General features: G+C 45.3%; 14 protein-coding genes and 1 long non-coding RNA gene across 51 annotated transcripts in view; 9 read left to right on the top strand and 6 right to left on the bottom strand.

Moving 5' to 3' along the window:
- The first annotated feature begins 296601 nt into the window (after nt 1-296601).
- HELLS (helicase, lymphoid specific) lies at nt 296602-326730 on the top strand. The gene is made up of 22 exons (XM_081911722.1): nt 296602-296704; nt 298203-298324; nt 301224-301346; nt 302799-302855; nt 303854-303884; nt 303974-304038; nt 306878-306919; nt 307701-307925; nt 309792-309974; nt 311217-311360; nt 312879-313075; nt 314361-314457; nt 316150-316311; nt 316746-316891; nt 317917-318055; nt 319884-319967; nt 320046-320165; nt 321337-321453; nt 322505-322664; nt 325140-325236; nt 325434-325510; nt 326241-326730. The coding sequence occupies exons 1-22, from the start codon at nt 296659-296661 to the stop codon at nt 326333-326335; spliced, it is 2529 nt and encodes an 842-aa protein (XP_081767848.1). The 5' UTR covers nt 296602-296658; the 3' UTR covers nt 326336-326730.
- Nucleotides 326731-327546: 816 nt separating this feature from the next.
- PDLIM1 (PDZ and LIM domain 1) lies at nt 327547-371824 on the bottom strand. Of its 2 annotated transcripts, XM_081911827.1 has the most exons (8): nt 371668-371824; nt 352377-352528; nt 340705-340789; nt 336443-336513; nt 333865-334170; nt 330064-330218; nt 328717-328831; nt 327547-327984 (listed from the first exon to the last, which is right to left on the bottom strand). In XM_081911827.1, exons 1-8 carry the CDS (start codon nt 371764-371766, stop codon nt 327798-327800), a joined length of 1170 nt encoding a protein of 389 aa, XP_081767953.1. In that variant the 5' UTR covers nt 371767-371824; the 3' UTR covers nt 327547-327797. The 2 variants fall into 2 exon arrangements, with proteins under 2 accessions (XP_081767953.1, XP_081767954.1); XM_081911828.1 differs by lacking the exons at nt 333865-334170; nt 336443-336513 and adding an exon at nt 336731-336930.
- Nucleotides 371825-402902: 31078 nt separating this feature from the next.
- Nucleotides 402903-587770, top strand: SORBS1 (sorbin and SH3 domain containing 1). Of its 32 annotated transcripts, none has more exons than XM_081911683.1 (35): nt 402903-403018; nt 479427-479482; nt 484960-485031; nt 489163-489258; nt 494688-494810; nt 501646-501672; nt 501794-501906; nt 509101-509499; nt 513467-513614; nt 515721-515750; nt 518951-519114; nt 521185-521248; nt 522999-523073; nt 523384-523446; nt 527839-527886; nt 528116-528245; nt 528638-528752; nt 535605-535688; nt 542036-542101; nt 542595-542690; nt 545133-545182; nt 548706-548881; nt 551912-553351; nt 554062-554147; nt 557442-557609; nt 559839-559885; nt 561701-561815; nt 562689-562814; nt 565008-565202; nt 570772-571488; nt 574408-574524; nt 579663-579722; nt 581344-581534; nt 582711-582823; nt 585102-587770. In XM_081911683.1, exons 2-35 carry the CDS (start codon nt 479473-479475, stop codon nt 585167-585169), a joined length of 5592 nt encoding a protein of 1863 aa, XP_081767809.1. In that variant the 5' UTR covers nt 402903-403018; nt 479427-479472; the 3' UTR covers nt 585170-587770. The 32 variants fall into 32 exon arrangements, with proteins under 32 accessions (XP_081767809.1, XP_081767789.1, XP_081767810.1 ...); XM_081911684.1 differs by lacking the exon at nt 402903-403018 and adding an exon at nt 448594-448759; XM_081911653.1 differs by lacking the exon at nt 402903-403018 and adding an exon at nt 474779-475172.
- A 1031-nt stretch (nt 587771-588801) lies between these two features.
- COG3 (component of oligomeric golgi complex 3) lies at nt 588802-635437 on the bottom strand. Its single transcript, XM_081911726.1, has 23 exons — nt 635242-635437; nt 626585-626731; nt 625888-625949; nt 624210-624375; nt 623108-623182; nt 621057-621149; nt 620184-620309; nt 618523-618603; nt 617698-617741; nt 616474-616600; nt 615880-615971; nt 613713-613852; nt 611160-611320; nt 609660-609765; nt 607307-607431; nt 605344-605433; nt 604078-604198; nt 599234-599322; nt 598992-599126; nt 596568-596643; nt 594290-594417; nt 591786-591884; nt 588802-590564 (listed from the first exon to the last, which is right to left on the bottom strand). The coding sequence occupies exons 1-23, from the start codon at nt 635386-635388 to the stop codon at nt 590535-590537; spliced, it is 2460 nt and encodes an 819-aa protein (XP_081767852.1). The 5' UTR covers nt 635389-635437; the 3' UTR covers nt 588802-590534.
- Nucleotides 635438-637885: 2448 nt separating this feature from the next.
- CBY2 (chibby family member 2) lies at nt 637886-641782 on the bottom strand. 2 transcript variants are annotated; one of them, XM_081911869.1, is made up of 2 exons: nt 641652-641782; nt 637886-639020 (listed from the first exon to the last, which is right to left on the bottom strand). In XM_081911869.1, the coding sequence occupies exon 2, from the start codon at nt 638954-638956 to the stop codon at nt 638003-638005; it is 954 nt and encodes a 317-aa protein (XP_081767995.1). In that variant the 5' UTR covers nt 638957-639020; nt 641652-641782; the 3' UTR covers nt 637886-638002. The 2 variants fall into 2 exon arrangements, with proteins under 2 accessions (XP_081767995.1, XP_081767996.1); XM_081911870.1 differs by having other exon boundaries at nt 641648-641772.
- Nucleotides 641783-641829: 47 nt separating this feature from the next.
- Nucleotides 641830-676965, top strand: ERICH6B (glutamate rich 6B). Of its 3 annotated transcripts, none has more exons than XM_081911753.1 (18): nt 641830-641891; nt 642562-642640; nt 644318-644416; nt 645065-645157; nt 647185-647598; nt 649454-649526; nt 650674-650744; nt 652816-652881; nt 653946-654002; nt 655520-655551; nt 657754-657867; nt 663848-664005; nt 667652-667719; nt 668920-669041; nt 669590-669678; nt 671636-671788; nt 674762-674990; nt 676652-676965. In XM_081911753.1, the coding sequence occupies exons 5-18, from the start codon at nt 647214-647216 to the stop codon at nt 676880-676882; spliced, it is 1848 nt and encodes a 615-aa protein (XP_081767879.1). In that variant the 5' UTR covers nt 641830-641891; nt 642562-642640; nt 644318-644416; nt 645065-645157; nt 647185-647213; the 3' UTR covers nt 676883-676965. The 3 variants fall into 3 exon arrangements, with proteins under 3 accessions (XP_081767879.1, XP_081767881.1, XP_081767880.1); XM_081911755.1 differs by having other exon boundaries at nt 647185-647577; XM_081911754.1 differs by lacking the exons at nt 644318-644416; nt 645065-645157 and having other exon boundaries at nt 641835-641891.
- Nucleotides 676966-677376: 411 nt separating this feature from the next.
- Nucleotides 677377-718908, bottom strand: CHUK (component of inhibitor of nuclear factor kappa B kinase complex). Its single transcript, XM_081911738.1, has 21 exons — nt 718748-718908; nt 717448-717542; nt 716458-716572; nt 715596-715665; nt 712070-712158; nt 710036-710125; nt 709620-709744; nt 708486-708593; nt 706566-706701; nt 704958-705152; nt 703523-703625; nt 701773-701896; nt 701037-701188; nt 700202-700263; nt 699897-700006; nt 697687-697736; nt 690449-690545; nt 686787-686934; nt 685562-685698; nt 684918-685017; nt 677377-678250 (listed from the first exon to the last, which is right to left on the bottom strand). The coding sequence occupies exons 1-21, from the start codon at nt 718865-718867 to the stop codon at nt 678224-678226; spliced, it is 2253 nt and encodes a 750-aa protein (XP_081767864.1). The 5' UTR covers nt 718868-718908; the 3' UTR covers nt 677377-678223.
- A 6471-nt stretch (nt 718909-725379) lies between these two features.
- On the top strand, nt 725380-725784 carry SPRN (shadow of prion protein; the record flags this gene model as incomplete). The annotated part of the gene is made up of 1 exon (XM_081912562.1): nt 725380-725784. One exon carries the CDS (start codon nt 725380-725382, stop codon nt 725782-725784), a length of 405 nt encoding a protein of 134 aa, XP_081768688.1.
- Nucleotides 725785-728467: 2683 nt separating this feature from the next.
- On the bottom strand, nt 728468-742373 carry MTG1 (mitochondrial ribosome associated GTPase 1). The gene is made up of 11 exons (XM_081911868.1): nt 742241-742373; nt 739802-739868; nt 738263-738365; nt 737578-737658; nt 737264-737320; nt 735022-735112; nt 734782-734843; nt 732772-732868; nt 731090-731171; nt 730871-730983; nt 728468-730119 (listed from the first exon to the last, which is right to left on the bottom strand). Exons 1-11 carry the CDS (start codon nt 742344-742346, stop codon nt 730022-730024), a joined length of 957 nt encoding a protein of 318 aa, XP_081767994.1. The 5' UTR covers nt 742347-742373; the 3' UTR covers nt 728468-730021.
- An 81-nt stretch (nt 742374-742454) lies between these two features.
- Nucleotides 742455-974764, top strand: LOC309370296. Its single transcript, XR_014168495.1, has 3 exons — nt 742455-742591; nt 744420-747051; nt 974743-974764. It is a non-coding gene; the product is annotated as an uncharacterized lncRNA (long non-coding RNA).
- PAOX (polyamine oxidase) lies at nt 748378-763991 on the bottom strand. The gene is made up of 7 exons (XM_081911788.1): nt 763799-763991; nt 758857-759346; nt 756819-757018; nt 754375-754630; nt 751641-751753; nt 749452-749609; nt 748378-748593 (listed from the first exon to the last, which is right to left on the bottom strand). The coding sequence occupies exons 1-7, from the start codon at nt 763974-763976 to the stop codon at nt 748450-748452; spliced, it is 1539 nt and encodes a 512-aa protein (XP_081767914.1). The 5' UTR covers nt 763977-763991; the 3' UTR covers nt 748378-748449.
- On the top strand, nt 768262-779915 carry TMEM72 (transmembrane protein 72; the record flags this gene model as incomplete). The annotated part of the gene is made up of 5 exons (XM_081911880.1): nt 768262-768897; nt 775512-775578; nt 776973-777044; nt 777210-777349; nt 779515-779915. The coding sequence occupies exons 1-5, from the start codon at nt 768702-768704 to the stop codon at nt 779913-779915; spliced, it is 876 nt and encodes a 291-aa protein (XP_081768006.1). The 5' UTR covers nt 768262-768701.
- On the top strand, nt 817839-838777 carry CXCL12 (C-X-C motif chemokine ligand 12). 2 transcript variants are annotated; one of them, XM_081911916.1, is made up of 4 exons: nt 817839-818045; nt 823663-823780; nt 829308-829394; nt 835211-838777. In XM_081911916.1, the coding sequence occupies exons 1-4, from the start codon at nt 817982-817984 to the stop codon at nt 835224-835226; spliced, it is 285 nt and encodes a 94-aa protein (XP_081768042.1). In that variant the 5' UTR covers nt 817839-817981; the 3' UTR covers nt 835227-838777. The 2 variants fall into 2 exon arrangements, with proteins under 2 accessions (XP_081768042.1, XP_081768043.1); XM_081911917.1 differs by lacking the exon at nt 835211-838777 and having other exon boundaries at nt 817845-818045; nt 829308-831031.
- A 64312-nt stretch (nt 974765-1039076) lies between the features above and the next one.
- ERCC6 (ERCC excision repair 6, chromatin remodeling factor) lies at nt 1039077-1094881 on the top strand. Its single transcript, XM_081911919.1, has 21 exons — nt 1039077-1039151; nt 1042073-1042491; nt 1043828-1043948; nt 1046049-1046154; nt 1049306-1050014; nt 1064446-1064574; nt 1068025-1068187; nt 1069708-1069836; nt 1076578-1076748; nt 1076930-1077106; nt 1079131-1079247; nt 1079942-1080037; nt 1081587-1081805; nt 1083375-1083485; nt 1084542-1084661; nt 1085107-1085201; nt 1087035-1087180; nt 1087265-1087942; nt 1090381-1090549; nt 1092062-1092140; nt 1093205-1094881. Exons 2-21 carry the CDS (start codon nt 1042076-1042078, stop codon nt 1093637-1093639), a joined length of 4386 nt encoding a protein of 1461 aa, XP_081768045.1. The 5' UTR covers nt 1039077-1039151; nt 1042073-1042075; the 3' UTR covers nt 1093640-1094881.
- An 18459-nt stretch (nt 1094882-1113340) lies between these two features.
- Nucleotides 1113341-1118539, top strand: part of DRGX (dorsal root ganglia homeobox) — a 44399-nt gene continuing 39200 nt past the window's right edge. The window contains exons 1-4 of the mRNA XM_081911888.1: nt 1113341-1113443; nt 1113997-1114054; nt 1117831-1117928; nt 1118266-1118367. Of these exons, the coding sequence (XP_081768014.1) occupies nt 1114021-1114054; nt 1117831-1117928; nt 1118266-1118367 (234 nt within the window). The 5' untranslated portion in view covers nt 1113341-1113443; nt 1113997-1114020. The remainder of the gene's footprint in view (nt 1113444-1113996; nt 1114055-1117830; nt 1117929-1118265; nt 1118368-1118539) is intronic.

Below are 1118539 nucleotides of genomic sequence, written 5' to 3' on the forward strand. Positions count from 1 at the left end.
TTTTCTGCCGGTGAAGTTGTCGGGCGCTGATTTCTTGTCCTGTGATAAAAAGCCTTCTGTTTCGACCGCCAAACCTCTCAGGGGAGCATGTGCAACCGCCTGGCACCATTTTTGAGTGAATTACCAAAAGTCCCATTTTTGATGAAATTGTGACCCCGGGGCTTAGGGATTTTTTCAAAAAAATATTTTTCTGCCGGTGAAGTTGTCGAGGGCTGATTTCTTGTCCTGTGATAAAAAGCCTTCTGTTTCGAACGCCAAACCTCTCAGGTAAGAATTTGCAACCGCCTGGTACCATTTTTGAGTGGAATGCCAAAAGCCAGACTTTTGATGAAATTGTGACCCCGGGGCTTAGGGATTTTTTCAAAAAAATCTTTTTCTGCCGGTGAAGTTGTCGAGGGCTGATTTCTTGTCCTGTGATAAAAAGCCTTCTGTTTCGACCGCCAAACCTCTCAGGGGAGCATTTGCAACCGCTTGGCACCATTTTTGAGTGAATTCCCAAAAGTCCCATTTTTGATGAAATTGTGACCCCGGGGCTTAGGGATTTTTTCAAAAAAATATTGTTCTGCTGGTGAAGTTGTCGGGCGCTGATTTCTTGTCCTGTGAAAAGAAGCCTTCTGTTTCGACCGCCAAACCTCTCAGGGGAGCATTTGCAACCGCCTGGCACCATTTTTGAGTGGAATGCCAAAAGTCAGATTTTTGATGAAGTTGTGACCCCGGGGCTTAGGTATTTTTTTGAAAAAAAAAAATTTCTGCCGGTGAAGTTGACGAGGGCTGATTTCCTGTCCTGTGATAAAAAGCCTTCTGTTTCAACCGCCAAACCTCTCAGGGGAGCATTTGCAACCGCCTGGCACCATTTTTGAGTGGAATGCCAAAAGTCAGATTTTTGATGAAGTTGTGACCTTAGGGATTTTTTCAAAAAAATATTTTTCTGCCGGTGAAGTTGTCGAGGGCTGATTTCTTGTCCTGTGATAAAAAGCCTTCTGTTTCGACCGCCAAACCTCTCAGGGGAGCATTTGCAACTGTCTGGCACCATTTTTGAGCGAATTCCCAAAAGTCCCATTTTTGATGAAATTGTGACCCCGGGCCTTGGGGATTTTTTCAAAAAAATGTTTTTCTGCCGGTGAAGTTGTCAAGGGCTGATTTCTTGTCCTGTGATAAAAAGCCTTCTGTTTCGACCGCCAAACCTCTCAGGGGAGCATTTGCAACCGCCTGGCACCATTTTTGAGTGAATTCCCAAAAGTCCCATTTTTGATGAAATTGTGACCCCGGGGCTTAGGGATTTTTTTTATAAAAAAAATTTCTGCCGGTGAAGTTGTCGGGGGCTAATTTCTTGTCCTGTGATAAAAAGCCTTCTGTTTCGACCGCCAAAACTCTCAGGGGAGCATTTGCAACCGTCTGGCACCATTTTTGAGTGAATTCCCAAAAGTCCCATTTTTGATGAAATTGTGAACCCCGGGGCTTAGGGATTTTTTTTATAAAAAAAATTTCTGCCGGTGAAGTTGTCGGGGGCTGATTTCTTGTCCTGTGATAAAAAGCCTTCTGTTTCGACCGCCAAAACTCTCAGGGGAGCATTTGCAACCGTCTGGCACCATTTTTGAGTGAATTCCCAAAAGTCCCATTTTTGATGAAATTGTGAACCCGGGCCTTGGGGATTTTTTCAAAAAAATGTTTTTCTGCCGGTGAAGTTGTCGAGGGCTGATTTCTTGTCCTGTGATAAAAAGCCTTCTGTTTCGACCGCCAAACCTCTCAGGGGAGCATTTGCAACCGCCTGGCACCATTTTTGAGTTAATTCCCAAAAGTCCCATTTTTGATGAAATTGTGACCCCGGGGCTTAGGGATTTTTTTTATAAAAAAAATTTCTGCCGGTGAAGTTGTCGGGGGCTGATTTCTTGTCCTGTGATAAAAAGCCTTCTGTTTTGACCGCCAAAACTCTCAGGGGAGCATTTGCAACCGTCTGACACCATTTTGAGTCAATTCCCAAAAGCCAGGTTTTTGCTGAAATTGTGACCCCGGGGCTTAGGGATTTTTTCAAAAAAATCTTTTTCTACCGGTGAAGTAGTCGAGGGCTGATTTCTTGTCCTGTGATAACAATCCTTCTGTTTCGACCGCCAAACCTCTCAGGGGAGCATTTTCAGCCGTCTGGCACCACTTTTGAGTGAATTTCCAAAAGTCCCATTTTTCATGAAATTGTGACCCCGGGCCTTGCGGATTTTTTCAAAAAAAACTTTTTCTGCCGGTGAAGTTGTCGAGGGCTGATTTGTTGTCCTGTGATAAAAAGCCTTCTGTTTCGACCGCCAAACCTCTCAGGGGAGCATTTGCAACCGCCTGGCACCATTTTTGAGTGAATTCCCAAAAGTCCCATTTTTGATGAAATTGTGACCCCGGGGCTTAGGGATTTTTTCAAAAAAATATTTTTCTGCCGGTGAAGTTGTCGAGGGCTGATTTCTTGTCCTGTGATAAAAAGCCTTCTGTTTCGACCGCCAAACCTCTCAGGGGAGCATTTGCAACCGCCTGGCACCATTTTTGAGTGAATTCCCAAAAGTCCCATTTTTGATGAAATTGTGACCCCGGGGCTTAGGGATTTTTTTTATAAAAAAAATTTCTACCGGTGAAGTTGTCGGGGGCTGATTTCTTGTCCTGTGATAAAAAGCCTTCTGTTTCGACCGCCAAAACTCTCAGGAGAGCATTTGCAACCGTCTGACACCATTTTTGAGTCAATTCCCAAAAGTCAGATTTTTGCTGAAATTGTGACCCCGGGGCTTACGGATTTTTTCAAAAAAATCTTTTTCTACCGGTGAAGTAGTCGAGGGCTGATTTCTTGTCCTGTGATAAAAATCCTTCTGTTTCGACCGCCAAACCTCTCAGGGGAGCATTTTCAGCCGTCTGGCACCACTTTTGAGTGAATTTCCAAAAGTCCCATTTTTCATGAAATTGTGACCCCGGGCCTTGGGGATTTTTTCAAAAAAAACTTTTTCTGCCGGTGAAGTTGTCGAGGGCTGATTTCTTGTCCTGTGATAAAAAGCATTCTGTTTCGACCGCCAAACCTCTCAGGGGAGCATTTGCAACCGCCTGGCACCATTTTTGAGTGGAATGCCAAAAGTCAGATTTTTGATGAAATTGTGACCTTAGGGATTTTTTCAAAGAAATCTTTGTCTGCCGGTGAAGATGTCGAGGGCTGATTTCTTGTCCTGTGATAAAAAGCCTTCTGTTTCGACCGCCAAACCTCTCAGGGGAGCATTTGCAACTGTCTGGCACCATTTTTGAGCGAATTCCCAAAAGTCCCATTTTTTATGAAATTGTGACCCCGGGCCTTGGGGATTTTTTCAAAAAAATGTTTTTCTGCCGGTGAAGTTGTTGAGGGCTGATTTCTTGTCCTGTGATAAAAAGCCTTCTGTTTCGACCGCCAAACCTCTCAGGGGAGCATTTGGAACCGTCTGGCACCATTTTTGAGTGAATTCCCAAAAGTCCCATTTTTGATGAAATTGTGACCCCGGGCCTTGGGGATTTTTCCAAAAAAATGTTTTTCAGCCGGTGAAGTTGTCGAGGGCTGATTTCTTGTCCTGTGATAAAAAGCCTTCTGTTTCGACCGCCAAACCTCTCAGGGGAGCATTTGCAACCGTCTGACACCATTTTTGAGTCAATTCCCAAAAGTCAGATTTTTGATGAAATTGTGACCCCGGGGCTTAGGGAATTTTTTTATAAAAAAAATTTCTGCCGGTGAAGTTGTTGGGGGCTGATTTCTTGTCCTGTGATAAAAAGCCTTCTGTTTCGACCGCCAAAACTCTCAGGGGAGCATTTGCAACCGTCTGACAGCATTTTTGAGTCAATTCCCAAAAGTCAGATTTTTGCTGAAATTGTGACCCCGGGGCTTAGGGATTTTTTCAAAAAAATCTTTTTCTGCCGGTGAAGTTGTCGAGGGCTGATTTCTTGTCCTGTGATAAAAAGCCTTCTGTTTCGACCGCCAAACCTCTCAGGGGAGCATTTTCAGCCGTCTGGCACGACTTTTGAGTGAATTTCCAAAAGTCCCATTTTTCATGAAATTGTGACCCCGGGCCTTGGGGATTTTTTCAAAAAAATATTTTTCTGCCGGTGAAGTTGTCGAGGGCTGATTTCTTGTCCTGTGATAAAAAGCCTTCTGTTTCGACCGCCAAACCTCTCAGGGGAGCATTTGCAACCGCCTGGCACCATTTTTGAGTGAATTCCCAAAAGTCCCATTTTTGATGAAATTGTGACCCCCGGGCTCAGGGATTTTTTTTATAAAAAAAATTTCTACCGGTGAAATTGTCGGGGGCTGATTTCTTGTCCTGTGATAAAAAGCCTTCTGTTTCGACCGCCAAAACTCTCAGGAAAGCATTTGCAACCGTCTAACACCATTTTTGAGTCAATTCCCAAAAGTCAGATTTTTGCTGAAATTGTGACCCCGGGGCTTAGGGATTTTTTCAAAGAAATCTTTTTCTGCCGGTGAAGTTGTCGAGGGCTGATTTCTTGTCCTGTGATAAAAAGCCTTCTGTTTCGACCGCCAAACCTCTCAGGGGAGCATGTGCAACCCTCTGGCACCATTTTTGAGTGAATTCCCAAAAGTCCCATTTTTGATGAAATTGTGACCCCGGGGCTTAGGGATTTTTTTTATAAAAAAAATTTCTGCCGGTGAAGTTGTCGGGGGCTGATTTCTTGTCCTGTGATAAAAAGCCTTCTGTTTCGACCGCCAAAACTCTCAGGGGAGCATTTGCAACCGTCTGGCACCATTTTTGAGTGAATTCCCAAAAGTCCCATTTTTGATGAAATTGTGAACCCGGGCCTTGGGGATTTTTTCAAAAAAATGTTTTTCTGCCGGTGAAGTTGTCGAGGGCTGATTTCTTGTCCTGTGATAAAAAGCCTTCTGTTTCGACCGCCAAACCTCTCAGGGGAGCATTTGCAACCGCCTGGCACCATTTTTGAGTGAATTCCCAAAAGTCCCATTTTTGATGAAATTGTGACCCCGGGGCTTAGGGATTTTTTCAAAAAAATATTTTTCTGCCGGTGAAGTTGTAGAGGGCTGATTTCTTGTCCTGTGATAAAAAGCCTTCTGTTTCGACCGCCAAACCTCTCAGGAGAGCATTTGCAACCGTCTGACACCATTTTTGAGTCAATTCCCAAAAGTCAAATTTTTGCTGAAATTGTGACCCCGGGGCTTACGGATTTTTTCAAAAAAATCTTTTTCTACCGGTGAAGTAGTCGAGGGCTGATTTCTTGTCCTGTGATAAAAATCCTTCTGTTTCGACCGCCAAACCTCTCAGGGGAGCATTTTCAGCCGTCTGGCACCACTTTTGAGTGAATTTCCAAAAGCCCAATTTTCATGAAATTGTGACCCCGGGCCTTGGGGATTTTTTCAAAAAAAACTTTTTCTGCCGGTGAAGTTGTCGAGGGCTGATTTCTTGTCCTGTGATAAAAAGCCTTCTGTTTCGACCGCCAAACCTCTCAGGGGAGCATTTGCAACCGCCTGGCACCATTTTTGAGTGGAATGCCAAAAGTCAGATTTTTGATGAAATTGTGACCTTAGGGATTTTTTCAAAGAAATCTTTTTCTGCCGGTGAAGATGTCGAGGGCTGATTTCTTGTCCTGTGATAAAAAGCCTTCTGTTTCGACCGCCAAACCTCTCAGGGGAGCATTTGCAACTGTCTGGCACCATTTTTGAGCGAATTCCCAAAAGTCCCATTTTTTATGAAATTGTGACCCCGGGCCTTGGGGATTTTTTCAAAAAAATGTTTTTCTGCCGGTGAAGTTGTTGAGGGCTGATTTCTTGTCCTGTGATAAAAAGCCTTCTGTTTCGACCGCCAAACCTCTCAGGGGAGCATTTGGAACCGTCTGGCACCATTTTTGAGTGAATTCCCAAAAGTCCCATTTTTGATGAAATTGTGAACCCGGGCCTTGGGGATTTTTCCAAAAAAATGTTTTTCTGCCGGTGAAGTTGTCGAGGGCTGATTTCTTGTCCTGTGATAAAAAGCCTTCTGTTTCGACCGCCAAACCTCTCAGGGGAGCATTTGCAACCGCCTGGCACCATTTTTGAGTGGAATGCCAAAAGTCAGATTTTTGATGAAATTGTGACCCCGGGGCTTAGGGAATTTTTTTATAAAAAAAATTTCTGCCGGTGAAGTTGTCGGGGGCTGATTTCTTGTCCTGTGATAAAAAGCCTTCTGTTTCGACCGCCAAAACTCTCAGGGGAGCATTTGCAACCGTCTGACAGCATTTTTGAGTCAATTCCCAAAAGTCAGATTTTTGCTGAAATTGTGACCCCCGGGGCTTAGGGATTTTTTCAAAAAAATCTTTTTCTGCCGGTGAAGTTGTCGAGGGCTGATTTCTTGTCCTGTGATAAAAAGCCTTCTGTTTCGACCGCCAAACCTCTCAGGGGAGCATTTGCAACCGCCTGGCACCATTTTTGAGTGAATTCCCAAAAGTCCCATTTTTGATGAAATTGTGACCCCCGGGCTTAGGGATTTTTTTTATAAAAAAAATTTCTACCGGTGAAATTGTCGGGGGCTGATTTCTTGTCCTGTGATAAAAAGCCTTCTGTTTCGACCGCCAAAACTCTCAGGAAAGCATTTGCAACCGTCTAACACCATTTTTGAGTCAATTCCCAAAAGTCAGATTTTTGCTGAAATTGTGACCCCGGGGCTTACGGATTTTTTCAAAAAAATCTTTTTCTACCGGTGTTGTAGTCGAGGGCTGATTTCTTCTCCTGTGATAAAAATCCTTCTGTTTCGACCGCCAAACCTCTCAGGGGAGCATTTTCAGCCGTCTGGCACCACTTTTGAGTGAATTTCCAAAAGTCCCATTTTTCATGAAATTGTGACCCCGGGCCTTGGGGATTTTTTCAAAAAAAACTTTTTCTGCCGGTGAAGTTGTCGAGGGCTGATTTGTTGTCCTGTGATAAAAAGCCTTCTGTTTCGACCGCCAAACCTCTCAGGGGAGCATTTGCAACCGCCTGGCACCTTTTTTGAGTGGAATGCCAAAAGTCAGATTTTTGCTGAAATTGTGACCCCGGGGCTTAGGGATTTTTTCAAAGAAATCTTTTTCTGCCGGTGAAGTTGTCGAGGGCTGATTTCTTGTCCTGTGATAAAAAGCCTTCTGTTTCGACCTCCAAACCTCTCAGGGGAGCATTTGCAACAGCCTGGCACCATTTTTGAGTGGAATGCCAAAAGTCAGATTTTTGATGAAATTGTGACCTTAGGGATTTTTTCAAAGAAATCTTTTTCTGCCGGTGAAGGTGTTGAGGGCTGATTTCTTGTCCTGCGATAAAAAGCCTTCTGTTTCGACCGCCAAACCTCTCAGGGGAGCATTTGCAACTGTCTGGCACCATTTTTGAGCGAATTCCCAAAAGTCCCATTTTTGATGAAATTGTGACCCCGGGCCTTGGGGATTTTTTCAAAAAAATGTTTTTCTGCCGGTGAAGTTGTCGAGGGCTGATTTCTTGTCCTGTGATAAAAAGCCTTCTGTTTCGACCGCCAAACCTCTCAGGGGAGCATTTGGAACCGTCTGGCACCATTTTTGAATGAATTCCCAAAAGTCCCATTTTTGATGAAATTGTGAACCCGGGCCTTGGGGATTTTTTCAAAAAAATCTTTTTCTGCCGGTGAAGTTGTCGAGGGCTGATTTCTTGTCCTGTGATAAAAAGCCTTCTGTTTCGACCGCCAAACCTCTCAGGGGAGCATTTGCAACCGCCTGGCACCATTTTTGAGTGGAATGCCAAAAGTCAGATTTTTGATGAAATTGTGACCCCGGGGCTTAGGGAATTTTTTTATAAAAAAAATTTCTGCCGGTGAAGTTGTCGGGGGCTGATTTCTTGTCCTGTGATAAAAAGCCTTCTGTTTCGACCGCCAAAACTCTCAGGGGAGCATTTGCAACCGTCTGACAGCATTTTTGAGTCAATTCCCAAAAGTCAGATTTTTGCTGAAATTGTGACCCCGGGGCTTAGGGATTTTTTCAAAAAAATCTTTTTCTGCCGGTGAAGTTGTCGAGGGCTGATTTCTTGTCCTGTGATAAAAAGCCTTCTGTTTCGACCGCCAAACCTCTCAGGGGAGCATTTTCAGACGTCTGGCACGACTTTTGAGTGAATTTCCAAAAGTCCCATTTTTCATGAAATTGTGACCCCGGGCCGTGGGGATTTTTTCAAAAAAATCTTTTTCTGCCGGTGAAGTTGTCGAGGGCTGATTTCCTGTCCTGTGATAAAAAGCCTTCTGTTTCGACCGCCAAACCTCTCAGGGGAGCATTTGCAACCGCCTGGCACCATTTTTGAGTGCAATGCCAAAAGTCAGATTTTTGATGAAATTGTGACCTTAGGGATTTTTTCAAAGAAATCTTTTTCTGCCGGTGAAGTTGTCGGGGGCTGATTTCTTGTCCTGTGATAAAAAGCCTTCTGTTTCGACCGCCAAACCTCTCAGGGGAGCATTTGCAACCGCCTGGCACCATTTTTGAGTGAATTCCCAAAAGTCCCATTTTTGATGAAATTGTGACCCCGGGGCTTAGGGATTTTTTCAAAAAAAAAAATTTCTGCCGGTGAAGTTGTCGAGGGCTGATTTCTTGTCCTGTGATAAAAAGCCTTCTGTTTCGACCGCCAAACCTCTCAGGGGAGCATTTTCAGCCGTCTGGCACGACTTTTGAGTGCAATGCCAAAAGTCAGATTTTTCATGAAATTGTGACCCCGGGTCTTGGGGATTTTTTCAAAAAAATCTTTTTCTGCCGGTGAAGTTGTCGAGGGCTGATTTCCTGTCCTGTGATAAAAAGCCTTCTGTTTCGACCGCCAAACCTCTCAGAGGAGCATTTGCAACCGCCTGGCACCATTTTTGAGTGCAATGCCAAAAGTCAGATTTTTGATGAAATTGTGAACTTAGGGATTTTTTCAAAGAAATCTTTTTCTGCCGGTGAAGTTGTCGGGGGCTGATTTCTTGTCCTGTGATAAAAAGCCTTCTGTTTCAACCGCCAAACCTCTCAGGGGAGCATTTGCAACCGCCTGGCACCATTTTTGAGTGAATTCCCAAAAGTCCCATTTTTGATGAAATTGTGACCCCGGGGCGTAGGGATTTTTTTTAAAAAAAAAAATTCTGCCGGTGAAGTTGTCGGGGGCTGATTTCTTGTCCTGTGATCAAAAGCCTTCTGTTTCGACCGCCAAACCTCTCAGGGGAGCATTTGCAACCACCTGGCACCATTTTTGAGTGCAATGCCAAAAGTCAGATTTTTGATGAAATTGTGACCTTAGGGATTTTTTCAAAGAAATCTTTTTCTGCCGGTGAAGTTGTCGGGGGCTGATTTCTTTTCCTGTGATAAAAAGCCTTCTGTTTCGACCGCCAAACCTCTCAGGGGAGCATTTGCAACCGCCTGGCACCTTTTTTGAGTGGAATGCCAAAAAATCAGATTTTTGATGAAATTGTGACCCCGGGGCTTAGGGATTTTTTGAAAAAAAATTTTTTCAGCCGGTGAAGTTGTCGGGGGCTGATTTCTTGTCCTGTGATAAAAAGCCTTCTGTTTCGACCGCCAAACCTCTCAGGGGAGCATTTGCAACCGCCTGGCACCATTTTTGAGTGAATTCCCAAAAGTCCCATTTTTGATGAAATTGTGACCCCGGGGCTTAGGGATTTTTTCAAAAAAAAAAAATTCTGCCGGTGAAGTTGTCGGGGGCTGATTTCTTGTCCTGTGATCAAAAGCCTTCTGTTTCTACCGCCAAAACTCTCAGGGGAGCATTTGCAACCGTCTGACACCATTTTTGAGTCAATTCCCAAAAGTCAGATTTTTGCTGAAATTGTGACCCCGGGGCTTAGGGATTTTTTCAAAAAAATCTTTTTTGCCGGTGGAGTTGTCGAGGGCTGATTTCTTGTCCTGTGATAAAAAGCCTTCTGTTTCGACCGCCAAACCTCTCAGGGGAGCATTTTCAGCCGTCTGGCACGACTTTTGAGTGAATTTCCAAAAGTCCCATTTTTCATTAAATTGTGACCCTGGGCCTTGGGGATTTTTTCAAAAAAATCTTTTTCTTCCGGTGAAGTTGTCGAGGGCTGATTTCCTGTCCTGTGATAAAAAGCCTTCTGTTTCGACCGCCAAACCTCTCAGGGGAGCATTTGCAACCGCCTGGCACCATTTTTGAGTGAATTCCCAAAAGTCCCATTTTTGATGAAATTGTGACCCCGGGGCTTAGGGATTTTTTCAAAAAAAAAAATTTCTGCCGGTGAAGTTGTCGGGGGCTGATTTCTTGTCCTGTGATCAAAAGCCTTCTGTTTCCACCGCCAAAACTCTCAGGGGAGCATTTGCAACCGTCTGACACCATTTTTGAGTCAATTCCCAAAAGTCAGAATTTTGCTGAAATTGTGACCCCGGGGCTTAGGGATTTTTTCAAAAAAATCTTTTTCTGCCGGTGAAGTTGTCGAGGGCTGATTTCCTGTCCTGTGATAAAAAGCCTTCTGTATCGACCGCCAAACCTCTTAGGGGAGCATTTGCAACCGCCTGGCACCATTTTTGAGTGCAATGCCAAAAGTCAGATTTTTGTTGAAATTGTGACCTTAGGGATTTTTTCAAAAAAATGTTTTTCTTCCGGTGAAGTTGTCGAGGGCTGATTTCTTGTCCTGTGATAAAAAGCCTTCTGTTTCGACCGCCAAACCTCTCAGGGGAGCATTTTCAGACGTCTGGCACGACTTTTGAGTGAATTTCCAAAAGTCCCATTTTTCATGAAATTGTGACCCCGGGCCTTGGGGATTTTTTCAAAAAAATCTTTTTCTGCCGGTGAAGTTGTCGAGGGCTGATTTCCTGTCCTGTGATAAAAAGCCTTCTGTATCGACCGCCAAACCTCTCAGGGGAGCATTTGCAACCGCCTGGCACCATTTTTGAGTGCAATGCCAAAAGTCAGATTTTTGTTGAAATTGTGACCTTAGGGATTTTTTCAAAAAAATGTTTTTCTGCCGGTGAAGTTGTCGAGGGCTGATTTCTTGTCCTGTGATAAAAAGCCTTCTGTTTCGACCGCCAAACCTCTCAGGGGAGCATTTGCAACCGCCTGGCACCATTTTTGAGTGGAATGCCAAAAGTCAGATTTTTGATGAAATTGTGACCCCGGGGCTTAGGGATTTTTTCAAAAAAAATATTTAATGCCGGTGAAGTTGTCGGGCGCTGATTTCTTGTCCTGTGATAAAAAGCCTTCTGTTTCGACCGCCAAACCTCTCAGGGGAGCATTTACAAGCGTCTGGCACCATTTTTGAGTGAATTCCCAAAAGTCCCATTTTTGATGAAATTGTGAACCCGGGCCTTGGGGATTTTTTCAAAAAAATGTTTTTCTGCCGGTGAAGTTGTCGAGGGCTGATTTCTTGTCCTGTGATAAAAAGCCTTCTGTTTCGACCGCCAAAGCTCTCAGGGGAGCATTTTCAGCCGTCTGGCACCACTTTTGAGTGAATTTCCAAAAGTCCCATTTTTCATGAAATTGTGACCCCGGGCCTTGGGGATTTTTTCAAAAAAATCTTTTTCTGCCGGTGAAGTTGTCGAGGGCTGATTTCCTGTCCTGTAATAAAAAGCCTTCAGTATAGACCGCCAAACCTCTCAGGGGAGCATTTGCAACCGCCTGGCACCATTTTTGAGTGCAATGCCAAAAGTCAGATTTTTGTTGAAATTGTGACCTTAGGGATTGTTTCAAAAAAATGTTTTTCTGCCGTTGAAGTTGTCGAGGGCTGATTTCTTGTCCTGTGATAAAAAGCCTTCTGTTTCGACCGCCAAACCTCTCAGGGGAGCATTTAAAACCGCCTGGCACCATTTTTGAATGGAATGCCAAAAGTCAGATTTTTGATGAAATTGTGACCCCGGGGCTTAGGGATTTTTTCAAAAAAAATATTTAATGCCGGTGAAGTTGTCGGGCGCTGATTTCTTGTCCTGTGATAAAAAGCCTTCTGTTTCGACCGCCAAACCTCTCAGGGGAGCATTTGCAAGCGTCTGGCACCATTTTTGAGTGAATTCCCAAAAGTCCCATTTTTGATGAAATTGTGAACCCGGGCCTTGGGGATTTTTTCAAAAAAATGTTTTTCTGCCGGTGAAGTTGTCGAGGGCTGATTTCTTGTCCTGTGATAAAAAGCCTTCTGTTTCGACCGCCAAACCTCTCAGGGGAGCATTTGCAACCGCCTGGCACCATTTTTGAGTGGAATGCCAAAAGTCAGATTTTTGATGAAGTTGTTACCCCGGGGCTTAGGTATTTTTTTGAAAAAAAATTTTTTCTGCCGGTGAAGTTGACGAGGGCTGATTTCTTGCCCTGTGATAAAAAGCCTTCTGTTTCGACCGCCAAACCTCTCAGGGGAGCATGTACAACCGTCTGGCACCATTTATGAGTCAATTCCCAAAAGTCAGAATTTTGCTGAAATTGTGACCCCGGGGCTTAGGGATTTTTTCAAAAAAATCTTTTTCTGCCGCTGAAGTTGTCGAGGGCTGATTTCTTGTCCTGTGATAAAAAGCCTGCTGTTTCTACCGCCAAAACTCTCAGGGGAGCATTTGCAACCGTCTGACACCATTTTTGAGTCAATTCCCAAAAGTCAGAATTTTGCTGAAATTGTGACCCCGGGGCTTAGGGATTTTTTCAAAAAAATCTTTTTCTGCCGCTGAAGTTGTCGAGGGCTGATTTCTTGTCCTGTGATAAAAAGCCTGCTGTTTCGACCGCCAAACCTCTCAGGGGAGCATTTTCAGCCGTCTGGCACGACTTTTGAGTGAATTTCCAAAAGTCCCATTTTTCATGAAATTGTGACCCCGGGCCTTGGGGATTTTTTCAAAAAAATCTTTTTCTGCCGGTGAAGTTGTCGAGGGCTGATTTCCTGTCCTGTGATAAAAAGCTTTCTGTTTCGACCGCCAAACCTCTCAGGGGAGCATTTGCAACCGCCTGGCACCATTTTTGAGTGCAATGCCAAAAGTCAGATTTTTGATGAAATTGTGAACTTAGGGATTTTTTCAAAGAAATCTTTTTCTGCCGGTGAAGTTGTCGGGGGCTGATTTCTTGTCCTGTGATAAAAAGCCTTCTGTTTCAAATGCCAAACCTCTCAGGGGAGCATTTGCAACCGCCTGGCACCATTTTTGAGTGAATTCCCAAAAGTCCCATTTTTGATGAAATTGTGACCCCGGGGCTTAGGGATTTTTTCAAAAAAAAAAAAAATTCTGCCGGTGAAGTTGTTGGGGGCTGATTTCTTGTCCTGTGATCAAAAGCCTTCTGTTTCGACCGCCAAACCTCTCAGGGGAGCATTTTCAGCCGTCTGGCACCACTTTTGAGTGAATTCCCAAAAGTCCCATTTTTCATGAAATTGTGACCCCGGGCCTTGGGGATTTTTTCAAAAAAATCTTTTTCTGCCGGTGAAGTTGTCGGGGGCTGATTTCTTGTCCTGTGATAAAAAGCCTTCTGTTTCGACCGCCAAACCTCTCAGGGGAGCATTTGCAACCGCCTGGCACCATTTTTGAGTGAATTCCCAAAAGTCCCATTTTTGATGAAATTGTGACCCCGGGGCTTAGGGATTTTTTCAAAAAAAAAAAATTTCTGCCGGTGAAGTTGTCGGGGGCTGATTTCTTGTCCTGTGATCAAAAGCCTTCTGTTTCTACCGCCAAAACTCTCAGGGGAGCATTTGCAACCGTCTGACACCATTTTTGAGTCAATTCCCAAAAGTCAGAATTTTGCTGAAATTGTGACCCCGGGGCTTAGGGATTTTTTGAAAAAAATCTTTTCCTGCCGGTGAAGTTGTCGGGCGCTGATTTCTTGTCCTGTGATCAAAAGCCTTCTGTTTCGACCGCCAAACCTCTCAGGGGAGCATTTGCAACCGCCTGGCACCATTTTTGAGTGAATTCCCAAAAGTCCCATTTTTCATGAAATTGTGACCCGGGCCTTGGGGATTTTTTCAAAAAAATCTTTTTCTGCCGGTGAAGTTGTCGAGGGCTGATTTCCTGTCCTGTGATAAAAAGCCTTCTGTTTCGACCGCCAAACCTCTCAGGGGAGCATTTGCAACCCCCTGGCACCTTTTTTGAGTGGAATGCCAAAAGTCAGATTTTTGATGAAATTGTGATCCCGGGGCTTAGGGATTTTTTGAAAAAAAAATTTTTCAGCCGGTGAAGTTGTCGGGGGCTGATTTCTTGTCCTGTGATAAAAAGCCTTCTGTTTCGACCGCCAAACCTCTCAGGGGAGCATTTGCAACCGCCTGGCACCATTTTTGAGTGCAATGCCAAAAGTCAGATTTTTGATGAAATTGTGACCCCGGGGCTTAGGGATTTTTTGAAAAAAAAAATTTTCAGCCGGTGAAGTTGTCGGGGGCTGATTTCTTGTCCTGTGATAAAAAGCCTTCTGTTTCGACCGCCAAACCTCTCAGGGGAGCATTTGCAACCGCCTGGCACCATTTTTGAGTGAATTCCCAAAAGTCCCATTTTTGATGAAATTGTGACCCCGGGGCTTAGGGATTTTTTCAAAAAAAAAAAATTCTGCCGGTGAAGTTGTTGGGGGCTGATTTCTTGTCCTGTGATCAAAAGCCTTCTGTTTCTACCGCCAAAACTCTCAGGGGAGCATTTGCAACCGTCTGACACCATTTTTGAGTCAATTCCCAAAAGTCAGAATTTTGCTGAAATTGTGACCCCGGGGCTTAGGGATTTTTTCAAAAAAATCTTTTTCTGCCGCTGAAGTTGTCGAGGGCTGATTTCTTGTCCTGTGATAAAAAGCCTTCTGTTTCGACCGCCAAACCTCTCAGGGGAGCATTTTCAGCCGTCTGGCACGACTTTTGCGTGAATTTCCAAAAGTCCCATTTTTCATGAAATTGTGACCCCGGGGCTTAGGGATTTTTTCCAAAAAAAAAAATTCTGCCGGTGAAGTTGTCGAGGGCTGATTTCCTGTCCTGTGATAAAAAGCCTTCTGTTTTGACCGCCAAACCTCTCAGGGGAGCATTTGCAACCGCCTGGCACCATTTTTGAGTGCAATGCCAAAAGTCAGATTTTTGATGAAATTGTGACCTTAGGGATTTTTTCAAAGAAATCTTTTTCTGCCGGTGAAGTTGTCGGGGGCTGATTTCTTGTCCTGTGATAAAAAGCCTTCTGTTTCGACCGCCAAACCTCTCAGGGGAGCATTTGCAACCGCCTGGCACCATTTTTGAGTGAATTCCCAAAAGTCCCATTTTTCATGAAATAGTGACCCCGGGCCTTGGGGATTTTTTCAAAAAAATCTTTTTCTGCCGCTGAAGTTGTGGGGGGCCGATTTCTTGTCCTGTGATAAAAAGCCTTCTGTTTCGACCGCCAAACCACTCAGGGGAGCATTTGCAACCGTCTGGCACCATTTTTGAGTGAATTCCCAAAAGCCCAATTTTTGATGAAATTGTGAACCCGGGCCTTGGGGATTTTTTCAAAAAAATGTTTTTCTGCCGGTGAAGTTGTCGAGGGCTGATTTCTTGTCCTGTGATAAAAAGCCTTCTGTTTCGACCGCCAAACCTCTCAGGGGAGCATTTCCACCCGTCTGGCACCATTTTTGAGTGAATTCCCAAAAGTCCCATTTTTGATGAAATTGTGACCCCGGGGCTTAGGGATTTTTTCAAAAAAATATTTTTCTGCCGGTGAAGTTGTCGAGGGCTGATTTCTTGTCCTGTGATAAAAAGCCTTCTGTTTCGACCGCCAAACCTCTCAGGGGAGCATTTGCAACCGCCTGGCACCATTTTTGAGTGAATTCCCAAAAGTGCCATTTTTCATGAAATTGTGACCCCGGGGCTTAGGGATTTTTTTTATTAAAAAAATTTCTGCCGGTGAAGTTGTCGAGGGCTGATTTCTTGTCCTGTGATAAAAAGCCTTCTGTTTCGACCGCCAAACCTCTCAGGGGAGCATTTTCAGCCGTCTGGCACCACTTTTGAGTGAATTTCCAAAAGTCCCATTTTTCATGAAATTGTGACCCCGGGCCTTGGGGATTTTTTCAAAAAAATCTTTTTCTGCCGGTGAAGTTGTCGAGGGCTGATTTCCTGTCCTGTGATAAAAAGCCTTCTGTTTCGACCGCCAAACCTCTCAGGGGAGCATTTGCAACCGCCTGGCACCATTTTTGAGTGGAATGCCAAAAGTCAGATTTTTGATGAAATTGTGACCTTAGGGATTTTTTCAAAAAAATATTTTTCTGCCGGTGAAGTTGTCGAGGGCTGATTTCTTGTCCTGTGATAAAAAGCCTTCTGTTTCGACCGCCAAACCTCTCAGGGGAGCATTTGCAACCGTCTGGCACCATTTTTGAGTGAATTCCCAAAAGCCCAATTTTTGATGAAATTGTGAACCCGGGCCTTGGGGATTTTTTCAAAAAAATGTTTTTCTGCCGGTGAAGTTGTCGAGGGCTGATTTCTTGTCCTGTGATAAAAAGCCTTCTGTTTCGACCGCCAAACCTCTCAGGGGAGCATTTCCACCCGTCTGGCACCATTTTTGAGTGAATTCCCAAAAGTCCCATTTTTGATGAAATTGTGACCCCGGGGCTTAGGGATTTTTTCAAAAAAATATTTTTCTGCCGGTGAAGTTGTCGGGCGCTGATTTCTTGTCCTGTGATAAAAAGCCTTCTGTTTCGACCGCCAAACCTCTCAGGGGAGCATGTGCAACCGCCTGGCACCATTTTTGAGTGAATTCCCAAAAGTCCCATTTTTGATGAAATTGCGACCCCGGGGCTTAGGGATTTTTTCAAAAAAATATTTTTCTGCCGGTGAAGTTGTCGAGGGCTGATTTCTTGTCCTGTAATAAAAAGCCTTCTGTTTCGACCGCCAAACCTCTCAGGGGAGCATTTGCAACAGCCTGGCAACATTTTTGAGTGGAATGCCAAAAGTCAGATTTTTGATGAAATTGTGACCCCGGGGCTTAGGGATTTTTACAAAAAAAAAAATTTCTGCCGGTGAAGTTGTCGGACGCTGATTTCTTCTCCTGTGATAAAAAGCCTTCTGTTTCGACCGCCAAACCTCTCAGGGGAGCATTTGCAACCGACTGGCACCATTTCTGAGTGGAATGCCAAAAGTCAGATTTTTGATGAAGTTGTGACCCCGGGGCTTAGGGATTTTTTTTAAAAAAAAATTTTCTGCCGGTGAAGTTGTCGGGCGCTGATTTCTTGTCCTGTGATAAAAAGCCTTCTGTTTCGACCGCCAAACCTCTCAGGGGAGCATTTGCAACCGTCTGGCACCATTTTTGAGTGAATTCCCAAAAGCCCAATTTTTGATGAAATTGTGAACCCGGGCCTTGGGGATTTTTTCAAAAAAATGTTTTTCTGCCGGTGAAGTTGTCGAGGGCTGATTTCTTGTCCTGTGATAAAAAGCCTTCTGTTTCGACCGCCAAACCTCTCAGGGGAGCATTTGCAACCGCCTGGCACCATTTTTGAGTTAATTCCCAAAAGCCCCATTTTTGATGAAATTGTGACCCCGGGGCTTAGGGATTTTTTCAAAAAAATATTTTTCTGCCGGTGAAGTTGTCGAGGGCTGATTTCTTGTCCTGTGATAAAAAGCCTTCTGTTTCGACCGCCAAACCTCTCAGGGGAGCATTTTCAGCCGTCTGGCACCACTTTTGAGTGAATTTCCAAAAGCCCAATTTTCATGAAATTGTGACCCCGGGCCTTGGGGATTTTTTCAAAAAAAACTTTTTCTGCCGGTGAAGTTGTCGAGGGCTGATTTCTTGTCCTGTGATAAAAAGCCTTCTGTTTCGACCGCCAAACCTCTCAGGGGAGCATTTGCAACCGCCTGGCACCATTTTTGAGTGGAATGCCAAAAGTCAGATTTTTGATGAAATTGTGACCTTAGGGATTTTTTCAAAGAAATCTTTTTCTGCCGGTGAAGATGTCGAGGGCTGATTTCTTGTCCTGTGATAAAAAGCCTTCTGTTTCGACCGCCAAACCTCTCAGGGGAGCATTTGCAACTGTCTGGCACCATTTTTGAGCGAATTCCCAAAAGTCCCATTTTTGATGAAATTGTGACCCCGGGCCTTGGGGATTTTTTCAAAAAAATGTTTTTCTGCCGGTGAAGTTGTTGAGGGCTGATTTCTTGTCCTGTGATAAAAAGCCTTCTGTTTCGACCGCCAAACCTCTCAGGGGAGCATTTGGAACCGTCTGGCACCATTTTTGAGTGAATTCCCAAAAGTCCCATTTTTGATGAAATTGTGAACCCGGGCCTTGGGGATTTTTCCAAAAAAATGTTTTTCTGCCGGTGAAGTTGTCGAGGGCTGATTTCTTGTCCTGTGATAAAAAGCCTTCTGTTTCGACCGCCAAACCTCTCAGGGGAGCATTTGCAACCGCCTGGCACCATTTTTGAGTGGAATGCCAAAAGTCAGATTTTTGATGAAATTGTGACCCCGGGGCTTAGGGAATTTTTTTATAAAAAAAATTTCTGCCGGTGAAGTTGTCGGGGGCTGATTTCTTGTCCTGTGATAAAAAGCCTTCTGTTTCGACCGCCAAAACTCTCAGGGGAGCATTTGCAACCGTCTGACAGCATTTTTGAGTCAATTCCCAAAAGTCAGATTTTTGCTGAAATTGTGACCCCCGGGGCTTAGGGATTTTTTCAAAAAAATCTTTTTCTGCCGGTGAAGTTGTCGAGGGCTGATTTCTTGTCCTGTGATAAAAAGCCTTCTGTTTCGACCGCCAAACCTCTCAGGGGAGCATTTGCAACCGCCTGGCACCATTTTTGAGTGAATTCCCAAAAGTCCCATTTTTGATGAAATTGTGACCCCCGGGCTTAGGGATTTTTTTTATAAAAAAAATTTCTACCGGTGAAATTGTCGGGGGCTGATTTCTTGTCCTGTGATAAAAAGCCTTCTGTTTCGACCGCCAAAACTCTCAGGAAAGCATTTGCAACCGTCTAACACCATTTTTGAGTCAATTCCCAAAAGTCAGATTTTTGCTGAAATTGTGACCCCGGGGCTTACGGATTTTTTCAAAAAAATCTTTTTCTACCGGTGTTGTAGTCGAGGGCTGATTTCTTCTCCTGTGATAAAAATCCTTCTGTTTCGACCGCCAAACCTCTCAGGGGAGCATTTTCAGCCGTCTGGCACCACTTTTGAGTGAATTTCCAAAAGTCCCATTTTTCATGAAATTGTGACCCCGGGCCTTGGGGATTTTTTCAAAAAAAACTTTTTCTGCCGGTGAAGTTGTCGAGGGCTGATTTGTTGTCCTGTGATAAAAAGCCTTCTGTTTCGACCGCCAAACCTCTCAGGGGAGCATTTGCAACCGCCTGGCACCTTTTTTGAGTGGAATGCCAAAAGTCAGATTTTTGCTGAAATTGTGACCCCGGGGCTTAGGGATTTTTTCAAAGAAATCTTTTTCTGCCGGTGAAGTTGTCGAGGGCTGATTTCTTGTCCTGTGATAAAAAGCCTTCTGTTTCGACCTCCAAACCTCTCAGGGGAGCATTTGCAACAGCCTGGCACCATTTTTGAGTGGAATGCCAAAAGTCAGATTTTTGATGAAATTGTGACCTTAGGGATTTTTTCAAAGAAATCTTTTTCTGCCGGTGAAGGTGTTGAGGGCTGATTTCTTGTCCTGCGATAAAAAGCCTTCTGTTTCGACCGCCAAACCTCTCAGGGGAGCATTTGCAACTGTCTGGCACCATTTTTGAGCGAATTCCCAAAAGTCCCATTTTTGATGAAATTGTGACCCCGGGCCTTGGGGATTTTTTCAAAAAAATGTTTTTCTGCCGGTGAAGTTGTCGAGGGCTGATTTCTTGTCCTGTGATAAAAAGCCTTCTGTTTCGACCGCCAAACCTCTCAGGGGAGCATTTGGAACCGTCTGGCACCATTTTTGAGTGAATTCCCAAAAGTCCCATTTTTGATGAAATTGTGAACCCGGGCCTTGGGGATTTTTTCAAAAAAATCTTTTTCTGCCGGTGAAGTTGTCGAGGGCTGATTTCTTGTCCTGTGATAAAAAGCCTTCTGTTTCGACCGCCAAACCTCTCAGGGGAGCATTTGCAACCGCCTGGCACCATTTTTGAGTGGAATGCCAAAAGTCAGATTTTTGATGAAATTGTGACCCCGGGGCTTAGGGAATTTTTTTATAAAAAAAATTTCTGCCGGTGAAGTTGTCGGGGGCTGATTTCTTGTCCTGTGATAAAAAGCCTTCTGTTTCGACCGCCAAAACTCTCAGGGGAGCATTTGCAACCGTCTGACAGCATTTTTGAGTCAATTCCCAAAAGTCAGATTTTTGCTGAAATTGTGACCCCGGGGCTTAGGGATTTTTTCAAAAAAATCTTTTTCTGCCGGTGAAGTTGTCGAGGGCTGATTTCTTGTCCTGTGATAAAAAGCCTTCTGTTTCGACCGCCAAACCTCTCAGGGGAGCATTTTCAGACGTCTGGCACGACTTTTGAGTGAATTTCCAAAAGTCCCATTTTTCATGAAATTGTGACCCCGGGCCTTGGGGATTTTTTCAAAAAAATCTTTTTCTGCCGGTGAAGTTGTCGAGGGCTGATTTCCTGTCCTGTGATAAAAAGCCTTCTGTTTCGACCGCCAAACCTCTCAGGGGAGCATTTGCAACCGCCTGGCACCATTTTTGAGTGCAATGCCAAAAGTCAGATTTTTGATGAAATTGTGACCTTAGGGATTTTTTCAAAGAAATCTTTTTCTGCCGGTGAAGTTGTCGGGGGCTGATTTCTTGTCCTGTGATAAAAAGCCTTCTGTTTCGACCGCCAAACCTCTCAGGGGAGCATTTGCAACCGCCTGGCACCATTTTTGAGTGAATTCCCAAAAGTCCCATTTTTGATGAAATTGTGACCCCGGGACTTAGGGATTTTTTCAAAAAAAAAAATTTCTGCCGGTGAAGTTGTCGAGGGCTGATTTCTTGTCCTGTGATAAAAAGCCTTCTGTTTCGACCGCCAAACCTCTCAGGGGAGCATTTTCAGCCGTCTGGCACGACTTTTGAGTGAATTTCCAAAAGTCCCATTTTTCATGAAATTGTGACCCCGGGCCTTGGGGGTTTTTTCAAAAAAATATTTTTCTGCCGGTGAAGTTGTCGAAGGCTGATTTCCTGTCCTGTGATAAAAAGCCTTCTGTTTCGACCGCCAAACCTCTCAGGGGAGCATTTTCAGCCGTCTGGCACGACTTTTGAGTGCAATGCCAAAAGTCAGATTTTTCATGAAATTGTGACCCCGGGTCTTGGGGATTTTTTCAAAAAAATCTTTTTCTGCCGGTGAAGTTGTCGAGGGCTGATTTCCTGTCCTGTGATAAAAAGCCTTCTGTTTCGACCGCCAAACCTCTCAGAGGAGCATTTGCAACCGCCTGGCACCATTTTTGAGTGCAATGCCAAAAGTCAGATTTTTGATGAAATTGTGAACTTAGGGATTTTTTCAAAGAAATCTTTTTCTGCCGGTGAAGTTGTCGGGGGCTGATTTCTTGTCCTGTGATAAAAAGCCTTCTGTTTCAACCGCCAAACCTCTCAGGGGAGCATTTGCAACCGCCTGGCACCATTTTTGAGTGAATTCCCAAAAGTCCCATTTTTGATGAAATTGTGACCCCGGGGCGTAGGGATTTTTTTAAAAAAAAAAAATTCTGCCGGTGAAGTTGTCGGGGGCTGATTTCTTGTCCTGTGATCAAAAGCCTTCTGTTTCGACCGCCAAACCTCTCAGGGGAGCATTTGCAACCACCTGGCACCATTTTTGAGTGCAATGCCAAAAGTCAGATTTTTGATGAAATTGTGACCTTAGGGATTTTTTCAAAGAAATCTTTTTCTGCCGGTGAAGTTGTCGGGGGCTGATTTCTTTTCCTGTGATAAAAAGCCTTCTGTTTCGACCGCCAAACCTCTCAGGGGAGCATTTGCAACCGCCTGGCACCTTTTTTGAGTGGAATGCCAAAAAATCAGATTTTTGATGAAATTGTGACCCCGGGGCTTAGGGATTTTTTGAAAAAAAATTTTTTCAGCCGGTGAAGTTGTCGGGGGCTGATTTCTTGTCCTGTGATAAAAAGCCTTCTGTTTCGACCGCCAAACCTCTCAGGGGAGCATTTGCAACCGCCTGGCACCATTTTTGAGTGAATTCCCAAAAGTCCCATTTTTGATGAAATTGTGACCCCGGGGCTTAGGGATTTTTTCAAAAAAAAAAAATTCTGCCGGTGAAGTTGTCGGGGGCTGATTTCTTGTCCTGTGATCAAAAGCCTTCTGTTTCTACCGCCAAAACTCTCAGGGGAGCATTTGCAACCGTCTGACACCATTTTTGAGTCAATTCCCAAAAGTCAGATTTTTGCTGAAATTGTGACCCCGGGGCTTAGGGATTTTTTCAAAAAAATCTTTTTTGCCGGTGGAGTTGTCGAGGGCTGATTTCTTGTCCTGTGATAAAAAGCCTTCTGTTTCGACCGCCAAACCTCTCAGGGGAGCATTTTCAGCCGTCTGGCACGACTTTTGAGTGAATTTCCAAAAGTCCCATTTTTCATTAAATTGTGACCCTGGGCCTTGGGGATTTTTTCAAAAAAATCTTTTTCTTCCGGTGAAGTTGTCGAGGGCTGATTTCCTGTCCTGTGATAAAAAGCCTTCTGTTTCGACCGCCAAACCTCTCAGGGGAGCATTTGCAACCGCCTGGCACCATTTTTGAGTGAATTCCCAAAAGTCCCATTTTTGATGAAATTGTGACCCCGGGGCTTAGGGATTTTTTCAAAAAAAAAAATTTCTGCCGGTGAAGTTGTCGGGGGCTGATTTCTTGTCCTGTGATCAAAAGCCTTCTGTTTCCACCGCCAAAACTCTCAGGGGAGCATTTGCAACCGTCTGACACCATTTTTGAGTCAATTCCCAAAAGTCAGAATTTTGCTGAAATTGTGACCCCGGGGCTTAGGGATTTTTTCAAAAAAATCTTTTTCTGCCGGTGAAGTTGTCGAGGGCTGATTTCCTGTCCTGTGATAAAAAGCCTTCTGTATCGACCGCCAAACCTCTCAGGGGAGCATTTGCAACCGCCTGGCACCATTTTTGAGTGCAATGCCAAAAGTCAGATTTTTGTTGAAATTGTGACCTTAGGGATTTTTTCAAAAAAATGTTTTTCTGCCGGTGAAGTTGTCGAGGGCTGATTTCTTGTCCTGTGATAAAAAGCCTTCTGTTTCGACCGCCAAACCTCTCAGGGGAGCATTTGCAACCGCCTGGCACCATTTTTGAGTGGAATGCCAAAAGTCAGATTTTTGATGAAATTGTGACCCCGGGGCTTAGGGATTTTTTCAAAAAAAATATTTAATGCCGGTGAAGTTGTCGGGCGCTGATTTCTTGTCCTGTGATAAAAAGCCTTCTGTTTCGACCGCCAAACCTCTCAGGGGAGCATTTACAAGCGTCTGGCACCATTTTTGAGTGAATTCCCAAAAGTCCCATTTTTGATGAAATTGTGAACCCGGGCCTTGGGGATTTTTTCAAAAAAATGTTTTTCTGCCGGTGAAGTTGTCGAGGGCTGATTTCTTGTCCTGTGATAAAAAGCCTTCTGTTTCGACCGCCAAAGCTCTCAGGGGAGCATTTTCAGCCGTCTGGCACCACTTTTGAGTGAATTTCCAAAAGTCCCATTTTTCATGAAATTGTGACCCCGGGCCTTGGGGATTTTTTCAAAAAAATCTTTTTCTGCCGGTGAAGTTGTCGAGGGCTGATTTCCTGTCCTGTAATAAAAAGCCTTCAGTATAGACCGCCAAACCTCTCAGGGGAGCATTTGCAACCGCCTGGCACCATTTTTGAGTGCAATGCCAAAAGTCAGATTTTTGTTGAAATTGTGACCTTAGGGATTGTTTCAAAAAAATGTTTTTCTGCCGTTGAAGTTGTCGAGGGCTGATTTCTTGTCCTGTGATAAAAAGCCTTCTGTTTCGACCGCCAAACCTCTCAGGGGAGCATTTAAAACCGCCTGGCACCATTTTTGAATGGAATGCCAAAAGTCAGATTTTTGATGAAATTGTGACCCCGGGGCTTAGGGATTTTTTCAAAAAAAATATTTAATGCCGGTGAAGTTGTCGGGCGCTGATTTCTTGTCCTGTGATAAAAAGCCTTCTGTTTCGACCGCCAAACCTCTCAGGGGAGCATTTGCAAGCGTCTGGCACCATTTTTGAGTGAATTCCCAAAAGTCCCATTTTTGATGAAATTGTGAACCCGGGCCTTGGGGATTTTTTCAAAAAAATGTTTTTCTGCCGGTGAAGTTGTCGAGGGCTGATTTCTTGTCCTGTGATAAAAAGCCTTCTGTTTCGACCGCCAAACCTCTCAGGGGAGCATTTGCAACCGCCTGGCACCATTTTTGAGTGGAATGCCAAAAGTCAGATTTTTGATGAAGTTGTTACCCCGGGGCTTAGGTATTTTTTTGAAAATTTTTTTTTTCTGCCGGTGAAGTTGACGAGGGCTGATTTCTTGCCCTGTGATAAAAAGCCTTCTGTTTCGACCGCCAAACCTCTCAGGGGAGCATGTACAACCGTCTGGCACCATTTATGAGTCAATTCCCAAAAGTCAGAATTTTGCTGAAATTGTGACCCCGGGGCTTAGGGATTTTTTCAAAAAAATCTTTTTCTGCCGCTGAAGTTGTCGAGGGCTGATTTCTTGTCCTGTGATAAAAAGCCTGCTGTTTCTACCGCCAAAACTCTCAGGGGAGCATTTGCAACCGTCTGACACCATTTTTGAGTCAATTCCCAAAAGTCAGAATTTTGCTGAAATTGTGACCCCGGGGCTTAGGGATTTTTTCAAAAAAATCTTTTTCTGCCGCTGAAGTTGTCGAGGGCTGATTTCTTGTCCTGTGATAAAAAGCCTGCTGTTTCGACCGCCAAACCTCTCAGGGGAGCATTTTCAGCCGTCTGGCACGACTTTTGAGTGAATTTCCAAAAGTCCCATTTTTCATGAAATTGTGACCCCGGGCCTTGGGGATTTTTTCAAAAAAATCTTTTTCTGCCGGTGAAGTTGTCGAGGGCTGATTTCCTGTCCTGTGATAAAAAGCTTTCTGTTTCGACCGCCAAACCTCTCAGGGGAGCATTTGCAACCGCCTGGCACCATTTTTGAGTGCAATGCCAAAAGTCAGATTTTTGATGAAATTGTGAACTTAGGGATTTTTTCAAAGAAATCTTTTTCTGCCGGTGAAGTTGTCGGGGGCTGATTTCTTGTCCTGTGATAAAAAGCCTTCTGTTTCAAATGCCAAACCTCTCAGGGGAGCATTTGCAACCGCCTGGCACCATTTTTGAGTGAATTCCCAAAAGTCCCATTTTTGATGAAATTGTGACCCCGGGGCTTAGGGATTTTTTCAAAAAAAAAAAAATTCTGCCGGTGAAGTTGTTGGGGGCTGATTTCTTGTCCTGTGATCAAAAGCCTTCTGTTTCGACCGCCAAACCTCTCAGGGGAGCATTTTCAGCCGTCTGGCACCACTTTTGAGTGAATTCCCAAAAGTCCCATTTTTCATGAAATTGTGACCCCGGGCCTTGGGGATTTTTTCAAAAAAATCTTTTTCTGCCGGTGAAGTTGTCGGGGGCTGATTTCTTGTCCTGTGATAAAAAGCCTTCTGTTTCGACCGCCAAACCTCTCAGGGGAGCATTTGCAACCGCCTGGCACCATTTTTGAGTGAATTCCCAAAAGTCCCATTTTTGATGAAATTGTGACCCCGGGCCTTGGGGATTTTTTCAAAAAAATCTTTTTCTGCCGGTGAAGTTGTCGAGGGCTGATTTCCTGTCCTGTGATAAAAAGCTTTCTGTTTCGACCGCCAAACCTCTCAGGGGAGCATTTGCAACCGCCTGGCACCATTTTTGAGTGCAATGCCAAAAGTCAGATTTTTGATGAAATTGTGAACTTAGGGATTTTTTCAAAGAAATCTTTTTCTGCCGGTGAAGTTGTCGGGGGCTGATTTCTTGTCCTGTGATAAAAAGCCTTCTGTTTCAAATGCCAAACCTCTCAGGGGAGCATTTGCAACCGCCTGGCACCATTTTTGAGTGAATTCCCAAAAGTCCCATTTTTGATGAAATTGTGACCCCGGGGCTTAGGGATTTTTTCAAAAAAAAAAAAATTCTGCCGGTGAAGTTGTTGGGGGCTGATTTCTTGTCCTGTGATCAAAAGCCTTCTGTTTCGACCGCCAAACCTCTCAGGGGAGCATTTTCAGCCGTCTGGCACCACTTTTGAGTGAATTCCCAAAAGTCCCATTTTTCATGAAATTGTGACCCCGGGCCTTGGGGATTTTTTCAAAAAAATCTTTTTCTGCCGGTGAAGTTGTCGGGGGCTGATTTCTTGTCCTGTGATAAAAAGCCTTCTGTTTCGACCGCCAAACCTCTCAGGGGAGCATTTGCAACCGCCTGGCACCATTTTTGAGTGAATTCCCAAAAGTCCCATTTTTGATGAAATTGTGACCCCGGGGCTTAGGGATTTTTTCAAAAAAAAAAATTTCTGCCGGTGAAGTTGTCGGGGGCTGATTTCTTGTCCTGTGATCAAAAGCCTTCTGTTTCTACCGCCAAAACTCTCAGGGGAGCATTTGCAACCGTCTGACACCATTTTTGAGTCAATTCCCAAAAGTCAGAATTTTGCTGAAATTGTGACCCGGGCCTTGGGGATTTTTTCAAAAAAATCTTTTTCTGCCGGTGAAGTTGTCGAGGGCTGATTTCCTGTCCTGTGATAAAAAGCCTTCTGTTTCGACCGCCAAACCTCTCAGGGGAGCATTTGCAACCCCCTGGCACCTTTTTTGAGTGGAATGCCAAAAGTCAGATTTTTGATGAAATTGTGATCCCGGGGCTTAGGGATTTTTTGAAAAAAAAATTTTTCAGCCGGTGAAGTTGTCGGGGGCTGATTTCTTGTCCTGTGATAAAAAGCCTTCTGTTTCGACCGCCAAACCTCTCAGGGGAGCATTTGCAACCGCCTGGCACCATTTTTGAGTGCAATGCCAAAAGTCAGATTTTTGATGAAATTGTGACCCCGGGGCTTAGGGATTTTTTGAAAAAAAAAAATTTTCAGCCGGTGAAGTTGTCGGGGGCTGATTTCTTGTCCTGTGATAAAAAGCCTTCTGTTTCGACCGCCAAACCTCTCAGGGGAGCATTTGCAACCGCCTGGCACCATTTTTGAGTGAATTCCCAAAAGTCCCATTTTTGATGAAATTGTGACCCCGGGGCTTAGGGATTTTTTCAAAAAAAAAAAATTCTGCCGGTGAAGTTGTCGGGGGCTGATTTCTTGTCCTGTGATCAAAAGCCTTCTGTTTCTACCGCCAAAACTCTCAGGGGAGCATTTGCAACCGTCTGACACCATTTTTGAGTCAATTCCCAAAAGTCAGAATTTTGCTGAAATTGTGACCCCGGGGCTTAGGGATTTTTTCAAAAAAATCTTTTTCTGCCGCTGAAGTTGTCGAGGGCTGATTTCTTGTCCTGTGATAAAAAGCCTTCTGTTTCGACCGCCAAACCTCTCAGGGGAGCATTTTCAGCCGTCTGGCACGACTTTTGCGTGAATTTCCAAAAGTCCCATTTTTCATGAAATTGTGACCCCGGGGCTTAGGGATTTTTTCCAAAAAAAAAAATTCTGCCGGTGAAGTTGTCGAGGGCTGATTTCCTGTCCTGTGATAAAAAGCCTTCTGTTTTGACCGCCAAACCTCTCAGGGGAGCATTTGCAACCGCCTGGCACCATTTTTGAGTGCAATGCCAAAAGTCAGATTTTTGATGAAATTGTGACCTTAGGGATTTTTTCAAAGAAATCTTTTTCTGCCGGTGAAGTTGTCGGGGGCTGATTTCTTGTCCTGTGATAAAAAGCCTTCTGTTTCGACCGCCAAACCTCTCAGGGGAGCATTTGCAACCGCCTGGCACCATTTTTGAGTGAATTCCCAAAAGTCCCATTTTTCATGAAATAGTGACCCCGGGCCTTGGGGATTTTTTCAAAAAAATCTTTTTCTGCCGCTGAAGTTGTGGGGGGCCGATTTCTTGTCCTGTGATAAAAAGCCTTCTGTTTCGACCGCCAAACCTCTCAGGGGAGCATTTGCAACCGTCTGGCACCATTTTTGAGTGAATTCCCAAAAGCCCAATTTTTGATGAAATTGTGAACCTGGGCCTTGGGGATTTTTTCAAAAAAATGTTTTTCTGCCGGTGAAGTTGTCGAGGGCTGATTTCTTGTCCTGTGATAAAAAGCCTTCTGTTTCGACCGCCAAACCTCTCAGGGGAGCATTTCCACCCGTCTGGCACCATTTTTGAGTGAATTCCCAAAAGTCCCATTTTTGATGAAATTGTGACCCCGGGGCTTAGGGATTTTTTCAAAAAAATATTTTTCTGCCGGTGAAGTTGTCGAGGGCTGATTTCTTGTCCTGTGATAAAAAGCCTTCTGTTTCGACCGCCAAACCTCTCAGGGGAGCATTTGCAACCGCCTGGCACCATTTTTGAGTGAATTCCCAAAAGTGCCATTTTTCATGAAATTGTGACCCCGGGGCTTAGGGATTTTTTTTATTAAAAAAATTTCTGCCGGTGAAGTTGTCGAGGGCTGATTTCTTGTCCTGTGATAAAAAGCCTTCTGTTTCGACCGCCAAACCTCTCAGGGGAGCATTTTCAGCCGTCTGGCACCACTTTTGAGTGAATTTCCAAAAGTCCCATTTTTCATGAAATTGTGACCCCGGGCCTTGGGGATTTTTTCAAAAAAATCTTTTTCTGCCGGTGAAGTTGTCGAGGGCTGATTTCCTGTCCTGTGATAAAAAGCCTTCTGTTTCGACCGCCAAACCTCTCAGGGGAGCATTTGCAACCGCCTGGCACCATTTTTGAGTGGAATGCCAAAAGTCAGATTTTTGATGAAATTGTGACCTTAGGGATTTTTTCAAAAAAATATTTTTCTGCCGGTGAAGTTGTCGAGGGCTGATTTCTTGTCCTGTGATAAAAAGCCTTCTGTTTCGACCGCCAAACCTCTCAGGGGAGCATTTGCAACCGTCTGGCACCATTTTTGAGTGAATTCCCAAAAGCCCAATTTTTGATGAAATTGTGAACCCGGGCCTTGGGGATTTTTTCAAAAAAATGTTTTTCTGCCGGTGAAGTTGTCGAGGGCTGATTTCTTGTCCTGTGATAAAAAGCCTTCTGTTTCGACCGCCAAACCTCTCAGGGGAGCATTTCCACCCGTCTGGCACCATTTTTGAGTGAATTCCCAAAAGTCCCATTTTTGATGAAATTGTGACCCCGGGGCTTAGGGATTTTTTCAAAAAAATATTTTTCTGCCGGTGAAGTTGTCGGGCGCTGATTTCTTGTCCTGTGATAAAAAGCCTTCTGTTTCGACCGCCAAACCTCTCAGGGGAGCATGTGCAACCGCCTGGCACCATTTTTGAGTGAATTCCCAAAAGTCCCATTTTTGATGAAATTGCGACCCCGGGGCTTAGGGATTTTTTCAAAAAAATATTTTTCTGCCGGTGAAGTTGTCGAGGGCTGATTTCTTGTCCTGTAATAAAAAGCCTTCTGTTTCGACCGCCAAACCTCTCAGGGGAGCATTTGCAACAGCCTGGCAACATTTTTGAGTGGAATGCCAAAAGTCAGATTTTTGATGAAATTGTGACCCCGGGGCTTAGGGATTTTTACAAAAAAAAAAATTTCTGCCGGTGAAGTTGTCGGACGCTGATTTCTTCTCCTGTGATAAAAAGCCTTCTGTTTCGACCGCCAAACCTCTCAGGGGAGCATTTGCAACCGCCTGGCACCATTTCTGAGTGGAATGCCAAAAGTCAGATTTTTGATGAAGTTGTGACCCCGGGGCTTAGGGATTTTTTTTAAAAAAAAATTTTCTGCCGGTGAAGTTGTCGGGCGCTGATTTCTTGTCCTGTGATAAAAAGCCTTCTGTTTCGACCGCCAAACCTCTCAGGGGAGCATTTGCAACCGTCTGGCACCATTTTTGAGTGAATTCCCAAAAGCCCAATTTTTGATGAAATTGTGAACCCGGGCCTTGGGGATTTTTTCAAAAAAATGTTTTTCTGCCGGTGAAGTTGTCGAGGGCTGATTTCTTGTCCTGTGATAAAAAGCCTTCTGTTTCGACCGCCAAACCTCTCAGGGGAGCATTTGCAACCGCCTGGCACCATTTTTGAGTTAATTCCCAAAAGCCCCATTTTTGATGAAATTGTGACCCCGGGGCTTAGGGATTTTTTCAAAAAAATATTTTTCTGCCGGTGAAGTTGTCGAGGGCTGATTTCTTGTCCTGTGATAAAAAGCCTTCTGTTTCGACCGCCAAACCTCTCAGGGGAGCATTTGCAACCCTCTGGCACCATTTTTGAGTGAATTCCCAAAAGTCCCATTTTTGATGAAATTGTGACCCCGGGGCTTAGTGATTTTTTCAAAAAAATATTTTTCTGCCGGTGAAGTTGTCGAGGGCTGATTTCTTGTCCTGTGATAAAAAGCCTTCTGTTTCGACCGCCAAACCTCTCAGGGGAGCATTTGCAACCCTCTGGCACCATTTTTGAGTGAATTCCCAAAAGCCCAATTTTTGATGAAATTGTGAACCCGGGCCTTGGGGATTTTTTCAAAAAAATGTTTTTCTGCCGGTGAAGTTGTCGAGGGCTGATTTCTTGTCCTGTGATAAAAAGCCTTCTGTTTCGACCGCCAAACCTCTCAGGGGAGCATTTCCACCCGTCTGGCACCATTTTTGAGTGAATTCCCAAAAGTCCCATTTTTGATGAAATTGTGACCCCGGGGCTTAGGGATTTTTTCAAAAAAATATTTTTCTGCCGGTGAAGTTGTCGGGCGCTGATTTCTTGTCCTGTGATAAAAAGCCTTCTGTTTCGACCGCCAAACCTCTCAGGGGAGCATGTGCAACCGCCTGGCACCATTTTTGAGTGAATTCCCAAAAGTCCCATTTTTGATGAAATTGTGACCCCGGGGCTTAGGGATTTTTTCAAAAAAATATTTTTCTGCCGGTGAAGTTGTCGAGGGCTGATTTCTTGTCCTGTAATAAAAAGCCTTCTGTTTCGACCGCCAAACCTCTCAGGGGAGCATTTGCAACCCTCTGGCACCATTTTTGAGTGAATTCCCAAAAGTCCCATTTTTGATGAAATTGTGACCCCGGGGCTTAGGGATTTTTTTTATTAAAAAAATTTCTGCCGGTGAAGTTGTCGAGGGCTGATTTCTTGTCCTGTGATAAAAAGCCTTCTGTTTCGACCGCCAAACCTCTCAGGGGAGCATTTTCAGCCGTCTGGCACCACTTTTGAGTGAATTTCCAAAAGTCCCATTTTTCATGAAATTGTGACCCCGGGCCTTGAGGATTTTTTCAAAAAAATCTTTTTCTGCCGGTGAAGTTGTCGAGGGCTGATTTCCTGTTCTGTGATAAAAAGCCTTCTGTTTCGACCGCCAAACCTCTCAGGGGAGCATTTGCAACCGCCTGGCACCATTTTTGAGTGGAATGCCAAAAGTCAGATTTTTGATGAAGTTGTGACCCCGGGGCTTAGGGATTTTTTTTTAAAAAAAAATTTCTGCCGGTGAAGTTGTCGGGCGCTGATTTCTTGTCCTGTGATAAAAAGCCTTCTGTTTCGACCGCCAAACCTCTCAGGGGAGCATTTGCAACCGTCTGGCACCATTTTTGAGTGAATTCCCAAAAGCCCAATTTTTGATGAAATTGTGAACCCGGGCCTTGGGGATTTTTTAAAAAAAATGTTTTTCTGCCGGTGAAGTTGTCGAGGGCTGATTTCTTGTCCTGTGATAAAAAGCCTTCTGTTTCGACCGCCAAACCTCTCAGGGGAGCATTTGCAACCGCCTGGCACCATTTTTGAGTTAATTCCCAAAAGCCCCATTTTTGATGAAATTGTGACCCCGGGGCTTAGGGATTTTTTCAAAAAAATATTTTTCTGCCGGTGAAGTTGTCGAGGGCTGATTTCTTGTCCTGTGATAAAAAGCCTTCTGTTTCGACCGCCAAACCTCTCAGGGGAGCATTTGCAACCCTCTGGCACCATTTTTGAGTGAATTCCCAAAAGTCCCATTTTTGATGAAATTGTGACCCCGGGGCTTAGTGATTTTTTCAAAAAAATATTTTTCTGCCGGTGAAGTTGTCGAGGGCTGATTTCTTGTCCTGTGATAAAAAGCCTTCTGTTTCGACCGCCAAACCTCTCAGGGGAGCATTTGCAACCCTCTGGCACCATTTTTGAGTGAATTCCCAAAAGCCCAATTTTTGATGAAATTGTGAACCCGGGCCTTGGGGATTTTTTCAAAAAAATGTTTTTCTGCCGGTGAAGTTGTCGAGGGCTGATTTCTTGTCCTGTGATAAAAAGCCTTCTGTTTCGACCGCCAAACCTCTCAGGGGAGCATTTCCACCCGTCTGGCACCATTTTTGAGTGAATTCCCAAAAGTCCCATTTTTGATGAAATTGTGACCCCGGGGCTTAGGGATTTTTTCAAAAAAATATTTTTCTGCCGGTGAAGTTGTCGGGCGCTGATTTCTTGTCCTGTGATAAAAAGCCTTCTGTTTCGACCGCCAAACCTCTCAGGGGAGCATGTGCAACCGCCTGGCACCATTTTTGAGTGAATTCCCAAAAGTCCCATTTTTGATGAAATTGTGACCCCGGGGCTTAGGGATTTTTTCAAAAAAATATTTTTCTGCCGGTGAAGTTGTCGAGGGCTGATTTCTTGTCCTGTAATAAAAAGCCTTCTGTTTCGACCGCCAAACCTCTCAGGGGAGCATTTGCAACCCTCTGGCACCATTTTTGAGTGAATTCCCAAAAGTCCCATTTTTGATGAAATTGTGACCCCGGGGCTTAGGGATTTTTTTTATTAAAAAAATTTCTGCCGGTGAAGTTGTCGAGGGCTGATTTCTTGTCCTGTGATAAAAAGCCTTCTGTTTCGACCGCCAAACCTCTCAGGGGAGCATTTTCAGCCGTCTGGCACCACTTTTGAGTGAATTTCCAAAAGTCCCATTTTTCATGAAATTGTGACCCCGGGCCTTGAGGATTTTTTCAAAAAAATCTTTTTCTGCCGGTGAAGTTGTCGAGGGCTGATTTCCTGTTCTGTGATAAAAAGCCTTCTGTTTCGACCGCCAAACCTCTCAGGGGAGCATTTGCAACCGCCTGGCACCATTTTTGAGTGGAATGCCAAAAGTCAGATTTTTGATGAAGTTGTGACCCCGGGGCTTAGGGATTTTTTTTAAAAAAAAAATTTCTGCCGGTGAAGTTGTCGGGCGCTGATTTCTTGTCCTGTGATAAAAAGCCTTCTGTTTCGACCGCCAAACCTCTCAGGGGAGCATTTGCAACCGTCTGGCACCATTTTTGAATGAATTCCCAAAAGCCCAATTTTTGATGAAATTGTGAACCCGGGCCTTGGGGATTTTTTAAAAAAAATGTTTTTCTGCCGGTGAAGTTGTCGAGGGCTGATTTCTTGTCCTGTGATAAAAAGCCTTCTGTTTCGACCGCCAAACCTCTCAGGGGAGCATTTGCAACCACCTGGCACCATTTTTGAGTTAATTCCCAAAAGCCCCATTTTTGATGAAATTGTGACCCCGGGGCTTAGGGATTTTTTCAAAAAAATATTTTTCTGCCGGTGAAGTTGTCGAGGGCTGATTTCTTGTCCTGTGATAAAAAGCCTTCTGTTTCGACCGCCAAACCTCTCAGGGGAGCATTTGCAACCGCCTGGCACCATTTTTGAGTTAATTCCCAAAAGTCCCATGTTTGATGAAATTGTGACCCCGGGGCTTAGGGATTTTTTCAAAAAAATATTTTTCTGCCGGTGAAGTTGTCGAGGGCTGATTTCTTGTCCTGTGATAAAAAGCCTTCTGTTTCGACCGCCAAACCTCTCAGGGGAGCATTTGCAACCCTCTGGCACCATTTTTGAGTGAATTCCCAAAAGTCCCATTTTTGATGAAATTGTGACCCCGGGGCTTAGGGATTTTTTCAAAAAAATCTTTTTCTGCCGGTGAAGTTGTCGAGGGCTGATTTCTTGTCCTGTCATAAAAAGCCTTCTGTTTCGACCGCCAAACCTCTCAGGGGAGCATTTGCAACCACCTGGCACCTTTTTTGAGTGGAATGCCAAAAGTCAGATTTTTGCTGAAATTGTGACCCCGGGGCTTAGGGATTTTTTCAAAGAAATCTTTTTCTGCCGGTGAAGTTGTCGAGGGCTGATTTCTTGTCCTGTGATAAAAAGACTTCTGTTTCGACCGCCAAACCTCTCAGGGGAGCATTTGCAACCGCCTGGCACCATTTTTGAGTGGAATGCCAAAAGGCAGATTTTTGATGAAATTGTGACCTTAGGGATTTTTTCAAAGAAATCTTTTTCTGCCGGTGAAGTTGTCGAGGGCTGATTTCTTGTCCTGTGATAAAAAGACTTCTGTTTCGACCGCCAAACCTCTCAGGGGAGCATTTGCAACCGCCTGGCACCATTTTTGAGTGGAATGCCAAAAGTCAGATTTTTGATGAAGTTGTGACCCCGGGGCTTAGGGATTTTTTTTATAAAAAAAATTTCTGCCGGTGAAGTTGTCGGGGGCTGATTTCTTGTCCTGTGATAAAAAGCCTTCTGTTTCGACCGCCAAACCTCTCAGGGGAGCATTTGCAACCGCCTGACACCATTTTTGAGTGGAATGCCAAAAGTCAGATTTTTGATGAAATTGTGACCCCGGGGCTTAGGGATTTTTTGAAAAAAAATTTTTCAGCCGGTGAAGTTGTCGGGGGCTGATTTCTTGTCCTGTGATAAAAAGCCTTCTGTTTCGACCGCCAAACCTCTCAGGGGAGCATTTGCAACCGCCTGGCACCATTTTTGAGTGGAATGCCAAAAGTCAGATTTTTGATGAAATTGTGACCCCGGGGCTTAGGGGTTTTTTCAAAAAAAAAAAATTCTGCTGGTGAAGTTGTCGGGGGCTGATTTCTTGTCCTGTGATCAAAAGCCTTCTGTTTCTACCGCCAAAACTCTCAGGGGAGCATTTGCAAACGTCTGACACCATTTTTGAGTCAATTCCCAAAAGTCAGATTTTTGCTGAAATTGTGACCCCGGGGCTTAGGGATTTTTTCAAAAAAATCTTTTTCTGCCGGTGAAGTTGTCGAGGGCTGATTTCTTGTCCTGTGATAAAAAGCCTTCTGTTTCGACCGCCAAACCTCTCAGGGGAGCATTTTCAGCCGTCTGGCACGACTTTTGAGTGAATTTCCAAAAGTCCCATTTTTCATGAAATTGTGACCCCGGGCCTTGGGGATTTTTTCAAAAAAATCTTTTTCTGCCGGTGAAGTTGTCGAGGGCTGATTTCCTGTCCTGTGATAAAAAGCTTTCTGTTTCGACCGCCAAACCTCTCAGGGGAGCTTTTGCAACCGCCTGGCACCATTTTTGAGTGCAATGCCAAAAGTCAGATTTTTGATGAAATTGTGACCTTAGGGATTTTTTGAAAGAAATCTTTTTCTGCCGGTGAAGTTGTCGGGGGCTGATTTCTTGTCCTGTGATAAAAAGCCTTCTGTTTCGACCGCCAAACCTCTCAGGGGAGCATTTGCAACCGCCTGGCACCATTTTTGAGTGAATTCCCAAAAGTCCCATTTTTCATGAAATTGTGACCCCGGGCCTTGGGGATTTTTTCAAAAAAATCTTTCTCTGCCGGTGAAGTTGTCGAGGGCTGATTTCCTGTCCTGTGATAAAAAGCCTTCTGTTTCGACTGCCAAACCTCTCAGGGGAGCATTTGCAACGGCCTGGCACCTTTTTTGAGTGGAATGCCAAAAGTCAGATTTTTGATGAAATTGTGACCCCGGGGCTTAGGGATTTTTTCAAAAAAATCTTTTTCTGCCGGTGAAGTTGTCGAGGGCTGATTTCTTGTCCTGTGATAAAAAGCCTTCTGTTTCGACCGCCAAACCTCTCAGGGGAGCATTTTCAGCCGTCTGGCACGACTTTTGAGTGAATTTCCAAAAGTCCCATTTTTCATGTAATTGTGACCCCGGGCCTTGGGGATTTTTTCAAAAAAATCTTTTTCTGCCGGTGAAGTTGTCGAGGGCTGATTTCTTGTCCTGTGATAAAAAGCCTTCTGTTTCGACCGCCAAACCTCTCAGGGGAGCTTTTGCAACCGCCTGGCACCATTTTTGAGTGCAATGCCAAAAGTCAGATTTTTGATGAAATTGTGACCTTAGGGATTTTTTCAAAGAAATCTTTTTCTGCCGGTGCAGTTGTCGGGGGCTGATTTCTTGTCCTGTGATAAAAAGCCTTCTGTTTCGACCGCCAAACCTCTCAGGGGAGCATTTGCAACCGCCTGGCACCTTTTTTGAGTGGAATGCCAAAAGTCAGATTTTTGCTGAAATTGTGACCCCGGGGCTTAGGGATTTTTTCAAAGAAATCTTTTTCTGCCGGTGAAGTTGTCGAGGGCTGATTTCTTGTCCTGTGATAAAAAGACTTCTGTTTCGACCGCCAAACCTCTCAGGGGAGCATTTGCAACCGCCTGGCACCATTTTTGAGTGGAATGCCAAAAGGCAGAGTTTTGATGAAATTGTGACCTTAGGGATTTTTTCAAAGAAATCTTTTTCTGCCGGTGAAGTTGTCGAGGGCTGATTTCTTGTCCTGTGATAAAAAGCCTTCTGTTTCGACCGCCAAACCTCTCAGGGGAGCATTTGCAACCGCCTGGCACCATTTTTGAGTGGAATGCCAAAAGGCAGATTTTTGATGAAATTGTGACCTTAGGGATTTTTTCAAAGAAATCTTTTTCTGCCGGTGAAGTTGTCGAGGGCTGATTTCTTGTCCTGTGATCAAAAGCCTTCTGTTTCGACCGCCAAACCTCTCAGGGGAGCATTTGCAACCGCCTGGCACCATTTTTGAGTGAATTCCCAAAAGTCCCATATTTGATGAAATTGTGACCCCGGGGCTTAGGGATTTTTTCAAAATAAAAAAAATTCTGCCGGTGAAGTTGTCGGGGTCTGATTTCTTGTCCTGTGATCAAAAGCCTTCTGTTTCGACCGCCAAACCTCTCAGGGGAGCATTTGCAACCGCCTGGCACCATTTTTGAGTGAATTCCCAAAAGTCCCATTTTTGATGAAATTGTGACCCCGGGGTTTAGGGATTTTTTCAAAAAAAAAAATTCTGCCGGTGAAGTTGTCGGGGGCTGATTTCTTGTCCTGTGATCAAAAGCCTTCTGTTTCTACCGCCAAAACTCTCAGGGGAGCATTTGCAACCGTCTGACACCATTTTTGAGTCAATTCCCAAAAGTCAGATTTTTGCTGAAATTGTGACCCCGGGGCTTAGGGATTTTTTCAAAAAAATCTTTTTCTGCCGGTGAACTTGTCGAGGGCTGATTTCTTGTCCTGTGATCAAAAGCCTTCTGTTTCGACCGCCAAACCTCTCAGGGGAGCACTTGCAACCGCCTGGCACCATTTTTGAGTGAATTCCCAAAAGTCCCATTTATCATGAAATTGTGACCCCGGGCCTTGGGGATTTTTTCAAAAAAATCTTTTTCTGCCGGTGAAGTTGTCGGGGGCTGATTTCTTGTCCTGTGATAAAAAGCCTTCTGTTTCGACCGCCAAACCTCTCAGGGGAACATTTGCAACCGCCTGGCACCATTTTTGAGTGCAATGCCAAAAGTCAGATTTTTGATGAAATTGTGACCTTAGGGATTTTTTGAAAGAAATCTTTTTCTGCCGGTGAAGTTGTCGGGGGCTGATTTCTTGTCCTGTGATAAAAAGCCTTCTGTTTCGACCGCCAAACCTCTCAGGGGAGCATTTGCAACCGCCTGGCACCATTTTTGAGTGAATTCCCAAAAGTCCCATTTTTCATGAAATTGTGACCCCGGGCCTTGGGGATTATTTCAAAAAAATCTTTCTCTGCCGGTGAAGTTGTCGAGGGCTGATTTCCTGTCCTGTGATAAAAAGCCTTCTGTTTCGACTGCCAAACCTCTCAGGGGAGCATTTGCAACGGCCTGGCACCTTTTTTGAGTGGAATGCCAAAAGTCAGATTTTTGATGAAATTGTGACCCCGGGGCTTAGGGATTTTTTCAAAAAAATCTTTTTCTGCCGGTGAAGTTGTCGGGGGCTGATTTCTTGTCCTGTGATAAAAAGCCTTCTGTTTCGACCGCCAAACCTCTCAGGGGAACATTTGCAACCGCCTGGCACCATTTTTGAGTGCAATGCCAAAAGTCAGATGATGAAATTGTGACCTTAGGGATTTTTTGAAAGAAATCTTTTTCTGCCGGTGAAGTTGTCGGGGGCTGATTTCTTGTCCTGTGATAAAAAGCCTTCTGTTTCGACCGCCAAACCTCTCAGGGGAGCATTTGCAACCGCCTGGCACCATTTTTGAGTGAATTCCCAAAAGTCCCATTTTTCATGAAATTGTGACCCCGGGCCTTGGGGATTATTTCAAAAAAATCTTTCTCTGCCGGTGAAGTTGTCGAGGGCTGATTTCCTGTCCTGTGATAAAAAGCCTTCTGTTTCGACTGCCAAACCTCTCAGGGGAGCATTTGCAACGGCCTGGCACCTTTTTTGAGTGGAATGCCAAAAGTCAGATTTTTGATGAAATTGTGACCCCGGGGCTTAGGGATTTTTTCAAAAAAATCTTTTTCTGCCGGTGAAGTTGTCGAGGGCTGATTTCTTGTCCTGTGATAAAAAGCCTTCTGTTTCGACCGCCAAACCTCTCAGGGGAGCATTTTCAGCCGTCTGGCACGACTTTTGAGTGAATTTCCAAAAGTCCCATTTTTCATGTAATTGTGACCCCGGGCCTTGGGGATTTTTTCAAAAAAATCTTTTTCTGCCGGTGAAGTTGTCGAGGGCTGATTTCTTGTCCTGTGATAAAAAGCCTTCTGTTTCGACCGCCAAACCTCTCAGGGGAGCTTTTGCAACCGCCTGGCACCATTTTTGAGTGCAATGCCAAAAGTCAGATTTTTGATGAAATTGTGACCTTAGGGATTTTTTCAAAGAAATCTTTTTCTGCCGGTGCAGTTGTCGGGGGCTGATTTCTTGTCCTGTGATAAAAAGCCTTCTGTTTCGACCGCCAAACCTCTCAGGGGAGCATTTGCAACCGCCTGGCACCTTTTTTGAGTGGAATGCCAAAAGTCAGATTTTTGCTGAAATTGTGACCCCGGGGCTTAGGGATTTTTTCAAAGAAATCTTTTTCTGCCGGTGAAGTTGTCGAGGGCTGATTTCTTGTCCTGTGATAAAAAGACTTCTGTTTCGACCGCCAAACCTCTCAGGGGAGCATTTGCAACCGCCTGGCACCATTTTTGAGTGGAATGCCAAAAGGCAGATTTTTGATGAAATTGTGACCTTAGGGATTTTTTCAAAGAAATCTTTTTCTGCCGGTGAAGTTGTCGAGGGCTGATTTCTTGTCCTGTGATAAAAAGCCTTCTGTTTCGACCGCCAAACCTCTCAGGGGAGCATTTGCAACCGCCTGGCACCATTTTTGAGTGAATTCCCAAAAGTCCCATATTTGATGAAATTGTGACCCCGGGGCTTAGGGATTTTTTCAAAATAAAAAAAATTCTGCCGGTGAAGTTGTCGGGGTCTGATTTCTTGTCCTGTGATCAAAAGCCTTCTGTTTCGACCGCCAAACCTCTCAGGGGAGCATTTGCAACCGCCTGGCACCATTTTTGAGTGAATTCCCAAAAGTCCCATTTTTGATGAAATTGTGACCCCGGGGTTTAGGGATTTTTTCAAAAAAAAAAATTCTGCCGGTGAAGTTGTCGGGGGCTGATTTCTTGTCCTGTGATCAAAAGCCTTCTGTTTCTACCGGCAAAACTCTCAGGGGAGCATTTGCAACCGTCTGACACCATTTTTGAGTCAATTCCCAAAAGTCAGATTTTTGCTGAAATTGTGACCCCGGGGCTTAGGGATTTTTTCAAAAAAATCTTTTTCTGCCGGTGAACTTGTCGAGGGCTGATTTCTTGTCCTGTGATCAAAAGCCTTCTGTTTCGACCGCCAAACCTCTCAGGGGAGCACTTGCAACCGCCTGGCACCATTTTTGAGTGAATTCCCAAAAGTCCCATTTTTCATGAAATTGTGACCCCGGGCCTTGGGGATTTTTTCAAAAAAATCTTTTTCTGCCGGTGAAGTTGTCGGGGGCTGATTTCTTGTCCTGTGATAAAAAGCCTTCTGTTTCGACCGCCAAACCTCTCAGGGGAACATTTGCAACCGCCTGGCACCATTTTTGAGTGCAATGCCAAAAGTCAGATTTTTGATGAAATTGTGACCTTAGGGATTTTTTCAAAGAAATCTTTTTCTGCCGGTGAAGTTGTCGGGGGCTGATTTCTTGTCCTGTGATAAAAAGCCTTCTGTTTCGACTGCCAAACCTCTCAGGGGCGCATTTGCACCCGTCTGGCACCATTTTTGAGTGAATTCCCAAAAGTCCCATTTTTGATGAAATTGTGACCCCGGGGCTTAGGGATTTTTTCAAAAAAAGAATTTTCTGCCGGTGAAGTTGTCGGACGCTGATTTCCTGTGCTGTGATAAAAAGCCTTCTGTTTCGACCGCCAAACCTCTCAGGGGAGCATTTGCAACCGCCTGGCACCATTTTTGAGTGGAATGCCAAAAAGTCCCATTTTTGATGAAATTGTGACCCCGGGCCTTGGGGATTTTTTTTATAAAAAAAATTTCTGCCGGTGAAGTTGTCGGGGGCTGATTTCTTGTCCTGTGATAAAAAGACTTCTGTTTCGACCGCCAAAACTCTCAGGGGAGCATTTGCAACCGTCTGACAGCATTTTTGAGTCAATTCCCAAAAGTCAGATTTTTGCTGAAATTGTGACCCCGGGGCTTAGGGATTTTTTCAAAAAAATCTTTTTCTACCGGTGAAGTTGTCGAGGGCTGATTTCTTGTCCTGTGATAAAAAGCCTTCTGTTTCGACCGCCAAACCTCTCAGGGGAGCATTTGCAACCGCCTGGCACCATTTTTGAGTGAATTCCCAAAAGTCCCATTTTTCATGAAATTGTGACCCCGGGCCTTGGGGATTTTTTCAAAAAAATCTTTTTCTGCCGGTGAAGTTGTCGAGGGCTGATTTCCTGTCCTGTGATAAAAAGCCTTCTGTTTCGACCGCCAAACCTCTCAGGGGAGCATTTGCAACCGCCTGGCACCATTTTTGAGTGTAATGCCAAAAGTCAGATTTTTGTTGAAATTGTGACCTTAGGGATTTTTACAAAGAAATCTTTTTCTGCCGGTGAAGTTGTCGAGGGCTGATTTCATGTCCTGTGATAAAAAGCCTTCTGTTTCGACCGCCAAACCTCTCAGGGGAGCATTTGCAACCGTCTGGCACCATTTTTGAGCGAATTCCCAAAAGTCCCATTTTTGATGAAATTGTGACCCCGGGCCTTGGGGATTTTTTCAAAAAAATCTTTTTCTGCCGGTGAAGTTGTCGAGGGCTGATTTCTTGTCCTGTGATAAAAAGTCTTCTGTTTCGACCACCAAACCTCTCAGGGGAGCATTTGCACCCGTCTGGCACCATTTTTGAGTGAATTCCCAAAAGTCCCATTTTTGATGAAATTGTGACCCCGGGGCTTAGGGATTTTTTCAAAAAAATATTTTTCTGCCGGTGAAGTTGTCGAGGGCTGATTTCTTGTCCTGTGATAAAAAGCCTTCTGTTTCGACCACCAAACCTCTCAGGGGAGCATTTGTAACCGCCTGGCACCATTTTTGAGTGAATTCCCAAAAGTCCCATTTTTGAAGAAATTGTGACCCCGGGGATTAGGGATTTTTTTTATAAAAAAAATTTCTGCCGGTGAAGTTGTCGGGGGCTGATTTCTTGTCCTGTGATAAAAAGCCTTCTGTTTCGACCGCCAAACCTCTCAGGGGAGCATTTGCAACCGCCTGGCACCATTTTTGAGTGGAATGCCAAAAAGTCCCATTTTTGATGAAATTGTGACCCCGGGCCTTGGGGATTTTTTCAAAAAAATGTTTTTCTGCCGGTGAAGTTGTCGAGGGCTGATTTCTTGTCTTGTGATAAAAAGCCTTCTGTTTCGACCGCCAAACCTCTCAGGGGAGCATTTGCAACCGCCTGGCACCATTTTTGAGTGAATTCCCAAAAGTCCCATTTTTGATGAAATTGTGACCCCGGGGCTTAGGGATTTTTTCAAAAAAATATTTTTCTGCCGGTGAAGTTGTCGAGGGCTGATTTCTTGTCCTGTGATAAAAAGCCTTCTGTTTCGACCACCAAACCTCTCAGGGGAGCATTTGTAACCGCCTGGCACCATTTTTGAGTGAATTCCCAAAAGTCCCATTTTTGAAGAAATTGTGACCCCGGGGATTAGGGATTTTTTTTATAAAAAAAATTTCTGCCGGTGAAGTTGTCGGGGGCTGATTTCTTGTCCTGTGATCAAAAGCCTTCTGTTTTGACCGCCAAACCTCTCAGGGGAGCATTTTCAGCCGTCTGGCACGACTTTTGAGTGAATTTCCAAAAGTCCCATTTTTCATGAAATTGTGACCCCGGGCCTTGGGGATTTTTTCAAAAAAATCTTTCTCTGCCGGTGAAGTTGTCGAGGGCTGATTTCCTGTCCTGTGATAAAAAGCCTTCTGTTTCGACCGCCAAACCTCTCAGGGGAGCATTTGCAACCGCCTGGCACCATTTTTGAGTGTAATGCCAAAAGTCAGATTTTTGTTGAAATTGTGACCTTAGGGATTTTTACAAAGAAATCTTTTTCTGCCGGTGAAGTTGTCGAGGGCTGATTTCATGTCCTGTGATAAAAAGCCTTCTGTTTCGACCGCCAAACCTCTCAGGGGAGCATTTGCAACTGTCTGGCACCATTTTTGAGCGAATTCCACAAAGTCCCATTTTTGATGAAATTGTGACCCCGGGCCTTGGGGATTTTTTCAAAAAAATCTTTTTCTGCCGGTGAAGTTGTCGAGGGCTGATTTCTTGTCCTGTGATAAAAAGCCTTCTGTTTCGACCACCAAACCTCTCAGGGGAGCATTTGCACCCGTCTGGCACCATTTTTGAGTGAATTCCCAAAAGTCCCATTTTTGATGAAATTGTGACCCCGGGGCTTAGGGATTTTTTCAAAAAAATATTTTTCTGCCGGTGAAGTTGTCGAGGGCTGATTTCTTGTCCTGTGATAAAAAGCCTTCTGTTTCGACCGCCAAACCTCTCAGGGGAGCATTTGCACCCGTCTGGCACCATTTTTGAGTGAATTCCCAAAAGTCCCATTTTTGATGAAATTGTGACCCCGGGGCTTAGGGATTTTTTCAAAAAAAGAATTTTCTGCCGGTCAAGTTGTCGGACGCTGATTTCCTGTGCTGTGATAAAAAGCCTTCTGTTTCGACCGCCAAACCTCTCAGGGGAGCATTTGCAACCGCCTGGCACCATTTTTGAGTGGAATGCCAAAAAGTCCCATTTTTGATGAAATTGTGACCCCGGGCCTTGGGGATTTTTTCAAAAAAATGTTTTTCTGCCGGTGAAGTTGTCGGGGGCTGATTTCTTGTCTTGTGATAAAAAGCCTTCTGTTTCGACCGCCAAACCTCTCAGGGGAGCATTTGCAACCGCCTGGCACCATTTTTGAGTGAATTCCCAAAAGTCCCATTTTTGATGAAATTGTGACCCCCGGGGCTTAGGGATTTTTTAAAAAAAAAAAAATTCTGCCGGTGAAGTTGTCGGGGGCTGATTTCTTGTCCTGTGATAAAAAGCCTTCTGTTTCGACCGCCAAACCTCTCAGGGGAGCATTTGCAACCGCCTGGCACCATTTTTGAGTTAATTCCCCAAAGTCCCATTTTTGATGAAATTGTGACCCCGGGCCTTGGGGTTTTTTTCAAAGAAATCTTTTTCTGCCGGTGAAGTTGTCGAGGGCTGATTTCTTGTCCTGTGATAAAAAGCCTTCTGTTTCGACCGCCAAACCTCTCAGGGGAGCTTTTGCAACCGCCTGGCACCATTTTTGAGTGCAATGCCAAAAGTCAGATTTTTGATGAAATTGTGACCTTAGGGATTTTTTCAAAGAAATCTTTTTCTGCCGGTGAAGTTGTCGGGGGCTGATTTCTTGTCCTGTGATAAAAAGCCTTCTGTTTCGACCGCCAAACCTCTCAGGGGAGCATTTGCAACCGCCTGGCACCATTTTTGAGTGAATTCCCAAGAGTCCCATTTTTCATGAAATTGTGACCCCGGGCCTTGGGGATTTTTTCAAAAAAATCTTTTTCTGCCGGTGAAGTTGTCAAGGGCTGATTTCCTGTCCTGTGATAAAAAGCCTTCTGTTTCGACTGCCAAACCTCTCAGGGGAGCATTTGCAACGGCCTGGCACCTTTTTTGAGTGGAATGCCAAAAGTCAGATTTTTGATGAAATTGTGACCCCGGGGCTTAGGGATTTTTTCAAAAAAATCTTTTTCTGCCGGTGAAGTTGTCGAGGGCTGATTTCTTGTCCTGTGATAAAAAGCCTTCTGTTTCGACCGCCAAACCTCTCAGGGGAGCATTTTCAGCCGTCTGGCACTACTTTTGAGTGAATTTCCAAAAGTCCCATTTTTCATGAAATTGTGACCCCGGGCCTTGGGGATTTTTTCAAAAAAATCTTTCTCTGCCGGTGAAGTTGTCGAGGGCTGATTTCCTGTCCTGTGATAAAAAGCCTTCTGTTTCGACTGCCAAACCTCTCAGGGGAGCATTTGCAACGGCCTGGCACCTTTTTTGAGTGGAATGCCAAAAGTCAGATTTTTGATGAAATTGTGACCCCGGGGCTTAGGGATTTTTTCAAAAAAATCTTTTTCTGCCGGTGAAGTTGTCGAGGGCTGATTTCTTGTCCTGTGATAAAAAGCCTTCTGTTTCGACCGCCAAACCTCTCAGGGGAGCATTTTCAGCCGTCTGGCACGACTTTTGAGTGAATTTCCAAAAGTACCATTTTTCATGAAATTGTGACCCCGGGCCTTGGGGATTTTTTCAAAAAAATCTTTTTCTGCCGGTGAAGTTGTCGAGGGCTGATTTCCTGTCCTGTGATAAAAAGCCTTCTGTTTCGACCGCCAAACCTCTCAGGGGAGCTTTTGCAACCGCCTGGCACCATTTTTGAGTGCAATGCCAAAAGTCAGATTTTTGATGAAATTGTGACCTTAGGGATTTTTTCAAAGAAATCTTTTTCTGCCGGTGAAGTTTTCGGGGGCTGATTTCTTGTCCTGTGATAAAAAGCCTTCTGTTTCGACCGCCAAACCTCTCAGGGGAGCATTTGCAACCGCCTGGCACCATTTTTGAGTGAATTCCCAAGAGTCCCATTTTTCATGAAATTGTGACCCCGGGCCTTGGGGATTTTTTCAAAAAAATCTTTTTCTGCCGGTGAAGTTGTCGAGGGCTGATTTCCTGTCCTGTGATAAAAAGCCTTCTGTTTCGACTGCCAAACCTCTCAGGGGAGCATTTGCAACGGCCTGGCACCTTTTTTGAGTGGAATGCCAAAAGTCAGATTTTTGATGAAATTGTGACCCCGGGGCTTAGGGATTTTTTCAAAAAAATCTTTTTCTGCCGGTGAAGTTGTCGAGGGCTGATTTCTTGTCCTGTGATAAAAAGCCTTCTGTTTCGACCGCCAAACCTCTCAGGGGAGCATTTTCAGCCGTCTGGCACTACTTTTGAGTGAATTTCCAAAAGTCCCATTTTTCATGAAATTGTGACCCCGGGCCTTGGGGATTTTTTCAAAAAAATCTTTTTCTGCCGGTGAAGTTGTCGAGGGCTGATTTCCTGTCCTGTGATAAAAAGCCTTCTGTTTCGACCGCCAAACCTCTCAGGGGAGCATTTGCAACCGCCTGGCACCATTTTTGAGTGCAATGCCAAAACTCAGATTTTTGATGAAATTGTGACCTTAGGGATTTTTTCAAAGAAATCTTTTTCTGCCGGTGAAGTTGTCGGGGGCTGATTTCTTGTCCTGTGATAAAAAGCCTTCTGTTTCGACCGCCAAACCTCTCAGGGGAGCATTTGCAACCGCCTGGCACCATTTTTGAGTGAATTCCCAAAAGTCCCATTTTTGATGAAATTGTGACCCCGGGGCTTAGGGATTTTTTCAAAAAAAAAAAAATTCTGCCGGTGAAGTTGTCGGGGTCTGATTTCTTGTCCTGTGATCAAAAGCCTTCTGTTTCGACCGCCAAACCTCTCAGGGGAGCATTTGCAACCGCCTGGCACCATTTTTGAGTGCAATGCCAAAAGTCAGATTTTTGATGAAATTGTGACCTTAGGGATTTTTTCAAAGAAATCTTCTTCTGCCAGTGAAGTTTTCGGGGGCTGATTTCTTGTCCTGTGATAAAAAGCCTTCTGTTTCGACCGCCAAACCTCTCAGGGGAGCATTTGCAACCGCCTGGCACCATTTTTGAGTGAATTCCCAAAAGTCCCATTTTTGATGAAATTGTGACCCCGGGGCTTAGGGATTTTTTCAAAAAAAAAAATTCTGCCGGTGAAGTTGTCGAGGGCTGATTTCTTGTCCTGTGATAAAAAGCCTTCTGTTTCGACCGCCAAACCTCTCAGGGGAGCATTTGCAACCGCCTGGCACCATTTTTGAGTGGAATGCCAAAAGTCAGATTTTTGATGAAGTTGTGACCCCGGGGCTTTGGGATTTTTTTAAAAAAAAATTTTTCTGCCGGTGAAGTTGTCGGGGGCTGATTTCTTGTCCTGTGATAAAAAGCCTTCTGTTTCGACCGCCAAACCTCTCAGGGGCGCATTTGCACCTGTCTGGCACCATTTTTGAGTGAATTCCCAAAAGTCCCATTTTTGATGAAATTGTGACCCCGGGGCTTAGGGATTTTTTCAAAAAAAGAATTTTCTGCCGGTGAAGTTGTCGGACGCTGATTTCCTGTGCTGTGATAAAAAGCCTTCTGTTTCGACCGCCAAACCTCTCAGGGGAGCATTTGCAACCGCCTGGCACCATTTTTGAGTGGAATGCCAAAAAGTCCCATTTTTGATGAAATTGTGACCCCGGGCCTTGGGGATTTTTTCAAAAAAATGTTTTTCTGCCGGTGAAGTTGTCGGGGGCTGATTTCTTGTCTTGTGATAAAAAGCCTTCTGTTTCGACCGCCAAACCTCTCAGGGGAGCATTTGCAACCGCCTGGCACCATTTTTGAGTGAATTCCCAAAAGTCCCATTTTTGATGAAATTGTGACCCCCGGGGCTTAGGGATTTTTTTTAAAAAAAAAATTTCTGCCGGTGAAGTTGTCGGGGGCTGATTTCTTGTCCTGTGATAAAAAGCCTTCTGTTTCGACCGCCAAACCTCTCAGGGGAGCATTTGCAACCGCCTGGCACCATTTTTGAGTTAATTCCCCAAAGTCCCATTTTTGATGAAATTGTGACCCCGGGCCTTGGGGTTTTTTTCAAAGAAATCTTTTTCTGCCGGTGAAGTTGTCGAGGGCTGATTTCTTGTCCTATGATAAAAAGCCTTCTGTTTCGACCGCCAAACCTCTCAGGGGAGCATTTGCAACCGCCTGACACCATTTTTGAGTGGAATGCCAAAAGTCAGATTTTTGATGAAGTTGTGACCCCGGGGCTTAGGGATTTTTTGAAAAAAATTTTTTTCAGCCGGTGAAGTTGTCGGGGGCTGATTTCTTGTCCTGTGATAAAAAGCCTTCTGTTTCGACCGCCAAACCTCTCAGGGGAGCATTTGCAACCGCCTGGCACCATTTTTGAGTGGAATGCCAAAAGTCAGATTTTTGATGAAATTGTGACCCCGGGGCTTAGGGATTTTTTCAAAAAAATCTTTTTCTGCCGGTGAAGTTGTCGAGGGCTGATTTCCTGTCCTGTGATAAAAAGCCTTCTGTTTCGACCGCCAAACCTCTCAGGGGAGCTTTTGCAACCGCCTGGCACCATTTTTGAGTGCAATGCCAAAAGCCAGATTTTTGATGAAATTGTGACCTTAGGGATTTTTTCAAAGAAATCTTTTTCTGCCGGTGAAGTTGTCGGGGGCTGATTTCTTGTCCTGTGATAAAAAGCCTTCTGTTTCGACCGCCAAACCTCTCAGGGGAGCATTTGCAACCGCCTGGCACCATTTTTGAGTGAATTCCCAAGAGTCCCATTTTTCATGAAATTGTGACCCCGGGCCTTGGGGATTTTTTCAAAAAAATCTTTTTCTGCCAGTGACGTTGTCGAGGGCTGATTTCCTGTCCTGTGATAAAAAGCCTTCTGTTTCGACTGCCAAACCTCTCAGGGGAGCATTTGCAACGGCCTGGCACCTTTTTTGAGTGGAATGCCAAAAGTCAGATTTTTGATGAAATTGTGACCCCGGGGCTTAGGGATTTTTTCAAAAAAATCTTTTTCTGCCGGTGAAGTTGTCGAGGGCTGATTTCTTGTCCTGTGATAAAAAGCCTTCTGTTTCGACCGCCAAACCTCTCAGGGGAGCATTTTCAGCCGTCTGGCACTACTTTTGAGTGAATTTCCAAAAGTCCCATTTTTCATGAAATTGTGACCCCGGGCCTTGGGGATTTTTTCAAAAAAATCTTTCTCTGCCGGTGAAGTTGTCGAGGGCTGATTTCCTGTCCTGTGATAAAAAGCCTTCTGTTTCGACTGCCAAACCTCTCAGGGGAGCATTTGCAACGGCCTGGCACCTTTTTTGAGTGGAATGCCAAAAGTCAGATTTTTGATGAAATTGTGACCCCGGGGCTTAGGGATTTTTTCAAAAAAATCTTTTTCTGCCGGTGAAGTTGTCGAGGGCTGATTTCTTGTCCTGTGATAAAAAGCCTTCTGTTTCGACCGCCAAACCTCTCAGGGGAGCATTTTCAGCCGTCTGGCACGACTTTTGAGTGAATTTCCAAAAGTCCCATTTTTCATGAAATTGTGACCCCGGGCCTTGGGGATTTTTTTAAAAAAAATCTTTTTCTGCCGGTGAAGTTGTCGAGGGCTGATTTCCTGTCCTGTGATAAAAAGCCTTCTGTTTCGACCGCCAAACCTCTCAGGGGAGCTTTTGCAACCGCCTGGCACCATTTTTGAGTGCAATGCCAAAAGTCAGATTTTTGATGAAATTGTGACCTTAGGGATTTTTTCAAAGAAATCTTTTTCTGCCGGTGAAGTTGTCGGGGGCTGATTTCTTGTCCTGTGATAAAAAGCCTTCTGTTTCGACCGCCAAACCTCTCAGGGGAGCATTTGCAACCGCCTGGCACCATTTTTGAGTGAATTCCCAAGAGTCCCATTTTTCATGAAATTGTGACCCCGGGCCTTGGGGATTTTTTCAAAAAAATCTTTTTCTGCCGGTGAAGTTGTCGAGGGCTGATTTCCTGTCCTGTGATAAAAAGCCTTCTGTTTCGACTGCCAAACCTCTCAGGGGAGCATTTGCAACGGCCTGGCACCTTTTTTGAGTGGAATGCCAAAAGTCAGATTTTTGATGAAATTGTGACCTTAGGGATTTTTTCAAAGAAATCTTTTTCTGCCGGTGAAGTTGTCGGGGGCTGATTTCTTGTCCTGTGATCAAAAGCCTTCTGTTTCGACCGCCAAACCTCTCAGGGGAGCATTTGCAACCGCCTGGCACCATTTTTGAGTGAATTCCCAAAAGTCCCATTTTTCATGAAATTGTGACCCCGGGCCTTGGGGATTTTTTCAAAAAAATCTTTTTCTGCCGGTGAAGTTGTCGGGGGCTGATTTCTTGTCCTGTGATAAAAAGCCTTCTGTTTCGACCGCCAAACCTCTCAGGGGAACATTTGCAACCGCCTGGCACCATTTTTGAGTGCAATGCCAAAAGTCAGATTTTTGATGAAATTGTGACCTTAGGGATTTTTTCAAAGAAATCTTTTTCTGCCGGTGAAGTTGTCGGGGGCTGATTTCTTGTCCTGTGATAAAAAGCCTTCTGTTTCGACCGCCAAACCTCTCAGGGGAGCATTTGCAACCGCCTGGCACCATTTTTGATTGAATTCCCAAAGTCCCATTTTTGATGAAATTGTGACCCCGGGGCTTAGGGATTTTTTCAAAAAAAAAAAATTCTGCCGGTGAAGTTGTCGGGGGCTGATTTCTTGTCCTGTGATCAAAAGCCTTCTGTTTCGACCGCCAAACCTCTCAGGGGAGCATTTGCAACCGCCTGGCACCATTTTTGAGTGAATTCCCAAAAGTCCCATTTTTCATGAAATTGTGACCCCGGGCCTTGGGGATTTTTTCAAAAAAATCTTTTTCTGCCGGTGAAGTTGTCGGGGGCTGATTTCTTGTCCTGTGATAAAAAGCCTTCTGTTTCGACCGCCAAACCTCTCAGGGGAGCATTTTCAGCCGTCTGGCACTACTTTTGAGTGAATTTCCAAAAGTCCCATTTTTCATGAAATTGTGACCCCGGGCCTTGGGGATTTTTTCAAAAAAATCTTTTTCTGCCGGTGAAGTTGTCGAGGGCTGATTTCCTGTCCTGTGATAAAAAGCCTTCTGTTTCGACCGCCAAACCTCTCAGGGGAGCATTTGCAACCGACTGGCACCATTTTTGAGTGCAATGCCAAAAGTCAGATTTTTGATGAAATTGTGACCTTAGGGATTTTTTCAAAGAAATCTTTTTCTGCCGGTGAAGTTGTCGGGGGCTGATTTCTTGTCCTGTGATAAAAAGCCTTCTGTTTCGACCGCCAAACCTCTCAGGGGAGCATTTGCAACCGCCTGGCACCATTTTTGAGTGAATTCCCAAAAGTCCCATTTTTGATGAAATTGTGACCCCGGGGCTTAGGGATTTTTTCAAAAAAAAAAAAATTCTGCCGGTGAAGTTGTCGGGGTCTGATTTCTTGTCCTGTGATCAAAAGCCTTCTGTTTCGACCGCCAAACCTCTCAGGGGAGCATTTGCAACCGCCTGGCACCATTTTTGAGTGCAATGCCAAAAGTCAGATTTTTGATGAAATTGTGACCTTAGGGATTTTTTCAAAGAAATCTTCTTCTGCCAGTGAAGTTTTCGGGGGCTGATTTCTTGTCCTGTGATAAAAAGCCTTCTGTTTCGACCGCCAAACCTCTCAGGGGAGCATTTGCAACCGCCTGGCACCATTTTTGAGTGAATTCCCAAAAGTCCCATTTTTGATGAAATTGTGACCCCGGGGCTTAGGGATTTTTTCAAAAAAAAAAATTCTGCCGGTGAAGTTGTCGGGGGCTGATTTCTTGTCCTGTGATCAAAAGCCTTCTGTTTCTACCGCCAAAACTCTCAGGGGAGCATTTGCAACCGTCTGACACCATTTTTGAGTCAATTCCCAAAAGTCAGATTTTTGCTGAAATTGTGACCCCGGGGCTTAGGGATTTTTTCAAAAAAATCTTTTTCTGCCGGTGAAGTTGTCGAGGGCTGATTTCTTGTCCTGTGATAAAAAGCCTTCTGTTTCGACCGCCAAACCTCTCTGGGGAGCATTTTCAGCCGTCTGGCACGACTTTTGAGTGAATTTCCAAAAGTCCCATTTTTCATGAAATTGTGACCCCGGGCCTTGGGGATTTTTTCAAAAAAATCTTTTTCTGCCGGTGAAGTTGTCGAGGGCTGATTTCCTGTCCTGTGATAAAAAGCCTTCTGTTTCGACCGCCAAACCTCTCAGGGGAGCATTTGCAACCGCCTGGCACCATTTTTGAGTGCAATGCCAAAAGTCAGATTTTTGATGAAATTGTGACCTTAGGGATTTTTTCAAAGAAATCTTTTTCTGCCGGTGAAGTTGTCGGGGGCTGATTTCTTGTCCTGTGATAAAAAGCCTTCTGTTTCGACCGCCAAACCTCTCAGGGGAGCATTTGCAACTGTCTGGCACCATTTTTGAGCGAATTCCCAAAAGTCCCATTTTTGATGAAATTGTGACCCCGGGGCTTAGGGATTTTTTCAAAATAAAAAAAATTCTGCCGGTGAAGTTGTCGGGGTCTGATTTCTTGTCCTGTGATCAAAAGCCTTCTGTTTCGACCGCCAAACCTCTCAGGGGAGCATTTGCAACCGCCTGGCACCATTTTTGAGTGAATTCCCAAAAGTCCCATTTTTCATGAAATTGTGACCCCGGGCCTTGGGGATTTTTTCAAAAAAATCTTTTTCTGCCGGTGAAGTTGTCGGGGGCTGATTTCTTGTCCTGTGATAAAAAGCCTTCTGTTTCGACCGCCAAACCTCTCAGGGGAACATTTGCAACCGCCTGGCACCATTTTTGAGTGCAATGCCAAAAGTCAGATTTTTGATGAAATTGTGACCTTAGGGATTTTTTCAAAGAAATCTTTTTCTGCCGGTGAAGTTGTCGGGGGCTGATTTCTTGTCCTGTGATAAAAAGCCTTCTGTTTCGACCGCCAAACCTCTCAGGGGAGCATTTGCAACCGCCTGGCACCATTTTTGATTGAATTCCCAAAGTCCCATTTTTGATGAAATTGTGACCCCGGGGCTTAGGGATTTTTTCAAAAAAAAAAAATTCTGCCGGTGAAGTTGTCGGGGGCTGATTTCTTGTCCTGTGATCAAAAGCCTTCTGTTTCGACCGCCAAACCTCTCAGGGGAGCATTTGCAACCGCCTGGCACCATTTTTGAGTGAATTCCCAAAAGTCCCATTTTTCATGAAATTGTGACCCCGGGCCTTGGGGATTTTTTCAAAAAAATCTTTTTCTGCCGGTGAAGTTGTCGGGGGCTGATTTCTTGTCCTGTGATAAAAAGCCTTCTGTTTCGACCGCCAAACCTCTCAGGGGAACATTTGCAACCGCCTGGCACCATTTTTGAGTGCAATGCCAAAAGTCAGATTTTTGATGAAATTGTGACCTTAGGGATTTTTTCAAAGAAATCTTTTTCTGCCGGTGAAGTTGTCGGGGGCTGATTTCTTGTCCTGTGATAAAAAGCCTTCTGTTTCGACTGCCAAACCTCTCAGGGGAGCATTTGCAACCGCCTGGCACCATTTTTGAGTGAATTCCCAAAAGTCCCATTTTTGATGAAATTGTGACCCCGGGGCTTAGGGATTTTTTCAAAAAAATCTTTTTCTGCCGGTGAAGTTGTCGAGGGCTGATTTCTTGTCCTGTGATAAAAAGCCTTCTGTTTCGACCGCCAAACCTCTCAGGGGAGCATTTTCAGCCGTCTGGCACCATTTTTGAGTGTAATGCCAAAAGTCAGATTTTTGTTGAAATTGTGACCTTAGGCATTTTTACAAAGAAATCTTTTTCTGCCGGTGAAGTTGTCGAGGGCTGATTTCATGTCCTGTGATAAAAAAGCCTTCTGTTTCGACCGCCAAACCTCTCAGGGGAGCATTTGCAACTGTCTGGCACCATTTTTGAGCGAATTCCCAAAAGTCCCATTTTTGATGAAATTGTGACCCCGGGCCTTGGGGATTTTTTCAAAAAAATCTTTTTCTGCCGGTGAAGTTGTCGAGGGCTGATTTCTTGTCCTGTGATAAAAAGTCTTCTGTTTCGACCACCAAACCTCTCAGGGGAGCATTTGCACCCGTCTGGCACCATTTTTGAGTGAATTCCCAAAAGTCCCATTTTTGATGAAATTGTGACCCCGGGGCTTAGGAATTTTTTCAAAAAAATATTTTTCTGCCGGTGAAGTTGTCGAGGGCTGATTTCTTGTCCTGTGATAAAAAGCCTTCTGTTTCGACCGCCAAACCTCTCAGGGGAGCATTTGTAACCGCCTGGCACCATTTTTGAGTGAATTCCCAAAAGTCCCATTTTTGAAGAAATTGTGACCCCGGGGATTAGGGATTTTTTTTATAAAAAAAATTTCTGCCGGTGAAGTTGTCGGGGGCTGATTTCTTGTCCTGTGATAAAAAGCCTTCTGTTTCGACCGCCAAACCTCTCAGGGGAGCATTTGCAACCGCCTGGCACCATTTTTGAGTGAATTCCCAAAAGTCAGATTTTTGCTGAAATTGTGACCCCGGGGCTTAGGGATTTTTTCAAAAAAATCTTTTTCTACCGGTGAAGTTGTCGAGGGCTGATTTTTGTCCTGTTATAAAAAGCCTTCTGTTTCGACCACCAAACCTCTCAGGGGAGCATTTTCAGCCGTCTGGCACCACTTTTGAGTGAATTTCCAAAAGTCCCATTTTTCATGAAATTGTGACCCCGGGCCTTGGGGATTTTTTCAAAAAAATCTTTTTCTGCCGGTGAAGTTGTCGGGGGCTGATTTCTTGTCCTGTGATAAAAAGCCTTCTGTTTCGACTGCCAAACCTCTCAGGGGAGCATTTGCAACCGCCTGGCACCATTTTTGAGTGAATTCCCAAAAGTCCCATTTTTGATGAAATTGTGACCCCGGGGCTTAGGGATTTTTTCAAAAAAATCTTTTTCTGCCGGTGAAGTTGTCGAGAGCTGATTTCCTGTCCTGTGATAAAAAGCCTTCTGTTTCGACCGCCAAACCTCTCAGGGGAGCATTTGCAACCGCCTGGCACCATTTTTGAGTGTAATGCCAAAAGTCAGATTTTTGTTGAAATTGTGACCTTAGGGATTTTTACAAAGAAATCTTTTTCTGCCGGTGAAGTTGTCGAGGGCTGATTTCATGTCCTGTGATAAAAAGCCTTCTGTTTCGACCGCCAAACCTCTCAGGGGAGCATTTGCAACTGTCTGGCACCATTTTTGAGCGAATTCCCAAAAGTCCCATTTTTGATGAAATTGTGACCCCGGGCCTTGGGGATTTTTTCAAAAAAATCTTTTTCTGCCGGTGAAGTTGTCGAGGGCTGATTTCTTGTCCTGTGATAAAAAGTCTTCTGTTTCGACCACCAAACCTCTCAGGGGAGCATTTGCACCCGTCTGGCACCATTTTTGAGTGAATTCCCAAAAGTCCCATTTTTGATGAAATTGTGACCCCGGGGCTTAGGGATTTTTTCAAAAAAATATTTTTCTGCCGGTGAAGTTGTCGAGGACTGATTTCTTGTCCTGTGATAAAAAGCCTTCTGTTTCGACCGCCAAACCTCTCAGGGGAGCATTTGTAACCGCCTGGCACCATTTTTGAGTGAATTCCCAAAAGTCCCATTTTTGAAGAAATTGTGACCCCGGGGATTAGGGATTTTTTTTAAAAAAAAAATTTCTGCCGGTGAAGTTGTCGGGGGCTGATTTTTGTCCTGTTATAAAAAGCCTTCTGTTTCGACCACCAAACCTCTCAGGGGAGCATTTTCAGCCGTCTGGCACCAGTTTTGAGTGAATTTCCAAAAGTCCCATTTTTCATGAAATTGTGACCCCGGGCCTTGGGGATTTTTTCAAAAAAATCTTTTTCTGCCGGTGAAGTTGTCGAGGGCTGATTTCCTGTCCTGTGATAAAAAGCCTTCTGTTTCGACTGCCAAAACTTTCAGGGGAGCATTTGCAACCGCCTGGCACCTTTTTTGAGTGGAATGCCAAAAGTCAGATTTTTGATGAAATTGTGACCCCGGGGCTTAGGGATTTTTTCAAAGAAATCTTTTTCTGCCGGTGAAGTTGTCGAGGGCTGATTTCTTGTCCTGTGATAAAAAGCCTTCTGTTTCGACCGCCAAACCTCTCAGGGGAGCATTTGCAACCGCCTGGCACCATTTTTGAGTGAATTCCCAAAAGTCCCATTTTTGATGAAATTGTGACCCCGGGGCTTAGGGATTTTTTCAAAAAAATCTTTTTCTGCCGGTGAAGTTGTCGAGGGCTGATTTCTTGTCCTGTGATAAAAAGCCTTCTGTTTCGACCGCCAAACCTCTCAGGGGAGCATTTGCAACCGCCTGGCACCATTTTTGAGTGGAATGCCAAAAGTCAGATTTTTGATGAAATTGTGACCCCGGGGCTTAGGGATTTTTTAAAAAAAAAAATTTTCTGCCGGTGAAGTTGTCGGGCGCTGATTTCTTGTCCTGTGATAAAAAGCCTTCTGTTTCGACCGCCAAACCTCTCAGGGGCGCATTTGCACCCGTCTGGCACCATTTTTGAGTGAATTCCCAAAAGTCCCATTTTTGATGAAATTGTGACCCCGGGGCTTAGGGATTTTTTCAAAAAAAGAATTTTCTGCTGGTGAAGTTGTCGGACGCTGATTTCCTGTGCTGTGATAAAAAGCCTTCTGTTTCGACCGCCAAACCTCTCAGGGGAGCATTTGCAACCGCCTGGCACCATTTTTGAGTGGAATGCCAAAAAGTCCCATTTTTGATAAAATTGTGACCCCGGGCCTTGGGGATTTTTTCCAAAAAATGTTTTTCTGCCGGTGAAGTTGTCGAGGGCTGATTTCTTGTCTTGTGATAAAAAGCCTTCTGTTTCGACCGCCAAACCTCTCAGGGGAGCATTTGCAACCGCCTGGCACCATTTTTGAGTGAATTCCCAAAAGTCCCATTTTTGATGAAATTGTGACCCCCGGGGCTTAGGGATTTTTTTAAAAAAAAAAATTTCTGCCGGTGAAGTTGTCGGGGGCTGATTTCTTGTCCCGTGATCAAAAGCCTTCTGTTTCGACCGCCAAACCTCTCAGGGGAGCATTTTCAGCCGTCTGGCACCACTTTTGAGTGAATTTCCAAAAGTCCCATTTTTCATGAAATTGTGACCCCGGGCCTTGGGGTTTTTTTCAAAAAAATCTTTTTCTGCCGGTGAAGTTGTCGAGGGCTGATTTCTTGTCCTGTGATAAAAAGCCTTCTGTTTCGACCGCCAAACCTCTCAGGGGAGCATTTGCAACCGCCTGGCACCATTTTTGAGTGGAATGCCAAAAGTCAGATTTTTGATGAAGTTGTTACCCCGGGGCTTAGGGATTTTTTTTTTTGATTTTTTTTCTGCCGGTGAAGTTGTCGAGGGCTGATTTCTTGTCCTGTGATAAAAAGCCTTCTGTTTCGACCGCCAAACCTCTCAGGGGAGCATTTGCACCCGTCTGGCACCATTTTTGAGTGAATTCCCAAAAGTCCCATTTTTGATGAAATTGTGACCCCGGGCCTTGGGGATTTTTTCAAAAAAATATTTTTCTGCCGGTGAAGTTGTCGAGGGCTGATTTCTTGTCTTGTGATAAAAAGCCTTCTGTTTCGACCGCCAAACCTCTCAGGGGAGCATTTGCAACCGTCTGGCACCATTTTTGAGTGAATTCCCAAAAGTCCCATTTTTGATGAAATTGTGACCCCCGGGGCTTAGGGATTTTTTCAAAAAAATCTTTTTCTGCCGGTGAAGTTGTCGAGGGCTGATTTCTTGTCCTGTGATAAAAAGCCTTCTGTTTCGACCGCCAAACCTCTCAGGGGAGCATTTGCAACCGCCTGGCACCATTTTTGAGTGAATTCCCAAAAGTCCCATTTTTGATGAAATTGTGACCCCGGGCCTTAGGGATTTTTTTTTTTAAAAAAAATTCTGCCGGTGAAGTTGTCGGACGCTGATTTCTTGTCCTGTGATAAAAAGCCTTCTGTTTCGACCGCCAAACCTCTCAGGGGAGCATTTGCAACCGCCTGGCACCATTTTTGAGTAAATTCCGAAAAGTCCCATTTTTGATGAAATTGTGACCCCGGGCCTTGGGGATTTTTTCAAAAAAATCTTTTTCTGCCGGTGAAGTTGTCGAGGGCTGATTTCTTGTCCTGTGATAAAAACCCTTCTGTTTCGACCGCCAAACCTCTCAGGGGAGCATTTGCAACCGCCTGGCACCATTTTTGAGTGGAATGCCAAAAGTCAGATTTTTGATGAAATTGTGACCCCGGGGCTTAGGAATTTTTTCAAAAAAAATATTTTCTGCCGGTGAAGTTGTCGGGGGCTGATTTCTTGTCCTGTGATAAAAAGCCTTCTGTTTCGACCGCCAAACCTCTCAGGGGAGCATTTGCAAGCGTCTGGCACCATTTTTGAGTGGAATGCCAAAAGTCAGATTTTTGATGAAGTTGTTACCCCGGGGCTTAGGTATTTTTTTGAAAAAAATTTTTTTCTGCCGGTGAAGTTGACGAGGGCTGATTTCTTGTCCTGTGATAAAAAGCCTTCTGTTTCGACCGCCAAACCTCTCAGGGGAGCATTTGCAACCGCCTGGCACCATTTTTGAGTGGAATGCCAAAAGTCAGATTGTTGATGAAATTGTGACCCCGGGGCTTAGGGATTTTTACAAAAAAAAATTTTTCTGCCGGTGAAGTTGTCGGGCGCTGATTTCTTGCCCTGTGATAAAAAGCCTTCTGTTTCGACCGCCAAACCTCTCAGGGGAGCATGTACAACCGTCTGGCACCATTTATGAGTGAATTCCCAAAAGTCCCATTTTTGATGAAATTGTGACCCCGGGGCTTAGGGATTTTTTCAAAAAAATATTTTTCTGCCGGTGAAGTTGTCGAGGGCTGATTTCTTGTCCTGTGATAAAAAGCCTTCTGTTTCGACCGCCAAACCTCTCAGGGGAGCATTTGCAACCGCCTGGCACCATTTTTGAGTGGAATGCCAAAAGTCAGATTGTTGATGAAATTGTGACCCCGGGGCTTAGGGATTTTTTTTATTAAAAAAATTTCTGCCGGTGAAGTTGTCGGGGGCTGATTTCTTGTCCTGTGATAAAAAGCCTTCTGTTTCGACCGCCAAAACTCTCAGGGGAGCATTTGCAACCGTCTGACACCATTTTTGAGTCAATTCCCAAAAGTCAGATTTTTGCAGAACTTGTGACCCTGGGGCTTAGGGATTTTTTCAAAAAAATCTTTTTCTACCGGTGAAGTTGTCGAGGGCTGATTTCTTGTCCTGTTATAAAAAGCCTTCTGTTTCGACCACTAAACCTCTCAGGGGAGCATTTTCAGCCGTCTGGCACCACTTTTGAGTGAATTTCCAAAAGTCCCATTTTTAATGAAATTGTGACCCCGGGGCTTAGGAATTTTTTCAAAAAAAATATTTTCTGCCGGTGAAGTTGTCGGGGGCTGATTTCTTGTCCTGTGATAAAAAGCCTTCTGTTTCGACCGCCAAACCTCTCAGGGGAGAATTTGCACCCGTATGGCACCATTTTTGAGTGAATTCCCAAAAGTCCCATTTTTGATGAAATTGTGACCCCGGGGCTTAGGGATTTTTTCAAAAAAAGAATTTTCTCCCGGTGAAGTTGTCGAGGGCTGATTTCCTGTCCAGTGATTAAAAGCCTTCTGTTTCGACCGCCAAACCTCTCAGGGGAGCATTTGCAACCGCTTGGCACCATTTTTGAGTGGAATGCCAAAAGTCAGATTGTTGATGAAATTGTGACCCCGGGGCTTAGGGATTTTTACAAAAAAAATTTTTTCTGCCGGTGAAGTTGTCGGGCGCTGATTTCTTGCCCTGTAATAAAAAGCCTTCTGTTTCGACCGCCAAACCTCTCAGGGGAGCATGTACAACCGTCTGGCACCATTTATGAGTGAATTCCCAAAAGTCCCATTTTTGATGAAATTGTGACCCCGGGGCTTAGGGATTTTTTCAAAAAAATATTTTTCTGCCGGTGAAGTTGTCGAGGGCTGATTTCTTGTCCTGTGATAAAAAGCCTTCTGTTTCGACCGCCAAACCTCTCAGGGGAGCATTTGCAACCGCCTGGCACCATTTTTGAGTGAATTCCCAAAAGTCCCATTTTTGATGAAATTGTGACCCCGGGACTTAGGGATTTTTTTTATAAAAAAAATTTCTGCCGGTGAAGTTGTCGGGGGCTGATTTCTTGTCCTGTGATAAAAAGCCTTCTGTTTCGACCGCCAAAACTCTCAGGGGAGCATTTGCAACCGTCTGACACCATTTTTGAGTCAATTCCCAAAAGTCAGATTTTTGCAGAAATTGTGACCCCGGGGCTTAGGGATTTTTTCAAAAAAATCTTTTTCTACCGGTGAAGTTGTCGAGGGCTGATTTCTTGTCCTGTGATAAAAAGCCTTCTGTTTCGACCGCCAAACCTCTCAGGGGAGCATTTGCAACCGTCTGGCACCATTTTTGAGTGAATTCCCAAAAGTCCCATTTTTGATGAAATTGTGACCCCCGGGGCTTAGGGATTTTTTCAAAAAAATCTTTTTCTGCCGGTGAAGTTGTCGGACGCTGATTTCTTGTCCTGTGATAAAAAGCCTTCTGTTTCGACCGCCAAACCTCTCAGGGGAGCATTTGCAACCGCCTGGCACCATTTTTGAGTGAATTCCCAAATGTCCCATTTTTGATGAAATTGTGACCCCGGGCCTTAGGGATTTTTTTTAAAAAAAAAATTTCTGCCGGTGAAGTTGTCGGACGCTGATTTCTTGTCTTGTGATAAAAAGCCTTCTGTTTCGACCGCCAAACCTCTCAGGGGAGCATTTGCAACCGCCTGGCACCATTTTTGAGTGAATTCCGAAAAGTCCCATTTTTGATGAAATTGTGACCCCCGGGCCTTGGGGATTTTTTCAAAAAAATGTTTTTCTGCCGGTGAAGTTGTCGAGGGCTGATTTCTTGTCTTGTGATAAAAAGCCTTCTGTTTCGACCGCCAAACCTCTCAGGGGAGCATTTGCAACCGTCTGGCACCATTTTTGAGTGAATTCCCAAAAGTCCCATTTTTGATGAAATTGTGACCCCCGGGGCTTAGGGATTTTTTCAAAAAAATCTTTTTCTGCCGGTGAAGTTGTCGAGGGCTGATTTCTTGTCCTGTGATAAAAAGCCTTCTGTTTCGACCGCCAAACCGCTCAGGGGAGCATTTGCAACCGCCTGGCACCATTTTTGAGTGAATTCCCAAAAGTCCCATTTTTGATGAAATTGTGACCCCCGGGGCTTAGGGACTTTTTTTTAGAAAAAAAAATTCTGCCGGTGAAGTTGTCGGGGGCTGATTTCCTGTCCTGTGATAAAAAGCCTTCTGTTTCGACCGCCAAACTTCTCAGGGGAGCATTTGCAACCGCCTGGCACCATTTTTGAGTGGAATGCCAAAAGTTAGATTTTTGATGAAATTGTGACCTTAGGGATTTTTTCAAAGAAATCTTTTTCTGCCGGTGAAGTTGTCGAGGGCAGATTTCATGTCCTGTGATAAAAAGCCTTCTGTTTCGACCGCCAAACCTCTCAGGGGAGCATTTGCAACTGTCTGGCACCATTTTTGAGCGAATTCCCAAAAGTCCCATTTTTGATGAAATTGTGACCCCGGGGCTTAGGGATTTTTTCAAAAAAATATTTTTCTGCCGGTGAAGTTGTCGAGGGCTGATTTCTTGTCCTGTGATAAAAAGCCTTCTGTTTCGACCGCCAAACCTCTCAGGGGAGCATTTGAACCCGTTTGGCACCATTTTTGAGTGAATTCCCAAAAGTCCCATTTTTGATGAAATTGTGACCCCGGGGCTTAGGGATTTTTTCAAAAAAAGAATTTTCTGCCGGTGAAGTTGTCGAGGGCTGATTTCCTGTCCTGTGATAAAAAGCCTTCTGTTTCGACCGCCAAACCTCTCAGGGGAGCATTTGCACCCGTTTGGCACCATTTTTGAGTGAATTCCCAAAAGTCCCATTTTTGATGAAATTGTGACGCCGGGGCTTAGGGATTTTTTCAAAAAAAGAATTTTCTGCCGGTGAAGTTGTCGAGGGCTGATTTCCTGTCCAGTGATTAAAAGCCTTCTGTTTCGACCGCCAATCCTCTCAGGCGAGCATTTGCAACCGCCTGGCACCATTTTTGAGTGGAATGCCAAAAGTCAGATTGTTGATGAAATTGTGACCCCGGGGCTTAGGGATTTTTACAAAAAAATCTTTTTCTGCCGGTGAAGTTGTCGAGGGCTGATTTCTTGTCCTGTGATAAAAAGCCTTCTGTTTCGACCACCAAACCTCTCAGGGGAGCATTTTCAGCCGTCTGGCACCACTTTTGAGTGAATTTCCAAAAGTCCCATTTTTGATGAAATTGTGACCCCGGGGCTTAGGGATTTTTTCAAAAAAATATTTTTCTGCCGGTGAAGTTGTCGAGGGCTGATTTCTTGTCCTGTGATAAAAAGCCTTCTGTTTCGACCGCCAAACCTCTCAGGGGAGCATTTGCAACCGCCTGGCACCATTTTTGAGTGGAATGCCAAAAGTCAGATTTTTGATGAAATTGTGACCCCGGGGCTTAGGAATTTTTTCAAAAAAAATATTTTCTGCCGGTGAAGTTGTCGGGGGCTGATTTCTTGTCCTGTGATAAAAAGCCTTCTGTTTCGACCGCCAAACCTCTCAGGGGAGCATTTACAAGCGTCTGGCACCATTTTTGAGTGAATTCCCAAAAGTCCCATTTTTGATGAAATTGTGAACCCGGGCCTTGGGGATTTTTTCAAAAAAATGTTTTTCTGCCGGTGAAGTTGTCGAGGGCTGATTTCTTGTCCTGTGATAAAAAGCCTTCTGTTTCGACCGCCAAACCTCTCAGGGGAGCATTTGCAACCGCCTCGCACCATTTTTGAGTGGAATGCCAAAAGTCAGATTTTTGATGAAGTTGTTACCCCGGGGCTTAGGGATTTTTTCAAAAAAATATTTTTCTGCCGGTGAAGTTGTCGAGGGCTGATTTCTTGTCCTGTGATAAAAAGCCTTCTGTTTCGACCGCCAAACCTCTCAGGGGAGCATTTGCAACCGCCTGGCACCATTTTTGAGTGAATTCCCAAAAGTCCCATTTTTGATGAAATTGTGACCCCGGGGCTTAGGGATTTTTTTTATAAAAAAAATTTCTGCCGGTGAAGTTGTCGGGGGCTGATTTCTTGTCCTGTGATAAAAAGCCTTCTGTTTCGACCGCCAAAACTCTCAGGGGAGCATTTGCAACCGCCTGGCACCATTTTTGAGTCAATTCCCAAAAGTCAGATTTTTGATGAAATTGTGACCCCGGGGCTTAGGGATTTTTTCAAAAAAATCTTTTTCTACCGGTGAAGTTGTCGAGGGCTCATTTCTTGTCCTGTTATAAAAAGCCTTCTGTTTCGACCACCAAACCTCTCAGGGGAGCATTTTCAGCCGTCTGGCACCACTTTTGAGTGAATTTCCAAAAGTCCCATTTTTCATGAAATTGTGACCCCGGGCCTTGGGGATTTTTTCAAAAAAATCTTTTTCTGCCGGTGAAGTTGTCGAGGGCTGATTTCCTGTCCTGTGATAAAAAGCCTTCTGTTTCGACTGCCAAAACTTTCAGGGGAGCATTTGCAACCGCCTGGCACCTTTTTTGAGTGGAATGCCAAAAGTCAGATTTTTGATGAAATTGTGACCCCGGGGCTTAGGGATTTTTTCAAAAAAATCTTTTTCTGCCGGTGAAGTTGTCGAGGGCTGATTTCTTGTCCTGTGATAAAAAGCCTTCTGTTTCGACCGCCAAACCTCTCAGGGGAGCATTTGCAACCGCCTGGCACCATTTTTGAGTGGAATGCCAAAAGTCCCATTTTTGATGAAGTTGTGACCCCGGGGCTTAGGGATTTTTTAAAAAAAATGTTTTTCTGCCGGTGAAGTTGTCGGGCGCTGATTTCTTGTCCTGTGATAAAAAGCCTTCTGTTTCGACCGCCAAACCTCTCAGGGGCGCATTTGCAGCCGTCTGGCACCATTTTTGAGTGAATTCCCAAAAGTCCCATTTTTGATGAAATTGTGACCCCGGGGCTTAGGGATTTTTTCAAAAAAAGAATTTTCTGCCGGTGAAGTTGTCGGACGCTGATTTCCTGTGCTGTGATAAAAAGCCTTCTGTTTCGACCGCCAAACCTCTCAGGGGAGCATTTGCAACCGCCTGGCACCATTTTTGAGTGGAATGCCAAAAAGTCCCATTTTTGATGAAATTGTGACCCCGTGCCTTAGGGATTTTTTCAAAAAAATGTTTTTCTGCCGGTGAAGTTGTCGAGGGCTGATTTCTTGTCTTGTGATAAAAAGCCTTCTGTTTCGACCGCCAAACCTCTCAGGGGAGCATTTGCAACCGCCTGGCACCATTTTTGAGTGAATTCCCAAAAGTCCCATTTTTGATGAAATTGTGACCCCCGGGGCTTAGGGATTTTTTTTAAAAAAAAAATTTCTGCCGGTGAAGTTGTCGGGGGCTGATTTCTTGTCCTGTGATCAAAAGCCTTCTGTTTCGACCGCGAAACCTCTCAGGGGAGCATTTTCAGCCGTCTGGCACCACTTTTGAGTGAATTTCCAAAAGTCCCATTTTTCATGAAATTGTGACCCCGGGCCTTGGGGTTTTTTTCAAAAAAATCTTTTTCTGCCGGTGAAGTTGTCGAGGGCTGATTTCTTGTCCTGTGATAAAAAGCTTTCTGTTTCGACCGCCAAACCTCTCAGGGGAGCATTTGCACCCGTCTGGCACCATTTTTGAGTGAATTCCCAAAAGTCCCATTTTTGATGAAATTGTGACCCCGGGCCTTGGGGATTTTTTCAAAAAAAGAATTTTCTGCCGGTGAAGTTGTCGAGGGCTGATTTCCTGTCCTGTGATAAAAATCCTTCTGTTTCGACCGCCAAACCTCTCAGGGGAGCATTTGCAACCGCCTGGCACCATTTTTGAGTGAATTCCGAAAAGTCCCATTTTTGATGAAATTGTGACCCCGGGCCTTGGGGATTTTTTCAAAAAAATGTTTTTCTGCCGGTGAAGTTGCTGAGGGCTGATTTCTTGTCTTGTGATAAAAAGCCTTCTGTTTCGACCGCCAAACCTCTCAGGGGAGCATTTGCAACCGTCTGGCACCATTTTTGAGTGAATTCCCAAAAGTCCCATTTTTGATGAAATTGTGACCCCCGGGGCTTAGGGATTTTTTCAAAAAAATCTTTTTCTGCCGGTGAAGTTGTCGAGGGCTGATTTCTTGTCCTGTGATAAAAAGCCTTCTGTTTCGACCGCCAAACCTCTCAGGGGAGCATTTGCAACCGCCTGGCACCATTTTTGAGTGAATTCCCAAAAGTCCCATTTTTGATGAAATTGTGACCCCGGGCCTTAGGGATTTTTTTTTAAAAAAAAATTTCTGCCGGTGAAGTTGTCGGACGCTGATTTCTTGTCCTGTGATAAAAAGCCTTCTGTTTCGACCGCCAAACCTCTCAGGGGAGCATTTGCAACCGCCTGGCACCATTTTTGAGTGAATTCCGAAAAGTCCCATTTTTGATGAAATTGTGACCCCGGGCCTTGGGGATTTTTTCAAAAAAATGTTTTTCTGCCGGTGAAGTTGTCGAGGGCTGATTTCTTGTCTTGTGATAAAAAGCCTTCTGTTTCGACCGCCAAACCGCTCAGGGGAGCATTTGCAACCGCCTGGCACAATTTTTGAGTGAATTCCCAAAAGTCCCATTTTTGATGAAATTGTGACCCCCGGGGCTTAGGGATTTTTTTAAAAAAAAAATTTCTGCCGGTGAAGTTGTCGGGGGCTGATTTCCTGTCCTGTGATAAAAAGCCTTCTGTTTCGACCGCCAAACTTCTCAGGGGAGCATTTGCAACCGCCTGGCACCATTTTTGAGTGGAATGCCAAAAGTTAGATTTTTGATGAAATTGTGACCTTAGGGATTTTTTCAAAGAAATCTTTTTCTGCCGGTGAAGTTGTCGAGGGCTGATTTCATGTCCTGTGATAAAAAGCCTTCTGTTTCGACCGCCAAACCTCTCAGGGGAGCATTTGCAACTGTCTGGCACCATTTTTGAGCGAATTCCCAAAAGTCCCATTTTTGATGAAATTGTGACCCCGGGCCTTGGGGATTTTTTCAAAAAAATGTTTTTCTGCCGGTGAAGTTGTCGAGGGCTGATTTCTTGTCCTGTGATAAAAAGTCTTCTGTTTCGACCACCAAACCTCTCAGGGGAGCATTTGCCACCGCCTGGCACCATTTTTGAGTGGAATGCCAAAAGTCAGATTTTTGATGAAATTGTGACCCCGGGGCTTAGGAATTTTTTCAAAAAAAATATTTTCTGCCGGTGAAGTTGTCGGGGGCTGATTTCTTGTCCTGTGATAAAAAGCCTTCTGTTTCAACCGCCAAACCTCTCAGGGGAGCATTTGCAAGCGTCTGGCACCATTTTTGAGTGGAATGCCAAAAGTCAGATTTTTGATGAAGTTGTTACCCCGGGGCTTAGGTATTTTTTTGAAAAAAATTTTTTTCTGCCGGTGAAGTTGACGAGGGCTGATTTCTTGTCCTGTGATAAAAAGCCTTCTGTTTCGACCGCCAAACCTCTCAGGGGAGCATTTGCACCCGTTGGGCACCATTTTTGAGTGAATTCCCAAAAGTCCCATTTTTTATGAAATTGTGACCCCGGAGCTTAGGGATTTTTTCAAAAAAAGAATTTTCTGCCGGTGAAGTTGTCGAGGGCTGATTTCCTGTCCAGTGATTAAAAGCCTTCTGTTTCGACCGCCAAACCTCTCAGGGGAGTATTTGCAACCGCCTGGCACCATTTTTGAGTGGAATGCCAAAAGTCAGATTGTTGATGAAATTGTGACCCCGGGGCTTAGGGATTTTTACAAAAAAAAGTTTTTCTGCCGGTGAAGTTGTCGGGCGCTGATTTCTTGCCCTGTGATAAAAAGCCTTCTGTTTCGACCGCCAAACCTCTCAGGGGAGCATGTACAACCGTCTGGCACCATTTATGAGTGAATTCCCAAAAGTCCCATTTTTGATGAAATTGTGACCCCGGGGCTCAGGGATTTTTTCAAAAAAATATTTTTCTGCCGGTGAAGTTGTCGAGGGCTGATTTCTTGTCCTGTGATAAAAAGCCTTCTGTTTCGACCGCCAAACCTCTCAGGGGAGCATTTGCAACCGCCTGGCACCATTTTTGAGTGAATTCCCAAAAGTCCCATTTTTGATGAAATTGTGACCCCGGGGCTTAGGGATTTTTTTTATTAAAAAAATTTCTGCCGGTGAAGTTGTCGGGGGCTGATTTCTTGTCCTGTGATAAAAAGCCTTCTGTTTCGACCGCCAAAACTCTCAGGGGAGCATTTGCAACCGTCTGACACCATTTTTGAGTCAATACCCAAAAGTCAGATTTTTGCAGAACTTGTGACCCCGGGGCTTAGGAATTTTTTCAAAAAAATCTTTTTCTACCGGTGAAGTTGTCGAGGGCTGATTTCTTGTCCTGTTATAAAAAGCCTTCTGTTTCGACCACTAAACCTCTCAGGGGAGCATTTTCAGCCGTCTGGCACCACTTTTGAGTGAATTTCCAAAAGTCCCATTTTTGATGAAATTGTGACCCCGGGGCTTAGGGATTTTTTCAAAAAAATATTTTTCTGCCGGTGAAGTTGTCGAGGGCTGATTTCTTGTCCTGTGATAAAAAGCCTTCTGTTTCGACCGCCAAACCTCTCAGGGGAGCATTTGCAACCGCCTGGCACCATTTTTGAGTGGAATGCCAAAAGTCAGATTTTTGATGAAGTTGTGACCCCGGGGCTTAGGGATTTTTTCAAAAAAATGTTTTTCTGCCGGTGAAGTTGTCGAGGGCTGATTTCTTGTCTTGTGATAAAAAGCCTTCTGTTTCGACCGCCAAACCGCTCAGGGGAGCATTTGCAACCGCCTGGCACAATTTTTGAGTGAATTCCCAAAAGTCCCATTTTTGATGAAATTGTGACCCCCGGGGCTTAGGGATTTTTTTTAAAAAAAAATTTCTGCCGGTGAAGTTGTCGGGGGCTGATTTCCTGTCCTGTGATAAAAAGCCTTCTGTTTCGACCGCCAAACTTCTCAGGGGAGCATTTGCAACCGCCTGGCACCATTTTTGAGTGGAATGCCAAAAGTTAGATTTTTGATGAAATTGTGACCTTAGGGATTTTTTCAAAGAAATCTTTTTCTGCCGGTGAAGTTGTCGAGGGCTGATTTCATGTCCTGTGATAAAAAGCCTTCTGTTTCGACCGCCAAACCTCTCAGGGGAGCATTTGCAACTGTCTGGCACCATTTTTGAGCGAATTCCCAAAAGTCCCATTTTTGATGAAATTGTGACCCCGGGCCTTGGGGATTTTTTCAAAAAAATGTTTTTCTGCCGGTGAAGTTGTCGAGGGCTGATTTCTTGTCCTGTGATAAAAAGTCTTCTGTTTCGACCACCAAACCTCTCAGGGGAGCATTTGCCACCGCCTGGCACCATTTTTGAGTGGAATGCCAAAAGTCAGATTTTTGATGAAATTGTGACCCCGGGGCTTAGGAATTTTTTCAAAAAAAATATTTTCTGCCGGTGAAGTTGTCGGGGGCTGATTTCTTGTCCTGTGATAAAAAGCCTTCTGTTTCGACCGCCAAACCTCTCAGGGGAGCATTTGCAAGCGTCTGGCACCATTTTTGAGTGGAATGCCAAAAGTCAGATTTTTGATGAATTTGTTACCCCGGGGCTTAGGTATTTTTTTGAAAAAAAATTTTTTCTGCCGGTGAAGTTGACGAGGGCTGATTTCTTGTCCTGTGATAAAAAGCCTTCTGTTTCGACCGCCAAACCTCTCAGGGGAGCATTTGCACCCGTTTGGCACCATTTTTGAGTGAATTCCCAAAAGTCCCATTTTTTATGAAATTGTGACCCCGGGGCTTAGGGATTTTTTCAAAAAAAGAATTTTCTGCCGGTGAAGTTGTCGAGGGCTGATTTCCTGTCCAGTGATTAAAAGCCTTCTGTTTCGACCGCCAAACCTCTCAGGGGAGTATTTGCAACCGCCTGGCACCATTTTTGAGTGGAATGCCAAAAGTCAGATTGTTGATGAAATTGTGACCCCGGGGCTTAGGGATTTTTACAAAAAAAAGTTTTTCTGCCGGTGAAGTTGTCGGGCGCTGATTTCTTGCCCTGTGATAAAAAGCCTTCTGTTTCGACCGCCAAACCTCTCAGGGGAGCATGTACAACCGTCTGGCACCATTTATGAGTGAATTCCCAAAAGTCCCATTTTTGATGAAATTGTGACCCCGGGGCTCAGGGATTTTTTCAAAAAAATATTTTTCTGCCGGTGAAGTTGTCGAGGGCTGATTTCTTGTCCTGTGATAAAAAGCCTTCTGTTTCGACCGCCAAACCTCTCAGGGGAGCATTTGCAACCGCCTGGCACCATTTTTGAGTGAATTCCCAAAAGTCCCATTTTTGATGAAATTGTGACCCCGGGGCTTAGGGATTTTTTTTATTAAAAAAATTTCTGCCGGTGAAGTTGTCGGGGGCTGATTTCTTGTCCTGTGATAAAAAGCCTTCTGTTTCGACCGCCAAAACTCTCAGGGGAGCATTTGCAACCGTCTGACACCATTTTTGAGTCAATACCCAAAAGTCAGATTTTTGCAGAACTTGTGACCCCGGGGCTTAGGAATTTTTTCAAAAAAATCTTTTTCTACCGGTGAAGTTGTCGAGGGCTGATTTCTTGTCCTGTTATAAAAAGCCTTCTGTTTCGACCACTAAACCTCTCAGGGGAGCATTTTCAGCCGTCTGGCACCACTTTTGAGTGAATTTCCAAAAGTCCCATTTTTGATGAAATTGTGACCCCGGGGCTTAGGGATTTTTTCAAAAAAATATTTTTCTGCCGGTGAAGTTGTCGAGGGCTGATTTCTTGTCCTGTGATAAAAAGCCTTCTGTTTCGACCGCCAAACCTCTCAGGGGAGCATTTGCAACCGCCTGGCACCATTTTTGAGTGGAATGCCAAAAGTCAGATTTTTGATGAAGTTGTGACCCCGGGGCTTAGGGATTTTTTTAAAAAAAAAATTTTTCTGCCGGTGAAGTTGTCGGGCGCTGATTTCTTGTCCTGTGATAAAAAGCCTTCTGTTTCGACCGCCAAACCTCTCAGGGGAGCATTTGCACCCGTCTGGCACCATTTTTGAGTGAATTCCCAAAAGTCCCATTTTTGATGAAATTGTGACCCCGGGCCTTGGGGATTTTTTCAAAAAAAGAATTTTCTGCCGGTGAAGTTGTCGAGGGCTGATTTCCTGTCCTGTGATAAAAAGCCTTCTGTTTCGACCGCCAAACCTCTCAGGGGAGCATTTGCAACCGCCTGGCACCATTTTTGAGTGAATTCCGAAAAGTCCCATTTTTGATGAAATTGTGACCCCGGGCCTTGGGGATTTTTTCAAAAAAATGTTTTTCTGCCGGTGAAGTTGTTGAGGGCTGATTTCTTGTCTTGTGATAAAAAGCCTTCTGTTTCGACCGCCAAACCTCTCAGGGGAGCATTTGCAACCGTCTGGCACCATTTTTGAGTGAATTCCCAAAAGTCCCATTTTTGATGAAATTGTGACCCCGGGGCTTAGGGGTTTTTTCAAAAAAATCTTTTTCTGCCGGTGAAGTTGTCGAGGGCTGATTTCTTGTCCTGTGATAAAAAGCCTTCTGTTTCGACCGCCAAACCTCTCAGGGGAGCATTTGCAACCGCCTGGCACCATTTTTGAGTGAATTCCCAAAAGTCCCATTTTTGATGAAATTGTGACCCCGGGCCTTAGGGATTTTTTTTTTAAAAAAAAATTTCTGCCGGTGAAGTTGTCGGACGCTGATTTCTTGTCCTGTGATAAAAAGCCTTCTGTTTCGACCGCCAAACCTCTCAGGGGAGCATTTGCAACCGCCTGGCACCATTTTTGAGTGAATTCCGAAAAGTCCCATTTTTGATGAAATTGTGACCCCGGGCCTTGGGGATTTTTTCAAAAAAATGTTTTTCTGCCGGTGAAGTTGTCGAGGGCTGATTTCTTGTCTTGTGATAAAAAGCCTTCTGTTTCGACCGCCAAACCGCTCAGGGGAGCATTTGCAACCGCCTGGCACAATTTTTGAGTGAATTCCCAAAAGTCCCATTTTTGATGAAATTGTGACCCCCGGGGCTTAGGGATTTTTTTTAAAAAAAAATTTCTGCCGGTGAAGTTGTCGGGGGCTGATTTCCTGTCCTGTGATAAAAAGCCTTCTGTTTCGACCGCCAAACTTCTCAGGGGAGCATTTGCAACCGCCTGGCACCATTTTTGAGTGGAATGCCAAAAGTTAGATTTTTGATGAAATTGTGACCTTAGGGATTTTTTCAAAGAAATCTTTTTCTGCCGGTGAAGTTGTCGAGGGCTGATTTCATGTCCTGTGATAAAAAGCCTTCTGTTTCGACCGCCAAACCTCTCAGGGGAGCATTTGCAACTGTCTGGCACCATTTTTGAGCGAATTCCCAAAAGTCCCATTTTTGATGAAATTGTGACCCCGGGCCTTGGGGATTTTTTCAAAAAAATGTTTTTCTGCCGGTGAAGTTGTCGAGGGCTGATTTCTTGTCCTGTGATAAAAAGTCTTCTGTTTCGACCACCAAACCTCTCAGGGGAGCATTTGCCACCGCCTGGCACCATTTTTGAGTGGAATGCCAAAAGTCAGATTTTTGATGAAATTGTGACCCCGGGGCTTAGGAATTTTTTCAAAAAAAATATTTTCTGCCGGTGAAGTTGTCGGGGGCTGATTTCTTGTCCTGTGATAAAAAGCCTTCTGTTTCGACCGCCAAACCTCTCAGGGGAGCATTTGCAAGCGTCTGGCACCATTTTTGAGTGGAATGCCAAAAGTCAGATTTTTGATGAAGTTGTTACCCCGGGGCTTAGGTATTTTTTTGAAAAAAATTTTTTTCTGCCGGTGAAGTTGACGAGGGCTGATTTCTTGTCCTGTGATAAAAAGCCTTCTGTTTCGACCGCCAAACCTCTCAGGGGAGCATTTGCACCCGTTTGGCACCATTTTTGAGTGAATTCCCAAAAGTCCCATTTTTTATGAAATTGTGACCCCGGGGCTTAGGGATTTTTTCAAAAAAAGAATTTTCTGCCGGTGAAGTTGTCGAGGGCTGATTTCCTGTCCAGTGATTAAAAGCCTTCTGTTTCGACCGCCAAACCTCTCAGGGGAGCATTTGCAACCGCCTGGCACCATTTTTGAGTGGAATGCCAAAAGTCAGATTGTTGATGAAATTGTGACCCCGGGGCTTAGGGATTTTTACAAAAAAAAGTTTTTCTGCCGGTGAAGTTGTCGGGCGCTGATTTCTTGCCCTGTGATAAAAAGCCTTCTGTTTCGACCGCCAAACCTCTCAGGGGAGCATGTACAACCGTCTGGCACCATTTATGAGTGAATTCCCAAAAGTCCCATTTTTGATGAAATTGTGACCCCGGGGCTTAGGGATTTTTTCAAAAAAATATTTTTCTGACGGTGAAGTTGTCGAGGGCTGATTTCTTGTCCTGTGATAAAAAGCCTTCTGTTTCGACCGCCAAACCTCTCAGGGGAGCATTTGCAACCGCCTGGCACCATTTTTGAGTGAATTCCCAAAAGTCCCATTTTTGATGAAATTGTGACCCCGGGGCTTAGGGATTTTTTTTATTAAAAAAATTTCTGCCGGTGAAGTTGTCGGGGGCTGATTTCTTGTCCTGTGATAAAAAGCCTTCTGTTTCGACTGCCAAACCTCTCAGGGGAGCATTTGCAACCGTCTGACACCATTTTTGAGTCAATTCCCAAAAGTCAGATTTTTGCAGAACTTGTGACCCGGGGGCTTAGGGATTTTTTCAAAAAAATATTTTTCTGCCGGTGAAGTTGTCGAGGGCTGATTTCTTGTCCTGTGATAAAAAGCCTTCTGTTTCGACCGCCAAACCTCTCAGGGGAGCATTTGCAACCGCCTGGCACCATTTTTGAGTGGAATGCCAAAAGTCAGATTTTTGATGAAATCGTGACCCCGGGGCTTAGGAATTTTTTCAAAAAAAATATTTTCTGCCGGTGAAGTTGTCGGGGACTGATTTCTTGTCCTGTGATAAAAAGCCTTCTGTTTCGACCGCCAAACCTCTCAGGGGAGAATTTGCACCCGTTTGGCACCATTTTTGAGTGAATTCCCAAAAGTCCCATTTTTGATGAAATTGTGACCCCGGGGCTTAGGGATTTTTTCAAAAAAAGAATTTTCTGCCAGTGAAGTTGTCGAGGGCTGATTTCCTGTCCAGTGATAAAAAGCCTTCTGTTTCGACCGCCAAACCTCTCAGGCGAGCATTTGCAACCGCCTGGCACCATTTTTGAGTGAATTCCCAAAAGTCCCATTTTTGATGAAATTGTGACCCCGGGACTTAGGGATTTTTTTTATAAAAAAAATTTCTGCCGGTGAAGTTGTCGGGGGCTGATTTCTTGTCCTGTGATAAAAAGCCTTCTGTTTCGACTGCCAAACCTCTCAGGGGAGCATTTTCAGCCGTCTGGCACCACTTTTGAGTGAATTTCCAAAAGTCCCATTTTTCATGAAATTGTGACCCCGGGCCTTGGGGATTTTTTCAAAAAAATCTTTTTCTGCCGGTGAAGTTGTCGAGGGCTGATTTCCTGTCCTGTGATAAAAAGCCTTCTGTTTCGACTGCCAAAACTTTCAGGGGAGCATTTGCAACCTCCTGGCACCTTTTTTGAGTGGAATGCCAAAAGTCAGATTATTGATGAAATTGTGACCCCGGGGCTTAGGGATTTTTTCAAAGAAATCTTTTTCTGCCGGTGAAGTTGTCGAGGGCTGATTTCTTGTCCTGTGATAAAAAGCCTTCTGTTTCGACCGCCAAACCTCTCAGGGGAGCATTTGCAACCGTCTGGCACCATTTATGAGTGAATTCCCAAAAGTCCCATTTTTGATGAAATTGTGACCCCGGGGCTTAGGGATTTTTTCAAAAAAATATTTTTCTGACGGTGAAGTTGTCGAGGGCTGATTTCTTGTCCTGTGATAAAAAGCCTTCTGTTTCGACCGCCAAACCTCTCAGGGGAGCATTTGCAACCGCCTGGCACCATTTTTGAGTGAATTCCCAAAAGTCCCATTTTTGATGAAATTGTGACCCCGGGACTTAGGGATTTTTTTTATAAAAAAATTTCTGCCGGTGAAGTTGTCGGGGGCTGATTTCTTGTCCTGTGATAAAAAGCCTTCTGTTTCGACCGCCAAAACTCTCAGGGGAGCATTTGCAACCGTCTGACACCATTTTTGAGTCAATTCCCAAAAGTCAGATTTTTGCAGAAATTGTGACCCCGGGCCTTGGGGATTTTTTCAAAAAAATCTTTTTCTACCGGTGAAGTTGTCGAGGGCTGATTTCTTGTCCTGTTATAAAAAGCCTTCTGTTTCGACCACCAAACCTCTCTTTGGAGCATTTTCAGCCGTCTGGCACCACTTTTGAGTAAATTTCCAAAAGTCCCATTTTTCATGAAATTGTGACCCCGGGCCTTGGGGATTTTTTCAAAAAAATCTTTTTCTGCCGGTGAAGTTGTCGAGGGCTGATTTCTTGTCCTGTGATAAAAAGCCTTCTGTTTCGACCGCCAAACCTCTCAGGGGAGCATTTGCAACCGCCTGGCACCATTTTTGAGTGAATTCCCAAAAGTCCCATTTTTGATGAAATTGTGACCCCCGGGGCTTAGGGATTTTTTCAAAAAAATCTTTTTCTGCCGGTGAAGTTGTCGAGGGCTGATTTCTTGTCCTGTGATAAAAAGCTTTCTGTTTCGACCGCCAAACCGCTCAGGGGAGCATTTGCTACCGCCTGGCACCATTTTTGAGTGAATTCCCAAAATTCCCATTTTTGATGAAATTGTGACCCCCGGGGCTTAGGGATTTTTTATTAGAAAAAAAAATTCTGCCGGTGAAGTTGTCGGGGGCTGATTTCCTGTCTTGTGATAAAAAGCCTTCTGTTTCGACCGCCAAACTTCTCAGGGGAGCATTTGCAACCGCCTGGCACCATTTTTGAGTGGAATGCCAAAAGTTAGATTTTTGATGAAATTGTGACCTTAGGGATTTTTTCAAAGAAATCTTTTTCTGCCGGTGAAGTTGTCGAGGGCTGATTTCATGTCCTGTGATAAAAAGCCTTCTGTTTCGACCGCCAAACCTCTCAGGGGAGCATTTGCAACTGTCTGGCACCATTTTTGAGCGAATTCCCAAAAGTCCCATTTTTGATGAAATTGTGACCCCGGGGCTTAGGGATTTTTACAAAAAAAAAAAAAAATTCTGCCGGTGAAGTTGTTAGGGGCTGATTTCTTGTCCTGTGATAAAAAGCCTTCTGTTTCGACAGCCAAACGTCTCAGGGAAGCATTTGCAACCGTCTGGCACCATTTTTGAGCGAATTCCGAGAAGTCCCATTTTTGATGAAATTGTGGCCCCAGCGCTTAGGGATTTTTTCAAAGAAATCTTTTTCTGCCGGTGAAGTTGTCGAGGGCTGATTTCTTGTCCTGTGATAAAAAGCCTTCTGTTTTGACCGCCAAACCTCTCAGGGGAGCATTTGCAACCGCCTGGCACCATTTTTGAGTGGAATGCCAAAAGTCCCATTTTTGATGAAATTGTGAACCCGGGCCTTGGGGATCTTTTCAAAAAAATCTTTTTCTGCCGGTGAAGTTGTCGAGGGCTGATTTCTTGTCCTGTGATAAAAAGCCTTCTGTTTCGACCGCCAAACCTCTCAGGGGAGCATTTGCAACCGCCTGGCACCATTTTTGAGTGAATTCCCAAAAGTCAAATTTTTGATGAAATTGTGACCCCGGGGCTTAGGGATTTTTTGAAAAAAAAAATTTTTCAGCCGGTGAAGTTGTTGGGGGCTGATTTCTTGTCCTGTGATAAAAAGGCTTCTGTTTCGACCGCCAAACCTCTCAGGGGAACATTTGCAACCGTCTGGCACCATTTTTGAGCGAATTCCCAAAAGTCCCATTTTTGATGAAATTGTGACCCCGGCGCTTAGGGATTTTTTCAAAAAAAATTGTTTCAGCCGGTGACGTTGTCGGGGGCTGATTTCTTGTCCTGTGATAAAAAGCCTTCTGTTTCGACCGGCAAACCTCTCAGGGGAGTATTTGCAACCGTCTGGCACCATTTTTGAGTGAATTCCCAAAAGTCCCATTTTTGATGAAATTGTGACCCCGGGGCTTAGGGATTTTTTCAAAAAAAGAATTTTCTGCCGGTGAAGTTGTCGGGCGCTGATTTCTTGTCCTGTGATAAAAAGCCTTCTGTTTCAACCGCCAAACCTCTCAGGGGAGCATTTGCAACCGTCTTTCACCATTTTTGAGCGAATTCCCAAAAGTCCCATTTTTGATGAAATTGTGACCCCGGCGCTTAAGGATTTTTTTCAAAAAAAAATTGTTTCTGCCGGTGAAGTTGTTGGGGGCTGATTTCTTGTCCTGTGATAAAAAGCCTTCTGTTTCGAGCGCCAAACCTCTCAGGGAAGCATTTGCAACCGCCTGGCACCATTTTTGAGTGGAATGCCAAAAGTCCCATTTTTGATGAAATTGTGAACCCGGGCCTTGGGGATCTTTTCAAAAAAATGTTTTTCTGCCGGTGAAGTTGTCGAGGGCTGATTTCTTGTCCTGTGATAAAAAGCCTTCTGTTTCGACCGCCAAACCTCTCAGGGGAGCACTTGCATCCGTCTGGCACCATTTTTGAGTGAATTCCCAAAAGTCCCATTTTTGATGAAATTGTGACCCCGGGGCTTAGGGATTTCCCTCCCCCCCAAAAAAATGCTGCCGGTGAAGTTGTTGGGGGCTGATTTCTTGTCCTGTGATAATAAGGCTTCTGTTTCGACCGCCAAACCTCTCAGGGGAGCATTTGCAACCGTCTGGCACCATTTTTGAGTGAATTCCCAAAAGTCCCATTTTTGATGAAATTGTGACCCCGGGGCTTAGGGATTTTTTCAAAAAAATATTTTTCTGCCAGTGAAGTTGTCGAGGGCTGATTTCTTGTCCTGTGATAAAAAGCCTTCTGTTTCGACCGCCAAACCTCTCAGGGGAGCATTTGCAACCGTCTGGCACCATTTTTGAGTGAATTCCCAAAAGTCCAATTTTTGATGAAATTGTGACCCCGGGCTTTAGGGATTTTTTCAACAAAATTTTTTTCTGCCGGTGAAGTTGTCGAGGGCTGATTTCCTGTCCTGTGATAAAAAGCCTTCTGTTTCGACCGCCAATCCTCTCAGGGGAGTATTTGCAACCGCCTGACACCATTTTTGAGTGAATTCCCAAAAGTCAGATTTTTGATGAAATTGTGACCCCAGGGCTTAGGGATTTTTTTGAAGAAAAAAAAAATTTCAGCCGGTGAAATTGTTGGGGGCTGATTTCTTGTCCTGTGATAAAAAGCCTTCTGTTTCGACCGCCAAACCTCTCAGGGGAACATTTGCAACCGTCTGGCACCATTTTTGAGCGAATTCCCAAAAGTCCCATTTTTGAAGAAATTGTGACCCCGGCGCTTAGGGATTTTTTCAAAAAAAATTGTTTCAGCCGGTGACGTTGTCGGGGGCTGATTTCTTGTCCTGTGATAAAAAGCCTTCTGTTTCGACCGCCAAACCTCTCAGGGGAGCATTTGCAACCGCCTGGCACCATTTTTGAGTGGAATGCCAAAAGTCAGATTTTTGATGAAATTGTGACCTTAGGGAATTTTTCAAAGAAATCTTTTTCTGCCGGTGAAGTTGTCGAGGGCTGATTTCTTGTCCTGTGATAAAAAGCCTTCTGTTTCGACCGCCAAACCTCTCAGGGGAGCACTTGCATCCGTCTGGCACCATTTTTGAGTGAATTCCCAAAAGTCCCATTTTTGATGAAATTGTGACCCCGGGGCTTAGGGATTCCCCCCCCCAAAAAAAATTCTGCCGGTGAAGTTGTTGGGGGCTGATTTCTTGTCCTGTGATAAAAAGCCTTCTGTTTCGACCGCCAAACCTCTCAGGGGAGCATTTGTAACCGTCTGGCACCATTTTTGAGTGAATTCCCAAAAGTCCCATTTTTGATGAAATTGTGACCCCGGGGCTTAGGGATTTTTTCAAAAAAATCTTTTTCTGCCGGTGAAGTTGTCGAGGGCTGATTTCTTGTCCTGTGATAAAAAGCCTTCTGTTTCGACCAGCAAACCTCTCAGGGGAGCATTTTCAGCCGTCTGGCACCACTTTTGAGTGAATTTCCAAAAGTCCCATTTTTCATGAAATTGTGACCCCGGGCCTTGGGGATTTTTTCAAAAAAATCTTTTTCTGCCGGTGAAGTTGTCGAGGGCTGATTTCCTGTCCTGTGATAAAAAGCCTTCTGTTTCGACCGCCAAACCTCTCAGGGGAGCATTTGCAACCGCCTGGCACCATTTTTGAGTGGAATGCCAAAAGTCAGATTTTTGATGAAATTGTGACCTTAGGGAATTTTTCAAAGAAATCTTTTTCTGCCGGTGAAGTTGTCGAGGGCTGATTTCTTGTCCTGTGATAAAAAGCCTTCTGTTTCGACCGCCAAAACTCTCAGGGGAGCATTTGCAACCGTCTGACACCATTTTTGAGTCAATTCCCAAAAGTCAGATTTTTGCTGAAATTGTGACCCCGGGGCTTAGGGATTTTTTGAAAAAAAATCTTTTTCTACCGGTGAAGTTGTCGAGGGCTGATTTCTTGTCCTGTGATAAAAGCCTTCTGTTTTGACCGCCAAACCTCTCAGGGGAGCATTTTCAGCCGTGTGGCACCACTTTTGAGTGTATTTCCAAAAGTCCCATTTTTCATGAAATTGTGACCCCGGGCCTTGGGGATTTTTTCAAAAAAATCTTTTTCTGCCGGTGAAGTTGTCGAGGGCTGATTTCCTGTCCTGTGATAAAAAGCCTTCTGTTTCGACCGCCAAACCTCTCAGGGGAGCATTTGCAACCGCCTGGCACCTTTTTTGAGTGGAATGCCAAAAGTCAAATTTTTGATGAAATTGTGACCCCGGGGCTTAGGGATTTTTTCAAAAAAAAAAAAATTTCTGCCGGTGAAGTTGTTAGGGGCTGATTTCTTGTCCTGTGATAAAAAGCCTTCTGTTTCGACTGCCAAACGTCTCAGGGAAGCATTTGCAACCGTCTGGCACCATTTTTGAGCGAATTCCGAGAAGTCCCATTTTTGATGAAATTGTGGCCCCAGCGCTTAGGGATTTTTTCAAAGAAATCTTTTACTGCCGGTGAAGTTGTCGAGGGCTGATTTCTTGTCCTGTGATAAAAAGCCTTCTGTTTCGACCGCCAAACCTCTCAGGGGAGCATTTGCAACCGTCTGGCACCATTTTTGAGTGAATTCCCAAAAGTCCCATTTTTGATGAAATTGTGAACCCGGGCCTTGGGGATCTTTTCAAAAAAATGTTTTTCTGCCGGTGAAGTTGTCGAGGGCTGATTTCTTGTCCTGTGATAAAAAGCCTTCTGTTTCGACCGCCAAACCTCTCAGGGGAGCATTTGCAACCGCCTGGCACCATTTTTGAGTAGAATTCCAAAAGTCAGATTTTTGATGAAGTTGTGACCCTGGGGTTTAGGTATTTTTTTGAAAAAAAATTTTTTCTGCCGGTGAAGTTGACGAGGGCTGATTTCTTGTCCTGTGATAAAAAGCCTTCTGTTTCGACCGCCAAACCTCTCAGGGGAGCATTTGCAACCGTCTGGCACCATTTTTGAGTGAATTCCCAAAAGTCCCATTTTTGATGAAATTGTGACCCCGGGGCTTAGGGATTTTTTCAAAAAAATCTTTTTCTGCCGGTGAAGTTGTCGAGGGCTGATTTCTTGTCCTGTGATAAAAAGACTTCTGTTTCGACCGCCAAACCTCTCAGGGGAGCATTTGCAACCGTCTGGCACCATTTTTGAGTGAATTCCCAAAAGTCCCATTTTTGATGAAATTGTGAACCCGGGCCTTGGGGATCTTTTCAAAAAAATGTTTTTCTGCCGGTGAAGTTGTCGAGGGCTGATTTCTTGTCCTGTGATAAAAAGCCTTCTGTTTCGACCGCCAAACCTCTCAGGGGAGCATTTGCAACCGCCTGGCACCATTTTTGAGTAGAATTCCAAAAGTCAGATTTTTGATGAAGTTGTGACCCTGGGGTTTAGGTATTTTTTTGAAAAAAAATTTTTTCTGCCGGTGAAGTTGACGAGGGCTGATTTCTTGTCCTGTGATAAAAAGCCTTCTGTTTCGACCGCCAAACCTCTCAGGGGAGCATTTGCAACCGTCTGGCACCATTTTTGAGTGAATTCCCAAAAGTCCCATTTTTGATGAAATTGTGACCCCGGGGCTTAGGGATTTTTTCAAAAAAATCTTTTTCTGCCGGTGAAGTTGTCGAGGGCTGATTTCTTGTCCTGTGATAAAAAGACTTCTGTTTCGACCGCCAAACCTCTCAGGGGAGCATTTGCAACCGTCTGGCACTATTTTTGAGTGAATTCCCAAAAGTCTGATTTTTGATGAAATTGTGACCCCGGGGCTTAGGGATTTTTTGAAAAAAAAATTTTTTCAGCCGGTGAAGTTGTTGGGTGCTGATTTCTTGTCCTGTGATAAAAAGCCTTCTGTTTAGACCGCCAAACCTCTCAAGGGAGCATGTGCAACCGTCTGGCACCATTTTTGAGTGAATTCCCAAAAGTCCCATTTTTGATGAAATTGTGACCCCAGGGCTTAGGGATTTTTTCAAAAAAATCTTTTTCTGCCGGTGAAGTTGTCGAGGGCTGATTTCTTGTCCTGTGATAAAAAGCCTTCTGTTTCGACCGGCAAACCTCTCAGGGGAGCATTTTCAGCCGTCTGGCACCACTTTTGAGTGAATTTCCAAAAGTCCCATTTTTCATGAAATTGTGACCCCGGGCCTTGGGGATTTTTTCAAAAAAATCTTTTTCTGCCGGTGAAGTTGTCGAGGGCTGATTTCCTGTCCTGTGATAAAAAGCCTTCTGTTTCGACCGCCAAGCCTCTCAGGGGAGCATTTGCAACCGCCTGGCACCATTTTTGAGTGGAATGCCAAAAGTCAGATTTTTGATGAAATTGTGACCTTAGGGAATTTTTCAAAGAAATCTTTTTCTGCCGGTGAAGTTGTTGGGTGCTGATTTCTTGTCCTGTGATAAAAAGCCTTCTGTTTAGACCGCCAAACCTCTCAAGGGAGCATGTGCAACCGTCTGGCACCATTTTTGAGTGAATTCCCAAAAGTCCCATTTTTGATGAAATTGTGACCCCAGGGCTTAGGGATTTTTTCAAAAAAATCTTTTTCTGCCGGTGAAGTTGTCGAGGGCTGATTTCTTGTCCTGTGATCAAAAGCCTTCTGTTTCGACCGGCAAACCTCTCAGGGGAGCATTTTCAGCCGTCTGGCACCACTTTTGAGTGAATTTCCAAAAGTCCCATTTTTCATGAAATTGTGACCCCGGGCCTTGGGGATTTTTTCAAAAAAATCTTTTTCTGCCGGTGAAGTTGTCGAGGGCTGATTTCCTGTCCTGTGATAAAAAGCCTTCTGTTTCGACCGCCAAGCCTCTCAGGGGAGCATTTGCAACCGCCTGGCACCATTTTTGAGTGGAATGCCAAAAGTCAGATTTTTGATGAAATTGTGACCTTAGGGAATTTTTCAAAGAAATCTTTTTCTGCCGGTGAAGTTGTCGAGGGCTGATTTCTTGTCCTGTGATAAAAAGCCTTCTCTTTCGACCGCCAAACCTCTCAGGGGAGCATTTGCAACTGTCTGGCACCATTTTTGAGCGAATTCCCAAAAGTCCCATTTTTGATGAAATTGTGACCCCGGGGCTTAGGGATTTTTTCAAAAAAATCTTTTTCTGCCGGTGAAGTTGTCGAGGGCTGATTTCTTGTCCTGTGATAAAAAGCCTTCTGTTTTGACCGCCAAACCTCTCAGGGGAGCATTTGCAACCGTCTGGCACCATTTTTGAGTGAATTCCCAAAAGTCCCATTTTTGATGAAATTGTGAACCCGGGGCTTAGGGATTTTTTTAAAAAAAAAAAAATTTCTGCCGGTGAAGTTGTTAGGGGCTGATTTCTTGTCCTGTGATAAAAAGCCTTCTGTTTCGACTGCCAAACGTCTCAGGGAAGCATTTGCAACCGTCTGGCACCATTTTTGAGCGAATTCCGAGAAGTCCCATTTTTGATGAAATTGTGGCCCCAGCGCTTAGGGATTTTTTCAAAGAAATCTTTTTCTATCGGTGAAGTTGTCGAGGGCTGATTTCTTGTCCTGTGATAGAAAGCCTTCTGTTTTGACCGCCAAACCTCTCAGGGGAGCATTTGCAACCGCCTGGCACCATTTTTGAGTGGAATGCCAAAAGTCAGATTTTTAATGAAATTGTGACCCCGGGGTTTAGGGATTTTTTCAAAAAAAAATTTTCTGCCGGTGAAGTTGTCGGGCGCTGATTTCTTGTCCTGTGATAAAAAGCCTTCTGTTTCGACCGCCAAACCTCTCAGGGGAGCATTAGCAACCGTCTGGCACCATTTTTGAGTGAATTCCCAAAAGTCCCATTTTTGATGAAATTGTGAACTCGGGCCTTGGGGATCTTTTCAAAAAAATGTTTTTCTGCCGGTGAAGTTGTCGAGGGCTGATTTCTTGTCCTGTGATAAAAAGCCTTCTGTTTCGACCGCCAAACCTCTCAGGGGAGCACTTGCATCCGTCTGGCACCATTTTTGAGAGAATTCCCAAAAGTCCCATTTTTGATGAAATTGTGACCCTGGGGCTTAGGGATTCCCCCCCCCCAAAAAAAAATTCTGCCGGTGAAGTTGTTGGGGGCTGATTTCTTGTCCTGTGATAAAAAGCCTTCTGTTTCGACCGCCAAACCTCTCAGGGGAGCATTTGCAACCGTCTGGCACCATTTTTGAGCGAATTCCCAAAAGTCCCATTTTTGATGAAATTGTGACCCCGGGGCTTAGGGATTTTTTCAACAAAATTTTTTTCTGCCGGTGAAGTTGTCGAGGGCTGATTTCTTGTCCTGTGATAAAAAGCCTTCTGTTTCGACCGCCAAACCTCTCAGGGGAACATTTGCAACCGTCTGGCACCATTTTTGAGTGAATTCCCAAAAGTCCCATTTTTGATGAAATTGTGACCCCAGGGCTTAGGGATTTTTTCAAAAAAATCTTTTTCTGCCGGTGAAGTTGTCGAGGGCTGATTTCTTGTCCTGTGATAAAAAGCCTTCTGTTTCGACCGCCAAACCTCTCAGGGGAGCATTTTCAGCCGTCTGGCACCACTTTTGAGTGAATTTCCAAAAGTCCCATTTTTCATGAAATTGTGACCCCGGGCCTTGGGGATTTTTTCAAAAAAATCTTTTTCTGCCGGTGAAGTTGTCCAGGGCTGATTTCCTGTCCTGTGATAAAAAGCCTTCTGTTTCGACCGCCAAACCTCTCAGGGGAGCCGCCTGGCACCATTTTTGAGTGGAATGCCTGGCACCATATTTGAGTGGAATGCCAAAAGTCAGATTTTTGATGAAATTGTGACCTTAGGGAATTTTTCAAAGAAATCTTTTTCTGCCGGTGAAGTTGTCGAGGGCTGATTTCTTGTCCTGTGATAAAAAGCCTTCTGTTTCGACCGCCAAACCTCTCAGGGGAGCATTTGCAACTGTCTGGCACCATTTTTGAGCGAATTCCCAAAAGTCCCATTTTTGATGAAATTGTGACCCCGGGGCTTAGGGATTTTTTTTATAAAAAAAATTCTGCCGGTGAAGTTGTCGGGGGCTGATTTCTTGTCCTGTGATAAAAAGCCTTCTGTTTCGACCGCCAAAACTCTCAGGGGAGCATTTGCAACCGTCTGACACCATTTTTGAGTCAATTCCCAAAAGTCAGATTTTTGCTGAAATTGTGACCCCGGGGCTTAGGGATTTTTTGAAAAAAAATCTTTTTCTACCGGTGAAGTTGTCGAGGGTGATTTCTTGTCCTGTGATAAAAGCCTTCTGTTTTGACCGCCAAACCTCTCAGGGGAGCATTTTCAGCCGTGTGGCACCACTTTTGAGTGTATTTCCAAAAGTCCCATTTTTCATGAAATTGTGACCCCGGGCCTTGGGGATTTTTTCAAAAAAATCTTTTTCTGCCGGTGAAGTTGTCGAGGGCTGATTTCCTGTCCTGTGATAAAAAGCCTTCTGTTTTGACCGCCAAACCTCTCAGGGGAGCATTTGCAACCGCCTGGCTCCATTTTTGAGTGGAATGCCAAAAGTCAGATTTTTAATGAAATTGTGACCCCGGGGCTTAGGGATTTTTTCAAAAAAAAATTTTCTGCCGGTGAAGTTGTCGGGCGCTGATTTCTTGTCCTGTGATAAAAAGCCTTCTGTTTCGACCGCCAAACCTCTCAGGGGAGCATTAGCAACCGTCTGGCACCATTTTTGAGTGAATTCCCAAAAGTCCCATTTTTGATGAAATTGTGAACTCGGGCCTTGGGGATCTTTTCAAAAAAATGTTTTTCTGCCGGTGAAGTTGTCGAGGGCTGATTTCTTGTCCTGTGATAAAAAGCCTTCTGTTTCGACCGCCAAACCTCTCAGGGGAGCACTTGCATCCGTCTGGCACCATTTTTGAGAGAATTCCCAAAAGTCCCATTTTTGATGAAATTGTGACCCTGGGGCTTAGGGATTCCCCCCCCCAAAAAAAAATTCTGCCGGTGAAGTTGTTGGGGGCTGATTTCTTGTCCTGTGATAAAAAGCCTTCTGTTTCGACCGCCAAACCTCTCAGGGGAGCATTTGCAACCGTCTGGCACCATTTTTGAGCGAATTCCCAAAAGTCCCATTTTTGATGAAATTGTGACACCGGGGCTTAGGGATTTTTTCAACAAAATTTTTTTCTGCCGGTGAAGTTGTCGAGGGCTGATTTCTTGTCCTGTGATAAAAAGCCTTCTGTTTCGACCGCCAAACCTCTCAGGGGAACATTTGCAACCGTCTGGCACCATTTTTGAGTGAATTCCCAAAAGTCCCATTTTTGATGAAATTGTGACCCCAGGGCTTAGGGATTTTTTCAAAAAAATCTTTTTCTGCCGGTGAAGTTGTCGAGGGCTGATTTCTTGTCCTGTGATAAAAAGCCTTCTGTTTCGACCGCCAAACCTCTCAGGGGAGCATTTTCAGCCGTCTGGCACCACTTTTGAGTGAATTTCCAAAAGTCCCATTTTTCATGAAATTGTGACCCCGGGCCTTGGGGATTTTTTCAAAAAAATCTTTTTCTGCCGGTGAAGTTGTCCAGGGCTGATTTCCTGTCCTGTGATAAAAAGCCTTCTGTTTCGACCGCCAAACCTCTCAGGGGAGCCGCCTGGCACCATTTTTGAGTGGAATGCCTGGCACCATTTTTGAGTGGAATGCCAAAAGTCAGATTTTTGATGAAATTGTGACCTTAGGGAATTTTTCAAAGAAATCTTTTTCTGCCGGTGAAGTTGTCGAGGGCTGATTTCTTGTCCTGTGATAAAAAGCCTTCTGTTTCGACCGCCAAACCTCTCAGGGGAGCATGTGCAACTGTCTGGCACCATTTTTGAGCGAATTCCCAAAAGTCCCATTTTTGATGAAATTGTGACCCCGGGGCTTAGGGATTTTTTTTATAAAAAAAATTCTGCCGGTGAAGTTGTCGGGGGCTGATTTCTTGTCCTGTGATAAAAAGCCTTCTGTTTCGACCGCCAAAACTCTCAGGGGAGCATTTGCAACCGTCTGACACCATTTTTGAGTCAATTCCCAAAAGTCAGATTTTTGCTGAAATTGTGACCCCGGGGCTTAGGGATTTTTTGAAAAAAAATCTTTTTCTACCGGTGAAGTTGTCGAGGGCTGATTTCTTGTCCTGTGATAAAAGCCTTCTGTTTTGACCGCCAAACCTCTCAGGGGAGCATTTTCAGCCGTGTGGCACCACTTTTGAGTGTATTTCCAAAAGTCCCATTTTTCATGAAATTGTGACCCCGGGCCTTGGGGATTTTTTCAAAAAAATCTTTTTCTGCCGGTGAAGTTGTCGAGGGCTGATTTCCTGTCCTGTGATAAAAAGCCTTCTGTTTCGACCACCAAACCTCTCAGGGGAGCATTTGCAACCGCCTGGCACCTTTTTTGAGTGGAATGCCAAAAGTCAAATTTTTGATGAAATTGTGACCCCGGGGCTTAGGGATTTTTTCAAAAAAAAAAAAAAATTTCTGCCGGTGAAGTTTTTAGGGGCTGATTTCTTGTCCTGTGATAAAAAGCCTTCTGTTTCGACTGCCAAACGTCTCAGGGAAGCATTTGCAACCGTCTGGCACCATTTTTGAGCGAATTCCGAGAAGTCCCATTTTTGATGAAATTGTGGCCCCAGCGCTTAGGGATTTTTTCAAAGAAATCTTTTACTGCCGGTGAAGTTGTCGAGGGCTGATTTCTTGTCCTGTGATAAAAAGCCTTCTGTTTCGACCGCCAAACCTCTCAGGGGAGCATTTGCAACCGTCTGGCACCATTTTTGAGTGAATTCCCAAAAGTCCCATTTTTGATGAAATTGTGAACCCGGGCCTTGGGGATCTTTTCAAAAAAATGTTTTTCTGCCGGTGAAGTTGTCGAGGGCTGATTTCTTGTCCCGTGATAAAAAGCCTTCTGTTTCGACCGCCAAACCTCTCAGGGGAGCATTTGCAACCGCCTGGCACCATTTTTGAGTAGAATTCCAAAAGTCAGATTTTTGATGAAGTTGTGACCCTGGGGTTTAGGTATTTTTTTGAAAAAAAAATTTTTCTGCCGGTGAAGTTGACGAGGGCTGATTTCTTGTCCTGTGATAAAAAGCCTTCTGTTTCGACCGCCAAACCTCTCAGGGGAGCATTTGCAACCGTCTGGCACCATTTTTGAGTGAATTCCCAAAAGTCCCATTTTTGATGAAATTGTGACCCCGGGGCTTAGGGATTTTTTCAAAAAAATCTTTTTCTGCCGGTGAAGTTGTCGAGGGCTGATTTCTTGTCCTGTGATAAAAAGCCTTCTGTTTCGACCGCCAAACCTCTCAGGGGAGCATTTGCAACCGTCTGGCACTATTTTTGAGTGAATTCCCAAAAGTCTGATTTTTGATGAAATTGTGACCCCGGGGCTTAGGGATTTTTTGAAAAAAAAATTTTTTCAGCCGGTGAAGTTGTTGGGTGCTGATTTCTTGTCCTGTGATAAAAAGCCTTCTGTTTAGACCGCCAAACCTCTCAAGGGAGCATGTGCAACCGTCTGGCACCATTTTTGAGTGAATTCCCAAAAGTCCCATTTTTGATGAAATTGTGACCCCAGGGCTTAGGGATTTTTTCAAAAAAATCTTTTTCTGCCGGTGAAGTTGTCGAGGGCTGATTTCTTGTCCTGTGATAAAAAGCCTTCTGTTTCGACCGGCAAACCTCTCAGGGGAGCATTTTCAGCCGTCTGGCACCACTTTTGAGTGAATTTCCAAAAGTCCCATTTTTCATGAAATTGTGACCCCGGGCCTTGGGGATTTTTTCAAAAAAATCTTTTTCTGCCGGTGAAGTTGTCGAGGGCTGATTTCCTGTCCTGTGATAAAAAGCCTTCTGTTTCGACCGCCAAGCCTCTCAGGGGAGCATTTGCAACCGCCTGGCACCATTTTTGAGTGGAATGCCAAAAGTCAGATTTTTGATGAAATTGTGACCTTAGGGAATTTTTCAAAGAAATCTTTTTCTGCCGGTGAAGTTGTCGAGGGCTGATTTCTTGTCCTGTGATAAAAAGCCTTCTCTTTCGACCGCCAAACCTCTCAGGGGAGCATTTGCAACTGTCTGGCACCATTTTTGAGCGAATTCCCAAAAGTCCCATTTTTGATGAAATTGTGACCCCGGGGCTTAGGGATTTTTTCAAAAAAAGAATTTTCTGCCGGTGAAGTTGTCGAGGGCTGATTTCTTGTCCTGTGATAAAAAGCCTTCTGTTTTGACCGCCAAACCTCTCAGGGGAGCATTTGCAACCGTCTGGCACCATTTTTGAGTGAATTCCCAAAAGTCCCATTTTTGATGAAATTGTGAACCCGGGCCTTGGGGATCTCTTCAAAAAAATGTTTTTCTGCCGGTGAAGTTGTCGAGGGCTGATTTCTTGTCCTGTGATAAAAAGCCATCTGTTTCGACCGCCAAACTTCTCAGGGGAGCATTTGCAACCGCCTGGCACCATTTTTGAGTGGAATGCCAAAAGTCAGATTTTTGATGAAGTTGTGACCCTGGGGTTTAGGTATTTTTTTGAAAAAAATTTTTTTCTGCCGGTGAAGTTGTCGAGGGCTGATTTCATGTCCTGTGATAAAAAGCCTTCTGTTTCGACCGCCAAACCTCTCAGGGGAGCACTTGCATCCTTCTGGCACCATTTTTGAGTGAATTCCCAAAAGTCCTATTTTTGATGAAATTGTGACCCCGGGGCTTAGGGATTCCCCCCCCCCAAAAAAAATTCTGCCGGTGAAGTTGTTGGGGGCTGATTTCTTGTCCTGCGATAAAAAGCCTTCTGTTTCGACCGCCAAACCTCTCAGGGGAGCATTTGCAACCGTCTGGCACCATTTTTGAGTGAATTCCCAAAAGTCCCATTTTTGATGAAATTGTGACCCCGGGGCTTAGGGATTTTTTCAAAAAAATCTTTTTCTGCCGGTGAAGTTGTCGAGGGCTGATTTCTTGTCCTGTGATAAAAAGCGTTCTGTTTCGACCGCCAAACCTCTCAGGGGAGCATTTGCAACCGTCTGGCACCATTTTTGAGTGAATTCCCAAAAGTCCCATTTTTGATGAAATTGTGACCCCGGGGTTTAGGGATTTTTTCAACAAATTTTTTTTCTGCCGGTGAAGTTGTCGAGGGCTGTTTTCTTGTCCTGTGATAAAAAAGCCTTCTGTTTCGACCGCCAAACCTCTCAGGGGAGCATTTGCAACCGCCTGACACCATTTTTGAGTGAATTCCCAAAAGTCCCATTTTTGATGAAATTGTGACCCCGGCGCTTAGGGATTTTTTCAAAAAAAATTGTTTCAGCCGGTGACGTTGTCGGGGCCTGATTTCTTGTCCTGTGATAAAAAGGCTTCTGTTTCGACCGCCAAACCTCTCAGGGGAACATTTGCAACCGCCTGGCACCATTTTTGAGCGAATTCCCAAAAGTCCCATTTTTGATGAAATTGTGACCCCGGCGCTTAGGCATTTTTTCAAAAAAAATTGTTTCAGCCGGTGACGTTGTCGGGGGCTGATTTCTTGTCCTGTGATAAAAAGCCTTCTGTTTCGACCGCCAAACCTCTCAGGGGAGTATTTGCAACCGTCTGGCACCATTTTTGAGTGAATTCCCAGAAGTCCCATTTTTGATGAAATTGTGACCCCGGCGCTTAGGGATTTTTTTTAAAAAAATTGTTTCTGCCGGTGAAGTTGTTGGGGGCTGATTTCTTGTCGTGTGATAAAAAGCCTTCTGTTTCGACCGCCAAGCCTCTCAGGGGAGCATTTGCAACCGTCTGGCCCCATTTTTGAGTGAATTCCCAAAAGTTCCACTTTTGATGAAATTGTGACCCCAGGGCTTAGGGATTTTTTCAAAAAAATCTTTTTCTGCCGGTGAAGTTGTCGAGGGCTGATTTCTTGTCCTGTGATAAAAAGCCTTCTGTTTCGACCGCCAAACCTCTCAGAGGAGCATTTGCATCCGCCTGGCACCATTTTTGAGTGGAATGCCAAAAGTCGGATTTTTGATGAAATTGTGACCCCCGGGCTTAGGGATTTTTTTCCAAAAAAAAATTATCTGTCGGTGAAGATGTCGAGGGCTGATTTCCTGTCCTGTGATAAAAAGCCTTCTGTTTCGACCACCAAACCTCTCAGGGGAGCATTTGCAACCGCCTGGCACCATTTTTGAGTGAATTCCCAAAAGTCCCATTTTTGATGAAATTGTGACCCCGGGGCTTAGGGATTTTTTCAAAAAAATCTTTTTCTGCCGGTGAAGTTGTCGAGGGCTGATTTCTTGTCCTGTGATAAAAAGCCTTCTGTTTCGACCGCCAAACCTCTCAGGGGAGCATTTGCAACCGTCTGGCACTATTTTTGAGTGAATTCCCAAAAGTCTGATTTTTGATGAAATTGTGACCCCGGGGCTTAGGGATTTTTTGAAAAAAAAATTTTTTCAGCCGGTGAAGTTGTTGGGTGCTGATTTCTTGTCCTGTGATAAAAAGCCTTCTGTTTAGACCGCCAAACCTCTCAAGGGAGCATGTGCAACCGTCTGGCACCATTTTTGAGTGAATTCCCAAAAGTCCCATTTTTGATGAAATTGTGACCCCAGGGCTTAGGGATTTTTTCAAAAAAATCTTTTTCTGCCGGTGAAGTTGTCGAGGGCTGATTTCTTGTCCTGTGATAAAAAGCCTTCTGTTTCGACCGGCAAACCTCTCAGGGGAGCATTTTCAGCCGTCTGGCACCACTTTTGAGTGAATTTCCAAAAGTCCCATTTTTCATGAAATTGTGACCCCGGGCCTTGGGGATTTTTTCAAAAAAATCTTTTTCTGCCGGTGAAGTTGTCGAGGGCTGATTTCCTGTCCTGTGATAAAAAGCCTTCTGTTTCGACCGCCAAGCCTCTCAGGGGAGCATTTGCAACCGCCTGGCACCATTTTTGAGTGGAATGCCAAAAGTCAGATTTTTGATGAAATTGTGACCTTAGGGAATTTTTCAAAGAAATCTTTTTCTGCCGGTGAAGTTGTCGAGGGCTGATTTCTTGTCCTGTGATAAAAAGCCTTCTCTTTCGACCGCCAAACCTCTCAGGGGAGCATTTGCAACTGTCTGGCACCATTTTTGAGCGAATTCCCAAAAGTCCCATTTTTGATGAAATTGTGACCCCGGGGCTTAGGGATTTTTTCAAAAAAAGAATTTTCTGCCGGTGAAGTTGTCGAGGGCTGATTTCTTGTCCTGTGATAAAAAGCCTTCTGTTTTGACCGCCAAACCTCTCAGGGGAGCATTTGCAACCGTCTGGCACCATTTTTGAGTGAATTCCCAAAAGTCCCATTTTTGATGAAATTGTGAACCCGGGCCTTGGGGATCTCTTCAAAAAAATCTTTTTCTGCCGGTGAAGTTGTCGAGGGCTGATTTCATGTCCTGTGATAAAAAGCCTTCTGTTTCGACCGCCAAACCTCTCAGGGGAGCACTTGCATCCTTCTGGCACCATTTTTGAGTGAATTCCCAAAAGTCCTATTTTTGATGAAATTGTGACCCCGGGGCTTAGGGATTCCCCCCCCCAAAAAAAATTCTGCCGGTGAAGTTGTTGGGGGCTGATTTCTTGTCCTGCGATAAAAAGCCTTCTGTTTCGACCGCCAAACCTCTCAGGGGAGCATTTGCAACCGTCTGGCACCATTTTTGAGTGAATTCCCAAAAGTCCCATTTTTGATGAAATTGTGACCCCGGGGCTTAGGGATTTTTTCAAAAAAATCTTTTTCTGCCGGTGAAGTTGTCGAGGGCTGATTTCTTGTCCTGTGATAAAAAGCGTTCTGTTTCGACCGCCAAACCTCTCACGGGAGCATTTGCAACCGTCTGGCACCATTTTTGAGTGAATTCCCAAAAGTCCCATTTTTGATGAAATTGTGACCCCGGGGTTTAGGGATTTTTTCAACAAATTTTTTTTCTGCCGGTGAAGTTGTCGAGGGCTGTTTTCTTGTCCTGTGATAAAAAAGCCTTCTGTTTCGACCGCCAAACCTCTCAGGGGAGCATTTGCAACCGCCTGACACCATTTTTGAGTGAATTCCCAAAAGTCCCATTTTTGATGAAATTGTGACCCCGGCGCTTAGGGATTTTTTCAAAAAAAATTGTTTCAGCCGGTGACGTTGTCGGGGCCTGATTTCTTGTCCTGTGATAAAAAGGCTTCTGTTTCGACCGCCAAACCTCTCAGGGGAACATTTGCAACCGCCTGGCACCATTTTTGAGCGAATTCCCAAAAGTCCCATTTTTGATGAAATTGTGACCCCGGCGCTTAGGGATTTTTTCAAAAAAAATTGTTTCAGCCGGTGACGTTGTCGGGGGCTGATTTCTTGTCCTGTGATAAAAAGCCTTCTGTTTCGACCGCCAAACCTCTCAGGGGAGTATTTGCAACCGTCTGGCACCATTTTTGAGTGAATTCCCAGAAGTCCCATTTTTGATGAAATTGTGACCCCGGCGCTTAGGGATTTTTTTTTAAAAAATTGTTTCTGCCGGTGAAGTTGTTGGGGGCTGATTTCTTGTCGTGTGATAAAAAGCCTTCTGTTTCGACCGCCAAGCCTCTCAGGGGAGCATTTGCAACCGTCTGGCCCCATTTTTGAGTGAATTCCCAAAAGTTCCACTTTTGATGAAATTGTGACCCCAGGGCTTAGGGATTTTTTCAAAAAAATCTTTTTCTGCCGGTGAAGTTGTCGAGGGCTGATTTCTTGTCCTGTGATAAAAAGCCTTCTGTTTCGACCGCCAAACCTCTCAGAGGAGCATTTGCATCCGCCTGGCACCATTTTTGAGTGGAATGCCAAAAGTCGGATTTTTGATGAAATTGTGACCCCGGGGCTTAGGTATTTTTTCAAAAAAATCTTTTTCTGCCGGTGAAGTTGTCGAGGGCTGATTTCTTGTCCTGTGATAAAAAGCCTTCTGTTTCGACCGCCAAACCGCTCAGGGGAGCACTTGCAACCGTCTGGCACCATTTTTGAGTGACTTCCCAAAAGTCCCATTTTTGATGAAATTGCGACCCCGGGGCTTAGGGATTTTTTCAAAAAAATATTTTTCTGCCGGTGAAGTTGTCGAGGGCTGATTTCTTGTCCTGTGATAAAAAGCCTTCTGTTTCGACCGCCAATCCTCTCAGGGGAGCATTTGCAACCGTCTGACACCATTTTTGAGTGGAATGCCAAAAGTCAGATTTTTGATGAAATTGTGACCCCGGGGCTTAGGGATTTTTTCAAAAAAAGAATTTTCTGCCGGTGAAGTTGTCGAGGGCTGATTTCTTGTCCTGTGATAAAAAGCCTTCTGTTTCAACCGCCAAACCTCTCAGGGGAGCATTTGCAACCGTCTGACACCATTTTTGAGTGAATTCCCAAAAGTCAGATTTTTGATGAAATTGTTACCCCGGGGCTTAGGTATTTTTTCAAAAAAAGAATTTTCTGCCGGTGAAGTTGTCGAGGGCTGATTTCTTGTCCTGTGATAAAAAGCCTTCTGTTTCGACCGCCAAACCTCTCAGGGGAGCATTTGCAACCGTCTCGCACCATTTTTGAGCGAATTCCCAAAAGTCCCATTTTTGATGAAATTGTGACCCCGGCACTTAGGGATTTTTTCAAAAAAAGAATTTTCTGACGGTGATGTTGTCGAGGGCTGATTTCTTGTCCTGTGATAAAAAGCCTTCTGTTTCGACCGCCAAACCTCTCAGGGGAGCATTTGCAACCGTCTGGCACCATTTTTTAGCGAATTCCCAAAAGTCCCATTTTTGATGAAATTGTGACCCCGGGGCTTAGGGATTTTTTCAAAAAAATCTTTTTCTGCCGGTGAAGTTGTCGAGGGCTGATTTCTTGTCCTGTGATAAAAAGCCTTCTGTTTCGACCGCCAAACCTCTCAGGGGAGCATTTGCAACCGCCTGGCACCATTTTTGAGTGAATTCCCAAAAGTCCCATTTTTGATGAAATTGTGACCCCGGGGTTTAGGGATTTTTTCAACAAAATTTTTTTCTGCCGGTGAAGTTGTCGGGCGCTGATTTCTTGTCCTGTGATAAAAAGCCTTCTGTTTCGACCGCCAAACCTCTCAGGGGAGCATTTGCAACCGTCTGGCACCATTTTTGAGTAGAATTCCAAAAGTCAGATTTTTGATGAAGTTATGACCCTGGGGTTTAGGTATTTTTTTGAAAAAAAATTTTTTCTGCCGGTGAAGTTGACGAGGGCTGATTTCTTGTCCTGTGATAAAAAGCCTTCTGTTTCGACCGCCAAACCTCTCAGGGGAGCATTTGCAACCGTCTGGCACCATTTTTGAGTGAATTCCCAAAAGTCCCATTTTTGATGAAATTGTGACCCCGGGGCTTAGGGATTTTTTCAAAAAAATCTTTTTCTGCCGGTGAAGTTGTCGAGGGCTGATTTCTTGTCCTGTGATAAAAAGCCTTCTGTTTCGACCGCCAAACCTCTCAGGGGAACATTTGCAACCGTCTGGCACCATTTTTGAGCGAATTCCCAAAAGTCCCATTTTTGAAGAAATTGTGACCCCGGCGCTTAGGGATTTTTTCAAAAAAATCTTTTTCTGCCGGTGAAGTTGTCGAGGGCTGATTTCTTGTCCTGTGATAAAAAGCCTTCTGTTTCGACCGCCAAACCTCTCAGGGGAGCACTTGCATCCGTCTGGCACCATTTTTGAGTGAATTCCCAAAAGTCCCATTTTTGATGAAATTGTGACCCCGGGGCTTAGGGATTCCCCCCCCCCCCAAAAAAAAAATTCTGCCGGTGAAGTTGTTGGGGGCTGATTTCTTGTCCTGTGATAAAAAGCCTTCTGTTTCGACCGCCAAACCTCTCAGGGGAGCATTTGCAACCGTCTGGCACCATTTTTGAGTGAATTCCCAAAAGTCCCATTTTTGATGAAATTGTGACCCCGGGGCTTAGGGATTTTTTCAAAAAAATCTTTTTCTGCCGGTGAAGTTGTCGAGGGCTGATTTCTTGTCCTGTGATAAAAAGCCTTCTGTTTCGACCAGCAAACCTCTCAGGGGAGCATTTTCAGCCGTCTGGCACCACTTTTGAGTGAATTTCCAAAAGTCCCATTTTTCATGAAATTGTGACCCCGGGCCTTGGGGATTTTTTCAAAAAAATCTTTTTCTGCCGGTGAAGTTGTCGAGGGCTGATTTCCTGTCCTGTGATAAAAAGCCTTCTGTTTCGACCGCCAAACCTCTCAGGGGAGCATTTGCAACCGCCTGGCACCATTTTTGAGTGGAATGCCAAAAGTCAGATTTTTGATGAAATTGTGACCTTAGGGTATTTTTCAAAGAAATCTTTTTCTGCCGGTGAAGTTGTCGAGGGCTGATTTCTTGTCCTGTGATAAAAAGCCTTCTGTTTCGACCGCCAAACCTCTCAGGGGAGCATTTGCAACTGTCTGGCACCATTTTTGAGCGAATTCCCAAAAGTCCCATTTTTGATAAAATTGTGACCCCGGGGCTTAGGGATTTTTTTTATAAAAAAAATTCTGCCGGTGAAGTTGTCGGGGGCTGATTTCTTGTCCTGTGATAAAAAGCCTTCTGTTTCGACCGCCAAACCTCTCAGGGGAGTATTTGCAACCGTCTGGCACCATTTTTGAGTGAATTCCCAGAAGTCCCATTTTTGATGAAATTGTGACCCCGGCGCTTAGGGATTTTTTTTAAAAAAATTGTTTCTGCCGGTGAAGTTGTTGGGGGCTGATTTCTTGTCCTGTGATAAAAAGCCTTCTGTTTCGACTGCCAAAACTCTCAGGGGAGCATTTGCAACCGTCTTGCACCATTTTTGAGTGGAATGCCAAAAGTCAGATTTTTGTTGAAATTGTGACCCCGGGGCTTAGGTATTTTTTCAAAAAAATCTTTTTCTGCCGGTGAAGTTGTCGAGGGCTGATTTCTTGTCCTGTGATAAAAAGCCTTCTGTTTCGACCGCCAAACCGCTCAGGGGAGCACTTGCAACCGTCTGGCACCATTTTTGAGTGACTTCCCAAAAGTCCCATTTTTGATGAAATTGCGACCCCGGGGCTTAGGGATTTTTTCAAAAAAATATTTTTCTGCCGGTGAAGTTGTCGAGGGCTGATTTCTTGTCCTGTGATAAAAAGCCTTCTGTTTCGACCGCCAATCCTCTCAGGGGAGCATTTGCAACCGTCTGACACCATTTTTGAGTGGAATGCCAAAAGTCAGATTTTTGATAAAATGGTGACCCCGGGGCTTAGGGATTTTTTTTTAAAAAAAAATTTCTGCCGGTGAAGTTGTCGGGCGCTGATTTCTTGTCCTGTGATAAAAAGCCTTCTGTTTCGACCGCTAAACCTCTCAGGGGAGCATTTGCAACCGTCTGGCACCATTTTTGAGTGAATTCCCCAAAGTCCCATTTTTGATGAAATTGTGACCCCGGCGCTTAGGGATTTTTTCAAAAAAAAAATTTTCAGCCGGTGAAGTTGTTGGGGACGGATTTCTTGTCCTGTGATAAAAAGCCTTCTGTTTCGACCGCAAAACCTCTCAGGGGAGCATTTGCAACCGTCTGGCACCATTTTTGAGTGAATTCCCAAAAGTCCCATTTTTGATGAAATTGTGACCCCGGGGCTTAGGGATTTTTTCAAAAAAATCTTTTTCTGCCGGTGAAGTTGTCGAGGGCTGATGTCTTGTCCTGTGATAATAAGGCTTCTCTTTCGACCGCCAAACCTCTCAGGGGAGCATTTGCAACCGCCTGGCACCTTTTTTGAGTGGAATGCCAAAAGTCAAATTTTTGATGAAATTGTGACCCCGGGGCTTAGGGATTTTTTCAAAAAAAAAAAAAATTCTGCCGGTGAAGTTGTTAGGGGCTGATTTCTTGTCCTGTGATAAAAAGCCTTCTGTTTCGACTGCCAAACGTCTCAGGGAAGCATTTGCAACCGTCTGGCACCATTTTTGAGCGAATTCCGAGAAGTCCCATTTTTGATGAAATTGTGGCCCCAGCGCTTAGGGATTTTTTCAAAGAAATCTTTTACTGCCGGTGAAGTTGTCGAGGGCTGATTTCTTGTCCTGTGATAAAAAGCCTTCTGTTTCGACCGCCAAACCTCTCAGGGGAGCATTTGCAACCGTCTGGCACCATTTTTGAGTGAATTCCCAAAAGTCCCATTTTTGATGAAATTGTGAACCCGGGCCTTGGGGATCTTTTCAAAAAAATGTTTTTCTGCCGGTGAAGTTGTCGAGGGCTGATTTCTTGTCCTGTGATAAAAAGCCTTCTGTTTCGACCGCCAAACCTCTCAGGGGAGCATTTGCAACCGCCTGGCACCATTTTTGAGTAGAATTCCAAAAGTCAGATTTTTGATGAAGTTGTGACCCTGGGGTTTAGGTATTTTTTTGAAAAAAATTTTTTTCTGCCGGTGAAGTTGACGAGGGCTGATTTCTTGTCCTGTGATAAAAAGCCTTCTGTTTCGACCGCCAAACCTCTCAGGGGAGCATTTGCAACCGTCTGGCACCATTTTTGAGTGAATTCCCAAAAGTCCCATTTTTGATGAAATTGTGACCCCGGGGCTTAGGGATTTTTTCAAAAAAATCTTTTTCTGCCGGTGAAGTTGTCGAGGGCTGATTTCTTGTCCTGTGATAAAAAGCCTTCTGTTTCGACCGCCAAACCTCTCAGGGGAACATTTGCAACCGTCTGGCACCATTTTTGAGCGAATTCCCAAAAGTCCCATTTTTGAAGAAATTGTGACCCCGGCGCTTAGGGATTTTTTCAAAAAAATCTTTTTCTGCCGGTGAAGTTGTCGAGGGCTGATTTCTTGTCCTGTGATAAAAAGCCTTCTGTTTCGACCGCCAAACCTCTCAGGGGAGCACTTGCATCCGTCTGGCACCATTTTTGAGTGAATTCCCAAAAGTCCCATTTTTGATGAAATTGTGACCCCGGGGCTTAGGGATTCCCCCCCCCCCAAAAAAAAATTCTGCCGGTGAAGTTGTTGGGGGCTGATTTCTTGTCCTGTGATAAAAAGCCTTCTGTTTCGACCGCCAAACCTCTCAGGGGAGCATTTGCAACCGTCTGGCACCATTTTTGAGTGAATTCCCAAAAGTCCCATTTTTGATGAAATTGTGACCCCGGGGCTTAGGGATTTTTTCAAAAAAATCTTTTTCTGCCGGTGAAGTTGTCGAGGGCTGATTTCTTGTCCTGTGATAAAAAGCCTTCTGTTTCGACCAGCAAACCTCTCAGGGGAGCATTTTCAGCCGTCTGGCACCACTTTTGAGTGAATTTCCAAAAGTCCCATTTTTCATGAAATTGTGACCCCGGGCCTTGGGGATTTTTTCAAAAAAATCTTTTTCTGCCGGTGAAGTTGTCGAGGGCTGATTTCCTGTCCTGTGATAAAAAGCCTTCTGTTTCGACCGCCAAACCTCTCAGGGGAGCATTTGCAACCGCCTGGCACCATTTTTGAGTGGAATGCCAAAAGTCAGATTTTTGATGAAATTGTGACCTTAGGGTATTTTTCAAAGAAATCTTTTTCTGCCGGTGAAGTTGTCGAGGGCTGATTTCTTGTCCTGTGATAAAAAGCCTTCTGTTTCGACCGCCAAACCTCTCAGGGGAGCATTTGCAACTGTCTGGCACCATTTTTGAGCGAATTCCCAAAAGTCCCATTTTTGATAAAATTGTGACCCCGGGGCTTAGGGATTTTTTTTATAAAAAAAATTCTGCCGGTGAAGTTGTCGGGGGCTGATTTCTTGTCCTGTGATAAAAAGCCTTCTGTTTCGACCGCCAAAACTCTCAGGGGAGCATTTGCAACCGTCTGACACCATTTTTGAGTCAATTCCCAAAAGTCAGATTTTTGCTGAAATTGTGACCCCGGGCCTTGGGGATCTTTTCAAAAAAATCTTTTTCTGCCGGTGAAGTTGTCGAGGGCTGATTTCCTGTCCTGTGATAAAAAGCCTTCTGTTTCGACCGCCAAACCTCTCAGGGGAGCATTTGCAACCGCCTGGCACCTTTTTTGAGTGGAATGCCAAAAGTCAGATTTTTGATGAAATTGTGACCCCGGGGCTTAGGGATTTTTTTTTAAAAAAAAAAAAATTTCTGCCGGTGAAGTTGTTAGGGGCTGATTTCTTGTCCTGTGATAAAAAGCCTTCTGTTTCGACTGCCAAACGTCTCAGGGAAGCATTTGCAACCGTCTGGCACCATTTTTGAGCGAATTCCGAGAAGTCCCATTTTTGATGAAATTGTGGCCCCAGCGCTTAGGGATTTTTTCAAAGAAATCTTTTTCTACCGGTGAAGTTGTCGAGGGCTGATTTCTTGTCCTGTGATAGAAAGCCTTCTGTTTTGACCGCCAAACCTCTCAGGGGAGCATTTGCAACCGCCTGGCACCATTTTTGAGAGAATTCCCAAAAGTCCCATTTTTGATGAAATTGTGAACTCGGGCCTTGGGGATCTTTTCAAAAAAATGTTTTTCTGCCGGTGAAGTTGTCGAGGGCTGATTTCTTGTCCTGTGATAAAAAGCCTTCTGTTTCGACCGCCAAACCTCTCAGGGGAGCACTTGCATCCGTCTGGCACCATTTTTGAGAGAATTCCCAAAAGTCCCATTTTTGATGAAATTGTGACCCTGGGGCTTAGGGATTCCCCCCCCCCCAAAAAAATTCTGCCGGTGAAGTTGTTGGGGGCTGATTTCTTGTCCTGTGATAAAAAGCCTTCTGTTTCGACCGCCAAACCTCTCAGGGGAGCATTTGCAACCGTCTGGCACCATTTTTGAGCGAATTCCCAAAAGTCCCATTTTTGATGAAATTGTGACCCCGGGGCTTAGGGATTTTTTCAACAAAATTTTTTTCTGCCGGTGAAGTTGTCGAGGGCTGATTTCTTGTCCTGTGATAAAAAGCCTTCTGTTTCGACCGCCAAACCTCTCAGGGGAACATTTGCAACCGTCTGGCACCATTTTTGAGTGAATTCCCAAAAGTCCCATTTTTGATGAAATTGTGACCCCAGGGCTTAGGGATTTTTTCAAAAAAATCTTTTTCTGCCGGTGAAGTTGTCGAGGGCTGATTTCTTGTCCTGTGATAAAAAGCCTTCTGTTTCGACCGCCAAACCTCTCAGGGGAGCATTTTCAGCCGTCTGGCACCACTTTTGAGTGAATTTCCAAAAGTCCCATTTTTCATGAAATTGTGACCCCGGGCCTTGGGGATTTTTTCAAAAAAAGAATTTTCTGCCGGTGAAGTTGTCCAGGGCTGATTTCCTGTCCTGTGATAAAAAGCCTTCTGTTTCGACCGCCAAACCTCTCAGGGGAGCCGCCTGGCACCATTTTTGAGTGGAATGCCTGGCACCATTTTTGAGTGGAATGCCAAAAGTCAGATTTTTGATGAAATTGTGACCTTAGGGAATTTTTCAAAGAAATCTTTTTCTGCCGGTGAAGTTGTCGAGGGCTGATTTCTTGTCCTGTGATAAAAAGCCTTCTGTTTCGACCGCCAAACCTCTCAGGGGAGCATTTGCAACTGTCTGGCACCATTTTTGAGCGAATTCCCAAATTCCCATTTTTGATGAAATTGTGACCCCGGGGCTTAGGGATTTTTTTTATAAAAAAAATTCTGCCGGTGAAGTTGTCGGGGGCTGATTTCTTGTCCTGTGATAAAAAGCCTTCTGTTTCGACGGCCAAAACTCTCAGGGGAGCATTTGCAACCGTCTGACACCATTTTTGAGTCAATTCCCAAAAGTCAGATTTTTGCTGAAATTGTGACCCCGGGGCTTAGGGATTTTTTGAAAAAAAATCTTTTTCTACCGGTGAAGTTGTCGAGGGCTGATTTCTTGTCCTGTGATAAAAGCCTTCTGTTTCGACCGCCAAACCTCTCAGGGGAGCATTTGCAACCGCCTGGCACCTTTTTTGAGTGGAATGCCAAAAGTCAAATTTTTGATGAAATTGTGACCCCGGGGCTTAGGGATTTTTTCAAAAAAAAAAAATTTCTGCCGGTGAAGTTGTTAGGGGCTGATTTCTTGTCCTGTGATAAAAAGCCTTCTGTTTCGACTGCCAAACGTCTCAGGGAAGCATTTGCAACCGTCTGGCACCATTTTTGAGCGAATTCCGAGAAGTCCCATTTTTGATGAAATTGTGGCCCCAGCGCTTAGGGATTTTTTCAAAGAAATCTTTTACTGCCGGTGAAGTTGTCGAGGGCTGATTTCTTGTCCTGTGATAAAAAGCCTTCTGTTTCGACCGCCAAACCTCTCAGGGGAGCATTTGCAACCGTCTGGCACCATTTTTGAGTGAATTCCCAAAAGTCCCATTTTTGATGAAATTGTGAACCCGGGCCTTGGGGATCTTTTCAAAAAAATGTTTTTCTGCCGGTGAAGTTGTCGAGGGCTGATTTCTTGTCCTGTGATAAAAAGCCTTCTGTTTCGACCGCCAAACCTCTCAGGGGAGCATTTGCAACCGCCTGGCACCATTTTTGAGTAGAATTCCAAAAGTCAGATTTTTGATGAAGTTGTGACCCTGGGGTTTAGGTATTTTTTTGAAAAAAAATTTTTTCTGCCGGTGAAGTTGTTGGGGGCTGATTTCTTGTCCTGTGATAAAAAGCCTTCTGTTTCGACCGCCAAACCTCTCAGGGGAGCATTTGCAACCGTCTGTCACCATTTTTGAGTGAATTCCCAAAAGTCCCATTTTTGATGAAATTGTGACCCCGGGGCTTAGGGATTTTTTCAAAAAAATCTTTTTCTGCCGGTGAAGTTGTCGAGGGCTGATTTCTTGTCCTGTGATAAAAAGCCTTCTGTTTCGACCGCCAAACGTCTCAGGGGAGCATTTGCAACCGTCTGGCACCATTTTTGAGTGAATTCCCAAAAGTCAGATTTTTTATGAAATTGTGACCCCGGGGCTTAGGGATTTTTTGAAAAAAAAAATTTTTCAGCCGGTGAAGTTGTTGGGTGCTGATTTCTTGTCCTGTGATAAAAAGGCTTCTGTTTCGACCGCCAAACCTCTCAGGGGAACATTTGCAACCGTCTGGCACCATTTTTGAGTGAATTCCCAAAAGTCCCATTTTTGATGAAATTGTGACCCCGGCGCTTAGGGATTTTTTCAAAAAAAATTGTTTCAGCCGGTGACGTTGTTGGGGGCTGATTTCTTGTCCTGTGATAAAAAGCCTTCTGTTTCGACCGCCAAACCTCTCAGAGGAGCATTTGCATCCGCCTGGCACCATTTTTGAGTGGAATGCCAAAAGTCAGATTTTTGATGAAATTGTGACCCCCGGGCTTAGGGATTTTTTTCCAAAAAAAAATTTTCTGTCGGTGAAGATGTCGAGGGCTGATTTCCTGTCCTGTGATAAAAAGCCTTCTGTTTCGACCACCAAACCTCTCAGGGGAGCATTTGCAACCGTCTGGCACCATTTTTGAGTGAATTCCCAAAAGTCCCATTTTTGATGAAATTGTGACCCCGGGGCTTAGGGATTTTTTTTAAAAAAAAAAAATTCTGCCGGTGAAGTAGTAGGGGGCTGATTTCTTGTCCTGTGATAAAAAGCCTTCTGTTTCGACTGCCAAAACTCTCAGGGGAGCATTTGCAACCGTCTGGCACCATTTTTGAGTGGAATGCCAAAAGTCAGATTTTTGATGAAATTGCGACCCCGGGGCTTAGGGATTTTTTCAAAAAAATATTTTTCTGCCGGTGAAGTTGTCGAGGGCTGATTTCTTGTCCTGTGATAAAAAGCCTTCTGTTTCGACCGCCAATCCTCTCAGGGGAGCATTTGCAACCGTCTGACACCATTTTTGAGTGGAATGCCAAAAGTCAGATTTTTGATGAAATTGTGACCCCGGGGCTCAGGGATTTTTTGTAAAAAAAAAATTTCTGCCGGTGAAGTTGTCGGGCGCTGATTTCTTGTCCTGTGATAAAAAGCCTTCTGTTTCGACCGCTAAACCTCTCAGGGGAGCATTTGCAACCGTCTGGCACCATTTTTGAGTGAATTCCCAAAAGTCAGATTTTTGATGAAATTGTGACCCCGGCGCTTAGGGATTTTTTCAAAAAAAATTTTTTCAGCCGGTGAAGTTGTTGGGAAGGATTTCTTGTCCTGTGATAAAAAGCCTTCTGTTTCGACCGCCAAACCACTCAGGGGAGCATTTGCAACCGTCTGGCACCATTTTTGAGTGAATTCCCCAAAGTCCCATTTTTGATGAAATTGTGACCCCGGGGCTTAGGGATTTTTTCAAAAAAAGAATTTTCTGCCGGTGAAGTTGTCGAGGGCTGATTTCTTGTCCTGTGATAAAAAGCCTTCTGTTTCAACCGCCAAACCTCTCAGGGGAGCATTTGCAACCATCTGACACCATTTTTGAGTGAATTCCCAAAAGTCAGATTTTTGATGAAATTGTTACCCCGGGGCTTAGGTATTTTTTCAAAAAAAGAATTTTCTGCCGGTGAAGTTGTCGAGGGCTGATTTCTTGTCCTGTGATAAAAAGCCTTCTGTTTCGACCGCCAAACCTCTCAGGGGAGCATTTGCAACCGTCTCGCACCATTTTTGAGCGAATTCCCAAAATTCCCATTTTTGATGAAATTGTGACCCCGGCGCTTAGGGATTTTTTCAAAAAAAGAATTTTCTGCCGGTGATGTTGTCGAGGGCTGATTTCTTGTCCTGTGATAAAAAGCCTTCTGTTTCGACCGCCAAACCTCTCAGGGGAGCATTTGCAACCGTCTGGCACCATTTTTGAGCGAATTCCCAAAAGTCCCATTTTTGATGAAATTGTGACCCCGGGGCTTAGGGATTTTTTCAAAAAAATCTTTTTCTGCCGGTGAAGTTGTCGAGGGCTGATTTCTTGTCCTGTGATAAAAAGCCTTCTGTTTCGACCGCCAAACCTCTCAGCGGAGCATTTGCAACCGCCTGGCACCATTTTTGAGTGAATTCCCAAAAGTCCCATTTTTGATGAAATTGTGACCCCGGGGTTTAGGGATTTTTTCAACAAATTTTTTTTCTGCCGGTGAAGTTGTCGGGCGCTGATTTCTTGTCCTGTGATAAAAAGCCTTCTGTTTCAACCACCAAACCTCTCAGGGGAGCATTTGCAACCGCCTGACACCATTTTTGAGTGAATTCCCAAAAGTCCCATTTTTGATGAAATTGTGAACCCGGGCCTTGGGGATCTTTTCAAAAAAATGTTTTTCTGCCGGTGAAGTTGTCGAGGGCTGATTTATTGTCCTGTGATAAAAAGCCTTCTGTTTCGACCGCCAAACCTCTCAGGGGAGCATTTGCAACCGCCTGGCACCATTTTTGAGTGGAATGCCAATAGTCAGATTTTTGATGAAGTTGTGACCCTGGGGTTTAGGTATTTTTTTGAAAAAAATTTTTTTCTGCCGGTGAAGTTGACGAGGGCTGATTTCTTGTCCTGTGATAAAAAGCCTTCTGTTTCGACCGCCAAACCTCTCAGGGGAGCACTTGCATCCATCTGGCACCATTTTTGAGTGAATTCCCAAAAGTCCTATTGTTGATGAAATAGTGAGCCCGGGGCTTAGGGATTTCCCCCCCAAAAAAAAAAAATTCTGCCGGTGAAGTTGTTGGGGGCTGATTTCTTGTCCTGTGATAAAAAGCCTTCTGTTTCGACCGCCAAACCTCTCAGGGGAGCATTTGCAACCGTCTGGCACCATTTTTGAGTGAATTCCCAAAAGTCCCATTTTTGATGAAATTGTGACCCCGGGGCTTAGGGATTTTTTCAAAAAAATCTTTTTCTGCCGGTGAAGTTGTCGAGGGCTGATTTCTTGTCCTGTGATAAAAAGCCTTCTGTTTCGACCGCCAAACCTCTCAGGGGAGCATTTGCAACAGTCTGGCACCATTTTTGAGTGAATTCCCAAAAGTCCCATTTTTGATGAAATTGTGACCCCGGGGCTTAGGGATTTTTTGAAAAAAAATTTTTTTCAGCCGGTGAAGTTGTTGGGGGCTGATTTCTTGTCCTGTGATAAAAAGGCTTCTGTTTCGACCGCCAAACCTCTCAGGGGAACATTTGCAACCGCCTGGCACCATTTTTGAGTGAATTCCCAGAAGTCCCATTTTTGATGAAATTGTGACCCCGGGGCTTAGGGATTTTTTCAAAAAAAGAATTTTCTGCCGGTGAAGTTGTCGGGCGCTGATTTCTTGTCCTGTGATAAAAAGACTTCTGTTTCGACCGCCAAACCTCTCAGGGGAGCATTTGCAACCGTCTTTCACCATTTTTGAGCGAATTCCCAAAAGTCCCATTTTTGATGAAATTGTGACCCCGGCGCTTAGGGATTTTTTCAAAAAAAATTGTTTCTGCCGGTGAAGTTGTTGGGGGCTGATTTCTTGTCCTGTGATAAAAAGGCTTCTGTTTCGACCGCCAAACCTCTCAGGGGAGCATTTGCAACCGTCTGGCCCCATTTTTGAGTGAATTCCCAAAAGTTCCACTTTTGATGAAATTGTGACCCCGGGGCTTAGGGATTTTTTCAAAAAAATCTTTTTCTGCCGGTGAAGTTGTCGAGGGCTGATTTTTTGTCCTGTGATAAAAAGCCTTCTGTTTCGACCGCCAAACCTCTCAGAGGAGCATTTGCAACCGCCTGGCACCATTTTTGAGTGGAATGCCAAAAGTCAGATTTTTGATGAAATTGTGACCCCGGGGCTTAGGGATTTTTTTTTAAAAAAAAAATTTCTGCCGGTGAAGTTGTCGGGCGCTGATTTCTTGTCCTGTGATAAAAAGCCTTCTGTTTCGACCGCTAAACCTCTCAGGGGAGCATTTGCAACCGTCTGGCACCATTTTTGAGTGAATTCCCAAAAGTCAGATTTTTGATGAAATTGTGACCCCGGCGCTTAGGGATTTTTTCAAAAAAAATTTTTTCAGCCGGTGAAGTTGTTGGGGACGGATTTCTTGTCCTGTGATAAAAAGCCTTCTGTTTCGACCGCCAAACCTCTCAGGGGAGCATTTGCAACCGCCTGGCACCATTTTTGAGTGGAATGCCAAAAGTCCCATTTTTGATTAAATTGTGACCCCGGGGCTTAGGGATTTTTTCAAAAAAAGAATTTTCTGCCGGTGAAGTTGTCGGGCGCTGATTTCTTGTCCTGTGATAAAAAGACTTCTGTTTCGACCGCCAAACCTCTCAGGGGAGCATTTGCATCCGTCTTTCACCATTTTTGAGCGAATTCCCAAAAGTCCCATTTTTGATGAAATTGTGACCCCGGCGCTTAGGGATTTTTTCAAAAAAAATTGTTTCTGCCGGTGAAGTTGTTGGGGGCTGATTTCTTGTCCTGTGATAAAAAGGCTTCTGTTTCGACCGCCAAAGCTCTCAGGGGAGCATTTGCAACCGTCTGGCCCCATTTTTGAGTGAATTCCCAAAAGTTCCACTTTTGATGAAATTGTGACCCCGGGGCTTAGGGATTTTTTCAAAAAAATCTTTTTCTGCCGGTGAAGTTGTCGAGGGCTGATTTTTTGTCCTGTGATAAAAAGACTTCTGTTTCGACCGCTAAACCTCTCAGGGGAGCATTTGCAACCGTCTGGCACCATTTTTGAGTGAATTCCCAAAAGTCAGATTTTTGATGAAATTGTGACCCCGGCGCTTAGGGATATTTTCAAAAAATTTTTTTTCAGCCGGTGAAGTTGTTGGGGACGCATTTCTTGTCCTGTGATAAAAAGCCTTCTGTTTCGACCGCCAAACCTCTCAGGGGAGCATTTGCAACCGCCTGGCACCATTTTTGAGTGGAATGCCAAAAGTCCCATTTTTGATTAAATTGTGACCCCGGGGCTTAGGTATTTTTTCAAAAAAATCTTTTTCTGCCGGTGAAGTTGTCGAGGGCTGATTTGTTGTCCTGTGATAAAAAGCCTTCTGTTTCGACCGCTAAACCGCTCAGGGGAGCATTTGCAACCGTCTGGCACCATTTTTGAGTGAATTCCCCAAAGTCCCATTTTTGATGAAATTGTGACCCCAGGGCTTAGGGATTTTTTCAAAAAAAGAATTTTCTTCCGGTGAAGTTGTCGAGGGCTGATTTCTTGTCCTGTGATAAAAAGCCTTCTGTTTCAACCACCAAACCTCTCAGGGGAGCATTTGCAACCGTCTGACACCATTTTTGAGTGAATTCCCAAAAGTCAGATTTTTGATGAAATTGTTACCTTAGGTAACAACCGTCTGGCACCATTTTTGAGTGGAATGCCAAAAGTCAGATTTTTAATGAAATTGTGACCCCGGGGCTTAGGGATTTTTTGAAAAAAAAAATTGTTTCTGCCGGTGAAGTTGTTGGGGGCTGATTTCTTGTCCTGTGATAAAAAGCCTTCTGTTTCAACCGCCAAACCTCTCAGGGGAGCATTTGCAACCGTTTGGCACCATTTTTGAGTGGAATGCCAAAAGTCAGATTTTTGATGAAATCGTGACCCCGGGGCTTAGGGATTTTTTCAAAAAAAAAAAAATTCTGCCGGTGAAGATGTCGAGTGCTGATTTCTTGTCCTGTGATAAAAAGCCTTCTGTTTCGACCACCAAACCTCTCAGGGGAGCATTTGCAACCGTCTGGAACCCTTTTTGAGTGAAGTCCCAAAAGTCAGATTTTTGATGAAATTGTGACCCCGGGGCTTAGGGATTTTTTCAAAAAAAATTGTTTCTGCCGGTGAAGTTGTTGGGGGTCTGATTTCTTGTCCTGTGATAAAAAGCCTTCTGTTTCAACCGCCAAACCTCTCAGGGGAGCATTTGCAACCGTCTGGCACCATTTTTGAGTGGAATGCCAAAAGTCAGATTTTTGATGAAATTGTGACCCCGGGGCTTAGGGATTATTTTTTTAAAAAAAAATTCTGCCGGTGAAGATGTCGAGTGCTGATTTCTTGTCCTGTGATAAAAAGCCTTCTGTTTCGACCACCAAACCTCTCAGGGGAGCATTTGCAACCGCCTGGCACCATTTTTGAGTGGAATGCCAAAAGTCCCATTTTTGATGAAATTGTGACCCCGGGGCTTAGGGATTTTTTCAAAAAAAGAATTTTCTGCCGGTGAAGATGTCGAGGGCTGATTTCTTGTCCTGTGATAAAAAGCCTTCTGTTTCGACCGCCAAACCTCTCAGGGGAGCATTTGCAACCGTCTGGAACCCGTTTTGAGTGAAGTCCCAAAAGTCAGATTTTTGATGAAATTGTGACCCCGGCGATTAGGGATTTTTTCAAAAAAAGAATTTTCTGCCGGTGAAGATGTCGAGGGCTGATTTCTTGTCCTGTGATAAAAAGCCTTCTGTTTCAACCACCAAACCTCTCAGGGGAGCATTTGCAACCGCCTGGCACCATTTTTGAGTTTAATGCCAAAAGTCCCATTTTTGATGAAATTGTGACCCCGGGGCTTAGGGATTTTTTTTAAAAAAAAAAATTTCTGCCGGTGAAGTTGTCGGGCGCTGATTTGTTGTCCTGTGATAAAAAGCCTTCTGTTTCGACCGCCAAACCTCTCAGGGGAGCATTTGCAACCGTCTGGCACCATTTTTGAGTGAATTCCCAAAAGTTCCATTTTTGATGAAATTGTGACCCCCGCTTAGGGATTTTTTCAAAAAAATCTTTTTCTGCCGGTGAAGTTGTCGAGGGCTGATTTCTTGTCCTGTGATAAAAAGCCTTCTGTTTCGACCGCCAAACCACTCAGGGGAGCATTTGCAACCGTCTGGCACCATTTTTGAGTGGAATGCCAAAAGTCAGATTTTTGATGAAATTGTGACCCCGGGGCTTAGGGATTATTTTTTTTAAAAAAAATTCTGCCGGTGAAGATGTCGAGTGCTGATTTCTTGTCCTGTGATAAAAAGCCTTCTGTTTCGACCACCAAACCTCTCAGGGGAGCATTTGCAACCGCCTGGCACCATTTTTGAGTGGAATGCCAAAAGTCCCATTTTTGATGAAATTGTGACCCCGGGGCTTAGGGATTTTTTTAAAAAAAAAAAAAATTCTGCCGGTGAAGTTGTCGGGCGCTGATTTGTTGTCCTGTGATAAAAAGCCTTCTGTTTCGACCGCCAAACCTCTCAGGGGAGCATTTGCAACCGTCTGGAACCCTTTTTGAGTGAAGTCCCAAAAGTCAGATTTTTGATGAAATTGTGACCCCGGCGATTAGGGATTTTTTCAAAAAAAATTGTTTCTGCCGGTGAAGTTGTTGGGGGCTGATTTCTTGTCCTGTGATAAAAAGCCTTCTGTTTCGACCGCCAAACCTCTCAGGGGAGCATTTGCAACCGTATGGAACCCGTTTTGAGTGAAGTCCCAAAAGTCAGATTTTTGATGAAATTGTGACCCCGGGGCTTAGGGATTTTTTCAAAAAAAGAATTTTCTGCCGGTGAAGATGTCGAGGGCTGATTTCTTGTCCTGTGATAAAAAGCCTTCTGTTTCAACCACCAAACCTCTCAGGGGAGCATTTGCAACCGCCTGGCACCATTTTTGAGTTTAATGCCAAAAGTCCCATTTTTGATGAAATTGTGACCCCGGGGCTTAGGGATTTTTTTTTTTAAAAAAAATTTCTGCCGGTGAAGTTGTCGGGCGCTGATTTGTTGTCCTGTGATAAAAAGCCTTCTGTTTCGACCGCCAAACCTCTCAGGGGAGCATTTGCAACCGTCTGGCACCATTTTTGAGTGAATTCCCAAAAGTTCCATTTTTGATGAAATTGTGACCCCCGCTTAGGGATTTTTTCAAAAAAATCTTTTTCTGCCGGTGAAGTTGTCGAGGGCTGATTTCTTGTCCTGTGATAAAAAGCCTTCTGTTTCGACCGCCAAACCACTCAGGGGAGCATTTGCAACCGTCTGGCACCATTTTTGAGTGAATTCCCAAAAGTTCCATTTTTAATGAAATTGTGACCCCGGGGCTTAGGGATTTTTTCAAAAAAATCTTTTTCTGCCGGTGAAGTTGTCGAGGGCTGATTTCTTGTCCTGTGATAAAAAGCCTTCTGTTTCGACCGCCAAACCTCTCAGAGGAGCATTTGCAACCGCCTGGCACCATTTTTGAGTGGAATGCCAAAAGTCAGATTTTTGATGAAATTGTGACCCCGGGGCTTAGGGATTTTTTCAAAAAAATCTTTTTTTGCCGGTGAAGTTGTCGAGGGCTGATTTCTTGTCCTGTCATAAAAAGCCTTCTGTTTCGACCGCCAAACCTCTCAGGGGAGCATTTGCAACCGCCTGGCACCATTTTTGAGCGGAATGCCAAAAGTCCCATTTTTGATGAAATTGTGACCCCGGGGCTTAGGGATTTTTTCAAAAAAAAAAAAATTCTGCCAGTGAAGTTGTTAGGGGCTGATTTCTTGTCCTGTGATAAAAAGCCTTCTGTTTCGACCGCCAAACCTCTCACGGGAGCATTTGCAACCGTCTGAAACCATTTTTGAGTGAATTCCCAAAAGTCAGATTTTTGATTAAATTGTTACCCCGGGGCTTAGGTATTTTTTCAAAAAAAGAACTTTCTGCCGGTGAAGTTGTCGAGGGCTGATTTCTTGTCCTGTGATAAAAAGCCTTCTGTTTCGACCGCCAAAGCGCTCAGGGGAGCATTTGCAACCGTCTGGCACCATTTTTGAGTGAATTCCCAGAAGTCCCATTTTTGATGAAATTGTGACCCCGGGGCTTAGGGATTTTTTTCAAAAAAATCTTTTTCTGCCGGTGAAGTTGTCGAGTTCTGATTTCTTGTCCTGTGATAAAAAGCCTTCTGTTTCGACCGCCAAACCGCTCAGGGGAGCATTTCCACCCGTCTGGCACCATTTTTGAGTGAATTCCCAAAAGTCCCATTTTTGATGAAATTGTGACCCCGGCGCTTAGGGATTTTTTCAAAAAAAATTGTTTCTGCCGGTGAAGTTGTCGAGTTCTGATTTCTTGTCCTGTGATAAAAAGCCTTCTGTTTCGATCGCCAAACCGCTCAGGGGAGCATTTGCAACCGTCTGGCACCATTTTTGAGTGAATTCCCAGAAGTCCCATTTTTGATGAAATTGTGGCCCCAGCGCTTAGGTATTTTTTCAAAAAAAGAATTTTCTGCCGGTGAAGTTGTCGAGGGCTGATTTCTTGTCCTGTGATAAAAAGCCTTCTGTTTCGACCGCCAAACCTCTCAGGGGAGCATTTGCAACCGTCTGGCACCATTTTTGAGTGAATTCCCAAAAGTCCCATTTTTGATGAAATTGTGACCCCGGGGCTTAGGGATTTTTTCAAAAAAAATTGTTTGTGCCGGTGAAGTTGTTGAGGGCTGATTTCTTGTCCTGCGATAAAAAGACTTCTGTTTCGACCGCCAAACCTCTCAGGGGAGCATTTGCAACCGTCTGGCACCATTTTTGAGTGGAATGCCAAAAGTCAGATTTTTGATGAAATTGTGACCCCGGGGCTTAGGGATTTTTTCAAAAAAAAAAAAATTCTGCCGGTGAAGTTGTCGAGGGCTGATTTCTTGTCCTGTGATAAAAAGCCTTCTGTTTCGACCGCCAAACCTCTCAGGGGAGCATTTGCAACCGTCTGGCACCATTTTTGATTCAATTCCCAAAAGTCAGATTTTTGCTGAAATTGTGACCCCGGGGCTTAGGTATTTTTTTGAAAAAAGGATTTTCTGCCAGTGAAGTTGTCGAGGGCTGATTTCTTGTCCTGTGATAAAAAGAATTCTGTTTCGACCGCCAAACCTCTCAGGGGAGCATTTGCAACCGCCTGACACCATTTTTCAGTGAATTCCCAAAAGTCAGATTTTTGATGAAATTGTGACCCCGGGGGCTTAGGGATTTTTTGAAAAAAAAAATTTCAGCCGGTGAAGTTGTGGGGGGCTGATTTCTTGTCCTGTGATAAAAAGCCTTCTGTTTCGACCGCCAAACCTCTCAGGGGAGCATTTGCAACCGTCTGGCACCATTTTTGAGCGAATTCCCAAAAGTCCCATTTTTGATGAAATTGTGACCCCGGGGCTTAGGGATTTTTTTTAAAAAAAAAAAATTCTGCCGGTGAAGATGTCGAGTTCTGATTTCTTGTCCTGTGATAAAAAGCCTTCTGTTTCGACCGCCAAACCTCTCAGGGGAGCATTTGCAACCGTCTGGCACCATTTTTGAGTGAATTCCCAAAAGTCCCATTTTTGATGAAATTGTGACCCCGGGGCTTAGGGATTTTTTCAAAAAAAGAATTTTCTGCCGGTGAAGTTGTCGAGGGCTGATTTCTTGTCCTGTGATAAAAAGCCTTCTGTTTCGACCGCCAAACCTCTCAGGGGAGCATTTGCAACCGTCTGGCACCATTTTTGAGTGAATTCCCCAAAGTCCCATTTTTGATTAAATTGTGACCCCGGGGCTTAGGGATTTTTTCAAAAAAAATCTTTTTCTGCCGGTGAAGTTGTCGAGGGCTGATTTTGTGTCGTGTGATAAAAAGCCTTCTGTTTCGACCGCCAAACCTCTCAGAGGAGCATTTGCAACCGCCTGGCACCATTTTTGAGTCAATTCCCAAAAGTCCCATTATTGATGAAATTGTGACCCCGGGGCTTAGGGATTTTTTCAAAAAAAGAATTTTCTGCCGGTGAAGTTGTCGAGGGCTGATTTCTTGTCCTGTGATAAAAAGCCTTCTGTTTCAACCGCCAAACCTCTCAGGGGAGCATTTGCAACCGCCTGGCACCATTTTTGAGTGGAATGCCAAAAGTCAGATTTTTGATGAAGTTGTGACCCCGGGGCTTAGGGATTTTTTTTTAAAAAAAATTTTTCTGCCGGTGAAGTTGTCGGGCGCTGATTTCTTGTCCTGTGATAAAAAGCCTTCTGTTTCGACCGCCAAACCTCTCAGGGGAGCATTTGCACCCGTCTGGCACCATTTTTGAGTGAATTCCCAAAAGTCCCATTTTTGATGAAATTGTGACCCCGGGCCTTGGGGATTTTTTCAAAAAAAGAATTTTCTGCCGGTGAAGTTGTCGAGGGCTGATTTCCTGTCCTGTGATAAAAAGCCTTCTGTTTCGACCGCCAAACCTCTCAGGGGAGCATTTGCAACCGCCTGGCACCATTTTTGAGTGAATTCCGAAAAGTCCCATTTTTGATGAAATTGTGACCCCGGGGCTTAGGGATTTTTTCAAAAAAAATTGTTTCTGCCGGTGAAGTTGTCGAGTTCTGATTTCTTGTCCTTTGATAAAAAGCCTTCTGTTTCGATCGCCAAACAGCTCAGGGGAGCATTTGCAGCCGTCTGGCACCATTTTTGAGTGAATTCCCAGAAGTCCCATTTTTGATAAAATTGTGACCCCGGGGCTTAGGGATTTTTTTCAAAAAAATCTTTTTCTGCCGGTGAAGTTGTCGAGTTCTGATTTCTTGTCCTGTGATAAAAAGCCTACTGTTTCGACCGCCAAACTGCTCAGGGGAGCATTTGCAACCGTCTGGCACCATTTTTGAGTGAATTCCCAGAAGTCCCATTTTTGATGAAATTGTGACCCCGGGGTTTAGGGATTTTTTCAAAAAAAGAATTTTCTTCCGGTGAAGTTGTCGAGGGCTGATTTATTGTCCTGTGATAAAAAGCCTTCTGTTTCGACCGACAAACCTCTCAGGGGAGCATTTGCAACCGTCTGACACCATTTTTGAGTGAATTCCCAAAAGTCAGATTTTTGATGAAATTGTTACCCCGGGGCTTAGGTATTTTTTCAAAAAAAGCATTTTCTGCCGGTGAAGTTGTCGAGTTCTGATTTCTTGTCCTGTGATAAAAAGCCTTCTGTTTCGACCGCCAAACCTCTCAGGGGAGCATTTGCAACCGCCTGACACCATTTTTCAGTGAATTCCCAAAAGTCAGATTTTTGATGAAATTGTGACCCCGGGGCTTAGGGATTTTTTGAAAAAAAAAATTTCAGCCGGTGAAGTTGTGGGGGGCTGATTTCTTGTCCTGTGATAAAAAGCCTTCTCTTTCGACCGCCAAACCTCTCAGGGGAGCATTTGCAACCGTCTGGCACCATTTTTGAGCGAATTCCCAAAAGTCCCATTTTTGATGAAATTGTGACCCCGGGGCTTAGGGATTTTTTCAAACAAAGAATTTTCTGCCGGTGAAGTTGTCGAGGGCTGATTTCTTGTCCTGTGATAAAAAGCCTTCTGTTTCGACCGCCAAACCTCTCAGGGGAGCATTTGCAACCGTCTGGCACCATTTTTGAGTGAATTCCCCAAAGTCCCATTTTTGATTAAATTGTGACCCCGGGGCTTAGGGATTTTTTCAAAAAAAATCTTTTTCTGCCGGTGAAGTTGTCGAGGGCTGATTTTGTGTCCTGTGATAAAAAGCCTTCTGTTTCGACCGCCAAACCACTCAGAGGAGCATTTGCAACCGCCTGGCACAATTTTTGAGTCAATTCCCAAAAGTCCCATTTTTGATGAAATTGTGACCCCGGGGCTTAGGGATTTTTTTCAAAAAAATCTTTTTCTGCCGGTGAAGTTGTCGAGGGCTGATTTCTTGTCCTGTGATAAAAAGCCTTCTGTTTCGACCGCCAAACCTCTCAGCGGAACATATGCAACCGCCTGGCACCATTTTTGAGTGGAATGCCAAAAGTCCCATTTTTGATGAAATTGTGACCCCGGGGCTTAGGGATTTTTTTCAAAAAAATCTTTTTCTGCCGGTGAAGTTGTCGAGGGCTGATTTCTTGTCCTGTGATAAAAAGCCTTCTGTTTCGACCGCCAAACCTCTCAGCGGAACATTTGCAACCGCCTGGCACCATTTTTGAGTGGAATGCCAAAAGTCCCATTTTTGATGAAATTGTGACCCCGGGGCTTAGGGATTTTTTCAAAAAAAAAATTTTCTACCGGTGAAGTTGTCGGGCGCTGATTTCTTGTCCTGTGATAAAAAGCCTTCTGTTTCGACCGCCAAACCTCTCAGGGGAGCATTTGCAACCGTCTGGCACCATTTTTGAGTGAATTCCCAAAAGTCCCATTTTTGATGAAATTGTGACCCCGGGGCTTAGGGATTTTTTCAAACAAAGAATTTTCTGCCGGTGAAGTTGTCGAGGGCTGATTTCTTGTCCTGTGATAAAAAGCCTTCTGTTTCGACCGCCAAACCTCTCAGGGGAGCATTTGCAACCGTCTGGCACCATTTTTGAGTGAATTCCCCAAAGTCCCATTTTTGATTAAATTGTGACCCCGGGGCTTAGGGATTTTTTCAAAAAAAATCTTTTTCTGCCGGTGAAGTTGTCGAGGGCTGATTTTGTGTCCTGTGATAAAAAGCCTTCTGTTTCGACCGCCAAACCTCTCAGGGGCGCATTTGCACCCGTCTGGCACCATTTTTGAGTGAATTCCCAAAAGTCCCATTTTTGATGAAATTGTGACCCCGGGGCTTAGGGATTTTTTTCAAAAAAATCTTTTTCTGCCGGTGAAGTTGTCGAGGGCTGATTTCTTGTCCTGTGATAAAAAGCCTTCTGTTTCGACCGCCAAACCTCTCAGCGGAACATTTGCAACCGCCTGGCACCATTTTTGATTGGAATGCCAAAAGTCCCATTTTTGATGAAATTGTGACCCCGGGGCTTAGGGATTTTTTCAAAAAAAAAAATTTCTACCGGTGTAGTTGTCGGGCGCTGATTTCTTGTCCTGTGATAAAAAGCCTTCTGTTTCGACCGCCAAACCTCTCAGGGGAGCATTTGCAACCGTCTGGCACCATTTTTGAGTGAATTCCCAAAAGTCCCATTTTTGATGAAATTGTGACCCCGGGGCTTAGGGATTTTTTTCAAAAAAATCTTTTTCTGCCGGTGAAGTTGTCGAGTTTGATTTCTTGTCCTGTGATAAAAAGCCTTCTGTTTCGACCGCCAAACCACTCAGGGGAGCATTTGCAACCGTCTGGCACCATTTTTGAGTGAATTCCCAGAAGTCCCATTTTTGATGAAATTGTGACCCCGGGGCTTAGGGATTTTTTTCAAAAAAATCTTTTTCTGCCGCTGAAGTTGTCGAGTTCTGATTTCTTGTCCTGTGATAAAAAGCCTTCTGTTTCGACCGCCAAACCGCTCAGGGGAGCATTTGCAACCGTCTGGCACCATTTTTGAGTGAATTCCCAGAAGTCCCATTTTTGATGAAATTGTGACCCCGGGGCTTAGGGGTTTTTTCAAAAAAAATCTTTTTCTGCCGGTGAAGTTGTCGAGGGCTGATTTCTTGTCCTGTGATAAAAAGCCTTCTGTTTCGACCGCCAAACCTCTCAGCGGAACATTTGCAACCGCCTGGCACCATTTTTGAGTGGAATGCCAAAAGTCCCATTTTTGATGAAATTGTGACCCCGGGGCTTAGGGATTTTTTCAAAAAAAAAATTTTCTACCGGTGAAGTTGTCGGGCGCTGATTTCTTGTCCTGTGATAAAAAGCCTTCTGTTTCGACCGCCAAACCTCTCAGGGGAGCATTTGCAACCGTCTGGCACCATTTTTGAGTGAATTCCCAAAAGTCCCATTTTTGATGAAATTGTGACCCCGGGGCTTAGGGATTTTTTTAAAAAAAAAAAAAATTCTGCCGGTGAAGATGTCGAGTTCTGATTTCTTGTCCTGTGATAAAAAGCCTTCTGTTTCGACCGCCAAACCTCTCAGGGGAGCATTTGCCACCGTCTGGCACCATTTTTGAGTGAATTCCCAAAAGTCCCATTTTTGATGAAATTGTGACCCCGGGGCTTAGGGATTTTTTCAAACAAAGAATTTTCTGCCGGTGAAGTTGTCGAGGGCTGATTTCTTGTCCTGTGATAAAAAGCCTTCTGTTTCGACCGCCAAACCTCTCAGGGGAGCATTTGCAACCGTCTGGCACCATTTTTGAGTGAATTCCCCAAAGTCCCATTTTTGATTAAATTGTGACCCCGGGGCTTAGGGATTTTTTCAAAAAAAATCTTTTTCTGCCGGTGAAGTTGTCGAGGGCTGATTTTGTGTCCTGTGATAAAAAGCCTTCTGTTTCGACCGCCAAACCTCTCAGGGGCGCATTTGCACCCGTCTGGCACCATTTTTGAGTGAATTCCCAAAAGTCCCATTTTTGATGAAATTGTGACCCCGGGGCTTAGGGATTTTTTTCAAAAAAATCTTTTTCTGCCGGTGAAGTTGTCGAGGGCTGATTTCTTGTCCTGTGATAAAAAGCCTTCTGTTTCGACCGCCAAACCTCTCAGCGGAACATTTGCAACCGCCTGGCACCATTTTTGATTGGAATGCCAAAAGTCCCATTTTTGATGAAATTGTGACCCCGGGGCTTAGGGATTTTTTCAAAAAAAAAAATTTCTACCGGTGTAGTTGTCGGGCGCTGATTTCTTGTCCTGTGATAAAAAGCCTTCTGTTTCGACCGCCAAACCTCTCAGGGGAGCATTTGCAACCGTCTGGCACCATTTTTGAGTGAATTCCCAAAAGTCCCATTTTTGATGAAATTGTGACCCCGGGGCTTAGGGATTTTTTTCAAAAAAATCTTTTTCTGCCGGTGAAGTTGTCGAGTTTGATTTCTTGTCCTGTGATAAAAAGCCTTCTGTTTCGACCGCCAAACCACTCAGGGGAGCATTTGCAACCGTCTGGCACCATTTTTGAGTGAATTCCCAGAAGTCCCATTTTTGATGAAATTGTGACCCCGGGGCTTAGGGATTTTTTTCAAAAAAATCTTTTTCTGCCGCTGAAGTTGTCGAGTTCTGATTTCTTGTCCTGTGATAAAAAGCCTTCTGTTTCGACCGCCAAACCGCTCAGGGGAGCATTTGCAACCGTCTGGCACCATTTTTGAGTGAATTCCCAGAAGTCCCATTTTTGATGAAATTGTGACCCCGGGGCTTAGGGGTTTTTTCAAAAAAAATCTTTTTCTGCCGGTGAAGTTGTCGAGGGCTGATTTCTTGTCCTGTGATAAAAAGCCTTCTGTTTCGACCGCCAAACCTCTCAGCGGAACATTTGCAACCGCCTGGCACCATTTTTGAGTGGAATGCCAAAAGTCCCATTTTTGATGAAATTGTGACCCCGGGGCTTAGGGATTTTTTCAAAAAAAAAATTTTCTACCGGTGAAGTTGTCGGGCGCTGATTTCTTGTCCTGTGATAAAAAGCCTTCTGTTTCGACCGCCAAACCTCTCAGGGGAGCATTTGCAACCGTCTGGCACCATTTTTGAGTGAATTCCCAAAAGTCCCATTTTTGATGAAATTGTGACCCCGGGGCTTAGGGATTTTTTAAAAAAAAAAAAAAATTCTGCCGGTGAAGATGTCGAGTTCTGATTTCTTGTCCTGTGATAAAAAGCCTTCTGTTTCGACCGCCAAACCTCTCAGGGGAGCATTTGCCACCGTCTGGCACCATTTTTGAGTGAATTCCCAAAAGTCCCATTTTTGATGAAATTGTGACCCCGGGGCTTAGGGATTTTTTCAAACAAAGAATTTTCTGCCGGTGAAGTTGTCGAGGGCTGATTTCTTGTCCTGTGATAAAAAGCCTTCTGTTTCGACCGCCAAACCTCTCAGGGGAGCATTTGCAACCGTCTGGCACCATTTTTGAGTGAATTCCCCAAAGTCCCATTTTTGATTAAATTGTGACCCCGGGGCTTAGGGATTTTTTCAAAAAAAATCTTTTTTTGCCGGTGAAGTTGTCGAGGGCTGATTTCTTGTCCTGTGATAAAAAGCCTTCTGTTTCGACCGCCAAACCTCTCAGGGGAGCATTTGCAACCGTCTGGCACCATTTTTGATTCAATTCCCAAAAGTCAGATTTTTGCTGAAATTGTGACCCCGGGGCTTAGGTATTTTTTTGAAAAAAGGATTTTCTGCCAGTGAAGTTGTCGAGGGCTGATTTCTTGTCCTGTGATAAAAAGAATTCTGTTTCGACCGCCAAACCTCTCAGGGGAGCATTTGCAACCGCCTGACACCATTTTTCAGTGAATTCCCAAAAGTCAGATTTTTGATGAAATTGTGACCCCGGGGGCTTAGGGATTTTTTGAAAAAAAAAATTTCAGCCGGTGAAGTTGTGGGGGGCTGATTTCTTGTCCTGTGATAAAAAGCCTTCTGTTTCGACCGCCAAACCTCTCAGGGGAGCATTTGCAACCGTCTGGCACCATTTTTGAGCGAATTCCCAAAAGTCCCATTTTTGATGAAATTGTGACCCCGGGGCTTAGGGATTTTTTTTAAAAAAAGAAAAATTCTGCCGGTGAAGATGTCGAGTTCTGATTTCTTGTCCTGTGATAAAAAGCCTTCTGTTTCGACCGCCAAACCTCTCAGGGGAGCATTTGCAACCGTCTGGCACCATTTTTGAGTGAATTCCCCAAAGTCCCATTTTTGATGAAATTGTGACCCCGGGGCTTAGGGATTTTTTCAAAAAAAGAATTTTCTGCCGGTGAAGTTGTCGAGGGCTGATTTCTTGTCCTGTGATAAAAAGCCTTCTGTTTCGACCGCCAAACCTCTCAGGGGAGCATTTGCAACCGTCTGGCACCATTTTTGAGCGAATTCCCAAAAGTCCCATTTTTGATGAAATTGTGACCCCGGGGCTTAGGGATTTTTTCAAAAAAAATTGTGTCTGCCGGTGAAGTTGTCGAGTTCTGATTTCTTGTCCTTTGATAAAAAGCCTTCTGTTTCGATCGCCAACCAGCTCAGGGGAGCATTTGCAGCCGTCTGGCACCATTTTTGAGTGAATTCCCAGAAGTCCCATTTTTGATAAAATTGTGACCCCGGGGCTTAGGGATTTTTTTCAAAAAAATCTTTTTCTGCCGGTGAAGTTGTCGAGTTCTGATTTCTTGTCCTGTGATAAAAAGCCTACTGTTTCGACCGCCAAACTGCTCAGGGGAGCATTTGCAACCGTCTGGCACCATTTTTGAGTGAATTCCCAGAAGTCCCATTTTTGATGAAATTGTGACCCCGGGGTTTAGGGATTTTTTCAAAAAAAGAATTTTCTGCCGGTGAAGTTGTCGAGGGCTGATTTATTGTCCTGTGATAAAAAGCCTTCTGTTTCGACCGACAAACCTCTCAGGGGAGCATTTGCAACCGTCTGACACCATTTTTGAGTGAATTCCCAAAAGTCAGATTTTTGATGAAATTGTTACCCCGGGGCTTAGGTATTTTTTTCAAAAAAAGCATTTTCTGCCGGTGAAGTTGTCGAGTTCTGATTTCTTGTCCTGTGATAAAAAGCCTTCTGTTTCGACCGCCAAACCTCTCAGGGGAGCATTTGCAACCGCCTGACACCATTTTTCAGTGAATTCCCAAAAGTCAGATTTTTGATGAAATTGTGACCCCGGGGCTTAGGGATTTTTTGAAAAAAAAAATTTCAGCCGGTGAAGTTGTGGGGGGCTGATTTCTTGTCCTGTGATAAAAAGCCTTCTCTTTCGACCGCCAAACCTCTCAGGGGAGCATTTGCAACCGTCTGGCACCATTTTTGAGCGAATTCCCAAAAGTCCCATTTTTGATGAAATTGTGACCCCGGGGCTTAGGGATTTTTTCAAACAAAGAATTTTCTGCCGGTGAAGTTGTCGAGGGCTGATTTCTTGTCCTGTGATAAAAAGCCTTCTGTTTCGACCGCCAAACCTCTCAGGGGAGCATTTGCAACCGTCTGGCACCATTTTTGAGTGAATTCCCCAAAGTCCCATTTTTGATTAAATTGTGACCCCGGGGCTTAGGGATTTTTTCAAAAAAAATCTTTTTCTGCCGGTGAAGTTGTCGAGGGCTGATTTTGTGTCCTGTGATAAAAAGCCTTCTGTTTCGACCGCCAAACCTCTCAGAGGAGCATTTGCAACCGCCTGGCACAATTTTTGAGTCAATTCCCAAAAGTCCCATTTTTGATGAAATTGTGACCCCGGGGCTTAGGGATTTTTTTCAAAAAAATCTTTTTCTGCCGGTGAAGTTGTCGAGGGCTGATTTCTTGTCCTGTGATAAAAAGCCTTCTGTTTCGACCGCCAAACCTCTCAGCGGAACATTTGCAACCGCCTTGCACCATTTTTGAGTGGAATGCCAAAAGTCCCATTTTTGATGAAATTGTGACCCCGGGGCTTAGGGATTTTTTTCAAAAAAATCTTTTTCTGCCGGTGAAGTTGTCGAGGGCTGATTTCTTGTCCTGTGATAAAAAGCCTTCTGTTTCGACCGCCAAACCTCTCAGCGGAACATTTGCAACCGCCTGGCACCATTTTTGAGTGGAATGCCAAAAGTCCCATTTTTGATGAAATTGTGACCCCGGGGCTTAGGGATTTTTTCAAAAAAAAAATTTTCTACCGGTGAAGTTGTCGGGCGCTGATTTCTTGTCCTGTGATAAAAAGCCTTCTGTTTCGACCGCCAAACCTCTCAGGGGAGCATTTGCAACCGTCTGGCACCATTTTTGAGTGAATTCCCAAAAGTCCCATTTTTGATGAAATTGTGACCCCGGGGCTTAGGGATTTTTTTTTTTTAAAAAAAAAATTCTGCCGGTGAAGATGTCGAGTTCTGATTTCTTGTCCTGTGATAAAAAGCCTTCTGTTTCGACCGCCAAACCTCTCAGGGGAGCATTTGCAACCGTCTGGCACCATTTTTGAGTGAATTCCCAAAAGTCCCATTTTTGATGAAATTGTGACCCCGGGGCTTAGGGATTTTTTCAAAAAAAGAATTTTCTGCCGGTGAAGTTGTCGGGCGCTGATTTCTTGTCCTGTGATAAAAAGCCTTCTGTTTCGACCGCCAAACCTCTCAGGGGAGCATTTGCAACCGCCTGGCACCATTTTTGAGTGGAATGCCAAAAGTCCCATTTTTGATTAAATTGTGACCCCGGGGCTTAGGGATTTTTTTCAAAAAAATCTTTTTCTGCCGGTGAAGTTGTCGAGGGCTGATTTCTTGTCCTGTGATAAAAAGCCTTCTGTTTCGACCGCCAAACCTCTCAGCGGAACATTTGCAACCGCCTGGCACCATTTTTGAGTGGAATGCCAAAAGTCCCATTTTTCATGAAATTGTGACCCCGGGGCTTAGGGATTTTTTCAAAAAAAAAATTTTCTACCGGTGAAGTTGTCGGGCGCTGATTTCTTGTCCTGTGATAAAAAGCCTTCTGTTTCGACCGCCAAACCTCTCAGGGGAGCATTTGCAACCATCTGGCACCATTTTTGAGTGAATTCCCAAAAGTCCCATTTTTGATGAAATTGTGACCCCGGGGCTTAGGGATTTTTTTAAAAAAAAAAAAAATTCTGCCGGTGAAGTTGTCGAGGGCTGATTTTGTGTCCTGTGATAAAAAGCCTTCTGTTTCGACCGCCAAACCTCTCAGAGGAGCATTTGCAACCGCCTGGCACAATTTTTGAGTCAATTCCCAAAAGTCCCATTTTTGATGAAATTGTGACCCCGGGGCTTAGGGATTTTTTTCAAAAAAATCTTTTTCTGCCGGTGAAGTTGTCGAGGGCTGATTTCTTGTCCTGTGATAAAAAGCCTTCTGTTTCGACCGCCAAACCTCTCAGCGGAACATTTGCAACCGCCTTGCACCATTTTTGAGTGGAATGCCAAAAGTCCCATTTTTGATGAAATTGTGACCCCGGGGCTTAGGGATTTTTTTCAAAAAAATCTTTTTCTGCCGGTGAAGTTGTCGAGGGCTGATTTCTTGTCCTGTGATAAAAAGCCTTCTGTTTCGACCGCCAAACCTCTCAGCGGAACATTTGCAACCGCCTGGCACCATTTTTGAGTGGAATGCCAAAAGTCCCATTTTTGATGAAATTGTGACCCCGGGGCTTAGGGATTTTTTCAAAAAAAAAATTTTCTACCGGTGAAGTTGTCGGGCGCTGATTTCTTGTCCTGTGATAAAAAGCCTTCTGTTTCGACCGCCAAACCTCTCAGGGGAGCATTTGCAACCGTCTGGCACCATTTTTGAGTGAATTCCCAAAAGTCCCATTTTTGATGAAATTGTGACCCCGGGGCTTAGGGATTTTTTTTTTTTAAAAAAAAAATTCTGCCGGTGAAGATGTCGAGTTCTGATTTCTTGTCCTGTGATAAAAAGCCTTCTGTTTCGACCGCCAAACCTCTCAGGGGAGCATTTGCAACCGTCTGGCACCATTTTTGAGTGAATTCCCAAAAGTCCCATTTTTGATGAAATTGTGACCCCGGGGCTTAGGGATTTTTTCAAAAAAAGAATTTTCTGCCGGTGAAGTTGTCGGGCGCTGATTTCTTGTCCTGTGATAAAAAGCCTTCTGTTTCGACCGCCAAACCTCTCAGGGGAGCATTTGCAACCGCCTGGCACCATTTTTGAGTGGAATGCCAAAAGTCCCATTTTTGATTAAATTGTGACCCCGGGGCTTAGGGATTTTTTTCAAAAAAATCTTTTTCTGCCGGTGAAGTTGTCGAGGGCTGATTTCTTGTCCTGTGATAAAAAGCCTTCTGTTTCGACCGCCAAACCTCTCAGCGGAACATTTGCAACCGCCTGGCACCATTTTTGAGTGGAATGCCAAAAGTCCCATTTTTCATGAAATTGTGACCCCGGGGCTTAGGGATTTTTTCAAAAAAAAAATTTTCTACCGGTGAAGTTGTCGGGCGCTGATTTCTTGTCCTGTGATAAAAAGCCTTCTGTTTCGACCGCCAAACCTCTCAGGGGAGCATTTGCAACCATCTGGCACCATTTTTGAGTGAATTCCCAAAAGTCCCATTTTTGATGAAATTGTGACCCCGGGGCTTAGGGATTTTTTTAAAAAAAAAAAAAATTCTGCCGGTGAAGATGTCGAGTTCTGATTTCTTGTCCTGTGATAAAAAGCCTTCTGTTTCGACCGCCAAACCTCTCAGGGGAGCATTTGCAACCGTCTGGCACCATTTTTGAGTGAATTCCCAAAAGTCCCATTTTTGATGAAATTGTGACCCCGGGGCTTAGGGATTTTTTCAAACAAAGAATTTTCTGCCGGTGAAGTTGTCGAGGGCTGATTTCTTGTCCTGTGAAAAAAAGCCTTCTGTTTCGACCGCCAAACCTCTCAGGGGAGCATTTGCAACCGTCTGGCACCATTTTTGAGTGAATTCCCCAAAGTCCCATTTTTGATTAAATTGTGACCCCGGGGCTTAGGGATTTTTTCAAAAAAAATCTTTTTCTGCCGGTGAAGTTGTCGAGGGCTGATTTTGTGTCCTGTGATAAAAAGCCTTCTGTTTCGACCGCCAAACCTCTCAGAGGAGCATTTGCAACCGCCTGGCACCATTTTTGAGTGAATTCCCAAAAGTCCCATTTTTGATGAAATTGTGACCCCGGGGCTTAGGGATTTTTTTCAAAAAAATCTTTTTCTGCCGGTGAAGTTGTCGAGGGCTGATTTCTTGTCCTGTGATAAAAAGCCTTCTGTTTCGACCGCCAAACCTCTCAGCGGAACATTTGCAACCGCCTGGCACCATTTTTGATTGGAATGCCAAAAGTCCCATTTTTGATGAAATTGTGACCCCGGGGCTTAGGGATTTTTTCAAAAAAAAAAATTTCTACCGGTGTAGTTGTCGGGCGCTGATTTCTTGTCCTGTGATAAAAAGCCTTCTGTTTCGACCGCCAAACCTCTCAGGGGAGCATTTGCAACCGTCTGGCACCATTTTTGAGTGAATTCCCAAAAGTCCCATTTTTGATGAAACTGTGACCCCGGGGCTTAGGGATTTTTTTCAAAAAAATCTTTTTCTGCCGGTGAAGTTGTCGAGTTTGATTTCTTGTCCTGTGATAAAAAGCCTTCTGTTTCGACCGCCAAACCTCTCAGCGGAACATTTGCAACCGCCTGGCACCATTTTTGAGTGGAATGCCAAAAGTCCCATTTTTGATGAAATTGTGACCCCGGGGCTTAGGGATTTTTTCAAAAAAAAAATTTTCTACCGGTGAAGTTGTCGGGCGCTGATTTCTTGTCCTGTGATAAAAAGCCTTCTGTTTCGACCGCCAAACCTCTCAGGGGAGCATTTGCAACCGTCTGGCACCATTTTTGAGAGAATTCCCAAAAGTCCCATTTTTGATGAAATTGTGACCCCGGGGCTTAGGGATTTTTTTTTTTTAAAAAAAAAATTCTGCCGGTGAAGATGTCGAGTTCTGATTTCTTGTCCTGTGATAAAAAGCCTTCTGTTTCGACCGCCAAACCTCTCAGGGGAGCATTTGCAACCGTCTGGCACCATTTTTGAGTGAATTCCCAAAAGTCCCATTTTTGATGAAATTGTGACCCCGGGGCTTAGGGATTTTTTCAAAAAAAGAATTTTCTGCCGGTGAAGTTGTCGGGCGCTGATTTCTTGTCCTGTGATAAAAAGCCTTCTGTTTCGACCGCCAAACCTCTCAGGGGAGCATTTGCAACCGCCTGGCACCATTTTTGAGTGGAATGCCAAAAGTCCCATTTTTGATTAAATTGTGACCCCGGGGCTTAGGGATTTTTTTCAAAAAAATCTTTTTCTGCCGGTGAAGTTGTCGAGGGCTGATTTCTTGTCCTGTGATAAAAAGCCTTCTGTTTCGACCGCCAAACCTCTCAGCGGAACATTTGCAACCGCCTGGCACCATTTTTGAGTGGAATGCCAAAAGTCCCATTTTTCATGAAATTGTGACCCCGGGGCTTAGGGATTTTTTCAAAAAAAAAATTTTCTACCGGTGAAGTTGTCGGGCGCTGATTTCTTGTCCTGTGATAAAAAGCCTTCTGTTTCGACCGCCAAACCTCTCAGGGGAGCATTTGCAACCATCTGGCACCATTTTTGAGTGAATTCCCAAAAGTCCCATTTTTGATGAAATTGTGACCCCGGGGCTTAGGGATTTTTTTAAAAAAAAAAAAAATTCTGCCGGTGAAGATGTCGAGTTCTGATTTCTTGTCCTGTGATAAAAAGCCTTCTGTTTCGACCGCCAAACCTCTCAGGGGAGCATTTGCAACCGTCTGGCACCATTTTTGAGTGAATTCCCAAAAGTCCCATTTTTGATGAAATTGTGACCCCGGGGCTTAGGGATTTTTTCAAACAAAGAATTTTCTGCCGGTGAAGTTGTCGAGGGCTGATTTCTTGTCCTGTGAAAAAAAGCCTTCTGTTTCGACCGCCAAACCTCTCAGGGGAGCATTTGCAACCGTCTGGCACCATTTTTGAGTGAATTCCCCAAAGTCCCATTTTTGATTAAATTGTGACCCCGGGGCTTAGGGATTTTTTCAAAAAAAATCTTTTTCTGCCGGTGAAGTTGTCGAGGGCTGATTTTGTGTCCTGTGATAAAAAGCCTTCTGTTTCGACCGCCAAACCTCTCAGAGGAGCATTTGCAACCGCCTGGCACCATTTTTGAGTGAATTCCCAAAAGTCCCATTTTTGATGAAATTGTGACCCCGGGGCTTAGGGATTTTTTTCAAAAAAATCTTTTTCTGCCGGTGAAGTTGTCGAGGGCTGATTTCTTGTCCTGTGATAAAAAGCCTTCTGTTTCGACCGCCAAACCTCTCAGCGGAACATTTGCAACCGCCTGGCACCATTTTTGATTGGAATGCCAAAAGTCCCATTTTTGATGAAATTGTGACCCCGGGGCTTAGGGATTTTTTCAAAAAAAAAAATTTCTACCGGTGTAGTTGTCGGGCGCTGATTTCTTGTCCTGTGATAAAAAGCCTTCTGTTTCGACCGCCAAACCTCTCAGGGGAGCATTTGCAACCGTCTGGCACCATTTTTGAGTGAATTCCCAAAAGTCCCATTTTTGATGAAACTGTGACCCCGGGGCTTAGGGATTTTTTTCAAAAAAATCTTTTTCTGCCGGTGAAGTTGTCGAGTTTGATTTCTTGTCCTGTGATAAAAAGCCTTCTGTTTCGACCGCCAAACCACTCAGGGGAGCATTTGCAACCGTCTGGCACCATTTTTGAGTGAATTCCCAGAAGTCCCATTTTTGATGAAATTGTGACCCCGGGGCTTAGGGATTTTTTTCAAAAAAATCTTTTTCTGCCGCTGAAGTTGTCGAGTTCTGATTTCTTGTCCTGTGATAAAAAGCCTTCTGTTTCGACCGCCAAACCGCTCAGGGGAGCATTTGCAACCGTCTGGCACCATTTTTGAGTGAATTCCCAGAAGTCCCATTTTTGATGAAATTGTGACCCCGGGGCTTAGGGATTTTTTCAAAAAAAGAATTTTCTGCCGGTGAAGTTGTCGGGCGCTGATTTCTTGTCCTGTGATAAAAAGCCTTCTGTTTCGACCGCCAAACCTCTCAGGGGAGCATTTGCAACCGCCTGGCACCATTTTTGAGTGGAATGCCAAAAGTCCCATTTTTGATTAAATTGTGACCCCGGGGCTTAGGGATTTTTTTCAAAAAAATCTTTTTCTGCCGGTGAAGTTGTCGAGGGCTGATTTCTTGTCCTGTGATAAAAAGCCTTCTGTTTCGACCGCCAAACCTCTCAGCGGAACATTTGCAACCGCCTGGCACCATTTTTGAGTGGAATGCCAAAAGTCCCATTTTTGATGAAATTGTGACCCCGGGGCTTAGGGATTTTTTCAAAAAAAAAATTTTCTACCGGTGAAGTTGTCGGGCGCTGATTTCTTGTCCTGTGATAAAAAGCCTTCTGTTTCGACCGCCAAACCTCTCAGGGGAGCATTTGCAACCGTCTGGCACCATTTTTGAGTGAATTCCCAAAAGTCCCATTTTTGATGAAATTGTGACCCCGGGGCTTAGGGATTTTTTTTAAAAAAAAAAAAATTCTGCCGGTGAAGATGTCGAGTTCTGATTTCTTGTCCTGTGATAAAAAGCCTTCTGTTTCGACCGCCAAACCTCTCAGGGGAGCATTTGCAACCGTCTGGCACCATTTTTGAGTGAATTCCCAAAAGTCCCATTTTTGATGAAATTGTGACCCCGGGGCTTAGGGATTTTTTCAAACAAAGAATTTTCTGCCGGTGAAGTTGTCGAGGGCTGATTTCTTGTCCTGTGAAAAAAAGCCTTCTGTTTCGACCGCCAAACCTCTCAGGGGAGCATTTGCAACCGTCTGGCACCATTTTTGAGTGAATTCCCCAAAGTCCCATTTTTGATTAAATTGTGACCCCGGGGCTTAGGGATTTTTTCAAAAAAAATCTTTTTCTGCCGGTGAAGTTGTCGAGGGCTGATTTTGTGTCCTGTGATAAAAAGCCTTCTGTTTCGACCGCCAAACCTCTCAGAGGAGCATTTGCAACCGCCTGGCACCATTTTTGAGTGAATTCCCAAAAGTCCCATTTTTGATGAAATTGTGACCCCGGGGCTTAGGGATTTTTTTCAAAAAAATCTTTTTCTGCCGGTGAAGTTGTCGAGGGCTGATTTCTTGTCCTGTGATAAAAAGCCTTCTGTTTCGACCGCCAAACCTCTCAGCGGAACATTTGCAACCGCCTGGCACCATTTTTGATTGGAATGCCAAAAGTCCCATTTTTGATGATATTGTGACCCCGGGGCTTAGGGATTTTTTCAAAAAAAAAAATTTCTACCGGTGTAGTTGTCGGGCGCTGATTTCTTGTCCTGTGATAAAAAGCCTTCTGTTTCGACCGCCAAACCTCTCAGGGGAGCATTTGCAACCGTCTGGCACCATTTTTGAGTGAATTCCCAAAAGTCCCATTTTTGATGAAACTGTGACCCCGGGGCTTAGGGATTTTTTTCAAAAAAATCTTTTTCTGCCGGTGAAGTTGTCGAGTTTGATTTCTTGTCCTGTGATAAAAAGCCTTCTGTTTCGACCGCCAAACCACTCAGGGGAGCATTTGCAACCGTCTGGCACCATTTTTGAGTGAATTCCCAGAAGTCCCATTTTTGATGAAATTGTGACCCCGGGGCTTAGGGATTTTTTTCAAAAAAATCTTTTTCTGCCGCTGAAGTTGTCGAGTTCTGATTTCTTGTCCTGTGATAAAAAGCCTTCTGTTTCGACCGCCAAACCGCTCAGGGGAGCATTTGCAACCGTCTGGCACCATTTTTGAGTGAATTCCCAGAAGTCCCATTTTTGATGAAATTGTGACCCCGGGGCTTAGGGATTTTTTCAAAAAAAATCTTTTTCTGCCGGTGAAGTTGTCGAGGGCTGATTTTGTGTCCTGTGATAAAAAGCCTTCTGTTTCGACCGCCAAACCTCTCAGAGGAGCATTTGCAACCGCCTGGCACCATTTTTGAGTGAATTCCCAAAAGTCCCATTTTTGATGAAATTGTGACCCCGGGGCTTAGGGATTTTTTTCAAAAAAATCTTTTTCTGCCGGTGAAGTTGTCGAGGGCTGATTTCTTGTCCTGTGATAAAAAGCCTTCTGTTTCGACCGCCAAACCTCTCAGCGGAACATTTGCAACCGCCTGGCACCATTTTTGATTGGAATGCCAAAAGTCCCATTTTTGATGAAATTGTGACCCCGGGGCTTAGGGATTTTTTCAAAAAAAAAAATTTCTACCGGTGAAGTTGTCGGGCGCTGATTTCTTGTCCTGTGATAAAAAGCCTTCTGTTTCGACCGCCAAACCTCTCAGGGGAGCATTTGCAACCGTCTGGCACCATTTTTGAGTGAATTCCCAAAAGTCCCATTTTTGATGAAATTGTGACCCCGGGGCTTAGGGATTTTTTTCAAAAAAATCTTTTTCTGCCGGTGAATTTGTCGAGTTTGATTTCTTGTCCTGTGATAAAAAGCCTTCTGTTTCGACCGCCAAACCACTCAGGGGAGCATTTGCAACCGTCTGGCACCATTTTTGAGTGAATTCCCAGAAGTCCCATTTTTGATGAAATTGTGACCCCGGGGCTTAGGGATTTTTTTCAAAAAAATCTTTTTCTGCCGCTGAAGTTGTCGAGTTCTGATTTCTTGTCCTGTGATAAAAAGCCTTCTGTTTCGACCGCCAAACCGCTCAGGGGAGCATTTGCAACCGTCTGGCACCATTTTTGAGTGAATTCCCAGAAGTCCCATTTTTGATGAAATTGTGACCCCGGGGCTTAGGGATTTTTTCAAAAACAGAATTTTCTGCCGGTGAAGTTGTCGAGGGCTGATTTCTTGTCCTGTGATAAAAAGCCTTCTGTTTCGACCGCCAAACCTCTCAGGGGAGCATTTGCAACCGACTGGCACCATTTTTGAGCGAATTCCCAAAAGTCCCATTTTTGATTAAATTGTTACCCCGGGGCTTAGGGATTTTTTCAAAAAAAATTGTGTCTGCCGGTGAAGTTGTCGAGTTCTGATTTCTTGTCCTGTGATAAAAAGCCTTCTGTTTCGATCGCCAAACCGCTCAGGGGAGCATTTGCAGCCGTCTGGCACCATTTTTGAGTGAATTCCCAGAAGTCCCATTTTTGATAAAATTGTGACCCCGGGGCTTAGGGATTTTTTTCAAAAAAATCTTTTTCTGCCGGTGAAGTTGTCGAGTTCTGATTTCTTGTCCTGTGATAAAAAGCCTTCTGTTTCGACCGCCAAACCGCTCAGGGGAGCATTTGCAACCGTCTGGCACCATTTTTGAGTGAATTCCCAGAAGTCCCATTTTTGATGAAATTGTGACCCCGGGGTTTAGGGATTTTTTCAAAAAAAGAATTTTCTGCCGGTGAAGTTGTCGAGGGCTGATTTCTTGTCCTGTGATAAAAAGCCTTCTGTTTCGACCGACAAACCTCTCAGGGGAGCATTTGCAACCGTCTGACACCATTTTTGAGTGAATTCCCAAAAGTCAGATTTTTGATGAAATTGTTACCCCGGGGCTTAGGTATTTTTTCAAAAAAAGAATTTTCTGCCGGTGAAGTTGTCGAGGGCTGATTTCTTGTCCTGTGATAAAAAGCCTTCTGTTTCGACCGCCAAACCTCTCAGGGGAGCATTTGCAACCGTCTGGCACCATTTTTGAGCGAATTCCCAAAAGTCCCATTTTTGATGAAATTGTGACCCCGGCGCTTAGGGATTTTTTCAAAAAAAATTGTTTCTGCCGGTTAAGTTGTCGGGCGCTGATTTCTTGTCCTGTGATAAAAAGCCTTCTGTTTCGACCGCCAAACCTCTCAGGGGAGCATTTGCAACCGTCTGGCACCATTTTTGAGTGAATTCCCAAAAGTCCCATTTTTGATGAAATTGTGACCCCGGGGCTTAGGGATTTTTTTCAAAAAAATCTTTTTCTGCCGGTGAATTTGTCGAGTTTGATTTCTTGTCCTGTGATAAAAAGCCTTCTGTTTCGACCGCCAAACCACTCAGGGGAGCATTTGCAACCGTCTGGCACCATTTTTGAGTGAATTCCCAGAAGTACCATTTTTGATGAAATTGTGACCCCGGGGCTTAGGGATTTTTTTCAAAAAAATCTTTTTCTGCCGCTGAAGTTGTCGAGTTCTGATTTCTTGTCCTGTGATAAAAAGCCTTCTGTTTCGACCGCCAAACCGCTCAGGGGAGCATTTGCAACCGTCTGGCACCATTTTTGAGTGAATTCCCAGAAGTCCCATTTTTGATGAAATTGTGACCCCGGGGCTTAGGGATTTTTTCAAAAACAGAATTTTCTGCCGGTGAAGTTGTCGAGGGCTGATTTCTTGTCCTGTGATAAAAAGCCTTCTGTTTCGACCGCCAAACCTCTCAGGGGAGCATTTGCAACCGACTGGCACCATTTTTGAGCGAATTCCCAAAAGTCCCATTTTTGATTAAATTGTTACCCCGGCGCTTAGGGATTTTTTCAAAAAAAATTGTTTCTGCCGGTTAAGTTGTCGGGCGCTGATTTCTTGTCCTGTGATAAAAAGCCTTCTGTTTCGACCGCCAAACCTCTCAGGGGAGCATTTGCAACCGTCTGGCACCATTTTTGAGTGAATTCCCAAAAGTCCCATTTTTGATGAAATTGTGACCCCGGGGCTTAGGGATTTTTTTCAAAAAAATCTTTTTCTGCCGGTGAATTTGTCGAGTTTGATTTCTTGTCCTGTGATAAAAAGCCTTCTGTTTCGACCGCCAAACCACTCAGGGGAGCATTTGCAACCGTCTGGCACCATTTTTGAGTGAATTCCCAAAAGTACCATTTTTGATGAAATTGTGACCCCGGGGCTTAGGGATTTTTTTCAAAAAAATCTTTTTCTGCCGCTGAAGTTGTCGAGTTCTGATTTCTTGTCCTGTGATAAAAAGCCTTCTGTTTCGACCGCCAAACCGCTCAGGGGAGCATTTGCAACCGTCTGGCACCATTTTTGAGTGAATTCCCAGAAGTCCCATTTTTGATGAAATTGTGACCCCGGGGCTTAGGGATTTTTTCAAAAACAGAATTTTCTGCCGGTGAAGTTGTCGAGGGCTGATTTCTTGTCCTGTGATAAAAAGCCTTCTGTTTCGACCGCCAAACCTCTCAGGGGAGCATTTGCAACCGACTGGCACCATTTTTGAGCGAATTCCCAAAAGTCCCATTTTTGATTAAATTGTTACCCCGGGGCTTAGGGATTTTTTCAAAAAAAATTGTGTCTGCCGGTGAAGTTGTCGAGTTCTGATTTCTTGTCCTGTGATAAAAAGCCTTCTGTTTCGATCGCCAAACCGCTCAGGGGAGCATTTGCAGCCGTCTGGCACCATTTTTGAGTGAATTCCCAGAAGTCCCATTTTTGATAAAATTGTGACCCCGGGGCTTAGGGATTTTTTTCAAAAAAATCTTTTTCTGCCGGTGAAGTTGTCGAGTTCTGATTTCTTGTCCTGTGATAAAAAGCCTTCTGTTTCGACCGCCAAACCGCTCAGGGGAGCATTTGCAACCGTCTGGCACCATTTTTGAGTGAATTCCCAGAAGTCCCATTTTTGATGAAATTGTGACCCCGGGGTTTAGGGATTTTTTCAAAAAAAGAATTTTCTGCCGGTGAAGTTGTCGAGGGCTGATTTCTTGTCCTGTGATAAAAAGCCTTCTGTTTCGACCGACAAACCTCTCAGGGGAGCATTTGCAACCGTCTGACACCATTTTTGAGTGAATTCCCAAAAGTCAGATTTTTGATGAAATTGTTACCCCGGGGCTTAGGTATTTTTTCAAAAAAAGAATTTTCTGCCGGTGAAGTTGTCGAGGGCTGATTTCTTGTCCTGTGATAAAAAGCCTTCTGTTTCGACCGCCAAACCTCTCAGGGGAGCATTTGCAACCGTCTGGCACCATTTTTGAGCGAGTTCCCAAAAGTCCCATTTTTGATGAAATTGTGACCCCGGCGCTTAGGGATTTTTTCAAAAAAAATTGTTTCTGCCGGTTAAGTTGTTGGGGGCTGATTTCTTGTCCTGTGATAAAAAGCCTTCTGTTTCAACCGCCAAACTCTCAGGGGAGCATTTGCAACCGTCTGGCACCATTTTTGAGTGGAATGCCAAAAGTCCCATTTTTGATGAAATTGTGACCCCGGGGCTTAGGGATTTTTTTCAAAAAAATCTTTTTCTGCCGCTGAAGTTGTCGAGTTCTGATTTCTTGTCCTGTGATAAAAAGCCTTCTGTTTCGACCGCCAAACCGCTCAGGGGAGCATTTGCAACCGTCTGGCACCATTTTTGAGTGAATTCCCAGAAGTCCCATTTTTGATGAAATTGTGACCCCGGGGCTTAGGGATTTTTTCAAAAACAGAATTTTCTGCCGGTGAAGTTGTCGAGGGCTGATTTCTTGTCCTGTGATAAAAAGCCTTCTGTTTCGACCGCCAAACCTCTCAGGGGAGCATTTGCAACCGACTGGCACCATTTTTGAGCGAATTCCCAAAAGTCCCATTTTTGATTAAATTGTTACCCCGGGGCTTAGGGATTTTTTCAAAAAAAATTGTGTCTGCCGGTGAAGTTGTCGAGTTCTGATTTCTTGTCCTGTGATAAAAAGCCTTCTGTTTCGATCGCCAAACCGCTCAGGGGAGCATTTGCAGCCGTCTGGCACCATTTTTGAGTGAATTCCCAGAAGTCCCATTTTTGATAAAATTGTGACCCCGGGGCTTAGGGATTTTTTTCAAAAAAATCTTTTTCTGCCGCTGAAGTTGTCGAGTTCTGATTTCTTGTCCTGTGATAAAAAGCCTTCTGTTTCGACCGCCAAACCGCTCAGGGGAGCATTTGCAACCGTCTGGCACCATTTTTGAGTGAATTCCCAGAAGTCCCATTTTTGATGAAATTGTGACCCCGGGGTTTAGGGATTTTTTCAAAAAAAGAATTTTCTGCCGGTGAAGTTGTCGAGGGCTGATTTCTTGTCCTGTGATAAAAAGCCTTCTGTTTCGACCGACAAACCTCTCAGGGGAGCATTTGCAACCGTCTGACACCATTTTTGAGTGAATTCCCAAAAGTCAGATTTTTGATGAAATTGTTACCCCGGGGCTTAGGTATTTTTTCAAAAAAAGAATTTTCTGCCGGTGAAGTTGTCGAGGGCTGATTTCTTGTCCTGTGATAAAAAGCCTTCTGTTTCGACCGCCAAACCTCTCAGGGGAGCATTTGCAACCGTCTGGCACCATTTTTGAGCGAATTCCCAAAAGTCCCATTTTTGATGAAATTGTGACCCCGGCGCTTAGGGATTTTTTCAAAAAAAATTGTTTCTGCCGGTTAAGTTGTTGGGGGCTGATTTCTTGTCCTGTGATAAAAAGCCTTCTGTTTCAACCGCCAAACCTCTCAGGGGAGCATTTGCAACCGTCTGGCACCATTTTTGAGTGGAATGCCAAAAGTCAGATTTTTGATGAAATTGTGACCCCGGGGCTTAGGTATTTTTTCAAAAAAAAAAATTTCTGCCGATGAAGATGTCGAGGGCTGATTTCTTGTCCTGTGATAAAAAGCCTTCTGTTTCGACCGCCAAACCTCTCAGGGGAGCATTTGCAACCACCTGGCACCATTTTTGAGTGGAATGCCAAAAGTCAGATTTTTGATGAAATTGTGACCCTGGGGCTTAGGGATTTTTTTTAAAAAAAAAAATCTGCTGGTGAAGTTGTGGGGCGCTGATTTCTTGTCCTGTGATAAAAAGCCTTCTGTTTCGACCGCCAAACCTCTCAGGGGAGCATTTGCAACCGTCTGGCACCATTTTTGAGTGAATTCCCAAAAGTCCCATTTTTGATGAAATTGTGACCCCGGGGCTTAGGGATTTTTTCAAAAAAAATTATTTCTGCCGGTGAAGTTGTTGGGGGCTGATTTCTTGTCCTGTGATAAAAAGCCTTCTGTTTCAACCGCCAAACCTCTCAGGGGAGCATTTGCAACCGCCTGGCACCATTTTTGAGTGGAATGCCAAAAGTCAGATTTTTGATGAAATTGTGATCCCGGGGCTTAGGGATTTTTAAAAAAAAAAAAAATTTCTGCCGGTGAAGTTGTCGGGCGCTGATTTGTTGTCCTGTGATAAAAAGCCTTCTGTTTCGACCGCCAAACCTCTCAGGGGAGCATTTGCAACCGTCTGGCACCCTTTTTGAGTGAAGTCCCAAAAGTCAGATTTTTGCTGAAATTGTGACCCCGGGGCTTAGGGATTTTTTCAAAAAAACCTTTTTTTGCCGGTGAAGTTGTCGAGGGCTGATTTCTTGTCCTGTGATAAAAAGCCTTCTGTTTCGACCGCCAAACCTCTCAGGGGAGCATTTGCAACCGTCTGGCACCATTTTTGATTCAATTCCCAAAAGTCAGATTTTTGCTGAAATTGTGACCCCGGGGCTTAGGTATTTTTTTGAAAAAAGGATTTTCTGCCGGTGAAGTTGTCGAGGGCTGATTTCTTGTCCTGTGATAAAAAGAATTCTGTTTCGACCGCCAAACCTCTCAGGGGAGCATTTGCAACCGCCTGACACCATTTTTCAGTGAATTCCCAAAAGTCAGATTTTTGATGAAATTGTGACCCCGGGGCTATGGGATTTTTTGAAAAAAAAAATTTCAGCCGGTGAAGTTGTGGGGGGCTGATTTCTTGTCCTGTGATAAAAAGCCTTCTGTGTCGACCGCCAAACCTCTCAGGGGAGCATTTGCAACCGTCTGGCACCATTTTTGAGCGAATTCCCAAAAGTCCCATTTTTGATGAAATTGTGACCCCGGGGCTTAGGGATTTTTTCAAAAAAAAAAAAAAATTCTGCCGGTGAAGTTGTTGGGCGCTGATTTGTTGTCCTGTGATAAAAAGCCTTCTGTTTCGACCGCCAAACCTCTCAGGGGAGCATTTGCAACCACCTGGCAACATTTTTGAGTGGAATGCCAAAAGTCCCATTTTTTATGAAATTGTGACCCCGGGGCTTAGGGATTTTTTCAAAAAAAATATTTTCTACCGGTGAAGTTGTCGGGCGCTGATTTCTTGTCCTGTGATAAAAAGGCTTCTGTTTCGACCGCCAAACCTCTCAGGGGAGCATTTGCAACCGTCTGGCACCATTTTTGAGTGAATTCCCGAAAGTCCCATTTTTGATTAAAATGTGACCCCGGGGCTTAGGGATTTTTTTCAAAAAAATCTTTTTCTGCCGGTGAAGTTGTCGAGTTCTGATTTCTTGTCCTGTGATAAAAAGCCTTCTGTTTCGACCGCCAAACCGCTCAGGGGAGCATTTGCAACCGTCTGGCACCATTTTTGAGTGAATTCCCAGAAGTCCCATTTTTGATGAAATTGTGACCCCGGGGCTTAGGGATTTTTTTCAAAAAAATCTTTTTCTGCCGGTGAGGTTATCGAGTTCTGATTTCTTGTCCTGTGATAAAAAGCCTTCTGTTTCGACCGCCAAACCGCTCAGGGGAGCATTTGCAACCGTCTGGCACCATTTTTGAGTGAATTCCCAGAAGTCCCATTTTTGATGAAATTGTGACCCCGGGGCTTAGGGATTTTTTCAAAAAAAGATTTTTCTGCCGGTGAAGTTGTCGAGGGCTGATTTCTTGTCCTGTGATAAAAAGCCTTCTGTTTCGACCGCCAAACCTCTCAGGAGAGCATTTGCAACCGTCTGGCACCATTTTTGAGCGAATTCCCAAAAGTCCCATTTTTGATGAAATTGTGACCCCGGCGCTTAGGGATTTTTTCAAAAAAAATTGTTTCTGCCGGTGAAGTTGTCGAGTTCTGATTTCTTGTCCTGTGATAAAAAGCCTTCTGTTTCGATCGCCAAACCGCTCAGGGGAGCATTTGCAACCGTCTGGCACCATTTTTGAGTGAATTCCCAGAAGTCCCATTTTTGATGAAATTGTGACCCCGGGGCTTAGGGATTTTTTTCAAAAAAATCTTTTTCTGCCGGTGAAGTTGTCGAGTTCTGATTTCTTGTCCTGTGATAAAAAGCCTTCTGTTTCGACCGCCAAACCACTCAGGGGAGCATTTGCTACCGTCTGGCACCATTTTTGAGTGAATTCCCAGAAGTCCCATTTTTGATGAAATTGTGACCCCGGGGCTTAGGGATTTTTTCAAAAAAAGAATTTTCTGCCGGTGAAGTTGTCGAGGGCTGATTTCTTGTCCTGTGATAAAAAGCCTTCTGTTTCGACCGCCAAACCTCTCAGGGGAGCATTTGCAACCGTCTGACACCATTTTTGAGTGAATTCCCAAAAGTCAGATTTTTGATGAAATTGTTACCCCGGGGCTTAGGTATTTTTTCAAAAAAAGAATTTTCTGCCGGTGAAGTTGTCGAGGGCTGATTTCTTGTCCTGTGATAAAAAGCCTTCTGTTTCGACCGCCAAACCTCTCAGGGGAGCATTTGCAACCGTCTGACACCATTTTTGAGCGAATTCCCAAAAGTCCCATTTTTGATGAAATTGTGACCCCGGCGCTTAGGGATTTTTTCAAAAAAAAATTGTGATGGGACGATGAGCTGCTTGTGCGTAAAATGCAAGTCCCTCAGAGTTTGATCAGGCTTTCAAACCTCTGCCTGTGACGGAGCCCCTCCAGCATGGCTGCGTCAATCACTAGTAGAATCCGAAAGTGGCTGCTTTCGGAAACGTTTCCAACATAAAAGCTCCTTAACGGAAACACGTCGTCTGGCCTCTCGGCGTGACAGTTTCCGTCGAGGTGTGGGTGTCCCTATAGGAGGTCCTGAGACCTCCCCACTGGTTTCGCTTGAAGCGTCTCTGAGCCATCCCTCCGACTCACTTTCCCTTGGAGTTCTTGCTCGCCCTCTACTGGTTCCCTCTTCCGCTGCTACTGCTCTCTCACCCTCAGTGAGCCTTTGCGCCTCCGGCGCTTTAGATGTCAGTTCCCTGACATCCACCTCCCCTCCAGGGCCCCCTTCACCCCCTCCCGTCTCCTCTCCTACTGGCGGTGAGGAGGTAAAACCCTTGAAAGAACCTCCCTCATCTTCCGACGTCGCGAACACTTCCTTCCACTTGTTGCTGTTCCTACTCTCTAGGTACTCTTCGTCATCAGAGTCCACTCCCTCTTCCAACTCCGACTCCGCGAACCCTTCCATTTCCTCTTCCTCATCGGTGGTGCCGAAATACTCCCTCCTAAACCTTGCTATCGGCTGAGGTTTCCTCGGGAACCTTTGATGGAACGTTTCTGTTAAAACCTCGTCATTGACTTCCTGCGCACTTACCCAGGTGTTTTCTGACTCCGGTTCCCCTTCCCACGCCACTAAATACTCCACCTGATTTCCCTTCCACCTGGAATCGAGGATTTCCGCTACATGGTTGCGGCGTTCCCTCTCTTCCAAGGCTGGTCCCCTGACGTGCTCCCCTTCACCTCCTCCCCTGTATGGTGACAGTAACGACCTGTGGAACACTGGGTGCAATTTCATGTGATTGGGTAATCGGAGTTTGAAAGCTACCGGGTTGACCTGCTGAATCACCTCAAAGGGTCCCAATCTTCTGGGCCTCAGTTTCTTACAACCCCCTTTGAACGGCAACCCTTGGGTTGACAACCACACTTGATCCCCCACCCTTATGGTTTCACCTTCCCTTCTGTTCTTGTCTGCCTGCTTCTTATATTGTGCCTTAGCCCTTTCTAAGTTGAGCTGGAGCTGCTGATGGATGGCTTCCATCTCTTCTACAAAATGTTCAGCCGCTGGGACGCTCCATCTCTCCCCTCCTTCCCCTGGAAATGCCCTGGGGTGACACCCGTAATTAGCCAAAAAGGGACTCATCCCTTTGGACACATTCTCCGCATTATTGTAGGCAAATTCTGCCAACGCCAACTTTTCGACCCAATCGTTCTCTCTGTCATTGACATAACACCTAAGATATTGTTGAAGAATGCCATTTGCCCTTTCCGCCTGCCCGTTGGTTTCAGGGTGCCGGGCAGTTGAAAAATTGACTTCCACGTGTAACAAGCTCATGAGCTTCCTCCAGAACCTGGAAGTAAATTGTTTGCCTCGATCTGAGATCACCCTCGAGGGAGCCCCGTGCAACCTAAAGATATGTTCCACAAACAACTTCGCCGTTTCTTCCGCTGTGACTGCATGTGAGCATGCTACAAAGTGGCACATCTTAGTTAACAGGTCTACTACTACCATGATGGCTGTTTTCCCCTTGGACCTTGGCAGATCCGTCATAAAATCTATTGATATCGCTTCCCAAGGCCGTTCTGGTGTGGGTAAAGGTTCTAATAACCCTGCCGGCGCCCTTCTTTCCCCTTTGGCTCGCTGACATTGGTCACACCCTCTTACATACTCCCTTACATCTTCCCTCACCTTAGGCCACCAAAATTCCCTGGTAACCAACCACATGGTCTTGTGTTGCCCAAAATGTCCCGCCGTGGGGCTATCATGCAACTGCTTGAGTACTCTCCCCCTCAATTCACCTTCGGGTATATACAGTGCCCCTTTGTAATACAATGCCCCATTTCTTTCCTCAAAACCTCCGGGGCTCTCGCCCTCCCCCCTGAGACCTCTGAGCTTATCCTGGGCATATTCATCATTTTCCGTTTCCTCCACCAGTTCTCGTTGCCCCACCATCGCCGCCCCACACACCCAGCGGTCCTCCGGGATGACATGTCTCTCTTCGATCACCCCCTCCCCTTCCCAATATTCTGGTTTGCGTGAGAGCGCGTCCGCCCTGACGTTTTCTGGGCCTGGCACATAACAAATCTCAAAGTTAAATTTGGAGAATTCCTGTGCCCATCTCACTTGTCGTTGGTTGAGCACTCGAGCTGTTCTCCAATACTCTAAATTTTTGTGGTCGGTGCACACTTGCACCTTGTGTTGTGCCCCAATTAATAAATGTCTCCACCTCCGGAATGCTTCGTGAATGGCAAGTAGTTCCCTGTCATACACCGTGTAATTCCTCTCGGACTTATTCAGCTTCCGCGAGAAGAAGGCACACGGTCTCCACTCCGACGCACTCCTCCCCGGTTGAAGAAGGACCGCCCCTACCGCCCGGTCGGATGCATCTGTTTCCACTCTCATGGGTTTTCGTAAATCCACATGCAGAAGTTGTTCTTCCGAGGCGAAAGCCCTTTTCAGTTCTTCAAAGGCTCGATCCGCCTCTGCCGTCCAAACAAATTTCTTCTTGCTGCTGAGACAGTCGGTGATGGGCGCCGTCAAGTGGGCAAAGTTCTTGATGAACTTCCGATAAAAGTTCCCAAATCCCAAGAATCTTTGCACGTCCTTCTTGGTCTTCGGTGTCTTCCATTCCAGTACCGCTTGGACCTTGCCTGGATCCATGGCCAATCCCTTGTCTGACAAGCGGTACCCCAGGAATTCCACCTCCTTGGTATGAAACTGGCACTTCTCCAGTTTCACCCACAGCTGGTTGGCTTGCAGCCTGCCCAACACTTCTCGAACGTCCCTCACATGCTGTTCCTCATTTTCCGAATACACCAACACGTCGTCTAAAAAGGCCACACAATTCTTGTAGAGCAAAGGTCCCAGAACGTGGTTTATAAAAGCTTGAAAACACGCGGAGCCCCCTTGTAGACCGAAGGGCATAACGAGGTATTCAAAGGCTCCCAACGGGGTAAACATGGTGGTCTTCCATTCATCTCCCTTCCTTATGCGTATCAGATTGTACGCCCCCCGCAGGTCCAGTTTTGTAAAAATCTTTCCCTTCCTTACTCTGGTCAAAATGTCATCAATTCGGGGCATAGGGAAAGCCAGGGGCTCCGACACTGCATTGAGGGCCCTGAAGTCACACACCAGTCTCGGTTTGTCTGTGTTCTTTTTGTCCACAAAGAACACTGGGCTGCCCCCCACCGCTCGGGACTCTCTGATGAAACCTCGCTTCAAGTTTTTGTCAATGAACTCCCTCAGCTCCTGCATCTCCCTGTCTGACATGGCGTACAGCTTGCCTACTGGGAGTTGGGCCCCTGGGAGTAGGTTGATTTGACAGTCAAAGGGTCTATGCGGTGGCAGTTTGTCTGCTTCCCTTTCGCTGAATACGTTGCTCAGATCTGCGTATTGCGGGGGCACCTTCCCTTTGTCCATCACTTCCATCCCCGCTAGGGTGGCTCTGTCTCCTCCCGAAACCTTCCCCTCCTTGCAGTGTTCTAGGCAATGCGCTGACCCAAAGGAGACCACCCTCTGATGCCAGCCCACTAGCGGATCATGTAGCGCCAGCCAGCTCATCCCCAAAATGATGGGCGCTCCTCCCAGGATGGCCACATTAAACGCTATCTGTTCGGTGTGCCTTGCCACTCTCATTATCATCGGGACAGTCTGTTGGCTAACTTCTCCCCCCAACAGCTCTCTGCCGTCAATCGTAGTCACCTGCAAGGGGTTACTTAAAGGGATAGTCTGTATCTGGTGCTCAGCTGCAAACTCCTTACTCATGAAATTACAGGAGCTGCCTGAATCCAAAAGCGCCTTGACCTTTAGTGGGTGTCCGTTTGGCAGTTCTAGTAACACCTCTATCACTAAAGCGGGTCTGGGGGGTTCTGGCATGGGCACTTTCATTGCTCTTTGGCCTGGCTGCTGTGCCCCAACGGTGGCAGCCAGGCGTTGGCTTTTACTTGCTCCTTGCCTTCCTCTTCCTTTCCCCCAACAGCTCCTGCCATCCCTTGCCATTCCTTTCTTTGTGGGCAAACTCTGGCAAAGTGCCCTGGCTGTTGGCAGAGATAACATCTCTTGGCGCTCTTTCCCTCCTTTTTCCGCCCTTCACTGGGATTTGAAACTGCGCGCGCCCGCGCTGTTCCAACTTCCATCGGCTCTGCCGGCGGGAAAGGTGGCTCTGGAATGTCTGGAATGCGGAACTCCCTCCAACGGTCTCCTTTCCCTTCCCGCTTTTCCATAGCCCTCGCCTCCTGGCGCGCTCCTATGGCCAGCGCAGATTTGGTTAACTGGTCCATAGACTCCGCCCTGGGGCCCCGGGAAAGCTCATCTTTGACGGTTGAAGAAAGTCCCTCTTCGAAAAGCATTTGGATGGGCTCCGCCGATAGGTCCCACCCCAATTTGTGAATCAACATGGTAAATTCAGTCCAGTACTCACGGACAGATCTGCTTCCTTGCTGGCAAGCCATTAACTGCCTTCGCACCACCCCCTGCTCAATATCGCTGGAAAACATCAGGTCCATGGCACGAAAAAACTTCCTCGTGTCCTTTAAGATCTCATTATTCGCTGCCATCAGGGGTCTAACCCAATCTTTCGCCCCGGATTCGAGATGGCCAATCACATACGCCACTCGCGATTCCTCATCGGGGAAGTCATCAAACTGCAAGTTTAGAGCGTATTGCATCTCTGTTCTAAAGGCATGATAGTTCCTGGGATCCCCCCCGAATTTCTGCACCAATCCTGGCACCTTTCTGGCGAGCGGGGTGGTTTTCTCCTTTCCCTTTTCTGCATCCTGAGCCCTCCTCTCCTCAAGCCTCGCCGTTTGCAGCGCCAACTGGATCTCCAACGCCCTGTACCTTTCTTCCAGGCTTGGACCTCCTCCAGCTGCTCCTGCTCCCCCGGTTCCGGCTGGATTGCTCATGATGCTTCTCCCTGCACAAGCTGGCTTTCGGAGACTTTCGGATTGCTGTGATGGGACGATGAGCTGCTTGTGCGTAAAATGCAAGTCCCTCAGAGTTTGATCAGGCTTTCAAACCTCTGCCTGTGACGGAGCCCCTCCAGCATGGCTGCGTCAATCACTAGTAGAATCCGAAAGTGGCTGCTTTCGGAAACGTTTCCAACATAAAAGCTCCTTAACGGAAACACGTCGTCTGGCCTCTCGGCGTGACAGTTTCCGTCGAGGTGTGGGTGTCCCTATAGGAGGTCCTGAGACCTCCCCACTGGTTTCGCTTGAAGCGTCTCTGAGCCATCCCTCCGACTCACTTTCCCTTGGAGTTCTTGCTCGCCCTCTACTGGTTCCCTCTTCCGCTGCTACTGCTCTCTCACCCTCAGTGAGCCTTTGCGCCTCCGGCGCTTTAGATGTCAGTTCCCTGACAAAATTGTTTCTGCCGGTTAAGTTGTTGGGGGCTGATTTCTTGTCCTGTGATAAAAAGCCTTCTGTTTCAACCGCCAAACCTCTCAGGGGAGCATTTGCAACCGTCTGGCACCATTTTTGAGTGGAATGCCAAAAGTCAGATTTTTGATGAAATTGTGACCCCGGGCCTTAGGGATTTTTTCAAAAAAAAAAAATTCTGCCGGTGAAGATGTCGAGGGCTGATTTCTTGTCCTGTGATAAAAAGCCTTCTGTTTCGACCGCCAAACCTCTCAGGGGAGCATTTGCAACCGCCTGGCACCATTTTTGAGTGGAATGCCAAAAGTCCCATTTTTGATGAAATTGTGACCCTGGGGCTTAGGGATTTTTTTTAAAAAAAAAAAAAAATTTCTGCCGGTGAAGTTGTCGGGCGCTGATTTGTTGTCCTGTGGTAAAAAGCCTTCTGTTTCGACCGCCAAACCTCTCAGGGGAGCATTTGCAACCACCTGGCACCATTTTTGAGTGGAATGCCAAAAGTCCCATTTTTTATGAAATTGTGACCCTGGGGCTTAGGGATTTTTTTTAAAAAAAAAAATCTGCTGGTGAAGTTGTGGGGCGCTGATTTCTTGTCCTGTGATAAAAAGCCTTCTGTTTCGACCGCCAAACCTCTCAGGGGAGCATTTGCAACCGTCTGGCACCATTTTTGAGTGAATTCCCAAAAGTCCCATTTTTGATGAAATTGTGACCCCGGGGCTTAGGGATTTTTTCAAAAAAAATTATTTCTGCCGGTGAAGTTGTTGGGGGCTGATTTCTTGTCCTGTGATAAAAAGCCTTCTGTTTCAACCGCCAAACCTCTCAGGGGAGCATTTGCAACCGCCTGGCACCATTTTTGAGTGGAATGCCAAAAGTCAGATTTTTGATGAAATTGTGATCCCGGGGCTTAGGGATTTTTTTTTAAAAAAAAAATTTCTGCCGGTGAAGTTGTCGGGCGCTGATTTGTTGTCCTGTGATAAAAAGCCTTCTGTTTCGACCGCCAAACCTCTCAGGGGAGCATTTGCAACCGTCTGGCACCATTTTTGATTCAATTCCCAAAAGTCAGATTTTTGCTGAAATTGTGACCCCGGGGCTTAGGTATTTTTTTGAAAAAAGGATTTTCTGCCGGTGAAGTTGTCGAGGGCTGATTTCTTGTCCTGTGATAAAAAGAATTCTGTTTCGACCGCCAAACCTCTCAGGGGAGCATTTGCAACCGCCTGACACCATTTTTCAGTGAATTCACAAAAGTCAGATTTTTGATGAAATTGTGACCCCGGGGCTATGGGATTTTTTGAAAAAAAAAATTTCAGCCGGTGAAGTTGTGGGGGGCTGATTTCTTGTCCTGTGATAAAAAGCCTTCTGTGTCGACCGCCAAACCTCTCAGGGGAGCATTTGCAACCACCTGGCAACATTTTTGAGTGGAATGCCAAAAGTCCCATTTTTTATGAAATTGTGACCCTGGGGTTTTGGGATTTTTTCAAAAAATAAATAAATCTGCCGGTGAAGTTGTGGGGTGATGATTTCTTGTCCTGTGATAAAAAGCCTTCTGTTTCGACCGCCAAACCTCTCAGGGGAGCATTTGCAACCGTCTGGCACCATTTTTGAGTGAATTCCCAAAAGTCCCATTTTTGATGAAATTGTGACCCCGGGGCTTAGGGATTTTTTCAAAAAAAATATTTTCTACCGGTGAAGTTGTCGGGCGCTGATTTCTTGTCCTGTGATAAAAAGCCTTCTGTTTCGACCGCCAAACCTCTCAGGGGAGCATTTGCAACCGTCTGGCACCATTTTTGAGTGAATTCCCGAAAGTCCCATTTTTGATTAAAATGTGACCCCGGGGCTTAGGGATTTTTTTCAAAAAAATCTTTTTCTGCCGGTGAAGTTGTCGAGTTCTGATTTCTTGTCCTGTGATAAAAAGCCTTCTGTTTCGACCGCCAAACCGCTCAGGGGAGCATTTGCAACCGTCTGGCACCATTTTTGAGTGAATTCCCAGAAGTCCCATTTTTGATGAAATTGTGACCCCGGGGCTTAGGGATTTTTTTCAAAAAAATCTTTTTCTGCCGGTGAGGTTATCGAGTTCTGATTTCTTGTCCTGTGATAAAAAGCCTTCTGTTTCGACCGCCAAACTGCTCAGGGGAGCATTTGCAACCGTCTGGCACCATTTTTGAGTGAATTCCCAGAAGTCCCATTTTTGATGAAATTGTGACCCCGGGGCTTAGGGATTTTTTCAAAAAAAGAATTTTCTGCCGGTGAACTTGTCGAGGGCTGATTTCTTGTCCTGTGATAAAAAGCCTTCTGTTTCGACCGCCAAACCTCTCAGGGGAGCATTTGCAACCGTCTGGCACCATTTTTGAGCGAATTCCCAAAAGTCCCATTTTTGATGAAATTGTGACCCCGGCGCTTAGGGATTTTTTTCAAAAAAATCTTTTTCTGCCGGTGAAGTTGTCGAGTTCTGATTTCTTGTCCTGTGATAAAAAGCCTTCTGTTTCGACCGCCAAACCGCTCAGGGGAGCATTTGCAACCGTCTGGCACCATTTTTGAGTGAATTCCCAGAAGTCCCATTTTTGATGAAATTGTGACCCCGGGGCTTAGGGATTTTTTCAAAAAAAGAATTTTCTGCCGGTGAAGTTGTCGAGGGCTGATTTCTTGTCCTGTGATAAAAAGCCTTCTGTTTCGACCGCCAAACCTCTCAGGGGAGCATTTGCAACCGTCTGACACCATTTTTGAGTGAATTCCCAAAAGTCAGATTTTTGATGAAATTGTTACCCCGGGGCTTAGGTATTTTTTCAAAAAAAGAATTTTCTGCCGGTGAAGTTGTCGAGGGCTGATTTCTTGTCCTGTGATAAAAAGCCTTCTGTTTCGACCGCCAAACCTCTCAGGGGAGCATTTGCAACCGTCTGACACCATTTTTGAGCGAATTCCCAAAAGTCCCATTTTTGATGAAATTGTGACCCCGGCGCTTAGGGATTTTTTCAAAAAAAATTGTTTCTGCCGGTTAAGTTGTTGGGGGCTGATTTCTTGTCCTGTGATAAAAAGCCTTCTGTTTCAACCGCCAAACCTCTCAGGGGAGCATTTGCAACCGTCTGGCACCATTTGTGAGTGGAATGCCAAAAGTCAGATTTTTGATGAAATTGTGACCCCGGGCCTTAGGGATTTTTTCAAAAAAAAAAAATTCTGCCGGTGAAGATGTCGAGGGCTGATTTCTTGTCCTGTGATAAAAAGCCTTCTGTTTCGACCGCCAAACCTCTCAGGGGAGCATTTGCAACCGCCTGGCACCATTTTTGAGTGGAATGCCAAAAGTCCCATTTTTGATGAAATTGTGACCCTGGGGCTTAGGGATTTTTTTTTAAAAAAAAAAAAATTCTGCCGGTGAAGTTGTCGGGCGCTGATTTGTTGTCCTGTGGTAAAAAGCCTTCTGTTTCGACCGCCAAACCTCTCAGGGGAGCATTTGCAACCGTCTGGCACCCTCTTTGAGTGAAGTCCCAAAAGTTAGATTTTTGCTGAAATTGTGACCCCGGGGCTTAGGGATTTTTTCAAAAAAATCTTTTTTTGCCGGTGAAGTTGTCGAGGGCTGATTTCTTGTCCTGCGATAAAAAGACTTCTGTTTCGACCGCCAAACCTCTCAGGGGAGCATTTGCAACCACCTGGCACCATTTTTGAGTGGAATGCCAAAAGTCCCATTTTTTATGAAATTGTGACCCTGGGGCTTAGGGATTTTTTTTAAAAAAAAAAAATCTGCTGGTGAAGTTGTGGGGCGCTGATTTCTTGTCCTGTGATAAAAAGCCTTCTGTTTCGACCGCCAAACCTCTCAGGGGAGCATTTGCAACCGTCTGGCACCATTTTTGAGTGAATTCCCAAAAGTCCAATTTTAGATGAAATTGTGACCCCGGGGCTTAGGGATTTTTTCAAAAAAAATTGTTTCTGCCGGTGAAGTTGTTGGGGGCTGATTTCTTGTCCTGTGATAAAAAGCCTTCTGTTTCAACCGCCAAACCTCTCAGGGGAGCATTTGCAACCGCCTGGCACCATTTTTGAGTGGAATGCGAAAAGTCAGATTTTTGATGAAATTGTGACCCCGGGGCTTAGGGATTTTTTTAAAAAAAAAAAAATTCTGCCGGTGAAGTTGTCGGGCGCTGATTTGTTGTCCTGTGATAAAAAGCCTTCTGTTTCGACCGCCAAACCTCTCAGGGGAGCATTTGTAACCGTCTGGCACCCTTTTTGAGTGAAGTCCCAAAAGTCAGATTTTTGCTGAAATTGTGACCCCGGGGCTTAGGGATTTTTTCAAAAAAATCTTTTTTTGCCGGTGAAGTTGTCGAGGGCTGATTTCTTGTCCTGTGATAAAAAGCCTTCTGTTTCGACCGCCAAACCTCTCAGGGGAGCATTTGCAACCGTCTGACACCATTTTTGAGTGAATTCCCAAAAGTCAGATTTTTGATGAAATTGTTACCCCGGGGCTTAGGTATTTTTTCAAAAAAAGAATTTTCTGCCGGTGAAGTTGTCGAGGGCTGATTTCTTGTCCTGTGATAAAAAGCCTTCTGTTTCGACCACCAAACCTCTCAGGGGAGCATTTGCAACCGTCTCGCACCATTTTTGAGCGAATTCCCAAAAGTCCCATTTTTGATGAAATTGTGACCCCGGCGCTTAGGGATTTTTTCAAAAAAAATTGTTTCTGCCGGTTAAGTTGTTGGGGGCTGATTTCTTGTCCTGTGATAAAAAGCCTTCTGTTTCAACCGCCAAACCTCTCAGGGGAGCATTTGCAACCGTCTGGCACCATTTTTGAGTGGAATGCCAAAAGTCAGATTTTTGATGAAATTGTGACCCCGGGCCTTAGGGATTTTTTCAAAAAAAAAAAATTCTGCCGGTGAAGTTGTGGGACGCTGATTTCTTGTCCTGTGATAAAAAGCCTTCTGTTTCGACCGCCAAACCTCTCAGGGGAGCATTTGCAACCGCCTGGCACCAGTTTTGAGTGGAATGCCAAAAGTCAGATTTTTGATGAAATTGTGACCCTGGGGCTTAGGGATTTAAAAAAAAATAATTTTCTGCCGGTGAAGTTGTCGGGCGCTGATTTCTTGTCCTGTGATAAAAAGCCTTCTGTTTCGACCGCCAAACCTCTCAGGGGAGCATTTGCAACCGTCTGGCACCATTTTTGAGTGAATTCCCAAAAGTCCCTTTTTTGATGAAATTGTGACCCCGGGGCTTAGGGATTTTTTCAAAAAAATCCTTTTCAGCCGGTGAAGTTGTCGGTGGCTGATTTCTTGTCCGGTGATAAAAAGCCTTCTGTTTCGACCGCCAAACTTCTCAGGGGAGCATTTGCAACCGTCTGGCACCATTTTTGAGTGAATTCCCAAAAGTCCCATTTTTGATGAAATTGTGACCCCGGCGCTTAGGGATTTTTTAAAAAAAAAATTGTTTCAGCCGGTGAAGTTGTCGGGGGCTGATCTCTTGTCCTGTGATAAAAAGCCTTCTGTTTCAACCGCCAAACTTCTCAGGGGAGCATTTGCAACCGTCTGGCACCATTTTTGAGTGAATTCCCCAAAGTCCCTTTTTTGATGAAATTGTGACCCCGGGGCTTAGGGATTTTTTCAAAAAAATCTTTTTCTGCCGGTGAAGTTGTCGAGGGCTGATTTTTTGTCCTGTGATAAAAAGCCTTCTGTTTCGACCGCCAAACCTCTCAGGGGAGCATTTGCAACAGTCTGGCACCATTTTTGAGTGAATTCCCAAAAGTCAGATTTTTGATGAAATTGTGATCCCGGGGCTTAGGGATTTTTTCAAAAAAAAAAAATTTCTGCCGGTGAAGTTGTCGAGGGCTGATTTCTTGTCCTGTGATAAAAAGCCTTCTGTTTCGACCGCCAAACCTCTCAGGGGAGCATTTGCAACCGTCTGGCACCATTTTTGAGTGAATTCCGAAAAGTCAGATTTTTGATGAAATTGTGACCCCGGGGCTTAGGGATTTTTTTAAAAAAAAAATTTCTGCCCGTGAAGTTGTCGAGGGCTGATTTCTTGTCCTGTGATAAAAAGCCTTCTGTTTCGACCGCCTGGCACCATTTTTGAGTGAATTCCCAAAAGTCCCATTTTTGATGAAATTGTGACCCCGGCGCTTAGGGATTTTTTCAAAAAAAAATTGTTTCAGCCGGTGAAGTTGTCGGGGGCTGATCTCTTGTCCTGTGATAAAAAGCCTTCTGTTTCAACCGCCAAACTTCTCAGGGGAGCATTTGCAACCGTCTGGCACCATTTTTGAGTGAATTCCCCAAAGTCCCTTTTTTGATGAAATTGTGACCCCGGGGCTTAGGGATTTTTTCAAAAAAATCTTTTTCTGCCGGTGAAGTTGTCGAGGGCTGATTTTTTGTCCTGTGATAAAAAGCCTTCTGTTTCGACCGCCAAACCTCTCAGGGGAGCATTTGCAACAGTCTGGCACCATTTTTGAGTGAATTCCCAAAAGTCAGATTTTTGATGAAATTGTGATCCCGGGGCTTAGGGATTTTTTCAAAAAAAAAAAATTTCTGCCGGTGAAGTTGTCGAGGGCTGATTTCTTGTCCTGTGATAAAAAGCCTTCTGTTTCGACCGCCAAACCTCTCAGGGGAGCATTTGCAACCGTCTGGCACCATTTTTGAGTGAATTCCGAAAAGTCAGATTTTTGATGAAATTGTGACCCCGGGGCTTAGGGATTTTTTTAAAAAAAAAATTTCTGCCCGTGAAGTTGTCGAGGGCTGATTTCTTGTCCTGTGATAAAAAGCCTTCTGTTTCGACCGCCTGGCACCATTTTTGAGTGAATTCCCAAAAGTCCCATTTTTGATGAAATTGTGACCCCGGGGCTTAGGGATTTTTTCAAAAAAATCTTTTTCTGCCGGTGAAGTTGTCGAGGGCTGATTTCTTGTCCGGTGATCAAAAGCCTTCTGTTTCGACCGCCAAACCTCTCAGGGGAGCATTTACAACCGTCTGGCACCATTTTTGAGTGAATTCCCAAAAGTCAGATTTTTGATGAAATTGTGACCCCGGGGCTTAGGGATTTTTTCAAAAAAAAAATTTTTCTGTCGGTGAAGTTGTTGGGGGCTGATTTCTTGTCCTGTGATAAAAAGCCTTCTGTTTCGACCGCCAAACCTCTCAGGGGAGCATTTGCAACCGTCTGGCACCATTTTTGAGTGAATTCCGAAAAGTCAGATTTTTGATGAAATTGTGACCCCACGGCTTAGGGATTTTTTCAAAAAAACAAATTTCTGCCGGTGAAGTTGTCGAGGGCTGATTTCTTGTCCTGTGATAAAAAGCCTTCTGTTTCGACCGCCAAACCTCTCAGGGGAGCATTTGCAACCGTCTGGCACCATTTTTGAGTGAATCCCCAAAAGTCAGATTTTTGATGAAATTGTGACCCCGGGGCTCAGGGATTTTAAAAAAAAAAATTTCTGCCGGTGAAGTTGTCGAGGGCTGATTTCTTGTCCTGTGATAAAAAGCCTTCTGTTTCGACCGCCAAACCTCTCAGGGGATCATTTGCAAGCGTCTTGCACCATTTTTGAGTGAATTGCCAAAAGTCAGATTTTTGATGAAATTGTGTCCCCGGGGCTTAGGGATTTAAAAAAAAAAAAATTTCTGCCAGTGAAGTTGTCGGGCGCTGATTTCTTGTCCTGTAATAAAAAGCCTTCTGTTTCGACCGCCAAACCTCTCAGGGGAGCATTTGCAACCGTCTGGCACCATTTTTGAGTGAATTCCAAAAAGTCCCTTTTTTGATGAAATTGTGACCCCGGGGCTTAGGGATTTTTTCAAAAAAATCTTTTTCAGCCGGTGAAGTTGTCGGTGGCTGATTTCTTGTCCGGTGATAAAAAGCCTTCTGTTTCGACCGCCAAACCTCTCAGGGGAGCATTTGCAACCGTCTGGCACCATTTTTGAGTGAATTCCCAAAAGTCCCATTTTTGATGAAATTGTGACCCCGGGGCTTAGAGATTTTTTCAAAAAAATCTTTTTCAGCCGGTGAAGTTGTCGGGGGCTGATTTCTTGTCTGGTGATAAAAAGCCTTCTGTTTCGACCGCCAACCCTCTCAGGGGAGCATTTGCAACCGTCTGGCACCATTTTTGAGTGGAATGCCAAAAGTCAGATTTTTGATGAAATTGTGACCCCGGCGCTTAGGGAATTTTTCAAAAAAAAGTTTTTCTGCCGGTGAAGTTGTCGGGGGCTGATTTTTTGTCCTGTGATAAAAAGCCTTCTGTTTCAACCGCCAAACTTCTCAGGGGAGCATTTGCAACCGTCTGGCACCATTTTTGAGTGAATTCCTAAAAGTCCCATTTTTGATGAAATTGTGACCCCGGCGCTTAGGGATTTTTTCAAAAAAAAATTGTTTCAGCCGGTGAAGTTGTCGGGGGCTGATCTCTTGTCCTGTGATAAAAAGCCTTCTGTTTCAACCGCCAAACTTCTCAGGGGAGCATTTGCAACCGTCTGGCACCATTTTTGAGTGAATTCCCCAAAGTCCCTTTTTTGATGAAATTGTGACCCCGGGGCTTAGGGATTTTTTCAAAAAAATCTTTTTCTGCCGGTGAAGTTTTCGAGGGCTGATTTTTTGTCCTGTGATAAAAAGCCTTTTGTTTCGACCGCCAAACCTCTCAGGGGAGCATTTGCAACAGTCTGGCACCATTTTTGAGTGAATTCCCAAAAGTCAGATTTTTGATGAAATTGTGATCCCGGGGCTTAGGGATTTTTTCAAAAAAAAAAAAATTCTGCCGGTGAAGTTGTCGAGGGCTGATTTCTTGTCCTGTGATAAAAAGCCTTCTGTTTCGACCGCCAAACCTCTCAGGGGAGCATTTGCAACCGTCTGGCACCATTTTTGAGTGAATTCCGAAAAGTCAGATTTTTGATGAAATTGTGACCCCGGGGCTTAGGGATTTTTTTAAAAAAAAAAATTTCTGCCCGTGAAGTTTTCGAGGGCTGATTTCTTGTCCTGTGATAAAAAGCCTTCTGTTTCGACCGCCTGGCACCATTTTTGAGTGAATTCCCAAAAGTCCCATTTTTGATGAAATTGTGATCCCGGCGCTTAGGGATTTTTTCAAAAAAATCTTTTTCTGCCGGTGAAGTTGTCGAGGGCTGATTTCTTGTCCGGTGATCAAAAGCCTTCTGTTTCGACCGCCAAACCTCTCAGGGGAGCATTTGCAACCGTCTGGCACCATTTTTGAGTGAATTCCCAAAAGTCAGATTTTTTATGAAATTGTGACCCCGGGGCTTAGGGATTTTTTTAAAAAAAAAAAAATTCTGTCGGTGAAGTTGTCGAGGGCTGATTTCTTGTCCTGTGATAAAAAGCCTTCTGTTTCGACCGCCAGACCTCTCAGGGGAGCATTTGCAACCGTCTGGCACCATTTTTGAGTGAATTCCGAAAAGTCAGATTTTTGATGAAATTGTGACCCCACGGCTTAGGGATTTTTTCAAAAAAAAAAAATTTCTGTCGGTGAAGTTGTCGAGGGCTGATTTCTTGTCCTGTGATAAAAAGCCTTCTGTTTCGACCGCCAAACCTCTCAGGGGAGCATTTGCAACCGTCTGGCACCATTTTTGAGTGAATCCCCAAAAGTCAGATTTTTGATGAAATTGTGACCCCGGGGGCTCAGGGATTTTTTTTTTTAAAAAAAATTCTGCCGGTGAAGTTGTCGAGGGCTGATTTCTTGTCCTGTGATAAAAAGCCTTCTGTTTCGACCGCCAAACCTCTCAGGGGAGCATTTGCAACAGTCTGGCACCATTTTTGAGTGAATCCCCAAAAGTCAGATTTTTGATGAAATTGTGACCTCGGGGCTTAGGGATTTTTTCAAAAAAAAAATTTTTCTGTCGGTGAAGTTGTCGAGGGCTGATTTCTTGTCCTGTGATAAAAAGCCTTCTGTTTCGACCGCCAAACCTCTCAGGGGAGCATTTGCAACCGGCTGGCACCATTTTTGAATGAATTCCCAAAAGTCAGATTTTTGATGAGATTGTGACCCCGGGGCTTAGGGATTTTTTCAAAAAAACAAATTTCTGCCGGTGAAGTTGTCGGGTGCTGATTTCTTGTCCTGTGATAAAAAGCCTTCTGTTTCGACCACCAAACCTCTCAGGGGAGCATTTGCAACCGTCTGGCACCATTTTTGAGTGAATTCCCAAAAGTCAGATTTTTGATGAAATTGTGACCCCGGGGCTTAGGGATTTTTTCAAAAAAATCTTTTTCTTCCGGTGAAGTTGTCGAGGGCTGATTTCTTGTCCTGTGATAAAAAGCCTTCTGTTTCAACCGCCAAACCTCTCAGGGGAGCATTTGCAACCGTCTGGTACCATTTTTGAGTGAATTCCGAAAAGTCAGATTTTTGATGAAATTGTGACCCCGGGGCTTTGGGATTTTTTCAAAAAAACTTTTTCTGCCGGTGAAGTTGTCGAGGGCTGATTTCTTGTCCTGTGATAAAAAGCCTTCTGTTTCGACCGCCAAACCTCTCAGGGGAGCATTTGCAACCGTCTGGCACCATTTTTGAGTGAATCCCCAAAAGTCAGATTTTTGATGAAATTGTGACCCCGGGGCTCAGGGATTTTTTTTAAAAAAAATTCTGCCGGTGAAGTTGTCGAGGGCTGATTTCTTGTCCTGTGATAAAAAGCCTTCTGTTTCGACCGCCAAACCTCTCAGGGGAGCATTTGCAACAGTCTGGCACCATTTTTGAGTGAATTCCCAAAAGTCAGATTTTTGATGAAATTGTGACCCCGGGGCTTAGGGATTTTTTCAAAAAAATCTTTTTCTTCCGGTGAAGTTGTCGGGGGCTGATTTCTTGTCCTGTGATAAAAAGCCTTCTGTTTCGACCGCCAAACCTCTCAGGGGAGCATTTGCAACCGTCTGGCACCATTTTTGAGTGAATTCCCAAAAGTCCCATTTTTGATGAAATTGTGACCCCGGCGCTTAGGGTTTTTTTCAAAAAAAATTTTTTTCAGCCGGTGAAATTCTTGGGGGCTGATTTCTTGTCCTGTGATAAAAAGCCTTCTGTTTCCACTGCCAAACCTCTCAGGGGAGCATTTGCAACCGGCTGGCACCATTTTTGAATGAATTCCCAAAAGTCAGATTTTTGATGAGATTGTGACCCCGGGGCTTAGGGATTTTTTCAAAAAAACAAATTTCTGCCGGTGAAGTTGTCGGGCGCTGATTTCTTGTCCTGTGATAAAAAGCCTTCTGTTTCGACCGCCAAACCTCTCAGGGGAGCATTTGCAACCGTCTGGCACCATTTTTGAGTGAATTCCCAAAAGTCCCATTTTTGATGAAATTGTGACCCCGGCGCTTAGGGATTTTTTCAAAAAAAATTGTTTCAGCCGGTGACGTTGTCGGGGGCTGATTTCTTGTCCTGTGATAAAAAGGCTTCTGTTTCGACCGCCAAACCTCTCAGGGGAACATTTGCAACCGCCTGGCACCATTTTTGAGCGAATTCCCAAAAGTCCCATTTTTGATGAAATTGTGACCCCGGCGCTTAGGGATTTTTTCAAAAAAAATTGTTTCAGCCGGTGACGTTGTCGGGGGCTGATTTCTTGTCCTGTGATAAAAAGCCTTCTGTTTCGACCGCCAAACCTCTCAGGGGAGTATTTGCAACCGTCTGGCACCATTTTTGAGTGAATTCCCAGAAGTCCCATTTTTGATGAAATTGTGACCCCGGCGCTTAGGGATTTTTTTTAAAAAAATTGTTTCTGCCGGTGAAGTTGTTGGGGGCTGATTTCTTGTCGTGTGATAAAAAGCCTTCTGTTTCGACCGCCAAGCCTCTCAGGGGAGCATTTGCAACCGTCTGGCCCCATTTTTGAGTGAATTCCCAAAAGTTCCACTTTTGATGAAATTGTGACCCCAGGGCTTAGGGATTTTTTCAAAAAAATCTTTTTCTGCCGGTGAAGTTGTCGAGGGCTGATTTCTTGTCCTGTGATAAAAAGCCTTCTGTTTCGACCGCCAGACCTCTCAGGGGAGCATTTGCAACCGTCTGGCACCATTTTTGAGTGAATTCCGAAAAGTCAGATTTTTGATGAAATTGTGACCCCGGGGCTGAGGGATTTTTTCAAAAAAATCTTTTTCTGCCGGTGAAGTTGTCGAAGGCTGATTTCTTGTCCTGTGATAAAAAGCCTTCTGTTTCGACCGCCAAACCTCTCAGGGGAGCATTTGCAACCGTCTGGCACCATTTTTGAGTGAATCCCCAAAAGTCAGATTTTTGATGAAATTGTGACCCCGGGGGCTCAGGGATTTTTTTTAAAAAAAAAAATTCTGCCGGTGAAGTTGTCGAGGGCTGATTTCTTGTCCTGTGATAAAAAGCCTTCTGTTTCGACCGCCAAACCTCTCAGGGGAGCATTTGCAACAGTCTGGCACCATTTTTGAGTGAATCCCCAAAAGTCAGATTTTTGATGAAATTGTGACCTCGGGGCTTAGGGATTTTTTCAAAAAAAAAATTTTTCTGCCGGTGAAGTTGTCGGGGTCTGATTTCTTGTCCTGTGATAAAAAGCCTTCTGTTTCGACCGCCAAACCTCTCAGGGGAGCATTTGCAAATGCCTGACACCATTTTTGAGTGAATTCCCAAAAGTCCCATTTTTGATGAAATTGTGACCCCGGGGCTTAGGGATTTTTTTCAAAAAAAGAATTTTCCGCCGGTGAAGTTCTCGGGGGCTGATTTCTTGTCCTGTGATAAAAAGCCTTCTGTTTCGACCGCCAAACCTCTCAGGGGAGCATTTGCAACCGTCTGGCACCATTTTTGAGTGAATCCCCAAAAGTCAGATTTTTGATGAAATTGTGACCCCGGGGCTCAGGGATTTTTTTTAAAAAAAAAATTCTGCCGGTGAAGTTGTCAAGGGCTGATTTCTTGTCCTGTGATAAAAAGCCTTCTGTTTCGACCGCCAAACCTCTCAGGAGAGCATTTGCAACCGTCTGGCACCATTTTTGAGTGAATTCCCAAAAGTCAGATTTTTGATGAAATTGTGACCCCGGGGCTTAGGGATTTTTTCAAAAAAATCTTTTTCTTCCGGTGAAGTTGTCGAGGGCTGATTTCTTGTCCTGTGCTAAAAAGCCTTCTGTTTCGACCGCCAAACCTCTCAGGGGAGCATTTGCAACCGTCTGGCACCATTTTTGAGTGAATCCCCAAAAGTCAGATTTTTGATGAAATTGTGACCTCGGGGCTTAGGGATTTTTTCAAAAAAATCTTTTTCTGCCGGTGAAGTTGTCGAGGGCTGATTTCTTGTCCTGTGATAAAAAGCCTTCTGTTTCGACCGCCAAACCTTTCAGGGGAGCATTTGCAACCGTCTGGCACCATTTTTGTGTGAATTCCCAAAAGTCAGATTTTTGATGAAATTGTGACCCCGGGGCTTATGGGTTGTCTCAAAAAAATCTTTTTCTGCCGGTGAAGTTGTCGAGGGCTGATTTCTTGTCCTGTGATAAAAAGCCTTCTGTTTCGACCGCCAAACCTCTCAGGGGAGCATTTGCAACCGGCTGGCACCATTTTTGAATGAATTCCCAAAAGTCAGATTTTTGATGAGATTGTGACCCCGGGGCTTAGGGATTTTTTCAAAAAAACAAATTTCTGCCGGTGAAGTTGTCGGGTGCTGATTTCTTGTCCTGTGATAAAAAGCCTTCTGTTTCGACCACCAAACCTCTCAGGGGAGCATTTGCAACCGTCTGGCACCATTTTTGAGTGAATTCCCAAAAGTCAGATTTTTGATGAAATTGTGACCCCGGGGCTTAGGGATTTTTTCAAAAAAATCTTTTTCTTCCGGTGAAGTTGTCGAGGGCTGATTTCTTGTCCTGTGATAAAAAGCCTTCTGTTTCAACCGCCAAACCTCTCAGGGGAGCATTTGCAACCGTCTGGTACCATTTTTGAGTGAATTCCGAAAAGTCAGATTTTTGATGAAATTGTGACCCCGGGGCTTTGGGATTTTTTCAAAAAAACTTTTTCTGCCGGTGAAGTTGTCGAGGGCTGATTTCTTGTCCTGTGATAAAAAGCCTTCTGTTTCGACCGCCAAACCTCTCAGGGGAGCATTTGCAACCGTCTGGCACCATTTTTGAGTGAATCCCCAAAAGTCAGATTTTTGATGAAATTGTGACCCCGGGGCTCAGGGATTTTTTTTAAAAAAAATTCTGCCGGTGAAGTTGTCGAGGGCTGATTTCTTGTCCTGTGATAAAAAGCCTTCTGTTTCGACCGCCAAACCTCTCAGGGGAGCATTTGCAACAGTCTTGCACCATTTTTGAGTGAATTCCCAAAAGTCAGATTTTTGATGAAATTGTGACCCCGGGGCTTAGGGATTTTTTCAAAAAAATCTTTTTCTTCCGGTGAAGTTGTCGGGGGCTGATTTCTTGTCCTGTGATAAAAAGCCTTCTGTTTCGACCGCCAAACCTCTCAGGGGAGCATTTGCAACCGTCTGGCACCATTTATGAGTGAATTCCCAAAAGTCCCATTTTTGATGAAATTGTGACCCCGGCGCTTAGGGTTTTTTTCAAAAAAAATTTTTTTCAGCCGGTGAAATTCTTGGGGGCTGATTTCTTGTCCTGTGATAAAAAGCCTTCTGTTTCCACCGCCAAACCTCTCAGGGGAGCATTTGCAACCGGCTGGCACCATTTTTGAATGAATTCCCAAAAGTCAGATTTTTGATGAGATTGTGACCCCGGGGCTTAGGGATTTTTTCAAAAAAACAAATTTCTGCCGGTGAAGTTGTCGGGCGCTGATTTCTTGTCCTGTGATAAAAAGCCTTCTGTTTCGACCGCCAAACCTCTCAGGGGAGCATTTGCAACCGTCTGGCACCATTTTTGAGTGAATTCCCAAAAGTCCCATTTTTGATGAAATTGTGACCCCGGCGCTTAGGGATTTTTTCAAAAAAAATTGTTTCAGCCGGTGACGTTGTCGGGGGCTGATTTCTTGTCCTGTGATAAAAAGGCTTCTGTTTCGACCGCCAAACCTCTCAGGGGAACATTTGCAACCGCCTGGCACCATTTTTGAGCGAATTCCCAAAAGTCCCATTTTTGATGAAATTGTGACCCCGGCGCTTAGGGATTTTTTCAAAAAAAATTGTTTCAGCCGGTGACGTTGTCGGGGGCTGATTTCTTGTCCTGTGATAAAAAGCCTTCTGTTTCGACCGCCAAACCTCTCAGGGGAGTATTTGCAACCGTCTGGCACCATTTTTGAGTGAATTCCCAGAAGTCCCATTTTTGATGAAATTGTGACCCCGGCGCTTAGGGATTTTTTTTAAAAAAATTGTTTCTGCCGGTGAAGTTGTTGGGGGCTGATTTCTTGTCGTGTGATAAAAAGCCTTCTGTTTCGACCGCCAAGCCTCTCAGGGGAGCATTTGCAACCGTCTGGCCCCATTTTTGAGTGAATTCCCAAAAGTTCCACTTTTGATGAAATTGTGACCCCAGGGCTTAGGGATTTTTTCAAAAAAATCTTTTTCTGCCGGTGAAGTTGTCGAGGGCTGATTTCTTGTCCTGTGATAAAAAGCCTTCTGTTTCGACCGCCAAACCTCTCAGAGGAGCATTTGCAACCGTCTGGCACCATTTTTGAGTGGAATGCCAAAAGTCAGATTTTTGATGAAATTGTGACCCCGGGGCTTAGGTATTTTTTCAAAAAAATCTTTTTCTGCCGGTGAAGTTGTCGAGGGCTGATTTCTTGTCCTGTGATAAAAAGCCTTCTGTTTCGACCGCCAAACCGCTCAGGGGAGCACTTGCAACCGTCTGGCACCATTTTTGAGTGAATTCCCAAAAGTCCCATTTTTGATGAAATTGCGACCCCGGGGCTTAGGGATTTTTTCAAAAAAATATTTTTCTGCCGGTGAAGTTGTCGAGGGCTGATTTCTTGTCCTGTGATAAAAAGCCTTCTGTTTCGACCGCCAATCCTCTCAGGGGAGCATTTGCAACCGTCTGACACCATTTTTGAGTGGAATGCCAAAAGTCAGATTTTTGATGAAATTGTGACCCCGGGGCTTAGGGATTTTTTTTAAAAAAAAAATTTCTGCCGGTGAAGTTGTCGGGCGCTGATTTCTTGTCCTGTGATAAAAAGCCTTCTGTTTCGACCGCTAAACCTCTCAGGGGAGCATTTGCAACCGTCTGGCACCATTTTTGAGTGAATTCCCCAAAGTCCCATTTTTGATGAAATTGTGACCCCGGCGCTTAGGGATTTTTTCAAAAAAACAAATTTCTGCCGGTGAAGTTGTCGAGGGCTGATTTCTTGTCCTGCGATAAAAAGCCTTCTGTTTCGACCGCCAAACCTCTCAGGAGAGCATTTGCAACCGTCTGGCACCATTTATGAGTGAATTCCCAAAAGTCAGATTTTTGATGAAATTGTGACCCCGGGGCTTAGGGATTTTTTCAAAAAAATCTTTTTCTTCCGGTGAAGTTGTCGGGGGCTGATTTCTTGTCCTGTGATAAAAAGCCTTCTGTTTCGACCGCCAAACCTCTCAGGGGAGCATTTGCAACCGTCTGGCACCATTTTTGAGTGAATCCCCAAAAGTCAGATTTTTGATGAAATTGTGACCCCGGGGCTCAGGGATTTTTTTTTAAAAAAAGATTCTGCCGGTGAAGTTGTCGAGGGCTGATTTCTTGTCCTGTGATAAAAAGCCTTCTGTTTCGACCGCCAAACCTCTCAGGGGAGCATTTGCAACCGTCTGGCACCATTTTTGAGTGAATTCCCAAAAGTCAGATTTTTGATGAAATTGTGACCCCGGGGCTTAGGGATTTTTTCAAAAAAATCTTTTTCTTCCGGTGAAGTTGTCGAGGGCTGATTTCTTGTCCTGTGATAAAAAGCCTTCTGTTTCAACCGCCAAACCTCTCAGGGGAGCATTTGCAACCGTCTGGCACCATTTTTGAGTGAATTCCGAAAAGTCAGATTTTTGATGAAATTGTGACCCCGGGGCTTTGGGATTTTTTCAAAAAAATCTTTTTCTGCTGGTGAAGTTGTCGAGGGCTGATTTCTTGTCCTGTGATAAAAAGCCTTCTGTTTCAACCGCCAAACCTCTCAGGGGAGCATTTGCAAACGTCTGGCACCATTTTTGAGTGAATCCCCAAAAGTCAGATTTTTTATGAAATTGTGACCCCGGGGCTCAGGGATTTTTTTTAAAAAATAAATTCTGCCGGTGAAGTTGTCGAGGGCTGATTTCTTGTCCTGTGATAAAAAGCCTTCTGTTTCGACCGCCAAACCTCTCAGGAGAGCATTTGCAACCATCTGGCACCATTTATGAGTGAATTCCCAAAAGTCAGATTTTTGATGAAATTGTGACCCCGGGGATTAGGGATTTTTTCAAAAAAATCTTTTTCTTCCGGTGAAGTTCTTGGGGGCTGATTTCTTGTCCTGTGATAAAAAGCCTTCTGTTTCGACCGCCAAACCTCTCAGGGGAGCATTTGCAACAGGCTGGCACCATTTTTGAATGAATTCCCAAAAGTCAGATTTTTGATGAGATTGTGACCCCGGGGCTTAGGGATTTTTTCAAAAAAACAAATTTCTGCCAGTGAAGTTGTCGGGCGCTGATTTCTTGTCCTGTGATAAAAAGCCTTCTGTTTCGACCGCCAAACCTCTCAGGGGAGCATTTGCAACCGTCTGGCACCATTTTTGAGTGAATCCCCAAAAGTCAGATTTTTGATGAAATTGTGACCCCGGGGCTCAGGGATTTTTTCAAAAAAATCTTTTTCTGCCGGTGAAGTTGTCGAGGGCTGATTTCTTGTCCTGTGATAAAAAGCCTTCTGTTTCGACCGCCAAACCGCTCAGGGGAGCACTTGCAACCGTCTGGCACCATTTTTGAGTGAATCCCCAAAAGTCAGATTTTTGATGAAATTGTGACCCCGGGGCTCAGGGATTTTTTTAAAAAAAAAATTCTGCCGGTGAAGTTGTCGAGGGCTGATTTATTGTCCTGTGATAAAAAGCCTTCTGTTTCGACCGCCAAACCTCTCAGGGGAGCATTTGCAACCGTCTGGCACCATTTTTGAGTGAATCCCCAAAAGTCAGATTTTTGATGAAATTGTGACCCCGGGGCTCAGGGATTTTTTTAAAAAAATAAATTCTGCCGGGGAAGTTGTCGAGGGCTGATTTCTTGTCCTGTGATAAAAAGCCTTCTGTTTCGACCGCCAAGCCTCTCAGGGGAGCATTTGCAACCGTCTGGCACCATTTATGAGTGAATTCCCAAAAGTCAGATTTTTGATGAAATTGTGACCCCGGGGCTTAGGGATTTTTTCAAAAAAATCTTTTTCTTCCGGTGAAGTTGTCGAGGGCTGATTTCTTGTCCTGTGATAAAAAGCCTTCTGTTTCGACCGCCAAACCTCTCAGGGGAGCATTTGCAAACGTCTGGCACCATTTTTGAGTGAATCCCCAAAAGTCAGATTTTTGATGAAATTGTGACCCCGGGGCTCAGGGATTTTTTCAAAAAAATCTTTTTCTGCCGGTGAAGTTGTCGAGGGCTCATTTCTTGTCCTGTGATAAAAAGCCTTCTGTTTCGACCGCCAAACCTCTCAGGGGAGCATTTGCAACCGTCTGGAACCATTTTTGAGTGAATTCCCAAAAGTCAGATTTTTGATGAAATTGTGACCCCGGGGCTTAGGGATTTTTTCAAAAAAATCTTTTTCTGCCGGTGAAGTTGTCGAGGGCTGATTTCTTGTCCTGTGATAAAAAGCCTTCTGTTTCGACCGCCAAACCTCTCAGGGGAGCATTTGCAACATTCTGGCACCATTTTTGAGTGGAATGCCAAAAGTCAGATTTTTGATGAAATTGTGACCCCGGGGCTTAGGGATTTTTTCAAAAAAATCTTTTTCTGCCGGTGAAGTTGTCGAGGGCTGATTTCTTGTCCTGTGATAAAAAGCCTTCTGTTTCGACCGCCAAACCTCTCAGGGGAGCATTTGCAAACGTCTGGCACCATTTTTGAGTGAATCCCCAAAAGTCAGATTTTTGATGAAATTGTGACCCCGGGGCTCAGGGATTTTTTCAAAAAAATCTTTTTCTGCCGGTGAAGTTGTCGGGGGCTGATCTCTTGTCCTGTGATAAAAAGCCTTCTGTTTCAACCGCCAAACTTCTCAGGGGAGCATTTGCAACCGTCTGGCACCATTTTTGAGTGAATTCCCCAAAGTCCCTTTTTTGATGAAATTGTGACCCCGGGGCTTAGGGATTTTTTCAAAAAAATCTTTTTCTGCCGGTGAAGTTGTCGAGGGCTGATTTCTTGTCCTGTGATAAAAAGCCTTCTGTTTCGACCGCCAAACCTCTCAGGGGAGCATTTGCAACCGTCTGGCACCATTTTTGAGTGAATCCCCAAAAGTCAGATTTTTGATGAAATTGTGACCCCGGGGCTCAGGGATTTTAAAAAAAAAAATTTCTGCCGGTGAAGTTGTCGAGGGCTGATTTCTTGTCCTGTGATAAAAAGCCTTCTGTTTCGACCGCCAAACCTCTCAGGGGATCATTTGCAAGCGTCTTGCACCATTTTTGAGTGAATTGCCAAAAGTCAGATTTTTGATGAAATTGTGTCCCCGGGGCTTAGGGATTTAAAAAAAAAAAAATTTCTGCCAGTGAAGTTGTCGGGCGCTGATTTCTTGTCCTGTAATAAAAAGCCTTCTGTTTCGACCGCCAAACCTCTCAGGGGAGCATTTGCAACCGTCTGGCACCATTTTTGAGTGAATTCCAAAAAGTCCCTTTTTTGATGAAATTGTGACCCCGGGGCTTAGGGATTTTTTCAAAAAAATCTTTTTCAGCCGGTGAAGTTGTCGGTGGCTGATTTCTTGTCCGGTGATAAAAAGCCTTCTGTTTCGACCGCCAAACCTCTCAGGGGAGCATTTGCAACCGTCTGGCACCATTTTTGAGTGAATTCCCAAAAGTCCCATTTTTGATGAAATTGTGACCCCGGGGCTTAGAGATTTTTTCAAAAAAATCTTTTTCAGCCGGTGAAGTTGTCGGGGGCTGATTTCTTGTCTGGTGATAAAAAGCCTTCTGTTTCGACCGCCAACCCTCTCAGGGGAGCATTTGCAACCGTCTGGCACCATTTTTGAGTGGAATGCCAAAAGTCAGATTTTTGATGAAATTGTGACCCCGGCGCTTAGGGAATTTTTCAAAAAAAAGTTTTTCTGCCGGTGAAGTTGTCGGGGGCTGATTTTTTGTCCTGTGATAAAAAGCCTTCTGTTTCAACCGCCAAACTTCTCAGGGGAGCATTTGCAACCGTCTGGCACCATTTTTGAGTGAATTCCTAAAAGTCCCATTTTTGATGAAATTGTGACCTCGGGGCTTAGGGATTTTTTCAAAAAAAAATTTTTTCTGCCGGTGAAGTTGTCGGGGTCTGATTTCTTGTCCTGTGATAAAAAGCCTTCTGTTTCGACCGCCAAACCTCTCAGGGGAGCATTTGCAAATGCCTGACACCATTTTTGAGTGAATTCCCAAAAGTCCCATTTTTGATGAAATTGTGACCCCGGGGCTTAGGGATTTTTTTCAAAAAAAGAATTTTCCGCCGGTGAAGTTCTCGGGGGCTGATTTCTTGTCCTGTGATAAAAAGCCTTCTGTTTCGACCGCCAAACCTCTCAGGGGAGCATTTGCAACCGTCTGGCACCATTTTTGAGTGAATCCCCAAAAGTCAGATTTTTGATGAAATTGTGACCCCGGGGCTCAGGGATTTTAAAAAAAAAAAAATTCTGCCGGTGAAGTTGTCAAGGGCTGATTTCTTGTCCTGTGATAAAAAGCCTTCTGTTTCGACCGCCAAACCTCTCAGGAGAGCATTTGCAACCGTCTGGCACCATTTTTGAGTGAATTCCCAAAAGTCAGATTTTTGATGAAATTGTGACCCCGGGGCTTAGGGATTTTTTCAAAAAAATCTTTTTCTTCCGGTGAAGTTGTCGAGGGCTGATTTCTTGTCCTGTGCTAAAAAGCCTTCTGTTTCGACCGCCAAACCTCTCAGGGGAGCATTTGCAACCGTCTGGCACCATTTTTGAGTGAATCCCCAAAAGTCAGATTTTTGATGAAATTGTGACCTCGGGGCTTAGGGATTTTTTCAAAAAAAAAAATTTTCTGCCGGTGAAGTTGTCGGGGGCTCATTTCTTGTCCTGTGATAAAAAGCCTTCTGTTTCGACCACCAACCCTCTCAGGGGAGCATTTGCAACCGTCTGGCACCATTTTTGAGTGAATTCCCAAAAGTCAGATTTTTGATGAAATTGTGACCCCGGGGCTTAGGGATTTTTTCAAAAAAATCTTTTTCTGCCGGTGAAGTTGTCGAGGGCTGATTTCTTGTCCTGTGATAAAAAGCCTTCTGTTTCGACCGCCAAACCTTTCAGGGGAGCATTTGCAACCGTCTGGCACCATTTTTGTGTGAATTCCCAAAAGTCAGATTTTTGATGAAATTGTGACCCCGGGGCTTATGGGTTGTCTCAAAAAAATCTTTTTCTGCCGGTGAAGTTGTCGAGGGCTGATTTCTTGTCCTGTGATAAAAAGCCTTCTGTTTCGACCGCCAAACCTCTCAGGGGAGCATTTGCAACCGGCTGGCACAATTTTTGAATGAATTCCCAAAAGTCAGATTTTTGATGAGATTGTGACCCCGGGGCTTAGGGATTTTTTCAAAAAAACAAATTTCTGCCGGTGAAGTTGTCGGGTGCTGATTTCTTGTCCTGTGATAAAAAGCCTTCTGTTTCGACCACCAAACCTCTCAGGGGAGCATTTGCAACCGTCTGGCACCATTTTTGAGTGAATTCCCAAAAGTCAGATTTTTGATGAAATTGTGACCCCGGGGCTTAGGGATTTTTTCAAAAAAATCTTTTTCTTCCGGTGAAGTTGTCGAGGGCTGATTTCTTGTCCTGTGATAAAAAGCCTTCTGTTTCAACCGCCAAACCTCTCAGGGGAGCATTTGCAACCGTCTGGTACCATTTTTGAGTGAATTCCGAAAAGTCAGATTTTTGATGAAATTGTGACCCCGGGGCTTTGGGATTTTTTCAAAAAAACTTTTTCTGCCGGTGAAGTTGTCGAGGGCTGATTTCTTGTCCTGTGATAAAAAGCCTTCTGTTTCGACCGCCAAACCTCTCAGGGGAGCATTTGCAACCGTCTGGCACCATTTTTGAGTGAATCCCCAAAAGTCAGATTTTTGATGAAATTGTGACCCCGGGGCTCAGGGATTTTTTTAAAAAAAAATTCTGCCGGTGAAGTTGTCGAGGGCTGATTTCTTGTCCTGTGATAAAAAGCCTTCTGTTTCGACCGCCAAACCTCTCAGGGGAGCATTTGCAACAGTCTGGCACCATTTTTGAGTGAATTCCCAAAAGTCAGATTTTTGATGAAATTGTGACCCCGGGGCTTAGGGATTTTTTCAAAAAAATCTTTTTCTTCCGGTGAAGTTGTCGGGGGCTGATTTCTTGTCCTGTGATAAAAAGCCTTCTGTTTCGACCGCCAAACCTCTCAGGGGAGCATTTGCAACCGTCTGGCACCATTTTTGAGTGAATTCCCAAAAGTCCCATTTTTGATGAAATTGTGACCCCGGCGCTTAGGGTTTTTTTCAAAAAAAATTTTTTTCAGCCGGTGAAATTCTTGGGGGCTGATTTCTTGTCCTGTGATAAAAAGCCTTCTGTTTCCACCGCCAAACCTCTCAGGGGAGCATTTGCAACCGGCTGGCACCATTTTTGAATGAATTCCCAAAAGTCAGATTTTTGATGAGATTGTGACCCCGGGGCTTAGGGATTTTTTCAAAAAAACAAATTTCTGCCGGTGAAGTTGTCGGGCGCTGATTTCTTGTCCTGTGATAAAAAGCCTTCTGTTTCGACCGCCAAACCTCTCAGGGGAGCATTTGCAACCGTCTGGCACCATTTTTGAGTGAATTCCCAAAAGTCCCATTTTTGATGAAATTGTGACCCCGGCGCTTAGGGATTTTTTCAAAAAAAATTGTTTCAGCCGGTGACGTTGTCGGGGGCTGATTTCTTGTCCTGTGATAAAAAGGCTTCTGTTTCGACCGCCAAACCTCTCAGGGGAACATTTGCAACCGCCTGGCACCATTTTTGAGCGAATTCCCAAAAGTCCCATTTTTGATGAAATTGTGACCCCGGCGCTTAGGGATTTTTTCAAAAAAAATTGTTTCAGCCGGTGACGTTGTCGGGGGCTGATTTCTTGTCCTGTGATAAAAAGCCTTCTGTTTCGACCGCCAAACCTCTCAGGGGAGTATTTGCAACCGTCTGGCACCATTTTTGAGTGAATTCCCAGAAGTCCCATTTTTGATGAAATTGTGACCCCGGCGCTTAGGGATTTTTTTTAAAAAAATTGTTTCTGCCGGTGAAGTTGTTGGGGGCTGATTTCTTGTCGTGTGATAAAAAGCCTTCTGTTTCGACCGCCAAGCCTCTCAGGGGAGCATTTGCAACCGTCTGGCCCCATTTTTGAGTGAATTCCCAAAAGTTCCACTTTTGATGAAATTGTGACCCCAGGGCTTAGGGATTTTTTCAAAAAAATCTTTTTCTGCCGGTGAAGTTGTCGAGGGCTGATTTCTTGTCCTGTGATAAAAAGCCTTCTGTTTCGACCGCCAAACCTCTCAGAGGAGCATTTGCATCCGCCTGGCACCATTTTTGAGTGGAATGCCAAAAGTCGGATTTTTGATGAAATTGTGACCCCCGGGCTTAGGGATTTTTTTCCAAAAAAAAATTATCTGTCGGTGAAGATGTCGAGGGCTGATTTCCTGTCCTGTGATAAAAAGCCTTCTGTTTCGACCACCAAACCTCTCAGGGGAGCATTTGCAACCGTCTGGCACCATTTTTGAGTGGAATGCCAAAAGTCAGATTTTTGATGAAATTGTGACCCCGGGGCTTAGGTATTTTTTCAAAAAAATCTTTTTCTGCCGGTGAAGTTGTCGAGGGCTGATTTCTTGTCCTGTGATAAAAAGCCTTCTGTTTCGACCGCCAAACCGCTCAGGGGAGCACTTGCAACCGTCTGGCACCATTTTTGAGTGAATTCCCAAAAGTCCCATTTTTGATGAAATTGCGACCCCGGGGCTTAGGGATTTTTTCAAAAAAATATTTTTCTGCCGGTGAAGTTGTCGAGGGCTGATTTCTTGTCCTGTGATAAAAAGCCTTCTGTTTCGACCGCCAATCCTCTCAGGGGAGCATTTGCAACCGTCTGACACCATTTTTGAGTGGAATGCCAAAAGTCAGATTTTTGATGAAATTGTGACCCCGGGGCTTAGGGATTTTTTTTTAAAAAAAAATTTCTGCCGGTGAAGTTGTCGGGCGCTGATTTCTTGTCCTGTGATAAAAAGCCTTCTGTTTCGACCGCTAAACCTCTCAGGGGAGCATTTGCAACCGTCTGGCACCATTTTTGAGTGAATTCCCCAAAGTCCCATTTTTGATGAAATTGTGACCCCGGCGCTTAGGGATTTTTTCAAAAAAACAAATTTCTGCCGGTGAAGTTGTCGAGGGCTGATTTCTTGTCCTGCGATAAAAAGCCTTCTGTTTCGACCGCCAAACCTCTCAGGAGAGCATTTGCAACCGTCTGGCACCATTTATGAGTGAATTCCCAAAAGTCAGATTTTTGATGAAATTGTGACCCCGGGGCTTAGGGATTTTTTCAAAAAAATCTTTTTCTTCCGGTGAAGTTGTCGGGGGCTGATTTCTTGTCCTGTGATAAAAAGCCTTCTGTTTCGACCGCCAAACCTCTCAGGGGAGCATTTGCAACCGTCTGGCACCATTTTTGAGTGAATCCCCAAAAGTCAGATTTTTGATGAAATTGTGACCCCGGGGCTCAGGGATTTTTTTTAAAAAAAAGATTCTGCCGGTGAAGTTGTCGAGGGCTGATTTCTTGTCCTGTGGTAAAAAGCCTTCTGTTTCGACCGCCAAACCTCTCAGGGGAGCATTTGCAACCGTCTGGCACCATTTTTGAGTGAATTCCCAAAAGTCAGATTTTTGATGAAATTGTGACCCCGGGGCTTAGGGATTTTTTCAAAAAAATCTTTTTCTTCCGGTGAAGTTGTCGAGGGCTGATTTCTTGTCCTGTGATAAAAAGCCTTCTGTTTCAACCGCCAAACCTCTCAGGGGAGCATTTGCAACCGTCTGGCACCATTTTTGAGTGAATTCCGAAAAGTCAGATTTTTGATGAAATTGTGACCCCGGGGCTTTGGGATTTTTTCAAAAAAATCTTTTTCTGCTGGTGAAGTTGTCGAGGGCTGATTTCTTGTCCTGTGATAAAAAGCCTTCTGTTTCAACCGCCAAACCTCTCAGGGGAGCATTTGCAAACGTCTGGCACCATTTTTGAGTGAATCCCCAAAAGTCAGATTTTTTATGAAATTGTGACCCCGGGGCTCAGGGATTTTTTTTAAAAAATAAATTCTGCCGGTGAAGTTGTCGAGGGCTGATTTCTTGTCCTGTGATAAAAAGCCTTCTGTTTCGACCGCCAAACCTCTCAGGAGAGCATTTGCAACCATCTGGCACCATTTATGAGTGAATTCCCAAAAGTCAGATTTTTGATGAAATTGTGACCCCGGGGATTAGGGATTTTTTCAAAAAAATCTTTTTCTTCCGGTGAAGTTCTTGGGGGCTGATTTCTTGTCCTGTGATAAAAAGCCTTCTGTTTCAACCGCCAAACCTCTCAGGGGAGCATTTGCAACAGGCTGGCACCATTTTTGAATGAATTCCCAAAAGTCAGATTTTTGATGAGATTGTGACCCCGGGGCTTAGGGATTTTTTCAAAAAAACAAATTTCTGCCAGTGAAGTTGTCGGGCGCTGATTTCTTGTCCTGTGATAAAAAGCCTTCTGTTTCGACCGCCAAACCTCTCAGGGGAGCATTTGCAACCGTCTGGCACCATTTTTGAGTGAATCCCCAAAAGTCAGATTTTTGATGAAATTGTGACCCCGGGGCTCAGGGATTTTTTCAAAAAAATCTTTTTCTGCCGGTGAAGTTGTCGAGGGCTGATTTCTTGTCCTGTGATAAAAAGCCTTCTGTTTCGACCGCCAAACCGCTCAGGGGAGCACTTGCAACCGTCTGGCACCATTTTTGAGTGAATCCCCAAAAGTCAGATTTTTGATGAAATTGTGACCCCGGGGCTCAGGGATTTAAAAAAAAAAAATTTCTGCCGGTGAAGTTGTCGAGGGCTGATTTCTTGTCCTGTGATAAAAAGCCTTCTGTTTCGACCGCCAAACCTCTCAGGGGATCATTTGCAAGCGTCTTGCACCATTTTTGAGTGAATTGCCAAAAGTCAGATTTTTGATGAAATTGTGTCCCCGGGGCTTAGGGATTTAAAAAAAAAAAAATTTCTGCCAGTGAAGTTGTCGGGCGCTGATTTCTTGTCCTGTAATAAAAAGCCTTCTGTTTCGACCGCCAAACCTCTCAGGGGAGCATTTGCAACCGTCTGGCACCATTTTTGAGTGAATTCCAAAAAGTCCCTTTTTTGATGAAATTGTGACCCCGGGGCTTAGGGATTTTTTCAAAAAAATCTTTTTCAGCCGGTGAAGTTGTCGGTGGCTGATTTCTTGTCCGGTGATAAAAAGCCTTCTGTTTCGACCGCCAAACCTCTCAGGGGAGCATTTGCAACCGTCTGGCACCATTTTTGAGTGAATTCCCAAAAGTCCCATTTTTGATGAAATTGTGACCCCGGGGCTTAGAGATTTTTTCAAAAAAATCTTTTTCAGCCGGTGAAGTTGTCGGGGGCTGATTTCTTGTCTGGTGATAAAAAGCCTTCTGTTTCGACCGCCAACCCTCTCAGGGGAGCATTTGCAACCGTCTGGCACCATTTTTGAGTGGAATGCCAAAAGTCAGATTTTTGATGAAATTGTGACCCCGGCGCTTAGGGAATTTTTCAAAAAAAAGTTTTTCTGCCGGTGAAGTTGTCGGGGGCTGATTTTTTGTCCTGTGATAAAAAGCCTTCTGTTTCAACCGCCAAACTTCTCAGGGGAGCATTTGCAACCGTCTGGCACCATTTTTGAGTGAATTCCTAAAAGTCCCATTTTTGATGAAATTGTGACCTCGGGGCTTAGGGATTTTTTCAAAAAAAAATTTTTTCTGCCGGTGAAGTTGTCGGGGTCTGATTTCTTGTCCTGTGATAAAAAGCCTTCTGTTTCGACCGCCAAACCTCTCAGGGGAGCATTTGCAAATGCCTGACACCATTTTTGAGTGAATTCCCAAAAGTCCCATTTTTGATGAAATTGTGACCCCGGGGCTTAGGGATTTTTTTCAAAAAAAGAATTTTCCGCCGGTGAAGTTCTCGGGGGCTGATTTCTTGTCCTGTGATAAAAAGCCTTCTGTTTCGACCGCCAAACCTCTCAGGGGAGCATTTGCAACCGTCTGGCACCATTTTTGAGTGAATCCCCAAAAGTCAGATTTTTGATGAAATTGTGACCCCGGGGCTCAGGGATTTTAAAAAAAAAAAAATTCTGCCGGTGAAGTTGTCAAGGGCTGATTTCTTGTCCTGTGATAAAAAGCCTTCTGTTTCGACCGCCAAACCTCTCAGGAGAGCATTTGCAACCGTCTGGCACCATTTTTGAGTGAATTCCCAAAAGTCAGATTTTTGATGAAATTGTGACCCCGGGGCTTAGGGATTTTTTCAAAAAAATCTTTTTCTTCCGGTGAAGTTGTCGAGGGCTGATTTCTTGTCCTGTGCTAAAAAGCCTTCTGTTTCGACCGCCAAACCTCTCAGGGGAGCATTTGCAACCGGCTGGCACCATTTTTGAATGAATTCCCAAAAGTCAGATTTTTGATGAGATTGTGACCCCGGGGCTTAGGGATTTTTTCAAAAAAACAAATTTCTGCCGGTGAAGTTGTCGGGTGCTGATTTCTTGTCCTGTGATAAAAAGCCTTCTGTTTCGACCACCAAACCTCTCAGGGGAGCATTTGCAACCGTCTGGCACCATTTTTGAGTGAATTCCCAAAAGTCAGATTTTTGATGAAATTGTGACCCCGGGGCTTAGGGATTTTTTCAAAAAAATCTTTTTCTTCCGGTGAAGTTGTCGAGGGCTGATTTCTTGTCCTGTGATAAAAAGCCTTCTGTTTCAACCGCCAAACCTCTCAGGGGAGCATTTGCAACCGTCTGGTACCATTTTTGAGTGAATTCCGAAAAGTCAGATTTTTGATGAAATTGTGACCCCGGGGCTTTGGGATTTTTTCAAAAAAACTTTTTCTGCCGGTGAAGTTGTCGAGGGCTGATTTCTTGTCCTGTGATAAAAAGCCTTCTGTTTCGACCGCCAAACCTCTCAGGGGAGCATTTGCAACCGTCTGGCACCATTTTTGAGTGAATCCCCAAAAGTCAGATTTTTGATGAAATTGTGACCCCGGGGCTCAGGGATTTTTTTTAAAAAAAATTCTGCCGGTGAAGTTGTCGAGGGCTGATTTCTTGTCCTGTGATAAAAAGCCTTCTGTTTCGACCGCCAAACCTCTCAGGGGAGCATTTGCAACAGTCTGGCACCATTTTTGAGTGAATTCCCAAAAGTCAGATTTTTGATGAAATTGTGACCCCGGGGCTTAGGGATTTTTTCAAAAAAATCTTTTTCTTCCGGTGAAGTTGTCGGGGGCTGATTTCTTGTCCTGTGATAAAAAGCCTTCTGTTTCGACCGCCAAACCTCTCAGGGGAGCATTTGCAACCGTCTGGCACCATTTTTGAGTGAATTCCCAAAAGTCCCATTTTTGATGAAATTGTGACCCCGGCGCTTAGGGTTTTTTTCAAAAAAAATTTTTTTCAGCCGGTGAAATTCTTGGGGGCTGATTTCTTGTCCTGTGATAAAAAGCCTTCTGTTTCCACCGCCAAACCTCTCAGGGGAGCATTTGCAACCGGCTGGCACCATTTTTGAATGAATTCCCAAAAGTCAGATTTTTGATGAGATTGTGACCCCGGGGCTTAGGGATTTTTTCAAAAAAACAAATTTCTGCCGGTGAAGTTGTCGGGCGCTGATTTCTTGTCCTGTGATAAAAAGCCTTCTGTTTCGACCGCCAAACCTCTCAGGGGAGCATTTGCAACCGTCTGGCACCATTTTTGAGTGAATTCCCAAAAGTCCCATTTTTGATGAAATTGTGACCCCGGCGCTTAGGGATTTTTTCAAAAAAAATTGTTTCAGCCGGTGACGTTGTCGGGGGCTGATTTCTTGTCCTGTGATAAAAAGGCTTCTGTTTCGACCGCCAAACCTCTCAGGGGAACATTTGCAACCGCCTGGCACCATTTTTGAGCGAATTCCCAAAAGTCCCATTTTTGATGAAATTGTGACCCCGGCGCTTAGGGATTTTTTCAAAAAAAATTGTTTCAGCCGGTGACGTTGTCGGGGGCTGATTTCTTGTCCTGTGATAAAAAGCCTTCTGTTTCGACCGCCAAACCTCTCAGGGGAGTATTTGCAACCGTCTGGCACCATTTTTGAGTGAATTCCCAGAAGTCCCATTTTTGATGAAATTGTGACCCCGGCGCTTAGGGATTTTTTTAAAAAAAATTGTTTCTGCCGGTGAAGTTGTTGGGGGCTGATTTCTTGTCGTGTGATAAAAAGCCTTCTGTTTCGACCGCCAAGCCTCTCAGGGGAGCATTTGCAACCGTCTGGCCCCATTTTTGAGTGAATTCCCAAAAGTTCCACTTTTGATGAAATTGTGACCCCGGGGCTCAGGGATTTTTTTAAAAAAATAAATTCTGCCGGGGAAGTTGTCGAGGGCTGATTTCTTGTCCTGTGATAAAAAGCCTTCTGTTTCGACCGCCAAGCCTCTCAGGGGAGCATTTGCAACCGTCTGGCACCATTTATGAGTGAATTCCCAAAAGTCAGATTTTTGATGAAATTGTGACCCCGGGGCTTAGGGATTTTTTCAAAAAAATCTTTTTCTTCCGGTGAAGTTGTCGAGGGCTGATTTCTTGTCCTGTGATAAAAAGCCTTCTGTTTCGACCGCCAAACCTCTCAGGGGAGCATTTGCAAACGTCTGGCACCATTTTTGAGTGAATCCCCAAAAGTCAGATTTTTGATGAAATTGTGACCCCGGGGCTCAGGGATTTTTTCAAAAAAATCTTTTTCTGCCGGTGAAGTTGTCGAGGGCTGATTTCTTGTCCTGTGATAAAAAGCCTTCTGTTTCGACCGCCAAACCTCTCAGGGGAGCATTTGCAACATTCTGGCACCATTTTTGAGTGGAATGCCAAAAGTCAGATTTTTGATGAAATTGTGACCCCGGGGCTTAGGGATTTTTTCAAAAAAATCTTTTTCTGCCGGTGAAGTTGTCGAGGGCTGATTTCTTGTCCTGTGATAAAAAGCCTTCTGTTTCGACCGCCAAACCTCTCAGGGGAGCATTTGCAAACGTCTGGCACCATTTTTGAGTGAATCCCCAAAAGTCAGATTTTTGATGAAATTGTGACCCCGGGGCTCAGGGATTTTTTCAAAAAAATCTTTTTCTGCCGGTGAAGTTGTCGGGGGCTGATCTCTTGTCCTGTGATAAAAAGCCTTCTGTTTCAACCGCCAAACTTCTCAGGGGAGCATTTGCAACCGTCTGGCACCATTTTTGAGTGAATTCCCCAAAGTCCCTTTTTTGATGAAATTGTGACCCCGGGGCTTAGGGATTTTTTCAAAAAAATCTTTTTCTGCCGGTGAAGTTGTCGAGGGCTGATTTCTTGTCCTGTGATAAAAAGCCTTCTGTTTCGACCGCCAAACCTCTCAGGGGAGCATTTGCAACCGTCTGGCACCATTTTTGAGTGAATCCCCAAAAGTCAGATTTTTGATGAAATTGTGACCCCGGGGCTCAGGGATTTTAAAAAAAAAAATTTCTGCCGGTGAAGTTGTCGAGGGCTGATTTCTTGTCCTGTGATAAAAAGCCTTCTGTTTCGACCGCCAAACCTCTCAGGGGATCATTTGCAAGCGTCTTGCACCATTTTTGAGTGAATTGCCAAAAGTCAGATTTTTGATGAAATTGTGTCCCCGGGGCTTAGGGATTTAAAAAAAAAAAAATTTCTGCCAGTGAAGTTGTCGGGCGCTGATTTCTTGTCCTGTAATAAAAAGCCTTCTGTTTCGACCGCCAAACCTCTCAGGGGAGCATTTGCAACCGTCTGGCACCATTTTTGAGTGAATTCCAAAAAGTCCCTTTTTTGATGAAATTGTGACCCCGGGGCTTAGGGATTTTTTCAAAAAAATCTTTTTCAGCCGGTGAAGTTGTCGGTGGCTGATTTCTTGTCCGGTGATAAAAAGCCTTCTGTTTCGACCGCCAAACCTCTCAGGGGAGCATTTGCAACCGTCTGGCACCATTTTTGAGTGAATTCCCAAAAGTCCCATTTTTGATGAAATTGTGACCCCGGGGCTTAGAGATTTTTTCAAAAAAATCTTTTTCAGCCGGTGAAGTTGTCGGGGGCTGATTTCTTGTCTGGTGATAAAAAGCCTTCTGTTTCGACCGCCAACCCTCTCAGGGGAGCATTTGCAACCGTCTGGCACCATTTTTGAGTGGAATGCCAAAAGTCAGATTTTTGATGAAATTGTGACCCCGGCGCTTAGGGAATTTTTCAAAAAAAAGTTTTTCTGCCGGTGAAGTTGTCGGGGGCTGATTTTTTGTCCTGTGATAAAAAGCCTTCTGTTTCAACCGCCAAACTTCTCAGGGGAGCATTTGCAACCGTCTGGCACCATTTTTGAGTGAATTCCTAAAAGTCCCATTTTTGATGAAATTGTGACCTCGGGGCTTAGGGATTTTTTCAAAAAAAAATTTTTTCTGCCGGTGAAGTTGTCGGGGTCTGATTTCTTGTCCTGTGATAAAAAGCCTTCTGTTTCGACCGCCAAACCTCTCAGGGGAGCATTTGCAAATGCCTGACACCATTTTTGAGTGAATTCCCAAAAGTCCCATTTTTGATGAAATTGTGACCCCGGGGCTTAGGGATTTTTTTCAAAAAAAGAATTTTCCGCCGGTGAAGTTCTCGGGGGCTGATTTCTTGTCCTGTGATAAAAAGCCTTCTGTTTCGACCGCCAAACCTCTCAGGGGAGCATTTGCAACCGTCTGGCACCATTTTTGAGTGAATCCCCAAAAGTCAGATTTTTGATGAAATTGTGACCCCGGGGCTCAGGGATTTTAAAAAAAAAAAATTCTGCCGGTGAAATTGTCAAGGGCTGATTTCTTGTCCTGTGATAAAAAGCCTTCTGTTTCGACCGCCAAACCTCTCAGGAGAGCATTTGCAACCGTCTGGCACCATTTTTGAGTGAATTCCCAAAAGTCAGATTTTTGATGAAATTGTGACCCCGGGGCTTAGGGATTTTTTCAAAAAAATCTTTTTCTTCCGGTGAAGTTGTCGAGGGCTGATTTCTTGTCCTGTGCTAAAAAGCCTTCTGTTTCGACCGCCAAACCTCTCAGGGGAGCATTTGCAACCGTCTGGCACCATTTTTGAGTGAATCCCCAAAAGTCAGATTTTTGATGAAATTGTGACCTCGGGGCTTAGGGATTTTTTCAGAAAAAAAATTTTTCTGCCGGTGAAGTTGTCGGGGGCTCATTTCTTGTCCTGTGATAAAAAGCCTTCTGTTTCGACCACCAACCCTCTCAGGGGAGCATTTGCAACCGTCTGGCACCATTTTTGAGTGAATTCCCAAAAGTCAGATTTTTGATGAAATTGTGACCCCGGGGCTTAGGGATTTTTTCAAAAAAATCTTTTTCTGCCGGTGAAGTTGTCGAGGGCTGATTTCTTGTCCTGTGATAAAAAGCCTTCTGTTTCGACCGCCAAACCTTTCAGGGGAGCATTTGCAACCGTCTGGCACCATTTTTGTGTGAATTCCCAAAAGTCAGATTTTTGATGAAATTGTGACCCCGGGGCTTATGGGTTGTCTCAAAAAAATCTTTTTCTGCCGGTGAAGTTGTCGAGGGCTGATTTCTTGTCCTGTGATAAAAAGCCTTCTGTTTCGACCGCCAAACCTCTCAGGGGAGCATTTGCAACCGGCTGGCACCATTTTTGAATGAATTCCCAAAAGTCAGATTTTTGATGAGATTGTGACCCCGGGGCTTAGGGATTTTTTCAAAAAAACAAATTTCTGCCGGTGAAGTTGTCGGGTGCTGATTTCTTGTCCTGTGATAAAAAGCCTTCTGTTTCGACCACCAAACCTCTCAGGGGAGCATTTGCAACCGTCTGGCACCATTTTTGAGTGAATTCCCAAAAGTCAGATTTTTGATGAAATTGTGACCCCGGGGCTTAGGGATTTTTTCAAAAAAATCTTTTTCTTCCGGTGAAGTTGTCGAGGGCTGATTTCTTGTCCTGTGATAAAAAGCCTTCTGTTTCAACCGCCAAACCTCTCAGGGGAGCATTTGCAACCGTCTGGTACCATTTTTGAGTGAATTCCGAAAAGTCAGATTTTTGATGAAATTGTGACCCCGGGGCTTTGGGATTTTTTCAAAAAAACTTTTTCTGCCGGTGAAGTTGTCGAGGGCTGATTTCTTGTCCTGTGATAAAAAGCCTTCTGTTTCGACCGCCAAACCTCTCAGGGGAGCATTTGCAACCGTCTGGCACCATTTTTGAGTGAATCCCCAAAAGTCAGATTTTTGATGAAATTGTGACCCCGGGGCTCAGGGATTTTTTTTAAAAAAAATTCTGCCGGTGAAGTTGTCGAGGGCTGATTTCTTGTCCTGTGATAAAAAGCCTTCTGTTTCGACCGCCAAACCTCTCAGGGGAGCATTTGCAACAGTCTGGCACCATTTTTGAGTGAATTCCCAAAAGTCAGATTTTTGATGAAATTGTGACCCCGGGGCTTAGGGATTTTTTCAAAAAAATCTTTTTCTTCCGGTGAAGTTGTCGGGGGCTGATTTCTTGTCCTGTGATAAAAAGCCTTCTGTTTCGACCGCCAAACCTCTCAGGGGAGCATTTGCAACCGTCTGGCACCATTTTTGAGTGAATTCCCAAAAGTCCCATTTTTGATGAAATTGCGACCCCGGCGCTTAGGGTTTTTTTCAAAAAAAATTTTTTTCAGCCGGTGAAATTCTTGGGGGCTGATTTCTTGTCCTGTGATAAAAAGCCTTCTGTTTCCACCGCCAAACCTCTCAGGGGAGCATTTGCAACCGGCTGGCACCATTTTTGAATGAATTCCCAAAAGTCAGATTTTTGATGAGATTGTGACCCCGGGGCTTAGGGATTTTTTCAAAAAAATCTTTTTCTTCCGGTGAAGTTGTCGAGGGCTGATTTCTTGTCCTGTGATAAAAAGCCTTCTGTTTCAACCGCCAAACCTCTCAGGGGAGCATTTGCAACCGTCTGGCACCATTTTTGAGTGAATTCCGAAAAGTCAGATTTTTGATGAAATTGTGACCCCGGGGCTTTGGGATTTTTTCAAAAAAATCTTTTTCTGCTGGTGAAGTTGTCGAGGGCTGATTTCTTGTCCTGTGATAAAAAGCCTTCTGTTTCAACCGCCAAACCTCTCAGGGGAGCATTTGCAAACGTCTGGCACCATTTTTGAGTGAATCCCCAAAAGTCAGATTTTTTATGAAATTGTGACCCCGGGGCTCAGGGATTTTTTTTAAAAAATAAATTCTGCCGGTGAAGTTGTCGAGGGCTGATTTCTTGTCCTGTGATAAAAAGCCTTCTGTTTCGACCGCCAAACCTTTCAGGGGAGCATTTGCAACCGTCTGGCACCATTTATGAGTGAATTCCCAAAAGTCAGATTTTTGATGAAATTGTGACCCCGGGGCTTAGGGATTTTTTCAAAAAAATCTTTTTCTTCCGGTGAAGTTGTCGGGGGCTGATTTCTTGTCCTGTGATAAAAAGCCTTCTGTTTCGACCGCCAAACCTCTCAGGGGAGCATTTGCAACCGTCTGGCACCATTTTTGAGTGAATCCCCAAAAGTCAGATTTTTGATGAAATTGTGACCCCGGGGCTCAGGGATTTTTTTAAAAAAAAAGATTCTGCCGGTGAAGTTGTCGAGGGCTGATTTCTTGTCCTGTGATAAAAAGCCTTCTGTTTCGACCGCCAAACCTCTCAGGGGAGCATTTGCAACCGTCTGGCACCATTTTTGAGTGAATTCCCAAAAGTCAGATTTTTGATGAAATTGTGACCCCGGGGCTTAGGGATTTTTTCAAAAAAATCTTTTTCTTCCGGTGAAGTTGTCGAGGGCTGATTTCTTGTCCTGTGATAAAAAGCCTTCTGTTTCAACCGCCAAACCTCTCAGGGGAGCATTTGCAACCGTCTGGCACCATTTTTGAGTGAATTCCGAAAAGTCAGATTTTTGATGAAATTGTGACCCCGGGGCTTTGGGATTTTTTCAAAAAAATCTTTTTCTGCTGGTGAAGTTGTCGAGGGCTGATTTCTTGTCCTGTGATAAAAAGCCTTCTGTTTCAACCGCCAAACCTCTCAGGGGAGCATTTGCAAACGTCTGGCACCATTTTTGAGTGAATCCCCAAAAGTCAGATTTTTTATGAAATTGTGACCCCGGGGCTCAGGGATTTTTTTTAAAAAATAAATTCTGCCGGTGAAGTTGTCGAGGGCTGATTTCTTGTCCTGTGATAAAAAGCCTTCTGTTTCGACCGCCAAACCTCTCAGGAGAGCATTTGCAACCATCTGGCACCATTTATGAGTGAATTCCCAAAAGTCAGATTTTTGATGAAATTGTGACCCCGGGGCTTAGGGATTTTTTCAAAAAAATCTTTTTCTTCCGGTGAAGTTCTTGGGGGCTGATTTCTTGTCCTGTGTTAAAAAGCCTTCTGTTTCGACCGCCAAACCTCTCAGGGGAGCATTTGCAACAGGCTGGCACCATTTTTGAATGAATTCCCAAAAGTCAGATTTTTGATGAGATTGTGACCCCGGGGCTTAGGGATTTTTTCAAAAAAACAGATTTCTGCCGGTGAAGTTGTCGAGGGCTGATTTCTTGTCCTGTGATAAAAAGCCTTCTGTTTCGACCGCCAAACCTCTCAGGGGAGCATTTGCAACAGGCTGGCACCATTTTTGAATGAATTCCCAAAAGTCAGATTTTTGATGAGATTGTGACCCTGGAGCTTAGGGATTTTTTCAAAAAAAAAAAATTTCTGCCGGTGAAGTTGTCGGGCGCTGATTTCTTGTCCTGTGATAAAAAGCCTTCTGTTTCGGCCGCCAAACCTCTCAGGGGAGCATTTGCAACCGTCTGGCACCATTTTTGAGTGAATCCCCAAAAGTCAGATTTTTGATGAAATTGTGACCCCGGGGCTCAGGGATTTTTTTTAAAAAAAAATTCTGCCGGTGAAGTTGTCGAGGGCTGATTTCTTGTCCTGTGATAAAAAGCCTTCTGTTTCGACCGCCAAACCTCTCAGGGGAGCATTTGCAACCGTCTGGCACCATTTTTGAGTGAATCCCCAAAAGTCAGATTTTTGATGAAATTGTGACCCCGGGGCTCAGGGATTTTTTTAAAAAAATAAATTCTGCCGGGGAAGTTGTCGAGGGCTGATTTCTTGTCCTGTGATAAAAAGCCTTCTGTTTCGACCGCCAAGCCTCTCAGGGGAGCATTTGCAACCGTCTGGCACCATTTATGAGTGAATTCCCAAAAGTCAGATTTTTGATGAAATTGTGACCCCGGGGCTTAGGGATTTTTTCAAAAAAATCTTTTTCTTCCGGTGAAGTTGTCGAGGGCTGATTTCTTGTCCTGTGATAAAAAGCCTTCTGTTTCGACCGCCAAACCTCTCAGGGGAGCATTTGCAAACGTCTGGCACCATTTTTGAGTGAATCCCCAAAAGTCAGATTTTTGATGAAATTGTGACCCCGGGGCTCAGGGATTTTTTCAAAAAAATCTTTTTCTGCCGGTGAAGTTGTCGAGGGCTCATTTCTTGTCCTGTGATAAAAAGCCTTCTGTTTCGACCGCCAAACCTCTCAGGGGAGCATTTGCAACCGTCTGGAACCATTTTTGAGTGAATTCCCAAAAGTCAGATTTTTGATGAAATTGTGACCCCGGGGCTTAGGGATTTTTTCAAAAAAATCTTTTTCTGCCGGTGAAGTTGTCGAGGGCTGATTTCTTGTCCTGTGATAAAAAGCCTTCTGTTTCGACCGCCAAACCTCTCAGGGGAGCATTTGCAACATTCTGGCACCATTTTTGAGTGGAATGCCAAAAGTCAGATTTTTGATGAAATTGTGACCCCGGGGCTTAGGGATTTTTTCAAAAAAATCTTTTTCTGCCGGTGAAGTTGTCGAGGGCTGATTTCTTGTCCTGTGATAAAAAGCCTTCTGTTTCGACCGCCAAACCTCTCAGGGGAGCATTTGCAAACGTCTGGCACCATTTTTGAGTGAATCCCCAAAAGTCAGATTTTTGATGAAATTGTGACCCCGGGGCTCAGGGATTTTTTCAAAAAAATCTTTTTCTGCCGGTGAAGTTGTCGGGGGCTGATCTCTTGTCCTGTGATAAAAAGCCTTCTGTTTCAACCGCCAAACTTCTCAGGGGAGCATTTGCAACCGTCTGGCACCATTTTTGAGTGAATTCCCCAAAGTCCCTTTTTTGATGAAATTGTGACCCCGGGGCTTAGGGATTTTTTCAAAAAAATCTTTTTCTGCCGGTGAAGTTGTCGAGGGCTGATTTCTTGTCCTGTGATAAAAAGCCTTCTGTTTCGACCGCCAAACCTCTCAGGGGAGCATTTGCAACCGTCTGGCACCATTTTTGAGTGAATCCCCAAAAGTCAGATTTTTGATGAAATTGTGACCCCGGGGCTTTGGGATTTTTTCAAAAAAATCTTTTTCTGCCGGTGAAGTTGTCGAGGGCTGATTTCTTGTCCTGTGATAAAAAGCCTTCTGTTTCGACCGCCAAACCTCTCAGGGGATCATTTGCAAGCGTCTTGCACCATTTTTGAGTGAATTGCCAAAAGTCAGATTTTTGATGAAATTGTGTCCCCGGGGCTTAGGGATTTAAAAAAAAAAAAATTTCTGCCAGTGAAGTTGTCGGGCGCTGATTTCTTGTCCTGTAATAAAAAGCCTTCTGTTTCGACCGCCAAACCTCTCAGGGGAGCATTTGCAACCGTCTGGCACCATTTTTGAGTGAATTCCAAAAAGTCCCTTTTTTGATGAAATTGTGACCCCGGGGCTTAGGGATTTTTTCAAAAAAATCTTTTTCAGCCGGTGAAGTTGTCGGTGGCTGATTTCTTGTCCGGTGATAAAAAGCCTTCTGTTTCGACCGCCAAACCTCTCAGGGGAGCATTTGCAACCGTCTGGCACCATTTTTGAGTGAATTCCCAAAAGTCCCATTTTTGATGAAATTGTGACCCCGGGGCTTAGGGATTTTTTTCAAAAAAAGAATTTTCCGCCGGTGAAGTTCTCGGGGGCTGATTTCTTGTCCTGTGATAAAAAGCCTTCTGTTTCGACCGCCAAACCTCTCAGGGGAGCATTTGCAACCGTCTGGCACCATTTTTGAGTGAATCCCCAAAAGTCAGATTTTTGATGAAATTGTGACCCCGGGGCTCAGGGATTTTAAAAAAAAAAAAATTCTGCCGGTGAAGTTGTCAAGGGCTGATTTCTTGTCCTGTGATAAAAAGCCTTCTGTTTCGACCGCCAAACCTCTCAGGAGAGCATTTGCAACCGTCTGGCACCATTTTTGAGTGAATTCCCAAAAGTCAGATTTTTGATGAAATTGTGACCCCGGGGCTTAGGGATTTTTTCAAAAAAATCTTTTTCTTCCGGTGAAGTTGTCGAGGGCTGATTTCTTGTCCTGTGCTAAAAAGCCTTCTGTTTCGACCGCCAAACCTCTCAGGGGAGCATTTGCAACCGTCTGGCACCATTTTTGAGTGAATCCCCAAAAGTCAGATTTTTGATGAAATTGTGACCTCGGGGCTTAGGGATTTTTTCAAAAAAAAAATTTTTCTGCCGGTGAAGTTGTCGGGGGCTCATTTCTTGTCCTGTGATAAAAAGCCTTCTGTTTCGACCACCAACCCTCTCAGGGGAGCATTTGCAACCGTCTGGCACCATTTTTGAGTGAATTCCCAAAAGTCAGATTTTTGATGAAATTGTGACCCCGGGGCTTAGGGATTTTTTCAAAAAAATCTTTTTCTGCCGGTGAAGTTGTCGAGGGCTGATTTCTTGTCCTGTGATAAAAAGCCTTCTGTTTCGACCGCCAAACCTTTCAGGGGAGCATTTGCAACCGTCTGGCACCATTTTTGTGTGAATTCCCAAAAGTCAGATTTTTGATGAAATTGTGACCCCGGGGCTTATGGGTTGTCTCAAAAAAATCTTTTTCTGCCGGTGAAGTTGTCGAGGGCTGATTTCTTGTCCTGTGATAAAAAGCCTTCTGTTTCGACCGCCAAACCTCTCAGGGGAGCATTTGCAACCGGCTGGCACCATTTTTGAATGAATTCCCAAAAGTCAGATTTTTGATGAGATTGTGACCCCGGGGCTTAGGGATTTTTTCAAAAAAACAAATTTCTGCCGGTGAAGTTGTCGGGTGCTGATTTCTTGTCCTGTGATAAAAAGCCTTCTGTTTCGACCACCAAACCTCTCAGGGGAGCATTTGCAACCGTCTGGCACCATTTTTGAGTGAATTCCCAAAAGTCAGATTTTTGATGAAATTGTGACCCCGGGGCTTAGGGATTTTTTCAAAAAAATCTTTTTCTTCCGGTGAAGTTGTCGAGGGCTGATTTCTTGTCCTGTGATAAAAAGCCTTCTGTTTCAACCGCCAAACCTCTCAGGGGAGCATTTGCAACCGTCTGGTACCATTTTTGAGTGAATTCCGAAAAGTCAGATTTTTGATGAAATTGTGACCCCGGGGCTTTGGGATTTTTTCAAAAAAACTTTTTCTGCCGGTGAAGTTGTCGAGGGCTGATTTCTTGTCCTGTGATAAAAAGCCTTCTGTTTCGACCGCCAAACCTCTCAGGGGAGCATTTGCAACCGTCTGGCACCATTTTTGAGTGAATCCCCAAAAGTCAGATTTTTGATGAAATTGTGACCCCGGGGCTCAGGGATTTTTTTTTAAAAAAATTCTGCCGGTGAAGTTGTCGAGGGCTGATTTCTTGTCCTGTGATAAAAAGCCTTCTGTTTCGACCGCCAAACCTCTCAGGGGAGCATTTGCAACAGTCTGGCACCATTTTTGAGTGAATTCCCAAAAGTCAGATTTTTGATGAAATTGTGACCCCGGGGCTTAGGGATTTTTTCAAAAAAATCTTTTTCTTCCGGTGAAGTTGTCGGGGGCTGATTTCTTGTCCTGTGATAAAAAGCCTTCTGTTTCGACCGCCAAACCTCTCAGGGGAGCATTTGCAACCGTCTGGCACCATTTTTGAGTGAATTCCCAAAAGTCCCATTTTTTATGAAATTGCGACCCCGGCGCTTAGGGTTTTTTTCAAAAAAAATTTTTTTCAGCCGGTGAAATTCTTGGGGGCTGATTTCTTGTCCTGTGATAAAAAGCCTTCTGTTTCCACCGCCAAACCTCTCAGGGGAGCATTTGCAACCGGCTGGCACCATTTTTGAATGAATTCCCAAAAGTCAGATTTTTGATGAGATTGTGACCCCGGGGCTTAGGGATTTTTTCAAAAAAATCTTTTTCTTCCGGTGAAGTTGTCGAGGGCTGATTTCTTGTCCTGTGATAAAAAGCCTTCTGTTTCAACCGCCAAACCTCTCAGGGGAGCATTTGCAACCGTCTGGCACCATTTTTGAGTGAATTCCGAAAAGTCAGATTTTTGATGAAATTGTGACCCCGGGGCTTTGGGATTTTTTCAAAAAAATCTTTTTCTGCTGGTGAAGTTGTCGAGGGCTGATTTCTTGTCCTGTGATAAAAAGCCTTCTGTTTCAACCGCCAAACCTCTCAGGGGAGCATTTGCAAACGTCTGGCACCATTTTTGAGTGAATCCCCAAAAGTCAGATTTTTTATGAAATTGTGACCCCGGGGCTCAGGGATTTTTTTTAAAAAATAAATTCTGCCGGTGAAGTTGTCGAGGGCTGATTTCTTGTCCTGTGATAAAAAGCCTTCTGTTTCGACCGCCAAACCTTTCAGGGGAGCATTTGCAACCGTCTGGCACCATTTATGAGTGAATTCCCAAAAGTCAGATTTTTGATGAAATTGTGACCCCGGGGCTTAGGGATTTTTTCAAAAAAATCTTTTTCTTCCGGTGAAGTTGTCGGGGGCTGATTTCTTGTCCTGTGATAAAAAGCCTTCTGTTTCGACCGCCAAACCTCTCAGGGGAGCATTTGCAACCGTCTGGCACCATTTTTGAGTGAATCCCCAAAAGTCAGATTTTTGATGAAATTGTGACCCCGGGGCTCAGGGATTTTTTTAAAAAAAAAGATTCTGCCGGTGAAGTTGTCGAGGGCTGATTTCTTGTCCTGTGATAAAAAGCCTTCTGTTTCGACCGCCAAACCTCTCAGGGGAGCATTTGCAACCGTCTGGCACCATTTTTGAGTGAATTCCCAAAAGTCAGATTTTTGATGAAATTGTGACCCCGGGGCTTAGGGATTTTTTCAAAAAAATCTTTTTCTTCCGGTGAAGTTGTCGAGGGCTGATTTCTTGTCCTGTGATAAAAACCCTTCTGTTTCAACCGCCAAACCTCTCAGGGGAGCATTTGCAACCGTCTGGCACCATTTTTGAGTGAATTCCGAAAAGTCAGATTTTTGATGAAATTGTGACCCCGGGGCTTTGGGATTTTTTCAAAAAAATCTTTTTCTGCTGGTGAAGTTGTCGAGGGCTGATTTCTTGTCCTGTGATAAAAAGCCTTCTGTTTCAACCGCCAAACCTCTCAGGGGAGCATTTGCAAACGTCTGGCACCATTTTTGAGTGAATCCCCAAAAGTCAGATTTTTTATGAAATTGTGACCCCGGGGCTCAGGGATTTTTTTTAAAAAATAAATTCTGCCGGTGAAGTTGTCGAGGGCTGATTTCTTGTCCTGTGATAAAAAGCCTTCTGTTTCGACCGCCAAACCTCTCAGGAGAGCATTTGCAACCATCTGGCACCATTTTTGAGTGAATCCCCAAAAGTCAGATTTTTTATGAAATTGTGACCCCGGGGCTCAGGGATTTTTTTTAAAAAATAAATTCTGCCGGTGAAGTTGTCGAGGGCTGATTTCTTGTCCTGTGATAAAAAGCCTTCTGTTTCGACCGCCAAACCTCTCAGGAGAGCATTTGCAACCATCTGGCACCATTTATGAGTGAATTCCCAAAAGTCCCATTTTTGAAGAAATTGTGACCCCGGCGCTTAGGGATTTTTTCAAAAAAATCTTTTTCTGCCGGTGAAGTTGTCGAGGGCTGATTTCTTGTCCTGTGATAAAAAGCCTTCTGTTTCGACCGCCAAACCTCTCAGGGGAGCATTTGCAACAGTCTGGCACCATTTTTGAGTGAATTCCCAAAAGTCAGATTTTTGATGAAATTGTGACCCCGGGGCTTAGGGATTTTTTCAAAAAAATCTTTTTCTTCCGGTGAAGTTGTCGGGGGCTGATTTCTTGTCCTGTGATAAAAAGCCTTCTGTTTCGACCGCCAAACCTCTCAGGGGAGCATTTGCAACCGTCTGGCACCATTTTTGAGTGAATTCCCAAAAGTCCCATTTTTGATGAAATTGTGACCCCGGCGCTTAGGGTTTTTTTCAAAAAAAATTTTTTTCAGCCGGTGAAATTCTTGGGGGCTGATTTCTTGTCCTGTGATAAAAAGCCTTCTGTTTCCACCGCCAAACCTCTCAGGGGAGCATTTGCAACCGGCTGGCACCATTTTTGAATGAATTCCCAAAAGTCAGATTTTTGATGAGATTGTGACCCCGGGGCTTAGGGATTTTTTCAAAAAAACAAATTTCTGCCGGTGAAGTTGTCGGGCGCTGATTTCTTGTCCTGTGATAAAAAGCCTTCTGTTTCGACCGCCAAACCTCTCAGGGGAGCATTTGCAACCGTCTGGCACCATTTTTGAGTGAATTCCCAAAAGTCCCATTTTTGATGAAATTGTGACCCCGGCGCTTAGGGATTTTTTCAAAAAAAATTGTTTCAGCCGGTGACGTTGTCGGGGGCTGATTTCTTGTCCTGTGATAAAAAGGCTTCTGTTTCGACCGCCAAACCTCTCAGGGGAACATTTGCAACCGCCTGGCACCATTTTTGAGCGAATTCCCAAAAGTCCCATTTTTGATGAAATTGTGACCCCGGCGCTTAGGGATTTTTTCAAAAAAAATTGTTTCAGCCGGTGACGTTGTCGGGGGCTGATTTCTTGTCCTGTGATAAAAAGCCTTCTGTTTCGACCGCCAAACCTCTCAGGGGAGTATTTGCAACCGTCTGGCACCATTTTTGAGTGAATTCCCAGAAGTCCCATTTTTGATGAAATTGTGACCCCGGCGCTTAGGGATTTTTTTTAAAAAAATTGTTTCTGCCGGTGAAGTTGTTGGGGGCTGATTTCTTGTCGTGTGATAAAAAGCCTTCTGTTTCGACCGCCAAGCCTCTCAGGGGAGCATTTGCAACCGTCTGGCCCCATTTTTGAGTGAATTCCCAAAAGTTCCACTTTTGATGAAATTGTGACCCCAGGGCTTAGGGATTTTTTCAAAAAAATCTTTTTCTGCCGGTGAAGTTGTCGAGGGCTGATTTCTTGTCCTGTGATAAAAAGCCTTCTGTTTCGACCGCCAAACCTCTCAGAGGAGCATTTGCATCCGCCTGGCACCATTTTTGAGTGGAATGCCAAAAGTCGGATTTTTGATGAAATTGTGACCCCCGGGCTTAGGGATTTTTTTCCAAAAAAAAATTATCTGTCGGTGAAGATGTCGAGGGCTGATTTCCTGTCCTGTGATAAAAAGCCTTCTGTTTCGACCACCAAACCTCTCAGGGGAGCATTTGCAACCGTCTGGCACCATTTTTGAGTGGAATGCCAAAAGTCAGATTTTTGATGAAATTGTGACCCCGGGGCTTAGGGATTTTTTTTTAAAAAAAAATTTCTGCCGGTGAAGTTGTCGGGCGCTGATTTCTTGTCCTGTGATAAAAAGCCTTCTGTTTCGACCGCTAAACCTCTCAGGGGAGCATTTGCAACCGTCTGGCACCATTTTTGAGTGAATTCCCCAAAGTCCCATTTTTGATGAAATTGTGACCCCGGCGCTTAGGGATTTTTTCAAAAAAACAAATTTCTGCCGGTGAAGTTGTCGAGGGCTGATTTCTTGTCCTGCGATAAAAAGCCTTCTGTTTCGACCGCCAAACCTCTCAGGAGAGCATTTGCAACCGTCTGGCACCATTTATGAGTGAATTCCCAAAAGTCAGATTTTTGATGAAATTGTGACCCCGGGGCTTAGGGATTTTTTCAAAAAAATCTTTTTCTTCCGGTGAAGTTGTCGGGGGCTGATTTCTTGTCCTGTGATAAAAAGCCTTCTGTTTCGACCGCCAAACCTCTCAGGGGAGCATTTGCAACCGTCTGGCACCATTTTTGAGTGAATCCCCAAAAGTCAGATTTTTGATGAAATTGTGACCCCGGGGCTCAGGGATTTTTTTAAAAAAAAAGATTCTGCCGGTGAAGTTGTCGAGGGCTGATTTCTTGTCCTGTGATAAAAAGCCTTCTGTTTCGACCGCCAAACCTCTCAGGGGAGCATTTGCAACCGTCTGGCACCATTTTTGAGTGAATTCCCAAAAGTCAGATTTTTGATGAAATTGTGACCCCGGGGCTTAGGGATTTTTTCAAAAAAATCTTTTTCTTCCGGTGAAGTTGTCGAGGGCTGATTTCTTGTCCTGTGATAAAAAGCCTTCTGTTTCAACCGCCAAACCTCTCAGGGGAGCATTTGCAACCGTCTGGCACCATTTTTGAGTGAATTCCGAAAAGTCAGATTTTTGATGAAATTGTGACCCCGGGGCTTTGGGATTTTTTCAAAAAAATCTTTTTCTGCTGGTGAAGTTGTCGAGGGCTGATTTCTTGTCCTGTGATAAAAAGCCTTCTGTTTCAACCGCCAAACCTCTCAGGGGAGCATTTGCAAACGTCTGGCACCATTTTTGAGTGAATCCCCAAAAGTCAGATTTTTTATGAAATTGTGACCCCGGGGCTCAGGGATTTTTTTTAAAAAATAAATTCTGCCGGTGAAGTTGTCGAGGGCTGATTTCTTGTCCTGTGATAAAAAGCCTTCTGTTTCGACCGCCAAACCTCTCAGGAGAGCATTTGCAACCATCTGGCACCATTTATGAGTGAATTCCCAAAAGTCAGATTTTTGATGAAATTGTGACCCCGGGGCTTAGGGATTTTTTCAAAAAAATCTTTTTCTTCCGGTGAAGTTCTTGGGGGCTGATTTCTTGTCCTGTGTTAAAAAGCCTTCTGTTTCGACCGCCAAACCTCTCAGGGGAGCATTTGCAACAGGCTGGCACCATTTTTGAATGAATTCCCAAAAGTCAGATTTTTGATGAGATTGTGACCCCGGGGCTTAGGGATTTTTTCAAAAAAACAGATTTCTGCCGGTGAAGTTGTCGAGGGCTGATTTCTTGTCCTGTGATAAAAAGCCTTCTGTTTCGACCGCCAAACCTCTCAGGGGAGCATTTGCAACAGGCTGGCACCATTTTTGAATGAATTCCCAAAAGTCAGATTTTTGATGAGATTGTGACCCTGGAGCTTAGGGATTTCTTCAAAAAAAAAAAATTTCTGCCGGTGAAGTTGTCGGGCGCTGATTTCTTGTCCTGTGATAAAAAGCCTTCTGTTTCGGCCGCCAAACCTCTCAGGGGAGCATTTGCAACCGTCTGGCACCATTTTTGAGTGAATCCCCAAAAGTCAGATTTTTGATGAAATTGTGACCCCGGGGCTCAGGGATTTTTTTAAAAAAAAAATTCTGCCGGTGAAGTTGTCGAGGGCTGATTTCTTGTCCTGTGATAAAAAGCCTTCTGTTTCGACCGCCAAACCTCTCAGGGGAGCATTTGCAACCGTCTGGCACCATTTTTGAGTGAATCCCCAAAAGTCAGATTTTTGATGAAATTGTGACCCCGGGGCTCAGGGATTTTTTTAAAAAAATAAATTCTGCCGGGGAAGTTGTCGAGGGCTGATTTCTTGTCCTGTGATAAAAAGCCTTCTGTTTCGACCGCCAAGCCTCTCAGGGGAGCATTTGCAACCGTCTGGCACCATTTATGAGTGAATTCCCAAAAGTCAGATTTTTGATGAAATTGTGACCCCGGGGCTTAGGGATTTTTTCAAAAAAATCTTTTTCTTCCGGTGAAGTTGTCGAGGGCTGATTTCTTGTCCTGTGATAAAAAGCCTTCTGTTTCGACCGCCAAACCTCTCAGGGGAGCATTTGCAAACGTCTGGCACCATTTTTGAGTGAATCCCCAAAAGTCAGATTTTTGATGAAATTGTGACCCCGGGGCTCAGGGATTTTTTCAAAAAAATCTTTTTCTGCCGGTGAAGTTGTCGAGGGCTCATTTCTTGTCCTGTGATAAAAAGCCTTCTGTTTCGACCGCCAAACCTCTCAGGGGAGCATTTGCAACCGTCTGGAACCATTTTTGAGTGAATTCCCAAAAGTCAGATTTTTGATGAAATTGTGACCCCGGGGCTTAGGGATTTTTTCAAAAAAATCTTTTTCTGCCGGTGAAGTTGTCGAGGGCTGATTTCTTGTCCTGTGATAAAAAGCCTTCTGTTTCGACCGCCAAACCTCTCAGGGGAGCATTTGCAACATTCTGGCACCATTTTTGAGTGGAATGCCAAAAGTCAGATTTTTGATGAAATTGTGACCCCGGGGCTTAGGGATTTTTTCAAAAAAATCTTTTTCTGCCGGTGAAGTTGTCGAGGGCTGATTTCTTGTCCTGTGATAAAAAGCCTTCTGTTTCGACCGCCAAACCTCTCAGGGGAGCATTTGCAAACGTCTGGCACCATTTTTGAGTGAATCCCCAAAAGTCAGATTTTTGATGAAATTGTGACCCCGGGGCTTAGGGATTTTTTCAAAAAAATCTTTTTCTGCCGGTGAAGTTGTCGAGGGCTGATTTCTTGTCCTGTGATAAAAAGCCTTCTGTTTCGACCGCCAAACCTCTCAGGGGAGCATTTGCAACCGTCTGGCACCATTTTTGAGTGAATCCCCAAAAGTCAGATTTTTGATGAAATTGTGACCCCGGGGCTTTGGGATTTTTTCAAAAAAATCTTTTTCTGCCGGTGAAGTTGTCGAGGGCTGATTTCTTGTCCTGTGATAAAAAGCCTTCTGTTTCGACCGCCAAACCTCTCAGGGGATCATTTGCAAGCGTCTTGCACCATTTTTGAGTGAATTGCCAAAAGTCAGATTTTTGATGAAATTGTGTCCCCGGGGCTTAGGGATTTAAAAAAAAAAAAAATTCTGCCAGTGAAGTTGTCGGGCGCTGATTTCTTGTCCTGTAATAAAAAGCCTTCTGTTTCGACCGCCAAACCTCTCAGGGGAGCATTTGCAACCGTCTGGCACCATTTTTGAGTGAATTCCAAAAAGTCCCTTTTTTGATGAAATTGTGACCCCGGGGCTTAGGGATTTTTTCAAAAAAATCTTTTTCAGCCGGTGAAGTTGTCGGTGGCTGATTTCTTGTCCGGTGATAAAAAGCCTTCTGTTTCGACCGCCAAACCTCTCAGGGGAGCATTTGCAACCGTCTGGCACCATTTTTGAGTGAATTCCCAAAAGTCCCATTTTTGATGAAATTGTGACCCCGGGGCTTAGAGATTTTTTCAAAAAAATCTTTTTCAGCCGGTGAAGTTGTCGGGGGCTGATTTCTTGTCTGGTGATAAAAAGCCTTCTGTTTCGACCGCCAACCCTCTCAGGGGAGCATTTGCAACCGTCTGGCACCATTTTTGAGTGGAATGCCAAAAGTCAGATTTTTGATGAAATTGTGACCCCGGCGCTTAGGGAATTTTTCAAAAAAAAGTTTTTCTGCCGGTGAAGTTGTCGGGGGCTGATTTTTTGTCCTGTGATAAAAAGCCTTCTGTTTCAACCGCCAAACTTCTCAGGGGAGCATTTGCAACCGTCTGGCACCATTTTTGAGTGAATTCCTAAAAGTCCCATTTTTGATGAAATTGTGACCTCGGGGCTTAGGGATTTTTTCAAAAAAAAAATTTTTCTGCCGGTGAAGTTGTCGGGGTCTGATTTCTTGTCCTGTGATAAAAAGCCTTCTGTTTCGACCGCCAAACCTCTCAGGGGAGCATTTGCAAATGCCTGACACCATTTTTGAGTGAATTCCCAAAAGTCCCATTTTTGATGAAATTGTGACCCCGGGGCTTAGGGATTTTTTTCAAAAAAAGAATTTTCCGCCGGTGAAGTTCTCGGGGGCTGATTTCTTGTCCTGTGATAAAAAGCCTTCTGTTTCGACCGCCAAACCTCTCAGGGGAGCATTTGCAACCGTCTGGCACCATTTTTGAGTGAATCCCCAAAAGTCAGATTTTTGATGAAATTGTGACCCCGGGGCTCAGGGATTTTTAAAAAAAAAAAATTCTGCCGGTGAAGTTGTCAAGGGCTGATTTCTTGTCCTGTGATAAAAAGCCTTCTGTTTCGACCGCCAAACCTCTCAGGAGAGCATTTGCAACCGTCTGGCACCATTTTTGAGTGAATTCCCAAAAGTCAGATTTTTGATGAAATTGTGACCCCGGGGCTTAGGGATTTTTTCAAAAAAATCTTTTTCTTCCGGTGAAGTTGTCGAGGGCTGATTTCTTGTCCTGTGCTAAAAAGCCTTCTGTTTCGACCGCCAAACCTCTCAGGGGAGCATTTGCAACCGTCTGGCACCATTTTTGAGTGAATCCCCAAAAGTCAGATTTTTGATGAAATTGTGACCTCGGGGCTTAGGGATTTTTTCAAAAAAAAAATTTTTCTGCCGGTGAAGTTGTCGGGGGCTCATTTCTTGTCCTGTGATAAAAAGCCTTCTGTTTCGACCACCAACCCTCTCAGGGGAGCATTTGCAACCGTCTGGCACCATTTTTGAGTGAATTCCCAAAAGTCAGATTTTTGATGAAATTGTGACCCCGGGGCTTAGGGATTTTTTCAAAAAAATCTTTTTCTGCCGGTGAAGTTGTCGAGGGCTGATTTCTTGTCCTGTGATAAAAAGCCTTCTGTTTCGACCGCCAAACCGCTCAGGGGAGCACTTGCAACCGTCTGGCACCATTTTTGAGTGAATTCCCAAAAGTCCCATTTTTGATGAAATTGCGACCCCGGGGCTTAGGGATTTTTTCAAAAAAATATTTTTCTGCCGGTGAAGTTGTCGAGGGCTGATTTCTTGTCCTGTGATAAAAAGCCTTCTGTTTCGACCGCCAATCCTCTCAGGGGAGCATTTGCAACCGTCTGACACCATTTTTGAGTGGAATGCCAAAAGTCAGATTTTTGATGAAATTGTGACCCCGGGGCTTAGGGATTTTTTTTTAAAAAAAAATTTCTGCCGGTGAAGTTGTCGGGCGCTGATTTCTTGTCCTGTGATAAAAAGCCTTCTGTTTCGACCGCTAAACCTCTCAGGGGAGCATTTGCAACCGTCTGGCACCATTTTTGAGTGAATTCCCCAAAGTCCCATTTTTGATGAAATTGTGACCCCGGCGCTTAGGGATTTTTTCAAAAAAACAAATTTCTGCCGGTGAAGTTGTCGAGGGCTGATTTCTTGTCCTGCGATAAAAAGCCTTCTGTTTCGACCGCCAAACCTCTCAGGAGAGCATTTGCAACCGTCTGGCACCATTTATGAGTGAATTCCCAAAAGTCAGATTTTTGATGAAATTGTGACCCCGGGGCTTAGGGATTTTTTCAAAAAAATCTTTTTCTTCCGGTGAAGTTGTCGGGGGCTGATTTCTTGTCCTGTGATAAAAAGCCTTCTGTTTCGACCGCCAAACCTCTCAGGGGAGCATTTGCAACCGTCTGGCACCATTTTTGAGTGAATCCCCAAAAGTCAGATTTTTGATGAAATTGTGACCCCGGGGCTCAGGGATTTTTTTTAAAAAAAAGATTCTGCCGGTGAAGTTGTCGAGGGCTGATTTCTTGTCCTGTGATAAAAAGCCTTCTGTTTCGACCGCCAAACCTCTCAGGGGAGCATTTGCAACCGTCTGGCACCATTTTTGAGTGAATTCCCAAAAGTCAGATTTTTGATGAAATTGTGACCCCGGGGCTTAGGGATTTTTTCAAAAAAATCTTTTTCTTCCGGTGAAGTTGTCGAGGGCTGATTTCTTGTCCTGTGATAAAAAGCCTTCTGTTTCAACCGCCAAACCTCTCAGGGGAGCATTTGCAACCGTCTGGCACCATTTTTGAGTGAATTCCGAAAAGTCAGATTTTTGATGAAATTGTGACCCCGGGGCTTTGGGATTTTTTCAAAAAAATCTTTTTCTGCTGGTGAAGTTGTCGAGGGCTGATTTCTTGTCCTGTGATAAAAAGCCTTCTGTTTCAACCGCCAAACCTCTCAGGGGAGCATTTGCAAACGTCTGGCACCATTTTTGAGTGAATCCCCAAAAGTCAGATTTTTTATGAAATTGTGACCCCGGGGCTCAGGGATTTTTTTTAAAAAATAAATTCTGCCGGTGAAGTTGTCGAGGGCTGATTTCTTGTCCTGTGATAAAAAGCCTTCTGTTTCGACCGCCAAACCTCTCAGGAGAGCATTTGCAACCATCTGGCACCATTTTTGAGTGAATCCCCAAAAGTCAGATTTTTTATGAAATTGTGACCCCGGGGCTCAGGGATTTTTTTTAAAAAATAAATTCTGCCGGTGAAGTTGTCGAGGGCTGATTTCTTGTCCTGTGATAAAAAGCCTTCTGTTTCGACCGCCAAACCTCTCAGGAGAGCATTTGCAACCATCTGGCACCATTTATGAGTGAATTCCCAAAAGTCCCATTTTTGAAGAAATTGTGACCCCGGCGCTTAGGGATTTTTTCAAAAAAATCTTTTTCTGCCGGTGAAGTTGTCGAGGGCTGATTTCTTGTCCTGTGATAAAAAGCCTTCTGTTTCGACCGCCAAACCTCTCAGGGGAGCATTTGCAACAGTCTGGCACCATTTTTGAGTGAATTCCCAAAAGTCAGATTTTTGATGAAATTGTGACCCCGGGGCTTAGGGATTTTTTCAAAAAAATCTTTTTCTTCCGGTGAAGTTGTCGGGGGCTGATTTCTTGTCCTGTGATAAAAAGCCTTCTGTTTCGACCGCCAAACCTCTCAGGGGAGCATTTGCAACCGTCTGGCACCATTTTTGAGTGAATTCCCAAAAGTCCCATTTTTGATGAAATTGTGACCCCGGCGCTTAGGGTTTTTTTCAAAAAAAATTTTTTTCAGCCGGTGAAATTCTTGGGGGCTGATTTCTTGTCCTGTGATAAAAAGCCTTCTGTTTCCACCGCCAAACCTCTCAGGGGAGCATTTGCAACCGGCTGGCACCATTTTTGAATGAATTCCCAAAAGTCAGATTTTTGATGAGATTGTGACCCCGGGGCTTAGGGATTTTTTCAAAAAAACAAATTTCTGCCGGTGAAGTTGTCGGGCGCTGATTTCTTGTCCTGTGATAAAAAGCCTTCTGTTTCGACCGCCAAACCTCTCAGGGGAGCATTTGCAACCGTCTGGCACCATTTTTGAGTGAATTCCCAAAAGTCCCATTTTTGATGAAATTGTGACCCCGGCGCTTAGGGATTTTTTCAAAAAAAATTGTTTCAGCCGGTGACGTTGTCGGGGGCTGATTTCTTGTCCTGTGATAAAAAGGCTTCTGTTTCGACCGCCAAACCTCTCAGGGGAACATTTGCAACCGCCTGGCACCATTTTTGAGCGAATTCCCAAAAGTCCCATTTTTGATGAAATTGTGACCCCGGCGCTTAGGGATTTTTTCAAAAAAAATTGTTTCAGCCGGTGACGTTGTCGGGGGCTGATTTCTTGTCCTGTGATAAAAAGCCTTCTGTTTCGACCGCCAAACCTCTCAGGGGAGTATTTGCAACCGTCTGGCACCATTTTTGAGTGAATTCCCAGAAGTCCCATTTTTGATGAAATTGTGACCCCGGCGCTTAGGGATTTTTTTTAAAAAAATTGTTTCTGCCGGTGAAGTTGTTGGGGGCTGATTTCTTGTCGTGTGATAAAAAGCCTTCTGTTTCGACCGCCAAGCCTCTCAGGGGAGCATTTGCAACCGTCTGGCCCCATTTTTGAGTGAATTCCCAAAAGTTCCACTTTTGATGAAATTGTGACCCCAGGGCTTAGGGATTTTTTCAAAAAAATCTTTTTCTGCCGGTGAAGTTGTCGAGGGCTGATTTCTTGTCCTGTGATAAAAAGCCTTCTGTTTCGACCGCCAAACCTCTCAGAGGAGCATTTGCATCCGCCTGGCACCATTTTTGAGTGGAATGCCAAAAGTCAGATTTTTGATGAAATTGTGACCCCGGGGCTTAGGTATTTTTTCAAAAAAATCTTTTTCTGCCGGTGAAGTTGTCGAGGGCTGATTTCTTGTCCTGTGATAAAAAGCCTTCTGTTTCGACCGCCAAACCGCTCAGGGGAGCACTTGCAACCGTCTGGCACCATTTTTGAGTGAATTCCCAAAAGTCCCATTTTTGATGAAATTGCGACCCCGGGGCTTAGGGATTTTTTCAAAAAAATATTTTTCTGCCGGTGAAGTTGTCGAGGGCTGATTTCTTGTCCTGTGATAAAAAGCCTTCTGTTTCGACCGCCAATCCTCTCAGGGGAGCATTTGCAACCGTCTGACACCATTTTTGAGTGGAATGCCAAAAGTCAGATTTTTGATGAAATTGTGACCCCGGGGCTTAGGGATTTTTTTTAAAAAAAAAATTTCTGCCGGTGAAGTTGTCGGGCGCTGATTTCTTGTCCTGTGATAAAAAGCCTTCTGTTTCGACCGCTAAACCTCTCAGGGGAGCATTTGCAACCGTCTGGCACCATTTTTGAGTGAATTCCCCAAAGTCCCATTTTTGATGAAATTGTGACCCCGGCGCTTAGGGATTTTTTCAAAAAAACAAATTTCTGCCGGTGAAGTTGTCGAGGGCTGATTTCTTGTCCTGCGATAAAAAGCCTTCTGTTTCGACCGCCAAACCTCTCAGGAGAGCATTTGCAACCGTCTGGCACCATTTATGAGTGAATTCCCAAAAGTCAGATTTTTGATGAAATTGTGACCCCGGGGCTTAGGGATTTTTTCAAAAAAATCTTTTTCTTCCGGTGAAGTTGTCGGGGGCTGATTTCTTGTCCTGTGATAAAAAGCCTTCTGTTTCGACCGCCAAACCTCTCAGGGGAGCATTTGCAACCGTCTGGCACCATTTTTGAGTGAATCCCCAAAAGTCAGATTTTTGATGAAATTGTGACCCCGGGGCTCAGGGATTTTTTTAAAAAAAAAGATTCTGCCGGTGAAGTTGTCGAGGGCTGATTTCTTGTCCTGTGATAAAAAGCCTTCTGTTTCGACCGCCAAACCTCTCAGGGGAGCATTTGCAACCGTCTGGCACCATTTTTGAGTGAATTCCCAAAAGTCAGATTTTTGATGAAATTGTGACCCCGGGGCTTAGGGATTTTTTCAAAAAAATCTTTTTCTTCCGGTGAAGTTGTCGAGGGCTGATTTCTTGTCCTGTGATAAAAAGCCTTCTGTTTCAACCGCCAAACCTCTCAGGGGAGCATTTGCAACCGTCTGGCACCATTTTTGAGTGAATTCCGAAAAGTCAGATTTTTGATGAAATTGTGACCCCGGGGCTTTGGGATTTTTTCAAAAAAATCTTTTTCTGCTGGTGAAGTTGTCGAGGGCTGATTTCTTGTCCTGTGATAAAAAGCCTTCTGTTTCAACCGCCAAACCTCTCAGGGGAGCATTTGCAAACGTCTGGCACCATTTTTGAGTGAATCCCCAAAAGTCAGATTTTTTATGAAATTGTGACCCCGGGGCTCAGGGATTTTTTTAAAAAAATAAATTCTGCCGGTGAAGTTGTCGAGGGCTGATTTCTTGTCCTGTGATAAAAAGCCTTCTGTTTCGACCGCCAAACCTCTCAGGAGAGCATTTGCAACCATCTGGCACCATTTATGAGTGAATTCCCAAAAGTCAGATTTTTGATGAAATTGTGACCCCGGGGCTTAGGGATTTTTTCAAAAAAATCTTTTTCTTCCGGTGAAGTTCTTGGGGGCTGATTTCTTGTCCTGTGTTAAAAAGCCTTCTGTTTCGACCGCCAAACATCTCAGGGGAGCATTTGCAACAGGCTGGCACCATTTTTGAATGAATTCCCAAAAGTCAGATTTTTGATGAGATTGTGACCCCGGGGCTTAGGGATTTTTTCAAAAAAACAGATTTCTGCCGGTGAAGTTGTCGAGGGCTGATTTCTTGTCCTGTGATAAAAAGCCTTCTGTTTCGACCGCCAAACCTCTCAGGGGAGCATTTGCAACAGGCTGGCACCATTTTTGAATGAATTCCCAAAAGTCAGATTTTTGATGAGATTGTGACCCTGGAGCTTAGGGATTTTTTCAAAAAAACAAATTTCTGCCGGTGAAGTTGTCGGGCGCTGATTTCTTGTCCTGTGATAAAAAGCCTTCTGTTTCGGCCGCCAAACCTCTCAGGGGAGCATTTGCAACCGTCTGGCACCATTTTTGAGTGAATCCCCAAAAGTCAGATTTTTGATGAAATTGTGACCCCGGGGCTCAGGGATTTTTTTTAAAAAAAAATTCTGCCGGTGAAGTTGTCGAGGGCTGATTTCTTGTCCTGTGATAAAAAGCCTTCTGTTTCGACCGCCAAACCTCTCAGGGGAGCATTTGCAACCGTCTGGCACCATTTTTGAGTGAATCCCCAAAAGTCAGATTTTTGATGAAATTGTGACCCCGGGGCTCAGGGATTTTTTTAAAAAAATAAATTCTGCCGGGGAAGTTGTCGAGGGCTGATTTCTTGTCCTGTGATAAAAAGCCTTCTGTTTCGACCGCCAAGCCTCTCAGGGGAGCATTTGCAACCGTCTGGCACCATTTATGAGTGAATTCCCAAAAGTCAGATTTTTGATGAAATTGTGACCCCGGGGCTTAGGGATTTTTTCAAAAAAATCTTTTTCTTCCGGTGAAGTTGTCGAGGGCTGATTTCTTGTCCTGTGATAAAAAGCCTTCTGTTTCGACCGCCAAACCTCTCAGGGGAGCATTTGCAAACGTCTGGCACCATTTTTGAGTGAATCCCCAAAAGTCAGATTTTTGATGAAATTGTGACCCCGGGGCTCAGGGATTTTTTCAAAAAAATCTTTTTCTGCCGGTGAAGTTGTCGAGGGCTCATTTCTTGTCCTGTGATAAAAAGCCTTCTGTTTCGACCGCCAAACCTCTCAGGGGAGCATTTGCAACCGTCTGGAACCATTTTTGAGTGAATTCCCAAAAGTCAGATTTTTGATGAAATTGTGACCCCGGGGCTTAGGGATTTTTTCAAAAAAATCTTTTTCTGCCGGTGAAGTTGTCGAGGGCTGATTTCTTGTCCTGTGATAAAAAGCCTTCTGTTTCGACCGCCAAACCTCTCAGGGGAGCATTTGCAACATTCTGGCACCATTTTTGAGTGGAATGCCAAAAGTCAGATTTTTGATGAAATTGTGACCCCGGGGCTTAGGGATTTTTTCAAAAAAATCTTTTTCTGCCGGTGAAGTTGTCGAGGGCTGATTTCTTGTCCTGTGATAAAAAGCCTTCTGTTTCGACCGCCAAACCTCTCAGGGGAGCATTTGCAAACGTCTGGCACCATTTTTGAGTGAATCCCCAAAAGTCAGATTTTTGATGAAATTGTGACCCCGGGGCTCAGGGATTTTTTCAAAAAAATCTTTTTCTGCCGGTGAAGTTGTCGGGGGCTGATCTCTTGTCCTGTGATAAAAAGCCTTCTGTTTCAACCGCCAAACTTCTCAGGGGAGCATTTGCAACCGTCTGGCACCATTTTTGAGTGAATTCCCCAAAGTCCCTTTTTTGATGAAATTGTGACCCCGGGGCTTAGGGATTTTTTCAAAAAAATCTTTTTCTGCCGGTGAAGTTGTCGAGGGCTGATTTCTTGTCCTGTGATAAAAAGCCTTCTGTTTCGACCGCCAAACCTCTCAGGGGAGCATTTGCAACCGTCTGGCACCATTTTTGAGTGAATCCCCAAAAGTCAGATTTTTGATGAAATTGTGACCCCGGGGCTCAGGGATTTTTAAAAAAAAAATTTCTGCCGGTGAAGTTGTCGAGGGCTGATTTCTTGTCCTGTGATAAAAAGCCTTCTGTTTCGACCGCCAAACCTCTCAGGGGATCATTTGCAAGCGTCTTGCACCATTTTTGAGTGAATTGCCAAAAGTCAGATTTTTGATGAAATTGTGTCCCCGGGGCTTAGGGATTTAAAAAAAAAAAAATTTCTGCCAGTGAAGTTGTCGGGCGCTGATTTCTTGTCCTGTAATAAAAAGCCTTCTGTTTCGACCGCCAAACCTCTCAGGGGAGCATTTGCAACCGTCTGGCACCATTTTTGAGTGAATTCCAAAAAGTCCCTTTTTTGATGAAATTGTGACCCCGGGGCTTAGGGATTTTTTCAAAAAAATCTTTTTCAGCCGGTGAAGTTGTCGGTGGCTGATTTCTTGTCCGGTGATAAAAAGCCTTCTGTTTCGACCGCCAAACCTCTCAGGGGAGCATTTGCAACCGTCTGGCACCATTTTTGAGTGAATTCCCAAAAGTCCCATTTTTGATGAAATTGTGACCCCGGGGCTTAGAGATTTTTTCAAAAAAATCTTTTTCAGCCGGTGAAGTTGTCGGGGGCTGATTTCTTGTCTGGTGATAAAAAGCCTTCTGTTTCGACCGCCAACCCTCTCAGGGGAGCATTTGCAACCGTCTGGCACCATTTTTGAGTGGAATGCCAAAAGTCAGATTTTTGATGAAATTGTGACCCCGGCGCTTAGGGAATTTTTCAAAAAAAAGTTTTTCTGCCGGTGAAGTTGTCGGGGGCTGATTTTTTGTCCTGTGATAAAAAGCCTTCTGTTTCAACCGCCAAACTTCTCAGGGGAGCATTTGCAACCGTCTGGCACCATTTTTGAGTGAATTCCTAAAAGTCCCATTTTTGATGAAATTGTGACCTCGGGGCTTAGGGATTTTTTCAAAAAAAAAATTTTTCTGCCGGTGAAGTTGTCGGGGTCTGATTTCTTGTCCTGTGATAAAAAGCCTTCTGTTTCGACCGCCAAACCTCTCAGGGGAGCATTTGCAAATGCCTGACACCATTTTTGAGTGAATTCCCAAAAGTCCCATTTTTGATGAAATTGTGACCCCGGGGCTTAGGGATTTTTTTCAAAAAAAGAATTTTCCGCCGGTGAAGTTCTCGGGGGCTGATTTCTTGTCCTGTGATAAAAAGCCTTCTGTTTCGACCGCCAAACCTCTCAGGGGAGCATTTGCAACCGTCTGGCACCATTTTTGAGTGAATCCCCAAAAGTCAGATTTTTGATGAAATTGTGACCCCGGGGCTCAGGGATTTTTTAAAAAAAAAAATTCTGCCGGTGAAGTTGTCAAGGGCTGATTTCTTGTCCTGTGATAAAAAGCCTTCTGTTTCGACCGCCAAACCTCTCAGGAGAGCATTTGCAACCGTCTGGCACCATTTTTGAGTGAATTCCCAAAAGTCAGATTTTTGATGAAATTGTGACCCCGGGGCTTAGGGATTTTTTCAAAAAAATCTTTTTCTTCCGGTGAAGTTGTCGAGGGCTGATTTCTTGTCCTGTGCTAAAAAGCCTTCTGTTTCGACCGCCAAACCTCTCAGGGGAGCATTTGCAACCGTCTGGCACCATTTTTGAGTGAATCCCCAAAAGTCAGATTTTTGATGAAATTGTGACCTCGGGGCTTAGGGATTTTTTCAAAAAAAAAATTTTTCTGCCGGTGAAGTTGTCGGGGGCTCATTTCTTGTCCTGTGATAAAAAGCCTTCTGTTTCGACCACCAACCCTCTCAGGGGAGCATTTGCAACCGTCTGGCACCATTTTTGAGTGAATTCCCAAAAGTCAGATTTTTGATGAAATTGTGACCCCGGGGCTTAGGGATTTTTTCAAAAAAATCTTTTTCTGCCGGTGAAGTTGTCGAGGGCTGATTTCTTGTCCTGTGATAAAAAGCCTTCTGTTTCGACCGCCAAACCTTTCAGGGGAGCATTTGCAACCGTCTGGCACCATTTTTGTGTGAATTCCCAAAAGTCAGATTTTTGATGAAATTGTGACCCCGGGGCTTAGGGATTTTTTTGAAAAATTTTTTTTTCTGCCGGTGAAGTTGACGAGGGCTGATTTCTTGTCCTGTGATAAAAAGCCTTCTGTTTCGACCGCCAAACCTCTCAGGGGAGCATTTGCAACCGGCTGGCACCATTTTTGAATGAATTCCCAAAAGTCAGATTTTTGATGAGATTGTGACCCCGGGGCTTAGGGATTTTTTCAAAAAAACTTTTTCTGCCGGTGAAGTTGTCGAGGGCTGATTTCTTGTCCTGTGATAAAAAGCCTTCTGTTTCGACCGCCAAACCTCTCAGGGGAGCATTTGCAACCGTCTGGCACCATTTTTGAGTGAATCCCCAAAAGTCAGATTTTTGATGAAATTGTGACCCCGGGGCTCAGGGATTTTTTTTAAAAAAAATTCTGCCGGTGAAGTTGTCGAGGGCTGATTTCTTGTCCTGTGATAAAAAGCCTTCTGTTTCGACCGCCAAACCTCTCAGGGGAGCATTTGCAACAGTCTGGCACCATTTTTGAGTGAATTCCCAAAAGTCAGATTTTTGATGAAATTGTGACCCCGGGGCTTAGGGATTTTTTCAAAAAAATCTTTTTCTTCCGGTGAAGTTGTCGGGGGCTGATTTCTTGTCCTGTGATAAAAAGCCTTCTGTTTCGACCGCCAAACCTCTCAGGGGAGCATTTGCAACCGTCTGGCACTATTTTTGAGTGAATTCCCAAAAGTCCCATTTTTGATGAAATTGTGACCCCGGCGCTTAGGGTTTTTTTCAAAAAAAATTTTTTTCAGCCGGTGAAATTCTTGGGGGCTGATTTCTTGTCCTGTGATAAAAAGCCTTCTGTTTCCACCGCCAAACCTCTCAGGGGAGCATTTGCAACCGGCTGGCACCATTTTTGAATGAATTCCCAAAAGTCAGATTTTTGATGAGATTGTGACCCCGGGGCTTAGGGATTTTTTCAAAAAAACAAATTTCTGCCGGTGAAGTTGTCGGGCGCTGATTTCTTGTCCTGTGATAAAAAGCCTTCTGTTTCGACCGCCAAACCTCTCAGGGGAGCATTTGCAACCGTCTGGCACCATTTTTGAGCGAATTCCCAAAAGTCCCATTTTTGATGAAATTGTGACCCCGGCGCTTAGGGATTTTTTCAAAAAAAATTGTTTCAGCCGGTGACGTTGTCGGGGGCTGATTTCTTGTCCTGTGATAAAAAGCCTTCTGTTTCGACCGCCAAACCTCTCAGGGGAGTATTTGCAACCGTCTGGCACCATTTTTGAGTGAATTCCCAGAAGTCCCATTTTTGATGAAATTGTGACCCCGGCGCTTAGGGATTTTTTTTAAAAAAATTGTTTCTGCCGGTGAAGTTGTTGGGGGCTGATTTCTTGTCGTGTGATAAAAAGCCTTCTGTTTCGACCGCCAAGCCTCTCAGGGGAGCATTTGCAACCGTCTGGCCCCATTTTTGAGTGAATTCCCAAAAGTTCCACTTTTGATGAAATTGTGACCCCAGGGCTTAGGGATTTTTCCAAAAAAATGTTTTTCTGCCGGTGAAGTTGTCGAGGGCTGATTTCTTGTCCTGTGATAAAAAGCCTTCTGTTTCGACCGCCAAACCGCTCAGGGGAGCATTTGCAACCGTCTGGCACCATTTTTGAGTGGAATGCCAAAAGTCAGATTTTTGATGAAATTGTGACCCCGGGGCTTAGGTATTTTTTCAAAAAAATCTTTTTCTGCCGGTGAAGTTGTCGAGGGCTGATTTCTTGTCCTGTGATAAAAAGCCTTCTGTTTCGACCGCCAAACCGCTCAGGGGAGCACTTGCAACCGTCTGGCACCATTTTTGAGTGAATTCCCAAAAGTCCCATTTTTGATGAAATTGCGACCCCGGGGCTTAGGGATTTTTTCAAAAAAATATTTTTCTGCCGGTGAAGTTGTCGAGGGCTGATTTCTTGTCCTGTGATAAAAAGCCTTCTGTTTCGACCGCCAATCCTCTCAGGGGAGCATTTGCAACCGTCTGACACCATTTTTGAGTGGAATGCCAAAAGTCAGATTTTTGATGAAATTGTGACCCCGGGGCTTAGGGATTTTTTTTAAAAAAAAAATTTCTGCCGGTGAAGTTGTCGGGCGCTGATTTCTTGTCCTGTGATAAAAAGCCTTCTGTTTCGACCGCTAAACCTCTCAGGGGAGCATTTGCAACCGTCTGGCACCATTTTTGAGTGAATTCCCCAAAGTCCCATTTTTGATGAAATTGTGACCCCGGCGCTTAGGGATTTTTTCAAAAAAACAAATTTCTGCCGGTGAAGTTGTCGAGGGCTGATTTCTTGTCCTGCGATAAAAAGCCTTCTGTTTCGACCGCCAAACCTCTCAGGAGAGCATTTGCAACCGTCTGGCACCATTTATGAGTGAATTCCCAAAAGTCAGATTTTTGATGAAATTGTGACCCCGGGGCTTAGGGATTTTTTCAAAAAAATCTTTTTCTTCCGGTGAAGTTGTCGGGGGCTGATTTCTTGTCCTGTGATAAAAAGCCTTCTGTTTCGACCGCCAAACCTCTCAGGGGAGCATTTGCAACCGTCTGGCACCATTTTTGAGTGAATCCCCAAAAGTCAGATTTTTGATGAAATTGTGACCCCGGGGCTCAGGGATTTTTTTTAAAAAAAAGATTCTGCCGGTGAAGTTGTCGAGGGCTGATTTCTTGTCCTGTGATAAAAAGCCTTCTGTTTCGACCGCCAAACCTCTCAGGGGAGCATTTGCAACCGTCTGGCACCATTTTTGAGTGAATTCCCAAAAGTCAGATTTTTGATGAAATTGTGACCCCGGGGCTTAGGGATTTTTTCAAAAAAATCTTTTTCTGCCGGTGAAGTTGTCGAGGGCTGATTTCTTGTCCTGTGATAAAAAGCCTTCTGTTTCGACCGCCAATCCTCTCAGGGGAGCATTTGCAACCGTCTGACACCATTTTTGAGTGGAATGCCAAAAGTCAGATTTTTGATGAAATTGTGACCCCGGGGCTTAGGGATTTTTTCAAAAAAAATTGTTTCAGCCGGTGACGTTGTCGGGGGCTGATTTCTTGTCCTGTGATAAAAAGCCTTCTGTTTCGACCGCCAAACCTCTCAGGGGAGTATTTGCAACCGTCTGGCACCATTTTTGAGTGAATTCCCAGAAGTCCCATTTTTGATGAAATTGTGACCCCGGCGCTTAGGGATTTTTTTTAAAAAAATTGTTTCTGCCGGTGAAGTTGTTGGGGGCTGATTTCTTGTCGTGTGATAAAAAGCCTTCTGTTTCGACCGCCAAGCCTCTCAGGGGAGCATTTGCAACCGTCTGGCCCCATTTTTGAGTGAATTCCCAAAAGTTCCACTTTTGATGAAATTGTGACCCCAGGGCTTAGGGATTTTTCCAAAAAAATGTTTTTCTGCCGGTGAAGTTGTCGAGGGCTGATTTCTTGTCCTGTGATAAAAAGCCTTCTGTTTCGACCGCCAAACCGCTCAGGGGAGCATTTGCAACCGTCTGGCACCATTTTTGAGTGGAATGCCAAAAGTCAGATTTTTGATGAAATTGTGACCCCGGGGCTTAGGTATTTTTTCAAAAAAATCTTTTTCTGCCGGTGAAGTTGTCGAGGGCTGATTTCTTGTCCTGTGATAAAAAGCCTTCTGTTTCGACCGCCAAACCGCTCAGGGGAGCACTTGCAACCGTCTGGCACCATTTTTGAGTGAATTCCCAAAAGTCCCATTTTTGATGAAATTGCGACCCCGGGGCTTAGGGATTTTTTCAAAAAAATATTTTTCTGCCGGTGAAGTTGTCGAGGGCTGATTTCTTGTCCTGTGATAAAAAGCCTTCTGTTTCGACCGCCAATCCTCTCAGGGGAGCATTTGCAACCGTCTGACACCATTTTTGAGTGGAATGCCAAAAGTCAGATTTTTGATGAAATTGTGACCCCGGGGCTTAGGGATTTTTTTTAAAAAAAAAATTTCTGCCGGTGAAGTTGTCGGGCGCTGATTTCTTGTCCTGTGATAAAAAGCCTTCTGTTTCGACCGCTAAACCTCTCAGGGGAGCATTTGCAACCGTCTGGCACCATTTTTGAGTGAATTCCCCAAAGTCCCATTTTTGATGAAATTGTGACCCCGGCGCTTAGGGATTTTTTCAAAAAAACAAATTTCTGCCGGTGAAGTTGTCGAGGGCTGATTTCTTGTCCTGCGATAAAAAGCCTTCTGTTTCGACCGCCAAACCTCTCAGGAGAGCATTTGCAACCGTCTGGCACCATTTATGAGTGAATTCCCAAAAGTCAGATTTTTGATGAAATTGTGACCCCGGGGCTTAGGGATTTTTTCAAAAAAATCTTTTTCTTCCGGTGAAGTTGTCGGGGGCTGATTTCTTGTCCTGTGATAAAAAGCCTTCTGTTTCGACCGCCAAACCTCTCAGGGGAGCATTTGCAACCGTCTGGCACCATTTTTGAGTGAATCCCCAAAAGTCAGATTTTTGATGAAATTGTGACCCCGGGGCTCAGGGATTTTTTTTTAAAAAAAGATTCTGCCGGTGAAGTTGTCGAGGGCTGATTTCTTGTCCTGTGATAAAAAGCCTTCTGTTTCGACCGCCAAACCTCTCAGGGGAGCATTTGCAACCGTCTGGCACCATTTTTGAGTGAATTCCCAAAAGTCAGATTTTTGATGAAATTGTGACCCCGGGGCTTAGGGATTTTTTCAAAAAAATCTTTTTCTGCCGGTGAAGTTGTCGAGGGCTGATTTCTTGTCCTGTGATAAAAAGCCTTCTGTTTCGACCGCCAATCCTCTCAGGGGAGCATTTGCAACCGTCTGACACCATTTTTGAGTGGAATGCCAAAAGTCAGATTTTTGATGAAATTGTGACCCCGGGGCTTAGGGATTTTTTTTTTAAAAAAAATTTCTGCCGGTGAAGTTGTCGGGCGCTGATTTCTTGTCCTGTGATAAAAAGCCTTCTGTTTCGACCGCTAAACCTCTCAGGGGAGCATTTGCAACCGTCTGGCACCATTTTTGAGTGAATTCCCCAAAGTCCCATTTTTGATGAAATTGTGACCCCGGCGCTTAGGGATTTTTTCAAAAAAACAAATTTCTGCCGGTGAAGTTGTCGAGGGCTGATTTCTTGTCCTGCGATAAAAAGCCTTCTGTTTCGACCGCCAAACCTCTCAGGAGAGCATTTGCAACCGTCTGGCACCATTTATGAGTGAATTCCCAAAAGTCAGATTTTTGATGAAATTGTGACCCCGGGGCTTAGGGATTTTTTCAAAAAAATCTTTTTCTTCCGGTGAAGTTGTCGGGGGCTGATTTCTTGTCCTGTGATAAAAAGCCTTCTGTTTCGACCGCCAAACCTCTCAGGGGAGCATTTGCAACCGTCTGGCACCATTTTTGAGTGAATCCCCAAAAGTCAGATTTTTGATGAAATTGTGACCCCGGGGCTCAGGGATTTTTTTTAAAAAAAAGATTCTGCCGGTGAAGTTGTCGAGGGCTGATTTCTTGTCCTGTGATAAAAAGCCTTCTGTTTCGACCGCCAAACCTCTCAGGGGAGCATTTGCAACCGTCTGGCACCATTTTTGAGTGAATTCCCAAAAGTCAGATTTTTGATGAAATTGTGACCCCGGGGCTTAGGGATTTTTTCAAAAAAATCTTTTTCTGCCGGTGAAGTTGTCGAGGGCTGATTTCTTGTCCTGTGATAAAAAGCCTTCTGTTTCGACCGCCAAACCTTTCAGGGGAGCATTTGCAACCGTCTGGCACCATTTTTGTGTGAATTCCCAAAAGTCAGATTTTTGATGAAATTGTGACCCCGGGGCTTATGGGTTGTCTCAAAAAAATCTTTTTCTGCCGGTGAAGTTGTCGAGGGCTGATTTCTTGTCCTGTGATAAAAAGCCTTCTGTTTCGACCGCCAAACCTCTCAGGGGAGCATTTGCAACCGGCTGGCACCATTTTTGAATGAATTCCCAAAAGTCAGATTTTTGATGAGATTGTGACCCCGGGGCTTAGGGATTTTTTCAAAAAAACAAATTTCTGCCGGTGAAGTTGTCGGGTGCTGATTTCTTGTCCTGTGATAAAAAGCCTTCTGTTTCGACCACCAAACCTCTCAGGGGAGCATTTGCAACCGTCTGGCACCATTTTTGAGTGAATTCCCAAAAGTCAGATTTTTGATGAAATTGTGACCCCGGGGCTTAGGGATTTTTTCAAAAAAATCTTTTTCTTCCGGTGAAGTTGTCGAGGGCTGATTTCTTGTCCTGTGATAAAAAGCCTTCTGTTTCAACCGCCAAACCTCTCAGGGGAGCATTTGCAACCGTCTGGTACCATTTTTGAGTGAATTCCGAAAAGTCAGATTTTTGATGAAATTGTGACCCCGGGGCTTTGGGATTTTTTCAAAAAAACTTTTTCTGCCGGTGAAGTTGTCGAGGGCTGATTTCTTGTCCTGTGATAAAAAGCCTTCTGTTTCGACCGCCAAACCTCTCAGGGGAGCATTTGCAACCGTCTGGCACCATTTTTGAGTGAATCCCCAAAAGTCAGATTTTTGATGAAATTGTGACCCCGGGGCTCAGGGATTTTTTTTAAAAAAAATTCTGCCGGTGAAGTTGTCGAGGGCTGATTTCTTGTCCTGTGATAAAAAGCCTTCTGTTTCGACCGCCAAACCTCTCAGGGGAGCATTTGCAACAGTCTGGCACCATTTTTGAGTGAATTCCCAAAAGTCAGATTTTTGATGAAATTGTGACCCCGGGGCTTAGGGATTTTTTCAAAAAAATCTTTTTCTTCCGGTGAAGTTGTCGGGGGCTGATTTCTTGTCCTGTGATAAAAAGCCTTCTGTTTCGACCGCCAAACCTCTCAGGGGAGCATTTGCAACCGTCTGGCACCATTTTTGAGTGAATTCCCAAAAGTCCCATTTTTGATGAAATTGTGACCCCGGCGCTTAGGGTTTTTTTCAAAAAAAAATTTTTTCAGCCGGTGAAATTCTTGGGGGCTGATTTCTTGTCCTGTGATAAAAAGCCTTCTGTTTCCACCGCCAAACCTCTCAGGGGAGCATTTGCAACCGGCTGGCACCATTTTTGAATGAATTCCCAAAAGTCAGATTTTTGATGAGATTGTGACCCCGGGGCTTAGGGATTTTTTCAAAAAAACAAATTTCTGCCGGTGAAGTTGTCGGGCGCTGATTTCTTGTCCTGTGATAAAAAGCCTTCTGTTTCGACCGCCAAACCTCTCAGGGGAGCATTTGCAACCGTCTGGCACCATTTTTGAGCGAATTCCCAAAAGTCCCATTTTTGATGAAATTGTGACCCCGGCGCTTAGGGATTTTTTCAAAAAAAATTGTTTCAGCCGGTGACGTTGTCGGGGGCTGATTTCTTGTCCTGTGATAAAAAGCCTTCTGTTTCGACCGCCAAACCTCTCAGGGGAGTATTTGCAACCGTCTGGCACCATTTTTGAGTGAATTCCCAGAAGTCCCATTTTTGATGAAATTGTGACCCCGGCGCTTAGGGATTTTTTTTAAAAAAATTGTTTCTGCCGGTGAAGTTGTTGGGGGCTGATTTCTTGTCGTGTGATAAAAAGCCTTCTGTTTCGACCGCCAAGCCTCTCAGGGGAGCATTTGCAACCGTCTGGCCCCATTTTTGAGTGAATTCCCAAAAGTTCCACTTTTGATGAAATTGTGACCCCAGGGCTTAGGGATTTTTTCAAAAAAATCTTTTTCTGCCGGTGAAGTTGTCGAGGGCTGATTTCTTGTCCTGTGATAAAAAGCCTTCTGTTTCGACCGCCAAACCTCTCAGAGGAGCATTTGCATCCGCCTGGCACCATTTTTGAGTGGAATGCCAAAAGTCAGATTTTTGATGAAATTGTGACCCCGGGGCTTAGGTATTTTTTCAAAAAAATCTTTTTCTGCCGGTGAAGTTGTCGAGGGCTGATTTCTTGTCCTGTGATAAAAAGCCTTCTGTTTCGACCGCCAAACCGCTCAGGGGAGCACTTGCAACCGTCTGGCACCATTTTTGAGTGAATTCCCAAAAGTCCCATTTTTGATGAAATTGCGACCCCGGGGCTTAGGGATTTTTTCAAAAAAATATTTTTCTGCCGGTGAAGTTGTCGAGGGCTGATTTCTTGTCCTGTGATAAAAAGCCTTCTGTTTCGACCGCCAATCCTCTCAGGGGAGCATTTGCAACCGTCTGACACCATTTTTGAGTGGAATGCCAAAAGTCAGATTTTTGATGAAATTGTGACCCCGGGGCTTAGGGATTTTTTTTTAAAAAAAAATTTCTGCCGGTGAAGTTGTCGGGCGCTGATTTCTTGTCCTGTGATAAAAAGCCTTCTGTTTCGACCGCTAAACCTCTCAGGGGAGCATTTGCAACCGTCTGGCACCATTTTTGAGTGAATTCCCCAAAGTCCCATTTTTGATGAAATTGTGACCCCGGCGCTTAGGGATTTTTTCAAAAAAACAAATTTCTGCCGGTGAAGTTGTCGAGGGCTGATTTCTTGTCCTGCGATAAAAAGCCTTCTGTTTCGACCGCCAAACCTCTCAGGAGAGCATTTGCAACCGTCTGGCACCATTTATGAGTGAATTCCCAAAAGTCAGATTTTTGATGAAATTGTGACCCCGGGGCTTAGGGATTTTTTCAAAAAAATCTTTTTCTTCCGGTGAAGTTGTCGGGGGCTGATTTCTTGTCCTGTGATAAAAAGCCTTCTGTTTCGACCGCCAAACCTCTCAGGGGAGCATTTGCAACCGTCTGGCACCATTTTTGAGTGAATCCCCAAAAGTCAGATTTTTGATGAAATTGTGATCCCGGGGCTCAGGGATTTTTTTTAAAAAAAAGATTCTGCCGGTGAAGTTGTCGAGGGCTGATTTCTTGTCCTGTGATAAAAAGCCTTCTGTTTCGACCGCCAAACCTCTCAGGGGAGCATTTGCAACCGTCTGGCACCATTTTTGAGTGAATTCCCAAAAGTCAGATTTTTGATGAAATTGTGACCCCGGGGCTTAGGGATTTTTTCAAAAAAATCTTTTTCTTCCGGTGAAGTTGTCGAGGGCTGATTTCTTGTCCTGTGATAAAAAGCCTTCTGTTTCAACCGCCAAACCTCTCAGGGGAGCATTTGCAACCGTCTGGCACCATTTTTGAGTGAATTCCGAAAAGTCAGATTTTTGATGAAATTGTGACCCCGGGGCTTTGGGATTTTTTCAAAAAAATCTTTTTCTGCTGGTGAAGTTGTCGAGGGCTGATTTCTTGTCCTGTGATAAAAAGCCTTCTGTTTCGACCGCCAAACCTCTCAGGAGAGCATTTGCAACCATCTGGCACCATTTATGAGTGAATTCCCAAAAGTCAGATTTTTGATGAAATTGTGACCCCGGGGCTTAGGGATTTTTTCAAAAAAATCTTTTTCTTCCGGTGAAGTTCTTGGGGGCTGATTTCTTGTCCTGTGATAAAAAGCCTTCTGTTTCGACCGCCAAACCTCTCAGGGGAGCATTTGCAACAGGCTGGCACCATTTTTGAATGAATTCCCAAAAGTCAGATTTTTGATGAGATTGTGACCCCGGGGCTTAGGGATTTTTTCAAAAAAACAAATTTCTGCCGGTGAAGTTGTCGAGGGCTGATTTCTTGTCCTGTGATAAAAAGCCTTCTGTTTCGACCGCCAAACCTCTCAGGGGAGCATTTGCAACAGGCTGGCACCATTTTTGAATGAATTCCCAAAAGTCAGATTTTTGATGAGATTGTGACCCTGGAGCTTAGGGATTTTTTCAAAAAAACAAATTTCTGCCGGTGAAGTTGTCGGGCGCTGATTTCTTGTCCTGTGATAAAAAGCCTTCTGTTTCGGCCGCCAAACCTCTCAGGGGAGCATTTGCAACCGTCTGGCACCATTTTTGAGTGAATCCCCAAAAGTCAGATTTTTGATGAAATTGTGACCCCGGGGCTCAGGGATTTTTTTTAAAAAAAAATTCTGCCGGTGAAGTTGTCGAGGGCTGATTTCTTGTCCTGTGATAAAAAGCCTTCTGTTTCGACCGCCAAACCTCTCAGGGGAGCATTTGCAACCGTCTGGCACCATTTTTGAGTGAATCCCCAAAAGTCAGATTTTTGATGAAATTGTGACCCCGGGGCTCAGGGATTTTTTTAAAAAAATAAATTCTGCCGGGGAAGTTGTCGAGGGCTGATTTCTTGTCCTGTGATAAAAAGCCTTCTGTTTCGACCGCCAAGCCTCTCAGGGGAGCATTTGCAACCGTCTGGCACCATTTATGAGTGAATTCCCAAAAGTCAGATTTTTGATGAAATTGTGACCCCGGGGCTTAGGGATTTTTTCAAAAAAATCTTTTTCTTCCGGTGAAGTTGTCGAGGGCTGATTTCTTGTCCTGTGATAAAAAGCCTTCTGTTTCGACCGCCAAACCTCTCAGGGGAGCATTTGCAAACGTCTGGCACCATTTTTGAGTGAATCCCCAAAAGTCAGATTTTTGATGAAATTGTGACCCCGGGGCTCAGGGATTTTTTCAAAAAAATCTTTTTCTGCCGGTGAAGTTGTCGAGGGCTCATTTCTTGTCCTGTGATAAAAAGCCTTCTGTTTCGACCGCCAAACCTCTCAGGGGAGCATTTGCAACCGTCTGGAACCATTTTTGAGTGAATTCCCAAAAGTCAGATTTTTGATGAAATTGTGACCCCGGGGCTTAGGGATTTTTTCAAAAAAATCTTTTTCTGCCGGTGAAGTTGTCGAGGGCTGATTTCTTGTCCTGTGATAAAAAGCCTTCTGTTTCGACCGCCAAACCTCTCAGGGGAGCATTTGCAACATTCTGGCACCATTTTTGAGTGGAATGCCAAAAGTCAGATTTTTGATGAAATTGTGACCCCGGGGCTTAGGGATTTTTTCAAAAAAATCTTTTTCTGCCGGTGAAGTTGTCAAGGGCTGATTTCTTGTCCTGTGATAAAAAGCCTTCTGTTTCGACCGCCAAACCTCTCAGGGGAGCATTTGCAACCGTCTGGCACCATTTTTGAGTGAATCCCCAAAAGTCAGATTTTTGATGAAATTGTGACCCTGGGGCTTAGGGATTTTTTTTTTTAAAAAAATTCTGCCGGTGAAGTTGTCGAGGGCTCATTTCTTGTCCTGTGATAAAAAGCCTTCTGTTTCGACCGCCAAACCTCTCAGGGGAGCATTTGCAACCGTCTGGCACCATTTTTGAGTGAATTCCGAAAAGTCAGATTTTTGATGAAATTGTGACCCCGGGGCTTTGGGATTTTTTCAAAAAAATCTTTTTCTGCCGGTGAAGTTGTCGAGGGCTGATTTCTTGTCCTGTGATAAAAAGCCTTCTGTTTCGACCGCCAAACCTCTCAGGGGAGCATTTGCAACCGTCTGGCACCATTTTTGAGTGAATCCCCAAAAGTCAGATTTTTGATGAAATTGTGACCCCGGGGCTCAGGGATTTTTTTTAAAAAAAATTCTGCCGGTGAAGTTGTCGAGGGCTGATTTCTTGTCCTGTGATAAAAAGCCTTCTGTTTCGACCGCCAAACCTCTCAGGGGAGCATTTGCAACAGTCTGGCACCATTTTTGAGTGAATTCCCAAAAGTCAGATTTTTGATGAAATTGTGACCCCGGGGCTTAGGGATTTTTTCAAAAAAATCTTTTTCTTCCGGTGAAGTTGTCGGGGGCTGATTTCTTGTCCTGTGATAAAAAGCCTTCTGTTTCGACCGCCAAACCTCTCAGGGGAGCATTTGCAACCGTCTGGCACCATTTTTGAGTGAATTCCCAAAAGTCCCATTTTTGATGAAATTGTGACCCCGGCGCTTAGGGTTTTTTTCAAAAAAAAAATTTTTCAGCCGGTGAAGTTCTTGGGGGCTGATTTCTTGTCCTGTGATAAAAAGCCTTCTGTTTCCACCGCCAAACCTCTCAGGGGAGCATTTGCAACCGGCTGGCACCATTTTTGAATGAATTCCCAAAAGTCAGATTTTTGATGAGATTGTGACCCCGGGGCTTAGGGATTTTTTCAAAAAAACAAATTTCTGCCGGTGAAGTTGTCGGGCGCTGATTTCTTGTCCTGTGATAAAAAGCCTTCTGTTTCGACCGCCAAACCTCTCAGGGGAGCATTTGCAACCGTCTGGCACCATTTTTGAGTGAATCCCCAAAAGTCAGATTTTTGATGAAATTGTGACCCCGGGGCTCAGGGATTTTTTTTAAAAAAAAGATTCTGCCGGTGAAGTTGTCGAGGGCTGATTTCTTGTCCTGTGATAAAAAGCCTTCTGTTTCGACCGCCAAACCTCTCAGGGGAGCATTTGCAACCGTCTGGCACCATTTTTGAGTGAATTCCCAAAAGTCAGATTTTTGATGAAATTGTGACCCCGGGGCTTAGGGATTTTTTCAAAAAAATCTTTTTCTTCCGGTGAAGTTGTCGAGGGCTGATTTCTTGTCCTGTGATAAAAAGCCTTCTGTTTCAACCGCCAAACCTCTCAGGGGAGCATTTGCAACCGTCTGGCACCATTTTTGAGTGAATTCCGAAAAGTCAGATTTTTGATGAAATTGTGACCCCGGGGCTTTGGGATTTTTTCAAAAAAATCTTTTTCTGCTGGTGAAGTTGTCGAGGGCTGATTTCTTGTCCTGTGATAAAAAGCCTTCTGTTTCAACCGCCAAACCTCTCAGGGGAGCATTTGCAAACGTCTGGCACCATTTTTGAGTAAATCCCCAAAAGTCAGATTTTTTATGAAATTGTGACCCCGGGGCTCAGGGATTTTTTTAAAAAAATAAATTCTGCCGGTGAAGTTGTCGAGGGCTGATTTCTTGTCCTGTGATAAAAAGCCTTCTGTTTCAACCGCCAAACCTCTCAGGAGAGCATTTGCAACCATCTGGCACCATTTATGAGTGAATTCCCAAAAGTCAGATTTTTGATGAAATTGTGACCCCGGGGCTTAGGGATTTTTTCAAAAAAATCTTTTTCTTCCGGTGAAGTTCTTGGGGGCTGATTTCTTGTCCTGTGATAAAAAGCCTTCTGTTTCGACCGCCAAACCTCTCAGGGGAGCATTTGCAACAGGCTGGCACCATTTTTGAATGAATTCCCAAAAGTCAGATTTTTGATGAGATTGTGACCCCGGGGCTTAGGGATTTTTTCAAAAAAACAAATTTCTGCCGGTGAAGTTGTCGAGGGCTGATTTCTTGTCCTGTGATAAAAAGCCTTCTGTTTCGACCGCCAAACCTCTCAGGGGAGCATTTGCAACAGGCTGGCACCATTTTTGAATGAATTCCCAAAAGTCAGATTTTTGATGAGATTGTGACCCTGGAGCTTAGGGATTTTTTCAAAAAAACAAATTTCTGCCGGTGAAGTTGTCGGGCGCTGATTTCTTGTCCTGTGATAAAAAGCCTTCTGTTTCGACCGCCAAACCTCTCAGGGGAGCATTTGCAACCGTCTGGCACCATTTTTGAGTGAATCCCCAAAAGTCAGATTTTTGATGAAATTGTGACCCCGGGGCTCAGGGATTTTTTTAAAAAAAAAATTCTGCCGGTGAAGTTGTCGAGGGCTGATTTCTTGTCCTGTGATAAAAAGCCTTCTGTTTCGACCGCCAAACCTCTCAGGGGAGCATTTGCAACCGTCTGGCACCATTTTTGAGTGAATCCCCAAAAGTCAGATTTTTGATGAAATTGTGACCCCGGGGCTCAGGGATTTTTTTAAAAAAATAAATTCTGCCGGGGAAGTTGTCGAGGGCTGATTTCTTGTCCTGTGATAAAAAGCCTTCTGTTTCGACCGCCAAGCCTCTCAGGGGAGCATTTGCAACCGTCTGGCACCATTTATGAGTGAATTCCCAAAAGTCAGATTTTTGATGAAATTGTGACCCCGGGGCTTAGGGATTTTTTCAAAAAAATCTTTTTCTTCCGGTGAAGTTGTCGAGGGCTGATTTCTTGTCCTGTGATAAAAAGCCTTCTGTTTCGACCGCCAAACCTCTCAGGGGAGCATTTGCAAACGTCTGGCACCATTTTTGAGTGAATCCCCAAAAGTCAGATTTTTGATGAAATTGTGACCCCGGGGCTCAGGGATTTTTTCAAAAAAATCTTTTTCTGCCGGTGAAGTTGTCGAGGGCTCATTTCTTGTCCTGTGATAAAAAGCCTTCTGTTTCGACCGCCAAACCTCTCAGGGGAGCATTTGCAACCGTCTGGAACCATTTTTGAGTGAATTCCCAAAAGTCAGATTTTTGATGAAATTGTGACCCCGGGGCTTAGGGATTTTTTCAAAAAAATCTTTTTCTGCCGGTGAAGTTGTCGAGGGCTGATTTCTTGTCCTGTGATAAAAAGCCTTCTGTTTCGACCGCCAAACCTCTCAGGGGAGCATTTGCAACATTCTGGCACCATTTTTGAGTGGAATGCCAAAAGTCAGATTTTTGATGAAATTGTGACCCCGGGGCTTAGGGATTTTTTCAAAAAAATCTTTTTCTGCCGGTGAAGTTGTCGGGGGCTGATTTCTTGTCATGTGATAAAAAGCCTTCTGTTTCGACCGCCAAACCTCTCAGGGGAGCATTTGCAACCGTCTGGCACCATTTATGAGTGAATTCCCAAAAGTCAGATTTTTGATGAAATTGTGACGCCGGGGCTTAGGGATTTTTTCAAAAAAATCTTTTTCTTCCGGTGAAGTTCTTGGGGGCTGATTTCTTGTCCTGTGATAAAAAGCCTTCTGTTTCGACCGCCAAACCTCTCAGGGGAGCATTTGCAACAGGCTGGCACCATTTTTGAATGAATTCCCAAAAGTCAGATTTTTGATGAGATTGTGACCCTGGAGCTTAGGGATTTTTTCAAAAAAACAAATTTCTGCCGGTGAAGTTGTCGGGCGCTGATTTCTTGTCCTGTGATAAAAAGCCTTCTGTTTCGACCGCCAAACCTCTCAGGGGAGCATTTGCAACCGTCTGGCACCATTTTTGAGTGAATCCCCAAAAGTCAGATTTTTGATGAAATTGTGACCCCGGGGCTCAGGGATTTTTTTAAAAAAATAAATTCTGCCGGGGAAGTTGTCGAGGGCTGATTTCTTGTCCTGTGATAAAAAGCCTTCTGTTTCGACCGCCAAGCCTCTCAGGAGAGCATTTGCAACCGTCTGGCACCATTTATGAGTGAATTCCCAAAAGTCAGATTTTTGATGAAATTGTGACCCCGGGGCTTAGGGATTTTTTCAAAAAAATCTTTTTCTTCCGGTGAAGTTGTCGAGGGCTGATTTCTTGTCCTGTGATAAAAAGCCTTCTGTTTCGACCGCCAAACCTCTCAGGGGAGCATTTGCAACCGTCTGGCACCATTTTTGAGTGAATCCCCAAAAGTCAGATTTTTGATGAAATTGTGACCCCGGGGCACAGGGATTTAAAAAAAAAAAAATTTCTGCCGGTGAAGTTGTCGAGGGCTGATTTCTTGTCCTGTGATAAAAAGCCTTCTGTTTCGACCGCCAAACCTCTCAGGGGAGCATTTGCAACAGACTGGCACCATTTTTGAGTGAATTCCCAAAAGTCAGATTTTTGATGAAATTGTGACCCCGGGGCTTAGGGATTTTTTCAAAAAAATCTTTTTCTTCCGGTGAAGTTGTCGGGGGCTGATTTCTTGTCCTGTGATAAAAAGCCTTCTGTTTCGACCGCCAAACCTCTCAGGGGAGCATTTGCAACCGTCTGGAACCATTTTTGAGTGAATCCCCAAAAGTCAGATTTTTGATGAAATTGTGACCCCGGGGCTTAGGGATTTTTTCAAAAAAATCTTTTTCTTCCGGTGAAGTTGTCGAGGGCTGATTTCTTGTCCTGTGATAAAAAGCCTTCTGTTTCGACCGCCAAGCCTCTCAGGAGAGCATTTGCAACCGTCTGGCACCATTTATGAGTGAATTCCCAAAAGTCAGATTATTGATGAAATTGTGACCCCGGGGCTTAGGGATTTTTTCAAAAAAATCTTTTTCTTCCGGTGAAGTTGTCGAGGGCTGATTTCTTGTCCTGTGATAAAAAGCCTTCTGTTTCGACCGCCAAGCCTCTCAGGAGAGCATTTGCAACCGGCTGGCACCATTTTTGAATGAATTCCCAAAAGTCAGATTTTTGATGAGATTGTGACCCCGGGGCTTAGGGGTCTTTTTCAGAAAAAGAATTTTCCGCCGGTGAAGTTCTCGGGGGCTGATTTCTTGTCCTGTGATAAAAAGCCTTCTGTTTCGACCGCCAAACCTCTCACGGGAGCATTTGCAACCGGCTGGCACCATTTTTGAATGAATTCCCCAAAGTCAGATTTTTGATGAGATTGTGACCCCGGGGCTTAGGGATTTTTTCAAAAAAACAAATTTCTGCCGGTGAAGTTGTCGAGGGCTGATTTCTTGTCCTGTGATAAAAAGCCTTCTGTTTCGACCGCCAAACCTCTCAGGAGAGCATTTGCAACCGTCTGGCACCATTTTTGAGTGAATCCCCAAAAGTCAGATTTTTGATGAAATTGTGACCCCGGGGCTCAGGGATTTTTTCAAAAAGAAAAATTTTCTGCCAGTGAAGTTGTCGGGGGCTGATTTCTTGTCCTGTGATAAAAAGCCTTCTGTTTCGACCGCCAAACCTCTCAGGGGAGCATTTGCAACCGGCTGGCACCATTTTTGAATGAATTCCCAAAAGTCAGATTTTTGATGAGATTGTGACCCCGGGGCTTAGGGATTTTTTCAAAAAAACAAATTTCTGCCAGTGAAGTTGTCGGGCGCTGATTTCTTGTCCTGTGATAAAAAGCCTTCTGTTTCGACCGCCAAACCTCTCAGGGGAGCATTTGCAACTGCCTGACACCATTTTTGAGTGAATTCCCAAAAGTCCCATTTTTGATGAAATTGTTACCCCGGGGCTTAAGGATTTTTTCAAAAAGAAAAATTTTCTGCCGGTGAAGTTGTCGGGGGCTGATTTCTTGTCCTGTGATAAAAAGCCTTCTGTTTCGACCGCCAAACCTCTCAGGGGAGCATTTGCAACCGTCTGGCACCATTTTTGAGTGAATCCCCAAAAGTCAGATTTTTGATGAAATTGTGACCTCGGGGCTTAGGGATTTTTTCAAAAAAAAAATTTTTCTGCCGGTGAAGTTGTCGGGGGCTGATTTCTTGTCCTGTGATAAAAAGCCTTCTGTTTCGACCGCCAAACCTCTCAGGGGAGCATTTGCAACCGGCTGGCACCATTTTTGAATGAATTCCCAAAAGTCAGATTTTTGATGAGATTGTGACCCCGGGGCCTAGGGATTTTTTCAAAAAAACAAATTTCTGCCGGTGAAGTTGTCGGGGGCTGATTTCTTGTCCTGTGATAAAAAGCCTTCTGTTTCGACCGCCAAACCTCTCAGGGGAGCATTTGCAACCGTCTGGCACCATTTTTGTGTGAATTCCCAAAAGTCAGATTTTTGATGAAATTGTGACCCCGGGGCTTATGGGTTGTCTCAAAAAAATCTTTTTCTGCCGGTGAAGTTGTCGAGGGCTGATTTCTTGTCCTGTGATAAAAAGCCTTCTGTTTCGACCGCCAAACCTCTCAGGGGAGCATTTGCAACCGGCTGGCACCATTTTTGAATGAATTCCCAAAAGTCAGATTTTTGATGAGATTGTGACCCCGGGGCTTAGGGATTTTTTCAAAAAAACAAATTTCTGCCGGTGAAGTTGTCGGGTGCTGATTTCTTGTCCTGTGATAAAAAGCCTTCTGTTTCGACCACCAAACCTCTCAGGGGAGCATTTGCAACCGTCTGGCACCATTTTTGAGTGAATTCCCAAAAGTCAGATTTTTGATGAGATTGTGACCCTGGAGCTTAGGGATTTTTTCAAAAAAACAAATTTCTGCCGGTGAAGTTGTCGGGCGCTGATTTCTTGTCCTGTGATAAAAAGCCTTCTGTTTCGACCGCCAAACCTCTCAGGGGAGAATTTGAAACCGTCTGGCACCATTTTTGAGTGAATTCCCAAAAGTCCCATTTTTGATGAAATTGTGACCCCGGCGCTTAGGGTTTTTTTCAAAAAAATTTTTTTTCAGCCGGTGAAGTTCTTGGGGGCTGATTTCTTGTCCTGTGATAAAAAGCCTTCTGTTTCGACCGCCAAACCTCTCAGGGGAGCATTTGCAACCGTCTGGCACCATTTTTGAGTGAATCCCCAAAAGTCAGATTTTTGATGAAATTGTGACCCCGGGGCTCAGGGATATTTTTTTAAAAAAAGATTCTGCCGGTGAAGTTGTCGAGGGCTGATTTCTTGTCCTGTGATAAAAAGCCTTCTGTTTCGACCGCCAAACCTCTCAGGGGAGCATTTGCAACCGTCTGGCACCATTTTTGAGTGAATTCCCAAAAGTCAGATTTTTGATGAAATTGTGACCCCGGGGCTTAGGGATTTTTTCAAAAAAATCTTTTTCTTCCGGTGAAGTTGTCGAGGGCTGATTTCTTGTCCTGTGATAAAAAGCCTTCTGTTTCAACCGCCAAACCTCTCAGGGGAGCATTTGCAACCGTCTGGCACCATTTTTGAGTGAATTCCGAAAAGTCAGATTTTTGATGAAATTGTGACCCCGGGGCTTTGGGATTTTTTCAAAAAAATCTTTTTCTGCTGGTGAAGTTGTCGAGGGCTGATTTCTTGTCCTGTGATAAAAAGCCTTCTGTTTCAACCGCCAAACCTCTCAGGGGAGCATTTGCAAACGTCTGGCACCATTTTTGAGTGAATCCCCAAAAGTCAGATTTTTTATGAAATTGTGACCCCGGGGCTCAGGGTTTTTTTTAAAAAAATAAATTCTGCCGGTGAAGTTGTCGAGGGCTGATTTCTTGTCCTGTGATAAAAAGCCTTCTGTTTCGACCGCCAAACCTCTCAGGAGAGCATTTGCAACCATCTGGCACCATTTATGAGTGAATTCCCAAAAGTCAGATTTTTGATGAGATTGTGACCCTGGAGCTTAGGGATTTTTTCAAAAAAACAAATTTCTGCCGGTGAAGTTGTCGGGCGCTGATTTCTTGTCCTGTGATAAAAAGCCTTCTGTTTCGACCGCCAAACCTCTCAGGGGAGCATTTGCAACCGTCTGGCACCATTTTTGAGTGAATCCCCAAAAGTCAGATTTTTGATGAAATTGTGACCCCGGGGCTCAGGGATTTTTTTAAAAAAAAAATTCTGCCGGTGAAGTTGTCGAGGGCTGATTTCTTGTCCTGTGATAAAAAGCCTTCTGTTTCGACCGCCAAACCTCTCAGGGGAGCATTTGCAACCGTCTGGCACCATTTTTGAGTGAATCCCCAAAAGTCAGATTTTTGATGAAATTGTGACCCCGGGGCTCAGGGATTTTTTTAAAAAAATAAATTCTGCCGGGGAAGTTGTCGAGGGCTGATTTCTTGTCCTGTGATAAAAAGCCTTCTGTTTCGACCGCCAAGCCTCTCAGGGGAGCATTTGCAACCGTCTGGCACCATTTATGAGTGAATTCCCAAAAGTCAGATTTTTGATGAAATTGTGACCCCGGGGCTTAGGGATTTTTTCAAAAAAATCTTTTTCTGCCGGTGAAGTTGTCGAGGGCTCATTTCTTGTCCTGTGATAAAAAGCCTTCTGTTTCGACCGCCAAACCTCTCAGGGGAGCATTTGCAACCGTCTGGAACCATTTTTGAGTGAATTCCCAAAAGTCAGATTTTTGATGAAATTGTGACCCCGGGGCTTAGGGATTTTTTCAAAAAAATCTTTTTCTGCCGGTGAAGTTGTCGAGGGCTGATTTCTTGTCCTGTGATAAAAAGCCTTCTGTTTCGACCGCCAAACCTCTCAGGGGAGCATTTGCAACATTCTGGCACCATTTTTGAGTGGAATGCCAAAAGTCAGATTTTTGATGAAATTGTGACCCCGGGGCTTAGGGATTTTTTCAAAAAAATCTTTTTCTGCCGGTGAAGTTGTCGAGGGCTCATTTCTTGTCCTGTGATAAAAAGCCTTCTGTTTCGACCGCCAAACCTCTCAGGGGAGCATTTGCAACCGTCTGGAACCATTTTTGAGTGAATTCCCAAAAGTCAGATTTTTGATGAAATTGTGACCCCGGGGCTTAGGGATTTTTTCAAAAAAATCTTTTTCTGCCGGTGAAGTTGTCGAGGGCTGATTTCTTGTCCTGTGATAAAAAGCCTTCTGTTTCGACCGCCAAACCTCTCAGGGGAGCATTTGCAACAGTCTGGCACCATTTTTGAGTGAATTCCCAAAAGTCAGATTTTTGATGAAATTGTGACCCCGGGGCTTAGGGATTTTTTCAAAAAAATCTTTTTCTGCCGGTGAAGTTGTCGGGGGCTGATTTCTTGTCATGTGATAAAAAGCCTTCTGTTTCGACCGCCAAACCTCTCAGGGGAGCATTTGCAACCGTCTGGCACCATTTATGAGTGAATTCCCAAAAGTCAGATTTTTGATGAAATTGTGACCCCGGGGCTTAGGGATTTTTTCAAAAAAATCTTTTTCTTCCGGTGAAGTTCTTGGGGGCTGATTTCTTGTCCTGTGATAAAAAGCCTTCTGTTTCGACCGCCAAACCTCTCAGGGGAGCATTTGCAACAGGCTGGCAGCATTTTTGAATGAATTCCCAAAAGTCAGATTTTTGATGAGATTGTGACCCTGGAGCTTAGGGATTTTTTCAAAAAAATAAATTTCTGCCGGTGAAGTTGTCGGGCGCTGATTTCTTGTCCTGTGATAAAAAGCCTTCTGTTTCGACCGCCAAACCTCTCAGGGGAGCATTTGCAACCGTCTGGCACCATTTTTGAGTGAATCCCCAAAAGTCAGATTTTTGATGAAATTGTGACCCCGGGGCTCAGGGATTTTTTTAAAAAAATAAATTCTGCCGGGGAAGTTGTCGAGGGCTGATTTCTTGTCCTGTGATAAAAAGCCTTCTGTTTCGACCGCCAAGCCTCTCAGGAGAGCATTTGCAACCGTCTGGCACCATTTATGAGTGAATTCCCAAAAGTCAGATTTTTGATGAAATTGTGACCCCGGGGCTTAGGGATTTTTTCAAAAAAATCTTTTTCTTCCGGTGAAGTTGTCGAGGGCTGATTTCTTGTCCTGTGATAAAAAGCCTTCTGTTTCGACCGCCAAACCTCTCAGGGGAGCATTTGCAACCGTCTGGCACCATTTTTGAGTGAATCCCCAAAAGTCAGATTTTTGATGAAATTGTGACCCCGGGGCTGAGGGATTTAAAAAAAAAAAAAAATTTCTGCCGGTGAATTTGTCGAGGGCTGATTTCTTGTCCTGTGATAAAAAGCCTTCTGTTTCGACCGCCAAACCTCTCAGGGGAGCATTTGCAACAGTCTGGCACCATTTTTGAGTGAATTCCCAAAAGTCAGATTTTTGATGAAATTGTGACCCCGGGGCTTAGGGATTTTTTCAAAAAAATCTTTTTCTTCCGGTGAAGTTGTCGGGGGCTGATTTCTTGTCCTGTGATAAAAAGCCTTCTGTTTCGACCGCCAAACCTCTCAGGGGAGCATTTGCAACCGTCTGGAACCATTTTTGAGTAAATTCCCAAAAGTCCCATTTTTGATGAAATTGTGACCCCGGCGCTTAGGGTTTTTTTCAAAAAAAATTTTTTTCAGCCGGTGAAGTTCTTGGGGGCTGATTTCTTGTCCTGTGATAAAAAGCCTTCTGTTTCGACCGCCAAACCTCTCAGGGGAGCATTTGCAACCGTCTGGCACCATTTTTGAGTGAATCCCCAAAAGTCAGATTTTTGATGAAATTGTGACCCCGGGGCTCAGGGATTTTAAAAAAAAAAAATTTCTGCCGGTGAAGTTGTCGAGGGCTGATTTCTTGTCCTGTGATAAAAAGCCTTCTGTTTCGACCGCCAAACCTCTCAGGGGAGCATTTGCAACAGTCTGGCACCATTTTTGAGTGAATTCCCAAAAGTCAGATTTTTGATGAAATTGTGACCCCGGGGCTTAGGGATTTTTTCAAAAAAATCTTTTTCTTCCGGTGAAGTTGTCGGGGGCTGATTTCTTGTCCTGTGATAAAAAGCCTTCTGTTTCGACCGCCAAACCTCTCAGGGGAGCATTTGCAACCGTCTGGAACCATTTTTGAGTGAATTCCCAAAAGTCCCATTTTTGATGAAATTGTGACCCCGGCGCTTAGGGTTTTTTTCAAAAAAAAATTTTTTCAGCCGGTGAAGTTCTTGGGGGCTGATTTCTTGTCCTGTGATAAAAAGCCTTCTGTTTCGACCGCCAAACCTCTCAGGGGAGCATTTGCAACCGGCTGGCACCATTTTTGAATGAATTCCCAAAAGTCAGATTTTTGATGAAATTGTGACCCCGGGGCTTAGGGATTTTTTCAAAAAAACAAATTTCTGCCGGTGAAGTTGTCGGGCGCTGATTTCTTGTCCTGTGATAAAAAGCCTTCTGTTTCGACCGCCAAACCTCTCAGGGGAGCATTTGCAACCGTCTGGCACCATTTTTGAGTGAATCCCCAAAAGTCAGATTTTTGATGAAATTGTGACCCCGGGGCTTAGGGATTTTTTCAAAAAAATCTTTTTCTTCCGGTGAAGTTGTCGAGGGCTGATTTCTTGTCCTGTGATAAAAAGCCTTCTGTTTCGACCGCCAAGCCTCTCAGGAGAGCATTTGCAACCGTCTGGCACCATTTATGAGTGAATTCCCAAAAGTCAGATTTTTGATGAAATTGTGACCCCGGGGCTTAGGGATTTTTTCAAAAAAATCTTTTTCTTCCGGTGAAGTTGTCGAGGGCTGATTTCTTGTCCTGTGATAAAAAGACTTCTGTTTCGACCGCCAAACCTCTCAGGGGAGCATTTGCAACCGTCTGGCACCATTTTTGAGTGAATCCCCAAAAGTCAGATTTTTGATGAAATTGTGACCTCGGGGCTTAGGGATTTTTTCAAAAAAATCTTTTTCTGCCGGTGAAGTTGTCGAGGGCTGATTTCTTGTCCTGTGATAAAAAGCCTTCTGTTTCGACCGCCAAACCTCTCAGGGGAGCATTTGCAACATTCTGGCACCATTTTTGAGTGGAATGCCAAAAGTCAGATTTTTGATGAAATTGTGACCCCGGGGCTTAGGGATTTTTTCAAAAAAATCTTTTTCTGCCGGTGAAGTTGTCGAGGGCTGATTTCTTGTCCTGTGATAAAAAGCCTTCTGTTTCGACCGCCAAACCTCTCAGGGGAGCATTTGCAACAGTCTGGCACCATTTTTGAGTGAATCCCCAAAAGTCAGATTTTTGATGAAATTGTGACCCCGGGGCTTAGGGATTTTTTCAAAAAAATCTTTTTCTTCCGGTGAAGTTGTCGAGGGCTGATTTCTTGTCCTGTGATAAAAAGCCTTCTGTTTCGACCGCCAAGCCTCTCAGGAGAGCATTTGCAACCGTCTGGCACCATTTATGAGTGAATTCCCAAAAGTCAGATTTTTGATGAAATTGTGACCCCGGGGCTTAGGGATTTTTTCAAAAAAATCTTTTTCTTCCGGTGAAGTTGTCGAGGGCTGATTTCTTGTCCTGTGATAAAAAGACTTCTGTTTCGACCGCCAAACCTCTCAGGGGAGCATTTGCAACCGTCTGGCACCATTTTTGAGTGAATCCCCAAAAGTCAGATTTTTGATGAAATTGTGACCTCGGGGCTTAGGGATTTTTTCAAAAAAATCTTTTTCTGCCGGTGAAGTTGTCGAGGGCTGATTTCTTGTCCTGTGATAAAAAGCCTTCTGTTTCGACCGCCAAACCTCTCAGGGGAGCATTTGCAACATTCTGGCACCATTTTTGAGTGGAATGCCAAAAGTCAGATTTTTGATGAAATTGTGACCCCGGGGCTTAGGGATTTTTTCAAAAAAATCTTTTTCTGCCGGTGAAGTTGTCGAGGGCTGATTTCTTGTCCTGTGATAAAAAGCCTTCTGTTTCGACCGCCAAACCTCTCAGGGGAGCATTTGCAACAGTCTGGCACCATTTTTGAGTGAATTCCCAAAAGTCAGATTTTTGATGAAATTGTGACCCCGGGGCTTAGGGATTTTTTCAAAAAAATCTTTTTCTGCCGGTGAAGTTGTCGGGGGCTGATTTCTTGTCATGTGATAAAAAGCCTTCTGTTTCGACCGCCAAACCTCTCAGGGGAGCATTTGCAACCGTCTGGCACCATTTATGAGTGAATTCCCAAAAGTCCCATTTTTGATGAAATTGTGACCCCTGGGCTTAGAGATTTTTTCAAAAAAATCTTTTTCTTCCGGTGAAGTTCTTGGGGGCTGATTTCTTGTCCTGTGATAAAAAGCCTTCTGTTTCGACCGCCAAACCTCTCAGGGGAGCATTTGCAGCAGGCTGGCACCATTTTTGAATGAATTCCCAAAAGTCAGATTTTTGATGAGATTGTGACCCTGGAGCTTAGGGATTTTTTCAAAAAAACAAATTTCTGCCGGTGAAGTTGTCGGGCGCTGATTTCTTGTCCTGTGATAAAAAGCCTTCTGTTTCGACCGCCAAACCTCTCAGGGGAGCATTTGCAACCGTCTGGCACCATTTTTGAGTGAATTCCGAAAAGTCAGATTTTTGATGAAATTGTGACCCCGGGGCTTTGGGATTTTTTCAAAAAAATCTTTTTCTGCTGGTGAAGTTGTCGAGGGCTGATTTCTTGTCCTGTGATAAAAAGCCTTCTGTTTCAACCGCCAAACCTCTCAGGGGAGCATTTGCAAACGTCTGGCACCATTTTTGAGTGAATCCCCAAAAGTCAGATTTTTTATGAAATTGTGACCCCGGGGCTCAGGGTTTTTTTTTAAAAAATAAATTCTGCCGGTGAAGTTGTCGAGGGCTGATTTCTTGTCCTGTGATAAAAAGCCTTCTGTTTCGACCGCCAAACCTCTCAGGAGAGCATTTGCAACCATCTGGCACCATTTATGAGTGAATTCCCAAAAGTCAGATTTTTGATGAGATTGTGACCCTGGAGCTTAGGGATTTTTTCAAAAAAACAAATTTCTGCCGGTGAAGTTGTCGGGCGCTGATTTCTTGTCCTGTGATAAAAAGCCTTCTGTTTCGACCGCCAAACCTCTCAGGGGAGCATTTGCAACCGTCTGGCACCATTTTTGAGTGAATCCCCAAAAGTCAGATTTTTGATGAAATTGTGACCCCGGGGCTCAGGGATTTTTTAAAAAAAAAAATTCTGCCGGTGAAGTTGTCGAGGGCTGATTTCTTGTCCTGTGATAAAAAGCCTTCTGTTTCGACCGCCAAACCTCTCAGGGGAGCATTTGCAACCGTCTGGCACCATTTTTGAGTGAATCCCCAAAAGTCAGATTTTTGATGAAATTGTGACCCCGGGGCTCAGGGATTTTTTTAAAAAAATAAATTCTGCCGGGGAAGTTGTCGAGGGCTGATTTCTTGTCCTGTGATAAAAAGCCTTCTGTTTCGACCGCCAAGCCTCTCAGGGGAGCATTTGCAACCGTCTGGCACCATTTATGAGTGAATTCCCAAAAGTCAGATTTTTGATGAAATTGTGACCCCGGGGCTTAGGGATTTTTTCAAAAAAATCTTTTTCTGCCGGTGAAGTTGTCGAGGGCTCATTTCTTGTCCTGTGATAAAAAGCCTTCTGTTTCGACCGCCAAACCTCTCAGGGGAGCATTTGCAACCGTCTGGAACCATTTTTGAGTGAATTCCCAAAAGTCAGATTTTTGATGAAATTGTGACCCCGGGGCTTAGGGATTTTTTCAAAAAAATCTTTTTCTGCCGGTGAAGTTGTCGAGGGCTGATTTCTTGTCCTGTGATAAAAAGCCTTCTGTTTCGACCGCCAAACCTCTCAGGGGAGCATTTGCAACATTCTGGCACCATTTTTGAGTGGAATGCCAAAAGTCAGATTTTTGATGAAATTGTGACCCCGGGGCTTAGGGATTTTTTCAAAAAAATCTTTTTCTGCCGGTGAAGTTGTCGAGGGCTCATTTCTTGTCCTGTGATAAAAAGCCTTCTGTTTCGACCGCCAAACCTCTCAGGGGAGCATTTGCAACCGTCTGGAACCATTTTTGAGTGAATTCCCAAAAGTCAGATTTTTGATGAAATTGTGACCCCGGGGCTTAGGGATTTTTTCAAAAAAATCTTTTTCTGCCGGTGAAGTTGTCGAGGGCTGATTTCTTGTCCTGTGATAAAAAGCCTTCTGTTTCGACCGCCAAACCTCTCAGGGGAGCATTTGCAACAGTCTGGCACCATTTTTGAGTGAATTCCCAAAAGTCAGATTTTTGATGAAATTGTGACCCCGGGGCTTAGGGATTTTTTCAAAAAAATCTTTTTCTGCCGGTGAAGTTGTCGGGGGCTGATTTCTTGTCATGTGATAAAAAGCCTTCTGTTTCGACCGCCAAACCTCTCAGGGGAGCATTTGCAACCGTCTGGCACCATTTATGAGTGAATTCCCAAAAGTCAGATTTTTGATGAAATTGTGACCCCGGGGCTTAGGGATTTTTTCAAAAAAATCTTTTTCTTCCGGTGAAGTTCTTGGGGGCTGATTTCTTGTCCTGTGATAAAAAGCCTTCTGTTTCGACCGCCAAACCTCTCAGGGGAGCATTTGCAACAGGCTGGCAGCATTTTTGAATGAATTCCCAAAAGTCAGATTTTTGATGAGATTGTGACCCTGGAGCTTAGGGATTTTTTCAAAAAAATAAATTTCTGCCGGTGAAGTTGTCGGGCGCTGATTTCTTGTCCTGTGATAAAAAGCCTTCTGTTTCGACCGCCAAACCTCTCAGGGGAGCATTTGCAACCGTCTGGCACCATTTTTGAGTGAATCCCCAAAAGTCAGATTTTTGATGAAATTGTGACCCCGGGGCTCAGGGATTTTTTTAAAAAAATAAATTCTGCCGGGGAAGTTGTCGAGGGCTGATTTCTTGTCCTGTGATAAAAAGCCTTCTGTTTCGACCGCCAAGCCTCTCAGGAGAGCATTTGCAACCGTCTGGCACCATTTATGAGTGAATTCCCAAAAGTCAGATTTTTGATGAAATTGTGACCCCGGGGCTTAGGGATTTTTTCAAAAAAATCTTTTTCTTCCGGTGAAGTTGTCGAGGGCTGATTTCTTGTCCTGTGATAAAAAGCCTTCTGTTTCGACCGCCAAACCTCTCAGGGGAGCATTTGCAACCGTCTGGCACCATTTTTGAGTGAATCCCCAAAAGTCAGATTTTTGATGAAATTGTGACCCCGGGGCTGAGGGATTTAAAAAAAAAAAAAATTTCTGCCGGTGAATTTGTCGAGGGCTGATTTCTTGTCCTGTGATAAAAAGCCTTCTGTTTCGACCGCCAAACCTCTCAGGGGAGCATTTGCAACAGTCTGGCACCATTTTTGAGTGAATTCCCAAAAGTCAGATTTTTGATGAAATTGTGACCCCGGGGCTTAGGGATTTTTTCAAAAAAATCTTTTTCTTCCGGTGAAGTTGTCGGGGGCTGATTTCTTGTCCTGTGATAAAAAGCCTTCTGTTTCGACCGCCAAACCTCTCAGGGGAGCATTTGCAACCGTCTGGAACCATTTTTGAGTAAATTCCCAAAAGTCCCATTTTTGATGAAATTGTGACCCCGGCGCTTAGGGTTTTTTTCAAAAAAAATTTTTTTCAGCCGGTGAAGTTCTTGGGGGCTGATTTCTTGTCCTGTGATAAAAAGCCTTCTGTTTCGACCGCCAAACCTCTCAGGGGAGCATTTGCAACCGTCTGGCACCATTTTTGAGTGAATCCCCAAAAGTCAGATTTTTGATGAAATTGTGACCCCGGGGCTCAGGGATTTTAAAAAAAAAAAATTTCTGCCGGTGAAGTTGTCGAGGGCTGATTTCTTGTCCTGTGATAAAAAGCCTTCTGTTTCGACCGCCAAACCTCTCAGGGGAGCATTTGCAACAGTCTGGCACCATTTTTGAGTGAATTCCCAAAAGTCAGATTTTTGATGAAATTGTGACCCCGGGGCTTAGGGATTTTTTCAAAAAAATCTTTTTCTTCCGGTGAAGTTGTCGGGGGCTGATTTCTTGTCCTGTGATAAAAAGCCTTCTGTTTCGACCGCCAAACCTCTCAGGGGAGCATTTGCAACCGTCTGGAACCATTTTTGAGTGAATTCCCAAAAGTCCCATTTTTGATGAAATTGTGACCCCGGCGCTTAGGGTTTTTTTCAAAAAAAAATTTTTTCAGCCGGTGAAGTTCTTGGGGGCTGATTTCTTGTCCTGTGATAAAAAGCCTTCTGTTTCGACCGCCAAACCTCTCAGGGGAGCATTTGCAACCGGCTGGCACCATTTTTGAATGAATTCCCAAAAGTCAGATTTTTGATGAAATTGTGACCCCGGGGCTTAGGGATTTTTTCAAAAAAACAAATTTCTGCCGGTGAAGTTGTCGGGCGCTGATTTCTTGTCCTGTGATAAAAAGCCTTCTGTTTCGACCGCCAAACCTCTCAGGGGAGCATTTGCAACCGTCTGGCACCATTTTTGAGTGAATCCCCAAAAGTCAGATTTTTGATGAAATTGTGACCCCGGGGCTTAGGGATTTTTTCAAAAAAATCTTTTTCTTCCGGTGAAGTTGTCGAGGGCTGATTTCTTGTCCTGTGATAAAAAGCCTTCTGTTTCGACCGCCAAGCCTCTCAGGAGAGCATTTGCAACCGTCTGGCACCATTTATGAGTGAATTCCCAAAAGTCAGATTTTTGATGAAATTGTGACCCCGGGGCTTAGGGATTTTTTCAAAAAAATCTTTTTCTTCCGGTGAAGTTGTCGAGGGCTGATTTCTTGTCCTGTGATAAAAAGACTTCTGTTTCGACCGCCAAACCTCTCAGGGGAGCATTTGCAACCGTCTGGCACCATTTTTGAGTGAATCCCCAAAAGTCAGATTTTTGATGAAATTGTGACCTCGGGGCTTAGGGATTTTTTCAAAAAAATCTTTTTCTGCCGGTGAAGTTGTCGAGGGCTGATTTCTTGTCCTGTGATAAAAAGCCTTCTGTTTCGACCGCCAAACCTCTCAGGGGAGCATTTGCAACATTCTGGCACCATTTTTGAGTGGAATGCCAAAAGTCAGATTTTTGATGAAATTGTGACCCCGGGGCTTAGGGATTTTTTCAAAAAAATCTTTTTCTGCCGGTGAAGTTGTCGAGGGCTGATTTCTTGTCCTGTGATAAAAAGCCTTCTGTTTCGACCGCCAAACCTCTCAGGGGAGCATTTGCAACAGTCTGGCACCATTTTTGAGTGAATTCCCAAAAGTCAGATTTTTGATGAAATTGTGACCCCGGGGCTTAGGGATTTTTTCAAAAAAATCTTTTTCTGCCGGTGAAGTTGTCGGGGGCTGATTTCTTGTCATGTGATAAAAAGCCTTCTGTTTCGACCGCCAAACCTCTCAGGGGAGCATTTGCAACCGTCTGGCACCATTTATGAGTGAATTCCCAAAAGTCCCATTTTTGATGAAATTGTGACCCCTGGGCTTAGAGATTTTTTCAAAAAAATCTTTTTCTTCCGGTGAAGTTCTTGGGGGCTGATTTCTTGTCCTGTGATAAAAAGCCTTCTGTTTCGACCGCCAAACCTCTCAGGGGAGCATTTGCAACAGGCTGGCACCATTTTTGAATGAATTCCCAAAAGTCAGATTTTTGATGAGATTGTGACCCTGGAGCTTAGGGATTTTTTCAAAAAAACAAATTTCTGCCGGTGAAGTTGTCGGGCGCTGATTTCTTGTCCTGTGATAAAAAGCCTTCTGTTTCGACCGCCAAACCTCTCAGGGGAGCATTTGCAACCGTCTGGCACCATTTTTGAGTGAATCCCCAAAAGTCAGATTTTTGATGAAATTGTGACCCCGGGGCTTAGGGATTTTTTCAAAAAAATCTTTTTCTTCCGGTGAAGTTGTCGAGGGCTGATTTCTTGTCCTGTGATAAAAAGCCTTCTGTTTCGACCGCCAAGCCTCTCAGGAGAGCATTTGCAACCGTCTGGCACCATTTATGAGTGAATTCCCAAAAGTCAGATTTTTGATGAAATTGTGACCCCGGGGCTTAGGGATTTTTTCAAAAAAATCTTTTTCTTCCGGTGAAGTTGTCGAGGGCTGATTTCTTGTCCTGTGATAAAAAGACTTCTGTTTCGACCGCCAAACCTCTCAGGGGAGCATTTGCAACCGTCTGGCACCATTTTTGAGTGAATCCCCAAAAGTCAGATTTTTGATGAAATTGTGACCTCGGGGCTTAGGGATTTTTTCAAAAAAATCTTTTTCTGCCGGTGAAGTTGTCGAGGGCTGATTTCTTGTCCTGTGATAAAAAGCCTTCTGTTTCGACCGCCAAACCTCTCAGGGGAGCATTTGCAACATTCTGGCACCATTTTTGAGTGGAATGCCAAAAGTCAGATTTTTGATGAAATTGTGACCCCGGGGCTTAGGGATTTTTTCAAAAAAATCTTTTTCTGCCGGTGAAGTTGTCGAGGGCTGATTTCTTGTCCTGTGATAAAAAGCCTTCTGTTTCGACCGCCAAACCTCTCAGGGGAGCATTTGCAACAGTCTGGCACCATTTTTGAGTGAATTCCCAAAAGTCAGATTTTTGATGAAATTGTGACCCCGGGGCTTAGGGATTTTTTCAAAAAAATCTTTTTCTGCCGGTGAAGTTGTCGGGGGCTGATTTCTTGTCATGTGATAAAAAGCCTTCTGTTTCGACCGCCAAACCTCTCAGGGGAGCATTTGTAACCGTCTGGCACCATTTATGAGTGAATTCCCAAAAGTCCCATTTTTGATGAAATTGTGACCCCTGGGCTTAGAGATTTTTTCAAAAAAATCTTTTTCTTCCGGTGAAGTTCTTGAGGGCTGATTTCTTGTCCTGTGATAAAAAGCCTTCTGTTTCGACCGCCAAACCTCTCAGGGGAGCATTTGCAACAGGCTGGCACCATTTTTGAATGAATTCCCAAAAGTCAGATTTTTGATGAGATTGTGACCCTGGAGCTTAGGGATTTTTTCAAAAAAACAAATTTCTGCCAGTGAAGTTGTCGGGCGCTGATTTCTTGTCCTGTGATAAAAAGCCTTCTGTTTTGACCGCCAAACCTCTCAGGGGAGCATTTGCAACCGTCTGGCACCATTTTTGAGTGAATCCCCAAAAGTCAGATTTTTGATGAAATTGTGACCCCGGGGCTCAGGGATTTTTTTAAAAAAATAAATTCTGCCGGTGAAGTTGTCGAGGGCTGATTTCTTGTCCTGTGATAAAAAGCCTTCTGTTTTGACCGCCAAGCCTCTCAGGAGAGCATTTGCAACCGTCTGGCACCATTTATGAGTGAATTCCCAAAAGTCAGATTTTTGATGACATTGTGACCCCGGGGCTTAGGGATTTTTTCAAAAAAATCTTTTTCTTCCGGTGAAGTTGTCGAGGGCTGATTTCTTGTCCTGTGATAAAAAGCCTTCTGTTTCGACCGCCAAACCTCTCAGGGGAGCATTTGCAACCGTCTGGCACCATTTTTGAGTGAATCCCCAAAAGTCAGATTTTTGATGAAATTGTGACCCCGGGGCTCAGGGATTTTTTTAAAAAAATAAATTCTGCCGGTGAAGTTGTCGAGCGCTGATTTCTTGTCCTGTGATAAAAAGCCTTCTGTTTCGACCGCCAAGCCTCTCAGGAGAGCATTTGCAACCGTCTGGCACCATTTATGAGTGAATTCCCAAAAGTCAGATTTTTGATGAAATTGTGACCCCGGGGCTTAGGGATTTTTTCAAAAAAATCTTTTTCTTCCGGTGAAGTTGTCGAGGGCTGATTTCTTGTCCTGTGATAAAAAGCCTTCTGTTTCGACCGCCAAACCTCTCAGGGGAGCATTTGCAACCGTCTGGCACCATTTTTGAGTGAATCCCCAAAAGTCAGATTTTTGATGAAATTGTGACCTCGGGGCTTAGGGATTTTTTCAAAAAAATCTTTTTCTGCCGGTGAAGTTGTCGAGGGCTGATTTCTTGTCCTGTGATAAAAAGCCTTCTGTTTCGACCGCCAAACCTCTCAGGGGAGCATTTGCAACAGTCTGGCACCATTTTTGAGTGAATTCCCAAAAGTCAGATTTTTGATGAAATTGTGACCTCGGGGCTTAGGGATTTTTTCAAAAAGATCTTTTTCTGCCGGTGAAGTTGTCGGGGGCTGATTTCTTGTCATGTGATAAAAAGCCTTCTGTTTCGACCGCCAAACCTCTCAGGGGAGCATTTGCAACCGTCTGGCACCATTTATGAGTGAATTCCCAAAAGTCAGATTTTTGATGAAATTGTGACCCCGGGGCTTAGGGATTTTTTCAAAAAAATCTTTTTCTTCCGGTGAAGTTCTTGGGGGCTGATTTCTTGTCCTGTGATAAAAAGCCTTCTGTTTCGACCGCCAAACCTCTCAGGGGAGCATTTGCAACAGGCTGGCACCATTTTTGAATGAATTCCCAAAAGTCAGATTTTTGATGAGATTGTGACCCTGGAGCTTAGGGATTTTTTCAAAAAAACAAATTTCTGCCGGTGAAGTTGTCGGGCGCTGATTTCTTGTCCTGTGATAAAAAGCCTTCTGTTTCGACCGCCAAACCTCTCAGGGGAGCATTTGCAACCGTCTGGCACCATTTTTGAGTGAATCCCCAAAAGTCAGATTTTTGATGAAATTGTGACCCCGGGGCTCAGGGATTTTTTAAAAAAAATAAATTCTGCCGGTGAAGTTGTCGAGGGCTGATTTCTTGTCCTGTGATAAAAAGCCTTCTGTTTTGACCGCCAAGCCTCTCAGGAGAGCATTTGCAACCGTCTGGCACCATTTATGAGTGAATTCCCAAAAGTCAGATTTTTGATGACATTGTGACCCCGGGGCTTAGGGATTTTTTCAAAAAAATCTTTTTCTTCCGGTGAAGTTGTCGAGGGCTGATTTCTTGTCCTGTGATAAAAAGCCTTCTGTTTCGACCGCCAAACCTCTCAGGGGAGCATTTGCAACCGTCTGGCACCATTTTTGAGTGAATCCCCAAAAGTCAGATTTTTGATGAAATTGTGACCTCGGGGCTTAGGGATTTTTTCAAAAAAATCTTTTTCTGCCGGTGAAGTTGTCGAGGGCTGATTTCTTGTCCTGTGATAAAAAGCCTTCTGTTTCGACCGCCAAACCTCTCAGGGGAGCATTTGCAACAGTCTGGCACCATTTTTGAGTGAATTCCCAAAAGTCAGATTTTTGATGAAATTGTGACCTCGGGGCTTAGGGATTTTTTCAAAAAGATCTTTTTCTGCCGGTGAAGTTGTCGGGGGCTGATTTCTTGTCATGTGATAAAAAGCCTTCTGTTTCGACCGCCAAACCTCTCAGGGGAGCATTTGCAACCGTCTGGCACCATTTATGAGTGAATTCCCAAAAGTCAGATTTTTGATGAAATTGTGACCCTGGGGCTTAGGGATTTTTTCAAAAAAATCTTTTTCTTCCGGTGAAGTTCTTGGGGGCTGATTTCTTGTCCTGTGATAAAAAGCCTTCTGTTTCGACCGCCAAACCTCTCAGGGGAGCATTTGCAACAGGCTGGCACCATTTTTGAATGAATTCCCAAAAGTCAGATTTTTGATGAGATTGTGACCCTGGAGCTTAGGGATTTTTTCAAAAAAACAAATTTCTGCCGGTGAAGTTGTCGGGCGCTGATTTCTTGTCCTGTGATAAAAAGCCTTCTGTTTCGACCGCCAAACCTCTCAGGGGAGCATTTGCAACCGTCTGGCACCATTTTTGAGTGAATCCCCAAAAGTCAGATTTTTGATGAAATTGTGACCCCGGGGCTCAGGGATTTTTTAAAAAAAATAAATTCTGCCGGTGAAGTTGTCGAGGGCTGATTTCTTGTCCTGTGATAAAAAGCCTTCTGTTTCGACCGCCAAGCCTCTCAGGAGAGCATTTGCAACCGTCTGGCACCATTTATGAGTGAATTCCCAAAAGTCAGATTTTTGATGAAATTGTGACCCCGGGGCTTAGGGATTTTTTCAAAAAAATCTTTTTCTTCCGGTGAAGTTGTCGAGGGCTGATTTCTTGTCCTGTGATAAAAAGCCTTCTGTTTCGACCGCCAAACCTCTCAGGGGAGCATTTGCAACCGTCTGGCACCATTTTTGAGTGAATCCCCAAAAGTCAGATTTTTGATGAAATTGTGACCTCGGGGCTTAGGGATTTTTTCAAAAAAATCTTTTTCTGCCGGTGAAGTTGTCGAGGGCTGATTTCTTGTCCTGTGATAAAAAGCCTTCTGTTTCGACCGCCAAACCTCTCAGGGGAGCATTTACAACAGTCTGGCACCATTTTTGAGTGAATTCCCAAAAGTCAGATTTTTGATGAAATTGTGACCCCGGGGCTTAGGGATTTTTTCAAAAAAATCTTTTTCTTCCGGTGAAGTTGTCGGGGGCTGATTTCTTGTCCTGTGATAAAAAGCCTTCTGTTTCGACCGCCAAACCTCTCAGGGGAGCATTTGCAACCGTCTGGAACCATTTTTGAGTGAATTCCCAAAAGTCCCATTTTTGATGAAATTGTGACCCCGGCGCTTAGGGTTTTTTTCGAAAAAAATTTTTTTCAGCCGGTGAAGTTCTTGGGGGCTGATTTCTTGTCCTGTGATAAAACGCCTTCTGTTTCGACCGCCAAACCTCTCAGGGGAGCATTTGCAACCGGCTGGCACCATTTTTGAATGAATTCCCAAAAGTCAGATTTTTGATGAGATTGTGACCCCGGGGCTTAGGGATTTTTTCAAAAAAACAAATTTCTGCCGGTGAAGTTGTCGGGCGCTGATTTCTTGTCCTGTGATAAAAAGCCTTCTGTTTCGACCGCCAAACCTCTCAGGGGAGCATTTGCAACCGTCTGGCACCATTTTTGAGTGAATCCCCAAAAGTCAGATTTTTGATGAAATTGTGACCCCGGGGCTCAGGGATTTTTTAAAAAAAATAAATTCTGCCGGTGAAGTTGTCGAGCGCTGATTTCTTGTCCTGTGATAAAAAGCCTTCTGTTTCGACCGCCAAGCCTCTCAGGAGAGCATTTGCAACCGTCTGGCACCATTTATGAGTGAATTCCCAAAAGTCAGATTTTTGATGAAATTGTGACCCCGGGGCTTAGGGATTTTTTCAAAAAAATCTTTTTCTTCCGGTGAAGTTGTCGAGGGCTGATTTCTTGTCCTGTGATAAAAAGCCTTCTGTTTCGACCGCCAAACCTCTCAGGGGAGCATTTGCAACCGTCTGGAACCATTTTTGAGTGAATTCCCAAAAGTCCCATTTTTGATGAAATTGTGACCCCGGCGCTTAGGGTTTTTTTCGAAAAAAATTTTTTTCAGCCGGTGAAGTTCTTGGGGGCTGATTTCTTGTCCTGTGATAAAACGCCTTCTGTTTCGACCGCCAAACCTCTCAGGGGAGCATTTGCAACCGGCTGGCACCATTTTTGAATGAATTCCCAAAAGTCAGATTTTTGATGAGATTGTGACCCCGGGGCTTAGGGATTTTTTCAAAAAAACAAATTTCTGCCGGTGAAGTTGTCGGGCGCTGATTTCTTGTCCTGTGATAAAAAGCCTTCTGTTTCGACCGCCAAACCTCTCAGGGGAGCATTTGCAACCGTCTGGCACCATTTTTGAGTGAATCCCCAAAAGTCAGATTTTTGATGAAATTGTGACCCCGGGGCTCAGGGATTTTTTAAAAAAAATAAATTCTGCCGGTGAAGTTGTCGAGGGCTGATTTCTTGTCCTGTGATAAAAAGCCTTCTGTTTCGACCGCCAAGCCTCTCAGGAGAGCATTTGCAACCGTCTGGCACCATTTATGAGTGAATTCCCAAAAGTCAGATTTTTGATGAAATTGTGACCCCGGGGCTTAGGGATTTTTTCAAAAAAATCTTTTTCTTCCGGTGAAGTTGTCGAGGGCTGATTTCTTGTCCTGTGATAAAAAGCCTTCTGTTTCGACCGCCAAACCTCTCAGGGGAGCATTTGCAACCGTCTGGCACCATTTTTGAGTGAATCCCCAAAAGTCAGATTTTTGATGAAATTGTGACCTCGGGGCTTAGGGATTTTTTCAAAAAAATCTTTTTCTTCCGGTGAAGTTGTCGAGGGCTGATTTCTTGTCCTGTGATAAAAAGCCTTCTGTTTCGACCGCCAAACCTCTCAGGGGAGCATTTGCAACCGTCTGGCACCATTTTTGAGTGAATCCCCAAAAGTCAGATTTTTGATGAAATTGTGACCTCGGGGCTTAGGGATTTTTTCAAAAAAATCTTTTTCTGCCGGTGAAGTTGTCGAGGGCTGATTTCTTGTCCTGTGATAAAAAGCCTTCTGTTTCGACCGCCAAACCTCTCAGGAGAGCATTTGCAACCGTCTGGCACCATTTATGAGTGAATTCCCAAAAGTCAGATTTTTGATGAAATTGTGACCCCGGGGCTTAGGGATTTTTTCAAAAAAATCTTTTTCTGCCGGTGAAGTTGTCGGGGGCTGATTTCTTGTCCTGTGATAAAAAGCCTTCTGTTTCGACCGCCAAACCTCTCAGGGGAGCATTTGCAACCGTCTGGAACCATTTTTGAGTGAATTCCCAAAAGTCCCATTTTTGATGAAATTGTGACCCCGGCGCTTAGGGTTTTTTTCAAAAAAAAATTTTTTCAGCCGGTGAAGTTCTTGGGGGCTGATTTCTTGTCCTGTGATAAAAAGCCTTCTGTTTCGACCGCCAAACCTCTCAGGGGAGCATTTGCAACCGTCTGGCACCATTTTTGAGTGAATCCCCAAAAGTCAGATTTTTGATGAAATTGTGACCTCGGGGCTTAGGGATTTTTTCAAAAAAATCTTTTTCTGCCGGTGAAGTTGTCGAGGGCTGATTTCTTGTCCTGTGATAAAAAGCCTTCTGTTTCGACCGCCAAACCTCTCAGGGGAGCATTTGCAACAGTCTGGCACCATTTTTGAGTGAATTCCCAAAAGTCAGATTTTTGATGAAATTGTGACCCCGGGGCTTAGGGATTTTTTCAAAAAAATCTTTTTCTTCCGGTGAAGTTGTCGGGGGCTGATTTCTTGTCCTGTGATAAAAAGCCTTCTGTTTCGACCGCCAAACCTCTCAGGGGAGCATTTGCAACCGTCTGGAACCATTTTTGAGTGAATTCCCAAAAGTCCCATTTTTGATGAAATTGTGACCCCGGCGCTTAGGGTTTTTTTCAAAAAAAAAATTTTTCAGCCGGTGAAGTTCTTGGGGGCTGATTTCTTGTCCTGTGATAAAAAGCCTTGTTTCGACCGCCAAACCTCTCAGGGGAGCATTTGCAACCGGCTGGCACCATTTTTGAATGAATTCCCAAAAGTCAGATTTTTGATGAGATTGTGACCCCGGGGCTCAGGGATTTTTTAAAAAAAATAAATTCTGCCGGTGAAGTTGTCGAGGGCTGATTTCTTGTCCTGTGATAAAAAGCCTTCTGTTTCGACCGCCAAACCTCTCAGGAGAGCATTTGCAACCGTCTGGCACCATTTATGAGTGAATTCCCAAAAGTCAGATTTTTGATGAAATTGTGACCCCGGGGCTTAGGGATTTTTTCAAAAAAATCTTTTTCTTCCGGTGAAGTTGTCGAGGGCTGATTTCTTGTCCTGTGATAAAAAGCCTTCTGTTTCGACCGCCAAACCTCTCAGGGGAGCATTTGCAACCGTCTGGCACCATTTTTGAGTGAATCCCCAAAAGTCAGATTTTTGATGAAATTGTGACCTCGGGGCTTAGGGATTTTTTCAAAAAAATCTTTTTCTGCCGGTGAAGTTGTCGAGGGCTGATTTCTTGTCCTGTGATAAAAAGCCTTCTGTTTCGACCGCCAAACCTCTCAGGGGAGCATTTGCAACAGTCTGGCACCATTTTTGAGTGAATTCCCAAAAGTCAGATTTTTGATGAAATTGTGACCCCGGGGCTTAGGGATTTTTTCAAAAAAATCTTTTTCTTCCGGTGAAGTTGTCGGGGGCTGATTTCTTGTCCTGTGATAAAAAGCCTTCTGTTTCGACCGCCAAACCTCTCAGGGGAGCATTTGCAACCGTCTGGAACCATTTTTGAGTGAATTCCCAAAAGTCCCATTTTTGATGAAATTGTGACCCCGGCGCTTAGGGTTTTTTTCAAAAAAAAAATTTTTCAGCCGGTGAAGTTCTTGGGGGCTGATTTCTTGTCCTGTGATAAAAAGCCTTCTGTTTCGACCGCCAAACCTCTCAGGGGAGCATTTGCAACCGGCTGGCACCATTTTTGAATGAATTCCCAAAAGTCAGATTTTTGATGAGATTGTGACCCCGGGGCTTAGGGATTTTTTCAAAAAAACAAATTTCTGCCGGTGAAGTTGTCGGGCGCTGATTTCTTGTCCTGTGATAAAAAGCCTTCTGTTTCGACCACCAAACCTCTCAGGGGAGCATTTGCAACCGTCTGGCACCATTTTTTAGTGAATTCCCAAAAGTCAGATTTTTGATGAAATTGTGACCCCGGCGCTTAGGGATTTTTTCAAAAAAAAAAAAATTTCTGCCGGTGAAGTTGTCGAGGGCTGATTTCTTGTCCTGTGATAAAAAGCCTTCTGTTTCGACCGCCAAACCTCTCAGGGGAGCATTTGCAACCGTCTGGCACCATTTTTGAGTGAATTCCCAAAAGTCCCATTTTTGATGAAATTGTGACCCCAGCGCTTAGGAATTTTTTTAAAAAAAATGGTTTGAGCCGGTGAAGTTGTTGGGGGCTGATTTCTTGTCCTGTGATAAAAAGCCTTCTGTTTCGACCGCCAAACCTCTCAGGGGGGCATTTGCAACTGCCTGACACCATTTTTGAGTGAATTCCCAAAAGTCCCATTTTTGATGAAATTGTGACCCCGGGGCTTAGGGATTTTTTTCAAAAAAAGAATTTTCCGCCGGTGAAGTTCTCGGGGGCTGATTTCTTGTCCTGTGATAAAAAAGCCTTCTGTTTCGACCGCCAAACCTCTCAGGGGAGCATTTGCAAACGTCTGGCACCATTTTTGAGTGAATTCCCAAAAGTCAGATTTTTGATGAAATTGTGACCTCGGGGCTTAGGGATTTTTTCAAAAAAAATTTTTTTCTGCCGGTGAAGTTGTCGGGGGCTAATTTCTTGTCCTGTGATAAAAAGCCTTCTGTTTCGACCGCCAAACCTCTCAGGGGAGCATTTGCAAATGCCTGACACCATTTTTGAGTGAATTCCCAAAAGTCCCATTTTTGATGAAATTGTGACCCCGGGGCTTAGGGATTTTTTTCAAAAAAAGAATTTTCCGCCGGTAAAGTTCTCGGGGGCTGATTTCTTGTCCTGTGATAAAAAGCCTTCTGTTTCGACCGCCAAACCTCTCAGGGGAGAATTTGCAACCGTCTGGCACCATTTTTGAGTGAATCCCCAAAAGTCAGATTTTTGATGAAATTGTGACCCCGGGGCTCAGGGATTTAAAAAAAAAAAAAAAATTCTGCCGGTGAAGTTGTCAAGGGCTGATTTCTTGTCCTGTGATAAAAAGCCTTCTGTTTCGACCGCCAAACCTCTCAGGAGAGCATTTGCAACCGTCTGGCACCATTTTTGAGTGAATTCCCAAAAGTCAGATTTTTGATGAAATTGTGACCCCGGGGCTTAGGGATTTTTTCAAAAAAATCTTTTTCTTCCGGTGAAGTTGTCGAGGGCTGATTTCTTGTCCTGTGATAAAAAGCCTTCTGTTTCGACCGCCAAACCTCTTACGGGAGCATTTGCAACCGTCTGGCACCATTTTTGAGTGAATCCCCAAAAGTCAGATTTTTGATGAAATTGTGACCTCGGGGCTTAGGGATTTTTTCAAAAAAAAAATTTTTCTGCCGGTGAAGTTGTCGGGGGCTGATTTCTTGTCCTGTGATAAAAAGCCTTCTGTTTCGACCACCAACCCTCTCAGGGGAGCATTTGCAACCGTCTGGCACCATTTTTGAGTGAATTCCCAAAAGTCAGATTTTTGATGAAATTGTGACCCCGGGGCTTAGGGATTTTTTCAAAAAAATCTTTTTCTGCCGGTGAAGTTGTCGAGGGCTGATTTCTTGTCCTGTGATAAAAAGCCTTCTGTTTCGACCGCCAAACCTCTCAGGGGAGCATTTGCAACCGGCTGGCACCATTTTTGAATGAATTCCCAAAAGTCAGATTTTTGATGAGATTGTGACCCCGGGGCTTAGGGATTTTTTCAAAAAAACAAATTTCTGCCGGTGAAGTTGTCGGGCGCTGATTTCTTGTCCTGTGATAAAAAGCCTTCTGTTTCGACCACCAAACCTCTCAGGGGAGCATTTGCAACCGTCTGGCACCATTTTTTAGTGAATTCCCAAAAGTCAGATTTTTGATGAAATTGTGACCCCGGCGCTTAGGGATTTTTTCAAAAAAAAAAAAATTTCTGCCGGTGAAGTTGTCGAGGGCTGATTTCTTGTCCTGTGATAAAAAGCCTTCTGTTTCGACCGCCAAACCTCTCAGGGGAGCATTTGCAACCGTCTGGCACCATTTTTGAGTGAATTCCCAAAAGTCCCATTTTTGATGAAATTGTGACCCCAGCGCTTAGGAATTTTTTTAAAAAAAATGGTTTGAGCCGGTGAAGTTGTTGGGGGCTGATTTCTTGTCCTGTGATAAAAAGCCTTCTGTTTCGACCGCCAAACCTCTCAGGGGGGCATTTGCAACTGCCTGACACCATTTTTGAGTGAATTCCCAAAAGTCCCATTTTTGATGAAATTGTGACCCCGGGGCTTAGGGATTTTTTTCAAAAAAAGAATTTTCCGCCGGTGAAGTTCTCGGGGGCTGATTTCTTGTCCTGTGATAAAAAAGCCTTCTGTTTCGACCGCCAAACCTCTCAGGGGAGCATTTGCAAACGTCTGGCACCATTTTTGAGTGAATTCCCAAAAGTCAGATTTTTGATGAAATTGTGACCCCGGGGCTTAGGGATTTTTTCAAAAAAATCTTTTTCTGCCGGTGAAGTTGTCGAGGGCTGATTTCTTGTCCTGTGATAAAAAGCCTTCTGTTTCGACCGCCAAACCTCTCAGGGGAGCATTTGCAACCGTCTGGAACCATTTTTGAGTGAATCCCCAAAAGTCAGATTTTTGATGAAATTGTGACCTCGGGGCTTAGGGATTTTTTCAAAAAAAATTTTTTTCTGCCGGTGAAGTTGTCGGGGGCTAATTTCTTGTCCTGTGATAAAAAGCCTTCTGTTTCGACCGCCAAACCTCTCAGGGGAGCATTTGCAAATGCCTGACACCATTTTTGAGTGAATTCCCAAAAGTCCCATTTTTGATGAAATTGTGACCCCGGGGCTTAGGGATTTTTTTCAAAAAAAGAATTTTCCGCCGGTAAAGTTCTCGGGGGCTGATTTCTTGTCCTGTGATAAAAAGCCTTCTGTTTCAACCGCCAAACCTCTCAGGGGAGAATTTGCAACCGTCTGGCACCATTTTTGAGTGAATCCCCAAAAGTCAGATTTTTGATGAAATTGTGACCCCGGGGCTCAGGGATTTAAAAAAAAAAAAAAAAATTCTGCCGGTGAAGTTGTCAAGGGCTGATTTCTTGTCCTGTGATAAAAAGCCTTCTGTTTCGACCGCCAAACCTCTCAGGAGAGCATTTGCAACCGTCTGGCACCATTTTTGAGGGAATTCCCAAAAGTCAGATTTTTGATGAAATTGTGACCCCGGGGCTTAGGGATTTTTTCAAAAAAATCTTTTTCTTCCGGTGAAGTTGTCGAGGGCTGATTTCTTGTCCTGTGATAAAAAGCCTTCTGTTTCGACCGCCAAACCTCTTACGGGAGCATTTGCAACCGTCTGGCACCATTTTTGAGTGAATCCCCAAAAGTCAGATTTTTGATGAAATTGTGACCTCGGGGCTTAGGGATTTTTTCAAAAAAAAAATTTTTCTGCCGGTGAAGTTGTCGGGGGCTGATTTCTTGTCCTGTGATAAAAAGCCTTCTGTTTCGACCACCAACCCTCTCAGGGGAGCATTTGCAACCGTCTGGCACCATTTTTGAGTGAATTCCCAAAAGTCAGATTTTTGATGAAATTGTGACCCCGGGGCTTAGGGATTTTTTCAAAAAAATCTTTTTCTGCCGGTGAAGTTGTCGAGGGCTGATTTCTTGTCCTGTGATAAAAAGCCTTCTGTTTCGACCGCCAAACCTCTCAGGGGAGCATTTGCAACCGACTGGCACCATTTTTGAATGAATTCCCAAAAGTCAGATTTTTGATGAGATTGTGACCCCGGGGCTTAGGGATTTTTTCAAAAAAACAAATTTCTGCCGGTGAAGTTGTCGGGCGCTGATTTCTTGTCCTGTGATAAAAAGCCTTCTGTTTCGACCACCAAACCTCTCAGGGGAGCATTTGCAACCGTCTGGCACCATTTTTGAGTGAATTCCCAAAAGTCAGATTTTTGATGAAATTGTTACCCCGGGGCTTAGGGATTTTTTCAAAAAGAAAAATTTTCTGCCGGTGAAGTTGTCGGGGGCTGATTTCTTGTCCTGTGATAAAAAGCCTTCTGTTTCGACCGCCAAACCTCTCAGGGGAGCTTTTGCAACTGCCTGACACCATTTTTGAGTGAATTCCCAAAAGTCCCATTTTTGATGAAATTGTGACCCCGGGGCTTAGGGGTCTTTTTCAGAAAAAGAATTTTCCGCCGGTGAAGTTCTCGGGGGCTGATTTCTTGTCCCGTGATAAAAAGCCTTCTGTTTCGACCGCCAAACCTCTCACGGGAGCATTTGCAACCGGCTGGCACCATTTTTGAATGAATTCCCAAAAGTCAGATTTTTGATGAGATTGTGACCCCGGGGCTTAGGGATTTTTTCAAAAAAACAAATTTCTGCCGGTGAAGTTGTCGAGGGCTGATTTCTTGTCCTGTGATAAAAAGCCTTCTGTTTCGACCGCCAAACCTCTCAGGGGAGCATTTGCAACCGTCTGGCACCATTTTTGAGTGAATCCCCAAAAGTCAGATTTTTGATGAAATTGTGACCCCGGGGCTTAGGGTTTTTTTTCAGAAAAAGAATTTTCCACCGGTGAAGTTCTCGGGGGCTGATTTCTTGTCCTGTGATAAAAAGCCTTCTGTTTCGACCGCCAAACCTCTCACGGGAGCATTTGCAACCGTCTGGCACCATTTTTGAATGAATTCCCAAAAGTCAGATTTTTGATGAGATTGTGACCCCGGGGCTTAGGGATTTTTTCAAAAAAACAAATTTCTGCCGGTGAAGTTGTCGAGGGCTGATTTCTTGTCCTGTGATAAAAAGCCTTCTGTTTCGACCGCCAAACCTCTCAGGGGAGCATTTGCAACCGTCTGGCACCATTTTTGAGTGAATCCCCAAAAGTCAGATTTTTGATGAAATTGTGACCCCGGGGCTCAGGGATTTTTTTTTTAAAAAAAATTCTGCCGGTGAAGTTGTCGAGGGCTGATTTCTTGTCCTGTGATAAAAAGCCTTCTGTTTCGACCGCCAAACCTCTCAGGGGAGCATTTGCAACCGTCTGGCACCATTTTTGAGTGAATTCCCAAAAGTCAGATTTTTGATGAAATTGTGACCCCGGGGCTTAGGGATTTTTTCAAAAAAATCTTTTTCTTCCGGTGAAGTTGTCGAGGGCTGATTTCTTGTCCTGTGATAAAAAGCCTTCTGTTTCAACCGCCAAACCTCTCAGGGGAGCATTTGCAACCGTCTGGCACCATTTTTGAGTGAATTCCGAAAAGTCAGATTTTGGATGAAATTGTGACCCCGGGGCTTTAGGATTTTTTCAAAAAAATCTTTTTCTGCCGGTGAAGTTGTCGAGGGCTGATTTCTTGTCCTGTGATAAAAAGCCTTCTGTTTCGACCGCCAAACCTCTCAGGGGAGCATTTGCAAACGTCTGGCACCATTTTTGAGTGAATCCCCAAAAGTCAGATTTTTGATGAAATTGTGACCCCGGGGCTCAGGGATTTTTTTAAAAAAATAAATTCTGCCGGTGAAGTTGTCGAGGGCTGATTTCTTGTCCTGTGATAAAAAGCCTTCTGTTTCGACCGACAAAACCTCTCAGGGGAGCATTTGCAACCGTCTGGCACCATTTTTGAGTGAATCCCCAAAAGTCAGATTTTTGATGAAATTGTGACCCCGGGGCTCAGGGATTAAAAAAAAAAAAAAATTCTGCCGGTGAAGTTGTCGAGGGCTGATTTCTTGTCCTGTGATAAAAAGCCTTCTGTTTCGACCGCCAAACCTCTCAGGGGAGCATTTGCAACAGTCTGGCACCATTTTTGAGTGAATTCCCAAAAGTCAGATTTTTGATGAAATTGTTACCCCGGGGCTTAGGGATTTTTTCAAAAAGAAAAATTTTCTGCCGGTGAAGTTGTCGGGGGCTGATTTCTTGTCCTGTGATAAAAAGCCTTCTGTTTCGACCGCCAAACCTCTCAGGGGAGCATTTGCAACCGTCTGGCACCATTTTTGAGTGAATTCCCAAAAGTCCCATTTTTGATGAAATTATGACCCCGGCGCTTAGGGTTTTTTTTAAAAAAAATTTTTTTCAGCCGGTGAAGTTCTTGGGGGCTGATTTCTTGTCCTGTGATAAAAAGCCTTCTGTTTCGACCGCCAAACCTCTCAGGGGAGCATTTGCAACCGGCTGGCACCATTTTTGAATGAATTCCCAAAAGTCAGATTTTTGATGAGATTGTGAACCCGGGGCTTAGGGATTTTTTCAAAAAAACAAATTTCTGCCGGTGAAGTTGTCGAGGGCTGATTTCTTGTCCTGTGATAAAAAGCCTTCTGTTTCGACCGCCAAACCTCTCAGGGGAGCATTTGCAACAGGCTGGCACCATTTTTGAATGAATTCCCAAAAGTCAGATTTTTGATGAGATTGTGACCCTGGAGCTTAGGGATTTTTTCAAAAAAACAAATTTCTGCCGGTGAAGTTGTCGGGCGCTGATTTCTTGTCCTGTGATAAAAAGCCTTCTGTTTCGACCGCCAAACCTCTCAGGGGAGCATTTGCAACCGTCTGGCACTATTTTTGAGTGAATTCCCAAAAGTCAGATTTTTGATGAAATTGTGACCCCGGGGCTTAGGGATTTTTTCAAAAAAATCTTTTTCTTCCGGTGAAGTTGTCGAGGGCTGATTTCTTGTCCTGTGATAAAAAGCCTTCTGTTTCGACCGCCAAACCTCTCAGGGGAGCATTTGCAACCGTCTGGCACCATTTTTGAGTGAATTCCCAAAAGTCCCATTTTTGATGAGATTGTGACCCCGGGGCTTAGGGATTTTTTCAAAAAAACAAATTTCTGCCGGTGAAGTTGTCGGGCGCTGATTTCTTGTCCTGTGATAAAAAGCCTTCTGTTTCGACCACCAAACCTCTCAGGGGAGCATTTGCAACCGTCTGGCACCATTTTTGAGTGAATTCCCAAAAGTCAGATTTTTGATGAAATTGTTACCCCGGGGCTTAGGGATTTTTTCAAAAAGAAAAATTTTCTGCCGGTGAAGTTGTCGGGGGCTGATTTCTTGTCCTGTGATAAAAAGCCTTCTGTTTCGACCGCCAAACCTCTCAGGGGAGCTTTTGCAACTGCCTGACACCATTTTTGAGTGAATTCCCAAAAGTCCCATTTTTGATGAAATTGTGACCCCGGGGCTTAGGGGTCTTTTTCAGAAAAAGAATTTTCCGCCGGTGAAGTTCTCGGGGGCTGATTTCTTGTCCTGTGATAAAAAGCCTTCTGTTTCGACCGCCAAACCTCTCACGGGAGCATTTGCAACCGGCTGGCACCATTTTTGAATGAATTCCCAAAAGTCAGATTTTTGATGAGATTGTGACCCCGGGGCTTAGGGATTTTTTCAAAAAAACAAATTTCTGCCGGTGAAGTTGTCGAGGGCTGATTTCTTGTCCTGTGATAAAAAGCCTTCTGTTTCGACCGCCAAACCTCTCAGGGGAGCATTTGCAACCGTCTGGCACCATTTTTGAGTGAATCCCCAAAAGTCAGATTTTTGATGAAATTGTGACCCCGGGGCTTAGGGTTTTTTTTCAGAAAAAGAATTTTCCGCCGGTGAAGTTCTCGGGGGCTGATTTCTTGTCCTGTGATAAAAAGCCTTCTGTTTCGACCGCCAAACCTCTCACGGGAGCATTTGCAACCGTCTGGCACCATTTTTGAATGAATTCCCAAAAGTCAGATTTTTGATGAGATTGTGACCCCGGGGCTTAGGGATTTTTTCAAAAAAACAAATTTCTGCCGGTGAAGTTGTCGAGGGCTGATTTCTTGTCCTGTGATAAAAAGCCTTCTGTTTCGACCGCCAAACCTCTCAGGGGAGCATTTGCAACCGTCTGGCACCATTTTTGAGTGAATCCCCAAAAGTCAGATTTTTGATGAAATTGTGACCCCGGGGCTCAGGGATTTTTTTTAAAAAAAAAAATCTGCCGGTGAAGTTGTCGAGGGCTGATTTCTTGTCCTGTGATAAAAAGCCTTCTGTTTCGACCGCCAAACCTCTCAGGGGAGCATTTGCAACCGTCTGGCACCATTTTTGAGTGAATTCCCAAAAGTCAGATTTTTGATGAAATTGTGACCCCGGGGCTTAGGGATTTTTTCAAAAAAATCTTTTTCTTCCGGTGAAGTTGTCGAGGGCTGATTTCTTGTCCTGTGATAAAAAGCCTTCTGTTTCAACCGCCAAACCTCTCAGGGGAGCATTTGCAACCGTCTGGCACCATTTTTGAGTGAATTCCGAAAAGTCAGATTTTGGATGAAATTGTGACCCCGGGGCTTTGGGATTTTTTCAAAAAAATCTTTTTCTGCCGGTGAAGTTGTCGAGGGCTGATTTCTTGTCCTGTGATAAAAAGCCTTCTGTTTCGACCGCCAAACCTCTCAGGGGAGCATTTGCAAACGTCTGGCACCATTTTTGAGTGAATCCCCAAAAGTCAGATTTTTGATGAAATTGTGACCCCGGGGCTCAGGGATTTTTTTAAAAAAATAAATTCTGCCGGTGAAGTTGTCGAGGGCTGATTTCTTGTCCTGTGATAAAAAGCCTTCTGTTTCGACCGCCAAACCTCTCAGGGGAGCATTTGCAACCGTCTGGCACCATTTTTGAGTGAATCCCCAAAAGTCAGATTTTTGATGAAATTGTGACCCCGGGGCTTAGGGTTTTTTTTCAGAAAAAGAATTTTCCGCCGGTGAAGTTCTCGGGGGCTGATTTCTTGTCCTGTGATAAAAAGCCTTCTGTTTCGACCGCCAAACCTCTCACGGGAGCATTTGCAACCGTCTGGCACCATTTTTGAATGAATTCCCAAAAGTCAGATTTTTGATGAGATTGTGACCCCGGGGCTTAGGGATTTTTTCAAAAAAACAAATTTCTGCCGGTGAAGTTGTCGAGGGCTGATTTCTTGTCCTGTGATAAAAAGCCTTCTGTTTCGACCGCCAAACCTCTCAGGGGAGCATTTGCAACCGTCTGGCACCATTTTTGAGTGAATCCCCAAAAGTCAGATTTTTGATGAAATTGTGACCCCGGGGCTCAGGGATTTTTTTTTAAAAAAAAATTCTGCCGGTGAAGTTGTCGAGGGCTGATTTCTTGTCCTGTGATAAAAAGCCTTCTGTTTCGACCGCCAAACCTCTCAGGGGAGCATTTGCAACCGTCTGGCACCATTTTTGAGTGAATTCCCAAAAGTCAGATTTTTGATGAAATTGTGACCCCGGGGCTTAGGGATTTTTTCAAAAAAATCTTTTTCTTCCGGTGAAGTTGTCGAGGGCTGATTTCTTGTCCTGTGATAAAAAGCCTTCTGTTTCAACCGCCAAACCTCTCAGGGGAGCATTTGCAACCGTCTGGCACCATTTTTGAGTGAATTCCGAAAAGTCAGATTTTGGATGAAATTGTGACCCCGGGGCTTTGGGATTTTTTCAAAAAAATCTTTTTCTGCCGGTGAAGTTGTCGAGGGCTGATTTCTTGTCCTGTGATAAAAAGCCTTCTGTTTCGACCGCCAAACCTCTCAGGGGAGCATTTGCAAACGTCTGGCACCATTTTTGAGTGAATCCCCAAAAGTCAGATTTTTGATGAAATTGTGACCCCGGGGCTCAGGGATTTTTTTAAAAAAATAAATTCTGCCGGTGAAGTTGTCGAGGGCTGATTTCTTGTCCTGTGATAAAAAGCCTTCTGTTTCGACCGACCAAACCTCTCAGGGGAGCATTTGCAACCGTCTGGCACCATTTTTGAGTGAATCCCCAAAAGTCAGATTTTTGATGAAATTGTGACCCCGGGGCTCAGGGATTAAAAAAAAAAAAAAATTCTGCCGGTGAAGTTGTCGAGGGCTGATTTCTTGTCCTGTGATAAAAAGCCTTCTGTTTCGACCGCCAAACCTCTCAGGGGAGCATTTGCAGCAGTCTGGCACCATTTTTGAGTGAATTCCCAAAAGTCAGATTTTTGATGAAATTGTGACCCCGGGGCTTAGGGATTTTTTCAAAAAAATCTTTTTCTTCCGGTGAAGTTGTCGGGGGCTGATTTCTTGTCCTGTGATAAAAAGCCTTCTGTTTCGACCGCCAAACCTCTCAGGGGAGCATTTGCAACCGTCTGGCACCATTTTTGAGTGAATTCCCAAAAGTCCCATTTTTGATGAAATTGTGACCCCGGCGCTTAGGGTTTTTTTCAAAAAAAATTTTTTTCAGCCGGTGAAGTTCTTGGGGGCTGATTTCTTGTCCTGTGATAAAAAGCCTTCTGTTTCGACCGCCAAACCTCTCAGGGGAGCATTTGCAACCGGCTGGCACCATTTTTGAATGAATTCCCAAAAGTCAGATTTTTGATGAGATTGTGAACCCGGGGCTTAGGGATTTTTTCAAAAAAACAAATTTCTGCCGGTGAAGTTGTCGAGGGCTGATTTCTTGTCCTGTGATAAAAAGCCTTCTGTTTCGACCGCCAAACCTCTCAGGGGAGCATTTGCAACAGGCTGGCACCATTTTTGAATGAATTCCCAAAAGTCAGATTTTTGATGAGATTGTGACCCTGGAGCTTAGGGATTTTTTCAAAAAAACAAATTTCTGCCGGTGAAGTTGTCGGGCGCTGATTTCTTGTCCTGTGATAAAAAGCCTTCTGTTTCGACCGCCAAACCTCTCAGGGGAGCATTTGCAACCGTCTGGCACTATTTTTGAGTGAATTCCCAAAAGTCAGATTTTTGATGAAATTGTGACCCCGGGGCTTAGGGATTTTTTCAAAAAAATCTTTTTCTTCCGGTGAAGTTGTCGAGGGCTGATTTCTTGTCCTGTGATAAAAAGCCTTCTGTTTCGACCGCCAAACCTCTCAGGGGAGCATTTGCAACCGGCTGGCACCATTTTTGAGTGAATTCCCAAAAGTCCCATTTTTGATGAAATTGTGACCCCGGGGCTTAGGGATTTTTTCAAAAAAATCTTTTTCTGCCGGTGAAGTTGTCGAGGGCTGATTTCTTGTCCTGTGATAAAAAGCCTTCTGTTTCGACCGCCAAACATCTCAGGGGAGCATGTGCAAACGTCTGGCACCATTTTTGAGTGAATCCCCAAAAGTCAGATTTTTGATGAAATTGTGACCCCGGGGCTTTGGGATTTTTTCAAAAAAATCTTTTTCTGCCGGTGAAGTTGTCGAGGGCTGATTTCTTGTCCTGTGATAAAAAGCCTTCTGTTTCGACCGCCAAACCTCTCAGGAGAGCATTTGCAACCGTCTGGCACCATTTATGAGTGAATTCCCAAAAGTCCCATTTTTGATGAAATTGTGACCCCGGGGCTTAGGGGTCTTTTTCAGAAAAAGAATTTTCCGCCGGTGAAGTTCTCGGGGGCTGATTTCTTGTCCTGTGATAAAAAGCCTTCTGTTTCGACCGCCAAACCTCTCAGGGGAGCATTTGCAACCGTCTGGCACCATTTTTGAGTGAATTCCCAAAAGTCCCATTTTTGATGAAATTGTGACCCCGGCGCTTAGGGTTTTTTTCAAAAAAAATTTTTTTCAGCCGGTGAAGTTCTTGGGGGCTGATTTCTTGTCCTGTGATAAAAAGCCTTCTGTTTCGACCGCCAAACCTCTCAGGGGAGCATTTGCAACCGGCTGGCACCATTTTTGAATGAATTCCCAAAAGTCAGATTTTTGATGAGATTGTGACCCCGGGGCTTAGGGATTTTTTCAAAAAAACAAATTTCTGCCGGTGAAGTTGTCGAGGGCTGATTTCTTGTCCTGTGATAAAAAGCCTTCTGTTTCGACCGCCAAACCTCTCAGGAGAGCATTTGCAACCGTCTGGCACCATTTATGAGTGAATTCCCAAAAGTCAGATTTTTGATGAAATTGTGACCCCGGGGCTTAGGGATTTTTTCAAAAAAATCTTTTTCTTCCGGTGAAGTTGTCGGGGGCTGATTTCTTGTCCTGTGATAAAAAGCCTTCTGTTTCGACCGCCAAACCTCTCAGGGGAGCATTTGCAACCGTCTGGCACCATTTTTGAGTGAATTCCCAAAAGTCCCATTTTTGATGAAATTGTGACCCCGGCGCTTAGGGTTTTTTTCAAAAAGAAAATTTTTCAGCCGGTGAAGTTCTTGGGGGCTGATTTCTTGTCCTGTGATAAAAAGCCTTCTGTTTCGACCGCCAAACCTCTCAGGGGAGCATTTGCAACCGGCTGGCACCATTTTTGAATGAATTCCCAAAAGTCAGATTTTTGATGAGATTGTGACCCCGGGGCTTAGGGATTTTTTCAAAAAAACAAATTTCTGCCGGTGAAGTTCTCGGGGGCTGATTTCTTGTCCTGTGATAAAAAGCCTTCTGTTTCGACCGCCAAACCTCTCACGGGAGCATTTGCAACCGGCTGGCACCATTTTTGAATGAATTCCCAAAAGTCAGATTTTTGATGAGATTGTGACCCCGGGGCTTAGGGATTTTTTCAAAAAAACAAATTTCTGCCGGTGAAGTTGTCGAGGGCTGATTTCTTGTCCTGTGATAAAAAGCCTTCTGTTTCGACCGCCAAACCTCTCAGGGGAGCATTTGCAACCGTCTGGCACCATTTTTGAGTGAATCCCCAAAAGTCAGATTTTTGATGAAATTGTGACCCCGGGGCTTAGGGTTTTTTTTCAGAAAAAGAATTTTCCGCCGGTGAAGTTCTCGGGGGCTGATTTCTTGTCCTGTGATAAAAAGCCTTCTGTTTCGACCGCCAAACCTCTCACGGGAGCATTTGCAACCGTCTGGCACCATTTTTGAATGAATTCCCAAAAGTCAGATTTTTGATGAGATTGTGACCCCGGGGCTTAGGGATTTTTTCAAAAAAACAAATTTCTGCCGGTGAAGTTGTCGAGGGCTGATTTCTTGTCCTGTGATAAAAAGCCTTCTGTTTCGACCGCCAAACCTCTCAGGGGAGCATTTGCAACCGTCTGGCACCATTTTTGAGTGAATTCCCAAAAGTCAGATTTTTGATGAAATTGTGACCCCGGGGCTCAGGGATTTTTTTTTAAAAAAAAATTCTGCCGGTGAAGTTGTCGAGGGCTGATTTCTTGTCCTGTGATAAAAAGCCTTCTGTTTCGACCGCCAAACCTCTCACGGGAGCATTTGCAACCGTCTGGCACCATTTTTGAGTGAATTCCCAAAAGTCAGATTTTTGATGAAATTGTGACCCCGGGGCTTAGGGATTTTTTCAAAAAAATCTTTTTCTTCCGGTGAAGTTGTCGAGGGCTGATTTCTTGTCCTGTGATAAAAAGCCTTCTGTTTCAACCGCCAAACCTCTCAGGGGAGCATTTGCAACCGTCTGGCACCATTTTTGAGTGAATTCCGAAAAGTCAGATTTTGGATGAAATTGTGACCCCGGGGCTTTGGGATTTTTTCAAAAAAATCTTTTTCTGCCGGTGAAGTTGTCGAGGGCTGATTTCTTGTCCTGTGATAAAAAGCCTTCTGTTTCGACCGCCAAACCTCTCAGGGGAGCATTTGCAAACGTCTGGCACCATTTTTGAGTGAATCCCCAAAAGTCAGATTTTTGATGAAATTGTGACCCCGGGGCTCAGGGATTTTTTTAAAAAAATAAATTCTGCCGGTGAAGTTGTCGAGGGCTGATTTCTTGTCCTGTGATAAAAAGCCTTCTGTTTCGACCGACCAAACCTCTCAGGGGAGCATTTGCAACCGTCTGGCACCATTTTTGAGTGAATCCCCAAAAGTCAGATTTTTGATGAAATTGTGACCCCGGGGCTCAGGGATTAAAAAAAAAAAAAAATTCTGCCGGTGAAGTTGTCGAGGGCTGATTTCTTGTCCTGTGATAAAAAGCCTTCTGTTTCGACCGCCAAACCTCTCAGGGGAGCATTTGCAACAGTCTGGCACCATTTTTGAGTGAATTCCCAAAAGTCAGATTTTTGATGAAATTGTGACCCCGGGGCTTAGGGATTTTTTCAAAAAAATCTTTTTCTTCCGGTGAAGTTGTCGGGGGCTGATTTCTTGTCCTGTGATAAAAAGCCTTCTGTTTCGACCGCCAAACCTCTCAGGGGAGCATTTGCAACCGTCTGGCACCATTTTTGAGTGAATTCCCAAAAGTCCCATTTTTGATGAAATTGTGACCCCGGCGCTTAGGGTTTTTTTCAAAAAAAAATTTTTCAGCCGGTGAAGTTCTTGGGGTCTGATTTCTTGTCCTGTGATAAAAAGCCTTCTGTTTCGACCGCCAAACCTCTCAGGGGAGCATTTGCAACCGGCTGGCACCATTTTTGAATGAATTCCCAAAAGTCAGATTTTTTATGAGATTGTGAACCCGGGGCTTAGGGATTTTTTCAAAAAAACAAATTTCTGCCGGTGAAGTTGTCGAGGGCTGATTTCTTGTCCTGTGATAAAAAGCCTTCTGTTTCGACCGCCAAACCTCTCAGGGGAGCATTTGCAACAGGCTGGCACCATTTTTGAATGAATTCCCAAAAGTCAGATTTTTGATGAGATTGTGACCCTGGAGCTTAGGGATTTTTTCAAAAAAACAAATTTCTGCCGGTGAAGTTGTCGGGCGCTGATTTCTTGTCCTGTGATAAAAAGCCTTCTGTTTCGACCGCCAAACCTCTCAGGGGAGCATTTGCAACCGTCTGGCACTATTTTTGAGTGAATTCCCAAAAGTCAGATTTTTGATGAAATTGTGACCCCGGGGCTTAGGGATTTTTTCAAAAAAATCTTTTTCTTCCGGTGAAGTTGTCGAGGGCTGATTTCTTGTTCTGTGATAAAAAGCCTTCTGTTTCGACCGCCAAACCTCTCAGGGGAGCATTTGCAACCGTCTGGCACCATTTTTGAGTGAATTCCGAAAAGTCAGATTTTTGATGAAATTGTGACCCCGGGGCTTTGGGATTTTTTGAAAAAAATCTTTTTCTGCCGGTGAAGTTGTCGAGGGCTGATTTCTTGTCCTGTGATAAAAAGCCTTCTGTTTCGACCGCCAAACATCTCAGGGGAGCATTTGCAAACGTCTGGCACCATTTTTGAGTGAATTCCCAAATGTCAGATTTTTGATGAAATTGTGACCCCGGGGCTTAGGGATTTTTTCAAAAAAATCTTTTTCTTCCGGTGAAGTTGTCGGGGGCTGATTTCTTGTCCTGTGATAAAAAGCCTTCTGTTTCGACCGCCAAACCTCTCAGGGGAGCATTTGCAACCGTCTGGCACCATTTTTGAGTGAATTCCCAAAAGTCCCATTTTTGATGAAATTGTGACCCCGGCGCTTAGGGTTTTTTTCAAAAAAAAAAATTTTCAGCCGGTGAAGTTCTTGGGGGCTGATTTCTTGTCCTGTGATAAAAAGCCTTCTGTTTCGACCGCCAAACCTCTCAGGGGAGCATTTGCAACCGGCTGGCACCATTTTTGAATGAATTCCCAAAAGTCAGATTTTTGATGAGATTGTGACCCCGGGGCTTAGGGATTTTTTCAAAAAAACAAATTTCTGCCGGTGAAGTTGTCGAGGGCTGATTTCTTGTCCTGCGATAAAAAGCCTTCTGTTTCGACCGCCAAACCTCTCAGGAGAGCATTTGCAACCGTCTGGCACCATTTATGAGTGAATTCCCAAAAGTCAGATTTTTGATGAAATTGTGACCCCGGGGCTTAGGGATTTTTTCAAAAAAATCTTTTTCTTCCGGTGAAGTTGTCGGGGGCTGATTTCTTGTCCTGTGATAAAAAGCCTTCTGTTTCGACCGCCAAACCTCTCAGGGGAGCATTTGCAACCGTCTGGCACCATTTTTGAGTGAATTCCCAAAATTCCCATTTTTGATGAAATTGTGACCCCGGCGCTTAGGGTTTTTTTCAAAAAGAAAATTTTTCAGCCGGTGAAGTTCTTGGGGGCTGATTTCTTGTCCTGTGATAAAAAGCCTTCTGTTTCGACCGCCAAACCTCTCAGGGGAGCATTTGCAACCGGCTGGCACCATTTTTGAATGAATTCCCAAAAGTCAGATTTTTGATGAGATTGTGACCCCGGGGCTTAGGGATTTTTTCAAAAAAACAAATTTCTGCCGGTGAAGTTGTCGAGGGCTGATTTCTTGTCCTGTGATAAAAAGCCTTCTGTTTCGACCGCCAAACCTCTCAGGGGAGCATTTGCAACCGTCTGGCACCATTTTTGAGTGAATCCCCAAAAGTCAGATTTTTGATGAAATTGTGACCCCGGGGCTCAGGGATTTTTTTTTAAAAAAAAATTCTGCCGGTGAAGTTGTCGAGGGCTGATTTCTTGTCCTGTGATAAAAAGCCTTCTGTTTCGACCGCCAAACCTCTCAGGGGAGCATTTGCAACCGTCTGGCACCATTTTTGAGTGAATTCCCAAAAGTCAGATTTTTGATGAAATTGTGACCCCGGGGCTTAGGGATTTTTTCAAAAAAATCTTTTTCTTCCGGTGACGTTGTCGAGGGCTGATTTCTTGTCCTGTGATAAAAAGCCTTCTGTTTCAACCGCCAAACCTCTCAGGGGAGCATTTGCAACCGTCTGGCACCATTTTTGAGTGAATTCCGAAAAGTCAGATTTTTGATGAAATTGTGACCCCGGGGCTTTGGGATTTTTTCAAAAAAATCTTTTTCTGCCGGTGAAGTTGTCGAGTTCTGATTTCTTGTCCTGTGATAAAAAGCCTTCTGTTTCGACCGCCAAACCTCTCAGGGGAGCATTTGCAACCGTCTGGCACCATTTTTGAGTGAATTCCCAAAAGTCCCATTTTTGATGAAATTGTGACCCCGGGGCTTAGGGATTTTTTTCAAAAAAATCTTTTTCTGCCGGTGAAGTTGTCGAGTTCTGATTTCTTGTCCTGTGATAAAAAGCCTTCTGTTTCGACCGCCAAACCGCTCAGGGGAGCATTTGCAACCGTCTGGCACCATTTTTGAGTGAATTCCCAGAAGTCCCATTTTTGATGAAATTGTGACCCCGGGGCTTAGGGATTTTTTCAAAAACAGAATTTTCTGCCGGTGAAGTTGTCGAGGGCTGATTTCTTGTCCTGTGATAAAAAGCCTTCTGTTTCGACCGCCAAACCTCTCAGGGGAGCATTTGCAAACGTCTGGCACCATTTTTGAGTGAATCCCCAACAGTCAGATTTTTGATGAAATTGTGACCTCGGGGCTTAGGGATTTTTTCAAAAAAATCTTTTTCTGCCGGTGAAGTTGTCGAGGGCTGATTTCTTGTCCTGTGATAAAAAGCCTTCTGTTTCGACCGCCAAACCTCTCAGGGGAGCATTTGCAACTGCCTGGCACCATTTTTGAGTGAATTCCCAAAAGTCAGATTATTGATGAAATTGTGACCCCGGGGCTTAGGGATTTTTTTCAAAAAAAGAATTTTCCGCCGGTGAAGTTGTTGGGGGCTGATTTCTTGTCCTGTGATAAAAAGCCTTCTGTTTCGACCGCCAAACCTCTCAGGGGAGCATTTGCAACCGGCTGGCACCATTTTTGAATGAATTCCCAAAACTCAGAGTTTTGATGAGATTGTGACCCCGGGGCTTAGGGATTTTTTCAAAAAAACAAATTTCTGCCGGTGAAGTTGTCGGGCGCAGATTTCTTGTCCTGTGATAAAAAGCCTTCTGTTTCGACCGCCAAACCTCTCAGGGGAGCATTTGCAACCGGCTGGCACCATTTTTGAATGAATTCCCAAAAGTCAGATTTTTGATGAGATTGTGACCCCGGGGCTTAGGGATTTTTTCAAAAAAACAAATTTCTGCCGGTGAAGTTGTCGGGCGCTGATTTCTTGTCCTGTGATAAAAAGCCTTCTGTTTCGACCGCCAAACCTCTCAGGGGAGCATTTGCAACCGTCTGGCACCATTTTTGAGTGAATTCCCAAAAGTCAGATTTTTGATGAAATTGTGACCCCGGGGCTTAGGGATTTTTTCAAAAAAACAAATTTCTTCCGGTGACGTTGTCGAGGGCTGATTTCTTGTCCTGTGATAAAAAGCCTTCTGTTTCAACCGCCAAACCTCTCAGGGGAGCATTTGCAACCGTCTGGCACCATTTTTGAGTGAATTCCGAAAAGTCAGATTTTGGATGAAATTGTGACCCCGGGGCTTTGGGATTTTTTCAAAAAAATCTTTTTCTGCCGGTGAAGTTGTCGAGGGCTGATTTCTTGTCCTGTGATAAAAAGCCTTCTGTTTCGACCGCCAAACCTCTCAGGGGAGCATTTGCAAACGTCTGGCACCATTTTTGAGTGAATCCCCAAAAGTCAGATTTTTGATGAAATTGTGACCCCGGGGCTCAGGGATTTTTTTAAAAAAATAAATTCTGCCGGTGAAGTTGTCGAGGGCTGATTTCTTGTCCTGTGATAAAAAGCCTTCTGTTTCGACCGACCAAACCTCTCAGGGGAGCATTTGCAACCGTCTGGCACCATTTTTGAGTGAATCCCCAAAAGTCAGATTTTTGATGAAATTGTGACCCCGGGGCTCAGGGATTAAAAAAAAAAAAAATTCTGCCGGTGAAGTTGTCGAGGGCTGATTTCTTGTCCTGTGATAAAAAGCCTTCTGTTTCGACCGCCAAACCTCTCAGGGGAGCATTTGCAACAGTCTGGCACCATTTTTGAGTGAATTCCCAAAAGTCAGATTTTTGATGAAATTGTGACCCCGGGGCTTAGGGATTTTTTCAAAAAAATCTTTTTCTTCCGGTGAAGTTGTCGGGGGCTGATTTCTTGTCCTGTGATAAAAAGCCTTCTGTTTCGACCGCCAAACCTCTCAGGGGAGCATTTGCAACCGTCTGGCACCATTTTTGAGTGAATTCCCAAAAGTCCCATTTTTGATGAAATTGTGACCCCGGCGCTTAGGGTTTTTTTCAAAAAAAATTTTTTTCAGCCGGTGAAGTTCTTGGGGTCTGATTTCTTGTCCTGTGATAAAAAGCCTTCTGTTTCGACCGCCAAACCTCTCAGGGGAGCATTTGCAACCGGCTGGCACCATTTTTGAATGAATTCCCAAAAGTCAGATTTTTGATGAGATTGTGAACCCGGGGCTTAGGGATTTTTTCAAAAAAACAAATTTCTGCCGGTGAAGTTGTCGAGGGCTGATTTCTTGTCCTGTGATAAAAAGCCTTCTGTTTCGACCGCCAAACCTCTCAGGGGAGCATTTGCAACAGGCTGGCACCATTTTTGAATGAATTCCCAAAAGTCAGATTTTTGATGAGATTGTGACCCTGGAGCTTAGGGATTTTTTCAAAAAAACAAATTTCTGCCGGTGAAGTTGTCGGGCGCTGATTTCTTGTCCTGTGATAAAAAGCCTTCTGTTTCGACCGCCAAACCTCTCAGGGGAGCATTTGCAACCGTCTGGCACTATTTTTGAGTGAATTCCCAAAAGTCAGATTTTTGATGAAATTGTGACCCCGGGGCTTAGGGATTTTTTCAAAAAAATCTTTTTCTTCCGGTGAAGTTGTCGAGGGCTGATTTCTTGTTCTGTGATAAAAAGCCTTCTGTTTCGACCGCCAAACCTCTCAGGGGAGCATTTGCAACCGTCTGGCACCATTTTTGAGTGAATTCCGAAAAGTCAGATTTTTGATGAAATTGTGACCCCGGGGCTTAGGGATTTTTTGAAAAAAATCTTTTTCTGCCGGTGAAGTTGTCGAGGGCTGATTTCTTGTCCTGTGATAAAAAGCCTTCTGTTTCGACCGCCAAACATCTCAGGGGAGCATTTGCAAACGTCTGGCACCATTTTTGAGTGAATCCCCAAAAGTCAGATTTTTGATGAAATTGTGACCCCGGGGCTTTGGGATTTTTTCAAAAAAATCTTTTTCTGCCGGTGAAGTTGTCGAGGGCTGATTTCTTGTCCTGTGATAAAAAGCCTTCTGTTTCGACCGCCAAACCTCTCAGGAGAGCATTTGCAACCGTCTGGCACCATTTATGAGTGAATTCCCAAAAGTCAGATTTTTGATGAAATTGTGACCCCGGGGCTTAGGGATTTTTTCAAAAAAATCTTTTTCTTCCGGTGAAGTTGTCGGGGGCTGATTTCTTGTCCTGTGATAAAAAGCCTTCTGTTTCGACCGCCAAACCTCTCAGGGGAGCATTTGCAACCGTCTGGCACCATTTTTGAGTGAATTCCCAAAAGTCCCATTTTTGATGAAATTGTGACCCCGGCGCTTAGGGTTTTTTTCAAAAAAAAAATTTTTCAGCCGGTGAAGTTCTTGGGGGCTGATTTCTTGTCCTGTGATAAAAAGCCTTCTGTTTCGACCGCCAAACCTCTCAGGGGAGCATTTGCAACCGGCTGGCACCATTTTTGAGTGAATTCCCAAAAGTCCCATTTTTGATGAAATTGTGACCCCGGCGCTTAGGGTTTTTTTCAAAAAAAATTTTTTTCAGCCGGTGAAGTTGTCGAGGGCTGATTTCTTGTCCTGCGATAAAAAGCCTTCTGTTTCGACCGCCAAACCTCTCAGGAGAGCATTTGCAACCGTCTGGCACCATTTATGAGTGAATTCCCAAAAGTCAGATTTTTGATGAAATTGTGACCCCGGGGCTTAGGGTTTTTTTCAAAAAGAAAATTTTTCAGCCGGTGAAGTTCTTGGGGGCTGATTTCTTGTCCTGTGATAAAAAGCCTTCTGTTTCGACCGCCAAACCTCTCAGGGGAGCATTTGCAACCGGCTGGCACCATTTTTGAATGAATTCCCAAAAGTCAGATTTTTGATGAGATTGTGACCTCGGGGCTTAGGGATTTTTTCAAAAAAACAAATTTCTGCCGGTGAAGTTGTCGAGGGCTGATTTCTTGTCCTGTGATAAAAAGCCTTCTGTTTCGACCGCCAAACCTCTCAGGGGAGCATTTGCAACCGTCTGGCACCATTTTTGAGTGAATCCCCAAAAGTCAGATTTTTGATGAAATTGTGACCCCGGGGCTCAGGGATTTTTTTTAAAAAAAAAATTCTGCCGGTGAAGTTGTCGAGGGCTGATTTCTTGTCCTGTGATAAAAAGCCTTCTGTTTCGACGGCCAAACCTCTCAGGGGAGCATTTGCAACCGTCTGGCACCATTTTTGAGTGAATTCCCAAAAGTCAGATTTTTGATGAAATTGTGACCCCGGGGCTTAGGGATTTTTTCAAAAAAATCTTTTTCTTCCGGTGACGTTGTCGAGGGCTGATTTCTTGTCCTGTGATAAAAAGCCTTCTGTTTCAACCGCCAAACCTCTCAGGGGAGCATTTGCAACCGTCTGGCACCATTTTTGAGTGAATTCCGAAAAGTCAGATTTTTGATGAAATTGTGACCCCGGGGCTTTGGGATTTTTTCAAAAAAATCTTTTTCTGCCGGTGAAGTTGTCGAGTTCTGATTTCTTGTCCTGTGATAAAAAGCCTTCTGTTTCGACCGCCAAACCTCTCAGGGGAGCATTTGCAAACGTCTGGCACCATTTTTGAGTGAATCCCCAAAAGTCAGATTTTTGATGAAATTGTGACCCCGGGGCTCAGGGATTTTTTTAAAAAAATAAATTCTGCCGGTGAAGTTGTCGAGGGCTGATTTCTTGTCCTGTGATAAAAAGCCTTCTGTTTCGACCGCCAAACCTCTCAGGAGAGCATTTGCAACCGTCTGGCACCATTTATGAGTGAATTCCCAAAAGTCAGATTTTTGATGAAATTGTGACCCCGGGGCTTAGGGATTTTTTCAAAAAAATCTTTTTCTTCCGGTGAAGTTGTCGAGGGCTGATTTCTTGTCCTGTGATAAAAAGCCTTCTGTTTCGACCGCCAAACCTCTCAGGGGAGCATTTGCAAACCGTCTGGAACCATTTTTGAGTGAATTCCCAAAAGTCCCATTTTTGATGAAATTGTGACCCCGGCGCTTAGGGTTTTTTTCAAAAAAAATTTTTTTCAGCCGGTGAAGTTCTTGGGGGCTGATTTCTTGTCCTGTGAAAAAAAGCCTTCTGTTTCGACCGCCAAACCTCTCAGGGGAGCATTTGCAACCGGCTGGCACCATTTTTGAATGAATTCCCAAAAGTCAGATTTTTGATGAGATTGTGACCCTGGAGCTTAGGGATTTTTTCAAAAAAACAAATTTCTGCCGGTGAAGTTGTCGGGCGCTGATTTCTTGTCCTGTGATAAAAAGCCTTCTGTTTCGACCGCCAAACCTCTCAGGGGAGCATTTGCAACCGTCTGGCACCATTTTTGAGTGAATCCCCAAAAGTCAGATTTTTGATGAAATTGTGACCCCGGGGCTCAGGGATTTTTTTTAAAAAAAAAATTCTGCCGGTGAAGTTGTCGAGGGCTGATTTCTTGTCCTGTGATAAAAAGCCTTCTGTTTCGACCGCCAAACCTCTCAGGGGAGCATTTGCAACCGTCTGGCACCATTTTTGAGTGAATTCCCAAAAGTCAGATTTTTGATGAAATTGTGACCCCGGGGCTTAGGGATTTTTTCAAAAAAATCTTTTTCTTCCGGTGAAGTTGTCGAGGGCTGATTTCTTGTCCTGTGATAAAAAGCCTTCTGTTTCAACCGCCAAACCTCTCAGGGGAGCATTTGCAACCGTCTGGCACCATTTTTGAGTGAATTCCCAAAAGTCAGATTTTTGATGAAATTGTGACCCCGGGGCGTTGGGATTTTTTCAAAAAAATCTTTTTCTGCCGGTGAAGTTGTCGAGGGCTGATTTCTTGTCCTGTGATAAAAAGCCTTCTGTTTCGACCGCCAAACCTCTCAGCGGAACATTTGCAACCGCCTGGCACCATTTTTGAGTGGAATGCCAAAAGTCCCATTTTTGATGAAATTGTGACCCCGGGGCTTAGGGATTTTTTAAAAAAAAAATTTTTCTACCGGTGAAGTTGTCGGGCGCTGATTTCTTGTCCTGTGATAAAAAGCCTTCTGTTTCGACCGCCAAACCTCTCAGGGGAGCATTTGCAACCGTCTGGCACCATTTTTGAGTGAATTCCCAAAAGTCCCATTTTTGATGAAATTGTGACCCCGGGGCTTAGGGATTTTTTTCAAAAAAATCTTTTTCTGCCGGTGAAGTTGTCGAGTTCTGATTTCTTGTCCTGTGATAAAAAGCCTTCTGTTTCGACCGCCAAACCACTCAGGGGAGCATTTGCAACCGTCTGGCACCATTTTTGAGTGAATTCCCAGAAGTCCCATTTTTGATGAAATTGTGACCCCGGGGCTTAGGGATTTTTTTCAAAAAAATCTTTTTCTGCCGGTGAAGTTGTCGAGTTCTGATTTCTTGTCCTGTGATAAAAAGCCTTCTGTTTCGACCGCCAAACCGCTCAGGGGAGCATTTGCAACCGTCTGGCACCATTTTTGAGTGAATTCCCAGAAGTCCCATTTTTGATGAAATTGTGACCCCGGGGCTTAGGGATTTTTTCAAAAACAGAATTTTCTGCCGGTGAAGTTGTCGAGGGCTGATTTCTTGTCCTGTGATAAAAAGCCTTCTGTTTCGACCGCCAAACCTCTCAGGGGAGCATTTGCAAACGTCTGGCACCATTTTTGAGTGAATCCCCAACAGTCAGATTTTTGATGAAATTGTGACCTCGGGGCTTAGGGATTTTTTCAAAAAAATCATTTTCTGCCGGTGAAGTTGTCGAGGGCTGATTTCTTGTCCTGTGATAAAAAGCCTTCTGTTTCGACCGCCAAACCTCTCAGGGGAGCATTTGCAACCGTCTGGCACCATTTTTGAGTGAATTCCCAAAAGTCAGATTATTGATGAAATTGTGACCCCGGGGCTTAGGGATTTTTTTCAAAAAAACAAATTTCTGCCGGTGAAGTTGTCGAGGGCTGATTTCTTGTCCTGTGATAAAAAGCCTTCTGTTTCGACCGCCAAACCTCTCAGGGGAGCATTTGCAACTGCCTGACACCATTTTTGAGTGAATTCCCAAAAGTCCCATTTTTGATGAAATTGTGACCCCGGGGCTTAGGGATTTTTTTCAAAAAAAGAATTTTCCGCCGGTGAAGTTGTTGGGGGCTGATTTCTTGTCCTGTGATAAAAAGCCTTCTGTTTCGACCGCCAAACCTCTCAGGGGAGCATTTGCAACCGGCTGGCACCATTTTTGAATGAATTCCCAAAACTCAGAGTTTTGATGAGATTGTGACCCCGGGGCTTAGGGATTTTTTCAAAAAAACAAATTTCTGCCGGTGAAGTTGTCGGGCGCAGGTTTCTTGTCCTGTGATAAAAAGCCTTCTGTTTCGACCGCCAAACCTCTCAGGGGAGCATTTGCAACCGGCTGGCACCATTTTTGAATGAATTCCCAAAAGTCAGATTTTTGATGAGATTGTGACCCCGGGGCTTAGGGATTTTTTCAAAAAAACAAATTTCTGCCGGTGAAGTTGTCGGGCGCTGATTTCTTGTCCTGTGATAAAAAGCCTTCTGTTTCGACCGCCAAACCTCTCAGGGGAGCATTTGCAACCGTCTGGCACCATTTTTGAGTGAATTCCCAAAAGTCAGATTTTTGATGAAATTGTGACCCCGGGGCTTAGGGATTTTTTCAAAAAAACAAATTTCTGCCGGTGAAGTTGTCGAGGGCTGATTTCTTGTCCGGTGATAAAAAGCCTTCTGTTTCGACCGCCAAACCTCTCAGGGGAGCATTTGCAACCGTCTGGCACAATTTTTGAGTGAATCCCCAAAAGTCAGATTTTTGATGAAATTGTGACCTCGGGGCTTAGGGATTTTTTCAAAAAAATCTTTTTCTGCCGGTGAAGTTCTCGGGCGCTGATTTCTTGTCCTGTGATAAAAAGCCTTCTGTTTCGACTGCCAAATCTCTCAGGGGAGCATTTGCAACCGCTTGGCACCATTTTTGAGTAGAATGCCAAAAGTCAGATTTTTGATGAAATTGTGACCCCGGGGCTTAGGGATTTTTAAAAAAAAAAAAAAATTCAGCCGGTGAAGTTGTCGAGGGCTGATTTCTTGTCCGGTGATAAAAAGCCTTCTGTTTCGACCACCAAACCTCTCAGGAGCATTTGCAACCGTCTAGCACCATTTTTGAGTGAATTCCCTAAAGTCAGATTTTTGATGAAATTGTGACCCCGGGGCTTAGGGGTTTTTTTTCAAAAAAATTGTTTCAGCCGGTGAAGTTGTCTAGGGCTGATTTCTTGTCCTGTGATAGAAAGCCTTCTGTTTCGACCACCAAACCTCTCAGGAGCATTTGCAACCGTCTGGCACCATTTTTGAGTGGAATGCCAAAAGTCAGATTTTTGATGAAATTGTGACCCCGGGGGCTTAGGGATTTTTTCAAAAAAATCTTTTTCTGCCGGTGAAGTTGTCGGGGGCTGATTTCTTGTCATGTGATAAAAAGCCTTCTGTTTCGACCGCCAAACCTCTCAGGGGAGCATTTGCAACCGTCTGGCACCATTTTTGAGTGAATCCCCAAAAGTCAGATTTTTGATGAAATTGTGACCTCGGGGCTTAGGGATTTTTTCAAAAAAACAAATTTCTGCCGGTGAAGTTGTCGAGGGCTGATTTCTTGTCCTGTGATAAAAAGCCTTCTGTTTCGACCGCCAAACCTCTCAGGGGAGCATTTGCAACCGTCTGGCACCATTTTTGAGTGAATTCCCAAAAGTCAGATTTTTGATGAAATTGTGACCCCGGGGCTTAGGGATTTTTTCAAAAAAACAAATTTCTGCCGGTGAAGTTGTCGAGGGCTGATTTCTTGTCCTGTGATAAAAAGCCTTCTGTTTCGACCGCCAAACCTCTCAGGGGAGCATTTGCAACCGGCTGGCACCATTTTTGAATGAATTCCCAAAAGTCAGATTTTTGATGAGATTGTGACCCCGGGGCTTAGGGATTTTTTCAAAAAAACAAATTTCTGCCGGTGAAGTTGTCGGGCGCTGATTTCTTGTCCTGTGATAAAAAGCCTTCTGTTTCGACCGCCAAACCTCTCAGGGGAGCATTTGCAACCGTCTGGCACCATTTTTGAGTGAATTCCCAAAAGTCAGATTTTTGATGAAATTGTGACCCCGGGGCTTAGGGATTTTTTCAAAAAAACAAATTTCTGCCGGTGAAGTTGTCGAGGGCTGATTTCTTGTCCGGTGATAAAAAGCCTTCTGTTTCGACCGCCAAACCTCTCAGGGGAGCATTTGCAACCGTCTGGCACAATTTTTGAGTGAATCCCCAAAAGTCAGATTTTTGATGAAATTGTGACCTCGGGGCTTAGGGATTTTTTCAAAAAAATCTTTTTCTGCCGGTGAAGTTCTCGGGCGCTGATTTCTTGTCCTGTGATAAAAAGCCTTCTGTTTCGACTGCCAAATCTCTCAGGGGAGCATTTGCAACCGCTTGGCACCATTTTTGAGTAGAATGCCAAAAGTCAGATTTTTGATGAAATTGTGACCCCGGGGCTTAGGGATTTTTAAAAAAAAAAAAAATTCAGCCGGTGAAGTTGTCGAGGGCTGATTTCTTGTCCGGTGATAAAAAGCCTTCTGTTTCGACCACCAAACCTCTCAGGAGCATTTGCAACCGTCTAGCACCATTTTTGAGTGAATTCCCTAAAGTCAGATTTTTGATGAAATTGTGACCCCGGGGCTTAGGGGTTTTTTTTCAAAAAAATTGTTTCAGCCGGTGAAGTTGTCTAGGGCTGATTTCTTGTCCTGTGATAGAAAGCCTTCTGTTTCGACCACCAAACCTCTCAGGAGCATTTGCAACCGTCTGGCACCATTTTTGAGTGGAATGCCAAAAGTCAGATTTTTGATGAAATTGTGACCCCGGGGGCTTAGGGATTTTTTCAAAAAAATCTTTTTCTGCCGGTGAAGTTGTCGGGGGCTGATTTCTTGTCATGTGATAAAAAGCCTTCTGTTTCGACCGCCAAACCTCTCAGGGGAGCATTTGCAACCGTCTGGCACCATTTTTGAGTGAATCCCCAAAAGTCAGATTTTTGATGAAATTGTGACCTCGGGGCTTAGGGATTTTTTCAAAAAAACAAATTTCTGCCGGTGAAGTTGTCGAGGGCTGATTTCTTGTCCTGTGATAAAAAGCCTTCTGTTTCGACCGCCAAACCTCTCAGGGGAGCATTTGCAACCGTCTGGCACCATTTTTGAGTGAATTCCCAAAAGTCAGATTTTTGATGAAATTGTGACCCCGGGGCTTAGGGATTTTTTCAAAAAAACAAATTTCTGCCGGTGAAGTTGTCGAGGGCTGATTTCTTGTCCTGTGATAAAAAGCCTTCTGTTTCGACCGCCAAACATCTCAGGGGAGCATTTGCAACCGTCTGGCACCATTTTTGAATGACTCCCCAAAAGTCAGATTTTTGATGAAATTGTGACCTTGGGGCTTAGGGATTTTTTCAAAAAAAAAATTTTCTGCCGGTGAAGTTGTTGTGGGCTGATTTCTTGTCCTGTGATAAAAAGCCTTCTGTTTCGACCGCCAAACCTCTCAGGGGAGCATTTGCAACCGTCTGGCACCATTTTTGAGTGAATTCCCAAAAGTCCCATTTTTTATGAAAATGTGACCCCGGGGCTTACGGATTTTTTCAAAAAAACAAATTTCTGCCGGTGAAGTTGTCGAGGGCTGATTTCTTGTGCTGTGATAAAAAGCCTTCTGTTTCGACCGCCAAACCTCTCAGGGGAGCATTTGCAACCGTCTGGCACCATTTTTGAGTAAATTCCCAAAAGTCAGATTATTGATGAAATTGTGACCCCGGGGCTTAGGGATTTTTTTCAAAAAAACAAATTTCTGCCGGTGAAGTTCTCGGGGGCTGATTTCTTGTCCTGTGATAAAAAGCCTTCTGTTTCGACCACCAAACCTCTCAGGGGAGCATTTGCAACCGGGTGGCACCATTTTTGAGTGGAATGCCAAAAGTCAGATTTTTGATGAATTTGTGACCCCGGGGCTTAGGGATATTTTCAATAAAAAAAAAATCTGCCGGTGAAGTTGTCGGGCGCTGATTTCTTGTCCTGTGATAAAAAGCCTTCTGTTTCGACTGCCAAACCTCTCAGGGGAGCATTTGCAACCGCTTGGCACCATTTTTGAGTAGAATGCCAAAAGTCAGATTTTTGATGAAATTGTGACCCCGGGGCTTAGGGATTTTTTAAAAAAAAAAAAATTTCAGCCGGTGAAGTTGTCGAGGGCTGATTTCTTGTCCGGTGATAAAAAGCCTTCTGTTTCGACCACCAAACCTCTTAGGAGCATTTGCAACCGTCTGGCACCATTTTTGAGTGAATTCCCAAAAGTCAGATTTTTGATGAAATTGTGACCCCGGGGCTTAGGGATTTTTTCAAAAAAATCTTTTTCTGCCGGTGAAGTTGTCGGGGGCTGATTTCTTGTCCTGTGATAAAAAGCCTTCTGTTTCGATGCCAAACCTCTCAGGGGAGCATTTGCAACTGCCTGACACCATTTTTGAGTGAATTCCCAAAAGTCCCATTTTTGATGAAATTGTGACCCCTGGGCTTAGGGATTTTTTTCAAAAAAAGAATTTTCCGCCGGTGAAGTTGTTGGGGGCTGATTTCTTGTCCTGTGATAAAAAGCCTTCTGTTTCAACCGCCAAACCTCTCGGGGGAGCATATGCAACCGGCTGGCACCATTTTTGAATGAATTCCCAAAACTCAGAGTTTTAGTGAGATTGTGACCCCGGGGCTTAGGGATTTTTTCAAAAAAACAAATTTCTGCCAGTGAAGTTGTCGGGCGCAGATTTCTTGTCCTGTGATAAAAAGCCTTCTGTTTCGACCGCCAAACCTCTCAGGGGAGCATTTGCAACCGTCTGGCAACATTTTTGAGTGAATTCCCTAAAGACAGATTTTTGATGAAATTGTGACCCCGGGGTTTGGGGTTTTTTTTCAAAAAAATCTTTTTCTGCCGGTTAAGTTATCGAGGGCTGATTTCTTGTCCTGTGATAAAAAGCCTTCTGTTTCGACCACCAAACCTCTCAGGAGCATTTGCAACCGTCTGGCACCATTTTTGAGGGGAATGCCAAAAGTCAGATTTTTGATGAAATTGTGACCCCGGGGCTTAGGGATTTCTTCAAAAAAAATTGTTTCAGCCGGTGAAGTTGTCGAGGGCTGATTTCTTGTCCTGTGATAAAAAGCCTTCTGTTTCGACCGCCAAACCTCTCAGGAGCATTTGCAACCGCCTGGCACCATTTTTGAGTGAATTCCCAAAAGTCAGATTTTTGATGAAATTGTGACCCCGGGGCTTAGGGATTTTTTCAAAAAAACAAATTTCTGCCGGTGAAGTTGTCGAGGGCTGATTTCTTGTGCTGTGATAAAAAGCCTTCTGTTTCGACCGCCAAACCTCTCAGGGGAGCATTTGCAACCGTCTGGCACAATTTTTGAGTGAATCCCCAAAAGTCAGATTTTTGATGAAATTGTGACCTCGGGGCTTAGGGATTTTTTCAAAAAAAAAATTTTCTGCCGGTGAAGTTGTCGGGGGCTGATTTCTTGTCCTGTGATAAAAAGCCTTCTGTTTCGACCGCCAAACCTCTCAGGGGAGCATTTCCCACCTCCTGGCACCATTTCTGAGTGAATTCCCAAAAGTCCAATTTTTGATGAAATTGTGACCCCGGGGCTTAGGGATTTTTTCAAAAAAATCTTTTTCTGCCGGTGAAGTTGTCGGGGGCTGATTTCTTGTCCTGTGATAAAAAGCCTTCTGTTTCGACCGCCAAACCTCTCAGGGGAGCATTTGCAACTGCCTGACACCATTTTTGAGTGAATTCCCAAAAGTCCCATTTTTGATGAAATTGTGACCCCGGGGCTTAGGGATTTTTTTCAAAAAAAGAATTTTCCGCCGGTGAAGTTGTTGGGGGCTGATTTCTTGTCCTGTGATAAAAAGCCTTCTGTTTCGACCGCCAAATCTCTCAGGGGAGCATTTGCAACCGGCTGGCACCATTTTTGAATGAATTCCCAAAAGTCAGAGTTTTGATGAGATTGTGACCCCGGGGCTTAGGGATTTTTTCAAAAAAACAAATTTCTGCCAGTGAAGTTGTCGGGCGCTGATTTCTTTTCCTGTGATAAAAAGCCTTCTGTTTCGACCGCCAAACCTCTCAGGGGAGCATTTGCAACCGTCTGGCACCATTTTTGAGTGAATTCCCAAAAGTCAGATTATTGATGAAATTGTGACCCCGGGGCTTAGGGATTTTTTTCAAAAAAACAAATTTCTGCCGGTGAAGTTCTCGGGGGCTGATTTCTTGTCCTGTGATAAAAAGCCTTCTGTTTCGACCGCCAAACCTCTCAGGGGAGCATTTGCAACCGGCTGGCACCATTTTTGAGTGGAATGCCAAAAGTCAGATTTTTGATGAATTTGTGACCCCGGGGCTTAGGGATATTTTCAATAAAAAAAAAATCTGCCGGTGAAGTTGTCGGGCGCTGATTTCTTGTCCTGTGATAAAAAGCCTTCTGTTTCGACTGCCAAACCTCTCAGGGGAGCATTTGCAACCGCTTGGCACCATTTTTGAGTAGAATGCCAAAAGTCAGATTTTTGATGAAATTGTGACCCCGGGGCTTAGGGATTTTTTCAAAAAAATCTTTTTCTGCCGGTGAAGTTGTCAAGGGCTGATTTCTTGTCCTGTGATAAAAAGCCTTCTGTTTCGACCGCCAAACCTCTCAGGGGAGCATTTGCAACCGTCTGGCACAATTTTTGAGTGAATCCCCAATAGTCAGATTTTTGGTGAAATTGTGACCTCGGGGCTTAGGGTTTCTTTCAAAAAAAAAATTTTTCAGCCGGTGAAGTTGTTGGGGGCTGATTTCTTGTCCTGTGATAAAAAGCCTTCTGTTTCGACCGCCAAACCTCTCAGGGGAGCATTTGCAACCGTCTGGCACAATTTTTGAGTGAATCCCCAATAGTCAGATTTTTTGTGAAATTGTGACCTCGGGGCTTAGGGTTTCTTTCAAAAAAAATTTTTTTCAGCCGGTGAAGTTGTTGGGGGCTGATTTCTTGTCCTGTGATAAAAAGCCTTCTGTTTCGACCGCCAAACCTCTCAGGGGAGCATTTGCAACCGTCTGGCACAATTTTTGAGTGAATCCCCAAAAGTCCCATTTCTGATGAAATTGTGACCCCGGCGCTTAGGGATTTTTTTTAAAAAAAAATTGTTTCAGCCGGTGAAGTTGTTGGGGGCTGATTTCTTGTCCTGTGATAAAAAGCCATCTGTTTCGATTGCCAAACCTCTCAGGGGAGCATTTGCAACCGTCTGCAACCATTTTTGAGTGAATTCCCAAAAGTCCCATTTTTGATGAAATTGTGACACCGGGGCTTAGGGATTAAAAAAAAAAAAAAATTCTGCCGGTGAAGTTGTCGGGCGTTGATTGCTTGTCCTGTGATAAAAAGCTTTCTGTTTCGACCGCCAAACCTCTCAGGGGAGCATTTGCAACCGTCTGGCACAATTTTTGAGTGAATTCCGAAAAGTCAGATTTTTGATGAAATTGTGACCCCGGGGCTTAGGGATTTTTTCAAAAAAATCTTTTTCTGCCGGTGAAGTTGTCGGGGGCTGATTTCTTGTCCTGTGATAAAAAGCCTTCTGTTTCGACCGCCAAACCTCTCAGGGGAGCATTTGCAACTGCCTGACACCATTTTTGAGTGAATTCCCAAAAGTCCCATTTTTGATGAAATTGTGACCCCGGGGCTTAGGGATTTTTTTCAAAAAAAGAATTTTCCGCCGGTGAAGTTGTTGGGGGCTGATTTCTTGTCCTGTGATAAAAAGCCTTCTGTTTCGACCGCCAAACCTCTCAGGGGAGCATTTGCAACCGGCTGGCACCATTTTTGAATGAATTCCCAAAACTCAGAGTTTTGATGAGATTGTGACCCCGGGGCTTAGGGATTTTTTCAAAAAAACAAATTTCTGCCGGTGAAGTTGTCGGGCGCTGATTTCTTTTCCTGTGATAAAAAGCCTTCTGTTTCGACCGCCAAACCTCTCAGGGGAGCATTTGCAACCGTCTGGCACCATTTTTGAGTGAATTCCCAAAAGTCCCATTTTTTATGAAATTGTGACCCCGGGGCTTAGGGATTTTTTCAAAAAAACAAATTTCTGCCGGTGAAGTTGTCGAGGGCTGATTTCTTGTGCTGTGATAAAAAGCCTTCTGTTTCGACCGCCAAACCTCTCAGGGGAGCATTTGCAACCGTCTGGCACAATTTTTGAGTGAATCCCCAAAAGTCAGATTTTTGATGAAATTGTGACCTCGGGGCTTAGGGATTTTTTCAAAAAAAAAAATTTCTGCCGGTGAAGTTGTCGGGGGCTGATTTCTTGTCCTGTGATAAAAAGCCTTCTGTTTCGACCGCCAAACCTCTCAGGGGAGCATTTCCCACCTCCTGGCACCATTTCTGAGTGAATTCCCAAAAGTCCAATTTTTGATGAAATTGTGACCCCGGGGCTTAGGGATTTTTTCAAAAAAATCTTTTTCTGCCGGTGAAGTTGTCGGGGGCTGATTTCTTGTCCTGTGATAAAAAGCCTTCTGTTTCGACCGCCAAACCTCTCAGGGGAGCATTTGCAACTGCCTGACACCATTTTTGAGTGAATTCCCAAAAGTCCCATTTTTGATGAAATTGTGACCCCGGGGCTTAGGGATTTTTTTCAAAAAAAGAATTTTCCGCCGGTGAAGTTATTGGGGGCTGATTTCTTGTCCTGTGATAAAAAGCCTTCTGTTTCGACCGCCAAATCTCTCAGGGGAGCATTTGCAACCGGCTGGCACCATTTTTGAATGAATTCCCAAAAGTCAGAGTTTTGATGAGATTGTGACCCCGGGGCTTAGGGATTTTTTCAAAAAAACAAATTTCTGCCAGTGAAGTTGTCGGGCGCTGATTTCTTTTCCTGTGATAAAAAGCCTTCTGTTTCGACCGCCAAACCTCTCAGGGGAGCATTTGCAACCGTCTGGCACCATTTTTGAGTGAATTCCCAAAAGTCAGATTATTGATGAAATTGTGACCCCGGGGCTTAGGGATTTTTTTCAAAAAAACAAATTTCTGCCGGTGAAGTTCTCGGGGGCTGATTTCTTGTCCTGTGATAAAAAGCCTTCTGTTTCGACCGCCAAACCTCTCAGGGGAGCATTTGCAACCGGCTGGCACCATTTTTGAGTGGAATGCCAAAAGTCAGATTTTTGATGAATTTGTGACCCCGGGGCTTAGGGATATTTTCAATAAAAAAAAAATCTGCCGGTGAAGTTGTCGGGCGCTGATTTCTTGTCCTGTGATAAAAAGCCTTCTGTTTCGACTGCCAAACCTCTCAGGGGAGCATTTGCAACCGCTTGGCACCATTTTTGAGTAGAATGCCAAAAGTCAGATTTTTGATGAAATTGTGACCCCGGGGCTTAGGGATTTTTTCAAAAAAATCTTTTTCTGCCGGTGAAGTTGTCGAGGGCTGATTTCTTGTCCTGTGATAAAAAGCCTTCTGTTTCGACCGCCAAACCTCTCAGGGGAGCATTTGCAACCGTCTGGCACAATTTTTGAGTGAATCCCCAATAGTCAGATTTTTGGTGAAATTGTGACCTCGGGGCTTAGGGTTTCTTTCAAAAAAAAAATTTTTCAGCCGGTGAAGTTGTTGGGGGCTGATTTCTTGTCCTGTGATAAAAAGCCTTCTGTTTCGACCGCCAAACCTCTCAGGGGAGCATTTGCAACCGTCTGGCACAATTTTTGAGTGAATCCCCAATAGTCAGATTTTTTGTGAAATTGTGACCTCGGGGCTTAGGGTTTCTTTCAAAAAAAATTTTTTTCAGCCGGTGAAGTTGTTGGGGGCTGATTTCTTGTCCTGTGATAAAAAGCCTTCTGTTTCGACCGCCAAACCTCTCAGGGGAGCATTTGCAACCGTCTGGCACAATTTTTGAGTGAATCCCCAAAAGTCCCATTTCTGATGAAATTGTGACCCCGGCGCTTAGGGATTTTTTAAAAAAAAAAATTGTTTCAGCCGGTGAAGTTGTTGGGGGCTGATTTCTTGTCCTGTGATAAAAAGCCATCTGTTTCGATTGCCAAACCTCTCAGGGGAGCATTTGCAACCGTCTGCAACCATTTTTGAGTGAATTCCCAAAAGTCCCATTTTTGATGAAATTGTGACACCGGGGCTTAGGGATTAAAAAAAAAAAAAAATTCTGCCGGTGAAGTTGTCGGGCGTTGATTGCTTGTCCTGTGATAAAAAGCTTTCTGTTTCGACCGCCAAACCTCTCAGGGGAGCATTTGCAACCGTCTGGCACAATTTTTGAGTGAATTCCGAAAAGTCAGATTTTTGATGAAATTGTGACCCCGGGGCTTAGGGATTTTTTCAAAAAAATCTTTTTCTGCCGGTGAAGTTGTCGGGGGCTGATTTCTTGTCCTGTGATAAAAAGCCTTCTGTTTCGACCGCCAAACCTCTCAGGGGAGCATTTGCAACTGCCTGACACCATTTTTGAGTGAATTCCCAAAAGTCCCATTTTTGATGAAATTGTGACCCCGGGGCTTAGGGATTTTTTTCAAAAAAAGAATTTTCCGCCGGTGAAGTTGTTGGGGGCTGATTTCTTGTCCTGTGATAAAAAGCCTTCTGTTTCGACCGCCAAACCTCTCAGGGGAGCATTTGCAACCGGCTGGCACCATTTTTGAATGAATTCCCAAAACTCAGAGTTTTGATGAGATTGTGACCCCGGGGCTTAGGGATTTTTTCAAAAAAACAAATTTCTGCCGGTGAAGTTGTCGGGCGCTGATTTCTTTTCCTGTGATAAAAAGCCTTCTGTTTCGACCGCCAAACCTCTCAGGGGAGCATTTGCAACCGTCTGGCACCATTTTTGAGTGAATTCCCAAAAGTCCCATTTTTTATGAAATTGTGACCCCGGGGCTTAGGGATTTTTTCAAAAAAACAAATTTCTGCCGGTGAAGTTGTCGAGGGCTGATTTCTTGTGCTGTGATAAAAAGCCTTCTGTTTCGACCGCCAAACCTCTCAGGGGAGCATTTGCAACCGTCTGGCACAATTTTTGAGTGAATCCCCAAAAGTCAGATTTTTGATGAAATTGTGACCTCGGGGCTTAGGGATTTTTTCAAAAAAAAAAATTTCTGCCGGTGAAGTTGTCGGGGGCTGATTTCTTGTCCTGTGATAAAAAGCCTTCTGTTTCGACCGCCAAACCTCTCAGGGGAGCATTTCCCACCTCCTGGCACCATTTCTGAGTGAATTCCCAAAAGTCCAATTTTTGATGAAATTGTGACCCCGGGGCTTAGGGATTTTTTCAAAAAAATCTTTTTCTGCCGGTGAAGTTGTCGGGGGCTGATTTCTTGTCCTGTGATAAAAAGCCTTCTGTTTCGACCGCCAAACCTCTCAGGGGAGCATTTGCAACTGCCTGACACCATTTTTGAGTGAATTCCCAAAAGTCCCATTTTTGATGAAATTGTGACCCCGGGGCTTAGGGATTTTTTTCAAAAAAAGAATTTTCCGCCGGTGAAGTTATTGGGGGCTGATTTCTTGTCCTGTGATAAAAAGCCTTCTGTTTCGACCGCCAAATCTCTCAGGGGAGCATTTGCAACCGGCTGGCACCATTTTTGAATGAATTCCCAAAAGTCAGAGTTTTGATGAGATTGTGACCCCGGGGCTTAGGGATTTTTTCAAAAAAACAAATTTCTGCCAGTGAAGTTGTCGGGCGCTGATTTCTTTTCCTGTGATAAAAAGCCTTCTGTTTCGACCGCCAAACCTCTCAGGGGAGCATTTGCAACCGTCTGGCACCATTTTTGAGTGAATTCCCAAAAGTCAGATTATTGATGAAATTGTGACCCCGGGGCTTAGGGATTTTTTTCAAAAAAACAAATTTCTGCCGGTGAAGTTGTCGGGCGCTGATTTCTTTTCCTGTGATAAAAAGCTTTCTGTTTCGACCGCCAAACCTCTCAGGGGAGCATTTGCAACCGTCTGGCACAATTTTTGAGTGAATTCCGAAAAGTCAGATTTTTGATGAAATTGTGACCCCGGGGCTTAGGGATTTTTTCAAAAAAATCTTTTTCTGCCGGTGAAGTTGTCGGGGGCTGATTTCTTGTCCTGTGATAAAAAGCCTTCTGTTTCGACCGCCAAACCTCTCAGGGGAGCATTTGCAACTGCCTGACACCATTTTTGAGTGAATTCCCAAAAGTCCCATTTTTGATGAAATTGTGACCCCGGGGCTTAGGGATTTTTTTCAAAAAAAGAATTTTCCGCCGGTGAAGTTGTTGGGGGCTGATTTCTTGTCCTGTGATAAAAAGCCTTCTGTTTCGACCGCCAAACCTCTCAGGGGAGCATTTGCAACCGGCTGGCACCATTTTTGAATGAATTCCCAAAACTCAGAGTTTTGATGAGATTGTGACCCCGGGGCTTAGGGATTTTTTCAAAAAAACAAATTTCTGCCGGTGAAGTTGTCGGGCGCTGATTTCTTTTCCTGTGATAAAAAGCCTTCTGTTTCGACCGCCAAACCTCTCAGGGGAGCATTTGCAACCGTCTGGCACCATTTTTGAGTGAATTCCCAAAAGTCCCATTTTTTATGAAATTGTGACCCCGGGGCTTAGGGATTTTTTCAAAAAAACAAATTTCTGCCGGTGAAGTTGTCGAGGGCTGATTTCTTGTGCTGTGATAAAAAGCCTTCTGTTTCGACCGCCAAACCTCTCAGGGGAGCATTTGCAACCGTCTGGCACAATTTTTGAGTGAATCCCCAAAAGTCAGATTTTTGATGAAATTGTGACCTCGGGGCTTAGGGATTTTTTCAAAAAAAAAAATTTCTGCCGGTGAAGTTGTCGGGGGCTGATTTCTTGTCCTGTGATAAAAAGCCTTCTGTTTCGACCGCCAAACCTCTCAGGGGAGCATTTCCCACCTCCTGGCACCATTTCTGAGTGAATTCCCAAAAGTCCAATTTTTGATGAAATTGTGACCCCGGGGCTTAGGGATTTTTTCAAAAAAATCTTTTTCTGCCGGTGAAGTTGTCGGGGGCTGATTTCTTGTCCTGTGATAAAAAGCCTTCTGTTTCGACCGCCAAACCTCTCAGGGGAGCATTTGCAACTGCCTGACACCATTTTTGAGTGAATTCCCAAAAGTCCCATTTTTGATGAAATTGTGACCCCGGGGCTTAGGGATTTTTTTCAAAAAAAGAATTTTCCGCCGGTGAAGTTATTGGGGGCTGATTTCTTGTCCTGTGATAAAAAGCCTTCTGTTTCGACCGCCAAATCTCTCAGGGGAGCATTTGCAACCGGCTGGCACCATTTTTGAATGAATTCCCAAAAGTCAGAGTTTTGATGAGATTGTGACCCCGGGGCTTAGGGATTTTTTCAAAAAAACAAATTTCTGCCAGTGAAGTTGTCGGGCGCTGATTTCTTTTCCTGTGATAAAAAGCCTTCTGTTTCGACCGCCAAACCTCTCAGGGGAGCATTTGCAACCGTCTGGCACCATTTTTGAGTGAATTCCCAAAAGTCAGATTATTGATGAAATTGTGACCCCGGGGCTTAGGGATTTTTTTCAAAAAAACAAATTTCTGCCGGTGAAGTTCTCGGGGGCTGATTTCTTGTCCTGTGATAAAAAGCCTTCTGTTTCGACCGCCAAACCTCTCAGGGGAGCATTTGCAACCGGCTGGCACCATTTTTGAGTGGAATGCCAAAAGTCAGATTTTTGATGAATTTGTGACCCCGGGGCTTAGGGATATTTTCAATAAAAAAAAAATCTGCCGGTGAAGTTGTCTAGCGCTGATTTCTTGTCCTGTGATAAAAAGCCTTCTGTTTCGACTGCCAAACCTCTCAGGGGAGCATTTGCAACCGCTTGGCACCATTTTTGAGTAGAATGCCAAAAGTCAGATTTTTGATGAAATTGTGACCCCGGGGCTTAGGGATTTTTTCAAAAAAATCTTTTTCTGCCGGTGAAGTTGTCGAGGGCTGATTTCTTGTCCTGTGATAAAAAGCCTTCTGTTTCGACCGCCAAACCTCTCAGGGGAGCATTTGCAACCGTCTGGCACAATTTTTGAGTGAATCCCCAATAGTCAGATTTTTTGTGAAATTGTGACCTCGGGGCTTAGGGTTTCTTTCAAAAAAAATTTTTTTCAGCCGGTGAAGTTGTTGGGGGCTGATTTCTTGTCCTGTGATAAAAAGCCTTCTGTTTCGACCGCCAAACCTCTCAGGGGAGCATTTGCAACCGTCTGGCACAATTTTTGAGTGAATCCCCAAAAGTCCCATTTTTGATGAAATTGTGACCCCGGCGCTTAGGGATTTTTTAAAAAAAAAAATTGTTTCAGCCGGTGAAGTTGTTGGGGGCTGATTTCTTGTCCTGTGATAAAAAGCCATCTGTTTCGATTGCCAAACCTCTCAGGGGAGCATTTGCAACCGTCTGCAACCATTTTTGAGTGAATTCCCAAAAGTCCCATTTTTGATGAAATTGTGACACCGGGGCTTAGGGATTAAAAAAAAAAAAAAATTCTGCCGGTGAAGTTGTCGGGCGTTGATTGCTTGTCCTGTGATAAAAAGCTTTCTGTTTCGACCGCCAAACCTCTCAGGGGAGCATTTGCAACCGTCTGGCACCATTTTTGAGTGAATTCCGAAAAGTCAGATTTTTGATGAAATTGTGACCCCGGGGCTTAGGGATTTTTTCAAAAAAATCTTTTTCTGCCGGTGAAGTTGTCGGGGGCTGATTTCTTGTCCTGTGATAAAAAGCCTTCTGTTTCGACCGCCAAACCTCTCAGGGGAGCATTTGCAACTGCCTGACACCATTTTTGAGTGAATTCCCAAAAGTCCCATTTTTGATGAAATTGTGACCCCGGGGCTTAGGGATTTTTTTCAAAAAAAGAATTTTCCGCCGGTGAAGTTGTTGGGGGCTGATTTCTTGTCCTGTGATAAAAAGCCTTCTGTTTCGACCGCCAAACCTCTCAGGGGAGCATTTGCAACCGGCTGGCACCATTTTTGAATGAATTCCCAAAACTCAGAGTTTTGATGAGATTGTGACCCCGGGGCTTAGGGATTTTTTCAAAAAAACAAATTTCTGCCGGTGAAGTTGTCGGGCGCTGATTTCTTTTCCTGTGATAAAAAGCCTTCTGTTTCGACCGCCAAACCTCTCAGGGGAGCATTTGCAACCGTCTGGCACCATTTTTGAGTGAATTCCCAAAAGTCAGATTATTGATGAAATTGTGACCCCGGGGCTTAGGGATTTTTTTCAAAAAAACAAATTTCTGCCGGTGAAGTTCTCGGGGGCTGATGTCTTGTCCTGTGATAAAAAGCCTTCTGTTTCGACCGCCAAACCTCTCAGGGGAGCATTTGCAACCGGCTGGCACCATTTTTGAGTGGAATGCCAAAAGTCAGATTTTTGATGAATTTGTGAATTTTTGATGAATTTTATTTTCAATAAAAAAAAAATCTGCCGGTGAAGTTGTCGGGCGCTGATTTCTTGTCCTGTGATAAAAAGCCTTCTGTTTCGACTGCCAAACCTCTCAGGGGAGCATTTGCAACCGCTTGGCACCATTTTTGAGTAGAATGCCAAAAGTCAGATTTTTGATGAAATTGTGACCCCGGGGCTTAGGGATTTTTTCAAAAAAATCTTTTTCTGCCGGTGAAGTTGTCGAGGGCTGATTTCTTGTCCGGTGATAAAAAGCCTTCTGTTTCGACCACCAAACCTCTCAGGAGCATTTGCAACCGTCTGGCACCATTTTTGAGTGAATTCCCTAAAGTCAGATTTTTGATGAAATTGTGACCCCGGGGCTTAGGGGTTTTTTTTCAAAAAAATTGTTTCAGCCGGTGAAGTTGTCGAGGGCTGATTTCTTGTCCTGTGAGAAAAAGCCTTCTGTTTCGACCGCCAAACCTCTCAGGGGAGCATTTGCAACCTTCTGACACCATTTTTGAGTGGAATGCCAAAAGTCAGATTTTTGATGAAATTGTGACCCCGGGGCTTAGGGTTTTTTTTTTCAAAAAAATCTTTTTCTGCCGGTTAAGTTATCGAGGGCTGATTTCTTGTCCTGTGATAAAAATCCTTCTGTTTCGACCACCAAACCTCTCAGGAGCATTTGCAACCGCTTGGCACCATTTTTGAGTAGAATGCTAAAAGTCAGATTTTTGATGAAATTGTGACCCCGGGGCTTAGGGATTTTTTCAAAAAAACAAATTTCTGCCGGTGAAGTTGTCGGGCGCTGATTTCTTGTCCTGTGATAAAAAGCCTTCTGTTTCGACCGCCAAACCTCTCAGGGGAGCATTTGCAACCGTCTGGCACCATTTTTGAGTGAATTCCGAAAAGTCAGATTTTTGATGAAATTGTGACCCCGGGGCTTAGGGATTTTTTCAAAAAAATCTTTTTCTGCCGGTGAAGTTGTCGAGGGCTGATTTCTTTTCCTGTGATAAACAGCCTTCTGTTTCGACTGCCATACCTCTCAGGGGAGCATTTGCAACCGTCTGGCACCATTTTTGAGTGAATCCACAAAAGTCAGATTTTTGATGAAATTGTGACCCCGGGACTCAGGGGTTTAAAAAAAAAAAAAATTTCTGCCGGTGAAGTTGTCGGGCGTTGATTTCTTGTGTTGTGATCAAAAGCCTTCTGTTTCGACCGCCAAACCTCTCAGGGGAGCATTTGCAACCGTCTGGCACCATTTTTGAGTGAATTCCCAAAAGTCAGATTTTTGATGAAATTGTGACCCCGGGGCTTAGGGATTTTTTCAAAAAAACAAATTTCTGCCGGTGAAGTTGTCGGGCGCTGATTTCTTGTCCTGTGATAAAAAGCCTTCTGTTTCGACCGCCAAACCTCTCAGGGGAGCATTTGCAACCGGCTGGCACCATTTTTAAATGAAATCCCAAAAGTCAGATTTTTGATGAGATTGTGACCCCGGGGCTTAGGGATTTTTTCAAAAAAACAAATTTCTGCCGGTGAAGTTGTCGGGCGCTGATTTCTTGTCCTGTGATAAAAAGCCTTCTGTTTCGACCGCCAAACCTCTCAGGGGAGCATTTGCAACCGTCTGGCACCATTTTTGAGTGAATTCCCAAAAGTCAGATTTTTGATGAAATTGTGACCCCGGGGCTTAGGGATTTTTTCAAAAAAACAAATTTCTGCCAGTGAAGTTGTCGAGGGCTGATGTCTTGTCCTGTGATAAAAAGCCTTCTGTTTCGACCGCCAAACCTCTCAGGGGAGCATTTGCAACCGGCTGGCACCATTTTTGAGTGGAATGCCAAAAGTCAGATTTTTGATGAATTTGTGACCCCGGGGCTTAGGGATATTTTCAATAAAAAAAAAATCTGCCGGTGAAGTTGTCGGGCGCTGATTTCTTGTCCTGTGATAAAAAGCCTTCTGTTTCGACTGCCAAACCTCTCAGGGGAGCATTTGCAACCGCTTGGCACCATTTTTGAGTAGAATGCCAAAAGTCAGATTTTTGATGAAATTGTGACCCCGGGGCTTAGGGATTTTTTCAAAAAAATCTTTTTCTGCCGGTGAAGTTGTCGAGGGCTGATTTCTTGTCCGGTGATAAAAAGCCTTCTGTTTCGACCACCAAACCTCTCAGGAGCATTTGCAACCGTCTGGCACCATTTTTGAGTGAATTCCCTAAAGTCAGATTTTTGATGAAATTGTGACCCCGGGGCTTAGGGGTTTTTTTTCAAAAAAATTGTTTCAGCCGGTGAAGTTGTCGAGGGCTGATTTCTTGTCCTGTGAGAAAAAGCCTTCTGTTTCGACCGCCAAACCTCTCAGGGGAGCATTTGCAACCTTCTGACACCATTTTTGAGTGGAATGCCAAAAGTCAGATTTTTGATGAAATTGTGACCCCGGGGCTTAGGGTTTTTTTTTCAAAAAAATCTTTTTCTGCCGGTTAAGTTATCGAGGGCTGATTTCTTGTCCTGTGATAAAAATCCTTCTGTTTCGACCACCAAACCTCTCAGGAGCATTTGCAACCGCTTGGCACCATTTTTGAGTAGAATGCTAAAAGTCAGATTTTTGATGAAATTGTGACCCCGGGGCTTAGGGATTTTTTCAAAAAAACAAATTTCTGCCGGTGAAGTTGTCGGGCGCTGATTTCTTGTCCTGTGATAAAAAGCCTTCTGTTTCGACCGCCAAACCTCTCAGGGGAGCATTTGCAACCGTCTGGCACCATTTTTGAGTGAATTCCGAAAAGTCAGATTTTTGATGAAATTGTGACCCCGGGGCTTAGGGATTTTTTCAAAAAAATCTTTTTCTGCCGGTGAAGTTGTCGAGGGCTGATTTCTTTTCCTGTGATAAACAGCCTTCTGTTTCGACTGCCATACCTCTCAGGGGAGCATTTGCAACCGTCTGGCACCATTTTTGAGTGAATCCACAAAAGTCAGATTTTTGATGAAATTGTGACCCCGGGACTCAGGGGTTTAAAAAAAAAAAAAATTTCTGCCGGTGAAGTTGTCGGGCGTTGATTTCTTGTGTTGTGATCAAAAGCCTTCTGTTTCGACCGCCAAACCTCTCAGGGGAGCATTTGCAACCGTCTGGCACCATTTTTGAGTGAATTCCCAAAAGTCAGATTTTTGATGAAATTGTGACCCCGGGGCTTAGGGATTTTTTCAAAAAAACAAATTTCTGCCGGTGAAGTTGTCGGGCGCTGATTTCTTGTCCTGTGATAAAAAGCCTTCTGTTTCGACCGCCAAACCTCTCAGGGGAGCATTTGCAACCGGCTGGCACCATTTTTAAATGAAATCCCAAAAGTCAGATTTTTGATGAGATTGTGACCCCGGGGCTTAGGGATTTTTTCAAAAAAACAAATTTCTGCCGGTGAAGTTGTCGGGCGCTGATTTCTTGTCCTGTGATAAAAAGCCTTCTGTTTCGACCGCCAAACCTCTCAGGGGAGCAGTTGCAACCGTCTGGCACCATTTTTGAGTGAATTCCCAAAAGTCAGATTTTTGATGAAATTGTGACCCCGGGGCTTAGGGATTTTTTCAAAAAAACAAATTTCTGCCGGTGAAGTTGTCGGGGGCTGATTTCTTGTCCTGTGATAAAAAGCCTTCTGTTTCGACCGGCAAACCTCTCAGGGGAGCATTTCCCACCTCCTGACACCATTTTTGAGTGAATCCCCAAAAGTCCCATTTTTGATGAAATTGTGACTTAGGGATTTTTTTCAAAAAAATCTTTTTCTGCCGGTTAAGTTATCGAGGGCTGATTTCTTGTCCTGTGATAAAAATCCTTCTGTTTCGACCACCAAACCTCTCAGGAGCATTTGCAACCGCTTGGCACCATTTTTGAGTAGAATGCTAAAAGTCAGATTTTTGATGAAATTGTGACCCCGGGGCTTAGGGATTTTTTCAAAAAAACAAATTTCTGCCGGTGAAGTTGTCGGGCGCTGATTTCTTGTCCTGTGATAAAAAGCCTTCTGTTTCGACCGCCAAACCTCTCAGGGGAGCATTTGCAACCGTCTGGCACCATTTTTGAGTGAATTCCGAAAAGTCAGATTTTTGATGAAATTGTGACCCCGGGGCTTAGGGATTTTTTCAAAAAAATCTTTTTCTGCCGGTGAAGTTGTCGAGGGCTGATTTCTTTTCCTGTGATAAACAGCCTTCTGTTTCGACTGCCATACCTCTCAGGGGAGCATTTGCAACCGTCTGGCACCATTTTTGAGTGAATCCACAAAAGTCAGATTTTTGATGAAATTGTGACCCCGGGACTCAGGGGTTTAAAAAAAAAAAAAATTTCTGCCGGTGAAGTTGTCGGGCGTTGATTTCTTGTGTTGTGATCAAAAGCCTTCTGTTTCGACCGCCAAACCTCTCAGGGGAGCATTTGCAACCGTCTGGCACCATTTTTGAGTGAATTCCCAAAAGTCAGATTTTTGATGAAATTGTGACCCCGGGGCTTAGGGATTTTTTCAAAAAAACAAATTTCTGCCGGTGAAGTTGTCGGGCGCTGATTTCTTGTCCTGTGATAAAAAGCCTTCTGTTTCGACCGCCAAACCTCTCAGGGGAGCATTTGCAACCGGCTGGCACCATTTTTAAATGAAATCCCAAAAGTCAGATTTTTGATGAGATTGTGACCCCGGGGCTTAGGGATTTTTTCAAAAAAACAAATTTCTGCCGGTGAAGTTGTCGGGCGCTGATTTCTTGTCCTGTGATAAAAAGCCTTCTGTTTCGACCGCCAAACCTCTCAGGGGAGCAGTTGCAACCGTCTGGCACCATTTTTGAGTGAATTCCCAAAAGTCAGATTTTTGATGAAATTGTGACCCCGGGGCTTAGGGATTTTTTCAAAAAAACAAATTTCTGCCAGTGAAGTTGTCGAGGGCTGATTTCTTGTCCTGTGATAAAAAGCCTTCTGTTTCGACCGCCAAACCTCTCAGGGGAGCATTTGCAACCGTCTGGCACAATTTTTGAGTGAATCCCCAAAAGTCAGATTTTTGATGAAATTGTGACCCCGGGGCTTAGGGATTTTTTCAAAAAAAAAAATTTCTGCCGGTGAAGTTGTCGGGGGCTGATTTCTTGTCCTGTGATAAAAAGCCTTCTGTTTCGACCGGCAAACCTCTCAGGGGAGCATTTCCCACCTCCTGACACCATTTTTGAGTGAATTCCCAAAAGTCCCATTTTTGATGAAATTGTGACTTAGGGATTTTTTTCAAAAAAAGAATTTTAAGCCGGTGAAGTTGTTGGGGGCTGATTTCTTGTCCTGTGATAAAAAGCCTTCTGTTTCGACCGCCAAACCTCTCAGGGGAGCATTTGCAACCGTCTGGAACCATTTTTGAGTGAATTCCCAAAAGTCCCATTTTTGATGAAATTGTGACCCCGGGGCTTAGGGATTTTTTCAAAAAAATCTTTTTCTGCCGGTGAAGTTGTTGGGGGCTGATTTCTTGTCCTGTGATAAAAAGCCTTCTGTTTCGACCGCCAAACCTCTCAGGGGAGCATTTGCAACCGTCTGGCACAATTTTTGAGTGAATCCCCAATAGTCAGATTTTTGATGAAATTGTGACCCCGGGGCTTAGGGATTTTTTCAAAAAAATCTTTTTCTGCCGGTGAAGTTGTCGGGGGCTGATTTCTTGCCCTGTGATAAAAAGCCTTCTGTTTCTACCGCCAAACCTCTCAGGGGAGCATTTGCAACTGCCTGACACCATTTTTGAGTGAATTCCCAAAAGTCCCATTTTTGATGAAATTGTGACCCCGGGGCTTAGGGATTTTTTTCAAAAAAAGAATTTTCCGCCGGTGAAGTTGTTGGGGGCTGATTTCTTGTCCTGTGATAAAAAGCCTTCTGTTTCGACCGCCAAACCTCTCAGGGGAGCATTTGCAACCGTCTGGCACCATTTTTGAATGAATTCCCAAAACTCAGATTATTGATGAAATTGTGACCCCGGGGCTTAGGGATTTTTTTCAAAAAAACAAATTTCTGCCGGTGAAGTTCTCGGGGGCTGATTTCTTGTCCTGTGATAAAAAGCCTTCTGTTTCGACCGCCAAACCTCTCAGGGGAGCATTTGCAACCGCCTGGCACCATTTTTGAGTGGAATGCCAAAAGTCAGATTTTTGATGAATTTGTGACCCCGGGGCTTAGGGATATTTTCAAAAAAAAAAAAATCTGCCGGTGAAGTTGTCGGGGGCTGATTTCTTGTCCTGTGATAAAAAGCCTTCTGTTTCGACCGCCAAACCTCTCAGGGGAGCATTTGCAACCTTCTGACACCATTTTTGAGTGGAATGCCAAAAGTCAGATTTTTGATGAAATTGTGACCCCGGGGCTTAGGGTTTTTTTTTCAAAAAAATCTTTTTCTGCCGGTTAAGTTATCGAGGGCTGATTTCTTGTCCTGTGATAAAAAGCCTTCTGTTTCGACCACCAAACCTCTCAGGAGCATTTGCAACCGCTTGGCACCATTTTTGAGTAGAATGCTAAAAGTCAGATTTTTGATGAAATTGTGACCCCGGGGCTTAGGGAGTTTTTCAAAAAAAAAATTTTCAGCCGGTGAAGTTGTCGAGGGCTGATTTCTTGTCCGGTGATAAAAAGCCTTCTCTTTCGACCACCAAACTTCTCAGGAGCATTTGCAACCGTCTGGCACCATTTTTGAGTGAATTCCCTAAAGTCAAATTTTTGATGAAATTGTGACCCCGGGGCTTAGGGGTTTTTTTTCAAAAAAATTGTTTCAGCCGGTGAAGTTGTCGAGGGCTGATTTCTTGTCCTGTGATAAAAAGCCTTCTGTTTCGACCGCCAAACCTCTCAGGGGAGCATTTGCAACCTTCTGACACCATTTTTGAGTGGAATGCCGAAAGTCAGATTTTTGATGAAATTGTGACCCCGGGGCTTAGGGTTTTTTTTTCAAAAAAATCTTTTTCTGCCGGTGAAGTTGTCGGGGGCTGATTTCTTGTCCTGTGATAAAAAGCCTTCTGTTTCGACCACCAAACCTCTCAGGAGCATTTGCAACCGTCTGGCACCATTTTTGAGTGGAATGCCAAAAGTCAGATTTTTGATGAAATTGTGACCCCGGGGCTTAGGGATTTTTTTGAAAAAAGAATTTTCTGCCGGTGAAGTTGTCGGGGGATGATTTCTTGTCCTGTGATAAAAAGCCTTCTGTTTCGACCGCCAAACCTCTCAGGGGAGCATTTGCAACCGTCTGGCACAATTTTTGAGTGAATCCCCAAAAGTCAGATTTTTGATGAAATTGTGACCCCGGGGCTTAGGGATTTTTTCAAAAAAAAAAATTTCTGCCGGTGAAGTTGTCGGGGGCTGATTTCTTGTCCTGTGATAAAAAGCCTTCTGTTTCGACCGCCAAACCTCTCAGGGGAGCATTTCCCACCTCCTGACACCATTTTTGAGTGAATTCCCAAAAGTCCCATTTTTGATGAAATTGTGACTTAGGGATTTTTTTCAAAAAAAGAATTTTAAGCCGGTGAAGTTGTTGGGGGCTGATTTCTTGTCCTGTGATAAAAAGCCTTCTGTTTCGACCGCCAAACCTCTCAGGGGAGCATTTGCAACCGTCTGGAACCATTTTTGAGTGAATTCCCAAAAGTCCCATTTTTGATGAAATTGTGACCCCGGGGCTTAGGGATTTTTTCAAAAAAATCTTTTTCTGCCGGTGAAGTTGTCGAGGGCTGATTTCTTGTCCTGTGATAAAAAGCCTTCTGTTTCGACCGCCAAACCTCTCAGGGGAGCATTTGCAACCGTCTGGCACAATTTTTGAGTGAATCCCCAATAGTCAGATTTTTGGTGAAATTGTGACCTCGGGGCTTAGGGTTTCTTTCAAAAAAAAATTTTTTCAGCCGGTGAAGTTGTTGGGGGCTGATTTCTTGTCCTGTGATAAAAAGCCTTCTGTTTCGACCGCCAAACCTCTCAGGGGAGCATTTGCAACCGTCTGGCACAATTTTTGAGTGAATCCCCAATAGTCAGATTTTTGGTGAAATTGTGACCTCGGGGCTTAGGGTTTCTTTCAAAAAAAATTTTTTTCAGCCGGTGAAGTTGTTGGGGGCTGATTTCTTGTCCTGTGATAAAAAGCCTTCTGTTTCGACCGCCAAACCTCTCAGGGGAGCATTTGCAACCGTCTGGCACAATTTTTGAGTGAATCCCCAAAAGTCCCATTTTTGATGAAATTGTGACCCCGGCGCTTAGGGATTTTTTTAAAAAAAAAAATGTTTCAGCCGGTGAAGTTGTTGGGGGCTGATTTCTTGTCCTGTGATAAAAAGCCATCTGTTTCGATTGCCAAACCTCTCAGGGGAGCATTTGCAACCGTCTGGAACCATTTTTGAGTGAATTCCCAAAAGTCCCATTTTTGATGAAATTGTGACACCGGGGCTTAGGGATTAAAAAAAAAAAAATTTCTGCCGGTGAAGTTGTCGGGCGTTGATTGCTTGTCCTGTGATAAAAAGCTTTCTGTTTCGACCGCCAAACCTCTCAGGGGAGCATTTGCAACCGTCTGGCACCATTTTTGAGTGAATTCCGAAAAGTCAGATTTTTGATGAAATTGTGACCCCGGGGCTTAGGGATTTTTTCAAAAAAATCTTTTTCTGCCGGTGAAGTTGTCGGGGGCTGATTTCTTGTCCTGTGATAAAAAGCCTTCTGTTTCGACCGCCAAACCTCTCAGGGGAGCATTTGCAACTGCCTGACACCATTTTTGAGTGAATTCCCAAAAGTCCCATTTTTGATGAAATTGTGACCCCGGGGCTTAGGGATTTTTTTCAAAAAAAGAATTTTCCGCCGGTGAAGTTGTTGGGGGCTGATTTCTTGTCCTGTGATAAAAAGCCTTCTGTTTCGACCGCCAAACCTCTCAGGGGAGCATTTGCAACCGGCTGGCACCATTTTTGAATGAATTCCCAAAACTCAGAGTTTTGATGAGATTGTGACCCCGGGGCTTAGGGATTTTTTCAAAAAAACAAATTTCTGCCGGTGAAGTTGTCGGGCGCTGATTTCTTTTCCTGTGATAAAAAGCCTTCTGTTTCGACCGCCAAACCTCTCAGGGGAGCATTTGCAACCGTCTGGCACCATTTTTGAGTGAATTCCCAAAAGTCAGATTATTGATGAAATTGTGACCCCGGGGCTTAGGGATTTTTTTCAAAAAAACAAATTTCTGCCGGTGAAGTTCTCGGGGGCTGATTTCTTGTCCTGTGATAAAAAGCCTTCTGTTTCGACCGCCAAACCTCTCAGGGGAGCATTTGCAACCGCCTGGCACCATTTTTGAGTGGAATGCCAAAAGTCAGATTTTTGATGAATTTGTGACCCCGGGGCTTAGGGATATTTTCAAAAAAAAAAAAATCTGCCGGTGAAGTTGTCGGGGGCTGATTTCTTGTCCTGTGATAAAAAGCCTTCTGTTTCGACCGCCAAACCTCTCAGGGGAGCATTTGCAACCTTCTGACACCATTTTTGAGTGGAATGCCAAAAGTCAGATTTTTGATGAAATTGTGACCCCGGGGCTTAGGGTTTTTTTTTCAAAAAAATCTTTTTCTGCCGGTTAAGTTATCGAGGGCTGATTTCTTGTCCTGTGATAAAAAGCCTTCTGTTTCGACCACCAAACCTCTCAGGAGCATTTGCAACCGCTTGGCACCATTTTTGAGTAGAATGCTAAAAGTCAGATTTTTGATGAAATTGTGACCCCGGGGCTTAGGGAGTTTTTCAAAAAAAAAATTTTCAGCCGGTGAAGTTGTCGAGGGCTGATTTCTTGTCCGGTGATAAAAAGCCTTCTCTTTCGACCACCAAACTTCTCAGGAGCATTTGCAACCGTCTGGCACCATTTTTGAGTGAATTCCCTAAAGTCAGATTTTTGATGAAATTGTGACCCCGGGGCTTAGGGGTTTTTTTTCAAAAAAATTGTTTCAGCCGGTGAAGTTGTCGAGGGCTGATTTCTTGTCCTGTGATAAAAAGCCTTCTGTTTCGACCACCAAACCTCTCAGGAGCATTTGCAACCGCCTGGCACCATTTTTGAGTGGAATGCCAAAAGTCAGATTATTGATGAAATTGTGAATCTGGGGCTTAGGGATTTTTTCAAAAGAAGAATTTTCTGCCGGTGAAGTTGTCGGGGGCTGATTTCTTGTCCTGTGATAAAAGGCCTTCTGTTTCAACCGCCAAACCTCTCAGGGGAGCATTTGCAACCGCCTGGCACCATTTTTGAGTGGAATGCCAAAAGTCAGATTTTTGATGAAATTGTGACCCCGGGCCTTGGGGATTTTTTTTAAAAAAAACGTTTTTCTGCCGGTGAAGTTGTCAAGGGCTGATTTCTTGTCCTGTGATAAAAAGTCAATTCCCAAAAGTCAGATTTTTGATGAAATTGTGACCCCCCGCGGGGCTTACTGATTTTTTCAAAAAAATCTTTTTCTGCCGTTGAAGTTGTCGAGGTCTGATTTCTTGTCCTGTGATAAAAAGCCTTCTGTTTCGACCGCCAAACCTCTCAGGGGAGCATTTGCAACCGGCTGGCACCATTTTTGAGTGAATTCCCAAAAGTCAGATTTTTGATGAAATTGGGACCCCGGGGCTTAGGGATTTTTTCAAAAAAAAAAAAATCTGCCGTTGAAGTTGTCGAGGGCTGATTTCTTGTCCTGTGATAAAAAGCCTTCTGTTTCGACCGCCAAACCTCTCAGGGGAGCATTTGCAACCGTCTGGCACCACTTTTGAGTGAATTCCCAAAAGTCCCATTTTTGATGAAATTGTGACCCCGGGACATAGGGATTTTTTCAAAAAAAATTGTTTCAGCCGGTGAAGTTGTTGGGGGCTGATTTCTTGTCCTGTGATAAAAAGCCTTCTGTTTCGACCGCCAAACCTCGCAGGGGAGCATTTGCAACCGCCTGGCACCATTTTTGAGTGGAATGCCAAAAGTCAGATTTTTGATGAAATTGTGACCCCGGGTCTTGGGGATTTTTTCAAAAAAATCTTTTTCTGCCGGTTAAGTTGTCGAGGGCTGATTTCTTGTCCTGTGATAAAAACCCTTCTGTTTTGACCGCCAAACTTCTCAGGGGAGCATATGCAACCGTCTAAAACCATTTTTGAGTGAATCCCCCAAAGTCAGATTTTTGATGAAATTTTGAACCCGGGGCTTTGGGATTTTTTCAAAAAAAATCTTTTTCTGCGGGTGAAGTTGTCGGGGGCTGATTTCTTGTCCTGTGATAAAAAGCCTTCAGTTTCGACCGCCAAACCTCTCAGGGGAGCATTTGCAACCGCCTGGCACCACTTTTGAGTGAATTCCCAAAGTCCCATTTTAGATGAAATTTTGACCCCGGGGCTTATGGATTTTTTGGAAAAAATAAAATTTCAGCTGGAGAAGTTGTCGGGGGCTGATTTCTTGTCCTGTGATAAAAAGCCTTCTGTTTCGACCGCCAAACCTCTCAGGGGAGCATTTGCAACCGCCTGGCACCATTTTTGAGTGGAATGCCAAAAGTCAGATTTTTGATGAAATTTTGACCCCAGGGCTTAGGGATTTTTTTAAAAAAAATCTTTTTCTGCCGGTGAAGTTGTCGGGGGCTGATTTCTTGTCCTGTGATAAAAAGCCTTCTGTTTCAACCGCCAAACCTCTCATGGGAGCATTTACAACCGCCTGGCACCATTTTTGAGTCAATTCCCAAAAGTCCCATTTTAGATGAAATTGTGACCCCGGGCCTTGGGGATTTTTGCAAAAAAAACTTTTTCTGCCGGTGAAGTTGTCGGGGGCTGAGTTCTTGTCCTGTGATAAAAAGGCTTCTGTTTCGACCGCTCAACCTCTCAGGGGGGCATTTGAAACCGCCTGGCACCATTTTTGAGTGGAATGCCAAAAGTCAGATTTTTGATGAAATTGTGACCCCGGGGCTTAGGGATTTTTTCAAAAAAAAAAATTCTGCCGGTGAAGTTGTCGGGGGCTGATTTCTTGTCCTGTGATAAAAAGCCTTCTGTTTCGACAGCCAAACCTCTCAGGGGAGCATTTGCAACCGCCTGGCACCATTTTTGAGTGGAATGCCAAAAGTCAGATTTTTTATGAAATTGTGACCCCGGGGCTTATGGATTTTTTTAAAAAAAAAAAAATTCTGCAGGTTAAGTTGTCGAGGTCTGGTTTCTTTTCCTGAGAAAAAAATCCTTCTGTTTCGAACGCCAAACCTCTCAGGGGAGCATTTGCAACCGTTTGGTACCATTTTTGAGTAAATAGCCGAAAGTCAAATTTTTGATCAAATTGAGACCCCGGGGCTTTGGGATATTTTCAAAAAAATCTTTTTCTGCCGGTTACGTTGTCGAGGGCTGATTTCATTTCCTGAGATAAAAACCCCCCTGTTTCGACCGCCAAACATCTCAGGGGAGTATTTGCAACAGTTTGGCATCATTTTTGAGTGAATGGCTGAAAGTCAGATTTTTGATGAAATTGTGACCCCGGGGCTTAGGGATTTTTTCAAAAAAACAAATTTCTGCCGGTGAAGTTGTCGGGCGCTGATTTCTTGTCCTGTGATAAAAAGCCTTCTGTTTCGACCGCCAAACCTCTCAGGGGAGCATTTGCAACCGCCTGGAACCATTTTTGAGTGAATTCCCAAAAGTCCCATTTTTGATGAAATTGTGACCCCGGGCCTTGGGGATTTTTTCAAAAAAATGTTTTTCTGCCGGTGAAGTTGTCGAGGGCTGATTTCTTGTCTTGTGATAAAAAGCCTTCTGTTTCGACCGCCAAACCTCTCAGGGGAGCATTTGCAACCCTTTGGCACCATTTTTGAGTGAATTGCCGAAAGTCAGATTTTTTTATGAAATTGTGACCCCGAGGCTTATGGATTTTTAAAAAAAAAAAAATTCTGCAGGTTAAGTTGTTGAGGGCTGATTTCTTTTCCTGAGATAAAAAGCCTTCTGTTTCGACCGCCAAACCTCTCAGGGGAGCATTTGCAACCGTTTGCACCATTTTTGAGTGAATGGCCGAAAGTCGGATTTTTGAACAAATTGTGACCCCGGGGCTTAGGGATTTTTTCAAAAGAATCTTTTTCTGCTGGTTAAGTTGTCGAGGGTTGATTTCTTTTCCTGTGATAAGAACCCCTCTGTTTCGACCGCCAATCCTCTCAGGGGAGCATTTGCAACCGTATGGCAGCATTTTTGAGTGAATGGTCAAAAGTCAGATTTTTGATGAAACTGTGACCCCGGGGCTTAGGGATTTTTTCAAAAGTATCTTTTTCTGCCGGTTAAGTTGTCGAGGGTTAATTTCTTTTCCTGAGATATCTGTTTCGACCGCCAAACCTCTCAGGGGAGCATTTGCAACCGTTTGCATCATTTTTGAGTGAATGGCCCAAAGTCGGATTTTTGAACAAATTGTGACCCCGGGGCTTATGGATTTTTTCAAAAGAATCTTTTTCAGCCGGTTAAGTTGTCGAGGGTTAATTTCTTTTCCTGAGATATCTGTTTCGACCGCCAAACCTCTCAGGGGAGCATTTGCAACCGTTTGCATCATTTTTGAGTGAATGGCCCAAAGTCGGATTTTTGAACAAATTGTGACCCCGGGGCTTATGGATTTTTTCAAAAGAATCTTTTTCAGCCGGTTAAGTTGTCGAGGGTTAATTTCTTTTCCTGAGATATCTGTTTCGACCGCCAAACCTCTCAGGGGAGCATTTGCAACCGTTTGCATCATTTTTGAGTGAATGGCCCAACGTCGGATTTTTGATGAAATTGTGACCCCAGAGCTTTGGTATTTTTTCAAAAAAAGAATTTTCTGCCGGTTAAGTTGTCGAGGGCTGATTTCTTTTCCTGAAATAAAAAGCCTTCTGTTTCTACCGCCAAACCTGTCAGGGCAGAATTTGCAAACATTTGGCAACATTTTTGACTGAATGTCCGGAAGTCAGATTTTTGATGAAATTGTGACCCCAGAGCTTTGGTATTTTTTTCCAAAAAAAATAATTCTGCCGGTTAAGTTGTCGAGGGCTGATTTCTTTTCCTGAGATAAAAATCCTTCTGTTTCAAACGCCAAACCTCTCAGGGGAGTATTTGCAAACATTTGGCAACATTTTTGATTGTCCGAATGTCAGATTTTTCATGAAATTGTGATTCCGGGGCTTAGGGATTTTTTCAAAAGAATCTTTTTCTGCCGGTTAAGTTGTCGAGGGTTAATTTCTTTTCCTGAGATATCTGTTTCGACCGCCAAAACTCTCAGGGCAGCATTTGCAACCCTTTGGCACCATTTTTGAGTGAATTGCCGAAAGTCAGATTTTTTATGAAATTCTGACCCCGGGGCTTATGGATTTTTTCAAAAAATAAAAATTCTGCAGGTTAAGTTGTCGAGGGCTGATTTCTTTTCCTGAGATAAAAAGCCTTCTGTTTCTACCGCCAAGCCTCTCAGGGGAGCATTTGCAACAGTTTGCACCATTTTTGAGTGAATTGCCAAAAGTCGGATTTTTGAACAAATTGTGACTTAGGGATTTTTTCAAAAGAATCTTTTTCTGCTGGTTAAGTTGTCGAGGGTTAATTTCTTTTCCTGTGATAAAACCCTTCTGTTTCGACCACCAAACTTCTCAGGGGAGCATTTGGAACCGTTTTGCACCATTTCTGAGTGAATTGCCAAAAGTCAGATATTTGATGAAATTGTGAACCCTGGGCTTATGGATTTTTTCAAAAGAATCTTTTTCTGCCGGTTAAGTTGTCGAGGGTTACTTTCTTTTCCTGAGATAGAAACCCTTCTTTTTCGACCGCCAAACCTCTCAGGGGAGCATTTGCAACCATTAGGCACCATTTTTGAGTGAATGGCCGAAAGTCAGATTTTTTATGAAATTGTGACCCCGGGGCTTACGGATTTTTTTAAAAAAAAAAATTCTGCAGGTAAATTAGCCGAGGGCAGATTTATTTTCCTGTGATAAAAAACCTTCTGTTGCGACCGCCAAACCTCTCAGGGGAGCATTTGCAACCGTTTGGCACCATTTTTGAGTGAATGGCCCAAAAATCAGATTTTTAATCAAGTTGTGACCCCGGAGCTTAGGGATTTTTTCAAAAAAATCTTTTTCTGCCGGTTAAGTTGTCGAGTGCTGATTTCTTTTCCTGAGATAAAAAGCCTTCTGTTTCGACCGCCAATCCTCTTAGGGGAGCATTTGCAACCGTATGGCAGCATTTTGAGTTAATGAACAAAAGTCAGATTTTTGATGATATTCTGACCCTGGGGCTTAGGGATTTTTTCCCAAAAAAAAATCTGCAGCTTAAGTTGTCGAGGGTTAATTACATTTCCTAAGATATCTGTTTTGACCGCCAAACCTCTCAGGGCAGCATTTGCAACCCTTTGGCACCATTTTTGAGTGAATTGCCGAAAGTCAGATTTTTGATGAAATTGTGACCCCGGGCCTTAGGGATTTTTTCAAAAAAAAAATCTTCAATTTAAGTTGTCGAGGGCTCATTTCTTTTCCTGTGATAAAAAGCCTTCTGTTTCGACCGCCAAACCTCTCAGGGGAGCATTTGCTACCGTTTTGCACCATTTTTGAGTGAATAGCCGAAAGTCAGATTTTTGATGAAATTGTGACCCTGGGGCTTGGGGACTTTTCCAAAAAAATATTTTTCTGCCGGTTAACTTGTCGAGGGCTGATTTCTTTTCCTGAGATAAAAAGCCTTCTGTTTCGACCTCCAAACCTCTCAGGGGAGCATTTGCAACCGTTTGCACCATTTTTGAGTGAATGGCCGAAAGCCAGATTTTTGATGAAATTGTGAGCCCATGGCTTATGGGATTTTTTCAAAAAAATCTTTTTCTGCAGGTTAAGTTGTCGAGCGCAGATTTCTTTTCCTGTGATAAAAAACCTTCTGTTGCGACCGCCAAACCTCTCATGGGACATTTGCAACCGTTTGGCACCATTTTTGAGTGAATGGCCGAAAGTCAGATTTTTGATGAAATTGTGACCCCAAGGCTTATGGATTTTTTCAAAAAATAATAATTCTGCAGGTTAAGTTCTGTTTTTTGATGAAATTGTGACCCCGGGGCTTAGAGATTTTTTCAAAAGAATCTTTTTCTGCCGGTTAAGTTGTCGAGGGTTAATTTCTTTTCCTGTGATAAAAACCCTTCTGTTTCGACCGCCAAACTTCTCAGGGGAGCATTTGCATCCGTTTGGCACCATTTTTGAGTGTATGGCAAAAAGTCGGATTTTTGATGAAATTGTGACCCCGGGGCTTAGGGATTTTTTCAAAAAAAACTTTTTCTGCCGGTTAAGTTGCCGAGGAATAAAAGTTACTGCATGTAATGCTTTGCAAGAGAATGTGATGAAAATGATGTATAGATGCTATATAACAGCAGTGAAACTAGCTAAAATGTATAAAGTAAGCAACAAATGTTGGAAATGTAAGGATGAAGAACGTACCTTTTATCATATGTGGTGGGAATGTAAGAAAGTGAAAAGCTTCTGGGAAATGATATACAATTAACTTAAAAGGATGTTGAAATATACATTTGTTAAAAAACCAAAAGCATTTCTACTTGGAATTGTAGGTACCGAAATAAATAGACAAAAAATTATTTTTATATGCAACTACGGCTGCAAAAACATTATTAACACAGAAATGGAAACAAGAAGAATTGCTGACCAAAGAAGAATGGCAGATGAAATTGATGGATTATGCAGAACTGGGAAAAATGACAAGGAGAATCTGAGAACAGCGGGACCAGAAGTTCCTGAAAGACTGGAGTAAATTTGTAAATTATTTGAAAGACAATTGTAGTCAAATGACTAGGTTTGTAGAGTTACAAGAAGTTTTGTAATGATAATTATAAGAAATATTGTTGGTGAGATTTAACAGAATTGATTAGAGGATTTTGATGACTAAGCAATAGTTATGAGATAAAATGCAGGAATAGGAGATGAATTTTGAAAATCATTAGGAGGGATTGATGGAAGACATAGGCTAACAATAGCCACCAATGTATAAGAAGAGAAGGGGTGGTTGTTTTGTTTGGAAAGTATGTTAAAACTAATAAAAATAAATACCCACACTGGAAGAATGGCAGATGCAGCTGATGGACTATATGCAACTAGCTGAGATGACTGGCCGAATCCGAGACCTGGGAGAAGAGAGGGTTGAAGAAGACTGGAAGAAATTTAAGATTTATTTACAAAAACATTGTAACTTGGTTGAATGTTAAGAAGGATGTTAGATCATAAATAACTGTCCACCACTAAATTAGATTTGAATTTGACGACAAGTGAGATTAAGAAGATTATATATTTTTCTTTCTGGAGAACTGTTAGATTGTATTAAAATGAACGGATATAAGATTCTAAACAAGATGATAATTTGTTTGAAAAAAACTTATTTATGATGTAAGTGGGTGCGGGAGACGTGAGGGAGTCCAAATAAGTGATGAAAATATGTTATGCAAATGAAGTTGGATATTATTTATGCATTTGTATTTAAAAAACCTTAATAAATTTTCTTTAAAAAAAAATTAAACTAATAAAAATAAAATAAAATAAAATCTGCACCTTTTCAGAACCCAAACCTGCCTCTGACATGAGTCCGTCTTTGGTAGTCTATAGAGGCAGAGTAAGTTAGAAGTCATCTACCGAACAGAATGGAGAGCCAAAAACCACCTCTGCCCAAGACACACGATCAAATACAATAGGGTGACAAGCGATATACAAGCTACACACAAATTAAATACAGCCAAGTTGGCCAGTTTAGAAGGAAAATAAATCCAAATTAGGGCAACGGACTTATTAGGTCAACCAAAATGTGACAAGACAGCGTATAAGTTCTCCAGAAGACTAAATAAGCCAAGTGGAGTAAGGGTGGAATCCTTAAATGAAACAGGTTGTGAAGGAGGTAGCAAATATTCAGATGAGACTTGGTTGGGTGCTGTGCAGGTTTGGGAAGGCAAAACATATAATGGTTTATTACGCATCTTTAGAAAAAAACAAAATCTTATATGCATGTAATTACATTTCCATACCCTCCAACATTTCTCCGATGAAAATAGGGACATCCTTCCACCCCCCCCCCCAGAACAGCAAACTTGTAACTTTAAACATTTTCAAAGGATAAGCTTTTGTAGACTACATTCCACTTCATCAAACTGTTACCCGCAGCTGGCAGGGGGTAACAGTGGATTTTTGGAGGAATGGCACCAAACTGCAATGAAATGCAAAAAAGGCGGGGGGGGGGGTGATTGTGACAATTGATGTAAAACTCAAGATAAAGCAACTATTCACAGCTGCTGGTGATAAAGGCACCATCCTAAATTTGTTATGTTAATTAACACCTGCAATGAAACATCTTTATCCAAACATCCAAACATCCAAACATCCAAACAACATCTTTATCCAAGCTTCAAAGGATACATTTCCAAGCTGAGCAGCTAAATTAATTTTCTAATTTAGCAGTTTTAGGCTAATCTCCCTCCTTTTGAAAGGCAAAGCTGGAGGATGCCCCAACATTTTTATTGGCAGGGGTTCCTCTCTCTTTTAACAAACTGAGGACAGGCAGAAATTCAAGGTGGCTTCTCAACCACCTTGGTTTAATCTCCATGCTTAGAGAGGTTTTACTTATCTCTGCCTGTTATGCAAACACATGAACTCTGCAGAGGAAAAAAGTGAAGAAACCTGTAAAGGAGTTGATGTGAAACGGGAAAGAAGAGGTAAAATGTGCAAGGCAGGGAGGGATAAAGATGAATATATTTTTTGCAGGAGAAGCCTTAAAATTGCTGCATATTATTTTACGCTAAAAATTAGAAATGGATTTATCACCATTTCTTTCCTCTCTCGTGAAGCCTTCACCCTGTACTTGTGACAACAGATCCCTTTCTGAGCAGCAGCAGCAGAGTGCATTTAACCTGTAAGGTTTAAGTGCTAAGAATCAAGGCAGCAGCCACAGGAAAGGAGGGTCGGGGGCTGTGATGGCAGAGAAGGGGACATGGCAGGACCCAAAGGTTAGAGCATGGGTAGGCAAACTAAAGGGGCACGGGTGGCGCTGTGGGTTAAACCACAGAGCCTAGGGCTTGCCGATCAGAAAGTTGGTGGTTCAAATCCCCGCAATGGGGTGAGCTCCCGTTGCTCGGTCCCAACTCCTGCCCACCTAGCAGTTTGAAAGCACGTCAAAGTTCAAGTAGATAAATAGGTACCACTCTGGTGGGAAGGTAAACGGTGTTTCCGTGCACTGCTCTGGTTTGCCAGAAGCGGCTTAGTCATGCTGGCCACATGATCTGGAAGCTGTACGCTGGCTCCCTCGGCCAGTAAAGCGAGATGAGTGCCGCAATCACAGAGTTGGCCACAACTGGACCTAATGGACCTTTAGGCAAACTTAGGCCCAGGGGCCGGATCCAGCCCAAAGGCCTTCTCAGTCCGGCCCACGGTCGGTCCGGGAATCAGCGTGTTTTTACCTGAGTAGAATGGGTCCTTTTATTTAAAATGCATCTCTGGGTTATTTGTGGGGCATAGGAATTCGTTCATTTTTACCCTCAAAATATAGTCCGGCCCCCCACAGGGTCTGAGGGACAGTGGACCGGCCCCCTACTGAAAAAATTTGCTGACCCCTGGGTTAGGGCTTCTATATCATTATGGTTCTTACTGGCACTGGTTGGAGTGCAGAGACATAAGGAAAGATCATATTCCCTCCTCCAAACCCACCCATGTCCTGAGATCTTCAGAAGAGACCCTTCTCTCCATCCTGTGCCCTCACTGGCATGCTTGGGGGTGGGCGCGGGAAAGGGCCTTATTGGTGGTGGCTCCTCCCACACAACTTTGGAACTCCCTGCTTAGGGAAGCTACGCTGGTTCCTTGCTTACTGCCTTTCCGCAGACAGTGGAAGATCCTTCTCCTTCCACCCGGCTTGGGGAAACTGACTACTTCTAGTGAAGGGGTTGGGGGTGTGCTATATCGATTGCAATTCTCTGCGTGTTTTTAATATTGAATATTCTATTTTAATAGTGTTTTTATTGCAGTTATCGGCTTGTTTTTAACAGAGCCCCCCCTTTCTATGATCAAAATATATATTTGGTATTTATTTCTTCCCTTAACTGTTCTTATTTTTAAGCCACCTATACGCTGCTTGAGTGTAAAAATAAAATAAAATCAAAAACTCTGAAAGCAGGTATTTAACTTTAAACATGCAACTTTTATTTTATTTTTAATTTTGCTTTTGTATCTGGCGACCAAACCACCAGTGTTTATTACTGTCATATACAGTGCTACCTCGGGATGCAAACGGGATCTGTTCTGGAGCCCCGTTCGCATCCAGAAGCAAATGTAACTAGCGATAGCACGTCTGCACACACGCGCGTCGCTTTTCGCCGCTTCTGCACATGCACATGACATCATTTTGAGTGTCTGCGCATGCGCAAGCGGCCAAACCCGGAAGTAACGCGCTCTGTTTCTTCCAGGTTGCTGCGGAGCGCAACTCGAATACGCTCAACATGAAGCATATTCAACCTGAGGCATGACTGATATATATATATATATAGGCAGAACCCGAATATATTTCTAACGCAGTTGTTTCAAGGGAAACCGCATTGTTATTCTTGCTGCTGTTATTTTTAAACACACACACAAACATATAGATGTAGATATACCGTATAAAATTATCGGTAGTTCTTTTTAAACAAATATATCTATATATAATTATTGCTAGTTATTTTAAATAATTATTGTGTGTGTGTGTATATGTAATTGTTTAAAATGACTAGCGATAATTATATATATATTTGTTTAAAAATAGCCATTTTATATATAATATGCAAAATGTGTGTCTCTATCTACCGTTACTTTTAAACAATTTTATATATGAGTGTGTGTTTGTGTATTTGCTTAAAAACAACAGTAGCAACGACCAGAACGCAAGTTCCCCCTGAAACAGTTCCATTAGAAATATATTGGGTTTCTGCCATTTCGCCTTCGGACTGACTCTTGCCCGAGGCAACTCCGCGGAGCCGTTCCCCTCGAGCAGCCCGCAGCGCGTCCCTCTACCCTTTTTCTCCTCTGCTATCTCTCTAGGGATTTGTTGTCTCGGGAGTTTCCCGCGAAGGCGCCGCTTTTCCCCCGCCCCTCTTCTCGCGATATTTGGAAAGCGCGCGGTTTTTTTCCCCACTCCGCCGGAAGCGCCGCGAGGCGTTCGAAACCCGGCGCGAGTCAGAAGCGGCGGCGCGATGCCTGTGGAGGAGAGCGGCGGAGCCTCGTCCGGGAGCCACGCAGGTGGGGAGCCGCCAAGGGAGGCCGGGGGGGGGGACTGTTTATTGTGGGCTAAGGGGTCCCCTGAGCATGTGCAGAGCGCTCTCCGCCTCGCCCGCCCCCCCCAGAAGAAAGCCCGGGAAGAAAAGCCCAGCAGCAGCAGCAGCAGCAGCGCCTTTCTTTTTATCGCTTATTGTGGAGGCGAGGCTGCCTCCCGCAAGGTTGCCCCAGAGCATGTGCAGAGTGCGCTCCCCTCCTTTTGCTTAATCTGGTGTTTTCTTTGTTTTCTTTTTGTAACCCTTAAAACTTTAATAAATATTACTTTGGAAAAAAAAGAGAGAGAAACTATCCGAGCATCGGCAGCGCACTTATTTTTTCTCATTTATTCTTCTTTGCGCGCCGCCATCGCTTTGGCTCGATGGTAGCTTTGGAAGCCTGGAGGAGCTCTATATATATCGGTATATATAACTATATATATAAGTAGCTAACTATATATATATATATATATATATATATATGTATATATATATGTATATATATATATATAATATAAACCTGTATCTATATCTAAATATATCTAAATATATCTATGTATCTAAATATATTATAAATGTATTATATATTATATTATAGTAAGTATATTATATAAATATATATTTATAATTCCTATCTATATGTTAAATATAAACATGTATCTATATAGATAGGCGAGAGTGGGGGGAGTCAGAGAGGTGAAAAAAATACGGGGCTGGTGTTGGTTGGTGGGATTTTAACCTCCTTCATGAGGATAAGTAGGAATTTAGCAAAGTAGGGTGCAGCTTTCCTCCCCCCCCCTCCAAAAAACAAACAAACAGAAAAGTTTGTAGCACTGATCCTCAAGCCAAAGTACAACTTTTACTATGCTGCTATTATTTTCCACCTCATTTCGCTTTGTAGCTGGTGACCGGTATCCATTACTTGTTTGTATTGTTCTTGATGAACGCTATATTATAAAGAGACAACAATGGGGGTCAACGGAAGAATTGGGGGGAAAGATGGTGGTAAAGGGATGGAGGTCTTTTAAGATGGAGGATTCAGGAGCTAGAACCAACAAGTACTGTGTTTTATATATGGTGTATACATACATATACACGCGGGTGGCGCTGTGGGTTAAACCGCAGAGCCTAGGACTTGTTGATCAGAAGGTTGGCGGTTCGAATCCCTGCGACGGGGTGAGCTCCCGTTGCTCGGTCCCAGCTCCTGCCAACCTAGCAGTTTGAAAGCACGTCAAAGTGCAAGCAGATAAATAGGTACCACTCCGTTGGGAAGGTAAACACCGTTTCCGTGTGCTGCTCTGGTTCACCAGAAGTGGCTTAGTCCTGCTGGCCACATGACCCGGAAGCTGTACGCCGGCTTCCTCGGCCAATAAAGCAAGATGAGCGCCACAACCCCAGAGTCGGTCACGACTAGACCTAATGGTCAGGGGTCCCTTTAGCCCAGGTTAGCGGTTTCCTAGTCATGCTTGTCTTGTGTTTTTGCTCAGGACACCTGCAGGAAGACATGGGTGCAGAAGCTGGAGCCACCGAAATCACAGCAGCAATGTTGCAGGAGGAGAAGCAGCTTGAGGCAGAAGGAATAGAAGAGGAGAGGCAGATAATGGAGAAGGTAAAGTGTGTTTGCTGCAAGTTGACCGAGGAGAGTTTGGGTTTAAGGGGGGGTGGAGTATGCAGTTATTAATAAACAATAACTAGAAATCCTTTTATTTGAAGTCTTTGTGTCCTGCCATTCCTCGTAAAAGGGCAGCTCGCAGAATAACCCAAGACATAAACTTTATAATAAATAAGAAACACAGCTTGCGTGGAATTAAAAGCAGTCACAGCTGGCTTTGTGACTATGCTGCAGTCCAAACCAAGGTGATTTTTAGATACTTGTTTCAACTTGTCGGTTGAAAAATTTGCTGTAGGCACTGAAGTGAGATCCCTTCTACCTGGTACTGGCTTGTTGAAAAATTCCCATAATCTGTTAATCACTTAAGAACCCAAGAAGAGCTGGATCACACCAAAGGCCTGTCTCCCCTATCCGGCATCTATTTCCCCCGCAGTGGCCAGTGGTAAGTCATGCCCTTAGTTATCACTTGCATGATGGAAATACAGTGGTACCTCGGGTTAAGTACTTAATTCGTTCCGGAGGTCTGTTCTTAACCTGAAACTGTTCTTAACCTGAAGCACCACTTTAACTAATGGGGCCTCTTGCTGCTGCGATGCCGGAGCGTGATTTCTGTTCTCATCCTGAAGCAAAGTTCCTAACCCGAGGGACTATTTCTGGGTTAGCGGAGTCTGTAACCTGAAGCGTATGTAACCTGAAGCGTATGTAACCCGAGGTACCACTGCAGTGGGTCATATCTAGGGCTGTGTGCTCAGAGCTCGCACAATGGGACTTGCATTTTGTCTCTTCCTCCAACCCTCTGAAGCAGATTTTGAGGAGCCTAGGACTTGTCGCTCAGAAGGTCGGCGGTTCTAATCCCCGCGACGGGGTGAGCTCTTGTTGCTTGGTCCCTGCTCCTGCCAACCTAGCAGTTTGAAAGCACGTCAAAGTGCAAGTAGATAAATAGGTACCGCTCCGGCGGGAAGGTAAACGGCGTTTCCGTGCGCTGCTCTGGTTCGCCAGAAGCGGCTTAGTCATGCTGGCCACATGACCCGGAAGCTGTACGCCAGCTCCCTCAGCCAATAAAGCGAGATGAGCGCCGCAACCCCAGAGTCTGTCACGACTGGACCTAATGGTCAGGGGTCCCTCTACCTTTTAAAGTTTTAGGTTACTTAAGAAATTTTAAGAGATTAACATAAAATTGTAGAATGGAGTACCATCTTGTCCCTTCGAACAGCCCCATTTACAGCTACCTCTGAATGTTCTGGTGGGTGCACCACACATGCTCCAAGCAGCCTAATTCTTCAAGCCACTCTTAAATTGAGGATTTTCTTCCCTTCCTGTTCAAGGCAGTGAATGTAATAGAGCTGGTTTAGCAATGTGACCATAACGTACCCAAAATACAGAACCAGAAAAATAAAGGGGCATCGTAAGACATTTTTCCAAGGACAAAATTGTCACAGCCTTTCATTTTCTTAAGATTTTTTGGGACATAAAGCCAATATAAATACAGTGGTACCTCAGGTTAAGAACTTAATTCCTTCCAGAGATCTGTTCTTAACCTGAAACTGTTCTTAATCTGAAGCACCACTTTAACTAATGGGGCCTCCCGCTGCCACCACTGCGCGATTTCTGTTCTCATCCTGAAGTAAAGTTCTTAACCTGAGGTACTATTTCTGGGTTAGCGGAGTCTGTAACCTGAAGCGTCTGTAACCCAAGGTACCACTGTAGTCTGTAACACCCCCCTCTTTTTTTGACTGAAGTGTCTAGTGCTTAATATAAATTATTCCCTTAAGAAAATAGGTTACTCTGATGGTTCCCCTACTTTCTTGGGCCCTTTTCTCCAAGGATGGAGGAGACGTTTTAAAGAATGGGAATAAAATGTATGGCATTTGCTGTTTCCCTTAAATTTGAAGCCTGGCTAGTAAGCGTGTGTTCAGATGCATCCTGCTTGCTAGGGCTTCCTTCATTTAGATTAAGGAAATGTTGAGTAGTGTAATCTGGAACTTTAAAAAGGCCCTACATAAATTGATTGAGGCAGCTCTTCCATCATGACTAGTGCTGTCCCACAAGGTGGTGTTGATTAATCCTTGCACTACGGTTGATGTTGTGACCCAGGTACAATTATTGTAAAATACCGCATTTCAGATTTAAATTATTTGGGGCAAACTCTCCAGAGATTCTTTGAAATAAAATTTGGTTGTGATGAAAGACAACAACCAGGCAGAGGGCCTTCTCGGTAGTGGCGCCTGCCCTGTGGAACGCCCTCCCACCAGGTGTCAAAGAGAAAAGTAACTACCAAACTTTTAGAAGACATCTAAAGGCAGCCCTGTTTAGGGAAGCTTTTAATGTTTAATAGGTTATTGTATTTTAGTGTTTTGTTGGAAGCTGCCCAGAGTGGCTGGAGAAGCCCAGCCAGATGGGTGGGGTATAAATAAAAACTATTATTATTATTATTATTATTATTATTATTATTATTTATTATTATTATAACAAGGTTCATCCCTTTAGAAAGAGGAAGAAAAGGCGTCCAACAGCAGCACTAGCTGCTTTCATCTTATTAAGGCCTACGGTTAAGCTGACAAATCAAGCTTCCCATACTCTGTTTAACCCTCCTGGTCCCTTTGGATCTCTTGTTTGTATTCCAAAGGCAGGGAATTCAGAGCATAACTACAGCAGGTGCAAAACGAGTAAAACCATGGCTTCTCATCAGGAAACTCTGGGCAGTTTAGTAGTGTGAATTCTCTCAGGTTTAACACAGGTATATTTCCAATACTTCTTGGGGAAAGCTAAAGAAGAGTTGAGTGACCTCGGGTTAATATTGGTTTCCCTTTCTATTGACAATGTGCTGTGCATTTTAATGGCTGCAATAATACCACACTGAGTTACTGCTGATAATGGCTTCTTGTTTGTCTCCTAGGCTCGCATGTCCTGGGACAGAGACTCAACTGAAATGCGCTACAAGAGGCTTCAACACTTGCTTGAGAAAAGCAACATCTACTCGAAGTTCTTGCTGACCAAAATGGAACAGCAGCAGCTGGAGGTAAGTGTGCTCTAAAGTTGGAAGTGAAGAAATTAGACTTGTGTGTCTGATAAAGTACATTAAAAAAGTACGCTGATGTGAGCCTCAGGTTCACATGCCTTCCCCTCTGGCTGTGAAGAAGGGTTGAGAACCTTTCAGTTGCATTTATGATTAGCGGCAGTTTGTTTTTTTCTGAATTGAACAATGGTTAGTTTTAAATATTGTTTGTTTGAAACAAGCCTTCAAACAATGGGTTATGAAGCTGGCTTATTGCAACAAACCATGGTTAATATTAACCAAAGTTTAGAACTTGTGCGTTGATGCAGTTCTCAGGACATCTTAGCACAGCCATTGAGAGGTATCCGTAACATTTTGGACACTCAGCATTCATCATAATAAAAATGAAGCTATTTCTATATTTGGTCTCCTTTTTTACTTGTGTAGACTCTTGAAAGTTCAATTCTTACGCATAATTTCAACAGCATTCATTTAACACTGGCTCTGAAAGTTGCAAAACAGTACAAGAAGCAGGGTAGATTTAGAATGTTGTTTTAAGCTTTTAAGGGACACTGGTGGCGCTGTGGGTTAAACCACAGGGCCTAGGACTTGCCGATCAGAAGGTCAGCAGTTCGAATCCCTGCGACAGGGTGAGCTCCCATTGCTCGGTCCCTGCTCCTGCCAACCTAGCAGTTTGAAAGCATGTCCAAGTGCAAGTAGATACATAGGTACCACTCCAGCGGGAAGGTAAACAGCATTTCCATGTGCTGCTCTGGTTGGCCAGAAGCGGCTTAGTCATGCTGGACACATGACCCAGAAGCTGTCTGCAGACAAATGCCGGCTCCCTCGGCCAGTAATGTGAGATGAGCGCCTCAACCCCAGAGTCGTCTGCAACTGGACCTAATGGTCAGGGGTCCCTTTACCTTTAAGCTTTTAACAAGTCTGCTATAAGGTCATTTTAAGAATGGAGATAGAATGGTTTGTTTCCCAGTATCACATTTAAATATGTTAAGTTTGTTTTGCTGTCCAGACATTCCCTTCTTTCAGATACCCACCTGCCTGCACTATTTCCTCCAGTATTTACAGAATGTAGACGCACTTTCTCAAAATGCCACAGTAGTGGTTGAGGCGTAAAGCATGCTTGCCTCTTAGTGTAAAGAAATAAAGGAAACAAATTCTTTCTTGCAGAATAGATGTTTCACAGCCATTGGGTGGCAAGTGGAATATTTCCTTAACTTGGTGGCAACTTTCAGATCTGGACCCTGGATATAAACATGTCAACATAAAATGCCTGTATTGAGGAGTTTAGAGTCTTTTTACTTGCAGTTAATAAGATTGGTAAACTGTTGTGTGCTTTCACCCTTGTTCTTAGGGTGATTGGACATTTAAATCTGTTGCGGTATTTTTCGTCCCAGTTTTAAAATGTTTGAGAGATTTGGTGGATAGAAACATGTGCGTTCTTTTTCTTTCTTTAAGGAGCAAAGAAAGAAAGAAAAGCTAGAAAAGAAGAAAGCATCACCAAACACTACAAAGGTAAAATAATTTTCATTTGGGAAATTCTTTTCTTTAGGGAAAGGTTTCTTGGGTGATAGTGGGAGAAAGTTAAGTCCCTGGTTGAAGGAAATAAGAGTGCCTTGGTTACCCAGGTGGAAAATGGGTAATTTGACCCTGTTGTTTCTTTTGGAAGAACCACTGGGGGCTGGAGGAGTCCATAGCTTGTGGGTACTGCTTTTCCTAACTGTGTTCCTGGGTTTGAAGCTTGTTGCTGTAGCTGGACTGCTTCTTAACAGCTACGGTTGGCTAAACCATCTGCTGGAAGATAGAGACTCTACTACTTGAAGACTTCTAGATATGTTCTGTGTGGGGCTGACTTTGAGAAAAAAGTATTTCTGAAACCCTTTGGCTATGCAGCATTGGTCATGCACAAGAGTAGACCCATTAAAATTGGTGGGTTGATACTAATTGGCCCTACTCGGAGTGTAACGCTATGTTTTTTATTTTGTTTGCGTTTTATTTTTTTAAAAGGTCAAATACTGTTTGATACAGCGAAGCAATATTTGTTTTAAAACATATTAAAGAGCGACCATTGTTTGTACATAAAGTTCTGTTGCAATTGCTGGTATGTTCTCTAGTTTCTGATCATAGTGGTGGTGGTGATGATGATTTTGAAGATCATTGGAGCAACTACCTATACCCTTTTGCACTAAAGTATACTTTGGAAAACGGCGTTTCCGTGCACTGCTCTGGTTCGCCAGAAGCGGCTTAAGTCATGCTGGCCACATGACCCGGAAGCTGTCTGCGGACAAACGCTGGCTCCCTCGAACTATAGAGCGAGATGAGCACCGCAACCCCAGAGTCGTCCACGACTGGACCTAACGGTCAGGGGTTCCTTTACCTTTATACTTTGGAAATAGTTTGTGGCCAGGTTTTTATGTAAAATAATAGAGAAGAATTGTTTGCAGCAGTGATTTCATCATTCTTATATAAAATATAAGTTTGTTAATGGTTTTGTCCTAAATGCTTTGCTTCAGAATGAAAATGATGGAAGAGAAGGCAAATTGGGTAAGACTTATCACATTCTTAAAAAAAACCTGTTGTGTTTTTGCTGTTAAAAGTTCAGCTGCTGATTCCTGTCCAATACTTTGTTGCAGCTACAAAAAAGAAGAGAGCCAGAGAAGACGAAACCTACAGTATTTCGGAAGTCATATCGAAAGAGGTAAATAGCTAGGGTGAAAATCCACCAAGGTTATTGAGTGATTTTCATGGCTATGTGGAGATTTTTCGTGATGCAAGCCTGTCCGGTAAACAACTCTGAATTTTCAGTTAGGTAGAATCTTTACAATATCTTGTTTTAAAGGCACAATGAGTTGAAAGGGAAACCCATGTTATCAAGGAGAACAGAAAAGGTTTTCAGTGGATATCACCATTTGCTTTAATACAAGGTGCATTCTGATTTGGGTAGAAGAGCTGGCATTCTTAAAATACAAGCATAGCTGGGATTTGATCCACTTGCCTCAGGAGGTGGTGTCTGTACCTGGAGGGAGCCTAAAATGCCATTTTGTTTCTTCCTCCTACCTGCATGCATGGGCATGTTCCCAGGCAGCGCAACAGGATGTTGAAGCTATGAGCAGCCTCAGCATGCCTCCATAACCCTGTCAAGCCCTCCCTTGCTACTCCCTGTGTCTTGGAGCAACTTTAGCTAAGCAGAGAGAGAAAAGAGGATATGGAGGAGGAGGAGGAGGGCAGGGCATCTCTGAGAAGGGAAGATAGGAGCAACCTGACATGGACAATAATAGAGGGGTAATAACCTCACTCCTCAAATCTTTATGAAGAGTGCAAGGCAGAAGCACATGAGTCACAGACTCAATACTGACATCTCCGCAGGGACATAACCGTTTTCCTAGTGGAATTTTTTGAAATCTACCCTCAAGTACAGCCAAAGGCAATATATTCAGTCTTGCGAAAATGAAAGCACATCTGTATTTTGGAATTGTTAAATTTCGCAAATAGGGTGTTCAAAATGACTAGGTAGAAAATAATCATACCATGGTCAAAATTTCCTTATTGTGGCCAGATAATTCTGTCACTTGATATCATATAGGCGCTGTCTAGTTAAATTATTTGCTTTACTGAAGCCCAGTGTTAGTAACTGTTCTGATAAACCAGAACAGTTTTGGTTGACAATTTTAGTCTCAAGCGCTCTCTTGACAACCTGGCAATACTAAGGGTAGTAGATCAGTGGGGTTTAAATTTAGGCGAAGCCAATAATTAAATGTCCTACGCCAAATCTGTAATTCGACAGAGGGGAGGTTAGCCTCTAAGTGCAATCAAGCATTTGGAAGACAGGATGGAACAGAAAAAAATTGCCCTATATAAAACAGTAGGATCGCTGTGGAGTTTGGGGTATGGGAGTGCTGATGGGGCTTCATTCTTCTCATTAGTCGTCTTGCACCTGCCCTCGCTGGCCACAGGCAGATGGCTTCACTTGCAGAACAGGTTTTTCTGAACCCTTTAAAACACTCTGCTTATCAGGAGATGTCGTTCCAGTAGCTGTAACCGCACTGGCAGCAGCAATAACTGCTTCAGATGGCACAAGAAAACCAATGGTACTTAGCTCCGCAAGCTCCTCTTCCAGTGTTTGTATTTCTGAGAGAACTTGTTCGGAGCGCTATAGGCCAGAGCTTTCCAATCTGTGTGTCATGACAAACGAGTGTGTGGATATGTCATGTGAGAGTTCCCCACACTCCTCCCGGGGTTGGAAAGGGTTTAGTTTAACCTCTGGTTTGCTAATAAAACTGAATCACCGTGTCTAAAAAGTGTGTCACGTTTGGAGAGCTCTGCTTTAGGCCTTACAAACAGGCACAAGCCCTTCTCATTGGAGGTTTAGAATCTCTGTTCCATATTTGCAGACCAGGCAGTCTCCTTTGTCTGGTGTTCCTGGACTCCTGGGGGGATCCTATTGTCTTGTTGTCCTTCTATCTCAAGGGTCAGCAAACTTTTTCAGCAGGCGGCCAGTCCGCTGTCCCTCAGACCTTGTGGGGGGCCGGACTACATTTTGAAAATAAAAAGATGAACGAATTCCTATGCCCCACAAATAACCCAGAGATGCATTTTAAATAAAAGCACACATTCTACTTATGTAAAAACACCAGGCAGGCCCCACAAATAACCCAGAGATGCATTTTAAATAAAAGGACACATTCTACTCAAGTAAAAATACGCTGATTCCCAGATTGTCTGCAGGCTGGATTTAGAAGGCGACTGGGCTGGATCCGGCCCCAGGGCCTTAGTTTGCCTACCCATTTTCTACCTGTTCTACAGGGATGAAGTTAGTCCCACTTTCATGTCATTTCACAGGTGTATTTCTCAGCCTCTCCAGAGGTCTTCCTGTGTGCACCCTGCCAAGTGAAGGGAGACAGAAGTCCTTCTGATCAGTGTCTATTTTAGTGTTCCAAACAAACAGGTTTTGCAAACTAAGCTGCTGATTAATTGTTTCATATGCCAGAAAGGAGACTTTTGTGCTGCATTTTCATGTGTGGGTTTTTTTAAAAAACGTTTGGATTTTAATAGTCATTTTTACTCTGTTTTGTAGGCTGCCCAGGACCATATAAATTTAGTAAAAATAACAATGCACTCCTCCCCTCCCCAGATTTTAGCTAAGGCTTAATGAAATTTTGCTTCCATGATCTAGGTTAGGGGCACAGTGTCCCATAGGAAGACAAACACTTGTGACAAAAGTGTTGGCTGGATGTGGTGAGTGATGAACACCCACATTCTTTCTGATTTTTTGCTAACTGGCATCGTGAGTGCTCGCATGGAGTAAATATTGTAGATGTGCATTAGCATGCTCAGCAGTGATTCTATATATTATACTGTATATGGATGGTGCGTGTGAATTATATTCATGTTGTGTTAAATGTGTATGCCCTTCATTTCCTTCCATCCGGCCTTTTAATATCCTTTTTTGTTAATGCACTGTGGAATTTTATGTTGAAAAGTTCATTTAAAGTTGTCAACAAATGATTTCAGAGTTGTACTCTTTCTTTTTTTGGCAGGAAATCTTGTTGGCAGCAAAGAAAAGCAGAGTTGAAAATCAGGTATATCAGCTTTGCTTAAATCTTGTTTGTAAATACTGATTGCCTTGGAGTTACACGTTTCGTATCAGAGCCTCATGTTTCGGTACATAAATGAGCATGGCACAGCAGCCTTTTGCTTGTTTCTGAAATTTCCTTTAACAACTGTGAAGATGGATTTATTACATATCAAAGAAAAGTAGCTAGAGGAGAATCTAAACTGGATTACAGTGGTACCTCGTAAGACGAATACCTCGCAAGATGAAAAATGCGCAAGACGAAAGAGTTTTCCGTTTTTTGAGTCGTTCCGCAAGACGAATTTCCCTATGGGCTTGCTTCGCAAGACGAAATGTCTTGCGAGTTTGTTTCTTTTTTCTTAAAGCCGCTTAGCCGCTAATAGCCGCTAAGCCGTGCTTCGCAAGATGAAAAAAACGCAAGACGAAGAGACTCGCGGAACGGATTAATTCCGTCTTGCGAGGCACCACTGTATTTTTAAGCTATTTGGTCTAAAGACATGTCAATACAACAGAGAAAGCAACATAGAAACTCCACCCTTCCAATGGTTCAATTAAGTTTGTGGAGAGGATATATTTTAGAAGATTCGGATAAAGTGACATTTTGATGACTTGGTTTGTGATGATAAAAGATGCAGCCCATGAATTCATGCCTATTCCCTTTTCTTTATCCGTTTTAGTTTTCCTCCTCCCATTTTGTATCATAATGTTTGATGGCATTTGTATTTTGCCTTCATTTATAAATTCGTAGCAAGTTTGTGAAATATCTGTCTATAAACGTCCTTCTGCAGAATGAAAGCTCTCCTCCAAAACTATGTACAGAAGAACTCCAGAATAACGGGGACTCAAATAGCATCATCAAGGACAGACTGGCACAGGCGGTGCGTAACACTGCCAAGCAGTTCGTCGACCCAGTACGGAAATTTAACGGGCAGCCCGTGCCTTTTCAACAGCCCAAGCTCTTCACTGGAGGAATAATGAGGTGGTACCAAGTTGAAGGCATGGAATGGCTTAGGGTAAGGATTTAACTCGACTCAAAAACTTATTTGTTGTGTTATAGAAGAGTAAAAGAAGCCATGTTTCCAGTTGGCTAGATCTTTGGTGCAGTCGCTTGCAATTAGCAAGTACTTGTGATACTGATCTCAAACATTACAGTGGTACCTCGGGTTACATACGCTTCAGGTTACAGACTCCGCTAACCCAGAAATATTACCTTGGGTTAAGAACTTTGCTTCAGAATGAGAACAGAAATTGTTCTCCGGTGGCGCGGCAGCAGGAGGCCCCATTAGCTAAAGTGGTGCTTCAGGTTAAGAACAGTTTCAGGTTAAGAATGGACCTCCAGAACGAGTTAAGTACGTAACCAGAGGTACCACTGTAGTCTGATCCAAAATCAGTCATACGTGGAATAGACCCATTGAAGGCAGTGGGCTTAATTTCAGTGGATCTACTTCTGAGGTTGACTTAGCTGGATAAAAAGGTAAAGGACCCCTGGACAGTTAAGTCCAGTCAAATGCGATTGTGGAGTTGTGGGGCTCATCTCGCTTTCAGACTGAGGGAGCCAGCGTTTGTCCACAGACAGCTTTCCAGGTCATGTGGCCAGCATGACTAAACAGCTTCTGGCGCAACAGAAGCCAGAGCACATGGAAACGCCGTTTACCTTGCCAACACAGCGGTACCTATTTATCTACTTGCACTGGCGTCCTTTCAAACTGCTAGGTTGGCAGGAGCTGGGGTAGAGCAACGGGAGCTCACCCCTTCGCGGGGATTCATACTGCCAACCTTCTGATCAGCAAGCCCAAGATGCTCAGTGGTTTAGACCACAGTGCCACCCACATCCCTTTCTAGCTGGATATCACCCATTGGCTTCATGGCTTCACTTTTTCTGTCCCATAAGCTCCTTAAACCTGCCTGTGACAAACAGAACACTTAAGCAGTGGTGGACTTGGGTAATGTGGGGCTCTGTGCGAGGGCAAAATTTGCCCCCCCCCCCAGCCCTTGAGCTGTCTTCCTAAAGGCGAGTAAAGAGGTGCTCTGCTTGGTGAACCCAAACTGCGAAGGCACTAACCAGGCTTTGGGAAGGAGGAGAAAGGACTCTAGGACCCTTCCCTGTGTGTGCACAATGTTCTTTGTTGCTTAGTCGTGTCCGACTTTTCATGACCCCATGGACCAGAGCACGCCAGGCATTCCTGTCTTCCACTGCCGCCCGCAGTTTGGTCAAACTCATGCTGGTAGCTTCGAGAACACTGTCCAACCATCTCATCCTCTGTCGTCCCCTTCTCCTTGTGCCCTCCATCTTTCCCAACATCAGGGTCTTTTCCAGGGAGTCTTCTCTTCTCATGAGGTGGCCAAAGTATTGGAGCCTCGGCTTCAGGACCTGTCCCTCCAGTGAGCACTCAGGGCTGATTTCCTTCAGAATGGAGAGGTTTGATCTTCTTGCAGTCCATGGGACTCTCAAGAGTCTCCTCCAGCACCATAATTCAAAAGCATCAATACACTGCCCTAAATCTGCCCCTAACTTGACCACAATTCATGCACCATTCCCCACGATGCCTAAGAAGCTTTTAACTGAGGTTTGATGGTAGTTCCTGACTTAACAGTAATGGTGGCTGTTCCATTTCCGGTGGATGCCGCTTCTAGAGACTTGGATATTGAGTAAATGGAAACTGAAAGCAGCTAAGCACCTCTAAAGCATGGTTTGCCTGTACATCGGAAGCTCAGTCCAATAATCACTGTTACCAATATTAAGTAATTCTTGAAAACAATAGGCTACACTTGTGAAAGAACATGAACTGGATTGTAAATGTTGGGCAAGTCAAATTTCAATGATATCCATTAATCGGGTGTAAAGAAAATGTTTCTCTCTCTCTCTCTCTTGTATGCAGATGCTCTGGGAGAACGGCATCAATGGCATTTTGGCTGATGAAATGGGCTTAGGAAAGACAATCCAATGTATCGCAACAATAGCATTGATGATAGAGAGAGGGGTCACTGGGCCATTTCTGGTATGTGGGCCCCTCTCCACGCTTCCTAACTGGATGGCAGAATTCAGAAGGTTTACTCCTAAGGTAAAAAATGACTTTTAAAGTAATAGAACAAACCTCTTTTTAATGAGAGAACCACATCCTGCATTGCGGGGGGGGGGGGGTGGACTAGATGACACTTGAGGCCCCTTCCGACTCTACAATTTTGTGATTCCCCCGGGGAACTTTTAGCTACTTCCAAGGCTTCTGGAATTGGTCTGTATGTGTGTGTGTTAAGGAGCTTTGCCAAGCGGTTGCAATGATGGGATAAGAACTGGGTTTGCTTAAAACGACAGCCTTGGAACAAGGTCCACTCATTTCAAGATCTTCCAATCCAACTAGTGTATTGCAGTCATAGACCAGCAGTTTTTTCAAGCTCTTAATAAATTATTTTGTGCTAGTTCTTAAGGCAGGCATATCCAAAGTCTGCTTTGGGGCCCAATTCGGCCCTCCAGCCGGTTTTATCAGGCCCCTGTGTCAGTTCATTTATTGCTGTCAAATCCTTTTAAAAAGGTCAATAAACCTTGGGGGGAAATCCCCAAAAAGCTCTTCAATCCTAAAGAAAGCTCAACTTTGGTTGGCCCTCATGCATGTTCACTTCCATCAAATTTGGCCCTCTTTTGTTTGGGCACCCCTGTCTTAAGGGCTTTGAATGTCTTATTTGTTAATGAGGATGTGAGGGGCAACAGAGGAGGTGTTGGAGACGTGGAAGAGGACCGTAACATTTAGTTAGTCAAATTAGTTAAACTAAAAGACTGACTAAAATATTCTCCTGACTGGGCAGCACATTGAAAACACTGACTTTTAAAAATACTTAAAAACTGTAGGTGATAAGTACCATCTTACCGAAGTATCGCCTTCTGTATTTCTTGCTCTCTGTTACCTGCTTTTCTTTGCTATTGTTGAAGACGTTAAACTTATTATAATTGGTACTGGTGGTTGTTGCTTTAACCCTGTTTCCCAAACATATGGAGAGAATGCCTAAATAAATCTTACTTCCAGGTGCTGCTGAGCTGTTTGGGGGAAATCGTGTTGAGAGTTCCCCTTAAGGGTTTTTCCTGTTCATTTCGGCAAACCTTAGGATTCCTCTCAGCTTGCTGTTACCTCCCTCATGCATGAATGGGTTTTTTTGGGGGGGAGGGTTTGGCTACATAAGCAAATTACATTCACATCCTGAACTTTGGATACGGAGGAAGTGTTGGGGGAATTAATGGCGTTTTAATACTGTACCCATGGCGTCTACATAGGATTTGGTTGACACTTTTGTTTTTTAAAAAATAATTTTAGGTTCCTATAATGCTGTATCACGGGACCCAGCAAGAACGGCGTTCGTTGGTTCATAAAATCCGAAAGAGAGATGGTTCTCTAAATGTCCATCCCGTGGTCATTACTTCTTTTGAAATAGCTATGAGAGACAGAAATGCCCTTCAGGTGCGTAAGAAAATGCTATTCCATAAGTATGGTCACTCTTGGTCCTTGACAGAACCGCAGCTGATGCTATGTGTGAATTAGGAGGGGTCATTAAGTGTTGAAGGCTCAAAGTTATCAGTCTTGTGGAAGGTGGACAGAATAAAATGGCATCATTGTACCAATAAAAAAAAGTAAAGGTAGAGAACTCCTGACTGTTAAGTCCAGTCGCGAATGACTCTGGGGTTGCGGCGCTCATCTCGCTTTACAGGCCGAGGGAGCCGGCATACAGCTTCCAGGTCATGTGGCCAGCATGACTAAGCCGCTTCTGGCAAACCAGAGCAGCGCATGGAAACGCCATTTACCTTCCCGCCGGAGCGGTACCTATTTATCTACTTGCACTTTGACGTGCTTTCGAACTGCTAGGTTGGCAGGAGCAATGAGAGCTCACCCCGTCGCGGGGATTCGAACCGCATGACCTTCTGATCAGCAAGCCCTGGGCTCTGTGGTTTAGACCACAGCACCACCCATGTCCAAAGCTACTAATCAAACGGCACATATGGCAAATGATGAGTTGTGTTGCTACCTGTGGTAATCAGTGCAGCAGTGCTGCATATAAACTACAGATGCACTGAGGACAAAGTTTAAATTTACAGCAACTATTTATGGTGAAAGACCGCCTCTCCTCTTACGAACATGCCCAGCTTCTGAGTTCTTTGGGGGAAGCCTTTTTCTTGGTCGCCCCACCCTCGCAGGTGTACTTGGTAGGGGTGTGGAAGAGGGCCTACTTGGTGGTGGTCCCTTCTAGATTACTTTGGACTCCCTCCCTGGAGAATCTAGACTGGCTCCCTCCTTGTTGTCTTTCTGCCGGCAGGTGAAAACCTTGATCCAATAGGCTTATGGGAACTGACAGCTTTTAATGAAAGGGCTGTTGCCATGCTGGTTTTATTGCAATTATCTGTATGCTTTTAATAGAACTTATATATTTTATCCTATTAATGTTTAATTGTTTGTCAATGATAGGGGGGAAACAATGTTTTTATTTGTTCTGGTTTTTATCTGTGAGCCGCCTTGAGTCCCTGTCAGGGGGAATGGCGGGGTATAAATAAATATATAATAATAGTGGCTGTCTCTATTAGTATTATAACATGCTAAATTATGTTTTAATTGCTCGTAAGTAATGAGTCTCATGATTTTCTCTTTTAGAAAACAGAATAAAGCAATATAAAAGCTATGGCAAATTGCTAATATATCACAGCTACTATCCTTTTTTGGGGGGGGGGAGTGTGCAATGGACAGATTGACACAAATGAAAAGTATATTTTAAAAAGTATGTGTTTTTTCCCCTTTGCTTGTTGGAAATTTTGAATTTCCACTTCTGCTGGAGGGGAATCATCTCTAAACACAATACACACAGTAAGAGAGAATGATGATGAAAAGTTATAAGCCCTGTTTGACATCTATTAGCTTTTGGTGGAAAAGAAGGGCATATGGATGTATGGTTGTTGTTTTTTTACGTAACCAGCGACTTCTCTTCTCTAGAACTTGTACTGGAAATACTTGATAGTGGATGAAGGACACAGGATTAAGAATATGAATTGCCGCCTTATACGGGAATTAAAACAGTTTCGCACTGACAATAAACTTCTGTTAACTGGAACTCCCTTGCAAAACAACTTATCTGAGCTTTGGTCCCTGCTCAATTTTCTGCTTCCTGATGTGTTTGATGACTTGAAAAGGTAGGCCGTGAACCCCCCACCCCTGTGTTAAAATATGATATAGCAAATGTCTGAAGTTTGGTAAATGGCCGACAATCCCAGACAAACTTCTAATACCGGAAAATAAATATATATCTTCAGCAAAGCAGGCTATTCTTACATAGATTGCTCCCACCGTTCTTTCTAGCAGGCGGGGTTAAGTTAAGAGGTGCTTTCTGTAGGAAGAAGCCCCTTCCATTTTTGGTCCTGTTTAGCTCCAAAGCACAATGGCATTTTGTCACATGGCAAAGTATCCTGACTTTCCCTTTCCACCCTTCTGTGGAATAGTTGATGGGCTGTCCTTGAAGACTAATCAGTAACTATTTTGTCCAAAATGCAGCTGGCAGATTACTGGCCAGGATTCTCATGCACCCATCCCCCCCTTAAAAAAAAAACCAAAAAACCCAGCTGCCCTGGCTGCCAGGTGGTTTTTAGGCCCAATATAGCATTCAAAGCCATAAAGAGCCCAAGTCCCAAATACCTGAAATTCTCCCCCTTCCCTACAGACCCTGTCGGGTGCGGAGATTGGCAGAGACAGCCCCCTTTTGGTAGTTCACTCCTGCGAAGACATTCCCTTGATGAACCATAATTCGCAGATCCTGAGCTTTCATTTAAAGACAGGCAGACTTTCTGGTATTTGTTGGACTTTAGATGTGAAGTTCTGCTTTAATTCCTTGTGGAAAAACTAGCCTGCTTCCCTGTTTCAGTGCTTTATTTGTCCAGCTCCCTAAAATAAATAAATTCTGCGGGTCCAGGCATTCAGAGATTTGGGAGCACAGTATAAAATGATCCTAAAATGACCTTATTATAAATGTTTAGTTTTTTAAACGTGTAACGTTAAGCTATTATTTGATCCAGTAATTGCAGGTTTTGCTTTACATAGCTTTTCAGGAAATGTACTTTCCTCATTCTGAAACTCTGGCTAAGGCTGCATGCAGGGATTTGGGTGTGTAGTGGATTTTCTTATGGAAGGATATATTATTGCACTTGCAGGGGATTTAATTTTCGGTGTTAAATTCAGTCCCTTGATTATCAAATTTCTAGATTTTAAGAGGTATGGAAGCTTTTATTTCAAGGAAGGGGTGAGGATTGAGCTCCCCGCATTCCTCTTTTTACCTCCCTTAACAAGCCGAGTAAATTAAGGCAGCAGCAAATACGTTCACATTTGGATAATCTATACAGGCCTTTGCTTTCTTGAGCACAGAACCCACCTGCACATCTCACCAGTTCTTAAATTTGTCTCCCAATTTTGTTTCCTTCACCACAGCTTTGAGTCCTGGTTTGACATCACTAGTATATCAGAAATAGCAGAAGACATTGTTGCTAAGGAAAGAGAACAGAACATCTTGCATATGCTACATCAGGTCTGTTCCGATTGCTTAAAGTGAGCGAATCGTCTGAATGGTAGCCTGTTGGTCTGTTGAAGCAAAAACATATTGTGGCATCTTTGACAAGCTTATTATGACACGCATCAAATTCAAAAGCAAATGCCACTATAACTGTTAGTCTTTGTTGGGCCTCAACTTTGGACTAGCCTCACTAAACAGATTCAGCTGGTACTGACTTTTGATTGCTTTTGGACACCACGAGTATTAAATTTTCTAAAATGCTTGGCTTTAATGGTAAATTTTTACAGTTGTGCTAATTTTTGGTGTGTGCTTGTATTGCATCTTTATTTTGCTTTAACCTTATGTTTGCCTAAATATGTATACAAATTTTGGGAACCTGGGGGTGGGATGGAAGCGGCCCATGGACTGGGGGTTTGTAACCAGGTGCACAGCCTGGGAGTCGTTTTGGACTCACAGCTGTCCATGGAGGCGTAGGTTAATTCTGTGTCCAGGGCAGCTGTCTACCAGCTCCACCTGGTACGCAGGCTGAGACCCAACCTGCCCACGGAGTGTCTCGCCAGAGTGGTGCATGCTCTAGTTATCTCCCGCTTAGACTACTGCAATGCACTCTACGTGGGGCTAACTTTGAAGGTGACCTGGAAACTGCAATTAATCCAGAATGCGGCAGCTAGACTGGTGACTGGGAGTGGCCGCTGGGACCACATAACACTGGTCCTGAGAGATCTGCATTGGCTCCCAGTACATTTCCGAGCACAAAGTGTTGGTGCTGACCTTTAAAGCCCTAAACGGCCTCGGTCCAGTATACCTGAAGGAGCGTCTGCATCCCCATCGTTCAGCCCGGACACTGAGGTCCAGCTCTGAGGGCCTTCTGGCGGTTCCCTCATTGCGAGAAGTGAGGTTACAGGGAACCAGACAGAGGGCCTTCTCGGTGGTGGCGCCCACCCTGTGGAACACCCTCCCTTCAGATGTGAAGGAACTAAGCAGTTATCCTATTTTTAAAAGACATCTGAAGGCAGCCCTGTTTAGGGAAGTTTTTAATATTTAATGCTGTATTGTTTTTAACACTTGATTGGAAGCCTCCCAGAGTGGCTGGGGAAACTCAGCCAGATGAGCGGGGTATAAACTATTATTATTATTATTATTATTATTATTATTATTATTATTATTTTATTATAAGTTCCTTGCGAGTCTTTTCATTTTATTCAGTGTTGATCACGTTTACTGGGCCCCATGAGATGTAAGAGCGTACCAGGGTACAACGTTTTCCTGCAGCTACACATATTACATACTTCATAGTGCAGTGCAGGACATGATACCCTTTGAAAATAGTCATCTTTCCCCTGTTTTCTTGCCCTTCATAGGCTAAAAATACTTAAGTTGCGTTGTGTGGGCTATTATTATAATAGTGAATACAGAGGAGTGCTTCACTTTACCAAGGGAGATTTAGCATACGGTTAAACTTGTGTTTTATATTTATCAAAACCAGAAGTGCTGTGCCTTTTAAAGAAGCTTTTTGAGTATTATGCGTCATATATAAGGGATCTGACCAATGCCATTATCGGACAAACAAGCGTAACACTGCACATGGCAGTGTGCAGAAACCCCGCCTTTGTATATTGTTGCATTTCTCTTTCGAGCCAGCAGTGTTCTATTATTTAAGCTTGAGTTGTTGGAAACTTTCATATTTGAAACTTTTTTCAACTCTAGATTTTGACCCCTTTCTTGCTGAGACGACTGAAATTGGATATCGCTCTAGAAGTTCCTCCCAAACGTGAAGTTGTGGTCTATGCGCCCCTGGTCAAGAAGCAAGAAACGTTCTACAGTGCCATTATAAACAAGACCATTCGAAAGCTGCTGGGAAACAGTCAGGTGCGTGCTGTGATGCCCAGGTTATCCTAATCATATCAACCTACATTTTGGCCTCGAATCAGTTTATTTTGGCCTCTGCAACTGCAGATGGGATGCCTTTCTGTTTCTGAAGACATTCATTTTCTGAAGACATTCATTTTAAAAAAAACATGTTGCATATGACTTTGAAATTTGAGCAAAACACTAGAGCAAAGGTTCTCAAAATAAGAGAATAAGAATATTGTGTGCATTTCTGCTAAAGAAAAACCCACATGGTACTTGTTTTCATCTATTATATGGAAGGTTCAAAAGGTTTGTTATGTTTTTTTGTCACTGAACAGAGAGTTAGAAACAAGTTCGTTCGGAGTACGTGACCTATTTTCTTATCACAGCTGCTTTTTGGGGTTTTTTCCAATGCATCACAGTGAATTGTAGCAATGTTTTCCGCTATTTAGGAAGAAGCTGTTGAGCTGAGCTCTACAGGCCGGCCAAAGCGGCGCAGTCGGAAGGTGGCTAGTTACCGTGAGCTTGACGAGGATGATTTTCCTGATCGACTGGAGCAGATGATAGCCGAAATGCAAGAGGAAGTTGAAAAAGAGAGGTACTTATCTAACCAGGGCTTGTGTATTTGCACTTAAACTGGTGGCATATACAATGAATCATCACAGTAGAGAGTTGGAGAATAAACTGTCTCTATAAAATGTGGTGTTGTACAGATAATTGAGCAGTCCTTTACTTACCTTACCTCTGAATCCAGAGATAGCATCACCAATACAGTGGTACCTTGGGTTAAGAACTTAATTCATTCCGGAGGTCCATTCTTAACCTGAAACTGTTCTTAACCTGAAGCACCACTTTAGCTAATGGGGCCTCCTGCTGCCGCCGCCGCGCGATTTCTGTTCTCATCCTTAACCCAAGGTACTATTTCTGGGTTAGCGGAGTCTGTAACCTGAAGCGTCTGTAACCCGAGGTACCACTGTATCAGGAAGAACTTTCTGACACTAAGAGCTGTTGGGATAGCAGAACAGACTCCCCCGGGAGGTGTTGGCTTTCCTTTCTTGGAGATTTTTAAACACAGTTTGGATGGCCAGTTGTCATGAATGATCTAGTTGAGATTCCTGCATTGCAGGGAGTTGGGATAATGTGCACATTTAATACTAGAGGTCGCTGTCTTGAATCCAGGAGACAACCTCTCGTCCCCCACAACCAGGGGTATCTGAGCTCAGTGTGCAGACTCAGCGCCTCCAGCCTTTTCAGGCCACCCTTCCCCCAAGCAAGCCACCTGACCAGTCTCCCCTACTGTTTACAGCAAGGCTCAGTGCCCTTCCTTATTTCACACCCAGAATCCATCCCAGCAGGCTGCCCCCTCCATCCCTTTTCTGCAAGCACACTTTGTTTCTGTGCTCCCAGCAGAGGAAGGAAGACCAGTCCTCGGCCTGTTTGATGGAATGCATTTTTTGCTATCTTGCCAAGAGGCTGGTATCTCTTCGCTGTGGCTCCACGGTCATTGTGAAAAGACAGGCTGCTAGCAGCATAGTATCTTTTGTGGGCTTAGCTAGATTCCAGCTATAATTCGCATTGTCGTTTGATTCTATCATGCTTACAAACTCGCTTGTCGTTTGCAAGGCCAGTCATAGAAATGAGTACGCCGTTGGATTCAGAAATCAACCTGAAGTTGCAGAACATTATGATGTTACTGAGGAAGTGTTGCAACCACCCATACCTTATTGAATACCCATTGGACGCTGCCACCCAGCAGTTTAAGGTATTTCCTCCCATCGCTTACTTAAAAGGCCTTTTGTTCATTCCAGTGTTGTTTGAATGGCTTCGCCTGATGGCATCGCAGTTTGATTTGCAGAGAACAGTTCACTCTCGTGAATGAATTGGGTGACGAGCAGTCAAAAGACTCATGTCCAACCACCTTAGCACACTTCCAACCACCTTAGCACACTATGCAAAGAATTGCTGGCACCACCATAAGTCCATCTACAAGATTATTGCACGCCCAGCCGGTAGTGCAGTCTATAGAGGAGGCTGCGACACTGATGCCCAGTTGAAAATGCCCAAGGCCACTGTTTGAGGGAAGCTACGCTATTGTATCGCTCCCTCTTATTTGCCTTTGCTTGTGCGCAAAAGTTATTTGCTAAGAGAGAATAGGCTCCTAACCTCACAATGGAGCAGTTTTCTATAACCCAGAACTTTGCCCTAACCTAGAATGAGGGTGTGTGTGGGGGGGGGGGGAATTTAACCATACAGTTTGCTACCTGGGGTTATCTTCCCACCCATTTTTTAAAAAAAACAGAACCCAGAAAATCAAGACACACTGACTTTTATTTATTGTATTGGAAGGTTCAGGGACGCAGGTGACGCTGTGGGTTAAACCACAGAGCCTAGGACTTGCCGATCAGAAGGTCGGCGGTTCGAATCCCTGTGACGGGGTGAGCTCCCATTGCTTGGTCCCTGCTCCTGCCAACCTAGCAGTTCAAAAGCATGTCATGTACAAGTAGATAAATAGGGGCCGCTGCGGCAGGAAGGTAAACGGTGTTTCTGTGCGCTGCTCTGGTTCGCTGGCCACATGACCCGGAAGCTGTCTGCGGACAAACACCGGCTCCCTCGGCCTATAGAGCGAGATGAGTGCACAACCCCAGAGTCAGTCACGACTGGACCTAATGGTCAGGGTTCCCTTTACCTTTATTATTGGAAGGTTCAAACATCTCAGCATTTAACTTTCAGTCAGTTGTCTTTTCGATACTTTAGAAGAAAGAAGAATATTCAAAGAGTGCACTGTGTTTTATACATAGCTTTTATTGGTGGTGGTTTAGACTTCAGAGGCTTTCTTTCTAACTCCAGGCTCTTTTCCTGGTGCCATTCTTGAGGCCTGCCAACAAGGGGATAAAACCTTCCGGGGTAAATAACCCTGGAACCACCAGGCAAGGGATGGGAGTGGATGGGGCAGTGAGTTCAAATTGTACTTTTTAGCCCTTCACCGATGATGCTATTGCTTGATGAAATGTTTTGGAAGAAATGAAGGTAGAATATTTACAAACATCATTGCCGGAAGAGCATGGAAGGCTGTTGTGTAAAGCAGAGTTGAGGAAGCTGTGGCTCTTCTGATGGGCTGCATCTCCCATCACTCCTGCTGTACTGATCAGGGACCATTGCGGGTTGGAGTCCAACAAGTGACTAGAGGGCCACAGATTTAATTAAAAGGTAAAGGTGCCCCTGATCGTTAGATCCAGTCGTGGATGACTCTGGGGTTGCGCGCTCATCTTGCTCTATAGGTCGAGGGAGCCGGTGTACAGCTTCCAGGTCATGTGGCCAGCATGACTAAGCCTCTTCTGGTGAACCAGAGCAGCGCACGGAAACGCCGTCTACCTTCCCGTCGGAGCGGTACCTATTTATCTACTTGCACTCTGACAGGAGTGGGCAGGAGCTGGGACCGAGCAACGGGAGCTCACCCCGTCGCAGGGATTCGAACCACCGACCTTCTGATCAGCAAGCCCTAGGCTTTGTGGTTTAGACCACAACGCCACCCGTGTCCCTATGATTTAATTAGAATGTCCTAAATTGTACGTGTGTGTTCTTGCATCCAGGTCGACGAAGATCTAGTGAAGAGTTCGGGCAAATTCTTACTCTTGGATCGCATGCTGCCAGAACTAAAAAAACGAGGACACAAGGTATTGTTAGTTTGTTACCAGAAATTATTTGCCTGGAGACCAGAGTTCACATGATTGAAGAATCTTTGCTCTGTTCAGGTGCTGCTGTTCTCGCAGATGACAAAAATGTTGGATATTCTGATGGACTATTGCTATCTGAGGTCGTACGAGTTCAGTCGCCTAGACGGGTCCATGGCGTATGCAGAGAGGGAAGAAAACGTACGTGATAAATTTATTGGATCCTGGTTTGTTTGACTCTTCTGAGATTCCCTGTGCATCGCAGCAGAGAACTTTTGCCAACAGAGGTTAGCTAGAAATATCAGCGAGTTCTGGCTTAGTCTATGAACTCACTAGCCCGAGGCAACCTCACCACCCACTTCAGTGCTGGGATTTCTCAAAGATGATGCTTGAAAAGTGTTATTTGTGTTCTGCTTATTATCAGTCGGTAGCTTGCGCCTTAAAATGTATTGATGACATGTTTAGGTAGAGGCTGTCCTGACTAATTGAGGTAGTGATGAATATTGCAGTTAAAATTACCGTATTTTTCGCTCCATAGGGCGCACCTAGTTTTTAGGGGGGGGAATAAAGGGGGGGAAATTATTCCCTCCCCCCCCCAGCCCCAAAGAGCAAAGAAGCCAAGATAGCGAGCGGGATCCATCCCGCTGGCTGTCTTGGCTTCCTCTTTAGTCACGCGCAACCTCTCCAGCCGGGAGAGGCTGCTCGCGGCTTTGGATGGATCCCGTTCGCTGTCTTGGCTTCGTTTTTAGCCGCGGGGCTGGGGTGGGGGAAGCCCAAGCTTCCCCCGACCCCAGCCCCCAAAACAGGCTTGTGGATAGCTGCCTGAAGCCCGGGGAGCGCAGTGCCAACTCCCGCTGAGCTCCCCGGGCTTCAGGCTGCTATCCGCAAACCTTCGGAGCCCGGCGGGAACTCCCGCCCGTTCAGAAGGCTTGTGGATACCTGCCTGAAGCCTGGAGAATGAGAGGGGTCGGTGCGCACCGACCCCTCTCGCTCTCCAGGCTTCAGCGAAAGCCTGCATTCGCTCCATAGGACGCACACACATTTCCCCTTCATTTTTGGAAGAGAAAAAGTGTGTTCTATAGAGCGAAAAATACGGTAAGTCTTACGCCAAACATCTGTAGTCCTCTTTGAACATGTGCTTCACTTATACAATAGTCATTGTTTGACATATTCTGTGGATGCACTGGCAACCCTTGTCCCCAGGGCTCAGCACCTTGGCCATCCTTGCAGCCCTTTGTGATTTATGGGGATTGTTCCTGCACTGGAGAATCTCCACAGTTCGTGGAGGCTCCCTGCATGGTTTAGTGTGTGTTTGGTTGGCACCGTAAAGGTACATTATTAACCTAATGTGTTTACCGTTTGTCATTTGCAGATAAATAAGTTTAACACAGATCCGGAGGTTTTTATCTTTCTGCTGAGCACACGGGCTGGAGGTCTTGGCATTAATTTGACGGCAGCGGACACAGTAATCATTTATGACAGTGACTGGGTATGTTTCGCATGCTGGCATGTATAAATTGTCATGGGTCCTGGTCTCAAAGGGCTGTGTGCTGAGTGACACACATGAGGATGGGGGCTTCCGGGATCAGAGTTGGAAAGGATCCCGAGGGTGATCTAGTCCAACCCCCTGCAATGCAGGAATCTCAGTTAAGTGTTTTATGGTAGCAGCCCTCATCATTGCCCAGGAAGCTGCCTCTGAAACCGGATGCAGAAATAGTTCTTCAGGGAAGCACGATGAGGGGAAGATTTACATTTCTGCCCCTCTTAAATTCAGGTCGTGTGTTCTGCTATGAAAAGCCTGTTCTGGTTCTACAGAAACATGCCAACTTCTAAACAGCTCACAGGAATGGCATGAGGCTTAGAAGATTTTGTTTCAGAAATTCCAAAGTTCAGTCAAGCAATTATGTATTTTTAATCTCTGTATCAACTAAACCAGGCATAGGCAAACTCGTCCCTCCAGATGTTTTGATACTACAATTCCCATCATCCCTGACCCTGTTAGCTAGGGATGATGGGAGTTGTAGTCCCAAAACACCTGGAGGGCTGAGTTTGCCTATACCTGAACTAAACAACTCTGGCTGAGGTACAGCACTTTACATCAGTTACATCAGATTGAAATAACCAGGAAAAGTGAAATTAAGAAAACCCCAGCTAGTCTTTTTTGCTAGGTAGAATGGAGCACGTGGTCTGCATGCAGCAAGTCAGATCTGGCATCACCACAGCAGCACTTTGTAAACTTTTATTATTTCTCTCCCCCCCCCCAACCCCAGATGTTTAGAGGTTTCTGCATTCCTGGCAGTCAGGAGGGGTCACATTTTGTGTGTGTGAAATACATTTGTATGGGAGAAGCCTGCCTTAGCTGTTGCTGGTCTAGCCCAGCATAAAGCAGCTCCATATATTCATATATTTTTCCTTAATCCCAAACTTGCAGAAAGCTAGAACGACTTATTCCGGGAAAGCTGGCACTGCCTGCAAAAAAAAGGAAAACAAACCCCTTAATTTTATCTCTGGAGTTCATTTCCTTTCTTTCCCACTCTTAGAACCCTCAGTCTGACCTCCAGGCCCAAGACCGATGTCACCGAATAGGCCAGACGAAGCCAGTGGTTGTCTATCGCTTTGTAACTGCAAACACCATCGATCAGAAGATTGTGGAGAGAGCTGCTGCCAAAAGGAAGTTAGAGAAGCTGATTATCCACAAAAGTTAGTATCAACTTCATTTTTCTTACCAAAATTGACAGGTTTTCCTACTTGGGCTAATAGCTATGAACGTGGTTTCTCTAAATGTACAAGGCGTGACCGGAAAGTTTGATGAATGGTCACAGAAATCGGACAGCGAGAAATATTCGAACATACATACCTTACAGGCCTTCAAAGTAGTCCCCCTCTGATACAATGCACTGTTGACAACGTTCATAGAACTGTTGGAAACTTCTGGAGAAGTCCTCTTTCTGTACTGCTTTCAGTTCCCTCATCACAGCAGCTTGGACGTGTGGAACGTTGGAAAATCTCTGCCGTTTCAGTGCAGATTTCAGTTTTGGAAAAAGAAAGAAATCCAGTGGGGCCAGATTGGAAGAATATGGAGGGTGGGACAACTCAGTAACGATTTCACGCAGAATATGCATTTCTTCCATCATCATTTGGACGGACAAACGCTGATTCCGCATCAGTAACTCACAAACTCTGTTGACATTTGCCACCGTTCTGCTCATCAACAGTCTGCCAGATTGAGGGTCATCTTCGATGGCTTGCCGCCCTTCTCGGAAATGCTTAAACCACTCACACATCTTCATCTCTGTACACAATTGTGAGCATTCCATGGGTTTCTGATGCCAATTGTATATTCAAATATTTCTCACTGCCCTATTTCTGTGACCATTCACCGAACTTTCCGGTAACACCTTGTACATAACCTTGCTTGGCTATGCATTGGATTGTGTACCGTGGTAGAACCCACAGGCTTAAATTGTTTTGCATTCAGAGCAACAAATGATGACTCCTTTCTGCACATTTAAGAGAGCTTTTGCCCGCTGCTCTGCCACAAGGGCAGCCGCCATTTGCACCGCCTTGAGCAGAGTTTTGCTGCTGTGTTTCCTGGCTTCTGAGACGTGCGAGACAAAAATGATTTTGGAAGTAAACCTGCCTTGTGTTCACAAGATTGTAGCCCGCTTGATGGTGCTAACTAGCACTCAACATGTTGGGTGAGAGGCACCATCCAAGCTGTTGAAAGGCAGAAGAAAACAGGTGGCATCCGATTGCAACGGAGATCAAAGCTCGGCCTCTTGCAAGCTCCTTGCCATGTGCGTTGTCTCCCCTGCTGTCGCCAGAGAGATGCAGGGCTAGTGTGCGGATTCTACACGCGACGGGGGCTTTCAGATGTGCTGCTCTGTGGGCAGAGAGAAGACTCGTTGGTGGCAGTCTCCTAAAAGGAGCTGAATCTCAGATCCCTCCGTGATAAGCCGAGTCAAGGTTGCAAGTAAAAGGGAGAAAAATAGTCGTATCCAGGCAGCATCAGTTTCCAGTAATCTTGACTGTAAGGCAGCACCTCGAAAATATGCAGGAACGTAATGGATATGTGTCGGTTGTGATGGACAAGAACAAGCAGGGAGGTGCCTCTGCATTTTTCCTATTACTCTGGGTCTATAAATAGTTATGCCCAGGTGTCAAAAGCAACAGGACATTAAACCAATGATCACCTGATGGAAACAGTGACAGGCTTGAGTTTATACTTCCTTTTTCCTTCATGTTTGGGCATTGGCACATCCATCTTTGGCCGCCACCGGCCAGCAGCCCCTGGAGGGTTAGCCAAGAGGGAATATTTCCATAAAAAACACCCGTTTTGCACCGATGGCTCTTCTCCTTTTATAGGTCAAAGATACGTGTCAAACGTTTGCATTCCTAGGGGATCTTACTTGTACAAACCTAGCTGGGAGAATGAGTTACCAAGACCAGGTCTTGCCGTGTAACATCATGAATGTTGCCCAAGTTGGCAAAAAGCAACTGGGATCTAGGTTAAAGGTAAAGGACCTCTGGATGGTTAAGTCCAGTCAAAGGCAACTATGGGGTTGCGGTACTCATCTCACTTTCAGGCCAAGGAAGCCGGTGTTTGTCCACAGACAGCTTTCCGGGTCCTGTGGCTAGCAGGACTAAACCGCTTCTGGTGCAACGGGACACCGTGACTGAAACCAGAGCGCATGGAAATGCCATTTACCTTCCTGCTGCAGCGGTACCTATTTATCTACTTGCACTGGCGTGCTTTCAAACTGCTAGGTTGGCAGGAGCTTGGGACAGAGCAACGGGAGCTCACCCCATCGCAGGGATTCGAACCGCCAATCTTCTGATCGCCAAGCCCAAGAGACTTAGTGGGTTAGACCACAGCGCCACCCACGTCCCAACTGGGATCTAATGGTGTTTTCACCACGTAAACATGCCTGTCAAATCAATTTACTCGTAAGTTTTCTTGTACTGAATGTAACATCGCAAACCTGTTTGGGAAATGTTTCAGAAAACTCTGATCCATAATTGTGTGCAACGAGACAAAATGGAATGTGCAGAGAACAGAACGTTTATGAACTAATAGTTTTTGTACCAGTGTTGTGGCCAGATGTTTCTTAATACTATCAGAAAGCCCAAGTGGCAGTGCTCTCTCTCAAAGATTTTTTTTTCTTTAACTTCAAGATCAGTTTAAAGGTGGGAAATTTGGAATAAACCAGTCGAAGAGTTGCTTGGACCCCAAGGAATTAATGGAGCTGCTACAGTCCAGGGACTACGACAGGTATGTCTCACTTACAAAAAAACCATTTGGTTTTTTATGTGCAAAAATGCATTATGCTTTTTTAACGAAGGGTTTGTATGTTGGAGGTGCTTTAATGACTTGCAGTCCTAACGGGCGGGGCTTAGTTTCAAGTAAATAAATATGGTTGCACTGGAACTCAGCTATCTGAAAGTAATATACTTTCTTTCCCTCTGTAGAGAGGTTAAAGGATCAAGAGAAAAAGTAATAACTGACAAAGATTTAGAGCTACTGCTGGACAGGAGTGACCTTATCGGTAAGTATATATATCAGAGTCTTTTCTGTTCATTTGAATCTCTCTCCAGAAATGAGCTTCAGATGTGAACTATGTGTGTAGCATGAACTTTCCCAGCTGAGAGATACAATTCCTTAAGGGAAAGGTGGGATTCCCCAATTACAATTGTTTGTTGCTGCTTCTAACCAACTATCTTTTTTAAAAATATTTTTGTTTCTCTGTTTTTACTGTGCAAGTTGCTTAGCACAAAATGTGCAGCTGATAACTCCGATATGTACGCCCAGTTTTGCCACAAAGCAGCATTTTTTGCGGCAGCAATTGTGCTAGGAGAGAAACAACTGCATTGGTAGTGACTTAACTTTCGGCCTAGCTACTTCGATTCTTACTACTGAATAATTGTCAATTTGATTGTGTTATCAAAAAAAGAATGCTAGAGTTTGAAACTACACAAGACAAAGTTCAGAGAGCATTGTCTTTTTATAGAGGAGGGCTAGGTTGGTTTAAAAAGAACAACCTGGCTGTTTACTGAGACTCTAGTCTTTCTGAACACATTTATCTTCAAGCTTTTCAAACCTAGGGCCCATTTTTAACCTAAGCATGCATTTTGGGGACTTTTTCCCTAATCATTCACCATATATTTTGCACGATAGCACTCCTGTTGCGACCCACCTTGGATCAGGCCACAAACCACTCAAGTTTCCCAATCCACCAGTTCAAGGAAGGTGCTCTAAACTTGCTTCTTTCTCCCTAGACCAAATGAAAACTTCTGAGCAACTTAAAGAGAAAACAAGAGCGTTCAAGGTTTTAGAAAACTCTGAAGATGTCAGCACGGAGAATGTGTTTTGAGATACAGGCAGCTGGTGACTGTAACCTTACAGTTGCTTTGGTCTTAAGAGTTCAGAAATGCATTTCAGACTATTGTTTTGGTTGTATCATTTTCCAGAAAGAAAATAAGGCTAAACATTACTAAGTGTAGATGTGAAAAGAGAGATTTTGGACTCCCCTTGGATTTTAGATCCTCTGAATTTGTACAAACTGGAAAGCTAAAGACTACTATAGTTTCCTGTGGAAGTTCTGATAAATGGTAGGATTTGGAGTTTTTGGTTTTTTTACTTCTCAGTATGCTTACTCCTTCCCCTCAACTATAGTTTTATTTGGTCGATGTATTTTGTTTCAAAGTCTAAACCTGTATGACTTCAGTTTTTGATAATTTTGCTAAATAAATTGTTTTGTAACAAGCAGCACTTGCAAGGTAGCGGAGTTACTGCAAATCCACGTGTTCAGTTGTCTCCTAGAAGCACTCCAAAAAATAACCCCCAGCTTGAAATTGTACACCTGTCTCGTCAGTAATGGTTGGTGTAAAAGTACCAACTGATAGTAAAGAGCCGGAGACAATTCAGGGTTACCTCCTTAGGATGGGAAACTCAGCTCCTGCTCCCAGTTTGGCACTCTGGGATGAAAGTAAATTGCAAAGTTGCTCCCCTTACTGTTCTAGGTAAAAGCCAATTCTACAACAATCTGCTATCAAACCACTGGGGGAAGGGGGGTGGAATGTTTTGTTATCTAGGTACCTAGTGTTATTGCTCAAAGACGGAATTAGTTGCTATGCCCAGTGAGAAGTGTGTTTTCCTTGGCACGAGTCTGAAGAAAAGAGTTGCATCATAGTATTTCACACCAAAAGAATGAATGTAAGTACTTAAAAGCACTGCTTCAGAAACAGTTCAGTTTCAGCAATAACAAAAAACAAAGGCAAGCAGAACGATATGGGGAACAGGCAGTTCTTTTTATAAAAACGCACCATGGGAAACTAAAGTAAGCAAGCCCTTTCCACAGACTCTGAGACATCATGCAAAACACCCCCAGTCCTGGCAAGAAACTTGTGTAAATGATATCAAAGTGAGAAGCAGCAAGGTACACTGGTGCAGGAGAGGCAATAGTTTTGCTGACCTGGATTCTTAAAAAATCTAATTTTGAGACAGGAGTACTTTTGGTGTATACTCCCGTTTACTCTGCATCTAGTCCACACAATGCTAACTCAAACACAATGCAGACAGCAGTTTGAGTCAGCTCCTTTTATTGAGTAGAAAAAGAACAATCGTGTGGCATCCGATTTTTAGTTGCGGAAGAAGAGTTGCATTATCAAAAAAGAGGGGCAATTCCCTCCGACCGAGCGGATTTTCTTTATAAAAACGGAAGTGGTTCACTTACTAAAAAGGTCCACTGGCAGAAGCCTCGCTGAGCCTCCGCGACTGCGAGGAGAATTCAGAGGAAGAAGACAGTGGTGCCTGGTAGAGTGCTGGAAAAACACTCATTTTGGAAACACAGTGATCACATCGTATCCTTCAGGCGGGGTGACCCGTTCCCGGGCGTGCTTCTCACAGTAGATGCGATCCTCCACAAAGAAGTGCCCTTTTTGCTTCAGGTACGTTCCGCAATCGCTGCACACGTAGCACTCTGGGTGGAGGTGCTTCTCCCGGAGCTTCACAAACACACCTCTGGGAAGAAAAACAGTACCAGGATCAAAATTCAGGAAGGTCATATAAAAAGGTAAAGGGACCCCTGACCGTTAGGTCCAGTCGTGGCCGACTTGAGGTTGCGGCGCTCATCTCGCTTTATTGGCCGAGGGAGCCGGCGTACAGCTTCCAGGTCATGTGGGCAGCATGACTAAGCCGCTTCTGGTGAACCAGAGCAGCGCACGGAAACGACGTTTACCTTCCCGCCGGAGTGGTACCTATTTATCTACTTGCACTTTGACGTGCTTTCGAACTACTGGTTGGCAGGAGCAGGGACCGAGCAACGGAAGCTCACCCCGTCACAGGGATTCGAACCGCCGACCTTCTGATCGGCAAGTCCTAGGCTCTGTGGTTTAACCCACAGCGCCACCACGTTGGTACCACTGTACAAAATGCAAAATGCAGTATTTGACTGTTGTTTAGTTCATGATTACCCATTCACATGCTACTTGATACTAAAATTTCCACCACAACTCTCCCTTAACCATTTTCTCAAAGCTGAAAAGTCTTTCCTCAAACTACAGCAGGCATAGGCAAACTTGGCCCTCCAGATGTTTTGGGACTACAACTCCCATCCCTAGCTAACAGGACCAGTGGTCAGGGATGATGGGAACTGTAGTCCCAAAACAGCTGGTGGGCCGAGTTTGCCAGTGTCTGAACTACAGCCTCTCCACAATTGCAGTCTCCATTGACTGCTCGTCATTTGCTACTTACACGATGCCAGATCCACACTTATCACAGACAGGAAGCTTCTGAGAATTTCCAATCGATGCCGCGACTTTGGTTGTTGGTGCTTTCACACTTCGGAATCCGCAGGGCTTATTGGGATCTGTAAATATTTTAAAGCAACCAGTATTACGGATTAGGAGAACTGTCTTAAGTATAAAATCAAGGCAACAATATAGGCCGTGGTTTCTGCTGAGGAAATAAAACAGTATCATTGGAGATCTTTCCCTGGCACCATGTTGAAGTAATATATATATATATATATATGCATGTCCAATGAAATTTTGAGAGGGAGCTTTTGAAACTGTTACAGGAGTGTAACTGGGGAATCGCCAGCTGCAAGATAAGGAATTGAGAGAACCAGAGATTGACCTTGGACCATTTAAAAATGTTGACAGGAGAAGCCATTGTGACTGTATTATGTAAAATAAGCTATTCGCTGGAACAGCTTCATAAGAAGACGGATGACATGACTTTTAAAAATGATAACTTGGAACAGAAAGTGATTAATTTGAGACAAAAAGTGAGCACCAATGAAATTTTGGCCTCACACAAGGTGTTGCTGAAATTTGAAAGTCTGAAATCCACCCCTGTGGCTTTCGGCAGTGGTTTTGAAGGACTGAAATGTTGCATAGGTTACAACAGGAATACTATTGCAGATAAGGGGGTTTTGGTTTTGGGTTGGGTTGTCATACGACCGGAATTTTCCCAACGTAGCTGGTATTTGGCCCTTGTAAACAGTGTCCGGTGGAAATTGCCGAAATGTCTGGGAAAATCCAGCCGTATGGCAGCCCATGTCGGAAGTGCAGATTTTGGTGAATTTTCACTGCTCAGTTTTGACCCTCCGTCCCCAGCTCGGCTTCCCCCACCAAACCAAACAATCTTGCATCTATCCCACATTCAACAGCTTCCCTCCATATTAAGTACCCAGAACAACTTAGCTGAGAACTGTTTCCCATAAGAGATCTAAAGCACTCTCTTATAATCCCTATAAGGAATGTGGTTTGATGAGCGTGATTAAAAAGGAGCTTCCCTCCTGAGCCAAATTGTCGTTTCTTCGGGGTCAAGGAGAAGGCAATTTCCACCGGGACTACCGTGTGGAAAGATTAAACCCTCTCCCTGCCCTCTAGCCCCTCATTTCCCTCCTCGCAGCTGCTATTTTTAAGAACATCAATGTAACTTTGCAACATGTGTGTCCCACAGGGGAGCTGGTTCAGAGCAGGGGTCATGAAGATCAAATGCTTCTTCTTATTCCCTCTATTATTTCTAGCCAAGTCTTTGAGCTTAACAGCCCTTGCTTCTTAAAAACCAACACGCACGCACACACCCCTTTACCTTTCTCTTCAGATTCTAAAATTTCTTGGAGCACCAAGAATGAGGTGGATTGTCGAGGCGGCTCTGCCGAATCTTGGTTCTCCTGCAGCATCTTGTAGACCTCAGAGTCTCTGTCAATCACTAAGTTACCAGCAGGCTGGTTAAGCTGGTCCAAGCTGAGGAAAAATTAAAGCAAACACCTTTAGTGAATGAAGTGTTGGGAGGTCTGCTAACAGCATTTTTGCTGCTGTTGTTTTAAGGTAAGAGAAAACTTGAGACACAGAGCAAAACAACTAAAGACGGAAAGTGTCTTTGAACAAACAAGCGGCAGTGAGATTAAATCTACAACTGAATGCAGGAAAAGCCAGTCATTGCCTCCTAACAGTAGTTTCTCGGTATTTCCCCTTTTAAAACTACTTTTAAGTGTACACTTACACCAATATTACTTCCCCCCCATTATTGGTGCTTCCAGAATATAATGTGTGATGCCTACCACTTGGGTTTGTGGGGTCCAGGTTTACTGGTCTCTGGGTCCAAACTAATGGACTCTGAATTAGAATATCTCCAGAATTTTTAGTACTTTTATTTTAACAAGAGGGTTAAGGTAAAGGTACCCCTGACCATTAGGTCCAGTCGTGGCCGACTCTAGGGTTGCGGCGCTCATCTCACTTTATTGGCCAAGGGAACCAGCGTACAGCTTCCGGGTCATGTGGCCAGCATGACTAAGCCGCTTCTGGCGAACCAAAGCAGCACACGGAAACGCCGTTTACCTTCCCGCTGGAGAGGTACCCATTTATCTACTTGCACTTTTGACATGCTTTCAAACTGCTAGGTTGGCAGGAGCAGGGACTGAGCAACGGGAGCTCAACCCGTCGCGGGGATTCGAACCGCCGACCTTCTGATTGGCAAGTCTTAGGCTCTGTGATTTAACCCACAGCGCCACCCGCGTCCGACAAGAGGGTTATCGATAGGCTTAAATTCCCCCTCTTGGCTGCACGGGAGAAAGCTACACACTCTGCATAAGACAGGTATGTTTGCTAATCAGATTTTCCCAGGCAGCCCTTGCTACTCACCCCAGGCGAGCAGGCAATTCACAAAACAAAAGACTGGCTTAAGCTGCACAACTGCAGACGAGCACAACATAATGAACATGAATAAGTGTGCATAACTGGCTGCCCCACACACTGGATCCACGAGACTCGCTGTTTGTGAGAGACACAGACAAGAGGAACAATAAGAGCTGATTCATGCATAATACTTGACGGGGCTGTGGCTGAACATGTAACAGGCTTCATGTAAAAACATCTGCGCTTCAGGCAATACGAGAGCAATAGGGTTTGACCTGCGATGACTTGCTTCATGTTCATCGAGTGATGAACTACATTTGAACCAAGTCTATGAGGCAATTCAGACATTCCATTTTGCCTTGCAAAGATGACTGTCTCCTTCCAGAAGGCACAAAGAAAGAGCCCTTATTTTCCTATTCAGATGACTTTTCACCATTAGGCATAGGAGCCAGAAATAATGCACATTATTTCCAGCGCATTACACGAATATCAAGCGGGCCTACGGTGGGGGTGTTGTTTAAGTTAAAAATACAACCATTTCATCCAAGATAAAACACGGAAAAGACAATGATACACAAACTGCAATATGTTAAATCTGAAGAGGTTCAATCACATTTTATTTTAATTTTCATGGTGTACCTTCAAAACTTCATTCAGTGCTCCAATGATGACCCACCACCAATTCCTTCCCCTCAGAACTATCATTAGCAATCACTAATTGCAGTCTCTAAAAGCAACCCCTAACTAATTGCGGTCATTGAAGATAACAACATGAACCAATGTTCAAAAGCACGGAAAATAAACCTCAGAGAATTTTCCGGGTCAAAACTAGATATATGTTTGGGCTATAGAGTGAATATTTTACCCTCAAGAGGCATATGAGTGAGAATTATATACTTGCAAGCTTGCATGGGACTCCCTGCATCGCAGAATCTCACCTAAAGCATCCATGACAGAGAAAAGCATCTTTCTTTCTCTCCCACACCACAATACCTTCATGCTCAACAGGTTGGAATATTTCTCTCCCAGCTCATCTTGCTTCCAAACTGGGCTGAGGAAAGGCACCTGATTCTACAAACTGTAGATCAAGGCTATTCTGTTTCCTGCTGGTTGAGCTCCACATTTAAATGGAAGGTTTTCTGAAATTTCTTAGTCCGTTAGAAAACGAGGTTTCTACATTTGGAATATCTAAAGCTTTTCAACCATCTCTCTATTCCACTATTGCTTCTTTAAAGGCCAGGTTGTCTCTTAAAGGTAAAGGTTAAAGGGACCCCTGACCGTTAGGTCTGGTCATGGCCGACTCTGAGGTTGCGGTGCTCATCTCGCTTTATTGGCCAAGGGAGCCGGCATACAGCTTCCGGGTCATATGGCCAGCATGACTAAGCCGCTTCTGGTGAACCAGAGCAGCGCACAGAAACGCCGCTTACCTTCCTGCCGGAGCGGTACCTATTTATCTACTTGCACTTTGACGTGCTTTCGAACTGCTAGGTTGGCAGGAGCAGGGACTGAGCAATGGGAGCTCACCCCGTCGCGGGGATTCGAACCGCCGACCTTCCAATCGGCAAGTCCTAGGCTCTGTGGTTTAACCCACAGCGCCACCCGCATCCCGGTTCTCTCTTACAATGCCTTATTTCTAACAAGTAGAACTGGCCTGTTTGTAGCTAATGGGCAGCCACAGGGCATGCGCAAAAAGCATTTAGAGTGGTCACAACATGCCAGCGATGGTGTTCAAAATCCAACACATTCCATGGAACAGATCCTTCCTGCTTGTATGAATAAAGCCTGTTTGACCAACCTGAACCATGCACGACAGGAGAAGAAAAACGAACGATTGGGAAAAGCTACTGAGACAGGCTTCATGCATCAAGGGCCAATTCCAAGGTAACGTCGTCGTCCTCACCAAAGTATTTCCCCCGGGCCCATATACAGGTAATTTGCATGCTCAAATTTCTCCCTGATCCAGACCTTGCTCTCCCCTTTTCTTATCCTATTATGCTTTAGGTTCAAGCACAAGAAACCACGTTTGCATGTTGAAAGGCTCCCCATACTGAGAGTGGTCTTGTTTTTGCTTGCTACCATGTTGTGTATTTTTGTGTTTTTCTATTGTACACCACCCTGTGATTCTCGGATGAAGGGCCGTATAGGAATGTAATAAATACCACGATCCTGTGATGGAGGGTGTTATGTACTGAAGTTCTCACCCTGGGCCAGCAGTGGGATACTGTAGATAGCTATGCAAATAAGGGATCGAAAGTGACGCTCAGTGATTGGATAGTTTTAGAAAATTGTTACAGTTACGTTGCACTGGAGCTCTATATAAGCAGGCTGACTGAACCCTTCGGTTCAGTTCTTTTCTGACCTGTGAATAAATAAGAGCTGTTTGGAGAATCGCTGTGTCGTCTGCTACGTCTACCCACTATTTAACAGAAGGATAAGGTGATCCTCGATGAACAGGGGTGTAAAGGATTAACACAACACCGCCCAAAAAAAGAATATTAGAGAAGCAGGCCCAAATCCAGCATATGTACACCACAGTGAGCCCCTTCCACTGACTGGAAGCTCCAAAACGTTACTTCAGAAGCAACCCCAAATCTCAGCTTGAGGAGATGCATCCATCACAAGAATGTAGAGATTTATTTATTTTTTTTGCAACAATCGACCGTGTTGAGTGAGCGATGGATGCACACAAAAGGATGAGGGAAGTGAATGTGCGCAGGGATGATAATTCAACGGCACGTGAGGCAGGCAAATTTACCTGGGGAAGGTAGGGCTAACGTAAGAGATCTGCCCCTGCAAAGAATCCAGGATGTTTTTCTGCGAATAGAGCTGTAAAGGAGAGTTAAACTGTACGTGCCGCACTTTGAGCCCCGGCACGTCCACTTCCACAGGGCTGCTGGGGCAGATCTGAGCAATTTCCTTGAGCTGTCCGGGCCCCACTCGAATTTGGCTTGGGATGGACGAGGTACTGTGCCTCCTTCGCAAAGGAGAGGAGGAAGAGGCCTTGAGTGGGTTATAGACTGATGCAAAAGGAGCCTTGAACCCGCCAGCAGGTGACAAAGGACTGGTCACAAAAGGAGGGCGTTATAAAGGATGGGGTACGTTCAGGATGATAATTTGCCACGGAGGTGGGGAAGAAAGGACATAAATTAATTACAGCATCAATTGCAACCCTAAACCAGCTTCATTTAGACCAGGGTTTCCCAAACCTGGGTCTCCAGCTCTCTTGGGACTACAACTCCCATGATCCCTCACTAGCAGGAACAGTGGTCAGGGATGGTGGGAATTGTAGTCCAAAATCAGCTGGAGACCCAAGTTTGGAAAAGACTGCTTAGACCAGGCTTCCTCAAACTCGGCCCTCCAGATGTTTTGAGACTACAATTCCCATCATCCCTTGCTAGCTAGGGATCATGGGAGTTGTAGGCCAAAAACATCTGGAGGGCCAAGTTTATGGAAGCCTGGTTTAGACAGTTCCACACAGCCAAGGAGCCAGCACAATATGCATCACAGAACAACTTGGGGCTCATTGAGACTTCTGTTTGTGCCGCAATTTCTAAGCAAAGGTCCGAGTGTGTTTTCTGGTCCTGCTGCTTTTCCCTGGGAAAACTCCGTTTAGCACTGAATTGGAACATTCTGCAGCAAACCTGATTGACATCTGTTCCGATTCCGGGGAAAGTGGCGGAACAAAACAAAAACCCTACTCGGTCCCTGTCTGGAAATCCTGAACCTTTACAGTAGAAATCACAGCACAAATGGAAGTCAAGGTGAGCCCTTCATATGAATGACTGTGGATTGATGCACTCATGTTTTACAGACAGTTTTGTATGCACTAACAGACAGGGAGGGAGCACTCACTTCATCCATTAGGAATTTGCGAGGCAAAGAGGAGTCAAGATGGCTGGCAAAGCAGAATATACTCATGTTGGAAGGAAGGGACCAGGGATCTACCTGATTTCAGGTTGCTCCACAGGGATTTCTTCTCAGAGAGCACCTGGATGAGTTACCACACTGATAAGACTTGGGCTATTTGGATCTCATAAAACACTAGGGGAAAATAATTTCCAGGTCATGGTGTGAGGCCCTTAAGCAATACTCAGGAACAGACACAATATTCTACTGGTGGATCTTATTACAGTGGTACCTTGGTTTTCGAACATAATAAAAATAATTTATTATTTATACCCTACCCATCTGGCTGGGTTTCCCCAGCCACTCTGGGCAGCATCAAACAGAATATTAAAATACAATAACCTATTAAGCATTAAAAGCTTCCCTAAACAGGGCTGCCTTCAGATGCCTTCTAAAAGTCTGGTAGTTGTTTTGACATCTGGTGGGAGGGCGTTCCACAGGGCAGGTACCACTGGTGGGAGGGCGTTCCACAGGGCGGGTGCCACTACCGAGAAGGCCCTCTGCCTGGTTCCCTGTAACTTGGCTCTTCGCAGCGAGGGAACCGCCAGAAGGCCCTCGGTGCTGGACCACCATTCCAGGAGACCATTCGACTTCCAAGACATTTGAAAACCGAAGCATTTACTTCCGGAAAGCTAAATACGGAAGCGGCGTGGAACGTCCGACTTCCAAAAAGCATTTGAAAAACCGAAGCAGTTCCTTCCGGGTTTTCAGTTCGAAAACCAAAATGTTCGATTTCCGAGATGTTCAAAAACCGAGGTACCACTGTAACTAAAATGTAGGGACCCGCTTCATGAGGGATGAGTAGATGAAGGCAGGAATTGCTGCCAGAATAATGCAAACATCTGCACTTAAAAAAAGAAGAAGTCCTAGCCTTAGCCAGGACAGGGGGCATTTTGGTTCCACTTCAAGAAGCAAAATATCTTGGGCCAGCAATGGTGAAGTGTACAGGAACCATGATGATGTAAAACCTCTCCTGTGGAAGGGTGATTTTTAGCAATTGAAAGCATAAGAAGAGCCTGCTGGATCCGACCAAAGGCTCATTCTAGTCCAGGACACACAATGGCCAACCAGATCGAGCACAAGATATCCCTCCCCTCCTGTGGACCACAACTGGTGCACAGAAGCATTTATGCCTCCAGCAGAAATGTCACTTCTAACTTCTAAGGTACACTTCTGTTTGCTGCAAAGCTCTCAGGGGTTGGAAAAGGAAGCAATCTGTTTGATACCTTTACCTGAAGATTTAAACATCTAAGAAAAGTTTCTCAGCCCTTCACCCCGCAAAAAAAAAAAGATGTTACTTTCAGGACCACAAAAACCTTCCGTTGAAAAGAGAAGTCTTTACTTGTGCTCCCTCTGCCAGACCGTCCCATTTCGCTGGGAAGATCCCCAAAAGCCACAATTATTCTCAAAATAGAAGCGACGAGCACCTGAGCGAGTGGGGAGGCAATTTTAAAGGCTCGTACGTCATACTGAAAGCGCGCTGAAACGGCACAGGCAGCTGGGGAATCAAAGAACAGAAAGGTCATTAGTTTTTCTTTGTCACGTCGGAAGAACCGGTGTGTCGGGCACACGCCAGCCGAGTGGCCAACCTGAAAGAAAAGAAGTCTTGAGGTGCGTCACAGCATAAATACATCACTCCGTGCATCTACAGTAGAGAACAGGGCTTTCCTTGTGCGGTGTGGTGCCGTCGAGCGCAAAACTGGGGAGCCACTTACTTTTTGCTGGGCTCCTGGTCGCCCTGAGCGGACTTGGACCCCACCGCGTCGTTGAAGGTCTGTATGTTTTCCGAGGAGTAGAGGCCCGCTGGGCTATTGTACTGGGCAGTGATGACCTTGGGTGCAGTGGTGGAAGCAGCGGTGGCGGCAGTGAAAGGCATAGCGCTTCGGTTATGTGCACTTCCTATGTGCCTTATATCCTGCATGCAAAGGAGCAGAGGGAACAATCAGATGCGCTGGGCGTGCGGGTGATAAGCAGCAGTCCCTCGGCTGTGCAAGGAATCGGCGAAAAACAAGGTCGGTCTGCAAAGGGGAGTAGAATATACTTGGATACGGGATGGACATTAGTGTAGGGATGATCGCAGAGTGGGGAGTGGGGTCCGGAGGGAGCACACTCCCCACCCGCAGGCAGCCTCAGTCTGCCTGCACGCGTGACCTTGGGGTGCGGAGCACACCCCCCCCTCACAGACAAAGCCACGGCTGTCTGAACATCATTGCCTCTGTCTAACCTTTTGCGGTCTCAGTAGTCTGCGGTGTCCTGTCTGTGACCTTTGTCTCTGAGACCTTTTGCCGCCTTTGTCATACACTGTGCAAGGGGAAAATGACGCGGTGGAAACAGGTGCCAAAATAGCTTTGTACCACCCCGCAATCTCGGGACCAGAAGATGTGCAAAGGTCACAGCCCAAAATGTATCTGCCTGCTTTGCAGCGTACAGCTTCCGGGTCATGTGGCCAGCATCACTAAGCCGCTTCTGGTGAACCCGAGCAGCGCACTGAAACGTCGTTTACCTTCCCGCTGGAGCAGTACCTATTTATCTACTTGCACTTTGACGTGCTTTCAAACTGCTAGGTTGGCAGGAGCAGGGACCGAGCAACGGGAACTCACCCCGTCACGGGGATTCAAACCGCCGACCTTCTGATCGGCAAGTCCTAGGCTCTGTGGTTTAACCCACAGCGCCACCCACGTCCCTATCTGTTGCTGTACCCAAGCGCAAATCTGGTTTTCCCAACACCTGTAGCAATTGGTCTGACCTCCTCATAGTCCCAAATATTCGCAGCTCATTTTTTTAAAAAAAAGGAGACGCAGAGATAAGAGATTGAAAGAAAAAAAAGAAAGGAAAATTAAAGGCGGCCATGGCAGTGTCTCAATTTTGTCTTCCAAACGGCATCTGGTTGGGAAATTTTAAATGCTCTGAAATCTGAGTGAAAATGCGAAAGGTTAACCCAGCTTCTTCTTCTTGGGTGGGGAGCGAAAACCTGCCTGATTAGCTTTCCAGTTTCCTTTTCTGTGTTTACCAAGTATTTACATCGATGCAAAAGACAAAACGATTCAGGAACAATGACGAATATGAAGCCAGATGAGGCCACCGGGCATTTCAAACAGGAAACTGCTATGCCGTTCACCTCTTGACTCAGAGGTCTTGGCGCGATGTCTACTGCGGTCTTATCAAATGTCAAAGCACACACCCAGTTTCTACAGCCTTCCATTCCCCGGTTTCTATGGGAATAGCTAAACAAAACAGCCGCAATGACCTCAACCCCAGAGGATGTGACAGGGAGCGTTTTAAAGGAAAAAGCCTCAGGACAATCGGTGGCCTGTTTTAACGCAGCCATGACATCAGTCTGGCAAAGGAATGTATGGCTCTGGGGAAGGGCAGAGGTACGGAAAGGGACTCGACGATTTACCCTGGGGCAAGCAGCTCAATACTATTTTCTGAATTTCCTTTCATTAAGATGCAGGGCGCACACGCACAAAAAGATGTATGTTCGCACGATGGCTCACTCCACCATCCAGCACATTGAAGGCGCATTCACACGGCATTAGCCGCCACCCACAGCAATCTCGCAGTTTCGTTGACAAATCCTGCAGTTCCGTGTGTTTCTCCGCCACACTTCAATCCGACCAGAAAACTTTGCACTTAACTTTGTACTCAAGTTCAAAGTGTGTTCCAAGCATAATCCATTAAAGAACTATTTGTACAGCTTTTCTTAAAATTTTGCTGTGTTTAGAAATTCAGTCTCTTAACTCTTAACTAAATATACTCGGCCTTTCATATTGCTGCTGAAACAACTGCAATTACTAAATGAGAATCTAGTGACGTCAGATTCTTTTAGCTTTCTCGCATGTGTTTGAGTTTGCACTGCAGCCCTTTCGTACAGGCAAATCATCACAGATTAACGAAAAATGTATTCGCATAATTGGTAAATGAACGAATCATGAAATATTGTCTTCCATTTTCGATCACTATTGTGTTTTAATATTCTGTTGGAAGCTGCCCAGAGTGGCTGGGGAAACCCAGCCAGGTGGGCGGGGTATAAATAAATTATTATTATTACCATATTTTCCGTTCTATAGGTGCACCGGACCATAGGACGCACCGGACCATAGGAAGGGGAGAACGGGGGAGGGGAATTCTCGGAGCCCCTTCCATTTCCGAAGGCTTGTGGATAGCTGCCTGAAGCCCCTGGTGTGCAGTGGGAGTTCCCGCTGCGCTCCGGGGGCTTCAGGCGGCTTCAGCGAAAGCAACACGAAGCCTCCAGAGCACGGGGGGAGCTCTCCCTCTGCGCTTCGGAGGCTTCGCGTTGCTATTGCTGAAGCCAAGGAGCCGGCATTCGCTCCATAAGACGCACACACATTTCCCCTTAATTTTTGAAGGGGAAAAAGTGCGTCTTATAGAGCAAAAAATACGGTACTTAAGAATGGCGCAGCCATTCCGAGGTGGGTGTCGCGCTCATGTGCAGAAGACAGCTTCGTGCCTACGAGTTCCTGGTAGGGTGTTGCAGAGGTGGGGAACCCCCCCCCAAAAGGCCACATGCCCCGGGTGAAGGTATCACACCCCCTTCTCCGATTGCGGCCCAGGGGGTTGGGCTAGAGGACCTTTCTGAACCCTAGGGCTTTGCTCCAATTACTGCATGCCAGTAGCGGATGAGGCCAACAGGAAGTGTTTGTGGCTGACATTGAGAGAAGCCACCCAAACACCCAAATTCACAATCATGTATTCTCACGTGAATCTAAATTCCACAATTCTGCACTGATCAGATGCAGAACTTCATCCTCCCCACAATCTCCTGCTGCCCGATATATTATGTTACTGGTCATCACTAAAATCTAGTGGAGAGAAACCTCAACTTAATTAAGTATTGTGTGATGGATTACTTCCTAGTGCTGTATGTCCTGCCAACCACTTTTCTAGAGGCTAAATTACGGAGCGTGGCCCTGCCTGGAAGAGCCTACTGTTTTGATTAGGCTTTCCATATTTCATAGAGTGAAAACCTGGTGAGAAATGTTATTGAGCTTTTTAAGGCAAAGTTGTTGAGCTTTCTTGGGAGGGAAGGGGGCAATGTTGTTGTGCAAATTGCAAAAAAATAATGAGGTTTTATAGCTTTTTCTCCCCCCTGAAATTGCCCAAAACACCACTTCTGATATGGGATTTTCCTATACATTAAAGGAATTCCCGCCCAAATGCAATTCCCGATGGCCAAATCAAAAAACATCTACAGCCGTACCTTGCAAGTCAAACGAAATCCGTTCCAGAAATACGCTTGACTTCTAAAACGTTCAGAGACCAAAGCATGGCTTCTGATTGGCTACAGGAAGCTCCTGCAGCCAATCGGAAGCCACGATGGACATTCGGCTTCCAAAAATTGTTCAAAAACTGGAACACTCACTTCTGGGTTTCGATTGTTTGGGAGCCATTTTTTTCGGGAGCCAAGGCGTTTGAGATTTAATGTACAACTGTATATGGATTCACAAAACTCTTTCCTCCACCCTCCACAACTAACTTTTCTCCTCAGCCTATACTGGGCATGCATGTGTTATGCCAAACATGTGACACACAGTGCGCCTGTACCTTTAGAATAAAACACAAGCAGCAGCTATGAGAGTGTCATTTATGCTGCGTCAACACGGTTCAATCCATACCTGCAGTGGGCACAGTCTGGCGGAAAAGAAACAGCCTCCTTCATGTTACTCACCTGTGGCTGGGATGCCAGGTTCATCTTGTATGGATTGGTTTTCCCTTCCTCCGTAACCAGTGGCGACCATATTTTTGATTCAGTTCTGCAAAGTAGAGTGTCTGGTGGTTAACGCTAGAATTCTCCACATTTGTTACAGTATTTTGTAGTTTCAAGACGTTTATCTTGCTCCACACAATTCCATAATTTGGAATTCCCCCACAGCAGCAAGAATATTATTGGCCCAAAAATGGAAGCAAGAAGAGTTGCTGTTGATTGAAGAATGGAGGATGAAGTTAATGGACTATGCAGAACTAGATAAACTAACAGGAAGGATTCAAAACCAGTGAGACCAGAAATTCACGGAAGACTGGAGTAATTTTACGGACTATTTGAAAAGTAATTGTGAAGAACAGATGACATTTGTAGGGTTGTAAGAAGTTTTGTGAGTAGTATTATTAGAAGTATTGTAAAAATTGACAAGGGGGAAGGATGATTTGTTAAGAGATGTAAAGGCAATATAAAGTTAAGAAATGCATAAGAAGTGGTTAAAACGGTGGATCATCAGAGGTGTTGAAGGAAGTCCAAAAAGATTGTTTAATTGATAAGTTTTGAGGTACATTTTATAATTTATATGTTAAATTTAATAAAAATAAATTATAAAAAATAAATAAATTTGGAATTCCCCCAAATCCAGGGTTTGGGGGGGGGGGTTTGCTTTCAAACTTTTTTCAGGAGTAGACGCAGCAAGGTCACAGCAGACATTCTGTGTGTCTGGGAAATGTCGAAGTCTCCAGAATTAAGTAAGATTCCTATTGAAATTCTTTACTCCACCATCTCCAAGGCTCACTTTAAGAGTGGGAAATTTAACTTAGCAAGAATTGCACCAGCAGTTTTATGCAATCTATTTATTTATATGCCAGATTTCCTCAAGGAACTGTGGGCCATTATTCCCTTAATAACAACCTTGCAAGGTAAATTAAGGGAAGAGGCAGTCACTGGTCCATTTCAGGATCATGGATGTGAATTTTTCCAATATTCCTCATTCCATCGCAGATCCAAGAACAGTGGTACCTCGGGTTAAGTACTTAATTCATTCCGGAGGTCTGTTCTTAACCTGAAACTGTTCTTAACCTGAAGCACCACTTTAGCTAATGGGGCCTCCTGCTGCCACCGCACCGCCAGAGCACAATTTCTGTTCTCATCCTGAAGCAAAGTTCTTAACCCGAGGTACTATTTCTGGGTAAGCGGAGTCTGTAACCTGAAGCGTATATAACCTGAAGCGTATGTAACCCTAGGTACCACTGTATGCAAATATGTTTTTTGTTTCTCTACAAATAACTCTGAAGAGGGCCTTTTTGCTTGTTTGTTTATTACGTTTCAATCCCATCTTTCCTCCACGGAGCTCCAGGTGGTGTACGTCAGTGGTTTATAACCAGTGTTCCCTGGCACCCTCGGGTGCCTTGAATGGTGGTCAGGGGTGCCGTGGGCAACACTGGCCTCTGTCCCTCTTCCCTTCCCTCCCTCCTCAGATGCCCTCTTGCGTCTCTGCCTCCCAAAGGCTTGCACAGCTGTTTGTTGCAGCAGCCCCAGCTATGAGCTCCCCTGGCGAATGGTGCCTCTGGGGCTGGACAGGGGGTGCTTCCCAGGCCCTTGAGGGGCAGTGTGAGGAGGCACCTCTTTTTGGGGCAGGGGGGGTGGCAGCTGCAGCTGCCCAGAGGACCCCAAGCAGAGGGGAGAAGAGGCTGAGGGAACCCCCCACAAGGAAGGGCATTCGAAAAGGGGTGAGGGGCTGCCAGCTCTGCAGGAAAGGGGTAGCATAACTGGGCTCCTGAGCCCCAATGTACAGTGGTACCTCGGGTTAAGAACTTAATTCGTTCCGGAGGTCCGTTCTTAACCTGAAACTGTTCTTAACCTGAGGTACCACTTTAGCTAACAGGGCCTCCTGCTGCCGCCGCACAATTTCTGTTCTCATCCTGAAGCAAAGTTCTTAATCTGAGGTAATATTTCTGGGTTAGCGGAGTCTGTAACCTGAAGCGTCTGTAACCCGAGGTAGCACTGTAGTTAGTCAAGGGAGACATGGAGGCAAAAAGGTTGAAAACCTCTGGTGTACATAGTTCTCCTCCTCCTCATTTAATCCCCACTACAACCCTATGAGGTGGGTTTGCCTGAGAGCAGTGACTGCCCCAAGGTTGCCCAGTGAGCTTCATGGCTGAGCAGAGATCCAAACCCTGGTCTCCGGAGGTCCTAGTGCAGCTCTCTAACCCCTAATAATAATTATAATAATAATATATCCCGCCCTCCCCGGCCAGAGCTGGGCTCAGGGTGGCTAACACCAGTAAAATTACTATCTATCTATCTATCTATCTATCTATCTATCTATCATCATCTATAAACCCCAATTAAAAATACAGGTTAAAATACAATTTAAAATGCAGCCTCATTTTAATAGTAGCCCATAGATCAAAACCATAAGGGGAGGGAAACATAAGGGTCGGACTGAGTCCAAACCAAAGGCCAGGCGGAACAGCTCCGTCTTGCAGGCCATGTGGAAAGATGTCAAGTCCCGCAGGACCCTAGTCTCTTGTGACAGAGCGTTCCACCAAGTTGGGGCCAGTACTGAAAAGACCCTGGCCCTAGTTTAGACCAATCTAACCACCTTGTGACTTGGGACCTCCAAAGTGTTGTCATTTGTGGACCTTAAGGTCCTCCGCGGGGCATACCAGGAGAGGCAGTCCCGTAGGTACATGGGTCCTAGGCCGCATTGGGCTTTAAAGGTCAAAACCTTAAACCTGACCCTGTACTCCACAGGGAGCCAGTGCAGCTGGTAAAGCACTGGATGAATGTGATCCCGCGGCAAGGACCCCGTAAGGAGCCTCGCCGCGGCATTTTGCACCCGCTGGAGTTTCTGGGTCAGCCTCAAGGGCAGTGAGTTACAATAATGAAGCCTGGAGGTGACCATTGTGTGGACCACTGTGGCCACTACACCACACTGACTAATCTTATCCACTGTTAACAGCAGAATTCCTTCCTTAAGGGACATTATTCCCTCCACTGCAACTTTAAATTCAGAGACAGAAACGAAAGAATCTTAAAATTGTGGAGTTGGACGGGACCCAATGGGTCACCTATCCCAACACCCTGCAATTCAGGAATGAACCACTTCAGTTAAGATACTTTGGAGCAGTTTCTGGCAAGAAGAATGCACCAAGTGGCATGCTACGCATTCCCTTATTCGGGGAAACATAAATAGTCCTCGCCTGGACTTGTCAGAAATTTATTTTTAAAAAGGGAGCGGCCTGCCGACCACAATGAGCTTTGCAACCCTATTATCAGTAATTAGAAATGTTCTTTTGACCTCCTACGGAATAAGAGCGTGTGCCACATAAACGCCGAGGGGCATAATCTCAACTGCACAGCTTCCTTTCAGGATGAAATTCATGCAAGTCAGAGATATTGACCCATTTCTCCATGATGTGCCCTGGTTAACCCTGACCAGGGACGGAAGGGGAGAAGAGGTATACAGGCCTCGGTCCTTTATACCTGAAGGAGCGTCTCCACCCCCATCGTTCAGCCCAGACACTGAGATCCAGCACCAAGGGCCTTCTGGCGGTTCCCTCATTGCGAGGAGTGATGTTACAGGGAACCAGACAGAGGGCCTTCTCGGTAGTGGCACCCACCCTGTGGAACACCCTCCCTTCAGATGTGAAGGAAATAAGCAGCTATCCTATCTTTAAAAGACATCTGAAGGCAGCCCTGTTCAGGGAAGTTTTTAATGTTTAATGCTGTACTGTTTTTAACATTTGATTGGGAGCCGCCCAGAGTGGCTGGGGAAGCTCAGCCAGATGAGCGGGGTATAAATAACAAATTATTATTATTATTATTATTATTATTATTATTATTATTATTATTATTATTATTAAATGAGCAAGATGATTTAGAGGCTGAGAAGTTGCATCAGCGCCAGCCCACCAATGCATTTTCGGGGAGCTGGGTCACTTGGCCCAAACTCACGGCAAACTAAAACATTTTTGGCGTGCACAAACATTACAAAGCGGGGCATTCCACTGAGTAGGAGATTCCCAGGCTCTCGATCATGGCGATGGAATGAGCGAGGAATGAAGCGAGCTCTCACCTTCCATTTAAAGACCAGCATTCCAAATTTGCAGGCTAAACTTAGCTCCCTAAAATATAAAACAGCTGCCTTTCAAAAAAAAAAAACAACAAGAGCAAAACAGCTGCAGTTCCCAGTTACTTCACTGGCGTTCGTGAGCACCCAGTGCTTGCGAAAGTCAGGTGGCTGGCATCCGAACAAACTTAAATGCCAGAGGAATGTTTTAGCAGACAGTCTAGAGCAATAGCTTTAACCACCGCACATTAAAAATCAGTTTTCTCGGCAGGGTTGCTGGTGTCAGACATGTTTCGAGTAAATAATAACAATAAATCCCTCGAGAACCTCTACTTTATCTCTTAAAGTAATTTTCCTACTTCTCATGATGGTTGCACAGAAGTAAAAGGTTTTGGGAGATGCTTTCAGCAGCACTGAAAGTCAAAGTTTGAAGAGGGGAAAGTATTCCAGCTGCAGCTAATTGCCATATAAATTTGAACATGGCCAAGAATCCAGCAAGTTTGCCATTGAAACCTGCCGAGACAAGATTATGGTGACCTTTTTGCCCACCTGAGAAGATCAGGTTTGCTGTTCTCTATTTCTTCCTGGTGACGGTTCCCCAAAAATAACTGGCTCTTGAAAATTAGATGATGAGGCTTGTAGCCTTCTCAGCCATTTCTTAATCCAGCCTTCTGAAGAACTAAAAGGCTAGACCAATTCTGAGAGTCAGGTGTGGTGCAACTAACTTAGAATATCAGATAAAGCAAGGAACAACAGGTGTGTCATATTTCTAATTCACTATGAGAAGAGGGAATTTCAGCTGACGCAGCGCTCACTGGTCAAAATTCCCTCTTCCACACAGTTGCTCCAGTTCACCGCCATCCTTTGAATTTCGTCAACCTAATAAAAAGCTTCCTTGGTGGTTACAAAGCTATTTTTCTCTGAATGAGAAAGCCTGTGGCATTCGAATCAAGTCAGCCTTTATATTTAAGGAACACAATAACAGATGCAGAGTTGACGGGGGGGGGTTGCTTTTTTTACAGAGGCTGGCATCCATGCAGACTTGTTCAGGGGATAAAAATGGAAAGGACAAAGTCGCTCTTGGCTCCGCTTTCCATCTGTACTTGAAGTTATCCAAACAAGGAAGCAAAATGTCTGATGTTTGCACTCTTACGGCTGCAAGGATTTTGTCCCCTGCGAGCAGCTGGGGCAAAATGCTTCACTTGCTCAAAACAAAAAGTCCTCTATGACAAGAGAGTAGGTTGCCCTCTTTTAATACAGTTACCATGGAAGGAGTTTGAGGGGGACCAGGATTTGGGGGTTCCGAGTTAAAGCAGTGTAGATAAGATGTCAGGCAGGCAGGGAAGGATGGGAGCTGGAGAGGGAGTCCACCAGGGTAGTGCTGTGGTCTAAACCACTGAGCCTCTTGGGCTTGCCAATCGGAAGGCTGGCGGTTCAAATCCCCACGACGGGGTGAGTCCCCATTGCTCTGTCCCAGCTCCTGCCAACCTCGCAGTTCGAAAGCACACCAGTGCAAGTAGATAAATAGGTACCACTGCAGTGGGAAGATAAACAGTGTTTCCGTGCGCTATGGCTTACGTCACAGTGTCGTGTTGCACCAGAAGCGGTTTGGTCCTACTGGCCACATGACTCGGAAAGCTGTTTGTGGACAAACGCTGGCTCCCTCGGCCAGTAAAGCGAGATGAGCACCGCAACCCCATCGCCACCTTTGACTGGATTTAACCGTCCAGGGGTCCTTTACCTTTTTACCACCAGGGTGGCAGCCCCCCCAACAGGTCGCTATGCCACCTTCAGTGGGGCAGGGGTCCCTGTAGAAGCTGGAACCTGCACAGTTGCGCCCCCTCAGCATTTTGCGCCCAGGGCCATGGCACCAACTATCTCCACCACCACTGATGCAAAACAAGCTTCCAAAGTAACATGCTGGTTTCACCCTGTCAGTGAGCTGGGTGATGCTTTTGGTCCACATTGTGAATGTTGATTTGGGAAAAGTAGGGGCTGCGTTTCAACTGGGTTTTGGACATGCTCCACGACAGAACGGGGAATGCTGCCCGACTGCCTCAAGGTATTTCTCCTTGCTTTCTCCTGTCAAGTTCGGGCAGGTTTTCTCAATTCCAATAACTTTATTGTACTAGCCACTGGCCATGACAAATCTGAATCAAAAATAAATACACATAAAGAGATTTTATCCATTCTGAAGGAAATCAGCCCTGAGTGCTCACTGGAAGGACAGATCCTGAAGCTGAGGCTCCAAGACTTTGGCCACCTCATGAGAAGAGAAGACTCCCTGGAAAAGACCCTGATGTTGGGAAAGATGGCGGGCAGAAGGAGAAGGGGATCACAGAGGACGAGATGGTTGGACAGTGTTCTCGAAGCTATCAGCATGAGTTTGACCAAACTGTGGGAGGCAGTGGAAGACAGGAGTGCCTGGCATGCTCTGATCCAGGGAGTCAAAAAGAGTCGGACACGACTAAACAACAACAAAGAGATTTTGCTGCGCCACAAATCATAGTGTCTAGATGCGGGCGTCTCCCAGTTCAATGCTATATTGTCCAGGGGCTTCTTTCTCATCTTTTTGGCCGCCAGAGCAAAAAGGGCAACGTTGCGAGTCACTGGAATGCTTACATTGCTAAGAAGTCATAGGAGCTACTCTGCCGGGGAGATACATCATTCCTATATGGGCAGTAGGGTGAGAAATCGCCCCCTGGGTCCAATGTATAGGTCAATATATCGCCCAGGACCAGCATGCAGATGGAGTTCTGAGAGAAAAGTCTGGTTAACACTACAATGCAGAAATTGAATGAAATACAGTGTATAATTTGAGGAGAAGCAAACAAGAGAGCTTTTGCCTTTTGGGGGGCAGGCCTTGTCTATAGCAAGGAGACATTCAACTAAACATACAGAGGAAAACTCTCGACAGCTACATAGCCAATCAAAGCATGTGCTACCTGAGATGGATCATGCCCCTCTGACTGGTTGCTAGGCAACACTTCAATCACCAAAACCCTCTCGGTTGGCTGTCTGACAATAAAATTAACCTTTAGGTTACTTACTAAATGACCTTTGCTGCTATACTTCCACATTATGCTTTTTTATTTGTTGGAAGCCACCCAGAGTGGCTGGGGCAACCCAGTCAGATGGGCGGGGTACAAATAATAATAATTATTATTATTAGGAGGAGGAGCAGACCATGATGTCGGCTTCACACAGCGGTATATCGCTGCTGAAACCACCACCACTCCTGAGTCCCTCTGCTAGTGGCGTCTGCTAGATTTCCTTACCTCAGCTGAGCACTTAAGGGAGACCACATATACAGAGTCTGCCTTTATACGGCACCCTGTTGTCTCACCCGTCCAGGACGGCGGAGGGCATAGCTTGAAAACGCAGCTCAGTAAACGCAAATCGCAGTGAGGCTGGCTGGAGACTCAACAGGTAACTGGCTCTAAAATGGACCCTTTTTAGAAGGGGAGAGCAAGTCAAGGCTTCGATCGCTGGGCAAGCTTTCTCAGCCGTGGGTCCCTAGGTGTTGCTGCACTACAACTCCCATCATCCCTAGTGAGAAGGGCTAGCCGTCAGGGATAATGGGAGTTGTAGTCTAGCAACAGGTTAAGAAAGGCTGGATTTTGCGGGAAAGCCGCTCTCTAAAGTTTAGCATCTGTTCTTCTGAAGAAGCCAGCTCTCTGAAATATCCCATACACAACATTCCAGTGCAAACACACTTTGCCAATAGCCATCAATAATAATTAAACCTTCGAGAAGCAGCCCGTCCGTTTGAATGTCCATATATAGACAGACATGCATACGCAGCGTGCCAGACTAGGTTGAACGACACAGACGTTTCTCAGGGTTGAGGGAATTCTCAGGAAAATGACAGGGCTGGAGTGAGTCAAGAGAATGTGTGGCATTCCTGGAGTATATCCACCTCCCTCTATTTTTTGGAGTCGAGTTCCTTGTTTTGCTCTCCCCCTTTGAGCTAATTCAATAGACCCTTAGTCACAGGCTTTTGTTAATGTAGCACATTTTGGTCCCTGTCTGGGTGGTTGCTTCACTACTTGGACAAGTTTGTGACTTAAATTCGGCTTTTCTGTGCCGCTGGCAATTGAATGAAGAGGATACGCTGCCAGCTCCACTTCTTGGAAGTGATTCTGCAACAATAAAACTAACTTTGACACAGAAATTCACGGTGTTTGTTCCAAAGCTTTGGGAGGGAAGAGAGGAACAACAGAAGTGTTGTGCAACTATTTACAACGACATTAAAAGAGTTCACGCAAAAAAAGTATCTGCAGTTCCTCCCACCCCACAATAGTTTTTCTGATTACTCGTGGTTATATATTAGCCCAAGAGTTGCATAATCTTGCACAATAAATGCTCATCTCCATTCCAAAAAAAAAAAAAGAGGAGGGGAAGGGAGGGAGAAAGACGTTCTTGGACCATGAACCTAACTCTTCTGAGCTGATCTGGCAGAATATGAAACCTTCACATAAATCTCCTACCAGGAAAGGAATGGATAGCCAAACAGCAGGCAGGAGCTGGCACAGAAGCCGGAGAAGAGGAGAGGGGCTTTGGAAGGAAGAAAGGAAGAGGAGAGTCCATGATGAACCAACCGGAAGCGCTCCCCCCCTGGATGGAAGGAACTGCTGAGAAACTCCTAGCCCTGACATGAGAAAATACAGCAGACACTTGCTGCTTTTGCTGCAACACAGAAGTCCATTACCGTTAAATTTCAGCCCACACCAGAGGCGTAGAGTGGAGAGGGCTGGGGGGCCGGATGATTTGGGATCCCTGCCCTCCCTAATGCTGGGGGCCTCTGGGGCCTGGCCTTGCCGCTGAATAGCCACCAAGGCTGGCTGGGCCCTTGAACCTTCTGTGCCCCCCACCTGCCCGGTGGCAGCGGCAGCAAAGGTTCGGCTGGCATGGCGGAGGAGGAGGAGGAGTTTGGACTTGATATCCTGCCTTTCACTCCCCTTAAGGAGTCTCAAACCAGCTAACAATCTCCTTTCCCTTCCTCCCCCACAACAAACACTCTGTGAGGTGAGTGGGGCTGAGAGACTTCAGAGAAGTGTGACCAGCCCAAGGTCACCCAGCAGCTGCATGTGGAGGAGCGGAGACGCGAACCCGGTTCCCCAGATAACGAGACTACCGCTCTTAACCACTACACTACGCTGGCTCACCGCCAACAAGTTTTATTCGCCCCCTGTGCCCAGCCAGGCACTAAGTGTGTAGTGCATGCAGTGCGTGGCATGAGTGGCGCTGTGGTCTAAACCACTGAGCCTCTTGGGCTTGCCGATCGGAAGGTCGGCGGTTCGAATCCTTGCGACGGAGTGAGCTCCCGTTGCTCTGCCCCAGTTCCTTCCAATCTAGCAGTTCAAAAGCACACCAGTGCAAGTAGATAAATAGGTACCACTGCAGTGGGAAGATAAACAGCGTTTCCGTGCGCTCTGGCTTACGTCACAGTGTTCTGTTGCGCCAGAAGCAGTTTAGTCATGCTGGCCACATGACCTGGAAAGCTGTCTGTGGAGAAACGCCGGCTCCCTCGGCCTGAAAAGCGAGATGAGCGCCCCAACCCCATAGTTGCCTTTGAATGGACTTAAGCATCCAGGGGTCCTTTACCTTTAAGGGTGTGAGGAAATGAACTCTCTCCCTCCCCACCAACCCCAGCCTTCTTGCATCGAGCAATAAATTCCAAAAGAGCTTTACAGTGGTACCTCGTGTTACATACGCGTCAGGTTACAGACTCCGCTAACCCAGAAATAGTACCTCAGGTTAAGAACTTTGCTTCAGGATGAGAACAGAAATCGTGCAGTGGTGGCGCGGTGGCAGCAGGAGGCCCCATTAGCTAAAGTGGTGCTTCAGGTTAAGAACAGTTTCAGATTAAAATCAGACCTCCAGAACAAATTAAGTACTTAACCCAAGGTACCCCTGTATAAGCACATTCAACCAAACACGATTGCAGGCCCCTTTCAGATCTTCCTATGTTGTGCAGGAAGCAGGAGCAGAGCTGGGGAAATGTACACCTTGCCATGTACTTTATTTGTTCAAAGCGGTCTAGCTCACCCTCTGTGCAAAGAATCCGTGGCAGGGAATAGTGAAACCTCTATTAGAATATGAGGCATGGCTGTCTTCCGCTGTCCCGGGGCGATTTTAAAGTGTTGGCGGGCGGCAGCGCTGCTGCCCGCCAGCATTTTAAAAAACCCCAGGACATTCTCCGCTGTCCCGGGGCGATTTAAAAGCCCCCGGGAAGGCAGGCAGGGGGGACAAAGACTTTTGCCCCGCGCCAGCCTTCAGAAGAGGTCCTGGACCTCTTCTGAAGGCTGGCGGGGGGCAAAAGTCTTTGCTCCCCCCCGCCTGCCTTCAAAAGCCGTCGGGGAGAGCGGAGAATCGCAGAGCGTTTTTCCGCTCTCCCGGGAAGGCAGGCAGGGGGGAGCAAAGACTTTTGCCCCCCGCCGGCCTTCAGAAGAGGTCGAGGACCTCTTCTGAAGGCCGGCATGGGGCAAAAGTCTTTGCTCCCCCCCCCGCCTGCCTTCGAAAGCCGTCCAGGATAGCGGGAAGCGCTTCCCTGCTATCCCGGACCGCTTTTAAAATGCTGGCGGTGGGGAGCAAAGCCTTTCGGCCCCCGCCGGCCTTCCTGGACCTCTTCTGAAGTCCGGAGGGGGGGGGGAAAGGCTTTGCTCCCCACCGCCAGCATTTAAAAGAGGTCCCTGGAGATTTCCCTATGGGCTTTCTTCTTGCGAAGCAAGCCCATAGGGAAAATCCTCTAGCGAAGCGACGCAAAAACCGAAAAACCCTTTCGTCTTGCGGGTTTTTCGTCTTGCGAGGCATTCGTCTTGTGGGGCACCACTGTACACTGCAATGTTGCATCATCCTCAAAAGCAGCCCTATGTAGAGCACATCGCAGTAATCCAACAGGAGATTAATCGCAGCATGAAATATTGTGTCCAGGCTACCATTGTCAGGGAATAGCTGAAGCTCGTAAATGTGAGAAATTGCAGTCAAACAGAACTATGTGCGAGTGCTAGTTAGTGCATGAAAGGGTTAAAACAAAAGAGCTAGTTTCCTAGACTCAGCTAGGCCATGATCCCTCTTCTCTGATGAGAGATGAAGTGAAGTCTCACTCTCTCCGTGCCATGTAACTGACCAGAGGAAGACATGCCTAAGCAACTCCAAGCTTAGAGCATGTGTTTGAAGCTATCTTGCTGTATTTTCTACCTGTGCTCTCCTTGCCGCTGCTTGGATAAATGCATGAATCTGACCTTTGGAATGTTTTGTAAGTAAAGCATTTTAAACTTACTTAACCGTGTGTGCTTTGTTCACTGCAAGAGGGGCAGAAAGAGAGGAGTGCTGTATGCAACTAAATGGGATAAAAGGGTCTAACAACTTACATTCCTAACACCTTTGTGAGTTTAAACTCTGCTACTGGGAGTTCTTTCCTGCTGGAGAGGGAGTTAAGCCCTGGGTCAGAGGGATTCATATTTTTCCTCCTACAGTAAACCAACCATAGCTGTGATATATGCTCATTGGATACTTGAGTCAGGCAGATTTCATTCCTCCAATCCAACTGCTACTTTACCTGCCCACAGTCAGAATTATTTCATCTATGCAGCCCTTGATTTTGTTCTGTGCTTCTAGGTGAGTCATGCTTTCTGTATCTTCCCCATCAATGGACATGATAACATCTCCAATGCATAAATTGGCAGCTGCAGCTTTGCTGCCAGGGGTTACCTGCAAGAAGAAGAAAAGATAAACAGAAATTGTCACCAAAGCAAAACTCAAGGCCCCAGGCTGTTCTTTGTATACTGGTCCTGGCTTGTTTCACAAGAGGAACCGGGAGTTGGCTACAAAGAAACTAGCAGAATGACTTTGAACATTTAACAGAAAGGCAAAAACATAAAAACTGTAAGTGAATCACTCTTAGACAACTGTAGCACAGTGCTAATTTTACTGGTCTACCTTATAGGGTTATTGTAAAGGATCAATGAGATACTGTCTTGTTTCAGACACCATTCTACAACCTCACTTATCATAGGGAGGGAACCACCAAAAGGCCCTTGGAGCTGGACCTCAGTGCTGAACGATGGGGGTGGGCCGAAGCCATTTAGGGCTTTAAAGGTTAGTACCAACACTTTGAATTGTGCTCGGAAACATACTGGGAGCCAATGAAGATCTTTCAGGACCGGTGTTATATGGTCTCAGAGGCGACTCCCAGTCACCAATCCAGCTGCCGCATACAAGAGGGTTTGAAAATCCTACTTAACCCTCACAGGACCCCTTTAGCTAGATACTTATTCCTTGACATTTTCCATTTCACAAAGCATACTGTCATTGGAGCATGGGTAGGCAAACTAAGGCCCGGGGGCCGGATTCGGCCCAATCACCTTCTAAATCCGGCCCGCGGACGGTCCGGGAATCAGCGTGTTTGTACATGAGTAGAATGTTTTATTTAAAATGAATCTCTGGGTTATTTGTGGGGCATAGGAATTCATTCATTCCCCCCCCAAAAAAAATATCATCCGCCCCCCCCCCAAGGTCTGAGAGACAGTGGACCAGCCCTCTGCTGAAAAAGTTTGCTGACTCCTTTAATTAGAGCAACCTTACTCTAGGGGAGATTCTTATTCTGTTGCTTGAATGAGAACTTGCACTGAAATCTACTTTCACTGGCCTTAAAGAGAATGTGACAGGATTCCTACATTGCAAGGGGCTGGACTAGTTGACTCTATGGGCCCCCTTAAAGGTAAAGGTAAAGGGACCCCTGGCCATTAGGTCCAGTCATGGCCGACTCTGGGGTTGCGCTGCTCATCTCGCTTTATTGGCCGAGGGAGACGGCGTTTGTCCACAGACAGCTTCCGGGTCATGTGGCCAGCATGACTAAGCCACTTCTGGTGAACCAGAGCAATGCGCGGAAACGCCGTTTACCTTCCTGCTGGAGTGGTACCTATTTATCTACTTGCACTTTGACGTGCTTTCGAACTGCTAGGTGGGCAGGAGTTGGGACCGAACAATGGGAGCTCACCCCGTCGCGGGGATTCGAACCGCCGACCTTCTGATCGGTAAGCCCTAGGTTTAACCCACTGCGCCACCCGTGTCCCTTAGGGGCCCCCTTACAACTCTACAATTCTATCCTTCTATCCTCTCTGCCTCCATCAAGGACAGTTTCTAAAGCAATTTCTTTGCAAACAACAAAGCAGTAACAGGAAGACCTAGCAGCGCAGACACAACTCTCATCTACTCCCCAGTGGGAGAAAACAAACAGCAACGTAAAACTGGACTAAAGGAAAAACGAAAACCCATCAATCAACCGGCTCGCTTTTTAGTTCCCCCTAGCTTTGGCTTTCACAATGGAATGATAGAATGAGTGGGAGACCGCGGTTAAGAAAAGCACATTCATTCACAATGAGCCATCTCTGAACTATTGCATACCAGTTTGCCATTCCTAACAAAAGAGATCCAAACATTTAGAACACAAAACATGGCACAGAAATGTTGGGTGTTTCTGGCTCCTGTGAATTCTGGCCATATTGGCCTTCATTACTTTTCACGAGGGTAGAAACTTAAAAAGAAAATACCATATTTTTTGCTCTATAAGACTCACTTTTTCCCTCCTAAAAAGTAAGGGGAAATGGGTGTGCGTCTTATGGAGTGAATGCAGGCTGCGCAGCTATCTCAGAAGCCAGAACAGCAAGAGGGATTGCTGCTTTCACTGTGCAGTGATCCCTCTTGCTGTTCTGGCTTCTGGGATTCAGAATATTTTTTTTTTCTTTTCCTCCTCCAAAAACTAGCTGCGTCTTGTTGTCTGGTGTGAAAAATACGGTAGTATTTAAATGTAGTACAAAGGGGGTTCACGTTTCTGAGCTGTATCTGCTGAAACCAGAGGGGTTCTAGGAGCCATAAAACTTTTGCCACACTCCGGTTTCCAACATGAGATACAGATTTATTGTTATCACTTACAAGACGCCCATTATTTCATTCAAAGCAACATCACTGGGTGGCATAAACTGTCACCCTCAGATGCTGACTTGCAGATCCGTTATTACGCCAAAGCAGTGTTCCATAGAGATGACCCATTAGAATTAATTCTTTTTTTTTATAAATATTTATTAAGATTTTTGAGTACAAATACATAAATAGTAAACAACTTTACTTATATAACATACTTTCTTCACTTCTTTGGACTCCCTCACGTCTCCCGCTCCCACTTACATTGTAGAAAAGTTTTTCCAAGCAAATTATCATCTTGTTTACAATCTTATATCCGCTCCTTTAAATACAATCTAACAGTTCTCCATCAAAGAGTTTATACTCACTTATCATCAAATTCAAATCTAAGTTAGTGGAGGACAGTTATTTATGATCTAGCATCCTTCTTAACTTTCAACCAAATTACAGTATTTTTGTAAATAAATCTTAAATTTCTTCCAGTCTTCTTCAACCCTCTCTTCTCCCAGGTCTCGGATTCTGCCGGTCATTTCGGCTAGTTGCATGTAATCCATCAGCTGCATCTGCCACTCTTCCAATGTGGGTAAATCTTGAGTTTTCCAGTTCTTAGCGATGAGTATTCTTGCTGCCGTTGTTGCATACATGAAAAATGTTCGGTCCTTCTTTAACACCTTCTGGCCGACAATACCCAGAAGGAAATCCTCTGGTTTCTTGGTAAAGGTATACTTAAATACCTTTTTCAGCTCATTATATATCATTTCCCAGAAGGCCTTCACTTTAGGGCAAGTCCACCAGAGGTGAAAGAATGTTCCTTCATTTTCTTTACATTTCCAACATTTATTATCAGATGAATGGTATATTTTGGCAAGTTTAACTGGGGTCATGTACCATCTATATATCATTTTCATTACATTTTCCTTCAGAGCATTACATGCAGTGAAGTTCAGCCCAGTGGTCCACAACCTTTCCCAATCCTCAAACATAATGTTATGCCCAATATCATGTGCCCACTTTATCATAGCCGATTTAACCATTTCATCTTGTGTATTCCATTTCAGCAGCAAGTTATACATTCTTGAAAGTACCTTAGTCTTAGGTTCTAACAGTTCTGTTTCCATTAGAATTAATTCACCTTCTTCTTTTACGGAAATAACACCTGATCACTTCTTTGTCTGGCCAACATTTTCTCCATGTGCTGTCTCCATGTGCATTTGAAAGGTTCCTTATCTGGTGAAGGTGAGATGTGCTTGATGGGGAGCAGGGTAGATTTGATTTAAATCAAATTGATTTAAATCACTAATCAGTAAGACTTGATTTAAATCTTTTTTTTATTTTTTACAGAAAGACTTACTCTTGCTGGTATAATCTTAATATTTACAACCAGTGGAAGGTTTCATTTTTGGAATAATAAATTTTCAGAGTAGTTTTCACAGTTATATCAGAAATTACTGACTTGGTTATACTATTAGAAATAGTACATAGACCGATAATTATGAATTTATTGTGATGCTTAATAAGTGAACTGTTTATATTTGGATAACTTTTCTGCTGTACTTTAATGGAAGGAGAAAAATAATCATTTCCTTAATAACAATTTGAACAATTTATTTAACTAAAGCAATAACATTATTGCATATGTATCCATGTTTGTTAACTGATGTGGTTAAACTTTTGTGTTTTTGTTTTCTTAACTTAGACTGATTTTTAGCACACATGAAAAACTTAAAACAAATCCTTATTTCCTAATGAGTAGCATTTGGATTATAACAAAACTTAAATAGAAAACTATCTTTAGAAAGATTTTTCCTCCAAAAGCATCTTATTTTAAAAATCTGGTTTAAATAAAAAAAAATCATTTTTTTTAAAAAAAACCTCTTTAAAAAACCATTGATGGCTGCAAAGCACCATGACTGGATGGCATAGACTGTTATCCTCAGATGCTGACTTTGAATGGTTCTTTGCAGATCCCTTATTACCCCAATGCAATATTCCATAGAGATGACCCACCAGAAGTGGAATTAATTCACCTCTTTCTTTTACCAAAATAACATCTGATCCCTTCTTTAATTGCCTGGCCATCATTTTCTATTGTTGACTCCATGTGCAACTGAACTGGTGGAGATGAGGTTGGAGGATGGATGGCGGCTAACAGATTGAGGATGAATCCTGACAAGACAGAAGTATTGTTTTGGGGGGACAGGAGGCGGACAGGTGTGGAGGATTCCCTGGTCCTGAATGGGGTAACTGTGCCCCTGAAGGACCAGGTCAGGTACGCAGCCTGGGAGTCATTTTGGACTCACAGCTGTCCATGGAGGCACAGGTCAAATCTGTGTCCAGGGCAGCTGTTTACCAGCTCCACCTGGTACGTAGGCTGAGACCCTACCTGCCCGCGGACTGTCTCGCCAGAGTGGTGCATGCTCTGGTTATCTCCCGCTTGGACTACTGCAATGCGCTCTACGTGGGGCTACCTTTGAAGGTGACTCAGAAACTGCAATTAATCCAGAATGGGGCAGCTAGACTGGTGACTGGGAGCAGCCACCGGGACAGCATAACACCGGTCCTGAGAGATGTGCATTGGCTCCCAGTACGTTTCCGAGCACAATTCAAAGTGTTGGTGCTGACCTTTAAAGCCCTAAACGGCCTCGGCCCAGTATACCTGAAGGAGCGTCTCCACCCCTAATGTTCAGCCCGGACACTGAGGTCCAGCTCCGAGGGCCTTCTGGCGGTTCCCTCACTGCGAAAAGCAAAGCTACAGGGAGCCAGGCCGAGGGCCTTCTCGGTAGTGGCGCCCGCCCTGTGGAACGCCCTCCCATCAGATGTCAAAGAGAACAACAACTACCAGACTTTTAGAAGACATCTGAAGGCAGCCCTGTTTAGGGAAGCTTTTAATGTTTGATGTATAACAGTATTTTAATTTTTTTGGAAGCTGCCCAGAGTTTGTTGTTAGCCGCCCTGAGCCCGGCTTCGGCGGGGGAGGGCAGGGTATAAATAAAAAATTTATTTATTTATTATTATTATTATTATTATTATTATTATTATTATGAGATGTGCTTGATGGGGAGTTGCCTTCAGGCCCCAAGCCCGATGGCAGACCAACTCTGTGTTACAAAGATGACTGCCAGCATGACACTGAGGCTGGCAACATTAACCCTGTATGTGGGAATCCCTCACAGACGACCGCAGTGGCTGCAGACAGACAGTCTGGTTGTGTGTCCACAGCAGTGACCAGAGGAGTAACGTCCGCTGGAAGGAGCACAGAGAGAAGAAAAGCCTTGGTGCATTTGCAGCGGCAAAAGAGACGCCTTCGTCTGCCCCAGCTGCAACAAAACATGTCTCTCCCATATTGGTCTCTACAAGTATTTGTTGTTGTTGTTGTTTAGTCGTTTAGTTGTGTCCGACTCTTCATGACCCCCATGGACCAGAGCACTCCAGGCACTCCTGTCTTCCACTGCCTCCCGCAGTTTCGTCAAACTCATGCTGGTAGCTTTGAGAACACTGTCCAACCATCTCATCCTCTGTTGTCCCCTTCTCTTGTGCCCTCCATCTTTCTCAACATCAGGGTCTTTTCCAGGGAGTCTTCTCTTCTCATGAGGTGGCCAAAGTATTGGAGCCTCAGCTTCAGGACCTGTCCTTCCAGTGAGCACTCAGGGCTGATTTCCTTCAGAATGGAGAGGTTTGATCTTCTTGCAGTCCATGGGACTCTCAAGAGTCTCCTCCAACACCATAACAAAAACATCAATTATTCGGCGATCAGCCTTCTTTATGGTCCAGCTTTCACTTCCATGCATCACTACTGGGAAAACCATAGCTTTAACTATACGGACCTTTGTTGGCAAGATGGTGTCTCTACTTTTTAAGATGCTGTCTAGATTTGTCATTGCTTTTCTCCCAAGAAGCAGACGTCTTTTAATTTCGTGCCTGCTTGTCCCATTAAACTTTAATTAGTTTAATGTAAATGCCCAGTGCACTTCCTTCTTTAAAAGTCTCACCACGGCAGAGGATTTCGCGCAGCAGCTAAGAAGGGCAGGAGAGGCAGCATCTTCCCAAAAAGGAGTCCTGGAGCATGCGGTTTGTAAATCAAAAATAAGGTTTATTTACAAAACACCAAAAAAACAATCCTGGCGACGAACCACACATCTCAGCAAAACACACACCCAAAGGGAGAAGGGGAAGAACAAACAAACAGGGGGACTATTTATACAGACTCATGTTCCTGGAAGCCTAATGACCTCCAGCTGCTCAGTGATTAGAGCGTTTCTGCTACTCTTTTAACCCTTTGATAGCAACACCCCCTCTCGCTCGTAACACTGAGCTGTACCAACCTTAATACAAATTTAAACCTGAACAGAAACATTTATGAGATTGCGGACTCAAAGCTTTTGTAAAACCGTCTGCGAGATTTTCTTGGCTTGGACAATACTTTAGTTCAATTAAACCTTGTTTTACACTTTGGCATACATTTTGATAACGGATATCCAAGTGTTTTGTGTGCGCCTTGAATTGACCTGATTTAGCTAGTTTAATACAAGGTTGATTGTCTTCCCACACTCTGATAGGTAGGGAACATTCTCCAAACAATTCTTGTACCAGTTGCTTATAAAATTCCAGTTCTCTACATATATCTGATAACGCATTGAACTCAGATTCAGTTGAACTTAAAGCTATAAGTGATTGTTTTCTTGATCTCCAACCAATTAGTGCATTTCCAAATTTTATCGCCATTCCTGACACTGATTTTCTATCTGGTCCAGCATCTGCCCAACTGCTGTCGGCCCAACATTCAAGTTGTGTGCTGCCCTCTGCTGATAGTTTTAAGCGAAAGCTTTTGGTAGTTTGGAGATACCTTAAAACTCTTTTTACTCCTTGCCAAGCATGCATTGATGGTTTTTCAGCTTGTCTACACAGCATGTTGACAGCATATGTTATATCGGGCCGAGTCCACTGTGCAATGTGGAGTAGACTGCCTATCGCTGACTGGTAAACCCCGGGATTACAGAACTCTGCCTTTTGCTCAGTTTGAGCATCCTTTGTGTAACTTAACTCCATTGGGGTTTTAACACCAGCACAGTTGTTCATTTTAAACCTTTCCAGCAACTGCTGGATTTTAGCTTCTTGGCTAAGCCAATAGTTACCATTTTCATCTTGCTGAATTTTAACTCCTAGATAAACAGATACATTGCCTAGTGATTTTATCTGAAACCTTTCTCCAAGCTTTGTGGCAAATTGTTGTGCAAGTTTATCATCCTTTCCACTGTATAATAAATCGTCAACAAATATCAAAACTGCTTCTTGTTCACATCCCGAGCCTTTTAGATAAAGACACGCATCTGCTGCGCTCTTTCTGAACCCCATGCTCTCTAGAGCATCGTTTAAGCAGGAATTCCAATTACGGGCGGACTGTTTCAACCCATAAATGGATTTGTGTAGGCGCCAGACCTGGTTTGGCTTGTCTCCTTCAAAACCTGGTGGTGGTGTCATATAGACTTCCTCCTGTAAGTCTGCATTTAAATAAGCCACATTGACATCAAAATGAAACAGCTTATTTCCCTTCTTAGCTGAAGAGGCTAGAAGCATTCTTAATGACTCCGATCTTGAAGTAGGGGCATAGATTTGAGAATAGTGAACACCTTTGCGCTGCGAAAACCCTTTTGCAACTAGTCGGGCTTTATATTGCAACTCTTCAGTAGTTGTGGGCTTTAAACGATATACCCATCGACAACCTACAGCTTGTTGCCCTTTCGGAAGCTCTGTACTTGTAAACACACCGAGAGACTTCATTGAAGCCATCTCTTTTTCCATTGCTTCCTGCCACTTTACGGCTTCTGAGCTTGGAAGCTGTTGTACTTCCATATAGCTTTCTGGCTCACACTGTGCCATATTTACGTATACACTTGTCACCTTAAACCGCTCTGGCGGCTTGCCCTTCGTGGCGCGTTTTGACCTGCGCAATTGCTCCTCTTGTGCCCCCTCTGACCGTTGGCTGTCAGAATCTGTCTCAGACTTTATGTCTGGACGTGCCTCTAGGGATAAAGACCTCCGTTTAGATACCTCCCTTGGGCTTGGTGTTGCAGGTGACCTGCTTTGCTTTTGCTGTCTGCTAGGCCTACTGACTGGCGAAGTTGGAGCACTCCTAGATTCTGGCTTTTCTACCTTAGGAGAAGAACCTCGTGCCTGATCAGAATCTGCATCTGAACCATGTGCACCATCCCCTTCTGGCTCATCACTCTCTGGACTTTCTTTCTCAGCATGAATGCCTAAATCATCTCTCAAAATGTCAGGGTTAGCGTGTAAGTGAGTCCATCCGGACTGCTCACAAAAAACAGCGCTCCTACTGAGGACCACTCTTGTAGTATCCCCACCTGGGTCCACAAACCTCCAAGATTTGGCATGTGGTTCGTACCCGCAAAAGATGAGTTTCCTAGCCCTTGGACTTCCCTTTTTCCTTAACGCTTTTGGGATAAGTACATAGGCTTGAGATCCAAACACCCGAAAGTAATTAACTTTGGGCTTCTTCCCATATAAAGCAAAATAAGGCGTAGTATCAATTACCGAATTATATACTCGGTTCAGAATATGAGTAGCCGCCTGCCAGGCTTCCGCCCAGTAACTCTGAGGAAGTTTAGCATCAAACAACATAGAGTTTGCCAACTCTTGCAGAACCCTATTTTTACGTTCGGCCACGCCTCCCTCTTGGGGGGAATAAGGTGTAGACAGACGATGCTTAATTCCCTTTTTCTTAAAGAAATTCTGCAACACAGACCCGGTAAATTCTGACCCTCTGTCTGTCTGAAAAGCAAGTACTCTAGTACCGAATTCAAGTTCTACCGCATGAACCCAATTTTTAACTGTTTCTGCAGTATCTGCTTTTGTTTTGAGAGGAAAAAACCATGTAACCTTTGTTTTGTCATCCGAGAGACACAGTGCATACTTCGAACCTCCCATGCTAGCAACAGGCATTGGGCCACATAGGTCCATATGCACAAGTTGGAATACTTTGTCAGATTTCCTATCTGAACTGGGATAGCTGCATCTATGAACCTTCGCACTTTTGCATGCAGTACAATCCAAATATTTATTACATTTGTTCAATTTGCACCCTTCTGATAATTCAGGTTGCCTTTTAACATACTGAAAATTAATATGCCCTAAACGGCGGTGCCATAAATGAACACAAGAATTATGGGTAGGCGTGTTCACACAACCAGCATGAACCTGTTCAACTTCATCTGGACTTGTCTCAAAATAATATAACCCATTTCTGCTTTCCACCTGCAAAAGAGATACGTTATTCTTTGAAATAGTGCAAACCCCATTTTCAAACACAGTTTTAAACCCATTTCTATCAAGTTCTGACACAGACAAAATACACCCCTTCAGTCCCTTTAGCACGTAGGCATCAATTTCTGTTTGCAAACAATTTAAGAACACTGTGCCTACAGTCTCTAAGGAACGTTTAGTTGAATCTGCCATAGTCACAACTTTAGGGGTTTGCAAATGTCTGCAATTCTGCAAACGGACACTAGATGGCGCCACCAGGTGGTGAGATGCACCACTGTCGATCAACCAGCGTAGATTGCTGCCTTGGCCACGCCCTTGCATCAACGCCATTGCTGAAGCCATGTGCTGTGTGCTGTGGGAGTAGCTACGACCTCCTCCTCTTCTTCGACGTCCCCTGGAACTCCTTGTCTGGTAACTAGGGGTAACGGCCTTGTTGCTGTCTTGACCAGGTTCACGTGTGCAATTCCTGATTAGATGGGAAGGGGAACCACAGCGAAAACAGTGTCTAGCTGCAAAAGCATTTACTGTGTGCTCAAACTCAGCATCAACACTCTTAGGCACAGCATAACTCCCCTTTAAAGACAAACCTCTTTCTCTTTGCCTTTTATCCTGTTCATCCGCAAGCCGAGAAGAAATGTATTCAAGGGTTAATTCAGTTGAAGGCATAGCTTCCAAAGTTAGAGCTAGAGTCTCATAGCTTTTATCAAGAGAAGACAACAATATGTATGACTGCTGCTCCATAGAGAAAGGAATGCCCAGCTGTCTTAGTTGATTAAAGGCAGACACCATTTTGGCAATATGTTCTTTCACACACGCTCCCGGTTGGAGACGTAAATCAAACAAACATCTTGTAGCATGGATCTTGGCCCCCGCAGTGTTTCTGGAATTTAACCGCTGCAGAACCGTCCAGACCTCATGCGTGTTCTTTAACTCAGAAACATAAGGCATTTGCTCTGGTCCCACTGCCAAAACTAGTAGACCTTGGGCTTTCCTGTCGCGTTTCTGTGAAGCTGCTGCTGCTGCTTTGGCTTCTGCAGACGCGTCTGCAGCTGCCTGTAAAGGCGGTGCTTCAGTACAGCTCCACAACTCTTTTGCTTGCAACCAAACCCTTACTCTAGCCTTCCAATCTTGCCAATTTTTCCCATTGAGTCGCGTAAACGGGACAGTAAAACTTTCCTGGGACTCTGCCATCCTCCCTGGGGCTTAGGAACGATACTCACACACCTGTAGACCGTCTCCCAGCTGCTGAGGTGGCTCCTTGAGGAATCAGACGTCTTCCAGCGAGTACAAACTGCGCAGTGCCTCTTTAAAACTTTTCTAGGCACGTTGCAGGACTCAAGCTGCTTTGGAGGCTTTCGTTGTCAGCAACCGCTTCTGTCTTCACTCCAGTCCTTGCATAAATCACTCTGAACTGCTCTCCTTATCTCCTTCTTGACGTACAAACATCCATAACCTGTCCCATTAAACTTTAATTAGTTTAATGTAAATGCCCAGTGCACTTCCTTCTTTAAAAGTCTCACCACGGCAGAGGATTTCGCGCAGCAGCTAAGAAGGGCAGGAGAGGCAGCATCTTCCCAAAAAGGAGTCCTGGAGCATGCGGTTTGTAAATCAAAAATAAGGTTTATTTACAAAACACCAAAAAAACAATCCTGGCGACGAACCACACATCTCAGCAAAACACACACCCAAAGGGAGAAGGGGAAGAACAAACAAACAGGGGGACTATTTATACAGACTCATGTTCCTGGAAGCCTAATGACCTCCAGCTGCTCAGTGATTACAGCGTTTCTGCTACTCTTTTAACCCTTTGATAGCAACACTGCTGTCACCATCTGCAGTGATCATGGCAGGCATTGTAACTTTCCAGTGGTCTGCCTTCAACCTCAAAGGTTGAATCATCTCCATTGTCTCCCAAGCTATACAGATGCTAATAGTAAACTGCTTAACTTATATGACCAAAATCATACTTCTAATTCAGTTTCGTTGTCACTGATTTCCCCCCCCCCAAAAAAAACCAAGCATAATCTGTGTTTTAACCATAATAAATACAGTCGTGCCCTGGATCTCAAATGCCTTGGATCCCGAACAAATCGGCTCCCAAATGATCGAAACCCAGAAGTGAATGTTCCAGTTTTTGAACGATTTACAGAAGCCTAACATCCGGCGTGGCTTCTGATTGGCTTCAGGACGCTCCTGCAGCCAATTGGAAGCCACACCTTGGTTTTCGAACTGTTCCAGGAGTTGGACAGACTCCCGGAACACATTCTGTTTGAGAACCATGGTACGACTGTAGTTTAAAATTCAGATGAACGATACCTTCAAAAATCCCTTATAATATTCTGTTACCACCAGCATACAGAATAACGAGAGTGAAAACTGGTCTTATCCGCCAAGTATTGTATACTGGACTATAATAAGCACAAGATAAGGTGGCAAGACTATTTTGTTTTTACATCTAAATTAAACAATAATGGCAGTCAGCGCCAGAAGCTGGAATAGTATTTGACTAAATCATCTCCCCATTATTTCACAAGCCGCACCCACTGTTTCCTTTGGCAAGCTGGAAACTGTTCCAGTAACTCTGCATGTGAAAATAGCTTTCCTGTTGCTAACCTCCAGCTCTTTTAAAATGCTGTAGTAGAGGTGTCTGCAAGCATGGCTTTTTTCTGCTGAACAATAAAGAAATGAAATAAAAGTGTCCTGCCATCCCAGCACACAGGAGAACACCATGGGCACAGAGCTCTTGGGTCATTTGCTATAGAAGCAGCTAACTTGCTCTATAGAGGCAGTTACCATCTTCAGGGTTTGCCAGAGGACAAAAACAGCCATTATCGGTTTGCATACGGTAACCATTTAAATCAGGCAGCCCCAGACTCGGCCTCCAGGTGTTTCGGGACTACAACTCCCATCATCCCTAGCTAACAGGACCAGTGGTCAGGGATGATGGGAACTGTAGTCTCAAAACATCTGGAAGGCCGAGTTTACCTATGCCTGATTTAAATGCATGGAAAGAAACAACTCCCTATGATCTGGCATTAGCTGGGCTGAAATAATAATAATAATAATAATTTGTTATTTATACCCCACCCATCTGGCCAGGCTTCCCCAGCCACTCTGGGCACCTTCCAACAAAAAATTAAAATACAGTAACCTATTAAACATTAAAAGCTTCCCTAAAGAGGGCTGCCTTCAGATGTCTTCTAAAAGTCTGGTAGTTGTTGCTCTCATTGACATCTGGTGGGAGGGCGTTCCACAGGGCGGGTGCCACTACCGAGTAGGCCCTCTGCTTGGTTCCCTGTAACTTGGCTTCTCGCAGTGAGGGAACCACCAGAAGACCCACGGAGCGGGACCTCAGTGTCTGGGTAGAATGATGGGGGTGGAGACGCTCCTTCAGATATACTGGACAGAGAGCTGGACCATAAAGATGACCGAAGAATTGATGCTTTTGAATTCTGGTGCTGGAGGAGACTCTTGAGAGTCCCATGGACTGCAAGAAGATCAAACCTATCCATTCTGAAGGAAATCAACCCTGAGTGCTCACTGGAAGGACAGATCCTGAAGCTGAGACTCCAATACTTCGGCCACCTCATGAGAAGAGAAAACTCCCTGGAAAAGACCCTGATGTTGGGGAAGATGGAGGGCACAAGGAAAAGGGGACGACAGAGGAGGAGATGGTTGGACAGCGTTCTCGAAGCTACCAGGATGAGTTTGACCAAACTGCGGGAGGCAGTGGAAGACAGGAGTGCCTGGCGTGCTCTGGTCCATGGGGTCACGAAGAGTCGGACACGACTAAACAACCAACACTTTGAATTGTGCTCGGAAACAATAAAAATTACACATTCAAGTGATAACAAAATCAGGGTGGCTCAAAAAACCATCCATGAGTGGGGCAGTCCTTCTGAGGAAGGTGGGGCAGAATATATGCCCGCGCTCCCGAGGGCGGCGTAGCACAGAGGGTGCCCTCCCAGGCGCAGGATAGCTGCTCGGGTGCCTGGAGCAGTGCGCATGCCCTCAGCCGGGGGCGTAGCAAGCCACTCAAGGGTTGTGGAGCAAGCTCCCCATGGCGGATATTTGGGACGCCACCCACCTGCAACCTGGCAAAGTGGCACAGCTCCCCCCTTACCCCAACGGCTCGAGGTAGGCTTGGGAGTCGCCGGCGGGCGGTGAACCAAATGTCACCCCCTCAGTGAGGGCACCTGGGGAGATCCACCTTCACCGCCCCCCTTCCTCCGCCCCTGGGGGCAGGGGGGTTGAAACAGATGGGCTTTTGGGTCACTTCCCAACCTAAAGTTCTACGAATCCACGAGTTTCACCAATCGTGCCTCTTCTTACACAACTACTTGCAACGATTCTTCAACATCAACTTCGTTGGACTGGTCATGTCGTGCAGATGCCTGATTATCATCTTCCAAAGCAACTACAGTGGTACCTCGGGTTACATATGCTTCAGGTTACAGATTCTTCTATCCCAGAAATATTACCTTGGGTTAAGAACTTTGCTTCAGGATGAGAATAGAAATCGTGCGGCAGCGGGAGGCTCCATTAGCTAAAGTGGTGCTTCAGGTTAAGAACAGTTTCAGGTTAGGAACAGACCTCCGGAACGAATTAAGTTCTTAACCCGAGGTACCACTGTACTCTATTTTGAACTTAAAAATGGAAAATGTGATGCTGGTGATCAACAAAAGAGGTTTAAAGACTGTCTTGAGGCAAGTCTAAAAAACTATAGTATAAACACCGACAACTGGGAAACACTGGCCTGCGAGCTCTCCAGTTGGAGAACAGCCTTGACCAAAGGTGTCATGGGTTTTGAAGATGCTCGAACTCAGAGGCCAAGGGAGAAACGTGCTAAGAGGAAGGCACGCTTGGCAAACCCTCAATATGATCAACTCCCAACCCAGAAACCTATGTCCCCACTGTGGAAGGACATGTGGATCCAGAATTGGCCTCCACAATCACTTATGGACTCACTGTTAAGACCGTGTTCATGGAAGACAATCTTACTCGGCTACGAGTGATCGCCAAAGAAGACGACTGAAGAAGCATTGGGCAGTGAAGTAGCTCAGCATCTCTGTCGCTCTTGCGTCTCTCACTTTCGTACGGACGGCATTCATATTTATTCTTGGGCAAAATGGATCTTCTTTTAAATAAATACCGTATTTTTCGTCCCATAGGACGCTCCGTCCCATAGGACGCACCTAGGTTTTTTGGGGGGAAATAAAGGGGAAAAAATTTCCTTTATTTCCCCCCCCCCCAAAAGCAGGTTGGGGAAACCGAACCAGGTCGAGGAACAGCAGGATGGCGGCGCTGCGCCTCCCTGCTGTCCCCCGAGCTTGTGGGGCTGGCCAATGTCTGTCCGGCGCGCGGGGCACTCTGCTTCAGGGCACCCTGCCCACCGGGCGGCAGGCTGCTATCCGCAGCGTGGGGAGCCCTGCGGGGAACTCCTGCAGGGCTCATCACACTGCGGATGTGTTCCCGAAGCGCCGGGCACTCTGCTTTCAGGGCGTCCGACGCTCCGGGAAGCAGGCTGCTATCCGCAGCCTAGACAGCCCTGCGGGACCTCCCGCAGGGCTGCCTAGGCTGGGGGTGTCTTCCTGAAGCCTGGAGAGCGAGAGGGGTCGGTGCACACGACCCCTCTTGCTCTCCAAGCTTCAGCGAAAGCCTGCATTCGCCCCATAGGACGCACCCAGATTTCCCCTTCATTTCTGGAGGGGAAAAAGTGCGTCCTATAGGGCGAAAAATATGGTATTCCTTGCTATTCCATTAACCCAATTCAGAGACATGGGTTTGAGGAAGAGGAAGGGTCTCTCACTCATAATTCCCTGCCAGGCTCACAGGGCTTTAAGCTATCAAGAAGTAATACTCTGTGCATCACTTGAGCCTAATAAGATGCTCTATGGAACCTCTTCTGTGTCCAGTGGAATTCTGGACCACCTGCGACTCCTTTCCCTTTCTTCCATATAAGGGCTATATTATATTTTTGATTTGGGAAAACGAAAGGGGAGCAGGAAGGCAGTGAAGGAGCATCTCCACCCCCATCGTTCAGCCCGGACACTGAGGTCCAGATCCAAGAACCTTTTGGCGGTTCCCTCCATGCGAGAAGTGAAGTTACAGGGAACCAGGCAGAGGGCCTTCTCGGTAGTGGCACCCACCCCTGTGGAACGCCCTCCCATCAGATGTCAAGGAAATAAACAACTATCTGACTTTGAGAAGACATCTGAAGGCAGTCCTGTTTAGGGAAGTTTTTAATGTTTGAAGTTTTATCATGTTTTTAATATTCTATTGGGAGCTGCCCAGAGTGGCTGGGGAAACCCAGCCAGATGGGTGGGGTAGAAGTAATAAATTATTTTTATTATTATTAGAGCCTCAATTGATGTAGCAAGGGGGCTGCCCTATATGAGCAGGAGAGAGGTGTGCATTTTGAGCCCAGCAAAGAAACAACTGTCAGCTTACTTTAAGCTCCTGATCACTCCTTTGAAACCCTCTCCTTATCTGCCCCACACCTGATGTCAGGTATGATGTCAGGTATAGGAGTGGTTGTGGCTTCCCGAAAATGGCTTCATGGGCCAAGTTTGGCCCATGAGCTGGAGGTTCCCCATTCCTTCCTGTGCCACAATGTCATTTTATTCTTTTTTTCACCTAGGAAGAATAGCAGCTCCCCATTCTTCGGACGGGGGACGGAGCCCAAGGTACAACTGAATTGGACTATGCACCAAGATTTACCAGGCGAAAACTGTACTCATTCAGCTACCCATTTGGAAGGTTTTGTGTGGCAACCCACCAAAATAGTGCACCTATTTTATTAACAAAAAAACACCCTGTAGATTTCTGTGGAGCAGACACAAAAACAGCATAAGGCTTCTATCTTAGCAGAGAGAAATTGGTAGACTGTGTCAGACACACACAAAAAAACAACTTCCTAAGCAAATGTTCACCCTTTTTTCATTGTTCCCTTTGCTAAGAAAAATGGTTTCGAAACCAAACTGCTAGAGGGAGCCTGCAAATTACTCCACGGCAGATCCCATTTTGGAAAGTATGTGGTTAGGCGCTTAACAAAAAAATATGGATTTGTTTTCCGTAATCAAAACCCCTGTTTTGCTGAAAGGACTTTGACAGAAAGCTGGGCTGCTCCTGAGAATGAGATCTGAATCAGGAGCCCATAGCCTTATTTGAACATCAGACCCAGAGCTCCATAATCTACTAGCAGCCTGGAATTCCAGCAGCAGAAACTAACCTTTTCGCCTCTGGCTATTTGAGGCTGGGAAAGAGAAAGAAGGGAAAGGTGAGCTCCTATTCACCCTTCCTGAGTCTTAAATAACCCTGCTTTTAAACTGGTGGAAGATCTCACAGCACTGCTGCTCACTCGGAATCATGGTGATATATTCCTAAAAGCAGGCATCGTTTTCTGAGAATAAGCTTCCTGATGTCTGATGTCAGAGCTGTCTTAAGGATATCTGGCGCCGTGGTGCAAAGCTCTCTCCGGTGCTCCCCTGCCATTTCCCAGTTTTTTAGGGAGGGCGGCGCTGTCGGCGGGGCTGGAGGAGGTGGCCAGCAGCTGGAGGGCGGCTCCTTTGGCAGGCAAGAGGCAGAGACTGGACGCTTTGTGCCGCTGAGGCCGCGGCAGGCAGAGGCTCAGAGTGCAGTGCTGCTTCAGCGCGGCATGGTGGAGGCGGGCAAGGGTAGCGAGCTGATGTCAGGAGGCGCCGCATCCAGCCTCCGCCTCTTCCCTGGCGCCCTCCAGGCCTTGGCGCCCTGCACCCCTATGGATAAGACGCCCCTGTCTGATGTATCTCCTTGGGTTAAAAAGGTAAAGGGACCCCTGACCATTAGGTCCAGTCATGACCGACTCTGGGTTGCGGCGCTCATCTCGCTCTGTAGGCCGAGGGAGCCAGTGTTTGTCCGCAGACAGCTTCCAGGTCATGTGGCCAGCATGACTAAGCCGCTTCTGGCGAACCAGAGCAGCGCACGGAAATGCCGTTTACCTTCCCGCCGGAATGGTACCTATTTATCTACTTGCACTTTGATGTGCTTTCAAACTGTTAGGTTGGCAGGAGCTGGGACCGAGCAATGGGAGCTCACCCTGTTACGGGGATTCGAACCGCCAATCAGCGTGTCCTAGGCTCTGTGGTTTAACCCACAGTGCCAAAAGCATTGCTCAGTTGAAGGCATTATGAGACAACTACATTCAATGTGGGCTGGGGAGAATCCAGAGAATATTAGGAGATTCGCTGCAGCATAAGCTTTTGCAAGTCACTCCATGGACACTTCTGGCCCAATACATCATTATAAGTTTCTTTAAGGTGCCACAAGACGTGTCATTTAATTGTAATTTTTCCAAAAAAATCATTTTTAGATGGTGATATCCAGTGTTACATCATACTCAGAGCAGAATAATGGAATCAGTGGAATTAAGTAACTTAAATCCACCAATTCCAGTGGGTCTTCCTGGAGTATGACTGTCATGCAAAGAATTAAATGCTAGAATTGATTAGTTTAGGCCACCCTAAATCTGTGAGTACCAAGGGACTGGAGTTTTTGAAAAAGCTTTTATTATCAGTCAAGAAAGGTGGCAGAGTGGGTGCAAAGAACAGGCAGAAATATACATTTGTTTCCTACCAGAAGGATAGATGAAGTATATACAGCGAGTGCATTTGGTACGATTCCTGCTCATTACCCTAACGAAAATGTGCAGGCAGGAATATCCAGACACTGACGAATACTTTGTCAACAGTGCTAGCTGATACCTGGAGGGGGGGCGGCTTCTTTCAACCCTAGGGACAGAGATTAGCCCCCACCTGGCCACAGCCAAGCAGCTGTTACTGCAGCACGAGCCACTCCCCAAGTCTCAAGTAGGTGCGGCACCTCTCAGAGCTTTCCTCCTTCCTCCAACTTTGGCAATCTATCAGGCAAGTGCAGACAGACTCCGGGGAAGCTGAAGGAAGCAGTCACCGCAACAACAAAAAGTTCAGTCCCCATTTAAGGGCAGAAAGCTGTCAGTTTATTTCAAATACCATTGTGATCTGTAACATGCAGGCTGCAAAAATTTGGGGAAAATACAGGCTGTTGGGTTTTTTTAAGCACCCATGTGGACGCATCACCTCCTAGCTTTTACTTTTGGCATTTGCTTTCACCCTTCCAAGTGCTAACACGCCTCGGATCATCAGCCCGATATCTGCAATGGATTTGAAAGGGGATTAGACAAAATCCCAGGAAATTCCAAGGAGCTGGGAGCATTCCTCGCGATTTTATCAACGGATAGCTAATCGACACCTCCAGACTCACGGGCACCACCGCGCGCCTCTGAGCACCAGCTGCCAAGGAGAAAGGGCCGGGGAAGGGCTGCCGTTGCCGGCCGGCTTCCCAGCGCCCCTTGGCCGGCGGATCCCGGCCCCGATCCCGGATTTCTCTCCTTGGGTCCCCCAACCCGAGAGACCCCTGCTGAAGATTCAGAAGAGCTCAGATTCAAGCCCGTCTCAGAACAGGAACGTCCTTCCCTAAAAAGCGAGGGGATGGGGACCCGAAGGATCCGGCTCGAGGCGCGGGAGTTGCAGTTGGCGACGCAGGGCGTTCTGCACATGTTCAGAGGCGCTCTCTCCCTCCCGCCCCAATCCCAATCCAGGTTTCTCCCGGAAGGTTCGGGGCTCCCTGCTTACCCTGGAGATGGTGAGCGGCTGCTCGAAGTCTTTGCCCCCCACCAGGCGGAAACCCCAGGGCGCCGGCCCCTGGAGGACGATGCGGTGGGTCTTGCTCATGGTGCTTCGCCGCAGGCTGCGCGATCCAGCCGGCGCGGCGGGGCTAGGCTGCTCCGCCCCACCCCGGGGCGGGGACTCGGGCGGGCCCTGAGCAGGCGCCGAGCGAGGAAGGAGCTACTCCCTGCCCGGCCTGGACGGACTGACTGACTGACTCCGCCCCGGGACGCGCGGCGGGGAGGAGCGCGGCCAAGGGCTCTTTTTTGCGCGTGCCCGGCGTCACCTTACCTGATGCCGCCTCGCCAAAGGAACAAAGGAGTCCGATCCGAAAGCCGCGCCCTTTCCAGCCGGCAAGCAACTTTCCCCCGCACCCGGATCGTTTGGATGCGCGCGGTCGGTTGCAGGAACGCACGTGGAAGCAATTGTGCGCAATTACGCACAAGCAATGTTGGAGACAACCTGTGGCCACGCAGCCAAGGGGGGCGCCCTGAACTGAAATTTTGGCACAAGCAGTTATGGGGTTGCGGCACAAGGGTGCTTCTGAGCATATTCATCAGCTCACGAGGGACACGTGCAACAGAGGGAAGTGACTGTAACGCCTGCAGCCCAGCTGGTGCCAAACGGTATTGCTCTGCTTTCATGGGCGTAGCCAGCGGGACAGCTGCCCCCCACCCCAAATCAAATAAATAAGTAGAAATTCTTAGCTGACCAATTGCATCACAGATAACTCAGTTGTGCGCCCCCCTCCCCAGCAAGCCTGCCCTCCTAAAATAATAAAAAATAAATAATAATAATAATAATAAATTTTATATTTATTTATTTATATCCCGCCGGGCTCAGGGCGGCTAACAGCAATCAAATAATCAAACAGTCAAATAATCACACATTCTAAAAATAGTTCATTATAAAAATTAATTAAAATCAAATTGATGGCATCCAATTAAGCAAAATTCTGTGCAGGTTGCCAGAGGAGGGAGTCAGGCTGTGCCCTGACCAAAGGCCTGGTGGAACAACTCTGTCTTGCAGGCCCTGCGGAAAGATGTCAAGTCCCGCAGGGCCCTAGTCTCTTGTGACAGAGCGTTCCACCAGATCGGAGCCACAGCCGAAAAAGCCCTGGCTCTGGTTGAGGCCAGCCTAACCTCCCTGTGGCTTGGGACCTCCAAGATGTTTTTGTTTGAAGACCGTAAGTTCCTCTGTGGGGCATACCAGGAGAGGCGGTCCCGTAGGTACCTCAGTTCAATTGCATCTTGTGCTCCTGGTTCACCTTAGCCAAAATTCACTCTCAGTATCTTTCCCTACTCCCACCAGATTGGAGCCGCAGCCAAGAAGGCCCTGGCTCTAGTTGAGGCCAGCCTAACCTCTCTGAGGCCTGGGACCTTGAGGATCTTATTATTTGCAGACCGTAGGTTTCTCTGTGGGGCATACTAGGAATAAATAAATGGCTACGTCCATGTCTGCTTTCTGGCTATGCCCATGTCTGCTTTCCTTTGGACCACCTCAGGCCAAGAGGGAAGTCTTGTAGTCTGGGCAGTCCAGAACTCCACACACACTGCCCTGGAGAAGTCACTTCCATGCTGCTAATGAAGCAAAAACAACACAGGAGGCAGTAGTTCTCTGCACCACCCATAGTCCGCCCTGTGAATCTCCAGTGGTTTGGCTTCACCCCAGAAGGCACACTCCATTGTCCCAGAGCTCATTAAATTGGACCCACTACTGTGAAGTAAGGGACGCGGGTGGCGCTGTGGGTTAAACCACAGAGCCTAGGACTTGCCGACCAGAAGGATGGTGGTTCGAATCCCCGTGACAGGGTGAGCTCCCGTTGCTCGGTCCCTGCTCCTGCCAACCTAGCAGTTCAAAAGCACGTCAAAGTGCAATTCAATTCAATTTTCAATTCAAAATCCTTTATTAGGCATAACACACCACACATTAACTAACAAGCATCATATACAGACTGTACAAAATACGGGCTCAGCAAACACAGTTTATCCCAGTCTTATTCTTAACTTCAAGAAATAAATCAATGAACATAGATAATATAATACAACATAGCAACATCTCCTACCATTAAAAACCACTAAGTCTCTTTATCATGGCCCAACTAATAATTACATCATTGTAGGAGACTGCTAGGGACACGGGTGGCGCTGTGGGTTAAACCACAGAGCCTAGGACTTGCCGATCAGAAGGTCGGCGGTTCAAATCCCCGCGATGGGGTGAGCTCCCGTTGCTCGGTCCCTGCTCCTGCCAACCTAGCAGTTTGAAAGCACATCAAAGTGCAAGTAGATAAATAGGCACCGCTCCGGGGGGGAGGGAAAACGGCATTTCCGTGCGCTGCTCTGGTTCGCCAGAAGCGGCTTAGTCATGCTGGCCACATGACCCAGAAGCTGTTCACCGGCTCCCTCGGCTAATAAAGCGAGATGTGTGCCACAACCCCAGAGTCAGCCACGACTGGACCTAATGGTCAGGGGTCCCTTTACCTTTACTGTGAAGTAAACGTAAGTTGTACATATTTGTGAGAGAAATATATATAAAAGCAGAAGTCACCAACCAGACCTAAAAGGTTTCAAAAAGGTTTGGACCTTTTAGGTCTAAAAGGTTTTGAACTTTAGGTTTAAACCTTTTCAAAAAGGGTCTGGTGACTTCTGTTTCAGTGTATCTGAAGAAGTGTGCATGCACACAGAATCTCATACCAAGAACAAACTTAGTTGGTCTCATAAGGTGCTACTGGACAATTTTTTTATTATTTTTATGTTTCTACTGCGTCAGACCAACACAGCTACCTACCTGAACATTTGTGAGAGATTTGTTCTGCAGACAAACCAAATGCCTCCTTGGCTTGCACATAAATGGAACACACCCTCGGTACAAATTCCTGACAGATTCCCACCTAAATTTCTGCAAGCCATTATCTTATTTTGACTTTTGCAATCGCCACACAGAGAGGTCCATGGCCTACAGAGGTTTTAGGCAAGGCAGGGTAGGCAAGTAGTATTTCGGCAGCTTATCTCCTCTGCTGATTGCAGAATACAAGTTACGACAAGACACTCAAACAACCCTGCTCCATAGAGGTCCCGCTGTAAAAACCAAACAGTGCAAAAAAAGCAGTACCCTGGTTGTTGAACAGCTTGGCTCCTGAACAAAATGGCTCCCAAACGCTGCAAACCCAGAAGTGAGTGTTCTGGTTTACGAATGTTTTTCGGAAGCCGAACGTCCAACTCGGCTTCCATGGCTTCCGATTGAGTGCAGGAAGCTCCTGCAGCCAATCAGAAACCACGCCTTGGTTTTTGAACCATGTTGGGAGTTGAACGGACTCCCGGAATGGATTAAATTCGAGAACCAAGATACCACTGTAATCCAAATCTGCTCCATTTTCAGATCTTGCCAACTTAGTCTCCAGGCTGTCCTACTTAAATTTAAAACACGTTCACAAGTAAAACTGTGTGTGGAATAATAATAATAATAATTTATTATTTATACCCCGCCCATCTGGCTGGGTCCCCCCAGCCACTCTGGGTGGCTTCCAACAAAACACTAAAATACAATAACCTATTAAACATTAAAAGCTTGCCTAAACAGGGCTGCCTTTAGATGTCTTCTAAAAGTTTGGTAGTTATTTTTCTGTTTGACATCTGGTGGGAGGGCGTTCCACAGGGCGGGTGCCACTACTGAGAAGGCCCTCTGCCTGGTTCCCTGTGGAAGGAGGTGCACAATTTAGGCAGCGCCCTCTCCTAGGCTCCCTCTCTCCAAAACTCCTGAGGGCAGCAGAACTATCAAGAGGGTTTCCTTCTGCCAATCTTAACACTCAAAATGGTCTGTGGGGAAGGAGGCAGTCTTTCAGACATTTGGGACTTCCGTTGTTATAGGGAGCATTTGGAACAATTCAAGGTGCTAGTTATGACCTATAAATCCCTAAAGAGGTTTAGGGCCAGGTGACCTGCTCCCATAAATGCATTTCCTCAGGACTCTCAACTTAACACCGGAGTGAGACATAAACATCATACAGTGGTGCCTCACAAGACGAAATTAATTCGTTCCGCAAGTTTTTTCTTCTTGCGAGTTTTTCATCTTGCGAAGCACGGTTTCCCATAGGAATGTATTGAAAATCAATCAATGCGTTCCTATGGAAACCGCCTTCAGACCAGGTCCAGGGACAGTCTGTCCCCCGACCTCTTCTGAAGGCTGGGGGGGGACAAGGGCTTTTCTTCCCACCCCCAGCATTTTAAAAAACCCCGGGACAGCAGAGGACTTCTCCGCTGTCCGGGACGATCTTAAAATGCTGGCGGGCGGCAGCGAAGGCTTCCGCTGTCCCGGGGTTTTTAAAAATGCTGGCGGGTGGGCGATTTAAAAGCCGGGTGGGCGATTTAAAAATGCTGTCCCGGGGCGATTTAAAAGCCCCCGGGAAGGCAGGCAGGAGGGACAAAGACTTTTGCCCCCCACCAGCCTTCAGAAGAGGTCCTGGACCTCTTCTGAAGGCCGGCGGGGGGGCGAAAGTCTTTGCTCCCCCCGCCTGCCTTCAAAACCCATCCAGGATAGCGGGAAGCGCTTCCCTGCTATCCCGGACCGCTTTTAAAATGCTGGCGGTGGGGAGCAAAGCCTTTCGGCCCCCGCCGGCCTTCCTGGACCTCTTCTGAAGGCTGGAGGGGGGGGAAGGCTTTGCTCCCCACCGCCAGCATTTAAAAGAGGTCCCCGGAGATTTCCCTATGGGCTTTCTTCTTGCAAAGCAAGCCCATAGGGAAATTCGTCTTGCGAAGCAACTCGCAAACGGAAAACCTTTTCGTCTTGCGGGTTTTCCGTCTTGCGAGGCATTCGTCTTGCGGGGCACCACTGTACTACTCTTCTAGCTGGAGAGGTAAGAACAAAGGGCCTCACTGCAGTTGAGACCAACATACAGTACAGTGGAACCTCGGGTTACAGACGCTTCAGGTTACAGACTCCGCTAAGCCAGAAATAGTACCTCAGGTTAAGAACTTTGCTTCAGGATGAGAACAGAAATCGTGTGGTGGCGGCAGCGAGAGGCCCCATTAGCTAAAGTGGTACCTCAGGTTAAGAACAATTTTAGGTTAAGAACGGACCTCCAGAACGAATAAAGTTCTTAACCTGAGGTTGTTGTTGGTGTTTAGTCGTTTATTCGTGTCTGACTCTTCGTGACCCCCTGGACCAGAGCACGCTAGGCACTCCTGTCTTCCACTGCCTCCCGCAGTTTGGTCAAACTCATGCTGGTAGCTTCGAGAACACTGTCCAACCATCTCGTCCTCAGTCGTCCCTTTCTCCTTGTGCCCTCCATCTTTCCCAACATCAGGGTCTTTTCCAGGGAGTCTTCTCTTCTCATGAGGTGGCCAAAGTCTTGGAGCCTCAGCTTCACGATCTGTCCTTCCAGTGAGCACTCAGGGCTGATTTCCTTCAGAATGGATTGGTTTGAGGTACCAGTGTACTAACAAGTGGTCTACGCGTTGGTTTTCTTGGGCAAAGAATCACCAGTAGGTGGCAGGCTGTCACCGGAAATCAAAAAGGCATTGGATTCTAAGTTAAAGTTGCAGGGAAAGCTCTTTTGACAGGCAATAGGATGGGGTAGGGCCTGGCAATCTCAGGGCATGGCTGGAGGGGAAGTCGGACAGGGATCCTTTTCAAAGTCTTGTAGAAAGAGCCAGGGTGGTGTAGTGGTTAGGGTGTCGGACTAAGACCTGGGAGACCAGGGTTCAAATCCTCAGTTGGCCATGAAGCTCACTGGGTGACCTTGTCAGCCTAACAGGGTTGTGAGGATTAAATGAGGAGGAAGGGAAAAATGAATTCTTAGGGCGAAATGGTGGGCTGTAAATATGGGGGGGGGGGGCAGAGAGAAACTATGGTTCCATCCACAGAAGTGGTGGCACTTGCTGTGCCATCCTGAATCATACATGTCAAATAACGGGATTGCAGGGGTTGTCAAATAACGGGATTGCAGTTCTGTGATTCCAGGTGAGAAAGCCTTCACCAGCATTCATATTTAAGGGAAGGGCCAATAATCCAGGAGCACCTTATACAGTGGTACCGTGGGTTACATATGCTTCAGGTTACATACACTTCAGGTTACACATTCCGCTAACCCAGAAATAGTGCTTCAGGTTAAGAACTTTGCTTCAGGATAAGAACAGAAATCGTGCTCCGGCGGCAGCAGGAGGCCCCATTAGCTAAAGTGGTGCTTCAGGTCAAGAACAGTTTCAGGTTAAGAACAGACCTCCAGAACGAATTAAGTACTTAACCTGAGGTACCACTGTACATTGTTACACACAGGGGAATAGAAGCCTACACACAAATAGCAGTCTTTGGGAAGTGGAGAAAACCTATTTCTGCACATTCAGTGGTACCTCGGGTTACAGACGCTTCAGGTTACACACTCCGCTAACCCAGACATAGTACCTCGGGTTAAGAACTTTGCTTCAGGATGAGAACAGAAATCGTGCGGCGGTGGCAGCAGGAGGACCCATTAGCTAAAGTGGTGCTTCAGGTTAAGAACAGTTTCAGGTTAAGAACGGACCTCCAGAACGAATTAAATTCTTAACCCGAGGTATAGGAATGAGGCCTTAAAACTGATACATAAATGGTGTTTCACCAACACATGTTCAGCACGCAAAGCAATATGAAGTTCATCAGTACAGTGGTACCTCGGGTTACATACGCTTCAGGTTACAGACTCTGCTAACCCAGAAATAGTGCTTCAGGTTAAGAACTTGCTTCAGGATGAGAACAGAAATCGTGCTCAGGCGGCGCGGCGGCAGCAGGAGGCCCCATTAGCTAAAGTGGTGCTTCAGGTTAAGAACAGTTTCAGGTTAAGAACGGATCTCCGGATTGAATTAAGTACTTAACCTGAGGTACCACTGTATGGTTGAGGGAATGTAGGCGATGCAGAATGCTTACGCACATGTGATGGAATTGTACAGAAATAATGGATTTCTGAAAATTAGTATTTAATGACTGAAATATGGAGTAATGACGCAGCCCGCCTTAGCTTTGCTTAACTGATGGGGAAATAAGGTAAAGTCTAAAACTCTTATTATCCTTATACAATAGGCCGCTGTGAGACAATCTGTTGCTCCATGCTCAAAATATGTGGATGGTTTGATGAGAGACAAGTGGTAGGAAATAATACGTCAGGTGGAAAAACCGACACATCAAATGAAAGTAATTAAGTGGATAGACAAAAGACTTGGACTTCCTTGCTGTATGGAAAGAATTAATTTTCTCCCACATTATGGAAAAGAGACTAAACTTAACCTGGAGAAAAAGGGCACTAAGGACGTATCTTAAAGCTTCTTCAGCCTATCTTTTTCCTGCTGCCTCTCTTGTGATTTTAAATCTCTGGTGGCATTCTCTCACCAAAGAAGAAGAGTTTGGATTTGATATCCCGCTTTATCACTACCCGAAGGAGTCTCAAAACGGCTAACAATCTCCTTTCCCTTCCTCCCCCACAACACTCTGGGAGGTGAGTGGGGCTGAGAGACTTCAGAGAAGTGTGACTGGCCCAAGGTCACCCAGCAGCTGCATGTGGAGGAGCGGAGACACGAACCTGGTTCCCCAGATTACGAGACTACCGCTCTTAACCACTACACCACACTGGCTCTACAAAGAGTACAAGGAGTACTCTATACAAAGAGTACTTGCCCCAAGCTTGGACCTTGGCATCCAGGAATCCTTCCTTTTATTTATTCTTGAACCAATAATACTTGCCTTCCTTACTCAAGAAGGTCAGAAGTCCTGGTGCAATTGCACTCTCCCTTGCTGTTTAATGTTCAACCCCTGCTCAGGTAGGCCAGGCTCCTTTTAATGAACAGGTTCTTCTCATCAAAGACAGAATTAGCTACAAGGCAGCTGCAGCACTGGTCTGAGGTTCAGTCCAGGAATGATTGCAGCAGAGGCAACTTCCGAGTCCCGCGCAGAGCTGTCAAGGCTCGCCTCACCTCTGCCGAGGTTGGTGCTCAGAAACAGAACTCTGTGTATATATTATGCGTGTGTGTGTGTAAAAAGGTAAAGGGACCCCTGACCATTAGGTCCAGTCATTTCCGACTCTGGGGTTGCAGCGCTCATCTCGCTTTATTGGCCGAGGGAGCCAGCGTACAGCTTCCGGGTCATGTGGCCAGCATGACTAAGCCGCTTCTGGCGAACCAGAGCAGCGCACAGAAACGCCGTTTACCTTCCCGCCGGAGTGGTACCCATTTATCTACTTGCACTTTGACATGCTTTCGAACTGCTAGGTTGGCAGGAGCTGGGACTGAGCAATGGGAGCTCACCCCGTCGCGGGGATTCGAACCGCCAACCTTATGATCGGCAAGTCCTAGGCTCTGTAGTTTAACCCACAGCGCCACCCGCGTCCTGCACGTGTGTGTGTGTGTGTGTGTGTGTGTGTGTGTACACACACACACACACATACACCGGCATATATATTCAGAGTGAAAAGCAACCAAGAGTCTTGCGGCACCTTTAAGAATATAAAAAAGTGTGTGTGTGGCTGGAGGGTTTGTGTTGTGTACAGTGAGGTCAGAGGGGAATGGAATGCAGAAAGTACAGAGAGTGATAATGAAAGCAGCTGTTGGCGATATAACACAGGCATGCTGGCATTGCTTAGCTAATGAACGTGTTGTGTTGCAGAAACAAAAATAAAACAAGCTATGGGATAGCATTTAACCTCTTTATGCACTTCCACATGGAAGTCACAGGGAACTCGGTGTGACTCAGGCATGGAGGTTGTTCACAGTATCAACATGAAGTTGTCCTCCAAAATGCCATTCCCACATTCCCTCTTTTAATCTAGATTTACCATGTCATCCTACAGAAGAGTTTTTTTATTTCTAGAAATGGAATGCAGGTGTTGATTATTATTTTTCCATAATTACTTTATATATAATTGGCAGATAGAGAAGCAGAAGTGCCTTCTTTGTTCTTCTTCTTTTTACAAAGTAATAATCGTAAATATATAAGAATAAAAATGTGCACCCCACCACTGAGACCATTCCATTGTAACTATCCAACCTCTCAAAATTTCAACACCTCTTGCGATGGTTTGACCCCTTTCCATTTTAACGGTACAAATTCTACAAACACCTTTTGTATCTCCTCAAAATCATTTATCCTGCGTATTCCCCGTCTTACCTTAATGGCACATGTTAATTTATCATTAATAGCTATATTCCCCACTGCCTTCTTTTGCTTTTTCTATTCATTATTATTTTCTTTCCTCTCTAGCCTTTTCCTTTCTTCCTTTATTACTCCTCTTCTTCTCTCTTTTTCCTTTGATAAGATATTTAGATTAATGTTTAAGTTTCTTGGAGGGGAGATATTTGATAATACGTTTATTGATAATAAATTTATTCATTTTTAAAAACCAATAATCTAGATTTATTCAGGGTGAAGATCCAGCATTGCTGAAGCAACAGTGAGACAGCTCTCCAGAAAATATATATGGTAAAACAGAGAGTGGCTGATAAGTAAAAGGCTTATTTGAAAATGTGGGTTGTTAGAAAACAATTTGGACAGGAAGAGCATTGAGGCAGGGGCCCTTCATTCTTTAGCTAGGTGCCCTGAGAGGATCACAATGAAGATAAAAGATTAAAAGCTGAGAAAACAGTTGCTCTACTATGTTGTAAATGAGATACTGTTTATAAAGGAATGCAGCTAATAAACTTCATTCACTGTCTCCAAACATGACCTTTTCGAGAGAACTTAGTGTTTTGCACCCTGGTGGCTTCAGATTGGGATAGTTTGTTTTCTCTTCTTTTTTTTCCTGCCAAACAAGGACAAAGTCTAATTTTTGAAAACATTCTACAAAAGAAGAAGTCGGCAAAGGATTGTCTGGGGTGTTAGAAAAGGGGAAAGTGCCATTTTGCATGTGACGTTTGTGGCAATATAACCTTTCGACGAATTACTCATCCCTGCTTAGTATATTTGGATGCAAAACTCTCCCTGGCTTATTGACACGCCGACTTGTTGAGCAGTAGCAGGCACACAACCGGTGAAGAAAAACACTGGAGCATCTGGACTCACCATTCTCAATGCCTTTAAAGGAAAAGTATCGGTCCTATGACCTTTAATGGTGCTCCTGTCCTCATCATGTTCAAGTACTCTGGATGTCTGTACAAAGCAGTGATGTTTCTCCTCATGGTACTCTCGGCACTTCCAAGTTTCTGCAGTGGCAGAAACTGCCAGCAATGTTTTCGGCTTTGCACAATGTGTAAAAAGGTAAAGGGACCCCTGACCATTAAGTCCAGTTGCGGACGACTCTGGGGTTACGGCGCTCATCTCGCTTTACTGGCCGATGGAGCTGGCGTTTGTCTGCGGACGGCTTCCAGGTCATGTGGCCAGCATGACTAAGCCACTTCTGGCAAAACTAGAGCAGCACATAGAAACACCGTTTACCTTCCTGCCGAAGCGGTACCTATTTATCTACTTGCACTTTGACGTGCTTTCAAACTGCTAGGTTGGCAGGAGCAGGGACCGAGCAACAGGAGCTCACCCCGTCGCGGGGATTCGAACCGCCGACCTTCTGATCGGCAAGCCCCTACACAATGTGTAGGTTGGCATAATAACTGATAAGGTGTGCTGGTCCCAGGGGGGATGAGGTATTATTACCGTAGGCCAAGATCAACAGGGAGCCGGGCAGGTCAGCAGGAACGGAGGTAGGGCAGAAGCAGGAGTCCAGGTGGGGAAGCAGGAACACTGGTAAGGCAGAAGCAGGAATCCAGGCGGGGAAGCAGGAACACTGGTAAGGCAGAAGCAGGAATCCAGGCGGGGAAGCAGGAACACTGGTAAGGCAGAAGCAGGAATCCAGGCGAGGAATAGGCACACTGGGAGTGCCAAACAAGGACTGGGTAAAGCAGATACTTCACAACGACGTTGCTCCCGCAACCTGAGACCGGGCTGCCTGACCTTTATCTTCTTCTAAGGCCGGGGGCGGTCCCGGCCCCCAGAAGCCCCGCCTCTCTTGGCCTTAAGGCGAGCACTCCTCCTGGGAGACACCAGTTCCCTTCGCCTCTCTGCCCTAAGCCTCTGCAGATCAGGAGAGGCCGAAGGGTTACTGGGTCCTGGAGGAGGCTCACCTGTAGCCACTGAGTCTTCCAGCACCTCTGGGGCCTGAATGATTTCACCTGGTGCCTGCTCTTGAGTTTCCTCAGCAACTAGGCCTTGCCCCAGTTCAGCCGGCCCTGGAGGCGGGGACTCCTGTGCCGGCTGGGGTTCCTCCGGATCGCTCTCAGACTCGGAATCCCAGGCCATCACACCATCCCCCCTCCCAGGCCCCCCCCTCACTTGAGGGCCCGGACCCGGCTTGCTGGGGTACGCTGCATGAAACTCCCGGATGCAGGCAGGTGCGTGGACGTTGACCGCTGGTTCCCAGGAGCGGTCCTCTGGCCCATACCCCTTCCAGTCAATGAGATACTGCAGCCTTCCCCTGCGGTATCGGGAGTCCAGAATGCGTTCCACCTCGTACTCTGGCTCTCCCTGCACCAAAACTGGCTGCGGTCGGGGACGGTCTGGGTGGAACTCGTCGGGTGGGGCCACCGGACTCAGAAGGGACCTGTGGAATACCGGGTGAACCTTCAGGTTTGCTGGCAACTGGAGACGGAATGCCACAGGCGAGACCTGGTCCACAATAGTGAACGGGCCGGTGAACCGGGCGTCCAGCTTCCGCGAAGGTCGAGAAGGGTGGAGGTGGCGAGTGGAAAGCCATACCAAGTCACCGACGTGAAGTTCCGGCCCCACCTGGCGGTGGCGGTCGGCCTGGACCTTGTACGCCTCCTTGGCCTGGCGCAGCTGCTCCATCAACAGCTGTTGCTGGGACTGGAGCTCCTGAAGCCACTCTGTCACCGCAGGGACCGCAGATGCCGGCAGCACATCCGGAAACAACCGTGGGTGAAGGCCATAACTGGCTTGGAACGGGGTCTGCTGGGTGGACGCATTCACCGCGTTGTTATAAGCGAACTCCGCCAATGCTAGGTGGTCAACCCAGTCGTCCTGCTGGTAGCTGCAGTAACACCGGAGGTACTGTTCCAGTACCGCGTTCGCCCGTTCTGTCTGGCCATCAGTCTGTGGGTGGTAAGCAGATGAGAGACAGACCTCTGTTCCGAGGGCCTGGTGCAAAGCACGCCAAAACCGGGACGTGAACTGAACGCCGCGGTCGGATACTACACGCTCAGGTAGGCCATGCAGGCGGAAGACATGCTGAAGGTACAGCTGCGCGGTTTCCTTAGCTGAGGGTATGGATGGGCAGGGGGCACAGTGCACCATCTTCGTGAAGTGGTCGGAGAAAACTAGAAGGCAGGTGCAGCCACGAGACGGGGGTAACTCCACTACAAAGTCCAGAGAAACTGTGTGCCAAGGACGTGGTGGAACCGGCAACGGCTGAAGAAGGCCGGGGGGTCGCCCGGTAGGCCCCTTGGCCCGCCTGCAGACGTCACAACCAGCGACGTAGCGAGCCACGTCAGCCTTCAAGCGGGGCCACCAAAACTCACGGCTTACCAGATGGGTGGTCCGATACCGCCCAAAGTGCCCCGCCGCTGGAGCGTCATGGGTCATCCGGAGAACCTCAGCCCGCAGCGGCCCTGGTGGGATGTACAGGCGCCCGTGGTGCAGCAGAAGACCCTGATGCGAAACCAGCCCTGGATACTGAGGGCATGATCCTTCGGCCAGTTCCCGGAGTCGTTCCTGGGCCCAAGCGTCGACCCGTTGCTGTTCCAGCACCCGAGCCTGCAGTGGCTCAACCTCCTGGGTGGCCAGGAATGCAGCTGGTGGTAGGATCGTGGTGGGTGCTGCTTGCTGAACCGTGTCTGTGTTGTCTTCAGGTTTCCGGGACAGGGCATCCGCCTTCTGGTTTTGGGAGCTAGGGATGTAGCGGATCCGGAACTGGAACCGGGAAAAGAACAACGCCCACCGGATCTGCCTTTGGTTCAGCTTGCGGGTGGTCTGGAGGTATTCCAGGTTCCGGTGGTCGGTTCTCACCTCCACCGGGTGTCTTGCTCCTTCAAGATGGTGGCGCCAAACCTCAAAGGCCACCTTGATGGCCAGCAGTTCCCGCTCCCACACGGTATAGTTACGCTCCGCTGGAAGGAGCTGGCGGGAATAGAAGGCGCAGGGTAAGAGTGGCGCTTCCGGTTCGTGCTGCTGAGACAAGACGGCACCGAGAGCCGTACTGGAGGCGTCAGTCTCTACCACGAAGGGTCGAGAAGGATCCGGATGCTGCAAGATTGGCGCTCTCTGGAAACAGGCCTTCAACCCTTGAAATGCCTCCTCCGCCTCCTTGTCCCAGGAAAACGGCGTCTTGGGGCGCAGAAGCCGGGTCAACGGGGTGGTGCGGTGAGCATAATCCGCAATGAAGGTCCGGTAATAGTTGGCGAACCCCAGGAAACGCTGTAGGTCCTTGCGGTTCCGAGGTGCCGCCCATTCTCGAACCGCTGCCACCTTCCCAGGATCCATCTGCACCCCACCTGGTGAGAGTCGATGACCCAGGAAGTCCACTGACTGCTGATGGAACTCGCACTTGCTGAGCTTTGCATACAGACGATGCTCGCGCAAGCGCTGCAACACGGTCCGGACATGGCCCTCGTGGCACGCCGGGTCACGAGAGTAAACCAGAATGTCATCCAAGTACACCACCACGTACTTGTCTAGCAAGTCCTGAAATACGTGGTTGATGTACCGTTGAAACACAGCAGGCGCGTTGCACAAACCAAAGGGCATAACCAGGTATTCAAACTGTCCGTACCGGGTCCCGAATGCTGTCTTCCACTCATCCCCGGCGCGGATCCGAATCAAATTGTAGGCTCCCCGGAGGTCTAGCTTGGTGAACACCTGCGCCCCTTGCACCCGCTCCAGTAACTCCGAAATAAGGGGCAAGGGGTACCGGTCCGGGATGGTAATCTTGTTCAGGGCCCGGTAATCATGGCAAAGGCGGAGCTCCCCACATTTCTTTTTAACAAAGAGCACTGGCGCAGCAGTGGGCGAGGTAGAAGGTCTAATGAACCCCCGCTCCAGGTTCTTGCGCAAGAAGTCCTGCAAAGCCTCGCGCTCTGGCTCTGTTAACGAGTATAAGCGACTCACCGGTAGAGGCGCTCCGGGCTGGAGGTCTATGCCGCAGTCAAAGGACCGATGCGGCGGCAGCTGGTCTGCCCCCCGTTCCTCGAACACGTCGTGATAGTCCCGGTACTCCGCGGGGAGCGTTGCAGCAGCCTCCTCAGTGGGCGCAGCTGCTAGCATCTCAGTCTCAGCAGACGGACTGGGGTCTGGGAAGTGTACAGTCCGTTTGACCCAATCAATCTGCACATTGTGATCCTCTAGCCAGTCCATCCCAAGCACCAGGGGGAACCGGGGCATGGAGGCAATATCCAGAGTTCGCATCTCACGGTGCTGCTGGAGGCACAGGACCAGGGGCTGGGTCTCTCGAGTGACGGCGCCCGAACGCAGTAGCCGTCCGTCGATTGCCTCCACCTGTACCGGTTCTGGCTTGTTCCGAAGTGGCACCCGATGCTGGGCAGCAAAAGCAGCGTCCATATAAGAGCGGGTTGCCCCTGAATCCACCAGGGCATGGGTAAGAATCCATGGCCCTCCTGGAGGGTATAGATGTACCGGAACCATAAGGTGTTGTACTTCGATTGGTGCGGTCCCATTCTGTGCTGTTTGGGACCCCAGGGAGCCAGGACCATCAGCTACTGGGGTTGGCGGTTTCTCAGGACAGGATCGTGCATAGTGTCCGCTTCCGCCACAATAGAGACATAGATTCCCCTCCCGACGCCGCGACTTCTCTGCGGGGGAGAGGCGTGGCCGCACTGCCCCAAGCTGCATGGGTTCCTCCAATGACTCAGCTGGGCCTGTGGGGCTGCTGGTGGACCCCGGGGCCGAGAACTGGAGGTGCCGGCGGCCCCGAGCCTGACGCCGGTCCTCTAGCCGATCGTCTATCTGTAGACTCCGCTGAATAAGAGCGTCTAGCGTGGTGGGGCGTTCCATTGTGGCCAGCTGGTCCAGTATCTCATCTGAAAGCCCCTCGAGATACTGGTCCCGAAGAGCAGAGTCGTTCCAGGTCAAGTCCTGTGCCAGCAGCCGGAATTCTGTGGTGTATGCGGCCACCTTGGACTTGCCCCTGTCTCAACCGCCGAATCGCCCGGTTGGCTTGACTCCCCTTCAAAGGGTTGCCAAACGCGGCCTCCAACAGATTGCAAAACCCCCCGTAGTCTGCCAGCAAGGGGGAGTCTTGCCTGAGCAGCGGCAACGCCCACTTGGCCGCCTGGTCCTTTAACAAACTAATCAAAAAATGCACCTTGGTGCGGTCGTCGGGGAAGTTCCGGGCGCGCCCCTGAATATACAGCTTGGCCTGGGCAAGGAACATGGGAAAGCTGGCCGGAGCCCCATCAAACTTCTCAGGCAAGGCCACTGGGTACTTGCCAGAAGCCGGGGCGTCGGCCCCAGGAGCCGGTAGGGCGTCCAAACGCTGCTGTAGTGCCGCAACCACGTTACTGAGCTGCTGCACGGTGTGCGTCAAGGCCTGGTTCTCCTGGGCTATTGCCAACAATGTAGCCGCTTGGTCAGCCATGGCCTCTGAATCTTCCCGAACGCACCCCAACAAAGAGGGAGTGCGGGTGTGGCGGGAGCAAACTGTGCTGGTCCCAGGGGGGATGAGGTATTATTACCGTAGGCCAAGATCAACAGGGAGCCGGGCAGGTCAGCAGGAACGGAGGTAGGGCAGAAGCAGGAGTCCAGGTGGGGAAGCAGGAACACTGGTAAGGCAGAAGCAGGAATCCAGGCGGGGAAGCAGGAACACTGGTAAGGCAGAAGCAGGAATCCAGGCGGGGAAGCAGGAACACTGGTAAGGCAGAAGCAGGAATCCAGGCGAGGAATAGGCACACTGGGAGTGCCAAACAAGGACTGGGTAAAGCAGATACTTCACAACGACGTTGCTCCCGCAACCTGAGACCGGGCTGCCTGACCTTTATCTTCTTCTAAGGCCGGGGGCGGTCCCGGCCCCCAGAAGCCCCGCCTCTCTTGGCCTTAAGGCGAGCACTCCTCCTGGGAGACACCAGTTCCCTTCGCCTCTCTGCCCTAAGCCTCTGCAGATCAGGAGAGGCCGAAGGGTTACTGGGTCCTGGAGGAGGCTCACCTGTAGCCACTGAGTCTTCCAGCACCTCTGGGGCCTGAATGATTTCACCTGGTGCCTGCTCTTGAGTTTCCTCAGCAACTAGGCCTTGCCCCAGTTCAGCCGGCCCTGGAGGCGGGGACTCCTGTGCCAGCTGGGGTTCCTCCGGATCGCTCTCAGACTCGGAATCCCAGGCCATCACATAAGGTGCCAAAGGCCTCCGTTTGGCAATTTGGAAGCCTGCAAACTAAAAACAGGATCATTGTAAATACTTGACAGAAATTTCATGTCGCTGTCCACTGCCCCCCCACTTCTGCCGCCGCAAACTGAAGCTATGTTGGCTCCAGTTTTGCAAAATGTAATCAAATGTGAATTGCAGCTCTGGGCATTCTCTTGCAGACGTCGAGTCACTATTCCAACCAAAAAAGGCTTCAAGGGAAACTGCAACATAACCTGTAGGTTGTAAAGCTAATATTCATTCACCCAGTCATTTGGAGAAGAGATGAAGAAGTCTGGGTTAGGGTGAGGACTCGGGAGAAACTTGCCAGGCACTTTGAAGAAGAAAGAGACACAAGGAGGACTCCAATTCCCATCAGCCCCAGCCAGCAATGTTGATAGTCAGGGATGATGGGAATTGTATTCCAGCAATATCTAGAGGGCTCCATGTTGGGCTATCTCTGCTTTAGACATTTTTTACTTGCTGAGCAGAGACTTGACAAAAAGGTGAGCGAGGTTGCAATCCAGTTAAAATTCACCAGAGCACAAGTACAATATAAAACAGTAGAATTTACATTTGAGTATACATGTAAAAGAAGATTGGTCACCGAAGAATTGATGCTTTTGAATTATGGTGCTGGAGGAGACTCTTGAGAGTCCCATGGACTGCAAGAAGATCAAACCTCTCCATTCTGAAGGAAATCAACCCTGAGTGCTCACTGGAAGGACAGATCCTGAAGCTGAGGCTCCAAGACTTTGGCCACCTCATGAGAAGAGAAGACTCCCTGGAAAAGACCCTGATGTTGGGAAAGATGGAGGGCACAAGGAGAAGGGGACGACAGAGGACGAGATGGTTGGACAGTGTTCTCGAAGCTACCAGCGTGAGTATGACCAAACTGCGGGAGGCAGTGGAAGACAGGAGTGCCTGGCATTCTCTGGTCCATGGGGTCACGAAGAGTCAGACACAACCAAACAACTAAACAACAACATACATGCAGAGAGGCTCAATCTTAAGGCAAGATTTGTTTTGGAGTCCATTAGCGTGCAGAAAATCCTTTTCCACAGTGAAGAGATGGAAAGTTTGCTTTGTTTGTGTTCCTCACCTTGCTCAGTTGACAAAGGGTTTTCTTTTTCTGTTGTGTGCAATAAACACAAACCCCTTTCATTTCCTCTCTCCACGAGAGGGGGAAAGCCTTAATTTCTCACTCAAAGCACACACCCTAGGGTTGCCTGGGGCTATGGAGAGCAACATGTCATTTCATTTATACCAGGGGGAATTGGCAAGAAGGCAAGAAACCGAGGCTTAGAAGAAAAGAACAAAATAAAAATTGAATAATATGTCAGTGGTTGCAAAAGGAAAATATTGACTATACTTAACAAAGGACCAGAAATTCTAGGATTAACTTGAGGAAGTGGCCGAGAAGGGAGGATGCCTAACAGAAACCAGGTGAACATGCATAAGGCACTCATATGTGGTAAGAGGCAGGGCATGGATGCAAGCCCACCCACCCCCCAGTGTCTTCATATATTTTGTGTCTCCCCTCCCCTGTCCCCAATCATCCCTGTTCAGCATGGTGACAGTTGGGGACTAAGTGGTGGGGCTGTGGTCTAAACCACTGAGCCTCTTGGACTTGCTGATCAGAAGGTTGGCGGTTCGAATCCGCACAACGGGGTGAGCTCCCGTTGCTCGGTCCCAGCTCTTGCCAACCTAGCAGTTCGAAAGCACACTAGTACAAATAGATACATAGGTACCACTGTGGCGGGAAGGTAAACGGCGTTTCTGTGTGCTCTGGTTTCCATCACAGTGTCCCGTTGTGCCAGAAGTGATTTAATCATGTTGACCACATGACCCTAGACAAACGCCGTCTCCCTCGGCCTGAAAGCGAGATGAGCGCTGCAACACCATAGTTGCCTTTGACTGGACTTAACCATCCAGGGGTCCTTTACCTTTACATTTTTACCTTTAAGCACATGTGAATGTAGGGGTAAATCTTTGTCTGCAACCTCTGAGTTTGCATATTCAGACAAATGCCTGAAGTCACCTATACAGTAAGTTGCATTGGAGCAATAGGTCAGACCAGTGTTTTCCAAACTTGGGTCGCCAGGTGTTTTTTGGACTACAACTCCCATCATCCCTAGTTAGCAGGACCAGTGGTCAAGGATGATGGGAACTGCAGTACAAAAAGAGCTGGAAACCCAAGTTTGGGAAACGCTGGGTCAGACCTGGGCAGAAACTACAAGATGGTAGGCAAAACTGACCCAGAGTTGGTGGTGGTTGTTTTCCATTGCCCAAGGCTAATATTGTTATAATTAGCCTGTTAACAGACAGGACTGAAATCCACTCTGGGTGCATTTTTAATTGCAAAATGTATATAGAAGTAGACCTATGATGTAGTCTTTCTAGGTTAGTGTAATAATGTCCCCAAATATTAGCTGCTTCACATTTGCAGTTTCCTTTCGGGAAACAAACAGGACCTGGGTAAACAATATCCTGCAAAATCTATTGATCGGTTTGTTTGTTTGTTTGCTGCTCCATGTTTTGTCTCAGCCACTGTTAACAAATGTCCCCTCTAGACTGGTGTTTTAGTGTGGGCGTCTTTGGCAACATGTTATTAACGCAATAACGTATTGTGTTTATTCAGATTTAGTCTGTTCTGCAATGCTTCCCCAAAGCTACCACCTTATTGCTGTCTCGTGGGGCTGTAGCAAAACAGAAAGCAGCAGAAAAAGAAACGTAAACATTTGTGAGACAACATGTCACAGGATTTCAGCAGGAAGTCATGAGATAGACACTGATTGGAAGTGAAGCAGGGTGACTGCCCCAAAACTTTTACAGCTGCAAACTTTATTGAAATGGGATTATTATAGCACCATGTCTTAGTCCATGGAGTTTTCTTGGCAGGGATACTGGAGTGGCTTGCCAGTTCCTGCTCCAGATGGATCACGTTTGGTCAAAACTCTCCACTATGACCTGTTCATCTTGGGTGGCCCTGCATGGCATAGATCATAGCTTCTTTGAGTTGTTCAAGCCCCTTCGCCATGGCAAGGCAGTGATCCATGAAGGAGTAGCATCTTAGAAAGCAGAGACATCACCTTGCCAACAAAGGTCCATATAGTTAAAGCTATGGTTTTCCCAGTAGTGATGTATGGAAGTGAGAGCTGGACCATAAAGAAGGCTGATTGCTGAAGAATGGATGCTTTTGAATTCTGGTGCTGGAGGAGACTCTTGAGAGTCCCATGGACTGCAAGAAGATCAAACCTATCCATTTTGAAGGCAATCAGCCCTGGGAGCTCACTGGAGGAACAGATCTGAAGCTGAGGCTCCAATACTTTGGCTACCTCATTAGAAGAGAAGACTCTCTGGAAAAGACCCTGATGTTGGGAAAGATGGAGGGCAGAAGGAGAAGGGGACAACAGAGGACGAGATGGTGGAACAGTGTTCTTGAAGCTATCAGCACCATGTGCACAATTCAATAAAAAGAGCATCTAGTGAGTCTCCATCGTAGGATAAAAAAGAGTTCAAAAACCAGTCCAGGGGCTTGGAAAGGTCAGCATGGGTAGGCAAACTAAGGCCTGGGGACTGGATCCGGCCCAATCGCCTTCTAAATCTGGCCCACAGATGGTCCGGGAATCAGCGTGTTTTTACATGAGTAGAATGTGCCCTTTTATTTAAAGTGCATCTCTGGGTTATTTGTGGGACATAGGAATTTGTTCATCTTTTTATTTTCAAAATGTAGTCCAGCCCCCACAAGGTCTGAGGGACAGTGGACCGGCCCCCTGCTGAAAAAGTTTGCTGACTCCTGGATAAGTGTCCATCTTCTGAGGCAACATGCATGGTTTTGTTTGGGGAAATTGTACCCCAATAAACTGGAATTTGCCTTGGGGTAGCAAAATAATCCCCATTAAATTTTTCCTAGGAAGGTGAATCACAGATTTTATTGTTGGCCCAGGCTTGCGGGCAGGAGAAGAATAAGTCTTGAAGAACAGGTGAAAAGTACATTGTAGAGGTGAAAAGTACATTGTGTTTTCCCCCCTCATAAGATCACAGATGTTTGTTGTTGTTTGGGGTGGGTGCATTTTCAAAGTGGGAGGTATTTTCCTTCTTCCTTATTGTGCACGAACAATAGACTGGCCTCCAAGGATTTTTGCTTTTAACCATTGTTGCTCTTGGCCAGCCCATTTCTCACAACCTCCCCAACCTTCACTCATGACAACATTCAAACAAATGGTTTTAGCATCCGATCCACTTGGAAATGTCTTCTGCTGGGTGCAAAGGTTTGGTGTTGAAATGGAATTGGAATAAAAGCAGGGTTGCAAAATTTCTTGGCCTATTCGTCCTATATTCTATGGCCCACCCTTGTTTTCAACTGCCTTCTCGAGATGCATTTATTATTTTTGCCAGAATTTAGTTGTTGGATGTGATGTGGCATTGCATAAGTCTCTAAACGTCTATCAGCCTTCTGTGCTAAGGAGGGGGAGAAGGGAAAGAGAGTGAGTTTTGGCTAAGGTGAACCAGGAGCACAAGATGCAATTGAACTGAGGTACCTACGGGACCGCCTCTCCTGGTATGCCCCACAGAGGAACTTATGGTCTTCAAACAAAAACATCTTGGAGGTCCCAGGCCACAGGGAGGTTAGGCTGGCCTCAACTAGAGCCAGGGCTTTTTCGGCTGTGGCTCCGATCTGGTGGAATGCTCTGTCACAAGAGACTAGGGCCCTGCAGGACTTGACATCTTTCCGCAGGGCCTGCAAGACAGAGCTTCTCCACCAGGCCTTTGGTCAGGGCACAGCCTGACTCCCTCCTTTGGCAATCCTGACAGAACTCTAGCCCAATGGTTGCCATTAATCTGTTTTGAATTAATTTTAGAATGAAATGATTTTAGAATGTTTTATCATTTTACTGTTGTTAGCCGCTCTGAGCCTGGCTTCAGCTGCGGAGGGCGGGATATAAATAAAATATTATTATTATTATTATTATTATTATTATTATTAACTGTGAGTGTCTGTTTGCAAACAGCAATTTACTGCAGGTTTCCCAAACACAATAACTACTACAGGTTGCACCCCTACTGCAGAACTCTTATTGCCTTCCACTGGTACTTCTGTGCAGAAGTCATTGAATATTAGGTGAGAAATTGCCGGTGTGCTCAATGTTTTCCCATCAAACGTGTTGGGTAACAGACTCTCCAACGGACAGATCTCACTCCTCTGTGACTGTAAAAGTGGATCTATAGAATCGTTATATCATATAATCTTCTGTTGTCCTTTACATTCGGCTTCACGGTCCAAGTTTCTGGCCCCATATTTATCGAGAATTGCTGACAGACCTCAGGAAGCCCAAATAATATACTTATTAAACGACGAAGACTCAAGTAGATCCCTGGCAGTCGCTAGATACCTGATTAATGTCTTATTTCATAAGAGGAGAAATGGATCACTGTATGACTCTGACAGCTTAGCTAAACTTAAGAACCATCAATAAGTGCCAGAACTAAGACGCATATCCCCCAAAATCTGAGGGATTTGAATCGCGGTTGACATAGAGGGAGCTTATTGTGTATAGTGTTTACTTAATTGAAGTAAAATTGGTTTTATATGGGTGTTTTAACTTGGAACTGTTTAAATTGTATTGTTTACGGAAAAATTTTGATGTATTGTTTTAGATATGGGCCAATGGCTGTAATAAATCAAACTTTAACTTTAACTTTGCCGGTGTGCATTTTTCCTGGGCATTTTTCCTGGGCTATATTATTTGCAAACACTTTTTTTTTTATTCACATACTCCCTTGATAAAATGAAAGTGACATGAGATTGGCAGGACCCATTTTGTGGAGCCAACTATCCACGTGGCTGAATTGGGGACAGCAAAATTATTTTTAATTATATGTTTTCCACCACAAGGGACATCATTTGGATTTTCTGCCTCAGGCACTAAAATGTCATGGGACTGTCTCTGAATATTATTTAGTATAACAGCTACATTTTCTGTATCCACAACTGATGCACCAGATTTTTATTTTCAGTCCGCAAACTACTGATCTGTGTGTGCACGGTTCATTTTGAGCAAAAAAGGAGGAGAGAGGAGTAACAGTTGTTGTTGTTTAGTCGTTTAGTCATGTCCGACTCTTCGTGACCCCATGGACCATAGCACGCCAGACACTCCTGTCTTCCACTGCCTCCCGCAGTTTGGTCAGACTCATGCTGGTAGCTTTGAGAACACTGTCCAACCATCTCATCCTCTGTCGTCCCCTTCTCCTTGTGCCCTCCATCTTTCCCAACATCAGGGTCTTTTCCAGGGAGTCTTCTCTTCTCATGAGGTGGCCAAAGTATTGGAACCTCAGCTTCATGATCTGTCCTTCCAGTGAGCACTCAGGGCTGATTTCCTTCACAATGGATAGGTTTCATCTTCTTGCAGTCCGTGGGACTCTCAAGAGTCTCCTCCAACACCATAATTCAAAAGCATCAATTCTTCGGCGATCAGCCTTCTTGATGGTCCAGCTCTCACTTCCATACATCACTACCGGGAAAACCATAGCTTTAATTATACAGACCTTTGTCGGCAAGGTGATGTCTCTGCTTTTTAAGGTGCTTTCTAGGTTTGTCATTGCTTTCCTCCCAAGAAGCAGACGTCTTTTAATTTCGTTACTCCTGTCACCATCTGCAGTGATCATGGAGCCCAAGAAAGTAAAATCTCAGTAACAGTTAGGTTCTGCTATATTGGTGCAAACTGCTAGTTGAGTGAAACAATGGGAAACTTCATAAACATGCTGCCCATGTCTTTGTACTCAGAAGCAAGTCTTCCTATATTCAGTGGCCCTTACCCACAAGTAGCACGCATCAGACCACGGCAAAAAAAGGAGCTGGTCAAAAGAGAAATGGACTCCCTTGAAAGCTGGTGGTACACCCCACCCATCTGGCTAGGTTTCTCCAGCCTCTCTGGGCAGCTCCCAAAAGAATATTAAAAACACGATAAAACGTCAAATGTTAAAAACTTCCCTATACAGGGCTGCCTTCAGATGTCTTCTAAAAGTCAGATAGTTGTTTATTTCCTTGACATCTGATTTGCCCTCCCATTGAGAAGGCCCTCTCCCTGGTTCCCTGTAACCTCACTTCTCGCAGTGAGACAACCGCCAGAAGGCCCTCGGAGCTGGACCTCAGTGTCTCGGCTGAACAATGGGAGTGGAGAGGCCCCTTCAGGTATACTCGGCCGAGGCCATTTAGGGCTTAAAGGTCAGCACCAACACTTTGAATTGTGCTCAGAAATGTACTGGGAGACAATTTAGGTCTTTCAGGACCGGTGTTATATGGTCTCGGCAGCCGATCCCAGTCCCCATTCAAGCTGCCACATTCTGGATTAGTTGTAGCTTCTGGGTCACCTTCAAAGGTAGCCCCATGTAGAGCGCGTTGCAGTAGTCCAAGCAGGAGATAACCAGAGCATGCACCACTCTGGGGAGACAGTCTGCGGGCAGGCAGGGTACCAGATGGAGCTGGTAGACAGCTGCCCTGGACACAGAATTGACCTGTGCCTCCGTGGACAGCTGTGAGTCCATGGGTGCTCTCATGCTGTGTGAACGCTCTCATTTGCTCTGCATCCAGTGTGCTCCCACCACTGGTTTGTAAAGCACACGGCGTTCATCGCAATCCACATCTACCCTGTAGTTTCTTGAGAAATGCTGCTTCCCTTACCCGCCCAACTAGCTACAACCCTATCTGAAAATGTCAGCTGTATGAAGACATCCATGCCCATTCTCCACCCACTGACAGCGGGCAGCTTGCAAACCAGCCCTGCTGATGTGTATGGCAATGTACAAATGTGATTTGAAACACAGCACTGGGAAATGACCTAGCTGCATTTTAAGCCAGGAATGTGTGTGCAACCACCCACTCTCTGAATAGCGAGGATATAATAACTGGTGACAAAGGGCACAGCGCCAGGAATGATTATTTTCTCCCAATTGCCTACAATAAGAACCAAACTCAGCAGTTCCACCATGTACCCAGGCATAAAATGGGGATCGTAATTTATTCAAATGAGCCATTGTAGACCGAGTGCGTCATGTCAGAGATCTGGAGGGATTATGGGCCCCCGGCGACATGCAGAGAAACAATAGCTGGGGTTGCATAGTCCCTGCTTTCAATGGCCTGTGGATTATAGGAGTGTTTGATATGCTTCAGGGGGTTTCAATTTCCAACCCCACAGATTTCAGATCTGCTTAACATTTGTATGCAGTAGAATCCTCAGCTGGGAAGTACAGTGGGCCAATACTTGGGTTTCCATTAAAACTTAATTTCTGATTTGGGTGGCGCTGTGGGTTAAACCACAGAGCCTAGGGCTTGCTGATCAGAAGGTCGGCGGTTCAAATCCCTGTGATGGGGTGAGCTCCCGTTGCTCGGTCCCTGCTCCTGCCAACCTAGCAGTTCGAAAGCATGCCAGTGCAAGTAGATAAATAGGTACCACTCCGGCGGGAAGGTAAACGGTGTTTCCGTGCACTGCTCTGGTTTGCCAGAAGCGGCTTAGTCATGCTGGCCACATGACCCGGAAGCTGTACGCCGGCTCCCTCGGCCAGTAAAGCGAGATGAGCGCAGCAACCCCAGAGTCGGTCACGACTGGACCTAATGGTCAGGGCTCCCTTTACCTTTAACTTTAGCCAAACTGAGGGAAATGGTCTTGGGGGTGTTGTTGTTGGAGAAGCCCAGGACTGTTGTGGGTCTGGAGTGTTGTAAATGTATTGTTGTGTGATGGGAATGGCAGCTACCACCATTACAGAAGCAGTGGTGCATCTGTTCCTCAAAAACAGCAATGGGCCCAGAGCTGCCCAGTTGCAAATGTCCCCTTTTGGGGAAGAGGAAGTTGGCCATTCCGTTCCAAGTGCTCTTGGAGGAAATAGATTGTCTAGATCTATGAGGGAGGCCTTCTTGATACTGCTGCAGACATCAGAGATACACTATAGAACAACCCAAGCAGGGCCTTCTCAATGGTGGCCCCTCAAGTGATGGAACTCCTTCTCAGATAAGGCCTGCATTCAGTGGGTTGTCAGCACCCGGGGCAAGGCAAGTAATTTTTGCCCCCTAACCCGTGGATTTGCGCCCCCTAACCCATGGATTTGCGCCCCTAACCCCCAGATGTTGCGCCCTGTGCGGCCGGGCCCCCCCTGCACCCCCCACGCTTCGCCACTGCCTGCATTGACTCTTGGTGAGTTTTAGGCCCTTGATGAATACCCACTTTTCTATCTGTTGCCTGTTTCTGTTATTGTTATTTAAATTTTCCGGTTGGTGAGAGTGAGGCTATACAGTGGTACCTCAGGTTACATATGCTTCAGGTTACATATGCTTCAGGTTACAGACTCCGCTAACCCAGAAATAGTGCTTCAGGTTAAGAACTTTGCTTCAGGATGAGAACAGAAATTGTGCTCCGGTGGCGCGGCGGCAGCAGGAGGCCCCATTAGCTAAAGTGGTATTTAAAATTTTACATATTTCTAATCTTTTGCTGGAAGCCGGCCAGAGTGGCTGGGGATACCCAGCCAGATGGGCGGGGTAGAAATAATAAATTATTATTATCATCAGTGTATTATTATTATTATTATTATTAGACCGGCTCTGGGATTCAGACAATAATAGACAAGAACAGACAATAATATTTTTTAAAATAACTAAATCAATCAATGTTGACCATGAAAAATTCTGTGGATATTTACTTGAGTCCTTTGCAGAGTCAGAATAGAACCTGTGTAATACAGTTGCCAGTCCTGCTTACTAGAGAAATGCCTGTCATCAGATTAAGAGTGTTTTGAGCGAGAAGCAAGGTTTGCCATTTCCAACAGCTATGCCTTGGAGTTCAGCTCATTTGCTCTGTTCCATGGACTGCAGTGGCAGCTGAGGTCTGCTTGTGTGATGGAATGTGAGGAACGGGTTTGTATTGAGATAGATAGACTTATATAGTAGCAGGAGCATACAGTACATATTTGCACAGCTTGCAAACAAAGCAGAGCATTTTTACTCCAATGTGCTTAAAGCATAGCTAGTGACAGTGAGTAAGATAACAGAGAAGGGAGAAATGGGGGGAGGGGGACAGTAGGGAAGTAGCCTGCAAACAACCGAACTCTCCTCACCTGCAATTCTCAGCAATGGGTTCAAGAGTCATACTGCCTGTGACAGTAGAGTAGAACCTAACCATTGTGGCTAGCAGCCTTGTTGTTGTTGTTGTTCAGTCATTTAGTCGTGTCCGACTCTTCGTGACCCCATGGACCAGAGCACGCCAGGCACTTCTGTCTTCCACTGCCTCCCGCAGTTTGGTCAAACTCGTGCTGGTAGCTTTGAGAACACTGTCCCACCATCTTGTCCTCTGTCGTCCCCTTCTCCTTGTGCCCTCCATCTTGCCCAACATCAGGGTCTTTTTCAGGGAGTCTTCTCTTCTCATGAGGTGGCCAAAGTATTGGAGCCTCAGCTTCAGGATCTGTCCTTCCAGTGAGCACTCAGGGCTGATTTCCTTAAGCATGGAGAGGTTTGTTCTTCTTGCTGTCCATGGGACTCTCAAGAGGCTCCTCCAGCACCATAATTCAAAAGCATCAATTCTTCGGCGATCAGTCTTCTTTATGGTCCAGCTCTCACTTCCATACATCACTACTGGGAAAACCATAGCTTGAACTATACGAACCTTTGTTGGCAAGGTGATGTCTCTGCTTTTGAAGATGCTGTCTAGGTTTGTCATTGCTTTTCTCTCAAGAAGCAGGTGTCTTTTAATTTCGTGGCTGCTGTAACCACCTGCAGTGATCATGGAGCCCAAGAAAGTAAAATCTCTCACTGCCTCCATTTCTTTCCCTTCTATTTGCCAGGAGGTGATGGGACCAGTGGCCATGATCTTCGTTTTTTTGATGTTGAGCTTCAGACCATATTTTGTGCTCTCCTCTTTCACCCTCATTAAAAGGTTCTTTAATTCCTCCTCACTTTCTGCCATCAAGGTTGTGTCATCTGCATATCTGAGGTTGTGGTCCATGAATTTGCCTGATCCTCTGTTAAATCATCCAAATTGGTGACCCTCACTGCTTCTTATGGGAGTGAATCCTTGCGGGACGAATTACGGTATATATTTCTGCTCATTCCCGAATCTTCCAATGATTTGGCTACACTGGAATGTCCCTGAGTTCTAATATTATAAGAGAGAGACAGAAACATTTCCCGATCCAATTTCTCTATGCCAGGCATGGTCAAGCTTGGCCCTCCAGATGTTTTGGGACTACCATTCCCATCATCCCTGACCACTGGTCCTGTTAGCTAGGGATGATGGGAATTGTAGTCTCAAAGCATCTGGAGGGTCAAGTTTGGCCAGGCCTGCTCTATGCCGTACATAATTCCACACACCTCTGTTGTGGCTCCTCTTACTTTTTCTTCCAGGCCAAAACCCTCCAAATGTCACCCCTCTTGGCAGGAAAACTCCCCCCCTTTGCTTGCCCTTTTCTGAATCATTTCCAACTCCGCAACATGATGCATTCACCCACTGACCCAACTATTTTCACCCATCTACCTGCTTTTGCCTCTTATTGTGTGTCAGGACCAGCATAGCTGATCTCTTCTCGTCTTTCACCTTTTGGAAAATGAAACTGAGAGCAAGGTAAGTCAGCAATTAATCAGTAGAATTTCATTCTTGGCTTCCAACATATATCAGGGTACTTGGTTTCCCAAGCTACTATCTCTTATCTGAAAATATGGAAATACGATCTAGGAAGGCAACATCTATGTCTTTTTCTGGGTTTGGTCATGTAGCAGTCTCCTAGTAAAGGTAAAGGGACCTCTGACCATTAGGTCCACTCGTGACCGACTCTGGAGTTGCGGCGCTCATCTCACTTTATTGGCCGAGGGAGCCGGCGTACAGCTTCCGGGTCATGTGGCCAGCATGACTAAGCCACTTCTGGCGAACCAGAGCAGCGCACGGAAACGACCTTCTGATCAGCAAGTCCTAGGCTCTGTGGTTTAACCCACAGCGCCACCCGCATGCCTAGCAATCTCCTACAATGATGTAATTATTCGTTCCTTTTGACATTATTGGTGTTCTCAACCAAACTTCCACCTTCAGATTTAGGGAGTTCCTTGCATATCTACATATAATCTCCACTCTTCCTGTTTGTTCCTTTGGAATAAATTATGCCCTACATTTCATTAATGAATTTCATCCCACCAGGTTTCAATAATGCCTGTTAAATCATATTTGCTTCCCTTGGACTAAATAAATGAACAAGGAAGTGTTCGTTGAAGGTGAGGCATCAGAGAAGACAATCTGATTCACTTTTCATTGAACAGTCCAAAGATTGCTCTATACCTTCATATTCAAAATATGATGGTTCATATATTACCGTCAAACCCAATAGTGGCATTATTTATTTATTTTTGGTTATTTAATAACCGCGAAAGAAGATTTGAAAACATCATTGCAGGGATGTTAACTATTGTTTTTGATGGAAAAATGATAGACCCATCATGTCAATGTCAATTGAGAAGCTGGGATATGGCATATGTGGTGAAATTAATGCAGCAGAACTTTGAGAGGGGAAAGGTGCATAATGTTTATCAGGAAATGGAGCATATATGGGAACAATAAAATGCAGCCTTAAGAATGTTTTAAATTAATTTAGTGTTTAATCGTGTCTAGAACCAAATGGGGCAGACCTTTTGTTGTATATACAGTGGTACCTTGGTACTCAAACGCCTTGGTTCCCAAATGCCAAAAACCTGGAAGTAAGTGTACCGGTTTTTGAACGTTTTTCGGAAGCCGAACGTCCCATGCGCCTGCACCAATCAGAAGATGCACCTTGGTTTTTCGAACATTTCAGAAGTCAAATGGACTTCTGGAACGGATTAAAATAGGCGCTTTTGTTTTTGCTATTTATTTTGCGTTTTTGAGGCTTTTTCAGTTAATTTGTTTTTGTGACTGTGTGGGACCCAGTTCAGCTACTGATTGATTGATTGCGTGACTGCGAAAATGGATAAAAGCCCCCCACCCAAACAATGACCATCATCAGTGCAGGTAAGAAAAATAAAAATTTTAATTTTTATCATCTACAATACCCTCTTACTTATTTTACAGCACAGTACAGTGGTAACTCGGGTTACATAAGCTTCAGGTTACAGACTCCACTAACCCAGAAATAGTGCTTCAGGTTAAGAACTTTGCTTCAGGATGAGAACAGAAATCGTGCTCTAGCGGCGCAGCAGCAGCAGGAGGCCCCATTAGCTAAAGTGGTGCTTCAGGTTAAGAACAGTTTCAGGTACGAATTAAGTACTTAACCTGAGGTACCACTGTACGTTGATTATTGCTTTCATTTTGTGGCTCAGTGGTCTTGTTAGATAGTAAAAATCATGTTAAATTGCTGTTTTAGGAGTTGTTTTTAAAAGTCTGGAACTGATTAATCCATTTTACGTTACTTTCTATGGGAAAGCACGCCTTGGCTTTGGAATGTTTTGGTTTTGGAACGGACTTCTGGAATGGATTAAGTTTGAGAACCAAGGTACCACTGTATGGTTCATACATATCTGACTTGGTGCTATGTTGAACTCGTAAATCACGTATTGATATTGTAATGGTAATTAAAAAGGAATAAAAATCAAGCAAGCAAGCAAAACCCTGAAGGGTTGGTGGCACAGGGGGAAAGACATGGGGGTCCTTCGCATCTCTCGCAGCAGTTCTCAACCTGTGGGTCCCCAGATGTTCTTGGACTACAACTTCCATTATCCCTAGCTAGCAAGGGCACTAGCGCACCGCGCATGCACATGATGTCATTTTGAGAGCCTGCGCGAGCGGCAAAACCCACAAAGTAACGCGTTCCGTTACTTCCAGGTTGCCATGGAGCGCAACTCGAACACACTCAACCCAAAGCGCTTTCAACTCGAGGTATGACTCTTCTGGGAAAACCATGTCGTTTAGTCGTGTCCGACTCTTCGTGACCCCCTGGACCAGAGCACGCCAGGCACTCCTGTCTTCCACTGCCTCCTGCAGCTTGGTCAAACTCATGCTGGTAGCTTCGAGAACACTGTCCAACCATCTTGTCCTCTGTCGTCCCCTTCTCCTTGTGCCCTCCATCTTTCCCAACATCAGGGTCTTTTGCAGGGAGTCTTCTCTTCTCATGAGGTGGCCAAAGTATTGGAGCCTCAACTTCAGGATCTGTCCTTCCAGTGAGCACTCAGGGCTGATTTCCTTCAGAATGAAGAGGTTTGATCTTCTTGCAGTCCATGCAGTGGCGTAGCGTGGGTTGTCAGTACCCGGGGCAAGGCAAGTAATTTGCGCCCCCTAACCTGTGGATTTGTGCCCCCAAACCCGTGGATTTGTGCCCCCTAACCCTAACGCCCAGATGTTGCGCTGGGTGCGGCCGGCCCCCCCCTGCACCCCCCCACGCTACGCCACTGAGTCCATGGGACTCTCAAGAGTCTCCTCCAGCATCAGAATTCAAAAGCATCCATTCTTTGGCGACCAGCCTTCTTTATGGTCCAGCTCTCACTTCCATACATCACTACTGGGAAAACCATAGCTTTGACTATATGGACCTCTGTTGGCAAGGTGATGTCTCTGCTTTTTAAGATGCTGTCTAGGTTTGTCATTGCTTTGCTGCCAAGGGAAGGATTTCAGAACTCTGTTCCACCCCCACGCGTGGGCTCCCGGAGGGATAAATTGCCATTAATATATCCTCTCCTACTACTCCATCCCCACGCAGCAGACACGTGTCGGCGGGGGAGGCGCCGGGCTGCACGCACGCCTCCCCTAATTGCGGGGAAGCGCGCGCTCTCTGCCTAGCGCGGGAAGCGGGGAAAGGCGAGGCGCGCTCGGGCCGCGCTGCGCGTGCGGACGCGGCCCCCGCGGGGCATGCTAATGAGGTGGGCGGAGCCGCCTCCCATTGGCCGCCCGCCGCGCGTCTGGCGGTGAAGTCAGGGCTTTTTCTTGTCGCCCGAGGCGAAGCGGCGCGGATTGCTGCGGCGCGCGGCGCGGAAGGAGCTTCTCCTGCGAAAGCGGCGGCGGGGAAGGAGCGAGGTAAGAGGGCAAAGGGAAGGAACGCGCGTCAGGGGGAGATTTTGAACCTGCGTGTCTGCGTGAACGTGTGAACTGGGCTGGGATGCTGCTGCTGCTGGTGTCGCCGCCTCGGACTCTTCCAAGAGGGAATCCGGCTTATCCCGAGAGAGGCTTTGCGGGGGCGCGCGTGCACGCGCGCGCGCGCTTTTGCTTGCTTTAAAGGCCCGGCTCTTGGGCTGTTAGAGACGGCTGCTTGGAACGCGGAGGTTGCTTGGAACGCCTTGATTAGAACGCCTCCCCCGCGCGGATTTAGGGACCTCTTTAGGGAGTTGCAGAACCTGGTTCCCTCTCTCTATGTGTGTGTTGCAAAAGAACAAGTCGAATTGCCCCCCTCCCCGTTCGCACGGCGCGGAGATTCGGGTGTGATGGCAGCCCCACCCGGTGGATCTTCGCCATGGCAAACGGGTTTTCTTGATCCCCCCCCCCAAACGCCCCAAGAACTGGGCTGATGATGGGAGTCCATCTTTAAGGTGGTTGCCTTTTATAGACTGCGCGACCTTGACTTTCGGATGCCGGCGGTGCTGGAGGTTAAAGACCGTCGTGCATTGTTTTGCGGGGGGGGGGGGAGGAGAGAGAGAGAGCAAGGCGGTTGTCGCGTCCTGTATCTGTTGCTAGGAGCGGGTGAAAGTAGCATCTTCTCCGGGAGAGATCCCAGGAAGCGGCCGCTGGTGGCGCGTGGTGGTTCATTCACCGCCGTTTTGCCCTGCCCGCAGGGAATGGCATCCCTTCTCCTCCTCCTCCTCCTCCGCTCAAAATCCAACGGGGAAGATCACTTGCGCGAGCCCCTGTGGGAAGGGACGGGAGCTGCGATGCATTGCTGCCTGCCTGCAGGGGTTGCAGAGGACCAAGTCTTTGGGGGAATCGGAGAACAAGCCAAACAGAGGATTTTTAATTAAAAAAAAATTTGGACCAAATTTCTGGAGAATAGACTAGTCCAGTGGTCAGTATAATACATTTAGAAAACTGGTTCTGTGTGTCTCACTCTTCTCCTGGGTGTTGACCAGGAATTGCTGTGGCCGGTTTTTTCTGATTTACATGCAGAAATGTAAAATACCTCTGTGGGTTTATTTGGCTGTTTTGTGTTCGTTCTTCTTCTTTTTTAAAAAAAAAACAGTGTACATTAGAGGTTTATTTCCCCCGCAGAGCAAGACAAAGAGCTGAACGCTTGTGAATTCACATTTGAGTAAAGAATGAAACCTGTATCCGTGGCCTGCCAGGAACATTTACTGTTAGGCCCTTCAGCCCTTCCCGTCTTGAGGATGGGGGGGGGGGGTTGGGTTTTCTTGCTAGCCTGCTGCTGTGAACACGAAAGCTCCCACTTACTTATTTATTAGGCTATTAGTATAATGAAGAAAAGCCATCTCAGGCCTGTTGTAGGTATCCTGTTTCCATCAAAGAGCGTGTGCTTGTGTTGGCAAACCTTCTGCTTCGTTTTAGAAAGGGCATTTGCTTCTACAAATGTATTATACAAACAAAGCATTTTCAGGCATGGGAAATGTGTGTACGCTCAGGGCTATTCAGTTGCATTTCTGTTAACCGGCGAGTTGAATTTTCAGCAGGGATCCTTGCCTTTGAAACCCCTGTCCTTTCTCCCTATCAGGATGCTGTGACAGAGACTTTATGTATAGGATTGCAGCTTTAAAACATAAAACAGCTGGGAGTAAGCCCAGTTAAGGGACTTCCTTTTGAGTAGATATGTATAGGATTGTGCTGTAAGTGACCCGCACTGAGACCTTCTGTGGATAATTATTATAATAATGGTAATAATTTATTATTTATACCCCGCCCATCTGGCTGGGTTTCCCCAGCCACTCCGGGCGGCTTCCAGCAAAATATTAAAATACAATAATTCATCAAATATTCATCACAACCTTCTCCCAGGCCTGTGCAGTTGTGGACTTCTTTCTGAAGGGCTTATAATATATCTACTGTGGCAACTGTAATAAATTCGTTGAATGTTGCTCTTTAGTTGCTATTCAGTTGGATCAAAAGGATAATATTGTGACTGAGTACACATTACCAGTGTGCTCCCATTGCTGGCTTTTTAATCGTCCTGCGTGTAACATAATTCACAACGCAGCACCGTCTTGTAGGTGTATGTTTGTTTGTTTTTAAAAGAGATACAGCTGTTTGACGTGTTTTCCCTCAAACCAGTTTCAGTCTGAAAGGAAAACTTGAGCCATGTTTCAATTCACTTTTAAGCTGAGGTGTGGACACTTGAGGCACCCATTGCACATGCGCAGATGACGGCGCTTGCGCACAGATGACAATCTTAATGGAAAGGAGGGTTTGCAGGGCTCAGGAAACCAAACAATAATGTGCATTGTGTAAAGCAGGGGTCAGCAAACTATTTCAGCCATGGGCCGGTCCACCGTCCCTCAGACCGTGTGGGGGGCCAGACTATATTTTGGGTGGGGGAAATGAACGAATTCCTATGCCCCACAAATAACCCTGAGATGCATTTTAAATAAAAGGACACATTCTACTCATGTGAAAACAAGCTGATTCCTGGACCATCTGTGGGCCGGATTGAGAAGGAGATTGGGCCAGATCCAGCCCCCAGGCCTTAGTTTCCCTACCCATGGACTAGATTGCCTACCCCTGGTGTAAAGACATCCCAGCCCCCCTCTGACTGTATGCAAATGCATCTTGAAACATAGCAGGGGGAAAATGTCCTTGCTGCACTTTAAGCTGCTAATGTGTACATAGCCTAAGTCTTTTCAACGGGTAAGCGTCAAATCCAATTAAATGCATTCAGTAAGCATCCAGATCTCTCCGCCTTTTCCTTAAAAGGTAAAGGGGCCCCTGACCATTACGTCCAGTCGCGGACGACTCTGGGGTTGCAGCACTCCTCTTTCTTTCCTGGCCGAGGGAGCCGGAGAACAGCTTCCGGGCTTGTGGCCAGGAGACTAAGCCGCTTCTGGTGAACCAGAGCAGTGCACTGAAACACCGTTTATCTTCCCGCTGGAGCAGTACCTATTTATCTACTTGCACTTTGATGTGCTTTCGAACTGGTAGGTTGGCAGGAGCAGGGACTGAGCAACGGGACCTCACCCCATCGCGGGGATTCGAACCGCCGACCTTCTGATCGGCAAGCCCTAGGCTCTGTGGTTTCACCCACAGCACCATTCCTTAATTGCCAATAAATACATGTTTCCATGCCACAGTTATTAATGCTTTAAAAAAAGAGGCCACGAGCAGGCAAACTTTGCTGAGCCTCCTAAAATATTAAGAATTACAGAAGCAGCTTAGTCATGCTGGCCATATGACCCAGAAGCTATACACCGGCTCCCTCCGTCAATAAAGCAAGATGAGCGCCACAACCCCAGAGTTGGTCACGACTGGACCTGATGGTCAGGGGTCCCTTTACCTTTATCTTTACTGGCGAGTCTCTACGTTCAGCAAGCTCTGAAATTCTTGGATATAATGAACCAGCATGGATTTGAACATAGAGCACTTTCACATTACCTAGAAACCCAAAATTAAAGACATATGTACCATAAGATATCCCAGAACAGATGGACAATTGGACAATAGAAATGAGAAGGAAATGAATTTCCTCCAGATTATTAACACTTAACTAGAAAGTTTGACATTGCTCACATGCTTAAGCCAAAACATCCTATTATTAGAAAAGCAGACCCTTGACAATTAGCAGTTAAAGTTGGGGATGTAGTTTGTTTTGTAATGAACCCCATCATAGTACAAGCCAAGCCATACAGAGAATGGAAATTTGGCCGATGGTGTTTCTTCGAAAGCGAGGCAGTAGCAACCAGGAACATATTTACTAGTACAGTGGTACCTCTGGTTACATACGTTTCAGGTTACATACGCTTCAGGTTACAGACTCCGCTAACGCAGAAATATTACCTCGGGTTAAGAACTTTGCTTTAGGATGAGAACAGAAATCATTCTCCGGAGGCGTGGCAGCAGCAGGAGGCCCCATTAGCTAAAGTGGTGCTTCAGGTTAAGAACAGTTTCAGGTTAAGTACGGACCTCCAGAACGAATTAAGTACTTAACCCAATGTACCACTGTACATACAGAATATGCTCTGTAAAATGTTAGCCCCTTCCTTTGTGTTGTGGGGACACATGTACAGAAACCATTTGAAAATCCTGTGTTGAAAGCAAAGCCAGTAAATTAGGCCAGATATTTTCATATTTACATTTTTTTTTACCTTTTTTGCAGATAATGTTAATGAAGGCAAAGCATTGGATCATTTCATATTATTGCCATACGTCATGGGCAGAATTTGGGTTGTAGTCTTTTTCGGTTCTGCTTGGCCTCCAAAACTTTTTCTTTGTCAGATGGCCTGGTGCAATCTACCAGGTCACAGTGGCGTAGCGTGGGTTATCAGCACCCGGGGCAAGGCAAGTAATTTGCGCTCCCTAACCCATGGATTTGCGCCCCAACCCGTGGATTTCCCTAACCCCCAGATGTTGCGCCCGGTGCGGCCGGCCCCCCCTGCACCCCCCACGCTACGCCACTGCCAGGTCATGTAGACTACATCTCCCATCGTCCTTGACCCATGGCTGTGCCTGCTGGAGCTCATGGGAGATGCAAGATTCGACCTACCTTGACAGAGGGAGATATTCCAGGCTGAGTATGAAAAGGGAATTGGCACAAACATTCACGCTATTCAAAAAAATAAAATATGGGGCCCCACAGTTCTGGTCCCCAGTGTGTTACAGAGGTTAGAGTGTCAGACTTTGACCTGGGAGGGTTCATATCCCCACCCAACCATGAAACTCACTAAATTACTCTGCACCCATCACTCAGACTCAGCCTAACCTACCTCACAGGGTTGATGTATGCATAACATGGGGAGGGGCTCCTTGGAGGAGAGGTGTAAACGAGTAAATAAATAGGCTGTCTTTTTCAGATTGGAGGAGGCAAGGAGTTGCTACGCCCTTAGAAGCCCAGTGAAACTTCAGGGGGGATTCCTTCCTTCGCAGTTTGCAGCTAGAAGAGCGCCAGGGTTGCAATTTTTGACACTGGGCTGCCGAGGTGCTCTGCTGCAGTTTTGGCACAGTGTCCCTTTTCAGCCTGGCAGTGTGGGGCAACGTTGAATGCATGAATCGGGAGCGGAGATCTGCCACCAAGCGAGGGAGGAGGACCCTTGTTTCAGATCCGTGTGAAGGGAAAGAAAGGAGCGCTGAGTTGGCAGCTAGCTACAGAGGTGGGTGGATCAGAAAAGAAGGGAAAGCAGCTGTTCCTGCCCCCCCCCCAAGTTTGGAGCTAGGGAGAAAGCTGGGGAGTCATCTGCCTGGCATTGCAACACTTCCACGAAGCGCTCAACACCAGAGGCGCTGCCACCGGTGTCACAATCGCACGCACACAGCTCTGAATAGAAGCACTGTTTTGTACTGAGAACGGTTAGGAAGAGCAGGGGAGGGTGGTCCTCTGGTCGCATCACCAGGCAAACTGCCGTATTTTTCGCTCTATAAGACGCATCAGACCATAAGACGCACCCAGCTTTTGGAGGAGGAAAACAAGAAAAAAAATATTTTGAATCTCAGAAGCCAGAAAAGCAAGAGGGATTGCTGTGCAGTGAAAGCAGCAATCCCTCTTGCTGTTCTGGCTTCTGGGATAGCTGCGCAGCCTGCATTCGCTCCATAAGACGCACACACATTTCCCCTTACTTTTTAGGAGGGAAAAAGTGAGTCTTCTAGAGCAAAAAATACGGTATTTGGGGCTTGAAAGTGGAGAAGGAAGATTGCGTGAAAAGGGCAATAGTGACTTTGAAAAAGAATGGGGACTTTTTACAGTCGGACCTCGGGTTACAGGCGCTTCAGGTTGTGTTTTTTCGGGTTACAGACTTGCCAAAACCCGGAAGTACCGGAATGGGTTACTTCCGGGTTTCGAGGGTCGCGCATGCGTAGAAGCGCTAAATCGCGCTTTGCGCATGCACAGCAGCGCTGAATTGCAACCCACTCGTGCGCAGACGTGCCGCTGCGGGTTGCGGACGTGCATCTCGCACGGATCATGTTCACAACCCGAGCATCCACTGTACAATATATTTGCAGAATCAACAAGAAGAAATGGTCTCGCTGGCTGGATTTAAATAAACATTTGCAACTTCATTTATTGAGAACCAGAAGTATAACAGTGTGACAACATATGACAGTATACAAACAGCAGAATGTATCATAGGATGTAACAAACAAGAAACGGTAGTTGAGGGAAGTCAACAGGGTGCGGGGAAATTGGAAAATGTATGCTTAGTAATGTTATTGGTTATTTGTTTTGAGAAAAGAAGCTTAATAAAAATTATTATTTAAAAACAAAAAGTGGAGAAGCTAGAGAATTGCCGATCTGGCTGCTGGGATTTCCAGAGGCTCTGGGGTTCACTGTGACATCAGTTAACCCCCCCCCCAAGGCAAGAAGAAGAAGAAGAAGAAGAAGAAGAAGAAGAAGAAGAAGAGGAGTTTGGATTTGATATCCCACCTTTCACTCCCCTTCAGGAGTCTCAAAGCGGCTAACAATCTCCTTTCCCTTCCTCCCCCACAACAAACACTCTGTGAGGTGAGTGGGGCTGAGAGACTTCAGAGAAGTGTGACTGGCCCAAGGTCACCCAGCAGCTGCGTGTGGAGGAGCGGAGAATCGAACCAGGTTCCCCAGATTACGAGTCCACCGCTCTTAACTAGTACACCACACTGGCACTACGGGCAAGGGCCTGTAGACTGAGCACCCCTGGATTTAGGAAACTCCTGTGCACTGCACAAAAGATATAGACAGGCTCTGACTGGCAGCCTGCCTCGGAAAAGAGTGGAAGTTGGAGAAAGAAGAGGCTGGTTGCTGGAGCCCTCTTCAAGGTTGCTACCTGGGATAAATGCTTCACCTGACCAGTGAATGGACTGGCTGTGCTTGCTGTCAACTACGCTCCCTCCAGGCCACAGACTTATAATATCACTCGGGACACGAGAAAGGCCTTAGTGAGCGCCGGTTAGCTAGACAAGGTCTGTCCATTCCTTACCATATAAGGTTTACTCTGGTATATATGCCTCTCTGCAAGAGCTTGCAGCCTTACAAGTGGAAGGCACTGGGGTATTCTTAATTATTAGGAGAACAATCACAGCTCCCCCCCTTCTTTCTGGCAATCCCAATTACAGATATTTATTTCCATTGCTGTGGCAGCGCATTCTCAGTGATGTGATCGGCTGAGATAAACAGGAAGCAAAGCAGCGGTAATAAAAGAAATACGATTTTGTAATTATGAATCGCATTGTAACTGGGGCTGCCCCTCTAGGAACACGGCGTTTCTAGAACGTTGCCAAAAATCTCTTTAAAAGACTGCAAAGAGCTAAATGGCCTTGGGTAGCTCTGCCAGCTTCTAGGAAGCAAGGACATTTTTAATTGGGCATAGGATGTGCCAGGCATAATGGTGGTTAATGAGTTGGAAAAAAGCATCTCTGAGCAGGATGCTGGCCTTCTTCTCACCTGTCTGGAGTCAGTTGGTTCAGTGTAGAATAATGGAAGGCGTAAGTCGCAGAGCAGGGGACATCATTCGTGCCGTGAGTCTCCTAGGTCCTTTAAGACGTTGCTCTGTTCTTTGTTCCTGTTTCCCAGATGTAGCAAAATTCACCGAATCATATAATCCTAGAGCTGGAAGGGACCCAAGAGTCCTCTCATTCAATGGGTCATTCATGCAATGCAGGAATTCATGTGTGCTGAATCTCACTGGGTGACCTTGGGCCAGACAAAGCCTCTTAACTTACCTCGCAGGAGTGTTGTAGGGATTAACTGAGGAGGGAGGTGTACCATGCACTCCGTGGAGAAAAAGGTGGGGCATAAATTTCAGTAAATAAGGTCTTCTGCTGACCTGCTTAAGAAAGCTGGAGGGGCCAGCCAGATGGAGATGTCAGTCGCAAACTGGGCATCCAGAGCTCTCCATGTGGTCACAATTGGACCTGCGCCAGTCACAAAAGGCGCCTGGCTAATTTCAAACACTGTGAAGCACATTTAGTACCCCCTCCCCTTGCCAGCAGGTCCCAAGGCAGGGGACGACAATTTAAAATCCAGCATTTTGTTGTTGTTGTTTAGTCGTTTAGTCGTGTCTGACTCTTCGTGACCCCATGGACCAGAGCACGCCAGGCACTCCTGTCTTCCACTGTCAAACTCATGCTGGTAGCTTCGAGAACATTGTCCAACCATCTCGTCCTCTGTCGTCCCCTTCTCCTTGTGCCCTCCATCTTTCCCAACATCAGGGTCTTTTCCAGGGAGTCTTCTCTTCTCTTCTCATGAGGTAAAGTATTGGAGCCTCAGCTTCAGGATCTGTCCTTCCAGTGAGCACTCAGGGCTGATTTCCTTCAGAATGGAGAGGTTTGAACTTCTTACAGTCCATGGGACTCTCAAGAGTCTCCTTCAGCACCAGAATTCAAAAGCATCAATTCTTTGGCGATCAGCCCTCTTTATGGTCCAGCTCCCACTTCCATAAATCACTACTGGGAAAACCATAGCTTTAACTATATGGACCTTTGTTGGCAAGGCGATGTCTCTGCATTTTAAGATGCTGTCTAGCATAAAACAGTTAAAATAAAATGAACGAAAGGGCCGTAGGTTGCACCCCAAAATGCTACCTCTGAGAAGACTAGTTTTGAACCTGATGAAACCGCAAAATCTTGGGGATGTTAGAATGGTCACACTGATATATTTTCCCACTTGGAAGTTTTATTTTGCTTCTTCTAAGATCTGCCCGGTGTGATCCACAAGGAGACAGTCTCTGGGGAAATTAATTATTGAAAGGGTCTGTTTAATATTTTACAGTTGCTTTTTGATACGGCTTTAAAATGAATTCTCTCCAAACTGGGTGAGTAGGCAATAAAATGGCAAAGCAATTAAATATAAGCAAGTTCAAAGCGATGTATGATTCGTCCCCAACCCCCCGAATTTCACATATGGGCTCATGGGGTGTGAACTGGCATTGACTTACCAGAAATGAGACCTTTATATCAGAGTGGATAGCTTGGCGACAATGTTGACCCTGTGTGCATGGCAGCTGTGGAAATGGGATTGTTAGGAAAGGGGTTGAAAAGAACACAGCAATTATCATAATGCTTTTATGCAAATCTATGGGGCGAACACACTTGGAACACCATGGGCAGTTCTGGTTGCTTTAAATAAAGGATACCACAGAGCAGGAGAAGTTTCAGAAAAGGGCAAGCCAAATGATTGAGGGTTGGAGCAACTCTTCTATGATGAAACCAGGAGGGTTGGAGCTGCTACCTCGGGTGGTGGAACCCCAAGAGGCAGTGCCTGGTGTTTGAAATTAGCCAGGAGCCAGGTGCGGGTGGCACTGTGGGTTAAACCACAGAGTCTAGGGCTTGCCGATCAGAAGGTCGGCGGTTCGAATCCCCGTGAGGGGGTGAGCTCCCGTTGCTCGGTCCCTGCTCCTGCCAACCTAGCAGTTTGAAAGCACGTCAAAGTGCAAGTAGATAAGTAGGTACCACTCCGGCGGGAAGGGAAACGGTGTTTCCGTGCACTGCTCTGGTTCGCCAGAAGCGGCTTAGTCATGCTGGCCACATGACCCGGAAGCTGTACACCGGCTCCCTCGGCCAGTAAAGCGAGATGAGCGCCGCAACCCCAGAGTCAGCCACGACTGGACCTAATGGTCAGGGGTCCCTTTACCTTTACTATCAGCCAATTGCGACCAAGTGAAGATGGCTGGGCCTGACATCTCCACCATCTAGAGATCCTTAGATCTGGTCTGTTTTCACACACTAATAGCACATCCTGTAGAATTCTATCAGTTATATATTACCTGCACAGTTGGAATGAATTTCAGGAACCAAAATTCTTTTTCTGTGCTGCCGGTGCAGTGAACAATGTTACGGCTAATAGTTGTCGCTTGTCTTCACTTACCCCACCCGTCTACCATGCTCACAGTTGTGAAGAATATTCATACACCACGTCTTCTTCTTTGGTGATCACTACGAGTAAGATTGTCTTCCATAAACCACCCTTCTAAACCACAGAGCCTAGGGCTTGCCGATCGGAAGGTCGGCAGTTCGAATCCCTGTGATGGGGTGAGCCCCCATTGCTTGGTCCCTGCTCCTGCCAACCTAGCAGTTCAAAAGCAAAGTTCAAAGTGCAAGTAGGTAAATAGGTACTGCTCACGGCGTTTCCGTGCACTGCTCTGGTTCGCCAGAAGCGGCTTAGTTATGCTGGTCACATGACCTGGAAGCTGTATGCCAGCTCCCTCAGCCAGTAAAGCGAGACGAGCGCCACAACCCCAGAGTCATCCGCGACTGGACCTAACCATCAGGGATCCCTTTACCTTTGCCTTTTATGAGTAAAATTGTCTTCCATAAACACAGTTTTAACAATGAGTCCGTAAGTGACTGTGGAGGCCATTTCTGGATCCACACATCCTTCCACAGTGGGGACATTGATTTCCGGACAGGAGTTGATCATGGTTTGGATTTGCCAAGCGTGCCTTCCTCTTAGCATGTTTCCCACTTGCGTCCTGAGTTTGAGTGTCTTCAAAGCCCATGACACCTTGGGTAAAGGTGGTTTTCCAATTGGAGCGCTCACAGGCAGGTGTTTCCCAGTTGTCTGTGTTCATACTTTTTTAAAGATTTGCCTTGTGTCAGTCTTTAAACCTCTTTTGTTGACAACCAACAATACGCTTTCCATTTATAAGTTCAGAATAGAGTAGTTGCTTTGGAAGACGATCATCAGGCATCCGCACAACATGACCAGTCCAACGAAGTTGATATTGAAGAATCATTGCTTCAACACTTCAACAATATTTCTACGCTATGAATGGTCTGTGTCACCATTAAGAAAAAGAGGTAGGAATATGCCAATATATATGAGGACTGTGCCTGGATAAAGTGATTTCTCTTTTAAGTTCTCAAATTTCTCAAAGTTGTCATCTGAACAAGCCAGATGTTTTACTGAGAATCACAACCAGTCCATTATTTGAAAAATAAGACATTAGAGCTGTCTTGCCCCAAAATGGCAACTAGACATTCTGTTTTGTTGACTGTAACTTTTGTTTAAGGATCCATTCAGTTCCTAGCTTATATATCTTGAGTTTCTAACGCTGCTGGCACTTCTTCAGCCTTCTCAAGCATTTTTTGCCAGGCAGAGATATGTCCTTGGTCTTTGACAATCCCTCTTTGCTTCCCAGAATGAAGGATGAAGAGGTCAGTGTGCGACTGTAGACTCTTACAAAGTTAAGAGACGCGTCATGGGATCTGCCGGCTGGCCTCACCCGCTGTTCGAATGTAGCCCCTGGAAGCTCTGGTAGAGAAAGATTCTCCCCTCCAGACTTATATGGCTGCCCTCCTTTTTGTAGAAGAATATCCAATATGACAGCTAGGGAGGCAACAGATCTTCAAAGCCTTGCATCACTCCTGGAAGGCACCCAAGCGAACTTGGATAATGGCCAGACTACATACGATGCTGAATGTGCCACTGAATTATTGTGTTGCTTTACTGTTAATAGCAGGAGTGCCTGATCAGTTTTCAGACTTCAAGGCAGAGGGAGCATTTTTAAACCATTTCTTCACCCACCGTGGTTCCAGTGTGTGATGTCAGGTGCGGATTATATGCAGTATGTAGCTATGCCTGGAGTATGCTGCTACAGTTGCTTCTAGGGACACGGGTGGCGCTGTGGTCTAAACCACTGAGCCTCTTGGGCTTGCCGATCAGAAGGTAAGCGGTTTGAATCACCGCGACGGAGTGAGCTCCCGTTGCTCCGTCCCAGCTCCTGCCAACCTAGCAGTTCGAAAGCATGCCAGTGCGAGTAGATAAATAGGTACCACTGCAGCAGGAAGGTAAACGGCATTTCCATGTGCTCTGGTTTCCGTTACAGTGTCCCCTTGCACCAGAAGTGGTTTAGTCATGCTGGCCACATGACCCACAAAGCTGTCTCTGGACAAACGCCGGCTCCCTTGGCCTGAAAGCGGGATGAGCGCCGCAACCCCATAGTCGCCTTTGACTGGACTTAACCTAAGGTTACCAGACGTCCCCGTTTCCCAGGGACAGTCCCCGGATTTACAAACCAGCCCCCATACAAAATCCATTGAAGTTGAAATGTGTCCCTGGATTTTAAAAAATCTGGTAACCTTAACTTAACCGTCCAGGGGTCCTTTACCTTTACCTTTTTCTTTTTCTTTTTTACAGTTGATTCTGGAATGGAAGGGTTGTCGAAACCGAATGTGTGTAAGAACAAAATGTGCATGCATTCCTGTCATGAACTGGCAGGACAACGGGGAAGAGGATCCCGGGGAGGGGTGTGGCCGGGAGGAATTGTTGAAATGAAATACAGTGAAGTACATTAATAGTGAAATACAATTAAGAAGTAGTATATTTTTTGGGAGCCCCCAAGAGAGTGGAGCCCTAAGCTTTAGCTTGTTTAGCTTATACGTAAATCTGGCACTGACTGCACTGTAAGTTTAGCATTTTGTTCGGCATCGCTAAACAGGATAGTTGCTTTCTTGCGCTTTATTTATGGACCGTAGGAAGGGACAGCTGATTTGGAGGAAGAACATAAATGTGTCATCGTGTTAGATACTGGCAAATAGCAGATGGCTATAGTGGCTTTGGCAACCAGCATGCCCATGAGAAGTTTATTTCTTTGAGGGATGGGCAAACTTCTGTCCACGGAAAATCCTCCAGACATGACCAGTTCTAGGAACTAGATGAGTTTCGTGCTGATTTCTGCATTGCTTGAGAAAGAACTGTGGGAAGGGAGAGGTTGTATCCAAATTCCCCGCTTGTACTTAACGTTCTTTCATTGTGTCATTTTAAGATGAAGTTGAGTAACACAGGATTAAAAAAAGCGTTAAAAGGATTTGTTTTTTGGTGGGCCACTAGGGGCTGGTGGCAAACCTCCAAGTTGGGTGCTCAGTAATGGATTCAGCCTTGCCTGTAACACTTTGTCTCAAAACAGCACCAGGAACATAAACTCAGATGTTTGGGAACACAGCAATTGTGTTGGCTGTGAATAGACAATTCTTTGGCAGATACTTTAAGGAATTGATTGGTTGCAGAAGCTTAATGTGCCGTTCTTTAATACCCAAAGGCTATCTTTCAGCTCCTCTTCTTAAAATATTAAGGGAAACATTTTTAGAGTGGCCAAACAGCTAAGAGTCTTGTTTTCAATAAGAGGTTGTCCAAGCCACATTCTGGCTGCCTGCTCTATATGAATCACTTTTGTGCTGTACATTATAATCCTAGGTGCTTATGCGATGAGTCACAGTGGCCTACTCGGTTCTTGACTAAGGATGGTCATGATTCTTGTGCAGCAAGATACGAAGGAGCACACCCCCTCTTGTAGCTGACCCTCTGAGCAGATTTTGTTTTAAACAGTGGCAGATAAATGTCTGTGCTGTTAGGGTTGGGCGAGGTCTGGTTTTCAACATTGCGGTATATCATCAAGCTAAATATCGTGATACACCGATATGTCACAACGTCTGAAATAATGATGGAGCTAGGGAGAGACACTGGCTGGCTTCACAGTTGAACACGTTGTAAACTTTGGATGAGAAATTGGGTTGGCAAAAACGGAACTCCATAGCGCCTTCTGGTTTCATATTGTGATAATTCATATACGACACATATAAAGCGCTTTTTCTTTGCCAATGTGAGCCCCAAGATTGTCAGCTGCTAGCACATTCAGGCTTGCTTTATTGTACTATGACTGTCTAGAGGGGCTGGGAGCTGGGGGCACTGTTATACAGTGGTTCCACTCCTTTCTCCTGGGCCGTGTTCAGAAAGTGGGGGGGGGATGAGCGTTCAGACCCCTGGGCTCTCACTTGTGGGGTGCTTCAGGGTTCCGTTCTCTTCCCCCATGCTTTTTAATATCTATATGAAGCCGCTGGGAGAGATCATCAGGGGGTTTGGGCTGGGTGTTCATCAGTATGCAGATGATACCCAGCTCTACCTCTCTTTTAAATCAGAACCAGTGAAGGCGGTGAAGGTCCTGTGTGACTCTCTTGCAAAAACAAAAATGTACAATAAACAGCAAAACCAGACAGACCTCAGTGTAACACTCAAATCGGAAATGTAACACTCAAAGCAGAGCATGTTCGGCTTCCGGAAAAAGTTCACTACCCAGAACACTTACTTCCAGTTTTGCAATGTTTGGGTTCCAAGTTGTTTGAGAACCTAGGTACCACTGTAAGGCGATAAAAGCAAAGTTGGCGGCATGATCAGCCCTTTTGTAGGGTCTCCCAGGCTCACACCCATCTACCTGGTCACATGAAGGAGGACCAGGTGTGACAGGAAGTCCTTCTGGCTGGAGCAACATTCCCCTGTGTGTCCGCTCTGGGCAAACAGGAAATGTTGTATTTGACTGCTTCTGTGATGTTACATCCCACATCTCGGAGGCAGTGAGAGGAGGAGGAGGAGGAGGAGGACTTAAAGAAGGATTGCCACCAGGGAGAAAGGGAGAGATGCCGGAAGATAGAGCGCTGCAAGTTAAAGTTGCCGACTCTCCTGAATGTTCTTCCGAGAGAAAGAGAAGAAAACGAGAAGAGTTTGGATTGAATATCCCGCTTTATCACTACCCGAAGGAGTCTCAAAGCGGCTAACAATCTCCTTTCCCTTCCTCCCCCACAACAAACACTGTGAGGTGAGTGAGGCTGAGAGACTTCAGAGAAGTGTGACTGGCCCAAGGTCACCCAGCAGCTGCATGTGGAGGAGCGGGGAATCGAACCTGGTTCACCAGATTACGAGTCCACCGCTCTTAACCACTACACCAGAATGCAGGAAGATATGGGCTTCAAGTTGATGAAAGCACAGCCCCCCAGGGCTCCCCTGAACACACCTCAAGTCAACCCAGGGGGCCATGGCACCTTGGTTGACAACCAGTGGGATAGTAGATGTTCCTGGAAGTGAATGTTGCCTGGGGAAGGGGCGTGGCTAATCAGTCATTAGCCACGCCCCTTCCCCAGGTAACAACCACTTCCAGCAACACAGAACTATGATGTATAGATTTTGCACTCAGATAGGCTGGTCCTAAGGGATAGGAGCCTTAAGAAACACTGTGTTAATATAGAAAGTGCTTTCCAGAACCCCCTGTGAGAAATTGCATTGTTTAAATGAGCTGTCACATTTTTAAACGTTTGTGGCCACCATCTAGATCAGCAGCACAAGTACCCGTATTTTTCGCTCTATAAGACGCACCAGACCACAAGACGCACCTAGTTTTTGGAGGAGGAAAACAAGGGAAAAAATATTCTGAATCCCAGAAGCCAGAACAGCAAGAGGGATTGCTGCGCAGTGAAAGCAGCTATTCCTCTTGCTGTTCTGGCTTCTGGAATAGCTGCGCAGCCTGCATTCGCTCCATTAGACGCACCCACATTTCCCCTTACTTTTTAGGAGGGAAAAAGTGAGTCTTTTAGAACAAAAAATACGGTACGTGGTTTTCAGCAGTACCTGCCTGAAATCTATAACATTAATTCCCCACCCCCCTCATATTCTAGAGTACACCGCGCATGTGAAATTTAAAGATGGAAAGTGGGATATGCATTGAAATCCACAGAGAGCTTTTTAAAAACGACAAGTCCTTGTTTTAATTAAACACCTGCGTTAAATTGCGGGTAAGGTGCTGCTTGAATATGCTTCCATTTTAAATGAGACTGCATGTGCAGAGTTTAATTTGGAACAGAGTTTGATTTGTTTTCAAATCCCCTAAACCTAGTTTCGGGCCTTTGAGCCTGAGCCTCTGGGTTAGATCAGAATGAATGAAAAACGAAAGACTCATTAAGTTTGCACCTGTATTCTGGCTGGAATGGAGAGCACACCTGAAAAGGTGCTACAGAACTCCTTTTAAACAGCTGCAGATTCTTAACACTTAAACCATGGGTATTCAGGGACCCTCATTTTACTGAAGTGGTCAGTCCATTGCCACTTCAGCCTGCAGGTGGGGCTAACATGACTGAATGCTTTTCTGTGCATGAAAAATACGCTGTAGTGCAAGGGTTTGAATTATGGTGCTGGAGGAGACTCTTGAGAGTTCCATGGACTGCAAGAAGAACAAACCTATCCATTCTTAAGGAAATCAGCCCTGAGTGCTCACTGGAAGGACAGATCCTGTAGCTGAGGCTCCAATACTTTGGCCACCTCATGAGAAGACTCCCTGGAAAAGACCCTGATGTTGGGAAAGATGGAGGGCACAAGGAGAAGGGGATGACAGAGGACGAGATGGTGGGACAGTGTTCTCGAAGCTACCAGCATGAGTTTGACCAAACTGCGGGAGGCAGTGGAAGACAGGAGGGCCTGGCGTGCTCTGGTCCATGGGGTCACAAAGAGTCGGACACGACTACACAACCAAACAACAACAACAAGTGCAGGGGTAGGCAAACTAAGGCCTGGGGCCCAGATCTGGCCCAATCAGCTTCTAAATCCGGCCCACGGACGGTCCAGGAATCAGCGTGTTTTTACATGAGTAGAATGTGTCCTTTTATTTAAAATGCATCTCTGGGTTATTTGTGGGGCCTGCCTGGTGTTTTTACATGCGTAGAATGTGCGCTTTTATTTAAAATGCATCCCTGGGTTATTTGTGTGGCACAGAAATTTGTTCACCCCCCCCCCCAAAAAAAAAAGAGTCCGGCCCCCCACATGGTCTGAGGGACGGTGGACTGGCCCACGGCTGAAAAAGGTTGCTGACCCTTGCTGTAATGTATTGGGTATAAAGGCTCTAGCCCAGCTTTCTATGCTGATTCTCTGTGTTTGATTTTTATTTTTTTCTGATGGACATTGCCTCCCCATGGGGGAACATTCAATTATATGAAGATTCTGAAGTAGTATGACCAAACACAGGTTGGCCTGTGGAAACTAGGCTTTGGCCAGCATGACATCTATGCAATTTTGCACCATGCCAATGTTTAGTTCATTTGGAGACAGCCACCTTTAAAATGTTAATAAGCAATAGTTGTGCGTTCCCGTAAGGCCAGTTCTTAGCTTTCTGCTTGTGGTTTTGTTTGGGAGGGGGGGGGGAAACCATGCATGCTGGTTTGCATGAAATTCTAAGTCAGTGCTATGGTCGGGTTGCCGTATTTTGAAGAACAAAAAAGAGGACACGTTTGCCGATTTCTCCTTTTAATTACGGATTGCTCTGGCGACTCTCATGTTAAACACCCTTACTATATGTAGGCTATAGAAGCTGTGATATATTGCTTGTAGCAATGTTCTTCACTTTCAGCAACAAAATAATAACAATACATATTGCTCCCTCACTTGCCATAGGAAAGTATTTGGGCCACATCTTAGTGAACATAAGTGCGCACAGAACAATTTATCAAACTGTTTAACATGTGCATATGAACTCTCCTTAAGGGCAGGCAGATGTTAACTCTTGCCCTCCCAGACTCCTCCTCCAAGATCGTTTAGCTGAGCAGGGGTCCTTTTAGTTCAGCCACAAGAGAAGGGATTTATACAGTATGTAGCAAGTTTAAGATACTGCTCTGTTGTGATTCTCTGCTGCAGATCCTCTTAGCCAGGTGCCATAGATCTGAGTCTAATGCACTAGAAAAAAATTCTTGGTGTACTGCAAACAAACAAACAGTCATTTTGCCAATTTAAAAAAATCCGCCTGGACAGATATTTTAATTCTGAAAAAGAGGACGTGTCCTGGAAAAAGAGGACATATGGCAACCCTATGCTGTGGTTTGTTTCCTCTGGGCTCAGCAAAGGTGGTTGTGGTTTAAGTAGTGTTGTGTAGCTAGACATAGTTTGTTCCAGATTCTGGATTATGGTTATGTGTGAATGGGCCAATGAAAGGGGTCATCTTTAATTGTTTGATTATAGGAAATCAAAAGTTCAACATCAGGTAAAGCAAAGCAATGCAGATCTATCGCTCAACAAACTTTGAGACCATATTACAATGGTACATTAGTTTGCAAACTTAATCTGCTCCAGAAGTCTGTTCTTAAACCAAGGTGTGCTTTCCCATAGCAGCGGAGGACTCAATTTACAAATGGAACACACTCGACAGGAAGCGAAACATGTTCAGCTTCCGAGGCAACGTTCACAAACCAAAACACCTACTTCTGGGTTTGCAGCGTTCTTAATCCAAGTTGTTCATAAACTAAGCTGTTCTTAAACCAAGGTACCACTGTACAGCAATGGGTTGTACTAACCAGCAGCTGTAGTATCTGAGCAAGATGAGTTCTTCCTCTCTGCTAGTTTGATGGTCTTCCTGCAGGCAGTCCTCCATTTGTAAGTACCGTAGATTAGTTTAGGAGTTTGTGTATTTTTTGAAAGTATGCAAAAATATGCTTAAGGGAGTGGTTCTGTTTTCTTTCTCAGCTGGGTAATTGCTTTACCACACTGATAGATAGCGGCATTGTGTGGATCACAAGGTTGAGCTGGAATGGGAAGAAGGAGTGGTAGAGTGCTGTTTGCCATTACAGATCAGACTTGTTTTTCCTCGTTTAATCACTCCCTCTGCTTCAAGTCCAGAAAGAAAACAAGCTTTAAGTTCCTGCCTTTCTGGCACACCTCTCGGGCACATACCCAAAGCCGAGGGCCCAAGCTTAAAGAACTCTAACTCAGACAACCCTGTTGTCTCAGAAAGCAGGGGCCCAGCATAATGTCTGCCTGCCCTCTCATTTATGGAGAAGAAGTAGACTACAGAGAATGCTTTTTAGTTCCAATGGTAGGAAAAACATAGCTCAAAATGGCCACACAGTGCCAGCCCACTCATGAGGGAAGGCAAGGCAACTGTGGATCCACAGGGGCAGCAGACCCCAGTGTAGGTTTTTATTCCGTGTTTGTTCCTTATACAGATCTTCACGCACTCCTCCTTCTCTAGCCAGGAGAGGGCTGCCATTTTGTGTTTCGCCTCAGGTGCCAAAATATATTGGACAGGCCCTGTGGTCAGGGAGCAAAAACCACCGGAGACGCTCATCTGTCTGAGTTGGTTGGCAAACCTCTCTGCTCTTTACCAGCAGAATAAATTTTATACGTGTGTGTCGCTCATAGATTGCTTATCTGTGCCCAAATAAAACATGCTTTTTGGGAACATTTCAGTAATTCTATTTTCAGCAAGGAAATAAAGAAGCACATAAAGCTAAAGAGTTGAAGGGTTTTCCATTCGCATTTCCTTTCTCCCCACTCCTCTACTCAAGTAGTTTTTGAGGAGCTGGCAAAATGATAGCGATACATTCCACCTCTGCGCTGGGAGAAAACCTAGGGTCAGTTTAACATTGCACGACTGGTTAACCAGCTCATTTGCTTTTCATTAACCAGCCTGCCAACACGTGACCAGGCTATGGGATTTGGAGTGGAGGTCACCAGGATCATTTGTGGGGTTGCTATGCAGTGTCAACCACAACTTTTTGGTATAAGCTTCTTTTGGGGGGGAAATACTCCATTGTTTGGGAGACGGATTCCCCGTCAGAAATTCAGAAGCACCTTGAGTCTTTTAGTTACAGATAGGTAGCCGTGTTGGTCTGCCATAGTCAAAGCAAAAAAAATCCTTCCAGTAGCACCTTAAAGACCAACTAAGTTAGTTCTTGGTATGAGCTTTCGTGTGCATGCACACTTCTTCAGATACACTGAAACAGAGGTTTCCAGACCCTTCTATATAGTGAGAAGGTGGGGAGGGGTATTACTCAGAAGGGTGGTGGGAATGGGTGATTGGCAGATAGCTGTGATGAGCCTGTTGACGACTCTTAACGACTGCAATAGGCCTTACAGGAAAAAAGGCCTATTTAAAAAGGCCTATTGCAGTCGTTAAGAGTCGTCAACAGGCTCATCACACCTATCTTGTCTTATCATCACACCTATGTTGTGGGTGTTTGTGTTTTTATACTGTAAATTGCCCTGTGATTCTCAGATGATGGGCGGCATATGAATTTAACAAAAATAATCAAACATACACTTGGGATATTTATTCATCCACGTCCCATGATGTTCTAAGCTTGAGAGAGCCAGAAGCTTCACAATTGCAGAATCCACAAGACTTCCGTACAGTGGTATCTCAGGTTACATACGCTTCAGGTTACATACGCTTCAGGTTACAGACTCCACTAACCCAGAAATAGTTGTTGTTGTTGTTGTTTAGTCGTTTAGTCATGTCCGACTCTTCGTGACCCCCTGGACCAGAGCATGCCAGGCACTCCTGTCTTCCACAGCCTCCCGCAGTTTGGTCAAACTCATGCTGGTAGCTTCGACAACACTGTCCAACCATCTCGTCCTCTGTCGTCCCCTTCTCCTTGTGCCCTCCATCTTTCCCAATATCAGGGTCTTTTCCAGGGAGTCTTCTCTTCTCGTGAGGTGGCCAAAGTATTGGAGCCTCAGCTTCACGATCTGTCCAGAAATAGTACCTCGGGTTAAGAACATTGCTTCAGGATGAGAACAGAAATCGTGCTCTGGCAGCGTGGCGGCAGCAGGAGGCCCCATTAGCTAAAGTGGTGCTTCAGGTCAAGAACAGTTTCAGGTTAAGAACGGACCTCCGGAACGAATTAAGTACTTAACCTGAGGTACCACTGTACTCCTCTTTTGGTTGGGTCCAGGGCTTGTATTTAATCTTGACTGGGTAGCTGTTTTACTGAAGTATAATTTATCATTGGCAAACGACAGTCTTTGGAAGCAAGGCAGTTCCATAGTTCAGTGCCAGAGCAGGTGTATTTTCAGCCAGAGGATCTCTTAATTGCAAGGTTGGGGAATGCCTCCATTTGTAACCTTGAACCACGGCTAGTCAGAGGCAAGACGGTACAGAGCGGCCTGGTTTTGTGCAAGGCCAGTTTTGTTTACTATTATTACGTTGAAAATTAGATTAGCAATGGCCATTCTCATGTCTGCTCACAAAAGGATGGTTAAAATGAAGATACCAACAGCTCACATGCCTCACAGTCTTTTCTTTCTTGTATTACGTTTATATAGCCAGAACCTCATCCTGCCTAGGTGCCTTAATTGTGGATAAAGTAATGGAACGCCTCAGGTTTTTTTCCTGCATCCGATAGTGCCAGAAAGGACAGAAATGTGCTTTGTTTTGGTCCAGGACAGATAAATCTATTGCAATCGTCAGGTTCAATGAGCCGCGCCTTTAGCATAAAAGAGCCGAGCTTTGGCGTGGAACAAAGCTCACTTCTGCCGTACCGACTGTATACAATCTTGCCTGTTCTGTTCTGTGTTTTTCTCCGAATTGTTTATATTGCTTCAAATATCATTGCACAACAGAACTTGGCTTGGGGCTGCTGCAAAAGGTATTTCATTCCATGTAGGGGCTTAGTCTCCCAGTGCTATTTTAGTTCGAAGTTCCTCATGAAGCCATGACTTCATTTCATGTTCAGCCACGGGGGCCGGTCTGAGCAGCTTCCTTGTTCAGTCGTGGATGCTTGTTTGCAACCACAGAATCAAATACAGTGGTACCTCAGATTAAGTTCGTTCCGGAAGTCCGTACTTAACCTGAAACTGTTCTTAACCTGAAGCACCACTTTAGCTAATGGGGCCTCCTGCTGCCGCCGCGCCGCCGGAGCACGATTTCTGTTCTCATCCTGAAGCAAAGTTCTTAACCTGAAGCACTATTTCTGGGTTAGCGGAGTCTGTAACCTGAAGCATATGTAACCTGAAGCATATGTAACCTGAAGTACCACTGTAATTGTAGAGATGGAAGGGACCGCGAAGGCCGTCCAGTTCAACCCTTGCAATGTAGGCATCTTTTGGCCAAAGTGGGGTTTGAACCCACGACCCCCAACGTTGAAAGTCTCATCCTCTACTGACTAAGCTATCCCCAGGGACCTGCTCTGGGTCTTGCAAGCCCTCCTATCCGGGGCTTTTCAGGCAAATACATTAAAGATTCAACTTCTGTCCTGAGGAAAGCTAAATTCCATGCTTAAGGATAAGAAAATGCTGTGCAATCAAATAATGTTCTATTCATAATTCATGCAAGTGTTCAGAGCCAGGCAAATTTGTATTGCAGATCAGATAACTCTGGATTTCAATGACATGAGTGCAATCTACTGTTCCCCCACTTTGTTATATAACTTTCCTTCAGTTTTTTCATACCTTCGCTCCCTTCCCTGTCGGGCTTGCATCTGTGCCTCCGCTTCCTTTTCCAAAAGCCTGGAGCAGCTTCTTATATGCCTGTGGAAGGTTCTCCATACAATCAAGCCATCTTTTCACTTGCCTCCTCTCTGTAGCCCAACTTTTTAAGACATGGGAGCTGAACAGTACTGAGAAGGGCATCCTAAGTCAATGGAAAATACATACAGTAAAGAGGGAATGGGTGGCGCTGTGGTCTAAACCCCTGAGCCTCTAGGACTTGACAATCAGAAGGTCGGCGGTTTGAATCCCTGTGATGGGGTGAGTCCCTGTTGCTCTGTCCCAGCTCCTGCCAACGTAGCAGTTCAAAAGCACACCAGTGCAAGTAGATAAATAGGTACCACTCCAGCGGGAAGGTAAAGGCCTTTCTGTGCGCTCTTGTTTCCGTCACGGTGTTCTGTTGCACCAAAAGCGGTTTAGTTATGCTGGCCACATGACCCGGAAAGCTGTCTGTGGACAATCCTAGCTCCTTTGGCCTGAAAGTGAGATGAGCACTGCAACACCATCATCGCCTTTGACTGGACTTAACTGTCCAGAGGTCCTTTATCTTTACCTTTTACATACAGCAAGCCCACAACTTGCGCAGGCGTTTCCTTCCAGGGATAGCACATAAAGCCAAAATCACATCTAGTCAAAACACCTTGGGTAATATCATGGCAGGTGGGGTTGGCAAAGTAATTTTTCTCAGAACTCCAGCCCCTTTTTTCCACATTTCAATTTTTATTTTATTTTTGCCACGTGCGCCAAGCTTGAATGTGCAAAAGTTAAATGGCCGCAACACAGATTATAGTCTGTTATTTAAATGAACTTAAAATGAGCTAGATTTTAAGTGCCCAATTGTTCAGCAAGGTCGGCTGGCTAGCTGTCCTACCCTACTCTGCAAAAACACCCTCATTTTATTTGTATTTCTTCCACCCCCTTTTATTTAATTTCAGCTTGACTGTTTTCTCCTCAAAGTGTGTCCTCCCTCATAGATTAGGGCTGGGTGGAACCTGGTTTTCGACATCACAGTATATCACTAGCTAAACATTGCGATACATCAATATATCACTTTGTCTGAAATAAGGGTGGAGCTATGGGTGGCACTGTGGGTTAAACCACAGAACCTAGGACTTGCCTATCAGAAGGTTGGCGGTTCGAATCCCCGCGACGTGGTTAGCTCCCGTTGCTCAGTCCCTGCTCCTGCCAACCTAGCAGTTCGAAAGCACATCAAAAGTGCAAGTAGATAAATAGGTACCGCTCTGGTGGGAAGGTAAACGGCGTTTCTGTGCGCTGCTCTGGTTCGCCAGAAGCGGCTTAGTCCTGCTGGCCACATGACCCGGAAGCTGTACGCCGGCTCCCTCGGCCAGTAAAGCAAGATGAGCGCCGCAACCCCAGAGTTGGCCATGACTGGACCTAATGGTCAGGGGTCCCCTTTACCTTTTATGTAGAGGCGAACAGATCCCCTCCCCAGATACATGTAATTTGCATAAATAATTGCAATAAAGAGGTGGTCTGAGTACATTGCTTCTAAAGTGTTTTTTTATTATTATTAAATTCACTTTGCTGAAGCTGGCAGCCTTGTTTCTGCGGATTCGAAGGCATTATAGGGAACAGAAATGAAGCGAATGGGCTGCTAATGAGGAGGGTGATTAACAGCACTTCAAGAAGCAGTAGTAGGAAATAACCAATTAGAAGTTGGGGAACCTTTCTTAGACAAGGTGGTGAATTGCCCAAGGGAACTCAGCGAAGCTGAATGAAGGTAATTTAGGGTTGCCATACGTTCAGATTTTCCTGGACATAAACAGTCAGCAACAGCGTTCGTGCGGAAATGGGGAAAATGTCTGGATGTATGGCAGCCCATGTCGGTTGTGCCTTTTTTGCCGTTTCCCCCTAAAAATAGCTTAAAAACGGCATTTTTAGTGATTTTGCCCAAGAAGCTCAAGAACTTTGCCCAAATAAATCTCAACAACTTTTCTGTCTGGATTTTCACTGTTTGAAATATAGCAACCCTGGTAATTTAATCTGGAAAGGTAGAGAAAAGCGTTTTTTTGGGTTGGGAAATGGAACTCACACACATGCACAAATCTTTTTTTTTTTTTTTAAAGGCACAGAATTGCTGGGTGTCCCTGTAGACTGACTAAAACTTGCTTATGGTCTCCAGGTTAGGGGTTTAGCCATTACTTTCCTAGATTCTGAGGTACCTATCGACTGATTCCATTGAAAATAAAGAGATCACGTCTGTCCCAGACAGAGTCATTGGACCAAACAATTTTTCAGCTTCGCAAACACAAAACCACAACCTCATTAGTGGCAGGAATAACATTTCATCCGGCTTATGCGGTGCGTAACTGAGAAGCCTCGAAAGAGTTGGGAGTGAAATATGATGATAATATAGGAGTGGAAACGTGCCGTTCTGAGATCCTTCTCCAAACCAGCATCTGACAAGAGCTTGAGTTTTCAGTTACAAGGGGGAGGAATGAGGGAAGGAGGCAGGAAGAGAGATGAATGTGGGGCTAGAGTAGAAATAGGGAGCAGGATCTAGATCATGGGTAGGCAAACTAAGGCCCGGGGGCCGGATCCAGCCCAATAGCCTTCTCCATAGCTGTCAACTTACAGATTTGAAAATAAGGGACCAGCAGCCTCAAAAATAAGGGATCAGCAGCCAAAATAAGGGATTTTCCAAGCACAGGTAGGTTCAGCTTCTGAGCCCCTCCGAGCCAAAGGCAGAAAGCCCAGCCAGCAGCCAAACGAAGCCTCAAGCGGTGGTTTCCACAGCGCAGCAAACCGGCAAAGGGGATGTAGCAAGGAAAACCACCGTCACCTCTCTACTGGGAAGCGCTGAGCAAAGGCGAGTCCCCAGGCAATGTGGCTGATTTGATCGGCACAAGGCATGCAAGCTCCACCCCCCAGTCGTTCTTAGACTCCTTATTGGGTGAGCAACGCAGCCAAGCAACACAGTTGGAGCCTCCCTCCCTCCTTGGCCAGCAGGGAGGGAGGGAGAGGAGCTGTTTCCTTTGAAACTCAGGACATTTAAGAGACATGATCAATAAGGGACAGCAGCGGGACACAGCGCTGGGATAAGGGACTTTCCCGCCAAATAAGGGACGGTTGACAGCTATGGCCTTCTCAATCTGGCCCACAGACAGTCCAGGAATCAGCATGTTTTTTCATGAGTAGAATGTGCCCTTTTATTTAAAATGCATCTCTGGGTTATTTGTGGGGAATAGGAATTCATTCATTATTTTTCAAAATATAGTCCAGCTCCCCACAAGGTCTGAGGGACAGTGGACCAGCCCCCATGTTCAAGACCCACTGAGCAGAAGAAGGAACCTTTTGCCAGTCATCAATGGGGAGGAAGTAAATGAGGCCAAGTGAGAAGCTGGACACTCCAGGGAGGAATAGATTTCTGCATGGAGCTGGGGAAAAGGGGAGGTGCGAGTTTGTGTTGCCACCATGGGGAATGACAGGAATAAGGCATCACTCGGCTTTTGCACATCTCGGCAGCCACTGTCAGAGGCAGAAGAGAGAGAAGGTGCCAAGTTTTGAAACCACACTGCATGCTCAGTGGAACAGCTCCCAACCCACAAAGCCACAGTAGTAGACAGGAGATAGATGCGTCCTAGGACTTTTTTTTACATTCCTAAGCCAGGGGTGAAACTAGGCTTTATTTCACCCTGGCCAAAAATCCAGTTAGGCACTCCCTTGTGCGCATTTGTGTACACACACACACACACACACACACACACAGGCTGGGAGCCTCAATGGCACCACTCTGGAGGCTTCACCTGGGGCAAAAACCTCAGCTAGCCCCCTTGCACTGCCCAAGCACAAGCCTAAAGACCCAGTCATACATGTCTAACATATGAAGGTGACCCGGAAACTACAATTAATCCAGAATGCGGCAGCTAGACTGTTGACTGGGAGCGGTTGCCGAGACCACATAACACTGGTCTTGAAAGACCTACACTGGCTCCCAGTACGTTTCCGAGCACAATTCAAAGTGTTGGCGCTGACCTTTAAAGCCCTAAATGGCCTCGGCTCATTATACCTGAAGGAGCGTCTTCACCCCCATCGTTCAGTGCCGAGGTCCAGCGCCGAGGGCCTTCTGACGGTTCCCTCCCTGAGAGAAGTGGGGTTACAGGGAACCAGGCAGAGGGCCTTCTCGGTGGTGGCCCTGTGGAATGCCCTCCCATCAGATGTCAAGGAAATAAACAACTATCTGACTTTGAGAAGACATCCGAAGGCAACCCTTTTTAGGGAAGTTATAATGTTTGATGTTTTATTGTGCTTTTAACATTCTGTTGGGAGCCGCCCAGAGTGGGTGGGGAAACCCAACCAGTTGGGTGAGGTATAAATAATAAATTATTAATTTTATTGTTACACTGACACTTGAAGCAGATCAGATCATATAGCAGGAGAATTCTGGAAGTCAAGACCCAAGTTTGGGGCAAGCACTCTTGGGTGACAGAACCCTAGCAGAGAGTAAACGTCGCAAAACATGCAGCAAAGAAAAGTATGTAAAACCTTTGAAATGTGCCCTTCTGGTGAGTCTCAAAAATGTCACTTTTAAAAGATATTTCCAAGCTATCCAACATCCCTAGCACAGAGATAGACCACAAGTCATCGGAGTAACATATTTTTCGCTCTATAGGACGCACCAGACCTCAAGGCGCACCTAGTTTTTGGAGGAGAAAAACAAGAAAAATAAATAAATCTGAATCTCAGAAGCCAGAACAACAAGAGGGATCACTGCGCAGTGAAAGCAGCAATCCCTCTTGCTGTTCTGGCTTCTGGGATAGCTGCGCAGCCTGCATTCGCTCCATAAGACGCACACACATTTCCCCTTGCTTTTTAGGAGGGAAAAAGTGAGTCTTATAGAGCAAAAACTACGGTATGTTGGTACAAACTTCAGGGCCCCCAGTTAGCTCAAATAATTTTAATATCCCAGACAGGGAATTGCGGGTGTCTGAGGTTGTTGTGGTGTTTTTTTTTAATGTAGCTTTCCTCTCACTTGTATTAGTTCTCTCTATGATGAAACGTTTTTGCTTTGTTCCAGGGGAGAGGTGAATTTGCAAGCTCTGTATTTGTTCCCTCGCATGACTATTTCTAATGGTCATCATGTGTTTTGGCATCTGATGCTTTTGCAACAGCAAAGCAGAAAAGGGAGCCAAAGGAGGGTTGGATTCTGCTGAGAGGATGCACTTAGCATACGGTTTAACACAGCCGTTTGTGGCAGCCTTATCATTTGGGCTGCAGCGCAGATTATTCTTCCGAAGGAACTGGGAGGCCAAGGGCCCTGATGACTTGAAACAGTCCAGACCTTTAGAGGAATGTGTGTGATGGCGTTTCTCCAAGATTGTGTTAGTTCTGTGGTTGTCACACTGTGTTCACAAGGCCTACGCATCTTTCTGAAAGCTTATTTGGAACTGGCAAGTTACAGGACTGACTTTTTTTCCTTTGTTTCACCTGCTGCTGAAATTTCTTACGTAATTTTAAAGTTGCTGTTTGTAAAACAAGAAGTGACTAGCATAAAAACACGCAGGGAGGGAAAGCTAACGGCAACAAATGAATCCTCAGAGTCCATTTTAAAACCTCCAACTGATCAGTTGATGGTTGGCACTCGGGAGACACTTCCCAGAGTGCTTTGCAGGCCCAGCCAGCCAGATTATCGTGCCTGCAAAGCTCCCTTTGCCAAGCAAGTACTAGGATGGGGTTCAAGATTTCTCATATGATAATTGCAACCACCAGATGGTAACTTGTTTCTCAAACATGTATTCATGTTACAAACGTTTCCCTGTCACAAAGGTTCGTCCTGTGAACTGGTTGTTGGCATTGGAGGGTTTCAGGATTTATGTATGGTATTAATGAGAAGCTTCTTCCGCTGACGATTATCTCATCTATTTAAATTGGCGCTCTTTCAAATCAACGTGCACTTTTAATGATGAGGCAAGCCCTGTTTGTTTCCCCAAATGTTTAAGATTGCGACACGGGCCATCACTAGATGTGGTAGAATCCACTCAGGAGCTTCAACCTGTGTATTGCTTCAGAAGATGAATTGCTTTGTTGCATCCATTGTCCTTGTTTACACATAATGCTAAGCCGAAGCATAGGTAAAGGTAAAGGGACCCCTGACCAATAGGTCCAGTCGTGACCGACTCTGGGGTTGCGGCGCCCATCTCGCTTTATTGGCCGAGGGGGCCGGCATACAGCTTCCGGGTCATGTGGCCAGCATGACTAAGCCGCTTCTGGCGAACCAGAGCAGCGCATGGAAACGCCGTTTACCTTCCTGCTGGAGTGGTACCTATTTATCTACTTGCACTTTGACGTGCTTTTGAACTGCTAGGTTGGCAGGAGCTGGGACCGAGCAACCAGAGCTCACCCCATCGCAGGGATTTAAACCGCCAACCTTCTGATAGGCAAGCCCTAGGCTCTGCGGTTTGACCCACAGCGCCACCTGCGGCATGGTGCAAATGTATGGCCTCCTGGAGAGGAGATTGTGACTCCTCCTCAGTCATTTTGCTGCAGCACTGAGCCATAGTTTTGCTTAGAGTCTTGTCTGAACCCAGCTTGTGGTTTAAATCTCCCAGACAAACCACGAGCTGCAAAATGACTCAGAAAGACCAAAGCAGCCTTGATCAAATCTCCAAGAGCCTGCAGTTTGCTCATCCATCTTAAGCCCTACATGTGAACTAGGGCCATTGCCGCTTTCTGACTCCAGCAATGCTTATCAAGTGCTCTTTCCTTAGAGAGGCTGCCTGGGGAGGGAGCAGAGCCTTTTGCTATTTGGCAACACTTGAGTCGTAATTGAAAGGCGTGGGTGGCCTATTGTAGATAAGTTTTCCCGTGTGGGCGTGTGGTGTCACTAAAAACTTTTCTGACTTTGTTTGCTTCTCCTGTGAAGCTCAATCCAAACATCCTGTTGTTCCATTCGCCCCCAGAGCCTCAGCCCAAGCATAATTTCAGCTTAAGACTGCATGCAGCTCTAAGATCCAGGTCGGCGCACTTTTCATATATGGGCTGTTTTCCATAGGTGTGGCATCTAGGATCCATTGCGCTGAAAAGTCTGGTGGCTTTTGTTTTCTGAGGTTCTGATTTTGTGTGGTCATGTTTGTGCCTGGGAAATATTGTCTCTGATGACCAGTAGGGCTGGACGTTATATTGATATATCACCCAAATCCGGTTTGAAGTCCATATCGTGATAATGGTTTCGTAACTTTTGACCTGGCAATATATTGCAAAGCATGATGTGTGAGAGCTATGCAAAAAATCACAATGTGGGGGAAACCGTGAAGCCAGCCAATGCGTTTACATAGTTCAATCCTTATTTCAGACATTGTGATATATCAGTAACATCAGCATATAACAATGTTTTGCTGATGATATATTGCAATGTTGGAAAATGTCAATCACTTCTCCTATCTGGGCAGTTATCTTTCCACAAGGGCCAACATTGATGCTAAAATCCAGCATTGCCTGAGCTCTGCGAGTGCAACTTTCTCCCGATTGAAGTGCAGAGTGTTTGAGGACCGGGACATTCGCAGGCAAACCAAAATGCTTGTTTACAATGCTATTGTACTACCAACCTTACTGTATGCTTGTGAAACATGGACCACTGATAAACACCATCTCCAACTCCTCAAAAGATTCCATCAATGGTGTCTCCAAAAAAAAATTACACATCACTTGGGAAGACAGGTGAACTAATGCCAGTGTACTGGAAGAAGCAAAGAGTACCAATGCTGAAGCAATGATTCTTCAACATCGACTTTGTTGGGCTGGTCATGTTGTGCGGATGCCTGACTATCGTCTTCCAATGCAACTACTCTATTCCGAACTTAAAAAATGGAAAGCACAATGCTGGTGGTCAACAAAAGAGGTTTAAAGACTCTCTCAAGGCAAATCTTTAAAAAATGTAGTATCAACACCAACAACTGGGAAACACTGGCCTGCAAGTGCTCCAATTGGAGAACCGCCTTCACCAAAGGTGTCATGGGCTTTGAAGACGCTCGAACTCAGGATGAAAGGGAGAAATGTGCTAAGAGGAAGGCACATTTGGCAAACCCTCACCGTGATCAACTCCTGCCCGGAAACCTATGTCCCCACTGTGGAAGGATGTGTGGATCCAGAAATGGCCTCCACAGTCACTTACAGACTCACTGTTAAGACCGTGTTTATGGAAGACAATCTTACTTGGCTATGAGTGATCGCCAAAGAAGAAGAAGAAGATATTGCGATGTTGAAAACCAGGTATTGCCCAACCCTAGTGACCAGGGGACGGGAAGAAAGGGGTGCCCCGAAATGTGTGGTGGAGACTCAGATGGACCAGCTGAGGAGAAAAGTGGTCAGGCGACTTGTACCTTTTCACCCCAACCATGTGACCAAGCTCTGACAGCTTCACACCAGGCCTCCTTACGCCATTGGGATTGGGGTGGCAGACAACAATATATATTCAGTTGGCTCCAGCTCTCTGCAGATGCAATATATTCCATTGCTGCCTCAGAGGGAGAATGTTTCAGCCAGCAGGCTCCCTTGGAGCTGCAAAATAATCCTGTCTTGAGTGCTCAGACTGGATACTGCCCGCTTCCCCTGCAAGTCTTGAAAATGCCAGCGAATCCAGGCTAGGCAGTGTTATCTCTGCTGCTGAATAATCCTTCCTTGGATCTGCATGAACTCTGTAATCCTTTGCTGGTTGATAACATCCCTTTTCTGGACAAGGTGGTTTTGTGGGGTGGTTGGTATATAGACCAGGCACTCTTGGATGAGCCGGAATGTTCTTGGCCTATCTTTTGGTCCTAGTGAGCCTGGGTTTGGTACTGAGAGGGATCATAATCCAATACCCTTGAGGCATTTTCGGGTGTCCCTCAGCTACATTTGAGGCTCACAGCCCTCCTGCTGCCTTTCCACAGCGCTGGGATTTGGGAAGAAGGTGTGAGGCTCTGGCAGGGTCCTAGAGTCCTCTTCCTTCCCAAAGCCTTGTTAGTGCTTTCCCATGTTTGGGAAGAAGATGGGAGGGCTCTAGGACTCTGCCAGAGCTTTGTGCCTCCTTCCTAAAGCACAGCACCTCACTTTGCCAGCTTGGGGAAGGAAGCTTGGCTGGGAGAATCACATTTTGGCCTTGCTTCACCACCACTATGCAACAAGGTCTGCGGATTCCATGTTGAAGTACTATTGCGACCCACTTGGCATGAGGGTGGGGACTTCCCCTAAACCCTAGAAATGAATAAATGGTAGAATTTTGATTAATTGAGATATGGATGGAAGCCCAAGCTGCAGAACTGTTTCAGACAACCGGAATCCCTGGGATGGCTTTTGCAAACCAGCCTGATGGCCTAGTGAGGAACAAATCTGTTGACATGACAAAAGGGGTTGATGGACCATCAGAGAATAATTCTTTGGGCTGGGCAGACAGATGTTGCCAAGGTGATGGGGTGTGTTTTGAGATGCCAGGAAAAGTTTTTGAGCAAGGTTGTGCCCAGATGAAGGCTACCCACTTAACTTGGAGTGTGAGCCCTATTTAACTAAAGCCCAACTCCAGAAGAAGATGAGAACAAGCTTTTTGAAATCGTAATGGTTCTTTGTGTTAAAAAAAAAAAAGTTTAGATGGCCTGTTGCTAAGGCGACAGGAAGATTCCAGCACCCGTTTCCAATAGCAGCTTAGTTTTGCAGCACTTGCAGTTTGGTGCCTGTAGTGTGTCCTTTGCACTTTTAGATGAAAAACATTTCATGTGACGCTGGAGGATAAATGGGACCTTTGCACAAGCCCTGAGATAACATGGCAAATGTTTGCCCATCATCTCTTTGGGGAATCCCAGTGCCATTCTATACACGTGTCTACTCAATAGTAAGCTTCATTGAGTTCAGGGAGACTTACTTCCAGGATAACGTTATTAGATGGATGCCTCAGATGCACAGGTTCTTCTCACATTAATGGCTGCCCCGTGTTGATATTTACTCTGCGGTCTTCTGAAACTTTAAAAATCATCTTCTGCAAAGGTTGGTGTGGGATTGGTAAAGACTGAGCCAAGCAAAGGAGCAGCAGAAATGGAACACAACATGGTAGCCGTATCAGATGACATAAGAACATAGGCTCAAAACACTTGTGAGATTTAATGTGCATATGTTGTTGTCATCTGTCTGCCTCAAGAGACAATGGAGTGTACCGCTGAGGGTGAAGTCAAACCGCAACACCAAAGTGAGTTCCTGTGGTGTGCAAGTCTGTGTTTGGGGGTCCTGGGCTGCCCAGATGATACAATCCTGCTCTCGGCCTCGCAGATGGGGTCCAAAGGAGAGCAGAGAAATATGATTGGCACCAGCTTGGCTGCGGGAGTTGCTGGAAGGAGGCGTACAAGGTATCATCCAGACGTCTTGTGGACTCCACTCTGGATTTGTGCAGTGTTGAAAGGTAAAGGTAAAGGGACCCCTGACCATTAGGTCCAGTCGTGACCGACTCTAGGGTTGCGGCGCTCATCTTGCTTTATTGGCCGAGGGAACCGCCGTACAGCTTCCGGGTCATGTGGCCAGCATGACTAAGCCGCTTCTGGCGAACCAGAGCAGTGCACGGAAACGCTGTTTACCTTCCCGCCAGAGTGGTACCTATTTATCTACTTGCACTTTGACATGCTTTCAAACTGCTAGATTGGCAGGAGCAGGGATGGAGCAACGGCAGCTCACCCCGTTGCGGGGATTCGAACCGCCGACCTTCTGATCGGCAAGTCGTAGGCTCTGTGGTTTAACCCACAGTGCCACTCGCGTCCCTTGTGTAGTGTTTAGTCCTTAGCTTTTTCTTCTCCTGAAGATATCCCTCAAGGCAATGGAGGTTAAGGATCAGAGTGTTCCTTCTCCTAGCTGGGCTGCCTTCCCAGGTGGATGAGCCCTATCTGCTTCTCACTGCTACAGCACATGCAGAAACTCTGGATTAGTAATGCTGGAGACCTGGATCCAAGGAATAGTACATACTGCCATGCCTTTTTGTGCAGGATTCCACCACTATCACTCCTCCTTTGCTGCCTCAAACATGCATATTGGAACCAATCAGTGTCGGGAAAACACAGTATGTTAACAACGTTTTTAATGCCGTTTTTGAACGTAAAGTACCAAAATTGCAGGAAGAGAGAAGCTACAGAAAATATTGTCAGCTTGCTAATTAAAAGTCCACTGTGGTCAGGAGGAGTATTCGGCCTTCATAACCATAATAGGAAGCATTTTCTCTGTGTGTGTCAGCCATAGTGGGGAGATTTATTTTTGGTCCTGAGAAATTTATCTCTTTCACAGCTATTAAAAGCCTTCTCTGGCATCAAAACAATCCTTTGAAATATGTGGCAAAAGTTAAGTGGGGCAACATGTTTTCTCCATGATGTGGAGCACATCTGGGAAAACTAACTCTGGGAGAAGCAGATGGAGGAGTTTGCTTTGTCCCAAGAAGAAGAAGAAGACCAAGAAAGTGAAATAACATTTGCCTCTAGTGTCCCTATAATAGCAGGTAAACGCGGGTGGCGCTGTGGTCTAAACCACTGAGCCTCTTGGGCTTGCCGATCAGAAGGTTGGCGGTTCGAATCCTCACAACAGGGTGAACTCCTGTTGCTTTGTCCCAGCTCCTGCCAACCTAGCAATTCGAAAGCACACCAGTGCAAGTAGATAAATAGGTACCGCTGAGGCAGGAAGGAAAACGGCGTTTCCGTGCACTCTGGCTTCTGTCACAGTGCCCCATTGCTCCAGAAGCAGTTCAGTCCTGCTGGCCACATGGCCCGGAAAGTTATCTGTGGACAAACACCAGCTCCCTCAGCCTGAAAGCGAGATGAGCGCTGCAACCTCATAGTCAACTTTGATGATGATGGTGGTGGTGGTGGTGGTGGTGATAATAATAATAATAATAATAATAATAATAATAATAATAATAATAGTAATAATAATAATAATAATAATAGTAATAGTAATAGTAATAGTAATAATAATAATTTATTATTTGTACCCCGACCATCTGGCAGGGTTTCCCCAGCCACTCTGGGCAGCTTCCAACAAAGCTTAAAAATACATTAAAATTTCACACATTAAAAACTTCCCTGAACAGTCCCTTTGACTGGACTTACCTTTTTTTTTTTAACCCTAATATAGCAGTTTTACATCAGGAAAAGGGTAGGATGGCAAACCCTCCCAAAGTGCTGGGTTTTGATTGAATTGCCGTGCCCCACTGCCATGGGTAGGCAAACTAGGGATCCGGCCCAATCGCCAAAAAGACTGAATCCAAACCCTAAATTCGCTTTTCTGCAAGACCCTTCAGAAGAACGTAAGGTGACTTTCTAAGAATGGGTTAACAAGTTTGCTTTCTCTCTCATGGCTTAGTGCCTTTAACATCACCTGTTGAATTTCCCCCTGTAATCTAACTGAATGGCACATCTCCTAATAAAGAAATAACCCTCCCTTTCTCCACATTCTGGCTACCTAGTTAGAACTGTACAATTCTATACCTGGAATTGTTTTCGTAAAGGCGACTTATGTAGCTGCCTGCTTTTGTTTTGCCGTAACATTTGCATTAATTCAACCCTCCTTGCTCCATTTGAAGCCCATTCAATCATACTTACTTCAACTGCCTTTTTCCATTTACGGCCAGCGTTTCCAAGTCTTCTGCCTCCGTCCTATTTGCATGTCATAGCACATGGAACCAGGGAAGAAAACATGAGCTCAGATCTATGTATCAAAGCAGGTTTTTCCTACCCAACTCCCAGCAATATGTCAAGCTTAGTCGCTGCCTACATATGCCTAGTTAGCTGGTAGTCAGAATCAGTTTTATTTCCCTGCAAGCATCGCTCAGGCCTTAGGAATGCAATGGTCGTGATCTTCTGAGATATCTGTAGGAAGCATATGTTTTTGGCTGAATATAATTAAGCTCTGTAAATAACCATTGTGCCTTGGCAAGGCAGTTGAAACAACATTCTTCTGATAACCTGAATTAACATTAGATAAGACTGTCTCTCTAGATGTTCCTTGTCTAATGGCGTCACTTCAAAGCCTCCCCAAATGATGTCGCTGTCTCAAGAGCTGAAAAATTGCTGAAATTCCCTCATCTTAGTTCTTTCTAAGGAACTCGGTGGACAGGAATCCCATGTTCCCCTGCAGTTTCCAATCCAATTTAAAACGAGAACCACTCTAGGGCAAAAATATTAAAAACATCTGGGTTATAGACAGCTGTGGAAATTGTGTGCAGTGTATTAGGGATCTGTGTTTAATATCAGGCTGTCATATTGCAATATAAGTTTACCTCCAGTAAATGGTTAATCCACAAAGTATAATATGTCCGCCAGTTGCCTGGCTCATGGAAACGGGGGGAAGGGGGTGAGTGCTGTAGAATGAGAGTTTGAAATTCAAACACCCCCTTCCGAAACAAGGCGGCCTCCTCAATTTCCATCTGCAAAGGATGGGAGCCCTTGTAGTTTGCAGAGCGTTCTGTTGGAAAACTCGAATCAGCCTGATTTATTTCTGGGGCAAAGGGGCGTCCTTAATTAAAATAGCTGCTACTTTCAGTAATGGAATTTGGGTTCCTCCCAGGAGTTCCCCGTGCCCCAGTGATTCAAAACTTCTGGTGTTTTGCGCCAAGTGGAAATATTGACTTCACTGTAATGTCTTCATTGGATGTGAGGGGGAAATGGGTAGTTTGTAATCAGTACCTATGGCAGCGGTCAGCAAACTATTTCAGCCATTGGCCAGTCCACCGTCCCTCAGACCGTGTGGGGGGCCAGACTATATTTTGGGTGGGGGAAATGAACGAATTCCTATGCCCCACAAGTAACCCTGAGATGCATTTTAAATAAAAGGACACATTCTACTCATGTAAAAACACGCTGATTCCCAGACCGTCTGTAGGCCAGATTGAGAAGGCAATTGGACCGCATCCGGCCCCCGGGCCTTAGTTTGCCTACCCATGACCTATGGTAAAAAAACCACCCACCCTCCCTGAAATAAACTAATTATTCTTGTTAATAGTTGTTATACACACACACACTTTTTCTAGGTTTGTTAGCAAGCTTGAGCACCACATCGTTCTACTGAAAAGAGACACGAAAACTGGAAAAATACTAGCTCTGGGGCTGGGTGATACCTGGTTTTCAACATCACAATATATCACCGGCTAAACATCGCAATATACTGATATATCACAATTTCTGAAATCAGGATGGAGCTACATAGAGGCATTGGCTGGTTTCATGGTTTCCCCTCACATGGTGATTTTTGCATAGCACACGCATGTCATGATTTGCAGTGTATTGCCAGATCAAAAACATATGAAACCAATATGATACGGCCTTGAAACCGCCCTAACACGTATCATGATTCGCGAAATATTGCCAGGTCAAAAACTTTAAAACTGATATCGCTATATGTATTTCAAACCGGTTTTGGACGATATATCGCTATATGGCCCAGCCCTACTCGGAGGGGGGGGTCCTTTGCCTTTCTCCCCCTTCTGCTTCAGCTTCCTGTTTGTTCAGGAGCAGAGGAGTGCAAGGGTGGCCAACAGCTGTGATTGCAACACAACTGGGGCCTGGTAGGAATTGCAGCCCTAAAACAGCAGCTGGAGGGCGCCACGTTGGCGCCCCCCGGAGTGGAGCATCTCCTCGCCCTTTTGCAACTGCAGCCTTTCCTGGCCTGAGTGCCTTCTTTGCCCAGTGTTGTGGTTGCGGCAAACTTCATTGAAAGGCTTCGCTGCTCATCTGCGTTTTTTGAGCGCTAGATTGAGGGGCACCGATTTAGCCTGAGTGCACTTTATTACAGTGGTACCTCGGGTTACATACGCGTCAGGTTACATACGCTTCAGGTTACAGACTCCGCGAACCCAGAAATAGTGCTTCAGGTTAAGAACTTTGCTTCAGGATGAGAACAGAAATCGTGCCCCCCGCGGCGCGGTGGTAGCAGGAGGCCCCATTAGCTAAAGTGGTGCTTCAGGTTAAGAACAGTTTCAGGTTAAGTTCGGACCTCCAGAACGAATTAAGTACTTAACCCGAGGTACCACTGTATTTGGCACCTTAGCGTGCTCTTAAAATCCTGTGCAGACGAGCTTGCCTCTGTTATTTTAGAGCTCACATCTTCAGGCACTGTTGCCCCAAAAGCAAATAGGATCTATTAGCTATATGGGCTGACTGAGTAGAGAGGACTTTACTTGAGTCCTAGGGTAGCAGGTTTTTATACTTGGACTCCCGGCTTTCTGCTTGGGATGGGATCTGGCCCACCCCTGCCTTGACCGCCTCCCAGACTCTGATGAATGTAGCAAGGATCTGTTTAAATGTGTGGGTCTGTGAAACATGGGATCTCCTTCTGACTGCCTCAGTGGCACAGCCCTGGAAAGAGTTAATAGGGCTAAGCCTTAGAGCTAGCTGAAAAGAGAGAGCATTTAAAATCCTGCTAATTGGTGTGCTTTCTTCACACTAGGAACAGAGGAGTTGCCTAGCTAGACTTCCCACAGTGGCTAATGCTCACAGATGCACTTGACACTCTTGGACTCTGGGTTAGCCAGAGGTCAACTCAGATACTTGCCTTCTTAATGACCAGCGAGTGACCTTGCTCCCTCTCATACCATTATCCTGAAGAGGCCTAAACGGTCTGGGAGGTCTTGCTGAGCATCTCTGCCTCAGAATTAGCGGGGGCTGTAGACTAGGTTTCCCCAGCTTGGGCTGCACCTATGGGTGTGAAATTGATCTTGGACCTAGCGCTCAGTTTGTTGCCTTTGGAGACCCCAAGCACCTTTGCACCCAGTTCCTTCTTGGTTTCTCGACCATACAGGGTTCCTCGGGTTACAAATGCTTCAGGTTACAGACGCTTCCGGTTACAGACTCCGCTAACCCAGAAATAGTACCTTGGGTTAAGAACTTTGCTTCAGGATGAGAACAGAAATCAGGCTCTGGCGGCGCAGCGGGAGGCCCCTTTAGCTAAAGTGGTGCTTCAGGTTAAGAACAGTTTCAGGTTAAGAACAGACCTCCAGAAAGAATTACAGTATTTTTTGCTCTATAAGACGCACCAGACCACAAGACGCACCTAGTTTTTGGAGGAGGAAAACAAGGAAAAAAATATTCTGAATCTCAGAAGTCGGAACAGCAAGAGGGATCGCTGTGCAGTGAAAGCAGCAATCCCTCTTGCTGTTCTGGCTTCTGGGATAGCTGCGCAGCCTGCATTCGCTCCATAAGATGCACACACATTTCCCCTTACTTTTTAGGAGGGGAAAAGTGAGTCTTATAGAGCAAAAAATACGGTAGGTTCTTAACCCGAGGTACCACTGTACATGAAATGGGCTTCCAAGTTACAAAAAAGGAGATTCCGACTAAACACCAGGAAGAATTTTCTGACCGTTTACAGGCTTTCAGCAGTGGAATTGCCTCCCCTGGGAGATTGTGGACTCCTCATTCCTTTGAGGTTTTTAAGCAGAGGTTGGATGGCCCTCTGTCATGGATGCTTTAGTTGAGATTCCTTTACTGCTGGGGGTTGGACAAAATGACCCTTGAGATCCCTTTCCAACTGTATGACTCTGTGGAAATCAGAAGAAATACCAACATGGAAAGATTGGCAATATAAATTTTTTGAAATGATTGAATTAGCAAAAATGACGGCAACAATTAGAATGCAATCTAATCAAAATCTCAAACAGAAATGGAGATGTGTAGAAGAATACATGACCGAAAGATGCTCCAACAAGAATGTATTGATACGTATAGACTGATTTCACAAAGTTACGGTAAGTTAAGCTAAACAGATATATAAGGCTGAATGTTTAATTATTAAGATACAAAATGACAATCTCAATAATAAAGTTACAAAATAATAACAAGGAAGTCACACACAGGTGGAGGGAGGACACAGGACAAGAAATAAGAAACGGATAAATGCTGGTACATAATGAAATGTGAAAATACAAATATAATGTATATGTATCAATATGTAAGGGATGTGGGTGATGCTGTGGGTTAAACGACAGAGCCTAGGACTTGCCGATCAGAAGGTCGGTGGTTCGAATCCCCGCGACGGGGTGAGCTCCCGTTGCTCGGTCCCTGCTTCTGCAAACTTAGCAGTTTGAAAGCATGTCAAAGTGCAAGTAGATAAATAGGTACCACTCCAGCGGGAAGGTAAACAGCTTTTCCGTGCGCTGCTCTGGTTTGCCAGAGGCGGCTTAGTCATGCTGGCCACATGACCCAGAAGCTGTACGCCGGCTCCCTCGGCCAATAAAGCGTGATGAGCACCGCAACCCCAGAGTCAGTCACGATTGGACCTAATGGTCAGGGGTCCCTTTACCTTTACCTATTGTTATGGTTCTAGGGGTTGCTTGTGCGTAAATCGGCGCCACACCTGGCTGGGTTGCCTGGGTGAACACTTTCTGTCCGGACAGCCACTCGCCCGTGGCTGTCTCAATTGCTGGCAGAATCCGTCAGTGGGCATTTCTTGAACTTCTTCCAGCAAAGAAGCTCTTTGACGCCTAGTCTCCTCCTACTCTCCCTGCGCGGAAGCCTTCTGCGCAAGGAGGACGTGGGCAGCGGAGGACCCGTGCTCTCCCCACTGGTTTCCGGCGAGGAGTCATGGAGCCACCTCGCCGATTCCCCCATATGCCCCCCTTCTCCACTGGTGCTACGCTGATTTCCTTCCCCAGAAGATGGGCTGCTTCTCTCCCTCCCGGGACGCTCTCCAGAATCCCTCTGGAGCCCTCCCTCTCCCTCTGGCTCCTATGGCAGTTCCCTGACATCTATCAATATGTAAAGATCTCATATATGTATTGCAACATTAATAATAAATACATAAATAAAACCACACACACAAAAAAAGATTCTGGGCTATTCTTGAATGACAGGATTGTCTGTCCCAACTGTGGTTTTGGGAGTCTGTCATCTTTTACACTGGACAATGCAGCTCAAATGTTGCTGAGGGCTGCCCAAAAAGGCCCTAAGGGCTGGCGTTGGACCACCCTATATACAACGTCTAATTATTTCTCAAAAACTGAATGATTGTGTCTAAATATTTTATTCATTATTTCCCCTTCAGCAGACTCCTGTGGCTGAATGTATGCAATTCCGCAAAATCAGTTCAAGGTGGGCTTGGGAAAGGAGTAGGGATGGTATGGCTTAATGGTTAGAGCATTGGAGTGTGATCTGGGAGGCCAGGGTTCAAATCCCCACCCAGTTGTGCAGCTTCGGCCAGTCACTGCCTCTCAATCTAACCTACTTCACAGGGTTGTTGTGCATATAAAACGGGGAGGAGAACCACCGTGAGCTGCTGGGGAGAAAAGGGGGATTAGAAATGTAATAAATAAACAAATTGAAAAAACATCAAGTTTGGAGATGGGGCGAGGGGTGTGCCTTTTGTAGTGTTGAAAAAGGAAAGTTGCTGAAACAAACTTTACTTGGGTAAAAGCATGCCAGGCAGTGTTTGTTTAGATTCCAGTGTCAGCAGAGCTGAGACAATAGATCTGCAATTTGCAGAAGCCCTGAATTGCCCTGGACACGCGGTCAACTATAGCAGCATAGCAATAACCCACAAATTTCCTTGTTAATAACGAGAACGGACAGAGTGCAACTCAATTGCCTTTGCAGAACAATTGCCTTCTTACTGGTGGAACCGATATCATGCAAAAGTACAAAATCCAGGATTGTGCTGTGCAGGCGACACGTAGTAAAGCCTTCTGTTAGGACTAGGCACTTACCTTTGGTGTGAAAATATGGACACTTGTTTTCATTTGGAACATCACTGTTTTATTTATAAAATGTTGCAGGGCATGCAAACAAATTTCCCGGTTCCTGTTTGACAGCATGAAATACGATGCCAATAGACTTGTGAGCAAGTCTTTCCTGGGATTGCATATCCTGAGCACGTCTCTTGAACACTTTATGAGTCATGTCCAACTGCAACTGGTGCCAAATGTGAGTGCTAAGGACTATGGAATCTCAGTCGTCACATCATGGGAAACCGATGCTGGTTTTTGAATAGCGTGGCCCCAGGCAAAGCCCATTGCACAAGGGAAACCCTGTCTGTCTTGCATGCAGCAGGATAATCTCTGCAAGACATTCTACCGATCTATATTATTAGCAAAGATCTCGCCACCCTTCAAAGTGCAGCAGGACCCATATCTGTGTGATCACGCTGAGGTCAGGCAATTGCAGGAAATCTCCTTAGTAACTGCATGTCTCAGCTGGTATGTTAGGCAGAGATTTTGACTGCATGCTACTATCACAGGGGTGGGCCACAAGATCAAGCGATATGTGCACATCCCTTCTCTGATTAAGTGAGAAATTCCAAGGGGCCAGCGCTTGACCAGGTTTCCTTCATTTTGGATGGTCACTTGGAGGCTGCCTCCAGAGCCCAAGACTCACTGCTCAGTGGTGTGGTCACTGTTAGAAACTCAGATCTACAAACTAGGCACCAAGTGGCTCCTTAAACCAGGGTTACAGTTGGCAAAACAGAATGTTTAGTTGCCATTTTGGGGTCTTCTTCTTTGGCGATCACTCGTATGGAAGATCACTTATGGAAGGTCACTTGTCTTCCATAAACACGGTCTTAACAGTGAGTCTGTAAGTGACTATGGAGGCCAATTCTGGATCCACACGTTCTTCCACAGTGGGGACATTGGTTTCCGGGTGGGAGTTGATCACGGTGTGGATTTGCCAAGCGTGCCTTCCTCTTAGCATGTTTCCCACTTGCATCCTGAGTTTGAGTGTCTTCAAAGCCCATGACACCTTTGGTAAAGGTTGTTCTCCAATTGGAGCACTCGCAGGCCAGTGTTTCCCAGTTGTTGGTGTCTATACTACATTTCTTTAGATTTGCCTTAAGTCAGTCTTTACACCTCTTTTGTTGACCACCAGCATTACACTTTCCATTTTTAAGTTCAGAATAGAGTAGTTGCTTTGGAAGACAATAATTAGGCATCCGCACAACATGACCAGTACAACGAAGTTTATGTTGAAGAATCATTGCTTCGACACTGGTGATCTTTGCTTCTTCCAGTACACTGGCATTAGTTAGCCTGTCTTTCCAAGTGATGTGTAAAATTTTTCGGAAACACCGTTGATGGAATCTTTCTAGGAGTTGGAGATGGCGTTTATAAGTGGTCCATGTTTCACAAGCATACAGTAAGGTTGGTAGTACAATAGCTTTGTAAACAAGCATTTTGGTTTGCCTGCGGGTGTCCTGGTCCTCTGCACTCTGCACTTCAATTGGGAGAAAGCTGCACTCGCAGAGCTCAAGCGATGCTGGATTTTGCCAATGTCTAGTTGTCTAGACATGTCTAGTTGCCATTTTGGGGTAAGACGACTCTAAAGTCTTTATTTTTCAAATGATGGGGTGACTGTGTTTCTCAGTTAAACATCTGGTAAGTTCAGATGACAACCTTGAGCCAGGATTAGAGCTTTGAGAACTTGAAGAAAAGTCCCTTGATCCAGGGGACAAGCCACACATATATATTGGCCTATTCTGACCTCTTTTTCTTAATGGTGACCGGTCCTGCTCAGGCTGCACAGGGTGTGGTATTAGTGTGTGAAAACACTCCTGATTCAGTGATCCCCAGGCATGCACTTCCAGGTGGTGGAGATTTCAGGTCCCATCTTGGTGCCCAGCCATCTTCAAGTGGTCGATAACCAGGTCCAGAATGCACACGCCTAATTTCAAACACTGGATGGGGGTGTGCAGCAAAACGGGTGCCAGAGAGGCATGAATTCAGTCCAGTCCAAAGCTGTCAACTTACAGATTTGAAAATAAGGGACTAGCAGCCTCGAAAATAAGGGATCAGCAGCCAAAATAAGGGATTTTCAGGGCACAGGTATGTTCAACTTCTGAGCCCCTCCGAGCCAAAGGCAGAAAGCCCAGCCAGCAGCCAAACGAAGCCTCAAGCAGTGTTCCCACAACGCAGCAACCCGGCAAAGGGGATGCAGCAAGGAAAACCACCGTCACCTCTCTGCTGGGAAGCGCTGAGCAAAGGCGAGTCCCCAGGCAACGCGGCCGATTTGATCAGCACAAGGCATGCAAGCTCCACCCCCCCAGTCATTCTTAGACTCCTTATTGGGTGAGCAACGCAGCCAAGCAACACAGTTGGAGCCTCCCTCCTCCCTGGCCGGCAAGGAGGGAGGGAGAGGAGCTGCTTCCTTTGAAACCCGGGAAATTTAAGGGACATCATCAATAAGGGATAGCAGCAGGACACAGCGCTGGGAGTTTCCCGCCAAATAAGGGACGGTTGACAGCTATGGTCCAGTCCCATGGGAAACGTAGGTGGCTCATGAGAGGCCAGCTACCTCCCTCAGGGATTGCTCTGGTTATAGAAACCCGGTGAAGGCAGGAGTCTGAAGAAGATGCATCTCTCCCCTCCGTTCTGGAGTGGTGATGATGAGCAGGAGGAAGACTCGGATGTGCCTTTGACCCCTCCCTGCTGCACAGGAGCCTGCATTGGAAAGGAGGAATACCAGTGTAGGTTTCAGAGCTAGACTTGAGCCCTTTAGACCTTCTCCAATTGAAGATGCTGCGCTGTTGTTACACGTTTTGCTTGTTTCAAAAGCACTTTGCAATCCTGGTCGTCTGCCTTCGCCGAGCAGCCGATAAGAAGTACAAAGAGGACTGGATTTGCCGGTTTCCTGTTCCGTGCATTCATGTGCCACCTGCCTTTCATGTTTGCCCTATGCAATTCTGACAGCATCACTGTGGGCCTGGGCCAGCGTCAGGAACACCCACCCACACGCCATAAGTGTGTGTGCCTGCAAGCGTTTGCCCGTATCGCAAGCTGAGCCGAATGACGTTGCAAACGGAAGCGCTCTCTCTGTAGCATAATTTTCGAGCTGTGTTAAAATCGTGACTTCTAAATAACACAGTGTCTTGTGTGTGTGTGTGTGTGTGTGTGTGTGTGCCTGAAACAGCCACCCAAGTAAATTCATAGCCATGTTGAGGCTTGGATGGTTCCCGCACGTAGGCATTTCAAAGGGTACAAATATAAATAGAATAACTTTGATTTTGTTCACAAAGGATTTCCTCCCAGTTAATATAATCTCAGCTTCACAATTGATCAGTGTGCAGCGACTGCATGGGAGTGGAACCTCGGATCTGCGGGGGGCACACGTGGCCCCCAGACCTTGCTGTTTGGCCCTTGGGATTCTCCCCAGGCTACCCCCATTCGCTGGCCCTGTTCTACACCCCCTGTGGGTGTTTATGCCTGTCTGGACTGTTTCCTTGAACCCTGATAATTCCTCTTGCCTGCCTGGATGCAGGATAATAATAATAATAATAATAATAATAATAATAATAATAATAATAATAATAAAAAATAGAACATCAAACATTAAAACTTCCCTAAGATTCCCTAAGAAGGGACGCGGGTGGCGCTGTGGGTTAAACCACAGAGCCTAGGACTTCCCGATCAGAAGGTCGGCGGTTCAAATCCCCGCGACGAGGTGAGCTCCCGTTGCTCAGTCCCTGCTCCTGCCAACCTAGCAGTTAGAAAGCCTGTCAAAGTGCAAGTAGATAAATAGGTACCACTCCAGCGGGAAGGTAAACGGCGTTTCCGTGCGCTGCTCTGGTTCACCAGAAGCGGCTTAGTCATGCTGGCCACACGACCCAGAAGCTGTACGCCGGCTCCCTCGGCCAGTAAAGTGAGATGAGCGTTGCAACCCCAGAGTCGGTCACAACTGGACCTAATGGTCAGGGGACCCCTTTACCTTAAGATTGGTGTGCTGACAATAGCTTGCTGTCCAAAGGAAAGCTTTACACTTGTTGCCCCAACCACTTTTGATACTGGCCCCGCCCACTCCTGGCATGTGGCCCTTAGAAAGTTGCCTGGAAGAGACGGCGGCCCCTGAGCTGGAAAATTTTTCCCCTTTCTGCACTGCATCCTGAATTAGCTCCCCCCCCCCCGATTCTTTTAACACAGAACTTTGGCACGGCTAGTGGTAACACCCCTTCCCGCTTTTAGAAAATGGGTTGTTTGTTTCTGAACAGCCACAACGTTATCAGTTTTGTCATTTCGTAACAGAAGGAATGTTTATTTCAAAGCAGGTGCTCCATTTGCTGTGTGTGTTCCCAGCAAGGTAACCACCGCTGTGACCAGAGAGCTTCCTGCCCCCCTCTCCAAAAAACACCCCCCCACACACCCAATCTCTGCAAAGCCTTTTCGATTGTGTGGACAGGAAGGAAGAATGCTGTATGGCTCTCATCCTGTCTTGGAAGGCAGAACTCTCCCTCGCAGCTGGAACAGCAGACTTAGCTATTCCTGTCCCCGCCACCCTCCACAATAATATAGTTTTATAAAGTCTCCAGGCTGTGAGGTCGCACATGAAATGCAGGTCGGGGTACACAGTTGCCAGACTCGGATCCTAAAGAAAAGCCATGCTTGCAATGAGGAAGCAGAACTTTTTGAAGCCAGGGTACTTTCTGACTACTGGGAAACTGGCCTGTGTGCCAAGATTTCCAGAAGAAGCTGCTTGGACTATTCCCTTCCTTTTAGCAGCAGCTGTTTCCACTCTGTATTTTAATGAGGAGGCTGAACTTCAGCCATGGGGGAAGGATTTCCCCCTAATGGCACCCCCTCCTGCGGCTAGTAGAGAGCTTTGCTTGCATTTCATGTTCTTTGCTTGCATTATGCAAATACCTTTGACTGCGCACTTCCCAAAAAAGGAAAACACTGTGCTCTCCGTCAGTTGCATTCCGGATTACCAGCAATGTTGGGGTTTTCCCCTCCAACTTTCTTAATTTCAATGTGCCGTTGACCTTGCCAAGTAAGTATTTAAAACTTCCCAAGGTTTGAATTAGTCTTTTTTATTTTTTAAAAAAAGTTCTTCAGTGAAAATGGGATTTCCTCCGCATTTGAAGGCAGATTCAGTTGGAACTGTTCCGGCAAAGTTAACTCTTAAATCCCTACTGCCTTCTGTGGAGTCTTTCTAGTGCATTTAACAAGTTTTACTGGCAGAAGATAAACAGGGCTAAAGGGTAGATCATCAGCAGTTTTCTTTCTTTGTGTTGTAATAATGAAATGTGGATGCAAATCTGTTAAAGCCCACAGAGCAGCCAAGATTGCAGATGTTAATCTGTGGCTCAGGTTTCTTTGTTTAGTTAACGGTTTTATGTGCATTATTTGCTCACAGCCAAATCAGGTTTGGTTGCTTGTAGAGAAAGCTACTGGAGATGCAACCCTAAGTATACTTTCCCACGAGTAAGAACAGCTGAACATATGGGATACTTCTGAGGGAGCATGCATGGATCAGGCTGCACATACCTTCTGTGATTTCGTCAAACTTCAAAGCCAGTTAGTAGATATTTTATTCCTTTGTGTGTTTACCATGTCGGAGCAAAACTGAGAAAACGGTGGAAGCAGCGATTCTCTTTCATGATAGTTCTAGAGTGCATTAGCTAAATTCAGCAAATAGCAAAATACTCCCTAGAGAATATGGGGAAGCAGCTCAGTTATTCTCCTTTTGTTGTTGTTGTTGTTGTTGTCTTGCGGTTCGTGTATATATTGATGAAAGAGGGATTTTGAAAAGGGACAACTTTGATATTCTGCGTTTTAATAATTTGGAAAACATTCCTGATTGATACTTTTCTCAAAAAGTCCATTTCTGTAGGATTATGTACCACTCTTTCAACCCAACTGCAGCGTGCGTCATTTGCAGCAGGAAAAAAAATGTGTAGGCGTCTGGTTTGAAACCCTTTTGATTTCCCCCCCACCAAAAAAAACCCCCACCACTTTACATAAAAGTCATTGCATATGAGAATTATGAAGCAATGTAGGGAAGTGCCATATGTTCAGTTTAGTTTACAGCTATTTTAAAATTATCACCTTCCCACACACAAATCCATTGCTTGAAGTGTAATGTGTCGGTCCCCAACTCTGCAAAATATCCAGACTGGTGGTGATGCTTGAATGTGGCAGCAAACATGTTGATGTGGTTGTTTGAAGAGTTGGAGGAAAGAGGCAGCAGATGGGTAGGGACGGCATTGGTACTGGAACCAGAAAGGTAGTGCTGCTCCTTCGTGGTCCCCTGGGGCCACATTTATGTTTTAATTCAGACCCACTATTCAGAACAAGATTACTGTATTTTTTGCTCTATAAGACTCACTTTTTCCCTCCTAAAAAGTAAGGGGAAATGTGTGTGTGTGTGTGTTATGGAGCGAATGCAGGCTGCGCAGCTATCCCAGAAGCCAGAACAGCAAGAGGGATTGCTGCCTTCACTGCGCAGCAAACCCTCTTGCTGTTCTGGCTTCTGAGATTCAGAATATTTTTTTTCTTGTTTTCCTCCTCCAAAAACTAGGTGCGTCTTGTGGTCTGGTGCATCTTATAGAGCAAAAAATACGGTATGATATTCAGAGTGCCAAGCACGCTTCTGTTCTCTTCAACACTCATCTAAATTAAGGGCCAAACCAGACATAATGTTGAACATGGCTTTGCATTTACAGTGGTACCTCGGTTTACGAACTTAATCCCTTCCAGAGGTCTGTTCTTAAACTGCAACCGTTCCTAATCCGAGGCATGCTTTCCCTAATGAGGCCTCCCGCCACCGGTGCCCTTCCATTGTTCAGATTCCATTCTTAGACTGAGGTAAAGTTCTTAAACCAAGACACTGGTTCCGGTTTTGCGGAGTTCGTAAACCGAATCGTTCTTAAACAGCACTGTTCTTAAGCTGAGGTACCACTGTAATGTGGATATTCCTCTTAAAATGTAAACGGCAACCAGTGGCGGGGGAAAGATACATTTTCGTAGTTGATACCAAAGGGAGATTTCCTCTTGCTGCAAAAAGCAGCTTTCAAGGTAAGGACAGGGTTTACACCAGGGGTCAGAAAACATTTTCAGCAGGGGGCTGGTCCACTGTCCCTCAGACCTTGTGGAGGGCTGGACTATATTTTGAGGGGGAATGAACAAATTCCTAGGCCCCACAAATAACCCAGAGATGCATTTTAAATAAAAGCACATGTTCTATTCATGTAAAAACACCAGGCAGGCCCCACAAATAATCCAGAGGTGCATTTTAAATAAAAGGACACATTCTACTCATGTAACAACACTTGGGCCGGATTTAAAAGGCGATTGGGTTGGATCCAGCCCCCGGGCCTTAGTTTGCCTACCCGTGGTTTACATCCTTCCCACTTGCTATGACCCCAGTAGTGCTAAGCCTTTCCAACAGCTGTTATTTGCATTAAACGCACGCACATTTGAAATCGTATCTGGTTTAGCCTTGAGGGTAAGTTGGTCGAAAGGGATTTTAGTTCGAGGGTTCCAAATGTCTTGTTGCATCTGCTTCGACGGGAGTCCTGAAAATATGGTCCTAGTCCATCCGGAAAAACACTGCTAACTCGCAAGTAAATGTAGGCAGGCATATTTGAGTGAGGCGTGTCCTATACTTGCAGCAAGTAAGGCAATGTGCTACTGCATCTGAGGGAAAAACAACATTTTGGCTATTTCGGCACCGCATCGCTGACTCTCGCATGAGTTGTCCTTGGTGCATACAAAATTTCTTTCTCCTAATGTCTAGCCCAGAATGGCCTGATCTGACCTGAAGCAAGTTCTTCAAGTTCTCAAGTAGAAAACAAAACTTCCAGTATCGAAGCACCATTATACAAATAAACGGCACAACCACACCTACTGTTTCACAGGTCAGGTTGCATCACCTTAAAAAGGATATCTTTGGGGAAGGTTCAGGGGGAAAAGCAGGCAAAATTATAAAGGTGATGGGACATTCTTCCCCTGAGGACCAGTTAGAAATCTGGTTCTTTTTAGTTTAAGAGAAAAGGCAAGAAAGAGGTGAAGTGTTGGAAGTTTGTAAAATGTTCTCCTCAGTGCTAGAAGTCAAGGACATGTAATGAGCGAAGACCAAAAGGAAGTATTTTTCGCTCTATAAGACAAACTCAAATCCTTCATGATTTCAAAGTAAGCCTTCTAATGTCAACAACAACTTATAGGAATTTTATCTAATGCCTTTTACCAGTCCCGCCCCCCCAGCCAGTGCTTAGGGGGCACTTTGTTATTCTAACTGAAAAGAAACTATACCATTTCTGCTGTGTGTGCCTGCTTCCTTATGTGAACAAAAGTTTCAGAAAGTGATCTCTTGGGTCTCTACTCATATAACACCAGTCCTGAAAGACCTACATTGGCTCCCAGTACATTTCCGAGCACAATTCAAAGTGTTGGTGCTGATCTTTAAAGCCCTAAACAGCCTCGGTCCTGTATACCTTAAGGAGCGTCTCCACCCCCATCATTCTGCCCGGACACTGAGGTCCAGCACCGAGGGCCTTCTGGCAGTTCCCTCATTGCGAGAAATGAGGTTACAGGAAACCAGGCAGAGGGCCTTCACGGTAGTGGCACCCGCCCTGTGGAACTCCCTCCCATCAGATGTCAAGGAAATAAACAACTATCTGACTTTTAGAAGACATCTGAAGGCAGCCTTGTATCAGGAAGTTTTTAATGTTTGATGTTTTATCGTGTTTTTAATATTCTGTTGGGAGCCGCCCAGAGCGGCTGAGGAAACACAGCGAGGTGGTGGGGTATAAATAATAAATTATTATTAATAATAATTATTTATTCCACCTGAGGTTGACCACAAATACAAAATCTGCCTTTTATCTGGGTCCTTGTTGTGGTGACCATCCAAGACAGCAGTGGGCATTGCTTGGAAACAGCTCAATAAAGGCATTTCTGAAGGACACTGGCAAGAGTTTGGCCAGATAACTAGCTCTAAAATGCTCTGTTTACAAGAGTGGATACCAAGGGGAAATTTGGGTGTTTTTTGTAAATTCTACTTTGGATTGGGGGCGGGGGGTCAAGATTGCAAGTGGAACGGGATCTGAGATTAGAAGCAAGGGAGAAGAGACTGGAGGTCATGAGGAAAAATTGGGATCAGGAGTTAGGAAATAGGGAGAAAACTTGATTGGCGTCTGAATGACTGGACTAACTTGAAATCGCACAAAAGGGGCATAATGTATCTTTCCTCAACCTATTTTTAGAAGTCAGTTAAAGTTTAGGAAGCAGAAAATCTAGGCAGACCAAGTTAGCACAAACTGTTCCATTGCTGCTTTCGCTTGGCTATGGTTCTTAGCAGATATACAGTGAGATGTGTTCTGAAATGATTCCCCTTCTTCTAGGTTATCATCTGTCTGGAACCATAAAGGGACTTATTTGACTTCTTCTTGCTTCAGTTTCTGGAACCCCTCCTATTTGCCTGGCACTACTGCCTGGAGCAGAATGCTCTTATTCCTCTTATTGCTAGGTGTTCATTACCTTTGGCACAACAGTTTGCCAAAGAGCATGGTCATGACTAGGAAAATCATAGGTAAAGGGACCCCTGACCATTAGGTCCAGTCGTGGCCGACTCTGGGGTTGCGGCGCTCATCTCGCTTTATTGGCCGAGGGAGCCGGCGTACAGCTTCCGGGTCATGTGGCCAGCATGACTAAGCCGCTTCTGGCAAACCAGAGCAGCACATGGAAACGCCGTTTACCTTCCCGCCAGAGTGGTACCTATTTATCTACTTGCACTTTGACGTGCTTTTGAACTGCTAGGTTGGCAGGAGCAGGGACCAAGCAATGGGAGCTCACCCCGTCGCGGGGATTCGAACTGCTGACCTTCTGCTCGGCAAGTCCTAGGCTCTGTGGTTTAACCCACAGCGCCACCCGCGTCCCATAGGGAAATCATAGAATTGCAGCATTGGAAGGGAACACAAGGGTCATCTAGGCCAACCCCCAGAAATGCAGGAATCTGTTGCCCAACGTGGAACTTGATCCCACAACCCAGAGATTAAAAGTCTTGCACACTACCGACTGAGCTATCCAAGGACCGTGCATGAAGTTTGTGTTTTATTAAATTGCTTTTGAAGGATCATGTAATTCACTATTTCATGCCCTTGCTGAAATGAGTGTACACTGAGTGAGATTCTGCAAGGATTATGATACTGTATTATTTATAAAATATTTTTTCTTGGGGTTTTTTTTTCTGGGGTGGTGGTGGTAATAAATCCTGCCATGAATCTCCTTTTCACATACACATATATTGCGTGTCTGCAAAATGATGTAAAAAATTACCGTATTTTTCGCTCTATAAGACGCACCAGACCACAAGACGCACCTAGTTTTTGGAGGAGGAAAACAAGAAAAAAAATATTCTGAATCTCAGAAGCCAGAACAGCAAGAGGGATCGCTGCGCAGTGAAGGCAGCAATCCCTCTTGCTGTTCTGGCTTCTGAGATAGCTGCGCAGCCTGCATTCGCTCCATAAGATGCACACACATTTCCCCTTACTTTTTGGGAGGGAAAAAGTGAGTCTTATAGAGCAAAAAATACGGTATATAAAATCTGTAGCCTGATTACTGGTTACATGGCTGGAAATCAAGTTACAAAACATGCATCGGGTTTTTTTTTTAAAAAAAGAGTTATGAAATCTTATGAAGGAGCAAGGGAATTATGAAAGCAAAAGAGCTGCGAAGGAGGACCAGCCGAATAAGTGGTGCAAAATGAATGAAGCGGGCTGACGCCGCAAATGATTATATCCCCAGTCATGATCTCTTGCTGTATTGATGGTTGTTAAGTATCTGAGCCATTATAAATAATAATAATAATAATAATAATAATAATAATAATAATAATAATAATTTATTATTTGTACCCCACCCATCTGGCTGGGTTTCCTCAGCCACTCTGGGTGGCTTCCACAAAGACCAAAAATACACTAATATGTCATACATTAAAAACTTCCCTGAACAGGGCTGCCTTAAGATATCTTCTGAATATTCAGGTAGTTGTTTATCTCTTTGACATCTGATGGGAAGGCATTCCACAGGGCGGGCGCCACCACCGAGAAGGCCCTCTGCCTGGTTCCCTGTAGCTTTGCTTCTCACAATGAGGGAACTGCCAGAAGGCCCTCGGCGCTGGACCTCAGCATCCGGGCAGAATGATGGAGGTGGAGATGCTCCATCAGGTATACTGGGCCGAGGCCATTTATGGCTTTAAGTTGTGCTTGGAAATGTACTGGGAGCCAGTGTAGGTCTTTTAAGACCAGTGTTATGTGGTCTTGGCGGCCGCCCCCAGTCACCAGTCTAGCTGCTGCATTCTGGATTAGTTGTAGTTTCCGGGTCACCTTCAAAGGTAGCCCCACGTAGAGCGCATTGCAGTAGTCCAAGTGGGAGATAACCAGAGCATGCACCACTCTGGCGAGACAGTCCGTGGGCAGGTAGGGTCTCAGCCTACATACCAGGTGGAGCTGGTAGACAGCTGCCCTGGATACAGAATTGACCTGCGCCTCCATGGGCAGCTTTGAGTCCAAAATGACTCCCAGGCTGTGCACCTGGTCCTTCAGGGGCACAGTTACCCCATTCAGGACCAGGGAGTGCTCCACACCAGCCCGCCCCCTGTCCCCCGAAAACAGTGCTTCTGTCTTGTCAGGATTTAACCTCAATCCATTATATGGTGAGATGTGTTGCAACTAGCTCATAGGAAAGCTGCACAAGATTATGTCAATTGGCTGCCAGCCTCGATTTGACCATGCTGTCTATCACAAGGCAGTGGCGAATGACAGGTGCACACATTGCAGCGCGTCCGTCTTCCAGCGTCCCAGGGCATTCCATCGCAGATCCTGCTAAAGTTCAGGAGGATATGCAGATCTCTCTCTAAATGCCACACGCATTCTGGAGGATAATTAAGCAGGACTTCCCTACCTAAACGAACCACTTTCCCCCTCTTCCTGCTGACAGCTAGAAGCTTCTATTAATGTGCCACAATGTTGCTTGGGGAGATGTCTCTATGCAGCTCAGAGCGTCAGGACCCGGGCAGAAGCATAGCCAAGGATACACAATTCCTCTCACCATCCTTTCTTGTCAAGAGATCGCTTACCAGGCAACAAAGCTGCTGCTATATTAGGGATCAAAGAATGTGGCCGAAGGGCTCTCCACAAAACCGCGTACCAAAGAGCTAACCCTGCAACTATTTATTCCCAAATAAAAGTTGTTGTTGAATGGAATCGCAGTAGTTGCCAAAGACCTTCTTAATAAGAAGACCAGTTTGCAAACTTCTCAATGCCTGCTAAAAACCTTTTTGTTCAGGCGTGCCCCTTTATTATGTACATTCATTTTTTACACAGCTGATTTTATCTGTATTTTGATAACTTTATTGTCTTTACTCTTTCAAGGTCTGTTTTCGGCGATAATTTTAAATGAATATTTTATGCCATTTTATGTAAAATGTCTAATGGCTTTTATTTTTATTAAGCATTGTATAAATCTTGTTAAACAAACAACTAAATAAAATTTCTGCTCCAGGCCGTCAGGGAATGGCAGGGATGGTATCAGCAATCATGCCAAGTAAAGCCCAGCAAAGAACCCAAACCAAATTTGCACCTTGGACCTATACTTAGTTCCACCTAGGTTGATACCCATAATCCAGACCCTTTTCAGGAAATTCTGCTGAAGAATAGTTGAGTTATAGCAGTTCAAGCATGTTGTATTGAGGCGTGATAGTCTTGTATTTACCAACTCCCCTCCCCCCTCCTCACTCAGAACATATAATAATAATAATAATAATAATAATAATAATAATAATATAAGATCGATAATGGGGCTTGTTATGCAGCCCAGGAAAAAGGAGACAAAAGGTTTCATTTATGGAAACCACCGCAAAGAATTGTTGATTTTGACAGACTCAAAACTACAATGCTGTTCCTTTGAGATAACTGGAAGGTGAGAACATTGCAAAGACAAGTGTTGTTTTTTCCATCTTGGAGTCGCTTCTGAGGAAGAGCAACTTAGTTTCAAGTTGAAGAAGAACTGAGGAGGAACATCTTACCCCTCATCTCTGTTCATGTCGGCTCCCTTGGCCAGTAAAGCAAGATGAGCGCCGTAACCCCAGAGTCGTTCACGACTGGACTTAACTGTCAGGGATCCTTTACTTTTACCTTTTCAGAAACAGAATATCAAGAATCCTTTAACAGCTTCTCCACTCATTGTGAAAGAAAGAGATAACCAACTTCTTGTGGCATGGACTTCAGGCAAGCATCCATGTTTCAATATTCAGAAGCGAAGGCACGTAGTTATCTTACTGAACACCTTTCCACAGTAATAGCAGGAATCTCAGGTAAGCCATCCATGACAGATGGCCACCCAACCTCTCCTTCAAAACCTCCTGAAGGAGTGTTTCCACCCCCATTGTTCTACCCGGACACTGAGGTCCTGCGCCGAGGGCCTTCTGGTGGTTCCCTCACTGCGAGAAGCCAAGTTACAGGGAACCAGGCAGAGGGCCTTCTCGGTAGTGGCACCCGCCCTGTGGAACACCCTCCCACCAGATGTCAATGAGAGCAACAACTACCAGACTTTTAGAAGACATCTGAAGGCAGCCCTGTTTAGGAAAGCTCTTAATGTCTGATGCATTACTGTATTTTAATATTTTATTGGAAGCTGCCCAGAGTGGCTGGGGAAGCCCAGCCAGATGGGCAGGGTATAAATAATAAATTATTTATTTATTTATTTATTTATTTATTTATTTATTTATTTACTCCAAGGAAGGAGAGAGTCCACTACCTTCTGAGGGACTTCTTTCCACTGTCGAACTGCTCTTACTGTCAGGATGTTCTTCTTGGTGTTTTGTCAGAATCTTGTAAGTTTAAGCCACTGGTTCAGGTCCTACCCTCCGGAGCAGGAGAAAACAAGCTTGTTTCCTCTTCCATGTGACAGCCTTGAGATATTTGAAGATGGAAGCACTCTATTTTTCTGTGTGAGGAGCCTCCTTCCACTATCTTTAGTGGCAGTCGAAGACTGATCTTCTCATTCATGGTGCCCCAGTTATGGAATAATATTCCGGGGGTGGGGTGGGGTGGGGCCTCACCTGGCACCTATTTTGTTGTCACTTTCGTTTCTGGTTAACACATTTCTCAGGCATTCAAATACATGTTTCATCTCTGATATTGGTTTATGCTGTTCTGCCAGTGCCCTTTCAGTTCTCCTCCTGCTGCTGCATCAAAATTCTGCTGCGTCTTGCCTCATGGTGCAACCACCTCTAAACGTATACTAAAGGACATTACTCACTCTGGTCTTGTGTACGTCAGTGGCCAAAACTTAGGGAAAAGTGTGTTTCTGAGGTTTGACGGCTCATAACACCATTTTTTGGGGGTAGGGGAGTAATACCATAAAATTATATATCAGTGGAAAGATAATTTAATGAAGAATGTAATACAACAAAGTTTGTTCAATTATCTGTACTCTATCAAAGGTTATGGCCAAATCACCAGAAAAAAGGAAGCCCAGCTTGCTTAGGTTGATATGCAGTATTCATTTGAATGTAACCAATGAGCACGAGTGTTTAGAGAGCCAATCAGGTGTTAAAAAGATAAAGGACCCCTGACAGTTAAGTCCAGTCGCGAATAACTCTGGGGTTACAGCGCTCATCTCGCTTTACTGTTGTCTGCAGACAGTTTTTCCGGGTCATGTGGCCAGCATGACTAAGACTCTGGCGAAACCAGAGCAGCGCATGGAAACGCCGTTTACCTTCCCGCAAGAGTGGTACCTATTTATCTACTTGCACTTTGATGTGCTTATGCTAGGTGGGCAGGGGCTGGGACTGAGAAACGGGAGCTCACCCCATCACGGGGATTCGAACCGCCGACTTCCCGATCGGCAAGCCCTAGGCTCAGTGGTTTAGACCACAGCGCCACCTGCATTATGAGCCATCAAACCTCGGAAATACACTTTCCCCAAAAGGTTTCCACAATTTTTGCTGTGTGTTTGTGTGTGTGTGTGTGTGTGTGTGTGTGTATGGAAAACCACATATACAAAAATGGTCCTGAAATATTCAGAAAGGAACCCTTGCTCTGCTAACAACTGTTTGCATCTTATTCTCTGAGAGCGGGCGTGGGAATAGAAGGGAACCAGCCATTACTGACCTATTTGACATGCAACTGTGAGAAATTTGATGGATGGCTGCGTGGGAGCAAATGGGGCTTTGCAATAAATGTTTGAGCTTGACAGGAACCCGTTAGTCAAAGTTACTGTACTACTCTAGACCTTGATGCTTCACGTTGCTTTATTACCACTCTGTGTCCCGTAGCTCCATTATTATTGATCACAGACCCTCAGCACCAAGTTAGGAAAGCACAATGCTTTTTGCTTTTATTTTTCTTGATTTTCGTTCTTCGGCCGTGAATGTCCGAACAGGAAATATTGCCGGAAGAAGGGAGCTCGTCCATTGCTGTTTCCTTGGTAAGCACATCTTGTGCTTTTAAGAATTGTGTGACGGATAATGAGAGGCGAAACTAGAAGTAGCCCTGGGTTTTTTGAAATGATTCCGTGCTGATTTCTGAGGCCGTCTCTCTGACCGAAGTGTAGATTAGTCTGTTGCTTGTGGGCTCCCCAGGGACATCACAAAGGCCACGGAGACTAGAAAGTGCTGGACTTCGTTAAACTCTGGGAAAAGCTTTGGAAGAGCGATCTGAAAGTTTACAGTATGTTATTCTTTGAAGGAGAACTACTTGAAAATGCTATTTAACTCCGAGCATTCTTGCTAAGATGTATAAGACTTAATCAGATAAGTGCTGGAGATACAATGAGGTTGAGGGACCGTTCTTTCCTATGTGGTGGTCCTGTAAAAGGGTAAAAGAGTATTGGGAAATAATCCATAATAAATTGAAAAACATGTTTAGAAGCACTTTCCCCCCAAAAACCAGAGTCCTTTTTGTTGGGGATCATTCAGAGGGAAATTCCCAGGTGTCAAAAAAGACTATTTATGTATGCCACCACTGCGGCCTGTGTTTTGTTAGCCCAAAAATGGAAAAAGAGTGAGGTCCCAACTAAAGAAGAATGGCAACTGAAACTGATGGAATATGCGCAGATTGCAGATCTAACCTATAGAATAAGAGAACAAGGGGAACATACGTTTAAAGAAGATTGGGAAATGTTTATTGAATATATGGGGGTGGGGGGAATTGTGTATGCTTGAAAACATTGGCAGCATTCAGATAAATTCAACACTGTAAACAAGTTTTGATGGATGTATTAATGGAATACTGAATGGTTTAGTTTATGTAAAATCTGCAGGGATTTATGATATGCAAAATGAACCATGGAAAGAGAAGAAGGGAAGTCATTGGCATTTTAGGATTGTGTAAATGCATATTCTAAAGTATAAAACAGAAAATTTAATAAAGATTAGATAGATAGATAAGGGACGGGGGTGGTGCTGTGGGTTAAACCACAGAGCCTATGACTTGGCGATCAGAAGGTCGGCGGTTCAAATCCCCGTGATGGGGTCAGCTCCCGTTGCTTGGTCCCTGCTCCTGCCAACCTAGCAGTTTGAAAGCACGTCAAAGTGCAAGTAGATAAATAGGTACCACTCAGGCGGGAAGGTAAACGGCGTTTCTGTGTGTTGCTCTGGTTTGCCAGAAGCGGCTTAGTCATGCTGGCCACATGACCTGGAAGCTGTACGCCGGCTCCCCCGGCCAGTGAAACGAGATGTGCACCGCAACCCCAGAGTCGGCCACTACTTGACCTAATGGTCAGGGGTCCCTTTACCTTTAGATAGATAGATAGATAGATAGATAGATAGATAGATAGATAGATAGAAGATCCTGGACTTCAAGGGGCCTTTTGGGTTGACCCACCAGGGCTCTTATGTTCAGTTGGAAGTAAAACCTATGCTCAATGACATGTATGTCACCTAGAAGAAGGAACTCTGAATGCAGTGTGTTGAATCCAATGATGGCTTTGCCTTGTCAAAAAGTGCTTCTGTTCATGCAAGCTAGGACACTCTGTTTTTCCTCATCTTCCTGCAAACATGCCCGTTATTGATTTCTGCGGATGTTAGGCAGACGCCTTTGGTGGTGGGCTGCAAAAATGCCTAACTCTTCTTGCCCTGCCTGTGTGAAATTAACCAGCAGAGGGTGCTTTCTTCTTTGAACAGTTTATGCTCTACGTGGCAGTGGAGTTTCTCTGGGTCTCTGGCCGTGATCTTGCCTCTGAGAAAGGACCCTATGGCATGGATGCAACACCTTTCCAGGTGTAGTGCTGGGGTGGGATCAGCCGTCTCCCCACACCTCTCCTCATACAGTGCACCTGAGCAGGGCCAGATTTAGGTTTGATGAGGCCCTAAGCTATTGAAGGTAATGGGGCCCTTTATATGTCCAGCTGTCCTTTGTCAACAACAAATTGCCGCTGTTTTTTGTGTTGAGTACATGGTAATTTATGGACCTAATAGCTATCTCAAGCCGTTTGCACATGCAGAATGTAGGCACCCTATATATAGAAATGAGCAAACAAGTTATATTTTAGGGAGCAGGCTAGCAGCCGGGGCCCATGACTTACATCATAGGAGCCTACACAACACAAAACACTGTTGCTGTATGTAGGTTTTATTTTATTAGTTTTTTATCTTATATTTTGGAAATGTACATCCAGTTTTTCCCCCTTTAAACTTTTTTGGGGCCCCCACGAGAGTGGGGCCCTAAGCTATAGCTTGTTTAGCTTATACGTAAATCCGGCACTGCACCTGACACTTTCGCTAGTGCAAAAGGTTTTCCCTTTTCCTGGGAAAACCTGCTCTTTACCACTGAATTGGTGCAGACATCAGTCGAGTTTCTGCGGATGGATGTTTGCTCCAGTTCGGCAGTAAAGAATGGGTTTTCATGGTGGGAAGGGGCAGGGCAAATGGGAAACCGCTCAGATCAATTGCCCAGAAAGCATGGAGCACATGGAAAACCTCTCGGAGCTTTCTAGGCACAAGTGAAGAGTGAGAAGCTCCCACTGGCCGTGCCTCTCCAAGGTTTCTGGTGGGGTTCATGCACAGTCCTTGCCAGGGATTAAATTTGCAGCTCCCCAAATGCTCTGTCACTGAACTGTCGCCCTTCCCCTAGCCATGGCTGGGAGAAGACACTGCTGCTTACTGTATTTTTCACTCTACAAGACGCACCTAGTTTTTGGAGGAGGAAAACAAGAAAAAAATATTCTGAATCTCAGAAGCCAGAACAGCAAGAGGGATCGCTCCGCAGCGAAAGCAGCAATCCCTCTTGCCGTTCTGGCTTCTGGGATAGCTGCGCAGCCTGCATTCGCTCCATAAGACGCACACCCATTTCCCCTTACTTTTTTGGAGGGGGAAAAGTGAGTCTTATAGAGCAAAAAATACAGTACTTGTTACACACCCAGTTCCCCTGCCCTTGAAATTCTTAAAAACTTGGGTAATTTTTAGCAGACCTGGGTGTGCCTTGCCCACACCCTGCAAATGTCCTAAATTTTCTCTCTTGCCCACAGAGATGTGTTATTTTGAAACGTGTGGAAAACAAAAGGGAGGCGTTGGCAGGTCAAGGCAATATTCGCACTGGGAGCGGATGGTGTGAATCAGGACAGATTGCTTACGCTCTAAATGGACACAAAACGCAGGAGAAGGGGAGAGAGATTGGAAAGTGAAAGAAACAAGCGAGAGTTCAGGTTTTGAAAGGTCGAGTCGCAGCAGAGGAAATGTAGGACAAACTGCGTCCTGTATTGAATCAGTAGCATTTTGCACTGAAGTAAGGGACAATCCAGGACGCGTCTGGCGCTGTGATTAAAAGCCTCAACGCCTAGGACTTGCTGATCGAAAGGTCAGCGGTTCGAATCCCCGCAGCGGGGTGCGCTCCCGTCGCTTGGTCCCAGCGCCTGCCAACCTAGCAGTTCGAAAGCACCCCCGGGTGCAAGTAGATAAATAGGGACCGCTTACTAGTGGGAAGGTAAACGGCGTTCCGTGTGCTGCACTGGCTCGCCAGATGCAGCTTGTCACGCTGGCCACGTGACCCGGAAGTGTCTGCGGACAGCGCTGGCTCCCGGCCTCTAGAGTGAGATGAGCACACAACCCTAGAGTCTGTCAAGACTGGCCCGTACGGGCAGGGGTATCTTTACCTTTACCTTTACCTTAAGGGACAATCCTGTATTGTAGGTGGCTGCCTTAATTGTAGGGCAGCCCTCCCTTTGCAGCTTTTACCTCTGGTGAGTTAGATGGTTGTTTGTCTAATTATCCACAGGATCTGTTCATCCAACAGCCGGAGGGGAACAAGACTGTTTGCAATGCATCTATTTGCGCTGGCTGCAAAAGGAGAGGCTGAATTGCTGCAGCAGAACAAGTCTGTTTGCAGTCCAAATCTGTGTTTGCATTGCCTATATTTACTTTGGGTCAGGAGAGAGCTGTTGTGCCCAGCGCTTAACAGAGCGGCAGCAGAAATAAGGAGAGTCTTTCTGCAGGTGAAGTATGACATTAAGTTGGGTCAGGTACAGGAAGCTGTGCTCTGCACTTGGCGGAACAGCAGCAATGAATGAAACTTAACAAAATGCATTTGCAGTTTTCCTTGGGTCAGGATTCAGGAGGGAAGAAGCGATGACGCTTGGCCCCATCACTTATCAAGGAGAGCAGCGGGAGGCATGGAAATCGAGGGGGGAGATGGGACAGGTTTTATAGGGCCTGTAAAATTGAGAGACAGGAGGATTTGTCACTGAACACAGCTCTGTGTCAGCACTGGGAGCAAGAGGAACTGGCTTTTTTTGTACTTGATACTGGGCTGGGAGAAAGAAGCGATGTCAAATGGAGGTGGAGAGACAGAGAGGGTGCCTTGAAACCTGGAGTTTGCGCCTAGCAAACATCAGAGGTTGGGTGAAAGGGAGCTTGTGTTTTCTGTACTCAGGCACCGGCATGAAACAGTAACCAGGAGCAGGGGGTTGTGGAGCTTAAAACTGGACTGTGTTGTTATGGGTCCCCACAGGAATTTTTCACGGTGGTAAATTAACAAGTTCAGTGGTACCTTGGTTCTCAAACTTAATCCGTTCCGGAAGTCTGTGCGAAAACCAAAGCGTTCCAAAACCAAGGCACAGTTTCCCATAGAAAGTAATGCAAAATGGATTAATCCGTTCCAGACTTTTGAAAACAACTCCCAAAACAGCAATTTAACATGGATTTTACTATCTAACGAGATTACTGATCCATAAAATGAAAGCAGTAAACAATGTGCTGCAGTCACACAATCAATCAGTAGCTGAACTGGGTTCCACACAGTCACAAAAAAGCCACAAAAATGCAAAATAGCAAAAACAGACCAACCTCAGTGTGTGTGTGTGGCACTCAAATCAGAAGCGTAACACTCTAAACGGAGCCCGTTCAGCTTCGGAAAAAAGTTCGCAAACTGGAACACTTACAGTGTTTGGGTTCCAAGTTAAAACAAAAAAAATTCCTTCCAGTAGCACCTTAAAGACCAACTAAGTTAGTTCTTGGTATGAGCTTTCGTGTGCATGCACACTTCTTCAGATACAGGGTTCCAAGTTGTTTGAGTACCAGGGCGTTTGAGAACCAAGGTACCACTGTAAGCATAACTAGCATCAGGGAACAGGCATTTCGGGTGACTGAGGGGTGGCAAGGCCTGGGGAGACACCTGCCCTCTGAGAAGCTTGTCTTCCTGGTCTTACTCCTCCATTGTTTCTCAGTGGGTATGTCTGCTGTTCATTGTGGCATACGATCCGGCCGGACCTTATTTCAGAGTGCAAAAGCCAGCCCTATAAATTGTGATTCCTTAGCTTTTAAATTCTAACAAAGTTAGCCTCTGTCTCACGCCTCGAGATCAAAAATGGCAAAGCCTGCTTTTGAGGTTTGTGCAGTTAATCTACATTTGGGCATACAAGGAAAAGCGATTTGCTCATATGCATACAAAAGAGCTTTTGGGTGAGTTTTCGTGATGTACACTTTCTTCCCCAAATATTGATTCAGAATTGTGTTGGATAGGGTGACAGTAGCTATTGCTTAGTGCTTTAATTACTAAAATGAGAAATGCCTGGGTTGTATCCTCTAACCTAGAAACTCAATACCTCATACCAGGTGTGTGGGGGGGGGGCGCTTTCTGTGTTGCATGGGGGGAAAAAACTCTGCACATGCTTAAGGGTGCTTCTCCATTTGTTTGCAAAGTGGTGCATTATTATTTTTTTGCATTGGACAAGCATTTAAGGAATCTTTCATTATACACTTTTTTACGTTTTCCGGCTTTTTGTTGATTTTATATGTTTGCGGGCTTTGAGACTATTGTTGTATAAAGCAACAAATATTATTTTTACTACCATTACTGTTAACAAACGGCTGGAGGCAAGGCTTTTATGCCCCCTGGCACTGTTATTAAGGATTCCTTATTCCTTGTACAGTAAAACCATAGTTTAAGATAAGATGCCTTTGAATTTATGATGCAGGTGCCCCGTTTATATCTCTTGGGGGAAGGTATTTGTCGATGGCTAAGAATTAATGCAACCCATTCACCATAGCTTAATGATTTGTGAGAGTATGTCTGCAGTGTGTTAAGATTACTCCCATACACAAATAGATGTTAGTTCCAGAGATCGTTAAATCAAATCAATTTAAATCACTAGTCAGTAAGAATTGATTTAAATCATTTTTTTACAGAAAGACTCATTCTTGGTGGTATAATCTTAATATTTACAACCAGATGAAGGTTTCATTTTTGGAATAATAAATTTTCAGAGTAGTTTTTACAGTTATAGCAAAAATTACTGATTTGGTTATACAATTAGAAATACATAGACAGATAATTATGAAATTATTGTGAGGTTTAATAAGTTAGCTGTTTATATTGGGACAACTTTTCTGCTGTACTGTACTTTATTGGAAGGAGAAAAATAATCATTTCCTTAATAACAATTTCAACAATTTAACTAAAACAATAAAATTATAGCATATGTATCCATGTTGGTTAACTGATGTGGTTAAACAATTTTTTTTTAGGAAAAAAAAACTTAGACTGAGTTTTAACACACATGAAAAACTTAAAACAAATCCTTATTTCCTGACCAATAGCCTTCAGACTATAATGTAACTTAAATAGAAAACTATCTTTAGAAAGATTTTTCCTCCAAAAGCATTTTATTTTAAAAATCCAATTTAAATTTTAAAAAATCCAATTAAAATTTTTAAAATCCATTAAAAAAAAATCATATGGGTTTTATCCACCCATATGATTGGCGACTATTAGCCAAGTCACTGATCCTATCCCTGCATCTTGAAGGGGCAGTTATTTCACTGTTTCCTCGAGTGTAGCAGCGTCTTTTCCTAGGGATGCTTTGGTTCTGAGGACTCCTGCGTCAGGGAAAGCGACAAGCAGTCAGAACAACTGAAAGTTTGGGAGCTGCTGTTGTATGGGAACGAGGGGCGAACGCAAGGAAATAATCTCTGGTTACTTGTTAACGCAACAAAGGCCCCAGTGTTCCTTCTCATCTCTGAATAGAATTTTATGTTCTGGAAAAAGTTGTCATGTGAATCCACTCGTAAGTGCATCAACTGACAGAACGTAATTACTGGACACGCAGGAAGCAACTGAAAACGAATGTACTGTACCTAACTTTTAATTAAGACTCACCCCCTCTGAAAACCCAGCACCCACCTCTCCTCTGTTCAGTTCCTGGAGAAAACAGTGAGGGAAGCTACTTGGCTCTGCTGTGGAGTTGTGACTGAGAGGGAAATAGCTGAAGAGAGGCCTGAAGAAATTCAGGTCATCCTCTGCAACAAGTGACAACAATTAGCTAGAACGTCGTTCATCTCTTCTGCTCAGGCTGCACAGAAAAAGCATTTTGGTTCCTGAAATTCATTCCAATGGTGCAGACAAAATATACCGTATTTTTTGCTCCATAAGACCATAAGACGCACCTAGTTTTTAGAGGAAAAAAATATTCTGAATGAAACAGTGGATGTATGATTTTTGTGGTTCACGCTGTGGCCGCAGACATGTGATTTGATGGTGAGTTTGGGGTAGCCAAATGCAAAAACCCTGAGGATCCATGTGGATCTGTGCTTTGTAACAGTGAGTGCGTGGGGTTTTTTTGGTGCAGGCTGTGCTATGTGATCTGATGGTGAATTTGGGGTGACCCAATGTAAAAATCCTGAGGATCCATGGGCTTTTACCTTCCCCCTCCCAGGCAGCCTCCTTTATCGCTAGCATCCCTTATCTCCCTCCCCGATTGCTTGCCAATCAGCTGCTTCCTTTCAACACTCCCTTCCCACTTGTTTGCCTTAGTGTCTTTTCCTTAGCTGGAGCAGTTTTTTGCTCCTCCTCTTATTCAAATTTCTCTCCTCATTGCTTTAGTCTTCCTGTCTCCTCTCCTTGCAAGTTCACTGTCTTTACCTCCCCCCTCCCAGGCAGCCTTCTTTATTGCTGGAGTCCCTTATCTTCCCTCCCAATTGCTTGCTGATCAGCTGATCAGCAGCTTTGTTTCAACACCTCCTTCCCTCTTTCAAAAAAAGAAGAAGAAGAGAAGAAGAGGAGTTTGGATTTGATATCCCGCTTTATCACTACCCTAAGGAGTCTCAAAGCGGCTAACATTCTCCTTGATCTGCTTTTCGCCATAAGACGCACAGACATTTCCCCTTACTTTTTGGGAAGAAAAAAGTGTGTCTTATGGAGCGAAAAATACAGTTACCGATAGAATTCTACAGGATGGGGTATTAGTGTGTGAAAACTGACCTGTGATGGCCTGGGATTCCGATTCAGAGGCTGAACCAGAGGAATCCCAGCCTGCACAGGAGTCCCCGCCTCCAGGGCCGGCTGAACTGGGGCAAGGCCTAGATTCTGAGGAGCCTGCACTTGTGTCAGATCCTCAGGAGCAGGCACCAGGTGGAACCATTCTGGCCCCAGACGTGCTTGAGGACTCAGTGTCTACAGGTGAGCCTCCTCCGGGGCCCAGTAACCCTTCGGCCTCTCCTGAACTGCAGAGGCTTAGGGCAGAGAGGCGAAGGGAACTGGTTGCTCCCAGGAGGAGTGCTCGCCTTAAGGCCAGGGGAGGCGGGGCTCCTGGGGGCTGGGACCGCCCCTGGCCTTAGAATAAGAAGATAAAGGTCAGTCAGCCCGGTCCCAGGTTGCGGGAGCAACGTCGTTGTTGACTTCGGATCTTCCAGCGTTCCTGTTCCCGCCCGGCTCCCAGCTTCGGACTTTCCAGTGTTCCTGTTCCCTGCCCGGCCTCCTGCTTCTGACCTTCCAGCGTTCCTGTTCCCCGCCCGGCTCCCTGTTTCGGACCTCGCCTCTCGTCTTGTGAACTCAGACTACGGTAACGGTACCTTCCCCCCCGGGACCAGCACATGACCTGATCTAGTGATCTCCAGGCACACACTTCCAGATGGCAGAGATCTTGGGTACCATCCTGGCGCCCAGGCACCTTCACTTGGTTGCAGGTGGTTGAGAGCCAGGTGCAAAATGCGCCTGGCCACTGGCTAATTTCAAACACTGGCTAGTCCAGCCTCCCTATGCCACCCCTACAGCAGTCTATCAGTGAATAGGTGCTTCTGGTCTCCTCCTACCCCTAAGAAGGAAATGGTGGGGGCCGTGACAGTGTTTGACTCAGGCAAGTTTGATTCTCTCCCCCCTCCCCACAAGCCTTGTTCCTGATGTAGATCTTCACTTGCCCGTTCCTCCTTGGTGGAGGGACACCATTTTGTGGTTTGCCTCAGGTGCCAAAATGTCTTGGGATGGCCCTGTTTCTATTTTAGAGTCTTAGCCCTTATGGGAGGGAGATGTTTATACAGGACCTATTGGAAAAGAAGGGCAGACTGATCTCTTCCGCATGCGCCCCCCTCTCCCTGCCTTCCGATTTTGCTTCTGTTGCATTCTAGGCAGTGTTAGAAGTTGAGATAGGAAAGCTAAATGATACCTTAAACTTAGGTTATGGGCGCTAAAACAGAATGTCTAGGTGCGCTTTTTTATACCAGTAATACGAAGCTGAAAATGAACTGCAGTTAAAATATTATGTTCATTTTTCACATGGTCTAGTCCTCACTGGAAGGACAGAGCCTGAAGCTGAGACTCCAATACTTTGGCCACCTCATGAGAAGAGAAGACTCCCTGGAAAAGACCCTGATGTTGGGAAAGATGGAGGGCACAAGGAGAAGGGGACGACAGAGGACGAGATGGTTGGATAGTGTTCTCGAAGCTACCAGCATGAGTTTGGCCAAACTGCGGGAGGCAGTGGAAGACAGGAGTGCCGGGCGTGCTCTGGTCCATGGGGTCACGAAGAGTCGGACACGCCTAAACGCCTAAACAACAACAACTGCGCCCAGCGCTCAGAAACTGCACGCACTAATGAAATTACCCATCGCAAAATGTGCCTAGAACAATGGCAGTTCCGAACACTGATTCCAGGACATTTGCAGTCAGTGTTCTGCTATCAGTGTTCGAAACTCCCAGGCTCTGTAAATGTACAGTGGTACCTCGGGTTACAGACGCTTCAGGTTACAGACTCCGCTAACCCAGAAATAGTACCTTGGGTTAAGAACTTTGCTTCAGGATGAGAACAGAAATTGTGTTCCGGCGGCGTGGCAGCAGCAGGAGGCCCTATTAGCTAAAGTGGTGCTTCAGGTTAATAACAGTTTCAGGTTAAGAATGGACCTCCAGAACAAATTAAGTTCTTAACCTGAGGTACCACTGTAATTGCTTGCAGGTATTAATATTATTTCTTATTTTAAATGTAGTCCCTGCCTTTCCGTAGAACGTCCAAGGCGCCCACTGGACATAATCACTATCCAGTAGGTCTGATTGTTGCACCGAAAATGCACAACATACTTTGGGAGGAAAAATAGCACTTGTGGGGAGTAGATTTTGCGTTTCCTGTGCGCAGCTTGAATCGCTGCATTCAAAACAAAACAGAACTGTGCGAAACCGGTTTGGCCAGAGCAGGATACGAAGAATTAACATGTGTATCATAGTCAGTGTCTGAAGTTACCAGGACACCAGGAGCTTTGGGGCAATCCAGAGGCAAGGGCAGCTGGAGGACCAAGGAGCACGTCGGAGCTCTGGAAGACCTAAGCCACATTCAGACATTGTTCCTCACCAGGAAAAAGCAAGATGTGTAGAAGGTATGGGGCCATGTTGAGAAGGAAGAACTCCAGCAGTCAGAAGCCTGTTCACTTCCCCAGTTAAGTCACTCGGAAGTCAGGGAAGCTCCACAAGTTTCAGTAATTCAGTTGTTGTTGTTGTTGTTTAGTCGTTTAGTCGTGTCCGACTATTCATGACCCCCATGGACCAGAGCACACCAGAGCACTCCTGTCTTCCACTGCCTCCCGCAGTTTGGCCAAACTCATGCTGGTAGCTTCGAGAACACTATCCAACCATCTCGTCCTCTGTCGTCCCCTTCTCCTTGTGCCCTCTATCTTTCCCAACATCAGGGTCTTTTCCAGGGAGTCTTCTCATGAGGTGGCCAAAGTATTGGAGCCTCAGCTTCACGATCTGTCCTTCCAGTGAGCTGATTTCCTTAAGGGCTGATTTCCTTAAGAATGGAGAGGTTTGATCTTCTTGCAGTCCATGGGACTCTCAAGAGTCTCCTCCAGCACCATAATTCAAAAGCATCAGTTCTTCAGCGATCAGCCTTCTTTATGGTCCAGCTCTCACTTCCATACATTACTACTGGGAAAACCATAGCTTTTACTATATGGATCTTAATCCATATTCAGTAATTCAGTAGGACCCCCCCCCCCAAAGGCTTCTGACTAAACCACTAGGCATGACTGAAAGAACCACATCTGTTTCCTCACCCCATCTCTCTCTGTCCTGTTTCATATAAAATGATGGAATCGGTTAAAAGGGCCTGCGGTCAAGGGAAGCCAAGTCCAGCCCCCCTACTTTCTCTTAGGCAGCATCACCCCAGGTATTTTTCTCCCCTAGCCTGGCTGTCACCAGATGGAAGAATACCACACAGTGGTACCTCGGGTTAAGAACTTAATTCGTTCTGGAGGTCTGTTCTTAACCTGAAACTGTTCTTAACCTGAAGCACCACTTTAGCTAATGGGGCCTCTTGATGCTACCACGCCACTGCTGCATGATTTCTGTTCTCATCCTGAAGCAAAGTTCTTAACCCGAGGTAGTATTTCTGGGTTAGCGGAGTCTGTAACCTGAAGCGTATGTAACCTGACGCGTATGTAACCCGAGGTACCACTGTTGAAGGTGTCAGCAGGAAATGTACTCTCCAGTCAGTGTGTTTAGGATTGCAACCTGGGACTAGCCCTAGAAAAATTGGCCTTTGTGCACTAAATCCTGTCAAACAAGGCTTGCTTCTGGCAATGGAGCAATTGGCAGCTCGGTCTTTAATTATTTCCCTGTTGCCTGCAAAGTATTGGCTTCCGTTTCCACCAGCTTCCCCATAAAACGACAACAACAAGCCCTGCATTTCGAGGGAGCCTTAACCACGATACATCTCATCTCATCTCTCTCTCAACTTCGTTAGGAGACCTGACCGAGCAAGCCCATAAATCTTCACCCTGAGGTTGGCATCAGTAGCGGAGAATTGGGGTGCAGGGGGTGCGGTCGCCCCAGGTGCCATCCCTGAAGGGGGTGACAAAATCCCCCCAATAGGGACATGGCGCGCTGTGGGGCCCATAGCTGTCAACTTACAGATTTGAAAATAAGGGACCAGCAGCCTTGAAAATAAAGGATCAGCAGCCAAAATAAGGGGTTTTAGTCAACCAGCAGCCAAACGAAGCCTCAAGCGGTGGTTCCCACAGCGCAGCAACCCGGCAAAGGGGATGCAGCAAGGAAAACCACCGTCACCTCTCTGCTGGGGAGCGCTGAGCAAAGGCGAGTCCCCAGGCAACGCGGCCGATTTGATCGGCACAAGGCATGCAAGCTCCACCCCCCAGTCGTTCTTAGACTTCTTATTGGGTGAGCAACATAGCCAAGCAACACAGTTGGAGCCTCCCTCCTCTCTGGCCGGCAGGGAGGGAGGGAGAGGAGCTGCTTCCTTTGAAACCCGGGAAATTTACGGGACAACATCAATCCAGGACAGCAGCAGGAAACGGCACTGGGATAAGGGAGTTTCCCGCTAAATAAGGAACGGTTGACAACTATGGTGGGGCCTCAGCCACCCTACAGCTGGGGGGGGGGAGGCAGCGGGTGGGATGGGCTGTTATGGGTGCTGCATCCCTATGGTGCCCAAGAGGCTTCCTCTGCTGCTAGTTGGCATTTCTACCTGGGAAGTCCCTTAGAAGCCTTGTTTGTGCCATCCGAGCTTTGGCAACCAGTAGGTCTTAAGGACAGCCTTGCTGGAATGCCGACCTTTCTTCATTGCAGTTGGACTTTTCCTACTGCCTCTCCGCCTGCCCCTTCTAAATCTCTCCCCGGGTCACTCTGGAGTCTTCTTGCTGTTATTTTTGCATAGAGTACAGCACATACTTTCGTGGCATCCTAATAGGCCTCATTTATACTACGTGAAGACAAGTTGTCTCAGGCCTGTTTACAAACCCCTAATAAGCGCCAGGCCACCCAGTTTGTCCAGCTGACGGCTGTTCTCAAGTGTCAGTGCACTACCAGGTTGGACTTGCAGGGAACAAGTGCCTGACAGAGTTGTTGCTCTGGGCATCATTATATGTCATTTATTGATGAGGAAAGATCATTTGGAAAGGGAAGAAGCAGCGAGTATCTGATCTAATTCTTGCTGATTCTTCTTACGAGCTCCAGAGGTGTTCCGAACACCTTTAAACGTGTCCCCTTAGAAGCCCTAACTTACCTGGAACGTAACCAAATACAGTGGTACCTCGGGTTAAGTACTTAATTTGTTCTGGAGGTCCGTTCTTAACCTGAAACTGTTCTTAACCTGAAGCACCACTTTAGCTAAAGGGGCCTCTTGCTGCTGCCACTGTGCCGCTGCTGCACGATTTCTGTTCTCACCCTGAAGCAAAGTTCTTAACCTGAGGTAATATTTCTGGGTTAGCAGAGTCTGTAACCTGAAGCGTATATAACCCGAGGTACCACTGTATTACTATTCAGGATTCAAAAGCATGTAATCCTCAGTTTAGGCCATCTCCTCTTTCTTTGCCATACGCCAGCTCACCCCTGACAACGCAGTGTCTTCAGATAGCAGCCGCAAATTCTGGTCCAAAGTCAGCCCATAGCAGAGTGCCAACAGAGGCTCCTACATAGTCACAACCAGGCAGGAGTCAAGGTCCAAGGAAACAGAACCTGGGCCGAAGATCCCCACCGTGAGGGACAAGTTGCTTGGATAAAGGAGCAAGTTCCATTTGTAATTTTTTTATTTTATTTAACATAATTGTTACAAAATATTGCAAATACACACATACATACATATATACATACATACATACATACATAATCTTTCAGATAATTATTCAGATACATAATATTTCAGATAATCATAATCATTTATATGAAAAAGGAACAAAAGAGAAGAAAAGAAAAAAGAAGAAAAAAAGTTGGAAGAATTTAAACAAATATCTACAAATTCCTACAAATATCTCAATATGAAAATAATAATAAAATTTCGTCCACTTCCATCGCTTACACTGCACTTCCTATATACATTTTAAGCAAGATTGTATCTGTTATTCCGTATTTTCCCCATACAATCTCACACCAATATTCTAATCAATAAGTTTTCTAAATCTTTCATAAATCTATTCCAAACACAACCAATCCCTTACATTTAATCCTTGTCTACATAAATAATCATTTAGACATTTCCATTGTTTCTGGATTATATTTTTTGGTTTTTGTCTTATCAAATCAGTCAACGAGTCAGGAGCAAGTTCTAAGGTCAAGACATCATTAGGTCTAACAGTGTTTCTCAAACTTGGGTCCCCAGCTGTTGTTGGACTACAACTCCCATCCTCCCTGACCACCGGCCCTGCTAGCTAGGGATGATGGGAGTTGTAGTCCAACAACAGCTAGGGACCTAAGTTTGAGAAACACCAGTCAGGTATGTCAAGGCTGGCCCTTGTGGGTGGTGGGCAGCTTAGGCTAGTACTGCAACTCCCCCCGGCGTCTAAGAGGATTGTGTTGTAGGCCTTAATAAGTGGCTTAGATTACAGTGGGTTAAGATAGCAGAGGCTTAGCGTGGTCAAAGCTTGTTGAGGCTTATGCCGAGAGTCACATTACATGAGAACCAAGTCAGTTCTGCATAAGGCAGCATGAGAATCCGGCCTGCATTTTTGTCATGTTTGGTGAATGCATATGTGACTCCCAATGTACACAGAGGCAAGCTATGACTAGTAGCTGATTCTTCCCTGTGAGTATGCGGTGAAGCAGAAATATTTTGCCATGTGTCAAACCCCACTGAATATTTTGAGCACAGGAGCATAAGTTTCCTATGTGGGAGTTATTCCCATGCAAGGAATTTTCTTCTGGTCCGGGCGGTCCTTATTCTTCCTTGGATTACCGTGGCCCTGCTGTGGTTGCTGTCAATTCTCTCCTCGCCCCCTATAAAGATATTTGCAATTTCAATTCTGCAGAGAGAGACTGTGAGCTAAAGGCTCCAGCCGTTTCCATTTCCTGTTCATTTATTTACTTTTATGTCCCAACTTTACCCCACGGAGTTCGATGTGTACAGGCTTCCCCCTCTCCCTCCACCTCCATTGAATCCTCACAATTCTGCGAGGTAGGTTAGGCCCGGAGATGGTGACTGGCCCAAGTACGCCCAGGGGGATGAGGGGAGATTTGAAAGCTGATCACCCAGGCTCTGGTCTGATGCTAGAACCACACAAGCTCTAGTTTCTGCAGAAAATTCGACCAGGGGAAAAAACAACAGTGAATTCTCCATTGCTGGGGAAAAAACAAAACCCACAGCCCTCCTCCTACTGAGCCACTGTTGACGACTGTAGAAATATTTGCCTGACAGCTGGTGTGATCCCTGCCCCATTGGGCTGGAACGGGTGGCATGCATAGTAGATGCCGGCTATTTGAAAATGACGACATTCAGTCACCCTCCAGCCACCATCACACCGAGGCTGAGCTTGCCTGCTTTCCTCATGCGACACATCCAGGTTTCAGCCGACTGTTTCTGCAAAGGACTTTTTCCTCCTCTTCGAGCCGGCGAGTCCCTCTCCACCGATTCCACCCCGATCTGCCGAAAAGAATTGCGGTTCTGGCTGCTGTCCAAGTGAGAGGGGGACTGTGCCAGGCAAGCTGGGAGGAGGAGGAGGAGGAGGAGGAGGACGAGGCCAATGACATGACTCAGATGAGCTCTTCTAATTATAAAGCACAGCCGGGGGTGGGATGGAATATTTAAAGGTGTCGGAAGGACAGGAAGACAGTTTCCTGATGCCAGTTCTTCCTACACTTCAGCCAAGCAGGACACACACACAGCATGCTTCGGACTCGGGGTGATAACTCTATGCCCCAGTTGAAATGAGGAGTGCAGAATATGGCACCTGCTCTGGTAGAAAAACCTGACCAAAGGTAAGGGGGCAGTGTGTCCAATTTTAGCTCTCTAGTACAGTGGTACAGTGGTTATGTTACCTTTGGGTAACGTAATTTCGAGTTACGAACGTGGCAAACCCAGAAGCGTTTTATCGCGCCATGCGTGTGTGCAGAAGCGACGCCTGCGGATACGGACTTTTCGTATGGGCTCCCGGGACGAATTAAGTTCATATCCGGAGGGTCCACTGTACTTTGGTTCTCAAACGCCTTGGTACTCAAACAACTTGGAACCCAAACACTGCAAACCCGAAAGTAAGTGTTCCGGTTTGCGAACCTTTTTCGGAAGCCAAACGTGCTCTGTTTTGACTGTTGCACTTCAGATTTGAGTGCCACACTTCCGTTTTGAATGTTAATGCTGAGGTCTGTCTGTTTTTGCTATTTACTTTGTGTTTTTGTGACTGTGTGGAACACTGCAGTACATTGTTTATTACTTTCATTTTATGGATCAGTGGTTTCGTTAGATAGTAAAATCCATGTCAACTTGCTGTTTTAGGGGTGGTTTTTAAAAGTCTGGAACGGATTAATCCATTTTGCATTACTTTCTATGGGAAACCGCGCCTTGGTTTTGGAACGCCTTGGTTTTGGAACGGACTTCCGGAACGGATCAAGTTTGAGAACCAAGGTACCACTGTAAATATTTCTGGCCTCTTGCATTGATGCAGGTGCCGCATCAACCAGCCTGTGTCATATAGTTTAATTTCTAGTCCTGTCCTGGTTTTTGAGGCATTGCTCTACTGCAGCTGTTGTTGAGAGAGTTTCTGATATATTTTTTAGAAGGCTTGGAGCTGGTCAGAGCTACAAAGGTCTTTAGCTATCACACATCCAAAGGATTGACAAGGGTTATGCGAGGAGACTTGTGAGATGCCTGGAGGTGTGCCATTCCTGTTGCAGGGTTTTTGTTGTCGTAATGGCAAGCGCAGTGATCCGTCAGCCTGGGCCTTCCCAAATTCAGACCTCGCCTCTGTCATTAACCTGTTAGGCAGGCTTAGGCAGTCCTCCAGCGGCAACACAAGAACAAATTACTGACCTACTTTACAGGGCTGTTGTAGAAGTTTGCAATACATTGTGGCTGATATTTTTTTACGTGGCAATGTCCTATTACAGATTGAATAGCAGACTAATTGTTACAGTTAGATAGTATCACATATAACGAACTTTATACATTTTCTCCTTACCAGTCTAGTTGCTGATCACTATAATTTACCTGTGCTTTGGATTTTAGAGGTCAGACTGGTCTGCATTTTAAAAAAAAATGGTTTAGGACAGTTTTTTCCTTGGCTGTTTGCCTGTGTGAAGCAGACCAGTGTCTGCCAGACTCAACCTCTGTTTAAATGTTAGTTGGGGTAGATAATGTAACCCCCCAAAAAAACGTCTGGTGTTTTTATGCTCAGGTGGTTTTTGTTTACAGGAGAGAGGAAATAGTCCCCATGATAGGAAGTTGTTATTTACTATGTGTAATGACAATGAAGGGACGCAGGTGGCGCTGTGGGTTAAACCACAGAGCCTAGGATTTGCCGATCAGAAGGTCAGCAGTTTGAATCCCCACGACGGGGTGAGCTCCCGTTGCTCTGTCCCTGCTCCTGCCAACCTATCGAAAGCATGTCAAACTGCAAGTAGATAAATAGGTACCGCTCTGGCGGGAAGGTAAACGGCGATTCTGTGCACTGCTCTGGTTCACCAGAAGCGGCTTAGTCATGCTGGCCACATGACCCGGAAGCTGTACACCGGCTCCCTCAGCCAATAAAGCAAGATGAGCACCGCAACCCCAGTGTCGGTCACGACTGGACCTAATGGTCAGGGGTCCCTTTACCTTTAATGACAATGAAGGTAAAGGTAAAGGGCTCCCGCGGCTTGCGGAGAATTGCCTCTTCTGGGGGCTGGGGTCGGGGGAAGTTTGGGCTTCCCCCGCCCCAGCCCCGCGCCTGGGGGGGAAATAATTTTTTCCCCTTTATTTCCCCCCCAAAAAACTAGGTGCGCCTTATGGGACGGTGCGTCCTATAGGGCGAAAAATATGGTATATATTTTGCCAGATATTCCAAAAAGGTCTTCTATGAATAGTCTGCCATTCTGGTTTCTTACTTTTTCCATTAGTTCTGCCAGTTCTGCATAGTCCATTCGCTTTAGAATCCATTCTTCTTTTACTTCTTTCTTTCATTTTTAAGCAGCTAGTGCCTAGGTTGATTCAGTTGTCCAGAATAGGCCAGCATGACTTCTGATTCCTAAACAAACCCCACATGGAGACTCTCTGTCTCTCTGGAGCACAACAGGACAAGAAGGAAAGCACATTTCTCCTAAGCTACCTTTCAAAACCAGGAGAACCGTATAAAGATCCTTGAAGGGAAGGGTAGAGGAAAACATAATAAATACAAAGAACGACACAATTCGCACTGTGTTTTAGTGCTGAAGAATATGAACTGGGGAAGAAGACGAAAAACTTGCTAACTCACAAGACGTCCAACAGCAGATAGGCTGCGAGCTGAAAGTAATTTAAGAATATATTCCCATTGTTCATTTAACTAGCAACAAAGGTCCAGTGAAAGGAGGAAAGACCATCTGCCACCAAAGCCACATTTTAATCACAAGTCTATAACTCTTTCGTTCTGTGTTCAGGACCAGGATGCTGAGATGCATTCTCAAAATGCAGCAACGCTGTAGAAAGGCCAGGAATGAATGGGACAAAATGACCCAGTGAATGCATTCTATTATCAGCAGAAATGGGGACGCCAACAACATCTCCCTCTCTTATTCTTCGGTGTTTTCCAGGGAGAAAAAGAGCAGAACATTCCATTAGTTTGCTTCTTAGCAGCTTGCCCCCATGGGACCCCTGTGGCAAAAGGCCCCAGTATTGATGTAATGGAGTCGCAGCTGTGGGCAACTCTGGCAGCAAAACGATGTCACTTTAAGCTATGGCTTCGTTGAATGTGATTTGATTGTTCAGTGATTTGGGGCTAGAGCTGCAAAGCGGAGCAAAATGTTTGCAGTGGAAGCAGCCATGTTCCTCACTCTTAACTGGGCATTATTTGTAGGACATTAGAGCATCTGCAAGAAACACTAGGTAAAGGTAAAAGGAGCCATGACAGTTAGGTCCAGTCATGACCGACTCTGGGGTTGTGGCGCTCATCTCTTATTATTGGCCGAGGGTGCCGGCGTACAGCTTCCGGGTCATATGGGTCATGACTAAGCCGCTTCTGGCGAACCAGAGCAGTGCATGAAAACACCGTTTACCTTCCCGCCGGAGTGGTACCTTTTTATCTACTTGTACTTTGACGTGCTTTCGAACTGCTAGGTTGTGAGAAAAGAGTAAGGCAGCCAGCCCCATGACAGATATGCACCTGGGATGTGTGTTTTCTTGCTAAGCCTTAAAACTGTGGTTGTCTCTGGCTGCAGAGTTTGATGGGTCCCTCTTCCCCTCATGTCTATGAAAATGGAGTGGGAGAAAGTGGGGGAAGGGTAGTTTCAGTAGGAACGTCGTTTTTAGCTCTTGCACATGTAACATGACACCATTACTGTGGGAAACATGCAGGTGGCGCTGTGGTCTAAGCTACTGAGCCTCTTGGGCTTGCTGATGGGAAGGTCAGCGGTTTGAATCCCCGATGATGGGGTGAGCTCCCGTTGCTCTGTCCCAGCTCCTGCCAACCTAGCAGTTTGAAAGCACACCAGTGCAAGTAGATAAATAGGTACTGCTGTGGCGGGAAGGTAAACGGCGTTTCCATGCGCTCTGGTTTCCGTCACGGTGTTCCGTTGCAGCAGAAGTGGTTAGTCCTGTTGGCCACATGACCCGGAAAGCTGTCTGTGGACAAACGCCGGCTCCCTCAGCCTGAAAGCGAGATGAGCACCGCAACCCCATGGTTGCCTTTGACTGGACTTAACCATCCAAGGGTCCTTCACTTTTACCTTTTTTATATTGAAACTGTTTTTAGCACTGTAGAACAGGAGTTGGGGCTGAATAAGGTCCTCCAAGCCTCACTTTGTGTCTCTTGCTCATAGAAGCTAGCCTACTTTAGAAAAGCAAAATGTTATATTAGTTGTTGTGGGCATAGAATCATGGAACTGTAGAATTGGAAGGGACCCTGTGGATCATCTGGTCCAGCTCCCTGCAATTTAGGAAAATGCATCTGTCCCAAGCAGGGATCAAACCTGCAACCTTGGCATGATCAGCACCATGCTCTGACCAACTGAGCTATCCAGGCTACTGACATACCCTTGTGACCTTTCCTGTCTTTCCTTTCACAGAGAGGATCCGAATTCGCATGTGGAGAAGCCGAGATCCTCTGGCACGATGACTTCTGGTAAGTTGGCTCTCCCTGTTTTTTTCTTCCGCCTCTTGCTCTCTTGTGAATGGTGTATTCTAAGGTTACCAGATTTTTTTCAAAGAATCCGGGGACACTTTTTTTAAAAAGAGAGAAAAGTTACTGATTTTTTTAAAAAAATAAATAAATTAAGAAGTAATATCTTATCTTCTGTGGTCTCCTCTGTCACACGGTCTTCCTCTGGGCCCCGGCCTGCTCTCTTGGAGCACTAGCCGCCGTGGGGTAGACTCGGGTTGGGCCTGGCCTCAGCCACGTGTCCTCGCCCTCCCGGTGCTCTCCTATTTCTCCTCCTCAGCGGCAGCGGCGGCACAGCAAGGTCGGGGCTCCCTCTTTTTTTCTCCTTCTTTCTCTTTCTTCCTTCTCCTTCTCCTCTCCTCCTTCTCCCTGCGTCAGCTCCAGGGTTTTTACTGGCCCCAGAGCGCTGCTGGGCAGTCGGCTGGGTGCTCTTGCTCCCAGCTTGATTTGGGTCGTGTGTGTGTCAGCCATTCCCCCAGTTGACGCACCGGGCGTCCCCGGTTCCCCCAGCGGCAGTCTCAGCAGCCTGGAGCCAGCCTGGTAGCGCAGTTGGATCTGGCTGGCTTCAGGAGCTGCTCGCTGCCGTGGTGCCCGCCATTTTGGCTCGCCAGAAGTCCCCATATGATGTGTCTTGTGCTGTTGAACCAATCACGCAACATTCATTCCCTACTAATAAATCTACAACACTTAAAATATAAATCTAGGGACATTAAATGAAATCCGGGGACAGATTTTGTCCAGGGACAGATTTGTAAATCCGGGGACTGTCCCTGGGAAACAGGGATGTCTGGTAACCATAATGTATTCTGCTGGAAGCAATGCAGAGAACCACCCCAGCATTGTAGGAGTAACTTCAGGTATCACATTTGACCGGTACCTGCACCCCTAGCTTGCAGGAACAGCATCCTTACGGAGTAGCTAGATTGAGGGTGAGGAACCTGATGTTGACTAGATGTTGACAATTTTTCTGCTTGGAACGCAGCTGACCTAGAATTCCAAAAAGGCCCAGAAGATCGACAACAAGTCTGGCAAGGCTGCCTCAGATGTCAAATAAGACATTTCCCTAAGCATGCAAATATTTTAAGCCATATACTTATCTTCTGCAAGAAGTGGGCATAAACTGTGAGTGTGGGTTCTCCTTTAAGCTGCTGTTTATACTCACGGGCAAAATGCAGGTTGTGCCCTTGATCTCCAAAGCATCTAATTTATTAGCCAAGCTTGATTTTGAGGTCCCAGAACAGTCCTCGGCTAGAGGTTGGAGGCTGCTGCTGCTGCAAGTCTGAAGTCTCAGCACAGTGTAGCAGTCTCTATGATTGAACTCACCAGATCAGGGAGAAGAAAAGTGGAAAGAGCAATATTAGCAAGTCTGCTCAAATTACACTATGGTGGGGGTTTTTTTGCCGAGTTAACTCTTTGTGTACCTTTGTGCAGATTTTTCAGCCGCTAACAGAAATGTGTTAAAGGTGGAAGCCTTAAGCTGTTTGTTGTGATGTAAGCTCACAGCGATTTAAGCTCCCTGGTAATCTTTTCAACTCAACGGTGTTCTCATTTGCCCACTGTCAGAAGCACTGTAACTCTGATTAACAATTGGTGGGAACCGGTTAGGGATTGTAGGGAAAGATCTGCCCAAAAAGCTGGAAAACATCTTCATGTACGGTATGCGACAACGGCCGCAAGAGTTTTAATAGCACAAGGATGGAAGACTGAAGAAACCCCAACTAAAGAATCATGGCAAGAAAAATTGATGGATTATGTAGAACTGGCAAAACTGACATACAAGCTACGGGACAAGGATAACTGTGACTTTGAAGATGAATGGGAACCCTTTACAAAGTATTTGAAGACACAACAAAGCGAACTGGACTCCTTGGCTGGTTTTGAATAAACATTCACAAAAAATTTATTGATAATAATCAGCTAAATAGTTTGAGGATCTATACAACTATGTAACATGCAGCAAACATCATTTCTAGAGAAATCAAAGACTGGAACTGAGGGAAGTTGGGGGTGGGGGGTGGGTTCTGTGGAGGGAGGGAGGAAAAATGGGGGAAATAAGGATGATATGTTTCTGGATAATATGTTTTGTTTTAATTTTGAATAAAAAGGAGGAGGAAAAAAACCAATTGGTGGGAATCTGCTCGTGGGTTTTCTATGGAATTTAGCTGGCCACCCTGAGAACAGAGTGCCAGGTTTGGGGCTTGAACCAGCTGAGCCCTTCTTATGTCCTCCCATTCATGTACTCTCATCACCTGGTGCCAGTGTAATTAATTTTCACAACCTCCCTGATGTCTGGAGGACATGCGACTCCATAGTGTGGTGTAGTGGTTAAGAGCGGTAGTCTCGTTATCTGGGGAACCGGGTTCGTGTCTCCACTCCTCCACATGCAGCTGCTGGGTGACCTTGGGCCAGTCACACTTCTCTGAAGTCTCTCAGCCCCACTCACCTCACAGAGTGTTTGTTGTGGGGGAGGAAGGGAAAGGAGAATGTCAGCCGCTTTGAGACTCCTTCGGGTAGTGATAAAGCGGGATATCAAATCCAAACTCCTCCTCCTCCTCCTCCTCTTCTTCTTCTTCTTCTTGGCATACACAATATTCATAAATGCACTACCTATTAGCTTCTCAGGAATGTGTCTCAAAAAATAGTCAGATTGTTATTAGCAATGTTTCACTACCACCTCCCATGCTCTCCTAGCCATGCTCTCCTGGACTCTGAGGATAAGTCTTCAGAAGAGATTACACCTTCCCAGCCTTTTTGAAGCAGCAGTTACAGAACCATAGAACTGTAGGGTTGGAAGCGACCCACAGTCATTTAGTCCAACCCCCAGCAATGCAGGAATCTCAGCTAAAGCATCCCTGACAGAGGGCCATCCAACCTCTGCTTAAAAACCTCCAAGGAAGGAGAGTCCACCACCTCTCGTGGGAATCTGTTCCACTGCCGAACAGCTCTTACAGTCGGAAAGTTTTCCCCGAATGTTTAATCGGAATCTCCTTTCTTGTAAATTATAGCCGTTGGTTCAGGTCCTATCTTCCAGAGCAGGAGAAAACAACCATGTTCCCTCTTCCCTTGAGATATTTGAAGATGGCTATCATATCTCCTCTCAGTCTCCTCTTTTCCAGGCTAAACATACCCAGCTCCTTCTAGCGTTCCTCATAAGGCTTAGTTTCCAGATCCTTGATCATCTTGGTTCCCCTCCTCTGCAAATGTTCCAGCTTGTCAGCATCTTCTTAAATTGTGGAGCCCAGAACTGGACACAGCATTCCAGGTGTGGTCTGACCAAGGCAGAATAGAGTGGGACTATTACTTCCCTTGAACTGGACACCATACTTCTGTTGATTCAGCCTAGAATAGCATTAGCTTTTTTTGTTGCTGCATCATACTGTTGACTCATATTAAGCTTGTGGTTCACCAAGACCCCTAGATCCTGTTCACATTGTGATAGGAATTTTATAGTCTTAGATATATGGTAATGTTCATAAGTGTACCAACCAAGCACATACATAGATCAGCACAGGAAGGCCAACCTGGAACCATTTTGATTCCTAAACTGAGCAAATGTTTTCTCTGCAAGGTCAAACTGGAAAACCCTCCCCATTGTCTTTTCCTTCACAAATCCTGTCTTAAGGGTATGTCTGTGTTTGAATAGGGTGTGAGCCTGTGACCTGGCCCAGGAACTAAGTATTTATCATTACAAAAGACTGACCAGGCTACCCAGGAAATCCAATCAAGTAACCTGCCAGACAGGAGATAAACAACAACAGGAGAAAAACCAATATTAAAATTTCTGTTTTAGACCACCTTTTCTGTGATGTAGGTTTGATGTATCTGAGGGGTGGTCTTAGGTTACACCCCTTCTGTGATGTATGTATGATGTTTCTGGGGGTGGTCTTGATCTACAGGGTGGCAATTTCAAAAGTCTTTATAAGGCCTTGCACACCATTTTTCTGGGTCCCTCCTCTCTCCTGCGGGTGAGTTGAGCACCTGTTACAATAGATCAATAAAGGCCAAGCCTACAGGCTGCTGTTTTGCTCCAAGTTATCCTGGTTGGTGTCTTTGTTTTTTGTCCAAGGGAGCCCTCAGATTTTTCCATTAACAACATGTGCTGCTAGTAAGCCCATCTAATATTTGTGCATCTGGTTCTTCCTGCCTAACTGCATAACCTTACATTTGTCCCTATTGAAATTCATTTTCATTAGGAGGGAAGAATTAAAAGAGGGCAGACGACTTCTCTTTGGAGATGGGGCCAACTAAAGAACAGGCTAGCTGGACTTTAATAAAGTTTCAGATAACTGCGGCTCTTTGCTGAGACAACATTCCTCCGTTACCAACACTTCGGTGTGTGAAGAACTACTGTAGCTCTGAATGCTCTCCATGGTCCTGATAAAGCCTGCCTGAATCTTGATTAATCTTGGCTAAATCAAAACGAGATCCTCCCTTTTGCTGGAGGAGGGTGCAAAAGGAAAACCTCCCCATACAATTGTGGTGAACTTGTAAAGGTGTCAAGACATTCTGCTGATGTTTGGGAGTATATCATGATTTGTGCATCATGAGCAGCTTCTCCACAAAGATATCCCATTCCTCCTTACAGCTGCTGGAGTGGAGGTACCTAGACAGTAAGAAGGAAGAAAAAGAAACCTCATCTGAGCATTTGTTTCATGAGAATTCGGCTTTGGGGAAAAGTTAAGGGGCTGTTTAGACCGGCTCTAGAAGACTGTGTGTGGAAGGGAGAACAAGGCAGCCCTCAGAGAAGGCAAGGACTATTGCAAGAGTCATTGGAGAATGCAAGAAAATTATTCTTCTCTTCTTCCTTCTTTTGTTTGTTCCAGCTCACCAGTAAGGATAGTACTTTTCTGCCCAAGCGCGCGCGCGCGCGCTCGCTCTCTCTCTCTCTCTCTCTCTCTCTCTCTCTCTCTCTCTCACACACACACACACACACACACACACACACACTTACAGGTGAAATTAGAATATCATGGAAAAGTTCATTTATTTCAGTAATTCAACTTAAAAGGTGAAACTAATATATGAGATAGACTCATGACATGCAAAGTGAGGTATGTCAAGCCTTTATTTGTTATAATTGTGATGATCATGGTGTACAGCTGATGAAAACCCCAAATTAACAATCTCAGGCTGGTAGTATCCATGCCACACCACACTGAGGCAGTAATTGATGCAAAAGGGGCCCAAACCAAGTACTGAGTACATATGCATGCTTCTACTTCTCAGAGATCCAATATTGCTCTATTTGCAGTCCTTGTTTTGCTGATTTCATTTAATATTCTAATTTTCTGAGATTGTTAATTTGAGGTTTTCATCAGCTGTACGCCATGATCATCACAATTATAACAATCTTCCGTATACAGTGGGCACCTTGGAAATTTTCCTGTCCTTGTGGATTCAGCATGAGAAGGTTGTACTGATCTTTTCTGCTCTTCTTTCAGAATGCAAAGAAGTTGAAGTTGGAAGCACTGTTGTGAATGGCCTGGTACTGGGCAGTAATGGACAAGACAGAGGTATGTTGAATAACAATACAAAATATTAGTTGTAGTAGCATTAGTATATGAACCACCTTCTACACAAGCATCTCAAGGCAACGGCAATAAAAATCGAGGGGACACAGGTGGCGCTGTGATATAAACCACTGAGCCCCTTGGGCTTGCTGATCAGAAGGTCAGCAGTTCGAATCCCCGCGACAGGGTGAGCTCCCGTTGCTCTGTCCCAGCTCCTGCCAACCTAGCAGTTCAAAGCACATCAGTTCTAGGAGATCAATAGGCACTGCTGCGTGGGGAAGGTAAACGGCGTTTCCATGCGCCCTGGCATTCGTCATGGTATTCCGTTATGCCAGAAGCGGCTTAGTCATGCTGGCCACATGACCCGGAAAGCTTTCTGTGGACAAACACCGGCTCCCTTGGCCTGAAAGCGAGATGAGCGCCGCAACCCCGTAGTCGTCTTTGACTGGACTTAACTGTCCAGGGGTCCTTTACCTCGGTCTCGTTCAGGTATACAGGCCTCGGCCCTGTATACCTGAAGGAGCGTCTCCACCCCCATCGTTCAGCCCAGACACTGAGATCCAGCTTCTCTGAGCGGCTCCCAATAGAGTGTTAAAACAATACAGCATTAAATATTAAAAACTTCCTTAAACAGGGCCACCTTCAGATGTCTTTTAAAGATAGGATAGCTGCTTATTTCCTTGACATCTGATGGGTGGGTGTTCCACAGGGTGGGTGCCACTACCGAGAAGGCTGTCTGGTTCCCTGCAACCTCACTTCTCACAATGAGGGAACCACCAGAAGGCCCTCGGCGCTGGATCTCAGTGTCCGGGCTGAATGATGGGGGTAGAAATGCTCCTTCAGGTATACAGGACCGAGGCCATTTAGGGCTTTAAAGGTCAGCACCAACACTTTGAATTGTGCTTGGAAACATACTGGGAGCCAATGCAGATCTCTCAGGACCGGTGTTATGTGGTCCCGGCGGCCACTCCCAGTCACAAGTCTAGCTGCCGCATTCTGGATTAGTTGTAGTTTCCGGGTCACCTTCAAAGGTAGCCCCACATAGAGTGCATTGCAGTAGTCTAAGCAGGAGATAACCAGAGCATGCACCACTCTGGCAAGACAGTCCGCCAGCAAGTAGGGTCTCAGCCTGCGTACCAGATGGTATTGTGATGCCTGGTTTATTTCATCCGTTTTCCCTTGGTAGCTTTTCTCAGAGTTCCAGAACACATAGGTTAATGGGTTAAAAATAAGGACATGAGTGGCGTTTCCATTTTATTCTGCATTCTTTCCACACGGTTTCCCTTGTTTCCTATAGAGGTGAGATCTGTGCTATGTATGGTAACAAAGGGTTTCTTTCTATACCCATGTTCAGATGCTACATATACAACGATTCATTAGTTGTATACGCTGCATGAATCTTTCTATGCCATGGTTGAACAACAAAAAATCCATTGGGGGCCGTTCTTGCCATTTTTAAAGTCACTTCCAGGTTGGGTCTGATGAGTAAGCGCATGCTCACATGTCAATTGGACACATATAAATTCAGAGATGCCTGTAGTTGTAAACTAGACGCCATGCAATCCTGCTTATTGCCAAAGTCAGCAGTATTTCAAAATGATAAGTGCTGGAGCTTTTCACATACAGTCATACCTCATGTTACGTTTGCTTCAGGTTGAGCGCTTTCAGGTTGCAACCTGGAAGTACCGAAAAGGGTTACTTCTGGGTTTCGCCGCTTGTGCATGTGCAGACGCACAAAATGATGTCACACGTATGTACAGAAGTGGCGAATCGCGACCTGCGCACGCACAGACACAGGTTGCATACTGCCCATGTTGCAAACGGGCCTCTGGAACAGATCCCGTTCGCAACCAGAGGTACCACTGTATAGACTAAAGTTTTCTTTGATGTAACCTTTCAAGCATGGGACGCGGGTGGCGCTGTGGGTTAAACCACAGAGCCTAGGACTTGCTGATCAGTAGGTCGGTGGTTCGAATCCCCGCGACGGGGTGAGCTCCCGTTGCTCGGTCCCAGCTCCTGCCAACCTAGCAGTTCGAAAGCACGTCAAAATGCAAGTAGATAAATAGGTACCACTCTGGCGGGAAGGTAAACGGCGTTTCCGTGCGCTGCTCTGGTTCGCCAGAAGCAGCTTAGTCATGCTGGCCACATGACCCAGAAGCTGTACGCTGGCTCCCTCGGCCAATAAAGCGAGATGAGCGCCGCAACCCCAGAGTCGGCCACGACTGGACCTAATGGTCAGGGGTCCCTTTACCTTTACCTTTAACCTTTCAAGCAGTTTATAACCCAGACTGAAGATGCTTTCTTCTGTGCAATGCATGTTGGCAAGCAAGCAGTAACTGTTTCAGACAGTGATGCTGCATTGTCAATAATATGGCTGAGGGTGAGCAGAGCTTGCTGCTGTCTAGTGAACGTTTCACTCCAGACTTGCAGAAAGTTGAGGGGACTGAGATAGGAAGACCCTATAGCAGCTCATCTCAAGACAGCAAACCTCTGGGTTCACACTGAATGCCAAAGGCAATAGCTGCTCTCTTTTGCAGCTGTATCTTATTTTAGGGTGGGGGGGGCAGTTGACACGCTGCTGTCAAATTGCAGCTCTTCTGGGATCCTGGATTTCTCAGTTGTTTAATTTGGGCAGCCCCCAGTTCCACTCTGGGGGTTGGGGGGAAAGGCGTCGAAGACAGAAATTCAGCACACTCCGAGTTCATAAATGTCGTCTTCTACTGTGAGAATCAGAGGCGAGGAATGTTACGGTGTCAGTTAAGGAAGAGAGGATTGGAAAAGGAAGGCAGGCAGGCAGGGGGAGAAAGGCGATTGGTCTGCATCTTTATAGTTTATAGTGAACATTGCGGAGGGAGGGTTTAAGGTTGGTGGTGGAGCATGTATGTGGAGCAGTTAAACAAAATGGAGAAAAATCCCTTCCCCTTTCTGTAAGATGTGGGCATATTTCAGAGAAAAGGACATCCGCCAGAATCAGGTGCACATACACACACTGTAACAATAACATACTGGCAGTGCCAAATTTACGTATAAGCTAAACAAGCTATAGCTTAGGGCCCCAAGAAAATTTAAAGGAAAAAAACTGGATGTGCATTTCCCAAATATAAGATAAAAAACAAATAAAATAAAAGCTACATAAAGCAACAGTGTTTTGTGTTGTGTAGGCTCCTATTTGTTATGTGCAAATGGCTTTAGATACCTATTAGGTCCATAAATTACCATATGGCATATATTCAACACAAAAAACAGCGGCAATTGGCTGTGAACAAAGGGCAGCTGGACATATAAAGGGCCCCATTACCTTCAGTAAGGGACGCGGGCGGCGCTGTGGGTTAAACCACAGAGCCTAGGACTTGCTGATCAGAAGGTCGCCGGTTTGAATCCCCGCGACGGGGTGAGCGCCCGTTGCTCAGTCCCTGCTCCTGCCAACCTAGCAGTTTGAAAGCACATCAAAGTGCAAGTAGAGAAATATGTACCGCTCCGGCAGGAAGGTAAACGGCGTTTCCGTGCGCTGCTCTGGTTAGCCAGAAGCGGCTTAGTCATGCTGGCCACATGACCCGGAAGCTGTACGCCGGCTCCCTTGGCCAATAAAGTGAGATGAGCGCCACAACCCCAGAGTCGGTCATGACTGGACCTAATGGTCAGGGGTCCCTTTACCTTTAGGTCCATAAATTACCATATAGCATATATTCAACACAAGAAAACAGCAACAATTGGTTGTTGACAAAGGACAGCTGGACATATGAAGGGCCCCATTACCTTCAGTAGCTTAGGGCCTCATCAAACCTAAATCTGGCCCTGCATATTGGGACTGGTAACCAGTCTTAAACCTGGGCATTCTCGCACCAGCAGGAGCATATCTCAGGGAGATAAGAAAGAGGGAAAAGTTACCCTCATTTCTCTAGTCTCCTTCGTGGTGAGGTCAGAGAAGCACTACAAGCCTGTTCCAGACTGCCTGGAAATCGAAGCCTTCTTGGTCTTGTGTTGGGGAGAGAGATGTGTATGACAGCCTAATGTTTTAATTATCAAGTTTTCTGACATTGTTTGAATACTTTATGTCATGTTTCCCCACATGCCCTCCCCCTTTTGTTTTTCCCTGACTTGGACGCACCGTCTTCTGTACTTTTATGTTTGCAGCGAATGATGTCCCTTTATGTTCACGCTCTGTTTCTGCTGTTAAAATAATTCCCGTGAAGAAAGTGAAAAGTTCTCCTGGTCTAGTGTTGCCGACAGGTATAATTCTCTCTCTCCCTCTCTCTCTCTCTTTTATTTTTTTATTTTTGGTCCTCTCTCCATATATTCTTCCTAGGTCTTTTGCTTTGCCTCCTAGTTGCTAGAATAGTTTTTCTGCACCATCCTCGCCCACCCCTCACCCACTGTTTTGCCGGCCCACATATTTCATCCGTGCTCTATAAAATTAGACCAGAACAACAAATATTCCAGCAGAGTTCACCAGAGAGCCATTCTGAAGATAATTTACCATGGAGGAGGGAGGAGGGAGTTATGAGCAGGCCTCCACTTGCTTCAGTAGTGAGTGTCTGGTGAATTTTGAAAGGGGTAGGACTTTAGTGAGGGCACAAGGGGACCACGGCCAGGTCACCCCCTTTTGCTCATTCCCACTTCAGCACACACATGTATTTATTTATTTATTTTGCTTTGGGATCTAAACGTCTTCCTCTTTTCTTTCACCAATTAATTCAAAATTGTGCTTGCTTATACAGGGACGTGGGTGGCACTGTGGTCTAAACCACTAAGCCTAGGGCTTCCTGATCGAAAGGTCAGCAGTTCGAATCCCCGTGACGGGGTGAGCGTCCGTTGCTCGGTCCCAGTTCCTGCCAACCTAGCAGTTTGAAAGCACGTCAAAGTGCAAGTAGATAAATAGGTACCACTCAGGCAGGAAGATAAACGGTGTTTCCGTGCGCTGCTCTGGTTCGCCAGAAGCGGCTTAGTCATGCTGGCCACATGACCCAGAAGCTGTACACCGGCTCCCTCGGCCAATAAAGCGAGATGAGCGCCGCAACCCCAGAGTCAGTCACGACTGGACCTAATGGTCAGGGGTCCATTTAGCCTTTACCTTTATACAGTCAAACCTCAGTTTTCGAACGTCTCGGCTGTCGAACGTTAGGAAGCCGAATGCCGAAAACCCGGAATTGAATGCTTCCATTTTCGAATGCGCCTTAGAAGTCAAACGGCTTCCGAGGCATGTTTTTCATTCTCCCCCCCCCCCACTGAACTTGCTGGCAGCCCTTTGATCCTTAGTTTTTGAATGTTTTGTAAGTCGAACGGACATCTGTAACAGATTACGTTAAAAAACCGAGGTTCCACTGTATATTGTTAAACATTTAGGAGGGGGACCCTCCTAAACCCTAGAAATTAAGAAATTAGGTTTGCCATGTTTGGAGAGCAAAAAAAGAGAGGGACATATTTGCCGACTTCTAGTTTTAACTATAAAGGGATGCGGGTGGCGCTGTGGTCTAAACCACAGAGCCTAGGGCTTGCCTATCAGAAGGTTGGCGGTTCGAAACCCCGCAATGGGATGAGCTTCCGTTGCTCAGTCCCTGCTCCTGCCAACCTAGCAGTTCAAAAGCACATCAAAATGCAAGTAGATAAATAGGTACCACTCCGGCAGGAAGGTAAACGGTGTTTCCGTGCGCTGCTCTGGTTCACCAGAAGCAGCTTAGTCATGCTGGCCACATGACCCGGAAGCTGTACGCCGGCTCCCTCGGCCAGTAAAGTGAGATGAGTGCTGCAACCCCAGAGTTGTCCGTAGCTGGATTTAACCATCAGGGATTCCTTTACCTTTAGCTTACTTTTAACGATGGATCACTATGACGACTCTTATTTCACATATCCATGAAAAAGTGGGCATGTCCTGGAAAAAAGAGGACATATGGCAACTCTAAATAAAGGGTAGGATTTTGATTATTTGGCATATGAAGGGAGAATAGGAGCTGTAGTGGAATTCCTGGGCTAGCCTGTGCAAAACGACTTGCCCATTAAGAATCAATACAGGGCCATTGAGAGTCATTGGCAATGCAAGAGAACTGTCCTCTCTCCTTTCCCTGAGGCGTGAACAGAGACTGGGGGTTGGGAAGCTTGCCAAGGTAACTGGGTGTGAGGTGACAAGGAAGGAGAGATTTTGAGCAAGGTGTTCTGGGAAGAAGAAGGGAGAAGGAAGACTGGCATCCGTATTGGGCAGGCTGGCTGCAGGCTGGCTGGGAGAGATGACTTGGAGAAGCTCTTCAAAAAACCGTTTACGTACAATATGAATAATGACAACAATCATTTGATAAAATAGTATATTTGCTTACACTGAAGGTGTCAGACAAAGCTAAAAAGCTTTGCGCATGGGCCCATGAGCACAAAATTGCCTCTAAATTGTATGCGTTGATTTATGGGTATAGGTGCAAAATCATAAATAATTACAGTGGTACCTTGGTTTAAGAACAGCTTAGTTTATGAACAACTTGGATTAAGAACGCTGCAGACCCGGAAGTAGGTGTTTTGGTTTGTGAACTTTGCCTTGGAATAAGAACATGTTCCACTTCTTGTCAAGTGTGTTTCATTTGTAAATTGAGTCCCCCGCTGCTATAGGAAAGCACACCTTGGTTTAAGAACCCTTTGGTTTAAGAACAGACTTCTGTAACGGATTAAGTTTGTAAACCAAGGTACCACTGTAAATCCTGTTGCCTCCAACCTGTTGGGACCTGAACTTGAAAGATCAGGGTTCTGTTTAAGCACAGCAGTCTCCCTGCCACAGAAGTTTAGCACTTGTGCCATGGGAGAGCTGCAGGAATGTACAGGAAGGCAGTGGGAACAGTGGGCTCATTTCTCTTGTGTAATGGGAGGTGCGTTGGCCCGCCTCACAGTGGTGGGAAAACAATATGCAAATTCTTATTTTGTGTGTTTGGATAATGGAGTCCATGGGGGCTGTTTTGCCTTGTTATAAAGTGGGATTTGGACTGCTTGAACTTCGACCATCCAACTGGATCACGTTCCATTTTTAAGCCTGCAGAACATACATAAGAGAGGAAGCGCCACCAAATGCAGTGATTCTTAAAGGTAAAGGTAAAGGTAAAGGTACCCCTGCCCGTACGGGCCAGTCTTGACAGACTCTGGGGTTGTGCGCCCATCTCACTCAAGAGGCCAGGGGCCAGCGCTGTCCGGAGACACTTCCGGGTCACGTGGCCAGCGTGACATTGCTGCTCTGGCGAGCCAGAGCTGCACACAGAAACGCCGTTTACCTTCCCGCTAGTAAGCGGTCCCTATTTATCTACTTGCACCCGGGGGTGCTTTCGAACTGCTAGGTTGGCAGGCGCTGGGACCGAGCAGCGGGAGCGCACCCCACCGCAGGGATTCGAACCGCCGACCTTTCGATCGGCAAGTCCTAGGCACTGAGGCTTTAACCCACAGCGCCACCTGCGTCCCTGCAATGATTCTTACTTCTGAGTAAACATGCATAAGATTGCATTGCAAATATTATAATTCTTCTGGAAGCTGCCCAGAGTGGCTGGGGAAACCCAGTCAGATGGGCAGGATATAAATAAATTATTATTATTATTATTATTATTATTATTATTATTATTATTATTAGCCAGATACTGTTAAAGTGTCTGTTCTGCATACCAACATTTTGTTAAACCTCCTGGAAGGATGTTCTGATGGTGGCAGACCATAATAATTAGACCCTGCCAACAAATTAAGATTCTGAAGGAGTTTGGACTGTGTAGGTTTACTTTGGAGTGTAAGATCACGCCAGGGCTACTGGTGGAAGGTGAAAGAAGAGAACGGGATGTTGGAGAATTCTGACGAAAATGGAAAAGGAAGCAGAAATTGCTGCAGTTCACATGTTTGTGGAAATCAGCCAAAAGAATACATAGTTGTTAATTATGCAAACAATGCATAATTAATTACTATTTTTACATAGTTTTGATATTTCCTTTACATTGAAATGAATGAATGCTTTGAAAGTTACGCAGAAACTTAAGTAAGTCATGTGACTTATGTTAAAGAATGGACAGCGTAACGGATATTACAGTGGTACCTTGGGTTAAGTACTTAGTTCTGTACTTAACCTGAAACTGTTCTTAACCTGAAGCACCACTTTAGCTAATGGGGCCTCCTGCTGCTGCCGTGCCGTGCTGTGCCATCGGAGCACAATTTCTGTTCTCATCCTGAAGCAAAGTTCTTAACCTGAAGCACTGCTTCTGGGTTAGCGGAATCTGTAACCTGAAGCAAGTGTAACCTGAAGCGTATATAACCTGAGGTACCACTGTATAGGGTTGGCTTTTTCACTCTGAAATAAGGTCTGGCTGGATCATATGCCACAATGAACAGCAGACATACCCACTGAGAAACAATGGAGGAGTAAGACCGGGAACACAAGCTTCTCAGAGGGCAGGTGTCTCCCCAGGCCTTGCCACTCCTCAGTCACCAGAAATGCCTGTTCCCTGATGCTAGTTATGCTTACATTGGTACCTTGGTTCTCAAACGCCTTGGAACCGAAACACTGTAAGTGTTCCAGTTTGCGAACTTTTTTCAGAAGCCGAAGGGGCTCCGTTTTGAGTGTTAAACTTCCAATTTGAGTACTATTTCTGGGTTAGTGGAGTGTGTAACCTGAAGCGAATGTAACCTGAAGTGTATGTAACCCGAGGTACCACTGTACAGTGTTTGGCAGAAACCGAACTGCAGTAGAATGGAAACAGTGCTGGTTGTGGCAAATACCGGTTGGAATGGAAATTTCTGCCTTCTCACATCCCTAAATGGGAAGCAGTTGAGGATATTTGGTCAGGGGAGCAGAAGCAAGCTGTGAAAGAAAGACTGGCAGCCTGAGGGGCACTGAAACTTCTGCAGTTAGTGCCTCTTCCAACCCAGAAAGTAGCTTTAGAAGTGAGAGATTCTCTGGAATCCCATTTAGTTGCTTAGTGTGAAATCTCACATATCCAAAAGCCAGACAGTCTTATACGAATCAGTTTGTGTGCCTTAAGATTATTATAGTGAAGAAGTTGTTCTGGCTGCTGCAATAGGCTTCTTAGGTGAAGTACAACTATAGCCAACAGAGGATGGGAGAGAAATATAATCCTGGCTGGCTGATACTAGTGATATATCTGAAAATGCAGCCGTGGTATCTAATTTCTATACATTATGTATTTTCTTCCTTTTTTAGATCATGCTCTTGATTTGGAAATTTGACTCATCTCTCTGCAGATAAACTTACTTTAGCGTATATATTTTTAAAGCTGGAATCGAAAGCTAATTTCCATCCACACTATTATTGTTAAGTTATGGGTGAACATATCAGACGACACAGCAATTCTTCAAACAGCTCTTGTTTATTCACAGGCCAGAACAGAACTGAACTGAAGGGTTCAGTCAGCCTGCTTATATAGAGCTCCAGTACAATGTAACTGTAACAATTTTCTAAAACTATCCAATCACTGAACGTCACTTTCGATCCCTTATTTGCATAACTATCTACAGTATCCCCCTGCTGGCCCAGGGTGAGAACTTCAGTACATAACAATTATGACTAGATCAATTTGCTCAGATGCTAAAGTGAAGCAAGCAGGAAGCTTTCTGTGCAGAAAGCATGATTTAAGATTCTTTTATGTTCCAACTCATCTTCTTAATGTTTTGTTTTGTTTTGTTTTTTGCCCCTTTAGAGCTGGATCCTGCCAAAGTCTGTACTGGAAAGGGGGCTGTGACCCTCTGGGCGTCTCCAACCTATGAGGAGAATCGGAGCGTCAGTCCTACAAGTCATTCACAAGACGTCCACCAATCTGAAAGTAAGTCCAAAGTGTGAGATAAGAGCCATAGACCAGATAGAAAGTCAAAGTGCTTGTTGTTTAAGCTGCTGCCACTTGAGGGACGCAGGTGGCACTGTGGGTTAAACCACAGAGCCTAGGACTTGCCGATCAGAAGGTTGGTGGTTTGAATCCCCACAACGGCGTGAGCTTCCGTTGCTCGGTCCCTGCTCCTGCCAACCTAGCAGTTCGAAAGCACGTCAAAGTGCAAGTAGATAAATAGGTACCGCTCTGGTGGGAAGGTAAACAGCGTTTCCGTGCACTGCTCTGGTTCGCCAGAAGCGGCTTAATCATGCTGGCCACATGACCTGTACGCCGGCTCCCTCGGCCAGTAAAGCGAGATGAGAGCCACAACCCCAGAGTCGGTCACGACTGGACCTAATGGTCAGGGGTCCCTTTACCTTTACCTTGAGTTTAAAGACCTCTAGCCTTTAAAAAAAAGTATTTCAAAACTAACTCCATTTTTAAACAAAAAAAAATTATTTACATGCTTGAAATGTTGGCTGTGTTTGGCTTTTGAAATTCAGGTTTTTTAAAATACAAATTGCAACGAGCAACTTTTTATCCTGCTGAAAACCGAATCCTAGTTGTGGAATGTGACTGAAAAAGAGCAAAAATGTCAGTGACACGTCACATAGTTCAGTGACAACATGCACATGTCTGCATTAGAACTTAAGCAGTAGCACAAAATCCCCATTTCAGAAATTCAGAATGTGCTGTTTCAGATCTCAGCTACGTGAATTTTTGAATTCAGTAGTTTTGTATTTTCAAAACAGTGTTTCGGAATGAAGTTAATTTTTTGTTTGGCTCTAAGCTTGAAATGGATGTGTTTTTGTTGTGATGCTCCTTTACGGTGGGCAAAGCATCTTGTGCCCCCAGATGACTGTGCTCTCTCACCGCAGTGGCATTTTGTCGTAGGCAGTATTCCCAAGTTGACTCTGTTGTCATTAAGGCTCTGCCTCCCTTTAAATAGCAGATCTGTAATCGTAGTAAACAAGCAAAGGCAATAAACAATGCTCAAATAAGACTCCCTGAAAAAGACCCTGACGTTGGGAAAGATGGAGGGCACAAGGAGAAGGGGACGACAGAGGACGATATGGTTGGACAGTGTTCTCAAAGCTACCAGCATGAGTTTGACCAAACTGCGGGAGGCAGTAGAAGACAGGAGTGCCTGGCGTGCTCTGGTCCAGGGGGCCACAAAGAGTCGGACACGACTAAATGACGAAACAACAACAACAAGATCTATTGGTGGCTATAAGTCAGGACAGGTGCATGGTCACCATTATGGACTGTGCTAAGACCCACTCCAACGACAAATAAAAATGCAGCAGAAAGATTCTTACATCACAGTGCTGAGCAATGCTTTATCACGTTGTCCCCCAGCAAGATGGTGGAATGAAAGTCATTAACCAGCCGCTTTGTTCTTCTCAACCTGCTGTCCTCCTCTCAGAAGGTATGGGATGAAGCGGTTTCTGAAGAAAATCACACCGCAAGGCTGCTTGGGTCTTACTAGTTTCAAACGTCTCACATCCCCTGGTCTCTTCAACCCGCTGGCTGAGATCCTTTCAGGAAGTCACAACCCCTTCTGCCATTTGAAGGCCCTAGAAACTGTATCCCATCTATCATTGGCCCTTCAGGTATCGTTGGACCATAATGCCTATCAGCCCCAGGCAGTAAAGAAGAAGATGAGCACATTCAGTTATGCCAGAGGCATTTGACAAAGCCTGGACATCATTTGCTGGCTTTTTTCATCAGTCCTTATTTTTAACTGCAGTTGTATGAAGTTGTTTCTGGAAGGTCAAAGGAAACAAGAGAAGACAGTCTTGTTTTGTTTTCTGCAGGTGGGAAGGAGGTTGTTTTTATTGCTTATGGGTCTTACTTCTCACTTCCCTGATTCCCCTTCCCCCAAATGGGGACACTTCTTATGGTTTCTTTGTTGTGAGAAAGGCGCTCTGTTCATGCTCTGAGGTTTCTGTGCTCAAAGAGGTTCTGGTGCTAAGCCTTAGTGAGCTTTCTCTCAATATATATATAGAGAGAGAGAGGGGGGGAAGAGAAGTAATAGTAATTTATTATTTGTTCCCCACCCATCTGGTTGGGTTTCCCCAGCCACTCTGGGTGGCTTCCAACAAAGATTAAAAATACATTAAAATGTCACACATTAAAAACTTCCCTGAGCAGGCTGCCTTCAGATGTCTTCTAAATGTCTGGTAGTTGTTTATCTCTTTGACATCTGATGGGAGGGCATTCCACAGGGCGGGCGCCACTACCGAGAAGGCCCTCTGCCTGGTTCCCTGTAGCTTTGCTTCTTGCAGTGAGGGAACCGCCAGAACACCCTTGGCGCTGGACCTCAGTGTCCGGGCAGAACGATGGGGGTGGAGACGCTCCTTCAGGTATACTGGGCTTGAGAGAGAGATCAGTCTCCATGCCCTGAGATTTCAGGCTTGGGTGTTTGAGCCCCACGCTGGGCAAAAGATTCCTGCAGGGAGTTGGACAAGATGATCCTCATGGTCCCTTACAACTCTACAATTCTGTGAAATTATTAAGACCTGTTCCTGGATTATCTAAAACCACCGATGGCATTGACAGAATCAGATAACTACTAGTTTTGATATTTCCAAAGTGAGGTTCTCGGAGCATGGAGTAAGCCTTCTGGGACTTACTTCTGAGTAGACTTACATAGGATCATGCTCAGAAATTGGTTCTCTGGTCTAGCATGCCACCGTGTAATATTACTTTAGTGCAAGTGAATATTGCACTATTGCTATTTATTGATATTTATGAACTGATGCTTTTGAATTATGGTGCTGGAGGAGACTCTTGAGAGTCCCATGGACTGCAAGAAGATCAAACCTATCCATTCTTAAGGAAATCAGCCCTGAGTGCTCACTGGAAGGACAGATTGTGAAGCTGAGACTCCAGTACTTTGGCCACCTCATGAGAAGAGAAGACTCCCTGGAAAAGACCCTGATGTTGGGAAAGATGGAGGGCACAAGGAGAAGGGGATGACAGAGGACTGTTCTCGAAGCTACCAGCATGAGTTTGACCAAACTGCGGGAGGCAGTGGAAGACAGAAGTGCCTGGCATTCTCTGGTCCATGGAGTCATGAAGAGTCGGACACGACTAAACGACTAAACAACAACATGAAAACAGCATTGAAGAGCTGTTCAGACACAAAGGCTGTACAGAAATGTCTTGAATGTTTAAGGAGGCACAGTTTAGTCAGCAAGAAATATCTGTACTGTCCCTTAAAGCTTGGAAGAAACTGCAGACAGCACAAAACACTATGCTCTCTCTTTGGAACATCTATTTCCCCTTTTTAATTACATCCAGGTTGAGGAAAGAGTCTGGTGCAACTCAAATGCTCACATTATGAATTAAACATCCTGATACAGTTATTATGTTCTACCCCTGAGCTTCAAACACGCTTCATCCTCAGTCTTACATCTTCAGGTTTTTAATAGCCGTATGTATTTACTGCCCAACCACCTACTTCATCTAAACAGTTGGAATAGTTAAATAACTATGACAGTTTATATGATTCTAGTAGTTCAGGCTCTTTTTTTATGTCTCATAATTGTTCAAATGTGGTGCCAGGGGCTGTGACTTGAATGGAAAGAAACATGATGCATTCCATGTGGGACTTCAGTTAAAAAAACAACAACAATGACCCCAGGCCATGGAGAAGTTTGTCCATCAGAAAAAACGCCAGGTTATATTTCTCACAAATAATATCCTGGATGATGCTTTTAGCTATGATTCCTGATGTGGGTATGAAATAAATGCAAACATTGCTTGCCTGAAATGTCACTGGCAATGCTTATTTATGCAGCATATTTAATCTCTTAAATGGGCTTGGGATGGTTGTGATTATTTATTTGGCAACATGCGCAGGAACAAGGGGGAAAGTGCAGGTGCCCAAACACTTTCAGCAGAGAATCCAGTTAAAAGAAGGAAAAGGATGGGACATTAACACAAACTCCACTGGATAGTTCTTATTGCTGTTTTCCTCTTTTTTCCATTTTAAAGGCTTCTTGATTGATTACTTTTCACCACAACTGGGCTCTGAACACATTGCCAGCTTCAAATAAAGCCACTTAATTCCTTTTTCTCAATTCAGATCAAAGCCGGCTTGGGGGCAAATATGTAAAAATGCAGTGTTTCCCAAGAACAACAGAATAGATATGGATTGCAGCTAGTGTCACCCAACTGCCGTGCAGTGCAAGAATCTCAGCTGTAAAGCATCCATGACAGATGGGCCCTGCTCAAAATCTTTCAATGACGGAGAGGAATTTCAACTTCTTGGAGCAAGTGGCAGAGAGCAGGAAGCTGAGGAATATTGTGCTTGGCTGAGAAAAGAAGCAAAGTTTCCCCGGTTCAGTCCATGGGCAAACCTGAGTATGTTAAACACTACTAAGGCGGATGTTATGTACTGAGTTGAATAGGATCCAAAAGGCAGCAGTCTGATTGGTCCTAGAACAATAGGATCCAACATGCAGCAGTCTGATTGGTCCACAGGAACCACCCAATCCAGCTCCAGGTGGAAGTGAATCCACAACCTGATTGGCCTACAGGAGAATCCTGGAATTAGCCAATCACATGGGGCCCATTGTGTAAATAATGTTGATAAAGCAGACATTCTGAGGGAACTTCCATTCCTCCTCACCACTATGAGCTGAATAAAGAGGATGAAATCCATTCTCGACTCAAGAGTATATTTCAGCGGAGATCCCCTGCTCCCTTACTTCAGAGTAAGCCCCGCTGCACTGAACACTGGTGGAGATGTTCTTCTGAGCATGCAACTCATGCTGAGGCTTGCCGGTGGATAATTTGAACTGATTTCTAATTTTTTCTCACAGAGGATGCCGTCAGAAAACTTTCACTGTCTCGTGGTGGGAGGAGGGAACAATTACCGGAAATGATTGCGCATCTGCGAGGGAGAAAAGGGAGGAGAATCGTGCCCACTCTTTTGATCGTGCAAAGTAGAATGCGTGTGGATGGGGAGAAGCATTGAATCGTGTAGCACTCCCCAGTGGGCGTAGATACCCTGCTGAAATTCCAGATAGAACGTAAAATAGAAAAGCTGCAATCGGAAAGTACTGAGTGCGCTGTATCAGAGCTCTAGTTAAGCCACCTGTCTCAGTTTATCCCCCTTGCTTCCTTTCCCCTTCGTACTCTCCTCTGCGCAACGTCATCCCTCCCATCCACGCCACCCGCTGTCCTTTTTATTGCTGATGGCTTCCTAAATTTCCAGCAGTGAGTCATTTACAATGGAAAAGGATCATTGTGCTGACTCTCCCTTTGGAAAATGCCTGCCGGAGCCAGGAGGCTGCATTTTGCATGTGCATCAACAGGGGGTTGTGGTGTGTGTGTGTGTGTGTGTGTGTGTGTATTTGTGTGTGTGTAGTGGCACCAAAACCAGGTTCTGGAACATCTTGGAAAGGGAGCCAGTGAGACTTCTGAACTTAACTAGGCGCCCAAAATATTTTAAAGCAAAGATTATGGGATAATGCACACAGTGACTTGCAATCTCGATCACACGCAGTCTGTAGTCCGCTGGCAGTAGGAGTTCAAGATGGGTTTGTCTTTAAGTTAGCATCTTACATTAAAAACCTGACAGTACCAAACTACCAAAGGCTTTTCACTAAAGCCAGACTAAATGTCTTTCCTTCTGCAGTGTTGGATGGCAGGTTGAGAGGAGTTCCCTACCAGGACAGACTTTGCTCGTGTGCTCAAGACATTGATTCCATAAAACATATTTTGTTGCATTGTGCAAAATATGAGCAGGCCAGGGCTGAACTGATACTACCCTTGCTGGTAACTTTCCCGGGAAAATCAGAGGCTCACTCAGTCAGGTTCCTACTGGAAGACCGAACAAATTGTGCAAAATATGAGCAGGCCAGGGCTGAACTGATACTACCCTTGCTGGTACCTTTCCCAGGAAAATCAGAGGCTCACTCTGTCAGGTTCCTACTGGAAGACCGGACAAATGCTAGAACGTTAGCAGTAGCAAAGTTTTTATCGGTGGTTGCAAGAACCAATGATCCCTATATTCTGAACAAAATGCTTGTTTAACCTGGAGGTAGGCTGTATGAATTGTTTATTGATTTGTAATGATTTGTTGGGTCTCTGGACCGTAATAAAGATTGATTGATTGATTGATTGAATTAACTAGGATCTGATTAAAGACATTCCTCTGCTGCGGCAAATTTGTTCCTAACCCTCAAAAGAGAGAGTGTTTGTTTGTTTGTTTGTTTGTTTGTGGTTTCCATTCTTAGGATCTCGAAGCAACGTGCGTAAGGCTAGCATGTAAATAGAAAATACTGTGTCACACCTTGTGGCCCGGACTCTATAAAGATGGCACATGTTGTACCAACCACTTCTAAATATGTTTGTTTGTTTGTTTGCGGCTCTCCCTCCCATCTCCTCTGGCAGGGTTAAGAAAGGACAGATTTATTTTCCACCCTTTGCTTACAATATTGAAGCCCTGCACTTGCAGCAGTGTGTGGCATTTGGGCTCCGTACTAAGAGCTCCGACTGCCTTTTTGACTCTGGAAGGAAATGTCAATGCACAATTGTTTCTTCATCACTCTGAATGAATTGCCTTGTGTTTACAAAGGTCAGGAACGGCGAAGGAATCATGTTTCTATGGAAATTAGGCAGCCTGAGCTCTAAGTATCCCATGCGCAAAGTGGACTCAATTCTTAACTCTGATTGGTAAATGCACCCCCCCCTCAATGTAACAGTTGATTGTGGTGTTTTTTTCCTAATTCCCTCCCTTCTTTTCATTTTCTCCAATGCTTGCCACGAAATGCTTCAGGTGTAGAGCCAGGAACACCCGAAACAGGTATTTAATAAACGCTTCAATTTCTTACGGTTTCCGCGGCACACCTCTCGGTTGCTTAAGCAAGCACAAAACCTTGACTGTTTGGTGCAGCTCTAGTGACCTGAAGTTCTTCGTTTTGCAGATGATTGGAGGTTACCGCTTAGTGTCGACTCCAATGGGGATGCTCAGTCCTCTGCTCTGGCTGCCAAGGGCTACCGCAGTGTGCGGCCAAACCTCTCTGAGAGCAAACCACACGTGAGTACTGCCTAAAAAAATCCTTATGTGCTAGGAAAACGTTTGAGCCAAAGTAATGAAGAGTGAAGAGACCTGTGCCATCTTCCTGGCTGTGGTTGGGTGGGGAGCTTTCGTAATTCCCTTTTAATGGTTTGTAACAAGGGGTAGCGGGTGGCGCTGTGGGTTAAACCACAGAGCCTAGGGCTTGCCGATCAGAAGGTTGGCGGTTCGAATCCCTGCAACAGGGTGAGCTCCCGTTGCTTGGTCCCTGCTCCTGCCAACCTAGCAGTTCGATAGCACGTCAAAGTGCAAGTGGATAAATAGGTACCACTCTGGCGGGATGGTAAACGATGTTTCCGTGCACTGCTCTGGTTCGCCAGAAGTGGCTTTGTCATGCTGGCCACATGACCTGGAAGCTGTACGCCGGCTCCCTCGGCCAGTAAAGCGAGATGAGCACCGCAACCCCAGAGTCGGTCACGACTGGACCTAATGGTCAGGGGTCCCTTTACCTTTACTTTTTTAACATGAGCATAATGCCACGGAACATCTCTCACGTCTGTTCAAATAAAGAGGTAGCAGTAATTGATGGAGAGCACCACAAAAGAGCAAGTTTCCTTGTTTGTTTTCCTGTTCAGCAGTAGTCTTCTTCTACTTGAGATCCATCTTTAGCCCCAACCTGCAACATAGACCCAGTGTTTCTTTGTTTTTTAAGTCAGTGTAGACCGGGAGATCACCTAGTCCAGAATGCTCTTACAGCATCGCTAAGATCCAGCCATCAAGCAGGGGAGACTGTCCCAAGGCAGGCTGTTCTACTGCCAAACAACCCTTACCAGTAGGAAGGTTTCTCCTACTGCTCAGCTGAAATCTGTTTCCATGCCTTTTCTGCCTAGAGATTCTAGCCCTTCCCTCTGGAGCCACACACACAAAGACGTTTGCTCCATCTTCTCCCTGCTGGGTGTTTGAAGACTTGCTGTCATGTCTCCCCTTAACCTTAACAAAGATGTGAGTTATAGGATTTTACCAGAAAGGGAATTTGAGGCTTTTTTGACATTGCCTTCTCCTAGAACTGTACTTGGTCAGCAAAAAGGAACCGACGTCCTTCTTGATCTTGAATTTTGGCTCCATGTGTGTAATTTCCATTACTGAATGAAGCAAAGTAGGGGAAACCGCAACTGTTCTCTCCTGCTACCAACCCTGCCTGTCCTTTGCCACAAACTGGATTCTTGGTCAACCAGATTCTTACTGTGCCACCCACTATGTCTGGATTGCAGGAACCATTAAGTTCTGGGTGGCTGTGCTAAAGCTGGTGACAGGCAAGCTCTGCTTCATTTTATTCAGAATAGGGTCACTCATCATGAGCACCATTGCAGAACACAGAGTTTTGTGCGTGAGAGGACAAGCTTGATCTTGGTTGCCTTCTTTATTACATTGCCTTAGAATTTTGCTGAGTTGCATCCAATGTTGTTTGCTTTTGCTTTGCTTTTTTTGCAAGCAGAAGGAGGCCCTCTCTAATGGAAGAGGCAGTGAGGGATCTTTTTATTTTTTAATACCAAAACCTCCTTCGGGGTACAGTCCCCCAATCATCTGGAGCAGATTTTCACAGGGCTCTCTTTCCCTTCCTTCATCAAAGACATCCGTTGGATCAAAAGCGGTTCTATTAACGACTGCAATTAGTCCTACAGGAAAAAGCAAATATGTCCTCAAATAGGTTTTTTTTAATTTCCCATGTAACATTTTTACAAATCAGTTTTATTTGTTGAGACATTAGGAAGAAAAGGGGGGAAAGAGGTGGAGGGAGTAGGAGATGGGTGATTGACATGGGGGGGAATACGAGAGAGAGACATTGCACACAATTTTGTAAATCAATAAAATATTTAATTAATAAATAATAAAAGTATGCTGTGCCATACAAAAAAAAATAAAAATAGGTTTTTTTTAAAGCAAAAGCAACCTCTTGATGGGAATTCCAGGGGCTGATGCTTAACTCTTTCTCCCCTAGCTGTCCCCTCTTTTTGCCTAGGAATAAAATACCGTATTTTTTGCTCTATAAGACTCACTTTTACCTCCTAAAAAGTAAGGGGAAATGTGTGTCCATCTTATGGAGCGAATGCAGGCTGCGCAGCTATCCCAGAAGCCAGAACAGTAAGAAGGATCGCTGTGCAGCGATCCCTCTTGCTGTTCTGGCTTCTGAGATTCAGAATATTTTTTTTCTTGTTTTCCTCCTCCGTAAACTAGGTGTGTCTTATGGTCTGGTGCGTCTTGTAGAGTGAAAAATACGGTAATAGCCAGGTTGGGGGTGAGGGGACTGCTTCTACAGAAAGTTAAGTGGCCCCTCCACGTGGTTCCTCTGCATTAACTTGCAGTATCCTGATTCCTGAAACTGCTGTCAATATATAGCCAAGAAGGTTAGGGGACAGGTACACAGGGCTGAGTTTCATGTTTAGTTCCAGTTTGAGACTGAAACTGAAAGGCAGATTTTTCTGGTGGCATTCTGGAAGATATACGAAGAAAGGAAAGGCCCAAAGGGAGCAGGCGTCCATCTACAACAACAGCGATAATGAACAACAAACAGCAACAGATATTTGAATGTTGTGCTCTGGGTATTGCTGTTCAAGAACTGGCAAACTGGAGGAGATTTCAGAAAACAACCAGAAAGATGACAAAAGGCCTCTTCAAGGCACATGAATACTAGCTCACAGAATGCGGCTGTGAAACCTTAGACTGAAAAAAAGCATCTTTAGGGAGTAGTTTGCTTCTCGAAATGTTTAACTGTTTAATTGACTTGCTGTTCCTGTTTCCTTAAAGGGAGAGGCATTCAAAGGGCACAGAGAAAAGACTGGATTTATTTGTTAAGCTAATACATGCCCTGTCCTCCTTTTGCAGTAGTGATAATCAGGGTAGCTTACCATAAAAATAAAAATTAAAAAATAGGCCCCCTGCCTTTTTTTAACACCCCCACCCTGAACTATTAATCACAGACAGCTATAGGAAAGGCAAATGTATACTGGGCATGAAAGAAGACTGTAGCATCAGATAACTGCAAGAAAAGGCTGTGCAAATACCAGTTTGGGATGCTTTTGTTATGGGATATCATGTCATAGGGCAAAGCTCGGGGTGACCCAAATGGTAACTTTCAGGACAAATAGCACCTGGGAACAGACTGTCAGGAAAGCATTAACCTCGCAGTCCTGGTCCAAATTTGTTCTCTCCAACCCCCCAAGGGGGCTGCTATTAATTTCCTTTTAAAATGCTGGTGATCTCATTCATTTTATCTCCTGCGTCATGTCTTGTTAGAGCAAAACATTAAATGGGGTGAAGCACCAAATTCCTTCCAGTTGTATCGATAATTTTACTTTCAGAGCTGCTCACTGGTGTTTTTTTAAATTGAAGTTTGCATATATGAATGAAATCTCAGTATGTACAGAAATCTGTTCCAGAAAGATTTAGAGACTTACATAGCCATCTTCCAAATAAAATCACACACAGTTTCAAACCGTATCTGATTATATTTTCAAAACACCCTCAATTTTATCCCAGTTGTTTTTTTTAAATTGAGTGTTTTGAAAATGAAATCAAAAACTTGTTCTACAAGTTTTGATACCTGTTTGCCCCGTACCTTTTCAATAAATAAAAATTTGGGCATTATAATGTTTTTCCAATTTCCACCAAACATTTTCCTTGTGTTGATAAATTTGATGTTTCCCCTCCCCCAACGTATAATTTGTACAATAGTCAATAAATCATCAGGCTATAATGTTATTTGTGTACATCCTGGATAACACCTAATGACACAGGACTGGAGGCAAGTGATAGTTCTGAGCCAAATGTCCCTTAATCACCAAAACAATGGTATTTGAGAAAGACTTTATATTAGAACATGGCCACCAGGAATAATTGAAAACAGCATTCAGATTGCCACTGTGCTAACACCTTGAATTGATTAGGGCAGGGATCTCTACATTGTGGGACCACATCTCCCATCATCCTTAATCACTGGCCGCAGTGGGGCTGATGGGAACTGGAGTCCAGTGACAGGTTCCCCCTTGAATTAGGACCACTGTTAATCCCTCAGAATTTACGAGACTTATTCTTGTAGAACATGTTGCAGTATATTCAATACTTCGAAGAAGATTAACTGTGTTGTACTTGAGATCTCAAAATGACAGCTATTGGTACATGTTGGCTGATGAGACGATGAAAAATATCACCCAATTTTATTTTATAATCGATTTCGGTGTTCGTGATTCTTTGGCTTTTATGAAGTCTCTGCCATCTTTTAAAAAGAAACATTTCACCTCTTTTCTTTCCCCCAAGCCAGCTAAAGGAGTGTGTGTGTGTGTGTGTGTGTGTGTGTGTGTGTGTGTGCTGTTAAAAGCTTGCAGCAATGGAAACATAACAATGACATTTTAGTGGTCTGTCTTGTGCCCCCCCCCATTTTTTACTATGCAACTATTTTGCAGAAACTCACTCCAAATGGAGTCTCTGCCATAGCTGTCAAGTGTCCCTAATTTGGCAGGACAGTCCCTTATCCCAGCGCCATGTCCCGCTGCTGTCCCTTATTGATGATGTCCCTTAAATAAGCTACTGAAGGTAATGGGGCCCTTTCTATGTCCAGCTGTCCTTTGTCCACAACAAATGGTTGCTTTTTTGTGTGTTGAATATATGCTATATGGTAATTTATGGACCTAATAGGTATCTAAAGCCATTTGCACGCAACAAAATATGTATTTTATCAAAGTAATTGTTGATCCCTTGTTTTGGCTGCTGATCCCTTATTTTTGAGGCTGCTGGTCCCTTATTTTCAAATCTGTAAGTTGACAGCTATGGTCTCTGCTAGTGCACTTTGTAATGAAAATCTGACTTGCTCATTGATCGAGGGCTTTCATTGGGTATCAACAAGTTTTACTCTTAAGGTTGCGTGGTAGATTTCCATCACTCTGCTGTTAAGAAGGTGTTGGTAACTCAATGATACGAGTTCATAACAGACCCGGAAAATACATTATTGGTCTTTACATAAGCATTTTCCTTCAAAGGACCTCTTTGTTTTATGCACCTCTGGCTTTGTACAGACTCAGAAGTAATATTGTTGATTGTTTTGAGTAAGATCCTGAACTTCATTCCAATATCCAGAGATCCTGAGAGGGATGATGGGATTCAGAGCTGAAATTCACCACCTCTAAAACCGTGATCCTGAGAGTAAACTCCAGTGAATGCAATAGGGCTTCTGCGTAGACATGGTTAGGACTGTTGCATTAAATCCTCAGGCTTCCCTGGTTTGTCAACTAAGTAGAAAACTAAACATGTTTACTATAAGCAATACATAACATTGACTTCTTGTTTATTTATTTATTTACTTGCTTTCTTATTTAATCATATCATCAATGCACACTGTGTTACAGTCAAATACAAGGTAATAAGAAAGAAAAACATATCTTAAATATAACACATACGTATATAAGCAAGGATCACAACATAACTTATTCCTGCAATTTAATTGATTCTTGTAAACCTTGATTTCAATTCCCGTTCCACTCTCTCCCTGGTTTGGAAAGATAGCAGATAGGAAATGCATACCACTGACTTCAATTTGATAGACAGCTACAGCGATCTGGGCTTTGGGTTTTCAGCCAATACATGATACACTGAAATGATACACCAGCTCATCATGTGAAGATCTGGAAATCCTTCATTCAACAACGGGAGTGAATGAGCTGTGTGCCGACTTTGAAATTCCATATTAAAGTTCCGTTTCTTCCTGTTAACCTCAGTCGAATGACCAACTCATTTCTCTCTCTCCTCTTTTTCTCCTTTGTACGGTGCTGACTCCCCCCCCCCTTTTGAACCCCTTAACTGGACAGACCCCTTCTCCACCACACCCCTCTCCTCCAAACGAGGAGAGCTTTGCATGGCGACCTCGCACCGGCACCGCAATAACTGTCCTGCAGCCCGTTCCCATAACGGATTGTGTACGCCCTCACGCACCCAAGCCGCATTTGCGACCCAGCCTCGAGGGCCGGCCCAGTTTTTCCTCCTCGCCCAAACCCTTCGTCGCGGCTCCCTACAAATCCACCGGCTCCATCCCCGCAGACAGGGGGTTGCATGTTGGGCAATCGCGGCCGGGAAGTCGCTCCTTGTTACCCGACGCGTCATCCGAGCACCAAAACACCCTGGCGCTTGCTGAGGAACATCCGAGTGGTAAAGCTGGACTGAAACCCAACCACGAAACCAGAGCGCAGAAAAAGGTCAGCAGTCTATATGTAGCTTGTTTATCTAACAGCACTTGTTCGGCTCCGGTTGGAAATTCCACTGCCCGTTCAGATGGCCAAACACAAGGCGCCCGTTTTGGAGCTGAGGTCACTGTGGCACCAGCCTTCTCCCCTGCTTCCTCTGTAACAGATACTGGAAAATCTCTTCCTCCTCCTCCTCCTGCCCCTCCCAGGCCATTCTTTAATATTGTTCTCAGTGGAGACTCAGTTAGTTATGGTCAGAGCCATCCCTCCAGGACTCCACAGGCTGTTGGCAACACAAAGGCAGACTTCCCACATACGACTTGCAGTGAGGACAGGATGAGAAAGGAACCGTGCATTGCTCAGCCGCCGCCACCGCCGCCACCCCAGCAACATTCATGGGTACTTGGTTTTCTTCATAACCTTTTTTTCCTCCCCCTTTCACACGGCTGTATCTTTCTTTCCCTTCTCCCACGCACCTTTGCCTTCCTTTCCGATTTGGATGCCTCCTAAGATCTTTCCCTCTCTCCTGAATAACCGACAGCCTTTCCTTCCGCAACGCATGCATGTTTGTGTGGAGATTGCGGGTGCAAGGTTTGGGGTGGGGTGAGGGGGGGTGCCTCAAGCCCAAATCATACCGGAGAGGTTGGGATGGGTGCTGTTCTGTGAAACCCCTCTGTCTTAGGCTAAAGGAAACATAGCAGCTGGCACAAAACTGCCCTCAGGTGATGACCGTGTATTCTAAAGGATTTTGAATTGCTTGATCTGTTGATGACAGGTGACCTGGAAGGTGGGTTTGGGGCCCGGGAGTTGTGTGAATTGTTGTTGTCTTTTTTTAATGGCCGCCGTGCAAAACTTGCTCTTTTGGGTAAATAATGTCGTCTCACGAGGTGTCGTCTCACGAGGTGCAGCATCTTTTGCATGTCACTGCACACCTGCACTGTTTCGGTCTCCCCCTCCTTGTGTAATGCCACCTTATCTCCCACAGGATGCGACTTGCTCTGCCGCCACCACCCCAGCTCATACAGAGGTTATAGTAGTGCCATTCCAACAGGTTTACCCCGACCGCGGGCGAGAAGCCAGTTCAAGCACACCTCCGCCGCCTCTCCTGCCATATGGCCAAAGCTCTGCATTCTCTGACAACACGCCTGCTCCTGGCTTACTCCTGACCTTCCCGACATTAGACGATTTCATTCCCCCTCACCTTCAGAAAGGTTCCCAACATAACCAGCCATCCTCTTCGTCGGGGATCGTGCCCCACGTTCGCCCGAAACTGCCTTCACTGTCGCCACCACCTCCTCCTCCTCTTCCTGTGCTGATTCCTCCCGTCACGGAGGTCTCAGACAGTGTGTCGGAGCCCGAGAGCACAGGAATGATCTTGCGCACAGTAAGCCTTGCCACATGCCACCGTGACGGCTTTGCTAAATTTATGCTCCCGGATTAAATGACCTTATTTTTTTTCTCACTGGCATACTAAACTTTAAACAAGGTGCTCTCTGCCAGCAGCATGACAACCGAAACCTTGTTTATGTGCTATTATATTGCATGTGTGTCTCTTCCCCCCACTTCTTGCTCAGTCACCCTTCGGCCGTGTAATGTTTCTTCCTTGTCCTTTCCTATTTGAAAACTCTACACCAGGGTTTCCCCAAACGTTTCGGACTACGGTACCCATCATCCCTGACCATGGGTAGCTAGCAGTGATGGGAGCTGTAGTCCAAAAACAACTGGAGGCCCAAGCTTGGGAAGCCCTGCTCTGTGCCTTTGGCCATAACCAGGCACATCCCAACTTGGTGCCCTGAAAACGGTGCTGGACTACAAATCCCAGCCTCTAAAACAAGGTTCGTTCAAGGTGCATTCACCCAAAGCCTCTGGAGTGCGACGGGAGTTCCCTCTGGGCTCCGGAGGCTTCAGGTTCCTTTTGACCTGCAGAGGCTTTGCACAGCTAACCCCAAGCTAGAAGAGCGAGACGGAGCGCTCCGCAGCTCTCCGTCTCCCTGTTCTGGCTTTGGGCTTAGCCATGCAGCTTGCATTCGCTCTATAGGACGCACAAACATTTCCCCTTAATTTTTGGAGGGGGAAAATTGCATTCTACAGAGCGAAAAATACGGTACTCTATTTTAGTGTTCCGCACTGCTTTAGACTACCTTCATGGAAGGACATAGGGCAGCTGTTTTGCCAATGTCTTAGGGCTTCTTCCTTTGTGGCAGCTTCGTATTTGCAATTTCACATCTGCGTATGAAAGCACGCCTGCCATTGTTGCGTTGCAGAACACATGAGTTTCCTAGGCTCCATTTAGTCACCTGGTAGTGGGAAGAGGTCTTTAAAGACAGCTTCACATGCAATGCCTTTCATAGAATCATAGCTGGAAGGGGTACTGAGGATCATCTGTGTGTGTGTGTGTGTGTGTGTGTAATAATTTTTACACTAATAAATAATTTTTATTGGTTTTCAATTACAAAAACTCAGTAAAAGCCTCATTGTCACAGTACCAAATTATAATACAATTCATATTTCCAATCGTTCAGATACCAAATTATATTGTTTTCTTGGGCCCCCGCGTGCTAGAATTGATGATTCGATAATTTACTTGGACTCAGCATTCCAAAAACTTATGAATTCCAGTTGTACACCGGTCAGAATAACAAACTAAAATTGCAGCTGCAATTTTAACAACTTCCATTCGCATTAACACATCCAATAATTTGCAGCCCTACAGGTAAAGCCTTCAAACTCTCTCTTTGGATTCTGAGCATCGTCTAATCCAACCCCCTGCAAACAAGGCAGTTGCCCCATACGGGGATCGAACCTGCGACTTTGGCATCATCAGCACCACGCTCTAACCTACTGAGCTATCTAAGCTCAGTGAAGGCTGGTGGGCTGTCTCTGCCCATGGCAGGCTACCTCTGTCCAGAGGGCCCCAATTAGAACAGCCAGACCTGGTGAAAAGTACTTTATGCCACCAGGATCTCCATACACAACTCTTCCAGCTTCAGGCTGCAAATTATGCCAGTCTCTATGGTTTTCTTCTTTGAGATTTGGCTTCTGCTGGCTTGGCTTCCTTGAGTCTCAAAAGGCAGCCAGACACAGCAAAAACAACAACAACAAAGCTATTTTAATGATGGGGCCGGGAGCTAAACAGGTCACCTATCTTCCAGTTTCCCCCAACGGCTTTTATATACTTGCTAAAAGTGATTGGCGCTGTGGGTTAAACCACGGAGCCTAGGACTTGCCAATCAGAAGGTTGGCGGTTTGAATCCCCGTGACGGGGTGAGCTCCGGTTGCTCGGTTCCTACTCCTGCCAACCTAGCAGTTCGAAAGCACGTCAAAGTGCAAGTAGATAAATAGGTACCACTCAGGCAGGAAGATAATGGCGTTTCCGTGCACTGCTTTGGTTCGCCAGAAGTGGTTTAATCATGCTGGCCACATGACCTGGAAGCTGTATGCCAGCTCCCTCGGCCAGTAAAGCAAGATGAGCGCCGCAACCCCAGAGTCGGCCACGACTGGACCTAATGGTCATGGGTCCCTTTACCTTTTAAAAAGTGATTGTGGGACCAAATGGAGCTCTGGTGGTCGCTCTATGATTCTGTTGATCTTTAAATATCATGTAGCACAAAAAATCCCCAGAGGGGCACATTTGGATTTGAATTTCCTGTGCTTCTGGTTTGATTCAAAGTGTTCTATTAAAAGAAGAGAGAGAGAGTGGGGGAGATGCAATTGAATTTTTACATTTTATCCCTCCGGGGAGGTAGGGGCAGCACACATGGTTTCTCCAAACACATCATCCTTGTGGCAACCCTGTGGCATTAGGCTGAGAGGTGGTGGCTGGTCCAAGGTCATCCAGGGACTTTCCGTGCCTGATGTGAACACAGGCCATGCTGGTTTGAGCCCAATGATCCACCTACTGGCACTTCATGGAGTTGCTTTTACAGGAGAACCCAAAACAGGAAACCCCATGCCTTGAGATTGTCCTTCCTGGTGCACACTGGCTCATGCAAGTGGCTATGCATCATAAAGATGAGTAGGAGATCAGTATGGGCTGTATGTAGTTCAAATGCTATTTATTGGATGTGTGGACGGCACTGTGGTCTAAACCACTGAGCCTCTTGGGCTTGCCAATCAGAAGGTCGGCAGTTCCAATCTCCACAATGGAGTGAGCTCCCATTGCTCTGTCCCAGCTCCTGCCAACCTAACAGTTTGAAAGCACGCCAGTGCAAGTAGATAAATAGGTACCACTGCGGCAGGAAGGTAAACGGTGTTTCCATGCGCTCTGGTTTCCGTCACAGTGTCCCGTTGCCCCAGAAGCAGTTTAATCATGCTGGTCACATGACCCGGAAAGCTGTCTGTGGACAAATGCCGGCACCCTTGGCCTGAAAACTAGATGAGCGCCACAACCCCATTGTCGCCTTTGACTGGACTTAACCGTCCAGGGGTCCTTTACCTTTTTACCTTATTAAATGTGCACACTCACAGAATGGTGGAGTTGGAAGGGACCCCATGGATCATCTATTCCCAACCCCCTGCAATGCAGGAAACCTTTTGCCTGACATGGGACTCAAACCCACAACTTTGAGATTAAGAATCTCATGCTCCACCAATCGGCTATTCCTCCCCCCCCCTCTCCAACTTGCAGTTGCGCCCTAATTTTCTGCCACTCACTGCTCACTTTGAACAAACCCTTCTGGTAGATCTAAACTGGAAATCTCAGGGTCAGTATGATCATTTCATCTGGACGGCCACCGCCACAAAAATTTAACAGCAGTTCTTATGTCAGTGATAACAAATAAGCAGGTTCTGCAGCTGGCTGCGGTTGGCCCAAGGATGTGATTCTCTACCTTCCTCTCTCCTGTCTCTGCTGGTTCCTCTCCACCTGTTCTTCGCATTGTCCTGATGTCCCCGGCGTCCTGCTGTCTAACAGCTTGCAAAGGGCGGTGTGTCCTAAAGTTATTTCCCTGATCCCCCTCGTCAAGTAATCCGTAACCAGCTTTCGTTCAGGAACTGCATGGGTTTTGCATGCCTGATGGTTTCTGTGAAAGGAACACCTCTTTTTAAAAGGAAGCATGGGTCTGAACACACAGATCTCTCTCTCTGTGTCTCTCTGTAACCAGAACAGCTCACTCCTGCCACCAGCTATATGCCATGTATTACAATTTCTTTGAGCGACGCTCCTTCATCCAGCGCAAAAAAGGGGGTTCGGCTCTTTCCTCTGTGTGTACTAACTGCAACGAGAAAGGCGCCGTGCCGGTGCATCGAACTAAACATTTATCGGGTTTTCTTGTTCTCTGTTGCAAAGCGGCTGTCCTCCAGGTATCCTGTGGCCCTTGGGCAATAACGGCATATGTACCTTTCCATTTCAGGATCCCTGTCCTCTGCTCTATGAAGCGCCCAGGTCCAGCAGTGGCACAGAGTGCTATGGCTCCCTAACTCTCACCAGCAAACCCACCTCCGGCTACCCCTCCACCACCATTGTCAACCCCACCATCGTCCTTTTGCAGCACAACAGAGGTAAGGGTAACAACGTATTGCCTTTTCCAGCTCAACTTGGGACAATTTTCAGCTAGGGCGATTACTGTATTTTTCGCTCCAAAAGACGCACCAGACCATAAGGCGCACCTAGTTTTGGGAGGAGGAAAACAAGAAAAAAATATTCTGAATCCCAGAAGCCAGAACAGCAAGAGGGATCTGGCTCCTGGCATACCGTGTGGCTGTTCTGGCTTCTGGGATAACCGCGCCAATACTCTTCAGGGCAGTGGGATGAAGGCTCCCCCTGCCCGAAGAGGCTGCGCAGGGGTAAGGCGGAAGCCAGGACGGCACATCGCTGAAGGGGCGCTGCGCAGTTCTCTCTCTCTGCACAGCGCCTCTCCTTCACAGGACGCTTCAGCGAAGGGGCTGCGCAAGACAAGCACTGTGCAGAGAGGGAGAGCTGCGCAGCACCCCTTCAGATAAGCGGGAGGAAGAACAGAAGGGGCTCCGTTCCTCCTCCCGCTTCACTGAAGGAGCACTGCGCAGCTCTCCCTCTCTGCACAGCGCCATTCGCTCCATGAGAAGCACTCACATTTCTCCTTACATTTTAAGAGGAAAAAAGTGTGTCTAATGGAGCGAAAAATACGGTATATATGACAGGGTAACCGCAATGGGATGGGAGTAGGGCTGGGCTATATATCAATACGTCATCCAAAACTGGTTTGAAGTCGTGATATCGGTTTCATAATTTTTCGATCTGGCAATCTAGCATGATGTGTGTGTGTTATGCAAAAAATCACAATGTGGGGAAAACCATGAAGCCAGCCAATGCTTCTCTCAATTCTTGCAGCCCCTCTGCCGGCTCAGCTCTCCCCTGTCTCATGCAGGGGGCAGCGAATTACAAGAGCAGGCGCCAGAAAAAATCAGGATGCGGGGAAAACCGAAAACCATGAAGCCAGCTAATGCCTCTACATAGCTCCATCCTTATTTGACGCCATGATATATTGGTGCATCACGGTGTTTAGCTGGTGATACCTGGTTTTCAACTCTGTGATATATTTCCCAGCCCTAGTGTTTGCCTCCTTATTTCAGACATTGTGATACACATATGTACACATATATACACTCTCACCGTACTTTTCCGTCTATAAGACTCCCCCATGTATAAGATGCCCCCTATTTTTGGGGACTGAAATTTCAGAAAATGGGGGGAGATGGCAAAATGTTGTTGGGGAGGGGAATTACCGAGGGTTGTTAGCTTTCTTTAGAGGAGAATACTGAAAATCGCTCACCCACACGCATTGCAAAATCTGCCTCCCGTCTGTCTCCTCGCCGGCAGGAGCTACCAACCCCCCAATTGCCGCAGCGTCGGCCAATCAACAACACCCATTGACGCAGCAACCAATAACATTCACAATAGCCTCTGACAGCCACGGCAGCAACCAATCAAACGTCCACCCTATGCACTACCCATGTATAAGAAGACCCCCACTTTTTTGAATAATTTCTAAGGGGAACAAACATACACGGAAAATTACGGTATATCTATTTATTTATCTTATCTGTAAACTGCCTGAAGATTTTTCTTTAAAATAAAAACAAAACTGCAGGGAGCCATCACAGCATGTTAACGATGAGATTAAGTGACGACCTTGGAAACCCTTCGTTTTAATTTTGCCTCTGCCCATTAAGTCAATAAATGGCCTTCGATAAGCCACTTTTTCTATCATCCTTAACCCGCACCTGCAATCTGAATATAATAATAATTTACCAGTCTTCCAAAGTCGTTGCAAAAGGTCACAAGATAAACAGTCTAAAGTGATATATTGATACTAATAATAAACCCACTGTTTGGAGGTGTGTGTTTTTTGAGCTTTGATATTTATACATCCTGTTTGGAACAACTCACTCACGGTATCAATGACTTGGGAATGTTGCCTAGTACTGCTGTTTTGAAGTTGTGCAGCGCCGAACATTATTTTGTTTTGGTGGAAAGACCTTGGGTTCAGGATCTGATAAGGAGGCACCTAAGCCCTTGTGTACCGCATGTGTTATTTATGCCTGCCCAGATCACTGCAAGAGTTGAGAGCTCTCACGTCTCTGGTGTTTGTACCACTTATTTGTCTGTCGTTTTTTCCTCTCCCACAGAACAACAAAAAAGGCTTAGTAGCCTATCAGGTACGGTGCCCAGAATGTTGCCACCTCCTTTTCTTCTCCTGTTCTCCTGCTGCTGTGTTTACCTGAGAAGCACACTGCTTTGTGACTTAGCAGAGTACCTTTAGTGAATCCGCAAGTGGAGAGCCTTTACTGAAAGGGGTAGATGAATTATTGTCCGCTCAGTCACTGCGAAGTATATCCTCTCTCTTGAAAGCGCTGGAAGGAGCATGTGAATTCTTTTAAGACTGCCTTGGGTGCATGTAGTCAATAAATATGCTTGACAGCTACATAGCACCTTGCCGCTAAAAAAAAAAAGATACTGAGCTCCCCCAACACAACTATTCTGTCTAGTTCTGCTAGAAATTTGCACGTGTGTCTTTGCACAACCACCGCACCTCACCTGAGCCAATTCCTGAGGGCTCCCAGCCTGGATGAAAAATAGTGTGCCCCACACACATGCCTCCAGATGTGGTTTAAAACTGAACATGCTTTTAAATGATGCTAAACTGACCCAAATGTAGAGCGGGGAAAGGAACAACTACATTTATTGACTGATTACACTTACGGGATGCTAACAGGCTGGGTTGCCAGGCTTCTCACCCATTTCCTTCTCCTGTAAGAGAAAAGCAGCCTGGCACCTGTGTATTTATGAAATCCGCTTTTAAAGCTGTCTCAGCTTAGTGGCTTTCGCCACATCCTGTGGCAGCTCCTGCCATAAATTAATTGATCCTGCGAAGTATTTTCTTCCTACCACCACCAATAAATGTCACTTTTCCTTCCTTGTTGACATCGTACGCAATCTTAGAAAGCAACATTGTGTGCCCATCCCCTTTATGCATTTATTTGTTATTATATTTATTATCCCACCTCTCCTCAAAGGAGCGCACAGTTCGTGGTTCTCCCACAATCCATGTTATCATCTCAACTCCCCTGGGAGGTAGGTAAGGCTGAGAGATGCTCACTGGCTAAAGATCACCTAGTGAGGTTCATGGAGAGCTGAGATACAAGCCCCGGCCTCCCAAGTCCTAGTCTGGCTCTCTAACCACTCTTAGTCATGTTTATTTTCTAAATGAAAAATCCTCTTTAGCTCTTATTCCACCAAGAGATACTGGTTCAATTCCCGGCTCAAAGTGAGCCTCCTGTACCAGTTTCTTTCCCATTTGTAAAGTTTGGAGAGATCCGTTTGAAACAGTGCGCTTGTACCATTCTAATAAATTTGGTGTCACAAGTAATCCTGGCCACTTCCCTGTTCAAGTTGAACAAGTTTAAACAAGCGCAAGTCGTAGTAGAGATCCTGGGAGAAACCTACTTGTTTCTTTCCATCTTTGTGATTTTTATTCGTATTATGTGCTCAATCTGGGACAATTATTTTTTTAATGTTCCTTTCGGTCTAGGTATCTATGACCCCAGAATTCAGTTTAAATTTCCCACTTCTAAAACCTGGTGGTCTTTCTCTGGTTTGCTTCCCATAAAACAACAACTTTTTCTTAGGAAACCCATTGTGTTTCCTGGATTAGGTTAACTGCCCCTTGTAGTGAATTTAGAGGATTACCATGCTGAATTTTCAGTGATTTTGAGACCTTTCCTTCGCTTATCAATCCTGTGCTAGATTTAAGAGCAGAGCCCTCATCAAAACCTAGATCAACAATCAGTATTCTCATTTATTCAAAACATGTATGCCACCCTGCAACAAACTGATTCAGGAGCAATTTTCATAGGTTAATTGACAATATTTAAAAAATTAAGAGTATTAGATGAAGTGGCTCTATACAGGATTTGCTAAGGGTACTCAATGACTGAAGCTGGCGCTCTCTGCATGAGCCTTGTCCTGCACTATTTCAATATCCCATTCTGAACCATACAGCTCTGGTTGGCTTTGGGTACTACAGCTGGGTGCATGATTTTAGTATCTGGTCTTTCTCCAGTGCATGCTACGCAGTGATATCAGAGTTCCTGCAACTTGGCAAACTTTTGATGAGGGAAGTTGTAATGTCCTGTGTCCTTTTCACCCCTGAAATCCTTCACGGGAATTTCCTCAGAGGTGGGACTTGAAGGATTCCCCATTGTAGCACTTTGTTATGCAACCTAATGTCAAGGTACGAGGGCCGAGCCAAATTTCTCAGAAAAGAACATTATCAGAGCTTCCTCTTTTGGTGTCTCTCTCGTCCCACTACCTTCAAGCTGGCTGGGGAATTCAACCGAATGGCCCTCTCAACTTCTCCACCAACATTACAAGCGGGGAAGATTTTGAGTGCAGCTGCAGATCCCATACATGGGACGCAGATGGCGCTGTGGGTTAAACCACAGAGCCTAGGACTTGCCGATCAGAAGGTTGGCGGTTCGAATCCCCACGATGGAGTGAGCTCCCATTGTTCGTTCCCTGCTCCTGCCAACCTAGCAGTTCAAAAGCACGTCCAAGTGCAAGTAGATAAATAGGTACTGCTCCGGCGGGAAGGTAAACGGCGTTTCCATGCACTGCTCTGGTTCGCCAGAAGCAGCTTAGTCATGCTGGCCACATGACCCGGAAGCTGTACGCCGGCTCCCTCGGCCAATAAAGCGAGATGAGCGCTGCAACCCCAGAGTCGTCCGCAACTAGACCTAATGGTCAGGGGTCCCTTTGCCTTTGCCTTGCAGATCCCATATATTTTATTATTGTTGAAGGAATCAACAGGCTTGGCTCCTGTTCTTGCCATCTTCCTGTCCTAACTTTGCACTTCCTTCATCTACCAGCATGAGCTAAGAATAGAATTCTTTTGAGTTTAAGTGAGCTTCAGTGAGTTTTTGCATAATTTCCCCCCTGAGAATTCCCATTAATGCCTCCACTTCAAATAGTAAGAGAATCCCACCTTGCCCCAAAGAATATTGGGGGGAAATGTCTCCCCACCACCACAGTTTTGCCACCCACAAATAGCGTGGAGAATTGGGGGAAGCCATTCTTTGCCCAGCCCTGTAGTTATTGCTGGAATTAGGTAGTGGCTTTTGATAACCCATGTTTGGCCTGGTTTGTGGATTAGTGCCTAGAGTCAAATCCCAGACATTGATGGGCTGCTGCCCCTTGTAAAAATCCCTTGCTCATTCGGTCACATTTCAAATTATTTTGCTGTCTTGGGACAGTCAGACTCATCAGTGTTTCGCCAAGGTTTTTGGAGTGATTGATGTTCGATATTGTGTAATGATTGTATTGGAAGCCAAAGCGATGGACTTGCTTCCTTTGTTTACAGAGCCAGCGATAGATGTGCCACTAGCGGATAAAGTAGATTATATGCCTGTCCAAGAAAAGATGAGCCAAAGCAAGAAACAAGCAATGGAGGAAAGGAAGAAAGCAATTAAGAGTCCGCAGTACATGACCGATTCCTCGCCGGATGACATAGGCATTCCATTAAGGGTAAGGAAATTTGGCCCATTTTCCTTCCATGTAAATTCATTTGTGCTAACCTGTATGGGGTGTCAAATCTAAAAAAATGTACAGTGGTACCTCAGGTTAAGTACTTAATTCGTTCCGGAGGTCTGTACTTAATCTGAAACTGTTCTTAACCTGAAGCACTACTTTAGCTAATGGGGCCTCCTGCTGCTGCTGTGCCGCCAGAGCACGATTTCTGTTCTCATCCTGAAGCAAAGTACTTAACCCGAGGTAATATTTCTGGGTTAGCGGAGTCTGTAACCTGAAGCGTATGTAACCTGAAGCATATGTAACCTGAGGTACCACTGTAGTATAAACACTGACAAGTGGGAAGCACTGGCCTGCGAGTGCTCCAGTTGGAGAACAACCTTTACCAAAGGTGTCATGGGCTTTGAAGACACTCCAACTCAGGACGCAAGGGAGAAACATGCTAAGAGGAAGGCATGCTTGGCAAATCCACACTGTGATCAACTCCCACCTGGAAACCAATGTCCCCAGTGTGGAAGGACGTGTGGATCCATAATTGGCCTCCACAGTCACTTATGGACTCACTGTTAAAACCGTGTTTATGGAAGACAATCTTACTCAGCTACAAGTGTTCGCCAAAGAAGATGACGACGACGAAGGGGTGGTTTGTTCATCTTTGGCCCCCACGCTGCACTTAGCACTCAACTGTGGCTCCTGGCAGCATGCAACAGTGGCCACAATCCGGGAATGGCTTCGACTGGCCAACTAAACCAAGTGAAGGTATCTGGTGGGTCTCAAACTCTCAGTGAGTTAGGGACTTGTCTGTTCCCTGCATGCTAGGACAGACTCTGGCAGGTTGAGCAGATGAGACCAATAGTGAGTCTAATGGCCGAAAAGGAAGTTTCTGCGCATACTTTTAGACGGAAGTGAGGGGCAGATGGGGCTCGTCCACCTGGGAAGGTAGCCCATCGAGGAGATGGAAATGCAGTGCATTGCAGTGCGCTTTTTACACACAATTAATATCTTTAATCCGGGTGGATTTGATTTAAATCAAATCGATTTAAATCATGATTTAAATCACTAGTCAGTAAGACTTGATTTAAATCATTTTTTTTTACAGAAAGACTCATTCTTGCTGGTATAATCTTAATATTTACATCCAGATGAAGTTTTCATTTTTGGAATAATAAATTTTCAGAGTAGTTTTTACAGTTATATCAAAAATTACTGATTTGGTTATACTATTAGAAATGCATAGACAGATAATTGTGAAATTATTGTGAGGTTTAATAAGTTAACTGTTTATATTTGGACAACTTTTCTGCTGTACTTTATTGGAAGGAGAAAAATAATCATTTCCTTCATAACCATTTAAACAATTTATTTAACTAAAACAATAACATTATAGCATATGTATCCATGTTGGTTAACTGATGTGGTTAAAAGGTGGTTGTTTTTTTAAAAAAAAACTTAGACTGAATTTTCGCACACATGGAAAACTTAAAACAAATCCTTATTTCCTGATGAATAGCCTTTGGACTATAATGTAACTGAAATAGAAAACTATCTTTAGAAAGATTTTTCCTCCAAAAGCATTTTATTTTAAAAATCTGATTTAATTTTTTAAAAAATCCTATTTTTTATTTTTATTTAAAAAATAATAATTGATTTTTATTCACCCTGTCTTAAATATGGCAGCTTAGGAGTTGGCCCTGCCAGCTCAGTTCTGTTACTCACAAACGTCAGAGAATTGTAGAGTCAGAAGGGACCCCCAAGAGTCATCTAAGTCCAACCCTGCAATACAACAATCTCAATGCACGGTCTCCCATCCAATTTGAAACCACACCGGACCCTGCTTAGCTTTGCAAACGTGCCGGCATCTTTTTATTGCTGCGCCGCTCGATTTCCCTCAGCTTTTTGCAGGTTGTTGGTCAAGCTGTGACAGAGCAGCAGCAAGGGACAAACCTTTGCAATGCAGTTATTGTCGCAGAGAACGAGCAGAGTGCGTGCCGTGAGGCGAGCTTCTTTGTTTTTCGAACGGCGGAATGAACTCGCGCCAATGACTTGTTTTGTCCCTTTTTCTATCAGAACACGGACCGATCCAAGGACTGGTACAAGACGATGTTCAAGCAGATCCACAGGCTGACAAAAGGTACCGTTTGCCTGCCTGCTTTTTGTTTCCCCCAGAAGCCCTGTGTTCAAATCTGTGGGCAGCCCTTAGTGGATGTTGAAAGTACCCAGAACACAAGGAGAAAGGTTGAGAACAGACTTAGAGAGCCAAACTACCCACGAAGTTACATGCGTGATAGCATTTAGCTTGCCTAATTTTTGTCCTTTAAATAGCAGTTGGAGGAATGGCTCAGTTTCAAAGAAAATCCAACCTTTCCCGAAGCTGCCATTAAGTGTTTGTGGGGGCCAAGGGAAGTTCTCCCCCAAGGCTAACAGCAGCTTGGAGGGAAGTGATTGGTCCTGACCCTGACCCTATGCCCACCTCCATGACTGTCATTTAAAAAGAAAAAAAGGAGAGGTGTGTTGTGTTTACACATCTTTAGCATCATCTGTACGTTGGTCCATGGATGCTGTGTGCCTATGTGTGTCTGAAGTTTTATACACGTTTATAGTCCTGGCTCGGGACAAGGGTGGCGCTGTGGTCTAAACCACAGAGCCTAGGGCTTGCTGATCAGAAGGTCGGTGGTTTGAATCCCGCGACGGGGTGGGCTCCCGTTGCTCGGTTCCAGCTCCTGCTCAGCGTGACCTTGAGGTAGTCAAAACAATAAGTGAGCCTGCTAGAAGCTTCCAGAAGCTTCCAGCACTTTCCAGTTTCTGCCCCCAGTCATGACAGATACATGTCGTGTTCTTCACTTGTCTGGTGTTGACTCTCTTGATGCCTCTTGCAACACTGCTATTTGTTTATCCTTATTTATTTCTTAGATTTCTATACCGCCCTTCATCCTAAGATCTCTGGACAGCTCACAGAATAAAAGACAGGATAAAAACATGAAAATAAGTAAAGCACAACAGCAAAGCGATAACACACACCCCCCCCTCCCCACAGAAACATTTAAAAGAATATTAATCAGCCCAAGGCCTGGTCAGAGAGGAACGTTTTCGCCTGGCACCTAAAAATATATCATGAAGGCGCCAGACGAACTTCCCTGGGGAGAGCATCCCACAAATGGGGTGTCACAACAGAAAAGGCCCGTTCTTGTGTTGCCACCCTCTCATGGAGGAGGCACATGAAGAAGGGCCTCTGGCGACGATCAGAGTCTGGGATGGTTTATATGGGGAGAAGTAGTCCTTCAGATATTGCGGTGCTGAGCTTCCCTCTATGAAACAAGCACTGTGTTTTGGCTTCGGGGGGTTAAGGAAGCGTTGTCCTCCTCCGTTTGTAGTCCTCTATAACATTGCCATTGGATGAGGGGTGTTTTTCCCCATTGGTACTCAGCCAGAAACTCAGCATTTCCGTCTCATGTGCTATCAGACCTTTTGTGTGGGGCAACTGGAGCCCCTGTTTTCCTCTTCCCACAGTATTAGTTTCAGCTTTCTCCAACCCCGTTCCCCTTTAATTCCGCTCTTCTGCGCATGCACCCCTTTGCGTTCCTCCTCCTCTTGACAATGTGATATTTGGTGGGAGGCAGAGCGAGGAGAAGCGAACCGCCATCTCAGAGAGACCACGAGCCACCCAGGGATGATGGGGCTTGAAAGAAGGGCACAGAGATAGTTGGCCTCAGGGTACAGCAGAATGCTAAATGGGTGTTTTCTGCCCTTTTTTGCGGGGGGCGTCAACGTAAAATAGAATTCTTGACATGCGCGTGCGAGGAGATTCACACTGATTTGTCCATCTCTCCCTTCATTTCTTTCCTCTCTGTTCTTTCCCCCCAAAATGTGCTCTTTCTGCACAGACCCTCCTGAAGAAAACCCTTATTGCCCTACCTACAAATTCCCCGAACTTCCTGATATCCAGCCCCAAACCAAAGGTACCCACAAGCTTAGCCAGTTGTTCTGTGTTTGGTTTTTAACCATCCTCTTAAATCTTTCACACTAGAGCGTGCTACTTAGTTGAATGCCTCTCCTTTCAGCATGGCTGGCTCTTGAGTGGTGCTCGGTTTGCCTCCTTGTGTGATGTGTGCGGAGGCAAAATACTTCCTAACCTTTTCTTCTCTGTTTGGAGTGTGTGATGTAACACTGTTGTCGAACGAGGCCGCGAGAAGCTTAACGGGGATAGGAAATTGGGGGAGTGATGTTTCCTCCACTGCTGTCCAACTCCCTTGCTTTTCTCCGCTGCAGAAGAAAATCCTTATTCTCCTACCTACCAGTTTCCTGTGTCTACTCCTAGCCCTAAATCTGAAGGTAAATAGTCGTGGTTGGCCAACGTTTCCTTTTGCACAAGCGCTGCTGCTGCTTCCTCCTCAACTTTCCAACCAGAGTTTTCTTACCCCAGCTTAGTTTGCTTCTTCCTAATGATCTGCTGCCAGTTAACTTTTTTGCCTTAACTGTCGGACCAGCTTTCTTGGCTTGGCCTTGCTCTCTCTGCTTTCTAACAGTCCCCGGACTAATGCAGCGGGACTTGGATCTGCTTGGTTTTTGTGTGCTCAATCCAAGGTACCGAGCCGCGCATCTGCAGTCGTTTACCTGGCACACTGAGCCCAATCCACCAAAAGCAAACTGCATTGGATGGAACAGGACTGATCTGAGAACAGAGCTATTCGATTGCACATTCCCCATTCATTCCATGGGGGGCTTTGCTGAAAACGTTCCCAGTGAATTGGGCTCATGATGCCAGCTAATTGATCGCCCTGAAATAATAGCATTTAACCTAGTGTGTATTTTTTTAAAATATGGTATTGCGTTTTTCCCTTCCCCTGACTGCTTTTTAAAGATTACCTTAGACGGGTTTTCCCAAGCTTGCGTCTCCAGCTGTTTTTGGATTATAACTCCCACCAGTGGTCCAGTGGTCAGGGACGATGGGAATTGTAGTCCATAAAAATAGCTTGAGACCCAAGTTTTGGAGACCCTGCCTTAGAACAAAATAGACTAACAAAATCAATTGAAAGAGATGACCATTGACATGACATTTAGTTAACACACACAGACAGAATTTATACATATTCTTTTTTTAAAAAAAAATTATTACCGTTCTTATGTCACATATGTATACATTCTCATATTACATTACAGGGCATATTATAATATAATTTCCAACATGTATACAAAGTTTATATACCAAATTTATGTACCTAAAGAAAGAACAAGGAAAAAAGAAAGACATAAAGCCATTTCAAAATAATATTTGTACCGTCACTACGGACATCCTATCAATCTCTTTGTATATTCTTTTTTTACAAATGAATGTACTCTTATTATTGTATATTTCTTTACATTTTACCTAATACATTCTTATATCAATATGTACCCTTCACCTTGTTTCTCAACTCAATTTCTCTCCAACATCAATCGAATGCTAGCATAGATAGCGAACCTTTACTATGTTTATGAAGATATGAATTTATACATATTCAGTGTATAGCGGCGCATTTATACTGTGCGATTTTACACATATTTATACGTATCTTAGCGTTTTACGTGTCATGTATGATACGTAAAAGTTCTAAATATGTATCAATATGTATATGTATAATCATGCATTTATGCTGTGACTCAAAATGTTTAGACTCATTGAAGCTCTTCTGATTCCGGCCCCCGGTTAGCTGCCCCCTCCCCCATGGATTACCTGCACTTCTAATTAAGCTTAGATATTTGTAACCCGTGTTGCTGGTGCGGGGGCTTGCTGGGGGCTGCCTTTCCATAGCCGGTGTACTCTCAGTGGCAACAAGTACAAGCTCTTAGATGCGCTGAATCTGGCATGCTGTCTGTAAAAGTGACCCATAGCTCAAGACTTTAGAAAAACCCTTTTGGAAACGCATGTGTTTTGCATGTATGAGTCTCCAGGCTCACCCTCTGACGCTGGGGGTTAAAAAAATGCTCTCTGGTGGCAGAAGAACCTGTGTCAGAGATCCCGGATAACAAGATTCTGTGTCAGAGATCCCGGATAACAAGATTCTGTTCCACCTTATGTGGGCAAAATGCATTGCAAGGAATGCCTATGTGATAAAGTTATTTACAGCATGGACTCGGAAGCCCCTTAGTAGCAAATGAATGTTTAGAATATCTCAGTCCCTTTGCGGTACCGGCAGTGTTGCGTCTGATGCTACAGAGCGACCCAGGACACCAAGGTTTGAAACCGTCTTGTGTGGAATTGTGATTCTGTCAGCTACTGTGATTACTAGATGCATCTCAGCCGTGTCGCAGGAGGAGGAGGGAGTGACGTTCCTAAGCCCTTGTTGAGCACCATGGCAAACTATTTGTGGCAACGTCTTATAATGAGATTGCTGCCACAGGAAACTTGCTGAGTATGCCAAGCCTAGGACGACAGCCTGCCTGCTGTTTTGGAGCATTGGGTGGTGAAAAAGCAGATTTCTAGCTTGTTTTAAAGCTTGCGGGTCTGTTTTATTGTTACAGAGAAGGAACGCTTTCTGCAGCAGGAGGCTGCCATCACTTCAAGAAGGTTTTGCTCTTGCTTAAGGCAAGAGAGTGTGGGTGGTGCTGTGGGTTAAACCACAGAGCCTAGGACTTGCCGATCAGAAGGTCGGCGGTTCGAATCCCCGCGCCGGGGTGAGCTCCCGTTGTTCAGTCCCTGCTCCTGCCCACCTAGCAGTTTGAAAGCACGTCAAAGTGCAAGTAGATAAATAGGTATCGCTCCAGCGGGAAGGTAAACGGCGTTTCCATGTGCTGCTCTGGTTTCGCCAGAAGCGGCTTAGTCATGCTGGCCACATGATCCGGAAGCTGTACACCGGCTCCCTCGGCCAATAAAGCAAGATGAGCGCCGCAACCCCAGAGTCGGTCACGACTGGACCTAATGGTCAGGGGTCCCTTTACCTTTACCTTTAAGGCAAGAGAACTGGGGACTTGGGCAATGGACCCAAGTGCTTTTCTTCTGTGCCACAGTGGCAGTGTGCAAGCTGAGAAAACTAATAGCCAACCTAAACTGTCAAGTGCAGATAACCAGAGGGTGAAGTGAAGCTTTCAGCTCAGTGGGAATCGGGTGGCATGGGGAGCCAACGAAAATCCTTGTAGCCCTGTAACTAAACATCAAGGCCTGACATCTCTCTCTGAGCAAGCTGATGTTCAGGTGTGTCGGCTGGCATGCAGACAGGCTGAGTCCATCTGCCTCCCTGACTCAAAAGGCTTCTTCTTTCCGCATTAAGGCAGTGGAAAGCTCCAGGTCAGCCTTCCCAAACAATTCTGTACCGTGAGAATTCTGCAACAGCTAAAATGCTGCCAAGGGTCCTCAAAATATAAAAGTGTGACCTTGCTTGAGGATTATTGGATCTTCATGCAAACATAGTGGAAACTGGTCAGTCAAATGGGAAGGCCTCAGAACTGTTGGTGGGTAATGGGCAGGAGGTAACGGACAGTCTTTCTAGGGATGAATGGAATGCCAGCACCCATTTCCCAACCCAGCGTTTATATATTTTATTCCTTTTTGCCAATCAGTGCTGCTATGGTGTTGGGAATGAGGATATTTTTGGCAGTCCCTATGAAAAATAGGATTCCTATACAGTGGTACCTCGGGTTAAGTACTTAATTCGTTCCGGAGGTCCGTTCTTAACCTGAAACTGTTCTTAACCTGAAGCACCACACCACCAGAGCACGGTTTCTGTTCTCATCCTGAAGCAAAGTTCTTAACCTGAAGCACTATTTCCGGGTTAGCGGAGTCTGTAACCTGAAGTGTATGTAACCTGAGGTACCACTGTAGATCTAGATTGATGGGCATTCTTTCACAAATTCTGTTACTCAGAAGAAGAAGAAGAAGAAGAAGAAGAAGAAGAAGAAGAAGAAGAAGAAGAAGAAAGACATATGTACTTATATGTAATTGTGAACACAAGTTTTCTAGAACTGAGCATAATAAGATGCTGAGTTGATGTGGAGGGCCTTCTTGGTAGTGGCACCCCCCCCCCTGTGGAATGCCCTCCCATCAGATGTCAAGGAAATAAACAACTAACTGACTTTTAGAAGGCATCTGAAGGGTTGTGTTTTTAATATTCTGTTGGGAGCCACCCAGAGTGGCTGGGGAAACCCGGCCAGGTGGGCGGCATATAAATAAAATCATCATCATCATCATCATCTAGTCATTCTAGTAGTCAAGCATGGAAGGAGAAGGAGCTCTCACAACCACATGCACAAAGGTAAACATGGGAACACTTGTGTATTTATGTATTTCGTAAAAATTATATACCACTGGATTACAGAACAAACCTCAAAGTGGTTTACAAAAAAGTTAAAACAGTAAAATTATCACGGAAAAAGATATTCCCATAGTTTAAAACATCCAGAAAGTTTAAAACCAGAATAGAATAGACAAAACTAATCAAAGCTCATGCAAACTTTCTAAACTACTGTGTGGGGTCGTTTAGGCAAAGAGGTTTTCAGCTGCTGCCGAAAGGAATACCTGCAGTATTTCAAACACCTGCCTTTTCCATGATTAGAGAGGAATCTTGCAGACCTCTCTCTCTCTCTCTTCCCACTCTCATTTTCTCCGGCTGCCGTTCCCCACAGGGATGAGAACACTGAAAACAATACCTGCATTTGCCCTTAGAACCCTGTAAGGACAGAAGGCGAAACTCTTAAGTCATAGGTGCATAATGAAATACCTGTGGTGATTGTAAATTGTTTGTTTTCCAGATGAAGATTCCGATTCCTATGTGCCTCAGTACTCCTTTTACAAAGACAGTAAGTACCTGGATGTTTCGACGTCTGAAGTGAACTCATGTAAATGCTAAAGATTTGAATGTTATGAAAGAGAACGTGTTGGTGGGTTGTTTGTTGAATCCCATTACTGCAGGAGAATCGTGGTGCTTCTAGAACGCAAAACCTTTAACGTTTTAGAACATTGAGATCTCGTTGTTTCCCTTTCAGACGTAACCATGTTGTGTGGTTTTTTTTAATGCTCCCTTTTCAGCAAGAGCACAGACTTCAGTACCCCGTTCCAAGAGTGAAAACGACACTATCGACATGGAGAAGGTGGTCAAGAGATCTGCCACTCTGCCCTTGCCAACTCGTACCTCTTCTCTTAAACCGAGCACTGAAAGGTAACTTGGTTTCTCCTCACCAGGAGCGCTTTAACTTGCGCCACCTGTTTTGCCACAAGCCTCTGAGTTTTCCCTCAGTTCAAACCAAGTGTGTTTGGCGCAGTGAGAAAGCAGAGGTGCTTGCATACTTTGTGCGTGCATCTGGTTCCAGACATAAGGCAGTAATTACAGTTTGGTTAATGGGCTCCAGCGCATTTTTGACAACTAGAATTATGCTTTGGCGTATCCGTGTAGGAAGTTGAAGAAACTCCCCACGCCCCTAATTTGAACCGCGCGGTGCTCCAAGCCTGATTTCTACTTTTGATTGAAGCGTTTTTGTGATTAAACTAGGATTAACCGCCCAGTGAAAATATTTCGTTTCTGTAACAACAACAAACTATATTCCGCCCCAGGAATGATTGGGAACCTCCGGACAAGAAGGTGGACACAAGAAAATACCGCGCTGAACCTAAAAGCATTTATGAATATCAGCCAGGAAGGTCCTCTGTTCTGAACAATGAAAAATTGGTAATGTTAATTTTATCTTACTAATACGCTTTCCCCTCTTCCTGCACCGCTGGCATGCTTCCATGTGGCTAGGTTTTACAGTCTTGTTTTTTAAGTTTCCGTCTAAACTTATATTTAACATCTTAAAAATCCTCCGTCCTGTTCGAAAACAGCTGGTGAATAGGCCAATGCCCCTTCACCGTTGCAAAGTTCTTTGGAGTGTGTTGAATGTGGTCGTTTCGCTTGCCAAATACTTAATAATCCATGTTGGACACCACAATCTGTTGGGTGGTGGGCCTGATTTTTAACGCCTTGTGTTATTGGTGCATTCAGTGTGGAATCTAAGCAACAATGAGTTTTAAATAGGAGAGTTTCCACAAGCTTTTTAAGTTAAGAGAAAGCAGGCTTTGTTTCTTATCTTTTGCTTTTGGGTTCTTCCTGTGGCCAAGGTTCGGAACATAGTGACCCTCCAGATGGAGTTGCTAGGGATCAAACCTACGACCTTTCGCATGCAGCTCCAACCAATGAGTTTTGGTTTCATAAATTCATCTGTGCTCCTTCCCCATGCAGCAAGTGTCCTGGGCAAAAGCTCCGCTTGTGGGCGAAAGCTCAGCTGGGTCTGACGGAAGGTGTGTTTCAAAACATCTGGAGAGCATCATTATATTTATAGGCTGCTGTAGAGTCAGAGCCATCTTGCAGAGATAATAATGGGCTAAATGCACCATAGAGTATCTGCAAAAGGTCCCAGATTCAGTCCCTAGGACCTCCAAGCAGGTCTTGAGACATCCTCAGCAGTGGCCGACCTTTGGGTCTCAGATTTCTCCGGCACCCTGTGTGAGGCCAAAAATCAGCAACCCACCCACCACCTTTCATTCCACATCATAGGTTTTTAAATTAAAGATTTTCTTGTGTTACAAAACAAACAAATGTGTGGGGGGGGTACATGCCATCTCCACTTTCAATTCATAGAGCAGGCATCCCCAACCTTAGCTAACAGAAGCCTTAGCTAACAGAACCAGTGGTCCAGGATGATGGGAATTGTAGTCCAAAACATCTGGAGGGCCAAAGTTTGGGGGTGCCTGTCATAGAGTCTTTATCACAGTTCGTTTACAGTGGTCTCCAAACTTTTTTCAAAGAGGGCCAGATTTGATGAAGTAAAGGGCCGTGAGGGCCAACCAAAGTTATTGACCTTTTTTTAGGATTGACGTTGTTGAGGGTTGTTGTTTTTTTAAGGATTTTAGCCCAGGAAATAAACTGCCATGGGGGCCGGATTAAACTGACCGATGGGCCGAATTAGGCCCCGAAAACAGACTTTGGACATGCCTGAATGTAGTGAGAGACACTTTTGTCAATAGACATCCTGTGGTTTAAGTGGGAAAGAGAGGGAAGGGGTGTTGTTTTTTCGTTCTGTTGCATAGTGCTAGTGTAGGGGGTTGTGTCAGCATAACACAGGACTTTTGCACCTCACAGACATTGCGAGAGGTTAGGGGGTCCAGAGTTGTGTTGGTTGTGTTCAGTTGATTGCAGCATGACTTGTTTGTGTGTGGATGGGTTGTGGTGTCGCCAAAGTTCCTCTCCCGTAAACCCACCACTGTCCTTTGTCTGAGGCACTGGAGAGAAACTCCCGGTCAGTGTAGCCAATTCTGAACTGGATGGCCCAAGGGTCTGAGTCCGTAAAAGGCAGCATCCTATTTCCCTGTGATCCTCACAAGGCAGCATTTTATGTTTGTACAGAGCTTTGCGAAGTTTCGAAGCTGTTTCTCTTTAGGCAGAAGGAAGTCTGTGTTAAAAATACGATAATTGGCTCAGTTCAAATGATCGTGGTTTAGGAGGATCGTGAACAAGCCACAGACTTTCCTCTCTCGTGTGTAGCCGCCCGTTTGATTTTTTCTGTTCTTTGCTATGATGTCCAAGCGGACAAACTAGCTCTGTGCAAGCGCACACATGGAACATCTTATGCCTGCAAGGAACATCATTCAGAATGTAGAGCTAGAGCTTTCGCTGTCTTTTGGTTTTGGTAGCAGCATACTCCCCATCAGGTCTAGTGTTAATGTTTTAAATGTCTTCCTGCTCAGTTCTCTATTGATAGTGGTGTAAAACATCACAAGGGATGGTCACTTGGGTCATCCAGTTCAGCTAAGGGAGCTAGGCCTGTGCAATTTATTGGGCTCAGCGTGTCCCTTCTTCCCAGTGCTGTGGCGTGGGTTGCCAGTGCCCGGGACAGCGTGGATGGATGGAGGTGAGGGAAACGGACAGAGGACGCCTGTGCATTCAGCTGCCTAACGGCATCCACCTCAACCAGGAAATTGCAGCTGCAGAGATAAGAAAAGAAGAGTCATTTTGTTATCTGCAGAGGTCACTTCCTGTTCGCATGGAGAAGCTGTTTCCAACGGAGTCCAGCGATGGAAGTGTGCAGCTATATTGAGGCAGCACCGGGTGTTGAAATTTTGCACCTAGGGAAACTGCCTCTGGGGCCCGCCCCCCAGGCTACACCACTGGTTCTTTCCCCCTGCCCTTTCCCCCATTTTTGGCCAGTCCTCTTCTGTCCATTTTGTCACAGCTAAAATGGCCGCTGTTTCTTTAATGCTTAAAAAGCTGGGTCAGCATGAGTCAGAGGCCTGCACCAGGTTGTATATATAGAGTGAGAAATGTAGGGTTGGTTGGTTGGTGAAAGCTGGTAGTGTTGTTGTGTGTCAGTCGCTTTTGCACAAAGACTTTTAAGAATAAAAGCAGAAAGCACTCTGCAAGGATATTCTTGTGGACTCTTTTATGCCGACAAGGGTCTGAGGGCCAGGCTGAGACAAAGGGAGGTCAGAACCCTTTCCTTTGTTGTTGTTGTTTTTTACAAGCACTGACAGGTTATGGGCCCAGTGTTTCTGAGCATGTGCAGAGTGCTAAACGACTGACAGCATCTCAGCAGGGAGCTGATGAGTCCTGGTGGTGTCAGTGGCTGTGCGTTGGAGCAGTTGGTGGCAAGCTGTAACTGTCTGCAGCGACGCTGGAGTGGCTAGGATCTGAGGATCAGGAAAGCACTCAGTGTTGGCTACTGGAACAGTTTGAACTGCTAGAAGACCATAGAATCATAGAATCATAGAGTTGGAACAGACTACAAGATCCATCAAGTCCAACCCCCTGCCAAGCAGGAAACACCATCAGAGCACTCCTGACATATGGTTGTCAAGCCTCTGCTTAAAGACCTCCAAAGAAGGAGACTCCACCACACTCCTTGGCAGCAAATTCCACTGTCGAACAGCTCTTACTGTCAGGAAGTTCTTCCTAATGTTTAGGTGGAATCTTCTTTCTTGTAGTTTGGATCCATTGCTCCGTGTCCGCTTCTCTGGAGCAGCAGAAAACAACCTTTCTCCCTCCTCCATGTGACATCCTTTTATATATTTGAACATGGCTATCATATCACCCCTTAACCTCCTCTTCTGCAGGCTAAACATGCCCAGCTCCCTTAGCCGTTCCTCATAAGGCATCGTTTCCAGGCCTTTGACCATTTTGGTTGCCCTTCTCTGGACACGTTCCAGTTTGTCAGTGTCCTTCTTGAACTGTGGTGCCCAGTAGGCACCACAGAGCACAGTAGGTGACTCTCAGAGCAGCTACACCAGTTGTTAAAAACACTGTCACATTTTGTGTTTTAATTTTCATAGTGGGTGTTGTTTTTTTCTTGTACCTGTGGCCACTCACTTGTGATGCAAAGCCTTCAGGGGGCCCATTCTGCCATTAAAATAAATCAGCTTCTAGCTTTAAAATCTTCTGAACGATGCTCTGGGCAGGCACAGTTTATTCACACATCTGAAACCCGTTCGCATCTAAGTGGGAGCCTTAAATTAGTATAAAAAGAGGTGTGTGGTTGAGGGAAGCTGAACCTTTTCCCTATCTTGCTTCCTTAAGCTCTGTATAGCTCAAGCACTTTCTCCCCAGGCTGTCTCACCTCCAGTATCAGAAAAGCCCTCAGAACAGTGATTGTCCTTTTTTACAGCCTGATACTTGCAAAGAAGACGACTAGAGATGCTTGAGGAATTAAGTCTTTGCAGATTTCTAAACAAAAGGACCTGAATCTCTTCCTGATTGGAACTTAGCTGTCCGTCACATCTTACACTTTTCCAACTGTCGTGATCCAGCGTTAGCTGTGCAGTTTGGACATACCAAAATGCACATTTAAATATATATTTTGAGAGAAAATGAACATTTAAATATGTATTTGGTTTCTGTGTGTGTTGGAAGGATTCTTCTGTACCCCAGAAATTCCAAATTTATCTAAGAATGGAATGGAATGATGGGACTAAATACATGAAAGTGTCATAGGCTAGCGGTCGACAGCTTACATATATGGTTACAACATTGTCATAGGTTTGCTCGTCTCACAGGCAGAGAGGTATAGAGCAGGTTAATTCTGAACTGCTCCTAGCTCAATTAAAGTTTGTCCAGGTTTCCAGCCTTACAAGGCAAATTTTTTTCTTTAAGTTTTAGAAGGCTTTTAAGTGGTTTTGTCTAAAAACTCTCTTCTAGAACCCTAGTGTGGAAAGTCTCTCTGGGGCAAATTGCAGCTAGGGTGGTAAGGATTAATCTCCTCCGCACCCTTACCAAGTCCTTAACTGGTTCAGAGGTGGGGGAAAGAGACCAGGGACTCAGCTATACAGCTGCAAATAAAAAGTTTTAATTGTGTTTTAAGGTGCAATATGCAAATGTGACACTAGGTGGCGAAAGGGAGCTATGCAAAATTCAATGTATTTTTTAAAAAAAAGCATTTTCACAGCGTTTTTTATATCTGTGTCCATTCTAACTCGGAGGAAAATTCTGAGCACAGGACTCAGGCATGCATAATATCACAAGTAGTTTAAACATTTGAGATGTGTTGAAAGTGAAAACAAGAGTTATCTGGTATTTGGTTCCTGCTAATTGGAATCCTTGTTGAACTAGCAGAAAGAGTTTTGTGGAATGCGAGAGCTTAGTATTTTTCTTTGCTTTTGGCTGCTAAGGGGTACTTAAAAAATACCAGTCAGGCCTGCAAGGTGTCTAGCAAACTCTGTAAGAGCTTCTGGGACTTTGCTAGAGGAGGCCTGAGTCAACATGACTCATCTCAACCAAGGGCTAATGTCTTTAGCGCCCTTGACAGTTAAGGTTCTCGTAGCATCTTTTTACAGTGGAAAGATTGGGGAAAGCGATTGACTTACGATGAGCCAGAAAGCAAATGTTAATATTGCTTGCCCCCTCCTAAACTATCTATTAAAAAAAACACATCTCTGTAATTTGTCAGACAATCTCACTGCTACAGTCAAGTGACCCCAAAGCACAGAAATAATGGGGGTGAGGTATATTCCCGGGACCAACAAGAATGTTAGTCGCTTTGTATAGCTGGAATGTCACTTTCGTTTCGAGTTTGGAGTCCATCTGCGCTTGCCAAGCAAAACATTATTCTGCTGTATTCAGTCCCTCGTGCTAACATCATCCAAGGAGAATGGAACCAAAACACTGTGCAGTAGCTATCGTTTGGGAAGATTAAATCACCTTTTAACCCAGGTGGAGTCAGCACATTTCCCAGATTTCAAAAATATAGTATCAGGTACACCTCAACTTGTTTTATATTTGATGCAAAGCAGTCTGCTCCACTAAGAGCCAATGTTTAAATGTGCTCAGGTATTCAAGTGTACTGTGGTTCTAATTAACTACATCAGTAAGAGCTCCAGTTTGTTGCTTTAAAACAGAATATAAGTACAAAAAGGGAGAGCCTTTCTTGGGAGTCATTCTGTTTCTGTCCTGTCCTGTCCCTACTCTGTTGGTTTTGTCTGAACTCTTAACTTTTACCCTTGTATTAAATGTTGGTCGCCTAACAGAACAGAGTCTTGTGTGTCCATTCCCCTTAGAGACTTCTCAGTAACACGCTTTCTCTAACTGCGTCCTCTTTAGTTTAGAATTTCACCCTTCATCCTGTTTGCCATTTATGAAAAAGGGTTTCTCACATATCCATGTGCTGTTAAAGATGCCGTGTTCTGCACCGACACATAAATGGGGGGAGGTTAGCTGAGGCGGGAGGGGTCGCAATGTAAATTGCGACCCAAAGTCTTAATTTTGCAGAAGGGTGTTTTTCAGCAATTGGATGTTCCGAGTGGATTGCTCTGGAAATTTAAGCAGGACTTAACAGGCTTTCTTCACATGTTCTATTTAGTGAAAAGGAAAGTCACGTCTCTCCATATGTCACCCCACTGTTGCTGACCATGTCGTCTGCATTTCAGCTGAGGGGAAACTTGATTTCACTAGTTCTCCTCCTTAATTTGCTTGTCAATACAGTGATACCTCGGGTTAAGTACTTAATTCATTCCGGAGGTCCGTACTTAACCTGAAACTGTTCTTAACCTGAAGCACCACTTTAGCTAATGGGGCCTCCCGCTGCTGCCGCGCCGCCGGAGCACAATTTCTGTTCTCATCCTGAAGCAAAATTCTTAACCTGAGGTAATATTTCTGGGTTAGTGGAGTCTGTAACCTGAAGCGTATGTAACCTGAAGCATATGTAACCCGAGGTACCACTGTAATGCCATTATCTGTCCTGGTTCAGAAATGACCCATCTTCCTTCCCTGACACCTTTGACACTCCATATTGAAATGGAGTTTCTCCAGTGACTTATCAGTTCAATTCTATGCCTGTCTACTGAGATGCAAGCACAATTGAATTCAATGGTACTTACTCCCAAGGAGCTGTGTATGACCGCAGCTTACATTGCCAAGTAATGGGGTGTAGGCTGCCAACTGAATGCCTCATAAACCGCAGTGGGCGGGACGCAGAACGCTGCATCTTTAACAGCCCTTTCCTATTCTCTGCATAATGTTGTCGTTCTCTTTCTTCCATTCCCGTATCACCAACTCCTTTAGACTCGGGATATAAGCCCAGAAGAGATAGATTTAAAGAATGAGCCTTGGTATAAATTCTTTTCGGAATTGGAGTTTGGGAAACCGGTAAGTTTTGATGGTCACAGCCATTAAACAAAAACCCAGCCTGCCTTACAAAACGCACATGCAACGCTCCCTCCTCCATTCTGATTATAGTTATGACCGTAAGACACACACACACAAATGCAACCTTGGGGGTTTTTTTAACAACAAAAAAAGCAGAAAGAATTTCTGTTTGCGCATCAAGCCACAGATGCACAGCCTCTTGAGGATATCTGGAATTCACTAAACCTGTGTCAGCAGTACTGGTGGCCATTCATATGCCGAAGTTTAGTATGCCACTGTATAGAGAAATGCTATTTCCTTTATTTTCCAGTGGGTGCTTCCCATTCCCCTAGCAACAGCAAGGACGGCCATTTTCTTTCTTGCTAAATGACTTCAAACCAGGATGCCCTCATCAACTCTTGCCAACTCTTTCCTGAAATCTTTGGCCAGCTTCCTGCCAGCAGGATGAATCCTGTACAATACACATACCTTGTCCCTCGCTCCCTGTGTACCGCTGCTTTTCTCCCAGCCACGGTGCTTCGAGGAAGCTGCAGTCGCTGCAAAAATCCCAGAAATGTCCTGATGGACAGACCCATTGTGTTAATCTTTCCCACATTACTCAGTGGGTTTCAGATGCAGGAGTGTCATATCAGAATGCTGCAACACAAACAACTGAACTGAGAATTTGATTCCATTGTCTTGTTGCATTTATGGACCCTGCCTAGCATATTGTAGGTGCTTTACCAATATTAAATTATTGTGGTGGTTTCATGTTCGTGTTCATATTTTTGAGAGGCAACCAGGTGGAAGAATTCTGCTTGGACGGATTATGCATCCCATTCACACAGATAGTCCTGCATGCAGAATCCAACAGAAATTGAAAGTTTTTGATGGTTAATCCGTTCTTACGTAACTTTAGAACATTTCTGGTTGGGCACAGTTTTCATGGGATGACTTCCGAAACCAATCACAATCCACCCAATTTTTGCTCTTGAAATAATTTTTATTAAGATTTCCACACCTTACAAAAATGCAGAATTAATTAAAAAAAAAACCCTATCATAACAACTAAATTTGGGGCACATGTTTTGTATATCAACATGATAAATTAGGAAGGCGGCTCCCTCCCATTAGTGTCAGCCAAGGCCTAAACTCACACCAGAAGCTTAAGACTGCGGGTTCTTTGGCATCAAGTCTGCCCAGAAAATCCTCCTGAGTTTTTCCTCTTGCACGTTGTATAAATGGGTCCGATTGATCAGAAAAATTGTCCCTGGGTTAACGTCTCTGCCAGAGCAAGAGCCCACACCTTTGACCATGAAGGGTGTTAAGCATTGTGAACTATTCCCACCTGAGCCTATTCCTCCAGTTTCGTAAGAAGTGGAACAGATCTAGGTTTCCTTTTGCACGTTATGGGGATTCAAGAGAGCCAGGTGATCAAAACCACCACTCCCTTGAGCAAATTACTGTATTTTTCGCTCTATAGGACACACCGGACCATAGGACGCACCTTGTTTTAGAGGGGGAGAATAAGAAAGAAAAAAATCTCCCCCTCTCTGCTCTGTGCCCCTTCAGAGAGGTGGCAGGAGAAACGGAGCCCCTTCCATTTCTCCTGCTGCTTCGCTGAAGGGGTGCTGCGCAGAGAGAGGGAGATTTTTATTTTCTTGTTCTCCCCCTCTAAAACAAGGTGCATTCTGTGTGTTCAAGGTGCGTTCACCCGAAGCCTCCGGAGCGCAGCGGGAGTTCCCACTGCACTCTGGAGGCTTCAGGCGGCTACCTTGGAAGCCTGGAGAGTGAGAGGGGTCGGTGCGGACCGACCCCTCTCGCTCTCCAGGCTTCAGCGAAAGCAACGCGAAGCCTCTGGAGCACAGAAGGAGCGCTCCCTCTGCGCTTCGGAGGCTTCACGTTGCTATCGCTGAAGCCAAGGAGCCTGCATTTGCTCCATAGGACGCACACACATTTCCACTTCATTTTTGGAGGGGGAAAAGTGGTCCTATAGAGCGAAAAATACGGTATAAATTGGGGTGAAACAGGAGCAGAAATTGCCAACGTTTTCTTATTAATTCCATGTCTGGAACGGAAAACAATTCACACAATACAATTGATATACACTGTTGTTTCTGACAATTTACAAATGATAGATAATGGGTTCTGTTTCCCCCTCGATTGCATTGTTTCCTCTGAATTTAAATTGAATGGAGTGGAACGATGCGATGACAACATAATTTATGTAATCAATTAAGCTGCGTAATTTTGCCACAGCGGACAGCGATTACAAATAGCATTGTTTTTGGCGGTTGATGAACTGGAGCAAACAGAAGCAGCAATGAATACAGGGTGGAATGGAAATCTGGGCTCCTTACATCCCTGGTAGTAAGAGCCATGAAATTTGTGGCTTCTAGGACTGTGAAAATGCACTCTGCAGTGTTCCGACTGCATTCCCAGCTAGCGATCAGATTCCATCTAAACATTCAGGTTTTTTCCTTTTTCACTTTTACAAAAGTGCAAAATGCTATCAGCAAAGTGAAGTTCTGCAAATTCCCCTTTGCTCACCCCCGCAATGCTAAGGAAAGCTCCACTGTTGAAATTCTCACTTTAAGATCCCTATTAAAGGCATGGGAATCCTCTTTAAGTGGGAAATCTGGATACCTTGCTAGGAATTAGAAGGGCAGATTATTCCATTAGAGACAGCCATTTTAATAGGCCTCCATTGAATTTATAACAGGGTCCCTTTTTCAGTGTAAAATCTGCCAGTATGGGCAGGAGGGAGGGGAGGTTTTAGCTGAAAGAAGTGTCTTGCTGTGAAATTGTGAAAAACAAAACAAAACAAAACCCTTTGTCTGTGAAACATTTGCCAAGATGCGTTTGGAGCTGTTTCCTTGTTCCCCACTCAGCACAGAAAGGCATGAACAGCCTAGATATATATAAACTGTGCTTGTTCACATTTCCCCAGCAATAACTCCAGCCATAGTGATGGCTTGTTTTTTTAACGTGTGATGCCCTCAGGTTAAATGCTTAGGAATAAGGAAATCTGCGAATTACCCCAAATGATATCCCGTTACAAGCAGACTGTTCTCTATGAGATGCTTCTCTCAAACATGATGCCCATTGCTGCCACTAGATCTGTGAATAAGCAACTAGGGGGGTTTGTACCCCTGAATAAACCATGACTCTCCAGTACTGAATACTATGCTCCCCCAAATAAGCTGGAACTGGAAGCCATTAGGAAACGTGATTTCTGACTGAAAGATTTGTTTTGACACGTGTGTCATTTGAGCATACTGAAGAACCAGTTTGGATAGGGCAGGCATGGCCAGACTTGGCCCTCCAAATGTTTTGAGACTACAGTTCCCATCATCCCTGACCACTGGTCCTGTTAGCTAGGGATGATGGGAGTTGCAGTCCCAAAACATATGGAGGGCCAAGTTTAGCCATGCCTGGAATAGGGAGAGAAACCTCTACTGGAACACCTTGAGGACCCCTTTTAAAGGTGACTCATGCCATTTTTAATTGGTCTCCGACAGTGAGCTTGGGGACAACATAGCTTTTTTCAAGCCCACAGTCAAATCTGGACAACCGTTGCCCATGGACTGAAGCCAGGACTGAAGTCCAATGCGACAATTGCCCCTGGTGGGACAGCCAATCTCATCTCTCCTCTCCTTGCACCACCATATCTCAAGACCATAGGCCTTTCAAGAGGACTTGAAGACTCTTACTGGGAGCGTTTATGGCAGGCTTCCTCAACCTCAGCCCTCCAGATGTTTTGAGACTACAATTTCCATCATCCCTGACCTCTGGTCCTGCTAGCTAGGGATCATGGGAGTTGTAGGCCAAAAATATCTGGAGGGCTGAGGTTAAGGAAGCCTGGTTTATGGCCTTCTTGTGCCAACAAACATAGGCCATCACATTAGGACTATTATTTCCTCCAACGTTTGAGGGACTGCCCTGTTCTGATTTGATCTCCGTTTCTGCACCATGCATTTCCTTCAACTACAATCTCTACAGATATACTCTGTGTGCTCAACATTAGTGCCTGAGCCACTGGTGGTTCAAATAGCCTATGAAGTGCTAATCATGGTGTCCAGGATGGGCTCTTACTGCCCATGTTTTATCAGTTTCTCCTGCTCAATTTCCGCTTTCACTAGCTCCAACTGGAATGGCTTTGGTGCAGACAACTCTGGCCTTGCCACCTGGGCCTATGATGGATTCCCATGACCCTTCTTTCATCCCTGCCCTCCCAGGTGTGTTGGTCCCAGTGGTACCTACTTCCCCCAATGTTTTGACTCATGGGCTTCAACTGGCCTGTTGACCAACATTTCTGTGGTTATCTCCACAACTCTGGTCTTGGTTTTGCTGGAAGCTTCTATTTCCTCTATGAAAGGTTAGCACATGGGCTCAAGGCAGAACAGCTCAAACTTGTTGCTGTGAATCCTGGTTTTTAATTGATTTAGATGGGTACTGCTGTTCTGGTCACGCCACCCATGCTTCTGGTATATTAGAAACCACCATATAAAGTTGGAAATCTCCTTGGGAGGGATGGTACGGTAACGTGTGCCATTCCTCATTAGCATTTAATACAGAAAAAGTACCGTATTTTTCGCTCTATAAGACGCACCCGACCATAAGACGCACCTAGTTTTAGAGGAGGAGAACAAGAAAGAAAATGTTCTCTCCCTCTCTGCACAGCGCCTCTCCAGCAAAGTGGGAGGAGAAATGAAAGGGGTTGCGTTTCTCCTGCCACTTCGCTGAAGGGGCGTCGCGCAGCTTTCCCTCTCTGCGCAGCATCCCTTCATCAAAGCAGCAGGATAAGCGGAGCCCCATCCATTTCTCCTCCCGCTTCGCTGAAGGGGTGCTGTTCAGAGAGGGAAAGCTGTGCAGCGGCTCTCCAGTGAAGCGAAGCCAGGAGAGCAAGAGGGATTGATCCCTCTTGCTCTCCTGGCTTCAGCAAAAGCGACGCAAAGCCTCCGGAGCACAGTTGGAGCGCTCCCGCTGTGCTCAGGAGGCTTCGGGCAGCTATCCCGATCCCTCTTGCTCTCCTGGCTTCAGGGATAGCTGCGCAGCCTGCATTCGCTCCATAAGACGCACACACATTTCCCCTTACTTTTTAGGAGGGGGAAAGTGCATCTTATAGAGTGAAAAATACGGTATATGGCTGCCCCTATGCTGTATGGGAGCAGCCATATTGTTTTGGGGTTTTTTTCTGTACTAAGTGCCAGGGAGAAACAGCACATCATGGCGTACACCCGCGAGATTTCCACCTGAGTTGCAGAGCTGCCGGTTTTCACAGCTTCGAGCTGCTGGTGGGTGCGGGGAGTTTTAAAAGTAAAATGAAAAATGGTAGAAGGCAGACATCAGATCATCCTTTCAGATTCATCGTCGGGGTTCAGATTCTGGAGTGGGCCTCATTCTGAAATGCAGAACCAAGTGGGTGGCTTCAGAAAAAAAGGCAATTGACTCTATAGTGTAGACTTCCTAAATTTCTCCCCCAAGCCTAGTTTCTTCAGTGTACGTTGGGTTTGTTTTTCCTTTGTCTGCCACTCGGCAAACTCTTGTTGCTGGATGGCTGATAAACTGAACGAAAGGTTATAGAAGTGAATCTCCATTCCTAGTTTCATAAGACAAGGCAGCCTTGCTTCTCACCAGCATATTTTTCATTCTGCTACACCAGCAGCAGAAGCCGCTGGTTTTGATTCCCATCAGTACAAGTTTCTGTTCCTTGGGCTCTGTGTAGCACCTCCCAAACCCAGATCTGTTGGGACCCGAGACCTGGTTTCCAAACCTGGCTCCTGAATTCACTTCTTTGACTAAATTCTTAATTCCACCTTCTCTTCCTTGCGAAAGATCAACAAATAGCTCAAACGGTGACATGAGTAACCCTGCATTTTCATTGCCCCACACTGCCACCTCTGGGATTTCAGCCATTTGTTAACATGGTATGTATTTGAAGTCTGGGAAAGGGGCTGGGGATCTATATTTAAAAGAAAGAATAAAAGGCAACCCCACAATTTGCTCTGTTTGAAAATCTTGGTTATACCCCTTCTTTTTTTTCAGGGGGGAAAGAATGTGCAATTATTTATTTTTTATCCTGGTTTGGTTTCTTTAGCAAACTGTATTGGAAGTGCTTTCAAGCAAATTTCTAAAGCGAGCCCTGCAACACAATGCATGCTTCCTCTGTCCCCCTCCCATAATCTCCTGTGTTTGTGGTTTAACAGGTTGAACCCCTGTTTCTTTCCTTCCCCTCTTCAATTTTATTTCCAGTCTTGATGCAATTTCCCCCCAATGTACTCCCTCTGTTCTAATCCAGTTTCCATGTTCTTTGTGAAGTCTTTCCTTACCTTCATTTCCTCATTTCCTCCTCTGCTTTCCATCAGCCTCCAAAAAAGATTTGGGATTATACTCCGGGAGATTGCTCTATCCTTACTAGAGAGGATAGAAAGGTAATTCAAACATACGTTGTACTATAGTATGGTTTCTGTGTGTTTGTGTGGCTTCAGCTTTCAGTCTCTAGCAATGTTTGGATTTTACGTGAGTGCAAGTGGTGGTTTGGATTGAATTGATTTTGGATTCCTTATGCCTTGTTTCAGGCTGAAAAGAAGCCTTAAAGCGTTCCTTTTAACCCTTGCTGGATCACAGCAGCCTCCTTGCTCTTGTGATCTGTAGCGATTATTGTACTAACAAGTGTTTTTTGTGCGGTACGAATGAATTGTTTACAGTGGTTTAAAAAGAAATATTTATAAGAAACACTACTAGATCATGGCAAATTCAGAAGGGAATCTAAGCCAGTTGTGGATTTGAGTATGGAAAAATATTCGACTTTCGTCTTGTCTATCTTTGTCACTTTAAAACAAAAGGCTCTGTTTTTTCAGAATTAGCTTTTGTTTTGCCTCCCCTTATGTGTTGTTTCTTCCTTCTTCTTCCTTCTTTAACCAGACTGACCCAGAAAAAGACATCTACCTCTATCAGACTGAGTTAGAGGCAGATATAGAAAAAATGGAGAAAATGTATAAAGATAAGAAGCAGATGAAGGTATTTCTTCTTCATTCCACGCTGCTTGCTAATCCCTGTTCCTAAACCCTCTGCTCTAATCGGGTTGCGGCTGGATAATTAGCAAACAATGCTGCTGAAAATGGTATTACACAGAGGCTGCATTCAGATGTAACACTAAACCATGGTTTACAGTTACTGGAAAGAGTTTGGGCAAGCTTTGAGCTTGTGTACGCTCCCCTCCTCTTCTGGTGCAGCCGTGAGGTGATCAAAATCTTTCTGTTTCCATTTCCAGTCAGCCACACACAGTTTAGCATTATGTCCAAACCTTAAACTGTGATCAATAAAATAGGGTGTACAGTAAACCCGCAACTTACCTTCCGGGGATTGCGCCCAAATCCAAAATTGCGTACTGTCAAAACCCGCTTGGTTCAACAATGTGTGGGCCTGCCAAGGTTATTTTTACCCCTTTTAATTTTTGTGTGTGTAATTATTGTGGGCTTACTGCGTTGGGGGGGGGGGGAAGGTATCTCAAAAGCGGTCAGAGCACTTTACAGACCGTATTTTCCTGGGACATTTCTGAATTTATCTAAGTTTCTGATTTGATCCCGGAATGTCCCGCTTTGCCTTAGGACATCCCTGTTTCTCATCGGAGAAATGTTAGGGAGGGTATGGAGTTATGCGACTCGCTGAGCCAAGGAGATAAATAACTATACAACCTTTAGAAGACATCTGAAGTCAGCCCTGTCTAGGGAAGGTTAAAAGTGAGGGGGGCTTAATGTTTTATTATGTTTTTATATCTGTTGGAAGCCACCCAGAGTGTCTGGGGTGGGGTAATAACAACAACAACAGGCAGCCCTGTTTAGGGAAGCTTTTAATGTCTGATGGATTACTGTATTTTAATATTTTGTTGGAAGCCGCCCAGGGTGGCTGGGGAAGCCCAGCCAGATGGGCGGGGTATAAATAAGAAATTATTATTATTATTATTATTGAATAGTACATCCTTATTTCCATCAGAGGAATATGGGAGGGTATGGCTTTATCTCCCATGTAACTTAATTTTCAAATGCGTTTGATTATCCTTCTTATCCTTAATTAAAACAACACCCCGAAGCAATCTCATTGCAGTGTACAGAAACCGAAGTTTCAATGGCCCATTTTCTTTGCTTATGTTTCCCACCTCTTTTTATACAAAATGGGTCGGAGGGAGGTATAATAATTCTAAATACAGCCTGTCTGCCTTAGAGCCAAGCCAGTTGTTGTTGTTGTTGTTTAGTCGTTTAGTCGTGTCCGACTCTTCGTGACCCCCTGGACCAGAGCACGCCAGGCACTCCTGTCTTCCACTGCCTTCCGCAGTTTGGTCAAACTCATGCTGGTAGCTTCAAGAACACTGTCCAACCATCTCGTCCTCTGTCGTCCCCTTCTCCTTGTGCCCTCCATCTTTCCCAACATCAGGGTCTTTTCCAGGGAGTCTTCTCTTCTCATGAGGTGGCCAAAGTATTGGAGCCTCAGCTTCACGATCTGTCCTTCCAGTGAGCACTCAGGGCTGATTTCCTTAAGAATGGATGCGTTTGATCTTCTTGCAGTTCATGGGACTCTCAAGAGTCTCCTCCAGCACCAGAATTCAAAAGCATCAATTCTTTGGTGATCAGCCTTCTTTATGGTCCAGCTCTCAGTTCCATACATCACTACTGGGAAAACCATGGCTTTAACTATACAGACCTTTGTTGGCAAGAGCCAAGCCAGACACAAGGCTAAATGTGCCTTTGCATTTAAAGTGCATATATATAGCTTTGTTTCTAAGAAAAGCAAATAATTTCTGGGGGGTGGGCCTGTCCCAAGCAGGATCAGGGCTAGGGTGGTTAAGGAAGGGGGCAACTGGCCCTTGCCCTCACCATAATCCCAAGAAAAATCCCATCCAGTGTTGCAGTGGGAAAAAAGCATTGAACATCATGTCTGGTTTGGCACTTAGCGGTTGCAAACTATCCACTCCCAACCTTTTTATTGTTCGCTCTGTTGAAAAGAAAACCGGCTTCAAGCTGTTTCTCTAAACAAACAAACAAAAAATAAAGAAGCTTTTTATGATCTGGTGCATATGCATTTTACCTTCTACACTAGAGAAATATAATCTTCTTTTGGAAAGCGATTGGCTTGGGCAGAAGGAAGTTGCAGAGGCCATAATTATAAATATGTGCCTCCCACGGAGCAGTTTATTTCCCTTACTTTTCTTAAGGCTTTCTTTAAAATAAGGCATTGACAGACAAATAATCACGGTGCAAAGGCGTGGCCCGAGTTAAAATATTTTACTTCCGTGAAGGAACCTCCAATCAAATGCACGCCAATCGGAATCAGTGTATAAAGTCCAGGATTTGAATTTAGGGTGGAAAATTGCTCAGTGGAGTCCCTCCCCCTCTCTCTGTCTCTCCTTTTGGTTTGCACGAAAGCTTCTGCATATCACTGACTTATTTGTCTGGATTCTTGCAGAGTACGACAGGCTCCTCTCCTCCAGAAACTTCCTCGGATCATTTGCCTCAGTAAGTTTTGAATGCTGCGCTCTGATGTTGATGTTCTGAAGCATTGATTGCGTTGGGAGCTGTAGCTGCAGGTCCTTTAAGAGCTGTGCCCATGTACAACATCGCAGGAATCGTTTTATGTGTGTCTAAATGCGGGTGGCACCATGGGTTAAACCACAGAGCCTAGGACTTGCTGATGAGAAGGTTGGTGGTTCGAATCCCCACGACGCGGTGAGCTCCCGTTGCTCGGTCCCTGCTCCTGCCAACCTAGCAGTTTGAAAGCACATCAAAGTGCAAGTAGATATATAGGTACCGCTCCGGCAGGGAAGGTAAACGGTGTTTCTGTGCGCTGCTCTGCTTCGCTAGAAACGGCTTAGTCATGCTGGCCACATGACCCGGAGGCTGTACGCCGGCTCCCTCGGCCAGTAAAGCGAGATGAGCGCCACAACCCCAGAGTCGGCCATGACTGGACCTAACGGTCAGGGGTCCCTTTACCTTTACCTTTAAGCTGGATTCAAAGGGTATATGGGTGACATTTCTAGTTCTAAATGTGCCCTGAAATTAGCACAGGCAAAAGGTTATTGGAAGGACCTAAGGAGGTTCTCTCTTAAAATCTTCCTCTGGCGAAATTCTATCCTAATGTGCTTAGCTCCTTCAGGTTTTCTTTCTGCCATTCTGAATCAAACTAGTTGAAATGAATACGCCGTATGCGGTGCTGTCACAGGTAACGTAGCCCAAGGGTTGTTAATATTTTTGACCTAGTGCGACAGATCTTTTATATTTCCTTGCCCTGTGCACAAACTTGAGCATGTGGGCAGGGCAACCCACCCGTCAGTCATCAGAAGACGTCAGGTGACGGACGGGTGCATAGCCCCGCCCACCTGCCAAAGATAGCCCACAGGGTGTGTGAGGAGTGTGCTTTGCCAGCACGTGCCTCTCTAGGAATACACCGGCAAAACGGTACTTGTAGAATCATAGAGCCCTGAGGATCATCTAGTCCAGCAGCGGTGAAATTCACTGCATGTTACACCTTGAAATAAAATTTTATGAAGATGCAGTTCTGCTGGTACTTGACGCCACTAAAACTATCTAAAATGTATAAGAACACATGAAGTAAATGTTGGAGATGTGGAGAGACGGAAGGCTAAATGTTACATATGTGGTGGACCTGTAAGAAAATTAAGGAATTTTGGGGTGTAATTTATAATGAGTTCAAAAGAATGATTAAGGTATCTCACACACACACACACGGAGGCTTTCCTCCTGGGGATACCAGACCCAGACACACCTTAAAAAGCGAGAGAAATATTATTGTATGCCACAGTAGCCGCAAGAATATTAATCGCTATGAATAGGATAGTAGAGGAAACCCCAGCAAAGCTGGAGTTGCAAAGTAAACTGCTGGAGTAGGCCAAGTTGGCTAAAATGACAGAAAAACTGAGAGATCATACTGATCAAACATTTATTAGGAAGTGGGACATGTACAAAAAATATCTAAAGGATTATTGTAATAGCATGACGTCAGTGGCAGGAGTGGAATGATGCCTGTGGTATGATAGATAACACTAAGGGAATATAATACTGATGGAAATTAACAAAAGAAAAGGATAAATATTGTGCTAGATAGACTAAGTGGTAGATGCACGATGGGGTGGCGGGAAGTCTTTAGAAATCCAAGAAGAACGCAGCGTGATGTGACGTAACAAATATTATCATTTACTTTTCTTTCTTCTGGTTAACCTCTTCGTTGGTTATTCGTTTTAATCTCAATAAAGCATAAAAAATGGAGGTGGGTGGGAAACAAAACATCTAGTCCGGCAGCTATCCCGTATGGGAATCGAACCTGCAACACCACGCTCTAACCAACTGAGCCAGGTTGAACTGTTCGCTCCCTAGCTGATGAGCAGAGGATTGTGCCCTCTTTGCAGGAATCTGCTTTGACCAGCTCATTGTCCACAGGGAAAGTTCTGGTGAGATGTACCAAGCAGGATGGAGCTCTGCCCACCAGCTGACCTCACTTGATGGACTGCTGGGTGTGGTTGGGGGGGGTGGTAGAATAATCATCATCATCATAATTTATTATTTGTACCCTGCCCATCTGGCTGGGTTTCCCCAGCCACTCTGGGCAGCTTCCAACAAAGATTAAAAATACATTAAACGTCAGTCATTAAAAACTTCCCTGAAGATGTCTTCTTAATGTCAGGTAGTTGTTTATCTCTTTGACATCTGATGGGAGGGCGTTCCACAGGGCGGGCGCCACTACCGAGAAGGCCCTCTGTCTGGTTCCCTGTAGCTTTGCTTCTCGCAGTGAGGGAACTGCCAGAAGGCCCTCGGCGCTGGACCTCAGCGTCTGGGTGGAACGATGGCAGTGGAGACGCTCCTTCAGGTATACTGGGCCGAGGCCGTTTAGGGCTTTAAAGGTCAACACCAACACTTTGAATTGTGCTCGGAAACATACTGGGAGCCAATGTAGGTCTTTCAAGACCGGTGTTATGTGGTCTCGGCGGCCGCTCCCAGTCACCAGTCTAGCTGCTGTGTTCTGGATTAGTTGTAGTTTTCGGGTCACCTTCAAAGTTAGCCCCACGTAGAGCGTGTTGCAGTAGTCCAAGCGAGAGAGAACTGGAATGACCTCATGGGCCAGTTTGCACCGCTGGCAGTCTTCCCCACCCCTGTTGGAGTGAAATGCCCTGGGCCTTGGTGGCTTTCCAACCAGAGGGTGCCGTTGGTTTTTTTCATGATAAGCTTGGGTCGTTTCTTTGATGGAAGCTAGAGAAGCACTCCTGGCTATGCATTTCAGCACCGCATAGAGAAGGAACAGCTGTTCTGCCTCTCCATTTCTCTTCCTATCCTACCAGAGCCGTCTTTCCCATAGGGCTTAGTGGTGCGTTGCGCCAGGGCGCCAGCCTCTCAGGGACGCCCCAGAGTGTGGGGGAGCTGAGCAGCTTTGCTGGCGGCCTCCCCTTTCCCTACACGACCGCCAGCTGCGCCCCATCAACCATACGGCAGGCGGACGTGGAGCTTGCCTCCCAAGCCACCGCGGGAGGAGAGGAATCCCCACAGAGGATTGGGCAAATAATAATAATAATAATAATAATAATAATAATAATAATAATAATAATAATAATTTATTTATACCCCGCCCATCTAGCTGGGCCTCCCCAGCCACTCTGGGCGGCTTCCCAAAAAATATTTAAATACTGTAATACATCAAAGGTCGATAACTCTGGGAAATGGTGGGGGGGTGCTGCCAGAGGGATCTTTACACCACGGCGCCTGATATGCTTAAGACGGCCCTGCATCCTACCTTCCTTTTGATGCTTACATTCCTGTCACGTAAAATACCGGGAGCCGACGTGTGTTTTGCATACAAAAATCTCTGCAACCCCTGGAAAGGCATATGATCCAGAAATGCAAGGTGTTTTTGCTCTTAGCAATTTCGCACCGGGGTGTTGAGCTGTCAGCTTGGCCCGTCTACAATTTTGCAACTTCTTTTTTTTTTTAATTGCTAAGGAAATTAAGTCTCCCTCCTCCTGCATACTTTTAGCTCGCCGTATTCCCCCAGCTACCATTCTGCAAAGAGAGAATTTGAAGCAGCTCTTGGAGATGTCACCGGGCCGGAAAACGAAAGGCAAATATACAAAAGTGTTTTAGAAGGTGGCGATATCCCGCTGCAAGGGCTAAGCGGTCTCAAACGTCCCTCCAGCTCGGCTTCCACTAAAGGTATGTCGCTAGAGCAACAATTTCCATGCATCTGCGTGTACTGGCTGTTGTCAGTAGAACTTTAAAAACAGATTGTGTCAATATATCTGTGCCAGTAAATGGTGTGCTTGTGTCAGGATTTGAGATGTGAGGAATAGTTTCTGGGGTGGTAATATCTGACTGCACAATTTCATACTTCAGTCAGGGTGTGTGTGTCATTTTCAATGCTTCCCCACTTTTTTTTAAAAAAAAAACCCTTTAAAATTTTAGCCTGTTCCCTGCATGTTAGATTTCTACTTGCAGGGAGTTTTATAAAACGGAGCATGTAAAAGAGCCACATGACATCTAGGTTGGTAAAACCCATTTTGCCATCACACAATTCTCTTCTCTTACTCTGCCGCACATGTAGACCAGGCCACAGTCAACCTACATTGGGATCAGATTGGCTTCAGATCCGGGAGTTTTATAAACCCAAGTACCCAGGAAAAGATTTGTTAATCTGCTGGTATCTGCTCTTCGTTCCGGGGTATTTTGACCCCAGGTTTCATGGGAGCAAATTTTCCTGCACACAATTGGGTGGAGGATTAAAGGGGGTGATTCATCTCTAGAAAGAGTTTGCTTATCACTCATCTATCCTTTTTAAGTTGCCATGTTCGGCCCTGCTCACTTCCAAGCACAGTCCGGTTACGCTCCCTCTGAATCTTGCTCATGGTTTGACCTTCCCTGGCCACGGTACTCTCTGCCCCTCACTCCCTTCTGTCTTCAGAGCATCCTCACGGACCCACATCACTCAAGCCAGTTTCCCCCACCCATGGTAGGGCCTTCTCTTCTGCCCATCCTCTTTAGCTTCCTAAATTGGACATTTATTTGGGATTGCCTTGCCTGTTGACCTTACTTACGGTATTCTTCCACTGCTGTGCCCTTTGTGGCTTTTCTAGGCTGGGAGGACTTGATAGAGAACTAACAACACCAGCAGTTGCGAAAGGGCGTAATAGAAGAGCGAAGCGCATTATGAGCTGCAAACACTGTGGCTAATGCAATAGTTGTGGCGCATTAATGCAAGTCAAAGTTGTGCATTAAGCCCTGCTGATTTCAAAGAACTTGAATCCTCCCTTGACAATCTGTGAAATGCAAACTTAGGAATCACTGGTGTTGAAAGCAATTAATTCTATGTTGACAGCTAGCTTCTGGGTTGCTTTTCTTTTACATTTTTGCAGTTACTTTTCCGAATGCTATCTCTGCAACTTTGCCACACATTTGTTGTTAAAAAAAACACCAAAAAACCCCCTGAAATTCCCAGGAACTCACAAGTTACTCAATGGAGTCTTTTGCCTATAGAGGTACAGAGAACGCTCACATTGGCCCCACATCTATAAGAAATACAAAATCATTCATGAGGTGTCTTTTGTGGAACCAACCTTTCTTACTGTAATAGTCTGAAGCTTTTCAGTTATATTTTCCTCAGGCAGAAAAGGGGCAAATTCTCAGAGTTTCAGAGGGCAACTTTGCAGCCACTTTTAGGAATTTTATCTTGGAGATTGCCATCTAATAGCAAAGCCTTTTTAACTGTAAACGTATAATTGTGTCTTTACTAGGAGTTCTTGGCTTTCATAATGTGCAAGGACACCATTTGAAGCACAGGATATAAATCTTCAAATAAATATACCTTTTATATTTGACAAGCTTGTGGCTATTAAATCTTCCAACTGTATATAATACAGTACAAAACAGTACAGTACTCTCTTGAAGACTTGGAGACTCTCAAATCTCATTTGTGCCGTCAAAGCGCTCGCCCACAAATGACAATCTGTTCTTTTCCATTGTCACTTCCAAGTGTGATGCGTGGGATGTTCAGAGCTGTTAATTTTTAGCCTTTAAAATCTCAAAAGAATCTACCTTGTGTCTCCATAGATTTACAGGGGTGTTAAATAGCGTCACATTGTATTGACTGAAATTATTAGCAGTGTTGCTGCCTTCGGGTGCTGAGTATTTCTTTATTTTTCCTTCAAAGAAGATTTTGCTCTTAAGCAGAAAGCTTGCGTGCTGTTTCTTCTAATAGCAATTTAAACCAACAACTTGATTTATGCACAGGCGTTTTGCATGCTGGGCACAGCCAGTTAGATTGCAAGCTTTTGCTGATTTTCATATGAGCACTTACCGTATTTTTCGCTCCATAGGGCGCACCGGACCATAAGGCGCACCTAGTTTTGGGAGGAGGAAAACAAAAAAAAATTATTCTGAATCCCAGAAGCCAGAACAGCAAGAGGGATCTGGCTTCTGGGATACCGTGTGGCTGTTCTGGCTTCTGGGATAAGCGCGCCAAGCCTCTTCAGGGCAGCGGGATGAAGGCTCCCCATGCCCAAAGAGGCTGCGCAGGGCTAAGACAGAAGCCAGGACAGGCACGTCGCTGAAGGGGCGCTGCGCAGTTCTCCCTCTCTGCGTCCTATGGAGCGAATGCAAGCTCCTGTGAAGGAGAGGTGCTGCACAGAGAGGGAGAAGGCGCAGCGCCCTTCAGCAAAGCTGGAGAAGGAACAGAAGGAGTCCCTTCTGTTCCTCCTCTGGCTTTGTATGACAGGCGCGTCGCTCAAGGGGCGCTGCGCCTTCTCTCTCTCTGCGCAGCGCCTCTCCTTCACAGGAGCCTGCATTCGCTCCATAGGACGCACACACATTTCCCCTTCATTTTTGGAGGGGGGGAAGTGCGCCCTATAGAGCGAAAAATACGGTAATATACCCTGTTGCTCCAGATTCCTAAAGCAGCGGCACTGACTTGTAGAGAACTTGCTTGATCTCTGCCGCCCCTAGTTTAGTAGCTCCTCTAACGTCGCAGGATTTACCTCCCTGAACACGAACAGTCCTGTGTTACCTCGGCAGCACAGCTTGGCTCTTCCATCGCTCTCCTGCATTCCTTTTTAACATTGCCTGTCTCAAGATTGCATTGAGTGAAGCCACAAAAAGCATGTCATTTCCCTCCCCTCCCCTCCCCTCTTTCTCCACAGCTTTGCCACACTTAAGCTAACAGGTTGTATTTATTTTATTCTGCATGCTTTCCAGTGGATCGTAAAGGTGGGAATGTTCATACGATTGCACCCTCTTCAGTTAATAGCCGAACCCTTAACTCTAATAATGCTGGTCCAGTAGGTCGCCCATGTAAACATAAGAAACCCTTATCTGCTGCAAAGGTCTGCATTGCTGAAATTCTTCCGTCCAAATTCAAACCCAGGCTGGCTGCTCCACCTATTTCTGGGCAGGACAGAAAGGATCTCTTGCCTCACGAGAAAACGCAGAGCTGCGAAAACCTCCGCGGCTCTTTTGCCTCCTTTGATAGCAGGAAGGATTTTGAGAACTTGCTGATGAAGTCCAAGCAAGAGTTTGCTATCAAATCCATCAGCACACAGAGCTTGCAAGAGTATGGCTCTTCTAGCTCCAGGAAGGGCTCTCGGAAGAACGAGAAGGAGTTCACCATGTTGTATAAAGACATGCACCATATCAACCGCTCCGGGATCCAGCTGAGTAGCATTTCGTCCTGCAGCGTGAAGGAAATTGCATCCCTGTTTGAAAACGAGCCGAAGGACAAGAGGGAGCCCAACCCCAGTCGGGAGAACCTGGAGCAGATCCCCAAGCACACGGTCTCCTCTCGCATCACTGCCTTTGAGTTGCTGATCCAGAGATCCCTCTCCATGCCTGCTCTCAACTTCTCCAGCTTCCCGGTCAAATCTCCCGCTCCGAGTCTCTCTAACAGCTGCCTAGCTTCAGCTCATTCGGCCGAATACCTGTTGGATTATGCCAAGCCGGACCTGGGACCTGCCAACCTCGCCGATACGTCCTCCTATTCGTGCAGCAATACGGAGGACGTGACCTCGGAAGTCAGTGACCTGGCGCCTGTGGAAACGCTCTCAGCTTGCACCGACGAGATAGATCTGTTCTCCAACATATCCAATGACAGTGGCGGCGACAGCATCACCAGTGGGCCCTCCAGATACAAAGCTAAGCAGTGCAAAGGATCCTGCCCTGCTTCTTACACCAGGTTTACAACCATTCGGAGGCACGAACAGCAACAGTCCGGCAGAGGGGAACCCCAAGAAGATAAGCAGCTGCTTCCCAGAAATGTCTATCTCATGAGCCCTCTTCCCTTCAGACTGAGAAAACCCGTGCAGCACAGCTCCAGGAAGACTCCGCCTCTGCAGATCCCGGGAGACCTGTTGGCACCCAGCTGTGAGATCCAGAATAATCTGGCTCGGTCGAGGGGGAGCCTGGTGGACAGGGTGGACAGCTCCCTCTTCCACGAGCTGTATATCCGACAGAAACCTCCGGCTCCCAAACGCCTCTCTTCCTATGACGTCCTCAAAAGGTTTAGCCACTTCCTGGATATGGAAACATGCCAAAATAGCTCCCTAATGGACATCCCAGGTGCCTTTAATAATGGGAATGTTCCATATGCATTATACCACAACCTGGACACAAACAACAACCAGCACAGGACGTACTTTGGAGGTGGCATTTTTGAGTATTTTACTGGTGTTAATTCATCTGTACCCCACTCTGCTTCTCCTCACTGTTTTTGTTTTTAAACCCTTCCCCTGCATTTCATCTTTTCCTGTGCGTTCCTTGTACCGTCCTTCTTGCATTTCAGGACTTGACTGAACTGAGAAATTAATTCCTACTGCCTTTCTAATCACCAATCAGAGCAGGTTGTCTCAAAAGTCAAAATTTAGGATGTGAATTATTTAGGGGAGACAGCTTAAATCCCACATAATTTGCATCCTCGGAGAATTAAATAACAAAACCTAATTTATTTTTAGGGGCAGTTTTTCAGGTTCTTGGTGTGGTGTGTGTGTGTGTGTGTGTCTTTGCGTGTGCGAGGTGTGTGTGCGTGCATCTGTATCTTTGCATGCTGTGATGCAACTTTCCTCAACGGAACTACATTCAATCATATTTTGTGAACAGCAAATATGTTGTTTATGCCCTCTCATGGGCCTGGGTTTGATTTTGTCGTTTCTTATTTCTGCGTTGTTATTATTTTACTCCCAACTTTTGGAGCACGAAAAGGGGGAAAAAATAATCCAAAATGTTAACCAGCACTTGATTGCAAATTGATCAGCAGACTTGAAGCCTTTTCTTTCTTTATTTTTATTCTCCTTCCCCCTTTTTCTGGATTTGAATCAGTTGGGTTTTTTTAATTGCCTTTTGTTGTCTTAAAGTAGATTCAGAATCACCAAGGCATTTTGCACCACTTGATTACATGGAGAGTCCTGAAGAATTTTCCCGCAGGCGCCACAGTGATAAAGAGGTAATTTTTCCTAAAAGATCTAGTAATACTTCTCTTCCCTTCCCCGTCCCCAAAATGAGTAGACCTTAAGCAAGATGCTCTTAAGAGGGGTCTTCTGGGTAGAATTGTTATTCGCTTCCCTGGAATTTTATTTTTGATGGTTGCAGGGTTATAAATATCTAAAGAATAAAATGAATTAGAGCGGAGACTATCAATTTGAAGTTAAATGACGTTGGTGAAAGTGGACAGGAATGTATAAGTACAGAATACCAGACGAAAAGGGGGTCACATTCCGGTTTTTTCTTTACCCTTTCCTATCCCTGCAATCCAGTGCAGGTCTACTTGGATGTAAGTTCCATTATGTTCAATGGGACTTGTTTTCAGGTAAAAGCACCTGCTTAAGAGTAGGGATGGAAGGACCTGTGAATTTCTGTTCTCTCAAGTTTCTCGTCCCCCCCCCCAACTCATATGCAGTCATCCAGATTTGTGAAGCAATTTTCAATTAAAAGGAAAAAAAATATTATCATGAAAATTCTTCAGGGTTTTAGTGTGATTTTCTCCAAATAATACATTCTTGAATGCAGTTTTGAAAGGGCTGTCTCAAGGTAAAAACAGTATCCTACCCCACCCTCCCAGTTTCCTGAAGTTCCTTTTAACTCTGCCTCACAGGCTTGTTAAAAAGACGGCAAACAGGTAGTTTTGCCATGACGTGCCTCGCTTTAATGGTTCTGCAAAAGTGGGCACGTGCAACAAAAGTGAAAAGCCTCGTCAATTTTTGCTGCACATTTTGGAACACTTAGAGGAAACGGTGAATCAATTTCTGTTTGCACTTTTCAAGCTGGCGAATGCAATTGCATTTAGACCCGCAGTGTGTTTTTCAAGCACTGACTTGGTCATTCTGCCAAGCTCAACCAGAGTTGAATCACATTATTCATTTTCTGGGCACACCTGTTGCTTTTGGGAGTGGCTGGGTAACAGCCTAAGAACGTAAGAATTACCTTGCAAGATCAGACCAAAGGTCGATTGGACTGTTTTCTCAAACCACCTGTTTTTAACAGCAGACAGCCAGGTGCCTCTGGAAAGCAAGGCTTGAAGACAACAGTTCTTCTCTTACTAGTCCCCAGCATGTGGCCTGCAGAGATATATTCTCTCTGAACACTGAGATTTACCTTAGCTATCTCTGCTAAAACCGGTTGATAAATTGCTTTCTAAATAAATGAATGGGGCCCTGCAATAAAATGTTGCAGCGCGAAGTGCTCCTGTGTAGAGCACCAGCCAACTAGACATGCCCTTTTCCAGGAACCTTGGCCTACTGGAGGTTTTTGTTTTGCCAGTTTGGCCCTCTGCGGCTTCGACTGCTGCTACCTCAAATGCTTTTTCTTCCCCGAATCCTGGGATTCCCTGTGCTTTGAAAATCCAAAAAGGAGAAAGAGGGAATTAAAGTAGTCACAGTGGGCTCACAATCCACATTAAGGCTCATAAATTTTGGGGTCGCTTTCCTAAAACAAAATCTGGATAGCATTTGTAAGCAAAGTGCATTTCTGAAGAACATGCAATCTTATTGAATATAAAGGTAAAGGACCCCTGGATGGTTAAGTCTAGTCAAAGGCAATGCGGGTGGCGCTGTGGTCTAAACCACTGATCCTCTTGGACTTGCTGATCAGAAGGTCAGCAGTTTGAATCCCCGCAATGGAGTGAGTTCCCATTGCTCGGTCCCAGCTCCTGCCAACCTAGTGGTTCGAAAGCACGCCAGTGCAAGTAGATAAATAGGTACCACTGCGGTGGGAAGGTAAACAGTGTTTCCGTGTGCTCTGGTTTCCGTCACGGTGTCCCATTGCGCCAGAAGTGGTTCAGTCATGCTGGCCACATGACCTGGGAAGCTGTCTGTTGTCAAACGCCTGCTCCCTCAGCCTGAAAGCAAGATGAGCACCGCAACCCCATAGTCGCCTTTAACTGGGCTTAACCATTCAAGGGTTTTTTACCTTTACCTTATTGAATATATACCATTAAATATATATATATATTGTTCTTGTGCAAGCCTTGTGGTTCCCCCAGTCCTTCTGACACCTCCCTCTTTTGTGTGGATGTGGCTGTTTTGGCTACAGGAGGGTCCACACCTGGGGAATGAGTTTGCTTTTTAGTATAGTGTATATATGCGGGTTGTTACTGTGTGGAATGCTGCTATTCTCGGTTCCAGCAGCTCTGTCCCACCCCCAACCCTGGTTTCCCCTTCCTTCCTAACAACCCACCCAACCCAAACAGTCTCCTGTTTGTGGCCACCAAAGACATTCAGTCCTCACTGGGCTTTTCATACGTTTGTGTGGATGGGGATTCTGAATTACCGTATTTTTCGCTCTATAGGACGCTCCGGACCATAAGACGCACCGGACTATAGGAGGGGGAGAACAGGGGGGGGGGAATTCTCCCCCTCTCTGCTCAGCGCCCCTTCAGCGAAGCGGCAGAAGAAACGGAGCCCCTTCCATTTCTCCTCCCGCCTGGCTGAAGGGGTGCTGCGCAGCTCTCCCCTCTCTGCTGAAGCCAGGAGAGTCTTGGTCTCCCGGCTTCAGCAAAAGGAACCCGAAGCCTTCGGAGCGCAGCACGAGTTCCTGCTGCGCTCCAAAGGCTTCAGGCGGCTATTTCAGGCGCACCGACCCCTCTCGCTCTCCAGGCTTCAGCGAAAGCAACGCGAAGCCTCTGGAGCGCAGAAGGAGCGCTCCCTCTGCGCTTCGGAGGCTTCGCGTTGCTATCGCTGAAGCCAAGGAGCCTGCATTTGCTCCATATTCTGCACACAAATTTCCCCTTTATTTTTGGAGGGGGAAAAGTGTGTCCTATAGAGCGAAAAATATGGGGTGTTTTTTTGTTTGTTTTTTTGCAAACCTTGAGGCTCCCCCACATCTGTCGATACTTCCCTCTTGAGCATTGATGGCGCCATTTTGGCTGCATAATCAATGGCCTTGGCCTGAAAAACAGAGGGGAAGGTATTCCTGGTGATCACGGAATTATCTCCTCCATGAGTTCTCCATCCTTTCTAAGCTTGTGGCCATTGCCGCAAGGATTCAGTTGTCTTGTGATCCTGCTCTCCAGACCAGAGTTCTTAGGATAATGTCCAGTGTGCAGTATTTAATGATGTACTGTTATTGGGGTTGGGTGGGGGACGACGACTTTCCATTATGTTTGTTAGTCTGCATTGGAGAGAGGTGTGTTTTTTAAAAATAAAAAAGAACAAACAAACAATAATAATAATAACTTGCTGGCAAATTTTGAAATGCCATAAACTAGATGATTTACTGCCCATTTTATGCAATTTCATGGCAGAAACTTTTAGAGGACCAGAGACGGCTCAGACGTGAGCAAGAGGAGGCTGACATTGCAGCTAGAAGGCACACAGGGGTCATTCCTACGCACCATCAATTTATCACTAATGAGCGGTTTGGGGACCTCCTAATTGTAGACGATACCGCAAAAAGGAGATCTGGGTCAGAGGTCTGTTGTGGTTGCCTCAGTCTGCTGCTTGACCCAATTCATATTTGCCTCTCATAGCGTTGTGCTTTTAGGCCAACATTAGCTATCCAAGAAGTGTGTTACTTTTTATTTTCCCCATCCGCGCTTGACTTAGAAACTGCTTTTTTTCGACTTTGTTAAAACGAATTAATAGCTCTGTACCGAAAGCTGTATGTACGTGTTAAAAAAGCATGCCTGCTGAAGATTGCTAGTGCACAACTTGTGATGCATGCCTTTGAAATATCCGTTAGTTTTATGGCAAAAATCAGAGGGCATTTGCTTCATCTTTTGCATCACGTAATTTGCTACATTCTCTCCTCGTCTCTCTGCCTTATGCTTAGAACTTCCATTGTCTTGTTGATCCTGACCATGTGATTGTCTTGTAGTGGATTAAACACTAGATGGCGATGTTCTTTCTCTCCTCTCCTTTCGTTAATATTCTTCCGGTCAGGAAAACCAAAAAATGACAAACCCACCCCCCCACCCCGAATATCTCGGCACATTTCATTTACAAACAGCAAAAAGAGACAAAAGGGGGAAATGGTTTTTCAATGAGTCATATTTGACAGGAGCTACGCAACCTGCATGTAGCCTTTCCGCCAGAGCAATCAGTGGTCATTTACCCCTTAGCTTATATGTGACGAATGCTGGGAATTGGCTTTTTTTTAAATAATAAAAATTAAAATAGTGATCCTTCAATACAAAAAGCATTGCCTTTGCTTAAGATGCCGACTGTGTAGTATTGATTGCTAGCAGAATTTCACAAGCAGTTAAAAAGCAGTTCTGCAACGTTTCAATTAGCCGGTAAAAGTACCCTGAAACGTTGTTCTACTACGCTCATCTTACACTTTGATTTAGAATGGGTATGAGTGCTGCTATAAATCTGGAGGAATGTGTGTATACAGCCCATAGGCAGTTTAAAATTGCCAACACCCCTCCTCTCTTCTCTGAATTAAAATATTAGATATTATTATAGGGACACGGGTGGCACTGTGGTCTAAACCACTGAGCCTCTTGGGCTTGCTGATCGGAAAGTCGGCAGTTTCTCGGCCCCAGCTTCTGGTAGCCTAGCAGTTCAAAAGCATGCCAGTGCAAGTAGATAAATAGGTACCACTGCGGCAGAAAGGTAAACGGCATTTCCATGCGCTCTGGTTTCTGTCAGGGTGTCCTGTTGCGCCAGAAGCGGTTTAGTCCTGCTGGCCACATGACCTGGAAAGCTGTCTGTGGACAAACGCCAGCTCCCTTGGCCTGAAAGCGAGATGAGTGCCACAACCCCATAGTTGCCTTTGACTGGACTTAAGCGTCCAGGGGTCCTTTACCTTTACATATATTATTCCCTCAAAACTATAGAAGTTATTTCAATTAAAACCTCCATTTTTTCTCCATTGGCTTCTCCCTTTTGTCTCTTTCCTGCCGATCAAACCAACAATTCATGAGCGCAGTTCAGGTGAAAAAGTAGCTGCCAGGAGATGCTTCCTTGGTAAATATCCAGAGTGCCGTGTCAAGAGGGGCTCCTTGTCCTCTAGCTCCACCAAGCTTGCTGATATGCATATCAGAAGGGGATGTCACCCTAAATTCTGTGGGTCCCTGGAGCCATGTTTTTTTCAGATGCAATGTTCTGCTATGCAGAGTGGATCACAGACTGTTTTATCAAACCCTTATCACCAGCCTAGGCAAAATCTGCTTTATGTTTCCTTCCGAAACTGGCTGGAAATGGTTTTTCTGAGACTTATTGCCCATTGTACCGATGTTCATTTTTGTGCATGGTCTCCAATCAGACTGGTTTTGCAGAAAAGCTGAAAAGTAAGCCCCCTCCCATTATTCACACCTTTTGCTTTTCATTTAGAGTAGAAACTGAGATTTTAGAAGCGGCTTAGTCATGCTGGCCACATGACCCGGAAGCTGTACGCCGGCTCCCTTGGCCAATAAAGCACGATGAGCGCCGCAACCCCAGAGTCGGCCACAACTGGACCTAATGGTCAGGGGTCCCTTTTTATTGAGAGATTGGGATTTTCCAGCTAGACCCTTAACATCTGATCAGGACTCCCCAGTCATTTAAGATAGCAAAACATCTGAACGAACCCTTCATCGTATTTTTGCCCCCATCCCACACCTGACCTTAGCATTTCTGTGGCTGGGATTTCCATACTATTTAAGGCCCTGTCCCGAGGAGTTGGCAATTGCTTTAAATGTGTTATTTTTAACCCTTAGATGAGAGCTGCCAGAGCGAAGTTTGACTTTAAAGCCCAGACGCTCAAGTGAGTATACGTGTATGGCTGCTTGCTTCCGTCCCCAACGATAGACTCTGGTTGTTAAACCAACAAAAAGCTTCCCTGTGCTCCAGCCAATTTCTGTGCTCACTTCCAGTGATTGTTAACAAACAGAAGAGTATTGCTCTTTATCTTCCTTGTGACATTTAGGGGTGTGTTTAGGTTTTTAATGGCATAACATACGGAGGAGTTCAGGTTGGGAAAAGCTAGTACAGGGTAACAGTCTTCTTGTTTAACATTAAATTGAAGAGTTTCTCTTCCTCCACTGCTTAGAATCTGCCCTTCATGTACAACTCTAGGTAGTTTCATCTGTAAAGGGACACCCTCCAACATTTCTGCTATGAAAATAGGGAGGTCCTATTCAGTAACAGGGGGTGCGGATGGCGCTGTGGGTTAAACCACAGAGCCTAGGACTCGCTGATCAGAAGGTCGGTGGTTCAAATCCCCATGACGGGGTGAGCTCCTGTTGCTCGGTCCCTGCTCCTGCCAACCTAGCAGTTTGAAAGCATGCCAGTGCAAGTAGATAAATAGGTACCGCCTCGGCGGGAAGGTAAACGGCGTTTCCGTGCGCTGTCTGGTTCACCAGAAGCGGCTTAGTCATGCTGGCCACATGACCCGGAAGCTGTACGCCGGCTCCCTCGGCCAATAAAGCGAGATGAGTACCGCAACCCCAGAGTCGGCCACGACTGGACCTAATGGTCAGGGCTCCCTTTACCTTTACCTTTATTCAGTAACAGCGACAACAACAACTTTATAACTGATAATACTTTCATCATTTCTACCCTGCCCATCTGACTTGGGTTGCCACAGCCACTCTGGGCAGCTTCCAACATATATAAAAGCAAAACATTAAACATTAAAAAAACTTCCCCAGACAGGGCTGCCTTCAGATGTCTTCTAAAGGTGGTATAGTCACTTATCTCCTCGGCTCGGAGTTGCGTAACTCCATACCCTCCAGCATTTCTCTGATGAAAACAAGGGACGTCCTAAGGAAAAGCGGGACATTCCGGGATCAAATCAGAAACAGGGACAGCTTCTGTAAATCCGGGACCGTCCCTAGAAAATAGGGACACTTGGAGACTCTGTAATGCTCTGCTTTAAAAGCTATGTGAGTGAGGTTGCTTCCAAGCTAGTTCTTCCCTCTGGAATTTTAATCTTTTCTCCACTCACTTTTTACCAAGTAGCCAGACAGCTTGTTTGCCAGCCCATTGCGTTCCACGGTTTCGCACATTATCTTCCTGCAGGTTTTTCTAGACCCAATTTATGGTGATTTTTTTGGGTTACAAAATGCAATTGTAGCACCAGCCATCCTAGATTAGCTAGTCCAAGAGGCTCTTATGGGCTCCTTTGCTCTCAAACATTTTCTGTTTGCAGATTCAGTCCAATTTATTGCTTCTTTAAAATAGCGGGTGGGGCTTAGTGATGGAAAACCTTCATGCCAGTTTCTGATTCAGCTAGCTTCATCTAATTATTTTCATTTTTTAATGGTGAAAAAACTCTGGAGTGGAAGTGTCTTGAATATCAGGGAAAGTGATGCTGAATAATAATAAAGCGTTTTGTTAAATGCTTATGCATAATCTCCATGTTAATTCCATCTAATTGTGGAAAAACAAGTTGACTGGAGGGAGGAATTATTGAGGGAGGTTCTCTAGGTCCAGATGTGCCTCTTTCTGCTCTGCAAGAATTTGGATATGGGAAATCTCCAATAGTGCTTTCAGATAAGGGCATGCATATGCTACTTGAATTAATATTTACAAGAGATGCTAATTGCGCATTAACACATAAACTGTATGTTTTTAACAGGGAGCTCCCACTGAAGAAAGGGGATGTTGTTTACATTTATAAGCAAATTGATCAGAATTGGTTTGAAGGCGAACACCATGGCAGAGTTGGAATTTTCCCACAATCATACATAGAGGTATTTGTTTTTGTTGTGCAGATACAATGAGTCAAAGTGGTGAGACTTGGTTTCTTTCATTCAATTTATATCTCGCCCATCTTCCCAAAGGAGCAATTTCAAATAAGCCACAAGGTGAGAAATATTTTGCGGCCACATTCATTGTTTAAAACTTACCCAAGATGCTTGAACCATTAAAACTGCTCTACAGTCACCCCTTACTAGAATTATGCTTCAGATTTGTTCCAGTGTGTAACACAGAAGTTTTGATTCAGATGCAATGATAAACCACCATTGGGCTTTTCTTGGGACTTACATTATTCATCCTTTCCTCATTTTTTTTCACAACATTCCAAAGGGATGGTTTCCAATTGCCAAACTATGGTTTAGACATTGCATCTCAACCGAGCCAGTCAGAAATATGGTCAAGCTATCTTGCACATCTATGGAACGCGGGTGGCGCTGTGGGTTAAACCACAGAGCCTAGGGCTTGCTGATCACAAGGTTGGCAGTTCGAATCCCCATGATGGGGTGAGCTCCCGTTGCTCGGTCCCTGCTCCTGCCAACCTAGCAGTCCGAAAGCATGTCAAAGTGCAAGTAGATAAATAGGTATCGCTCCAGTGGGAAGGTAAATGGCGTTTCCATGTGCTGCTCTGGTTTGCCAGAAGCGGCTTAGTCATGCTGGCTACATGACCCGGAAGCTGTACGCTGGCTCCCTCAGCCAATAAAGCGAGATGAGCGCCACAACCCCAGAGTCAGTCACAACTGGACCTAATGGTCAGGGGTCCCTTTATCTTTACCTATCTTGCACATCCACATCTAACCTGGTATTGGAATCCAATGACTGGGGTCCTCATGTCTGCCTTTTGGTGTGTGTGTGTGTTTTTTTTATAGCTACTCCCTCCCACAGAAAAAGCTCAGCCTAAGAAAACATCACCAATACAAGTCCTGGAATATGGAGATGCTATTGCCAAGTTCAATTTCAATGGTGACACTCAAGTGGAAATGTCCTTCAGAAAGGTACAGGTGTCTTTGGATCATGAAAATCAGCGAGAAAGGTTTTTCCCCCGTTTCTTTCAAAGGAGGCTTTCTATTTTGTTTCCCAGCTGCCCTTGTCTCGCTCCTTTGTAGCTTGTAGTCTACAGTGACACTTATCCATGGTTAAGCAAGGCTGCTGGATTCACATGTAGTGCCAAGCCATAATTGAAAGAAACCAGGCTTTAGAGTTTGGTTTGTTGGCGAACCGTGGTCAGGGTTAACACATGCTGCGAAGCTATGTGTTTTTTCCAAGGCTGGGACGCCACATCGAGTGGCAGGAGGAGACCCGGCTCCCAAGAAGGAGCACCAGGCCTGAAGCCAGGAGCTCTTGATGGGATAAGCATTCTTGTGAGCAGGTGGACTTTGCTGCCTCTGTTCAGAAGTGTGGCGGGTAGGCAGGATTGTTTGCACAACTTCATGTTATAATAATAATAATAATAATTTATTATTTGTACCCCCGCCCATCTGGCTGGGTTTCCCCAGCCACTCTGGGCGCCTTCACAAAGACCAAAAATACACTAGTATGTCATACATTAAAAGCTTCCCTGAACAGGGCTGCCTTAAGATGTCTTCTGAATGTCAGGTAGTTGTTTATCTCCTTGACATCTGATGGGAGGGCGTTCCACAGGGCGGGCGCCACTACCAAGAAGCCCCTCTGCCTGGTTCCTTGTAGCTTTGCTTCTCACAATGAGGGAACCGCCAGAAGGCCCACGGCACTGGACTTCAGCGTCCGGGCAGAACGATGGGGGTGGAGATGCTCCTTCAGGTATACTGGGTCGAGGCCGTTTAGGGCTTTAAAAGTCAGCACCAACACTTTGAATTGTGCTCGGAAACGTACTGGGAGCCAATGTAGGTCTTTCAGGACCGGTGTTATGTGGTCTCGGCGGCCGCCCCCAGTCACCAGTCTAGCTGCCGCATTCTGGATTAGTTGTAGTTGCCAGGTCACCTTCAAAGGTAGCCCCATGTAGAGCGCATTGCAGTAGTCCAAGCGGGAGATAACCAGAGCATGCACCACATGTTCCTGTGCAGTCTCAGATCTAGGTTCCCTGATCCTGAAAACCTTGTCCCTGAGCTGTATTTAGGGAACCTTGAAGCTTCTCTCCTAAGTTGGCTTGATCCTTGCTGCATTGCTGGCACCCACAGGCATCTGGATTAATTCCTGCTCTTCTCCTGTTGCAGAGCTTGCACAGTCAGTTTGCTGGAGAAAAGCTTGGCTACTTCATTTAGAAGAAAGTGCACCTTGTCATTGTTCTTGGGCGAGAGCCAGGGCAGTGATCTTGTGCATACAATGGTTGCCTTTTTCACCTTGTGTTCTGCTTCATTGTTGGGTCTCGGACTGGAATTCAGCAAGTACCAACGTCTGACAATAGCTTTGTGGCTATTCCTGGAATCCTTCCCTCTTGTTCCATTCCCCAGTATGTTCCATTGCAGTTTGGCCACTGGTCCAGGAGTTGGGTAGCCGCAGTCATGCTCTCTGTTGCCCCCTGAAAGCAAACTAGAGGGTCTGCAAATCTGATTTCAAATTGGGATCATGTGTCGAATCCCTTTTAGCCATAGCTGTCAACTTACAGATTTGAAAATAAGGGGCCAGCGGCCTCGAAAATAAGGGATCAGCAGCCAAAATAAGGGATTTTCCAGGCACAGGTATGTTCAACTTCTGAGCCCCTCCGAGCCAAAGGCAGAAAGCCCAGCCAGCAGCCAAACGAAGCCTCAAGCGGTGGTTCCCACAGCACAGCAACCCGGCAAAGGGAATGCAGCAAGGGAAACCACCGTCACCTCTCCGCTGGGAAGCGCTGAGCAAAGGCGAGTTCCCAGACAACGCGCCCGATTTGATTGGCACAAGGCATGCAAGCTCCACCCCCCATCGTTCTTAGACTCCTTATTGGGTGAGCAACGCAGCCAAGCAACACAGTTGGAGCCTCCCTCCTCCCTGGCCGGCAAGCAGGGAGGGAGAGGAGCTGCTTCCTTTGAAACCCGGGAAATTTACGGGACATCATCAATAAGGGACAGCAGCGGGACACAGCGTTGGGATAAGAGACTTTCCCGCCAAATAAGGGACGGTTGACAGCTATGCTTTTAGCAGTTCCGTGCAAACCAAAAGCATAGGCGGATGTGCAAATTCAGCTTTCCTACCTGAGCAGCAGCTTGATCTGCCCATTCATACTTTCTCCGCAGGGCGAGAGGATCACACTGATTCGACAAGTGGACGAAAACTGGTATGAAGGGAAAATCCCCAGCACTCACCGCCAAGGCATCTTCCCAGTCACCTACGTGGACATTTTCAAGCAGCCTGTGCTGAAGAACACACTAGACTACGGCAGCTTGTCGCTCTGCCACTCCCCAAACCGCAGTCTGACAACATCCCCGCAGGTACCTGCTCTGAATCCAGCCTTGCGAAACCGTAAGGCGTTGCTGTTTTTTGCTAGAGAGTCCCTTCCCCTGCTAATGACTCTTGGGTAGTAAGGAGAACACATTTACCAGCGGTATATTCAAAAGATACATCTATTGCATTGCCCCGTATGGAGTGGGAGTTGTGGAAAGTGTTGACAATAAACTCACTGTTTAGGAAAGTTCAAATGACCTGTTTCACACGCGACACTAAATCAGGCCTTGCTCTGAGAGAGGAGATTGTGGCGGCCTTTCTCGGTTCTGCTGCTGCAAGCTAAGCATGTTTGCATAGCCCAGGTGTGTGTGTTTGCCTTGTTCCAGACAAACCATGACCCATAATGCAAGAATTGTTCTTGGTTTACTACTTGTAGTTTGGGGAAGGCAAACCATGAGTTACGGTAAATCACGGCTGTTCTCAAAGCAGCAAAGTAGCATCAGAAGCAGAGGACCAAGGCAGCCACAAGCTATCGAGAAGCCTGCACACCCATTTGTTTGCATTAAGCCATGTTTGGCTTAGAGTTACATGCAAACTGAGCCAAAGCGATTTCGGCAAGAGTGAAATAAACAGGGCCATACAATTGTACCTTAAAGGACTTTGCCTATGCATTCCTCCTTAACTCTGAGCAGGAATTGGAACTTTGCACCAATAATTCTAGTGCGGCAGAGTGTGTACATTGCTCAGAGGCTAGCACAGTTTTAGAAAATAGTTTTAGAAATGGCAAAGCCCAGAGGATAGCCTTATACTTTTTTAAAAAATAAGCAGCCATCTGGTAAAATTGGTAAGCACCCACTTTTTAATGAACCACACGCACATATTTTTAAAATAGTTCCTAAACAGCATAAGCACGGGTAGAAAGTAGTTGTACATTTCCCCCTCCTGTTCTAGCTGCTCAGTATCTACCAGAGCAATGCTGACTTTGTTCCTAGAAGGGTGTTGTGTTATGTTTGGGATTTTAAGAGACGCTTCCTGAGCCATTACAGAAAATCTCCTGGAAAGCAGTTTGGCAGTGGTTGAGGAACAAAAAAGGAAACAAGCACATGCGTGATAAGAGGGAGGCTTCCGTTCCTATGAAAATATTTTGCCTGCCAAGCCTTTAGATGACAATCATGAATGCAGTTAGGCAGCTTTAGTCTTTCTGAAGACCACGAGATGGATTCCGCCTAACTGGTAGGATTGCAGCTTTAGATGGGCAGGACCGACTGGGTCAAACTAGTCCTGAAATGATTGTCACTGCAGTTCATTGTCTTGTACCACTGGCCCAAAGGAGGGATCTTAGGAGTTGGGTTCACAGGTATCAACAGCGCCAGAGTGATCTGTTCTAGTGCTTTTATTAAAGAAGGGTGTAGACTTACAGCAAAGCAGCCTGTTGGGTCTCCTAGCTTTGTTGGACGGACACTGCACCCAAACATACATTCTATATATACACAAAGCAGCATATATTATCTAGGACTCCCCATCACTTAAGGGACGCGGGTGGCGCTGTGGGTTAAAACACAGAGCCTAGGACTTGCTGATCAGAAGGTTGGCGGTTCGAATCCCTGTAACGGGGTGAGCTCCCGTTACTCGGTCCCAGCTCCTGCCAACCTAGCAGTTCGAAAGCACATCAAAGCGCAAGTAGATAAATAGGTACCACTCCAGCGGGAAGGTAAACGGTGTTTCTGTGTGCTGCTCTGGTTCACCAGAAGCGGCTTATTCATGCTGGCCACATGACCCGGAAGCTGTACGCCGGCTCCCTTGGCCAATAAAGCGAGATGAGTGCCACAACCCCAGAGTTGTCCGTGACTGGACCTAATGGTCAGGGGTCCCTTTACCTTTACCTTTTACCCCATCACTTCCCCTGCACAGGTGGCAAATACCCACGTCTTACAGATAGCTCCCCTTTTTGGACTCAGAACCCAGCACCCCAAGCCCACAGAGAAGGCCAATTAGCCAATATCAAAGCAAATGAATATTGACCCATATGAGCTCATTGCTACAACGGCTACCAATAAATTGTGGGGTTTATCTTGACTACCAAAATGGCATAAGCAGAGCTTGCAGAACAGTTCACCTCCGGTTCCCCACTGATTTTCATGAGCTTCAGTTCTGATTACAAATGATGCTTCTGTAGCATCCAGACCTACAGACCCAGAAAAATGCCTTTGTATCAAGTGTAACCTGCTCTCAGGGCTGGCTGGGGCAGTGTTGGGCAGGCTGCATCACCCTTTGTCATGTGACATATGCAAAGCCTCTGGAGATGTTCTGACCTTGGGATTTTCACATTCGTTCGCCTTTTCAGATTATAGATATATACATGTGTGCAGTTGGAAAAACCGGAAGGATGGGGGGCGGAATTGAAACTGAGGCAGCTTCAGATTAAAATAGGGGTCATATAGTTTGTTGCATTTATTATGTCAACAGACATATTTGGTGAATAAGTCCCCTGTCTATTGAACAAAGCCAAATTCACGCAAAACAAGAATTTAGAGTTGTATCAAATGTTAGTCCTATTCAAGATTAGGCCTCTTGAAGGTAATGGACACAATTAACTGAGGACCATTGATTTCAGTGGGCCTACTCTGATTATAACTTAAGAGTTTCTATATGGCAGACATTCAGACGTGGTGGGAAAAGGAAGGCGTGGGCCTCATTGGCACCCCTGTCTTTAAGTACTTTAAGAACAGCACAGGTGTAAAGTTCCCTGTTGTTTCACGTCCTGTTTCCCACAATGTTTCCGTGAAGCACAGAAGCCATAAAGGCATTAGCCATCCCTTGCTCTTCCTCCCCAGCAACCGCCAATCAGTAGCCTAGCGCCTCTCAACCTGGCAGCTTCCAGGGAGAAGGTTGTGGTGGCCTTCCTCCTCTGTTCCGCCGCTGCGAGCTAAGCCTGCCAGCCGAAACTCAGGCTTGTTTTTTTGCCTTGCTCCATACAAACCACGAGCCACAACCCAGAATTGTTCTTGGTTTACCACTTGTAGTTTGGAGAAGGCCGGGGTTCATGGCTAATCTCACCGCAGCAGAGCAAGGAACTGTTGTCAGGCTTGCTATCTAAATCCTCTCACATCTTGTGATTGCAGATTCCAGAGATTACGTGTAAATAAGTGTTTCATTTTCTTTCCTGTATTTACTCTCACTCAATTTAGTCTTTGCATAGAGTCTAGGATTTTCATGGAGGTAGAAAGAATTCTTTCTATGCCCTTTCTCCACACTGTTATAAACCTCTTATCATGTCCCTCCTTTTAGTAAAGGTAAAGGGACCCCTGACCACCAGGTCCAGTCATGGCCGACTCTGGGGTTGCGGTGCCCATCTCGCTTTATTGGCCGAGGGAGCCGGCGTACACTTCCGAGTCATGTGGCCAGCATGTCTAAGCCGCTTCTGGCGAACCAGAGCAGCGCATGGAAACGCCGTTTACCTTCCCTCCAGAGTGGTACCTATTTATCTACTTGCACTTTGACGTGCTTTTGAACTGCTAGGTTGGCAGGAGCAGGGACCAAGCAACGGGAGCTCACCCCGTCTTGGGGATTCGAACCGCCGACCTTCCGATCGGCAAGTCCTAGGCTCTGTCCTTTAACCCACAGCGCCACCCGCATCCCTGTCCCTCCTTTTAGTCACCTGCATTTATAAGACCCCAAATGCTCTCAGTTTTTTCTTGGGAAGGCTGACCCTGGTCGTTTTTTCTGGATTTTTGTGCATCCAAGCTCTTACCATTTTTCTAGGTGGGGTGACCAGTACTGTTCCAAATGTCACTGCACCAGGAAGGCATTAGAATCCTGGCAGTGTTATATCCCGTGGCATTTGACATTCAGTATTATATTAATTACTCTATCTTCTCCACAAGGTCCCAGGGGTGGGTTACAACAATGTAAAATACGACATAGAAAATTGTTCAAGCCAATTGCAATCGCAACCAGAGTGGGTCCTAGCTATCTATTGCTGCAGTACACAGATGTAACATTTTTCGCCACCCCAACACTTGTCCCTAGTCATCATCGGTATAGATGTGAAGCTGCAATATCTGTCCCAACATGTATCACTTTACACTTCCTCACATCGAGAAAGAAGAACAGGAGGACAGATGGAGGCAAACTAGGAGCGCAGATGGCTGTTTACTCTGCCAAAAGCATTCTGAATTTAAAATTCCTCTCCAGGGACACCACACCATATATATATTTTTTAAAAAACACAAAATGTAGTGAAAACGAAACTCGGGAATATAATTCTTAAAAGGTACTAAAGGCAGCTATAAAGGGGAATGACCAAATAAATAAATAAATAAATATACCCCGCCCATCTGGCTGGGTTTCCCCAGCCACTCTGGGCAGCTTCCAAAAAAATATTAATACATCAAACATTAAAAGTTTACCTAAACAGGGCTGCCTTCAGATGTCTTCTAAAAGTCTGGTAGTTGTTGTTCTCTTTGACATCTGGTGGGAGGGCGTTCCACAGGAAGGGCGCCACTACCGAGAAGGCCCTCTGCCTGGTTCCCTGTAACTTGGCTTCTTGCAGTGGAGGGAACCACCAGAAGGCCCTCGGCGCTGGACCTCCGTGTCCGGGTAGAACGATGGGGGTGAAGATGCTCCTTCAGATACACTGGACCAAGGGATTTTGATGGCCGCCTTCCTATCTCATGAAATCTCCCATCAAACTATATTGCTCAGGCCAGACCTCTAACAAGACTGCATTTCCTCCCCCCACCGCCCCCCATCTTTTGCCTTGTAAATATCCAAGAATTACCCCAAAGCTTTCCTCAGCCAACAAGCCGCAGTTCCGTAATGCAATACCAAAAGAACACGAGCAATCAGGAAAGGGGCACTAGCATTATAACCAGTAAAAAAATAATACAATATAAGCACGATGTCTGAATGTAGGCTGTGTAATTCTGTTAAACGAACAGAAACCGTTATAAAATTCATGTGAAAGAAATGTTAAATTTTGATATAGGGCAAGATGTGCTGAATCTTACCACCACTGCCTGCGTGTCTTTCCTCCCCCGAAAATCAGTATCTTTAGCTATTTTTCTCATGGTGGCGCCCCAATACCATCAGTAACATCTGGCACAGCTAAATTAACACAATTTCAGGGATCATGAGCAGCAAGAGGATTTCACCTTCCTCCCACCCCACCCATACTGGATTTTTAAATCCCCCACTCCCAGCTTTTTAGGGAATTTGCTGCGGCCAGCTTGCGCCCCTCCTAGAATCATGTCTTCATGGCACCCTTATTGAACCATATACTGAAACCTGCATATATCTACCTTCATGTATCTGCAGAACTTGACGCCCGCTGTCAGTAGTGCCTGTATGCTCTTGTTTCCATTCCTCTATTTCTGAACCTTTGAAACACCCTAAATTGTCAGTGCTCAGCCATGCACTGGCTTTTCCACTTTCCTCCATTCTTTTGCTGTACACGCTTCATTTTATATTATTATTTTTTATAACCTTTTCTTTCTTTCTTTCTTTCTTTCTTTCTTTCTTTCTTTCTTTCTTTCTTTCTTTCTTTCTTTCTTTCTTTCTTTCTTTCTTTCTTTCTTTTGTTCTCTTTCTTCCTTTCTCGTTTTCTTTTTTGTCAAGTCTCCCAGTTCTGAGCTGCTTTTCACACCAACTCCTCCACCTTTGGCCCCCATGCGCCCAGCCCTGTCTCCCGAGTTGCAGGCCGTCACCTCCGAGTGGATTTCCCTGACCTTGGGGGCGCCCCGTGGCCACGCTCCACCCGTCACCCCTCCATTACCACCTCTTCCCGACGCTTCCCTCTGCAACGTCGACTATCTCACCCCTTCGGCGGTGGCCAGCCCCTCGCCTTCTATCAGCCTCCATCCCTCTAACATGTCCAGTTCCTCGACCCCGACTTCTTTCGTCTCCCCGTTGCCTCCCTCCCCTTACGAGCCTCAGTCGCCCGCCCAAAACCTCAGCCTGGCGGCTCGGCAGAGCGAAGAGAAGTTTGCTAGCTCCCCTTCCCCGCAAATGAGCTACTGCGATTCGCCTTGCAGCCCCGACAGCTTCCTCTCAGAGCTCAGCGATGCCACTGAACGCCAAGGCAAGTTGCAGAAGAGCCGAGGGCCGAGTCGGAGAATGGAGAGGGAGGATTGCGTTACGGCCGACAGAAGTTGCGGTGGCATCCCTGAGATCTGTAGGGCGAGGGGCCTGTCAGAGCCGGAGAAGGCTGTTAGCTCACAAAAGAAACCTCTTCACACCATTGAGGAGAGCACGCTGTATCAGGAGCAGGGAGGTAGCCCCATGTGCAATTATAAGCAAGTTGAACAGAGGGAAAATCAAAGCAGGCCCTTCAAGGTATTTCTTCTGCATGAGTGTCCTGAGGTTAACATCGCTGTACGTTTGAGTGTTGCCTGTGTGTGCTACTGACCCGGGTTGCAGCTCACACTAGCTCAGTGTTTCCCAGACTTGCATCTCCAGCTGTTTTGTTTTTTTGGACTACAACTCCCATCATCCCTGTGGTCAGGGATGATGGGAACTGTAGTCCAAACACAGTTGGAGACCTAAATTTGGGAAATACTGTTCTAGCTGGTATATTCCTTCTAGCTTGATGGCAACTAACAGCAAAACTTTGTCCCCTGAGCCAGTCGTGTTGGAAGAGTCACCAGAGTGAAGATCATTTTGGGATGGGTCCCAGGTTGAGAAGTGGTTCTCATATATAGCCTAGTCCAGGGTGTTATGTACTGAAGTTCTCACCCTGGGCCAGCAGGGGGATACTGTAGATAGTTATGCAAATAAGGGATCAAAAGTGATGTTCAGTGATTGGATAGTTTTAGAAAGTTGTTACAGTAACGTTGTACTGGAGCTCTATATAAGCAGGCTGACTGAGCCCTTCAGTTCAGTTCTGTCCTGGCCTGTGAATAAATAAGAGCTGTTTGGAGAATCGCTGTGTCGTCTGATATGTTCACCCACAACTTAACACTGGCGACGAAGGTGGGATGGATGGAGAGCAGAGCACAGCCAGATGCAGCCACCCTCTGAGCAGAGCTGAATCACTGAACTGAAACACCGAGCGAAATCACTGAACGTCACTTTCGATCCCTTATTTGCATAACTATCTACAGTATCCCCCTGCTGGCCCAGGGTGAGAACTTCAGTACATAACACCAAGCTTTCCAAGCTGTGTGTCATGACACGTTAGTGCGTCGGCTGCAGTGTGCAGCTGTGTCGTGCGAACGCTCCTGGAAAGGGGTTAGTTTGACCTTCGGTTTGCTAGTAAAACTGAATTACTGTGTCCTGAAAGGACGCACGTCTAAAAAGGGCGTCGCCAACATGAAAAGTTTGGAAAGCTCTGGCCTAGTCTGTTGGACGGTGGCTCTCAAAGGATGTGTCTTGAGAGCAGCTTTGCTTTCGTGATCCGAGGAATGCTGTAGGCAAAGTAGCTGTAGTCCACGTTCCCGCAAGATGTAAGGACCCTTCTCAGGTATCCCAAATGGAAAACACTCTTTAAGCTATTGTGTCATTTAGCAAAACTGATGCACTCACCCAGACCACTGCTAATGGTAATCCTGAGGGGTGGGGGTAGAGGAGTGCAGTGAAAAAGCTTCTTCTCTGGTCCTCCAGGGAAAGGGATTCTCATTGCCTTCCTCTGCCTCCAGCATATACCGTTTTTTTGCTCTATAAGACTCACTTTTTCCCTCCTAAAAAGTAAGGGGAAATGTGTTTGCGTCTTATGGAGCGAATGCAGGCTGCGCAGCTATCCCAGAAGCCAGAACAGCAAGAGGGATTGCTGCTTTCACTGTGCAGCGATTCCTCTTGCTGTTCTGGCTTCTGAGATTCAGATTTTTTTTTCTTGTTTTCCTCCTCCAAAAACTAGGTGCGTCTTGTGGTCTGGTGCGTCTTATAGAGTGAAAAATACGGTATCTATTGCTTTTCGAGCCACCCAATTTGAGGGTTTGAACCTCAGCAGAACTGGCAAACCTATGGTACAGTGAAAGTACCGTATTTACTCGAGTCGAATGCACCGTCAAATCTAAACTCAGTTTTCAGAACCTTGAAACGAAAAAAGAGAGCATTTGCCAGCGAATGTATATGTGCTGTAGACTCCAGTGCGCACCTTAATTTTCACAACGTAATTTGGCCCCAAAATGGTGAGCATTAGCTTTGAGTAAATACGGTAGGTAGTCGGCTGCAGGGCTGGGTCTTTTGCATAGGAGGTAAAAAAAAAAAGGTTGCTGTGGGGCTATTTTAGTAGGGATGGGGTGTGCAAAACTGGAGAGGAATTCATTAGTTTACGTCCATCTCAGGAATGGAGATGATAGTACTCGCCAACGAGTTGTAGACCTGGACTAGTAACATGCAGGCTGGGAAAACTCTTAGAAGCACCAAAGGTGTTTATTTCAGCTGGATGAAATATACTCGGAGTCATGCTCTTTATTCAGCTCATAGTGGTGAGGAGGAATGAATGTTTCCCCAAAGTATCTGCTTTATGTACGTTATTTACACAATGGGCTGCACGTGATTGGCTAATTCCGGAATTCTCCTGTAGGCCAATCAGGTTGTGGAATCACTTCCATCTGGAGCTGGATTGGGTGGCTCCTGCAGACCAGTCATACTGCTGCATTGTTCTAGGACCAATCAGACTGCTGCATTCTGAATCCTATTGCTCTAGGACCAATCAGACTGCTGCATTCTGAATCCTATTGTTCTAGGACCAATCAGACTGCTGCATTCTGAATCCTATTCAACTCAGTACATAACACCGGATCTCATACATTGGTTTTGGCATAAGGCTGTGTACACACAATACATGAAATTTGCCTCTCTCCTGCCCCCAAGAATCCCTGAAAGTGTAGTTTGCCCCTCACAGCTACAGTTCCCAGACCCCTTATAATCTACAGCTCTCAGCTTTAAAATGTACTTTTAAAATGCATGGTGTGTGCCTAACCCCTTGAGACCTGTGGAGGAACAACCGGAAAGGGATAGAATTTGTAAGTAAATATATTTCCAGGCGCACACTAATTCTTGTCTCAATGTTTTCAGGGGAATCATGTCATTGACCTAACAACATTCATTCAAAGCGCGTTAAGCTTGCGATACTAATATGGGTCCCGGCAACTTTGAAAAGGCATGCCTGTTTTTTTGCATGGACTTGTTGACGATATTTGCACCGAGTTCAGAAGACGTTTTCTTGTTTGTAAGAGCATCATTGCTGCAATGATGTGTCGATGGGTCATTTCCCTTCTTTGCTGACCAACTTTTCCTTCCTTTTAAAAGTCTGTCAACGCAAAACCATTCTCTCCATCTACTCTTCTGTCTCCCTCTGCAATTTCTTCCTTTGCGGTTAGAACACAAGTACCTCCCAGACTCTCACACACAGTCAACGTCCCACAGGTAATCACGGGAGTTGGGGAGCTGGGGGGAATGTCATCGATTGATATTTCATGCTCACTGCTGTTGCTTATCAACATGTGAATTTCAGAGGTCAAGTACATCTCTTATATTTAGTAAATTGCTATGTGTATTAGATTAGGTTGGACTGATAAATACCGTATTTTTTGCTCTATAAGACTCACTTTTTCCCTCCTAAAAAGTAAGGGGAAATGTATGTGCGTCTTATGGAGCGAATGCAGGCTGCGCAGCTATCCCAGAAGCCAGAACAGCGAGAGGGATTGCTGCTTTCACTGCGCAGCGATCCCTCTTGCTGTTCTGGCTTCTGAGATTCAGAATATTTTTTTTCTTGTTTTCCTCCTCCAAAAACTAGGTGCGTCTTGTGGTCTGGTGCGTCTTATAGAGCGAAAAATACGGTACATTACAAAGAGAGACTTTGTCTGTATGGACAACCCTGCGTGGAGGAGCTGCGCCACCATTTATTGCAGTGCCCGTTATATATAGACCCAAGAGACCAATTTATAAAACCCCTGTTTATGAATGGAACACATCTGAATAGGGTGGAAAGGGTGAAATGGCTGCTGAGCGACACTGATGACTTTGTTAATTATAAAGTAGCACTCTATGTGTTGGCAGCTAAGAAGATCAGGAGGAAAGAACTAGAAAAAAATAGCAGTCAACTGCAAAGGGGATTCGGATATTTAATTTGGCACACCTTACCTGAGAATCTTCTGCTATTCTATTTAATGCAACAAATAATTTTAGTAGCCACGACCGTGGTTTTATTGTGTCAGCATCACCCTGGAGCCAGTGTACCAACTGGACTCATGCACTACAGCCCCAACTGGGCTAGGCGAGCTGGGTAGCACTGCCAGAGACCTCCTTTCCCACAGGAACTGGTCACAGTGCTGTGGACTCACAGCTTGGAGCTGAGAGCACCGGATTCACTGTCTCAATAATGCTGTCGTTGCGCAGCAGCGTTGTGCAGAGTCTTGCAGAGTATAAACCACTCGGAGAGCAGCTCTGTAAAATATCCTCCTTTTATTCTATAACTACAGCTATAATACAAACTATATACAGAGCTAAGTATTCTGAGCATACATCAATGCTACTCTGAGTGCGTGCAGCTGCTCTTAGCAGCAATCTTATCTCCAAATACTATCTCTTGCACTCACTCTCCGACACACTGACTCTCTCTCTCACACACAGAGACTCACTCACTTGACTAATTAAGTAGAGAGCAGTACATTGCTCCTCCTCTCTGTAGAGTCAGCAGAGACCTCAGGAGATGATCAGGAGGTTCTTGGGTATGGGAGGGGTGAAATCTCCTCATCTTGTATGTGTGGTGCCTGATTATTTTTATGGTTATTGTTGTCTTTCTTTTTGCTCTCCTTCTGAATGATGCCATGGCCTATGGCTAGTGCTGTAAAAAGTTGAACTGGAACTGGAACAGGTCCCGCCAGTGTCTAGTTATGACACTCCTGGCTGCTGAGAGTAGCTGGCTTAAGGGTTTTTTGTAGTGTGAGTGTGCATTATCGTCTTGGAACATATTCAGTAAGGCCAGTTATGGGGTGTCTTCTAATATCTGCTTTGTTCTTTGGCATATTTCTAGTAGGACTGATGTCCAAAAGTGTTTGATTTTGGGACAATTCCACCATATATGGAGGCAAGTGCCTGTAGAGGGGCAACCTCTCCAGCATTTTTGTGAGGTTTCTGGGTATATCAGCACCAACTTACGTGGTGTTAGGTACCATCTGTAGATAAGTTTCTAAGCGAGTTTCCTTTTGGGGGGGCTGAGATTAAAGGGTGATTTTGACCAGTTTAATCCATTGGGTGGGGTTTATTTCATAACATATGTCATGCCCGGGGACGCGGGTGGCGCTGTGGGTAAAACCTCAGCGCCTAGGACTTGCCGATCTCATGGTCGGCGGTTCGAATCCCCGGGGCTGGGTGAGCTCCCGTTGCTCTGTCCCAGCTCCTGCCCACCTAATAATAATAATAATAATTTATACCCCGCCCATCTGGCTAAGTTTCCCCAGCCACTCTGGGCTGCTCCCAATCAGTGTTAAAAACAGTACAGCATTACATATTAAAAACTTCCCTGAACAGGGCTGCCTTAAGATGTCTTCTGAATGTCAGGTAATTCTTTATCTCTTTGACCTAGCAGTTTGAAAGCACAATTAAGTGCAAGTAGATAAATAGGGACCGCTTTATAGCGGGAAGGTAAACGGCGTTCCATGTGCTGTTCTGGTGCCGGTTCGCCGGAGCAGCTTTGTCACGCTGGCCACGTGACCCGGAAGTGTCTGCGGACAGCACTGGCTCCCGGCCTCTAGAGTGAAATGAGCGCGCAACCCTAGAGTCTGTCAAGACTGGCCCGTACGGGCAGGGGTACCTTTACCTTTATCTTATGTCATGCTCCCATTGTTTTTTGATTGAGATGAGGTTTGTGGGATTCTGGAGCAGTATTTTGTTATTTGTGGATACCATCCCTTTGCCATGTCCCTCTGCTGTCAGGAGTTTTTTAAAGGTGGGATGTTTAAGAAGGCATGGAGCTGGTAGGATGTTAGCCAGGGTATTTGGGTATCCCCGAGTTTGTCTTGTATTTCTTATGTCAGTATGAAAATTTGTGTCCCAGGATTTTTAGGCTCGTCTACCCATGTACTAGGGATGCGGGTGGCGCTGTGGGTTAAACCACAGAGCCTAGGACTTGCCAATCAGAAGGTCAGTGGTTCGAATCCCCGTGACGGGATGAGCTCCCGTTGCTCAGTCCCTGCTCCTGCCAACCTAGCAGTTCGAAAGCACATCATGTGCAAGTAGATAAATACGTACCACTCCAGCGGGAAGGTAAACGGCATTTCCATGCGCTGCTCTGGTTCGCCAGAAGCGGCTTAGTCATGCTGGCCACATGACCCAGAAGCTGTCTGCAAACGCCGGCTCCCTCGGCCTATAGAGCGAGATGAGCGCGCACTTTTCCCCCTCCAAAAATGAAGGGGAAATGTGTGTGCGTCCTATGGGGCGAATGCAGGCTTTCGCTGAAGCCTGGAGAGCGAGAGGGGTCGGTGCGCACCGACCCCCTTGCTCTCCAGGCTTCACGAAGCTATCCGCAAGCCTTTGGAGCCCAGTGGGAGTTTCCGCTGGGCTCTGAAGGCTTGCGGATTTCAGCCTGCAGCCCGAAGCCCGGGGAACGCAGCGCTGCGCACCCTGGGCAGCTATCCGCAAGCCTTCGGAGCCCGGCGGGAACTCCCGCCGCGCTCCAAAGGCTTGCGGATTGCAGCCTGAAACCCGGGGAGCGCAGTGCCAACTCCCACTGTGCTCCCTGGGCTTCAGGCAGCTATCCGCAAACCTTCACAGCGCTCCCCCAGCCCACAAGCTCCGGGAGCGGCGGCAAGGCTGCACAACCTTGCCTCCGCTCCCAGACCTGTTCTGGGGTCGGGGGAAGCTCAGGCTTCCCCCACCCCACCCCCGCGGCTAAAAACAAAGCCGCGAGCAGCCTCTCCCAGCTGGAGAGGTTGTGCGTGGCTAAAGAGGAAGCCAAGACAGCCAGCGGGATGGAATTTTTTTTCTTTATTTCCCCTCCCCCCCCCTAAAAACTAGGTGTGCCCTATGGTCCGGTGCGCCCTATGGAGCGAAAAATACAGTATATAAAAGGGAGGGAGGGAGAGATACAGAAACGGGAAATGAGTCGAGACTAGCAGCAAAGTGTAAACTTGGAAGCCTTCCTATCTGCATCACCTGTGCCTGCTTCTCATATCTCCAGAAAGGACTCCAATTTGTTCTTTCCCCCCCCCCCAAGAGGGGCAGCTGTGGTCGTAGCAGCTTAAAGGCAAATAAATATATATTCTGGCCTGAGCTTTTGTGGCTGGAGTACAATCTTAAATTGGCAGGCGTACATACCACTTTGTAAAACCGTGTTGACGTGGGTTTGCCACCCCCCACCCCGCTTTACAATCAAGCAGTTTATAAATTTTGTGAAATAAAATAATAAATGCACACGTTTTGGGGGAGGGATGAAGAGGTCCGCAGGTACAGAAATGCCTAAAGCATAAGAATAATATAATCTAATAATAAATAAGTAACATAATCCTTAAATAATAATAAACCACAAACCCTGACAATTACATTAAAGCAACATAAACACCCTAGCTCACAAACTGGTGAGCTAATTAATTTAAAAAATAGCATAATCTTGATTAATCTAGGTGACCTAATTGCATTTCCTGGTCAGTTATATTTCAGCCAGTTCGCACAGTTGTTTCCTTTGTGGGCCCATTTGCTTTCAAACTTGGGTGCGTCGCAGTTTCATAAAACAGTGGTACCTTGGAAGTCGAATGGAATCCGTTCCGCAAGTCCATTCGACTTCCGAAAATGTTCGAAAACCAAGGCTTGGCTTCCGATTGTCTGCAGGAAGCTCCAGAACACTCATTTCCGGGTTTGTGGCGTTCAGGACCCAAACCGTTCATCGTGCAAGTCGTTCCGAGATCCAAGGTACGGCTGTAGTTTATTCATTTACCAAAAATCCCCTTAATAGGAAACATGGGTGATCAAATGCCTACCTGTTTGGAAGCAAAATGGTCCCACATGAAAATTAAAGAACATACCTAAGGACCTCCATAGGTGTGTAAATATAAATGAGTAAATTAAAAGAAAAAGTTAACATGCCCCCCCCCCCCGTGAGAACGTCTGGAGTTACAGAATGTTGAGGGAAAAAGAATAAAAAAATTCTAGGTTAATTCATCTCATTCTCTGGCAAATCCTATCATCAGGGGCTCCAAAGCTCATCTTCTTGCTAAAAGCAGTGCTCGTAGGTATTCTGCATGTTTCTGTTTCCTCCCCTGGTAATTCCCCTAGAGGTTGTGCTCTTTTGTGTCCTCCCAGAGGAACTGTGCCATAATATTTTTTTGAACATCGGTCTTTGTTTTGCTAACCCATCATTTCATCTTCTAGCTCTTCTTCTAATCCTTCTTGCCAGAGTCACAATGTGCTCTACGGCACAGCTGTTTAATAATATCCAGCGGCGACTGTCATTTATGTCAAATTTCCCTTGTTTATTTTTGTTTTGCTTTCTTCCTATGATTTGAATTTGACTTGCTAGTGCATTTGCTAAAATGTCTCCCTTACCATGTGCTTTGGTGATCACACAGCCTTCTCATCATTCATTGAGGCCAGGACCAGATCTCACAGAATCTGAAAAGAGCTATGTGGTAAGATCGCCTGAGATTCATATCTGCAGCTCCATTTTAGCATTGTTCATACAAGCGCCATTCTCTCTTATTTCCATTTCATACTTCTGGAGGTGTAAGCAAAACAATACCGTACACAAGAGGTACCAGCAGACTCGCAGTAATCCTGAGGTTTGCAGGTGCTTTTTAAAAAAAAAAATCTCTAGAAAGGAACCCTAAGGGGAGCAAACACCCCCTAACCATTTTCATAGGAACTCCGTGGCATGAAATGTTGTCTGACTGAGGTTGGGTGGGGTTGCGAGAACCACCTGGGAGAGGGAATGGAATGGCTGAAAAGGAGGAAGAGATACATAGATGTTGACATGAGGTTGAATAAACCATCCCATTTTCTGGACAGGTCATTTCCTAATTCACCCTGAGAAGTTATTTTAAATGTTTCTGGAGGTAGAAGTCCAAAGATTGTTATATAGTAGGGATTGAGAAGAACTGTGTCCTCATTCAAAACAAACACAAAAAAGGAAGGAGGAAATCAGAAAACCCTCCAAGTGTCCCTATTTTCCAGGGACAGTTCCAGATTTTCAGAAGCTGTCCCGGTTTCTGATTTCATCCTGAAATGTCCATTTCCCCCCTTAGGACGTCCCTATTTTCACTGGAGAAATGTTGGAGGGTATGGAATAGGATGTCCCTATTTGCATCAGAGAAACATCGGGGGGGGGGGACGTACTCTTATTTAAATTGGAGAAATGTTGGAGGGCACGGAAGAAGCCCCAGGCCAGTGAGCATAGTCACTTGACCCAAAATGAGGCCTGACTTGTGGAAGGAGAGAGCAAAAACCAGAGTGACCGTATCCCTGAACCAGAAGTATCTCAGCCTGCAACATTTTGGTGCAGTGCTGCACTCATAAAGCATCCGTTACCTGCTTCTTGACATCGTAGTCTAGACGTGCCAGTATTTGGGGGGGGAAAGGAGCCCCAAATGCCAGAGCTGGGCAGAGCAGGTTTGGTTATGTCAACAGTGCACAATGATATATATATATATATTTTACTCTCAACCCTAATTCTTTTGCCACCACTGTCCCAAATACACAAGATGGAGGCTCTGGTGCAGAGCAAGCTGAACCAGCTGCCATCGCAAACACCTGGCTTCTATGTGGAGTTTTGGTGCGCAGTTAGGCCATTGGAACAGCAGCTGAAATTTTCTGAAACAAAGGCTACTGTAGACAAAGGAAACGCAGGCATTAAATATCTGTAGCATTGGGGGGAGAACTTCGGTTGCATGCAAGTGATGTGTTTTGAAATGACGCACTCAAAGCTGGAAGATGTGAATTTGACGTCCTTGCTAATTCCAGTATCTTTTGCTGCTACTGCTTTTTTACAAAAACGTCAATCTATATATCTAAAACTAAATAGCAAACTCTTCTGTATCTTGCCTCTGTTTTTCCATGCTTTCAACCTGGATTCCTCTACACTTCACTGGCTGGATCTACCACTGTCTTGTCTTACTGGATTGCTACAACTGGATTTCCCCATCTCGTACTGACTATCCCTCCCTCCTCCCCACTTTCCCCTGTTCACTGTCCTCTGACGTGTTTCCCCCCCCCCCCCCCCGTGGATGTCAACCCTGCACTGTCTCTACCGCCCAGGAAACCGTTTGCAATGAGATCTTAAACATTGCGGAAAAGTCCGTTCATTACTGCAGCACAATTTCTCAGCCTCTTGTCTCTTGCCACAAGGGGCCCCATAGTGACAATAAATCATCTTTCATCATTTCTCAGCAACTGCAAGTCCTGCCGCTGGGAACAAGCCTCGACAGGAACCACGCGCCACAAGATCTGTAAGTTGGTCCGAAAGGGAACGCATTCGCCACCTCATTTCAGCAGCTGTCGTACATTTGATGGGTGGAATGCAGGAGACAGCACAATTTTTAGCTTGATGGCTTTTCTTATTTAACACAAGGGACTCACCAGTATTTTGGTTTTGTGGTCTTGGCTGAGATCACAAGAGGAAATTGTGCCCTATTGATCCTACCAGACTCGTCTTCATTTTTTAAAATATCATGGATCAGAGGTCTGGAGATGGATGTGTGGTACCTTGGTGTGGACTTTTGGAACTTCCTGCTAGTTGGAAGACTTCAGAAGGGCGGTGGCAGCTCATAATCTCCCCGGTGAGGTCCTGCAGACACTTTTGCCATCAAGAGTGCCACAGGGCCACTGGATGAAGTTTCTACGTGCCACTCCTTACCACCTGATCTGGTCCCGTGGTTTCAACATTTACCGTACTTTTTGCTCTATAAGACTTTTTCCCTCCTAAAAAGTAAGGGGAAATGTGTGTGCGTCTTATGGCGCGAATGCAGGCTGCGCAGCTATCCCAGAAGCCAGAACAGCAAGAGGGATTGCTGCTTTCACTGCGCAGCGATCCCTCTTGCTGTTCTGGCTTCTGAGATTCAGAATATTTTTTTTCTTGTTTTCCTCCTCCAAAAACTAGGTGCGTCTTGTGGTCTGGTGCGTCTTATAGAGCGAAAAATACGGTATTTAGGGGCTGGCTGTGTTGCAGAATAGGGTGCGAGGGAGCTGATGGGAACTGAATACGGTCAGAATATTGTTGGATAAAGTTGAAAGAGGGCAGAGGAAATTTAGACTCCTATCCCAGCAGATTTCCTGTTTATGGAATGCTCTCCCCAGGGAAACATGGTACCTTCATTATACACCTTTAGGCACCAGGCAAAAATGTTCCTCTTTAACCAGGCCTTAAAGACATGCAATGCTCTTTTAAATGTGTTGGGGAGGGGGGATTATTGGGTTGGTTTTATTATGCATTTTGTGTTTTTATATTGTGATTTTTATCTTGTAACTGCCCTGAGACCTGTGGGTATAGGGTGGTATGCAAATTTGAATCATCATCATTGGATCTGTATTTGAAGAAAGTTAGTTACAAGAGGGATATTGTTAGTAGTGGCTGGCAATCTCTTCCCTTAATTCTACCCCCCTCCACTGTTTCTGTGCGTTTTCAGGCTTAGCTACCAAGCATTGTACAGCTATGTCCCGCAGAATGAAGATGAGTTGGAGTTAAGAGATGGCGATATCATAGATGTCATGGAGAAGTGTGATGACGGCTGGTTTGTTGGTGAGCATGACATCTGTCATTTCAACTCGTTTTTAAAACATTAACGGGAACATTAATTAATATCCATTTGATTCACAGACCTATTTACACAAAATCTACAGTTAGCCAGAGCAGCATACATGCTATAATTCTGATAATTTGCTTGACTAGGAGTGATTGCATATATTCTGCTGTGAGTTTGCTATGCATTTTAGCAGTAACAGCAGCAGCTACAAATCTTAATGTTTTTCCCTGTGACCCCCCCCCCACCAATAGAAAATTGTCTTGACAACCCAAAAACTTTCCTGGGCAAGATTCAAGCAGCAGGTCTATCAAGCTACTGTAGAAATAGCACCGCGATGGGAAAGATCCATGAATCAGTTTCTACTTCCTCAGACCCCAACACACACTGATGTTCTGCAGCAAGAAATTCTGCCATATGACCCACCAGTTAAACAACTGTACAGCATTAAATCTCATTAAGCGGAAAAGCTTATCTGAACCCCCACATTTAGTAAATATGATCCTTTCCCTTCCTTCCCAGCATGTATAGATGGAGAACAACATTTCCTGGTTATGTTTAGATATAAACTTATTTTCCTCAAGCATGTTTTAACTGTAGAATGCCTCAAAATAGCCATTAATTCCTTAGAAAGGCTCAACAGTAACCAATTTTGATTGCTAGGTGTTCAAGAAAGAACACACATGCTGTTAGTGCATTCTGATTTGTAACAGGCTTTGTGGATGTAGACAAAGTAAATATAGCTAGTAGTTTGGAGAGGATATTCACTCTGAAATTTCAGCCATTGGGAAACCGACCTCCAAACATAGAACACCATTGGCCATGCATTTTGGTACCGCAAATAGATTTCTCCAACACCTTACCTTAGAATCTTTCCAAAACACTAAATTTACTGTTGACCCCCATTGGAATTCCGGATAATTACGGCACACATAGACTGCTCTAAAACCTTCAACTGCTGCAAGAGGCTGTTTAATTGATCCAACTATTGTCTAATAAAGGCAATTATTATTCACATGCTCACCCGAAAACAATTTATAACCTGAAATCCTTTGGGAGAAGACCGTTATTTTACTTTTACTGTAATTATGGATAAGCCAATCACTCATGCAATAGGTCGTAAAGACCTGTTTCATACCAATAGATTAAAAAAAAAAAACCTGTTTCAGACTATTTTAGTCTTTTCAGCTCAAGCCCAAGCCCCTGAATCTGGTGCTGTGCATTCACAAGCCAAATGCCCTCCGCTTGGCTCCAGTTTCCAACTCTTCCTTCCCTGCCCTTCCGCCCTGTTCTTCAAACATTGCCAGACTGACACCCACTCACTGACTCTGTGGCGTGAGACCAATACTTTTCTTTTGAAACGGGGCCTCCCTCCAGCTAATCATTTCCAATTGGAGCCATCAGCGTGCACGACGCTTTCGAGCGATTTTTAAAAGCGCATCTTGCCCAAGGAATCTTACAAACAGAATTTAGATGCGGCAAAAGACAAAAGGGTGGGGAAGCAAAGGGACAAAAGATGTAGAGTTATCGGTACATGGTCTTTTATTTCAGCTAGGATTAAGCCAGGCTCCGCTGAAAAGATTTATTTTGAGGTGAAACTTGAAGAGGGAGCTCTTCTGGTATGGACTTCCAAGGAGAAGGGGCATCAGATCAGATCTCTGTCCCATGTGTTTCAGCATTCTTGGAAGACACAGGAACAGGCCATTGGTCCACGTAGCTCAGTGTTGTCTACAGACTGGCAGTAGCTCTCCATGATTTTAGGGTTTCAGCCTTACCTGGAGATAGGTAAAGGTAAAGGGACCCCTGACCATTCGGTCCAGTTGTAGACAACTCTGGGGTCGCGGCGCTCATCTCGCTTTATTGGCCGAGGGAGCTGGCGTACAGCTTCCGGGTCATGTGGCCAGCATGACTAAACCACTTCTGGCAAACCAGAGCAGTGCACGGAAACACCCTTTACCTTCCCGCCAGAGTGGTACCTATTTATCTACTTGCACTTTGACGCGCTTTCGAACTGCTAGGTGGGCAGGAGCAGGGAGCGAGCAACGGGAGCTCACCTTGTCATGGGGATTCGAACCGCCGACCTTCTGATCGGCAAGCCCTAGACTCTGTGGTTTAACCCCATGCACTAACCAAATAAGTGGAGGATCCTTTCACGGGATCAAATTGCGTGTTATCCTGCTACACAGCGATAGCAAAACAAAGATGGAAAAGCCATCACCACCAGCCTGCTTTTTGGGCCGCCACACCCACATTTGTCCTTGTTTTATTTCTCAACAGGCACATCCCGGAGAACACAACAGTTTGGTACTTTCCCAGGCAACTATGTGAAACTTGTATCTTCATAAAAGCCATTGCTAGCCCGTTGGTGATTTCACCAGGAGAGAGACAGACAGACAAAGAGAAGGACCTGGGTTTGAAACTGTAAGAAAAAAATGTTCAGAAAAGACTTATTTCATGAATGTAGCCGACAAGCGAGGAGACGCGGATGTGAATGTGGTAAAGTGTTGGACTGCCTCGAAGCTCTTGCCTCCTTTAAAGGTTGACCAGAGCAAAGTACCGAGCCGCTTACAATGCTGCCTTTGTGTCTGCTTTTATCCTTCAGGGGTGGCAAGATAAGACTTCGCTTTTGTTCAGTATTGAGTATTGCTCTCCGTGGTGTGAAACTGGGGGAAAGCAATGAGATGGGAGTGTGAAATAATGTGAGCAGGGTGGGGAGGGGAAGAGAACACGAGAACAGTGAATGCATTTTGGTTGCAGAATCTGTGACTGCAGTCCGGCTGGCAGAAGGTGATGTTGGTGTCTCATCCTGCTAAAAACCTCATGCAGCTCTTGTTCCCTTCCTCTGGAATGTGCACCTTAACACATATGAAGGGGAAAGGAATTTACGGAGACCCATTTTATATAGAAGGGCACATTGCCAAGATCATCCTCCCATTATCTTTTAATTCACTACACCAGATTTAAGCAGGCTTTTCTGTGTTTCCTATTCCTCCCTTTTATTGAGGTTGCAATCTTCTATTTTGTTTTACTGGTCAGTTGGCTGTCAGAAACCTACTTTTACTGCACCTAAGTAAGGCAGCGGGTCTTGACACTGTGCCTTGAGGCAGACAAAAAGAACTGAGCCTGGATCTTTGATCGGTCATTAAGATTTGGCGTTACCGGCCGATAAAATGTTGCATTCTATTCTGCTTGACATTATCCAGCCACATTCTAGGCATTTTGACCCAGCTTTTCCACACATATCCTGAAAGTTCTGCCCACTGCATGTTCTGGGCCAGATCGACTCAGAATGTCATCTGCACAAGCTTCCTAAAGCTACATTTCTGCCAGAGGCGCTTGTGCTGAAGCCATTTCCAGTGGTTTGTGCCTTTGTGAGAATTTAGTGCATTCTTTTTGGAGGAACACTGCGTTAAAAAAAAACCCCACACCAACCGTGTGCATTTTAAAGCATAACTGTTGCCACTAATGCTTCCTCGTCCTCCTAACTGGAATAGCTCCTGCCGGAGGATTTATTTGGAAGTCAGATGCGGTGATTTCAGGTCACCTAATTTCCTAAGTGGACTCCTACCAGCCCAAATGGCAGACCAGGCGATTGGTAGGGTAAGAAAAAGTGATCCATTCATTCACAACTCTCTACCTTTTCTCTTTTTGCAGTTGCTTCTTACATGTCTGGCTTAGCACCAAATAATAGAGCAAGCAGTCAGACTCTATCAAGGCATCTTTCTCAGTTGTGGATATATTCTGGCAAAATATTCCTGAATGTGCCTTTTTAGAATTGGTGGCAAATGTGATTTTTCTGCCTGTCTTTTCGAAAAGAAACACAGAAAAGTACAGCAACCTGCACGTCTGGATTTCCAAAGCCACTTTGTTTTGGATCTCCTTGAATTATACACTTCTCTGACTGCAATCCTTTGCACACTTACCAGGGAGTAGGCCCCATTGTGTTCAATGGAATTTAATTCTGAGTAAGCATGCATAGAATTCCAGTGCCAATTTCCCAAATTTTGCACTTCCGTGCAAAACGAACCTGTTGTTTTTTTCATAGTCATTTTGTTTAAAAAGAAAAGGGGGTCATCATGGACAAGTACAACTAGCAAAGATTTAGATTGCGATTTTGTCATAAGCTGTATTTATTAAATATAAAAAAATCCTATTTTTCTGCTGATGCTTTTATACAGTTTATTCATAGTAACAGCAACTAACTCACGGTCAGCATGTTTGCAGTTCGTTGTATTAATAGCCATGCTCCAAAATAGCAGGATTTATCTTTTGCTGACTCTTCCCCCCCCCCCCCCACAAGATCAGCCAAAAAAAAAGTCAATTGAAGTGCTTTAATATTATGACTGTATATATGTATATTTGCCTTTGTATAGACTTACAAATAACTTATATTGAAGAAAATTAAATTCATTGAAAGCTTTTTAAAAAGGGCAGTAAAGAAGACGACTTTTCCATTTTTATTTATATTAAGTAATTGTTCCATGTACGATCACATTAAATACGAGGGGTTAGCAAAATTATAGCTCAGTTACAACTAAGCCACAAAATGCTGCTTCCATCCATTTGGAGAGCTAACATTTTCATAATGAAGGATTGTTACCGCTTGAGTCCCATTGAAATGATTTACAGTCTCCTGCAGCTCTTGCACAGGAAGAGGGTCCGAGAGAACGGCTTCCCTAACGTATTTTAATGGGTTTCTAATGCTTTTTTATCTGCAGCAGCATTTAGACGTGGCATTAAAATTGAAAAAGGATTGGATAGGTGCAAATCATGAGCTTAACCATATTGGCCGTATGTAACCATCTCGATGCCATTTTTAGTTTGAATAATACACATGCGTGTTCCGTGCTCACCCATTTACCCGTCAAGAAGTCACCTTTTTTGCGTTTTGTTTCCTCATTGCAGTGGATTATTATTTGACAATAAATGGAAAGATTGAATTAAAAGTGTGTTCTTTTACAGAAGTGATTTAGTAAACATCAGCCTCTGGTTGGTGGTGCCTGTATTCGCATGAATGTAAGAAAATCCCTTGCTGATTCAGGATCCTGGGGCCCTCTAAGGCCGGGGGGATGTCTGGGGGAAAGCTCACACCCAGACCAGAGCATCTCCTCCATTGTGATTCTCTGCAACTAGTAGCCACTGATCACCTTATTTTCCAAGATCCTCTTTTAAAGCCGTCTCTTTAAATTTGCGGGAACATTTGGAATGAGAAATTGCCAAGGCAGTACAAATGAAGAATATGCAAAGGTGGCCGATCCTGGCCTGAGCTCCCCCAGTCCTGCACAAATACCATATTGGCCCGAATATATAAGCCACACTTTTCCCCCAAATTCCGACCGTGAAAAGGTGAAAAGTTAAGGTGCGGCTTAAATTTGTGACCTTACAAAAATTGGGTTTTATGATATTGCTGTAGGGTTTTCTTCCACGTTTGCCATTTGCAGGTGTGAATGCCTGCAGAATTTTAAGGGAGTGGCTTATATTCGGGTATTGTCTTTTCCCCCCTTGAATTTTAAAGGTGCGGCTTATATACGGGCCAATACGGTACTCCTGCATATGGGTTTATCATGATGGAATAGAGGACCGAATGCACACTTCCCCTCACATTTTGGGGGGGTGGGGGGTGTACAATGATTACCCTTCAGGAGTGCCTGGAGTTCCGCGAGGCTTGCAAAAATATACTTTTGGATGGAAAAGCAACAGGAACAGAGTACACACCTTCCATTCCACAAAGGAACAACCAAATTATCATGATGATAATTATCCGCAACACAGGATACAAAAACCTGGGCTGATAGCTAAAGCAATCTGTGTGTTGTATGTCTCAAGAGGTGGCAACAGCTCAAATAGTTTCTTAATAAATAAATAAATATAAAAGGAACTTGCCTTCAGAAAATACCGGGGAGGACTTTTCCTGAAGAAGCCATTCCTTTTTCGAAATCACATGCAACTAGCGCAGCGTAGACAAAACGAAACTATCTCGAAGTAAGAAAGCAGAACTTTTATTTAAAAGGGGGGGAAACAAAGAGGAACATTAGTCAAATAATATAAAGAATCTTTGATAACGTTTTAAATTATGTACACTATTTTTATACGTAAATATCTGAAGCTATAGCTTTATACAAGTTTGCTAGAACAGGATGACACAGGGTGGGTGGGATAAAGGCATTCTGCTTTAGAAACAAAAGGATTTGGTCAACTGATTCGAACGCTTAGAAAATTTGATTAAAATACACTATGATTTCATATACAGCAATCATGCCATAATTTACTTGAAAAACATGATACGAAGTCCACAGGACGCTATTTTACAACAAATCTGCTTTGCAGTAACAGCTTCCAACGGGTGCCAATTCCCTTGTCAAATGGGTGGCAGGCAAACAGCTTGAAGCTGCTTTAAAAACACACCACTGATATGCAGAACCGCCCCCCCCCAACCACCAATTTATGAATAAAAGCAAAGCATTAATGGGAGTTTTATTTCTTTCTACAAATTTGAACTCGTAACTATAAAAGCTTTCTTATTAATTCCACCCCAACCACGAAGATGGCTTTCCCCTCAAATTATTATTTGGGAATTACCTTAATGTCATATACGTTTGTTTGAACTTAAGTTTTAGTTCCTTCTTTCCATAATTAGTGCTGCCTTTTGTTCCTCGTTCATGCTAGCCTCCTGATTTTACAGTCATTTTAGCATCCAGCGGGTCTTGAAAAGAGAAATGTTTAAAGCAGGGCTGGGAAAAAGAGACTCTGTGACTCTCCAGCTGGCTAGAGACAGGGAGAGCGGCAGGTTAGGAAACTCTGGTTTAACGTAAACCAAAAAGCATGAGATAAAGTTGCCACAAGCAAGAAGGCACAGGCAAGCTAGGACTCCTCTCCATCTCCACTCCAATTAAGGTTTTTAGTTGCTGCTGTTATTTGTAAAAAAACAGAAGTTCTAATGGAGCTTCATTTTTATAAAATGAATTATTTCACATATCAGTTATTCAAGGCATTTCTCTATGGCAATTCCTCAATTGCATAGCTTTCTCTGCACATCCTATGCACACAATTTTACTGCGGCAAATTTCTTTTTAGAGTTATTAAGAATTGGTGAGTGTCAGTACACCAGGCAAACACTGGAGAAATTTTCACAATGTGCTTCATTTACACGTGCAGCTAACCATTTGATATACAGCTGATCAGCTTCAACTGAGACTTATTGCCGGAGGGCAAATGAAAACGTTTTCACAAATACTCTCTTCACCGCTCACTGACTGTGGTGCCGTGATGACTTGTGAATCTGCAATTTGGAGGGTATTATTGAGATAGTGTGGGAAGGGGGGTACACACACTTATGCCTTCTATTAAAGAGATTCCTGGGTCCCTGCCTTCTCCAATTTATTTTCAGCACAGCCCTTGGCAAAGAAACAAACACATATTAACAAAATTGGGTAGGGGAGCTAATAGAATTTAACCCCAACATGTTTGCAGTCAAGGTAGGTAGGTGCTAACAAACAAAAAAAGCTGACCATTGTTCTGAATAAAGCAGTATTTCTGCTTTATTTTTTTTAAAAAAGTTATAACATACTGGGGTTCATCCTCTTCTTGTTCACCTGACCTTCAGATGGGATGATGCTAAAAGCAGGTAGGATGGCACACCACGAGTCGGCTTCATATAAATGTCCATTTCACTGCCTGGCAGACAATTTGAAGAGGCTTCTCAAAGAGGGACTACTTTGCTGTTGACAAAAGGAGATTTACCTGGAAGGCAAATGGCAAAGGGGTTTCACTACTGTGGAACTCGTAACGCCTGTTTTACAGAAGCAGTAAAATTTGGGGGTGGGGTTTGCACAGGGAAGGTCCTGGATATGGAGATCTGAAACTATTTGAGGGCAATAGACAGGGCTGCTGCCCAGAGCAGGGCTTCCGTTGCCGCAAGGAATCAGAGACGGAAAAGAGGCTTGTTCAATGGGAGCACAATCTCATTCTTGTGCGTTGGGCAAGGGTGCGGGCTTCCCTCTCGTACAGACACACACAGAGGAAGAGTTTGTGGCTTCCTAATCACTTCTGCACACCATACCACAAACATGCATGGCCCAGGGGTCAGCAAACTTTTTTAGCAGACCTCAGACCTTGAGGCAGGCCGGATTACACACACACACACATATACTTATACAGTGGTACCTCGAGTTATGTACTTAATTCGTTCCGGAGGTCTGTTCTTAACCTGAAACTGTTCTTAACCTGAAGACCCACTTTAGCTAATGGGGCCTCCCGCTGCCGCCACGCCGCCAGAGCACGATTTCTGTTCTCATCCTGAAGCAAAGTTCTTAACCCAAGGTAATATTTCTGGGTTGGCAGAGTCTGTAACCTGAAGCGTATGTAACCCGAGGTACCACTGGGCCAGCTTTCCTGGGCACCAGGTGCGCCCATGGACAGACAGGGTGGGTGGCGGGTCTGGGCATGCAGGTGGCAAGACTTCGAATTGGCTGGCACCAATCAAAGCCCAGCCCCCTACCTCCGCAGGGCAGGGAGAAGCCAGGAGGGAGGAGGGGCCGCTGTGGTGGGAGAAGAAATGGCGTAGCCCAAACAGATCCACATGGTGATTCCGGGACCGTCCACAGGCTGGATCCAGAAGGCAATTGGGCCTGGTCCGGCCCGCGGGCCTTAGTTTGCTGACCCCTGGCATAGCCTGTAAGCAAAGTTTTGAGCAAGGTCCTTGTACCAGTTACAACGGCTGACTCTTGCCTAGATCCGAGACATCCTGTAGCTTTGTTTCTGGATGCACTGCTAGCCTGTCAACGTAACCCAAAAGCAAGCATTTGTGCTGCTTTTGTCTTAAAGCCATCTGCAAAATATATTCAGGGCCAAACTTCCCGTGCTCAGAACATTTAGCTAAAAGAATATATTGATCTGACCGAATTTCACCCAAAATGCAGTTCACACAGAATGGATTTTTAAAATAAGAGTTTTCTTACATACCTGTTCCATTGAAGGGCAGGCTACAATCTGGAGATCTTCTTTGCTAAATTCTTCTTTTAGTAGAGCATGCAGCTTCTGGAACACTTGCTGAATATTGTTCTGAGGAAAGGAAGAAAATATTTAAAACTTTCCTTTTTAAAAAAAAATATATATACTTTTTATTACATTTTCCATTTTTTGTCATCACAATATCGATACATAAATCAAATATTATTAAATAAAATATTTAAAACTTTCCTCGCCCTAAGACCAGCCTTCAATTAAGAACGCATACAGAGAACGGATATCCAGTTTGGGGAAAAACTAATCAGTTAAGGTGACTTAGAAGCTTCATTTTTTTGTTACTTCTACATTCTCCCATTAGGCAGTTAAAACTCAAGGGGTCAGAGATGTCACTGTGTAAGAAAACCTACATTAGCAGCTGGCGGTCTACATAAGCTCCTAAGATGAATAAGGCCCCTTATGCAGCATTTATCTTTAAAGGCACTGCCTACTGGAAGGATGCAGGAGTGACAGAGCATAATAGCAGCCTTGCTGGATGTGTCTGGCCTAATCCAGCATCTTGTTAACTAGATGCCTCCAGGAAACCCACAACCAGGCCTTGAGCGATACTGTTGTTTTCCAGCAACTGGTATTCAGAGGCTTGGGGTCTGTGACCCTGAAGGTAGCGTATAAGGTAAAGGTAAAAGGACCCCTGACCATTAGGTCCAGTCGTGACCGACTCTGGGGATGCAGCGCTCATCTCGCTTTATTGGCTGAGGGAGCCAGCGTACAGCTTCTGGGTCATGTGGCCAGCATGACTAAGCCGCTTCTGGAGAACCAGAGCAGTGCACGGAAACACCATTTACCTTCCCGCTGGAGCGGTACTTACTTTATCTACTTGCACTTTGACGTGCTTTCGAACTGTTAGGTTGGCAGGAGCTGGGACAGAGCAATGGGAGCTCATCCCGTCGTGGCGATTCGAACCGCCGACCTTCTGATCAGCAAGCCCTAGGCTCTGTGGTTTAATCCACAGCGCCACCCACGTCCCTTGAAGGTAGTGTATACCTATCATGCATATCAGTCGTCGATAGGCTAATTCCCCTTTGCAGCCAAAGTTGGAGGCTATCATCACATCCTGGAAAGCCCAATTTCATAGTCCTGCTATGTGTTGCATGAAGAATCAGCTCCGCTAGATGACCCCAGATTCTAGTACGGTGGTACCAATTAATCCGTTCCTGAAGTCTGTTCTTAAACCAAATCCGTTCTCAAACCGAGACGTGCTTTCCCTAACAAAGCCTCCCGCTGCCGGTGCCCTTCGACCATTCGGCTTCCGTTCGTAGACCAAGGTAAAGTTCACAAACACTACTTCCGTTTTTGCGGAGTTCGTAAACCTAATAGTTCATAAACAGGACTGTTCGTAAACCGAGGTACCACTGTACTATGAAAGAGAAGGGGGGGACTGCTTTCCACACCATGAGTAATTTTACACACCTTTATCATGTTCCATCCTTAACTTTCCCGCCCCTAAATCAAAAAGCCCCAAACCCTGCAACTCTTCATCATACAGGAGTCGCCACAGCTCTCTGAACATTTTGATTTCCCTTTTCTGCACCAAAACTGGCTCTACAAGCCACATATGGCTTATAGGCAGCTTCAGGAAGTAAACGAAAAGAAGATTAAGAGGACAAATTCTGTCATGAACTCAGCTGCAGGAGTTTACTCCTCATCCACAAAATCACCTTTCCTGGTCACTTGAAGACATCCCTGGCACTACAAGGGCAGCAGAGCAGAGAACTATAGGTACACTAGCGAAGAAGAAGAGGAGCCAGGATGCAGCAGGAACTGTGGTATAAGAAGTGAGGACAACCAAAGACCTGGCATTAGCTACAGGAAGATTTTGCAGGCCACTCCAGTATATAGGGGACGCGGGTGGCACTGTGGGTTAAACCACAGAGCCTAGGACTTGCCAATCAGAAGGTCGGCAGTTTGAATCCCCACAACGGGGTGAGCTCCCATTGCTCGGTCCCTGCTCCTGCCAACCTAGCAGTTCGAAAGCACATCAAAGTGCAAGTAGATAAATAGGTACCGCTCCGGTGGGAAGGTAAACAGCGTTTCCATGCACTGCTCTGGTTTGCCAGAAGCGGCTCAGTCATGCTGGTCACATGACCCGGAAGCTGTATGCTGGCTCCCTCAGCCAGTAAAGGGAGATGAGCGCCGCAACCCCAGAGTCGGCCACGACTGGACCTAATGGTCAGGGGTCCCTTTACCGTTACCAGAATATAGTACCATACGTTTGTCCAAGAAAAGGTACAAACTTCCACAGAATCACCAAAGGGGTGAGCTACAGAGGTTGCTTAGTTTGAGGCCAAACAGGATCACTTGACTTAAAACACGTTGTAACAGTTTGCAAATATGAATAAGCTACTATTAAAGTAAGCATTCAAGTATGTAAAGTGAAAAACCTATAAAACTTTGTTTCTCATATTAGTAAAAAAAAGAGGGAACGCTACCGAAATACTTACCCTAACGGGCTTGAACAAGATGAACTCTGTGTCCTTGTTGGATAAATATAGCGACATGCTTTGCAATGTCAAGGGCAGTTTTGTTTTGATGGTCCTGTATGTCGAAGACACCAAGTCGGCAATCTTTGCTGCGAAACAGAATTCAAAGACATATTAGTGGCAGAGAACTTGTCCTTTTGAAATCCAGTCATGGTTTATTGGCTGCCTCTCATACGAAGCAAGCACCTGTCCTGCTACATGCTTGACACAGAATCACACAACTGCAGAGCTGGAAAAGGACCCCCAAGCCCAGCTCCCTGCAATGCATACATTTCTTTCCATACATTGCAGATATCTAAAACTGCTGTGTCAGTTCCTGTAAAAAATATATTTGTAAGCAACCCTAATCCTTCTGAAAATGATGGGATGAACATCAAAGCAATACATATAAATTGCATTAATATCCTGCCTTCCCTTCCTTACTAAGGCGTAAATGAGATGGCCTTCCATCCAGTAACCAACCAGGCCTTAACCTTAGTTCCACAAACTGACTACATCAGGGGTCAGCAAACCTTTTCAGCAGCGGGCTGGTCCACTGTCCCTCGGACCTTGTGGGAGGCCAGACTATATTGGGGGGGGGGGGATGAACGAATTCCTATGCCCCACAAATAGCCCAGAGATGCATTTGAAATAAAAGCACACATTCTACTCATGTAAAAACATGCTGATTCCCGGACCGCCTGTTGGCTGGATTTAGAAGGCGATTGGGCCGGATCTGGTCCCCGGGCCTTAGTTTGCCTACCCATGGACTACATCATGCACTTTCGGTTAACCAAAAGTAATTTGTTGGTGGAAAGAGAATAATGGCAGTCACGATGCAACAAAACGTATTGAGAAAGGGCCTCCTGGATTTGCAACCTAAAAAGTCACAGACTGGGACCCGTGCAGCAACTCCAAGGTATATTTTATTTCAGTAGTAGCGAAGTGCCCATAAGGAACTTGTGTGTGTGTGTGTGTGTGTGTGTAGGCAATGATACAACTGCCATGCACACAGTGGTGGGGCGGAGACGCCTGCTACTGCACAATATTGTCATTCTTCCCACTTACCGTATTGGCCTGAATATAAGCCTCACTTTCCCTCCAAATTCCGACCATGAAAAGTTACAAGTGCGGCTTGTATTCACGACCTTACAGTATGCAGCCAGGCGCGCGGGACACACAGCGCCAGGAGTGCGGCAAAGCCGCGCCCGCCCCGCGCATAGTCCCCCATCCTCTCCCCCAAGGCCGGGAAGGGAGAGAGTGAGGAAGGAAGGGGAAAGGCTGCCAGCAACACAGTGCGGCTTCCCCCACACCCAGTATGCAGCCAGGAGCAGCGAGGAATTGAGCGGCTTATATTTAGGTATTTTTTCTTTTTTTCTTCTCAACTCCCCTCCAATTTTAAAAGTGTGGCGTATATTCGGGTGCGGCTTATATTCGGGCCAATACAGTACAGTGGTACCTCGGGTTACATACGCTTCAGGTTACATATGCTTCAGGTTACATACGATTCAGGTTACATATGCTTCAGGTTACATACGATTCAGGTTACAGACTCCGCTAACCCAGAAATAGTACCCCGGGTTAAGAACTTTGCTTCAGGATGAGAACAGAAATCGTGCTCCGGCGGTGCGGCAGCAGCAGGCCCCATTAGCTAAAGTGGTGCTTCAGGTTAAGAACGGACCTCCGGAAGGAATTAAGTACTTAACCCGAGGTACCACTGTATTGTGCTTTGAAGGTTAAAGGCTCTGCCTGTGGCTTCCCCAAGCACCAGGTATCAGGAAGCAGGGAAAGCATATTTGCAAGTGCACAAGAAGAAGGGTGGACAAGAGCAGCAAATGTTTGCAGAAGGATGCAAAGTTACACTGAGACAGAGGACCTCTCCCTTGGCAAACACTCCTTTGCTGGCAAGCTGTCTTCCTTCTGTATGCTGGGCATGGAGCGTATGGCAAACAAATGGATTTTCTGTCCTCCATGGGACTTTTCGTTGCATGTGTACGGGAGACACTTACTGTATTCTACTTATTTTCCATTCAGCTTGGATACATGCCAAAGCGGTTAAGTGAGGTTCGTTAAAGATGGGTAACGGTCAACCCTTTGAATAGTTACCCCCCTGAATTAAACTTTTATAAATTAACATTTAAAATTTTTAAAAGGTCCGGAATGGCGAAGTCTGCAAGCCAAACGAGCTTCATCTTGCAGGAGGCAGAAAAGGAAGGGAAGCATGTACAAAGGGCTGTGAGATTGCACCTAAAGAGATTACCTGGTTGAGCCCAAGGTTGCTGCAAAAGGCTGTATTTAGGACCGCCTTGAGTAGCCATTGTCTTCAAAGCAGAAACCTAAAGAAATGAGATGGAAAACGGGCAATGCACCAAATGCTTAGCAGTCAAGTTGGTATTGCAAAGTGTTTAAAGGTCTTCATATGCAGCACCCCAGCAATACCTATAATAACCATATAAGATAGGCCAGAATTATTATTCCTACACTGCATCTGGGCTGAGTTATGTGAAGGCCACCAAAGTAATTCTCCACGGAGGCTGAGATTCAAACTTGCTGCTTCCCAGAAAACTACTAGGCTGAACCAGATCTCAGGAGCCACTAGCCAAGAAAATCTAGCTATTAGGCTTGCAGCTATTAAAACTAGAAGAAGTGGCAATTTCACAATGCCTTTTGGTAGTTACGAAAGAGCGCCCGGGAACCCTTCCAAAGGAAGCAGGTTATAAAAGGCAACTGTTTGGGCTTTCTCCGAACGCCTCTCCCAAAGTTGTATCCAGTCAGAAACTGGAAGAGAATGCAGTGAGGAAAACACAATTTTTCAAAGGCAAAATTGAGACCTGTTTCTTTACCCCCTCCTCCCCTTTAGGGCTCAAAACGAGAAAAGCTGCTGGGGTCAGAGAGATGAGCCAGCTGGCACTCTCATGAGGTTGGAGGAATTTCAATTAGGACTTTACATGTCCAGTTTATATAGGCATAGAAGTAGTAATGTGAAGGTAAAGCGACCCCTGACCAGTAGGTCCAGTCGTGGCAGACTCTGGGGTTGCGGCGCTCATTTGCTTTATTGGCCGAGGGAGCCAACATACAGCTTCTGGGTCATGTGGCCAGCATGACTAAGCCGCTTCTGGCGAACCAGAGCAGCGCACGGAAATGCCGTTTACCTTCCCGTCGGAGCGGTCCTATTTATCTACTTGCACTTGGAAGTGCTTTCGAACTGCTAGGTTGGGCAGGAGCAGGGAACGAGCAACGGGAGCTCACCCTGTCACGGGGATTTGAACCGCCGACCTTCTGATCGGCAAGTCCTAGGTTCTGTGGTTTAACCCACTGCGCCACCCGCGTCCCTGCCTATGGAAGTAGTAATGTCACAGCAAAACAAGCCTTTGGTTTATCCTTATACCTCATTATCACTTACAGGGCTTTTTTTCAACCAGAACCTCTCAGGTGGATGCCGTTGCCCTTATAGTCGTACCTTGGTTTTCAAACAGCTTAGTTCTTGAACGTTTTGGCTCCCGAACGCCGCAAACCCGGAAGTGTGTGTTGCGTTTTGCGAACTGTTTTTGGAAGCCGAACGTCCGATGGGCTGCAAGAGCTTCCTGCAGCCAATCAGAAGCCACGCTTTGGTTTCCAAGCATTTTGGAAGTCAAACAGACTTCCAGAATGGATTCCATTCAACTTCTTAGGTACGACTGTATAAGAGAAGAAGGGAGGTGTTCCTTGCGAGTTCTGGCACCTCTTTTTCTAGGTGTGAGTGTTGCCAAAAGGCATCTCAGTACAGCTGACTCAGGAATGCTTCTGTTGATAACATATTGAATGGCATTGAGGTTGCTGAGCCCATGGCCCTGCAGATGTTACTGAGCTATAGCTCCCATCATCCCTGAACACTGGGAGGGCCACAGGTTATTCTCCTTTCAGTTAGATATACCAATGTATTCATATAAGGCAACCTACACCCTCGTGCAAATTAATTGAACAAAGCATGTTTTCTATCTTACTCGTAATCCTGTACTCAAAACAAGCACGATAAGTCAGTTGATCATTATGGAGTCAGAAGCCTGCAGCCAACAGAAGGAATGATGTGCTCGCCACAATATGTTGAGGTTCTATGAAAGAGAGTTATTCCAGAGCTGGAAAAGAGGTACACTGGGATATTGCAGCAGGACCTAGCCCCCTGTCACACATCGAAAGTGGTGAAGAAATTATGACAGAGCAGCAAATACAGGTACTTGATTGGCCAGGGAATTCCCCGGACATAAATCCCATTGAGAATTTGTGGGCTATATGCAAAAGTCGCCTCCGTGCTGTAGACTGTATGACTATGGAAGAGCTCATTCAGGCGCTGACTGAAGTGTTGTACAGGGATCTGAAAATCAATAGTGACTGTTCAAAACTAGTAGACTCCATGCCAAATCGTGTTCAAATGCGGCTTAAAAATAGCGGAAGTCATATCCGTTATGAACGTACGCATATGTTAGTTTTGTATACATATATGTGAGTTTTGTACAATAAACTACATTGTTTGTTTAAATTAATTTGCACAAGGGTGTAGGTATGATATTACAGTTCTCTAATGATTTGGCGATAGATGTTCCCTGTACAATGTCTATGTTCCTTTCTGTCAACAATCCAACCAACATAAATATACCAAACACAGCCGCTTAAGATACCAATGGTGCTACCGTAGGATCTCACACACCTTCGCCAGGAATTCCTCCAGAGGCTCCACAAACTGCTTGGTCTGTTGCTGAATGAACTGCTCACAGGCAAATTTCAAGTGCCGATCCACATCCTTCTTAGAGTCAATATAGTGCTCTCTGATTTCGGGAGTGCCCTGCAACACAGACACAGTAGTTTCTCCCTTTCTCAACTCTTCGGAAATGGCTACACTTCAAAAAAATAGACTTTTTTTCAAATGCACCGTTAACAAATGCTCTTTACCTCCAGCAGGAACTGTATCAGCGCATTGTTGCTACTAAGCCTAAAGAAATGTGGAACGGTCATAGGGTTCAGGATTTTAAAGGCAGCATCTGTGGAAACAAAACCGCTTGCATAAAGTTCACATTATTTTAAGGAATGTTCTGCTTCTGCCCTTGTTCTCCCTTGACCCAAAAATATGAAAACTTTATAGAGTTTTCTATGAATTCTCAAAAATTATCCCATGGAAGTACTTTCCTTCACATGTCTAGTATGTGTACTTTGAATACGCAAATAGGAAGTCTACAAATTGTAATTGCTGTGCGTTTAAAACACAAAGAGATTTATTTGAACCTGATGAATACAGATTTATGTATATTATAATTAGCAATATACTGTTGAGGACTACATTCTTAGCACATCCGCTCATCTATATATTGGTTTCACGAGAACAAAGTAGTTTGCCAATTTTGCATTATTACATAAAATCATACATTCATCTTTTGAGAAGTTTTAAACTGGCCAGTCTCTGCTTCCACTGATATTAAGGTAAGGCACTTCATATACTGTGGGAAAGCTGATTATTTTTTAAATCTTGTCAATATATTGACTTTGACACCATCTACACAGCTGAGAAGCCCCACTTGCTTTTTGGACACAGACTTACCATATTACCCAGGTCTGGTTTTTGGCGACACACTTCCGGGGGGAACGGCGACTATTTACCTGTGCCCACTGTGACAAGATGGCAACAACAAGAAGGGAGTCTTTTCAGATCACAATTCCCCCAGAACCTCCATCAAGAGTTCTGAGTGCTAAAAGCAGTTGCAGAGGTTTCAAGGAAGGCAGTAGAAAAACTTTATAGAGTAAAAGTGCTCAAGGATGTTTTAAAGGTCTGATTTTGCTGTATAAACCTGCTTCGAATGTAATTTTATTGATGAAAACTAATAAAAATTAATGGGCAAAAATAATAATTGAAACTTCCTTAAAAAATGAGACTAGTATTTATATACTTATACTTATATTTTTACTGGAGCTAAGTTTATTTGGATTTTGCTAAAAAAACCCACACAAATCCATATTATTTGTTGTCTGAATACTAGATCTTTTGCAGATCTCCTGAAGAACATTTCTGTTTCAAAATTGATCAGCTAATAAATACCCTACAATAATAATCCAGAACAAAACGGAATACAAATACGGTCTAATATAAATAGATATAGTTTGGTTATGCAAACGTTGTCTGGTTTTTCTAAGCTGCGGATATATACAAAGCAAGTTTTTGTTAGCAAGTAACGAATTCTCTCTGGCTCTCTCTCTTAAATGCAATTCTGCCCATGATAAACAAAAAAACCTTCCCATGGGAAATGGGTTTAATTCACAGTACAATATATGGCAGCTGGGGTCAAGCCCATGGTGCATGAGCATATTGCCAGAATGCAGCCATTCCTATCGCTTAATTCCCACCTTGTCTGTCTACAGCTGCCGTGCTGGCAAAAGCTAGCAATCAAATACGAGGATGCTAGACTGTCAGCACTGGCCTCCATTCTCCACCAAAAGGGAGAAGAGAGCATCCTAACCCCCCAGACTCTGAAACTCTTATACCCACTAAAGCCAAGGCAGCACTCTGCAAATCAACTGACTGCACTAACAGACTGGAACAATTTGGGAAACTTCAGCCTAGGATCAAACACACCTGCTCAGCTTCCGGTGCCCCCTTTCTTAGAAGATCTCTACCCCCTTTTTTGCCACGGGGGAAAAAAACCTTTTCAGCAAGTTCCCTCGGGTTCACTGCCCTTGACAACTCCAGCCTCCTTCCCTCCCCTTTTGCCTTCTCTCCTTCCCCCAAGTCTGGGTGTAGCTGATGTCAGGAACTGGCTGGGCGAAGAGGAACGGTGGGATGCAATAGCCAGGGAAACCCCAGAGGAGGAAGGCTCTGAGCCAGGGGGATTGGTGGTGGGATGCTGAGGAGAAATCAGAGGGAGAAGATCGGGAGGAGGGGCTGGACGCTGAAAAGGCAACAGGGTTTAGTGAACAGGAAGAGCCTGTGGCAGGGAGCAGTTCAGACTCAGAGGCTGAAGCAGAGGAGGGTGGTCAAGAGGCTACTGAAGAATCCAGGGAGTCTCCCTCTCCTGCTGAGACAAGCTCTCCTCTGCCTGGTCTCCAAGAACATGCAGAATAATGCTTTATTGTGACCAACAATCTCTCACTATAACTGTGTATTTGCCACACTCTCATGCATTTTCAGCTTGGGGGAGGGAGAGACAGGTATGCATTTCGGTTACTTACCACCTTCCATTATTAACTGGCTGGTATAAAATTTTTATTCATCTAATAAATGCTCAGAATAAAATTATATATCAGCCAGCAAAGGACACCAGCAGGACATATTTACCCCTTTGCTTGTTAACTAGAAACTACTTAACATGACAGAGGTCTCATCCATGTTCAGCTGCAATGAGTAGAATTGTTAGTTATAAGAGCAAGTTTGTTCAAAGCAAGATAGTAGCATATTAGTAGACAAGCAATGTAACTGCTTCAAACTACAGAGACAGAACAGAAGGTATTTCTAATCCCCATTCACTGACTCATAGGCAATAACATTTTGAGGCTTCAAGTATTCCTTTTCTTACCTTGCCTCCATTTTTCCACTTGCTTTAAAATGTATTTGCAAGAATAATGCACACCTCGTCGTATTCTTTTCTTTGTATATTTTTTCCAAGTGACATTTGATAAGCACATTTGTTTTAATTATACAATGCAAATAGCTTTCCCAGCCAATTTTCTAAGTGAAAAAAAGAGCTTCCTAATTTGTTCTAGGCAAGTGATTTTTGTGCGTTTTAAGCTTCAATCCTTAAACAAAGCAAAGCTCATCTGCAGAAGGAAATGGAATGGAAAACTCAAATTTACTGTAAATTTTATTTCTCATCAGTGGATAGACTCATAGAATCACAGAATTGTAGAGCTGGAAGGGACCCTGAGAGTCAACTAGTCCAACCCTCTGCAATACAGGAATCATCCAAGGCAGATGGCCATCCATGTTCTGCTTAAAAACCTCCAAGCTAAGTTAAGAGGGTACCCAGAGTGCCAAAGAATTGAAGAACTGTAGATGCTGGCAGCAGAGTCCCTCTCACCTAGCTTGAGGAAAGTCCCCTTTCAACCAACATTTTTTAAAAAAACAGGAATGGAAGACTCTCTTCCCACCATCACTAAGTGCTGGGGAAATAAGGAAGAAGGAAAAGGTCCAAAATAGCCTGAAAGCTGACGCTCCACCATCTCAAAAGAGGATTTAAAAAGTGAAGAGGTGGTTCCTCCACAAAGGAGGAGAATAGGATGTTTAATTTGCAGAAGCAAGGCAATAACTCACACTGGGTACCCTCCTCCACCATCAGAGAAGAGACTGTACAGTACGAAGCTTACTAGATACTTAGCTTTTCTAAAAACCTATTTATTTCTAAAGCCTCTGGACATAGCAGGGACCACACCTGATAATCCTGCACCAAGTCTGCTAAAGCCAAAGACCCAATTCCCCTGCTTTCAGAAGAGGTCAAGATGGCGCAGAATGCTACCAGCTGCAAAGAAGGGTTAGAGCAGGAAGCTACAGCAACCACCAGCCAGCAGCAACCCTCCCCTTATATTGGCACCTGCCTGTTGACTCTGTCCCTTGGTGGAGCACGCTAGCATAGAAAAAATACTGTGTGAATGGAAAGCAGGAGATCCAGGTACCATTTTTAACAGATAAGAGTTAGGAGGATTTGAGTTTAGTTTTTTTAAATAAAGAAAATCACCAGAACTGATGTGAAGGAATACTAAAGGCTTTCCGGGAACTTTCCCATCCGGCCCTCAAAAGAAAGGCTGAGTTCGAGTTAGTTCAATGCAAGAGAATGCACAACAGCATGCAGGCGATTGCAGGTGAACATAAACAAACAGAGGGACAAACAACAGGCTGCATGGAAAAGCCGCTCTTGGGAACTCCCACACTTTTTCTTTTACATAAAACCAGCCACGTCTTTCTCCACCCTGAATTGCTTCAGGCCAGTAGCATTGGGAGGTTTCGAGTCTTTTCTTCCTGCACCACTTCCCTGATTGAAATCGCCACCAAAAAGATAAATTACAAACTATAAATTATAAACAGATAGAAACATTGGCAGGATTATTGTAACAACCTGCAGTTTTGTAAGAGTATATATTGAAAAAGATGAATAAATGAGCAAATTAAGTTAATTTGGATATGCAGAAGATATTAAAAACCAATTTAAGGAACCACAGAAAGAGGGGGATGGAAGTCAAGTTTTTGAAACGTCAAAATGATTGTAAAATCACTGAAATGTATAAACCTGAAAAGTACAGTGGTACCTCAGGTTACATACGCTTCAGGTTACAGACTCCGCTAACCCAGAAATAGTGTTTCAGGTTAAGAACTTTGCTCCAGGATGAGAACAGAAATCGTGCCCCGGCGGCGCGGCAGCAGCAGGAGACCCCATTAGCTAAAGTGGTGCTTCAGGTTAAGAACAGTTTCAGGTTAAGTACGGACCTCCGGAACGAATTAAGTACTTAACCTGAGGTACCACTGTATGAATGAGTAAAAAAAGCAAAGAAATCTCCACCAAAAAGATAATAGCAACTTTTGGAATGGGTCGATTTTGATCAGGAATATGGTGCAAGAACTAAACTCCCTTTCTCCAAACGTCGCTGCCCTGATCCAATTTGAGAGGTGCCTGTGGTTGCTTTTAAAGAAAGAAAAAGATATTGGGAAACCTGGTAACGGCTCTCCAATGCAACATGTAGCTTGGCCCTCAACCCTCGTGGCTGGCACATCGGAGGAGGGGCAAACCCACTCAGACTGACCAGTCAGCACAATGCAGTACCTCTAGTTTTCTTAAGGTCCAGGGAAATTTCCTTAATGGTGAATTCAGTGTGGAAAGGAGCAATTTGTTCACGAAGAATCAAAAGATGTTTGATTAAGAAAAGCTGTCCGTCAACCTGGGTCTAAATTGTAACAAAAAATTAATGTAAAAAATAAAGAGAAAAGGGATAGACACTGGTCAACCGGTTGTCCACTTATTAAAAAGCAATATCATCCCCTTTGTATCCTAGGATACTACCAACTTCCCATTAAACCATATGCACATCTCTTACAAACACGCTACAGAGAGGCAGCAATTCATATTCGTGCTATGCACTACTGCTTAAAAGAGGGCAGAGAGATTGCTGCAAAAGTATGTGGGGTCCCTAACAGCATTAGAAATGTTTGGATTCTTTTGCCATTGAATTGTTCTATTTTTGAATCGTCACATGCAAATCTGTAAGCACCTGCATTTTAAGTCTGAAGGGACGGCAGGTGGCGCTGTGGGTTAAACCAAAGAGCCTAGGACTTTCCGATCAGAAGGTCGGCGGTTCGAATCCCCGCGACGGCGTGAGCTCCCGTTGCTTAGTCCCTGCTCCTGTCCACCTAGCAGTTCAAAAGCACATCAAAGTGCAAGTAGATGAATAGGTACCGCCCCGGAGGGAAGGTAAACGTCGTTTCCGTGTGCTGCTCTGGTTTGCCAGAAGCGGCTTAGGCATGCTGGCCACATGACCCGGAAGCTGTACGCCGGCTCCCTCGACCAGTAAAGCGAGATGAGTGCCGCAACCCCAGAGTCGGTCACAACTGGACCTAATGGTCAGGGGTCCCTTTACCTTTACCTTTTAAGCCATTTCAGCTAATTTATACTGCTGAATGGAAAACATCACCATGCTATCAAATATGCTTTTTCTTCAGCTTCCCCACTCTTTCACAGTTACCCTGCTCATATCCTTTCTTGCCAATCTCAATCACCACCAGAAATATCCCACATCTCCACCCGTCTTTGTTTTTTTGAAAAGGAAAATCTCATCACTGTTCTTTCCCCATTTGAATGAAATAGCGGCTAGGCTAGACTTATGCACCTTCCCATAGGCATACAGAATTCAGATCTCCTAAGGAAAAACAGAAGTACATGCACTTCAACTATTTTTCAAAACAGTCTCAAATTTGGTGCAGTGCACTCCTAGGAAAAGTTTATAGAGAACCTATTTATATGAAAATATTACACATTAGCAATATGAAAACCTGTATTATTACATCCCTCCAACACAAAAGAACATTACCCAACCTTGTTTTTAGAAATGGAATCTGCAGCTGTTAGCAAAGACTGTATGCAGGCAGATAAGGCCTCCTGCGATAATCCTTGGAAGACTGCCCTCTGGAGAGGAAAAAGAATGCAAATGTTCATAAAGGTCAGGCCTTTATCCTTGAGGAAGGTCATCTAAGGCTGGCACCCTCAATTTGCAAATTTAAGCACTATCACCCCATGCTTCATTTGTATTTCCCCTCAGTTCCTCAAGACACCGGATTTAGAAAAAATAATATACCGTATTTTTCGTCCCATAGGACGCTCCATCCCATAGGACGCACCTAGGTTTTTTTTTGGGTGGGGATAAAGGGAAAAAATTCCCTAACCCCCCAAAACCAGGTCGGGGAAACCGAACCAGGTCGAGGAACAGCGGGATGGCAGCGCTGCACCTCCTTGCTGTCCCCTGAGCTTGTGGGGCTAGCTGATGTCTGTCCGGCGGGCGGGGTGCTCTGCTTCAGGGCGCCCCTCGCACCGGGCAGCAGGCTGCTATCCGCAGCGTGGGAAGCCCTGCAGGGAACTCCCGCAGGGCTCCAACATGCTGCGGATGTCTGTCCGGCGGGCGGGGCGCTCTGCTTCAGGGCACCCCTCGCGCCGGGCGGCAGGCTGCTATCCGCAGCGTAGGGAGCCCTGCGGGACCTCCCGCAGGGCTGCCTAGGCTGCGGATGTGTTCCCGAAGCGCCGGGCACTCTAGGAAGCAGGCTGCTATCCGCAGCCTAGACAGCCCTGAGGGAACTCCCACAGGGCTGCTTAGGCTGCGGATGTGTTCCTGAAGCCTGGAGAGCTTCAGCGAAAGCCTGCATTCGCCCCATAGGATGCACACACATTTCCCCTTCATTTTTGGAGGGGGAAAAATGCGTCCTATAGGGCGAAAAATACGGTATACTATGGCCACAATTTATGCAATGCGTGAAACAAACAGTAACTCCAAGAAGGTATTGAGAACTTCAGAATTTATTGCATGGGTGCATCCAGAGCTTTTTTTCTAAAAAAAAATGTTTAGGAGTACTCTCATTTTCCCACTTATATTGAAATACTGCCCCTCAATGAGGCCAAACTTTGATTCACAAAATGTTTAGGGGTATGTGTACCCCTGCCTCCCCCCCAAAAAAGCACTGGATGCAGCCACAGAAAGAGGCATTTAACACAAACGGAGTCGTGCTCATCATTTATTCTCAAAGGAAGTCACAGAATGTGTCTGATCTTGTTTGTAAACAGGGGTGTTGCAAGTCTGGGTGATCTGAGAGAGCCAACGATTTAATGCTATTTTGTCTATTCACTGCAGCCATTCAGAAAGACCTTCCAACATCCCAAACAAGGCTGTTTTAATCGCAAGCTTCCACAACATTTCAGGTACAATGTTACTGGAAGAGTAAACAGGTATATAGTATGTCTTAAAACAAAGCTGCATAGGCCAATTCAAAGATACTGGGCCAGGATTCAACTAACCAGGCAAGCTAGAAGAAACCAATGCAAGCGTTTCCAGTAGCGAAACAGGATTTCTGCCCCTCTCCTCTCCCTGTGTGCCCCCATACCTCCCACAATCTGCTCTGGAGGGTCAGGAGAATGCTCAGAACAGAGCACAGAGGAAGGAAAAATGCTTGCACTGGTCGAATATTAAGAAAAGTGTGAATTCCTCCAACAGCGGCACATATGACCAAAGCCCACATACAATGACTAGTTAACCATGGTTAAAACCAACAGGAGAGAGATTGTGCATCTCACTTCTGGAGCACAAATTTCAATTGTGCGTTATGATCTTTACTGCTATTGACTGCTAAGGTTATAGAGTTTCTTTTGTACAGGGTTTCTTGGGAGTTTTCTATGGGTCTTGCTTAATCAGGATTTGAAACAAGGTCTCCAGCAGTGGAGGTAAAACAAAGCCATCTTGGTTAGCAGCCACTGACGGCCCTATTTTCCAGGCTAGACATAATTCTATACCTACATCAATACATCTGTAAAGCTTGGAGAGGCACACAAGTGTTCTTCTCACAGTAGGGTACCACATCCCATGCAGATCTGCGGGTGAAATTGTAGCATGAAGTCTAGGATGGCAGGATTCCAATGCATCTGTAACACAAAGATCATATTCAAGGCTTGCTACTACAGAACTTAATATGCAATGATAAACTTTATAGTAATCAATTACAGACATGCTCTCCCCCCCCCATTATCAAAAAGGGGTGTCTTTAGGTTGACACATTTGCACTTTGTATTTTAAGAGTTGGCACCTGTGGTTGGCAGCCTTGATATCCAATACAGCATCAGAGAACATAATACAGTATCAGAAAGTATACTATCGGGAAGTGTCTCCCTTGGGTTGACAAGTAAGGCTTCCAGCAAAACCACCAAGGGAAGAAACTTCCTCTCAGGTCCCAGACTGAGCCTGGAACATGGTAGGCCGTTTTAGGCAAGTGAAAAGCAAGATATGAAAACACAAGGAAAAACATTAAATAGTACAAAAGCACTAAAAAGATAGAAAATAACCATTAGGAGATGCCACTGGACTCAGAATGTCTAAATTGGATGCTGATAATTCAGACATCCAAGAATACTATTTGCACTGACTCCTGCTTCCCTTAGGGACGCGGGTGGCGCTGTGGGTTAAACCACAGAGCCTAGGACTTGCCGATCAGAAGGTCAGCAGTTCAAATCCCCGCGACGGGGTGAGCTCCCGTTACTCGGTCCCAGCTCCTGCCAACCTAGCAGTTCGAAAGCACATCAAAATATAAGTAGATAAATAGGTACCACATGGGACGTGGGTGGCGCTGTGGGTAAAAGCCTCAGCGCCTAGGGCTTGCCGATCGAAAGGTCGGCGGTTCGAATCCCCGCGGCGGGGTGCGCTCCCGTTGCTCGGTCCCAGCGCCTGCCAACCTAGCAGTTCGAAAGCACCTTCGGGTGCAAGTAGATAAATAGGGACCGCTTTCTAGCGGGAAGGTAAACGGCGTTTCCGTGTGCAGCTCTGGCTCGCCAGAGCAGTGATGTCACGCTGGCCACGTGACCCGGAAGTGTCTTCGGACAGCGCTGGCCCCTGGTCTCTTGAGATGGGCGCACAACCCCAGAGTCTGGCAAGACTGGCCCGTATGGGCAGGGGTACCTTTACCTTAAATAGGTACCACTCCGGTGGGAAGGTAAACGGCGTTCCCTGCGCTGCTCTGGTTCGCCAGAAGCGGCTTAGTCATGCTGGCCACACGACCCGGACGCTGTACGCTGGCTCACTCGGCCAGTAAAGCGAGATGAGCACTGCAACCCCAGAGTCAGCCACGACTGGACCTAATGGTCAGGGGTCCCTTTACCTGCTTCCCTTGCTATCTTAAGATGGATAGGGAGACTGTCCCAACACGAAAAGCAGGCAAGTCAGTCTCCTCAGACCTAATACAGCAATTTGGGGGATGTGTGACAATAGATCTCCCCCTGCTTGGGTGCCAGCAATGTGAGGAGTGTTTCTGCCAAGTTCTTATTTATGTATTTATTTGTTAACCCAGTACTGATGGAAGCAGTTCAATTTTTTTATTCATACTTGATCCATCGCACTAATCTGCACTGAATGGATAATCACTTTGTGGGTTCCAAGTGGGAACCAGGAACCAGGAAGCTTTGAGTGGGAAGGGGGTGTAAGTGAGTCAAGGGACTTAACGTGAATCTTTTGTTTTGTTTTGTTTTGTTGTGTTGTGTAAAAAAAAGGTACCCTCAGGAAGTAAAGACTGCCCCAGGACTACTGGATAACGTCTTCATGATTCCACAGCTAGGCAGAAACCAAGAAATCTATCTTGTCATGCCTCTTTGCAACCCCTTTGTAATAGGAATCATGACCAAAAAAACATTTCAGATTATAACAGCCACAAGTAATTACAACTACAGGTTCAATAATGATATTTAAAATACCCAAAAGCTAGTCCTTGTTAAAATATAAAATACCGTATTTTTTGCTCTATAAGATGCACCAGACCACAAGACGCACCTAGTTTTTGGAGGAGGAAAACAAGAGAAAAAAAATTCTGAATCTCAGTAGCCAGAACAGCAAGAGGGATCGCTGTGCAGTGAAAGCAGCAATCCCTCTTGCTGTTCTTGCTTCTGGGATAGCTGCGCAGCCTGCATTCGCTCCATAAGACGCACACACATTTCCCCTTACTTTTTAGGAGGGAAAAAGTGAGTCTTATAGAGCAAAAAATACGGTACTTCATTTCATGTTTGCTTCTCTCTTGAGATCGCTCCAAATACTGAAAAGCCATAAGCAAATACAGCTGTCATTATTAGCATGTTTTTACAAGTACAAATTACTTCAAATAACCACACACCATTTTTTACCACACTGCAGTTCTCCGAATCTTCCAGCTTCATATCTGAAAATGAAGGATCTGCAGGCAACTTTCTCTCTTCATCTTTTAGACTTTGGGCAATTTGCTACCAGGAAAAGGAAAACAAACAATTATTATATTATATTACGTTACATTATAATATTTCCATCACAGAATTTCCCACTGATCTGCAAGAGAACAATGCTTAGTCCAACTCCTCAGGAGGAAAGTGGTGTGTGGGGGGGTGCTACAACTGACACATCATGGCAGTTATTGGGGGGGGACCTCCTGGAAAGTGGAGTCAAGTATCACATAGTTTCTGTTTCAACTGGAAAATCAGTCCTGCATTTCCCATAAGCTCCGCAAGGGTCTGGGTGTCTAAGAAGCCACATCATTGCAGTTGGGTTTGCCTGCCAAATTAACAACCCTCCGGCAAATGAGAAAGTTCACCTTGAAATATTTTCTCCCACCTTTCATTGTTTTTTTTTAGATGTATGTCAGAAACGATAATCTGTTTACCAGTTAATTATTCCACCAGTGTGCCACATAGTGGTCCAGTCAATGGGTGCTCTCCATCCAATTTAGCCAGGCAATTTAGAAGAAATACCTGTTAGCCTCCCTCCTTTCCTCTCCAAAGCCAGTCACCAAGAGCAACGCCTGCCTAGCAACTATCAATATTTATTTATTTGACATATATGCCACCTTTCAACCTGATGACTCTCAAAAGTTGCTGAAACACAGTCACAACTTTCTGTACCATTAGCAAAATTCAACAATGCATTTATTTGTCACCATCTAGTCGTCCAAGGGACACGGGTGGCACTGTGGGTTAAACCACAGAGCCTAGGACTTGCCGATCAGAAGGTCGGCGGTTCGAATCCCCGCGACGGGGTGAGCTCCCGTTGCTCGGTCCCTGCTCCTGCCAACCTAGCAGTTCGAAAGCACATCAAAGTGCAAGTAGATAAATACTTCCCTCCGGTGGGAAGGTAAACGGCGTTTCTGTGCGCTGCTCTGGTTCGCCAGAGGCGGCTTAGTCATGCTGGCCACATGACCCGGAAGCTGTACGCCGGCTCCCTCGGCCAGTAAAGCGAGATGAGCGCCGCAACCCCAGAGTCGGTCACAACTGGACCTAATGGTCAGGGGTTCCCTTTACCTTTATCTAGTTGTCCAGACATTGGGACTTTACAGAGCACTCCTCCAATTGCATAGTGAGGGGACCTGTATTGTCTGGATTTAGGATAATTATATGCTTTGAACCACCCTTCTACTGAATGCTGCTTCAATGGACACCTTTACATTTCATTCCTAAGCACTCTCTCCACTTGCAAGTCCACCAACGGGTCCGGAGAGCTATGAAGTGGAGGCAGTACATAGCCATTGTAGCTAGCAGCCATTGATAGACAAATTCGCCACAGCTGGGGCACAGTTTGGGAACTCCTAGCGTAGTTGAATGCAAGGGGTTTTGCCTGTTCAGAATCGGACAAATGCATGGACCCTTACCGCCATCATTTCCAGCTTAGCAGGATAGGCAAGATCACCCGGGGCCGGTTTGTAGCCTATAATGTCAGTCTGAATGTAGATATGCGTTCTGTAGACCAGACGCTCTTGAACATCCTCCAACATCTGCCTAACTCCAGCAGCAAATGCAGCCAGCTGGTCCACTGTTAGAAAAAGGAACAAAATTAAAAGCATTAATTTCTCCTCATTGAACTTCACTGATTATGGCTAAAGCCTTAACAATTAGAGTTGGTCAAATCATCGCAAGAGGTGTTGAAATTTTGGGAGGTTGGTTAGTTACAATGGAATGGTCTCGGTGGTGGGGTGCACATTTTTATTCTTATTTATTTATGAATATTATTTTGCCAAAAAAAATTATGAATGAATGAATAAACAATTAGTGTTGTTGTTGTTAAAATTTCTATATCGCTCTTGATCCGAGGATCACAGGGCAGTTTACAATATAAAAACACAAAAATGCATAACATAGTAAAAGAACAATTAATAATAACTCTCCCCCCCCCCCGATGATGCATAATTATAGTTTTGAATGCACAGATGTTATAATACTGTATAATAATTTCTATCCAGATTAAAATCATTATGGATTTTCAGCTTTACAATTCACACTTTAATGTAAAGACAGTTTGATTTTGGCTGCTGCAAATCCAACCCCATCTACGCAACAGCTGAAATACACTTTAAGCGAGAAACAAAAGACACAAAATAAAAACTGGTTGTCTTTCTTGGACACCAGAGATTAGGCTGTGGAATCCTGATTTCCAAAATCAGGATTCACTGGACAAAAATGTTTGGCAGCGGGAGACCCCATTAGCTAAAGTGGTACCTCAGGTTAAGAACGGTTTCAGGTTAAGAATGGACCTCTGGAACAAATTAAGTTCGTAACCAGAGGTACCACTGTACCTAGTCATAAACAACATTATAATCAAATAGTTCTAGAAAAGGGGTGTCTGGGTGATAAAATGTGTTCACCTGAAATATAGGTACATTATCTACACGACATCAGAAGGCAGTTTTGCTAGGAATACTGTGCACCTTGTAAACTTCAGCACATCTGAACACTTGCAGATGGTAAGCAAACAAACTGGAACTCAATGCACATAATAAACGAGGGAGAAATGAATCACATCAGCTTAGGCTACTGAAAGTCCCTGCCTTCCATATTCGTTTTGCCATGTGGAAATTTCCTTCGGAGCAGATCCCCTGTATGCCTCCACCCCATCAAAGCAAAAGTAGTTGCCTAACTTCTCCTTCTATTCCGCTGCTAATATCAGCTCACATTTCGACTGTGCATGAACGTGCTGGTTTCCAAGAGCTCACTTTACTTGATTTTGGGCACCCCATAATTTAATGGAACTTGGCCACTGTAAAATCGGATTACAACTTATGTATGTGGATGATACCCAGCTCTACCTCTCTTTTAAATCAAAACCAGTGAAGGCGGTGAAGGTCCTGTGTGAGTGTCTGGAGGCGGTTGGAGGATGGATGGCGGCTAACAGATTGAGGTTGAATCCTGACAGAAGTACTGTTTTGGGGGACAGGAGGTGCGCAGGTGTGGAGGATTCCCTGGTCCTGAATGGGGTAATTGTGCCCCTGAAGGACCAGTTGCGCAGCCTGGGAGTCGTTTTGGACTCACAGCTATCCATGGAGGCACAGGTCTAATCTGTGTCCAGGGCAGCTGTTTACCAGCTCCATCTGGTACATAGGCTGAGACCCTATCTGCCTGCGGACTGTCTCGCCAGAGTGGTGCATGCTCTGGTTATCTCCCGCTTGGACTACTGCAATGCACTCTACGTGGGGCTACCTTTGAAGGTGACTTGGAAACTACAACTAATCCAGAATGCGGCAGCTAGACTGGTGACTGGGGGCGGCCCCCGAGACCATATAACACCGGTCTTGAAAGACCTACATTGGCTCCCAGTACGTTTCCGAGCACAATTCAAAGTGTTGGTGCTGACCTTTAAGGCCCTAAACGGCCTCAGTCCAGTATACCTGAAGGAGCGTCTCCACCCCCATCGTTCTGCCCGGACGCTGAGGTCCAGCGCCGAGGGCCTTCTGGCGGTTCCCTCATTGCGAGAAGCAAAGCTACAGGGAACCAGGCAGAGGGCCTTCTCGGCAGAGGCGCCTGCCCTGTGGAACGCCCTTCCAGCAGATGTCAAAGCGATAAACAACTACCTGACATTCAGAAGACATCTTAAGGCAGCCCTGTTCAGGGAAGTTTTTAATGTGTGATATTTTACTGTATTTTTGGTTTCTATGGAAGCCGCCCAGAGTGGCTGGGTAGGCCCAGCCAGATGGGCGGGGTATAAATAAATAAATTATTATTATTATTATTACTATTATTATTATTATTATTATTATTATTATTATTATTATTATGTTGGATGTTTCAATTTAAGAGATGTGTGTTAAGTTGAAAAGGCACCGGTAGTAAATCCTATATATTCTAAAGCACATGCCATTCCAGTCTGTTAAAAAGATGCGTTCTAACTTTTGATCAAGCGTTTGGTTTCGAAATCTTAATTTTACAGTTACCGTTGTTTTGCACGTGATCTTCAAGCATTTCATTTTTGAGAATCCCACAGAGCTCAGACAAAGTTTCTAGGTGAATTACATGGATGATCATTGGCCGCAAGACATCATATAATGACAGGCATAACTTCTCCAAAAGTTCACTGTAAGACAGAAAAACAAATCCAGTATGGACTATAAAAGATTGTGTAAACTGACACATGCATCTCTTATGACAGTAGAAAACGACACGTTAAACCAACATCACTTACAATCTGGGCCATGCCATGACTATCACTAATATCAGGAGAACTTGATCTTTTGCTTCACATCAAATGCTGTCAACCAGCACTACCAATTGTTTAAAAAGCCATAAAGGTAAAGGTAAAGGTACCCCTGCCCGTACGGGCCAGTCTTGACAGACTCTGGGGTTGTGCGCCCATCTCACTCAAGAGGCCAGGGGCCAGCGCTGTCCGAAGACACTTCCGGGTCACGTGGCCAGCGTGACATCGCTGCTCTGGCGAGCCAGAGCCGCACACGGAAACGCCGTTTACCTTCCCGCTGGTAAGCGGTCCCTATTTATCTACTTGCACCCGGAGGTGCTTTCGAACTGCTAGGTTGGCAGGCGCTGGGACCGAGCAGCGGGAGCGCACCCCGCCGCAGGGATTCGAACCGCCGACCTTTCGATCGGCAAGTCCTAGGCGCTGAGGCTTTAACCCACAGCGCCACCTGCGTCCCCCTTAAAAAGCCATATAAGCAGCTAAAACATTTTCATTTATTGATTCATTACATTAGCTTAAGTATTGTTAAAAACTCTGGCATCAGCCTACTTGACTAATAGATTAAAATTTATATGACTGAGTGATCAAGTCTGCATTTAATGTTTTGTTTCAGATGATGCAAGCAACATCATACGAGGCAGGAAACTTGTAAAAGGCGTTCCATGCTATGAGACTGGAGAGTCACTGATCCCAATATTTCAAAAAGCAACAGAGAAGGAACACTCTTCTTTTTACAATAGAAGACACTCAGCCAGCTGAGCTATATTAGGAGCCAAAGAACAGAAGCCACACAAAAGTACATTCAGCAAAAACAATCCTGATGGCTAGTCAAATCCCCATACTTTGGACCGGATCCACACTTAGGCACAGAAATCAATAGGACTTGAATTGCGACTAAGCTAAGTCCCATTGATTTCATTGGATCTACTGACTACTGTAAGCACAACCAAGTCCAGATTCAACGCTTTATGACAGGCATAGGCAAACTCCGGCCCCCCAGATGTTTTGGAACTACAATTTCCATCATCCCTAGCTAACAGGACCAGTGGCCAGGGATGATGGGAATTGTAGTCTCAAATCATCTGGAGGGCCGGAGTTTGCCTATGCCTGCTTTATGAGTTAGAACAACTGCTGCACATTGTGTCTTCAGTGTTCTTAACTGAAGGGAGGTTTTTGAGGTATATCCAACAGAATGTGCTTAAGACAGGGTTTCCCAAACTTGGGTCTCCAGCTGTTTTTTGGAATACAACTCCCACCATCCCTAGCTAGCTGGTTGAATACGCTGAAATGGCTAAATTGACACACAGAATTCGCAATCAGGAGGGGACAAAGTACCAAAAAGAATGGAGTAAATTTATGGTATATATAAGTGAGAACTGTACAATTATGAAAACGTTGGCAGGACTGAAGTAAATCTTATGTCATGGTGTAATTTTTAATGAAAGAAACTGTGAATTATAGATTGGAATAGGAAAACAGGGTGGAAGGGAAGGGCGGAAGTCAATGGCTCTACGGAGCATAAAGTAGGCTATATGTAATAAGACGTGATGTTTTTGTGGGTTGGTGTTGGTGTTCTTAAATTTCAATAAAAATCATTTTTTAAAAATAGCTAGCAGGACGAGTAGTCAGGGATGATGGGAATTGTAGTCCAAAAGCAGCCGGAGACCCAGGTTTGGGAAACCCTGGCTTGGAACATTCCTCAGAGCCTTAGACATTCCTGTGCAGACTGTCATGTGCATTTACAGAAGCCCACATGTTGGGGGACATGGGAGCGGGACCTCCAGTTGCCCCCCCACCCCCGCCCCAAGGTTTTGCTTGCATGCTGAAGCAAATGCACGAACAAGAGTTCGAGACATCCTTATGTCAACAGTGTTCGTGCAACAAAAAGCGATGTCACGTGTGATACCCACTCCAGTTTGGGTGTTGGTTTTGTGAAGAACTCATCAAACAGCTGGTGTTCATCCTGGCACACATGGACCATAAAAGCACAGCCACTTCGTACCTGAAATGAGAGTAAACAGAAGGGCAGCCCGTGTGTATTTAGAAAGAAAGATGCAAATGATGAAAGTATTTAAGTTTAGTAAATGCTATTTATATCTTTGATGGTCCAAAACACACTTCAGGCAACTCCCCGTTTAGACTGTGCATCAGCGGGACGTGTGTAAGTCCATCCTGCTCCCCTGCAGTGCCAAAAACGGCCTGTAATTTAAAAAGCAATCATACAATCTCTTGCAGCACCTTTGGGCAATTCTGATTTCATTAGCTTAGGAACACTGGGAGACAGGGACAATTTTATTTTCTATATATCAGGGTATTTTGACATGCAGAAACAGCTGCAAGGCAAACTGATCTCCAGGAAGAAGGTGAGAAGCCAGTCATTTGCACTGAAAGCTGGCTGGGGTGCAAATGCATTATTAAATATTTAGCAAACATTGCTGATTTTCTAATGAATTCGAAAGGAATCCAAGGTTCAAGAAAATGCAAGTTCACACAAAGCCTCTTACCAGAGCACAATGATCTCTGCTGTTTCGGTTAGTTAATTCTGTCACAGTGCTAGTAATACTAGGCCCTAGTAACAGCTCCCTCTGATCAAGGTAGCATTGATGGATTTCATTTAGCAGTTGCCGGTACCTAGACAAAGAGGAGAGTTAGGAAGCATCCGCCTTCACAGGAAGGTTTAATCTTAGAGCTATTAACTTATTGCTGCTTTAGATAGTAAAAACTTATGCATTCTTATTGCTGATGTGACAAATTTGTGTCTGGGAGGAACCCCTTTGGACTGAGAGTGTGGTTTTCTTTAACACTATAAGATGAAATTCCCATCTCTCTCTAGGGCAGGGTTTTCCCAATCTTGGGTCTCCTGCTGTTTTTGGACTACAATTCCCATCATCCCTGACCACTGGTCCTGCTAGCTGGGGATGATGGGAATTGTAGTCCAACAACAGCAGGAGACCCAAGTTTGGGAAATCTTGCTCTAGGGCAACGTGCCACAAGGGACAGCAGGGGTCTTATTCCTTTTATACAAAGGTAAAGGGACCTCTGACCACCAGGTCCAGTCGTGACCGACTCTGGGGTTGCGCGCTCATCCAGCTTTACTGGCCGAGGGAGCCGGCGTACAGCTTCTGGGTCATGTGGCCAGCATGACTAAGCCACTTCTTGCGAACCAGAGCAGCACACAGAAACACCATTTACCTTCCCGCTGGATTGGTACCTATTTATCTACTTGCACTTTGACGTGCTTTTGAACTGCTAGGTTGGCAGGAGCAGGGACCAAGTAACGGGAGCTCACCCCGTCGCAGGTATTCGAACTGCTGACCTTCTAATCCCTTCTGATCGGCAAGTCCTAGGCTCTGTGGTTTAACCCACAGTGCCACCCTCGTCCCTTATTCCTTTCATAGTTGCATTTTTTAAAAATACATTTAGGTAGATAAAGCTTGTCATGCAGGCGTGAGATAAGTGACGCATACTGAAATTTCCTCTTCAATTATTAAATATACAGAAGATCGATCTACCTTTGCCCTTGGCCACCTTCTCTCTTTCTGTCCCCCAAAAAGAAAAACCTACTGTAAGTAGAAAAGGAATTGGTGATTCTACTGTTACAACACACCTTATGCTGGCCCCCGACATATCAGAGGAAGACTAAATCGACTTAATATTACTGCATCAGACTCAATATTTTCAAGCACAAAACACAATCCTTGCCATTGACTTAGTTTCTGCATACTCACTCTGGCATCTTCTCAGACCGCTGCTCTATCTGCTCAATAAGTGTCTAAGGAAACAAGAAGAAAAAAATTGAGAGCATTCTGATGCTTCCCTTACACAGGGATATTAGAAACATTCAAGTACAGTGGTACCTCTAGTTATGAACTTAATTCGTTCCGCAGGTCCATTCTTAACCTGAAACTGTTCTTAACTAGAGGCGTGCTTTCGTTAAAGGGGCCTCTTGCTGCCGCTGCGCCACCAGCGCAGATTTCCGTTCTCATCCTGGGGCAGGCAAAGTTCTCAACTCGAAGTAACTCTTCCAGGTTTGCGAAGTTTGTAACCTGAAGCGTTTGTAACCTGAGGTGTTTGTAACTCGAGGTACCACTGTAGTCAGTCTGTTGGCCATTTTCCCTTTTCTAAAGAACTTGCAGCACACAGTGAATGTGAGAGTAATTCATACTTCTAGGCTTCTTCCAAACCATAGGCACACACAATAGTATCCTCAAGAACTGGATCAGGGATTTGAAGACTACAGGCAATGTCGTAGTGAACATATGTGTAAGATGTTACAGTGTTACACTCTAAGAGTTTCCCAAACTTGGGTCTCCAGCTGTTTTTGGACTACAATTCCCATCACTTTGAGCACTGGTGTTGCTAGCTAGGGATGATGGGAGTTGTAGTCCAAAAACAGCTGGAGACTCAAGTTTGGGAAACCCTGCTTGATAAGCGTTTGCGCATGATTCAATAGTGTTCTGTACAACAAAGAAAATTCCACAAGGATGACCAACCCTTCGCTTATGAGCATAATTTTGAGTACCCCTTCCATCTACCATAGTTTGGGAACTTACTCTGACTTTGGGTGCAGCAGCTCTGAACTTCACATAAAATAACGTGAAGGCATTGTCTGAATTTGGTACAGCTGAAGGGTCCTGAAAGAAAAGAGAGAGAAAGAAATGTCATTCGCAATATGAGCTTACTAAACAATAAACTATTACACAGTGACTGCAAAAACTCCATACACTGTAAAGGTAAAGGTAAAGGGACCCCTGACCATTAGGTCCAGTCGTGACCGACTCTGGGGTTGCAGCACTCATCTCACTTTATTGGCCGAGGGAGCCGGCGTACAGCTTCCGGGTCATGTGGCCAGCATGACTGAGCCGCTTCTGGCAAACCAGAGCAGCGCACGGAAATGCCGTTTACCTTCCTGTCGGAGCAGTACCTATTTATCTACTTGCACTTTGACGTGCTTTTGAACTGCTAGGTTGGCAGGAGCAGGGACCGAGCAACGGGAGCTCACCCCGTCGTGGGGATTCGAACCGCCAACCTTCTGATCGGCAAGTCCTGGGCTCTGTGGTTTAACCCACAGCGCCACCCGCGTCCTTCCATACACTGAACTGCCATGCATATAACTAGATGCCACTGGGAAAGGAGGACACAGAAGTAGTAAACTGTGCACCCAAGGAAAATATAAGTGGCATGCAGACCTCTTCAGAAAAACAGCCCTCTAGGCAGCCTCCCCTGCCAGGTTTAATTTGTGAAATTCGCATCCTTCTCGTTTGGGAAATTCACATCCATTCCAGGCAGCTGATCAGTGAATGACCTCAATGTGGGAGCCCAGTTAAAGTATTAGCATATTCCCCCTAGGCTGACCGGAGGCTGAGGTGCCTTCTCCATTGTACAATTCTCTCCTGGTCAAAGAAAATACATACAAATTCTCCCTTTTGCATATCTTCTACAGTCCTGCCACCTATCCCTAAAATAGGTTTGTTGACATTCTAATGAGTCACCCCAAACTCTTGCAGCCTGCAAGATTGCATCTTCACTGGATTCATGGAATCATAGAATCTTTAAAGAGTTGGAAGGGATCCCGAGGGTCATCTCATCCAACCCCCTGCAATGCAGGAATCTCAGCTAAAGCATCCATGACAGATGGCCATCCAACATCTGCTGAAGGAAGGAGACTCCACAACCTTTCATGTTCAATGGATTGTTGAGGAACAAACACATTGTTCAAGTTATTTACACACCACAGAAGTCCACACATCATGCAAGTGTGTGTTGGATAGGACAACTATTAAATTTGCCAAACACCCAACATGCTGCTTCAGAATGCAAAAGTGCAGCGAAGAATCACAGGGAACCAGGTTACAGGGAACCAGACAGAGGGCCTTCTCGGTAGTGGCGCCCACCCTGTGGAACACCCTCCCTTCAGATGTGAAGGAAATAAGCAGCTATCTTCTCTTTAAAAGACATCTGAAGGCAGCCCTGTTTAGGGATGTTTTTAATTTTTAATGCTGTATTGTTTTTAACACTTGATTGGAAGCCACCCAGAGTGGCTGGGGAAACTCAGCCAGATGGGTGGGGTATAAATAATAAATTGTTGTTGTTGTTGTTGTTTGTTGTTGTTGTTGTTGTTGTTGTTGTTAGAAAGGTAAATTATTTGGGAGATATTCCCAAGATATTTCAGTTCAAAAGAAACACCTACTCACTACTGATTCTTCCAACTTACCCTTTTAATTAACTGGTTTGTGAGGTTTTGTAGTGTATTCACAGTGTATGTTTTCATGAGGTGCATAGCTCTTGAAAGACATTGTTTGGACTTTGCAAAATACACAGGATAATCCCTAAAGTTTGGCTGGAAAATAAGAAAAAAACAACATTTTAAGCAAAAGCTAAGAAAAAGTGAATTGGAATGGACACAATACATCTTCATCTTTGAACTGAACAAGGTTATTTCTGTCTTGCACTAAATGCACATGTTTTAAGAATCAGGAATAACATGATTTATCCCAGGAAAAAGCAAACACTCTTGTATCAGCAGACTTGGTGTCTCAAAAGAAAAGTGATGGACTGAAAGGGAATGATATGAAGCACACTGCCTTGAAATATGCAACGGAATGAGGAACAAATGCAGATGCTTTTAGGAAACTAACCATCAAGGCTGGCAGAGGTTTGTGTGAAGAAGTTAATAAGCCCACATTCTATACCAAGGGAATTGTATTCAGAAGTTGTGTGATTGTGCTAGGGGGGTGTAGAGGAGGGGAAAGAAGAGAAAAAATGTTTGTTAATTCCTCCTCCTTCTCCTTTCTATAGCCTATCTCATGAAAAGCTGCTCTGAATGTTGGGGAAACCTCTGTAACAGCATGGGAGGCAGCACTGGGATCTACAGAGGAATTAGGAATTAGAATACCCGCTGGGGCAAAGTCACTTCCATCTACAGAATGAAGTGTAGGGATTTAATCCATAAGGATTGTCACGGAATGCATGAGGTCCCTTTTCCAGTTCTGTCACTGGATATCCTCCATTTAAAAACCCATGGGAAACAGAATTGTGCACCACGAAGTAATGTAAACAGGGACAAAAAAAACTGAGCCCAACTTACATGTGATGAAATATATGCAATACAATCATCAAGTTTAGCCAGCATAGGGATGAAACCATCACTGTTTACTGACAATGTAGGGGAATTCAGTTTCTTGAAGAGAGAAAAATAACATGTGATATAAGTATCAGTAAGAAAAACAACAAAAGAAATCTGCATTCAGTACTATTCATTTACAAGTCTTCCAATAATTAAAAGAACAATCAAGGAAACTAACATTAAGGACAAGTATTTCATCCAGTCATGTCCCATGCCTCAAGTGATGAACATCTGGGTGGCTGCATGTTCTCCACCCCTGATATATAGGGTTAGATTCAGAGTTAGAAATCAGAAATCAATGAGACTTAGGTTAGTCATGACTAATTTAAGTCCAATTGATTTCAGTGGGTCTACCATAAATATGACTAAGGCTCGTGTCACACTTTAAACCAAACCATGGTTTAGTGCAGACATAGGCAAACTCCAGCCCTCCAGATGTTTGGGACTACAATTCCCATCATCCCTGACCACTGGTCCTGTTAGCTAGGGATGATGGGAATTGTAGTCCCAAACATCTGGATGGCCGGAGTTTGCCTATGCCTGGTTTAGTGTAAGTGTATGAGTCCAGTCCAACTGCTGCTGCACTTCCGTGAGCTAAGTCATGGTTTGGCTTTGCATTATTGTTCGAGCCATAGCTTATTGTTAGTCTTTTCATTGGTTACAGCTTGTGGTTTGTCTGCAGTGAGACAAATCATGAGCTCAGGTTGGAGTAAGGTTTTTTTCCCAAGTGAAAAGAACACTCCATTGCTGTCAGCCCACTCTGCACATTCAAGCTAAGGTACGGGTTGATGTACCATTCTTCCAAGATGCAACCTATACAATTTTTCTCTTAAAACATCCTCAGAATATGTTTCTTCTCATCAGCCCATGGAACATAAATGCATTTCAAAATTATTTTCCTCAAATATCACCCACGATGCTCTATATTAATACTCTCAAACTGCAGCAACCAAAAGTTCAATGAACATGGCAAACGGTGCCAAGAGTTGGGAACCTTACCTAGTTCCTTACTATTTATACTCATCAATATCTGCTTACTTACTGTAAATTGGTTTAAAATGTTTTAAGTAAGCATTTTCCTATGCGGAATTTTCCAAACTTTCAACATAATTGTCTTTTGGCATAGTCACAGCATCAAGAAACATGAATAATGGTGGACCATTCAATAAATTGCAGTGAATTTATAGCCCCATCACATACCGATCATTCATTGCATGTAACTGTATGCATATTTTATATTTGATTTCACCCTCATAACAAGAGAGAGTGACTGGTTTAGGGTCAGCCCCTGAGCTTTAATCTGAGTGGCGATCCAAACCTTGGTTTCACTGGCCCCAGTTCACTCAACTCACTGCTATTAACTTCGGTTACTGCATTTCCTGAAGTAATATAATTATTTGTAATTGTATTATGATTAAACAACCTTCAGTCCCATTCTATAGGTTATCATTACAGTGGTACCTCAGGTTAAGTACTTAATTCGTTCCGGAGGTCCGTTCTTAACCTGAAACTGTTCTTAACCTGAAGCACCACTTTAGCTAATGGGGCCTCCCACTGCCGCTCTATTTCTGGGTTAGCGGAGTCTGTAACCTGAAGCGTATGTAACCTGAAGTGTATGTAACCTGAGGTACCACTGTATTAATGTTCTTATTGAAATTAGTCAGTTATTCTATAATGCCCTGGCCAAAGAATCTGCACTTGACAACAGTTGGGCCTAATAAACAACATTTCTCCAGTGCCCCATGGAAATTTCCTCCTTCCTTGTTTTTGAAGAACAAACATAGACAGAGGCTTAAAACCACTTTAACAGAACAATCTTATGCATGCTCACGTAGAATAAAGTTCGGTTCAATTCCATGTACACTTACTCCAGAGTTTTACAGGATTTTAACATAAGAAAGATAATTACTAATCAGAGCATGCGACTCTTTAAAGAGTCTCTAGAAAGACATGACTCTAAAGTGGAAAAAGTTTTTTGGTCCTTTTGTGTGTGTCTCAAAACAATTACTTACCGTATTAATATTTTCCAATTCATTAAAATATGACAGTTTCTGCTGGATATTTTCTGCCAGGTCCACAAGCTCTGACTGTTCAAGGAGAAATATAAATTATTTTTAGAGGCAGGTAAAAACATGGAGATACACTGTATGTCAGGAGAGGACAACCTGTGGGCTGATTATACTAAAACAATTACATACATTTTGTTACATTTTACTTGCATATAAAGGTATAAGGTGAACTTGGTGAATCAACTATTTCTATTAGAATACGCTTACATCTGAAGCCATTTGCTACAATGGGCATTCATATATTTAGGTTAAGGTAAAGGTAAAGGGACCCCTGACCATTAGGTCCAGTCGGGACTGACTCTGGGGTTGTGGCACTCATCCTGCTTTACTGGCCGAGGGAGCCGGCGTACAGCTTCCGGGTCATGTGGCCAGCATGACTAAGCCGCTTCTGGTGAACCAGAGCAGCGCATGGAAATGCCGTTTACCTTCCCGCTGGAGCGGTACCTATTTATCTACTTGCACTTTGACGTGCTTTCGAACTGCTAGGTTGGCAGGATCAGGGACCGAGCAATGGGAACTCACCCCATCATGGGGATTCAAACTGCCGACCTTCTGATCAGCAAGTCCTAGGCTCAGTGGTTTAACCCACAGCGCCACCCGCGTCCCTTATATTTAGGTTAGAAAGCATAAATTGAATTTAAAACCTGGAACTTTAGGTCAGACCTTTTTCTGGTCCAATTTAAGGCTGATATCACCCTATTAAAAAAGTTACTCTCTGCCAGGATATAATCCGTTCTAGAAAGGGTCCACTGCTCAGAAGAAAAGGTAAAACCCTGGCTTGTCAGGTGCTCTTCTTGCCACACATCCCTTGTTTCCTTTACAACTGGTTATCATAGGAATTGTAAAGACTAAGAACTGTTCAATGTCTGCTTTTTTCCTCTTCCCTCCCCATCATTTTTCCTCTTAGGTATCATGCCTTTTGGCTAAATGTGTTTAGCCTTTTGGGCTAAAGAGCAGGATAAAAAAGCTTGCAATAAATAAATAAACAATGCAGCTACAGATGCATAGGAAGCAGAAGTGTTTTTCTAACTAAGTATGAATTTACCTGCTCTTTCAATAGCTGTTCGCAGGCTTCATGCAGCGTTCCTGTCTTGGTGGAAACAAAGAGATATTGCTTCTGTAACGACTCCAAGTGCTCAAGGGCACTGTTGACATCACTCAAGATAGCATCGCATTGCTCCTCAAATCCAGACAAGTAAGCTCTTGTCTGCCTAGAGAAATCAGAACACAACAGTTACATATAGGCACACATTTATCCTTTGAACTGATAGAAAGATTCAGGATAATAGCACGGGCAACCTGTGTAGCTGAACCTATACTCTGCAGACAAGCTTCCGAGTGATCAGGTTAACGAGTGGCTATCTAAGCTATCTAACCTTATGCGCAGAAACCGGTCAACATCTGCTGGAAGCCAACACATAGCTTATTACAATCAAGGCCTGGCGGAACATACATTACAAAACAATACCAAACTCCTTTTCAACTTCTATACTTGAAGACCATACTTCATGGTATACAGAACAATTCAGGACAAAATACGTAGTTTGGGTATTGCTCTGGAGAGCCTTGAAGTATTTGATGAAAACTACATACACCAAACAATTAAGCAATGGCGTTATGACCACGAAAAACAGTGTTTGTCTCCTCACACTCTGAGACCCTGTTCTCTGGAGACCCTAGGCATAACTACTTCTTACGGATTTTATGCCAAATACCTAAAAGACCTACTACTTCCTTTGCAACGAAGAGCTTTTATGCTTTCCCCTCTGCAGTGGCCACAGGTAAAGGTAAAGGGACCCCTGACCATTAGGTCCAGTCGTGACCGACTCTGGGGTTGCAGCGCTCATCTCGCTTTATTGGCCAAGGGAGCATACAGCTTCCAGGTCATGTGGTCAGCATGACTAAGCCGCTTCTGGCGAAACACCATTTACCTTCCCGCCGGAGCGGTACCTATTTATCTACTTGCACTTTGACATGCTTTTGAACTGCTAGGTTGGCAGGAGCAGGGACCGAGCAATGGGAGCTCATCCCGTCACAGGGATTCAAACCGCTGACCTTCTGATCGGCAAGTCCTAGGCTCTGTGGTTTAACCCACAGTTTACCCGCGTCACGTGACCACAGGTAGATACTCACAAATTCCTTATCAAGTCCGCCTGTGTGCCTGCAATCAGGGAGTACCAGATTCGCTGGGCCATATTCTTTTGGACTGCCCTTTGCACAGCAAACTCCGCAAACAGATGCTGAGCAAGAAGTTAGACCTGCGACCCACGGCTCCGAGAAAGCCAAACGAGGTTCCTCCTAACGGATAGGGACAAGGACGCTACTGCCTCAGTGGCAGTAATTTCCATTTTACCCAGAAGGCTTCTTAATGAATCATCCCTCTGGAGAATAGACAGGGTGAAGCAGAACAACCGATTGCCTTGTGACCCTCAACAGCCTCACTCCTGTCCCTTTAAAATTTACCCCACTGATTTGAAATGTCTTAAATTGTAATGCCAATAAAGGTATTTGTTTTGTATTGTATTGTATTGTATTGTATTGTATTGTATTGTATTGTATTGTATCGAGTGGAATGGGAGGAGGATGAAAACGAAGGCATAGCACACACCAAAAGCACACAGGCAAGGCAGGACATTCTCATAGGATGTTTGGCAAGTTGCCTCTGTTGGATGCTATGCCTTGATATTCACAATGCAACCAGTGGGGTGGGGAGGCATATATACCTGTATTTAGCCCCTTCATCTTGATCCATCTGCGTATGGAGTTGATCAAACCATGAGAAGAACTAGAGCAAAGAAGGGAAGAGATTACTTAGGATGCTCTGGGAGAACGGCATCAATGGCATTTGGGCTGATGAAATGGGCTTATTAGGAAATATAATCCAGTGTATTGCAACAGTAGCACTGGTGGTAGAGAGAGGAGTCACTGGGTGATTCCTGTCCATGCTTCCTTACTGGATGGCAGAATTCAGAAGGTCTATTCCTAAGGTTAAAAAGTCCCTCCCAATTCTATGATTCATTCCTTTGCAATTACACAGAGGGGATAATAAAATGCTCTATTTAAAAAATAAAATAAAAGCAACTGTCGGACAAAAAAGGAGGTCCGCAGTGTTCCCATCACCAGCCACTCTCACTCAGCCCACTTTTCCTTTAGAATCTGACAACCTGTACAATGTCACCAAGTTAAGCATTATGGTCCAGCTTCTCTTCCTGGCCATGAGCTGCCAAGTACAGGCACCTCTGAATAGGGAGAGGGACACAGACAGGCCTCAGAGAAGGAAGAATAAAGCAGACATGCACAAGCATCTAAAGACAAAAGCCCAGCCAGAATTTTTGCCTATGTATTAAATAACATCACATTTAACACCTTACGTCTTGCATTTGGAATAAGATAAAGCTTGATTTTTATGTTTTGTTTCACCTGCTGTGCTGTTTCGATTCTTTCATTTTCCATACGCAACATGGAAAACCCTTTCAAGAGGATGTCCTCTGTGGATTCTGGCACCGTTGCTGTCAATGTTACAGTCAATGATTGTTGACCAAGACTGCTAAAATCTTCAATAGGAAGCTAGACACAAATAAAAAATAAAAATGAATGAGTTGAATGCCTTAAAACTGTTTTTTTTTAAGCTAGTTTCTTCATTACTTATTTCCCCCCATTGAATGTTATAACACATAGTATCATTCATTCAAAACCAGATCAGAGTGCTTTTATGTCAAAATTGTTCATTTAAACAGAAACAAATGCAACAGATAGCTTTTATTCCCTTTTCTTTTCTTTACAACCAGATGCATCTGGAGTTCTGTAGCTCTGTAACTCCACTGGAAGTTCCTCTGGAACTCCAAAGCTGCAATTTAACTTATTGATCTGTAAGCTAATAAAATATACTCTGTACTGGTGTCCAAAATCACAAACAGCTGTGCAGGACTCCAAGTTTAGATTACTTGGTTAAAAAAAGGCAGAGTGAATCAGAGCCTGGCAACATGGGATGGTCAGAATTCCACTTGGAATAGGACACTCCAGGATGCGCTTAGTACAGATTTATGAATGAGCACCCCAACTGAGGGACGCGGGTGGTGCTGTGGTCTAAACCACAGAGCCTAGGGCTTGCCAATCAGAAGGTTGGCAGTTCAAATCCCCAGGACGGGGTGAGCTCTGGTTGCTCGGTCCCTGGTTGCTCGGTCCCTAGCAGTTCGAAAGCATGTCAAAGTGCAAGTAGATAAAAAGGTACCACTCCAGCGGGAAGGTAAAAGGCGTTTCTGTGTGCTGCTCTGGTTCGCCAGAAGCGGCTTAGTCATGCTGGCCACATGACCCAGAAGCTGTACACTGGCTTCTGTAAAGGAAGAAGAGCGCCGCAACACCAAAGTTGTCCGCAACTGGACCTAACAGTCAGGGGTCCCTTTACCTTTTACCCCAATTGAGCAGGAAACATCCTGTACTGTAACAACTGCCACAACCAACATCAAATGTGCAAACAATTCTAAATTCAGAGTTATGATTAAAGCATTCTTTGAAATGTGGGCCAATTTTTAATAGAGGTGTTCATCTCCTCTATGCACAGCCTGAATTATAAGGTGATCAGGAGTGAGTCAGGTGAGGTTTTCACATACCTGAATCAGACTGTGCCATTAATGGGGTGTTGAGTCACAACTCCCTAAAGTCCAGAGCTGTTCTACAGACTTGGGTGCTGCAAAATGCTGCATTTTGCCAGTTAAAATAAAGTGATTGCTGCTTTTTAAGAAAAAAAGGAAAACCTAGCTTAAGGACCTTTACCTGGGAACACATGGAATAAATGTATTTGGGATCAGGCTGCAAATCAATTAATATGGAAGATAGGCAGCTCTGACTGAAAGCTGTTGGAACCCCTTACACTAACATGTCACAAAGACATAGAAGCCATCACGAATATCATCTCTGTTGCTGCACATCTAGTCACCAAACTCTGGCACTTTATTCTCACAGTTGTGAATAGCATGCACCTTCAGATCAAGGACACTGACATGGCGACTTGCATAGCTCCACCATATGCCAAACAATTTCCACGGCTGACTTGGAGCAATGCTTTCTCAGCTGCTCTCCCCAAAAAACCTCTCCTCTGCCCTTGATACACTGATGGCATCTTTGGCATCCTGAAGCCATAGACAAGAGGCAGTAGAGAAGCTCTACCAGGACTTTAACAACTGACACTCTCCACCAGTGCTGGATTTACGTATAGTGGTACCTCGGGTTAAGAACTTAATTCGTTCTGGAGGTCCATTCTTTACCTGAAACTGTTCTTAACCTGAGGTACCACTTTAGCTAATGGGGCCTCCCACTGCTGCCGTGCGATTTCTGTTCTCATCCGGAAGCAAAGTTCTTAACCTGAGGTACTATTTCTGGGTTAGCGGAGTCTGTAACCTGAAGCGTCTGTATCCTGAAGCGTCTGTAACCCGAGAAACCACTGTATAAGCTACCGTAAGCAAGCTGTAGCTTAGGGCCCCTCTCTTGCCCCCCCCCAAAAAGGGTAAAAAAACCTGGATGTACATATCCAAAATACAGTGGTGACCCGCAAGACGAATGCCTCGCAAGACGAAAAACCCGCAAGACGAAAGGGTTTTTCGGTTTCTGCGACGCTTCGCTAGACGATTTTCCCTATGGGCTTGCATCGCAAGACGAAAGCCCATAGGGAAATCTCGGGGACCTCTTTTAAATGCTGGCGGTGGGGAGCAAAGCCTTTTCCCCCACTCCGGACTTCAGAAGAGGTCCAGGAAGGCCGGCGGGGGCGAAAGGCTTTGCTCCCCACCGCCAGCATTTTAAAAGCGGTCCGGGATAGCAGGGAAGCGCTTCCCGCTATCCCGGACGGCTTTTGAAGGCACGCGGGGGGGGGGAGCAAAGACTTTTGCCCCCCGCCAGCCTTCAGAAGAGGTCCAGGGGGGCAAAAGTCTTTTTTGATTTTAATCTGTAGGCTGGCAGGGGGCAAAAAATCTTTTTTTATTTTAATCTGTATTGCATATTAAAGAGGGGAACTCGTGGAAGGGATCAGGTCGATTTTAGGGGATGGGAAAATATTTTTTTAAATTGGGTCAATGATAATAAGTTTAAAACTTGGGGTAAGAATTTGTTGAATTTATTCGAAAGAATTGGAATACAAGAGGGGGAGGGGAGGGGAAGTCCTGGAAAGATGCCAATGAAAATAAGGTTTTAATTTTGGATGTTTTTCTTTTTCTTTTTCTGTTATATTTGAAAAACTTTAATAAATATTATTAAAAAAAAAATAAAACTGATGGCCGAAAAGGAAAAAAAAAACAAATACAGTGGTACCTCGGGTTACATACGCTTCAGGTTACAGACTCCGCTAACCCAGAAATAGTGCTTCAGGTTAAGAACTTTGCTTCAGGATATGAACCGAAATCGTGCTCTGGCGGCACGGTGGCAGCAGGAGGCCCCATTAGCTAAAGTGGTGCTTCAGGTTAAGAACAGTTTCAGGTTAAGAACGGACCTCTGACGAATTAAGTACTTAACCCGAGGTACCACTGTAAAATAAAGCCTACATATCACAACAGTGGCAAATGGCCATAGATACCCATTAGGTCCATAAATTACCATATAACATATATTCAACACTAAAAACAGCGACAATTTGTTGTTGACAAAGGACAGCTGGACATATAAAGGGCCCCATTACCTTCAGTAGCTTAGGGCCTCATCAAACCTAGATCCGGCCCTGCTCTCTACCCCATTGATCTGAATCTAGAGCAGTCCACAAAGCAAGTATCGTCTCTGGACCCTCCTAGGCAACTACATAATGAACATAGAAGCACCACTTAACATTGGAAAACTAGGGGCTGCTACGCGCTTCCAACTGCCACCCAGAACACATCACAAAAACCATTGTCTACAGCCAAACCTTGAGATACGACAGGCTCTGTTCTGATCTGTCAGACAGAGACTCCCTATTAAAGTATTTACACCAGGCATTTCTACCAAACACAGCCAATGAATTGACAAAGCAGATCAAAAAGGCCAGACTGATACCCAGGAATAATTTGCTACAGGTCCAGAAAAGAAAGTGCCAGATCATTACTTGCTGGCTACCTGCATCTCCTAGTTAAAACCACTCCAACATATCATCAAGGACCTACATATCCAGGACAGTGAAATGCCCCTCTCAAAGGCCTGGGGTGGTAGGCCTGCTCTTGCTAACAGACAGCCTAGGCAGTTAACTAAAACCACTTATCACCAGCAACAACAGCAACATCTACTCTCATAACACTATTAAAAAGTTAAAGGGACCCCTGACCATTAGGTCCAATTGTGGACGACTCTGGGGTTGCGGCACTCATCTTGCTTTATTGGCCGAGGGAGCCAGCGTACAGCTTCCGGGTCATGTGGCCAGCATGACTAAGCCGTTTCTGGCGAACCAGAGAAGCACACGGAAACGCTGTTTACCTTCCTGCCGGAGCGGTACCTATTTATCTACTTGCACTTTGACGTGCTTTTGAACTGCTAGGTTGGCAGGAGATGGGGAAGAAATGGGAGCTCACCCCATCGCGGGGATTCGAACTGCCGACCTTCTGATCGGCAAAGTCCTAGGCTCTGTGGTTTAACCCACAGCACCACCCGCGTCCCGATAACACTATTACAGAACTAATAAAGTCAGCCACAACATCAGCGTTTCATGCACTTGCATGTCTCCCAATGCAACAAAAACAATCATCTGTCAGTAATGCTCTTTTGCATTACTAAGACAAACAGACTAGTCTCTGCACACAGAAGAATCAATGGGCACGAATTGAAAGCAGGAGAGCTTTTCAATCTATCATGGCATTTTGGTCCAAATAGAGGTAAGGTTTGCTGTTCCACTACTCCTGCTAATTCACTAAGCAATGATGAGGATGTTTCTACATGGACCTCACTCCAGGTATCTGATGAAGTGGTCTAGTCCACAAAAGTGTATGACGTAATAAATTTTGTAAGACTTCTAGGTACCCAAGACTTTGGTTCTTTTTACCTTGCTAACACTGTAAATCACTTGGAGACAGAAGTATGTGCCTGGAAAAATGCTGGAACCCACTCTAGGCTCTTGGGAAACAGTGGACTATAAAGTAAACAAGCGACACAACACAGCCATCCCCACAGCCTTCCTATCTGTAATATTTGCAACCATACCTTCCTCCAAGGAGCTCATGGTGGTGTATATGAATTTGAACCATTTTTATTCTCACAACAACTTTGTGAGGTAGGTTAGGTTGAGAGTGTATTACTTGCTCAGTACACAAAACAATACATAAATTCCTTTTGCTTTTTAGAAAAAGTGGCACCTGGATTCTGAGCAGAAAAGCATCAGAGGCAAGAGAAGAGGCTAACCTTTTCTCCACTGGCAGTTTTCCCTGCTCCACGTTGAGCGGATGTATGCATCTGAGGGCAGGTCCTTTTTTTTTGGCAGAGTGCCCACACTTCACTATTTTTCTATATACTTCTAAACACAGATAAATAAATACCAGCCCTGCAGGGCTTACAAAGATTTTTTTTTTCTATCAAACTCCTCTGTTCAAAATTTCAAAAAAAATGAGAGGGGGAGTGAGAGAGAGAATGAATTTTAATTCTATTCATGTTTAATTGTTTTTAATTATTGAGTCCCCTCCTCCAATGCTTTTCGCTATTCTTTGGCTATTTCTTATTTTATTATTGAGTCCCTCTCAGGCTCATCACATCTCACAGCCTGAGAGGGGAGGACCAGATCTTGCAATATGAGCTGACTGGACCCTCTTCAAAGAACTCTCCCTAACTGGTGTTCGGCTTAGCATTTATTCTCAGGACACCAGAGAATAGCAATTGGCTGGGGAATTAGCAAGTGAGGTCAGAGCGGCAAAAGACAAGCACCATCCCTATAATGTATGGCAAATGTACTGGATACATAAATTGTTCAGACTGTGGCAGGAATCCTACTGTAGCAGCTGTAGAAGGAGAAGAGAACAGGGGGTGGAGAAGGAGCTATGGGTGGAGGGCAGGGTGGATAAAAATGATTTTTTTAAATTTAAATTGGATTTTTTAAATAAAATGCTTTTGGAGGAAAAATCTTTCTAAATATAGCTTTCTATTTAAGTTACATTATAGTCCAAAGGCTATTCATCAGGAAATGAGGATTTGTTTTAAGTTTTTCATGTGTGCTAAAACTCAGTCTACGTTTTTTGTTTTTGTTTAAATGCATCAGTTAACAAACATGGATACACATGCTATAATGTTATTGCTTTAGTTAAATAAATTGTTTAAATTGTTATTAAGGAAATAACACCCTTCCAATAAAGTACAGCAGAAAAGTTGTCCAAATGTAAGCAGTTAACTTATTAAACCTCACAATAATTTCATAATTAACTATGTATTTCTAATAGTATGATCAAATGAGTAATTTCTGAAATAACTGTAAAAACAACTCTGAAAATTTATTATTCCAAAAATGAAACCTACATCTGGTTGTAAATATTAATATCATACCAGCAAGAATGAGACTTTCTGTAAAAAATATACGTATGAGATTTAAATCAAGTCTTACTGACGAGTGATTTAAATTGTGATTTAAATCTATTTGATTTAAATCAAATCCACCCTGGTGGAGAGAGACCCTCCCATCCTCTGGACCCCCTGGGAAACTCAACAAACCTGCTGCACCTGGAAGTGTGTGTGGAGAGTGCAACTGAATGGGACACAGCTGCGAGCAGCCGGAGGAAGGACCAGGCACCTTGGGCCTGCCCATAAAAGGTAAGGCTAGAGTGAGAGGAACTTTTCTCATTGTCAGATTTCTGTGGGTGAGCTGGAGGGTGTGTCAGAAGGAAAGTGAAGTGATGTTGATTTATAGATATTAATAACTTTGTATTAATGTAACATTACATATACAGTGGACGCTCGGGTCGCAAACATGGTCTGTGCAGGATGCATGTTCGCAACCTGCAGCTGCGCGTCTGCACACCCGCCGAAACCTGGAAGTAACCCGTTCTGGTACTTCCAGGTTTCGGCAGTCCGCAACCCAAAAAAACGCAACCTGAAGCGTCTGTAACCCAAGGTATGACTGTAATGTAATGTTGTTGCTTCAGTTTTCCGTTTACCGCTTGGAGACATTTGTAATACATTAAGTAGTATAAAAATTAAATGTTCGTGGGATTGAGTGTAGGTATGTTTGAACACTTTTAAGGATTGTATGAAATGTATGTATGTTTGTATATTTGTAATATATGTGTATTAAAAATTCTTTTTAATAAATAATAATAAAATTAAAAATTAAGTAATCCATCAATCACCCAACACTCATGGTGAAATGTGGCACAACCTTTCAGAGTAACCAAATGAAACCTTATTACACAGCATGACAGAAATCTGTGGTTTTATCAAGACAAGTTGTTTGCAGCTTGCTGTGGTTAACGACCATTTTCACAAAATGCATACCTGAATTGGAGATGGTTGAACTCGATGACCCTTCCCACTCTATAATTCTATGATTCTGATTCTATGAAAATGCACCTTCTGTACCATGAAAATATACTATTATTATTATTATTACCACTATTAAAATGAACTCTCCCTAATTTAGGTGCCAGGAAAAAACATTCCTCTTCAACTAGGCTTCTTTAAAATGTGTTTGTAGGAGAAACACCAGATTTAGGGAGGTGAGGGCAGTTCCCCCGCATAGGGTGCAAGATTGAGAAGATCTATAACTGATAAGATCCATTTGGGGTTGCTGATCTTGGGCCTCACATGGGGTGCCACGTTACCAAATATTACCCAAGGCTACCCTTCATCTTCCGATGAAGGACAGCATACCAATTTAATAAATATTATTAGTAATAATGATGTTAGCAGACAGAGCTGCCCCCCCCCCAACTTTCACCACCTTGTGGCAGCATGTGTGTAGGGTTGCTGCCTTTGGTTGGGCAAAATACAGGAAGGTAAAAGGTAATTGGTCCCTTCGGGCAAAATACAGGCCAGGTGTGTTGAGGGGGAGGGAGAAATGGGGGGGGGGCTTAAAAATTGCTTTGCAGCAGCTTGCCAATTTAACATATAGAATAAGAGAACAAGAAGAGCATAAATGTTTACTGAATATATGGAGGTAAATTGTTTACACTTTAAAACGCTGGTAGCATTAAGATAAATTCAACAGGGTAAATAAGTTTTGATGGATGTAAACAATGGAATACTGAATGGTTTAGCTTATGCAAAATATGCATGGATTTATGATACGCAAACTGAACCACGGAGAGAGAAGGGAAGTAATTGGTTTAAGGTTGTTTAGATGACTATTCTAAAAATAAAAATTACACACACACAAACATATATATATATATATATTAGTCATCTAAAAAACCTTTTCTTTCATGGTTCAGGTTGCATATCATAAATCCCTGCAGGGAGAGAGGGAGAGTAGTTTCTGCACCGGGCAAAACAATTTATGTAGAAGGTAAGATAGATAGCTTATGTAAAATATGCAGGGATTTATGATATGCAAACTGAACCACGGAGAGAGAAGGGATATACACACACACACATACATATATACACAGAGTGTGTGTGTGTGTATGTGAATAAATATATATATATATACACACACACACATATATATATAGTGTGTATACATACATATACAGAGTATGTGTATATATAGAGAGAGTGAGAGTGTGTGTGTGTGTGTGTGTGTGTGTGTGTATATATATATATATATATATATATATATATATATATATATTTGCTTTGCCCGGTACAGAAACGACTTCAAAGCAATCCATTGCAATGGTCAAACGGAAGCTTATCTTGAGTTTAAACATTGCAACCACCATGTTGGAAGGAAAAAATCCTCCCCACCTGCTGAATTTCTGCCTGCCAGGAGGAGGAGGATAAACGTGGAAAACTAGAAAAAGAGGAAGGGGAAAGAGAGAGAGAGAGAGAGAGAGAGAGAGAGAGAGAGAGAGAGAGAGAGAGAGAGAGCTCAACACGTTCTGCCCCTCTTTCTCAGAGAGAGCTTTTCCCTCCGCGGAGGTTCGTGGCCCCACTGAAGCGCCGCCTCTCCCGCTTCCCGACCCAGCCAACCCCGCCAGGGACCCTCCGCTCACCTCAGCCGGAGCGGGCAGGCAAGGCAGCGCTTCCCTCAGCTCCAGCACCGACTCCTGCTGCCGCTCGGTCAGGGGCGCCAGGGGCCTCAGAGGCCTCTCCCACAGGCTCAGCCGCTCCCGGGCTTCGCTGGACAGCTCGGCCGCCATCCCGCCCCCTCCTTCTCCCTTTCTCCCCTCGCCCGGAACTATAACGCTGACCGGAATCGTTTCCGAGGGGGTGAGGGACGCCGCGCAGCGGCGGACGCGTCACTTCCGCCTCCGGCAGGAAGCGGCTGGCAAAGCCTAGGTCCCCTAGACTGAAGAGAAAGAGTGAACTTGCCGGCCGGCTTCCGGGGTCCGTAGAAAGAAACGCACAAAACACATGGCGCTTCAATTACTGGGCTACCCAGCTTGCAAAATGTTTAAATTTAAGCGGGTTTCTGGTGTTTAAATGGGTTTAAGCGGGTTTCTGGTGTTAACAGGACGTTGCTTCTCTCTCTCCCAGAGCAAAAGTGGGGGAATTACCCATTTTATTTTGATTATTTCGCGCTTTTATGTTGTGTTTTTATCCTGAAACCTGCAGGTGTAGGGTGGTGTAATAAAAATAATAATAATAATAATAATAAACCAACATGTTAAGGTGCCTCTGACTGGGTATCAGTGTTACTCTTTTCCTGACTTTTTTCTTTAGCGGGGGAGAGAGGTTTGGTGTTACAGTTCAGTCCAGCAGTTATTAAAGTGTTCTTCCTCAGCCTGGGTTGTGACCGAAAGGTCTTGCTGGCAACGAGAGAAAGAAAAATCAAACTCTGTATCTGCTGTTTCTTCAACAAGCTCTGCCTTAAGAGTTCAGATGCAATGGGTTTTTTAAATATAAATTATATATATACAGTCATTTTAACATTTCAAAACAACTTCCTTCCCCATCTTTCTGCGGTTCCTTAAATTTATTTTTAATATCTTCTGAATATCCAAATTAGCTTAATTTGCTCATTTATTCACCTACTTTATATACTCTTATAAAACTGCAGGGTATTACAATAACCCTGCCAATGTACTTATCTGTTTACAATTTACCTGTAAATATTCAATAAAACATTTCCATTCTTTTATAAAAAGTTTGTTCTCTTGATTTCTTATTCTTCTGGTAATAAGTTCAGATGCAATGTTAAAAGCTCAAGGTTTAGCATCGTCTGAATAAACCTGGGCAAACCGTGATCATGAGTAAGAAACTGGAAACATTCACTTCTAGATTTAAAACTAACCATGGTATCTTGTTATGCCTGACAAGGACAAACTGTAGTTAGTTTAAACTACAGCTCATTGAACCAAACTTATGATCAGGACATAAGTTTCTGTTCTTGGCTTATAGTCTTCAGTTCAGATGAAACAGCAACTATGGTTAGTTTAAGCCCCTACTTCCAATCGCTTTTCATGTAGTTTTAATGTCATGTCCAAACTGGGCTTATGAGTAGTTTACATTCAAAGGGTGTGGAGATTAAGGAATCTGAAGCTTAGCAAAAAAAATCCAAATAATAATAAAAAATGCAAAGCCTTTCTGAGCCTCATCCTTGTTACCACGGTGACTGAAAAGTTGCATTTATGGATTCCTGCATTTCAGGACTAGATGATTCTTGGGGTCCCTTCCCACTACAATTCTATGATTCTGTGATCTTTCCTTACATGTTATTCAAACCTCTTTGTAAAATGAAGGTATAACCATTGTTGTAAACAAAAATCTGCCCTTTTTCCCTCATGGGGTATCCAAGAGCCCATATAGGTTCCCTATTGGTAGGAGAAAATAACAGAGGCCAGCAGAAAATATTGAGATGCAAAGCAGCTAGTAAGCCTGTTCTTTATTGATCTGTTGCAACAGGGTCCTCACTCACCACACGAAGGAGGGAGGAGGAACCCAGAACAATGGCATGCAAGGCCTTATATGGACTTTTGAAATTGCCACCCTGTAGATCAAGAGCACCCCCAGAAACATCATACATACATCACAGAAGGGGTGTAACCTAAGACTACCCCTCAGACACATCATACCTACATCCCAGAAAAGGCGGTCTAAAACAGAAATTTGAATGTTGTTTTTCCTGTTTGCCAGGTTATCTGATTTCCTTTCCTGATACTCTGTCACCCATTATCTGATTGCATTTCCTGATAGTCTGTCACCCATCAAAATGCTGATTACTCAATTCCTGAGACAATGGGAAGGCTCCCTGACACCCCCCCCTCCCTCCTTGCAGAAGAAGAAGAAGAGTTTGGATTTGATATCCCGCCTTTCACTCCCTTTAAGGAGTCTCAAAGCGGCTAACATTATCCTTTCCCTTCCTCCCCCACAACAAACACTCTGTGAGGTGAGTGGGGCTGAGAGACTTCAGAGAAGTGTGACTGGCCCAAGGTCACCCAGCAGCTGCATGTGGAGGAGTGAAGACGCGAACCCGGTTCACCAGATTACGAGTCCACCGCTCTTAACCACTACACCACGCCATACTGGCAGGGAAAACATTTGGTCAGTTTGGGAATCAAAAATGGTTCCAGGTCGGTCTTCCTGTGCTGATCTATGTACGTGCTTGGTTGGTACACTTATGAACATTTGACATATAACTAAGACCTCAAAATTCCTATCACAACATTTAAAACATTTTTAGAAGCTCATCACTGCTTTCCTGAATCCACAACAGAACTTTATTCAGGTTTAAGACGCAGGAGAGAGATAATTTTACAAATGTGAACTGCCTGCTATGCACCCTAACATCTCTCCCTGCAGCTAACTCAAGTTTCAAGCACTTTCGGGATTCTTCATTCCAGTCTCGGACTCCTCCATGGGGTCAAAGGAGTGGAGCTCCTCATGCAGAAGATCCATCTGAGCAATGATCTTGCTGATCGCAACTTTGATGGCTTTTTGCTGGAGCTTCAGTTTTTTGTTCTCCTCCCAAAGCATTTTGTTTCCTCCTTGGATGGTCTGGAGGTCCTGTTTTTCTTCCAGTAGTGCATGGTTCTCTCTTAGGAGCCACAGAACAGTTTCGTTCAGTTTCTGGACAACTTCAAGTGCCTCGTTCTCCTTCAATGGCAATAAGGCTTTGTTTCTTTCTTGAACTGACAAAACTCTCCTCTCCCCTTGGCTTTCCTGGACAGCTTCAGCTGCTTCGGCCGGTGCAGTCGTGTTACTGGCTTCCTGACCTACAATTTTACTGGTTTCCTGGGCTGGGGTAAAGTCATTTGCTGATGACTGAGCAGGTTGCTTTTCCTGCAGCAATGGGGAGGGCTTCTTCTCCTCTGGGTAGACCTTCAGAGCCATATTCTTTTCCCGGAAGATCTGAAGCGCTTTCTTCTCGTCTCTAAAAACCTGAAGGGCTTTCTCCCCCATACCATCCTTGAGCCCTGCTATGAGCGGAAGGGCTGCTAGAGGGTGGCTTTCTTTCTGGAGGACTTGCTGGAGACTCTCGTCATAAATAACCTGGATGCCCTTGTTCTCCATCCGAAGGGACTGCAGGGCCTTGTTCTCATCCCGGAGAGCCCTGTTTTCCACTCGGAGGGCTTTGTTTTCCTCCCAAAGGGCTTTGTTCTCTTCCCAAAGGGTCCAGTCACTGTGCATTTTCTTGCCTGAGTGCTTCTGTCGGGCTTCTGTGGCGGAAGAGAGTGCTGACTGAATATAGGTTTCGTTCACCCACTTGCCGTCTATGAAGATAAAGGTGTCATCGCTCAGTTTGACCCGTGGTGGGATGTAATCCATTTTTACCACCTAGCAGCTACTGGTACATGCATTGGTTCAAAAGAACGACTGAAGGGCTGGATTACTGCATGAAACAAAGAGAGACACGTCAAACAATTTCCTTAGCAGTTCAGCAACAGTATTTATCTGCAAGCAGTACAAAAATCTACCACTGGCGCTTCAGAAACAACAGACGGGGAATCAAAAGACAATGCCTTCATTATTAAGACGATAAGCCACTGAAATTAAGCAATGAAACAAAGCTGTTTTCAAGTCAATACAGAGACCATAGCATATCCAAACTATGTTTTCACTTTCTCTTTGTGAATTCCTTGTTTGTTTCTTTTAATCCTTACTGATCTTATATGTCTGGGGAGTTTATAAAGTCACTTTAGGGGAGAAGGGCCTTGATGTAAGCTCTTGCAAAGCTTTAAGTCAACTCTGACACTACCTAAGCAGTTACTACTAATCAGCCTCTTCTCTTTGTGTAACTTTTCTTCCCAACATCATTTGAGGGCCAAACCAGCCATGCACTTAAATACACAGCAACGTATCTTGTTTGTCACAGTGTACATGTATGATGAAGCAGCTTGTTTTGGGGCTTTTATTTGATTATTATTATTATTATTATTATTGATTTTTAAAAATTATCCCAACTTGCCACACGTCCAGGTTTTCCCGGACATTTTGCTGATTCAGCAGAAATTCACCCGGGCGCCATTTTGCTGGCCGAATCCCAGACATGTCCTGGAACAACTGGATGTATGGCAGCCCTAACTTCAATATCTCCATATTGAAATTGAGATGGCAGAGCTAGAAGCCTTATGGAAAATATCCCTAAAGGACACCAGTTCAGGACGCTAGGCAGCATTGTTCAGACAGCTGACGTGTATGTTGAGCTGTCTTCCTGCAGACCCTCCAGGCTGTCAGTATTTCGCAGGAGGGAAGCAAGCTCATACCGGAACATTCACAATTAAAAGTGGATTAAAGCACTCTGTTGCCGTAGTGCAACAAATCCACTTTTTAAAAAAAATACCGAGGGACTTTTTGTAGCTTTGCAGGAAAATGATGGGGATGAACTGATGATAAACAGCAAGGTGTGTCAACACCCTACAAGCAAATTGGGATGAATGTAGGCTGTTGTTATAAAACCACCCAGTAAACAAATCGGAAGGAATACTCAATAAAGGTCAGGCGTAGGCTGGGTGCACACAATATCTTTAAAGCACATTGGAAGCAAGTTCTTTCCCTCAAAGGATTTGGGGCACTAGTTTGGTAAGGGTTGCTGGGAACTGCAATTCATGAGGGCTCATCCAGAAATCCTTTTGTGCTCTTGAGTGCCCGATGTTGAGGGCCTGCATACAATTATCATCTTGCCAAGCTCGTTACTGTATTTTTTGCTCTGTAAGACTCACTTTTCCCCTCCTAAAAAGTAAGGGGAAATGTTGTGTGCATCTTATGGAGCGAATGCAGGCTGCGCAGCTATCCCAGAAGCCAGAACAGCAAGAGGGATTGCTGCTTTCACTGCGCAGAGATCCCTCTTGCTGTTTTGGATTCTGAGATTCAGAATATATTTTTTCTTGTTTTCCTCCTCCAAAAACGATGTGCGTCTTGTGGTCTGGTGCGTAGATAGTTATGCAAATAAGGGATCTAAAGTGATGTTCAGTGATTGGATAGTTTTAGAAAATCGAAGGAGTTGGGTATGTTTAGCCTGGTAAAGAGGAGAGTGACAGGAGATACGAGAGCCATCTTCACATATCCCAAGAGCTGTCCCATGGAAGAGGGAGCAAGCTTGTTTTCTCCTGCTCTGGGGCGCAGGACTCAAACCAATGGGTTCAAGTTACAAGAAAGCAGATTCCAACTAAACATACGGGGAAACTTTCTGGCAGTAAGAGCTGTTTGACAGTGGAACGGTCTCCCTTGGGAGGCAGTGGACTCTCCTTCCTTGGAGGTTTTTAAGCAGAGGTTGGGTGGCTATCTGTCATGGATGCTATAGCCAAGATGCCTGCATTGCAGCGGGTTGGACTAGATGACCCTTGGGTCCCATCCAGCTCTACAATTCTATCAAGGCAATTAAAGTGTCCAAGCACCCTTAATTTTGATCCGGAGGTTTCCCCACGAGCATCTGAATTGACGTTTGCTCCAAATCAGCTTTAAAGAGCAGGTTTTAAGCAGGGAAAGCTCAGGTGAAAAAAACAAAACAATGCTCAGTCACGGAGTGTTAAAATGTCGACTTCTGCCTGGAAAGAGTCTGGCAAATGGGAAGTGTGGATAAGCCCTCAGCCTTGATTCAGTTAAATACAGTGGTACCTCAGGTTACAGACGCTTCAGGTTACAGACGCTTCAGGTTACAGACTCCGCTAACCCAGAAATAGTACCTCGGGTTAAGAACTTTGCTTCAGGGCGAGAACAGAAATTGTGTGGCAGCGGCAGGCCCCATTAGCTAAAGTGGTGTCTCAGGTTAAGAACAGTTTCAGGCTAAGAACGGACCTCCAGAACGAATTAAGTTCTCAACCCCAGGTACCACTGACTGCTACTGAGTCATAGATGAGCTACAGCTCATGTTACTTGTGCTGTATGTATGAGAATAGGTAAGAGGACAGACAGTTCAGCTTTCCAGGGAAAAAAGTATCTGCAGATCTGTGAAGGATGTCTGCTGAGACAGAAGTCTAGGGGGCAGAGGCTGAAGTGTGTGGCTAAATTTGGCTGTACTTACTTTCTCCTGAAAGTGTTCTTCCTTACGCTTTCAGATACCGTACATGTAGCATGGACCACGAAGGGAGAGTTGCCGCCAGCTTTCCTTCCTTCAAACTGGTTTCCAGTGCTGCTTGCTGCTACAGGAACAAACTGTTCACAGGTCCATGCAACAAAAGGGGGGGGGGCGTGTCAGATCCATTGTGACACTGAAGCAGCATCTAAGCACATCTAGAAACCAAGCAAGTGCTGAAGGAGGGAGGTAAAGTATTTTGTAAATGGGTTTTCATTAAAGTCGGATTCAGAGTCGAGAGTTTCTCAACAATAACTTCATTGCAGCACATCAGAGCGTTTATCAGACTTGGGATGATACCCCTGTTGTGGTCATTGGTGACGTTAAGTTATGGGTGAACATATCAGACGACACAGCGATTCTTCAAACAGCTCTTGTTTATTCACAGGCCAGAACAGAACTGAACTGAAGGGTTCAGTCAGCCTGCTTATATAGAGCTCCAGTACAACGTAACTGTAACAATTTTCTAAAACTATCCAATCACTGAACGTCACTTTCGATCCCTTATTTGCATAACTATCTACACTATCCCCCTGCTGGCCCAGGGTGAGAACTTCAGTACATAACAGGTGACCTGAAGTAACACATTACTGCCTCGCTCCAGTTTCCCCATCGTAAATAGGAATTATAATGACCGACTACACTATGTTGTTTTGTTGATTGAGTGGATAATTATTAAAATGTGCACTAATGTTGCCTTTCAAAGCTGTCTGCTCCCCTTGTATATTTTAAATAGTTCTCACAAGTCCAGCCACTGCCATTCCCCGTGTGTGTGCAGGTGTGCTGTAGCCTTAGTTCAAAAGACCTTGAAACTTTCACCCAGCAACTCTCTCTTTGTCTCCCTAAACCACCCCAACAGAATTCTGAGAATGGAATAGCCCTTCATGAACTCCCCTGTGAGTTCCTCAGCGGAGGGGTGCAGGATCAATGGGACAGCTGTAAGTTGTTTCAAAACTGTTTTTAATATTGTGTTGTGACATTGTGTTTTAATGTTGTAACCCACCCTGGGACCTTAAGTTAAAGGACCGGGTAGTACATTAAATAATAAAGAACAATAACAAAGCTATTATTATTATTATTATTATCACCATCATCATCATCACCGTATTGCCCCAAATATAAGCCACACCCACAAAGAAGCCACACCTTTAAAATTAAAGGGGGGGGGGAGAAAAATACCCAGATATAAGTCTTAAAACTGGGTTACAGGCTGAAAATTGCTGCAGTTGGTAGAATTGTAATTCCAAGCCAATTTAAGCCTTTGATCTCAAGCCCGCAAAAGTTACCATACAATTGCTAAAATCTCAAATTGCTATTCAATTGCTACAATTCCACAGGCATGTAAATGGGAAATGTAGAAGAAAATCCTATGGGTCCTAGAGAGTTAAACACCTGTTCATAGCAGTGTAAATGCAAATAAAAAAATCAATACTGTACTGTAAAATACAGGGAAAGCGATGAATGACATTAGAATTTATTGCATAACAGCCTCAAGCTTGCAATTTGGCAAAAAAACTTTTTTTGTTTGTTTTACCGTATGTAATTGTCTATTTCAGCAGCGTTATCATAAAAGCCAATTTTTGTAAGGTCACAAATGTAAGCTGCACTTTAACTTTTCACAGTCAGAATTTTTTTGGGGGGGGAGTGTGGTTTATATTTGGGGCAATACAGTATTATTATTATTATTATTATTATTAATGCTTTACCAAAATCTTCCTCTGCAAAAGAGGTTTCCATTTTACTGCCTTGCTCTTGAGGCACTTGAGAATTTCTTTAGCATTTTGATCAGTGTAGATTTTGATCAGGGCTGGGCAATATCTGGCTTTCAACATTGTCATATATCACCAGCCAAACATCGCAATAGGGGACACGGGTGGCGCTGTGGGTTAAACTAGAGAGCCTAGGACTTGCCGATCCAAAGGTTGGCGGTTCGAATCCCCACGACGGGGTGAGCTCCCGTTGCTCGGTCCCTGCTCCTGCCAACCTAGCAGTTCAAAAGCACGTCAAAGTGCAAGTAGATAAATAGGTACCGCTCCTGCGGGAAGATAAACGGTGTTTCCATGCGCTGCTCTGGTTCACCAGAAGCGGCTTAGTCATGCTGGCCACATGACCCGGAAGCTGTACGCCAGCTCCCTCGGCCAATAAAGCGAGATGAGCGCCGCAACCCCCGAGTCAGCCGCGACTAGACCTAATGGTCAGGGGTCCCTTTACCCTTACCCTTTAAACATTGCAATATACTGATATATCACAACATCTGTAATAAGGATGGAGCTATATAGAGGCATTAGCTGGCTGACAATGTTTTTCCCACATTGTGATTTTTGCATAGCACACACACGATTCACAATATATTGCCAGGTCAAAAATTATGAAACCGTTATTACGATATCGACTTCAAACCGGTTTTGGACAATATGCCGATATATCGCCCAGCTCTAGTTTTGACCTTACCTTATTGTTGCAAGGTAGCCAAGGTTGGAGTGTGTTTTTCTTTCCATGGGACATTTATCCAGTACTCCGAAGCGTCCCTGGCTGACAACACTTCCTGATCCAGAAAAGTCCCAGGAGAGGAATTGCCTCATGATGTCTTCTTCTGGGCTTTAATTGACGTACAGGTGCCTGGGGAAGACCGCAGAGATCATACTTCTGGTGAGATGATATGTGGAATGAAAGAAAGGGCACTTGCATACCTACTAAGCCACCTCAAGAGTAAGGTAAATGCAACATAGGTTCTGCACTTTGATCATGATTTCCCTGGAATTTACTCTCCCCATTGATGGTTGTTTTTTAATATATTTTTATTAGTTTTTACAAATATTTTCCAACCAAAACATAACTTCTCCTCTTATCATATACTACATTTTGGCTATATGCCTAAGACTTCCATCAACCACGTCTAGTGATTTTCTGCCTTCATCTCTTAGTCTTGCATTTGATTATCTTAACTATTACTTTTAATAGTCCTTAAGATCCACTCACTTAGATTTTTTACTGTAATATTTCATATAGTTCTCCTTACAAAACTTATTGTAATCCTACAAGCCTAGTCAGCCCCATTGATGGTTTTCAAATACAATTTATTTTCTGGTTTAATTGACTGAGAAACTTAAAAATAAGATAAAAAATCCACAACAGAGAGCTAAACAATTTCTGTGCCTGAAGCCAATTGCTTTCTTTGCAATCCCAAGCCCTCGGACCGCACAAATTCAAAAGAAATATCCTGCTTCCTGGGAATTTCTGTCTGTCTGTCTGTCTCTCTCTCTTTCTCTCTCTCTCTCACACACACACACGATAAGTGTAAGAAAGATATATTTTATTTATTAACAACAACAACAAAAAACTTCTGTAACTTTTCTTTATAGCATAGATCCAGTGCAACGATCTCAGTGGATAGTGACTGGAGAATGTTTTTGTACCATTAAGAGTGCTGCTACAGAAATTTCAAACCACAAGTGGTAAGAGAGAAACATACCATTAATGGCAAATCAAGTTGCTGGACTATGCCGAAATGGCGAAAATTAACTGGAAAGCTCAGGAATCAAAAAGACAAGAAATTTAAAAAAGAATGGGAAATGTTTATAATCATTGTAAACAGGTCAAAACATTAGCAGGATTTAAATACACTTGTAATCTAGGAAGATGCAAAATAGAAGAAGTATTGATATGCAGTTGAAAATAGAATCGAAAGGACCCATGGAAGGGATGGCGGGGGGGAAGTCAGGAGATTCAGAGTAATCTCGATACAGTGGTACCTCGGGTTAAGTACTTAATTCGTTCTGGAGGTCCGTACTTAACCTGAAACTGTTCTTAACCTGAAGCACCACTTTAGCTAATGGGGCCTGCCGCTGCTGCCGTGCCACCGGAGCACGATTTCTGTTCTCATCCTGAAGCAAAGTTCTTAACCCGAGGTAATATTGCTGGGTTAGCGGAGTCTGTAACCTGAAGCGTATGTAACCTGAAGCGTACGTAACCTCAGGTACCACTGTATTTGGATTTTGTGCTCTTTTGATATGTGTTTTTAAAAATACAGTGGTACCTCAGGTTACATACGCTTCAGGTTACACACTCCACATTTGGACTTTATGAGGTGTATTGATATAATTTGGACTAATTGGTATGTTATGTTTAATCTGGCAAATGGAAACTTAATAAAAATTATGGGGGGGGGTGCAAAGCCCTTCTTTTGCACCCTGTGAGACATAAATGCAAAGTTTTCAAATAACTAGGCAACGGTACGCCGCGTGCCCATGACTCCCAAACCTTCCCTGATCTCCTGCCCCCTTCCCCCTTTGTTTTGACAGATCAGGGGAGGCTCGGAAGTCACGGGCGGGCAGCCGTTGCCCAGGACTCTTTGTGACCCCATGGACCAGAGCACGCCAGGCACTTCTGTCTTCCACTGCCTCCCGCAGTTTGGTCAAACTTATGCTGGTAGCTCCGAGAACACTATCCAGCCAGCCTGGTAGTGCAGTTGGCTCTGCTGGCTTTAGGAGATGCTTGCTGCCGTGGCGGAGGAAAAATGGCGGGTGCCACAGCAGTCAGCAGCTCCTGAAGCCAGCCAGAGCCAACTGCGCTAACAGGCTGGCTTTGGGCTGCTGAGGCTGCCACTGCCACGTTTCCCAGGGACAAATTTACAAATCTGGGGACATTCCGGAGACGGAATTTGTCCGGGGACAGATTTGCAAATATGGGGAGTGTCCCCGGGAAGTGGGGACGTCTGATAGCCCTGTTTTAGGACCTACCTGTTTTTTGTGCTCATAAGTGGCTTTAAAATTGTTTAAACATTGTGTTTTAATACAGTGGTACCTCAGGTTACAGGGACGCAGGTGGCGCTGTGGGTTAAAGCCTCAGCGCCTAGGACTTGCCGATCGAAAGGTCGGCGGTTCAAATCCCTGCGGCGGGGTGCGCTCCCGCTGCTCGGTCCCAGCGCCTGCCAATCTAGCAGTTCGAAAGCACCTCTGTGTGCAAGTAGATAAATAGGGACCGCTTACCAGCGGGAAGGTAAACGGTGTTTCCGTGTGCGGCTCTGGCTCGCCAGAGCAGCGATGTCACGCTGGCCACGTGACCCGGAAGTGTCTCCGGACAGCGCTGGCCCCTGGCCTCTTAAGTGAGATGGGCGCACAACCCCAGAGTCTGTCAAGACTGGCCCGTACGGGCAGGGGTACCTTTACCTTTACCTTACCTCAGGTTACATTCGCTTCAGGATACAGACTCTGCTAACCCAGAAATAGTACCTCAGGTTAAGAACTTTGCTTCAGGATGAGAACAGAAATCGTGTGGCGGCAGCGGGAGGCCCCATTAGCTAAAGTGGTGTTTCAGTTTAAGAACAGTTTCAGGTTAAGAACGGACCTCCAGAACGAATTAAGTACTTAACCTGAGGTATCACTGTAGTTGTAACCGGCCCCAGGAGCTCAGGGTGAAGGACGGGTAAATAATATTAATATTTATTATTTCATTGTCCCTTTGTTTCCTTTATTGCTTTCAGAGCCCAGTCTCCTTTTTTGTGTTGACAATATGTCAAGTGGACGGAAGCTGCCTGGGCCTGGTAGTAAAGACCATTTGGAATCAAAAAGAACCAATTCACTTTCTACATCCCAGCCAGCGGATCCCAACTCTTCCAGCTTGCTTCTCACTGAAGAAAACGTTAAGAAACTGCAAGAGAAGAATTCTGCTTCTAAATCTGCCCTTGCTAGAGAGTCAATAGAAGCGTTCATTACACAGAGCAATCTCTTTCTGAATAAGAGCGAAGCTACTACAAGTCGAAGGAAGGAGCAAAGTCTGTCCGAGGAAAAAGAACCAAAGGCAGCTTCTGTTGTTATCCATGTAGAGGACGCATGCAAAGATGTCTCAGAAAACACTGAACAATCCTCAAAAAAAGGTACCTGTATATTATTCCCTGGTGAGTATTTGAGACTTTCTGGGCACAATGCATAAAGTACAAATAATTGATTTAAAATTGAACAACAGCAGCAGCAGCAAAGCAAACATACAAAAATGCAAAAATCACACCTGCATAAGTTTAGCACTCCACATCTCACATTCCTCCTTATGAAATTTGTCTTGGTGCCTAGCTCTCAACTTACCGTACTTTTTGCTCTATAACAGTGTTTCCCAACCGGTGTTCCGCGGCACACGAGTGTGCCGTGAGACGTTGCCTCGTGTGCCGCGAGATGCCTGGAGGGAGGCGGGCGAGTCGGGCGGCGAGAGGCGGGGCGGCGGCGGCGAGGAGAGGCCGCGCCTCCTGCTGCTGCCTGGCGCTCCTCCTCGCAGCCGGCAGCGCTGCCTGGGCGCCTCCGCGCGACTCTGCCTCGCTGGGTTTGGTCTCCCAGCAGAGACGGGTCACACGCGCCCCTCCCTCCCTCCCTCAGCCTGCGCGGAGGGAGAGCCAGAGAGAGGCATCGCTCCTGCGCGGCGGGAGAGGGAGCAGCCGGAGCGATGCCCCAAACGAACGCATGGGACCGGAGGGGAAATCCTCTCCGAGGCGGATTGAGCGCAGCTGAGAGAAGCCTTTCGAGGAGCTGCCGTGTCCCCTGGAAACCCCCTTCCCAGCTCTGCCTCAGCCGCCGCCGCCTCAGTTGCCGCCGTCCCTCAGTCCCTCGCTCTGCTGCCTCCTCCCACCCCCAAAGCTTGGAGGTTCCCCAGCAAGGGGGAGGGAAAAAACTTTCACTTTTGTGCGTCCCTCCCGGCGTGACGCTGCGCGCTGACGTCACGGGGCGGGGCTTTAATGGTGGTGTGCCGCGAGATTTTTTTTCAGTAAACAGGTGTGCCGTTGCCCAAAAACGTTTGGGAAACACTGCTCTATAAGACTCACTTTTTCCCTCCTAAAAAGTAAGGGGAAATGTGTGTGCGTCTTATGGAGTGAATGCAGGCTGCGCAGCTATCCCAGAAGCCAGAACAGCAAGAGGGAATTCTGCTTTCACTGCGCAGCGATCCCTCTTGCTGCTCTGGCTTCTGAGATTCAGAATATTTTTTTCTTGTTTTCCTCCTCCAAAAACTAGGTGCGTCTTGTGGTCTGGTGCGTCTTATAGAGCGAAAAGTACGGTACTTGCAGCCAAGGCAAATGTTGCAACCAGTGCAGTAATAAATACATTACTGTCAGCCAGCAAAATAGAGATTTGCTCAACTACATGAGATATGGGAAGTCTACAATTTAATCTAGTATTTTATTTTATTTTATTATTTTATTTATTTTTAAAAAGTCTCAAAAGCAGCTGGGGAAACAGGAGTTTCCACCTGGGAGTTTAATGTGGATTTGAAGCTGCTTGTGTCTCTATTATTTATTGCTTTATTATTATTTATAATATCCTGGGTAGATTTTTTGCTGAGTCAAATCTGTAGTCAAGATGACCAGTCCCATTAGCCCAGGGATGGGAAACATTTTTGACCTCATGGGTCAGAACCTCATCTGGATCAGCCATGCAGGTAAAATTTGGCACGTGAGCAGGTTCACCGCACCTGAAAATAACGCGATGGCGTTACGATGTCATGTGAGTGACAGGCGAGTTGTTCCAACCAGCTGCCCAAAATCCCTTGTGTTGGTTCCCCATTGCCCAACAGCTCAATGGCTGTTGCTGGTGCCCTACAGTACAAGGTGGGTTGCTAGTTCTATGCTCAGTGCTTTGGGAATCTCCCTTCATAGCACTCTCCCCAGGAGAGGAAAGAAGCCTTTATTCTGAACTAATGAAACGGAGACAACTTTTACCCCTGTTTTATTCCGTTGATTTTAAAAGAAGTCCCTTTCTCTCTTCCTTCAGATTCCCAGACGAGATCTCCATCATCTTCAGTTCTTGAGTCTCAAACATCAATGAAAGCAGAGTTGCCAACAATGTTAGTAACATTCTGCTCTACATTTCATTAACACCAATAATGGTGCTGTGTCCAGCCAGCCAGCCAGCCTATTACCGTATTTTTTGCTCTATAAGACTCACTTTTTCCCTCCTAAAAAGTAAGGGGAAATGTGTGTGTGTCTTATGGAGTGAATGGAGGCTGCGCAGCTATCCCAGAAGCCAGAACAGCAAGAGGGATTGCTGCTTTCACTGCGCAGCGATCCCTCTTGCTGTTCTGGCTTCTGAGATTCAGAATATTTTTTTTCTTGTTTTCCTCCTCCAAAAACTAGGTGCGTCTTGTGGTCTGCTGCGTCTTATAGAGCGAAAAATACGGTGAATCAGTAGTTTAAGATATGGTTTAGCTCAGAACCGTGCTGACTTGTTTCTGATACTGAATCCAAAAAGCCACCAGAACAGGCCCTCTTCCATCTGAAAATTGACATCTGTGCATCACTCCTAATTGACAAATGATCCCTTGTTGAGGGGAGGGAAGAGGCAAAAACTAGTTCCAAGGAAAACCATAAATACACTCTGGCAACGCTATTGCAGGGCCTGATAATGTTCTTTGATAATCACCTGTTCATCTTCCAGTGTAATTGCATGTTCCACATTCTGCACAGGACCAACCGGGCAGCATCTATGAAAAGCGACCAATGAAAACAAGTCTGACATCAGAAATAGCAATATTCATAAATCCGTAGGATAGCATTTCAGTCTACCAGGGGACTCTGCAGCTAATCTTCTGGTAGCTACTTTGGGGCAAAGGAATTTAAAAGGGAAACTCCAGTGTGAAACAGCAGAATTACAATTTGTCAGGGAATTGAGAAAAATTCCCTTCTGTCCAAATAGAAACAATGGTCTCCTTCTCTACTGCAGATGTTAACTAAACTCAGCATTGCCATGCTGCTTTATTTTATTTATGAAATTTATATACTGCTTGACTGTAAAAAAAACAACAACCACACCTCAAAGCAGTTTACAATATAAATTTACAACCGTAAACTTTGTGTGTGTGTGTGGAGCACAGAACTTTGGATTACGTAGCTCAGAATTCTTTCCCCCTGCCCTCAACACAACACCGACGTATATATGGGGTATCTTTGTTAAAATAGGAAGTCTCTTACTGAACCTTTCTTTTCCCATTGCAGAAGAGGTGGTGTTACAGATGTGGAAACTCAGACAGAATGGAGTTACTCAGACATGAGTTCAGAAGAAAAAAGTATGATAATAAGAATACTGTGCTGGCCTTAAACGGTTTTGTTTTTCGGAGAGTGTGTTCTAAACAATGACACATGCATATGTACATGTTGAAAACCAGCTTTGGGCTGACTTGGCAAAATTTGATTGCATTTAAAATGCTGTGGTTTTATCTCTCAAATGCTATTTCTTTTATTAGCTAGATTCCTTTAAACTACTACAAAATTAAGAGATCATGTCTAACCATTAATGAGGAGAGGGAAGATGAATTTGCACACTTTCAAAGTCTAAAATTCAGTTTTCACTAATTTTGTATTGGTTTGGAATGCTCTGCTCTTCTGTGTAGGTATGTATTTCTTACTTGCCCCAGGTTGCCTCTTTCCCTACAGACACTCTTGGGTGTTAAGATCAACAGAAGTTGCCCTCTTGGTTATTCCACCACCCTCAAAAAGCATCTTCTATAGCAGCCTTTATAGGGACATGGGTGGCGCTGTGGGTTAAACCACAGAGCCTAGGACTTGCTGATCAGAAGGTCGGTGGTTCAAATCCCCGTGACGGGGTGAGCTCCCGTTGCTCGGTCCCTGCTCCTGCCAACCTAGCAGTTCGAAAGCACATCAAAGTGCAAGTAGATAAATAGGTACTGCTCCAGCGGGAAGGTAAACGGCGTTTCCGTGTGCTGCTCTGGTTCACCAGAAGCAGCTCAGTCATGCTGGCCACATGACCCAGAAGCTGTACGCCAGCTCCCTCGGCCAGTAAAGCGAGATGAGCGCCGCAACCCCAGAGTCGGCCACGACTGGACCTAATGGTCAGGGGTCCCTTTACCTTTATAGCAGCCTTTAAGTTGCGTGTCGAGACCCCGCAGCCACCCCCTCATTGGGAAATAACTCACACAAGGACACGGATATTAGGTTTATGTTATTGGGCAAATTAGGCCACAACTTTATTGAATTACAGAATGTGAGCGGTATTGGCTTAGGCATTGATTGGACCCGACTATATCTGACTCTTGCCCACTGCGCAGGAAGTCCGGTAAGGGTAAACCACCGGTATGGGGAGCCCTGTCGATGCGAACCAACTCAAGCTCCCCCTGGTGTTCCCATCGGGGTCGTGTCAAGGCCCTAGCCCCCAACCGGGCTTCAGACAAGATCAACACCCCTGGATTCCTTTAACGGAATACCCTTAAGCAATGAAGGGCAGGTGATGGCCACACCTCCCCTCCTCCACACAAGGTTAACAATGCCTAATCGCAACCCTAACAAAGTTGTGACGATTGCTACGAGGTAGGCGAAAACCAAGTGCCAATTTGCCAAGTGGGGAAAATTCCTACCAGGCCCCTTGGACAACCAAGGCGACCAACCGAGGTCCATAGCAAGGCCAGTGCCTAAAAACTGCAAAATAGGGAGGGCGGGTGATTGAAGAAGCAAGCCAAAGAGGAAGCCCTCTGGCTCGCTCCTTGGTTTAAACGGTCCCAGCATGCCCCCCCCCCCGGCAAGTGGATTGGCTGGCCGGGCTCTGATGTGACCGGGATCCCCTGGGCAACGTTGGACAAAGTCCCCCACCCAGTGTGGTGTAGTGGTTAAGAGTGGTAGACTCGTAATCTGGGGAACCGGGTTCACGTCTTCGCTCCTCCACATGCAGCTGCTGGGTGACCTTGGGCTAGTCATACTTCTCTGAAGTCTCTCAGCTCACTTGAAGTCTCTCAGCCTCACTCACCTCACAGAGTGTTTGTTGTGGGGGAGGAAGGGAAAGGAGATTGTTAGCCGCTTTGAGACTCCTTCGGGTAGTGATAAAGCGGGATATCAAATCCAAACTCTTCTTCTTCTTCTTCCTCCCCATTGGGAAGTGGAGCGGATTTGTGGAATTCTCTTCCATGGAGGTTTGCCTGCCACTGCGATTATGCTGCTTCCAGCAAACGCCAAAGCTTTCGCTTTTGACACGTCATGTGAATTTTTTAAAGTCCTGGCGGTACAGTTAGTGTATTCGGCAGCTGCCTTCGTTACATGTTGAATACAGTATTTTATTGCGTTGGTTATGTATTGGGTTTTATGTTGCTTGTCTCAGCATTGCGATATATACCAGTATTTCTCACACAGGGAGAAGGAAGGTGGAGCAGGCAAGCAGGATTGTCAAGGAGAGACCTTTGGTTGGAGAAAGTGAGGGTGAGTTTTAGCAACAGCAAGATGTACTTAACATTATTGGGGTTCAAGTGTCCATGGTAGCTTGGCTAGACCTCCTTATGATGCTTTTCTTAACTGATCCGTAGAAGCAATTGAAGGGTGAACAATGAACGGTAATACGTTTGCTGTATTTTTTGCTCTATAGGGCGCACCCGACCATAGGACGCACCTTGTTTTAGAGGGGGAGAACAAGAAAAAAAATCTCCCCCTTTCTGCTCAGCGCCCCTTCAGCGAAGCGGCAGGAGAAACAGAGCCCCTTCCATTTCTCCTCCCACTTCGCTGAAGGGGCGCTGCACAGCTCTCCCTCTCTGCTGAAGCCAGGAGAGTCTTGCTCTCCCGGCTTCAGCGAAAGGAACCCGAAGCCTCCAGAGTGCTGTGAGAACTCGCGCTACGCTCTGAAGGCTTCAGGCGGCTATCCCTGAAGCCTGGTGCGCACTGACCCCTCTCGCTCTCCAGGCTTCAGCGAAAGCAACGCAAAGCCTCCGGAGCACGGAGGGAGCACTCCCTCTGCGTTTCAGAAGCTTCGCGTTGATATCGCTGAAGCCAAGGAGCCTGCATTCGCTCCATAGGACACACACACATTTCCCCTTCACTTTTGGAGGGGAAAAAGTGGTCCTATAGAGCGAAAAATACGGTAGATCTTTCAGGGAAACTCTGGAGTGACATATTGACCCAATTGAATGCATTCTCCTAGAGCTTGTTCACATGTTAGCCACCTGATAACTGGTGTCAGTGTTTTGTGTGCGTGGATAAACTATCACAGATCAACTAAAGAGAGAATGTTTGCAGAGCTTCATGTCACCTCAAACACAATGCTCTTCAATGGAGTCAGTTTTACACAATCATCTACAAGATATCAAGTGTTAGTTAAGGTAGAGATGTCAATGAGTGTTGACTCTTGCTCCTGCTTGCAATCAACGTATCAGTTTGTGGGGGGGCGGGGGAGGCAGGAGGCAAGTTGTTGATAGGGATTTTTTTCATTTAAGAAGCTTGAGGTTCAGTTTCAGAAGGCCACAAAAGTCTTTGTTTGTGTGTTTGTTCCACAGAGCTAATAGTTCGCAGCATATTAGAAAAAAAAGATGTCGCTGAAGTGGTCAGTGAAGGTACGCCTTGTCATACTGATAAGGTTTTAAGGCATCTCATCAGCCACAGGTTGAACTATTTGATACAGAAATAAGGTTGTAAGGTATCGTATTCCATTCAACTACCACCTTCACATATGGGACGCAGGTAGTGCTATGGGTTAAACCACAGAGCCTAGGACTTGCCGATCAGAAGGTCGGTGGTTCGAATCCACGCTTGATCTTTATTGATCTGTTGCAACAGGGTGCTCCCCTCACCCTCAAGAAAGGAGGAGGACCCAGAACAATGGTGCGCAAGGCCTTATAAAGACTTTTGAAATTGCCACCCTGTAGATCAAGACCACCCCCAGAAACATCATACCTACATCATAGAAAATGCTGTCTTAAAACAGAAATTTGAATGTTGTTTTTCTCCTGTCGTTGTTTATCTCCTGTCTGGCAGGTTACTTGATTGGATTGCCTGGGTAGCCTGGCCAATCTTTTGTAATGATAAATACTTAGTTCTGGGCCATGTCACAGGATCACACCCTTAAATGTGCCCTTAAGACAGGATTTGTGAGGAAAGAGACAATGGGTAGGTTTCCCATTTTGACCTTGCAGAGAAAACATTTGCTCAGTTTAGGAATCAAAATGGTTCCAGGTCGGCCTTCCTGTGCTGATCTATGTCCGTGCTTGGTTGGTACACTTATGAACATTACCATATATCTAAGACCTCAGAATTCCTATCACAGTGCACACACAGCAGTCTTCCTGTAAATTATGATGATTTATCCCTTCCAGTCTTCCCCAGCTGATGTTCAAAAGGGTTAAGGGGTGCACATTCAAACCCAAGACCCTGAACTGTAGGCTGAGACCACACAGTAGCCAAATATAGCCCAAGAGAGCCGAGGCAACTGGTTTATAGCAAGGCAATCTCCCACATATTTGCACAGAGGTATAGAAGGTGTTCTTGTTTAAGATTGCTTACGGTAGCAGCAAAATGAGAATTACAATACCCAATAAGAAAGAGCAGGTCAATTAAGATTTTAGGAACATTTGGTGAAATATGTATACAGTCGTACCTTGGTTTTTGAACAGCTTAGTTCTCGGAAAGTTTTGGCTCCTGAACACTGCAAAACCGGGAAGTGACTGTTCTGGTTTGCAAACTATTTTTGGAAGCCGAATGGGGCTTCCGCGATTTCTGATTGGCTGCAGGACCTTCCTGCAGCCTATCAGAAGCCGCAGTTTGGTTTCCGAATGTTGTGGAAGTTGAACGGACTTCCGGAATGGATTCTGTTTGACTTCCAAGGTATGACTGTACTTTCCTACCACTCTTTGACGCATACAAAGAGAAATAAGTTGGGAAGTTTGGTCTTCTATTTATCTGAAAAGGGCTCCTCTGCCTATCGTTAGGCTTGGTTTGCACCAAGCACCTTGCATTTTGAACAAAGAAGCAAAGCTAGCAAAAGCTTTTTGCCAAGGATTAACTTTGTTTCCCATCTTTGTCTATTTACCCCCTTCTAAAATATTTCCGATGCGTTTGCTTGGAAACTTCAAAGAGAGTTCTGAAGACCACGAGTCAGTTATTGAGGTGAGATCACGTATCGTTGGGACCCAAAGTATTGTAGTTCATCTCTTTGTAGAGGTTTGTTTTGTACAATTGACATCTATGGTCATGTATAACGATCTACCTGTGGGGAATGTATAGTGCTATTTCTCTAGAAAAAAGGAGGTGCCGGAACTCACCATGAAACCTCCCTCATTCTCTTAGAATGGCAATGGCACCCACCTAAGAGGTGTCAGAACTGAGTTTCTGTGAGTCCCCCTGGGGGAAAAAAAGCCCTGGAAATGTAGATTTTGACTACTTGAGGCAATATTTTAGAGAGAGGGTCGCAAGACCCAAGGATTACACAAGCCCTCTTTCGGCACAATAGTTCGCACCTACCGTATTTTTCACCCTATAGGACGCACTTTTCCCCCTCCAAAAATGAAGGGGAAATGTGTGTGCGTCCTATGGGGCGAATGCAGGCTTTCGCTGAAGCCTGGAGAGCGAGAGGGGTCCGTGCGCATGGACCCCTATCGCTCTCCAGGCTTCAGGAAGCTATCCGCAAGCGTTGGGAGCTCCGCGGGCGTTCCCGTCGGGCTCCCCAGGCTTGCAGATAGCAGCCTGCATCCCGAAGCCTGGGGCGTGCTGCTCAGCATGCCCCGGGCATTGTGCAGATATCAGGCAGCCCCACAAGCTCGGGGGACAGCGGGGAGGCGGAGCGCCGCCATCCCGCTATTCCCTGACCTGGTTTGGAGGCTGACGGTGGGGAGAAGCACGCTTCTCCCAGCCACCAGCCCCACAAGCTCGGGGGACAGCGGGGAGGCGGAGCGCCGCCATCCCGCTGTTCCCCAACCTGGTTTGCAGAGTTGCCTGCATCCCAAAGAGAGATGCCTGCATCCCGAAGCCTTTGGGCAGATATCCGCAAGTCTGGGGAGATTGGCACGACTTCCTGCGGCTCCCCAGGCTTGCCGATAGCAGCCTGTTCTGGGGGCTGGGGTCGGGGGAAGCTCGGGCTTCTCCCGCCCCAGCCCCGTGCCTGGGGGGGGGGGAAATATATTTTTTTTCTTTATTCCCTCCCCCCCAAAAAACTAGGTGCGACCTATGGGCCGGTGCGCCCTATGGGGCGAAAAATACGGTAACTGGCACAGCTACTCTCCTGCAGATATGAATTCCCACCCATCCACCGCAGTTGTCCGCTCATTTCCTCACAGTTCTAAATATTTGTTTAAATGAAAGTGAATATTTTCAAGGAGCCTAAGTCAATCCCGTTGTATTGGATGAGCTGGTCATTTGTCCTGGTCTGGAATCACAGAAGGGGCCTCCTCATGGAAAAGCGATTTGACTCTGAGCCTAAACCACATTCATATACATCAGGAATATAGCCTTGGGTCGGTATAATCCTGCCCCTGTGGCAGTTTATTTCCTGGGGTAAAACTTCAACCCTCAACAACTTTGGGCTAAAATTGTAAAAAAGGTCAAGCTCGACAACTTGGGGGGGGGGCAGTTGGCAGTTTCCTGGTAAAATCCCGAAAAAAGAGCTCAACAATTTCAATCCTAAAAAAAGCTCAACAACTTTAGTTGTCCCACACACACATTCACTTCATCAAATCTGGCCCTCTTTGAAAAAAGTTTGGGAACCCCTCATATACATGTTTTCCTGTGTATTGCTAGGTTTTTTTAAATATATATATATATTAATAAATTTTATTAGTATTTTCCACACAACAACAACACGGAAGATATCAAAAAATAACAATACACAACACTCAAAAATCAACATTCGAAAACTAAAGAAAACAACAACAACAACAACAAACATATCCATATCTCACAAGTTAATATTATAAACACTAAAACAACAACAAGACATTGACTTCCACCAATCCCACAGCACCTCCTTTATCTCTCATTGTGTCTTCCTGTTTTCTTTATCATCTCTATCCTAACATCTAGATATAAATCCTTCTTTCATATCCTTTCACTTCACAAGGTTATTCCAGACTCAGCCAGATTTCTGCCCTCGAACCTTGAGTTTTGAGGTATTCATTTAGGCACTCCCATTCTTTTTTTACTTCACTTTTTGGGGTTTGTCTTATTATGTCGGTCAATTTGGCTAATTCTAAGCATTCTGAGAGCTTACATAGCCACTCTCCCCTAGTGGGCAACTGATTCCCTTTCCAGTATTGGAAAGTGTATAGCTAGTTTAGTTTGCGAAGCCATTTGCTTACCCCTCCACCTCTTTTTCAGGATCATTCTGAAACCGATCTTTGCCTTCTCGGTTGCTGTGAGTTTTGCGCCATGGCACTGAACCCTTTACCAACAGCAGAATACCTGGATGAGAGGCCAGAGAAAATGGAAAGTGTGAGTATTGTTCTCATTTTCAAAACAAAAAAACAACAACTTCACTTCTGAAAGTGGAATACTTCCCAGAAAAAAGTATGTGCCCTGGTGGTTTCCTTTGGAGCAGGAGGAGAAGCAGGTGTCAGTGGGAAGAGACCCAGTCAGCCCCCTCCCCTCCCTTCTAACCCCAGTGGGGCTGAGATCAACCCCCATTGGGGTGGCCGTACCCAGCTGCCCTTTGTTTGCAGTTTCTCTGCCCTTTCTTTAGAAGCGAGCCCAGAGATCTCTGTTCTGTGAGCATCAGGGATGCAGGACATATTGTCTGATAATAGCCTTTCCAACTTGTGTTAACAAGTTCACAATTTAGCAGAGTAACATTCCCCCTTTTAAACTTGCAGCGGATGCGTTTGCTCAGACTCGCTAAAGCCTCTATAATAACTGTTCTGGTATGTTTGTGTGTCTTATGGAGCGAATGCAGGGGGAGGCAGGCAGGAAAAGCCCCCAAGAGGCACAGAAGCTCCGCGCGGCTCTTGCGGGCTTTTCCCCAGGAAGGAGAAGGGACTGACGCGGCCAGTCAGTCCCTTCTCCCTCCTCATAGAAAAGCCCTCAGGAGCCGTGCATTCCTTAAAGGGTGCGCGGGTCCTGCGGGCTTTTCTACGAGGTGGGGGAATTCCCCCACCTCCAGCAAAAGCACTGCTCTTTGGGGCTGGGGGGGATAATTTTTCCCCCTTGATTTCCCCCTCTAAAAACTAGGTGTGCCTTATGGTCAGGTGCACCTTATGGAGCGAAAAATACGGTAACTGAACAACCAGAGCAGGCCATTTTGGCACCTGAGGCAAACCACAAAATGGTGTCCTCTCTCCCTAACACGGAAGAAGGGGGGAGTGAAGCTCTACATCAGGAACAAGGAGGGGAATAAAGATCTGAACTTAGATCTGCTGTCCCTGCAGATCCTGCCGCCTGAGGCAGCCACCTGGCCTTGCCTCAGGGGTGGGCTGGCCCCGACAACAGCAATGTTCTTCTGCCCAGTCTTTTTTGAGCATTTGTTCTCATTTGTTTCCAGAGAGGTTCTGCAACAATGAGCACTCCTCCTGATTTAATTGTGTGGTGCCTGTATATTTCCCTGTTAATCATTTGTTGATCCCACACTTTTCAGTGCATCTTCCCATCACTTTTCTACCCACAAAAAAGGCCATTAAAGAACTTGTTCTGCTATGGCGGCAGAGCACTTTAATCGCGCGAATCTGATGACTGACAATATGGACTTGATTGACATATGGAGGGTTAAGAACCCTCTAGGGAAAGAAGGAACTTTCTTTTCTGAAGCTCATCTGACATGGACACGAATCGACCAAATATGGATATCCAGAGGACTGGCACCTAAGACTAGAAAAGTGGAAATCTGCCCAAAAACCTGCTCCGACCATAATGCTCTGAAAGTGGAATTGAGATTAAACACAACCGGATCCTTTAGATGGAAAATGAATGACACCTTATTAAGAGATCAGGAGATTCTCAAGAAGGCCCAAAAAACTTTAAAAGACTACTTCGAGATAAATTTAAATACTACTCTGGAAAAAAGAACAATCTGGGACGCAAGTAAAGCAGTTATGAGAGGGTTTCTAATCCAACAAAATACCATCAAGAAAAGGCTCTGGAATGAAAAGAAGGAGAAGATTCTGGAGAAAATAAGAGAAGGAGAGAAAAAACTGAGATCTAGGCCTAAGTCGAAGGAAGTATTGAGAGAAGTGAAATTCTTCCAGGCACAATATTCGAAACTGATAAATCAGGAGGTGGAATGGAAAATTAAACAAATGAAACAAAGATCTTTTGAATCAGCCAACAAATGCGGGAAACTGCTAGCGTGGCAGTTGAAAAAGAGACAAAAACTTAATACAGTTACAAATCTAGGGATTGAAGGGAGAATGGTCCAGAAACCCGAGGAAATTAGAAGGTGTTTCCAGAGATACTTCAAAGAACTTTATGCACAAGGGCCACAGAAAGACTCTGAGGTGGAACAATTTGTTAAAACCAACGGACTACAAAAAATACCCCAGGATATGAGAGTAACCCTGAATAATAAAATCACACGGCAAGAAATTGAAAGTGCCATTCAGAATCTTCAACTAGGCAAATCTCCGGGCCCTGATGGACTTACCTCCAAATATTATAAGGTTTTGAAGGAATATTTGATACAACCAATGTTGGAGGTTTGTAACTTGATTATGGAGGGAAAGAAGGCACCCGAAACGTGGAAAGAAGCTTTCATCACATTGATACCTAAATCAGAAACTGAAAAGACGCAACTCAAGAACTACCGCCCCATCTCACTCCTAAATGTGGATTACAAAATTTTTGCAGATATTTTAGCAAGTAGGTTTAAAAGAGTGCTAAATGAAGTGATCCATAAGGACCAGGCTGGCTTTCTCCCTGGTAGGCATTTGTTTGATAACACAAGAAATATTATTGATATCTTGGAACTTCTTCAAACAAATCTCAACACTAAAGCGGCTTTAATTTTTATTGACGCGGAGAAAGCTTTTGACAACATTTCTTGGATGTTTATGAAGAAAAATTTGGAAGGGATGGGAGTGGGGCAGGGGTTTGAAAATGGAATAGAAGCAATTTATTCAGAACAAAAAGCTAAACTGATAGTAAACAATGTGGTGACGGAGGAGTTCAATATTGAAAAAGGGACACGGCAGGGGTGTCCCCTATCCCCCCTATTGTTTATTTCAGTCCTGGAGGTGCTATTGAGTATGATTAGAAAGGACCGGTTGGTGCAAGGAATTGAGGTCGGAGTGAAACAATATAAATTGAAAGCATTCGCAGATGATTTAGTACTAACACTACAGGAGCCAGTCTCTAGCACGAAAAGAGTATTGAAATTAATTTCTGATTTTGGTCGGGTGGCGGGATTTAAATTAAACAAACAAAAGACTAAGGTTTTAGCAAAGAATTTGACAACTACAGAAACAGATGAGTTCCAGAAAGAAACAGAACTAAATGTGGTTAAAAAAGTAAAATACTTAGGGGTGTATCTGACCTCCAAAAATTTGAATTTGTTTAAAGATAACTATGTGAAATGTTGGGCAGAAATCAAAAGAGACTTGGAAACATGGTCAAGATTGAAACTTTCCTTGTTGGGGCGAATAGCAGCTATAAAGATGAATGTATTGCCTAAAATGTTATTTTTGTTTCAGGCCCTACAAATCGTGGACAAGGTGGAATGTTTTGGGAAATGGCAGAAGGATATTTCCAAATTTGTCTGGCAGGGCAAAAAGCCCCGAATAAAGTTTAAAATCTTAACAGATGCGAAAGAAAGAGGGGGATTTGCCCTGCCAGACTTGAAGTTATATTATGAATCTGCAGCCTTCTGCTGGCTGAAGGACTGGATTTTGCTTGAGAACACGGATGTCCTAGATTTGGAAGGGTTCGATAATGCTTTTGGGTGGCATGCATATCTGTGGTACGACAAGGTTAAAGTTCACAAATTGTTTAAAAACCATATTGTCAGGAGAGCAATTTTGATGGTCTGGTTAAAGTATAAGGATTTACTAGAGCAGTGTTTCCCAAACTTTTTTGGGCAACGGCACACCTGTTTACTGAAAAAAAATCTCACGGCACACCACCATTAAAGCCCCGCCCCGTGACGTCAGCGCGCAGCGTCACGCCGGGAGGGACGCACGAAAGTGAAAGTTTTTTCCCTCCCCCTTGCCGGGGAACCTCCAAGCTTTGGGGGTGGGAGGAGGCAGCAGAGCGAGGGACTGAGGGACGGCGGCAACTGAGGCGGCGGCGGCTGTTGTGGTGGTGGCGGCGATAGCGGGCGGAGGAGGGGGCGGCGGCGGGGCTTGAGGAGCCGTCGCCGGGAGTTGCTGCTGCTGTTGTTGCTGCTGCTGCCCGGACATGCCGGCCTCCTCCTCCTCCGCTGTCTCGCGCTCCTCCCTTTTGCACGCGCTGCCCCGCCGCTCGGCACCACCACCGCGGAGCCGCCCCCGGCTCGACGCGGATCCTCGCCGCCGACGCCTCTCACCGCCCGACTCGCCCGCCTCCCTCCCACGGCACACCAGCCAATGTCTGACGGCACAGTAGTGTGCCGCGGAACACCGGTTGGGAAACACTGTACTAGAGAGTAAGACTCCGAGGTGGCTTTCACCGCTGGAGGCCAAGGCACGTAAGAGACTTAACATGGAGGCCTACTGGCCCAAATATTGGGAAATAATTGAAAAAATTGGTGACAATTGGAGGTTGCAGAGCTTGGACAAAATAAAAAGCAAGGTGCGAGATTGGTTACACTATGCTCAAATTCAGGAGGTATTTAAAGTGGATAAAAAGGTTGGGTTCCAGGTGGAAAAATCGAAACTAGAGACAGAACTCTTAGAACCAAAAGACAAATTACTTTCGAGAATGTACAACTTGCTGCTTAAGTGGAACACACAGGACGAAACAGTCAAATCCGCCATGAGAAAATGGGCACAGGATGTTGGGCATAACATCATGTTTGAAGACTGGGAAAGGTTATGGAACACCGGAATGAAATTTACGGCGTGCATCGCCTTGAAAGAAAATATCATGAAAATGATATACCGGTGGTACATGACCCCAGTCAAGTTAGCTAAGATATATCACCTGTCTGACAATAAATGTTGGAAATGCAAAGAGGCGGAAGGGACATTCTTTCACCTCTGGTGGACATGTCCGAAAGTGAAGGCCTTCTGGGAGATGATTCATAATGAGCTAAAAAAGGTACTTAGATTTACCTTACCCAAGAAACCGGAGGCCTTTCTCCTGGGCATTGTGGACCAGAGAGTGTTAAAGAAGGATAGGACTTTCTTTATGTATGCTACTGCAGCAGCAAGGATATTGATTGCAAAGTATTGGAAGACACAAGATTTACCCACGCTGGAGGAATGGCAGACACAGTTGATGGACTATATGGAACTGGCCGAGATGACTGGCAGAATCCGAGACATGGGCGAAGAAACAACTGAGGAGGACTGGAAAAAATTCAAGGACTATTTGCAAAAATACTATAAGTTGTATGAATGTTAAAATGCATTTTCTTTAAGAAAGTACAGCTTCAGAAATAGTAAATTAATGAAATGGAAATTAAGGCGCAAGGAGTCAGAGATAGAAAATGAAACAACTTTATTGTGTTAAAATTAGAGTATACAAAAATTGGGTTATAGGATATAGGATATGAGGTAACATGATAAATGAAAGTTACATTAAGTTCGAAAATAAGTTAACATATTGCTGAAGTTTGTACTATAAATAATGCAGGGTCGGGAGGATGTGGGGAAGTCCAGTAGTTATGAAAAAAAGGATCATGAAAAATGAAAAATTTATATTTCTTTTTTTTTCTTTCTTTTCTTACTTGTTTTTCTATCTGTTCTTATACAATATGTAAAATTAATAAAAATATATTTAAAAAAAAAAAATAATCGCGCGAATCTGAATTTTTGGTATGTCCTTGAATTTGTTCCTGCAAAATACGGGAAACCCAGAGGTGACGCAAAAGAACTAAACAAAGCTAGGTAAAGGGACCCCTGACCGTTGGGTCCACTCGCGGACGACACTGCGGTTGTGGCGCTCATCTCGCTTTATTGGCCGAGGGAGCCGGCGTACAGATTCCGGGTCATGTGGCCAGCATGACTAAGCCGCTTCTGGCGAACCAGAGCAGCGCACGGAAATGCCATTTACCTTCCCGCCGGAGCGGTACCTATTTATCTACTTGCACTTTGACATGCTTTCAAACTGCTAGGTTGGCAGGAGCAGGGACTGAGCAACGGGAGCTCACTCTGTCGCAGGGATTTGAACTACCGACCTTCTGATCGGCAAGTCCTAGGTTCTGTGCTTTAACCCACAGCGCCACCTGCGTCCCTCCAAACAAAGCTAAGAATTAGCAAATTTGGGATCTAGGATAAAATAGCCCGTAAATGAGAAAAACTTGATAGCGGCTTCCATTAAAGTGATTTTCAAATTACTGGGTTTTGTATAGCTTATGTGTTGCAGGACATACAAGGACATTTTCCAATGTGTAGTTCAGGAGCTCATAGAAAACAGCCCCGAAGGAAGTACAATCGACATCACTCCTCACCGACACCAATCGGAAGGCTCTTGGCTAGAGAACAAGACTAAAAGGACACTGATAAAAGAGTGAGTGATTTTGGAGATGACTTCTTCAGTTCTCAAACTACCCAGAGACTTCCCGCTTTATTTTCTGATTGCTAAATATGACAGGACTGTGAAAACGGTCTTGAGAGGAGTTTGATCTGGCAGTCTACCATTTGGGTTGCCGTATTCCCAATAGTGAAAATCCAAACAAAGTTGTTGAGCTGCTGAACATCTCTTCCCCGCCCCCCCCAAATATTTTAGGCCTTTCCTTTGTTTGTTTCTTTTTTTAAATAGCCCTACTAGTCATACGTCCGGGTTTTCCTGGACATTTTGCTGATTCAGCAAAAATGCACCCGGAAGCCATTTTGCTGAGCGATTTCTGGACTTGTCTGTGAAAACCCGGACGTATGGCAGCCCCTATCTACAATGGAATAAGACTCACAACCGGAAAGCAACTTTCCAATGTAGAATTTATAGCCATTAAAAAAAAGAGAAAAGAATCCAGGACTTTTATTCACTCCCAAGAAGAATCCATCTTAAGTTGTCCTTTTGAGCACTTCCAGTGTACGGAATAAATGCTTCAGCCTTGACAGACAAAAATAAGGGGTTCATAGTGTCTCCTGACATCTGTTCCCTTGCCAACATGTTTGTTACGGAGAAAAATCCAAAGTACGTAGTTGCTTATGTTCAACCCTAGTAATATACAGATTTCTCCTCATTTTTTTTATTGTGCTACACCTCCATCTTGGCTTTTTCAGCACATGGAACTGCTTTCTAAATGTCATATAACCATAGAGTTGCAGAGTTAGAAGGGACCCCAAGGGTCATCTAGTCCAGGCATGGCCATACATGGCCCTCCAGATGTTTTGGGACTACAATTCCCATCATCCCTGATCACTGGTCTTGTTAGCTAGGGATGATGGGAGTTGTAGTCCCAAAACTGCTGGAGGGCCAAGTCTGGCCATGCCTGATCTAGTCCAACCCCCTATAATAAAGGAATCTCAAATAAAGCATCCATGACAGATGGCCATCCAACCTCTGCTTAAAACCCTCCAAGGAAGGAGAGTCCACAATGTCCCAAGGGAGACCGTTCCACTGTCAAACAGCTCTTACAGTCAGGAAAGTTTTCCTGATGTTTAGTCGGAATCTCCTTTCTTGTAACTTGAAGCCATTCTTTCGATTCCTCTCCTCCAGAGCTTGTTCCCTCTTCCATGTGACAGCCCTTAAGATATCTGAAGATGGCTATCATATCTCCTCTCAGTCTCCTCTTTTCCAGGCTAAACATACCCGCTTCCTTCAAGTGCTTCTCCTAAGGCAGGGGTCCTCAAACTAAGGCTCGTGGGCCGGATAAGACCCAAGGGACTTGTTTATCTGGCCCGTGGCAACCCCCGCTGCCCACTGCCGCCGCCAGCTCTTGCGCGGCTGCCCACTTCTGGTACGGAGGAGCACTGTTAAAAAAAGTCCTCTATTTTAGATTGTTTGGGAACCGGTGAGAGAGCTACATCCTCTGGGTCCCTGTAGCGTTTACTAGCAGGCATAGCGTCGCCGTGGAGAGTAAACAAGGAGAAGTTTCCCCAACCAAAAAAGAGAGAAAAAATAGAAAGTGCCCAGTTTTTTCAATTTAAGAGCTTCTCCGTGTGGAGACTGCCAGGAGTTTCAGGAACAAAGTATAGAAGGGAGTTGGCGGTTAATAGCTAGCAGCTGGTGGCCTGCCAAGGATGCTTGCCCAAGGCACAGAACTTGGGCACAGAACTTGCCCAAGATGTTTCTCATAGCATAGACAAGAAGGTGCTGTTAGAATCTCAGTAGGTTGGTAAGTTTAAAAGTAGAGAAGTAAAAAAGGAAAAAGTACTGTATTTTTCGCTCTATAAGATGCACCAGACCACAAGATGCACCTAGTTTTTGAAGGAGGAAAACAAGAAAAAAAATATTCTGAATCTCAGAAGCCAGAACAGCAAGAGGGATCGCTGTGCAGTGAAAGCAGCAATCCCTCTTGCTGTTCTGGCTTCTGTGATAGCTGTGCAGCCTGCATTCGCTCCATAAGACACACACACATTTCTCCTTACTATTTAGGAGGGAAAAAGTGAGTCTTATAGAGCAAAAAATACGGTACTTCCCTGGGTGGCAGTCAGCGCTAATTACAGTCCTGTTATCTGCAGAGCTCCGAAGGCTGCTTGCTAAGCCGTCGCCATCTTGGGTCTCATCCCGGAGGAGCACTGGGAATAGCTTGTGCGCATGAACAAGTGTTATCTGCGCATGCGCAAGCGTTATTTCCGGTGCACATCCAGGTTGGAGGAGGCCCGTGCACATGCACACAACCTATTTCCGGTGCTCCTCCGACCCAGAAGTGCGCCGGAAATAGTGTGTGGGCATGCGCTCCCCTGCCCTCCGGTCCGGTGCGCGATCGGCACTGGAGACACTGGCCCGAGGCACAGTAAGTTTGCTGACCCCATCCTAAGGCTTGGCTTCTATACCCTTGATCACCTTGGTTGCCGTCCTCTGCACACTTTCCAGCTTGTCAACATCCTTCCTAAATTGCGGTGCCCAGAATTGGACACAGTACTCCACGTGTGGTCTGAACAAGGCAGAACAGAGTGGTATTATCACTTTCCTTGAGGTATATCACTATACCTCTGTTGATGTCACTGCGTGCATTGACAGCCCTGGGTCCTGAAGGCTGACAGCCTGAAAATGATAAACATACAGCAGCAACTGTCCACAAGCAATGCAGTTTGCTTGCCCAGCCACCCCTCAAGCACGCTGCATGGAGGATGATGATGATGATGATGATAATAATTTATACCCTGCCCATCTGGTTGGGTTTCCCCGGCCACTCTGGGCAGCTTCCAACAGAATATTAAAATACAATAGTCTATTAAACATTAAAAGCTTCCCTAAACAGGGCTGCCTTCAGATGTCTTCTAAAAGTCTGGTACAGTGGTACCTCGGGTTAAGTACTTAATTCGTTCCGGAGGTCCGTTCTTAACCTGAAACTCTTCTTAACCTGAAGCACCACTTTAGCTAATGGGGCCTCCCGCTGCCATTGCACCGCCAGAACACAATTTCTGTTCTCATCCTGAAGCAAAGTTCTTAACCTGAAGCAGTATTTTTGGCTTAGCGGAGTCTGTAACCTGAAGCGTATGTAACCCAAAGCGCATGTAACCTGAGGTACCACTGTATTTCCTTGACATCTGGTGGGAGGGTGTTCCACAGGGCAGGTGCCACTACCGAGAAGGCCCTCTGCCTGGTTCCCTGTAACCTCGTTTCTTGCAGCGAGGGAACCACCAGAAGGCCCTCGGCGCTGGACCTCAGTGTCTGGGCAGAACAATGGGGGTGGAGACGCTCCTTCAGGTATACTGGACCGAGGCCATTTAGGGCTTTAAAGGTCAGCACCAATAAAACCCCAGTATCAAGCTCTCCTGCTCCAGTGCCTGAGTTTAGGGATCTGCACTTTCCTTCTAGTTGAGAAAAGGAAAAGCAAATCAGGTTCCAGCTCGTGAACTCAAGTCTGCTTTGTTTTTTCCCCGTACGTTAATTTTATTTTAATCCGTACCTTCCCCCGGCTGCTTTCCCTGCCTAGCCACCACACAATGTTCACGTGGACGTAGCGTACTGTAAAACCTTGGCTCTGTGCCTGGCATTCTTTGCAATCTTAAGGGTATTTACTTTCTGCATCTCTCTCTCCTAGGATTGAAGACAAAGGGGGCATTGATCAGTACAGGGACGTCTTTGAGCAATATATAAAGTTTGGACCGTGTGAGTACAAGCCTCTGGTTGGTTGCAGAATCCGGGGTGTCTAGTCTCCCCACCCCTGCCCTTCTGCCATTCCCTCCAGCTCCTGAGAGCCAGTGTGGTGTAGTGGTTAAGAGCGGTAGTCTCGTAATCTGGGGAACTGGGTTCGCGTCTCCGCTCCTCCACATGCAGCTGCTGGGTGACCTTGGGCCAGTCACACTTCTGTGAAGTCTCTCAGCCCCACTCACCTCACAGAGTGTTTGTTGTGGGAGAGGAAGGGAAAGGAGAATGTTAGCCGCTTTGAAACTCCTTCGGGTAGTGATAAAGCGGGATATCAAATCCAAACTCTTCTTCTTCTTCTCTTCTACCAAAGAGTTTCTCCCAAAATCCGTGAAACAAGTCCTGCTACATTCTCCCTACTGAAATTAACTCCCAAACTGAAACCTTAAAGAAGTGGGACCCACCAGGGAAGGTATAAGTGGGAACAGTGTGGGCTGCAGGTAGGTAGATACAGTGAGGGGGGAGGGGAAGTATTTGATCCCCTGCTAAATTTGCCCGTTTGCCCTCTGACAAAGAAATGACCAGTCCATAGTTTTAATGGTAAGTTTATTGTAGCCGTGAGAGACAGAATAACAACAGGAAAACCTCCCAGAAACCCAGGAGACAAAAGTCAGAGATTGATGCGCATTATGAGTGAGAGAAGTATTTGACCCCCTGTCAACCAGGCAGATGTCAGGCTACCTGGTATCTTCACTGTTTGTAAGGAGAGCTGAGATTAGAGGCACCTGCTGTAAGGGAAAGGTCTTACCTGCAATCCCAGCTTGTTACAGTTCCTGTACAAAAGACACCTGTCGACAGAAGCAATCAATCCAGTGGATTCCGAAGTGGCCACCATGACCAAGACCAAAGAGCTGTCCAAGGATGTCAGGGACAAGATTGTAGACCTGCACAAGGCTGGACTGGGCTACAAGAGGGAGATGGTTTTCCTGTTGTTATTCTGCCTCTCACAGCTACAATAAACCTACCACTAAAATTATGGACTGATCATTTCTTTGTCAGAGGGCAAACAGGCAAATTTAGCAGAGGATCAAATACTTTCCCCCTCACTGTAGATATAGACAGACAGACAGACAGACAGACACATACATACATACATACATACAGTAAGCGTTATATACTGAAATTCCAAATTGTTTGAACACTCTCCTTCTAAAACTGTTTCAGGTATGAAACTCAGATTCAAATTATCAGATTATCCACCCAAACCCAAAAAAGTCCGTAAGAAAGCTCCAGAGCCCAAGGAAATACTGATTTTAGATTTGGAGTTCAAAGCTGAACAGTTAAAGGTATGTAGTTATCCTAATTTATTGGGGCTCTCTTGTGTACAGGGGCACCTCTTCCAAGTCCCTTTGTGATGCTCGATTAGCTCCGGGGCTGGTTCAGCCTCCGAGTCCGAATCCCAGGCCACCACACCTCTCTCTCCTTCATTCATCCCCACATCCATATCTCCCTCCCTTCATCCATCCATTCACAACACACACCCAGCAGCAGCACCCCATCTTCTGAGCACCCTAGTCCAGCCAGCTGCACTTTTCTTCTCTACAACTGCCTACCTTTGGCTCTCCTCGTTAGATAACACAAGCAGGCAACTTACACACGTGTTTGTTTGTACAGCGTTGAATTTCAACTTGTCTATGATCCGGTGGCCTCCAGGCTAGATTACTGCAATACATTGTCCACAGGGCTGCCCTTGAAGACTGCTCAGGAACTACAGCTGATGCAGAGAGCACACACAATAATTTCCAGAATTATTTCCACTGGCTACCAATGAGTTTCCAGAATTGATAAATAACCATGCTCTTATCTTCTCCCTTTTCTCCCGCTTTCCCCTTAGATTTGCCATTCTACCAAGCCTGTGAAAAGATATTATTCTGATGGGAAGATATTCTATCTATTTTTCCCAGATGGAACTGGCCAAGTTTAATATCCGACAATAACAATCATGAAGCCAGATTAAGAATGGTTGATGGCTTTGGAGCTGTACAAAGTTGCCAGTAAGGTGGGGTGGGGTGGGGATGAGGAGATGTGCGGCTGTTTACAGTACAAAAAAGGCATCCGGTAGGCTATAGGACACTATGGCTCCTTCTGCATATTCCCAACACCCATGTGAGGTATCTTAGGCTGAGAGTTTACGACTGACCCAAGACAGGAAGTGAGCAATCACAGTCCATTAAAATGTGAAACTGGATTCACGGCTCCCACCTGCTACAGGTGTGTGGGTGTCTACAACGTCCTGAAGATTCACCTGCATAATTTTCTGTTGTGTTTTTTTTTAAATAATTTTTTTATTAGTTTTCCAACACAAATAAAAGACAAAACAATACACACACAAAAACAGACCCAAAACATATAAACATGTATAATTTCAAAAAACTTATTTTCATAACCTTACTTCTCGGACTTCCCCTTACCTCCCCTTTTCTGCATCTCTGTTTTAAAAAATTTTCAGCAACTCTTCACACCAATTAATTAATTACTTATTTTCTCTTTAAGTTTCTTCTAACCCTTAATCGGTTACAGCTGTAATTCTATATTTTCCTTTCCCTTGACATTTTAGCATTCATCAATTTTACAACAGTTTTTCAGATATACTTTAAATTTCATCCAATCTTCTTCCACCGTCTCTTTTTCTTGGTCACGGATGACCGGCAGAATCCGTGACCATCTGCATAATTTTCTGTGTGTCCATCCTCACAGAGATCATAATGAACGAGAAACTGTCTCAGGCGTATCAGAGAGGGTAGTCTTTTTGGATGATTTGAAAAAATATATTTAGCAACCAAATGAAACTGCAGGCAGGGTTTGAAATTTGAGCAACAGGAAGAAATGATAATATATGAAATAGAGGAATACATATATTAGATGAAATTTGTGATGCAATAGAGCAGGGGTCGGCAAACTAAGGCCCGGGGGCCGGATCTGGCCCAGTTGCCTTCTGGATCTGGCCCGTGGATGGTCCGGGAATTGCCGCGTGGATCGGCGTGGGGATTCTGTTCGTTCGGGCTGCGCCATTTTTTTCTTCGCCAATCCATTCCCCCCTCTCCCTCACACACACCGCGGTGGCGCCTCCTCCCTCCCTCCTCCTGGCTTCTCCCCGCCCTGCCTAGAGGAGGAAGGGTGCTGGGGTGAGCTGGCTGAGCCGCATTTTAAGCAGCCCCCTCTGTGGAGGCAGCCCTTTTGCGCCGCTCAACGTCCCTCCGCCGCTGCCATCGACAGCCCCTGCTGCTTACAAGGCACAGGTAAGCTGTCTCCTTCGATTTAAAATGCATCTGTGGGATCTTTGTGGGGCCTGCCTGGCATGCTGTGTCCTTTTATTTTTATTTAAAATGCATCTATTGGGATCTTTGTGGGGCCATTCCCCCCCCCCAAAATATAGTTCCCCCCCCCCCAAGGTATGAGGGACAGTGGACTGGCCCCCTGCTGAAAATGTTTGCTGATCCCTGTAATAGTGGAATATGCATTTGGTGAAAATTGTGATATTTTACAGTATATAAAAGGGACGGGTATAAAAACAGCATGGAAAAGAAGGTGGGAAATCAAATTTATAAGAGAAATGTATAACAAATTGAAATTATCTGCTTAAGGTTATGAAAATCTAATGAAAATCTTTAACGTTTTAAAAAAGAGAGAATCCTTTCGGGAAGGAACAAAGTCTCTTAGTAAACCAAAAACATTTTGACATCTTGACTCAAGGGATCGCACCGAAAGGATCCAATCCTCTGAGACTCTGGGGGTGGAAAATGTGTTTATTAGTAAGTCTGTAGGTAATTTATACGTAACAAGCTTTGAGTGAAGAATATTAACAAAGCAAAAAATGTTTGCAAAATTAAAAAGGAACCGCCGATGTGAAAATACTCTTTTTTCCTTACCTATTAATCAGTTACCCATCAGGTAATGTCGCTATCCTCATTAGCTATGTAAAAGAATTTCAGTTCACATACATCGTTCTACAGGACAACCAATCATATGAAATGCAGGCCTGCTTTGCAAACCAGGGCTTTGCAGTATGCTACCACCGTAACGGGAAGATCTGGTAAGTGGAAAGGAAGCATTCAGACATTTTTCTATGAAATCGGGGAAAGTCTAGGCCACAGGTAGGCCAACTAAGGCCTGGGGGCTGGATCCGGCCCAATCGCCTTCTAAATCCAGCCCACAGACGGTCTGGAAATCAGCGTGTTTTTACATGAGTAGAATGTGTCCCTTTATTTAAAATGCATCTCTGGGTTATTTGTGGGGGCTGCCTGGTGTTTTTACATGAGCAGAATGTGTGCTTTTATTTAAAATGTATCTCTGGGTTATTTGTGGGGCATAGCAATTCATTCATTCCCCCCCCCCAATTTAGTCCGGCCCCCCACAAGGTCTGAGGAACAGTGGACCGGCCCCCTGCTGAAAAATTTGCTGACCCTTGGTCTAGGCCAGGGCTTCCCAAAATTACCGTATTTTTTGCTCTATAAGACGCACCAGACCACAAGATGCACCTAGTTTTGGGAGGAGGAAAACAAGGAAAAATATTCTGAATCTCAGAAGCCAGAACAGCAAGAGGGATCTCTGCATAGTGAAAGCAGCAATCCCTCTTGCTGTTCTGGCTTCTGGGATAGCTGCGTAGCCTGCATTCGCTCCATAAGACGCGCACACATTTCCCCTTACTTTTTAGGAGGGAAAAAGTGAGTCTAATAGAGCAAAAAAGACGGTGTGTTTGGACTACAATTCCCACCATCCCTGACCACTGGTCCTGCTAGCTAGGGATGATGGGACTTGTAGTCCCCAAAAACAGCTGGTGACCCAAGTTTGGGAAACCCCGGTCTAGGTTTTTGTAAGATAACTTATTTAACTGTAATGGCCTAAGCTGGGAAAAGGCGTTCCTGGCTACCGTTGATCCCTTTGCTTGAATAGGCAGCGCTTAGTCCAGAAAAGCTTCCAAACTGCCAATGTGGTCCTTCAGGTGGGATGCAGCTCTGTCCAGAGCAGGTAGCCCTTCCCTGCCCTGGACCCTGTTCCCTTATCGCAGTACCTTCTTTTTCAGGATTAATCTTCAGTTTGTTCATCTTAATCCATCACCAAACTGCTTGCAGGCAGCTTAGTTCAGGAGTTGTACAGCCTCCCCGGGATTTGTATGTAGAAAACAGAAGATAAATGTCTGCATGCAGACATTTTTAAAATGTTAAGTGGGTTTCACCTATGCAGCCCCATTAGCGGAAGCCATGCAAAATGACTTTCATTCGTGCAATGGGATCTCTCCCCCCCCCTTCCCCTGCCTCAAACTGGCTTGGGTCTGTGCGTGCAGAGAACCCCCAAAGAACAGGGCGAGGAGAGGGGAGCGGTATTCCTTCCATCATGAAGGAGTGTCTCCACTCCCATCGTTCAGCCCAGACACAAAGGTCCAGTGCCGAGGGCCTTCTGGTAGTTCCCTCCCTGTGAGAAGTGAAGTTACAGGGAACCAGGCAGAGGGCCTTCTCGGTGGTGGCACCCTCCCTGTGGAATGCTCTCCTGTCAGGTGTCAAGGAGATAAATAACTATACAGTACATCTTTTAGAAGACATCTGAAGGCAGCCCTGTTTAGGGAAGTTTTTAATATTTAATGTTTTATTGTGTTTTTATATTTGTTGGAAGCCGTCCAGAGTAGCTGGGGCAACCCAGTCAGATGAGTGGGGTTTAAATATTTATTACAGTGGTACCTCGGGTTACATACGCTTCAGGTTACAAACTCTGCTAACCCAGAAATAGTACCTCAGGTTAAGAACTTTGCTTCAGGATGAGAACAGAAATCGTGCAGTGGCGGCGCAGCGGCAGCAGGAGGCCCCATTAGCTAAAGTGGTGCTTCAGGTTAAGAACAGGTTCAGGTTAAGAACGGACCTCCAGAACGAATTAAGTTCTTAACTCGAAGTACCACTGTATTATTACTACTACTACTAAGTGCTTGCACAGACAGAATGTTTGTAATAACGTGACACTGTATTCCACCCTGTGTACGCTAGCAAAGTTGTGAAGCAGCAAAATGTTTGTAGAGTCGTACCTCGAATGGAATCTGTTCTGGAAGTCTGTTCAACTTCCAAAACGTTTGGAAACCAAGGCGAGGCTTCCAATTGGCTGCAGGAAGCTCCAGCAGCCAATCGGAACCCATGCCGGATGTTCGGGTTCCAAAGAACGTTTGCAAACTGGTACACTGACAATGTTCGACTCGCAAGGCTTCCAAGGTACAACTTGGAAATAAAATATATTGAGTAGATCCATTGCGGCAGTTGCTGCACAGTGAGAAACATAGTAAAGGTAAAGGGACCCCTGACCATTAGGTCCAGTCGTGACTGACTCTGGGGTTGTGGCGCTCATCTCGCTTTATTGGCCGAGGGAGCCGGCGTACAGAGCAGCGCACGGAAACACTGTCTACCTTCCCGCCGGAGCAGTACCTATTTATCTACTTGTACTTTGACGTGCTTTTGAACTGCTAGGTTGGCAGGAGCAGGGACCAAGCAACGGGAGCTCACCCCGTCGCAGGGATTCGAACTGCTGACCTTCTGATCGGCAAGCTCTAGGCTCTGTGGTTTAACCTACAGCGCCACCCGCGTGCCTGTGAGAAACATACACTATACCTATTAATAAGGTATATTGGAGAGATTAGGCTTGCCTTCTGTTCTGCTGCCTCTCACAGATTGCAAAACCTTCCTTTTGGAGATGATTAAAGACAGGGGAGAAGCAAATGCTTTAAAACTACACTTTTAACCAGCTCAAAGCCATTACGTCTCTCCTCCTTTGTCTCCTGCCAAAGGATTCAGTCCTTGCGATTTTCTGTCCAGCAATAAACAACAATCCCCAAAACGTTTAAGATCATAGGCCAGCTTAAATCCTCGCAGAGAGGACTGCCTTCGGGAACGGGATAAGAAAGGGTTCAACAAACCCTCACACCACGGGACTAATGGTTGTTGAGTTTTGCACTTGTTGTTCCTCCATCAGAAATCAAAGAGTTTATTCCAATGTCTTTTGTTTCATTCCCTCCCCGCCCCCCAAACAGGTTGAATCTAGACCTCTGCTTTGGCTCGTACTTTGACCGGAAGGGAGTTAGGAAGAAACACTGGAATTGGTGGGACAAGAGCAGCCACATCCATACACCTCCTTTCCAACCCATCTACATTCAATTGAATCTTTACATCCAGGTTAAAATTGAAGCCCAGGACCAGATTTTCCTAACGTTTACTAATAATCACGACTGCCTTCAGCTGAATGTGGGTGCCAAGCTGAAAGTGAGTGCCTGTGGCATTATTCACACGCCTGTGGCGGGGAATCTTAAGCTGTGCTCCCTCTGTTTGTCAGAAATGTTTGCCAACTTTCGCTGAACTTCAAATGTGGCTCGTGGACTGAAATCCAAAGAATTTTAGCAACGGGCCACTTTTGGAGTTGAGCAAAAGTTGGCTAAAAAGCGCCCCTCTTTAAGACTGTGCAAGTTCATAATTGGAGATAGAACCCACCCCTTCCTTTTAACAAAAACCCAATACTTTTATATAGATACGATAAAAACACAGAAAATAGAGAAGATAAAATAAATAAAAATCAAAAATATGGTAAAAGGGAAAAATAGGAAAATACGATTCAGATTTTTTTTAATGCTTCCCTAAATAAAAGCTTTACATGAGAAAGTAAGAATTTTCTTACCATACGTTCCTCTTCTTGGGAAAAGCAGTAGGTATTGTAGATGTTTCAGTATGACCCTCTAACCAGGAAAAGAGGCGAGGAAAGACACTGCTAGCTAAACAACTTCACTGAGAGTTAATCCAAAAGGTAGAATAAGGTGGATGGATAATTAAGCCTAACCTAACTCAAGGGTTTGTGGTGGGGATGACATAGGAGGGATAGAGACCCATGAATGTCATTTTGGGCTCCTTACAGGAAAGGTGGAATGGACATGAACGTGATACTGATAAATAAGGAATAATCAAAATATGAAGTCTCTCTCCGGCCTGCCTGCCTCTGTTTTTTTAACTGGGGGAAGGGAGCCAGGTGTGGACTCAAGAAAAAAAAGCCCAAGCTAAATTAGTAAATTAGACACAAACTGGATATTCAGGCCTACAAACATTGAATTTACATGTAAGTCCCTAGTCCTTTCTAGGCAGGGAAATGCATGTTGCAAGTAAAAATGGTGTGGACTGGGTTAAATCCTCTTTCCTTGTCATGAGCCAGGACTGGACTGAAGAAAAGGGGAGCTGCTCCTTTCTGCAGCTGTATTGCATGCTGCCTTTCCTTACCTGGAATGTCATCCTGGTTAAACATGCATGTCTCTCCTCCAACTCTGGGCTGAAGCTGGCACTGAAACCAGATCCAAAGCTTCTGAACTCTCTTGCACTGAACCGGACCTTGCATTTCTAGCAAAGGAGACCCGGGAAGCCCCTTCATACTTGCAGCCTTTACTTAGAATTATGATGAAAGCTAACATGACAAAAAGAATTCTGTATCTGGCACTTTTACATCACATTCTGTACTTATGACTTTCATAAGCGAACAGAGGAATCTACATTCAGAATCCTCCCCCTCTTTTAGAATCGTACAAGGCTCTAAATCCAGGAGTGTTTCCAGATCAAAATACAGCCGTACCTCCACTTACATTTCTCTCCGGTTATGTGAACTTCGGGATACGTAAGCGGCAAACCTGGAAGTATATTTCCGGGTTTTTGCCGTGCGCGCATACGCAAAGGGGTAGAGTGCTTCTGCGCATGCGTTCTACCGCCGCGCTTGCATGCACAGAAGCGGTCTCTCCGGTTGCGAAAACCTCGGGATCCAGCCAGACCTCTGGAATGGATCCCGTCCGCAACTGGAAGTACCACTGTATAGTAGTGATCTGCCTAGAATCTCTATGTAAATGCAATCTTGCTTTTTTCAGTCTGTGGATCTTAAATTTGGATTTTTGTAGCCGAAAGATCCAGACATGCTGAAGTTTCTCCAGAGACCTGCATCCTCGGGACAGCTAGTTGGCTCCGAGATTCTACTGATAAGAAGGCTCTTAACCAGCATGCAGAATCAACTGAAAGAGCTGTGTCTCGTTCCACCTGAAGAAACCAGATACTTCTATTTCCTCGTGTCAGACATGTATGACCATGTACATCGCCGACAGAAAATGAGAATTCGATCTATACAAAGATGACTGCATACCTGTTATTTAGGGACAGCTGCTGAGCTACTTCCATGTTAAAACAAGTAAACTTGACTTCAGTCATTGTAAGTTTACCTTGTTGGCTGTAGTGTGTACCATGTTCTGTACAAAACACATCTGAGATTGTAAAAACATGTACAAGTTGCATAACCCGTTCTACTGCTTGGGTAATTGTATAATTTGGATTATATGGGTAGAAACATTTATTTGCTGGCATGAGGAAACAGAGAGTTGCACATAGAACAGTGGTCCGGTGCCTTGTCGAAGGACTCTATTTCTGAAAAACACACCTACGTTTAAGTATTTGAAATAAGTTGTAGTTTTCATAATAAACTTAGGGGTCACTTTCCAGAAATCAAAGGGGTGCTATCAGCCCCAAAACTATTGATTTTGCCAAAAGGGCAGCTTTCTTCCAAAGGTATACTGGGCAACTGTTATATGTTGTTACAGTTCCAATGCAATGACAAAAGAGCTAGCAAAACCCATTGCTGATTAGGATCATTTTATTCATATATATTTTTTTACATTTGTAACCCACTCTAGTTAGGTTGAAGTCAGGTAATACAAAAATCAACATATTTAAAAATAGATGATATATAGTCAAAATATTCCATGTTACAGGGATGGTGGACCTGTGGCCCTTCACATACAATGTTGGACTACAACTCCCATCTTCTCAAACAATTGGCTAGGACTGATGGGGTTGGAAGTACATCTGGAGGACCATAGATTCCCCACCCATGCTGAAATCACTTTTTAAGGAACCAGAGAGAAAAGGGGGGACCAATTCATGAACCATGTTACAAACTATTTACAGACTTTTCCATGTCTTCTCTCTAGTTCCTGCCTTAGTAGAATTCAGTAATTACATGTAGGGCAATTTATATCATTTCTTTGTACATTTCATTACATTGCAGTATATCCCCCCATGACTCCATCAGGACTATACATCTTAGTGTGAAAAGCCGGGGCAGCCAACTTTCCAAGAAGTTCCAGCAGGAATGGACAAATATAGAATGGCAACGTCTGACAAGGTCTCAATTAATGAAAAAGAAAGAGGAATTCTGAAGATAATCAGCAGACCTTGATGTCTGTTGCAAAGGGGTGTAAGGCCGCTGATTGACTACAGAAGCTGCAGAACTCTATTAAGAGGGTTGGAGCCACTCAAACCTGGATTTAGAAGAACGATTTAGCAGGTATGAAAATGCCATCCTCAACTGCAAGGTTCTCAGGCAGTGGCAGTTGCATTTAGGAGGTGATCATAAATCCAGGACGGGACAGATGCACACAGATCACACCTGCGAATTCTCCAAGTTCTGTTCACGTACTCAGCTAATTTAGCCAATTCCAATCGAGACTCTGCAAAAGAAAGCAGGAAAACAATCAACTGTGCTCCCTTGTATAAAGCAGTGAACAAGAGCAAGATGAGCAACTGATAACCGAGGAGACTTCTCAGGTTGTCATTTAACATGGAGGCTGAATGAATGAACTTTATTACGGTCACAGACCAGGATAAAAAAAACAAGAACATATAAATAAAATAGCAGTTAGGATTTTTTTTTAACTGATAAATGTTGGAGCAAATAAGGACAAAGAAACAAGCATAGGATAAAACATCTGAATATAATACAAGATTGAACACGGATAATGGATGGATAAAAACTGATAATTAAAACAGATAAGAACTAAAAACAAATAAAAACATGCAGTTAAGACAACTGTAAGAGCGTAAGAACTAAAAGACTCGCAGTTAAAACAACTATAAGAGACTGCAGAGTAGAAGCCTCTGAAATAGAAGACACTCACAGAATTAGAAACTGATGTGCAAATGTGGTTAAAACAGACAATTAAAACAATGTACAACAATAAATTTAGAAACAATGTGCAACAATAAACTATCCCAGGGAGCTGACTCAGAGTCACCCATGGAACCGAGTTTGGGGATTTTCATGCCGAACTATTTTAAGTTGGGCGATGGTCTGCACCTACAGATTTATACACAGAATCTGGCGACCATCCAGGAGGCTGCATTCTGACTCCCTCCCATAACACTGATGCTGGGGCTTGCGAAGGGAAATATAATTCCAGACATTTTGTAGCTTTGTGGAGGAGGGGAGTTGCAAATTGGTTGGTTTGTGTTTTAATTAGAGGCCGTTCTTTACCGGAGAGTCAAAAGGTCAGTCCAGAGACCAACAGAACACGACCTGGCCTTTTGGTGACAACATGAAAAAAGGAGTTATTCTCCTGAAGACAAACCATTAACATGAAAAATGTTAAGAGGGGGTAATATATGAAAAAGCCTAATGGAAATTTTGTGACACTTTCAAGGGTAGTCTCCACCAGCAAAACCAGAAGGGCTGATAATAAAGGTGTATGACTGGGGTTTATCATGGGGTTATTGAAGTGTTTGACCCCAATTAACCCCATGCTCCAGAGTTAGGACTCATTAACAAACCCAGAGTATGCTATGAGTAAAACAAATTGCTCACCCTCCAGAGAGGTAGCTGTGCCTGTCTATGGAAGCAAACACAACTTAGATGCTTGGTCACCTTAAAGACCAACAGGTTTATTATGGGATACATACTAGTCCCCCTTCATGGATCACTGCCTTGCCGTGGCGAAGGGGCTTGAAGAACTCAGAGAAGCTATGAACTATGCCGAGCAGGGCACCCAAGATGAACAGGTCATAGTGGAGAGTTTTGACCAAACGTGATCCACCTGGAGGAGGAACCGGCAAGCCACTCCAGTATCCCTGCCAAGAAAACTCCATGGACAAAGACAACAGGCATATAAAAGATATGACGCTGGAAGATGAGCCCCTCAGGTCGGAAGGCGTCCAACATGCTACTGGGGAAGAGCGGAGGGCAAGTACAAGTAGATCCAGAGCTGATGAAGCGGCTGGGCCAAAGCCGAAAGGACGCTCAGTTGCGGATATGCCTGGAAGCGAAAGGAAAGTCCAATGCTGTAAAGAAAAATATTGCATAGGAACCTGGAATGTAAGAACCATGAACCTGGGTAAGTTGGAGGTGGTCAAAAATGAGATGGCAAGAATAAATATTGACATCCTGGGCATCAGTGAACTAAAATGGACGGGAATGGGTGAATTCAGTTCGGATGACCATCATATCTACTACTGTGGGCAAGAAACCCGTAAAAGAAATGGAGTGGCCCTCATAGTCAACAAAAGAGTGGCGAAAGCTGTACTGGGATGCAATCTCAAAAATGATAGAATGATCTCGATACGAATCCAAGGCAGACCTTTTAACATCACAGTAATCCAAGTTTATGCACCAACTACTTGTGCTGAAGAAACTGAAATTGACCAATTCTATGAAGACTTACAAGACCTTATAGAAGTGACACCAAAGAAGGACGTTCTTCTCATTATAGGGGATTGGAATGCTAAAGTAGGGAGTCAAGAGATAAAAGGAACAACTGGCAAGTTTGGCCTTGGAGACCAAAACGAAGCAGGGCAAAGGCTAATAGAGTTCTGTCAAGAGAACAAGCTGGTCATCACAAACACACTTTTCCAACAACACAAGAGACGACTCTACACATGGACATCACCAGATGGGCAGCATCGAAATCAGATTGATTATATTCTCTGCAGCCAAAGATGGAGAAGCTCTATACAGTCAGCAAAAACAAGACCTGGAGCTGACTGTGGCTCAGATCATCAGCTTCTTATAGCAAAATTCAAGCTTAAACTGAAGAAAGTAGGAAAAACCACTGGGCCGGTAAGATACAATCTAAGTCAAATCCCTTATGAATACACAGTGGAAGTGAGGAACAGGTTTAAGGATTTAGATTTGGTGGACAGAATGCCTGAAGAACTATGGATGGAGGCTCGTAACATTATACAGGAGGCAGCAACGAAAACCATCCCAATGAAAAGGAAATGCAAGAAAGCAAAGTGGCTGTCCAATGAGGCCTTACAAATAGCGGGGGAGAGAAGGCAAGCAAAATGCGAGGGAGATGGTGAAAGATACAGGAAATTGAATGCAGATTTCCAAAGAATAGCAAGGAGAGACAAGAAGACCTTCTTAAACGAGCAGTGCAAAGAAATAGAGGAAAGCAATAGAATGGGAAGAACCAGAGATCTGTTCAAGAAAATTGGAGATATGAAAGGAACATTTCGTACAAAGATTTCCATAATAAAGGACAAAAGTGGAAAGGACCTAACAGAAGCAGAAGACATCAAGAAGAGGTGGCAAGAATACACAGAGGAATTATACCAGAAAGAAATGGATGTCTCGTATACCCCAGGTAGTGTGGTTGCTGACCTTGAGCCAGACATCCTGGAAAGTGAAGTCAAATGGGCCTTAGAAAGCACTGCAAATAACAAGGCCAGTGGAAGTGATGGTATTCCAGCTGAACTATTTAAAATTTTAAAAGATGATGCTGTTAAGGTGCTACACTCAATATGCCAGCAAGTTTGGAAAACTCAGCAGTGGCCAGAAGATTGGAGAAGATCAGTCTACATCCCAATCCCAAAGAAGGGCAGTGCCAAAGAATGCTCCAACTACCGCACAATTGCACTCATTTCACACGCTAGCAAGGTTATGCTTAAAATTCTACAAGGAAGGCTCAAGCAGTATGTGGACCGAGAACTCCCAGAAGTGCAAGCTGGATTTAGAAGAGGCAGAGGAACCAGAGACCAAATTGCAAACATGCGCTGGATTATGGAGAAAGCTAGAGAGTTCCAGAAAGACATCTACTTCTGCTTCATTGACTATGCAAAAGCCTTTGACTGTGTCGACCACGGCAAACTATGGCAAGTTCTTAAAGAAATGGGAGTGCCAGATCACCTCATCTGTCTCCTGAGAAACCTCTATGTGGGACAAGAAGCTACAGTTAGAACTGGATATGGAACAACTGATTGGTTCAAAATTGGGAAAGGAGTACGACAAGGCTGTATTTTGTCTCCCTGCTTATTTAACTTATATGCAGAATTCATCATGCGAAAGGCTGGGCTGGATGAATCCCTAGCCGGAATTAAGATTGCCGGAAGAAATATCAACAACCTCAGATATGCAGATGACACAACCTTGATGGCAGAAAGTGAGGAGGAATTAAAGAACCTTTTAATGAGGGTGAAAGAGGAGAGCGCAAAATATGGTCTGAAGCTCAACATCAAAAAAACGAAGATCATGGCCACTGGTCCCATCACCTCCTGGCAAATAGAAGGGGAAGAAATGGAGGTAGTGAGAGATTTTACTTTCTTGGGCTCAATGATCACTGCAGATGGTGACAGCAGCCACGAAATTAAAAGACGCCTGCTTCTTGGGAGAAGGGCAATGACAGGCCTAGACAGCATCTTGAGAAGTAGAGACATCACCTTGCCAACAAAGGTTCGTATAGTTAAAGCTATGGTTTTCCCAGTAGTGATGTATGGAAGTGAGAGCTGGACCATCAAGAAGGCTGATCGCCGAAGAATTGATGCTTTTGAATTATGGTGCTGGAGGAGACTCTTGAGAGTCCCATGGACTGCAAGAAGATCAAACCTCTCCATACTGAAGGAAATCAACCCTGAGTGCTCACTGGAAGGACAGATTGTGAAGCTGAGGCTCCAGTACTTTGGCCACCTCATGAGAAGAGAAGACTCCCTGGAGAAGACCCTGATGTTGGGAAAGATGGAGGGCACAAGGAGAAGGGGACGGCAGAGGACGAGATGGTTGGATAGTGTTTTCGAGGTTACCAGCATGAGTTTGACCAAACTGCGGGAGGCAGTGGAGGACAGAGGTGCCTGGCGTTCTCTGGTCCATGGGGTCACGAAGAGTCGGACACGACTAAACGACTAAACAACAACAACAACAACAACACATACTAGTCATCATCAATGCATGTCCAAATAAACCTGCTAGTCTTTAAGGTATCTCTGTTGCGGCCGCTTACCCAAAACTGAAATTCAAGTGGTCATGTGTACAGCCATGCCCCTTTCCAGAACTCGTAGCAAGGGAAGTGATGCCCAACTCACTCTCCCTAAAGGGGGAAATTTCAACACACTGGTTCCTACTAACACTTTCTTTGTGAGCAACTAATGCTGGACTGACACCCCAAGAATCTGCATCTTGCAGCTAAAGTAAAGGTAAAGGGACCCCTGACCATTAGGTCCAGTGGCTTTATTGGCCGAGGGAGCCAGTGTACAGCTTCCGGGTCATGTGGCCAGCATGACTAAACCACTTCTGGCAAACCATAGCAGTGCACGGAAACGTCGTTTGCCTTCCCGCAGGAGCGGTACCTATTTATCTACTTGCACTTTGATGTGCTTTCGAACTGCTAGGTTGGCAGGAGCAGGGACTGAGCAATGGGAGCTCACCCCGTTACGGGGATTCAAACTGCCGACCTTCTGATCGGCAAGTCCTAGGCTCTGTGGTTTAACCCACAGCGCCACCCGCATCCTAACATTAGCTACTATTAGCTAAAAGTGCTCCACCCATGTTGTAGAAACGCAGTTTCTTATTAGATGAAATAATTTGGGATTCCCATTCTCTAACATGGTAGCAAACAAGGGCAATACAGTGGTGCCCCGCAAGACGAACGCCTCGCAAGACGAAAAACCCGCAAGACGAAAGGGTTTTTCGGTTTTTGCGACGCTTCGCTAGACGATTTTCCCTATGGGCTTGCATCGCAAGACGAAAGCCCATAGGGAAATCTCGGGGACCTTTTTTTAAATGCTGGCGGTGGGGAGCAAAGCCTTTTCCCCCCCTCCAGACTTCAGAAGAGGTCCAGGAAGGCCGGCGGGGGCGAAAGGCTTTGCTCCCCACCGCCAGCATTTTAAAAGCGGTCCGGGATAGCAGGGAAGCGCTTCCCGCTATCCCGGACGGCTTTTGAAGGCAGGCGGGGGGAGCAAAGACTTTTGCCCCCCGCCCGCCTTGGGAAGAGGTCCAGGACCTCTTCCCAAGGCGGGCGGGGGGCCAAAGTCTTTGCTCCCCCCTGCCTGCTTTTCCGGGAGAGCGGGAACGCATTAATTGATTTTTAATGCATTCCTATGGGAAACCGTGCTTCGCAAGACGAAAAACTCGCAAGACGAAAAGACTTGCGGAACGAATTAATTTCGTCTTGCGAGGCACCACTGTACTAGGAAAAAAGGTCACACTCAAATTCTCTCGAGGTACTTGGATTCGGACATTAACCCCTTGGCAACTGAGCTTGCCTGAACTAAAAGTCCCCCTCCTTGGCCATTTAGCCCTTCTCAATTTAGAAAGTAATCTAAGGTATTTTATCAGTCTGATGAAAATCACCCGATATATTTGTCACCCTCTTGGAAAGTGATCCAAACCAAAACTGAAGAGAGCCGTTAGTGAAATTCAGACGTGGAAGAAAATCGAGTGACACATACATTCCCTTACATAAATGAACACAGTGCAAAATATACTGAGACAGTTGTGGAGTTGAAGCATGAATGGTATGCTTGGAAGGTCTGTGACTAACAGAGGGAGGGAAGGGATGCGCGGACGGGGAGTCACATCTGTTGAGTGCCCTCAAACACAGTGCTGAAATGTGGCTACAGGGAATAGGATGAGCAGTGGAAGATCTGTGTTTTTACCATTCCTGCCCTCCTGCTCCCATGATAGATCTCTCTGTTCTACCACACAGCCCACTCAACAGATGCCTCTCTTCTTCTTTTTTTTGCTGATTTTCACAAAGTGAAAATGTTAACCTTTTGGAGCAAGCGCACTAAGCAAGCAACTTGAGAGTTCTGAGACTTTAAAGATTATTACCAAAATGCTGCAAGCAGGGAAAGGAAATTAACGGCCCCTCTTCTCTCCCAATCCTCAGCCGACAGGACTAAAACTGAAAAGTTATCTGAAATTTCAAGAGGATTCCGAACTTGCCCCCAAATTTTACCACCCTCGCAAAAAACTGAAAGAGCCACTTCAGCTCAGCTCAAGCTGTATTGAATAAGAGGCTACAGAAGAACTTGTCCCTATCTTCCAGGGGTAGAAGAAAAGTCTTTGCAGCTCATTTTGCAAAAGGTTCTTCTTATTCAAAATCAACGCCAAGTGGAGCCCTCTAGACTTACCATCATGCTGTTACTCTGGTCACGTTTTGCTTCTTGTATAATAGTGCTAAAATTGTCGAGGTAGCTTAGATTTTCTTCTATCAAATGTGCAAATGGTGGCCTGAAAAGGAAAATCAGGTTTATCCCAACTGAGTAGACACAGTTTGGTAAATGCCACATTTTATGTAGCATGTTTTTGACCAGGAGTAAGCCCTCTCACTGTAAGGGACGTGGGTGACACTGTGGGTTAAACCACAGAGCCTTGGGCTTGCCGATCAGAAGGTCGGCGGTTCGAATCCTGGGGTGAGCTCCTGTTGCTCGGTCCTTGCTTCTGCCAACCTAGCAATTCAAAAGCACGCAGTGCAAGTAGATAAATAGGTACCACTCCGGCGGGAAGGTAAATGGCGTTTCCGTGCGCTGCTCTGGTTCGCCAGAAGCGGCTTAGTCATGCTGGCTACATGACCCGGAAGCTGTACGCCAGCTCCCTCGGCCAATAAAGCGAGATGAGCGCCGCAACCCCAGAGTCGGCCACGACTGGACCTAATGGTCAGGGGTCCCTTTACCTAAGCCCTCTATTATTCAGTATCATAATTTCGAGTGGAAGTGGCTAAACTTTAACCATGGCTGTAAAGAGCAAACAAATTGCTAATTTCCATTAGGCTTACACATTCCTAGATGTTTCCATAGAAGAAAGAGGTTGAAGTGCATTTCCTGGTGATGTCTGCGAGAGCAATGCAGGCACCGAGGATGTAATTGTGCCATCCACGTTGGAACTAACAGGAGATTTGGCAGAACTCTGGGTCTAAAAAAAAAGAGAAGAAGAAAAAAGAATTCCCAGTTTTCAGATCCAGAATTTTCAGATTCATCCAATTGTTGACTTTCAGCAAAGTATTCACATCCTAAGTGGTAACGGCTGTTACATATAATACGTAAGTAGTATGTCTGTGGTATGCAAGTCTACAGAAATAATAGCACAGATCCTAAATAGTTATAAATTTATAATCTCTGAGGCCCAATGATATAAAGCACATAGGACAATACACTATGTAGTATAAAGGAAAGTGCAAATCCATCCATGGTTTCCCCCCATACATTGTAATGTCTGAAATTGCATTTTGTTTGTCTAGCCAGCATACAATGCAGCTATGCCATTTAATATAATAATAATAATTTTTATTTATACTCCGCCCTCCCCAGCCAAGGCCAGGCTCAGAGCGGCTTACAAGCAATAATAAAAACAAGTTGAATGACTACAACTTAAAAACAAAATTAAAATACAACATTAAAATATTGAAACATTAAAATATTAAAATGTAGCCTCATCGCAGGGGAGAAGGAAAAGAAAAAAGAAAGAGGGGGAGGGAATCAAATTGGCTCCAAGCCAAAGGCCAGGCGGAACAGCTCTGTCTTACAGGCCCTGCAGAAAGAAACCAGATCCTGCAGGGCCCTGGTCTCATGAGGCAGAGCGTTCCACCAGACCGGAGCCAGAGTTGAAAAGGCCCTGGCTCTGGTTGAAGCTAATCTAACTTCTTTAGGGCCCGGGACCACTAGGGTGTTGCTGTTTATGGACCTTGAGGCTCTCCGTGGGGCATACCAGGAAGAAAACACCTGAAGAGAAGACCAATACAAATGTTTTTGGCAATTTGCTTGGAGACCAGCTGTCATATTGCCACCAATCCAACAGGCAACAAGCAAATATTTCTTCCTGTAAACCTAGTGGTGAGACCTATACTGCGATTATAACCTCTTTTCCTGGAATAAATCCCATGTCATTTTTTCAACTTCAGCACAATGCACTTCTAGATAGACAGTTATCCCTAACATCATGTTTAATCGGTTGAAAAAGGATGTCTTCTTAATGCTTCTGAAATTAAGAGGGCAAACGCTTACGCAAGCAATTTTCAGCAAATGCCAGATTTCCCGCTGCCTTTTCGCCTGCATCTGCATCACTGAATTGTCAGCCTCTTTGATATTATTCAGAGCCACTTCAATCTTTGGAAGCAAATCAATAATCTTCTGTTTGCTACCCAACAGTTTGCTGTGATGGAAAAAGAAAAAAGATGTTGGACATCAATTTTTTTGTCATCTAGACAACAGAAACAAAATGAATATAAGCTTTTTGGAAATTATTGCAGAAAGATACAATATGCATTTCGTGTGTTGCCAGGATCCTGTGGTTCAGGGCTTCAGAAGCTGCATCGTCAGTACAGTGGTACCTCTGGTTACGTACTTAATTCGTTCCAGAGGTCCATTCTTAACCTGAAACTGTTCTTAACCTGAAGCACCACTTTAGCTAATGGGGCCTCCCGCTGCCGCCGCACCACCAGAGCACAATTTCTGTTCCCATCCTGAAGCAAAGTTCTTAACCCGAGGTATTATTTCTGGGTTAGCGGAGTCTGTAACCTGAAGCGTATGTAACCTGAAGCGTATGTAACCCGAGGTACCACTGTACCCAGAAGCCCCAAGGATATGTGTGGATCTTGACATATAAATGAGCAGAAAAGGGACCAAAACGGTAACATTTAAACCTGCTTTTCAAAGGTAAAGGTAAAGGTACCCCTGCCCGTACGGGCCAGTCTTGACAGACTCTGGGGTTGTGCGCCCATCTCACTTAAGAGGCCAGGGGCCAGCGCTGTCCGGAGACACTTCCGGGTCACATGGCCAGTGTGACATCGCTGCTCTGGCGAGCCAGAGCTGCACACGGAAACGCCGTTTACCTTCCCGCTGGTAAGCGGTCCCTATTTATCTACTTGCACCCGGAGGTGCTTTCGAACTGCTAGGTTGGCAGGCGCTGGGACCAAGCAGCGGGAGCGCACCCCGCAGCAGGGATTCGAACCGCCGACCTTTCGATCAGCAAGTCCTAGGCGCTGAGGCTTTAACCCACAGCGCCACCTGTGTCCCATTTTCAAAAGTACACAGCAAATACAACATGCACAAGATTTAATACAAGCCCGAAAACAACAAGCTGGCATTGAAGTTTCCTGGAAAAAACCACAGGAAAGCACTGTTGGTCTGCTGCTTTCCTACCAGCAACACACAACTCCTCTTTGCCTACTGCTCCCACTCAATATCCCCCCCTCCCCTCGCAGTCCCCTTGGCTCCTGCTTTTCTCAGCACTATTTTCTCCCTCTGTTCCTTTTACCTAGGTTTCTGCCTCACCAATCCATCACCCTCCCAAATCACAAATTCTCTGGCTGTTTCACCTTACCTTTAGCCGCTTAGGAATACACACGTTACTCACACGGAGAGCAAAAGTATGTAGAACTAGGAGTGGAGAGATGTTTTTATTCCCTGCTCCAGACATCGTGCCTTTTTCTTTCACTAACTGCATGCTGTACATGAAGAAAGCCCAACACCAAAGTACAGTGGCACCTCAGGTTACATAGGCTTCAGGTTACATACGCTTCAGGTTACAGACTCCGCTAAGCCAGAAATAGTGCTTCAGGTTAAGAACTTTGCTTCAGGATGAGAACAGAAATCCCGCTCCGGCGGCATCGGAAGGCCCCATTAGCCTGAAGTGGTGCTTCAGGTTAAGAACAGTTTCAGGTTAAGAACAGACTCCGGAACGAATGAAGTACTTAACCCAAGGTACCACTGTACCTGCTTGTGGGTAGAGATGCCAGGTGATCAGAATATCAGATCCCGCAAATCTCCTCCTTTTCAGCAGACATGTGCCTTCTTACCACACAGCCTCTGTGGAAGGTTTCCATTGCCATCCAGTTATATTAGGGTGTTCTGATCAGGACGCCATAGCTATGTTTTTATGGAATTGCAATCAATGAAATGACATTTTACCGGCTCGATAAAATACCATTTCACCTATTCGGCCCATGTGCTCTATGGCTTTACTATCAGTTTGCATTTCTGATGTGTAGAGTTCTGTCCTATTCTAATTAACTCAAGACGGTTCTGGAAGCTTCTCTGTGTGAAAGAAGCAAGCAGAAGGTTCGTGATGTTTCGGTTCTTTTTCAGAAAAGCTGAGTACAGCTGGTTTAAACTGGTTATCTTATCTCTTTCTGTCTATGTCATGCTGACTATAAAAAGTAGGGCCAGGAACCTAGGTTTTACCTATCTCTTTCTATCTCTTTTCCTTCTGGTGTGGTCTTCTCTATATAAATAGTGTTAAGGTTTAGTCTTATTGTAAGTTACTGTAAGTTTAAGTTAAGTCTGCTGCAACTGGTTTTCTTATGGACAGTGCTAATCCTGAATGTATTGGATTTGTTTTCATTATGCTCATTTGCCTTCAGGAGCAATAAAGCTCTGCTGGATGAAATATAATTGCCTCTGGTCTATTTTTTGGGAATCCTGCAACGTGTTTAAATTGTTACTCTGATAACTATACACTGTAATCTGCTTTGGATCAATATTGAGTAGAATTTCTATGTCATTTACAACTTCCCAGTAACAATTAAAAGTTTTAAGTTATAAATGGTTCAGATCCTACCTTAAAGCAGGGTTGGCTAACATGGGTCCTCCAGAGGTTAGATTTCAACTTCTATCATCCCAGCCACTAGGCCAGGCATGGCCAAACTCGGCCCTCCAGCTGTTTTGGGACTACAGTTCCCATCATCCCTGACCACTGGTCCTGTTAGCTAGGGACGATGGGAGTTGTAGTCCCAAAACAGCTGGAAGGCCAAGTTTGGCCATGCCTGCACTAGGCATTCTAGCAGGGACCGATGATAGTCTGGACAACCACAGATTAGCCACCCCTGACTATTCCTCATTGTCAGGAGTACACAGATATATTCTTTTCCTCACAACCAGGATACAGTGGTTACCTCAGGTTACATACGCTTCAGGTTACAGACTCCGCTAACCCAGAAATAGTACCTCGGGTTAAGAACTTTGCTTCAGGATGAGAACAGAAATTGTGCTCCGGCGGCACGGCGGCAGGCCCCATTAGCTAAAGTGGTGCTTCAGGCTCAGAACAGTTTCAGGTTAAGAACAGACCTCCGGAACGAATTAAGTACCATATTTTTTGCTCTATAAGACTCACTTTTTCCCTCCTAAAAAGTAAGGGGAAATGTGTGCGCGTCTTATAGAGCGAATGCAGGCTGCGCAGCTATCCCAGAAGCCAGAACAGCAAGAGGGATTGCTGCTTTCACTGCACAGCGATCCCTCTTGCTGTTCTGGCTTCTGAGATTCAGAATATTTTTTTTCTTGCTTTCCTCCTCCAAAAACTAGGTGCATCTTGTGGTCTGGTGCATCTTATAGAGCGAAAAATACGGTACTTAACCCGAAGTACCACTGTATTTACAGGAAGCAATTTAAGAAAAACAAAACTAGAAACAGGCCTCTATGTGCCGTTTTGAGACTTATTTGTACACATCTAGCCTCTCTTCCCTTCAAAACTGTAAACAATGTAAACAACTCATTACTGTTAACACTAAGGGACAGAGATAAAAATCAACGAAAAGGTTGACTATAGAGTGGACACATCTTAAACTCAGGGCAGGCCTAACATGCCTCATGGGCTATCAATATATGTTTGCTCATACATCGGATTGGAATGAAGATGCGTGAATCTGCAGAAAGAGGAATGCACATTGTACCTAAGATGTTTGAAGAGTTCCTTGAGCACGCGATCTTGAGTATGAACTGTATGGACTATGATCTTCACCATCTCTGTGCTGTCACTGTAGGAATGATCTGAAAGGGATACCTGTCACGTGATCAGTACAGTGCTCCTCTTAAAAGCCATTTTTTAAAAAAACCACCAGATAAACATCGAAAAACACTGACAAGAAGAAAAACTGATGTCAGGGTTTCTGGGAGAGAGGAGGAGATGACAGAGGAGACGGAGAGCGAGTGGGAGGAGGGGCAGAAGGATGAGGAAGAAGATGACGGAATTCTGAGGGAATCCACGAGTCTGAGCAGCGAGTCAGAGGATTCTCAAAAGGGGGTTACCTTAATCAAGCAAAAGGGAGGAGAAGGGAGAAGCGGAGAGGAGCCCAGTGGAAGACAGACGCAGCAAGAGGCGTCTCAGCCGGAACGGAGTAAAGGGGGTGGAGTCGTCAGCCTCTCGGAGGGAGCAGGATTAGGAGAGAACAGAGAAAGGGGGTTGGAGCAAGGTGTTCAGCCGGAAAGGGTGGAGAGCAGAACAAGGGGTGGTGTAGCGGTCGAAAGAAAGGTCAGCAGCAACGTACGCGCGCCAAGTTCAAACGTAGAGGCGCGCGGAAGTGGAGAGAGCTCAGGGGAGGAGCCCGGCCCTAAAGCCAGAAGGAGGGGGGAAGAGGCGGCAGAGGATTCAGCCTCAGGCGAGTCACGGAGAGAGGGAACCCAGGGGGGCAGGAAGACCCTGCGGAAAAGAAAGGAGAGGAAGAGGTGGTCTAGAGCCAGGCTATTAAGTTGGTGTGGAAGAGGGGAGGAGTCAGAGGGGACTTCAGCGGTCTAACGTGACAGACGTACGGCCACGATGCTGAACTGTACGAGAAGCAGAAATCTTCAATAAACTTTTCCTGTAAATAAACTGCAACGGAGTGAGGTCTCTTGTGAGCTGGGACCCGTCCTGGGTGGCCGTGACAGTAAGTCCCCTCTCAGAAAGCAAAAAATTTTTTTTTGCGAAGCTCACGAACGGGAGCAGCCATGAGCGCTGAGGAGCAGCTGGTTGCACTGCGGGATCAGGTTACCGCTCTCACATCGGCAGTCATTGCTTCGCAGAAGAAGAATGACGACTTGGAGAAGACGTGCCAGGATTTGCAGGCAAGGTGGGAACACGCGGACAGGGCGGGGGCCCCAGGTTCCAGAGCGGAGGGCATTGCGCTTGGACGGAGGGGGGGTGCCCTGGTTCCGCATTTTAATGGCAACTTGCAAGACTATCCCAATTTCAGAGCGGACGTCGTATATGCACTGCATTTACTCCGTCACGATTTTAAAGATGAGGAGGAGAAAGTGGGGTTCATTGTTTCGCACCTGCATGGGGAGGCCAGGGCTTGGCTACGCAATCTGTGGCGCGAAGATGGACCGGCCCGTCGCAATTCAACTGCGTTCATCAAAGCGATGGATTCTTGTTTTCAATCCTCTGTGGATGTGGACATTGCGCGCCGTCAAATGCACGGGCTGAGGCAGGGGAAAGCGACTGTGCGCCAATACCACTCTAAATTTTTTGCATTGCTCACCGCCTTAGATTGGCCAAAGGACAGTAAGCCGGTCAGAGATCTTTTTTGGGAGGGATTGAGCCCCCCCATCAAGGATGAGATCGCTAGGGGGGACAGACCCCAGACCCTAGAAGACGTGGTGCAACGGGCTTTAGCTATTGGAATTCGACATGAGGGACGTCCGTGGCACGAGGAGGACGGGCCCCAAGCGCGTGCGCAAGCGAGGACTCTCCCTTTTGTGCACAGGGATTTCAGCCGTGCGCACCCCTCGCCAATGGGGAAGGACAGCGAGGAGCCAATGGAGATTGGTGGTGCTAGGGCTCAGAAGCCATCCCAGAGCCCTGTCCCTGGTGCAGCCAAAGCGAAGCCTCCTAGAGGAACCAGGAAGTGTTACATCTGTGACAGTGCGCACCATATGGCGAAAGAGTGCCCCCAGAGGCTCCAGAAGCACACTGCAGCACTGGCAACTGTAACAGCAGAGGTGCAACCAGGGGAGCAGCTTCAGGGAAACGACAGTGCCTGGCTGGAAGCAGAGCTACTGGGGCTCAGCCAGGCGGATCTGTAGACAAGCCCCCAGCATCACTGCAGAGCGTGGACCCTTTGCCTCCCAGACCGGCAGTTCTGCTCACAGCAACACTCCAGTTGCCTGATGGGAGACTCCTCGAGGTTCCAATAACGATCGATTCGGGAAGCAACGCCGACTTCGTGGGACTGCAGTTCGTTAAGCAGCACAACATGGCGCTCCTGCCTGCAACGACGCCTCTAAACGTGGTCACGGTAGACGGCAGGAAGTTGCTGGGGGGGCAAGTGGTGCAGCAAACCCCTCCCATGATGATGCAGATTGGCAACCATCGAGAACTTATTAGTTTCAATGTCACCCACTTATCGGACACACCCATCGTGTTAGGCATGAGTTGGCTGGAGAGGCACAGTCCCGCGGTTGCGTGGTACCAGCGGCAGATCACCTTTTGTTCATCGTATTGTGCTCAGCATTGCTTTCAGACCGATCAAGGAGGAGAAGCCGAGCAGCAGTTGCATCTGGGTATGGTGCAAACAGTGCCTCACAAGTACCAGGACTTCTTGGAGGTTTTCTGTGAGAAGGAAGCTGACAAGTTGCCGCCTCACAGACCTTACGACTGCGCGATTGATTTAGTGCCAGGGGCGCAACTGCCTGCTGCCAAGCTGTACTCCATGTCGGAAGACGAGATGCAAGAGCTTCGGGAGTTCATAGACCATAACCTCAAGCGAGGTTTCATCCAGGAATCTAAAGCAGCGGGTGGCAGCCCTGTGTTCTTTGTGAAGAAGAAAAACACGCCCCAAAAAAGGCTTATAGTGGATTACAGGTTCATAAACAGCTTGACTAAGCCCAAAGCTTTCCCCATGCCCAAGATTGACGACCTTTTAGCGACCGTCAGGAGGGGCAAGATTTTCACCAAGCTGGACCTACGTGGAGCTTACAATCTCATCCGCATCCGGAAAGGAGATGAGTGGAAGACCGCCATGTTCACCCCTCTGGGCACATACGAATACAGAGTCATGCCTTTCGGTCTCCAAAATGGCAGCCACGTTTTTCAAGCATTTATGCACCACGTGCTAGCAGGTCTCCTCTACAAGAAGTGTGTCTGCTTTCTCGACGATATCCTGATTTTCTCGGAATCGCCGGAGGATCACGATAAGGACGTGAGGGAGGTCCTGCAGAGGCTGAAGGACCACAGGCTGTACGCCAAGTTGGAAAAATGCCAGTTTGATGTCAGAGAGGTTGATTTCCTTGGCTACAAGTTGTCCGACGAGGGACTGGCCATGGACAGGGCTAAGGTTCAAGCGCTGTTGGACTGGAAGAGCCCTCGAAATCGGAAAGAGGTCCAGAGGTTCATCGGCTTTGCCAATTTTTACCGCAAGTTTATTAAAGGTTTTGCGAACGCGACGGCGGCTATCACTGACACCCTCAGTTCCAAGAAGAAGAAGTTCGTCTGGACCGAACAAGCGGAGCGGTCCTTCCGGACGCTTAAAGGTCTTTTCGCCTCCGAAGAGCAGCTGCTCCACGTGAATCCCGGCAGACCCATGCGGGTAGAGACCGATGCGTCAGACAGAGCGGTTGGGGCCGTTCTTTTGCAAGAGGATTCACAAGGCAACTGGAGACCGGGTGCGTTCTACTCCCGGAAGCTCAGCAAGACGGAGCGCAATTATACCATATGGGACAGGGAGTTGTTGGCCATTCATGCAGCTTTCAAAGCGTGGCGACACTTCTTAATAGGAGCCAAGCACACGGTGCAAGTCCGCACGGATCACAAGAACTTAGAGTATTGGCGGACGGCTAAGTTACAGACCCAGCGACACATGCGCTGGGCGGAGTTCTTTGCGGATTTCGACTTCAAAATAGAATACATCCCAGGAGACTCCAATGTTATTGCAGACGCGCTGTCCCGAAAGCCGCAATACTTGGAGGAAGCAGCTCCAATCGCAGCAAAGCACATTTTCGCACCGCAGGCGTGGACGTGCGCTACCATCGCAGTCGACCTGGACGCGGTGCGACGCGCGTTGCAAAGGGATCAGTTTGCACAGTCCAAGATGGAGGAGCTACGCGGAGGGTCGCGAGACAACGATGAGTTCCAATTGCAAGATGGACTTTTGACTCGTAAGGGTGCCCTTTACGTGCCCACCGACGATCTTCGAGCCAAGGTTCTGCAACAATTGCATGACGCCCCTAGTGCAGGCCGTTTCGGCAAAGAGAAGACGATGGAGTTGGTGGCTAGAGACTTTTGGTGGCCCCAGATGAGAGGAGAGGTGGCGGACTACGTCGCCAGGTGTGATATCTGCCAGAGGTCCAAACCAGTGCACCAGAAGCAGGCGGGATTGCTAGAACCGCTGGAGACACCGCAGCAACCGTGGGAGAGGGTAGCGTTGGACTTTGTTACGGACCTGCCCAGCTCCAGAGGTAAGACGGCGGTGTTAGTGGTGGTGGACTTGTTCACCAAGATGGCGCATTTCATCCCTTGTGCCAAGGTGGCGACGGCAGAACAGACCGCAAAGCTCTTCATCGATCACGTCTTCAGAGTGCATGGACTTCCGCAGTCCGTCTTGTCCGACAGGGGGCGCCAGTTTGTTTCCACTTTCTGGCGAAAGCTTCTGGGCATCTTGCACGTCAAAATCAACCTGACATCGGCGAGACATCCACAAACCAACGGTCAAGCGGAGAGGGTCAACGCGATCATGCAGCAGTACCTGCGGTGCTACGCCAACCAGCGACCTGCGGCGTGGGTGGACTATCTGCCGATGGCTGAATTCGCCTACAACAACACGAAACACGCATCCACCGGGGTGACGCCTTTCTTCGCGAACAATGGCCGTCATCCCAGAACCTTCCCGAGATTTGCGGCACCAGGAGGGGGGGGGCCTCAAGATGCCGACCAGTTTGCAGCGGAGTTGCAAGAGGTGCACGAGGAGCTGCGGAGACATTTGGAGCTGGCAAAACAGGCGTATAAGGTGCAGGCCGATAAGCACAGGAGGGCGGGAGAGGACATCCAGATTGGGGACTGGGTGTGGTTAGCAGCCCACGCGATGCCGGCCAGGTCATTGGCCAAGAAGAAGTTAGGACACAGGCAGCTAGGGCCATATCAAGTTGAGGCTAAGATCAATCCGGTGGCTTTTCGTCTAGCCCTTCCGGAGGGTTCCAGGGTGCACCCGGTCTTTCATAGGTCGGTGCTCACTCCCTACAAAACCCCACACAGGTTTCAAGAGTCAGGAGCACTCCCAGAGCCACGTAGGAGGGCGCCTGAGGGGGGGGAATCGCCAAGACCAGAACCTCTTAACGAGGTCACAGAGATACTGGACTCGAGATGGGGGGAGGAGGGAGTTGAATATTTTCTAGCCAGGGAAGGCACTCCGGCCTCTGCCAATAGCTGGGTGCCGGGTTACGCGTTGGACGAACCCCTGTTGAAGGAGGAGTTCCATGCACTTTTTCCGCACAAGCCCATGCCCGAGGAGTATTTTGATGATTGGCTTTTCACGCCCACTTTGTCAGACAGCACGTTCGAGGGTTTCTCCTCACCCGAGGGCCATACGCCCGAAACAAGCCCGACCAGGGATCCGAGACTGGGGGGGGAGGAGACAGGCCCTTGTTGGTGGGTGGATCAGCCAAGGGAGGCATGGAGTCAGAGATGGATGGTAGGTCCTTGGCAGGCAGCGCCAGGAGAAGCAGTGATGGAGGAAGAGACTGTGAGGTCTGTGGGTGGGGAACCCGAGTTCGAACACACATATACGGAGATGACAGAGGAGAACGTTGAAGTGGACAACTTGTATCCTGAACCGACCCCGGAAGAACCACGTTTTCCTCAACCTGCACCCGGCGAGCGGGAGGGGGGAAGGGGGGGCTTCGAGGGGGGGATGGATGTCAGGGTTTCTGGGAGAGAGGAGGAGATGACAGAGGAGACGGAGAGCGAGTGGGAGGAGGGGCAGAAGGATGAGGAAGAAGATGACGGAATTCTGAGGGAATCCACGAGTCTGAGCAGCGAGTCAGAGGATTCTCAAAAGGGGGTTACCTTAATCAAGCAAAAGGGAGGAGAAGGGAGAAGCGGAGAGGAGCCCAGTGGAAGACAGACGCAGCAAGAGGCGTCTCAGCCGGAACGGAGTAAAGGGGGTGGAGTCGTCAGCCTCTCGGAGGGAGCAGGATTAGGAGAGAACAGAGAAAGGGGGTTGGAGCAAGGTGTTCAGCCGGAAAGGGTGGAGAGCAGAACAAGGGGTGGTGTAGCGGTCGAAAGAAAGGTCAGCAGCAACGTACGCGCGCCAAGTTCAAACGTAGAGGCGCGCGGAAGTGGAGAGAGCTCAGGGGAGGAGCCCGGCCCTAAAGCCAGAAGGAGGGGGGAAGAGGCGGCAGAGGATTCAGCCTCAGGCGAGTCACGGAGAGAGGGAACCCAGGGGGGCAGGAAGACCCTGCGGAAAAGAAAGGAGAGGAAGAGGTGGTCTAGAGCCAGGCTATTAAGTTGGTGTGGAAGAGGGGAGGAGTCAGAGGGGACTTCAGCGGTCTAACGTGACAGACGTACGGCCACGATGCTGAACTGTACGAGAAGCAGAAATCTTCAATAAACTTTTCCTGTAAATAAACTGCAACGGAGTGAGGTCTCTTGTGAGCTGGGACCCGTCCTGGGTGGCCGTGACAACTGATTTAAACATTTCCCGTTACTAAGCACTGGTTAGTTGTTCAGGACAAGTCTGAAATACCAGGCTTGATAAACATAGCTAGAATATTTTGTAATCAAACAAACTTTCATTTCCAATGGTTGCTTCATGCCTCCCTCTTTTTCTTTTGCAATGAGTTTCACAGACTGTTGTAAACACCATTAAAAAAACTGCAGAAGTGATGTATTTAGGTGGCAAAAAGACGGAAACTCATAATTAATGCTACAGGAACGGGCAGCAGAAAGTCTACATATTCTAAATTATTTCCCTCTAACTGAGATCCCTTAGAAATGATAAAATAAACTTACAAAAGAATGAAAAAAATATGCAGGGCATGTAAGCAATTCAATTGCTCACTTCTGCTTTTTCTAATCTGTTAAATTTAACATTCCAGAATGTTCCCGGGCTTGCTTAACATCCTTTGCCAACAACCTCTGTCCAGATCAGCACTTGCCTGCCTTACTGTTCTTTGCAAAATCTCCTATTTAACACAAAGTGTTCTGGAGCCATTTCCATACCTGGGGGCCTTGGTTTTAATTGCTTGTAGAGTTCTATAGCTCTTTGCTCACTGTAAAAAGATAAAAATTGTAAGCACAGTTTCTCTCTCTCTCTCTCTCTCTCTCTCTCTCTCTCTCTCTCTCTCTCTTTTTGCTATCAATTGTGACATTTCCAGAAATGAAATTGGTTTAGCCAATCAATCAATTGGTGTCACAGTGTAAAAGCTTTGAGTAAAGGGAAAAAACCATGTATTTCTTTTCACCTGGTAGAAAGTAACGGCAGCTAATTCTCAGCAAGTTATTTTGACCCACTCTTGGGGGTGGGGGGTTGGATCTGTTACACACACAAAATTTGTGTATTAATCTCCTGTCCTCGTTTTCAAACTTGTTTTTATCCTTCTTTTTGTGTAAGTCACTTTTGGTTTCATTTTTTTTGGGAGAAATCAACTAATGAACAGTAGGAAACATTTTCATCTTAAGCAAGATCGACGGGCAATTCCTACAGATACAGGTCTATCTGAAAGAACCCAATCTTCTCTCCAGTTTTCATGGTCAAAACTGGCTCTAAATAAATCACAACACAAGATAATCCAGGGCTTTCATTACTATATGACTGCCTAGAAAAAATGACAAGCAGCCAGTCAATTTTGTGCACCAGAGATCCAGAATGAACCAACTGCTGAAGTCTTGACACATTTGTGTGAATTCACACAATGTGCAATTAGGACCCAGGACAGGTATCTAAGAAGGGTCAAGGAAATACTGGGTTCATCTATTAGATAGCAACTGTTTTAGGGCATCATGTGGTTAATCACAATACAGTCATACCTCGGGTTACAGACGCTTCAGGTTGTGTTTTTTTGGGTTATGGACCACCAAAACCTGGAAGTACCGGAACTGGTTACTTCCGGGTTTCAGTGGTTACGCATGCGCAAAAATCACGCTGAATCGCAACCTGCGTGTGTGCAGATGTGCCGCTGTGGGATGCGAATGTGCATCCCGCACGGATCACATTCACAACCTGAGCATCCACTGTACCCTAGAAAAGTTACACACCCCAGTAGGCACTTTAGCATAGTGGAAAACGGCACTGATGTCAAACTCACAACTTGAGTGTTCAAAAGTCAATACAGTGGTACCTCGGGTTATGAACTTAATTAGTTCCGGAGGTCCGTTCTAACCCGCAACCGTTCTTAACATGAGGCCCGCTTTCACTAATGGGGCCTCCCACTGCTGCTGCGCAAAGTTTGTAACTCGAGGTACTCCTTCTAGGTTAGTGGAGTTTGTAACCCGAGGTGTTTGTAACCCGAGGTACCACTGTACTCAGGACTCTCATACTTCCAACTCTTAAATTGTTGCCCAATATTCTAAAAACAGATTTAAATATGTCTTTGATCTGCAAGATCTGAGGGCTGTATCCAACAAAGTTGTCCTGTTTGTACAAGGACTTCAATTTGCTCTGCAGGGCTGGGGGAAAATCCAGAACAGATCTGGAAGGCAGGCAGGGGGAAGCAGGGGTTCCATTGCACAAGTTATACCCACAAACATTAGATATAATGCTGAGCAATTGGCTTAGGATTGCAAAATTTGTGAGAACTAATAATGAACAAAGTCTAGCAGCCAAGTATTGTTGAGCAACTGAAAGGGAACATCTTCTTTGCTTTTTAAAATCGCAGGCAAGCAGCAAAACAATTAATGACTTGGCTGTTCATCACACCCAGTTGGTGGACTCAATCCTTGATGGGTTTTCACTGTCCAGAAACTGAACGCATGTTTTTTTTTTTTAGTGCAAGCAGGGAGAAGCAACTCTCTCAGGCTTCTTTCCAGACCTTAAGTTCCCTACATATACAAGGATGTTTGCTCTATGCCAAAATTGTAGTATTATTTTAAACAATGTTTTTTTCTTTAAAAAAATGTTTAGGGGTACTCTCATTCTGACTCAAGAAAATCACCATTTTATAGTTCAAATTGGGGAAAATACAGTAAATGGGCAAAGATTCACAAAACGTTTAGGGGTATGCGTCCCCCTGCATCCCCCCCAGAGAAAAGCCCTGATTTTAAATACATATACTATTATTAGCCATCTAGGCCCTGAAGAGTGGAGAGACTATAAAAAAATCCCCACACTAATACAATGCAAAAGAATAAGATACTAACAAATGATAGAACACCTTAAACTTGTTAGCCTGCAAAAAATTACAAATGCCTATGAGAATAGCTTCTTTTCTTACAGATTTTCCATGAGTTCGCCCTGACGTCGTGCATGGGGACTCCTCTGCAATTCTACAATCTCTGTGTGCAAAGCCATGATCTGCTCATCCAGGTAGCCAATATCTCCAGCCTGAAAACAAGAGAGAATTCTATACACTGGGAAGTATCTCAAGGGAGTTTCTCCTCCCACTTTTGATAGGAAAGTGTGTGCGTGTGAACACTGACGGTGGTGATTACTATGTGGTGGTAAGATTCTGCTGTGGTGAGGCAGACTGAAAGCCCTGGTTAATCATTGCACATTTGACAGCATTTTCATCTTCCATACCTGTTCACACTGCAAGGCCTTTTCTTCCATTTCTTTCCAGGCTTTCAGCATCTTTTCCGAGGCTTAAAGAAAACATATTTGGGTTAATTTAAAGCAGCAGCATGTGCTGAAAATAAACAGCTTTCATTTTTAAAAACATGCACATTTTGAAGTGGTGATGCTGATGAATTTCAAAAATCAGGGAAAATCAGGTCCCCTTTTGAAAAACCTTGGCCAACTTATGAGCTCAAGCCTGGACCTGGCTCACAACGGGTTTACCTGCCAGGCTTGGATGGCAACAACTACAAGGCTTTGCTTGTCACCAGCCATTTCTCTCTGCCACTGGCTCCCTACTACTTTATAAGGCAAAATATGCTCTGAATAAGGAGGACTAGGAGAGGGCAGGAGGCAAGCTGCCCTGAATTTGGTCTAGCTGAATTTTGAAAGGTTATAGGAAGTAACGCAGCATTGCAGCCACAGTTGTGGGGTGGGGCATCCTTGTACAGATGGGTCTCAAAAGCAGATCTATCCTATAGTTAGAGCTGGCTTGCCCATAAGGCACCTGTCTCAAGCGGTGGACATCCCACCACTTCCACAGCAGAGACATTCTGATGCATAGCACTGCCACTTCTCTTCTATGTTCCAAGGTGAATAAGCCGAGCAGCAACTCTCTGAGGAGCTCCCTGGCTCCCACTGAGTTCAGTGAGCGCTGGGGTGCAGTGGCAGCGGAAGTGGGGAGGGGATCACAGCGGGGCAGGAGGCAGCAATTCCATTTTGCCTTAGGTGGCGAAACGGGACAGGACGCCCCTTTCTATTGGTAATGCGGTCCTGAGCACCAGCTCCTCCAAACACTTACATATCCCGTATGTCATCTGATCACTGTATTTCTCCAAGTCAAGGTGGATGCTCTGCTGAAAGAATTTCAGCTTGGCTTTCAGCTGCTGAGATGCTGACACCATGTTGTTTTTCATCTTGGTTAAATTGGCATTGTACCTAAGAAGACTCAGCCTAGACAAGCCAAACAAAGCAGGTGTTAGCAATTGCTTCATGGTGCGGAGAATTTCTATTGTGTCTGCATGGAGCTTTAAGAAGTCCACATCCTGGGTGTCAGGTGTGGACTTCAGGCGGCTCCCCCAGGCCTATCTAAACAGCCAGCAGGACTCTCCTAAGGTTACACCTCCTTTTCCCAGCCCTTACACTGGCCCTGCTCAGTGCTTTGGACTGGCTGAAATGTGCCCATGAATACCTCTTTCTTGCCCATCACTGTCATGCCCCCAGAAATTGATCCATAAGTTAATATGGGAGTGAGGCTGAAAAAAGTTGTAGGGGTATTCAAAGCATGAAGTCCTCGTCTGTCTCGTCTTATTGCTTACTGCTCTGCTTCAGCCCCCCACAAAACCTTATGCCATCAGGAAGCCACTATAATTCTCTTGAAGACTCACCATGCCCTGTATCCCATATGGATTTCACAGACACAAAGACCTAAACTTTACATTTTTTTGAAAAAACGAAGCTATGATTTTTTGGGTACCCTGAACACACACTTGCCACCCTGTCTCCTACTGATCTCGGTTACTGAATCGCTGGCTTACATTGCAGCTCTTTGACCTTGGAACAGCCGGCTGTAATCTTCTTTTAGTCCAATGATGTAATGCACAGCTTCAGCCCATATCTTACGAAGCTGCACAATGGGCAGCTGAATTTTGCTCTCTTGCACTGTGTGAGGGAAAAGGAAGGAAACATAACAGCCATCACTACTGAAAACATTAAGATCTGTACTATAAAAAGCTACCAGTGCATATTTATTAGAGGCAACACAGAACCAGAACAGTTATAATGTTTAACTGTCTAAACAAGAGACATTTTCGAACTGCACTTAAAAAGAACACCTGAAATCTAACACACCACCATATCAAATGGAATACAGTGGTACCTCAGGTTACAGACTCTGCTAATCCAGAAATAGTGCTTCAGGTTAATAACAGAAATCGTGCTCCAGCAGCGTGGTGGCAGCAGGAGGCCCCATTAGCTAACGTGGTGCTTCAGGTTAAGAACAGACCTCTGGAATGAATTAAGTACTTAACCCGAGGTACCACTGTAGTACAGCAAAACATGAGATTGAGTTCTTCTGATGATTCTGGCTTGTGGGGATGTCTAGGCTGGTCCCTCCACTGGACTGATCAAACTGCACAATAAAATTGCTGTTGTAATGTTCAAAACAAAGATTGGAGTTTTCCATGGGACTCATAAAGCAGGAAATTGTGGGAAAGCAGGAGTGGGACTCAGCAGCTATGTTGCTCTTCCAGACCTTATTCTTCAAGTACAGTACAAGGAATAGTTTTAATTGCTATGGAAGACTTTCCATCCGTTTCATACACAAATGGCATATTCCCTTCTATCCTGAAAAAAGGTATCACTACATAGTACAGGGAAGCTTTGATCTTCTTGTTTCTAGACTGCCTTCACCGAGGCGAAAGCTGCCTGAGGTGCTGCTTGCACAACTCTCAGAGGGACAAAGGAACAAGAAGACTCTCATCCCAGCCACTGAGGGATGAAACAAGAAGGGAAACGACAAGCTAGATTTTGGACCAAAAGAAAAGGCTGGTGGGGCAAGGATGAGGGTAAAACTCTTGCACATAAATAACAGACCGTGATAAAAATGAACAAAAACATGGGAAGTCCAAAAATATACGACATACAGTGGTACCTCAGGTTAAGTACTTCGTTCTGGAGGCCTGTACTTAACCTGAAACTGTTATTAACCTGAAGCACCACTTTAGCTAATGGGGCCTCCTGCTGCCGCCGCGCCGCCGGACCCGATTTCTGTTCTCATCCTGAAACAAAGTTCTTAACCTGAAGCACTATTTCTGGATTAGGGGAGTCTGTAACCTGAAGCGTATGTAACCTGAAGCGTATATAATCTAAGGTACCACTGTAATTGGTTTGTTCTCGTAAGAATGTCTTATTAATGGTCTTAAGTTCCTCATAAAACTTTATCAAGCTAGGTGTGATTAGCTGGATTTCAAACATTGTATTTGGCAATTAACGCACACAAAAATGTCTACTATAACAATTAATGCTCCAAAAATCCTAACCAAGGAAATGCAAGGAACGTCACCTCTGAATACACTGCTCTTGCAACTATTATGGGCTGAATTTGTGAAACAGCTGACCATTGTGTTCCCCCTACGGTAATGGCATCATGAAATATATTAGTTACACTGCGTCACAGCAGATACAGAAAAATTAGTCTTCCTAAATAGTATTTTACTACTACTGCTCTGAAGGTTATATCCCTGTTCATGACAACTAATAATCAGGTCTGAACTGCAATATACTTACCAATATAATTTACACAGTCAGACAGACTCCTAGAAGCAAAGGGGCCTTCATAGATAGTTTTGCTTTTATCAAACAAATAAACCATGTAGCTATCCCAGCCTCTCTGCCAAGGAGAAAAGAGAAACAAACAAGTCAGAAATTCCCACAGAAACGTTGAATAAGCAGCTATAATTCAGAGAACCATGATTACACACTTAAGAAAAAAAACAGAGACGGCCACCCCAGGCACAAGTCAACTGTGCAAAACTACGGGGATTGTGTTAAACTAAATTGTTGTGCAAGCAAAAGTTGCTTCCATCACAACAAGACCGTCCTTGTTCTCCCCCAGCTCACACGCCCCAGACTACTCCCAAATTTGATGGGCAGATTTAGGGCGCACACAGAAGGAAAAGGTTCTGCCCCACAAGGAAAATCCATGTTCTGACAGAACCGACTGTAGGAAGGATTCATGAACTGCAGGGAGATGAGACTAGATGACCCTCACCGAGTCTCTTCCAACTCTACAATTCTATTATTCTATACTAAATACGACTCTTTGAGTCTGAATAGTCTATATTTTAATTTTGTTTGTCTCAACAGAACCAGAAAACTTATGTATGAACTGAAATAGATACAAGGAGTACAGGGGAAGAGCGGAGGAAGAAGAAGAGAAGAGTTTGGATTTGATATCCCGCTTTATCACTACAGTGGTGCCTCGCAAGACGAAAAGAATCCGTTCCGCGAGTCTCTTTGTCTTGCGGTTTTTTCGTCTTGCGAAGCAAGCCCATTAGCGGCTTAGCGCTATTAGCGGCTTAGCGGATCAGCTGTTAAGTGGCTTAGCGGCTTAGCTGTTAAGCAGCTTAGCGGATCAGCTGATAAGCGGCTTAGCGGATCAGCTGATAAGCGGCTTAGCGGATCAGCTGTTAAGCGGCTTAGCGGATCAGCTGTTAAGCGGCTTAGCGGATCAGCTGATAAGCGGCTTAGCGGCTTGGGAAAAGGGGGGGGGGAGAAAAAAAACCACAGGAACTCGCAAGACATTTTCGTCTTGCGAAGCAAGCCCATAGGAAATTCGTTTTGCGAAGCACCTCCAAAACGGAAAACCCTTTCGTCTAGTGGGTTTTCCGTCTTGCGAGGCATTCGTCTTGCGGGGCACCACTGTACCCGAAGGAGTCTCAAAGCGGCTAACATTCTCCTTTCCCTTCCTCCCCCACAACAAACACTCTGTGAGGTGAGTGGGGCTGAGAGACTTCAGAGAAGTGCGACAGGCCCAAGGTCACTCAGCAGCTGCACGTGGAGGAGCAGAGACGCGAACCCGGTTCCCCAGATTACAAGTCTACCGCTCTTAACCACTACACCACAGAAACTTCACCCTTAACTGTAGGCAAATAAAAGGCTGTGCTCTGGGGCAAATACTGGAATATATTCCCGTTTACTGGAATGAAAAAGGGAAACTTACTACGCCATCAATAACACACTGAGAGGCTGGCTTCCGAGGGTCTAGGCAAATTCCCATCTCAAGCAAAAGCTCTTGGTTCCCTGTGCTGATCCCAGTCTCCGACTCAATGCGAGACTGGAGAGAATGGAGACTTTCCTCAGGGAGCAATGAAAAAGACAGGATCTTGGCAGACGTCATATTTAAGATGTGAACTATCTGAAAAGGAAAGAAAGGCACACATACTCAACCCCAAACCAGCAGTAATTTAGTCAGAGAAAACCAAAAGGAAAACCAACTCTTTGCCCCCCACAAAAGAAGATTATATACACATACATAAAAATGCCTATGTATATCACTCTAAGCTGAAATCCCTCTAAGCAGAATTCAGGAGTCTGTCTCTAAGAAGTTGATTTATTATTATGTAAGCCCCCAGTAAGGGATGTGGTTGGTGCTGTGGGTTAAACCACAGAGCCTAGGACTTGCCGATCAGAAGGTCGGCAGTTCGAATCCCTGCAACGGAGTGAGCTCCCGTTGCTCGGTCCCTGCTCCTGCCAACCTAGCAGTTTGAAAGCACGTCAAAGTGCAAGTAGATAAATAGATACCACTCTGGTGGGAAGGTCAACGGCGTTTCCGTGCGCTGCTCTGGTTCACCAGAAGCAGCTTAGTCATGCTGGCCACATGACCTGGAAGCTGGCTCCCTTGGCCAATAAAGCGAGATGAGCGCCGCAACCCCAGAGTCGGTCGCGACTGGACCTAATGGTCAGGGGTCCCTTTACCTTTAAGCCCCCAGTATTAAAATTATTTAAATAAAAGTTCGGGTCAACAGTGCCTTCTCCTGAAGACCTAACAACCTTTCTTCTCCCCCCAACTCCCGCAGGCTTGCTTCTACAAATTGCCAATGGTATTTTCTATCCTTTAGACCAGGGCTGGGGAACCTTCAACCCATGGACCAAATTTGGCACAGGTTCAGGTTCCAATTTGGCCCATTAGGCAGTTTCCCTCAAACCACACCCACCCGCCCTGCACCTAATGTTTTATGTGAAACCAGGTGTGAGGTAGGGAGAGCCATGGCTGGATTGGAGTGTAACAGTTTCCTGTTCGGAACTTGACAATGCAACTGAGTGCTGCAGAAAGCAGCAGGCCTGAGGTCACTGCCCATCAGTTGACGGGCAGTGACTCCAAGCCTGCTGATCAGCACTAAGTCCTGCGTGATACTTGGAAGCCCTTATTACCATCACCTGATGACACTGTGATGACAGATGAGTGGCTATATTTGGCCTGCTAGCAGTAGATAAGGAGGGCTGACCCACTGGCCAGATCGGGTTCCCCACCCCTCCTTAGCCCAGTGTTTCCCAACCTTGGGCCTCCAGCTGTTTTTGAACTACAATTCCCATCATCCCTGACCACTGGTCTTGCTAGCTAGGGATGATGGGAGTTGTAGTCCAAAAACAGCTGGAGGCCCAAGGTTGGGAAAGACTGCCTTAGCCAAAGGAGAGCATTCTGCCACAGCACTCCAAAAATTGTGTTAAGAGATTTCAGAGAACAAATGAAGGTAGCTTACTAGGTTGTGCAATGGTAATGCATTTAAACAACCTCTTTTCAATCCGGGCATGCCAGATCAGAACTTACCTTCAAACCCAGTATTTGATCCATTAATTGGAAACATCTCAGATTACCAGTTTCTGGGTCTGGACCACCCCCTCTCTGCTGCGGATCCCAATTTAGCATCAGTTGCAGCCAGCTCTCCATCATTTCTACAATTATACTAAGCCAAAAACAAAAGCACAGTAGACAATGGTTAACAACTGTCACCCATGAAGGACTGTTAAAGCCTAGTCTATTGAAAGATCTTACTTACTAGATACTTACTAGTGTAAGCATATAATGTACATTATGGACACAAGGATGGCAGAACCAGTAAGAGGAGGAGGGGATAGACATTTGTGTAAGATTAATAAACCACAGAACAGCTTTGACATGGATACCGTATTTTTTGCACCATAGGACGCACTTTTTCCCCTCCAAAAATGAAGGGGAAATGTGTGTGCGTCCTATGGTGCGAATGCAGGCTTTCGCTGAAGCCTGGAGAGTGAGAGGGGTCGGTGCGCACCGACCCCTCACGCTCTCCAGGCTTCGCACACCTCTCCGCAAGCAGTGGGAGCCCAGCGCTGGGCTCCCGCTGCTTGCGGAGAGTTGCCTGCATGCTGAAGCCTGCGCGCGCTGAGCTCAGCGCGCCCAGGCTTCGCGGACCTCTCCGCAAGCAGCGGGAGCGCTCCCTCGGCTTGCCTGTTTGGGGGCTGGGGTCGGGGGAAGCTCAAGCTTCCCCCGCCCCAGCCCCGCGCCTGGGGGGGGAAAATAATTTTTCCCCTTTATTTCCCCCCCAAAAAATTGGGTCCGCCCTATGGTCCGGTGCGCCCTATGGTGCGAAAAATACGGTATATTTCCCATACATAAACCAACAAAATTGACTGATATGGGCACAGTATCCTCCACGACACTAATCTGGAAAAGAACATCAGATTTGTATCTAGCCAGTTTAGTTTTCTTTTTTTCAAAATTCTCTTGCATATGCCACACATTCTCAGCTTTGCTTCCAAGGTTCATCTGAGTTCCTAACGACATTAACAAGGAAGATAGGTGTATAAAATGTTTAAACAGTCTTAAAACTATCTTTGTTTGCTCATTCACCTATTTACACCCAAACAAAATACCCATTAAATTCTGCCAAAACATGAGAGAGAAAACATGGAACACAGCAGTCAGAGTGGTTCAAGACCTCTGTGGTCAGTTTCTGATTCCCTGCAGCCCAGAAAGAATTAAGAGATGCCAGAGAATTTAAGACCATCAAAAGCATTACTTGCCTACACAGGGAAGAAAGCTTTGCAAAGTGAGATTTCCAGTGAAGCTATGCTTTAAAATGGCATTCCTCTGTGAGTGCATAAGTGAGGAAAATGTTGTAAAAAGTGTAGATGTAAGCACAAGAGAGAGAGAGAGAAAGGCAGGAGGAGTTTGTGGTGGTAATAAACTGAAAATAATTAACACTATTTCTTTTACAGTCAAAGAAAAATAAAATAGAGGGGTTGTTTTAGTTTCACCCACTGCCAGCATGTGACCCCCAACAAATTCTCTCTGAGGGAATATATCCCCTTCAGGGAAGAAAGGTTGCTCATTCTTACTCCAGAGCTTCAAAAGACAACTATCATTTTAGATGAGGCAAGCTACCTGTAACCAATGCTTTTTTTCTTAAAAAAGGTTTAGGAATACTCTCATTTTCCTACTCATAATGAAATAATGCCCCTCAATGAGGCCAAACTTAAGATTCACAGAATGTTTAGGGGTATACATACCTCCGAGTCCCCCAAGAAAAAAGCACTGCTTGTAACTATCAGAGAAAAGCAAGCTAGAGTGTATTTTGACCAGAATATACATTGGTAAAAGATTATACCTTAGAACCTCCACCTGACACTGTATTAAGACAAAAGAGCCGCTGAACAGATTTGCACTGCAGAATTCGAGCAATTTAAAGGAAAGCAGGGGATTTAATGTTACCTGCAGAGGCTGTTGGGATTTGGCAGATGAGGACTAAATCTAACTTCCCCAGTCATCTCTTCCCACGCAAAAATGTATTTCGGATCTTTTTTCTTGATTTTATCATGCCTGTAGAAAAACAGTGAATGAAGGATTGAAAAATAACTGACAACTCAACACACTGTGAAAGAGATTACAGTAATCCCTTATCTTATGTAGAGGGTTCAGTTCCAAGGGTTACATGTACAAACAAAAATTTTGTATAGCCAAAAGCTTGGAGCTACCCCAAAGATGATCATGTGCTACCAGACAGAAACCCACAATTTACTTGCTAGCTCACCAGGGGCTATGCCTCCGCCCTCTGGTGAGAAAAATACCCAGCATCCCCTTTCCCTGACCCTCTTACGCAAACTCGGGTTGGGAGAAAACAACGGCAAGAGTTTCTCATGTTCTTCCTTATTCTATTCGTACCTTAGTGTATGTGAGATAAGACTCCCCCCCCCAGTCCTTTGCATTTGCTAGGACCTCCCCAACCTTTTCAAATGGGAGAAATTCATTCTGTTGCCTTTAATCCTCTTCATATCTCAGAGGGAAGATTATGACAGTCACAAAAGAGGCTGGCTAGTAAGCCAAGTCAATACGTATGAATCCATCACCAGTGATATCCTTGGCACAATCAATAGGTACTTGTGACACCCACACAGCCACATTCAACACAGCACGCATAATTGCTTCCTTGGAGTGGCTATGACCCCTTCATTTTCTACGGAACAGAACATTGCCCCATGAGTGCTTGAATATTGCAGTAACGCTGCAATATTTAGCAGCTGCAACACGAGCTGGTCCAAGGGCATTTAGATCCCCAGCAACTGCTCTCCACAAAACGACAGCCTGGAAAGCTCTTCACCAGCTGAAGGTATTATGCCAGATAAGTGAGAGACTTATTTGGGGAAGGAATATTCACAAGGAAAACCCTTTTCATTTCCTCTTGTCTTCAAGATGGGTGGTCTCTTTCCAAGTAGTTCACTTCCAAAAGAGGGGCTTCCCAGGTATATGCAACACTGACATGATTTTACTCTATTAGCTCTTCTCGGGTGGACAGGAAAGGCAAGCAATTGTCCAGTAGCCCGTTAGTTTGAGAAACAAAACTCTTACCAGGTAAAAGGCTGCTGGTTATGTAAAAATGGTCTAAATCCTGCAATGCTCTCAAAGACAACAGTTCCAAAGCTCCAGAAGTCTACAGAAGTTGTATATGGCTTATTATCAAAGAGTTCTGGTGCCTTAAAAAAAAAAGTAAACAAGAAGCAATAACAATGGCAATAATAATAATTTTTATGATTTATACCCTGCTCATCTGACTGGGTTGCCCCAGCCACTCTGGGTGGCTTCCAACATAATATAAAAATACAGCGAGACATCAAACGTTAAAAACTTCCCAATACAAAAAAATTACGAAGAACACTGCAAGTATTTTGCTATAATTCTATAGTTAAGGGATGGAATGTATAATGCATAGAAATAAAAACGGGGGCAGTTTTTGCTGCAGTGCACTACATCTTTAAAAGTCTTACCAAATACTGTAAGGTCCCAACAAAAGAGGTGCATAAGCTTCCTTGATCCAGATCCTTGGCATATCCCAAGTCTATTATTTTGTGAATTATCTGGAAATGAAATCAAATACAGTATATTCTTCATTTATGCTACTTGACCTTTCTGCTGCTTTCAACATCAAATCAAACATCCTCACCCACGTCAGTTTTAGGAGCTCTGCAATTTGCTCAGTTAAATTAAATTTATTAACAAAATGCCTCAACCACTTTTCAACTACTGGTACCAAAGTGATGTACAGACCCATTTTCTTGTCTCCCCATCCTTCATGTTTCTTTACAAACTTCTTACTTCTCCTCCATGTTTTTGGCTCTTTCCTTTCCTCTCCACACTTTAGGAAATTCTTCCATGGCCCTAAGCAGCCTCAAGAATGCCAAGCCATCTCTTTTTACTTTCCCTTACTTTTAGTTTTGCCAGCTGTCTTTTGACATCTGAATATCACCTTAAACTCTGTGTGACAGAATCGCAATTCTCACCCACGTCTTCTTAGGTACTTTATTCTGTTTTACTGGTGTTTGTTAAACTACCTCTCATAGCCTGCAGCTTAAGGTTCATATTTCTCTCTCTCTTTGGTTTTTAAGAACAGGTTCATATTTGATTCCTTTTTTTCCTTGCTTCTCACTGTGAATCTGTGGTAAAACCAACACCCACTGACTATGGAAAACTCACCCATGCCTAGATACCCATAGCACAAAGACTTCACATTTACTAAAGATATTCAGAAGGAAGGGAATTTGTGTTTTTACAATTAATGTCATTTCTTTTATACTGTAATGTTTTAATTAGTTTTTTCCATCTCCATGCTGACTTCTGATCCTCCATTCTGAAATCTACAGCCAGAACCGTCTGATCAGTTGCTTTAGCAGGACTCAATGACGTAAACTAACAGTCATTATCCATACTACTCTTGCCCCAGAATCTCACCAACCTGAAATCATTACTGAACTGTAATCTGCTGTCTAGCTCAATTTATTCAGTTTTAAACATAATCCTCCCTTGTATTGGATTGCATCACTTAAGAGCAATAAACTACTTCCTTCCTTCCTTCCTTCCCTCCCTCCTCCACACGGGCAAGGCAGGGAACATCCATACACCACCCCCTCAACCATTTGATTCAACTGCCACAGAGGCCCGTAACAGCACATAGCCCCAGAGAATTGCACAAAGTGAAACAAATGGCATTGCAGTTGAAAGATGAGGAACCTACCAGGGCTACTAGCACTAGGAAAATTTGAAAATTTACTCCCCACAAAGATGACAGTCAAGAGACTCTGTTCACATGTACCCAGTGCTGTGGAAGCTGGCTCAAGGTGCAATGCCAAGTCATGGAGAAGCATGGCCTAATCCTGCACATAGAGCAAGATCAACCTCATAGGTGTTCCCACCTGATTAGCACACTCCCATTGAGGTGCCAATCTGGGGAGAAAGGGGGGATCTGATCACAGGGAAGCACTTCCCTCATTGCGCCTGTGTGAAGAAGCCAAAGTACGAGTAAATTCCATCCGATTCACCTCAAGGAGAACTTTACTATAGCTTATCTGGCACAGCCTAAGCAGGGTGTAGGGGGTTCTGCAGCAGACAGCTCAGATCTCCCAACTCTTTTGTGTCTATCCTTGAGGTTCCCCGGTAGAACTGGTACTCACTTCAACTTCTTATCCCATTCCCTCCTCTGCAGAATATGGTCAAAAAGAATCAAGGTGGTCCCAACAGTCCCAGCAAATTCCCTGCCTCCCATTAGTTTGCTTCAAACTCCACCCCCTCTGCAACACAACAGCTGAATAATTACGAAGTAGACCCATAGCAGAGCTATACAAACTTTCCCTTTATCCTCCACATCATTGACACTACTAAAGGATTCCAGTCAGAATATTGAAACTATACACCAGATTTTGCAGCTGATGGCTGAAAAGTAGGCCACAGATGTACTTCTTATTGCATCCAAGCAAAATTAATACTTCTAGATAATCCGCTCAGATCATCCAAGGCATGTCACTTACTTTTCCACCTTCTTCCTGAAGAACAATATTCTCAGGTTTTAGGTCCCTGTGTATTATTCTGTTTTCATGCAAGTACTGGATACCATAACCTAGAAGTCCAATATGTTTTGGAAGGGGAGGGGGATGTTAAGGAGAAAAATACCTTTTAGAGAAATTGACATCCAGTCTTTCTTTGACTATCTATGAAAGTATATAAACAGCAGAACATAGATGGAGGTCCGGGAGGATGAAATTACTCTAGCCGAGTGTGCATTTTTTCAGTTCTACTCTACCAGCCAGCTTTGAATACACAACCTGACAAGGGTTCTAGTAGTAGCGGATTGTTTAGATTATTTGTATTTCTGTGCTGAAACTGTCTTACATGTGAATGAGATTGTTGTTGCTTGGGTTTTTTTTTTGGGGGGGAGAGAGGCATTACATGAATCCTCAAGATAAGAAATGGATTTTAATGCAATTTTAGCCCCCCTTACACACTAGCCACACCAAAGGGTTCCATATGTAGAATGCACAGTGGGGTTCCATTACCCTGCCCCCCCCAATATATGTGTTGTACATAGGCTTCTGAGTAGAGGCATCTATATGAAATGCAGGGCTGTCCGGGAAGGGCAAGGCAGGGACCTACATGACATAGATGTCAGGGCCAACAGTGTTATATTTATTCTTATTCTGTGAATTGCATTGAGTGCTGCATAACACTGACAGAAAGTATTACAAAATCCAAATGCCTAATACAGGGGACTCCGAACAACATCACAGGCTGGGGGATTTTAGCATGCCGCTCTTCACATTTTGAGCATCCCACACTTGTTAATATTCTGCGCAATTTTAATCACCAATTGTGAAATACTGGAAGCAGTCAGCATTTTGTGACTGGTTTGATTTCATACTAGTGTTTCATGTACTGCTGTATTCTTATTCTCCTGCATTTTATGGTTTAGCTCTAAATGTTGAGTTGTTTAAATAAGGTGCTTATTATACAGCAATATTTTTGTATGAACTGGATTTATGTCCTATTTTTTCTTCTTTAAGTTCTTTGTTGTTGTTTCAGTTTTCTATACACTGCTTAGAGATATTTTCTTATATATTAAGTGGTATACAAATGGTGTAAATAAAACATAAAACAAAGCATGTATAGTTTTTATGCGACTTATAATGTGTATTGAAGTTTTTGGAGGTGGAAATGTTGTTATTCTAGTGTCAATGTCAATTTTCTCCTGTTTTGAACAGAATGGCAACCTCCCTAAATTATCAGGTCGCTAGCCTGGGAATACTCCTTGATTCAGCCTTATTATATGTTATATTTTATTAGAAACTCCCCACCCCGAAAAGTGAGAGCAACTTACAGAAATCAGCATTAAAAACAAGGATAAAACATCCTAAAATATGTAAGTAATACAGAAAAACAGACCCAGCTGAACCCCACCCCACTAAAAGATGAGCAGAAAATTAAGGTCTAAAGGCCTGGGTGAATCGAAACGCTTTTGGCTGCTCCCTACAAATAAAGACTGCACCAGGCACCACTCTCTGGGGACAACATGCTCTGTGTTAGAGAGCCACCACAGAGAACACTGGCTCTCATATCACCACCCTCTGTTCCTCTCTCAGAAAAGGCACATGGAGAAGAACCTCAGATGATGAGTGCAGAGTCCGGCTTCATGTGGAGAGAGGCAGTCCTTGGTGTACTGGGGTTCTGACCGGCAAAAGGCTTTATAGCTCAAAACCAGCACTTTGAATTGGGCTCGGGAACTGGCAGCCAGTGCAACCATGCTAGGATTGGCGTTATGTGCTCAAACCATTCCACCCGGGTGAACAACCTGGCCAATTGTGCACCAGTTGCAGTTTCCAATTTGTCTTCAAAGGCAGCCTTATGTATAATGCATTGCAGTAAACAGCAAACCTCGAGGTCAAGGGTCCTCAGTGGTGTGGAGTACTTTTTTCCATCTTAGGCTAGTAAAGCAGCTGTACTCTGTCCCAGACAGTGATAGTCTGGTAAGATTGATATCTGCTCAGTTAGGCTACAGCAACAAGTGAGTTAGGCCTGTTAGGGAGTATCAGACCTAGATGGATGAAACAGGAAGCCTAGTCATCTTGGTTTCTTTATTCTACTCAGGGAGGAGCACACAGAATGAATGGGCAGTATGCACCAATACATAATAAGGAATAAAGCCTGGTTTGTTGTTACACGTGAATGTGGTCAATGACAGAACAATATAGTTAGGGGTATCATGTCTGAATCCTAAACTGAGATTAGAATCTAAGGCAAAAATTTGTTTTCATTTTAGAATTCATATTTCTAGACATCATTTGAAAGTGCATGGCCCGCATTTCCTGAACTGCCAAAATGGAAGGAGTGTTGGGGCAGACGTCAAAAGGAAAGCTCTCTCTGTCCCTCCTAACGATGGCTAGGTTCTACTTCCATCATTTGGTGTGCCTCCTCCAGTTCAATATGCACCATCATTCTAACTGATGACAAATATTTTTTCGATCTATTGAATCCAAAATAATTTTACATTCCTGAATGGGGTAACTGTGCCCCTGAAGGACCAGGTGCGCAGCCTGGGAGTCATTTTGGACTCACAGCTGTCCATAGAGGCACAGGTTAAATCTGTGTCCAGGGCAGCTGTTTACCAGCTCCATCTGGTACGTAGGCTGAGACCCTATCTGCCTGCGGACTGTCTCGCCAGAGTGGTGCATGCTCTGGTTATCTCCCGCTTGGACTATTGCAATGCACTCTACGTGGGGCTACCTTTGAAGGTGACTCGGAAACTACAACTAATCCAGAATGCGGCAGCTAGACTGGTGACTGGGAGCGGCCGCCGAGACCATATAACACCGGTCTTGAAAGACCTACATTGGCTCCCAGTATGTTTCCGAGCACAATTCAAAGTGTTGGTGCTGACCTTTAAAGCCCTAAACGGCCTCGGTCCAGTATACCTGAAGGAGCGTCTCCACCCCCATCATTCTGCCCAGACGCTGAGATCCAGCGCCGAGGGCCTTCTGGCGGTTCCCTCATTGCGAGAAGCAAAGCTACAGGGAACCAGGCAGAGGGCCTTCTCGGTAGTGGCGCCTGCCCTGTGGAACGCCCTTCCAGCAGATGTCAAAGCGATAAACAACTACCTGACATTCAGAAGACATCTTAAGGCAGCCCTGTTCAGGGAAGTTTTTAACGTGTGATTTTACTGTATTTTTGGTTTTTATGGAAGCCACCCAGAGTGGCTGGGGAGGCCCAGCCAGATGGGCGGGGTATAAATAATAAATTATTATTATTATTATTATTATTATTATTATTATTATTATTCAAACAGTGCTATCAGAATCAATTAGGCAAGCTAAGGAAAGTCATATGAGGTCATGAGTACTCTGAGGTTTTTTTTACAATCAAGTGGTATATAAGTTTTATAAATAAAATAAACAAACAAATGCTAAAATTAAAGGGATTTGTGCAACCTAAGTTTCAAGGCAAAATTAGCAGTCTGAGAACCACAAAGGCTTGTCGCAAATGCACAAAAGGGAACAGCTGACTTACCGATGTCGCTAAGAAGAGAAAGTATTTGACTCTCTTTAAGGCCGCAGCAATTTTCCGGTAAGTTCAACAGCTACAAGGAAGGATAAAAGGTTGACATTTGATATACAGTTCAGCCATCAATATACTGTACACCCTTCTAAGAACGAAAGAATTTATGAGCAAGTAATTGCTTGGAGAACACAAAACCTATATGAAAGAAGCCTCTGTATACACTTAAAGTGAGGATCTACTTCAGCAATCTATCGTATTGTCCACAAACATCTTTAAAGCAGAAAACCGTCCTATACAGTTGTTACGTTTAAAATGGAGGGGCACTGCCTGGTTCCAAGACTACTTATTTCTTTAATATACTTATATCCTGCCTTTCTGCCTGGTAACAGGCCTTCAGGGTAGTTTAGAATAAAATAAAAGGCTAAAGGAAAAGTAATTTCTGAGGGTGTTCTGGTCTACCTAAACCAAGGATGGGGAACCTTTTCTGGTCAGCAGGTCAGAGAGTTATCTTCCCACCCTTGGTGGGCCAAACCTGACTCACTGTGATGTCAGATGGTGCCCGAGGCTCTCAAAAGTATCCTTTGCTTTTGAGAGAAATAAGCGTGGCCTTGCTTTGGTCCCATCCATCACAGGTTCCAGCCCCACCCAACACTGGTATGCAGCCCTCAGGGAATACAACATAAAAAGGTTGCCTGAACTTGAACGAAGGGGTACCATTTGTTTCCCTAATCCCATCTAGTTTGACAGTTGCACACTTACTTCTTCCATGCTCCCTGATAACAGCACATCACCCTTCTCCACATACTGCGCCCAGCTATAGTCTGGAACCCAAAATCTAAACTGCATCAGTAGTCAAAGAAACAGGACGTACCTTCCTGAGATCTCCTTTGCAGCAATATTCCATAGCCAAAAGTGGGACATCATTGACAAGGAAATTCATCTCGTCAGGCACTTCACAGGCTTTTACAATATTGGGATGGTTCAGCCTAAATATACGAAGGAAAGAAATGGGAAGTATTCTGAAAATGCATGCTACTACAGACAATCCTTCTGAATTTCATGAAGCGGCACAGTATCAAACATTTTGTTTTGAAAACTGGGATAGATAAAACCAAACTTAGCTTAATCAAGCCTATGCTGTTTGAAAAATAAGATGGGTATTCTGAGAAGCAGAACAGCAGCTGCAGTGGCAAGCCTTCCAATGGAAGATGCTGCTACAGGGTCGAGTGGTGACTCTCAAAGAACAGCAACTGTATGGCTGATATGCCTTCTGCTTCCAAACAAGCCTCTTGGAGCACAGCAGCAGCCATTACAACATCTCTCTACCCACCAGGCAGAAAGAAGAATTCGGAAGGGGACACTAAAATAACAATGAAGCAGCAGCAAAACTTCAAAATGGGTGCTGAGATGTGCAAAATCAGAACCATCAAATGCCAAACACATTTCAGATACACCTTCCTCGGGGCAAAATATGACTGGTTACGATTGTCTACAACTAGCAGAATATCCTTCCTTCGGCCCTTCGGCTTCACAACCCCACGACTGTGTCTGTATGTGGTTGTATCCTGGATGTGAGAGATAGAGATTGGTCTTGTCTCTCCACCAGTGGATTCCAGGTTTAGCAGATATCTTGGCACGGATAAGATCCATTGAAACTGCTTTCAGGGGGACCCACCAGGAAAGATCCAACCTTTGGGTTAATGGTGACAGAAATGCAACCATTGACTCACAGAACTGTAGAGCTGGAAGGGACCCCAGGGGTCCTTTAGTCCAACCCCCTGCAATGCAGGAATCTCAGCTAGATCATACATGACAGATGGCCATGCAACCTCTGCTTAGAAACCTCCAAGGAAGGACCTACTTTTTCATGATCTGGATCTCATGGCACCACCGATCTTTGTTTTTCACACTTAGTTCCAAGCGACATGACTTGATTGCTATCTTCGTACCCAGATCCTGCAATTGACAGGAGAGAAACCACAAGAGAGGGTAAAATGTATTATCGCAGCAGCATATTCCGCATCTAGAAGGAGCTGTCCAGGCATTTTTAGGACTATGGATATCCCCTTCTGGGATACACCAGCTGCCCTTGCTTTCGTTTTAAGCCTCTTTTTGTGGAAAATTAAGGGAAACATCAAAGGGGTATCCTACCCAACTTCTTTTCTTTAAGGTGATAAACAAAATAAACTGAAGATGAAAACATACAGAAATGTTCCTGAATGTCAAAGCATGTTTGAAAGCAGCATAAAACTGAACAATATGTATTGTTAATGTATCATTCGGAAACATTAACAAAAAGACCCAAACCCCACCCATTGCCCCATAAATCTGTTAGGCTGGTTTATAAGTGTATCCTTTCGTAATAAATTAGGTTAATCTCAGTTACGTCTTTAAGGTTTATTACACTTTTTAAGTGTGTTTGTGGGAGGGGAATTATTGGTTTGTTCACCCCTTTTTTCTATTTACTTACTATTATGGTTCCCCCCCTTCCCTTCTCTTTTCTGATTAAACAAACAAATAAGAATACTATATATTGATAGACATATTTGGGGGGGGGGTTATTGGGTTGCTGTTTTTATTTTGATTGTGTATATATATATATATATATATATATTGTTCTGTGAACCGCCCTGAGACCTCCAGGTATTGGGTGGTAAATAAATTTAATAAACAAACAACAACAGAAGACAACAACAACAGACCACCACCACAATAATATAAAACCACAGCACAGGGACGGATTTAGGCTTGATGAGGCCCTAAGCTACTGAAGGTAATGGGGCCCTTTATATGTCCAGCTGCCCTTTGTCAACAACAAACTGTCATCACTGTTTTTCGTGTTGAATATATGCTATATGGCAATTCACGGACCTAATAGGTATCTCAAGCCATTTGCACATAACAAATAGGAGCCTACACAACCCAAAACACTGTTGCTTTATGTAGGTTTTATTAGTTTTTCATCTAATATTTTGGAAATGTACACCCCCAAGAGAGTGGGGCCCTAAGCTATAGCTTGTTTAGCTTATACATCCGTAAACCCAGCACTGCCACAGCGCAGGGAGGGCGCCTGCGCGCCTTGCTATCAAGAGGCGGGGAGTTCCGAAGGCCACGAAAGGGCCGAGTTGCTTCGCGTTCGCCCCCCCCCCCTGCGAACCCACCCGGTGCTGGTAGAGCGAGACGTTGCCGAAGCCGCCGGTGCCGAGCCGCTCCCGCATCTCCCAGGGCTCGCAAGCGACGCTGCCGGGCGGACCCCCGCGGAGGGACGGCGGCCTCTCCATCCTCCCTCCCTCCGCGCGGCCTGCGCCGCCCCCGACTCCCGCCGCTCGCCTCACAGCCGAGACCGCGCCAGCTCTCGCGAGACTTGGGGGCAGGCCCAGAGGCCGCCGGATCGTGGGCGGACGGAGGGAAGCGCTCCCTGGAGACCGAGGGAGAGGGGAGGGACAAGGGGCGGAGCTTTGCTCTCCCTTTCTACCAATGAGCGCTCTCTCTCTCTCTCTCTGCATTTTCAATAGAATCGTTGAGTTGGAATGGGACCCCTCCGGGTCATCTAGTCCAACCCCCTGCCACGCAGGGATCTCATCTGGGTAGCATACTGAGGCGAGCAGGCTAACGGTATGACATATATATATATATATATATATATATATATATATATATATATATATATATATCACATTGCTTTCGTAGATTTTCACGGGTACAGGAATGCAGGTTTTGGTGTCCTCGGGTGTCTTCCCGTGTAAAAGTTGGGGTGTCTAGGCGACGTTTCGACGAGGTCTCACTCGTCATCTTCAGGCTGGTGCTTTCGGCTTCTTGTTACTTCTTGTTACTGTTACTTGTTATCCTGCTCTGTTCCAGTAACAAGAAGCCGAAAGCACCAGCCTGAAGATGACGAGTGAGACCTCGTCGAAACGTCGCCTAGACACCCCAACTTTTACACGGGAAGACACCCGAGGACACCAAAACACATGTGTTTTATATATATATATATATATATATAACACATGTGTTTATATATAACACATTTTATAATAATATTATAAACCAATTTTATAATATTATAAAATAACAACAACAACAACATAATATTATAAAATAACAACAACAACAACAACAACAACACACACACACACACACACTGCTTTTTTCTGGGCGTACACATACCCCTAAACATTTTGTGAATCTTTGTACTTTTGGCCATTTACTGTATTTCTTTTTCCAGATTTGAACTATAAAATGGTGATTTTCTTGAGTCAAAATGAGAGTACCTAAACATTTTTTTAGAAAAAAAGCACTGTGTGTGTGTCTGTGTGTGTAGTCTGATTTTATAATATATATATATATATATATATATATATATATATATATATATGCAGGTTTTGGTGTCCTCGGGTGTCTTCCCGTGTAAAAGTTGGGGTGTCTAGGCGACGTTTCGACGAGGTCTCACTCGTCATCTTCAGGCTGGTGCTTTCGGCTTCTTGTTACTGGAATAGAGCAGGATCTCAGTGTTTGAGTTCCTATAAATACTGTTGAGGGGGTGTGGTGTATAGCCTCCAATGTTCTGGGCAGAGAGGAAGTTCCCAGGCTAGTGTGCCTTTTCTTCTTTTGTTCCTTAATTACTTGAGGGATATCTTGAGTGATTTCTTGAGTGATATCCTGAGTACCACTTAGGTGGGTCATTAGGTGTGGATTAGTTGCTAAAGTCTTTGTGTCTTGACCTCTTGAACTTTGTGAAGAGTTTTTCTGAGAAGATGGCTGTACTGCACTTAGTTGTGCTCTGGCTTGGCTTCGTGTATAGGGGCGAGCTGTGGTTTTGTGGCCTGTGTCAGCCAGATCTGTGTAGGGATTGCAGGGGGGTGCAGCATCCGGAGGTGCCACCATGGTTTGGCTACTGGATGGTGTCTGTAATTTATCTGTGGAGAGGGTCTGGGTTTGGGTCTGGTGTGGTCCATGGTGGCACCTCCGGATGCTGCACCCCCCTGCAATCCCTACACAGATCTGGCTGACACAGGCCACAAAACCACAGCTCGCCCCTATACACGAAGCCAAGCCAGAGCACAACTAAGTGCAGTACAGCCATCTTCTCAGAAAAACTCTTCACAAAGTTCAAGAGGTCAAGACACAAAGACTTTAGCAACTAATCCACACCTAATGACCCACCTAAGTGGTACTCAGGATATCACTCAAGAAATCACTCAAGATATCCCTCAAGTAATTAAGGAACAAAAGAAGAAAAGGCACACTAGCCTGGGAACTTCCTCTCTGCCCAGAACATTGGAGGCTATACACCACACCCCCTCAACAGTATTTATAGGAACTCAAACACTGAGATCCTGCTCTATTCCAGTAACAAGAAGCCGAAAGCACCAGCCTGAAGATGACGAGTGAGACCTCGTCGAAACGTCGCCTAGACACCCCAACTTTTACACGGGAAGACACCCGAGGACACCAAAACCTGCATTCCTGTACCCGTGAAAATCTACGAAAGCAAATATATATATATATATATATATATATATATATATATATATATGCAGGTTTTGGTGTCCTCGGGTGTCTTCCCGTGTAAAAGTTGGGGTGTCTAGGCGACGTTTCGACGAGGTCTCACTCGTCATCTTCAGGCTGGTGCTTTCGGCTTCTTGTTACTGGAACAGAGCTCTGTTCCAGTAACAAGAAGCCGAAAGCACCAGCCTGAAGATGACGAGTGAGACCTCGTCGAAACGTCGCCTAGACACCCCAACTTTTACACGGGAAGACACCCGAGGACACCAAAACCTGCATTCCTGTACCCGTGAAAATCTACGAAAGCAATATATATATATATATATATATATATATATATATATATATATATATATATTTGCTTTCGTAGATTTTCACGGGTACAGGAATGCAGGTTTTGGTGTCCAGTAACAAGAAGCCGAAAGCACCAGCCTGAAGATGACGAGTGAGACCTCGTCGAAACGTCGCCTAGACACCCCAACTTTTACACGGGAAGACACCCGAGGACACCAAAACCTGCATTCCTGTACCCGTGAAAATCTACGAAAGCATATATATATATATATATATATATATATATATATATATATATATCTCAGAGAAAAAGAACTACCAAACTTTTAGAAAACATTTAAAGGCAGCCCTGTTTATGGAAGCTTTTAATGTTTAATAGGTTATTGTATTTTAGTGTTTGTTGGAAGCCGCCCAAAATTTATCTGTAAATAATCAATAAACCATTTCCATTCTTTCATGAAACATTTGTTGCCTTGATTTCTTATTCTTCCAGTAAGTTTTGCCATTTCTGCATATTCCATAAGTTTTTGTGCCCATTCTTCCTTTGCTGGGACTTCTGCTTCTTTCCATTTTGGTGCGCGTAACATTCTTGCCGCTGAATAAGTTTCTATACAGTTTAGGTATAATTCTGCCCCTATAATTCCCAAAAGAAAAGCTTCTGGTTCTTGTTTTTTTACAAACATTATTTTAAACATCCTTTTCAATTCATTATATATCATTTCCCAAGAAGATTTAACCTTTCTACAAGACAACCACATATGATAAAAAGAACCTTCTTTTTACATTTCCAACACTTATTTGATTTAGATTTACAATTTTTGCCAGTATTTTATATTTTATCCTCAGTTTTCCCCCTTGCCATGCCTCACCCAGTTAAGACCATTAAGCCAGAACCTGAAATTCCCATTGGTCCACTTCTGCCACAAAAATTGTTCTCGAAGGGTGATGGGAGAAGTGTTAGCATCACACTGCAGGATGCCCATTCTTACCCAGGGGGCAGCTGTCCCCCCCCCCCTAAATCAAGTAAATCAGTAATAATACTAAACTAATTGCGATTCTGCCTGCCTAACATAAAACCTGCCCCCCCCAAAAAAACCATACATTCTGGCTACCCCCAGGCGCTCAACTTGCATTTTTTAATAAATACAGTTTTTATTATTATTTTTCTAATTTACATTTCAAGACAGTCATTAATTTTAGACAACCTTAAATCAATGACTTCCCTTCTTCTTTTTCCCTGGTTCATTTTGCAGAGCGTAAAGGGATCCCTGACCATTAGGTCCAGTCGTGGCTTACTCTGGGGTCATCTCGCTTTATTGGCCGAGGGAGCCGGCGTGCAGCTTCTGGGTCATGTGGCCAGCATGACTAAGCCGCTTCTGGCGAACCATAACAGCGCACGGAAACGCCGTTTACCTTCCCACCATAAGCGGTACCTATTTATCTACTTGCACTAGTGTACTTTCGAACTGCTAAGTTGGCAGGAGCAGGGACTGAGCAACGGGAGCTCACCCCATCACTGGGATTCGAACCGCTGACCTTCTGATCGGCAAGTCCTAGGCTCTGTGGTTTAACCCACAGCGCCACCAGCGTCCCTTCTGCAGACCGTGCATCCCTGCATATTTTTACATGCACTAAACCATTCAGTAAATCCATTGTTACACCATCAACACTGTTGAATGAATGAATTCATCTTCAGAAATCCACCTTGGATTTTAATTATGCTACGAGATTTGGTGGCCCAGTCCGTAGAGCACGGGACTCTTCATCTGAGGGTCGTGGCTTCCAGCCCCACTTTGGACAAAAATAACCCGCATTGCAGGAGGCTCGACTAAATGACTCTGAGGACCCCTTCCAACTCTGCCGTTCTGTGATTGCAATTGATCACTGCCATCGGTCTCACTGGAGACGCGTTTCTGCTTTCAACGGTGGCGATGCTACAGTGTTGGTGGCCCCCCCTCCCCCAGCCACAAGATGCGGGGGCGGCGACGCGTGCACTGGGAACGTGGGCACGGCGGGAGGCGCGCGCCGAGAGAGAGAGAGAGAGAGAGAGAGAGAGAGAGAGAGAGAGAGAGAGAGAGAGAGAGAGAGAGAGAGAGAGAGAGAGAGAGAGAGAGCGCTAGCTAGCTCCGGTCCGTGCGCTCCCCCGCGGGCTCGGGCTGCAGGCATCGTGCGAATCGGGTTCGCCTCCCCCCCGTTGGGCAAGAGGACGACGGAGGAACCCCCTATCCATCGGTGCAGCCGGCAGATCCTCGCCTCCCCGCCGCCCGCGGGTGCTGCCTGCAGGCGGGGCGGCGCGGGATCCGGAGGCTCCGCTTGCCAGGGGCGCGCGGTAAGCGGAGCCAGCCGAGGAGGGAGAAGCGCCCCTTGCGCGGACGCCTGCCGAGCTTTGGCCCTGCCATGGATGCGGCAAAGCGGGCTGGGGGTGGGGGGAAGTAGGGCAGCGCTAGGGCCTCGGGAGTGGGGCTGAGAAGTGGGGGTGGGGGGCTGCAGCAGGTACTGGGGCCGAGGTCCCTTCGCTGCCCCCATAAAATATTTGCAGGGTCTGCCGCAAAAAAATGGGCATTGCCCATCCAATGGTTTGGGTGCGTCCCGTCGTGCGATCAATGATGTGGGGTGGGGCTTACCTGGCCCCCCCAGTATTTTCTACAAGTTGGCACCCCTGGCGGCCGGTGGGGGCGGCAGGAACAGTACCCTTGCATGCAGCGCGAGGAGGCTACGGCGGCCTCCCCCTTTACCGGGTGCGCGTGAAGGGGCGCCCGCTGACCCTGGGGTTCCCTCTCCCCCTTTCCCCCCACCCCACCTCTCATTCTCCTGGCCGCGGGCATTGCCTTGGCCCCTGCCGCCTTCCCGGCGTGATCCTGGTGTGCCAATTGCGCCCTAGGCGCACGTTCCGTGGCGCAGAGAAGCCCAGGCTCGCTCTTGGTTTGGCTAAGCACAGAGGGACCGTGTTTCTTAGGTAACCAGTGGTACTGTACTAGCACAGCGATGGCTGCACGTTGTGTATTTTATCAGGTTGCCCACGTTTATATCCTGCTGCCTTTCCCCTCTTGAGTGCTGCTGCAGGAGGAGGTGAGGCAAAGCGTAGCAAGAGATGCAAACCTTCGCCTGGCACCTATATCGCCTTGCCTCCATCGCCAAGCATCTTATCCCGGCAGACATTTTAGTCCTTAACGTGCCTTAAGTGTTTTTCAGACCCTTTGCACTACTGTCCTGTTTGCCTTTGCTTTCATGTCATGGCTGTTTTAGTTATCCTGTTTCAGATTTCAGGTTTAATTTTATGAACACTTATATTTTGCAGTTTTAGCTAATATTTTGTGCTCTGGGCAGAGGACGTTGGCACTTGGGTGACAGAGAAACGCAGTAAGTACCTCACAGTGGTACCTCGGGTTAAGTACTTAATTCTTTCCGGAGGTCTGTTCTTAACCTGAAACTGTTCTTAACCTGAAGCACCACTTCAGGCTAATGGGGCCTCCTGTTGCTGCTGTGCCGCTGGAGCACAATTTCTGTTCTTATCCTGAAGCAAAGTTCTTAACCTGAAGCACTATTTCTGGGTTAGCAGAGTCTGTAACCTGAAGCGTATGTAACCTGAAGCCTATGTAACCTGAGGTACCACTGTACAGTGGTACCTCGGGTTAAGTACTTAATTCGTTCTGGAGGTCTGTTCTTAACCTGACACTGTTCTTAACCTGAAGCACCACTTTAGCTAATGGGGCCTCCTGCTGCCGCCGTGCCGCTGGAGCACAATTTCTGTTCTGATCCTGAAGCAAAGTTCTTAACCTGAAGCACTGTTTCTGGGTTAGCAGAGTCTGTAACCTGAAGCATATGTAACCCGAGGTACCACTGTAACGTGGTTCTAGCATTAATTTACCTGAGACGTGGGCAGGGCAGCATCCTCACATTCAAACATGCCGCTTTGGGTGTCCTGTTTTTCAAACATTGCTGCTGATGCGCCTGTTTCCGTTTCACTACAGGCCTGACCCACTTTCCCGCGAGGATGAAATGGAGCACAGCCATCTGCTGGACTCTCATTCTGCTGCTTGCCGTCTTCTTCGAAGGCATCAGTTGCAAAGGAGGGCGTGGCGGAGCCCGAGGGGCAGCAAGGGGTAGTGCCCGTGGCAGCACGCGACGGTCAAAATCTTCAACCCGCTACAGCTCAGGACTACGGGTGGCGGCGGCGGCGGCGGCAGGTGGCGCAGCTGCAGGAGCGGCCTCGGCCATGGCTGCCGGCAGGATGAGGTCCGCCGGCGAGGGCGGCCCGGAATATGCAGAGGCACAGTCTGGGAACAGCACCGGCGAGGGCAGTTACAACTATCGGGCGTGGACCTCGGGTGCCGAATCCTGGCACCTTTCATATCTGCCTGCCTGCCTGCTGTGCGTGGCCAGATTCTTTACCCTCTAAGGGGGGGGGGCACTGCCTGTAAGGGGCCTTTACTCTGTCCTCCCCAACCTTTCCCCAATGTTCTCCAATTTTACTGTGGAGCAACTGCTCTGGGTTGTTCCTTTCCCCGATTCGGGCTCGAACATAGATGCTTCCTATAAGGAATGCTGGAATTACAATGGGGGGGTTGGATGTGCTATTTGCCAAAAGGTGCTGCATTCGGGTTATCTGAATCTGGTTTCCTTGCACAAGGTATCAAATCGTGTTCCCCACCCTTTTATGGTGCCCAGTCTCTCGGGAGCGATATATTCCTGTGGGAGTCATGTCACTCAGACCAGCACCACGTTTAAAGCCATATCAGTTGCTGTTGTCACCCAGGTTTAGCCAAATTCCTGCCCTGTGCCTGATTCCGAAGGTGCTCAAAAGATTTCCAGATTCCTCCTGTTACTGCCAGATTTCCCAGGAGGGATTTTCTAAGCATGGTGCTTTACTGTGATGCAGGAAGGAACGGGGCCCTCTCCTTGTGAGGGCGATCGATTACCTCCCAACCCTATGGCCCTTCCAACAGATGGGAGTTATTTCTTGTGTTAACTTACTGTGACCACCATTGAGTTGCACAGGCTCTGCTAAAGTACTAGGGATGGTCGAAGTAAGAAGGGGTCATTGTAAGAAAGAAAAAAGGTGCAAAAGATAAAGTAAGGTAAAGGGACCCCTGACCATTAGGTCCAGTCGTGGCCGACTGTGGGGTTGCGGCGCTCATCTTGTTTTATTGGCCAAGGGAGCCGGCGTACAGCTGGTCATGTGGCCAGCATGACTAAGCTGCTTCTGGTGAACCAGAGCAGCGCACGGAAACGCCGTTCACCTTTCCGCCAGAGCGGTACCTATTTATCTACTTGCACTTTGACGTGCTTTCAAACTGCTAGGTTGGCAGGAGCAGGGACTGAGCAACGGGAGCTCACCCCGTCATGGGGATTTGAACCGCTGACCTTCTGATCAGCAAGTCCTAGGTTCTGTGGTTTAACCCACAGCACCACCCAAGTCCCGTGCAAAAGATAGCTGTATGTATACATATTCAACTGCCGTCAAGCAGGGCACACTCAACAACTTCAGACCTATACGTAGCCCTTCCAGAACGTACAGACTAGGAGTGGTTTTCACTATTATGGAAAGGGAACAGGAAGGGCAAAGACTACGTGCCTCTTGGAGTTCCATATTCATCTTCTCCATAGCCAAAATATGAGAGCTGCCCCCTTGTGTACAAGGGAAAGTTAAACAGCTATTGGGGATGGATCAGAGGTACATGAACTAGAAGTGTGAACCGCTTGTACCTCTACACTAATATGGCTTTATTAAAGTTCAGGATGATCAGCTATAGCCATTCATGGCGGGGGGGGGACGGGACACACGGGGGAAGTGCTATAGCTCAGTGGCAGGGCTCATGATTTGCATATACAGTGGTACCTTGGTTTACAAACTTAATCCATTCTGGAAGTCCGTTCTTAAACCAAAGTGTTCTTAAACCAAGGCACGCTTTCCCAGAGCAGCGAGGGACTCAATTTACAAATGGAACACACTCGACAGGAAGCGGAACATGTTCTGCCTCCAAGGCAAAGTTCACAAACCAAAACACCTACTTCTGCGTTTGCAGCATTCTTAATCCAAGTTGTTCATAAACGAAGCTGTTTAAACCAAGGTATCACTGTAGAAAGTTCCTGCTTCAATCCCTGGAATCTTTAGTTAAAGAGATCTCAGGTAGCAGAGGCAGAGAAAGACTTCTGCCTAAGGCTGCTCGCCACCCCCCACCCCCCCGAACCAGCAGAAGTTAGACTACTAGGCAAAATGGACTGATTGTCCAAATCGGTACAAAAAGTTTCAAAGAGCTTAAGCTAAAACTGGCTGTATAGCAGGAGCTGCACTTCGGATTAAGCTGCCCAATGAAGTCAGTGGCTCCTTGTCCATTTAAATGCCAATAAAGACCACTCTCTTTCAGCTGCAAGCCAAGTTTACAAATTTAAAAGGAAACTTATTCCATGATGGCAGCATGCTTAGGGTTGAAGTCTTACACAGCCAAATCTTAGGGGCCAACTGCAGCAGAATGAATAGCGACACAACTTGTGCCTGGCTAGGAGACACGGGCTGCCTCTCACACGTTCTCCATCACAGCTCCAAGCTGCCGCTGCTCAGCAGTCACTGCCAACACTGGCACCAGTTCAGTCTTCGTTATTTATTTTCCTGTTTTTAGGTTTTCGCTTAGCTCGCCACAAAGAAAACAGTTTTAAAATGTGTGTGCACATTTCGCCAAGTCCTTATCAGTCCAGTTCCAACTCTTTGGACCACATTTTGTGCAACAAGTTAACTTTTTACGGCAGCTTTTGTAATAAGTCAAATGTGAAGATCCTTCACCTTGATTTTATGACGTTCGGTAAGAAATCTGTGGAGCTAAATAACAAGTACCGTGTGCTGTCTCCGGGGCCTCGGGGGTGGGAGCGAGAAGGGTGCTTCATTCATGAGAGCCCACACGAGATATTTCCATGTAAGTAGCATGTTTACAAAATTACCTCTTCTGTACTTTGTAATCATGGGTAGCCCTCACCTATACAAAATGTGGGGAAATGGAGAGGCCCAATTCGTGACACTGTGTCTCAACACTCTTTTCTCGTGTTTGAAAGGTGATGTGAAAATAAAAAAAGAGAGTTAATCCATGTTTATGTTCCTTTTGAAATCTTGTATTTTAAGAGCAATGAGCTGTGTAGTTATTTTTACAGCAACAAAGCAAATCACAGAGCACTGCAGATGACAAGAATAATTCGGACAATTTACTGTGTTATTTGTCAGATTATCTGTACACCTGCATAATTTATTCTAAATACAGTGAAATACATTATGGCGGGGGGAATACCAGGATCTGGGCCTGATAAATGTCCTGATAAATGTCTCAGACATTTGATATAAAAAGTGTTAGATAAGAATAAGTCAGTTTTTCACTACCTGAGCATCTTCAAAATTTAGTTTCAACTCTTGGCTGCTCTTCTATTAAATCCAACGAGGAAGCAATCCTCATGTAGCCTCACAGGTGAACTGCTACGTCCTTAAAACATCTTCTCCCGTCTGCCCCAACGCTATTGTTTCCCAAGCGTTGCTTTTGAATGCTTCCATCTTATTTCGACAGTGTGTGCCATCAGGGCAGCCCCCAGCCATTACAATGGAAAATCCTTTCATGCTAGACTGGGGGAATAAATAGTTGAGATTCCTTTCTCATCCACATCGGCCCCTAATAAAGCGGAGAGGTCAACAAAAATCCAGCAAGGATGACGAGAGCAGAAGAGCAAAGAAGCTGGAGACAGCAAAACAAATCAACTGCCCAGATCACTCTAAAGGGAAGAAGTTAACCAGCTCAGTCACTTCCGAATTATGGCCAATTTTTCCAGGCTGAGTAAAATGTCCCTTTGCATCAGATCAACTTTGTGCAACAGATCTGCCCCAAGACATGGCCAATTCACATTTTAATAATATATTGTAAGAGCAGGCAGAAGGCAACAAAGGGGAGGTGAAGTCCTCGCTGAGAGTAAGGCAGCAGGAGGCAGAAATAACTCCTTTGAACTGGAACTATTTCTTTAAAAACCATTTACTAAAACCACTGTTAGCCACCATTCGGAGACAGCTTACATACATAGTTCAAACAAGTTAAAAATCAACATAACCTACATCACTTTTTAAAATGAAAGTAGAATGGCAGTACTCTCGTGTTATTGCTTAGAAAGCAGAGACAAGCTGAGAATCATTGCGTACTCCATACTGGCACAGGGAAAGCAGCAAGCAGCAGTGAAAAGCCCCCCGGAAGTAATAATCCCAAGGGTACTCAGGGTCATCAGTTAGCTTATTGCACGTGCAACTTGCTGACAAACTGTTCGCACAGACACCGCAACCTGTAACAGGTTCCTTACGATCACTGTGCTTCAGCTGCTGAAGAAAGCCTTTCCTCTCTCTCAAAATAAAAAACTCGTTCGACTGCTGCAACCTGGAGAAGGAACGGCAGGTGGGGCAGTGAGGGAAGACGTACAGAAAAGAGGGAGAAACGCAGCCAGTTATGGCCACTGCTGCCTGCTCCATCCTCATCTGGGGGCTCTGCAACTGCATCCACAAAGGAGGTCAACCTGCCAGAGGCTCCAGGCTTAAGGACGGCACACTGCTGTCCCAGGTAGAATCCTCCAGAACGACCCAGGAAAAAACTTCAGCACCGCCTAGGAAAGTGCTGCCCTTAGTCAAGCATGACTTTCCCCAGGAGTCCCTTGCGGAAAGTGTGGATAAACTCAGACGCTGCTGCGTTGTAATTTGGTGCCTTCACGGTCACATTTCCTGCCGGGCAAAAGGACGGAGAAGACTGAATTACAGAACTGTCTGTGCCCACTGTGGCGATTACACAGGGCCCCCGGACGTTTGACGGTCTGTTGACCCTGTGCCACCACTGTGATTGCTTTCTTCGCTGCCACCAACCTGTTTCAACTCACGGGTAATCACGGAGTCCAGACAGTTGTTAACATTAACAAATAATCAAGTTTATTTATAGGCATGAACAAGCTTATGGTTTCTGTTAATTTTCCTCGGTAGTTTCTTAAACTTAGTTCCTTAACTATCCTATACGTTCCTAACAACTTCAAACTGATTATTCCAACTATCTATCTGACTCCACCAAACAATTCCTCTCACTCCCTCACCACACAACTCAACCAACCCACAGACATAACCTCCCACCTCCTTCTTCAACTCCCAACTCTCAACTGACTTTCACACAACTCCCCCTCTAACCCCAACTCCTCCTATCAGTTTCCACTGGCCAATCATATCACACTCATTTTAACCCTTTATGACTCACCTAGGAGGCAAACACCACACCCATCGTCACTATGTCAGAGCAACAGCAGCAGCACACAAAGGCGATCACCAAACCTCACCTTCCGAGATGCAGGACATCAGGAAATGCCAGCGGACACAAGGGACACATGCTTCTCTACATGTGTTTTACCTCTAGGCTGAACTCTTTCCACCCCAATTTCCAGGCGGATACAGCCTAAACAGCTGCTGGCAGGGAGAGGAGGACGGGGCTCACCTGTGCCAGTCAGTACTTTGATTTTTTGAGTCTTCCCCAGGTTCAGAGCGATGCTCTTAAGTACGCTCTCCACGTTATCCGAAGGACCATCCAGCCCATAACGTTCTACGTAACTGCATGGTCAAGGAACAAAAGGAGAGGTTTCTTTTTTAAAAAAAACAAAAAACCAGGAGACTCCCATATCCAGTGTTTCCAACCCCAACCCCTGGATTGTCTCACCTGAATTGCTGTCGCTGGTTCAGTGTGTAAAGAAGGTAATCGGCAATGACATCCTCGCCCACCAGGTGATCCTTGATCGCTCCTGGGTGAAAAATGGCCAGAGGGATTTGTGGCAGAGTTGGGCTGATCTATACCCACCAAGCATTGCCCTACGGCAAATGAGCAGCTGGAGATATGGTCAATAAGGCGCTCTAGTGCCCAAGCTGAGCCAGATGTTCATTTGGGCAAAGATGCAGCACACCCCCAAATCCTGGTTGCGCTGGGGTGCCAAACAATGCAGAATCCAGGACTCCAAAGGGGTTTAAGTAAGCACGTGATCCCTGCTTGCCCCTACTGTCTTCCAAGCTTCATATTAGTATGGGTCAGGATAAGTAAAAGTAAAGGGACCCCTGACCATTAGGTCCAGTCGTGACCGACTCTCATCGAGGGAGCCGGCGTACAGCTTCCGGGTCATGTGGCCGGCATGACTAAGCCGCTTCTGGCGAACCAGAGCAGTGCATAGAAACGCTGTTTACCTTTCCGCCAGAGCGGTACCTATTTATCTACTTGCACTTTGACGTGCTTTTGAACTGCTAGGTGGGCAGGAGCAGGGACTGAGCAACGGGAGCTCACCCTGTCGCGGGGATTCGAACCGGCGACCTTCTGATTGGCAAGTCATAGGCTCTGTGGTTTAACCCACAGCGCCACCCGCGTCACTCATGGGTCAGGATACACAGGGCAATATGCAGAGCCATAGGCGAGGAACTAATACAGGAAGATGGTTTAAAGAGCCAGCCCTGGACTTGTGAGCAAGCCTCACAGCTGCAGGTTTGTTGTTGTTGTTTTATTATTTGAATTTCTATACCGTCCTATATCTCGTGGTCTCAGGGTGGTTCACAGAACAATGTGGAACGATGGAGGGTTTGCCTTGCTATTATGCTGCAGCAGCAGATTCCCAGATTGGATCAAAAGCCTAAGAATGCTCTGTATTCTGCAAATTTTAAAAGTACGTTTGCAACATCAAGCATAAAGCAAGGAATTCAACATCACAGTATTATGGTCACTTTGTCAGCGCAAGCAATTCTGCTTGCCTTATTGAACAATCTACCCTCTTTCCCCCCTATGCGCTGTTCTAGAGGGGGTCTCCTGAACCCCCAGAACTATTGGGGGGCATGGGATGAGAGTGGAGGAAGCCATATCGTGCTAGCATGACTTCTGCTGGCTTCCACCAGCACAACTCCTTAGTGGAATCTGAGCCAAATTGCCTTGTTTTGTTCAGTAGTGGAGTCAAACAAAAGTCGCAATGCTATTATCACAAATATGATTTCTTTTTCAATCTGTGGGCTAGAAAAGTTATAGCAACCTGAATTATATAACATTTTAACATAATTCTTAAAAAAATATTTCACTCATCACCCCAAAAGATGGAAATATATTCATTTTGCTCCCAAAAGTCCCATTTTTCCCCCATTTCAGACTTTTAAGAAAAAAGTTGACTTTTCTGGTTCCCTGGCAATGGATCTTATGTGGCTATTTCCATCCCCTGCCTGGGGCATTGCTTTCTTAGCCAGCAAGGTCAAGAATTCGTCTTGTTGAGCCCTTTGAGTTGCTGTTTTACAAAAGTGGTGCTTTATGAAAATAAAATAAAATTGCATCTCCTACCCAGACCCCATAAGTAGCATATATGCACCGAGTCCTCTTACCGCAGAGTGCTAACTTCAGTCCTGTTTCCACACACCCAATCTGGGGAGACAGCACTCCAGGAGTATCCAGCAAGAACATGATGGGCCTTTCGCTCACCTGAAACATGGAGACATCTAACATCCTTTTGGGAAATGATGCTCTAAGAATACGCTTAAAAAATGGCTACCCAGCTCACTTGCAATGCTCAAGAAACAGTGCAGCTTTCTGAATAGAGGGGTCCTGCTTGAGACAAGACCCAGATTCTCTAGAAACATCCAGCCTTGATTACTACAACAGTTTACACACACACAGTTGCTTTGGGAAACTTCAACTGATTCAGAAAACAGCAGCCAGCCAGAGGCTCAACAATGTATGAATATTGCAGCAATTCTTAAGAACTGTCACGGACTCAAAGTTTGCTGGTGAGCACAATTAAAACTAGTGCTGCTTCTGCCTCATCAGTCCCTAAACAATCTGGGATCAGACAATCTGAATGACCAGCTGTAGTAACTGATCTCAGCAACTGAGATCTTCACTGGATCTCCAGCTTCCACTACCCATGGAGGTTAAGTGGGTTACTACAGGGGAAGGATTTTTTCTTCTTCTATAACTAAGACCCAACTGCAAGGGAGATCCACCTGGAATCTTCTCTATTATCTTTTAGCTGCCAGGGCTCACTTTGGTGCTGCTGATGCAGCAAAAACCACGTGGGAGGGAGCAGCTAGGAGTTACTGGTTTCTGCGGCTACAGCAGGCGCTGTGATTCTGTGACCGTTGGACTTCACCCCCGGGGGTGCACTCCATTGTCCCTTGACACAGACAGATGCCAACTACAACTGCCAGAGAAAGTCTGTCCTGTTTATCTCAGCATTTGCTAGTTTTAATTTTCTATATAGTTTGGGCTTTGTCTTCTTAGGGTGTTGAAAGGTTTGTGACTCCTGAAGATGGTGTGACTCCTGAAGCCTAGTGGTGTGTAATTTTTTTCTGCTCCTGTTTTGTATTTTTAGGAATTTTACTATTGATTTTATATCTCGGCTTTCCTTCTAAGAAGCTCAGGACAGTGTACCTGGGTCAACTCGCACCCAGCTCCATTCTATCCTCCCAACATCCAGTGAGATAAATTATGCTGAAAGATAGCAACTTGCCCAGGCACTAGCTTAGTAAATCTCACGGCCAAGTGGGGATTTGAATCTGGGTCTCCCTGGCCCTAATCTGACATGCTGACCCGTACACAAAAATGACACGCTGCTTTTCTACTAAAAAATTTAAATGATTCTCACCAGCTGCCTTAAGCATTCCCAATTAATGCAAATAGGAAGATGTAACACAGATGTATGGAAGTGAGAGCTGGACCATAAAGAAGGCTGATCACCGAAGAATTGATGCTTTTGAACTATGGTGCTGGAGGAGACTCTTGAGAGTCCCATGGACTGCAAGAAGATCAAACCTATCCATTCTTAAGGAAATCAGCCCTGAGTGCTCACTGGAAGGACAGATCCTGAAGCTGAGGCTCCAATACTTTGGCCACCTCATGAGAAGAGAAGACTCCCTGGAAAAGACCCTGACGTTGGGAAAGATGGAGGGCACAAGGAGAAGGGGACGATAGAGGACGAGATGGTGGGACAGTGTTCTCGAAGCTACCAGCATGAGTTTGACCAAACTGCGGGAGGCAGTGGAAGACAGGAGTGCCTGGCGTGCTCTGGTCCATGGGATCACGAAGAGTCGGACACGACTAAACGACTAAACAACAACAACACAGGCGCTGCCTGTTGACTTGTATGTTTACATCCGACACAAATCTAACCAGACATAGAACCCACCTCTGCACACTTCGCAGGTCCGTCTTCTGTGAGCACAGAGGTTTTCCCTGCCACATTGGGAGGCTACATATTCATGGCAACACTGCTCAAGCCCTGCCATTTATCACTGACAGAATATCCATCTGTGATACAGTACATCCTTCGCTTTCATATACCCAGAAAAGGAGTCTTGCACTGCAGCCCCCCAGCCACTTCCCAATTTGTGTATTACCTGGATTCTGGTGAGAACTGCTCTGGTAATGCCTGGTGTCCCCCCAACCATGGAGGCTTTCCCTTTGGGTTGGGCAGAGGGGAGAGAGAAAGGGGAGGGGGAGAGATCAGCAGTTACACGCAACATACAGAGTAGCTGTCAACAGAATAGGTCCCTAGGCCTTTTGGACCATAACTGTTGCCATGGAATCTGCTCACATGCACCAGCGCTATTGGTCCAATCCGAAGGAGCAAAACATACCTTTTCTGAGGTGCACCCTTCTCAGCGAATTGATGACGGATGATTTCCCCACATTTGGCACTCCAATGACCATGATGCAGCTCTCCACGTTCTGGAACCAAGGAGAAAGGCCAGAAGCGCTCTGTAGCCTTGCAAAAATAGCCGACAACAGAAGTACCGTATTTTTCGCCCTATAGGACGCACTTTTTCCCCTCAAAAAATGAAGGGGAAATGTGTGTGCGTCCTATGGGGCGAATGCAGGCTTTCGCTGAAGCCTGGAGAGCGAAAGGGGTCAGTGTACGCCGACCCCTCTTGCTCTCCAGGCTTCAGGAAGCTCTCCGCAAGCCTTGGGAGCCCATGGGAGTTCCTGTTGGGCTCCCTAGGCTTGCGGATAGCAGCCTGCACCTCGAAGCCTGGGGCGCGCTGCACAGCGCACCCCAGGCTTCAGTTCCCCGACCTGGTTTGGAGGCTTGCGGCGAGGAGAAGCGCGCTTCTCCCCGCCGCCAGCCCCACAAGCTCGGGGGACAGCGGGGAGGCGGAGCGCCGCCATCCCGCTGTTCCCTGACCTGGTTTGGGCTTCAGGCAGATATCCGCAAGCCGTGGGAGCCCAGCGGGAAGTCGCGCTGGTCTCCCAAAGCTTGCGGAGAGCTGCCTGTTCTGGGGGGAAAATGTTTTTTTTTCTTTATTTCCCCCTATGGGCCGGTGCGCCCTATGGGGCGAAAAATACCGTATATCCATCTGCAGAAATGAAGGGCAAATAGCTCAGCCGCCCCACTCCCTATCCCCCACCCCATCTTCCTGCCCCACAGCAGTTGATTGCAGATGTTAATATCCTGTCCCTATCCTGTGCTTGTAGAAATGGAACCATTGTCATCAGGCTACAGTGGTACCTCGGGTTAAGTACTTAATTCGTTCCAGAGGTCCGTTCTTAACCTGAAACTGTTCTTAACCTGAAGCACCACATTAGCTAATGGGGCCTCTTGCTGCTGCCACCGTGCCGCCAGAGCACGATTTCTGTTCTCAACCTGAAGCACAGTTCTTAACCTGAAGCACTATTTCTGGGTTAGCGGAGTATATAACCTGAAGAAGAAGAGGAGTTTGGATTTGATATCCCGCTTTATGACTACCCGAAGAAGTCTCAAAGCAGCCAACATTCTCCTTTCCCTTCCTCCCCCACAACAAACACTCTGTGAGGTGAGTGGGGCTGAGAGACTTCAAAGAAGTGTGACTGGCCCAAGGTGCATGTGGAGGAGCGGAGACGCGAACCCGGTTCCCCAGATTACGAGACTACCGCTCTTAACTACTACACCACACTGGCTCTCCTGAAGCGTATGTAACCTGAGCTACCACTGTACTTGGGGGGGGGGGTTAAAAATGTGTAACGCATCACAGATGCGGACAGCGGTGGCTGCCTGTCAGGATGAAAGCGGGAGGCCCTGTTACACTTTCCATCACTTCCCCAAAAAAAGCTTCCCAGTGCTGCAGAGGCCTGAGTCTGCCTCCTCCAGTGGTGGAGAGAAGCAGCAATTCCTCCTGTGATTTCTCAGGAGGGAGGGGGAATGGAGGAAAGAAAGGGGGAGGAGAAAGTGGGGGAGAATGCAGGATGGGGGATAGTTTTCTGGGCAGAGACTGTAACTGTTCTCAGAACTCTCCATAGCTGTCAATCGTCCCTAATTTGGCGGGACAGTCCCTTATCCCAGCGCCATGTCCTGCTGCTGTCCCTTATTGATGATGTCCCTTAAATAAGCTACTGAAGGTAATGGGGCCCTTTCTATGTCCAGCTGTCCTTTGTCAACAACAAATTGTTGCTGTTTTCTTGTGTTGAATATATGCTATATGGTAATTTATGGACCTAATAGGTATCTAAAGCCATTTGCAGGCAACAAAATATGTATTTCATCAAAGTAATTGTTGATCCCTTATTTTGGCTGCTGATCCCTTATTTTCAAGGCTGCTGGTCCCGTATTTTCAAATCTGTAAGTTGACAGTTATGGAACTCTATAAAATAATGTCAAAAGTTGGGAGGGCAAGCTGTGTTTCATGCTCATCAAGAGGCTTCACTAATTGGAAATCAGTCAGCAAATAATTGCTACTATCTCCCCACCCCTTGCATGCTCCGGAATAAAAATCACATTTGTAAAATGCCATGCTAAATATTCTGTATTCAGCTGTGGAATCCCCTCGTGATAATATCAATGGTACACAGTGCCGGCAACTTTTCTTCCAAGGAAAAAAAGCACTGACTATATACAATACAACTGACCTCATCCCTCTGGTACCGCGGACTGCTGCTGATCAGTTCTGTGACATGGGGAATAATCTGTAAAGAAATAAAAGAGCAGTTTCAGTGGAACTACTGTTGGGCTGCTCTTGGCCCCTAAATGAGAGAGATCAACAGGACAACTGGTCCGTCTCTCTCTCTCTCTTTTCAATCCCCCAATAAATCTGCTAAGAGACAAGGTCTCACCATTTCAGCCACGAACAAGCACAAGAAAGACGCTTGATTTTAGGATGCAAAACTTCCACTCCTAACCTACCTTACCAGAATGTAACTTTGCTCTGACAGCAAAGTAGTACCTTTTGGATATTTTCATCTTTCAGGCAATCCGTGAAGAGGACGTTCCTAACACCTTGCTGTTCCAAACATTCTAGAATCCTCTATAAACATATAAAGAAGAGATTTATGAAATCAGGGAGCGTGAAGAAGATGAGAGTTATTTATACTGTTTATTTACAAAGAACGTGTATCTCGCCTTTATTCACAAAGTAGATACAAGGCAGCTGACAACTTGCATTAACTCAAAAGAACAGAACAAAGCAACAGTATAAAACAATACAGCAACAGTATAAAACAATACAGCAGAGGCAGAAAAAGAAAGGGGGAGGACCCATGTAAAAATAGAACTTTAAAATGTACCTTTAGCTAGAAAATGTCCAGTGGAATAAATCAGTTTTAAGTTTTCTCTCAATGCAACTGCAATTGCCTGGGGAGGTCATTTCATAGACTCTGATGGAGAAAGCCTTTTCTCCAGTCCTCACCTGCTGAACCTCAGTCAGCATGAGACAGCAAAAAGGGCCAGAGAAAATACGAATTTTATTTCTATCTTGCCTCATGATTCAGAAGGAATCCCAAGACAATTTACATTAAAAATAAGTTCCAAGATGTCCAGTTGGAAAACTCATGCTGCTGTTTCTCAGCCTGTGAATTTGTTTGTGGGCTGGTCAAAGTGACAAATGCAGAACGAACCTACTTGGGTCTTACCTGTTTGTGGGTTAGGTCTGCCAGATCCATTTTGTTCAACAGTAATAAGTGTGGGCGGATACCTAAGGCTTCCTGCAACTGAGGGTTCCGGCCTGAGAGTGGGATGTGCATGTGCTAAGGAGCCAAAAAGAGACGAGAAAAGCAGCAGCAGCCTAGTGTACATTTAGAAAAACAAAAATATTTAAAAATCTAACTTACTTTCTGCTTGACTTCCCTCCCCGCTCCCTTCTGCAGTTACTGATTTCATATTCTTTTATTACTGCATATACAATTCAAATATATTTATACATTTCTCCCTTATCCTTTCCTTAGTTATCTCTTACTGCCCATGTTTATATCAATCATTTACAATATGTCCTCAAATAATCAATAATTTCCCACCGTTCTGTTTTAAAAAGTCTCTCTTCTTCTTGATTTCTTATTCTTCTGGTGAGTTTCGCCATTTTTGCATATTCCATTAATTTTAATAGATGAAGACTTTCTTGTTCCAACAGACTTTTGGGAACTGACTGCTTTTAATGAAAAGGCTGCAGCAGTGCTGTAATTACTGTAATTACATACTTGTATGGTTTTAATAGATCTTATATCTAAAAGTCTATTAATGTATCTATCCATCTACCTATAGCTTTAATTCTATAAATGTTTGCTTATTATTATTATTTCCCTACATTCTTAGCTTTTCTTATGTTTAGTTGTAAGTCGTCATGAGTTGTTCTCAGGGAAAATGGTGGCAGCGGGGGTGGAACAACAACAACAACAACAATGGCAACCAGCCAACTGAAACGCCCTCCCATCAGATATCAAGGAAATAAACCACTATCTGACTGTTAGAAGACATCTGAAGGCAGCCCTGTTTAGGGAAGTTTTTAATGTTTGAAGTTTTATTTTGTTTTTGATGTTCTGTTGAAAGCTGCCCAGAGAAAACCCAGCCAGATGGGCGGGGTAGAAATGATAATAATGATAATAATAATAATAATAATAATAATAACAATAGTAAAGGTAAAGGTAAAGGGACCCCTGACAATTAGGTCCAGTCGTGACCAACTCTGGGGTTGCAGCGCTTTATTGGCCGAGGGAGCCGGCGTACAGCTTCAGGGTCATGTGGCCAGCATGACTAAGCCGCTTCTGGTGAACCAGAGCAGCGCACGGAAACACCATTTACCTTCCCGCCGGAGCAGTACCTATTTATCTACTTGCACTTTGACATGCTTTCAAACTGCTAGGTTGGCAGGAGCTGGGACCGAACAACGGGAGCTCACTCCGTCGTGGGGATTCGAACTGCCGTCCTTCTGATCGGCAAGTCCTAGGCTCTGTGGTTTAACCCACAGCGCCACCCGCGTCCCTAATAATAATAATAGTAATATATTATTATTATTTTATTATTATTATAAATGGAAGCAAACCAGCAGACAGTGAAGCTGCATGAAGATTGTTAACTCTGTGAGGGGGTAAAACTGCAGTGCCCAGGAATTCTTTCTAAGGGAAAGGGTGTGTTTTATTGGGTGTAGCTTGTGGGCTTGCTGAGCCCCACAAAAGGATATGCGGGCATCGTGAACCTCCAGTAAGCAGTCGACCACTCGCAGGCGTTTCTGCATATCCTTCAGCCCTGCAAAAAAACCACCAAAGTATTAAACAAAATCAGGAAATGGACTTTGGTATCAAATTTGAAGAGGCAGATTGGAATAGTCTATGGACAAACCCCCCACTAAAATCATTATCAACCAGGATTTGAGTAAATTCTTTTAAGCTAATACATAGAATTTAACACCCGTAATACTCAGCTATATAGACAAAACATCCTCTGCAGCATGCTGGAGAAGGTGGAAGGTAATAGGCATGATTTTTCATATGCGGTGCACATGTGAATTAGTGCAACTGTTTTGGCAAAGGGTATTTGCAGAAATAAGCAAAATTACAAGTCAGGGTGTACAATGCAACCCATTCCAAGGTTTCTTAACAATTTAAAAAGATATTCAGATTAAATCATTGCACAAGGAACTTATCACTTTTCTTTTGGTAACGGCACAACTGCTCACAGCAAATAAAAAAATGGGGGAAACCTGATCATCTACATATCATATAATGGACAATTGCTTTAACTGAGAAGCTAAGAGATCACACCCCATAGCTGTCAACCTTCCCCTTTTTTGCGGGAAATTCCCTTATTCCAGCACCGTTTCCCACTGCTATCCCGGATTGTTAGATATCCCGTAGACTGTCCCTGGGACAGATGAGGTTGCTGATTCCTTATTTTCGAGGCTGCTGATCCCTTATTTTCAAATCTGAAAGTTGACAGCTATGTCACACCCCCTGAATGATACAACTTATATGGACGATTTTGCTAATATAAGACATATCCAAATGAATACTCTGATGACTGATGCCCACCAACTATGCATACAGTTCTAGGAGAGGGGTGGAACCAACTGTTTGGATAATGTTATGCTTATATCCCATTTCTTCAAAATTAATAAAAATTTAAAGGCATGAAGATGTGCAGGCACATGTACAATTCCAGCAGCAGGAGAGCAGAGCTCACCCATCAGCTCTGTTGTTACAGACCAGGCCACCTCCTCTCCCCTTCGGCAATCACCCTGGGGGCAACTGTTTCACCAGACTCCCTACTGGGAGAGACAATAAGCAGGAGGCTCACTCCATCAACTTTTCTGGAGGGCCCAGCTCCACCAGGAACCTCCTGCTCCTGAATCTTGTCCATGAAGGAACAGCTGTCAGTGGATTTTGATTTTCCTCTTCCCTCCTCCTCCCTTTTTTCCTTGTGTGCTGTGCGCGTGCACATGTGATTTTAGATTTTAAGCCTGCAGTCAGGGAGTGTCTTGTTCTGATTTCATGTAAGCCGGCCTGGGAGCCTTTATAGCAGAAAAAGAGGGTTTTGTTTTTTTAACCAAATAAACAAAAATGTCTCCCTGCTTATTTAACTTATATGCAGAATTCATCATGCGAAAGGCTAGGCTGGATGAATCCCTAGCCGAGATTGCCGGAAGAAATATCAACAACCTCAGATATGCAGATGACACAACATTGATGGCAGAAAGTGAGGAGGAATTAAAGAATCTTTTAATGAGGGTGAAAGAGGAGAGCGCAAAATATGGTTTGAAGCTCAACATCAAAAAAATGGAAGATCATGGCCACTGGGCCCATTACCTCCTGGCAAATAGAAGGGGAAGAAATGGAGGCAGTGAGAGATTTTACTTTCTTGGGCTCCATGATCACTGCAGATGGTGACAGCAGTCACGAAATTAAAAGACACCTGCTTCTTGGGAGAAAAGCAATGACAAACCTAGACAACATCTTAAAAAGCAAAGACATCACCTTGCCAACAAAGGTCCGTATAGTAAAAGCTCTGGTTTTCCCAGTAGTGATGTATGGAAGTGAGAGCTGGACCATAAAGAAGGCTGATTGCCGAAGAATTGATGCTTTTGAATTCTGGTGCTGGAGGAGACTCTTGAGAGTCCCATGGACTGCAAGAAGATCAAACCTCTCCATGCTTAAGGAAATCAGCCCTGAGTGCTCACTAGAAGGACAGATCATGAAGCTGAGGCTCCAGTACTTTGGCCACCTCATGAGAAGAGAAGACTCCCTGGAAAAGACCCTGATGTTGGGAAAGATGGAGGGCACAAGGAGAAGGGGACGACAGAGGACGAGATGGTTGGACAGTGTTCTCGAAGCTACCAGCATGAGTTTGACCAAACTGCGGGAGGCAGTGGAAGACAGGAGTGCCTGGCGTGCTCTGGTCCATGGGGTCACGAAGAGTCGGACACGACTAAACGACTAAACAACAAAACAGATATTAAAGCAAAAGGGCTTTGAGCCACGCCACAGAGACGCCTCGGCCTAGAGAGGCCACACCACAGAGACTCCTCGGCCTAGAGGGGCCACGTCCCTGGTTTCTACCGGAAGTCCGGCCTGCGCGCTACTTTCCCCCCGCTCCCCACCCGAGTGGTCACCGGCCCAACGTGCCTCTCGCCATGTGCCCGGGAAACCAGTGGGCCACATCCCGGCCGCCGTAGTCGAACCGCTCCCGCCAGCCTCGGAGCGGCGCCCGCAAGAGAGACGTGAGCCGCATGCCTGCCTCTTTCGGCCTCTCTCGGCAACTGCCTGTCAGGCGGCTATACGCACTTCCGGTAGAGAGGCCCGGTTTTGTTTCTACGGCAACGGAACAAAGGCCCCGCCCCACCAATCCGAGAGAGGGGCGGGCCTCTGTGACGTCAGTGGTTGGGAACGGATGCCCGCCGGCGCTCCCATAAGGCTCCCGTAAGCCACCCCAGGCCGCATGCGCAGAACGGAGAGCGGGGCTCGTCGTTGAGGCAGGTAGGGGAGCAAAGCGACGGCTGAAGTGTTCTGACCCGCAAGGGTCGCACACGTGTTTCACGCAAACGTGTGAACGCACCTTTCTGCGTAGTTTGGTTCGAAAATACCGTGTATTTTTTGAGGGTGGGGATACAGACCTCGTGGTCCTTGCTGAGCCCTAGAATTGCACGGAGTAGGCTGATCAGTATTTTATTTTTTGTGGTGTTGTTATTTCTGTTGACATTAGGTGGTGGTGTGTTGTTTTTTTTGCTCTGTTTAATGGAATGACTGCTGGCCATAGGAAACACTGGGGGAGCGGGAGGGAAATTCAGGAATTTACCATATACCTATGTGGGCTTTTACAGACTCCGCTAACCCAGAAATATTGCTTCAGGATAAGAACTTTGCTTCAGGATAAGAACAGAAATTGTGCTCTGGTGGCACAGCGGATGTGGGAGGCCCCATTAGCTAAAGTGGTGCTTCCGGTTAAGTACGGACCTCTGGAACGAATTAAGTACTTAACCCGAGGTACAGGCAGTGTTAGAAACAAGGATAGCTATTTATCACATGGCTCTTGGAACCAAGGTTACATGAGCAAAAACAGAAAGACATGAGCAAAAACAGAAAGCGAACCAATTCTGGAGTCTGGCTGGGATACAATTCTCCTGTGCTCTCGGCGCCATTGGCGGCAATTTTATTATTGAGTCTCAGTCGCCCTACACGGCAACAAGATTCCTCAAAGTGCTCGCCTCCTGACAATTCCCAGTCGTAAAACGTGCCTGGCTAATTTCAAACACTGGTGGACTTGTAGATGGGTAAGAGAGTATTGGGAAATGATATATAATGAATTGAAAAAAAATGTTTAAAAGTTAACTTTCCAAAAAAAACAGAGTCCTTTTCGTTGGGGATATAATTCAAAGGGAAATTCCCAGGAGTCAAAAAAGATTATTTATTTATGCTGATACTGCTGCCCATGTTTTGTTAGCCCCAAAATGGAAAATGAGTGAGCCAACCAAAGAAGAATGGCAACTTAAATTGATGGAATACGCGCAGCTTGCAGATTTAACTTATGGAATGAGAGAAAAAGAGGAATATACCTTTAAAGAAGACTGGAAAATGTTTACTGATTATATGGGTGAAAACTGTTTTTATTTAACAACACTGGTATCATTAAGATAAATTCAACAGTGTAAATGAATTTTGATGGACGTAACAATGGATCACCAAAAAGTTTAGTTCATGTAAAATATGCAGGGATGTGGCGCTGTGGGTTAAACCACTGAGCCTAGGACTTGCCATTCAGAAGGTTGGCGGTTCGAATCCCCGTGAAGGGGTGAGCTCCCGTTGCTCAGTCCCTGCTCCTGCCAACCTAGCAGTTCGAAAGCACGTCAAAGTGCAAGTAGATAAATAGGGACCGCTCTGGCAGGAAGGTAAATGGCGTTTCCGTGCACTGCTCTGGTTCGCCAGAAGCGGCTTAGTCATGCTGGCCACATGACCCGGAAGCTGTCTGCGACAAATGCCGTCTCCCTCAGCCTATAGAGCGAGATGAGCGCCGCAACCCCAGAGTCGGTCATGACTGGACCTAATGGTCAGGGGTCCCTTTACCTTTACCTTTATGGTATGCAAAATGAACCACAGAAAGAGAAGAAATCATTGATTTAAGGTTGTTTAAATGAATATTTTGAAATGTAAATTGGACAATGTAATTAAAAAATTAATAAAAAAAATTATACACAAACACACACACATAATTAAGCTTATAGGGCTTTCACCACACAGGTGCCAAAGTATGGCTAAGCAACAACCAAGCTGTGCCTAATCCAAAGTTTCTTTCTGTCCCCAACCTCAGAATGAGCAGTGAAGAGACACCGTCGGGGGACCCGCAGGCAGAGGCAGCTGCGGACGTTGCAGCTGCAGAGGTTCCAGCTGTGGATGTTTCAGATACGGAGATTCCAGCTGTGGAGATTCCAGCTGTGGAGGTTGCAAAGGTGTCCATCGAGGAACATGCCGTTCACATCCCGACACCACTGCCACCACCTTCCCCCAGTGGAGAGCGAGAAAGGGGCCCTAGCCAGCGCACAGGCTGGCTCCTAGACATGCTGGATGACGTCCGCTATCTCATCTCCTGCACCAACTGGTACTAGCAGCTCTTTTTGCCTTCTGCCAACACGAGCTGGCCCAACTGACAGGCCTCGGCTCACCCTCTCAACAGGGCAGCGGCATCCACCTTGAGGAAAAGCGCCTGCAAGATCTGTGATTAAAGGTCTGGGGTGGGGAAAGAAATCTTTTTGGACATTCTTTCTGTGGGAAACTCGGTTGTCCTCTTGAGCTGCCTTGTGGCCACCTGGTGCAATTCTAATAATGTTCCCTCCGCTTCCTGTGTAAACTGCTGTTAAGCTTTGGGCAACATCCTGATTCTAGCCTGGCTAATTCTGTGCTGTAATCTGCAAGAACCGCTCTGTTAGGGGCAAAACAAAAGCAACAGAAGTCACAGGTAACCTGCTTGGTCATGCATAAGATGCTCGGATAAAGGTAGCGGTAGCTGCCCCATATGCTAAGTGCGCTGATGTTTGATGGAGCATGTACACAACACACGGCAAGTGCTTTATCTGTGAGTGCCATTATGTCTGTCCAATGCCAATGTCAGTCTCTCTCATCCCACTAGAGATGGGTATTAACCCTCTTCCTCACTACTGTAGCGTACTTTAAACAGACCAAACATGGCAAGAGGAATACGAACTATATCACAGCGCTTTAACGATGAGAAGTGCAACGCTGTAACTTTGATTTTATGGGTGAACAGTGGGGAGCACAATTTATCCTCTAGGTTAGTGTTTCCTGTGGGTCACAAAGCGCATACAAGTGGGTCGCAGGCTTTATAAGACGACCCAAAATCATTGCAGTGGTACCTCGGTGTAAGAACAGTCCGGTTTAAGAACGATTTGGTTTACAAACTGCAAAACCAGAAATAGTGTCTTGGTTTGAGAACTTTACCTCAGTCTAAGAATGGAATCTGAACAATGGAAGGGCACAGGCGGCGGGAGGCCTCAATAGGGAAAGCGCGCCTCGGTTTATGAATGGTTTTGGTTTAAGAACAGACTTCCGGAACGGATTAAGTTTGTAAACCGAGGTACCACTGTACTGCTTTAATCCTTAACCGGTATGATGAATACGTCTTCAAACCTGTTGTTTTATTGACACCAGTAACTGAGTGTCAGAAAGGCTCAAGTCTTGGGAAACTCTTTCTGACGGCAGACAGCAGATCCAGGAACAGTTGTTTTGAATACAACTGCCCTCTTCTGATGTGCAGGTACCAAAAGCAGCAACTACTGTATATATCAGAGGCAAGCTATAGTAGTCACTCAAAACAACTCCATGTACGAGGACCTTTTGATGAGCTGTCACCAAATCTGCCACTAGGCTTAGTTAATAGTTAAGCCAAAGGTGATTTGAAATTTGCTCAGTCAAAATTTTCCCATTACTTTCCTGCTGGAAAAAACCAGAGAAGTTTGAGTGACATCGCTCTGATGTCACAAAGCTGTATTTGTACAGATGCAACTCGTTGAACTGACACGTGATAGACAGGACCTTCAAATATTAATATTTGGAGGCGAGGTTATCTAAATTTTGGCTTCATGTGACCAAAATTACTCAGTTATCAATGAGTTTCCTGAGCCTGCTGGTGAAGCAATATCTGTGCTGCTGCCATTTGGTGGCACACATCTTTGCAATAAGGGTTTTCCAGCAATTACTGCTATGAAGACAAAGCACAGCAGCAGGTGATGAGTCAATAATCTGAGACTGTGTCTGACCACCATCAAACCCTGTATTGACCTACATTGGCAGAATGCATGCTCAGCAGGCCATTGTCAGTTCTACCACCTCCTTTAGGTACAACCATAAAAGTCCCTGTGCTCCCTGGAAAACTCTGTTGGACGCACATTGAGGATGCAATGGAGGCAGCAAAGTGTCGCCTTCACTGCCACTGAGGAGGATCAATGAGTTGAAGTTATTAGTTATTAAACCTCATCATGCTGGGTACCAACCTCTTCCAAAAGTTAACTTGTAGAGCACAATCTTGTTCATGTTTAATTAAAAATAAAACCTGCTAAGGAACTTTTCAAGCGTCAGTGTGAGACTACTTTTTGTTTGCTTGTAGCTTCTAACAGTTTGATTTCATGCTGAACGATTAGCTCAAATTTGATCCACATTTGCTCAAAAACGCAAGACTTCTCTCATCCTTAATCTTCCGAACTTGTTTCCTCATAACAACTAATACTTCCCCAGAGCTTGTCGTCTTCTCCGCATTTTCTATCAACTGCAGGTTTAACACAGTGGGAAGCAAAAGTCTCCCTACTTTGAAAAGACAAGGAATCTTTTCCTCCTTCCATGCCCTTTACCTTCTATATTTGTGGGACCCAAGCATCACTTGTCAAAATACTGTTCCTTCCCCTGCAATTTGCCAGGGACTATTGAACACAGTGTCTTGCTCTCCTAAAGATGCATGGTTTCCAGGTTCCTACAGCAGGGGTCAGCAAACTTTTTCAGCAGGGGGCCAGTCCACTGTTCCTCAGACCTTGTGGGCAGCCAGACTATATTTATTGTGGGGGGGCGGGGGATTAACAAATTCCTATGCCCCACAGAGGGACACGGGTGGCGCTGTGGGTTAAACCACAGAGCCTAGGACTTGCTGATCAGAAGGTCAGCGGTTCAAATCCCCGCGACGGGGTGAGCTCCCGTTGCTCGGTCCCTGCTCCTGCCAACCTAGCAGTTTGAAAGCACATCAAAGTGCAAGTAGATAAATAGGTAACGCTCCGGTGGGAAGGTAAATGGCATTTCTGTGCGCTGCTCTGGTTCGCCAGAAGCGGCTTAGTCATGCTGGCCACATGACCCAGAAGCTGTACGCCGGCTCCCTCGGCCAGTAAAGCGAGATGAGCGCCGCAACCCCAGAGTCGGCCACGCCTGGACCTAATGGTCAGGGGTCCCTTTACCTTTACCTATGCCCCACAAATAACCCAGAGATGCCTTTTAAATAAAAGGACAAATTCTACTCTTGTAAAAACACGCTGATTCCCGGACCGTCCGCGGGTCGGATTTAGACAGCGATTGTGCTGGATCCGGCCCCCGGGCCTTAGTTTGCCTACCCATGCCCTACAGGGACGCCCTGCTCCCAATATACTAAAATACACAGCACACTGGAAATGTGGTAAGATTTGTTTAAGCTATTCTACGGCACCTGTTTTGAGAGGGGCGTGAGATGAGTGGCTCTTTGATGTTTTCGTGTGACGAAGTTTAACGAAGTTCTACACTGCCTCAGTATAAGAAAACAAATGCAAAGATTCAGCTCAGTGCTTTCAAGGGTAAGAAATTATATTCCAGGACCAGAAAACGGAGCTTGGCTAATCATTAACACTGGATGTTATTTGTTACACACAGTGGAAACTACCGTATTTTTTGCTCTATAAGACTCGCTTTTTCCCTTCTAAAAAGTAAGGGGAAATGTGTGTGCGTCTTATGGAGCGAATGTAGGCTGCGCAGCTATCCCAGAAGCCAGAACAGCAAGAGGGATTGCTGTTTTCGCTGCGCAGCGATTCCTCTTGCTGTTCTGGCTTCTGGGATTCAGAATATTTTTTTTCTTGTTTTCTTCCTCCAAAAACTAGGTGCGTCTTATGGTCTGGTGCGTCTTATAGAGCAAAAAATACGGTATGTCGTTTTGCAACTGTGATTCCAGTGATCAACTCAAGAAAAATGATTCCTCCAAGGCATTTTTATCCTGATTAAAAAAAACTGGGTGCAGGGGGCGGTCGTTATACTGACATACCATTTTTAATGATTATTTGGGAGCAGAAAAAGAAACTGCTGCTATCTCAGCTTCCGGCTTACAACGCAGCATGTGGCGATTCGGACATATCGTAGATGTCGAGGAGACGATCTGCTTCTCTCCAGCCTGACAACAAGGCACCATGAGTAGTCGAATAGAACGTGCGATGTGTGGCTTCTCCCGCAAACAAAACCTGTGGCGGCTGCAACAAGAAATAGCAGTATTAGTTTAGCCCTGTTTGGGTGAAAACCTGTTAGTGGGAGGCAGAAAAGTCGAGAGGCGTGGAAAATCAAACAATGTCTCTGTTAACGCAACGTCCTTCATGTGCCACCTCCTGGAGAAGTCCAGAGGGTGGCAACACGAGAACAGGGCCTTCTCTGCAGTGGCTCCCCACCTGTGGAATGCTCTCCCCAGGGAAGTCTGCCTGGCGCCTTCATTATACAGTGGTACCTCGGGTTAAGAACTTAATTTGTTCTGGAGGTCCATTCTTAACCTGAAACTGTTCTTAATCTGAGGTACCACTTTAGCCTCCTGCTGCTGCCACCGCCGTGCGGTTTCTGTTCTCATCCTGAAGCAAAGTTCTTAACCCAAGGTACTATTTCTGGGTTAGTGGAGTCTGTAACCTGAAGCGTCTGTAACCCAAGGTACCACTGTACACCTTTAGGCACCAGGCTAAAACGTTCCTTTTTAACCAGGCCTTTGGTTGATCTGATTTACATCCTATGCCCTCTTAAAACGTGTTTTTTTTTGGGGGGGGCTATTGGGTTGTTGTTTTTATTATGTATTTTGTGGTTTTATATCGTGATTTTATTCTGTGATCCACCCTGAGACCCCCAGGGTATAGGGCGGTAGATAAATTCAACAAACAAACAGGGTGTGTGTTGTGGCTTGTGGACGTTCCGATAGGGTGGTATATAAAGTCAATAAACAAACAAACAAACAATAAACAATATCAATAAACAAACAAACAAACACAGGGGGCGTGTCGTGGCTTGTGGATATTTCAACAGATGCAGATAGACACAAGCTCCAATACAGCCACAAATCCAGAATGGGTTACCTTGGAATCGGATGTGTCTTTGGGAAGGGGCTGAGCAAGGGCATCTATGTCATCTCCGGAACTGTCAACAGCCACGTAACTGTAGGATCCTTTGATGTAAGGCTCGCTGTACCATTTCGAGCGCAGGATGTTCCTTGGAGGAGCAAGTTGTGGATTTCCTGACCCAAGTGCATAGAGAGCGGGTGAGTATCTTGCCTGCTATCCCCAATTTTAAATGAAGTACCTTTAACATCACGAGATGGCTCTGCAGCCAATTTACACAGGACACTGGGACATGGCTAGATAAGCAGCAAGGGTGCTGTGGTCTAAACCACTGTGCCGCATTGGGCTTGCCGATTGGAAGGTCGGCGGTTCAAATCCCCGCGACAGGGTGAGCTCCCGTTGCTCGGTCCCAGCTCCTGCCAACCTAGCAGTTCGAAAGCACATCAAAGTGCAAGTAGATAAATAGGTACCACCCCGGCGGGAAGGTAAACAGTGTTTCCGTGCACTACTCTGGTTTTGCCAGAAGCGGCTTTGTCATGCTGGCCACATGACCCGGAAAAACTGTCTGTGGACAAACACCAGCTCCCTTGGCCAGTAAAGCGAGATGAGCGCCGCAACCCCAGAGTCGTTCGCGACTGGACTTAACTGTCAGGGGTCCTTTACCTTTTTAGATAAGCAGCACCAAACCTGAACTAAAGCGGTTCTTCCTGTGAGAACGGACTACTTCTGCTTCATCAGGTTTAACTGAGATTTGACAATTCAAAGAAAAACGGGGACCTAGGAATTATGTATAGCAGGGGCAAGGGAACTTGTGGGTCCCTCCAAATGTTGTCGGACTCCAACTCCCATCACCCTCAGCAACAGTCAAAGAGTTTCCAGGCATAAAACAGGGGTGGTGATTGGCTGTTGAGCCCCTCAGTTCTGCAATTAAAAACCACCTGAGCCTGGTTTTAGGGAGTATCAATGAAGCTGCACCCCTCCATACAACTGAGGACCACCCATCTCAGGATAACATAGAGTAGATCATCTTGTCCGTCACTTTTTCAACTCCTAAACCTTTCGGCCTGCATTCTCAAAAGTAGAGAATATCTTGGCCATAAATACCTAGTTTTCAGAGAAGATAGGTTAGGATAATCTATTGGGAACCTTCTTGACACTCTATTTCTCTTTTAAATCAGAACCAGTGAAGGCAGTGAAGGTCCTGTGTGAGTGTCTGGAGGCGATTGGAGGATGGATGGCGGCTAACAAATTGAGGTTGAATCCTGACAAGACAGAAGTACTGTTTTGGGGAGACAGGGTGGGCAGGTGTGGGGGGACTATCTGGTCCTGAATGGGGTAACTGTGCCCCTGAAGGACCAGGTGCGCAGCCTGGGAGTCATTTTGGACTCGCAGCTGTCCATGGAGGTGCAGGTCAATTCTGTGTCCAGGGCAGCTGTCTACCTGCTCCATCTTGTCCGCAGCCTGAGACCCTACGTGCCCGCGGACTGTCTCGCCAGAGTGGTGCATGCTCTGGTTATCTCCTGCTTGGACTACTGCAACGCGCTCTACGTGGGGCTACCTTTGAAGGTGACCCAGAAACTACAACTAATCCAGAATGCAGCAGCTAGACTGGTGACGGGGAGTGACCACCGAGACCACATAACACCAGTCCTGAAAGACCTACATTGGCCCCCAGTACGTTTCCAGGCCCAGTTCAAAGTGTTGGTGCTGACCTTTAAAGCCCTAAACAGCCTCAGTCCTGTATACCTGAAGGAGCGTCTCCACCTCCATCATTCTGCCCAGACACTGAGGTCCAGCTCCGAGGGCCTTCTGGCGGTTCCCTCCCTGCGAGAAGTGAGGTTACAGGGAACCAGCCAGAGGGCCTTCTCGGTAGTGGCGCCCACCCTGTGGAACGCCCTCCCACCAGATGTCAAAGAGAACAACAACTACCAGACTTTTAGAAGACATCTGAAGGCAGCCCTGTTTAGGGAAGCTTTTAATATTTGATGAATTAATGTATTTTAATATTTTGCTGGAAGCCACCCAGGGTGGCTGGGGAAACCCAGCCAGATGGGCGGGGTACACATAATATATCATCATCATCATCATCATCATCCAAAATTAAGAAGACATTTTGCAAAACTTAGGCCAGCAGTTTTAACAGAATAACGCATCGTTTTTGCACCCCTCGTTCCGACGCTTGCAAACAACTAAGAAGTCATGCGTACCTGTTGCTCTACGAAATACTTCTGTTAATGCCGAAAGGACTTCTGCGTCTGTGAGGGTTTCCATGAATTCAGCTTCTTTCCCAGCAATGAAGCCACATAAGATATGTCCATATCTAGTATGGTAAAAGGAGAAAGGCTTTGTAGAGTCCACAGATACTGGTCCTATTACTTTCATCTTCATAAAAATCCATTTTTTTGAAGTGGTAGATTTATGAAAGTAGATTTCAACGTTGTATGTTCACACACACACTTTATTCTTAGCTATTCTAACAGTTTTCCCAATAATTTAGAGCAATTTACCTAAGAGGACAGCGCACAGCCTAAACGGCTTAAGAGTTTCCCAGATAATTTTTATTATTGGTGGCATGCTGGCCATTTTCCTGTAAAATTGTATGGAGTTGATTCTTATATATTTTTAAAATTTGCATATCACCCTTCATCCACAGATCCCAGGGCGGTTCGCAACACAAAAATACAAGATAGAAATCACAAAATTTTTAATTATTCTTGTTGACGTTTCTGTAGCTTTGGACTGAAGTTCCTATTTGTTATGTACTGAAGTTCTCACCCTGGGCCAGCAGGAGGATACTGTAGATAGTTATGCAAATGAAGGATCGAAAGTGACGTTCAGTGATTGGATAGTTTTAGAAAGTTGTTGCAGTTACGTTGTACTGGAGCTCTAAATAAGCCGGCTGACTGAACCCTTCAGTTCAGTTCTGTTCTGGCTTCTGAATACACAAGAGCTGTTTGAAGAATCACTGTGTCGTCTGATATGTTCACCCACAACTTAACACTATTGGGTTTCTTTCCTGAGCACTATTGGGTTCTGGTGCACTGCTACTATTTAACCAGCAAGATAAAAACCACTTGCTTTGTTACTGCTATTTAACACAGCTCCTAGAATCATAGAACTGTAGCGTTGGAAGAGACCCCAAGGGTCATCTAGTCCAACCCCCTGCAATGCAGGAATATTTCATCTGACATGGGACTTGAACCCACAACCTGGAGATTAAGAGTCTCATCCTCTACTGACTGAGCTATTTGTCCTCTTGAAATAACCCCTCATACACAAGTACCTCTTCTTTGGTGTAAAGAATTCATTTGGCGTATCTGATTTTTTCCGGCAAATTTGTGTAATCAAGTCATCCAGGCTAGAGGTCAGGAGCTCAGACTTCCAGGGTGGGTCTAGCTCTCCTGAGTCCTGCCAAAGACATCTGCATCTCATTTTTGGAATTCTTTCTTTCTATATTTTTGTTTGCATATCTCAGCCGCCATAGAAATACTGCACAAAAGTTTGCTGATAACCCCACATCAATTTAATGCAGGGTGGATATTTTTTTTTAAAAAACCCAAATCAGATTTTTAAAAAAATTATATCAATTTTTAAAATTTTAAATCAGATTTTAAAAATAAAACGCTTTTGGAGGAAAAATCTTTCCAAAGATAGTTTTCTATTTAAGTTACATTATAGTCCAAAGGCTTTTCATCAGGAAATAAGGATTTGTTTTAAGTTTTTCATGTGTGCTAAAACTCAGTAAGTTTTTATTTTATTTTTTTTTAAAAAAAGTTTAACCACATTGGTTAAAATACATGTATACATAGCTCCTGTCGTTCGGTCCCAGCTCCTGCCCACCTAGGAGTTCGAAAGCACTCTTAAGTGCAAGTAGATAAATAGGGACCGCTTTATAGCGGGAAGGTAAACGGCGTTTCCGTGTGCAGCGCTGGTGCTGGCTCGCCAGAGCAGCTTCGTCACGCTGGCCACGTGACCCGGAAGTGTATTCGGACAGCGCTGGCTCCCGGCCTCTTAAGTGAGATGAGCATGCAACCCTAGAGTCGGACACGACTGGCCCGTACGGGCAGGGGTACCTTTACCTTTTATACATATGCGATAATGTTATTGCTTGAGTAAAATAAATTGTTTAAATTGTTATTCAGGAAATGATTTTCTTCTTCTAATAAAGTACAGCAGAAAGGTTGTCCAAATATAAACAGTTAAATTATTAAACCTCACAATAATGTCATAATTATCTGTCCATGTATTTCTAATACTGTACAGTGATACCTCGGGTTACATACGCTTCAGGTTACAGACAACGCTAACCCAGAAATAGTGCCTCGGGTAAGAACTTTGCTTCAGAACAGAAATCGTACTCCGGCGGCGCAGCAGCAGGAGGCCCCATTAGCTAAAGTGGTGCTTCAGGTTAAGAACAGTTTCAGGTTAAGAACGGACCTCCGGAACAAATTAAGTACTTAACCTGAGGTACCACTGAAGTATAACCAAATCAGTAATTTCTGATGTAACTGTAAAAACTACTCTGAAAATTTACTATTCCAAAAATGAAACCTCCCTCTGGTTGTAAATATTAAGATTATACCAACAAGAATGAGTCTTTCTGTAAAAAAAATGATTTAAATAAAGTCTTCATGACTAGTAATTTAAATGGTGATTTAAATCAAATCCACCCTGGTTTAATGCAAAGACCCAACTTGTTTGCCTGATCTGCATGTGATAAGCTTCCTGTGTTCAAACAAAACAAAACAAAACAAAACAAAACAAAACAAAACAAAAACAACAATAATAAATCCTTCCAGTAGCACCTTAGAGACCAACTAAGTTTGTTATTGGTATGAGCTTTTGTGTGCATGCACACTTCTTCAAATGACTTGCTCAAACGACAGCTATCCCAGAGTGGCCTGACCTGCAACCCCATTCCAGTCTGTCTTTCCCATGTACCTCTCTGCCGGATGAAGAACCACAAAGCCAGCAATCTTCTGGTACCAAATAGCCTCCAAGTCGGCGGGTGGTTCAGCCAGGGGTGATTCTCCATCCCACGCCACCTCAACCACCTGACAGTCCGGCTCCCAGAACGGCTGCTCAAATTCCACAAAGATTTTGTTGTTTGTCCCAAAGCCCAGCTTTTCTACTGCAGCCGCTTTCCGGGACGGAAGCGGCGGGTTAAAAAAGGTTTCTCCGTGTTCTTTGAGGAAACCTAGGGAGAAGGAAAAGACATGAGAGAGATTAGTAAAAGAACAGACTTTGGGGGAATATGCCCAGGACCAGACTGTGCAAACGCTTTAGTAAGCACTGGGGGGGGGGGGGGAGAATCATCTCCTCATAGGATTTACAGAAGAGTTCTGGATTTGTTACCGACCAAGTTCCTGCTGCTGCTGGAAAACAAACCACGACTTAGGGGAGTGGATCTCCCTTTGAAGCCATAAGCAAGAACGCCACAAGATCAAGGACAGGGAACCTTTTCCGCCCAACGGATTCATTCCCTTCAGGCAAACTTCTGGGGAACAAATATGCCTGAGGTAAAACTGGGCAGAGGAGCTGGTGCGAATTCTACCTTCGTTCAGTAGGTACATGCCCTGGTTATCTCCCGCTTCAACTACTGCAATGCGCTCTACGTGGGGCTACCTTTGAAGGTGAATCGGAAGCTACAACTAATCCAGAATGTGGCAGCTGGACTAGTGACTGGGAGTGGCAGTCGAGACCATATTACACCAGTCCTGAAAGACTTACATTGGCTCCCAGTACGTTCCCAAGCACAGTTCAAAGTGTTGGTAAAGGTAAAGGTAAATGGACCCCTGACCATTAGGTCCAGTCGCAAACGACTCTGGGGTTGCGGCACTCATCTTGCTTTACTGGCCGAGTGAGCCGGCGTACAGCTTCCGGGTCATGTGGCCAGCAGGACTAAGCCGCTTCTGGCGAACCAGAGCAGCGCATGGAAACGCCATTTACCTTCCCGCCAGAGCGGTACCTATTTATCTACTTGCACTTTGACGCGCTTTCGAACTGCTAGGTTGGCAGGAGCAGGGATCAAGCAACGGGAGCTCACCCCGTCGCGGGGATTCGAACCACTGACCTTCTGATCGGCAAGTCCTAGGCTCTGTGGTTTAACCCACAGCGCCGTTGGTGCTGACCTTTAAGGGCCTAAACGGCTTTGGCCCTGTGTACCTGAAGGAGCATCTCCACCCCCATTGTTCAGCCCGGACACTGAGATCCAGCACCGAGGGCCTTCTTGCGGTTCCCTCACTCTGAGAAGTGAGGTTACAGGGAACCAGGCAGAGGGCCTTCTTGGTAGTGGCCCCCTCCCTGTGGAATGCCCTCCCATCAGATGTCAGGGAAATAAACAGCTATCTGACTTTTAGAAGACATCTGAAGGCAGCCCTGTATAGGGAAGCTTTTTAATGTGTAATGTTTTATTATGTTTTGATATATGTTGGAAGCTGCCCAGAGTGGCTGGGGCAACCCAGTCAGATGGGCAGGGCACAAATAATAAAATTATTATTATTGTTCTCTCTATCCACAAGTGCACAATCTTCTCTCTCTCCTCCATCCAAGGAAGAAGAAGAAGAAGAAGAAGAAGAAGAAGAAGAAGAAGAAGAAGAAGAAGAAGAAGAAGAAGAAGAAGAGTTTGCATTTGATACTTTCACTCCCCTTCAGGAGTCTCAAAGCGGCTAACATTCTCCTTTCCCTTCCTCCCCCACAACAAACACTCTGTGAGCTGAGTGGGGCTGAGAGACTTCAGAGAAGTGTGACTGGCCCAAGGTCACCCAGCAGCTGCATGTGGAGGAGCGGAGACGCGAACCCAGTTCACCAGATTACGAGACTACCGCCCTTAACTACTACACCACACTGGCTCTCCAAAGAAGACTTCCAAAGCTCATTTCACCCAGGGGCAAAATCTCAAGGGTGTGTTTTTGTGTGTGCCAAGCTGGCAAGGGCATGGCCTGGAGAGAAGCTTTGAAGATGGGAGCCTGGGAAGATTTCCTATATTGACCTGGCGGCAAGAGTGTGGGGTTGAGAGGAAGGACTAGCAGTTAAGGTCAAGCAATCGTTTGTAAGATTCATCTACTGCTGAATGAGACTCCCTGCTGCTAAACTGATGGTTGGAATCAGGGCTAAAAGTTCTGGAGGGAAAAGCAAATTTCAAAGGGTGTTTCAGATTCAGAACTGAAGAAGCTCTGCTCAGTGTTTGGAGAGATTCCCTTGTCCAGCGCCTTGCAGACGATCCTCTCCTCAGCCCAAATGACTTTGAAGCTCACTTCATACCCAGAAAGATGTGTCATACCCGGAAAGATGCAATGAATGCCAACCCTGATTACAGCATGTGCTCTCAGAAATCGAAGGCACAGCAGCTGGAGGTGAGAATCAGAAAGCCAAGGAAATTTCACCTAGAGGCACGGTGACGATGACATGGTCAGCCAAGAACTTCTCGCCATCTTCACATTCCACCTGGACTCCGAAGGTTCGGCCTGCGGGAGCCTCTTGCAAGCAGGAACTACTCCAGTGAACTGTCCTCACCGGCTTGTCAAACTGCACAGTCCCTTTGGGCAGAGATGCCATCAGGCAGTCTATGAGGCCCTCGTAACCACTAAGGGGGAGAAGCAAGACAAAATGAGGTAGCCTGGTCTTGGACACGTTTCCGAACACAATTCAAAGTGTTGGTGCTGACTTTTAAAGCCCTAAATGGCCACGGCCCAGTATACCTGAAGGAGCGTCTCCACCCCCATCGTTCAGCCCGGACACTGAGGTCCAGCGCCGAGGGCCTTCTGGCAGTTCCCTCCCTGCGAGAAGTGAGGTTACAGGGAACCAGGCAGAGGGCCTTCTCGGTAGTGGTGCCCGCCCTGTGGAACTCCCTCCCACCAGATGTCAAGGAAATTCCTTTCCCTCCCCCACATAGGGTTAGTTTGCTCACAACGGGAAGCGAGATAAATTCCAGAACAAGTGAGGGAAAGGGAAATAAAATCAGGGGATGTTGTTCTTTTTAGCAGGAATTGGAGAGGGGGGACTGAGTTTCCTTACCTTAAAAAAAATAAATAATTACTTTTATTTTTTCTGTGGGGGCCTGAGCCAAATATCCACCTATATCCGTAATCAATAAAGTTGTGGCCCTTTCTAATCCAGACCATTGTCTGCTTGAGTTTATTAATCACATCTTACATTTAGCCACTACTAGGAGGAACGGCAATGCAACTGGGTCAGCAATGAACAAACAAACAAACTTTCCCCCCCCAGGAAAAAACATGTCCTCTGTAAACTTACGTGTGCAAAGTAAATGTAAAGGTAAAGGACCCCTGGACGGTTAAGTCCAGTCAAAGGCGACTATGGGGTTGTGGTGCTCATCTCGCTTTCAGACTGAGGGAGCCGGTGTTTGTCCACAGACAGCTTTCTGGGTCATGTGGCCAGCATGACTAAACCGCTTCTGTGACGAGTGCCAGAGCGCACGGAAATGATGTTTATCTTCCCGCCGGAGCGGTACCTATTTTTCTACTTGCACTGGCGTGCTTTTGAACTGCTAGGTTGGCAGGAGACGGGAGTGAACGGGAATTCACTCCGTCATGGGATTCGAACCGCCAACCTTCCAATTGGCAAGCCCAAGAGCAGGGGTTAGCAACCTTTTTCAGCCGTGGGCCGGTCCACCATCCCTCAGACCATGTGGTGGGTTGGACTATATTTTGGGGGGGGGGGAATTGAACGAATTCCTATGCCCCACAAATAACCCAGAGATGCATTTTAAATAAAAGCACACATTCTACTCATGTAAAAACACCAGGTAGGCCCCACAAATAACCCAGAGATGCATTTTAAATAAAAGGACACATTCTACTCATGTAAAAACACGCTGATTCCCAGACCGTCCATGGGCTGGATTGAGAAGGTGATTGGGCCGCATCTGGCCCCCGGGCCTTAGGTTGCCTATCCCTGCCCAAGAGGCTCAGTGGTTTAGACCACAGCGCCACCCATGTCCCACTTGCAAAGTCAAGCCACAGCCGGGATGTCTGATCAGCCCATCCCCAAGGGAACCAGAGAAGCCAACCTATTATTTAATGAGAACCAAGTGCGGGTGGCGCTGTGGGTTAAACCACAGAGCCTAGGACTTGTCAATCAGAAGGTTGGCGGTTTGAATCCCCGTGACGGGGTGAGCTCCCGTTGCTCGGTCCCAGCTCCTGCCGACCTGGAAGTTTGAAAGCACATCAAAGTGCAAGTAGATAAATATGTACTGCTCTGGCAGGAAGGTAAACAGCGTTTCCGTGTGCTGCTCTGGTTCGCCAGAAGTGGCTTAGTCATGCTGGCCACATGACCTGGAAGCTGTACGCCGGCTCCCTCGGCCAATAGAGCGAGATGAGCGCTGCAACCCCAGAGTCGGTCACGACTGGACCTAATGGTCAGGGGTCCCTTTACCTTTACCTTAAGCGGGCAACTACTCACTTGGGAAACGTGCAGTCCAAGCCAGGAAGCATGGTGTACTCCCCGAAGGGCCCCAAAGCCACCAGGTCCAAGCTGTGAGTCCCACTCACGCAGCATTCCAGCTTGAAGAATAAGTTGAGGACGGCCAGCTTCAGCCGCTTGGTCTCCTCATCATCTGACCATTCTCTCACCTTCCGAGCGATCGCCTCTTTCAGGTACTCGCCCACGCTGGGCACAGGCACTTTGGCCGCATGCACGAACTCGCGCGCTTCTTCCAAGAGAGCGAAGAAGAGCAACCCCATTGAGTCAAGGAGGTCGGGACTCAGCAACTGGCCCCGACTGGAGAAGCAGGCCGAAGGCCCCAAGGGGTGGCCCCCGATTTCCACCTGCTGGTTTTCCTCAGACATGGCGGCCTCATCCAGGAGTCCATGCTCCGATGCCAGCTGGAAGACAGGGTTCTCCTTGGACGGCCCGTGGATCCAGTGGGCACCTATCTCAATCACCTTACCTCCTAGAAGAAAGGAGGGAAAGAATCAGCTTTCCAATGTTTCCACAGCATCAAGCCTCAAAGAGACTAATCTTTTAAGGCCTGCTTATTCCAGCTATCAGACAACGAGGGAAACCACAGCTCTCAGATGCTTGGAGCCTTCAGACTTTTGGAAAACCCTCAGCAGGAGTGCTTGTAAATTTGCAAACGGCAAAATGCTCAGGGTTCCAGCCAGCCATGTCCTCTTTTGTGCCTCCCCTTCTCCTCACAACATGCTTACATCTTGACTGGGCAGTTCTTGTGTCCTCACCTTAATATGTTTTATACAGTGGTACCTTGGCTCCAAAATGGCTTAGTCGATGAAAAAATAGGCTCCTGAACTCCACAAACCCGGAGGTAAGTGTTCAGGAGTCGAACGTCCGTTTTGGCTGTCGGCTTTGTTTCCGGGGCCAATCAGAAGCCGCGCCTTGGTATTTGAACATTTTGGAAGTTGAATGGACTTGAGTTCGAGAACCAAGGTACCACTGTATATGCTTTAATCCGCCCAGTGTGGCTGGGGAAACCCAGCCAAATGGGAGGGGTATAAATAATAAAATTATTATTATTAGTTTTCTAATTTGTTCTGTGTTTCTGCAAACCTAGAGGCTCCTCACCACCTTTCTCACACAGCCTGTTGAGAATGTGTTCGCTGTTCTCCAACGCAGTCTCCTGCCAAAGAGGCCCAGACACTGAGGTCCAGCGCCGAGGGCCTTCTGGTGGTTCCCTCACTGCGAGAAGCCAAGTTACAGGGAACCAGGCAGAGGGCCTTCTCGGTAGTGGCACCCGCCCTGTGGAACGCCCTCCCAGCAGATGTCAAATAGAACAACTACCAGACTTTTAGAAGGCATCTGAAGGCAGCCCTGTTTAGGGAAGCTTTTAATGTTTAATAGACTATTGTATTTTAATATTTTGTTGGAAGCTGCCCAGACTGGCTGGGGAAACCCAGCCAGATGGGCGGGGTATAAATAAATTATTGTTGTTGTTGTTGCTGCACTGAGCAGCGCCGAATTCTGCGCAGGCTTGATTTACTGCTACTGTTACCAAAACCAGCAGCAGTTTGTTGTGGAGAATTCTGGCCATGCCTATTCTTCCCCTTTAGCAGCAGTGGAGTGATCCTTTGTCTAGATCAGGAGTCAGCAAACATTTTCAGCAGGGGGCCAGTCCACTGTCCCTCAGACCTTGTGAGGGGGCAGACTATATATATTTTTTGGGGGGGGGGAATGAACGAATTCCTATGCCCCACAAATAACCCAGAGATGCATTTTAAATAAAAGCACACATTCTACTCATGTAAAAACACACTGATTCCCAGACTGTCTGCAGGCAGGATTTATAAGGCAATTGCGCTGGATCCAGCCCCTGGGCCTTAGTTTGCTTACCCATGGTCTAGGTGGCCTGCATCCATCCGCCCCCAGTCAAAACTGCTGGAGACTATACAGTGGTACCTCGGGTTACATACGCTTCAGGTTACAGACTCAATTAACCCAGAAATAGTGCTTCAGGTTAAGAACTTTGCTTCAGGATGAGAACAGAAATCGTGCTCTGGCGGCATGGCGGCAGCGGGAGGCCCCATTAGCTAAAGTGGTGCTTCAGGTTAAGAACAGTTTCAGGTTAAGAACAGACCTCTGGAACGAATTAAGTACTTAACCCGAGGTACCACTGTAATGGAAGAAGCAGATCTTTGCTTTTAGGCAAGAGAGCAGATGGGCAGAGGGGGAGAAGATGGAGAACACACAGTACCACCTGAAACTAGGGCTATGTATACGTTATGATTCGCCCCCCTGTATTTTAAGCCATATGCACAATTCGCAGCTATCCTGTAGTTGCTTGAGAAACACTGCTGTTTTGTGCATTTTCTACCCCTCAAACCAGTTTCCATCTGACTTCCTCACCAAACTTGAAATGCAGCAGAGCGGAGCGGGGGTGGGGGGGTGGGACTTGCTGAATTTCAAGCCGCTAATGTGTACATTGCTTAAAGGTAAAGGGACCCCTGACCATTAGGGCCAGGCGTGGCCGACTCTGTGGATGCGGTGCTCATCTCGCTTTACTGGCCAAGGGAGCCGGCGTACAGCTTCCGGGTCATGTGGCCAGCATGACTAAGCCACTTTTGGCAAACCAGAGCAGTGCACGGAAACACCATTTACCTTCCCGCCAGAGCGGTACCTATTTATTTACTTGCACTAGGTTGGCAGGAGCAGGGACCGAGCAACGGGAGCTCACCCCGTTGCAGGGATTCGAACCGCTAACCTTCTGATCAGCAAGTCCTAGGCTCTGTGGTTTAACCCACAGTGCCACCTGCGTCCCTGTACATTGCTTAGGTTAGGTGTAAAATTTCAGCCCTGCTGCTGCTCTCCAAAGCACTTTTCTGGTGCTGGGGAACAGAGACTAAGCATGGCTTGCCCCCATGGCTTGCCTTCTCTGGCATCGGTGATGAGGACTTGCAGAGGATGAAGGCTGTGCTGGATTTGGGGACGGGTGTTGTTTTGCAAGAACACAAGTGGGTGGGAAAGTGAAGAGATCAGAAAAGAATGAGAGCAGCAGCTATGCTCAGGCCAAGGAAGAGGGTTCTCAGTGACTCAGTACATCTTCGCAGATTAGATCGCAATGGTTTGATTCACTCGATTAGTCAACTGCATTTTCAAATGAATATAATCAAATGAATATAATCTGCTGAAAGAAAAAAACACCAAAACCCTGCTGCCCACTTAATTCACAGTACCGATGAAAATATGTTGGTTGATTTATTTAATCAGTTGCAACCCTAAAAAGGTAAAGGGACCCCTGACCATTAAGTCCAGTCGTGGCTGGCTCTGGGGCTGCGGCATTCATCTCGCTTTACTGGCCGAGGGAGCCGGCGTACAGCTTCCAGGTCATGTGGCCAGCATGACTAAGCCGCTTTTGGCAAACCAGAGCAGCGCACGGAAACACCATTTACCTTCCCGCCAGAGCGGTACCTATTTATTTACTTGCACTTTGACGTGCTTTTGAACTGCTACGTTGACAGGAGCAGGGACCGAGCAACGGGAGCTCACCCCGTCGCGGGGATTCGAACCACCAACCTTCTGATTGGTAAGTCCTAGGCTCTGTGGTTTAACCCACATCACCACCCACATCCCTAGTTGCAACCCTAGCAGGGAGCAAAAACAACTGAGAAATACATCCGCTCCAGCCACTTTCCTCAAATCAACCATGGGAGAAGTAAACCTTTTCATCCTTGAATGCCAATATATGTGAATATTCTGGGCTGCTCAGGGAGGTAGGAATCCGACCCTGACCCCAAAGATTATTTTTTTAGAGGCTGTGTGTGTGTGATGGGGAACACTCCAAAGTAATCATGAGGAAACACAACAAGATTTGTGAAAGAGAAACAATGATGTATTTCACTTTCATGCTTCCGTCCTGTTTTTTCCCTGGAGTAAATGTCCCATGCCCCCCTCACGCGATTGCAATCCTATTAGTTTTAATAGAGTTAACTTTCAAGTAAGCATGCATTAGAATTGTGGCCTTCTTTTAATTCCTAGTTTATGATTTAGTTATATTGTTTAGGTGTTGTCTGGCAAAAGTGTATGTGGTGTTTTTTCCCCCCTCCTTACTAGTGAATAACAAAGCCTTTTCCATTTCACAGGAGGCTCCAGCAAAGAGCAAGCTATCAGTTTGCAGGAGGGGGCATAGCTTTCTCCCCATCTTCCCACTCTGGTGCCACCTATGGAGCCAGTTTTGGGGTATTTGTTTTACTCTGGCTCAGTTCAGTGTTTGTGAGCTCTGCGTTTTAGGCTTTTTGAGGACTGGGGGTGTGGGGGGGTTATGTTTCCTTTGCTTTAGAATTGTTTGTGGGCAGGGATGTTTTGGATTATTTGGTCTGTACTTGCTATGATTTTTATTACTGCCAATGGGTATGCCTTAACAAAACAATTGTAAATGCCATTGCAGCAGTATCGTAGCCAAACTTAAGCCTGGGTTTCCCACCCCTATGAAATGCCCATCACCAACTTCCCACTTTCCCTGGTTTTGCCCATGGTATCTTAATCTATTTCCCTATCGTACTAACAGTGTCTGTCTCTTCACTGTATGAAATAAACACTTTTCCTGATTCCCCCCCCCCCCCAAAAAAAGAAGCCAGGAGGGTGGAGGGACACGTGTTTCAGCATCGCTCAGTTGGTTAGAAAACACCAAGGTTGCAGGTTCGATCCCTCCCTATGCCAGCAGAATATTCCTGCATTTTTATATTTTTATGGGCCAGCTGCACATTCCTGCATGGACCAGATGATCCTCAGGGTCCCTTTCAACTCGGCAGTTCTATGATCGGGTTTTCTCTCGGGAAAAGCGCAAAGGGGCGCAAAGTCCGCTCCGGCGCGCCTCGCGTTGCGCGGAAGGGTTGCGCCCGCCCTCCGCCCCGCTCTCCCCGGCCCCGCTTCCCGCCGGCCAGCCGCCTCTTACGGAGCTTCCCGGAGCGGATGCGGCCCCCGGCTCGGCCCGTGGCCTCCAGGACGCGCACGCCGCCCAGATGCCGGCCGCCCCGGCGAAGGAGCCGCTGAGCCGCGCCCAGCCCGGCCAGCCCCGCGCCCACGATCAGCACCCGCGGCCGGACAAGAGCTCGCCCGACCCTCCGCTCCATGGCTCTCCAGGGCGCCAGGCGGCTTCTCCCTCGCTCCCTTCCGGGATTGAGGCGGCAAAGCTTTTAAAACCCTCGTGATCACGAGGAAACGCGGAAGTCTTTGGTCCCCGCCTGCTGCGCTTCGGCTCTGGTGCGCTCTAGTGGCGGCGCTACCATAAAGAAGGCTGATTGCCGAAGAATTGATGCTTTTGAATTATGGTGCTGGAGGAGACTCTGGAGAGTCCCATGGACTGCAAGAAGATCAAACCTCTCCATACTGAAAGAAATCAACCCTGAGTGCTCACTGGAAGGACAGATTGTGAAGCTGAGGCTCCAGTACTTTGGCCACCTCATGAGAAGAGAAGACTCCCTGGAGAAGACCCTGATGTTGGGAAAGATGGAGGGCACAAGGAGAAGGGGGCGACAGAGGACGAGATGGTTGGATAGTGTTTTCGAGGCTACCAGCATGAGTTTGACCAAACTGCGGGAGGCAGTAGAGGACAGAGGTGCCTGGCGTTCTCTGGTCCATGGGGTCACAAAGAGTCGGACACGACTAAACGACTAAACAACAACAACAGTGGCGGCGCTTGGAGACGATGCGCGGAAGGAGCGTGGGAAAGCGGAAAAATGCGCCAGGGTTAAATCTCTAGAAATCTCTATGTGGGACAAGAAGCTACAGTTAGAACTGGATATGGAACAACTGATTGGTTCAAAATTGGGAAAGGAGTAGGATAAGGCTGTATATTGTCTCCCTGCTTATTTAACTTATATGCAGAATTCATCATTTGAAAAGCTGGGCTGGATGAATCCCTAGCCGGAATTAAGATTGCCGGAAGAAATATCAACAATCTCAGATATGCAGATGCCACAACCTTGATGGCAGAAAGTGAGGAGGAATTAAAGAACCTTTAAATGAGGGTGAAAGAGGAGAGCGCCAAATATGGTCTGAAGCTCAACATAAAAAAAAAACGAAGATCACGGCCACTGGTCCCATCACCTCCCGGCAAATAGAAGGAGAGGAAATGGAGGCAGTGAGAGATTTGACTTTCTTGGGCTCCATGATCACTGCAGATGGTGACAGCAGCCACGAAATTAAAAGACGCCTGCTTCTTGGGAGGAAAGCAATGACAAACCTAGACAGCATCTTAAAAAGCAGAGACATCACCTTGCAGACAAAGGTCCGTATAGTTAAAGCTATGGTTTTCCCGGTAGTGATGTATGGAATGAAAGCTGGACCATAAAGAAGGCTGATTGCCGAAGAATTGATGCTTTTGAATTCTGGTGCTGGAGGAGACTCTTGAGAGTCCCATGGACTGCAAGAAGATCAAACCTCTCCATTCTGAAGAAAATCAGCCCCGAGTGCTCACTGGAAGGACAGATCGTGAAGCTGAGACTCCAATACTTGGCCACCTCATGAGAAGAGAAGACTCCCTGGAAAAGACTCTGATGTTGGGAAAGATGGAGGGCACAAGGAGAAGGGGACGACAGAGGACGAGATGGTTGGACAGTGTTCTCGAAGCTACCAGCATGAATTTGACCAATCTGCGGGAGGCAGTGGAAGACAGGAGTGCCTGGCGTGCTCTGGACCATGGGGTCACGAAGAGTCGGACATGACTAAACGACTAAACAACAACAACAACAAAATCCAAGCCTTTGACAACATAAGTGCGGTGCGAGAGTGCCTGCTCTCTCAGACCTTTTAAACTGGTGATTTTTAAATAAAAGCGCCTTAAAACCTCGAAACTCAGAGAGCAATTCAGTCATTCTTTGCGTGCTAGAGATGACCCCAAGGTCATCTAGTCCAGGCACATCCAACCTTCAGCCCTCCAGATGTTGTGGCCTACAACTTCCATGATCCCTAGCTAACAGGACCAGTGGTCAGGGATGATGGGATTTGTAGTCCAAAACATCTGTAGGGCCAAATGTTGGGGGTGCCTGATTCTAGTCCAACTCCCTGCAATGCAGGAATGTCCACAGAAACATCCATGACAAATAGACATCCAAACTCTGCTTAAGGTGTTTTAGACCCCAGTGCCCTCCCCCAGATGTTTTGATAGGAACAAAACAGGTGATTGGATTATTGGAAGCCCAGATGTACTAATTGCAAGCTAGGGCAATTTTGTGCAATGTAAGGAGCCCTAGGCTGCAGTCCTTTCCTGAGAGTAAACCACACTGACTTGGTGGTGTTGCTGCTCTTGCTGTTAATTGAATTTATGTTCTGCCCTGTACGTGGAGGTCTCAGGGCCGTTCACAGAACAAATGCAGTTGTGCTTCCTTCTGAACCAATGTTCTGTACACAGTGGGTGGCGCTGTGGTCTAAACCACTGAGCCTCTTGGGCTTGCCAATCAGAAGGTTGGCGGTTCGAATCCACACGACAGAGTGAGCTCCCGTTGCTCTGTTCAACTCCTGCCAACCTAGCAGTTTGAAAGCACGCCAGTGCAAGTAGATAAATAGGTACCACTGTGGTGGGAAAGTAAATGGTGTTTCCATGCACTCTGGTTTCCGTCATGGTGTCTCCATGCGCCAGAAGTGGTCTAGTCATGCTGGCCACATGACCCGGAAAGCTGTCTGTGGACAAACACCAGCTTCTTTGGCCTGAAAGTGTGGTGAGCACTGCAACCCCATAGTCACCTTTGAGTGGACTTAACCGTCCAGGAGTACTTTACCTTTACCTTTTACAGCAGGGGTCAGCAAACTTTTTCATCAGGGGGCCAGTCCACTGTCCCTCAGACCTTGTGGGGGGGCTGGACTATATTTTGGGAGGGGGAATGAACGAATTCCAATGCCCCACAAATAACCCAGAGACGCATTTTAAATAAAAGCATACATTCTACTCATGTAAAACACGCTGATTCCTGGACCTTCTGTGGGCCGGATTTAGAAGGCGATTGGGCCGGATCCTGCACCCGGGGCCTTAGTTTGCCTACCCATGCTTTACAGCAAGCACTTTACATCCGTGGTCAAATCCAGTGACGTGTTTATCGAGCACTCTTCCTGATTTAGTTCCACAAAGTTTGTGCAGAGGCTAGACAATGCGGTAGAATACGATACAATATCTTTATTATCATTATCCCATGCAGGACAATGAAATTGAAAAACTACATAAAATATTCAAAAACCCCTAAAAACTCTGAAACCCCATTTTAAAATACACTATACTATAGAGACCCCTTATGCTGCGTTTAGAACCAGAATTGCATTTGCGTAAAAATTGTTTCTCAGACGGCTAGTCCTGGCCTTTATAACCCTATACCTTCTATTATTATTATTATTATTATTATTATTATTATTATTATTATTATTATTATTATTATTAACAGCTAGACACAATGACACATTATATGCCACCGGAGGCACAATTGTTATCACACACTTTCGGGTGCATTTTCTTGACTTCCTTTTCACAAGAAGCCTGCTTTTCCGGGGGGGGGGGGGAGAGAATGTGTTTGTTGTTCAAACAAACCACCTTCAGTTGCAAAACTTGCGTTTGCTGGTACAGTGGTACCTCGGGTTAAGTACTTAATTCGTTCCGAAGGTCCGTTCTTAACCTGAAACTGTTCTTAACCTGAAGCACCACTTTAGCTAATGAGGCCTCCTGCTGCCGCCGTGCCGCCGGAGCAATTTCTGTTCTCATCCTGAAGGAAAGTTCTTAACCCGAGGTACTATTTCTGGGTTAGCGGAGTGTGTAACCTGAAGCATATGTAACCTGAAGCGTATGTAACCCGAGGTACCACTGTATATGATGGAATCTCACCCCAAAATAGCCACTGTCCGGAAGCACCTTTTGCGAACAAACCTTTTCTGGAGATCCGTCCGTAACATCAATCATATGAATGTATTATTTAGAATTGAGGAGCTTCTGGTGCACAGAACAGTACTATAGATGGGTTTAAGGCAGGATTCGGGCATTTGCTAAATTAATCTGGATTATGAAAGAGCTATTTGAAAAATGTGCTGCTGGAAGCTGATTTGAATTTCTGCTCCTGTTGCTAAATTGTAATGTTGCTAGGCATTTAGAAGCAGAACTTGATTGGAAGATCTAGGACTATAGCAAAGTAGACAAAGTTAACCCAAATGTTGCTTAATCAGGAAATGGCAAATCTAGGCGAAATATGCTTGAGATTAAATAGGAACTATGTCTTAATTATGCGAGTAGGCTTCCTAGACTTCGGCAGCTTACTGCAGATAAATGTGCTGCAGCTGGAAAAGAATTTCCTTGATTATAAGGCGTGCGTTGGCTTTTAATGGGAATAAATAATTCAATGTTTTCTCCAAAGGGGAAGCACTCTAAATGGCTGTAATGTGGACGAGGAGTGTCTCGTAAAAGGAAACACGAAGAACCCTGTGAGTTTTCGGATACTTAGCGAAGTAGCATCTCATTTTGGACAGGTCTGCTGTTCAGGTGAGAACTATTGCACCCCTCGTGGTCTCTTCGGAGTGAGCTGGAGTGCTCTGAAAAGCAGCTAGCAAAGCCTTAAGCCCCATGGCAACTAATCTGCATCAAATGTGCAAGAGCAAGACTTTTGCTCGCCTTCAGTATGCGCCGACATGAAGCAAGGGGAGAGTGGCCCTCAGGCACTGGCTGATTCCTGCTCTGCCTGGTAATCATTAATTGTCCCACTAAGGGATGCAGGACAATGGCAGCACCAGAAGGACAGCCCAGTCCCGCCAGGACCAGCGCTAACTGCTTCTCCATGGAAAAAGGGTGTGTTGTTTGGGGTCTTTTTTGTGTATAGCACATTGGAATGATGTTCCTTTGGGAAGGGCGGAGATCGCTGACTCCAGGCTCACTCCATCTCAGTGCAGGAAGTCAGAGCCCAGGTCTGTCTCAAGATTTTCCAAAAGCTCAAAGCGCTTCTTGCCCGGCCAACATGAAGCAAGCAGCTTTTTGGAATACTCTGGAATATACCTGCCGACTTTTGGGAATCTCCACTGGAGCAGGTAAGCAGCACTGTTGGTGTGATTTTCTGCCCTGCGTTTCTGACATGGATGCCACTCTGGTTTTTGAAATTCGTTCTTACTTTATTTTCTTATACAGGCATACTGCTTTTGACACCAGAAACCTTCCCAAGATTACAAAATGAATTAAAGTAAACCTATAAGCAATAAATTTGGGCAGCGTACATATAGATCCACTGTTCTTTTCCTGAGAGTCCGTCCCCTTTGAACAAATAGAATTTAAACGGCATAATCCATATGCTGTATGTTTAAAGACCAATGGCACCGGTTTAACAGCATCTTTATTATTGGTGTACATGATGAAAGGCCATTAATCTGCCGATTATCTGTTTCTCTTCCCTCTTTTTTACCCCTGGCCAAATGTATCCTTTGTCTCAATTTCTCAGTTAACGTGAATTCCCAAATGGAATTCACCACTTTGTTCCTCCTGGTTTTTGCTTGTGGTTGATTAAAATGTGATCTGACTTGGATTCCCTTGCCAACCCCAGTTTATATGGGTTTCACAAAATGCAGTACGAGAACCTGCCCCAGGTGAGGGCGACGGAGGTGTTCAAGGATGAACTAGATTAGTTGTCTGAGTTTTGAAGACCTGACAAGACGCCCATCTTTTAACTAGCACTGCCCTGAGGTTTTTGCTGGTAACTCTCTGCGGTGAATTCATGGGTGGTTGAGGGGAGGAGGGAGAAACCAATCTGCTTTCAAAGCAAAGGTGAATGTTGGCAGAGGTGGCGAAGCATCCTTAAGAACAACAACTTTTGCAGAAAGTTGTTGCGCTGTTTCAAGCTGACTGAGTGGGCAGGAACATGACAACCTGGCTGGTCTCCAACTATCTGCGCCTGTTCTTTCCTGGTCGAGGTTATAGAATCACAGAATTGTAAAATTGAAAGGGACACCAAGGGTCCTTTAGTTGAGTCTCCTGTAATGCAGGAATCACAGCTAAAGAATCCCTGAAAGATAGCCATGCAACCTCTACAATTTTTTAATTTTTTATTTTAGCTTAACAGCACCTCTGTTCTTCAGTACTGTACCAGGGTAGATGCTTTCTTCCATCGTTCTCTCCTGATGTAAGGAATTATGTACACATAACATACAATCGGGATGCGGGTGGTGCTGTGGTATAAACCACTGAGCCTTGGACTTGCTGATTGGAAGGTCGGCAGTTCGAATCCCCGTGACGGGGTGAGCTCCTGTTGCTCGGTCCCAGCTCCTGCCAACCTAGCAGTTCGAAAGCACGTCAAAAGTGCAAGTAGATAAATAGGTACCACCCTGGCAGGAAGGTAAACAGCGTTTCTGTGTGCTGCTCCGCTTTCGCCAGAAGCGGCTTAGTCATGCTGGCCACATGACCCGGAGAAACTGTCTGCGGACAAACGTTGGCTCCCTTGGCCAGTAAAGCGAGATGAGTGCCATAACCCCAGAGCCGTTTGTGACTGGACTTAACTTTCAGGGGTCCTTTACCTTTTTAAACATGCAATCAGTGCTTTTTGCCTTAAAAAAAATATGTTTAGGGTTACTCTCATTTTCCTACTCATATTGATACACTGCCTCTCAATGAGGCCAAACATAGATTCCCAAAATGTTTAGGGCTATGCGTACCCCTGTGTACCCCCCCCAAAAGCACTGCATGCTATTAAGCAGACAGATATGAGACTCTTGTACAGGAGGACAGGCTGGGGGGTCTGTATGAAGAATTCAGAGGATAGCCATCTTCAAAGATGCTTGTAGGATTTTTCTGCCTCAGGTGCCAAAACAACTTGGTACCCTGGAACTAGACTTGGTGGGAGTGTCCTGCATTGCTTTGCCTCAGGCAGCAAAATGCCTTGGGCAGCACAGGGCTGATCTTGCCTGCCCAGCAACCACAAATCGGGGAAAGGATTGCACCGTGTGGCAAATACTTTCAGATCACTGGAGTCATTACTAGGTCGCTATCTAACAGGGTAAATTCCCCCCCCCTCTTGCTCAAATAATAGCAATGAGTGGAATCTTGAATTGTATCCTTGCAGCAGTATTATTTAAAACAAACGAACAAGAAAGCATTCGGCAAAGCTGAATAGATGTAAGCCATGCAAGTATGTCAACTGCAGTTCGTTAAATTGGTCTGTAGTTTTCCAGCTCAAAAGTGTTGTCACCGGACATGGAGATTTGTTAGCAATAGGAAAGATTCCATAGGAGAGCACCTAAATCTTGTGCCATGCAGGTATAAGCTAAGCAGATTCAGTCACCAGCATCTCCACCTCAATGAGATGAGCTCACACAGTCGTGTTGGGAGGGCCTCCTGCAGAAACACTGCAGTTACTGCTAGTTCATGCAGACATTTATATGCTATGAAGACAGTGCCGCATTTACGTATAAGCTAAACAAGCTATAGCTTAGGGCCCCCCTCTCTTGGGGGCCCCCCCCAAAAAATAAAGGAAAAAAATCTGGATGTACATTTCCAAAATATAAGATAAAAAACAAATAAAATAAAACCTACATACAGCAACAGTGTCTTGTGTTGTGTGGGCTCCTATGATGTAAGTGATGGGCCCTGCCTGCTAGCCTGTTCCCTAAAATATCACTGGTTTGCTCATTTCTATATATAGGGTACCTACATTCTGCATGTGCAAATGGCTGTAGATACGCATTAGGTCCATAAATTACCATATAGCATATATGCAACACAAAAAAACACCAACAATTTGTTGTTGACAAAGGATAGCTGGACATATAAAGGGCCCCAATACCTTCAGAAGTTTAGGGCATCATATATGCTATATGATAATTTATGGACCTACAGTGGTACCTTGGGTTACATACGCTTCAGGTTACATACGCTTCAGGTTACAGACTCTGCTAACCCAGAAATAGTACCTTGGGTTAAGAACTTTGCTTCAGGATGAGAACAGAAATAGTGCTCTGGCGGCGCGGCAGCAGCAGGAGGCCCCATTAGCCAAAGTGGTGCTTCAGGTTAAGAACAGTTTCAGGTTAAGAACGGACCTCCGGAACGAATTAAGTACTTAACCTGAGGTACCACTGTAATAGGTATCTCAAGCCATCTGCACATAACAAAATATGTATTTTATCAAAGTAATTGTTGAACTGTGATATTTTAGGGAGCAGGCTAGCAGGCGGGGCCCATGACTTACATCATAGGAGCCTACACCACAGAAAACACTGTTGCTGTATGTAGGTTTTATTTTATTTGTTTTTTATCTTATATTTTGGAAATATACACCCAAATTTTTCCTTTAGATTTTTTTGGGGGCCCCCAAGAGATTGGAGCTCTAAACTATAGCTTGTTTAGCTTATACGTAAATCCAGCACTGTGTGGAGTTTATCCAACAGAATCTTTCAGGTTCCCATTTTCCTCTCACCAGTTCCGCTGAAAATATGAAAGGTTATCACATTATATGCATGACTACATGCAGAATTTTTATGTATTAAATACTCCTGGTTTCCTAAAGTAACCAGTGCACATAAGTGTAAAAAAACCCACACCACTTACGCAGTTATGCTGCAAAAATATTGACTCATTTGTATATATTATACATATATTATGTGTAATATTTTGCATATCATTAGTTGGACTGTTTAAGGAAAAACAACAACTTTATTTGACCACAAACTAGTAGCTCAGACATAAGCAGGCACTCAATGCGAGAGATGGACTCATTTAGGCAAACTTGATAGGGTTGGAAGCGCCAAATTCTGCATATAAATTTCATTTAAAGTAGGATTCCCCTCTGGAGGGGTATCTTTGTGAAAACAAATGGAATCACATGCATAATTAGCTATTGTTCCTTAGTGCATATCCGCTGCAAATTTGCAGACACGAGAAAAGGAAGCCATCTTTACACTGGCATTTGCCACGGTACACAAACTAGCAAATGTTTCTGCCCTATAATGTGTGATTCATTCCCGCTTTGGCTTGCTGAGTAATTGGAATGTGCCGGTTTCTCTCACCAACACACGGAGCCGTTTCACTGTATGGCTAGTTGAGACCAGTCTTGGTTTAGGGATTAAACACTGAATGAAAGGAAAGGAGATCAGAATGGAATGTTCCAGGCATCACAATTCAGATCCCTGGGAAGGGCTAATGCTTTCCTTCTGAACCTGGTCTACCCAAGCCAAAGCTCATTACAGCGCCTAATTCCTCTGAGCCTTTTCGGTCGCATGAATGCTGTAGTTACTGCCATTCATGGACATACACGCTTGGTATTCTCTCTCTATCTGGGCTTCTCCAGACTTCCTCTTGTCCCGCTGTTTTCCCCTGACGAAACCTGCTCTTCAACGCACAATCAAAGCAAATGGCAATTTGGGTTTGAAGCCTAATCATAGAATCATAGAATTGGAAGGGACCCCAAGGGATCCTACAATGCAGGAACCTGGACTAAATCATCCATGACAGATGGCCATCCAACCTCTGCTTAAAAACCTCCAAGGAAGGAGAGTCCACGACCTCCTGAGAGAGGCCATTCCATTGCCTAACAGCTCTTACTGTCAGAAAGTTCTTCCCCATGTTTAGTTGCAATCTCCTTCTTGTAACTTGAAGCCATTAGTTTAGGTCCTACGCTCCAGACCAGGAGAAAACAAGCTTGCTCCATCTTCAATGTCACAGCCCTTAAAAGATATTTGAAGATGTCTATGATATCCGGGACGCGGGTGGTGCTGTGGGTTAAACCACAGAGCCTAGCACTTGCCAATCAGAAGGTCAGCGGTTCGAATCCCCGCAACGGGGTGAGCTCCCGTTGCTTGGTCCCAGCTCCTGCCAACCTAGCAGTTCGGAAACACGTCCAAGTGCAAGTAGATAAATAGGTACCACTCTGGCGGGAAGGTAAACGGCGTTTCCGTGCGCTGCTCTGGTTCGCCAGAAGCAGCTTAGTCATGCTGGCCACATAACCCGGAAGCTGTACACTGGCTCCCTCGGCCAATAAAGCGAGGTGAGCGCCACAACCCCAGAGTTGGTCACGACTGGACCTAATTGTCAGGGGTACCTTTACCTTTTATGATCATATCTCCTCTCAGTACCCTCTAAACACCCATGGATAAACATACCCATCTCCCTCAACCATTCTTCATAAGGCTTGGTTTCCAGACCCTTGATCATCTTGGTTGCCCTCCTCTGTACACATCTCAGCTTGTTAACACCCTTCTTAAACTGTGGTGCCCAGAATTGGACGCAGTATTCCAGGTGTGGTGTGACCAAGGCAGAAATGAGAGTAGTCCTATTACCAGGTTTTTGTTGATACAGCCCAGTGGATAGCCCTATCCTTTACCGGAACATCCTTCTGGACATTCTTATCAAAAAGCTGATGGAACTAGACCTTTCTTCTACCATCTGTGACTGGATTAAAGACTTTCTGAGGGATCGGACACAAACAGTGAGGATTGGGCCTGTTACATCTACCTCCCTGAAGCTCAGCACTGGCACCCCACAGGGATGTGTGCTGAGTCCCTACCTTTACTCATTGTATACATATGACTGTATTTTATCTGATCCATCCACTGTAATTATTAAGTTTGCTGATGATACTACCATAATGGGTCTAATTACAGGTGGAGATGAATCAGCGTAAGGGGGGAGGTTCAAAAAGTATCTACATGGTGTCTAGAGAATAACTTGCATCTAAATATTAGCAAGACAAAGTAGATGGTGTTGGACTTTTGGAGGAAGAGAGGGGAACTAGTCCCATTGTATATCGGGGGGGGGGGTGTGTGTGCGTGCGGAGAGAGTCTCTTCCTTTAAATTCCTGGGAGTTTACCTTAGTGAAGACCTCACTTGGAAAAACAATATAACTCAGGTGGTTAGGAAGGACCAACAGAGACTCCATTTCCTCTGGTCTTTCGAAAGAACGATGTTAAACAACAATTGATGACCTCCTTCTACTGGTCCACCATAGAGAGTGTCCTCTCATATTGTATCACAGTGTGGTACGTTGGCTTGACAGCCACGGACAGAAAGTCTTTACAGAGGATGGTGAAAACAGCACATGATATCATGGGCTGACATCTGATGGGAGGGCGTTCCACAGGATGGGCGCCACCACCGAGAAGGCCCACTGCCTGGTTCCCTATAACCCTGCTTCTTGCAGTGAGGTAACTGCCAGAAGGACCTTGGCGCTGGACCTCAGTGTCCAGGCTCAATGATGGACATAGAGATGCTCCTTCAGGTATACTGGGCTGAGGCTGTTTAGGGCTTTAAAGGTCAGCACCAACACTTTGAATTGTGCTTGGAAACGTACTGGGAGCCAATGTAGGTCTTTCAGGATATGTTATACGGTCTCGGTGGCCACTCCCAGTCACCAGTCTAGCTGCCGCATTCTGGATTAGTAGTCGTTCCTGGGTCGAAGATCCCTGATTCACAAGATCTCATGCATGCCAAAAAAATCTTGCTAAAATCTTGAGAGCTCACTGAAATATTGTGGGGTTATACTGTACGTGCTCCGCAAGATTTTGCTGGAAACCACCACTGGAAAGGCAGGATTGGCTGCCCCTCTGGGGGGGGGGGCTGACCCCTGGAGTTGTTTATCTCGGAGGGCATTGCACAACAGTGGGAAATGACTCCCAATGCCCCCAGATCCCAAGTGTTATTTCTTCTTCTTATCTGTGTTTTGTTTCAGTGCTCATTGGCGTTGGCACAGACACTCTGCTCCTGGGTCAGTTCAAGAGCCTGGCTGTCTATTTGCTGTGAGTATGGCTGTCTGATTGGGGGGAAATAACGTGGATTTGAGAGAGCACCTAAATAAGTTGGCCTGGTCAATGTAAGGACTTCTGCAAACCTGGGCCTGACTTCATACACCACATACAGATGTCAGGGACCGTGCTGAGCAGGCTGCACTGAGGAGGAATGGTGGGAGCCACCCCCTCCCCCTGCTCCTGCTTCTTCCCAGGAACAGGAGGGCAGTATAGATTTGGAACACTGGTTTGCAGAGGGGCATAGTTCAGAAGGCAGAAGCTGGGGAGTACTGGATGGGGAACCGTCAGCAGAAGCTACACTAGAAGAGAGAGAGTTAACAGATTCACAGTCTCTGGACAGTCTCTTCCCCTTCTCCAAGAACACGGAGAGCTCCGAAAGTGTTAGAACAGAAAGCGCAGAGGGTTCAAGCTCAGGTTACAAGACGTGGGAGTGACGTAGATTAATAGGGATGGAGGAGGGGAGTAACCCTTAATTGGGAGCACCGCCATTTCTTTGTTCTCTCACTGTGATTATTAAAGATTCTAACTGGTAAGACATTCCTTTCGTTTTATCTTTTGTTAACTGCCATGGGGGAGGAAGGCGATTCCCTGAAGCCTGACAACAGGATGCCGAATATTGCACTATGGTCATGTCAAGGGTCCTTAGAGGAGGAGGCAACAGGGCTTCAGCATCCTGTCAGGGGCCTGGAGCCTCCTTCCCAAAGCCTGGGAAGCTTCTGCCCAACTTAGGGAGGGAGGCGTGATGCTCGCACACACAACATCAGGACATCGCTCTCCCAAATTACCTTTGCAAGCTGTTCCTCTATGAAAAGTTTCACTGCACAGCACTGCATGCTCCCCTGTCCATGGCCTAGGACCCTCGTACCTACGGGACCGCCTCTCCCGGTATGCTCCACGGAGAGCCTCAAGGTCCTTAAATAGCAACACCCTAGTGGTCCCGGGCCCTAAGGAAGTTAGATTGGCTTCAACCAGAGCCAGGGCCTTTTCAACACTGGCTCCGGCCATGAGACCAGGGCCCTGCAGGATCTGATTTATTTCCACAGGGCCTGTAAGACAGAGTTGTTCCGCCTGGCCTTTGGCTTGGAGCCAATTTGATTCCCTCCCCCTCTTTCTTTTTTCTTTCTCCTCCTATGATGAGGCTGCATTTTAATATTTTAATGTTTCAATATTTTAATCTTGTTTTTAAGTTGTATTCATTCAACTTGTTTTTATTATTGCTTGTTAGCCGCCTTGAGCCTGGCCTTGGCTGGGGAGGGCGGGGTATAAATAAAAAAAATATTATTATTATTATCACTACTACTATTATTATTATTATTACTGAGCGCTGCGGGGGAGTTGCCATTTGCTCTTTGTTCCTCGCCTGTTAACGATTTCTTGTTCTTCAGTGTTTCAGGGATAGCCGTGTCCCTGTGCGAAGGAGCATACTTTGCAGGCCTGCTCTTGACTGCTTGCTGCACGTGAGTGTGCTCCGTTCCTTCCCCCAACCCTCCTTCCCTCCTACAATTCAGCTTGGGGAAGCACTTCTGGGTTGAGCTGGACTCTGAGTTCTTTTTGAGAGTTCACCTTGAGGGTGACTGATGTTTTGCTTTAGCCAGCTTCTCATCCTTCTACTTCCACTGCAGCCCCAAGACGGGATCTGGGATGCACACTTGTTGGAAGCACGCCAGACGTCGGGGGGCCTTCCAGAAGTTCCTGATGTATGTTTTGCTCTCAGTAGCCTGCTTCTTGCACCCTGTCATAGTTTGGCACGTCACTATCCCAGGTGAGAGGGTGACTGGGAATAACCAGTAGAATGGGGAGTTTATTTTTATTTTTTGCAAATACAGTAAACAGTAGCTGTAATAAAAAAAATATTTTAGGATTCAAAAAAGCAGTATACAGTGGTGCCCCGCAAGATGAACGCCTTGCAAGACGGAAAACCCGCTAGACGAAAGGGTTTTCCGTTTTGGAGGCGCTTCGCAAAACGAATTTCTCTATGGGCTTGCTTCGCAAGACAAAAATGTCTTGCGAGTTCCTGCGGGTTCCCCCCCCTTTGCCCCCCTTTTCCTAAGCCGCTAAGCCGCTTATCAGCTGATCCGCTGATAAGCCGCTTAACAGCTGATCCGCTGATAAGCCGCTTAACAGCTGATCGCTAAAAGCCACTAAACCGCTAATAGTGCTAATCCGCTAAGCTGTCAATGGGCTTGCTTCGCAAGACGAAAAAACCGCTATACGAAGAGCCTCACGGAACGGATTAATTTCGTCTTGTGAGGCACCACTGTAAAGTGTTACGTACTGAAGTTCTCACCCTGGGCCAGCAGATAGCTATGCAAATAAGAGATCAAAAGTGACATTCAGTGATTGGATAGTTTTAGAAAGTTGTTACAGTAACATTGTACTGGAGCTCTATATAAGCAGGCTGACTGAGCCCTTCAGTTCAGTTCTGTTCTGGCCTGTGAATAAACAAGAGCTGTTTGAGGAATCGCTGTGTCGTCTGATATGTTCACTCACAATTTAACATAAAGGATTCACTGAAAAGCATGGATGTTGCAAGCTGATGAATGAAAGCAGCTGTCTTAACTTCCATGCCATATAAGCTATGATATAGTGTACTGTACTGGTTTGAGTATGGTGTGGTATACTAGTAGGAACTGGGATTGTTTAGCCTGGAAAAGAGGAGATATGATAGCCATCTTCAAATATCTCAAGGGCTGTCACATGGAAGATGGAGCAAGCTTGTTTTCTCTGGAGGGTCGGACTTGAATCAATGGCTTCAGGATACAGGAGATTCTTTTTTTAAAATTTAATTTTTATTAAGTTTTCCATGTTTTATTACATTTCAGTATCAAAGAATAAAAAAATAATAATTCATGACTTAAAACATTGCTTAAATAAAACATTGACCTCCTTCTTTCCCTCTAACAGACTTCCATATCTCATTACCAATTTCTCCACATTCCTAAATTCACTTTTTTACCTTAAATCAATCTTTTAACAATCACCTACTTATAAGTAAATCAGCTCCTTAATTTCCCATTACCAAACATTTCAACTTAAACCTACAAACGTATTCAACCTACAAACGTATTTTCTTTCATATAGAGTATAAATTTGCCCCAGTCCTTTTGAAACAAATCATCACGGCGATTCCGAATCTTCCCCGTCAGCTTCGCCAGCTCCACATATTCGACCATCTTTACTTGCCAGTCTTCCAATGTGGGGAGTTCTTGATGCTTCCATTTCTGGGCCAGGAGTATTATTGCAGCCGTTGTTGCATACATGAACAAATTTACATCTTTCATTTGAATTTCCTCAATTAACCCCACACCCAACAGGAAAGCCTCTGTTTTTTTTTTGCTGAAATTATACTTAAATATCTTTTTCAATTCATTATATATGGTATCCCAAAAGGCTTTAATCTTGGAGCAAGTCCACCACATATGCAAGAAATTCCCCCAGAAAAGGAGATTCTTACTAAACATCAGGAAAAACTTTCTGACAGTAAGAGCTGTTTGACAGTGCAACAGTCTCCCTTGGGACACTGTGGACTCCCCTTCCTTGGAGGTTTTAAAGCAGAGGTTGGATGGCTATCTGTCATTGATGGATTGCAGAAATCTCCTCTTTTACAAGATAAACATTCCCAGCTCCTTCAACCATTCCTCATAAGGCTTGGTTTCCAGACCCTTGATCATCTTAGTTGTCCTCGTCTCCACACGTTCCAGCTTGTCAACATCCTTCTTAAACTGTGGTGCTCAAAACTGGACACAGGATTCCAGGTGTGATTTGACCAAGGCAGAACAGAGTGGTACCATTATTTCCCTTGATCTGGACTGATGAAGCCTAGAATAGCATTAGCTTTTTTCTCCTCACACTGTTGGCTCATGTTCAGCTTGAGGTCCACCAAGACCCCTAGACCTCTATCTCTGTCTCTTTCCTTACTCTCTCCAGGCACGATGCTGGTGGTCACCGGCTTCACGTACTTCCTGCTCAGTAAGCAACAGAAAGAAACGAGAGCACCTGGGGAAGAGCAATACACGGATTCCCAAAGCGCAGCTGTAGCTATGACGGATGCAGGCGACACCGAGCAAACCTACACCTTCCCCAGGGGAGCACCTCAAGGGCAACGCAACTCCCTTCTTGGGTTTCTGAGGAGCTTCTTCAAAAGCTGCAAGAAACTGGACACCGTCGAGGCCTCTTCGAGCTCGCCGCCGCCCGCAAGGAGGCAGGTGCACTTTGAAGAGAAGGTGGTGAACATCATTCTTTCTGTCAAAGAAAGCCCAGAAGACCAGGAGAGCTTGGCTGAGGAAACCACATCTGACATGGCTCCCATCCTTCCGCCCCAGTTGTGACAGCCTACAGCGGAGACAGCAACAGCAAGAACGGGCTCTTTCTGCTTCTCTATGATTCTAGTGTTTGCTGCAGAGACACCTGGAGGCAACTTGTAGAATAAACCTCCCAGCTTTGGTTTAGGCCAGGGGTAGGCAACCTAAGGCCTGTGGGCCGGATGCGACCCGATCGCCTTCTCAGTCTGGCCCACGGACAGTCCGGGAATCAGCGTGTTTTTACATGAGTAGAATGTGTGCTTTTATTTAAAATGCACCTCTGGGTTATTTGTGGGGCATAGGAATCCGTTCATTCCCCCCCCCCACCCCCAATATAGTCTGGCCCACCACATGGTCTGAGGGATGGTGGACCAGCCCATGGCTGAAAAAGGTTGCTGACCCCTGGTTTCGGACAATGACAGCAGCCAAGAACTTTTGTTGGTTGAAGTTGGTGGACAGGGATGAATTCCCCAGTCATCCCCATCCTGTTCTCCCGAGTCCATTCTTCTCTACTTTTATTGAAGAAGGGATTTGCCTGGTTTGTTGTTGTTGCTTCCTTGTTGTTAGCTACAGTGGTACCTCAGGTTACGTACTTAGTTCGTTCCCAAGGTCTGTTCTTAACCTGAAACTGTTCTTAACCTGAAGCACCACTTTAGCTAATGGGGCCTCCTGCTGCTGCTGCTGCGCCGCCGGAGCCCGATTTCTGTTCTTATCCTGAAGCAAAGTTCTTAACCTGAAGCACTATTTCTGGGTTAGCGGAGTGTGTAACCTGAAGCGTATGTAACCCGAGGTACCACTGTATTTGGTTACTACCATAAGACTTCACAGTGTCCAGTCTGTGGAATGGAGCCAGGACTATGTTGCAGAAAACAGTGAACACAGGAACACAGTGACTGAGAGGGACATAGACCAGGCAACAGCTCATATTTTGTGACGGTGTCCCTCCATGAATTGTCTAGAATCTGACATACATAAACATGGTTTAATTGAGCATTGTGGCTTCCAAGGCCCCAGAGGGGTAGCAAAAACTCCCCTTCCCAATTTTTCTTCAGAGATGTCGTAAGAATTCCTAAAGGATGAAAAACATCTTCATGTATGCGACAACGGCTGCAAGACTGAAGAAACCCCAACTAAAGAATCATGGCAAGAAAAATTGATGGACTATGTAGAACTGGCAAAACTGACATACAAGCTACGGGACAAGGATAACTGTGACTTTAAAGATGAATGGGAACCCTTTACAAAGTATTTGAAGATGCAACAAAGCGAACTGGACTCCTTGGCTGGTTTTGAATAAACATTCACAAACTTTTCATTGATAATTATTACTTAAATAGTTTGAGGACCTATACAACTGTGTAACATGCAGAAAACAGCATTTTTAGAGAAATCAAAGACTGGAACTGAGGGAAGTCGGGGGGTGCGGGGTTCTGTGGGGGGAGGGAGGGGGAGGGAGGAAAAAAGGGGGGAAATAAGGATGATATGTTTCTGGATAATATGTTTTGTTTTAATTTTGAATAAAATAATAATAATAATAATAATAATAATAATAATAATAATAATAATTCCTAAAGGAAGGAGGGAAATAATAAACCTCATAGCCCACCAGGTTATTTTGGGCCTAAAGTTGTCTCTACCTTGCTCCCTTTGACTATGCTCAGCCAGCAGTAAAAAAAAACAGGTAGCAAAAGACTTCCAAGTATCCCTGTTTTCCAGAGACTGTAAATCTGATTTGATCCTGAAATGTCCCACTTTTCCATAGGACGTCCCTATTTCCTTAGGACGTCCCTATTTTCATCGGAGAAATGTTGGAGGGGTATGGAGTTATGTGACCCCCGAGCCAAGGAGATAAGTAACAATACAACTATACAACCTTTAGAAGACATCTGAAGGCAGTCCTGTAGTGGGAAGCTTTTTAATGTTTAATGTTTTATTATGTTTTTATATATGTTGGAAGCCACCCAGTCAGATGGGCAGGGTACAAATAATAAAATTATTATTATTATCATGGAATAGGACGTCCCTATTTTCATCGCAGAAATGTTGGAGGGTGTGTAACTAGACTCACAGAGCAGAGTCAGATGAGAGGAAAGGAAAAATAGCCTACAAAGACTGAGGACCAGGGCATCACCCACCAGTATTTACAGACCCTCCAAGTCACCTTATTTTCCAGGCACGTCCCTGATTTGGAGAAGCCGTCCCGGTTTCTGATTTGATCCCGGAATGTCCTGCCTTTCCTTAGGACTTCCCTGTTTTCATTGGAGAAATGTTGGAGGGTATGGAGTTATCCGACCCTCGAGCTGTCTGAAGGCAATCCTGTTGGGTCCCTTCCAACTCTAAGATTGTTTGAGCTGTCCTCCTGACAAAGCCATTTTATATACACCAAAAAGTGGTTGTAGTTAAGCCCGTGTGGCCAAATGTGGCTAAAGAACCATGTATAGTTTCCCCTCCCTTTTGCAGTAATCTGAGAGAGCGGAGGCAGGAAAATGTCACCCCTCTGCAGTCTGTTGCTTGAACTGTTTCATGGTAGCCTAGAGCAATGAACCTGAGTTATGGATTTCTCATACGGAAAGCACCCCTTTGCAACCTTTGTTTTGCCTGTGGAATGGAAACGAGTGTCAAACAGTTCAGAGAATGAGTAATATGAGATATGCAAAGGGCTTTTTGCATACCAAAAACACACACCCTATAATATCATCCAGAAACAAAAATAACCCAAACACTTTTGCAAGCAGATGCAAAATACACTCAGATCTACCTTGGACAAATGCTTGGTTTGGTCGCAGATGTAAGACAGTTTCTTTTCTGGGCAGAAGATGGCAATAGATTCCCATAAGAACCGATTGCAGTGGTGATCTGTTAGGTTGCTTCGCTTTGGCCGACAGAATGAATGAATGAATCTTTATTTGCGTCAGCCATCGGCCATAGAAATAAAACAACAATACGATATACAAAGAATAGAACTAAAAAGTCAAATATATAAAATACATTTTAGGGTTTTGAATCCATAGTCAAATGGTAGATCATATTCTGATTGCCCCAGCTAAAAACCTTGCAACCTTTGCTGTCACCTTGATCTGCCATCTTGATCTGCCAAGAGAAAGGACACTGTGGCGACCCGGAATGGTTGGGCGACCCGGAATGGACAATAAAAGAGGGGTGATAATCTTGCTCCTCAAGTCTTTATAAAGAGTGCAAGCCAGAAGGGCATGCGCCACCAATTCGGGACTCCCATCTCCACAAGTACATAAGCGTTTTTCATGTGGAATCTGTTGGAATCGCCCCTCAAGTACAGCCGAGGGCAATACATTCAATTTTGCGAGAGTAAAAGCACATCTGTATTTTAGAATTGCTAGGTTATGCAGATAAGGTGCCAGAGAGTCAAAATGGGAAGGTGGAAAATAGTCATACCATGGGCAAAATTTCCTTATTGTGGCCAAGTTGTTCTGATGCTCGATATCATTTCGGCGCTGACAAATTAGACTATTTGCTTTGTGTGTTCAGACCCAGAGACCTTCCCCCTAAATAAATTCACACCTGTCTCAAATTTTGGTTTTGGTTTTTGGCAGAATTTAGGCCGCAACTTTATTAATTACAGAAAGTGAGTGGTTGCATAGGCTCTGGTTTGACTAGCTCCCTGCCATGCAGGTAGCGCTGACCCAGGGCACCAGCATAGGTCAGCCAAGGGTGAACACCTGGATAAGCGGAAAGCCGGGAACTGGCTATCTCTGCCACCCAAATGTCCCCCTGGACTCAGGCACGGGCACAACCCCCTCTCAGGGGTTGACCAAACCATCGAGTCCCTGGATTCCTTTAACAGAATACCCTTCACATAGGGATGGCGAGAGCGTTCTCCCATCCCTATCACCTGAACCAGAGCCTATCCACAACCTTACAAGTTGTGACGATTTGCTATGTGGCAGGTGAAACCCAAATGGCAACAGCCAATCAGCCCAGTGGGGGAAATTCCTGCCTTGCCCCTGTCCCAATGACAGATGACACACGACGGCATAGCAAGGTCAAGCGCAAATCTCTAAAATTAGGGAAAGGTGGGCAGGTGTTCTGAATGTAATCACCGAAAGAGGAAGCTCTGGGTCACGTGCATGGGTATATATAGGTCCCTCAATCCATTTGGACTGCGTCACATTGGCCAGATTGCACCCAGCTACGAGGGACCTACCAATCGGGTGTTGTGGCTGACCAAATGTACCCACCCACAACACAGGGTGTCGGTTTCCAGGTCTCACCACAATATGTGCCCTCTTTAAGGGAGGACCCGATTTACTAAAACCCAAAGAGAGTAGCTGCTGTGGTGATAAACCACAAGAGTGAAGTTTTTGATAGACAATTTTAGTTCAGGCGCTCTTGTGACAGATTCTTGGTGATAAAAATGCCACCAGTGAAGAGGACCCCTTGCTAACCACTTAGGCGGCCGAGATAATGCTCTCATTTTTCTCATAAAAATGAATCTGAGGCATTTTGCTTCCCCGAGTATTCGGTGCTCTGTAATGGCACCCTCGCCTGTTCTTTCTGGTTGGCCTTTCAAAGTACCCGCAGGCTGAATTCAGGCCGGAGATCAAGGCAGCTGCAACACACAGCCTCAACTGAGGGCAATTGTGCTTTGCAGACCTCTGGTTTCTTCCTAGGGAGGCTAATGGACGGAATGAGGGGAGGGAAGCCGAGAAACTTGGAAAGCTTGAATATTCTGGGTGGTGTGGCAGAAAGTTTGCTAGGAGATGTCTGCAGGCAGTGCCAGATTTACATATAAGCTAAGCAAGCTATAACTTAGGGCCCCACTCTCTTGGCCCCCCCAAAAAAATTTAAAGGAAAAAACCTGGACATTTCCAAAATATAAGATAAAAAACAAATAAAACCTACGGTACATACAGCAACAGTGTTTTGTGTTGTGTAGGCTCCTATGATGTAAGCCTGCTCCCTAAAATATCACAGTTCAACAATTACTTTGATAAAATACATATTTTGTTATGTGCAAATGGCTTTACATACCTATTAGGTCCATAAATTACCATATAGCATATATTCAACACAAAAAAACATTTTGTTGTTGACAAAAGACAGCTGGACATATAAAGGGCCCCATTACCTTCAGGTAATGAGACGCGGGTGGCGCTGTGGGTAAAAGCCTCAGTGCCTAGGACTTGCCAATTGAAAGGTCGGCGGTTCGAATCCCCGCGGCGGGGTGCGCCCCCGTCGCTCGGTCCCAGCGCCTGCCAACCTAGCAGTTTGAAAGCACCCCCGGGTGCAAGTAGATAAATATGGACCGCTTACTAGCGGGAAGGTAAACGGCATTCCGTGTGCTGCGCTGGCTCGCCAGATGCAGCTTGTCATGCTGGCCACATGACCCGGAAGTGTCTGCGGACAGCGCTGGCTCCCGGCCTCTAGAGTGAGATGAGCGCACAACCCTAGAGTCTGTCAAGACTGGCCCGTACGGGCAGGGGTACCTTTACCTTTTTACCTTCAGTAGCTTAGGGCTTCATCAAACCTAAATCCATCCCTGTCTGCAGGTATGAACCAGGTGATTTAACTGCCCATACAGATAGCACCTGAAAGTCTCAGCCCCCCTTATTATCCTAATACACATATACTTTTCAATAACCTAATATATTCTGTGTAAACTCATTCCAAACCTAGTTGTATTTATCCAAAGAAACTCGGCTCAGGAGAACACCTGAAAGTTGATGGAAGTCTCCATGGCGTACTAAAGACTTTTTTTTTTGCTTCAAAGTACATGCATGACTTGTTTTTAGGAACAATATTTTTTGCCGCTATTTGTAGTATTCTCAAAAACTGTGCCATGTTGTAAGCATCATGGTTCCAAGGCCAGACCACTGGCGAGGACCTTTGAAAGTGGGAAATGATATATAATGGATTGAAAAAGATGTTTAAAATAAATTTTGTTTAAAAACCAGAAGATTTTTTATTAGTAATTGTAGGTACCGGTATTCTGAAGGAGCAGAAAATACTTTTTATGTATGCAACATAAAATCCGCATGGATGTTACTAGCCCAGAGAAGGGAAGAAGCCAAAGTCCCTACTAGAGAGGAATGGCAAACTAAGCTGTTGGATTGCGTCAAAATGGCAAAACTGACCGGAAAGTTCAGGAACCAAGAAGACCAAAACTTGAATAAAGAATGGGGGGAATGATCTAGGAGACCACTGTAAGCAAATGAAAACATTAGCAGGATTGCAATAACACTTGTAATGTAGCAACTACTGTGGACAACATGGAGAGACATAAAATATGGATTATGTAATAATATCCGGTTGAAAAGGTTGACTATAGGACCGATGGAGGGGAAAGTGGGATGTCCAGAGATTTGGAGCAGGGCCGGATTTAGGTTTAATAAGGCCCTAAGGTAATGGGGCCCTTTATTTATCCAGCTGTCCTTTGTCAACAACAAATTGTCGCTTTTTTGTGTTGAATATATGCTGAATGGTAATTTATGGACCTAATAGGTATCTAAAGCCATTTGCACATAAAAAAATATGTATTTTATCAAAGTACATCCGGGTTTTTGAATGTCTGATGTAGATTGTTTCAATTTCGTTGTTCTGTATGGGGCAATGACAATGAAGATTATCGTATCATTTAATTTTTTGAGGGGCCCCCAAGAGAGTGGAGCCCAAAGCTATAGCTTGTTTAGCTTATGCATAAATCCGGCACTGATTTGGAGAAATCTCTAAATATGGATATGTACGTATTTTGTAGTTTTCTAACCCTATATTTGTAAAAATCAAATGAAAATTATTTCAAATAATAATAATAAAGCAAACTGGCTTCTGACGCAAGCCTGTCCAAGGGTTCTTCTAGTCTAAGATTATGTGCACATTGGAATCATAGAATTGCAGAGTCGGAAGGGAATATACAGGAATATACAGCTGTCCCGTGGGGGAAATCAAACCTGCAACCTTAGCGTTATGAGCACCACGCTCTAACCAGCTGAGCAGGGGTGTTTCAAGTCATGTTTGCAGTGCGTTGTATGCACCAGAGAGGGGGTGGAGAGGCCTTCACCTGATGTGAGTCACCTGATTTGTTTCCCTAACTCCTGTTCTACGAAGCTGTTTTGAGGGGGAAACACACCAAACTGAGATTTCTCAAGAAACCACAGGATGCATATGGGTTGTGGCTAAGGTCATGCTTATTCAGCTTCAGACACCCAGCGATGGGAGCACATCGGAGCTGGAATAAACATATGATGTGTACACAGTTTAAAGGATGGAGAGAAATGTTTGGGTTGTATTTAAGGGGATCACACAGAGTTAATGTGCTAAGGACCCCTGACCATTAGGTCCAGTCGCGGACGACTCTGGGGTTGCGGCGCTCATCTCGCTTTACTGGCCGAGGGAGCCGGCGTACAGCTTCTGGGTCATGTGGCCAGCATGACTAAGCTGCTTCTGGCGAACCAGAGCAGCGCACGGAAACATCGTTTATCTTCCCGCCGGAGCGGTACCTATTTATCTACTTGCACTTTCATGCTTTCGAACTGCTAGGTTGGCAGGAGCAGGGACCGAGCAACGGGAGCTCACCCCCTCGTGGGGATTCGAACCACCAACAAACAAGATGAATTTTAACAGGGAGAAATGTAAAGTATTGCACTTGGGCAAAAAAAAATGAGAGGCACAAATACAAGATGGGTGACACCTGGCTTGAGAGCAGTACATGTGAAAAGGATCTAGGAGTCTTGGTTGACCACAAACTTGACATGAGCCAACAGTGTGACGCGGCAGCTAAAAAAGCCAATGCAATTCTGGGATGCATCAATAGGAGTATAGCATCTAGATCAAGGGAAGTAATAGTGCCACTGTATTCTGCTCTGGTCAGACCTCACCTGGAGTACTGTGTCCAGTTCTGGGCACCACAGTTCAAGAAGGACACTGACAAACTGGAACGTGTCCAGAGGAGGGCAACCAAAATGGTCAAAGGCCTGGAAACGATGCCTTATGAGGAACGGCTAAGGGAGCTGGGCATGTTTAGCCTGGAGAAGAGGAGGTTAAGGCGTGATATGATAGCCATGTTCAAATATATAAAAGGATGTCACATAGAGGAGGGAGAAAGGTTGTTTTCTGCTGCTCCAGAGAAGCGGACACGGAGCAATGGTTCCAAACTACAAGAAAGAAGATTCCACCTAAACATTAGGAAGAACTTCCTGACAGTAAGAGCTGTTTGACAGTGGAATTTGCTGCCAAGGAGTGTGGTGGAGTCTCCTTCTTTGACAACCATATGTCAGGAGTGCTCTGATGGTGTTTCCTGCTTGGCAGGGGGTTGGACTTGATGGCCCTTGTGGTCTCTTCCAACTCTATGATTCTATGAACCTTCTGATCAGCAAGTCCTAGGCTCTGTGGTTTAACCCACAGCGCCACCCGTGTCCCTTAAGGTCATGCCTATTCAGCTTCAGACACCCAGCAACGGGAGCACATCAGAGCTGGAATAAACATACGATGTGTACACAGTTTAAAGGATGGAGAGAAAAGTTTGGGTTGCATTTAAGGGGATCACACAGAGTTAATGCGCTAGGCCTGACTTATAACGCACTCTGTGCTAAAGGTGCAAGATTTTGTGTGCGTAAGAAAAAACTCCACTCTCTCCCGAGGGAGATACGTATGGCCTCATCACTGCTGTTTTCAAAACAACAGCAAATATTTGGGGCAATTGTATTTTCATAAGTATTGCAAGCCCCTTTGGGATGGCAGCATGCCCCCAAAGAAGGGTTTTTAAAAGATGAATAATGGTGAAATAATTAAAAGCTTAAATGATGAATAGTGTAGAATGCAATCTACAGGCCATTTTTTTATTTTTTTGCTGCAACAATTAGTGCCTGCTGGTTGCTGGGATTCTTTCAAAGAATTCCAGAATAGATGGCTATCAGATTGATCTTGCCAGACACTTCTAATTTTCTAAGCAAGGGGACAAGAGTATTTAAGACCACTGGCACAGATTAGAAACTGTGAAGATGTCCCGAGAATGCTCTTTTGTTTTGTAAATCCAAAGCACAATACTGGAGCCTGGTCCTTTTATTTCAAAAAGCTGAAAATGCAAAATTAGAGTGGGCCGTTCCTCACTGATGGCAACTTACATAATATTGTTAGTGCTGATGAGCAAAATAAATTCTCTCTTCTGCTTAATGGATTTTGAGATCACACTATTTTTGGAATATATATATGTGTGTGTGTGTGTGTGTGTGTGTGAGAGAGAGAGAGAGAGAGAGAGAGAGAGAGAGAGAGAGAGAGAGAGAGAATTTAATTATATATATTTTTAACGATTACTTGGAGACTCCCACTGCACACAATGTCTGAATGCAAGCACATATCTAGTCAGTTTTTAAAACTGCTATTTTAAAAAATATATTTTCACCCACAGCTGCGCCTATGTTAATTTGCCTTGTTTCCATTTTAGGTCCAAAGGACTCGTTTTTGTAGCATTTATAGCAGTTAATCTACATGCAGCTCTTAGTAAGGTAAAAAGGTAAAGGGCCCCTGGATGGTTAAGTCCAGTCACGAATGACTCTGGGGTTGCGGTGCTCATCTTGCTTCAGGCCAAGGGAGCCGGCGTTTGTCCACAGACAGCTTCCGGGTCATGTGGCCAGTATGACTGAACCGCTGAACGGGACATTGTGACGGAAACCAGAGTGCATGGAAATGCCGTTTACCTTCCTGCTGGAGCGGTAACTATTTATCTACTTGCACTGGTGTGCTTTTGAACTGCTAGGTTGGCAGGAGCTGGGACAGAGCAACGGGAGCTCACCCCGTTGCGGGGATTCAAACCGCCAACCATCCGATTGGAAAGCCCAGGAGGCTCAGTACGTGTGGATGTGATCTGAATTGGGATCCTGATGTGCAGGGAAGGAGGTTATAAGCTTTCTTTTCTCCACATCTAGAGAGAAGCGTCCCTTGATTCCCACCTGGCTTGGAATTGCTTCAACTGACACCTTAGGTAAAGGTAAAGGGACCCCTGACTGTTAGGTCCAGTCACGGACGACTCTGGGGTTGTGGCACTCATCTTGCATTACTGGCCGAGGGAGCCAACATATAGCTTCTGGGTCATGTGGCCAGCATGACCAAGCTGCTTCTGGCGAACCAGAGCAGCGTACGGAAATGCCGTTTACCTTCCCGCTGGAGCGGTACCTATTTATCTACTTGCACTTTGACGTGCTTTTGAACTGCTAGGTTGGCAGGAGCAGGGACCGAGCAACGGAAGCTCACCCCGTCATGGGGATTTGAACCGCCGACCTTCCGATCGGCAAGCCCCACCTTAAATGCTCTCATAATGCATTTGGCTCATAATGCATTGCCCTTGTTTGCTGCATGACGCCCTCTGTGAGTGCGCATTTCTAGTCGGGTTAAAAAATAATAAAATTAAAAGGGACATTTTTTTCTTTTTTTGCAGTTTTCCCTGTTGCCACAGGCGGAGAGGGATAAATTTCAGGTTTTTTCAGGTATTCTCCCCCCCTAGTTAATCCAATTCTTTTGATTCATTGTTGGGTTTTTTTTAAAAAAAGATACCCTGGAAATTTGCATGCCCTTTCATGCATGTTTCTCATGACATACACATTTTTCAATGCAAGATTACCTAGTGTGTGCTATTTTCCAAGCGATGGGAAAAGGCCATAGCTCAGTGGTCAGGCATCCCCAGGTGTGTCTGGGGAAGACTTCCTGCCTGAAACCGTGCAAACAATGGATTACTGAATGGTTTGGTTCATTTATGCAGGGACGTATGGTATGCCAAATGAAGCACAGAAAGAGAAGAAGGGAAGTCGTTGATTTAAGGTTGTTTAAATGAATATTTTGAAATGTAAATTAGAAAAATCTAATAAAAACTATAGATAGAGATAGATAGTATACATACAGTATATATATATATAGTGGGTGTGTGTGTGTGTGGAAAAGCTGGAAAGCTACTACCAGACAGAGGAGACAATAGCTAGATGGACCATTGGTCTGACTCAGTACAGTGGTACCTTGGGTTAAGTACTTAGTTTGTTCGGGAGGTCCGAACTGTTCTTAACCTGAAGCACCACTTTAGCTAATGGGCCTCCTGCTGCCGCTGCACTGCCAGAGCATGATTTCTGTTCTCATCCTGAAGCAAAGTTCTTAACCCGAGGTACCACTGTATAAGGCAATTTCTATTGTTCCTAATTTCCCCTTAATGGAATGCATTTTTGTACTTTATTATCACTAACGTGCACATTTTGCGGACAATTTTGCTGATAGACATCTGCATTGCAAAACTGAGAGCCGCGCAAGTTTTGAAGGGAAGCTGTGACTTCAAGTTTGCATACTCTTGAGATGTGCAAAACTGGTAAGTTAAAATGCAAACCAAAGAAATCCTGCCCCATTCCTAGCAGCAAGGTTGTTCTCCCATCACTTCCCCATACAAATGTAGGTACACCTCTGGCCATCTCTAAACACACCACAGAAGCCCTCTTCCAGTGTTGTTGTCGCTTGTCACCCAAAGGTCTTGTCCAAGCAACTTAAGGTAAAGTAAAGGGACCCCTGACCATTAGGTCCAGTCGTGACCGACTCTGGGGTTGCGGCGCTCATCTCGCTTTATTGGCCAAGGGAGCTGGAGTACAGCTTCCGGGTCATGTGGCCAGCATGACTAAGCCGCTTCTGGTGAACCAGAGCAGCGCACGGAAACGCCGTTTACCTTCCTGCCAGAGCAGTACCTATTTACCTACCTACACTTTGACGTGCTTTCGCACTGCTAGGTTGGCAGGAGCGGGGACCGAGCAATGGGAGCTCACCCCGTTGTGGGGATTCGAACCATCAACCTTCTGATCGGCAAGTCCTAGGCTCTGTGGTTTAACCCACAGCGCCACCCACGTCTCTGTCCAAGCAACTTACAGCAAAGAAAAATATACAATACAGTACCTGCTATATAAATAGTAATGAACAACATTAACAATACTCCAGTAACAAACAAAGCAGTACTCTGACTCACTAATTAGCAAACAATACCTTAGCCTTTCCCTAGTCAAAAAAAATCATTCACATCGATCCAACGATTTTTCCAGTGTTTTCCAAAAATCACCTTGTTCTCTTATAATGGCAATGGCGCCCACCTGAGAGGTGCTGGAACAGAGTCCCAGTGAGTTCTGGTTGAAAAAAAAAGTCCTGGCCTTTTCTGATTAAACCTCCAAATAAAATGCTACTTTGTTTTTTATTTTATTTTTACTTCTGTAACAAATTTCGTTGTCAGGTTTTTTAAAATGAAAAAAAAACACACCCAAAAGCCCCCACAACCCTCATTCCAAGTTAACGTTGGAGCATAATGTTATTCCAATAACAAATTGGCAAATCACATTACAGGAATTTGTGGAGACGGCTCAACTGACTAGTAAACTCAGAGGAAACTCAAAGCAAAAATTTGCGGAAAAATGGGATGGTTATAGAAGATATGTTCACAAATACAATAATAGTTTTGACTCCGTGCTAGCATTCGAGTGACAAAGGAACTAAAAGGAGGTGGACAACAATTAAGGATTTATTATGTTTTCAGAATGTATTAGAAAAATTACATGGAAAGGTTTATTGTTTTGTGTACATTCAAATGTAAGATAAAATATATGCAAAGGGAGTTGACAGGAAGTCAAAATTGAAGAAAAGATTTTGGAAGATAAAAGGGGAAAAATATTTACTTTCACTATTATCATTTTGTGTGCGGGTGTGCGGGTGTGGGTGTCTGCACATATGTGTGTTGTTGTATGCAATGTTTGTGAGGAAATAAGATGGTAAATAACAAATAACAAGCTAAATATCGATGTATGTAATTTTTATTCCTTAATTATATTTAGTGGTAGTATGGCTGTATTGCTTTTTGTAACATAAAATCATTCAATAAAAATTATTTTTTAAAAAAATAATAATGTTGGAGCGTAATGTAATCTAAATTGGTACTGCCAATTTGTTCAAGAAAGGTGTTTGGTGTTACATTCAGCTTCAGGATGCTTGACCATAAAGAGGCATAGTGTGCTGCAAAGCATCGTTGCCGAAGCCACAAAACGATTCCGAAACCACAAAACGACTCGGAAATATTTGTTGTGCGGTTTCACAGTCTGGCAAATCCTTTATAGAGATCAGCCAGCAGACAGATCACGGTTGAGGTTCTATCTGAGGTCTTGGTATCTTAGCATCGAGATCTCTTATTGTAAACATTGTGGATGTGGGGAGGGGGAGAGATAGCGAAGGGAGGAAACTCTCGGTCATAAATATAAATTGGGGTGGGGGACCTGTGGCCCTGCCGTTGTTGTTACAACTCCCACAATCCCTAACCATGGGCCATGTTGGCTGGGGCTCAGGAGATTTATAGTTCGTCAAGAGTTTCAAGGCTATAGTTTCCTTGCGCCTGCTACAGACCAAATGCCTCAAAACATGATAGCATCGGCCTGCCCTGCTCCTCTATAAAGAGCCACCCTGTTTAGCTAGCAGCTTTGTTTCTCAAACTGACTCTCCATGATTTACATTCGTGTTAAGAAAACAGGTTCCAGTTTGGAGTCTTCTGGGTTCCTCTCGCATGATCCTTGGCCTCTCCTCGCAATTTCTCTCCGTGACTGACCAGACGGAGGAATTTTGAGTTTTTGTTTGTTTGTGTGTGTGTGTGTTTTTTAAAGCGTGGTAAAAGAGAAATACCCAGTCGTAAATTCTGCGCAAAAACAACAGAGAGAAATTGCACAATAAACATTGTTGCAGCTGCCCCAGGGGCACTACACAGCCATGCCTATTAATCATTGGGCTGCGCTGGGAGGACTGAAAAAAGAGAGAGGTGTTTTACACCCACCAAAGGGGCAGTAAGAGAACTGTAGTTAGAAGGGGCCTTCAAGGTCACCGCTTCTAACGCCTTGCTAGGCACTCCTGATCACTGGCCACCCGGAATCTGTTTAAAAACATCTAATGATGGAAGCCCACCACCTTCTGAGGAAGTCTGCTCCACTGTCAAACAATTTGTGCCATCAGGAAGTGTTTCCAAATGTTTAGTTAGAATTCACTTTCTTGTAACTTGAATCCACTAGTTTGGCGCCTGCCCTGGGGAGCCACAGAAGGCTATCCTGTTGTTGCAAAACCAACAAGAGAGTCTTGCAGTACTTTAAAATCTTACACGTTTATTAGGACATTGGCTTCTGTAGATGGCTGCCCACTTCAAGAGCCCTATCTAAGGGTAAATATAGATGGCAAAGTGCGAAATATAGGGAAGTTTATCCATTTCTTAAAGGTGTGCTAACGTAAAGCAAAACAGATGGCTGTTGTTAGCTTTCTGGTAGTTGCTGCTGACAAAAGTAGACAATTCTGGTTTAAACAGAATAGACGTCTGACTCATTATAGACATTTTAAATATCTGGAGAATTGTCAAGTTCTTTGAATTTTTGAGTTAAGTGGAAAGTCCCGGATTTGCAAAGAGGATTCCCAAATTCCATGAGTGCTGTCTTTACTTTGGAGTAGGTAAAAAGGTAACAGACCCCTGGACGGTTAAGTCCAATCAAAGGCGACTACAGTGGTACCTCGGGTTACATACGCTTCAGGTTACATACGCTTCAGGTTACAGACTCCGCTAACCCAGAAATAGTACCTCAGGTAAGAACTTTGCTTCAGGATGAGAACAGAAATTGTGCTCTGGCGGCGCGGCAGCAACAGGAGGTCCCATTAGCTAAAGTGGTGCTTCAGGTTAAGAACAGTTTCAGGTTAAGAATGGACCTCCAGAATGAATTAAGTTCTTAACCTGAAGTAGCACTGTATGTGGTGCGGCACTCTTCTTGCTTTTAGGCTGAGGGAGCCGGCGTTTGTCCACAGACAGCTTTCCGGGTCATGTGGCCAGCAGGACTAACCCGCTTCTGGTGCAATGGAACACTGTGCCAAAAACCAGAGTGCACAGAATGACCGCTCCCCACATCAAATGGGGGCGCATTTTGCATTGTCATGCACAGCCCCCAGGATCCCAGTGCGACTCCTGGTAGTTCGGACTGGCTTCATCGTCCCCAGGCTGGATACCTGGAGGATTCTGCCTACCTCAGCAAATCGCACAATCCCACCTTGGGAGGCATTGCTAGCGGATTGGCCAGGTAAGGGGAGGGACCATCCTGCCCACACAACAGAAGGTGATTCTTACCTGCGAAACACTGTTTACCTTCCCACCACAGCAGTACCTATTTATCTACTTGCACTGGTGTGCTTTCAAACTGCTAGGTTGGCAGAGTAGGACGGCTCCTGACAGGAGCTGACAGAGCAACGGGAGCTCACTCAGTTGTGGGGATTCGAACCGCAGACCTTCTGATTGGCAAGCCCAAGAGGCTCAGTGGTTTAGACCACAGCACCACCTGCATCCCTTATTTTGAAATTGTTGTTGTTTAGTCATTTAGTCGTGTCCGACTCTTTGTGACCACATGGACCAGAGCATGCCAGGCACTCCTGTCTTCCACTGCCTCCCGCAGTTTGGTCAAACTCATGCTGGTAGCTTCGAGAATACTATCCAACCATCTCGTCCTCTGTCGTCCCCTTCTCCTTGTGCCCTCCATCTTTCCCAACATCAGGGTCTTTTCCAGGGAGTCTTCTCTTCTCATGAGGTGGCCAAAGTATTGGAGCCTCAGCTTCAGGATCTGTCCTTCCAGTGAGCACTCAGGGCTGATTTCCTTCAGAGTGGAGAGGTTTGATCTTCTTGCTGTCCATGGGACTCTCAAGAGTCTCCTCCAGCACCAGAATTCAAAAGCATCAATTCTTCAGCGATCAGCCTTCTTTATGGTCCAACTGTCTCTTCCATACATCACTACTGGGAAAACCATAGCTTTAACTATACGGACCTTTGTCTGCAAGGTCATGTCTCTGCTTTTTAAGATGCTGTCTAGGTTTGTCATTGCTTTTCTCCCAAGAAGCAGGCGTCTTTTAATTTCATGGCTGCTGTCACCATCTGCGGTGATCATGGAGGCCAAGAAAGTAGGAGTGGCAAACTCACAGGGCAGCCCTCCAACTTCTTCCACATCTCTCTAGAAAGCATGGGTCTGAGGGGTTTAGTCTCTGCCCCTCTGCTTTGTCCTGATTTAGCTCTTGAGTACTAAATCGGAACAAGCATCAATCTGGAGAAAACACGATCGACGGTCGTTCCGATTCAGCAGATTTTCCGGGGGGAAAGCAACAGGGCATGTGGAGTGGGGATGTGCCCATTGTCAGAAAGGGAGGCTCTGGAACAGGAAGGAGCACCCCTTCCTATCTGCACCCGATCTCTAAGTCTGTCTAAGAAGCGTATTGCATCAGAGGAAGTAGTGATGCTTTTCGAAGGTAAGGAGAGGTGCTCAGTTTTCAAACAGTGTTCCTCCCCATTGCAACCTATGAGTCTGTGCCTAATACAGTGGTACCTCGGGTGAAGTATTTAATTCATTCCGGAGGTCCGTTCTTAACCTGAAACTGTTCTTAACCTGAAGCACCACTTTAGCTAATGGGGCCTCCTGCTGCCGCCGCGCCACAGAGCCCAATTTCTGTTCTTATCCTGAAGCAAAGTTCTTAACCTGAAGCACTATTTCTGGGTTAGCGGAGTCTGTAACCTGAAGCGTATGTAACCCGAGGTACAGTGGTACCTCGCAAGACGAAATTAATTCGTTCCGCGAGTCTTTTCGTCTTGCGAGGTTTTTCGTCTTGCGAAGCACGGTCAGTTGCAACTGCACCTCTTCAAGTGGTTTTAAGAAAAAGGAAACAAGCCCATAGGGAAATTCGTCTTGTGAAGCAACTAAAAAAGCGAAAAACTCTTTCGTCTTGCGAGTTTTTCGTCTTCCGAGGCATTAGTCTTACGAGGTACCACTGTACCATTGTATATTGTTACAAAAGTTGGGTGCCTCCCCCGTCTCTGCTGAGCAGTCGCAAAAGCCCATGGTGTTCCTTTGGAGAATTTACATCTTCTTTGGAGATTTTACATCTTCTACACCTATTTACATCTTCTTCACCTATTTACACCTTCAGGCTGCATGCAGGGAGTCCAGATCTTACAGCATGATCATTTCAAGAAGGGCTTGTCGCCCACACCAGTGCAGCCCTGGAGTTCAAGGCATCTTTCCCAGCCAGCCTTCAGCCAGCCTGCCCAAGATGGCCCCTAGTCTTTCATCCTCCTCCTCCTTCCCTGAACACCTTGCTAAAATCTATGGTGTGATGCCCTCGGAGGGGGTGGTCAACTCACAATGTGGCCCCGAAGCCAGAAAACATTAGCTCCCCGCTGCTTTCGAGAAAAGGACAGTTGGTGTGTATAAAGGCCAGGCTGATCAAAATCTAAGAAGTCATTTGGGTTAAATAAATTTGTTTCTCAATTTGAAGTGTCAGCAAGAGTCTGCGGGACCGTAAAAACCACCACCAACTCTTGTGGTTTTTTATAGATGAATCTGTATCTGCAGAATGTAGTCCGGCTGCTCAAAGAAGCTTCATATTCTCCATAGATCCTTTCAAGGAAGCAGCATATATTGGCTAAGGAAGTTGCAGATGTTCTAGCATTGATTCTGAGGCCATTCAGTCACATCCTTGTTAATCCTTCTTCACTGGTGAGTTGTAATCCTAGGCCCTTCCACCGAGTCCGCAGTGCTCGGTTTGCCCTGGTGCACAAAAGCTTTCATGAGAAGAAGAGGCTCTGTGTTCTCTGTCTCTTTGCTACAGAAGTGTCAAGCTGAGGTCACAAAGTATGAACTGGCTTCTTTGAGTGTGTATAGACAGCCTTGGAACAAGATATCTGCCTCACTGATGTTTCTCTATACCAGGCCAAGACCGATGAAAACGCCCCATATGCCGGGTGCAAAATGCCCTGCCTTAGGAAGAAGAAGAAGAAGAGTTTGGATTTGATATCCCGCTTTATCACTACCCGAAGGAGTCTCAAAGCGGCTAACATTCTCCTTCCCCTTCCTTCCCCACAACAAACACTCTGTGAGGTGAGTGGGGCTGAGAGACTTCAGAGAAGTGTGACTGGCCCAAGGTCACCCAGCAGCTGCATGTGGAGGAGCGGAAACGCGAACCCGGTTCACCAGATTACAAGTCTACTGCTCTTAACCACTACACCACGCTGGCTCTCCTCTCGAAGGAAGCTTCGCGGTTTCTTTATTGAGGACTTTGACCTTCCTGAGATGGAAGTTTTTTATGTTTGATGTTTTATAGTGTTTTTAATGTTCTGTTGGGAGTTGCCCAGAATGGCTGGGAAAACTCAGTCAGATGGGTGGAGTATAAACAAACAAAAAAACAAACAAACAAACCTATTATTATTATTATTATTATTATTATTATTATTACCTATGCAGACTGGCAGCAGTGTGGGCATCTACTACAGACCACCACATTTGGGCAATGCCTTCCTAAATCAGATTGCCAGATTCTTAAATGGGACATTATCTAGTTATTGCTGTTGACTTTCCACACTATCTCTGCACACATCCTGTTATGTTCTGTCCGCATCTGTGGACTGAGCATAACGGGATGTAGCCGGGGCTCAACTTTCCAGCTCCCTTCCACCACCATGTGCAAGGTAGATTAGAGAGACTACTATGCTTAAAGGCCAGACATGCATAGTATCATCTTAAGCAAAATAAGTGTTTTGATCCAAGATAGGGACACGGGTGGCGCTGTGGGTTAAACCACAGAGCCTAGGACTTGCTGATCAGAAGGTCGGCAGTTCGAATCCCTGCGAAGGGGTGAGCTCCCATTGCTCGGTCCCTGCTCCTGCCAACCTAGCAGTTCAAAAGCACCTCAAAGTGCAAGTAGATAAATATGTACTGCTCCGGCGGGAAGGTAAACAGCATTTCCGTGCGCTGCTCTGGTTCACCAGAAGTGGCTTAGTCATGCTGGCCACATGACCCGGAAGCTGCATGCCGGCTACCTCGGCCAATAAAGCGAGATGAGCGCCGCAACCCCAGAGTCGGCCACGACTGGACCTAATGGTCAGGGGTCCCTTTACTTTTACTAGTCTCTTTTTGTCAGACACTGGCAGGCAACAGTTTGCTTGGACATGAGCCTATGATGCTTCAGTCAGGCTGCAGTCCTAAATACGCTAGTGAGTAAGCTTACTTTGGAGTAAACATGCGTAAGGTTCCGCTGTTAGAAGAGTAGCATTGCTGGAGCAGGGAAAAAGGGTTCAGGACTTGATTTAACTCTGCAGCTGGCTGGCTGGGTAGCAGTTTAAGAATCAGAAAACTGTGAGTCAGAACCAATGAGCTCTTGCCTTAATCCACGGTTTCCTGTCGAACATGGATTCCCAAATGAGCAACGGTGATGTGAGAGCAGTAGATTCAACGGCAATGTAATCAGTCCTTCTCTGCCATTGAAAAGCCAAGATTATCCACTTTGCTGTGGCTAATCCCTCTGATCTCAGGCGGCTCCATCGCACCATGTGGGGGTCTGGGTAGTGCAAGGAAGTCCCTCTGGGAATAGCCCTGTGGCAGAACAGCATCTTGCACCTGCTTGACTCGGCAAGTGAAGACAAAGCGCTTGGCCTTTTATAGCTTAAAACAACAACAACAATTGCACTGCCCTCTTCTCGCATCTCAGCTGCAGGCTAAGCCCACCTGGTTGTGGCGTCCGCAGTTAGAGGGGAACATCTCCTTCAAGAGGAAGAATCAAAGGGGATCAAATTTAATTGCCTCCAGTTAAGATCGTTTTGACAACGCGCACATGGCACATCCAAGAGACATTAAAGTGGGAAGACAGTATTCCCTTTGCGACCAGCCAGGTTGTAAATCATTTAAATAAAGAGCTTCCGGTGGCATTTATGGCTGGACTGGAGGCATCCGTTGTATGTGTGGAATATGCCAGTACTAACACATTCTGCAGATCCAGATCTCTTGGGGAAGCTAAAAGTACGGCCATTTTGCAGGCATGTGTTGCGAAGGAGAAGAGGGGTAAGCAGGACCGAAAAATGCCCCTGATGGCTTTTGAGATACTGACACACCTCTCCTCTGGAGAACTCATCAATCTGGTCAGTTTGAGAAGTCTCCTGAGACCCAGAGTGTGCTCACTTTTCCACCTTGGAGCAATATTTTTTGTCCAGTCCACCTCCTCCTTCCCTCGTGCATACCACAATGCTCCAAAGTGTGTTCTCCTTCATGGAGAGCACATGTTATGGTGGGGGCTAGCAAGACACCCGCTGTTGCTGGGTGGGAAAGAGTTTGGCCACCATTAGCAGAGGGCTGGCTGTTGCTGGGGAGTATTATATGTTGCCATTTTTTGATTTACAGCCCTAGTCTTTAAATGGCCTGCACGCAGCGTTGAGCTTCCTCTTTTCATAGAATCATAGAGTTGGAAGAGACCACAAGGGCCATCGAGTCCAACCCCCTGCCAAGCAGGAAACACCATCAGAGCACTCCTGACATATGGTTGTCAAGCCTCTGCTTAAAGACCTCCAAAGAAGGAGACTCCACCACACTCCTTGGCAGCAAATTCCACTGTCAAACAGCTCTTACTGTCAGGAAGTTCTTCCTAATGTTTAGGTGGAATCTTCTTTCTTGTAGTTTGGATCCATAATGTTTAGGTGGAATCTTCTTTCTTGTAGTTTGGATCCATTGCTCCGTGTCCGCTTCTCTGGAGCAGCAGAAAACAACCTTTCTCCCTCCTCTATGTGACATCCTTTAATATATTTGAACATGGCTATCATATCAGCCCTTAACCTCCTCTTCTCCAGGCTAAACATGCCCAGCTCCCTTAGCCGTTCCTCATAAGGCATCGTTTCCAGGCCTTTGACCATTTTGGTTGCCCTCCTCTGGACACGTTCCAGTTTGTCAGTGTCCTTCTTGAACTGTGGTGCCCAGAACTGGACACAGTACTCCAGGTGAGGTCTGACCAGAGCAGAATACAGTGGCACTATTACTTCCCTTGATCTAGATGCTATACTTCTATTGATGCAGCCCAGAATTGCATTGGCTTTTTTAGCTGCCGCGTCACACTGTTGGCTCATGTCAAGTTTGTGGTCAACCAAGACTCCTAGATCCTTTTCACATGTACTGCTCTCCAGCCAGGTGTCACCCATCTTGTATTTGTGCCTTTTCGCTGGGTGCATCGGATCACCCGCCCTCCCTCCCTATTTTAGGCTGTTCGCTTGACCTTGCTATGCCTGTCATGGGGTCATCTGCTTTGGGGCAGGGGCCTGGTAGGAATTTTGTCCATTTGGCTGACTGGCTGGTGCTATTTGGTTTTGGCCTACTGCGTAGCAAATCGTCACAACTTGTAAGGTTGCGGTTAGGCATTGGTTTGGGAACTGGTTGGTGGAGGGGTATGGATTTGGCTGTGCCTGCCCCTCCAAAATGCTGCTGCTGCAAGGGTTTTCCATTAAAGGAACCCAGGGGCTCCCCATGCTTTTGTCCGAACCCCCTGGCAAGGGGCTAGGGCCACGCAAGAGCCCCTGGGAGCATTGGGGGAGAGGTGAGGCATGGTTCCCAGTCCCGTCTCTCTCCCCGGGTGACTTACCCTTTCTGACTTTGGGGGTGTGCGAATGTCAGGTTGTCCCCATGTGGGGTCAGATAGTCGCAAGCGATGCCTAAGCAACTACTCACATTGCTTGTAATTTAATAAAGTTGTGGCCAAAATTATGCCAAAAACCTTAAACAAAATTTAAGGACTATCTCAAGAAACATTGCAAGATTATTGAATGTTAGAACGATGTTGACTTAGAAATTAAGGGGTTTCTAGCTGTAATGATTATGTAATTAAGAAAAGAAAGATTAAAAATTAAATCAGAAATTAGGGGAAGGATTTGCTGAATTGGCTTGATTAGAGATTGGAATACAGAGAGGGGAGGTATGAGGAGGTCGGGAAAGTAAGTTATACGACTATAAGGGATTGAAATTATACCTGTTTTTTTTTTTTGTATGTATGTTTATCTTATTGTCATTTTTTGTTGTTGTTGTTTTTATGTTATATAATTTTTTGAAAACTTTAATAAATATTCTTTTAAAAAAGCAACAAAAACCTTAAACAAAAATAAAGTGTCACTTGTGTTTTATTGGGGGGTGTCTTGGGGACCTCGACACGCAACTGGTGTGAAACTGGTTTGAGAAATACGGTAGTATTAGAAGTCACCCCAGAACAGGCCCTACAAAACATCTTCCAAGACAATAATGCCCACTCAAATCATAAAGAGTTCATAACCCACCTACTCTCAGCAGCCAGAAACATCATAGCCAGACATTGGAGAGATCTGTCAGGAGTAAGCATGGACCAATGGTATCAAATAGTATGGGAAACAGCTTTTATTAGAAAAACTAACCAATAAACTGAAACCGACACAGGGACAAATAGAAGAAGATGCCTTCACCCCAGTATGGTTCCTCTTTATCACATTCACAGCCCAACAAGACAACAACTAGAATCTGCCGACAGCATACGAATCAATCTGGCTAACCTGATTCAAACACACACACACACCCCACTCACACACAAAAACAAATCTCACTACAGCCAACCAAAGACAACCAACCACATCCTGGGCCTTTCTCACCACCGAGTAAATACAACGAGCGAATAGGAAGAGAATCCATACAAGTAACACTGACACAAAACCCCACACATACATAGAAGAATAGAAGTATAACCACCCCACCCCACTCCCCCTTCCCCTCTTTTCTTCCTAACCTAACACAGTATGTAACACTAAGGTCTCACAACAAATGAAACTGATCTGTAGAAAACACAATTTGAAAAAAGAGACAACGCACATATTTTTAGAAATAAGAAATCTTTAATAAAAACATACTTTTTTTAAAAAAAAGAAATAACACATCAAACAGTATTTTTGTGGGTTTTTTTTAAAGGTACAGGGTACAGTGGTACCTCGGGTTACATATGCTTCAGGTTACACATTCCGCTAACCCAGAAATAGTGCTTCAGGTTAAGAACTTTGCTTCAGTATAAGAACAGAAATTGGGCTCCAGCGGCGTGGCAGCAGCAGGAGGCCCCATTAGCTAAAGTGGTGCTTCAGGTTAAGAACAGTTTCAGGTTAAGAATGGAACTCCGGAACGAATTAAGTACTTAACCCGAGGTACCACTGTACATGTCAATTTTGGCGAATGTTGCCTGAGCACAGATTAGAAACACAGCACTGGAAACACAATGAATAGACCAGGGGTCTGCAACCTTTAAGACAAAAAGAGCCACTTGGACCGAAGAAAAAACAACTGGGAGCCGCAAAACCATTGTGACATTTAAAACAGCGGGGAGTGTTGGGGCACACAATGCGCCTCCTCCCCTCGCTAGTATCCGCCCCTGAGCCGCGGCAAAGGTGTAAAAGAGCCACATACGGCTCCGGAGCCGCGGGTTGCTGACCCCTGGAAGAGACAGTAAATGGGAATGTAAAAACAAGGGGTGGACTCTGGGAGCTTGAAAATGGTGCTATCAGAGCAGGGGACTGCTGCTATTTTTTTTAGATAAACAAGCAAATGATAGGTTGAACTTCTCACAACTGATTTCCACACTTGCCCTATTTCCCATATGTTTTAGAAGAAAATTTAGGGTGCCTGCAGTGCTGCCTGAAGAATACATGGAAACAGAATGTGAGAAAAGGCTGGTGATAAGCACTGTGGAAAAGGACTCGGCCTTTCTTCTGGTTCCATGCCCTGAGTTTATATGAACTCTTCCTCAGAGACAATGAGAAGGAGACTAGAACCTGCAATTCTGAGTGAAGCTGCAAGACTTACCAACTCTGGCTGCCTCGGAAGCGGCTGTTTCCTTGAGAATTGGCACTGGCCCATTCAGTTGTTATAGGGAACCTAGACTGAAGTGCTGCCCAACCATTTCATCCCAGCCTTTCCCATATTGTCTTCCCAACTATTTCAGCACCTAGTAGTGGTAGCCTCATCTGGCTGTGAATGCAGACCCTCCTAGTGCCCCTGTTTTCCAGGGACAGTCCCGGATTTACAGAATAATAGAATAGGGTGGCGCTGTGGGTTAAACCACAGAGCCTAGGGCTTGCTGATCAGAAGGTCGGTGGTTTGAATCCCCGTGACGTGGTGAGTTCCCATTGCTCTGTCCCAGCTCCTGCCAACCTAGCAGTTCGAAAGCACGAAGTGCAAGTAGATAAATAGGTACCACTCTGGCGGGAAGGTAAACAGTGTTTCTGTGCGCTGCTCTGGTTCGCCAGAAGCGGCTTAGTCATGCTGGCCACATGACTACATGTATGCCAGCTCCCTCGGCCAATAAAGTCAGATGAGCACTGCAACCCCAGAGTCGTTCGCGACTGGACCTAATGGTCAGGGGTCCCTTTACCGTTACCTTTTAATTTTCATATTGGAGGATATGTGAGTGCTGTGAGTGGCCTGTCTGGATTGGCAAATGGCTATGGAAAGATGTGGGTGGAGGGAAAAACAGTCAGTGAGCCTTCGGGTAATGTTGGAAAATATCAGGTCAATGTTTTAATATCCTGATTTAAAAGAGAAATTAGAAGAGGAAGGAGAAGGAGAAGAGAAATTGGCCATGCTTGGTTATGACAAATCCTTGCTAGGATCCTTTGGTAAAATTATTACTTTGACTTCATTCCAAGAATTAAGAGGTGCTTTTGATCATGTAGTTTCACTGCAGTTTTCACCAAAGATGGTTTAAATTCAAGGGGGGAAATGTAGAGGTTCTGCTGGGAGTTCGTCTGGTCTTGGCGACTTACTGCCTTTTAGAGATTTGTAATTATTGCCCTGAGTTCAGGAGCTGTGACTTGAGCCTCTAGCGTTTCCAGATCAGTCTGTGCAAATTTAGGAATATTTGGTTTTTGTAAGAATCTTGTAATATCCTGTTTAACTAGGTTTTCTGATCCATGCAGCTGTTCATAATAAGATTTTAATTGTTCAGAAATCTCCTTAGTAGTCATTGCCAATTCGTTATTATACATAATAGCAGGAATCTTTTTTCCCCTTTCTCCCCCCCCTTTTTTTGTTCTTTTGCTAACAACCTGGCAAATATTTTACCTCCACTTCTTCTTCTTTTTGGCATTGGCAGTAGAACCCCAATCTTAGCAGCAAGGGAAACCTTTAAAATTCATGGGGTGCAATTAGATTCATTAAATTAAAAAATATGACTATGTGCAGCTGACGTTCTGTTAGTATTGATTCATCTTTAGTCCTTTTGGAAGAGACTGTTCAACTATTGTCCAATTATGGGGCCCTATTGCATTACAAGATTACTTGTAAAACAATCCAGAAGGGATTAACACTAACCTTCAGACAGAAACTAAGGAAAAGCTTGCAGAGATAACAAATTTACTTTTATTCATTTTTTACATTCTTATACCACCATTATCTTCCAAGGATCTCATGGTTTTCCTTTTCCCCATTTTGTCCTCACACAACAACCCTGTGAGGGGGGTTAGGCTAAGAGATGGACGTGAAAATCATTAAATTAACCTTGGAAGCTGATTAACAGCTGATCTAGCAGAGATAGAAATAACCACGAAAGCTTTAAAAGCCAGTAACAATTACCGTATTTTTCGCTCTATAAGGCGCACCAGACCATAAGACGCACATAGTTTTTGGAGGAGGAAAACAAGAAAAAAAATATTCTGAATCCCAGAAGCCAGAACAGCAAGAGGGATTGCTGAAAGCAGCAATCCCTCTTGCTGTTCTGGCTTCTGGGATAGCTGCGCAGCCTGCATTCGCACCATAAGACGCACACACATTTCCCCTTACTTTTTAGGAGAGAAAAAGTGAGTCTTATAGAGCAAAAAATATGGTATATTTAACACCATATAATAATTCAAGTAAGATTTACTTCCCAGTACAGAACAATTGCTGGAAGTGTAAAGAAGAACAGGCAGGTTTTTGCACATATTTTGGAAATGCCGTATAATTCAAACCTTCTGGATGAAAAAATCAAAATTTAATTAGGAAAACGACCGGTTATTTACTACTGCAAAATCCAAAGATACTATTGCTGGACTACCTAAAGGACTTGATTCTTGCTGCTGACTTGGAAATGGTTATTAATCCTCTTACTATTGCTAGGATTTATATAGTGGCTAACAGGAAAAAGAGTGCAGCTCAATTTTTAGCTCCATTTTTTATCAGATTGGAACAGAAAATGGAACATAGCTATGTTATCTAAATTAAGATATTATAGAATAATGAGTAAAGAACAAAAGTCAAATAAATTTCTTTTTTAAAGATGGGATTTATGTGCGATGTCCTGGGGTGATAAATTTTGGGATAATATCCAGCTGTGTATCTATTTTACTCTAAAAAAAGGAAGGGGGGGGGGAGAGATGCATCAGTAGAACTACCTGGGCAAGCCAGCAAAATGACCAAAGAGGCTGGAATTGTGGGTTGGCCATAGATGACACAGGAGAGGAGAAAATTTCAACACCTGGTCCTGCCACACAGCAGCTGGTCTCTGTTAAAAGCACCTTCTCTGTGCGAACCAGGAAGTGACCTCTCCAGACAATGGAACAACTCTTCTTTTCTCATCTCTGCGGCTGCGATTTCCTGGGTGACGCGGACGCTGTTAGGCAGTTGAATGTGCATGCATAGTCTGCCAGTTCCCTTCCCTTCTACTTATTGTATTTTTCGCTCTGTAGGACGCACCGGACCATAGGAGGGGGAGAACAGGGGAAAAAAATTAATTCTCCCCCTCTCTGCTCAGCGCCCCTTCAGCGAAGCGGCAGGAGAAAAGGAGCCCCTTCCATTTCTCCTCCTGCTTGGCTGAAGGGGCGCTGTGCAGCTCTCCCTCTCTGCTGAAGCCAGGAGAGTCTTGCTCTCCCGGCTTCAGCGAAAGGAACCCGAAGCCTTCAGAGTGCAATGCGAGTTCCCGCTGTGCTCCAAAGGCTTCAGCTATCCCTGAAGCCTGGAGAGCAAGAGGGGTCAGTGCGCACCGACCCCTCTCGCTCTCCAGGCTTCAGCGAAAGCAACGCGAAGCCTCTGGAGCGTGGAGGGAACTCTCCCTCTGCGCTTTGGAGGCTTCGCGTTGCTATTGCTGAAGTCAAGGAGCCTGCATTCGCTCCATAGGACACACACACATTTTCCCTTAATTTTTGGAGGGGAAAAAGTGCGACCTATAGAGCGAAAAATGCAGTAGTTTTTCTGCATGGTGCTGGGCACTGGCAACCCACGCTATGCCACTGGGTCTCGGTGGTGCTCGCAGGGATATGGTGCTTTGCAAGTGACACTTATCAGTAGCTCAGTGCTGCCCGCAAACACTGCGTGGAGCTGTGTCTTTACAGCTGCTGTCATAGAGGTAGGTGTGTTTGAGTCAAAATGGCCTGCTGGGCCAAAATAGGCCTTCACACTAGAGGGACCATGCCTATAGACACTCATCTGGAATGATTGAAGTGCAGGTGTTGGTTGGCATGGCCAAAAAGATAACCATTTCCAGTGACTTTCCCCCAGTTATGCCACAGCCTCCAGTGGCTAACTCTCCAAAGTCTAAGCAGCACTTGGTAGCACTGTAAAAGCTGTTTAGGAGCTTGTCTCCAGATTAAGTAGGGTAGATGTCATGGGACGTGGCTGGTGCTGTCATGGGACGTGGCTGGTGCGGAGCCTAGGGCTTGCCGATCAGAAGGTTGACGGTTCAAATCCCCACGACGGGATGAGCTCCTGTTGCTTGGTCCCTGCTCCTGCCAACCTAGCAGTTCAAAAGCACGTCAAAGTGCAAGTAGATAAATAGGTATCGCTCCAGCGGGAAGGTAAACGGCGTTTCTGTGCGCTGCTCTGGTTCACCAGAAGTGGCTTAGTCATGCTGGCCACATGAAGCTGTTCACCGGCTCCCTCGGCCAATAAAGCGAGATGTGCGCTGCAACCCCAGAGTCGGTCATGACTGGACCTAATGGTCAGGGGTCCCTTTAATTCATTGCATTCTTATTCCTTTCCGCAGATTCTTTGCCGTTTTGCTTTTGTTACCTGTCCCGATCCCTCAAGATGGGGTCGCCCTGTAAATCTAAATAAATAAACCTATGGAGAACTGTTTGTAAGCTTTTGAGCTGCTTGAAGCCTGGGGCAGATTTAAATGGTCATGAACTGTTTTAACACCATGTTCTCTCTCTGGTAACGAGAGAGATGTTCATAGTGCCAGTGGCAATAAATTTCCAGCAGAGGGCAGGCATGTCTCCTATTTATGCCTATTGATCGGTCTACAGACCCGTCCTAAAATTAAGAGGGTAAAACAGAACTAGGCACGAGATGCTTAGTATGTGTGCTCGATACATTTATCAAACAGCTTTTGGCTCTGTTATTTAACTGGTGAGAAAATGAGAAAATGGTGCAGTCTTCTTCAGAAATGAGGCGTGTCTAACTGCAGGGCAGAAATGAAATTTGCAGGACACCCAGAAACCAGGAGTTGACTCTGCGTAGAACAAAACAATTGCTTGGCTTTCTTGAATGAAGGCCTGCAGAGAGAATACATAGCTTCTCTACACACACCTAAAGGTTCAAAATCAGGTGGCGGGAGGAGTCATTCGCCAAATAGCAGACCCTCCAAGTGTCCCTATTTTCCAGGGACAGTCCTGGATTTACAGAAGCCGTCCTGGTTCCTGATTTGATCCTGGGATGCCCCGCTTTTCCTTAGGACGTCCTTATTTTCATCAGAGAAATGTTGGAGGGTATGGAGGTATGTGACCCCCCGAGCCAAGGGGATAAGGAACCTCTAGAAGGTATCTGAAGGCAGCCCTGTTTAGGAATTTTTAAAAACGTTTAATTTTTAAAAAATGTTTTTCTAACGTACAGTGGAAACTCAGTTTTCGAACATAATCTGTTCCGGAAGACTGTTTGAGTTCCGAAATGTTCAAAAACTGAGACGCAAAGGGCGGTCTGCAAATTTAATAGAGAAAATGGAGAAAAATAACATATACACTCAGCAGAAGCTGTTCGACTTCTGAGGCGCGTTCAGAAACAGAAGCATTTACTTCCTGGTTTATGGCGTTCAAGTTCCGAAATGTTTGTCAACGGAGATGTTCGAAAACTGAAGTACCACAGTATTTTAGAAGCTGTCCAGAGTGGCTGGAGCAACCCAGTCAGATGGGTAGGGTATAAATATTATCATTATCATTATTATTGAATAGGTAAAGGTAAAGGGACCCCTGACCATTAGGTCCAGTCGCGGAAGACTCTGGGGTTGCAGCGTTCATCTTGCTTTACTGGCCGAGGGAGCCGCCATACAGCTTCCGGGTCATGTGGCCAGCATGACTAAGCCGCTTCTGCCGAACCAGAGCAGCACACGGAAACGCCGTTTACCTTCCCGCCGGAGAGGTACCTATTTATCTACTTGCACTTTGACGTGCTTTCGAACTGCTAGGTGGGCAGGAGCAGGGACCGAGCAACGGGAGCTCACCCCGTTGCAGGGATTCAAACCGCTGACCTTCTGATCAGCAAGCCCTAGGCTCTGTGGTTTATTATTGAATAGAGTGTCCCTATTTTCATTGGAGAAATGTTGGAGGGTATGAAATAGGGAAATGGAAGGAGCAAGACAGGAAATGAGCGATGGCACAGTGGATTGTTTTACCAATACAGGCTGGGCAAGATACAGTTTTAATGCCTCTTGTGAGTTGTCCTCCCTATTTTGGGCGCTATCTATCGCTCTGCATTGGAGAAGGAGCACATTAGATTTTACTCGGATGCTTACAAACAAGGGCATGGTTCAGCCCTCGTAGGACTGTGTCCCTGCAGAGTGTTTGCAAACATAAATTCAAATCTGGAACATTGAAATAGGGAGATGGGTAAATGTCTGGCTGGGGGAGGTTAAAGTATCCTTCCCCTCTGCCTTGCCTCTGCTCAAAATAACAGCATCTCAAAGTTGCTTAAAAAATAAAATTAAATTCTGGGGCTGTGTTACACACATTGTGTGTAATCTATACTTGTCCCTTAATTTCACTGATTTCAGTCTTAGGTATGCGTGGACAGGATTTCAGCTTTATAGCCTGCTCCTAAGTATGTTTACCCAGGAATAAGTTCCATTAAAGTCAGTGGGATTTATTCCCAAGTAAATTTGCAATTAATAGCCTTATCCTGTTTCTGCCTGGAACAAGGAGAGAATCCTTCTGAGTGCGAGAGAGTGGCTTGCAAGGATGACTCTTGCTTTTTTTGCATTTTGTTTTCATGAACCAAGAAGAGCCCGCATTGGAGGACGACAAAGGAAGTGCTCGAAATTGTGAGCTGCAATTTGAGAGCTGCTGTAGCAATGCGTTGCTTGCAGCCAGATAACCCATCTCTTAGGAGCTCGTACATTTTCCTTGCCATAACCTCTGTGTTTATCCAGTATTGTTGTTTAAACAAAAAAGTTTCGGGATTTGTTGTTCAGACTCCGAAAGTTAGGATAGACATGATGTGCAAAGACATGTAACGAAACCCCGGACAGATGCTTCCATCAGGGAAAAGCAGCTTTGGAACATGATTAGAACCAGAAAAGCCCCAGGGGGGAGAGGAAACAGGGTGCTTAACCCTTCTCCCTCCCCTCTAACTCCCCTTCTCCTTAGCTACTTTCACACACACCTGGAGCGCACATCCAATGATGTGTTTATTCTTGCAGACACACAGACAAAGCTGCCCTGGGAAAGTGGTGGGCAGGGAGGAAAGGTTTCGTTTCTATACAGTTCTTTTTAAAAATAATTTTTTTACTTTTTTAAAAAACGTAAAGGACCCCTGGATGGTTGAGTCCAGTCAAAGGTGACTATGTAGTTTGGCGCTCTTCTCGCTTTTAGGCCAAGGGAGCTGGTGTTTGTCCACAGACAGCTTTCTGGGTCATGTGGCCAGCAGGACCAAACTGCTACTGGTGCAATGGGATACCGTGATGGAAACCAGCGTGCATGGAAACACTGTTTACCTTCTTGCCTATTTGTCTACTTGCACTGGTGTGCTTTCGAACTGCTAGGTTGGCAGGAGCTGGGATAGAGCAATAGGAGCTCACTCCATCGCGGGAATTCGAACCGCCGACCTTCTGATCAGCAAGCCCAAGAGACTCAGTGGTTTAGACCACAGTGCCACCCTTTACCTTACTTTTAACATTTGTCATCATACACAAACCTTAATCATTTTACAAATTGGATTCTCAGAATCCCTGAACCTCCCTCCACCTCTCTGTGGTTTCCCCAGATATTCTTTTCAAACTGCATGTCATCATATTCTCTATATTTTCTTAAATCTCAATTTTTATCATAATTCTCGCTTCATTGCAAGTGTTTTTTTTAAAATCCTGCCAATGTTTTCCATTGTTTACAGCGTTCTTTCGAGTAATTTAAACAGTTTCCCCATTCTCTATTCATTTCTTTGCAGTTCTTATACAGTGGTACCTCGGGTTAAGAACTTAATTCGTTCTGGAGGTCTGTTCTTAACCTGAAACTGTTCTTAACCTGAGGTACCACTTTAGCTAATGGGGCCTCCCGCCGCTGCCGCACGATTTCTGTTCTCATCCTGAAGCAAAGTTCTTAACCCGAGGTAGTATTTCTGAGTTAGTGGAGTCTGTAACCTGAAGCGTCTGTAACCTGAGGTACCACTGTGTTTTAAAGGAAAAAACTCAAAGCGGTTTTCAAAACCCATTGGAACATCAAATAAAACAATCCAGCTCATTTGCTGGAGCATGACATTCTTAATCTCAGGCTCCTGGGTTCAAGTCTCATGTTTGGCAAAAAGATTTCTGCATTGCAGGGGATGGATGACCTCCGTGGTCCCAGCTCTACAATTCTGTGATTCTGTGATATGCCAGGGGAGGATTCCTGCAGAGCACCACCTCTGACCATTAGGTCCAGTCGTGACCGACTCTGGGGTTGCTGTGCTCATCTCGCTTTGCTGGCCGAGGGAGCTGGCGTACAGCTGCCGGGTCATGTGGCCAGCATGACTAAGCCGCTTCTGGCGAACCAGAGCAGCGCATGGAAACGCCGTTTACCTTCCTGCCAGAGTGGTACCTATTTATCTACTTGCACTTTGTGCTTCTGAAGTGCTAGGTTGGCAGGAGCAGGGACCGAGCAATGGGAGCTCAACCCGTTGCGGGGATTCGAACCACCAACCTTCTGATCGGCAAGTCCTAGGCTCTGTGGTTGAACCCCACAGAACATTTCAAATTATGATATGAACATCAACAATTTTGTACTGAAAAGATCAGCCTCGAGAGGCTACTGAGGCCGGATTAAATTTCCCAGCGAGCAAAATTCAACTTCTGAAATCGCCATACATTATTTTATTTTTTGAAGGGTTCTCACTAACATCTCCTGTCGCTCTAGTTAACCATCTATAAACAGCTCTTCATGTGACCCCTGCTTGATCTCCTCCTCTGCTTCCCAAGGAACCCCTAGAGGAAGATTCTGTGCTTTGAGCATCCAGGCAGGCAAGGAAACTGGTTGCATTTTATGGAAAAGCAGCAAACTGTTTAGAACGGCATCTGAAAACTCAGGGAGTCTGTGATGCTGGCTAATAGAGCAATTTCATGTTACTGGTCGCCTCTTTACGGAGAAATGCATACTACTAAGCTTATTACAGTTTATGAAGGCAATCTGGCCCCATTAAGGCGGGCGGGCGGGGGGGGGCAGAAAAAACAAAGGAATGGCTCCAATAAGCTCAAACGAGAGCCATTCGGCATCTGTATGTCTGCTAGCTAAGTCGTACGTAAACCTTTCAAGGCTTGGACTTTCTGAATGCAAAGGCTCAAACTTGGCTGTTTTTTTGGACTACAATTCCCATCGTCCCTGACCACTGGGAATCCTGCTAGCTAGAGATGATGGGAGCTGTAGTCCCCCAAAACAGCAGGAGACCCGAGTTTGGAAAACACTGATCTAGATCCGAGCCTATCGACCTCAGTCGGGGATGGGGAAGCCTTAGCTTGTGGTGTGGCCCTCAAGACCATTCCACTTGGCCCACGAGGACTCTCCTTCTCAGCCCCACCCATTCCTCCATGACTGCAGTGCTGGCTGTGGAGAGAGTAGGAATGTCAGCAAATTGTAGACGCAGTGCCCCGGATTCAATTTGAGATCCTAGCATGGGTAGAAGGGTTTTAACTCTCGGGCCCTCACAGTGGTCCCCATCTAGACTGGGCCCCAGCAGCTGCAATTTGCATTGCCAAAAAGAAAAAGAAGCTGTCCCTTAACACAAACAGATCCCATTTTGAGGGGAGAGGGGTGATTCCTTATCACAGGCTTCCTCAACCTCGGCCATCCCGATAATTTTGGCCTACAACTCCCATGATCCCTAGCTAGCAGGACCAGTGGTCAGGGATGATGGGAATTGTAGTCTCAAAACATCTGGAGGGCCGAGGTTGAGGAAGCCTGCCTTATCATATGCCGTGGTACCTTGGTTCTCAAACGCCTTGGTACTCAAACAACTTGGATCCCAAATCCAAACAGGGCAAACCCGGAATTAAGTGTGTGAACTTTATTTGGAAGCCAAACGTGTTCCGTTTTGAGTGTTCAAGCTTCCGATTTGAGTGCCACACTTCCATTTTGAGTGTTACTCTGAGGTCTGTCTGTTTTTGCTATTTCTTTTTCTTTTTTGTGGCTCTTTTTTCTTTCCTTTTGTGACTGTGTGGAACCCAGTTCAGCTACTGCTTGATTGTGTGACTGCAGTACATTGTTTATTGCTTTCATTTTAAGGATCAGTGGTCTCGTTAGATAGTAAAATTCGTGTTAAATTGCTGTTTTAGGGGTTGTTTTTAAAAGTCTGGAACGGATTAATCCGTTTTGCATTACTTTCCATGGGAAAGCATGCCTTGGTTTTTGGAACGCTTTGGTTTTGGAACGGACTTCCAGAACGGATTACCGTATTTTTCGCTCTATAAGACGCACCAGACCACAAGACGCACCTAGTTTTTGGAGGAGGAAAACAAGGAAAAAATATTCTGAATCTCAGAAGCCAGAACAGCAAGAGGGATCGCTGCGCAGTGAAAGCAGCAATCCCTCTTGCTGTTCTGGCTTCTGGGATAGCTGCGCAGCCTGCATTCACTCCATAAGACGCACACACATTCCCCCTTACTTTTTAGGAGGGAAAAAGTGAGTCTTATAGAGCAAAAAATACGGTAAGTTTGAGAACCAAGGTACCACTGTACACTGACCTTCAGGACAACACTGTTGTCATAGAAATGGTCTTGCATTGAACGCCCTATTTCATCTCAACTATACCATGGGCAAAATCAGGGGAGCATAATAACACTTCGCAACCAATTTCTTTCCCAAAGAGTGGTAGAATCAGTGCAATTGTCTAAAAGATCCAGCAATGCTGTGCGGTTTACATCCTGACTCCCAGCTGCGATTAGGTAGCTTATTTAATTACTTTCAGTTATAGAATCTTCACTGGACGTCTTCGGAAAATCTAGTTATTTCAGCTGCCAGAGGAATGTACATTTCAGTACTTAAAACAAACCTGAACCCACCGACCATATCCTTTTACGGTCCTGGCATTTTCGATAGGTGCCTTGAGAAAGAAAGAAAGTGGGGTATAAGTCAATTAATCAGAATCATCTTTTCTGTAGCCTCTGGGAGGCTACTGGCTTGTCTAAAAAAGCTGTGGTAAAAAAATAGCCAGGAAGTTTTGCCAGACATAGGCTCATAGGGCAGTGTGTGTGTGATATTTACTCCCCACCCTCTCTCAAGAATGGTGCAAGGCAGGTGAGGTGAAAATCAGCAACAAACTCAATGTGTGTGTGTGTTTCTGTGGGTGGGTGTCTAATGAGCTTCATAGCTGAATGGAGTTTTTAAAAATAGTTTAAAATAATTTAAACTTTTCAGATTTATACATTTCATTAGTTTTACAATCCATTTATCATTTCAAAATTTGACTTCCTTCCCCCTCTTTCTGCAGTTCCTTAAATTTATTTTTTTAGACCTTCTACATATCCAAATTCATTTAACTTGCTACTATAAATATATACTCTTATGAAACCGCAGGTTATTACACTAATCCTGCCAATGTTTTTAGCTGTTTACAATTTATCTGTAAACATTCAATAAACCATTTCCATTCTTTGATGAAAAGTTTGTTGTCTTGATTTCTTATTCTTCCAGAAAGTTTTGCCATTTCTAAATACTCCATAAGTTTTTGTATCCATTCTTCCTTTGCTGGAACTTCTGCTTCTTTCCACTTTGGGCCAATCAACATTCTTGCTGCAGCAGTAGCATGCATAAATAAATCTCTATACAATTTAGGTAGTTCCGTCCCTGTAATTCCTGAAAGAAAAGCTTCTCATTTTTTCTTTGTAAAAGTTATTTTGAACATCCTTTTCAATTCATTATGTATGATTTCCCAGTAAGCTTTAACCTTACTACAAGACCACCACATATGATTAAAAGAGCCTGGCGCTGCGGGTTAAACCACAGAACCTAGGGCTTGCTGATCAGAAGGTTGGCGGTTCGAATCCCCGTGATGCGGTGAGCTCCTGTTGCTCGGTCCCTGCTCCTGCCAACCTAGCAGTTCAAAAGCACGTCAAAGTGCAAGTAGATAAATAGGTACCACTCTAGCGGAAAGGTAAAAGGCGTTTCCATGTGCTGCTCTGCTTTCTCCAGAAGCAGCTTAGTCATGCTGGCCACATGACCCGGAAGCTGTACGGCGGCTCCCTCAGCCAGTAAAGCGAGATGAACGCTGCAACCCCAGAGTCTTCCGCGACTGGACCTAATGGTCAGGGGTTCCTTTACCTTTACCTTTTTACACCCAAGCCTATGTCTATCACTATCCAAAGGTCCTTTGTCAAATGCCCATCAAATGTTCAATTAAAGACATGATGCAGCTGACTTGGGGTGGAAACCCCTTTCCTGCCATAGATGAATCAGCTCAAAACTGCATGAGAAAAGGAAGCCAGTCAGCCCCGGGTGGCATGACTCATGGTCAGGGATAATGAGAATTGGACTCCATCAATATTTGGAGGGTCACAGATTCCCTGACCTTTCCCTACACCCTTGAAGTTGAAGAAGAGCAGCAGAGTCCTCCAGGGACATTTAGCTGGTCCTTTGTCACCCTTAGGGATGGGGGTGGTGCCGTGGGTTAAACCACAGAGCCTAGGGCTTGCCGATCAGAAGGTCAGTGGTTCGAATCCCTGCGATGGGGTTGCTTGGTCCCTGCTCCTGCCAACCTAGCAGTTTGAAAGCACGTCAAAGTGCAGGTAGATAAACTGCTCTGGTTCGCCAGAAGCGGCTTAGTTGAGCTGTACACCGGCTCCCTCGCCAATAAAGTGAGATGAGCTCCGCAACCCCAGAGTCGGTCACGACTGGACCTAATGGTCAGGGGTCCCTTTACCTTGTCACCCTTAGGTCCCCTGATGTTGTTGGACTACAACTCCCATCACCCCTAGCTAGCAGGAGCAGTGGTCAGCGATGATGGGAGTTGTAGCCTGACGACATCTGGGGACCACATCTTGGAACAACGGCTGTGTCATAGGTGGCCTCAAATCACATTTTCACTTATGTCCTGTTGAGGGGAACAGATCAACTCATTTGCAGCTGCGGGGAGGTGCTTGTGAGATAGCTCAGTCGGTAGAGCATATGACGCCCTAATCTGAGGGACGTGAGTTCGAATCCCACGTTGGGTGAAAGAGTCCGGCTTTGCAGGGGGTTGGACTAGATGACCCTTGTGGTCCCTTCCAACTCTATGATCCTGTGATTTTGGGGTGGGAGTTTGGTATGGAGTGCTTGATTCCAGAAATAGAAATCAAGAGGTCTTCTCTTCGGCCTTTGGACCGCTCTCCCTTTGGCTCCCTGTCCTGCCCAAATCCCCGAAGGCCCCCGGAGGCTCGGATGATGGGCTGCAAGAATCCCAAGTGCTTTGCGCTCTGCGCTGATAGACGGCGGGCACCGCGACCCACCACCGGGCGCTACACCTGCGACCACCGCCACCAGAAATGGGGGTGGGGGCGATCCCCAGCTCCGCGCAACAACCCGGCAGCGGCACTCACAACAGCACATCTCCGCTCACTTAGCCCCGCGTTGATGGCAGATGCGAAGGAGATGCAGGAATCTTGCCCAGCACCCATGTTGAGAATCGGCCCTGGTTGCAGAAGTAATCCCCCCCCCCATGCCGTCCCTCCGAGGTTGCTCTCTAGGGCACAGAACTTGCCAAGAGAGGCTGCGAGCCAAAAGGGGTTTCTCTCCTGGGAAAGGGACCTGGCAAGGCACGGCGAAGATCATGGCCACTGGTCCCATCACCTCCTGGCAAATAGAAGGGGAAGAAATGGAGGCAGTGAGAGATTTGACTTTCTTGGGCTCCATGATCACTACAGATGGTGACAGCAGCCACGAAATTAAAAGACGCCTGCTTCTTGGGAGAAAAGCAATGATAAACCTAGACAGCATCTTAAAAAGCAGAGACATCACCTTGCCGACAAAGGTCCGTATAGTTAAAGCTATGGTTTTCCCAGTAGCGATGTATGGAAGTGAGAGCTGGACCATAAAGAAGGCTGATCGCCGAAGAATTGATGCTTTTGAATTCTGGTGCTGGAGGAGACTCTTGAGAGTCCCATGGACTGCAAGAAGATCAAACCGATCCATTCTGAAGGAAATCAGCCCTGAGTGCTCACTGGAAGGACAGATCCTGAAGCTGAGGCTCCAACGCTTCGGCCACCTCATGAGAAGAGAAGACTCCCTGGAAAAGACCCTGATGTTGGGAAAGATGGAGGGCACAAGGAGAAGGGGACGACAGAGGACGAGATGGTTGGACAGTGTTCTCGAAGCTACCAGCATGAGTTTGACCAAACTGCGGGAGGCAGTGGAAGACAGGAGTGCCTGGCGTGCTCTGGTCCAGGAGGTCACGAAGAGTCGGACACGACTAAACCACTAAACAACAACAAAAAGGCATGGCGGGGGTGGTGGTGAGAAGGGCGCCGGACAGCAGCAGCAAAAGCAACATCGGAAGTCCGTTTCTCGAGGTGGGGGGGGGGCATTTTTTCGCAGCCCCCTCGGGATCTCTCTGCCGCGTCTCCGGACTCGGGGGGGCGGGCGGGCGAGGAAGTCTCTGGGCTCCTTTCCAGCCCTGTTCGGAGGGCGGGCGGATATCACAACGTGCTTCAGGCGGTCCATCCGAGCGACCGGCCCCTTTTCCTCCTCCCCCCAACTCCTCCAGGAGCCCCCTCCCCTTCCCCGGCCCCGCCAGCCCCTATAGATGGGCGGGAGGGAGGAACGGCCCGGGCAGACGGCCGCGCAAATCCGCAGCGACGGCAAACAGCTGCAGCTCTTCTGACGACCCGGCTCCCAGTCCAGACCAGCCGCCGCCATGGACAGCAAAGCCGCCTTCCTCGCCTTGCTGCTGCTCCTCGGGACCCTCCGCGCCGCCGACGGTAAGTGCTGGACGGCAAGCCGCCCTCCGCCCCGTCGGGGGCCGACGGGAGCGCGCGCCCTCCGCTTGAACTCCAGCGCCGTAGCGGGGAGGCCAGTCCCGGCCGAGGGCGCACACGGCAGACAAAAGCAGGAGAAAGGAGAGGAGGCGGCTGGATCCCCAGCCCAGGGCTGTCGGGGCTCCTCGCAGGTGTCTCTGGGGCTGCTCCGTCGGGGGGCACCCTTGGCTAGTGGAGAGAAGCGGGAGGCAGGGAGGGCGTCGGTGACGGATTCCTGTTCCAGAGCAGCGAGCGGGGTGATCCATTTTGCGGTGGATCCCAACGTTCAGTAAGGCCTGGGGTTTGCCCATTTACCCGTCCATTGTTCTGCCGTCAAATGCGGGCTTTTTCTATACCCCCCCCCCGTTTTGTAGCCGAAGGCAGAGGGAAGTCCGATGGGCGGCAGGCAGCTCCTAAACCCGCTTTTGCGCCCCTTTCCCCTTGAAAGTAGCAAACGCGGCTGCGGGACTGTCGAAGTTTCCCCATTAGATGCTGCAGACGGCTTGTCAGTCCAGAATGAGGAATGCGAAGGAAACGGAGAGGGGGGTCCCGCGGGAAAGTGGCTATGCACGACTCTCCCCAACCCACAAAAAAAGCCAACCCACTTGTTCCCGAGTAAAACCGCTCAAATGACTACGGCGTGGTTCCCAAAGAGGATGCAGGGACTTGTAGGGTCAGCCTTGCTCCTCGCTCGCCTTCTCTCCGGCGTAGAGGGAGCGCTGAGCGCCGCTTCCTCCCGCCGTCGAAGGGCTGAATCTTCGCCCTCGGGCGCTTCTCTTGTGCGCGAAGGCTCAAGTGAAGAGACAGTTGGGTTTTCTTTTCTCTGCGTCCCCGCTTTCTCCCGCACCCTGGTAGCCCTTCTCTGGACTTCGACGCCACCGCCAGAGGACCGGTTGCCTGGGATCAGGCACCTCGACGGCGGGGCTGCTGCGCGAAGCCCCCTTCCCTTCCCTTCCGCGCAAAGAGGAGGCCCTTTTCTCCGGGAGGTGGAAAGGCCGAGCCCTGCGCACCTGCGCCTTCATCCAGCAAAGCCGGGGAACCGACGGGGTAGGCGGCCGCACGACCCTTGCATCTCTCTCCACCCGAAGCTGCTCTCCCCCCCCGGGCTGCACAGTCGCCTACGAGACCCGCAGCCCTGTCCAGGCAGTGATGCCAAATTTGGACACTTGCACCCACGTCGGGGGTTGCAGCCCGTTTGCAGTTTATGCTATAAATTCCTTCCACGCTCCCTCCTGCAATCTGAAGCTGCTTACAAGCTTCTGAGCTCAATGCAAGCTCATTTCTCCCCCTCAAATAATTCTGGGCACCGTTAAGGGCTGCTGGGAATTGTAGCTCTGTGAAGGGTAAACTAGGTGCTCAAAATCCCTTGAATCAACGAAATTCACCCAGGTGATGGCTGCATCAGAATCTCTTTTCTGCTCCAAATGATGGAGCCTAATCTCTTGCTCTGCTTGACTGTTCCCGCTGCTCTTTTGGTTTGAGAAATATCCACATTTTACGGGTTGATTTATATTCAGTAGCTTCTTGCAGCTTCTTGGTGCCCTCACCTGCTGCTACCCAGGGGCTGAGGAGCTTGCCATGATTTCCTTTTGGAGATACTCCTTGTCTCCATACAAGTTAAGGTTTGAGAGCCATCTTTTGCAGCTCTGGAAGAACACAGGCAATAGCTGCTTTTGCCTTCTTCCTTTGCCTTTGTTCTTGCATACCTGGCCAGCTCTTGGGGAAAGAGGGAACCCCTACCGCAAGGAACAGTCAGCTGGAGAGTCTCCTTGCTTTGCTTTCAGCCAAGCTGCATTGGGGGGTGGGCGGGTTGGACTGGCTGACCCTTGGGCCCCTTCCAACTCTGCAATTCTAGGATTCTAGAAGAGTCAGTAAAGGCAGAGCTGGGCAGGAGGTGCAGAGCCCTGACTGAGTCTCTCATCCTTTGTCACCTGAAGCCACAATATCCTGTTGGAAAAGTTAGGGGAACAAACCAAGATCGCGGACCCAGTGCTTTTAAGCCAAGTTCAGGATTACCCTTGTTGGATTTCTTCCCCGGGGCGGCTTACAACAGTGCAAAAAGGCAATACAGTGGTACCTCGGGTTACATATGCTTCAGGTTACAGACGCTTCAGGTTGCGGACTCCGCTAACCCAGAAATAGTACCTCGGGTTAAGAACTTTGCTTCAGGATGAGAACAGAAATCGTGCAGTGGCAGCGCGGCAGCAACGGGAGGCCCCCTTAGTTAAAGTGGTGCTTCAGGCTAAGAACAGTTTCAGGTTAAGAACGGACCTCCGGAACGAATTAAGTACTTAACCAGAGGTACCACTGTACTAAAAAAACCAGCTTAGAAATTTGCAGCCATGCAATTTAAAGGACACCGGAGGGGTGTGTGGTTCCTGCATTTAAGCTGAAGATGGTTAGAATCCCCCTGGCATCCTGGATCTCGAACACAGGCAAGATTCAGCTAAGCATGTGCAAAGGATATACTCCTTCAAACCTGCAGCTAAGTGCCAAAGTCTGTGCCCGCAATTGCGGGGAGGGGGGTGTTGCGGGCAGGGCCAGCCAGATTAGCTCCCCGTTTTTTCTGCATCCTCAGGTGAAAGCCTCACTAGAGAGGCAACTACACAGACGTTTGTTTGGTCTGTGCAACTTCATTTTTTAAAATCGATTTTCATTGCATTTTAAAAATTACAGATATACGCCATTTTTCCTTCTTCGTTTACGTACATCACCTATTTACTCTTCTAAACCTGTGCATTTCCATGCTACGACTAATTGACTTCCCTCTACCTCTTTGCAGCTTCATCGTCTCTCTTTATTTCATTTTCCTTTGTACTGCGTTTTGGTATACTTTCAACCTTCTCTTTATGGAAGATATCTCATCTAGCTGTCTTTCATTGGTCTGTGCAGCTTCAGAATCACATGATGGAGTAGCCCTCTATACTTGCCCTCCCCAAACCCTCACATTGTGCTCTAACTTACGTGTCACTGATGCAGAACATTTGTGAATGGATCCCCTGATGTTTTTTTTGCTAATAGCAGATGCAGGAGGGGTGTGTGGCGTCCTAATTTGGACTCGGGATCTAGGACCGGGAGAAGAGGGTCTCATGCTTTCTGCGACCAGAGCTTTGTCTCTGGTCAAAATCCCCCAACACCAAGCTATTCGCCATGCAGAAAGGGACAAATACACAGGATGAGTTCCTCCCTTGTTTTCCTCTCTACTGTTAACTGAGAAGAGGATTAACCAGCGGTGGAGTTTATGGAGAGATATACCAGTCTGCAGGGACAGGCAGTTATTTATTTACTAAAGGACTGGGAACATTAAAAACCCGTTTGTACACAGTAATACATACTGTGAAATGGAAATGGGCAAATCTGAGGCTTTGTTTCTAACCCAAGATCTTCCAACCATAGCTTGGTGCAAAAGAAATAGAATTTTAAGACTTCTGAGCTCAGGGACTTGTCATTCATGTACACAACACTGAAGATTTCCTTCCATACAAAAAACCAAAACTGCTTCTGGTTATCTCAACACTTCACTAGTACAGCGGAGTCACTTTTGAACCTTTAAGGAATAGGGACCTTAAGCCTTGCTGGCCTGCAAATCATTCAGAGATCTGCCAGTACAATCTGATTTACTGTCCTAAATTTGCTGTTGTAAATCAGATAGGTTGTGGGTCTTAACCTGGAAAAACCACCCTTCTTGCCCCCCTGAGGGCAGAGTTTTCCCTGCAAGAATTGTTAGGAGTTTTATAATCCTGTTGTGGGCAAGAAAAGGTATAACCCTAGGGAGTTTACAACAGGCAACCATTGGCATGTGATACGTAGAGTTTGTAAATTGTTATATGTAAACTGCAGATTGTTAAAAAACACACACATACCAGTTTCTAAGAAGTAGGTGGGCGAACACAAATGCAGAATAAATAAATAATTGACTGGCAGACCCACCAGTTGAACATTTTCCCAGACACAATAATAAATCAACAGATTTTTGTCTTGGGGGAACTAGGAAAATAATAATAAATGGGCAGAATGACCACTTATTCGTGGGAAAAAGAGGCCCGGTGGATTCTAAATGTAAAGGATTCAGTTCCTAAATGAGAGTTTGGAATTGCAGTTACTTCTGAAAAGGGACTGACTGCATGATCACTCGGGGAGGTGGAAATACCTGATTGCAGGAGAGTGGAAGTAATAAAATACAGACTTTTTTTTACAGCATTAGCCTGGCTTTTGAGCACCTGTCACCTTAGGGCTATAGAGGGAGAAGGTAACACACACCTTGAGAAGTGGCAAACAAGGGTGAATTTGCTGGGATTTTGTTTTGTTCTTCGGGGATTTAAATAGCATTTCCACAGATGCTGACTATTGCTTTACGTGAAGATTCTGTCAGCTGTCTGATAGTCTTATCATACCCAAGAGTTGAGTTTCCCATGTTTTGAAAATTACTTGGAAGAAACCTGTGCTGTTGAGTGTGTTCATCTGAATGAACAAGAACCACTTTGAGGTGTTTTTTTTTAAAAAAAATGATCAAGCAGTGCATATTTTTTTTGAAATAACACACACATTCAGGAATAATTGTGTTGAATATGTACAGTGGTACCTCAGGTTACAGACGCTTCAGGTTACAGACTCCGCTAACCCAGAAATAATACCTCGGGATAAGAACTTTGCTTCAGGATGAGAACAGAAATTGTGCTCTGGCGGTGCAGCGGCAGGCCCCATTAGCTAAAGTGGTGCTTCAGGTTAAGAACAGTTTCAGGTTAAGAATGGACCTCCGGAACAAATTAAGTACGTAACCAGAGGTACCGCTGTTTTGCTAAAAATGGGAGAGGTGGTTTTCATGGGCTCCTTCTCCTGACGCCTTCGCAGCTCTGGAGGGTTCTTTGGAGCAAATTCAGTGGGGGGAATCTGCAGAAATTATCATCTCCTTTCTCCCCACACCTTTGGATTTGCATTTGGCTAGAAAGAGTGGCCATCAAGTACCTGAATTATGCTTTACTGTGAGACCTGGCGCCCCATAATTACCATAGGATTATTCCACAGTTGCAAAAGCAACTGGACTTCGAAGAGCCACATCTGGGCCAGTCCTTGGGTAGCCCAAACGGCTAGGCTCCCTTCTCCCTCTCTCTGCTTGCAATCCCTGGGGTTATTGGGGGGGGTGTTGTTTGGCTTTGCAGAGCCGAGGGCCTCCTTTCTCCCCCCTGTCTGCCTTTGCATCTGGCCTCAGGTCAAATCCTTTGGCAGGAATAACATTGCAGGGGCCAAGGGCTTTTCATTTGCAGCCTTTATCTTGCTTAATTGCCCCCAGCCACTTGGGACAATTAGCTGGCTCCTTTTTTTAAAGAAAGAAAAGCGCTTCTCCATTTCTGAGGTTCCAGTTTCGCGCCCCATTTCGCCTTCTAAAACCCACAAACACCGGGATTAAAAGCTGAAATGAGAACTGAAGAGGCTGGGACCCCTGCGGCTTGGCAAAAGTGCTAAAAATGCCAGGAAAAAGTCTTCCCTCCTCTCCTCCCCTTAAATCTTGTAATCTGCCCTGCAAGGTGGTCTTGGTGTCAGCCCAGGGCATCTAAATCCTTTTCTTTATGCCACACTCCAGGGAAGCCCATAAGCCTGACTTACCGCTGCCCATGCAGATATTTTGACAGCAATGTCGCCAAATCCCATGTGAAGCACCTCAAGATCTTGAATGTCCCCGGCTGTTCTCTGCAGATCATGTAAGTTTGTACCCTTTTTTCCCGTATTGCACGCTGTTGCCTCTGAAACAAGTGCTGCTAGGACAGGACAAATGCCTTCTTTTCTCTCTCTTGCAAACTTTTTAAAAAATATATATTCTTTATTGACATAAAAAGTACAAATGCACAGAGTAAGACAAAACACAGAAAAGAATGGGAAACAAGAAATAGTACCAATGTAGAAAACAAAACAAAAGGGACGCGGGTGGCACTGTGGGTTAAACCACAGAGCCTAGGACTTGCCGATCAGAAGGTCAGCAGTTCGAATCCCTGTGACAGGGTGAGCTCCCGTTGCTCGGTCCCTGCTCCTGCCAACCTAGCAGTTCAAAAGCATGTCAAAGCGCAAGTAGATAAATAGGTACCGCTCCGGCGGGAAGGTAAACGGCGTTTCTGTGCGCAGCTCTGGTTCGCCAGAAGCGGCTTAGTCATGCTGGCCACATGACCCGGAAGCTGTACGCAGGCTCCCTCAGCCAGTAAAGCGAGATGAGCGCCGCAACCCCAGAGTCGGTCACGACTGGACCTAATGGTCAGTAGTCCCTTTACCTTAGAAAACAAAACAGAACAACAATGACAACATAAAAATATATTGTGTACATTACAAAAAGAGAGGGGGGAATTGTTATTGTAGTTAACCGGACCTTAATCTAATAGGGTACTTATAAAAACGATTTCCAAATACAGTGGTACATCGGTTTTCGAATGTCTCCATTGACGAATGTTTTGGTTTTCGAACGCCGTAAACCCGGGAGTAAATGCTTCCGTTTTCGAACACGCCTCGGAAGTCGAACGGTTTCCACTGAGTGCATATGTTATTTTTCTCAATTTTCTCTATTAAATTTGCCGACTGCCCTTTGCGTCTTGGTTTTCGAACGTTTCGGGACTCGAACGGTCTTCCGGAACGGATAACGTTAAAAAACCGAGGTACCGCTGTATTGTTAAATTTGTGTGCAAACGTAGACTTGCTTTGCCTTCTCAAAATATTTTGTAAGGGTTAGAACCGACAATGGGTTTTTGTTGTTGTTATTAGCCTAGTTAATTAATTCATAATTGGGTTAATATGTGGCGGGGAGAATATGCCTATCCTGCGATTTTTCAGATGCGAAAGATAATTTTGTATTGGATGAAAAACTGTTTGGTATAATGCAGGTGTGGGAACCTTAGTCCCGCTAGGTGTTGCTGAACTACAACTCCCGGCAACATGGCTAATGGACAGGGAAAGTCAAAGGTTCCCCACAGCTGGTATATTGTACTGCAGTTGTGGCTAGATGGAAATGCTGAAAATAAATAAATTTATTTACCGGTAGTTGCATTCCTCTCCCTGAGATATTTATCTTGGCCTTGGGCACATGCCACTCACTTTAAGCAGGGAAAACATGTTAAACCAATTGTATTGCTTGTTTTGCATGATAAAGAGTCCAATTTGAGAAACATTCTCAGTGAAACATGACTCTTTGCTTCTTTGTCTAGCCCGGCCGCAGAGAGTGGGTTTAGGTCTAAGAAGCTCTTTGTGCTTAAGTGGAAATTAAGAGGAAACTTGAATGGCGGCTGGGAAGGGGTGAGCAGAGACAGAAGCAGAGGGGATCTGGAAGAAGTTCAATATGCCCTCCCCCTTTTTAAAAAAGAACAATCATTTGCCTATTTTTCTTTTAACTAAAATGAGATCTATACAACCAGGGACAGAAGAGGCTTAGAAGTTCTGATACAGGGCATAGCCTGTCTGCCTGCCTCCCTGTGGCCACTTCAGGCAATGCACTGAACTATAGAAGTTCATTATTTTTGGTTCTAAGGACTGGGCTCCCCACTTAAAATCGCCAGAAAGGGCAGGGAAAACTGTTAAAAAGAGAAACACCTTTGATGGAACCTGGTCCCCCCTTCTTTTCATACCTAAGGGAAGCAGTTAGCAAATTTATCCCACCAGTTGTGCAAACATGTCTGTGGAAAGCCTATGTAGACCGTTAAGGCCATCAGATTATGTAAAATGATGTTATAATCTTAATGCTATGTGGGGGATTTTTGGCGGAAGCTGTATTAAATATGATTTAATTAAAAGAAAAGAGGTAATACATTGCGTCCAGTGTATTATCTGCTAGGCATAATTATTATCTGTAAAGGCAGGGATGCCTAAATTTTATTCAAACAATAACGATGAATTTATCCAGTGTCGGAGATGGGCTAGTAAGCTGTTACACTCCAAGGCACCAAACATGGGTTGGATTTTGCTAGTTTTAAACAGAAATTGTCAGCCTTGTAGAAGAAGGTGGTTCTTTTTAGATTTTAGGTGTGTCCCCTTAAGCCAGGCATGGCCAAACTTGGCCCTTCAGTTGTTTTGGGACTACAACTCCCATCATCCTAAGCTAACAGGACCACTGGTCAGGGATGATGGGAATTGTAGTCCCAAAGCAGCTGGAGGTCCAGGTTTGGCCATGCCTTAAGCAGGTGAAAAGAGTGAAGAAGCATCTCAGATGTTTTGCATGACTCCTGGAAAGACTGCCTACCCCCCTCCCCCAAGTTTAACCAGGGCAGTGGGAGGGAAGAGCTAGAGGGAGGGCAGGTAAGACAATGAAACAAACTTCCCATTGCACTCAAGGTTGTTTGATAGAGGAGAGGAAGAAATGTTGCTCCAGGGCTGTAACCCCTGACTTGCTGGGCCTTGGGAGCAGAGCTTCTGGTTGTTTTACAATTACATTCAGTACAGCTGGGGCCTTTTCTAAATACTGGACTTCCTTGAGCCCCACCCCTATTCAAGACACTTCTAGGTGCCTGGAGACGAGCCAGACATAGGTATGAGCTCAAGTGTACTCTGTTGTGGTGATGGTAACAAGAAAGCAACACTTTTTGCCATCTTCAAAGTTGTCCGGCAGAGCTCTTCCAGGTATTTTGGAACCTGCTTCCGTTAAACCCATCGGGAGAGATGAAGTCCTGATTCCACCCACTCCATCCTTGCCAGTACAGGTGTGCCCAAAGCACTGACTGGTCCAGGTTTCTTGGATGTTTCAGTTTTGGCAGCCTGAGGGCGTAGACAAGATGCTTGGAGAGATCTGCCCGGCCTCTTGCGTGTGATTCTTGCCCATCACGGCTAGTTATATCCTCCAGGAGATAATAAGGTCTATTTGAGAGAGGGTTGGTCCTGCCTGCCTTGTAGGACGTGGTAGACTGACATCTCCTTCGGTAAACCTATTTGGAACCAGAGTGTTCCACTCCCATCTAGTTACAATTTTTCTCTCATTCAGCAGCTGGCTTGAGCGAGTGGCAGCTGGATACAACTGATGAGGTAGACCGGGGTAGTCAATATGGTGACCTCAAGATCATGTTCGACTCCCAACTTCCATCAATCCCAGCCAGCTTGGTCAATGTGGTCAGGGAAGATATGAGCTACACCCATGCGTGACTTTGACACCGAAAACAGCTCTGTCAGCTTAAGACAGGCTTCCTCAACCTCAGCCCTCCAGATGTTTTGAGACTATAATTCCCATCATCCCTGACCACTGGTCCTGCTAGCTAGGGATCATGGGAGTTGTAGGCCAAAAACATCTGGAGGGCCAAGGTTGAGGATGCCTGGCCTAAGAGATTACCTCCGTTGGGAGAGAGAGATAGTTGTTGCATCAGAATCATGGTTGGTTCACACCAGGTTGCTGGCACTATTTATCTTGGTGAATCTACCATTTCCAGCAGCTTAAGGGGACACACCCAATTAAGCTTGTCATAACAGAAGTTTCTCATCTCCAATGAAAGGAAACTATTTATTGGTTTTACTTCAGCCAGCTAATTGCATTGTGGGTTGGTGGTCTGGGCAGCACAAGGAGCCTGGCGATGGATTCTGACGCCTGTTTATTTATCAAGTACAGATTTCCTTCTATCTGGCACCGTTTGTTCATGAAAATCAAAACAATAGGACCTTCTATATGGCATTGTGCTTCGCATAGTCGGATGGGGAATTTGGGGCATATTTTCATTTTTAAAAGTTTTACATATAACCATTTTTAAAACGCTCCATCCCAAATCACTGTGCAAGTAAACACAACCCGGTGTTTCAAAGGATGTCTATACACACACACACACACACACACACACACACATACACACACACACACACACCCCTTGGGATCCCTTCATTTGAAAGGCGTAACAATGAAACTTCAGACCTTCAAAGAGCTAGGGTAGGTGTGTATTGAAAGAGGGGTCCCAGAGTTATGTGTAGATTGATCAAAAAGCAGTTCTGTCCCCGGAATGAGGACCTGGTACTCACAAAACAAAACATATACATGCTGTCAACTCCAAAATTTATGCTGCTGTCAAACCAGCTGTTAACCAGTCCTTTCACATTTAATGAAAATATCTATGAATAATAATGTACAGATATTCCATCCTTAAAATTAAAAAAAGACTTTAGTCTCCTTTTAAGAGGAGAAAAGCTACACATTTCTTAAAAGAAGGAGTAATTTTATACTATTGCAAAACATGTGTTAAAAGCATACAGATATTTGAAATAGGGTTGATCATGTACAGCAATCGGTGTGGTGATCGGTATTTAACCATCTGTGGGAACCTGAAATTCAAATTTTGCATAAAAATGTACAATGATGACAAACATCTATCCTCTAAATGCAAATCAAATCACAAAAGTCTTTTTTCAAAATATTACAAGGCTTGGCAAGAGGGAATATTAGTTGGATCATAGACATGTTCCTCTCATTCCCAGAGCCATTCTCTGGTCCTTTAGTAGCAACTCTTTAAGAAAATTGCCATTTATTTGAATGGCTTTGTGAAGAAAAAAATTACTTGGAAATAAAAGTCGGCTCTTATTTCCTCCGAAAAAGTGAAAAACCGCTTCAAAACAAGCAGTTATCAGAATCAAGCCTATGGAAATCAATATGATTCTGCAGCTTTCTGAAAGGAAACCATCCCGATTAAAGATGGAACGGTTTAGATTTCTAGCTCTCTTCTAGGCCTAACTAGTATCAGCACAGCAGAGCGCCTTTTCCTTGTGGTCTGTGAAAATGCTTAAAGGTTTTCTGTAGAAATATTCAGTGTGGCACTTTTTTGTCATTGTACTGGCTGATTTCACCACCACTGAAATTTTCTTTCACTAGCTGCCTACTGCGTAATGTAAAAAGGATAATGCGCCGTATTTTTCGCTCTATAAGACGCACCAGACCACAAGGCGCACCTAGTTTTTGGATGAGGAAAACAAGAAAAAAAATATTCTGAATCTCAGAAGCCAGAACAGCAAGAGGGATCGCTGTGCAGTGAAAGCAGCAATCCCTCTTGCTGTTCTGGCTTCTGGAATAGCTGCGCAGCCTGCATTCGCTCCATAAGACGCACACACATTTCCCCTTACTTTTTAGGAGGGAAAAAGTGAGTCTTATAGAGCAAAAAAAACGGTACATCATTGGGTCTCGTCCAGGAGTTGAACCCAACAAAATTCAACAGTGCCTTCTCTTGCTCAGGGTTTTCATTCTCTTACTTATTCTGAAATTCCTCCCTCTCCACCCCTCCTTTTTTAAAACAGCGCAAGACTGAAAAACAGCAGCAAACAGATCTGCGTCGATCCCAAGTTAAGGTGGATTCAAGAGTACCTGGAGAAATACCTGCACAAGTAAGCTGAGAAAGGACTTAAACCTAAACGCACCCTGGGTAAAACAAAACAGAAAAGCAAAACAAAAAAACGTGCTGATGGCTAGGTCTAACCAAGATGGATCGAGTTTTCATTGAAAACAGGCCTTGCTCTCATTTGGGGCGTTTTAAGAGATTTCGGTATTTGGGGCCAGAGAGATGCTTGCTGATTGGGTCCCAACGAGGCCACGTTTGTTCCACGTCCCTCAGGCAATTCTGACAATCAACATTAATTCCTTCACTTCGCTCCCCGGTTTGAACACGTTGATTGACCCAGCCTGTGGTATCCGAACGCTGACGATTGATTGCACATTAGATAAGCACTACTCCTAAACTGATCCATGAGCCATGTGTTGCAGAGAGAGGTGCCATGGTGGGCTTGGGCAGTAGCCCGGGTTGTGGCATTCAGCACCTTTGCAACAGATCTGAACTGCTTGCAGACCAAACCCTACAGGCAAAAGGGAATTAAAGGGGCTCCTTTGGCGTTTGACAAATATTCTAAGTGAGGTAAATCTAGGAGGAATGTTTGAGGCAGCCACTAGGTTCAGGGCAAGCCAAATATTTTCCCGCTCTCACCTTTATTGTAACATCACAGCTTTTCATTAAACCATACTCACAAGCTCATAGTGCTCTGCTTGAGGTTTATTTAAATTGCTTCTCTTTTCGTCTCCTCTCTTCTCTGGGATTGGGTCCGGATAATGCAGGGATGATTGAGCCACTGAGTCCTCGCAGACCACTACCAACAGTTAGAATGCTCTATTTGAATTAGAATGCATACTGCAAATGTGATCTGTCAGTTATGGATCAGGATTATATTCTTGGCCCTTGATAAATTGTTATTGCAGCCTTCAGCCAATCAACTAAGAGTTTTGAGATCATGGCTGCTGTGCTGTCCACCTCAGACAAGCTTTCTCGAACCCATTGCATATTCTCTTGTCCAGCTTGCCCCTGGGCTAAGCATGGAAGCTTTTACTGAGCTTTCCTGAGATTCCGCCCTCAGCTGCTCCCGTGACCAGTTGATTTCTGATTTAAGGGACACCTGAAAGATCTTCATTTTTACCAGTAATGTTTGGGCCCAGGTTGTACCTGTGGGCAAGACAGGCTCCGGAGAAATTATCTCGTGTGAATGTGGCCTGTTGGAAAGGTTTAGTGCAATCCACCAGGAGCCCTTGCAGAAGCTCCATTTCTAAAGGGCTTGCACAAAAGATGTCCCTGGAGGATGGTGCCCTTTTGAGCTCCTGTTTTGAACACCAATTTTGCCCGTCTGCACAGTACTGAATTTCCATGGCATTCCAAAGAAGCTTATTTCAGAGCACACTTGTTACCTGTCAATCAGTTTATAATCTCTGAATTGCAGCCATGAGCCTATGGGCAGCTTAAAGGCTGCCTTGCCCGTCAAGGAGTGTTAAATGAATATCTACAGTTATATTAATGTGGTTTATCAATAGTTTCTATTTTTCACATGTACTAACATTGTATTGCTTATCATACTATATATATAAATATAAATATATATATTATATACACACACTCTAGCAATAAAAGCGGCTATTTTTTATATTACAAAAGCCCAGTTGTATTTGGAAATTTATTTTTCTGAAATAAAATACTTTTTTTAGACGGGCTGTTGTAAGTTGCTTAAATTTCACGTCCGTATGCGTCTGAATGTGTGCGGGAGAGACCATCCGAAGATCTCTTAGGCAGAGATTGCTTGTTGAATGTGTGGTGAACATGTGGCTACAATGTGAAGTGAAAGCGTCTTGCCAAGAAATAACTTTTGTTGCTCACTAACTGCTTACCTTTTCCTTACTGCTCTCCCATGCGCTACTAGGGATGGAAGGCAGCAATGACAATCTCCAAAACAATAAAAAATTAAATAAATGCAGAACAAATCGTCTCCCGAAAGCCAAAAGCCTGGAAGTAAGTGTTCTGGTTTTTGAATGTTTTTCGGAAGCCGAACATCCAACATGGCTTCCGCTTGAGTTCAGGAAGCGCCTGCAGCCAATCGGAAGCCACGCCTTGGTTTTCAAATGGTTCTGGGAGTCAAATGGACTTCTGGAATGGATTAAGTTTGAGAACCAAAGTTCCACTGTACTTAAATTTACAACGCAGGACAAAATTAAGTATGGTATGCAAATCAAGGAATTGTTCTGCCCAGGATTTCTTTCCCGTATGGAAATTGTCTTAACTTGCCTGTCTTGGCAGTTTTATTTCGTTGTTGTTGTTGCCATTTAAGACAGTGGCGTGTGGTCAGTGGACGAGGGGGACTAGGCTAGTTCCCTAAATGTTCCCGCCCTCCTGCCACCTCCCCAAACCCCACCCAGCTTTGGGAAGGGGGCAGCAGGGCTCCAGCATCCTATCAGAGGCCTGACACCTCCTTCCCAAAGCCTGGGAAGCTTCTGCCCTGCTTAGGGAGGAAGACACGATGCTCACTCACGGGATGTGATATCTCGATGTCAGCCCCTGCATCGTCCTCGCAAGCTGGCGCCCCTGGCCCTAACCGCCCCCCTATGAAAAATTTCACCGCACGCCACTGATTTAAGACCCCATCCCTAAGGTGCAGGTTGGGTAACAACATTTTCTGATTTCATTCATGTAAAAATCATCCTGGCAAATTTCACATAAAACCCAGGGGGATGGCTTCTGGTCGGCTGCTGTGTGCAATTTTTATGCTGTTATGTTCCATGCCAGTACTGCAATTCATTATACCTTGGAAGTCGAACAGCCCAGTTCTCGGAACATTTTGGCTCCTGGAAACCTGGAAGTGACTGTTCTGTTTTTTGAATGTTCTTTTGGAAGCCGAATGTCCGACGGGGCTTCCGCGGCTTCCAATTGGCTGTAGGAGTTTCCTGCAGCCAATCAGAAGCTGCGCTTTGGTTTTTGAACGTTTTGGAAGTCGAACGGACTTCCAGAACGGATTCCGTTCGACTTCCAAGGTACGACTGTATAAGGAATCAGGTCCTCACTTAAAACTTACTAACCTGTGGATACCTTTTATGGAAATTAATAATAATAATAATAATAATAATAATAATAATAATAATAATATACCAGCACCACTACTACTACACTATTAATGTACATGCTGCTTTAACCCCCAAACCCAACGATGGCCTTTCGCTCTACTAAGCCTATCTTCTAAATTTCAAGAATTAGAGAGATTGCGAAGGTAAGGAAGAGAGCCCCAGGTAACCAGAGATTGCTTTGTTTGGGTTGAAGCCAGACGTTTCACAGAAAATATGTGGGTTTGAGGGAGTCTTTGGAGCTACATCTGTCATGAGGGACTTTAGTTTCAGGTGCTGTCCTGAAGTGCCTCAGTTTTGCCTGAGTCGATTCGTGAACCAGATTCTGAGGACCACTGCCAAACTTGACGTGACATGGGGGAGATGTGAACAGCCTTCCAGCTTTTCCAGAGGATGGGGTGGGGCAGCCGGGGGGAGAGGGATGCTTAACCCTTTCCCCTATGGGATGCTTTCTCCATCAAAATAATATTCCCTATGTTCCCTATGTGGTTTTCTCCCTCCTGCCCCTAAATTCATAGACCGTGCGGACACACTGAAGTAAAAAACAAAACTCCCCCAAACTGTCAACATACTTCTACCCTCATCAGTTTGACTTGGTTCTGAGAATGCATATTCCTAGGTTCAAAGTAAGGCAGAAAAATTGAGCAAGGGTTTCACCTAAGAAGGTACCTCTCTTGTTCATCAATGTTTACAAAGCTGGTTAAATAAGAAGCAACAGTGCAGAGTATCTTTGGAGGAACAGCACTGTTGTCAGCGTGGATTGCACCAGGGAAAAACCACGCCAGTCTTTTTAGAGACCAATTAACACTCAAGATTTGCCAGGTTGACCATAGTTTGGAATAGGTGGGTCTCATCTCAGCTCATTCGGAGATAGCTGCCATAAGTCTTCCATCTCGGCTCAGATTGGGCTCAGCCAAGATGGCGGCAAGTCCCGAAAAGGTGGCAGTTTGTGGGAGTGTGGTGGTGACAGGACAAGGCAGGAGGAGGCTAACCCCTTTTTTCAGCTCAGTCACGTGGCCAAGTAAGGCTGTGAAAGCTATACAGTGGTACTTTGGTAGTAAAATGGCTTAGCTCCCAAACAAATCGACTCCCTAACGCCGCAAACTTGGAAATGAGTGTTCTGGTTTGCGGACGTTTTTCAGAAGCCGAATGTTCGACGTGGCTTCTGATTGGCTGCAGGTAGCTCCTCCAGCCAATCAGAAGCCGCGCCTTGGTTTTTGAACCATTTTGGAAGTTGAATGGACTCCTGGAATGGATTAAATTCAAGAACCAAAGTACCACTGTACTGGCAAGATGGGTCATCAAATTATATCTTAGTTTTCCCTCTGCCAGACTCAGGGCAGCTCAGCCAGCTATAGCTGAGTTTTGAACAGTGACAAGGCACACCAAGCATAATTTGCCCAGGTGTAAATTACACCAGCATCCTAAAGTTTGGCTTGTTCTGCACCCATATAATGAAGAAGAGGCTGCCTAGAAATGGTTTGTGGTCAGCTTGCTTCAAAGGGATCCTTGTTTTGCTGCTCAGAATGACTTTTTCTCCAGAGAAAGACATGCATAAAGAACCAGGTAAGTCACAAAGGTGTACTTGCCTAGCCATTCCTTACTGCAGCAATGGAGGCGAGAGGCAGGGATGTGCCTTCCTCGAGAACCTGCTAACGGTAGCATTTTTTGCTCATTTGATTTTTTTCTCCAGCTTTTGGAGCCCTTTCTAAGCTCATGCTTCAACTCAAGCCCACGGGCAGCTGCCCCCTTCCGCACACCCCCTCACAGACCTTGCACAAAACTGTTGACCTGCTCCTGGTGTGGACTGGGGCACAAATCCAATTCTGGCCTTAGAAGATGCTCAGAGTGGGGGGCGTCTTAAAACCAGACATCTAGAGATGCAGATAAGAGAAAGAAATGGTGCTGTGGCCAGAAACACCCATCTATCTCCTGCCTCAACAGTACAACGGGAACGTCGCTAGTTTATGGGATAGAGGTTAAGGAGCATCTCACTTCTTATTCAGTGACATATCTAGCTCTGTCCTGAAGTGTCCACTTTGCTTTCTGCTGTGCAGGCCCACTTACAGCGCCGAGATAAATCACACTCTCCAGAACACCATGGAATGATGCTTCCCTCCTCACAGAAATACCTTTGGTGGTGTGTTTTGTTTGCCTTCTACTCAGTGCTGTTCTTCCAGAAAAAGAAGCTAGAACTCACCGTGTTCTCTTATACAGTGGTACCTTGGGTTAAGTACTTAATTTGTTCCAGAGGTCCGTACTTAACCTGAAACTGTTCTTAACCTGAAGCACTACTTTAGCTAATGGGGCCTCCTGCTGCTGCCACGCCACCGGAGCACGATTTCTGTGCTCATCCTGAAGCAAAGTTCTTAACCTGAAGCACTATTTCTGGGTTAGAGGAGTCTGTAACCTGAAGCGTATGTAACCTGAAGCATATGTAACCCGAGGTATCACTGTAATGGCAACGGCGCCCACCTGAGAGGTGCCAGAACTGAGTTCCAGTGAGTTCTGGCTGAAAAAGGGTCCTGGTTTTACTGTTCCCTTCATTCTGTGACTTCAGATGAGCACAGCAAGCCCTGGAACTGGAGAACAGCAGTCTCCCCATAAAAGGCTTTCTCTTCAAGCTTTGTAAATAGCAGCTGCGTCCCCACGTCCTCGGCAGGCCTCATACGCTGCCGTGTGCGTCCAGATCAGCTGGCCGTTGCTTCCTTACAGGCCTACCATCTTCCCTCAGACCCTTCCCTTAACAGACTCTCACTCTGTTCTTTATCAACAGGAGATTCAAGATGTAAGAGGCCAGCATTGTAGCTGTTCACAGGATGCCTCACTGTAGAAGCCAGAAAGCAGAGGTCCCGCTATTAGGGAGCGATGAGGGCATCTCTTTTTATCACGCAGCACAAAGCGGCGCTTCATGCACTTCCCAGAGCCTCTTGTTCGCACAGAATGCCTTTGCCTTTTGCCAATACTAGCCGATTGTAGCAGGAACTCTCCGTGAAGTTTGGTTTATCACGTAGTAGCACTGACGCCAGCAGCAGATTAAAAACGTTGCTTCGTATATGGCGATTCCTTTCTGCTGTGCAGAACCCTGGCACTTACCAGATGTTTCCATGCAGGTTAACAATCTACTGTGGTTCATTTTTATGGAAAGGAATGAGGGTGTGTGTGTGTGTGTGTGTGTGTGTGTGTGTGTCCCACTGACATTGTAGAGAACACTCTTTTTTCCCTGCAGACCTATGGTGGAAGTTGAGACATCCTGCAGCCACCAGAGTTTGCACAAAAAGTGATCGATGCATTCCATGTATGTGCAGGTGAACAATTTCTATTCCTGTGAGCCCAATGAACGAGGGTCTAAAAAGGATGGTTTTGAAAGAATGACCTTACCTAGGAATTTCCTCTTTCAGAAATGTTGAACTAGCACATATAGGGCTTTTGGATCTTTCTTCCGCAGGGGAAAATGGCCTGAGTTCGCGAGCTCTGTAATGCGTGAGCCACAAGTTGATTTCATGTGTGGTAACTGCTGTGTTTGTGTCACTTTTGGGGAACCTGCAATTGCAGAAGTTGCCGCAGTTTAAATTTCTGTGTGCTTCTGGCTCACGCGTGCTCAGAATAGCAGGCCACCCCCCCGTGAATTAAAGTGGTAAAAAGAGCTCGTTTCCAAAAGGAAAAAGAATGTATTAAATATCAGAGAACACACAGAGGTGAGTTATGTGCACTGTGAGGGGATATCTTTTTGAGGGTGCTTATGCATATAGATTAGAGACTGCTTGGGGTGTGTATGTGCTGATGAATGTGCAATCAGGTGTCAAAATTATCTGGATAATTTGTTGGGATCACAGATTGCTGGTGCGGCTGAAAGTCTGAAATCTCTTGGGTGCATTGGTTTCTGAGCCCAGTCCAACATGGGCTCAGCTGCAGTCTTTGCTTTTAGTGAATCGCTCCAAAGCATGATTCACTGTGAGCTGAATTTTCACCAGGGACTTACCTGATATGCCAAAAAGTGTTGGGATTGGCCTCGCGTGAATGTGTGATGCCAAAGAGAAGCTCCGGCTAGTCCCGGAGTCTGTTAGCTATCCTGTTCGTCCATCACTTGGAGTAATGTACCAAAGGTGAAGCCACACGAAAGATGTTGCTTGTGAAACTGGGGTATAGATGGATGTTAGAAGCTCTCTTGCACATGGGAATCTGTACGGATGAGGGGGTTCAGCTGGTATTTATGCACTGCCAAAGGGAGAGATGATGAGCACAAAGGTTTCCAGCTAAGCCCCTGCAAGCGTACAAGGTTTCCGATCCTCCAACCTGTTCTTTTATCTGCCTGTGACTTTTCTCCTGACAGATTGGTTTAAAGAATCTTGTTTAGCACATTCACGTAGTTGCGTTGATCTGAGCACGACCCGGTTTAGATAGAGGTTGGAAGCTGAATTTTACTGTGTCAAATCCCTCATTTGACACTCGAGTCCATCTGTCAACACAGAGCGCAGTTGTTCAGCTGACGCTGCCAGGGCGCAGAGACTTCAGGGTTGCCCCTGAAATGCCCTCCATGTGGCAAAACAGTGCGCAAATGGGCTCCTCCTGTTATGGTGAATTAGGGAGGCCCTAGCTCACATGCCTGTCCTGTAAGTGAGAGGAGGAGTAAAATGACAAGCTTTCCCACACTGAAGCGAATGACGGATGAAAATGAAATTCAGAGGGAAAGAAAACAAAAACACTACACGGGGAAATGGAAAGTAGCATTGAAACCATTAGGTTCCCATAAATGTGGGGAGGAAATCACAGGAGAATTTTTTACACTGGGCTTTAGCTAGAAGTAGATGGCAGCAATGCATGGTATTTAAGGAACTGCAAAATGACAAAATATGTTTCTGTAAAATGTGCCTTAAAAAAAAAATGAATGAATGTTTAAAACATAAGAAAGTGATGGATAACGAGTCCAGGTGGAGCCTGTGTCAGTTATTAGCTGCACTAATTTGCCTTTCTTGCTGTTGCTGATAATGCATTTATCAGGGGAGAAATGAATTCAAAAGACACCTCAGAATCTGCAGGAATGGACCCAGGAGTCTCAACCAGGGATGGTGAACCTTTGCCCCTCCACGTGTTGCTGGACTACAAATCCCATGATCCTGATTGTTGGCGGTGTTGGCTGGGACGGATGGAAGTTGCTCTCCAGCAACACCTTGGAGGGCCAAAGATTCATCATACCTAGGCACCCCCCATTGATATATTTGGTAGCAGAACACTGAAAGAGAGAGACGTACTTTGACTCAAGGAACCCATCTTTGGCCATTAGAGTTTGTCAAAACCAGTATTTCTGCTCCTTGGGGAAGCTGTTGAATGGCAGGAAAAAGTCTGTAGTCATTGAGTAAAGCGAAAGGCCAGCTCCCTTTTGTTATTAAAAACCCTGAAATGTTGGACTGAGAGAAACAGGACATTTTATCTTTTTACTCCAAGTTGCACCCTCTGAAAGTGTTTCTGGACCCTCCAAGTGTCCCTATTTTCCAGGGACAGTCCCCATTTTACAGAAGCTGTCCCAGTTTCTGATTTGATCCCAGAATGTCCTGGTTTTCCTTAGAATGCCCCTATTTTCATCAGAGAAATGTAAGAGGGGAAGTCTCTGTTTTCACTGGAGAAAAGTTGGGGGTTATGTGCTTCTCCACACAGTTCAAAACAAATATTTACCCCACTTTTTTATCCCTTGGGGTGTGTGGAAAGCCTCAGGGGGGCATTTGGAGCTGATAACCTGTAGGTCAGAGAAGCGAATGTACCTACTCTCTTTATTATGGCTTCTCTGCTCCCAACATCCTCTTGAATGGTGACATGTAGAAATACCACCATGGAGAACTTAAACCCCAGGCGATGTAAAGGTAGCAGAACAAAACAGTTCCCCTTGACCAGCAGCATCTATTTAGGGCCTGCCAATATGGCTTAAGATACACTATGAAGGCACTTCTGTCACATAGAATCCAATTATCACTATGCCTCTTAATGTGGTATATAGAGAAATGTCTACTACTTAAAAATACCTTTCCCCCCCCCCAGAGCAGCTGCAATACGGCTGGATTGGAAGCCGCTGCTTGTGGAAGCGCCTTAATGATATTTATTGGTTTTTCAGAGTGGTTCGGATGCAATTTATACTGACTTCCCCGGGTGTGTGGTATTTCCACACAATTGCCCACAAATCTTCCCAAATAATGTGAAAAAGACTCTTATCTTCCGAAAGGCAGCTTTATAACAATATTTCATGCACTGCTTTTTTTTAATAATAATATTTTTTTCAGAACTGCTATATGTCTTTGCAAATTATGTTAGCACATGTAATTTCCATAATAAAAAATGTATTCAAATTCCAGCTCTTTTCCAAGTAAGTAGTGTACGTCTCTTTTTCCTTTGGCGCAAACAAATACGGTGTGGAAGAGTGTCTCCTTTCCCTTTCCCCCCTCACTGTGGTTCTCAGGCCTGTATGGCTGGGTATGTTCCATGGGAAGAGACTATTTCCAGAAGGCCTGTAAGAGCAAAACAGTCCATCATGCAGCAAGGATGCCTTTTCTGAGGTGAACGAACCAGTCAGCTTTCGTTAAACAATTCATTACTTCTCGTTACTGCTTCTAGGCACAATTTTAAGGGACCTGGTTTCCCTCAGCCATGCAGAGGATGTAAAACTTGGACCTGGTCCCTCTCATCCCAGCTCTTTGCCCCTCCAGACCTGAGCAAAAGGCTGCCATATTACACTAACTCAAGCTCTGGTATCTTGAGACTTGGCTACTGTCTCCACCAAAAAAATCTAGGCAAGCAACCCAAGCTGAAGCTAACTTGGGCCCATTAGGTAGGGAGCTTAGGTTGTCTGTGCCAAGGGTAGTCAATGTGGTGCCTTTCAGAAGTTGTTGGACTACAACTCCCATCATCCCTGACCCTCGGTTATGCTGGTTGGTGCTGATGGGAGTTGTAATCCAATGATATCTGGAGGACAACAAGTCCTTGCCAAACCTGTTTACTGTCAAGGTCCAGCAGGCAGAGGCCATTCTCAGTAACACCAGAGCATCCCTCTCCTTTGGACCTAGAATTAGTTGCGAAAACTATGCACCAGATGTGCCGGGATCTGGATTGTAGTGGAAAGAAGCACCACTGTTGGGTTGGGGGAACCATCTTCCAGAGCAGCTCTCCGTATCAAAACATGCACCGTGTTTTGAGAGGGAATGTTCTATTCTGGGAGTGGGAAATGTAACCGGGCACAACACATGAGGTTGCAGCACTTTTCCATCTGTTGTTAGACTCTGAGATGAATCACAGGTACCACCTTTTCTCCTGAGCAGTGCTTTTTTTCCCTAAAAAAAAATGTTTAGGGGTACTCTCATTTTGACTCAAGAAAATCACCATTTTATAGTTCAAATAGGGAAAAATAAATACAGTAGATGGACAAAAGTACAAAGATTCACAAAATGTTTAGGGTTATGCGTACCCCTGCGTCCCCCCCCCAAAAAAACACTGCTCTTGAGACAGGCTCTGCACCTTTAACAAATGCAGAAACTCAGTAGGTCCAACTAACCCACTTTGCTACATCTGACATTCAGGACTTTTTCCTCGTGATTAAAAAAGCTATTATGTAACCATGCAGTGAAAACCATCATATCCTCCCCCCAAATACTGTATTTTTTGCTCTATAAGACTCACTTTTCCCCTCCTAAAAAGTAAGGGGGAATGTGTGTGCGTCTTATGGAGCAAATGCAGGCTGCGCAGCTATCCCAGAAGCCAGAACAGCAAGAGGGACTGCTGCTTTCACTGCGCAGCGATCCCTCTTGCTGTTCTGGCTTCTGAGATTCAGAATATTTTTTTTCTTGTTTTCCTCCTCCAAAAACTAGGTGCGTCTTGTGGTCTGGTGCGTCTTATAGAGCGAAAAATACAGTAATGTTTATTGGTGTTCATGTAAATACAAGAACAACATATAACTACCGTAACTTGTTCAGTGCACAAATAATACGTTTATTTATGCATTATCAATTCAAGCATTCTTTGCACAGAGATTCTTGTGTTGTGTGTGGAATAAAAGTATCTTCTGTCTCATTTATAAAGTAAAGAAAGGAAGCTAAATCTCACCAAAAGTGTCTATCCCTGAAGAGCCTTTAGTTACCGTTCTGTGGCGTGCAAGGGGTTCCGACAGAGCCACATTCCAAATATTATTTAACCGGATTTCAATGGGGAGTGAACACTGTCATGTCTGAAGGGGGCATGTGCACATGAACACAAAAGAACGTGGACAAAAGGCACACATTGCAGACCCTCCAAGTGTCCCTATTTTCCAGGGACAGTCCCGGATTTACAGAAGTCGTCCTGGTTTCTGATTTCATCCTGGAATGTCCCGCTTTTCCTTAGGATATCCCGATTTTTATCGGAGAAATGTTAGAAGGGATGTCTGCTTTCCTCAGAGAAATGTATGGAATAGGATGTCCCCATTTCCATCGGAGAAAAGTTGGAGGGCATGAGACAAGATTGTGCGAAGTTGGTGTCATGAAATTCTACTCAGTATTGATCCAAAACAGAATCCAGCATATAGTTAGCAGAGTAACAACTTAAACACGTGGCAGGATTTCCCAAAAAATAGACAGGAGGCAATTAATATTTCACCCAGCAGAGCTTTACTGGTACTGAAGGCAAATGAGCATAATGGTCACATTCAGGATTGGCACTGTCCATAGGGAATCCAGTTACAGCAGACTTAAACTTACAATAACTTATAATAAGTCTAAAACCTTAAAGGTAAAGGTACCCCAACCGTTAGGTCCAGTTGCAGACGACTCTGGGGTTGCGTGCTCATCTCACTCTATAGGCAGAGGGAGCTGGCGTTTGTCCGCAGATGGCTTCCGGGTCATGTGGCCAGCATGACTAAGCCGCTTCTGAAGAACTAGAGCAGCGCACGGAAACGCCATTTACCTTCCCGCCGGAGCAGTACCTATTTATCTATTTGCACTTTGACGTGCTTTTGAACTGCTAAAAGTAAAGGGACCCCTGACCATTAGGTCCAGCCATGGCCAACTCTGGGGTTGCTGTGCTCATCTCGCTTTATTGGCCGAGGGAGCCAGCGTACAGCTTCCGGGTAATGGGCCAGCATGACTAAGCCGCTTCTGGAGAACCAGAGCAGCACACGGAAACACCATTTGCCTTCCCACTGGAGTGGTACCTATTTATCTACTTACACTTTGACGTGCTTTTGAACTGCTAGGTTGGCAGGAGCAGGGACCAAGCAACGGGAGCTCACCCCGTCGTGGGGATTTGAACGCCGACCTTCTGAATGGCAAGTCCTAGGCTCTGTGGTTTAACCCACAGCGCCACCCGCGTCCTTTGAACTGCTAGGTGGTCTAAAACCTTAACACCAAGCAAAACACCACACTAGAAGGAAAAGAGATACAAAGAGAAAGTGTGAAACTCAGGCTCCTTCTGGCCTCTTCTTGTAGTCAGCATGACCTTGACAGAAGAGATAACAGAACCAGGTTAAGCCAGTTGTACTCAGCTTCTCTGAAGGAATAACCCAAACATCACAAACCTTCTGTTTGCTTCTTTCGCACACAGAAGCTTCCAGAACCCTCTTGAATTAATTAGAATAGGAAAACTCTCTACACATCAGAGCAGTACTTTCTGCACTAAGAAATGCAGACTGACCGTGGGGTGGAGAGACCTTTCTCAGCTTCCCAATATAAATGTAAACAGAGAATAATGTTGATTTGTAGTGGGATAGAAACCAAGATAAGCTTAGTCCATTGCTTCTCAGCCTTTTGGGCTAAGGTCTCCCTTCCTCAACCTCCTCTGCTTTTCTGCCCTCCCCACAGAACCAAACATCTGTTCCATAAGCGAGCCCCTTCCATGCATGTGGCTTGCTTTTTCAGGAACAAATCTGCTGGGAACTAATCCAATAGACTTGGCCAGCCTGCCAGGGCCTAATTGTGTTGCTGCAGTGAAACTTGCATAGCTCCACAAATCAGCATCTGTGCAAGCCCAGCTCACCTGCCAACACCTGCAGTTAACACAGCACATAGCAAAACAGCTAAGACCACCTAGACATAACTGGTCACCTCTTAGTCTTCATGGAGGTGAAGAGGAGCTCTTGAAGTTCCAGCGTGACAGCTTTGCAAAACACAATGCAGATAAAATCACTTCCCATACATTCTAGTTCAGGATGATTTCTGGAGCCAGTTAATGTGCCTGAGGGGCCTGCTTGTTCTGTTATGGATACTTTCTTTGTTAAAAAATAAACTTTATTAAGGATTATAGAGAAAAATACAAAACTTGATATCTTTTTCCGTTTTTTAACCAAGCAAAGACTTTTATATAGATACAATAGAAACACAAAAAGGGGAGAGGAAAGAAAGGAAGAAAGAAAGAAAGAAAGAAAGAAAGGAAGGAAGGAAGGAAGGAAGGAAGGAAGGAAGGAAGGAAGGAAGGAAGGAAGGAAGAAAGAAAGAAAGAAAGAAAGAAAGAAAGAAAGAAAGAAAGAAAGAAAGAAAGAAAGAAAGAAAGAAAGAAAGAAGAAATAATAATACAGTGGTACCTCGGTTTTTGAACTTAATCCATTCCGGAAGACACTGTATTTTTCGCTCTATAGGACGCACTTTCCCCCCTCCAAAAATTAAGGGGAAATGTGTGTGCGTCCTATGGAGCGAATGCAGGCTCCTTGGCTTCAGCGATAGCAACGCGAAGCCTCCGAAGCGCAGAGGGAGTGCTCCCTCCGCACTCCGGAGGCTTTGCGTTGCTTCTGTTGAAGCCTGGAGTGCACCGACCCTTCTCCCTCTCCAGGCTTCAGGGATAGCCGCCTGAAGCCTTCAGAGTGCAGCGCAAGTTCCCGCTGCGCTCCGTAGGCTTTAGGTTCCTTTCGCTGAAGCCAGGAGAACAAGACTCTCCTGGCCTCAGCAGAGAGGGAGAGCTGCGCAGCACCCCTTCAGCCAAGCGGGAAGAGAAATGGAAGGGGCTCCTTTTCTCCTGCCACTTCGCTGAAGGGGAGCTGAGCAGAGAGGGGGAGAATTTTTTTTCTTGTTCTCCCCCTCTAAAACAAGGTGCGTCCTATGGTCCGGTGCGTCCTATAGAGCAAAAAATATGGTTCTTCTGGGTTTTCAGCATTCGGGAGCTGAAACGTTCCAAAACTGAGGCGTTCAGGAACCGAGGTTTGACTGTAATGAAAACAATAGAAAAGAGATTAAAAGAGAAAGATAGAAATGTAAGATTCAGAAAGTAAAGAACTTCTGATTCTTCATCTGTCTGCTGTATAAAAACAACACAGTATTCACGTCGTCCAATCCCATATAAAACCCCACAAAACCACTTTATATAGACAAACATTATCTTCAATCCGCAAATCCAAATATCATTATTTCATTATCTTTCTCCTGCCAAAAGTCTATGAGAGGTTTCCAATCTTTAACAAATGACTTTTCTCTGATTACACATGTCGGTTTCGCCATCTCAGCCAAGTCTGTTAGTTTTAATAGTCATTCTTCAATTGTTGGTGATGGTGAAGTGTCCTTCCATCTTTGTGCCTCTTTGTTATGGATACTTCCCAACTCCTTCGGCCTGTAAATGTGGGCGAGATACTTGCATGGCTGATTGCTTTGTGTTCCTGACTCTTGCCCATCCTCTCTGATGAAAGCAGCCATGGGTGGAATGGTCACATGAGACTGGACAGGAGGATGAGAGACCAACTGTTTTTAAGGCCATTCATGAAATGCCTTGTTTGAGAAGTTTGCGTCCAGAGCATCTGTTGACCAGCTCCATCTGGTACACCAGCCAAGACCCCAACTACTTGTTCACTGTCTTGCCAGAGTGGTGCATGCTCTAGTTATCTCCCGCTTGGACTCCTGGGGCGGCCTTTGAATGTGACTCAGAAACCACAACTAATCCAGAATGCGGCAGCTAGACTGGTGACTGTGAGTGGTCGCCGAGACCATAAAACACCGGTCCTGAAAGACCTACATTGGCTCCCGGTACGTTTCCATGCACAATTCAAAGTGTTGGTGCTGATCTTTAAAGCCCTAAACGGCCTTAGCCCAGCACAGTTGTACCTTGGCAGTCAAACAGCCTTGTTCTCAAACGTTTTGGCATCCGATCGAAACCTGGAAGTGACTGTTCCAGTTTTCAAACGTTATTTCGCAAGCCGAATGTCCGATGGGGCTTCCGCGGCTTCTGATTGGCTGCAGGAGCTTCCTGCAGCCAATCGGAAGGCATGCTTTGGTTTTCAAATGCTTTGTAAGTCAAACAGACTTGCGGAACAGATTCCGTTCGACTTCCAAGGTATGACTGTATATCTGAAGGAGTATACCCGCATCGTTCAGCCCAGACACTGAGATCCCGCTCCAAGGGCCTTCAGGTGGTTTCCTCATTGAGAGCCGTGACGTTATAGGGAACTAGGCAGAGGGCCTTCTCAGTAGTGGCGCCCACCCTGTGGAACACCCTCCTGTCAGATGTCAAGAAGATAAACAGCTACAGTACCTGACTTTTAGAAGACATCTGAAGGCCGCCCTGTATAGGGAAGCTTTTTAATATTTGATGTTTTCCTGTGTTATATTTATATTTAATTATGCTAAATAATCAGGCACCAATATAACTAATAGCACACATAATAAAAGATAAAGGTAAAGGTAAAGGGACCCCTGACCATTAGGTGCAGTTGTGGCCGACTCTGGGGTTGCGGCGCTCATCTCGCTTTATTGGCCGAGGGAGCCGGCGTACAGCTTCCAGGTGATGTGGCCAGCATGACTAAGCCGCTTCTGGCAAACCAGAGCAGTGCACGGAAACACCATTTACCTTCCCGCCGGAGTGGTACCTATTTATCTACTTGCACTTTGACGTGCTTTCGAACTGCTAGGTTAGCAGGAGCAGGGACCGAGCAACGGGAGCTCACCCCGTCGTGGGGATTCGGACCGCCAACCTTCTGATCGGCAAGTCCTAGGCTCTGTGGTTTAACCCACAGCGCCACCCACGTCCCTTAATAAAAGATAAGTCTCATATAATAAACAAGAACCCTGATAGCTCAGTTGGTAGAGTATGAGACTCTTAATTTCAGGGTTGTGGGTTTGAACCTCACACTGAGCAAAAGATTCCTGCATTGCAGTTGGTTGGACTAGAGCCAGTGTGGTGTAGTGGTTAAGAGCAGTGGACTCGTAATCTGGTGAACAGGGTTCGCGTCTCCGCTCCTCCACATGCAGCTGCTGGGTCACCTTGGGCCAGTCACACTTCTCTGAAGTCTCTCAGCCTCACTCACCTCACAGAGTGTTTGTTGTGGGAGAGGAAGGGAAAGGAGAATGTTAGCCGCTTTGAGACTCCTTACGGGGCGGGGAGTGAAAGGCGGGATATCAAATCCAAACTCCTCCTCCTCCTCCTCTTCTTCTACTAGATGACCCTTGTGGTCCCTTCCAACTCTATAATTCCATGATTCCATGAAGAAGCCAGTTACAAAGGTAAAGTGTTCTGAATTTCAAAGTCTACTATTCTATGATATATGTGGAAAAAACAAACCAATCGAAATGTAAGAAGAGCCTTTCTGGATCAGAGCAAAGGGCTATCTAATTCAGTATCCTGTTCTCACAGCCACCCACTAGGTGCCCCTGGGAAACTCACAGGCAGGACGTGAGCAGAATAGCACCTTTTTCCACTCGCGTTCCCCATCCACTGGCATTCAGAAACATACTGCCTCCAATCCTGGAAGTACAAGATAGCCATTATAGCTGTCATTAGAAATAAGGGAATGAAAATAACGAGTAAGTAATAAAAGATATAAAAACCCGAGTCACTGCAAATTTACCCCATTAATTAAAACTACAGGAGCAATTGTGTCTAGCACTCACTGGCAAAACCTCTGCGGGGAGGATGACAATTCAACCAAAGCTAAATTTCTAATTTTGATTCCTTCCCACTGGAAACTCAGTAAATCATTAAGTGACAGCAAACATGTGCTGGTATGGCAGTGGGAGAGTCTTTAGCCAGTGCTGTAAACACCACACAGCTGGGATGCTTGACCTTTCTCAGCAACCAAGCGCAATTCATTACGAAGCCACATCGTTCGAAGAAGGGTCCTCTTTTCCCAAGTCTTGCTTTGCCTTCATGGCACGTTGGCTGAGTAAGTAATGTATAGTGAGCTCTTCTGCCAAATGGAGCAAAGCAGAAAATACCGTATTTTTCGCTCTATAGGACGCACCCGACCATAGGACGCACCTAGTTTTAGAGGGGGAGAACAAGGGGGAAAAAATCTCTCCCTCTCTGTGCAGCGCACCTTCAGTGAAGCGGCAGGAGAAATGGAGCCCCTTCCATTTCTCCTCCCGCTTCGCTGAAGGGGCGCTGCGCAGAGAGGAAAAGCTGCGCAGTGCCTCTCTAGTGAAGCGAAGCCAGGAGAGCGAGAGGGATCGGTGTGCACTGAACCTTTTTGCTCTCTTGGTTTCAGGCGGCTATCCCTGAAGCCTGGAGAGTGAGAGGGGTCAGTGCGCACCAACCCGTCTCTCTCTCCAGGCTTCAGTGAAAGCAACGCAAAGCCTTCAGAGTGCAGCGGGAGCTCCCGCTGTGCTCCGGAGCCTTCGGGCGGCTATCCCTGAAGCCAGGAGAGTCTCGGATTCTCGATGTTGCTTTCGCTGAAGCCAGGAGAACGAGACTGTCTTGGCTTCAACGAAAGCAACACGAAGCCTCCGGAGCGCAGCGGGAGCGCTCCCACTGCACTTCGGAGGCTTCGCATTGCTTTTGCTGAAGCCATGGAGCCTGCATTTGCTCCATAAGGCGCACACACATTTCCCCTTAATTTTTGGAGGGGAAAAAGTGCGTCTTATAGAGCGAAAAATACGGTATCTATCACGAAGCAAAACCACGCGTTAAAAACGCAACCAAATGTAAACTGAAGAGAAGCGGTTTGTAATGTAGTATCCAATTCAGCAAGCGTAAAACTTTAAATAGAAACCTGTTGGAAGAAAAGGAAAAACAAAACCCAGTTTAGAGCGAAAAGAACCCAGAGAGGCCGGCTGATCTTTGCTAGCAAAGATGTACATAATGAAAAATAACAACTGTTGCAAATGCACTGTAAAAGAGGGAAATTTTCTCCATATGTGGTGGTTGTGTCACAAGGTGAAGACTCTTTGGGATAGTGTATATAAGGAGTTAAAAAAGATATTTAGGTACACCTTTTATAAAAAACCGGAGGCATTTTTGTTAGGAATGGTTGGAGAGGATATTAAAAAGGAAGATCAGAAATTCTTCCTGTATGCCACAACAGCAGGAAGACTACTCCTCGCAAAGAGATGGAAACAACAGTATATTCCGACAATTGAAGAATGGCAACAGAAAGTATTGGAATATGCGGAAATAGCAAGGTTAATTGGAAGAATCCGACAGCAGGACAGTGAGAAATTCCAAAAAGAATGGTCCAAATTTATGGCATGCTTAGAGAAAACTGTACATAAATAAAGACACTCACAGGACTGAAATAAAACTCATAACGTTTATTGTAAACATTTGGTTAGACCACAAGATGTAATGCTGTAATACAATAAGGAATGTATGTCTAAAGTATAATACAAACATTTATTAAGGAATTATAGACATTTATAGAATGTATATATAGTAATCACGCTTAAGTAAGAGCAATGTAGAGAAGCTAGAAGAGGGGTAGGTAAAGGTAAAGGGACCCCTGACCATTAGGTCCAGTTGCAGACAAGTCTGGGGTTGTGGCGCTCATCTCACTCTATAGGCCAAGGGAACTGGTGTACAGCTTCTGGGTCATGTGGCCAACATGACTAAGCCGCTTCTTGCGAACCAGAGCAGCACACGGAAATGCCACTTACCTTCCTGCTGAAGTGGTACCTATTTATCTACTTGCACTTTTGGCTTGCTTTTGAACTGCTAGGTTGGCAGGAGCAGGGACCGAACAACGGGAGATCACCCCATCACGGGGATTCACACCACCAACCTTCTGATTGGCAAGTCCTAGGCTCTGTGGTTTAACCCACAGCGCCACCCGCGTCCCCTAGAAGAGGGGTGGAGGGAAGTTAATTCGGATAAGATATAGATTCAAAGGAGAATAATATTGTTAAGCTGTATTGTGTTTAAGATATTTGGAAAAAATTAATAAACATTATTGGGGGGGGGGAGAGGCTGGCTGATCTCACCTAGAATATTTCCAAGCCATGGAGCTGACACCGAGAAGGCCCTGGATTTGCCTAATGACCTAGGATGATGAAATGGATATGGAGATCTCCACAGCTGACCATAAGGAAACAGGTTAGCTCAGTTGGTTTAGAGTGTGGTTCTGATAACACCAAGGTAGTGGGTTCAACTCCCGTATGGGTCAGATGCATATTCTTGCATTGCAGGGGTTGGACCAGATGACCCTGGTGGGTCCCTTCCAACTCAGCAGTTCTATGGCTCTATGAAAACGGGTGGTCAATGAAATAGACATGGAATTGGAATTATTTTCACGGGCAGCCGACAAAAGCCTGGCTGCCACATTTTGGACCCACTACTGTTCCTGACTTGTTTTTGAAGGCAGACCCACATGAATCACTGTGGCCGACTACAAGCTGGTAAAAGAATCTTCTGGCCATTGCCTCCACTTGAGTACAGTGGTACCTTGGTTTAAGAACAGCTTGGATTAAGAATGCTGCAAACCCGGAAGTAGGTGTTTTGGTTTGTGAACTTTGCCTTGGAAGAAGAACATGTTCCGCTTCCTGTTGAGTGTGTTCCATTTGTAAATTGAGTCCCCCGCTGCTATAGGAAAGCACGCCTTGGTTTAAGAACGCTTTGGTTTAAGAACGGACTTCTGGAACAGATTAAGTTTGTAAACCAAGGTACCACTATACTCAAAGAAAGTGATGTGCCGAAGAGCATCGCTAAAGCACATACATTCCCCTTTAAGCTAAACCCTGTCTCGCAGTTCACAAGGATTCCCAAACAACAGTACACCAATCTTGTTAAAAATCATTTCTATTTAAACCTCAACACATCTCTAAGTCCGTGTTTCTTACCATAAGTAAAAGGGTCTTAGGAAGTATACCTTCTGGTAATCTGTCAGTCCTCAGAAGTTGTCTTCTCTTGTTCATGTGAGAAGACTCCATTGTCATCTCCCACCATTATAATATTGCCATCATATTTCCCCCCAAACAATACCTCCTCCAGTCCTGATATTCTTCTTCAGAAGGTAGCACCTCTGGGAAAAAAGAAGTACCTTTTAGCATTTTGTTGACCACAATGCTGTGTGTTTCCTGAGGAAAATGTGTACACGGGCAGCGCCAATTCCACAATCCCATCCCATCTGGAAGCTCCCAAAATATGTGCCATGGCCCCGATGTTCTGAGCCAGTTTGTGAGGAATGTGGATGATTCTTGAGATTCTCTCACAGATCTGATGGTCTCATATTAATTGTGTGTGTTGGCTTCAAATCAGGCCGGGCTGGAAAGGATTTATTTGTACTGATTAAGAACTGATTGAATCTAGAATTACAAACTTGCAAAATCCAGGAAAAAAAATATCTACTGAAACCTGAGCCTCCACAAGCTGTTGATGGCACCTGCCTACAGTTCTTAGTTTACATTTGGCCTGAGGGGACAAAGACCCCTTTGCATGTTAAGGGGGAGGGGACATACCAGGCTTCTTATGTGGGAAGATAAAGACAGAAACCTCTCATTCTAGCCCCAACTTTGATCCTCTTTCCCAACAAGGAAGCACTTCTCTACAGGAATCCCCTGTGCCCCCTGAAAATATCCAGGATCTTTATTTGCCAGCAAGAGAGAAAGCTGCCAAACAGCCCCAGGAACCCAAACAAAGTTCTGCATAGAAAGGCACTTACATCTAGTTATTTATGCCCCACATTCAACTCCAGGTTGAATGAATGAATGAATCTTTATTTGCACCAGCCATTGGCCATAGCAATAAAACAACAATACGATATGCAAAGAACAGAAATAAAAAGTCAATTATATAAAATACATTTTAGGGGTTTGACTCAATAGTCAAATAGTGGATTGTTTTCTGATTACCCCAGCTAAAAACCTTGCAACCTTTGCTGTCACCTGCTCATCTTGATCTGCCAAGAGAAAGGACTCTGTGGCAGTGGTTGGGCGACCCGGAATGGACAAAAAAAGAGGGGTGATAATCTCATTCCTCAAGTCTTTATAAAGAGTGCAAGCCAGAAGGCGCCACTAATTCGGTGCTGCCATCTCCACAGGGACATGAGCGTTTTTTTGTGTGGAATCTGTTGGAATCGTCCCTCAAGTACAGGCGAGGGCAATACATTCAATCTTGCGAGAGCAAAAGCGAGTCTATATTTTAGAATTGCTAGGTTATGCAGATAAGGTGCCAGAGAGTCGAAATGGGAAGGTGGAAAAATAGATTGCTTCTCCAGGTTGAGGGAATAACAACAAACAAACAAACAAACAAACAAACATTTGGAGATGCGCCATCTCGATTGGCTCATAGCCATATTTCTGAGATGCTTCACCAACGAACACCACAGTACAGTTTGTGGTGTTTTGCTAGCGCAAGGGTCCTATCCTGTTCGCCTCTTGCCTTGCGCAGCATACCATGCGGGCAGTTTGCTAGAATAATATGTAACCTGCGAGATGAATCTCTTTGAGAAACATCTGTTCTCGCATTGCGCTCTGCACACCATTTGCACTGCTTCAGCTTTGCTTTTTCCGTCATCCTGCCTACAGACTGATGCTCCCCCTGGGAACAGCCTCACCTTGGAAATGTATGACAGGTGAAAAGGACAAAGAAGGAGATGAAGAGTTCTGACTGCCGCTGAGATTGTGAGCACACCCTGAGGATTTAAAGGGGGGTAGGAATTTCTGGTTGTGTACACATTCCCATCTGCTCTGCTCTGCTTTCGGAAGCTGTGTGCACACAATATTAGCCACATCTATCCCATTGTTTCTTAGGAAATACAGCATTCGGGTGAATTCCCCTACCACCATCACCAAAACCAGCTTTGGTGTTTTAACCTAGACAGCATCTTAAAAAGCAGAGACATCACCTTGCCGACAAAGGTCCGTATAGTTAAAGCTATGGTTTTCCCAGTAGTGATGTATGGAAGTGAGAGCTGGACCATAAGGAAGACTGATCACCGATGAATTGATGCTTTTGAATTATGGTGCTGGAGGAGACTCCTGAGAGTCCCATGGACTGCAAGAAGATCAAACCTATCCATTCTTAAGGAAATCAGCCCTGAATGCTCACTGGAAGGACAGATTGTGAAGTTGAGGCTCTAATACTTTGGCCACCTCATGAGAAGAGAAGACTCCCTGCAAAAGACCCTGATGTTGGGAAAGATGGAGGGCCCAAGGAGAAGGGGACGACAGAGGACAAGATGGTTGGACAGTGTTCTCGAAGCTACCAACATGAGTTTGACTAAACTGCGGGAGGCAGTGGAAGACAGGAGTGCCTGGCGTGCTCTGGTCCATGGGGTCACGAAGAGTCGGACACGACTAAACAACTAAACAACAACAACAATAACTTTTATTAAATTTTCAGTTTTACATCTTAGAATATTCTTTTAAGCACCCTTAAAATATCAACGACTTCCCTTCTTCTCTTTCCATGGTTCATTTTGCACAACATAGCATTTTTTATATATATTTTATAACTAAACCATTCAGTAGTCCATTATTACATCCATCAAAACTTATTTACACCATTGAATTTCTCTTAATGCTGTCAATGTTTTCAAATATACACAATCCCCCCCATATATTCAATAAACATTTTCCAATCTTCTTCAAACATATGTTTTTCTTGCTCTCTTTTTCTATATGTTAAATCTGCAAGCTGTGCATATTCCATCAGTTTAAGTGGCCATTCTTTTTTAGTTGGGACTTTGCTCATTTTCCATTTTTGGGGTGACCAAACATGGACCACAGAAGTGGCATACATAAATAACATTTTTTTGACACCTGAGAATTCCCGTCTGAATGATCCCCAACAAAAAGGACTCTGTTTTTTTTTTAAAAAAGTACTTTTACCCTTTTACAGGTCCATCACATATGAAAAAACGTTCCCTCAGTCTCATTACATTTCCAGCACATATCTGATTCAGTCTTATATACATCTTAGCAAGTCTACTAGGATTTAGATACTATCTGTAAATCATTTTCAGCTAGTTCTCCTTCAAGGAATAACAAGCTGTAAACTTCAGATTGCTCTTCCAAAGTTTTCCCCAAAGATTAAGATCTATATTATGTCCCATATCGATTGGTGTTTTCTTTTTCTTTTTATTCCTTTTTTTATTTCCAAAACAGAAAAAAGAAAAATTAGAAACATCAAATTCAAAATCAATATTCGTTTTCTAACACAAGCCTATTACATAGTTAACTAAATTAAAAAATACGTAATTGCTCTAGACTTCTCTTTGCTGTATATAAATACAACACAATTAGAAATTTTATATTAAAATTTTTATATTATAAATAATACTGTATTATAAATTCCCCTATACACCCCACTCCCCTTCACCCATGTGTGATCTCAGTTTTTTTTTACTTCTTCCGTCTTGTTGTGTTGTTATAATTGAATAATTGTTCAATTGATTCTTTTATTATTTCCTTGCTTACCCCTGCACGTTTTATACATTATCTATTAATATTCCTGTTATGTACTGAAGTTCTCACCCTGGGCTAGCAGGGGGATACTGTAGATAGTTCAGGTCCACATATGCAAATAAGGCATCAAAAGTGATGTTCAGGGATTGGATAGTTACAGAAAGTTGTTACAGTTACGTTGTACTGGAGCTCTATATAAGCAGGCTGGCTGAACCCTTCAGTTCAGTTCTGTTCTGGCCTGTGAATAAACAAGAACTGTTTGAAGAATCACTGTGTTGTGTGATATGTTCACCCACAACTTAACATGGTTCCCGAACCATATTTTTTCATATATTCCTTGATGGAGGGAAGGAATATATCAGTTGGTGTTTTTTCATGGTGTTTCAAGCTGGCGATCACACCTAACCTCTCTGCTGCCTCTTCTCTTAAAACCTTTTTAGGATGCTTGATTGATTGATAAAGGACTTTTTAGTTTGTCAATGAACTCCAGCCATTCATTTCACCAGATGCTGTGGCTTCACAGCTACTGATGTCGCTGATGACGTCCGCAAGAGAACCAAGAGAAAACCACTTAGAAATACGGCTAGAAGTGAGTAGACTCCTCTCTCATTAAAAGATTATGACTCATAGTTCGGATGCCTGAGTGATGCTGACTGGCCGAAGGCATTGATAATTTGGGGGTTTGCAAAGAAATGATCTCTGTTTCCTTGGTCTGCCATGTGCAGCCAGAGCCCATTTATTAATTGTGGCTTTGGGGGCGCTGGGCATACTTGAGGGATTGCTACCCCTCCCATTCCTCTGCTGAAATGAGCAGCAAAATGCACAATTTAACCTTGCAATACTGCTTAAGATTTGGCTGTTTAACATGTTGGCTGCTTAACTTTGTTTTGGGATAAAAAGCATATTTACAAATTCAGGCTGAATAGTGGCTGGTGGCTTCCTTCCCTCGAACCTTTTCTTGCAGTTTCAGTGCAAATGCATTGGAAACAGCACTCCCTGTCGTCTGCCGTTAAATGCACTTTTGCAAAGCTATGCATTTGTTCCTCATTTGTTTTCTCCCTGTGAGTATTTGCCAGGGTTAATGGGTTAATTCCTTTCCCTTCTCCCCTGTTTGGAGACATCCAGTGGTCCGTGGTCTTCCACACACTCAGTATTGTTTTGTACACAATGTTCTTCCGACATAATGATGATTTCTGAACAGGATAAAATAGGCGCACAATTTCTAATGGGGATGGAGGAACCAAATATATTGTTTTTTCTCAATGCCTATCAAAATCAAGCAGGTGCCTTCACTGTACTCTTTCCAGACCTGTTTATTCAAGTCTACCCAGGTGCTTAGAAAGTGGAGGTAATTTTAATTTGTTTTAGATTCTTAACTTTTATATGTTTTAAAGTGCGGTTGGGAAATTTTTTGATTTTACTCTTTTATCTTTTGGAAACCTATTCAAAGTTTTCCTTACAATCCGGCAGTCAGCAGAGCCATGGAACATTCAAGAGTCCGAAGGTCATATTTTCAGATATACGAGGGGCATCCATTGAAGATTTCCCCTGACGTACTTCCTGTGGACTGAGAGAAACAAAACTGGGCGAGCTATTAGTCCTTCTCTACATAGCTACCAGGGACGCAGGTGGCGCTGTGGGTTACACCACAGAGCCTAGGGCTTGCCGATCAGAAGATTGGTGGTTCGAATCCCCACAACGGGGTGAGCTCCCGCCAACCTAGCAGTTTGAAAGCACGTCAAAGTGCAAGTAGATAAATAGGGACTGCTCTGGCGGGAAGGTAAACGGTGTTCCTGTGCGCTGCTCTGGTTTGCCAGAAGCGGCTTAGTCATGCTGGCCACATGACCTGGAAACTGTACGCCAGCTCCCTCGGCCCATAAAGCCGAGATGAGCGCCGCAACCCCAGAGTCGGCCATGACTGGACCTAATGGTCAGGGTTCTCTTTACCTTTTTACATAGCTACCAGCAAGAGTCAAACACTTCTCCCATCACTTTATGCAACTGTGGAGACCTTGTTTGTAGAAGTCAGCAGGTTGTGTCAGAAGCCATGACTTGAACTCAGAAATCAGCATTTCATTGTCTGGAGAAAGCTTGCCCTTCAAAATAACTTCATGGTTAGAAAGAGGTCAAAGTCCGATGGTGTGAGGTCATTAGAGTAAGGGGGGCGGGGCGGTAAGGAAGGATTTCATAGCCACAAGACCGTGCTTCCGTCTGAACAACATGTGAGTTGTGAACCGGGGTGTTATCCTGCAGGAGGTAGACACCTTTGCTCAGCATACCATGCCTCACGATTTTGATGGCCTTCCGCAATTTCTGCAGCAGTGAAGCGTAGTATGTCCCGTTAATTGTGGTACCCTTTGCCAGGAAATCGCCTCACGATTTTGATGGCCTTCCGCAATTTCTGCAGCAGTGAAGCGTAGTATGTCCCAGGAATTGTGGTACCCTTTGCCAGGAAATCCATCATCACTACCCAACTGTGAGCATTACCTCGCTCACTGATGTGCCTACTTTGGAGGTGGTGAGGCAGAGTGCTTCCATTATTTGGACTGGGATTTAGTCTCTGGGTCGTAATGATGGACCCATGTTTCATCCTGAGTAATTAGTCTGGCGAAGAAGTCATCAGGGTTTTCGTGACACTTGGCCAAAAGAGCCCGTGAGCATGTTCCTGCTTCTGGAAAGGTGTCAGCAGCCGGGGAACCCACCGTGTGGACGCCTTTCCCATGTGCAAACGGTCACGGATGTTTTTTTTCTACAGAGCCCACACTGATTTTGACACCTGCAGCTAGTTGGCGAAAGGTTATGCGGTGATCTTCCAAAATGGCGGCCTTCATTTGTCGGATGGTGTCTTCATCAATGGCGGACTGTGGTCACCCAGGAATGGGAGCCATTCCACCAAAGTCTGACCACACTTGAACTGACGATGCCAGTGCTTGACTATGTCATACGATGGGGCAGCCATCCCATAAGTCCCTTTCATCTCATCAAACGTCTCCGTGGTATGTGCCCTTTCAAGTACAGGAACCTGATGACCACTCTGCATTCAACTGGTTCCATTATCAGACATTACTCCACGTTAGTACCGTAGCAGAGAAACTGTTAGAAGTTCAGAGCTACAAATTACCACATTACCTATGGAGAGATGTATTGAAATTGAAATACTTTATTGTCACTTGTACAACTTGCATACAGTGAGATTACACGAGCACCCCCCACTCAGCTCTCTTAGTCTTAATTCCCCTCGTTTACTGACGCACACCCACCAAACCCGAAAGTCAGTTGCCCTCTTGTTATCTTTTCATTCAGCAGCCTGACAGCCCACGGATAAAAGCTGTTCTTTACCCTGTTGGCGCGATGTTGGGTGTGAATCATCCCTGAGAATTTTCCTCACTCTCCTGAGGCAACGTTCTTCCACTATTTCATCCAGTGGATTCACGGGACAGCCCATAATATCTTGCCCAATGTATCATTTTACATGTGCAGTTTCATCCTCCTACGATAACTGGAAGTGGGTCAGGGGAAATCTTTAATGAGAGACCCTCGTACCGGTTTGCGTATGAGAGTTGAACAGACTGTGCTTGCAGGTAAGTCACATGTTGTTGTTGTTTAGTCGTTTAGTCATGTCCGACTCTTCGTGACCCCATGGACCAAAGCACGCCAGGCACTCCTGTCTACCACTGCCTCTCGCAGTTTGGTCAAACTCATGCTGGTAGCTTCAAGAACACTATCCAACCATCTCGTCCTCCGTCGTCCCCTTCTCCTTGTGCCCTCCATCTTTCCCAACATCAGGGTCTTTTCCAGGGAGTCTTCTCTTCTCATGAGGTGGCCAAAGTATTAGAGCCTCAGCTTTATCTGTCCTTCCAGTGAGCACTCAGGGCTGATTTCCTTCAGAATGGTTTGATCTTCTTGCAGTCCATGGGACTCTCAAGAGTTTCCTCCAACACCATAATTCAAAAGCATCCATTCTTCGGTGATCAGCCTTCTTTATGGTCCAGCTCTCATTTCCATGCATCACTACTGGGAAAACCATAGCTTTTACTATACGGACCTTTGTTGGCAAGGTGATGTCTCTACTTTTTAAGATGCTGTCTAGGTCACATATCAGGATCCAAACACCGTTCTGTTTTAAATTTCAATGCAAATTCACTGGCTTACCTGCTGCTGTCCCTCTCTTGTTCGTTTGACAGCTTTAAGCAAAATAAAAGTGCCACCCACCCCTTGGAAGAATCATTATGTTTCAAAATTCTGGAATTTAAATGTACGGTCTGCTTCATTCACATGCCAGATTTATCAAATGCCTGATTTCCAACGGGGGGAGGGGGAGGGGAATCAGTGAGCATTGTAATCCGTGAGTATTTTGAGCACCTGTAATCTCCTGTATTTCTGCCAAAGCAGACAAGCTGGCTGTGTGCCAAGGCTGTCACAGAACAGACCAAAGAGATTGGGGTGTAGATGGTGAGCTCTAGGAAATTCCCACTGGGGATGCAGCAGTGTGATTTGGCAGCTTCAAAAATAAAAATAAAAAATAAAATCCAAGGTAAAATAGGATCTGAAATGTCACGTAGAGCAGGTTGGTGTAGACATAAAGCAGCCAAGTATTTAGATCACATGCAATTTTAATTACCATGTATAAGATGAGGGGTTTTTTTACTCTAAAATAATGTTAGAAAACAGGGGCGTCTTACACACGGATAGTGCGTATGTGGGACAGGCGACTGGTTGCAGCTGCGAGCAGGAGCTTGTCAGTGGCGATTGTCCGTGCGATTGGTGGCTGCTGGTGGCGAGCGGACAGACGCTTGTTTTGTTCTGCGACGCGTGTGATTGCCAGCGTCGGGTGGGTGATTTTGGGGGCACCCCCTCCAAAAAAGGGCAACAACTCTGGGCCATCTCCCACCATTTTTTAAAATTGGAGGCCCCATAAGTAGGGGGCGTCTTGTACACGGGGGCGTCTTACACACAGAAAAATACAGTAATGACCGCTCCCCGCATTAAAAAAGCCCTTTGCGTGGACGCGCGCAGCCCCTGGACCTGGAGCGGTTCCCTCAGCATAGGCTTGGCTTCGCCTTCCCTCAGGTGGGATACCTGGAGGTCTCCGCCTACCTCAGTCAGCTATCCAATCCCACCTGGGGGAAGCGTTGCCATGGAGACCAGGCCAGGTAGGGGAGGGACTACCTGCCCACACAATAGAGGGAGGATCTTACCTGGGAATCCTCACTTGGCTCCAGAGCTTCTCCTACCTTACCCACCCTCAGTTAATGTCTTATTTTGCAGGTTAACTTTTCTTCACAGGTATGCGGGCGCTGCTACGTTAAGGTCGCTGTTAAAGGGCCGGAAAGGAATTCCCCTGCATTGGCAGGTTTCGCCTTTCCTGTAGCAAAATATCACAACTTTGGCGGTATCAGGCCTTGGGCGGAATCCTTTAGTCTATCTTCCTCTTTGCAGCGGCGATACCAGGGTTCCCCGTTAAAGGGGTTTCTGAAGGGAGGCTTTGACCGTACACCGAAAGGTCGTCATTGCTCTCCCCTGCGGCAGCGGCGTAACGGGGGCGGCTATCTCTGCTTGAACATATGTTCTCCAGAGCCAGCCCATCCCTCCCCCCACTGGATAACCCTGATGCTCCCTAGGTCCCCGGCTGGGGACTGGGGAGGGAGAACGCCCAATGCCTGAGACAAGGTCTACCGACATCTGAAATTTAATAAAGTTGTGGCTAATTTAATCCCATAGCTCGTTGTCTTGAGTCGTTATTCCACATGACAGGGTGCGCTCGGGATCTGGGGGACTCCGCCTCTTCAAACAATTTGTTGAACCAAGAAGACCAAAACCTTAACAAAGAATGGGAAAAATTTATAATTTCTCTCAGAGACCACTGTAAGCAGATGAAAACATTAGCAGCATTGCAATAACACTTGTAATGTAGCAAGAACTATGGAGATAATGGAGTTATAATATATATATATATGGACTATTGGGGAAAAAATATGGACTATTGGAAAAGATGCAGTAGAAAAGGTTTAATAATAGGACCCACCGAGGGGAAGGTGGGAAGTCCAGAGATTCGGAGGAATCTATAAATATGGATGTGTATGGTTGTACTGGTTCCAGATAGATTTATTCTGGAGACGGATGAAGGAAATACATTTTCTAAAACTGACTGAGAGGGTTCAGGCAATTTTTTAAAAAATCTCCTCCCCCATTGCGATAGCTCAGTTGGTTAGAGCGTGACGCTGATAACGCCAAGGTTGCAGGTTCGATTCCCATATGGAACAGCTGCATACTCCTGCATTGCAAGGGGTGGACTGGATGATTGGGGGGGGGGGTGCGGATTAAATTTGCAAGTCTCCCCCTCATTTCTTAAAGACATTTAGAATCGAGAAAGATCCTCACAGATCTTTCCATATTCACGCGTGTTGGGTTATATAACCTTTTGTTTATCTATGATTTGTTTCGCAAGCTTAAAGAGAAGAGTTCATGCATTACCAAAGTTTACACAAAGTTTCCCAGTCCTGACCCCCCCTTCCTATCCTACCATTTAAGTACAGTGGTACCTCAGGTTACAGACGCTTCATTTTACATACGCTTCAGGTTACAGACTCCGCTTACCTCGGGTTAAGAACTTTGCTTCAGGATGAGAACAGAAATCGTGCTCTGGCGGTGCGGCGGCAGCTGAAGGCGCCATTAGCTAAAGTGGTGCTTCAGGTTAAGAACAGTTTCAGGTTAAGAACGGACCTCTGGAACAAATTAAGTACTTAACCCGAGGTACCACTATATACACGGACCCCTCCCACACAGGTGCCGGCAACTCACAATGTCAAATCATGTGGGGACATAATCTTGCTTTGAGGGGGTTTGAATTCCAGAACCAATTCTAGATTGCATGCTGGATAACTGAGTGGAATGTGGCTGGGGATTGTAGATATCTCATGGGAGGTGGAGCTTTGAGGAGCCTCAGTTTCCCCTCTGCATTTGCACCCTCTCGTGTGGTTACTGGAATGGAGCCCAACTCCAGGGTTGCCAGACTTCAGGGAACCTCGCATTACTGGAATTTGGAGCCTTCTTTCCAGTCTATTGGGGCCAAATAGCCTTTATCCCCCCACCTCCACCCCCCACCGGGCACTTTGCTGATGAATGATAAACACACGCGGTAATTAAAACAGCATTTTGCCAGAGGAAATCTGGAAGTTGTCAGTAGACTGGAGCTGAAATTACACAGCTGCAGTTGTCCCAGACTGCTCCTTTCCATTAATAGCAGTCCCGTCAGAAGCACTGGAAACGGGACCTCTCCACAACTTTCAGTCCAGCCCTCCTAGGTCCCTCAGGGCAGAACGGCCGTCACCTCAGGTTACATCCTTGCTGTACAAGGTCCTCTTTAAAGGCACCTTTGCATCAACAGATCCTCCAACTGCCCCTATTTTCCAGGGACAGATTTATTTGATCCCAGAATGTCCCGCTTTCCTTTAGGACATCTATTATTATTATTATTATTATTATTATTATTATTATTATTATTATTATTATTATTATATTGCCTCTCCTGGTATGCCCCACAGAGGAACTTACTGTCTTCAAACAAAAACATCTTGGAGGTCCCAGGACACAGGGAGGTTAGGCTGGCCTCAACCAGAGCCAGGGCTTTTTTGGCTGTGGCTCCAATCTGGTGGAACGCTCTGCCACAAGAGACTAGGGCCCTGCGGGACTTGACATCTTTTTGCAGGGCCTGCAAGACAGAGCTGTTCCACCTGGCCTTTGGTCAGGGCACAGCCTGACTCCCTCCTTTGGCAATCTTCACAGAACTTTATCCTAATGGTTGCCATCAATTTGATTTGAATTAATTATATAATGAAATGGTTTTAGAATGTTGTACTATTTTATTGTTGTTAGCTGCCCTGAGCCCGGCTTCGGCTGGGGAGGGTGGGATATAAATAAAATAATTATAATTATTATTATTATTAATAATAATAATAATAATAATAATAATAATAATAATATATTTATACCCCACCCATGTGGCTGGGTCTCCCCAGCCACTCTGGGTGGCTCCCAACAGAATATTAAAATTGCACCAAACATTAAAAACTTCCCTAAACAGGGCTGCCTTCCGATTTCTTCTCAAAGTCAGATAGTTGTTCATTTCCTTGACATCTGGTGGGAGGGCATTCCACAGGGCCGGTGCCACCACCAAGAAGGCCCTCTGCCTGGTTCCCTGTAACCTCACTTCTCGCAGGGAGGGAACCACCAGAAGGCCCTCGGAGCTGGACCTCAGTGTCTGGGCTGTACAATGGGGTGGAGACGCTCCATAATATAATCTGATGAAAGTTGTGGGGTATGGAATAGGATGTCCCTATTTTATGGTGCTCACTGGAAGGACAGATTGTGAAGCTGAGGCTCCAGTACTTTGGCCACCTCATGAGAAGAGAAGACTCCCTGGAGAAGACCCTGATGTTGGGAAAGATGGAGGGCACAAGGAGAAGGGGGCGACAGAGGAGGAGATGGCTGGATAGTGTTTTCGAGGTTACCAGCATGAGTTTGACCAAACTGCGGGAGGCAGTGGAGGACAGAGGTGCTTGGCGTTCTCTGGTCCATGGGGTCACGAAGAGTCGGACACGACTAAACGACTAAACAACAACAACAACATTTTCATCAGAGAAATGTGGAAGGGTAGGCAAATTATTATTATTATATATGGTGTTGAGGGTCGACCTGCAAAGACTAGAGCTGGAGTCTCGCTCCTTTTTTTGCACACTGACTCTTCACAAAGGAGCACTAGAGGCTGCAGTGAGGCAGCCCATTGGTGTGGCCTGGTCAGTAATGCGCCAAGGCAACTGGTGTGTCAGGAATGCAGTGGGAATGAAAAGTAGACACAAGTGAGCGCTGCCAATAAATTATTCTGCCCTCTCCCACCATGCTCTGTGTCCATTCTTTGTCAGTTGAAGAGAAAATAAATTATGCTCAACAATTAGCAAAGGGGAGACAAAATTTTGGCAAACTATTTAAATCATTTATAATTGGACTGCTCACTTTCTCTCTGTCTAACCTGTGAGGATAAAATGAGGAGGGGGGGGAACTATGTACGTACTGTATGGACAAAGGAGGAAGGCATTTTCTTTCCCTCTTTCAAACCATTTTCAAACAAGCTATGCATACTGTGGACGCGGGTGGCACTGTGGGTTAAACCACTGAGCCTAGGGCTTGCCGATCAGAAGGTCGGCGGTTCGAATCCCCGTGGCAGGGTGAGCTCCCGTTGCTCGGTCCCAGCTCCTGCCAACCTAGCAGTTCGAAAGCACGTCCAAGTGCAAGTAGATAAATAGGTACCGCTCCAGTGGGAAGGTAAACGGTGTTTCTGTGCGCTGCTCTGGTTCGCCAGAAGCGGCTTAGTCATGCTGGCCCCATGACCCAGAAGCTGTACGCCGGCTCCCTCGGCCAATAAAGCGAGATGAGTGCTGCAACCCCAGAGTCGGTCACGACTGGACCCAATGGTCAGGGGTCCCTTTACCTTTACCTATGTATACCGTAATTTACACACCATACCCATTGTGTCAATCACCCATCTCCTACTACCCTTCTGAGAAAAACCCCACCCACCCTCCTACTAGATATAAGGGTCTGGTGACTTCTGTTTCAATGTATTTTTTTTAAAAGTATTTTTATTAAAGATTTTCTTGATTTACAAAAGTATGTGCAATATCTCTCTCTCATATTTTTACCATGTAACATTTTTACAAATCAGTTTCATTTGTTGAGACATTAGGAAGAAAAGGAGGAAAGAGGTGGAGGGGGGAGAGGTGAGTGGGGTTGGGTTTGGGTGGCGATGTTTCTATTTTACTTAATATATGTAGGGTTTGGTGTCAGCATTGTTTGTGCAGGTTCTCTGCTGTTCACTTGAGTTCCTTTGGTGGCGAAGGGAGGTTGGGGTTGGCCTAGGGTGTGGTTGTTTGTTTGTGATTGGCTATGGTGATCTTTGTTTTTGTCCGTGAGTGGGGTGTGTGTGTGTTTTGGATCAGGTTAGCCTTATCCAAAGCCCTGTTCAGGGAAGTTTTTAATATGTAATGCTGTACTGTTTTTAACACTGATTGGGAGCCGCCCAGAGTGGCTGGGGAAACTCAGCCAGATGGGCGGGGTATAAATAATAAATTATTATTATTATTATTATTATTATTATTGATTTGTATGCTGTTGGTGGGTTTTTGTCGTCTTGTTGGGCTGTGTATGTGATAAAGGAGAGCCATACCGGGGTAAAGGCGTCTTCTTCTGTTTGTCCCCAGTTTATTGGTTAATTTTTCCAGTAAGGCTGTTTCCCATACTATTTGGTACCATTGGTCCATGCTTACTCCTGACAGGTCTCTCCAGTGTCTGGTTATGGTTTTTCTGGCTGCTGAAAGTAGGTGGGTTATCTGTTTCAGTGTACAGTGGTACCTCAGGTTAAGTACTTAATTCGTTCTGGAGGTCCGTACTTAACCTGAAACTGTTCTTAACCTGAAGCACCACTTTAGCTAATGGGGCCTCCTGCTGCCGCCGCGCTGCTGGAGCATGATTTCTGTTCTCATCCTGAAGCAAAGTTCTTAACCTGAAGCACTATTTCTGGGTTAGCGGAGTATGTAACCTGAAGTGTATGTAACCTGAAGCGTATGTAACCTGAAGCGTATGTAACCAGAGGTACCACTGCCTCTGAGGAATTGTGCATGCACACAAAAGCTTATACCCAGAACAAGCTTAGTTGGTCTCTAAGGAGCTACTGGACAATTTTTTTTATTTATTTCACACCATCATTCAGGGCAGCAACTAGCTTTTCCCAGCTCTTCTTAACTACACTCTGGAGCAGTCTCAAGAAACCGTGTGGCCTGAGGACTGCGGTTTCTGTTTTGCTTCTCCTTAAGAAAACAGGAATATTTTGCCCCTCATGCCAGAAATGTTAATTGGTTAAGTGGCCTGATTAATCATTCATCAGAGACAAAACTTTGTTGCCGTAGTTTTAAGCAGCCACGGCTCCTGCACAAAGGAACAGCCTTGTAAATGTGATTGTCCTAGTTGGTTTCTGCAATCTCTTGTTTGGGATAATGTGTTTCGAATTATTTGTTGCTGCGATGCAGTCGAAAGAAACCATTAAATTCTTTGGTTGTGATGCAGTCCAAGTAAATGAAAGTGTATTCAGTTCATCATCACAATCAGTTATTAGTAATATATTTTTTTATCCCTCTACTGAATAATCTTTCAAATACTAGGGAACATGGCTGAAATTAGTGTGACAATTAATGAAGAACAGACCCATGTGTGGAATTTGGCATCAGGCACACAAGCTGGCCTGCATTTGGAGAATCTCAAATATCCTCACCTCCCCACCCAACAAGTTTATGACCATGAACTCCAAGCCCTCGTAATTAGGAAGGTAGGTGAGAAATGGCTGAGGAACGCACAATGATCCCCCAGAAGTAGCCAGAATTGCTCAGAAACAAGGATCAGGTTGAAATAAGATTTGCTGTCTTCATGCCACAGGTGTGCAACCAGCAGATCAATAAATTATATGCAGCTTTATTTAATTTGCATAATTAAATCGCTGTAGGGCACTGCTGGTGTGGGAGCCAGAAGTGGCCACAGCACAAACCAATGGGGCAGGTGTGCCCTAGCTTTTGTTGGACTACAACTCCCATCATCTCTAACTAGCAGGACCAGTGGAGACCCAAGTTTAGGAAACACTTATAAGGTTGCCATATTTCAAGAGGTAAAAATCCAAACCCAAAATGTTGTTGAGCAATCGCCTGATAGCCAAGTCTGAGCCGCTCACGTCAGAGCCAGAACCTGGACTGCCCATGCCAGAGCCGCTCGCACAATTTACTGTATTTTTCGCTCTATAAGACGCACCAGACCACAAGACGCACCTAGTTTTTGGAGGAGGAAAACAAGAAAAAAAATATTCTGAATCTCAGAAGCCAGAACAGCAAGAGGGATCGCTGCGCAGTGAAAACAGCAATCCCTCTTGCTGTTCTGGCTTCTGGGATAGCTGCGCAGCCTGCATTCGCTCCATAAGATGCACACACATTTCCCCTTACTTTTTAGGAGGAGAAAAAAGTGAGTCTTATAGAGCAAAAATATGGTATTATTTTTTTAAAAAAACCAAATCCAGGACATTTGCTTTAACGAGGCAACTTCAATCTTAAAAAAAGCTCAATAACTCTTTGAGGGTAAAATTGTAAAAAAAAGCTCCACAACTTGATCAACCCTCATGCATGTTTACTTCACCAAATCTGGGTGGGCATGTAGGATCCCCTAAAAGAGGACATGTCCGGGAATTCCCAGACGTATGGCAAACCTAAAAGAGCATGTAAAAAAGAATCCTTAAATGTAAATATAAATGATGTCAGTAGCTGAGGTGATCACTCAATCCCACCCCCCGTGCTTCTATCACCTCCTGGCTAGTCCCTTCTTCAAACTGCTCTTCAGGGTCCCACCACCAGGAGCCAGTATCTAAGTCATCTTCTTCTGTGTCCTCTCTGAGGGGCTCTTGGGTGGGCAGTTCTCACCACTCTTCCTCTTCCAGCCAGTCCCTGACAGATGTGTCCCTGACATTTGGTTGGCCACTGTGAGAACAGAATCCTGGAACAGATGGACCTATGGCCTGATCCAGAAGACCTCCTCTTCCTCCGAAGCAGTTTTCTTGACCAGTTGACCTGCTTTTCCAGCTAAACTCTGCCATTTTCCTGCCAGTTACATCTGCGCAGAAATACTAGCCTAAAATCTGCCAAAACATTGTTCCTGTAATGACGAAAGCAAAGAACTCTTTTTTGGGGGGAGATTGCTCTAGTTAGCGACGCACAAGCTCCCTCCAGAAATCTCTGTTGCCGTTTGTTGAACGAGGGAGCCTTCAAATGTTTCAGCACTGTGCGGTGACTTGGCCACAAGATAATACAAACCGTTCTGCAGAAAAACCCGAGAGAATGTGGTGTCCATTTGAAGGTCTCTCGGGCCTGGAATATAGCCACATAATTGTTCTTGGCATATATGGAGGGTCTCAAACCCCAGAACCTCACAGGGATTGCTTAATTTCTAGGAAAATGTTTAGGTGAGCAGAAATTGTGATCATTTCCCCTGGCTCAGAGTCCTTGGGGAGAGACAGCAAAATTTGACCTTGCAGAACAATGGAGGTCTTGTACACAAAGTGGTAGATAGATATTTTGAGGCTGGCAACACAACAATTGTAATCAAGTTCTAGGGTTTGAACTCTGTGCCTGGGCAGCGCACAGAAAGTATTCCCTCTCCCTTCTCTGAAATAATCTTATTTAAAAAATAAATGCTGCCTCAGAAACTTTTGTTTTTGTTTACAAAGAAGGCATATATCTGAAAAAGCTGCAGCCAATATTGTAGTTGGTAATTTGATAAGTTTGGAATATCTGTTTAAAATGTGAAAAACGACCAGTTCTAACACAACTGTTTCAATAACTGTAAAGTATGTGACTTTTAAAAACAATTCCCCTTGATTTTAACATGTTTAGTAACAGTGGTTTCTCCCAAAAACTGAATTGGATTTTAATTTTCTAGGGGATGGAGGCTGACTGAGGGGAACGTGACTCAGGCTGTATGCCATAAGCAAGAAAAAGAAACATTTCACAAGGCATAAATTATTTTTAAAATCATGTTAGGTACATTTACATCTGCCTTGTAATTTTGTTTCAGTCCTTTAACGGAGCTACTTATGAGTTCGTTCACATGATCTGGCAAAAGGCAAATTATTCAGAAGACAAGTTACATGCAGTGTTGAAAAAGAACGTCAAACTGAAAGCACCAAGAGATTAATGTTTGCTCCAGAAAATGTAGCTCCAAGTTCAGGTCAGAATGATTTTCTATTTCAGCTAGAAAATGACAGCTCTGCCGATTAAATGTTTTCCACCAGTGGAACATTGTTGCACAGGAGAATGCTGGTATCTTTGTTGCACTAAAGATTGCCCAGTTGTTGCAATAAGTTTCTACTAGTGCAAATGTTGTGCAACATTCACTGTTGTGCATCTTTAAAACTCGCTCACCACTAGCAAAAGTTCCCTTGCAGACAGAGAATGCTGGGTACAGCCTACTGCAACTGAAAGGTTGATCTCTGGGAGGCAAAGGTTCAGAGACTTTGTTATATGTGTTGGTCCCGAGGGCTAACTGTGCAGCGAGGTCCGAGTCCAGTCCGAGGTCGAGGGTGCGGTATGGAGTCTGTCGGTCAAAGCTGAAGCTGGGTCCAAGGCAGGAAGTCGGGTGAGGTCAGAAACTCTGGCAGAAGAGCAGGACAGGGTGCAGGCAGAAACAGGCTACCAACAATGTTGCTCCCGCAACCTGGGACTGGGGCTGGCTGGCTTTTATCTGCCCCGAGGCATAGGGTGGTCCTGGTCCACAGGTGACTCGCCTCTCCTGGCCTGGAGGTGAGCACTCCTCCTGCGGGAACTTAGTTCCCTCTCTGCCCTGAGCCTCTGCAGCTCAGGAGAGACTGGAGGGTTACCGGACCCAGAGGCAACCTCAACTTCCCCTGACGGGGCTGAGAGTAGAGCACCTGCAGGCAATGGGTCCTCCATCATCTCAGGAGCCAGTTAAGACTCAGCTGGTGCCTGCACCTGAGGATCCAGCACAGGTGAGGACCCTTCAGGCTCAAGCTCCAGCCCCGGCTCAGCTGGTTCTGGAGGTGGGGACTCCTGTGCAGGCTGGGATTCCTCAGGTTCAGCCTCCGAGTCCGAACCACAGGCCATCACAGCATGTGTGCTTGTGCATACATGCATGTAGGTAAAAAAAAGGGGTGGTGCGGGTGGTGCTGTGGTCTAAACCACTGAGCCTCTTGGTCCAGAAGGTCGGCGGTTTGAATCCCCGCGATGGGGTGAGCTCCCGTTGCTCTGTCCCAGCTCCTGTCAACCTAGCATGCCAGTGCAAGTGGATAAATAAGTACAGCTGCAGCAGAAAGGTAAATGGTGTTTCCATGTGCTCTGTCTTCCATCATGGTGTCCCATTGTGCCAGAAGTGGTTTAGTCATGCTGGCCACATGACCTGGAAAGCGGTCTGTGGATAAACGCTGGCTCCCTCGGCCTGAAAGCAAAATGAACACTGCAACCCCATAGTTGCCATTGACTGGACTTAACCGTCCAGGGGTCCTTTCCCTTTTTATCTTTACATGCATGGAGGAGATTCTCTGTTTGGAAACAAAAATGCCGAATATCTAGTGGCAGGAGAAGGTTTTAAAATCCTAATTGCACCTGCAAGATAAATTCTAGAGAAGTCTAGATCCCAAGTCATTAGGTTTCTCTGAAGAAACTTTCCAACTCGTGCCCTTTCCATGAGCAAAAGCAAAGAGAATCAACTCTCACATGTTGGATGAAACAGTATTGATCTGCTGAGTAGACCAGAATGTCTGAGATCTCTCTCTCTCTCTCTCTCTCTCTCTCTCTCTCTCTCTCTCTCTCTCTCTCTCTCTCTCTCTCTCTCTCTCTCTCTCTCTGTTTTGGATTTGGAAAGTGCTTGCTGCACTTTCTGAAACCATCTGAGAAAAAAATAAAACCCTGCAAGTGGTGGCTCATCATAATGTAGTCTTCTTCCCAGAGCTCCTCACCCAAAGCAGCTGGAAATGTTTGTTTTAAAGGAAAGGGAAAGAGAGAGAAAAAACAGGGAAGCCCCTAGGCCACCTCATGTTCTGGGAAGGTTTGTAGACATGTGATCTAATCTGCACGTCTGAGTTTTGACTTCAGCACTATCCATCAGATGTGAACTGGGAGGTTTGCTTCAAATCACGGTGCAATCTGAAATCCTGACCTCTCCCTAAGTCTGAGGGGAACCACCAATTAGGCCTCTCTAGAAGCCTAGGCTCCCCACTAAGACTCCGTAAGTCGACAGTAGCCCCTTTAGATAGTCTTTTTTTGTGTTGCCCTGTTCCCTGGGAGTTTGGCTGGGCTTGGCAACTACATCAAAAAAGCCATTCCTTGCTCCCTTTCCCCTTGATGAGCGTAATTTTAGATGGGCGATTACTGAGCAGCAACAGACCACAAGACAGGCTGATTTTTTAAATATTTGAACATGAAAATGGCCACAACGAAAACCATCATTGTGAAATAGATATCTAAGCACGGGAAGAAAGAAGAGTAGTATATAAATCGGAACTCGTGCTTGAATCCTGCTTGCTGGTTTCCTACAGTTCAGCCACCGTGAAATAGGATGCTGGAACCATTGGCCTGATCCAATAGCCCCTCAGAGCCAGATTTAGGGTGGTGCTGGGTGCTGAGCTGTGGCGGCAGTGGAAGGCCCCATTAGCTAAAGTGGTACTTCAGGTTAAGAACAGTTTCAGGTTAAGAACAGTTTCAGGTTAAGAACAGACCTCCAGAATGAATTAAGTTCTTAACCCGAGGTACCACTGTATATGATGTAGAGGCCTGAGAATATTACATGCTAGGTCTGTTTTTTATTATTTAATTATTCTATTTATGAGACACCTCATAAAATTGTTTCTTTAGGTGTGGTTTTTTTTTGAAAAAAGATATTTCAATGCATACAATAAAAGCATTAAAAAGTGACAGCCAGCATCAAATCATTGAATCAGTATAAATGCCAGGTCAGACCGATGGCTCAGTGCTTGTGGAAAACCTGCAAAAGAGATTTGAACACAAGAGCCCTCTCCCCTCTTAGGGTTTACAGCAGGTATGTCCAACAGGTAGATCGTGATCTACCAATAGATCACTGGACATCTGCAGTAGATCACTGGTAGATCATTGGCTCCCCACAAAGAAGCTGAACAACTGGGGCTCCCCCCAAAAAACTCAGCATTTTACCTCTTCCCTGAAAAAACTCAACAACTTTGAACCCCAAAAAAGGGGGTAGATCACTGTCAGTTTTTAACTCTGTGAGTAGATAGCAGTCTCTTGGGAGTTGTCCACCCCTGGCTTACAGCAACTGTTATTCAGGAGCTTTGCTGCCTTCAACAGTGGAGGTAGAGCATCACTGTTATGTACTGAAGTTCTCACCCTGGGCCAGGAGGGGGATACAGTAGATAGTTTTCACTCAGGTCCGCATATGCAAATAAGGGATTGAAAGTGACGTTCAGTGATTGGATAGTTACAGAAAGTGGTTACTGTTGCGTTCTAGTGGAGCTCTATATAAGCAGGCTGACTGAACCCTTCAGTTCAGTCCTGTTCTGGCCTGTGAATAAACAAGAGCTGTTTGAAGAATCGCTGTGTCGTCTGATATGTTCACCCACAACTTAACAATCACCATCTTTTAAAGCCATCCAGGTTAGTTTGCCATCCCTGCCTCCTGGGGGAATAACTTCCATATCAGACAACCAGTTTAAAGCTGAGTCTACAATTCCATGCAAATTTCAGGGAGTCCTTATTTAAATATAAGAATCATTTGATGCAGTATACAAACATGCCATGGCGACCAGGGTGGGGAGTCTCAGGAAGATGGATGCGGGGAAGCTGTCAAGCATGGATGAAAAGGGCTGGGAGTTAACAACCCTCCAGTTCTCAGGGTTTCAGGAACGGGTGGCACCCTGCTGTTTTGTACACCTACAAAATGGCCTCGGCCCAGTATACCTGAGGGAGTGTCTCCACCCCCATCGTTCAGCCCGGACACTGAGGTCTAGCTCCGAGAGCCTTCTGGCAGTTCCTTCATTGCAAGAAGCCAAGTTACAGGGAACCAGGCAGAGGGCCTTCCCGGTAGTGGCACCCGCCGTGTGGAACGCCCTCCCATCCAATGTAAAGGAAATAAACAACTATCTGACTTTGAGAAGACATCTGAAGGCAGCCCTGTTTAGGGAAGTTATAATGTTTAATGTTTTATCGTGATTTTTAATATTCTGTTGGGAGCTTCCCAGAGTGGCTGGGGAAACCCAGCCAGATGGGCAGGGTATAAATAATAAATTATTATTGTTATTATTATTACTACTATAAGTGTGTTGGCTAGATGGGACAAGAACATCACGTTTTCCTTTCCATTTTCCATGCTTGGGTTTTCTGTTGAGTGTCTGCTCTTGGTAGGATTTTGTGGTGGCACCGAAGACTTCCTTGGCATTTGCCAGCCAAGGAAAAGGACCTAGCTTAGGCATTGGTCAGTGTTTTGCCCATCAAAATCCATCTGCTATCTGAACAGACGTCTCCAAGGATGAGTGGCTTTAGGTGTGCATTAGGTATGCACCTAAGACTAGAGAAGATTGTCAAGGAAGAAGCAAGAGATCCCATCAATTCCATCACACGGAAAGGAACCATGTACACAAACTCTTTGCTGCCTAGGCATTGCCTGCTTGCTTCTAGGCCTTTAGCTCAGGGCTTAACCGTAAATGACCAGAGGAAATCTGAACATGGCAGCTGCTTCCTGGATGGATTTCCTATGTAGCTGATGGTCATCTTTAGAGGGTATTTCTTGCTCTATTTAGTGTTAATGAAGTGCTGACTTTCCTTTACTTATTTCCTGCAGTGGTGGGCTGTGTTCTTGTTTTCTAAAGGGGGGAAAGGGCAGGTGAGGATGGTAGCAAAATGAGCCATCTTAATTTGGGGATGTTACATAGCTGTCACTTTTGATTCCAAAAGTGGAATCAAGTGCCAAGTGACCGGGATACTGATTTCTCCATGTTAAAGATCACAAACACTCTTGAGATAACATAAAGGAAAATCTCCATTGTGTTATCGAGATGCATCAGTGACTGACGAAATGAAATCTGATTAGCTTTTTCTTCTTCTTTACGGGTGAGTTTGAAAAAAACACTGTTTTCTATATGCTAACTTCAGACCAGAAAGTGTAGTACTGGGCCTAAGTTTGTTTGTTTCTAAATAGAGCTAGATGCCCAACAAAAAGGAGACATGAGCTGCTGAAATGTTCTTTGGACTTTCTCCTGATGCACCAAGTTTGTTCCCAGGAGGTCTGAAAAAATCCCCACATTATTTCATTCTGTGGATCTGTTTACTTTTGTCCAGTTGTGATCACAAACTGGCAGCAGTAACAGAAAGCGACTCTCTCCCCGGATGAGAAGAATGCGGGAAGGGAGATTTTCTTCTTATTCTTTCAAACAGATTAAGAAACTGCCAAACACTAGAGTGTGGCAATATATTCATGTTCCCCTAAATGTGGATGACAAGACTTTTCTGCGAAGAAAAAAAATCTGCTCATCTTAATCTCACCCAAAGCTCTTTGTTCCCATTTACTGTAAAATGCAGCCATTCTGACTAAGGAAAAGGCAGGAGATGTTTGTCTTTCTGTGCACCAGCCAACAAGAACCGTCTGTGCTTTTCAACCTATTTGAGTTTGTCAGTGGCTTATGTGCTTGGTGTAAGCATCACAATATAATAGAGGTTTTCATCTGTGAGCAGCGTTGTCTAAGCCAGTGTTTTTCAACCACTGTTCCGCGGCACACTAATGTGCCGCGAGATGTTGCCTGGTGTGCCGTGGGAAAAATTGAAAAATTCGAAAGATTTAAAAATAAAGTATTTTATAATTTTTCATATTTCTGTTTACTTACTATTTCATAATAAAGTAATTATAAAATACTTTCTTTGTGTTTATTTGATCCCTTTTCAAGAGAATTACTTTATAAATAGTCAATATAGGCACAGAGTTAATTTTTTTAACATTTTCTAATGGTGGTGTGCCTCGTGATTTTTTTCATGAAACAAGTGTGCCTTTGCCCAAAAAAGGTTGAAAAACACTGGTCTAAGCCTTCTTGGACCAAGTATCCTTCAGACATTTTCATTTCCTTTGTTTTGTGTATCTGAACTCTTATCATGTATTGTGCTCTTTCAAAAGGCCTGTCCACACTTCCGCTTGTCCTGTGCTTAGAAAGCATGGGTCCAAGCAGTTTTCAGCTTCTCCCTCACTTCCTAGGCATGGGTCCAAGTTGTTTTGCGTTTGCTCTGCAGCTTCCCCCCAGGAAAACCCGCTCTTTACTGCTGAATCGGAACAAACAGCAATCGACGGAAAACGGAATTGCGAATGGGCCCTGAGTTTGTGAACTTTGTCAACCTCCACCAGGGATGTGGTCTTCCAGATGTTGTGGGCTACAACTCCTATCATCCCTATCAGCAGTGCTGACGGTGGCTAATAGGAGCTGGAAGTCCAGCCACATCTGGAGAGTGGCAGCTGTCATGTTCCAGGAGTCAGCTTTGCCTGATGAACAGTAGCCTGAAGGGGTGAAGGCAGAGGGACTCCACCCGAAGCTTCACAGAGGAGAAGGCACTGATGAGAGCCAGCTATTTCAGACCTTCTTAAACAGAGCTCTCAGCAGAAGTCAGATCCTGGAAAAATGCCTGTAGTTCCTGGTCCTACCTTCCTGCTTCCTGCTCTCCATCTGGACTCTTGGCTCTGTAACCATCTGGATTCCCTGACCTCTGGATTGTCAGACTTCGTATGTGGATTCTGCTCTCAGGCAAGAGTCATAGCTGTCAACTTACAGATTTGAAAATAAGGGACAAGCAGCCTCGAAAATAAGGGATCAGAAGTCAAAATAAGGGATTTTCCAAGCACAGGTATGTTCAACTTCTGAGCCCCTCCGAGCCAAAGGCAGAAAGCCCAGCCAGCAGCCAAACGAAGCCTCAAGCCTCAAGGAAAACCACTGTCACCTCTCCGCTGGGAAGTGCTGAGCAAAGGCGAGTCCCCAGGCAACGCGGCCGATTTGATCAGCACAAGGCATGCAAGTTCCACCCCCATTTGTTCTTGGACTCCTTATTGGGTGAGCAACGCAGCCAAGCAACACAGTTGGAGCCTCCCTCCTCCCTGGCTGGCAAGGAGGGAGGGAGAGGAGCTGCTTCCTTTGAAACCTGGGAAATTTAAGGGACATCATTAGTAAGGGACAGCAGCGGGAAACGGCACTGGTATAAGTGACTGTCCCGCCAAATAAGGGACGCTTGACAGCTATGGCAAGAGTTCCTCAGAGACTCCTAGCCCCTGCTTGCTTGGCAACAGAACTCAGACAGAGTTGTGACAACAGCTCTCTGAAAACCCAGCTTCTATGTAGTGAGGTTTAGGTTCTTCCATGTCCCATGAAAGCTATACTGTAATTTTAAATGGATGTTCACAAGTTTCTGTGCATCATCATCACCATAAATTTTATTATTTGTACCCTGTCTCTCTGACTGGGTTGCTCCAGCCACTCTGGGCAGCTTCCAACATACATAAAAACACAATAAAACATTACATATTAAAAAGCTTCTCTATACAGGGCTGCCTTCAGAAGTCTTCTAAAGATTATATAGTTACTCATCTTCTTGACATCTAATGAGAGAGCATTCCACAGGGCGGGCGCCACTACCGAGAAGGCCCTCTGCCTGGTTTCCTGTAGCTTCACTTCACACAGGGAGGGAACTGCCAGAAGGCCCTCAGAGCTGGATCTCAGTGTCCGGGCTGAATGATGGGGATGGAGACGCTCCTTCAGGTATACAGAACCGAGGCTCTTTTTGGGAAGAGAGCAAAAGGAAAATGTGTCTGTAAAGTCTGAATAGGGCAAGGACTTGTTTTGAGTAAACCTGTCTCATAGGCCAAGTTTTGTTGACTTCTTTAATGTTAATGAAACTTGCATGGGTCTGTGGAACACTCACAATCACTGACGGTGATTTCTGAGCTTAGGGTTCCAGCAACAAGATGAACGTTGAGTGAAAGCAGCTGGGCTTTGTGCTTTGCCTTCACTGCTGATTTATTGCATTCATGTCCAGGATTTGTTCTGTGGCCACTTGCAGCACTATTCCAATAAGCTCTTCTTAACTGTTAAGGCTTAAATGTACTGAACCATACTTGCAGTCTTGTCTTGGCATTCTAGACTGAGATGAGAGAGAGATGCATTGTCCAGTTCTTAAAATTAGCATAATCCCCATCTCAAATGCCGAGCCAAACTATTTTGCCTGGCATTTAGAGAAGTTTGCAGTAACCTGTGTATGTTTCTCCCCTCCAAAATATAGGCAGAGATATTTGCTTAGCTGCACACAGCTCTACTAAACTTTCCAGTATTCAAGATGCTACCTGAGGGGACTTACTTTGCACATCGGTTGCCGAGATATAGCAGACAGGTTATTACAATACAGGCATTTATTCTTACTTGCCATATTTCCACCGAAAAAGCTAAATCTGTATTAAGGGGAGGGGGAATATGAGCTGTCACTCTAATGTCACTGATGGTGTGCACCTTTCAGCCATTGACATCAGGTGGCCTGTTTTTGCATGCAGAGTTTGAAATTGAACTGTGTGGTTGTGTAGAATTCACTCCTGCTGAATATTTACTGTATTTTTTGCTCTATATGACTCCCTTTTCCCTCCTAAAAAGTAAGGGGAAATGTGTGTGTGTGTTATGGAGCGAAAGCAGGCTGCGCAGCTATCCCAGAAGCCAGAACAGCAAGAGGGATTCCTGCTTTCACTGCACAGCGATCCCTCTTGCTGTTCTGGCTTCTGAGATTCAGAATATATTTTTTCTCGTTTTCCTACTCCAAAAACTAGGTGCGTCTTGTCGTCTGGTGCGTCTTACAGAGCGAAAAATACAGTATCTCGTTTTTATATTGTGGGGCTGAGAGACAGGAGGGATCTCTGCAAACAAGGGAAAGGATATAATGCTTGGTGGATTTGGGTTTTCTAAATAGTTTGCTTTGATGGTGATCAGTTTTTAAAGGACCACCACATTAGCTGGAGTTGGGAAGAGAGATATCGCCCAGCCTTCAAAGATAGACGTCTGCCATTCTGCTCTTCTGTGTGAAGAAGGATAGGGAGATCAATTCCAGTTGGTGGCTGTGATTCAAAAACAGAATTATAAAGCTCTAATGAACAACAGAAGGCAACCTTCAACCTCCCACCGTGCCATACTCCTGAGTAAAGCCTCTTGAGCTCTGTGACTCAATTAAGGAGGCTGCAAGGGCAGCCAGCTGGCCTCTTCCCCCTCTCCGTGAGATATGCTCCCACTCTGTGAGATATGCGATGTGAAATGCACTGGAATCGGGGAAGTCATGTGACAAGACTTGGATGGGGTGCCCAAGCTGTGCAAGGAAACAGAAAGCTAATAAGTTGCCCAAGACCCTCGGTCCCCTTAAGGCTTGGAGCAAGCAAACAGCAACAGCCCAGCCGACATAGAGACACCCTGCAGTCCTCAGGCAGTATTTTTCGCTCCATAAGACACACTTTTCCCCTCCTAAAATGTAAGGGGAAATGTGTGTGCGTCTTATGGAGCGAATGCAGGGGGGAGGCAGGCAGGAAAAGCCCCCGCGGCTCTTGCAGGCTTTTCACCAGGAGGGAGAAGGGACTGACGCAGCCAGTCAGTCCCTTCTCCCACCTCGCAGAAAAGCCTGCAGGAGCCACACGCTTCTTAAAGGGTGCACAGCTCCTGTGGGCTTTTGCGGGAGATGGGGGAATTCCCCCACCTCCCGCAAAAGCAGGGAGAAGGTCTGGGAGAAGCGGACAGGCTGCACGTAGCCTGTCCGATTCTCCCCGAACCGTGGGCTTTTGCGGGAGGTGGGGGAATTCCCCAACTTCCAGCAAAAGCCCACAGGAGTCGCGCCCTTTAAGGAGCTAGGTGCGCCCTATGGTCAGGTGCACCTTATGGAGCGAAAGATACGGTAGTTTCGAGAATCTTCTACATTCACACAAGGAAGCCAAGCAAGTTAGCAGTGCAGCAAGGCAGTGATTTCCCCTCTCCCTGCCTGTAGCCCCCATTTCCCCACAATTCAGCTAATTCAGCTCACATCTTCAAAACATATAGAATTATAGAGTTAGAAGGGATCCTGAGGATTGTCAGTCCAAGCATAATAATAATAATAATAATAATAATAATAATAATAATAATAATAATAATGATGTCAGAGCCACCCGTCTGGTCCCAGCTCACAAAGGACCCAAATCCGATCCAGTTTATTTACAAAAAGTCTTTATTGAAGATCATTGCTCCATTTACATTCCATGTTTGTGACTCTACGTCTGTAACGTTAGACCGCTGAAGTACCCTCTGAATCCGTACCGCCTCTACACCAATTTAAGAGGCTTGTGCTGGACCACCTCTTCCTCTCCTTCCTTTTCCGCAGGGTCTTTCTGCCCCCCTGGGTTCCCCCTCGCCGGGACTCGCCCGAGGCTGAATCCTCTGACGCCTCTGCCCCCCTCCTTCTCGCTTTGGGGCCGGGCTCCTCCCCAGGGCTCTCCTCACTTCCGCGCGCCTCTACATTTGAACTTGGCGCGCGTACGTTGCTTCTGACCTTTCTCTCGACCGCTACACTGCTCCCGGTGCTGCTCTCCACCCCTTCCGGCTGAGCGTCCTGCTCCGATCTCCTTCCCCTGTCTCCTTCTTGCTCTGCTCCCTCTGACACACTGGTAACTCCACCCCCTTCACTCCGTTCCGGCTGAGAAGCCGGCTCCGGTGCCCAACTCGCACTGGAGCTTCTCCCTTCGCTCCCCTGCTCCTTACTGCTTCCCCCTTGGCCTCCCTTTGGTCTGACCAGGGGGGCCCCCTTTTGGGAGTCCTCTGACTCACTGGACAGACTCATGGACGACCTTTGGTCATCGTCATCCTCCTCCTCATCTCTCTGGGATTCTTCCCCCTCGCTCTCTGTCTCCTCCCCCATCTGCTCTTCTCTCCCTGAAACCCTGACAAATAATAATAATAATATAATTATTTATGCCCCACCCATCTGGCTGGGTTTGCCCAGCCACTCTGGGCGGCTTCCAGCAAAATATTAAAATACAAAGGTCAGCACCAACCCTTTGAATTGTGCTTGGAAACGTACTGGGAGCCAATGTAGGTCTTTCAGGACTGGTGCTACGTGGTCTTGGCGGCCGCTCCCAGTCACCAGTCTAGCTGCTGCATTCTGGATTAATTGTAGTTTCCAGGTCACCTTCAAAGGTAGCCCCACATAGAGTGCATTGCAGTAGTCCAAGCGGGAGATAACCAGAGCATGCACCACTCTGGCGAGACAGTCCGCAGGCAGGTAGGGTCTCAGCTTGTGCACCAGATGGAGTTGGTAGACAGCTGCCCTGGACACAGAATTGACCTGCGCCTCCATGGACAGCCGAGAGTCCAAAATGACTCCCAGGCTGTGCACCTGGTCCTTCAGAGGCACAGTTACCCCATTCAGGACCAGGGAGTCTGCCACACCCGCCCGCACCCTCCCCCCCCAACAGTACTTCTGTCTTGTCAGGATTCAACCTCAATCTGTTAGCCACCATCCACCCTCCAACAGCTTCCAGACACTCACACAGGACCTTCACCGCCTTCACTGGTTCTGATTTAAAAGAGAGGTGGAGCTGGGTATCATCCACATCCTGGTGAACACCCAGCCCAAACCCCCTGGTGATCTCTCCCAGCAGCTTCATAAAGATGTTAAAAAGCATGGGGGACAGCTTAGTATTATTGGCAATGATTGGCAGTGGCTCTCTGAGCATAGCTGTCAAGCGTCCCTTATTTGGCAGGACAGTCCCTTATTCCAGCGCCATGTCCTGCTGCTGTCCCTTATTGATGATGTCTCTTAAATAAGCTACTGAAGGTAATGGGGCCTTTTCTATGTCCAGCTTGCTTTGTCAACAACAAATTGTTGCTGTTTTTTTCGTGTTGAATATATGCTATATAGTAATTTATGGACCTAATAGGTATCTAAAGCCATTTGCACGCAACAAAATATGTATTTTATAAAAGTAATTGTTGATCCCTTATTTTGGCTGCTGATCCCTTATTTTCGAGGCTGTTTTGGTTATGTGGACATCACCACTTCACAGAAAGAATGAAAGCTTAAAAGGAGCAACATTGGGGCATGGTCTCCCCAAGAAGAGTGATTTGTTTCTCTCATCTTGTTTCCTGAGAAAATGAGGATCCTCAGATTCACAACTGGAGCTGACGAGGTGATACGTCTTGGGAATAAGTGGTTTGAAGATCACACACGGACTCTCCAACTGCCAGTTTAGTTTGAATGCACTCTCTCCATGGACAGCTCCATGGAGATAAATCGCCTTTCATCTCCAAAACTAGTTCTGCAGTATGTCAGAACTATTAAATTCTTCCCTTTAAAAGGACTTTTTACCTCCTTTTTTTGAAGTCATTCTAGCCCTGCCTGGTGCTTCTTTTAAACAGCAGGGCCGCAGTAGTTTATGGAAACCCCTGCAGTTAAAGGGAATGGCTTTATTAAACTGTTGCCTTTAATTAAGTCTGATGGCAAAACCAAACATTTTTGTATATTTCGTTTCTGCCCGGATCCTGTCTTCCTTGCCAAAGTCTAATGCTCAACAGTAGGATTCCTTGGCAAAAGACCAAGCACTCTGCAGCCCTTTTCACCATACATTACTTGGGGGGGCGGGCCTCAAAATACATGTCAACAGAGATATGAAGCTTGTCTTATCTTCAGACGGGCCTAACCTGAAGGGCAATGGGAGTCTAGGCTACACGAATTGAGATTAGCCCCACTGAATATGGAGACCATTAACTTTCATGGCTACTTGCATCAGTCACTTCATTTATGAAAAGCGTCTATTTCCAAAACTTCCTCTCATTTGACAAGGGCTAGATAAAAATGAAATAAATCTGGGCAATGGCCCAATGGATAAGAGGCACCGTTTGAGGAATGAGAATCGAAATGTTTCACCCTTGGAACTGAGGTTTCTTGGACGCTGGTTCCTTTTCTCTGGAATTACTATCCAATTCCTCACACAGTGTTGATAAACTGGTCGTGCATCATTGCCGTCAGATTGTTGCAGAATAGTGTTTTCTGTGTCGTTCCTCTGTGTTTTTCCCGAAACCGAAAATTGCTTCTTCTTTTTGCAATTAAACATGATTCCACTATTAAAAAATGGAGGGATAAAGAGAGAAAGTACCGTGTTTTTTGCTCTATAAGACTCACTTTTTCCCTCCTAAAAAGTAAGGGAAAATGTTTGTGCGTCTTATGGAGTGAATGCAGGCTGCGCAGTTATCCCAGAAGCCAGAAGAGCAAGAGGGATTGTTGCTTTCACTGCGCACCGATCCTTCTTGTTGTTCTGGCTTCTGAGATTCAGAATATTTTTTTCTTGTTTTCCTCCTCCAAAAACTAGGTGCGTCTTATGGTCTGGTGCGTCTTATAGAGCGAAAAATATGGTAATTAACCTTGCGCTCCACAAAATAAAAACTGCCATGGAGGCTATTCAGAGAAGGCGTTCAAAGGGCAGCTAATCTCACAGCTGCAATCCATGGGAAGTTCTGAAACAGACAAGAGCAGTGAAAAGGAAGCTTTTAATTAACATTGAAAAGGACTTACGGAACATGATTTTCTTGTGAGCAAATATTAAGCTCCTTCTCACCAAGCTGATTTTCTATGCACAAGTAAATTATTATTTGGGGGTGGGATCATTTGGTTGTGATCCCCCACCTTTGCAATCTGTAGTTGTAGAAACAGACACATATTTAGCACCTGCGTGACAACTAAGGCTTCTGACCAAATTAAACACGAATGAGAGTGATCACATACACTTATTTAAGTGTTTAAAGCATTCTGTTAGGAGGGGGCAAGCCATGAAATGCCTATTCTCTCTCCCCCCCCCCAAACTGTCTAATACATGAGAGGGAGGGAGAATTAGATATACACTAGTGGCCAAAATTCTGGAAACCTTTTGGAAAAAGTGTATTTCTGAGGTTTGATGACTCATAACAACACTTTTATTTTGGAGTTATACCATAAAATTATCCATCAATGGAAATATAATTTAATGAAGAATGTAATGCAACAAGGTTTGTTCAATTATCTGTATTCTATCAAAGGTTATAGCCAAATAACCAGAAAAAAGGAAGCACAACTTGCTTAGGTTGATATGCAGTAGCGTACCTTCATTTGAATGTAGCCAATGAGCATGAATGTTTAGAGAGCCAATCAGGTGTCGTCTTGTTTTGGCTATGAGCCAATCAGGTCACAATAGGATTCAGCTATTGATGTTATATACTGGAGCTGAGAGGAGGACATTTGTCAGTGGGTTATGTGATTGGTATCAAGTTGTGTTATGTACTGAAGTTCTCACCCTGGGCCAACAGGGGGATACTGTAGATAGTCTTCACTCAGGTCCACATATGCAAATAAGGAATTGAAAGTGACGCTCAGTGATTGGATAGTTACAGAAAATTGTTACTGTTGCTTTGTAGTCGAGCTCTATATAAGCAAGTTGGCTGAACCCTTCAGCCCAGTTCTGTTCTGGCCTGTGAATAAACAAGAACTGTCTGAAGAATCGCTGCGTCGTCTGATATGTTCACCTACAACTTAACAAGTTGGTTGGGTTTTATTGTGTTATTTCCTTTAGTGAGCTTGCAAAACATAATAATAATAAAAAAGAAATGGTGCAAAGAGTTGACTTCTACACCTGGTGCACAGGTAAAAAAAAAAGGTAAAGGACCACTGGACGATTAAGTCCAGTCAAAGGTGACTATAGGGCTGTGGCGCTCATCTCACTCTCAGGCCAAGGGAGACGGCGTTTGTCCACAGACAGCTTTCTAGGTCATATGGCCAGCATGACTAAGCCGCTTCTGGCGCAACGGGACACTGTGATGGAAACCAGAGCGCACAGAAACACCGTTTACTTTCCTGTCGCAGTGGTACCTATTTATCTCCTTACACTGGCATGCTTTTGAACTGCTAGGTTAGCAGAAGCTGGGGCAGAGCAACGGGAGCTCACCCCATCACGGGGAATCGAACCACTGATCTTCTGATCAGCAAGCTCAAGAGGCTCAGTGGTTTAGACCACAGCGCCACCCGCGTTCCTGCCCCCTCAAATAAATGCAGCCAGAGCCATGACCTCCCCAGCCCAATCACGCTACACCACTGGGCTGGCACTTCCCTTTACGTACAAAATTCTGTGAATGGAGGGAAAGCTTGAATGAGGCTTACGGAAGTTTCCAAAATGCGGTCAAGTGTATACAATATTGTTAAGTTGTGGGTGAACATATCAGACGACACAGCGATTCTTCAAATAGCTCTTGTTTATTCACAGGCTAGAACAGAACTGAACTGAAGGGTTCAGCCAGCCTGCTTATATAGAGCTCCACTACAGCGCAACAGTAACCACTTTCTGTAACTATCCAATCACTGAACGGCACTTTCAACCCCCTATTTGCATATGTGGACCTGAGTGAAAACTATCTACAGTCTCCCCCTGCTGGCCCAGGGCGAGAAATTCAGTACATAACCAATATGATGATGCACAGGCTGGCAAAACACCTGAAACAGGTCCAATAGGAGGCAAAACAAGAGCAGTTCCTGTTAATGGTTGGGAAAACAAAACCGAGACCCTTGAAGATGCAGCTGTTTTCTCCGCTTTCAGATTAATCAGCACAGAACGCTCTCTTGGTGTTTATTTTTCTAATGGTAAATCAGAATGTGCTTTCAGTTTCATCAAATAAAGCTTCTGTTTCTACAAGTGTTCCTCTGTTCCAAATGTGCAGCGTTTTACGTCCCCCTCTCAGTGGGATGAAGCTGAAGATCGTAAAATGTTTATGCTGCAAATGCTGTAGTTCTCAGTTGTGCGGGTCCTGCTTTGATGGACAGAAATTTTCCATCGCCGGATTTTGAATATGGATGGCCACAAATGGCTCAGCTGAGCATTCATTTTCTCAGTTGACGTATATTAAGAATCCCGACGGAACAACTATGCAGCAAAGCAAGCTGGATGCCTTATCTTGACTAAGTATAGAAGCAGATGTGTTATGTAAGAATAGCTTTGAGGATCTGATCAAAGAGTCTGCAATTAGAAAAAGCAGGAGAAAATTCTTCAAATATTAAAGAGTGGAAATATAAAAAGAAACCATTGTTTTCCATCTCATTGTAAGTTTCATTTTATTTCAAAAAAGGAAATTTTATTTTGCTGTTTGCTATTGTTTATATTTTGAATTAGATGTATATTGGGGCATGAAAACCTTTTAAGTGCTTAGGGCCTCTAAAGGTCTTAATCTTGGTCTTGGGCCAGTTCTGACTAAAGCTGTCCTGATGGCTCTTTCTGAAGATAATTCACCCTCCACGAGTCCTTCTTCCTATATTGTTTCTGAGTTAGAGTCCACCCTGCAGGAATTCTTTCCCTATGCATTACCATCCTGTCTGTAGTCCCCTATCAATAACATCAGTTACCTACTCATCAGTTGTTTCAGCAGGGTCCTTGCCTCTCTCATGGAAAAAACAATATCTGTATGGAGGTGGGAGTGTTTCTGTTTGAGAAACAGTAAGCTCCAACCATTCCTCTTTGCATCTATCCATCATCTTTTTTAACTGGAGATCCATGCTCTGCAGATAATCCTGGCTTCCTGACTGTATATCAGGGAAAGAACAGCTTTTGGAGTTGCAGACCAGTCATCTGACTCTGGTCTGGTCCTGCAAAAATAATCTCTGCCAGCTCTTTCCAGCTAATCCAGCGATCTCTGCAATATTTCCTGTTTAGGCTTAGAACAACAAAGGGATACGGCAAAAGGATGGTATCCGCAATATACAAAATACTACTCCAAAATCCCATGAGCCTCCAAGACACAATAAAAAACAATGGGAGGATGACATAGGCTATGAGATTAACCCCACCCAGTGGACCAGAATATGGTCTAAACCCCCCTTTAAATCCATATCAACGAAAAGGAAAGAACTCACTCTGAAACTCACCTACAGGTGGTACCTAGCACCAAGAAAACTAGCGCTAATACGCCCAGAAACCTCACCTAAATGCTGGAGAGGGTGTACCTCCACAGGCATATACCTCCACATGTAGTGGGAGTGCCCCCAAATCCAACTATTCTGGACAACAGCCATACAAGAAATATGTAAAATAACTAAGCAAGTACTAGAAATCACCCCAGAATCGGCCCTACTAAACATCTCCCAAGACAATAACGCCCATTTACCTCACAAAGAACTCATAACCCACCTACTTTCAGCAGCCAGAAACATCATAACCAGACACTGGAGAGACCTGTCAGAAGTAAGCATGGACCAATGGTACCAAATAGTATGGAAAAGCCCTATTAGAAAAACTAACCAATAAGCTGAAACTGACATGGGGAGAAATAGAAGAAGACACCTTCACCCCGGTATGGCTCCCCTTTATCACATACACAGCCCAACAAGACAACGACAAGAATCCACCAACAGCGTACGAATCAATATGGCTAACCTGATCCAAACACCCACCCACCCCACTCACACGTGAAAACAAAGCTCACCACAGCTAATCACAAACGAACAACCACACCCTAGGCCAACCCCAACCTCTCTCACCACCAAAGGAACTCAAGTGAACAGCAGAGAACCTGCACAAGCGAGGGTGACATAAAACCCCACACATATATTACGTAAAATAGAAACATTGCCCCCCGCCCCACTCACCTTTCCCCCCTCCACCTCTTTCCCCCTTTTTCTTCCTAATGTAACACTAATGTCTTAGCAAGTGAAACTGATCTGTAAAAATGTAACTTTTTTGGGGGGGGAGAGAGAGATTGCTCATACTTTTGTAAACCAAGAAAATCTTTAATGATAAATATTATGTACTGAGCTGAATCCTAGAAGAATAGGATCCGGAATGCAGCAGTCTGATTGGTCTGCAGGAGCCACCCAATCCAGCTCCAGGTATATCAGCGACCTGATTGGCTTGCAGGAGCAGCCTATCAGGCTTCTGGAGGAAGTGAATCCGCAAGCTGATTGGCCTACAGGAGCAGCCTGGAATTAGCCAATCACGCGGGGCCCATTGTGTAAATAATGTATATATAGCTAGAGGTTTTGGGGGAAGTTTCACTCATTGCTACTATGAGCTGTCCACTGGCCGAGACCTAGGGCAGAAAGGAAAAGCTTGGGGTTTTTGCTCTGTTGGCCCACACCAAAGCCCCTGGGTTTCATCTTACATTTGGGGGCTAACTACACTTTACTCAAACCTATATGATATGTTAGGTTTATATATACAGTGGTACCTCGCAAGACGAAATTAATTCGTTCTGCGAGTTTTTTCGTCTTGCGAATTTTTCGTCTTGCGAAGTTTTAAAAGTTTAACTTACCAAATGGCTGCAAAAGAAGTTATGAGTTGCTATGAGTTGCTCCTCGAAGTCAAGTCGCAACTGCACCTCTTCAAGCAATGCACCCTGGGTATTAACGGTTTTAAGAAAAAGGAAACAAACTTGCAAGACGTTTTCATCTTGTGAAGCAAGCCCATAGGGAAATTCATCTTGCGAAGCAGCTCAAAAAACGAAAAACTCTTTCGTCTTGCGAGTTTTTCCTCTTACGAGGCATTCGTCTTGCGAGGTACCACTGTAGATAGATAGATAGATAGATAGATAGATAGATAGATAGATAGATAGATGATAGATAGATAGATAGAGAGAATTTCAAGAGAGGAGCAACTTGTGTAGAGAAATATCAAGCAGGCAGGGAGGAGGCACTCAGCCCTTTCCCTGTGTTTTGTTTTCCCCCAGCAAATTATCAGCACCTTTTCTTCCCTTCGGGGAGAATTTAAACATGTGTTTCATATGTCTGAAATTGTGTGTGTGTAAATCAGAAAGGGAGGCAATCTGGACAAGGGAACCTTCTGCAACGGGAATGAATTAACGCCCTTTCCTCCAAAAGTCTCCAAATTACTTCCTGAAAAAGTTGTTTCAAAACATGCATGCACGCAGTGGAAGCAGACCTCTTAAGAGGCAGGCTTGTGCATATTGTGCAATTAGTTTCTGATGCTATGTGGTTTTTCTTTCTTTCTTGAAGTGCTTAAGTGTTATTGTTATTGTCTGGAAGCGATTGCTGCACCATCCATCTTCGTCTTTCTCTTGCATCCGCTACAGGTTTGTCCACCCCCGGAGGAATGTGTGTTTGCTTTGTCGTCTGTTTGTTTTGCTTCTTTGATGGTCCCAAGCTCTCTTAACAAATGAATGTTTTTATATACATATAATGTTCTCTTTTCATTTCTGATCCCTTTTTAAAGGGGACATCAAGGAGCTGGAGCTTGCAGTGACAAACCCAAACAGAAAGGACAACCGAACCCTCATTTTAAGTCAATTTATGCGTCTGAATAAATACAAGAGTCAGCTGCAAAAATTAGAAATCAAGCTTTCTCCAAAGCGAAGCTGCCTAAAATATATTATGTGCTGCAAATGACATAAAGCAGCATATTCCGAGCACATTCTCGATGCATTTGGAAACGGAGGGCTTCCCCCCCCAACCCCCATTCCCACAGCCCCAGATAGATTTACTGCTGAAAATAAAATATGTCTCTCAGCAGGAAGAGGTCACCGAGTGGTTGGAGGTAAAATTGGGGCCTATGGAAAAATCCATGTCTGTTTAGTTAACCGGTGTCACACAATTAGGCAATGCTAAAAAATCAATTAGTCACACATTAGGATTGCAATGGCATGTTTTTGTAACTGATCCATTGATATTTTATTGCCCACTCACTGTTTATGCAGGGTATTTCAACCATAAAAATAATAACAATAAAAAGGTCCTTTCTGCCTTTAAAACAGCGCAATGAAATTAAACCATAATGTTAGAAAGCGGGGTGCAGGGAACAATGTATGATCAATTATGGAATAAGTGAGCTCCTAAAAACATCCCAGATACACTCAAGTGACCCCCCTGAGTCCAAACAGCCTTGCTGTGGTCTAAAGTTAAATTCACGTTATTTATTTAAAAATAAAGCGGTGAGCTTAATATGCAATACAAGTGGGACCTACACAACAAAAATAGAGGGACGCGGGTGGTGCTGTGGTCTAAACCACTGAGCCTCTTGGGCTTGCTGATCAGAAGGTCAGCAGTTGAAATCCCCGCAATGGGGTGAGCTCCTGTTGTTCGGTCCCAGCTCCTGCCAACCTAAGCATGCCAGTGTGAGTAGATAAATAGGCACCACTGTGGTGGGAAGGTAAACAGCATTTTTGTGAGCTCTGGTTTCCATCATGGTATCCTGTTGCACCAGAAGTGGCTTAGTCATGCTGGCCATATGACCTAGAAAGCTGTCTGTGGACAAACGCCGGCTCTCTCGGCCCGAAAGTGTGATGAGCGCCGCAACCTCATAATCATCTTTGATTGGACTTAACTATCCAGGGGTCCTTTATCTTTTTTACCTTACCACACAACAAAATGTTGCAGTGTGTGTACCCTATAAAGGTAAAGGTAAAGGGACCCCTGAACGTTAGGTCCAGTCGTGGCCGACTCTGGGGCTGTGGCGCTCATCTCGCTTTATTGGCCGAGGGAGCCGGTGTACAGCTTCCGGGTCATGTGGCCAGCATGACTAAGCCGCTTCTGGCGAACCAGAGCAGCGCATGGAAATGCCGTTTACCATCCCGCCAGAGCGGTACCTATTTATCTACTTGCACTGGGGTGCTTTCGAACTACTAGGTTGGCAGGAGCAGGGATTGAGCAACGGGGGCTCATCCCATTGCGGGGGTTCGAACTGCCGACCTTCTGATTGGCAAGTCCTAGGCTCTGTGGTTTAACCCACAGCGCCACCCCATACCCTCCAACATATCTATTCTACATCACCAAGATTATCCTGTGTTTGACCTCACTGCAGGCAAAGACGTCATATAAAAATCTACATTTGTCGCCTTGAGCCAATTACAACTGCTAAGTCTAACCTATCCCACAGAATTGCCGTAGAGAGAAAAAATGTGCAAGGGAAGGGAACATGCACAACACCAGGGGTCAGCAAGGTTTACCTCGCCTGGGCCGGTTCACTTCAGTGGAGATACCTCTGTGGGTGTGCATGAGCGTGCGCGCCCGCAATTTCCGGCACTGCGGAAGCGAGGCCCCATGCCACGCTGCGCTGGTTTAGTGCAGCATGTGGGGACTCACCGAGTGGGTGGCTCGGTTCGGGGTTGGCTCATGAGCTGGTTAAATGACCCCCGTGGGCCGCTTATGGCCCATGTGCCTTAGGGTGCCAACCCCTGCGCAACACCTTCAACAGATAAATGTAATGCAAGTAAGGGAAACTGTGAGAATGATCAGGAACTGACCAGAGAGGAAATCCTATTGAATTCATTGGGACTGAGTAAAAATGCTTAGGATTGCAGTGTAAGGCAGCTCAGCTACCTGGGGTAAGCTCCACTGAATGCAGTAGGACTTGCATGCTTCGCGGTAGTAAAGGTAAAGGGACCCCTGACCATTAGGTCCAGTCGTGACCGACTCTGGGGTTGCGCGCTCATCTCGCTATATTGGCCGAGGGAGCCTGCGTACAGCTTCCGGGTCATGTGGCCAGCATGACTAAGCTGCTTCTGGCGAACCAGAGCAGCACACGGAAACGCCGTTTACCTTCCCGCTGGAGTGGTACCTATTTATCTACTTGCACTTTGACATGCTTTCAAACTGCTAGGTTGGCAGGAGACTTCGCAGTAGACATTCACAATAAAGGAATAAAAACTTCATGCATTTCTTCAAAACTTGCTGGCTTCCGAAGCCTTGCAATAAAAGAATTTAAAGCAGATTGTTGACCTTTTCCTTCAAAATTATAGGAAGGGCTTCCTATGCCAGCTTCACTATTTCCTGCATTTGGTGCACGGATTTTATTTCTTAGTATAAACAGGCCTCTGTTTTGCACCCACCCAGCCAGCACTTTTGATTGTTCTCTGAGATGTGGAGGGGAGGGGAAAAAAGGAAAACTGGGACAATCTGGAATCAAATAAGAAACTAGGTCTGCTTTTGTAATTCCAGGACTGTCCCTGGAAAATTGGGACACTTGGAGGGTATGGTATCGCTACCCACTGAGATAAGTATCTATATAAACTTTAGAAGACATCTGAAGGCAGCCCCTGTTCAGGGGAGTTTTTTAATATTCTATGTTTTATCTTGTTTTTATATATGTTGGAATCTACCAAAGTGGTTGGGGCAACCCAGTTACATGGGTGGGGTATAAATAATATACCTTTACTATTGTGGAATAAAATAGTAAAGGTAAAGGACCCCTGACAGTTAAGTCCAGTTGCAAACGACTCTGGGGTTGCAGTGCTCATCTCGCTTTACAGGCCAAGGGAGCCGACATTTGTCCGCAGGCGGTTTTTCCAGGTCATTTGGCCAGCATGACTTAAGCTGCTTCTGGCAAACCAGAGTAGCGCACGGCAACGCCGTGTGGTGTAGTGGTTAAGAGCTGTAGATTCGTAATCTGGTGAATTGGGTTTGCGTCTCCGCTCCTCCACATGCAGCTGCTGGGTGACCTTGGGCTAGTCACAAGTCTTTCAGCCTCACACACCTCACAGAGTGTTTGTTGTGGGGGAGGACGGGAAAGGAGAATGTTAGCCGCTTTGAGACACCTTTGGGTGTCTTCTTCTTTTTCTTCTTCTTCTTCTTCTTCTTCTTCTTCTTCTTCTTCTTCTTCTTCTTCTTCTTCTTCTTCTTCCTCCTCCTCCTCCTCCTCCTCTTCTTCTTCTTCTTCTTCTTCTTCTTCTTCTTCTTCTTCTTCTTCTTCTTCTTCTTCTTCTTCTTCTTCTTCTTCTTCTTCTTCTTCTTCCTGCCGGAGCAGTACCAATTTATCTACTTGCAATTGACGTGCTTTTGAACTGCTAGGTGGGCAGGAGTTGGGACCGAACAATGGGAGCCCACCCCATCATGGGGATTTGAACCACTGACCTTCCTATCGGCAAGCCCTAGGCTCTGTGGTTTAGACCACAAGCGCTACCCGCATCCCATAATTATGGAATAGGACGCCCCTATTTTCATTGGAGAAATGTTGGAAAGTATGAGAAAGCACCACACAAATGGCATCAGAACCTGCTCAAAAAAATTCATTCCTGTATGTTCACAGTATGGTAACAAGCAATCCTATATTGCATCTACTCCTTTTTTTATTTCCCATGGGGAAATTATTTCCGCTGTTGGAAATCTGTGAGCTGCCAGCTGGATAGAGAGAACATCATGTGGACAACCCACACCAAAATTGAGAAACACGTGGCTTTAAGTCCTCATTAAACTCATCACTGCAATTCACATATGATATCCCCCAATCTCTGATCAACACAATCTGCACCAAGAATGGAAAGCATGAAAATGTATGCACATAATTCAAGAAACTTAGTTAAGCCACACCTGATGTGCATGATATCGTCAAGAAATTAGGCATGTGGGAACTTTCCAGAAAACATCTGCCTGTTTTAGAGATAAGACCATAAGCCTGGAAGATAAGAGGTTTAACGAGGAGTCTTTAAAATAAAAATAAAAATAAGCCTGAGTGGCTTTCTCGCTTTGGGAATCCCAGATTGTGGGACAAACAACAGGGAATGTTATTATCCTTCTGACCCTCTTGAAAACTTCCCAGACACATTCTGTTTGTTGCATTTTTATCCTGCCCATTCTTCAAGGAGTGCTCATGGTTTCCCTGGATGCTGTTTTTAGGCTCCTCACAACAACCCTGTGAGATGCTAGCTTGGACTACAAAGGAGTGAAGGATGCACGGCCACTAAGTTTCGCCACCATTGCTGAGCTGCCCCAAGCCACGACTTTGGGATGTGACATCACTGTAGCAGACAAACACAGCATTTCCCAGAGTGGACACACAGGGGAATGTTACTCCAGCCAGGAGGACTTCCTGTCACACCTGGTCTGGAGCATCCTTCCCCTGCGTGTAACCAGGTAGATGGGGGTGGACCTGGCAGACCCCATAAAAGGGCTGTTCACGCAGCCATCTTCCCTTTTCTCTTGATCCCATCTCTTCTTGATGCCTTTTGCTGTCTGCTGGCTCTCCCAGCAGACATCCCACATGGGATGAACCCACACTTCTGTAACTACAAGCTAAAGCCTGCCTCCAGGACCATACTGTGAACTGAATGTAAGTAAACTTCTTATTGCTTTTAAAAGAAGACTGTTGTGTCATTATAATAATAATATAATATAATAATAAAATATAATATAATAATAATAATAATAATATAATAATAATAATAATAATAATAATAATAATAATAATAATAATAATAATAATAATAATAATAATTTATTATTTATACCCCGCCCATCTGGCTGGGTTTCCCCAGCCACTCTGGTTGGCTTCCAACAGAAGACTAAAATACAATAACCTATTAAACCTTAAAAGCTTCCCTAAACAGGGCTGCCTTCAGATGTCTTCTAAAAGTTTGGTAGTTGTTTTTCTCTTTGACATCTGGTGGGAGGGCGTTCCACAGGGCGGGTACCTCCTCTGCCTGGTTCCCTGTAACTTGGCTTCTTGCAGTGAGGGAACTGCCAGAAGACCCTCGGCGCTGGACCTCAGTGTCTGGGCAGAACGATGGAGGTGGAGATGCTGCTTCAGGTATACTGGACTGAGACCGTTTAGGGCTTTAAAGGTTAGCACCAACACTTATTGTTTTAGGAGAGAATAAAGGGGGATTTACTAGGAACAATCCAATCTGGACAAGCCAGACTGGATTGCTTAACTCAAGAGAGTCAAACGAATCCATCAACTAGGTTCCTGCAATATACAGGGGAATGTCCTCTGCAACTAGCTCACAAGTGAGTGAGGAAGGATAATACTTAATCAATATATCCTCTCCTACTACCCACAACATTCTCACAACCACTACAGAACCTTCCCCTTCCCATCCTCCATCCAAGCATGGGTAGGGACAAGTGCCCCCCCCCTTTCTGATTTGCCCATAGGGAAGCTGGTTTGGTGGAAAACCCCAGTGCAATATGGGACTCTTAAGATAAGCAGGACCATTTTGGACATCTTATGCTGTGCACACATTAGCGGCTTAAAACACAGCAAGGTTGTTTGCCCACATTGCGCTTTACGTTGCATTTGGACTTTGCTGTATGCGCCAGAGAGGGAGCGGAGATGTCTCCAAGCAATGTGCATTACCTGTTTGGTTACTCCACCATCTACCAACCTCCCCTCTATGTCTTTTTCACTGAAGATGCCATTAGTAGTAGTAGTAGTAGTAGTAGTAGTAGAAGTAATAGTAATAATACAGTGGTGCCTCGCAAGACGAAATTAATTCGTTTTGCGAGTTTCTTCGTCTTGCGGATTTTTCGTCTTGCGAAGCATGGATGCACCCTGGTATTAACGGTTTTAAGAAAACAGAAACAAACTCGCAAGACCATAGGGAAAATCGTCTTGCGAAGCAACTCAAAAAACGAAAAACCCTTTCGTCTTGCGCGTTTTTCGTCTTGCGAGGCATTCGTCTTGCGAGGTACCACTGTAATAATAATAATAATAATAATAATAATAATAATAATAATAATAATAATATATTATTATTATTATTATTATTATTATTATTATTATTATTATTAATACCCTGCCCATCTTGGCTTGGTTTCCCCAGCCACATGCATACCCTCCAACATTTCTCTGATGAAAATAGGGACATCCTAAATAGTAATAATAATAATAATAATAATAATAATAATAATAATAATAGTATTATTTATACCCCACTCATCTGACTGGGTTTCCGCAGCCACTATTAGCAGCTTCCAACATATAAAAAACATAAGCAAACCTCCCAAAACCTCCCAATAAAGGACTGCCTTCAGATGTCTTCTGGCGGCACGGCGGCAGCAAGAGGCCCCATTAGCTAAAGTGGTGCTTCAGGTTAAGAACAGTTTCAGGTTAAGAACGGACCTCCGGAATGCGTTAAGTTCTTAACCCAAGGTACCACTGTATTTTGTTAAAACTCTTTTTTTTAAAAAAAACCAAGCTTATTGTTTTTATACAAAACAATTGCTGTACATCTGTTTGGATAAACTCAAAGATTGGGATAGCGTGATTTGAAAATGCATTTGGCTGGACAAGTGTCCGAGACCAGCAAAATACAGGATTGAGGAAACCACTGCTGGAGAACTAGGAATCCCTAACATCATTACATATGATTATGCCTGTCAGATGCAATTTCTGGGTAATTGGATTCCAGAAGGAGGTGCTCCTTTCCAGAGAGAACCATAGCAATCTTTGTTTGACACTGCGCTGAAATTGTTGTACAGTCAGAATGAAGAAATTGTAGCAACAACACATCAACAACAGGTTAAAACCTTCATAAGGTGGTTATTTAAAAATACAGATTAGATGTAGATAAATTCCGCATCCAGAGATCTCTCTCCATTGGCTGGAATTCTTTTATTCAGTAGGTTTTAATGAAGAATAACACAGGACAATATACACTGGTGGTTTGAGGAAAGTTGTAAAATGGATATGTGGCAAGGGAAGATTGCTAGAACAATCTAGCTCTTCTATGGAATGAAAATGGAAGTTTTCTAATTTAGTCATTATCAAGGGTCCAAATAGGTGTACACCATTGGCAAGTATATATTCTGCCCTGGGAAAAGCACTAGTTCAGGGAGGTCCCGTGACCTTCCACGCCTGGGGAAGCTTGAGGATTCTTGTTGGGGAACTTAAGTATAATTGTTTAATTCACACTGAAAGGGAGAATGCCTGTGTGTATTTCTGAAAGGGTTTAACTGGAGGATTCTGCTGAAGCTAAAGAACAGCAAGAAGACCTCTCTAAGAACCTGGGTGGGTTAATAATGAGCTGCTGTTGTTTTCTGCTCTGTCCCGGTGCCTGCCTTAGATCACATGAAAGAGATGGATCAAATTTAAAAAAAATCCTTCCATTAGCACCTTAGAGACCAACTAAGTTTGTTCTTGGTATGAGCTTTTGTGTGCATGCACACTTCTTCAGATACACTGAAAGAGAAGTCACCAGACCCTTATATATAGTGAGAGGGTGGGGAGGGGTATTACTCAGAAGGGTGGTGGGAATGGATGATTGGCTGATAGGTGTGGTAAACCTGTTGACGACTGTTAACAACTGCAATTGGTCTTACAGAAAAAAGCAAGGGGGTGAGATGGCTAAAAATAGATTTAAGAATCCAATGTCTCTATTCAGACCAGGTCTCTCCATGGTTTTAAGTTTGATAATGAGTTGCAATTCAGCAATTTCTCTTTCCAGTCTATTTCTGAAATTCTTTTGTAATAAGACAGCTACTTTGAGATCTTGTATAGAATGTCCTGGGAGATTGAAGCGTTCTCCTACTGGTTTCTCTGTCTTGTGAGTCCTGATGTCAGATTTATGTCCATTTATCCTTTGGCATAGGGTTTGGCCTGTTTGTCTCTAATTGGTCTCTAAGGTGCTACTAAGGGACGCGGGTGGCGCTGTGGGTTAAACCACAGAGCCTAGGACTTGCCAATCAGAAGGTTGGCGGTTCAAATCCCCGTGACGGGGTGAGCTCCCGCTGCTCGGTCTCAGCTCCTGCCAACCTAGCAGCTCGAAAGCACGTCAAAGTGCAAGTAGATAAATAGGTACCGCTCCAACGGGAAGGTAAATGCCGTTTCCGTGTGCTGCTCTGGTTCGCCAGAAGCAGCTTAGACATGCTGGCCATATGACCTGGAAGCCGTATGCCGGCTTCCTCGGCCAATAAAGCGAGATGAGCGCCGCAACCCCAGAGTCGGCCACGACTGGACCTAATGGTCAGGGGTCCCTTTACCTTTACCTTTAAGGTGCTATTGGAAGGAATTTTTTTATTTTGTTTTGACTACGGCAGACCAACACAGCTACCTGCCTGTAACTAGCACTATGAAAGAGATGGGATTACCTTCTATGCATATGTTAACTTGCGGGTCTTCATTTTGTATGAGTTAGTCTTTCTCTGAACACCACAGAGAGAACAGAGTCTCCTTAAGAAAGAGAAAACATCTCTAGTGTAATGGAGGCTGTAGGAAGAGAGAGGCCTTTTGCTTCTAGGTCCAATTGGAATTATCTTTTATTTATTGCTGAGCCTGTACTGGACATGCACAAGATATTGTATGGAATTATTCAGATATTATTTGTGTTCTGTTTTGAAGAAAGCTCTGTGAGTAAAGCTTGACTCAAACTTAAGGCTCTGGACAATGTTTTATCCCCAAAAGAGCCAGTTTTTAAGCTTCCAGTTGCTTCAAGCTGCACAATTTTAATATCTGCAATAGTGAAGGGTTTTCAGGCATGGCCAAACTTAGCCCTCCAGATGTTTTGGAACTACAACTCCCATCATCCCTAGCTAACAGGACCAGTGGTCAGGGATGATGGGCACTGTAGTCCCGAAACAGCTGGAGGTCACAGTTTGGCCATGCCTGGTTTAGATGAAACATCACAAAGTTGTTCCTGGTGTTGCTTGATGGTACATGGATGGCAGGACTGAAAAGTGATGGGCCTTTGCAGTAGTGTGTGGTAACATTTTTCATAGGAGGACAGTGAGCCAGAGTCACCAGCTTGCGAGGGCAATGGTGGGTGGACAATGTTGCGACATCTTGACATTCTGCACATAAGTATCTGACCTCTCTCCCTAAGGCGGACAGAAGCTTCCTAGGCTTTGGGAAAGAGGCATGAGGCTTTAATACTTTAATACAGTGGTACCTCGGTTTAAGAACTGGCCGGTTTAAGAACAATTCGGTTTACAAACTCCGCAAACCCAGAAATAGTGTCTTGGTTTGAGAACTTTACCTTAGTCTAAGAACGGAATCTGAATGGTGGAAGGGCACCGGTGGCAGGAGGCCTCATTAGGGAAAGCGCACCTCGGTTTAAGAACGGTTTCGTTTTAGGAACGGACTTCCAGAATGGATTAAGTTCGTAAACCGAGGTACCACCGTACTGTTGTTTACTGGGAACATTTACAGTGGTACCTCAGGTTACATACGCTTCAGGTTACATACACTTCAGGTTACAGACTCCGCTAACCCAGAAATAGTGCTTCAGGTTAAGAACTTTGCTTCAGGATAAGAACAGAAATCGGGCTCTGGCGGCGCGGCAGCAGCAGGAGGCCCCATTAGCTAAAGTGGTGCTTCAGGTTAAGAACAGTTTCAGGTTAAGAACGGACCTCCGGAACGAATTAAGTACTTAACCTGAGGTACCACTGTAGTGGACTAGCCTAGCCCCCTTGGTCCACTGACCACCAGCACTGGGCCTTTCTCAAAAAAATTAAGCAGAGGCTGAATGGCTGCAGTAGTGGAAATATGATGTAGCTGTGGGTTTGGGAGACAAGGATGAGAGCTTAGGGCTAGATAGCAAGAGGTTTGTCAACATGATGCATTAAAAGTGAATGAATGAAGATACAATTCCAAAGAATAAAGGATGTGGAGGCAACTCCCATCCCCTATTGTGTGCATTCCCTTGAGCTGAGAACCGTCACATGGAGAGCAAAATAAATTGCCTTGTTTGTGCGCGTCGTAACATCTTCCCTGACTTCAACACATAGCAAGTCTTTGAGGAATTGGTGGACCTCACTTGAAGACCTCTCTCACCCCGGCTTCTGGGAGCTTTGTAATAAGCATTTTGCTTTGATCTTTTATTTGTACAGCCTTTCCATTTATCCCCATCCAAGGCAAGTTCCTGCCCCATACTACGAGGCACAGACACACTTGGCCCTAGCATTCCCTTCACGGCATGCCATTTTTGCATGAAGAAAAGGGGATGCGATTGGTTTTATCACTGGTCTTTGTTCTCTCCACAGGCTAATTCTGTGATTATTGCTGTTTCCGAACATCTGTACAGTTGTTGTTTTTCTGTCACTTACAGAGATGAGAAGCCTTGACATGACGTACTAAATTCCAGTTTTGAAAATAATGGCTTGAGGCGACGTGTCACAGAGTCAATGGACATGCAAAGTTGGGTGAGATATCCCTCCTTTTGTTTTGTTTTGTGGGACCATCCCTTGAAACCCAGTCAGATGGGTGTCGTCCAAATAATAAAATCATCATCATCAACAACAACATCATCTTGTGTAGGTGGGGTAGAATCTATAATAGGAACCCACCCAAGCAGTTCCTTTGTTGTCTGCAATGTTGAAAAAAATCAGAGAGTAATGGAATAATGTAGGAAATGCAAAATTAAAAATTAAGGTTATTTGTTGTTGTTTGTTGTTTAGTCGTTTAGTTGTGTCCGACTCTTCGTGACCCCATGGACCAGAGCACACCAGGCACTCCTGTCTTCCACTGCCTCCCGCAGTTTGGTCAAACTCATGCTGGTAGCTTCGAGAACACTGTCCAACCATCTCATCCTCTGTCGTCCCCTTCTCCTTGTGCCCTCCATCTTTCCCAACATCAGGGTCTTTTCCAGGGAGTCTTCTCTTCAAATGAGGTGGTCAAAGTATTGGAGCCTCAGCTTCACGATCTGTCCTTCCAGTGAGCACTCAGGGCTGATTTCCTTCAGAGTGGAGAGGTTTGATCTTCTTGCAGTCCATGGGACTCTCAAGAGTCTCCTCCAGCACCATAATTCAAAAGCATCCATTCTTCGGCAATCAGCCTTCTTTATGGTCCAGCTGTCTCTTCCATACATCACTACTGAGAAAACCATAGCTTTAACTATACAGACCTTTGTTTTTTTCGTGTGAATAAAACCATATACAGTGGTACCTCGGGTTACAGACGCTTCAGGTTACAGACGAAATAGTACCTCGGGTTAAGAACTTTGCTTCAGGATGAGAACAGAAATTGTGCTCCGGCGGCATGGCAGCAGCAGGAGGCCCCATTAGCTAAAGTGGTGCTTCAGGTTAAGAACAGTTTCAGGTTAAGTACGGACCTCTGGAACGAATTAAGTTCTTAACCCGAGGTACCACTATATCCCTAAAGATACCATATTCTCTGCTGACCTTCATTTCAGGGAAACCAAACCCTGGGTAAAGTGCAGGAACCCCTGGCCTGAAGTCTCTCACTGCCCAGAGATTGGGGTGCATGAAACAATATGATATTGTACACTGTTGTATCATTCAACAACTACATCAGGGATGGAGCAGAAACATGGCAAAGCCCTCAAGGCAGTTTCTGGGGGGCGTCTATGTGTTTAAAAAAGGTAAAGGTAAAGGACCCCTGGCAGTTAAGTCCAGTCACGAATGACTTTGGGGTTGCGGCGCTCATCTCACTTTATAGTCTGAGGGAGCCGGCGTTTGTCCGCAGACAGTTTTTACGGGTCATGTGGCCAGCATGATGAAGCCGCTTCTGGCAAAACCAGGGCAGCACACGGAAATGCCATTTACCTTCCCGCCGGAGTGGTACCTATTTATCTACTTGCACTTTGAACTTTGCTTTGGAACTGCTAGCTTGGCAGGAGCTGGGACCGAGCAATGGGAGCTCACCCCGTCCCTGGGATTCGAAGCGCTGACCTTTCGAGGCTCAGTGGTTTACACCACAGCGCCACCCACGTCCAGTCTATGTGTTTACTGAACAGAAATATAGAATCTCCAAAGAGGGCTTCAGAGAGACAGGAAGCTGGTGAGACCTCTGAGGAGGGAGATTCCTTCTCTCTCTCTCTCTCTCTCTCTCTCTCTCTCTCTCTCTCTCTCTCTCTCTCTCTCTCCTAAGTTCAAAGAAGGTTATGCTGATCAGACAAATTGCTGTTCCTCCTCCTCCACTCGCCTCACACACAAGCATCACTTTTGTTCTCCACCTGGGCTCAGTTTGGTCCCTGGCCTCAGTCATGAGGAGATGTAGCAGCCCTGCCGAGAAACAAGCGTTGGCTGCAATCCTCTGTTTATGGGCAGTTATTGTCACAGCTGTGGTGCAGCTATAGCTTTTGGCAGAGGTCTTTTTCCATGTGCCCCTGTTTCTAATGCACCACCACCCATGGTGTTGTAGCTGAGTGGGTGTGACACAGTCAGCCCAGAAAAATCTTTCCATTGTCATATATATAACAGCACAGTATCAAATGTGTAAATTTGAATATTTGCCTTCCTTGGGTGGGGTGGGGGAAACGGGACAAGAAATGTAATAAAACAAGACAGCACCAAATTTTAAGAGGATGCTCTGTGGTACCTCAGGTCCTGGGCAGCCTCACTGCCCCCCAAGTAAATTTCTTCTAGCACTCAGCTTGTTAGCTCTCTGATCCTTAGCTCCTTGCAAGAAGCTCCTTTTATCAGTCATGTCAGTACCGTTCGGAGAAACTCCTCAGGGTATTCCTCCAGTCTAGAGGAAAGTCAGAGGCAATGTGTAAAACACTTCCTCCTCCTCCTCCTCCTCCTCCTCCTCCTCCTCCTCCTCTTCTTCTTCTTCTTCCTCCTCCTCCTCCTCTTCCTCTTCCTCTTCCTCTTCTTCTATGAAATAATTTTGTTGGTTTTACAAATACAAAATATAAATGAACACAAACTGTAAAAAAAACCCAAGTCTATTTAAAGAGTTTATCTGAATCTTGAGAATTCCCATCCCATCCATGGATTCTCATTTTAAACATCTACAACTGCATATTCATCCATATCCCAATTTTTATATCAAACCAGACTGTCCATAATGTTTTTTACACAACAAGTGAGTCAAAATCCTGTTCTTGTTTCCATCTGCTTACAGTTGTCTCCTAAATAACTTGTAAAATTCTCCCGTTCTTTTATAAAGTTTTAATAATTTTTTTATAAAGTTTCTGAGTTTTCCAGTCAGCTTCGCCATCTCGGCATAGTCCATCAGCTTGGTTTTCCATTCTTCTCTGGTAGGGACTTTGTCTTCTTTCCAATTCTGGGATAATAACATCTGGGCAGCTGTTGTTCCATACATGAAAAGTCATTTCTGCTCCTTTGGTATGTTGGTACCTGTAATTCCTAGTAAAAAAGCTTCTGGTTTCTTAACAAAGGTTGTTTTAAACATTTTTTTCATTTCATTATATATCATCTCCTAGAAAGCTTTCATTACCTTACAAGTCCACTACATATGATAAAAGGTACCTTCTTTTTCCTTACATTTCCAACAGATATATGAATATGTCTTATACATTTTTGCTAATTTAGTAGGAGTCAAATACCACTGGTGCATCATTTTCATATAATTCTCTTTCAATGTACAACACGCCGAAAATTTCAAATTTGATTCCCATAACCTTTTCCAATCTGCCACCTGGATATTATGTCCCAAATCCTTTGCCCAGAGTATCATTACCGACTTGACCTGTTCATCTTTTGTGTGCCCCTCTAAAAGCAAGCTATACATTTTAGATAATAATTTAACATTGTTTTCTAATGTTCCACACGTTCCAACGTTCCACATGTCCAAGCTGCTATGATGAGGGAACTGAAAGCAGTACGAAAAGAGGACTGCTCCAGAAGTTTCCAACAGTTCTACGAACGTTGTCAACGGTGCATTTTAGCATAGGGGCCTACTTTGAAGGCCTGTAAGGTACAGTGGTACCTCAGGTTAAGTACTTAATTCGTTCCGGAGGTCCGTACTTAACCTGAAACTGTTCTTAACCTGAAGCTAATGGGGCCTCCTGCTGCTGCCGTGCCACCAGAGCACGATTTCTGTTCTCATCCTGAAGCAAAGTTCTTAACCTGAAGCACTATTTCTGGGTTAGCGGAGTCTGTAACCTGAAGCGTCTGTAACCTGAGGTACCACTGTACGTATGTTCGGATATTTCTCACTGTCCGATTTCTGTGACCATTCACTGAACTTTCCGATCACACCTTGTATATAGACTCCAGTGCTTGGAAACAGACAAGTCAGGTTGTGTATCCACCGCAGTGACTGGAAGACAAATGACCGCTGGGAGGAGAGAAGAGAGAAGAAATGTCGTGGTGCATCTGCAGCAGCACAACCAGACACCTTCGTCAACCCCAGCTGCAACAAAACATGTCTCTCCTGCATTGGTTTTTACAGCCACAGCAGGCGCTGTAACTCTCCAACAGTTTGACTTTACTCCTCCATTGTCTCCTGAGACAGACAGGTGCCAAGCAAAGCCTAGTGCCTGAGTTTGGTTCACCCCTCTTCCCTTCTGTATAATGTCTTTTAGATCATAAGCCTGAAAGCAGGGATTGTCTTCTGTTTAATGGAAGCTGCTCTGGAAGCCTTTGCAGCTGAAGACTAGTGTAAATGCTTTAAATAAATCAAAATAAACAGCAACCATTTCATTGTGCTGAGAGTACGCTCTCTCTCTATCTCTCACTCACTGCCCTCTCTCTACTGCATCTGGAAGTGGCCTAGCAGGGTAAGACAGAAGGACCTCTCATGATTTGCAACCCGATGGAGACTGAGTATTCCTCCTCCTCTCATTCAACACAAAGCTGCCAACGATGTGTGTGAGAGAGACACGTTTACAACTTGTGGCTGGGCTTACTAGGCAGGCTGGTCCCGTAGCCAGCTGCAAACTCACAATTTCAATGGGTCTTAGTGCTAAGTAATGATATTTAGCATTATAAATAATAATAGTAATTTATTATTTCTACCCTGCCCATCTAGCTGGGTTTCCCCAGCCACTCTGGGTGGCTCCCAGCAGAATATTAAAAACACGATAAAACATCAAACATTAAAAACTTCCCTAAACAGGGTTGCCTTCAGATGTCTTCTAAAAGTCAGGTAGTTGTTTATTTCCTTGAAATCTGATGGGAGGGCGTTCCACAGGGCGGGCACCACTATGCAGAAGGACCTCTGCCTGGTTCCCTGTAACCTCACTTCTCGCAGTGAGGGAACCACCAGAAGGCCTTCGGAGATGGACCTCAGTGTCCGGGCTGAACGATAGGGGTGGAGATGCTCCTTCAGGTATACTGGGCCAAGGCCGTTTAGGGCTTCAAAGGTCAGCACCAACAGTTTGAATTGTGCTCGTAAATGTACTGGGAGCCAATGTAAGTCTTTCAGGACCAGTGTTATATGTTCTTAGTGGCCACGCCCAGTTACCAGTCTGGCTGCCGCATTCTGGAATTTGTATACATCTGTATACAAACATACGGAAATGTAACTGAGTATTCGCAGAGACATCACCTTGCCAACAAAGGCCTGTATAGTTAAAGCTATGGTTTTCTCAGTAGTGATGCATGGAAGTGAGAGCTGGACCATAAAGAAGGCTGATAGCTGAAGAATTGATGCTTTTGAATTATGGTGCTGGAGGAAACTCTTGAGAGTCCCATGGACTGCAAGAAGATCAAACCTATCCATTCTGAATGACATCAGCCCTGAGTGCTCACTGGAAGGACAGATCCTGAAGCTGAGGCTCCAATACTTTGGCCACCTCATGAGAAGAGAAGACTCCCTGGAAAAGACCCTGATGTTGGGAAAGATGGAGGGCATAAGGAGAAGGGGATGACAGAGGACGAGATGGTTGGCTAGTGTTCTCGAAGCTACCAGCATGAGTTTGACCAAACTGCGGGAGGCAGTGGAAGACAGGAGTGCCTGGCGTGCTCTGGTCCATGGGGTCATGAAGAGTCGGTCAGGACTAAATGACTAAACAACAACAAAATTCTTTTCTCTCCTTCACTCTCATTCCCTTTCTTCTTTCTTTTCTTTTTTGTCACTCTATTTATAATTGACATGTTTCTAATAAAATATAAATATTTTAAAAAGAAAGACGGGGCATCGTCTAACTTAGTGCAAGCAAATCAGGATAAATGTTCACTAAACAAGTTGTCTGGAAGCGTCTCCAAGGGATTGTGGGAGGGAACTGGGTCTGAAACTGATCCTTTCCCCCACCTTCTATGCTAAACTTCCATGCAAACAATCTCATGTAGTTAATAGCCAAGTGTGTCAGAGGAATCCTCTTAGTGTCTCCCCTCTTAAGAGGCAGGTCTCAGAAAAGCCCTCAGGAGGGAGACCGAATTACCATGCAAATATGCCTGTTCTCTCTCCTCTAGCGCTGCTCAGACTTTATTTGCTTATTATAGGCATGGCTGTCAACTTACAGATTTGAAAATAAGGGACCAGCAGCCTCGAAAATAAGGAATCAGCAGCCAAAATAAGGGATTTTGCGAGCACAGGTATGTTCAACTTCTGAGCCCCTCCGAGCCAAAGGCAGAAAGCCCAGCCAGCAGCCAAACGAAGCCTCAAGCGGTGGTTCCCACAGCGCAGCAACCCGGCAAAGGGGATGTAGCAAGGAAAACTACCGTCACCTCTCCGCTGGGAAGCGCTGAGCAAAGGCGAGTCCCCAGGCAACACGGCCGATTTGATAGGCACAAGGCATGCAAGCTCCACCCTCCAGTCGTTCTTAGACTCCTTATTGGGTGAGCAACGCAGCCAAGCAACACAGTTGGAGCCTCCCTCCTCCCTGGCCGGCAGGGAGGGAGGGAGAGGAGCTGCTTCCTTTGAAACCTGGGAAATTTAAGGGACATCATCAATAAGGGACAGCAATGGGACACGGCGCTGGGATAAGGGAGTTTCCCGCCAAATAAGGGACGGTTGACAGCTATGATTATAGGATGCTTAGAGAGTGCTTCTAAGCAGGTGCACCTCATGGAGGGAGACAGAGATGCCTCTCCCTGCCTTGGCTCCTTGCATTCTTTAGACCTGGAGAGGGGAAGGGACCATTCCAGGGGTATGGGAGAGTGACACAGACTTCAAATAGTTTTTTTAAAAATTGTACTCATTGCTGAATCATGCACATACCACCCCCCTCCCCGCCACACACACAAAAACAGCACTTTTCTTCACACTCGGTGCGTGATTGAGAAAGCTAGTCTGCGACAGAGAAAGTGAAAGAGAGTAAATAAAGAAATGAATGAGGGGGATAATATGCGCAGGAACTCTGACGTCCCCACAAGTAGGAACTTATTGAAGACTTTAATTCCTTAATTCCTCTTCAATATCAGCCTCCATTTGTTTCCCTTGAAGTCCCTGAAATCTGCTTCCCCAAATAACATATTTTGAAGAATGAAACCATATGGGCTGAGGGAAGGGCTCATGGACACTTTTGGCAGACTTTGCAGACTTCCTTGGGGTGTGAGATATAAATCAGAGCCGAGACCTTTCCAAATATAATATATTTGTTATCTGGATGAGTGCGTTATGGAGGTCCTATGTGGGAAGGAAGGTTTATGCTCTGCTTGTCCTTGCTAGCCGGGATTAACAGCGAGTTCAGTGGCTTCCCATGGTTTTTGCCTTTTTGAAGCTGTTCTTCGTCACAATTACTTATGGGAATTTTGGGCTGAGGAAGAATGCTCACCAGCAGACTCCTATTATAGTCTTCAGTCAGGTCTCCCCTTTTGCGGAGGCATAGTATTTGTGAGAAGGCTCCGCTGAGATACATAATGTAAAAGAAATTATTGGGGGATAACTTTTACCACAGCTGTAAGGAGATCCCAGAGGGCTGTTTTAGCATGTATTGCATGTACAAGGATCCAAATTACTTTCTGTCAACTACTGTGCCTATTCCAGGAGAATTGTGCTTTGAGAGTATGCAGACCAGAATACTTTGTTGGGTATGCTGTCAGTTCATCAGTATTGCATTGAACATTGTATTGTTACAGGCCACCCCAATTTCCAAGCGGCGGAAGATTCCAGGGGTCTAGGTGCTTACACAAGGTTTGTGTTTTCTTTGGAAATGAGGCACAACAGAGACTGTGGTGTCTTTATGATATATGGTTTAATTACACATATATACAACCTAAGCATTACACTCCAAGAGGTTCCTGTCTGTCCCATTGCTGCAGTCTCTGATTCCAGCAGTCAGCAGACACTGTGCTCTGGCCCCCTCCCTCCAGCTTGACGCATTTAACAGACTGACACCTTTCTCCACTCGATCACATCACGGCCACCCGGAATCCTAAAACTTCCTCCTAACAAAAGCTCTGGCATTACCTTCAGACTCACTATCTCAGAGCTCAGGGTGGGGCTCCACCCATCTGCTGGCTGACAGAGAGTCTTTGCTTTGTCAATCACTTACTTAATGCTTCTGCACATTTCCTTCGTCCTCTTTTAATGGTTCGTCTCCCCAGGAAATTACCTAACACAGGAAGGAGGTTTGGCCTGTATTTAAACCCAACACTTGGCAGCCTATTTTAGTACTCCAGTACATTTCTGAGCACAATTCAAACTATTAGTGCTGACCTTTAAAGACCTATAAGGCCTTGGCCCAGTATACCTTAAAAGAGAGTCTCCACCCCCATCATTCAGCACTGAGGTCCTCCTCCGAGGGTCTTCTGCTGGTTCCTTCACTGCAAGAAGTGAAGTTACAGGGAACCAGGCAGGGGGCCTTCTCGGTAGTGGCACCCTCCCTGTGGAACACCCTCCCTTCAGATGTCAAGGAGATAAAGAATTGTACAACTTTTAGAAGACATCTGAAGGCAGCCCTGCCACAAACTCTGGCACTCAAACTCATAACAGTATCAAGAGCATGAGAAGAATTCTGCTTGCTGGATCAAACTACAGGCTCATCTAGCTCCTTCCTACTGCCTCTGACAGTGGGATCAGTACAAAACCATTGTGGCAAGTATCCATCGATAGCTTTATGCTCCACAAATTTGTCTAATCCCCCTTTAAATCAATACATGTTAAAAACATGACACACTTATATATATATCTGCCTACCCGATGCACAACAGGCCTTCAAGCCAAGACTGTAAAACTTGACTAACGTTCCCAACCACCCCCCGCCTCTCCCTGGAAAAGTTACTTATTTACTTGTTTTGACTGGTATTGGCTTTCTGCGTGGTTCTCCATTGAAACAGAAATTCCAGCTTCATGTGACCTTGATGCTGAAGCCTGTTTGCAAATACATCTGGATAAGTAATGGAAAGATGGAAATCCAGGTAATGCGGTTCAGGACTGCTGCTCAGTCTCAGGGTAAGCCAGATGTTTCCCATTCACCAGAGACTTTCCTCTTCTTGCTGCCACCCCACTGCCCTGGCCCAGTTCAAGGATGATGGAGCACGAAGCTAGGCTGCAGCTTCCTTAGAGCTTGGATTTACTCATGAAATCTTCACTGTCGTGGGAGTTTTCCCATTTTCTTTTAGTCAGATGTTTTGAAGAATTTCTGCCAGCCACGGTCTCGGCCTCCATCGCACTCCAGCTCGCCTGCTGTACATTTTCACCGAGGTGACACTGAGCAATAGAACTGCTCCCTGGGCTCTACATGTTTTTATGATTCTTTGCGCTAACCACCAGAGCCCTATGCAGATTTCCGAAGCAGATTTGCTTAACTCGAAAAGAGGGGTGGGGGCATGGAGCTACAGTGACAAGCGCGCTCCCCACAACTTGGGGGGAAAGCATCCTTCTGAATCAGGGAACTTTCTGGGCTTGTAGATTTTAGCATCCTGATTTCCCAGGGCTCACAAATGGTGAAGCTTTCCAACTTCAAAAAATGAATGGCAATAGGCTCAGCGAAGCGAACAGAGATAGTATATTCATCTCTGTATATCGCTGCCCTGGTGTGTTAAGAAAACAGACTTCCGAATGCCTGCATAGGGCTAAGACCAGGCTTAAGAAGAGGCACATCTTTGCCTTAAGCCACACAAAATCAGTTCCTTGTCACAGGGTGAATCACATTTTTTAGATTGAGGTTGAATCCTGACAAGACAGAAGTACTATTCTTGGGGGACAGGAGGCAGGTGGGTGTGGAGGACTCCCTGGTCCTGAAGGGGGTAACTGTGCCCCTGAAGGACCAGGTGCGCAGCCTGGGAGTCATTCTGGACTAACAGCTCTCCATGGAGGCACAGGTCAATTTGGTGTTCAGGGCAGCTGTTTACCAGCTCCATCTGGTACGCAGGCTGAGTCCCTACCTGCCCGCGGACTGTCTCTCCAGAGTGGTGCATGCTCTGGTTATCTCTCGCTTGGACTACTGCAATGCGCTCTATGTGGGGCTACCTTTGAAGGTGACCCGGAAACTGCAATTAATCCAGAATGTGGCAGCTAGACTGGTGACTGGGAGCGGCCACCGAGACCATATAACACCAGTCTTGAAAGACCTACACTGGCTCCCAGTACGTTTCTGAGCACAATTCAAAGTGTTGGTGCTGACCTTTAACGGCCCTAAATGACCTCGGTCCAGTATACCTGAAGGAGCATCTCCACCTCCATCGTTCTGCCCAGACACTGAGGTACAGTGCCGAGGGCCTTCTGGTGGTTCCCTCACTATGAGAAGCCAAGTTACAGGGAACCAGGCAGAGGGCCTTCTCAGTAGTGGCACCCACCCTGTGGAACGCCCTCCCATCAAATGTCAAAGAGAAAAATAACTACCAAACTTTTAGAAGACATTTGAAGGCAGCCCTGTTTAGGGAAGCTTTTAATGTTTAATAGGTTATTGTATTTTAGTGTTTTGTTGGAAGCCGCCCAAAGTGGCTGGGGAAACCCAGCCAGATGGGCGGGGTATAAATAATAAATTATTATATTATTATTATTGTTATAGATGTAACTGTTGGAGGTGGGCAGCTCAGAATGTCAGGCTGCCCCTTTCACTTCCAAGCCCTGATTTATGACCATTTCCCCGTCGACCCACTCACTTTCAAAAATCACCTGACATTTCCTCCCACACCATTGGTGCAACCTGCTTTCTATCACCGACTTCTCGTGTGTGGCTCTCATGGAGAGAGAGACCTGCACCTGGGCTTTGCCACTTCCAACTACAAGCAGCAGCTCACAATCCGAACTTCTATGTTCAGGGGATGTTTTTGTAGAGATTATCCATGGTAGAAGCTTGGAGTGCTGCAATCCAAACTCAGGTGTACTATGAAGAAGTCACTTCCTGGTTCGCACTGAGAAGCCATTTTCAATGCAGACCAGAGATGGAAGGGCACAGCTGTATTGAGGCAGTGCCCTGTGTTGAATTTTTGTCCCTATAAAGTTTTGCGCCCAGGGCAATCGCCCCTATGGCCTCTCCCACACTACGCCACTGTGTTGGGGCACTTTCCTAGGAGGCCATACTTGGTGGAGATCATTGTTGCTGTTTAGTCGTTTAGTCGTGTCCGAATCTTTGTGACCCCATGGACCAGAGCACGCTAGGCACTCCTGTCTTCCACTGCCTCCTGCAGTTTGGTCAAACTCATGCTGGTAGCTTCGAAAACACCGTCCAACCATCTCGTCCTCTGTCGTCCCCTTCTCCTTGTGCCCTCCATCTTTCCCAACATCAGGGTCTTTTCCAGGGAGTCTTCTCTTCTCATGAGGTGGCCAAAGTATTGGAGCCTCAGCTTCAGGAGCTGTCCTTCCAGTGAGCACTCAGGTCTGATTTCCTTCAGAATGGAGAGGTTTGATCTTCTTGCAGTCCATGGGACTCTCAAGAGTCTCCTCCAGCACCAGAATTCAAAAGCATCAATTCTTCGGCAATCAGCCTTCTTTATGGTCCAGCTCTCACTGCCATACATCACTACTGGGAAAACCATAGCTTTAACTATATGGACCTTTGTTGGCAAGGTGATGTCTCTACTTTTTAAGATGCTGTCTAGGTTTGTCATTGCTTTTCTCCCAAGAAGCAGGCGTCTTTTAATTTCGTAGCTGCTGTCATGCACAGTAGTAAAAACTCAGGCTTGTGATTGTCTAAAGGTTTACTATCTGTGGACAAACAATAAATTGAGCAGGTTTCATTTCCTTAGCTCATTTAGGGGATGATTGGTTATATATTAGCTGTCTTGAAAGCGCACCTGTGGAAACAGCAGCAGGAGAAAAAATGAATTCATTTTTGAAGGAGAAAACATTGCAGACTTCCTCTGGGTAAAGTGGTGAAGCAGAGGAATGAAAGGACTGATGAAAAATGCAAGGCCTTTAGCATGTTAAGCTAAAGATGATAGCAAAGTGCTTGGAAGCCTTCAATAAATGTGGTGTTCTGAGTACTAAATTGGCTGTATCTAATCCTCACAGAGTTAAAACAAAAAGTTAATTTCTCCAAACTGAAGCATAAGATAAATCATTAGTCGTCTCTGCAGAAAGCTAATCTCTTTGGCTGGAAAAAAAACTGCTCTATCTAACAGTGTCCAAATAAAGTTTTCACCACTTGTTTTATGTGCATTAATCTCTCCATGGATTACACGGCACACAGCTTTGAGGTATCTACCTAAAAGCCATGAAACCTCTCGTTCTTATTCCAGCATATCAGCCTTTTCCACAAACATAATGAAGAACAGCCTGCATTACAGCTGTTAGTCAAGCTCATTAGGATCAACTCAGATATGAGCTTCGCGGGTTCAAAATGCTCACCACAGAGAAGAGACACAACATTATAAGGCTTCTGAATTCTTTGTAAAATCTGAAATGTAGAATAATTTACCTCCTCCCCCTACCTTTGTTCTTCTTACCTGCAAGGCAGCTCCTGACCATCAAAACTACATCCCTGTTAAAATTGCAGCTGTGAGGGCTGGCAGCAGGAACCCTGGATACTACTTTGAAGGTGACGCGGAAATTACAACGAATCCTGAATGTGGCAGTTAGACTGGTGAGTGGGAGCGACTGCCAGGACCATATAGCACCGGTCCTGAAAGACCTACATTGTCTCCCAGTATGTTTCCGAGCACAATTCAAAGTGTTGACCTTTAAAATCCTAAAAGGCCTCAGCCCAGTATACCTGAAGGAGCGTCTCCATCCCCATCAATCAGCCCAGACACTGAGCTCCAGCTCTGAGGACCTTCTGGTGGTTCCCTCACTATGAGATGTGAAGCTACAGGGAACCAGGTTGAGGGCCTTCTCAGCAGTGGCACGTTTGCTGTTTTATTTTACATATTGATGTTTTACTATATTTTTAATATTTTGTTGGGAGCCACCCAGAGTGGCTGGGGCAACCCAGTCAGATGGGCGGCATATAAATAATAAAATTACTACTACTTCTACGACTTGGGCTTTGCTTAAAAGGTGGAAGTACCCAGCAGCTTTAATCTTTTTCACACACCGAAAGCCCCTGATATGTTATTGTGGATGGGTGTGAATGGGTACCTGAGTGAATGGGTACCTGAGTTTTGCTGGCTGGAAAAGCACCCATAATGGCCAAGAAGACCAAGAGGGGGCAGACAGCTATGGAGCTGCTTGCCAGAAGAAACAAGGTATCTGGAATGTGTTTTCTGGAAAGGGTAGGAAAAGACAGGCGAGCGGCAGTAGTTGGCATAGCTGTCAACTTACAGATTTGAAAATAAGGGACTCGCAGCCTCGAAAATAAGGGATCAGCAGCCAAAATAAGGGATTTTCAGGGCACAGGTATGTTCAACTTCTGAGCCAAAGGCAGAAAGCCCAGCCAGCAGCCAAATGAAGCCTCAAGCGGTGGTTCCCACAGCGCAGCAACCCGACAAAGGGGATGCAGCAAGGGAAACAATCAAAACCTCTCCGCTGGGAAGCGCTGAGCAAAGGCGAGTCCCCAGGCAACGCAGCCGATTTGATTGGCACAAGGCATACAAGCTCCACCCCCCAGTCGTTCTTAGACTCCTTATTGGATGAGCAACGCAGCCAAGCAACACAGTTGGAGCCTCCCTCCTCCCTGGCCGGCAGGGAGGGAGGGAGAGGAGCTGCTTTCTTTGAAACCCGGGAAATTTAAGGGACGTCATTAGTAAGGTACAGCAGCGGGAAACGGCGCTGGGATAAGGGATTTTCCCGCCAAATAAGGGACAGTTGACAGCTATGGTAGTTGGTGCTGTGTGTGACAATGAGGAAAAGAATATGGTTGAAGGAAAAAGCTAGGAGGTTGACAGCATCAGCCAAGCAGCTTGGGGGCTGCACAGGAAGAGCTTGGGAACTGCAGATTAGGGCCCCTCTGATCTAATGGATTCCGCTGCAATCAAACAGTTTCATTACATTAAATGATAGTGAATTGTTGGAGCCGCTGAGCCTTCCTGTGGCAGCTTTGCTGACTGTAGAGTAACAGAATATTTACGCCGTTGCCTTGGGATGTCACCGTGTCAAAGCGCCCATTCATTCATCCATTCCATGACAAGCCAAAGGAGCCACAACATGACTTCTCCTCCAGATCTGACCACACTTGAAAGAAAGCTGATCCTTGGCGGAGGCAACGGAACGATTTCCAAGTTCTCACAAATAAGGCTTGCTCAGATTTCTTCCTCCTGTTTGCTCCACGGTCTTGGTTGTTAGCTGCTCCTTGCCCAATCAACATTTCAGCAACATTTTGAAGCCAACAGAGCTGCAAGACAGGTAGAAGGCAGAACTGGCACCTCCACGTTTCCCCAGTTGGCAGGGAGCCTGGAGAAATAATCACGTTGGTACTCCCCCATACTTTGAAACACTCCTTCCTTCGTAGTGCGGTGAAAAGTGCTCTCTGGTTATACAAAATTTATTTCAGCTCTTCTCGCTTCCCTTCTTCTCTACTTTGCTTAAATGGCAGCCAGCAGCTGTAAAAGCTGCTGAACAGTATTCTGGGCTACCTCCAGAGATATTAACAGAGCGTAAACACATCACTCAGTATTTTCTGTGGTTTCGCTAAAAGTGCATTAAGATTATTTTCAAGGAGAAAAGAGTTCAAGGGGGATAGAAGGTCTTTTTAAGTATCCCTTGCAAACCTCAACTCATTCTGGCCTTTAGCCTTCCTGACTTCTTTCTTACAGATCTGGGCAGCTCTGCTGTGCTCATCCTTGGTTATGGGTCCCTCCTTCCATCTTCTTTTCGGGTCCCAGCTCACCAGAAAGCTCTCTTTGCAACCACAATGCCTTCTGAAAGCCACTTCCCCTCATCGGAATAGTTTGCAAATGTGCCCAAAGCATGTTGCTTTCAGAACACATGGCGGCAGCGACAAGGAAGAGAAGATACCGCACACTCACACTAAGCCGTGGTTTGGCTTAGCATAATGTGTGAACCAGGCCAATATCTGAAACGGGCCAATAACCTATTGAGGAAACCCTGAACAAACAAATGTGGCTTTAACAGTCTTCAGAAGCAGCCTCTATCCATTTAGCAGGAGGAAAGCATTCCATAGGGCAGATGAAGGCAGCCGTCTCAGACAGCAGAAGCCAAGGGCTGCCTCTGCAGGAACCTCTTCAGTCATGCTCCCCCTGCTGTCACCAGAGAAGCGAGGAGAGGCAACTGTGGAGGCTTCCAGGTTCCAGAGAAATATTGAGGGAAGTAATAGTGCCACTGTATTCTGCTCTGGTCAGACCTCACCTGGAGTACTGTGTCCAGTTCTGGGCATCACAGTTCCAGAAGGACACTGAGAAACTGGAACGTGTCCAGAGGAGGGCAACCAAAATGGTCAAAGGCCTGGAAACGAGGCCTTATGAGGAACGGCTAAGGGAGCTGGGCATGTTTAGCCTGGAGAAGAGGAGGTTAAGGGGTGATATGATAGCCATGTTCAAAAATATAAAAGGATGTCACATAGAGGAGGGAGAAAGGTTGTTTTCTGCTGCTCCAGAGAAGCGGACACGGAGCAATGGTTCCAAACTACAAGAAAGAAGATTCCACCTAAACATTAGGAAGAACTTCCTGACAGTAAGAATTTGTTCGACAGTGGAATTTGCTGCCAAGGAGTGTGGTGGAGTCTCCTTCTTTGGAGGTCTTTAAGCAGAGGCTTGACAACCATATGTCAGGAGTGCTCTGATGGTGTTTCCTGCTTGGCAGGGGGTTGGACTCGATGGCCCTTGTGGTCTCTTCCAACTCTATGATTCTATGATTCTATGTATAAGCTAAACAAGCTATAGCTTAGGGCAACACACTCTTGGGGCCCCCCAAAAAATGTAAAGAAAAAAAACCTCCTGGGTGTACATTTCCAAAATATAAGATAAAAATCAAATCAAATAAAACCTACATGCAGCAACAGTGTTTGGTGTTGTGTAGGCTCCTATGATGTAAGTCATGGGCCCTGTCTGCTAGCCTGCTCCCTAAAATATCACTGGTTTGCTCATTTCTATATATATATATATATATACATTCTGCATGGACTGGTTGCATGGCAACATGTGCAAATGGTTTTAGAGACCTATTAGGTCCAGAAATGACCATATACAGTCATACCTCGGGATGAATAAGCTTCCGCTTAAATATTTTTGCGGTCCGTGGCGACCTGGAAGTAACGGAGCGCGTTACTTCTGGGTTTTGCCGCTCACACATGCGCAGATGCTCAAAATGACGTCACACGCATACGTGGAAGCGGCGAAACCCGACCCGCGTACGCGTAGACACGCTGTGGCATCTTGCGTTCCATTTGGGATACGAACGGGGCTCCGGAACGGATCCCGTTGGCATCCCGAGGTACCACTGTAGCATATATTCAACACAAAAAACAGCGACAATTTGTTGTTGACAAAGGACAGCTGGGCATATAAAGGGCCCCATTACCTTCAGTAGCTTAGGGCCTCATCAAACCTAAATCCAGAGCCCCTTGAGATCTTGCCAGAATGCGGAAGCTGCAGTTCTGCAATCCCAGTAAGCTAGGTTTCCTGTTTTGCCTTAGATGGCGAAGTGGGACAGGCCACTCCCACAAAGTGGGCTCCATTAGGTCTCCATGGTTGTGGACAAGCAATATGTTGTAAAACGCAGCATGTCAAGGAGCTGTCAAGGCGCCAGGCCACCCACAGGGCAGGCACACACATGGGAGGGACGGAACGCAATTAGTTATTTATTAGCAGAAAATGACAGCACAGCAGAGTCCTCACCTTAACCCAGCTGAGACAGTTCTGAAACTGACCACTAGCTCTGCCCTTTCCTCTCTAGCTTTTGTTCGGGATCCCTCCCAAGTAGTTGAAGTCCGTATCAAGGGGGTGAGCTCCTCCTCTGGGCCAGTCTGGCCAATTGCTCAGCCACCTGCAGGACTCTCCTCGATCAGGGTGTCAGAGGGATAGTGAGAAATAAAAATTAAAATTCAATCAGCTAAAGCAGCAACATAAAAAAAAATCATTTCAGTCCAAACCAATGGGTAAATAAAAATAAAAATAAAAGAGGCAGGTAAAACTACAGTTTTCATGAAATGCGGAGAATACACCCAACTACAGTGGTACCTTGGGTTAAGTACTTAATTCGTTCTGGAGGTCCATTCTTAACCTGAAACTGTTCTTAACCTGAAGCACCACTTTAGCTAATGGGGCCTCCCACTGCTGCTGCGCTGCCAGAGCCCGATTTCTGTTTTTATTCTGAAGCAAAGTTCTTAACCTGAAGCACTATTTCTGGGTTAGTGGAGTCTGTAACCTGAAGCGTATGTAACCTGAAGCATATGTAACCCGAGGTACCACTGTATTTCTAAATAGCAATGTGTGCTAATTGCTCTGTAAGACAGATAGTTGTATTGATCTAATACAGGGGTCAGCAAACTTTTTCATCAGGGGGCCGGTCCACTGTCCCGCACATCCTTGTGGGGGGCCGGACTACATTTTCCACAAAAATAAATAAAAATGAACGAATTCCTATGCCCCATAAATAACCCAGAGATGCATTTTAAATAAAAGGAGATATTCTACTCATGTAAAAACACACTGATTCCTGGACTGTCCGTGGGTCGGATTTAGAAGCCAATTGGGCCAGATCCGGCTCCCGGGCCTTAGTTTGCCTACCCATGATCTAGTAAGTGGTGAGTAGAATTTGACCATTCTTCTGCTTCCATAGACCTCTGATCAGGTGATCAGTATCTTATGGAAGATACTGTGGCTGTAGAACGGCTTTTTAGGATAGTATGTACAGTAGTACCTCGGGTTAAGTACTTAATTTGTTCTGAAGGTCCGTACTTAACCTGAAACTGTTCTTAACCTGAAGACCACTTTAGCTAATGGGGCCTCTTGCTGCCGCCACGCCACTGGAGCACGATTTCTGTTTTCACCCTGAAGCAAAGTTCTTAACCTGAAGCACTATTTCTGGGTTAATGGAGTCTGTAACCTGAAGCTTATGTAACCTGACGCGTATGTAACCTGAGGTAACACTGTAGTTCAGCTGCTCCTAAGGAACTGGAAAACAGTATGTGCCTGGTACCTGTCACGACACTTCTTGAGTCTCTCTCCCAAACTATAAAGGAAAAGATACTTCTGTTAGGCAAAAATTCCTACTTCACATTTGCTGAATTTTAGACTAAAGAACTTCTGGTCTCGCCATGTTTCACATAGGAGCAGGGCATACATTGGTGCTAATCAGAAAAGACGGGATTGATTTGGAGCATTTGGTTCTAATGTATTTATTTACATAGAAAAATGCACTTTCGAATGGTTCTCTATCATCCATCTTTTATAGGAAAAGTTGCTTTTCAATTAATTTCTCTTTCTTTTCAAATTTGGCAGCATTCCAGGGCATCCTATCAAGAAATCATTGCCCCATTATTTTGCTGGGAAAACTTCGTTTTGGATAAGCTTCTCTGGCATAAAACTGAAATTAGTTGGCTTCAGTGTGAAGGTATTTTGGTCTTAAGTTGGTTTAACTCAGAACAGTCTTTGGGCCTTGAATACAGGCACCAGGGGCCGGGGGGGGGGCAGAGGTGTAAGCAGAACAGGAACGCACTCATGAAACTACGGCCTCCATTCCAGATGTTTATTTTGTACACACGTACTGCACAAGAACTGCACAAGATTTCTTCACAGTCCTCAAGCCTTTCCCCTTTCCCTTATCCCATTTAAGCACATTCTACAATGGAGAAGACAGGGTCTCTGTCCAGAGAAGCATGTTAGTTTTTGCTTGCTATGTCTTACAATAGGGGGACGTGGGTGGCGCTGTGGGTTAAACCACAGAGCCTAGGACATGCCGATCAGAAGATCGGTGGTTCGAATCCCCATGACGGGGTGAGCTCCTGTTGCTCGGTCCCTGCTCCTGCCCACCTAGCAGTCCGAAAGCACATCAAGTGCAAATAGATAAATAGGTACTGCTCCGGCGGGAAGGTAAATGGCGTTTCCGTGCGCTGCTCTGGTTCGCCAGAAGTGGCTTAGTCATGCTGGCCACATGATCTGGAAGCTGTACGCCGGCTCCCTCGGCCAATAAAGCGAGATGAGCGCCACAATCCCAGAGTCGTCCGCGACTGGACCTAATGGTCAGGTGTCCCTTTACCTTTACCTTTATGTCTTATAATATGTTCCCCATATTGGTTCCCATGTTGTTGCAGAACATGACAGATTGAACTGAATGCCCAACTCCTACCCTTCCCTGCCCTTCTTGCTGTTGTGCCTTTTATCTACTTTACTAAAGAGCAACTAAAATACGTGCTTGAGCTTTTCGCGCTACCCAGCACTAAACGGGCAGGTGAGGTTTCGCAGAGCTTTTGGAAGCATCTGTGTGCAAGATACTGGAAAGAGTGGCAACCACCTATGAGCTGAATTTGCCCCAAGGCAGCCAGTTGCTAACTACTGTTTATGTTAGGTTGTTTTTGATTTAAAAGACTTTTTTGTGTGTGGAGCTTTAAATCTCCCCACTCCAGTTGGTTTATTTCTTTTATTTGAAGGACCCCAAACGCTTGTAATCAACTGGATGTTGCACATAGTTAGTGGTGCCAATCACGTTTTTGAGGATTGACGACGGGTGCCATGTGTTTTTCATTGAATCGCCATTCCTAATTCAAAGCTGCAGCCTTCGAATACTCTTTGTCAGTTTCTTTTTCTTGCCCCGAGGGGGTCTCATACCACAACCCCTTCAACACTCTTAGAGAGACCACAGAGACCAAAAATATGGCTTACATGGGCCAAGATCTCTGATGTCGAACCAAAGAACCACAGCAGAGTTACAAAATTTGCAAATTCTGCCAAAGCAGAACGTTAATTGTGTGCGCTTGTTTTGCAGGGAGCAGAACCTAGGTGCCAGGAGACCCCTTTTTTATTTTATTTTTTAAAGGTTGGAGAGAGAGAGAACCAGATTTGGGGCCAATGTGTAATACTAGAGAATTTCTCAGGTTCACATTGCCAGTTCTGGTAGAACCCTCCACTTTTTTCGCTCACCAACCTGATAAGGATAAAAGAGTTAGCCTGCTTCGTGGGGATGTGAAAGGAGGGAGCACAGAGGGAACTTAGGGAATTGTGAGAGACAGCTGGCTCTCCGCTCTAGAAAGAAGCCTTGACACACCCGTTTCACCCTTGACTAGGGTTGTCAGGTCACCCAAGGGCCAAACTACTCATGGCATTAAACCAGGGCCAGCTCCACAGAGTAGGGCAGCTGCCTCAGGAGGTAAATGCTAAAGAACAGAGAATGGACATAAACATATGTGCCATAGCTCCTAACCTAGCCTGGTGCCCCTCAGGTACAGTAGATGATGCTGTCCCTTTTTATCATATTTTAAAAACTGATTTTCATACAATTTAACAAATTCAATTCTGTTTCCATACAATATTCCCTTAGCATTTTGACTTCCCATCCTTACTTCCACGATGTTTCTGTTCAAATCCTTCTATCTACTGCCTTAAATATAATACTTATTTCTGTTACACATATCCTATATCATGTTCCGTTATCATTCTCATTCCCAGCATTATTTTTCTAGAAAAAGAGGTGCCAGAATGCACCATGAACGGCTCCTTATGTTATTTTACAATGGCAATGGCACCCATCTGAGAGGTGCTGGAACTGAGTTCCGGCAAGTTCCGGCTGAGAAAAAGCCCTCTCGTTCTTTTGCTTATATTTCCAGTTCTGCCTGCAATTTCATTTGGCTATAATATTTTCTCAGATGATCTGAAAAGGGTCTCCAATCTTTCACAAACATTTTGCTTTTTTGGGTTTCTTATTTTTGCCATCAGTTTCGGCCAGAATGCACCATGAACGGCTCCTTATGTTATTTTACAATGGCAATGGCACCCATCTGAGAGGTGCTGGAACTGAGTTCCGGCAAGTTCCGGCTGAGAAAAAGCCCTCTCGTTCTTTTGCTTATATTTCCAGTTCTGCCTGCAATTTCATTTGGCTATAATATTTTCTCAGATGATCTGAAAAGGGTCTCCAATCTTTCACAAACATTTTGCTTTTTTGGGTTTCTTATTTTTGCCATCAGTTTCGCCATCTCCATATTATAGTCCACCAGTTTTAAAGTCCACTCCTCTTCTGTAGGAACTTCTTCTTTCCAGTTCTGCTCGTACGATATTCTGGCTGCAGTGGTAGCATATATAAAGAATTTAACCAACTTTTTAGGGGGACCTCTGCCCCTATTATTCCCAAAAGACACAATTTGGGCTCTTTGAGGATGACTATTTTAAACATCGAGGATGCTGTCCCATTGCCAAGGTTGAAGAAAGATTCAGCAGGCAGTTGCCTTTAGTAGAAGTTATTGGGTGGGGAGTAGAGGAGAGGAGATGGACCACCTTGTCTTTTGCCCCAATAGCAAAATGGCCCTGTATTAAATAGATATTCACATTTGGTGGGAGGAGGGAGGGTTCCAACTCGTGACCTCAATGCTAGTGGAGTTGGATAGTCCTTTTCCATCATACCATGGTCTAGATGAAATAGAGACACACATAGAGACAGATTTTTATTCTTTATAGCTAATGGCCATATATCTCATTCAAACAAGGCAATAAATCCAGAAGGAAGTTAACAACAAAAGAAAGAAAGAAAGCAAGAAAGAAAGAAAGAAAGAAAGAAAGAAAGGGAGGAAGGAAGGAAGGAAGGAAGGAAGGAAGGAAGGAAGGAAGGAAGGCAAACCTAAAACTGTGAAGTTCTCCTAATTATTTAAATTTCAAAAAATCCATTGGCAATCAACACTCTTTTGAGTCAAAAAGGTGGCCCGTAACTTTCTCACTGCTAGGGTGTATTCAGGTCACAACTATATCAACACCAGTCAGCAACTATCTAATTTTAAAATATACTGATTGATTTTCTTGACTATTTTGAAGAAAAGTGAATCTACCCTGAGGTGAGTTGAATAAAACAACTACACAATGTCTTCGGTCGTCCACATACCCAAAGATGGCGATTCACTGTCTTGTTAAAGAAATCTGCCAGTCATATATTCTGTGGGCACCATTTGAAATTTAAGCTGAGTGAACACATGTCAAAAGTGAAAAGAAGTTAATCCTTGCAGGCAAGCTGCCCTTTGGGGGTAACATTTAATTTTAACATGTCAATCTAAGGAATTATAATTCTTCCTATATTCAAAGTTCATTTGGGCATCTTCGGCAAAAGCTGCACAGTGGATCTTTATCACCAGAGATGTCCCGAAACAGACATTATTCAGTAGAAGCGGAAAAATTCGACATCAGATGGTTACAAAATTGTGTTCCAACCTTCACTGTTCTGCAGGTCTGCAGGGATTAAGACTAATTAATTGAAGCTATGGTTTTCCCAGTAGTTATGTATGGAAGTGAAAGCTGGAACATAAAGAAGGCTGATTGCCAAATAATTGATGCGTTTGAACTATGGTGCTGGAGGAGACTCTTGAGAGTCCCATGGACTGCAAGAAGATGAAACCTATCCATTCTGAAGGAAATCAGCCCTGAGTGCTCACTGGAAGGACAGATCGTGAAGCTGAGGCTCCAATACTTTGGCCACCTCATGAGAAGAGAAGACTCCCTGGAAAAGACCCTGATGTTGGGAAAGATTGAGGGCACAAGGAGAAGGGAACAACAGAGGACGAGATGGTTGGACAGTGTTCTCGAAGCTACCAGCATGAGTTTGACCAAGCTGCGGGAGGCAGTGGAAGACAGGAGTGCCTGGTGTGCTCTGGTCCATGGGATCACAAAGAGTCGGACACGACTAAACGACTAAACAACAACAACAATTGAAGATAAGTCTGTCAGTAACTGACTGGCCATTACAGCTGTATTGGCAACCTCCAGGTTCAAAATCAGCATGCTGGGAAACAATGAAGGGAGAAAGTCGTTGCCTTAATGTCCTCACAGGTTTCCCAGAGACACCCTATCGACCGTTGTGGGAAACAGGATGTGGAACTAAGTTTGACCTTTGCTCTGAGCCTGCCAAGCTCTTTTTATTTATTCATTTAAAAATATTTCGCTCCTATCTCATACAGTTCAAGGTGCCTAATAACAAGAATAGCAGTAATAACAATAATTTTAAAAACCCAATAAAAGCGTCAGGAAAACCAGCAGAAATAACAAGCCATCCAGTAAAAGCAACGGAGAAAAATAAGACGGTGAGAAAAGAGTCATAGGAATCCATGGGAGCAAATCATCCTCCGAGGGGATTATGAGCTAAATACGGCAAGGCTGTGTCAAGCCTTTAAAGACCAAAAGCCTTCCTGGAAAGGAAGGGCTTAATGCCGTGGCGGCTGGCGAACCGTGAGGAGGCAAAGCAGAGCTCTCTGGGCAGGGAATCCCAGAATTTGGAACTGAGATCCGTAGCCTGGCAAAAGAGAAAGGCTTTTCTGCACCTCAGGGGCGAATTTACTGGTGGGAGCCTCCTGGCAAACGTGTTGCTCCTGTTTTCGTGTTTAGACCTTTAAACCTCCCCCTTAAACAAATTCAGTTACATAGGCTCTGGTTCGACTAGCTCCCTGCACCGTTGCAGGTAGCGCTGACCCAGGGCACCAGCATAGGTCAGCTTAGGGTGAACATCTGGATAAGTGGAAAGCCGGGAACAGGCTATATCCACTACCCAAACACCCCCTTGGACTCAGGCACAACCCCGTCTCCAGGGCTCCTTTACTTGACCCAGAGCTCTATCATAGGTCAGCCAAGGGTGAACACCTGAGGTAGGTGAAAAGCCCAGGAACAGACTCTGTTCACTCCCCCAGATGCTCCTCTGGACTCAGGCACAGGCACAACCCCCTCTCAGGGGTTGACCAAACCATCGAGTCCCTGAATTCCTTTAATGGAATACCCTTCACATAGGGATGGCGAGAGCGTTCTCCCATCCCTATCACCTGAACCAGAGCCTATCCACAACCTTACAAGTTGTGACAATTTGCTATGTGGCAGGCGAAACCCAAATGGCAACAGCCAATCAGCCAAGTGGGGGAAATTCCTGCCATGTCCCTGTCCCAATGACAGATGACACATGACGGCATAGCAAGGTCAAGCGCGTAAGCCCTAAATATAGGGAGAGGTAGGCGGGTGTTCTGATGCACGCACCGAAAGAGGAAGCTCTGGGTCACATGCATAGGTGTATATATAGGTCCCTTTATCCATTTAGCCTGCGTCCCATTGGTCTGATTGAACCCTGCATCAAGGGACCTACCAATCAGGTGTTGTGGCTATCCAAATGTACCCACCCACAACACAGGGTTAGGTTGCCAGGTCTCACCACAACATGTGCCCTCTTTAAGGGAGGACCCGATTTACCAGGAAGGTGAGGGGAGACATTGGCAGAGTTGCTGAACTGCAGCTAGGAATCACGTGCAACACCGAAATTAAAACAGTGTCCAAACACTTGTTAAAATATTCGACAGCTCATGAGAAAAATTGTGGAGGGAAGACTTAACATTTACAGTGTGCTGAAGGGAAATTATTTGAAAATGATGTATCGTTGGTTTTTTAACTCCTTACTAAATTAGCAAGAATGTATAGAACTGCTACAAATATTTGTTGGAAGTGTAAGGAGAAAGAAGGCACCTTCTACCATATGTGGTGGACGTGTAAGATAACAAAAGTATACAGTGGTACCTCGGGTTAAGAACTTAATTTGTTCCGGAGGTCCGTTCTTAACCTGAAACCTGAGGTACCACTTTAGCTAATGGGGTCTCCCGCTGCCGCCATGCGATTTCTGTTCTCATCCTGAAGCAAAGTTCTTAACCCGAGGTACTATTTCTGGGTTAGCGGAGTCTGTAACCTGAAGTGTCTGTAACCCGAGGTACCACTGTATTGGAAAATGATTTATAATGAGTTGAAAAGAAATGTTTAAAATAATGTGTGTGGGAAAAGCAGAAGCTTTTTTTATTAGGAATTTTAGGTGCAGAAATACCAAAGGAGCAGAACATATTATTTATGTATGCGACAACAGCAGTGCTAATATTACTGACCCAGAGATGGAAGCAAGAAAAAGCTCCGACCAGAGAAGAATGGCTGATAAAGATGATGGACTATGCTGAAATGGCGAAATTAACTGGGCAGATTAGGAACCAAGAGGACAATAAATTCAACAAAGACTGGGGCAAATTTATAAACTACGTTGGAGAACACTGTAAACAATTAAAAACATTGGCAGGATTTTAACAACACTTGTGATGTAACAAGAACTATGGTATAAACTGAATATTGAAGATAAATAGAGAACTGGGAAAAGATTAATAATGGAACCCATGGAAGGGTGGAGGGAAATCTAAGGATTCAGAGAATCCTGTATTTTTATGATTTTGATGGATGTTTGAATGCAAATGTTAAGTGCAAACGAATAAAATAAAATAAAAATATTCAAAAGCTTTTACTTGCAGATCATGTAGCTAAAAGTAAAGGGACCCCTGACGATTAGGTCCAGTCGTGACCGACTCTGGGGTTGCGGCGCTCATCTCGTTTAATTGGCTGAGGGAGTCAGCGTACAGCTTCCGGGTCATGTGGCCAGCATGACTAAGCCGCTTCTGGCGAACCAGAGCAGCGCATGGAAACGCTGTTTAACTTCCCGCCAGAGTGGTACCTATTTATCTACTTGCACTTTGACATGCTTTCAAACTGCTAGGTTGGCAGGAGCAGGGACCGAGCAACGGGAGCTCACCCCGTCGCGGGGATTCGAACCACCAACCTTCTTATCGGCAAGTCCTAGGCTCTGTGGTTTAACACACAGCGCCACCCGTCCTAAAGAAAGCAACCTCTAGCTAAAGAAGAATATATGCACACAGTATTCACATTCACAAGCTTATCCAAGGCTTAGATTTTCTTAGTTGAAGGTTACAGCTTCTTCCTTCAACATTCAAACAGGGTCTTTCACCCAGCCTTCTGCACATGACTCCGCCACGCCATGTGTCTTCTTCTGAGAGGTTTCCACTTTCTCCTTCCAGCAGAACTTTTCCTCGCTACTTCTTTGGGAGAACAACGGCTTCTGTACTTCTTTCTGTCATGTCCATTCACACAGAAACATTAGCTCTCCTCTCCTGTCTTGCATCTAGAGAGAGAGACTTATCAAGTAAGCAATATGTTTAAAGAAAATTGGGAAATGTTTATTGAATATATGGCGGGAAATTGTGTACACTTGAAAACGTTGGCAGCATTAAGATAAATTCAACAGTGCAAATAAGTTTTGATGGATGCAATAATGGGATACTGAATGGTTTAGTTTATATAAAATATGCAGGCATTTATGTTATGCAAAATAAACCAGGGAATGAGAAGAGAAGTTTTTGATATTTTAAGGTTGTTTAAATGAATATTCTAAACGGTAAAACAGAAAATTTAATTAAAAAGTATATATCGAGAAAGAGACTTATCTAACACTGCCTCTTCTTCAGTGTTCATGGAGATGCAGCCATTACGGTCAAGTCCCTCACGCACAAAACAAAATGGAGAATGCAATGAGATGCTTCCCATGTGACCAAAATTAACCAACCACAGGAGAGCTACTGGGGAACATTCCAGAATCTAACGCATGGTAACGCATTTAAGCATTCCCAATTCCAGTAAATTAAATCACTATAAATGGTAAAGTCGAGGCCGTGCATGTACGCCATTGGCATCACTGGATTGGCTCTGCTGGTTTACTTGGGATCGATTGCTCCTCCAGATGGCAACCAATCGCGGCTTTCGAACGGATGTGCAGGCTTTCTGCAGGGCTGGCCCTTCTGTGAGGCAAAGTGAGGCAGTCGCCTCAGGTGGTGGAATCCAAGGAGAAGCAGTTGCAGCAGCTTCTGGGTTTCAACAAGATCTCCCAAGATCTCAACCTAGAAGCTGGAGTCATGAGACCCCAGGAAGCAAGGTTTTGGTGGGAGTGGCAAGGGGGTGCGCATAGCACACATGTGGGGCAGCACCTTCTGGTTTCTCCTCAAGCTGTAAATTGGGACCGTCTGCCCCGCCTCTGTGGGTTATCTTAATTTAGGAGCAGGCTGGTCTTAAAGCATCCTGGTCCAAAGTGAACAGGGCTTTAAAGGACGTAACCATCATTTTGAACTGGGCCCAGAGAAACCATTAGGCAACCGGCGAAGTTGTTCCAGCGGGTGTGTGCGTAGGGGGGTGAGGATATGTTCCTTATAACTGGTTTCAGTCAGCGACTTGGCCGCCACATTTTAAACAAGTTGACGTTTCTGGGCACTTTTCAAAGGCAGCTGTCTGATACAGAGTTCATCGTAGAGTTGTGGTCCTCTCATGATGTGAGTCAGATGCTTGATGTTCTTATCGGATGGTAAATAGAAGCAGCACAGAACTGAGGTCAGGATGGGCCTCAGTTAGCAAGCTGGAATATGGCCTCCATAAAGTACAAAAATATTTGTCTTTCTTTTTTATTACTTGGATTTTTCCTCGGATTTTTATTCTTATCCTCAGATTTTTATTCTTCTTATCTTTCAGAGTATTCAGTTCAAGCCACATCACAGTGTTTGACAATTATTTTGAGGGTCTTGAGGGAGCTGGAGTAGCTCAGTTGGTTGAGCGTGAGGCCCTTAATCTCAGCGTCGTGGGTTTGAGCCCCATGTTGGGCAAAATATTCCTGCATTGCAGGGGGTTGGATTAGATGACCTTTGTGGTTTCTTCCATTGTTTTTTTTTCTGGGGGGACAGGAATAACCCTAAAAATGTTTGAATCTTTGTACTTTTGTCCATTTACTGTATTTATTTCCCCTGATTTGAACTATAAAATGGTGGTTTTCCTTGGGCTCCATGATCACAGCAGATGGTGACAGCAGCCACAAAATTAAAAGACGCTGCTTCTTGGGAGAAAAGCAATGACAAACCTAGACAGCATCTTAAAAAGCAGAGACATCACCTTGCCAACAAAGGTCCGTATAATTAAAGCTATGGTTTTCCAAGTAGTGATGTATGGAAGTGAGAGCTGGACCATAAAAAAGGCTGATCGCCGAAGAATTGATGCTTTTGAATTATGGTGCTGGAGGAGACTCTTGAGAGTCCCATGGACTGCAAGAAGAACAAACCTCTCCATTCTTAAGGAAATCAGCCCTGAGTGCTCACTGGAAGCTGAGGCTCCAAGACTTTGGCCACCTCATGAGAAGAGACGACTCCCTGGAAAAGACCCTGATGTTGGGAAAGATGGAGGGCACAAGGAGAAGGGGACGACAGAGGATGAGATGGTTGGACAGTGTTCTCGAAGCTACCAGCATGAGTTTGACCAAACTGCGGGAGGCAGTGGAAGACAGGAGGGCCTGGTGTGCTCTGGTCCACGGGGTCACGAAGAGTCGGACGTGACTAAACAACAACAACAACAAACTTTTTTTTTAGGAAAACAGCACTGGTCTCTTCCAACTCTACAATTCTACGATTCTATGACTTGGGAACACTATATGCTATAAACCATCATTCTCAGTAGAGCTGTGCACAAATGTCATCTCTACTTTCTCCAGCCTATTTGAGGGGAAAGGAAATTGGGGGGTCATTTCACTGAATTCTTCTGGGAGGGAGGGGGAATATTATTCAGTAGTTTCCTGGGAGGAGGGCTGACCATTATAGCACTGTTGCGCAGCACAGCTTCTTTTTCTTTTCTTTATTTTGCTGCCTCTTACAAGTAGCAACAGCAACAGAAACCATGTTGGCAACAGCTAGGTCGCCATTTTGTATCCTCCACAATGCGCTGGTCCTCACATTGTTCCAAGTCATTGTTGGTGTGGTGGTGGAATGGCTTTTGCCGCAAAAAAAATATGGTGGTAAACATACAAAGAAAATTCTGTAAACTGACTTTATTTTGAGGGGATGGGGTGAAAAAAAGAAAAACCCCAGAGATTGTCTTAAAAAAAAAAAAAAGCCTTCTGAGAAATTTCCTCAACTTCCATTCCGACAGATTTAACTATGAAAATAATTCTTGCCTTCTGTCAGGCGAGACTGACCTTTCAAAACGCAATGCATGGTGAGTTTAAATCAATGTACACTATTATATCAACGTTGCTCACCACCATATGTATTAATCCCAAGACGATTTAATGAACATTCTTCATGCAAGAACAGTGAATGTAACAGCTGGTGAGGTCTTTGAGCTGAACTGAGCGAGAAAGCAGTGAAGAAAAATATAAACACTTTAAGATGAAGCTTCCTTTCTGGCAGGCAATCTGGAACTATGATAAAAGTTATATATGTGTGGTGGGGACAGATTAACTTTAAAATATGGGCTGACGAACATTAACAGAATTTGAGTGTGTGTGTGGGAGAGTAATCAACATAATGTTGGCAAATGATTGTCAGCTGCCAACTTACGCAACTGTCTTCAGCCTCGAAGGGGGAGTTGTATGAACTAAGCCATCTCCACGAGATCCATTAACGAGCCCTTTCATATTTGAGGTCTGAAATTGCTTGAGGTCAAAGTGTTGGCATGGTGGAAATATTTGATCCTTGCTCAAGAGGAAGAAGCTTCTGGAACAAATGTCCGAGAAGGGCGAAGATGCGGTCCTGGAGATCCGGAATGCTTCCTTTAGCCTGCATTCAAACCCCATATTCCATGGAGAGACAAGAGGAGATGAGAGCAAAGGCAACTTCAGGCTCAACATTTCAAAATCCATCTGAAAAGAATATGAATGTAATATGAATAGACCAGTCTGGCATGGGGTTTCACTACTAGCGGCCTCTGAGGAACCACAGAGGGCACATGCAATAAATTGTGGCGCCACAACCCACAGCTTCTGAAAAACTGTGATCTGATCCACTTTGGTAACACTGAGTTTTTACATCTCCATTACTTTGTTGAGATCTGGTGTGTCATGCAGCTAGAAACACAGAATGAGGTAGGTGGATGCTCCTGTCTCCCGTGTATCTAATTCAAGAAACTGGATAAGAAGGCTACTAAATAATAATAATAATAATAATAATAATAATAATAATAATAATAATAATTTATTTATACCCCACCCATCTGGCTGAGCCTCCCCAGCCACTCTGGGCGGCTTCCAATCAAGTGTTAAAAACAATACAGCATTAAATATTAAAAACTTCCCTAAACAGGACTGCCTTCAAATGTCTTTTAAAGAGAAGATAGCTGCTTATTTCCTTCACATCTGAAGGGAGGGTGTTCCACAGGGTGGGCGCCACTACCGAGAAGGCCCTCTGTCTGGTTCCCTGTAACCTCACATTGGAAGCCACCCAGAGTGGCTGGGGAAACTCAGCCAGATGGGTGGGTGTCAGGGAACTGCCATCGGAGCCAGGAGTGGAGGTAAGGCTCCCCAGCGATGCCGGAGAAGGGCCCAGCAGGGAGAGAGGGAACTCATCCACTGAGGAAGGAAATCAGCGTGACACCAGGAAGAAAGGGGAGCAGGGGAGGGCTTCGGAGAGATGTCTCCAGGACTCTTCCACAGAAACCAGCGGGGAGAGCACAGGTCCTCCGCTGGCCACGCCCACCCTGCGCAGAAGACTTCCGCGCAGGGAGGCTAGGCAGAGACTTGGCGTCAAAGAACTTTTATGCTGGAAGAAGTTCAGGAAACGCCCACTGATGGATTCTGCCAGTGACTGACACAGCCGCGAAGTAAGGGCTGTGTAGCCAGGGAATGGTTTAACCAGGCAACTTTGCCAAGAGTAGAGGCAACTTACGCACGAGCAACCCCAATTCCCATTACTGTGGGGTATAAATAATAAATTTATCATCATCATCATCATCATCATCATCATCATCATCATCATTTCAATGGAGCCCAGCAACTGGAGTGTGCAGTTGTATTGAGGCAGCACCGGGTGTTGAAATTTTGTGCCCCCTAACAATTTTGCAACCGGGGCGACCGCCCCTGTGCCCCCCAGCACGCTATGCCACTGCTGTCCACCAGCCCACTTCTATGTCAGCCTTTGGAAGAGTTTTGTTCCTGGATCATAGTTTGTCTCTCCCACTCACTAGCACTGGGGAACAATTCCCAGCATTCCCAGCAAACCATTAACCATGGCTTGCCATGACACGCAAACACACTCAGACTCCTCCAGCTGTACTTGTTTGCGCCAAGCTGAAAGTGCCACCACAAATCATCAAAATGTACTTTGCTGTCATAACTCTACTGGTATCTGATGGGGTCGTTTCATAGAAGACATTAAAGTTAAGCAGCCAGGGCTTAGTATTGTGATAGGCACCATGCCAGGAAATGCAGATTGCAACAGATGCTTCTTGGGAGTGCAAGATTATTTTGATTTCCCTAAAGGATTATGAACTACTGCGTTTCATGTGGATATACAAGACAACTCTAGGAGAAGTCAGCTGTGAGCTCTGCGGATGTGCCAGGTGAGGAATGTAGAATATCCATTTGCATCCCCAGTGGATTCTGGGACGTTTTGTCTTCTGCTCACCTCACGAAAAAATATGCATTGTATAGGACAGTCCATGGAAAGATTCCCCATCTTTGTCTCAAGGTTGAGCCAAGACAAACATTTTGTCGTTAAAGTGAATTACTGAGCACCTCAGGCATGGCAGGATTAAAATCTCTGTTGAAAAATGCTGCCTATTTAACCTCTTTGAGCCAGAAAGACATGCTCAACTTTTCCACGATGCACCATTCAAAGAACATTTCTGTAATGAGCACTCACACTTTACATTGTGGGTGCCCTTTGCGGGATTGCGCATGGTGCTACAGTTCCCAGGGAGCTTCCTGGCAAACATGGACTGGCTTGCTTCTCAGTGTTAATTTTTGGAGGGTCACGCCCGGCCTCAGTAATCAAATTTCTTGCTGGGAGGTGGGGCCAGCCCCATTTATAAATAGGGGGTGGAGCCGACAATAGCCAGGCAGTCAGCTCTGGAGATTCACCCTCCCTTTGTCTAATGTTTCTTGTTTGCAAGTTAACTTTTTCTTCCTGTTTAGTGGGCGCTGCTATGGTCTTTGATTGGTTGCTGTTGAAGGACCAGGAAGAAATTTTCCGGCATTCAGGTGGTACATGACACCAGTCAAGCTTGCGAAAATTTATCATTTGCCCGATAATAAATGTTGGAAATGTAAAGAGACTGAAGGTACGTTCTTTCACCTTTGGTGGACATGCCCAAGGATTAAGGTTTTCTGGGAGATGATCTATAATGAAATGAAAAAGATATTTAAATATACCTTTCTGAAGAAACTAGAGGCCTTTCTCCTGGGCATGGTCAGCCAATTGGTGCCAAAGAAGGATAGAACTTTCTTTATGTATGCTACAACAGCTGCAAGAATACTTATTGCAAAGTATTGGAAGACACAAGAACTACCCACTCTGGAAGAATGGCAGGTGAAGGTGATGGACTATATGGAACTGGCGGAAATGACTGGCAGAATCCGAGACCAGGGAGAAGAGTCGGTGGAGGAAGATTGGAAGAAATTTAAAGACTATTTACAAAAGTACTGTAAGATCAATGAATGTTAGAATGATGTTGGAATGAATTTATATGACTCTAGCAGAAATGTAACAAAGATTTAAGAAAAATAGACTCTTAATTGGTGAAAGGAAGGAAAGTAAACTTATATTAGTATCAAGAAAAATTCTCAGGACAAAAATTTGAAAGGATTTGCTGAAATGGATAATTGACTTAGAATACAAGAAAGGGAGGTGTGAGGAGGTCAGGGAAATAAGCTAATGAAAGGAAAGTAATGGGAAGATTTGTTGTATTGTTTCCTTTTCCTTTTTTTTTCTTGATTCTTCTTTTTGCTTACTGGTTTTCCTTTTTTCCTTTTTGTACTTTATTTTTTCTTGTTTAAAAGGAATGTTGTTTTTTTATTTATTTCTCTTTTTGTACTTCTAAAACTTTAATCAATATCTTATTTTTTAAAAAAAGAAATTTTCCGGCATTGACAGGTTTTGTCTTCCCCGTAGCAATTTGTCACAAATTTGCCGGTTATGGCCTTGGGTGGAATCCTTTAGTCTTTTCTTCCCTCTATGGGGGGCGGGGCGTGAAGTGGTGACTCACCCCCCTGCGGCAGCAATTCCAGGGTCCCTTTCTTAAAGGGGTTATATATATGGGTGTCGCTGGCAAAATTTAAAGTGTGGCTGTAGCTGTGCACTGCCCGCCATCCGGGGGGTGGGGAGGCCGCAACTCTCCCCCATGCTGCTGCAGGAGAGCGATCCCCGTAGAAGCTTGGGAGGGAAGCTGCACACCCGCCAGCCTTATGGTTGTCGGGGCGCAGTTGGCAGGCGTTCAGGGATAGGGGAGGCTACTGGCAAAGCCGTGCAGCTTGCCCACTCGCTGTGGCGCCCCTGAGAGGCCGGCGCCCTGGCGCGGCGCACCACTAAGCCCTATGGGAAAGACAGCTCTGCCCACCCACCCAACGCAAACGCCTCTCATGAACTCTTCCTCTTCAGCTGTCCTGATTCAGCCAAGGTATTAGAATCCACTCCTGGTGCAAATCTCACACCTCCCAATTTCATGGAAGCGGACATGTTTACTTTTCTTCTTTTTGTATTATACTTGCAAATAGCAGCACAGGCCACAAATGTTGTATATAAATATCCTGGGGGTGCGGGGCGGGCACAGGTATTGTGATGCCAAAAAAACGATTGTTAACTTGCTTTGTAAAATGTGTTCTTCTAAATATAATTGCCAGTATTTCCCCACTTTGAACTTTCTTTCCAAAAGCTTTGGTCTTGAATGAAAATTAGATGCTTTTACTGTTGGCTAGTTTTCTTTGCTTCTGGCTCACTGAGACAGGGGGAAGAGACATATGGATATGCAACTGAAAATGGCAAAAATAGGGAATGGAAGAATTTGGATAAGTAAACCTTTATCCATTCCCTGAATCCATTAATATATTACAGGACAATGAACTTTAAATTTTGCCTTGACTTTAATGTTCATCTTGATGTAGTTTATCAATTAAAAACGAAAAGGGTGCTCTTTCCCATTTTGCTGGTAAGGTTTTTTGTTTTTTAAAGAGGGAGAATCATAGACTTGCAGACTTGGAAGGGATCTTAAGGATCATTTAGTCCAAGTCACTGATGTGCAGGAACATGCAGTTGTCCCATACCAGGAATCGAACCTGCAGCCTGGGCGTTATTAGTACCATGCTCTAACCAACTGAGCTGAGGCAGCTTTTTTGTGCTGATCTGCAAAAAGAGAAGACATTTTCTTCCAGTGCAGCACAGAAACAAAACCACCTCCTCACTGTTCCCTGTCTTATTTTAAAAAAGATTGGTGGTTTAAGCCCACACAGGGACGGCAGAGGGTTGGACTAGATTTCCCCTTGGGGTCCCCTCAGGTCTACAATTCTGTTATTCTAACCTGCAGGCTCTTTCTTTCCCAGTCTCTGAAGTGAAATGCTGTGATTGGTTTCAAGTATCCTAACTTAATTCTGGTTGCTCTGGTAACACCAATCAAACTAAAAGTAATTAATTTTGTTAAAACATGGACTGAAGTTTTAAAAAAGATGTGTCAAGATGGGAGAAGTTAAAATTGTCATAGTAGGTAGAATTTCACAGATAAAAATGAATATTTTGCCTAGAATGATGCTTTTATTTCAAACCAGACCAATTGTGACTAATGGCTTACCATTTAAAAAATGGCAAAAAGATGCATCTCAGTTTTTATTGCAAGGTAAAAAACCCCAAAAAACCCCACGAGTTAAAATGAAACTACTCCACGATGCAAAGGAAAGGGGAGGATTGGGTCTGCCTGATCTGAAATTGTACTTTGCACTGAAATTGTGCTTTGGATAAGGAATAAAAGTGAGAGAATTTGGATAAGGAATAAAAATAAGAGAATAGAAATAAGAGAATTTTGGAATCAGAAGGTCATGATTTAAGTTTTGGATGGCATGGATATCTGTGGTATAACAAGGCCAAAGTTAATGTGGACTTACAATTTTCTGTTAGACATGCTATATTAAGAGTCTGGAATAGGTTATATGTGAAGATATCCTTATGGTATCAGTGCAAGAAGCATTTTATAGAAAAGAGAAATGGTTACCTTACCAAGAATTATTAAAGTGGAATCAAGGGGACTGTTAAAATTGAAACAAGGGAACAACTAACAAGGGAAAGTTGCAATCTCCAATGGTTTTCTCTTTACAACTAACTGAGAAATCCAAGTTGAATAAAAAGACTTTTAGTATAAAACAAAAAGAGACAGATTTTGAAATACAGTTGTGTACAGATGCCGAACATGTTATTGTGAAAATGTGCAAATTACTGTTGGAATTTGAAATGCAAGAAGAACAAGTCTGATTTAGATGGGCGAGAAATTTTGGGTATAATATAAAGATGGAACAGTGGGAACATGTGTGGCTTTTCGTTTTGCCCTCCGTAAAGCATTATGTATTGATGGTGTTATATATAATGAACAAGTAAGTAAATAATTGTCATATGATTGTGCTTCCTTAACTGTAAAATGGGACTAACACTATAAATGCCATTAAGTATAAATGCCATATAAGTGCTTATATGTGTACAGGTGAAATTAGAATATCCTGGAAAAGTTCATTTATTTCAGTAATTCAACTTAAAAGGTGAAACTAATATATGAGATAGACTCATGACATGCAAAGTGAGATATGCCAAGCCTTTATTTGTTATAATTGTGATGATCATGGCGTACAGCTGATGAAAACCCCAAATTAACAATCTCAGAAAATTAGAATATTAAATGAAATCAGCAAAACAAGGACTGCAAATAGAGCAATATTGGACCTCTGAGAAGTAGAAGCATGCATATGTACTCAGTACTTTATTCTAATTTTCCGAATTTCACCTGTATTTTATTTGTGCCAGATTGGCTCTGCAGATGCACCTGAACCACCCTTTTCTTTGCTGTCATCCCGCCCCATCTGGTAAGTAGCAACAATGCCCCTTCGGGGATGCTAACTCCATGGCAACACCCAGGCCTGGACCAATACATTTTATCACCTGAGGCGAACCACAACATGGCTCCCCGCCAGGGAAGAAGGATTGAGTGAAGTGTTACATCAGGAACAATGGGAAAAATAAAATACAAATCTAAACTGCTGCCCCTGTGGACCCCGCCACCTGAGGCGGTCTCCTCACCTTGTCTCATGGGTGGGCCGACCTTGGAAACACCCCTTCCCACTGGGGTTCAAGGGCACAGTCTAGCCAGGCAAATGCTTTCAATAAGGGTGCAGAGCAGGGAACATTTGCCTCTACTCTCAGCCGAGAGTCTAGGCCAAGTTCAGCTCAAGGGAACTTATCAAGGAACACATGGCAGCCAATGAAAGGCCACAACTGGAGATGTTAAGGGGGGAGGAAAACCCCTCAGAGACCTATTTTAAATCTTGTGTGCCAGAAATCCCCTTTGAACCTCATTTTCAGTGAGACGATTTTGCTGGGGTAGTCAGCTGGGTGGTTTCTTTCAAAGAATTCCCATTTGTCTCTTTCCCTTCACATATCAGCTGCCTCCGACAATTGACTCTACAGCCAAAACAGCTTTATCAGTTAACGCTAAGTAAGATTAATTTAAGTTTCTATTTCCCCACGGCGAGGGCTTTGCTCCCACTCCCTACACAGCAACACATGCATGTTTTAGCACAATCCCACCACCACCTCGAATCGGGGACAAAAAGCAGTCCGTAGCTGGTTTGCGCAAATAGCGAGAGGAACTAATTGCTTCTGACAATTAAATTGCTTCTCCTTTCGCAGCCCAGAGAAAGTTGTTAGCGGAATGATAAAGGGGCCATCCTTTAGTGTGGAGTAAGGTTGTACTAAAAATGATTTGGGCTTCTGCTAAGATCACTTCACTTTCTCCTTTTCCTTTTTGGCCAGCATTTACAATTTGGTGTATTCAAAGATCCTCTTCTTCGATCTATCTTGTTTTGAGATAAAAAATATAACTTTATGGCAGTTGCAGTGGAAAATGGCATTAAGGGCATGCACTAAAATTAGGCTTTCACAATTGTTCTGCTCCTAGCTGAAGAAGTTTTCAGAAAGTCGGACTGGTGGGCTTCTGCTTAAATCTACAACATATGCTGTTAGTTTCAACTTGCCTGACCATGTTTCTAAACATCTATGGCTGCATTCATACAGTACTTTATTACGACTTCCTGATGTTCCTTACATGTTAGCTTTTGCATTTTATGTGCTGTTTCAGACAACAAAAAAACCACTTCTGTAACTTTAGGGCTCATGCCCTAGATTTGGGTCTGGACACTAAGCCTTATGAAGAACAGTTGAATTAAATTACTGTACTTAACATAGGCGAATAGAAGGGGAAGAAATGGAGGCAGTGAGAGATTTTACTTTCTTGGGCTCCATGATCACTGCAGATGGTGACAGCAGCCACGAAATTAAAAGACTCCTGCTTCTTGGGAGAAAAGCAATTACAAACCTAGACAGCATCTTAAAAAGCAGAGACATCACCTTGCCAACAAAGGTCCGTATAATAAAAGCTATGGTTTTCCCAGTAGTGATGTATGGAAGTGAAAGCTGGACCATAAAGAAAGCTGATCGCCGAGGAATGGATGCTTTTGAATTATGGTGCTGGAGGAGACTCTTGAGAGTCCCATGGACTGCAGGAAGATCAAACCTCTCCATTCTTAAGGAAATCAGCCCTGAGTGCTCACTGGAAGGACAGATCCTGAAGCTGAGGCTCCAATACTTTGGCCACCTCATGAGAAGAGAAGACTCCCTGGAAAAGACCCTGATGTTGGGAAAGATGGAGGGCACAATGAGAAGGGGGCGACAGAGGACGAGATGGTTGGACAGTATTCTCGAAGCTACCAGCATGAGTTTGATCAAACTGCGGGAGGCAGTGGAAGACAGAAGTGCCTGGTGTGCTCTGGTCCATGGGGTCACGAAGAGTCGGACACGACTAAACGACTAAACAACAACAACCTAACATAGGTTGTATCCTCTGAAGCTTTAAAGAACAAATGTTTTCTTGCATTTAAATCCCACCTTTCTTTCCTCATGGATCTCAGGCCAGCTTACGCATAGTTCCCAGAAATCTCCCATCCACCCAGACCTACTTGGCTTCATTGAGGTGATTGCCTTGTATATCTCCAGCCCATTCCCTGGGAATGAGGCAAAGTAAGAACTACAACACTTGGGAGGTGGTCGGATCATGGGAACCAGAAATACATGAATATTACCAAACTGAGATTTTATGTTGTACTTGTGGTAATGGGCATTGAAATGGGCTTGCGACCCATTACACAAATGAGATTTCCAGATTGATATGTGAACTAGGCCATAGTCCAAGCGTATCTGCAGTTGAGTTAAATTTATTTTTTCCTCTAGCTTTGGCAAACACATTAGTAAGTAAACTCTTAGTTATTCTAAGTTTGTTGATGTGCTTTCTAACTGCTTCTGTTGTGAAACAGAATGGTCTGTGGATTTCTATTTTAAGGCCTTGATAGACTCACAGTTCAGTCACCTTCTGATGGAAAATTCCAGCGGGATCTATCTCCTCCCATAGGAAATGTCAACTTGATGAGGCTGCAGATTCTGTTGGAAATTTCTCAGCAAGCTTTGCATGCAGGAACTGGAGCTGAGCGTGCAAGTTTCTTTGGAGTCCAAAGCAATGCCCATTGACATATTTATTAAGAATCAGTGTGGCCCACTACCTAACAAAGGCTGGGAGATCTGAATCAAAATGTGACTAGGTTGATATAATGCATCACCTGCTGGAGAAATCAGGCTTAGCAGAAAACTATCTTAAGGAGAGACTATCACTACAGAAAGTCGCTGGCCAACTTTGTTGTTGTTGTTGTTTAGTCGTTTAGTTGTTTCCGACTCTTCGTGACCCCTTGGACCAGAGCACACCAGGCACTCCTGTCTTCCACTGCCTCCCGCAGTTTGGTCAAACTCATGCTGGTAGCTTTGAGAACACTATCCAACCATCTTGTCCTCTGTCCTCCCCTTCTCCTTGTGCCCTCAGTCTTTCCCAACATCAGGGTCTTTTCCAGGGAGTCTTCTCTTCTCATGAGGTGGCCAAAGTATTGGAGCCTCAGCTTCAGGATCTGTCCTTCCAGTGAGCACTCAGGGCTGATTTCCTTCAGAATGGATAGGTTTGATCTTCTTGCAGTCTATGGGACTCTCAAGAGTTTCCTCCAGCACCATAATTCAAAAGCATCAATTCTTCAGCGATCAGCCTTCTTTATGGTCCAGCTCTCACTGGCCAACCTTAGGTGTTTGCAACAGGTCTGGAGAACCTGTGGCTCTCTAGATGTTGTTGGCCTCCAACTCATCAGCAGAGTCACATGTTCACCATCCTTGGTTTATATTGTCTTACCATGCTGCTTTATCACCAATGACTACTTGTTGGGAGTAGGTCATATTCGCTGTTTGGACCTTGTAGCCCTTTGTGTGCTGTGTATTAATGTGATGCCCCTACTCTTGCATATCAAGGGTATTAATATTGCACACGGGGAAGCAAATTGGATAAATAAAGGCTGACTCATTACCAGTCTCCTTGAGGCAATATTTGATATTAAAAATAAAATAAAATGTTCCATTCAAAGTTATTTCCATGCTTTCCAGGAAGTTCTCATGCACTCTGCCCTAGCCACCCCTGACCCTCGCCAGTGAAGAGAGATTTACTGAGTGGACTTCAGTGATTAGTCACAAACCTGTACTGGCAGCTTCTCCATATACCCTGCACCATGAATGAATGAATGAATGAAGGCATAATCTTATTCTGATGGCTAGCTGGTGAGAGGCTAAAGTATTCATTGAAGCTCCCCAATGCCAGCAGAATACTAGCATTATTCACCAAAGGTGGTCAACCCACTCAGCACACTGTTTCCTTGACGGGTTTGCATTAATTTCACAGTGTACTTGTAGATTAGTCTTATTGTCTTGTGTGCTGATTTTCTGTTTTCAGTTCCTTCAAGTATATCATTCTAATAAAAGGTAAAGGTAAAGGGACGTCTGACCATTAGGTCCCATCGTGGCCGACTCTGGGGTTGCGGCGCTCATCTTGCTTTATTGGCTGAGGGAGCCGGCGTACAGCTTCTGGGTCATACCTGCTGACAAAGCTTTGTGGTTTTTTTTCCTGGGGGGAATCATATGCAAGAGTTGAAATCCGAACCAAAACATTGCATTGCTGATATGTGGGAGAGTTCCGCATTTCGTGATGTGATTATAAACAGAATGACTGCGCTTGCAAATAAACTAGATGATGGGACTACCAAAGTATAGAAGACACAGGACAGCATTGTCCTGGAAAGTCTGCTAAGTCATTCCAGTACAGTGGTACCTCGGGTTAAGTACTTAATTCGTTCTGGAGGTCCGTTCTTAACCTGAAACTGTTCTTAACCTGAAGCACCACTTTAGCTAATGGGGCCTCCTGCTGCCACCGCACCGCTGGAGCACAATTTCTGTTCTCATCCTGAAGCAAAGTTCTTAACCCGAGGTACTATTTCTGGGTTAGCGGAGTCTGTAACCTGAAGCGTATGTAACCTGAAGCGTATGTAACCCAAGGTTACATGAAGCTTCAATGAATCCTGAAGCAAAGTTCTTAACCCGAGGTACTATTTCTGGGTTAGCGGAGTCTGTAACCTGAAGCGTATGTAACCTGAAGCTTATGTAACCCGAGGTACCACTGTACAGTGTTTCACGTTGCAGCAGATTCTGCAAAGATACAAACACTCAACAGCTGTTCCCATCTTGTGGGGACAGAATTTCAGAGGGCTATGAACTCAGAACCACCAAACCAGTGTTGCCAAATCATTTTGAAAACTCATTCGCAACATTTGTTTTGCATGAGAAAAGAGAGGAAAAGGATAAAACTCTAGATTATTACCTCTCAGTCCTGAAAGGCATGAGATGCACAAGAAAACACGTGAAATACACCAAGTAGCTGCACCAAGTAAATCAGGAACACCAACTATACTGTTGCTATAGACCAGCCAGCTTTGAAATTGTTTCCTTTAACTGTGATGCACGGTGGTTGTTCTGTTTTGGCTTACCCTTAGAATTCTTTGGTGAATGGCAAAGAGCAGAAAAACGTGCTCCAGAGGTGCGGCGGCAGCAGGAGGCCCCATTAGCTAAAGTGGTGCTTCAGGTTAAGAACAGTTTCAGGTTAAGAACAGACCTCCGGAACGAATTAAGTACTTAATCCAAGGTACCACTGTATTCAGAGATTAACACAGCCACTGAAGCCAGCTCCGAGCTCCAAATCATGTTGTGAGAAGCTAAATCAAAGCAGAGTGGCTGTTTTGTATGTAAACTATTCTGTGGCACAAATGTCTGTAAACAAGTCATCCTTTAAATGGCAAAGTTATTTAGGTTTCTTTGGGACAAAAGTTATCCATCAATCCATTGGTTCACACCACTCTTTGGTAAGATTACAATTTCTGCTTTTATAAATGAGAGGTATTTAAATATGATGAAAACAAGTGAATATGTTTTCTGATGTATGGAATTCTTCAACAATAATTTTCAATGGCCAGTCACAATTGTTATCTTAATACAGGTTGTCGAACATAATCCATTCCGGAAGCCCATTTGGCTTCTGAAACGTTTGACAACCGAGGCACAGCTTCCGATTAGTTGCAGGAGTTTCCTGCACTCAATCGGAAGCCACAAAATGGAGCATTTACTTTCGGGTTTTTGGCATTTGGGAGCTGAATCATCCGAAAATGGTTTGACTGTGCTATGACCTTTGATGGTATTGCGAGATTCAGTGCCAACAAATGGAATTTTAAGACGCATACTTTTTCACAATAACTAATATTTATCTGTTAAAGGTAAAGGTAAAGGGACCCCTGACCATTAGGTCCAGTCGCAGACGACTCAGGGGTTGCGGCACTCATCTCACTTTATTGGCCAAGAGAGCTGGCGTACAGCTTCCGGGTCATGTGGCCAGCATGACTAAGCCGCTTCTGGCGAACCAGAGCAGCGCACGGAAATGCCGTTTACCTTCCCGCCGGAGTGGTACCTATTTATCTACTTGCACTTTGACATACTTTCGAACTGCTAGGTTGGCAGGAGCAGGGACCGAGCAACGGGAGCTCACCCCGTCGCGGGGATTCGAACCGCTGACCTTCCGATCAGCAAGCCCTAGGCTCAGTGGTTTAGACAACAGTGCCACCCGCATCCCTATTTATCTGTTAGCTGTGTAATTAATAACAACAAATCAATAAAAGCAATCATGCTGAACAGCTTTATCCTTTTGGCTACCTTTCTGTAGGCATAAACTCTCTCACCCCAGAACGAGGGAGAAGTACAAAACTGTTCAACCCTTCCTGTAATATTATTGGGGGTAGTAGCAGATCAAAGCTTAATTGAAAACCACAGTGGTGGGATTACTGGCAAGGGGAAAAAAGGGGAACTGTTTATCAAATCTGTACTTTGTGTGAATTAGGATGGAGCACATCTAAATCCATTGGACCACAGGAGAGGCTCCCAACCTCACGGAGACTATTTGTACAAAAGAAAAAGAAGCCAAGAAGGGCACAGAACGTTTCCCAACGCAGACACCATCTGGTTCCTGGCTTTAACCTTGGGTCAGCCCTGGTGCTCTCAAGAGGGCATAGGTTGTTTGGATGAGGATTTGAGGGGAATGAGAGAGGCACACCAAGCTAATGTAGGCTGGAGATTTTGTTTCCTCAGATATTGGAAAGGCAACGTGCCAATTCAAAACAGCCGAGACATTCTTTGAAGTGCTGCTGGGTGGATTTGGACACAGTCAGTCTGTGCCATCAAAGCACCCTCTCTGGGTGAGGGGGGGGGGGAAGCCAACCAAGGAGCAAAGCTGCTCTTTGCAATCTGCAGTCACAAATATTGTTTGCCTTTGAAACTGCGTAGAGAAGAGGAACCAATGGGGGATGTATTTTGCTTGCACCCAGGTAGAATATCAAGTTTGTTGTTTAGTCATTTAGTCATGTCCAACTTTTCGTGACCCCCTGGACCAGAGCACGCCAGGCACTCCTGTCTTCCACTACCTCCCGCAGTTTGGTCAAACTCATGCTGGTAGCTTCGAGAACACTGTCCAACCATCTTGTCCTCTGTCGTCCCCTTCTCCTTGTGCCCTCCGTCTTTCCCAACATCAGGGTCTTTTCCAGGGAGTCTTCTCTTCGCATGAGGTGGCCAAGGTACTGGAGCCTCAGCTTCAGGATCTGTCCTTCCAGTGAGCACTCAGGGCTGATTTCCTTAAGAATGGATAGGTTTGATTTTCTTGCAGTCCATGGGACTCTCAAGAGTCTCCTCCAGCACCAGAATTCAAAAGCATCAATTCTTCGGCGATCAGTCTTCTTTATGGTCCAGCTCTCACTTCCAAGTTCAGCTGTGTGCAATTCCGAATGCGCGATGAAGAAATTACAGGCTTTAATAGCTATGTAGCATCTCCGAATAACTGGTTTCCCTTGAATTGCCCGACAAATATACATTTTCTTTCATTAATGCTTTAGCAAACCAAGCATTCCCAGTAGCGACCGACTATAAATAGCAAGGGTGGTAAGGTTTCATATTGTGGGGGTATGGTTTTGTTTCATGGGACACTGCTTCTGTAATCAAAGGAGCAAGTCCCAACCTAATCTAAGAATTAAACTTGATTAAAATGGTTTCATACAGAGCAGTTACAGGACACACTTTTCTCCCCTTGCTTCTCTGCCCCTTTCTGCTTGTCTCTACTTCCCATTCCTCCTTCAAACTCCTGGCCCTGGTTCTGCTGGCTTTATTTCTAAGCTCTCCATGTATTGTTCTTGAGTGAATTTTTCTGGTTGCAGAATACAATTAAGAAGTCGGTGGTGTAGCTGCAGATCCTACAGTTGTCCAGGTAAGGCGATGTCCTACCCTCAGAAAGAAACCCATCAATTGTTATGCGGTCTTGGTTGCACACATAAGTGGACTATTGCACAAACAAATCATTGTTAAGTATAATTGTTTAATTCACATTGAAATGGAGATTCATGTATTGCTGAAAGGGATTAATTGGAAGAATCCATTGAAACTAAAGAAAAGAGCAAGAAATATCTATCATCTATCTATCTATAGATAGGGATGCGGGTGGCGCTGTGGGTTAAAGCCTCAGCGCCTAGGGCTTGCCGATCGAAAGGTCGGTGGTTCGAATCCCCGCGGCGGGGTGCACTCCCGTTGCTCGGTCCCAGCGCCTGCCAACCTAGCAGTTCGAAAGCACCCCCAGGTGCAAGTAGATAAATAGGGACCGCTTACTAGCGGGAAGGTAAACGGCGTTTCCGTGTGCTGCGCTGGCTCACCAGATGCAGCTTTGTCACGCTGGCCACGTGACCTGGAAGTGTCTCCGGACAGCGCTGGCCCCTGGCCTCTTAAGTGAGATGGGCGCACAACCCCAGAGTCTGTCAAGACTGGCCCGTACGGGCAGGGGTACCTTTACCTTTACCTTTTTATCTATCTATATCTATCTATCATCTATCTATATCTATCTATCTATCTATCTGTCTATCTGTCTATCATCTATCTATCATCTATCTATCTATCATCTATCTATCTATCTATCTATCTATCTATCTATCTATCTATCATCTATCTATCTATCTATCTATCTATCTATCTATCTATCTATCATCTCTATCTATCTATCTATCTATCTATCTATCTATCTATCTATCTATCTATCTATCTATCATCTATCTATCTATCTATCTATCTATCTATCTATCATCTATCTATCTATCATCTATCTATCATCTATCTATCTATCTATCTATCTATCTATCTATCTATCTATCTATCTATCATCTATCATCTATCTATCATTTTCTATCTATCATCTATCTATCATTTTCTATCTATCATCTATCTATCTATCATCTATCTATCTATCATCTATCTATCATCTATATCTATCTATCTATCTATCTATCTATCTATCTATCTATCTATCTATCATCTATCATCTATCTATCTATCTATCATCTATCTATCTATCATCTATCTATCATCTATCTATCTATCTATCTATCTATCTATCTATCTATCTATCTATCTATCTATCTATCTCTATCTATCTATCTATCTATCTATCTATCTATCTATCATCTATCTATCTATCTATCTATCTATCTATCTATCTATCTATCTATCATCTATCTATATCATCTATCTGTCTATCTATATCTATCTATCTATCTATCTATCTATCTATCTATCTATCTATCTATCTAATCTATCATCTATCTATCTATCTATCATCTATCATCTATCTATCATCTATCTCTATCTATCTCTATCATCTATCTATCTATCTATCTATCTATCTATCTATCTATCTATCTATCTATCTATCTATCTATCTCTATCATCTATCTATCTATCTATCTATCTATCTATCTATCTATCATCTATCTATCATCATCATCTATCATCTATCTATCTATATCTATCTATCTATCTATATCTATCATCTATCTATCTATCTATCTATCTATCTATCTATCTATCTATCATCTATCATCTATCATCCCATATACACATTATAGGTAAATAGCTATTGTAAACTGGAGCCTTGAGGCAGTGTACCTATAAGATTTCTGGGAATACATAAGTATTTGTATATAGTTAGATACATTTCTGTATGTATCTGCTTTGTGCTGCTTTAGGAAATCTGGAGTTTATATGGGACCCGGGAGCAGACAGTGGGGAGGAGCAGGCAAGTTTGACACAGGGCCGGCCCATCCATAGTCAAGGTTGAGATGACTACCTCAGGCAGCAGAATCCACTGGGGCAGCAGATCCCAATGTTGATCTTTCTTCCCGGGCCCCTGCTCCTGATGTAGATCTTCCCTCACTCCTTCTTCCCTGGTGGGGATGGGGGACGCCATTTTGGTGCCTGCCTCAGGTGCCAAAATGCCTTGGGCTAGCCCGGGTTTGACACTGAGATCTTCAGAAAGTTCCATCCCTAGTCCAGGAGGTACAACTCAGGCCAGTTTGCTCCAGACTCAGGAGTGAATGAGTTTGTCAACCATTGCTAGCTACGACTGGGGCACAGAGTTACAACAAATCAGGCATCCCCAACCTTCGGCCCTCCAGCTGTTTTGGACTACAATTCCCATCATCCCTGACCACTGACCCTGTTAGCTAGGGATCATGGGAGTTGTAGCCCAAAACATCTGGAGGGCCACACGTTGGGGATGCCTTCAACAAATACTACTGTGTTGGTCCCGGGGGGTTACCATGCAGCGTGGTCCGAGTCCAGTCCAAGGTCGAGGGTGTGGTATGGAGGCTGTCCGTCAAGGCTGAAGTGGGGTCCAAGGTAAGGAGTCGGGTGAGGACAGGGTGCAGGCAGGAACAGGCTAGCAACAACATTGCTCCCGCAACCTGGGACTGGGCTGGCTGGCTTTTATCTGCCCTGAGGTATAGGGTGGCCCAGGTCCACATGTGACTCGCCTCTCCTGGCCTAGAGGCGAGCACTCCTCCTGCGAGAACTTAGTTCCCTCCGCCTCTCTGCCCTGAGCCTCTGCAGCTCAGGAGAGGCTGGAGGGTTACCGGACCCAGAGGCAACCTCAGCTTCCCCTGACGGGGCTGAGAGTGGAGCACCTGCAGGCAATGGGTTCTTGATCACCTCCGGAGCCAGAGCAGATTCAGCTGGTGTCTGCTCCTGAGGATCCAGCACAGGTGAGGACCCTTCAGGCTCAAGCCCCTGCCCCAGCTCAGCTGGTCCTGGAGGTGGGGACTCCTGTGCAGGCTGGGATTCCTCAGGTTCAGCCTCTGAATCCGATTCCCAGGCCATCACAACTGCACTCTGTCATTGCAATGCGGGTGGGGTTAGGCAGAGGTGGGGACTGCAGGTTTTTTGTTTTCCCCAACATTGAATCCTATGAGTGTTATGTTCCTGTACCTGCTCCATAAGTGACAGAAGGCTGTAGTACTGCTGGGGAGCAAATGAGGTCTGGAGTATTTGACATGTCTGCTCCTCTGTTGCCCTTTGTCTCTGTCCTCATGTCTCTGCTTAGTGTATCCTTGCAGGGATGTCCTGACATATGCTCACATTTGCACCAGTTCGACTCAACTTGCTCCAGAGTAACTCATTTCCACTGGTCTGCTGCAGTATGGATTCCACCATATCTGATAGCCTATCTGATAGCACTCCATGTTTAGATAGCGTCCGATACCCCTGAAGCCAACCTAAGTGGCTGGAGGAATTTTTGTGTCTACTGTGCATAGAATGTACTCTGGCACCGTACAGATGCATTTCTTTTTGCTTTCCAAGAACCCTATTATGCTCAAATTAAATAAATCCAGGAAGAACAAATAACTATGGGAAAACAGCTTCAAAAATATATACCCCCCCTCTCCTTGTCACAATCACTTTGCCAACAGCTTAAGCAAACACAAAACAAAACAAAAACAGGAATAATCATGTCAATAATATATACACTATTTCCATCAAAACATGACCCCCCCCTTAAAAATATATGGATGATGACACATGTAAGCAATTTCCATTGTGCATGCCCTGGGGAGTTCTAAGACTGGTCTATGAAAGAAGGTGAGCTTTCCATTTACGTTTCAGTTTACAAAAGGGATGCAAGACAAATATGGAGAAGCATATGTTTGGAAACACAGAATCTCCCAATACGGAGAGCCTAGGGCTGAAAATCTAAGCACAATTACCTGGGAGTAGGGCTGGGCGATATATCAATATATTGTCCCAAACCGGTTTGAAGTTCATATTGTGATATTGGATTCATGATTTTTGACCAGGTAACACCGTATTTTTTGCTCTATAAGACTCACTCTTTCCCTCCTAAAAAGTAAGGGGAAATGTGTGTGCGTCTTATGGAGCGAATGCAGGCTGCGCAGCTATCCCAGAAGCCAGAACAGCAAGAGGGATTGCTGCTTTCACTGCGCAGCGATCCCTCTTGCTGTTCTGGCTTCTGAGATTCAGAATATATTTTGTCTTGTTTTCCTCCTCCAAAAACTAGGTGCGTCTTGTGGTCTGGTGCATCTTATAGAGCGAAAAATACGTTATATTGTGAACCATGATGTGTGTTAGGGCTGAGAGATGTCTGGCTTTCAACATTATTATATATCACCAGCTAAACATTGTGATATATCAATATATCATGATGTCTGAAATAAAGATGTAACTATGGAGAGGAAACTGCTACTACCTAGGGGTCTAAATTGTTTTTTGTTTTTTTACTACCCTTTAACATATTGTTACAACTGTTATTTTATAATACAGAGCAACAGGGACAGAAGGAATCATGAGAGAAGCGATGACTGGCTTCACATTTTTCCCCACATCACAATTTTTTACACAGCACATGCACACATTGTGATTCGCAATATATCACCGTGCAGAATATTATGAAACTCTTACCACGGCGTGATCTTAAAACTGATTTTTGACAACGTTTGACATTGCTCTAGTGTGTTTCTCTGTGTGCTATGCAAAAATCATGATGCAGGAAAAACCAGAAGCCAGCCAGTGTTTCTACAGTGTTCCATCCTTATTTCAGACATTGTGATCTATCGGTATACAGTGGTACCTCGGGTTAAGTACTCAATTCATTCTGGAGGTCCGTTCTTAACCTGAAACTGGTCTTAATCTGAAGCACCACTTTAGGTAATGGGGCTTCCTCCTGCTGCTGCGTGATTTCTGTTCTCATCCTGAAGCAAAGTTCTTAACCTGAAGCATGATTTCTGGGTTAGTGGAATCTGTAACCTGAAGCGTATGTAACCTGAGGTACCACTGTATCATGATGTTTAGCTGGTGATATATCACAATGTTGAAAGCTGGAAATTGCCCCACCCTACCTGGGAGTAACTAGCAAACGTGGGTGGCGCTGTGGGCTTGCCGACCAGAAGGTCGGCAGTTCGAATCCCCGTGACGGGGTGAGCTCCTGTTGCTCGGTCCCTGCTCATGCCAGCCTAGCAGTTCGAAAGCACGAAGTGCAAGTAGATAAATAGGTACCGCTTCAGCGGGAAGGTAAATGACATTTCCGTGCGCTGCTCTGGTTCACCAGAAGTGGCTTAGTCATGCTGGCCATATGACCCAGAAGCTGTATGCCGGCTCCCTCGGCCAGTAAAGCGAGATGAGCACCACAACCCTCGAGTCGTCCTCGAGTGGACCTAATGGTCAGGGGTCCCTTTACCTTTACCTGGGAGTAAATCCCATTGAAGTGAATTCAATGGAGCTTATTTTTGAGTAGACACATACAGCGCTTTTTTCCCTTTAATAATGTTTAGGGGTACTCTCATTTTGACTCAAGAAAATCACCATTTTATAGTTCAAATCAGGAAAAATAAATACAGCAAATGGACAAAAGTACAAAGATTCACAAAATGATTAGGGGGATGCGTTCCCCTGTGTCCCCCCAGAAAAAAGCACTGGACACGTATAGACTGCGGTGTTCATCGCTTTAACAGCCAAGGGTTGCTGCTGTTTCTGCAGCTTCAATAAAGGACCCCATTAAAAAGGGAAATGGCAAACAAACTGGACCTCATAAGAAAAAAAGATTCATTCCACAAAGATAACATCTCTAACCCAAGAGAATGACTACACATCAAGGCAGTGACTGGTAGTCTCCAGGGGTAAGGTATAAATTCAATAATTATGTTTTCTCTTACCGCCAACACCTTGGACTGTATGTGTCATAGCATCACTTACATGTGATCAGATTGACCTATGAGCATCCTTAAGGTAGCAAACTCTCTGGGTTCACCAAAAGCATCCAGTTTAAGAGCCACAGAAAGGCAGAGGGCTTCTGAACAGGCCAACATCTTCAGCAAAGCTCCCTTCCTGTGCTCCCTTAGTGAACCCCTAGGTAGTCTTCAATGTCCTTAAAAAGGTTCATATTATAGCTAGGGATAGCTGAATCTGTCAGTTTGGGTATCTCTTAGTTTCTCATTTTCCCAATTTTAACTTGCTTTCCTTTTTAAATATACCACAAGACGTACCTAGTTTTTGGAGGAGGAAAACAAGAAAAAAAATATTCTGAATCTCAGAAGCCAGAACAGCAAGAGGGATTGCTGTGCCGTGAAAGCAGCAATCCCTCTTGCTGTTCTGACTTCTGGGATAGCTGCGCAACCTGCATTTGCTCCATAACACACACACACATTTCCCCTTACTTTTTAGGAGGGAAAAAGTGAGTCTTATAGAGCAAAAAATACGGTAAGTGTCAGGATCTGAAGAACTGCAGGCATAAGCAAGACATTGAACATGCCCTGCTAACTTGTTGCTGCTTTGAATGGCCTGCATTCGCTCCATAAGACGCACATACGTTTCCCCTTCCTTTTTAGGAGGGGAAAAAGTGAGTCTTATAGAGCAAAAAATATGGTATAACCCTCATGAAAATCCACCAGCATTTTGGTTCAGATTTCTCCTGATGCAGTGTACACATTTGGCAGGCAATTTGCCCGAATACAATGTTTTTCTTCTTTGTTATCCTCTTTATTACGCTCTTTTTGTGCAAATTTCCCCCAACAGTCACATTTTTGTAGGCAAAATTCGGAGACGTGTGAATTTTGCAAGGTAGCTGGGGTTTCGGTTCACATTCCATTTTGGGAAACATGAATTGAATAGGGAACCAAACTGAATATCTCCCCCATCCCTCATGTGCAGGATAGATAGTAGCTATTCACATTTTCCATGTTCTGTAGAAAGCCACTTCCGACATCAGGAGGAGGTGGGGTTGCGGGCTCACTCCCCCAACACGTGCGCGGGCTGGTTTCTAGTCCCGCGCAATCAGGGAATCCTCTGGCCGTGTCATCCCCTGAGCCAGCCAATTGGCTGGCTCAGGGTGTTAAGTTGTGGGTGAACATATCAGGTGACACAGCGATTCTTCAAACAGCTCTTGTTTATTCACAGGCCAGAACAGAACTGAACTGAAGGGCTCAGCCAGCCTGCTTATATAGAGCTCCAGTACAACGTAACTGTAACAATTTTCTAAAACTATCCAATCACTGAACCTCACTTTCGATCCCTTATTTGCATAACTATCTACAGTATCCCCCTGCTGGCCCAGGGTGAGAACTTCAGTACATAACACCGGGGGTGTGGCTTGCTGCACTTAAGGCAGGCGCGGCCCCGGGATCTCCCTCTTTGGTCCGTGCAGCTGATGTGGTTTCCCACCCACCCACCCTTTAAGGTTTCCCTTTTGACCTTGCTATGGACCTCGGTTGGTCACCTGGTAGGAATTTTCCACATGGCAAATTGGCACTAGCCATTTGGTTTTTCGCTACCTCATAGCAAATCGTCACAACTCATTGGTTTTGGCGGTTAGGCATTGGTAGGGGTATTGTTATGTAGATGTGTTTGGGGGGAAGAGCGGCATCACCTCCCCCAAATATTGAAGGGTAGTCTGGTAAAGGATTCTGGGGGGCCAAAGCCTATGGAGGTCAGGGCCTAAAGCATGGCCCCGATCGGTGACCCCAGGGGAGTCCCTAGTTGATGTGCATCAGCAGGGCTCCCCCTGCTGGTGTTAACCCTTCCTAGTTTTCAAGCTAACAGGCTGAAGCCGGATAGCTTGATAGGACCAATGCTAGTGTGGTGTAGTGGTTAAGAGCGGTAGTCTCGTAATCTGATGAACCGGGTTCGATTCCCCGCTCCTCCACCTGCAGCTGCTGGGTGACCTTGGGCCGGTCACACTTCTTTGAAGTCTCTCAGCCCCACTCACCTCACAGAGTGTTTGTTGTGGGGGAGGAAGGGAAAGGAGATTGTTAGCCGCTTTGAGACTCCTGAAGGGGAGTGAAATGCGGGATATCAAATCCAAACTCTTCTTCTTCTTCTTCTTCTAACCAATAAAGTTGTGGCCAATTTTAGCCCATTAACCTTAAATAATTGTCTCCTGTGTCTTTATTCCTACTGGGGGAAGGCGGGAACTCGCCACGCAAATCCTGCACATAGACTCAGAGACTTATGGAGTTGGGAGGGACCATAAGGGTCATCTAGTCCAACCCCCTGCAATGCAGGAATCTTTTGCCCACCATGGGGCTCAAACCCACGACCTTGAGATGAAGAGTCTCATGCTCTACCAACTGGGCTATATGCACTAGCTGTTTGAAGGGTTCGGCCAGTTTGGCACTGCAGTTCCACATGCTGTTCTTCCAGGCCTCCTGTGAATTGCAGAGAGCTTTACATTCTGAAACTTTTAATGCTAATTATGGGATTTTATGGTATTGTATAATATTGTGTTTTTTACCCCATACGTACCCAGGAATGCTCTCTATAATAAGAATCCCCACGAGGGCACAGACTTAAGAGACCGAAACCTGATACCGATACAAACAGTCTGGAAATTAAAAGGCATGAGTTATGAAGCCACATTCTGGAGCCTTGAGGTCATCCCCACCTCATTGTCTCAGCTCTTTTTCTGCAAAGCATCTTGGCTGCCAGGCTTTTGTTTCCTTACAGGAAGATGACTACATCCCTGTCCTTGCCTCGTGGCCTTCGCAGTTTATAAAAAGCTCTCCTACTGATGCCTTGCAATATGAGAGAGTTATAACAGCTTCTTAACAATGACTACCATGCTCATTTTGTCCTTTTTCCTCCAACCCTGGATTTTGCCTTTTAAGGTGCAGCAAATTTGTTTTTATTTAAAAAAAAAATTAAATTTTGATCAGTGGCCATCAGAAATACATGTTTGTATAGATGCAGTTGACACACACACACACACACACACACACACACACACACAAATAAATAGCTCCTGCTCAGCCACTTTTTATGTCAAATCTTTTTTATTAAGTTTTACACTGCAAATTTAAATTCAAACATTAAACATCAACATCATCATCATTTAGGATTCCCCGAATCCTTCGACTCCCATCCACCCTTCCATGGTGACCATTATCAATCTTTTTCCAACTGCTTCTCTTATTTTCACTATTTCTCTTAAATATTCCAATTTTTACATAATTCTTAGTACATTACAAGCGTTACTCAAATCCTGGTGTGTCAGCTACTTTTAAAGCTGTTGTTATCCCAATCCCAAAGAAGGGCAGTGCCAAAGAATGCTCCACCTACTGCACAATTGCCCTCATTTCACATGCTAGCAAGTTTATGCTTAAAATTATACAAGGCAGGCTCAAGCAGTATGTGGACCGAGAACTCCCAGAAGTGCAAGCTGGATTTCGAAGGGGCAGAGGAACCAGAGACCAAATTGCAAACATGCACTGGATTATGGAGAAAGCTAAAGAGTTCCAGAAAGACATCTACTTCTGCTTCATTGACTATGCAAGTTCTTAAAGAAATGGGAGTGCCTGATCACCTCATCTGTCTCCTGAGAAATTTCTATATGGGATAAGAAGCTACAGTTCGAACTGGATATGGAACAACTGATTGGTTCAAAATTGGGAAAGGAGTATGACAAGGCTGTATGTTGTCTCCCTGCTTATTTAACCTAGATGCAGAATTCATCATGCAAAAGGCTGGGCTGGATGAATCCCTTGCCGGAATTAAGATTGCCAGAAGAAATATCAACAACCTCAGATATGCAGATGGCACTACCTTGATAGCAGAAAGTGAGGAGGAATTAAAGAACTTCTTAATGAGGGTGAAAGAGGAGAGTGAAAAATATGGTCTGAAGCTCAACATCAAAAAAGTGAAATGCCAAAACTGACCAGGAAACTCAGAGACCAAGAAGTGTCTGGTTATGATGTTTCTGGCTGCTGAAAGTACCGTATTTTTCGCTCTATAACACGCACCAGACCATAACACACACGCTCACAGCTCACAGCTCACAGCTGTCCATGGAGGCGCAGGTTAACTCTGTGTCCAGGGCAGCTGTCTACCAGCTCCACCTGGTACGCAGGCTAAGACCCTACCTCCCCGCGGACTGTCTCGCCAGAGTGGTGCATGCTCTAGTTATCTCACGCTTGGACTACTGCAACGCGCTCTACGTGGGGCTACCTTTGAAGGTGACCCGGAAACTGCAATTAATCCAGAATGCGGCAGCTAGACTGGTGACTGGGAGTGGCCGCCGGGACCACAGAACACCGGTTCTGAGAGATCTGCACTGGCTCCCAGTACGTTTCCGAGCACGATTCAAAGTGTTGGTGCTGACCTTTAAAGCCCTAAACGGCCTCGGTCCTGTATACCTGAAGGAGCGTCTCCACCCCCATCGTTCTGCCCGGACACTGAGATCCAGTGCCGAGGGCCTTCTGGCGGTTCCGTCATTGCGAGAAGTGAGGCTACAGGGAACCAGACAGAGGGCCTTCTCGGTAGTGGCGCCCGCCCTGTGGAACGCCCTCCCATCAGATGCCAAAGAGATAAAGAATTACCTGACATTCAGAAAACATCTTAAGGCAGCCCTGTTCAGGGAAGTTTTTAATATGTAATGCTGTACTGTTTTTAACACTGATTGGGAGCCGCCCAGAGTGGCTGGGGAAACTCAGCCAGATGGGCGGGGTATAAATAATAAATTATTATTATTATTATTATTATTATTATTATTATTATTATTATTATTATTATTATTATTATTATTATTGTGGTTTTTAGAGGAGGAAAACAAGAAAAAAAAATTCTAAACGAATTAGTGGAGATATGATTTTTGTGGTTCATGTGCTGTGGCCACAGACATGTGATCTGACAGTGAGTTTGGAGTAGCCCAATGCAAAAATCCTGAGGATCCATGTGGCTCCATGCTTTGTAACCACGGAGGAGGGAAGGAAGGGGAACCATGGATCCTCTGCTCACAACTGCAGCAGATCCCCACCACCACCTGCAGGCATTCACTCCATAACACGCACAGACATTTCCCCTTACTTTCTAGGAGGAAAAAAGTGAGTGTTATGGTGCAAAAAATACAGTAGGTGGGTTATGAGTTCTTTGTGGTGTAAATGGGCATTGTTGTCTTGGAAGATGTTTAGTAGGGCCAATTCTGGGGTGATGTCTAATACTTGCTTAGTTATTTTACATATTTCTTGTATGGCTGTTGTCCAGAATAGTTGGATTTTGCGGCACTCCCACCACATGTGGAGGTATGTGCCTGTGGAGGTGCACCCTCTCCAGCATCTTGGTGAGGTTCCTGGGCGTATTAGCGCTAGTTTTCTTGGTGTTAGGTACCACCTGTAGGTGAGTTTCAGAGTGAGTTCTTTTCTTTTCGTTGATATGGATTTAAAGGGGAGTTTAGACCACATTCTGGTCCATTGAGTGGGGTTAATCTCATAGCCTATGTCATTCTCCCATTGTTTTTTGATTGCGTCTAGGGGGCCATGGGTCCTATTGTCGACATTTCCAGCTGCATATTGTTTCGTAGTCTATGTTTTTTATCTATCCATGTTATCCATAGTTTTTGTTACATTACAAATGAGATTAAAATCCGACTAATGTTTTCATCTGCTTACAGTGGTCTCCTAAATAAATTATAACCCCCCCCCTCTTTTTTGAATTTCTTGGTCTCTGAGTTTCCTGATCAGTTTTGGCATTTCAGCATAGTCTAACAGCTTAACTTGCCATTCCTATCTGGTAGCGACTCTTTCTTCTTTCCACCTCTGGGCTAATCGCATCCGTGCTGCTGTTGTGGCATACATAAAAAGTCTTTTCAGTTCCTTTGGAATGAAGGGGGCTCTTTGCTGCTGCGGTACAACACCTGTCTGGTCACAGTGTACATAGGATGACACTATCTTGTTAAGGTAGGATGCACCTACAGATCTAATCCTCGTGTCAGATTTTTCTATTAAAGGCCCAAGAGTCCCACACAACCCCAGACTACCTCTCTTAGATTCAGAGAAGGTGTTGTGAGACCCTTGCCAGTAGGGCTTCGAGTTCCTTCTGAACATTCAAGCTTTCTCTAACTACAGGACTTTAGCCAGTGTGGTGTAGTGGTTAAGAGCGGTGGACTTGTAATCTGGTGAACCGGGTTCGCTTCCCCGCTCCTCCACATGCAGCTGCTGGGTGACCTTGGGCCAGTCACACTTCTCTGAAGTCTCTCAGCCTGACTAACCTCACAGAGTGTTTGTTGTGGGGGAGGAAGGGAAAGGAGAATGTTAGCCGCTTTGAGACTCCTTTGGGTAGTGATAAAGCGGGATATCAAATCCAAACTCTTCTTCCATGGGGCTTCTCTACTTAAACCCTTTGGCATTCCCCATAGCATAGTGGTTCCCTTCCACTCTTTTCTCCCTGGCTCGTTGCTGGACTTACCAACCCAGGACTCCTTTCTTATTCTCTCTTGCTCTCGGGCTTCCCTCGCAGCCCCCTCCTCTTTCTCTGCTACCCTTCTCCCCCTCTCCCATCCATCTGTAAATCCTTCCCCGGTCCTTTGGTCTGTGCACCGTCTCCCTAGGACCTCTCCTTTACTCTCCCGCATCCTGCCTTTTCTGCAGCTGCTACGAGCATCTCTGTAATGCTCCACAGCTGCTGCTGCTGTCCTGTTGCTTCACTTCCAGCCCACCTGTGTCTTCCATACAGCGAGCTGGGAGAGGAGCCATTTGGGCTGCAGCCTCCTTGTTCTCCGGACACCTGGCTTAATAGCATGAATTCTAAAATCAGCTGGCTTATCAGGTTTTAGTGTCACTGAACGCCTCCCTTCCAATAAAATTTATGGGAAGCTGTTCTCCCTGTCACTATTTCATTCAAGTAAATTGACCAAATCATGCATTTATATATATGTATATGTTTTATAAAACATTGCTACAAATTTACTGGGTTTTGTTGTTTTTCCGTTTCTGGATAATGACCTAACCTTCATCATATTATGGGTGCGTTTAATATTTTGCTGTGCTTATTGTTTATTGGGTTTATGCCTACTTTTTCCATATAATTATCAACATCCCCGGTAACTGGTTTGGGGATTTAGATACATTTCCAAAATACTGAGTGAAGAAGTCTGCCATTTGCTCCAAATTACGAAATCTCCCCATACCATGGCTGATTACTGATATTCTGTTTCTAGTAATGCACTTTTTCGGACAAGCTGATAGTTTTGATCTTTGATTGCCAAACACATAATACCGTTGTTTTGTGTATAGTAATTGAACTGTAATTTTATCTAGCTGCAGTGACTTCAATTCTTTTCTTTTAGCAACTGAGTCATTCTATACCTTTTCCGTTCTTCCAGTTCTGTGTTTGTTCTAAATCTTTTATTTGTTCCACAAGTCAGTTTCACTAACTGCAAGTGGAACCCAGCAAAGGATAATTGGCAGGTCCAGTGACCTAGGTAGAATCGGTTCTTGTTGTGTCACTATGTGGTTTGGCCTCTGGTTCATGGCTTAGGAGAGCTACTTAGGAGAACTCCAGGTTTGTAGAACTAGCCAGAAATAACATTTACCCAGCTTTTGACAAGAAGCAGCCGCTGTCAAAATGAATACCAACTGATCAGGGTCCAGAATGGCCATTCAGAAACTTTACAACACTGAGGACAACCGTAAACAATGTGCTGCACATAAGAATGCCGCCTGAGAAACGTGTTTGGGGAAAACAGCGAGTACAAGATGTGATAAGTCTGACTGGGGAGTGGAGAGAGGCTGTCCTGAGTATTTCATCCCTAACACCTCAAAGGGCAGGAACAAAGTTCGAAACTGCATAGACAGAATGGAAAACTAGGCTGAAACTAACGACATGCAGAGACAACTGTGTACCCTCTGGGTGTCCTGATTTTCCAGGGACAGAACCAGAATTACAGAAGCCATCCTGGTTTCTGATTTGATCCTGAAATTTACTGCTTTTCCCTTTTCCTCCCCTCCACAACTCGGAGAACAATTTAAAGTGATGTGTGTGTGTGTGTGTGTGTGTGTGTGCACGTGCGCAAAAATGGAGTCCTGTTTATGCTGAAAATAAAATTCCTGCACAAAATGAAGGAAATGGTGAAGCTGGCAAGCAAAGCCCTTCCTATAATTCTGAAGGAAAATGTCACCATGCACTCTGAATCTGTTGTTGTTGTTTAGTTGTTGAGTCGTGTCATACTCTTCATGACCCCATGGACCAGAGCATTAAATTATTTAATTGCAATGCCTCAGTGGACAGCCATTTTTGGGGGGTGGGGAATGCATGGAGTGTCTTTAATGACCAGGAGAAGATGTACAATTTGCCAGGTGCATTTTTTGCAAACTAAAAATGTATTCATTTGACCAGGCTCTTGGAATGTAACTGGACTGGAGAGTAACAGTCAAAGTTTCATTGCCTGTTGTGTTGTTTTAATTCTCGGTGGGAATTTTGTTGATATTTTAATTATTGTTTTGCTGTACTTGTATTTCATGCTTGTTAAGCACCCTGGGCTGTGGGATGAGGAAGGGCGGGTTAGAAAAATGACAAAGAAACAGCAAGCTAAACAAACCATGTTTCGTCTCATTGTTTTAGCTGTGACATTTTATTGTTCGGGTTTATAGACTTGGTAGCTCGTATTCTTTTTCTTGCCTTGAACTTGAATTGTCGGGTGAATTAAGAAAGAAACAATAGGCACACATTTAGGTATGAACAATTTACTACCATTGTTATGGCGAGCGAACGGCTTGCAATATTTTGGAATCATTAATTTGTAGCGACATTCTTTTGCAAACTAAAGCAGAGAGAAAGAGTGTGGGGGGAGGGAGTAAAAATACTGTATTTTTTGTTCTATAAGACGCACCAGACCATAAGACGCACCTAGTTTTTGGAGGAGGAAAACAAGAAAAAAAATATATTCTGAATCTCAGAAGCCAGAACAGCAAGAGGGATCGCTCTTGCTTTTCTGGCTTCTGGGATAGCTGCGCAGCCTGCACTCGCTCCATAAGACGCACACACATTTCCCCTTACTTTTTAGGAGGGAAAAAGTGAGTCTTATAGAGCAAAAAATACGGTAAGTGTCAGGATCTGAAGAACTGCCGGCATAAGCAAGACATTGAACATACCCTGCTGACTTGTTGTTGCTGCTTTGAATGGCAAGACACCCTACCCTACCCAGGCAGATCAGAAACTGATTCCCTCTCTGCTCCCACCCACCCACGCACCCACCCAGTGTGAGTTTGCTATGGTGTTCAAGAAACATAAGTTCAAAGGTTGCTTGGGTGTTGTAGCATGAATCAAGGCCAAGACGTTTTCTACTCTGTGCCCTCTTAGTATAACTACTTCCGACACTACTGCATTTGGGGAGGGTCGCAGGGACAAGGAAACGAATTGTGAAACAATGTGCACAACAGTGTAAAACACAACTTGAATTGCAGTGTGGAGGGAGGAGAATGACCTTGCTGCATTTTAAGCTGCTGGTTAAAATGCAGAACAAATACAAAGAAATTGACCAAAACCTTTAATGGATACAATTTCTTTGTCTTTGGAATATTGAATGAGTTATGGTTCTTAATATTAAGGGGAGTTTTGGAAGGGCATATTTTAAAGGTCTAAGCCTATACAGTGGTACCTCGGGTTAAGTACTTAATTCGTTCCGGAGGTCCGTTCTTAACCTGAAACTGTTCTTAACCTGAAGCACCACTTTAGCTAATGGGGCCTCTGTTCTTATCCTGAAGCAAAGTTCTTAACCCAAGGTAATATTTCTGGGTTAGCGGAGTCTGTAACCTGTAGCGTATGTAACCTGAAGCGTATGTAACCCGAGATACCACTGAACTTTGCTTCATCAAATCTGGCTTGTAAACTCAAAATCAAGTCTTGCACCAGAAAGGGAAGATAAAGGAAGGAAGGGGCTGTAAGCAACAGAATTGCTGGTCAAAATGTATTCCCTTGGTAGACGATCATTTACAACCATACAGGCAAGTGGCGAATGAACAGCCCCTTTTTAACGAGTGGGTTTTGAGAACCAAACCTTTGGTAGTGCCAGCATCCCTGCAAGTGAGATGGACCAATGTTCAAACCAACCCTTATCAAGGGGAGGGACATGTTCAGATTCCACCCATCCATCAGGCCAATTGCCTTTAAGTTTGCCTTGAAGAGGAGTCTGTACCCTGGAGTAAAAGATCCTTAGACTATGGGAATGTAAAAAAGTAAAGAACTTCTGGGAAATGATATATAATGAGATGAAAAAGATGTTGGAATATACATTTTTTTTAAAAACAGAAGCATTTTTACTTGGTATTATAGGTCAGGACATTAACAGGCAAGATGTTAAATTGTTTTTATATGCAACAACTGAGGCAAGAGTATTGTTAGCCCAGAAATGGAAACAAGAAGAAATTCCGACGAAAGAAGAATGGCAAACGAAATTAATGGACTACGCAGAATTGGACAAAATGACAGGAAGGATTCGAAACCTGCGGGACCAGAGATTTACAGAAGATTGGAAGAAGTATATGAATTATTTGAAGAGCAATTGTAATCAACAAATTATGCTAGTAGGACTACAAGAAGTTTTGTAAGGAGAAATATACGAAGTGTTACAAAGTAGAAAAAGATAGAGATATTGGTTCTGAGTTTGAAATGTAATAGGGAAGATAAGAAATACATACTGAGAGATTAGATTGGAAAATTTTCAGACAGGATTGATGGAAGTCAAAAATTTGAATAAGATGTAAAAGTATGTTTAATTACTGTTGAAAATGATATGTTAAAAAAACCTAATAAAAATTATATATATATATTAAAAGGTCCTTAGACTAATGTAGACTGGTGGGAATCACGGAGGGAGGCATGAAAAAAGAAAGGCGTTTTTAGGTTTGCAAGAGAGCCACGGTGCCAAAAAATATATTAAAAAATCCTGCTAATCTGAATATATGAATTTTCATGGCTGGTACTGTGAGCTGTTTTCATACCAGCAGGGCCCCTTGCTAGAACTCCTGGTGCACGAAGAAGGCCTTGCAACTGCAAAATTGCTGGATATGACAGACTTTTCTGTTCTTTCCTGATGCCAGTTCCAGTTTATTCCCGCTTTTGTAAGTAACCTTTTCCTCTTGCAGGCACATTTTGACAGGCACATTTCCATCCTTCGATGGCAAAACCTTTCAACAATTTTTTTAAAACAAATATCCTCGTACATTATTTTAATTATCCTGCTAACATCCATCTCTGCAAGAGTTTATACTTGGCAGAATACTTGGAGGAAAACATGACCTGAGGCCAGTCAACATAATACCTGCAAAATGTGCAGCAAGCATTTGATTCCCCCCAGAGGGTTCCTGTGCGTTGGCCCCTTAGAGTTTTTTCTCCCAGCGATGTTAATTCACTAGAACATGGTTCTTCTGTGGTTTCATTCATACTCTGGGAAAATGTGGCACCTCCTTTCTCTGATGGTTTCACACTCAGCACTCTGCCTGTGTTTCAGTTTGGGTGAAATGACATGGTTTATTCCTCATGGAGTCCATTATTCCTGCTTGTGAACTGCGCTTCCTGTGCAGGCCTGGGAATGGCCAACAGCATACCCTTCCCAGCACTTCTCCGATGAAAATAGGGATGTCCTAAGGAATAGCTATAATAACTATGGCAATAACTATGGCAAGTTCTTAAAGAAATGGGAGTGCCTGATCACCTTATCTGTCTCCTGAGAAATTTCTTTGTGGGACAAGAAGCTACAGTTAGAACTGATTGGTTCAAAATTGGGGAAGGAGTACGACAAGGCTGTATATTGTCTCCCTGTTTATTTAACTTACCATATTTTTCGCCCTATAAGATGCACCAGACCATAAGACGCACCTAGTTTTTGGAGAAAAAAAATAAATCTGAATCTCAGAAGCCAGAACAACAAGAGGGATCGCTGCGCAGCGAAAGAAGCAATCCCTCTTGTTGTTCTGGCTTCTGGGATAGCTGCGCAGCCTGCATTCGCTCCATAAGACGCACACACATTTCCCTTTACTTTTTAGGAGGGGAAAAAGTGAGTCTTATAGAGCAAAAAATACAGTATATGCAGAATTCATCATGCGCAAGGCTGGACTGGTTGAATCCCTAGCCAGAATTAAGATTGCCGGAAGAAATATCAACAACCTCAGATATCCAGATGACACAACATTGATGGCAGAAAGTGAGGAGGAATTAAAGAACCTTTTAATGAGGGTGAAAGGGGAGAGCGCAAAATATGGTTTGAAGCTCAACATCAAAAAAAGAAGATCATGGCCACTGGTGCCATCACCTCCTGGCAAATAGAAGGGGAAGAAATGGAGGCAGTGAGAGATTTTACTTTTTTGGGCTCCATGATCACCGCAGATGGTGACAGCAGCCACAAAATTAAAAGATGCCTGCTTCTTAACTTATCCATTCTGAAGGAAATCAGCCCTGAGTGCTCACTGGAAGGACAGATCCTGAAGCTGAGACTCCAATACTTTGGCCACCTCATGAGAAGAGAAGACTCCCTGGAAAAGACCCTGATGTTGGGAAAGATGGAAAGCACAAGGAGAAGGGGACGACAGAGGATGAGATGGTGGGACAGTGTTCTCGAAGCTACCAGCATGAGTTTGACCAAACTGTGGGAGGCAGTGGAAGACAGGAGGGCCTGGCGTGCTCTGGTCCATGGGGTCATGAAGAGTCGGACATGACTAAACGACTAAACAACAACAACAACAAGGAATAGCGGGGCATTCCGGGATCAAATCAGAAACCAGGACAGCTTCTGTAAATCCGGGACGGTCACCCGCAAATGGGGACACTTGGAGGGTCTACAACGCTCTCACAATAAGTTTCTGCTCTCAGCCACTTGAGTGAAATCACACTGGAAGAAGTGCTCAACAAAGATGCTCATTTGCTGTTTTCTGCACATTTGGAGTACAGACAGGCAAAGACCACTGAAGGAATAACCAGTCCTCTTCTTTCCTGGCCCTGAAATGTGTCCAATGCGTCCACTTTCTGGCACTAGCAACAGAACTCCAAATTTGGTTGGACCAGTACAATAGAGATTTCCAGGGCTGCAGGGAGGAGGGGCTGCAACATTGGAACTCACTCAATGGCACTGAAAATCTCTGTGTGTGTGTGTGTGTCACACACACAATATTGCAATGATTCTTCAACATCAACTTCGTTGGACTGGTCATGCTGTACAGATGCCTGATTATCATCTTCCAAAGCAACTACAGTGGTACCTCGGGTTAAGTACTTAATTTGTTCCAGAGGTCTGTTCTTAACCTGAAACTGTTCTTAACCTGAAGCACCACTTTAGCTAATGGGGCCTCCTGCTGCTGCCATGCCGCCAGAGCCCGATTTCTGTTCTTATCCTGATGCAAGGTTCTTAACCTGAAGCACTATTTCTCACTTAGTGGAGTGTATAACCTGAAGCGTATGTAACCCGAGGTACCACTGTACTCTACTCTGAACTTAAAAATGGAGAGCGTAATGCTGGTGGTCAACAAAAGAGGTTTAAAGACTCTCTCAAGGCAAATATTAAAAAAAATGTAGTATAAACACTGACAACTTGGAAACACTGGCCTGTAAGCGCTGCAATTTTACCAAAGGTGTCATGGATTTTGAAGACGCTGGAACTCAGGACGAAAGGGAGAAACGTGCAAAGAGGAAGGCACGCTTGGCAAATCCACACCGTGATCAACTCCCGCCCAGAAACCTATGTCCCCACTGTGGAAGGATGTGTGGATTCAGAATTGGCCTCCACTTACGGACTCACTGTTAAGTTCATGGAAGACAATCTTACTCGGCTACAAGTGATTGTGGAAGAAGAAGATCCCCTGGAACACGCAGTGGCCATATAACTGCAGCCTTCTTGCTAAATAGCTTCTCATAAGAAAGCTTTTTTCTCCTTCATCTGTAAACTGCTTTGGGTTGCCCTGGGTAAGATAAAGTGACCGGGAAATTTAATAAATAAAATCTATGTAGAACTTGTGTTCAGCTTCTGCTCTGGGGCTTCCTGTGGACAACTGTTTGGCCACTGTGGGACAGGATGCTCGACTAACTGGGCCTTTCCGTCTGATCCTGCAGAGCACTTCTTTTCTGGAAGAGACACTGGCATTGAAGAGCCACCATTGTCTCTGGTGTGTTTTTTTCCACCCTGTTAGGTTTGCCACCTAGGTTTGAGGGACGCGGGTGGCGCTGTGGGTTAAACCACAGAGCCTAGGACTTGCCGATCAGAAGGTCGGCGGTTTGAATCCCTGTGACAGGGTGAGCTCCCATTGCTTGGTCCCTGCTCCTGCCCACCTAGCAGTTTGAAAGCACGTCAAAGTGCAATTAGATAAATAGGTACCGCTCCGGCGGGAAGGTAAGCGGCATTTCCGTGCACTGCTCTGGTTCACCAGAAGCAGCTTAGTCATGCTAGCCACATGACCCGGAAACTGTATGCCGGCTCCCTTGGCCAGTAAAGCGAGATGAGCGCCACAACCCCAGAGTCGGCCACGACTGGACCTAATGGTCAGTGATCCCTTTACCTTTACCTTGGTTTGCCACCTTTTTTCCTGGCTGGGCTCCTATGGCACAAGCAGCTGTGTGACAAAGAGAAATTAATAGGTGAAGCTTTCCCTCGAGGTTAATTGCATGTTGAGTGAAAATGTGTTTCCCAGTCTTTTCAAAAGTACAATGCTCTCCTAACTCCCGGTGCAGTTTAAAGGGGAGGGGGAAGGGAGAGGAGAGAAACAGATTGGGAATGATTTATGGGCCTCTGAGCCCCGTGTGAGTGGCATCGGGGTTACAGAGCTGCTAGTGATGCAGTCCAGGCCCAAGGAATTGCATAACTCTCCTGCAGTATATGGAGATGGTCGCAGCGTATTCTGTAGCTGCGAATTAGTATTACAATAAAAACAAGCCACATAATAAGGCTGGAAGATCTGGTTTTATTGACGCTTTCTGCTGCCAGGATGCAATTTGCTCTTTTCATGCAAGCATTAAGAGAGTTCCAGCAGCTGATCCCAATTAGTTCTCTTGCCCTGACTCATGGAATGGAAACCTGCCCCATGTTCGTTTGCCAGGGATGCTGAACCGCTGGTTCCTTTTGGCACCCATTGAAAAGGAAGGCATCGAAACGACCATTTGGCTTGGCCCCTTGCGGGCATGAGCCGTCAATAGCCCTGTGACAGGTAGGAATCCAACAGGGAGATCTTTTCCTGGCATGGAGATGCAGGCGTGAGGAATGCTTCGCCTATGGAAATGTTACCTGTGTGCATGTATTACTCCTAAATTTATATATACCGTATTTTTCGCTCTATAGGACGCACCCGACCATAGGACGCACCTTGTTTTAGAGGGGGAGGACAAGAAAAAAAATTATCCCCTTCTCTGCTCAGCGCCCCTTCAGCGAAGCAGCAGGAGAAAAGGAGCCCCTTCCATTTCTCCTCCCGCTTGGCTGAAGGGGCGCTGCACAGCTTTCCCACTCTGCTGAAGCAGGAGAGTCTTGCTCTCCCAGCTTCAGCAAAAGGAACCCAAAGCCTCTGAAACGCAGCAGGACCTCCCACTGCATTCCGGAGGCTTCAGGCAGCTATCCCTGAAGCCTTGAGAAAGAGAGGGGTCGGTGCACTCCCTCTGCGCTTTGGAGGCTTCATCGCTGAAGCCAAGGAGCCTGCATTCACTCCATAGGACGCACACACATTTCCCCTTCATTTTTGGAGGGGAAAAGTGCGTCCTATAGAGCGAAAAATACGGTATTTGTTGTCACCCCTGGGCTGTTTTTCAGCCACAGTGTAAAATGCTCATTCACCTGATTCCCACTGCGCCAGCCAATGGTCTCCACCACAGCTAGATTGCAGTCATGAGCTCCCTAGAAAGGTATTTTGCGAGAGCCGACCCTGAACAGAAGGTATCTACTTGTGTGTTGTTGAGTAGAGAAGCCACACAATGTACCAGGAGATGTGCAGTAGCAAATCACTGTCTAAATTCTCATGGAAACAGCTCATTCCTGAAACCCTCAAGGGGGCCAAGGTCTGTGCCACTGCTTTCGGAGCTACAGTAGCAATGAATTATAGCTAATTATTTGCAAATGTTCCATCCCAGACGTTCTGCCATTCAGCAAAGGAACTCCTGGGAAAGGGACCACAGTCCATTTCCACCTTCTGTTGGCAATCTCTAGCTGTGTCTACTCTCTAATGCATTTAGCATGTGCCAGCGAATCTGTGACAACCTCAGAAGCACTGTTGGGGCTACGCATAATTTGTTTGCACGACACTTTATCTCCTAGCTCTCTAGGGCAAACTCTTGAAATTTACAATTAACTCAGGGGAATAATTCCTCGCCATCCTTTGGTAAACACTGCAGCTCTCTAGCAACAACAGTCTGCCTGGTCCGCGAGATACAATCCATCATATTTATTGCTGGTAAGACACAACCAAAGCAGCAGGGGGGGATTTTATTCATTGGTACCAGCTTGTAAAACACAGGCTGGGAGAACATTTATATGAGCCACTCGCAGTGGCGTAATGGAATTTAAGGTGCACTCCTATAACCTAACCACATTAAATTGAATAGGAAATTATTCTGACTAGGACAGACCCTCCAACTGTCCCGTTTTTACTGGGACATCCCGGAATCACAGAAACTGCCCTGGCTTGTGATTCCAACCAGGAGTGTCCCCGGATTTCAGACAAGGTGGACCAAAACAGGGTGGAACCAAAAGATGTGCTCTTTGGGTTCCGTGCTCTTTTGGTTCCGCTGTTTGCTGGTCTGACACCACTGCCCACCACACATGCACGAGGAGGACTGTGGCTTCCTGCAGAACAGCGCCACTTCCAGAAATTCGTTCTGCAGCCCTCCTTATGAGTGTGTGGTGGCAGGCAGTCACCACCAGCGCATGGGTAACAGGATGGGTCCCAATTTCTTTTTCGGAAATATTGGAGCATATGGTAGGATTGTGGTTCAGCATTTGTTGCACTTCCAACATGCAATTGGAGGTAGTGGAATCCCCTTCAAAAAACAGAGCAGAGTGGCCATACAAGACTGCCAACTCCCACTGCTATTGGACTACCAACCTTGCTGTATGCTTGTGTAACATGGACCACTTATAAATGCCATCTCCAACTCCTCAAAAGATTCCATCAGTGGTGCCTCCGGAAAAAATTGCACATCACTTGGGAAGACAGGCGAACTAATGCCAGTTTACTGGAAGAAGCAAAGATCACCAGTGTTGAAGCAATGATTCTTCAACATCAACTTCGTTGGACTGGTCACGTTGTGCGGATGCCTGATGATCGTCTTCCAAAGCAACTACTCTATTCCGAACTTAAAAATGGAAAGCGTGATGCTGGTGGTCAACAAAAGAGATTTAAAGACTCTCAAGGCAAATCTTTAAAAATGTAGTATAAACACCGACAACTGGGAAACACTGGCCTGCGAGCGCTCCATTGGAGAACAGTCTTTACCAAAGGTGTCATGGGCTTTGAAGACGCTCAAACTCAGGACGAAAAGAAGAAACATGCTAAGAGGAAGGCATGCTTGGCAAACCCTCACCGTGATCACCTCCCAGGAAACCAATGTCCCCACTGTGGAGGGACGTGTGGATCCAGGATTGGCCTCCACAGTCACGGACACACTGTTAAGACCGTGTTCATGGAAGACAATCTTAATTGGCTATGAGTGATCGCCAAAGAAGAAGACTGCTCACGTCAGCCTGAATGGGGACAATCTGCACCCAGCAACAAGGAATCAGCCCCACAGCAGCCCCTAACTCCACTACCCATGCAAAGCACAATCTGCCAGGCACAGAAAGTATGGCACCCCCCCTTTCATGAACTGTTGTGAGCCTCTAAGCCGGGATTATCATTATTATCATTATTAAAATCATCCAACAGGGTAAGGCAAAGGTAAAGGGACCCCTGACCGTTAGGTTCAGTCGTGGCCGACTCTGGGGTTGCAGCGCTCGTCTCACTTTATTGGCCGAGGAAGCCGGCGTACAGCTTCCGGGTCATGTGGCCAGCAGGACTAAGCCGCTTCTGGCGAACCAGAGCAGCGCACGGAAACGCCGTTTACCTTCCCGCTGGAGCGGTACCTATTTATCTACTTGCACTTTGACGTGCTTTCCCTTTCCCTTTAGGCAACCTAAGGCCCGGGTGCGGCCCAATCACCTTCTAAATACGGTCTGGGAATCAGCGTGTTTTTTACATGAGTAGAATGTGTCCTTTTAATTAAAATGCATCTCTGGGTTATTTGTGGGGCATAGGAATTTCTTCATCCCCCCCAAAAAAAAATATATAGGCCAGCCCACCACATGGTGTGAGGGATGGTGGACCAGCCCACGGCTGAAAAAGGTTGCTGTCCTTTTTATTAACAGAATCTGAGGTGGAAAGTGGCAGAACATAGCCTGGTCTTGCTATGGATTCTGTTCAACCTGTGCAGCCTGAGGTCACTGGGAAGCTGTTTAGGGGATTGAGAACAACCACTTAATTCTTGGATCCTTGCCCTCCTTGGCGAGCAAAAATGGCAGGAGCTGGGCTTACTCAGAAGCAGCCAATGCGCTCTTAAGCAACTGCAAAGCTTTGGGAAGTTATTGCCTAGTGCCAAATGTACTATTGAGAAAGGTCTTGGAGCTTTGGGGTCCCTCCAGCTCCAGAAAGCCTTGAAGGAGGCTGATGAGTTAGACCATTCCTAATCTGGTTCCTGGTGGGGCTGGGTGCCTCAGATGGCTGCTGATAAATTGTGAAGCATCTGCAATGGAGAATCAAGGAGGCACACTCAGTGCAGGAGAGGCCAAACCAGGACAAACAGGAACAGAGTAGGAAGGGCAAAGAGTCTCTCATATACAGTCATACCTTGGCTGTTGAACACTCTGGAACTCAGAAATTTTGGCTCCTGAATGCCAGAAACCCAGAAGTTGTTGTTTCAGTTTGCAAATGTTCTTTTGGAACCCGAATGTCCGACGGGGTTTCTGGGGCTTCTGATTGGCTACAGGAGCTTCCTGCAGCCAATCAGAAGCCATGATTTGGTTTTCGAACGACTTCCAAGGTTCGACTGTATTGCATACCCTCCAACATTTCTCAGATGAAAAAGGGATTGTGGATGTTTGAAGCGATATTTACGGAGAATTTTCATCTGCATTATAGGTAGACACCCAGGGATGAGCAATTTCCGCTTCTCTCAGCTTCTCATTTTTCCAACCTTTAATTCAGTTCTCCACATCAGTTTGCCTTTTTTGTTTGTTTGTTCGAAGTTTTCGTGAAAATTCACCAGCATTTCAGCGTAAATTTCTCCTCATACACACATCTTTTTGCACAACAAATGATGCATTTTTGTACATTATATTTAGTAATATACGTGTTTTTGGTATGTATTATTGGGCTGGCCACCTGCATTGCAAAACTTGGAGAAATGTGAATTTCAAAGTTTGGCATACTGTTTCAGCAAATGCATACTAGTTCGGCTGGCCTTTAAATGAAAACCAAATTGAATTATTGCCACCATCCCTATTTCCACCACAATGGACGCTCGGGTTGCGAACAGGATCCGTGTGGGATGCACGTTTGCAACTTGCAGCATTCGCACCCCGCAGCGGCGCATCTGCGCATGAACAGATTGCGATTCGGCGCTTATGCGCATGTGCAAAGCGTGATTTAGCGCTTCTGTGCATGCGCGACCACCATAACCCGGAAGAAACCCGTTCCAGTACTTCCGGGTTTCGGCGGTCCGTAACCCAAATAAACGCAACTTGAAGCGTCTGTAACCCGAGGTATGACTATATATCCTAAAATTCACCAGCTGGGATATTTGAATCCTAGGATCATGCCTCAAATAACTCATATTTGAGTTAATGGTCGTCAGCCAATTCTGCCATGGCCTTGTGTTCTAGAGATTAAAATTGTTGACAACTCAAACCAAAGTGGAACATCGAGTTGACAGATTGGGTTATTTGTAAAAACAATGGATTAATTATGTTGCGTGTGGATATTTTAAAAGGAAGTTTAATGTGAACCTTAATTGTTAGAGAAAGGGAGCACCTGAGAATCCTGTCCTCTATTAATCCCCCGGTGAGTACAACACGTACAAAAAGCAAAACTGCTTCCCCTACAAAACTTCCAAACCCCCAATCTGTGCTCCAGCAAGGAGAAATAGGTGTTTGAACTCCTCCTTTAGAAAAGAGCTAAAAGTGCTCACTTTGTCTACAGTTTGACTGAGAAAATCAATGGGTAAATAAATAGTAGTTTTGTCAGGCTAGGCTTTCCAGGAGGATGTTGCCTGGAGTAGCAGTTTAGGAATGGCAGCAAAACCATGATGAGCCTAAACTGTTGACTAGCATGTGAATGTGCTGTGCCTGAGATGGAGCTAAACTGTCACAGGGAAAGCACAGCATAAGTTACGGGTGGTTTCCTTTCCCCCAAAATGTTGGGCAAAGTACAGTGGTACCTCGGATTACAGATGCTTCAGGTTACAGATGCTTCAGGTTACAGACTCCGCAAACCCAGAAATAGTTCCTCGGGTTAAGAACATTACCACAGGATGAGAACAGAAATTATGCAGCGGCAGCGGGAGGCCCCATTATATATATCCATTCCTGACATGGGTTGCCATACGTTTGGGTTTTCCCGGACATTTTAGCGAGTTCTGGAAATTTTCCTCAACACTATTTCCAGAGGCCAAATCCCAGATATGTCTGGAAAACCCCAGACATATGGCAACCCTACCAGGGATTGAACCTGTAGCTTTTGCTATGCAATCAAGTATACAATTACCACTGAGCTATGCTTTTCTGTGGGTATTACTCCCATGAAAGCGTGTTTGGGGGTGCAGCCTAAGTTGCTCCCTTTGAAACCACGATGTTTCAGGACAAAGAATTGGATGTCAAAGAATTCCAGCATCTTGGATGAACCATGATGGCACGAGCTTAGTTTACATGACTAAGGTGCACTCAACTCTGAAGATACAACTGAGTAACAAGGTTGAGAAACCTCAACTCCTGCAGCCCTGAGGGGGCTTCAACTGTGGGTCGTAATTGCTAAGAGCCAGTCATGTGCCCAATTTCAGAATCTCAAATCAATTACACATCTGCTTTTATTTGCAAGTAAATCTTCCACGGCATGCTGACATTTCACTGAACAGTGAAGCCTGCGAAGCCAAAATTCAGTGGTTTACAACGCATCCTCGACCTCCTGCTCCAAGGCTGGGTTCCAATCTTGGGTCAATCAAAATCCTCTAGGAGGGGGGAAGAAGAGTCCATCTGCATCGGTTTTGGCTTCCCGCAAATGAAATCATCGAGTCGATCAGTATCGGAGAAATATAAGCTTCCTCTTGGAATCGTATCTGACATTTACAAGGACATCATATTCAGCCGGGGAAGCTAAATCTGCTTGCTTCTTAAGCGGGAATCGGCATTTTCTGATCTGCACTGACCTAGAAATAGCAGACTCCAAATATTTCTTCAGCATGAAAACACTGCCTCTGCTTTGGCAGGAAATGTTAAAACGCCCCATGTCAACGATGATGGCAAGCCAACGTAATTGGAAACTGCCGCTCTAAGCTTGGTTTGAGCTGGAGGCGTCACGAAGCTCAGGAACCAAAATTAATTGACCTTTAGCATAAGGTAGAATTTATGCAGACCCTCATCTCCAACCAAGCAGGGCTTAGCAAACCCAAAATGACCGGAGAAGCAGCTCTCTCTGGAGACATTTGTGACAATAATGGCTAGGACTTAGTGTAATGTTTTGCGTGTCGAGGTCCCCAAGCCACCCCAAATAACTCACACTTCACACAGAATTTTTGTTTAAGGTTTTTGGCCACAACTTTATTAAAATACAAAAATGTGAGTGGTTGCTTAGGCGTTGGTTGCGATTATCTGACCCTGGTGGGGACAGACTGACATTTCACATGCCCACAAAAGTCAGAAAAGGGGAATACATTTTGGGGGTAGCGACGGAGCAGGGAACCTGCCCTTAGCCCTCCCCAAATGCAACCAGGGGCTCTTGCGTGGCCCTAGACCCTTGACAGGATTCAGACAAAAGCAATGGTGAGCCCCTGTATTCCTTTAACGGAATCCCTTGCAGCAGCAGCATTAGAGGGGCAGGCACAGCCAATCCATGCCCCTCAACCAACCAAACCAAAAACCAATGCCTAACCGCAACCTTACAAATTGTGACGATTTGCTATGCAGTAGGCAAAAACCAAATGGCCCCAGCCAATGAGCCAAATGGACAAAAGAGCAGACGATCCCATGACAGGCATAGCAAGGTCAATGCGAACAACCCTAATTCTAGGGGGGGGGGGGGCGGGCAATCCGATGCACGGGGCGAAAAGAGCAAGCTCTACGTTTCTGGCTGTCAATCACAAAATGGCAACATTAACTTCATCCCGACAACAAGGGAAGCCCAATCACAACAGTGGCCAATGATTAATTAGCCCGTCCCACAATTTTGGTGTGTCTTGTCAGCCCCCAACACAACACGTGTTCTCCATGAAGGAGAACACGCTATGTAATATGCTACATGGTGTGATGTTATCTGCCAGATAACAAAACGGTTACTGGCAAAAATGCTGTATTTTTAAAGATGTAGTTGATTACAGGGAAGATGTCAAAATTAACAGCTTTCTCTCCTTGTTTCCTATTCAGCCTTGTTCAAAATGGTTCAGCCTCCTCCATCTTCGTTTTAACCTTAAAATCCAAATGATCTTGCTTAAAATTGCAAAATCCCATCATTTAATCTGTTAACCTTTTGAGTATGGCAATAGAAATGTTTTAGCTTCAAGACATACTCTTAAGCTCCAAAATCATTTGACTGTGTCCTAAGATCTGTTGCCGATATCCCGACCAATAGTGAAAGTAGCCAACCACAATTCCAACAATTAGAGTTGTTCCTATTATAAATTATGGAGAGCTTTGCAGGGCATATATATCAGGTTGCTCACATTTTTTAATGTATTATCTATTAGGATGAGTGATGCCATATATTTCTTAATATGTAACTAAATATATTTCAGTTTTCCCTCAGGACTTATTTCTATAAGCCATCTTTGGGTATACAGTGGTACCTCGCAAGACGAATGCCTCGCAAGACAAAAAACTCGCTAGACGAAAGGTTTTTCCGTTTTCGATTTGCCTCGCAAGACGAATTTCCCCTATGGGCTTGCTTCGCAAGACGAAAACGTCTCGCGACGTCTAAAAACAAAGACATGTTTTGTTTATAAAGTTAATTTATTTTCCCTTCAGTTTTTGAACTGCTCTTTACAGTATGTGTGACTTTAAAGAGCAGTTAATAAACTGTTGTTGTACCAAATTTGGCTTTGTTTAGACTTTTTTTGACCATAGGAACGCATTAATTGATTTTCAATGCATTCCTATGGGATTTCGTGCTTCGCAAGACGAAAAATTCGCTAGACGACAAAAATTGCGGAACGAATTAATTTCGTCTGTAACTGGCTGGGTTGGCTCCCTCTTCTTTAAATTGTATAATTAAATAAACTTTGGAACTGGGTGTTTTTTTGGTGGTGGTGGGGGTGTTTCTCCAAAATTATTTTTACCAAATCATTTAATGGTCTCTATGCATTGCCAGTCACTCAACCAATCAGTCAAAAATAATGTATTGAAAGTACTAAGATAATATTATTCTCAAGACTCCCAAACTTTCCCTTATTTGTGATAAGGATACAACATAATTGTTCTTTAGGCAGTATGTCAATTTACTCAGCCCTGCCTATTGCTAATTAGAACTACTAATACATCCATTTTTATTGACTTGCGGATGAAATAAAACACGTGTTTAAATTAGAAAACATTTTCTGCATTATTTTTGCTTTTATTCTGGGTTTCTTTTCATTAGATACAAAATCATTTAAAATATGTTGCGAAAATTAATATTTTTGTCTCTGTTAATACTATAGGAATATATTGTAGTAAAAATATATTTTTTGGAGGACATTCATTGTACTATGGATCTTCATGCTGGGGGGTGGGGGCGGAATCAAAGAAACTCCCATCTTTCTGGTTCACTTTTCATTTGTTTTCCTCCAGCAAATTATAATTATAATGGAATATTTTGTCATCATTAAAAAAAAAGGGTTCCTTATTATTTTACTGTTTTCCTATTAAACCTAGAATTTAGGTTTCTAACTTCAGGTATATGGAATGCCATTAACTATGTTTTAACTTGTTGTTGTTTAGTCGTTTAGTCATGTCCGACTCTTCGTGACCCCCATGGACCAGAGCACGCCAGGCACTCCTGTCTTCCACTGCCTCCCACAGTTTGGTCAAACTCATGCTGGTAGCTTCGAGAACACTGTCCAACCATCTCATCCTCTGTCATCCCCTTCTCCTTGTGGCCTCCATCTTTCCCAACATCAGGGTCTTTTCCAGGGAGTCTTCTCTTCTCATGATGTGGCCAAAGTGTTGGAGCCTCAGCTTCAGGATCTGTCCTTCCAGTGAGCACTCAGGGGCTGATTTCCTTCAGAATGGATAGGTTTGATCTTCTTGCAGTCCATGGGACTCTCAAGAGTCTCCTCCAGCACCATAATTCAAAAGCATCAATTCTTTGGCGATCAGCCTTCTTGATGGTCCAGCTCTCACTTCCATACATCACTACTGGGAAAACCATAGCTTTTACTATACGGACCTTTGTTGGCAAGGTGATGTCTCTGCTTTTTAAGATGCCATCGCCTTTCTCCCAAGAAGCAGGCGTCTTTTAATTTTGTGACTGCTGTCACCATCTGCAGTGAGCCCAAGAAAGTAAAATCTCTCACTGCCTCCATTTCTTCCCCTTCTATTTGCCAGGAGGGGATGGGATGTTTTAACTACATTTACTTTACAGTATTTACTGAATCTTTAGAAAATGAATGAACCCAAATAAGAAATGATCTGACTGTGAAGTTGTCAAAACCACATGGCCTGTATGTAACTTGAATTATTACTTTCCTTATTTCTGCCCTTTTGTTATCAAGATCCTGCATTTTATCTAGAAGAGGACACAATGCAAGTGAGCTGCACATAATCCATTTATCCATTTGTGGTCAAGCAGATCTATTGGCTTGGAACCGCTCTCCCCAGATGTTTGTTCCATTTGATGACAAACAGAAAGGCAGAAGAGCATCCCTCCATCCGATTTACGTTCCAGGCTGCTTGGGGTCATTGGTGGTAAAGTTCCCTGAACAATTTTTATCGTTCTAGGGAATCATTTCCTGGAGATAATGATTACCATCAATTTCTGCCTCGGCAGCATCCTTCCTCAGTGCCTCACATCTGAATGGGTGCCTTAAGCACCCACCTTAGCAGCGTTATCCTTTTACGATACAATAATCTTTATTGTCATTGTCTCATACAGAACAACGAAATTGAAAATCTACCTCAGACATTCAGAAACCAACAAGCCTGCTATCCCAGCTATCCCAGCCTGGTTAGCCCCCTAAAGCTCTGATACCCCGTAATTAAATACAATATACCGTATTTTTCGCCCCATAGGGTGCACCGGCCTATAGGGCGCACCTAGTTTTTTTTGGGGGGGGGAATAAAGAAAGAAAAATATTTTTCCCCAGGTGTGGGGCTGGGGCGGGGGAAGCCCGAGCTTCCCCTGACCCCAGCCCCCAGAACAGGCTGCTCTCCGCAAGCCGTGGGAGGGCTCCCGTGGCTTGCGCAGAGCTACCCGAAGCCCGGGCGCGATTGCTCAGCGCGCCTGGGCTTCGGGATAGAGGTAGCTCTGCACAAGCCATGGGAGCCCGGCGGGAACTCCCGCGGGCTCCCAAGGCTTGCGGATAGCTTCCTGAAGCCTGGAGAGCAAGAGGGGTCGGCGCGCACCGACCCCTCTCGCTCTCCAGGCTTCAGCGAAAGCCTGCATTCACTCCATAGGACGCACACACATTTCCCCTTCATTTTTGGAGGGGGGAAAGTGTGTCATATAGGGCGAAAAATACGGTACTCCCATAAAGACTACCTTACACTGCGTTTAAAACCAAAATCGCATTTGAATAGAAACTGTTTCTCAGGTGGCTAGTCCTAGTCTTCATAACCCTGTACCTTCTTCCAGAAGGCAAAAGCTGAAAGAGGTCATTTCCGGGGTGCGCACTATCCTAGATTTGATCCAAGGTAGGGAGAGTGCACCCAGTGGCGTAGCGTGGGGGGGTGCCAGGGGTGCCGGCCGCACCGGGCGCAACATGGGCGGGGGGCGCACTCGCACTAGCAGCTCTCTGCCCCTACTAAAATCCACGGGTTAGGGAGCCCGCGCTCGCTCGGCTTGGCGAGGAGGTCGCGGAAGGGGGAGAGTGAAGCCTTCTGCCGCGGGCAAAAAAAGGAGAGGAAGCCGGGCGGGTGGGAGGGCGGGCGGGCTGGCTGGCGGGGGTCTGGCTGCACCTGCTGCTGCCGTTGCCGCTGCTGCTTGGCTTTGACAGCTTGGCGAAGCGGAGGGAGAGGAGCTTTATGGTAATTGCGGCTCTCTCTCCACTGGCCACCTGGGTAGTGAGCCGAGCTGAGCAGGGAGTCTGCGTGGGGCGGGAAGAGACTTTCCCCCCTTTTTTCCACCTCGCCTGGTCAAAAAGGAGAGCGGAGTCTCCTCAGGGCGCCCTCAGGCAGGGCAGGGCAAGGCAAGCAGAGCGAGGAGGAGAGAGAGGGGAAGGGGGGGAGCAGCCAGGAAACGCCGCGGTGTGGAGGGGGAATCAATTAAGGAGAGAAACGAAAAGCCTTGGAGAAAGGGAAAAAAGGAAAGAAAAGAGGCAGCTCCGGGAGAGCGCGGGGGGAAGAGAAGCCTCGCTGCTGCTGCTTGGGAGAGTAAATTACTGTACTTGCTTTGCCCTGGGTTAGGGGGCGCAAATTACTTGCCTTGCCCCGGGTTAGGGGGCGCAAATTACTTGCCTTGCCCCGGGTGCTGATAACCCACGCTACGCCGCTGAGTGCACCCAATTATTCTCTCCGCAGTCTGGACAACATTGGATAACATTGGTTTTCCCCTGACCGTGCAGCTCCCAAACCACACACACAGACCGTAAGTTAATACACTCTCAACAGGACAATGGTAAAATGCCATCAACCGGTCCTTTGAGAGATTATTTTTCCGGAGGATTTTAAAAGTAGAAGTTAACTCATGCTTCAGATTATTTGCAAAGAAACATTGGCATAGGGGTGTATGGGGTGCTTCAGAGCTGGAGCACACCTTGGTAATATGGCATCCAAAATTTGATGCCCCCCACAGCACTCCCTGCCTTCCCAAAGGCAGTTAATCAAAGTGCCAGGCTTTGAGAAGGAGGTGGGAAGGGGCTCTGGTAGGGTCCTAGAGCTCTCCATCCTTCTCCTCAAAGTTGGACAAGCATTAACTAGACTTTGGGAAGGAGACAGGAAGGCGCCCCTTTGGCTCGCTGGCCAGTGCAATGGAACCGGTCGCGCTGCCCTAAATTCACCTCTGTTCCGAGGGTTTCTGGGATTGTCCAAGATTATGAGGGATCTGTATGATAATTATAATATTATAATAATTTATTATTTATACCCTACCCATCTGGCTGGGTTTCCCCAGTCACTCTGGGCGACTCCCAACAGAATTAAATGCACAATAAAACACCAAACATTAAAAACTTTCCCAAACAGGGCTGCTTTCAGGTGTCATCTAAAAGTCAGATAGTTGCTTATTTCTTTGACATCTGGTGGGAGGGCATTCCAAAGGATGGGCGCCACTACCGAGAGGCCCTTGCCTGGTTCTCTGTAACCTCACTTCTGGCAGGGAGGGAACCGCCAGAAGGCCCTCAGAGCTGGACCTCAGTGTCCAGGCTGAACGATGGGGGTGGAGACGCTCCTTCAGGTATGAGGTGTCCTGAATTGCAGCCTCCCCCAGGAAGTGTTTTGGACACACAGAAAATGCCCCGGATAAATGTCTGCTAAAAGTGAAACCTCATGACTCTAGACCTATTAATTTTTTTTAATGCCATTTGGGAAGGGGATTGAGTAGAGAGTGGAGAGACATTTGATTTTGTTTGCATTTTAATGAGAAACTACCTACCTAAAGGGCACAGGTGGCCCTTTGAAACTTACACTTTTGAAAATTTTGTGGTGGACTTCTACGAACAAGCTATGTTTAGAAAAATGCACATATTAGGGGAGAATGAGTATAAAAATGAATATATTGGTGGAAATAACATACCTTTATGGATTAATATTGGGGAAATTGCTTGCAAACAGGTGCCCATTAGTCAAAACTGCATACATGCATGCTTATTAGGAGAAATTGGGACTAACACACTGATAATTTTTTTTTTAATTTAACAATTTAATTTAACAATTTAAGAAAATTGTTGCAGAAATGTGGAGAACTGAATTTAAGATTGGAAAGGTGAGAAATGGAAAGAACTGTCCAATCTGCTCATCCCTAGGGATGGGGTGCAGCAAATAAGGTGCCCCCTGGGAGGAGAGGGAGCTCTGCTGTGACTCATAGCTCCGAAGGAAAAAGATTTACCCCGACACTCCAATCTCAGTGCTTCCTGGATCGAGAGTCATCTAGAATAGATGACATCATTGTCTGTCTGGAGTGTGGTTCTTTGTTACAGGAGGGTCCAATTAAAAATGGCCATTAACACAGAATCAGTATGTTGATCTTTACATTCAGTATTAGGAAGTCAGGATATTTATTTATTCCTACCACCCTAGACATTCTTACAATAAGAGCTGGTGCCGGGGTCAAAGATAGTTCATAATGGGAGACGCCACCAAATTTCACCAGCTGTAGCAAAGCCATGATCTAGTCGAACAAACAATGTGAAAAGTCCAGATCGGTACTCGTCGTCACACCACAGAGTGCTTTATTAACTATTGTAACATTATTATTTGTGTCTGCGTGCAGATGCACACATCATTTTCACACAAGCACACACACAGAGTACTGTCTTTGATTTTTACCTTTTGCCTCACTGCCTTTGACTGGCCAACGGTGCTGCTGTGTAAGCAATACACAATACACATTTCGTCATTTATCGTCAGCATCACACAGTCATGCTGCCCGCAACCATGCTGTGCGCCAGGTAGGGACGCAGGTGGCGCTGTGGTCTCAACCACAGAGCCTTTGGGACTTGCTGCTCAGAAGGCTGGCGGTTCGAATCCCAGTGATGGGGTGAGCTCCTGTTGCTCTGCCCCAGCTCCTGCCAACCTAGCAGTTTGAAAGCACGCCAGTGCAAGTAGATAAATAGGTACCATTGTGGCGGGAAGGTAAACAGCATTTCCGTGCACTCTGGTTTCCCTCACGGTGTCCCGTTGCACCAGAAGCAGTTTAGGCATGCTGGCCACTTGACCCAGAAGGCTGTCTGTGGACAAACGCCGGCTCTCTCAGCCTGAAAGTGAGATGTGTGCCGCAATCCTATAGTCGCCTTTGACTGGACTTAATCATCCAGAGGTCCTTCACCTTTTTTTCTTTTACCTGTGCACCAGGTGCAGAAGGGGCAGTGGTGGCAAGACATGTTGGCCAGTTGCGTTCTCCCCCTACCGAGCTCAAACACAGCTTCACTGTCGCAGGCAGGAGGAGTGATGCTGCCGCAGATTTTGCTCACTCTGAGACAAGCATCAAGTGGTGGAGCATGGGCTGGGAGGACAACTTTGAAGTGGTGTCGGGCACCCCAGCAGCAGCAACCTCACCATGCACCTGTGTGGATGACACCACTCCATTTCGTTTGGGGAAGAGGCAGAGGATTCAGGCAGGAAGAGTAAGATGCGCACAGGGCAGAGCAAAAGCGAGAACTCCTCCTCTCATACTCAGGGTTCCTCCTCACCCCTCCAAAAAGCAGAAGCAGTTGAGACAGGAAACTATTTTTATAGATTTGTGGGGGAGCACCCCCCGCCAAACCCTGGAAATCAATAAAATGTAGGATTTTGATTAACTGGGATGAAAGTGCAAACTTCAGAGCTGTCTCAGGCAAGGAATCGCTGGGTGGCTTATGCAAACCAGCCTGGCTGGCTTAGGAAAGAGCAACTGTTGATGTGACAAAAGAGGTTGATGGGCCATCTGAGAGGAATCCTGTGGCCTGCAGAGACAGATGTTGCCATGGTGTTTGTTTGAAGTGACAGGAAAAGAGAGGTTTTAGCAAGGTATTCAGGGAAGAAGAAGGAAGGAAGGAAGGAAGGAAGGAAGGAAGGAAGGAAGGAAGGAAGGAAGGAAGGAAGGAAGGAAGGAAGGAAGGAAGGCTGGGATCCATCTTGGGCAGGCTGGCTGAAGTCTGGCTGGGAGAGATGCCTTGGACTCCATGGCTGCACTGCTATGGGGGACAAGCCCCTCTTGAAATAACCATGCCATAAGATCTGGACTCCCTCCATGCAGACTGAAGGTGTAAATAGGTGAAGAAACCATATTTCTTAAAGCTATGGCAGTCTTCGCAGTGTCTCAATTCTCCAAAGGAACACAGGCTTCATGTGAGTGCTTTGACCCCCATGGGCTCTTGCAGAGAGGGGGGGGAGGCACCCCACTTTTTTAAGATGAAGAAGAAGTTAGAATAAGGGAAGTATGGGTCCATGAGATGGAACTCCCATGCCTGGTTAGTCCTCAAATCGAAACTCCATTTTGCTTTATAACTTAATTCCGGGTCAGCGAAACAAAAGAGAAAGCCGGTTTTTTAAGCGTGCATCGCCATTTAAAAGTGGAATTTGGGAGGGTGCACGCACAAATTTGAGAGAAAAGGATGAGCGCCTCATGCTACCAGTGCAAAAATTGCATAAAGCAGTGCTCCCGAGTTAGTTCAAGACTTGTATAAAACAGCTAATTCAAAGCAAAACAAAACTGTACATTGCCCGTGAATTGTAAACTCATGTAGTCAAAATAACTGCGTCGCTGCTTCCAAAATGTGTTTCGTATTAGAGGTCTCTCCTGACCCCCAGAGGGACGGCGGTGAATTTTTCTTATACATATGCAGCAAACACAGACCGTGCTCATTTGGCTCATTAGAAAAAAAGAAAAACTGGCCGTGTCAGCAGTAAGAGCAGTTATGAACATTCCCCTTATTTATTACTCCCCACGTGTTGCCAGATTCATTGGGGCTGAGGAATAAGATACTTTATTGTTGTTGAAAGACAAAAATAGACAGATCTGGCGAAGGCTCTGTAATAACATCAATTTCAGACCCTCATCAGAGCAAGGCCAATAAGAGTCCTTTCCCACAACTATGGGGCTGGAAACCAAAAGTAAGATGGCCTGAACTTTTGCTCCACTCAGAGCGTCAGGCTATTATTCCCATTGCGCAACATTGTGGGTTGCTGGCTTCTTACTCATATTGCCGAAATTTGTCAATTACTTTATTTGCTAAAAGGAAAATATGTCCTCTTGCAACAGATAAGTTATGCCTCCTTCTGCCCCACGCTGAAATGTTTTGAGAGTCAACATAGCATTTTGGTTCTTGCTAAATGGCTTTCCGTATTAGTTAGCATCGGTCAAGGACTCAGGGTCACTTTGTCCCAGCTGACAAGTGCTGATAAAAACAAAGAGTTATGCTCAGAAATCTGCGTGGTCCTCATGGCTTCCTCAAATAAGGAAGTGACCGGTTCTTCCTCTCTTTTTATGAGAAGACGCTCTGCCTGGAGCAGTGTTAAGGGTTTTTTTTAATGTATTAGCAAAACATACAAATAAATCATTGAATGTTTTTCCTATGTAATACAGTGGTACCTCGGGTTAAGTACTTAATTAGTTCCAGAGGTCCGTATTTAACCTGAAACTGTTCTTAATCTGAAGCACCACTTTAGCTAATGGGGCCTCCTGCTGCTGCCACGCCACTGGAGCACGATTTCTGAAGCAAAGTTCTTTACCTGAAGCACGATTTCTGGGTTAGCGGAGTCTGTAACCTGAAGCGTATGTAACCCGAGGTACCACTGTACTCATTTTAAAAACAAAATACCCAGGTAGACTGTGATGGGATAATGAGCTGCTTGTGCGTAAAAGCTTAATCCCTCTGGGGTTTGGCTGGTCAACCAAACCCAGGCACTAACGGAGCCCCCAAAGCATGGCTCCGTCAGTCGCTGGTAGAATTCGACAGTGGGCGTCTACGGAATTTACTCCAACATAAAAGCTGTTTGACGGACATGCGCCTTCGTGACTCTCTGCGTGACAGTTTCCGGCGAGGGGTGGGAGTTGCTAACGGGGGTCTTGATACCTCTGCACTATTCTCACTAGAAGTATCCCAGAGCCTTCCCTCCGATTCCCCTTCCGCTGGAACTCCTGCGCTCCCCCTGCTGGTTCCTGCTTCTGCTGTAGAGTCTCTCCTATTCTCCTGGAGCCTTTCCCCCATCTCTCTCTCCGATGGCAGTTCCCTGACATCCACCTCCCCCCCAGGGCCCCCTTCACCCCCCGCCTCCTCTCCCACTGGCGGTGAGGGCAGAAAGCCCCTGAAGGAACTCTCCTCGTCGTCCGAGGATTCAAACACTTCTAGCCATGGCGTACCGTCTCTCTCCCCGTCTTCCTCTTCTTCGTCGGAGTCGGCTTCCTCACCCACCCCTGACTCTGGGAACCCTTCAAACTCTCCTTCCTCATCGGTGGTCCCAAAGTGTTCCCTTCTAAATCGTGCCACGGGTTGCGGTTTTTTTGGGAAACGCCGATGAAATGTTTCTATTAAAACCTCGTCGTTGACTACCTCCGCGGGTACCCAAGTGTTTTCCGACTCTGCTTCCCCCTCCCATTCTACCAGATATTCCACCTGATTCCCTTTCCACCTGGAATCAATGATTCCTGCCACGTTCATGTCGCGTTCTCTCTCTTCTATCACGGGCGTTTGGGTGACCTCTCTCTCACGCTCCCCCCACTCACGTCCCTCTCGGTACGGCGACAGTAATGACCTGTGAAATACTGGGTGCAATTTCATGTGACTGGGCAGTCTGAGTTCGAATGCTACTGGGTTGACCTGCTGTATGACCTCAAAGGGTCCCAATCTTTTGGGTCTCAGTTTCTTACACCCTCCCTTGAACGGTAGTCCCTGGGTGGATAGCCACACCCGGTCTCCCACCCTTATAGTTTCACCTTCCCTCCTGTTTCTGTCTGCTTGTTTTTTATATTCTTCCTTGGCTCTCTCTAAGTTAAGTTGAAGCTGACGGTGGATCGCTTCCATCTCTTCAACAAAATGTTCCGCCGCCGGCACGCTCCACCTCTCCCCTCCTTCTCCTGGAAATGCCCTGGGATGACACCCATAATTTGCCAGAAAGGGACTCATCCCTGTGGACACGTTCTCCGCGTTGTTGTAGGCAAATTCTGCCAGAGGTAACTTATCTACCCAATCATTTTCTCGGTCCTTTACATAACACCTCAGGTATTGTTGTAAAATCCCATTTGCCCTTTCCGCTTGCCCATTTGTTTCTGGGTGCCGGGCAGTGGAGAAATTGATTTCCACGTGCAGTAAGCTCATAAGCTTCCTCCAGAACCTGGAAGTAAACTGTTTCCCTCAGTCACTGACCACCCTCAAGGGGGCGCCATGCAACCTGAAAATATGCTCTACGAACAACTTGGCGGTTTCCTCCGCTGTGACCGCGTGTGAACAGGCTATAAAATGACACATCTTAGTTAGTAGATCTACCACCACCATGACAGCCGTCTTGCCCTTGGATTTTGGCAGATCCGTCATAAAATCTATGGAGACTGCCTCCCATGGCCTTTCTGGTGTGGGTAAGGGTTGTAAGAGCCCCGCTGGCGCTGCCCTCTCCCCTTTCGCTCGCTGGCACCTGTCGCAACCCCTGACATATTCCCGTACGTCCTCCCTCACCTTGGGCCACCAAAACTCCCTGGTAACCAACCACATGGTTTTGTGCTGTCCAAAATGCCCCGCTGTGGGGCTGTCATGCAACTGCTTGAGTACTCTGCCCCTCAGTTCCCCATCGGGTATGTACAGTGCCCCTTTGTAATACAGCGCCCCGTTCTTTTCTTCAAACCCCCCTGTGTTCTCCTCTGTCCTCCTGAGCTCTCTGAGTTTCCCTTGGGCGTATTCGTCATTCTCCGTACCCTCTAACAGTTCTCTCTGCCCCACCAATGCCGCCCCCCACACCCAGCGGTCTTCAGGGATTACATGCCTTGCCTCAGGCGCGCCCTCCCCCTCTAAGTACTCAGGTTTCCTGGAAAGAGCGTCCGCCCTTACGTTCTCAGAGCCTGGCACGTAACGAATCTCAAAGTTGAATTTGGAGAACTCCTGGGCCCATCTCACTTGTCTCTGGTTCAGCACTCGGGCTGTTCTCCAGTACTCCAGATTTTTGTGGTCAGTCCGGACTTGAACCTTGTGCTGCGCCCCAATCAGCAAGTGCCGCCATCTCCGGAATGCTTCATGAATGGCGAGCAGTTCTCGGTCGTATACTGTGTAGTTCCTCTCGGATTTGTTCAACTTCCGCGAGAAGAATGCACACGGTCTCCATTCAGATGTATCTTTTCCCGGCTGGAGAAGCACGGCTCCCACCGCTCGGTCTGACGCGTCAGTCTCCACTCTCATTGGTTGCTGTAGATCCACGTGCAAAAGTTGCTCCTCCGACGCAAACGCCGCCTTTAAGCATTCGAACGCCCGCTGCGCTTCTTCCGTCCAAGCAAATTTTTTCTTGCTGCTAAGACAATCCGTGATGGGCGCTGTTAAATGGGCAAAGTTTTTGATGAACTTTCTATAGAAGTTTCCGAAGCCCAGGAACCTTTGCACGTCCTTCTTGGTCCTTGGTGTTTTCCATTCCAGTACCGCTTGAACCTTGCTGGGATCCATGGCCAACCCCTTGTCAGACAACCGGTACCCCAGGAATTCCACCTCCCTGGTATGAAACTGGCACTTCTCCAGTTTCACCCACAGCCGATTTTCTCGCAGTTTGCTCAGTACTTCTCTAACATCTCGCACATGCTGCTCCTCATTCTCTGAGTACACCAAGACGTCATCTAAGAACGCTACGCAGTTCTTGTAGAGCAATGGCCCCAGGACGTGATTCATGAATGATTGAAAGCAGGCCGAACCCGCTTGTAGTCCGAGAGGCATAACTAAGTACTCAAAAGCCCCCAAGGGGGTGAACATAGTGGTCTTCCACTCATCCCCCTTTCTCACGCGTATCAAGTTGTATGCCCCCCTAAGGTCCAGCTTGGTAAAAATTTTCCCTTTTCTCACCCGTGTCAGAATATCATCAATTCTGGGCATAGGGAAAGTCACTGGTTCTGACACAGCATTTAGGGCCCTGAAATCACACACCAGCCTGGGTTTACCCGTCTTCTTTTTGTCCACAAAGAACACTGGGCTGCCCCCCACCGCTCGTGACTCTCTGATGAAACCTCGCTTGAGGTTCTTGTCAAGGAATTCCCTTAACTCCTGCATCTCACTGTCTGACATTGCATACAGCTTGCCCACTGGCAATTGTGCTCCTGGGAGTAAGGTAATTTGACAGTCAAAGGGTCTGTGCGGTGGCAGTTTATCTGCTTCCTTTTCGCTAAAGACGTCAATCAAGTCAGCATATTGTGGTGGCACCTTCCCCTTGCTCGTCACTTCCATCCCTGCTAGAGTGGCCCTGGACCCTGCCTGACCCTCTCCCTCCTTGCAGTGTTCTAGGCAATGTGCTGATCCAAAGGAAACCACTCTCTGATGCCAGCCTACTAGCGGATCGTGTAGTGCCAGCCAGCTCATTCCCAAAATAATGGGAGCTCCTCCCAAGGTGGCTACGTTAAACGCTATCAGTTCTGTGTGTCTTGCCACCCTCATAATCATTGGTACAGTCTGTTGGCTCACTTCACCTCCCAACAGTTCCCTCCCATCAATGGTGGTCACCTGCAAAGGCTTACTTAATGGAATAGTCTGTATCTGGTGTTCAGCTGCAAACTCCATACTCATGAAATTACAGGAGCTGCCTGAATCCAATAGCGCTTTTATCTTTAGTGGGTGTCCGTTTGACAGTTCCAGCAACACCTCTATCACAAGCGCTGGTCTTGGAGGCTCCGGCGTGGGCACATTCACTACTCCCTGGCCTGGCTGCTGTGCCCTGATGTTGGCAGCCAGGCGTTGGCTTTTACTTGCTCCTCGGTTTCTCCTTCCTCCTTCCCCCCAACAGTTCCCGCCATCCCTTGCCATTCCTTCCTCTGCGGACAGACTCTGGCAAAGTGCCCTGGCTGTTGGCAGAGATAACATCTCTTGGTGCTCTTTCCCTCGTTCTTCCGCCCTTCACTGGTGTTTGAAACTGCGCGCGCGCGCGCTGTTCCAAGTTCCATCGGCTCTGCTGGCGGGAAAGACTGCTCCGGAATCTCTGGAATGCGGAAGTCCTTCCAACGTTCCCCTTTTCCTTCCCGCTTTTCCAAAGCCCTTGCTTCTAGGCGCGCTCCTATGGCCAGCGCAGATTTAGTCAGCTGATCCATAGACTCCGCCCTGGGCACCCGGGAAAGTTCATCTTTCACTGCCGGAGAGAGCCCTTCTTCAAACATCATATGAATAGGTTCACTTGCCAGATCCCACCCCAGTCTATGAATCAGCATAGTGAACTCAGTCCAGTACTCACGTACAGATCGGCTCCCCTGTTTGCACGCCATTAACTGTCTGCGCACCACCCCCTGCTCAATCTCGCTGGAAAACATCAGGTCCATGGCGCGAAAAAACTTCCTCGTGTCCTTTAAGATATCATTATTGGCTGCCATCAGGGGTCGGACCCAGTCCTTCGCCCCTCCCTCTAGATGGCTAATCAAGTACGCCACTCTAGAGCTCTCATCGGGGAAGTCATCAAACAGTAGATTGAGAGCATATTGCATCTCCGTTCTAAAGGCTTGATAGTTCCTGGGATCCCCCCCAAATTTCTGCACCAATCCAGGCACCTTTCTGGCAAGTGGGGCGGCTTTCCCCTTATCCGCATCTTGAGCCCTCCTTTCCTCGAGCCTCGCCATCTGCAGCGCGAGCTGGACCTCCAACGCCCTGTACCTTTCTTCCAGGCTTGGACCTGCTCCAGCTCCTGCTCCTCCGGTTCCGGCTGGTTCGCTCATGATGCCCTCTGCTTGCACAAGCCGCTTTCAAAGACTGTCGGATTGCTGTGATGGGATAATGAGCTGCTTGTGCGTAAAAGCTTAATCCCTCTGGGGTTTGGCTGGTCAACCAAACCCAGGCACTAACGGAGCCCCCAAAGCATGGCTCCGTCAGTCGCTGGTAGAATCCGACAGTGGGCGTCTACGGAATTTACTCCAACATAAAAGCTGTTTGACGGACATGCGCCTTCGTGACTCTCTGCGTGACAGTTTCCGGCGAGGGGTGGGAGTTGCTAACGGGGGTCTTGATACCTCTGCACTATTCTCACTAGAAGTATCCCAGAGCCTTCCCTCCGATTCCCCTTCCGCTGGAACTCCTGCGCTCCCCCTGCTGGTTCCTGCTTCTGCTGTAGAGTCTCTCCTATTCTCCTGGAGCCTTTCCCCCATCTCTCTCTCCGATGGCAGTTCCCTGACATAGACATATTCTATATCAACACAAGCCACCCTAATAATTTGCATTAATTTTTTAAGCAACACCCTATAACATTTAAAGCAGCCCTGGCATGGTTCTGCAACTTTCAAGGGACCCAATCCCAGCAGTGTTTCAGTTCTTGACGCATTCTGAGGGGCAGCAGCAGGAAGACAAGAAGCCAGCATTCAGATGTTCTCACAATGCCTATCTCAGGATGGTGTGGGTCTTTGGAATCCAATATCCAAGTTTGGGCCAAGCAGTCTTTGGTCAGAGAACTCCAGCAGAGATTTGACATGTCAAAACATGCAGCAAAGAAAAGTGTGGAAATATAGACTGCAAAACCTTAAAATTTCTCCTTTCCAGTGAACTTCAAAATATCATTGTTAATACAGTGGTACCTTGGGTTAAGTACTTAATTCATTCCGAGGTCTGTTCTTGACCTGAAACTGTTCTTAACCTGAAGCACCACTATAGCTAATGGGGCCTCCTGCTGCTGCTGCGCTGCCAGAGCACGATTTCTGTTCTCATCCTGAAGCAAAGTTCTTAACCTGAAACACTATTTCTGGGTTAGCGGAGTCTGTAACCTGAAGCGTATGTAACCTGAAGCGTATGTAACCTGAAACACTATTTCTGGGTTAGCGGAGTCTGTAACCTGAAGCGTATGTAACCTGAAGCGTATGTAACCTGAGGTACCACTATAGTTATTTCCAAAGTATCTCACTTCCGATTGTGAGTTACCACGTTAAAGGAATTTCCACCTGGATGCAGAACACATGTTTGGTGAGTTATAAAACGGTTTACTTACAAACACTCTAAAGGCCAGATTCATGTGTTTTTCCACACAACAGTCCAAAAAAATTGCACAGGCATAGTAAGGAAATGGTAAATGTTCCTACACTATATATAGGGAAACATTCGTTTCAGACTCCATTCTCATCTGAAAGAAAAGAGCCTGGAAAAGCCATGTGGCTGGAGGGAGTAGCTCAGAGATCCTCACACCAAAGTTCATATACAGACGGATGGGACAAAGGCTTGGTTACCTATTTCCTCCCAAGGTGAAGGGAAGTGGCAAAAGCTGAGCCAGGCTGGACAGCTTACTCTATAACATTAACCCCTTCGTGCATTAATTAGGCTCAAGCATGCTGGTTATATGAGGATGGTTTAGTCTACAGTGAGAAAATAAAAAGGATGGATGGTTCAGTGTTGCTGCTGCCTGCCACAACACTGCTGCCATTGAATGGGGCGGAGAAGCTCTGGATTGGGGCCCCTGATAGTTCACTGGGATCCTTTCACATCTGGCATCAGACTGTTGATACATTTCAATAAATCTATTGTCCCACAGTCTTCCCTTTTTTACTCTGGAAATATGAATTCATTTTATCATGTATACTGCATCCTTTTTTTTTTAAGAAAAAGGGTGTTGAATAAATGAAAAACCAGATAAAGTTGCCAGGTAACTAGGGACTTTTAAGTCGAAAGGCTTAAAAAGCATGTGGAAAATGTGCGTGGATCCTGTATTTGTGATGTAGACTTTCAGCCAGTGGCCAACGATTGTGTGTATACCTGGTCTGCAAAGCCATGGGAGCTCTAAAGACAGAGTTGTGTGTGGAATTTTAAACCAATTATACTAATTTGGGACTCTCCTTTCTATGAGGACTTGTGGGAGGGAGAGACCAAAATTAGTTTTGAAATCCAGCAAAGCCACTCACACAAAAAAGTCCTTAGAAAAACAGCTTTATATATCCCATCTTTCTTCTGTCTGTAGCTACGATGTGTCACTTGATCTTTCTGTGTGATAGGAAACTGCTGTGCAAAGAATGCAAAGAAAGTGTCCCTGAATATATTTCAGACTTCCAAGAATTAAGATCTTCCAGACTGCTTTACAAGAAAACTTGTTTCAGACTCTATGGCCTTGAGTGAAAGCAATATTCCTCCTTTTGACATTAATCAGGTCCTCCCTTAAAGAGGGCACATATTGCGGTGAGACCTGGACAACCGACACCCTGTGTTGTGGGTGCGTACGACTGGTCAGCCACAACACCCAATTGGTAGGTCCCTCGTAGCTGGGTGCAATCTGGCCAATGGGACGCAGTCCAAACGGTTCGAGGGACCTATTTATGCCCATGCATGTGACCCAGAGCTTCCTCTTTTGTCACGTGCATTTGGAACACCCACCCACCTCTCCCTACTTTTAGGGCATTGTGTGATTGACCTTGCTACGCCGTTGTGTGTCGTCTGTTGTTGGGACAGGGGCACGGCAGGAATTTACCCCACTTGGCTGATTGGCTGTTGCCATTTGGGTTTCACCTGCCGCGTAGCAAATCGTCACAACTTGTAAGGTTGTGGATAGGCTCTGGTTCAGGTGACAGGGATGGGAGAACGCTCTCGCCATCCCTATGTGAAGGGTATTCCGTTAAAGGAATCCAGGGACTCGATGGTTTGGTCAACCCCTGAGAGGGGGTTGTGCCTGTGCCTGAGTCCAGGGGGACATTTGGGTGGCGGAGTTAGCCTGTTCCCGGTTTTCCGCTTATCCAGGTGTTCACCCTTGGCTGACCTATGCTGGTGCCCTGGGTCAGCGCTACCTGCATGGCAGGGAGCTAGTCAAACCAGAGCCTATGCAACCAGTCATTTTCTGTAGTCAATAAGGTTGTGGCCTAAATTCTGCCAAAAACCAAACCAAAATTTGAGTCAAGAGTGAATTTATTTAGGGGGGAGGTCTCTGGGTCTGAACACGCAAAGGAGAAAACTAGGAAGCCCCCGAAACACAACCCCCAAAACATGAAAGTGTGCGGCACGGCGGCAGCAGGAGGCCCCATTAGCTAAAGTGGTGCTTCAGGTTAAGAACAGTTTCAGGTTAAGTACGGACCTCCAGAACGAATTAAGTACTTAACCTGAGGTACCACTGTAATGGTCTGTTTGGTTTGAGTGAAAGGAGCAAGTACAGTCAGCCTACTGCCGCTACAAAGATTACAACAAAGAGTCTTGTGACTGCTTAAAAAACTAACATATTTATCGATCGTTGGCATGTATGTGGCACTTTTGAGCATTCAGTGCACTCCACCTATCACAGTAACCCTTACAACACCCCTGTAAGGTAGGCCAGTGTTATATCAACATTGTATATGAAGGACTGAGAGAGGGGCTTGCCTATGTAAGGTCTCCCAGCGCCAACAAATTCATGAGCGATGTGAGATAGAAGCCGGACATTTCATAGCTCAGCCACCACATTGCAGCCATGAACACACAGTTGTTCACATGGCGATGGAATCTGGCACTTCTGAAGTAATAAAAACCATTGTTACTTTCGTGTTGCTTGACCTCCCTTTGCTGCCTTGGAATTTCCCTTGCAATTTAATATTTTCATTTCGCAGAGGGGAATCTAAATACCGCATAGCACCTCCTGGTGGAAACTCTCAAGATCTCTCTCCTCACAGCTGAAGGCTCCTTCAGTTACCTTGGGCAGCCCTAATACAGAGAATGGAGCCAAAGATTTTACTATACTATCGCTAAATTCCCAGTGGTTTTGTGTGTGCACACCCCCTTCTCCATCTTCTCTGACGTTTCTTGTTTTGCCGCGTAAAATATCTCAGCCTGCATTTAATTTGTGAAATGTTAAGGAACCAGCCCTCTAAATAAGAATTCTGAGCATCCTGTCAGTTATGAGGCCCTTCCAAACCAGTCCTTTGCTCCCTTTTCCCACCAGTCAAATTAATTTGAGGTACTTGGCTGTGCACGGTGGTTCCCATGGTAACACTTGAGGATTTGAAACCAGAGGCCCACGGGGGTCTTGTAGTGTTGAGCTCATATTTGTATTTTAAATGGGCCTTGAACTGTCTGCACTTCCTCAGGCCGCCAACGTTCAGTTTCGTTTCCTTACCTGCATCCAGCTGAGGCCCCTTCGAAGCAGCTGGCTGCTCTTCCAACATGCATCCGACAGCACTTGTTGCTTCAGCCAGGCTCTTTCACTTTTCCACAACGTGCTGAGGTAAGGACGGAGCCCCAGGAAGGCGCTTACGTCCACACATTGTGCTGGAAAACGTGGGGTGAGAATATCAGAGCAGACCCTCCAAGTGTCCCTGTTTTCCGGGACAGTCCCGGTTTCTGATTTGATCCCAGAATGTCCTGCTTTTCCTTGTTGTTGTTTAGTCGTTTAGTCATGTCCGACTCTTCGTGAATCCCTGGACCAGAGCACGCCAGGCACTCCTGTCTTTCAAAGCCTCCCGCAGTTTGGTCAAATTCATGCTGGTAGCTTCGAGAACACTATCCAACCATCTTGTCCTCTGTCGTCCCCTTCTCCTTGTGCCCTCCATCTTTCCCAACATCAGGGTCTTTTCCAGGGAGTCTTCTCTTCTCATGAGGTGGCCAAAGTACTGGAGTCTCAGCTTCAGGATCTGTCCTTCCAGTGAGCATTCAGGGCTGATTTCCTTCAGAATGGAGAGGTTGGTTCTTCTTGCAGTCCATGGGACTCTCAAGAGTCTCCTCCAGCACCATAATTCAAAAGCATCAATCCTTCGGCGCTCAGCCTTCTTTATCATCCAGCTCTCACTTCCACACATCACTACTGGGAAAACCATGGCTTTTACTATACGGACCTTTGTTGGTGATGTCTTTTACCCCCTTAGAACGTCCCTATTTTTACCAGAGAAACGTTGGAGGGTATGGTAAGATGTCCCTGTTTTCATTGGAGAAATGTAGGAGGGTATGGAGTTACCTGACCCACAAGTCATCTGAAGGCGGACCTGTATAGGGAAGTTTATTAATTGTTTTATTTTATTATGTTTTTATAGAAGTTGGAAACTGCCCAGAGTGAATGGGGCAACCAAGACAGATCGGCAGGGTAAAAATATTAGAATTGTTATTATGAAATAAAGGTAAAGGGACCCCTGACCATTAGGTCCAGTCGTGGCCGACTCTGGGGTTGCGGTGCTCATCTCGCTTTACTGGCCGAGGGAGCCGGTGTACAGCTTCCGGGTCATGTGGCCAGCATTACTAAGCTGCTTCTGGCGAACCAGAGCAGCACACGGAAACACCGTTTACCTTCCCACCGGAGCGGTTCCTATTTATCTACTTGCACTGATGTACCTTCGAACTGCTAGGTTGGCAGGATCAGGGACCGAGCAATGGAACCTAACCCTGTCGCGGGGATTTGAACCGCCGGCCTTCTGATCAGCAAGTCCTAGGCTCTGTGGTTTAACCCACAGCGCCACCCGTGTCACTTTATTGTGGAATAGGACGTCCCTATTCTCATTGGAGAAATGTTGGAGGGTATGTTAAAGCAATAGGTTTGCAGGCTTCTTCCCCATCAGAGATGCTGTTCAGTTGTTGCTGCTCTCCAGAATCCCTTGAGTGTTTATTGTTTCGTTTGGGACAGGCCATACCCTCCAACACTTCTCCGATGAAAATAGGGACGTCCTGATGAAAAGCGGGAACTTCCTGGATCAAACCAGAAACCGGGACGGTTTCTGTAAATCCAGGACTGTCCCTGGGAAATAGGGACACTTGGAAGGTCTGCTTTATCAAAACATGGAACAAAACATGGAGTCAGCCAGGACAGCAAATGAGGGGACAGGGGAACACCCCCAAAAAACAACAGAATCAGTATCCCTTTGTTGGTACCAACTAAAAGTCACAAAGCAGTGAGCTAGCTTTCTCGTTACACAGAACCCTTCCTCGGGCTGGACGTTAAACAAAAAGGCAGGGGGCCAGCTTGAGGAGAAGGAATAAGACCCCTTACTAATAAAAGATGTAGTAAAACTTATCTACTTGCTTCAGCGTTTTAAGCTTTTTACGTTTGCGGCTCTTTAGTTTGCTCTGTTTTTAAAAGCTGCCTCCAGTTGTATTAGGTGGAGCGCTTTACTGTTTCCTTTATATGATTTCAGTGGGTTAGTTTTTTTTATTTTATGATCCATATCTCATGCTGGTGTTTGCATAAAATAGTGAAGGGCAGGTCAGACATATTTTAAATGAATAAATATCTGAAGTCTGATACAGACATAGACACAGTATATAACTTTCTTGAAAACTCTCTACATGCTAAAGGTGAAACTAGAGTGATGGAGACACATTTGTTGTTTAGGTCTGCCAAATTCACATTTAAACCCAAGAGGAGAAGTTATTTGTGTTCCAGCACTTGACAACTTTTCTTTTAAAATAAGCTTTCGATTCTGTTGCTTCTTTAGGGTATTGGGGGTTTTTTTGGGAGGGGCTGCTCTTTGCGTTTTTGCTTTGTGCTGCTCTTTCTAGCTTTGTTAAAACTAAAACCATGTCAGCAACTTGTGTTATAAAGTTTTATAATTTTTGTGCGTTATCATTGCTATTGTTGCTTTAGGTTTGCTTTTTCTATGTAAGCTACTTTGGGAGGGGGGAAATCAGGGTTTGCATTTTAAATAAACAAATAAAGCAAAATCCACAAATGTTCCCATAGGTTAGGAGTGAGAAAAAACATCAGGCGATGTTTTCTTTGATACGATTGAAAATTTGTGGGGTGAGTCTGGATGTAATCTGAGGGAGTCCCCTAGAACCCTGAGGTTTGGTGAAGAGAGCATTAATGGAACAAGCTGGACTGCTGATGGTTATCTTGATGTATCTAGAGCAGGGTTTCCAGCTGTTTTTGGACTACAACTCCCATCATCCCTAGGTAGCAGGACCAGTGGTAATGGATGATGGGAACTGTAGTCCTAAAAGGATCTGGCAATCCAAGTTTGGGAAACCCTGTGTGTGACCAAGGACCTTGCCTTTACTAAGGAGAAAGCCACACCTCCAGTGTGGTCAACAAGGTAAATGAGTGCAAAAGGGAACTGTTCATTCATTCATTCAAAATATTAAGCGGCTTATAAATTCAAAAGCATTTATAAGCCACTTAATATTTTGAGACGAAGAGGTAAAATCGGTAATGATCCATTGGGCCAGAGATTTTGGGTATAATATACAATTAGATGAGTGGATTAAATTGTGGAACGAAAGGATAAAATTTACAGCCTGTACTGCATTAAAAGAAAATATGATGAAGATGGTCTATAGATGGTATATTACTTCAGTAAAATTAGCAGAAATGTATAAAGTATGTAATAAGTGTTGGAAATGTAAAGAAAAAGAGGGAACATTTTATCATATGTGGTGGGAGTGTAAAAAGGTGAGAGTCTTCTGGGGATTGATATATAATGAATTGAAGAAAATGTTGAAATATACATTTGTTAAAAAGCCAGAAGCTTTTTTGTTAGGAATGGTTGGAAATGAAATAAATAGAAAGGACCATTTTTGCTAAAGTTATATTTTAGTGTTTTTTTTAATTCATTGTACATAATGTCCCAGAAGGCCTTAACCTTAGCACAGGACCACCACATGTGTAGGAAGTTCCCTTCCTTCATCTTACATTTCCAACATAATTTGTCCTGGCATCTATACATTTTGGTCAGCTTACACGGGGTGATGTATCACTGATGTCTGTTTCTTACCACTCATCTCACTTATAATTCTGGCCAGATTTGGGGGAAATTGCATTGGCAGCAGAACAGAACAAGAGGCTGGTTTTCACCCTTCCCTTTAGTACCACCTCCGTGCTTCGCACATGACTAGCTGCCCCATTCACACAGAGTTTGGTCTTCCTTTTTGAATCTAGGGATTCCCTTTAATGAGCTTGCTTTGCTAAGCAATCGCTTTATTAAGCTGCGTTAATTTTCTATTAATCTTTATTAAGCTGCGTTAATCGTGAAGCTGAGGCTCCAATACGTTGGCCACCTCATGAGAAGAGAAGACTCCCTGGAAAAGACCCTGATGTTGGGAAAGATGGAGGGCACAAGGAGAAGGGGACGACAGAGGGCGAGATGGTTGGACAGTGTTCTCGAAGCTACCAGCATGAGTTTGACCAAACTGCAGGAGGCAGTGGAAGACAGGAGTACCTGGCGTGCTCTGGTCCATGGGGTCACAAAGAGTCAGACACGACTAAACGACTAAACAACAACAACAATTTTCCATATTTGTTTCATTGTACCAAGGCGCATGCCTTTAGACTTGAATTTAAAACAAGTGTGTTGATCGCTGAACCTTGGTTATTGAATATAGGTTTTACACGGTGGGTAGCAATGCAGGCCGTAATTTTAACCCCACTTACATGGGAGTGATTCCCCACTGAATTCAGTAGGGTTTAAAATAGAGTGGTTAGAATTCTGGTATTAATTAGCTTATCAGCAGGGTTTTGTACTATCAATAGAGGAACTTTTCAAAAGAGAATTTTGTTAAGGATTAAGACTCCAGATTTTTCAGATCACGTAACAGCTTGCTTGGCTTGTAACTATATATAACTTTATGTACTATACACTAAACTTCAAAAACAATGTAAGGTTTTGTACCATTCCCTGGCAGGACTCTAAAGCACAGGCCAGCTGGAGAATTTCTCCTCTGCCAAGGGAAGAGAATGGGGCAGGGAAGCGTGCAATCTGAGTTGTCCTTACACAAGGGGTGGAGAATATTTTTCAACCAAAAAGAGGGGTGGAAAGTGGAAGTGAAATTCTCACGTCTTCAAATTTTGCAGTGCAGTTCTGCAACAGAGTAATATGTACAGAAATGCATAAACGGAGGTCATGTATGCATATAAATTCATATATCGGTGAAAACAACATACAAAAATGCATTCTATTTGGAGAAATATATTAGGATAATTTCACAATAAAATTCTGCAGCATTTCATGAGAACTTAAAAAAAAATTGTATATTGATCTAATTTTTTAAAAAAATATGTTTTATTAAGTTTCAAGAAAAAAGTTTTACATATACACTCCAATTCATAATTTTGTTTTTTATTTTGTCAACTTCCCATCCTGTTTTCCATAGTGATTTTGTTTTCTTCCCCTTTGCTTCCCCTTCTTCTATCTCTTGTGTCAGAACAATATTAGTTAGTCCTAATTCTTTCTGTTGCTCATACATCAAATCCTGCTCACAAATTCATCAAACTATAATATTTCTTTAAATAGTCCGAGAAAGGCTTCTATTCTTCCACAAAACTGTCATCATTGGGTTCTCATATTTTAGCTGATAACATTGACATTTCTGCATAGTCCATCACCTTACTTCAGGCCTAGGCAAACTAGGCCCTCCAGATGTTTCGGAACTACAATTCCCCCCATCCCATCATCATCCTGTCAGCTAGGGATGATGGGAGTTGTAGTCCCAAAACATCTGGAGGGCCGTGTTTGCCTATGCCTGCCTTACTTATCCATTCTTCTTTTGTGGGAATTTCTTCCTCCTTTCATTTTTGAGCATATAAAATCCTCACTGCTCTTATAATGTAACTAAACAATGTACCGGTAATTGTCTTTTTGAGGTTTTCTGTCCCTATAATCCCTAAAAGGAAGGCTTCAGGGTGGTTTTTGTCTTTTTGGTTTTTTCATGATTGGTTATAGCAAACTGATGTGCAGTTGTGGAGAAGATTTTGCACTCATGTCAAAAAGTCACCCGGGGGCTGATGTTTTTCTGGTTGCCTAGGCCTATTTGCCACCTCCTGACAAATAGAAGGGGAAGAAATGGAGGCAGTGAGAGATTTTACTTTCTTGGGCTCCATGATCACTGCAGATGGTGACAGCAGCCGCGAAATTAAAAGACGCCTTCTTCTTGGGAGGAAAGCAATGACAAACCTAGACAGCACCTTAAAAAGCAGAGACATCACCTTGCCGACAAAGGTCTGTATAGTTAAAGCTATGTTTTTCCCAGTAGTGATGTACGGAAGTGAGAGCTGGACCATAAGGAAGGCTGATTGCCGAAGAATTGATGCTTTTGAATTATGGTGCTGGAGGAGACTCTTGAGAGTCCCATGGACTGCAAGAAGATCAAACCTCTCCATTCTGAAGGAAATCAGCCCTGAGTGCTCACTGGAAGGACAGATCGTGAAGCTGAGGCTCCAGTACTTTGGCCACCTCATGAGAAGAGAAGACTCCCTGGAAAAGACCCTGATGTTGGGAAAGATGGAGGGCAGAAGGAGAAGGGGACGACAGAGGACGAGATGGTGGGACAGTGTTCTCGAAGCTACCAGCATGAGTTTGACCAAACTGCGGGAGGCAGTGGAAGACAGGAGTGCCTGGCGTGCTCTGGTCCAGGGGTCACGAAGAGTCGGACACGACTAAACGACTAAACAACAACAGGCCTGTTGTAAACGGGTTGCCTAATATGTTCTCTCCTGATATGTCCCCACCCGTTCAGAATATAATGGTTAATCTGAGGGACACGTCGTATTGTCCTTGTAAATGTCTCTGGGACTTTCTTTTAAGAATTCACTGACCTTGGCTGTGAACTTCACCCTGTGCTAGTGGAAGGATCCGTTGGTTCCTGCATGTTGAAAGTTCTTGCTGTGGTTGACTGAAGCTGCTGGCCACTAGCTATAGTGTGGTTTCTGTTTCAACATAAGCAGTGGTCAATGCATTTTTAACATTTCTTCAAAACCTCACAGCAGGGAATTCTAACGTTGCGAAAAAGAACTTCCCATGAAATGGAATGGAATGGTAAAACGGCAAAAAGGAACAACTTTTTAGTCTGGATCCAGTTCTGCCTCTTCTCAGAAGTTGTGTTCCCAGAAGCAAAAAGAGGAGAACATTGAACAGCCATGTACAGATTTTTGCAGGCAATTTCCCCATATACGTATTTTTCGCTCTATAAGACGCACCAGACCACAAGACGCATCTAGTTTTTGGAGGAGGAAAACAAGAAAAAAAAATATTCTGAATCTCAGAAACCAGAACAGCAAGAGGGATCGCTGCGCAGTGAAAGCCATGATCCCTCTTGCTGTTCTGGCTTCTGGGATAGCTGTGCAGCCTGCATTTGCTCCATAAGATGCACACACATTTCCCCTTACTTTTTAGGAGGGAAAAAGTGAGTCTTCTAGAGCAAAAAATACGGTATATGGAATTTTATATGTTATGGTCACACACACACTGAACACTTCCCCCTAACACATGATCTTGTTGGATGCTTGGAGATATGCATTGCAAAATTTGGATGAGTTTGAATTTCAGGGGGTGGTTCTGTGTTTCAGTTCTCCTTTAGTTTCGGGAAATGAGAGGCTCATCGTTAAATGGAGGCGCAGGTCAATTCTGTGTCCAGGGCAGCTGTCTACCAGCTCCATCTGGTCTGCAGACTGAGACCCTACCTGCCCGCGGACTGTCTCACCAGAGTGGTGCATGCTCTAGTTATCTCCCGCTTGGACTACTGCAATGCGCTCTGTGTGGGGCTACCTTTGAAGGTGACTGCAATTAATCCAGAATGTGGCAGCTAGACTGGTGACTGGGAGCAGCCACCAAGACCACATAACACCGGTCCTGAAAGACCTGCATTGGCTCCCAGTATGTTTCCGAGCACAATTCAAAGTGTTGGTGCTGACCTTTAAAGCCCTAAACGGCCTCGGCCCTGTATACCTGAAGGAGTGTCTCCACCCTCATTGTTCAGCCCAGACACTAAGGTCTAGCTCTGAGGGCCTTCTGGCGGTTCCCTCCCTGCAAATTGTGAGATTACAGGGAACTAGGCAGAGGGCCTTCTCGGTGGTGGCGCCTGCCCTGTGGAATGCCCTCCCACCAGATGTCAAGGAAATAAACAACTATCTGACTTTTAGAAGACACCTGAAGGCAGCCCTGTTTAGGGAAGATTTTTAATGTTTGATGTTTTATCTTTTTTTAGTATTCTGTTGGGAGCCACCCAGAGTGGCTGGGGAAACCCAGCCAGATGGGTGGGGTATAAGTAAATAAATATTATTCTAAATGTGAATCGAACTGTATTGCTCCCTCATGCTTACTCATGATTTCAAGTGAGTCCCCACTACTCAGAATGAACCCAACCCAAGAGAGCATTCTCAGCTTTGGGTATGAAGGAAGTTCTGTCTATTCATGTGGTGACTTAAAGGGGAGCAACCACAGAGCGCCTCCACCATGACACAATCCCTCCCAATTTTGTGGTTTTCTTTTTCACTTGGAAGGCACCAGGATTTTGCACTCACCTCTAGAGAAAGCTGCAAGCCGTTTGTGCTGCAGAGGCTTCTCCAGTCCATTTCAGAGAGACAAAATGGGTCCCATTGTGATCTCATGTTACAAAAGAAGACTGTTTTGAGGAACGCTTTGCGTGTCTATTCCCGCCCCCTCCCACTGAATGGAATGAATAAAGACACAGGATACGGAATTTTAGGTTAATGGGCAAAAATTGGCCACAACTTTATTGATTACAGGTAAGAGCGGTATTGGCTTTAGGCATTGGCCCTATCATACTAACCGGTAAACCGGGAAGGGTTAAGCACCAACAGGGGGAGCCCCCGAGATGCACATCCCTGGGCGCTCCCCGAGGGGTCACCGCTCGGGAGCGCGCTTTAGGCCCTAGCCTCCATAGGTTTCGGACGAGGCGATGCCCCCCGGAGTCCTTTAACGAACTACACTTCAACATTTTGGGGGAGGTGATGGCGTTCCTCCCCCCCATCTCATTTGCATAACAATACCCCTGCCAATGCCTAACCGCCAAAACCAAAGAGTTGTGACGATTTGCTACGAGGTAGGTGAAAAAACCAAGTGGCTTCCAAATATAGCCAATTAGCCAAATGGAAAAACTCCTACCAGGCCCCTTGTGGTGACCAGCCAAGGCCCATTGCAAAAGTCCGGCTTATAACCCCAAGGGAGGGAGGGAGGGAAACCGCAGCTGCTGGAAGGAAAAGAAAGGGGTGAGTAGGGGCTTCCCCAACCTTAAATGCCCCATACTAGCCCCGCCCTTGTCGCCAGCCGATTGGCTGGCCCGATGCATAATGCCTAGGGATGATCCCGGGATTTCCCCTGTTCCCGCGGGGCTGCAGGCAGCCCCGCGAGAGTGAGATTGGGGCGTGAGACCGCAAAACCCCCTCCTCCTGATGTCGGAAGTGGCATTGGGAGATACCTGATCCAACAAATCCCTCCTTGGAGCAGACCCGTCGAAATCAATGCACTCAAGTTGATTGCAATGGGTCTCCTCTGAGCAGGACTAACACTGGACAGCACCCTTCGAATTGAGCCATGAGGAGATGGGGAGATAAGAGAGCACAAGGTTGGACTGAAAGGACACACCAACAACGACTTCATTCTCCATGAGAGTTTTGCCCTTGAGTGAATGTTTGAAAACACTGCAAAATTAGATCAGGACAATAAATGAGGTCAGGATTTTCGGTTTCAGGAAACAATGAAACAATGTCGGATTGTTTTGTACGCACATTTGGCATTTCCAGCAGACTAAGTGGAGGCTTCCCCGACGACTCCAGGCACAAACCACCCTCATCTGGACCACTCTGGGGAGTGCTGGAATTTTTGCCATGAGCCAGTTGGAAGACGGTTTATGGAGCACCTTGACTGCAGACCTGGCCTCGTGATAACGCATTCCCCTCATTCACAGGATACAATAACCATTGTACTTTGAGGGTGACTTCAGTTGCACAGATTTCTTCGGTTAGGAACTATATTTACACTGCACATTCAAAGAATTAATTTTCCAATTAGATTTCAGGAAGGCTTCCCCATGAAACAGGAAGGAAATTGTAGATTTTGCCCTTAGAAGGGAAAATAGGTATAATACTTTAGTGTAAACATCTCCCCCAAAATGCATGGGAGTCCCATTTTAATCTAATGATGTAAGCATATAGAAGGTATTGAGAAACTCCCGTATAATTGGTGGTTTTGTGAGTTCCAGTGAATAGAACTCTGGCATTCTGTACTTTCCTTTGAATTTGCTTCCTCTGCCTTATTTATCGAACGCTTATCATCTGGTCTCAGGACTGAACTCAGTAAAATGCCGTTGACATATCCTATGGTCAGCTGAATTCTATGGAATCATATTGCATAAGATTCCCCACTTTTTGCTTCTTCAGAAGAGAAGGCAGGGTTTTTGGAACCCCTTCCAAAATAAATCACACAGGACGCAGAATATTTGTTTAAGATTTTTGGCATTAATTTGGCCACAGCTTTATTGATTACAGCATGTGAGTGGTTGCTTAGGCATTGGTTCGGACTACCTGAACCTGCATTGGCAGGAACAGGACTGACAAATGTGTGCTGGTCCTGAGGGTTAACCGTGTGGCAAGGTCCGAGTCCAGTCCGAGGTCGAGGGTGCGGTATGGAGGCTGTCCGTCAAAGCTGAAGCAGGGTCCAAGGCAGGGTGAGGTCAGGAACTCTGGCAGAAGAGCAGGACAGGGTGCAGGCAGGAACAGGCTACCAACAATGTTGCTCCCGCAACCTGGGACTGGGGCTGGCTGGGTTTTATCTGCCCCGAGGCATAGGGCAGCCCCGGTCCACAGGTGACTCGCCTCTCCTGGTCTGGAGGCAAGCATTCCTCCTGCGGGAACTTAGTTCCCTCCGCCTCTCTGCCCTGAGCCTCTGCAGCTCAGGAGAGGCTGGAGGGTTACTGGACCCAGAGGCAACCTCACCTTCCCCTGACGAGGCTGAGAGTAGAGCACCTGCAGGCAATGGGTCCTCCATCACCTCAGGAGCCAGAGCAGACTCAGCTGGTGCCTGCACCTGAGGATCCAGCACAGGTGAGGACCCTTCAGGCTCAAGCCCCAGCCCTAGCTCAGCTGGTTCTGGAGGCGGGGACTCCTGTTCAGGCTGGGATTCCTCAGGTTCAGCCTCCGAGTCCAAATCCCAGGCCATCACAAACTGGAACCTCTAGAGGTCAGTAAGGGAAAATATACTGGGGGAGCACAGAGGTGGATTTCTGCCTCTTAGATCATCCCAGATGCTCCCAGGAACTCTGGCATGGCCCCATCTCTGAGAGGGGGTTGGACAGAGCAAATTGAGCCCCTGGATTCCTTTAATGGAATTCCCTAGCAGCAGCAACAAAAATGAAGGGCAGGCACAGACAATCCATGATCCCTTCCACCAAAGAATGAACCAATGCCTAACAGCCAACCTTACAAAGTTGTGATGATTTGCTACGCAGTAGGCAAAAACCAAATGGCACCAGCCAATCAGCCAAGTGGCTATATTCCTACCAGGTCCCTGCTCCAAAAACAGACGACCCCTAGACAGGCATAGCAAGGTCAAAAACACAACCTTAAATTATAGGGAGGGAGGGAGGGAGGGAGGGAGATCCGTTGCACAATGCGAAAGAGAAAGTACTTTGCCTCGTGCAGCCCCTTAAATAGCCCCTTAGCTGCCAATCAAGCCCCAACTTACAGGAAATTTCCCCCAGTAACAAAGAGGCAACCAATGAGGTGAGGGGGTCATCCAAACGTGCCCGACCCAGCAACAAGAAGGCACTTGGGTGATCTCACTGCAACACCTGGCTCTCCATGATTTGGAGGACACGATTTGTCAGAAAGATGCAACCCAACTTAGTTGCATAGAGATAGTTGCATAGACCCGACATAGACAGAAATAGCATAATTTGTACTAGCCTGAGCAAGTTCATAAGTAAGTCATGGAGCATTTCCCTGCAGTTCAAAGTTCCGTTTTTATTTTGTTTATTAAATTTGTATTCCACCCTTCACCCGAAGATCTGTTTTGCTGCACAACCTACAGTGGTACCTCTGGTTACGTACTTAATTCGTTCCGGAGGTCCGTACTTAACCTGAAACTGTTCTTAACCTGAAGCACCACTTTAGCTAATGGGGCCTCTTGCTGCTGCCGCGCCCTCGGAGCATGATTTCTGTTCTCATCCTGAAGCAAAGTTCTTAACCCGAGGTAATATTTCTGGGTTAGCAGAGTCTGTAACCTGAAGCATCTGTAATCCGATGTACCACTGTACGTCATCCACCCTGAAATCCTAACCCCTTTGGTCTCTGGCCTAGTGACACACAGCTGGAGGAGGGATTCCCCCTCCCCATCTGCTGAAATTCCCTTTTCCACACCTGGGCCTGGATTGTGGTGGGAGGTCGTGGGTTAGAAAACGGGGCATGTGACTGACAAACTGGAACGTGTCCAGAGGAGGGCAACCAAAATGGTCAAAGGCCTGGAAATGATGCCTTATGAGGAACGGCTAAGGGAGCTGGGCATGTTTAGCCTGGAGAAGAGGAGGTTAACATCAAAAAAACGAAGATCATGGCCACTGGTCCCATCACCTCCTGGCAAATAGAAGGGGAAGAAATGGAGGTAGTGAGAGATTTTACTTTCTTGGGCTCAATGATCACTGCGGATGGTGACAGCAGCCACGAAATTAAAAGACGCCTGCTTCTTGGGAGAAGGGCAATGACAGGCCTAGACAGCATCTTGAGAAGTAGAGACATCACCTTGCCAACAAAGGTTCGTATAGTTAAAGCTATGGTTTTCCCAGTAGTGATGTATGGAAGTGAGAGCTGGACCATAAAGAAGGCTGATCGCCGAAGAATTGATGCTTTTGAATTATGGTGCTGGAGGAGACTCTTGAGAGTCCCATGGACTGCAAGAAGATCAAACCTCTCCATACTGAAGGAAATCAACCCTGAGTGCTCACTGGAAGGACAGATTGTGAAGCTGAGGCTCCAGTACTTTGGCCACCTCATGAGAAGAGAAGACTCCCTGGAGAAGACACTGATGTTGGGAAAGATGGAGGGCACAAGGAGAAGGGGGCGACAGAGGACGAGATGGTTGGATAGTGTTTTCGAGGCTACCAGCATGAGTTTGACCAAACTGCGGGAGGCAGTAGAGGACAGAGGTGCCTGGCGTTCTCTGGTCCATGGGGTCACGAAGAGTCGGACACGACTAAACGACTAAACAACAGCAACAACAACAAGAGGAGGTTAAGGGGTGATATGATAGCCATGTTCAAATATATAAAAGGATGTCACATAGAGGAGGGAGAAAGGTTGTTTTCTGCTGCTCCAGAGAAGCGGACACGGAGCAATGGATCCAAACTACAAGAAAGAAGATTCCATCCTAAACATTAGGAAGAACTTCCTGACAGTAAGAGCTGTTCGACAGTGGAATTTGCTGCCAAGGAGTGTGGTGGAGTCTCCTTCTTTGGAGGTCTTTAAGCAGAGGCTTGACAACCATATGTCAGGAGTGCTCTGATGGTGTTTCCTGCTTGGCAGGGGGTTGGACTCGATGGCCCTTGTGGTCTCTTCCAACTCTATGATTCTATGATTCTATGAATTCAGTGGAGGTTACTCCCAGAAAAATGGAGTTACTAAGAGAGGCATACTGTCTCCTCTTTGGGCAGGGATCAGCAAACTTTTTCAGCAGGGGGCCAGTTCACTGTCCCTCAGACCTTGTGGGGGGCTGGACTATATTTTTTTTGGGGGGGGGAATTCCTATGCTCCACAAATAACCCAGAGATGCATTTTAAATAAAAGCACACATTCTACTCATGTAAAAACATGCTGACTCCCGGACTGTCCATGGGCTGGAATTAGAAAGCGATTGGGTCAGATCCTGCCCCTGGGCCTTAGTTTGCCTACCTAGGGAAATGTACAGGCTCAGCATGTATAATCGCAGCACAAGTTATTATGGTCTGTTGAAAAAGGCTGGTTTTGTGTGCGTGCCCGTAATGGATTGTATATGACTGTCAACCAAGCATATATGCCTGCAAGACCTATATTCTTCCTGCCTGCCTGACAACTGATGAGTTTTCCACGAGCCTTAAATATTTACAGAAAGTCAGGTGTATTCCAGTTCTGACTCTCGCTCTGTCTAGAGTGCTATCCAAATAGGAATTTGGAGGCCAGAATCCTCAAGCGGCTTGTTTACAAAGATTCGGAAAAAATGCCCATTCTCCAAATTAGAAAGTGTTTCTCTTTCCCCACCCTGGTAATCAACCACAGAGGCTATTGGATTTGTGAGTTTTTGGAGAAAATCCAATTGTAAAAAGATTGCTTGATAACTTGATGGCTTGAACATTTCATGTACATCATAGGTGCATGATTCCTGTTAATTAGGCTTGCTGACATACTGGTCATGAGATATGAGCCGCTGCTTGCTAAGACAAGTGCCCTCAATCTATTATCTCCTCTCCAATTAATGAAAGCTAAGGCCAGAAAACAATTTCTCTATTTCCCAGAGGCCTGCAAGAAAAAAAAACTTCGGTCAAGGCTGAACCAAAAAACACACACGAAAAAGTGGCTTTTCTTGCCAGATCCAAATCGGGAAGAACAACAACGTGGCCACGTTTTAAGCTGCCTTTTATAGCTCCCTTTTATAAACCTGTTGCCAAGTTCAAAAGCCTCTATGCATTTGAATGCCTATAAAACGTTAGCATCAGATGTAAGGGCATGAAATCTAAGATATACAGTGATTCAAGTTCAGAAGCTTTTCACCTACTTATAACAAACAGCTTCTTTAAATAAGCTGCTCCTTATCTCCTTCAGGAACCCTGGCATACTCCTGTCTTAATAAAGGTAGGTTTTCCCTGTCTCCAGGGTGATGTAGCCTTGAATAAGAGCGAAATGCCTTTTGAAAAATTCACGCTGCCAAAGGAGGGTGAAAATTTGAGCAGGTTCTGCACAGATAATGGGGCAGTACAACTCTGGGGGAGTGAACCAGTGTTTGTTGGTTTTTAAAATTAGTTTTACTGAAGATTTTCTTGTGTTATAAATGGGAAAGTACATATAGCGTCTCCACTTTCGATTCATAGAGTCTTTTTCGGAGTTTATGTTCATTATGTGACATGGAAATCTTAGGGTTGGGGGAAGAGAAGGGGGAAAGAAATAGTACAGGGAGGAGGTTGGGGTATTGTTCTATTGTGGGGATTTGTGTCAGCACCACATGGATAGGTCCTTTATTTATACATTTATTTATCTTTTTGGCACTGTGAGCGGTGGGAGGGTCCAGAGTTTGGTAGGTTGCGTTCAGTGTGAATTGTAAATTTTGCGTTCAGTGTGAATTTTGTAAAGCCATAAATTGTCCTAAAAAAAAAATCACTTTAGAAAGAAAGTGTGTCATCAAAAGTAAATGTCTGTCTGTTTTTAATGGGTAAGGTAAAGGTAAAGGGACCCCTGACCATTAGGTGCAGTCATGACCGACTCTGGGGTTGCAGCGCTCATCTCGCTTTATTGGCTGAGGAGCCGGCGTACAGCTCCTGAGTCATATGGCCACCATGACTAAGCCGCTTCTGGCAAACCAGAGCAGTGCACGAAAACGCCGTTTACCTTCCCGTCGCAGTGGTACCTATTTATCTACTTGCACTGGTGTGCTTTCGAACTGCTAGGTTGGCAGGAGCAGGGGCCAAGCAATGGGAGCTCACCCCGTCACGGGGATTCGAACCGCTGACCTTCTGATCGGCAAGTCCTAGGCTCTGTGGTTTAACCCACAACACCACCCGCGTCCCCTTTTAATGGGTAGATGACGTGAATCAACATTCAGGTGGGTTGGCGTGTTCCCTTGCCCCACTCTGACGCCAGCGTTGACTTCAAGCTTTTCTTCAAAATTCATTAATGGTCTTGAAAGTGGTGGGCAGGAGATAGAGAAGGGTAGGGATGGGAAAGGACAGAAAGGGGGCAGAGAGGCTGGAGAATGGCCCCAACACTTCTGTTTACATTAGAAATGGAAAAAGTATCTCGTTCCAAAACAAGACGACATTTCCCTCCAGATTTAGGGTTTAAAAATAAAACCAGATGGACTTTACCTTCCACTCCCACAACGCCTTACAGCTGCTAAAAAAAGAAAAGGGAAAAATAAAATCTGTGGAGATTCAAAAGTAGGGGCCTGCAGCAAACTCACCCTTATGATGAATGGAGGCCAACATATAACCATTCCCTACCAAGGTACGAGAGAGAAAAATGGCTTGCTTTGCATTTCAATGAGAACCTGCCTAATTCAGACTTCCTGCAACAAAAGGCTAATGGATATGCAACTAGACTGGAAAATTCAGTTTTCATAATTTTGCAGCCCAGTTCTGCAACCAAAACAACGTCTACAAGAACTTGTACGTTAAGGGGAAGTTTACATTAAAATACACAGGTCTGAGAATGTTATATACATAAATGCATTGTCTTACGGGAAATTCCTCACAAAAACTGGATATTAAGAGAAGTACACACTAAAAGGCTGGTGTATTTTCACGAGGACTTTTTAAAAACAAAAATAATCTCATATAGATGCAGCAATGGCAGGCTGAGTTGAAGACTGGAAAAATGAGAGACTGGGAGAACCCAAAATTGACATTCATGCACTTTAAAGGTAAAGGTAAAGGACTCCTGACAGTTAAGTCCAGTCGTGAATGACCCTGGGGTTGTGGCGCTCATCTTGCTTTACTGGCTGAGGGAGCCGACGTTTGTCCACAGAAGGTTTTTCCGGGTCATGTGGCCAGCATGCCTAAGCCGCTTCTGGCAAACCAAAGCAGTGCACGGAAACACTGTTTACCTTCCCACCAGAGTGGTACCTATTTATCTACTTGCACTTTGACGTGCTTTCGAACTGCTAGGTTGGCAGGAGCAGGGACTGAACAACGGGAGCTCACCCCATTGCGGGGATTCAAACTGCCAACCTTCCGATCGGCAAGCCCAAGGCTCAGTGGTTTAGACCACAGCATCACCCGCGTCCCTCATGCACTTTACATGTAGTCCAATTTGGGTGTTACTCTACACAGAGGCACATTATTCTGAAGTACATTGAGGGAGCCTGACATGATGTCCTGCCATTGCACAACTTCCTGACGTCGCATGGCACCCAGATCTGCATTCAGCCTCAACAATGAGGGACCAGCCCCTTCAAAAGAGAGATTGAGGGGGCCCAAAGAGCCGTGATCCCCTGGAGCTGGCGCCTATGAGAAAGACCAGAAATGGAAAGATTGAAGAGGGCAGAAGACGTTCTCAGCCTACAGTAGAGGCTCCTTTCTCTGCAGAAAATAATGGAGGTCAAGCTCACCTGAGTCACCGACCCTTCCATTGATGTGCAGCCATCACTTGCCAAGCACTGATACGCGAGGGTTTGGTTTGGGTAGGCCCACGTATCAAAGTTCTGCCCTCAGCAGCTTCACTTGGTTTGGGATTTTTTATTTTTGGCGAAACCTCTCCCCGTGTGTGTGCACTGTTACAATCTGACTCTTGTGGCTCAGGAGCTAATGCTCACAACTGAGAAATGTATTTATTTTGTTATGCTCGTATCCCACCTGTTATGTACTGAAGTTCTCATCCTGGGCCAGTAGGGGGATACTGTAGGTAGTTTTCACTCAGGTCCACATATGCAAATAAGGGATTGAAAGTGACGTTCAGTGATTGGGTAGTTACAGAAAATGCTTACTGTTGCGTTCTAGTGGAGCTCTATATAAGCAGGACGGCTGAACCCTTCAGTTTAGTTCAGTTCAGTTCTGGCCTGTGAATAAACAAGAGCTGTTTGAAGAATCGCTGTGTCGTCTGATATGTTCACCCACAACTTAACACTGGCGACGAAGGTGGGATGTAACCGATATGCTTTTGTGCCAAATTGAACCATTACGTGTAGTGCTGTATATAAGGAAACCATTACGATTGTAACTAACTCCTTATATCGGTGGGGAGGGGTGTTATGTACTGAGGTTCTCACCCTGGGCCGCAGGGGGATACTGTAGATAGTTTTCACTCCGGTCCACATATGCAAATAAGGGATTGAAAGTGACGTTCAGTGATTGGATAGTTACAGAAAATGGTTACTGTTGTGTTGTAAAGGTAAAGGGACCCCTGACCATTAGGTCCAGTCTGGGGTTGCGGCGCTCATCTCGCTTTATTGGCCGAGGGAGCTGGCGTACAGCTTCCAGGTCATGTGGCTAGCATGACTAAGCCACTTCTGGTGAACCAGAGCAGCGCATGGAACCGTTTACCTTCTGGCCAGAGCGGTACCTATTTATCTACTTGCACTTTGATGTGCTTTCAAACTGCTAGGTTGGCAGGAGCAGGGACTGAGCAACGGGAGCTCACCCCGTCACAGGGATTCAAACCGCCGACCTTCTGATTGGCAAGTCCTAGGCTCTGTGGTTTAACCCACAGCGCCACCTCCACCTACACTTGCGTTTTAGTGGAGCTCTATATAAGCAGGATGGCTGAACTCTTCAGTTCAGTTCTGTTCTGGCCTGTGAATAAACAAGAGCTGTTTGAAGAATTGCTGTGTCATCCGATATGTTCACCCACAACTTAACACCACCTTTCCTCTAAGGCGCTTAAGGTAGTATACATAGTTCTCCTCCCTCTAACTTTTACCCTCATGGCAATTCTGTGAGGCATGTGACTGGCCCAAGATCACCCAGTGGGGATTTGAACCCTGGTCTCCCGGGTCTTAGTCCAACACTCTAACCACTAAACCACACTGGCTTTCAACTGGCTATGTCCTTTTCCACAGTCCCAGCTATCCAGGTCTTTTAGAGCCTAAATATTATCTGGAAAGACCTTGAGAAGAAAAGAAGCTTGCATCTCCAGCAGACTTGGTGTCTCTGAGCAGTTCCGAATCCTGAAAGGTATCAACATGTTTTGGTGGGAAGCTCTTCCTTAGCAGGAATGAATAAGCCAAGTGGGTGGGGCTTTTGGCCTGGCCACTCAGTCCAGTTGCTAACAAATCCTTTGTTAATCTCCCCCATACTTCCTGCCCGTGCATTAATCACAGGCTCTGTTTCATCCTGACTTTGCAGCAGTTTCACTGGCATTCCATTTTAAATAGCAACAACTAACGGGTTCTCTTTTGCTCCTGAATTGTAAGCTAACAATGACTTTTGGCGTGGACGTGGTCCAAATATTGTTTGCTACTATTTGTATGCGGTGGAAGACCCAAGTATTGCTGTCCTCAATCCAACACAACTTCCTTTTGGCTAGGCTCCAGAATAGGCCCCCACCATTAAGATGTCAAACTCAAAATGCACCTAAGCGTCTCCCTGCCATCTCAGACCCTCCAAGAGTCCCTATTTCCCAGGGACACTTTCCCTGATTTAGAGAAGCCGTCCCTGTTTCTGATTTGATTCTGGAATGTCCCACTTTTCCTTAGGATGTCCCTATTTTCATTGGAGAAATGTTGGAGGGTATGGAGTTATCCAACCCCAAGAGCCGTCTGTAGGCAATCCTGTATAGGGACGGTTTTTTGGTTGTTGTTAATGTTCAAGGTATTATTATGATCTTATACATGCTGCAAGCTGCCCAGAGTGGCTGGGGCAACCCAGTAAGATGTGGGGTGGTATAAATAGTAAAATTATCATTATGGAATGGGACATCCTGATTTTCATCAGAGATAAGCGGGAGGCTATGCCATCTTTATGTGGCAATGTTTGTATACTGCTTATCAAACATAGCAGTTCTCAAGCAGTTCACGGTACTGTCATACCTCGGGTTACAGATGCTTTGGGTTACGCGATTTCGGGTTGCGCATCACGCTGAACCCGGAAGTACCGCAACAGGTTACTTCTGGGTTTTGGCGCTTGTGCAGAAACGCTAAATCGCGCTTTGTGCAGAAGTGCCGAATCGCGACCCGCGATGGACCGTTAGGTCCAGTCGTGACCGACTCTGGGGTTGCGGCACTCATCTCGCTTTATTGACCAAGGGAGCTGGCGTACAGCTTCCAGGTCATGTGGCCACCATGACTAAGCCGCTTCTGGCGAACCAGAGCAGCACACAGAAATGCCGTTGACCTCCCCGCCAGAGCGGTACCTATTTATCTACTTGCATTTTGATGTGCTTTCGAACTGCTAGGTTGGCAGGAGCAGGGACCGAGCAACGGGAGCTCACCCCGTCATGGGGATTTGAACCGCCGACCTTCTGATCAGCAAGTTCTAGGCTCTGTGGTTTAACCCACAGCGCCACTCATGTCCCTACCAAGCTCATAGCATGGCCAAAACACACACACACATACCCTGAAACAGGCTTCCAGGCTCAGTAGCCAGATGTTTTCAGTCAACTGTTTCCAGTGATGCTTTCTCTCCTTGGCTGATGACCAAATGTGCATCTTGGTTCCGTTGCTCCTAAACAGCGATGGCAACAAAGGGAAATCCTGCAGGCAGGTGTTCTTCAGGGAGGGCTCTGCATCTATGACCCCAATCGCTCAAGTGTAGGGCAAGAAGTCTGTGGTCCTCCAGATATTCTTAGACCCTCTAACTCCCATCAGTCCCAGGTATAATAGCCAATGGCCAGGGATGCTTGGAGCTGTAATACAGCAGCATCTGGCCCTATGATCCTCATGTCTGTCCTGAGTAAAATGGGACAATGGGACAGGAGTATTAGTTTTGTTTAAGTCATAAGAAAGGAAAAGGGCAAGGTGAGAACAGAGGAGGAAAAAGAACCATGTGTTCCCAAACTTCCATTACTTTTAGCCAATGAGATACGTTTCCTTCTCTTTGCTCCCGCTCCACCTTTTCTCACACCAGATGCTGGGGTCATAGCTGTCAATCGTCCCTTATTTGGTGGGAAACTCCCTTAACCCAGCACTGTGTCCTGCTGCTGTCCCTTAAATTTCCCGGGTTTCATGCTCGCCCGACTCGGGATCCTCTGCCATGAGAGAGAGCGCGCATGAGCTGCCGTGTCTCTGTCTCTCCCTTTCCCCCTCAGGGATACGTCATGAGGAGATAGGTGGTGGCGGGCGGGCAGGCTTCTGCCGCGCTGCTAGGGGAAGCCGGAGGCAGCAGCGGTGGCTGAGGAGGCAGCCTGAGAGAGGAGTAAGAGGAGGGACGCAGAAGGGCGGTGCTTCAGCGACTGTGGCAGCGCTGCAACCACTTCATGCTGGGCTCGCGGGCGGCGTGGGCGAGAGTCTCTCTCCCTCCCTCCCTCCCTCTCTCTCAGGCGGGGAAGGGCCGATGGAACTCCTCGCGCCAGGACGACGGCAGCCCCAACTTGCTGCTTAGCATCCCCTCCAACCAGTGCAGCATCTTAATCTGCATCCCTTTCATAACTCATTTGTCCATCCATAGTTCAAATTTTTACTACAAGTTTTCTGTCAATCCTACCAATGTATGTTACTCTTGACAATAGCTTTTCAACTAAATTATAAACTTTCCCCGTTCTTTATTAAAGAGGTGCTCTTCCTGGTTTCTAATTCTGCCTGTAAGCTTTGCCATCTGGATGTCATTCATCAGTTTTGCCTGCCACTCTTCTTTGGTTGGAGTTGTAGACCCTTAGGATCATGTAGCCCAACCCCCTGCAAAACACAGTCAGTCGCAGCCAAAGCAGCATGGCTCCATCAGTGGTGGATTGATGTAGAAGCTAAGCAAAATCCCTTATTTTGGCTGCTGATCCCTAATTTTCGAGGCTGCTGGTCCCTTATTTTCAAATCTGTAAGTTGACAGCTATGGCTGGGTAGCAAAATCAAGGTGCCAACCTTTGTCCATGACAAACAGCTGCAGGGGGTCTGAAATATAACCTGAGAGAAGCAGTATGTTTGGTTTGATAACGGACTCCCGGATAGAGCCGAACTTGGTTATTCCTCGTTTTAAAATTCCAGACGGAGGAAAAACATGGGCATGAACAATTCATTTTCTCGAAAGGGAAAATGTTTCCTACTAAAGAAAAAGAAAGAGAGACAGACACTTTGGGCTGCTCCATTTTGCGCTCAGTTACATGTGGGGTGTAGTAGCAGCAAGCAAGGACATGAGAATCTGGCAGCCGCTTTCCAAAACATTTCTCTGGGAAAGCTTCACCCCTTAAGCCCTGCTTGGCTGCAGTTTGATTTGACAAACTGCCGTGTTCAAAGACTAAAGGAGGGGTGAGCCTTTCCCACTTTCCTTTCCCTCCCTTCTTGCTGTCAAGACAGCTGCTCTTTGCTACAAGAATGTGGTTGCAGAGCAGCATGTTTCATAAGCCTCCCCAGTAGGCAGGGAGTACATAAACAGCTGGCATCTTTGCTATAAAGCATTTGTTAAATAATGTTTGTCGCTTTACACATTACAGCAGATGGAGTTCAGTTCTCCTCTTGGTGTGAACCTACGCACCGTATTTTTCGCTCTATAAGACGCACCAGACCACAAGACGCACCTAGTTGTTGGAGGAGGAAAACAAGAAAAAAAATATTCTGAATCTCAGAAGCCAGGACAGAAAGAGGGATCGCTACGCAGTGAAAGCAGCAATCCCTCTTGCTGTTCTGGCTTCTGGGATAGCTGCGCAGCCTGTATTCGCTCCATAAGACGCACACACATTTCCCCTTACTTTTTAGGAGGCAAAAAGTGAGTCTTATAGAGCAAAAAATACGGTAATTCATCCTTCCTGAAGCAGTATGCCAACTGAAACACAGCTACCCTTCGAAATCCACACTCCTCCAGATTTCGAGGTGCTGTTCTCCAAACCAAAAATACACACTTTTTTCTTTTGTGCCTAAGGGGAAAGTGTGCATACGAAAGCATGTATGAATGAAAATAATAACATAGAAAAATGCATTGCATTAGGCACAATTGCTTGTGAACATGTGTAGGTTAGGAGAACGTTGTATAAATATGCTGACAAATATTCTTGAGGACTTAAAAAAAAACCACAACAACCCATAAACTTGAGGTTGGAAAATGAGAAACGGAGAGGGGGAAAAAATGACAGGGAAATAGCACTGGGAAACAGATACGCTTCTCAAAATGCACGGCTAGGGACAAAAATGGGAGTGATGCTCTCTTGTCAAAATAGAATTCAGCTTCCAGAAATGTTCATGGTTTACTGGCAAGGATAAAGGGGGATAAAATGGGAAATTAAAGTAACAGTTATTTGGTAGCAGCTTCCAAGCGGAGAGGGGGGAAGTATTGTCCTGCTGTGGCTTTTAGATGTTTTCGAATGGACCAACATATCATTCTCACCACAATGCCATTCACAAACATCTCTGCGAAACCAATGCCTCCCCCTGTTGGAAGGAAAAAGGCACAGTTTTGTGCCTTGTACTAAACTTCTGGATCCCGTAATTCCTTTTTATGAATTGGGCGTGAAGTAATGTACATTTTGAAGCTACATGGGTGTGCCAGAATGTATTGCTGGCTGGATTTTACAGATTAGAGCCAAGCTGTTCTGCTTGGTGTGGTCCTGGATCAACTGCAACTTATTATTTATTCTTTCTGCTACACACGTCAAAAAAGATTGATGCTTCCACTGAATTTTGTGCATGTCTTCCCCCCACTTTCAGGACTTGGATTTTGTCTCGGCAGCAAAGTCCACGATGGAATACATTTTTTCCTCTCTCCCATCCCTGGTAATGTACTGGGAGGCTCCGACACTCCCACAGAGGCAGACAGCAGGCCAGAGGTCTAGAAACATGAATGGATAGACTTGCATAACCTTCTTTTGAACCCTCTCAAGTGAAATGGAACTGAATCTTCAGTGTATGTCCCCCCCCCCACTCCCATTTTCAAACTGCAGTGACGAACAGAAAGATTGAAAGTCCAAGGGGAAGGGGGGAAGTAGGGGATACAAAAAGAGGAAAGTTAATTCTGCCATTCCCCCCCCCCCACTCCTTATTCATGGGTTCTGGAATTGCCAGCCATCCAATATTCTACTGGATCCAACCTGTACAATTGTGATTTTTCAAGCTGAAACTGAATCCAGACAAGACAAAAGTGCTGCTAGTTGAGCAATCTGTTGATCTGTTTAGAGGTGTCAACCTGTTCCAGCTGTCGTCGTATTTCTCCTATGGGATCAATTGCACACTGAGGCCTGGATGGTGCTAGTGGGATGGGAAAGAGATTCAAAGTGCACCACATTTTAAAGCGAATGTAACAATATCTAAACCAGCTATCCATTGAACTCTGCACTTCCCTGAATTTTGTGGTGCTCTAGTCCCCTTCCAGGGACTCAGGTGGCGCTGTGGGTTAAACCACAGAGCCTAGGGCTTGCCGATCAGAAGGTCGGCGGTTCGAATCCCCATGACAGGGTGAGCTCCCGTTGCTCAGTCCCTGCTCCTGCCAACCTAGCAGTTCGAAAGCACATCCAAGTGCAAGTAGATAAATAGGTACCGCTCCGGCGGGAAGGTAAACGGCACTTCTGTGCGCTGCCCTGGTTCTCCAGAAGCGGCTTCATCATGCTGGAAGCTGTACGCCGGCTCCCTTGGCCAGTAAAGCGAGATGAGCGCCGGAACCCCAGAGTCGGCCACGACTGGACCTAATGGTCAGGGGTCCCTTTAAGTTTACCTAGTCCCCTTCCACCTTCCCTGTCAGCCTTTGTGCTCCATATTTTCCTAACCTATAAAGAGAGCTGGAGAGGATTATTGTAGCTCTTCCCTAAAATATTCTGAAAGCCGCAATGGCCTAGTCCAAATGATGCCTCACTGAGAGATTCGCTGTAGAAAAGTGCAAAACAAGTCGTCTCCTGGCAGCACCAGTGGCGGTGTCATATACAAAGGACATGGGACCAGTCCCCAACTACTGACCTCATCCCACAAGCGCACCTATCAAGTAGCGTTCCCTCACTGCATGTGGGCTCACTTTCCTCTTCTCCATCAATCATAAATGCCAGTTATAACTCGGAAACTTGGGCAAAAGCTGCTTGCGGCCTTCGCCATCTTCGCACCCGGGAGAGAGGCACGAAGCCAGACGTTGCTTTCCTTACAACTCTAAATCCTTTCAAGCTGACCCTCTGCCCCAACAGCTCCTAAAAAAACAAAAATGCCACCACGATATTTAGGCAGCTGAAGAGAAGGAGGCACATCTGGGAATAATAAAACCACTCCTGCTTGGAAATGGCATTAATGTGCAAGCTGCCTGGACTGTGACAAAGCTCCAGACACTCTGGATAATCTCCTTTGTCCAAAAGTCACCTGCAAGACAATCTGTGTGTCACCAGGCAAGATATATTATACTAACATCTAGCAATAATAATAATGCTGTAAACTGCCCTGTGGTTTCTGTAAGGGAGGTATATAAATCAGATAGATGATAGATAGATAGATGATGATTGATGATATAGATAGATAGATATAGATAGATAGATAGATAGATAGATGATAGATAGATAGATAGATAGATAGATAGATGATAGATAGATGATAGATAGATAGAGATAGATAATAATGATGATGATGATAGATGATGATAGATAGATAGATAGATGATAGATAGATGATAGATAGATAGATGATAAATAGAGATTAGATAGATAAATGATAAATAGAGATTAGATAGATAGATAGATGATAGATAGATAGATAGATAGATAGATAGATAGATAGATGGATACATAGATAGATAGATAGATGATAGATGATAGATAGATACATAGATGATAGATAGATAGATGATAGATAGATAGATAGATAGATGATAGATGTTTGTGGTGGGGAGAATTTAAATTGCATCCAGTGGGAAGCAATCCCATTGGATTAATTAAGATAATTTAGCCTAAATTAAGATAATTTAGCCTTCCAGTCTGTCATGAAACCTGGTTCCCAAAGCTTATAGCAAATTTCAAAGAAGGCAAGCAAAACTGGTCTCAGAATACCATTGCAACTCCAGATCAGATGGTTTGGGTGCCACCACTGTGTAGTCTGTTTCTAAATGACTTGCTATTGTGGGCTACCAACTGATGCATCAGTAACATTGCTGCAAAACATGATGCTGCTGCTTCAGCGTTGCAGTGTTTTGCTATGTTAAAGGGCTGTTGAAAATGAAGGTGAATGTCCTAGAGGGGCTCAGGAGCGAGGGAGATCGTGGTTCAGCTCTTTGAGCACGAGGGGCAGACCCATACAGCAAATAACTTGGTCCCAGTGACAAAGTGTCAAGGGAAACAACCAAGTAGATGGCTGAGTTGAGCAGCAGGGTAAGGAGGCCAATGCAGTCATTCTACCCTTTTGATCCTACAAACATGAACAAACCCATTCAGCAGAAATCCCGTTATGAAGGCAGAGAATCAGCATGAGTGTGAGAGCTCTCCAATGTGTTGCACAGGGTGTTACGTTTATGACTATCCGCCTGCTAAGCTTAAGTTGTGGGTGTGCACTCAGTAGAAGGAGCTTCTAGCTCAGGCATAGGCAAACTCAGCCCTCCAGATGTTTTGGGACTACAATTCCCATCATCCCTGACCACTGATCCTGTTAGCTAGGGATGATGGGAGTTGTAGTCCCAAAACATCTGGAGGGCTGAGTTTGCCTATGCCTGTTCTAGCTCTCAGAGAATATGACTCTTCCCCTGAGGCCAAGGTACTTGGCTTAAAGAGGTAGGGAGGTTAGTGGTTGAAGCCCTTAGGAATGTGATAGAGCCCCTGAAATATAGAGTCTCTATTGATTGAAGCAAGCAACCCTGGGTTAGATGAAGGCCGTGGGAGTGGAGTCTGCAGCTTGTAACCTTGCCAGGTTTCAACCTGCGTATAGATCTGCTAGTGGGGCTCTCTGGTCCGGAGAGAGGAAGTCTACATCAATTGTCCCCTAGAGGCTGTTGGTAAGGTCAGCAATGGACAGAGGCAAAGCCTCTTCAGTGGAGCACAGATAATACTTTTGATATATGGCATCCACTTTGCCATGATCACAGTTGGGTTAAAAAGTGGAAGAAGCAACCATGGCTGAAGGGACTTTAAGCATTTCATGGTCCAAAAGTACTCTGGATTTTGGTGTACGATAAACACCTGTTTGAGGTGTTTAACCACTTCAGGTAGGTCTCATCATTCCTCCAGTGCCACCTTGAGACAAAGAGCAGAGAAGGAAAATGGATGGGTGGGTGTTAAAGGCAAGAGTTTCTGAATGGGAAAGTGGTGAACGGTGTGTTTGTAAAATAGATGAACGTGTGAAAAATAGGTTATCATGTGATAATTAATCTTTTGTTGACACAATCACTCCCAAGAAGTCTCCCACACTTAGTAGAGCAAATGTGGCACTCTGGGAGAATAGATACAGGACCATCTTATTATGGTTTCTAGATGACCTTCCTTGGTCAGATTGCATGTTAATAAGCCCCTTCATGGATCACTGCCTTGCTGTGGCGAAGGGGCTTGAATAACTCAGAGAAGCTATGAACTATGCCGAGCAGGGCACCCAAGATGGACAGGTCATAGTGGAGAGTTCTGACCAAACGTGATCCACCTGGAGCAGGAACCGGCAAGCCACTCCAGTATCCCTCCCAAGAAAACTCCATGGACAAAGACAACAGGCATATAAAAGTTATGACGCTGGAAGATGAGCCCCTCAGGTCGGAAGGCGTCCAACATGCTACTGAGGGGGAGCGGAGGACAAGTACAAGTAGATCCAGAGCTGATGAAGCAGCTGGGCCAAAGCCGAAAGGTCGCTCAATTGCGGATATGTCTGGAAGTGAAAGGAAAGTCCAACGCTGTAAAGAAAAATATTGCATAGGAACCTGAAATGTAAGAACCATGAACCTGGGTAAGTTGGATGTGGTCAAAAATGAGATGGCAAGAATAAATATTGACATGCTGGGCATCAGTTAACTAAAATGGACGGGAATGGGCAAATTCAGTTCGGATGACCATCATATCTACTACTGTGGGCAAGAATCCCGTAAAAGAAATGGAGTGGCCCTTATAGTCAACAAAAGAGTGGCAAAAGCTGTACTGGGATGCAATCTCAAAAATGATTGAAGACAGGAGTGCCTGGCATGCTCTGGTCCATGGGGTCATGAAGAGTCAGACACGACTAAACAACTAAACAACAACAACAAGCCAGCATGGTTGATAGATGTTTGTTCAGGCAGAGTTAATAGTTGGGAAATGGTACAAGATCTCTTTTTTAGTGTTTTGAATGCTGACTGCTATTAGAGCTAAGAAGGTGACAAATCCCATCCCACTCAGCTAAGATGTAATAAGGGGCTTGAGTGTGTGTGTGAAAGACCTAAAAAAGCAGGGTTTTTTTGGAACAGATAGACACGTACAGCTGTGTGCTGAAGGCTGAAAGCCAATAAGTGCTCACCAATGGAAAAAAGTAACCAGTGGGTTGCCGCAGGATTCTGTCCTGGGTCTGGTGTTGATCAACATCTTTATATCTTCCGATGACTTGGGTGAAGGAACGCAGGAGGCACTCTTTGAATCTGTAGATGGCACCCAACTGGGAGAAGTGGACTCTTCTTCACTGGCAGTTTTTAAAGGGAGGTTTGGGATGGCCGCCAGTTGGGAATTCTTTAGCTGTGATTCTTGCACTGTAGGAGTTTGGATCATTCCCAACTCTACAATCCTATGATGCAAGCAAAGCTGTCTTGAGCCACAACTGCCAAAGTCTGTGTATCAATCCATTGAAAACAGATCCCTCTTCCATCCCTAATCGTTGGCATCTAGTTAGCCCCTGTATGGACAGAACGGTGGATTAGACAACCCTTTGGGCTCTTCTTGTATTCTTAGCTTGGCAGAAGAGGCTTCCTCTAGGAATGGAAGTCGCTCCGTTTTCTACCAGCTTGCAACTCCAACACAGCACAAGAGATGTGTCATCAGCCGTGACTGTCATTAATCTGCACCGTAAGCACTTATTTGCTGGTACAGTGGTTCATAAGATCAACAGTTGGACATTTCCTATTCGCAGGTGTTGGGACCCCAATGTTCGGCAATTGCTTTCCATGTTTATGTTAATCAGGAGCCCTAATGCTCCCCTGGCTCCTCTTTGTTTTTCAAGTCACCTTGGCGATCACGCCAACTGGTCTGCTGGTTACAGGCTTTGAATTCCCATCGCTTCTCAGATTTCAGAGCCCGGCTCTTCTAAAGTTGTATCGCGAAGGATACATTTTTAAGAATTAATATCTTTCTTTGGTAGGACAAAAGTTCAAATAAATTGAGGGGAGAGGTCAGCGATCGCCCGAAGGAAATTGCTTTTGTGAAACACATTTTATTAATTTCAGCTGCCTCTCTTTTGTGACTGGCCAAGGAGTTGTCGGCGTGGCAGGAAACCTCACATGGCGACTCCAGGCGACCACGGTGAGCCACGCAATTGCAGAGGCGCACGCAGACAACCAGCTTGAGGTTCCCAGCAGCCAGCCTTGAAACCAACGGGCCCTTCTTGACTCCTCTGGAAAAAAAGCTAATAATTAAAACCACATAAAGCCATGGCTATGAAAAATAAACAGCAATAAACATTAAAGACTCATGAGATACACACAAACGGGGACCAAAGAGATATGAGCTCAGACATGAAGGTCCACTTACGGCTCCCCCATGGCCTTTCAGCAACTTTAATTTAGGCTTTTCCTCCCACAAATCAATTTTAAATTAAAAGCCAAAGAAAAATAAAAATAAAATTTGTGCTGCATTTTTCTTGGTCAGCCCCAGCTCTTCTGCTCAGCAAGGAGGTACATAATTTGGAAATCTACAAAGCTATCGGGAGGAGATGCAAACCTCTTGCTATAACCACGGGATCTAATTCTTGTAGCATGGGGCAGATGGAAAGAGAAAAACCCTCATAATTTTATAACTCTTTCTGCCTGATCCGATGGGGGAAAGCGTGTAAAATGGCATGTTGTGTTTCTAAGTTACTTTGAGTCATTTTTATGAGTGAAGCAACTTATTATTCTTGCATTTATTTATATCCCCCCCAGTCCAGGACTCAAGGCGGCTAACACAGATAAAACAGAATAATATTAATAATAATAATACTGTAATGGTAAACATATATATTATATTAGGATAAACTCCTTGCAGAAACGTGCATATTAGTCTAATCCACACAAAAATGTGTGCATTAGAAGAAATGGGCATTCAAATGTTGATTAACTTTCATTAAGACTTTTCTTTTCTTAAAAAAAAGGAAAACAACAACAACCCAAATTGCGGTGGAAATGTGGAGAACTGAATTTAAGATTGAATTTAAGCTGCTGCCACTGCTGCCTCCCAAAGTGAGTAAGGTGTTGGCTAGTCTCTGTTGGGCCGCTAAGGCTGGTGTGGGCTGCGATACCTAAGTAGCAGTCAAGTACAACATTCCTTGTTTTCCTAGAGTGGACATGCAAGGGGATGTTTGGACCAGCCAGTCGAAAACTGCCCGTTTCCTCCTGGGCTGGGATATACTTCCTCTTGCATGTGACTAGAGGTGGGCTTGACCTTACCTGTTCAGGTAACAAAAGCACAAGGCCCGCAGCCCTCCTCCCTTCTTCTCCATCTTCCTTTCGCCGTGTGAACTGCAGTGATTGTCAGTCTGCAGTCAGTGGGATTAACCCCCCATATGAGGTAAATCCACATGTATCTGTATATCTGTAACTAAGTCTGCCTTCAGGGATCCAACTGTGAACTGATGATGTGAGTAAACTACTTTTATACCTCGGGTTACAGATGCTTCAGGTTACAGACTCTGCTAACCCAGAAATAGTACCTCGGGTTAAGAACTTTGCTTCAGGATGAGAACAGAAATCGTGTGGCGGCGCAGCAGCAGCAGGAGGCCCCATTAGCTAAAGTGGTACCTCAGGTTAAGAACAGTTTCAGGTTAAGAACAGACCTCTGGAACAAATTAAGTTCTTAACCCAAGGTACTACTGTATCTTAAATAAGATTCTGGCATGTTTATTCTTTTAAGAGGAATAGAAGGGAACTTATCAGGAACCTGGGGGTGTGGGTGGCGCTGTGGGTTAAACCACAGAGCCTATGACTTGCCAATCAGAAGGTCAGCGGTTCGAATCCCCACAATGGGGTGAGCTCCCACTGCTCGGTTCCAGCTCCTGCCCACCTAGCAGTTCGAAAGCACGTCAAAGTGCAAGTAGAAAAATAGGTACTGCTCTGGCGGGAAGGTAAACGACGTTTCCGTGCACTGCTCTGGTTCGCCAGAAGCGGCTTAGTCATGCTGGCTACATGACCCGGAAGCTGTACGCCAGCTCCCTCGGTCACTAAAGCGCTGCAACCCCAGAGTCGGTCAGAGGCCCCTTTATCTTTACCTTACCAGGAACCTAATAGTGAAAGGCTTAAACAAGCCTGCAACCAGCTATCTGCTGTGCATTTGAAAAGGGGAATGTAAAACTCTGCTAAGTTGTAGAACTTGCTAGCGCAAGTTAGGAAGGATATTAATAAACAACATATCCTCTCCTGCCTCCCTGAACATTCCCACAGCTTGCGGATATCCTCCTCCCAGGCCCCTGGGGGATAACGTGAGAAGGCACCTCTCTTTGGGGCGTGTGGGGTCGTTTAGAGACCAAGGGCAGTGGCAGCTGCTGCCTGGAGAACTCCCAAGGAGAGGGGAGAGGAGGCTGAGGGAACACTCCTCATGGGAGGGTATTTGAAAAAGGGTGAGGGGCGGTCAATTTTGGCTGTAATATTGAATATGACAAATGGGTTAAATTATGGAACGTAGGTATGAAATTTACAGCATGCTCCACCTTAAGAGAAAATTTAGGGAAAATGATGTACCGGGGGTATATCACCCCGGTTAAATTGGCCAAAATGTATAAATTGAGTAATAAAGCCTGTTGGAAATGTAAAGTAAAAGATGGGGATCTCTATCACATGTGGTGGGAGTGTGAAAAGATGAAGAAAAAAAAGGGATTTAACATATAATGAACTGAAGAAACTCCTTAAGTACACATTCACAAAAAAACCGGAAGCTTTTCTATTAGGGATCATAGGGGAGGAAGTTAAGAAGGAGGACCATAAATTATTCCAGTATGCTACTGCAGCAGCTAGAATACTGGTAGCTCAAAAATGGAAATTACAGGAGACCCCAATGATAATGGAATGGCAGGCTAAATTTGTTGAGTATACAGAATTAGTTAAAATGACCTACAGAATTCGAGACCTAAAAGGGACAAAGTTTGAAGAAGAGTGGGGTAAATTTGTGGCATATATAAGATCTAACTGTAGAAGTTTAAAGACTACAGCAGGGTTGATATAAATCCTGTGATGTGTATGGAAGGTGAATAAGAATCTACAAGAGAAGACATATATTAAGAAAACCGGTGGGAAGGAAGGAAGTCTGGGTGTGAATATACGCAGTGTAAATAAGATGACATAAAATGATGACTGTAAAAGATTGTTTTATTTTGTTTTATTTTTCTTTGTGAAAATTTTAATAAAAAGCAATTTTTAGAAAAAGAAAGAAAAAGGGTGAGGGGCTGGCAGCTCCGCAGGCAAGGGGTGACATGACTGGGCTTCTGAGGCTCAGAGCATGTTACCCCACAAGGGAGCCATGGACTCAGAAAGGCTGAAACCTCAGAAGATCACATCAAACGTTGCAGTGCTCTTCGAAAAGACGCACTCTGAGCATTCCCTCCATTGAGCCGCTCCTTGACCAACCTCACATTAAACGGCAGTCACAGGCAGTTTCCTCAGCAGTTTCCTGAGTTCTTGCTGCATGACAAGACTCCAGGCTGGCTATGCTGGAGTTCAGGCAGCTTAATCAGACCCAGCTGTCGGCTTCTAATGCAAAACGGGCTATTTACAGAGTCTCTGCCCATTGGTGGCTGACCGGTGCCCATAAAACCGGTAGGCCTCTCTTTGGCATACTTTGCGCGGCTTGTAAACAAAGGCAAATGTTAAGAGGCTGAATTCCAGCGACGGGGCAACCACCTTCCGTTAGTTTGGGCGATTGCTTTCGCATTGCAGCTCTGCGACGGAGTACAATTTTCTGGTGGAAATTGGCCTGGATGCGTACGAGAAGAGACCTGCCAAACAGAAAAGAATGCACATGTTTGGAAAGCAGAGGAAAGTAGTTGGGGTTGAAGATCAGTTTGTTTTCTTTCCATCCAGAAATGGAAGGTGTCAGGAAGAACGTTTTGCTTTAGCAAATGAGCAAGACACAAATAACTGTGATGTGCACCAGGAAACTGCTTTCAATGGCACATTCTTTGGTGATAAACCCTGCTCCTATACAGTGGTAAGGTAAAGGTAAAGGGACCCCTGACCATTAGGTCCAGTCGTGGCCGACTCTGGGGTTGCGGCGCTCATCTCGCTTTATTGGCCGAGGGAGCCGGCGTACAGCTTCCGGGTCATGTGGTCAGCAGCGCACAGAAACGCTGTTTACCTTCCTGCTGGAGCGGTACCTATTTATCTACTTGCACTTTGACGTGCTTTTGAACTGCCAGGTTGGCAGGAGCTGGGACTGAGCAACGGGAGCTCACCCCGTCGCAGGCATTCGAACCACCGCCCTTCTGATCGGCAAGTCCTAGGCTCTGTGATTTAACCCACAGCGCCACCCGCATTCCTCTATACAGTGGTACCTCGGGTTAAGTACTTAATTTGTTCCAGAGGTCCGTTCTTAACCTGAAACTGTTCTTAACCTGAAGCACCACTTTAGCTAATTGTGCCTCCTGCTGATGCCACCAGGCAATTTCTGTTCTCATCCTGAAGCAAAATTCTTAACCCGAGGTACTATTTCTGGGTTAGCGGTGTCTGTAACCTGAAGCGTATGTAACCCGAGCTACCACTGTACTGCCTGAACACTGAGTGCATGGCAACATAGGTAGTATGAGTGCATGGCAACATAGGTAGTATGGGTGCCAGAGATTATCTTTTCCCAGCTGGCCGGCCTGCCCATGAGACAAGGTGAGGCAACTACCTCGGGCGTCAGGATACATAGGAGCAGCGGATCTAACCCCCAAGAAACCCTGCTGCTGCTCCAACAGATGCGCCCACTCCTTGGAGACAAGATCTATCCCCCCGAATGCATCCTCTACAGCAGCCTCTCAGAGGTTTCCTTCCACCCTTGTCCCCAGTGTAGATCTTTATTCCACCCCCCACCCCCCCGTTACAGGAATTTGGAATTTTGAGCTTGGCGGGTGAGGAAAGTGAGAGGGAGACATTTTACAGAAGCGTATAAAATTATGCACACGAGGGTGGAGAGAAGTTTCTTTCATCGTACTGGAACCCAGAGTCATCGGGTGCTGATGTGTGGGAGATTCAGGAGAGATGAAGGGAAGTGCACAGTGAATAGTGGAACTCTAGGAATCACTACCAAGAGATGTACGGAAGGCTGCCAACTTGGAGAGCTTTTAAGGGGATTAGACAAATTCATGTAAGATAAGGCTCACAGTGGCTATTAGTCATGAAATCTTTGCTGGCTCCAGCATCAAAGATGTCATGCCTCTGAATACGAGTTGCTGAGGATCATCAGCAGGAGAGCACTATAATAATATAATAATTATTATTATTATTCATTTATACCCCGCACATCTGGCTGGGCTTCCCCAGCCACTCTGGGCGGCTTCCAAAAAAATATTAAAGTACAGTAATCCATTAAACATTAAAAGCTTCCCTAAACAGGGCTGCCTTCAAATGCCTTCTAAAAGTCTGGTAGCTGTTGTTCTCTTTGACATCTGGTGGGAGGGCGTTCCACAGGGCAGGTGCCACTACCGAGAAGGCCCTCTGCCTGGTTCCCTGTAACTTGGCTTCTCGGAGTGAGGGAACTGCCAGAAGGCCCTTGGCGCTGGACCTCAGTGTCTGGGCTGAACAATGGGGGTGGAGACGCTCCTTCAGGTATACTGGGCCAAGGCCGTTTAGGGCTTTAAAGGTCAGCACCAACACTTTGAATTGTGCTCAGAAACATACTGGGAGCCAATGTAGGTCTTTCAAGACCGGTGTTATGTGGTCTTCAGCGGCTGCTCCCAGTCACCAGTCTAGCTGCCGCATTCTGGATTACGTAGTTGTAGTTTCCAGGTCACCTTCAAAGGTAGCCCCACATAGAGCACATTGCAGTAGTCGAAGTGAGAGATAGCCAGAGCATGCACCACTCTGGCAAGACAGTCCACGGGCAGGTAGGGTCTCAGCCTACGTACCAGATGGAGCTGGTAAACAGCTGCCCTGGACACAGAATTGATCTGCGCCTCCATGGACAGCTGTGAGTCCAAAATGACTCCCAGGCTGCGCACCTGGTCCTTCAGGGACACAGTTACCCCATTCAGGACCAGGGACCACTACTGGTTGCAAGCATCCCATAGGCATCCGGTTGGCCAACTTAAGAATGGGATGCTTGTCTAGATGAGCCTTTGGTTTGATCCAGCAGGGATTTTCTTATCTTATAGCCTTACTCAGGACAGGAGCATTTCCTGTTATACTTCTAAATCATAGTGTCATGGACCTAAAAAATGCAGTCAGTAGCCCTATGCTATTAAAAGCAAAACTAGTGCAAAGGCTTTTTTAAAATTTTATTTTGACAAAGTAATAATCATAAATAAATAAGAATAAAAAATGTGCACCTCACCACCAAGTGCATTCCATTGTAACTATCCATCCTCCCAAAATTTCAACACCCCTTGCGATGGTTTGATCCCTTTCTGTTTTAACAGTACAAATTCTACAAACACCCTCCATATCTCCTCAAAATCATTTCTCCTGCATATTTCCCATCTTACCTTAACGGCACATGTTAATTTATCATTGATAGCTATACCCCACACCTCTTTATACCATTCTTCCATTTTATATTCTGCTTGCCCCTTCCACTTCCTAGCTATCATAATTCGTGCAGCTGTCCATAAATTTGTGAGCAAGTCTTTCACAGCCTGCGCACCTTCCACCCAATTGTAAATTGATAATAATGCTACCTCTGGATTTTCGGTCAGCTTTAACCCAGTGGTTTCATGGGAGAAATGTAGGAGGGTATGGAGTTACCTGACTCACAAGTCACCTGAAGGCGGACCTGTATAGGGAAGTTTATTAATTGTTTTATTATGTTTTTATAGAAGTTGGAAACTGTCCAGAGTGAATGGGGCAACCAAGACAGATGGGCAGGGTAAAAATATTAGAATTGTTATTATGAAATAAGGGTAAAGGTAAAGGGATCCCTGACCATTAGGTTCAGTCGTGACCAACTCTGGGGTTGTGGCGCTCATCTCGCTTTATTGGCCGGGGGAGCCGGCATACAGCTTCTGGGTCATGTGGCCAGCATGACTAAGCCGCTTCTGGCGAACCAGAGCAGCGCACGGAAACGCCGTTTACCTTCCCGCAGGAGCGGTACCTATTTATCTACTTGCACTTTGACGTGCTTTCAAACTGCTAGGTTGGCAGGAGCAGGGACCGAGCAACGGGAGCTCACCCCATCACGGGGATTCGAACCGCCCACCTTCTGATCGGCAAGTCCTAGGCCCTGTGGTTTAACCCACAGCTCTAGTTTGACACTTAAGCATGAGTTCGCCTTCTGCCTCTCGGATTGCCAGTGGCTCTGCGATGTCCATGTTGAATAATTATCCGTATGGCAACGCAGCACATTCAGGTTGGCTCAGGGAGACATGTTGCAGGCATAAATGGAACAAAGCTCCTTTCCAAGCAGCTGTTTGAGGACTGGTGCACAGCTGAGGCAAGCCCACCACCTAGCGGCAACAGCCCGTTGCACACTTGATAGGAATCCCATATAGACCTCCTGAAAGGCCTGGTTCTCAGGGTCAAATGACACACAAAGCTCAATTGTGTGTGTTTTCGCTGAGGGTTTCCTTTGTTAACCAAAACAACTCCAGGGAGCCATTTTCTTCCCCACATGGCTAGCTGCGACCCCCTTTTGCCGCAAGGGGGGAAATACAGGGAACTGTTTCTTTCCCCCTGCAGTTCAAAATGCAATTTAGAAAAGAAGCAGTGTTACAGATAAGAGAAAGAAAGGTTCCCATGCACAAATTTCCAGTCCAGACTGCAGTTTCCCTCGGCTGCTTTGGATTAAATAAAACTGAGAAAACATACCCTCCAACATTTCTCTGATAAAAATAGGGACATGTTATTCCATAATAATTATAATACTAATAATTGTATTATTTAAACCCCACACTCTGGGCAGCTTCCAACATACATAAAAACATAATGTATTTTTTTATGGCTTAAAACTTCCCTATACAGTGGTATTTCGGGTTACAGACGCTTCAGGATACAGACTCCGCTAACCCAGAAATAGTACCTCAGGTTAAGAACTTTGCTTCAGGATGAGAACAGAAATCGCGCTGAGGTGGCAGGAGACCCCATTAGCTAAAGTGGTACCTAGGTTAAGAACAGTTTCAGGTTAAGAATGGACCTCCAGAACGAATCAGTTCTTAACCCGAGGTATCACTGTACAGGGCTGCCTTCAGATGTCTTCTGAAGGTTGTATAGTTACTTATCTCTGTAGCTCAGGGGTGTGTTGCATAACTCCATACCCTCCGACATTCCTCCAATGAAAATAGCGACATCCTAAGGAAAAGCGGGACATTACGGGATGAAGTCAGAAACCGGGATGGCTTCTGTAAACCCAGAATTGCCCCTGGAAAATAGGGACATTTGGAGAGTCTGTTTGCTGAGGGCATAAACCTGTTTGTAGGTTGTGCCTCTCCAGACTGCAGGTGAGACCAAGGGTTTTGTGGCTGAATGCTCAAACAATTCCTGCCACGTGGAAAGGAATGGCGGCTCCAACCTAACATTCTCTCTAGGGCAGGAAAGGGTCTGGATCAGGCTTCCTCAACCTCAGCCCTCCAGATGTTTTTGGCCTACAACTCCCATCATCCCTAGCTAGCAGGACCAGTGGTCAAGGAAGATGGGAATTGTAGTCTCAAAACATCTGGAGGGCCGAAGTTGAGGAAGCCTAGTCTGGACAGAGATCTCCTAGACCAGGGGTCCGCAACCTTTTTCAGTCGTGGGCCGGTCCACCATCCCTCAGACCTTGTGGAGGGCCGGACTATATTTTGGAAAAAATATGAACGAATTCCTATGCCCCTTAAATAACCCAGGGATGCATTTTAAATAAAAGCATACATTCTACTCATGTCAAAACACCAGGCAGGTCCAACAAATAACCCAGAGATGCATTTTAAATAAAAGGGCACATTCTACTCATATAAAAACACACTGATGCCCGGACCATCCGTGGGCAGGATTGAGAAGGCGATTGGACCACATCCGGCCCACGGGCCTTAGGTTGCCTACCCCTGTCCTAGAGGCTATTATCCATGCCCTTGTAACCTCAGGTTAGAATACTGTAGTGCATTATACATGGAGCTGTCTTTGAAGACTGTTCAGAAACTGCAGTTAACCGCAGAATAATGCAGCTGCCCAGTTCCTAACTGGGACGGAGCGTTAGGATCATATTACATCTGCGTGCGCTGCCAACTGCCCTGGCTCTCCGTCAGCTTCTTGGCTCACTTGAAAGTGCTGGTTTTGACCTTTAAATCCCTTTGTGGCTTAGGACCAGGGCACTTGGAAAAAAACCAATTGTCTCCATATGTGTCTATTCATCTATTCAGTGAAGGGCTTCCAGTGGGAGACCCCAGCTGGGGAGGTGAGGCAGGTGGTGCCCAAGAAAGGTCAGTTGCAGACTGCTTTTTCCCAGAGAAGTTTTCCTGTGACTTACTTGATTGGCCTTTTGGCACCAGGCAAAGACATCTTTATTTCCCTAAGCTTTGTAGTTGCAGTTTGAAGCCTGCTGACCATGGTGTGCTGTTTTATTATAAAGGTAAAGGGACCCCTGATCATTAGGTCCAGTCGTGGCCGACTCTGGAGTTGCGGCGCTCATCTCGCTTTATTGGCCGAGGGAGCCGGCGTACAGCTTCCGGGTCATGTGGCCAGCACGACTAAGCCGTTTCTGGTGAATCAGAGCAGCGCACAAAAACACCGTTTACCTTCCCGCCAGAGCAGTACCTATTTATCTACTTGCACTGGTGTGCTTTCAAACTGCTAGGTTGGCAGGAGCTGGGACCGAGCAACGGGAGCTCACCCCTTCATGGGGATTCGAACCGCCGACCTTCTGATCGACAAGCCCTAGGCCCTGTGGTTTAACCCACAGCGCCACGCACGTCCCTACACCCTGCTGTTTTATTATAATTGGTGGTATTTCCCTTACTTTACTATTTTGCATTTACATTCTAATGATTTGCCTTTTTTTCCAAACTGCCCTGGGAACCATATCGAAGTGTAAAAATGCTTAAATATTAATAAAATGTGCTCAGACTCCTTCAAGTTGGGGGAGCTGTATACGTCAGTGTTTAATAAATCACTAGAACTGCTGTTGATCCACATCTGCGCTGTGGGAAGAAAACAAGGTGAAAGGAATCCAACCAGATGAGAATGGAACTGACAAATAATCCAGTCCAATTAGGTGAGAGATAAATCATCCTGTTATTTAATCCTAGAAGAGGGGCAGGAAGGAATGTGAGGTGACACTGCTAGGGTCTCCGAAGGATGATGCTTGCACCCTTGTGTCTGGTTACAATATTCCCAAGGTCGCCAGGTCTTGAAAACAAATTGGGGCACTCCAGATTGTGGTTGCCGGTGCTGAAAAACATGAGGATTTTGTGAGACAGATGAGCATCTTCTGGGGCGGCCGGAGAGAATGTGCTAAATAAAGGCTGGCGCTCCGGTTGCATGGAATTGTGTCTGGGAAGAAAGGGAAGTTTCTGAGTGTTATGACAGCTGCAGAGTTCAGGACGTCTGTGTTGTGAAACAATGCAGAGCTTTGTGGACAAGGGAAGGGGGGCGGGCTCTGGCCTGGGAGTCCGGGCTGCTAACAGACACACATAATTGCCAGGATACTCTGCTGTCCCTTGGCCACTTCAGCAGATTGCTTGGGGTGTAACTCAGGGCTGGGAAAACCCACATCTTAACGCTGAATTGGAGAAAACAGCAATCAGCGGTAAAACACAGGTCTTCCTGGAGAAACTGCTGGAAGAAAGCAGGAAGGAAGGAAGGGGAAAGGAAAGGAAAGCAACTTATGTACTGAGTTGAATAGGATCCAAAATGCAGCAGTCTGATTGGTCCTAGAACAATAGGATCCAAAATGCAGCAGTCTGATTGGTCCTAGAACAATAGGATCCAAAATGCAGCAGTCTGATTGGTCCTAGAACAATAGGATTCAGAATGCAGCAGTCTGATTGGTCCTAGAACAATGCAGCAGTATGACATTCCAATCCTACTAATGATTTTAACTGTTTACAACTGTCTTTAAGACAAGTTATAAATTTTCCCCATTCCTTATAAAAAATTTGGTCTTTCTGATTTCTGATTCTTCCGGTCATTTTAGCCATTTTGGCATCGTCCATCAACTTCATCTGCCATTCTTCTCTGGTAGGGACTTAGTCTTCTTTTCATCTCTGGGCCAATAACATCCACGCAGCCGTGGTCGCATACATTATTTTCTGCTCCCTTGTGACTTCGGCACCTAGAATTCCTAAAAGGAAGGCTTCAGGGTGTGTTTTTTAAGCAAAGGTTATTTTTTCAACTCATTATATATCATTTCCCCAAATCCCTTACAATTCCACCACATATTATATGCAGGATTCTGGTTTTGGGTTTCTTTCTTTCTTTCTTTCTTTCTTTCTTTCTTTCTTTCTTTCTTTCTTTCTTTCTTTCTTTCTTTCTTTCTTTCTTTCTTTCTTTTCTTTTCTTTTCTTTCTTTTCTTTCTTTCTTTCTTTGTTTTAAAAAATGGTATGTACACAGCCTGAAGACTCTGATGGAGATGTTGGGCAGGCAGTACCATGGAACACTAACTCCAGGTAAGTATTTCAAGTATTATTATTATTTAATCAGTGCCTTTGATAAGTCCCACAAACATGAGAACATATCCCTCTTCTCCTGGATGCTCTGCTTTCTTTCATGTTTAGATATTCCCCAGGGCTGCCTGGGTGTAAGGAGACACAGGTGTTTTTCAACCTAGCCCTGCAGTTGCACACATCTGGCCTGCACCAACTTGTGTATTCCAGGGCTTATAATGTAAAAGATGACTCATGATAGATGCCAGCTTTACAGATTAATCTTACTTACATATATGTCTTATTTCCCCCTTAAGGTTTGCCAAGAGCATTTATTTCTGCTACACCAGGAACAAAATCTCAGCCAACCCTCTGGAGCATTGCATACTGCAGACTCCATCTCTTTGGCCCTCCACGTTAATTTCCTTCAAACGATACCAAGGGACTCATATGTTACACTTACACTATCAGTTTGACAAAATTTTGGCTTTTATTTATAATCATTTGTGTAGAAAGCATCAGTTTGGGCTTGCTTATACCTGTTGTGGAGGGAATTACTTCAGCACAGATCACTTAAAAATGCCTTTTGCTTCGTAGAGTTGCTGAGGTTTCTCTTTCCACAGCGAGTAAATTGTATCGGTGATGCGTGCAAATCTCTTATGAATCGGATCGGGGTGGGGTGGGGGCAGGCCGAATGGAGTGGGGGGGGGAGGAAGGTGAGGCCGAATTAATTTTTTGTGACTCTGACGCCGAGGATGAGGCCCAACTCCCTGCTAAAATTTACTTCAAGATGGATTTCTTGCCCAAGGTGTCGGCTGCATGAATACTTCTGCAAACTGGACTGATAGTTAACATGAAGCCTGACTGGATTGTTTTCAGATGTACCCATAAATCTTCCCAATATGAAAATATTAATAGAGTGGCTTCAGATAAGCAGCAAAGCCAGTGGAGGCATATTTGATAAGAAGGACTATTATCTCCTGGTACAGAAGTAGTGTAGAGGAGAGTGCAAAATATGGTCTGAAGCTCAACATCAAAAAAACGAAGATCATGGCCACTGGTCCCATCACCTCCTGGCAAATAGAAGGGGAAGAGATGGAGGCAGTGAGAGATTTTACTTTCTTGGGCTCCATGATCACTGCAGGTGGTGACAGCAGTCATGAAATTAAAAGACGCCTGCTTCTTGGGAGAAAAGCAATAGACAGCATCTTAAAAAGCAGAGACATCACCTTGCCAACAAAAGTCCATATAGTTAAAGCTATGGTTTTCCCAGTAGTGATGTATGGAAGTGAAAGCTAGACCATAAAGAAGGCTGATCACCGAAGAATTGATGCTTTTGAATTATGGTGCTGGAGGAGACTCTTGAGAGTCCCATGGACTGCAAGAAGATCAAACCTCTCCATTCTGAAGGAAATCAGTCCTGAGTGCTCACTAGAAGGACAGATCGTGAAGCTGAGGCTCCAATACTTTGGCCATCTCATGAGAAGAGAAGACTCCCTGGAAAAGACCCTGATGTTGGGAAAGATGGAGGGCACAAGGAGAAGGGGACGACAGAGGACGAGATGGTTGGATAGTGTTCTCGAAGCTACCAGCATGAGTTTGACCAAACTGTGGGAGGCAGTGGAAGACAGGAGTACCTGGCGTGCTCTGGTCCATGGGGTCACGAAGAGTCGGACATGACTAAACGACTAAACAACAACAACAGAAGCAGTATCATAACCTCCAAGTGTTCCTATTTTTCAGGGACAGTCCCGGAATTAACAGGACTTCTGTAATTACCCTAAGCTTGGTGCCCTTTTGGCGGACAGCAGCCATGTTCAAACATCAAGATCGGGAATTATAGTGATTATATATGAGACACGAGGAATTTTTGCTTCACAGAATGAATAGGCCCTGAAAAACAGAAGAATCCTCACCATCTTCTGCCTTTACGGAGACGGGACTTTTGCAAGAAATGCTCCCACTGGGTTTTTATGATTACTGAGTGTTTACATGAACCCTCAAGCTGTTCTGGAAGTTTGGGCATCTTTCCTTTTGCAGTTCTGACATTTCTAAGACATCCCCTGCTCTGTGACACTTTAATTACTGAGAGCATCAAGGTTCTGCCAGCGGAACATGCTGCCTATTCTCTGTTCACTCATTCATTAGTTTTAATTAAACCCTTTAATTTTATTTATGCTGTCAGAGACTGATTAACAATTTGCCAGCACAAACCAGGAAGTCTTAAACAGCACCTTGAGAAATCTTTCCTGCTCTGTACAGAAATCTGCTGTAATAAGGTACAGCTCTGCAGGGTTCACAAGCAAGACTACAGAAATCATGAGAACAGTTGCCGCAAATTTCTTTTAACTCTTTCAGGAAAGCCATCTAAATCCTTTGGACTGTCGTCCTTTGCACATTTAGGGTGGGATCCAAATAAAGCAGCTCCACTAACGCAATGACTTTTGGCTGTGTAATAGAACTCCCCCCTTCTCCTCTCCTAGCGTTGTCCACCCATTATTATGTCCCACTAAACTCCGTTGGACTTACTAGGTAAGATAGGACTTTGTACCTTCACAGCACATAGCACAGACCCTCCAAGTGTCCCTATTTTCCAGAGACAGTCCTGGATTTAAAGAAGCCATCCCAGTTTCTGATTTGATCCCAGAATGTTCCGCTTTTCCTTAGGACGTTCCTGTTTTCATCAGAGAAATGTTGGAGGGGGGGGTATGGAATAGAATGTCTCTATTTTCACTGGAGAAATGTTAGAGGGTATGATTGCATACACTACACTATAATAGAAAATATACCCAAAACAGCTCTTCTTGTTATTTAATGTTATTGTGAGTCTGCACATTCCTTCTCCTAGGTGGAAATTGTTTGCTAGTATTAATAGGCAGATCTGCCCAAGTGTGCTCTGGAAGTATTAATTGATTAGCCAGATTATTTTTCATAATCTGCTGAGCATTGCAAAAAAAAAAAAAAAAAAATGGACTGGACTCTGGATTGGGGCAGGAGCATATCAAATTCTTAGGCTTTGCTGTGCTGTGGTCTAAACCACAGAGCCTAGGGCTTGCCTATCGGAAGGTTGGCGGTTCGAATCCCCGCGACAGGGTGAGCTCCTGTTGCTCGGTCCCAGCTTCTGCCAACCCAGCAGTTCCAAAGCACGTCAAAGTGCAAGTAGTAAATAGGTACCACTCCGGCAGGAAGGTAAACAGTGTTTCCATGCGCTGCTCTGCTTTCACCAGAAGCAGCTTAGTCATGCTGGCCACATGGCCCGGAAAAACTGTCTGTGGACAAATGCCCACTCCCTTGGCCAGTAAAGCGAGATGAGCGCTGCAACCCCAGAGTCTTTTGTGACTGGACTTAACTGTCAGGGGTCCTTTACCTTTACCTTTAGTGACATTATTGCTACCTACCACGGACTACGGTTTTTAGTCCTTGCTGTTAGGCTTCCTGGATCCCTTCGTCACAAAGACTTTGTGAGATGGGATAGCAAGAAGGAATCCTGAGAATTTTTGCTGTACCAGAGATGGAGGGTGCTTAGAATCCTCTAGCTCCCTATATCCCCTATATCCCTGGACAGTTGAGTGCGGGGAACCAAGGAAGTAAGAGTTGAAGGGGTTCATTTAAATAATAATTTGCTGTCCATCTTGAGCACTAAATGGAAATTATAGGCCACTTATGTGTAGTATGCAGATTTTTGTTGTGCTTTGCTTCTCTTATTTACCATTTAAGTATATTAGTTTTATATTAGGAAAGTTGTAATCATAATTTTAAACAAAAAACACAAGTACAAAGCCACTGCCATCACATGTCCTTCAAGCAGCAGCAGACCTAAAGCCTCAGAGATTGTAGGTCACCATTTATTTGAATGTATCTCACACACATGCAAAATTCAACCTCACCACCTGTTTTTCTATTAATTCACCAGTAGTCAATTCAATAGGTGAGGTTTTCAAACAGATATACCGTATTTTTCACTCTATAAGACGGACCAGACCATAAGACACACCTAGTTTTTGGAGGAGGAAAATAAGAAAGAAAAAAATTCTGAATCCCAGAAGCCTGAACAGCAAGAGGGATCGCTGCACAGCGATCCCTCTTGCTGTTCTGGTTTCAGTGAAAGCAACACAAAACCTCTTCAAGGCAGCAGGAGGAATGCTCCCCCTGCCCCGAAGAGCTATCCCAGAAGCCAGAACAGCAAGAGGGATCGCTGCGCAGCCTGCATTCAATCCATAAGACGAACACACATTTCCCCTTACTTTTTAGGAGGGAAAAAGTGTGTCTTATAGAGCGAAAAATACAGTAGGTTGGAACATAGGGGAGCGTAAAACAAAACCAAATATACACAATGGAAAACTGTGTCTTCATTCCTCTCAGTAAATTTTATTACGCAGCTAGCCCTGTGATCAGATTAGGAGCACACGCTCAAGGTCACGTTGCATTCATCCAACCATATTGTCCCGAGGAAGAAAGGGAGCAACTGGCTAGTAGTGACAAATGGGGGATTCTAATCTGTATAGGGATTTTTAATATGGAACCAGAAGCAGTCACAGGAGAGTGGGAGGAGGGAGGTCAAGAGGCAGAGATTAGTTTGGCAGGTGAAGAGGCACAGGTGTCTCTCACTCCTGCTGCGACAGGCTCCCCCTCCCTGTTGGTACCCCAGAACCAGAAGAGGCATGAAGCGAAAAGAGCAAAGACAGGCATGCAGGTGCAGTCTCCAACTGCTTGGAGAAACCCCTGGAAAGGACGGGACTTAGGCCATGTGGGGAAGTGGGGACCTTCAGTCGCAGCAACTGCTTCATGGGGGCAAGACCTGATTAGGCCCGACACACCTTTGCAGGTCCCCTTTTTTTGTGCTAACAAAGAGTTAACTCCAATTTGCTTGGGTAATTTACTGCTGGCTCGCTCCTGCCAACTCCAGAGGAGAGTCTTCCTAATGAAAAGCTGTGATGGCCTGGGATTCGGACTAGGAGGCTGAACCTGAGGGATCCCAGCCTGCACAGGATTCCCCGCCTCCAGAACCAGATGAGCCGGGGCTGGGGCTTGAGCCTGAAGGGTCCTCACCTGTGCTGGATCCTCAGGTGCAGGCACCAGCTGAGTCTGCTCTGGCCCCTGAGGTGATGGAGGACCCATTGCCTGCAGGTGCTCCACTCTCAGCCCCGTCAGGGGAAGCTGAGGTTGCCTCTGGGTCCGGTAACCCACCAGCCTCTCCTGAGCTACAGAGGCTCAGGGCAGAGAGGTGGAGGGAACTAAGTTCCCGCAGGAGGAGTGCTCACCTCCAGGCCAGGAGAGGTGAGACACCTGTGGAGCGGGACCGCCCTATGACTCGGGGCAGATAAAAGCCAGCCAGCCGCAGTCCCAGGTTGTGGGAGCAACATTGTTGGTAGTCTGTTCCTGCCTGCACCCTGTCCTGCTCTTCTGCCAGAGTTCCTGACCTCACCCAACTCCCTGCCTTGGACCCAGCTTCAGCTTTGATGGACAGCCTCCATACTGCACCCTCGACCTCGGACTGGACTCGGACCTTGCCGCAAGGTTAACCCTCGAGACCAGCACAAAAGCTCTGGAAAAACCCACATTGGACGGGTGGGGGAAATCGCCACAAATAAGAGCTGAAAAGAGGTAGGAGGACAAAGTAAATGAAGGATAGCAGTTCCAGACTGAGATGCAACGGCGGAATCAACCCTTCTGCTTTCAATTCCTCAACTAATTTGCACAGGAGTTTGATTTCCCAGCCGCACCTGAAGCTGCAGCAACCGTCACCTGTCAAACAAACCAATTGTTTCTGTATAGTTAAATGTCTCTCTGTTACCTTGATTTATTAGCTTCATTACTTTGTCATAGCTCTGAGACATACTTGTTGCTTCTATTCCTGGCTCAAGAAGGTTTCTCTGTTTTATTAATGCTGTGACCAGAACTCCCACTTCTGTCAATGAAGCCACACACTAGGAACCTCCCCCCTTTCAAAAATAAAAGTGACCGATCAATGATGTCATCTAATTTCATCAGAATTTTAGTGTTGTGTGTGTAGATCAGCACTGAGCAGGAATAAATGAGCAGCTGTCACAATGAAGCGATTTCACGATACAATAAAATCATACAAAACCAATTGCGGATGTCAGAATACAGTGGTACCTCAGGTTACATATGCTTCAGGTTACAGACTCCGCTAACCCAGAAATAGTGCTTCAGGTTAAGAACTTTGCTTCAGGATAAGAACAAAAATCGGGCTCCGGCGGCGCAGCGGCAGCAGCAGGAGGCCCCATTAGCTAAAGTGATGCTTCAGGTTAAGAACAATTTCAGGTTAAGAACAGACCTACGGAACAAATTAAGAACTTAACCCGAGGTACCACTGTAGTTAAAATGGTTGCCTTTTTTATGATTTCAAACAAAGGGCAGAGACCAACTGGGATGAAACATCTCCAACTAGAATGCTTGCTGGAAATGGGGAGTTTTAAGACAACAGAGATTTTGCCTCTCTGAAATGTAATGGGGCGCATTTTAAAGTGTAGGTGCCACCACAATAGATGCTCCATTTTGACACTGCATGGAATTGATGTTCTAAGATGGTATCTGCAGAATGTCTTTTTCTGCACAGCACTGTGATTGGCTGGCTGTAAAAGGAACCAGACACACTTCTAGGTATCCTGGTCCCCAGCTGTTTAGGGCTTTGTACCAGCATATTGAACTTATCCCAATAGCTATTGGACTATTATTATTTTCCAGAACTGAGCTCTGCATTGACCTTAAGTATCAACAACTTAAGGGATGCGGGTGGTGCAGTGGTCTAAGTTTGGCGGTTCAAATCCCCACAACAGGGTGAGCTCCCATTGCTCGGTGCCTGCTCCTGCCAATCTAGCAGTTCAAAAGCACGTCAAGGTGCAAATAGATAAATAGGTACCACTCCAGCGGGAAGGTAAACGGTGTTTCCGTGCACTGCTCTGCTTTCGCCAGAAGCAGCTTAGTCATGCTGGCCACATGACCCGGAAAAACTGTCTGCGGACAAATGTCTGCTCCCTTGGCCAGTAAAGCGAGTTGTTCGTGACTGGACAATTGCCAGGGGTCCTTTACCTTTAAGTATCAACTAAGGGACTGGCTCTTCTGGATAGAATCCAGAAGGGATCTGCAACTAATTAGAAACACCCAATTTTCCCCTTAGTATCCACTGAGAACAGAGCATTTTAGTACTAGTTATCTTAGCAAACTCTTGCTAGTGTCCTTCAGAAGTGCCTTTATTGAGCTACATTTCCATGTAATGCCCACTGCAGTCTTGGATGGCTGCTACAACAAGGTCCCATATGCAGACAGACTATGTATTTGTGGTCAACCTCAGGTGGAAGACATCACTCATTATCTGTTAGCTTGCCCCAAGAGATCGTTTTCTGTTCATGCAAATGGCACACAAATGGTTCGGTTTGAGTGACAGTAACAACTTCATAATGCACAAAGTGGCCCTCTATGCCAGGGGTAGGCAACCTGGGGGCCAGATGCGGCCCAATTGCCTTCTCAATCCAGCCCGTGGACGGTCAGGAATCAGCGTGTTTTTACATGAGTAGAATGTATCCTTTTATTTAAAATGCATCTCTGAGTTATTTGTGGGGCATAGGAATTCGTTCATTCCACACACACCCATATCGTCTGGCCTCCCACATGGTCTGAGGACCATCCCACGGCTGGAAAAGGTTGCGGCCCCTGCTCTATGCGCTAGCTAAAAAATAAATAAATCAGAAAAAAGGAGTTAGATAAAATCACTATCAACTGTTTTTGGTGGTTCAGAGGCTTAATCTGAAAGCAAACTAGATTTAAGCTTGTTGGTGTCTCCGGTATCTTCTCTCTAGTACTTCATGGATGTCGGCTTATAAGTAGTGATGCATGTTCTACATTATTTCATTAATATTATTGCTACATGTTTGTCATGGTCTTTGGCTAGAACACTGAAATTATGAACTAACAATAGCTAACTGGCAGCCAGTGCAATCCTTTCAACAGTGGCCATTGAGCTGCTGAGTTCTGCACTAGCTGTAGGCATAGCTGCCAACCGTCCCTTGTTTGGTGGGAAAGTCCCTTATCCCAGTGCCGTGTCCCACTGCTGTCCCTTATTGATGCTGTCCCTTAAATTTCCCGGGTTTCAAAGGAAGCAGCTCCTCTCTCTCCCCCCCTGCCGGCCAGGGAGGAGGGAGGCTCCAACTGTGTTGCTTGGCTGCGTTGCTCACCCAATAAGGAGTCTAAGAACGACTGGGCGGTGGAGCTTGCATGCCTTGTGCCCATCAAATCAGCCGCGTTGCCTGTGGACTCGCCTTTGCTCAACGCTTCCCAGCGGAGAGGTGATGGTGGATTTCCTTGCTGCATCCCCTTTGCTGGGTTGCTGCGCTGTAGGAATCACCGCTTGAGGCTTCGTTTGGCTGCTGGCTGGGCTTTCTGCCTTTGGCTCGGAGGGGCTCAGAAGTCGAACATACCTGTGCTGGGAAAATCCCTTATTTTGGCTGCTGATCCCTTATTTTCGAGGTTGCTGGTCCCTTATTTTCAAATCTGTAAGTTGACAGCTATGACTATAGGTTCAAGCTCAAGCTCAGGGGGTGGGAAAGTTGCTGCCAGTACAGAAACAGACTAGTGGTCTGATTCTGTATAAGATAGTTCTATGTTCCACAGAGGTGGAGGTTGCAAGGTGTTTGACAAGCAACAGGGCAGCCCTCTCTGCCTAACTGGATGCATCAGTTTCCACCATATTGCAGCATTCTGGGATACTTCTCTGTCACTCCTTCCTACTGAAGGACAACTAAAAATGAGCCGCAGAAGCTGGTAAGCAGAATGAGCTCAGATTTGTGGGAGATGTTGAGAACAAGAGGAACATCAAGGAAATGGTAGGTCTGCAGAGTGGAAAAGACGGAGAAATGTTAGCAAATGATGAGGAGGAGGCAGAAGGACCATTACATAGCTGGTGTTTCTGTCTCGAGCGTAGGAATAGCAAGAAAAGAGATTTAGACTAAATGTTAGGAAGAAGGTGTTGCCGGTATGAGTTGTTTAACTGTGGAAAGAGGTTTATAAGCAGAGGCTGGAAAGCCACCTAGCAAGGATGGTGTAGCAACAGGATTTCAGCATCAGCAGGGGGCTGGTTAGTGTTTTCTTCCAACTCTATGTTGTTGTTTTTTTAGTTTTTTTTATTCAAAATTATAACAAGACATATTATCCAAAAGCATATCATCCTTGTGTCCCCCCCCCATTTTTCCTCCCTCCCACACAAAACCCACCCACCCCCGACTTCCCTCAGTTCCAGTCTTTGGTTTCTCTAAGAATGCTGTTTTCTGCATGTTACAAAGTTGTATAGATCCTCAAACTATTTAGCTGATTATTATCAATAAAAAGTTTGTGAATGTTTATTCAAAACCTGCCAAGGAGTCCAGTTCGCTTTGTTGCGTCTTCAGATACTTTGTAAAGGGTTCCCATTCATCCTTAAAGTCACAGTTATCCTTGTCCCGTAGCTTATATGTCAGTTTTGCCAGTTCTGCATAGTCCATCAATTTTCCTTGCCATGATTCTTTAGTTGGGGTTTCTTCAGTCTTCCATCCTTGTGCTACCAGAACTCTCACGGTCGTTGTGGCATACATGAAGATGTTTTTCAACTTTTTTGGCAGGTCTTTCCTTACAATCCCCAACAAAAATGCCTCGGGTTTTTAAACAAATGTTAAATGGAACATTTTCTTAAATTCGTTGTATATCATTTCCCAAATTTTTTAAATTACCTTACAATCCCACCACATATGATAAAATGTCCCCTCCTTTTCCTTATACTTCCAACATATATTTGAACTAGTTTTGTACATTTTCCCTAACTGCACTGGTGTTGTGTACCATCTGTACATCATCTTCATGTAATTCTCCTTCAATAGGGAACAATCTGTAAATTTTGAATCAGCTTTCCATAATTTTTCCCAATCTTCCATCATAATGTTGTGACCTACATCTTGTGCCCATTTAATCATAACTGATTTTACCTCTTCATCTTTCATCTCCCATTCTAATAGTATGCTGTATGCGGCCTTCAGTAGCTTCACTTTCCCTTCAATCACTTCCGTTTGAAACCTAGATCTAGTATAACTAAATCCTTTCTTGCTGTCTTCTTAATGTGTTTTCTTCCAACTCTAAGATGCTATCCAGCAAGTCACTGCTGAAGGCAATACAACCCTATTAGAAAAGATACCCAACCTTTGATTTTACTTGGTTCTTGCACAATCACAAAAGTTAGCATCTGGAACTTCTTTCCAGTCCATGCTGCCTTTTTTAATGAGGTGAAATTATACTAACTAGGCAGGCTGGGAACCCTATACCTGAGTGAGATTTATCAGCTGCTAGATGAAACTAAAGAATTCAGGAAGGGAAACTTTGCTGTCGAGAGATAAAAGACACTCCAAGCTGAGCTCACACACTTGGCTCTTAATTTCCTGGCTCCCAACGCAAATAAAAGGAACATCATTTTCCTTGCCTAACAGAAGAAGAAAAAACAACAGGACTGATTCACGTGGTGTTTAGAATACTCTTCCTGCTGACTAAAATGAAGACAGGTATCTTTCCATGACGACCTTCAAACAGTTAACCACATTCATAAAATAAATAAAACCCAACACTGATGCCAACTAGATTATATGTAGAGAGAAAGTGCTGTTGCCATGTTAGTCTTGTGGCACCTTTAAAGGCTGACACATTTTATTAGTTTCCTAAAAAGTATTGTTTTTTTAAAAAAAACAACAACACTCAAAGTGGCTTACTAAAAAAAAAGAAAGATAAAACTGTAGAATCAAGAAGAAAAACACACAGCCCAACTTTAGTTAAAACTCTAAAGCAGTGTTATGTACTGAGTTGAATAGGATCCAAAATACAGCAGTCTGATTGGTCCTAGAACAATGCAGCAGTACAATTGGACCACAGGAGCCACCCAATCCAGCTCCAGGTGGAAGTGAATCCACAACCTGATTGGCCTCTACAGGAGAATCCCGGAATTAGCCAATCACGTGGGGCCCATTGTGTAAATAATGTATATAAAGCAGACATTCTGGGAGAACTTCCATTCCTCCTCACCACTATGAGCTGAATAAAGAGCATGAAATCGACTCAGGGTACAGTGGTACCTCAGGTTACATATGCTTCAGGTTACATACGCTTCAGGTTACAGACTCCGCTAACCCAGAAATAGTGCTTCAGGTTACAAACGTTGCTTCAGGATGAGAACAGAAATCGTGCTCCAGCGGCGCGGCAGCAGCAGGAGGCCCCATTAGCTAAAGTGGTCTTCAGGTTAAGAACAGTTTCAGGTTAGGAACGGACCTCCGGAACGAATTAAGTACTTAACCCGAGATACTACTGTATATTTCAAGCGGGTTAGAAGTCACCGCAGCTTTCCAAGCACCTGGGTACTTATTTATATCTGTAGACCGCCAATCACCCAAAGATCACAGGGCGGTTCACAAAAAACAAAACAAAAACCAAACCAGAATGATGACACAAAATGCATTATATATATATTTATATATATAATTATATTATATATTACATTATATATATATATATATATATATATATATATATATATATATATATATATATGTATATATATATATATATATATATATATATATATGTATATATATATATATATATATATATAAAATATAATATAATATAATATTTTTAAAAAAAATAAGCAAAGAAAACTAGTTAAGGCCTCCCAAAAATTGCACGGCGATGGGGCCTGCAGGGAGTTCCAAAGCGAAAAGCCCCCGCCACAATAGCCACAACCAAAAAGCGCCGCCACTGGAGGAGACGCCGCGCGGCCCAGCTGACGCCACCGCAGTCGAACCGGAAGCAGGGGGCGGAGCCAGGGAGGGGCACATTCCCGCCCCGCCCTCCCTCCGTCGGTACGTCAGGCCGCGCGCGCGTGCGCAAACCCACCCCCTCCGCCCGTGCGCTTTGACAACCTTTGGAGCCGGCGCTGGCCAGGCCCGCGCGGTTGTTCCGTGAGGGGAAAGGTGAGGAGGAGGAGGGCGCCTTCCAGGGGCCTCCGCATCCCCGGGGTGGGGGTGTGGGGCTTGGTGGGCCTGGCGCGGCTCCGGGTGGGTTGGAGTGGTATGGCGGCCGAGCTCGGAGGCGCTGAGGGAAGGCCCTCGTCGCCAGAGCGCCTGAGGCGAGGGGCGGTTGGGAAGACATTGGGCCCACGGCCCGGGGGGGGGCAGGCGGGGAAACGCGGTTGGATGAGCCCCCAAACCGGTCCCCTCCACCGCTGCTCATCTCCCCATCTCCTTCCCTCCTCAACCTCTATCCCTCCCTTCTCCTCTTCCCCCATCCTTCTCCTTAACCCCACTTGTCCTCTCCCCTCCCCCTTTCCCTAATAATAATAATGTTAATAATAATTTTATTGTTTATACCCCAGCCACTCTGGTCTGCTTGCCACCAGTGCTAGATTTACATATAAGTTAAACAAGTTATAAGGGACGTGGGTGGCGCTGTGGTTTACCACAGAGCCTAGGACTTGCCGATCAGAAGGTCGGCGGTTCGAATCCCCGCGACTGGGTGAGCTCCCGTTGCTCAGTCCCTGCTCCTGCCAACCTAGCAGTTCGAAAGTGCCTCAAAGTGCAAGTAGATAAATAGGTACCACTCCAGCGGGAAGGTAAACAGTGTTTCCATGCACTGCTCTGATTCGCCAGAAGCAGCTTAGTCATGCTGGCCACATGACCCGGAAGCTGTACGCCGGCTCCCTCGGCCAATAAAGTGAGATGAGCGCCGCAACCCCAGAGTCGGTCACGACCGGACCTAATGGTCAGGGTTCCCTTTACCTTTACTTTAAACAAGCTATAACTTAGGGCCCCACTCTCTTGGGGAGGCCCAAAAAATTTAAAGGGAAAAAGCACCTGGATGTGCATTTCCAAAATATAAGATAAAAAATAAATAAAATAAAACCTACATAGAGCAACAGTGGCAAATGGCTTTAGATACCTATGGGGTCCATCAATTACCATATAGCATATATTCAACACAAAAAACAGTGACAGTTTGTTGTTGACAAAGGACAGCTGGACATATAAAGGCCCACCATTACCTTCAGTGGCTTAGGGTCGCATCAAACCTAAAACTGGCCCTGCTCACAGCATATATCAGAACATACTAAAACATTAAAAACAACAACACAACTTCCTGAATCAGGGCTTCCCTTCACTTCCTCCTCCCCCATCCCTCTCCTCTCCCACTTCATGCCTCTTCTCACCTAAGGCTGGGTAATGTCAGCTTTTCAGCAGAAGCCCAACATCACATACATGGCAATGTTGGAAAGCAGAGGGAGGGACAAGCTCTGTCAGGCCTGGCCCTGTGTTGATGCAGCTTGTTCCTCGGGGCGCTGGCAGAGGAGGGAGTCAGGCTCAGGCAAGCACCACCTGCCCTCAAACCAGTCCTGGGTGATGTGTTGATACATAACCCAGGCCTTCTGTCACCCCTCCTCTCCTCTTCTTTGTCCTCTCCTCCTCCCTCTCCCCACTCCTTTCCCTGTCCCCCCGCCCAGGGCTTTGCAGGAGGGCACCCAAGGGGCAGATCAGCAGGGTTGGAAAATCATACAGTTGGAAGCAATCTTGAGAGTCATCAGGATCCTCAGCTGAAGCGTTCGTGACAGATGGCCACCCAACCTTGGCTTGTATTCGCTTCTTCACACTGTTCCCCATGGGACTGCAAATTCAGGGTTTAAATTGGGGTGGGAGTTGGAGTTTCCATTTGCAGCAGTTTTTTTAAATTGCCGCTGCTGCACCAAAAGTTATTTTCATGTTTGCTATATAGAATTGCCCACAGCTCTTGTGTTAAATACAGAGGGCAGTATAACTGCCGAGTAAGGCAGGTCTTGGTAGTTTTATTGTGCCAAGGGAATTGTTATTATATATTTGTTTTATACCCAACCTTTTTACCCCAGTAGAGACTCGGAGATAAAAATAAGAATGGCAGAAGAAAGCATGGGAGGAGAAATCATTTGAAAAGGATTAATCATTCATAGAACTAAAACTATATGTATATATTAAGTCTGTTGAAATCTTATCATCTGCCATCCTCTTGGTGAACCTGCATGAGAGGTTTTGCTCCCTTTCAATATGCAATGGCGGCCGCCAGAACCCTCATAGCACAGTACTGGAAAACACCAAAAATCCCAACACTAAAGGAGTGGCAACTTAAATTATCCGATTATTTGGAGTTGGCTAAATTGACACAGAAAATAAGAAATCAAAGAAGTGCAAAATTTAATAATGAATGGGATTAATTTAGGATATATATGGAAATAGAGATAAAGGGAAAATCAAAATGTTGATTAGAAACATATATGTACTTACAGAAATCAAAGTAGGCATGAGATAACGCTTACTACGTAAAAAGTTTTATTAAGGAATAGACACAGCAGATAGATAAACAAGGTAATATTTTCCGAAATCGAGATAAGGGGAAGTCGATCAATGTCTTTTAAAGTTGTATGTTTTTCGTGTTTTTCTTTTTTTCTTTTTTCCCCTCTTTTTATCCTTTTCGCTGTTTTTTCTTTTTCATTTTGTCTTTTGTACGTTTGTGAAATATATTTATGTCAAAATTTCAAAATTCAATAAAATATATTAAAAAAAAAAAGAGAGAGGTTTTGCTCCCTGGGAACCAAGGCTTGGGAATGGGTGATTTAGCCAATGAGATTCACTGTGAGGGGTTTGAATGTCAGGCTGTACAATACTACAGCGGCTCTTGGTGAGATTTGGGGGCTGAAATTAAATACTTGAAGGTGCTTAAGAAAGGTGTATTGTCTAGCCCCTTGACTTAACCCATCCACTCCAAGAAAATGGGACCAATTTGAGATCCTGCTTGAAGGGGAACTTTTATTGGTTGTCTGCTTCTAGTCAAAAAGCTTCAGAATTTAAAACTGTCATTCTTTTATGAGCAGAAGATGCCTGCCGAAAAACATCAGCCAGAAGGAGGGAATCATGTTTCTGTTGGGAGTGATTCAGGTAATACAGGACTAATGGAAGCTGAACAAAGAGGTGCCTTGCCTCCTAGTGAAGGTCACATGGGAGACCATCTGGAAGCTCTTGCCTTGGAAAGCAAGCTACCTGCAGTGGCAGGCACGTCTTCTGGAGCACTGAGAAAGGGACCGCTGCTGCTCATCGACAGGCAGCAAATCCAGTCTGTGGCACGTGGTGCTCAAGCAGATGAACTCAGAGACCTGGAAGTTGATGTGTATGACCAGGATGTATTGGAACAAGGAGTTCTTCAGCAGGTAGACAATGCAATAAATGAAGCAAACAAGGCGGTGCAAATTGCTGATGCAGAAAAAGAGTACCAGTCTGTACTGGATGACTTGAGGTAAGTTGAGTTACTTCTTTTTACTTCAAGGTGAAGGGTATACACGTCATGGGGAGTAGAAATTGTGGACAGGATTCAACTGTGTCTTGCATGCACAGACTGAAGTCTTCTCCCTCTCTTTGTGCTGTGCCCCCACACCCCTTAAATCTTCTCTGGAGGGTTGGAGGAAAGTCTTGTTGCACGAATGGACCTTGTTCTCTGTGTGTATAGCCCACTCAACATTACATTGAATTCCACCCTATTGATGGCACATTTGTAGAAACATTAGGACACATTTCATCAAGTAAACTAAAAGCCCTGTCCTAGTTATCTGCCAACATACTCCAAAATATATTTCAGTCCACTAAATGGCAACAGGTTTATTTACACAAGTATTCAGAACCCAACCATTCTGGTTAGCTAGCTCAGAGAAATATTTGGGTGAAATCCACTGATCATTTATGCTAAGTAAGCCAGTGGAGCTTCTCCAGGTTGGTTATGAAATAGCTTGTGGACCAGAGCTGGCAGAAGAAAACCTGAACAGTGCCCCTTTAGTGGAATTACAAAGCACCGCCAAAACATCACAGTTTCACAGAAAGGAAGAAATGTTTTGCTTTCTTAATTGCTTGCATGATTACCAGCCAGCTGCTAAAATTTTAGACTGCAGTTGTGTTGCATTGAAGTCAGTGCATACTTTGTCATGAATTTTGGTGGGCTCAAGATTGCATTTGTAGCAGCTTTCTCTTGTATGAGAAGGATTTGAGCCTTGGGATATGGAAGGTTGGCAGTTCTGTTTCACCTGAATTACTCTTCCTGCTTCATGCTAATGCCCTAAAGCAGGAGTGGGGAATCTTTTCCAGGTGAAGTGCCAGATTTTTACTTCCTCTCCAACCCCTCAAGCGGTTTTGATAGGTGGGTAGGACGGCCTACCTGTCAGTCACATGGTGTCAGCTGAAGTGCTTTCCATTACATGTGTAGTTTGAAATCAAGCCACATGGACAAAGGCAGGGATTTGCAGGCACCACTGATCAATGTTCAATTTTCTCTAAAATACTGAATGTAAAGCAAGAATTGAAATAAATCTAAATAATTTCTAGTGAGATTTCATTGACCAAGCTCCTCCTCCTCCTGCTAACACAGTAAAAATGTTTTAGGGACCATTGTCTTCTGATGGTCATATCTTCAAAGTTGCAGGTTTTGTGAGCGTCTATTTTTCAGCTACTATTAATAGAAACAATATTGGGTTTTCAGTTTTAAACATTGCCCAGTGTTTGCGTTGAATATGCTTTTATCTGTATTCAGTTTTTGAAGCTACTCAGTGGTGCTCAATAGATGATGATTCGGTTTGTGTTTTCAGGTCATGTACAACATCCTTGAAACAAATCGCTACAATTATCGAGCAATTTACTCCACAAGCTGCCACTAATAAAGATATTAGTAGAAAACTAGATTCCGTGAAGCGGCAAAAATACAACAAGGTAACTGGAAGTTCCTAATTGTAAGTGTGTTAAATCACCTTTAAATCTTCTTTTAAGTTAGTATCTTAAAGAACTCTGTACAAGTCTCACTGAAGCTAATTTGCTGGTTCTGGCTAAATGAGTCAGATTATTTTATTTTTCAACTTCATGGTTACGTGTTTTCATGTTGCGGTCTGTGGCAACCTGGAAGTAACCCCTTTCTGGTACTTCCAGGTTGCCGCTCGTGCATGCGCAAGAAGCACTAAATTGCTGCACGAAAATGCGGCACTTCGGCTTGCGTCAGTTCCATGTTACAGACGGGCCTCCGGAACGGATCCCATCCGTAACATGAGTTGTAACTGTTGTAGGGGTAGGTTGCAGTTCCCTTAAGCTGTTTTGTACTTTAAACTCGTTATGAGTGGTGAAGGGGAAGACTCTTCCTGTCACTCCTCCTGTTAGATTATTTCTATTTCCTTCAGATTCAACAAATAGATTGGTTTGCCCCTAAGTCCAAGGACTTCCACTTGTGGAATGATGGAATGGTGCCTTCCCCCATCCTATCTCCCCTGCACCCACCAAAATTGGCTCAGAGTTGGGGTTGGTGGAGCCCCAAGAACAGTAGGGGACAGGGGGATTGTTCCATCTGGCAAGTGGCAGTGCTTGCACAGATGAAATGTTCCTCATAGCATGACATTGAATTCTACCCATTGTATCAGTGCTGGAACATCTGTGCAGGCTCTGTGTTGCCTTCTGGGCTTGATTCAAGTTGAAGTTATGGACCATAAATCCTTCAGGGGTTTGTAGAAAGAGGGGCATTCTCTTGGCTGACTTCTGGCATGGAATACTGTTCTCCTAGACGAGTCCTTCCATACTTGGTGCGCTCCAGGAGTTTGGGATTACAGTTCCCATCAGCACCAGCCAAGCTGCACTAAACACATAATACAGTGGTACCTTGGGTTAAGAACTTAATTTGTTCCGGATGTCTGTTCTTAACCTGAAACTGTTCTTAACCTGAAGCACCACTTTAGCTAATGGGGCCTCCCGCTGCCGCTGCGCTGCTGCTGCACGATTTCTGTTCTCATCCTGAAACAAAGTTCTTAACCTGAGGTACTATTTCTGGGTTAGCGGAGTCTGTAACCTGAAGCGTCTGTAACTCAAGGTACCACTGTATCTTATTTTGAGCATGTTCTAAAAGTTTGGTTTTTTAAACTTGGCTTTAAGTAAGATGTTTATTATTTTAGGGTTCTATGTGTTTGTAGTTATCCCAATTGTTGTATTTGTAAAAACATGCAAACATGTTTTTATATTTCTTTTTATATTTATACATATCAAATGCAAAATGTTCACCTGAGAAGTAGATGTTGTTGTTTTCCTTCCCCCTTGGGAATTGAATGAAAACTTAAGTGAGCTTTACAAATTATGTTTATGAAGCAAGTACTGTTTCCATTCTGTCTTGCTATTTGTTGTCATAGTTGAGAATATAGGGTTGAATCCTACTAAGTCATACTCCATTGAACTCAGTGGACATGACCAATTTAAGCCCATTCATTTTAATAGGTCTTCTCACAACATGAATAACTGGATATAACCCAGATAATTTGCTACTCTGTTTATTATTATTTTTAAATAATATTTATTACTTTTCCAACAATTTAAAGATTACAGACATTACAAAACAAAATAGACAATACAATACAAAAACACCACGCAACACTAACGTATTAAATTAACACAACAAAATAAAAACAATTTACAACACATCATACAATTTCATCATCCTATCCTTCATTTGCTTATTTCAACGACCTCCTCACACCTCCCTTTTTGTATTCCACTTCTGTTAATTGTTTCAGCAATTCCTTTCCATCTTCCTCTGTTTTCTATCCTATAATTATCTTAACATATTCTAACCTTATTTTTTCTTTTAATACTCTAATAATCTATTTATACTTAATTCTTAATTATACTTAATTCCTGTGGTCCATAACTGTTCCCAGTCAGCCATCATTATGTTATGTCCAACGTCTTGTGCCCATTTAATCATAGCTGATTTCACCATTTCATCCTGGGTGTTCCATTAATTTGCTACTCTGTTTAAACTGTATTCTCTGATGATTTCAGGAGCAGCAGTTGAAAAAAATCAAAGCAAAGCAGAGACGCCTTCAGATAATTCTTGGAGAAGAAATTTCTGGTGAAATAGATGGTGTTGACTTTGAAGAAGATGTCGGTAAGGAAAATGATCATTTATTTGGGTCATCTTGGTATAATACCTTCATTTGAAATCAACTTTTAATATTACGCTTGGAAAAAATACACCAAGTTTATTAACTTCAATGAGTTGTTTTTTTAGAGAGATTTAGCACTGTTTTAATTTTCTGCACCTGCAGAATTGCTCATCTGAGCACTCGAATGGGAATCTTCATAGATGAAAATAAATCTTGGTTCAGTTCAGAAGGGATGGTTGTTCTTTAGAATCGCTAGAGCTTTGCTCTTAATAAATTGAAACTGTTAATCAAATTAGCTGAGCTGCAAAGAAAAAATAATGTTTTAAGTTGACAAACACCATGATAGCATTTCACTGAAAGATGTAATTCAATCAATCAACATTCACAATTTTTAATATGTGGAAAGAAAATTATATGCAGTAAACACAAGCACAATGGTATGTTTTGCATTGTTGTTAGAGCTGTCACTTTCTGTTCCTCACAGCTCCAGCTGCAATCTACCACCTTTTAAGTATCAATGAGCATGCATTGAACAGGCTATTAAATTAGAGAACTGAAGTTTTGCAAAGATATTGGAAGTTTTGCCCTTATGTCTTGTCAGTCCTTTCCATTTTCCCTTTCTGCTCTGTTGAAAGCATTCTTACTGAGGTTTCTGCTGCTCCTTTTATTTTTATTCATTTTTTAATAGAATGTATATACCACCCTTCTCATTCATATGCATCACTCATACTGATTTACAGCAATAAAAATGTTACAATCTCATGATACAACAACAATAAAAACACATATTAAACAGAGTTGAGTTCAGCAGATAAAGACACCACAGAAAAGACAATCTGCACAGCAAGACAGAAGTTTGTCAGAACAGAAAAGACTTCACCAAACAGGAGAAGATGAAATAGGAAAGGCCAAATGTACCTCATCAGGTGGTCTCGGTGCAGCCACCGAAAAGGCCTTGTCTCTCCTAATTGTGCGCCCATCACAGTTGGGACCCACCGAAGGGCCTCTCTACTGGATCTTAGGTGGTGGGCAGGCTGATGCAGGAGGAGACAGTCCTCAAAATAACCTGAACTCAAGCCGTTTAGGGCTTCAAAGCTAAATCAACACCTTTAATTGTGCTCTGAAACAAATTGGCAACTAGTACAGTTGTTCCAGAGTAGGGGTCATATGGTCCTGAGGGCAAGCACCCATTGACATCCTAGCTACTGCATTCTGTACCAATGGAAACCTCTCTAGGACCCTTAAAAGTAAGTCCAGTGTAGACCACATTGTTGGCATCTGTCTGTCTCAAGAGACAATGGAGTGTGCCTCCAGAAGTGAAGTCAAACGGCTGCATTAGCAACACTGAAGTGACCTCCCTGGGGCACAAGCCTGAACAGTGTGTATGGAGTCCTGAGCTGCTCAGAGATCGATCCCCCATTCAGCTTCACTGATGTGGTCCAAAGCAGAGAAATATGTTTGGCACCAGCTTAGCTGCTGGAGGCATACAAAGTGCCATCTAACCGCCTTAGGGTCTTCACTTCGGATTTGTGCAGGGTTTACTCTTTTCTTCTCCCAAAGATATCCTGCAAAGCAGTGGAGGCTTAGGATGAGAGATTTCCTTCTCCTAGAGGGGCTGCCTTTCCAGGTTGACTTCCCTCTGGACTACATTACCGTAATCCAGTTTAGAAGTAACTAAGATGTGTGCTATCATGGCCAGGTTTGACTCAGGAACATGTGCATCTTGTACACCAGCATAAGTTGGGCAAAAGTGCCCCTAGCCACAGCCAGGGCATACAAATCCAAAGTCAAATCCAGGCACAGCCCAGACTGTAAGCCTATTTTTTCAAGGGGCATACTAGCACATTCAAAACTTGTTGAATCCTTCTAACAGAGTCCATTTCTCTCCTGGCCAGGAGCACTTCTGCCTTTTCTGGATTAAGCTTCAATTAATTGACCCTCATCCAGCCCATTATTCCCCCAGAATTTAGGGTATCAGCAGCTTTCTTGGTATTAAGACAAAAATTAGAAATATTTCTGCTTGTTATCCGCATATTGATGGCAGTGCACCCAAGTCCGTGGATGGTCTCCCTCAGTGGGAGGGAGCTGGCCCCAACTTCAGGAACTGACCCCAAAGAAAATTTATTGGTCTTCTGTTTCTTCTATGCCAGGGGTCAGCAAACTTTTTCAGCAGGGGGCTGGTCCACTGTCCCTCAGACCTTGTGGGGGGCCGGACTATATTTTGAAAGGGGAAAAAAGAATGAAATAACCCAGAGATGTATTTTAAATAAAAGCACACATTCTACTCATGTAAAAACACCAGGTAGGCCCCACAAATAACCCAGAGATGCATTTTAAATAAAAGGACACATTCTACTCATGTAAAAACACACTGATTCCTGGGCTGTCTGCGGGCCGGATTTAGAAGGCGATAGAAAAGCACGGATCCGGCCCCTGGGCCTTAGCTTGCCTACCCATGTTCTATGCTGTATTGTCTCACCATGTGCTCCAAATAGGTTATTTGGCTTCTGGTAACACTTTTACAATGATGACCCCTAGATGTCTGTCTTCTCCCACTTTCAGTCCTATAGCTTCTTTCATTTAAGCATCTGTAAGAGCCACCCGTCTGTCTGCACCTATTGCTATTTTTTCTCCATTCCCTTTCTTTCTCTCCCCCCTTTTGTCAAGTCTCTATTTTGATTTCCGGCCATTTTGTGCATTGACTTTCTTTACATTTATAGTTTCCCCACCTCTCTGCCCTGTGTTCCTTCTATAAAGCACAAGGATACAACAGATCTGTTCATTTGAACTCTCAGGATAATAGCTTTATCCTGAAGATTGTTTCACACTGAGATAAATGGGTGCACTTGTCTTTTTCACATACAATGGTACCTCGGGTTAAGAACTTAATTCGTTCCAGAGGTCCGTTCTTAACCTGAAACTGTTCTTAACCTGAAGCACCACTTTAGCTAATGGAGCCTCCCGCTGCCGCCGCCGCACGATTTCTGTTCTCATCCTGAAGCAAAGTTCTTAACCTGGGGTACTATTTCTGGGTTAGCGGAGTCTGTAACCTGAAGCATCTGTAACCTGAGGTACCACTGTATATGTTTCTGTTGGAGGGAAAGCAGTCATGTCTAGATCTTTTTAATCTTTGGGGGGTTTTGTGTTTTGTAGAAGCTGGTCCCTCATCCCTTGGGAGCATGCTTATGCCAGCCCAGGAAACTGAATGGGAGAACCTCATCCGAACTGGTCAGATGACTCCATTTGGAACAAAGATACTCCAGAGCCAAGAGAAGAAGCCTCGTCGGATAATGTTAGATGAAGGAGCCGGTTTTGAAAAATACTTGGCAGATCAAGCAAAACTCTCATTTGAAAGGAAGAGGCCTTCAGTTCGTAAGGGGACCAAGAAGAAAGCTCCTTCGCAGAAGAATCTGATCAAAACTCCAGTATGTCCCATAAAAGGCAAAGGAACCGAGAGTAAAAGCCGGCCCAAAACGGACAGCCGTTTGAAGAAGCACATGAGAAAGCTTCAGAACCACGTTCTTAAGATTCAGGCCAAGGCCAGACTTCCTAAGGGCAATGAGATACAGGGAGAGGAGCAACGGGAGGACAGTGAGGAGTCGGAATACAGGCCTGATGAAGAAGAGCTTGGCAGTCTGGATGGGGAAGATGAATTTTTTCAAGAAGATGATGGTGATGATTATGAAGTGAAACCTCTGCCAAGGAGAAAGAGATTTTCATTAACGCACAAATTTCAAGAAGATGTTGGGGATGACGACTTTTCCCCAAGCTCTGATGAAGAGGAGGATGATATTGCTGGGAAAAAGAGAATTAAAAAATGTAGAGATGACGGCAATGAAGATTACTATAAACAAAGGTTAAGGTTAGTAAAAAACAACAACACCCACCCAAATATTAATATCAGAATATGCTATGGTTTCATTTTTTTCTTGGAGAGCTCTTTTTATCCCAATGAAATAATTAGATGTATATTCCCAGTCAGTGCAAAAAAGCATGGATATTGTAATGTAAGAATGCCTATCAGGGTACTCTATAAGTAAACATATATCATTAAATATGGTGGTGCAAAGTACAGTACCCAGTGGGCAGAATGTCATCTTCAAACAGGTTAAAGGATGTTCTGTTTAGGGGCCTTCCTTTGACTGCCCTTTTTCTGCTTCTCTCTATTCCTTTGATTGATTGATTGATTGATTGATTGATTGCTTCAAAAAGTCTTAGTATAAGTGCTTGTAGTGATTTGCAGCCTGTGTTGGTTGTGCAGCTCCACTATTGGGTGATTGCGGTGCCACAACACTCAGTAGTGGCATGAAGTCTATTGTGCTGGATAAGTTGAGCTTACTCAAAGGATTTGTCTTCTAGAAAAATGAAAGTGAATGCACTTGTTTTTGTAAATCAAAAGACTTAATTTAAAACAAACCACATGTTGTTGTTGTTTTGAAAGCTAATCTACCTTGTCACAGAATAATTTTTATTCCAAAATTGGCCCATTGCTGAGTTGGTAGAAGGCAGAATTGTGAGACCTCTGAAACTATTTAAAAGAAAAACAATGTTCTCCTAATCTAGGGCCCCAAGGAGAACAACCCAACTGATTCCTTTTGGCTGGAGAAATAATAGCCTTTCTGAGAGATGGACTAAAGAATTAATAAATGTATTAATCTGTAAAATATTTGCCATTTTATTGAATGAAGCTCAACTTTTTTCCATTGACTTAGCTCAATATTAAATCATTTTTAATTCAGAGTTTTCATCAAGAGTAATTTATTTTGATTGAAAGTTTTAATATGATTCACAATTTAAATCCATCCAGACAAGTTTTTTAATAACGTTAAGATCGTAACAATTTATCCCTGCTAAAGTCATACATTTCCTGCAGTTGCTTAAGTTACAATAAAAGCCTAAATGAATTTTAGAAATATCAATAATTGTAATTGCCACCAAAACATCATATCTCCTAAAATTTCATAGCTCTAGTTATTGTAGCTGTTAAACTGCAGCTGCCCACATTGACGTTCTTGTACTTGCATTCCCCAGGTGATCTGTACTGTGGGAAATGCTGCTAGGAGATAAAGTGGAGTGAATTTGCTAAAGGAACGGCATTTGCTTACACTTGCATCTTATTCCTTGTCAGTTATAGTTGTTTATAAAAACAACTGGATGAGTGTCTGGCAAGTTTCACCCCCCAATGACGGATGCAGTCCTCCCGGATTGCTCGATGGAGCATTTTGCTGTGTGGGGAGTCCCACGTACTTCAAGAGGCAGAAAATGAGTTTTCTTTCCACAGCGAAGCTTTCAAGATTGTATCTGGGAGATGGTCCTGCATCAAGGTGAAAATATTACACTTGTAAAGCTTGACAGTGAGCCAGCTGTGATTCTCCTCTGAACATCTGAAGCACAAGGCCAATTAAAAGTTTGTGATTCCAGAGGGAGAACGTGCAAACAGGGGGACTCTGTAGTAGTTCTGCCTTGTCATTTTTCTGTGGCAGATTGTTCCGAGGGAGAGGGAGCCCTCATTTTAGGAAGAAAGGTGTGAGAGCGAGGGAGGCAGTTTACTTCTCTTAGTATGCCCAAGTGTGGATGAGAAATTGGAGGCTGCATATTAGATTGGTTTGGATGCCATTGCCTTAAATACTGCAGTTGTTGTTGTTTTTTTTAAAAAAAACATTTCTAATATTCATAACCCACTTTATTGTGCACAAAAATTTCCAAAATGCCTGCCAGTAAAACCATTGAAAATTCCAATATAATGAAATGGACGTCGTAAGAACAAGGTCATAATAGCAGTAGATTGGACAAGTAAAACATAAAAGCAGCATTAACCAAAATGCCTAGTAACAGCAGTTGAGACCATGGGTTGAATCCACCCCTAATACCCCCTGAAAAGCAGCCCTAGAAGGTTGGGCGACTGTCCCAAATGATGTGGGCAGTGATGCTGGAGTCTGAAGAGGAATTAGCAAAAATGGTGTCCCTCTTTCCTCCAGCAGAAGCCTCTGCTGGATCTCAGTCTCTTCTGTAAACAAAGCGAGCCTTTCCGCTTTGCAGAAGGCCAAGTCTGGACCCGTCCCAATGATTTCAATAGGCATGCTTATTTATCATATGCGAGTGTAACTTTGTTATCATGTGAGATGTGTGAAAATTAAAATAAGATAAACTGTGCCTTACAACGGGCATAGGGAAACTTTTTAAATTTCCAGGGGGTTCATATCAGTGGTGGGTGCAGCCAGATGCAAAAGTGGGAATCTAGTTTGAAGCTGTTTCTTCAAGCCTAATATTTCCATCCAAATTATGGCACGGGTTTGGCCATGACTGGGGAATGCATGTCCCTCCAAAGGTTTCTTAATGCTGCATTTGATCTTGGAAAAAACCACCCAATTTGTTCAGGGGGGGAAGTTTGGGGGAATAAGGTCATGCTGCAAAACAGATGAGAAAGTGCCTGGGGGCCAGTGGTTTTTCACCCCTTTGATTGGATTTTGTTACAGTTGTTACGCTGATCCATGTTTTTGCCACAGTGTGTGGTTTACTGGTTAGAGTGTCAGACTAGGACCTGGGAGATCACAGTTCAAATCTCTAACCAGCTATAAAGCTCTCTGGGTGACCTTGGACCACTTCCTCCCAGTCCAGTTGTGGGGATTAACTGAAGAGCAGGGACAACACCTTGAGATCCTTGGAGGAAAAATAAATTATTTAGCCATGAATCCAAATGGTACATCATCCCCACCCCCTTATATGTGTGGGGAGCTACTTTGATTTGTCTCACTGTTTGGACCACCAAATGCCACTGAGAAGAGACAGTGTTTCTCTACCACAGTGATCCATGCAACGGTCACCTCCAGGCTTGACTACTGTAATTCGGTCTATGCGGGGTTGCCTTTGAAGCTGTCTCAGAAACTCCAGCGGGTGCAGTATGCTGCAGCGAGGCTCCTCACGGGGTCTCTGCCATGGGAGCATATTCACCCAGTGTCTTTCCAGCTGGCTCCCGGTGGAGTACAGGGTCAGATTTAAGGTGCTGGTTTTGACCTTAAAAGCCCTTCACGGCCTAGGACCCTCGTACCTCCGGGACCGCCTCTCCCAGTATACCCCACAGAGAGCCTCAAGGTCCATAAATAGCAACACTCTAGTGGTCCCGGGCCCTAAGGAAGTTAGATTAGCTTGTTCCACCTGGCCTTTGGCTTGGAGCCAATTTGATTCCCTCCCCCACTTTCTTTTTTCTTTTTCCTTTCTCCTCCTGTGATGAGGCTGCATTTTAATATTTTAATGTTTCAGTATTTTAATTTTTGTATTCTAATCTTGTTTTTAAGTTGTATTCATTCAACTTATTTTTATTATTGCTTGTTGGCCGCCCTGAGCCCGGCCTTGGCTGGGGAGGGCGGGGTATAAATAAAAATTATTATTTACCTGTGAATGGTTGGTGGCACTGGATTCCAACTTCCACCTTGGAGGACCACATTTTCCCTCCAGTAGTTTCTAGCCCAGCCTCTTGGGCAAATTATATCCAAATTAAAACATGTCCTGCCTCCAGCTGGGCAGAGCAAGGAGCTCCTCATGGCGTGGCCCGTTGTCTGATGAAACAAGGAAAGACAGTTCACTGATAAGGAAAATCCTTGATTTTGGTGTAGATGCCTAATCCCCCGCATCATCCTGGCTCTGCTCACTGAGACTTGTAACTCTAATGGCATATGTTTAATCTGCTGAGGAGGCAGCGATTAGAGCGACCCCCACACAACTCATAAAAAGCCAGATCGGAAGAGTAACTCATTGCCTCAATTTACAAAATGAGAATGATCATTAAGGGAATCTTGGCTGTCTGAAATGGAAAATATATTATGCTTCAGAAACACAAACTATATTAAATACCCAGCTTGGTTCCTGAATATGTTTGGAAAAATCAGATTGTGATCTGTTGTGAGCTACATGTTTGAAGTGCCTGGCTGCACTTTTGTTCAAATGGGGAGGGGAGAGAACTGTGTAAGTCATCTTGAGCTCCTTGGAGGAAGGGAAGGATATAAATGTAATAATAAATAAATAAAAATGTTTTCAGAAGCCCATATTTAAAGATGGATGAACTCAAATTACTCAGGCGTTAACAAGATAACCTAAAGGTTTTATGTTGCATTGACTTCAGGATTCCTGAAAACCCTTTTCAACTTTTGTCCACTTTCAGGCATCACATCTTCTAGCAAGAGAATGCACTAAATGGAAAATGAACTCGTATCTAAATTCCATCCTTCGTTAATTAAACCACCTGCATTAATTAAAAGGTTTCCTGGTTAAAATTAAATCCAAATCCAAGCATTTTAAACCGATGCTTGCAATTTCTTAAAGCTGAACCAAAGAGCCAACAAACTCGCTTGGTTCAAACGTATCAGGAAACTGGAGAACAAGTCATAGGGCAGCTTTTCTTGAGAGTGCGGCGGGGGAAAGTAATCTGGCAATTAGGCTTGGAAAGAAAAGCTAAAGTGTTTTCTTCAAGCTTAATTGCTGAGAGAATTCTGTGTGCATGTTGGGTGACCATGCACACCTCTGGTGTATGTCCCCTAGAGCAGGCATGGCCAAACTTTTCCCTCCAGATGTTTGGGGACTACAACTCCCATCATCCCTAGCTAACAGGACCAGTGGTCAGGGATGGTGGGAATTGTAATCCCAAAACATCTGGAGGGCTGAGTTTGGGCATGGCTGCACAGGGTTGGCCAAGCAGGGATGCATCCTTTAGGCCAAAGAAAAGTTCACCACTTCTGTAGGGTGATGCGAAAGCCCTTCATGTGATAACGGAGCTAGATGAATACTTCACAAAAGGAGATAGCTCTCATCACAGTGGTTTGGTGGCTCTGTAACTAGTTTAAATGAATGAATGAATGCCTTGTTTCACAGTGGTATCAACCTATGCTGATTTTGCGTCCAATACATTTGGACCAGCAGCACTCTCCGTTCTGTTAGCTGCTGTTGATGTTTAGCTTACGGGTGTCTAGCATGACAGCCTGTCAGTATTCCAGTCTCCTGCAAATGCACTATGGTCGATTTGCTAGAGGAAGTAGACATTTGGAAGCACTCAAAATCCTTGTAAAAACATAAATGATTCACTAATCCTGCTTGCATCTCTTGCACAAAATAAAATAGTTTGCTAACAAGTGATAAATCAGAGCTTTTAATTGCGCACTTTAATATGCTTCCATTGGGTTTTAGTTGATGTATCAATTGTTTTATCAGTGACTTTATTGCCATCGCAAAACCTGGAAATAGCAGCAATATTCACTATTTATCCTTTACCTCTTTATTTGTTGGTATTGATAGCTCTTTGTCGTGGCTGTATGACACTTGAGTACAGTTTGCTAAATGCTCATTCGCCTTTTCTTTTTCCTTGGCGAATTTCGTTCAGACATTTGGCACACGGGTAAGCTGTTACAGGTGGTGGAAAAATGGTTGCCAGCTTCACGAATGATACCTTTAGCTGGGCATGCAAAATGTGTGAAATATTATTTCTTGCTCTTTGCCATTTTACATACCAACTGACATTAAAATCAGTAAAACGTTTATGCAATCAACACTCAGCTTAATAAATTCAGAAGCAGCGCTGGCACAACAGTTACCATAGAACCAGCATAAAATCCTTAAAAAGCAGTGTCACGGCCACCCAGGACTGGTCCCAGCTCACAAGAGACCTCACTCCGTTGCAGCTTATTTACAGGAAAAGTTTATTGAAGATTTCTGCTTCTCATACAGTTCAGCATTGTGGCCGTACGTCTGCCACGTTAGACCGCTGAAGTCCCCTCTGACTCCTCCCCTCTTCCGCACCAACTTAATAGCCTGGCTCTAGACCACCTCTTCCTCTCCTTTCTTTTCCGCAGGGTCTTCCTGCCCCCCTGGGTTCCCTCTCTCCGTGACTCGCCTGAGGCTGAATCCTCTGCCGCCTCTTCCCCCCTCTTTCTGGCTTTAGGGCCGGGCTCCTCCCCTGAGCTCTCTCCACTTCCGCGCGCCTCTACGTTTGAACTTGGCGCGCGTACGTTGCTGCTGACCTTTCTTTCGACCGCTACACCACCCCCTGCTCTGCTCTCCACCCTTTCCGGCTGAACACCCTGCTCCAACCCCCTCTCTCTGTTCTCTCCTAATCCTGCTCCCTCCGAGAGGCTGACGACTCCACCCCCTTTACTCCGTTCCGGCTGAGACGTCTCTTGCTTCCTCTGTCTTCCACTGGGCTCCTCTCCGCTTCTCCCTTCTCCTCCCCTTTGCTTGATTAAGGTAACCCCCTTTTGAGAATCCTCTGACTCGCTGCTCAGACTCGTGGATTCCCTCAGAATTCCGTCATCTTCTTCCTCATCCTTCTGCCCCTCCTCCCACTCGCTCTCCGTCTCCTCTGTCATCTCCTCCTCTCTCCCAGAAACCCTGACATCCATCCCCCCCTCGAAGCCCCCCCTTCCCCCCTCCCGCTCGCCGGGGACCGGTTGTGGAAACTGCGGCTCTTCGGGGGTAGGCTCAGGATACAGGTCGTCTACGTCAATGTTCTCTGCTGGCAGTTCTGTGTAAGCGTATTCGAAGTCGGGTTCTTCCCCCAAATGCTTCTCAGTCTCTGCTTCCATCGCTACTTCCTCCGGTGCTGCCCGCCAAGGACCTATCAGCCACCTCTTACGCCATTCCTCCTCTGGCTGCTCCTCCCACCAATAAGGGGTTTCCGTGTCCACCCCCGAGCACGATCCCCTGGGCGGGCTTGATTCTGGTGTTCTTTCCTCGGGGGAAGAGAAACCCCTGAACGTGCTATCTGACAATGTGGGTGTGAAAAGCCAGTCATCAAAGTACTCAGCTGGCATGGGTCTATGTGGGAAAAGTGCATGGAACTCTTCTTTCAAAAGGGGTTCGTCTAACTCGTAGCCTGGCACCCAACTATTAGCAGCGGCTGGTGTGCCCTCCCTGGCGAGAAAATATTCAACTCCCTCCTCCCCCCATCTCGAGTCCAGTATCTCTGTGACCTCGTTAAGAGGTCCTGGTCTTGGCGATTCCCCCCTCTCAGGCGCCCTCCTACGTGGCTCTGGGGGTGCTCCTGACTCTTGAAACCTGTGTGGGGTTTTGTAGGGAGTGAGCACCGACCTATGAAAGACCGGGTGCACCCTGGAACCTTCCGGAAGGGCTAGACGAAAAGCCACCGGATTGATCTTAGCCTCAACTTGATATGGCCCTAGCTGCCTGTGTCCTAACTTCTTCTTGGCCAATGACCTGGCCGGCATCGCGTGGGCTGCTAACCACACCCAGTCCCCAACCTGGATGTCCTCTCCCGCCCTCCTGTGCTTATCGGCCTGCACCTTATACGCCTGTTTTGCCAGCTCCAAATGTCTCCGCAGCTCCTCGTGCACCTCTTGCAACTCCGCTGCAAACTGGTCGGCATCTTGAGGCCCCCCTTCTCCTGGTGCCGCAAATCTCGGGAAGGTTCTGGGATGACGGCCATTGTTCGCGAAGAAAGGCGTCACCCCGGTGGAAGCGTGTTTCGTGTTGTTGTAGGCGAATTCAGCCATCGGCAGATAGTCCACCCACGCCGCAGGTCGCTGGTTGGCGTAGCACCGCAGGTACTGCTGCATGATCGCGTTGACCCTCTCCGCTTGACCGTTGGTTTGTGGATGCCTCGCCGATGTCAGGTTGATTTTGACGTGCAAGATGCCCAGAAGCTTTCGCCAGAAAGTGGAAACAAACTGGCGCCCCCTGTCGGACAAGACGGACTGCGGAAGTCCATGCACTCTGAAGACGTGATCGATGAAGAGCTTTGCGGTCTGTTCTGCCGTCGCCACCTTGGCACAAGGGATGAAGTGCGCCATCTTGGTGAACAAGTCCACCACCACTAACACCGCCGTCTTACCTCTGGAGCTGGGCAGGTCTGTAACAAAGTCCAACGCTACCCTCTCCCATGGTTGCTGCGGTGTCTCCAGCGGTTCTAGCAATCCCGCCTGCTTCTGGTGCACCGGTTTGGACCTCTGGCAGATATCACACCTGGCGACGTAGTCCGCCACCTCTCCTCTCATCTGGGGCCACCAAAAGTCTCTAGCCACCAACTCCATCGTCTTCTCTTTGCCGAAATGGCCTGCACTAGGGGCGTCATGCAACTGTTGCAGAACCTTGGCTCGAAGATCGTCGGTGGGCACGTAAAGGGCACCCTTACGAGTCAAAAGTCCATCTTGTAATTGAAACTCATCGGTGTGTCGCGACCCTCCGCGTAGCTCCTCCATCTTAGACTGTGCAAACTGATCCCTTTGCAACGCGCGTCGCACCGCGTCCAGGTCGACTGCGATGGTAGCGCACGTCCACGCCTGCGGTGCGAAAATGTGCTTTGCTGCGATTGGAGCTGCTTCCTCCAAGTATTGCGGCTTTCGGGACAGCGCGTCTGCAATAACATTGGAGTCTCCTGGGATGTATTCTATTTTGAAGTCGAAATCCGCAAAGAACTCCGCCCAGCGCATGTGTCGCTGGGTCTGCAACTTAGCCGTCCGCCAATACTCTAAGTTCTTGTGATCCGTGCGGACCTGCACCGTGTGCTTGGCTCCTATCAAGAAGTGTCGCCACGCTTTGAAAGCCGCATGAATGGCCAACAACTCCCTGTCCCATATGGTATAATTGCGCTCCGCCTTGCTGAGCTTCCGGGAGTAGAACGCACCAGGTCGCCAGTTGCCTTGTGAATCCTCTTGCAAAAGAACGGCCCCAACCGCTCTATCTGACGCATCGGTCTCTACCCGCATGGGTCTGCCGGGATTCACGTGGAGCAGCTGCTCTTCGGAGGCGAAAAGACCTTTAAGCGTCCGGAAGGACCGCTCCGCTTGTTCGGTCCAGACGAACTTCTTCTTCTTGGAACTGAGGGTGTCAGTGATCGCCGCCGTCGCGTTCGCAAAACCTTTAATAAACTTGCGGTAAAAATTGGCAAAGCCGATGAACCTCTGGACCTCTTTCCGATTTCGAGGGCTTTTCCAGTCCAACAGCGCTTGAACCTTAGCCCTGTCCATGGCCAGTCCCTCGTCGGACAACTTGTAGCCAAGGAAATCAACCTCTCTGACATCAAACTGGCACTTTTCCAACTTGGCGTACAGCCTGTGTTCCTTCAGCCTCTGCAGGACCTCCCTCACGTCCTTATCGTGATCCTCCGGCGATTCCGAGAAAATCAGGATATCGTCGAGAAAGCAGACACACTTCTTGTAGAGGAGACCTGCTAGCACGTGGTGCATAAATGCTTGAAAAACGTGGCTGCCATTTTGGAGGCCGAAAGGCATGACTCTGTATTCGTATGTGCCCAGAGGGGTGAACATGGCGGTCTTCCACTCATCCCCTTTCCGGATGCGGATGAGATTGTAAGCTCCACGTAGGTCCAGCTTGGTGAAAATCTTGCCCCTCCTGACGGTCGCTAAAAGGTCGTCAATCTTGGGCATGGGGAAAGCTTTGGGCTTAGTCAAGCTGTTGATGAACCTGTAATCCACTATAAGCCTTTTTTGGGGCGTGTCCTTCTTCTTCACAAAGAAAACAGGGCTGCCTCCCGCTGCTTTAGATTCCTGGATGAAACCTCGCTTGAGGTTATGGTCTATGAACTCCCGAAGCTCTTGCATTTCGTCCTCCGACATGGAGTACAGCTTGGCAGCAGGCAATTGCGCCCCTGGCACTAAATCAATCGCGCAGTCGTAAGGTCTATGAGGCGGCAACTTGTCAGCTTCCTTCTCACAGAAAACCTCCAAGAATTCCTGGTACTTGTGAGGCACTGTTTGCACCATACCCAGATGCAATGGCTGCTCAGCTTCTCCTCCCTGATCGGTCTGAAAGCAATGCTGAGCACAATACGATGAACAAAAGTTGATCTGCCTCTGGTACCACGCAACCGCGGGACTGTGCCTCTCCAGCCAACTCATGCCTAACACGATGGGTGTGTCCGATAAGTGGGTGACATTGAAACTAATAAGCTCTCGATGGTTGCCAATCTGCATCATCATGGGAGGGGTTTGCTGCACCACTTGCCCCCCCAGCAACTTCCTGCCGTCCACCGTGACCACGTTCAGAGGCGTCGTTGCAGGCAGGAGCGCCATGTTGTGCTGCTTAACGAACTGCAGTCCCATGAAGTCGGCGTTGCTTCCCGAATCGATCGTTATTGGAACCTCGAGGAGTCTCCCATCAGGCAACTGGAGTGTTGCTGTGAGCAGAACTGCCGGTTTGGGAGGCAAAGGGTCCACGCTCTGCAGTGATGCTGGGGGCTTGTCTACAGATCCGCCTGGCTGAGCCCCAGTAGCTCTGCTTCCAGCCAGGCACTGTCGTTTCCCTGAAGCTGCTCCCCTGGTTGCACCTCTGCTGTTACAGTTGCCAGCGCTGCAGTGTGCTTCTGGAGCCTCTGGGGGCACTCTTTCGCCATGTGGTGCGCACTGTCACAGATGTAACACTTCCTGGTTCCTCTAGGAGGCTTCGCTTTGGCTGCACCAGGGACAGGGCTCTGGGATGGCTTCTGAGCCCTAGCACCACCAATCTCCATTGGCTCCTCTCTGTCCTTCCCCATTGGCGAGGGGTGCGCACGGCTGAAGTCCCTGTGCACAAAAGGGAGAGTCCTTGCTTGCGCACGCGCTTGGGGCCCGTCCTCCTCGTGCCACGGACGCGCCTCATGTCGAATTCCAAGAGCTAAAGCCCGTTGCACCACGTCGTCTAGGGTCTGGGGTCTGTCCCCCCTAGCGATCTCATCCTTGATGGGGGGGCTCAATCCCTCCCAAAAAAGATCTCTGACCGGTTTACTGTCCTTTGGCCAATCTAAGGCGGTGAGCAATGCAAAAAATTTAGAGTGGTATTGGCGCACAGTCGCTTTCCCCTGCCTCAGCCCGTGCATTTGACGGCGCGCAATGTCCACATCCACAGAGGATTGAAAACAAGAATCCATCGCTTTGATGAACGCAGTTGAATCGCGACGGGCCGGTCCATCTTCGCGCCACAAATTGCGTAGCCAAGCCCTGGCCTCCCCATGCAGGTGCGAAACAATGAACCCCACTCTCTCCTCCTCATCTTTAAAATCGTGACGGAGTAAGTGCAGTGCATATACAACGTCCGCTCTGAAATTGGGATAGTCTTGCAAGTTGCCATTAAAATGCGGAACTAGGGCACCCCCCCTTCGTCCAAGCGCAATGCCCTCCGCTCTGGATCCTGGGGCCCCCGCCTTGTCCGCGCGCTCCCACCTTGCCTGCAAATCCTGGCACGTCTTCTCCAAGTCGTCATTCTTCTTCTGCGAAGCAATGACTGCCGATGTGAGAGCGGTAACCTGATTCCGCAATGCAACCAGCTGCTCCTCAGCGCTCATGGCTGCTCCCGTTCGTGAGCTTCGCAAAAAAAAATTTTTGCTTTGGCAGAGGGGACTTACTGTCACGGCCACCCAGGACTGGTCCCAGCTCACAAGAGACCTCACTCCGTTGCAGCTTATTTACAGGAAAAGTTTATTGAAGATTTCTGCTTCTCATACAGTTCAGCATTGTGGCCGTACGTCTGCCACGTTAGACCGCTGAAGTCCCCTCTGACTCCTCCCCTCTTCCGCACCAACTTAATAGCCTGGCTCTAGACCACCTCTTCCTCTCCTTTCTTTTCCGCAGGGTCTTCCTGCCCCCCTGGGTTCCCTCTCTCCGTGACTCGCCTGAGGCTGAATCCTCTGCCGCCTCTTCCCCCCTCTTTCTGGCTTTAGGGCCGGGCTCCTCCCCTGAGCTCTCTCCACTTCCGCGCGCCTCTACGTTTGAACTTGGCGCGCGTACGTTGCTGCTGACCTTTCTTTCGACCGCTACACCACCCCCTGCTCTGCTCTCCACCCTTTCCGGCTGAACACCCTGCTCCAACCCCCTCTCTCTGTTCTCTCCTAATCCTGCTCCCTCCGAGAGGCTGACGACTCCACCCCCTTTACTCCGTTCCGGCTGAGACGTCTCTTGCTTCCTCTGTCTTCCACTGGGCTCCTCTCCGCTTCTCCCTTCTCCTCCCCTTTGCTTGATTAAGGTAACCCCCTTTTGAGAATCCTCTGACTCGCTGCTCAGACTCGTGGATTCCCTCAGAATTCCGTCATCTTCTTCCTCATCCTTCTGCCCCTCCTCCCACTCGCTCTCCGTCTCCTCTGTCATCTCCTCCTCTCTCCCAGAAACCCTGACAAGCAGTATGGAATCCATAAACAGAACTAAACAGAACTAGCAAGGGGGAATGCATAGGAGGCTGTCTTAAACCAAATCTGACTGGGAGGCTGTCTTAAACCAAGTCGAGTGCCACTGCCAGCGAGCGATGACAATACAGTCCTACGTCCTACCTGGCGACACTGGGGCTTGAATCAGGGATGTTCTGCACACAAGCATGTCTGCTACCACAGATCTTTAGCCCTTTCCCAAGCATTTGGATTGCTCAGTCGGTAGAACATGAGACTCTTCATCTCAGGGACATGGGTTCAAGTCCCACGTTGGGCATAAAGATTCATGTGTTGCAGGGGGTTGGACTTGATGACGTTCGTGGCACCTTCCTCCCAACACTGCAATTCTATGATTAAATCTTAAATTGCTTTAAAAGTTCCGGGAGAATACAGGAGAGAGACAAGTTTTGTTGCAGCTGGGGTGCTCCTTACCTTACCCCCAACATTAAAACTCATACACAAACATAGTACCCCTTTTGAATCACTCTTTGGCAGAGTCTTTTGGGGCAACTTTATTTTCTCTTGACTATGCTTTTCTTAACTAGAACAGGAGCATCCGGTCTCCCATGTTGCTGGACTACAACTCCAATCAGCCGCAATCAGCATTGCCGATTTATAGTTTAACATACTGAAGGCCATGAATTTCCCATCTCTAGGCTAGAGTTTAGGGTATTTGACAGTGTCTGAACCCCTGTCTGCTTTAGCAGAGACTGGAACTTCTGTCAACACTTTGCAAATGGTTTATTTTTATTTTGCTTGGGAAAGTCATATTAAATGTATCTGCCTTCAGACAAGCTGAAGGTAATCTGAAAGAAGGATTGCTGATCAGGTTGTTTACACCTTTCCCTCCTTAATTCTGGCAAACAAATATCAGAAGCTTTTGAATTGTTTTCCAAAACATTTAAAAATAATGTTTTACCAAAGGTGGGGATGTAGCAAAAAAATAATGAAAAAAAGCAAAAGCTCATAAGCTGCTTTCAACTCTTCTGAATCTGGTTGCTCCAGATGAATTTCTGTTTCTAATCTGTAGGGAATACAGTGGTACCTTGGGTTACATACGCTTCAGGTTACATACGCTTCAGGTTACAGACTCTGCTAACCCAGAAATATTACCTCGGGTTAAGAACTTTGCTTCAGGATGAAAACAGGAATCGTGCTCCGGCGGTGCGGCAGCAGCAAAGGTCCCCATTAGCTAAAGTGGTGCTTCAGGTGAAGAACAGTTCAGGTTAAGAACAGACCTCCGGAAAGAATTAAGTACTTAACCCAAGGTACCACTGTATATCTTGGAGGGAAATGACATGTCTTGTTCATGGTGGTGATCCCTGAGAAATTCCCTTCTGTATAATGAAATAGTGTTAGTTTGAAGTAAGTTTCTCCCACTCTTCCCTCCACCCACCTTTTCCTATTGGGTGCAGGCTCCAGCTGGGAAAAGTACTCAGGACACAGAAAGTTTTGGTAAGGATGGGGCTGAAATGTACAGTGTCTTGATCACCTCCCATTGAAGTTAGCGGGTGTGGATTTGCACTGCCATCTTAAATCATCGCATGCTCTCTCTTGCTGTAGCATGTTGTCATCCTGTTGTACAGAATGATCCTATTTTTCCAATAACAAATGTCTTTTAAAGGCCTTATAGCAGTGTGTGCAATAGGTTGATAAAAGTTTTTATGCCGACATTTAATTTGCCTTGAACTTTTGTTGGGTTTAGTGATTCAGTTAACCGTGTGAAATGTCTTGCAAACATATTTTGTATCCAGATACTATAAAAACATGTTCTCCCTCTTTCCCCCAACCACCCATTTTCTAAATTTAAACACATAAACCTGCTGATTCCAGCCAAAGGCCCATCTAATGCAGCATGCTGTTCTCACAGTGGCCAAACAGATACCCACAGGAAACCTGCAATTTGTAGAGCACTACTTCGTGGAGTGCCTTACAGTCTTTCTCACTTCTTTATATCCCTCCTGTAGGAAAGCCAGCCAGAGAGTTCTTTACCTTGCCCAAGGCATAAGCACTTAAGCTCAGCTGGAATTTGAGACAAGGTTTCTTATGTCAAAAACAACACACTGTCTGCTGGACCACAATAGCTGCTTTTCAGATTTGCTTTCTGTTCTCTGCTAGCTGCCTAAACTAACACTGGTGATTCTTCTTGTAATTTCAGGAGGTGGCACAAGCAACAACTGAAAGACAGAGAGGAGCGGCAGAAGGCGGGGGAAGATTCGGATGATAGCGATGCTGAATTTGCTGAGGGTTTTAGAGTTCCAGGTTTCCTTTTCAAAAAACTTTTCAAGTATGTATGTTAAAGTAGCGAACAACAATTCATTGCAATAAGTGGTTTGCTAATGTATCAGTGCAGGGACGCGGGTGGCGCTGTGAGTAAAACCTCAGCGCCTAGGACTTGCCGATCGCATGGTCGGCGGTTCGAATCCCCGCGGCGGGGTGCGCTCCCAGCGCCTGCCAACCTAGCAGTTCGAAAGCACCCCTGGGTGAAAGTAGATAAATAGGAACCGCTTACCAGCGGGAAGGTAAATGGCGTTCCGTGTGCTGCGCTGGCTCGCCAGATGCAGCTTGTCACGCTGGCCACGTGACCCGGAAGTGTCTGCGGACAGCGCTGGCTCCCAGCCTATAGAGTGGGATGAGCGCACAACCCTAGAGTCTGGCAAGACTGGCCCGTACGGGCAGGGGTACCTTTACCTTTACTTTAATGTATCAGTACAAACTGGGAAAGTTAAGAGTAAACCGAGTAGCTAAAGTGTATTATGGCATTCTGCAGCCAACTGAAGAACTTGAATTCCATTGTGGTTATACGTTTGTGTTGTGTTTTAGCTGCCAAAACTGCATAGACATGTGTCCATCCTACACAAGCATAGTCGGTGTGTAAAGCAGAGAGATCACTCCATTCACGCCGTTAGTCTTTCCATTCAGTCCTTTAGCAAATGATTCAAGCAGCGTAGCTTGTGAGCTGCCTGGCTGTAACACTTCATTGAGCATGGTGGTCTTGAGCAGTGTTTATCGCTTCCCTGGAACTCACTGCTTGGTTAACAGGTTCCTCACCAACTGCTGGTGGACTTAAGGGTGTGTTATGCTGCTGTAACCATAATCTAAAAATGGATCTGTGATTAGAGAAACCCAAAGAGAATTCAACCAAGACGGGCAACTAAATATGAGTCTTGGCATGATAGCCGCCCCTAATGAAGGGTATCCCCTTGCAAGCATGAGTCAGCTGGCAAAACTTCCTGAGTGGTTAAAAAGATCAATTGAGCTGAATGATTTGTCTGACATGCAATTTAAAAGATGAGATCTCCCCAGCAGGAAAGGGAGGTTGCCATCATTAAGCATTAGAGGCTCCTCTGACCACACTGGAGCGCAAAGATGGCAGCAGTGAATCCCGATGCCGATTGATCAACTCCCAGTTAGTTTGTTCCTGGCTCTTAATTTTTCTCAGCAGGTCTTCTGAGAACTTTATCCTTTTCTAGGGTTTGTTTTCGTTGAAGTTGAATGAGGGCAGTCCTGAAAACTCCTTTTTTAGTTTCTGTGCTTTGCTGTTTCAAAAACATGTTTGGAAAAGAGAAGCTAGAAATGGGGGAGTAGAAAGCGGCTTGCCCATTTCTCCTCCCAACTCTCAAGCGTTCTGTTCGTATATCAAGTATTAATAGAATAGAGATCTGTACCAGTTGCAACCTACTGTGTCTCTCTGAAAAGACTATGAAATGTGCTAAATTCTATGCAGTTAAGAGGTACTTCAAGTCATAGGACTTAGAGAGGCCAAAATTTTTGTATGTGACTCTGGTAGGTCCTACTGGGTGTTGTTTTTCAAATGGAGAATTTGGTCTATCTTTTTTTAGGCTTTTCTCTGCATCTAGGGCTAGAATGGCAGGCCCAGAGCTCAGTGTTGGAGTCCATCTGGTATGTGAGGAGAGATGGGCTGTATCCCTTCCCATGATGTTCTGCTTGCTGCTTCCCATGATGTTCTGCTTGCATGAGTTTAGCTTCTTGGTTCTGATACGTTGCAGAGAATGAAATGAGCAAGGACTTCTGTGCCTTGCTCATTCTTGGCAAGAACTCACTGTTTGGCAGATGAAGGGAGAGGAAAGACTCTGCCACACTTACCTGCTCCTCCAGCAATCACACTGGTTGCTCAGCATTGTACATCCCACGCCCCATGCGAAGAAATGCTTTGTTTTGCAATATCAGGGGGAGAGCGGTCTCCTGTATCCTTGTGCCTAGTGAAGTGAAAATGTTAAGAAACTAGCTTGTTGAGGGATGCGAGTAGGAATCTACAAAAGGCACCCTTCCAACTGTCAATGGGAGAAAGAGGGCAATGGTTTGAAATAAACAAGAGGCTTTTCAGTTGAGCTGAAGAATTTGGTGAGCTCTTTGTGAGGAGTCAGCATCCTCAGATGAGAGAAGGTGGTGAGAGAGAGAGAGAGAGAGAGAGAGAGAGAGAGAGAGAGAGAGAGAGAGATATTATTTTTAAAGCCAAAATTTAGATCATGTCTCATGTGTGCAACCTGCCTTAAAGCCCTGGGGATAGATTAGCAAGTGAGCCAGACGTTCTCCGCACACTACAGATGGCAGAAGACCCCTAGGGATCACTCGCTAATCTAACCTGATGGAAATATGTTCCTTCTCCCAATTGGAGTGCTTTTGGGGGACCATAATCTCTTTCTGACCTCACTGACCACCCAGTTGAGGCATGAGATGGAATTACAGTATACTGTCATCTTTCACGCATTTATCCATCTATTCCTCTGAACAAAGGAGAGTCTTCCCGCAAAACTTCTGTTTTGGCCGAATTTTACATTCTTGGTTGAAAACCACCCCTAAACTTACTAGCAGGCAGTTTGCAGCTGTTGTTTTTGTACTCCTAATCTGACCTAACCTGTAACATTGTTTGTATTTGCTGTATCCATCCCTGCTCCCAATTCTTTTCGTCTAGGTTTGACAGCTATCTTTTATCTCAATGCTGCTTACGTAAAGAGAAGTTGCTGGTGAACTGTGCCCAAAGCATAGCCCATCTTCCTGCTTCCAAATAGGGAGAGACAAAAATTAGCCTGGATAGTTCAGCTGCTTAGAGCATGGTGCTGATAACGCCAAGGTTGCGGGTTCGATCCCTGTATGGAACAGCTGCATATTCCTGCAAGGCTGGGGATTGGACTAGATGAGCCCCCACCCAGGGTCCCTTCCAACTCGACAATTCTATGATTCTGTGTTTTTGCAATTTGTAACTTGTATAATTTAGCAAGAACAGCCTGATACGTTTTCACTGGCAAAGGAATTACTATTATTTTTAAAAGCTCCCTCTTCTTAGTTTGTAGCCATTGTTTACTTTTTGTTCCTTTTCAGCACTAGCTGTTGGGCTCTTGGGCATGGAACCACTCTGCTGTGTTCCACTGTGATTTAACTATATGTTGGGCTGCGGAAACAATCGCACTTACTGTTCTGAAGAACCAGAAGGGGCCGTTCTAGCAATATTTATACAAAACCAAATAAAACACCCTCCAATTATCATGTCCCGGCTTAATTAGATGTACTTTTAACATTGCACAAAAAGCGAGTTCATCACATCCAACGTCCAAAGGCATAAAAAATGCATGACACTGTAAATACAGCCTTCATGTAAAACACATGCTGCAGCATGTTACGGTAACTACCTTCTGAGCGTTGCAAATGACTAATTCATGTGTTTGTCCTGTTGCGATCTCTTGTTTGCCATCTGATTTTGCCCTTTTCCTTGCAGGTACCAGCAGACAGGTGTTGGGTGGCTCTGGGAATTGCACTGCCAGCAGGTGGGAGGAATTCTGGGAGACGAGATGGGATTGGGCAAGACCATCCAGATAATTGCTTTCTTGGCAGGTCTGAGCTACAGCAAGATCAGGACGCGTGGTTCAAATTACAGGCAAGTGCTCTTCCGCAGACTGTCAGTCTGTGGAGCTCGATGAATATTTCATTGGATGTATTGCCGTGGAGGAGGGCCCCGTGAATTATTAATGGCATTTCAATTACAATATTCCTTTAATTCTTTTAGCGGGGGACATCAAAGGAAATTTTTTTTACGAGACAATGGAGCTGGAGGGCAGGAAAAATTAAACATGTAACACTCTTAATGAATTCCAGGCATTGATGCTTCATTTTGCAGATGAGCCTCGCCAGTTATTTTGGGTCAATACTATGTCTTAAGGTTATAGAGCACAAATGGATTGCTTACCAATTCAATTATGTTAATATTGATGGTTTACACAGTATGGAATTTTCAATTAGGGGTAATACCTTTAGGTCAACTTATTACGTTTTTACTTTAAAAAATTTGCTCTGGCAAGAGACCAGTGGACTGCTTTCATAGGCAGTCACAGTCTTTTTTGGGATGCTGGAAGTGAGAGCCAAGAGTGAGCAAGGATCCTTCTTGCAAGATCCTTCCTTGGGTCAGCAAGATCCTTCCACGTTCAAGTAGAGGGAGTTCCCGCTTTCTTTTTTTATACAACCTGCTCCTTGTTGTCTTCCTCCTCCCACCCCATTCACCTGGAACCTCAAGTATCAGTAGTTATCAATCCAGCAATCGGAACAGTCAGGGGAAAATGTCTTGCAGCCCCTGGGAGCCCTAATGGGCATTCACAAATTCGCTGCTGATTCAGGTGCCCCTGGCTGAAACAAAAGGGGTTCCCAGCAGCCCCCAAGAGGCTGTTACTTATGCTGCTGTCTGGAGAACTAAGCAAACAACCAGGGCTGTTGCTTAGTGTATCCAAGCCTTAGTCTAAATAAGATAAGATCCTGTCTGGATTTGCATTCCTTGACTTGCAGGCTGTGTGGCATGTAGAAGGCACATAGAAGCCTGATTGATGCATGTAGTACCTTCTATGCACAAGGCTATTCCAGACTGTTATGCCTTACTGAGTTTCCTCTCTTCGTGGTTGTTGCACAGACGGTAGACTGCATTGAGTTTGTGGCATTTTTTTCTGTGCTGGTAATTATTCCTAGTAACTTTATCTGCTACACCCCTTCATATGCTGTTGCTTTTACTTCTCTACCACGATCGCCCCCTGCCACTGGTTCTTGCAGGCATTATTTTAAAATTGGGATCAGCCTAGTTGTCTAAATTTAACCTGCAGTCCTCTGTTGTTTCTGTGTTTTACTTGTTTAATTGGTTAGAAGGAGAAAGCTAGTATAGCTTCCCCAAAACTTTTCATTTAGCGTTGTGGCTGTTACTGACTCCAACTCCTTAGCACCCCCCTTTCCACTGTCTTCTACAGTGTCATCCTGCCATTTAATTTTATAGTTTTGCACCCATTTCATAAAATCATGGAACTGTAGAGTCATCTAGTCCATCTCTTCATTTCCAACTTGAATACAGGTGTTCTGATAGCTCTCATAATGCATGCTGCTTATTTCACGGTGCTGTCATCTTGTGATCTCTTCCAGGTTCCAGGGGCTGGGTCCAACAGTGATTGTGTGCCCAACCACAGTGATGCATCAGTGGGTGAAGGAGTTTCATACTTGGTGGCCTCCATTTAGAGTTGCAATTCTACACGACACGGGCTCTTACACCAATAAAAAGGTACCTGCTCATTCAGGATGCTGCAAATTCAGACCTTCTCTTTCGCTGCTGAATAGGAACAGTTTGCACTTCTTTCGCTTGAAAGTGTCGTAAGAATTTTGTTGCCAGTACTGAAGATAATCCTTGAAGTTTTAGCTTTGCTCCCTCCCTCACAGTGTTAAATGGAACTCATGTTTTTCCCCATGAAACACCTTGAGAGTTTTTGTTGCATTGTGACATTGAGTGAGCTGTATGGTGCAGCGATTCAGCATCAGTGAAAGCCCAGCCCATCAGGTCCTCCATTTTTATAACCCCCCCCCACTCCTCCCTCCACCCGAAGAATTTAAGGACAAATACAGCACAGAGGGCTTAGCACCTCTGCTATAGGTTCCGTCATACACAAAGGCCACCTTTTTAAAGATACTTATAGGGTTGCTCAGGATGGCGCTGTGAGTTAAACCACAGAGCCTAGGGCCTGCCGATCAGAAGGTCAGCGGTTCGAATCCCCGCGACGGGGTGAGCTCCCATTGCTTGGTCCCTGCTCCTGCCAACCTAGCAGTTCGAAAGCACGTCAAAGTGCAAGTAGATAAATAGGTACCACTCCGGCGGGAAGGCAAACGGCGTTTCTGTGCGCTGCTCTGGTTTGCCAGAAGCGGCTTAGTCATGCTGGCCACATGACCCGGAAGCTCCCTTGGCCAGTAAAGTAAGATGAGTGCCGCAACCCCAGAGTCGGTCATGACTGGACCTAATGGTCAGGGGTCCTTTTACCTTTATAGGGTTGCTACTTTTATATCAGTGTCTGCTTTCGTTCAGCACCAAGGTCTGTGAGTTGGGCGCCCCAGCAAATAGTTTTCTATGGAACTTGTTGCAGCAAGGTGTCCTGCCTGGGGTTCTTTTCCTAAAAAACAACAACCCCAAACTTGCTCTTTTCTCCCTCTCCCTGCTGCTTCTCCACTCGGAATTGCCCTAGCTTCTGTTGCACATGTGTACATGCTTTCCGTAGTTCAGCCCTTAGATCAGTGATTAGTTAGGCTGGCCTTCCCTGTGCAGCTGGACTCAGCAGCTCATCTCACCATTCCCATGCCCCTTGCAGACTTTACTACAATCTTCCCGTCTTCAGGGAGCACTTGCCTAGGAAACCTGCAGCAGTGCAACCTCCTGAGTGCTAATCTTGTGGGTTCGGGGGCAACGTTGCAGACACCTGAGTGAACTCTTGGGCTCTTGAGCATCTTGTTTATCTAGAACGGTTATGAGCCGCTTCATATTCCAGAAAGATCTCAAAAGTGGCATGCAAGATAAAAATACAAAATCACACGCAGCGTTAAATATATTGGAAAACGGGTCCAACAAAATTGCACTATGGTGTGGCTCTCGTAGCTGATATCATCCTTCTGGAAATGCCCGGGTAAGCATAAAAGTTGAAGCAGGTAGAAGCACAAATTGTCGGCGTCTGTCTGATAACGTGATGAAGTGCATTCCACAAAGTAGGGGCTGGAAGAGCAAAAGCTCCACTCTGTTATTGAGAATCATTGCCGCATATAGTGATCAGTGTCAGTGGTGTTTCCATGATACTATTGCACATCATAATTATTTACCTAGACTAATAACTTATTTATTAGTCTGGAGAGATCGAAAACATGAGCCTCAGGCGAATGATACACAGCAGCGAAGCGGCTGGAGTCTCCACTCCGGGAGCTCGCACATCTGCACTAAGCCCATGGTGAAGCTTGGAGTGACGTGTTGCGATATATACACAAATGGATCAGTCTGATAAATTGTGCTGATAGTTTTCTGAGGTTTAGCTAAGTTGGTGTTGTCACCTCTGAGGATCTCGCTTTATCCGGGAAGCACCGAAACATGCACAAAGTGTCCTCTGCAAAGATTATTGTGTATTTAAACACACCGGACCCCTCGTTTTCTCACCTGCAATTTTCCTCCATCGCTACTGCTCTTTTGCAAGTTAAAACTAAACAAGACAACTGTACTGTTAGGAGGTTAGCTGGCAGCGGGAGTGAGCCAAGCTGAAAACCAGGCAGGTGGGCTAGTCAACCAGCTGGCAAACGAACTAATTCCAGAACTTTAGCATCACATTTTCTGCAATGATCACAGGAATTGTGGCTTTTTTTGGGGGGGAGTGGGGAACGATTCTTCTAGGCCCAAACACTTCCAGAGTAAAATGACAGGGCAAACTAAGCTCCCTCCAGCTGTTGGTTATCCCTCCGCAGTGGTAAGGGATGGGGGAGCGGGAGAGTTGTTTGTGAAGCTGGAGGAAGTGGCTGGGAACAGGGTTTAATGAAACATATGCCATCTTGGTTTTGTGAGCATTCCTTGCAAATACTCACAGAATTCCCTTAGGGGAGATTTTTTCATGTATTTACAGAGGGTTGTACCTAATGCCGTGTATACACAGTCCCACTCGCACAATGGATTTCCCTTCCATTTCTCTCCCCATGCACCATCAAAATCTTCTCCGTAGGGTCCTCTGATCCTCTGGAGCATTGCGCACGGGGGCGGTAGGGGAAATTCCATTGCGCAAGTGGAAGTCTGCTGCGCCAGCATTGGATAGGACCCAAAGAATTGACTACTGAAGAGAGCAGAGGACTGTTCACCAGTCCCTGTAAATATTCTCCAATGTTCTATGGACACGGTTTGTTGGCATGCCCAAGAGCTGGGAATTTACTGAACTCCGGGAGGGGAAGCTTCTCAAGATTCTGTTGAGAAAGTTGTAGACAGCACAAAGATTCCATGTTCTGTTTATGAGCGCACACCAGTATACTGTTTACATACTTGTAAATATGTGCCACAAGCATAGAAACGAGCACCCTGCAAGGCTCTCAAAGGCCACGGAGGGTTTTGCCCACTAGCTTCACTGAAATCAGAGGTGGGGAAGATATAACACTCCAGGTATTGCTAGACTGTAACTCCCTGGCTGTTGATCATGCTGGTGGGACTCGGGGGAGTTGGAGTGCAACAAAATCTGGAAGGTGTCCCCATTGGCTACCGCTGCTTTTTTCCGCTGGAACTCAGTTCTGGCACCTCTCAGATGGGGTCCAGCATCTTTCAGGTGGGTGCCATTGCAATTCTTAGAGAATCAGGTAGGTGTTCATGGTGAATTAAAGCACCTATTTTTCTAGAAAAATAGCACTGCATATGTTGTTGTTGTTTAGTCGTTTAGTTGTGTCCAACTCTTCGTGACCCCATGGACCAGAGCACACCAGGCACTCCTGTCTTCCATTGCCTCCCACAGTTTGGTCAAACTCAAGCTGGTAGCTTTGAGAACACTATCCAACCATCTCATCCTCTGTCGTCCCCTTCTCCTTGTGCCCTCCATCTTTCCCAACATCAGGGTCTTTCCCAGGGAGTCTTCTCTTCTCATGAGGTGGCTAAAGTACTGGAGCCTCAGCTTCAGGATCTGTCCTTCCAGTGAGCACTCAGGGCTGATTTCCTTCATGGATCATTGCCTTGCCGTGGCGAAGGGGCTTGAATAACTCAGAGAAGCTATGAACTATGCCGTGCAGGGCACCCAAGATGGACAGGTCATAGTGGAGAGTTTTGACCAAACGTGATCCACCTGGAGCAGGAACTGGCAAGCCACTCCAGTATCCCTGCCAAGAAAACTCCATGGACAAAGACAACAGGCACTGCATATACCCAATCCTATTTACCCAAGCCATTGCTCCCAGCAGCCACCCCAACTAGGTCTTAAAACGAGCAGGGCTTCTCTCTGATCATTCAGCAGCATTAGCCGTTTGAGTATTCAGTTCTCGAAATGTCATATGTCTTGATTCCTGAGCTTAAAGCTGCTTGTTTTCATTTTTATCTGAAGCCCCTTCCCACCCACTTTCGAAAGGGGCCAGTATTCTGTTTAGCTATAGCAGGGTTTCCCAAACTTTGGGTCTCCAGCCGTTTTTGGACTACAACTCCCATCACCCCTAGCTAGCAGGACCAGTGATCAGAAGTGATGGAAATTGTAGTCCAAAAAGAGCTGGGGACCCAAGTTTGGGGAAACCTGAGCTGCAAAAAGGATTGTGAGCATGGTTCCCTCCTGAGCTGGGCACCAGCAGAATATGGACATAAGGTTACAAAGGGAGCTTACTATGTGAACAGCTCAGAAGAGGTCAGGCTAAGCAGTAGAAGGGGGCTGAGAAAAGAGATGTCACTACAACAGAAGTCAGAGGAAGAGTGGGGAAAAGATACTGTGGCACCGTAGGGTGGCACTTCTCATTTAGTAGCACACATCTCTCTGAAATCCTTGACCTCTATTTTGTTTTCTCACCATTCGTATCTGCTCCCGAAGTGCATAAATCCCTTTGCAGAAACTTCATTAAGTGTAGAGTTGAGGCATAAGGCTGGCACAATTTCAGTGCCAGAAGGCATATTGATGTAAAGTTAAGCAGTTCCTTCTCTCAATAGCCCTCTCTCTAGCGCAGAGCAGAGCTGAGGTTAGAGTAGCATGTGCAGTATTTCTTCAGCCCTTTATTTTTCTTGACAAAACAGATTTTAGAATAGCACACCTACTACGTTGACCCTTTCGCTCTGTAGAGTTTAGTACAGGGGTACCTCGGGTTACATACGCTTCAGGTTACATACGCTTCAGGTTACAGACTCCGCTAACCCAGAAATAGTGCTTCAGGTTAAGAATTTTGCTTCAGGATGAGAACAGAAATCATGCTCCAGCGGCGTGACAGCAGCAGGAGGCCCCATTAGCTAAAGTGGTGCTTCAGGTTAAGTACGGACCTCCGGAACGAATAAAATACTTAACCTGAGGTATCACTGTATATGCTGTCATAGTCATTGCTGGGTAGCCCAGGAGTTCTTCCTTATGTCTTGGGTTGTGGTGGTAGAAGCAGGTTCAAAATGCAAACATGCTAAAAAGCATTTATGCAATAAGGTAGAGGGGGAATTAGGGCACCAAACCATTTCCCTTCTTCCACAAAACCATGTGTCTCATTACAAAAGTTAAAGCTGTTATGGGATTGCTCTGGCTTTCACCCGCGCACCTGCGATTTTAGCTGCCATCCTCATTTAACCTGACAATAGAAGCTGAAAACCTGACTGTTTTTCCATCCCAGATTCTGGCTACTTCATAATCCTTAGTCTTATCCCATCCTGTTTTTCTGTGTCAGAAGTGATTGAAGTGGCTGTAAAAGGCTATAGTTGTGGAGATTGAATTTTAAGAGACGAAAATATTAAAAGCCCTCGCCTGTGATGTTAGGAGGAAGGTACGTGTTTGTCGGTCAGTTCCTGGGTAGAAACGGGCAACGATGAAATGCGGAAGCAGACGCGTCCTTAGAGCACAACATTGAATATGCTTATAAATTATCGGAGAGTTCTGTCGGGGTGGACCACGAGGTCCCTCTGAGCTCTGCAAATCCGTTTCCCTTTACAGAACTCAACAGACTTTCGTGTGGCAAAGCTTCCATTACCTTAACCTGAACTGGGGGAAGTGGTCGGTGATGAATTGCCTTTCTGTGTTTTTCCTTCATTGTCAGCACAAATCCTTGTTTAATAAAAGATTTGGCTTGAAGGAAATTTTAATTAATTACAGGTTCAGTAAATCCTGAGTAGGACTCTGCTGTGCTGTGTCTACAGTGAATGGCCTTCATGAGCCTTGTGTTTTTACTCCTGTTCTCTGTGCTGCCTGACAGTGTGATTTATGGCTGTTGTTTTCTACCACTACACTGTTTGCCCTCTAGGAGGGATTGCTCTCCTGAGCCCCCATAATAACAGGAGCACTTTCACAAAACATCTTTTAATGACAACATTGTAGCAGCCTTCTGTAAGTCAGGCTAATTGCAGACATACCCTATTAATTGCAAAATCTAGGAGAGGTTACATATTTTACAAGCTTTTAATTTGAAATCGCCTGAGATGATTTGTCTTAAGTGTTTGAGTAGAGATGCCTATAGTATTCTGCAGCAGACCATTGCTAGGAAATAGATGCAATGAATGTGGGTTGCAGTGGGGGCTTAAAAATATCAGATTTTACTTTAGGGGCAAGAGAGTCTGTTTTTTTACCTCCATAGTAAACTGAATCTGTTAATTTCATTAACTAGTGATCATACTTCCTTTCTCCTTTTGGAAATACGATTCCTTACAAAAATAGACATTTGGCATTAGAGATCTTTTCTAGCGGTATCAAATTCAATAACTATTCATGAAAGTTAGCCTCCTTTTAAAATAAATGTTTTTCCCCCCTTTCTGTTCAAAAAAAGATATTTTTTAAAAAATTCAAGTCCTAGTTTGTTCGTTCCTCAGGAGGTTGTAAGGGGAGGAAGAGGTGATAGTGACACAGCAGCAAATCAAATTGATTTAGCACAGCGAGTTCTCAATTTGCTGCTCTGCTATATTCATAGTGGATTCTCAGTGCTTTGTAGTGCTGCCCTATTGTGACTCGCTCAACTCTATGTGAGACAGCCCAGTATCCTTACTTGCATACATGATGCTGAAGCCAAAGGAGGTGTCTTAACTTACAGTGGTCATGCTTTTTTTAGGGAAGGGGAAGAGATACAATTGAATTTGTTAGTGCCTCAACTCATACCTTGGAATGGAGGATTGTTTGGTCGTAGATTTGGCTTTTCGGGACTTGCTATTTTCCCCCTTGCAATATTGGAATGAAACGTGTTTATTTTAATGCGTGCTTAAGTCCTGTGACAAGTGTTGCCGTGTTAGTGCTGCCTGGGACATTGGTTATCCAAAACAGTACTTTCTTTATGGACTCTCATAGTTTCAGTAATTGACAACGTATTGTTCTCTTTGCAGGTAAAACTGATTCAGGAAATTGTAGCATGTAGTGGCATTCTGATAACCTCCTACTCTTACATTCGCATGCTGCAAGATAACATCCATGGTTACGGCTGGCATTATGTGATTCTAGATGAGGGACATAAAATTCGGAATCCAAATGCTGCAGTCACGGTTGCCTGCAAACAGGTAAGACTCTTTAAAAACAAAAGCATTTTAATTGGTTAAATTAGTGATAAACTTGGTCTTAACGCTTACTTCACGCTTGGGCCATGTTTCAAAGACTTTGTGTCATGTGTAAATTATTGGTGGAATTTGCACTTTTCTGTATTTTATTATGACACGCATACGCTTCTCCCTGCATTTACAGTTCTGCACTCCTCATCGAATCATCTTGTCTGGCTCACCTATGCAAAACAACCTAAAAGAGCTGTGGTCCCTCTTTGACTTCGTATTTCCAGGAAAACTAGGGACACTTCCTGTCTTCATGGAGCAATTTTCTGTTCCAATAACCATGGGAGGCTATTCCAATGCCTCTCCAGTTCAGGTAAAAGATGCAATTCTCAGAAAATGTGCCTTGTGCAGGTCCCTTTGAAAGCTCAGTTCCAGGCCATGTTCTAACACAGTCACTAAATGTCCTATCATCTCCTCAACAGTTAACATTAAAAGAATAAAACAGTAAACAACAAAGAGAATCCTAAGAATCGTGCAGAATAAAACCACAATTCAAAACTAATTAAATAAGACTTAGATCTCCGCTAATGAAGTCATGCTATTACTATTATTATTTACTGGATTCTTAATTGTGCCCTTCATCAGACAATCCAAGGCTGAGTTTACATATAACAGACAATAAAAACTATTGCATACAAAATACAAAAATCAGGTAAAAATTAACAAAAGTGCTAATAGGCACTAAAACAACAGTGAGCCATCATAACATAGTGACTGAATGTCTTACCTCACCCCCTGCCAAAGAGCTGGGCAAACAGGTACATCTTCATCTGCTACTGAAAAGGTAAATGATGTTTGTGCCAGATGAACCCCAGAAGGATGCATTTCAGAGATGGTGCCACCATCAAGAAGTCCCCGTCCTACACTGCTGTCCCACAAACTTCATCTGATGATAGAACCACAGGAGGCCTCCCCTATTGATCTAAATGAATGAGCAGGATGGTATGGAGAGCCTTATTAATTCCGAACTGAGCACATAAGGCCATCCACCATTTAGTACATGAAGAAATGCAAGAGAATTACTGGATAGCATAATATACAAAGGCAGATTCTATAGCAGGGTGTCTTAGGCGCAGTGACCAGTATCCAAGCAATCACTCACATGCTTCCAATCAGAGGTTTTGCCAAGGGAGCGTTGAACTTTTACTCTTAACAGCAAGGCCCACGTCACTTGACAAACCGTTTCTGAACACAGAGTCACACCAAAGTCCTTTTTAAAATGATATCCGGTGGAGTTGATATTCTTTTTCCCTCCGAGGGCAGGAGAGGGGTTTTCAACTTCACTTAGCTTCATTCAGTTTCTCAGATTGCTCACAGTTATAGACTTGATTGGTAGACTCACCCAGCCTGCTGATTTTGAATTCTTTAGACACTTCCCCACCCCCAATCTCTCTTTGTAAACTCACATCTTACTACCAGGCCATTTTTGGTTGTTTTCCGGATGTCCGCACTCCTCACTTTTAACTCACAAACTTGTGTAATTCGGCCTACCTTGGGCTTCTCCTGAATATAGCGAACTTCCTACCTTATTTTTGGGTGACCCTATTTTGATTTCAGATTGATAGGCACCCAGCTGCACTGCTGGAGGGAATGGCACATGTTCAAGTGGGGTTTGCTGCAATTCTATGTAGTTTTTATTTTTATGTCCTTTCAGATAAATTCCACCAACTAATTTTAAAATGAACGGAGAATGATTTGCTGTTAGTTTAGATCTGTGGTTCCCAAACCCCACAGGGGGACAATTTGATTTTTAAGGTGAGCAATTCGAGAATGAGTTATTAACAGTTAATGGCCTTTTAGGCTTCCTCCACGTGAATAGTTCACTTTTTGAATAATAAGAATTATATGTCGGGGTGGGGGTGAATCAGGCTTTTAGAGATGCCTAGGTGGGGCATGGCCCCAAAAAGGTTGGGAACTACTGGTTTAGACGTAACTGGTGCCCGTATGAGTTTGCTTTCATTTAAATGTACATGCAAAAAGACATAATAAGTGTGGAAAATAGCAGCATGATAACCTACAAGTTTTCACTAACCGGTGAAGTATTTTATCCTCCAAAGTACATTAAAATAAATATTCAGTGTGGTGCACTGGTTGGAGTGTTGGACAGACCTGGAGAACCAGGGTTAGGATTTCTAGTCAATCATGAAACCTAACAGGTAACCTTTGGGTCAGCGTACTTTGAGCCTAATCCACGTCACAGTTGTTTTTGCGAGAGGAAAAAATGGAATAAGCCCCATGCGTATTATGCTGAGCTATTAGTGAGAGGTTTGGGGTAAAATGTGGAAAGCAAGTATGATTAATAAACTAGCATTGGTGTTGTTTTTTCCCCTTCAAAAGGTAAAAACAGCATATAAGTGTGCTTGCATTTTACGGGACACAATTAATCCCTATCTGTTGCGGAGAATGAAGGCGGATGTTAAAATGAGCCTGTCACTACCGGAGAAAAATGAGCAGGTATTGTTTGACTCTATATTTTGCACCCCGAAATTTATCTGAGAGAGGCTACATGTGAAGTTATGGTTTGAGCAGCTCACTGCGTGTCTAGGGTGGGAAGTCACAGGGATAACCATAGCACATTGCCCCACTTGCTTTCCTGTTGCTTCCTCGTGACACACTTCCACCAATTTAATGAATTCTGACCTCGTAGTAAAAGATATGGGTTATATCCAATGCTGCTGTTCCATTCATGCAACAGACGTCTGCTTCTAACGATGGAACTTCCCCTTACTCCGCCCTGAGAAAGGGGTTTGTTTGTTTTTTGCAATATTTATTTTCTTGTCGGATCTAAGCTTATTTGGGTACTTTAAGAACATGAAATAAATTATGTATAACTGTGTTGCAGCACAGGCTGATATTAGCAAGCAGGAGAACTCTGCAGAGCTCACAATATAGAATTAAGTAAGATTTCCCCTTGAGGACTAAGGGTGAGGAAATTCTGTGTTGTGGCTGCAACTCGTGAGTTTTAACAGATGATGAGCCCAGGGGCTGGGAAAGTCTCCACTGAGCTGCTAATCCCTGCGATAAAAGCAAAACCTATGCCAGTTCATAGATCGTGAGCTCCTTGAGGAAAGATCTGTATTTTTCATTCATGTTAAGTATAGCTCCATAGTTTCTACATGTAATAATGTCTGTAGTGTCTCTTTTTTAGGTACTGTTTTGCCGTTTGACAGATGAGCAGCACCAAGTATACAAAACGTTTATCGATTCCAAAGAGGTTTATCAGATTCTCAACGGAGACATGCAGGTCAGTGCAAAGAAAGAAATTGGCGTGCCAGATAGCATGAAAGGAAAAAGTTCATCTTTTCCATTTGCTGTCAAACAGCTTAGCAGAGCACTAGCAGAGGGTTAGTTAGTAGGCATGAGAAGTTAACAGAACCGACAACATAGCATATTTACCTTTTACAGTTATCAAATAAGTCCTTTAAATTCGCGCTGGCCAACGTCTTCAGTCTAAGGAGCTGCATTTTCATGTAGTGCATATGTCTCAGTGAAAACAAGCACTGTAGGAAGAAAAGCAGAGGAGTGGCGGTGGAATTGAAAGAGTGAATTCTGCAGCCAGTACCTTTGGCAGTGTATAATTTATTTGGCATGAGAATTATAGTAGTTTTACTGAGGGAGAAATAAACGTCTCTCGTAGGCCTGGGAGATGTATCAGTGCATTGCCTGAAACCGGTTTAAGGTTAAAATTGTGAGAGCGATTTCAGAATTTCCAATCAGGCAATGTATCGCGAGTCCCTGCTTGTGCCAGCGCATTGCACATTTCAGTAGGCCACCTGATGCTTGCCCACTCGCCCTCTGCGGCGCAGCTACCAGCCTCGGGAGTCGTGCTTGCCTGCCTGCCTACCTGCCAACATCTTCGTATCTTTTTCTAGCCGTGCGAGCGCTGGCAGGCTGCCTCCTCCCTCCTTTTTTTTTTAATATAATTTTTTATTAGTGTTTTCTTTAACATATCATTTTCAACAGTAATTAAACATACTTTTACATCTTATTCAAATTTTTGACTTCCATCAATCCTGTCTGAAAATTTTCCAATCTAATCTCTCAGTATGCATTTCTTAGCATCCCTATTACATTTCAAACTCAGAACCAATATCTCTATCTTTTTCTACTTTGTAACACTTTGTATATTTCTCCTTACGAAACTTCTTGTAGTCCTACTAGCATAATTTGTTGATTACAGTTGCTCTTCAAATAATTCATATACTTCTTCCAATCTTCTGTAAATCTCTGGTCCTGCAGGTTTCGAATCCTTCCTGTCATTTTGTCCAATTCTGCCTAGTCCATTAATTTCGTCTGCCATTCTTCTTTCATCGTAATTTCTTCTTGTTTCCATTTCGCCTCCTCCCTCCTTGCACCAAGCAGAATGGTGGCTCCTGGTAGCCACTTCTTCTTAAGCAGCAAGTGGCTGTCGTCAGGACCAGCCACAGCTGGCGGTTCCAGGGAGATGGGCAGCTCTGCAGTGCCATGTCATGCGGTACCCAGGCTTATAGGCTCCGCCCCGGGCAGCACTGTCTGCCCAGCCTCACCAGGAAGAGGCAGAAGTTGCGCCCAGTGACACCAATCGCCTGCATGGCCAGCAGCTGCCTTTTCCCTCCCCGCTTTCTTTCCTCCTCCCAGATGCCTTAATATACTGCAAAGTTTAGCTGGTGATATGTTACGATATAAGAGCCCTAGTCTCTTGTTGAAAACCTTCTTCCAGTGCCCACTTGCTTTCATTCTGATCCGTTACGCTGGCTTAAATGTGGAAGGACCGGAACATGCAGAGAATAAACATTTGGCTATCCTCTGTGTAGATTTTCTCCGGATTGGTGGCCCTGAGAAAGATCTGCAACCACCCAGACCTCTTTTCCGGTGGTCCTAAAATTTTGAAGGGTGTCCCTGATGAAGAATTGAAGGAAGAAGACCATTTTGGATTCTGGAAGCGTTCTGGGAAAATGATAGTTGTAGAGTCTCTGCTGAAAATATGGCACAAGCAAGGCCACAGAGTACTTCTCTTTACTCAGTCTCGGCAGGTAAGTCACACTTTGCATCTTCTCTGTCTCAAGTCCACAGCTGTGACCTGATGCTGCACACTAGAAAGTTGCCTTCAGAATCCTCCCAGAAAGCAACGTTTTAAAGCCAAGGGGCAAGGTTCTGTGTAGTTCTGATTGACATGCCTGGGGAATATGCACAAATGTTTTCGTTTATATTTTCAAATAAATACATGATAACAATACAGTGGTACCTCGGTTTACGAACTTAATCTGTTCCGGGAGTCCATTCTTAAACCAAAGCTGTTCTTAAACTGAGGCGCACTTTCCCTAACGAGGCCTTCCATTTGCAAACTGAGGTAAAGTTCGCTAACCAGAACACTACTTCCGGTTTTGCGGAGTTCATATACCGAATAGTTCGTAAACAGGGCTGTTCTTAAACTGAGGTGCGGTTGGCACAGTGGTCTAAACCACAGAACCTAGGGCTTGCCGATCAGAAGGTCAGCGGTTCAAATCCCTGCGACGGGTGAGCTCCTGTTGTTCAGTCCCTGCTCCTGCCAACCTAGCAGTTCGAAAGCACGTGAAAGTGCAAGTAGCTAAATAGATATTGCTCCGGCGGGAAGGTAAATGGTGTTCTGGTTCGCCAGAAGTGGCTTAGCCATGCTGGCCACATGACCAGCGTCAGCTCCCTCAGCCAGTAAAGCGAGATGAGCGCTGCAACCCCAGAGTCGTCCACGACTGGACTTAACGGTCAGGGGTCCTTTGCTACTGTACTGAGAAAAATAAAAATAACAGGGTACAATTTAGCAAGATACGTAGTAGATAAATAGATGCAAATTTCCAACATATAACCACCTAAAGAATTCAAATAGAAATGCATATGCCAATTGCTTCCAATACATAAAATATTTCACAATATTCTCAACATGGATTTACATTTTCTTGCATTTCTTACACCTGTTTTCAATGATGAAAGCTAGATTTTTCAACAAAGAAATAAGATTGCCTCGCTTTTATGACTCTGTTGATCAGTTTTACCATTCCAGTGTTGGAGTCCTCCCTCCCCCCCCCCCAAATTATAACAGATAGTTGCTCATGACACTGTCAATATACATTGAACAATTTTCCTGACATCCGCTAGCACCAAGCCTTTAATATACCTAAATAAGATAGCTATTAATTGGATTAACTGGAATTTTAAAAAAAATTAGGAGTAAAAGTGAATCTTCCATTTTAAAGTCCATTAGATAATAAGTAAAATCAGGTTTTGGTACTTTAGCAAGAGCATTCCCTACTCTAATTTCAGTTGCACACATCAACTTTGGTTAGACTTGGATTTTAATTTGTGGCTGAAAAATGTCCTACTTAGCACCTTCTTTGTATTTATTCGGCATGGGTAGGCAGAAACAATTTCTGTACGAGAGAAGTGTTTAAATGTATTTTTCTGTTTTTATATTGTAAACCACCCTGTGATCTTTGGACGAGTGGCAGCATAGACATTTAATAAGTCATCATCATGATGATTTCTGCTATTAGTTTTTATACTGTACAGTGACTGTTTTGTTTTTGTTTTTCTGCTCAGCATAAATCTTTTCCTCCTCAATTTTGCAGATGCTGCACATTCTCGAAGCGTTTCTAAAGGAGAGAAGCTATTCCTATCTCAAGATGGATGGCACCACAACAGTGGCATCAAGGCAACCCCTTATTGCAAGATTTAATGAGGTAAGAAACTCTGAATCAGCCAGGTGGTCTCTGATCTTCATTGGAGAAGCATGGAATTTAGCATTCAGTTTGGTAAGGGTTAACAAGAAGAGCAAGACTCAGATGAAAAGACTTGTAGGAAACTTCTGGAACCATACACAGGTGCAACATTCCCAACACATTTTGAATGAGGGATTACTCAAAATAACAAAACATTTACCAGGTTCCGATAATAACTATTATTATTATTATTATTATTATTATTATTGCTGTTGTTGATGTTGCTGCTGCTACATAGCAGGAAAGGATGAGATTCGAAGATGCACCAATATTTAAAATTAAAGTTACAGTGGTACCTTGGTTCTCAAACAGCTTAGTTGTCGAACAAATCGGCTCCCAAACATTGCAAACCCAGAAGTAAGTGTTTCAGTTTGCGAATATTTTATGGTAGCCAAATGTCCGACGTGGCTTCCAATTGAGTGCAGGAAGCTCCTGCAGCCAATCGGATGCTGCGCCTTGGTTTGCGAACAGTTTCAGGAGTCAAACGGACTCCCGGAATGGATTAAGTTTGAGAACCACGGTACCACTGAACTGTGATTATTATTTATCACTTCCAAAGCTCCTAAATAGTTTTTAAAACTGCATAAATTCCCCATCCACCCACCCACCCGCCCACCCTTAGAATTTCAAGCCTGGCAGGGTTTAAATTTAGTTTCACAGTTCAGACAGAACAATGAATGAAGGTTTTCCTTCAACCTATTCTGTTCAGTTCTAATGGTTCCCATGTCACAACAATTATTTGATCCGCTGTAATAATTCTTAGCACTTGAACTTTGCAGATGTTTGGCTTTGCTCCTTCGAACACACATGCAAATAACTACGTTTGCTATATGTGAATCACAGGTGTAAGTTAGTTTTAGCTTTATTTTAGTGGAATTTGTTCCCAAGTAAAAATGTTTAGGATTTTACAACCTTGGACAGCCAAGAAGCATGTTCACTGCATCCATAGGCTGGAAAGACTTACAAACACATTTTTAAACTTTTCCTAAATGTGCCTTATGATGTATGTATTTACAGGACGAATCCTTATTTGTATTCCTACTTACCACTCGAGTCGGTGGGCTTGGTATTAACTTGACAGGTGCAGACAGAGTGATTATTTATGACCCCGACTGGAATCCCAGCACAGACACTCAGGTAGGTTTCATGGGAAAGAATATTAAATTTGAGATGTACCTTTATAAATAAGCCAGTTCAACATCTGCCTTGAGCCAGGATGTCTTAACTTTGACCGTTCAGAAGCATGCAAGGCTCAGAATGTTAACTGCTGTGGTTTTCCAGTCTGCACATCCATGTTGAAGGTGTTTTAGCCAAATGTGCTTAGAACCACTCACATCTCTTCCTTTAGAAAACGTAGCTCTGGGAATCCTGGTCCAATTTTTAATCACAGTGCGGAGGGAGTGGGATTTAATCCTCTTCCCCTGAACTATTTTCATGCCAAAAATTGCATGTCTGCTTCTTTTTCTAAAGGCGGCGATGTGGCTGCTTTTAAGCACATTAGTTAAGGTTTTTAATTTGGTCTGGCTCCCGGAATGTTGTGTCTGAAAATGCCGTTTGCAAAAAACACTTCTTTGTATTCTAGGCTCGCGAACGTGCTTGGAGAATAGGCCAGATGAGAGAAGTAACCGTGTACAGACTTCTTACTGCTGGTACTATCGAAGAAAAGATTTACCACAGGTGAGTGGCACACTCGCATTGACTTGCTAGTGTTTCACCAGGTGCAGCTCTGAGGAACAGCATTTATTTGTATTTTGCTGTTTTTTTCCCTTCTGTGAAACTTAAAGCGGTGTACAAAGGGTTCTCAGGCAGCCTCCCATCCAGGCGCTAACCAGGCTCAAACCTACTTAGCTTCAGCCATTTAGCTGCATTGTGTTCTTTTTCAGCCTCTGCCGACAACATGTGCAAGGAGAAATTCCAGCCATGGATTGTGATAGGGCTGGGGAAAAGGGGTATGTCCTGGCTTGTGTGTCACCGTTTGGGCTAAGCAAGGAGCAAGGAGTGGCAGGACAGGGGCTACTTGGAAGTGCATGCTGTTTATGTATATCTTGGTGAATGCAGCTACTACATAGCTACAAAATGTTCAGGTTGGAGGCTGAACACAAAAAGCACATCGCACACAAAGGAAGGTCTTTGGAGACATGGGAAAGAGAAAAGGTGTCCTCCCTTCCTTCCCTTCCTTCCTTCCTAACTACCCCACCCTATCCCAGAATGGATCAACACTTTAAAGGCTGGTAGTATAGTGTAACAAAAGTTTGCATGCTCTGGTTCTGTAAATACTGACACAAACCTGTATCCGTGGATCTAGCTTCTTCTGTCCGACAAGCTTTAGGAAGCTTTTTCTGACAGTAGAGAATAACATTTGGTAGCCACTTCCAGTAGGGCGGGAGCTGCTTGTGCCTGAAATAAGCGGTTTAGACTTCATGAGCAAAACAATGGTTCAGTAACAGAGAATCTGCTGTAGGTTTGTATGGAGCATAGATCACTTCCAAGCCAGAATTAGGAACCTATCTCAAACCGTAATATCTGTGAATTATGCTCAGTAACAACCATAGTTTGTCTGATTTAGATGTCACAGTAAATAGAATTATCATGAACCTGGAAGCTGAGGAGGAGTCTTATTGCTGTTGTTGGCATCTCTTTGTCAGTGGAGTGCACCTCCGGGGGTGAAGTCAAACTGCTGTGTTAGCAATATGGAGGTCCTGGGCTGCCCAGACGACAGGACCCCTCTCTTGGCCTCACTGACGTGGTGTAAAGAAAAAAGCAATACGTTCTGCAGCATATTCCTGGTGTCCTAACCATGGTTTGGCTGTGACATCTAAGCCTGGCCACAGCTTGTAGGTTTGACACAGGAGACTAAGGTTCAAGTCCCAAAGAAGTTGTTTTTATTCTAACCAGTCTCTAAGCTTTTAAGATCATCTCACTTGCCCTCTGTAGGCTGGGGTTTGCTTGGTTCTTTTTTATGAGATGCTGGGATGCAAATGTACCAGAAAAATGTTGGCTCTGTATCAGGAAGCCCCTGAAGCAGGTACTATGTGGGTGACTAGTGTGAATTTAGTGTTTAAAGTTATCATTGATAGGCTTAATGATGAGCATAGCTCCCCTCAGTTCCATATTCTCACTCCCCTCAAGTTTTTCTTTTAATATTACCATCTCTGAAGCAATTTTTATTATAGCTTGTTGGTTTGAACCCTCTGCCAAACTTCTTGCTGGATTTAGCTTTCTTTCCCCCTTCCTCTTTTATGGGGATTTCCTTTTTGTTTGTATTTTCTGCTGTGGATAAACAGTGTCTCGTGGGATATATCTTTGGTGTGTCATGAGATTAAGTGCAGTAAACTCATATGGTTAGCAGTTTGTGGATTGCTTAAAAATTACCAAAACAACTTGGAGCATCCGTGTGAAGCATGCTGCACTGTGTAATTTTTCCCTGGGGTAAAATTTGCATTGTTAAGTTTAGTGCTTTGAACAGAAAGCTATGCATATCTTAACACAAAATTCTGTGTTTTTTTCCAGACAAATCTTCAAACAGTTTCTAACAAATAGAGTGTTGAAGGATCCGAAGCAGAGGCGCTTCTTCAAATCAAACGACCTCTATGAGCTCTTTACGTTGAGCAGCCCAGATGGGACACAAGGGACCGAAACCAGCGCTATATTTGCAGGTATGTCTGATGAGGAATTGTAGTATCTGCACAACAAAATATGGGATACCAACAGCCAGTGATTTTCTGTGTAATTCGTTTCAGGCACTGGCTCTGATGTTCCAACACCCAAATGGCAGTTAAAGCATAAAGCTGTGAACTTACCTGGTGCTTCTAAGCGACGGCACCGCCTTGCAGGACGTACATCGCCCACAAGCACCAGGCTGCCAGATTCCTTCTCGGAAAGACAGCGTGTAAGTTCACCTACTGCAGCAACAGAACCAGATGAAACAGTCAAGCACAGCACAGAAGTGTCTCCTCGGATTTGCAGTCCTCCCAAAAGCGATCCTCGGATGACGGCAGCTGCTCCTACAGATCCATTGAGCGGAGTGGAAGAGAAACCTTTAGGATCCGGTGATGAGGGAGTGCAGTTGGAGAAGAAAGAAGCGCCCGAGAACATGGCGTGTTTGGATTCCTTTCCCGTTGGTGATACAAGCGTATTTGTTGAAAGTCGGCGTGATCTCGTACATGAGAAAAATAGCCATTGCCAGGCGCAGGATGGGAATGAGGAACCTGAGAACAATTGCAGCAAGCACACCTCAAAAACGAAACATCACAAGCACAGGCCACGGAAGCGGGAACGTTCTCGGGATGCCAGATTTGAGGGTCAGCGGATTCCTCACCTTGTGAAGCAGAGAAAGTACCGAAAGGAGGACAGCGAGGAAGGGAAGCATCCCAAGAAAGTCGAGGATTATGTTTTGGAGAAGCTTTTCAAAAAATCAGGTAACTCTCTCCTTGTGCAGTATGTAGCCTGGCACAAGCCCAGAAGGCCCATTGCGGATGGCAGCGTGTGCCACCTCTGCTAAAACATCTGCACTGCTAGATGTTACCAGCGAGGTTCGAGGTTCTTGTATTAATATACAAAGCCCTGAACAACGTGGGCCCAGGATACTTTAAGAACCCCCTGAGATTAGAAGTCACCCCAGAACTGGCCCTACTAAACATCTTCCAAGACAATAAGGCCCACTCACAACACAAAGAACTCATAACCCACCTACTCTCAGTAGCCAGAAACATCATAGCCAGGCACTGGAGAGATCTGTTAGGAGTAAATATAGACCAATGGTATCAAATAGTATGGGAAGTAGCCTTATTAGAAAAACTAACCAACAAACTGAAACTGACCCAGGGACAAATAGAAGAAAGCACCTTCACCCCAGTATGGTTACACTTTATCACATACACAGCCCAACAAGACGACAAGAACCCACCAACAGCATACAAATCAATCTGGCTAACCTGATCCAAACACACACACACCACTCACACACAAAAACAAATGTCACTACAGCCAATCAAAGACAACCAACCACACCCTAGGGCACCCCAACCTCTCTCACCACCAAAGGAATACAAGCGAATGGTAAAGAGAACCCACACAAGTGACGTTGACACAAAACCCCACACATACACTAAGTAGAATAGAAGCATTGCCCCCCGGGCCCACCCCACTCACCACTCCCCCATCACCTCTTTCCCCCTTTTCTTCCTAATGTAACACTAATGTCTCAACAAATGAAACTGATCTATAGAAAACGTAACTTGAAAAAAAGAGACATGGCGCATACTTTTGTAAACCAAGAAATCTTTAATAAAAATATATACCCGTATTTTTCGCTCTATAAGATGTACCAGACCACCGGACGCACCTAATTTTTTAGAGGAGGAAAACAAGAAAAAAAAATTATGAATCTCAGAAGCCAGAACAGCAAGAGGGATCACTGTGCAGTGAAAGCAGCAATCCCTCTTGCTGTTCTGGCTTCTGGGATAGCTGCGCAGCCTGCATTCGCTCCATAAGACACACACACATTTCCCCTTACTTTTTAGGAGGGAAAAAGTGAGTCTTATAGAGCAAAAAATACGCTATATTTTTAAAAGAACCCCCTGAGCTCTCTTATCCCTGCTTGATCACTGATCTGGAAGAGCACTGACAGTTGTCCCCATTTCACAGAAGTCCAGCTAACTTCAACTAGAAGTCAAGCATTTACTGTTGCCAGACCCAAGATGTGGAGTGCTCTTCTAGCTCAAGTATTTTTGTTTAAATATTCTTAAGGCGAGCCAGTCATTTTTATGATTATTTTTATCCCACCTTGATGTTTTGTATTGGTGGACAGCATGTAAATACTTTTATAAATGAAATAAATATGATTCAAGGATAAGCCAAATTCTGCCACTTGAACAATAATTAGAAATCTTAAATAGATTTGCTTGTTTTGCATTATTGATTCAGGGTTTTGTTTCGTTTTGAAGATCCAAATATATATATATATATATAAATAGAATTGTCATGTGGAAAAGAACCTTTCCTTCATGGAATTTGTGTAAGGAGATGCAATACCCTGTGAGCTTCCTTATAAACTTGTCATTCTGTATGGATCATTTTTATCCCTGACTACCAGTTACAATACTGGTCTTGGGGCTTCTGATAATAAATCATGAATCAGTCCCAGTAAACTGTTGAATTGAACTTGTATGTAAGTTCATGCATATTTGTAGCCTGTGTATGCTTTATTTATTGCATCTATAGGCTACCTTTTTCTCCAAGGAGCGTACATGATCCTCCCCTCCTCATTAACGGTTTTCCAAATCCCAGTTCTTATGAAATTTAACTTAAACATTAACATCCTTAAATCTTCACCTTATGGAATTAAACATATTAATTCATCACTTAACATAAATAAAATCCTAAGCCAATTAAGTATCTGCAAGCTATTTTCAGTTAATTTACCTTAACAAATTTAACTAGATAATCATTAAATTTATTCCATTCTTCCTGATACTCCTTCTGGTCGCGGACTCTTCCGGTCAGGTCGGCTAGCTCCAAAAAATCCATCATCTTCATCTGCCATTCTTCTATTGTTGGTAATTCTTGGGTTTTCCACTTTTTAGCTAACAAAATACGAGCAGCAGTTGTGGCATACAAAAATAATTTAACATCTTTCTTGGGCAATTCCGAACCTGTTATTCCAAGAAGAAAGGCCTCTGGTTTCTTTATAAATGTAGATTTCAACATTTTTTTCAATTCATTATAAATCTTTTCCCTTGTTTGGGGGGGCTTGCTCCCCGCCCCCCTGGCACCACCCATGCCTAAGCCCCTCCATTGGTCTTGTAAAATGTGCTTTCTGATTTTTAAAGCAAGCCATGTTCCTCCTTTCTCCCAGGAATACACAGTGTAATGAAGCACGATGCCATTATGGAAGCCTCCAGTCCGGATTACGTGCTGGTGGAAGCAGAAGCCAATCGTGTTGCTCAGGATGCCCTCAGAGTGCTGAAGATCTCTCGGCAGCGATACCAGGGAGCCACTTCTGCTGGTTTTCCAGCAAGAACAAAGTAAGGTCTATGGCACCACTTTCACATTCATTGACTTTTACTAGTTTGTATATCTGAAGTACAGTCGTATCTTGGAAGTCAAACATTGGGAGTCAAACATTTTGGCTCCCGAACGCCGCAAACCCGGAAGTGAGTGTTCCGGTCTGCGAACATTCTTTGGAAGCCAAACATCCGACGCAGCTTCCGATTGTGTGCAGGAAGCTCCTGCAGTCAATTGGAAGCTGCGCCTTGGTTGTCAAATGTTTTCAGAAGTCAAACTGACTTCCGGAACGGATTCCGGTCGACAGCCAAGGTACAACTGTATACTTCCGGTACCATTATGCTTTACCTCCGTAAAGTATCACCAAGAGGAGAAAGGTTTTCTGGACGATCAAATTTTAAACTCATTTTGCTGCCTGGATTCTCTGCTTCAGCCCTCATAATCTCCCACAGAGCAGCATGGAGCTGGGCTTGTGCCTAAGCGGAACAGTTGCAAGGTGCTCTGAAGCTGTCCTGAGCTGTTCTGCAGCCTATCTGATAATAATAATAATAGGGACGCGGGTGGTGCTGTGGGTTAAACCACAGAGCCTAGGACTTGCTGATCAGAAGGTTGGTGGTTTGAATCCCTGCGACAGGGTGAGCTCCCGTTGCTCGGTCCCTGCTCCTGCCAACCTAGCAATTCGAAAGCACATCAAATTGCAAGTAGATAATTAGGTACTGCTCTGGCAGGAAGGTAAACGGCATTTTCGTGCGCTGCTCTGGTTCGCCAGAAGCGGCTTAGTCATGCTGGCCACATGACCCGGAAGCTGTATGCCGACTCCCTTGGCCAATAAAGCGAGATGAGCACCGCAACCCCAGAGTCAGCCACAACTGGACCTAATGGTCAGGGGTCCCTTTATCTTTACCTAATAATAATAATAGTACCCCACCCATCTGTCTAGGTTGCCCCAGCCACTTCGGGCCACTTACAGCATATATTAAAACATAAAATCAAACATTAAAACTTCCCGAAACAGGGCTGCCTTCAGATGTCTTCTAAAAGTTGTATAGTTCTTTATCTCCTTGACATCTGAAGGGAGGACGTTTCATAGGGAGGGCGCCACTGCCAAGAAGGCCCTCTGCCTGATTCCCTGTAACTTCACTTCTTGCAATGAGGGGAACAGCAGAAGGTTTAGGTTTAGCAATGGGGGTGGAGATGCTCCTTCAAGTATTCTGAGCGCTTTGTCTGGCTGAAATGTGTCCTTGAAGTAGGATAATGCCTCTTGATTGTCAGGATGTGTGTGGAAAGATGGCTATAGGTTTGTGGAAACCTCTGGCCTTCACATGGCTGGAATGTAACCTACTGTACAAAGTAAAAGTCAAATCTTCCAGCTGCATCCACTTTTGCCTCTGGCTTCACCCACCGTGAGCATGCAGCCCCCAGAAAGTTATTCACAGGTGGAAAAAGGGTCTCTGCATTCCCTTGCATTTATCTATCTTATCACGGGTATACATTTGCAAGGAATTTGTGTGCAATTCTTTGGTATGTTTCAGAAGCAGATTTGGTCAGAAGAGGAACCCAACCTTGGTGACAGAGTCTACCTCCTCTCCATCTCCAGGAAAGAAATGCAAGGTATTTCATAAGCACTTCATATGACAAGCCTACAGCATCATTCCACAGCTTGAAAGCTCCCAGCAGAGATCATCATTTGCTTGCTGACTGCTCAATCTAGCTGAGTTAAACTTAAAAACAGGAGCATTGTTCCTTCCTTTCAGTAGTGCAGCTGGGGCTGAGATTGAGTCAAGTAAAAATGCAGTTTTATGTCAAACTAAGTGCAAAAGAAGCCATGCCTGTATTATATAATCCATTGAAGCTATCAAAATGTAGACAAATATCACCCTTTGCAAAGTGATTGCCACTTTAATGTGATGTCGTTTGATATATTTGTCAGTGTTCAGTGCTAACACTTACGCTAACAAAACACATTTGTTACTGTTCAGTTTAAAAAAAACCATAGCTTTCCAGTGAAGCACAGAATATGTAATTTGATCTTCCAGAGAGATGATAAAATATGCTACAAATAATTATTATAAATTACATTCATTATACAGCAGTATAATGATGTGTACATGTACGCGTGCGTACACACACGCACACACAATTTTTGTATATATATGGAAATAATAAGGAAATTAGAATTGTGTGTTTTCAAATCACAGTTGGCTGGATCCAGATTAGCCATTGTGCAGACAGAAGGCACCATAAGTGTTCGAACTTGTACAAATGAAAAGCTACCCAAAACCTTCTCACAAAAGCATCTTGTGTGTGTATAATTTCAACCGGTTCCATTGCATTGACAAATTATCATCACCTCCTTGCCGTTTTGAAATGCTTTCCTAAATATATATTTTTTCTAGATTTTTGATAGGTCCAATATGACTTGAATTGATAGTGTAAAACAGGGCTGGTGTGACACTGGCCCTTCCGCTACTTGATCACTAAGCTATAAAGCCACAGAGATTTCGTGACCAAGGAAAGATGAGCCTGTAGACTTCTGGGCTCACACTTCCTTGGCAGTTCGCCATCTACAGAAGATTTTTGTTGTTCTTCTCGCTATAAACTGCTGTTTTTCACAAGGGGACGAGGTTCTGTGTATATGAGAGCTTCCTTCAGTATTTTCCCATTTCTGTTTGCAGGATCTTGAGAAAAGGAGAGAAGAGAATAAAAGCAGAAATATTTCTCCCGCTCACTTTGATGGAAGGGTGGAAGCAGGAGAGTCTTCTTCAAATGCCATGGACTCATCATCTCTGCTAGCTAAAATGAGGGAAAGAAACCATCTGACTGTACCCCAGACAGCTGACAGTCAAACGGAGGAGAATCTCCCGCAGGGAGCAGCTGCACCCTCTGTAGCTTCAGAACACCAGGAGTTACTGATGGACGTCCGGAACTTCTTGGCTTTCCAGGCCCGGGTGCCTGGTCAAGCCAGCACTCAGGAAATACTGCAGGAGTTTGAATCAAAACTGACTGTGGAACAGTCCTCGGTCTTTCGAGAGCTCCTGAGAAACCTCTGCACTTTTTATAGGAGGCCGAGCGGGGAAGGACTTTGGAACTTAAAACCAGAGTTTACCTGACATAGTATTGCTGGGTGTGTGCTGTCCACGCTTTTTGCAGTCAGCTTTTAAAGTGATGCTGTGCTCAACATTTGTAGTGAGCTGGTTGGTGCCTGGTGCTCTGCTTAAATACCTTTATATACTGTTTCACACACGAAGTGCCGTCTACCTCGAAATGCATCGCTAGCAGCCCAGTGTTTTTTTTGCAAAAGAACATGACTGGGACTCAAAATACTTGATTTATAACTGGATTTCCATTCCGCTTTCTGATAACCTACGCCATAAAAATCAGAAAGTACAAGCTGTTGGTCCAAATGTGTATTGCACATGATGACATCTTAGGTGGGTACCGGGTGCGTAATCGCAGTGATTAACAATGTTAAGAATAATTGCATTTGATCCTGAGATGTATATGCACTGTATACTCTTCGGAAGTGATCTGCATATGATAACTTCTTCTACTGCCGGATTTTAACTGATCTAGATCTGAGACTCGGTGTCCTATTTGGGTGTTAGCAATGACGGAGGGGCAGGTCTCCCTCTATATCAGAAGTTCTCACACACTCGGTTAGGGGTTTCTTGGTGTTATCCATTTGACTGCCTGTCTTGCTGCAGTGACTGGAAGCCATAGGCTTGGCTAGAGAGAAGTCGTGATTCTCTCTTTGGTTACCAAATGAATATGATTGAGACATGCTTGTCCAAGGTGGCTCATCCAACACCACCTTTTTCTTTTGAGGGGTATGGTTCTATTGGGAACTTGGGCATTCATTACTCCAAGAGTTATGGGCAGTTGATAATAAGTGCAACCTGAAGCACAGTACGCTGGAAAAAGATTTTTTAAAAGTTTAGTGATTTATTGTTTGCCCTTCAATAAGGCAGCCTTAGTAACTGACAGTCTTCATCAATTCCTTTGAGTAAAGAATGGACATGATTCCTGGTTGGTGGTAATGCGTGTGGTCGGTCTGATGTTATTATTCTCTCGGTTGCAGAATTCTGGCAATAAGAGAAATAAACCATGGAAGATCTAGAGACAAGAACATGGACAATTCATTTTGTTGGGATTTTAGCGGTACTCCGTTGATTGAGATATGTCAATACTGGGTTTTGTATGCAGAAAAACAAAATATCAAGATCTACCATATACTCCACTAACACTGAAGCAGTTGGTAACAATAAGCATTTCTACAAATCATGTAGCTCTTTGGTTACAACTTGTGATAATATAAGTTGCACCTACAACAAATAAATCTACTTTATAAGTCACTGTCCTGTTCGTCATTCAGCTAAAAGATCACCTTGAATTTGATGGTTATCTATCCATTTTGGTCAAATATACATCTGATAGTGTCTGTCTCGGATCTCTATGCAAGACTCAATGAGCATATCTGCTGCTCCCACCCCACTTTTCCTTCACAGCAATGTATTTTTAAAAATACATTTTTTTTAAAAAAAAATATACACTGCCCTTCAGTATTTCCATTTTAAAGACAGTTATCCATATGCATGGATAAAATCAACAGCAACAGAAACGTTACACAGTCACCAACTATATTACCCAAATTTCACCGATGACTTCATAGATGGAAGATGAGAGCACTCTTCAAATACCCGAAGGCTGTCGCACAGAAGAGGGCAAAGATTTGTTCTCAACTGCGCCCAAGGAGAGAACTAGATTGAATGGTTTAAGTTACAGGAGGGCAGGTATCAGTTGAATCTTCAGATAAATATTGATGATTAAGAGCAGTTCAACAATGGAAACAATTGCCTAGCCCTAGAGGGTGATGGATTCTCCATTGCAGGAAGTCTTGAAGTAGAACCATCAGTTGAGAGAGCTTTATTTCTGGATTTCCTACATTAAGCACTTGGGGGTCAGGTTAGATTAGAACGGAATCTAAAGGGCTGAATCACCCTAAATCAGATGCCCTCCTCCCCGATCACCTCCTTCTCCCTGCCAAATTAAAAGGTGCTTTACAACTTTTTGGATTTCAAGTATAAGACATCTGGTTCCATTATGATTGAAGGGGAATCCATCTGTTTCACTTTGTTCCAAAATGTTCCCCGGTAGTTATCATACCAAAGCCCTTCCTCCAAACACCATGATTGCAGATTTTCTTGCTAAAGCAGCCCTACACATGAGGGGGAAAAGGATTTCCGAAAACATTTGGATGCCTTTCATTTCAGCAACCTACATGGCAACCTAAACTGGGCTTCCAATACTCCTTCACTTCATTTGCCCACTGTTCTATAAGAGAGGCCACTGATTCTCGCACTCTTAGATCTACCTATACCTCTTGTGATGTCAGGAGTCTTCTCACCAGGCAAGTAGCTCATCATTCAGTGAGCACACTTAAACCTTATTTTTTATTTCTTTGTTTATTGAATAGATTTATAGCATGCCTTTAAAAAAACAACCTGTGTTATAAGGAGGTTTACAATAATATAGAAATTTATAGCAATAATAAGACCAGAAAACAATGACAATAAAATTAATTCATAGTAGAAATGCATCTCTCTTTCCCTAACTATTAAGTCTCCAATGCACACCCTTAGTAGTGTGCAATGCTTCCTTCTTGGGGGGGGGGCAGGGGTATGCATACCCCTAAACATCTAACGGGAGAAGAAACTTAAAATGTTTAGTTTCTTTGCTAGCACAGGGAATCGTCAGTTCCGTTGAATAGCACGGTGAATCGTCAGTTCCGTTGCTACTCCTGATGGCAGCCTCACTTCCTGTCACAGTGTTTCCTGAGCCTCAGACAGAATGAGAGTACCCCTAAACATTTTTTAAGGGGGGAAAAAAGCACTGGTAGTGTGTCTTCAGAAGGAAAGAATATCAGTTTGCCATGTAAGCAATGGACCAGTCCCTTCTACACTTCTTCAGAATGACACAACACCTTTTCAGGTGTTTCTCTGCAACATTACCAAAGCTGTCCTCATAATACCGTGAATTCTCTTTGATGCTGTTGACATCACAGACTAGCCGAACGCAGGGGACAAAGGCTCAGAGCTGTGGGACGAGTGACCAGCTGGCTGAATTTCAGAGTGAGGCTCCCTTTCCCAAATCTGAATTAAGCATCCAGTTCTCCATCGCTAAGCTTTTTGAGTTGGGGAAAGAATGACGTGTTTCCAGTAACAATTGATTGCAGCCTTGAGTGCAGGGAAAATGCAATACCCTGCTCCTTGCAACAGAACTTCCACCTTTGTAGATGACAGCTGGATCCCACCCAGATTAGTAATGATTGTGTATTCATTGTGCAATAAACTGATTATCTAGCAAGGTTATAAGAAAACCACCTGGTTCCATGTGGGTTGTCAGCCAGCACTCCCAGTGTTCATACCTCTTCCTGTTAATCATTTGCTCGTTCCACAATTTTCACAATTTCTCCATCACTTTCCTAACAGCAAAAAGTCCAGGGGTTTTTTTAATAAGATTTGTTCTGCTAAGGTAGCAAAGCCCTTTTATCTGCTTTAACTGCAACCTAAGTTTCCTCATGCATTTAATCCTTCCTGCAAAACACTGATAGACCTCGGGCACTCTACCTCCATCACTGATCATCAGCTAGTTGGAACAAGTTTATTCCTATAAATATGTAAACACTTGTCTTGTGGCGAATAAGCTGGAAGTCCCAGATCCAAACTGAGATGGACATTACTTCTAAAGCAGTAGCCAGAAATAAAGGGTTTGGGGTGACTAATACTTCATAGTATTTCGCTGAAGCCAAAGAAATTTTGTTGTTGTTTAGTTGTTTAGTCGTGTCTGACTCTTCGTGACCCCATGGACCAGAGCATGCAAGGCACTCCCGTCTTCCACTGCCTCCCGCAATTTGGTCAATACATGGTGCTATTGAGCTTTCTCCTAAGCTGTTGAAAATGTCCCTCTCCCTGCAACCTGCCCCCACTGTGTTGTTCAACAGCTGAGAGGGTGAAAAGGGGGCTGGACCGCATAAAAGGTTTCTCTTTATTTGGAAGCCCAAATATACTTGCTGCTTGGCTGATCAGGTGGAGAGGATGTGAGATTAGGCAGCGGGCCAGAAGAGGTAGCCTGGGGAGTACAAATTGCACATTTCTGAACAAGAAATTGAAAGGAAAAAACATGTTTCCTGGAGACAATGCATAATGACTGTATAATGTACATATTGCTTGGAGAATATGCAAAATGCAGTCAATTTAAACACATTCCCCAAACCCTCTTGGAGGTTATGCTTATTTCCGAAAGAGAATGTACAAAATCGAGTTGCTACATGGACATGTCGCAAGATCTGTTGGAGATTATGTATGTTGTTGTTTAGTCGTGTCCGACTCTTCGTGACCCCATGGACCAGAGCACGCCAGGCACTCCTGTCTTCCACTGCCTCCCGCAGTTTGGTCAAACTCATGCTGGTAGCTTTGAGAACACTGTCCAACCATCTCGTCCTCTGTTGTCCCCTTTTCCTTGTGCCCTCCATCTTTCCCAACATCAGGGTCTTTTCCAGGGAGTCTTCTCTTCTCATGAGGTGGCCAAAGTATTGGAGCCTCAGCTTCACGATCTGTCCTTCCAGTGAGCACTCAGGGCTGATTTCCTTCAGAATGCTGGGAAATGATTCCCTCTTCATTGAAGCATTATTTTTCACATTTTCCAGGAGAATGTGCACAATGGCCAGTTGTTATGCACATTAGCTGCTTAAACTAAAATTCCCCTTAACCAGGGGTCGGCAACCTAAGGCCCATGGGCCACAAATGGCCCATGGGGGTCGTTTAACTGGCCCATGGACCCCCGCCACCTGCTCAGCGACCCCCGCTGACCGCTGGGTTGCCTCCCATGCGCCGCGCCAAACCGGCGTAGAACAGCGGGGACAGCCTTCCACGACACTGGCCGGCTTCCCATTGGCTGCAGGAAGCTCCTGCAGCCAATGCGAAGCTGCGCATGCCTCCTCCGTGCTGGAAGGAGTGCCGGAAATAGCGTTTGTGCGTGTGTGCACACTCCAGCCCACTGTGGCATCTGCAGGGCCGTGAACCAGCCCAAGCCACGAAAACTTTGCTGACCCGACTGCAAACCGCATCGTCATATCCTGCAACCCAGATCCCAGGAGCCACAAAATGGTTACTCATCTAGAAGTGCCATCAGCTTGATCTCTTGCAGGAAATGTACAAGAAAACTTGTAAACAAAAATTGAGGCAAGTTCAGTACTTTGAATAAAAGCTTGGGCCTTCTACCTGCTGTGCGTAATCTCACTGCTTCTGAAGGAAAATATGGGACAGCTGCATATTACTGCACTGCAGATAGTTGGACTAAAACCTGGGTCCCTTCCGACTAATAATACTAAACTGGAGTGCTACTCAGAGCTTCTGAGGAAGTTCGAAAGATTGTTGGTACTGGTAAAGCTCAGACATAACCATGCGAAGGATCAAAAGCAAACGGAGAAATGTAAGCTGTACATTATTACTTGTAAGGGGACCCCTGACCACTAGGTCCAATCGTGGCTGACTCTGGGGTTGCGGCGCTCATCTCTCTTTATTGACTAAGCCGCTACTGGAGAACCAGAGCAGCACACAGAAACACCGTTTACCTTCCTGCCGGAGGGGTACCTATTTATCTACATGCACTTCGACGTGCTTTCGAACTGCTAGGTTGGCAGGAGCAGGGACCGAGCAACGGGAGCTCACCCTGTCATGGGGATTCGAACGACCTTCTGACCAGCAAGTCCTAGGCTCTGTGGTTTAACCCACAGCGCCACCCACAACACAATTGTGCTCTGTAGTGAATTCAGAATATTCAAAGCAATGTGAGACCATGATAAGCTCACCTTCAGTAACGAGATGAGGAATGCACTAGGTGACCTAGAGCTACTCTTGCCATTAGGCAAAGTGAAACTACCACCTTGGGTGGCAAATTTGGCATGGAGGCAACAGGAGCCACCCAGCCGTTCGCCTGATTCTCCCAGCTGTTCTCTTACATTGCCACATGGCCTGTCCTGCATCTCCTAATTTGGCTCAGGTGTTCTAGAGGACATTATCCCACCACCGCTAGGAAGTAAAATTCAGCTATTAGTCCAGTTGGCTTCTGTGCTTGAAATCACCTCGGGCAGCAAATTGTCCTGGGCCACCCCTGGACAGATCAGCCTTTGCCCAGTTGCTCCGTCCGCAGGAATTGCTTCTGTGGCATCTCCCTGCAGAATCGGCTGGATCCATTCCAAGTTCTCCGACAGATGGCTGAGGAATTGCCAGGCAGAAAAGGGAGGATCTCATACCAATGGTTGGAGCATCCCAAAGGTCTGCAATCTGAGACACTGAACTCCTACGGCGATGGTACTGTGTTTCCACGAAAATTAGAGCACCTATCAGATCTTCTCCAGGACATAATTTCATATTAATATGTCATACATTAAAAACTTCCCTTCAGATGTCTTCTAAAAGTCTGGTAGTTGTTTTTTCTCTTTGACATCTGGTGGGAGGGCGTTCTACAGGGCGGGTGCCACTACCGAGAAGGCCCTCTGCCTGGTTCCCTGTAACTTGGCTTCTCGCAGAGAGGGAACCGCCAGAAGGCCCTTGGCACTAGACCTCAGTGTCCGGGCAGAACGATGGGGGTGGAGATGCTCCTTCAAGTATACTGGACCGAGGCCGTGGATGGGATATAAAGGTAAACGTGGACCAATTATGTCATGAATCCACACTAAAAGTTGTGACAGCAGGGCCCCCTCCTGAACTAAGACAAGACGCTTAAATGATAAGTGTTAATAAAACTGCAGTGCTTAAGTGCCCGTTGTTTCTTTGCAAAGGAGGAGGATAGAGGGAGAAACAACAGGTAGAGACTACTCTTTTCTCCCAGCGAAGAAGCAGCTATAATAGCAGGCATCCCTGATATTTTTCAGTAAAGTTAAGTGCTAGTTTGTAGAACAGCAAACTGTCCACCAATATCTTTGCAAGGAAGGAGAATACAGAGAAACCCAGAACTTGACATCTCCCTGTGACCTCTCTCTGGCCACACCCCCGTGACTTCTTAAGAGATCCACCAGATCTAGTGGTCACCAGCCTGTGGCACTCCATGTCACATGTTGCTTTGACATGCCATGGATGCGTTGCTGAAGAAAGCTCCCATTGCCCACTAATTTAGTTTAGTGGTTTTCAGTTCTGATCCACTTCAGCGGAAGCCCTGGCTGGAATAATGTCAGCTGGAGAGAACTTAGCCGATTCTCGTCATGTTCCCAATCTCCCTGCAAAAAATCACATCATATAGGAAAGCAGATCACTCTTCTTGTGCCATGGTATCATTCCTTCTCAGCTGCGAAAACCTATGATCATGTTCAGAATAATGCTCAAAAATAGAACAAATGCATGCAGAAGACATTCACACGGTTTGTTGATTTGCACAGTATCTTTTGAATGCTGAATTTCAGTTTCCTTCTGCCAGAATATGGAATTATTATTATTATTATTATTATTATTATTATTATTATTATTATTAATTTATTTGAGGGTAGCATGGAAAAGAATAGGACCACTCTTAGAGCCCCTTCATATTGTATGCTTTTAGCACATAACATGCTAAAGCTTACAAGATTATGCATCGATGGTATTTAACCCCAAGGAAGCCAGCTCAAATGTACAAAAACGTATCAAACAAATTTTGGAAATATAAGGACTGTGAGAGGTCATTCTATCATATGTGGTGGACCTGCAGGAAGGAGAAGGGCTTTTGGGACATTAGCTATAATGAAAATAAGGGGGGAAGTTAAGTGACTTTTCCCAAAAGGCCAGATTTTTTCCTGCTGGGGATACTAGACAGCGAAATGAAAAAGAAAGCCTCAATGGTATTTATGTATGTAACTCATAGCTGTCAACCGTCCCTTATTTGGTGGGAAACTCTCTTATCTCAGTGCCCTTTCCCACTGCTGTCCCTTATTGATGATGTCCCTTAAATTCCCCGGGTTTCAAAGGAAGCAGCTCCTCTCCCTCCCTCCCTGCCGGCCAGAGAGGAGGGAGGCTCCAACTGTGTTGCTTGGCTGCGTTGCTCACCCAATAAGGAATCTAAGAACGACTGGGAGGGGTGGAGCTTGCATACCTTGTGCCGTTCAAATTGGCCGCGTTGCCTGGGGACTCGCCTTTGCTCAGCGCTTCCCAGTAGAGAGGTGACGGTGGTTTTCCTTGCTGCACCCCCTTTGCCGGGTTGCTGCGCTGTGGGAACCACCGCTTGAGGCTTCGTTTGGCTGCTGGCTGGGCTTTCTACCTTTGGCTCGGAGGGGCTCAGAAGTCAAACCTACCTGTGCTCAGAAAATCCCTTATTTTGGCTGCTGATCCCTTATTTTCAAGGCTGCAGGCCCCTTATTTTCAAATCTGTAAGTTGACAGCTATGATGTAACTACCGCAGCAAGACTTCTCTAGACACAGAAATGGAAGGAGGAGAGAACAGCCCTCAAAGGAAGAATGGTTGGTGAAAATCTTGGAATATGCAGAGATGGCAACATTGACGGCACTGATAAAAGATACAATTTTGAATCTTTTAAAGAAGACAGGAAACCCTTTCTAGTCTATATCAAAAGTCATTTCCCATATGTGAAGACCACAGCGGGATTTGAAGTGCAAGAAAACAGCTGAACATATTTGGAAACATGTTAGAGGGGATGAAATTGGATAAGAAGGAAGCTTAAAATGCAATTGTATGTAATTTGGGTTATAAACATCGATGTCGGGTGAGCAGAACATCACTAGTTTTGCTGAATTGGCATATAATTGTTGAGTGACACGGGTGGCGCTGTGGGTTAAACCACAGAGCCTAGGACTTGCCGATCAGAAGGTCAGCGGTTCGAATGCCGTGACGGGGTGAGCTCCCGTTGTTTGGTCCCAGCTCCTGCCAACCTAACAGTTTGAAAGCACCTCAAAGTGCAAGTAGATAAATAGGTACCACTCTGGCGGGAAGGTAAACGGCGTTTCCGTGCACTGCTCTGGTTCACCAGAAGTGGCTTAGTCATGCTAGCCGCATGACCCAGAAGCTGTACGCCGGCTCCCTTGGCCAATAAAACGAGATGAGCACCACAATCCTAGAGTCAGTCACGACTGGACCCTTTACCTTTAACAAATGTAACTTTCTATATGGAAAAAAGAATAAAATATTATTTTTTTAAAAAATAACACGCTAACGCTTAATCGGGGAGGGTGACAAAATGCATATTTCGAAAATTGCATACACCTATTTTGGCAAAAGCAGAGACTACAGCAAGAATGACGTCCTCTGCTCTCCCACCATGGGTGAAATATTCATGGCAAAGTTCTAAGGATCAGCAGCACACTGTAAATTACTTTCTTTTTTCCCCTGCACCGCTCAACATCATCTCATTATGGCCCATTAAACACTAATAATTAAAACAAAATATATTGGAATTGTTTATCCTGGACTGTGTAGGGAAATGAGGTCCATAATAATGCTGAAGGGGGAGAAAATAACTACTCTAGGTCTTGTAATTAGAATAACAATTAAGCAAAAGTCAGCTTTTTGGGGAAGGGGGCAGTAATAAGAGACAATTTTTGTTGCTAATACTCTTCTTGTATACAGATACTAAAACAGGGCAGTTGCAAAGCTCTGGTTACCTGCAGGAGCTTATCAGGCTATTGAAGTACAGGAGAAGGGGCAGAGAACAACCACACAAATTGTTCAAGGGGCTAGAGCAGCAGTTCTCAAACTTAATAAATAATAATAATAATAATAGTTTGCATCACACCAATTTTTTTTTTTTATTGATAAGAAAGACAAACCTGCAGCTTTGAGATCAGTCCCATTCACTTTTGTGGGAATGTTGTGGATAGTAAGGTAAAGGTAAAGGGAGCCCTGACCATTAGGTCCAGTCGTGGCCGACTCTGGGGTTGTGGCGCTCATCTCGCTTTATTGGCCGAGGGAGCCGGCGTACAGCTTCCGGGTCATGTGGCCAGCATGACTAAGCCGCTTCTGGCGAACCAGAGCAGCGCATGGAAACGCCGTTTACCTTCCCACCGGAGCGGTACCTATTTACCTACTTGCGCGTTGACGTGCTTTCGAACTGCTAGGCTGGCAGGAGCAGGGACCGAGCAACAGGAGCTCACCCCATCGCGGGGATTTGAAACACCAAACTTCTGATCGGCAAGCCCTAGGCTCTGTGGTTTAACCCACAGCGCCACCCGCGTACCTGTTGTGGATAGTAAGGGAGGATATATTGATTCAATATTATCCTTGCTCACTCATGCTAGTGAGCTGGTAGCAGCGTACATACTCCTGTCCATTGCAGGAAGCTACAGTCATATCTCATGTTGCGTCTGCTTCAGGTTACGTCTTTTCAAGTTGTGTCCTGCAGAAACCTAGAAGTACTGGAACGGTTACTTCTGGGTTTTGCCACTCGCGCATGCGCAGAAGCACTAAATCGCGCTGTGCACAGACACGGCGCTTCTGGATGCGAACGCTTCGAGTCGTGGGCGTGCCTCCGGGACGGATTACGTCCGCAACTCGAGGTTCCACTGTAATTGGTAGATTCATTTGAATCTCTTGAGTTAAGCAATCTAGTCTGGCTTGTCCAGATTGGATTATTCCCGGTAAATTCCCCTTTTATTCCCTCTTAAAAAGAATAAAGACTCAGCAGTCTTCTCTTAAAAGTAACAAAAAGTTTATATTCAGTTCATGGTATGATCCTGAAGGCAAGCTTTAGCTTGTACTTACAGAAGAGAGTGGGTTGAGAGCCAGCAGACAGAAAAGCATCAATATGTTGTTGTTGTTTAGTCATTTAGTCGTGTCCGACTCTTCGAGCCCTAAATGGCCTCGGCCCAGTATACCCGAAGGAGCATCTCCACCCCCATCGTTCTGCCCGGACGCTGAGGTCCAGCTCTGAGGGCCTTCAGGCGGTTCCCTCATTGCGAGAAGCAAAGCTACAGGGAACCAGGCAGAGGGCCTTCTCGGTAGTGGCACCCACCCTGTGGAACGCCCTCCCACCAGATATCAAAGCGATAAATAACTACCTGACATTCAGAAGACATCTTAAGGCAGCCCTGTTCAGGGAAGTTTTTAATGTATGATATTTTAGTGTATTTTTGGTTTCTATGGAAGCTGCCCAGAGTGGCTGGGGAAACCCAGCCAGATGGGCGGGGTACAAATAATAAATTATTATTATTATTATTATTATTATTATTATTATTATTATTATTATTATTTTTCATGACCCCATGGACCAGAGCATGCCAGGCACTCCTGTCTTCCACTGCCTCCCGCAGTTTGGTCAAACTCATTTTAGTCACTTCGAGAACACTGTCCATCCATCTCGTCCTCTGTCGCCCTCTTCTCCTTGTGCCCTCCATGTTTCCCAACATCAGGGTCTTTTCCAGGGAGTCTTCTCTTCTCATGAGGTGGCCAAAGTATTGGAGCCTCAGCTTCAGGACCTGTCCTTCCAGTGAGCACTCGGGGCTGATTTCCTTAAGAATGGAGAGGTTTGATCTTCTTGCAGTCCATGGGACTCTCAAGAGTCTCCTCCAGCACCAGAATTCAAAAGCATCCGTTCTTCGGCGATCAGCCTCCTTTATGGTCCAGCTCTCACTTCCATACATCACTACTGGGAAAACCATAGCTTTAACTATATGGACCTTTGTTGCCAAGGTGATGTCTCTACTTTTTAAGATGCTGTCTAGGTTTGTCATTGCTTTCCTCCCAAGAAGCAGGCGTCTTATCATTTCGTGTATTTTAATTATACTATCAAGATAGTATAAAGCAAAGAAAAAGAAGAAGAGGAGGAGGAGGAAGAGGAAGATCAAGAGGAAGATGACTGCATGACCAGACCTTTTATGGGATCTCCAGGGTCACGCCCATCTACCTGGTCACATGCAGGGGAAGGATGCTCCAAACCAGGTATCACAGGAAGTCTTCCTGGCCAGAGTAGCATTCCCCTGCGTGTCCACTCTGGGCAAACATGAAATGTTGTACTTGACTGATACGGTGATGTTAGCTCCTACAACTTTGAGCCGCTTTGGCAAAATCCTTGATTCTCCTTGGACAAAGCTTGAATTGCTCCAAAGCAGCTTGCTTCAGTCTGGGTTTCAGTCTTTGTCCGAAGTAGAGGCACTCCTGGAGTATTGATTACAACCAAGAGGTCCAATATGGACACACTGTTGCAGTCCAGTTTCTGACGTAGGTCACCTGACAAACCAATCAAATATGCATCCATCCGAAACCAGGTCTGAAGCTGGATTGAAATGGATCTCAGATATTAATTTTATCCAATAACTCTTGGAGCCAAGTCACCACCACTTGGCATGTTTGAAATGTGGGATGTGAAACACAAGAGCAGTCAAGTACAACATTCCTAGAGTGAACATGTTTGCACATGGGGAGGAATGTTTGTCCAGCCAGCAGGTAAACTTCCTGTTTCCTTCTGGGCTGGGACAGACTTCCTCTGCATGTGACTGGAGGTGGGTGTGGCCTCACCTGTGCAGGTAACGACAAAAGCACAGGGCAGGGCAGCCATCTCTCTCTCTTTCTCCACATGCATCAAAGAAACAACATCTATTAAACCAAAGATGCCCTCTTAGCTTCCAACCAAGAGAGGACAAAGGGACTGTCTTCTTATAAGATAGATTCCAAGTGCATGTTACTTCATTAAGCTAAGTCTGCCTTCTGGGATCTGATTGTGAACAGAATGTGAGTAAACTCTTTTTATACTTTTGTAAAAGACTGTGTTGTTTCTTATATTTTATGAGGGAATAAGGGGGAAATACCAGAACAGTTATTATAGAGGCTTTAGCGAGCCTGAACAAATGCCTCCGTTGCAAAGTTTAAAATAAGGGGAATGTTACTCTGCTGAAATTGTGGAACTTGTTAACACAAGTTGGATAAGGATATAATCAGACAATATATCCTCTCCTGCTTCCCCGAACATTCCCACATGAAACTGGCTGGAGATTCTACAACGCAGTGGGATTTCATCCCGAGAGTTTATTAAACAGAAGTCTACCTACAACCGCTAGGCTACATTGATATTCAAGGATTGGCAAGCGTCAAGAATAAAGATAGCTGCTCTCACACTTCTGAGATCTCGTCCGCATTACCAGGCTGAACAAGTGGAAAAGTATCCAGAACAATAGGACAAGCGGCTGCCAAATGTTCCATTAGGTTATTATGCAATAATGTGGCATCTGAGTTGGAGGAGATGCAACTAGCTTCACCCTCTGAGAGCCTGGTAAAACAAACATGGCAAAAGCATGGACTCAAAAAGGAAATAGATCAGCAACCACCACCTCTGATATCCCCTTATAAAAATGTGATTCAGTAAACAGTTTCATAATATGAAAAATAAAGTAACATCAATATCAAATATATATATGAATAATGAAATGGTTTGCAGCAGCACTGCGAGCCCTTGGGAAGTGCTGCAGAGAGGGAGGTGTTGGCAGCTGCAAGACTCTCTCCTCTGGTGATGGTTGTAAATAGGATTTCATAATCTCTTTTGTTTCTATAAGACTCGCATCTACCCTGAGCTCAGTGCAGAATCGACAATCTACAGATCTGGGCCTTTTCCCAGAGATGAAACAATTGTTTTGTGAGGGTTTTTTGGGGGGAAAATTCATAGCTAACATTCTTTGACGAACAGTCAGGTGTTTAGTTAACTCAACTGATTTAAAGATTCATGTAGTGCTATCAACAAGTAGTTTTAGAAACTCCGATTATACAGCCTATTGAATATTTTGTGGCCCAATCCTCCCTATTGATTTAATTGGGACTTACTTCCAATTAACTGTGTTTACAATTACAGCGGCAGAGTCTGATCTTATCCATGTTTTCTCAAGTGTAAAAATGCCTGTAGTTTTAGCAGGAGTTAAGTGTGCATAGAGTTCGGCTGTGCATTGCAGCCTTTTGTACGTTTAACCACAGTGCCCAACGGAGCTTTGTATAGGATCACAGCCCTATAGTCAATGCTTTTCCTTTTTAACAGTCTAGCAATTAATCACTGGATATCATACTTCCTGGGACTTCAGAAACAAAAAGAAACACATTCTGAGAACTGCTACTGGTCAGTGGCAGTTAAACCCCTGTGTTGCTAACAAATATCAGTGATATCCAAGGCAACATGATGACCAAGTACAACAATGCGATGTCAATACAGTGGTACCTTGGGGTACAGATGCTTCAGGTTACAGACGCTTCAGGTTACAGACTCCACTAACCCAGAAATAGTACCTCGGGTTAAGAACTTTGCTTCAGGGTGAGAACAGACATCGCACAGCGGCAGCAGGAGGCCCCATTAGCTAAAGCAGTACCTCAGGTTAAGAACAGTTTCAGGTTAAGAACGGACCTCCAGAATGAATTAAGTTCTTAACCCAAGGTACCACTGTATAAACTTTATATAATCTTTACAGAACATTGAACAGTATGACATATATGAAATATGCACTCTCTGCAAAACCAAATAAACAGAAGTCTTATAAATCTCTGAAAGTCACATAATATGCACTCTGGATAGATTCTCTTGAAAACATTGAACCAAATAAGTCTTATAAGTATCTGAAAATCTTTGTAGGCTATGCAAGTCTCTGAAAGAAGCAATGGATCAGATTCTTATCTGGTGAAAACAAGCCGCAAAGCTTTGTTTTATGCCATCCAACACTGCCGAAGTGGTCCACAAACAGACATAGGGAACAGCACATTCTGAGAACTGCCAGTGGCTTTCATCTTCCCTCCCCATTCCTATTTCCTTTTGTATCCTGCCTATCAGATGGTGAGCCTGTGGACAGCGAGTGTCTTATCTTTTAATACAGTATGCATACAGAACTTAGAAAATGGTAGGTCATGGGCGTAGCCAGGATTTATGTTGGAGGGGCGGTTCACCCACCTGTCCTGTTCCAGAACGGAGCTACCTGTGATGCGCTTGGTCAGTTCATGGAAGCCACGCCCATCGCTCAGTTGCATCACTAGAACGCGCCACAACATCATCCAAGTGACCCCAGTGAGCATTTCCATTTCAAATATTCTGATGACTTCTACTTTGAGTTAAGTATTTTCATTTATTTACTTGATTTATTTTTATTTATTTACCGTCCCCTTGGCTACACCCATGTGTTAGGTGTTTTATAATTCTATTATATCAGCAAAGCGGGATTTATTCATTGTTTTGGCAATTTAAAGCAGAAAGCACTTTACTTTGCCTTAAAAATACACTTGCTCCTTCCCCACGTGTCCTTGTGCCTCCTGTGGATTCGTACTGATAACTTAAGGACTGATTGCTTTGCCTGCTGCTGCCCATTATATAAATAACGTTACAGGGCACACACATTCCAATCCTGTATAAGGCAAGGTCTTTTGCTGATTTTATTGAGTATTTTTGTTGTTGGTTTGGACTTCAAACAAACAAACACCCCGCCCTTCCTCCCGGAAGCTCAGGGCGAATGCCCCAGGAGGCCACTAATATCTACAACTCCCTGCCACACTTACAAGAGCATTTTAAAATAGATTTGCTGCCGCAGAAGCTGCCTTTAGGGGCTGCCATCCACTGCCCATTTTGAAGCACAGAGGGCAACCTTCTTGCAGACTGTGTAGGACCTCCTTTGCCTTGGAGGTTTGCCAGACAGAGCCAGGGCATCTTCTGAAAGCATCTTTTTCCTCTCGATGGCCAGATTATTGGTTTGCTATATTTTTATACAGCGTTCCTGCAGGAACGAAGCCGGAATTGGGATTAAAATAAAAAACCCTGCATGTTAATTTGCAAGGGATGAGTAGATTGATTCACTGTATGTAGCTATCCATCGATTGATCCTCGCAGTTCTCTTTTCCTGTTCTCAGCTGTCAATAAGCAATAGGTAAGGAGAACGATAAAGGTCTGCAATGCACCACCAAGTTGTCTGGGGAAGGCAAGAGGGCCTGGGCTTTGTGGTGACGCGCTGCGGGTGGGCCCGAGTTTCAGGCGTCCCCTTCAGGAGTGGGAACACGGATCTGGGAAGAAGGAGGAGTCGCGTGGCTGGGACTGCCGGCACTCTCTGTGTCTGCAGCTTGCCGAAAACTTGGGCACGATTTCCCTGCAGGAAGGGAAGGCAGTTGCCCGGGTTCCTGGGTCTCCGCTTTCCAGATCTGCGGTTGCGTCCTCAAGACCGACTGTCGCGCGTTTTAATTGGCGAACTTGTCCCATCCTTCATTAAAGCAATCACTGTTAAAACAGAGGGACATAAAGAATAAACCATAGGATTTATTCCTTCATTAAACTGATGATCCGTACATGAAGCCAATTAACATTATGAGTCTGGCGAACATCAAGTGTAAAAGAGGTTAGAGGAAATGGAGAACAGTCACCTTGGTCTTTAGATAAAGAAAGAACACTTTTGCGTTATAAATTATAAGAGAGTCCAACCGGGACAAATCTGCAAATTTGACTAATTGGAAAATGCCTTTTACTGCACATGGGTTGAGATGAAATGTAACCTCTTCGCTGCTGGTTCTCAGAGACAACTCAGTGTCAGGACGGGTTGCTAGATCATCAGGAAAGAAAGGAAAGAGGAAACAAATCCTAAAAAAAACCCCAGCACTGGCCTCAATTTCGCTTGGTCCAGACGAAGTTGGCAAAGATTGAAATCGGTGCCTGAAATGTCTTTTCAAATCTAGACCTGCTGGAGCGAGCAGCCACCACTGTCATGCAGGCGTTGGACCCAGAGCCACACAAACTGGACACCCAAACTGAATCCAATGGTTCTTCCTCTTCTACAAAGCGGGTGTCCCAGCCCCGGATGAAACGAGTGACTCACTCCGCACCTCCGCCACACGGCTCTCTGCCATCCAAGAGCGGCTGTCCTGCTACACACAAACACACACGCGTAATGTTTTTTATACTGGCTCAGATTTTATTCAAGATTCAGGAAGTTAGGAAAGTCTCCAGTCCAGGGTATACGACTAAGAATGCGTCCCGAATGGAAGCATACCCTCTCTCCCTCTCTCGCTCACACTTACTTGGGCGGGGGCTCCACAGAACACAGTCCCGGCCGCCCGCTTCTCTGTTTTTAGACGGGGAGTTCGGTTTGCCTGCGCAACCGGGGCCGGGGCTGGCTGTTGTCAATTCCGCTCCAATGTAAACGAGCGAAGACGGGCCGCAGAGGCGAACCACCTCCTCTCTCGACCAAACCAGAGGGTCGCATTGACCCTCCGAAGGACAAACTTCGTGAAATCCAAGCCACCCGTTTCCCTGACCGTCGTTTAACTAGGAAAGACACTCAAGGCGCCAGATAAGACGGGTCTCTCTTTTTCTCGGGGTAGTGGGCGGCGGGTGGGGGAAATGTAACTGCGAAGGCCTTTGGCATATTTGTGCTTACTCGAAAGTAAGCCTTACTGAGGCCAATGGCACTTGCTCCTACGCCAGGATGCACCGAATTGCGGGGAGATAAGTCGTATTCAAAGCCGGCGCTCGTGAACCGACGGGGCCACTGTCCCTGGTGCTGAACCTGCAACACGCTTTCGTGGGTGGAGGGGAAGGGTCCGGTTACATACCCAAATAAAAGAGGCGCTGGGGTGGCCCTGGGGGACAGGAAGAGGGTGAAGCTCTCTAAAGCCCTGTTCTCCCAAGGGTGCTTTGTTTTCCCTTTCTTTGCAACGAGCCCTCGATTATCTCACGCGCAATGTAAGTAAGCTGATCTCTTTTATATGACAGGCCATCTCTGCGCTCTCTATCTCGCGTCTGCAAGCTATAAAGGCAGCTCCAGCCGGTTAGAATGGGACCCAAGAGAGGGCCCTTTTTCGTTTCTCGGCGCGCAGAATCCAGGGCGGACTCGGAGCCCCTGGGCAGAATCCGCTGAACTTGCAGACTACGAGCAGCAGAGAAGGCCAAAAGCGAAGGAGGGAGACGTGGAGCCAGAAGAGCGAGGCATCCACCTTTCACACAAACACACACACGCAAACACACACAAGCAAGCCTGAAGTGCCATAATGAAGTTATGATTATTTTATTAGGGTTCTTAGGATAAAATCTACACTCTCTCTCTGTCAGACGAGAGAGAGAGAGAGAGAGAGAGAGAGAGAGAGAGAGAGAGAGAAGGAAAGCCGCATCTGTTTCCAAACCAGGGAGCCATTGGTGCCAATCCCGTCCGGGGAGTTTATAGCCGTGGATATGCCTGAGAAATAGGAGCCTTCGGAATTACGCAGCGTGGTAGCGGCGGCGGCGGCTTCGTCTCCCCCACTCGCCTCCCACCCGCTTTGGGGTCTCTGTTGAGCTAAACTAGATCGACTCCCCCACCCTAATAGTCAGGCTGGCGGTTCCCCGACCCTGGAAAGCCAACCCGAAATGGCTTGCCTGGCTGGGGAGTCCAGCGCAGATTCTCCTTGCCCGCGATTCGCCCTTTCGGAAAAGCTGGTGGCAACCAGGATATGAAAAGAACCGGTTTCCACTTTCTGGCACTCGACGTATTTCGGCGGAGCGGAGGTGTCCGGATTCGTGCCTGCTTTCTCTCGGAGACCCTGCCTGGCACGGGACAGCGAGACTCCGAGGAGGACGGCTGCCCCAACCGCTTGTCGCGTAAAAGCGCGTCGGTGCAACTCAGCTGGCGCCTAACGGGAGGGAAACCTTGTTCCTTGTTCGTCTCTCCATCCCTCTTTCGCCTTGCTGCCTTGCTTTAAAATGCACCGTGTCTTGCAAGCGATCCCTGAGCAGACTCGTCCGTCCTTTTCCTCCTTTTCTAGCTGCGCGTTTCGGAAACAGCCCGTCGTTGCCGTCTGTCCAAGCAAGGCTTGTTCCAACGGAAAACGAGCTGTCTAGACCAAACACAGACAGCCAAACTTATCAACAGTTGTCTGACTTGCATCTTCTGACGCATCTTGAGTGGGTCATAATACCAACTTTATTTTCAGTGGTGCATAAATTAATTACACGCATTTAATAACCCAAATATCATTATATTCCCCCTTTAATATCGTAAAGGCTTTACGCCAGGGAAGCACTTAATCGGGCAGGGGGGGCCATAAGCGGCTATTATGTCGGTGTAATGCTATTATGGAGCCAATTACGCGCCATTATCCCTTCCCCCCGCCCTTTCGGTTTCTGCCATTTGATCCAATCTCGCGCCCCCGAATTTAAATTTTCAGCTGGGTGCTTTAAAAAGACTCATTTTCACCCAGGCCTGGGGGCTGGGCCAGCTCTCTCGCCGCCGAGCCTCCCTCTCGGATGCGCTTTAAAAGTAATTGCGAAGGGTCCCAGCGCATCTCATTTGCAGACGGGAAGCGAGCATCAATCCGGAGACCCCTCGCTGTGAACAAAATCAAACTCCGCTTTGGAAAGGCGAGGCGGCTCCGGCAAAGCCCACCGAATGGGCCATTAGCGGGAGGGCGGGCGGGCGAGCGGGAGGGGGGAGGAACGTGCCAGCCAGCCAGCCGGGCACAAGTGCCAGCCCCGCTTGCCCACCTCTGCCCAGAGGTAAAGTGGCACGCCCCCAGGGACCCCGTCGGGGCCTGAGGTGCCTGGCTAGAGCTGCTTAGGGAAGGTCGACGTGGGATCCTCACCCCACCCCATCCGTGGGCTCCCCCCATCCTCCTCCTCCTCCCCCCTTTGCATTCCTGCTGTTTACTGAGAAATGACGCGCTTCCCCCCCCCCCCACGCACCACGTGGGTCATTTGGAAGGCCCAGTAGACCTATCCAAGTTACTCACTGTAGACAGCGCTGGCAATAATCAGATTAAGGCCAATTACGCGTGAGATTATAAAAGCAAGTGCTGAGAGGCTGAGCGGACGGCAGACAGTTCCGTCAAGACATCTGCCCATTGGCACGGCTCCGCCGAGGCCTTGTGGCTGCCTCGACGCCAGGAGAAGGACGAGCAGCCGCAGCTGGGGCGCAGGCGAGCGCTGCCTCCTCCAGCCGCCCCTCTGCCTCCACGCCGCCTTCGGTAGGGCTTTCACTTTCCTTGTTGTTCCTTGACGGGGCGGGTTTGGATTCTTAGTGGGGGCTGAACAGCTCTTCCTGACTCAGGCAACGGGAGAAGTGGGGAGACCAGTATCGGGCTCATTGCCGCCGCCACTAAAGGGTCCCCCAGAATTGCTGCCTCGGCTTTCTAAGCTTCTCTCCCCACCCCTCAAATTTTGCCCCTTCTTTCGAAAGACGAAGGGGTCGGCATGGGGGCCGGCCGGAGGAGCTTCGTTCTGCTCTCCCGCTTCCCTTGGCACAGCAGATGCGACCTATCCTTTAGCCAAAGTTCCCCGGGAACTTTTATCCTCTTCGCCTAACGTCGAAACGCCCGCGCCGTCGAAAGAGAGGGCCCACCTGAGCGCTGCGCCTCGGGGTCTCTTGCTCTGCTGCTTGGGGGTTCGTTGTTTTGATTCGCTTGGAGGTCAGGATGAAGAACCACCTCTCGTCTTTGGAGCTGGGGGGCGGGCGTCATGGGAGAGAGATTTATTCCTCTGCCTGTACTGACCTCCTTCTCCCTGCGCTGTTTGTTCCAGAGTTCCCGCCCGCCTCTCGCCACCATGTTTTATTTCCACTGTCCCCCGCAGCTGGAGGGTGAGTGTGGTTGTCGAAGCTCAAACCGTAAGTAGGAGCGCAAACTTCGATCTCGACGGACCTTCCTTGCGAGGCTCCCAGCGTTTGGGCCTGGAGCGCAGAGGGAGGCGCTTGAGCGCACAGGGAGGCAGCGGCTGGCCCCGACCGATCCGTACAAAAAAATCTCATTTTGCTTATTTTATTTCTGTTTCCCTCTTCGGAAGTTGTAGCCCGCCGACCCCCGCCCCGTCGGAGCACTGGGTTGGGAAGCGGCCTTAATTCCCTTCCTCTTGGAAGCGCCTTCGGCTGGGGCGCGCGTCTCTTTGCGCTCTGCGCGGCTACACTTTTGGCCACCTGCCTCCTCTCTGCGGCTGCAAGAGCCGCGGGCGATGGGGCCGCCCGGCCGGGGATCCTCTTTCCTCTCCCAGCAGCACAGATGTTCTTGTTCCGCCTTTAATCGGGAGGCTTTCTGGAGGTGGGGGGGCCCTGCCCCCCGTCTCTCGCCCGGGGGCAACATAAATCTTTCATACAGTTTTGGAAACCGGCTTCTGCGGCGTCAGTCGGGAGCAGCAGCGAAGTAGCGGTGGAGAGCTTGGGGGGCCGTGGATAGAGCTGTGGGGCAGACCCCAGTGATGGCATTGGCTGTCGGGCGCCGCCTCCTTTAAAACTAGTCAGTAAGTTTTTGTCCGTTACAAAGTGAATAGAAGGAAGAGAAAAGGAAACAGGGTGAAATCTGATTTTAAGACGGGGCGGCCACAGCTAAAACCCGCTGTTCAAGCTGTTCCTAAGCTTCGTTGTCAGGGAGGTAAGCCGGTGGAGGGAAGGGATTTCTCTCCAGGGGTCGAAAAGTTCCTCGGGTTTCCTGTGAGCCAAGCTGGGGATGCAGAGAGGCGCGGGAGTCTTGGAGACCCCTTTCCCCCGCTGAGTTTCTTTGCGTTATTCCCTTCTGACTCTGTCCGGGAGTCGCGAGAATCTGGACTTTATCCGAAATCCTTTCGGGCCTGCAAAGCCCTTTCCAAGGCCAAATTGGATTTCGGCCCTTCGCTTGATCTGAATCTAGCCCTCCAAATCCAATTGGCAACGGTCTGACCAGCGCTGGTGCAAGCCAGGATCCGACTGGCTTGTGGGCCCCCAATTGAGCAGCAGATCCCGAGAAAGGTTGCACTTTTACTTGGAAGTAAATCCCATTTGCCCCGCGAGCCTTTTCACGCCGAGTAAGCAGCCATTCCCTTACTATTAGGCAGGATGAAGGCGGCTGATTTGGGGGTCTCCGGAAATGGCAGCAAATGATTCGTTCTTTGCAATTTCATTTCATGTGTATTTTATTGCCATGGAAGAGCCAGGCGCTGGGGTGGGTGGGAACTTGCCTTCTTCGGGTGCCCAACTACCTTGACCAGTTTTGGATATTATGTACCTTGAAGGGGGGGCACTTCCTGTTCCGCTTCAGGCACAAAGTATTTTGGGCGCGCCCTGTTCCTGCAAGAATTCGGAATTTCAGCAACCCATCACCAGGCTCAGCGTTGGGATCAGGCCAATTCCCTCACCCTCCAGGAACTCGGTGGCGCTTACTCCCAAGTAACACATTGAGATGGCGGTGCGGGTCAATCCGTTATCGGCAATCCCAATTAACTGAGCTGAAAACAGGGAATCGGGTGGCGGTGGTTCTCCCTGGCTGACGCATCTTATGGCAAAGGAGGCAGCCCTGGAACCAGCCGAGGGGCGCAGCGCTCGCTAGGTACCAGCCCAGCCCAGAGCTGCGCCACAGATGAAAATGGAGAGAGGCACCTCATAGTAAATGGGTTGGGACTGGAGTTACACTCAACGGTTGGTCTTGGGAAGAGCCGGTGTTTCCTCGGAATATTCTGCCACCGCTTGAGCCCGAGGCAACCTCCGGCCTCATCCCTGTCTGCCCCAGAGACAGAGAGGGGCGCGCGGGGGTGGGGTGGGGGAAGAGTTTGGGCAGGAGGCAGAAAACCAAAGGAACCCTGCCTTCGTAAAACCTCCTGATTTTGAAAGTCAAAAACCGGTAGAATGGGCTCAGAAGCCTGGCAAAAATCGTATGGAGAAATCGAGGGGAGGGGGTGTCCCACGCACAACCAGTATCTTTAATAGTGCTAAAAATCTCCCCCTGGTACGCCGAGACGACCCTCCTCCCTGCCCCGGAAAAAATGAGCAAAAACGTCCATTTCCATCAATTCATTTCAGACAAAATCATAGGCACATACAGTGGCTGGGCGGGGTAATATTATTATTATTATTATTATTATTATTATTATTATTATTATTATTATTATTATTATTATTATTGCTTTAGCTGAGTTTCATGCATTATTGGGGGTTAGAGCAGATGACTCGTGGGGTCCCTCCAACTCTGATTCTATGACACATTCCCACCTCCCGCAGGGCAACTATTGACAGGTAGGTCTCATTCCCCAATTTGTATCCCAGTCTTCCCTAAACTGCTAGTAGTGGAATCGTGCATTCTTTTCTCGTTATCTTCTGACAAATAAGAAACTCACTCCAAATCATTTACGAGATTGAAAGGGGTACACTGAAAATCAAAGCAACCCGTTAGGAAATTTTAAATTAATCTTAACCCTTCCAGCAGCCCCTCTGGCAATCCGAGCCATTTTTGGGTGGGCCCGGAGGGGAGAAGGTGCGCTCAAACTCGCTCGCAGTCGCGGTGCTTTTGTTGGGGAGGCGAAGCGCCTCGACGCGCCTCCGAAAATCTATTTCGGGTTCGCTGCTGCGTAAGTGGTCTGCAAGCTCGCAGCCATTAGGAGGGCCGACAAAAGGCCCGCCGCACGTTTGAGGCTTTAAATCGATTTAGTCACAAATGAGGTAATGGGGCTCGGACCCAGTAATGGGATTTCAGTCCCAGGAATGTGTTTGGAGTGGGGTGGAAGGGAAGAATGCCTTTTATGAGGCTAAATACGGTAGTAGCCCTTGTTTGCCCGACGGCGCCGCGGCCCGGCTTGGTTTCTGAAGGCAACTTTGGAAACCTGAGCAAGTCACATCCAGTCCTGCAACTTGGACGTAAAGTGTACAATAAAAAGGCAGAAATAAAAGTCCGGATTAAGAGCCGAGCCGGGCCGGGCCTCTCCTCCTCCGGTTTCCCGTAGCCACGTCGCTGCCCCCCGGCCGTCTGTGGCGAGGAAAGGAAGCTCTTGCAACCGTCGTTTATTTCGCCGCCATCGCCCCAACCGGCCAGGTGGCAGCTTTGGAAACGTCCCGGGGGCAGAGCAGGGGCGGTGAACCCCGTTTTCCGCAGCCTCCCCAGCTTCTTTACCCCCCAAATCGCCGCCCTCCGAAATGGAGAGGATCTCGCGCTTCTGTACCGCGCGCCCCTCTCGGGGTTGCGCCCAGTTCCACCCACTAGGCCTTACAGTGGCGCCCTTTGGGGAAGCCAAGGAGGAGCCGGAGCGAGAGTCTGGGTCACTCCAAAGCGCAAAGTCCCCCTTGCCCACCCGCATTGTGATTTGCAAATCGGGAGCGCCGCCGCGTCTGTTTTCCCCGCGGGAGAAAACCGCTTCGAGGGGGGGAGGCCTTCGGTCCCTGGTTATGCAACTTGCAGCTTCGCCGCAGAAAGCGACTGGGCGGTGCAGCGTGTTGCTTGGTGCTCAACGGACAACGGCCCTGTCCCAAATGCATTTTTATTTTTTGGGTGGGGGCGGGAAGGGCATTTTTGGCTGGGCCGTCTTTGCTCCCCAAACTTCGCACAGCCTCAGCCGGGATGCTGTCCCTCCGCCCGCCCCTTCCAGCCTCCGACCCCCGCTTCTCCTCGCCCCGTCCCGCAGGTGCCACGCCCTTCGGCGGCCCGTCCGCGGCGGACTTCGACGACGGCTTCTTGCGGCGGAAGCAGCGGCGGAACCGGACCACCTTCACCCTCCAGCAGGTACCCGGCAGCTGCCGTCGAGTATCCCCTCCCTGGATGGTTGGAGTCGAGGCCCGCCGGGAAGCACTGGCCGGTCTCGTCGGGGAAGGGTCTTCGTGGATGCCGCCGCCGCGCGCCCGCGCGCGAAGGACCGGCCCGCGCTGGGTTGGACGGGGCGGGCCGCAGGGAAGGCTGCGCCCTCCGCCGGCGTCGCGGCCAGGGGCTCTGCGGAGGCGGCAGGACGGATCCCCCGCTGGAGGAGGAGGTGGTGGTCTTGTTTGGCCCTGGCCCAGGTTCTCCTCGGCCCGCCCCGTCGCGTCCTGCCCTCGCCTGACGCGGCTATTTGCTCTTCCGCCAGCTGGAAGCCCTGGAGGCCGTGTTCGCGCAGACCCACTACCCCGACGTCTTCACCCGGGAGGAGCTGGCCATGAAGATCAACCTCACGGAAGCCCGCGTGCAGGTAAGGGGCAGGCCTGGTGGGGAAGGCAGCGCAGCAGCAGGGCCGGATTTAGGTTTGATGAGGCCCATAGCTACTGAAGGTAATGGGGCCCTTTAAATGTCCAGCTATCCTTTGTCAACAACAAATTGTCGCTGTTTTTGTGTGTGTGTTGAATATATGCTATATGGTAATT

The sequence above is a fragment of the Podarcis melisellensis genome, assembly GCF_964234715.1.
Source record: "Podarcis melisellensis genome assembly, chromosome: 5".
Classification (NCBI taxonomy): Eukaryota; Metazoa; Chordata; class Lepidosauria; order Squamata; family Lacertidae; genus Podarcis; species Podarcis melisellensis.

Coding starts and splice junctions, on each gene's coding strand:
- HELLS (XM_081911722.1), top strand. CDS start 296,659: ATGCCTGTGGAGGAGAGCGGCGGAGCCTCGTCCGGGAGCCACGCAG. Junction 301,347..302,798: donor TGGAACAGCAGCAGCTGGAG/GTAAGTGTGCTC, acceptor TCTTTCTTTAAG/GAGCAAAGAAAGAAAGAAAA. Junction 319,968..320,045: donor TAAAAAAACGAGGACACAAG/GTATTGTTAGTT, acceptor TGCTCTGTTCAG/GTGCTGCTGTTCTCGCAGAT.
- PDLIM1 (XM_081911827.1), bottom strand. CDS start 371,766: ATGAGCAAGACCCACCGCATCGTCCTCCAGGGGCCGGCGCCCTGGGGT. Junction 352,529..371,667: donor AGCCGCTCACCATCTCCAGG/GTAAGCAGGGAG, acceptor TTCTTCTTGCAG/GTAACCCCTGGCAGCAAAGC. Junction 328,832..330,063: donor TTTAGAATCTGAAGAGAAAG/GTAAAGGGGTGT, acceptor AAATATTTACAG/ATCCCAATAAGCCCTGCGGA.
- SORBS1 (XM_081911653.1), top strand. CDS start 475,138: ATGGCACCTGCTCTGGTAGAAAAACCTGACCAAAG. Junction 515,751..518,950: donor AAGGCTTAGTAGCCTATCAG/GTACGGTGCCCA, acceptor CTTTGTTTACAG/AGCCAGCGATAGATGTGCCA. Junction 523,447..527,838: donor TCCTAGCCCTAAATCTGAAG/GTAAATAGTCGT, acceptor TTTGTTTTCCAG/ATGAAGATTCCGATTCCTAT.
- COG3 (XM_081911726.1), bottom strand. CDS start 635,388: ATGGCGGCCGAGCTGTCCAGCGAAGCCCGGGAGCGGCTGAGCCTGTGG. Junction 623,183..624,209: donor AACAGCTATTGAAAGAGCAG/GTAAATTCATAC, acceptor CTCCTTGAACAG/TCAGAGCTTGTGGACCTGGC. Junction 594,418..596,567: donor GCAACCTTGGGCTCAACCAG/GTAATCTCTTTA, acceptor TCTGTTTCGCAG/CAAAGATTGCCGACTTGGTG.
- CBY2 (XM_081911869.1), bottom strand. CDS start 638,956: ATGGATTACATCCCACCACGGGTCAAACTGAGCGATGACACCTTTATC.
- ERICH6B (XM_081911753.1), top strand. CDS start 647,214: ATGTCAAGTGGACGGAAGCTGCCTGGGCCTGGTAGTAAAGACCATTTG. Junction 650,745..652,815: donor CATGAGTTCAGAAGAAAAAA/GTATGATAATAA, acceptor TTTCTCACACAG/GGAGAAGGAAGGTGGAGCAG. Junction 667,720..668,919: donor ATATATAAAGTTTGGACCGT/GTGAGTACAAGC, acceptor AAACTGTTTCAG/GTATGAAACTCAGATTCAAA.
- CHUK (XM_081911738.1), bottom strand. CDS start 718,867: ATGGAGAGGCCGCCGTCCCTCCGCGGGGGTCCGCCCGGCAGCGTCGCT. Junction 717,543..718,747: donor TCTCGCTCTACCAGCACCGG/GTGGGTTCGCAG, acceptor TGTCAATTGCAG/GATCTGGGTACGAAGATAGC. Junction 709,745..710,035: donor TTGGGACCTTACAGTATTTG/GTAAGACTTTTA, acceptor TTTTTTTTTAAG/GCACCAGAACTCTTTGATAA.
- MTG1 (XM_081911868.1), bottom strand. CDS start 742,346: ATGCGGCTCACGTCTCTCTTGCGGGCGCCGCTCCGAGGCTGGCGGGAG. Junction 735,113..737,263: donor CGCGGTACCAGAGGGATGAG/GTCAGTTGTATT, acceptor CCTTGGTTCCAG/AACGTGGAGAGCTGCATCAT. Junction 731,172..732,771: donor ACTGAAGTTAGCACTCTGCG/GTAAGAGGACTC, acceptor TTTTTCACCCAG/GAGCGATCAAGGATCACCTG.
- PAOX (XM_081911788.1), bottom strand. CDS start 763,976: ATGGAGCGGAGGGTCGGGCGAGCTCTTGTCCGGCCGCGGGTGCTGATC. Junction 759,347..763,798: donor CATCCGCTCCGGGAAGCTCC/GTAAGAGGCGGC, acceptor CCTTTCTTCTAG/GAGGTAAGGTGATTGAGATA. Junction 751,754..754,374: donor GTTCTTCATCCGGCAGAGAG/GTACATGGGAAA, acceptor TTACCATACTAG/ATATGGACATATCTTATGTG.
- CXCL12 (XM_081911916.1), top strand. CDS start 817,982: ATGGACAGCAAAGCCGCCTTCCTCGCCTTGCTGCTGCTCCTCGGGACC. Junction 818,046..823,662: donor GACCCTCCGCGCCGCCGACG/GTAAGTGCTGGA, acceptor GCCACACTCCAG/GGAAGCCCATAAGCCTGACT. Junction 823,781..829,307: donor GGCTGTTCTCTGCAGATCAT/GTAAGTTTGTAC, acceptor TTTTTAAAACAG/CGCAAGACTGAAAAACAGCA.
- ERCC6 (XM_081911919.1), top strand. CDS start 1,042,076: ATGCCTGCCGAAAAACATCAGCCAGAAGGAGGGAATCATGTTTCTGTT. Junction 1,050,015..1,064,445: donor TACTATAAACAAAGGTTAAG/GTTAGTAAAAAA, acceptor TTGTAATTTCAG/GAGGTGGCACAAGCAACAAC. Junction 1,083,486..1,084,541: donor TTATTGCAAGATTTAATGAG/GTAAGAAACTCT, acceptor ATGTATTTACAG/GACGAATCCTTATTTGTATT.